The sequence below is a fragment of the Micromys minutus genome (genome assembly GCF_963924665.1).
Source record: "Micromys minutus genome assembly, chromosome: 1".
NCBI lineage: Eukaryota > Metazoa > Chordata > Mammalia > Rodentia > Muridae > Micromys > Micromys minutus.
Window position 1 is genome coordinate 65,363,712 of NC_137969.1, and position 1,003,641 is coordinate 66,367,352.

General features: G+C 40.6%; 5 protein-coding genes and 2 pseudogenes across 14 annotated transcripts; 2 read left to right on the top strand and 5 right to left on the bottom strand.

Annotated features, from left to right (window-relative positions):
* Positions 1 to 40,867: 40,867 nt before the first annotated feature.
* LOC308417745 (large ribosomal subunit protein eL19-like) lies at positions 40,868 to 41,452 on the bottom strand (annotated as a pseudogene). Its single transcript has one exon. The product of its transcript is annotated as a large ribosomal subunit protein eL19-like (transcript).
* Positions 41,453 to 256,286: 214,834 nt separating this feature from the next.
* Positions 256,287 to 264,732, bottom strand: ZBTB18 (zinc finger and BTB domain containing 18). 4 transcript variants are annotated; one of them, XM_080914710.1, is made up of 3 exons: positions 264,448 to 264,523; positions 262,960 to 263,067; positions 256,287 to 259,961 (listed from the first exon to the last, which is right to left on the bottom strand). In XM_080914710.1, the coding sequence occupies exon 3, from the start codon at positions 259,945 to 259,947 to the stop codon at positions 258,379 to 258,381; it is 1,569 nt and encodes a 522-aa protein (XP_080770836.1). In that variant the 5' UTR covers positions 259,948 to 259,961; positions 262,960 to 263,067; positions 264,448 to 264,523; the 3' UTR covers positions 256,287 to 258,378. The 4 variants fall into 4 exon arrangements, with proteins under 4 accessions (XP_080770836.1, XP_080770837.1, XP_080770835.1 ...); XM_080914712.1 differs by lacking the exons at positions 262,960 to 263,067; positions 264,448 to 264,523 and adding an exon at positions 262,232 to 262,465 and having other exon boundaries at positions 259,024 to 259,161; positions 259,274 to 259,961; XM_080914711.1 differs by lacking the exon at positions 262,960 to 263,067 and having other exon boundaries at positions 264,450 to 264,732.
* Positions 264,733 to 456,715: 191,983 nt separating this feature from the next.
* On the top strand, positions 456,716 to 703,033 carry AKT3 (AKT serine/threonine kinase 3). 3 transcript variants are annotated; one of them, XM_080909361.1, is made up of 14 exons: positions 456,716 to 456,939; positions 465,889 to 466,092; positions 585,333 to 585,458; positions 612,450 to 612,561; positions 619,737 to 619,881; positions 626,685 to 626,816; positions 631,680 to 631,745; positions 633,089 to 633,157; positions 659,210 to 659,332; positions 666,727 to 666,855; positions 679,944 to 680,158; positions 686,785 to 686,872; positions 697,889 to 697,991; positions 702,872 to 703,033. In XM_080909361.1, exons 2-14 carry the CDS (start codon positions 466,047 to 466,049, stop codon positions 702,955 to 702,957), a joined length of 1,440 nt encoding a protein of 479 aa, XP_080765487.1. In that variant the 5' UTR covers positions 456,716 to 456,939; positions 465,889 to 466,046; the 3' UTR covers positions 702,958 to 703,033. The 3 variants fall into 3 exon arrangements, 2 of the variants coding, with proteins under 2 accessions (XP_080765487.1, XP_080765488.1); XR_013974863.1 differs by lacking the exon at positions 686,785 to 686,872 and having other exon boundaries at positions 702,872 to 703,011; XM_080909362.1 differs by lacking the exon at positions 697,889 to 697,991.
* Positions 523,610 to 524,428, bottom strand: LOC308427236 (large ribosomal subunit protein eL28-like; annotated as a pseudogene). The gene has a single exon. The product of its transcript is annotated as a large ribosomal subunit protein eL28-like (transcript).
* Positions 703,034 to 708,094: 5,061 nt separating the features above from the next.
* On the bottom strand, positions 708,095 to 892,944 carry SDCCAG8 (SHH signaling and ciliogenesis regulator SDCCAG8). 3 transcript variants are annotated; one of them, XM_080909336.1, is made up of 18 exons: positions 892,810 to 892,944; positions 883,558 to 883,710; positions 881,768 to 881,853; positions 879,152 to 879,265; positions 878,525 to 878,650; positions 873,217 to 873,357; positions 870,153 to 870,217; positions 869,774 to 869,962; positions 862,164 to 862,302; positions 852,962 to 853,114; positions 847,709 to 847,843; positions 844,782 to 844,898; positions 803,446 to 803,588; positions 777,063 to 777,190; positions 774,937 to 775,045; positions 767,813 to 767,944; positions 716,162 to 716,288; positions 708,095 to 708,171 (listed from the first exon to the last, which is right to left on the bottom strand). In XM_080909336.1, the coding sequence occupies exons 1-18, from the start codon at positions 892,874 to 892,876 to the stop codon at positions 708,142 to 708,144; spliced, it is 2,154 nt and encodes a 717-aa protein (XP_080765462.1). In that variant the 5' UTR covers positions 892,877 to 892,944; the 3' UTR covers positions 708,095 to 708,141. The 3 variants fall into 3 exon arrangements, with proteins under 3 accessions (XP_080765462.1, XP_080765461.1, XP_080765463.1); XM_080909335.1 differs by lacking the exon at positions 708,095 to 708,171 and adding an exon at positions 715,432 to 715,552; XM_080909337.1 differs by lacking the exons at positions 708,095 to 708,171; positions 767,813 to 767,944 and adding an exon at positions 715,432 to 715,552.
* A 934-nt stretch (positions 892,945 to 893,878) lies between these two features.
* CEP170 (centrosomal protein 170) lies at positions 893,879 to 974,767 on the top strand. The gene is made up of 20 exons (XM_080918938.1): positions 893,879 to 893,951; positions 913,830 to 913,974; positions 914,796 to 914,885; positions 918,239 to 918,317; positions 924,527 to 924,585; positions 924,670 to 924,829; positions 926,790 to 926,924; positions 930,783 to 931,259; positions 936,743 to 936,900; positions 937,087 to 937,380; positions 945,239 to 945,388; positions 947,976 to 948,096; positions 949,476 to 951,296; positions 956,246 to 956,480; positions 963,098 to 963,245; positions 965,681 to 965,851; positions 966,456 to 966,544; positions 970,932 to 971,025; positions 971,555 to 971,606; positions 972,478 to 974,767. Exons 2-20 carry the CDS (start codon positions 913,870 to 913,872, stop codon positions 972,783 to 972,785), a joined length of 4,746 nt encoding a protein of 1,581 aa, XP_080775064.1. The 5' UTR covers positions 893,879 to 893,951; positions 913,830 to 913,869; the 3' UTR covers positions 972,786 to 974,767.
* An 11,532-nt stretch (positions 974,768 to 986,299) lies between these two features.
* Positions 986,300 to 987,004, bottom strand: LOC308435724 (nascent polypeptide-associated complex subunit alpha-like). Its single transcript, XM_080936479.1, has one exon. The coding sequence runs from the start codon at positions 986,954 to 986,956 to the stop codon at positions 986,309 to 986,311; it is 648 nt and encodes a 215-aa protein (XP_080792605.1). The 5' UTR covers positions 986,957 to 987,004; the 3' UTR covers positions 986,300 to 986,308.
* Between the last annotated feature and the right edge of the window lie 16,637 nt (positions 987,005 to 1,003,641).

A 1,003,641-nucleotide genomic window follows, 5' to 3' on the forward strand; every position in this document is an offset into this window, starting at 1 on the left:
TTCAAATACTCTTGTGGAAACACCATGTAGACAGGTTACTGCAATGTGGGGGAGAACTCTGAAGTTTCCAAGGCTCTGTAATGACCATTCTAGACAGCCTGGCAGAATTTTTAGCTCAGATGAGGCTTTGGAACTTCACAAGGGAGAAGGAAACAGCATTGAGAGTATTAGTAAGAAGCACAGCTCTGCCCTGCCAGACATTCCTTAGGCTGCTACATTTTGAATAACCAAGTTGAGAACCATTTTCTAGGAAGATCAACTGATGCCTGTACTTCATGTGAGAGTTGACTCTAACCTGATAACACACATGCTAAAGACAGAGCCAGCCAAGGGAGCAGAGGTTCTGTAAGAGCTAAGGCTAACCTGTAAGCCACACTTGCCTAAGGACAGATACTTTCTGAGATGTCAGAGGCTGTTGTTCATATAACAAGTAACATGTTTCTACTGCTCTAAACAAGTTCGGTTGACCGAACTGTATTGAATGTGCTCAATCCCATGCAGGCAGGAAGTACATTTGAATATAAGCTTAGCCCTAATTGGATGAAGGTGGGAAGAACCATAGCCTTGTGGGGGAGGGTTGCCTTTATGAGCACCTGACTGACCTAAATTCAGGGCCATTCTTCAGGAATTCTGGATATGGACCTGACCAGTGTCCATCTTCCTGGTGAGTATTAAATAAAGCTTGCTTTAATTGGATAATTGGGGAACTGGTCTTTCTCCTCAAAATTCTTGGGTTGGGCTGGAGAGATGGATCAGAGGTTAAGAGCATTGACTGCTCTTCCAGAGGTCCTGAGTTCAATTCCCAGGAACCACATAGTGACTCACAACCATCTGTAATGGGATCAGATGCCCCCTTCTGGTGTGTCTGAAGACAGCTACAGTTTACTGTATAGATAATAAATACATCTTTTTTAAAAAAAGAAATTCTTGGGTTTAACATGTGTTTGTTTTATGCTGCTGTAACCAGATGTGCAAGTCTGGGTAATTTATTAAGAACAAGTTTATTTGTTGGGAAGTCTGAGATCAAGACTGAGGCATAGGTGTCTGAAGAGGGCAGCTACCTACTTCCAAGATGGTGGCATCCTCTGGAAGTCAGGCACTCTGTCTTCACATGGCAGAAAGGAGAGGGTAAGAGGGATATATAATCCCAGAGTGTGAAGCCCTCCTGACTCAACTGCTTTCCGAAAGGCCATACCTCCCAACAGTGCTCACCAGAATTAAATTAACTCAGAGCACATTAGCAGGTGCTTGCCTCTGCTACCTCCTGTCCCTTCACTCCACTGACTTTGTGTCCAAGGTAGACACTGATGTCTGTCACCTTCATTTAATGGAATATGAACACTGGAGAGTCGTCCCCTGGGTGTTCCAGCCATCAGAACAGTGACAGGAGTGTCAGTCTGGTGTGCAGAGCTCTGGCTCAGCCAGTCACTGTGGGTTTCCCAGCAGAGGACAGAAGATTGAGTGAGAAAAGATGATGGTGGCATAGAAGATGGAAGGCAGAAGTGGGGCAGGAAATCTAGGTGCACACCACTGTTTCACAATAATGGATGTTGTTTTATAAAAAATTAGATTTACCTATTTATTGTTTTATTGTGTTTGCACACGTGGAGGTCAAAGGGCAACTTCCAGGTACCATTTCCCCAGCCTAAGGGGTCTTTTCCAAAGTCTTTCTTTCTTACCTTTTCTTTCCATGAGTTAACACCTGTTCTGAGAGGATGCCGTATAGAGGTCAGATGACAACCCACAACTCTCTTTTCAACGTGTGGGTTTGGGGCATTGAACTCATGTCCTCAACCTTGACAGCAGGCACCTTTACCTGTTGAGCTATCTCACTGCCCTAGTTCGGGTTCCTCTATGTCCCCATTGCATTTCTACAGCATCCTGGAGTAGAGCCAGCACCTGAACTATTTAGACTATACACAGGGATAGTCACCTGCAAGGCTCCAGGAGCTGAAAGTGAGTCATAGGCTTTTTCTCTCCCTCACTGACACAGATGCAGACCAGAGTAGAGCAGATTAGAAGTAGATAAAGGCAGGTTTACCAGGAGGTAGCTCTTGGTTGGATCTCACAGGTGAAGTCACAAGCCTGGACCAAAGTAAGGCCTTGGACTCAGTGATGACGTGTGAGCTAAGAACTGTGATTGTGTCCATATAAGGTAAAAAAGCAGAGCCCCTGAGCAGTCCCTTGTGGATGGGTTTTGGGATACACAGAGACCCGAGAAGTGATGTATTAGCCTGGAGCTTTCTGCTTGAGGGTGGGGTTGGTGGGAAGGAGGGCACAGGTTTCCAAGTGTGTGAGAGGAGGAGCGGGGGTTCTAGCCTAACAGTGAAGGACTAGTTCCTTACTTGATTTTCTCAGAGACGGTATGTTAAAGAGGTGGGGGCAATTACAGGCACCGTACAGCTGCCTCTAATTATATGTGTATGCAAAGAAAGAAATACACCAGCTAAGGACTAAAGTGCACATGGAAAGGCCCCGAGGCACTGTACTCTGAATTTCCATGAATGGAAGAGTATACTCTTTGCTGTTGTGTGGGTCCTGAAGGGAAGAGTCAGTTATAGACATTCGTGCTTGAATCTAAAGTATCCCAGGATAGCTCAGCTGTGGATGGCTTGATCCTCAACAGAGCAATGTTTATGAGGTGTGCACATGTGTGTCTGTGACTGGATCCTGAGAGTTCTGACTGCACAAAAGAATTCATTTGTCTGCAGATTCATAGTGTAATGGGCTTAGGGGGAGGGCCTACTGAAATGCCATGACCAATGGTTGGTTATGAGTGAGATATTCATATATCTTAGGGAAATTTTTTAATTTTTGTATAGTTCTTCAGAAGAATTTTTTAAACTTATTTTGACCCCAAATTAAAGTTATAATTTTCTAAGAAATAAAATTGTAGAGATATAAAAACACCATAATTAAGAATGGCAGAGAGGAAATATGTATATAGTCTTCAGAGTTCTACATTTTCTTTTATTTAAGTTTGTGTCTGAGTGAGGGTTTACACACATGTATGCATGCGTGGCTATGGAGACCACAGTAAGGCACCACATTCCTTGGAGCTGCAATTACAGGCTTTTGTGAACTGGCTGTTGTGGCTCTTAGGATCTGAACTTTGGTCATCATGACACAGCAATAAACCTATGACTGAGACTTGTCTCCAGCCCAAGATATTAACATTTTATGGAAAATAATACATATTAATTGCAAGAAAATATAAAGTTAAGAATATTTATCATCTCTATGTATTTATTATCTATTATTGATCATCTTTCTATTTCTATTTTTACCTACCTATTTCTACCTATCTATGTATCAATCAATCAACCAATAATTGTCTATCTATCTATCTATCTGTGGTGGTTTGAATATACTTCTCCCAGGGAGTGACACTATTAAGAGATATAGCCTTCTTGGAGTAGGTGTGACCTTGTTGGAGGAAGTATGTCACTGTGGGTGGGCTTTAAGACTCTCCTCCTGGCTGCTGGGAAGCTAGTCTTCTGTCTGCCTTTGGATGAAGGTATAGAACTCAGCTCCTTCAGCGCCATGCCTGCCTGGATGCTTCCCACCATGATGATCTGATCGAACTGAACCTCAGAACCTCAAAGCCAGCCCCAATGAAATGTTGCTTTGGTCATGGCATCTCTTCATAGCAATAAAACCCTAAGACATGATCTGTCTACCTACCTACACAAATTCCTAGGGAAGCCCTAAAAACTGAAGCAAGTAATTATAGCTAAAATCTGATGCAGAAAAATTAAACTTTAAGTGACGGCCTCTCCTTGCTGGTTTCACTGTCTTCACATTCAGTCACAATAAACCAAGCTCTAAAATATACCAAATGGAAAGTTCCAGAAATAACCCAAAAATTTAAATACTGTCACACCTCAAACTGCACACTGCAGCCATAGGGACTAGACCCTATGCCAAGATGGGAAAAGCGCTAAGTTTTAGGGCTTTTCAGAGTCCACTAGAGGTCTGGAATATTCCCTGTTGATAAAGGTAGACTGTTTCACTCCCTCCAAAAGTGGGTGAAATGCAAGAGGAGAGGAATAAGGAAACACACACACTCACACACACATCCCTAACCAACACGTGTGTGTGTGTGTGTGTGTGTGTGTGTTAAATATAAATGGATTAAATCAACACTAGTGAAAAGGCAGAGATTATGAGATAGAAGAAAACCACCACTGTCTTTCCTTATTTTATTCTCAGATACAGATCATTTCTTTTCTTTTGAAAGATCACTTATTTTATGTATACTGGAGCTATCTTAAACATACCAGAAGAGGTCATCAGATTCCATTACAGATGGTTGTGAGCCACCATGTAGTTACTGGGAATTGAATTTAGGACCTCTGAAAGAGCAGTTAGTGCTCTTAACTGCTGAGCCATCTCTCCAGGCTGATATAGATCATTTCTATGGTCACCAAAATGTATGTGGATTTTGTTTTTCAACCAGCAATCTTGCTTTGAGGGAAAGTCTTTAGCAAACACCATCTTAATACCTTGTGATTCAGTTCAGTTCTAACCAGAGTTAGTATCAGATCCTGAAGGGTGAGCACTCAGTCCCACGAGACTCTCCTACTTCAGACACTATTTACACTTAGTAGGATCTCACTGTGAAAATAAAAGAAAATTTACAGTGGGAATAACTTTGGAAGAACTTTTCCAATGGGGCCTGGAGGCCAGGTGATCCCATTTTATGCAAGATATAAGTTGTTGCCTGGAAATGAGAACTTATATTGCCTCTAGCTTTTGACTTCGGGCAACTGGGACCTGCAGGGTTGATATGTCTAGAAGGTTAGGATACTGATATATGTATCAGTGCCCTCAGACCCCTGTTTTATGGACACGCTCATCTGGTGTAGACATTTTTTCCTCTTCTGTTATTCACATGGCCTGGTTCTTCTCAATCTTCAACAGATCCCATAAGCCCCCACTCTTCCTGCCTACTTTGGGAAACTGGATCTGAAGGACCCTAGGGGCTTTCACCAGCCTTACACCCACCATCCTCAGATCAAGGCTAGGCCAAGTTCCATTCTCCACCCACAGTTCTCAGGAGGAACAGGAACATTCTTGTAAAAACCACAGAATGTACTGACTGATAGTCACCTGACCCAGATAGAGCTCAAATGCCTGTCATAATCTGCCCATGCTTGCTAGCCAATAGATTCAAAGGTCAATATGCTTAGCCAATAGGTTTAAACTGTAACCTTGCTGATGTAACCTGTACCCCTAAAATGTATTAAAACTGCTTGTTATAGCCTTTCAGGGTCACCTTCCAGTCACTCACCACGAGGGGCTGAGTGAGGATCAATCCCATTCGCCAGAAAATAAACCTCTTGCATTTGCATCGAACTCCATTCTCATGTCTCACTTGGGGGGTGTCCCGGTTGTTAAGACTCACTTCAAGTCTTACAGATCTTTGAAGTATTCCATGATAGTGAATCTCATAAGTCGCAGTTCCTAAGACCTACCATCTCTAGTAACGTCTTTTTATTTTGGCTGTTTCTGACTTTAGGTTGACTGATATCACCTACATTTCTGATCAGCTAGCTGAAAATTGGGGTTTACCAACCCCTCCCTGGTTTCATTAATTTCCTAGCTCAGCTCATGGAACTTGGGAAACAGTATATGCGTGCACTGATTTATTACAGAGCATTTTATAAAATGTACAGACAAATATCCAAAGGGAAGAGCAAGGCTTGTGAGAAGGCATGCAGAGTTTCCATCCCTTTCCAATGGCCCACCTCCCAGGTACCTATGTATTCAGCTATGTAGACCCTCTCCATACCTCACACTCTTGAATGAGTGTGGACATTTTACTACATAGGCACAGGTGTGCTGAGGACAGCATACCATGACAGGGCCTGCCAGCAGTGACCAGGATGGAGACATCTCAGAAGCCTGTGGCTTCTTCCTTGTGTAAAACAGTTGTTTCCGTTCTCCTAACCTTAGCCCTGTATAGATTTCATTTGTGCATGACTACTTTTCAGTTGGCCTTGGTGTGTGTAATTATTTTGCTATATCTGACTTTCCTATTTCTTTCTCCTTCTGCTCTGATGGATTCTGTGAAACTAGATGTTCCTTGATGTAATGATTCTTGAACAATTGAGGCACAAGGGCACAGCACAGCACAGCCCTAATGGCCCAGGTGCATGCTGTGTGCTTTCATCTTGGAAACAATGTAACAAGTGCACAATGGTAGTTCCATATTAATGCTCGACTTGCAAAGAAAGTTTGAAAAAGTTATTAGAAAATGAATTAGAGCCAACATTGAGACCCCAAGAAAGGAAAAGGTTATTGAAATTATGAAATAAGTTTTGCACAACATTTCAGAATGGTTCTCAGATAAGAAAGTATAGAATGCATGAAATTATACACTAGTAAAACTAAGTCAAACTACTGGGATTCTTAGGAGAGTCATTGTGTGTAAGGAACAGGAACAGAAAGCTAGAGGAACTACTGAGTTAAGGGTTAACCTGACTCTCTCTGGCTTCTACCTGGCAGATTTGCCCATGTCATTTATCATTAGAGTTTCACAGGAAAATGCAAGTAACTGACCTCAGAGCTCTGAACTCTAAGTATAATAAATTAAAAATTAAAGTTTAAATAATTATAAGTTTGCAATTATTATTATTTTGGCCACAGGCCTGGGAATAGGGGAAGCTTGAAACTTTGGGGAACAATTGTAATTCTTTGTGGGTTGTGGTTATTCTTTTGAATTTGATTTGACAATGATTGTACAGTGTCTTTTTTTATTTTCTACCTGCTTTTGGAGTATCAATAAAAGACTGGGGCAAGAGAAAGGTGAGTGAGCTAGTAATCGAGAGAGCAAGCAAGTGACCCAGTGAATGTGAGAGCATGTATAAGTGTGTGTGTGTGTGTGTGTGTGTGTGTGTGTGTGTGTGTGTGTGAGAGAGAGAGAGAGAGAGAGAGAGAGAGAGAGAGAGAGAGAGAGAGAGAGAGAGGAATGCCCCACCCCCCAGTGAATGGGATGGGACCTCTTACACTGAGGGGAAGATGCCTTCCCAGACCTGCTCAGAGTTTTGTTCTGTGATGGTTCCGAATCTTGTCAAGTTAATAGTGAAGATTAGGAGATTAGGTATCATAAAAGCCAAGAAACAAGGATAAAATATCTGATTTACAATAACACAGGAAGAAAACACAACTCTAAGCTTTTTACAGGAGACTTCCCTTAAATATAAATACACAGAGAAATGCAAGGGCATATGTATGTGTATACACACACACACACACACACACACACACACACACAAATATACACACATATATATCATACCAGCGGTTAGCATAAGAAGGTTAAAATAGCCATATGAATATCAGATAAAATCTATTAAAAAACTGAATGTTATCAATAATAATGATAAGAGCATTAATAAATCTGGAAAGCTGTATTTGTGTATGATTTGAGTAAGAGCATTTCAAACAGGAAGCAAAAATCATTAGTTTGAAAAAGATACCGAAGCAATGTTGAAATTGCTGCTGAAAGTTTCAATATCCATCTCTTGGCAGTTGACAGTCATCATCAGCAAGAACTCAGAAACTCAGACACTGTCATCTACCCATTACTACAGACAGACACCATGCCTAACAATGACAGGATAAATCCAGGAGCAAATGCTAACACCTAACAAGGTAGTCCAGGTTCTAGGTGTGTTACGCAGCTTTTTGTTGTGATAAAGTAGACAGAGTTCAGTGTGTGGTTCAATCAATAGCTTCCCTGCTGTGGGCTCAGAGCAAGGTGGAAGGGCAGTGGAGGTGTATGGGACAGGGAGAGAGATCTCTCTTGAGGATCACTTGAGCCCAGGACTTGGAGGTAAGTCTGGGCAGCATAGCCAGGTCCTTTCTCAAAAGTAAAATTACAAAAACAAAATTAAAAAGTTTTAAGTGGAAAGAAGAAACGAAAAAAGCAAAGAAAGCAAAACAAAACAAAGCACTGACTGCTCTTCCAGAGGTTTTGAGTTCAAATCCCAGCAACCACAAGGTGGCTCACAACCATCTGTAATGGGATCCGATGCCCTCTTCTGGTGTGTCTGTGGATGTCTATAGTGAACTCATTTTAAACAAATAAATAAAGCTTTAGAAGAAAAGAAAGGTCTGTCTTCTTCCTATGAGTGTATATATTTTTAAACACCTGTAAGGCGGTTGTAGACCACATCCCTGTAGCACTACGAAACTGATTTGTTTTACACATACCAAGCATGCCTCTACCACCAAGCTACATCCCTGTGATTTATCTAAAATCAAGAATACTCTTACCGAACATTACTGGATGTCCTAGCCAATGCAATCACATAAGAAGAGAGGAAAGATGAGCACACTGATCAAACAGAAATAAACAGCTCCTGGAATAATACAGACTTCTTGGAAAGGTAGACACGGGCTGAACACACAACCTTGCAGCTGACCTGCAGCTCTACTCTTTGGGTGTTCACTCAAGAGAAATGGGAACGTATGCTCACACAAAGATAAGCACATGAATATTTATAATAACATTAGTTGAGTGATCCTAAACTTCAAGCAACCCAAGAACTATGAATTCAAGAAGAAATGAAAACTTGAAGTATGTTGTCATATGGACTACAGCTTAGCAAATGAAATCAGAGTATTAATGCCCATGACAATAGAGATGAATTTCAAGGGCTTTAAGCTGTCTGAAAGAGGTCAAACACCAAAGACAAGATGACACACTTTATGAATTTCCTGTACTGATAAGGAAGTTCAACACTGGTCTGGAAAGAGGTACCAGGAAGCCCCGGCAAGGCAGTCACTGTGTTGTTAATAGCAGTGGTGGCTGTACATTTGCTAAAGTTGATGGAGATGCATGTCTAAATGAGAGCTCTTCATCTGTAACACTTGCAGTAGCAAGAGAAAAGGCTCACCTCTGCTCTCCATATGTTTTCTGAGGCGAGCGGAAAGTAATCAGATTGCCTGGAGAAGACCATGTGCAAAAGTGTGCAGGGGGGAAAGAATCAGAGCTGGAGAGCCATACAGAGTATGCGTGAGGCCCAAACAATTCTTGAGTCCCAGAAAGGAATAGAGGGGTAGATGGGATGGGTCAAGCAGAACAATCTGTGGGGAGAACAAGTCCGTTCTAAGGGATGGGCAGATGGCTCAGTGATAAATAGCACTGGCTACCCTCCCAGAGGACTTAGGTTCGATTCCCAGTACCCACATGGTAGCCCACAGCTATCTGGAACTTCAGTTCCAGGGGATGCTTTTCTGTTCTCCATGGTGTCAAGCACACATGTGATGCACAGACATATATACAGAATAAACATCTATACATATTAAATTAATTTTTTTAAAAAAAAAGCCAGTTCTCTCCTTCCATTATGTGGTTGATAGGAATTGAACTAGGTTGTCAGGCTTAGCAACAAAATGCCTTAAACCCCCGAACCCCAGCCCTGAGCTCTGAGTACTGTTTCAACAATTAAACAATTTTTGAAGTAACCAGTGCAAAATTTGTTGACAACAGATGTGGTTTTGCTCACCACTTGCTGGAAAACTTAATCTTTTTAGGTTCTGTTTTCACTTAGGTAAAACAGAGCACTGACCTTACTGTTTGGATGAGTTCATAGGATAATTATCAGCTACAGCTACAAATTGAGGAGCTCTAGGAGGAGGAAGGCAGGAGCAGAGATTGTCAGTAGGGTGGAGACTGAGAAACCAGCCAGTGAGAAACAACTCTGTGTCCAGTCTAGTAGGAACCTAGAGAGGACTGAGGGTGGGAGAGCCAAGGGCCGAGTCACGGAAGACTCTGTCTGCCACACAGCTGAGGATCACTGGGGCCTTCTGCCTGTGCTGTTGGGGCTCCTTGAAGCCTTACAAGGAGCTTAGATTTTTCATTTGAAGGCCTGAGAGTAATCAAAAAGACAACACAAAGTAGTGTGCATCATGGGGGCTTGGAAGGTTGGATTTAAATCTTGTTTACATAACCAAATACAATAGGATCTTTTTTCTTTTCTTTTCTTTTTTTTCTTTTTTATTTTTTTTTCTTTCTTTCTTTATGAGCACGAAGCCAGTTTGTACAACCAGATCAAAGAGTGGATGGAGAGAGATTATTCCCTGTATGGTATTTCCCCGGGCAAAGGGAATGGAGGAGTTTTACTAGGGAAATTCCCACAGACTCACATAGAAAAGACCTGTCATGATGCTTACATTGTATGTAGAGGCAGACACGTTCCCAAGCATGTTCAGTTGGATATCATGCACTGGGTTTTCAAAAAGCATGACAGAATGGGAACTGCATGAAGAATTTTACAGTATAATGAGCAAACTGACTATAGATCCCCTAAGGAAGTTAGTAGGTCCCTGAGTGTTTGAACTGGAGACAACTGGATGCAAAAGGGAAGCCTGTGTTGGGGATAGAGGTGGCTCAGTGATTAAGCATGTTGGTCACCAAATCACCTGATGCTCTTCTAGGGGACGGTGGCTCAGTTCCCAGTACCCATGCCAAGTAGCTCAAAACCTCAGTTTTAGGGGAATGTTATGCTTTGGGCACCCATCCTATGGTACACACACACATACACACACACACACACACACACACACACACACACAGCTGAAGAACAATAGAGGAAAACATGAAAGCAACTTGGCATCGACTTCCAGCATCCGCTGCATATATATATATGGGTGCACCTGTGTACACACACACACACACACACACACACACACACACACACACACACACACACCTACATCAAACATACACACAATCACTAAATAAAATTGACTTTGAAAATCGGATTCTGATTTATAATCTATATGATATAAATATATTTTAAATATAAGAAATACAATATATTCTAGGGAGTAGACAGGAATAATCATAGCTGAAAATTGTGGTGAGAGCTGTGTAACAAGGGCATATAGAGTGAGAAGTGAGGGTGGGGGGTTACGTTTTGAGCAGTGTTTCACTGAAGTGACCTGGAACTCATTACACCCTGAATTCATGGTGATTCACCTGACTTCCAAGTGTCACATTACCACGTTTCCTCACTTCCTTCCTTGCTTGCTTCCTTCTTTCCTTCTCTCTTTCCTTTCTTCCTTTCTTGCTTCCTTCCTTCCTGGCTTCTGTCTTTGCTTTCATTTTTTTGCTTCCTTCCTGCCTGCCTGCCTGCCTTCCTTCTTCCCTTTCTTCCTTCCTGTCTTCTCTTTCTATCCTCTGTTGAACCAGAGCCACCCAGTGCCTCTCCAATACTGAGTAACTTTGTTCTGACTGAAGATAATCCAAACAGCTAAAAGGCATTTGAAATATAGAACTATTAGATCACAGAGATGGAAAAGGTCAAGCCAAGTGCTAGCGGGTTCATTTCTTAAGTTAATGAAACCAAGTACCACATCTGAGGACTTACCTAAGGGAAACTTGTTTCACAGTTTTAGAAGCTACAGTTGGAGCTACAACGGGTCCTGACAAAGGTAGGCCTGGTATTGATAAAGGCTACAGCGGGTCTTCCTGACTTATCTACTTACACCCTCCCCATATAGGGTCCCAGTACACCAAAGATAGGATTCCCTCCAAGTTCATCTGGGTGTGCATAAGTTCACTGGGTTTAATAACCAAAGTGTGGGTGACTCACAGAAAGCTGTGCCAACAGCTTCCTGAGCCACAGATACACTTCCAATGAGTCCACCCCAGTCAGTGGTTAACCCCTTCAATGGCTCTGATAGGCTTTCCTAAGAATGGCATGGAGGCTCATGAGTGCCAGGAGCTTTGTGAACTTTGTGAACTTTGTGAGCCTCCCCCTCTTTCCTTGAGTGCCAAGATCCACCCTCTCAGCCTGAGAGAGGGTCCTGAGGAAGGGGTGAATGGGAGCAGCCAAAAGATGACTAAGAGTCAGTGATGGATGCAAGCTCTCGGCCCTGGAATCTGCTTGAGACAGCTGTGTCTTACAGACCAAAGCCCAGCCTTCTGTTTACTACAGTTGCATAGGAAATTGCATAACAGTTTAATCACTTACCCTGGTTCCCTTTTGATCCTTCCACAGATTAGTGTTTTATGACCTTAGCCCCTTGACCCTTAGAAATAGAAATTGAACTACAGAGCCCATTCGAAGCAAATGAACCAGAGAGCAAGTACATTTCTTTTTTTTTTAACATGGCAAGTCCTATGTGGTTCTCTGGGCACAGCGCTTGTGGTTGCCAAATCTAGACACAGAGGCTATTTTTAGGTGAGAAAGTTAGTTTTACGGATAATACTTTTTAATTCCCCCCCCTGCAATTTAGTGAGCTCTTGCTTATGTCAATGCAAGCAGCATTGAAGCTCATTTTTATAATTCTTAGCTACCTCAATATACTTTTTTAATTTTTGATTTTTTTTTGTCTCAGCAAATCCCAGGCTTATTATTGGAAAGTATTAAACAATCCCAGAAAGTAGAAATATCACTAAACCATCATCTTTTTTCTTGATACCAGACTTTTGTCCACCCCCAACCTGTATTTGTATCTCACATATAATTACCTCCTTTAGAGAGTATAATATCTGGATTAGATTTAGTTGTTGAGACCACTGTTTCACAACTAACGTATAACCATCTATCTGAGCCTTGTTTTTCAAACTATTTCTTTCTTTTTCATGTTCCAAGTTTTTCCTCTATTGACCAAATCATGTCTCCTTTAAAATCTTTCTGACTAAACTGGCTCATTAGTGTAGCTTCCTCTGTTCTTTCAGGTCCACGAAGCCCCTTATACAATTCATATTGCATCCTTATATTTTGCATAGTTGGGAAATACTATAAAGAATAGTTCTTACATTGATTTAGGTATTCTTGAACCTCTGTTGAACTCAGTTTCCTGATGTGCCTTACAGTTAAGTTGGTCTTGTCCTGTCCCTTTTCACTATGTGCCGGGTTCCTTCTTGGAAGGCCTTCTCAGTAGCTAATAATTTGCTACTGAGTTCTGAACTGGGATTAACACAGCTCTTAGATTTCATCAAAGAAGCTTTCTTAGTAATAATAGGACCTTTATATCCCTCCCCCCACACACCAACCCCGCCTCCACAGCCTTGCCTCAAGAAGCACTCTGGAAGGAGGATGTGGAAGGTTGGTTAGAGCCAGTAGTTGGGGAGGAAGAGAACGAAACAGGGTCTTCTAGACCCAACAGGACTGACACATCCATAACAGCTGTACTTTCCTGTACAAGATCAAGCTAGATTCTATGAACGTAGGGAGTCAATGAGCCCCCACCCAACTGAGGAGCTATGGACAGTTGATGGTTTCTAGGGGAGAGAGAGTCAGTTTTTTGTGAGGTCACGGCCCCTGGTAAGTCAACCATGCTCCAGTGATTGTTCTACATCAGGGATATACAGATAGCACAGATTGGAGTTGACTGGCCGCTAACAATAAAAGACCAAAAACAGGGAACAGGGACTTAAGAGTAGATCTGGGAGGAGTTGGGGTGACTATAATCAAAATAAATTGTATGAATTGCTCAAAGAGTTGATAAATATATTTTAAAAATTTACAAGTAACTCCAATGGTGATCAAACTGTTTCAACAGGTCTTTCTGCAAGATGCAAAAAGAGTCAAGTCTGAGATTATTTTATGATTATCAATGCTCTGGCTTTGCATTAATAATGACCCAGATCTGAGTTGCTCCTAAAACCTGAAAGTCCTACTATGTTTGAGGACAGAGAAAATTCAGAGAAGGGAGGGATAGAATTCCAGATTATCTGTGGATTTTAAGATTTTATTTCTGTTTTCTGAGACACGGGAACATGGCATTGAGATATTAATGATAATAATTAATCTATCTACCTATCATCCATATAATTCAGTTTTTGTGAGGGAGGGAACTCAGGGTTTTGCATATGGTAGGCCAGTACTCTACTCCCAGGACTCCACTTGGAATGAAGGTCTTGGGCAGCCTCCTCAGTATAGAACTGTTTGTTCAGTGACACAGCCTCAGTGAGTCAGAGAATGACAAGTTAGAAGCAGTGTGGAGGTCAGCTGGTCCTTGCTACCTCCTTGTGTGCTGGGGAGACAGGGCAAAGAAGCAACAGTGACTTTCCCAGGTCATGTGGCTCCCTCTGAGTCATAGTCTACACTCCTTTTCTTGTACTAAAATTGAATCTACATTTATTTATTTTTTGTGCATATGAGCACTTTGTCTGCACACATACATGAATACCACATGCATGCAATGGTACTCTGGGAAGCCAGAAGATAGCATCAGATACCCTGGAACTGGAGTTATAGGTGGCTATGATCATCTGCTGGGAACAGAACCCTAGTCCTCTGCAAGAACAGCCAGGGCTCTTACCAATGAGCCATTTCTCCAGGCCCTCAGATCCTATATTTTTGTCTGCATTTATATAACACAGTGGAATGAGATTTGCAAACATTGAAGTCTTAGGTCTATAAGAGCTTTAACTAACATTTATGTATTATTGTTTTCCCTGGGAAATAGATACCATCTAGAGAGAGGAAATACCACAGAGATATTTGGGAATCTGACTGCCCCTTGATGTGTTTGAAATAGTTTACTATTTATTTAAAATTGAGAGGAATGTTATGTTTTCAGAGGAATTTTAGGTTAAATGTCATTGTTTTCACTCTTTAAAAAGAATGAAAATGGGCTGGAGAGATGGCTCAGTGGTTAGAGCACTGGCTGCTCTTCCAGAGGTCCTAAGTTCAAATCCCAGTAACCACATGGTGGCTCACAACCATCTGTAATGAGATCTGATGCCCTCTTCTGGTGTGTCTGAAGACAGCTACAGTGCACTTGTATAAATAAAATAAATCTTTTTAAAAAATGAATGAAAATGTGAAAGGAAGAAGGAAATGGAATCTTGTTGTATTGCCCAGACTAGACCTGAACTCCTTCATTTATGAATCCTCCTGCCTCACCCTCCTTAGTAGCTGGATCCTGCAGTCAGTGTTTGTTTTCATTGTGGTACTAGGGATGGGACCCTGAGCCTTGAGCACCCAAGGTGAGGTCTCGTCACTGATTTGCACCCCAGCCTCTTATCTTGAAGTCACCATTTTACATACTGTGGCTTCATATTACCCAGATGGGCATATTGGAACATGCTGTGCTTCCCTAAAAGACCTGCAAGCACTTGTGTTTTGGGACCTGCCCTTGGGATGGTTCTTTCTCTGTTGTGACTAAGACCAACTCCCTTCTAGCCAGACCTCTCTGACCAAGCCTGCTCAGGCAGTCTATGGGTTCTCCAGCAGCGGATTAAGGATTAAAAAAGAAAGAGACAATTAGATAATACTGTAGCAAGACCCCAGCCAGTTCTGAGACTGAGGGGTGGGTTTAATTTTTCCTAGTCTGCTTTTATATCATTTTAATTACATGCAAGTAATAATAAGGTCAGTTCTAGGTTAAGGGAACAAGCAAGACAATAAACTCAAATATTCAGGGAACAAGCGAGGCCATAAACAAAGTCCTGTGATCACTGTTTCTAAGGGCTTGTAAACAAGAGCAGGATTATCTGAGCTGACTTCCCTGCCCAAGGCCAAAGGCATACTCTTGCCTGAAGCCTACTTCTTTGTTCTAACCTAAAACCAGATTCCTCTCTGAGGTTACTTCCCTGTCCTAGCCCAAAGTCAAATTTTTACCTGGAGTAGCTCTGTTTCCTTGTCCTGGCCCAATGTCAAATTCTTGCCAAGTGACCCCAAAAGCTCTCCACACCTCCTGTAGAAAGTTCACCACAATGGATGCTTGCCCAGCATTTCCAATTCTAAATCGACTGGACAATACTAGTGTTGTCCGTTACTCAATGGACACCAATATGCATAGTGGTCCATGTTTCACCCCTGACTCCCCTAGCTTCCTAGGTCTGCCAGGACAATTCCGTTGTTCTATTTGTCAAATACATGCTATATACATTTCATTGAAAGTTTATTTTCTTGGGCAGTCCATTTTGTTTGGTTGTTTAACTTAGTGTTTGTGTCTCTTTGTGACGCCTCCCCTTTCCCCCCCTTAGTTGTCACAGACAGTCACAATTCTGGTCTTTCTTTACAAAGCCAAACAGTCTCTCTTGAAACCACAACAGAATTGTTAGGTAAAATACAGGTCGAAACACAGTAACTAGAATAAACTTGTCCTAGAAACCATTTGTTCCGGGTTCCGGACATAGTCAGCTGAGACAGAAACCTAGCATAACTGTCCTCTGAGAGGCTCCACCCAGCAGCTGATGGAAAGAGATTCGGAGACCCATAAACATAAGATGGAGCTTGTAGAGTTTTAAGAAAGAGCTGGGAGAAGGATCAAGGTACTTGAAGAGGACAAGGACTCCTCAGGAAGACCAATAGAGTTAAATAATCTGGACCCTTGGGGGTTCCCAGAGACAGAATCACCAATCAAAGAGTGAGCATCTGCTGAACCTAGGCCCCCTGCACATATGTAGCAGAAGATTAGCTTGGTCCCAACAACAGGAGTGAAGGGCTCTCCCTGGATCTGTTGCCTGCCTGCCTGTGAATCCTGTTCCTCAAAATGGATTGCCTTGTTTGGTCTCAGTGGGAGAGGATTAGTCCTAAATCCTGGGAGGAGAGGAGGAGCTGATATTGGGATGTAATGTGAATGAATAAAATAAAAACCTACATAACTAGAAACAAAAAAAAAAAAATCTGTTTGTTCCTTATCTGCTACTCAGCTGCTTTGAATTAAACTCCCAGCATCTGTATTTTGGTAAGCTAGATCAAGTTTCATTCCCCAAATAAAACTTCCCCAGGTGGGGCCCACCTGCAACTCAAAATCCCAGTTTCCTTTCTCCCGTTGAGAGCACTGAGAAGCCACACTTTGAGTCTATAATTTCAGTTGTTTAGATTTTGAGGCAGGAGGATCACAAGAGGAAGGCCTACCTGAGCAACCTGGTGAACGTTTGAAACAAAAGAAAACAGGCTGGAACCTGTATTCAGTGATAACTCATTGCAGGGCTACAAGGACTGACCACTCTCCCCACATTAGGGCAGCTTTGAGGAGCCATCAGTGATGGTTGGTTTTTAACTGTCAGCTTGACACAACCTAGCATTACTTGAGGGCAATGTCTTAATGAGAAACTGTCTAGATCAGAATTGCCTGTGGACATGTCTGTGGGGGACTTGTCTTGATCATTAATTGGTGTAGGATGATCCAGCAATTGTGGGAGACTAGTCTACTGTGGGTAATGCTAGTCCGGGCAGGGTATTCTGGACTATATAAGGCTGGAGAAAGCCAGCTTGAGTATTGCCTTAGTCAGGGTTTCTATTTCTGCACAAACATCATGACCAAGAAGCAAGTTGGGGAATTAAGGGTTTATTCAGCTCACACTTCCACATTGCTGTTCATCACCAGAGGAAGTCAGGACTGGAACTCAAGCAGGTCAAGAAGCAGGAGCTGATGCAGAGGCCATGGAGGATGTCACTTACTGGCTTGCTTCCCCTGGCTTGCTCAGCCTGCTTTCTTATAGAACCCAGGTCTACCAGCCCAGGGATGGCACCACCCACAATGGGCTGAGCCCTCCCCACTTCATCACTAGTTGAGAAAATTCCTTACAGCTGGATCTCATGGAGGAATTTCCTCAGTTTAGGTTCCTTCCTCTGTGATAACTCCAGCTTGGGTCAAGTTGACACAAAACCAGCCAGTACAAGTATGCACAGAACAAAGCAGGCGACATAGACTGTGAATATCATGTAAGTTACCTTGAGTTCCTGCCTTGATTTCCCCTCAATGATGGACTGTAAGTAACATGGAATTTTATGCTCAATAAACCCTTTGGTCCCCAAAGCTGATTTCAGTCAGAGTGTGTTTCTCACAGCAAAAGAGATGAAACCAGAACACTGTTCCTGGTCAGAGTGTCCCACAGAGTGAATGAAACCACCAACACACATCTATCTTCATGACCTCTCTGACCTTTCTTCAAGGGTGTTAACCCCAAGAGCCCTGTAACCAGTTTCTTTCCTGTCAAGCTTCATCTCGGCCTGTTTCCCAGACAACCCATTTGTAACTGTAGACACCGGGAGTAGTCGAAGGATTCGAAAGGTGTTGAGATGAAGTTCTGCCATGAGCAGCCTGCTCTTGGGCTCATAATGAGGACGTTGCACCTGCTTCTAGATGAACGCAGCTTAGGCCTGGTTGAAGAGCAGTATGGTTGACAAATCTTTGTCACTGTGTTTCAGGGAGAGGAAATGCAGTAGCAGATGAAGTGCATTAGGCCCCAGGGAAACATGGCCCGGATTAGGGATTAGGGCGATGGGATTTGGTGACTGTCAGACCAGACAGTTGGTGCCATTGCACAGATTCTAAGATAGGTGTGAAAGCCAGGGCTGGATAAAAGGAGTTCCTATCTGTAGTAGCCAGAAAGCAGACAAGACTTGGGATCAAGCTCAAGATTTCACCAGAGAATGAGAATTCTCGAAGGGTTGGACTCTCAACCTAGGTAGGTGAACCATTCCCTGCTCCACACCCAAAAGTCAGGAAACGGACAGACTTCTGGTTCTGTTTGTGGGAGTGCTCTGAAGGGAGATTGGGATGCAGGTTCGAGAACTGGGCTCGGGGTGGGATAGGCCTGTCCTAAAGGTGGATAGCACCGGCGGACGGGCTGTGAGCCCAGTGGAAAACAGAGGAAATCGGAAGCTCTCTGGTGCAGGATTCACCCTTCTATTTTTAATGTATATGTGTGTGTGTGTGTGTGTGTGTGTGTGTGTGTGTGTGTATTTAAATTTAGTTTTGTTTACATGACGTTCATGCCCTGGGAGGCCAGAACAGGTCACTGGATTTCCTGGGGCTGGAGTTACAGGTGGCGGTGAGCTATCGTGTAGGTGCTGGGGACCAACCCCTGATCTGATAGAAGGGCAACCTGTTCAGGCCTGGTTTAAAAAGACCCGCCTATGTGTCAAAACAGGATTTTACACTCGCCTCCTGGAGATCGTCTATCTGAATGTATTGTGCTTTTACTGGGTAGTATCCAAAGAGTCTTGAAAATCTATAGCATGAATAAAGCATGCTTTTCTGGGATCTTACAGATATATTACACATATTGCTCCCCAGCGCTGTAGAGTGTGTCAGAGGTCATATTCACTCTAAACTTTCCGTGACTCAGGGAGAACTGCTAAGCATACTCCATTTTTGGAAGGAGAGAGAAAAAAAATTATGTAATATTACAACCGTGAGGTACTTAAATCCTTCCTGGCAGAAGTAACTGGGGACTCAGAGACAAAGGCCCAAAACACCCTCGTGGCGGTTCCTACTTTCCTTGTTCATTCGCTCCTTGGAGTATTGTGAATCCAGGGCTGTTAGGGGAAAACCTGTGTAGGCCGGTAGGGTGGGCTCTTGAATGTCGACCTCCATCCTAAGACAGTTTCTCTCTCTCTTTTGTCCCCAAGTCAGATGCTTTCCCTTTGTCTCTGTGTCATCTTTCCTTACAGACTTACTGACTCTCAAGTCAGCTGGATTAGCGACTTGCCTGGGCCAGTCCAGCGTTTCTGAACTTGAGGCTGCTTGCCTCTAGGTGGTAGCAGCGCTCCACTTTCTGCCGCCGACGCTGTTCGGATACAATTCGTTTCTCTCCCACCCAGTTAAATCGAGAAGCCAGTGTTGAACGGAAACTTCCAAGAGATCTTTCTTCTGTGCCCAGGCGGACCCGAGTCTTCGTGTGGTTTGCTGCCCGAGCGGAGACTCACTCTTGTCTGAGTCAGCAGAGGGTGGGAGGACAGGTTAGTTGGAGAGAGGAGATTGGAGTGACTTAGTGAACGGAGGCAAGTGAGGTGACGGCGAGGAAAGAGCCCTGGCAGGCGTCAGTCTCTGACATGGCCTTGGCAGAGGAGCCACTGCGGGGGGGCGGGGGGGGGTAGGAGCTACAGTTCTTCGCAGAAGTTCCGGGGCTCAGCTTGGTGTTCATTGCCCAGGGAATTTAAAACGCACCGCAGAGGAAAGCAAAGCGGGGGCTTTACTCTCGACCATGACCTGATTTCAGGCTGCCACACAGGGGCGACTGTGACCTTAATAAAACCGGGCTTGCCTAACACTTGCAACAATTACTTATTCACCCTGTCCCTATTTCCTCTTTCTGAGAGTGATGTCCCAATCTGAGGCTGAGATGAGCAGTTGATCCTCTGTCTCCATCCCCAAGCTTCCTGTTCCCCTCAGGAAACTGGGGTGAAATAGTGACCTGGGTGATTCAGTCCTGTATCGTGTCACACCCCTGTACACTGTACGTCATGATCCCGACTCTGCCCACGGAAGGATGTCCTTTCCAAAGTTCATGTCTAAATCTGGGTCCCTGATATGATGGTGTCATCAGTGGTTAGGGAACAAGAGGCACGCAAATGTCCGTGCTGTTGCTTGAAGCAGCCTGCATGGTTATTTTTTCCAGACAGAGCCTCAAGGTAGAACCTTGAGCCTTGACTGACTTGAAGCTTTCTATGTAGACCAGGCTGGCCTTGAATTTCCAGCCTATGCCTCCTGAGGGCTGGGCTTAGAGGAATGAGCCACCATGCCCTGCCAGGCCCGATAGCAAACATTTTTACTTGCTGAACCATCTTTCTGGCCTTTTAGGACTCTAAAACATACACTGTATTTTTGTTATCTATAGCCACTTGATTGCACATATGCACTTATATATAGATTTTTGAATATTTTGTTCTTTTTAGAGCCCTGCACACAGGTGAGGCAGTACTCTTGATGTTGCCGCAGTAAAGAGTTCATGCCGAGCAGATGGGACACAAAGCTGGGACTTATAAACAGTGAATATGGCAGGTCGGAATGTGAGCTTCTCAAGAGGGAGCTCAGCTTCCCTTAACAATGGCCATATCCAGAGTTTTAGTGGGGAGGGCAGTTTCTGGAGGTCATGGACAAGATTACAGCGGACAGAGTAACACCCCGAGTCATGGGCTTGCGTGGAAAATGAAGATGTTTTCATTGTAAGCAAAAGTTATTGGTTTGTGAGATTCCAAGAAAACCTCTGGGAAAAGAGAAATGTCACTAAAGTCGTAGATTCTCAGCCTTAAGCGTGGTTTATTGCTGCTTTAACACCTTTTTTGAATAACTCTATATAAAACAGCTTTATTGTAGATGCCTATATAAAAGAAACAACAGGAGCTGTAGGGATGGCTCATCAGTTAAGGTCAACTGCTGCTCTTGGAATTTGATTTCTAGTGCCTAAGTTGTGAGTCACAACTGCCAATAATTTCCATTCCAAGGGACATGCTGCTCTCTTGTGGCCTCTGTACCTGTACTTACATGTATATACCCATGCATAGACCCCAGACACGTGAGTCAAAACAATAAAATAAAGCTTCTAAAGAAAGCAATATTGTCTGTCAGCAGTCTTCATAGCAAATATTAACTGTGCTGGGGTTCTCCTACCTTTCCTTTTTTTTTTGTATGTGTGTGGCATGTTGACATGTGTGTATACATGGTGTCACATGTTGGGGACACATGTACAAGTGTACTGTGTGCATACACATATGAAGGCCAGAGGTTGACGTTGAACTTCTTCCTTGATTGCTATCCACTGTACTTATGAAGATAGAGTTTCCCGGAACCCTAAGCTGGCTGCTTCAGCGCCTTTAGATAGGCAGTTTGCCCTGGATATCCTGTGTGTCCGCTCCCTGAGATTAGGGTGACCAGTGGACTCTGGGATCCAAACTCCAGTGTTCTGTGTGGGAAGGCTTTCCTGTGGATCTCAGGTTTGCTCATGTCCTCAGTGGCCTGAGAACACACGCTAAGCCCGGCTTGTAGGAGAAACCCAGGAAACATTTGCCAAGTGTGACTCTATTGTAAGACAACAATCCAGAATCTATACATGTCCAGCCTCAGGTACTCCTGGCTCTATCAGGTACTCACCACTGTGGGTCTTACTCAAAACAATTTTTGACCCTTGAATCAGTGCTGGGCCCTGATGAAGGGGAGGCCGATAGATCGGAGATGAATAACGGTCTTCAGCAGTGTGAAAGGGGTCGGGCTGTGGTGGTGCACCCTCCTAATTCCAGCACTCAGGGAGGTAGAGGCGGGAGGAACTCTGACTTGGAGGCCAGCCTGGTCTACAGAGCGAGTTTCTGGATAGCCAGGTCTACTTTGTCTTGAAAAATCAAAAGCAAATAAAAGTCTAAAAGGAAAGCAAGGATGTACAATGAGTAAGCAAAGCCCTTCATGATTTCCCAGGTGAGGAAGTCTTACAGGTATCTTGGGCATTGGAAACAAACTATGACATTTACTGACTGAAGCAGATACAAAAATGCATAGAAAACAACTAAACCCTCATTTGAAAACTCTTAATTTTACCTTTTATTATTTTTTTCTTTCTGAGCTACCTAATATAGCCCAATTTGTAACTTTTTCTTAATCTCCTGACAGAAGTTCCTCCTAACACCTGCTTCTTACATTTCTATCCTGGATATTAATGATTGTCCAAGATTTCCTCAAGGATGATTTCACAAGGGCCTGGATTAAATTCCTAACACCCCCTCCCCACACACACTCCCTTACAGCTTAAACAGACACCTAACTCAAAATGGGAATTATGAACAGCCAATTACCTTGGCTTCCCTCGGGGTTTTCACCTCCTGTGACGAATGGCCTTTCCTGGCTCACTGTGAAGATGGAATAGACAGAAACTTTGAGCTGAAGACGGTGCTCATTTTATGCCTTCCACGTAAATGTGACGCTCATACGTGCAGACCCATAGAGGACAGGAAATTGGCTGGAAGTAAACAGACAGAGGGACGAGCAGACTTGCAGGATAGGTGGGAGAAGCGAAGCATGAAGAACAGCCAGAAAAGCAACTCAAAGTCAGCCGGGTGCCCAACAAATCATAGTGGGTTTAGAAGAGACATCATGGCGTCAGAGAGGCCTCGGGATATCCAGCTTGGGGTATCAGGCAGATGACTGAGGACTCTGGGATTCACTCAGTGACCAGGCTCAGGGGAGGCTAGAAAGCACAAATCTCCCAGTGACGCTGAAGATCACTGCACCTCAGACTCAGGTTAGACTCAGGCTCTCAGTCACTTCTGCAGACTAGCATGTCTTGGGGGACTCAAACCCAAACCCTTGCAGAGGTGCTCCAACCCCTGAATTTGTCGATTTAAATGGGGACACATTCTAACAGCTTTCTTGAGTTTTAGTGTATATGTCATAATTCACTCCTTGAAAGTGTAGGACCCGAGGCCTCAAGGCTGCTCAGAGTAACCATCACCTCTAATTTAAGAACACTTTCGGGGGTAGCGATGGGAGTGGGGTGGGGGAAGGAGATAACATTTCAAATGTAAATACAGAGTGTATCTAATATAAAAACACCCCAACAACATGAAAGGGCTTAAAAAAAAAAGAGAGAGAACCTAGTGTGCTTATCAGCATTCACTCCCTGTTCCCCTCCCAAACTCTAGTGACTGTTAAATTTGCTTCTTGTCTATAGATTTGCCTACATTTAGGGTAAATGGTTAGATAGTGCACATTTTTCTGTAATCGGGCTATTTATGCATGCATATATATATATATATATATATATATATATATATATATATATATATATATATATATATATATTTTGACTAGACATAAGACTTGGGTTTGTCCATGTTGTAGCGAGTCTGTGGTGTCCTGAATGACAATGGCCCTGCAGGCTCAGATATTTGAATGCTTGGTGGAAATGCTGAGGAAGAATCAGGAGGTATAGCCTTGTTGGAAGAAGTGTGTCACTGCGGGTAGGCTTTGAAGTTACAAATTTCTACGTTATTCCCAGTTAGCATCCTCCCCAACTCCGGCCTCTCTCCCAGCCTCCTCTACCTTCAACTTGTGGATCAGGATGCAAGCTCTTACATAGCTACTGATCCAACCCCATTGCCTGCTTCCCATTGTGATGACTGCAAACTCTAATCAGTCGTGAGCTTTTACAAATGTTTTCTTTTATAAATTGCCTTGGTCATGCTGTGTCTTCACCGAGATAGGAATGAAGACATAGTCTTCTATTTCTTTGTATGGCCAATAAATATTCTCTTTAATGGAATAATTTGACTGGCCTAGGAATCTCGGAGGAGACACACTTGTGGGTGTGTCTGTAAGGATGTATACAGACAGGTTTAACTGAAGGGGAAGACCTACCCTGAATGTGATGAAATCATCCCTTGGGCTGGGCTTCTGGGTTGAATGTGAAGGGGAAAAGGAAGAAAGTGAGCGGAAGACCAGCATTCATTTCTGTCTGCTTCCTGACGTAAGCACAATGTGACCTGCCGCCCCATGCTCCTGAAGTCTTGCTTTCTCTGCTATAATGCAACTTACCCGCAGACCATGAGCCAAAAGAAACCATTCTCCCCTTAAGCTGCTTTGTCATGTTTTATGCCATAGCAACGGAAAAAGCAACCAATATACAGTTTTCTAGAATTCCAGGGCTGGGAATGTAACTAATTCAGTGTTTGAACGCTTGCCTAGCATGGGTAGGACTCTGGGTTTGATTCTAAGCAATTGGGAAAAACATTATAGGACGTTCTAATGTGATGCTGTGATTAAGAACCATAGATGTGTGTGTGTGTGTGTGTGTGTGTGTGTGTGTGTGTGTGTGTTGTGTTGGGGTGGGGGGTGCTGGGGAGATGGCTCCATGGTTAAGAGCTCTGACTGCTTTTCCAGAGGTCCTGAGTTCAAATCCCAGCAACCACATGGTGGCTCACAACCATCTGTAATGGGAACTGATGCCCTCTTCTGATATGTCTGAAGACACCTATGGTGTACTCATATAAATAAAATAAATAAATCTTAAAAAAAAGAACCATGTTAAGACTTATTAAGACCCGGCTAAGCTCATTAGTATACATGGGCAGGACAGGCTGGAGCTGAACAGACAATTGGCCAAAGTCAGCTACCAGCAGTACTGTATGGTGCTTTAGTTTGCAGCCCCTGTGTGGTGAGGGCTGGCTATTTCTCTCTGAGGACCCGGTAGTGTGTGAGGCTTCAATGATACACCAGAGAAGGATGACAGAGACTGAGGTCCCAGGGGTCAGAGCCCCAGGGCAAATGGCATCTGGGCTTGAGAGGGGGCCAGGAGGTTGCAGTAAGTCTGGGAAGTCTTCTCTGTTCTCCCACACCCTCTCTGTAGCCTTCACACCTGTATGGAGCAGAAGAGCCCAGCTGGGTCCTAACCAATCAGACAGGTTGGCATTAACCCTCTGAAAATGCCATTTGCTGGGTAAGGAAACATGGGCCACCTGCTCCCGTCCTGGTCCACATCTTTATTGCACCCTGGGGCTGTTTGGCAGCTGTTTAGGTCCAGGAAGCAGATGAACACTTCTGTCCCTGTTTTTCTTTTTTTTTCTCTTAAACTTGTGAAGAAACTGATTGCAACAGTGACACGGGGACGGGACCTCAAAGACGAAGGGACAAAATTGCCAGCAGCATCTGGGCTGAGCGAGACTCACTCCTCACTTGGCTCGGGATCTCCTCCCCCACCCCAGTGCTGCTTGTGGGTCTCTTTCACTCCTTGTGTTTTTGAACTCCCCTCTCAATTCTGTGCTGAAGTTATTCCCACTATCTCCTTCTATAGAGAGCCTGGCTGGGATGTCCTCGGAATGCCTGCTGGGCACTGTGCGTGTGGCTCAGGGGTAGAGTACCTGCCTGGTATGTGTAAGAGCTCGTGGGCTCCATCCTTAGTGTTGCACACACATGTGTGCGTTCATGCACACGGGTGGTAGTTGTTAAAGGAATGATCGGACAGGTGGATAGCTGGAGGGGTTCCTGGAGCCATTTTTGTGTCTTACCGGCCCCTCCCAGGTGTTGCCCACCTAAAGCTACCTCCAATGACATAGACATGCCTGAGGGAGGAGTCAGCTGACACTGGCACTTTTGCCACTGGGGACACAGGTAGGAGGTCTGGAGACAGACACTGCTCTTAGACTCTGGGCCTCCTGGGAACATAGAGAGAAGTGACGGATCCCGCTCATGGCCAGTAAGTAGCAGAGCCAGGACCCAAGCTCATGTTTCCTAGCAGGGCACCTCTGCTCCTTTCCCATGACCCTTTGTCACCAGAGCATGATGCTATGGAAAATAGTGGTGAGGGAGCCCAGGGACACCTGTGTGGCCAGGTGAGATACAGGGCAGTAGTGAGGGAGCCGGGGGACACCTGGGGTTCACACGGGTGCTGCAGTCTCTTCTCTATCCCATAGGCTTGTGAACGGGAACTTTATGGGGCTGAGCTCACTCCTCAGTGTCTTTCTGGGTTTTTTTTTTTTTTTCTAGAAGTTTCCTGCTTCTGTCTATCATGAAGCATTCGGTCAGATACAAGTTACTTGGCCCATTTTTTTAGTTGCCGTAGCTCTAATACAATGATACTCTAAACTCTATAGTTCTCTTTATGCACATCCCCAGGGCATATGCCCAAGAATGTTTTTCAGAGCCCTGGGGAATATTCTGGACAACTCTCTTCCCAGCACTTCTCTAGCACATTGAGTGGATGGTGGCCAAAGGTTCAACTTCCCATGTTCTCTTCTCCTGCCTGGTAAACTATGGGCAGTGCTTTCAAAGGGTGGCAGGCTATCCCAGTCTCCGTTTCCAACTCAGGAAAAGGCTAGTTTATAGAAGATGTGGGTGTATTTGGTGAGGGATAGCTGGGCTTCTAATATTCATTGGTAAGACCTTAGCAACTACATTCCCAGATGACAGATCCTAGATCAGAGACGGCCTTAGACTGGGTCTGACAAACCCACCTGTCAGGTAAGACCGGGTCTTCAGGTAGCTGTGGGACCCTAGCTGAGCTATTTGCTTTAGTTTTTAAGTCTCAGGCTTATCCGACTAACTTCCTCCTAGGATTATTGTGGGGATTAAACTGGTGCACAAAAGCCATCCAAATAAGTGTTCAATTCATGCAAGCTGAAGAATTATGTAAGAAGAGCTGTGTGGTTTCCTGAAGATATTAATATTCCTGATGGCTTTGGAGGGTGTGAGTCCTGGGAGATGTCACGGCCCGAGAAGGGCGATCGATGTGTGGGCAGCTACATCATTCAGAGTGCTAAGACTCCAAGTGGTTGGCAATAATCTTGCCATCTGCCCTCCCCTTCCTGCTGGCCAGTCTGGCAAAGTGTCAAGAGGTGAGATGGTGCTGAGGCCTAACTGTGGCCAAACCCTCTTTTGCTACAATGTCTTGGTGACCCCAGCATTAGAGAAAATCCATGCTCAATTAGGGAGGCTCTCCATGTCTCCAGACGTGGAGAAGAGGGTAGATGAGAACAGCAGTAGGAAGCCCCAAGAACAGGTTCCATCCTGTTTCCTCAGAAAGTTTTTCATTTGTTTTCAGACAGAATTTTCTGTAGCCTAGGAGGGTCTTGATCTCACCACATAGCTGAGGCTGGCTTTGAAAAGCGTCTGGTCCTCCCGCCTCTACCTCCCTGGGCTCAGAGGCCAGCACTGTGCTGCTGTTCTGAAGGTTTCGAGGGGTCGACAGCCTCTACTTCCTAAGCTGTATCTGTGGTTGACTATTTTGCTCTTGGAGAGCTGCAAACAGTTGTTTGAAGGGTAAGGAGGTTAATTGTTTTAACTTGAGCCGAGCAAACTTGGAAAGTGAGAAATCCTCCCCATTCCAATAGGTCTCTGGTCCAAAACCACACCTGGCCTCGCATCCTTCTAATGATGGTCCCCACAGAGTTCCAGGTGTTCAGCCCAGTGACTGATTACCAAGCCTGCAGAGTTCAGAGGGACAAAATGGAAGCTATATATAAACCTCATAAAGTTTCAAAAGGTAAAAAGATGCATGACCGATTATGAAAGCTTCCATGGCTCCAAGAGAACCTTTTATTTCTGCCTTAGTGGACTCTTTGTCTTTGTTCCTTCTTGGATGACAAAGGGATCCTGGGGCCACAGTTCCTCATCTGTGAAATGGGGTGAGATTATCCACCCCATGGGAACTCGTCTGTGCAAGGACCCATGGGAGGCCCAGGGCTGAAGAGCAACCTCATTCTGCAGAAGATGTGCCAGCATTCCCAGTCTGAGAGGCCATGGAGGGAGCCGGAGATGGGCAAGGCTGCAGCCCAGTGACAGTTGGGGGAGCTCGAGGTCAGCAGGCAGCCCTGCAGCAGGCAAGGCTGTGGGTCTTGGAAGGCAATACCTGGCACCCGGATCCGATTCGTCTCTGCTGTATTTACTGAGCCACACAGACCGGCAGAAGGAGGCTAGCACAAGGTAATGCCAGGAAACAAACTCACAAAAGTCAGGCAAGGTGAAGCAGCTTCCCCTGGAAGTGCAGTCTCTGTGACAAAGAGGGGACTTGTTAGAGCTTGCAATGCCACAGCTGGAGAGGCAGGGACAGGAGGATCCTGAGGCTCACAGGTCTGGTAGCCTAACTTACTTCATCAATTTCAGGCCAGTGAGAGATACAGTCTTTAAAAAAAAAAAAAAAAAAAAAAGGAAGAAGGAAGAAGGAAGAAGGAAAAAGGAGGAAGGAAGAAGGAAGTAGCAGCAGCAGCAGCAGCAGCAGCAGCAGCAGAAGCTGCACTGGGACCTGAGGTTGTCCCGTTGGTCTTCACACTCCAGATATATACACATTCACTTACCACATCCACACACGCACAGAGGTGGAAGCACATGTACATGTGAGTTTATTTTCACTCGTGGTTTGAGCGCACAGCCCATTATAGCAAGGAGAGCAGGGCAGCCGGAGTACGAAGCAGATATGGTCAAGAAACAGAGTCGAGGCTGGAGAGATGGCTTAGTGGCTGCTCTTCCAGAGGTCCTGAGTTCGATTCCCAGCACCCACAGAGTGGCTTCAGAGAGTCTAGGGCTCTCTTCTGGTCTCTGGAAGCATACATGTGGTGTACAGACATAATGCATACACTAAAACATACATAAAGTAAAGTAAGAAATGAAGGGAGCAGACTGGTGTGAACGGAAGCAGAGTGGTGTGAACGCTGACCCTCAGCATCTTTCCTCGTTTTTATTCACTTGAATCCCCAGGACTAGTGCCCAAGGAATAGTGTCACCTATAGGTGGATCTTCCCACCTCAGATTTGGTCTAGAAACTCCCTCCCAGACATGCCCACATCTACACATCATACACATGCCACATATATCATACACAATACAATGTATTATACACATCACGCATGTCATACACGGACTACACACATTATATACATATCACATACATGTGTGCACACACACATACTCATAAAATTCCCAGAGTAGTTCTAGAGTCCCAGAAGTTGTATATATAGCAGTAGATTCCTTTTGTTTTCCTGTTAGGGTAAGTACCATTGACATTGTCAGGTAGCATCCAATTCTCTACTTTAAAAAATTACATGTATGTATTTATCTTGTGTATGTTTGGGGCACGTTTACATTCCAACACACACATGTAGAGGTCAGAGGACAACCTACAGGCATCAGTTCTCTCCTTCTACCATATGGATCTCAGGGATCTAACTCAGGTTGTCAGGCTTGGCTACAAGTATCTTAGCCCAGAGTCAGCTTTCCACTCTCATTTTCCGACAGTGACTTATGGAGCCTAGGCTGGCCTTGAACTCACGATCCTCATACTTCTATATTCCAAGTGTTAGGATTATAGGTGTCTGTTATCATACCTGGTCTAGTTTTCTCTCATTTGGACAAGTAAATACCACACACACACACACACACACACACACACACACACACACACATTCCCTCACTCTACACTCAAATGATCAGTCTGTCAGTGCTCAGAGGCACCCCGAAGTCCCCAGGACTGTCTTAACACAGCAAGGTGCTGGAAAGTGAAGACATTACTGCTTTTATAGTGTAACTCGTGTGAATTCTGTGGTGACCTGGTTTCCAGCATTGTCTGTGTGATGTTCTGGGAGTGTGACCCTATTCTTTGGCAGTCTAAATTGAGAAGATGAACTGGTGTGTGTGCGTGGTGTGTGTGTGTGTGTGCGCGTGTATGATAGGACACTAACCTGGCTGACCCAGGGGATCTAACAGCATTTCCATCACAGATTTTGGATCACAATGTGTCACCAGGCTTCAGTTTACTTTAAACCTGTCACCAGGGAGACATAAAATCACTGTATTGCCATCTGCTGTGGCCCTTCGTTAAAATTCTTACTTTCCAGGAGACTTCAGGAAGAGGAGCCAGAGTTCATACTACGTGAATGACCCAAGAGTGGCTGCTACTTTCTGCTACATGTTTACACAACCGAGTTCTTCCCATCATGGATGTCACATGAGTCCACTTGCCAACCTCCTCTTCTACCTCTTGTTTAAGAAAACCAAGAGCATGCAATATTGAGATAGAAAGAAAATGGCCTAGCACGTCTAAGCCCATTTCTATAGAGGCAAATGGTTCAACCGCTGTTTCCTATCTTCCCCTCTTTTTCATTCACTACCTGTGTCTTCTTCTCTCCCCATTGACTCTACTCCTTTATTTTTTCTCTCTCTTTCCCTCCCTTTCTCCCACCTTCCCTTCTCCCTTCTTTTTTCTTTTTCTCTAACGAGACCTGAAGTACCCTAAAAATAATAAACAGAGTTCTGCTAAACAAACGGTGGCGGTGTCTAAGCAAGTGCAGATAAATTTTCACCAAACATGGTCAGAGGACAGTGCCCCTCCTGCTCATCAGTCTTATATCATTGCCAAGTCAACTCAAGCCCAGACAGACCACACTCCCACACCTCAAAGTGTCATGGCTTTAAAAATGCGTTCTTATGGCAGAAGGGTCTGAGATCAAGTGGAGGCAAAAGTATTGTGCCTGTTTTAAGAGCCCCAAAAGTGTTGTGCCTGTTTCGAGAGCCCCCAAAGGACACAAAGGAGCCAATTCTGATGCAATTGCACCAGGGTCTTTCTTCAAACTCCAGCCTGAGGGTGAAGCCCGAGCCCAGTTTCAAGCAAGCATTTATAGAGGCAAGCAAACAAGCAAGGGGTTTTCCACCTTTGCACACATCTGACTGGGGGGTTATTATGGAATTTGTTGCCCTTTAAAATGATTGGCTGGTGCTAGGAGCCAAACCATAAAGTTCATAAGTAAATATCTTAGGTACAGCTGTAACTTCTGCTTTCCTCCTGATTGGTGGTTGTTAGGGAGTGACCTGGAGAGCAGTGTTAAGTGTAGGCCTGGTGGTTAACTTGAGTTCAGCCTTAGGTCAGGTTCTCTAAGATGAAGACTGAACCCAAGATGGAGTTGGTATGGTCTCTCAAAAGTAGGCAGATAAAAGGGACAGGCCTCTTAGACAGTTGAAACATGTGGTAAACTGTGGCCTTCTTGTTTGTAAGAGCACCAAGTTAAAACAAAAACAAACAACCAAAACAAATCTGTTGTTAACAGAGACATTTTGAAATTCTTCTCGGGCTGGAGAGATGGTTTAGGGGTTAAGAGCACTGGCTGCTTTTCCAGAGGTCCTGAGTTCAATTTCCAGCAACCACATGATGGCTCACAACCATTTGTAATGAGATCGGATGCCCTCTTCTGGTGTGTCTGAAGACAGCGACAGTGTACTTATATATAATAAATAAATCTTAAAAAAAAAAAAAAAGGAATTCTCTTTTCTCCACTATACAGAAGGATCTTTCCCCAGGTCACAAATTAGTCATTAAAAACACAGTTTTTATGCACTTATTATGTTATTTTTCTCTTTAGTGGCATGTTGGGTTTCACTTTGACCATATTCAATTGCCCTCTTGCCTCTCCTTCCCCCACCTTCAGCATTTACTTTTTTAATTAATACACATATTTATAGGGCACCATGTGACTTTTTCATTGTTTGTTTTTGAGACAGTCTTTCCATGTTAGCGCTGGAATTCACTATGTAGATCAACTCACAAAGATCTACCTGCCTCAGGCTCTGGAATGCCAGTATTGAAGACAAGAGCCATTATGACTGGCCCACATGATATTTTTGAGACACATGTATACATTGTGAAATGTTCAAATCAGAGGAAACACATTTCTCCTCAAATATTTGCTTTCAATGTGAAAATATTCAAAACCTTTCTAGCTTTCTTTCCTTTAACTAGGAAGCATATGAAAATGTAAGTTTCTCTTTTCTTTTCTTCCCCTTCCTCTCTCCCCCCAACCCAGGTTTTTTGAGACAAGGTTTCTCTGTGGGGCCACAGCTATTCTTGAACTTGCTCTGTAGACCAGGCTGACTGACCTCTGTAGACCAGGCTGGCCTCAAACTTAAGAGATCTGCCTGCCTCTACCTCCATAATGCTGAGATTAAAGGTGTGTGCCACCAGTGCCCAGCTATTGGAAGGACTGTGGATGCAATCCTGGGCTTTCTATGTGTTAGGCAAAGTGGCCTACTCCCAGCCCCGAAGACAGATTTTTTTACATTGACATGATTACACAGTATCTCCTCATTTAATTCTCCTTGATGTATCCGATTGGGTCCCCATGGTTGTGAATGTAGGTTTCCAGTTTTCGGTGTGATATGTAGTTGTGATATGAGACTGCTCAGGTGACATTCTCTCAAGCCCCCAATTCAGAGACTGGTGGGAACCAAGGAGCCTCAAGCCACTGCCAATGGATGGGCCTGGGTCTCCCAACGCCTGTGGGCCTGCCTTCTGGGATGTCTCTTTCCTGGACAGTGTTTACCCTCGCTTCCTTTGCCTTCCACATAGGAAGCCTTGCACAGGGAGCGGAGGTTTGTTGGGAAGCCCTGGGGTGATGCTGCTTTGTGCCTCTTACCCCTTCTGTAGCTGCCCATGCCTGTCTAATCTCCCCTGTGGTCACATAGACCAATCTTCCCTGTCATGCAGAGCTGTAATCTTGTGAGGCTGCAGGACACCTGAGCCTTTAAGAGCAGAGCTTATTCATACAACCATTGTTTTTGTTTGTTTTATTTCTTTGCCAAAAAAAAAAAAAAAAGTGTTGGTAATTGTCATTTCTCAGACTTTGAAGCGAGTACAGGTAGAGACCAACCAGGTCTAAGGATGATCACACCAGGCACTGGGAGGAGCTAAAGGGGAAGAGTCAGATGTAGGAATTAAAATGTAAATATAAATGGTGGCACAGGCCTTTAATCCCAGGTCATAGAGGTGGGGGGGGGGCGCGGGGGACAGAGGCGGGGTGGGGGTGGGGCAGGGTGGGGGAGGGGGTGGGCAGATCTATGAGTTCTAGGCTAGCCTGGTCTACACAGTGAATTCCAGTCATCTAGGGCTACACAGTGAGACCCTGTCTCAGTGCCTACAACAGTGCAGTGTTTCTGCTAATACTGCTAGACTTCAGAAGTTCTGTTTTACTGTGAACTACCAACACTTGTCTATCCACAGGGGATTTTTTTTTTTTTTTGCCTTTTCACAAGTTTTTATTTTTAATTTTTATTGAACTGAATTACATAAGGACATTTCTAGACACGCATATAATGTTCTTTGAACATCTGCCCCTCACATCCTGTTACCCTCTCTTTTGCGGCGTCTCCCCCTCCATTAGGTGGAGGTCCAGGAAGCCCAGCTTGGAAAGAAGATGGCTGGAAGTCTGAGTTGTCTGTTCTTACCGTTCACCTAAGGATCTGAGGCCCCTTTGGCTGGTGTGCTGTGCTCTCTGTGTAAAACTATTGATCTTGCTGTCGGTGGCACCCTAAGCTCACCTCACGTACGGGGAGGTGAGTGGTGAATTCAGCAAGTAGGGGACACAGGAAAAGTCATCGGCAAGTGGGAAGACACTGCTCCCGGGAGTGCTTGAATGCTGTAGGCGGGGCAGTAGCTAGCTGGCCCACTGACCCAGCAGAACTGACCTTGAGCAGAAGGGGAGGGAGGTCTGTGCAATGCGCATTTCTTCATCAACTCCCTACTTTTGACAACAGGAGTTCTTGGCTTCCTCCACACCACACGCTGCACAGCAGCGGCAATAGCTGAACCCATCTTGTATTCGATGAGTCACCCCGCATCACCCTCTCGGGACACAGACACAGACACCCAGGAGCTTCCGGAGCTGCGGTGTCAGGCTCCTGCTTTTTCCGGAAGACAGAGGTACAAGCCGAGGTGGGGCATAGTGGTCGAGTGCATGTTTAGCACTTGGTACATGTTTAGCACTTACAAGATAAAGGTTTGATCTCCAACATCCCAATCACACAAAGACTCTCCCCCTAGCACCATAAACAAAAGTCACAGTCAGATTCTCAAGTCCCATGACCAATCAGGCACGGTGTGAACCTGTGACTGAAGGGATCTAACTCCTTACGACTCCCCCTATTCACTCCTCGTGCTTCACTCGCTGACCCTAAGTAGAAAGAAAATGGTTGTACTTACATCACAAAAGATACAAGTGAGAGAATTCGGCAGTAGGTATATTTAGGAAAGCATATGACTGTGTGGATTTTGTTCTCTTTATCTATTCTGAGGCCAGGGCTTTATGCTATATCGGGGTTAGGCATCAAAACAGGCTTTGAGTTTTTGAAGAAGTTTAACCAAGTGCGAGTATAGAATCTACTTCTCATGTGTAAGTGCATATGAAGGTTAGATGTTATTTTTTGTTCTGTTTTGTTTTGGGTATTGAAATCGAACCCAGGGCCTTCTGTGTGCCGATCCTGGATTCTAGCACTAAGCTACTCTCAACTTCCAATAGTCATTTTATTTGTTTTATTTTATATAAGCCTCAGAAAAGCATAATATTTATTGTGAACTCCATTTTACCGATGAGAAGTCAGCCATTAAAATGACGTGATTTGTTCAAGTGAGAGAGACAAATACTTATTTGGTACTGAAATATGGCCCTGTGTGTGATTTCCCCCCAAAATATTATATGCCTTCTTGAGATGTCTTAAATAAAACATGATGGAAAATATTTCTGAAGACTCAAACATTTTCTGTAACCCTCCCTTATTTTGTGAGGGTCTGGTTGGTCTAGACTTGTGTATCCCCAAGATGGCCACAAGATGTCAGATTAATCTCAGTCTTTGAGAAACTGGCTTCACTGGAGCACCCGAAGAGAACTGAAGGCCCTCTTTTGCTGAAGACAAATGAAAGTCATGAATAAATAATAAAAAAATAAAACCAAGGAATAAAAAACAAAACAAGATAAAAAAGCCCTTAGGTGGCTACATAGGTTAAGTAGAAGCTTGTATTAATTTCCTCTTTCTGTTTTGAATCAAGCAATTGAGAGTTCGGATAAACCCGTGTGTCACTTCTGTGTGCTCTTGGAGGCAGGAGGTCAGGACTTGGGCCAGCCCCTTAGCGAACATTATTCATCTGTCCAGCCCCAGCTCTGGAACAAATGTGAAGAAATGAAGTCTCTTCAGTGAGGGGAGACAGTGTTGATATTGTTGCTGGTGACGGTTCTATTTGCCAACAAGCATAAAAATATACTTTGGAACCCAAACAGGCTTGTCAGAGGGAACTTTTGTTCCATGTTTGGGCTGGGATACTTCCAGGGTAAAAATCGGGCTGGCATTTGAACTTCAGGAGGCCAGGGGAGAGCTGCGTACAGCAGCCCCTGACCGGAAAGGCCATCCATCAGCCACAGTTTTCATCCGGGTGTTATTTGACCACAACCCATACAGCTTGGGCTGCCAACTGGGGTCACTTCTCTGAATGAGCACTGCGGGGAGGAGGGAGAAGCAGGACTCTGCGGTCCAGGATGGAGGACTCAAAAAAAGTGTGTGTGTGTGGGAGATAAACAAGCTTAGGGGCTTGAGCTTTTACAAAGCTGTTCCTTTCTTTAGGGTTTTGGAGAGAGAAAGTGGTCCTGGTTCTACAGAATTTATCTGCTGTCGGGTCTCAATTACCCCCAAGATCTCTGGCAATGCCTACAGAGTCCCTTTGCTACGTGGATTAATTGCCCTGGGGACAAAGCCATTCTTGCTGTGTGCGGTGAGAGTTTAGGGTAGAGAAACTCGTGGTGACGCTAGTCTCAAGAAGCATAAATTCAGAACGCCTCTCTGCCTTTCTCGGCTACTGTTACATAATTCAAGCTGACGGTCTCATCCGCAGCTGTCCTGCAGCCTCTTCCCTCTGCAGATGGGAGAAGCTTGCTGGATAGACCGGCTTACACTAATCTATTTATTTGGAAGGCGAGGTGGTGATAAATTACGACCATGGCGAATATCATTAAGATGCAGTATAGCCAACAGTCCTGTGACTGTGAATTCTCAGTTCTCCCGCACAACTCTGCAGGATTCTCCCACTGGACATTTTACTTCACCCTGAGCTCCTGGGCCAAGAGAAGCTCTTTCTTCAGAGTCCCCAAAAGTCCCTGTCTGAGGTGGCAAGCTTCCCACGGGAGGAGCCTGAGAGTCTCAATAAATGGATGAGCCTCGAATTTTGTAAATAAAGTAACAGCTCAAGGAAATGAAGTGATTGCCCCAATTATCCACCTAATTGGTGGCAGATTAGGGACAGGAGCACAGCCCATTACTGTTGCTTCATATCCCACTTCTGCTGTCTTGAATTTAAAAATACCTTTAGCTTTATTTTAACATCACAAGTTAATCGACTTATTGCTAGGCTGTGACTGGAACTCAGGTAGGCAGACTCCTTATCACTGAACTGCAAACTTAGTCTAATTTATTTACTTAAAAACCCCTAACGTTAGCCTCCAGTTTTGTTTTTACAGTCACGCCAGAGGCCACCCAGAACTGTCCCTGTCTCCAACCTCCAGATTCCTTCTCATCTCAGCCACAACTACCAAGCCTTGTAATCCTCAGGGGACTCAAAAGCTGAAAAGATAAATTTCAGAGTTTAACCTTAAGGCGGGCATTTAGGAAGGAATAGGTTTCTTAGCATAGCCTGAGAGACTCTTTCTAGAAAGAGCCAGATGGTCAATACTTGGGGTTTTGAAGGCCATACCTTAGATAACAATTTGAGATGAAAACGCCTTCGTCAAAAGTACTCCGATTTGAATTCCCAGCATGAGAACAGACAAAATACACACAGAGGCTTCTGTCTATAATCTCAGCACTTCAGAAGGTGAGGTCTGGGAGGATCATGACCTCAGATCAGCCAGGGCTACATAGTGAGTTCCAGGCCAGTCGGAGCCACATGAGACCCGGAGTCAACAAAACAACAGACAAAGAACAGAAAAAATAGCCATACAATATCAGAGGTATATGAGAATGGCTTCTTGAGAATCAGTTTGACCCCCCTGGGACAAAATCTACTACTTTTACAATGACAAACCTCGATTTTGAGTTTCTTTTCTTCAGCATATTATGGTCTAAGCTCTGTCTTTGTGTATTGTTCGACCTCAGCTTATGATATGGTGTCTCAGCTTGGGCTCCTGTAAGGGAGGACTGGGTTCCTCAAACACCAGACATTTTTCACAGTTCCAGAGGGTGGGAAGCTCAAGGTCAAGGCGCTGGCAGATTCAGTGCCTGCCGAAGACCTGGGTTTTTAAAGGTGGCTGGTTAATAATTATGTACCCCCATGGTGTGTGTGCTCTAACCTTAAAATCTCCCCAAAGTTCCTGTCTTTACATATTTTCACTCTGAGGACCAAGGTTTCAGTGTGAACTTGGGATGGAAGACAGGAACACAGGTACCCTTCACAGCAGATGGCACTGGAAGCAAAGTCTGAAGGTGGAAAAACAAATCAAAAGGAAGAGTGGAGGGAGATTAGAACCAGAGACCTTTCCTGACTATCTAGGGCATGTCAAACTCCAATGTGTTGGGCCTTGGACCACAGCATCTTTTTAAAATCCTCACAGCACCTGGGAGATAGAGCGCTACCATTAAAAACATGCTCAGGTCTTGTTTGCAGCTGGGCTGTGTCTAGTCCAGTGCCACTGACTAGTCTGCGTTTTCCCCAGCCTGGCAATGGCTTTTAAGGAATCTGCTCACAGGCGGGCACAGGATGGAATCTATGCCGAATCTCACTTCCTCAGTTGCTGCCTACTAAGTGGTTGTTGAATGAGTACTTGAAGGGAGAAGAATTTGTGCATTCATCTAATGTTCTCTTTAAAAATAACTTATGCAGAGGGGCTAGGAATTAGGTTGGTTGTGGAGAGCTCATCTAGCAACACAAAATAGAAGAGAAACTTTCCATTCCTGTCTTAAGTGAGCATGCAGCCCAGATTGCGTTATTAGGTACAGGACTCCCCCTGTTCCTCAGGACCTCAGTAAAACCTGGTGGTAATGTGGGAGTCCTTACCAGCTCAAAGGAACTTCGAGCCTTCCTATGGCGGGCGTGGCTTATTGCAAGTGGGCGTGGTTTGTCTTTGGGCGGAGCCTGGAGAATTCCTCTCTGGGAGGTGTGGAGGAGTGTCTTGCCCATTTGGAGAAGTACCCCCTTTTTTTTGCCCCCCCACACCTTTTGAGGGAGGAAGCTTTGGTCTGTTTCGAGGGCCTTTCAGTTACAGGAACCTGGACAACGGTGGGTTCTCCTTGGTGAAGTCATTAGCTAAATATGTGATCAGGCCCAGGCTTCCCAGATGATCAGGAGGCCTCCCTGGGTGCGGAAGCATTGCCCCTCTGAGCCAAAACTTCTTCTTTAGTAGGCAGTGCTGAGTTCAGCCTCGCGGAGGGATCTGAATGAAAATTTCTAACAGGTTTGGAAGTCACCGTGTAGACAATGCAGTAGAGACTCCCCTCAAACCCAGGGCCTGGTAGTGACGGAGGCTTTTTTAGGTTGTGTGTGTGACGGTGGAAGTGGGTGGTTTGAGTACATGGCCATCTTCGTGAAGCTTGCTTTTATGCCTGGAAACTGAGGCCAGGAAGTGACCGCTTCAAAGACATACCCCCTTTCAAAGAGTCCTAGGGGCTGGAGGGCCAGGACCTGCGGTTTTGTCTTTACAATTTAAAGACTTTAAGGCCTTACCACATTTGTTTCTGAGTTATACCGTTTTTGTTTACCTTTAATTTAGCTGTATGTTTGTACATAGAGATCTCTTAATGTTGATTACCGAAAAATGTTGTGTTATGATTGTTTTAAACTTCTTTAACGCTTGTACAGATTTTCCTTTCTCATATATAGGGATCTGGCATCCATGCATTATTTTTTAATGTTTTTCTTCTTTTTAAAAACATTGACCAGGGGCTGGAGAGATGGCTCAGAGGTTAAGAGCACTGACTGCTCTTCCAGAGGTCCTGAGTTCAATTCCCAGCAACCACATGGTGGCTCACAACCATCTGTAAAGGGATTTGATGCCCTCCTCTGGTGTTTCTTCAGCTACAGTGTACTCACATACATAAAATAAATCTTAAAAAAATTACTAGGCTAGAAAGTAAGAGGGGCAGAGTGTTTGCCCCCCACTTGGGGTACCTGAGTTCAATCAGAATGTTACCATAACAGAACACCCAGACACTTATTTATGTAGGGGGGTGGGTGGGCGCTGGGGGCCATGGGGCACAGGTCGGTAGCTAACCCTTGGGAGTCTGCTCTCTCCCACCATGGGGTTTCCAGGGAGGCAGATGTCTCACCCAGGCTTGGTAGCAGGCACATTTGGGGTGGGGCCTTCTCACTAGCCCACGGTCGTCTTTACATTCAAACTTAAACTACTTTTGCTTTGAAAATTCTAAGTTAATGGATACCCATTTAAGACACTTGATCATTAGGTCTAATATGTATTTAAGTGTGTGTGTGTGTGTGTGTGATGTTCAAATGCTACACTGACCCCTAATTCCATGTCCTTCCCCAGAGCCAACTATTGTTAGGAATAACACATGAATGGGTTATTCTCTGAATTGTGGCATGTCTGTACATACATGTACATGCATGTGGCAGTTTTATGATTACTACATAGTACCCACCGCTTATTACTTTTTTAATAGGACTTAAGCTCGTGGCGATCTTTCCATTGCTGCATTCACAGCTTATGATGTCCTTCTTGGTTGTGTCATATTGAATATGTTCCAGGTAGAGCTGCTCCCTGACTTCCGGTGAGGCTGCACACCCAGGAGCCTGTTTTTGAGGACGTCGTAGAATCCTCGCCCTCCAAAGGAGTTTGTATACAAAGTCCGGCCTCTTACACAGGGAAGTGGTACATTTTTAGAGAAAGACTGAATAGATTTTCTCTCCCCTTATTATTTTGGTAGATTGGAAACAGCAAACATTTATGATCACACAGCCTTGGTGGGTCAAGACTGGAGCTATCCGTCTTGGGATCTGGCTGCTGGCAGGTGATGACCTGGGTCCCTGCAAGTTTACAACGTGGGGACTGACCGTTCACAGCAAGCGGGACAATGCAGATTGATATTCACCGGGAAGTGAGGTCTCATCACCTCTGCTGTGAAAGGTGGGACCACCGAGGGTTAGCATTGAGGACAATGGACAATACAGGAGCTCTGCCCGTCAGCTGGAGTGCAGAGAAGGCAGGACTCGGAGCTAACGCGAGAGGAAGGGGAGGTGCTGGAGGACGCAGCTACTGTGCATACTGCCTTGTGGTTAGAACGTGAAGACAGACTTTGTGAACCGGGAGGATTGGGTCATGGAGAATCTCCCCCGAAGGGTGGCCATCGTAGCCTTTTTTCTCACTGCTATGATTGTAGACTACGGCTAGAGAAAAAGCTATCGTTACTTAACAGTGCCTTTCCCTGGTCTTGAAGTTTAAACACATGCAAATAACAAGTAAAGAGAAGCAACAAAGAATGCCAAACTCCCGCAAATACAAAGCAAAGTGTACCCCACACATCTGTCCTCTAAAGGGTCAGTTGCATCCTCATGGTCGAGACAGACTGACAGAAAGGACTTACAGGAGAGAGGGTTTATTATGGCTTGTGGCCTACCCTTCTGTGACACTTCCAGCTAGGTCCCACCTCCTAAAGGTTCCATCGAGTTCCCCAAACAGCTCCAGCAGCTAGGGAACAAGTGTTCAGGAACATTAGCTTGTGAGGCCATCTCACACTGTGACCATAATGTCCAGGCTCTTTTACTCTCCCTGTTCAGCACTGACCTCCAGGAATACTTCACATATCTTTTCAGAAATACTGTATACACTATGTACTTGTAAGAACAATTTTTAAAAGGCTTGTTTTATTTTAATGATTGATCCAGTGAGGCCACAGCCAGGCCACTTGTACAGACACGAGGGAAGCTTTATTTCTTAGTCTCCTCTTCCTTGGACAGTCTTGATCTCTTCCTTCTTGGCCTTGAGGGGCTCCTCCCGGTGTTTTCGTGCTTCCTTGATCTTAAACCTGCGAGCCTCAGCCTGGTCAGCCGGTAGCTTCTTGCGGGCTGTGTCTGCCTTCAGTTTGTGGATGTGCTCCATGAGAATCCGCTTGTTTTTTAATACATTCCCTTTGACCTTCAGGTACAGGCTGTGATACATATGGTGGTCCATCTTCTTAGATCCCCGGTATCTCCTGAGAAGCAGGCACAGGATTCTCATCCTTCTCATCCAGGTCCCCTTCTCGGGCATGTGAGGGTTTGCAGTACCTATGGTTTCCCTATGCCCGTATGCCTGCCCTTCCATCTAGCCAAGGTGGTTTTCCGACAGCGAGCCTGGGAATAAACAGTCACAGGCTTCTGGATGATCAGCCCATCTTTGATCAGCTTCCCGATCTGCTGACGGGAGATGGCATTGACAATTTCATTGGTTTCATTGGGGTCCAACCAGACCTTCTTTTTTCCACAGCAGAGGATACTAGAGGCAACCCTCTCCTGTAGCCTGAGCATCCTCATGGGATTTTTAAGAACAATTTTTATGGTCCTTAGGATACAGATGCAAGACCAAAAAGTAACTATTCACCAGGTTTCTCTCTAAAGGAGCAGAATTGACGGAGCCAATGACTGGATATTAAAATGAGGCTTCCTGTGTGGTCTTACATGGTCCAATATTCCAACAGTGGCGGCAGCAGCATGGTGCAATCAGGTTAGATGAACTTGCTAGCACTACATGAAGCCAAGCAGGCAAATAGAAAATGGTCTTCTTTCTCAGACTTCCATTTATCTGGGTTGCAGAGGGAGGAGAGGTGAGGCATGCTTAGAGTGGGTCTTCCCACAGCAATTCAACTGATATGCCCGAGGGCTTCTCTGGTAGTTGATTCTAGATCTAGTCAAGCTGGCAACACCGATCATCATGGTTACCCACAGAGAAGACAAGGACCCTGTATGCAATGAAAACAGACAAACGAAACACATTCTATAAACCAAGGAGAATGAGATGGGTGACCCACAGAGAAACTTGGCAGAGAAGATAGCACAAGATGGCTGGACACCTCAAGATATGCAAATATCGTGGCTATTCAAAAAAACCATGAAGAGATGCCAGCATAATACATGGGAACACAGACTCCAGCAATGTGTGACATATCCCTCTTAACACATGGAGCTGTTCCTAAATTTTCTTTCAGCCATTCTTGCAGTGTGCATCGATGTTCCTTGGGCTACCAATGTGATTCTCGCTAAGGGCTACGAAGCCTGACAACCCCTTAGATGCTCATGAGCATCTGTAGGCCCTTGACAATGGAATGCCTTACATGCCTTTTTTTTTTTTAAGTGTCATCAGATTATCTGCATCTTCCACCATTGAGTTTTTTTTTTTTTTTTTGAAGAGTTTTTCATGTCCCAGAGACTCAAAATGCCTTTGTGTGAAAAGTGCTTATATAAACACACAGTCTGGCTCTCAGCTTCTAGTCTGTCCTTTTCTGTTTGTCTATCCATGCCAACAGCATTCTGTCGCAAGCACAGTAAGTTTATAAACATTTTAAGCATCTGGTAGTGCACCTGTTGGCCTTCTTAGTCCTTCATCTTCAAAGCTGACTTTATCTGCTTTTGGCCCTTTGTTCTTCTGTCTCAGTTTGGTTTTGACCAGTGTATATAGTTTAGTATACGCAGAATTGTGACGAGTTTGTGGAGAACTGACATTTAGGGAAATGAATTCTTTACATATTTAGAGTTTCTTTTATGCCTTCAGGGAATATTGTGTAACTTTCTTTCTCAAAGGGTCTTGCAATGACTTAAGCATTCCCAGAAGGCTGTGTGGTGAAGACTCCTCCTTACTTCTCTCTATTGAGAATGGTAAGCACCGTGAGAGGCTTTCAAGTCATGGAGGGCCTGTCTTTCAAGGGATCTCAGCCTCCTCTTTTTAAAACCCATTTACTTATTTATTTAACAATTTTGTTTTGTGTGTGTGTGTGTGTGTGTGTGTGTGTGTCTGTCTGTCTGTCTGTCTCTCTCTCTTTCTTTCACTCTCTGTGTATGCATAAAGATTTGGATTAATGTTTACACTCCTTCATCCTCTCCTTTCTTCTTCCACCTACCATGAAATATTCTCTTCATAAGTCTTTTCCTCTCTTTCTCTTTCATGGCCCACTGCCTTTAATTAGGGTTGCTTGTATGAGCATGGTGAGGCTTATTAACTTGAGCAAGGGCTACCCTTGAACTGAGTGAATATGACTCCTCCTCCCCCCTCTTCCAGTAACTATTAATTGTCTATTGCTCCTTGTGGGGGGATGGGGTCTAAAAGCCCCTCCCCCACCCACAATGAATGTTGATGGGCCTGGTCTCCTGCAAGTATATATATAGGTATCTACCGCTGCTTTGAGTTCATGGGTACAGCAGCCATAACCTGTCCAGAAGGCAATGCTTTACACACTCCTCTGATCCTCCAGATCTCACATTCTTCTCCCCTCTCCTCTATCATGTTTGCTTTGGAGGGGAGACACAGAGGTCCCAATTAGACTGAGCACTCAGCAGCCACTTCCTTCCAGCATGTTGAGCTGTTATGAGTCTCTGCATTAAAAACTCGCTGCACATAGAAGCTTCTCAGACCAAAGACGAAAACAGCCCTCACCTATGGGATTCTGTCTTTTTCTTTTCTTTTTGGTTCATCAAGACAGGTTTTCTCTCTGACTGTCCTCAACTTGATTGATAGACCAGGCTGACCTTGAACTCACAGAGATCCGCCTGTCTCTGCCTCCCAAGTTCTGGGATTAAAGGCCTTTGCACCCACATCAAGCCTTTGGGCTCATGCCTTTTTCTAACGACAGAGGAAAACATTATATATATATATATATGTATATATAAATAATATTATATGTATTATATAATATATATGTATATATTTTATATAATATATATTAGTTGATACTTCGAGTAGCATCCATTTATGCCTAGTTTATTAAGAGTTTTGTCATGAAAAAAACAACATTTCTATTTTTTAATACACTTATGTATTACACATTTCTCTTTAGGTATATCTCTAGCAGTCTTTCTTAAGTTCTGAATGCTGTGTTCACAATTTCAAATTACTTTTAACTTTTGGAAGAATTTTTAACTCTTTATTGAAAGCTTTCATATATTATGAACACATTCTTTTCTCTAACTTCTCCCAATTTTGTTTCTTTTCTCTTTGCCTCTCTAAAACAACAGATCCTGAGAATCAACAAATAAACAAGGAAAACCAGTAAGACAAAAAAGAAATACTAAAACAAAATAAAGCAGAACAAAAAGATGAAAAGTATGGGGTTTGTTTTGTTGGCTGACTATCCCTGAGCATGGTGTCTGTCCTGAAATGATTGGTGGACCCAATGACTTTCTACTGGAGAAAACCTATTTTTTCCCCCTTTCTAGCAGTTGTCATGCAAATGTACCTTGGGAGTCTGGGGGTTGAATTCGGTCAGCAGGCCTTATCGAAAACATATTTACTTGCTGAGCCATCTTACTGGTCTTCTTCTAGGATTCTGAAAGATACACTATATTTTTGTTATCTATAGCCACTTTATTGCACATATGTGTTTATATATAGATTTTTGAATATTTTGTCCTGTATGTTCTGAAGGATTCTTCAGGACTCCCCTCTAATTAGCATATTGCTTCTCTGTATCCAGTCTAAACTGGACTCACAGACAGACTTAAAAAAAACAAGTCTATTTTGGTATTTCAAGCTTTCTAGTTGACTCTATGTACATCTGCTCTTCCGTTGTTTGCCTCTCCACACAGCCTTTGTCTGTCCAAACGAAAGCTATTGCTTCATCTGTGTCATTATCACTTTGAACACTCTGTAAAATTGGTTTAATAAGGAAAAAAATTGACACTCAGATTGTCGATGTCACTCCATTTCTCTTGTTTGGGGGACATGTTTTGTGCGTTCTCCTCACCACTTCCGTCTGCATGTTTTTCTTTCTTTACCAATTATTTCACAGCTGCATATAATGGCTGATACCCACGTCTCTAGAGAAACAGAGGACGGTGTATCTAGATTTACAAAGGACACTGGCCCTTGCTGTTATGGGGACCACAAGGTCCAGGGAGCTTAAAGAGGGAAACTGCTATTGAGCTCAGGCACGGGTGCACAGGAGGAGATGGATAGGCAGAGGGAGTGTCTGGTCAACCTCTGGTCTCTTTTCCACTGTCTTTGGGTCCTCAGTATGTTGGATGCTGCCCACTCACACAGATGGAAATCACCTTCCTCACTCTCTTTTTCTAATTCTAATTTTCTTTTGATAATTCCTTTCAGAAACACCAACCTAGACACACCAGAAATATTTTGCCAGCTCCCTTTTAACCAAGAGACACATGGGATTAACCATCACATGCCCCATTGATCCCAATTTAGTTACTTTGTCACAAAGTCTCCCCTTGCCTTCTGTCTCCCTGGGCTGTAAAGGGGAAGACTGGAGATGGACTGACCAGCAGCTTAGGTTTCAGAACTATTCAGACTCACTCCACTTCCCTTACCAACTCCCCTCCCATGGAACATGACTAGTCTCCTCATTCCATGGGAGTCAAATTCTAGAACATTCCTACCTGAAGATGAGTGACTTCCATTGCTATCACTACTGGCTGTCCCTATTCTATTCCATTTAGTTATTATGTTGGGACTCAAACTTGGGCCTTACATGTACTGGGCAAGCACTCTACCACAGAGCTATATTCCCAGCCCATTCCTAATTGTCTTCAGCTCAGCTATGTGGCTTGTGTTTGGTTTTGTGCTACGTTTTTGCAACAAGGATGTGTGAGACAAAGCAGGAACACCTTGGTGTGGCCAGGGCTCTCTCCCCATCTTAAGGATCCGAGTGTTCTTCCTTCTCTAGTAAATGGACATGCTTGTATTTCAGAGAGCCTCGATGCTGGGCTCTAACTGTCACTGTCATCACCCAAAGAGATGCCCTGAGTCATACCATGGAGACTTCTGCCCAGGAAAGATGCAGGACTGTCAGCTACGAAGACCATCATCTACACTGTAAGGACAGTGTTGGAAGAGATGAGGCAGAAGGTTGAGAGTTGTTACAGCTTGAATTTGAAATACCCTGGAAGGCTCACATGGTGAAGGCATGGGTTTCAGTTGTTGGTGCCATTAGGAGGTGGCAAGATCTTTAGGAGGTGGGACCTAGGTAGAAGAAGCAAATCCTTAGGGTCATGCCTGTTTAGGAGGTCTGTGGACCTTTCCTTTCCTCTCTTTGTTTCCTGGTCACTGCGAAGTGGGCAGTTTCCCCTTACTACGTGTTCCTGCTGTGACATACAGAGCTGCCACAGGCCCAAAAGCTACAGAGCTAAGCAACCATAGACAGAAACTGTGAGCCAACAGGAACTTTTTTGCCCTTTAAATTCTTTGTTTCAGTTAATTTGTAACAGTGATGGAAAGCTAGCATGGGAGAGGATGCTTGTTCTTGACTCTCCCTTTTCATCAGATTTCACAAAGGAAAAACATTTTAACTTGAGGGAGCATAGAACTGGAAATGTTGGAGAAACAAGAAACTAGATCATAACATTTAAAAATTTTTGTTTATAAAATTATTTATGACACTAAAAAAAAAAAAACTCAAATATGCCCAAATAAACTTTACACGAAGACAAACAAACATTTTCGTGTTGATGATTATGAGAAAAATCAGAACTAAAAGTTTTTATTCTTTTCTGTATTATTTGTTTTAAATATTTTTCTGTAAGAAAATAAAATCTAATCTTAATTATTAATTAGTTCTGGTATATATATATATACACATTATATGTATATTATTATATATATTATATATACACATTATGTATATATATATGTATATATATAGTGTATATGTGTAGGTGTACATGTGGTTTTGAGTGCAGGGACCTGTAGAGACCAGGGCATGTTGGGTGTCTTGCTCTGCTCTGTCATTCTTAGTAAACCTGAAGCTTTCAGTTTGGGCTAGGCTGTCTGGCCTGTGAGCTCATGGGATTCACTGTCTCTGTGCTGAAGTGCTGGGGTGACAGTCACAGGTAGCTATGCCTAGCTTCTTTGGGTGGGCTTGGGTCTCAGATGCAAGTCCTTCCACTTGCATAGTAAGCACACTTACCACGGGGCTATCCATCCATTGCCCTCGCTCTGAGTTCTAAAGGGAAGAATTTCAATAAGTTTGCACTGTAATTGAATCTGCTGCAACACTGTTGAATTAATCTAGAAGATTTTTTCCCTCTCAGGATAAAGGTGGACATTTCAGCTCACTAAGTGCAAACTTTCTCTTTATATCCCATTAAAAAACACAACTGTAGAGACCAGCTTAGTTTCATGGATATGAAGATGTAGCTCTTAGGGGCTAAAACCTCAGTTTCTCTGAATTCCATGAGCATGTGGCGGCCAGCCCTGAGCCATGTGAACTTCCCAGAAGATTTCAAATTATCTTTTGAAAAGGAGAAGTTTGAGCTAATGAAAACCAGGATAACCTCCGGCAATTTTATGGAAAAGAACAGAAACAAATTATGGCTGACTTGTTCGACATTGTTGCTGGGGGCTTTCTCTAACCAAAGCAGTAGGCTTTGTTTTCTTGATTTCAAAAGGAGAAGTTACTTCAGTGATGTCCTGGGAGAAGTAAGACAGTCAAATCATGCCAAGTGCTCATCTGGGTTCTTGTTTAATTGTGTGTGTGTGTGTGTGTGTGTGTGTGTGTGTGTGTGTGTGTTTGTGTGTGTGTTTCTGTGGAGGCCACAGGTATTGGATTGCCTGAAAAAGCAGTTATAGATGATTGTAAGCTGCCCCATGTGGGTGGATGCTGGGACCTGAACTCTGTTCCTTTGCTAGAGTAGTACACACTCTTAACTGTCAAGTCATTTCCCCAGCCCCATCCACTCTCTTTCTTAGGCTCAGCCCTTTGTGGGGATTATAGGAACTTGATATCTGCAGACCCTGGGTTTGAACTCCTACTAAGGTGGTTTGAATGAGATATTCCTCTTACTCTCAGACATTTGACTACCTAAATCCCTAGGTGGTGGCATTGTTTGGTTAGGATTAGGAGGTGTGGCCTTGCAGGAGGAAGCATGTCACTGGGTTCTGGCTTTGAGGTGTCCAAAGCTGTGAGCCATTCCCAGTTCATCTACCTGGCCTCTTGCTTTAGGTTTAAGATGTAAGCTTGCAGCTCTTCATGCCTGTGACCACACTTCACTGTCATATGGTGATGGACTCATGGACTCAGATTCTTCTGGAACTGTAAGCCCAAAGCTCGTTTACAAGTTGCCTTGGTCATGGTGTTTTAGCACAACAATAGAAAAATAAGCAATACATTTACTTGTCACTTATATCCACAGAATTCCCGAGATTCCTGCTTTCATACTCTGAGCTTCGATTTCTGTGACATTTAAGCAGGTAACAATATAATGGTAGAGTTGGATTATGGGAAGGTCTATAATGTACTGGTACATAGTAGATATTGAAAATTTTATTCTGGTCAGATCAGCTCTTCAGCCTCAGGCACCTATCAAATACATTAATTTTTTTTTTCTTTTTTGGTGGTTGTTGTTGTTGTCGGAGAAGGTGTTGGGGATGGAACCCAGGACTACATACATAACTGATCACTGAGCTGTACCCCTAACCCCAAAATCTCACCATATCTATATCTATAAGTTGTTTCTTACAAGTGGTGTCCAGATGATTCATACAGACTTTGTGTAAGAAGTCAAAGGAAAACATCAGGTATCTATTAGCTGTATAACAAGTTATATCCAAATTGACAGCTTCAAACAACTATTTTATTAAGCCCCTGGAGTCTGGAATAAAAAATGAGCTCTATGTGATTCATTACCTTATTGGGAAGCATTGAAGAGTTTAGGGGTTCATCAGCTTACCAACCGGAGTTTTAAAAGTTACCTAGAGAAATCTTTCCTTGTCTTCCTAGCTACCAGGACTTCCCATTAAGAACACATGAACATGGTGTCTCCTTATAACTTGGGGTCCTCACCTTATGGTAGCTTCATGCTTTCATACACAGCAAACATAGACATAGGGAAGTTTTCCAAGAGAAGGAATCACACACACACACACACACACACACACACACACACACACACACACACACACACACATGTCTGAACCTTGAAAGAAGTCACATAATGTCACTCATGGTCCTCAGTCCCTACTGAGTTCCAGGGGGAGGGAACATAGACCATATTTCCTGTTGGGAATGCCTAAATCATATGAAACATGAGGACTGGGAGCAATTGATCTGGAATCTTTAGAAAATATGATCTTCCCCAGCAGTGAGTCAAAAGTCCTCAAAATAGGTTGCCCATGGTGCTTCATACTTTTAATCCTAGCCCTCTGGATGTAGAGGCAGGTGGATCTCTGTGTAGGCCTGGTCTATATAATGAGTTCCAGAACAGCCAGTGTTATTTAGCGAGAGAAAGACCCTGTCTCAACAAACAAACCCAAAATCAAAGCAAAACAGGACAAAACAAAAGTCCTCAAATAATTTGACTAGATCTAGCAGTAGTGTGGTGATTTGACAAAAGGAAGATCAGACCAAGACAGAGCTAGAGAGAATGAAGCGGAGGTAGAAGGGTAAACCTCATGTCTCACACAGGAGACCAGGAGGAAAGGAAGAAAAGAGAATCAAATGGCTCTGAGGTTTTGCGCTTGAGGGTCAGAAGGGTGGGACTGCCATGGTCTGAAACAGGGAAGTCACAAGGAAAAGCAAAAACTCCCTGTTCCTTCTTCATCGACCACACACTGACCCTCTTCCAGCAACTTACGCACATACAGCCTCAATCTATTTTGCATGTGTGCATCTTTTGGTTTCACAAATCTGTATGGTGGCTCAGATCCTGAGCCCCCAAGGACGTCCCAAAGGGCTGAGATGATGACTCCCTTAGACATGACATCAGTGGTTGTGGGTAGACATAAAGCCATGAGTCTCACTTGGAGTCAAAAACCCATATTAATGGCAAGTTTTCCCAGATTGCAGAGGGGAAAGGGTGGACAGGTATTGTAACACCATCATGAAAACACGTGATCCAAATATTTTCCAGAGGGTGATCATGGGCTCCTTTTCTGTGCTTGGAGGTGAAGTCTGCAGGTCTCCATCCTTGACTTTATCTTTGCCATCTTGGTCTACTGTCCAGGGCAGACACAGTTTTGTTACTCAGATTCACTTTCATCCTTCAGAGTTTCTTCCACAAGAGAGGTTACTATGTAGTCAGGAGGCCATTCAAAAACATTCTCAATTAGTGGTACCCTCTTTTAGTGGGATCCTTGGAGGGGTGCATGCATTCCCACGAAATGGTCATTGCTTTAATGTTTTAGGAACTAGCTTTTGGAATGTGGCTTACTTGGCAGAGTGCTTTGCCCAGCAGGTACAAAGCCCTGGGTTAGATTCCCATCACCACATAGAAGAAGCATAGTACGGCTTGCAATACTAGCAAACCAGATGTAGAAGTGTGGAGATCAGAAGTTTAAGTTCATGCTCAGCCTCGTAGCCAGCCTGGGTTACCTGAAATCCTGCCTTGTGTTCCCTGTCCCTCACCCATAGAATTTTCATTGGGAAACATCGCTGCATATATGATGCACATCAGGGATCTTTTCGACAGAGATGAACTCAATTAAAATGGAAACACATATTTCTAATACATATACCAAGCTCCAGTGTCTGACATCAGACATAGTATCAGCATGTCTCTGCTTCTTTCAATATCATTGTAGATTTGATGCACAAATCTGAGCATTGGGGACATGGCTCTCATTGGAATATAGTCTTCCTGTGCAACCCAGGAGATTTCCTTTTGTGACTCTTTAAGAAAGACCATCTTATTTTCTTATTGTGACCTTTTGGTTTCCCTTGGAGCTAAGGACCAAACCTTGGACCTTGTACTTCTAGGCAGGTACTCTATACCACGGAGATAAATCTTCAACCCTCTTCTGGTAATCTTAAAAAGTAAGTTCACAACCACATAAAAAAGTATAGTGCCCCTAGCCTGGGCTTCTGGGCTGGTGTTGCCAATGAAATCCCAAGTCCTGAAGTGTGAGGTTGCTTGGGTTTCAACTCTCTCTTTGTTACTTATTATATGCAAACATTGGGGGAAATATCTAACTTAGGTCTTCTCAATGATAAAATGGGGTGAGTGATGGGATCCTTGGGACTACCAGATGTAAGTGGATTGTGGAAGAGAGGTAGTCTCCCTTGCTATCATATTCTGAATACTTGTAGTGTCATTTTCTTGATTACTGAAACATTTCCCTCTGTGCTCAGAACCTGCAGGAAGCTCTCAGAGATTCAGTTCTATATGATGCTTTTCCTCTACCTGTCACCTGGTGAGCAGGCACATTCTAGTCACATAGGAGAAACACAAGTTGACATTATTTTAGTCTTGAGAACTTTATGGCATCCTTCTTTTAAGCGGTCTGGAGAATCCCAGGGGTGCAGAGGAATGATCTGGGCTTAGAGAATGTTGGTAAGAACATATTCTTGTTCTTTGCTAATTCTTTTCGCATCCATGGCTCCCACTGGAACTGGCCTTAACCTGTGCACCGCTATACTGGACTCAGGAGACTTGTGTTGGTGATTCTTAAGGAAAGACACCTTACTTCCTCTGGCATTCTTAGAGCCAAGCTCATGCTCATACAGGTACATATTGGATTCCCAGTGTGGGCTTATCTTTCCTTTATTACTTGGTCACAGTTCTTGAGACCCTCATCTATGGCAGGCAGGGAGCTTATATCCAAGGAAGGGAGATTAAAATTCTGGTTCTATGATTTTTACCTCTGCATATGTGCTTGGGCACCCTAGGAAGCAGTATCCACAGTGCTCCATTCCCACCCCTATCCAGTTTAGTCTTGCCCTGGACAATTCTCTAATGACTTGAAAGCCAAAGAATCTACACTCTGGATCTGAGTCTCCAGCTCTTTTCTAGAACCAGAACCCAAGCACCAGGTTCATGAACACACTCAAGGGATTGTCTGAGCTCCCATGTCAGAAGTTCTGTCATTTTGTGAGTGATGTCGGCTTCAGTGTACCAGCTTTCCTGGAGGACTGTGGAGATCTAGGCTCCAACTGCTTGTTCACACGATTCTTCACAGGCATTATGTCCAGGGCCTTTCTTCTTCACTGAGTTATCCAAGTTGAGCTTCTCCTTCCAGGCAAGCTAACCTGCAGACCACAGGCTGTATGTGGCCAAAGACAACTTCTAATGATGCTCAACACAGAATCATACTGTCTTAGGGTTTTACTGCTGTGGAACAGACATCATGACTAAGGCAACTCTTAAAAAGACAACATTTAATTGGGCTGGCTTACAGGTTCAGAGGGTCAGTCCATTATTATCAAGGTAGGAGTATGGCAGTGTCCAGGTAGACATGGTGCTGGAAGAGTTGAGAGTTCTGCCTCTTGTCCCAAAGGATAGGAGAAAACTAGCTTGCAGGCAATTAAGATGAGAGTCTTAAAGCTCATGCCCACCGTGATACATTTACTCCAACAAGGCATCACCTTCTAATAGTACCACTCCCTAGGCCAAGCATATAAACACCATCGCTCATATGTTTACTTAAAACATTGTGATTTTTTTTTCAGTAACAACATTGTGTGATTCTTGAGCAAAGACTTTTTGATAACAATGTCATGTCAAAATGTCAAGAGCTTTGACATGCCTATTGGACATTTTACACACCTGCCTCTTCTATCCGTTTAATAAGTTGAATCTATAATACTGATTTGCTCCACAGTTATTTTTCATACTCTGCCTACACCAGGACAACTTCTTATTTGACCTAGCCTGGGTTCCTTTAGGTTCCTATAGGGATTGCTTGCACCTGTCCAGTCTTTCCCATGGTGGCAAGTTCCAATGGTGAGCTTTGTAAAAGAGCATGGAGCAATCTGAAACTTGTGTCTCATGGTGTCTCCTGGGAAGCTGTCATTTACTGGGTGGCCTTGGCAAGTCAGTTATCTTCTCTTTGTCTGTGCCCAGGGGAGACTCTTAATCAGCTCATAGAGCAAGCAAACCAACAACCTGGCCTAGCATTTGATGCATACATAATTCCGTCTTCATTCTCCATGTTCCCTAGATGTTTACTAAAAATTTCCCAAATATATGCATCAACATGCTGGCTTTTATTGTGTGGAGAGTTCCATTACCTCATGGGAGAATAAGGAGGTTCCATTGTTGTTTCAGTTTTTATTTCTTTGGTTGCCATTGATGGGGAAAACAATGGGAATTTTTGCACTGAACCCACGTGAACACCACTGAACTACTGCGAGACAACAGGCACGGAACTCGGTGACCAGTTCCCAAGGCTTCCAAGGCCAGGAAGTCTCACAGATGGAGGCAGGTCAACTCTTTCAGAGTAAGGGTAGCTCTCAAGGGAATCTGGAAAGTGCTCCTGCGACTCTCTGCCCAGCCCAAGCTGTTCTTTGTCCTGGTCAGTGGCCATAGCAGCTCACCTCTTGCCCCTCACATCTCCTCTCCAAGTCTTACCTATGGCCAATCTCCTGAGCTCAGCTTACCTAATTCACTGGAGACCATTGGATCATGTCTTTCTTGCCTGGCTTCACTTTGAAGCATCTATCCTTGTAGAAAAGGAGCACTCACTCATTCCCTTTGGACAGACTCCCAGGCTGAACGACCAACCATAACAGCAAGTGTGTATGTCCTCAGAGGGGAATGACCTTTCTCCAGCAGAGTCAGCCTGGCTCTGAGCTTCTCTAAAACAACCTGGAGAACTCAGTGAGCTTGGGGAACCTTCACCACAGGCTTTTGTGGAGTGATTGACACAGGTTTGGCCACATGTGTCTGCTCTTTGTAGGGAGTCTTGTCTACTTAATATGATTTTCTTTTTATTAATCTAAAATTTGTAGGTTAATGCATAAATTTGTGATGTCTACAGTATATTTTCTATTTTTTATTGGATATTCTCTGTATTTATATTTCAGATGTTATCCCCTTCCTTCAATTCCATCCCCCTCCCCCTCCCATTTCCTCCATGAAGATGCTCCCTCTCCTAACCACCCTCTCCCACCTCAGCACCTTGGAGTTCCCCTGCACTGGAAAAACAAGCTTTTGCTGGACCCAAGTCCTCTCCTCCAATTGAAGTCAGAAAATGCCATTCTCTGCTGAATATGCACCTGGGGCTGTGAGTCTCTCCATGCGAACTCATTGGTTGGTGTTTTAGTCCCTGGGAGCTGTGGTGGGTTTGGTTAGTTGATCATTTTGTTCTTCCCGTGGGGTTGCAGACCCTTTCAGCTCCTTCAGAAAAATGACTGTTTTTTATACCCTGCACTCCACTCTCCTGTGAGCCAGCAATGGAGAAACCAACAGCAGTAAGAAGTATTAGTCAATAATTGAAAACTCTTTGGACACCGCAGAGCAGACATGATTCTGTTTAGCTTAGAATCTTCTCATCCTGGAGCCAGATCTTGGTTATACCTTTGCCTAGCTAAGAAGTCTAAGTGTTTGTTCCTAGTATAAGGAAGTGGAGATTAATAGAAAAATTTATGTCTCAATATACTTATGCAAAATAAGAAATACTGCCTTTTACCTACCTTGTAACCCTCAAAATTATATATATAGATCACAGATAGACAGTCAGATGGTAAGTAGGCAGGTAGATAAACGATAGATTGATTATTAGAGACACAAGTTAAAGGTGTACATGATAAATACAGAGGGTTGATAAATATGATAGAGATGGATGATAAAATATGATTATAGGTCAATGATATAGATAATAAAGACAGATATAGTGGCTATAGATGATAGTACATTGATTGAAAGATGATAGACAGATATATGATAGAGATAATGGATCAATTGATACAGGAGTTAGACACTGATGTAAATGATAGTTACATATAATAGATATCTAGAGGATAGGTGGGTAGAACTGGGTTCTAGCTGGACTCCAGCTGTGGGTGTGTAAATATGTATCACCTTCTTTCCTATCATTTCTGGCAGTGACTCAACAAGAAACTGGACTCAGGACACCTCCCTAGAGTATTGTCATCTGCAGAGCGAAGATGGTACCTACATGAAAGAGTCAGGCATCTCAGGAGATGGCTCAGGCTTGCAGGATGGTCACAGCATAGCACCGTGCTTGACCTTGTTCTCCAGGGGCTTACCCTACAGCAAATCTTCCCATCAAAACCTACAGGTGTCTGGGCCTGGAGTGATGATCTGTGGTTAGGAGCACTTGCTATTCTTGCAGAGGATCAGAGTTCGGTTTCCAGAATAAATGTTGGCTGCTAAGGATTGTCACTTCAGTGTCAGGATCTGAAGCCCTCTTTTGACCTCCAAGGGGCACCCACACTCATCTCTCTCTCTCTCTCTCTCTCTCTCTCACACACACACACACACACACACACATTAAAAGCCTGAAGAATTAGGAGAAATACTGAAAACGAAGGAATACACTACACCTAGCATCACTGTGTGTGGAAGGAGGGCAATCAATACCATGTAGGGAAGAAAAATGTCATAACCACTTTTATGGAAGCTATGTGAACTCGGATCATCAACTGGATTTGGCCGTTTAATGGAATATTAACCCTCTGGTAGAAACTTCGACCGTGTTAATAACTAGCTGAGCAATCTTCAGCACATTACACTTCTCCGAGTCTCAGTTTCTAACACTTGGGCTAGTGATGACTACACCTTCATCTGCACAGGGCTGTGGAGAGAACCAGCAAAATGATACATGTGCTTAGGGTGCAATTGCACTCAGGGGAAGCTCCTCAGCCATGAGCACCTTGTCTTTGGCCATGGGCATCCGGTGATGCAGACTCGGACCTATATGGGGAGAGCTAGTGAAGGGCAGTTGTGGCAGGTTGGAGATTATGTAGTACTTTTCTGCAGGATGCCAAGGAACTACCAGGCTGAGCTCTTCTTGGAGTTATTTTGCTGTGAAAATGTTCAACATAAAAAGCTCGAGAGAAAAAGTTTAATAAAAGTGTGTCAACCAGTTAGGTGGGCATATCAGTTGTTAACATTTTTCAATATTTGATTTATTGTAGGGGGTTTGTTTGTTCATATATTTCTAAGTAAATTACAAATATTATGTTTCAGTCCTGAGTGTATCTTTGAAACATGGACACATTTTCTGCCAGAACCAGAGTATCCTCATCCTACCTAACCAATCAATAACTCCATAGTCAGGCACTTGGGCCTTTGGGAATTCTTTTAGACTTTAATAATTTTATTTTATGTCTATGAGCACTTTGTCCATACATATGTATGTGTGCCATGTGCATGCCTCGTGTCTTCAGAGGTCAGAATAAGACATCAGATTTCCCAAACTGGAGCTATGAAAGGTTGTAAGCTACCACGTGGGTGTTGGGAACCAAACTCCGGTCCTCTGTCAGAGCAACAAGGGTTCTGAACCACTGAACCTCTTTTGCCCCATCATGGAACATTTTGAGTCACCCTTTTCTTTCAAGATACATTGTGCTGGAGGCCAGATCACTCTTTAGACAACATGTGAGTCACCACATGCAGGAAGGCTGTCCCAGATGGAAGGACAGAGAGGAGACTATATTGGGTCAACATCCTTGGTGTACATTCACTCTCCATACACGTTTGGAGCAGCAGAGCTTGGCCTGAGATCCTTAGCATGGATGATCTCATTACAATTTGCTTCTTTCAAAAGGAGGAAAACATGTTTTTGAAGACTGCTTGACAGACAAGGAGGATATTAATAAATGACATGCAAATTTCTTAATTTCGCTCTGGCTGGCTATGTGATTGCTACTTCTGCAGTGAAGGCTGCTGACGGAACTACTTCTGAGCTGTGAGGTGGTGTTAGGTTGTCTGGATGAACTCAGTTAATAACCAGAGGGCAGGGCCGTTCTGACTCGAAACGGCAAGACGAGGACCGTCGGATGAAAATTGGCCCGGCAGGAGAAGTTGAGAGCTTAATTCCAAGGCTGTTCTTTAGGTGGCTGGACTGCAAAGCCTAGCCTGAGAGGCTGCTTGGAGTTCTTTTTATAGCTCTGTGGCTCACTGATGAGTGGTTTCATCGATTATTGGTCTTGTATGCAGGGGTGGGCGGGATCTATGTCCCACCATGCAGGCTTGTGTGCTCTGAGCTTCTCCTCAGTTCCTATTACCCCTTTTCTCGTCTCCCAAGACCATGCGTGAGGCCCTTTCAGATCATTTTACAGGACATCTAGGGTCCCCTTTGTCTCATGGTTGCCTTGGTTATTATCTGGTGAGAACCCAACTGAGGTGGATTTTTTTTTTTTTCTGAGACTAAATTGTGTCATGTCATGACAATTTTTGGGAAACTGTTTATATCCAATGGGATGAGATAGTAATGAAGTAGGTAATGGAACAAGACTCCTCGGCCCAAGAAGCTGCTTCTCCCACTCACTGCTCTCTTTCCTTTTCTCAATGGTATGGTGGATCTCATCCTTCAAATAGCCATTTCTGTAGTGAGCAATTCTTTACTGCAACAAAATACCTGAGATAATCAACTTATAAGGAAGAAGGGTTTGGGCTCAGAGTTTCACAGGTTTCAGAGTGTGATCGCATGGTGATGCTTGCTATCTTTAGGGCAGTGGGAAGGCAGCATGTCACTGTGGGATCCTGTGGTGGGAGATTGGCTCACCTATGGTAACAGAGAGAGAGAGAAGACCAGAGTTCCACTACTACTCTCAAATACACACCCCAATGACTTAACTTCCTCCACTGAGGCTCCCCCTCTGGAAAATTCCACTGCCTCCCAGTAATGCCTAGCTGTAACCACACTGTCAGTACCCAGGCCTTAGTGAGATATGAAATTCTAGACTATGCTGTCTTTCCTTGGATTTATTCTTTTGAGAATATTTTTTTTTTCTGGAAAAGATTGTTCTCTTCCAAGTGTGAGTGAATTATGTTCGTGTGTACTGAAGAAAAGTAGCAACCCTCTGAGGGCACATGGTAATACAAAATGCCCATCTGTGTCCTGTCAGGTATAGGAGGAGCTCAACTCTTACCTCCTCTTCTTTGAATACACAGGGTTTCAGATTGTGTTGGCTGATGCAGGTTTTGCTTACAGAGAATAAAAATCACAGTATTCTAGTTCCAAGACATAAACATGACTGGCTTTATGGAGGAGCCCTTTTACAAGATCTGAAGGTCATAACCAAGCACAAGCCAAACACAATTTGATCATACAGCTGTTATTTAACAAGTATCCAATGCTTTAAAACCCCCACTGGGGGTTCATACCATAGTGTGCAATCCTCCAGAGATTTAAAATAACACCCCCAGCTCTAAGCAAGTCATGAGCTTTGAGTTACTTGTAAAATAGTTTGTGGATCCCAGGGCTGACTTTAAAAATACACAAAATCTGAACCTTAAGCTCTTGTCTGTGGACACTTCTCAGAAGTCTAGGGAGCAAAAAGCCCACGTGTCCTGGGCAGAACGTTCTCCAAAGAGGAGGCTGACAATGCCAGGGAATGATTCTAGATGGTCCTTAGAGCAGGCTCGTAGAACAGCAGTGGTTTAAAAGATTGATAGACAGGAGTTAAGTGTCAGGAGGTAGCCAGTAGCTTACATGGTTGGGAAAGGGGAAATTAAATAGTCTTGAGTAACATTCAACACTGGGAATAAAAAGAGATAGAGATAAGGAATCTTGTCCTGTACTGAGCCATAAACAGAGTTCTGGATTAAAACATGAACTATGTGGATGAGCCACACATGGGTACTGTGGGCTTGTAGTCTCCTTAGATGGCCTTGAAGTGGAAGAGGAAGGTATCATCTCATTTTTCCTGCACTTCTTTCACAGACCTTGTGGCTTAATTTCCCTCTCTCTAGTGCTTGTGTTAGGGTAAATGGGCAACTGTGGGCTATCTGTGAACTCACTGGGAAGCCATCACATTGTTCTTGATAGGCATGTAGCTTGTCAGGTCTTGTCTGTTGGGGCAGATGTTCACACAACATCTGTCTTCTGTAAGCATCATTGTTTAGTAAGCCCCATTTTCATCCTGGAGTAGCAAGACAGCTGGCTGTCAGAAGTCCTTTTCTCAGCTTTTGTACAGTTGGGGTGCTGAGCTGGAAAAAGAGACTGTAGACTGCATGCCCCTCCCAAAGCAGAAAGCAAAGCTTTACAAAGGGAAAACTTTTCCACACCCTTTGTTTCTCCCTTGCTACAGTTTGGAATTGAAATGAGTCCCCCAAAGCCAATATATTAAAGGCATGGTATCCACATTCTGCTATTGGGGGGGGGGGGATGGGGAACTCTTTTCTTTTTAATTAACCATTTTATTTGTTTACATTCCAAATGATATCCCCCCTCCTAGTTACCCCTCCACAAACTCCCCATCCCATCCTCTCTCTCCCCCTCCCCTTTGCCACCCTCTATGAGGATGCTCCTCTACCTACTCACCAACTTCCACCTCACCGCCCTAGCATCCCCCTATGCTGGGGCATCAGGCATCCACAGGACCAAGGGTGTCCACTCCCATTGATGCCAAATAACGCTATTCCCTGCTACATATGTATCTGGAGCCATGGATCCCACTTTAGTTGGTGGTTTAGTCCCTGAGAGCTCTGGGTGGTCTGGTTGGTTGATATTGTTCTTGTCATGAGGTTGCAATCCCCTTCAGTGCTCTCAGTCCTTCTGATGGGGAACTCTTAAGAGGTGGTGTTGACTGGGAGATTAACTTATTGGAAATGTCCCCTCTGAAGGTATTGTGGTACTCTTGTCTGTTTCTTTTAATTTCTAGCAGTGAGGTGAATGGATCTGCCACAGTGTATGCTGCCATCATGATGCGTTAGCACAGGCTCTAACCAACATGGCCATGAACTGAAACCTACAAACCTATGCGCCAAAATAAACCGTTCCTCCTTACTAGTTGGCCCCTACCATGTGTTTCAGTAGCAGAAGGACAGACTGGAATTGTAGATGCCAAAAGATTCAGGTAGTGCCCAGCACAGGTATAGGAGGAAGTCCTGACTGTGTTCAGAACGGAGTGAAGACCAGAATGATGGGCAGAACCTTGGTTACCATAGCAACACTGATGCTCTGCACCTGCCTTTATAGCAGCCTTTACACTTCTTATTGTTGGGGGAAAATGGGCTCTCAGTCATTTTAGCTCCATTTTCTGTGACTTGTAGCTAAAAGCATGCTTAGAATTTTTATTACCTTAGTTAATTAATTTGTTTTTTTTGGGTGTGTGTGTGTATGTGTGTGTGTGTGTGTGTGTGTGTGTGTGTGTGTGTTGCACACATACAGGTAGGGTACAACTTATGGGAGCTGATTCTTTCCTTTACAAATGTGGGTCCCAGGGATTAAGCCCAGTTGGATAGTCAGGCACACAACTTCTGCTGAGCTATATTAACTAGCCCTGAAGGTATTTATCCCTAAGGGATGCTGATCCAAAAGAATGTTTTTCCAGAAACCATGAGCAAACCCACCTAGCAATTTTTTAGCTTCTTCTAAAACAGTACATTTTCAGCCTAAAACTACAGTTTAGATGACTACTTTTTCCTGACCCATGTTTCTTTCTGCTGAGATCAAGTAATTCCAGATACCATATCCAATAAGTGCGGGAGAAGCATAGCTTGGGGTCTTTGGTACCCTGTGCCATCCTTCATCAGCATGCCTGCATTTTTCCTCAGTATTCTCTCTTCTTCCCTTCCCCTCCTCATCTCTCTTCTCCACCAAAAGCCATTTGCATGTTCTTTGCCTTCCTGAAATGAGATATTTCTAAGTTTCCCACATCGGCCTTGAACTCTCAGCTCAAGCCAACCTCCTGCTTCAACCTTTTGCCTAGTCTAGTTTTTCTGTATTGACAGGTCAAAATCTAGCACCCTAAGGGGGAGTCATATACGTTTGGTTTGCACTGTATTTGGTCCAGTCACAGAAAAGGAAATCACAAGCAACAGTATTGATGACCTCATGCGCTGTACATTTATTTATTCCCAACAGATATTTAACAAATATAAGTTGACCAGACTCATTATAACTGTCTCCTCAGAGAGTTAAGCAACTCCGGGGGAAGTTTGCTTGTCCTGAGGCATGCAGCAATTCTGTAAGCTGAATTTCAATGCAGTTATTATTCCTGTCAAAATCCGTGAAACCTTGTCTGGATTGTTCCCTAGAACAGCTAGGACAACCTAGTCTTTTGAAGCCTAAATAATTTCATCATGCCTGACGTAAGGTGAGAACTAGGAGAAAGAAGGGTGCATCTTTGGGTAGAGCTCTTGTCTGGTGTGTGAAAGGCCCTGCCTTTGAACTCCAGCAACACAAATCAACAAAACAAGCAGAATAACAAGAACAAACACCTCCAACAAACAAACAAACAAACACCCAAATTGTGGAAGGCCAGAATACATGACATGCTGAAGAAAGGGAGTGATTTTTTTGTGCCTGTATATGTGTGTGCACTCATATACTGTATGGATACATGTATGTGTGGAAATGCATGTGCAGGTGCATGTTTGTCTCTGTGTGTATGTGCATCTCTGTGTGTATGTCTATGTGTGTGCGCTTGTGTGTCTGTGTGTAGGTGAGACGTTGATGTTGTATGTCTTTCTCAATCGCTGCTCACCTTATATATTGAGACAGGGTCTCACCAATTTGCTCCCAGATTTCCGGTCTCAGATTCCTGAGTGCTGGCATTACAAGAGGGTCACAACATCCAAGTTTAAGGTCCCTTGCCAGGACCTTCTGCAACTGGAAGAAAGATGAACAGAGACTCTAAGAGTTCCCAGAACCCTGACTTGGACCCCTGTCATTCAAGTCCAATAATTCGGTATGTGGATTGCCACAGGATGAGCCTGGAGCATCTCCCCCAAGTATTGGTATTAATTTTGTCTGATGATAAATAACCAAGATAACTTTTATGTTTAAATAATATATTGTGGAGTGTTATATGAAGTGTGTGTGTGAGTCACACAGGTTTCAGGGGAAATGTCTCTTTGGGGTAGGTTGTATCAAACACCCGGGAGCCTGGCTCAGGCTGAGAGCAGAGTGTAGGTGAATCTGTTTCCCAGATGCTGGGGGCTCCAGATGTCCCTCCTCCGGGAAGGGGCTCTGTGTCATTTACCTTTCTCTCCAGGCTTTCCCCTCTAGCACAGAAAAGAAGGATAAAGGAAAGCATGTTCACTCTCCCATCTTCTCGTCTGAGGAGGACCAAGGCGCTCCACATGGGAATGGAGGTATCAGGAGGCCCTCTGTTAGGATTAGTCAGTGAGTTTTATTTTATTTTTATTATTTGAATGTGTGTGTCTGTGGATATGTGCAGTGGTCAGAGAAGTCAGAAGAGGATGTTACAGGTACTTGTGAACTGACAAACATGGGTGCTGGGAACTGAACTTGGGTCTTCAGCAAGAGTAGTGCATGCTCTTAATCAGAGTCACTCAGGAAAGTTCCTGATATATATGTGCAGTGTACATGTGGACCCTTTTTTATGTAAAAAGGATCATTTTTGTGTGCTTTAATGATACATGGGATAATTTTAAAATGTTCAGATGCATTTGATTTAAATTGATACAAAGAGATTGAGATTTTTCAGATACCCACTTACAGCAAACAAGACTACATATTATGATGAATGCATAAGGTCCTTTACACTTATTAAGATCTGTTCTCTCTGTTTGTCTGTCTGTCTCTTTGTCTCTCTCTCCCTGTCTCTGTCTGTCTGTCTCTCTCCCTCTCTCATTTTCTAAGACCTATAGTGTATATGAGCAGGCAACGATGGCTTCCAAGGCTTTGAGCTTACACTCCGCATCCTGTGGGTCAGAGGGAAACTGTGCAGATGAATATGACTCTGGGATCATTCTGGCTCTGAGCCTGGACAGATTAGAGCATCAGTTCTACCCCTTAGGAGCCACACCACTGCTGACATCTCCTATGAGCGTACGGTGGTGAGAGGAGAGCCCTGCTGACCAGCTCAGCAAGAGGAGAACAGTGCCCATCTGCTGATGTTGATGGGGCTGGATGTGACATGAGCCTGCTGGGGTGGATGCTGGCCAAGAGTGGCCAACAGCAGGTGGCCCCGCACATGGTGTGGTGAGTCCAAGTGAGTGATGTGGGGCAGACAGGCAAGCAGAAGATGCCCTGCATGGATGCCCTGGGTACAGCTGCTGCCCCATGGCTGGGGCAGCTGGGAAGCCCCGTCTGGACACACCTGCCCAGCCTAAGGGCACAGGCTGCTGTGAGTGGAAACCTTTGTTCTGAGACTGACTTTACAATGTAGTTCCATAAACAGTGGCTGGACTTCAGATGGGGGCAGAGCCCCACACCCTTTCCTTTGTGTGTTCTGCTTGGGGGAGGGGGCAGGCTGTCTTTCAAGCTCCTTCCAGACTTCCAAGGCCTGCTTTCTTTCTCTCCCCTTGCCTCTGCACATGCACATGCATGTTATATATGTGTGTTCTTATGTGTGAAGGCACACATGTGGAGGACAAGCTTGGGTTAGTAGTGACAGGGTCCTTTTGTTGCGTGCTGTCTTCCCAAGGCTGCTTGGTCTCTGAGTTTCTGGGAATTCTCCTGTCTCCATCCAGGAGTGCTAGAATTACAAGCACGTTTTACCATAAACGGTTTTATTTGAGATATGGAGATCTGAAACCAGGCCTTCATCTTGTGCAGCAAATGCTTTATCCACCAAGCCATCTCCTTGAGCTAGACACTGGCTTATCCTGAACATGGCCTCTGAAGTGTGAGGCCCCGAGTAACCGGTGTGAGGCTTAACCGCTCTAACAGGGACTCTAAGGATTAGGAACAAGTCTACAGTGAGTGTCTAGCAGAGTTCCTGAGACAGTGGAAGTGTTCATTCGGTGCCAGTTGTCACCAAACGGCCTTTCTGCTCCAGTGGAGAATAGATTTATCTCCAGCTGGCCTGTGTTGTGTGTAAACACACACACACACACACACATACACACACACACACACACACACACCCTTCAAAGGCTCTCAGATCTGAGCATGCTCTGCAATAAGTCTTGATGTCTTGGCACATGCTCCATTTTCTCTCCCAAGCCTTCCTTTCTCCAGACACAGGCCACCCGTGCATTTAACATTCCATCTCCCCTCCCTGTTGTGTTCTCTGTGTAGGTCTTGGTTCTTCACTTGCATTTGTTTACTCATTCATTCATTCATTCATCCATCCATCCATCCATCCATCCATCCATCCATCCATCCATCCATTCATTCATTCATAACAAAATCTTGCTATGTTATCCAGGCTGGCCTCAAACTTCTAGACTCAAGCAACTCTTCTACCCCAATTTCTTGAGTCCTTGGGATTTTTATGGGGAGGGGTCCAGGTTTCCAACTGGCTCTCACTAGCCATAAAGTATGCATTGGCTGCCAGTGAGTTATGTTTGTAGATCCCTGTTGGAACCCAGCACTGTGCCCTGAGCCATGGTCCAGCACTACATTAGAGGACACATGCACATTAGATAGTCTATGACTCAGGGTTTAAAATTCAGATGAGAATGCTCTTACTTACTTATTATTAATTTTTAGTCTATTTATTTAATGAGACAGGGTTTCAGTCTGTATACCAACCTGGACTTGAGTTTACTCTGAAACCCAGGCTGTTTTCAAACTCCTTCCTGCTTCAGCCTCCCAAGTGTTGGAAGCACAGGTGTCTACCACTAAGGCTGGGTCAAAAATGAACTTAAATTCCAACGCAGCCTCTAACCACCTAAGAGAGTCTCAGCCTGCTTGGCTCTGTTCCTGAGCAGTAACATGAATGGATCACGGCACAAAAGAGTCTTCATGAGAAAAGATGGCAGCATTTGAAAAACAGTTGCAAAGCATGCGGTAGGCTTTTCATCAGAATGCGGCATGATCAGTTTCACCAATAGTTTTATTAAGGATTGATGCTACAGTAAAAATAAGACACAGCCGGTTTAGAGTTTTGGGGCTTCCATAAAGAGAGCTTCCTCCTTTTACCCACATCTCAAGTTCATTCTTATCGTTGAGGTGGGGAGGGAGAGGGAGGAAAGGCACTTAACTCTGGCTATACGGGGACAAGCCCCTGTGACTCATGGGGACTTACCGTTGCTGCTCAAAGCTCCCATTGTTGCTGAGGACAAGTTCTGCTTTCCAGAGTCATTGGCTGGATACTGGGCACTCTGGGGGAAGGATATTAGATTTACACAGGGTTTAGAAATAGAATCTCTGTTACGAAAAGGAGGAAACCCTGAGCAGTTTTACTGTCCTTCAGATAACTTGGATTTCTTGTTCTCTTTTAAATTACGTGTTATTGGAAAAAAAAGAGAAAAACACAAACCCTCACTTGGTAACTTTTCTTCTCTGTCTTTGTACCCTTTCGCCTCGTAAACACAGCCTCCATGTTGCTGTTCCATCTCGGAGCTCCTGTAAAATCCTTTTAGGATGCGGCCCGAGGTAGTTTCCATTCCTTTCTCAGTCTGAGACCTACAGCCCTGTGCATGTTAGACAAATATTCAACCCCAGGGATTCACACCACACCCCGTACTCCCCAGACTTTATGCTCGCCCATAGGCCTTCCACTTTCTGTCCCAGCAGCCTGACTTCCTGGAAGTGTCATGAGCCTGCTGAAGCTGACATGGACCAAGAGACCCCAACAGCTGGTGGCTCCCCATGTGCCCTCCTGGCATCGCTTCATACTGTGTGTGAATCCTTAGACAGCCAACCTGTGCCCCCCCCACCCCCATCTTGCCTGCCATCAGAGTTCTGGGTTCTGGTTTGAAAGTTACTGGGAACTGGTAGGAAAACTGGTCCTAGGGGCTGAGGATAGCTCAGCGGTGGGCACTTGGTTAGCTAGAGAAAGGCAGGAAGGAAGGAGAGGAAGGGAAAAGCTAAGGGCAGACATAAAACAGAGCCTCAAGCTGGTGGTGTGGTCTTAAATATCTCCTTTTGGTTCAGAGGCTTGACATAAAGTTCACCGCTCCGTGGATCTCTTGTTCTAGTCCTTCGAAGTCCCCAGTTCCCTGTCAGCTTGTCCCACCATTGAATTGGTCAGGATAGCTTCTCTGCCAGGCTGTGCTGCTGGGTGAAAGCATGCCTCTCTATTATTAACCTGTTTAACAGCTGAGAACAGTGAAGGACCCACCCAGGATCATGTGGCAGAGGACTGGCTGAGACTCACCCTTCTGAGGATGGTGTTGCCGCTGCCCTTGGCTCAGGCAGAGCTGTCCACAGGCATAGAGCAGTTCATGTTACATACGGGGCAAGGTCTCAGTTGAGGCTTCTCCTCTTCCCCATAGTTCAGCGTCAACATGGCAGTAGAGAGGTGATGTGGAATCCTGGAAGTTTTGTTCTGGAGGGTCTCTTGTGGCGGAGCCTGGGGACTACTGGTGACATTTCCATTAAGCGTGACACTCTCCTGGTTGGATTAGGAGGTCCTGGGTAGGTAACTGAATAGTTCATAGTGACCCTCCACTGACACTATGTTCCAAAGGGCACAGCAGCTGTTCAGCCTGAGGACTGGGAACAGAGGCAGGAGCGGGCAGGCAGGAAGCTCACCCTAGGGATTGCCTGCAATGACTTAGGCACCTTAAGGAGTCTCCCCAGGGATGCTTCACTTGAGGACTTCTATCTCCTCCCAGAATTCAATTGACTAACTCCTGTCCTCCTCCAGCTCTTGCTCCCGCATGAGGGAATCAAACCCAGAGCTGTTAGGTGGAAAGCAGAGTTGATGGCTTGGAGAAGGTTCCCGCACCTTAGTGCACTGGTTCTGCTGTAGGGCTTTCCTGGTCCCAGGTGGCTGGACAGTATAGGGCCAGGAAAAGCAGATTTTTGAGATGAGTCTCTTTAGAATGAGAAATCTCTTCTCTCCCCTCCCCTCCTCTCCCTTCCCCTCCCCTCCTCTCCCCTCCCCTCCCTTCCCCTCCCCTCCCCTCCCCTTCTCTCCTCTCTCTCCTCTCCTTCTCTCTTCTCTCTCCCCCCCCCACCCTCATTCCTCCCTTTCCCTCCCCACCCCCTTCCTTCTTTCCTCCTTTCCCTTCTGTTTTTGAGACAGAATCTCACACTTCTAACCCAGGCTTCCAGGCTGGCCTTCACTCCCAGCAATTCTTCTGCCTCAGCCTCCCAAATGCTGAGATTGCAAACACAGTACCACTCTGAGTCAAGAAGTCTTTCTTCGAAGGGGTCCTTCTAAAACTAGCACAGATGCATCCAGTGCTTACTTTTTTCCTTTCTTATCCAGTGAGTTGTGCAAGGAGCTATGGGGAAGTTGGTCTTTTCCTCTAAAACCCTAACTGAGTTTCCCTCCAGACTGACAGTGGCCCAGGGGCACCATTTTGGCTGTAGTCCTGTGGAGTTTCATTTTCACATTTTTATTGAAAAATCAAAATCTGGAGAATTAGAGCCTTTCCATATTGATTTTTCAGGAGCAAGTGAAAATTGCATTTTGTGTGGGACTAAGGAAGTGGCACCTGGAGTGGTGACAGGGCTGACATAGGAGGTGATGAGACCCTGGGAACAATGGCACTGGGGGATAGAGCCTCTGTAGTTTTTCTGATGTTGACAAAGGCAGGAACTAAGTTTGATCCACCAATTTCTTTCATTATAATGTTAATTTCATTTTGTTTTCAGTGAACAGGAAAGAGGTGGGAGCTCTGGGGAACAGAGAAGTCAAGTTTCTCCTCTTAGCATGTCCATGTCACACACCTCTGCTCTATGGAGAACCCTCTGGAATTCCAACTAAAGCATTCACTTTGAGGCCCACCTCTTGTGTTCTGGGTTCAGATCCTGCTGTTACCATCTTTGACAGATTACTTAATTCTTTTGAACCTCAACTTTTCATCTGTAAATCGAGGATATTGAATAAGGTAGTAAACCTTGGGTGACTGGGTAAAGAAATAAATATTATTTTGCTGACCTAATGAATGAATAAGACAGTTAATATAAATCATTCGAGTTGCTAATAAAGCATCTGTCATGTGCAATGACAATCTTTTGATGAGATAGAAATATCAATTATTTTTTCTTAAAAATTTAAATTATATTAAATATAATGTAACACACACACACATGCACACACACTGGTACATGTGTAGAGATGAGAAGACAACGAGCAGGAATCAGAACTCTCCTTCCACTACACGGGTCCTTCCACTATCCGGGGATCACATTCAGGCTGTCCGTCCTTCCACTACCCGGGTCCTTCCACTATCCGGGGATCACATTCAGGCTGTCCGGCGGCAAGCGCCTTTTGCTGCTCAACCTTGCTAGCCCCAAGACCGAAGCATGTCTTGAAGTGGGAAGTAGCACCGGGTCTGTGACATTGTCTAAGGTGTGCTCTGTTCCACTGGGTTTTATGTCTTTTTCTGCTCATCAGGTTCCGCGCGTCCCGGTTGCTTGTATGTGTTGGGGGGGGGGGGTTTACGATTCTCTGCAAAGTTGCTTTCTGGGAAAGACATTTTGGGAGTTCACATGCAGAAGTAATTGGTTCTCCACTTGGTGCATTTTTTTTTCTGCCTACCCCCTTTAAAACACCTGAACAACGTCCCAACAACAGTGTCCCAGCAACAATGTCCCAGCAACAGTGTCCCAGCAACAATGTCCCAACAACAGTGTCCCAGCAACAATGTCCCAGCAACAGCGTCCCAGAATCTTCCCCCTTTCCACAAGCAGGCCGATCGTGAACACCAACCAAAGACCTCAGAATTATTCTGGCAAGAAAATTAACATGTTTCTGCAAAGTAGATAAAGATCCTGGAACTTTGAATGGGTGGCTGGGCAGTGAGGAGACACTGGGCACCCCGAGGTATCCCCCAGGCACCCCGGCTTTTAGGATAATCCACAAATGTTTCAGCCAGATGTGCCATTCTTGGAGCAAGAAGTTAAACAACTGCTCTGAAGATGAGAAGCGCTCTGAGCGTGCTAAACAGCTTTATTGTTTCCTTACAGCGTGTGTTGCTAGGAGAGGCATCCACTTGGTGCCTTACTGCTGAGGAATTAGCGAGAGACAGCTCAGCCCGGAAATACTGAGTGCCAAAGAAGAGGAGAAGAAAATGCTGAGGGTGGGAGGAAAGGGTGGGGAGGGAACCGGAGGACTGGGTGCCTGGGCTTTGAAATTCTTTCTCTTCGATGGATCCTCTTCCAACCTGCCTGAGTACAGCAACTGGACCCGGCCTGACAGGCGCTGCAGATGGATCACGTTTCCCACACGCAGCTGTAATATCTGGCACACAGGTGTTCCACTGTTTACCAGCTGCTCCGCAGCGGCCTGCTTCTCAGCGTGCGGGGTGGGGGGAGCCGCTGGGGGAACCCCACACTTGTTGCTGCCAAAAGGGAGAAGGGGGTGGCTGGAAAGTCCGGCTGCCCCCAAAGTACTCAGTGTTTGAATTAGTACGTGGGTCAGTGTTTGAATTAGTACATGGGTCCTCTCCTGGGTCAGGAACTTGTCTCTGAAGTTCAGGAGACTCTGCCCACAGACTTATTCAGGATAAGCTACAGATAGGTGGGTAACGCTGGGGTGGGATGGGAAACCTTCAGGGGTAGCAGGCAGGCCAGAACCCCAGGAAGCCTGGCAGGGAAGCAGTGGGCCCAGGGATATTAGGCTACTGGACTCTTAAGTTGGGTCTCATCTCCCTTTTGAACACTCGGAGATTCTCTGCCAGGTTTCTTACTGGGTCTAGTCCTCAGTTTTCTCATTTGAATGTTGCATGTGTATAACCCAATTCTCCCTAAGGACTCTGCGAGGCAGTATATAAAATGCTAAGGAAGCCCTGCCCTTTATTCCGGATCTTCACAGCTGGAGAAAGTAGATCAGGGTCAGTGGCTGTCAGGCTCCTGGAACAGGGCCCCTTGTGCCTACAGTTCAAGCTTGGCTGAGCAGTTCAGAGCTTCAGGCTCCCAACCTGGACAACTGGTTCCTGGGCTCCACACCTACCCCTCTCATGGAAGCAGAAGGCTGGCATTTAGGAGCAACGTTACAGAAGAAAAAGGAGGGACCTAGAGTGACAACTTGTCCCCGAACAAGCCTGATCTGACCACTTGTTCTCAATAAGCTGACTGAAAAGCAGAGAAGGGAGATTTATGCAATGTGGCCACACTGGGAAGGGCGAAATGGAGATCCAGCAACCCTCTACAAAGTCCACCTCAGGGTCCCAGCCTGAGGTAACGTTTAAATAGACAAGAGACAAGGATAACTAAGCAGTTTACTAAGGTGTGGTTCCGCCCCTCCCCGGTTCTGCCCCCCCCCCCCACTCAACATCTTGGCTCTTAAGGGTCCTGCAAGGTCCGTGGAACAGTTGTACATTTTTCTCCCGGAGACTAGTTCCTCCCCTGGTTTCCCCTGGACTTTTAGCCTTTTATTTTCCTAGGAGGAGATTCCTGGGGTGTGTGTGGGGGATACTCTGCTTTCTTGGGGTCAATTGTTGCATAGTCTAAGAGCCAAAGGGCACAAGTCAGGCCTCTGCATTGCCTCCTAAAGCCGGTTGCTCTCACCCTTTGACTGGAGTTTCTCTTCTTTGCACTTACAGGCTTGAGGTTCTTTGTGGCTGTTGCCATATGCTGGTACTCAGGGGTCTTCCTGCCCCTCTGGACACTCTGGAAGCCCTGGGTTACATCGCTGAACTCCTGTCCCTGGGTAGAGCTGGGAGTGGCAGACGGGGAGGCACCCTTTCACGTAGTTGCCCTCCCTCTTTTGCTATGTCAGCAGGTAACTTACCCAGGACAGGGACCATTCATGTTCAAACAATGGACATATGTTTACATGTCCCATCTCTGGTGGGAGACCACAGAAGAGGCTGCCGAAGGAGGACCTCATGAGATCTCCTGGAAGGGTCTATACCAGGCTTTGTGGTTTGGACTGGTCACTTGTTGGTTGCTTTTCTGGGTTCACTTAGGGACCATCGCTGTGTTGAATGTTTCTACTTTTCTGTTGCTGTGATAAAACCTTGGCCAAAAGCAGCTCGAGGAGGAAAGGGTTCATTTAAACTTCCAGGTGCCAGTCCATCAGAGGGAAGTCAGAGTAAGAATCGAAAGCGAGACTAAGAGGCAAGGGCCATTGGATGAACGCTTCTAGCTGGCTTGCTTTCTGTCTCGCTTACAGGCTCATGTGTAGCTATAGCATTTTTGTGCTGCCAGGACCAACTGCTGGAAATACTTATGCCCATGCAGGGGTCTTCTACATCAGTCAAGACAACCCCTAGACACATCCACAGACCAACTAAATGGTTGAGGTGTGTGTGTGTGTGTGTGTGTGTGTGTGTGACTCTAGATTGTACAAAGTTGAGTTTATGGTAGGTCAACGTCCTCTGCTCCACAATCCCTCTCGTGATTATTTAAGGAAACCATCTTAGTCTCACCTATTTCAGAGACTATTTCTGCCCTACTTAGGCTGGGCAAGTGAGACACTCTGTGGTCCGCCCCTGCCTGGCTGGGCCTTGTCTGTGCTTACCTGACACGCTCAGCTCGATGTTTTTCTCGGAGGCCTCAAGTCAGAACCCTCCCAACTATTCCTCTGCCATTTTTGCCAACATCCGACTTACTTTCTTTTCTGGACCTCGCAGGAGAACAGAGGCAGGCTCAGCATCTATCAAATACAGTGCTAAATCCCTTATACTCCATGGGCCATTGAAGTGGGCACTGTCACTGTACTCAGTCCACAGATAGGACAACAGAGGAGCAGAGTAACATCACGACTATCAGTGTCACACAGTTGTAAGTGGCAGGTATGCTATCCCAGTAACATTCCTGAGTCTTTGCCTGTCACTAAGCAATGTTGAGAAAGAGCTGATAGAACGGGTTGGAGGGCCCTGCCCTTGCTTCCTAGGTGACTACATATCCTTTGAACAATAATGGCAACAAAGCCTTTTACTCATTCAGTGAGTGCACGCTGGGAGCTTACTGAGGACCAGTGTCTGTTCTTGTAAACTGAGAGGGGCTCAGCTGGTGACGAACCACCCCAACATCACAACACCTCTGAGATTGCAGAGAGGCAAATGCTAAATGGATATGCAGCACACAACTTGATTGGCTGGTTAATTATACTTATATTAGGCACTATGAAGGAAAATGTATTGTGTTGGAAGGGAAACTAGTTTGGGGCAATTAAGGAGGGATTTCCTGAGGAAAAGACTGCTTTGTTACCTTTGCTCCAGTGAGGACAGTGTCTTGGCCCTCTGTGGGGACTGGGGAGCACCCAGACGGGTGAATTTCAATGGACCAAGAAATTCAAGTTCTCCTATTCAGCTTGGAACAGAGAAACCAGTATGGGGAACTCCAGGGAGGAACCCCAATCGGAACAGAATTAATGCTGGCAAACACTGCTTGTCTGTAGGCCTGTATTGTTCCTGATGCTCGAGGGACAGGTTCAGTGGTCCTCACAGGCCATTCCACAGGGATGGAAAATCACTTGTTGAAAACGTGATTGGAGTGCATGAGAGCTGTCAAGACCCAGGCAGCCGGCTGCCATTCCCGCCTCTTGCCCTTCCTTTGATCCTGCTATGAGACAGTCTCCTTGTTTCCTGTTTCATGTTTGCCTCTCTCTTCAAAAACAGACAGAACAGCTCCTGCAAGCTCTGAACTTCACCCAGATAGAGTCTCCCTGTGGGCATTGGCTGCAGCTCAGGCAGGTATGGTGAAGTCCACCAGAGACAGAGCTTCAAGAAGGGAGAGACAGAGCAAGCCTGCAAAGGTTGGTATCTGGTGGAGTAAAGTCACCTCACACGACTCCTCCTCGCCATCCAGACGCAGCTGCCCAGATCTCTTCAGTGTACATTCTAGAGCTTCCTTCAGGATTGTTCTGGACAAGCCGGACACTATATGCCTGTGTTTTATCTTGAAGATATGTGTTAGGCAGAGACTCTAATGAGCGGTTGAGTTATCTTCCTGCTCAAGAGGTGTTTGGAGCACTCTGAGCCATTGTAATGGAAACAAAGAGATGTTGTCCACACAACCAGAGGGGGAAGCATTCCTGCACGTGTGTCCTCACTCAGAAGGATACACAGCTGAGTCTCTCATATGTCGGTAGCTAATTGCTGCTCCAGACCACTCTGCCACTCCCGTGGGGGACTCGGGAAAACAAGGCTACAAAGGATTCTGGACTCCCAGTTTTTGATGTTCTGACTCCCAAGCAGCCCACTCTCTGGGTGGCCCGTGGGAAAGAATGCAGATCAGGTTGGGAGACAGACTAGAAGATGGATTAGTGTTGGTCACCTTCATTGCCAACCTCATGTATCTCCTAGGAGACACGTCTCTGGTGTGTCTGTGAGAGTATATAATACCTGGGAGTCTGGGACTCTTGTGGGAGGGAGGGAGTTTAACCAAGGAGGAAAGATCCATTCTGAAAGTGGGTGGCACTGCTCCCTGGGCCAACAGGTCACCCAGTCAAGAACTTGCACTGCTTTGGATTGCAGTTTCTCTTGGGACTGGTCCTTTCTGCTTGAGGGACACTTAGTGTCTCTGCAGATGAGGATGCTTAGGTGGTGCCTCATTAAATCTCAAGATATGAAGCATTGATTCAAAGGACTTCCCAATACTTTCCCCACTAACCTTTTTATAACTGAGAAATTTCTACATGACATTGAGTATATGGGTATATGAAATACATGCAAAAATTATTTACTAATAAATCATATAGAATGTAGTTTTTAAATAACATTAGAAAACTAAAAGCAAAATTTCATATTAATGAGGTGAATGCATGTGTTTATTTTCATGTAAAGAATTAAATTGTGGCTATTTAATGCTGCAGGGCAAGAGGCATCTTCAACATCTTCCAGAGTTGACTGTTAATTTTTCTTGTATCACTGTTGTATCACAAAATATTAGCACTATGTTTAGAACCATTTCAGAAATTTTTATAAAGTCTTCCCTAATCCCAAACCAAAATTTACTTTTATGAAGCTTAAGTCAGAAACTCAGATAGCGATTCTTAAAATGAAACATTCCAACATGTTGCAACCAAGAAGTACTCTAATGTGATACCTGCTGACGAATGGTGTTGGTAAAATATTAAAAGTCTTTGTTTTCTGTAATTAAATTATCATGTTCCTGTAAGAGCAAAAACTTTGTATGAGCAGAGAAATCACTCTAGTTCATAACCTGCAATAGTCTTAAATCTGGGGCAAGGTGTTTCATATGGTATTTGTAGGTGTTGCATGTATAGCATAAAATACATGTTGTGTGTTCAAAACCAAGCCTCAGTGAAGTTGTAGTATGCATACAACACATGTGAATGCTGCACAGATTCATTATGTTTGGTTTTGGATTCATGTTTGATTTTTGCATGTTCAAAAACCTTTTACTGCTGTCGTTTTTCTTTTGCATCCCCACATCCAGTTACATATTATATAGTAGGGTCATAACACACAGTCTTAAAACTTGGGGTCTGGGCTAGGGAGATGGCTCAATCAAGAAGCATGAGAACCTGCACCCCACCCTCCAGAACACATGTGAAAGCTGGGTGCAGTGGTGTGAATGTGTAGTGACAGCACTGGGGAGAAACAAGCTGAAGGATTCCTCAAGCTTCTGGCTAGCCAGTTCATCCTGATTGGTGAGAGACCCTGTCCCCAAAAATGGAGAAGACATTTAGCATCAACCTACAGTCTCTCAGCACTGCTTACATTGTATTTACACGTTTGGGTATGTTGTGCCTTCATTTTCATTAAATTCTAAAAAGTCTTTGATTTCTTTCTTTATTTATTCCTTGACCAAGTTATCATTGAGTGGAGCATTTGTTGAACTTCCATGTGTATGTGGACTTTTTGTTGTTTTTGTTGTTACTGACAACTAGCCTTAGTCCATGGTGATCTGAGAAGGTCAATTTGGAGAAGGTGCCATGAGGTACTGAAAAGAAGGCATATTCTTTTGTTTTAGGATGAAATATTCTATAGATGTCTGTTAAATACATTTGGTTTATAACTTCTGTTAGTTTAACTGTGTCTCTGTTCAGTTTCTGCTTCCATGATCTGTCTATTGATGAGAGTGGGGTGTTGAAGTCTCCCACTATTATTGTGTGTGGTGTAATATATGCTTTGAGCTTTAGTAGAGTTTCTTTTATGAATGTAGGTGCCCTTGTATTTGGGGCATAAATGTTCAGGATTGAGAGTTCATCTTGATAGATTTACCTGTGATGAGTAAAAAATGTTCTTCTTTATTTTTTTTGATGACTTTTGGTTGAAAATCTATTTTATTCGATATTAGAATGGCTACTTCAGCTTGTTTCTTGGGACCTTTTGCTTGGAAAGTATTTTTTTTACAACTTTTACTCTGAGGTAGTGTCTGTCTCTGTTGCTGAGATGAGTTTCCTGTATGCAGCAAGATGCTGGATTCCTGTTTGCATATTCAGTCTGATAGTCTATGTCTTTTTATTGGGGAATTGAGTCCATTGGTGTTAAGAGATATTAAGGAATAGTGATTGTTGTTTCCTACTAATTTTGTCCTGAGCATATACCCAAAAGACACTCCAACATATAATAAGGACACATGTTCCACCATGTTCATAGCAGCATTATTTATAGTAGCCAGAAGCTGGAAAGAACCCAGATGTCCTTCAACAAAGGAATGGATACAGAAAATGTGTTACATTTACACAATGGAGTACTATAGCTATTAAAAACAATGACTTTATGAAATTCCTAGGCAAATGGATGGAACTTGAAGCTATCATCCTGAGTGAGGTAACCCAGTCACAAAAGAAAACTCATGGTATGTACTCACTTATAAGTGGACACTAACCCAAAAAGCTTGGAATACCCAAGAAACAATTCACAGAACTTATGAAGCTCAAAGAGAAGGCCAGAAGGTGGATGCCTCTCCTTCTTATAAAACATTCATAGGAGGAAATAAAGGGACAAATAGAGGAACAGGGATTGGAGAAAAGATCATTCAAAGATTGCCTCATAAGGAGATCCACCCCATATGCAGCCACTAAACCCAAGTACTATTGCTGATGCCAAGTAGCGTTTACTGGCAGAAACTTGATATGAATGCCTCATCATAGGCTCTGCCAGAGACATACTGATACAGAGAAGGATACTTGTAGCTAACCATCAGACTGAACACAAGGATCCCACTGAAAGAGTTAGAGAAAGGACTGAAGGAGCTGAAAGGGTCTGCAACCCCATGGGAAGAACAAAATGATCAACTAACCAAACCCACCACAGTTCCCAGGGACTAAAACACCAACCAATGAGTTCACATGGAGAGACTCATGGCCCCAGTAGAAGACAGCATTTTCTGGCATCATTGGGAGGAGAGCCCTTTGGTCCAGTGAAGGCTCATTTTTCCAGTGTAGGGAAACGCCAAGGTGCTGCAGTAGGAGAGGGTGGTTGGGAGAGGGAGCACCTTCATGGAGGCAATGGGAGGGGGAGGGGGAATGGAATCACATCCCCTGGTGGCTTCCAACTTCTGGAGAGATCTCTGCAAGAATCTGATTTTTTTTTCTTATCACTAAAGTCCCTTCAATATCATGATTAGAATTGGAAAACTGGCTTATCCATTGCTTGTGAAGAATGGAGTGGACCACTCTCACAGGCTCCAGGCCAAGAAAAGGTGTTGAATGCATTCAGGAACTGAAATAGACTTTTCCTGTGCACCACAGGCCCTGCGTTATAGAGTTGGGATCAATAGAGATGTCTGACATCCCATGCCTTGAGAACAAGCAGCTTCTCTCTGTTGACATACAGGCAGAATGATTCATAATAGACCCCGGTGACAGACAGATCAGCACTGTTAGGATCAGCCCTCTAAAAGTTGTCACAGAGGTAGTATGAATATTAAGCCCAAGTCTCTCATTTTTTAATTTTTAATTTATTATGTACAATCACTTTAGGTTCACGGCAAAACCAAGTGGGAGGTATGGAGAATTCCTATACAGCCCCCGCCACACACATGCGCAACATTTCCCAAGACAGGGTGCACCTCTTACAGCTGAGTCTCCATCAGCTCATCTTTCTACCTGGAGTCCCTATGACCATTTCACCCATATTCCAGGCCCACTCTTTAAAGTTAAAAGGAACCAGTCCTCCTGAACTCTCAAGTATTGGAAATAGAAATTACAAAAAGAGCAGGTTCATAGAAATGAGCTCATGAGGACTTATGCTAATGATGAGAGCTTTGTTAGGAGAGAGAGTCTCGTGACCATAGGCCTTGAAGCGGGAGAACATTACAAGAGGTGGCATCATACCACGGATGACATTGTCTTAGAGGAAGAGAGAACTTCCATTTTGTGAGATAAAAAGAGTTCTTGACTCACAGGTTTCAGGGTGGGGGAAAGCCCATGGCTCACCCTGTGACCTGCCAGTTACCCTTCAAGGTTGTCTCGAGCTTCCTGAGCTTCCTTGTAGCTGCTGGGGAGGGCACCTGAAGAGCTGCAGCATGTTTTACCAACTCTGTCCCAGAGAGGGCTGTGTGTGTGTGTGTGTGTGTGTGTGTGTGTGTGCATTCTCGCATGTGAGAGGGAACTAGAAGACATCATTTCTAAGAGAGGACAGCAGCTGGTAGATCCATAACCTAACAGAGGCCACCATCACATTTTCTACACGCACAACTCCTTTCCAGAAACATCATAGTCTGCAGTTTCTAAAACATTTAGGAAAGGGCTCTTTCTGAGAACTGATTCCTACAAACTGTTCTCTGACCACATATCACAAGCATAGTGGCGTGTGGGCTCCATTCCGCACAAACAAACCAATGTCATAAAAATAAATAGATAAGAAGGAGAGGAAGAAAGAAAAGGTTCTTTGCAGTTTCTATCCTGATTCAGAATGCTCTGCCAAGAGCATGGCCTCCTCCCACACCCACACACACCTCAGCCTCTCTCTGAGCCTTCAGCCCCACCAGGCAGACTTCCTGGGGTTATTTGCTTCCTCCTGACACACAGAATGGAGAAGTCGACAGGCTACTTTCATTCCCATCTCTTTGGAGCTTGGTGCTCTATTTCTAGATGCCTGTGATGGTCCCTCAGAGTTGAAAAGACTTAGGCAGTTGTGAATACAGAAAGGATGAGGCCTCTTTGGGGCTCCATGCTGTGCCCAAGTAAGACAGAGAAATACTGGTGTGACCTTGAATTGTTCAGCTGGCTGCTACTCCAGAGAACAGGGCAGCCAGCAGTTTTACTGAAGGATCTAGCCAAAGTTCTATTGACAGAACTCGACTGAGGAGTCCTTGACCAAGGATGTTACTGATAAAAATGTGGTCCCATAACAGGAGAAAAAGGCCTTACTCCCCAATTGCTCTCAGCATTTTAAGTACTTTTTAGTAAAATGTCATCATCGTTACCACAATCTGACACTTTCCTATCAGCACTGTTTCTGGCTTTGACACGCACAACCACTAAGGGGAAGGAACTGTGTGCATCTAAAAGGACTGGTTTTCTACTATTTCTGGGCACTGTTGACTTATGGGCAGTCGATAATGTTTTTTTCATGTCCCCAGTGAAAGTTCTAATAAAATAAAACAGTATGATAAATGATCATGAGAGTGCACATGTGCTGAGTCATGGAATCCATCCATCTCAGTTTTCCTTGGAAGCATTAGGGACTGATGAGCCCTAATGGCAGGACGGAAGATGCTATACGGCCCAAACCTCAAGCATCTCCACGCCTGGATCTTACCTCTGGCCCTTGCTGGCCTGCAGTTCTGCCTGTCCCGACCCTCCTCACACAGCAGCTTCTCTTGCACTCTCCCGGGATTAATAGAAACTATGAAAACAGCATTTTGTAGGGTAAACAAAATTTAAAAAGTTTCTCTGCTTCAGGACTTTTGGAGCCTTAAGATGCTAATAAGCATTGCAAATTTTAAAACACATTCCCCCAAATTTACTCGACTGTGATCCTGGCAGGAAACAGATGGCCCATTCAAAGGAGTAATTGCAGGGACTATTAACAAAAGTACGAACAGATTAAGGAAATCAACAAGGGGATGACGAGTATGGGAGCCCTGGCAGCATCCAGGAGTCGCTTTTACCTGTGACTTTGAGCTGAAGGGAGGGGACAGAAGTTCCAGGATGGGTACAGCTTGGGAAAAGCACTGCTTGTCCAAACCTGAGAGGCCTATAACCAAGGGACATGTCACTACCAAACCAGCACTGCATACGAACAATGCCCCAGCTTCTTCCTTTTACTATGTTCTAGGATCAACAACCAAAAACCCAACCCAAGGCCAAAAGCCCAGGTCTTACAGTTCAGTCTCCCAGGTAACAGAGCCAAGGAAGGTAGCAGCCAGCTAGGGAAATGGCTCAGGGGTAAAATGCTTGCCACACAAACAGGAGGAACTGGGTTGAATTAGCATTTGTAAAGGCTGTGCCAGTGATCTCATTTGAGGGAAGGTAGAGACAGAGGGATCCCTGGGGCTTGCTGGACAGCCAATCTAGACCAATAGGCACCAGGTTCAGTGAGAGAACCTGTGTGTGTGTTACTGGTATCACGGAACAGAAGGACAAATAGAATCCAGAATTATTGTAGATCCAGGGATTAATATTCAATAATAAAAAAGTTGTAGGGTATTGAATAAAGAAGAGGACTTGTTGGGAAGAAAAAGGGGTGAGGCAGAAGGGAAAGAGGTGAGAGGATAAATAATAGAGTGATTAAAGTACAATTTATTATATATACAGTATTGTAAAAATAAATTAATCAAAATTTAAAAATTAAAGGCTTAATGGGAGGTCACTGGTTTTTAAGGAAGAAAAAGGAGGAGAAAAAGGAATAGGAGAAGGAAGAGGAGGAAGAAGAGGAGGAGAAGGAAGAGGAGAAAGAAGAGGAAGAAGAGGAGGAATAAAAAGGAGGAGGAGGAAAGTATGTCCTATGTCCATCTCTTTAAATATCCCCTTCCCTTTCTCTTCGGGTAAGTTTAGAGGATGCAGAGAAGCTGCTGTGCTTACCTGGGCATCATTTCTAGTTGGCAGCTGAGCTCTTAACAAGGTTTAGCCCCTGCTCACTGAGGCCGGCATTGCTGTCCTCTATGGGCCCAGAATCTGGACTCAGCAGAACAGAACAAACTGTGACACTGTAAGCCCAAGGTTTCTCTGTCACCATCTAGGGGTCCTACAGGATCGGAGGGAACCACAGTGGTCTATGTCCTCTCTCCTGCCAGCTTCTGAGGACTGGTTAGCTACACTTTTCTCTGTGTCTGGGTAGCTGGTTTCCCTTTATGTGCTGCTGGAGTTGGAGCCTTTCTCCTGGAGATGGCTCTTCTTCAGCTTAGCCCTACCCCACCTGCCCTTTGCTCTGGATAGATGTCTTTTTCCTCCCCCTTCTTTCCCTCTTCCTCTCTTCCTCTCCCAGCCATCCCAATTTTCCAAGCACAGAGCTCACCACCATCATCTTGGGCTCTGTGAACTTCATATTTCACATTGTAACATTAGCACTTTGATCCAGGGTAAAACCAAGAGCCATTTTCTTCTAGGGATGAAAGAACTCTAGACTCCATTAACTCTCTTCTGATATCCTAGCTACTTTTCACCTAGTCACACCATGGCATTGCACAAGAAGGCCAGGAGAGCCACAAGGAGACCGATTCTGCAATTCCAGTTCCTTTTGCTTTAATGTGTGTAGAGCACTGGCTATTGGCTATAGTCACACACAAGACTCTGTGCTCAGAATGGCAGAGAGCTCAAAATGTCTAGGACACAGTTTCTGCCTTCTGGCAAGTTTAATGAAACCAACATACCAGTATTCATAGGGAAGGCAGGCCAAGTGGTTCAAGAAATGATAGTTCTACCCCTAGTGCTGAGGACCTTTACCGGGTAGGGACCATAGGGAGCAGGTGTCAGATCCAAGAAGGTATCTGACTAACCCTCCCCAAAGAGTTTGCTAGATAGATCTGGGAATTCCAAATGTGGATGAGCCTTAACTCTGCAGCCATCTGTTTTCTCAAGGCTGTGCCGTTCATTTTCAGTCAACACAACTGGATGGGTGCATGATTGATCTAGGAAGTCCAGAGGGAATGTTCTGGATCCCAGATTGAGCAACAACTCTTTTTACTTTTAACCAGACCCGTGGGAATATTGTACTCTCTGTATTAGTGAGAGATGTGTGGGCTATCTCACTCTCTGTATTAGTGAGAGATGTGTGGGCTATCTCACTCTCTGTATTAGTGAGAGATGTGTGGGCTATCTCACTCTCTGTATTAGTGAGGAATGGGTTTCTATTTTTCCTAGAACTGTTCCTGGTGACTGAGCTCTTGCTATTGAGATGTGATTATGTTGAGAAACCGGGGCTCTACTTGGCATTCTTCCCCTCCTTGGCTGGCCTCACAACTGTGTTCAACAAGCACAACTCGGTGCAGATAACATTCAATTCTGAGTCCATGTCTCTCACTTCCTCCTCTGGTTTCTCTTTAATGTCACAAAGAAGCTCAGTGAGGTATATTAGCTGATGTGGGGCAGGTGGGCAGACAGCATTAATGATAACACATTTCCAGCTGTCCGGTCCCCAGTGCCTCCTTATCCCTGCAGTCCCAGCCTAAAGATCACAAAGGTTCCCACTGTAGAGCCCTGCAGATTGCTGATGCCTGCCTTACCGGCGGCGCCTTTCATTGTGAGCATTTAGTGTTTCTTGCTCTAAATTGTTGGCAGGTGGAGTCAATAGCCACTTGGTCTCCTGGGATTGGTTCTTAGGTTCATTGTAGCCACACTACAGTCTCCTCACCTGCTGCTGCCCAGGGTGTCTCCTTCAAGGACAGGGGCGGAAAAGAGAGTTCTGAAGCTGCAGATAGACTGACAAGAGAAGCTGGAAGAGGTGGGTTCCTAGGTTCAGGGCTCATGATTGAAAAGCACAGCAAGAAAAGTGCATGGACTCCGGGAGACACAGGTTCACAGGTTTATTCTATTTGGTTACTTGGTGAAATAATATTAACGAGAAGGGGGGGGAGACAAAGACAGAGACAGAGACACAGAGAGAGAGACAGAGAAACAGAGAGAGAGAGATAGAGACAGAGACGGAGAGCTTCCCTGTAAACATCTATTGGCTGGGTGCAGGAGAGGGTAACTGGGAAGGGCTGATGTCCCAGTATCCTCTGGGCATCTCTGGCACACAGATAGTGTCTGCTGCTTCCTAAACTTCTCCCCCACCTGCACCTGCTCATGTGTTCCTCAAAGTACTGCCTGATATATTTTTCTACATTATGTAAGAATGTGTATTATTGGCTATTCCTGCAACCAACATTCAGCCCACACTGAAACTCCAGGTCTTTTGGAATCACTCAAATTTAAATCCAAAGTAAAACAAGATTTATTCTGAAAACTTTTTGAGAATTTCAGAACTTGCCCAATTCTATAAAAACTGTATCCTTCTGTCTGCTGCTGTCACAAGGAGGGCAGACTTCCTTTATGGGGGAATAGAGGAACCCCAGGTTCTGCTATAGGTGCCCATGTCCATGCACGACTGTGTGCATGTGTGCGTGCACGTGTGCCTTTATGTCATGATTCTGAGTTCTGGGGTTACAGGTGGGTACCATACCTGGTAAGTACCTTGCATTTTGCTATTGCTTCTGCTTTAGTGACCAAAAATAAAATAAAATAAATAAAATAAATAAATAAAAAGACAATTTCTCAGAGTTCCTGTGGAACACACACATGCAGTGCAGTACTGGTTTCCAGGTCCCATTGTATAATTTGCTCTGAATCCTCAGAGGGGTCCTGGGAGAGTCTCAGAGTTTCTTGGGGTGCCTTCGTTAGCAATGAGAAAGTTGAAAGCCCCTGGAGCAAAGGGTCTGAACCCCTTTTCTGAGCTCCAGGGAAAGTTGGGCTATAGGTAGGGGCAACCAGTAAAGGGTTTGAGGTGGTGATGGTGATGATGATGGTGATGATGGTGGTGGTGTAGGAGGAGGAGGAGGTGGTAATGGTGGTGGTGGTGTAGGAGGAGGTGATGTTGGTGGTGGTGGTGGTGATGGTGATGGTGGTGCAGGAGGAGGTGGTGGCACTCACTTTTGGTCCCTTTCCTCTGGTCATGCTGCCTCAGGGCCTGCTGTGTGGATGGAAGGCAGAGAAAGGTGGAGATCATGGTTGGAAGCCACGGATGGTAGCCATGTAGAGCTGTGGCATGAATTGCTGGCCTTGTGGTTGGAAGTCTCCACTGCCTTTCATTCAGCCACTTAAGCCACTGCTACCGCCCTCTTGAAAGTCTGTAATGTAACTCCCCTGGCCAGTTCAAGGAAGGCCTGCAGAAGCAAGCTCCTGTTCTGGTGGTGGCATTCCTGGGCTCCTGACCAGAAGGAGTCTGGAGCAGTTGGGCACCTCCTCCCTCAGCTCCACACCTGACTCTTCCCTCTATCTGGGAGAACACAGGCCCGAGTTATCGATCTTGATTCTGGAAGCACTTAACTAATTTCTGAAGGATTCTCCCCTGAAAGAAGCCTTGGCAGCTGTGGTGGTCTCTAGTTTCTGTTTTTAGAAATAGCAAAGGGGACATGAAAGGGAAGCACTTCTGAGACAAGGGCTCACCTGATAAATCTCAGCCTCTCCTCTGCAGCCTGCTGCAGGAGATGGGCAGGGGGCAGCCACTACCTTACAGGCTATGTGAGAGCTCCGAATCCCTGATGTCTAGAGCCTCCTCCGTACTGTCCCCTCTGCCTGCCTGCCCAGGCTTTCTTCACATACACACAGTCACAAACACACACAACAGTCACAGTCTCACACACACAGAATCACACACACTCACAGTCACACACATACTCACAAAGAGAGACAGCAAGTGAGCAAGAGAGAGAGACAAAGAGAAAGGTGGCCACATGTATACATAGACCTATCTATATATTATATACATGTTTTTCTCATGTGCATAGAAGCATATATGTGAATATATAAATACTGGTGTATAAAACACAGATTAGCTTACTGTGTGTCTATATACTTTTATACCCACCAAGTTATATTCATGTAAAATTTACACATGAATATTTAGGTATATATACACATGTATACATTCACTGTGTATGTGTGTGTGTGTGTGTATATATATACGTGTAATATATATATATATATATATATATATATATATATATATATATGTACATTTTAATCTTGTTTCCAGTGTGGACTTTTGCTCTGGACTGTGCTTAGCTCATGAAGTTTCCATTTCTACTTATGGAAACTCATGAAGTAGGGGCTGTCCTAACGATATAGAATTTGAAGCTAAGAGACACCAGGTAGCCATCCATGATAACGTGGCTAATGAGTAACAGAGCAGGAACTGAACCCAGTAGTACCTCTCCTTAGGGACTGTGCCGTAGTCTGCTATTGGATAGTCGTTCCCAGCAAGTATACTGTTAGTATGAATCCCCCAGTCCACCAGACCACCAGCATACCCTGGCTTGGGTTCCTCTTGGGATAAGCCAATGTAGCTACATTCTTGTTCTTTTCCCAGACTTGGCCCATTTCTCCCCCTTTATAATTTCCAATGTTATCAAAACAAACAGCATGGTTCCTGGTTGCATGGGGCTTAATTTGCCTTATTATATAGATGGCACATATTCCTTGAGAATCCATCAAGTTTAATCTAGTGCAGGCCGAGACTGTGTCTGAGGAAGGGCCAGGGTTCATCCACAGTTCATGTGGCAGAAGTGAATGAGTCACTCCTCAGTGGCACAGCCAGGGCTGGATCACCCTGCGGCTTCCTTCCTTAAATGGACAGAGATTCCAACTGCTGCGTGAATAACAAAGACCTTAATGTCCCACTGGCCAGTGGAGAGCAGGCCAGCAAGCAAAGGGCCCGCAGCAGCTGTTTTTTTCCAGTGTGCTGAAGGCTGCAATCTTAACCCTGCTCAGCTGTCATGGTGAGACCTCGTGGGGTCCAGCTGAGAGGGCATAGATGGCCCAGGGCCATGAGTTCCACCCCTGGAAAAAGCACTATCAGAATCTGTCCCGTGGGCAGGAGCACTCCAGTGTGCTGCACAGCCAGCCCCTTGCCCAGAAAAGCATTGCTCTCTGAAGGAAGAGGGCACAGCCTCATTCCAGGGCCTGACAGTGTTTAAGAATTCAGAAGAAGACAAACTTTATCTTTAACCCGATGCCGTTACTGTCTTCTCCACTCTCCACCTTCTTGTTCCTCTCTTTTCATTCTGGGCTCTCTAGTCCACCTTTTTAAAGCTGTCTAAACATTAGGTGGATAGAATCGTTAAACGGTCATTAGGCAATGCCCTCCTTTATTAATTAGAGATAGGAAAGCTTACAAATAATCAAGGGTTACCACTCAGAAACTTCTAGTACTTTCCTGCATCAAGTGCAAACTTATTAGAAAAAGAAGTACTGTAAGATTCCCACATGAATTATGATCACTTAGGAAAACATATTTTTTCCCCTTATGAACAGAGTAATGAATCAAGAACCCTGAACATGACACTGGGGCCAGAATAGCATAGAGGTTAGGAACAAAAGTAGAAGCAAGGTACTGGGCTGCTGCTTACTGCTTCCTTAGGGCACTCCGGGTAAGTCCCTAACATGACATCTCATCCTCAGCTTTCTCAGTGGAGAAACAGGAACAGCCTTCTCTGGGCTGGTGCTAAAGCTAATGAGGTCACACATGGAATGGCCCACAGCTAGCAAGAGCTTAGAAAATGAAAATTCCATTTCTCTCCTTGTTTTTTCTTCTCCCCGCTCCCACCCTTAAGGAATCCATATTTTACACTTAGGGTACAAACATCACTCGGATAGACTTTGGCAGATCATTGAAGGCACAAGCTGACTACCCAGAAGAATTCGTTCCATCCCAAGACCTCTCTAGGTTACAGGGCCGATTGTGTGATGGCTGAGATCGCCTCTGGTTTCCAGCCAGGCTTTGGAGGCATGAGGGCCTCTTTCATGCTTATGAATGACTGGGCTGGTGAGCTCCTTTGATGAGCTTCTTTGTCCATATGCAAGGGAATGGGGTCAGTGTCCCTTCCCTACAAACACTGTGCCCACATGGCCGCCCATAGAGAGCCTGCTTTGTTGCTGCTGCTGGTGTTTTATCTAAACTTTCTTTAAACTGACCTCCTTTCTCCCCAGCGTATGTGGCAATAATTGGCTCCCTATCAAATGTTTCTGAAGGGAGTCCCGATGGCTTTGGTCAAATGCCAAATAAACAGTACCCCCCCCCCAATTCCTCCCAACCTCCCAACCCCCACCAGGGACCTTCTTTTGACAGAGCCTGGGGCTACTGACCACTATGGTATCAGCAAGATGGAAGGAATCTTGGGGTTCCTCCCTGCTGAAGAGAGGCAGTACAGTGCCTGGTCATATCTGAGCTCTTGGTCTCCCCTGTGAGGCATCCCTGTCCTTTGGCTTGGCGACTGGTCCAGAATCAACAAACATGTTGACTTATGCTAAGTCCCCTTGGCTCTCCCGTCCCCTGCTCTTGCCTCATGCCGGGGCTATGCCATGGAATTAGACGTGGCCTAGCGCCCCATGAAGCTCTTGTGGTTTGAACCTAGTAAGCATGGCCTGCCTGTCCCTAGGCTGCTTGGGTTTCATGACGAAAACTGCCCAGTGCACTCAGAGTTATTTCTTGACACTAATTTTGTCATATTAAGTGGCCTAGAAAGTGAGGACAGTGTACATTGTAACCTCATCCTGTGAAGGAATTTGACACGAGCTGGACTGGAAAAATACGTGTCAAAACACCAGGGCAAGCTGTATTCGTGGAGGCACTATAGCTTATTTTATTGTATTATTTTATTGCTTGGGTAAGGTTCGAGTTTTATTTTCATAGGAAAGTGGTAAAACTGTGTTTTGAAGATTACCAAAAACGTTTGACCACCAAGTACAGCCTTCTTTTCTCATCAGTGAACTAAGTGCTGTCCCTCTCCGACGTTCCACCTCCTTTTCCAGGTATAAATCATTATTCGCTTTGTGTGAGCTGGTGAATGCTATTTACAAGTCTATTTTAAACTAACAAGCTTACTTTGGAAGGTTAGGGTAGACTTAGAGGGAATTACAGGATTTGAGTTGGGCAACATCTTGGATGCAGCGCTTGCTTTGATGGGCAGGAGAAGGAATGACTCAGTGGATCTCTGGCTGAGAGGAAACAGAAACGCTCCACTTTAGGTTTGCAATGCCCTCAGTTAATTGCTTTCTTCATAGTCAGTTAAAACGTCAGTACCCATGGGGAGGGTAAGCCTCATCCTTCCTTCCTTTCCCACTTCTCCAAGACAGAAAGGTTCAGAAGAATATTGGTGTAATTAGGAGCCTTAATGTTTGTGAGTGAACGTGATTACATTTCACTTGTGTCTAAGGACAGCAAGGCTGCTTACCTGTCCCACAGAAGGTGGGAGCCACCACAGGACCTGCGCAGACTCCAGCAGGAGTCAGAGGGCGCTGTACACGGCCTGCCAGTACTTTGTTTCCGCGCCCCCCCGCCCCCCCTATCAGGAGGGTCCCCATTCTTTTTTCTTCATTGCTTCCTCCCCGTCCATGAGTGATGGCCTTACTGATCCAGTGTTTCAGTGAGTGTGTTCTTTCTTTCCCCTTGCGTCCCAGAGAGATTCGAATGAGCCAGTGCCGGCCTAGAGCCCATGTGCAGACTGCGGGCTGCTGAGGGCTGGCACTGCCTGCTGGCCCGTAAGCTGCAGCGTAGGAGCAGGAGCATGCCAAGTCTCAACAGAGCTGACAGAGCTTGATGGACGCTGGCTTGCTGCAGGCAGGATGACAGTCCTCCATTTTGGAGAGGGTGTGGAGATGTTGGGAGACCAAGGCCCAGGCCTGCACAGAGCATCTTTGCTTCCCCACCTGTTTGGATTGGATGATGGATATTCGGGTTTAGGAGGCTGGTGGGGGACAAAGAGCAAAGAGATTTTCAAATACCCTGGAGCTAACCTAGGGAATGGCTGGAGATGAGCTCTTAGGATGTGGAAGGAGAAAGCCTGTGGTGTTTACACAGGCAATAAACCAACACGTGTTTTCAGTTACTGTTGTTCCTCACAAATAGCTCTGGGTGCAGAGTCAATAGTATTGTTTGGGGTTCAGTGTTGAAAGAACCAAAACCGGGCCAATGAGGTGGTTCGATTGCTAAGGACACTTTCTGCCAAGCCCGACAATCTGAATTCGATCCCCGGGACCCACATGGTTGAAAGAGAGAATCCAAAAGTTATCCTCTGACTTTTGTACCTGTGCCTGGTGGCTTGTATGTCCACACATGCACAAACACTCCAAGATGCATGATTAAATAAGTAGATAAATAGACATAATTTAATAAAGAGATGAGTCCTTATCACTAAAGAGAACATTGAGGATCAGGGGCTGGAAAAGAGGCCAGTGGAAAGTCCTTGTCATACAGTTCTGCTGCTATGACAGAAGTCTCTGTCAAAGGTGTTTATAGATTATTTGATGGCCTATGAGCAAAGCCAGTTACAAAGCAAAAGTCTGTGTGGTTTCCCCCTTTTATTTAAAATAGATTTTCCCCCTCACATAATAAACCCTGATTACAGTTTTTGCCCTTTGTACTTCTCCCAGTTCCTTCCCAGATCCCCTCCCATACAGATCAACCCCCCTTTCTCCCGATCATTAGAAAACTAACAGGCTTTTAAGGGATAATAATAAAACATAAAACAAAAACTAACCTTGGAACTGGAAGGAAAACAGCCCAAAGAGAAGGACGAGAACCAGAGACCTGCTTATTCCCACACTTAGGAATCCCATAAACACACGAAACTGGAAGCCATATTGTAGACACAGAGGGCCTGGTGCTGACCCCTGTAGGCCTTGGTCTCTGTGCTGGTACGAACTTTGATCATGTTGATTTAGAGAGTCTTGCTTTCTTGGTGTTATCCATCTCCTCTGGTGCTTACACTCTTTCTATCTCCTTAGTTAAGCTCTGAGGGATGGAATTGACAGAGCACCCTGTGTAGGGGTGAATCTTCCAAGGTCTTTCACTCTCTTCCTAATGTCGGGCCGGGGGGGGGGGTGTTCTCTGTCTTTGTTCCCATCTGTTGCAGAAGGAAGCTTCTCTGAGTATGGCTGAGCAAGGCACTGATCTATGAGTATAGCAGAATGTCATGAGGAGTCATCTTATTTTTAAAAATAGCAATTAAAAAATGTAAGAATAGTAGTATTTGGTTTTACCCTAAATTTCTGGTTCTTGGTTACCTACAAAGTTTCAGATATGAGCTCCCTTATATGGAGTAGACCTTAATTCAAATAAGATATTGGTTGGTCACTCCCACAAACTTTGTGCCACCATTGCCCTAGCAGATCTTGCAGGCAGAGCACCTTGTGGGTTTTGGGCAGGGTTGGTGTTTGCTTTCTTTTGGTAGTGTCCAGAATACCTTCCTGTACCAAAGACGAACACATGACAGTGAAGCCTCTACCAGTTCAACCCCCCCACCCCCCACCCCGTTCAGTGAGCCATGCACGCGCTGTCTTCAGCACTGGGGCCTTATCGTCAGTTTGTGCCGAGCAACCTATAGTCTTGTCAACAGCCTGGGTGGTTTGGTGAGGATCAGTTTGGTCGATTAGATATAACCCAGTCCCAGTATGGAAAGCTTCATTTGGTGACAAGAGATGCTCAGTTGGGGTTCTGCCTCAACCTTGATTTGCTAGTTTTATTTAGATTGTCTTCATATATGCATGTATTTTAGGAAGCATCTATTGTATTAGGTTTCCATATTTCCCCTCAAATGGTCCTTAATTTTAGTTATCTCTCTTGGTATACCTTCCTGTCCCTGCTCACTTGGTCCTTCCATGCTGGTGCTCCCTCGTGCATTCATAACTATCTAGTCTATGTTTCTTTCTTATAGATATCTATCTATACCTAATCTCTATGGTTCTATGGATTGTAGCTAGGCTGTCTTTGACTTAACAACTAGTATCCACAAATAAATGAATATATATCATATTTATTTGTCTTTCTGGATCTGGGATACCTAACTCAAGATATTTTTTTTCCTAGTTCTACCTATTTGCCTGCAAATTTTTATTTTTTTAAATGGCTGAATAACATTCCACTTTATAAATGGTCCATATTTTTTTATTCTTTTTTTATTCTTCTGTTGAGGAATATCTAGCTTATTTTACAATTTCTGAAAAGCCTGTTTTTGTTGATTTACATGGTGGTTCATGAACTTCCAGAAAGATAAATATTCATTTGGGGCTGGACTTTATAACCAAAAGATTAAAAAGTACAATGGGAGTGAAAGGGGAATCAGGATGAAAGGTAGAGAAGGAGCGTAGTCATGGCTGAGCTCAGGGATAGAGGGCTTGCCGAGTGCACAGGGCCTAGGTTAAATCACAGCCAGGCAAAAAGAATATTAAATAAGAATATTTTAAAAGCCTTTACTTGGTCTATTATAAGTTCAGAATTTGTGATAACTCAAATGTGAACCTATGAAAGTATGCCTTTGTTGCTGTTCCTTCTCAGGGAATAAACATCAATAGAGGAAAACATTTGAACAATATTTAAAAGTGTTGATGGGAGAAAAGACTGCTACAGACTATCTCAGAAAACTTAGAGAAAAATGTCCCCTTTAAACCAACATATGCTGGACATTGCTGGTTCTTATGGGGTAGAGGTGGGGGGGAATGCCACAAAGACAAGACGAACCCTGCAGACAGCATTTAAAAGTCAGCAGTATCTGGAGTGGTAAGATGGAAGTGGAAGGTGAGAAATGATTGTTGAAAGTTGTCCTCTGACCTCCACACATGTCTCGGTATGTGAGTGTTAAGTATACACATCGGCACGCAAGCATGCAGACAATGCTATGGATTAAAATGACCTGTGTATACAACAGACTAATTTAATCTAAAAATTTAAACGTACTTCATTCGTGCCCACCTTCTTAAAAGGAGAAGTCACAGTTCCACTGTCTGTCTCGTAGTGAGCAGTGAGCCTACAGTCGGCTGTGATCTATGGTCAGTCCTCAGTTCTCTTGCTGCTCTGGGTGTTAGCAGTGTTTAACACTGTCTCCAGCTTCTTGTTCACAGTTATCTTTGCATCCTTTGTCAGTCTACACCCAGGAGCATTTTTCTGAGGCTCTTCTCAGCTCTTCCATTGTTCTCCTAACACCACTGTTCTCTCAAGGGTTCGTCTCACGTTTTCTCTTCTTACTCGGAATACTTTCTCTGCACTCGCTCAGAAGCTCCCATCAACAAGCTAGACAGACAGTGAGACAGGGAGAAGTGTGAGCTGCCACACCTCAGAGCACCAAGCAACTTAGAGGAAGGCTATTCTAGCAACACAGAGGAGAAACTGGATGGTAGTACCCCAGAGGAAGCGCAGTGCTAGAAGGCTTTGTGTTTCTGGAGATGCAGGCAGTGTCTTACATCTTGATCTCCATCACACTTACTTTACTTCCATTTTGCCTCTTGCTACAGCGTTTTGAGTGAGGGTATTTTACAACCTTCTCTCCATTTTTAGGCTTGGAGAGAAAGGATGGACTCTTTATGTTTAATCTGCTATAAGGAGAAATTGTGGCATGAGTTACTTTGCTGATAGGGCAGCTGGGATTGGAAGGAGGAAGCCACTGGGATGCTGATGACATCTGTTGATGGTGCTGGTAGACCAGTTGGATGTGAGGAGGTGGGAGGCATTGGGGAGGACTCAGTGCCAAACCAGGGTGGCTGGGGATGATGACACCATTATATGAAGGAAGGTGCCCAGGAAAGAAAGAACAGTGGAGTGGTGTGCTGGGCTTGGGTTGCAGACATATCAAGACGCTGTGAAATTTGGATGGAGAGATGTTTAGGAGGCAGATGGAGGCACAACACTGTGATGATCCACCGTGACTCATTCCAGGAAGCCAAAAGCATCTGAACTGGAAACTTAAAAAAAAAAAAAATTATATCACACACAGAACATTGACATCACAGGGATTAGAGGGTCCTTAAAAATTGCAGAGTGCAATTGTTTATTGACCACCTGAATCTTCCAGAATTCACCCACTGACCTTCCTGCGCTTTGGTCTCCACTGGCAAGCTTTTTTTGTACTTAGAGCTGTTTCCCTTTTTGATTCACCTTCAAAGACTTCAAAGGTTCGGTGAACTCTCGGCGTTAAGTCTCTGGCAGTTTCATTACAGATTTTTATCAGTCCCATGGAGATCATCTATTGAACACTTATCGACCTGGCTTGGGCTTTCCCTAATTGCCCTGTGGAGACTCTCTGAGACTATTGTTCTAGATTCCGTGAGAAGCTTTAGGTTAATGAAGCTCATGACAAATCCTCTAAAAGGTTCTGGGGCTGGAGCATGCGCATGCGCACTCTGAGGAGAGCTGGGCACACACTGCCTTATGTGGCTCTCTGTTCTCCTACAGCTGGGAGACCCTGGGTAGGCGGCTCAGCCACTGAGAAGTTCTGTTCCTTTCTGGAAATGAAGACACAGATGGTGTTAAATCTAGAGTCTCTGTGGGCGGGGGTTCACTGGGAAGGAGTTTGCATCTTTGTAAGTTGTAGCCATTGTTCTTAGTGTCTCAGACATAACTACGCGGAGAACGCAACCTGAAGCACAGGGGACACAGTGGAGCAAGATGGTGGCAGAAGTGCTTCTGTCTCGCTTGCCAGCCAAGCAGGGACATGACTAGACTCTCTCCAGTCCAAATGAAATTCGTAGTGAGGGAGAAGCGGCAATATGGAGCCAGGAGTCACAGTTTTCTAAGGGAGAGAGAGTCTTGGGGAAGGAGCTGCTTCCGGCACTTCGAAGTGAGAATGTTTGCATCATCATTGGGAGGTCTGTTTGAAGTGCTTTGGCTAATTAGGTGACGGTTAAATCATGCAGCTCCCATCTGCTGAACCTTCTTCTACACAGAGTGCGTCTGCCTGAAAAGTTCTAGGTATGTGCCTTTGTAGAGGGAAGGACTCCGGCGGTTTGCACACTGCAAACCCTTGTGCCGTGGACGGTAAATTATTTTATGAGGTTAATAATCATTATAAGCACTGAGCAAGTTTGAGTCCTGAGCATGTGCTTTGTAAAGTGATTTTGTTTGAACCCTGTGACATTGACACTATTTCCTCTCAGACCCTGAAGAAACTGAGGACTAGTGAGCTATGTACAAGTCTGACAGGGCCCAGACCTCCCTGTCGTTTCTCTGTGTGTCTGTGTGGAATTTTGCCAATGGCTATTATTAGAACACAATGCACCTGCGAGAGAAATGACTTATAATCAATTACTAAATACACATGGCTGCTCGAGAGTCAGAGGAACCAGAACAGGGCTGAGCTGATCACAGGTTCCCTGAGATAGTGGGCTGAGTCTTTGAGATGCTAGACAGAAGGGTGAGGAGGGCGAGGGAGGAGGGGGAGTGGCCTGGAGATATTTGTGACAGGAGATAGACCAAGAGCTCTTGGTCAGGTCCATTTATAACAATCTTGAAGGTTCTAGCTTTCCTTTCTCCCTAGATGACACTGGGCCCATTATAAACAGACTGCAGCTGACCGGTCTATTTCCCCTTTCTATACTCTTCTCCATTCAAGACAGACTTTATTTTTCTAAAACATACTATTTTCCCCCTATCTCTGTTTTTCCACATGTTTATCCTTTACTGAAATGGCTTACTTCATAGCCTACGGTGGTAAATGCAATAAAGCCGCTGTTTATTTTGTGTCCATCCCTTTGATAAACACCATGGACTAGCCCCAAATTCCCATGACAATTTTGCAAGGTCGTGATTCTTCAAATTTTGCAGATGGAGAAAGGGAGGCCCACCCAGTCTAATCAAAGAAGCCAAGTTTACACAATTAGCTCTAGGGCCAGGATGTAGGTCTGACTGATTTTAAAGGCTGCCACCGTTTCCTATCGATATGCCTGCCGGGATTTCTAGTCATTGCTTAAGTCTAATGTCCTCTCTACAGTAAAGCTTTCATGGAATCCTCAGGAGGTGCATATTATATAGCAGCTCCCCCATAGAACATGAACGTAGTCCAAACCAGTACATACTAAAGGTATATTACCATTCGGCTTTTGCAGCGTAACTTAATAATGGCAGGGGCAGGTGTATCTTCTTACACCCATTCTGTGACATATCTCCTCTCTCTCTCTCCTCCACCTTTTAAGTTAACTTTCTCCATAGCTCATTGTGTAATGTGCTGCTAATAAGTCATTGAATTAATAAATAAATTAATCAATAAATTTGTAAAGCTGTGAGCTTCCTCTCCTTTGCCAGATTACCCATTCTGCCTCTGAGTACAATCTTCGTCTGCATCCTACACTGGACTGATGAGCATGAAGCAGATGCTGGCCACAGAGACCTCCATCCTTGGAACCCAATGCTTCCCAAGCCAGTGTGATGGAAATGACTGGACACCGAACCAGGCCTTTGGCCACTGTCTTTGTGGCCTTGACAACTACATCAGGATGAAAGCAAAAACAACAGTAGCAGCTGTACCAAACTGTGTGCAGTCCTGGCCCAAACCTATCATAGAAGATGCACGAGTCCCTCACATCAAGATTATTTCACACAGATATGTGCTTAGTGCTTCTTCAATGGCTGCCCTGGCTCGTGTTTTCTCCCAGTGTTTGCTTAGCCAAATGTCTGACCGGTTTATGCTTTAACAGAAGAATCACTGAACCTCATAGAGATCCACCTGCCTCCCTTGTCAATCATTCCTGAGCCTTTGTCAGTCTCTGACCTACCTTCCTCCAGATCTCAGCCACATTTCTTCTTTCAAAGCATGATGTGACTTTCATCTCTGCAGTCTGAGCTGATTGCAAATGGACGGAGTCGGCCTCTCTGTTTGAAGGACTTAACACACCTTCCCAGCAACTGAACAAAGATAAGTTGTCATCCAACAGAGAGTAATGCATCTGTGCAATAAGGGCTGTTAACAATGGGCACTCAGAGCCCAAAGGAGGAGGCATTAGCTCTAATGTCTTGGCCACAGTGTGAATGGCAATAGGTCACTTAACTTCGATTCTCAGAGTTCACTTTCAAGGAAATAGACTTCACATTGTGCATGATCTTTCTTACCTTAATATCATCCATCCTGCTTTGGACCAGTTGCCCCAATGTCATTCTGTCTTATGTTTGTCTCAGGTAGAAGTGTCCAGGTTTAAGAGATAAAGGTTTCCCTGCTCCTCTCTGTCTCCTCATCCACCCCAGGACACAGGTCCAGCAGAAACCATATGTTGTGCTGTGCACCTGAAATAGGGGGAGACCCCAGACAAGAAAGAACAGCTGCAGTAGATCAGGGCTGTAAGGCAAGCAGCTACTGTTGGGACATTGGACTCATCTGAAAGTGGTCCCTGTCACTCATGACTCTCTCCTCCCAGAGGAGCCTTGGGGAGATTACATGTTTTTCAGGCTAAAGACATTATGCAAATGCTTAGGGAAGGGCCATTAACTGATTAGCGAATGAGTATGAATTGCCTTTTCTGATTAGGTGATTAATACCTATTGTGAACTAGCAGAGCCCAAAGAGAATAGAGTCTGATGGAAGGGGACTAAATATTTTGCCCATACCATCCAGCATTTTGGATAGGTGTGCCTTATCTCATTTCAATCTGCTGAACCACAAAATTATCTCATCACAGGGGATGAAGAGGTGGAGGGTAGAGAAGAGTGATCTTCAGGAAACCTAGCTGTGCCTCCTACTCCTGCACACGGGCTTTGGTAGCATTCTCTATAGAAATGGCTATTTTTCCATTTTGGCTAAGAGTCGGATTGGAAGAAATATCAATCTGTCCAAGACCCAAAATCCAGAGCAGGACAGACTCACTGCTTTCCTGCAGGACTGGCTCTCCACTGGGGTTGAAAAAGTTAATGAGAAAGCATGGCTGGATTTTGAGAATTGGGGCTGACTCTGAAGATGATGGTTAAAAAGAAATCATGGCACTGGTGCTAGTGCTGTTGCTGTTCTCAAACACTGAGGCCTGGGATCCCCGATGAACCCTTCACATTTATTATTTTATTTAATCTTTACAAAGAAAACGACCCGTTCTTCCATGCTCATGGATCGAAAGGATCAACATTGTAAAAATGGCTATCTTACCAAAAGCAATCTACAGATTCAATGCAATCTCCATCAAAATTCCAACCCAATTCTTCATAGAGTTGGAAAGAGCAATTTGCAGATTCATCTGGAATAACAAAAAACCTAGAATAGTGAAATCTATTCTCAACAACAAGAAATCTTCTGTGAGAGTTACCATCCCTGACCTCAAGCTATATTACAAAGCAATTGTGTTTAAAACCGCACGGTACTGGTACAGAGATAGGCAGGTAGATCAATGGAACAGAATAGAATATCCAGAAATGAGCCTCTCACACATATGGTCACTTGATTTTTTGACAAAGGAGGTGAAAACATTCAGTGGAAGAAGGACAGACTCTTCAACAAATGGTGTTGGCTCAACTGGCAGTCAGCATGCAGAAGAATGAAAATGGTCCCTTTCTTATCTTCTTGTACAAAGCTCAAGTGCAAGTTGATCAAAGATCTCCACATAAAACAAGGTATACTGAAACTATTAGAAGAGAAAGTGGGGAAAACCTTAGAACACATAGGCACAGGGGAAAATTTCCTGAACAGAATACCAATGGCTTGTGCTCTAAGATCAAGAATCGATAAATGGGACTTAATGAGATTGCAAAGTTTCTGTAAGGCTAAGGACACTGTTAAGAAAATAAAACGACAACCAACAGATTGGGAAAAGATCTTTACCAATCTGATAGAGGTCTAATATCCAATATATACAAAAAACTCAAGAAGTTAGACTCCAGAGACTCAAACAATCCTATTAAAAAATCGGGTACAGAGCTAAACAAAGAATTTTCAATTGAGGAATATCAAATGGCTGAGAAGCACCTAAGGAAATACTTGACATCCCTAGTCATCAGAGAAATGCAAATCAAAACAACTCTGAGATTCCACCTCACACCAGTCAGAATGGCTAAGATCAAAAACTCAGATGGCAGCACATGCAGGCAAGGATGTGGAGAAAGAGGAACACTCCTCCACTGTTGGTGGGGTTGTCAGCTGGTACAAACACTCTGGAAATCAGTGTGGCGGTTCCTCAGAAAATTGGACATAGTACTACCTGAAGATCCAGTTATTCCACTTCTGGGCATATACTCCAAAGATGCTCCAACATACAATAAGAATACATGCTCCACCTTGTTCATAGCAGCCTTATTTATAATAGCCAGAAGCTGGAAAGAACCAAGATGTCCTTCAGTAGATGAATGGATACAGAAATTGTGGTATATTTACACAATGAAGTACTACTCAGCTATCAGAAACAATGACTTTATGAAATTCCTAGGAAAATGGATATATCTAGAGAATATCATCCCAAGTGAGGTAAACCAGTCACAAAAGAACAGACATAATATGCAGTCACTGATGATTGGATACTAGCCTCAGAAAGCTCTGAATACCCAAGAAAACAACTCACAGACTATATGTAGCTCAAAAAAATAAATAAATAAATAAATAAATAAAGGCCAAAAAGTGGAAGCCTCAGTCCTTCTTAGAAAAAAAAAGTGTATAGAGTGGAGTACACCTAGACCTTAAATCATTAATAACTCAAAAGCTAAGAAGATAGCCTTGTGGCAATTTTTGGTAGTTAAAAATCCTTATGTTTAATCTTTACATACCAAAAACTTTGACTATTTTCATGTTATATTTTGTTTTACATATACTTTATGATTTTTGAAAATAGTAAGATTTCAATGCATATTATCGAACCTTTAAAAAAATCAAGTACTGTAAAAAATATATTCATATGTATTTATGCTAAATGCTTTTAATAATCTGTACATGTATCTCTGTTTTTTAAAAATAAAATTGTAAAAATAAAAAGAAAAGAAAACCACCCGTGAAGTAGGTGTTATGAACATTATTTTACAAATAAAGAAACTGAGACTCAGAGACAGGAACCAAGTGATTGCATCAGAGACTGCACCTTTCGTTCTCTGATGACGAAGCAATACATTGTGGCTGGAGGAGACCTCACGTGTAGATGAAAACCCCATTTAAGCGTTTCCATTACTGAGATGGAATGCCTGAGACCATCAAGTTAAAAAGAGAAAAGGTTTGTATCAGTTCATGGATTCAGAGGTTTCCGTCCCTGGCCAGTAGGCCCATGTAAAAAACTATTTTCTGGTAGGGAATATATAGTACACAACTTGTACCATTGTTGCTAAGAAACATAGAGGTGGAGGAGACCGGGTGCGACTAAGGGTGTTTTTGGGGAATACTTTATATCCAAACTGCAGCAGCACTCAGTAGTAGCATGATGTACTAGCGCTTGGAAGCTCTAAACTCTAGCACATTGAGATAGCACCTGCTCTCTATCAGGGTTCTGATTTAGAAAAATCCTTAGTAATTTATTACCAAAAGAGAGCACAGCATTAAATTGTGTCTAAAACAATCACATGCTATCTAGAAAAGTCCTAAGACTCTTTTCTCCAAGTTGCCTTTGTTAGGAGTTGGGAGTAACATTGATTCCTATATTAAGATTAGGGTAAAAAATTCAGCCTTTCTAAGGTCTGTTATAGGAAGAAACTGAATATTCATCAGACACCACAGGACCTTTGGGTGCTCAGGGTTTGGGATCCACAGAGAGAAATGCACAGGGTATTGAAATGAAGCTCCCAAACTGCTGAGACCACGTCCCAGGGGTCTCGCCTGAGACAAGTCAATGGAAGCCAGAAATGTTCAATAGAATGACAACTGCCTGCATGGCAGTGGGCATGGCCTGTTGGTTTAGTCACACATACCGAGAAGCAGGGCAACATCTGTTCTTCCCTATCCTGGCATTCAGAATTCCCTTCCCTGCAGATGAGATTCAAGGAGACCAAGACCCCGTCCAGACATCCCAAAGCTTTGGTGTAAGTGGATCCCCTAGAAGATTCCACGCTTCACCAGCCTCCTTCCTACCATCTCTACACAGTCTTGGGCTGGGGCAGGGGAAGTGGGTATTTTCAAACCTGTGCAGAACCTGAGCAATTTGTTACCCCTTTTCACAACAAGGCTTGTCTCGACCATTGCATGTGCGCATCTTAGGATCTGGGGTTTGGGGGCAGGATCTACCTTGCTGTATAGGCCTAGATGTCTGAGAGACCTTGCAGACCCACATGAGCTCGGGTAAGCGAACAAATGACCGTAGGCTACCAGGTGGGGGAGGAGAATCTTTTTATTTGCTTCCAATTCCTAAGATTCTTTATTTTTCTTTATTTACTTTACATTCTGATCACTGCCCCTCCCCATCACTCCTCCACAATCTTCCCCCACCCTTTCTCCTCTGATCGGGTGGGGAACCCCTGGAGATATCCCCCCCCCCACCGAAGTCTCTGAAGGGCTAGGTGCATCCTCTCCCACTGAGGCCAGACAAGGCAGCCCAACTAAAACATATCCCACATGCTGGCAGCAGCTTTTGGGAATATCCCCATGGAGGAGGATGGTTCAGGATAAAATGTGGGGAAGGACAGGGGAGATTCTTGAAGGCAGAGAAACACATTTTAACTCCTTGTGAGCTGAGTATTCATTGCATATGCAGATACTGATCAACACCACGGAGGCTGGTAAGAAGAACTTTTCAGAAATGTCCATTCCCACCCAGAGCGCACATCTTTATTCCCTGCGGCTCCTCTGAAGTGTCCGTCTGCCATCCGTGTATCTGATGTCAGACTCTTCCTTTTATTTTACTGTTCAGCCTCTGGCTTTTACATACCTATGTGTTTTAGTTTATTGTATATATTTTTGTAATCCACTTGTGTAATGAGGCTACATTGGGTGCTCTTGGTGGCAGGGACAGTGCAAACCACTTGCCTGGTCACATTTCAAGTCCTCTCTAAAGAGCATGTGCAATAGAATGTCGGATCACTTCCTGCCCAGTGGCTGTGAACAGTCTCTCCCTGGTTCCTATCTTTGTAACAGGATGTCAAAATTTGGGATGGTCTAGATGTCAGTGTGCTATGTAACTTGTCCTTGAAGGTCCCTGTATCCGGGACATGCTTTCTACACTTAATACCTCTGGAAATTTTTGCTAAAGCCCTCTGACAATGGGTTGAACTTGAATTCTGCATTTGAGCTTTGACTTTCTCAGTATTTGTAAATAAAGTTGAAAAAAGATTGCTCCTCCCAAGAGAGGGACACATCAATTCAGTGGAAAACTGGGGCACGGACACATTAGGAGTCCTGGACCCAGAATCCCTGGAGCAGGAAAACAGGTAAATCAGAGCCCAGTTTGTGCCCAGTGTTGGCCATGCTGCCCTGTCACTGGGGTTGGGAGGCAGCTGAAGCCAGGTGGGCGAGGAGCAGAGCGGCTGTGCGCTCTCTGAGGTGGCCAGATGGCAGGGAGCAGCCTGCTGGGCATGGTAATGGCCAACCGAGGCATGGGCACTTTTTGCTGGAATTTGCTTTCTGTTATCAGGGCGCCAGGTGACATGGGTCATCTTCCGCTTCAAGCCAAGTTACAGGACAACAGGAGAAATTACCACCTGGCCAAGACACCTCGGTGAACAGCTCGCACACGGCTGAGCCGCGGGTTCATCCTCCCGGAACAAAACTCAAGCTTGTCTGATCTGAAAGGGCTCCTACTGTCCAGACCTGTGCAGGCCTCCAAGGGCCGCGCCTGAAGTCTGAGCTTTGCAGCTGACCCCGAGCGTTCTCATGCTTGCTCTGCAGACTGTGACTCCATCCCAGCCCACTCGGCTCTCTGCCCACTCCCCACCCACCCATTGTCCTGTGTGCAGCTTACTTATGGAAGGCTGGTAGTGATGGATTTTTCAGGTGTTGAACAAAGAGTCTTTATCAACAAGTCATTTTATGTTAGAAAAAAAAAATCCTGAGAAAGTAGGATGTTGTGTTGGAGGGAGGTAATAAGCTCACCACAAGCTTTGGCAAGCTGCTCCGTGAAGTACCTTCTGTGGCTGTGAGAGCTGCTATTCAGCTAAATGGCCCTCTTCAAGATTAAAGATGGTGTGCCCCACCCCCACCCTCCATGCTTCTCCAGGGCCCTGTACCTTCTAGGCAAATGGCAGTTGCTACACAGCAAAAATCAGATCTGAAGAGGACCTTCTGGTAAGGTATGTTTCCTCCTCCTCCTTAGGGACAGAAGGCCCATTGTAAGTGGCAGGTGTTTGTGATGGGATTCTCCACCCACACATTTTATTAACACATATTAACATTTGTATATATCTGGGGGCAAACACGGCAGAATTTAAATGAGCAGGTCCCTATAAGGGCAACTCTGAATCTCATTTGTATTAAATATGAAAGCAACAAAGTTGCAATGATGATGGGTGGGAGATTTGACTCAGGGCAAAAGGCTGGTTCTTCACTCTCTGGAATCAGTTCTTTGTCCTTCATAAGCTCAGCTTCAGCTATGCAGAGGATCCTTTGCATTATTATAGAGTCAAGGGGTATTGCCAAGGCAGAAGGAAGGGACCCCGAGGGTAAGCATCGAGATAGAAGGCGTCTTCCAAGGAGGATCAGAGTGCTTGGGGCATCCATATGTAAACCAGGAATGAAGTGTGTGCACATCCCTCACTGTCCTCTGTGTGAGCATTGCAGAGAGGAAACCTGAGCTCTATATAACTCCTGGGAGGGTCCCTGAATGAGAGAAATGAACAGGGCAGTGCTACACACAAACTAATGGACGAGTGTGAAGAAAGGCCAGCCTAGAGCTGGACTCCCTGCTGGGTGGCTCTGGGGTACAGCCTAGATCCTTGCCCTGGGTCATATCAGTGGTCACCTAAAGACATCTTGGCAGGCTGTGGTTCATGGAGAGGGCAGAGAAAGGCCATCAGATGAGAGAGGAGAGGAGGCTAAGTCAGATTTATGCCTTCCCCCAAGCCCATTTGCTTCTTCTATTACTGATTTGCTTCCCTCTCCTAGATCATGCTATGGTGACTTCTCTCCACCAAATGGCCACAGATGCCATGTTAGCCTGGCTTTCAGTGTGGGAATGACGATGACCCACAGTTCAGTGTGGCCTAGAGGCCAAAGTGGACCAAATCCATGCTTCTCCATTTTAATGTCCTTTTGCACCATGGAGGCAGCTCATAAAATCATGGCTGTTAAAACATTGGCAGGGCTGGGCTAGGCAGGGGCTTTGTGTTTACAGCCAGTACCCAGGGAAAGCACTGTTGCTGGTTAGAGACCCTTACTGGAAGAGAGAGAAAGGGGGGAGAGGGAGGAGGGAGAGAGAGAGAGAGAGACAGAGACAGAGACAGAGACAGAGACAGAGAGAGAATGCTGAGGAACTGAGGAATCTTTTTGGAAACATCTGAGATGGGTTGGATGCTGTCTAGCATCCAGAGACATTCTCAGAGATAAGAATACCCTCCTCCCCCAGCATTTCTGATAGCTGAAGCTCCAGAAAGTTTGCTCATGAGAAAGGACACAGAAGGTCAAGCTGGAGCTACGAGCTCAGCGCTGAGGCCAGATGGTTCCCAAGAGGTCCTGATGGCTTTTCTGGTAGCCCTGGGCTTTGGAGATGGCAAGATGTAGGATCAGGGCTGGGGTTGGCCAAAGCAAACCTTACACTGAGGGGTCCCTTGACTTATGTTTGTATCTCTGCTCCACCTTCTCCAGAACCTCCCCAGCGTCTCAGGATCTTAGCTCTTCCCTTTTCTTTGTAGAAATCCTATAAAAAAATTCTTCAAGCTCCCCCTACCCCTAAGACAGGGTTTCTCTATGTAGCCCTGGTTGTCCTGGAACTCCCAGAATTTGCTGGCCTTGAACTCAGAGATCTACCTGCCTCTGCTTCCTGAGTGTGCCTCCATGCCTGGCATTCTCCATGATTTTAAGAAGGGCAAAATCTTCACCCACAGAAAGGAAATGGGGGTAGTGTCAAATAACACCAGGTATGCTGTGTGTTGTGCTTTATTCTAGGAGATCATAGGCTCTATCTAAATAGAACGCTTCCTGTCCTTGCAGAGGCTGTGGCCCCCATACAGCAAGTGGTTGGTCTAAGAAGACTCTTAAAAACATCAACTTTTTTTTTTTTTTTTTTTTTTTTGGAGACAGTTTAAGGTGAACCATGTTGGCCTCAAGTTCACTATGTAACTGAAGATGACCTTGAACTCCCAACCTTATTGCTTCTACTTCCTGGGAGCTAGAACTACAGACAGTACCCCCACCATCCCTGGGTTTATATAGCACTGGGATTGAATTTAGGACTTCACGCATGCTAGGTAAGTACTCTACCAACTGAGCTATAGCCCTAGCCCAATAATTTTAATTCTTAAAGTCAGTATGAGATCCCATCATGATGACTGGAAGAACTCAGGATGCTGGACCAGATGTCATCTAGATAGTAGTTCCCATCTAACAGACCACGGAAGACCTGGAGCTTTAGAGATCAACGCCAGCAGCCCATCAAAAGTTGTTTTCAAAAGTTGAGGGAAGCAGAAGATAAGCCTCCCAGGGAAGAGCCAGCCTCTCCGTGTGGCCCAAGCATGACCCTAGGCCAAGGCCAGCCTGTGAGAGTTGACATCAGAGATGTAAAGCTTGATATTTCCTCATCCATTCCCAGGGAACAGAACGAAGGTGCCGGTCTTGAGAAAGCACACCCGAACAGACATTAGCCTCTGCCAGCTGCTCCTGCAATTACATTTAAATTCACTTAGGCTAATTTCTCACACTTGATAAAAGCAGCTGTCTGTCCAAGTTATTCCCACATCCCTCCACTCCAAACACACTATGAAAAGCACGATGGCCCGTGAGGGGGATCTTCCACTCCTTCAGTCTCTAGCAACCTCCATTCCCCTTGGCTCAGGGCAGCTTCTGGCTTCTGCAGATTTCAGTCGGGAGCTGAGAGTGCAGCACAGGCCTATTAGCATAAGACACTGTGACTCACTGACTCACAGATTGTAGATCAGACTAACATTGGGCTTTAATTAATTATATTAATTTTAGGGGGAAAACAACAAAACTCAAGAGTCTGTGGTGCTTCATTTACTGAGAAGCTCCAAAATGTCTTTTATTTTTAACCACTGCCATAAAAACATCTTCACTGAAATAATGTAAAAAAAAAAAAAAAAAATCAAGGAAGGGCCTATTACTCAGCGTGATCACGCCCTTTAAAAGGCTTTGACATTTTCTTTATTTTTCTAAGATTTTTTTTCTTTCTTTTTTTTTTAAGGAAGAAAAATATGTATATGAGCTATGACATACACATCCATATGTGGCATACACTACACCAGATCTCCGCTGTTCTGCTGTGTTCTGCAGACGCCGGTTTCCAATCAGGTGGTGTCCTCGCAGAGAGAGATTAATTACCAAATTAACATGAAGAACTTGCATTCAGTTAGCTCCATCCCAAAGAATGTTCTGTGCTAGAGGACTCTCAAATTCTTGTTACGAGCACACCCATGTAGCCCACTTTTCTTCCTTACTCATTAGGTTCTTACCCTGTGCCTGGTGCCCACGCTGGTGTTGAGAACGTGAAGATGAACGGACAATCAGCAGAGCACCGGCTAGAAGGGAAAGGAAACGGGGCGTGGTTTGTTGTGTGATGGAATGAAAAATGGGGCAAGGAGGGAGTGCTAGGAGACATGGGAAATGAGAAAAGACAGGAAGTAGGGCTGCCATGAAAGTCTGGAACGTTCTATCTATGGAGGGATTATTTCTTGCCTATAATGGCCAGGCACAGGCTGTGTTTTGGGGAGACCAGTGAACAGGGTGGACACAGTCACCATACTAGTGGAGTTTACAGTCTAGTAGAAGGGTGACAAATGACCATAACAGCAGAGGAGTTACATTGTTATTGTGGTAAGTGCTATTAAGGAATAACATGTTTTTGTTTTTCTTTGTTGTCCTTGCTGTTTCTGTTTGGATGTTCAGGATTGAACCCAGGGCCTGCTGCATGGGAGGCAAGAGCTTTCCCCCTGAACTACATCTCTACTCTCCCTTTAAATGTTACCTTTTGAGACAGAGTCTCATTAAATTACCCATGGTGGCCTTGAACTTTCTTTCTTGTCCAATAATGTAGATAGGATTACAGGCCTGTCCCATCAGACCCAGACAAGGTGCTGGATATTTTATCACTGGGGCCTAAGCAATATGCTGGAAGAAAGGATAGGCTTCCCCAAGAAAGGGGCCTGTGAACAGGGACCTCACAGGCAAACAGGAAGGATCCACTAAGTGAAGAGAAGGACAAAGTGCATTCTAGGCAGATATGCAAAATATGAACAGGAGAGGAAGCTAGGAGTGTTCTAGAAGCTGATAAAACCCCACACTGTAGTACAGGGGAGTAGACAAGGCCACCCTGGGGCCAGAGATGGACAGGCTGGCAGTGTAAGAGTATGATTTAGGCTGTCAAATAAGAGCAATAGAGCATCTCTCTCTCTCTCTCTCTCTCTCTCTCTCTCTCTCTCTCTCTCTCTCTCTCTCACACACACACACACACACACACACAGGGCTTATTTGAAGAAAAGTATGCATTTTTAAGTACCTAGTCTGTGCCTGAGGCCTAAAAATTTCATTACGCCACACATTCAACTTTTTATCCCAACTTTGATCCTTCTACTTGGCTGGTCTCTGTATTCTGCACTTTTCTTGGTCTGTTTGAGTGTGTTCCATCCTATCCTGTCCATTCCTAGCCTAGTTAATGACTGTCAACTGCTTCCACAACAATTTATTGTGTACAAAACAATAAGCCATTTGATGGTGGAGTGGGTAGTTCGGTTACCATACAATTAGTGCATATTGAGTAAGCAGAAAGCCTCATGAAGTGGTTTGAATGAGAAGTGTCCCTCACTCAGGTATTTGAATACTAGACCCCCCAGTTGGTGGTATCACTTGGGAAGGAGGTGTGGCCTTGCTGGAGGAGGTATATCATTAGAGGTAGCGTTGAGAGCTCATGATGTCACTCCACTTCTGGCTCACTCTCTACTACCTGCTTGCCATTACAGATGCCATCTCTCAACTTCCTGCTCCTGCTACCACGCCTGCCACTTGCTGCCACGCCTCTTCCACACCACCATGGACCCAGCCCTATGAAACAGTTTGTGAGCCAAAATGGACTCTTCGGAAAGTGTCTTTTGGCCATGGTGTTTTTTCACAGCAACAGAAAAGTAACTAACACACCATTCCTCACTGAGCTGACAGCACCGAGAAGGGCAATGATGCGTGCATAAAGAATATGGTGATGGATATGGTAGCAGTGGCTCTAGGGAGTACACTAAGACAGAGGAAGGAGACCAGAGGAAGAGGATGTTAATAGGAAGCCCAGCAGAAAATACAGACAATGTTTTAGAATTAGTAAGGTATGTCACACCAACTGCTGGATGTTGTTGGTCAACTCTGTTACTGTATCGAATGTCTGAGATAGAGTGTACTTTGGCTCACAGTTTTGAGGATTTCTGGCCATAGCTAGTTGGTTCCAATGTGTTTGGGTCCATGGTGAAGTAACTCATGGTGGGAGACACAGTGGAGCAACATAGCTTACTCCACAGTAAGGACACAGAAGTGGGAGGAGGTAGGGAACATGGTTCCATAATTTTCTTTCAGGACATGCGCCATGAGTAGAATTCCCACCAGGCTCTAGTTCTTATGGCTCTGTCATGCCATCCTCTACAGCCGTGCTAGTAGGTACTAAGTGTCATGGAACTTAGGGTGCACAGCACTGCTGGGTACTAGCTACTATGTTGGCCTCTGGGGGTGCTTTCAAGATCCAACCTAGAGTAGATACAAAGTCAGCTGTATTTCCATAAAGCAGAAACAAAATATATCTTAAGATACAAAACACAACATGAATATGTACACACACACACACACACACATTTTTAAAGATGAGACCTCTATGAACCACATTTAAAGGCACATTGAGAGATCTGATACATGGAAGAAGACTTAGAGTTGGTTTCTCCAGAGACAGACTCCTCCCCACTTCTAGTACCTGTTGGTTTGTTTGTTTGTTTTTTTTTTTTTGAAATAATACATTTATTTCTGCTTTCACATGAAAGGTGAGCATTATTGAGTGTTTACTGGGGAGAAACACCCAGCTTGCCTTTTACAGATACATCTGTAAGTTAAGCTTTCCACAAGCTACTCCTCTGCTTCAGTTAATTTGCTTGAATGGTTCAGGGTAGCACTCATGGCCCGTGGGTCAGTATAAAAGGCATTACAGAGGTTACAGGTGGACCCTGGCCTTCTTGGGCTTTCACGGAGACTTTGTTACACAGGTGTGACTGTAAATAGCTTAGACAGGGAATCCCAGGAAAGTCTACTCATTCAGAGTCTTCTTGGATTTTCTCTACGTGTTTCTGTATCCCGGGCATGGGCAGGACTTATGACTTATGGAATGGGGAAGGCCTTATGACATACTGTCCTATGTGGGTGTGTCAAAGATGTTCTTGATGATCATTTTTGTGACAGAACAATGCAAAAATATCAGAGTTTATATAATTTGCCTTGGTGGGAGAAGAGAAATTCCATGCTGAGGAGAAGGATCTATGAGCCAGGAACCACAAATAAAAACCAAATACATATGTTAAGATATCATGACCAAATGAAACTGAGATCCAGAGGTATACCATATCCATGAATGAGAAGGCCTGATTTTATTAAGATACAGATTGTTTTTAATTGATCTGTAGATACCACGTTTTCTAATCTTAACCCAAATCTCATCTAGACTCTGTTGTTAGCTCAGGGAGAAGACAGTCAGCAGTGGAACAGAACATGAAAGGCAGAAAGGAACAATCAACACCTGTCAGAGGTTCACAGTTTGTCAAAGGGAAAAAGAATGCTTTTACAACAGTCTAGGTAAAGACTTAAAGATGACGGTAAATCTCTAAGCTTTTAGATAGTAAATAACAGGTTGTCTTCATGGAAGGAGTATATGCTATCTCTCCTCGAGACTCAAGCATGAGAGACATGGGAGTTCATTACATCACCGCTAGATTGTACCAGTGGGATGGCTCTGCAGGTAAGGGCACTTGTCACAAAACCTGACAACCCAAGCTCAGTCCACAGAATCTACAGGATGGAAAGAAAGAACTGAGTCCTAGAAGTTGTCCTCTGTCTATACATGGACCATGACACCAGCACATCCACCCACCATAAACAAGTGTAAAATGATTTTTAAATAAATAAAATGATTTTTAAATAAATAAAAATGAAATTAAAAAAATGTGCCCATTAAAAGGTACAATAAACTTAATAGAAAGTCAAATTCAGGGAGAGTTAAGCTGTAAATGTTTTACATCACAAACACCATGAGATATTGTAACTACATAATAAACTGAAGACAAATCAAGAGTATATAAAGAACGACTTCAACTCAACTTTAAAAATTATTGAACAGTTGTGCATATCCCAGCAAGTTACTCAAGAAGACATCTAAATGACAGATCTATATGTGTAAAGCCCTTTATTATTGATGATGGAAATGCAAATTAAAATTACAAAACAATAAAACATAAGGATACCATAAAGAGATAACAACTCTCAGGTAGGCAAGGGGTGATTTCGACAACATGGGTTGCCAACAAGTCAGTTGGTAATCATGTGATGTGTCATGCTAGGAAGTCTTGTGATATGCTGGTGAGGGCCAGGAGAAAGCCGAGGTAACTGCCTTCGAAGGCAATTGGATATTACCCACTGTGGTTTAAGATGTACCCACAAGTCAGCACTTCGGGACTCCTATCTTGGAGAAATGTATGTGTGTGCTCCAGGACTTATGTTCCAGGAAAAATTGTTATAACAACTGAAAACCAAGTCAGATGTCCTTCTACAGGAAAGAATAAATACACAATTTAGCATCTTCTCTTTAAATACATTTTAAAGTTTTAATTAGCACATAGTAATCACACTTATTTATGGAAAAACTCTGTGGTGCTTCATTCCATGTAAGATATGGTAAAGGTTAGATATGAGTAACCAGTGTATCCACCCCTCAGAGATCTTTATCTGTGCTGGGAATATTCACATTTCCTTCTACTAAGCTATTTTGAAAGAATCCAATTAATAGTTATCAATCATAATTATCCTACATGATAAGTCGTGCATCCTGTTCAATGGTACCTCTGCACCCATTCATGGCCCTTTCTTCATCTCTCCCTGCCCCAAGTCCTTCATAACCTCTGATGACTACCATTCTACTCTTTACTTCCACGGGATCAATTTTTTACTCATAAAAACCACATATCTTATTTATCTTTCTGTGCCTGGCTTATTTCACTTAACACAGTGTCCCCCAGCTCCATCTATGTTGCTGAAAATGACAATTTTTTTAATGTTGAAATTACTCCATTGTGTGTCTATATATAGATCACATTTTTCTTATATAAATTGGGTATTCTTGCAAAGGAAGACCAATTATCAATTAAAAATGCATTATTTGCAACAGGGCTGAACAGCAGATCTAAGAATACACGCAACGGGCTGAAGAGATGGCTCAGAGCACTGGCTGCTCTTCTGGGGGCCCAGGTTTGAGATTTCAAGCACTCATCCAGCTGCTAAAAGCAATCTGTAACTCCAAATCCAGAGGACCTAACTCTTCTGACTTCTGTGGACAACACATGCATGTTACATGACATAATGCACAGATGTACATGCAGGTAAAAATCCATATACCTAATTGAAAACAAACACAAAGTACATGCAATAAGGGTTCTATTCATGTTCCTCCTTTGTCTGCCTTCTCAGCCTATTCTAACCTGGCTACATGGGTCAGTGGCCCTAGGTAAGAACTACTATTATTTTTCTGCCAAACCAGCATAATAGTGAAATAATTAATGACTAATTGGCATAGATTAGAACATCTCCTAACCTTCATTAGAGGGGTTTCTTGTAGATCACACAGGGACCCACAAGTGGTCAAGTACAGATGATGAGACTTTGAGGTGCTCAGCCCTAAATCAACACCCCCTCCCCTCAAGGCTCAGGGATCATTACAAGAAGAGGAAGCAGAAAGATAGCAAGAGCCCTGGCTCTCATAATGGTCTGGGTAGTGCACAGCCACAAGGCTATGGTTTTATCAACACAAGTGGGCAGCTGCACGGATGACCTCACGGCAGTGGTGACAGTATGCATAGGGCCTGTGAGAGCTCAATCAGGTGAAATCCTACCAAGGAGGGGAGGAGGTGGGCCCATACCCCACCTCTAGTGAGGATATATTGCCGATTGAAGAGTGGTTGGGTGAGGAAGAGTTCATTTTATTTAAAGTCAAGGCCCTTGGTAGGTCAACTATTTCCCAGGGAAGGACCCACACCCAAGAGTATTTGGACAATATAAATGGCTTTAATAAATAGAGGGCATAAAATTAGGTAGGTGTGGAGGTGCAAGGCGTCTAATAGGAGTTATGTGTGTGTGTGTATGTTATTAAAATACATTACATAAAATTTCCCAAAGAATTAATAATGCTACCTAAAAAGAATTCCACTCATTTACAATGTAGTGTATATGTACTTTAATTTTTACTGAAGAGTATATTTTTCAACATCTTTAAAATGCGGTAGAACTTGAGACTTCCTACAGATTCCCAGTCTTCTATAGTTACTCGTTTTTTACATATTCATGGAAGGGTGAGGCTCCATTGTGGACAACTGTGAGGAGAGCAGTTTCCATTGCATAAAATACCTTCTGGTATCCTGGCTATTTTTAGTACCTTCACACTGGTTGGTGTCCCAGGCTGGGCCACTAGGCCACTACCACCCTTGCCATAATGCTGCTACAATCGGGTGATATCCAAGCCAAGGACAGGTGCTTCCTGCTGCTCTCTTCAAAGCAGGGACTTAGCAGTTACTCGTGCAATCCATCAGTGAACTACTGTTGAATATGCACAAATATATAAATATTTTCGTATGTATAATTTTTAGATGTGTACTAGTGTTTATCTAGCATTTCAAGGGAATGATAAGCCCATGCTTAAAAAATGTTGGCTGGATGTATGTATGCCTTTAATCCCAGTCTTCAACAGGAAGGTAGATCTCTGTGAGTTGGAAGTCAGCCAGGGCTACATAGTGAGACCCTGTCTCAAACAAACAAACAAACAAAAACAATCCAAAACAACAGAAAAGCTAACATTCTTGGCACCATATTGCCAAATTTGATTAGTAACTGCTATTTTTCCCCCTTAAAATGTGTCTGCTGAAGAGCCGTTTTCTTGGGATCCAATTTGTACCTCAACTTTCATATTCCTTGTGGGAATCTTTTAAAAACCATTTGTCCATACTTAGGGCAAATTCTGTGAAAACAGGAGTCTAACACCCACACTGTTATTCAGCTGCCGATGTGCAAATGACAGCAACTCCTCAAAGATCGGAAACATTATCTCCTCACTGGGTGTTGGGGACTTGGGCCAATGAAGTAAGGTCTCCCATGACATTGTATCATCCAAGGCTGTCACCGCTGGAGGGCCTGTTGGGAGGGTAGGGTAAGAAAAGAGTGCCATCTTCTACACATATTCCTGTGGTAGTTGGCAAGCCTCGTTTCCCCATCTAGCACAGATTCAACTGTTATCTTATATGCCCCTCCCAGGTAAACTATTCAAGATGAGTAAGCGAACCTAATACGGAAGTTACAGTTGACTATGGAAGTAAGTCTCTAGCCAGAGACATCATGGGCATATGGCCTACATTGTGATATGGGGCTGTCTCTTTCTGAAAAGGCTCTCCACCCCATTTAATGCCACACTGTATCATTCTGACATTTTATAGTCACTGTTCAACAAGAGACCACACATGGTTTCCATATGCATCTTGCAGATTATGTGGTAAATTTTGCCTTTGGGAGCCTTATTTTTGCCAAAGATCACTGCCATCAGATTAGAGGTTTACTTTTAGTGCTGGGAGTAAAATCTAGAGCTACATGCATGCTACAGTTTCCCCTCCATGAAGGAGGTAGGAGATAAAGCCAACCTCCAGAGAAGAGGAGAATGAACAGAGGACAAAGAAAAACAAACAGGGAACAAGAACACAGCCTGGATTCTTGATAACTCTCCAGTTCTTACTTGTGCTCTTGGAGAGGCCCCACTGCCTGTGGGTCCTGTGAGATGACCCAGTAACTTTTTAATAAATTCTCCTCTTGGTTCAAAATTAGGTCAAGTTGGTTTTCATTAGGAGACCAAACCAAAAAAAAAAAAAAAAAAAAAAAAAAGTCTTCAAATAAGACAAAGGGGCTGAAGGACTGGAAGGTGATCAAGCTTCAAGTCTCTTGAGGTCAGAAGCAGAACTGACTACAGTAAGGACCCAGAACTCTTGTTAAAGTGCTTAACTTTTCCTAAATATTGCACTGACATTCAGATTATGAATTTGGACGGCAGGTGCCCCACATGCCGGGCTTTCTGCATTTACATTTATTTTCTTAGCATCTTGAAAGAAAGATGGAGCTTAGCCTGCCAAGTCTCTAAGCACCTTATAATAACCCATTCAGACATCATATGGAAGGATTAATTTAGCCCTTTCACACATCAGCACAGTAGCAAACACGGACTCACCTTTTCACGTACCCAAGGCAGCCTAGAAATTAGAACTAAAACTGTGTATTTCCCTGACAATACTGTATCACATTGTTTTATTCCTTAAAGCCATACTTAGAGGATAAATACCGTTCTAGTAATGTGAATGAGAGAAGACCATCACTTCGGTTTCTGGTCCTTCTCTCTCATCCCAACATCCTATTTGGATGTCACTGGAGATGACATCCTGGCTGGTCTCTATGGTATGAGTCCAGTAGAGAAGACAGACACAGCTTTAGTGAGGGAGCAGAGAGAAGTGCATGAAGGACTTAACAAACGCAAGGTGCAGTGACTAGAGGGAGAGGTGTTTCTTTATCTCCAAATTGGCAGTGCCTTTCGGGGAGTATAGGCATTCATTTTGTTGTTGACTTTGGGTTTTTTTGTTTGTATTCCAGGCTGAGACAAGTTGCTTTCTCAACTCAGCCATAGTCCATGAATTGGTGTTTAACCCAAATCCCATTGAATGCTTCGGGAGAGAGTAGAGGAAACATCCCACACCCAAGTGGCCAGCGCCATGAACAAAGGGGAGTCTGGCGGTGCCAGCTCTTGGCTTTAGCTGGGCCCAGCAGGAATCCAAAGTCCCCGTGCCATGGTGAGGGCAGCCACGGAAGCAGATGCTGGGCAGCTGAGAGGAGCGATTGGTTTCAGAGGCTCCAATTCCTTGCGGTGGGCACCTTCCTCCTTTTCTTGGTGGGAGGTTGGAGGTGGCTGGGGCTATGCTGCCCACCGCTGGCTGCCAGCTCAGCTCAGCCTGGTTTCAGAGAGTTGTCACCAGACTCTGGCTCTAAACACATTTGTTAGGAAGCAACACTGCCTACTTATGAAGATTTATGGAGAAGCCGACAGACATTAGGCTCTGACGCAGACCTCAGGTGAGCGTTCTCCCTGAAGTAGAGGGCTCAGGAATGATAATGATTTACTCTCCCCTCTGGCTCCGTCAATATTCCAGCCCTGGGCCTGGCCCAGGAGGAGAAGTGAGGCTGAGGCATGGCTTTCTGGCGGTGTTCATTCTTCTTCAGAGAGAAAGAGAGAGACTGGCACTTTTTGTGGCATCTCTCGCAGAGGGGGAAGGCCAAGATAAATGGATAGTTTCAAGGTCATTAGCTTCCTGAGCTCACAGGTTGCTTCCCTCTGCCAGAGGGCTGCTCTGAGAGGTTGCGAATGCTTTGTGGCTGGACCAGGGGAGCCCACATTTGGATCATGGGACCTGGAACCTGCTGCCAGTGGAGAACCCAGACTCTGGGCCCGTGAAGTGTGTTTTTCTTTCTCTCAAAAGACTGCTCTGAGAGAGCATGGGCCATCAGACGTGGGGTCTGCTCTCATGGAAGTCTCCAGAACCTGTGTTATAGGTAGCAGTCAACATAGCACTGACGTTCAGTCTTTCTCATTAAAGATGAAAAATATAAATGAGAAATGAAGATGGAGGGGGTCTGGCAGGGACCAGAGTTAATCTGGAAACCAGGACCAAGGGCAGGGGACGGGATCAGGAAGACTAGGAAAGCCATTCTTATTCCATTCTGGATCTTCATAGTTCTCTTGGCTTATACCACATACACCCTGATTTCTCCTTCATGAGTTCGGTTTGTATTGTTTGGTAGGGAAGTGATATGGAGTTGAAGTTGCACGTATTTATAGCTCTCCAAGTTTATCTCCAAGAACCAAAGTTGCACACTCATGCATTTCGACACCACTGTGTACCCACTTCTTTATGCTTTTCTTGGTGGACAAGTGTAGTTCATGTACATGTTTTTGTGCATTATCATAGAACACATTATCTGCTTTTCTAGCATTGGGGGTCAAACTGAGGGCCTTGCACTTGCCTTGTAAATGCTTCATGACGTAGCTGCAGCCTCAGCCTCCACGGCTGCTGTCTCTTGAATGGTTGACTAGAACATTCTAGTAATGCCATAATGGCCATGGTCATTCCACCTCAGATAGCAGGGTTTAATATCCACACCTCGACATCTGTCTACAGTTCCATTTCGATCTGCGATCTTAGACTAGATCAGCGTGTTCATTATAGTACACAGTGGCCGCCATTGTAGCCCAGACTCCATAGTTTACACTACAGCTCATTACTCATGGATGTGTGCATGTTCTGTACATTTGGACAGATCTGTTATGCTATGTCTTCAGCATTAAGGTACCTTACTGAGTGCCTTTAAAAAAATCCATGTATTTGGATTATTTGTATATTTCTAATTGAGTCCCCAGATGTTAAACAATTTACCTTTGGGTAGTCTTTGGTTCTCTCTTTTCCTCCCTCACTCGAGGGCATCAAACATGCTAAGCAAATAAATGGTCTATCTTAGACCAGAACCATGTCTTCAGCCTTTCTAGGCTATACCTTTAAGAGATTCAATTGCCTTTGCCAAAATATACCTTCAGCATTTTTGCTGCCTGCAACCATTTGGTTCTCTAAGAACTAGAAAGCAAACCCTGATGTGTGGAGTTGGTAGAGGGTATGGATGAGGGAGGAGATGTTTTGTCTCATCGAAGTCACCTTGGATGTTTACTACCCCTTATTTGTTCTCACAAAGGCTGTCCCTTCCACCTCTTGTTTGCTCTACCTGCCCTTTCCTCCACAGTCATTTCCCATCTGCCTTCATGCACACCCTGCTTCCGCTCCTCCCTACTTGTGGCCTAGAGGAGCATCCAGCCTAGCGTGTGGTTGGCAAATGACCGCCCCCACACACCTGCCGCCCAGTAGAATGGCCCAGAAGGGAGCTTGCTACCAGCCAGTTAAAACAAGCATTTCTAAGACTTGGCCTTCAGACATGGCATTTCCGGGCAGGCAGGCTTGCTTACTGCTGCTGCCTGCTGAGACCTGGGTATTCTCCAACCTGGACTTCAGGATTCCCTTAGTGGGCTGCTGAAAGTGGCAGGGGAGGTTGTGACTACAACCCAGGCTGTCCACCTGGCTTAGCATTATAGGTATGAAAAGTCAAAGATGCAAGACTGCATTATTTCCAGAGGGACCTGGCTTAGGCAGGTCTGAGATATAGAAAGCCCATGAAAATAGTTGCCTTTCTCTATCCCAAGGGTTCGAGCACTCTGCTTGCATTGTAATGAGGAGGGACATGTTTTTCCACACACTCTGCAGGACTGATAAATGCACCAGGGTAGCTTTTCTCAGGTGAGGGATAGAGTTGAGGGGCTGGAGAGCCCAGACCAGAGCTTTCCTTCTGCATGGCCTGGTTGATGACAAAGAGTATTATGAAGCACATACACAAAGAGCTGTTCTGAGTGGGGCATAGAGGAAGAAGATATGGAGTTTTCATGCCTTGTCTGGGACCACCACCCTCCTTCAGCTCCAACCAGAGTGTCCTTGCCATGTGGGGATGTCCCAGGATCCTAGATCCCAGAGACTGGGTGTCTCCTAAGGAGCTGATCACTTTGGGATGTTACTGATGAGCAGATGCTGATAAAAGGTGAAGTGAAGTAAGCACCTGGCAACAGTGTCCCCAGGGTCTAGGTACCTGTTGGTGTTCTGTATACCACCTCTATATCTCTATCGCAGTGGGGCTGTGGTGCCCTAAATGCTCTAAGTAATTACACGTGTAGGGAGTAGACAAAACAGTAGTTGCCGCTTGTAGTTTGAAGGACCTGACAAGTTTCATCGGGAGCACTCAGTTTCTTTTCTCAGTGCTATGATAACCTCCACCCTCCGGACGGGCAGACGGCAGGAAAGGCTTCACTAAACAGGTGCTGAACAGAAGCTTATGCCACAACATGCTTATCATTACACGTCCATGACAGAGACCTTTATCAAGGAAGAGCTTACTACTGTAGAGGGTGAGGCTGAGGAGACACACAAATGGCTTAGGAACCTGGACTGAGGCTCGCCGGCCCCCGGCCGGACTTTCCCTCATTCCTATTTATAAGGTAGCAATGACCTTTCTTCTGCTCATTTTCTTAGGACTATGATAGTCTGCTTTCTGTTGTTATAACTGAATGACACAGGTTGGATGAGTTATAAAGAATACGGGTATGTTTAGGTCGTGAGGCTGAGGCCGAGCTTAGGGAAGGCTGTCTTGTTCATTAGCTTGCTTCTCTCAGACAGGATGAGCTTGTTGACGTGGATACATGTCCCTTTTATCTCTCATAAAGCCATAGCACCACCAAAGGGCCCCCAACCCCATGACCTCACAAAGACCCAACATCCATTACATATAATGTTAGGGATCAATTCTCAACATGACACCTCTCATCAAGGAAGCTTCTCTTTACAATGGATGAAGCCTCTTAGGGAAAGCCACAACCCCCAAGCCCCCCAAAAGTCAATTGTAGAACTTGGCCCTGAGTTCTGACCTGAGACTAAGGGATCATTTCAGAAGAGAGGGTAGAAAGGTGCTAAGAGCCACACAGGAAGTTTGCTGTGTCCCTCAGGAATTGGATGAGAAAAGCTACACCATGCCTGGGGAAGCCTTTCTTGTTGATGATCCCTCTTTTCTTATCATATCATAAAATCTCACCAGCATGACTGCCTAAGCAAACAGAACAAAGACAACACCAACAGACATGCTAATGAGGAAGAGAGGGCTCAGCCCTACACAAAGAGCTACAGGTTAACTGAGAAATGCCAAGAGTCGGAGAATTAGTGTCCCCCAGGGTAGAGGACATCGGTCAATTATTTTTGATTGATTATTTAATACCAATCAATTATTTAATTCTGAGACTGAGGGATCATTTCTGAAAACATAGACATGCAAGTAACACTATATGGACTGAACAGGTTATATTTATATATCTGAGGTTGGAAAGAGAAAGGAAGAAAATAACGTAATTATAATCTCAGAAGATGCATTTCAACATGTGTTTTAAAAGAATCAAACTTCATGACTAGAGCAAGAACCAAATTTGAGACCTTATGTTAAAGGAACATGAAGAAATTCTTGGCCTCTGGACAGCAAAGATCAGCCTACAGTCCGTGTGGATTCTGGGATTCCTCCAGAAGAGACCGCTTTTTCCCCACTAAGGACAGACACATCACCTGTTCCTGACAGTATTCCCCTATCACTTGGCCTTTGTATAGCCTCATGCTGTTCACAGAGCTTTTGCATGGGTATGACCTTGTTTGGTTTCTCCAAACAGCTTCATAGCCATAACTATTGCTGCTGCGTTTACCTGTGCAAAAACCAGGAAACAGGACTACCTTGTCCTATCCATGAACACATGGCCTGTGAGAGACAGAGCTAAGGACAGCTATCTAGTGTTTACCCTAAGAGATCAACACCAGGGATGGAGAGAAAGTCCTGGAGAATGCAGCGTCCTGGGATCTTACATCCCTGAAACATAATGTCACTCATCCGTAGCGAGAACGTTAACTCCCCATCTTCTCAGAAGAACAGAGGTATTTGGAAGAGGATCAGAAGGCTGCGGATGCAGCTGAGCACTCAAGCGCTGGCCTCACAGGCTCAAGGCCCTGGGTTCCAACCCCAGCACCACAGTAAAAACACTCTAAAAATACAACTACGATAACTAAAGATAAGCTGGGGGTACGGCCCATCTCTACACAGTCAATAGTCAAGACTTCTGGAGAATACTCAGAAAGGCACCCATGACTTAGTTCTGTGTGGTTTGCCCAGACTGCTGAGGGCAGAAGATCTGAGAGGGTGGGTATGGGACCCACCGAGAATGAGAACGTCCTACAAAACCACAGAACCACACACAACTACTTTAGCAGAGTCAAAAAATGGCCCTGATGCTGTGGTCATCCTCCTTAGCCAAGGAATAGGGTTTCCATTTTTAGTTTTCTTGACTTTGCTCCTGTGTGCTTGAGTTGACCACCCTATCCGCAGTGCCATGGAGGGGTAGGGGACTAGAGAGAGCTGCTCTGTGAAGCGACTTGACCCTGGTAGCTGAAGGTAAGTTGGCAGGACTCCTTGTAGCCTGGGCTGCTGAGGTAACACGCATGACTGCTCGCGGCAGCGGCCCAGACTCTGAGCAGGGATTGGTGCCCACAGCCTGGTCTGCTCACAGTCGGGTCTCTAGTTCCGGCTTTAGCTAAAAGCTGTTACCTTCCCCCCCAGACTCTTCTCTGCTCATGGTGTCCCAGGGTCTCTGTGTCCCAACATCTAGTTATTAGCTCATCCACGAATCCGTGGAGATCATTCACGTGCTTAGGAGCTGCGCTTACGCTAAGCTCTGCAAACACAACACATATGCCCCTCCCCCAGGGAGTGTCTAGATTTATTTAGGTCAAAACAAATAATGGGCAAAGAATAAAGAAACAAGGTTCTGAGAACCGCTGTACCCTTAAGACAAAGAGGGTTTTCTGTGCCTGTGGTCTGCATGCCTCTCAGGATAGCTGTGAATAAAGTCAAACTCATAAACATAATTAGAACTTTATGAGTTTTTTTTAATATTGTTTTTTCACTTTACTTTTTAGTGTACAAGGTATTAGATATCTTTGTGGTGTTTTTGAACCGGAACTTTTGGTCTTTTTTTTTTTTTTTTTGGTAAGCCAATTGTGCAATTCTTCAAACACAAACTTTGTAGATGAGCACACCACATTGAACTGTCAAAAGGATTGATGCCTGGAACTTTAGAATGTCCCCCAAAGGCCACTTGAAAAGGCTTTGGTCACCGGCTTTTAGCACTATTGGGATAGAATGACACCTTTAGGATTTGGAAGGAAGTTAGGCTATTGGGAGCATGTCATTAAAGTGGACATTGGGACCTCAGCTCCTTCTTGTCATTCTGCTTCGTGGAGTCACGAGTTAAGTCGTCTTCTCTGTCATGGACCCCCACAACAAGGTACCATGTCCTCATAGCCCCGAAGTCACAGAGCCAAGCAACCATGCTCTAAAGCCAAAAATCAAAATAAACTCTCTTAAAGTCAACTCCCTCCTTAAAGTTTCTATTGCTGTGAAGAGACATCGTGACCATGGCAATCCATATAAGGAAAACACATTTAACTGAGGCTGGTTTACAGGTCAGAGGTTTAGTCCATTATCCTCATGGTGGGAATCATGGCATCAGGCAGGCAGACATGGTGCTGGAGCAGTAGCTGAGAGTTCTATGTCTGGATCCTTGGGCAGCAGGAAGAAAGGCTAAGCCACTAGGCCTGGCTTGAGTTTCTGAAACCTCAAAGCCCACACCCCCAATGACAAACTTCCACCAACAAAGCCATACCTATTTTAATAAGGCCGTACCTCCAATAATTCGACTCCCTATGAGTCTGTGTCGGCCATTTTCATTCAGGCCATCACACCCTGTTATAACTTGTTTATTACTAGTATTTTTGTCATAGTGATGTAATATAAATGAATGGAATGCCCCATGAGGTAACCGTGTTCTTTGTGTCTTCAGAGACATAATACATGTTTTAAAAAAAAAAAAAAAAAACAGGAGGGGGTTTCTGGCTCCTTAGATAGTCTAATGACATCTGCTTGAGACCCTTTTGATCTCCCTCATGGAGTAAGGAAGGTCAACCATCTGCCCAGTAAGGAGACAGACAGAGACATAACACCTACAGGAGGGGGGTGTTTCCTAAGAAGAGCCTCCACAGTGTGACTGTTGCCACCACCGTTAACTACAGCACAGACACATGTCACTCATCTGAAATCTTGGAGAAAGCCATCGAGATGGGCACCATCATCTCTGCTTAGGAAGCAGCATGAGGCCCAAAGAGGCTAAATCACCCACAGCTGGCCTCACAGCTAGATACCTGGTAAGTGTTTGAACTCAGTATCAAAGATTCTCCAAAAATAGACAGGAAGGGAAGTTATGGCCAGCTGTTGCACTCGACACCATATTTCTGGATGCCCCTAAGACTTGGGGAAAGTGACTCAACAGACCTATTCTGTAGAGAGACTCAGGAGGAAAGGGAGCATCAAGGATTGGCTGTGTGAAGTTTGTCTGTTTTTTTCCATGTGTTTGTGGAGTACTAATGGGGAAGCAAAGCTTTGCACCATGTTCTTATGCAGGGAGTGACTTGGGTCTGTCACGGCCTACCCTCACAGGGCAAGAACTTAAAGAAAAAAAGATGGAAACGGGGTAGGGATCTGTCTGAGATTCACTGCCTCTGATAGGACTTGAGGAATAGAAATGGGGCGTGTTTCTAATGAGGCTGTAAATTGGGACACTTTATTATTTGCTGGAAGGAAGAAGGCAGTAGGATACATCTCAACTTATAACTGACTGCATATTTTGTTTTGTCCTGAGGAAAAACCCCAGAAAAATATAGACTACCTTTCCTGTTTTAGAGGTGAGGAACCAGAGACACAAAGGAGGAAGAAGAGAAAAACAGAGAAGAAAAATGACCAAAGGGAGGAGGAGGAGCAGGAGGAGAAGAAGCAGGAGCAGCTAGAGGAGAAGCAGCAGCTGAAGAAGAAACAGCTGGGAGTAGCTGAAAGAGGAGTAGCTGGAAGAGAAGGAGCAGCTGGAGGAGGAAAAGCTAGAGGAGGAGCAGGAGGAATGGAAGTGGCTAGAGGAAGAGAAGGGGGGGGGCAGGGAGAGGAGCTGGAGGAAGAAGAGCAGCTGGGGGAGGTGCAGGAGGAGTGGGAGCATCTGGAGTGGGAGAAGCATCTGGAGGAAGAGCAGGAAGAGAAAACTAATACAGAGCCACAGAGGTAATTAAAGATAGAGCGAGGTCTTGGCTGCTAACTTTTTTCTTCCGATCAAGAGCTGTTTCCACCATATGGTATTCATGAGGTACTGACAGAGGTCGGTGAACTCTTCCTATAAAGGGCCAGATAGACTCAGTAGGCCATACAGCCTGTTGTAACCCATCATAGCCACTGACAGCACACAGACAAACGTGCATGGCTGTCTTCCAGTAAAACTGTATTTGTAAAAGCAGGTGGCAGCCCTCATTGGTCCACACGCCATGGCTTGCTGACTCTGGTCTTGGTATTTTTCTCTCAAACACACCTCTGTGTTAGAGCCAGTGGTTGGTGATTTGGAAAACAGTATGTTATCCTCTGAACATCAGGGCACTGGAGCAACCAAGGCTCTGGGATATGTCCTTCAGAGAGTGAACTGAAGGAGAATGGCAACAGTGTAAATCAGAACAGAAAGAAACCACACAAGGAGGACTTGGAGAGGAGAGAAGGGGAGGGGACAGAATGGGAAGTGAAGAGACCAGAAACAACTGCACTGAACAACCCTTTCCAGTGCTGTAATGATCTTCCTTGTGGGCTGCTGATACCTCTAGGATGGCTCAGTCAGTAAAACTGCTTGCCACCGAGCCTGATGCTCAAAGTTCAGCCCTGGGACCCACACTGAAAGAGAAAACTGACTCTCTCAAGTTGTCTTCTAAGATCCACATGTGCACAGTGCTATGAATACACACTCACTCACTCCCTCCCTCCCTCCCTCCCTCCCTCTCTCTCTCTCTCTCTCTCTCTCTCTGTCTCTTTCTCTCCCTCCCTCTCTCTCTCTCTCTCAAAACACACACACACACACACACACACACACTAAGTAAATAAGTAAATAAACAAACAAATAAGATTGAAAGGGAAAAGATTCCCGTGTCCAGTGCTGGTACATGCAAATTTTGCAGTCTCCACAGTTGACCTCCCCCTAATTTTGAGAGCATCCAGATTATAGCTTTCTGGAACTAAAGTAGATCACAACAACTCCTTCCCCAGAACCGCCTCCTTACTCACTCAGAGGAAAACAGGCACATTTAACCTCAGTTTACTGTTTAATCCTGTATGTCTGTGTAGCAAGTCAGCAGGAGATGGGGCCAGTGAAGGTTCCTCAAGGACAGAGATGGAGGAAGAATAATGAGTCCCCAATGCCCTTTGCTCAGACAGTGCACAGTGAATAAAAGAGAAAGGACTTCAAGCTATTTGTGGTAGTGCACACCTGTAATCCTAGTACTAGTGAGGCTGAGAGAGGAAGATCATGGGTTGAGGCCAGCCTAGGATACACATTGTCTCAAGAAACAAACACAAACACAAAACCAGCTTAAAAGAGATTCTTAATGCTGGTACTGATGGGTTTGCATGTTTTTTCAGTTTAGAATCTAAAGGCCTCATCAGGACAGATCTTCAAGGCAGCTACTTTTTAAAAAAGAGGTGTTTTAGATTTGAATTATGTTGATATGTGTGAGCATGTACACATGAGTTCAGGTAGCCACAGTTCCCAGGGTTATAAGCATCTGTGAGCTATTCAGGGTGTGCGCTGGACCTACTTCCTCTGTGAGAGCAGCGTACACTCACTCTAACACAGAGCCATTTCTCCAGCTTCAAGAGGCTGAGTTCATTAGTGGCCTGTAGTCTTTGTGCCTTTCTGGTAGGAAGTGCCCCTTCTTCCAAAGAGGCATGGCATTCAGACTGCCCAATGAAAGTGCTCCAAACTATTCTCAGTCTCATGACTTTGGGATCACCTGGAAATATATGCAAGGTAAAGGGCCACAAAGGATCCTTTTTAGTGTCCCTCCTAACTCTGAGGTGCTGGTCTCTTCAAGCTTCCCACTACTCCACCTTGGAGGGAAGTGGACATTCTCGGAGCCTAAAGTTGCCACAGTTCCCCTTAGTTCTTCCAGCCCCTTTCAATACATCCAGGGGCAGAGAGACAAGAGATAAAAACAACTGATAACAGACATTTTTGATAAGCCCAATTAGATGATTCAAGTGTGACTTAGAGACAGGTTCAAGATAATTTGCCAGGTACTTTCGAGAGCTCAATGTGGCAGGGATAAGGGACTGGAGGTGTAACTTAGAAAGCTATACAAGAAGCATGTGCCATTGGTCTTTGTGCCGACTGTCTATCATTCAGTCAGCTTGTTCCAAGGTCAACAATCTTGAACACCTAATGTTGCTTGGGAACTTCTGGTACTCATGGACCCTGTCTTCTCTCTTTTGGAATGGGTTTGACTACTCATCTGACAATTAAAAGTGGTTGCTCATCCTCCCATGACGTTATCTTAACTCGATTTGGATTCTGTGAAGTGGATTTTGATTGCTAGGAGGCTGATGCTTTTTCATCTGAGTGGAAAGAATATGGAAACATTTCTGCCTTGCCCTTCACATTTGATTGATACTTTTCACTTTGAAAGCTAATTATAACCAATGTGAAAGAAAAATGGGATTTAGAAATATGGGCTCTTTTCATGAATTTTCACTCTGAAAATTCAGGTCATCTGTTTCATTTTCTCATACCTCAGTTTACTCACCAGCCAGGCGGCTTGCTGTGGATGCCAGCCATCTTTCCTTGGCTGTGAGAAAATGCCTAGGAAGATAAGCTGAGAGAAGAAAGGTTTCTTGGTTCAAGATTCCAGGAGTCTCAGTCTATTGTTGCTTGGTCCTGCTTCCCTTGGGCCACAGTGAGGCATGGCAGATGGTGTCTGGGAGACAGAGAGGGAACATGAGGGAGAGGGACAGGACATGAGTGGGGATGAACAGACACAGAAAAAGGTGTGACCTAATGTCCTTCCACTGAGTCCTACCTCCAAAAATGTGCCTTTCCAATAGCATCAGGGCTGGTGACATGATCCATACACTCATCCTCTGGCTATGGTATATTCCTTCTGACCTCCAAACACTGCAAGTTATGGATCTGATCTGCTATCACCTATATTGGTCTAACAGGATCCCAGCCTGTTAAATACCCCTTTGCTCCAAGCAGCGATGTTCATGCCATCCCTGGCAAGTGGTAGTCGGCCCCATGCATATTCTTCCCGGGACTGTAGACATCTATATTCAAAGTATTGTTTCGCCTCTAAATCCAGGTTGCTGCTGGGATATTCCCCACTCTCTCGGCCATCTTACCATGCTCTCCACCTGCGTGTTCCGGATCTGCTTTCTGAAGTAGAGAGGGGCAGACGGACTCTCTGCACCATCACAGCCCTTCAGGTCTGATTGCTCTTTTATAGGCAGTCTTTGCAAGTTGTTTGAGGTACACAGAGGAAGGCTGTTTTGAGAAAGGCAAATGCACCTTTGCATTTGTGGTGGTCCCTCCTGCTACTGGCAAACTCTCAGTTAAACAAACAAAGATGCGTTCCAGCGAAGTGGGAAACCTGTAGGGTGCACTTGTTCAATACATTAGGTTTCTCAGATGGAGGTAACCCCGTTTCAGATTCACACATCACTACACCCTGCCTGGATGATGCTTCTTCTTTCATCTGGAGTGTTTGCACAGCTAATGAGATCACTGCATTTTAAAGTCTGCCCAGGCAGTAAAGGACCTGGGTCTGTTTAAGATTTCAAGAGGGATCCTTTGGTTCCATTTATAGACATTAACACGTGACATCAAAAATCTATAGTACTTGTTAGGAAAGACTTTTTGTAGTATGAAACTTTATCTCAGTGACTAAAAGATATTATTCATTCACTTCTCAACACATGTTTGCTGAGTGGCTATTGTATGTCATAAACTTCTGTAGACATTTTTGTTATGTAACAGAGGAAAAAAAGAGAGAAAACAGATACAAAGCTCCTGTTCTTATAATTCTGACATTCTGGAAAGGTAATAGTCTTAGAATGTGTAGTATGACACTATAATAAATAAATTATATTTATTTATAACCAATTACACTGTAGATTGATTACTTGGCTGAAGGGTATCTTAGAGGTGGTATATGGGGTGAGGCTCTGGGTTCATCCCTAGCACCAGAAAAAGAGAAAGTAACTAAGTAGGTGGATCACAGAAACTAAAGTGATAATCACGGAGCTGACAGGGTCTGCTCTAGCTTCTTCACATGCATGTTGTAGTTGTGTAGCTTTGAGGCTTTGTGAGACTCCTGACAGTGAGAATTGGGAGTGTCTCTGACTCTCTTGCTTGCTCTTGGGACCCCTTTCTTCCTAGTGGGTTCCTCAACTACCCTTGATATAAAGATCTGTGCCTGCTCTCATTGTATCTTGTGGTACCATGTTCTCTTGATGTCCGTGGGAGACCTGCCATTTTCTGGGGAAAGATGTGGGGTGGGGGAGGGGGACAGTAGATCTTGGGGGAGAGGAGAGATGTGGTGAAACTGGGGAGGGTGGAGGGAGGAGAAGCTGTGGTCAGAACGTATTGTATGAGAGATGAAAAAATTAAAAAGTAGAATAAGGAAAGTAGGCTGAGCAAGCTGTAGGGAGCATGCCAGTAAGCAGCACCCCTGCATGGCCTGCGCATCAACTGTCGTTACTCTCTCCCATGATGAACAGTGATATGGAGGTGTAAGCCAATTAACCGTCCCCTAATAAATAAGTAAAAGGTGGTAAGTTCTTTTAAAAAATTTTAAAAGCCATATGTGTGTTGTGTGTGTATGTGTGTGTGTGTATGTCTATGTGTCTGTGCCTGTGTGTCTCTGTGTTTATGTGTGTGTGTGTCTATGTGTATTCCTGTGTGCCTGTGTGTCTATGTGTGTGATGCAAAGACCCATGCACATACGTGTAGGGGTCAGAGGAGGAAGTTAGGGCTCTATCTCTGTTTCTCTAGGCCTTATTCACTCAAGGTAGGGGCTCTTACTGATCTGGAGCTTACAAGTTTTGGGATAGATTGGTTGGGCAACAAACATCTGTGATCCTCCTGCCTCTGCTTTCCCCTGTTCCCCAGTTGTGGGGTTACTGATACATGTAGACACTTCTGGCTTTTAACATGGAAGCTAGAGGGAAAAGCACAGGAATGAGGACCCTTACTTGAACTAGGCAGCAGAGTCACATCTCTATAGACTACCGGAACGGATGTGCAAAGGTTCGTCTCCCACAGCAGCCTAATTGTAGCTTTGATCAACGCTCCCTATCACTGGCCTCTGCTGCACCCTTTGCCATCCATGGGAGTAGAGATCACTATTCCCCTCCCCCACTGGAATCTGTCTCAGATCTTCCCAATCACTTCCTGAGAAAATGAACCATAGAATGAGCTAATCCAGCACAACAACTGCAAGTTCTGGGTGAAACTATTCAACTCGTGTTGGAAGATGGATGGCTCAGAGAGAGAGATTTCAACCTTAAAGTCATCCTGGTCAGCTTCAAGCAGTGTCTGGACCCCTGTATTGACAGCTGGAAGGGGCTTGTCAGGTTTCTGAGCAGCCTGGGGGCTGTCTTCTCATTCGCTTTCAAGGACGTGGTCTCAAAGCTGCAAATAATGGAAGCATCTGAGAAGCAACCGAGTCTGAACACTATACTAGTTTGCAGTCTTTGGTACCTACGAGATGAGCAACAAGCTGGTGGATGTAGATTGCCGCTCTGTGTATTTTATTAAGGGTGTAGTTAGCATATCTGTCATGGAGGCAGCAAAGGAGATGCCCTCACTACATTCTCCAACTGAGCCTAGGAGGAGGTGCTTACGGTTCAGTATGTCAGGAAGTGTATGTATGCCTCAGGCCTAAATCCTGAGGAAACTAATGGTGTGCTGCTTTGTTTCTGAAATGTCCCCACCGGCTCATGTGTCAGTTCCTTGTTCTCCAGCCGCTGGTTGTGCTGTTTTAGGAGGCCAGAGAATCTTTTGGGGGTACTGGTGTCTGGCTGTTGGAAGCAGGTCACTGAGAACAAGCCTTTGAAGGCTACAGCTACATCTGGTTCCAGTTGCTCTTCACTTCCTGGTTTGCTAGGATGTGGGAGCTGCACAAAGGGCTGAAACTTCAGAAATCATGAGCCAAGATGGAGCTTTCCCTCTTCTGTTGTTTCTGCCCGGTAGTTTGGTCACAGAGAAGCGACAGCAGCTAATACACTGGAGTGGTGGACAGGATGTTGATTCCAAAGCATGCATGATGAAGGGCAGAGCCCTTGTCAGCAGAGACCATCTTCTCGAGGACTCAAGGTCTACTGAACGAGGGATCAACTATCGGGAGCCCGTGCAGGGAACTGGAACTGTGTAACCTTTGAGGTCTAGAGGCCACCCTATTCTAGGTTCCTATTGTGGACTGTGGACTGGCTCAATGGCTCGTCTACCACAGAACAGCTTTCTGGGGACCCACATAAGTTCTGGGTGCCACACTGTGAGGAGATGATAGGGGACCGGAAAGCTGGTGGGATGTAGTTCACGGAGATGCGGGGCTGAAGGAGCAGAATCCTCACCGTCTCTGTCTGATACTTTTAACTCTTGAGGGTTTGTGATTCAGACTCCAGCCTTAGACACAGGTGTTTAGAAATCTATAAAAATGGATGAGAACTGAACACTTTATTGGCCTCCAAAGAAAACTATTAAATTGAATTAATAAAATTTCAATTTGTGGAAATGGCGTCATAATGACTGATTTAATTGCTAAGCTTAGTACAATCGTCCTTTAGTGTCCTGGGGGACCTGCTCCTGGACAATACTCCCACATCCAAAGCAGACATTTCTGTGCTGTACAAAATGGTACAATATTTGCATATAAACATACAAAACCCCCAAATAATTTAAATTATCTCCAGATGACTTTATACACCCAGTGTAGAGCAAAAGGGCTGTTGAAATAATTGTTTTACTGCATTGCTTAGGGGATGATATACATACATACACACACATACACACACACATACACACACATACACACAAATATACACACACACACATATACACACACACATACACACACACATACACACACATACACACACATACATACATACACACACATACACACACACATACATACATACACACACACATACACACACACATACACACACATACATACATACACACACACACACACACTCACATACACACACACACACACACACACACACACATATATTTTATTATAGACACACTTTCCTCTGAGTATTTCCTATCCAACATGGCTTGCAGAACCACCAGATATGGACAACCGACTGTTAATTAAACAACACATTTGAAACCAACAAAATCCATAGTTTTTTTTTTTCCTTTTTCACAAGAACTCCTAAGCAGGCTCAAGAACTGCCAGGAAGCCACCACTGATCATCATTTAAATTGCTAGTAGCCAAAATATTTCAAAAGCAAAAATTACCATTTTAAAATGTGTTTTTTCGGCAAAAGAAAAAAAATGCTCACTAGATTGGATATAAGATGTGGCGGTTGGAGCCCAGAATTGAGAAGTTGTTAGCAAGGTTCAGACAAGCACTCACCCATTCTGGGCAGCCAGGCAGGCAAGAGTCAAGCAATAGGCCTACGGTGGAGACCCAGGTTAGGAAAGCCTTACTGTTCCAGTTCCTTGTGGGCACCCCTGCCTCCCCCTCTGCCTGTCACACCATGGCCTCCTTCATTTACTTCAGTAGCTTTTCTGGAACAAATTCCCCCATAATAATCCTTTCCAGAATGCTACAGGAATAAGAGTTCTCAAAGGCTTTGATTGATGGGGCTTTGAAACATGCTTTCTTTTTAGTAAAATTTATATTTGATCCCTTTAGGACCAACTGCACATAACTAGAGCTTATCACATTATGGGAAGACTCGAAGGCACAGGAACCTGCTGAGCCCCAGAGAGCAAAGATTAATACCTGTTTGTGCCTTGCTGCCCCTGACCTCTGCTATCTGTAAATAATGTTTGGAAAGGATGGGCCGCATCATGATCTATGATATGGTGGCGGCCATTCCAGTTGTTCTGTCTTCAGATGTGATTTATCATTCTCTATGGTGACACAAATCATGGCCCTAACTTGATGTGCTGGCATGCTGGATCTACGGACTGCGGCAGCGAGAACCTGAGTTTGCAGTCTAACATTTTAAACCCGTGATAGACCTAATCGCCTGCTTTGATTCAGAAATATGCTGCAAAAACACACTTTGCAAGCTCTGTGGCTCCACCGCTGGCTGGGAGCAGCAGCTCCTTCCCAACCATTGGAAGGACCAATGAGAAGACATATGAATAGAAAAATAATCTAATCTTTTTAATTTAAATTTTTTCATATTTATTTCATGGGGCTGAAGAGACGATTTAGCAGTTACAAGTGTTGGTTGTTCTTTCAGAGGACCCAAGTTTTATTAGCACCCACGGTGTGTGACTCACAACTGCATATAACTCCAGCTCCAGTAGATCTTCCGACAAAGTTGCTGAGGTGAAATAGCTGTTCTACCATGTGTGTCTGTGTGAGCGAATGTGCACATACATGAAGGGACCTGAGGGTGCCAGAAGAGGGCGCTAGATGCTTCAGAACTGGAGCTACTAGTATTTGTGATGTCTAGCTTGTTATGTGGGTGTAGGGGTGGGACGCTAGTCTTCATAATTTTCTAGCAAACCCTCTTAACCAGTGTGCCAGCCTACTAGCCCAAACAAGGTCTAACTGTAGATGAAAAATTGTCCTCACCTTTCTTCCTTGCCTGACTTCCTTTCAGCATAAATAATATGCCGGGCAACCAGTGAAACTAGCCTGCATCCAGCCATCTTCAGAAACACCAAAGGACGGGAGGCCTTGGGAGTGTCCTCTCTTGAGACTTGACACCCAGGAGCACATTAGTTTTCTGTCAGACATGGAGGGCCTGCAGGTTTCTGTATATGAGTGCTGGCCTCTGTGGAGAGATGTGTTTGTCCCAAAAGGTGAGCAATCAAACTAGATCATCGCAGTCTGCACCTCAGTGGAACCCTGCTCCTCAAAGTGGATGGGAGCAAGAAGACACAGGAAGTTCTATGGGAAAACACCCCATTTCTTTGGAGACTGTTCCTTTCTGAAAAGGGTGATTCCTATAGAAAGTACAGTAACTTTAATTTAAAAAATAACAACAATGTATCATTTCTCTTTGGAATAACCTTTGTATTTAATACAAATTATTATTTATTTTATATAAAAAAATCCAAGGATCTTGGATTTAAAATTAATTCAGATTTTTCCCTTTTTGAAGCAGAGACTCACTATGTAACTAAGGTTGGCCTAGAACTTGCTGCGTAGCTCAGGCTGGCCTCAACCACTTCACCCCACCTCAGTCTTGAAAGAGCTGGAATTTCAGGCATGTGACAGCTTCCAAAGGCTGCAATTGTATGTTACGTATGTATGTTCAAATTTTTAAAAATTGAAACAAAATGGTTTTTCTAGATTCATGTTTCATTTAGACAGAAATTCAGTGTCCTAGCCTGAGGGAACAGTGAGGGGGCTTTTTCTCCTCTGGGGTCCCACTCTGAGCAAAGCATTACTGGTCTCCACCCAACCCTGGCTTAACCTGATGTCCTCTCTGTCTCCTTGTTTCGCTCACAGATTGTCCCCTGGTTTCAAATGCCTGTCAGTGAGCTAAGATGACAGATTTGCCCGTGCTGGTGTGCTGAGGCAGTATGCACTTGAGCTCAAACCTCCCGGAGCCAGCTCCTGTGACACTGCTGTGCCCAGCGGTGACTTCGAGGGCAGGAGTTGAGGTGAACTCCAATCCAGGGGACGGGAAAAACAGAGTCCCGGCATCTCACTGGGCAAGGGAGACTCTATCCTTCATTTTACTTTATTTTTCTAATTTTCAGATGTAGACTTCCGAGCCACACTGGAAACAATAGAAACATCCCTGTGATGTCCCAAGTGACATCCATTTGCTCATCTCAGCCCCAGACGCTAGGCAACAGTGAACTTGCCATGCATAGCAGTACTTTGCCATATAGAGTGGTCTATTAATACTACCCCGGAGCCTTGGCAAACGCCATCCTCCACCACATTTCACATTCTACTTTTTCGTAAACATCTTATCTCATCCAACCCAACATAGCTCCTAATTCTTTATATAACCATGAAACTCAACACTCCACCTTCGTTGGATGGGTCCTTCTCGAATTCGCTTTATATTACAACAACATTAATTGCTATTTTATGCTCATCCACAGACAGACAGCTTCACAACTTCTTGGTAACTTACAAGTGCACTGGTTGACAGCATCCTCAATTAGCAGAGTCATTTCCATATCCTGGACATATACATTGATCAGAAAAGATGACAATTTATTTTTAGACAGACGCAGCCTGCATAATTTAAATATATTTCCCATTTGGCAAAAATGGTGTTGTAGCTAATGTATGTTCAATATTTCCAAAAACATTGGTACTTTCCCATAAATATCTTCCATATTTTTTTTCAGTGAGTAATAAAAAAGGTTGAGGTGGGATGTGTTTTAGCCCACCACATTATATCACTCCTATTTTTCCTCTTTGTTGGATGGCAATCAGGGGCCCCGATGCCAAGCTTTGGAAGCAACAGCATCTGGCTCCTTGGCAGAACCCGCAGGCAGACTTGTTGCCAGCCTCTAAGCTGTGTCTGGGTCTGTTGCAGGGTTTGGCTGCAGATGGGCGCTCTGGGTTGCCTCGTGCTTCTGGAAGCCAGTCCTGGCTTTCCTTTTATTCTGAGGACTTTACTCATTTTTATTCATTTGTGAAGAAGGGCCCATCCAAATGTTTTATGAAACCAACACAGGAGAACATTAATGGATCAAGTTTTGCCTTTGAAAAGGCAGAGGTCAGTATGTGTTTAGGCAGGAGACACCACACACTGGAGACAAGTCCACGCGTGGGCGAGCTTCATCCCTTGAGCTTCTTTCTGTTTCATAGGGCTCTGAAGGAGGGTGGATTTGTATTCCTGTCCCTCCCTCCCTCAGGATGGGGCTGTGTGCTTACTGGAAAAACAGAAGGGGGGGAGCTCAGCCATCCCCTGATGGAGAAAGCCTTGTTTCTTTTGTCTTTTTAACGGAACCAGACTCTGAGGACACAAGGACCATGTCGGAGGTCCTTTCTGCCCTGCTCTCTTCCACTGTGTTATTGTTCACCTGAGTGTAGAACTAACTACACTACGACAAGAACAAAGGGTGCACATTAAGTCTTAATTTAGTCTGAGCTAAGCACAAACATCGAAGACAGAACACTCTACTAGCTTTTGCCAAGACTGTGGCCTCTAGGGCAAGAGTTGTGGTTTTCTTAGAATTTGGAAATGCCATCTCCAGCTCAGTGGTGCACTCCTGTGATACTAGGAATTGGGAAGCAGAAGAAAAATAGGGAGTTCAAGGCCATCCTGGGCAACATAGCACACTAGATTCCATCTCATAAAAACAACAAAAACCAAAGACACCCAAATTGTAGCAACCCACCAATAAAAGGAACACTGATCGGTTTCCATGTTATTAATCACTTAGATCCATTAAAAACAAGCAAAACAAAAAACCCAACAAACAACAACAAAAACCTCCAAGTCTGGGGGCTTGAGGAAGAATTAAGAACACTAGCTGTTCTTGCAGGGGACCTGAGGTCAATTCCCAGCGCATTCAAGGTGGCTCACAACCATCTATAACTTCAGTCCCAGGGGATCTGATGCATTCTTTTGGCCTCTGTGAGCACATGGTATATAGATATGCGTGCAAACAAATCACCATACCCATAAAATAAAAATAAAGGAAAAAAAACCTCTAACAAATCTCTGTCTTGCACATACAAAGTACCACTATTTTAATTAGCATATATTTTTCTTCTGAAGATGTAACCATTTTGTGTGCATTCCTTGGGTGCATTCCTTTCACTGATTCTTCTATTGGCAGCTTTTGATTGAATAACTACTATTTTGTCAGACACCAAGTCCTGCTCTCGAGGTGTTTGTTTTCTGTTAGAGGAAGGGTGCGAAGAAATCAACTCCTGAGATCACTGTAGACGGCGAGAGTGCTATTAGGGAAATAAAACCGTAACATGCAGAACATTGTAGTGGAGGTGGAGAGCCATTCAAGACGGAGTTGGGCCCACTTCTGGGCATCTATCCAAAGGAAATAAAATTACTTTCTCAAAGAAAGCTGCAGAATCTGGGGAGATGGCTTGGTTGAGAGTGCCGGCAATTCTCGAAGAGGACCCAGTTCAGATCCCAAAAGCTATACTGGCAGGCCTGTAACTCCAATTCCAGGGGATCTGACACTCCCTTCTGGAGTCCACTAATATCTGCATATACATGTGCAAATACACACACACACACACACACACACACACACACAGTTGTTATGTAAGGTGATGTATATGTCAATCAGCTTGATACAATTTCTTAAGTATATATCCAAACATCACGGTAAACACCTTTAATGTGTGAACTTTTTTTTGTTTGTTTTGTGTGACTGTGTGTGTGTATGTGTGTACTTGCATGTATACGCATGCTCACGTGTATGCATGCAGAGGCCAGAGAAGGGTATCCGGTGTCTTCCTCTGTCACTCTCTGCCTTACTCTCCTGAGACAGGGTTCTCACTGCACCAGAATCTTGTTAGTTTAGATAGATTGACTGGCCAGCATCTACTTGTCTCCATCCCCAACACTAGGGTAATAGTCATATGTGACTATCCATGGTCTTTTTTATGTGTGTGCTGGGGATTCAAACTCGGGTCCTTATGCTTGGGCAGAAAGCATTCTTATTCCCTGAGCTGGTCTCACACACTCCTTGAAAAATATTTATTATTATTATTATTATTATTATTATTATTATTGACTTCTGTCACTTTAGCTTGAGAGTGGTATGACCAGGAGAGATTGTTTAAGAAAGTGGGATTATATCTAAGACCACATCAGCAGAAAAGAGTCAGTCAGTGTTCTTCAAGGGCAGTAGAACTGCAAGAGAAAAAAAAAGGAGGCAAAGGTATCAATTAAGAATGACCCTGGCACAGCTGAGGCTCAGAAGGGCACGGAGTAATAATCCTGCTGGGTATCAGACAGGGGCTTATTCACTGAGAACAGATCTGTGAGTCATGGAGCATATTCTAGTAGCAATGGGAAGCCATTGGTGCTTTTCAGTAGGAGAATGACATGGTTAGTTCCTAAGTTTGAAAGGTCACTTTGGCTACAATGTAGAGAAAGAAAAGTCACAGAGAACGATCCAAGTCCAAAAGATAACTTCCACTAATAATGCTCATGCTGGGTTATCTTCACACAAACGCACACGTGCTCACACACACACACTCACACACACACACACACACATACATACACCACCACCACCACACACCACACCACATACCACACACAAGTGCACACATGCACACACGCACATGAATGCATATGATTTTAGAACCTCCTCGCACCATGAAACTGAATAAGGAGAAAAGAGTGATGCTTTCATTTGCCTTCAGACAAGAACAAGATGAAGTTAAGCCTAGGTATGGTAGTGTATTCCTATGATCCCAGTACTCTGAGAGGAGAAACAGTTTAGGGCCACCTTGGGCTACAAATTGGGAACACAGGAGGGGAGGGAGGAAGAGAGGGAGATGGAGAAGAAGAGGGAGAAGAAACAAGCAATCAACAGGATATAGCCAACGGGGTGTGATGGCACCTGGAATCTCAGCCCTCGGGAGGCGGAGGCTGTGGGCCTGTGAGTTAGAAGCCAGCCTGGTCAACATAAAGAGCTCTGGACTAGCTAAAGCTACATAGAGAGAGCGTAATTCTTTTTAAAGGTTCATTCAAGCTGGGTGCTAGTGGTGCATGCCTTTAATCCCAGCATTTGGGAGGCTGGGGCAGGTGGATCTCTGAGTTCAAGGCCGCCTGGTTTACAAAGTGGGTTCTAGGACAAAGTTACACAGAAAAACCCTGCCTCAAAAAAACAAACAAACAAACAAACAAAAAAAAAAACAAAAAACAAAAAAGAAAAAGAAAAAGAAAAAGAAAAGAAAGAAAACATTATTTAAATATCAAAACTTTATATAATAAGAAAATGAACCAAGCAGTCTGGAGTGGGGGGAGGTTTGAAAACACAGTCTGCCAGATTACTCAGAAAACAGGAGCAAATCAGGCAGAGGTGTCTGGGCCGAGGTGTCTGGGCCGAGGTGTCTGGATTGCCTTTCTGTGTGTGCTCAGGGTGGGAGCATAGACCTGCCCAAACAACTGAGTTCTCGGAGAACTAACTTCAGCTTCTCCTTTACCCCAAGTTCCAGGGCTTTCCAGATGCTCTCACTGTCGCAATGTGCCCGTGGGACATGGGGGACAATCTCTATCCTTGGACTTGCCAGTATGCCATTACTCTTGTGTTCTAGTTCTGAGTTAACGCCTTCCCTGAGCTGAAAACTCCCACTGACACCAAGGAAACTGAGTTTCAACAGACCGAAAAGGAGGAACAGTCTCTTCTAGCCAGTGCGGGGAGTCATTCTTGTTCACTGTTGCACATGTGTCAGAGAAAAAAGAAATAAAACACAAAAGACTAATATGCAACCGCTAACTGGTGACTACAGTGGGGAAACACAAGGCACACTCGTGACGTGGCATCTGTTGGACTCTCTGGTGTCTACGCCTATGGTAACCTGATGGGACTCTGATCTCATATCCCCAACTCTTTCCCCCTTTTAAAAATAGCCACGAATGTCAAATGTTACTTCTCTATTGCTTCCCAATTTTGGCATGATATTGTTTTCTATGTTAGCTGAAGAGTTGTTGGTTTTTTCCTCCACTTTTAGTAAACTGTTATTAAACATTGCCAAACCTCTTCAATTAGGCTAAATCAGTGTAATCTACTTAATGTAAATTGAAGTGTTCCATCCCTTTTGAGTGAGAAAATGCCTCCACTATGATGTTATGTCCATGTGGACGGCAACTTTTCTTTTAAGTCAAATATTGGACTGAATTGACCAATCATTTGCCTGAATGTATCCATCAATTTATAAAAAGAAATATATATGTACATATATACATATATATATATATATGCACTGTTGTATATAAGTGCATGTATATAAATGCACACATATATGTATAGATGTATATGTGTATATATATATATGTATGTATATAGATGATCACAATATTGAGCTCACTTTTCTTTAAACTTATTTCTGACTAATATCATATTGGGTAAACAATTGTACACTTCCCTTTTGATATAAAAAATTTGTATATTATTCCTCTACATTCTGTCCCTTGGTTTCTACCCTTTTTTTGGAAATGTGATGTCAGTTGAAGGCATATGGATTTGTCATCACAAGTTATGACTAGAATGTGGCTAGTTTCTCATCCTTATCACCAGAGACTTTCAGGATGTTGACAGTCACCTTGAGGTTCCTCATTTAGACTGAGCAAAATCACTGTTGCTTCTGACAAAGAAACAGAAGAGGCAGGCTGAGGAACAGTGTCTCCTTGGCTAGATGGGCTCAGGACCTTCCTAAAACATTAAAGTGTTGTCTGGCCTCAAGACTAACAACTTTTGGGCTTCTTCTTCTTCCTGTGGAGTTCTCTGAAACACAGTGCTTGAGTTACAGTGACTGGGGTCAGTTCCAGGAATGGAGCCTGGCCAGAGCTGGCTGCCAGGACCTGAAGCATCTATGGGGTCTTCCCTTCCTTGGCAGTGAATTTGAGTGGGTACCAGTGTACCTGGTTCACGTGATAAAAGCATCTCACAGGATGCCTGGCAATGGTTCCAGTGGCAGAGTTTTTAGAACCATTTGATCTCCTGACACTCTTGAGTGTGCTGAAAGGTGTAATGCAGATAATTCCTAGCCCCAGCATTCACCTAGCATGAAATAGATAAAGTCTAAGCTGTGTATCCCTGGGGGAGGGAGATGGTTCAGTTGGTAAAGTACTTTCTTTAGGACCAGAGTTCAGATCTCCAGCCCCCATGTAAAAGAAGAAAACTAGCAAAGCTGCATGCACCTGTAAACCCAGTGCTGGGTTGATGGAGACAGGCAGATCCTGGAAGCTCATTGGCCAGCCAGTCTAGCCAAATTGTGAACTTCAGGTTCAATGGGAGGCCTTAATTGAAAAAAAAAATTAATTAAAAGTAAATAAATAAATAAGTGGCTTGGGATGTCCTCAGTGGAAAAGCACTTGCCTCACATGTTCGAGGCCCTGATTTCAATCTGCAGTATCGTCAAATAAAGACGTGAAATTAAATCAATCAAGTGAAAATTAACCAAGGGAGTCAACTGACTTTGAGCTTTGGTTGCTACATGCACATGAGTGCACATGCCAACACTGACAAGTATACACACACACACACACACACACACACACACACACACACACACACCAGGCATGCATACAAACAATATGAGTCTGTGGAATGTGTGGAGGTTTGTGTCTTCCAGGCAAACATCCCTTGTGACTGGAGTAAAAGCTGAGCATGTCCAGGTTTCCCACTGCAGCTGTCCTTGAAAATAATGACAAAACTCCATTATCCTTTCCTTTTGATGTCTGAAAGTTTACTTTGCTACTCAGGTGTGTTCACGATGTTCTGAGAACCCAGATTTTTCTGCAACTCTACATCTGTGTGCCACACCCTCGGAAGCATGCTGGCTACCCTGGTCTCTCTGCTGACATCTCATTCCTTCCAACCCATGCTGTGAAACAGATGAACTCATCCATTCACCCGTCCTCCTCCTCAGACCCGAGTCATGTCTACCGCTCAGGGAAGACTTTAGCTCCTGTCCTTCCTGAGGCCCCGTCCTATAGTCATTATTCCTGGATACGTCCTCCACAGCAATGGTCCAGCTCACACCCTGGCCTCTAGCTCTTGAATTCCTTTGACTTTGAGTACTTTTCCTAAATCTTATGGTCAAATCCAAGATGTCAACATTCACAAGCATCTCCATGCAGACCATGCCTCGGTTTTTGTGCTTCCCATAAGAGAAGAGCCTCCAAGTTGAGGGTCTTATTCATCGCTGGCATTTCTTCATCCCACAGGCTCTCCTAAAATCAGTCTAATCTAACCCTCATTTCCTTTACTGAACCTGCATGGCTCTGCTCCCTGCACCAGCTCTCTGCCTTCTCCTCCCAGATATCTCAGCATTGCTGTGTATAGGCATGGCCCCCTCTGGAATCCTCTATTCCTGGGGCTTCCAGGATGCTGTACTGCCTGCTTCACTCTAGGTTATGCTCTTTTGACTATGGACTCTGTCCCTCACTCTCCAGGCACCTACATTCCCCCAAGGCGGCTCTTGCCCATCTCCATAGATTCAGGACAGGCTAATTCTCTTGTCACATCAGCTTGTGTAGCACTGACACTCCTTGAGCTCAAGTCAATACAGGACTGCCTTCTCCTGACCCTCTCTTGGATGACTAACAGGCTCCTTACAATTGGTTGTGTCAACACTGAACCTTAGGTGTTTTTTTTTTCCTTTCTCAATATAACTGAGCTTTCTCTCCCCCTCTTAGTATATGTCACAATCACCCACCCAGCTGTTCAGACTAAGAGCCTTGGGTTCATTACTTATTCTTCTCCTTTCTTTGGACTCTACATTCAACCAATGAATACATCCTAGTGATGCTGCTTTCAAAATACATCTCGACACTGACCTCAACCCGGTACCACATCCTCGGAGTCAGAGTCTCAGGACTCATCTTCCACACCTTTGCTTCTTTTCTGCCTCCCTGCCTCCTCTATAATCCTGCCTATTGTTCATCTTGCACAAGGCAGATTCCCCTGAAGCATAAATCAGGCTATGTCTACTATGCCCAGCACTGTCTGCCATCTGTGAATTAGGCTTCCAGCAGTCCAAAATGGCTGCCCTGCCCTGCTCCTGTCATCTCCTCTTGATGTTTCTCTGTACACACCAGCCTTTCTGTCCCCAGCCACATTCATTCCCATTTTAAGACCATTGCACCTGTTACCCAGATGGTCTGAAGCTTTCTTCCCTCAGGTCTGTGTGGGCTCCTACTCTCTTTCAGGTCTCAGCTCACATGGCTCCTCCTCACAGACTTTCTTGTTCAAGCAGTGCCCTGCTTCCACCTCAGCCCACAGCCTCTCCCTCTGACAATGTTCATTTCATCTGTTAGGGTGCATAGAAAAGCTCAAAGCTAACACATTTGTTTGTATTCTACATCTGCTCCTTATCTCTATCACATTATAAAATTGTAATGGCCCATGGATTCAAGATAAGATGGTATTTCTTTCCATCAGTCAAGGAACAATGTCAAAGATGAATGTGTCTCTTCCATGTAATCATCATCACAAGAAGTAGTCATACTCAGAGATGTATTTACACATGCATACATATATATGTACATATATACACATATGCATATATAAATACAGATATGTATGTCTGTGTGTCTGTAAATGTGCCAGTGTGCTACTCAAGGCATTATATTAAAAGATCATTGACCTATTAATGTACACACGACTTCTCTTCCTCATAGCTCATGTTGATTAATTGTCCAGAACAGGTGTCTGGAGCAGAATGGCAATCTCTTTGACTGGGTTTAGTGGATCTAAGGTTTCACCAAGAATTGCCCATGTGCCAGCACTTGATCAAAGTACATGATGGGTCAGGGTAGAGCCCCATGAGACCTTTAAACTTGGCTCATTCCTGTTCCAAAGTGACGCTTTTGTTTAGCTAACACTAGGGGTCATGGGTTGCCTTCACTGATTTGGAGGGTGCATCCAGAACTACCTGGGAAGCTCTCTAATGATGGAATTTCTATAGGCACAGACTACAACTATCTAAGGTGCTGGGTGATGACCTCAGGGACCAGTCAGACACAGAGGCCATTTTAGGTAGTGCCAAGCTATAAAGATGGTGTTGCATTGCTAAAACCCCTTCAGTGAAGCTCGAGAACACTAAGGCGGTCATACTAGAGAAAGGTGGATAACAGCAAAGGCATCTCAAGAATCTCACTGCGTTAAGAGTTCACATGGAGGAAATCCTATCCTCGAGGGGAAGTGAGTCAGAGTCTGCTTACAGCACTGCAAGAGGACAACCAACTTCAAAAGAGATCTAAGATTTTACACTCTTAAGTTTTAAATCTCCTAGCATGTCTTTTCACATACCACAGCTGAATCCTTCTAAAGGTATCTCAGGAGGGGTCTTCAGGTGAAGCCATATATGACAGAGCAAGTTCAGGGCACACTGGACAGACAGACAGGTCACAGTATTGAGAGGGCCTACACAAAGGCTCCTCATTTCCGATGTTCCCATAGCCTTCTTGCACAGTTGGCAACCACTCAAGAACTATGCCTTATCCCATCTTGTGTGAATGTGAAACCAGTGCTGGGTATATGTGGTACATGGAGACAGGTGGTCTGTCTATAGTTCATGTGCTACCTAAAATTCCCCAAGCCTCCTACGGTAAAGTGCTAGAAATAAATGGTGGGAAATCATTAGAAGAATCTTGCAAGCATTCATGTAACCCTTAAAGGCCATCCAAAGACCAGAGAGAGGCTGCCAGCCTGCTGTACCTAGTACCCCAAGAATCAGAATGGGGAAAACACAGGAACTTGCCCATTTGAGAATCAAGAAACATGTCTATTCTCTACTCTCTTGCCAAAATATTTCATCTGACCAAATCTCAGGCTCTCACCCAGAGGTTGGGCAAGAGCATGCTTTCATATTTAATAGGCATCCAATAAAAATACCACCATGAGCACTGGGAGGGTCTATTTCAAGGATAACAGTCTGAGTATACCCAATCATCTTCCTGCCTCCTGGAGCCTCCTTGGGACTCATTCTACTGTTTAGTATAAAATTCTTCTTAGGACTCTTGGTGGCCTTGGAGGAAGGAAGGATTTTAATGCCACCACTCAGCTCTGTACACGGGAAATGGTAAATGAACTATAAAAGCAAACAAACTAACCTGTGCCCAGGCAAACAGTGGCCAGCATGCTATGCCATAGGCAATTGGAAACAACAATGAGCCTGCTCTCTGTCATTTCACAACTGCTGGGTCATTCCATGTCTCATAGCTCCCTGGCTCGAATGTCATCTGTTCTTCATATCCTTCCAAGGGCTGATGAAAACCTATTTATTACCCTGTTGGGCTGAGACTCTTGACATATACAGTCACCTGGAAGGATTCCTTCAAGTATGATTTACTCATATTTATTTGATCACCAACTTCTTTTTCATTCTCCATAGATCAGCCTTGTGGAATCTCTAGAGAGCCAGAGAAAGAAAAGAGATAATCTCAAGGGGCTGGTGAGTAATGGGAAATGCAGGCCAGAAGCTTACAGTAAGTCCCATAGGTTATGAGGTATGGGAAGGACCATGTTGGGATACAGAAGGAGTATCCTATTTAACTGCAGAGGCCTCCTAAAGAAATGCTTTGGAAGGGAAAGAGCTTTCACAGCTCCAGATTTCAAGGAAGAATAGAAGCTCGAAGAAATGGAAGACAAAGAGAAACTGAGGTATGGTCCAGATAAATGGGCGAGCTCGGCCCTTTCAGATTACAGAAAACAATGGGCGTGCCCATCTGAAGGAAGATAAGGCAAGGTAACAAGCAGTGAAGGTTCTTCTAGACCACTCTGTGAATGCTGCTATTCATTGTAGAGGCTGTGGGAAAACTGGCCTGATTGTTGATAAAAATTCATTCTGGAAGTAAGGACAGTCTGCAGATGAGCAAGGCCAGAGCACAGTGAGATGAAGGTGAGAGGTTGAAACTAAGTGGAATCCACAACAATATATATATATATATATATATATATATATATATATATATATATATATATATATATTACAGATTATATAATATATTAGTATATATCTGATAGAATATATAGCACTATAATAACATACAATATTATATATACTTATATAATAACATACAATATTATATATCCTTATATAATAATATACAATCACATATATATATATATATATATATATATATATATATATATATATATATATATATATATATATATATATATATTTCAATGACTACAAAGTTTGCTTCATTTCCACAAGAAAACCCCTCTTTCTCAGGTTAAACTCAAAATTCTTTCAACTCAAGGAGTTTACCCTAGGCCACACTTGGACTCAGAGAATCAGAAGTCAGAGTGTGAACCCCCAGGGGGAACCTGGGTCACAGAGTTGAGTTATGATGGCTTGGTGTTCTCAGGGTATATTACAATTCTTGCTTAAATGGGGTGTGACCTCGAAGACACAAAGGATAGGGATCCCAAGAATAGAGGTTGAGCTGCCGTGCAAGCAAGATATATAAATATGAATGACAAGCCACTCGAATTCATGAAAGGCTTTTAACATGCCAGAGAGTTCCAAAGTGCAGCGGGCCTTGTTGGCACAATGAGATGATAATGGGAGCGACCAGCGGCAGGGACCACCCACCAGCGACTTCATTGCTGTGACTAGGAATGAAGGGTCTCCCTGGAACTATTGACGCTGGATGGCATTGTCATTTTTAGCACATGCTTACTCTGTGTCTGTGACAGAAATTGTCTCTGTGCAGCCAGAGCCAGACTATTTATGGACATCCAGGCTCCCACCGCATTCCAGTGCCGTGGCCATAGGTAAGAAAAAATGGAAAATGTCTGCTTGGTTTCCACACACTGACCCATAAATTCCCTGTCTGTGCTTAATTAACCGAGGAAGAAATACGCCTTAGGGCTCTCCTTTCTTTCTTTCTGTTTCTCTTCATTTTTTGGGGTCAGGGGGCCTCAAGCTTAAGTTCAGCACAAACCCCTACCTTCTTATTCATTCCCTTTTCTTCAGCTAACCTTGGGTCACAGTGGACACTGGGACCACCCACAAAGCAATAGGTCAAAGGCCTGCACTTAACTCTTTCTTAAGCTACAAAGAAGGACAGAAATCACTTGCTTTCCTTTGTGGAATTTAAAGATCAGACAATAATTAGTCCATTGCTTTTGCTTTAGAAATATACACACATGCATACATACATGAGTACACACACTCACAGAAGTACACACACACACACACACACACATACACACACACACACACACACTTGCCTTCTGTTCTGTAAGAATCGAGAATAAAGCAAGTCTTGCTGAATTTTCTCTCCACCATAGTTTCATAGTTAAAGTTAGTCCATGCATGAGGAGTGGGGAAGGCTTTTGTAATTTTTCTGTCCTACTGGGTGTTCAGCTCTACACTCCACCTTTGTGATGGGCAAGCCAGGAGCTGAGAGGTGACAGTAGACAGTTGGTGGTATCTTAGTGGGCAGCACAGTCTTGAGGGTAGGACCAAAGAAAATAAAATTGTGGTGGAGTCTCTAGAAGTTAGATAGTAGGTATCAAACATAGTTTAGGGGGAAGCAAATAGCCCTCATATTGTACTGTATAGATGGGTGACTAGAGGTCACAACAGCCTGTTGTATGTTCTATGAATAATGACAAAGGGAAGCTGGAAGGCTTTAAACACGAAGAAACAAGAAGAAAATATTTATTACCTTGACTCAGTCATTACACATTTTATGTATGAATTTTCCATTTCCCATTGTATGTTTTATACATGAGTGGATAATGTTGTATTAGTCATAAATAAGTACAAATGCTGAGGCAGGAGTTAGGCTCCCCTGGTGCAGTAATGATAAAGCTCATGGTAGATCCTTTGATAGTCAGGTAGTATACAGGACCCATCCCCTGAACGGATAAATGAATGAATTAATTAATGAATTGGCTTGGCCGCTGGGTGCTCAAAAATGTGAAATTTCAACAAAGCACCTCAATCCACCTCTTGCTCTGTTTATAAGATCCATAGAAGACCATTGGGCAGGGTTTCACGGCCTTGTTTTTTTTATTTTTACTTTTTGGAGCCTCTTTCTACTTATAGGAGTTTTTTCTCACTTTTCTTTATTTTATTTAAAAATTAATTAATTAGTTTAGTGTGTGTATATGTGTGCATGTGTGTATGTATGTGTGTATGTGTATATTTGCATGTGTTTTCCTTGCCTCATTCCTTGTGTATCTTACCTCCTTAGGTATGAGAAGATGAACTCAGAAGCTACAGGTGTGAGGTGGCTTTGCTGACCACTGATTATGCAGCACCTTAGATCCTTGACTTTAATTCAACAAGAGCGGCAAAGGCCTTGGCAGCTATGAAAGAAATCACAGGAGTGTTATATACTCCTGGGAAATCATGAAGACCAGGATGTCAGTATAGCAATGTGCTTAGCATGAGAAGGGTCCTGGACTCTACACTTAGCCACAACCACAACAACAACAAAGGAAAGAAGAAAGAGAAAAAGAAAAAAAAGAAGAAAACAGACATTTAAGGAAAATATTAAATATTTCCAGTTTGACCATTTCATACTATGTTTATGTATCAAATTGTGACACTATCCCCCAAATTTGTACTACCAATAAAAGGGGGGGAGAATAAATTTTCTTATCCCAAGTGGTCCATTTCACTGGCCACCTGGCTTATTCTTAGTTTATGTTTACTACCTGGTTGTTAGAATAGGAGATTCATTTGTTTTTAAAAAACAAAGTGAGCTCTATACCCTGGAGAGAGAGAAGGCTGGTACAGTGAGCATTTCTTCTCACTGTAAGGAGATTGGGCTCACATTGTAGGGTATCTGGCTGGCTGACAGACCCGTAGGAAACCATGAAGACGAAAATAGACTCCACAGGAGGAAAACTGAGGTCTGGCGATTCCTGGTGTAAAAGAGATGATCAGAATCACTTCACCAGGACTGTGACAGCAGAGGGGGCAGGCACAGGAGACACAGAAGCCTGAATCAGAGCATTGTGCAGTTCCTAGGACACTCAAAGAACCATTAATGACGACCCCTAAGAAGTTGGAAGCGTAGCTTGAATTTTTTTACAGCTAGCTTAGATCTCACTGATGCCCTTCAACCTTGTCAAGCTTCAGTTTATTCATCACTAAAATTAGGTGTGAACAGAATTCCTGTGGAATTTTGGTGGGGTTGGGTTAAATGTTTAGAGTACCCCAGTATTCGGTAGGTAATATGAGCCATGATGGTGGCTCTACAGGACTGGAGCAGAGGCAGAATATGGATACATAGCTGCTCCATGTCTGGGAACTCTGACTAGTGACGGTTATGACTTCCAAATAAGAAGTAAGGAGTCTACTCCAGGGATCTTTGCTCTCCTTCTTCTCCAGTCCCTACATCGCACACCAAGATGCAATGCCAAGCCAGTAGAGAGGCTCATGTCAGGCTCCTGCTACCAGGGGACACAGATATGCAGTCTTGTCTTCCAGTCCCCAGACAAGTGATTTGAGTACATGTTTAGGAAGCCACCACCTTATGTCATTGCATTTGACAGAATGTGATTACGGCCCCCTGTACCTAAGGGGCCTGAGGTTACAGGCTGTTAAAAGTCTCCATTCACAGGTTGGTAAGAGAACATGCTTTTCCTTTGCTGGGGACACAGGGCTGGCAGAGAAGGGAAGGGGACTCAGAGGAGCTGTGAAGCAAGGAAGCATAGAGAAACAAAGCAGGCAGCTGGGAATGCCTTAGCTGCCAGCTTACTGCTTTCAAGAAGAAAAGTCCCCCATTGAGAAAACAGCACAGTGGGGTTGGAGGTGTGGTGGGGCTTGAAGACAATCTGATGACTTCAGCTGACAGGTGATCACTGGTGAGTAGATGAGTCTTCTCGGTGCTTATGGATTAAAAGAAAAAGGACTAGATCTCCACCCACAAGGTACTGCTTCCATCACAAAGTGCAAAATTAGGGGGCATTGCAGGAGAATTTATGTAATTCATGCAGAAAATTGTATATTTGTACTAAAACAATGGTTTCCTCCTGTCTCCCATCATGCAAAAACTCTCCTCTTAGAGCCCTGTGGCTAATGTTTGGATGTTGCTTGAGGTGATATTGGCTGCCTCTAATAGACATGAAATTGTAGCTAATGCTTCATATAAATTCTCCGCTATGTTCTGATTTTTTAATAGCATTTGAAATTTAAAGCTAGAGAGAGAGAGAAAACAGATACTTGCATATGCCTAAAGACTGTGCACACACTGTGAGTTTAGTTAATTTTTTCCATGAACCTTCATCCTAAAGATATAGACCCCTGTTGCAAGTAAGATTTAAGCTGTTTTCCTGAAAAGGTAACTGACTTGGCAGCGCTCACACAGAAGCAGAAGGTCAGCACCACGGTTTGCATGTGAAATATCCCCCCAAAGGGCTCCTGGGCTCAAGGATTTGTCCCCAGGTCACAGTGCTGCTTTGGGGTGTTGTAATACCTTTCCAGGCTGTCTTTAGCTTAACTGGAGGAAGCTGGTTGCTGGGAGGATGAGCCTCCCTTGCAGCCCAAGCTGTCTGCTTCCTATTCCAGCCAGCTGAAACAAGCTGTGTTCCCAGACAGAATGCCTTCCCCGATGCTATGGACCATGGATTTCCTAAGTCTTCCGTGCAAATGAAGCTCTCCTCTCAGCTGTTTCTGCTAGGCATTCGGTCACGGCAAAGGAGGAAAGTGGCTAATATGGATGGAACCATCTCCACACACAAGTTGAGTGGGGGAACTCTGTGGCATACCACACTGTGGAATATTACTTAGTCACCCAAAATGGGAAATCCTGACCCACACTCCAACATGGATGAGCCTTGTAAACCTTACACTGAGAGAACAAGTCACTCCCAGAAGGACAGATTCAGTGTAACAACTTAGAGGAGAGACTTTGGCCTGTTATAATCAAAGACACAATAAACGGATTCTCAAGGGCTAGAAGGGGATATGGCTTCGTGGTTATGATTTCTATTTAGGGCTGGGGATGGACTTCAGTGGCCTGGGTACTTACTTCTTTAGGGCCACAAACAAGCAAAGCCCAGAACTTCCATTTAGAATGTTGAAAGCCCTCCAGATATATAGAAAGTCATAGTGACTGAGTGTTATGAATAGACTTAATGTCACATGGCTGCATGCTTTAAAAAATGGTGACAATTGGTGACAATGTTATGCTTAGCTTTAGCATAATCATCAGCAAGCAAGCAAACAGAACAGTCCCATTTTGCCCTCTGCTCTTCTGCATCTAAAACTAGTAAAGAACAAACAGTTGGTGTCTCTGGATTCTAAGAAAAAACTTCTAAATTCCTGCTCACTAAATGCCCTGGGGAGTCTGAGGAGAGCAAACCCAGCGTTGGCACTGAGATGAGTTTTGTTTCTGAGACTCTCAGGTAGCTGCATAATGAATGAGCAGGGGTGGGGTTGAAATATACACAGTAGAAAGAAAAGAAGAAAAATCAAAGTTTGAAAACAAAGAATGACAAAACCATGCATAAGGAACCAGATCATATCAGAAAGTCTATGTATAGGGATAATATTTCCTGACTGTGTATTTCTCTCCCTCCTTCCCTCCCAACCTCCTTCTCTTCCTCTCCTTCTCATTGTATGTATATGTAAATACACATGAGCATGTCTGTATATATGAAGGTCAGAAGCAGATGCCAAATGTCCTCCTCTATGACTTTTCAACATATTTTTGAGATAGGGTCTCTCAGTGACCCTGGAGTTTGCCAACTTGGCTAGCCAGTAGCCTCCAGGGATCCTCCTATTTCTGCCTTCCTCATAGGTTCACAGGCTTTTTACATGGGTGCTAGAGACTGAACTCAGAACCACATGGTTGGATGGTAAGCACTTTACTGACCAAGCCATTTCTCCAGAGCTGGAATCCTGGCTACAGTCATCAGCGGCAGAACAAGCAGGTGGGTGCTACTTCACACAGCTCTGTCCAGAAATCAGGCAGAAGAGGGACATAGCAAAATTGTCTAGATTGTTCTACCAGACACTAGTTAATACAATTTCAGAGCTGCCGGTTTCCTCTGAGTGAGCTAAGGAAGTTTGTGTGACCTGTGACCAGAGCTTTCACCCGGCCTTTGAGCTGGCTGGTGAGCGCAGCTGCCCAAGCTTTGTGTGACTCCACACAATAGAGTCACCCCACCCTCCCAGCCAGGGTACTGGGGGTCCATTTGTTGTCCTTGCTGCTGCTGCTGCTGCTGCTGCTGTTCTTCAGCTGTCTGCATGAGGCTGCATGTTTGAAGTTGGGCACAGTGTGCCTTTGAGGTGGCTCTTTGGCTTGTCCACTGCAGCTGTCCCAATTGCTCTGGCACTGAGTGAGCAGCTGCCCAGGGGCCCCTGCACACATCCGGCCCACAAAGCCTAGCATGGGCTGTGTACTCACTCATTCTAAGAACTTGCTCAAGCCACGCCTTGACAGTCACACTGACCTTACCCCGTGCCCAGTGCTGGCTGCTGGTTGTTTTAGCATTACCTGGGCTAAAGCAGCAAGTCTGATATCCACAGGGTCTGGCTCAGCGCACACTTCTTTTTGTGAGACCCAACTAACCCAAACCTTGTAAAGATGGAGCTTTGATTATCTGCAAAGGAGACTGAACAAGAAAGTGGGGGTTGAACCCATAAAAAGTCATGATGAAGTCTGATTCAACTTGTTTTAAATTTTAACTCGGTTTTGTTTTCTTTAATTAATATTTCACACAGGGCCTCATGCCTCATAAGCAAGCCCTAACTCCAGGCCCCTGACCCTGAAAGTTGAGTGTAATTGTATCTTTATTAAAGGTTCTTTTTAGCTGAGTTTTCTTGAGTGACCTGCCTGACTTATTAAGACTAGATTATTCGTGATTTGTGAAAACTGCAAATTCTGTAGGGCATATCATTAATGAGGACTGGAAAACAGCTCAATTATTTTGGTCCTCCAGCATCGGGTGCTGAACTTACAAAGTAGACAAAATACGCTCACAGCTGCTTTGTCCACATCAGGCCTCAGAGCCTACTTTGTTTTCAAACGATCAACTCAAGAACTCAGAACTATGCTCAACGTGTCTTGATTTGAAAGTATTTCCCACAAGTTCTGAGCCAGGTCTGTCTGTCTGTCTTTAATTCTTTCTTTGCATAATTCTCTCATTCTTTCTTTCCTTCTCTCTTTTTTCTTTCCTTCCTTCTTTCTTTCTAATTTCAGTTACTTAATTTTTTGCATTTTTACATTTATTGACTTTTTTAATTTAATGTTTTGAGAATTTCATATATGAGTACAATAATTGTATTATTTCTATCTCTCTCTTTCCTCTAACTCTTTCTGTGTCCTCTACCTCTCAAATTCAATTATTATTGTTTTACACACACATACACACACACACCCTGATGAGTCTGTTTAGTCTTGCTCATATACACACACATGTTTAGGGCTGACAAGCTGACCACTTGGGACTTGATAACCTATCTAGAGACTTATCTCTGGAAATGACCGACTCTCTTAGCAGCTATTAATAGCTCTTCATCTAGGTATGGGACTTTATGAGATTCCTCCTATCAAGATTCTGAGCCAATGTCTTCAAGACACACAAGGTTCCAGGCTACATGTGCCTTGCAGCTTTCTCAAACTCAAAAACAGGTGATAATACCTCAGTATTTAATTCTGTTTTTAATAAATGCAGGGCAAAGCAGGAAGTCACTTGGAAGAAGCAAGATGTAAAATGATTGATGGATGGAAACATCTTTTAATAATAAAAAAAGTAAAGGAAGTAACACTTTGGTGAGACTTGACCCTTGACCTCCCATAGTATTCATAGCATAAGGGAAATCACTCATAAATGCGTTCTCAATGAGAAAATTTTCTGGCTCTTATGGGGATTTTAAAGGTCTTAGAAATGAATACTTGATCTATCAAAATTGAAACATTTTATAAAATTCACAACATAGTTTTTCCTGAAGCCTTTAGGTTTAACAAACACATCTTGTTATTCTATTTGTGCATTGTATAGATTTTTACAAACTGCAATTCCAGTTTTTTTTTTACTCCTAAATTAAACTGCCTTAAATATTTAAAGGTATTTATACAGATGCACTTTTAAAATGTTTCAATTGTCTGATAGAAAAAAAAATGTACCCAAGTGCATATATCTCTCCTTAAATTTAATAAAGAAGGAACTTCCACACTGGAGGATCTCAGACTGGTTCGGCAGGAGTGGTCAGTGCTCAGTGGGTAAAGGGACTTGCCACAAAGCCTGATTTGAAACTAAGACCCACCTAGTGAAGAGAGAACTGACTCCTGGAAGTGGCCGTCCACTTTCTATATTCTCACTGTAGCATGAGTGCTCCCTACAAACATTTGTAAATACCAGAAAAATTAAACGTCTGTATTGTTTGTAAGCTTAGTTATATTTTCTTATAGCTTTCAGTTTACAATCATAAATCAAATTAAGTTGCATTTAAATTGAATTGTACAATTGGATTGATTTTTAAAAAATATATACTGGAATATACCCATTCTTTCTAAATCTTCCAAATATTTGATATAGCAAACATATACACATTATTTCTAAATTAGTCAAAAATTTTAGTTTTGTTTTTGTTCATTTTTTAGACTTTTAAATTTTATTTATTTTTATTCTGAGTTTATTGGTATTGGCTTGCATGTGTGTCTGTGTGAAAGTGCTTGGCCCCTGGAACAGGGGTTATTAGACAATTGCGAGCTGCCAAGGGAGTGCTGGGAATTGAACTCAGATCTTCTGGGAGAGCAAGTTGCGAGCGTTCTTAACAGCTGAACCATGTCTCCAGCCCTCATTTTCAGGTTTTAACATTTAATGCTATATATTCTGGGCTTAAGACCTTAAGAAAAGTTTAAAATTTAACCCATTAATAAATGGACTTGGGACTGGTGAGATGGATTAGTGAGCAAAAGGGCTTGCTGTTCAAGCCTGCCAACTTGAGCTTGATCCCCAAAACCAACAAGAATAGAGAGAATCAACTCTCTGGTCTACACACACACACACACACACACACACACACACACACACACACACACACACGAGAGAGACAGACAGACAGACAGAGAGAATCTCCGTGTATATAATGTATTATATATGCATATATATATATATATATATGTATATATATATATATATATAATTTTTTACCACACTACCTCACTTATATACTTAAGGACTCGAAGACACCCATGAACATATTTTTCTGTAACCACGGTGATCTACCATGAGATTGTTTTATTGTCAGTACAGACAGTATTGGCCTCTTGTCCATGCCCTTAATTAAGTCCTTTTGGGTTTTCATTTTTTTGTTCACTCTCTGAAATCTTTGATTTCTCCTAAAATACAGCTAACCTCCTCTACTGTCTCCAATTATATTTGCCTCTGAATCATGTGATATACAACTAATGTCCTGCTGCATTGTATGTATTTCCCCAGGTCTTGGCCTGTCTGACTCTCTGTAGGCAGCCAACACAAGGGTAATGGTATCAGGGGAGCACACGGAAGGCAGCACAGGAGCGATGCTGAGATACTGTGGTTGAAGGGACCTAACCAAGCCTACGAGATGGATGGGGCTACCAAAGGGAGAATAAGCGGCTTGGGTAGTTCCATGTTTTGCCAAGAGCAGGTGACAGCAGTGGGATGGACATTTGCCAGTCCCAAAAGTAGGGAAGTGGCTGCAGAAGTCCTGCTAAGAGATGTAATTGGCCAGTGAACAGTGGTAGACAAATGACAGGGACAAAAGATGACAGATCCAGGAAAGGAAAGAAACCCAGTGCCTTGAGCAACTCCAGAAGCAATTGACTTTTGTCTGAATTTTTAACCAAGCATCTTTAGGTAGTGACTTCATGTTGCCACTTTTTTTTAAATTAAATTTGTTTTATTGGTTATTACCTATATTTACATTTCAAATGTTATCCTCTTTCCTCTCACTCCCATCCCCTCTTCCCCTCTATTTGCTTCCATGAAGGCGTTCCCTCTCCCAATCACCGTTGCTACCCTTTCAGTGCCTTGGCATTCCCCTACACTGGGAAAACAAGTCTTCACTGGAACAAAGGCCTCTTCTCCCATTGATGCCAAACACTGCTATCCTCTGCTACATATGCAACTTGAGTCATGGATCTCTCCATGTTTGCACATTGGTTGGTGTTTTAGTCCCTGGGAATTCTGGAAGGTTTGGTTGGTTTATAGTGCTGTTCTTCCCGTGGGGTTGCAGACACTTTCAGCTCCTTCAGTCCTTTCTCTAGCTCTTTCATTGGGGTCCTCATGTTCAGTCTGATTGTTAGCTGCAAGCATCCTCCTCTGAGGAGACATCCATATCAGGTTTCTGCCAGTAAGCACTATCTTGACATCAGCAATAGTGCTTGGGTTTGGTGGCTGCATATGGAGTAGATCCCTAGGTGAGGCAGTCTCTGGATGATCTTTTCTTCAATCCCTGCTCCTCTGTATGTCCCTATATTTCCTCCCATGAGTGTTTTGTTCTCTCTTCTAAGAATAACTGAGACATCCACATTCTGGCCTTCCTTTTATTTTGAACTTCATAAGATCTTTGAATTGTTTCTTGGGTATTCAGAGCTTTTGGGGGCTAGTATCCGTTTATCAGTGAGTACATACCACGTGTGTTCTTTTGTGACTGGGTTACCTCACTCAGGATGATAAGTCTCTAGCTCCATCCATTTGCCTAGGAATTTCATAAAGTCATTGTTTCTGATAGCTGAGTAGTACTCCATTCTGTAAATGTACCACACTTTCTGTATCCATTCTTCTGTTGAAGGACATCTGGGTTCTTTCCAGCTTCTGGTTATTATAAATAAGGCTGCTATGAACATGGTGGAGCATGTGTTCTTGTTACATGTTAGAGTGTCTTTTGGGAATGTGCCCAGGAGTGGAATAGCTGCCACTCCTTAAGTGAGAACAGAAGTTTCTGAGTGACAGCTGCGTTAGGGTAGGAGGACAAAGCTCTCCTCTAGTCACGAACATTCAGGAGTCAGACGTGTTCACACTGCTCTTGAAGATCGTCTCCCTCAGCTTTAGGGCCCTTCTCCACGAGGGATGGAACTCTTCTCTTAGGTTCACATCCCTCCTACTTCCTATCCTTTCCTGTAAATAATACATCCAAATTGTCAGGAAATATTGTAGGATTACTTGGACAGTGACTAATTTAATTAGACAGTTGATTTGTTTATTTGTTTTTGTGTTTTATTGAGACACTGTTTGTGTAGCCCTGGCTGTCCTGGAACTCTGTACACCAGGCTGACCTCAAACTCAGAGATCTACCTGCCTTTGCCTCCTAGGTGCTGAGATTAAAGGTGTGTACCACCAACTGTCTGGCCGAAAATTAATTATTTAAAGTAATAGATGGTAGTCCATGGTGGTAGACATAAATTTAATGTGTTTTTTAGTGGTGCTTAGGATGTGTCCAAACACACATGGATCACCACAGTGATTAAGCTACATTGGCTTTGCTTTAAGATTTACACACACACACACACACACACACACACACACACACACACACACACATACCTTAAGAAGGGAAGGCTTACACTTCTATATCATCATCCAAGGAAGTCAGGACAGTAACTCAAACAGTCAGGAACCTGGAGGCAGGAGCTGATGCAGAAGTCAGGGAGGGCTGCTGCTTACTGGCTTGCTCCTAGTGGTTTGTTCAGCCTGAACGTAAGACCAGCAGCCCAGGGATGGCACCATCCACAATGGGCTGGACCCTCCCTCATCAACCACTAATTAAGAAAAATGCCTTACAGATTTGTTTATAGGTCAATCTTTTGGAGGCATTTTCTTAATTGAGACTCCCTCTCTCTTCTCAGATAATACTAAGGTGTGTCAAATTGACCTAAAACTATTGGGTACAACTGACCCCTGTCAACTGGACACACAAACACATCACCATTAAGCTACTACATTTTCTTTTTTTGTTCATCCCCAAGATCTTACATTAAAAATATAAGTAACTTTAAGAAATCCCACAATCTTTACAAATTCGAACACATTAAAAGTTCAGTCTCTTTAAAATAGCCAATCTCTTTTAAAAAAATCCAAAGTCATTTAAATTCAAATTCTCTCATCTGTGGGCTCCTGTAAAATCAAAAATAAACTAAATACTTTCTTACTTCAAACGGAAGAACCAGGGCACAATCCCAATCAAATCAAATCAAAACCAAACTCCAGCACATATAACTCTATGTCCAATATCTGGGATTCACTCACCAGGATTCATAATCTTCTGGGTTCTTCCAAGTGGCTTGGGTCATTTCTCTGTTCCTGTCCTCTTCAGCACACAGTCTTCTAGGCTCTGGGTTGGCTCTACTCCACTGGTGCTGCTGTTCTTGGTTGTCATCACATGGTAATACCATCTCCAAAATGCGGGGCTTTTCTGCAACAACTAGGCTGCACTTTCCCCAATAGCCTCTCCTAGGCTTTCTTCATGGTGCTAAGTCTCAACAGTTCTCCACGACCCCTTTTAGCCTGGGGCTTCAATTGCCATGGAAGCTGCCCTTTACCAATGGTATCTCCATGGTTCTCACAGTGCCAGGCCTCAGTTGCTCTCCATGACCCCTTCATGCCTTCAGAACCATCTGGGCAACTCTTACACTACCACATTCAACTGTCAGCAGGAGGTATAACCTTGGCTGTTTCTGCAACCCAGCTGCTGTATGTGAAACACTTCCCACAAGATTTCCCCTCGATGATGCTGGTCTCTTTTTAAATCACAGCGGGTTCTTCATCCCCAGCCAACCAGCATCCATTGTCCCAGCAAAGCAAAGGTTTTACTTTATGGGTTCTGGTCTTTTGTTAATCACAGCTGATTCTTCTGCTCTAGCCAACCAGAAACACAGATTCTTCACACACACACACACACACACACACACACACACATACACACATACACACACACACACACACACACACACACAACCTGACAACCTGATAGGGACTTTGCTTCTCTCTAAGACTTCACAAGCCAGGCCTCTCTCATCTGCTCTACTCTCAGCACTCTTCCCCCTCACAACACAATGTCTTTGTTAATTATTTAACAATTTTATACAATGCTACTGATCACAGTTACTTCCCATTCCACCCAGGTTCACCCTCCCTTGACCCCAAACAAATCACCAAATCCAATTGTGTTGACCATATAATCATTGGAACATGTCAAACTCTCAGTGGTCTGCCCCGAATATAAAACTGAGTCTCCCCCTCTCAGTCCCCACCCCCTGCCAGAAGCCATCAACTGTGAAGAGCTATATACTTCAGCATCTTTATCACAATTTTAAAGGATTCTCTTTGATTGCTTCCTGTCTGGACTGTTTCTTTTTCTGTGGGGAGGGGATCGGGGCTTTTCACAAAAGCTTTCGGTGTCCATCATTCTTGATTATAAATCTGTAATCATGGCCACCATTGAAAAAGAAGCTTCCTTGCTCATAGCAGCCATTGGCATCACGGATCCTGGACCTCCACATGGCCTCCAGTGTTGATGTCTGTGGTCTTTCTGTCTCCAGAGGCCATGTAGATGTCCATGATCTGTGCTGTAAAATCATATTGGTATCCATGGTCCAACCTATCACTGGAGGATCTCAACATTCTTGTCTTCCAAGGTCCTATGGAACAGATCACTGAGCTTTCAACATTCAATGGTTTTTCTAGCCCAAAATTTCAAAGTCCTTTCATGGTCCTTCCCCAAAACATGGTCAGGCCTGTCACGGTAACACCCCACTCTCTTGTTACCTACTTGTCTTAGGGTTTCTATCGCTGTAATAAAACACCAAGACCAAAGCAACTTGGGAAGGAAAGAGTTCGTTTGGCTTACACTTCCACATCACTGTTCATCATCAAAGGAAGTCAGGGCAGAACTCAAACAGTCAGGAACCTGGAGGCAAGAGCTGATGCAGAGGCCATGGAGGAGTGCTGCTTACTGGCTTGTGTCCCATGACTTTGGTCAACCTACTTTCTTATACCACCCAGGGCTGGCACCACACACAATGGGCTGGACCTTCCCACATCAATCACTAATTAAGAAAATTTCTTAAAGACTTGCCTACAAGTTGATCTTATGAAGGCATTTTTTAAAAGTTGAGGCACCTTCCTTTCAGATGACTCTAGCCTGTGTCGAGTTGACATAAAATTATTCAGCACAATGTACACACACATATACCTGTACATACATGCATACATACATATATATACATGCACACATCTCTACATATGCTGGGCAATTACAAACAAGTTCTTGGGCTACAGTTTTTCTCATTTGTAAAATGGGAATAATTAGGGTCTATGGTGTGGGGGGTGATTTGGTTTTAGAAAGTGGATTATCTATAAATAATTTTCTGCAAAGCCAATGTCTTAAAGTCAGCTACCATGTACTCTTACTGCTCTCCCTTTGTCTTATGTAGAATGCTGTAGAAGTCTTCTAGAGTTGGGGAAAGCATGTCCATTTTAGAAGCTATAAATAGAAAGGGGTGGATCAGAGGAGGGCTGGGGTGGATCTGAGGTCCCAGGAAACTCTTGAAACCTTGTGTGAAACTTTCAAAGAATACGAAGGGGAACAATACCTCTGTGAACTGCATTAACCAAAGATTGGAAAGAACAGTGCATTTGAAACATTGCAAATGCTGCAATGGTAAAGACCTCGGCCTATCGGACTGGACAGCTTCATTGACACTTCTGTGTTCAGCACAGTGAGTAGTTTGGATTATCAAAAGGCATCTTGAGGGGCTGGTTAAGAGCACTGACTGCTTTTCCAGGTGTTCTGTGTTTAATTCCCAGTAACCACACAGTAACTCACAAGCATCTGTAATGGGATTCAGTGCCCTTTTCTGGTGTGTCTGAAGAGAGTGACAGTATACTCACCTTCATAAAATATATCTTTTTAAAAAAGAAAGGTATCTTGAGTCCACTTTAGATTTCACAGGGAGATCCTCTATTAGAGAAATTAATGCAAACTATAGAGTCTTATTACTGGGGAATTCTGACTTAAGCCTCACATAAAAGATGGCTTCTTAAATCTGTTAGGTTTATGATCCTTTGGATAAAACAAACAAACAAACAAATTGTAGACCCACTTGATTGCCAGAAACTTCTAACTCCCAGTCTGAGAATGAATGCTGTTTCTCCAGCTCATCGCCAAATTTACAGTCTTACGGTGATATTGTACAACTGCATAAAGTTACCACAAGATACCCTTGTTTCTTAAACTACAATTGCCATAAAATCATGGCTTGGTGTTTTTATCCTCTGACGAGTTCATGACCCACAGCATAAGAATCCACTGAGCTTCTGCTCTGCCGGTAAACCTTTCCTTCCAAAAGTTAACAGTTTCATTAAGAGTTCACCGAAACGTTCCTGGTACTTCACATGAGGCAGAATGGAGGGACTCAGGGCTTTTGAAAATGAAGAATTCCATGAATTCAGATATTCAGGTAACTATTAAGGGTAAGGTGGGACTGACATTAAGATGGCTGTGTCTATTCCGAGACTTTTGTATTTCATTGTTTCCTTTTAGTAACGGGAAGTGAGTGGGTTTCCAGACTGCCAGGGCGCACTAGGGACTCCGGGATCCTTCATACCTTCAATTTGGTGGTTGAGGGAGTTATGCCTACTCCAGGTCAAACTGTCTACACGAAGGATGAGGAAGCTTGACCACTGAGTAGTACTCACTAAGTGTGAGAGTTCTAGAAAGTACTGCATAAATCTACATAGAGGGAATACTAACTTAGAACAAGATGTAAACTAAAACCCATGACCATTCCCACTTGCTTTGTGGAAAAGCAAACAAAAGTTAGAATTTGTGATGTTGCCTGGATCCCCGCATCCTCGGCTGAAGGAGAAAGGAGGCCTATTTACCATTTTCTCAGAAGTGTGGGCTTTCCAAAGATATGGCAATCACTTTACTTTCACATATATATATCTTGGTTTAGTCATACTGAAGAGGAGTTGGTTTTGAAATGTCAAAGCTCTGGCCTCCAGCAAGTGGGCGCAGTTCCATTCCTACCAGCAGAGTGTGGAAGCAGGCTTAGAGAGGAGGCGGGGGCACTGAGCTAGATTCCTACCTGTGGGCTCGCCCTCTACTGAGTGGCGCTATGCATGCTTTGCAATGTAAGCAAAGCTCAGAACACCCACCCAGTCAGCCTGCTGTGTCTGCCTTGATCTTGGAGTCAGCTTCTGGAGTTTGCTTCCTCCATATGATGGTTTCCACCATGTTCCATGGGGGCGAGTGCACAGTTCAAACGCTGTACAATGTGGCCTCAGCATGGCGAGGCAGAAGCACGTGACAGACGTGTCAAAAGAGACAGCTGGCCCTCCCTTCATGCCTGCGCAGGAGACTTGAATGGCAGCCTAAGAAATCCTTAAGACATTCCAAGCCTGTGACTTTTAATTCCTGCTGTGCTGCGTGTGACCCTCAACCCCCCCCCCCTTAGCGTTTCTTCCTACGTTGGTGTCCACATCTGTAGGAGCAGAGAGGCCCTGCCGCACAGCTGGTAAAGATTAGCAGCATGTTACTGTTGAACTGATGGATGAGAACGACTCTGCTACCTTCTCCTAGGAGAATGGGGAAGGTTTCTACGACATGAATTCGTTTAGGGCTTTTCAGCAGTCGCCATTGGATGGTGGGGCTGGGCAGAAACCACAGCAATCAAGAGACTGAAGAAAATGGAGAGGTTGGCCGACTAAACGTGGTGGCTCACACCTCTAATCTCAGCATTCGGGAGTCTGAGGTAGATCATGAGTAAGGCCAACCTGGACTATATCAGGCTATCTCTTAAGAACAACAAAAGTAAAAAAGTAGGAAGCTATCGATGGAAAGTAAGCACATGCCAATGAAGAGAGGTTCAGTGTATGTCTTAGGGACACCATGGAACTCAGGTGGAGAGACCTAGGCTCGCATGCACCGTGAAGCTGTGACAGTTGCTCTCTCCCTCAGCCAATGGAGGAGAGCATACGTTGTCTGAGATGAGGTCAATGTGCAGATCCTCGTACAGAGTTGGCGCCAGTGACAGCCATTAAAATTCATGTCATTTCTGGTCTATCACACGGTGTTGTTGACACCTGTTTGTGTCCTTCTCTGGTGACTGAGGCATGGATCCTACCTCCAAGGTATTTAAGGAGGTAACATGTGCCGGGCACTTGGCCCCGTGATCAGTATCAGTATATAATTCTAACTGATCAGGGTGTAGGAGACACAGTATTTTTTTTTTTAGCCTAATACTGGTGGGCATTTAAAGTTTGTGCCTGGACTGCAAAGGTGGTTTGACATCCTTAAGCCTACAAACTAAATAATGATAAGAAAAAAAAATCATATTTTGTGTGAAACTTCAGGTGATGCTGTGACCAAATATCTAGAGTAGTGATTTTCCATTATTAGAGGCCAGGAGATAACTCATAGGTTCTCATAACTGTCCCTGTGTTACTATGTGTCTGAAACATCCCAGAGAATTTGTTCACAGCCAAGTGGAAAAAAAAAAAACTATTTTACTTCCTAATGAACCTTGTTCTTCTCCATCTGCTAATGCTTCATCAAACCACTTAGATCTTCCCCCTTTGCTGTAGGTTGAAGATAGTTGAACACTGACGTCATAACAACAGAAGGGACTTGCACAGATATTTATTTCGTTGACATAAAGAGAGGGATTGATTGCCTATGATCAATGCTTTTATGGCCATTTTCTTAGATGAGAACAGGAGGTCAATAGTTCCCATTCTGACTCTTGAGGGTTATGATCAAAATGAACCATACACTGCTAGCTTTTCAAAGGCCCTTGTGTGAGTTAATGTGTGTGTGTGTGTGTGTGTGTGTGTGTGAGTGTGTGTGTGAGTGTGTGTATGTGTAAGTGAGTGTGTGTGTATGTATGTGTGAGTGAGTGTGGGTGTGTGTGAGTGTATGTGTGAGTGTGTATGTATGTATGTGTGAGTGAGTGTGTGTGTGTGTGAGTGTGTGTGTGAGTGTGTATATGTGTGAGTGTGTATATGTATGTATGTGTGAGTGAGTGTGTGTGTGTGAGTGTGTATGTGTGAGTGAGTGTGTGTGTATGTATGTGTGAGTGTGTATGTGTGAGTGTGTGTGTGTGTATGTATGTGTGAGTGAGTGTGTGTGTGTGAGTGTGTGTGTGAGTGTGTGTATGTGTGAGTGTGTGTGTGAGTGTGTGTGCATGTGAGTGTGTATGTGTGAGATGTGTGAGTGTGTGTGTATGTATGTATGTGTGAATGAGTGTGTGTGAGTGTGTGTATGTGTGAGTGTGTGTGTGAATGTGTGTGTGAGTGTGTGTGTATGTGAGTGTTTGTGTATGTGTGAGTGAGTGTGTGTGTGTGTGTGTGTATGTGTGTGTGAGTGAGTGTGTGTGTGTGTGTTTAAGATTCCAGCCTCAGCACTGTGACTTGCATTTTCACCCCCAGGATTACTCTAGGAATTATGTATTTGTTGTGTTGTATGTTGTGTGTGTGTGTGCATGTGTTCTTGTATTATATGAAAGATATCATTCCTTAGACACTGTCCATCATTTGTTTGCTTGTTTGTCTATTTCCACATGCCTTCTCCAGTGCTGGCATCACAAACACAAGCCACCATACAGGGCTTTTTAAAATTTGGATTCTGTGGATCAAACTCAGCAAGAACTTTCTCAACTGAGCTATCTCTACAGCTGTTTTGCTGTTGTTATAAAAAACAAGCAAACAAACAAACCCAGAGGAGTTCATTATACACCAGGCATTGTTCTAAGCACTTTAGAGCCACTGACTTACATTAGCCTCTTGGTTCTAATTTTAGTGTATGTCCCGCTGGAGTGAGCATTAGCCTCTTAATTCCAATGAGATAGGTACAATTAGTGTTCATGTTTTGCAAACGAAGAAAGTGAGGTATGGGGGTTAAGGAAGCGTCCATAAACTTACACAGCTCTACCACACACAGAGGAGCACTAAAGAATGGCTAAAAATGGCACAGCCTTTCTCTTAATTTTTTGTATGAATTTTTTTATTGTGCATGTGAATGTGCACGAACATTCAGTGTCACGGGATACATGTGGGGGACTAAGGACCACTTGCAGAAATGGGATCTCTCTTCTAACTCTGGAAACTCTAGGTCCCAGGCTTAATAGCATGTGCTTTTACCCACTAAGCCATCTTGGTTCTTTACAGAACTTCTTGACTTAACAGTCCTTTTATTGTTAATAGTCCAGAACATTATTATGCACAAGCTTTTGTTACTAATATCTGAAACTGCTCCCTGTCTTAGAGATATACACGAATATAAATGTCTTAGTTACAGTTTCTATTGCTAGGATAAAGACTATGATCAAAAGCAACTGGGAGAGAAAATGTGTATTTCATCTTACAATTACTGTCTATGATGAAGGGAAGTCAGGGCAGGAGGAATCTAGAGAGAGATGCTGATGCAGAGGCCAGGGAAGGGTGCTGCTTACTGGCTTGCTCTCCATGGCTCCCTCAGCTTGCTTTCTTGAAGAACCCAGGAACTTCTGCCTAGAAATGGCACTTCGTACAATGAGTGGGCCCTTCCATATCAATTCTAAATCCCGCTATCCAATCTGACAGAGCACTTTCTTAATTGAGTTTCCCTCTTCCCAAATGACCCTAAGTTGTGTCAGGTTGACAAACAGCAACAACAAAAACAAAAACAAACCAAAATCCCAACAAACCAACCAAACAGCAACAACAAAACACCTAACCAGAAAAAATAAGTAAATAAATAACAATCTCAGTTATTGTGTAGATAACCCTAAACAACATGATAGTCAGGACTTCATATTTATTCATTCTCCTTCTTGCTCCTTTGAGAGTGTTTTGAGTGTGATCATTGAGAACTGGGGGTTCCCCACATTTATTCAGCTGACTGGATACTTGACAGTCCCTGGTTTCTGTTTGCAGTTGTACATCTGGATCTCGTGTGTGTGTGTGTGTGTGTGTGTGTGTGTGTGTGTGTGTTGCTATTGAGCATTTAAATGAGTTCTTTTAGATATATTCCCATTTATAATTAATATAAACAAAAATTAGCGTTTGGAAGGTTGCATTTCAGCCTGTCCTGCACTCATAATGAACAGCCATAGTACAATGAAAGAGCATTTTCCCACTAAGTGTACAGGTGGCAAATGTTGCAGGCATAACTTAAGAGAACAGTCATCAGAATGTTTTCTGTGGCTCCAACTAAAACCCCAGTTTATGGCACAATAGAGTGTCTTGAATCCTGGTGAACACACTTTCCAGAGAAGAAACTGGCTCCATCTAACAAGGCAGCAATTTCTGAACGGTTTAAGTGAATTAACGGGAAGACTATTCTCTTGGCAGGATGTTGAGTGTGTAGTGGGGAGTGGTAGCAGAGCAGACTGAGTCAGAACGTTGGTCACTGCTGTCAGCTTAATTGGTAGCGTAGATCCTGCCACGAAGATGTCAGCCCAGCATTTGGTGTTAAAGCAAGCATCCGTCATCCTAGGTATCTTCGGCTGAGTGTCTGACATGGTGACTCGTCTGCATATTCATTCCTTCTGCCCATAGTGAACACCTGGTAGTGTGCAGACAGAATATAGCAGTGTGACTCTCAAAAGGGAGAGGCGTTTGAGGCTGTCTACTGAGCAAGGATTCCTTTCTATACCTCCAAACAGCTTTCCTTCGTGGATAATTCGAGGTTTTCTTTTGAAGAGACATGAATAAACACTCCCTACTATGCTACTGGTAGAATATTAGGATTTGAACCTTGGCTTTAACCTCTGGTTTGTGGCATTTAAAGTTATATTTCCTTAAAAAGTTTGAGCGTTGTGGGATTTTTGTTGGTGGTTTGTTTTCTGGTCGCATTCATTTTTTTTTTTAATTGAGAATATTTTCCATATAATGTATCCTGATTACAGTTTCCCCTCCCTCTACTCCTCCTAGTCCCTCTCAACCTCTCCTCTTGTTCAGATACACCCCTTTCCTGTGCCTCATTTTTCTTAAAGGATAATAATGAAACATAATAAGACAACAAAAACTAACACACTGAAATAGGACAAAACACAACAAACAGAAGGAAAAAAGCCCAAGAAAAGGCATGAGAAAAGGCTATAGAAGCAGAGACCCACTTGAGAATCCCATGAAAATACTAAATTGAAAAAACATATAGAAGAGAGAGAGAGAGAGAGAGAGAGAGAGAGAGAGAGAGAGAGAGAGAGAGAGAGAGAGAGAAAGAGAGAGGACCAAATAAGTAAATAAAATAAAAATGTAAAAGCCCTGAAAGGATGAGACAAAAAACTTCCAGAAAGGCTGCTGAGTTTGTTTTCTGTTGGCCATCTACTCCTGGGCATGCATCCAACCCTTAAGAGGAGTTTCTTTCCCTAGTGAAACCCTTGGAGAAAACTAAATTTTCAATTGAATGCAGTTATCAATTGTAAATTTCTTCTGGGCTACAGACTGGGGCATGTGTCAACTTCCTTAAGCTCTAAGCCCCAGATTTATGGATCTGTGCGTGCCCTGTGCATGCTGCCTCTGTTTCTATGAGTCACATGAGCTTTGAGCATGTTGGTTCTGATGGCCTTGTTTCCTTGGCTTTCTCCATCCCTCTGCTTCCTCTTGTGAAAGGTTCCCTGAGTGCTGAAGGGAGAGATTTGATGGAGCATCCCACTTAGAATTGAGTGTTCCAAGGCCACTCACTGTCTGCATACTGTCTGACGGGGGGGGGGGGTCTCTGTATTTGTTCTCATTTGCTGCAGAAGGAAGCTTTTCCAATGATGATTGGGCAAGGCACTAGCAGAATGTCATTAGTAGTAATTTTATGATTTTCTTTAGGTTCCTGGGATGTTTGGCCTCAGGTTCTTGGTCATCTAATCAGTGTCAGATATGGGTTCCATCTCATCAGTCAAATCAGGTATTGGTTGGTTACTCCCATAACCTTTGTGTTACTATTGAACTTACACATCTTGCAGACAAGATGCTATTGTAGATCTTAGTTTGCTGCTGGGTTAAGAGTTTACATTTATCCCTTGGTAGAATGTGATGTACCTTTCTATACCAAAGATGATAGCCAGTATGGATAAAGGCTCTCTGTAGGCCCTAGCTTGACTTCTCCTTGTTCCGTGAGTTATTCAGGTGATGTCTTCATCAGCAGGGCTTTGCCATCAGTTGGTGGAGAGCAATCTCTAATCTTGGCAACAGCCTGGGTTGTCTGGGGGATTCCCATGGGACCCCTTTAGTCTGGTTGCTTTTTAATGCAGTCAGTGGCAAAATTGGGCGTTTACACTAGGGTCCTTCCGCAGTGGAGGCTGGTCTCATGAGATGCCCAGTCAGTCTGGCCCATTCCGAGAGATTCTGGACTCTCTATCTGATTTAACTGATTCCTTGACTTTCAACTGACATTCTCCCCTAGCATTGTAATTCTCGATCACAGAGGCTGAGATGACATTAGAAATTCCCTCTATAGGCCAGGACTGGAGATAGAGCTCAGGGTAGAGACTTACATAGACAGAAAGGTTGAGACACGGCATGGGTGTGAGAATGGGGAACCAGGAGAAGGGAGGAATCACAGGTGCTGGTAGAGGTATCTGAGAGAGGTGTAACATCACCACTTCCTTGCCTTCATGGAGTTCTCCCCCCTTCCCCAGAGATACTGAGTACAGAATAAAGATGCACGTGTGTGTATTTCCTTTCATAAAAGACTGGGACCTCCTTTTCTGACATTGCCGAGACATTTGAGGGTCATTACACCTCTGAGTAAAGGACCTTTTTTCTAGCTGGTCTCAGCAGTCAACTTGACCCAGTCCTGAGTTTTCTGAGAGGGTCTCAATTTAGGAGATTTCATAAATCAGATTGACTTGTGAACATGTCTGTGAGCATTTGCTTGATTCTAATTAATGTGGAAGAGCCTAGCCCACTATAGGTGGTGGCAGCTCTGGGCAGGTGGGACAGGGTAGTGTAAGAAACATATCTGAACATGAGCCTGAGAGCAAGTTAGTAGTAGCATCCTTCCATGGTTTCAGTTTCAAGTTCTTGCTGTGCTGGAGTTCATGCTGTAACTTCCCTCAGTGAGTGACTGTAAGATGAAACAAAGTCTTTTCTCTCCAAGTTGCTTTGGATCATGGTGTTTATCACTTACTGAGAAGCTGACTGGGGTATCCTCTGAAGACTTGCTATTTCATAACCATCGCCCCATAATCATGGGCTCCAGAAATGGCCCTTCCTTTTAGGTGGGAAACTGAGTTTGTTTATCTCTGAAGCTGTCCCCTGGGATGTTGGCAGATTAGCTTCAAAGAAGAAGACTGGCAAGGGGGGCTGTGGTATAGGTCATCAAACTTAAATGCTTTGTCCCACCTTGGTAGTACTATTTGGGGAGTTTATGGAACTGTTAGGAGGTGGAGCCTTGCTGGAGGGTGTGAATCACTGGGGGGTAGGGTGGGGGCTTTGAGGATTTATAGCCTCAACCCACCTCCAGTCTGTCTGCTTTGTGCACAGTCTCAAAGATGTGATCTCCCAGCTACCTGTGCTGCCCACCTGTTCCCATACCTCCCCACCATTATGAAGTCTCTCTCTCTCTGGTACTGTAAGCTAAAGCAAACTCTCCCTTCTATAAGTTGTTTTGGTCACAGCAACTGGTCAAAGTGACTGACACAGGGGCTTGTGGACACTAGTATAGGGAACACACACATACACACATGTGCGCACTAGATATAGAGCTAGCCTCTCTAGTCTCTATGTAAACCAAGGCATGAAACTTTGAAGCCTAAAGTTCTTTCAAGGACACTTGAGTATCCTCTAGCCACCTGCAAACACAGATCCACGATGCCCTCTAGGAAGGAGTCCCATCAGGTGCTGCTTCATAATTTTAGTGTTGTCAGTCTCTATGTTCTCAAACTTAATGGCTGCTCACTAAGATGCACATCTTTATTTACATAGCAACTGATGAGGGTAATTTGCTTCAAATAGAAGTTATGACTTACAGGACCATCTATGTGCTTAAAGCACTCTAGAAATGTCATAATTAAGCTGTTACAAGGATGTCAGCTGGGAGACTGTCTTATATGCATAGTATTAGTCACGTATATTCAACTTGAAACTGTTTTAAGTATTAACACATGTAAGTGATCTCTCCACAGTTGTCACTCCCTTGAACATAATAGCACTGTGCTTTAGGGCTTGACCATTCTCCAAGGGCCCATGTGTTATAAAGTGCCTGGTCCTTAACTTGGTGTTTTTGGAAAGTTATGGAGTATTTAAGGGTTGGGGCCTGGTGTGGGAGTGAGGAGGCTTTACGTCATTGAGATATGTCCTCAAAGAATGTCTTTTTCCCTCTCTCTCTCTCCTACCATTCAGCCTCTGCCATGATGTGTTATAGACCCAAAACAATGGCTATCAACCAATCACAGATGAAAATCTCTGAAACCATGAGCCAAAATATATGTTTCCTCTATATACGTTGATTCGCTTGGGTATTTTCTCATTATAGAAAGCTTGGCTTTCTCTTGGTATTTTCCATTAGCGTCATAACATGCTCTGGTTTTCTATTACTGTTCAAGACCCCACGCCCAGTCATTCACCTCTTTCTTATGGTCTTTCCTGGGCTTGGGAGATCAGCACATCTCAAGTCCTCAGCTCTTGTTGAGTCTGTATCCAAACTACAATAGCTGAGGCTTCCAACCCCTGAAAGGCTTCCTAGTTAACATATCTGGTTATTACCCCTGATTGTCAGCGTGTTTTATTCTGAAGCTGAGATACTTGGGGCTTTGCTAAGGCTGAAGGAACACTCCTCCTAGGGATGGTAGGTCCCTTCACACAGTAAAGGACACTCAGATGCATGGCAGCCATTTAGAGTCCTTATTGTACTCTCAGACTGGACCACTGTCCACCTGCCATCACCACACAACTAAATTAGCCCTTCTTCTCTAGAGCTAGTTAAATGACACACCTAAGATTCTAAGTCCAGGCCTCCCATGATACTTCTTGAGGAAACCATGCCAAATGTCTTTTCTCCTTCCCTGTCCCCTTGATTCCTGATCCATGCCAACAGACCCTTGTGTGACCCCCCCCCCCCATGGTGTGGCACGCCTTCTGTTTCTGGAGATCTGTAAGCAGAAAACTGTCCTTCTTTCCCAGAGTCCTTTCTGTATCTGGGTATCTGATCACCGTGTTTCACATAGTTCAAAGTCAGAACCTCAAGTCTCCAGTCTCTACCTACATGGAGCATCTCTGTGCCAGTTGGGTTTCCTTGCATCATGGCTGCTGGCTTCCCAGGATATTTATCTCAGAAGAGAGAGCTAGATAGAAGCTGCGTGGCCTTTCTCACTGCTCACCGGAAGCTACAGAGTATGATTCACTGTGGAGGCCAGGCTGTAACCTCCTCAATCCGTAACTGTCCTTCCTCAACCCAGTGCCAGGAGGCACCAAGCACAGATGTGGCCTCATTCTCGTTGGTAGAATTTAGTCAGTAAGGCAAACCCACACTCGAAGGGAAGGCTGTTAGACTACATCTCGAAGGAAAAGTGATAAAAGAATTGGAGTCTTGATTGACTCGTGGGTCTCCAGCAAGCCACTTTATCAACAGTTCTGCTCAGTTCTGATGCCCCATTTCCCACAGCTATTTTTTTTGCCACTTTTCCTTCAATATTTCATGGTGGCAATCTGCATATTCAAAATTGTATTTTTTTCAATATTTTATGGTTCCTGCATAGTAATCTTTAACGTCTCAAATTTCTGGGTTAAATTGTTTAAAATATTTTAAATTGAAATTTGAAACTTAAGTTTGTCTTCCTGTCAAGTAATTTCCTTAACACAAATTTTGAGGAATAATATACACCCAGAGAACTGAACTGTGGTCCAAAATTAAAAGTAAAAATAGACTTTCAAAAACCAATCTATTAAAATGTAAAAATTGGGCTCTGTGAATCTGGAAAGTTGTTACAAGGATTTTAGCTATGGTATTACTTAGATGACAGGAACTTATATTTTTGTGATTTAAATGTTAGTTTGATTTTCATTAATTTAAGAAAAGAATATATTGAAGAAAATGGTGGATGGAGCATTCAATTTCCTAACTGATGTATAGCAATTAGTTCAAAGTTCTTGATAGCCACATTTGATAGAAGGAGTGAGGAAGAGAGAGTAAAGGAGGGAAGGAGAGGGGGAGTAGGAGGGAGGGAGGGGAAGGAAGGGAGGAAGAGTGAGAGAGTTGATATTTGGTTTCGCTGGCAAATATAAACAGTGAAGCTGAGGTCTCTACATACCAACTTCATAAAGGCATCTTGAATAGGCTAGCCTCAGCATCAGAAAAGGGCAAACCTCTTTCAACATAAACAAAATTAAATGAGGGTTCTGTCTTAGAATGAAGGAAGAGTATGTAGGCCTGAAAATGTCAAGTTAAATAATAAAACCAAGCAATCAGGAAGTGCAGGGTAAAGCCCAGAGAAGCAGGAAATACTTTTGAAAGAAGGATGCTTGAGGAATGATCCTCCAGCCCCTCCCTCTTTTATAGATGGGCCCCATGCAGGGAAACCATGCAGGAGGCTGGGTAAAGTAGCAGTAACTAGGACTCAAAGGGGTTATAATCTTTGAATTTACAGGTTTTGAAGTTTCCATCCCTTGGGGGATTTTTTAGTTCCTTGTAGAAGTCATGATTTGTACCATGATGAAGTCAAACCGTTACAGAGGTTCCACACCAAGTGTGACAAACAGAAAACTCCTAAATACTCAGTCCTCCTGTCTCTAGAAAGGACCGTGTAACATCAGCTAAGCACTCACTGTCTTATAAGCTACAGGAGCATCAAGAGTGGGTACCAGGAACAAGCTCACCCAAGTCACCCCTGTGGCCTGCAAGAGTAAAGCATTAGTCAATGGCCTTTGCTGAATCAATCTGTTCCATCTGCCTTTCTTTATCAGGGACTCTCTTTGTTGTCATAAAATGAAACATCTTTATTTCCTCCTATTTTTCAACCCTCATTCAGACTGTGCTAATTCTCTTGCTGGAATCACAGCCATTTAAACTTTAGGGCCCCTTGATGCATATTATATAACGTATGGGGCACTCTGACCCTAGAGTCTTGTTCTGTTCCATTCACAATAACAATAGCCACTTGTAGCCTGCCCACCTTGAATTAGACACTGGCATCTGTCCTCAAATTTAAGATGCTATAAATTATAGCATAACTCAGAGTGTAAATGGCACACTATTTTTTTGCATTAGAAATATTTGTTCTATGTGTGTTTTATCTCTTCTTTTACTTTAAGTTCCTAAAGGGGAGGACTATTTCTTACTTGTAATTTCATCTTTCGAAGTGTTTAACCAAGAACCCTCAAAAACCTTCATCAACTGTGCATATAAAAAATATATATATATTTATATATATGTATATTTTGTGTCTCTCAAACCTAGTATAATCTTTTTTTGTACTCTTGCATTTCCATAATCAGACTGTGTTTCACACAGTTTTCTATATTCAAGATGGACACTTAAGGTTCATGCAAAAATGTTATTTGAATGAGGTATTGGTTGAATAAAGACTGGTTGACTAGCTGGTTGGGTGAGTATATGGGGAATGAGTGAGTGGTGGAAGAAAGGAAGGAAGGAAGGGTGGATGAATGGGTGGGTGGGTGGATGGATGGATGGATGGGTGGGTGAGTAGATGGATGGATGGGTGGGTGGATGGATGGGTGGGTGGGTGGATGGGTGGGTGAGTGGATGGATGGATGGGTGGGTGAGTGGATGGATGGATGGATGAATGAGTGGGTGGGTGGATGGATGGATGGGTGGGTGAGTGGATGGGTGGGTGAGTGGATGGATGGGTGGGTGAGTAGATGGATGGATGGATGGGTGGGTGGGCAGATGGATGGGTGGATGGATTGATGGGTGGGTGGGTGGATGGGTGGATGAATGAATGGGTGGGTGAGTGGATGGGTGGGTGGATGGATGGGTGGGTGAGTGGATGGGTGGTTGGATGGGTGGGTGGGTGAGTGGATGGGTGGGTCGATGGATGGATGAATGGGTGGGTGAGTGGATGGGTGGGTGAGTGGATGGATGGGTGGGTGGATGGATGGATGGATGGATGGATGGATGGGTGGGTGGGTGGGTGGGTGGATGGATGGGTGGGTGAGTGGATGGGTGGGTGGATGGGTGGGTGGGTGAATGGGTGGGTGGGTGGATGGGTGGGTGGATGGATGGGTGGGTGAGTGAATGGGTGGTTGGATGGGTGGGTGGGTGAGTGGATGGGTGGGTCAATGGATGGATGGATGGGTGGGTGAGTGGATGGATGGGTGGGTGGATGGATGGATGGATGGATGGATGGATGGATGGGTGGGTGGGTGGATGGGTGGATGGATGGGTGGGTGGGTGGATGGGTGGGTGGATGGATGGGTGGATGGATGGATGGATGGATGGATGGATGAACAGGTGAGTAGATAGGAGGTCAGTGAATGGACAGAGCACCAACTCCTAATACTAACCAAAATCTGTTTCAAAATAACCTTGGATTTACACAAGTCTACTCTTCCTGCCTTTTATTTTTAAGACAATTAATTAGTTATCCTAAATTAACTTCTAAAAGTTATGAAATTGTTCAAAAGTATTTTCCATTTACAAATAATTCAGGAGGTTGGATAGCAGAGATGTGTAGTGTGACCCTGACCCTGAGCACTCCTGCATCCCACACAGTGCCCCCTGTCACACACTGCAGGTCTCTGAGCACTAGGAGAACCACCAAAGCCTACTTCTCGGTTTGTTGTTTTCCTAAGAGCAGCAGAACACTTTGTGAAGAGGTCATTAGCTGCTATAAGGAGGAGATTGATCTGAGCAGCAGTAGGGAGGGGAAAAATAGGAGAGCCCAGAAAGGAGAATTCAGCTTCCTGCTGCCATCTTGGCCACACTGTGGTCCCTGCCAGAGCCTCGGCTTCCCCATTAGGAAAATCGGGGCACTGAGCGGCCTTGTTTCAGGAGTTCCTTCCCTCTCTAAAGTGATCTGATTTAGGTGTGCCAAAACAAACAGAAATCTTATCGCTTCGTGTACAAGTTCTGCACAGGAAGCCTGTGTCCCCTGCCTCTCTGTTTGTGGGATAGTAGTCCAAAGTCTCGCATTGATCTCAGGAACTCTGTTTGAAATCCTTATGAAACTGTGGACTAGTTGTATATTGGCCAGGATGGGGAGAGGGGCAAGAAAGAGGACAAGCACTTTATAGTATTTGAAGGTGAAAACCAACTTCAGTCATTTTACTAGCGGCTGGACTATGGTCACAGGACTTAATCATTTTCACCTCTAGACCATTTATAAAACATAAAATTGGGTCACTTGGTAATTTTTAAGCCTTTATAATATTTTGAATTCAAATGCTTCTAAAACACACTTTTCCTAACTTCTGGGGTTTTGTTTGTTTGTTTTTGTTTTTAACTGAAGGACTGGGCTGGGAGTATGGCTCAGGGAAGATTACATGTGTCTTAGTTAAGGTCTCCACTGTTGGGGTAGAACACCATGACCAGAAGTAACTTGGGAAGGCAAGGGTGCTTCATCTTACCTTCCACATCACAGAAGAACGTCACGGCAGGAACTCAAGGTAGGAACTTGGAGAGAGAAACTGAGGTGGAGGCCGTGGAAGAGCGCTGCTTACTGACTTGCTCCCTGTGGCTTGTAAAGTGTGTTTTCTCATACTCCCCAGGATCCATTGCTTAGTGGTGGCATCACTCAGGAATCTGGGCCTTCCCACATCAATCATTAATCAAGAAAATACCTTCATAGGCTTGTCTACAGCCCAATCTTAAGGCGGCATTTTCTCAGTTGAGGCTCCCTTCTCTCTGATGACTGTACATTATGTCACGTTGTTAAAAATCTACATCCAGTACAGCGTGCTAAGACTTCACGAGGCCTTGGGGTTCCCTCCTCATGAGAAAAAAAAATCGTTGCACCTTTGTAACATCCCTACTACTTTCCTCCTCCTCCCCTTCCTCCCTTCCCCCTTTTCTTCTACTTCTCTTCCTCCTCCCTTTTCCGCTTCCTCCTCCTCCTCCACTTCCCCCTCCTTCTCTTCCCCCCTTCCACTTCCCCCTCCCCTGCTTCCCCCTCCCCCACTTCCCCCTCTTCCCTCTCTTTTTCTAATCGCATGCTGTCAGATGTGTGTATTGTGATGCTGTTGTTTTGCTTTGATTTTGAACCATTGTAAGTGTGAGCAAAGGAAAGATGATCAACAGATTTGGGAAGAGGAAAAGCAGCATTCACGTTGTTCTTTGGGGAACTCACATGGGTGGAATAGGAATTGTGTCATTCGCCTAGGGAAAAAAGTAGCAGAGAAAGAGATGTCTCTCTCATTATTTTTGTTCACAGCCACCCTTTCTGTTGCACATGTCACTACATAAGAGGCCAACCAGCACAGAGCAGGACAGCTGTGTGTTGCCTGTTCTTGTGGCTTCCCCAGGACAGGAGGCATAGCTTGTTTGATTCTCACTTTAGAGACTCAGAGATTAGTGCACATATATTGAGCAATCATTCATTCCCAACTTCATGAGACAGCACTTAACTATTCCTTGCCCACCTAGCATCTTATTAAGTGGCTCTTGGTGGGTGGACTTTTGGTAAGAGACTGAAAACCAGACCACCCCAAAAAATGGGTGAGAAATTTCAAATGTTCTTTTTCCTTCTAGTTTATTTTAATATACGTGCAATAAAGTTATGTGTTTTTACTGCATTTAAGTTCCTTTGGACCTGGTAACAAGTTCATAGCACGCTATCTCTCTCTCTCTCTCTCTCTCTCTCTATCTATCTATCTATCTATCTATCTCTGTCTCCGCCCCCCCACCCTCGTGTGTGTGTGTGTGTGTGTGTGTGTGTGTGTGTGTGTGTGTGTGTGTTATATGGGCATTGTATTGTGTGACACAGGTATGTCTACATGTTTGTGATGATGTATACTTGCATACATACACACATACACACACATGTGTGGAGGGCAAAGGTCAACACTGAGTGTCTAGAGCTCATTAACTAAGTTAGGCTGCCTGGCCAAAGATTTCTGGGGATCCACCTGTCTCCAAGCTTCCCAGCTCTGAGGTTAGAGACCCTGAGCACTGTGCCTAGCTTTAAGTGGGTGCTAGGAACCTGATCTTTGTTTGTGCTTGTGTACTGAACATTTTCCCAACTGGGCCCTCTCTCTAACCCTCTACCTTTCTTGTTCAGAGAATGTGAGTATTTTTTCTGGGTTAAATCAAAGTCACTCTTGCAAACACACAGAGCTCCCGGAAGTCCAGGAAATGCTGCATTCTTGTCTGTGTTGGGCAGGATTTCCTGCAAAGGGTCAAGAAAACATACTTTCCCAATGGCCTTTGTTTAAATTGCAGAAAGTCCTTATCTCCAATTGGAGAAGTTGTTAGTTGTTGCCATGGCAACAAAGGAAGATGGTCAGACCACTCCTTGGCACTATTCATAAACTCCTAATGGTCACCTTCTCAACTACAGCAATGAGGAGACCGATGTGTTTCTGAATCTGCCCCATGACTTGCCATACTGCTCCAGTTTACCACATTGGTAAAACAGTGCAACCAGAACCAAGAGAAGAGAGAAGAGATGAATTGACATGCTGAGGTCTAGTCTGGTCCCTAGTCTTCCTGCTCATGGCATCCTTACCATCTGTCTCCTTGCGAATGGAGGATAGGACTACCTGCATCCAGCAAAGACATCGGGCAGAGTCAACAATAACATCATAAATCTCAGAGGGACAGACTTGCCTGTCCTAAAGTCCTAAATGGCTTAGAAAGGGAGAGCTATCAGGTCTAGAATGTGGGATGCCTGCTTCGGGGCCTAACACTGATCTAGCAACAATGAAAATAAAACTTGGAGCAGAGGATCTTGGTTGGATGTGACTCCAAAGATCTGTAGAGCCCAAGTTCTGTCCCCAACAACTAGAAGCTGCTGGGATCCTGGCTGCAGGTGTCTGTGAGTTTATGATTGCTAGGCCTTCCTATAGGCCCTTTAAGGTGCTTGTCCTGTGGTGATGTCATTAGGTTTGTTTGTGGCTATTTGGAGGTGGAAGTTCACAGTAAATGCCTAGGGCCATTCTCTGGGTCAATGTTTCCCAGAATGGTCCCGTTAGAAAGCTTCCTTTCAACGTCCTCAGAATAGCCTTTGCTGTGTAGCCTAGTGCACAGTGAAGGTCAGTGTCAAGGTCAGTGTCAACCAGAATAGCAAGAATGAAGAAGGCTTCTAACAAGGCTAAAAGCAAAAGTAAATGATATTGGGAAAATATACTCAGAAAAGGGGAATGCTATGGGCCTGGCCTTTAGAAAGAGTTAATAGTAGTCATCTCTTGAAAACTGAAAAGAGAGGTGCAGTCAGTCATACGCATAAGAATCTTTGAATTGTGGTATGGTATCACAATTGTGGTATTAGAAACCAGAATTTCCTAAGATAGGGAGGAAGAAAAACTTCCTGCCAATATGGACACTGATGGAACCCTTTGATCAAATTCTTCCTATCAATCAGTGAAGTCACCAGAAAGAAGCTATGCAGTTAGTTACCTTGAAGGAAAACAGTATGTCAACTCCAGTCTGGAGTAACTATATTAATATAATTAATATGTATTAATTAATATAATTAATACATTAATGTGATTAATATGCATACACATACATGCACACACTTCAGAATGTTAACTAGAGTAGAAAATGGAATCTTCATTTCAGTCAAGTTCATCGTAAGGTCTTAAAGCCACATGCTCCTGGGCTCAGGTCACCTGACTGATCCAGGCATATCAAGTGTAATGTGTTTGGTACTGTTTTGGAGTCCAGTCTTCTCTGCCAGGAAGTTAATTAGGGAATTCAGTTTGGGTTTCTAAAGACACACAAAGCTTATAAAAGACAGCTATCCATGTTATTAATGCCTAAAGATAAAAGCAGTGTGTTTCAGTTTACATAACTGTAAGACAGTAAAAGCTATACTGCCAAAGGGCAGAATGGTAGTGACCATTCTCGGGAGGTGAGAGCTAGTGTTCTAAGAGACTTCTGGGGTGCTGGCTGTTGGCATTAGCTTATTTGTCTGGGTACTGGTTACAACAGAATATTGTTATAACCATATGAATCTGTGCACACAGTTTGTTGTTTACAAGTTATATGTCGATAACATCTAAGCTGATAGGTAATGCAGAGGTGAGGTCAGAGGTTCCCCCACATCAGAATATCGCCTGCTTTATGAAGTGGAGTTTATGCCGGGTTGAGATTGATAGGAGTCCCGTGAATCAGTGGTGCCCACTCATTCCTAAAACCTAGAACAATTCTTGGCATATACCAAGCTCTCAATAAACAGTTGTCAAGAAAGTGAATGGATTGATGAGTTAAATATGCACATTTTCCAAACAAAGGATTCAATAACACAGTTGTGTGGATCAGACAGCGGGTGATGCTTCTATCTTGCCATGTCCTGAACTTACCTCTCAAGAACCACATTATAGCAAGTCAGTCTTGTGCTGCAACGAATTTGTCCAGGGCCATGTGTTACATGTTCAGTCACCAGGCTATTGGGACTGATAAGAGCTGTTACCTAATGAGAGCTGTTACCTAATGAGAGGAGGTTAGCACCCTGGGGCAAGCCCTCAAAGGGGATTGTGGGACCACAGATCCTTGTGTTTACTGGTCTCCTTTACAGCCATAGTAAACTAAGTAGTTTTGTTTCACTGTCCACTCTTGGCATGAGGTTCTACATCACTAGGCACCAAAGTAACGGAGTTAACTGACCATTGACTGAGACCTCTGAAACTAAGATAATACAAATCTTTCCTTCTTTAAATTGATGACCTCAGGTAGTCACAGTGGCAGGAAAGTTGGCTGACACCTGCCAGCACCCATGGTCTCTCATTTCAGATTCATTTTTGTTTGGTGGATTCCATAAAGGCGGTAAGTAAATGAAGCAGAGACCTAATAATTTCATCAAATAGTTACAGCCTCTGTTTGTTCAAGTACATTCTAGAGACTCCCCTGCAACAGACCAAGCAGGTCATAGTCTGGAAATGGCATGAGTGGTGTAACCATCAGGCTGGTCACAGATACTGAGGCCACCACCTACTGTGAGCTGCTGGAGGCCAGAGAACTGGCAGAGTCTTGGATGAAGAACTTGGAATTCCACATGGCGACTCTTAATGGTTATTCGGGAGGGTCAAGCTCTGTCTATGGGGCCTCCTGAGCCCTGGCTTCAGTGATGGCATGAGTTCCTTCCAACCCAGCTTCCATTCTACTGAAGGCTCAGTTATACCATGGCTATGGTTATGAGGAAAAACGAGAGTCACATCAGCTTTCCAGTCTTTGAGAACCTCTACAATCCTTTGACAACCTGTGGTACATAAGGAATTCCAGACTAGCTCGAGTCAGTGAGACTGCCTCAAACAAACAAACAAAAGTGAATCTTTTAAGGATGGTCATTTTATTTAGTTTGTTTTAGTTTGTGAATATGTTAAGGGTGTGTATGTGTGCATATTTGTGTGTGCCACTGCACAGGTGTGAAAAATGGAGGAGAACCTCGCATCTGTCCTTCTGGGTATCTTTGTTGTTTTCTCCTGAACGTGATAGTCCTCCCAGCTCCAGAGAGTCTGGGGACTTTCCTATTGCTGTCTCTCTTCATGTCCAGATTTCTCTGTGGATTCTGGGGATCCTGAGCCAGCCCCTCAATGCTTGCACAGTAAGTCTTTTACCTACCAAACTATCTGCCCAGGGCAAACATGTGATATTTAAAGACATGTATTGACTTAAGACGAGGACAGTACCACAATTCCTTCTTCTTAAAAAAAAAATTCTAATTACAATTTTCTGGAAGAATTAGCATGAGGTTGTTGACTGATGAATATAGTGAGAGTAAAGGGAGCTAGATGATCTTGAATATGCATTTAAATTTTTATCAGCTCCTTCTATGTACAGAACAACGTGATACAATCCAGATAGCTTCTGATGTCTGGTATTCATAGTTATTTTGTAAAATTTATATTAATGTTTTTATGTTACAGACGAGTTAATCAAGGTACAGAGGGGATAACCATAACACCATGGATGGGAATAAATACACAAGTAACCAGTGCTTGATTGGATCAATGTATAAGTTACTAGTCACATAGGATCTTAACTCAGGCACCAAGTTCCTCAGCCTGGAGTTTCAATGTGATGGCTGCCCATTATGGGCAACATGAAGATTTCCTCAGCAGGGAAATTGGAATAGCTTTATCAAAGAGTCTTCCCTGAAGTATGGTAGAAATACACAGACAAGTTGATTTCCCCATGTGTGTGCTCATCCTTTTTGACAACAAATTCTAATAACCATGTATTATGGAGCTGGTGCTTCTTGTTAAGTACCGTGAGATTTAGACGGGTGGTAAGCAAGGCAGAATGAGGAATTTCTACCTTAAGGGTTATGATGAGGGGCCACTAACTCTGGCAGGGACACAGAGATTCAGTCTAGGAGAGAAACAATAAGAAAACAAAGGACAGCTGCAGGATTGCACGGGAATTCATGGGCAAGCCTTAGAAAAATATCATTAAAAAATTCATTTTCCAGTTAACTTTAATAATTATTTCCCCTTTAAAATGGTTTTCAAGGGATGAGGAAATGTCTCCGTTGGTAAAGTGCTTGTTATTATGCAAGTGTGAGTTTCTGCATCCCCTACATAAGAAGTCTGGGCTTGGGGGTGACCATCTGTAACCACTGTGTACCGAGGGTAGAAGGAGGCAGAGGCAGGAGGATCTCTGAGGCTCACTGGCTAGCCAGCCTGCTCACTCTAGGAGCCAGACTCTTCAAGAGTCCTAAAGAATAAAGTACAGAATGACTGAAGAACATGTGTTCACATGCGTACAAACACACGCACATGTACATACACATACCACATCCAACCAGAGATAAAAAATAAAAATAGTGTCATTTTACTTCAAACCTGTGCAGGTGACAAGAGACGAAGTTCTTCAGGGTCATGGAAGGGTGACACAACATTTCCATGCAGACAGTGGTGAAGGGAAACGAAGCTTGACTTGAACTTTCTCTGTAGGTCTTTACTCATCTGGGAAACTGTAAACCTAAGGTGTCTGTGCCGTTCTCTCTGAGTTCACAAGCATCATCAGTTACAGCGCCTCAGTGTTGTTGTGTCGCCCAGACCCTCCCAGCAGAAATGCAAATCCAGCAAAACCAGTCATCTCAGCATGTCAGGCAAGGTAGATATTTTTGGTTGGAACAGTACCAAAACACAGCTTTGCTTCGACACACACACACAAACTTTGTTTTTGTACATCTCTCAAAGCTGCTTATAATATTCCTCAGGAAAGGAATCCACACACAATGTTGAAACCACATGTCTTGGAAAGGAGTCAAAAGATTTATAGCTCAGAGAGGAGAAGTATTAAAATAGCATCTCTACCAACTGTAGCCACACACTTCGAGATCATGAATGCTCTTTCAGTCCATGGGTGAAGGTCATTCGGGGGTTGGCTAACAAGCCATTTTCTTTAATGATAATTGTGGACACCTTCCAATGAAATTAGTCTTTGTTTTTCATCCATGCACACTGACTGATATTATCAGAAATTCCTACTTCATAAATTCCTTTTGGAAAAACCTCAAAGTCCATGGCCATCTTCAAAACCACAGTAGACTTTACTAATCAGACGTTTGGCATATGTATGAGATCTTAATACTCACTGGTGTATGACGTCCATGCTACATTTGGCTTTGATGTATCTGGTTTATTTTTTTGTGAATAAAGTGATAGAGTATACCCCATACTTCAATGCCCTTGATACCGGCATGTGCACACCTCTGAGACTTTACTAGCAATCATGAAATCATGTCTAACATCTGTTAATTTCATCATCATCCGAGCCTTGAATTATCCATTAACCAGCCAAAAGACATTTTATTAAGGGCACAAAAAGAGAGTGTGACATTCTTTTTTCACCTATGTAAATATAATGACTTTCTACATGGCAAGTTTACAGAGTTCATTTGAACTTCAGACAGAAAGCACTTGGGAATGGGAAGATGGCTCAGATGGTAAAGGGATTGCCACGCAAGCATGAGGACCTGAGTTCAATCGTCAGGACCCAAGCAAAAAGCTGGGTGTCGTGGGACTGGCTTGTGATACCAGTGTTGGGGAGGTAGAGACAGCTGGATCCTTGGGGCTCACTGGCTAGCCAGTCTAGTGAGTTCAAGGTTCTTAAGAAACCCTGTCTCGATAAAATGTGGACACCATCTGAGGAATTTCACCTAAAGTTGTTTTGACCCCCACAAGCAAGCCCACACGTGTACACTCACCCACACATGAACATGTATACAAACACATATATACCCATGCTCACAAAAGAAAACTTTTTTTTGTCATTTGCAACTGATTCAAAAAAGAATGCTTTTCAAAAACCCAGAACTTGGCACTATGTTAAGCATAGCTTTCTACTGTGACAGAATGCCTGAGACATTCAGCTTAAGAGGAAGAAAGGTCTATTCTGACTCATAGTTTCAGAGGTTTGGGTACTGTCACTAACCAGAAATGACTACTCCATAAATTTCTTCTGCCTCAAAGGCCTTGGGCATCCCCCAAATCACAGTAGACTACCAGTCAGACCTCTGACGTGGGCACAGTATTTTGTATTATTTTAACAACATCAGTCTTTCCATTAAAGGTCTACATGCCATGATCATGGGTGATGTCACTCTGAAGAAGAGGGAGGTCAGCTGAGTAAATGTCTACTTAGTAGGTTGAAGTTAAAAGTGCCAAACCTGATTTAAATCTTTGAAGGAAAACAATCTTTTGCATGGCTGGCGATGGGTGAACTTCTAATATCCCTATATATTGATTTCATATTTAATTCAGCATATAGCCATAATTCAATTATGTTGATCTAGATGGTTTTCTATTTCTTTCTTTTGAAATATTTTTTGTTCATGGGTATGTTCACATGGCTGTTGGTGCACACATATGAGCATGCATGTGTGGGTATGCACAGACATGCACAGACATTCACAGACATGCACAGACATGCAAATGTGTGTGGAGAGTAGAGGTCAACCTTGGGTATCGTTCGTTCCCTAGAAAAATTCCTCCTTTTAAAACGTTTTTACATGTGTCAATTTAGTGTGTGTGTGTGTGTGTGTGTGTGTATGTGTGTGTCTGTGTGTGTGTGTGTGTGTAATGATGTGAATAAAAAAAGGTCAGAGGATAGTGTACAGGAATCAGCTCTCTTCATCCATTATATGGGTTCTAACAATTGAACTGAAGTCATCAGATTTAGCAGATTTTACTGAGCTAGCTCACTGACACAACTCCTACCTTTTGAGACAGGGTATGTTTTCTGCTGGTCCTGGTGTGCTTTCTGCTGTTGTAGTAAGTCATGGACAAAACAGCCTGGGGAGGAAAAGGTCTATGTCAGCTTACAGTTTAGAATCCATCATGAGAGGGAGCCAAAGAGGCACCAAAATGGAAACCACGAAGAAACCTGCCTACTGGCTTGTTTCCTCTGCCCATGCTCACTGTTTTTCTTATATAATCAAGATCACCTGCAGTGCCCACAGTGAGCTGGACACTCCCACACAAATCATTAATCAAGAAAATGCCCCGCAGACATACCCGCAGGCCAGTCTGATGGAGGCAATTCTTCAATTGTGACTTCCTCTTCCCAGGTATATCAAGTTGACAACAAAGATTAGCTCCCCCCCCCCACACAGCTCCTAAGTTTTCTATCTTCTTTCCACAAAACAGTTCAAACCATAAAAGCCATACAGTCAGGTTCTTCTCAGTAACATCTCACTACTACCAAAAGCATCTTACGAATGAAAAGTTTATCTGGGCTCATGGTTTCTAGATGTCTCATCTCTGTATCCCTTGCTGTGAGTCTCTTCCCCCATTTCCAAAGAAGGTGATTTGTGAGCCACTCATGTTACATGGTTCTCCCTATTGCTCCCCCTTCCCCTTGCTCTTCTTCAGCCATTCTCCTCAGTTCTAAGAAGTATCATGATTATTCTAACAGGCCACCTTGAGAATTCAGGATTATTTGTCCATTACATGATACTTAGTCACATCTACCGAGTCTCTCTTACCACATAAACTCATGTGTTCACAGGAGTTTAGGTTGCAGACAGACACTGGTTCTGTTCCTTGGGAACATGTAAAAAGTAAGGTTCTGAGGCTTGGGAATAGTAGAAAACTTAGCCAGCAGATGTAGGTCCTTAGTTTGATCCTCACTGTCCCTAAACAGTAACAATGCTCTTCAGGATGTAGTGAATTCTTCCTGCTGAAAAAATAGTGCAAAAGAATTTTTCCAAAAACTATACGCAGAAAATTGTGTAGACAGGCATGGCAAAGAACAGTGGAAGTGCCTTCCTCCCTGGGTATGACCTGACCATTAAAAACCAGGGAGACTCCACAGCCAGGGAGCTGGCTCAGCCAAGCAGGGACCCTGTGTTTCCCAGAGCCCCCACCAACTGCTATTTTAAGGTTCCACGAGGCATTCAGCATTGGTCCTGTAAGAGTTACGGTTACATTTGGAAAGCCTAACTTTTAAGCTTTATTTTTAAGAATATTTAATCCTTAGGGAAGAAATGTATGTCCTAAATTTGCTACACTTGAAAGGAACCAAAGGGCAGCCAAGATTTTTTTCCATTTGACATTACTCTAGTTTCTCCTCCCAAGAGGCAGAAACTTCATGGATCTGCATTTTGGATTTTGTTAGCCAGTGATCAATGGTTTTGGATTTCAACAACCCATACGTTATAAAGTCACGCTTTTAAAAACAAAAACAAAATGAAACAAACAACCCTCTAAAACTTATAATACCTTTTCTTATCCAACTCTTTCCTTTGTCTTCCATTTGTCTCTCCTTTCTTCCTTCCCTCCTTCCTTCTTTCCTTTTCTTTTGGGGGCGGGTTGCAGTTATGAGGGCTTAAACCTAGGGCATTAGGCACTTTAGGCATTCACTCTGTCACTGAGCAGGACCCCCTCCCCCTGCCTGAACGTTCTCTTTTCTTATTTTTATAATTTAGGATTGGTGTTATGTAGAATTAGGAGGGTTGAGATACTCCAACAGCATTGTCTAGGCTCCATAATTTAATACTTTTATGCAGTTCACCTTGTTTTGATCAGAGGGAAAACTATCTGCAAACAGAAGTGCTACAGTTAGAAAGTGTACATGTTTAATTGGTCAGAAGTTTCTGCTAAGCAAGGCATTCCACGTGTAAATTTAACACGCCTGAAAATGCTACCTGGCATTCTAAACTTGAAATGAAAGGAACCAGTGTCCTTGTGGGCTTCTTAGATAGGAGTCAAGACTAAAGTGAGCAAAGGAAGATTTATTTCTCTGCTGGGCAAATGGCACAGAATTCCCTTTGATGGTAGACCTATTGCCAACACTGAAAGAGACTCGGTGTCCGAAAACTCTGCCCTTGATCATGGATACATTCAAAGTCACGGTGAGGATAAGTATAAGACATGTGCAGCCCACATTTTCCTTCCTACTAAAGCAGCTTGGACAAATGCACAGGTGGTTTTAGTTACTCAATGTGTATGTCTAATTGCTCAGATGTTACCTGCATGATATGGAGAGTTCATACTCTTTTGTAAAGTCTCTTCGTCCTCTCCTGAAGGTTGCCTGCACTTTCTTCAGTACGAGGACCCTTTTCTGCATGCAAAGGCTGAAGCCTGACATGTTCCTGCCTCGCCCTTTGCCATGCACTCTAAAGAAGCTGGGGTTGACAGGCACAGCCGTGAAGGGGTTGGGGGAGGGTCTGCCACCAGCTGTTGCTAATAAAACAACTGCAGCCCCTGCCTCAGTAGCTTCCTCTGACTTCAGGTCCCTGTGGTGTTGGCAGTAATTGGGAGGGGAGTTAAGGGAGCATTCCTCTCTCCAGGGAGACAGTAAGAATATTAATATTAATGTGATTTCTGTTCCCTCAGATGGGAAAGAATGGAATAAAATGTTTTAAGGGAAGCTGATCAATCATTCCAATTCTGGCAAGAAAATGATGCCTTTGCATTTAAGGAAAAAGAAAAAAAAACATCTGGGTAGAATCAGGGGTGGTTTAAAAAAAGGGAGGAGGAGGGAGTGGCAATCCTAATTCACATCTATGATAGAGTAAGCATTTGCTTCTTCTGAGACCTTTGGCCCCATGGGGGAGGAAGGTAAAACTTTGAAATGCATCCCTGGAAAATTCAGCGCTTGTGTTTCAGTGTGCCTTCTGTGTCCTAGGGCTTCACTGAATTATTACCAGAGTCCATGAGGGTGTCTGGGGTGGTCGGTCGGTTATTGGATACGGCGGACAGAGTGGATGTACTATGACTTTTCTGACCTTGTGAACCCACATCTGCCCAACGAAGCACTATTATAATTTCTGGGCAGCTTGGGAAGTGTCTGCAAACATAAGCCCTTCAGAGTCACTAGGACACGGAGCCCCTCCTTTCAGAGCCTGGGAGGTTGCTGCTGGCCTGCAGATCTGGGCAGCAGTGAGGCCTCACAAAAGACTTTGGAGGTGGGCAGATAGACATGGGTTTCTCAAGACTTGAAAGGTTTCAAGGTTTTGTTCCTGGAAGTACAAGTGGAGCCTTGTGTGGGAGACAAAGATGTGTGGGCTTGGGGAGGGGGTAGGGACAGTCTGGTCCTTTCAGTGTCCTCTTGCTCAATAGTGACGGGGCCCAGCATGGAGACATTTGTGACCTCCATCCCCCTTGCCAGATGCCAGACGGCCATTAGTTAACCAGAGAAGCGACCTTTCCAGTGACATTCCGCCACCCGTTCACTCCCCCTGAGGAGGCTTTGGGAGTGGATCTGGAGCAGAGCAAGGTGCAGCTCAGTGGGGCACAATAAGCTCACAGAACGAGTGTGGAAAAGCACAGGAAGGCAGGGGGACCACCTCTAAGGCTGAGACGGAGGAGGAGGCTGCATTCAATGACGCTTTCTGTCTAGTAGGAGTTTTAAAGAGCATTGTGAGAGCCCAAGGGAGGGCTGGTTTTCCTGAAGAGCGTTTGCGCGCACGTTGTCCAGCCCCCAGCCTTTATATTTATATGGGATTCTTTGATTATCCAGACCTATACGATCTCTTCAGCTACTTTAGCAGTGAGACTCAGCCTAGGCTTCTCCATCTCAATGGCTGGAGAACAACCTGGGGCTTTCCCTTTCTCCTCCTTGGTTCTCTGCCTTCTTTCCTGTCTTTTATCCCCCCCCTTGATACTCTTTCATGTTCTGTTTAGGAGGAAAATTTAAAGCATCATTAACTACTTAGAGAAGGCCTTACACTGAGCCATCCTGTTGTTTAGAGAGACTTTTGTTTACCTATCAGAATGTCACCTATGCACTGTCTCTGACCCCTCACTTGGGCTGTCCCTGCACATAAGTTTATGGTAAGTTTTCAGCCTAATGGGTGAGTAGATCTTTACTGTCCATGGACTATGATCACAGACCCCAAGAAGATACCGGACAGTATCCATGGCAGGAGGCTGGCCTCCTTTAAGTGGGCAGCTACCTTTCATTTTCTAAGTAGATGCCTGATTCAGTTACAATTGTTCCATTTCTGGACCACACGCAGGTGAGGCACTTCAGATCCCCTCCTGGGAACACGCATCCTTACACGTGGTTGCTAAAGAAACCCTATTCTACTCTTTAGTACATGATGTTATCGCTATGGAAACGACGATATTTTAAAGAAGAACACTGGAACTTTCCAAATACAGTATTTATTCTTCTGCTGCTAACAAAATAATGTGTTTCGCCTAAGAACTTGTTAGGTGGCCTGAAGCTAAATATAAAAAGACAGATTCTCGTTGTGTATAAGTCTATGTGAAAATTTGGCCCACCAGCTTTTCAGGATACATGTGAAAAAAAAAAAAAAAAAAAAAAAAAAAAAAAAAAAAAACTCCCTGAAAAGAAAATTCTAGACGTAATTGGGGTCTTCAATGAAGCACTTAATATGTTAGATTTTCCATTTTGAGTTAGATGTGGGCCATGGAAACCCCCTCTGCAGGTTTCAAACCGGTGATACCCCTGGGATTTCGAAGGATCAACCTTGCTAGCTGCTTTCATCCATCTGGTTCAGCAGCCCTGGCATTCCTGGGCTGATGTCTTATTTAATCAAGATGTTGAGGGGCAAATTATGATCTCTTAGTCTAAAAGGAATAAAATGAGATTGCCAAGGGGATGCTCAGCTCTTACGCACACATTCCACTTTCAGCATTAGCCTCTAATGTCCACTGACAGCCCTGCCATCTGAATGATGATGGTTTGTTAGTTTGTGTGTCTGTGGTGCTGGGGACTGAGCTCAGGGTTACGTTCTCCACCACTGAGCTACATCCCCAGCCTCCTGATCTTTAGAGCACAGCTTGGTGTTAAATGACAGATGTAGCCTGGGTCTTAAATACCCTTACCCTCTGTCAAGACCATTTTAATGGAGCTTGGCCCTCAGCTTGGCACTTCTGGGAGAGAGTAGAAATTTCAAGAGGTGGGGCTTGGCAGGATACAGTTGGATCAGGTGAAGTCATGCCTCCTAGGGGATGGTAGGAGCCTTGTGTTGTCCTCTCCCTTCCCTTGTTGAAGGTGTGTCCCTCAACACTCCAGCTTCAAAGAGTCTCCATCCTTCCTAAAAATTCCTTTTTAATTTATTATGATTATTATAAGTGTGTGTATGTGTGTGTGTGAGAGAGAGAGAAGAGAAGAGAAGAGAAGAGAAGAGAAGAGAAGAGAAGAGAAGAGAAGAGAAAGTAGAAAGTAGATGACAACTGTCAGGAGTTAGATCATTCTTTCCACCATTTCTTCCTGGGGATCAAACTTAGATCCTCAGGCTTTGGCTGCAAGCCCCTCCACCTGCTGAACCATCTCATCAACCCAAGTTCCCCATTTTGTAGGACTGCCTTGATGGTTACAAGAGAACGCATACAGGAAACCAAGAGCAGGCCTTAGTAAACAAGAATTTCTGCTATTCCTTGCTAATGTAAAATAAAATAACCACCACACCACACCCTGTCCTTTCATCTGCTTCTCTCAATCTGTTAAAACTCAAGGTTGTTTTTTAATGCTCAGCAGCAGGAAGTGTTAAAGATCATCTCTCCATGGACATCATTCTCTTTAACAGACATCTTTCCCCATAGTAGGTTTAGCTCAGATGTAAGAGTTCACCTGACAAAAGCTGTCTGTTGTTCACACTCTTAGAGTTTGCAATGCCTTTCATTCGAGGAGTCTGAGGAGAGTCTGTAGTGGTGATACAAGCCTGTGAGTTTTTACATGTTGGAACATTCTGAAGTTTCAGATTAGAGAGGCTCACACTCTAATAATAGACTGATTTAGACAATATTACACACTGCTCTGATTACAATATAGCTGAGAAAAATCACAGATCTTCTAATTTTCTGTGACCTTTCTACGCTGCCTGGATGGTTGGTTACATGGCTTCTGTGACCTTGCCTATGGACCCACATCTGTTACAGAGGTGTCTCACACTGATCCCTGGAGTCTGCAACACTAGGCAGTCTAGGAGACTTCCATCACACAAGAGGAGTTAGCTGGCTTATTAGTTTAAATTTGTTCATCTTCCCCGAGTTAAGTGATTTCCCCGGGTTTCGATTTCGTTAAAGATATATTTACATTTACACAGGGGAATGAAAGGTTTACTCATGTACTTCCATGTTTACTAAAAAAGTCAGTGAAAATATTCTTATTTGCCATTTTAATTGGGCCAGACATAATTAAATTCCCAGTACAATAAGCCTCAGAATAAATCATGCCCAAATAATTCTCCAAAGCTTTGCTCAAGCCACTGTGAGGCTCATCAGCCTACAGCCTGCTAGTTTTTCGGTCGACTCCTCATCTTCTCTTGCATCATTCCATCTCTTCTTGTCTCTCTGTTCCTCATCTGATTAGGACACCATGCCATTACTTTCCTACCCTGACACACCTTTAGGGCCTTTCTTTGAATTCTCTTAAAGTTAGAAATGAGGTCAAGGGTATGGCCATGGTGGTGCATGCCTATAATACCAATACTTGGAAGGTAGAGGCAGGAGGATTTGGAGTTCAAGGCCAGCCTCAATTCCATGTAGACTGTGAGTCCAGCCTGGGCTCCCTGAGTTCCTGAACAAAGAGAACAGCAGAAAGGCCAGTAAGCAACAGGCAGAAAGGTGAGTCCCAGCTTTCTAAAGGCCTTGGAGGTCCTCAGTGCATCGAGTCTCTCTGCTTGCCTTCTCTCTTGCTCGGTCTACCTGGGGTACATTTCTGCCTATTTCTGTGCCTACAAATCCCACCCTCCCTTTAAGACCCAAATTGAATGGAGTTTTCCTTCCTGATAACCCAACCCAAGTAAGCCTTCATACTCAGCATCTATGCCAGCTTTCTGAAGGCTTTAAAATAAACACGTGTGTTTTATGACATACACAATAGGAGCTGAATTAGTATTGAATGAATGAGTGCATTTTGGGTGGTGTTATCCAGAAAACTTCAATGTTTTTTAGGGAAAAAAAAAAAATCTAAAGTTTTGCCAGGTGTGGTGGCACACAGCCACAATCCCAGTCCTCAGCAGGCCACCCCAGGTTAGAAAACAAAATATCCTGTTTTACACAAACACACACGGGGTTGGGGGGGAGTGTCATGGGGGGGCAGTTAAAAGGTAAAGGATGAGAAAAATGAAAGAGAAAGGGTTGGGGGAGGGGAGAAAAAAGAGGACGAATGGGATAAGGATGCTGTTGAAGCTAGAAGAACATATTTGTTTCTCAATTACAGGAACAGAGCCTTTCTCAAGTACAGGCTTTACTCATGGCAGGCAAATGCACTTCCACAGAACTACAGCCCCAGCTCAGATAAGTCAGCTCCTGCCAGCACTGCAGCCCCTGCCGCACAACACTCTCACTCTGCAATAAACCTGGGGACTGAAGATCTGTTCTTTCTCTCTCCCTCCCCCCTGCATGTATGTATATGTATGTATGTATGTATGTATTATTTTATGTAGGGGAGTATATGTGTGCACGTGTCTTTTTTCTTCTCCTCTCTTCCTCTTCTTCTTCTTTCTCTTCTGATAGGGTCTCTACTGATCTGGAACTCACCAATTCCTCAAGGCTGGCCATCCCTAGAGCCCCAGGGGGCCACCTATCTCTGCCTCCCCAGCATTTCTGTGTGGATTCTGTGGTGCTTTCATATTGTCTCCTTGCAAGGCAAGCTTTTCACTGTGGCCCTGCCCCGTTCTCCTCTGTGTGCTTCATTTCCATGTTTAGGATTTTGGCAAATTAGCATATTTTTTAGATTCTAGTGTAAACATCGTTTGTTTTCAAGTTCTAGCTGCCAAGTTCTGATTCTCAAGGTCAAAGATAAACCATTCGCAGTCATAAGAAGTTATTAGATGTTTTCTTTGTGTTTCCAAAGGTCCATCCCAACAAACAACTCACTGAGCCAGAAGACAAAAGTCCAGATAATTGAGAAAAACTAGTCAAAAGTCTTCTCTTGTTTCCTCTGTGTGGGGTTACATGGGATGTAATTCTCAGATGCATCCAGTTGGGAACAATTCAACTGAAGATGCAGGTGCCACTTTTGTTCTTATGAGATGCAGTCACTGATGCTGACCTGGGCTTAGTTTTATTTAACTAGACAATGATAGGATGACATAGAAATCCTCAAACACCACAGGCATCTTCAGGTCAAAGCACAGGCCCTGCATATAAATGGCTTGAACGTGTTGAGGGGTGCATACTTTGTCATTGCAGGGCACACTGTGGTTCTCAACAGAGTGGAGAAAAGACTTCCTCAACCCTGAAGAGGCTGTTATCCAGGAATGTAAGGAACTCTGTGCACCTTAAAGAGGCTTTGTAACCACCTACAGATTACCACACTCAAACAAGGGAAGGTGGGTATTAGCCTATGGCAGAATCTCCCAGCAAACCTCACAGAACTGTAAGCATGTAGAGGTAGATTGAAGGATCTACAGAACGATGCAGCACATGTAGGTGGCACAGGTTAAAGCTGGATGTACTCACACCCCTTTACTGTCCAAGTTAGGTTTCTGTTACTGTGAAAAGACACTGACCAGAACAGCTTGGGAAGAGGAAAGGGTTTCTTTGGCTTACACTTCCCCATTACAGCCCACCACTGAGAGAAGTCAGGAAAGGAATTCAAATAGAAACAGAGGAAGGAGTGAGTTCTTGCTCAGCTTGTTTTCTTATACAGCACAGGACCGCCTTCCCCGGGGTTGGCACTGTCCACAGTGGACTGTGACTTCTCATGCCAGTCAACAATGAAGAAAGTGCTCTATCTGCACACAAGCCCAGAGACCATGTTGATAGAAGGAATTCTTCAGTTCTTTCTTCCCAGGTGACCCAATCTGATAGAGGCAATTCTTTACCTGAGGCTCTCTCTTCCCAGGTGACCTGGTTTGAGGCAAGTTAACAATAACCAGCACAATATCTGCTCGAAGGAGCCACAGGACTGGATACAAAGGTTAAAATATATTCCGATTGCTTAGTCAAATGAGCAGATTTTGTATCTAACGAGGACCTGCACACATCACGGCGGGAGGCTGTGCATGAAAATGAGGAGTCAGTGACAGCGCCGGTTTGCAGCTACCTAACACAACTTGTCTCCCCAGAATGGATATTTTAATCTCTAATTTATTAAAAGATGAAATGTTGGAGAGATTGAAATCATTTGTCAGATCACGAAGTCCTCAAAACATTTCTCAGCCTTAATAACACATCTGCTCTTAGAATGTGGTCTCTTGGTAATAGCTGTCTGAAAGTGTCTGAATTTAGGGATTATTTGAGACAACAGATTTCCTTCTATTTGGAATTGAATGAGGCATCTGCTCCCTCCCTGTTAGCTTTGTGTGATAGTCTCAAGGCATTCATAAAAGGCCAGATCATTTTGAACATCATGAGAAAGAAAAAAAGACCCCTGTAGATGGTGTACTCAGAAGAGGAATTAAGAAACTTTAAAGGTTTGTAGATTTTTTTTTTTTTTTTTTGTGATTTTTTTTCTAATTTGGTGGTTGGGGGCTATGGTAACTCATACTAAAGGAAGGACACAGTATTCCAAAACCAACAATTGAGGGAAATTTTTGATAGAAATCTCAGTAGACATTCACATATTATTTCATTTGATTCAGTACAACCAACAGAGCTCAGGGGAAATGGGCCACTTTGATCATTCCAAAGACCATATGCCAAATTAATGCCCAACAGAAAAATGAGACTAAATACAATGAACAATCCCACATACAAATCATGCTCTTGAGCTCACTTCCCAGAGAGCATCTTCTAAAAGATGAACTATCTCTGGCTTCCAGACTATCTAAGAACAAACACAATGTACACAAAGGGGCACAGGGCGGGGCACGAGTACGTTTAAAGATGTTTAACCTATGATCGAGTGTCTGCTGTCAGCGTGTCTGCTGCAAGTACTTGTTCAAAGTCATCATCTGAAGATCTGGGGGAATCCTTCAGTTGGTAAAGCACTTGCTGCTCACAAGCATGAGACCCTGAGTTGGATTTCTCAGCACCCATGTAAAAAGCTGTGTGTGGTAGCCATGCTTCCAAACCCAACACTAGGAAGGTAGAGGCAGATTAATTCCTGGAGTTCCCTGGCATGACAGCATAGTCAAGCCAGTTTCCCCTGGGATACCCTGTTTCAACAAAACAAAACAAAACAAAACAAAACAAAACAAAAACTCAAAGGCAATTGCTCTTAAGGAAAGCACCCAAGTTGGATTCAGGGAAAGAGGAGCTGAAGAGCTGCCAAGAAATCACAGTGTGTGTCAGAGGATCTAAAGACCCTAGGCAAAAGGGTCCCCAAGGGGAGGGTGATCACTGGTGGCAAATATAAAAAAATGGCCAGAAGTATGGACAACCTGGAAAACAGAAGGCAATTAGACAGGTGTTTCACCTCTGGTTATGCTAAAGCAACCAGTGCTGTCCTGTATGGACAGTGATCAGCCAGCTGTACAGTCCTTAGGCAGGGCCCACTGTTACCCTTCAGTGTCATACTCATGTTTGCAAAGTGTTACCATCTGAGAGTCTAGCTCATTACTGTGCACGCTGTGCATGTATTTTTTGTACATGTACATGGACTGATTTATAGGGAGAATGGTTTTAACAAAGTTGCTGTCTGCAAGATGACAGGATGCAAAATTACAAAATCCAAAATGAATTTGCCCAATGACAAATGTCTCTGTGTGTGTGTGTGTGCGCGCGCACGCGTGCACATGAGCTTATGTTTATGTCGGGGTTGGTATGCATGCATATTCACGTGAAGGTCAGATATCAATCTCAGAAGTTGTTACTTAATAGCTCTCCTTCGTTTTGTGAGACAGGGTGTCTCACTAGGATCTGAGGCTTGGGCTGGAAGACCCACAAACACATCCAGGGCAGCTTGGCTCTAAGTGTGGCCCTTTCCAGTTCTCCCCATGGTTGGAAAGTACCCCTGGCATTTAATGGGGAGCAGAGGGAGGAGGAGGCGGCGAGAGGTGCAAGAGTCGGAACTGTTCCATGGGAACACAGATGGATGCTTGCTCTGGCAAAATGCAAGCAGCACCACACTCCTGAGAAATAGTCTTGAGCCCCTTGCTTCCACCGGGGGTGAGGCTCCTACATATTCACAAGGCAGCCCCCCATTCCACCCCAGGCATCTGTTTCATCTCCTCCCTTACTGTTCTGCGGATCCATCATGCCAGTTGCTGCCAAGGGACTCCTGACATCCACCAGGAGCCTGGCGATGGTCACCTTTTGCTTCTCTTTCTCCTTCATGCACCTGAGTGCTTGGGCTCTGCCATTCTGGGCACCTACAGTGCCTTCTCTGTCAGGGATATAGCTGGTTCTCTGCAGACACCTCTGGTACCTTCTATTTGTCCTAATGGGCTTTTCCCCCACAGAAAGGTTCCCTTTGCAACGTACCTGTCACTCAGTCCTGGGCATCTTCATGACAAATCCTGCCTACTGGTTGTCATGGTGACCTTCCATCCCAATGCTCTCCCTATGCTCTCCCTATCATTCCCCCTTCCCCTGCTCATTCCATTGACAGTGTTGTCTGTTGTGTTTTCTCCTTCAGTGTTTTTGATACAAGGTCTTACTACCCCAAGGCTCCTCCTGCTTCAGCCCCACCCCCAGTTGGCACTGCAGGCTCCTACCCAGCAGAGCAGGCATGCCCTGGCTCTAGTACACTTACTATGTACTTGTTCCCACTCAGATCACGCTTTGTTGTGATGGAAACCCAAGTCAGCCACAGTGACCAGGAGATGTGTCCTGGTAAGGCTGCGTGTGCCATGTCCAAGGATGGAGTCTGGAGGAGGGAGCACTAGAAAGCTGCATTGGGGAGGGGAAAAGGAGCCAAAACCAGGGTGATGACTGTTGAGGGGGCTAAGCCCACACTTTTGGAATTTTTAGTACTGCTGTTTTGATGCTAGACCTCTAACCAATGGTGTCTACACGTCTAGACTCCCATCACCCATCATATCTTAAACCATCACTGGGCATGAAATGACTATGCCTTCATGCTGCTAAGTTGAACACAGGCCTCAGTTTACAACAATGGCCCCTGATAACTGCATCAGAACCTCAACGAAGCTTTACAGTGATGAACACCCAGATTCTATTAGTTGGCTTGTGTGTAGGCCTGCCCACTTCCAGAACTCATGCACAGTCGGGACCGAGCAGCAGCCACCCGTGCTAGCCTATTTCCTATCTCTCACCCTGTGAAACTACCAGTGTCAAATAGCACTATTCAGACATGGAAAGGAAAAGAGTGGTCCTGACAGAGAAGTTGCATGTGTATAATCACTCACAGTCTGAGGCAGAAGCGTTTGCCAAAAGTTCAAGATAAGCCTGGGCTACACAGTGAGTTCTAGACTAGCCTGGGCTACAGTGTGATATCTTGTTTCAAAAGCAACAGCCCCATACATGCACAGCAGTGAGAGAGAGAATATATGAGACCAAAATGTTACTTTTTAAAGAGTAGAAATATTGTTGCCTATTCTTTTCTTATTTTATTTTTACTTTTCTAAGCTGGGGGAGTGGGTCTCACTCTGTAGCCCAGACTAGCCTGAGACTCTACACACCCTTGCCTCTGCATTTTCAGGGCTGGGGTTAGGGGTATGAGCTGCCCACCCCACCCTTTGTTCCCAGCTACCTTCATCTTTCAGCAACCCCTTCTCTAGACCTTCTGTCCCAACAATGCCCATCTTCCAACAAGATTGTCTGAATTTACATATTGTGTCAACATTTTCCCAGCCACCTCTGTCACCAACTTTATAGTCTTTCCCTCCCACTTGCAGACTCCAAGGGGAGCCTGGGGGAAAAGAAAAATCAGAATACTAATTGTGTCTTTCTTTAACATTGTGGCATTATTAATTTTTTTTTAGTTTTAATTTAAAAAATACTGCATTCAGACAATCTTTTTCCTGCTGCCTGAGTTTTTAGGCGCCCTCTCTAAGTTTTACACACAAAGCTCAGTTGTTCCTGTCTCTGCTGCTCTCTTCTCTGGTTTGCCCTCATTTTATTGTACTACATGTGGAGCACACCCTTGAACCCCACTTTCAGCCCTGACCTAACACTTGTCTGCTGTCCAGTGTTCTGTGGGGTCCCTCAGGCCTCTGCAGGTTTGTGGTACTTGGTCCTATCCAGAATCAGGACTCCCATGACATTTTCTTCAGTAGAGGGAAGGGGGTACTATGCCCTCTAGTCAGTGGATGCTCAACAGTCATTCCGGAACACAACAGCTGGTTGAATCTACACCTGAGTTAAGGCATCGAGATGGAGCAATAGCCTGCCAATGTTAGAGACGCAGAGGAAGAACCCACATGACTTCTCATCATTCCACGCTTAGCTTCACTCTGGCTATAGCTGAGCACTTACCTGCATAGCTTGGGAAACGGCCTGCAAATAAGCCTTAGCTGTGCAAAGGTTCCAGAAGTGTGTGGATAGGAAAGTTCAAAGGGCATTAGACAGGTTAACGGTGGCTTGGAGGTCAGTGCTTGTGCCGATGTTCGCCTTCTCCACCACCGTTAGTAGCTGTGGAAGACCCTCTCTATTCACTAAGATGGTGTGCTCCTTCTTAGTGAAAAAGGTGGTCCCGTTCCTCCTCCCTTAGTGTGAGACACACAGCTATCAGATCACAAGGCTCGGTATTCCTGAAGCATGTGGCAGAATAAATTAGTTTCATCTCGGCAGAGGACGGATACATGTCCTGTAGAAAGAGAAACAGATGTGACCCTGAGGGCGACCCTTCAGGGACTGAGTAAGACCTGCCGATACCGTCTGGAAATTGAGTGGGTCAGCCTTGGACTTCAGGCTTCTGGAAGTTCTGGTCTTTGCTCCTCCCTGGCAGCACTGAACTGAGTTCTGATGTCCAGAGAGCGGGCAGCTGGGAATCTGGGTCAAACCTGCTTCTTTTTCTCCTCTGTGTGTCCTTCCTCCGTCACCTCACTTCCAGTTACTTCCTTTTGTATTCCCACGCCTACCCCCCTTGTTATCCCTAAGATGAGCAACAGCCTTGCATCCCAAGAGTAAATGTAAAGCAAAAATTGTGGTAATAAATTATGCCTTGCTACATAGTGTCTCTATATACTTTGGGGGGGGGGGTGTGAAACAAACACGTACTTTATTCATAGGCTGTTTTGGGATCTTTCAAATTGCAATAATTTCTCTGAGATTTATTCACTTTGAACACTAAATGGGTCAATAAGAAATATATTTTTAGTGTACCATGGATCATGAATATCCCAGAAGCCCTTTTGTTCAGGGCTGATCTCCGGTTTTATGCTCTTCAGAGCTGATGCAACCTCTAGAAGTTGGGGCTTAAGGGAGGTTGTTGGATGATTTAGGGTATGTCCATGAAGGAAACTCTAGGACCCCACCCTATTCCTCTTTCTTCTAGTTCTCTCTTTTTGACCATCATGAAAGATGGGCCACCTCTAATATATGTACCCACCAGTGTGCCAAAAAAAAAAAAAACATAGACTAAGACCAAGACCCAGAAAACCCTTTTTCTTTCCAGCTTCCTTGAAGCTGCTTTATTTGGCTTTTGGGGGGGCAGGGGGCGGGTCACAGGGCAATTTGTTACAGCAGCCACAAGTAGCAAATACATCCTCTTTTGTCTTCCTCATAGCTCTGGACTTGGTTCGTCATCTTCTTTGATTGAACCGTCATTCCCTCTCTTTACTTTTGTTTATGCACATTATTCATCTTTCTATAAAACACATTCTTATGTATTCTTGTAACATTCGAGCTCACCAAACAGTTGGCTCGCTAGCTAATGAGTATACATTTTCCATGGGACAGGATATTGTAGTCATGAATTGCTGGGATTCACTCAACCACCCTTGCTTAGACAGGATGATCACGGAGAAAAAGCGATAGATCTGGAAGGATGGCGCAGCAGTGAAGAGCAAGGCCTGCTCTCGCAGAGGACCCGCCTCCCGTCCCCAGCACCCACATCAGGCAGATCACAATCACCAGTGGGGTCTCATTCTTGTGTCTTTCCCTGGCACCTGCACTCATGCACATGTGCACATGCACACACACACACACACACACACACACACACACACAATTAAAAATACCACAAATAATTTCTAAAAGAGGAGGTGGGATTCCCTTGGGCCATGCTGGATGTTGGGGTGCAGAGGAGGCTCCCCATGGTCACTGGCTGGCCCAGTCTTCTAACAAGGCCTCTTCTTGCCCCATCAGCTCATTGTACTTACTGGCATCACTAGACTTTTTAGTACAAACATTTCATTTACTGAACAAAAAAGATCTTCTCTGTTAAAAAGTAACAGATGAGCATTCTTCTACCACCAATATCCGAAAAGCTCAGAAAGACCTTTGACAACCATTATCTACTTCTCTAAACAATGTCTTACATTTTCTAACCTCCAAACGACAATGTTTAAGAAATCCACAGCAAAGCTGGGATACAGTTTGGCAAGCTCAAATGTTACAAGAACACATATGGAATATATTTTATGAACATAAATAATGTGCATAAAAGAAAAATAAAGGGGGGAATGAAGGTTCAATCAAAGAAGATGACAAAACAGATGTTTTCGAAAGACAGAAGAGGATGTATCAGTTACTTGTGGCTGCTGTAACCAATTGCCCACTGGGTTAATGGCTTAAAGCCACAGGGATATATAGAATAAGAATCGGTAGGCTAAGATGGGAGTGTCAGTAGCTGTCTACATTCTCCAAGGGACTAAAGGACTCTCTGTCCTGGCTGCTCTTTGTCTATCGTGTCCTCCAGCCTGCCTTGGGAATCTACTGCACCATTTTGTGCCCTCTTTGTTACATCTCCCTCTGCCTCCTTTATACAAGGCTGTGTGTGATTACATTAAGGACACAGGATTATCCTGGTGGGTTCCAACTGTAATTTGGACATTTCCAAAGTCTCTTTTCCCACATATGTAAAAAGCACAGGTTCCAGGGATTAAGACTGATGGTTCCATGAAACTTATTCTGTCTACTGTAGGAGCTGAGACTCAGAATAACAGTCACAGCAGCTGGACACATTTAGACACAAACATGAGAAACAAAGCTAGGCCTATGTCTTAGGGGTAGAAAGAGAAAAGAAAAGAAAAAAAGAGAAAATAATCAAGTTACTAATAACTACTTCTAATTTCTCCAAGAGGGACAACTAATTTCACATTTAAAATGGTTGACCACATTCCATTTACTGATAATAAAAGACAGTGCTAGTGAGGAGTTGCTGTGTGTGTGTGTTTGGTCATATGTGTGTGTGTGTGTGTGTGTGTGTGTGTGTGCTGCTTAACACAAATCTGTGTTTCAGGTTCTCAAAGAAGTGGCAAATATAATCTCAAGACTACTAGAAAAACAAACAGACAAACAAACAAACCTCATTTATGCTATGTTTCTTTGTTCTTCGGAATGTACTTTTAAGATCACTTCTTCAAAGAATGCATACTGGTCACCCTGAGCTTTATTCCCTCCACACACACTGCTGCAAATCCACACTTCATGTTCTCTTTCCCTTTATTCCCCTGGCTACCCAGGGCCTGTCATGGTTCTCGGCCGTGCCTCTCTCAGCCAAGCAAAGATTAGAGAAGACTGGAGACCCACAAACATCTGTACCAGCAAGCCAAGCTCAGCCTCCGCCACTGTCCATCGAGTTCAATTCATACCCTCCAAACATGAGTCCTCCACGTGTCTTGCCACAGCACACGTTTTGCCACAGCATGTGCATCTGTCTCGGATGACATCACTCTCCCAATTAGCCTGAGTCAGTGGAAGTGGCAAGAAACTGTAGCACGCCACCAGAGATTTTTGGTGTGCTTCTCTCTATGGAGTCCAGACAAATGCAGTTCAACTACACAGTGTAAGGTGGACCAATACATGCATGTGGATAGCAAAGAATCCTTCATCACATGTCCTTTCACGTACTTGCTTTAGTAGAACATCCTTTCATCTGTTTCTGTTTCAATAAAATGTTCCTTCACATGTTTGCCCAGGCAAAACGCCATCCAACCGACTTTCCAAAGAACCCTTACGTTTCCACTTCAGTGCTCCATAGAGAAATGTGACAACCTCCTGCTCCCCTCGTGGAAGCAGAACACACCAGCTTAAGGAAGAATAGAAGTCACATGGAACATGACAAAGCAGAAAGAACATGAATCCTTTGACACTGATGACATGAGCCAGTGACTTGAAATGTCAAAGTTGTTTTGTGTTTGTTTTGCTTTGATTTTTTTACTTAGCTACTTACTGCACACCTCACTGTGGAGTATCCGCAGGAGGGAGGAAGAGTGAAGTTCCAGACCTATATTGCACTTTGCGAGGAGCATTCGCTTCTCCTTTTCCTTTCAAGCACACTTTGCCTGAGGCCAACATTGGGTGAGCAGCAAATTTAACACTGGACACTCTGCTTTAGGACAGGACAAACTGTAGAAAATGGCAGAGGGAGGGTAGTAGCCAGATGAATTAGCTAGAAACTATAATAATGCTATATTTTTATAATAATAGTTACTTAATAATAATAATATATAATATCTTATATTAATGCTATCTTTTTGTCATTGCACAATATTTTTAGCAATTCCTTGAGAATGTCACCCATCACAATGTGTTTTGGTATGTTCGATCTTCCCCATAACTTCTCCCATATATACTAGCCCCATCCCCATCAGTCTTACAGCATAAAAATGGAATTCTTAACATGCTTGACTCACCCAAACAGCACTACCAGGGAAGCAGATGAATGCCAGCATGCTATTTCACATACAAAGGACCAGGGTGATCAATGGATTCACTGAAGGCCACGCCACTGATAAAAATCAGAGGTAGGACATCAATGTGTGCTTACTGATCGATAATCTAGAAGCATTTTCATTTTTAACACTCCCTTACAATAAATGGTAGAAGGTTCTGGGAAGTATCATTCTAGAGATGCCCAAAGAAAGACATGGTAACTGTCAGAAAAACGTTCATTCGATTGTCCTGAGCTAAAGAGAAGAGATTACTTGTTAGTGACAAGACATGGTAAGTGGCAGCTACAGGCACATGGACTTTGGCTGAACTAGGGGCTGGGGGGGCGGCGGTGGTGGAGGGAAGAGGCTGCTCTGGAGCCCTCGGGAGTGAGCTGCTATAGACAAAGATCGGTGAAGATTAGTAGAATATTCAGGAATAAGATGAGATGCCTGTCCTGGCACTTCGATGAAACTTGACTCATTTGTTTACTCCAAGGTTAAATACATAATTATTGACCAAATGCTAAGCTAGACATTGAGAGAGACAAGTGGATTCTTGAGATGTCTCTGGGATGAAAATCACCTCAGATGCCCTCCGAAACTTTAGAAATCACGAGCATTTTTATTTAAACAGATTTTGAAGACATTTGGGGAAATACAATCGGCATAGACAGCGGAGACCTTCACGACCGACAGATCAGTTGTGCTCACCTAAATGTTGCCTCACTTGCAGTTCTGAGCGACGTACAGAAAGAGGGCTGAGAACCTCGAGTTCATCCTTCCAAACTCAAAACAGATGATGTGCCGGTGTGGTGGGCCTTTTCTTTCTCCTCCTCTCTGAGTGAAATCGTTCCTTTCATTCTCATGCAGTCTAGACTGTGAGCTGAAATCCTGAGAGAGGTCGGGTCAGTCCAGTCCCCATGCCTTTGACATTTTGAAAAGGTAGCCACGTGCTCGTCCGAGGCCTCTCAGTATTTGCATTTCTAAGCCCTATAAATTATAAGCATTTGTTTTATGGAACTTGGAAAGATTACTGTTTGTCTCAAATTACATGCATTCTGCCGGCGTCCCACCAGAACACAGAATGGTGGAGCATATGAGATAGAAACCTGACACTCAGTTCTCTGTGATGTGTTAAACAGAGAGAGAGAGAAAGAGAGAGAGAGAGAGAGAGAGAGAGAGAGAGAGAGAGAGAATATACTACAGTATAAAAAGCTGGATAATCAGTCTCAGGCTGCAAATTAAAAGATTAAATTAGTCAAAGAACAGAAATTATGTTAAAAGTTTCCCTAATTCTGAAAGTCTGGGGGTGCAGGACTAGGTGTCAGGAAGAGGATGAAGTGCAATCCAATGCTTTTAACCTGACCCTGAGCCTACTTATGTGTTTTAATTCTTACTATTTATTTATGTATTCTTTAGTGGTAGGGATTAATTCCAAGGCTGTGTGCAGTGTGCAGGTCAGAATAGTTCTTTACCACTAAATTACAGCCGAGCTATCAAGCTAGATTCACAGTGAGTTTTATGTAGACCCACAGTGCCTCTCATTCTCCTAATGTGCTGACGTATGTTTGGAGCATTGGGAAATTGTTGGGTTTTTTTATTGTTAATTTTTTTAAAAAATAATTTATTCATTTTTTATTTTGTGTACACTGGTGTTTTGCCTGCATGTATGTCTGTATGAGTAGGATCCCTTAGGACTGCAGGTACAGATAATTGTGACTCACCATGTAGGTGCTAAGAATTGAACCTTGGTCCTCTGGAAGAGCAGCCAGTGCTGAGTCATCTCTCCAGCCCCTTTTATTGTTACCTTAAAATATAAAATTATTGCAGTCCCTGCCATGTAGCATAGTGTTTTTCATAATTGAAAGTAAAGGGGGAATAAGAAAGTGATATCTTTTTCCAGTACATTGATTTCAAAACCAGAGCTTCACCACACATGCAATTTCTAGCCTGCATTGTTTTCCAGACTGTGCAACATTTGTAAGTGTCAAAATAATGATCTCTCTAATAGCAGTAGGCCATGAGAACCTTAGCAAGCCACCAAAAAAAAAAAAAAAAAAAAAAAAAAAAAAAAAAAAAAAATGCTACAGGTCAGGCTCCAAGTCCTACCACAGCTCTGACTTCTACAGACCACAGACCTTGTTTTAACCTGACCAGAGAGACCCATGTTTTAACCTGATCAGATGCCCATGTCTCCCCAAAGAACTCACAAATGGTGAATCACTAGCTATAACAGATCTTGAAGTCTTGATGAGACAGATATATACATAGAGATTCTCTTTGATTGACAGCTAACTGCTTTAAGAAGTAAAATCTAAAAAGCCTCCTTAATGCACAAACCTGATTATTTTAGCATTCAAACCAGAAGAACCAGAAATGAGTTCCTAATGTAAGCTCATGGATGGTTGGGAATTTTGTATGGACCATTGAGATGGCTCAGAGGTAAAGGTGCTGGCTGGGCTGCCAAGGACATAATACACACACAAACACACACACACACACACACACACACACAATCTTTCTAGAATATTCAGATGTTGAAGAATGAAACCAGATCTTTATTCTCTCACCTAGCATGCACACACACATGTATTTTAAAGAATCTGAATTCAATATGGCCATGTCTTGTGAGGTGATCAGAGGTACTGTTTTAGGTGGCACAGGCCCTGGTAGTTTCCATGACTTTTCTGGACTTGTAATCACAAGTTAGTTACTTCCTTTGGTGAAGCTCATAACACCTCCCTCAAGACTCTATTGAGATTTCACCTGTAACCCCAGCAACCAGGAAAAAGAGACAGGAAGATTCTGAGTTTAATGCCAGACTGCGTTACACACAAAAGACCTGTTTGTAAAGAAGAAATAGTTGAGAAAATTCAGTTTAACAGTGCACAGAAAATATTCAGTCCACTGTCTATGCACACCCAACCCTTGTGAATGTTAGTCAGTACCCCATAGGTTTAGACACTGAGCCGTGATCGACTTGAATAACCATAGATGGTCCATATTTGACACTGGTTCACACGAAGCCTGGCTGATTTCATTTGGTGCTTGACTCACTTCCTGTAGTACAAAAGCTCCGACAGTGCCAAGGATCATGTGGATAGAGAGAAGTAACCCGAGGGCTTCGGGAGAAGAGCCACACTAAGGCAGAGCCCTGCATGCCAAGAGCCATAAAGGGGCTTCTTGTGGTGAGAGCATGGCTGTCATGAGGAAGGAAAGGGTTCCAGGAGAAGGTGAGCGTGATGTGTACCAAGCTGCTTGACTTGCAGTTGGTCCTAATGGGAATGTACTCTGAGATGATCAGTGGAGGCAAGAGTAGGGCTGGGGCGTGTCAGGAGCATGCTCACAGGCAGCCTTTGTGCTGAGGTGCGCTTGTCCAACACCCATTTCAGAAGTCTTCTTGGGGTGCTTGGTTGTGTTGAGCAGGGGTGGGGGTGGGGGAACACGCTTCCCCTCTATTCCTCTGCTTTCAGAACTGCTGCTAAGCATCAGAGGACATTTTAAAAGAATTTCCTAGGTCATGTCACAGAAGGAGCCGGATGCCTTCCATGTGCTAGGGAAGAATTTAGTTTCCCATATCGCCGAAGTCTACACATAATACGGCTTCAGTAGTTGGGGGTACCATGGTCACACTCATGAGTGTGCACACGTGCTGAGGGCTGGCGTGCAAGCATCTGTCTGTCCTTCCTTGTCCTTCCTTCCTTCTCTCCATCTCCTCACCTCGCCTGCAAAGGACCCTGCAGTTTTACTCAGCCTTCCTGTCTGGATGCTTTACAGTTTCTCAGGCAGATCTGAAATACACGCCCAGGACAAAAACTTACCAATGTACAAAATTGAATGAGGTATTTATGAAACAAAGCAAGAAGGGAGTTTCCTCACTATAATTTTAAATAGTATAAATCGTGTGTATGAAAGTGTGCACATGGTTAAATAGAAAGCAGCTGTAGAATCAGAGAAAGTTTTCACTTTTTAAACTGCTTTCTGGGGCCGGGGAGATGGCTTAGTTGTTAAAGTGCCTACTGCACAGGCATTAGGACCTGAGTTTGGATCCTCAGCACCCACAACATGAAGCCAGACATGGCTGTGTGTGCCTGCGATCTCGGTGCTGGCAGGTTGGAGACCAAAGGATTCCTGCACTTGGCGGCTAGCCAGTGCAGTCGAATCTATGAGCTCCAGGTTCGGTGAGAGACCCTGCCTTAAAAAAAATAGGGTAGACTGACTGAAGATGACACCAGGGCTGACCTCTGGCCTCAGCATGAATGTGCACACATGCATTTACATTCCCACATGCATAGGTGTGTACGCACACAAACAAGTACATACGCACGGTGATTTCTCAGAGTAAGCCTCGCTCCCTATGGTACGTGTCAACCAAGTATAAACGTAGAAAAACCTACCCACTTCTCTTTTTTCTATTGCTTTCCACTACAAAGGCACTGACATAAGAGGAATAGTATTGATTCCAAACTCAGACCCACCAGTTTCTTCAAGGAAATTACACTCGTGAGTAAATGTTCTTCCCAGAGTAATATCAGCACAGGGGAACAAATGGCTGTGGCTTCGGGGCGGGGTATCAAGTGGGGAGAACCTGGGTTGTTTGCTCATCACCATCAAACCCTGGGCAGGCAAAAGTTTTCTTTGAAAAGCTCAGGGTCCTATTTCCTAGGCTCAGAGTGGATCAGAACAGGAAGGATGCTAGTCCTCACCCCATCATCAAGTTTTATGATGGGGAGCCTGAGACAATGAGAAGGCAAAGTGACTTGTGGGTGATCCCCAGTTGTTAATCAGAGAGGGACAGTGAGGATTGTGGTTCACTGATTTTTTCCTCCCACTACAATGTCATTTTTTTTCTCTTGACAGAAATGGAACCTGCATCAAAATATCTCTTGAGAGAGATATCATGTGGAAGTGTGTGTGTGTGTGTGTGTGTGTGTGTGTGTGTGTGTGTGTATGATGCATTTTAATTCCACTTTGAGAAAAATGCTGCCAAGCTGCTCTCTGGGGAATGGAGACTCGGTGAGGAGAGGAGGGCTTCTGTGCTTGGGGATCACAATGAATAATCATTCCTTTCACACCTAGACTGCATCCCAAAGGCCACAGCCACTCAGGGGAGATGATCACACGGAGGAGGACATGTGAGCTGGCTAAGGAGGAAAGCCCCCAAGAAAAGCAGAGGAGTAGAGCAGTCATGGACACTGGGGAGAGATGAACAAGGAAAACTAGACAACGAGAAGCCTCGTCAGCTATAGCTCACGTCAACATCATATTTTTGTACATGTGAAGTATCTTTTTTTTTTATAGCCACTGAGAGTCCCATGAAGAACTGGGTGGATGCCCTTTGGCTAGGCTGTTGGTGTGGCTCTAGCATCTTCCTCTGTGGGTATATTTTCTAAATTCACAGAGCCATTGGGAAATAGAGGCCAGCATAGGAGAAGACTCTAGATGGATTCAGGCCAAAAAAAATCTTTTAAAAGCAAGAGGAAGACCATAGGCTTGAAATGTACATGGGACAAGCAAGAAGAGGTCTGTGCCCAACTCACTGAGGAAAGGTGGTCAGTTTCCAGTTTCTTTAGGGCAGATACATTCTCATCTCCCCAAGTTTAGTTTTTTTGTAAAACATTTAAAATAACAATTTACTTGCTATCCAGTTACTGAGAGAAAGCTCATTCTGTTGTCAAGGCTGGTCTCCATTGCTGGTCTTAAGGGATCCTCCTGCTTCGGCCTCCCTGGAAACTGGTAGGGCTGGCGTGTGCTGCCACGCCCATCTCTCTTTGTTCCTCCTCCTCACCAGCATCACCACCAGAGTCTAGACATTCTCGGCATCCCACCCTTCCCGATACTTTCCCAGATGTCCGTGGATGTTACACTATAGAGTGAATACCTTGGTGTTCTTGGCTTGAGTGTCACCCAACACTTCCCTAAGGACTTGGTTTGCAGGAACCCAGGAGGCCAAAGGCAGAGGAAGAAGAAATAAAAGCTAGCTCTCACTGAAGTGTGAGTCTCACACCTGTCATCTCCAAATGCAGACAGCTGCCTGCTGTGGCCAGAGGCGCCTCACCTCAGATGTCTGCATGGTCCTCCAGTTTCCATAAAGTTCCAGACACAGGCCCAGTGCATGACATTTGCCCTGGAAGAGCAGCCCTAATTTTGAACCAAATGTTCATTTACAAATTTTATAATATATATCTAATATATATTAGACATTCTATTTTCTACACACACACACACACACACATACACACACACACACCAAACCATTTCTCTTCACATGAAAAGATAAGTTCAACAGAAGGCATATACCTTTCTCAGCCCATGCAAGTATTCAAGTTCCCACATGCCTTTGACAAAGCCGACACCATAAGTGACTCTGTGAAAAAGTGCTCCAGGGTTACATAAGCGACCTGAGAGCTACGGAGGGACCGCACCCTCTCATGTGGGTTTTCCTAGAAAAGAGACAAGGAGAGGACATCATATTTCATTTACAAGAAAAAAGGGTTCTGGACATGGATTTCTTTGTCATGTAAAACTCCCTCAAGGCAACTCTTGCTTTGTTTCTTTTATTTTTTTTCTAAAGACAGTCTTGGACTGAACATTTATCATTTTGAAATATGACATTTCAACAGTACTACTGTTCTTATCAAATTGTGACAGTTGCTATTATTATTATTATCATCATTATCATTATTATTAAAGCCTAAGGCTCTGTGCTTTCATGTTGCTCACTCTGAGCAGCTTAATCATGGACTGTTCTCGAAAACACCGCTCCATTTCACTGTTCATCTGAATTAAAGTGTTCAGAATTCGGTATCAACAAGCACCAAATGACCTTTCTAAATACACCTAATTTACTGCATCCATTAGGTTTATGGTAATAAATAAAACCTCTGCAATGCTTCGTAATAGCAGTAACGCCTTTCAAACGACTCTGCACTTAACAGCCAATTTCAGAGCATTAAATGTTGTTAACAATCAATTGACTGGATACCACTGTGATTCTGTTTATAAATATCAAATTATATAGGTCACAGTGTTACCTTTGCAGGCTAGTTGTGGAATTTATATCAATGTTCTGTAGAGTAATTACTAGACATTTGATCGTGCTTTTTTTTTTTTTAATTAGAAATGAGAAAATTCTGACTCTTTGAAGGTTCCAGGATCTTTCTCAGATACTCTCTCTAACTTTCCCCCCCTCAGGATCAGGTAATTAAAAGGGTATTGATGCAGAGGGAAGTGGAGCACCACATGGCTTGGCAAAGTGTTTCTGTAAAGTTCTGTCCTGTAGCTGTGGTTACAAACTCAAGCTGGTCATGTGCAGAATTCCAGCATGTCAGCCCACTACCCCTCGGCACAGCCAAATGTTTCAGCAGCTGCCCTTTTGTCCTGTTTCTTAAATAAACAAAGAACAGATACAAATTAATGACCTAAATTTATGGCAAAACACACTGCCTTCTCAGAGCAAACAGCCTTAAAAGAACAGATGCTAAACTAACGTTTCTTACCCACAGACCCCCAGAGATCATTCGGGAGAACACTTCTAGTCCATAGGAGTGAAACTAATCATGTGTTAAAATGTAACGGTTTTGTGTGATGTCATGTTTACAAGCCAATTTCACAAGCTCAGGGTGTGGCCAGGAAGATAGCCATGGTTTGTTTGGTGGTCTGATACCCCTGTCCCCCTGTCCTGTTCTAAGGGTATCAACAGCTCTATTTCACATTCACATTTTTTTTTTTTTGGCTTTTCCCCCCAAGAAAGATCAAAAGGCCATTTTCTTCTAGGATAACGTTGTCAGGCTGGTAGCAAACCTTTGTTTTAGCATCTTCCCTGTGGAATAGGAGCTTTATAAAGATGGGGCATTTCTATGGAACTCAGTACAGAATTTGTTTTCTGCATTTGTTCTTGCTGTCTGTTTTACTCCATGCCGAGCACACATTACAACTGCCCTCCCCTTAACAGGAACAATGAAAACCCAAGAGCCTCAAGGCTAACTCTGCATCCAGGGATGGAGCTAGGTCACCTCCAAGCAGACGTTAGAGTGAAAAGGCACAGAGCGCTCGTTGGCTACATGCCGTGCACTCTCTTTATCCCACACTGTACAACATTTCCAATCTTATTCAATAATTTAATATACATTTTCTTGTCAAGCTTCTTGGCAGCCGGCTATGCAGCTTGCAAGATGGACTGAGAATGCCACAGGTGGGCTGATTAGCGGGTGGCATTTCTGAATTCGAACAAGCTGTTAGCATTATGTCTGTTTGCTTTAGGTACAGATGTGAAATGATTTGACAGTAGATTTCAAAAGTGTGTGAGTACATTTTTTGTATGTCAAACTATGGAAATCTGTGTGTTTTTTTTTAATTTCACACATTGATACTATGTATTGTATTTATTAATTTCAGAAAGTATATGCCATTGGCATGGCATAAAAATTAAAAAGCACTATCCATAATGTATAAAATGAACAGATTGGATAAGCATCCACCCCCAGTTAATCAGAAAGTCTTATCTCGTGCTTCAGAAGAAGTCAGAGGTTGGAATATCATAGCCAGAAATGAGAATCTTTGCAAAGTTTGTTTTAATTGGTTTTACAGTGTGATAGCGATTTAAAAAATAAAAAAAAAGAAGAAGAAAAGGAGAAAGGAAAAAAGTATAAAGAAATAACAACAACCACACAGAACAAATGGCGTGTGGGACATTTGCCAGTCACATTAAGTGACATCTGCCCTTGTCTAAAATTTCAAAGGTGATTTCAGGATTTATAAGGGAAAGTCTGTTTGACATATAAAAGAGAAAAGTTAAAATAAATCTTAGGAATTTAAATGTCCACGTATGCTCAGGCTACCAGATGAATGTAAAAGCTGAGACACCGGAGCTGGAGGTGCAGCCTGGGTGTGCTGGCAACCCCAGGTGACTGGAGGGATGAGGCTTTTGGTGGCGTCATTCTCAGCACCAGAGGAGTTCAGAGGGCACAAGGCTGGTGGGCACAAGTCCACTTTGAAGCTATGATCGGTTAGGATGGCCCATTGTTGTGTGATGTGTCTGCTCCCCGGGTCCTTGGAGAATCCATCGTCAATACATTCACCCTCATCTTACCCACAGAAGAACTCTGCAGAAGCAGTAGATGGCAGAGTACTTCCATCTTTACCAGTGCCCCAGTTCCATTGACACTGTCTCCAGGGAGGTTTGAGCCTAGTCGAAGTCTATACTAACCCACTTATATATAGGTTTGTATGCACAGTATCGCAGGAATACATGCTAGAACCCTAAAACCTGTAGGGAGAAGTGGAGACCTCTGGGTAACAGTGCCACTTAACCCACCATCACCTATCCTTACAGCTGGTGCCAGGCAACAGAAGAGGGACGCTCCCGTTCTTCACCATCATTACCACGGGAGTAAACAGCACTTGGCGACTTTGAAGAATAAGGTAACATGATGCTCCAGTTTTACAAAGGAAGACCCGTGGCTTAGAGAAGGGACAGTGTCAAGGACTTTTACAAAGGACTCCATTTGCTCATCTCAGCCGATGTGGCAGGGTGAAGAGCCTGCTTCCCCGGGGATGAAAAACAATTCGGGGAAAGCCACTTGCTCGTGGCTACGCAAGTGGGTGTTGAAGCTCCAAGTCTGGCCCAAGATACATTTTTCAAGATCAGAATCGTTCCACATTGTTCCCTAGGCACTGTGTCACATGGCACTCTGAGAACTAGCAGAGAAGAAACCGGAGCAGGGGAGCCTACTTTCTGGTGGGAGAGACCAAATCATCATGCAGACAGTGTCTAGGGTGGTAAGAAGGGGAGAAATGGCTATGGTAGAAAGGAGGTGACCAAAGGGGACATCAGAGGTGGGGTGAGCTGTGAAAGTGAAAGTCTCTTTGAAGGGAAAGAAGCTGTCACCTTGATCCGGTTGACACCTGGTGAGATCATGAAACACTGAGTCAACACGAGTTAGGAGACCACAGTCAAGAGGCTGTGCTAGGTGGAGCGTGGGGCTCTGGGGGCCATGCTAGAGAGGAAGAGGGCATTCTTGGTGTTATCCTGGAAGCCCTGATATCATGACTATTCCTCATAAGCATGAGGCAAAGCATCCCAAATTCTACACAACAGATCTACAAAACAGCTTTGGGAGCCTAGTTCATTTGAAAGTTGGGTTCAATTATGCAACAGGCCAGAACTCGCTGCCATATCATGGATTCAAGTGCTGTGAACACAACACTGGAACAACTACTTTCAGTTCCTGCTCTGATTTTCCTGGGCACTTGTCTCTACCCACCTCTTACCCTGTGTGCATTATTTCCGTGTGTTTGGTCAGTCAGTAATTTGAAGAAAGTGATCACCTCAGCCTATAGACCTTCATTAATACCGGTTTTTATGACTTCTTATAATTGGTTCCAGTTATTTAAATATATAGGCATCGAAACAAAGCCTAGTGATATTAAAAGGTATTTTCAACATCAGAAGAAAGCGGACAGCTAAGAAAACCTCACAGTTTACATTTTTGATATGATTGGAATGTGGGTTGTTTTCTTCTCCATCAAACCTACGTCTAAAAATAGCGCATGTCTCCATCCTGGATGTGTAGAGCTGGAATGTTCTCCTGGAACAGCATCTTGGTGGGGGGCTGGGGGGTGACACACAGAAACTGCCCTGGGTATTGTTCCCGGGTATGGGGCTTTGATGAAATCATGGAGGAAGAAGCCAGGGACCACAAATACTTCTTGACCTCTTGCGTTTGTCCAGCTGCTGCGGCCATGTCAGCCTCCCCACTGGAGCCCGCTCTGCCCCCAGCTGCCCCATGTGCCCGGCGTCCCTCATCTTCATCACTGGTCCTTACAACCTGCAAGTATTCCCTGAACTCGATACTTATCTTCCTTATCAGCCACATTCCATAAGCACTGTGTTCATGCATACATACGACCTTCGAAACCCCTAAGTCAGGCAATAAATACCAGCCTACATTTATTTTCAGGACAAGAAAAGGAGTCTCTTTAAAAACAAAACAACAACAAAAAAAAAAAAAAAAAAAACTTTAAAAACATAGCAAATTCTGTAGCAATGTGTGCATCTCTGCTAGGAAGTGGATGCTGCTGGCTCATCACGGCGAGGGTCGGCACTTGAGTGATGCATGCAGGGAGATGATGGATTTGAGCTGATCCATCTCCACTCCCAGGTTGCCTGGTCCCCCCTGTGACCAATGGCAAGTGTTTGTGAGACAGCTGGCTAGATGAGGGTGAGGGCTAGGCTGTGTTTCTAGCTCACCGGCCTCTACGAGATCAAAGGCTCATTAGCATTTCGCTCTCACCAAATCAACTTATTGGCTCAGGATGATCTGTGTTGCTTTAAACCTTTCAACAGCTGTAGAATTTGTCAACTAGGCAGGGTCAGGATCTGGGTTTTTGACACTTCAGTACACAATCCCTACACCACCCGAACCTTATCCGTGGTAATTCTAGGGTTTTGTTTGTTTGGAAGGACAACTCTTTAAAGAATTGTTTTCCAAAGTATGCGTTATAAATTTGATGTCTAGGCAGGAGAAGATGGAGGGGGGAAGCCTCACCTTGGGGTGAGGGGGGATTACAGCCATTGTTTCCTGTGCTTCCTGGGCTGTACAACATCACGGGCTCATCAAACATCACTAAAGTGGACAATGGGTGACAGTGTCTTCCGATTCCCAATTCATTTTTTCCTATCATTTACTTGTGAATTTGTGTACTTATTAATTTAAGCTGGATACAGGATCTCATTATGGTGCCCAAGCTGGCTTTGAACTCCTTTGTTCAAGCAACCCTCCTGCCTTGGCTCACAGACAGCTGGGATAGATAGGTCTGTGTCACCAGTCCACTGGGAATTCAGTCCTGTCACCTGACTGACTATGGAAGAGCAAACTTCTTCCTGTGTCTCCCAGAGAGAGAATGACTTACCAGGACCAGATATATGTCCCTTAGACAAACTCTGGAATGATTTCTTTTGCTAACTCAGAGAGCCTTTCACAAATGCGAGAGGTCTGGTTAGAAGGCCCGGCTTTCCCTAGAACGGGCACTAAGACAGAAGTGAGCACTTTCTGTTTTGTCTCTGGTGGAGGCTCTCCAGTTCTCTGTGTAGGGTCCAGTCTTTTGAAACAGGAAGCACATGAGCTGCTTTACCGTCCCTCCTTTCTCCTTTTAAGAACCCACTGGTTCCCTTTTTGGGGTAGCCTGGAAGGGAAGGAAGGCAGCAGACTGCTTTCCTCATGGCTCCAGACTCCTGTTTGTCCATGCCAGTTTCCAGCAATGCCACAGCACAGTACTGACCATGAAGCTGACATTATAGGAAGGGCTGAGAAGGCTGTGCCTTCCTCACCCTCAGTGACCCTTCTCTACCAGTCTGCTTCACTGAGAGTCTGCCCTGAGACAGCCAGATGCTTAAGCTGGTGCTATCAAATAAAGTCATGAAAACGTCCATTTAGTTAGTCCCGAAATGAAACCATGAAAACTATATAAACATCTCTTTTTTAAGGCTTAAAATTTAAAAATGTAAAAAATCCCTCATGGTGCATGGAGAGCAGGCAAGAAACAGCTGTTGGGAGGATGGCATAATGGGTAACGGGTCTGGCGAGCAGCTCAGAGAGCAAGGCTCTGTGGTCCTAGGCAGGGGTGAGGATACTCCTGGCAGAGAGAAGGGAGGATGCTAGGATAATCAATCAAGTCAGGAATGCCAACCATTGCGTTTGCAGTGAGGACTTGCTTCTCAGTGGGCTGCATTTTCTCACTCATAATTCTCTTCAGTGGAACATGTGTGTGTGTGTGTGAGAGAGAGAGAGAGAGAGAGAGAGAGAGAGAGAGAGAGAGAGAGAGACAGAGAGACAGAGAGACAGAGACAGAGAGACAGAGAGAGAGAACAAGCCTTAAGGAAGGAGCTTCTTTGCTATTCTTTGCTAAGTGTACAATCATGATACGATAATGTAACTTAAAAATGACTTTGAACCTATGGTCCCAGCTACAGAGATAGCAGAGGATTGCTTGAGCCCAAGAGTCCGATGCCTAGACAATATATCAAGACTCCATCTTTTATGAGAAAAAAAATTAAAGGGCTGGGTGGTCACTGTAGTGGTACAGCAGACTGGAGCAGGGGTCCAGTTCTCAACACCGTTCCCCACCCAAAGGAGATAAAGGGCACTGGAGTCAAACATCTCAGTGTTCTGTGAGCTCTGCGTTTCAGAGTATCCATCCTGAGATCTTTTTCTCTTTTACTTCCTTGCATAGCATTTTTATATGGATCAAATAGTATGTCTACTATTTAATGTCTGTTCCCCTTTTGAATGGTTTAAAGTCTTTCACTGGCGTATCTAGGAAGAGTCTAGCCACACTTATTTTATACAAGGTTAAATTGTTCTCAGACTGATCCGCCAGTACACGACTTAAATGATGTGAACAAAATGTGTCACGGATCCTAGTTAGCAGCATGCCTTCACATCCAGATTGAGCATATTGTTAGCACTGGGTAGATTTTTTTTTTAAAATCCTATGCATTTTACTAAAAATAGTTTACCAAAAGAAAATCTGCTGTAATTTAATTGTGTTTTTTTTTAAAAAAAATCAATCATCTGCCAGGAATTAGTTACATTAACATTAGACTTTGAAACTATGTAGTCAGCAAAAGGAAACTCCACATTAAAGAAATGTCACCTGTGTTGAAGTAGCAGAATAGAGGAGTGTATTCGTAGAGCAGCAAGGCCCAGGGTTCTGCTCCCAACACCAAAAACGGGGGTGGAGGGGCTGCCAAAACGTGTTCTGGGGTTTACCTGTCTTTCCACCTCCATTTTGGTGGGAAATTGAGAAGGGCAACCTGCAGCTCAGGTAGGTGGGCAGGAAGCTTTGCTGGGCATAAGAGATACAGAGATAGGGGCCATAGCTGCCCCGGGGCAGGGGCAATCACAGCAGGGCAGCAGCCTCCCACGTGCGTACCCCACCATGGCACCTACTTCTCTACTCCATGCCTTCGGAGTCCTAAGACTTCCTTTATCAACAGCACTCTGCCTCTCGGAGGTGGACAGCCTTACTTCATCCGGGAAATTCGGGGAACCTGGGTTTTCTTCCAGCTTACAAGCTTTAACTTATCAGCAAGTTTCGATGCGGGCTGTTCCCTCCCTCTCAACCATTCTGAATCATCAGCTCGGCAAACTCAGCAAACTCGGCCTCTCCCAACTGGGGGGCTGGATGGGGCTCCCTTTCTAAGGTGTTTGCTAAACATTTGGGAGAAAAAGGCTGGGAGACAAAAGATAATGAAGGCAAAGGGTGGGGGGGAAAGTCAAAACAATGGGCAAAAGAACCCAAACAAACAAACAAACAAAAGGCCATATTGACTACTAAGGTTCTGTGTGAATAGTTTTTTTTTAAGGGATCTCTTTTCAAATGTGAAGGAAACAGTTCTCTCTGTGAGGATGCACCAAGATGTCCTAGACAAGGGTAGAAGGAACTACACCAAATTTTAAGGCTCACAAAGGTCAGAAGAACAAGGAGACCCCACAGAAAACGGTAATCTTGATGCCCAGTTGAACAGTTGAGAGTCAAGGGACACTAGAAAGACAACGAAAGGAACACGTGTCAATAAATCTGTATTATTTGGCCATATCATTTTCAGCTCTCTTGAACTTCTTGGCTAGGCCAAAGCTAGCCTGAAAAACCTCAACAAAAGGATGAGTTTTGATCCTATCTGCCTGGGATCCTCCATTGGTAGAGTTCCCTATCCCTGCTAACCTACCTAACCCCTAATACATTCTTTATTCAAGGCAGAGACAGTTGAGTGCCAGAGAAAGCAAACTTATCATAGCTGTGGCATGGGAAATGTGTCCAGACTGACTAGAACTTGTTTCCTGTCTCCTCACACTCACGGAAATATCAGTAATGATACAATTGAGTCTTATTGAGCACTTACTATATGCTAAGTTGAGCACCATGCTAAGTGACATACCATTGCCTCCCTCTAGCCTCATAGCAACCCCACGACTAAGTCACCATTGCTGTTGTCCTCTGGAAAGGTGAGTTTTAAAAATTCATTCAAAGAAGAAAGCCCAGGTTTGAACCCAGGCTGCATGGTCTCAGAGTCCACATTCTGTTCCCATCACTGCTCTCGGTCATAAAAGGGTCTTGAAAGAGCTGAGGTTCTGGAGGACTGGAGGGCTTTAAAAAAAAAAAAAAAAAGCAATCAAGGGGTGGAGAGACAACTCATGTTGCAACAGTTCAGCCTGGCAAGATGGCTCAGCAGGCAAAGGAGCTTGGGGCAAAATCACTACGTTCAATCCATGGATCCCATCTGAGGAAAGAATTGACTGTCCCAGGTTGTCCAATGACCAGTACCAGTATATGATGGTATGTGCACACCTATACATGGATGAATAAGTAAATAAGTGATTAAGCAACTAAGTAAACGTAATAAAAAGGAACATTGTTCAATTATATTCATTTATCTGGGCAAGCTGAGGTTTCCAGGCTAACTTGTGGTATAATGTGCTTCACCTCAAAGTCACATTTAGAAATTTCCTGTTGTTGCCCCAATTGTAAGATGGAAGTCCATTACCATCCTCTATTTTTCTGCCTCCAGTAACAGGGTTTTAATTTTCTCTACAGTAACACAATGTATCCTGTAATCAATTAGCCCAGCACACGTATAAAAGCTTCACGTTTATTTATCTACTTAATTTCTCTGTGTGTACACATTCACAAGTGCATGTGGCATGGATATCTGTGAGTATATAGGTCAGGGGAAAAAATTGTGAGAGACAGTTGTCACCTTCTTCCATGTGAATCCTGGGAATTGAACTCAGGTCTTCAGGTTTGGCTGCAAGCACCTTTATCCACAGATCCCCCTCACTGGCTCCTTCAAATCATCTCTTAAAAACTGTTGAGCCTTAAATTACTTTCTAAAACTAGAGTTAAAAAATAAACAAAGAAATGGCTTTGGTTAGAGGGCTGTGGCAGCTTCAGACAAATTGGCTTTACAAGACTCTGGAGTTCCTAAGAATGACACTTGTGTGCTCAAGAAAGAGCACAGAACCCCAAGTCTCATGGCAGACAATTCTGCTGATGAGAACAGAGACTTGGGGGTACTTAGGTGTGGGCAAGGAGAAACTTAGAAAAGAGGGGAGGTGTTTGTGGGTTTTGTTTGGCCTTTCTTTTAGCACCTGCTCATGCAATGCAAGAAAGTGGTCCTTCTGAGTCCCTTGAATACAGCTTTCCCAAGAACTGACCTTACCCAGGGTTGCTAACATGACAGAAGGCCCAGCCTGAGATGGGACGGCAGCAGGCTGCTTGACTAATCGTGGTTATCACAGCAGATGGAAAACTAGACAAAACTTTCCACTCCTGAATGAATCTACCACAAAACTGCTTGACGAGACAGACGGATGTTAAGAATTACTCCTTATTTAATGGAGTAAAAATGCTGATTTTTTTACCCACCCTTTTGATAATTTTCACCGGTCTATCCCCGGTGACCTATGTTTTAAGATCAAACCCTTCTATCACATGTGAAACTCACTACAGGGATGTGTGACAATTCCCAGTGCTCAGGATGGCGTATTTTTCTTTACATGAGTGCTTCTGGTGTCCGCCTGACAGAGGGCCCCTCCTGCTTACCGCTCAGCAGTCATCTGCCGGGTCATTCCTGTGGGTACGCACACTTGGACTTGCTTTGCTGGGAGAAAGTGTGTTTTACACCCACCGCCAGAATGATTTTTGATCATTTCGGTTGTTTTGTTTTGTCTCTGCTTTTTGTTTAATTTCATTTACAGTGCAAATAGCCTCAGCAGAAGCCGACCATTAATTCTGGGAAACAGAGCCAGCATCTCATTCTAGTCCTTCCCTCCCCCATAGACCAGTTCTGCGTGGACCGGGAAGGGCCTTACTCAGTCTCCTTTCACTACTGCTGGAAAGAGAAAGAGCCCCTTTGTCCCCTCGCGTCTGTTGCAGGACAGGGACCCATGAGGGCCTCAGCACACTGGCTGTGAGACAGAGGGAGGTGGTCAGAGCCAAAGCTGCAAGTAGCAAGGAACAGCTCCCTTTTTCAGATCCAAAGAGCCTTCCAGTGCTGGGTAAGGATGCCAGTCAGTGCTGGAGCCTTCAAACGATGCTGTGATTCCCCTTCCCCATACCAAGGGAGGCCCCTCCAGCAACTTTGCTTAATTAACCTGTTCTGTGATGCTGGAAAATCCCCTCAGCTGAATAGCCCACAAATTGAGCCTGAACGCCCAGTAGATTCTTGCCGTGTATGCCATTCAGAGTATTAATTATACTACTGAACCCTCTGTGCATCAGTTTTGCCATTAAAGAACCAGAATTTAGAGGAGTGTGTGTTTGCTAAGCAAACCCATGCACAGGAGTTGTGTTTGTGAGAAGCTTTGAGTGAGAAGCACCAATGCATTCTTGTACACTCATGCTTCAAAGGATGAAAGTCATGCTAGGGAGATGGAGCAGCAGGTGAGAGAGCAAGAGAGAGGATCCTAGTTCCAATGTCCACCTTGCTCCAGGTTCAGTGATGAACCTGTCTCAAGGGAATTAGATGGAAAATAATAGGACGAGACAGACAATTACCTCTGCACAGATGCACACATGCACAAACACACGTCCGCATGGTCTCGGTGTCATAGTGGATGCAGACACTGCAGAAGGCACCAAACCTTATTCTGTGCATGATTGTAGCTACAACTTATGGTTAAAAAGTAGTTTATAAGTTAGGCCTGGAAAAATAGTAATTCCTCATAATTGGAACAAGTGTAATAGGTAGAAGTTATGTTTGTATGAATATATTCTTTCTCACTTCCCAAATACCTTAAGGAGATGGCATACTTATCCTTCCTGTGATGGGAGATGATGCAGGAGCTATGTGAAGAGAAGTGTGCTGAATGACAAAGGTACCATGCCAGGGTAGTAAGTTACTATGACAGGGTTACCTGAGGACCGTGTGACTATGACAGTGTGGACTTGAATACAAAAATGGCTTGTAAGTGAGTAGCAGGTGGGTGGTGTACACAGTGTGGACAGTCTGAGCCAAAGGAAGACTCATGTCTAGAGATTTCATAATGCTACCCAAAATGGCATGCCGTTTAAAGCTCATGAATTGTTTATTTCTAGAACTTCCCATTTTATTTTATTTATTTTTGAGCTGTGGTTGACTGTGGGTAACTAAAACCACAGAAAATGAAACTGTGGATAAAAAAAATGGCTACTGGTGTTTCCTCCAAATGGTCCTAGAGGAAAGGTCAAGGCCAAAGGACCCTGGGCTGGGGTTGAGGTCTAAGTTCCAATTCTCAGCCTCACTGGTCACCTGTCTGTAGCTTAGGGATCTGTCCCTCATCCTCCCTTGCAATGAGTTTCCAGTGATTAAAATTCCTGGGAGGAACTGCTGAGACTGTTACCAGGACCTGTACCATAACTGACAGCAGCTTACAAACACTCTTGGGCTATCTGAACAGGGACAGAAGCGTCTTCTTCATCTCCGGCCGCCCCTTCTGTGTCTCATGTGGTACGTGTGTCTGGTAACCTGCTTCCATTGATGGTGAGACTCTTGACCTTGGCTCCACAGGTAACTTAGGCAGTGTGGATTTTACATAAAATAGACAAATATAAACTGGCTCAAATTAAATAATCAAATTAAATTAAATTGACTGGGAGTTTGAGACCAGAAATGAAGTTCAGACTTCCCTTGCTCCTTGCCTCACAACAGTGGATGTTATTAACCCTCACAGCTCCCACTTTTGTCTTATTTAGCTTCCCCCTATTACTGTGACAAATATCATGACCAAAAGTAACTTGGGAGAAATGGGTTTATTTGGTTTACACTTTCATGTTACAGTCCACCGTTGACGGAAGTCAAAGCCGGAACCTGGAGGCAGGAACTGGGGCAGAGACCTTAGATTAAACCTTCTTACACGTTTTCTCCTCATGACTTGTTCATCCTCCTTTGTTATACAACCCAGGACTATATTCGTGAGTAGGAATAGCATCGCCCACAGTGGGTTGGGCCCTCTCACATCAATCACTAATTAAGAAAATACCCCTACTGACTTGGCACAGTCAATGTAATACAAGTCAGTGTGAAAGAGGTACTGTTTCAACTTGGGTTTCTTGTTCCCAAATGGCCTAAGTATGCATCAGGTTGACTTAAGGCTAGCCAGCACAATTTCCTTTACTGCACATATTGAGGCATTGACATTTCCCTGCACGGGAACGTTATCCTTAAACAGGAGAATGCACATGAAGCCCGTGTTCTGGTGCCTGGTAACTGGTCAGATCAATAAATATGACACATATCTAAGCACAGGTGTAGATTCTATCAGGTACTGTATGACTAGCGTGTTCACTGTTTGTTCAAACTACTTTTCCCAGTCCCACTCAAATGTTATAATTTCCATAAAGCTGTTCTTGACTGAATTTCAACTCAGCCAGGTGAGTCAGAGTGCTGTTGGCCATGAGCTCTTTAACAAATTGATAATGTATATGAATTAATATTCATATACATGAAAACATATTGCAATAAGGATATGTCTTGACGTCGTTTCTGCTGTCATAAAATGCCATGACAACAAGTCTCTCAGTGGAGAAAGGGTTTATTTTACTTCACAGTCCCAGGCTGCAGTCCATTTCTGTGCTGAAGTCATAGCAGCAGGAGTCAAGTTAACTGGTCATGTCCCATCCGAAATCAAGACCAGAGTTAATTAATACATACATTAATGCTTTCTTGCTTGTGCCCACTTTGATTTCTCTACTCTTACAAAGTTCAGGATATCTCATCTAGGGAATTGTACCACCCACAGTGGGCTAGGTATTCCCACATCAATCAAGTGAATGATGACAGTCCAATGTAGACAATCCCTCCTTGGGATTCTTTTCCCAGGAGATTCTAAGTTGTATAAAGTTGACAGTGAAAGCTAATCATCACCAAATATATTGATCAATTGACAAAGCTGTGAGCAGAAGCTTGAAGGACAGTAGCCTGACATTTCTGGCTAGGAATAATACCCAGTTCCCATTTAATTCAATGTTAACAGAAAGTTACCAAATATAACCATCACTTGTCACAAGAACAACTAGTAACTCCTTTTGAATAAGGTTAATAAATCCTAGTTTTATTGATTTTCTTATTTTCCCATTATTAACCACCCCCTGGCTGACTGCTATAAACATACAGATATTCACAAAAAGTTAACTGATTAGGTGTGTCTGGAGCTTAAGTAGCTACTTGTAGATTCTGGATCACGTTGCTTATTCTTTATATAACTGAAGTCCCCTTATGATACTGGGATCATACAAAGTGGCTGTGCTCTCCTCGAATGCAAAATTATCAGTTAGGCCATCTTTCTCTCCATAAGATGAAAAGGCCCAGCAGTAAATGGCCAGGGGCTAGTGGTACTAAAATTGTTGTAGTCATCTGGCAAAATTCCTGAAAACCTAGATTGAATATGTGTTGGAGGGAAAAGACATTATGAACTTCCAACGGAATGGTTGGCCAACTGAAAACTCTGTATTTTGCAGGAATTTCTGCATAAGGGAGAGATTTGAATCAGAAGTGTTTATCCCAGAAAGGTTATCTGGGATAAAATCCTGGTGAGAAATGGTACCCACTACTCACCACTGGAGAGAGGCCTGGCAGATTTCTGAGACAAGCAGTTGCTTTTGTGTTTGATGCAGTTAGGTCTGCAGGATCCCAGACTAAGTCCCCTAGAGCCTGAACTGTCCAGCAAAGAATGAAGTTCTTTTTTTAGTTACTGCCAGGTCGATGCCAATGCCCTCTCTATTCTCTCACAGGTAAGTGATGGTGGAGTCTAGTTTTCTAAATATTAATATCATCTATTCTTTATTGGTTGAGCCCAAAATCTTCTGCTGAGACTCACCATCGCCTCTTTAAGAGGAAGGTTATTGGATTTAGATACCTTTGCTCAAGGTACTTGGAAAGCAGCACATACACTGAGGCTGAGAACCTGACTCAGCAAGTATCACACTTGCCTGGCAACCAGGAGGACTTGAGTTTAGATCACAGAAAGCACATAAAACTAGTTGTGATAGCATGCACCTGTGGTCCTAGCGCATCCCTGTAATGAGATGAGGTTTAGGACAGGAAAAATGCCTGGAAGCTTCTAAATCAACTAGCTTGTGTTGGGGAAGGTGTGAGGTGAGGAAGAAGATTAACAAGCCTTTTCCCAAACAAGATAGGAGAGGACCAACACCCAAGGTTGTCTTCTGACACCCACGCTTCCACTGTGGCATAGGCACACTCACATTTACGGACACGACTGCCTGTGTACACACACATGTATATACACATAAAAATAAATTACATGTCTATCTAAAGAGGTCAAAGGGAGAGATATCTGGCACATGGACACAATGGCTCCTTCCTACCATTATCGCCCCCCCCCCAACTCGTGTCTCTTCTTCCATAACCAGACAAGATTCTTCAAGAGGGCCTTCAGAAGCAGCTAGCCCAGGCTGTTAAATAAATAAGTACAGATGAAGTAGGCCTGTCCCTGAGATGGCAAAGCCTGGATCTATTCTACAACCTATTGATAAGGCAGACAGGAGACTAAATCAGGTAATGAAGAAACTACTGGTGCTTCCTGGCAACCACTGCAATGTGGTAGATAATATCTTTTATGAGAAAGAAATTATAAAGGAACATCTTGGCCCTTGACCACATTTCAGGGGAGAGGTTGCCTAGCAAACAACAATAACATATATGAATGGAAAGACTTGGGAGACTAGGGGGCTTTGGGGGAAGGGGATGGAAATCTTCAGGAACCAGGAGGGAGAAAACAGCAAGTGTACAGAATAGTAGTCTCATGGATGAGAATGCAGAGTGTGGAGGTGAAATATGGGAGGGGCAGAGAGAATAGAACCCAAATTGCTCAGTGAAATCCAATAACAGCCTCTTGAACTGAAGGTAAAGAAGTGTGTGAGCCAAGACACAATGGTGATCCACTGGACATCTCTCAGTGGGGGATCACAGTGCTCAGAACTGCAGTCAGGAAAAGAAAAGCATCAGAGTGCTAAGAAAGGCAGGGCTTAAAGGTTTAACCGTGAGGAGGCTGAGGCACTGAGGGCAACGGGAGAAAAGGACAAGGAACACTAGCTCTGTGGAAATGAGCTGATGGGGCAGGGCACTCAGGGAGAAGGAGTTTCAGAGACTGGGTTTGGAGCACAGTGGCTGGGAGGTGGAGGTGTGTACTGAGTGAAGTAGAAGGGAGGGTTTGGTGTGTGGTGCTTAAGATGCTGGGAGCAATTGAAAATTGGCAGAGTCTCCACATGACTTCATCTGAATTGCATTTCAGATATTAGCTCACCAACTGTTCCGACTTTGTTTCTTTGTTACCTACCAGTATTTCCCGAAAAGAGTGTGTACAGGCCTGATTTCTCAGACCAGCCTGTCCAAGTGGAGTTTAGTCTATCACTGACAAAGTACTCGTTAGAGAAAGTGTTCTCAACAAAGGCTGGATGAGGGTTGTATCCTTAGATTCTGGGGCTGCCTTGTGCTAGTCGTAAAATCTTGATCTGATTTTTCCCCCTGTCCTTTCTTCAGTCTTACTTCCATATAAACATGGAAATGCACACAAAAACACACAAACATACATACACATGCATACCCCCCACACCCCCACACATACTACACAGACACTACATACCACAAACTACATGCCACACATACACACTACACACATACCACACCCCCCCCACACACACAATTATTCTAAGCCCAGATGCTATCAGCTGTGAAGGACTGATACACACGTGAATAACCATGTGTCTTTAAGAGTTTACAGATTTGTTGAGGACTCAGTAACTGGCGGCATTTTTGATTCCTGAGTACCCAGTATGCTTAAAAAGTGAGTTAGGCAGTGTTGGGATACACACTCTTAAGTCCCCAGCCCCAGATTAGCTTTTCTTCTCGTTGTACCCAAATACCTGACAGAAACAATTGAAACAAAAAAAATTTAATTTGGATCCATGAATTTTAGAGGCTTTAGGCCATAGTTGCTTGGTCCTATTCTCTTGGGTAAAAACTCAGGGTTGAAGTGTGTGATTGAGGAGGTTCTTCACCAGGAAGCAGAGAGAGAGAGAGAGAGAGAGAGAGAGAGAGAGAGAGAGAGAAAGGGACTAGGATCCCCACTTCAAAGGGCCAGACCACTGAACCACTTCCTCTATCTAAGCCCCATCTCCTAAACCTTCCAGAGTCTCTCCAAATAGCACCAATGAGAACAAGCCAGATAGCAGAATTTGAAAGTTTATTGTACTGCTTATTAATATTAGGAACTTTGGTTAAGTTATTAAAGGTCCTGACACCTTCTTACCTGTAAAACTCTAATAAAAACCTTGCTCCTTAGGGCCTCTAAAATTAAATGATAAATACAATATACCTCAAGCAGTGCTAGGAACACACTTATGTTTCCAGTCTACGTTAAGTAGCTAATGTGTCTTGGCTTTTATTTATTTTATTTTGTGTGGTGAACCGTTTTGGCACCTCTGAACAGTTGATGGCAGAGTATTATTAATATTATCCCAGGACATTTAGGGGCTACCCAAGGCAGGAATCTGGCCTCTGTGCTATGCCCAGTAAGGGCTATTATCAAGTACATCTGCATCTGTAGCCCTAGGCAGGTTCTAAGAATAAGGCTTTAAGGAAGTACATTTACATCTGTAGCCCTAGGCAGGTTCTAAGAATAAGCCTTTAAGGAAGTACATTTACATCTGTAGTATGGGGTAGGGTCTTTAGGAAAGCAGCATAGGGAAGTATATTCGTATTTGATGCTCCAGGCAGTATCCTTAGAAATGTACCTTCAGCCACGAGGTTTTAACCTCCAGTCCGGTGGAAGTCGTATTGCAGCTTTAACTAACTTGTCTTTTTCTTTCCATCCTCGCTCGGGTTCCGGGTGGACCGCCTGAGAGTTCGTGTTAGTCTTGAACAGTGGCGCCCTCAACGTGGGAACGCTGGATACAGTGACGGACACTGCGGGAAAACAGCACGTGCAGAAGAGAAGTTTGGGCCAGTGGTGAGTAAACCCATTGAGAATGGGACAGCAAAGCAGCAAAATGCTTTCTGTATATATGCTTAAAAATATGCTGAAAGGCAGAGGAGCGAAAATAAGTCAGAAACAGCTCATCCAGTTTTTGATTTTCATATAAGTTTGTCCGTGGTTCCCTGAAAAGGGAACAGTGAGTTTGCAAACGTGAGAAGTAAGAGAAGGGATAAAAGAGCATTATAAAACGCATGGTCCTGAAAAAAATTCCTGTAGATGCTTTTAGCCTCTGGACCTTGATTAGAGATACTTTAGACCCTAGACGTGACATTGTGAAATTAAATAAGATATTAGGAAATTCAAATAGTGATAGGAAAGATGAAATTGTTCCACCTGTACCCCCTATTTGCGAAATTTTAGATAAGTCAGGAAAGAGGGGTGAGCCTCGATCCCAAAGACAAAAATCGAATCAGAGGAAGAGGACACAGAGCATCAGAGCAAAGATCAGTTTCCTTCTCAGGATTCCCTTAAAGTATTTTTTTGCAAAGGAACAGACAAGGATATCTCAGAGACAGAAGAAGATGAAAGAAATTGAGCTAGCTCAGCTCATAGAGAGGCTTGAGCAAGTCCTCCGAGAACAGGAGAGTAGCTCAAGGTCAGATTCCGATGAGGACACGCCAATAGTGGCGCCAAAAATAAAGACTTTGCCTCTGCCAGTGACCCTAAAGAGTAGCATGAATGAGGGGAAACCTCTAACCTTAAACCTTAGTGTTACTCGGTTGTCGCCTCCCCAGGCAGGATTAAAACAGGCTGTGGAACAAGGGGAAGACATACAACGATATGTTTTACAGTGCCCTGTGTTTGAAAGGCAATAGGGAAATTCTATTAGATACCATAATCCTATTCCCTTTAAACAGCTAAAGGAACTAAAAACTGCATGTGCCCAGTATGGACCTACTATTCCATTCACCATGGCTCTGTTGGATGGCCTGTCCTGTGAGGCTCTTCTGCCTGCAGATTGGAAACAGTTCGCTCATGCGTGTTTGTGGGGAGGTGATTATCTGTTATGGAAAACAGAATTTTTTGAAAGATGCCAGCAGACAGCAGAGTTGAATAATCTGGTTACTTATAAGATGTTAGCAGGAGAAGGTCGCTATCGGGACATACAGGGTCAGTTGGAATTTAATCCTGGTACTTATGCTCAAATTGGTGCTGCTGCTCGTAAGGCCTGGAATACCTTACCTAACAAAGGGGAGTTGGCTCAGGATATTTCTAAAATAAAATAAGGCAGGGACCTGAGGAGCTGTTGAGGAATTCGTTGATAGGCTGATCAAGGTGTCTGAGAGAGTGTTCGGAGACGCTAATGTGGGAATGCTTTTGGTAGGACAACTGGCTTATGAGAATGTGAACACGGCTTGTCAGGCCGCCATAAGACCTTATAGAAAGACTGGATCTATCACAGACTATGTCAGATTGTGTTCCGATATTGGTCCCTCTTATGTGCAGGGTCTGGCCATGGCTGTCGCACTGCAGGGAAAAACTGTACAAAAAGTTTTGTCTCAGTGGTCTGATAGAGGGAAAAGGAGGGTCAATGGGCCTCTGATAAGTTGTTTTGGATGTGGGCAGAAAGGGCATCCAGTGAGGAGTTGTTCTAATAGAACTAAGGGAGATAGTAATGGAAAGAAACCGGGACTTTGTCCTAGATGCTGGTCTAAGAGAGATAGTTTTGGGGATCCTCTCCCTTAGAGAAATGGGAGAGGGGGCCAGCCCCAGGCCCCGGAACAATATTATGGAGCAATGCAGTTCATTCCCCAGAAAAACAGTCCTTTCGGGACCTCCTCAGAGCCACCACAGGTAGCGCAGGATTGGACCTAGGTCTCCACCTGTATTAACTCCCAAAATGGGGATGCAGGCTTTTCCTACAGAACATGTGGTCTGTTTTTGTCAAACTGTAAGATTGTTGCTAGAAAGTAGCAGCGCCACTATGGCAGGATTAAAGATTTCCTCAGCAGTTATAGATACAGATTATATAGAGGAAATTTCGGTCATCCAACCCAGGCAGCGAATTGCCCAATTGATCCTTGTGCCATTGGTTATGACAAAAAATCAGGTTAAAACCCAATCTCGAGGAGCAAAAGGATTTGGTTCTTCAGGTGCTTGCTGAGTACAGGCTACAAAAGCTAAAAGACTTGAGTTAGCCTTAAAAATAAACAGGAAAATCCTGGCCTAAAACTAACTGTGTTACCCAGTTACTAGGGATAGGGCAAAGTCAGAGCCCTGAGCAAAGCAGGGATCTCTTACATTGGGAAGATGAGGAAGGTCACCAGGGATATTTCCAGCTTTATATGTCTAATTTGTCTGTTAATGGGAGTCCTTCTAGATAGTCCAACTAACGAAGCTAACCAAGGGTTGAGAAAACAAAATCAGGGCTAAATTAGAGCCGACTGCAGTTACCCCTAAAAAAGGAAAAACAGATGTAAGATTTTTAATAGAGACCATTGACAAGCCAGCACACCATGCAGATAAAATTACTTTAAAAGGTGATGTTCCTATATGGGTTATATTTGTAATTAAGTAAAAATCAAACAGGTAAAAATTGCTGCAACTTTGTGAAGGGTTGAGGCTGTAGAATTTACAGCCTGTTTTACTGCTTCAGTTGCCATTCCAAAGAATTATCATAGATTTTCTAAGATGGCTTCCATACATTCCTTTGCATCTTCATGATTGTAAAGGGTTTGCTTTTGGCCTGTTTATGGTTTTGAAAGCCCTTGAGGTGATGGGTGTCATTGGAAAGCTTTGCCTCAGAGATTGTCAGAGATTTGTTGCTGCCTCAGTGGCAGGAAATTGGGACTCAATCCTCAATGTTTACTTGCTTTGTTAACTGGAGTTTTTGCTTTTACAAAGAGCTTTATAATTTTAGAGGGTGGTCATTGCTCCAGAAAAGGAGCCAAATAATTGGGTTATCAGTCATCCTAGTCAGGTTGAAGCATAGAAAATTCATAAGGATAATTTACTTTTCTAAAGTCATCAGATATTAACTGACTAAAACCTCTCTCTCCTTAAGCTCACTATAGGAGATCTCAAACCTTAGTTTGCTGTTCTCCAGAGATACAAATTCTAGTCTCCTCTGCAGCTAACTGAGGGATAAAGAGTTTTGCAGAGAATATAAAGGAAGCAATGAGTTAACAGCAGATATTATATAGAGTATAATCAATTGTTGGCTGTCTGTTATTTACCTCACACCCACAGCAGTTCTTTTGGCAAAAGGAACCATTAATGTAAATTCATCCTTTTTCCTCTTTAACTAAAGTTTTAGCATCCTACCATGAAGCCTTTGCCGTGTTAAAACAGAATTGCTGGATAAAATAGTGAAGGTACATATATATGTAATGTCTTAACCTGATAGAATATTTATTCTTTATTCCAATAATTAAATTGGTTATTACAGAATACTGATATTTGGCCTATTGCATGTGTAAACTTTTCAGACAAAATTGACAATTGGTAACCATTATCCAAAAAACGAGTTGTTAATTCTTTTCCCTATGCATGCCTTTTTATTTCCTATAAATTTTTGCATGCAGCCCATAGATAATGCAATTGCTGTATTTATAGATAGTTCATCTATGAGAAAGCAGTAGATACAATTGGATTGCATGTTCATTCTCTTGAGTTTCCCCCTGCTACAGCAGAGATTATTGGATTTCATGCTGTAGCCACTGTTTTTAAATGTTAAATTAGTTGAACCTTAAATTTATGTATTGATAGCTAATATATAGCTTATAGTTTGCAATTGCTTAAAATGAAACAATTTTTAGATACTTCTAATTCTTGAGTTGTATAGTTGTTTATACAAATACAACTTAAGAGAACTTATTGTTCCATACTTGGATATTAAAGCAATACTGGATTGCCTAGGTCCCTTAGGAAAGGCAATGTCATAGCAGATTTATATGCCGGGTAGATTATAATCTCATTTTTTGCCATCAAAATAATAATGGTCTGAGACAACAATTTGATATTTCTAGAGGATATACATGTCAAATTGTAACACCTTTTCAAGCTTTCTAGTTGCAATTGCTTTAACAGAAGAAACAACTAAAGGTATAATTTTTCATCCCTATGTTGTTTCCCAATGGTTGGTACTCCAAATTATATTATAATAGATAATGGAACTGGCTATTACAGTCAAGCATTTGAGATGCCTTGTCAACAATTTAATATTACCCATACTATTGAGATTCCTTATAATTCTCAAGATCAAGATATTGTAATACAGATACTGTGAAACTTTAAAACAATATCTTCATAAATTAAAAGGGAGGAATTACATTCCCAATTATTTGAATCATGCTTTTTATTTAAAATTTTAAAAATTTGGATGTCAAGGAACTCTATGAATGTCTATGGCATTCTATAACTGGGCAAACTTATGCCTAGGTGAAATGAAAAAATTCACATACTGGCATATGGTATGGTCCTGATCAAGGGGACCAATTAGTATGGGGAAGAGGGTGTGTTTGTGTTTTTTTCCACAGGATGCTGCAAGAGCATGCTATGCTAGCTGCCAGAGTGGTTGGCAAGACATGCTGATTCTGAGACAAAAAAAAAATCATGCTGACCTGTGAGCTTCCTGAGTGCCCTGACAATGGTGACCAAGAAGCTGTATTGGATATCTGTTCCTGACCCACCTTTGCTTGCCTTTAACCCAGATTGGACAAGCAGCTTTGCCACAAGCTTTTAGACCGTGTGGGACAGAGAACATGGGGACTGTGAAAACTGACTTAGAAAAATTAATCAAATAGAAAAGTTGTAATGACTTTTCTCTTAACTTTAATGAGACCAGTTATTCTGACTCAAGCATGGACTGGTTTAGAAATCAATCCAATATTGGAAATAGTCTTCATTGGAAAGACAGGTTATGGATATTTTTAGACATTTAAAAATTCATAATTACCTTGTAAAGCTACATTTACATTGGATAAAATTGGGACAAGATCTAGACTTCAAATGTTAGGACATTTATTTAAACTCCTAATCTTTTATTATTTGGTCACAGTAAAAATTACTTATGTTTCTTTTATGATACTTATTATTGGGATTCTGTAAACCCCACCCCTCAGTTACCTGGCAGTAGCAAGGTATGCTCCACCCCAGCAACCTGACACTATAAAAGGGGCTGCTTACCCCCTCCTCTCTCTCTTGCTCTCTTGCCTCTCTAGGCCTCTTGGCCTCTTGCAGCCTTCCTCTCCCACCCCTATCCCTCCTCTTTCCCTTCCCTTCCCCCCTCTCCCTCTATGTGCTCATGGCCCACTTCTCTCTCTCTCTCTCTCTCTCTCTCTCTCTCTCTCTCTCTTTCTCCTCCCCCCCCCCCACCGCCTCTACTACCCTCTTAACTCTCCCATGACCTGAATAAACTCTATTCTGTACTATACCATTGTGTGGCTGGTCCCTCAGGGGAAGGGATTCCCAATATGGGTCCCCCAGAGGTATCTCCCTTGCCCCCAGGCCTCACTGTACCTCCATGGGCCATATGCCCCCCCCCACTCTCTTTATCCTTCCCTAACATTGGTGCCAAAACCCAGGACATCATCTTTTCACAACATTGGTGCCCTGTGACTTTTCCTTTCATTGGTGCCCCGTCATCTTTTCCTTTCACTTATTGTAAGTTGTATTGTACACTTTCAATTGTGTTAATGTTGAATTCTGATGTTTGTAATGGTGGTTTATCAACCAGCTAGATCGTGATATTCTGAAAGAAGGTTTGCAGATACTAGAAGTTAGTCAGGCTTTATATAGAAGCAAGAGGGCATTGGGTTTAATTATTGTAGGCATAATAGCTTTAATTGTATTGATAGCTAGTATTACCCGTTCTGCTATTGCCTTGACAGAAGTTAAGACTGCCACTTTTGTTAATCATTTGGCAAAAATGTTACTAATGTATTTAGATAGGCATTTAGAACAATGAATTGATATTCTTCATGTTATACAAGTTATTAGAGAAGTGCTCCAAAGTTTGAGAGTAAGAAGCCATTTCCAGAGTCATGCTAAGTACCAATGGAGTTGTGTTACTTTTAAGCCTTACAGTGATAGTCATTATAATTGGGAGAAGATTCACAGACACTTGCAGGGTATTTGGCATAGTTCTAACACCTCTCTAGATGTTTTAGCTTTACACACTAAGGTTATTAACCTAAAGAATGCTGCCTCACTGAGCTTTGATGCTGCAGATGTTGCTGGTAAATTTATTCGTAGCGTGAGGTCAGTGTTTCCTTCTTGGTCCTGGTTGTGCTAGATTTTCTAGTCCTTGGGAATATTTTACTCCTGCCTGTTGTGGTAAGGCTTGCTTTTAGCCACAACTCATTGGCTGCCAGGGTGCATGGCTTGATAATGGACCCCCACTTGAAATTATTAACAGGCTGTCAGTCAAGGACGAGCAACTTCTGAATAGTACCTTACCGACCTGAGCCAGAATTGCATCGATGTTATATTCCATGTTAATTCAGAATATTAATAGGGAGTACTAATAGAAATGATGTGATTAAAAAAAAATTCAGGTAACAGGTGTTTCTATCAGACTACCTAAGACAGACGCAGTCTTGTTTATATAACAAAAAAGGGGAAGATGTGGAGAGCCGTTTTGGCACCTTTGAACAGTTGATGGCAGAGTATTATTAATATTATCCCAGGACATTTTGGGGTTACCCAAGGCAGGAATCTGGCTTCTGTGCTACACCCTGTAAGGGCTATTATCAAGTACATCTGCATCTGTAGCCCTAGGCAGGTTCTAAGAATAAGGCTTTAAGAAAGTACATTTACATCTGTAGTCTGGGGTAGGGTCTTTTAGAACACAGCATAGGGAAGCACATTCGTATTTGATGCTCCAGGCATCCTCAGAAATGCAGCTTAGGGCAGGGTGGATTTTGGAATGTAGGCATGTCCGCATCCATTTTTGTCTCTGACCTTTTCACCTGACCTCTAAGATTGTAAACTCATTAGATCCCTTACCGATTATCATTTTTGCATGTAATTAAAACGGTTTAAAAAGAGGACAAATAAAAAAAAAAACTTCACTTCAGCCACGAGGTTTTAACCTCAAGTCCGGCCGAAGTCATATTGCAGCTTTAACTAACTTGTCTTTTTCTTTCAATCCTTGCTTCGGTTCCGGGTGGACCTCTTGAGAGTTCTAGCTGGTCTCAGACAATTTTGTCTGTCTGTCTGTCTGTCTGTTTATCTATCTATCTAGTTTTTCAGACAGGCTTTCTCTGTGTAGCCCTGGTTGTCCTGGAACTCACTCTGTAGACCAAGCTTCCCTCAAACTCAGAGACCAGCCTGCCTCTGCCTCACCAGTGTTGGGATTAAAGACGTGCACCATTACTATCCAGCATCTTGGCAGTACATTCAAATGTGCTACGCCATTTAATCTTTGTAGTAGTTCCACAAAAACCAGTATTACTTTCTCTACTCGTATATGAGGACTTCAAGACCCAGAGAAAAGAAACAATCTCCCACTAGTGTTTGAGAAAACCATATGTCTTGTTTCAGGGCAGACTGAATTAAGGGAGTATGCTCTGACTCTCAAATTGACCTATAAACCCAAAACTGGAGACAAATGAAAACTGTTAGTAAAAACACTCAGTAGGGATGAGAACTGCAAGCAGCATCCCCTGACCCAAGCGTATCCCACAGATAGCCAGTTAGCATTATTTGATTGTGGTAATAAATTAGATTGGCCAGGTATTTTTTTCCTCTTTGATTTTGTGAACTATCCTGGGAGACGAGGTTTATTGAAAAATTAGCTTCTAATTTCCCATGACTGAAACTAGTTTGCTATAATTAATAAGTGGCTTGATGGAGTTTTAGACCACACGAGTGCATAGTCAGAAGGCTCTGCGAAAATGTTAACAAGACATGTGTTTTACACAGAGATGCAGGAGCCAGCTAGGAGGTGCAGGAGCCAGCTAGGAGGCTGCAAACAGCAGCTCTGGGAGGTGCAGAAATGAATGGCCTCATGGGGGCCTACAACTTCCCACCCACCAAGCTGGAGGCCTACAACTTCCCACTCACCAAGCTGGAGGCCTACAACTTCCCACCCACCAAGCTGGAGGCCTACAACTTCCCACCCACCAAGCCACTCTGGAGATACCTACCCAGCTGGCTTTCCTTAAGCACTTTCTTATTCCTCCTCAAGGAGTATCTTTCCTTTCTCTCTTTTTTTTTCCTTTCTTTCATTTTTCAGACAGGTCTCACTAGTACATAGTTCTGGCTGGCCTGGAACTTGAACTCACAGAAATCCTCCTGCCTCTGCCTCCTGAGTGCCAGGATTAAAGGTGTCTGCCTTCTTGGTCAACTTTGAAGTCTTTATTTTTCTTTAAAGATTTATTTACTATTATTTGATGTGTATGGGTGTTTGGTCTGCAGTATCTGTAGAAGCTGGAAGAGGGTCTTGGATTTCTTGGCACTGGAGTTAGTGATGACTGTGAGCTGCCATGTGGGTGCTGGGAACCAAACTCAAGTCCTCTGGAAGCACTGAGCCTTTGTGCCAGCCCCCCAAAGATCTTTTAAATCTCTAGCTTCTTTGCCTCTAGTTGAGATGTCAGAATGAATTTGGGGCCAGATTTTTTTTCAGGCAAACATTTATCTAGAGTGACCTCAGATCATATGATTAACTGGTGTCTCAAAGCCTAAGCTACCTGTGAATACTGGTAAAAGAGTTGCATCAGGCACAAAGACAAAGAAACAAAAGTAAGGCTACAGATGTAAAGGGAAAATACACATGAAGGGAAAAGGACAATGGGGCTCAAAAGATTACATGCTGGATAAGAGCACTGAGTGTTCTTGCAGAGAACTAACTACCTGTCTCTCTGCTTCCAGATCTAACACCTTCATCTGATCTCCAAAGGCACTGCACACATGTGGTCCACATAAACTCTCACACACATACACACTTACATACATACACCCCACACACTCACAAATACACACCACACACACACATACACACCCACATACATACACCCCATACACTCACAAATACACACCACATACACACCCACATACATACACCCCACACACTCACACATACAAATACACACCACACATACACACCCACATACATACACCCCATACACTCACAAATACACACCACACACATACACACCCACATACATACACCCCACACACTCACACATACAAATACACACCACACACATACACACACATACACACACACACACACACAGATGTGGCTAGGATCCGGGACAGTGTCTCAGTGGATAAAATGCCTGTAAACATGAAGAACTGAGTTTAAATTCTCAGTACCCACATAAAAACCCAGGAGTGGCTGCAGAAGCCTGGACAGATCCTTGGAACTAATTGTCCAGCAAGCCTAGCTCCATCAAATAGCTCTAGATTCAGCAAGAACCCCACCTCAAAAATAAGGTAGAGAGCAAAGAGAAAGACACTCAGTGGCCCAGGAGGGAGATGTCTGAGCATGAGTCAGCGTATTTCTCACAGAGCATGCAGGAGCATCCCAAGCCTGTTCCTATAGGAGCTCACTGAATCTGAACAGGAGCGGAACAATTGATCTGTGTCCTCTCTACACTCAACTGAAGCCTTTGTTGTAGCTTGTCATTTTGTGCTCCCCATAGAGTCTGACAGATGGCTGACACTCAGCAAATACCTGTCAGATGAGAGAACTAGTGAGGGCAGAGACGTACCTGCTGTTGTCTCTCTGGCCTCACCCTGTAGTAACCACCTGTCAAGCGAAAGACACTTCCTATGTGCCCAAAATTGTGCCAGGCATAATTGATGTGTGAGTATGTTTATTAGTTAACTGATCCTCTCAGAAGTTTTTATGAGGGAGATTCTCTTATCCCATTTTGTAAAAGAGTAAATTAAGACTTAGAGAAATTTTCTGTTCTAAAGACTGAGTCACTACCAAGTATCAGAAATGGCAGTCTGTCTGTGTTCCTTCCCCTCAGTCCATGACGTTGACCACTCAATTGATTGGACTGTTCTAGAAGCATGATTTTCTTTGAGTCAGAATTGGACTCCAAAAGTTGAGTCTTGTTCCCTCTAGGATCTTTAATGAAGCTGAGGTCATTGCACTTCTGGGAAGAAGCAGAGAGAGATTGAGGCAGGGTCTCAGGTATCCCAAGATAACCTTGAACTTGTGTATCTGAGGATGACCTTGGCTTCTTATTCTTCCCGTCTTCACTTCCCATATCCCAAGTGCTGGGATTACAGGTGTGTGTCACCACACCCAGTCTCGTTGCTCTTGCTGTGTACTCTGTGGGCATGTCTCCACCAGCATACTCAATACATTGTCAAATAATTAATTATCTGGTTAGCTGGGCATCCTGACAACAGGGACTCCTGTTCGCTTACGTTCCCCCATTGTGACTAGCTCAATGCCTGGAATACTGTAAGCGCTAAATAAATGTTTGTGGAGTTGATTAATTATCAAACTCTGAATAAACAATGGTTATTTAGAAGACTTGTTGGCTGGAGTCAATTTTGACTCAGATCCAAGGATTTCTTCATGCAAGACCTGAATGGTCCAGGTGATAAGATAACACAGCGGTTTCTGTACTTCTTGGTAGCTCATGTGGGGCTGGATTTACCGCCCTCTGGAGTGCAAAGCTGGCCCTCAACTTTTCTGCTCAGTCAACCGATGACTTTAAGTGTGGGACTGTTGACTGCCACACAAGCTGACTGTGAAAGCGGAAGCTCTGCCTGGTTCTGGGATGGAGTTTTTATTGTGAGGCGAAAACAGTACCTCTGGATCCCCAAGTAGGGTTAGCAGAAGAGGCTAGCAGGAATGGGGAACATGGTGCTCTACTTTAAAAGTTTTCATGGCAAAATGGAGGACAATACTCTAAACTAAAAAAACACAGACTGCTTTAGCAAACACAAACTATACCACTTTAGAGTAGTGAGTGGCAGCCCAAGCTTGGGAGTCAACAAATTAATTTTCCTTCTGACCTTCACCCTCTCTAAGTCTATCACGGCGGGGTGGGGGTTACCCTCCATTTTCTTCACAATCTCTTTTGTAAGTCATCTGCTTGCTTTTCATTATTATAACAAATGTCTAAAATGAATCTATCTTGAAAGGGAAAAGGTTTATTTTGGCTCATGGTTTTGGGGAAGTTTCAGTCTGTAGTATAGGGGTTAGCTTCCTTGCTTTGGGGATTGTCTTGAGTTATCACACCTCATGGCTGTCACAAAAAACAAAAAGAAAGAAACAAACAAACAAAGAAGGGAGAAAGAAAAAATTGTTCTATAAGCCCCTTCAGGACACACTCTTAATGACCTATAGCTGCCAATAGTATCATAGTGGGGTCTAAGCCTTTATGATGTGGGTGTTTGAGGGGCCTTTCTGCCCAAAACTGAAATATATAACATACAGCAAGCATTAGATACTGCATGTGAAGTTGTTAAGGTAGGCCAATTGTGTACCAAAGGCTCAGGCAAAGATGCTTACATTCAAGCAATTAAAAATATAGTTGGGGCTGGAGAGACAATGACTCAGCAGCTAAAAGCAGGTTTGGTTTCTAGAACTCACATTGGCAGTTTACACCTTCCTGTACTGACTTCAGGGAATCTGATGTCTTATTCTGGCCTCTGCAAGCACCTGTACTCATGTGCACACCCCCCATATGCATAATTAAAAGTAATACAATAAATTCTTTTGAAAATATGGGGGCTGGAGAAATGGCTTATCAGTTAAAAGAAGGTACTATTCTTGCAGAGGATCTGGTTTCAGCTCTCAGCACTCACACTGAATGGCTCACAACCTCCTGTAAGTCCAGCTGCAGGGGGGCCCAATGCCCCTGGGACCCGCACTGTGCTTCTCCATTCTCCATAGAAAGGTAGGCAAGCATTTGTAGGTTCTATGCGCTCTCTGAACTAGGAAAGTGAGCCACAAGCCTTTTTCCCTGCGTCCACATCCCTGAGCTCCCAGCCAGTACCTTCCTACTTGAGCATGAACTCAGCCACCACTCTGACTCTGAGCAGTGCAGTGTATACAGATTTGAAGCACACTGCATGTTGTCCTGTCTGAGTGCTCACAAAGCCACATGAGAAAGCCAAGCTCGGCCCATGGCCTGATTGCCACTGTCTCATTGGCCAACAGCCATCAACTTCAAAAAAAATGTGAGCAAGACTATTTTAATTAAGATCACTGCCAGGCATGGTGGCACATGCCATCAATGCCAGCGTTCTGGAGGCAGAGGTAGACAGGTCTCTGTGAGTTTAAGAACAGCCTGGTCTACATAGTAAGTTCCAGGACAACTAAGGCTACATAAAGAGGCCCAGTCTCAAAACAAAAAGTAATAAAGAAAAAGAGAAAGGAAGGAAGGAGGGAGGGAAGGAAGGAAGGAAGAAAGAAAGAAAGAAAGAGAAAAATGATAGCTGCCAGTTATCTTACAGTTGACCACAGATACATTAGAGATTCTACAGAAACTAGCTGAATAGGCCTAGATCTGAAAATAAATCAGACTTATAGAATGTAAGCTCAAAAAAAAAATTTGTGTTTCCTCTAAACAATTAAGTACTGGGGGCAGTTTCTTATGCAGCTGAAGCTAACTAACACAAGCCTTCAGCCTAGACTAGGCCAATAAGCTTTTTATGTAAAGGGCCAGATAATAACTATTTTTAACTCTGTAAGCTGTAAGGCCTTTGTTGAAACTATTCAACTTTGCTGCTGTCACCAAAGGACCATAGACAACATGGGTAAAACCAGTCAAGGCTGAATCTGGCTAGAAAATTGTTTGCTGGTCCTTTTCTAACACCACAGCCAATAAGCACACAAGAGTATGTACCAGCAAATTGTCATGGCTTATGAACAGCCGAATCTTACATTCCATTAGAAAGAGTCATCAGGGAGCCCACCACAGACTGGCAACTTGGATGAGATAAAGTATTTAAATCCACCCTTTCCCAAACAGACCCCAAGATAAGGATATGGATTCAAGCAAACTCTTGGCAGGTGATCTTAACTTGGGAGCATGGTAAGAGTAAGGGGATATGAGGTAAGAAGGAAATCAATATGACGTCAGTTAGTGAGCAGGGTAGCAGAGGCTAGCGAGGTCTGGTCCACTGGAATCCCCAGAAGATGGCCAAGAGCATAGGAGGGACAAGTAAACTGGGTCATAGTCTTTCCACTCCACTGTCATAACAGAGCTCTCCTTACTACTACTGCTTCCAGAGAATGTTCTGGAACAAAGGGCAGCAGCTTACAGAAGAGGCTGGCCTAGGAGGAAGGGGACAGAAAGGGAGGGATGTCGGCATCCTCTCATTACAGAAGCCTTCCCTACTGGGAAGGTATGAGTGAGAATAAGATGGGATTTTACAAGTGAGAGAACCTACCACTGAAGGGTAGGTGGAAGTCACCTAGAGAGGAAGCTGTGAAGAGGAATATTAGAGTCTAGAGCTAGATGTGAGCAGCTGTTGACTGAACTGTCCCCTGCAAGCGCAAGTGCTAAAACCTTGGCCCCATTAAATGGTACTATATCATGAGATGCTGCGAAATTGGGGAGGAGGGCCCACTTGGAGGAGATAGGTTACCCAGGGCATGCCCTTGGACCTTCCCTTGTCTCCTCCCTCCCTCTCCCCCCTACTCCCTCTCTCTCTTCCTCTCCCTCCCTCTCTCTCCCCCTCTTCCTCCCTTCTCCTCCCCTACCTTTGGGTTGTATCTGCAAAGCTTCCATTTCCAAACAAGTTGGTGTTGTTAGGTAGCAGGAGTTAGGACTCAAATCTGTCGTTTTCAGAATGCAGCCCAGACCACAGAAGGAGTGAGGAGGCACGGCTACAGGAAGATAAAAATGCAAGCAACCGTGTTGTCACATGTACCCCAAGGATTTACTCATTGACACATTTTGAGAAGGATTTGAGAAGGAAAGTGTGATTGTCATAAGAGAAAGATGGAAATATGCCTGTGGGATTTAGAAGTGTGGACAATGTTGCTCATCAAGAGATGAAATGATGGATGGATGATAGAGAGGTAGATAGATAGATAGATAGATAGATAGATAGATAGATGATAGGTAGGTAGATAGGTAGGTAGATAGATAGATAGGTAGGTAGATAGATAGATAGATAGATAGATAGGTAGGTAGGTAGGTAGATAGATGATAGGTAGATAGATAGATAGATAGGTAGATAGATAGATAGATAGGTAGATAGATGATAGGTAGGTAGATAGATAGGTAGGTAGATAGATAGATAGGTAGGTAGATAGATAGATAGATAGATAGGTAGATAGGTAGATAGAAAGATAGATGATAGGTAGATATAGATAGATAGATAGGTAGATAGCTAGCTAGCTAGATAGATAGATGATAGGTAGGTAGATAGATGATAGGTTGATAGATAGATAGATAGATAGATAGATAGATAGATAGGTAGGTAGATAGATCGGGGTAACAGTGATAAAGATGAAGATAGGCAAGGGATAGACTTGAGGACCTTCAGACAATATGGATCCAGCCCCATCAAGATGCTGAACTGTGAAAAGGAAGAAGTAGGCAGAGGCATAGTTTGATGGGATTGAGGGTGGTTTTGTTTTGTTTTAAGCGAGACTGATCACATCAGTAGAAAGGACACAGTTTTGTTTCGAGAGAGGTGCTGAATATGGAGGTGACAAGCTAAAGCCAGGGACTGTGACACAGTGGTTGATGGGTCACCAGGATCTGGCATCTCTGGCAGATGAAAGAGGAAGGAGCCTTTGAGCACAGGTCCTGGAATCCTCTCCTTAAGTGTTTTATGACCCGTTGCTCCATGAATGATTCCCATATGCTGTTATGACAATCCTCTTTGCAACAGTCATCTACCCATCTTCCCTGAAGAGGGTAGTGTAACTGTACATCTTCCTAGAATTTGCCCTTCCACCAAAACTTATCAATAAATGTTTTCTGTGGTCCCTGAGAGGAGGAAGCATTAGGTTGTGGGGCTGGGTAATTCAGGCCATATTCTGGGGATTGTGACGGCAACTCCACCAAGGCGAGCACAAAGATCCACACCCATATCCTCAGAAATCCACTTGGAGCCTAAAGCTACTTCCTTTGTCATGTATAGTCATGAAATTTTGGAAGCCACATAAAGACAGGATTTTTTTTTCTTCAAAGGAAAACCAGAAGGAAATGGGTCGCTCTTTTCAAGAGTTATGGAGTATCAAGACATACTCATGGCCTTGCGGTCCTAGAAGGAATAACTGTGGTAGTCAGTAGCTTAGGACTACCTGTGCCTCCCTTAAGCAGGCACCTGAAAAACTCAAGAGGAACTGAAGCAGGAACCATTTCTTCATCATACATGAGAACTCGCTGCTAAGCAAATGTTTTCCTAAGCATCACATATATCATGGATAGTTCTCAAGACTGCAGGGTGAAATAAGTCAGATATTATTTAAATATCTTAATTGGGTTCTACTATGCATTATTTTTTTTCTTTTATCAAAGATCTCAGTACAATAATTTGTACCTGAACATTCCCCAGTGGCTAATGTACTAAGGGATTGTTCCCTCTCTAGGCAGTTGTAGGAAGGTTTGAAAGGATCTCTTTCCTCCTGCTGCTGTGACAGGAATAGGCTTGCTTCTCCAAAGGTAGTGAGCTCAAGGGAACCACCTCCCTATTTAAGGAACCTCTGGCATATTGTTATCAGCAGAAAGCTGGCCAATATACCCAGGATCTGAAGACTAGGCAGATACCACATGGTATGGGTCATTCTGGTCATTCTAGTGGCTGGGGCCAAGGAGCACATAGGTTTGAGGAGTAATAATATGTCAGGTAAGCTGAGTTGGGGCAGGGATACAGGGTCTTTGAGAAGAATGCAGGGGTAAGGGAATGGAATGGAGTGAATTCTAGAAGGCAAAGAAGAGGAATGAATCCAAAACAGAGATGATAGTAACACTAACCTGCAATCTCAACGTGGGAATTTATGGCTTACAAAGCATTTTTACATAATTTGTTTGCATTTACTCCTTGCTTACCCTTGGAGAAGCAAGCAGAAAGGTACTCCGCCCCTCTCTGCCCCTCTTCTCCCTCCCTCAGAAGATTACCACTGTAAAATGACTGCGTTCTAAGCAGCAATACATTCAGAAGGAATACAGTGAGAACCCCACCATTGTTACATGCCATCGTCATCAGACATATCTTCCTGGATTGCACCAGACAGCTCTTCTCTAGTTTGGGCTCTTGCTGACTCACCATAGCTAGCCCAGGCAGGAATTCTCTGGTCATTTGTCTTAAGGTTTCCCACCAGGCGGGCTGATCTCTGTTTCCCCAGTCAGATGTGCATCCTTCCTGCCTGTCTGTGGCTTGCCACCAGGGAAGGACTAACAGTGAAAAGCCTCCACTAGAAAACTCAGGTGGGGTCCCAAGTGGTCTCCCAAGGATGAACTTCCTTCTTTACAAAGTGACTAATCCATCCACCTGTTCATTCAGCATACCAGGAAATGCCCAGATTCCAGATTTGGAATCTCCAGTCCCATTGCCTTGGGGCCTGTTGTGGGGCAGCACACCAAAAAGGGGATGCTCGGCAGAGCAAATAACTATGAAGCAATTCAAGACCCAGAAAAGGAGCTAGGGTCCCATGATCCCCTTCAAGGTCACATCCACAATGACAACTTCTTACTAAGTCTCACTCCTAAGGATCCCACCACACCCAGCTTAGGCATGGACTGCTAAAAGAAACCTTTCTGCACATGGGTCTTCTCTGACCCTGCCTATGATAAACTATGCTGAGGAAGGAGGGGCCTATCTAGGCTCACAGTCCAAGGGAATATACAGTATGGTGGGCAAAGAATGGCAGCATGAGCAGGAAGCTGCCTGGACACTTTTCCTCAGCTGTCAGGATGCAGAGAGGGTACAGGAAATGGGGCTGGATTATAAAATCAGAGACAGGAGGAAGCCATGAGTTCTAGGCCAGCCAGTGCTATGTAGCAATGTCCTGTCTCGAAAGAATAAACAAAGTAAACGAAGGGGAATGAGAGAGAAGAAGGGGAGGGAAAAGAAAAATAAGAGAGGAAGAAAAACAAAGGTATTGAGATGGTGTGTAGCTCTGCACTGTTGGTGACAACTAATGTTATTTTCACTCACATGAGCACCACAAGCTCCTTTGGAGAATATTTGGAAAGCCCAGAATCCAAGAATTGCAAAGGAAACTCACGTGCCTCTCCTAACGATGACCAAGCATTGATGACTGTGGCTGGTGACAGGCAACAGGGGTTCCCAAGTAAGCAGCTGCAGTACCAGCCCAGCCGTGACCTTGGGCACACCACATCATCCTTGGAATCCTGGTTCTTCCATATCACAGTTCGAGGGAGACACCAGCTTCCTGAGGCGGGGGTGAGAATGTAAGAGTCACTATTAAATTCCCAATTCACAGTAGGTCTCAGCGATCTCAACGGCTGTGGCATATAGGAATGACCATACAGATGGAACAGGGGAGGCTGGGAAGGGCAGCAGGGCATCTCTCCAGGCCAAGCCTGGGAAGGCACTGACCTCCACACTCTCTGGTTCCTATCTTCCATCTCTCTCCCTGCCCTCCAGGTCGAGATGCTGGCAGGAAGCAGCCTGTGGGTGGTGTAGAAGGTGTAGAAGCTGTGACAGTAATACCAACAGTAGCTGTAGTAATAGCTGGCACCTTCCTGGAGGATCGCTATGTGCCAGGCATGGAGCCAAGCCCCTTCTCACCTCCCCCTCAATCCCAAGAAAGGGGGATGGAGAGATGGGAGGGTTCTGCTACAGAAGCTTGGTCTGTGAGCGGCCTTCTGGAGACTGGGAATCTACATGGACAATGTCTGATCCCTACCACCAGACCTTCCTAAACCCACCTCCCTGAGACCTGTGTAAGTCTGTGTTTATGAGAACAACCAAGTCAGTGGGAAATACATAGTACCTGATACACACTCCAGAAAGACTCCAGCAAGTAAAAGGCTGTTTCCTTCTTAGATTGGAACCTGCCCCATGAACCTCAAATCAACATTCCCACAGAAAGCAAGCACCCCTCCATCCTAGCTCACAGTGTGTTGAACATCAATTAAATGTAAACTGAGTCCTAAACACTAAAAGGACATGCAGTAAGGCTGAGGTTGTTGGCCAGGATTAGTCTACATGGAAGTCTAGCTCCTGTTAGAAGGCACAGACACGCTTTGGGTGGCCCAGGGTATGTGCACAGTAATTAACAGTAGTTTTCTCCATCAAACACAGGATGGTCTCAATGGATTTCTGATCCATGGATGATGTGGGGTACAGCCATCTCCTTTACCACTCTGAGTAGCACCAAGAGGCAAGAAGTACATTGGGAAAACAAAACAAAACAACAAAATGTACTACAACCCAGCTGTGTGACTATAGGCCAGCCACCTCCAGTCACCTATCTGAGCCAGAGATTTGACTTAGCGAGTGGAAACCCCGCTTTGTGACTTTCAAGACCCTCTTTGGTCATTCCAATCTGAATTTCTGGGCCATCAAACCAAGGCAAAAGAAACTGATTCCAGGCTTCTTCCAGAGTCAGCATCAGCCATTACTCACAGCCAAGACTCACACGCTGGGTTAGCGCGTGTGTGAGGATATGGGGAAAGTCAAGCAGTTAAGAACTGTAAGGTGGGGGATGGATATCTGTTGCCAGGAGGAAGCGGGCTACACAACAGAGTGAGCGAAACACACCAAGAGGAAAGGACAGTTCAGCACTCGGGGTTCAGGCACTCAGACCAACCACCTCACAGCTCATTGCCTTTATAGCAGCCATGGCAACAACACTGAACGTTCCAGGTCAGTGGAGAGACACCCTCTAAGGACAGGTCCCGGGGGACAGAAGTTACAGGTGGAGTGGCAAAGAGAAGTTAAACCTGAGCAAAACTGAGCCCAGGGGTGGGGGTGGGGGAGCACCAGCCGGAAGTGGACAGACCAAGCAAGAGGAAGCAGGGGGGAGCTAGCACATCTGGATGCCCACAAGGTGCCAAACCCTAGGCGTATGCACGCCCGGCTCACATTATCCTTCATTCTTTCAAGAGATCTGTAAAGTCCGTATTACTAGCTCCATTGCTTTTTAAATAGAAAAACCACAGTTCTCTGGGAAACAGAAGAAAGGTCTGGGATTCAAACCCAGAGCCCACTAACATTCTTCCCACCTCCCAGGGCTGTCTCCTGGGGAAGAACAGTGTGGTGACTCAGATCAGAAGGGTGTAGGATTCCTGCGCCTACACCCTGCCGGCCACCCTATGATCCAAACACTTTGTCCACCCCTTGCTCTGGTGAGACCTTAGCCAGTCCCCTGCCTTCTGCCCCAGCAGTTATCTCCAGCACTGTAGATGCCCGGAGCTACCTATCTGGTCCCACAAGATGACAAGGATTTCTTCTGGAATATGTATAGCAATGACTCCACTTGCTCCGGAGAACTTATAAGAGCTGACCCCATTCAACACCCAGAACATACTCACTCTTCAACCCTCTGCCATGGGTTGTTAGATGGTGGCTTACTAAAAGATGCATCTTCATCCTAGCACCCAGACCCTGTGAGTGGGGGTCTTGGCCGAAAGAACAAACTCTAAGATGCTGCCACATCAACCTTGTATCCATGGCCGGTGTCCTCAGAAGAAGCAAAAGGAGAGTATAGTGTAGGAGGCCACATAACAAGGAAGGCAGAAGTTAAACTGCAGCCACAGGAACACCTGGCACCATCAGAAGCTGGAACTGAAGAGTCAGAAGTCTCCTCGGTGGAGCCCCTGGAGGGAGCATGGCTGGGCCAACCTCTCTCTCTTTCCTTCTTTCTTTCCTTACTTATTTTGCAACTCTAGTACTACAAGACAATGTGTTTTAGTCACCGAGTTTGTGCACATTTGTTCTAGTGGTCCTGAGAAGAAAAAAACGCCCTCTACACGGTGCTCCCACCAAGCTGATGAGGCTGAACAGGCCTCAAGGCTCCTCACATACACACATCTATCCCTGATTCCAGCATGCTATTCCACCTGCTCACTGCTGGCTAATCTCTGTCCTCCTGTCCCTTCCTTAGAAAAGTCTCTGGCACACCCTCCAGGCTGGCCCCACTTGCTATGTGCTCCTACCTACCGCTTTGCTTCTTTGTTTTTAGAACACTCTTGTGGGCTTACAACAGTTTTTTTTTTTTTCCTTGTTTATTTCAATACCCAGTAAATGATGCCATAATGGTAGGAACTTCTGTGTTCAGAGACAAGTGCATAGCAGCGACTTTTAAAAATTGCCCTAGAGACATCTATAAGATGTTGGGGATGAAGCTCAGTCACGGAAGAACTTCTCTGACCCATACAAAGCCCTGGGTTCCAGGCCAGCTGACTTAGTCAGGATTTTATTGTGTGACAAAGTGTCATGACAGAACCTGGAGGCAGGATGGCACCACCCACAACAGGCTGAGCCCCCTGCCATTGATCACTAATTGAGAAAATGCCTTTCTGGGTATCGTGGAAGTATTTTCTCAACTGAGGATCCTTCTTCCCTGATGACTCCAATTTGTGCTAAGTTGACACACAAAACCAGACAATATACCAGTCCTTCACCAAATAAACTGTCCTGGTGACACACGTCTGTGATTCCAGCACCAGAGAGATGGAGTAGGAAGATCAGAACTTTAAGGTCATCCTCAGCTACATAATGAGTTTGAAGCCTGCCTGGGGTACATGAGAGCCTGTCTCAAGGCAAAACCAGCCTCGTTATCCACTACACCCCTCTGCTCCCTATCTTCCCAACTCAGAATGACGACCTCATAGAAGTTCCTTCTCTGATCTACCCTTCAGACCTTTCTAGCTCTGTTTCCATCCTAGAAGACCTGAACAGATGCTTATGTATTATTCCCAAGCTGGCCTAAGCACAGATCCCCTTCCAGGTCACCGAGGAACATTCTGTCTAGAGGTAGCCTAGATAACTCCTTTAGGAATTAAATACAGGCATTCATAGGATGCCATCTCCCTTCCCATTGGGAAATAATCATTTTGTCCGTTTGATTACCTTATCATATAAGGAAAGCCTATCTTTAGCTGGAATTATGAGAGTAAGCCCAAGAAATGAGGGGAAGAGGGAGGGAGAGAATGAGACAATGCCATTGTCCAAGTCTTCGGGGCCCCTCCCTTTACCTGGTTACTGCGAAGGCTGTCGTTGGCCCTGGACTCCTCAGTTATATGAGTTAAATTCTCCTCTTTTCTGAACCCAGTCTGAGTCAATTTTCTGTCACCTGTGACTGTGTCTTGGCTGAGACAATGCTTCTACTATCTAGACCTGTCAACTCAATAGCAGTGTTGTTCGTTTTAACACAGAAGCCAGACTTCGAGGTTTGCTGTGCCCTGAGTCAGTGCTACTCCTTGGTTGACCTTCAGGGCTCACCTTTTAAATCTTTAGCAATAGATGGCGGGTTGAATGAAAGTGGCCCCCATATCCTCAGGGAGGGGCACTATTAGGAGGTGTGGCCTTGTTGGAGTAGGTGTGGCAGCAGGGGAAGGGGAGCAGGTTTTGTCTCATATGCTCAAGCCAAGCCCAGTGTGACAGACACTTTCTTCCTGCTGTTTATCAGTTGGATGTAGAATTCTCACCTACCTCTCCTGTACCATGTCTGCCTGCCTTCTGCCATGTTTCCTACCTTGACAATAGACAACTGACTAAACCTCTGAACTGTAAGCCAATCCCAATGAAATATTTTCCTTTAAGAGTTGCCGTGGTCATGGTGTCTTCACAGCAATAGACATCCTAATACCAAGAGCATCTAAGGACTATCTGTCATTCATTAAACCAATTTGTGTGATTCTTTTTCCTGGGCACTAGACAGTAGGTCTCCCTGAGGCACGGCCTCTTTCTTTCCACGAGGCAGGCAGCCAGGAGAGGGTTGTGCATAAGCACATAGCCCAGTAGCTAACACCCTGGCTGGTGGTCAGTGTACAATCAGACTCTGAGGACTTCACACACATTAATTCACATCAGTAGCAATTACCCCCTCCATGGGTTTCTGTGTCCCTAGGTGGAAAACACCTTTCTCACCTGTGCCAGGGAGCAGCCTTTTGTACACACAGAACTACTCTTCTAGGCTCCAAACAAATAGAGCAGATGTGTTTTCTCTGTTCTCAGCTCCGACTATCTGACTACCCACTGCTGAGCTCACAAGGCACACGGGTCTCAGCACTCAGTAAAGGGGATCGGAGCTTGCAGCTGGTATCCATGGGCTGTCCAGAACGAGCCAGGTAAGGGACACCAGAGTCGCGCACGTGGAGATGCTCCAAGACTATGAAATGATAAGGGAGAAAGTTGACACGAAAATTAATTTTCCACAGTGCTTTAACAAACATACATTATTTCACTTAGCGCTTGACCGTGGGTTAGAAATTAACTGCTGTTACACCACAAGGGAGAACATATTATTCTCACTTCCAAATAAATATCTTTTCATGGTTTTCCTTTAAATTCAGTCCAGGAACATGATGGGTCCCATTGTTTTGTCAGCCTAGCACCGGCCTCATTTCTGGAACGGTGTCCCTGGCTCCTGGGAACTATTCCTCTGCCCCGGCCCCCTGAACATACAGGCCCCTCAACATGCATATGGCACCACAGGAGTCAGCCTGTTGGCACAATGGGGCGCTCTCTTGGCCCCAGCCATTGGTGGAAGGGTAGGCACCTGATCCAAGCTGACCAATCAGAGTCCTCCCCCAAGATTTGGGAACTGCAACTGACAAAAAGAAGTCAGTCTCCCTCTGAGTGTCTGCAAATGAAGACATGTAAATGCAGAAGCAGTTGGCAGCCCTGTTCCACCATGTGGACTGAGGGATGGAAAATGCCAATCAGCAGAAAGAGAAGCAGAGGCAAGAGAGAGAGAACGGATCCAGACAGCCTCTGAGCCGCACGGTCTAGCTGCTCTCCAGGCCCAGCCATATTCCTCTTTTGGATCCTACTGAATCCACATAGCCTTGTGATAAAAAAAAAAAAAAAAAGAAAGAAAGAAAGAAAAAAAAATTTGGGTTTCAACCAACTTAAGTTGGATTTCTCTCCTTTGCAACCCCAAGAGTTTTATGAGAGCATAGGCCTATTTCAATCTGTGTCAAGCTTGAATTTCTCAATCATTTGTGACTTCAGAATGGAAAAGAGAAAAATCAAAATACCTTAATTAGATTCTCGTACAAATTAACTTGCACTCATTCATTCTCCTGGATAGTTTCTGCACAGAAGATGCTGGGAGAATTTTCTTCTGCCTGGAATGGATTAAGAGCACACTAGAAATATGGGTGTGTCATGAGACTCTTCATTAAGAAGTTGGTCCGGGGGCTGGAGAGATGGCTCAGTGGTTAGGAGCACTGACTGCTCTTCCAGAGGTCCTGAGTTCAATTCCCAGCAACCACATGGTGGCTCACAGCCATCTGTAATGAGATCTAATGACCTCTTCTGGTATGTCTGAAGACAGCTATAGTGTACTTATATATAATAAAAATAAATCTAGAAAGAAAGAAAGGAAGGAAGGAAGAAAGAAAGAAAGAAAGAAAGAAAGAAAGGAAGGAAGGAAGGAAGGAAGGAAGGAAGAAAGAAAAAGGAAATTGGTCTTATGGTCTGGTTGGAGTGCGTGCCGCAGAGGCAACCATACACTTCCCAGATGCCACAAGAAAAAATTCAGCATGGTAGTGAGGCTCTTGGAGCCCTGGGAAGATCAAGAGAGTCAGGTGGATCCCTGAAGCCAGCCTGGAGGCTAACCAGCAAGCCCTAGCTCCTAGTAAGAGACTCTGCTTCAAAACGAAGTGAGAGTGGAGGTGCTGGCTCATACTGTAATGACAGCACTTGGAAGAGACTGAGGTAGGTCAGTCACTTTTAGGTTTGAGGGCAGCCAGCATGGATTCCATAGCCTGTCTCACAAAAACAAAGTGGACTGCTTCTGAGCAATAACACCAAAGATGATCTCTGGCATCCACATGCATGCACATACATATCACACGTACATACATATCACACGCACATACATATTACTCTCTCTCTCTCTCTCTCTCTCTCTCTCTCTCTCTCTCTCTCTCTCTCTCTGATTTCAAAGCCCATCTGCATGAACACTCTGGTCTCTTTTGATAATCTCTCTAACCTATGTAACCTCTGACCTACAGGAATCCTTTTGACCACTCAGAGTCCCACAAACCATATTTAGGGAGCAGTCATCTTTGCTCCTTTAACAGCATTCTTTTCTTACACAGAGGCTGAGAGCTGTCCAAAAAAAAAAAAAAAAAAAAAAAAAAAAAAGTTCTGTGGAGAAACTGAGACAGAAAAATCCCTTTACAGAACTAACGGGGAACACGCTTGGCTAAGCGAACTCTCTACATGACCTTTGATCATTAAAATAACCAAAATAACCAGTGACAAAAAAAGAACACAACGGACCCCATCTCCATCCACTTTCTTGAGAGTGTCAACAAAATAAAACAAACCACGAAATAAGTTCTTGCAGTATGTTTATTTAAAATCTCTAGGGATTTATGCCTGTTAAAAAATAAAAGTTAACCCCAAACCCACTGGACTTGACCACAGTCAAGAAAGCATATGCCTAGCACATGGCTGACATGTGTAAATGTGAGTGCAGTTAGATATTAAAATCCCAGCAGCCAGGAGAAGCCCTCGCCAGCCCTGCCCGAGCCCGCCCTTATCGGAGCGAGCATGCCTTTGATCACAGGCACCTCAGAAGCCAACCGGTATATTAGTCACCATCATTTCTACACTAATTGGAAAATATTTTTCTGTTCAAGTTCAATCAGTGTTTCAGCTAAATAGGTAAAAGATACCCAAGAACCTCAGAGGCATCTGGCTCAAAATGTTTATTTTAAAGATGAACCGATAAAGTCTCTTGTTCAAGACAATCCGACTTGTCGGCAGGGAACAGGAATGCAGATTTCTCCTCATCGTCCTCCCTTCTGGTTTCTGGTTTTTAGACACAAGTCCTTTCCAGAAAGCTTCCAACCCCCCCCCCCCCCTTTAGCTTCTGGTTAGTCCTTCCTGAAGCAAAGCTGTGGATGTCTGGATAAAGTTCCAGGGCACTGGGGGTGATGTTGCTGGGTTGCGGGAAGGCATGCCTTACTTAGGAGCTCTGCTTTCAGGATGAGGTCCACAATTCCTCACATCGCCTTTCCACATGTAAGCCTCTCGCTGCCGCAGTCCCGCCAGGAGACAGCAGAGCTGCAGGGGGATTCCAGAAGCCCTGAGGGGATAGATACATTCAAAGGGTACCTAGAAAAGCAGAGCTGAGGATGCCCCCCCCCCCACACACACACACTGGAAGGAAAGGGAGTCCGCTGGAGTTGCCCTCTGTGACCTGCCAGCCTCCTCCCACAGCCCATCAGTAATTATGGTGGGGCACAAGGAAACAACCCAGTGGCATGGCGCACAGAAATCACACTGACACAGCCACACGTAGAAAAGAGAGGCCCAGTTGCTCGGCAGCTTGAGTGGGAATGTGAGAAAAATCATGGGGATTTCACAGCGCAGGTGGAGTTCGGCACAAACATCCTAGAGTGTCTTGCTAATCATTAGAGATGGCACCTCTGCTCAAAGTCAAGAAGTGGGGTTTCAGGGGCATTTCCTTCTCTTTGGAAAAGACACTGTACAGAAAAGACAAAATTGTTTCAGCTCAAGATGCGCAACGAACCATTGCCAGCTTCCAAGGTGAGAGGTCGAGATGGGAATTCAGCCCATCCTCCCGTTCCCCCCTCCAAGATTCGCGCACACACAAAGAGCTAGGTACGGTGCTCCATCTTCTTTTGAACAGTAGCCATACCCAGGACATGTGGTTTTCAAAGCTGCTGCTGGAAGAGTGGAAACGGTTTCTTTATCCTTGTCATCTCTCTGTGAACGGGTTTCGCATTCCTTGTTACCTGAACAGAGGTGGCAATTCCGTATAGGCTGGCCCTGAGAAGAAAGCCGTTCTCAGGCGGCTCCTATAAATTACCCCCTTCTCACTTTAATATCAAGTATGATATGTATTAGAGTGCAGGCTTTGGGCTAGACTCAAGTTGGAAGGCTGTCAAATAAAACACAAAATAGAAAAATAAATCCGAAGTGAAATTTATGACATGATTTTTTTAAACTCCCATTACATTCCACTTAACAAATGCATATGTTTTACAATATCTTTAATAATAATTATTAAACATAGTAAAATACTTCCAAACTTGGCTCATTGCATAATTGTACTTCGAGTGAAAAAAAAAAATTATGAGGCCTTGTCAATGTGCCACTTCCTCCTCCCCCAGCTTCTAACAGAAGCAGCTTCCAGTGGGATAATCCAAGCTGTGTTCAAGGAGTTGGCAAGTAGGTCCAATTAAATGTGGTTTTACTGTATTCTGGCGTTTGCATATCTAGTTTGCCAAGAAGTAATCTCTCACAAAAAAAAAAAAAAAAAAAAAAGAAAGAAAGAAAAGAGAGAAAGAAAGGAAATAAAAGAAAAAAGGCAGACAGAAAGATAGGGGAAAACTCTATACTGGCCCAGAATCTGACTGGATGCTATCACATAACTTTACCCCACGGCTAAAATAATCTCTTCTTTTCTTAAATATGAAGCGTATATCATCTATCCATCATATTCCTTTGTGAACCACAAACACCAACCTACATGGAACATCTTACATTTATGCATAAAAAAAATGGAATTCATCTAATAGGTAGGTCTGTTTATTTTAATTATTAAACTCCAAGGGGTTAGTGCTCAGCCACCTGAGCTTGGTGTATTTATTCAGGTGTACTCCAGTCGGACTATTTGAATGAGGCTGTAAATGATCCTATTGACTATTAAATACCCACTTGTCCAAGCGGGAGTAATACACATTCACAAATCTGGGTACCTGGACCTGGGAGGGACACTTCTCTGCTTTGCAGCTGAAATGCTGGGCAGCTCCTTTGCTGGTGTTTTACACAGCCCAAGGGCCTTCATGGAGAAGCTGACAAGCAGAGCAGGCCTTTCCAGCTAACCTAGGCTCTCCATGAACGGCCAGCCGTACGTATCCAAAGTCCAGATGGAAAACTGTCAACAAAGAGACTCCTTCCGCTCTGCCTACTGCATGATTCATCCCTGGCAAGAACACAGGCCCGGAGATGGCCCCACCACCTTGACTCCCATAGGTGAGCCAGGCAAGGAACACAGGTGCCTACTCTGCAGGTCAGCGGGAAGGGATCGAGTGGGGGGGGGGGCTGCAAACCCCACAACCTGGCCTTTGCTCTGAATCATGAGCTCATTAAAAGCACATGCAGAAATGGTTAAACAAAACCCTCTAAAATCTTTTACAAAATCTCCAGTCTATTAGGGAGACAGAGCCCATAGCAAACTCTCCCTCCAATGTGTGCAACCAAGCAGCTAATGTCCTTTGGACTCTTGTCTATGGCCTCAAGCAGAGGGGAAGGTTGGCTGTTTTTTTTTTCCCCCCAGGGGGAGGGGTGTGCGTATTTGGTTTGGATTGTTTTGTTGTTGTTTTGTTTTGTTTTTTAAACCAAGTGATTAAGTATAGCAACAAAGAACTGTTTTTTACCAAACATGTATTGTTAGGCCCATTGCCTTTTACAAAAACTGATGAAAATGGTGAGATTGAAAAGTAAGGTTGTGTCATAATAACAAGAAGGAAAAGAAGAGAAATGACGGTGGCCCGACTGCTTTTGTGAAATGGCATGGCATCAAAGAGGGAAGTGAACAGACTGAATAGGAACTCTGAAGCCATCCTGTACTTAGCCCTCACACACACACACACACACACACACACACACACACACACAGATCATCTCCTAGCATTTAAAAGTGTCTGACTAAGCACAACGCATAGCTGCATTCTGCTGATCTTTGAGCAGATGTTCTGTCTGCCCAGTGGATGGACTCACACCTATTTGCAGGGTGCCATGGGATGGCTGTGACAACACATAGGACACACTGGTGACACAGGCCTGACACCAAGAAGCTCTGAGCTCTGACCTGGCAGGCACCACTTTCTCCTGGCTCCGTGGGAATTGGACACTTGTCTGTTGTCATTCTGTCTATTTGTCATAGTGACTTTTATACTTAACGATACTCCAGTGAACATCAACCATGAGTTTTTAAATTTTGATTTCTTCAGCATTTGTGGAGGGGTTGGGACAGCTTTTCTCTGATGTCCATGAAGTCTTCCTTTTACCCACCCCCCAAAGAAATAATATGGGTGTGGTACCCTAGATCAATTAGAACAGGCACAGAGAAAGCTGTCAGAAAGGACCAGCAGTGTGACCCCAGTGAGAAAATTTGCACATGAGTGCTTGCACCCACAAAGCCCACCTGAGAGTGTGTAAGCTTTTCACTACTATGACCCCTTCAATTTTCACACAGCACGGAGAAATTGCTGTCCATGAGGGCATGCTGAAAACCAACTAAAGTTGAAACTATTAGTGCTTGCTGAGTTTAATGTTTTGTTTTAAAGAAAAATCCCCGTTGAAAAATAAAAAAATAAAAATAAAAAGATCTGCATTGCTGGGAAGGCTTGTAATAGGAAGAACTTTCACCCTGGTGTAAAAACAGGTTATTTTTATAGTAGTATTGTCTCCTACATTTTTCATAGAATCTTTCCTCCGAGAGTTTAGTAGTCAGTCTGTTCATGGCCACATGTGTCGAGGGAGAAATAATAGGGTGTAGTCCTCCTGTTCTTACAGATGAAGAAATGAATGTGGCCGAGTGGGGCCACACATTTGTGGCATGGAAGTGTCTCCCTGACTTTCCTTTGAAGCTTCTTTCCAGCAGCTGACGGTGAGAGGAGGTAAGAAATATTCAAAGGAAATGCAGCCGGTATGGAGAAACCCAGAGACTCCCATTTGGGCAGCCGAGGAGTTTGGAGGTCCCTGGAGTCTGGCACCTCAGCATCCGGCCACACTTCTCTGCCTCCCTGAGTCCAGCAGCACTGACAACTGTCTGCTCCCTGCCTGTCCCTGCCTGTCCTGAGCACTGCCTCATTGTGGCTGAACAAATACCACACTTCATGGAAACCCAAGCAGTCCTTTCCTAGCTGGGAGTGTGTGAAGGGAGAGTGAACTGGGGGATGCTGTCAGGTTCTGCTGTCCCGAGCTGATGACTGGGTCAAACTGGAATGAAAGAACAACACCACCAGCAGTGTTTCAATCTAGATTCCAGTAGTAACTCTAGCAGACAATGGGTGTGGTAACCGTGACAGAAATCAATAGTAAACAGGAGTATAACCTCAGGGGTATAACCAGGATGGAAATTTCAGACTCAGCCTTGACGAAAGACAAACCTAAAGCGAGGTTCAAATGACCATGGTCAAAATTGTTCTCTAGAAGGAGAAGGGGTCCATCTTTAAAATGCTACCTACCCAAGGACTGGGTTTGTGTGTAAGATGTTTGCAAAGAGCTCAAACCCTCTTCTCCCCAACACCTCGTTCTCAGCCTATTTGTCACTGTACCAGAGCGAATGACTTGGAAGTCACCTCTGTTGCCAGGCAGCTTCGAGTGTTCATGATTCAGGGTTGCTGCCTATCTAGGAGAACCCCCCTCCCCGCCCCCCAGCAGCCTGTTAGAAGAGCCTATCAGACAAACACCACAGGTCTTGACATTGTGGAGAATTTCTGAGCCATTCTAGATAGACCTTAGAGTTTTGTAATTTGAACAAAAACAGAATTACTTTATTATCTTAAAGACTATCAGTCCAGAATCCACATATTCAGATTTGAGATGCAGTCTTGGTTTGTTTGTTTGTTTGTTTTTTTTGGGTTTTTTTTTTTTTTTTGGTGATTTTTGTTTTTTTTTTTTTTCTTTTTTTCTCTTTTTCTCTTTCTTTTTTGTTTTCTTTTTGCTTATAAGGCTTAACAGTTATTTTTGGAGAGATTAGAAAATATATGTCTTGTAAATAAAAACAACATGAAGATTGAGAGCCTCTTTCTTCCAGGGTGTTATTTGACTGACTTTTAAACAACAGCACATCAATCATTTAAAACCCTCCCATACTGGTCAAGCCTACAGAACGCCTGTCACAGTCTCACTTTTTACTGCAAGATAAGCACCTTTACATAGCAAACCGAATAAACGATGACAAGCTTCCCCTCCCTCCCCCTTTGCACAGAAGTGGTTCTAGCATCCCTTTGAGGCATCCCTCAAGTAAAATAACATATAAATAGAACGTGAGAAACCACCACATTTTTCTAGACTTCACACTTACTATGAAAAGCAAAAGTTCTTTGTGCCCCAACATATCCTCTAATTTCTTTGCCTTTCCCTGAAGGTTTCATCCAGTTTGATGTCATTTATTGTAAGGAGCCCCAAAAATGTCTCAGTTCCTTTATCTAGGGACTCAGACCTCCCCCCACACCCCCTGCCTGGGTATATTATTACACAGATAGCTGGTACTCAGGGCAGTAAATAGGCCAATCTAAACTGGAGTTTTCATTTCAAATTTATTTCTCCGCCCACCCCCGTGCTGCCCCTAAAATTGTAGAAAGACCTGGAGACAACTTGGCTAGAAAACTCTAGTTGTGCCATGGTGTCAAAAATCACTCGATACACAGCCGTTACCTTCTTGTGGTGAATAAATGGACAAGGAGAGAGCTAGAAAGCAGAGCTTGAGGTGAGAATTTCAGTTTGTACCTCAGCAATAATCAGATCTAAGGAAACACCCAGCAGCCGTTAGTTTCTTTTGAGATCATTCGCTTGCAAGCTCTTGAGGATCTGGCGAGATATTAAATTTTACATAAGAGACGCCTGTCCTATGTCAGGGTGCAGGTTGTGAACCTGTGTCATTTTCCCCTCCTCCCACATACCAGGGTACCCTCTTTCTCATGACCAGGTAGCTATAGAAATAACTTTGCAAATCTAATTTTCTTGAGATATGGGTTTTTGTTTTTGCTCTAATTTTTTCTGAGAAGGATTTTAAGTGATGGAGAACTGTTGTAATCTAGAAAATGGGATTTTCCTCCTGCCACTAAATACACATAGATATCAGTGCCTTCTATGGGAGTTTCAGCTCACGGAACATGTTTCTCTTCAGTATCTTAATTTATTGTACTATTCTGCTTTCTGCAAAATTGTCCACCTGCTTAGGAGCCATCGCTGTCTAGTAAACATGCAGATGATGTTTTGGTATTACCAAGCTAGGGCTAGAGTTCCAAAGAAAAGGTACATGTATATTTTAAATCTCCTAAAAAATCTTAAAGAGATTTGAGAGAAAATTTTAAATACTTTTACTTTGATCAAAGTTCATCTCAGATAACATGAGACACAAAATGTTAGTCATTAATAATTATCTCAGAAGTAAGATGACCTGCATTAAGTATGTTTTTTTTCAATGAAACATACATATTCTTTTTATAGGTCTGAGTAAATATATTCATACATGATTGATACATTTCTTCAAAATTCTGTCACATACCAAAAGTTAGCTCTGGTCTGGTATGACACATGAGTAAAATCATGCTAGGCTTTCGGGTTCAGTACATCCACACATTTTCTATATTAGGACAGATGTAATCTATTTGCACATTTTTACCAGTATTCAAACGTTCTTTTATGCTCCAGTTCAAATGAACTACAAGTACACCTTTGACACACTTGAATATTTGGGACAACAACGTTTAAAAATTCCTATAGCGTCACATTAGGCATGCACGTTGACACTTAACAAAAGCCACCTAATTTAATGATTAACTGCAAAGATCATAAGAGGCTGTATGCCGCTAGTTTCAGTGAACGGAATCTGTGTGTCACGGGAACTCTGAAAGCTGCTCAGTGCAGTCAGTGAAACTGTTCCTGACTAAGTGTGCTGCATTTTAAACCCAAATGGGTTTTTGTTTTTGTTTTTCCTCATATTCTCCAAAGAGATGCTGTTTCCTACAGCCTAATGGCAAATCCATTCCCAAAACTTAGAAAAGGACATACTTTATTGGGGGGGGGGGTGATAAGTGACCACAAATTCAAGACAGCCTTTGGTTTTAAAGGATATTGTTTTAAAAAGCTACTCTTTCAACTAAAGAAAAGCATCATCCCACATAACGCTTGAAATTGATGAGATTGATAGTAAATATCAGAATAGAATTAGAAAAGGTAACTGGATACTTCATCCTTTCCCTCAATGCCCCTCCCCACACCCACCTCTCCCCTACCCCCCCAAAAAAAGCTGCTCTCTTTTTCAAGGATTTGAATATACTACACGAAAGTAAAACTGTTCTATATGTCTGAATTGGAGAATTAATTGCAGTGTATTTAACATAAGCAGAGCATGAGAAGGTATTTGGATTTTTAAAGAAAAAAGAACTGTTCAAACTACTAGCGCTTGCTGGTCCATTTCTAAACAGCCACCCTGTTTCTTCATAGCATTTCACATTTGGGGTTCAATTACTTCTATAAGAAATCACAAAAGAAAAAAAAAATAGGTGAGGACTCTTAAAGGTATTGGTTTGCAAAAATACTAAAAAGCTTAATTTCTGAATGATCTATCAAAATGATTTTCTGAAAGCTCTCAACGGCACCCCAAGATGGAGCTGACCCCTCTGTTATTCTCTGAGACGGGAGTGAAGCTGAAGAGCGTGGAGAGGGGTCTGCTGGAGCCAGGTTGACTTGAAGTCCAATAGGTGACCAAGGAATGAGGAATGTTTTGCCAGGATTCCGTAGGCAACAGGCAAAAATTTAAAAAGTGAATAAATAGAATATTCTGACATGAGGGACAAGATCCTGTCAGCCTAATAAACTAAAACCACTGACATTATCCTCAGCATTTTAATCAAAGTGACACAGCTTTTCTATCCTGTACTTTGAAATCCACACTTACCTCACCCACTATACCTTTTCAGCATTTCCAAACATGCCATAAAGAAATATTATCAAAATTTAGGTCGGTATCTACAATTAGAATTTTTCTACACAGAGGTATGTGAGATTTTGAGGCTAGAACTCAAAGATTTTAAACATTACAGAAATGAAAACATACAGGCAAACAGTGCAGGAAATTTTGAGATCTTAAGAGATTAAAGAAAGTTGTATCTGATTTTTAAAGATGGGGTTTCTCAAAGTTTTTTTTAAATGCATTTTATGTGTATTTGATCTGTAAAAGTAGGAAATCCAAGGTTAAAGAAAATACAGCCTTTTCTCTTACAGTAGTTCAAATAGAAATTTACTTTGGGGAAACAAGCATTTTTGTTTAATACTTAATGTAAGTAAAGATATAATTTTAAGCAGCGTTCACCTTTTTCTAACCTTCCAAAACCCTGTTTTTGGAGGCTCAAGTGAATCTGTTAAGGGTAAACTCTACTTGGTTCATCACCTATTAATCTGATAGCATAATTAACTAGGAAGGAAATCCCCAACCGGCTTCCTTAGTATTTTCTACTCATGGGCTATTCCCCAGGGTACACCTAGCACACAGTGCTGGGCCCACAGCAATCCAGGGCATAATTGATTATCTGAAAGAAACAGATGTTTCAAAAGTAAGTGAAACCATATTTTTAGCATGTATTTAGGAATCAGCCAGATGTCAAAGGAGGGCCTGATTTTCACAGGTTTCCAACTGGATTGCATGACAACTTCCTCAGTTCAGTGGAGGAACAATAGATTCTTGCATGTCACATGCCAAATGTGACCCTTTGTGTAATAATATTCTCTGTCTGTTGTGCAGTAGTGTAAAAAGTTATTTCTAAATCATAGTCAGGATGCTGTTGAGTCTATCCTGCAAAGCCTGCAAAGGCAGTGCTCACTTAAAATAAAGAGTCGTTGGACTGAATGATACATAAGCCCTCAGCTTCTTCCGAAAGCTTTAACTCAGGAAAATGAGAAGAATCTCACTTGCTAGATGCTCAGGGAGAGGCCAAATAAAAGTTGCCCCTTCATGTGAAATGTTCAGTTTTAGAGCCAATTTTATATTATTTCCTCTGTTAAAAACCAGGTATCACTCCAAAATGAAAATTTTTATTGTACTTTACGATTAAAATCTTTGTGGGGTTCCAGCCAAAGCCATCAAAGACCTTCTAAATAAATGGTGTTCCATACTATAGATTTCCCCCACAAAAAGTTAACCTTACTGAGGTTTGTTTTTTTTTTTTTGTTTTGTTTTGTTTTTTGTTTTTTTTTTTTTTTTTTTTTTTTTGGTGTGATTATCTTTGACAGTAGTAATGGAAAATTATTTCCATATTTATCTTTAGGATTAGGAGTTATGGATAGTTTAAGATTTTAATATTTATACAACCTCAGGACTTGGGACCCACTGCAATCTAGGGCCAGTGTGCCAAAGTCCTTCTATATACATGTGTTCTGTGGATTCCAAGAGTCAACCAACCCTTAGCAGACACAAACCCAACCAGACAGGCAAGAAATTGAGGCAGGGGTCGTGACAAAGGGGAGGGATAGTTCTAATGGTGTTTTAAAATTAGAACTCAAACACTAAGTTCTTCCGAGTGCTGGTAAGAGAAACGGTCATGCACAGCTCATCTTCAACAACTGAATGCCTGCTAATTCAATTGCCTAGACTTCCACTCATTAGCCAAGCAGTCTTCCAAATTAAGACATCCGGTCTCCTCCAATTTTCCACTTAAAGCCAGGACATGGGAGAATGGATTTGACCAATCAACTTAGGATAAAATCACGCATGGACAGGGACTTGCTTTGTGTATGGGTTAGTAGGTATGTGACTTACTATGAAAATCTATCATTGCCACATCAAGTTCTTTCCATTCACAATTTCTAGGGAATTATCTCAACAGTCTTGATCTACACTAGAGAGATGGGCCCTATTTTTCAGTGTCTTCCTAAACGGTGAGAATCTACACATTTCCATCTGGGTAACCCTAAGGCAGTCTAATAGTTTATAAGCCGAATGAAACTTAATATTAAAGTGAAGATACCATGCCCTATACCAACTTCAAAATCCACAAAAGGCACACAGGGAAGTCTCAGTTCATATAATTTATTGCAGTTAGCACACAGTTTAAAAATTCACCAACACACCAATAGTACAAAACTAAACAGCATTATAAGTTATTCCCCCTCAGGAAATAAAACATACTATGATTGTCAAAGCTAGATGTCAGTCTAAGATTTAGAACAAAGGAAGAATGTGAAACTAAGAAAAAGGAAAAGCAATCACTCACAATGACCACAAAAAAAAAAAAAAAAAAAAAAAAAAAATCCAAAAGCCCGTTCTTTCACAGACATTGATTGTCTTCTCTAAATTAATAAAGATTATTTTAACATAAACTGTATTAAAAAAAAAAAAACCTAGAAACTCTTCAAGTAACTAAAGATAATGCTCCAAGGCCATTTTCACAGCTTTTTGTTTGTTTGTTTGTTTGCTTTAAATGCCATTACAGCCAAATTAACATACATTTGACCAAATATTTCCAAAACAGTCCAGCAACACACAATGGAGTTTTCCATTCAGTATCTTAAGCACAAAAATAGGCTATGTTTACAGTAGTTAAGGCGATCAAATTTTAAACAAAAGCAATTAAAAAAGAAAAAGGGAAAAACAACAACCGTTTTCCATGCTACTCCCATAGACCTTATTTGTAAGTGCAAGACAGGAAAACAAACAGTGTGCAAAATGCTTCTGCCCTGTACGCTGGCTATCAGAACCACACGTCGGGCTGCAGCCTCTGCTGCCGATACACAGTCTACTAACCCCCTTCCCCACGTCAATCAAGGCGGCTCAGTCCTTTCAGCCTGGGGCGTTTTCAGTCCATAGAATCTTTTCATGAGTTAGGGGGCAGAGGGAAGGAAAGGAAATAGGGGCGAAAAAGAAAAGGGAAGCAAAAAGGAGGGAGAGAGAGAGAGAGAGAATGACCTATGACCTACTGTCAATCTGTGCAGTAGTTATTCTAAAAACACTCGGCTGGGTACAAGTGTACACCTAAACTCTGAGCTGGCATGGGTTCTGTGCAATTACAAGTGTGGTATGAATGCACACTGCACATGCAATTCTTTAAGCCGTTTGTAAACATTTATATGTTCCTTGTAATGTAGCGAAGTATCAATTTGCAGCTTAAGTTTTTATTCAGCTTAACAGTTTCAAACTTAAAGACGTGGGAAAAGTCAATTTAAATTATATAAAATAAAAATAAAAATAAAAACAGTGCATTTATGTTCTTCGTAACACCAGTTTTTTTCCCAAATGGTGCTATTTTTCTAAGGAAATTAAATAATTTTAAACTCACTCGTTAAAGTTATACAATGCAAACAAAGACAAAAAATATATTGAAACTCATGCATTTCTGTAGCATTAATATTTACTTTTCAAGACTCAACTAAGAGCATCAACACAACCTGTCAAGTTCTTTGACACCCCCCCCAGCCCGTGTAATCAATTACAGTATACAAGAACAGTAATTCACATTTTAAACACACAGTTCAACACTGCTGAAGCTGCAATATCCTTTTTCATCTCAAGCAAACCTTCACAGAGACAGTCCCAGTGACCCAGTGTACTGTCAGATTTCTCTCACTGGGGACCATCAGAAAACCAGAAGTTGCCACAGAAAGTTTTAAGTCAACTGCTTGTTTAAAAATAGATAATCCAGCATTTCAGAAAATTTCCATTTGGGTCTAAAAGCATTCAGGTTTCCAACAGCCAGAAAATATTCATGCAATTCGAGACATATAAAGAGGCTAATAAACTGGAGGGGATTTCTACTCTGAAAACAAAACAAAACAGAACAGCGTGGAGCACAAGGAAAGCGCTCAAGACAATGCAGTGTGTACAAAAGTAAGCCATGTGAAAGCGTTTTGTGACAGAACCATTTGTTGAGAAGGTTTTATTGGCTAACTTGGCCTAACCCTCAAAAGAAAGACAGCTCTCTACTTGTGACTTGCTCTAGTTTCTTTTATCAGAATGCTAAATTAGTGAGATTCTCATGCTATTATTCTAAAGTGCAAAAACAAGTTAAGATCCCAACTTTTCAGTTCCAGGAAACAAGACTGCTTTTAGACCGTACCACAACTATATAGAGATCTATGTATATATATGTATATATGTATATATATATATATATAATTTATATATATATATATAAAATTATTTCCAAAGTTCTTGAGAGCTATCTTCTAAGGTCCAGTCTCTGACAGTGGGCAAACTCAGTGCTTCACTTTTGACCGACAAGGAGTTCACCAACTCACAGTGGAACTTGCGGATGTGTCTGTACAGGTCTCCGGACTGCGTGAACCTACGCTCGCACCACTTGCAGGCATGGGGCTTCTCGCGGGTGTGTACCACGGCGTGGCGGCTCAGGTTGTGCGAGTACTGGAAACTCTTGCCGCACTGGGTGCACGTGTAGGGCTTCTCCCCCGAGTGAGTCCTCTCGTGGCGCTTGAGGGTGTACATGCAGGAGAAAGTCTTCCCACACAGGGAGCACGTGGGCACATTGACATCGGCGGCAGGCTTGCTGCGGATGCCATCCTGCTCGCGGAAGTGCGTGCTCAGGTGGATCTGCAGGATGTGGGGGCTGGGGAAGACTTTGTTGCACAGGGGGCACATGAAGATCTGGCCTGCGGGGCTCAGGATATTGGAGACATAGGGAAGCAGACTGTTCTCCATGCCCCCTTCCACCTGGACCCGCTCGCTCTCTGGGGTCATCATCTCATCATCGCTGGCTTTGTCCTCCCGATCCAGCTCCCTTAAGACCGAGTCCTCCCTCAGAGGAGCCAGGTGGGCCGGCTCATACTGTACCCTGTTGTTAGTGCTCACACTCTCTTTCACAGTGCTATGTTCCATGTCATAGTCATTAGTGCCAACATCACTCTCATCACAGGACGCCTCTTTCTCCACCTTCACCTGCACCAGGTTGCTTCTCAGCACGTCCTGTGAAGAGAAATAAGAGCTGTTCAGATTTTCAACTCCTGAAAGGCTGGACTTGACAGACAGGTCCAGCACACAGTCAACATCTGCCGAATCCCTCACGGAGGTGACAGACCTCTGGGACAAAGACTCTGTTGAGCTGCAGGGGCTGGCTACTGTTTTTCCAGCTGCTGTGGCGTGTGGCTCGGCCTCTCCGCCAGCCTGGGGGATGCCTGCTGAGTCTGAGGGCAATCGCATCCACATGTTCCCAGGCTCAGCTGCCAAGTCCCTTTTGCTGGGTAGAATGTTCAATTTGTCATCTTCGCCTTCATCTTCATCACTAGGCAGGTCACCTGCCATGTGGCTGCTGCCGTCTGAGAGGCTCTCGACTTTATCCGAACAACTTGAAGCATCTTCTTCTTTTTTGGTGCTGTCTGCCTCTGTGGTAGCTTTCTCTTTCAGCTTCTTTTTGCAGACTTTGACAATGTCATACATGTGGAGATAACTGGCAGCTGCTAGCACGTCCTCAATGGGCAAGTCTTTGAACTGGAGTTTCCCTTCGTACATGAATTCAAGCAGGAGAGCAAAAGCGGGGGCTGTCACAATGTCGCTGTTCAGATGAACAATGTCTCTTTTGTCCAGCTGGTCCTTGTAAAAGAGGTGGAAATACATGCTGCATGAAGCCAGCACAGCTCGGTGTGCCCGGAACTGGGCATCTCCCACCAGAACAGTGCAGTCACAAAGAAAGCCCTGGTGCCTCTGCTCGCTCAGACACTGCAGCAAATGTCTGCTGTGGTCTGGAAACTCCATACTGTCTTCATAACCTGGGGAAAGAGGAGTTTCTCGTTAGAGCCTGGTCAGGAATTTAGACTCTCGTACTCACTTAAAAAATATCCGCCTTAGTGGTGGAGAGTTACATGTCTCTGAATTTTAAATCAGGCTCACACCCCAAGGACTCCCAAGTCACACGTTCGACCTAAATGCACTCGCCAAGGACTGGCTCACCCTTCAGAACTCCTGGTCATGTTTAAACCTTCCTTTAGCCTATTACTGAGAACAAGAATTCAGACCTCTTCTAGAAATTTAACCAACGACTCACCAAATGACATCCCACAAACCTGCAAGACAGCTTTACCTTCAAAAGGAAAGAACTCATAATATCAGGCAAAGTCCCACACAAATTCTGGAAGAGTCAAGAAAACATGTCCAGCCATTCTTTGTATCACCTTTGATACCGGACTACTTAGAAAGCAGACTGAACACACACACACACACATTTGGCTGAACTGAAGGAAAAAAATGAAACTGCATAATTAGTCCAGAAATCAGCAAACAACTTACTTTTAAAGTCAGAGTGTTACAACAACAAAAGCCCTGTGTATAAGAACAGATGTTGGTGCTGTAAGATTTGCAGGTACTGCACACACAGATCAGACAGAACTGTACCGACAGATGGGAAAGATCATCTTTACTATGAACAAATCCAAACATTTTAAAAATGAATGGGGAGGGGTCTGTTTCTTTGTAGATCCTCTACTTCAACAACATTAGCAACCAGAGAGGCTGTTAACTATGAAAATTTTCATCTAAACTTTGATCTGCTATAGGGCAAAAGAAACTTCATATTAAAATTAATCAAACTTTTGCCATTATAAACCAGGTGCAAAAACTTGTAAGTTAAATATTTAGTAATTTTATGAGCCTGCCTAGAAAAATTTAAAAAAAAAAATTTTTCTGGCTCTGCCTTAGGTATCCAACAGAAAATACTGTTTCAATAATAATAACTTGGTATATTTTTGTTTTCCCAGTACCTTCTATTCTTCCAATTGTGCATCTTTGCCATGTTTTCTGGCAAGGGAGGGTGAAAGAAAGGAAGGCAAGAACCGGTCAAAATTCAACTGTAATAGCTAAAACTCCTTTAAGATCAGTGGAGCACACTTGCCCATCTTGGGACCAAGAGCAGGGCTCCCCATCATCTCTTTCAGCAAGTGCATCTGGATGGATATGAAGTTAATATCCAGAAACGACTCCTCTCCTCTACACTGTGCTGAAACACAGTCAGACTTTCATCCTAACCCCCATACCTTCTGAAAGACACCAACAGAATACACCAAGATTTACAATACAATCACTTTAAGTGCCCCACAGCTAACATCAATCCTAATCCTTGAGAGGGCTAAAAATAAAGATTGGAGGGCAGCTCACAAGGTAGCCATGATCAAATTAGGAGGCTGAGAGGACAGAGAGGGACGAAGAAGGAAGCTTATAAACATCTGATCCAGCTGACTGTGGCCATATGGCAGCTGCTGCCCAGATAAAGAGATTAAGAATAGAGGGGTGCGATTACAGCTGTCTGGCCAATTCAGGCAGCTCACATCTACAAGTTCTAAATTAGTCGCTAACACAAAAACTCCTGCAAATAATTATTGTTATGTTGAAATAAAAGATCTTTTAAATATAGATTTGAAAGAGAAATGAGGAAACTGGTCAAACTATTCTCCTAGGAACAAAAGTTCTCTTTCTTTCTTCCTTCCTTCTTAAAAAACAAAACAAAACAAAACAAAAAAAAAAAAAAAAAAAAAAAAAACCCAACAACAAAACCCCTCCGGTTTCAAAAGCACTACAGCTGTATGCTGCTTTCAGTAATGCTTGCCGAATGGTTTGAAGAATAAAGTTTCACAGTGGAATTAATTACACAACCTAGCTTCTTAACCAGAATAATCTCTGTAAGTTTGAAAGCTGGATTCCAGACAGTTTACTATTTCTGCCCCCCTCAAGCAAAAGGAATCTAAACAACAGTGAACAAAAGACATCTTAATCCACAGTGATCTCCAAAAGCCATATTCCAAAGCCTTTCTTACCATCTGAAAACTTGAAATATTTCTGTGTATTAAAGTTATTTACTTGCTCAAATAGAAGAAATAAAATTGTAAGCCAAGCAAGCCCAAGACTTTCAATTCCAGTAAAACCATCACTTCATGCTCAATTTCACATATTATTCATAAAGTGGATTAGAAAAGTAATGTGATTTTAAAAAAATTAAATAAAACACCCAAACACAAAGATGCTCAACCTAATCTCCTGCTACTCCTACCTTTAGGACACATAAACTTGATTAAGTCCTTCCCTCGGAGTCTTGCTGGCTGCAGGTCTGTTACATCGGTGGAAAAAAGCAGACTAAGAGAGACAGATGCGAAGTGGAGATGATGTTGGAGAGGAATGAGATACCTTCTCCACCACAGATCCGCACACACTAACTCCCTGTCTGTGTGTTAGAATAAAAGGCTGAGGGATGGCAGGCTGTCAGCTGCTCTGACATCATGTTCAGATGGAAATGCTACCTCCAGCTGTGCTCCTTTAATGCCATATGCTACTCCTCTACACTCCTGCCACCAGCTTTTTCTTAGGAGAACTTTTCTCTTCTGTTAGTATAAACAAAATACTTCAAAGTCTTCCTTTTTCCCCCCCAAACTTTCTAACAGAAGAAATTGGAAAAACTCAGCATATGGAGTCCTACTGTATTTATGGAATCGCAACACTTCTGCCTCAAGTTGGTGGACTGGCTTACATATGACAGCACACTCAAGCTCGGTGCTATTCAGGAAACCCACATTCACTTTTATTCAACTCCAACGTCTAGTTTCAAAGGCAGCTTAGGGATATTTTTAAACCAACCCATTTGACATCCCTAGTCCCATTTCAACATTATTACAGCATGTTTTCCCTTCTCCTTCGGAGACAATGGCAGACATCTCCGAAATGCTGGCAGACTTACTAAGAACTATTACTTCAGCGTGCTTGACCTTATTGTTTCACTCTTACCTAAGCAACTTATCTGCAGCTACTTCCCAGGAAAACAGCTCACACTGCCACCGTTAGTGTAAATTTCCATTCTCAGCATCAACAAACTCAAACTGCACTTCTGAAATCCTGGAAAGTATTTCAGCTCAATGAGGCAAATTAATAAATTGACAAAACCTGCTACAGTAACTTAGAGTAGCTGTTTGACCACCCATTTGTCTTCCTGCTCAGAAGTCGTCACTTTTGTCTTGCCCTTGGACTCCTATCACTATGGGGAAAGGGGTTGTGAGCACCAGGAGGGATGGGAAGCCGGGTGTAGACTTTGGGAACTTTTTTGGCTACAGTTTGTGGATCTTTTTTAATGGCTGATGAAATGTTAATGTAACCGGGGCTGGGTCGCTGGGTCGCTGGGTGCACTGCAAAGTGCTGCGACAACTATGACTATGAGACACATCTCCACTGACTCTTGGGAGGCTGGGGAGTAGAAAAAAAGAAGTTGGGGCCTGAGGCACAAATGTCCCAATGCGGGCGACAACCACTTAGGCTCGACTTAGAAAACAGGCAGGGAGCTAGAGAACAAAACCCAACTGTGTCCTGCTCTCGCTCACGAGTCACAAACCTAACTTTCTGTAACTTCGCGGTGAATGACATAATTCTGAACTCGTTCGGGAGGCACTCTGTGCAGATACATTACTTCCCTGACACACACACACACACACCCTCTTTTCCACGGATGCCCTCGCCCTGTTCCACTATATCCGACATTAATCACCCCGTTTACCCAGTGGGGTGGTGGTGGGGGTGAGTGACAGTTTAATGAGTCCCAAGCACCGCAATGGCCCGAAGACATCCACTCCACGGATCAACCGGTTCACCGCTTCCGCGGACCCGCGGAGGTTCTGGGAGGTTTGGGGGTTTGTTTTTCAGAAGAGGGGGCAGGGTGCCCCGGGTGTGTGTGAGGTTCAGGGGTGGGAGAAGAGATGCAAATCTTCGCGTAGTTTGCAGTGCATAAAGCACTCAGGGAAAGAGGAAGGGTGAAAGCACGGGGAAGGAGGTGCAGGGCAGAGAGCCGGTGCAGCAGGAAAGCACCTTCCACAACGGCCGAGAACAGACCCGGGTCGCGGCAACAACAAAAGAAAAGTCGCAAGAAGCGGCGCGGCGACCGCTCCCCCGCCGCCGCGCGCCAGCCCCCGGGGCCTCCCGGCAACCGCAACCCGGGCGCCGCGCCCTCCCCCTCCCCCGGCCCTGCAGCTGCACCGGCCCCGGAGCCGCGGCCGTCCCGGGCGCTGCAGCTGCGGCGGCCCGGCCCCCCTCCCCCGCCCGCCCTCCGCACCGGGAGGCGCCGCCGCAGCTGCACCGAGTCCGCCCCGCGCCGCAGCTGCACCGGCCGGGGAGCGCGGCCAGGCGAGGCGAGGCGAGCCCGCACCGCCCGCCCTCCGCCGCACTAACTAACTCCGCCCGGCGGGAGCCCACGGTCGGCAGCGGGGCAGGGCGGGCGCGGGGACTCACACGGAGCGGCCCGAGTCGCCGCGTCCCCGCCGCGTCCTCCTCCTCCTCCTCTGCCGCCGCCGCCGCTGGACTTGTGGGCGTCCTCCGCCGGCCCCCGCCCGCCCGCCGGCCCCGGCCCGGGCCCCGCGCGCCCCCGCCGCCCCCCGCCCGCGCTGGCAGCCTGAGGCGCGCGGCCGAGCCACAGGGCCCCACTCTTTCAACGGCTCCCCATGGCAGCAGCCCAGCGGCGGCCGCAGCCTGCCAGACGCACAGGCGGGAGCGGGCGGGCGGGCGGGCGAGCGCGGCGCCGGGCCGGGGGGCGGGGCGGGCGGGGCGCGGGCGGGGGGCGGACGACGCACACGCACGCACGCGGCGGCGCGGCCCAGATGTGGCCCCGCCCGGCCGGGCCGCCCCTCGCCGGCCGCTCAGCGATTGAGCGAAAGCGGCGGGCCCCGGTCCCTGGCCCGCCCCTGGCCTCGGTAGCGCCCAGTAGGAGAGCAGTGTTTCGGGAGGGCGGAGAAGCCACGGGACTGACGGGGCAGCTTGACCAATAGGAGTAGCGGTCAGGAGCTGCCGCCTGCGCGCGCCAATCGCAGGCGGCGACTGTTGGGTGGGCGTGGTCTTTTCGGGGAAGGGCGGAGCTCGCGGACCACGGCGGCCGCGGCAGCGGCTGCCTTCTGGGTGACTTGGCCGTGAGAAAGTGAAAGGAGCCCGCAGGCGGCGGCGACAGCTGCGCGGGGAGGGGCCTGCTTTCAGGCTGGAGGCGAGCGAGCTCTGGGGGTGCGGACCTAGCGAGTCCGCGTGCACCACGACGGCCATAAGTATACTTTTACTCGGGGCAGGTGTCCCGGGGAGGCCGAGCGCGCGGGGCCGCAGCTGGCCGGGACCAGCCTGGGGCCGCTGAGTCTGGCCCTCCTGAAGTGCATGCCCGCCCGGGCCGCGTCCTCGGGGACGCGCCGCCTCCGGCCTGCCGTATCGGTCGCCAGGTGCACCGGAGTTGCGAGCTCCTAGCTGCTGTGAGAGGCGCCTTTTCCCGGCGTCCTCAGTTCCAAGTTGCAGCTGCGTTTCTCTTCAGGATCCCCGGGTCCTGTCTGTACTGTGACAAGCAAAGACATTGCCCCGAGACCGATCGTAGACCTTTCCATTGAGATTGCTACTTGTAAACCCTTTAGCCTGTTCCTTAATTGGTTGGTAAGGAGGCACGGCTTTGTAAGGAATAGACAGACTTTATTTTGTGGGGCACCTCTCTCCCTTCAAATAAACTTCCTCCTTACCTGTTCTTTGTGGCTAACCAGCAAGGAAGAAACGTAGAAAATTTCTGCTCTCAAGATAATGGAAGGCAAGAATAACGCACAAGTAAAAAGTTGAGTAACAAGGCGCGCGGGGGGGGGGGGGAGAAAATGATTCAAGACAATAAAACAAAACTGCATAACGAGGAAGTCAACACACTAGTAATTGTCTAAACGAAATGTGTTTACTCTTTGCTTTGTGAACCCTGACTGGCGAAGCCTTGTTGCTAACCAACTCACCAGGAAACCTTGCAGCTGAGCAAAATCTGCTTTCTCTTTCTTCCAGGTCAAACGGGTAAAGACGCTGAAAGTAATTGTGTGGGCAAATCAGACATATTGAATTGCTAATGAACACACACACACACACACACACACACACACACACACATCTCAAATTCCTAAAACTTTTGATATTCTGTTGGAAACAGTAATGGTTTCTATGTTTCCTTAACTCTCTTAAATCATGATGGATGGGGGGAACGGGGGGGGGGGGGAACGGGACGGTGGGGGGGGCGCTCAGGGCAGTCTCTAGATTCAACCCAAATTTCTTACCCCATGCTTCCCAGAAGAAAGACCCATTTTCAATCTGTTACACGCTAGGTGAGTTTACACGTGGTTTTGTTTTGTGTTGTTTGGTTTAGTTTTTTGAGACAGGATCTCTGCATAAATAGTCCTGGCTAATCTGGAACTCCCAATGTAGACTAAACTGGCCTTGAACTCATGGAGATCTGCTTGCCTTTGTGAGTCTTTACCACACCCAGCTACCAGTATTCTAGATGAATGAAACAAAAATAAATAAATAAATAAAAGGAATCTATGTTTCATGGAGAATTCAAGAGAAAAAAAAAGGAAAAAGATGTTTGTATTCATAAAGCCATGTTTCGCCAATTAAAAGCTAACAATAGGGAATTAACAAACCTTGTGATAAGTAGGTGTCAAGTAGCTGCTAATGTCAGAATATCAGATCTTAAATTTGTAAGAAAACTGAGACATTCAGATTGTCTACCAAAACTTAGACTCAGTTTTATGGTATCCAGAATGAAACCACAGCTCTGACAATGGTTTTACACAGTGTACCTGCAAGTGGAGCTAACAGTCCCAGAGACAGACAGAAGACATTGGCAGGTCGAAAGTCATAAATATGGCTTACTTTATTTTGAGTCTGTTTTTCTTGTGAGCCATAACTAGTATCCATTTTGAGAACAGAAAAGTATGTCCAGGAAATACAAATTAAATGAATATTTAAGGAAGCCAGTCTGTCACCTCTTGGTACTATGACAGTCATATCCAAAGTCTCTGGTGCAATTGTTTGTTCTCTCTACCCTTCTCCATTCCCAACTTCATTTAAACTGTACCTTTAGTTCTGGTTGGAAAATCAACACACAGAAACAAACAATAAAGTATGACTGGTATCAGAGGTGCTGTATACAGAAGGGTTACTGTTTGTATTCTCCAGCCATTGGAACCATGGGAGATAAAAAGACTCCAAATAACTCCCCTTAGGTATGGTTCTGGGCAGAGGTCTGCCCACTCCTATACAATAGTTTAAACAAATTAACCATGAAACCAAGAGACTTGACAGAGTTCATTGTTGCTTTAAAGCTAATAACTACCCTCAATGCCCACCTCACACCGTGAAAACAAATTTGAAGAAAAATACCAACACTAACTTAATGGAGAAAATACTCCATTGCTTTCTCTCTGAAGGAGTGCTGTTGCTGCACAGTTTGGATCCACACAAACTCTTCTGGGAGTCCTGAAGTTTAAAAGTAAAATGATACAGGGGATTTCTTGCTAGAGAACAAGTTTTCCATTTCCATAACATATGAGTCAAAAACAATTTTAAGAGACTAAATGTTGATTTGATGAACAGCTCCATAAAACAGGTGACCGGTGAACCACAAGTCAGAAAAACCATTGCTGATTTTATTACAGGTAACAAAATCATGATGAAAGTAAATTTTAAATATTGGGTTTACAAACCTACCAATTTCATGAATAGTTGAAACTCTTACTAAAAAAGTAGAATTAGAAGCAAACAATAAAACAATTAGATAACTTAAGCTGTGCGGTTTATAACAATTATAAGTATCAAAGTGTGACTAGAATTTAATCTGATTAATTACTTTTAGCTAAGAGCTTCCTATATTGCCTAGGCTGCATTAAAAGTTATAGAATCAAGTAACCTACCTGCTACCATGTTTGGTTCTGAGTTTTAATCTATAGATCTGCAGAGAAAAAGCACACTAAAGAAAATTGTTCAAGCTTCTACTAAACGCACTACCTTCCATACACTTTGTGGATGGGATCCTACTCACTCTCTGTTTCTATTTGAGACAGCACAATAGACTGCTTGAAATCTGTAATCCTCCTGCCTCAGCTTCCCAGCATCCCACAGCCCCCTCCATGGCTCCAAGAAAAGAGCAAGTTGAAATGGTCTGAAGGAAGGAATAGGCACAGGAACATAGCTGCAACCGTCATTTAAAAAGTAAACGACTGGAACTCACACCACAATGGTAAACAAGGAGTGTATTCCCTAAAGGCCTGTCTGTCTCTCTCTGTGTGTGTGTGTGTGTGTGTGTGTGTGTGTGTGTGTGTGTGAGAGAGAGAGAGAGAGAGAGAGAGAGAGACAGAGAGAGAGAGAGACAGAGACAGAGAGAGAGAGAGAGGGAGGGAGAGAGAGAGAGAATATACATACATTTGGGGGCCACTGGAATCACTCAACAGGTAAAAGTATTGTCTTGAGAACCCACCTTTTTAAAAAGCCTGATCTGTTGATCCCCATCCGTGCATAGGATGGGGGACACCTATAACTCTAGACCTCCTGAAGGTTGGCTAGTCTGGAGTAAGCTGTCTGGCAGCAATAGCAAGATTTTCCCTCAACAATGTGGGAAGTGGGAACACACTTCTGAAAGCTGTCCTCTAAGTTTCACACTAAACACACTCACCTTGCATGTACACACAAACAAAGTAATAGTTCTTTTTAAAGGCAGGGTCTCACTATGTAGCCCTTACTAGGCTGGTCATGAACTCACGGAAAACACCTACCTCTGCCTCCCAACAGCTGGTATTAAAGGCTACACTACCATATTCTGCCAACAATTTTTTTTTAAAAACTTAAATAAATTTGGACACATTTATGGTTTTGCCGAGCACATTATCTATCAAGTCATTTCCCAGGCTATAGATTGTGTGGTATAGGAACCTATACATTAAATCTCTGAACTACGATTGCCCAGCATTGGAGGTAATTAAATTAGATTGTCAGCCCCAAAGCCAGAACCGGTGTTAGAAACTTTTGAGGAAGGGCCCTTACACGGTGCGGGGGCAGTGGGGTCACCCCTGTGCTGGGAACAGAGTGAGCTACACCAGTAATTCAAAACAGCTGGGGGTAAGAGAAGCAAGCAATGCTTCCCAGAACGGTTTTTCCTGTGTAGCAAGTTCTCTCGGCTGCCTACTGTAAACTGGTGCTTTGATAGTGCCGTGGCTAAAGGAGGCCAGTAGTTCAGGATTGGAACCAGGGCTGTTTACTTCCAAGACTTGAGGAGGGAGGAAAGCACACGTATTCAGGAGCTTTTCAACCCATAGCCCCATTTCTCAGTTTCTTTTCTCTCTTATAAAATGCATTATGCCATAAGGCATATGGAAGTCTAAGAACACACAGTGCTGCTTTTATTGTCACTCCTGTGCTTGCTTTCTGTGTATCCATCATTTGCTTCATACATAATACTAGGCCGTCCCCCCCACCCGTCGCCAGTTATGCTTGTAATGGAACTCAAGGCCTTGTGTATACGAGACAAGCACAGTACCACCCATCACAGCCCCAACTCCGCCCCAAGCCGGGTAGACAAAAAGCCTGGCTACCATCTCATAATGGGAGTTCAAACAGCAGTTATTGAAATGTCAACCTAATAACCGGGGACAGGTAACACTACCATCCTTGAAGATAACACATAGCCCCCTGAAACCAAATGCTGAAATCTGTCAGTTGTGTTGGAAGGCACATTCATTTAGATCATAAAAAATGCCTTCATTTCTCCTGTGGGTGTTTATTCAATAATTTTACATACATGGCTTTTCCGAATGAGTGAGTTCTAGCAAGAGAGATTATGACATTATTATTCCTCCCTCCCTTGTTCCCTCCCTCCACTCATTCTCACACTCTTTATTGTAAGTCTTCTAAGAGTATGACATTTCTCTAGAATCCCATAAAGTACATAATAAATAAAAGTGATTTGTTTTGCTTTGAAGAAAAAAGTTCTATAGATGTAAATGCTAGTGTTCATGATTGAAATTGGCCATTTCCATTGGGTTGTGTTGAAATACAGGGTGCAAATGAACATAAAAGAAGCCAATGAGGTATTTTCTTCATTTTAGAGAGAAAGCAGCTTGGGGGATTTGGGGATGGGGTGGGGCTTAGACCACATCCTTGATCTACTTCAGGTACTAATCAAAAGACAGAAACAGCATCTGCTCATCTGCTTTCCAAACAGGGAAGGTCTGCTTTATTTCCAGCCTTCTTGGACTTGAACAGGCAGAGAGGAAAAACGATAAAGATATGTTCCAAAGTTAACAGTTGAGCACCTGCTTTGTGTCAGACAAACAAATCCGGACTGGCATTCTCAGGGCTCCTGCAGAGTGACTGCTATGTGCTAGGTGTCAAGGACACCTGGATTAATTAATATATTGATGTCTGATTATTTTTAAAAACATTATTTTAAAAAAGACTTTTAATTAAAATTCTTGATGATAAAGAAATTCTAAACATTTACCACAGAAGTCTTGTTACATACCAAATTCAAACTAGTCTATGTAATAAGAGCAGACAGAAGGTCTCACTCCAGAATTTACTTTGCCCTTAGCGATCACATGCAATTCAGGAAGTTACTTCCTTTACAAAGAACTAGCATTTATGCTTAAGACTAAAATGATTATTTTTAAAGTACCCATTTTACAATGCAAATGTGTATCTAAATTAAACTCTGTAAAAAAAAAATAAGCATCTTAAATTGAATCTACAGTAATGACTTTATGGGAGACAATAGGGAAAGTGGTTCTTCAGTATGAACTCAGAGCAAACAGATTTTAAATCCCTCTTTGGGGACTTTTTCGGTCTCTGCAAGTTAATGTCTGGCACAGCTTGTACTGAGAACCCATTGCTCAGAAAGTTACTTTGTAGCACTGAGACAATTCACCCAGATCCGATCCAAAAGGAAACATTGGGTAAAAAAAAAAAAAAACAAAAAAAACAAAAAACAAGCAATCTTTTGGTGGCTGCCTGTACTCACAACATGCAGCAGACAAAGGCAAGAGACCCAAAGAAAGTACAAGGCTAGCAAAGTCTACATAGTGAATTCCAGGCTAGCCAGGACTAAACAGAGCCGGTCTCAAACAACTACAACAAAACAAATCTAATAGTCAATCTACAATGTCGAACCGTACCTTAGCACTTGGGATAAGGGACAGTTGCAGAGACAGCAGCTCCCTAAGACACTGGGAACAACATACTCACACTAGGACTTTTTAGACAAAGACAAATGCAGGCTGAGATGAGCAGTATAAGAGGGGGAAGAAGAACAGGACGATAGCAACTATAAAGTCACTGAAGAAATGGAGGGAAGGCAAGGCCACAGGGGGAAATGAATGGTGGTCCATGAATGGGGAAGGAGCGTGGAGAAGCAGTGACCAGAGCAGCATAAATAAAAACAGCCACCAACACTCCGTACTGGGCTCTGCTGCTGTTTTTTTTCTGAACCTTTGTCTTGTTAGCCGATGTGATGTGTGCATTCCTCACTCTCTGGACTTGCTCATTTGTTAGGCTGATTTCTCTGATGAGACCAGTTTAGTGCAATCCAGATTTTCTTAAGATAGGCTTAAGAGTTTTCCTACCACACTAAAGTGACAGTGAAGTTACTTTACTTTGACTTTACTTTAGGACTTTATTGCCTTTTCAATGTATAATGTGAACGCTTGTTACCATAACTAATTGTGTTTTAGAATAAATGTATTTATTCAATAGTTACTGAACCCCTATGATCCCTGGACCCAGGGATGTGGATGTAATTGGCAATTTCTGAGCAAAAGACAGAAGCAGTGTCCACCCATCTGCTTTCCAAACAGGGAAGAAAGGCTCTCTCTGGTCTGCTTTATTTCTTTCCATCCTTCATGAACTTGAACAGGCAGAGAGGAAAAAAGATAAAGATGTGTTCCAAAGTTATCAATTGAGCACTTGCAATGAATTCATCAGAGAAACAGATATGGACCGACAGCCTTGGGTGCTGTAGAATTTCTGCCCTGGGCTAGGCAGAACAGTTGACCCAGGGGCTCCTACCAGGTGTAGTAGTTAAGACCTCTTACTGTTCTTCCAGAAGATTGTTAACTCTAGCTCCACAGCCTCTCCTCTTCCCCCATGAGGTCTTCTATACTCAACCAGCACACAACCTCTTCCACATACACACTCATAATTAAAAGATCAAATAAATCTTAATTTTTTTAAATAAAAAAAGAAGGTTAAGCTACTTTAAAAACACAACCCAGGAAAATTTGCACAATCTAGGATACTTTCCTGCTTTTTATCTTCATTTTGTTTTGTTTTCATGCTGGGGCTTGTTCAGGTTAAGGTGTGTTTTATCACAGAACCACACTCCACACCCAGTGGCTTGTTTTCTTCTATATCTCCTTTGTAGGATTCTTCTATGACATGAAGATTTGTGTCCTTAGCATGTAGGATGCTACTTGACACAAAGAAATATTTTTAAAAAGAAGGGATAAAAAGAACAGATGGGAAAAATAAAACTTTTTCATGTATCTGGGGACTTCAGGGAAAAGCAGTTTCACATGGCCAAAGCTACCTTCGAACTGCAGAACTTGATACAGAACTTACTTTGTAGAATAAATGTCCAACTTCTTTTTCTTTCTTCTTTTCCTATCTTCCTTCCTTCCTTCCTTCCTTCCTTCCTTCCTTCCTTCCTTCCTTCCTTCCTTTCTGAGTCTGTATCCAAGTACCCCCTCCTCCTGCAGGCTTCGAAGAGCTAAAATTACAGGCATTTATGACCTCACCCAGTCAATTTGCATTCTTAAAAAAAAAAAAAAACCCCAAACCACCTGAATTCTAGAGGAAGTGGTTGGGAGCAGGAGGAATTGGACAGGGAAGGGGGCTGTGTTTATTCATGTATAAAATTCTAAAATTAACAAAAAAAGGCTTTATGTGTTACTGTGTGTGCACAATATACAGGAGTGTGCATGCCACAGAGCACACGCAGAGGTCAGACAACAGCTTCAGGAAGTGGCTTCTCTCAGTTTTATAAATGTTCTAAAGATTGAACTCATGTTGTCGGGCTGCATAGCAAGCACCTCTACCCATGGAACCGGCTTGATGACCCTCCAGTGTCCTTTCCTGGGTGTACTGCGATCCAACAGAGAAACCTCCCTGTGCATATGGTAGAGATGTGTAGAATCATAGCATCTCTGTCCTATGTTATGGTTCTGAATTCCAGGGGCTCAGGGGACCCAGGCAGGAAGACCGTTTAAACTCAGGTATCCGAGGTCAGCCTAAGCAGACTAGTAAGATTACCAAGGGGCAAACCCTTCATCTTTATAGATGAGTTAGCTCTCAGACCCCGAGACGTTCGGCGGTGTTATTTTCATCACCGGATGGAGTTTGTCCAGAGGGAATGGCTAAGAGACTTTGCAAGATCCTAAGTCAAGACCGGTGGGCCCAAGAGCTAGCTCATTCCAGTCATAGAGTCATTATGTGAAGGCCACATGGCGGCCCACAGCTGTAGTGCTAGCCATCACAGGAGGACAGTGCATGAGCCCTTTCCTGGCCAGTAGAGTGAGACTCTGCTTCTTATAAAACAACAAAACAAACAAGCAAATAAAAACTTTATCTAAAACAACAGGCCCAAAAACCCCAATCTAGAATTTGTTGTACATTATAAAGAAATTTATCTATTGGCTTCTTACATTTAAGGGAAAAAAATCCATAATCTCTGTTGGACCAGATAGGCAAGCTAAAAATAGAATAAATGGTCTTCTACATGGTGAAAACATACACTGTCGTTGGGTACAAATGAAGGTGCTTTCCTCTCCACAGATGCTGATGGGAAGAGTGGCTTCTGAGAGTAGAGAAAACCACACTGCCGAAGACTGGATTTAAAAAAAAAAAAAAAATGCTATCTGGGTGCATCCTGTGACTGTGAGAGATAAAAGATTATATTTTCATTTGCATGGTTTGCTGGCTTTTATTTGGCAGATATAATAACACAGGCTACGCGGAGGCCCATAAAACAAAGTGAGAACAGCAGCTCATTCGGTGGCAGAATGGAATGCTTATGGCTAAAGGGCTTACATAATTCATTTCAAACCCTTATGCCTGTATTTATTGTTGTTTAAATGAAAATTAAACTCTTACAGCCATAAGGAGGGATCCGGTCAGAAATGTGATTGAGATTCTCTCTTCTTGAGTGGCTTCTGAGATTATCAGTCTGTGGTACTTAAAGGCAGCCATGGAGCTAGAAGGAATACACTCGGAGCAAGGGCTCTACTTACCCGTTGCCCCCTTTCTGACTTTCTAATCAACTCTACAACTACAGCATCATTAAAGTGAGGCACAAGAAAGGTCCCGTGCACTAGCTGTTGTGGAATTTCTGGTTATTGGAAGTTGTGGCTAAGAGGCAATGTTTAAACACATCCACACAGAGTTTAGCACAGGATAATATTTGAGGGGAATGGAGAAGTAATGTTAAAGAAAGGCTGAAGCAAAAGATACCAGCCCAAACATTTCAAAATGTGGAGTGTCTTTTAAAATTATTAAAAGCACTCCTATTACATCATATCTCCAAAATACTTTTAAATCCATGATTTTGAATCACTGTATTTCCATAAAAGACTAAATATTTTAGCCCTGAGTCTGAGAGCCCATGGCCATGAATTTGCTGTTAAGGAAGAATTGGGAGCTTTGAAGAAACAAATGTGAAACATTAAATGTTAAATGAAAACCTAGCCTTTCCCACTCTTCAGCTGTGGGCATCGAACTCAGGGCTTCACACATACATGCCACACAGGAGCTCTGGATAGCACTGGGAAATATCAACAATTTCAATACCAACTTAAAAGACATTCAATCGCAAGCTTTACAACAAGTATCTAAGATATAGTTTTACTTTCTTCATATCTCATGGAGGTAATCTCTAATATCACCACACAAAGATGTAATTTATAATGCCAGTTAAAAACTACATGCCAGTCAGTGTGCTAAAATGTCTAATACTTTTAGGCCATCGTAACATCTATAATCAAAGTAGTCTTGAGGGTGTTAATCTCTCATTTCTGAACTTTATTCATCTTTCTTTGAGGAAAGGTCTCATTATGAGCCAGCCCTCACTTGCCTGAAACTTGCTGTGTAGACCTGACTAGCCTTGAACTCATAGAGATCCAACTGCCTCTGCCTCCCAAGCACTCCGGTTAAAGTTGTATGGCATCATATCCAGCTGAACTCTTTCTTCATCATTTTTAATGACAGTATTCTTAACTATGTAGGTTGTTAAACCCATCCTAGTTTATTTACTTAGGAAACTCCATGAAATAACACATCTTAAGTTGGACACAACAGTGCACCACGGCTGTCTTTGCAGCGGGGCTGTCTTTCTTGATCGGAGAGCGAGCTGCTGCAATATTTTTAGGTGAACCAGTATGGATATGAAAGTCACCAGCTTGAACTTTCCAAATTTGAAGATTTTATGCTATGTAGGTTGTTACTATCCACATACATAAACCAATTTAGAAAGAAAGATAAATACAAAAAAAAGTTATTTTAAGCCACTATTATGCATAAGTAAATGATTCGTTTTCTAAATAATGAAATAACTGATGAATTTCATCTTTCTTTAGTAGTAAATCCAAGCAGTGTGTGTGTTTGTGTGTGTGTGTAAGTGTGTGTGTGTGTGTGTAGCTTTAATTGTATATTCCTCTAATAGGACTCAAGAAGAGGAAAAAACTACAAGAAATATTAAAAGCATGTAGAATATTTTGCCTTTGCGTCTGAGACTAAAATGTTACTGTCACAGATATAATACAGCTCCATACATTTAAGTTTTCCTAGGAAATATGTGTCTTTGGTAATTTATATTCATTTTTCAATCAGCTGGCCTTGATAGGCTCCCAGTGGCTGCAAGAAAATCTGAGAAGTAGACAGAAAAGGTAATCAATCTAACCCTGATAAGAAGAGAAGTTCAGAAAGAAAAGGTCAAGAGGAGGCAAAGCAGATGGAAAGAGCCAAATAAGATTAGGCAGCACTTAGAAGCAGCAGTTTTACCAGTTTTCAGTCCATCCATCTTTCTCCAATATACATACATACACACAGATATCCACATACCCACTTAATACATACATACATACATACATACAGGTGTGCACATACCCACATAATACATATATACACATGCATACATACAAATATCCACATACCCACATAATACATACACACATACAGGTATCTACATACCCACATATATATATATATATACATACATACATGCATACACATATATACATACATACATACAGGTACACACATACCAGCATACATATATACATGCACGAATACATACGTATATGCATATATACAGGCTTACACATATATGTATTCATACAGGTATATACATACCCACATAATACATACAAGTATACATATATATGCATATATACACACAGGTATACACATACGTGCATACATATATACATATAGGTATATGCATACACTCATGCATGTATACATATTCATTTTAGGGGACAAAATCCAAGGCCTTGTGAATGCGTGGGAAGCAAGTGCCTTACCTAAAATTAAGTTATAGTTACAGTCCTCACAATTTTTGTTTAATGGAAAATACTGTTTTAATTTTTTTTTTTTAATTTTTAGAAAATCTCCATTTACTAAACTAAAACAGGGAACCCGGTACGGGTAAGCATGAGCATTCAAGACCTAACATCTTAATCATCAGCCAAAGGGCACTACACTAGAATTTGGGACCACCACTACAAACTTTCGAAACAGGAGGATCTTCTGAAACAAGAGGATTTTGTAAGAAAACAGAGACTTTCGTTTTCTTTGAAAGACACTGGAGCCTGAAGAAGCATCCCTTTCAGTGGGCCTCTGAGCGGTGGGAGTAGATGACGGTTTGGTTAGAATGGACGTCTAGATCCCAATTTCCAAAACGGTTTACGTGTTTGCTGCCTCCATGCCATGTGCCCCCAAGGCTCACCTCCATCCCAAGTGTTTCCCCTCATGCTTTGTTTTTAATCTGAGTCCTCACCACTGGTGTTATTATTTTTAGGACTGCAATCTCCCATAGTCCTTATTTTCACTCAGAATTACAATACAGGGGACTATGGCCAATGCTATGCAGATGGGCAAATAGATAATAAAGACTCGGTTCATGAATAATACCCACTCAGAAAGAGGACAAAAGCAACAGGAAAAAAGACCCAAATTGGACAAAATGTGCATGCTATATTTAAAAAAAACCACACACGCGCTCATTGTCAGAGATCATTAAGGGCGCCCTGTAGTTTTAATTATATGCCAGTGCCACCAATTTGATGTGACTGTTTGCTCCTATAGTCAATAAAAAAAAGTCATAACTGCCATCAAATTTAAATTTAATTTATTTTCTACACAGCCCTTTCTGTTTTCCTTGGTTTTTTTCTTTTATAACATTAACACTTTTTTTGTTGAAAAATGTGTGAAAGATTAATTTGTAGAATGAGGGAGCTGTGGGTGCACAGCAGAGGACAGATGGAGTGGGTGGGACATGACAGTTTTTGTCTGTGGCATCATTTTGTTGTCGCTATTGCAAGGGAAAGAGAGCTACTGCTACCACGATCCTTTGTGGGGTGCGCTCAGGCTGGCCACTGTAGTCTCAGGGCGCCCCCCATGCCCCCCAACCCCCACCGTGTTGCCAAGACAAGTCAGGGTCACTCTCATTTCCCCAACTGAGATTTACGCAGAGCCCTACCCTACTTTTCTAAGAAGCGGAATGAGGCAGCATTGTAAGATGAATATCCTGAAGAAAAGTCAGCATTTGTCTCCTCCGAACGCTCTACTGTAGGGTCAAGTGCGCACAGGTCTGCCGAGGGTTATCATTTAAATGTAAATGTTTGGGGCAGCAGTCAAAATTCTACTCCTGTTGAAGGGAGAAAGTCTGGTTTTTTGTTTTTTTTTTTTTTTTTTTTTGTTTTTGTTTTTTTTTTTTTTTTTTGTTTTTTTTTGGGTTTTTTTTTTTAATGTCAAAAATCACAATGTATAATTTTCTATTTGAATTTTTTTTTTTTTTTTTTTTTTTTTGCCTTAAAGCAGCTCTGATTTATACATAAGTGTGGTGGGGGTTCACTGCTGTAAAGTTTCTTATTGAAGAAGGCAATTACCAGGGAAAATCACTGTCATGCGGCGCACACAGACATTCTGAGAAAAAGTAAGACTTGGAGGAGGAAGAGGGGAATTCAGGACAGCACGTGGGAGGGGAGATGGGAGTTCTTTTTATGCACAAAGAGATCCATTAACAAAATCTTTATCTGTTTCCTTCCCCTTGTGAACTGAACCAACATGCAGTGCCCAGAATATGCGAACGTGATTGCAAATAAACGACTCGTGTGTGGCACGGAGGAAATGAACGAGCGCGTACCGAAACAGACTGGTGTTTGCTTCCGTGGAAAGATAAAAATTTGCATGGAGGAAAATCTCCCCAACACCTTTGCTTCGAAGGTTCCCCATCTGTCTTCCTGAGGCAAAGCAAAGCAAAGTGTCCCACCAAGGAAGTCAGCAGAGCCAACTGAACCGCCCAGTCCTGATGCCACACTTCCCAGGCCGCTTGAGCTGATGTTCAAGTGCTCGGAGGGACAGGACATTTGAGAGTCGGGCCATCGTGTAGCTTTATGCTGTTTTCCTAACTAGACAGTAGGCAGTCCTGGGGACAGATGCATCTCGAAGCACAGTACGATGTAAGTGGCAGTGTTCTGCGGTTGTGCCTGGTTGACGTGACCCTTCTGCTGGGTTTATGGGATGCTCTGCGGCCATAGAAATCGGTCTGTCTCTGGGGCAGACCACCTGCGTCTGACTTAGCTGCCTCGCTGCACCTCACTATGCCCACTTAGTTTCTGTTTCTGTAAAACCAGTCATGACACTAACAGCATGCACCTTCAGTGGGGATTTAGATCCTATCTGGCAGGGAGTCCATTGGCTCTAGCTTGTTTAGGAGTCAGTCTCTGGATGTCCCCACCATCAGATGGCTGAGGATACTCAAGCCCCCAGATATTTAGTATGAAACAGCTACTCTGTGTCATTAGGGAAAATACGGTGTTGAGAATAGATACAATTTTAAGACATACTGCATGCAGTGTGACACAGACAAATTATAGCTAATACTGTAGGAAATGGGGGGGATGAGTCTAGCGTGTATGCAACCAACCAGTAAATTATAGTCCACAGAAAGATAACATAAAGGTGACTATCATTTAAGTAATCTAAAGAGAGTTATTTATGCTTTGTGTGTTCTCCCATACTTTCTTCATGTCCAGAGATGGACAATACATCGAGTTTTTGTTCATACGAACCCACTCACAGACATAAAGGGGCCCAGAAGAGATTGTCTATCTATCCACAGATCAGTACAACAGTCTCAACACTGCTGCAGATGCTGAGGCAATCGCAGCCTGCTGTTATGCCTGTGTTTTCCTGCAATTCTTTCTCTGCGCGGCAAGAGCCTCAGTGCAGAGTGGACTGCTTCCTTTCCTGTAGGGTGCCTGTGGTACCACACATCGGAGGATGCCCAATTCATTGACGACAGAGGAATCCTGATGGGCTAAGACTGGGATCGATATGACAACCATCTGCATCCATCCCATCTTATTCCTTTTATGGTCCTGCGGATGGAAAAGAGATCCTCGTTCTCGCCAAGCCAAGAGCTCTGCCACTGAGCTACATCCTCATCCTGCTTATTGATTTTTAATTGTAAACAAGAAAATGTCCATATGTATGTGTACACAGATGCATGTCTAAAATTGCACTTTGCACAAGCCGACTTTCCCGGAAGGAGTACATTTCCAGTGATTAACTTGAGTGATTTGTTTTTTTCCTGGTCATTACTCTCACGGCAGTTCTCTTTCTGCCTTAGTGATAAAACTCAAGTATATGATGCCTTCAAATAAACCATTTCCCAGCTTCCTTTGCAGCTAGATATCCATATGGTGAGCTCTGGGCATGTAAGTGGAAGCATTTTGGTCCTCATTAAAAGACAGTCCACATGCCTTTGGTGTCTTTTTGTTTCATTGCTGTCTAATGTCTGAAATGTATGTGTAATGGGTGGAGTTTGGGCTGATATAATAAACCCCAGTGATGAGACATACATTCCTGTGATGGTTTCTATGGATTGTAACTAGATGGGATATAAAATCACCTAGGAGAAAGCTTCCAGGCACGTCTGAGAGGGATTGTCCAGATCACAGTAACTGAGGTAGAAAGAACCACTCACCGTGGATAGCAACATTTCATTGGCTGAGGTTCTGGACTGGGTAAAAAGAAGAAATCGAGCAAACTTTAAGGATTCATTGCTCTCTGCCTCCACTATGGATGCAGTGCGAGCAGCTGCCTCAAGCTCCCACTGCAGTGCATTCTCTGTCATGATGGACAGTGTCCTCACACAGGGCCCGAACAAAACCCGCTTTCCTTAATTACCTACCCTCAGAAGCACTGTCTATCTTTGAAACTAAGCCTCTCACTGGAGCTCACCATTGGATAGACTAGCTGGGCAGCAAGCCCTAAGGAATCTTCTCTGTTGCTTCCCCAGTGCTCAGTTTCCGAGCACAGGCCACCATTGCCAGACATTTGTGACAGTTCTGGGGATGGATTGTGCAGCCGGCACTCTATCAACCCAGCCATCTCCCCAGACCCCCGTCCTGTTACGTGCATAGACTTGGCTAAGAGAGGAGATCTTAAGTACTTTTGACACCATACACAGGCACACGCACATGCACACATGGTCTCCCCAGAGTTCCCAAAGTAAAATGAGTGTGTGTAGAAGACCATACCTGAGAGCTTGGTTGGGAGGCAAGAGAAAAGAAGCTATGCCTTACCCAGCAAAGAAACGAGAAATGGTTTCCAACAGCCCTGTTTTTAACTGTCTGTCTGTCTGTCTGTCTCTCTCTCTCTCTTTCTTGCTCTCCAGAGTGCATGTGTGCGTGTGTGCGTGCGTGCGTGCGTGCGTGCGTGCGTGCGTGTGTGTGTGTGTGTGTGTGTGTGTGTGTGTAAATGCAGATGCACTCACCTGTGTGGATGCCAGTGACTGGCACTGGGATGTCTTCCTCAAGCCCTTCTCTACCTTTGTTTTGAGTTGGGCGTTCTCACTGAACTTGAAGCTTGCTCTTTCGGCTCTGACCTAGTGAGCCTCAGGACCCACCTGTTGTGGTTCCCACCATCCAGTGATGGGTAGCAGGTACTCGACAACACACTTGGCTTTTTTCACATGGGTGCTTGGAGATCTGAACTCAGGATCCCAGGTGTAGATTTATGTTAAGGCTGTTTGTGATCGAACAGTGGAGATAGGCGGAGAAAAGGTAGGAAAATGGAAGAGGATCAGGGATTGAGGAGATCAAGGTGGAGCTGGAGAAAGCAGACTTAGATCTTGGTGGCTGTAGTGGAACATAGGTAGATATAAATACTTTAAGGGTTTCTGTAGGTCATTTTATCTCGTATAGAAGGGCAGTTTGTATCTTTGTTTATTGGATGTAATCTTATTGTATAGAGGGTTTGTGGATTGGGAATTGAATATATAAACCTGTGTGAAAAGTTACCGGGCTATAGAGTCAAGTTTGTGCTGGGCAGTAAAGAAACACGCTGAGGCAGAAGCACCAGGGCAGATGGAGTGAACCACCTGGGAAGGGAATCCTGTGGAGGGTGTAGCTCGTGGACCGAGTGACAGAATCCATGCGCAAGGCTCCAAACTAGAGCGGCATTCGAGGAGTGAGACCTCGGAGGCCAGTAGAGAAATAAGCTTCTCTATTTATAATATTTACTGCAACACCCAGGTGTGTACATTAAGCACTTTACCCACTGAGCCATCTTCCCAGCCAATCCGACTTCATTTCTGAAGGAACGCTATAAAAGACCATGTAGTCAAGAGACACGGAGTATAAAGTTCTTTCAGGTTATCTTGATAAGGAACCGGCTCAGACTCAAACATTTCTCCCTTTTGAAGTAGGAACTTACTATTTCTCAGAAGGAACTCCACAGATGGGCGTGGCAGGTGGGTGTGGCAGATGGGTGTGGCTTCAACTATGTGTGAGTGATTGCTACTGTTCTCTTAGCCTCTGGAGCTGCCCCATATCCTCTTTCGTGGATTTTTTCCACTGTGAGGAAGAATTTTTTTAAACTATAGAAGACTTTAAGGAAGCTTCCATGGGGCTTTTGGTGTGAAAGACAAGGCAGATAGGATGTTTAAATTTTCTCTTGTTATCAGCGTTCTGTACTTTATAGGCTATTTTGACTTCGAGATTTCTGATGGTTATACAAAATAAGATCAATTAGGGTATTTAGTCATAAGGTCAGAAATTCCAAAAATGGGAGGAAGAGAAGGGGGAGGGAAGAAAGATGGAGGAAGGAGGGGAGGAGAGAGGGAGAGAAAGAGGGAGGAAGGACGACAGGTGGATGGATAAATGGATGGTTGGACAGACAGACGGACGGTTCACTTGCTATAATCCTTGAAAACTCAATCATGTTTTATTGAATCACTGTTCCTATCCAATGCAGAACATTATCAAAAATTCCGTTTGAGAAAATATAACTGAAGGGAAAAAAATTACAGATATAATGAAGAAAAAAAAATTCAGTGGAAGTGAAATCCAAGCTCCTATTTCAGCTTATTGTGTCTGTGGCCGGCTGTGGCCTGCATTGCCAGAACAGCCGTGCTCCGCCATCTTTTATCGTGCGGTGAAATGTAGTTTAGATACAGAAGGTTTCCCGTAGGTTAAGTGTTGCCACCTTGGTCCCTAGCTGATGGTTCTATCACAAGTGGAGGAGTCTTCAGGTGCAGGGCCTAGTTGGAAGAAACAGGCCTTCAGCAGGTACAGGACTCCCAACCAGCTCATCTTTCTGCTTCGGGTTGCTGTAGGTGAGCAATGCTCTTTCTGAGACCTCCCCACTGTGATAAATTATCTCAGCTAATGCACTGAGACAGCATATGGTCTGGGACTGAAGCCACCAGGATAAATCCCTCCTTTCTAAGTTAATTGTCTCTGGTATCCTGTCACAGCGATGGAGAACAGACAAGACCCCTGAACTTTCACAAACATGTGTTTCTATGTTCAGAACTATCCAGAAGATGTTAGTTCCCTTAGCAGTGTGGCTGGGGTTCATGAGATAAAGGTATGTGATTGGTTTGTTGACTGCTTAAATAAAACTGAAAGCAACCTTATGCTCTGGTCCCCCTGCCCCTGAAAGTACAATAGATTTAAAATATTTGTATTAACTAGAGAAATCGGAGGCATTAGTGTTTGCATAAGATACAAGATGCACTGTATAAAAATACTTAAACCAGGAGTTCCAAGCTTAAAAAAAAAAAACACTTTTAATATATCTGTTTATTTTTAAGGGAACCCATTTTTTCATTGCAGAGGCTCCCTGCGTATCCACGCGGGCACAGGATGAAGATGAGTGATTTTGAGCGATGGGTGTGATTGATTGGGACCCCAGGGGAATGCAGGAGGAGCAGGGGGGAGTCGTGGTGGTGTTTGCTCTCAGTGAACAGTGGGAGGATGTTTGCACGTGCCTGGTCCTGCAGGCCCAGTAAGAAGGCCACCTGGTTCAAGGGAACTCCTGCATGTCCAAGAGAATGGAGAAAATGCTTTCAACATGATGTGGTGTGATGACTCCACTCCTCAGACTATGAGAAAACCACCTAGTATCTTGTCTGCTTTGTGGCTTGGAGGAGGGGGAGGAGGAGAAAACGAAGGGGAGGAGGAGGGGGAGGAAGGGAAGGAGGGAAATGAAAAGGGCTCCTTTGGCTGCCTTACCATATAGCTCACGAGCTATAGGAAAACCATAGCGGGTTCTTCAGCCTTCTCTTGTGCTATGGTATGGAACTAGCCCAGACAGTTCTTCAACAATGTGTTCAGGCTTGGAGATATGATATAGATCTATTCCCCTTAGGTTTATCAGAACTCCCTGGGTGCTGTCTACCTCACCCAAGACTTAACTGAACCCAAGGATAGCATCTGGACATCTAAGGGTGTGTGCTATCAAATACCTCTTTGTTGAGTCTATTACTAACAATCAAGAACCCCTGCCCTGGAATGGTTTACCTAATAGTTGAACAAAATATATTGTTTTTGAGGCACTGAATGTTACCTCAATAGGCTATGATTTTGATCTTAAATATCCCATAAAGACCACTGTTGGAAGATGGTAGAAGCCTTAAGCGAAGGAGCCCAGTGGGAGGTTTAGTCCCTGGAGAGATGCCCTTGGAAAGGATTCTGGGGTCCTAACAGCTTTCCTTTTTGTCTTCCTGTCTTTCTAACAGACACCCTTGTTATCATGTACTGTGTAGCCACAACTTCAAAGCAACGGGGTCAAGTGGCCACAGGCTGAAACCTTTGAAATAATTCTAAGCTGATGACTTCAGGTATTTTGTCCCAGCATCAAAAACTGGATAATAGAATATGGAAGGACTCAGGCCACATTTTCACTTGCTGGTGGCCAAGCAATCTCAAGTAAAACATTACCTTACTGAAGTGGGTCCCTACCTCGAAATATGAGGGGCAGTCCTGGCATCTTTAAAATGTTTCATCACATTTAACAACACACCCAACTCCTCAAATTTTGGCCGGAGTTCCTGCGACTATATAAGCCCTCAGGGGGAAAAAAGACTGAACAGTTGCCAGTGAATTATTAACAATCAAGGAATGGTACCCAACAGCTGGGATACTTACTCAGCACAATTAAAAGAATTAATGCATTTCTTGGTAACAAGAACCCAAAAAGTAGATCATATTTAGTTAGGGACAATATGGTTTATAGCCAAAGAAGTTTTCAAAGAAGAGACTTTCAAACCAAATGCTGGGTAACAGTTAGGAAACCATCAGATGCAAAACGGAATCACCGTGTTTTAAGCTCCTTTCTTAAGCTACTGCTTTGAAATCTGCTGGTGGGAATGTTACTTGAGATTAATGTTCCATGGTGCTCTTTATTTGGCCTTCTGTCTTTCTGTAATACCAACTTCCATCCACAGTCTTTAGATACAAATCAGTTAAGCCAGAATGGACAGAGCCTTTTGGTATAGTTTGCTTTATCTTAATAGCAAGAATGGAGCATGCTTTTTTCCCTTCAGGAGTTTATAAATAGTCCATATAAAACCACCCACTACCTTTTCAAACACACTCGGCTTGCTATTGAAAAATCATACTCCCTCACACCTCCAGGCCTTGCTGTAGCTAAAAGTAAGTTTTTGCACTTCAATATTCATGGCAGGAAAAAAAAAAATCAGCAAATACTAATGTTCAAACCCCAAGGGGGCAGCCTGCACACAGATGAAAATATGACCAAGCAAGCACCAAGTTTTTGCTGCATGGCACCAGGCCCAGAGGAGAAAGCAAAAGCTTAAAGATCCATCCTAAGAAGTTAAAAAAAAAATCATCCCCCATACTCCAATTAGCAGTAGCTAATGGCTAAAGAGTCTACAGAAATCCCCTACATGGTCTTAGGCCTCAGCAGAAGATTAACAGTGCAGCAACCACATGCGTTTTTTTGCTTGATCCCCATCTCTTTAAATTATTATATATGTAACACCAACTTTGCTGTCAGATGTTCCAGTAGCAGGCAAAACAATTTGGAGGGGGGGGGGTTGTTTTATCAAACAGTATTGACTTTTTCATGACAGTGTAATCTAAAGAGTCCAAAACAGGGCTGTGGTTGCAGGACCTTGTAAAGGAAGCACTATCACCAGGATGTAGAAGAGGGCTGATGTGTGGGTACCCCTGTCTATTAGGACTATGGAAGAAATAAGCAGAGGCATGCATCCAGACAGTGGTCAGAGGACTCTACACTCAGAGGATCAGTAATCCATTAGTTCTGGCTGAAGGTTTGATAAGGGAACAAAACAGGTAGAATTCATCTGAAGATGAATTTTCGTAGCAAAGAGATTCAGGTTGGGAGACAGTTGCAATTCTGTTGACAGACAGAATGACTCTGGCTCCTAACGGTTTGCCGAGCTGTGACACCGCAGCTCCCTTTTCTCATCCAAATGAACTTCCCGGCAAGTCAGCAGTGAGGGGAGTGCATTTTGCAGGACACCTTTCTGGTGTGGTGTGCTGGAGGAAGCTTGGCACTAGACCGGCCTGGCGAACTTGAGGGCATGGGGTGGCAACGCCCAAGCTCAATCCACTGTTCATCCAGGCTGTGTAGATCTCCTTCCTGATTGTCCGGTGCTGTGCCAAATACCAGGGATACCAGGACACACACCGTGCTGTCCCGAGGAGGTTGCGCTCCTGTCATTTGTAAGTAATAGAAATGCAAACCAGTCTCTCAGTTGGAGTGTAATTCCTTGAGCTTACTAGGAGAGAAAGGGTGGAAACCGCGTCACTGTGGATCACTGATTCTCACTACAGTGCGACTGCGTTGCTCACTGCACTCTGTCCTTGGAGTTCTGTGAATGTCATGGGCAGGAAGGGAGCTGAGGTATCTCCATGTCTTCAGCCGTCTCCTTCCTCACCAAGGTAGCTAAAGACAAGACCAGCGTCAGTGGTGGGATAATGTAAGAAGACAAACACCTGGTAGGGAAACCAAGCTCACCCCAGACCTCACTAATGAGATACAGTCTACTGTGGTGCGAAATCACTGACACTTAAAACTGGCACCCTGTTTTAAACCACAGTGTAACGTACCCTGTGCTGCCTGAAACCTTTAATGAATGTCTGTTTCACTTAGGACTTTTAGAGGAGACAAGAAATCACAGACTGTAGAGATGAAAGATGCTTTGCAGATTCATAATCCTCACCCAGGCAGGTGGGGCTCTGAAAAGGAAGAGATCAACTTCTCCCCCTTTGGGTCTTTTCCTTTCAGTCAGCGTGGCTGTCACACTGCCTCTCCCAAGATGTCACCTACCATAGGTGCTGCTGCCTTCACACCTGGTTCATGCAACACCTGCTACCTGGGAAGATGCTAAGAATTCCCCAGGTCGGTGCAGACAGCGGTGGGATTTTCCAAGCAAATTTTATTACTAAGAGGGGAAGATGAAGAGATCCGTATGTGCAGAAGTTAAGAGCAAGTACTGTTTTCCCGGAGGATCTGAGTTTTGTTCCTAGTGCCCACGGCAAATGGGTGGTGGTCTGTCTCCTCTGGCCTCCACTGTATCCCGAATGCATTCTGTTAAAGTCTGCCTGGAACCAGATTAGAAGATTAGAAGCGGCTCATGACTTGGCCAGATGCAAGTTTTGCTTGCCCATCCAAAATGGCGCCGGATAAGCTAGTTCTTTTCTGTGGAGCAATCATTTTCCCTGTGAACAATATAACTCTTTAAGAGCAATATTCTCATTAGCAATTAATTTGTGATTTTAGAGTGTGTTGTGTGTTCCTTGTGCGCTGCAGTAGCATGAACAATAGCCATTCATCACTGTATTTTAAGTCTATTCATGCTCAGGAAGAGAGTGAGGAAGTGCATTATAATGTAAATTATTCCTAAATTCTAGACATTCAGTTTACCCTGATAAACATCACTTAATTTCAAATTCTCCTATTAAAATATGGAACTGTTGGAGCAACAAGCTCCCCCACGTAATTGTCAATTCTTAAAAGCGAAAACTCCACTGAATCTTGTTTGGAGAGGAACGGAATCATAGACAGGAAGTTCATGCTTCCCAGGCATGGACCGACTATCTGGAAGAAGCCAACTCTATTTAATTCACGCTGTTTTATTCTATTTCTTCTTTTTGAAAATTAAAGTGATGTTCTTTCTTTTCGTTCCTTTTGGTGTGTGTGTGTGACTGTGTGTGTGTGTGTGTGTGTGTGTGTGAGTGTGTGCACGTGCTCATTTGTGCATACATGTACAGGTAGAGGTCAACAATCAGCGTCTTTCTCTGTACTCCATCTTGTGTTTTGAGACGGGGGTCTCTCATGGAACTCTCATGGGTTGGCTAGTTTGTCTGCAAGCTGTGGGAATCTTCCCGTCTCTTCCCCTCTGCACTGTGATTTCAGACCTCGCGGCTACACCCAGCTTTTCCACGAATCCTGGGGATCTGAACTCAGCTCCTCATGCCTGAGCCATCGCCCCAGCTCCAAAGTGCTCTGCTTGTGTGCACTGTGTGTGCACTGTGTGCTACAAACCCACAGTTTATTTGGGAACTGTGACCCAAAGGTTAGACCGGGTTTTAATTTCCCTCTGCCAGTGAACTAGCTTGTGAATCTGAACAAATTCCTTAACTCTTCCTGGGGTGGGGCGGGCTTGGGGAGAGGCTCATCTTGCCTGTAAAATAAAAGATTATGTTCCTTTCCCAACTCAATATCTGGCATAGAATAATGTAATTCCGGTGACTACTGAATTTACATCTAATTCTAATGTACCTCTGAAGCAGAAGTCTGGCCTGCAATACTCCACAGTAGAATGAAAAAGCTTGCTCAGCTGACAGTGGCCAGAGAAGCTGGCTGTTTCAGGGGTTAAAGCTGAGCACAGTACCCCTTGCCCTCCTGCCTCTTGGATGACACCACCACACCCACAGCTCCCACAGTTCTTCAGAAGCTTAGGAGTTCCTGATAAGCACACTACGTACACCACACAATCTGGAGACAGGCCTTCCTTCAGAGCCTCGGCTCGGCTCAGCGGGTGAATGTGACCATTGTCTTCCTTAGAGAACTTCATTTTAATGACACTGCACTGTTCCCAGCAGGAGACTGGGGGCGGGGTAAATTCGGGAGGCCCAGCATCTCAACCGCTCTGAGGAAGGGCAAGCCTTTCTCAATGAGATTGTCAAGGTAAACACCATCTCTGCTACTATAAATTCACTCAGAGCCTGTCTTCCTTGAGGGTGATTCAGGGCCACCATCTTCATTGATAAAAGGCTGCTTCTTTAGACACGAGAGGGAGACTCACCTCAGAGAGAAGACTGGCTCACAGTGTGATTGGATTAGAGGCAGAAAAAAAAGTTAAGTCTTAACCCATTCATGTTTTTGTTTGTTTCAAACCTATCATAATTAGAAAGCAAAATAGAAGATTAATCTACCAGCTCTGTTTGTAGCTGTCATCTTAGTCATCGAAACACACGCTTCTCACACCACTAGGATAACAAGAACCCGGATTCAAGAACCAAGACAAGAATGAACTGCTGGAATACTGAAGAAAAATTTTTTTTCCTGTCCATAAAATCAAACATTGGTCACTTATTTGATCGATAAAAACATCAGCACTGTGGTTAAGGATTTTATTTAAGGAGTGAACAAAATATGGAATATACATTTAAAATTGAATTTCTGATAAATAATACATTTGGGGTGTATAATACATTCCCATATTTCAAGACACTTGAATATGCTAGAGAATTGCTTGGAAAATGCTTATATAAAATAATTATTAGACACTCTTCCATTATGTTAAATTTAGATTTTAAATGGGCATCTGATATTTTATCTGGCAGCTTAAATTGCATAGTATTTTTACTTATGGATGCTAACCTATATATTTTTTTTCTATAGTAGCATAATAGAAGAGAAAAATAAGCATGTAACATAGATGCAGTCTTCTTTACTTATCTCAGACTTGTAGTTTGGGTCTTAGAGAACAGAGCCCAGAAGAACCTGGCCATGGCATGGCACTGAATAGCAAGGGAGACTCCAGCCCAGGTCCATGGGAGTCAAAGGCCCTCTTCTGGTGTCTGGAAAGAGTATTAGTGTACTCACATACATAACATAAATTTTTTTATGAACGGACATAATTCTGATTTGTACCTTCCACTTGAGTTTTCTGCCCTTGGTGAGCACCCAGTTGTATCGATACCTCACCATGTCATACCACAGAGAAGTAAGCAGCTACTGAGCTGGAAGCTCCATCCCAATTGGCTAGTGTTGTTGTTGTTTTGTTTTTCCTGGAGCATGCCATACACACTCTCTACTGGAGGAGAGCATTGATAATCAAATTTTTCTCAGCTTCAAACCCTTGAGCTATAGTAATGACTATCCCAGCAAGATATGCCCATGAGTATACCAGTGGCACACAAGTCATGGAGTATCCAAATACTTTCTGATTGGCTGTAAGGCTCACACTGCAGGAGGAAATGCATGTCCAGTACTGTGAATCTGCTAAAAAATCACAAGGATGAACCTTTTACTATTATTTCGCTAAATGAAGATCTCATCCAACTGCTTTCATAATTCCTATCTCTGATCTCATCAGGGAAGTTTCTTTTTGCAATGGACACCAGTGAATGTAGAAACTCACAGTTGACCAAAGTACAAAGAATAAGTTCCTGTGGAATGCTCAGCCAGCCACAAACGGGACATCTCGATTTTACTCCCTACCCAAGTTCCAGGGACCATTCCAGATGAGGGAGTAGACATATAAAGACCAGAGCTCAGGAAGGACTGGTATGAACAGCGAGCGATTCTGGACATGACACTCACGAACTCACAGCAGTGCTGGTTTTCTGCACAGTCCTGTATAAGATCAAGCCAGCCAAGGTTCCAGCCTAGAGCTGTATGTCTCAATCCACCTGAGGAGAGGTAGCATGTTGAAAGTCTACTTGGTATGTATAGTAAGACTACACATGGGGGGGGGGGAGGTTGGAGAAAAAGAAGAAGAAAGAAAGAAAATAAATAATAACAAACACTGCTTCCCTTCACTGGGGCAATATAATATACTTTACCTTTAAACTGTAAAACCCCAGTGCTAACTTATTTTCTCCTTCCAGGAAGATGTAATCTCATATTTAACCAGCACAGCATTTGCAGGCTTACAATTAAGTCTGCAGAAGCAATTATTATCACCCGTATGGTTACAATCTCCCCCACCTAGCAACAACCCAAGGATAAAACACAAAGCCCCACCTAAGAAAGAAGGGAAGCCAGCAGATAGAGTGAGCCAGGCTGGATTCTCACTTTGAAGAGCCCCATGTGTGCTTGCTATACCCGAATTAATAATCAGGCACCAGACACACACACGCACACACACACACACACACACACACACACACACACACACACACACACACACCGAGAGACAGAGACAGAGAGACAGACAGAGAGAAAGAAAGAGAGGAAGGGAGGGAGGGAGGGAGAGAGAGAGGGATTTCCATGTATCTTGGAGTTCGGCTTTTGCATTTGATTACACTCAGAGTTCAGTTTTGCCTCATAATCTCTGTTGGCGTTCACACTGAACTTGGTGTTTCTTGGCTGGCTCCATTAAACAATAGAAGTAACCATTTGAAAAGTCCAGCCATGGGGGTAGCGTTTAGAACCGCAGCAGCCAAGCTGATGCCCAGCGTTGGCCTCCTTCCCGGGGAAGGGAGATGCTGCTGGTTGGACCAGAGCAGTTCTGGGTGTGAGCACAATGGAGAGTCTGGTACGGAATGTCTACTAGAGGGGTGACTTCGGGGCTGGAGCGAGCCTTGAATTAAGTTGGTAATTCAAAGTTGCCATAGAAACCCTGTAGGAATGCCCTAACTTTTTACAGAGTGGATTTCATGCTTAAATGTTAGTCTTTTACATTTAATGGTATATGCAATAGAGGATAAAGATTAGAGAAAGAAAACACACCCCGAGGTCTGAATCACCTAAGATACTAAGGTCTTCCGAATTGTCACTGTCCAGCTGATGCAGGAAGTGGTGGGTGGCTACCCCTGGGAGCTGTCCAGGAGGTACCGCATGCCTTTGCGTCAATGCAGCCTTCTGAAAGGCCCCTGCTGTAATTCAGCAAACCCAGCTTGCACTTGAAGCCAAATGAAATGCAAAGATCTTTTCAGCAGCAAACCTCAACCTCACGGAGGAAAACGCCGGTTAGAGATTGTGAGAGGTTCCAGCTACCGTCATCCCCCCTCCCGCTCCTACTGCATTTTACCACTCGACACCCGTGAGAAAAACATCGGGAGGCTCTTTTAAAAATGGTTACATTATCAATTAATCTATAGTATGTTTCAAATAAATATTTCCAGTAAATGGAACAAAACCCAACATTTATATGGCTTGCACCTAAATTATCATCATCTAGAAGCAGATGCGGAATATGCAAGACAAGGCGAACAATCCACACTGTAATTTGCCCAGTAACATTGTCTTAGATCTAATTAGTGCTTATGCAGATCCTTTACAAAAATGTGAAAACGGCACCAGGATGTAATTGTTTAATGAATTTAGTGCAAAGCACATCTGCATAAATTCCATTTTAGCTGAAAAAAACTAAGTTCAGCCGCTATTTGCTCCAGAGCCAAAACATTGAGAACTGTGCTCACTGTACTGCTCTGCTGGCTTAGAGATTTCAAATAAATACTACAGAGTTAGAGCCTCCAGCTGCAGACCAGCCCATCTGTAGATGCTCGTTATATTTGGCAGTATTCTAGAGCGATTGTGCTTTACTGCTCAGAAATGGTGTGTGTGGGGGAGGGTAACCGAAAGTTTTCTCAAGGAAAAAAAAATGGGGATATTTGAAATACTGATTACCCGGAAAATGTTTTTAATCTGACTCTTATCTACTTTGTAAATTTTAAACATCTATTTGTATGGAGCCTTGTGTGCAAATTGCGGTGGATGTTTTCCTCCAACAGTTAGCTTTGGTGGAAAACCATAGAATGTTGAATTTGGACATAAGTTTATTGCAATTGGAAGTTGAACCTGCCCTTTTGCTTTTCTGAGATTTTACTTGACCCATGATCAGGGTTTAACACAAAATTTAGCAACTTCTATGAGAGAGAGAGAGAGAGAGAGAGAGAGAGAGAGAAAGGAATCAAGTAAGCTCATTTATGTTGTGTAACTAGGGCTACTATGAGTTGGTTCTGTTTCTTTTTCTTTTTGTTGTTGCATATTTCTTTTCAGCAGGAATGAACTGTTAAATCAAAACTGCTTTTTCTCTTTGCTGGATCTGCTTCAGATGGAGCGGATGGGGGCAGGGCTTGTGTATTTGTGCTAGGGAGAAGGTGGGGCCTGAGTCAGCAGAATTCTGTAAACTGAATTTGTCCTTATTCATGGCGGTGATCCAGTTTAGGTGTAATCAGCCCGAAAGCAGCATGCCACGGTGCCCTCACTGAACCAAACAGTACTGCTGTCTTTATTTGGTTTCTATGATAGATCACGTTTGAGGCAAAGGTTCCTTGGAGATACTCTGAGGGAGAGATGTCTGCAGCACATTCACAATGAAGTACCTTGGAAGGGTGGGGCCTAGGACTGTGTAGAAGAAGATGCCTTTCAGAGCAGCAACAGATGCCTCTGACCATGGATGCCTAAGGTCTGGGGATGTCACTTTATGCTGGGACTGACCTGAGAACCTATGGCCCCCTGACTCCTTCTCTTAGATGTGCTGGGGGAGAGTACAGGTGTGTTTGGGCTCTAAGGAGGATGGGGCACAGTTCCCTGTGAGCTGACTACAACCTACCTCCTGCAGGTTGGGTCCTGAGCAAGGACTTTGGCAGAGAAGTACCACTCCTATTGCAGTCGCAAAATTCAACCCACGTAATCTAATAATTTTGCCCCAGATGGAAATCGTACCTGTGAGAGTCTTGCCATCTCTTTTCCTGGAGAACCTGAGAGGAAGGCCAGAGGAGCTGGTCTTGGGACTACAGCTACATATCCCTCCATCTCACCCCACCCATCCCACATAACCCTCTTCCTCGTCCCACATGGCACCTCCGTCTGCTGACATAGCTGATGTGCTATGGTGAACATTGTTCCTCAGTGAGCCTGTGCTGTGCAAGCTGCCCTTGTCTATCATTATCCTTTGCCAGGGGAACGTCAACAGATCCTAACATGGGTCACCAGGACGGTAGGCACACAATCAATCCTTTGCCCCATTACATATCAATAGCCCTACCCCCTGATGATCAGAATCAATTATCCATGTCGAGATGACACACATAGTGTCATTTTCTCGCACCTGGTGCTATTAGAAGTGGTAGCACTTAAGTCTGGAGGTGTAAGGTAACCCTTGCTCTGCCCCCTAGTGGAAGCCAAGGTTCTTTTTTTTTTTTTCCTTACAACTTTATATTTTTAAAAAGAAAGATACATAAACAGACTTTTAAAAGCATTTTGGCATAACACTACATGAATATATTTTTTTCAGTAGTTGATTTTTTAAAGGTTTGATAGTGTGCATTGAAATATCACTAGTTACCATAAGTATAAAAAGTACATGTAAAACAAAACGTAGCATGGAAATAGTCAAAGTTTTCTTGGTGTGTATAGATTCAACATAATGATTTCTAAATATCGAAACTTGCCACAAGGCTATCTTCTTATCTCTTGAGTTATTAATGATTTAAGGTCTAGGTGTACCCCACTCTGAGTGGGTGCCATACACTTGTTGTTTGTTTGTTTGTTTATTTATTTATTTATTTATTTATTTATCTAAGAAGGTCTGAGGCTTCCACTTTTTGGCCTTTCTTTTTTTTTTTTTTTTGAGCTTCATATACTGTGAGTTGTTTCTTGGGTATTCAGAGCTTTCTGGAGCTAGTATCAAGCTTCTAATCTTTCAGAAGCTGTTAGTAAGTGGATGGGAAGCACACATTGCCCAGGTAGGGCCTCAGTAATAAGGGTGGGAACATGCTTCCCTCCTATGTTCTGGTTACCCTGCCCTGTATTCTGCGTGTTGAGGACACAGTGTCATGAAACGATCATTGACGGAAGGTCCTAGAGATTGGAGTCCCACTGGCAGCCAATTGTCTCCTGGGTGCTTCATAAAGTCCTCCTTGACTAGCCGATCTCATTTCTCCATCAGATGCTGGAGTCTAAGAAGGATCCACTGATTGTGGTCAAATGCTTCTCCTCGTTTCTCTATTGCTCTGAAGTTGATTGTTGAGTGCAATGCAGTGTTCTGCGAGGCTCCACGTCAGTGACACAAATACGCAAATAGTAGTTGCAGGCCTATATGCAGGGGGAAAAACCCTATATCTGGAATATGAATGAATTCTAATTAATATAAATAATTTCTCTTTCTGAGTTAGAACCATGCAATGTGACCAATTTCTGTCAAATGATTGCTTGTTTCCTCTGAAGGATGGTGCTCCACCTGGGAATGTGTTTGCCTCTAGCTTGCAGGTCAAGACGCTTACCAGTGGTCATGACCAAGTCAGTCTTGATGAATGCCAAGGCCACGAGTTTGATCACCTACAGAGTCACGGAAGTAGCCACTGTGCTACTGTTCCAGCACTTAGGTGGCTAATGACAGAAGTTGGCTGATGCTGCCTGGTACTATCTTGTCTGTTTGCTAAGTTCTCTGTTCTGTGATAGATGTTCTAATATACTAGAAAGGACACAGAGAGCGCTCGCCTAGCATGTGTAAAGCCCTGAGTTGAAGTCCTAAGTTTCATCTCCAGAACTAGTTTCAAACTCCTGACACTCTTCTTGCCTTGGCCCCTCAAATTCTGAAATTGCAGGCAAAAGATGCCTGGCTAATGTCCCCAGTGTTGAAAGTCTTACTTCTTCCAAGCCCTTAGCCTAGGCTTTTGCCACTGTCAATGTATCCCCACATGAGATACTTTCCTTCTCTCAAAAGTGGATGATAAAGGCTAAAGCTCTTCATGTTGGGAGAATTTCCCCTTGCCTATCTTGTAAGTCATTCCTATGAGGGACTGCTATGCAGTCAGTGTGTATCTTGGGCTTGTGCTCACAAATGCAAATGATTCTTCCATAAATGAAGCCTGGTCTTGTTTTCTTTCCTCAATTGTCCAGTGAGAGATGGTGTAACCCTTATTACTCTGCAGACAACTATTGTCTACATGAACTGAGGAAGAGAAGCTGGTGTGAAGCTGATGGTTTATTAACATGGGGATCTGAAACTTTCTTGTGCCTGTTTACCCTGTTTTGTTCAGTTGGGATGTACCATTGATGTCTAAAGATGTTCCCGGGTCCACCTGACCTTATGACTTGGTGAGTTGGGTAGAACTCAGATTATCTGTACAGCTTGGCTACATGGTCACTTGATATCCCCTGTTAAGCACTTCATCTCAACCAGGGCCCACTCTGGCATGCCAAGAGCTATCCTTTCAAATGGTATATAATTCTCTGCTGCAGATGGCATGGCCTTACTCCAGAGCCCCAGAGGTCTTCATTGTGAGTCTCTTATTGCCATAAACTCCACATGGCATCTTTTCCCACCACAGATACCTTGAATCACAGAGTCTCTTGTCATGGGGTCCAATTGTGGTCTCTAATTCTACATTTTGTTCATCTGAACTTGTTAACATGATGCCAGTACTTTGGTGAATCACTGGTTTCCTTAAATAGACTAGTCCTTTTGATTAAACTACTACCGCATCAGAATTAGAACAGGTCTCGGGCAAGACATAAATGTATGGCAGTATCCACTTCCCACTTCTTGTCAGGGTAGAGTGCTTCTGAACTCTCTCCCAGAAAGAATGGAAAAGACACAAGTTCATTTTTCTGTGCTCTGCTAGACAACTACAAACTACATCTGTAGTAACAGCAGGCATTAGGACTATTACTTGCCTGAGTTTGGCTTGTAGTACATAACATTCTTCCAGTCTGTCCAGCTTGTGTGGGCCCAAGACTATGATTGGCATGAGTCCCTCTGCATACCTTATGTCTTTATGCTTGGGACTCTTTAGGGTGTAATAATGTTGCTTTCATTGTCATTCAGTCTTTGGGCTAGGGGAAAGAGCCCTTTCAAAGTCTTCTCATTCAACTCCATTTACTTTGATTTGTGACTCATCAGATTCACAAAGCCATCATTGGGTTCTGCCAACAACCAACCATGTCCATTCTAGGGACATATTCACAGACCAAGGAAGTACTCGTTTGGTGGGTTCCAAGGTCCAGTGAGCCTCTTTGAATCATTCAAGCCTGGATTTCTACCTAATCCCTGGTTCCTGTATGCCCTGTTCCAATAAAGAAAAGCATAGAGTCTCTAGATCCTGGGTTAAATTAAAAAAAAACCAAAAGCCTGTGTCCAACAGTCTTGAAACTCGTGGATATGCTCTCATGGCTCTGTGTGATGATTTGAGTTAAAGGGACATAAGTCTCTTCAGGGAAATATTATTTAGATCATTGTCGTAAGTGGTTGCTATGGTAATTCAGGGTGTTTCCTCCTAATGGCTCAAGTTCTTTTTCAATTAGTTGATACCAAGTGTGAAAACTGGCTCAGGTATAGACATTTGATAAGGGATTGTGCAATGTGAGTACACACACAACACACACACACACACACACACACACACACATACAACACACACACACACACTGCCTATGGCATAGTATCAATCTATGACTAAAAAAAATATTTAGTGTATGTGTGTACATGTGCATGTGTGCCTGTGTCTTCTGTGTCTCTGTGGGGGTATGTATACATGAGTACAGGTTCCTGCAGAAGCCAGAGGGTTTAGATCCCCTGAAACCAGAGTTACAGGTGAGTCATCTGATTATGGTGACAAGAACTAAACTTGAGTCCTCTGCAAGAGCAATTGTCTATCTCAACCACTGAGCAATCTCAGCCTAACTTCTTTTGATGTACACCTAAAGCGCAATACCCTTGCCAGCTGCCATCTGTTCTACTCCTAGAACCACCGAGCACTGTTAACCATTTGTGCCTACTTTGATTCTGATAGGCTAAACCCAACATTCAACCTTTATTATTTGGAGTCCTGCCCTCTTCACAGTTTTCAGGAGGTGGGGATCAGTACCATCATGTTCACCATTAGTACGTCCCACAGAGGGCAGCCCATTTCAGGATACTTGGAACCGAGGCCTCTTCCATCAACATTTTCTGTGCCACATCGAGGTCAGTGTCCTCATGTGCCTGGAGTGCTGGATCCCTTTCATTCAAAGATGTGAATGGCCGCAGGATCTTTTTTCACTGTTTGGCTCATCTTCCAAGGCTTTCCACGTCAGTGGGCAGACTCTCTTTAGGTAGCCAATCAACCCACTCACTCCTCTGAGCCTTTTGAGCTGTTGCTCCACCAGTTTCCATAGGAATCACTTGGTGCTTCTGTTTTACTTGGTGTAGGGCATACTCTCCCCATGCTTCTGAGAGTGAATCTGATAATATCTTCCCAGGGCATAATCTCTCAAGGTCCTGGCAGGATACACATTTCTGTAGCAAAGGAGAAAAGAACCATATCAACAAGCTTTCTTCTTAGACTTTATCATTCTATCCTGCTTAATGACCTGTTCTCAGGGTCCTGCTCTATACATAGTTTTTCAGTGTCTGAGTACACATTAGCTAGTTCTACAATTTGCCATATGAAATCCTCATTTGCACTTGCCAAGCCACCAGACTTTCTATCTGTCTGTCTGTCTGTCTGTCTGTCTGTCTATCTATCTATCTATCTATCTATCTATCTATCTATCTATCTATCTATCTATATGACAAGAGTTAGGCTTGAGATAGATTTTGAAGTGGGTGGGGAAAGGGCCATCCAAAGTCCCATGGATTTAGGGGACACCTCTGATAGCCCAAGAATCTAATGGGTTCTAGAGTGTCTGGAACAGCTGCTCCCACTCCAGGTCTGAGGTTCTCAGTACTATAGTTTAGACAGTTGCTCAGCCTCTTTAAAGGGACCAGTTGGTTCAGAGGCTGCCATACGAGACTCAGGGCAAAACCTTGGTTCTTGTGGGCTCTTGAGATGGTCTTGTCAGGAGTTGAGCCCCAGGACAGGTGGGTCACAAATTTCAGCCAGTCGTCTCTGGGAGAGCTCCTTAGAAGCTTGGTGGCAATCCTCCTACAGGAAAATGTCTTGTCTTCATGTGTCACACATGCTGTGGTCACCTTCTCACAACAAAAATACCAACAGAAGAGGGAGAGCCCACATCTAGGAACTGAGTCACTGATATTGCTGATCTCCCCAAATAGCTGCCTCTGTTCCATCCGCTTTCTCTTTTGAGAAGCTTTAGAAAAATACTTTTGAAAGGAAAGTTATACCTACATAGAAGAATTCAGATTATTGCGTCCCCACACATCTCGTTCAATTTCCTTATTAGGGGCACCTGGTATTAGTGTGCTGCATTTGTTACAATTCATAAGCCTAAACTTTTCTGTCCCAGGATACCATCCTCCACACTATATTACATTTAACACTCAAGTCCCTTGAACTCCTCTGAGTTATGATACTTTCTCAGATTTCCATTATTTTAAATGGTATTGAAAACTTTGATAGTTATTAGAAAGAATTTTGTAGAATATCTGTTTTCTTGGGGCTAGACTGACTGATGTTTTTTCTTATTGATATACTGGGATTATATAAGGCTTGGAAAAGAAAGCACAGGACAAAGTGTCATCTTTATCACATCATATTAAGGGCACTGTGTCAGCTTTCCATCTCTGTAACAAAGACCAGAAATAAATCATTATGTAAAAAATACATTTTTATTTTGACTCATGGATTTGGAGGCTTCTGCCTGTCATTTTTGAACCCATCAAAAGTCAATATATTTTGGTAAAAAACCCAAAAAACAAGCAAAAGAAATGAGCAAGAATGCAGAGTCCCACACTGGGTATGGAAGCTCTAGCACACGGGCATTTGGGGGCTACACAAGAGTCAGATCATAGTGGGTCCACACTGGCAGCATGATTATTACTGTTGGTGCTGGCTTTGGCCTCCAGAGTACAGCCCTGCCTGTGATGGTTTTCACGGTGTCTTTTCTTGTTGAGAGCCGTTTGTGCCGCACCCAAAGATGGCGCCGGCTTCCCACCGATGACTCAGCAAACAGAGCCATTGCCCAGCCTGAGAGACGTAGTGCAGTAGTGCGCATGTACCACAGACACCCGCTCTCCGGGCATACTAATGAGATACTGGAGGGCGCACCAATCAGGTAGCGACACCAGTCTCCTGGGCATATATAAGCAGTGCATTTTCCTTCCACATGGTCCCCTGCTCAGAGTACTGTACAATAAAGGTTGTTCGCAGAAGAATCCTGTTGTCGCATGTCGTTCCTGCCGGTGGGACGTGGGGCGCGCGACATTTTCTTGCTCTCTTTCTACATTGCCCTTTTGAAATGGTGGTTACTATGCACAACCCACACTTGAGGAGCTGAGTTGTGTTCCACCTCCTTGAAGATCAACTATCAACATAAAGTGCTTGAGCTCTCTGCAAAGGGGACTTGCCCTTTCTCCTTCATTCATTCATTCAGTCACTCCCTCATTCATTTATTCAGTCATCTAAATCATGAACATTTGTTTTATGCTTTGTGTTATAATCTCATCCTATTCTAAATTGCTTTTAAAATTGTCCCAACTTTGGTCACTGGGAGAAATACTACATTTTCAAAAGTGATATTCACTTTGATTGGTTTGCTATTTCCCAACTTAGTAATGTGGTGCTACTAAGAACGCAGAAACCAACGCAGCTCCCCTTCTTCATGTGTGACTCAGCCCCACTAACTAGAAAAAAATGATTCTACACAGGAATCCGTATTTTATTCTTTGATTTACCAACCATCTGAGAACCATCATAAGTATAGTGGTCAGATGAATGACAACCAGCAAATCTTACTTCATTCACTTGTGTACATGTCAGTGGGAGTGACCCATTATCAGTCAAGCATCCAAGCCTTCCTGATACAAGTGTTCTGTTCAGTGGAAACAACCTATGGGCTGGAGAGATGGCTTTGAGGTTAAGGGTGCCTGCTGTCATTTTAGAGTAGCAAGTTCAGTTCTCAGCTTACAACCTCCTGTGATTCCAGCTCCAGAGGAACATATGCTGCCTTCTGGCCTCCACCTGTACCACCCACACATGGCATTCAAAATACACACACATCACTAAAAGTAAATAAATTTGAATAAATTATCAAAATTTATTTACTTATCACTAAAAGTAAATAAATTTGAATAAACTCAAAGAAATCTGATTGCCAAATCTATTTAATTGTTATGCATATCTAGTACATATTCATGTTTGTGAACATTCCACAAATTACGGGAAGCACATATGGGAACAAATAAGACGTTTCCCTTATTACATGAGCCAGAGTAACACCATTATTTAGCTTTTCTTAGAAACTTATTCTCACATTGAAAGTGGGTGCACACAGCCTCAGTTTCTCTTTTCCGTCTTTCTCGGACTGCAGAGTGTATCACATATTCCCTGTAAACTACTTGAAGTTCCTGCCTCCCAACTGGCCTGGGGAGACCATGTTTGTTGCTTATCACATGTTTTTGGCTCTCTGAGGATGACTCATTCTGACTACATGAAATGGAGACATGCTTAACTTGGGAAGCCTATTAGGAAGCACACGAAGCTTTTCAAACAAAAAAAATGGGACAAGGAACAAACATTCCCACACATGCTAGCAATTCGTGACAAATGGGTGTGTTCAGCGCTAAGCCAATAAAAACACTCTCACCTCGGGAAAGAGAGGAGGGAGATGCTGTTTGATAGGTGGATACTCAGGGTTTATTTGTTAAAGAAAAATGAATTAATTACTGCAAAAATGCTGTAAAGTTCTTTAGTTCGCATACAGATCTCCGCTCAGAAAACCACTGCCATGAACACAGTTGTGTGTTATCTGCATTCTGGAATCACTACAAAAGTAAGCGACCAAGTCTGCACACTAATTGGAGCATCATGACAGGATCTATTTTGGTAGTTGGAAGTACCCCACACCCCAGAACAGTTAAGTCTCAAACTGTCCAAATATCCCCAAACTAACTCAAGCTGGACTATAGGATTTCTGGTGGTTAGATAAAAGCCAGCACTCCTCAGGAACTTGTGAAACTGGTTCCCATCTGCCAAAAGGAGTCATTTCCCTTAGCTCTGGCAGGAGGGACATATGGCTCCATTTACATGTACCTAGGGCTGCACATCAAAGCCCATGCTGGCCTCCAGGTTCCCATGACCTGGCCCTTCTGTCATCAGCCCCACCCCCGCCCCCAGCTACTTGCTCTCCCTATAACCTGCTAGTCTCCTCTATTCCTGTGCCGCCCCCTCCCTCCCTTACTCCTCCTATCTCTCCCTCCCCCCTACCTGCACTCCAGGACACACACACACACACACACACACACACACACACACACACACACACAAATGCTTTATCCTTTATCTCTTACCATCACGATACCTTCATTGTTTTCTACCTAGTCCTGGCCACGCCCATCTGCTTTTCCTTTTCTATGCTCTGGTCCCTCCTATATAGATAGCTGGTCCCTATATGGATAGCTCTTCCATATCTACAATAATCGTTTTCTCTAATAATGGAGCAATCATGTCGGCAGTTTCATTACTGAGCCCCCTCACATGCAAAAACATGTTTCTAAGACCTTATTTGCCCTCATGTTAAGAAGATTGACTGAGCTGCAGGGGTTTCCCAGTACCTGGTCGCAGGAGACATGTGTAGTGTTCCTCTAGGATATCAGAAACTGGGATACTGAGGCAGGAGGAGGGCTTTGACTGGGAAAATGGCCCCTGTGGGGGAGCCCTAGAGATGTTAGCAGACACTTGGAGGTTCCTCTGGGTAAAGAGGACAAAGATCATCATCATAATCAAGGGCCTGGGGAAAACATTGCCTGAAGTGAGCCAAACCCCAGCCTTCTCTGGAGCTTCCAGGAGCTGGCTAGGAGAAGCTGCCCTGTGGAAGGGCTTGTCTTCAGGCCCTGCTATAGTGATGAGGGTGATGTGGTAAGTGCAGAACTGAGAATAATCTCAGCCCCTGTGTGTGTGTGTGTGTGTGTGTGTGTCTGTGTGTGTGTGTCTGTGTGTGTGTGTTCGCGCGCGAGCTCGCACACGCAATAAAAATGAACATCAAGAACAGGTAAGGAGAAGAAAATGAGCAAGGAAATGGTTATGTGTATGTGTGTGCATTTGCATACGTGTGTACCTGGATGTGAATGTACATGGATCATGTGTGTATGGGTACGGTTCTCTCTTTCTTTTTTCTTTTCCCTCCCCCTCCCTCTCTCTCTTTCGCTCCCTCCTTCCATCCATCCTTCCCCCTCTCTCTCTGTAACTGAATGTGAATTTTTATGGAGTGTTTTTTTTTTTCTTCTTTTCTACCATCAGCAATGCCCCTTTCCTTGTCCTCCTGAACTTGACCTGGAGGCTGAAGGAAAAGACCATGTTCAGGGAAGCTTGTAGCCATCCACTCTCCCCCAGAAAATCTGGTCCTGTGCCTGGACCAGCTATCTGAGGAGCAGCAGGCTGTCTAACACAGCAATTTACAGATGACTACCAGAGTTTGAAAAATCTCCGTGCAAGCATGTGGAAGGGATGAAAATCAATATCTCACAATGAGCAAATTTTAACACCCAAGGAAAATAATTCCCAAGGGCTATGGGATGTTTATCTGCTTTGGAGGATGGTGATCTTCAAGGTTTAAGGGGCCACAGGTTCTGAAACTGACAGGTTTTATGCCAAAGTTCAAGGTGCAGCCTTTTCTGGGAAGTGGGACCTGGTGACTGTGGTTGGGAGGTGAACAGAGGTGGCCTCCTCTCCCACAAACAACTCTGCAGTTTGTCATTGCTCTGCGCAGGCCTTTGTGTGTTTCTCACTGTTCCCAGTGCACGGGCACGCTGAAATGCTCACCTGACGCCAGCCAGGTTTGAGCTTCTCCCTGATCTCCCAAGAGAGAAGACTCATGACAGAAGAGAGTAAACACTAGGGGGTGACAGGGGATATGGGCTGGTAGGTCAGAGGCTGAAGGGCAAGGAAAATGGAGACTTCCTAAATACCAAGCTTACGGAATGAGGAATACAAAATTCATTATTGACTAAAGAATCTTGAGTAAAAATATTGTTAAAGGAGAGGCCCAAAGCTGGGTTTCTAATTACATAAGCACGAACTATGTGTGCTTTATAATAACAGATTTTTATAAACTGAACATTTATAAAATTTAATTAAGGCTCAGGTTCTAAGAAACTCTGGGAAAATTCCTCCTATCAGGAAAGCATTTTAAAATCATTCAGAGACCATTTTCCTATGCACAATATGCATAATACAGCGATGGATTCAGATTCTTTGGGTATATTTCAATTTAAAAAAAAAAAAAAACAACCCATGTGATTACACGCCAGTCTTGGAGAGTAGAATTGAAAAAATATATATAAAGAGGAAAATACGCCCATACGTATTTATCTAAGGAAAACATCAAAATTTGTTTAAAAATATTCCAAACAGACCCCCAAAGCACTTAACATTTAAGAATAAAAATGACTTAAAATAAACCAGAGCCACATGTGGTCAGAAAGGCAGACACTGAAATCAGGCAGAAATTGCTGATTTTGCCCCTTCAAACAAAAATGAATTGTTTTGATGAATGAGAACTCTTTAATGAGTTACCATATGACATACCAGCAAGTTTTTCAATGTCAGCCACAGAACGTTTTTGTTTGTCTTTTGTTCAGCTACAGCTGCTTAAAAATAATAGAAGGTCAAGGCCACCAGCACAAGACTTTCCATTGTGGCTGTGGAGAGGCAAGATGTCCCCACCCTTCTCCTAAGGTTCCCTCCAAGTTCGAAGCTACTGCTGGCCCTTCTCCCCCCACAGAGATATGTGCATGTGGCAATTTGTGATGTCCAGACAGATATCAGAAGAATCACACATTCTGTAATTTGGTGGCTACATTAAATTCGAGGCTCACAAGAAGAGATAATGTGGGAAAACCTTAGGAGGAGGCGTGGCATCCGTGCAGGAAGTTGAGTTAGAACAGAAGGGCACAGGGCGGGGCATAGTGAGAAAACCCACAGTCATTGCATCTTGTTCCAAATCTCTGAAAATTCCTTTCTCTGAATTCACACTCACTTCAGTACCGGCATCAAATGGATGTAGAGGAACACTTCCCACACCATCTAATTGTGTCCTGCAATTTAACGGATCTTCACAGTGGCTTCCTAGAGTTAGCACGAACCCTCCCCACCCCCATCCCCGACCCAGCCCCACAGGAGTATCCTCCCTGCAGGTGCAGGTTGATGGTTTTGTTCTGGCCTACCAAACTTGTGATTGGCTGGGCATAAATCAAGAGTTTCCTACATCCTCCTTGGAGTAGTAGCATGGTTATGTTTACGGCTTCACTATATCGTGTTTAACCCAGGAACAAGCAGAAGGGGGTGCACAGAGTCCAGTACAGGGGAAGGGCACCGCCTTTCTTTGGGGCCTTTACCCTTCCAGTTCCTCTGTGTTCACCAACCCAGACACTCTTCAAAGACTGTAGTTTAAGGTCTTTATGAAACATATTAGCTAGCTTCCTCATCACTTTGACCTCAGGCTCTGGAAAACAAACAAACAAACCAAAAAAAACAATAATGAAGGAAGGAAAGATTTATTTTGAGCTGTAATTTCAATAGGGTATATATTGGTATATATCCAGTTCAGTAGGGTAGGGAGGAGATCTTGGTACTGGGTAGCTCATGTTACAGTGGACCAGCAAGCAGTGAGTGATAGGAAGTACCCAGGGATAAAACACCTGAGGGACATACACCAGTGACACGATGCCTTCATCTAGGCAGCACCTCCCATAATTGTAGCAGTGAGTCATCGTTCCCAGCTTGGGCAAAGTAGTCAAACGTGAGAACTTGGGGACATTTTAGATTCAGATTGGAACCCAGGGGTTACGTTACCTTCATCCGGTATTCATAACAGGTGAAATCATTGGCCAGAAGGTACCCAAAGGTGCCAAGCCTCTTTTGTTGGTTCCCTTAGCAACCAGCTCCCATCCTTAGAAGCTTCACTTCAGGTGTGGTGGAAAGAGACTTATCTCTTCCACTCAGAAACTTCCAAGGGATCATAGGATCCCAGCGATAGGGCCCCAGGGATGAAGACGGAATTTGTTTTTCTTATTGTATCACAACATCACTCAGCGTGAGGGCACAAATGGAAAACTACCCTAAAACCAAGAGCATTGGGCTGCAAGCAATATAGCACTGAGGTGCAAAACAATCCAAACTTAGAAGCTACAAACGTAAACCGGATTTGGGGTTTGAGTATAGCAGCAACCTAGGAGCTGTTTTTGCCGAAAAGCATCGACTCCTCACGTGGCTCTATGAAGAGGAAAAAATTAAGTAAAGATCTGGAACCACTGTCTTCTTTTTGTGTCTCTTTTACCTTGGGTCATCTGTTTTCCTCTGTAGAGGACATGTTAATTACTCACAGGAGTGTCTATCAGAAAACAAGTGAGTTCTAACCTGTCCCTCTCAAGGCTAAAGACACACAGATAAGGGCAATACAGGTATCTCGATGCCACTTTTTAAAAGTCTTACTTCCGGCTGGAGAGATGGCTCAGTGGTTTAGAGCACTGACTGCTCTTCCAGAGGTCCTGAGTTCAAATCCCAGCAACCACAGGATGGCTCACAACCATCTGTAATGAGATCTGATGTCATCTTCTGGTGTGTCTGAAGACAGCTACAGTGTATATAATAAATACATAAATAAATAGACAAACAAACAGATCTTTAAAAAAATAAAAATCTTACTTCACTTCAGTATCTTAAAAGGTGCCTTATAGTCTCCAGCCACTGCTGAAACACGAGGTCACGTTGGCTTCTAGGAGTAGCAAAGCCATACAGGGGATGAGATAGGACCTACCTTACCCCATTCCCAGCACAAGCAAAAGCAATCTCGGGACCTAGGCTGTCTTCTCAAACAAAACTTCCTTGGATCATCCTAAAAAATGTGTACTGAGCTAATGAGTACTGAGTATACTGAGAATGAGTACTGAGCTAATGAGCTGAGCTAATGAGTACCGAGTACTGAGAATGAGTACTGAGCTAATGAGTACTGAGAATGAGTACTGAGCTAATGAGCTGAGCTAATGAGTACCGAGTACTGAGAACGAGTACTGAGCTAATGAGTACTGAGAATGAGTACTGAGCAAATGAACAGCCAGCCCACACTTTAACCTTGACTGTTGAATTATGCATATTTTATCCGCATCTTTTGTCTCAAGTGTTCTTCTCTTTAAACCTAAGGTTCCTGGCAGCATCCCCCACCATTTTTCACCCCAGTGACATTGAGTCACTGGGTAGCTTTATCTGTCCCTCCCAACCTGGCCACACTATGCCTCCTTCTTCCATTCACTACGTCTGTGGTGTTGAGTTGGGCTAGGTAGCTGAACCTTTTCTGTCAGTGTTCCAAGAGATTAGCCTTTGGCACCCAAACCCCAGAACATTAGTAACTGCAACTCTGGAGATCCAGGGTCAAATAGTCCTGAATGTGCATTTCAAAGACAGCTGTACAATCAGGAACTTTTTGTTTGTTTTAAAGATGTATCCTAGACTGAACCAAACTTCTGGGTTCCAGAATCCTTCTGCCTTAGTCTCCCCAGTTACTAGGATTTCTGATGAGTATTACTACCCTTAGATTACAATTTTTCTTTCATGTCCATGTGTCCAAACAAAAAACCTCCCAGGGTGATCAGAACCCAGTACGGATGGGCACACATGTCACAGGCAGATTGGCTAGGTGTATCCCCAGCCTTTGGAAGGCTTCAGGCTCAGCCCATATTGCGCTTCAGGGGGCATTTTTCCTGCCACTCTCAGTCCGCTTGAGTTTTGTGAGGCTGACCCCATCTCTGGCTTGCAAAAATGACACCAGGTCCAAGCTTCTCAGCCACAAAACCAGAGGCCATATCTACAAGGAGCTCAGGGTGCTCTGACTGTCCAGATTAGACTAACTGGAGCCATCAGGACTCGGTTCCAGGACTTCTATTGCAACTGTTGGGAGAAGAAAGATCCTGCATCCTGAGGATGTAGGGCTAGGCAAGGCCATCCTTCTGAGCCATTTGTCTCTGTGAATAGAGAGCTTCTCAGGCTTTTAGTGGGTCCATGGGAAAAGTGAAAGGGCTTCTTTTGAGCCCAGCTGAGTCTGTTCCCCCTGAGTTTAATGCATACACTCCATTACGCATCTCTTAATTGCCATCTTCCTGGGAGTCAACTGACTTGAGATTCCATTCACTTAAAACTTGGGGTTCTGGGACGGCAAGATAGCTTAGTGGATAGAGGCACTTTACTGTACACATCTCTTACAAATAACAATACTGTAACAATAAAAATAGTAGTAGTGATGATTATGATAATTAAAACTCTAGGGCCCTGCATCCTCACCTTGAAACACCAAGTCTAAACATTGAAGTGTGGCCCAGAGATAGTGCAAGCAACAGAAGGAAACTAATAGTAACTGCAAGCTACAGAGATGGAAACACGTGTGTCTTGGTACTATGATGTTGTCTCAAAGGATCTACTCTCTATTGTAAAGAATCCTCCCTCTGGCAGAGCCTTCCTTCACTCTATGCCACATTAAGCTGATCAAATCACTGTACTTTCATCAACTTTCATACCACATTTGAATAATGAGAAAGTTTACAAGAAATGGACACCATGGAGTAAGACCCAGCCGTCACTCAGCCATGAGTTGTTTTTCTGTTTATAAGGAACAGAGTAACTGTTAAGTTAGGTTCATCTGTTGACTAACGGACAGATCCTGGTTAGAAAAACCAGGGATGGCATTCCTAGCACTCAAGAACCTGAAGCAAGAAGATTTTGAATTTGAGGCCCACCTCATCTGTTGTGAAATCTAAGCAAGAAAAAGACAAAAATGATGAGAATGTAATATCTAAGAGTACTGTCTACCCAAATGCCAGCTTTTATTTTTGACCTTGTATCTCTAAAACCCAACATTAAGACCAAATCCAAGGCTCATCTGAAACCACATGTTGCTAGGTCCAAACTTCCAAACTTCCCCGGCCACCACAAAGTAAGCAGCCTCCTCTGTCATGCCTTCTGCTACCTTACCTCATCATCACAGAACAAAAAGCAACTGGGCCAACCAACCATGGGCGCAAGAAGACACTCAAGACAATCTAGAAAGAGAAAAGGTTTTTTTTTTTTTTTGAGTAGCAGTTTTGGGGTCTACGGTTGGCAGCTTTGTTGCTTTGGGCCTGTGCCAATGTAACATATCATGGTAGGAACACTGTGGAGCAAAATGCTCACCACACAGCCACAATGTAAAGGACAGAACAGGAAGGGCAGAGTTATGTAATCCCTGGGGAGAGAATACTCTCAGTGACCCGAAGAATTCTCGTAGGCTCTGTGGTGGTTTGAATATGCTTGGTTCAGAGAGTGGCACTATTAGAAGGTGTGGCATTGTGGGGGTAGGTGTGGCCTCGTTGGAGGAAGTATATTACTGTGGGGTGGGCAATAAGACCCTCCTCTTATTGCCCACTACGGTTAGTGGGCAATGGTTACAACTACGTGGGAGCCAGTCTTCTCCTAGTGGTCTTCAGATGAAGCTGTAGAACTCTCAGCTTCTCCTGCACCATGCCTGCCATGCTCCTGATTTGATGATAATGGACTGAATATCTGAACCTGTAAGCCAGCTCCAATTAAATGCTGTCCTTATAAGAGTTGCCTTGGTCATGGTATCCGTTCACAGCAGTGAACCCCTAACTAAGACAAGCTCCATCTCTTAAAGGTTCTACTGCCTCCCAATAGCACTAAGCCAAGGAGCAATCCATAACACACGTACATTTTTGGGAGACATTTCTGATCCATCTATTATGTCATTTATCCAGGTAATTCTTATGCATAGCTGCTAGACCATAATATTCATCTCAGGTCAGCTACTTCCCTGCACTTGGCTCCCAGTTATGTAGGCCATCATTTACCACCCATGTCCTGTTTATCCTCCTTTTCAGAGTGGCTATGAACTTGTCTCAAGCATGTCAGCATTAGCTCATTCATGGTTCTCAGTGAGTTCATACCCTCCCAAGCAAGGTATGGGCTCATCCAGTCCTCCTTACACCTGAGGTCTTCCTCTAACTGCCATCCTTGGTCAATTGGATCCCTCATCAAAGAAGCTTGCTGTACCCTGATGCCCCCCTCCCTTGCCCAGGAAGAGGACACAGATACCAAGAGGGCAGGGCTTATCAGCAAGGAGGAACTGCTTTGATACCAGGAGAAGCAGTTGACTCATTCTGTAACACCCAAATTGAACCAAGGCTAGCTTGCTTGTTGAGAACCCCTTAGGATGCTCTTCTACCATCAGGCAAAGATACAGGAATGGGAGGTACTGATAGCTGCTCATCTCTAGCCCAGCTCCCTATATGTGAGTATAGAAGCACCAGTTCCATGGAAATGATCTGCACCGGAGAGCTGCATTCTTCTTTCTGTCACTGTGACAAATGCATGGGAGAAAGATTTAAGGAGGAAAGACTTATTTTGGCTCCTCATCATTTCAAAGGTATCAGCTCATCCTCAGCCACCTCCATTGTTTCTCCTCTGGGATGAGGTAGACTGTCCTGGTAGATGGTGTAATGGTTACAAGCTCCAGGGAGATCAGAAGCAGAGCGACAAGGAGGGGATGAGAGGAGAGGGAAGGAAGAGGGGCTGGAGTTAAAACATATCTCCCAGTTTCAGCTCATGGAGACCTCTGCAAAGCAATAATGCCCATCTCCAGTTTTCTCCCCAGCTTACTATGCAATCTGTGTGGATCACCAAGACATTTTGTTTCTATTTTTTTTTTGGGGGGGGGGGAAGGATTTGTCTTTCACTTCTTCAAAACAGTAATGGAGATGTCTGTCTCTCTTCAGGGTGGCAGCAGAGCCCATATTTACGAGCTCAGTAAATATCCCTGTCTAGCTAAGTATTTTTGTCTTATCAACCTTTTGGGATTCTGTTCATAAGCTCCAAGGGAATGTGAAAAGAGTCAAGGACCCTGAAAGCAGGCAGTCTTCATCAGAGCGTGCACATGGAAGCACACTGCATCCAGAGGAAAAGCTAGTCACCGGTAGCACGGTTGATGTTTGGGGTTTAGTAACACAGGGGCATTTTTTCTGAGACCAAATTATTCTGAATTTTCCTTTCCTGCCAATCCCTGGGTCAAGACTTCCACATTGTTCCTGCTATTTCAGCGAAGGGTCTTCCCATCCTGGTCACCAATTAGTGTAGAAGCCCTCTTCCCCTTTAGAATTGGATTATTACAGCAGAAGGTAGAGATCACCAGAGGAAATGGTTCAGCTGTAATGACAGTCCACCACCTGTCATCTTCTAGTTCTGTCTCTCTGATCAAGTCAGCACTCTAGAGGCCATTTCTCAAACCTTTCCTCCTCCACATCCTACCCACCACACTGTCCTCCCAACCAGTTATACTCCCTGTACATCCCTTACATCAGCCCCTTTGCTGCTTCTGTGATGCTTCACTCCAAGCCTCTGCCTCTCACATGGAAACTGCCTAGCCTGTGGCTTTGAGAATTTCCTCCCATCTCTCCTCCACATGGGTCTTCCCAGCCACTCAAGAAGCTGAGGCAGGAATACCACAAGTCCAGAGCCTGTTTAGTCCAAAGACTGAGTTCAAGGCTATACTGGATAACTTAGCAAGAATCTGTGGCAAAGTCAATCAATCAATCAATAAATCATCAACAAGTAAGCAGCTGGCAACATATATAACAGATATTGTACCTGCCTAGCATGATTCAACTTAGGGAAAGAGAGAGAGAGAAAAAAAAAAGCCCAGGGTCCCATTATCCTCTTTAAGAGCATACTCCCAATGACCTAACTTCCTCCCATTAGGCCTCTCCTACCACTTCCCAACACCAAGTTTTATGGATGTGTGTCTTTGAAGAGTTGATTTAATTAGTTATTTTTCTCATTGTTACATCAAAATAATGGAAAGATGCAACTTAAAGAAGTGTTTGTTTCAGCACATAGTTTAAGGCTACTGTTAGTCCATCATGGTGGGAAGGCTTGGCAGAGATGTAAGGTGATTGGTTACTTAGTATACGTACATAGTCAGAAAACAGGTCAATCCTTGTCTTTGGCTAGGTCCATCTTTCCCCATTTTTATTTTACCTAGGGCCCCAGTCATAGGATGGTGACATCCACATTCAGAATGGATCTTCCCATCTACGCTAAACCTCTTCTAGAACATCCTCACAGAAATATGCATAGATAGGTGACTTAGTGTTTCTAACTCTAGTCAATTTGTCAATAAAGATGAAGTGTTACAGGGGACAGGCCAGGTCCTGACTGTAGCACTCCGGTCTTATTAGTGGCATGGTGCCTGGTACATAAACCTTCACTACTTGGTGACTAATGAAAATGCTACATACAGCTGTCAGTTAAGTGTATACATTTAAGGAATGGATATGCGTACCTTTAGAGTTCCCCACAAGGACTGAGCAATAGTGTCTCCAACACCATCATGTCTTTACACCACAACAGCAGACTCAAGGCTCTGTTAAAAGCCAGGTCCTACAATGGCCCAGAGTTGCTGTCCAGAGCACTTAGTCCTTTCCTGCTGCCCTGCCCCTACTGTCTTTCTTCTCATAGCCTGTCCTGACAAGGATCCACAGTCTTGTGCATTTATTTCTTTCATATACTCTAGCTGAATATGTTCAATGAAAATTAATTAATTTTATTTTTGATTAGGTAATTATGGTTCTCTTGATATGTAATCTAATTTCTCAGGACTTGGGATCTTGGCTATCGCATGAATAATCTTTTCATCTCCAGTGACAGCTCCGGTACCACTGCGCTGTTATGCATCCCTTGGGACCCTCCTCTTCTTCTAGTGTCTGCTGGCCAGAGTGATACCTGTTTCCATACCATGGGTCTGAATAGGTTATTAGGCATCTCTCTAATACAGTATTTTAGAATCTTCAAAGTACTATTGAGCTATAATTGCATAGGTAACACAGGCCAAGTTTTATTACAGATTCAGAGTTTTCATAAAACAAGACAAGAGAGCCTCTTTTCCTGACTGGATTCTCCCCTTTATAAAATGCATGATCAGGTAACACTTTGGTTTTGACCACTATTCACGTAGAAGAATTTTGTCACTGAGTAAATAATTTCTGATTTGTTTTAAAGAAATGATTCTAATTTAACCCTCCCCATCAAAGGCACCCTTTCTGGATATGTTTTCTACTAGCTATGTATGCAAGATTGCCCTTCTTTTGTGGGGTTTTTGTTTGTGTTTGTTTGTTGTTTGTTTGAGACAAGGTCTCACTCTGTAGTCTAGGGTGACTAGGAATTCAACTGGTAATCCATTCTGGGCTTGAGTTCACCGAAATCCTCCCGACCAACTGCTTATATTACATTTAGAGCCACAGCGCCTGCTTAATGGGTTGCCTTTGAGACCACGGACAGCATTTATGCAGACAGGATCCTCCTGAATAGACAAACACCAATGAAACTCTGTCTAACTTGGGGCAGGTTTACTCCGTAGCCTCCATGTCTGATCTGAGTTTCTAGTGAGATGAAATATTGAACAGATCATTGATTGAACTTTGAAGTAGTCTCATTTTGCATATAAAAGCTATTAAGGTACATGGAAAATCTCATGGCTCACACACTTCTCTCTGAATGCCCGGCCAATCAAATGTTAAAATAGCCTTGGCTGAAGTTAAATTAATATTTCTTTCCTATTCATGAAGCCAAATGAAAAATAGAAAATTAGCATAGAAGTCAATGTGGAGAATCCTTAAAACAGTAAAGGTGGAGCCATCTTATGATTCAGCTATAACACTCTTGGGTATGCCTGAAGGGCTCAAAGTCAACCTATCACAGAGATTTCTGAACATCAGTGTATAAAGCTGCAGAAGTCACAATAGGCAGGAAACAGGACCAGCCTAGATGTCCATCAACAGATAAATGGATAAAGCAAACATGGTATGCACATACAATGCAATTTTATCCAGCCATTAAGGAGAATGAAATGACATTTTCAAAGAAATGTATGGAATTGGGGAACATCATATTAGGCCAAATAAGTCAGACATAGAAAGATAAATATCTGTTCCCTTTCATATGTACAATCTAGGTTTAGGTGTGTGTGTGTCTGTGTGCATATGTATGTATGTGTCTAAGTGCATGTGTATGTGTGTGTACACTTATATGTGTGCATGTGTATCACTGTGTGTGTGTGTGTGTGTGTGTGTGTGTGTGTGTAGGCCAAGAAAGTAGAAAGGGGACCATCAGGGACAGAGAGGAAGAAAAAGAAGAAAAATTGGAACACATGTGACAGGAAAGCAGAAGGGGGACTGTCTGGAAAAGGAGGGACTTTGCCTCGGTGCTAAGCAGACACCTCTCTTCATATCTTCCTTCATACTCATGTTTAAATTAAATGTCAGCTAAATATAAATGTTTAGAGTCAAAGTTCCTCATCCTCATTAATTTTAAGACCATCTTTCCTTGGCTGCCAATGATCCTGTCATCCACCTGATTCTTGTTGCTGCTAAGGATGGCTTTTTCAGTACAGATGACAGAGTCTGGAGCCCTGGGAATGTCACGTGGTCACACTACTATTGCACTCCACCCTCTCCCTCATTCCTGTTCCCATTCGAGTGGTTTGCCTTTTCCATAAACTTTAAGAAATTTCCCCCTGGCTTTGATGAACACATATTGCATCTCCCCCCCCCTTTTGATAGTTTACCATTGGATACAACCTTTTACTCTGAATTTTTCTTCCTTTCTCTAATTCTGAAAAATTGTTTCTTATGTCATTGATGTCACATGAGGGAATGAAGAAAGAGTTTCTTTAGGGGTGGTTTAGACCAAGAATTAGCCCAAATTCCTTAGTTTATGGTTCATATCCTGTCTATAGTCTGTTGTGTGTGTCTGATTGTCCGAGGCTGTCTTTATTGCCTGCTCTGTATTTGAACACCACAGAAAACTGGTATGGGGAAACCTGGACACCTTTCCAACCTGTGGATGCTTGCAACAAGTAACGAACACACACACATATGCATGCACATACATACATGCATGCATGCACACATATACACATGCACACACACAACTCTCTCTCTCTCTTTCTCTCTCTCTCTCTCTCTCTCCTTCTCTTTCCTTGTCTTTCCCCTCTGGTTAGGGGCATGGAAGAGTACATAATTTACATTAAAGCTATGCATTAACTCATGTTGTCAAAGCTGATTGTAGAAGTGCAAGGCAGAGTAAAGTTGTTTACACTGTTCTCTTACAGGCAGGTAAACTCAGACTGGACACACAGTAAGACAGCAGGTTAAGAACATAGTCATAAATGATCTCCAGGCATACCACTAACAGGTTTGCAACATCTCGGAAAATGTCAGTGTCTTTGAAGGGAAAAGGTGTTTTCAGGAAAAAATAATGACCACAGTTTCTTTAACTTATTTTCTCCCTGTTTGGTTTCATCCATTGTTTGGGGATTCCTGTGATGATCTCTGAAGGCAATCCCTAGCCTTTGTACTGTATTTCTAAGATATCTAATAGTTTTATCACAAACACATCTCTTTTTGGGGGGGGGGGCGGGGGAAGGGCTATTAATTACATACACTTACAAATGGTAGCTGGGTGCTTGACCCCTGAGCCCTTTCCCCTTAATTTTGCTTTTCTCTTAGTGAGGGCAGAATGTCACTGGTAGAGAATAACACACAATGATGTCTACATCTGAAAATGTACAACAAAACTCATCACCTAGTACGTTAACTTAAATTATTCATCTATGGGCTAGAGAGATGGCCCAGTCATTAAAGGGTAGGCTAACAACCAAAATTTAAAAAAGTAAACAAACTAGCACATGGCATTTTTCCCCTTGTATATAAAGGTATTCGCCTTGTGTATAAAGCGGTTCAAGCTGCAGAACCTCAGAGCCTATTGGGAAAGAAGCATGGTGAGTATGCTCTGCAGTGGGAAACAGACACCCTTGGTTCTTTCCTTCCTTTGCATGCTGTGTGGGTCACAAGTGCAATGTCTGGGAAAACTGAGGCCAAGAAGTAACTGGAGGACCACAATAGCACAGCCCGGGGCACAGAGCACAGCAAGGAGAAGGTGAACAGCTGGCTGGAATCCAGATGTCGTCCTCTTCTACCCATATCCGAACTTTCCTGGGACAGAAATCCTGGGAGACCCCTGAAGGAGCGATAATGTCCAAAAGAGGGAGAAGAGAACCCGAGGATCGAGAAGTGGTTCACCTCTGAGACACACCCGCTCCCAAACCAGGACCAGTCTGGAGAGTACAAGCCAGTCTTTCTTCTCTCCTCCTCCCAAAGCGAAACATGGGCGCCAGTGTAAGACAATAAGGTAACTGTGGAGAAAAAGCAGAAGTCACCGGAGAGGAGCTGAAGGTATGGCTCAGCAGACTGGCACTTGTCTGTCGTGCAGGGGCAAAAGAGGGAGGGGTAGAGAGGCAGTGTGAGAACTTCAAGTGCTCATAATTGTTAGCCCTGGAAGGAGAAAATACGTCTAAGGTAACTGGCACTTCGTCATCATGCAGTAGGTAATGGACAAATGGATAAAGCCCAGGTGTGTCTAGTGCAGAGTTTGCTTCATGACTATATTTGATGGAAAGCGGTTCTTGAGCTGAGGTGATGGCCCAGTTGATAAGGCATTTTCCTTGCAAACGTGAATACCTGAGTAGCATCCCTAGAACTCTTGTAAGAGAGAGAGAGAGAGAGAGAGAGAGAGAGAGAGAGAGAGAGAGAGAGAGAGAAAGCAATCAGAACAGTAGCATGGGTGTGCAATCACTGGGGAGGTGAGGACAAGTGAATCCTTGGGGCTCACTAGCTAGCCAGTGTCACCTAACTGGCAAATCCTAGGCCAGTACAAAGATTCTTTCTCAAAAGTTAACTAATTAATTAACACCATATGCCGGTGTTGAGACAACCACCTCACCAAGAAAAAACCATAAAGCTTCCAGTGTTATGTCTGATGGGATATATATTTATGTTTAAAAATAATATTCACGGCATCCAGTCTTATTCATGAGGTGGTACAGATGTCACTTGTGACTTCTAATCAATTAATTAATAAGGTAGAAAGCTCCTGAAAATGATACCCATGTCCAAGGTTGTGCTCTGGCCTCTACACTCAAGTGCACACATGTGCCCTTGCACACCAGCTAACATACCCACACCTAGTCCCCCACACACAGTTTTTAAAAAAGTAATTATTTATTTATTTTATATATAGGACTACACTGTAGCTGTCATCAGACACACCAGAAGAGGGCATCGGATCCCATTACAGATGGTTGTGAGCCACTATGTGGTTGCTGGGGATTGAACTCAGGACCTCTGGAAGAGCAGTCAGTGCTCTAACCACTGAGCCATCTCTCCAGCACCACACATAACTTTTAAGGGAAATAAGAAACAGAAAACCTAAATGTGAGGTAGGAGTGTTGAGAACAGCAAGGAATTACTTCTACAGAAGCAGATTTTATAAAAGATAAATTCATTTAGGGAGACATCTTTATTTTATGAAGTGTTTTCTTACTTGATAAAACATTCATCATAGAATTGCCTTAAAACTGAATCTTTAAACAGCTTACGTTTGAAGACATTCCGTATCGTAAATGTATTTACACTCCTACTTCCTTGAGCTAGTTTATTGCTTTGAACTTGTCTCGTCCATATTGACAGGTTAGGTATTACAATAATGGAAAAGTGGCAACCAAATGTTCCCACTTCAAGGGGAAAAGAATTCAGCTTCATGGCAGTGTGAAGTGTGAGCATGGTGACCAGGAAGAGCATGCGGATATTATGGGGTGCCTCAGTCAGCGCCGCTCTCAATCCGATTTGTTGTTCCAACACTTTTATAAATCATTGAAGATTCTGACTTAGGAAGATTTGTAAGCGACAGAGCCGATGAGCCGAGAACCCTGGGTAGTCAAAATGTCCGTACTTCGAATTTTACCTCCAGTCTGGTCCCTGCACACCTAGAGCTGAGAAGAATTTCAACGGCCAATTTCATCGAATCCTCCCCTTCTCCCAGGTGGAATCCGGCGGCCTGGGATGCTGCGCAGATGTGAGGGAACTTGGTATTTGGAAGTGAGCGCTGCTGTATCAGTTCAGCCTTTGTCCCTCCAGCTGGTGTGATTTCTCTTCCCGGCGCTGCTTTCGCTGCTTTCGCAAGTCTGCCTTACCTCTGCTCCTCCATCCTCTCTACTCAAGCCCAGCTGAGTGCCCGTCACCCGTGCTTTCCTTGTTGAGACAACCACCGAGCGAAGACCATGACGCTTCAGTGTCGCATCCGATGGGACATATATTCACCACGTTTAAAAATAATATTGTGATATTCGGTCCTATTCGTGAGGTGGTACAGGTGTCGTCACTTTGTGGCTTCTACCACAGAGACCACAATTTTTAGAAATGAGACGAGTCATGTGGGAAAATATTCTTACCGCTGGTGGAAAAAAAAATCACGTTTTCACAGAGTTTGCAAACAGGGAAATATTTGTGGGTTTGTCTCATATGTTTTGCTTTTTTTTTTTTTTTTTTTTTTGGCAAAAGCAAAAGGCAGTTTTCTTTGCGATGAGAACGGCCTTTCTTTTCCGCCAATGCTTCACATCCATTTTTTTTTGCCAAAGCAAAAAAGCTGTTTTCCCAGGAGAAAACGGCTCAAGCTGAAGTAAAGGGGAAGCAGTATTTGTGAAAATTCTCCCATTTCTGAAGACAAAAATCACCTCACTCAATGCAAATGTCACCTGAGGGACCTAGCAGGAAGGAAGGTAATGGGAGGGTGGCTATGGCTTTGACACACATCGAGATGAGTATAACTAGGAAATAGAAAAACAGGTTCAGGATCACATGGGAGATAGATTTTAAATCATGCTCAGAATCACACACACACACACACACACACACACACACACACACCATACATTCAGAATGATAATAAGGTTTGTGGAAAACTTTCATGTGTTTATTTACCACAAATAGAGTGGGGATAGAGTATGCTTTTATTTTTTTACCAAAGGTATAATTAAGTATACCAGTCTTAAAATAAAGTATCTGTCACTTTGCTGTATGGGACTTGGGTTGTTTTGTGTGTGGTGAACATGGAGTCTCCTTGATAAGATTAATTATATATAAATTTCCTGGAAACCTGAACCATGTCCATACCTAACCCGAATCCATCCCAAGACTTATGTATACAAGTGTGACACAGCAAACCATAAATCAGTAGTTATTGATTATCTAAGAAGGGTTTTCTTGTCTCTGAATACACTTCAATCTAATGCATTTTCTAAAAAGTCTTAAGTACCGATGGGGAAGGCAGCTTTATGGAAAGCCGAGAAGATCTCAAAGCCGCCATTAATGCACTCTCCTCAATTTTATTCCTGTGGATGTGTGCTGGAGAGTGACTGAGGCCCCCCCTCCCCCCCCCCCCCCCCATGTGTGCCAGGCAAGTGCTCGCTCTACCAGGGACTTAACTACAGCTCCAAGCCTCTTCTGGAGACAGGATCCCTCTAAGCTGTCCAGGTCAAAGTTGGTATCTATCTCAGAGAGATCAGTGGGATCTCGAACTTGTGACCTTCCCTCTCAGTCACTCAAACTTGGATTGATAGCCCATCTCGTAGCTTTAGTTTTTACCACAGAAGTGGAAATGCAGCGTGCCCTCTGGAAGTAAACAATTCGTAGCAACTAACCCTGATACCTTGGACAGCGCCTAGGCGCTCAGCAGACTGGGTGGCTTGTTTGATTGAGCCTTTGGAAATCAACAACCAAGAAAAGAGGGGTGAGCAGGGGAGGAAGCAGCAAGAAAAACAGCACACCCCTGTTACTCAATCAGAGAATTAGAGCACTCTGGAAACCCCTAGGGTGCCACTTGGAAGCTCCGGGCTTCCTGTCTCCTAGACCGTCTCTGGAGGCTGGGCACTCCTGTGAGTCTACATCAGACAGACGGTAGCAAGACATCTGGAGCTTGTCTGCCGGTGCTGAATTGTCCCTAACAGACAAGGGAAAGGGGCTGGGGCTAGTGTGTGTGTGTGTGTGTGTGTGTGTGTGTGTGTGTGTGTGTGTGTGTGTGTGTTAATGGCCCTCCAGTACTTTATGGAAGGGTCTTGGGTTCAGCAAAAACAGGACCGTTGTCCATCACTCTTCCCTCCCCAAAGTGAATGGTAAGGAGCTGACATTTATGATCAGGAACAAACACCTGCCGCCAGTGACTGGAGCTCTGACTAAGAACACATCAGGAGTCTATGATGAGAACTGTTATACTGAGTGTTACCAACAGCAGGCATTCACTCGCACTGAACTCGGCATTTATTACAATCAGCCCCACAAGGAGGGACTGCTGCCATCCACACTTCTCTGTACAGATGGGGAGGTAGGAAAGCGTCCCTGCTTCCTCTCGTGGTGTAGCCCAGAGCCTCTGTCTCTCAGCTCTCATTTGTCAGATGCAGCAGTTCATTTATATTCCACTGGGCTTCTGCACATAAACGCCATCTCCGAGTGGGTGGAAGTAGCCCCAACTCACTTCCATGCTGTTCACAGAGTTATTTTCATTATTGGTACATTACGTGCTATCTCTGTAACTCACTGTACTTGGAGAAACAAATGTTGGGCTCTGGAAAGAGGAAAATCCAGCTTAATTGCCTCAACTCTCTGGTCTACCGACCATCAGGGTAGGTATTGCTCTCTGTTCTCACTCATCAAGTGTGTGCACTGCTAAGCCTGGGTCTAACCATCAATGATATTGATAGAAACATAATCTGATCGTACTCTACCCAATGCCCTCCATTTCAGTGCACAAATTAGGTAAATTAGAAAATGTGTATGCTCCATGTCTGCTGCTGGAAAACTTACTTGCACATCATGCAAGGTTGTTTTGTGTATCTTCTTCTTGATATGTATGTGTGTGTGTGTGTGTGTGTGTGTGTATGTAAATAAATCCAGGGCTGCCCCTTTTCACATCTTACCTATTGCACAACCTTTACTAGTGTGCAGGGCTCATAGGACAGGTGCTAAAGTCCAGAAGTGTTCAGAGTGCAGCAAAAGGTGACAGCCGGATTCTGCTCAGGAAGCTGTGGATGCAGTCTGTTTGACCCCCACACCACACCTGGCTCTTGCTTTGTAGATGGCAGATGCACACCTGAATCACCACATACTTTCTCTCATGGTTTTCATGCATTTTAATGTCTTGTTAACCTTAAATTACTTTTACATCTAATATGAGGTTTCTCCTACCCAAAATATCCATCTTTAACATCAGGATCTCAGGGCTTTGGAATACAGCTCAGTGGTAGAGTGTATGCTTAAGATAGTGGCTCTGAGTTCTAGCAATAGAAGAGGAAGAGAGAGAGAGAGAGAGAGAGAGAGAGCAACAGAGACAGAGAGAGACAGAGAGAGACAGAGAGAGACAGAGACAGAGAGAGACAGAGAGACACAGAGACATAGAAATAGAGACAGAGAGACACAGAGACATAGAGACACACAGAGAGACAGAGACAGAAACAGAGAGACAGAAGGAGACACAGCCAGATGACAGATGATAGACAGACAGATGGACCCTCAGAGATGAGAGCTGTGTCTCCATAGCCACTTGAGCTTCTATTATAGGCTCAGTTACTTACTAATTAAGTTGCTTCTTTTTGTATGACTTAGTCGCCTTATCTGTAAGAATAGGAAAAGTAACAGTGCACCCTCCACAGGCTCATCTGGGGACATCATGAATTAATGGACCAGCTCTTGGATGACACCCAACCTTGGCTAGGGCCCTAAGTCTTTGCTGCCCTGTGACACAGGTCCTAGAAGGGGGTCCTTTCTTCATGAAGAGCCCCGGCATGGCTGAGCAGGAGTCTGTGGACACGTACACATACTAGGCTTGGGAGCTGTTTTGTTTTCTGCTCAATGGACCTTGAAACATTTCTGTGGGGTTTGTGTGTGCTGGGGGGTTTAATTCTCCCTTCCACACCTCTCTTGGGAAAGGCAAGGCCAGGGTCTAACCGCTGACATCTTACTCTCTTGATGCTCTATGACAGAGTGTGGAATCTACACCAGAGCCTCCTCTTAACTTCCCTGGCATCTGTCTTGACCACACCTCACTCCATGTCACTCTTAAAATTCATGAGTAGTACATTAATTCATGAGGTGGTTTACTCAATATTCCACACAGAACATATCTGGAATGTGTTCCGTGTCTTATAATGGTTTTAGGATCCAAAAGAATTACAGAAATGAAGGTCCTTGGCCTCAGGAACCCAGAGGTATCTTTTTGTTAGCCTTCCAATTTCTTCTATGTCTCTAAGAGCCGGCCCATTGATATGTTGCTCCTTTTCAGTGTAGTATCCATCAGCCACACATATATTCTGATTGCTTTGCTCAAATTCATGGTGCTTACTATATTCTGATAGCTCAGTGTAGTTATGGTTGAGAATTGTACTTTAAGTACAAGCGGTGACACATGTCTTTAATCCCAGCATTTGGGGGACAGAAGCAAGCAGATCTCTTTTGAGTTTGAAACCAGCCTGGTCTACATAGTTAGTTCTAAGATAGGCAGAGCTATATGGGGAGATCTCAAGAAAGAAAGCAAAGGAAAAGGAAGGAAAGAGACTATGTGGCTTCAGGCTCAGTGGTAAATGCTGAGTATTCTGTTCCCAGCACAGAATCTCCAAACAAAGCAAGATAAACAAATATACAAAGAATACTGGCCCACCTTTAGGGGTCAGATATCACTCTCAGCCGTGGAGATAATGCCAAGAACAAAGCAGACATGTTTGCTCCTCTTGTAAAAATGACATCTTAGGGAAAGGAATCATCGAAAGCAGGTAGCCATGTACACAGTGCTTGTATTGAGTTCTCTGGAAACGGGACGGGGTAGAGTAAGCTGCAGAGGTGTCAGTACTAGTGCTGGGGAATGGGGAATGTCCCTTTTGCAACAGTGACATTCCAGATGGCACCTAGAGAAAGCGAAGAACCAGCACTGAAGATGGAGGGGAGCACAGGGAGAGTTGGAAACAAGCATCCCATTTAAGACAGGGACAGCATGTTTGTGTGACCGGACCCAGGAAGCAGATAGCAGAGCCCACCGCGGCCAGTGTAGACCCTTGCAGCACGCAGGCATGGTAGCCATTGTAAGGAGTCTACACGGCAATGACTAACATGTCTAATCCTTGTGCTGCGTCTACACCCAATGACATGAGTGCCTGACCCTCCATCCTCTCTTGGGGCGGATATTTCCTCTAACCTTAGATGCTGACCGCCTACACCAGAAATTTTCAACAACGCCATAGCAAACAAAAGAAGCACAGGAAGGACTCACTTTCCTTGTCTTACTTTATGGTCCTAGCTAGCCTCAAACTCGATATCCTTTACTCTCTACCTCCTGATTTCTGGGATTACAGACAGGAGCAGCCAACCCCCACTCAGGGCTCAAGCTTCAGATACTTTGCCAAGAGCTAGACGAAAAGAGAAAAAATAAACCTCCAGTTCTGGTGCTCCTATTTTTAAAGTTGTGGTGGCTTTCATCTGGTCTGTTATGAAGACAAAGATGGCCAGGGAACAGCAATCCAGGCTTCTTTGGGTAACGAGTTTAATTGCTTTAACATGAAGTATTGGTATCAGAAAAGGAAAAGTTAATCTGTTACAGACACATTCAAAAACCCAGACACAATCCATCACTTCTCTCGCAGAATTAGCAGCTTTATCCTTGTGTTGCAATCTGAACTCAGATGAAGATGAGGTACTTGCAGTGAGTTTGGCTGTTATTTGCTGAAAATTCAAAGGCCAATGTTAACAAGTAAAAGCTAGAAGAAGGGGGTGGCACAAATCCCTGTGATGAACTGCGTGCAAACGAAACTTTGGATAACTGCCCTCTACAGCTCGCTGGTTGAAACGTTAAGTGTCATTGCCCTGATCTAACAGGGTGCCGATTTCTTATAGGATGTGGCCCAAGTGGTCAGGCTGCACAGCTAATGGAAGAATATTTAGGAAGCAAGTGCATTCTGTTTAAGTCTTTCCCTTTTGTTTGCTTTCATTTTGTCTAAAGCTTTGCGTCTGCTCTGTATAACACCTCCAAAGGAAAAGAATGGGAAGGCCTTCCTCTCTGGAAGACTAGAGCACACTCGCCCTCCCACCTCCAGCAGGAAGAGAGACCCAGTGATTTAGGAATAAAAGCTTCCTCTTGGGCAGATTTAATTAAATACTGAAAGGGTAAGACAGCCCTTGTCAGTGGTCTCTTTAATTACCTCGAAAGCAACACCTTCCCCCATGTTCATTTTCCAGATGACAAAATTAAAAAATTAAGATTTATGAAATAATTCCTAGGACAATTAAGACAAAGTCCTCTACAATCTCTAGTCTGAAAAAAGAAAGTCATTTCACCTTCCCCCAAGTCTGATGAGGCTAATGCTCATCACAGGACCTTCCCTATGATCCGTCCGAGAAATAATGACCTCTTTAAACTTCCAGAATAAAATAATTTCTTCATAATACTTCCCGTAAGAGTGGACTTTGAGTAAAAACTTTAAAAAGACATTAAAACAAACAAACAAACACACGTTGCTTCTCCATGTTTGTGTCTTCTGCAATTATACCAGAGTGACTCTTGATTCAAGAAGTACAGCAGCTTACGTTTTAAGAACAGATTAGCCTCACCAGCTGATGGAAAAAGTTGCTACTCCAGCCTTCCTTCTGAGATTCTTTCCTCAGAGTCTGCTGATCTTGTCCTTGCCACCAGAAGTCAGTCTCCTGACTGGAGGGTAGCCATGCATAGAGATATTTTGGCAGGTCAATTTCTCACCATCTTTTGCAGACATCAAGAGGATCAAAAAGAAAGGAAGAACTCAGCTACCCGAGGAAAGCAAATGGCTACCTCTGTAAGCAACTGTGTAGAGAAAGCCAGACTCTTGGACAACTTCTGGGGTTTTGACAGACGAGCAATTTCATGTCATTTTTCAGTCAGTGGCAAAGGGTCACAGCCAACACCAGTCTAAAGGTTTGGAACGAAATGCAAGAGAGCAATGCATTTTGCTGCCCCGAGCCTCTGTTCACTCCCTAAAAAGACACTCTAATCGGCTGCTATCTGCTATCTCAGGAAGTGTTTTCTTGTCAGTGTCAGCCCTTCCCCTTTATGGCAATTACACTTGAATCATGAGTACTTGTAAATTTTTTTTGTGGGAAGGCTTGGAGTTTTCATATTATATTTTAAGTGTTTAAATGTATCATCATGTAGTGACTATATGTGACAAGGGGTCTTGTGACATTTCCTTACCTGTATATAAAGAATTCTGATCATACTCACCTCATCACCTTCCTTTATCCCTCCCATCCAGCCGAGCCAGTTCTCCTCAACTACTCTACTTTCCTGTCTTCACGTGTGTGCGTGCGTGTGTGTGTGTGTGTGTGTGTGTGTGTGCAAATCATTTTAATTAGTTGTCTAAGTTAGGTTTACTATTGCTGTGGTGAAGCACCATGACCAAAAGTCTTAGGGAGGAAAGGGTTTATTTGGCTTATGCCTCCACATCACAGCTCATCCTCAAAGGAAGTCAGAACAGGAACTCAAGCAGGACAGGTACCTGGAGGCAGGAGCTGATGCAGAGATGATGGAGGAGTGCTCCTGTCTTGCTCCCCAAGGCTCCCACAGCACGCTTTCTACCAGCCCATGGTGGCCCCACCCACGATAAACTGAGTCCTCCCAATCAATTACTAATTACAAAAATGCCCTCACAGGCTTGCTAACACTACAATGTGACAGAGGCATTTTCCCAACTGAGGCTTCATCTCCTCTGGTGACTCTAGCTTGTGTCAAGTTGATATAAACATAAACCAGAATATTCGTGTTACTTATAGGACTATGGAGGTTTACCAGGAAATGTCTTTCCCTCTCCAAGCAACCAGGGACTGGTTATTGATCGTAAGAGGTGAGCAGGCCCTTGTGTGTCCCTCTGCCCTCTGTAGTGAAATGCTAGCACAGGGCTTGTGCAGGTGATTACAGCTGCCAAGCATTCGAGGGTACAATGGCAGTGTCTTACCCAGGAGACAGCGTTCCACAACATTGCAGTCTTTCCTCTGGCTCCTCCATCCTCTCTGCTCTCTCTTCTATGATGCTCCCCAAGCCTCAGGGGATGATGTCCATCTTTCATTTAGGGCTAAGTATGTAGCCATCAGTTATTTGGGAGAATTTTAACCAGTTATAAACCTCCGTGGCAACTTCCAACCACCACGGAGAGCTCTTTCAGACAAAAGCCAACACCAGACATGTCTCATCCAGTTAGCCTAACAGCAACAGTAACTTGCCTATTAGGGCCACTGACCTTCTCAGCCACAAGTCTTTGAGCAGGTTTATAACACCTCACATGAACTTCCTCCTATGGAGAGAACCTGAAATCCAGTCAGAATGTGGTTACCTCATAACACCCATGCCACTATAACATTGTGGGCACATAGTGCCTGGCAAGTCAGTATTATTGCTCTCTGCACGGCCTGAACAGCACCTTCTAGAACTGTGAAGTCTAGCCAGTATGGGGAGGAAGCTTACAGATGAGGTCCAGCTTCAGTTCCCCATATTCTGCAACCAAGGCATGTGTTGTCTTCAGCAACAGGGTCTTACCATCTAGTTTGTGTTGGCAGCCGAGGGCCGTGGAGATAGTTTGAACTGTTTTAGCAGCCAACAACTATAGTGAGGCAGCCCATCTCGGGCACTGGGCTTCCATCTAATAACCTTAAGGCTTGAGTCAATCACACAAGGCACCTCTGATTCAGCTCTCTCTTTCTTTCTAAGTTGCTTTACACGATTATGCTTTATGTGATGCATATTCTCTCTCATATCCCTGCCCTCTTCTCTCTCCCTTCTTTTGCCCATATGAGTCTCGCCGTCTCCTTAAACAGTTGTACTTGTGTTTTCAGGCTAAGTATGCGTACTGCAGGCAGGCACACACACACACACACACATACACACACACGTGTATGAACTGATGGATATATGATTTTATGTGTCTATATAAAATTCTGGAACTACAAATGAGAAGAACATTATGTTATTCACCTTTTTTATGATTGGTTTAATTAACGTAATGTTTCTCTTCAGTCATATCCATTTTCCTGAAAATGATATAAATTCCTTCTCTGTGGCTTAAAAACTCCATTACTCGTGCGTGTGTGCATGTATATACACATACATTACATACATATATATATATAATTATATTTCACATATTCCTTATCATTACCCATGTGTGTGTACATGTATATATACATACATTACATATATACACACACATATATACATAATTATATCTCGAATATTTCTTATCATTACTCATGTGTGTGTGCATGTATATACACATACATTACATATATACACACACACATATATATATATATATATATATACATAATTATATCTCACATATTCTTTATCCTCCTTAGATGGACATCTATAATGAATCCATAATTTAGCTATTATGAGAAGTCTTGAAAAAAACAAACCTGATGTCCCTGATGTGTAAGTATCTCTGTGACACACTCACTGATTTAGAGTCCCTTAGAATACTCTTAAATATAAGTACACCATTCTGTGCCTCCTTCAAGATGAGTCACACAGGGAGTCACACGGTTCATTATTCCCCAGCCATTGCATGTCCTGTGCTCTCTTCCTTCATATCTACCTGCTTCTAAGAGCCGAGCGAAATATTCCAGGGTGATCTTGCCAAATGCACTAAATTACCCCATACCTCCCTCATGATGTGATGCTGCTGAACAGACAGCCCCAAATCACATTGGCTCCTACGGCATATTGCAAACACGTCTAATTCGTTGTCTTCCACCCCATCAGTCTTTCAGTTTGCTACACCTTTCCTTTCTGGGTGCTTACCTCCGCATCCCCCTAGCCCGCAGCGCTGCAGTTAACCTGTCTGGTTCCCTTCTCACTTCATTTGATCCTCCATGTATCTTTAACCTCAGAGATCCCACACCGTACTGCTCCTCATTGTGAGTTTGAAACTCTGATTTAATTTCATCTGCAAATCTAATTAACACACTGTTTACTACATCCCTCCCCCTTGCCTAGGTTACAAGCAGAAACGCTCAGAAAAAAACAAAACAAAAACAAAAAAACCCAAAAAACCAACTAGCATTAACAGGGATTCCCGGAGCCCTTCCCAGCGCCTGGACTCCTGGGATAGCCTGAGAAAATGCAATTAACTTTCTCCAGCTCGGGGGATGGTTGTTTCAGCCACTTTACACCATGTTGATGGACAGCTGTGTCTCTTCCCCTAATCAGCCAATTTGGAGATAGAACAATTACAAAAGACAGCAATTATTGAATGCAGTCTGTCATGGCAAAGATGGGGGATGAGAAGGGAAAGAGGGAAGAAGAAACGGCCTGAATTCTAGTCAGATGATAAAAAAGATCTCAGCTCTCTTGAGGGAGTGTGCTCTCACAGGGGCACACTAAAAAGACTGTCAGAGGGGTGGCAGTGCAGGCTGGCTTTCCAGCCCCTGTCCCAGGCTACTCCGAATCCCAGGCCAATGGTTGTCTTTCGCTGTGTTTTGTTTTGATTAAAGACTCCTCTGAGTTTGTTTTTGTTCTATTTTTAATCACACTTTTGTATTTAAACAGTTGCTGGAAAGGCGTTTCCTTTTATCTCTTTCTGACTTTTTTTGTTGCTGTTGTTGCCAAAATTGAACTATCTCTCACGTTGTTTTTTTAAAGTAACCGAAACAAGTGGAAAGATCTTTTTGATAATAACCTCAAGCCGTAGAACCTTGAAGAGATAAATGCGTGCTCCCTCTTTCCTCTTCAGCCTCGGTGACTTCAAGTTCTTTTAAGAATTCACTTAAGCAATTGTCTCAAAACACCAAGTACTTTCTCTGTATCTAATATGGAAGGCATAGTTTCCCAAGTTTAATAAGCGTAGAAGCTTATGGTTAGGTTAAGAAAACATCACACACACACAAGTATATTCTATTATCTCCATATATATATTTGGAGTGATTTCTAAGTGCCTTTCCCCCCCCTTCAATACAGGAGCAAGAGAACAAGGCACTAGAATAACCCATGTTAAACCTTGCTGAGCTTAGCTCCCCCCACCCCATCCTTTCTAGCATAGGCTGTCAGAAAGAACATCATGAAGAAGAAAGGCACAGACGGAGGGCAGGAGAAGCCTTTTCATATTTTAGAGGACAGATTCACATTAGAAGATCGTATGAACATTTTACAAAAGCCTTTGCCTCTCTCCAACTTTTTTTTTCCGTTCTCGGTAGGAAGGTAGGAAGAAAAAAATAAATCCACCTAAAGTTCTACCTTTCCGGCGAGCGAGGGAAAAGGCAGAAGAAAAAGAGGTGTGGCTAGACATGCCCAAGGGAGGTAAGAATTACTGAAGTCAACCGCGTGTGTCCACCATCAAGTAAACTGAAAATAGATCACGGGAAGCTTGTAACACACGGGCTTTCTGGAAGCCTGAAGCGGGTGGAATAGGCTCCGACTAGACGCTCCCACTGTGTTCCACTTGCACAGATGCAGCTTCAGATGTCTGTCTGGAGGTGGAAGTAAGCTAGTACAAACTGAGGTAACCCCAAATGGGTTGAGTGCTGAGCTGATGATTGCTTTCTTTTTCTTGCTTATGTGATGACCTTGTGCACGTTATCCGGTCCTCTCCTCGTTCAACGTTCTCATTTGTCGCGTGCCTCCTCCAATCAGGTTGCGGCATTGATCGAATGGCATGATGGGAACAAAACCTCAGCTTTATATAGATACTTAAGGTTTCACAAAGTCTTAGATATTTTATCAGCTAGAATTACTACCACTGGGGGAAAATCAATTTTATATTCTTTAATCATCGTTCAGTAATATTAATGCTTTGATTTTCAAACAGATTTGATGGTGTGGGAGTGTAACTTGAGAGCAAAGTATATGCTAAGCACTAGTGAGGATCAAGGGTTAAATTTCAACACCAAAAACCATCATGTCATAATAAGCTTAAAAATTAAAATTACTAGTAAAACAATCAATTACATATACTTTTTAAAATTTAACCAGCAGTACTCTATTTCAAAATATCATATTTACTAGGTATTTTCCCACAAGACTTCAATCTTGAAATTGAAATTTATATTTTAGAATTAGTCTGCCATTTAAATTCTTAATATTTTGCTTTATTTTCCATTTGTTTACTAGTGATGCAAAGTAAAAATCCAAGTAATTTAATACCTGACATATGGAAATAAAATCAACGTTCAACAATCAATGATGAGTTACTAAGTAATATGTAACACTATGGAAGGTTAATTCAGTTCATGTCAGAAGAGGGATTCACCAAACAATACCAACTATTTGGGAAGAGGCTACAAGTCAACTTACTTTGCTTGCAGTAAAACATCTGAGATGAACCAGACTACAAATATTTAGCATGAAGACTGAAACTGCTATGTGACCCTTCTGTGACCTAATTTATTACTCATTGGTCAATTGCAAATAGCCTGAGCATTTGAACATAGAAAACATGCTTTTATTTATATTTGACCTCCAGTGATACATAAATGGCAAAACCACGTACATAAAACACCATGGGGAAAAATTTCTCTCTCTCTCTCTCTCTCTCTCTCTCTCTCTCTCTCTCTCTCTCTGCCCCTTGGTAGTAACACATCAAATACAACAACAGTAACTTAAGAGAAGAAGGATTTGTTTATTTGTTTGTTTTCAGTTTATGGTTTAAGAAGGGGAGCTGTTGATAGGGAAAGCATGGAAGCCAGAGTATAAGCTGGAGGACTCATGTTGTACCTACAGTCAGAAGCAAGGGGAGATGAATATGGTCATGTTGTATCTACATTCAGAAACATAAGGAGATGAATGTGATCATGTCGTACCTACAGTCAGAAGCAGGGGAGATGAATGTGGTCATATTGTACATACAGTCAGAAGCAGGGGAGATTGATGTGGTCATATTGTACCTACAGTCAGAAGCAGGGGGGATGAATGTGGTCATGTTGTACCTACAGTCAGAAGCAGGGGGATGAATGTGGTCATATTGTACTTACAGTCAGAAGCAGGGGAGATGAGTGTGGTCATGTTGTACCTACAGTCAGAAGCAGGAGGAGATGAATGTGGTCATATTGTACCTACAGCCAGAAGCAAAAAAAGATGAATGTGTTCATATTGTACCCACAGTCAGAAGCAGGGGAGATGAATGTGGTCATATTGTGCCCACAGTCAGAAGCAGAGGAGATGAATGTCATGTTGTACCTACAGTCAGAAGCAGGGGAGATGAATACTCATGCTCAGCTGGCTCCCCCCTTTCCCCCTTTTTATTTAGTCTCTCCATTCAGGGTGGGTCTTCTTGCCTAAGTTAAACATTCCTGAAAACTTCCTCAAGGAAACATCCAGAGGTGTCTCCTAGACAACTTTAAATCCGGTCAAGCTGACAATAAAGTTGAACCATCCGGTAGTTTGCTAATAAGATGAATATCAAAGAATTATTTGTTTACAACCAAAGGGCTCCTTGGTGGTTATACAAAGATACTGAGACAAAATTAGCATATGTGGAAAGAAGCTGAATGATCAAGACTCCATGCCATCTGGACTCACTGAGGAATCTTAACATCAGACAAGGTGAGAGAATCAGGTAGCCTCACATCACAGTGCTGTGCTAAGAGGCAGATACCAAGCACCAAATATGAGGTGTTCTTGCCTAAAAATCAGCCCTGAACCCAGTCAGCCTCAAGATTCAAACATCAGTTTACAGGAAGTACCTGCAGAAACATCCCCACAGGAAATGTTTGGGATGGAGAGCAGGCTGTAATAGTTACTTTTCTCTTGGTCCTGACAAAAGCTACTTAAGGTAGGAAGGACTTATTTTGGTTCAAGGTTTGTGAGTCCATCATGGTGGGGAAAACATGACAGAGAGGATATGTAGCTAAACTCTAAAATCACAGTAGACCAGAAGAAGAGAGAGCTCAAAATAGGCTACACAACTAAGCCCCACTCCATGACCCTATCTCTGTCAGCTGGATCCAATGTCCAAAAGCTTCCACTACATACCAGCCGGCCATACCAGCTGGAAAGTGTTCAAACACAGGAGCCCCTGGTGGGAGGAGAATCACAGGGTCCCAAGGTTTCACATTGAAACTAAAACATAGTCTAAAAGCCTAGGCACAAGACCTGGATCACCCAAGGAATTCATGAAAGGAAACAAAACAAGCAACAAAAAAGAAATAAACACAAGAAACAGTAACCCTTGGTGGGTCCTGATGTGAACAAGCCAGCCACACTCTCACATCTCTGAGATAAGCAGGGGACTCTCAAGGTGGGTTAGAAATTAGATGGCGCTGAAACAAAACAGAACATTGCCTTGTTATCATCTGATTGTTAGAATTTTTAAAAGCTGTCTCTGTTCAGTAAGCATGAACCCTGCAGTCTTTCAGAGTGAGGCAGCAGGAGAAATGAAACAAAGTTACAAAATGTTAACTGTTGACCCTGGTGACACCTATGGGAGCCATAAATCCCTGTCTACTTCTTGAGTGTTTATTTTTTCACACTGGAACTTTAAAAAAAATTATTTTATGTTTTACACTGTCACTCTCCTCAGACACACCAAAAGAGGGCACTGGATCCCATTCCAGATGGTTGAGACCCACAATGTGGTTGCTGGGAGTTAACTCAGGACCTCTGGAAGAACAGTCAGTGCTCTTAACCGCTGAGCCATCATTCCACCTCCTGAAACGTTTTTTCAAAGAGTTGATGTGTCTATACTCCATTTAATCTGTTCACATTAACCCCACAGGTATTTACTCGATAGTTTTGGAGAATATTCTGATAAATAATTAATAATAAGATCAATATAAGCTGAAAGGAAATCACAGTCCAACCTCAATTCTGAAAGATTCTGGCTTGCATTAAAAAAAAAAAAAAAAAAAAACAAGATGTAGTGGTTTGAATAAGGCTTGGTCACCAGGGTGTTGCACTATTAGGACGTGTTGTCTTATTGGAGGAAGTGTGTCACTGAAGATGGGCTTTGGGGTTTCAAATGCTCAAGCCAGGCCTGGTGATTTCCTCTCTTCCTGCTGCTGGCACATCTACACGGAACACTCTCAGCTGTCCCTCCAGCACCACGTCTGCCTACCTGCCACCACGCTTCCTGCCATGATGATAAAGGAATAAACTTCTGAATGTAAGCAAATCCCAATGAAATGCTTTTTTTTATACGAGTTCCTGTAGTTATGGTGTCTCCTCACCTCGATAGAACGGTGACTAAGACACAAGAAGACAAGAGCTCATCTCCTGCTCCCTGAGCTTGAGGAAAGGTGGTGACATCTCTGCAGAGCCTGGTGATGTCAGGGTCAGTCACCAGACCCCAAGTGATGACATTTTCGCCCGATTTAGTGAAGATGTGGAGAGTGTACAGGAAAGGAGAAAGCACGGTTACCGAGATGGTGGTGCACTCTGTTCTTCATCTTTTCCTATTAGTAGAGGCTCAAAATCCTAGTCTCTGGGGTGCCCTGCAAAGAGAACCCATGAAATTATGAACAACACAATACTCACCCACCATATATAACGCACCTAGAGCTGCACCGAGTGGTGCACACCTGTAATTCCGGCACTTGGGAGATAGAGGCAGGAGGCTCAGGAGTTCAACGTCACCCTCTACTAAATAGTGAGTTCAACAGCTGCCTGGAGCACATGAGACCCTATCTCAACAACAACGACAACAACAACAACAACAACTCACCTAAGTTTTACCTGTTCCTCCTTCCCTGCTGCCAATGAGAGCAAGGTGCTTTACAGCTCTGCCATTGTATCTGTGTGCATAGTGCTGGGAAGTGAATCCTAGGCAGCAAGTGTCCCAGGCAAGATTTCTTCCACCAAGTGACGTCCAACCCCAATCTCTGCATCTTTGTCAACATGCAGCCTTCCATGGTAGATGCAGGGAGGAAAAACATTACCTTGTTGGGAAAGACCTCCACTCTATGACCGGGGTTTAGGGTTATTGAGTGATGTGCTTAGAGGACACAGGGAAGATAGAAGATGATGTCTGGGTATAAATGTGCCTTAAGTTTCAAACATAATTTATATACAGTTTCTCTAGGGTCTTTGTTTAGCTGTGCTAACGATTTATCTTAGGTGGCTATGCATTCTTAATTTTATTCACTAGCTCCCTAATACAACAGATTTCTTTTTATACTCAGGACAACATGTATCTCAAGTTACCATGTGCAGGGGACTAAAGCTGCTGACCCCTACTCACACCTCACCCTGCAAATCCAAGAACGCACAGCTCCCCGAACCCTCTGGGGAGGGCAGAGAGGCATAACACAGAGCCACTGTTTGAAGGGTGGAACAAAAGCACATCCCCATGTCTTGGAGCAGACAGAAGGAAAAGGGCATTTACATAAGATGAGACGCCAGTAAATCGGGAAGTTCAATGTGCTTACAAATAGACAGCGGCAGGGACAGTGACGGAGGAATCAAATCTCTGTAGCAGATTGCATCTTTCATGTTTCATTTGCCTTTAATTCCTAAAGAAGGCAGAGGTTCAAAGGAATGGCTCACCCCCAGTCTCCTCCTCCTGAAAAACTTCTGCCCACCCCTCAAATGCCAACGCCCAGAGACACCCCTGTTGGTTACACTTGAACAGATCATTTTTCATAAGATACTTATTGATTAGAAGCGATGCTCATCTGAGTCCCAGCCACAAAGTGGCGTTTCAATCAAGCGAAGATGGACATTTCCAGCCTGTTCCTGTGCGCTGACCCATCTGTCACCATCTCCGTGCCCAGAGGGAACAGCAAGCCCTCTTGCCTTCTCTCCCATCTCTTCATGGCTCTTTGTCATACACAAAAATATACAGGCAACACATGAATGTATTCTATCTGTTCTAAGCAGAAACTTTTTTGTCAGCTCAGTCAAAAGATGTAAAAAGAAAAAAAAAAAAAATGGGTAGAATTAAATCTCTGAGTAGCCAAGAACAGTTTCACTGGGTTCAAGGAGAGGTTAGAACAAAGTGGGAATAATGGGGAAATTGAAGTCAGACATGTTTAAGTGACTTTAAACAGTGTTTGTGTTGTTTTTTTTATATGTAACAATATTCAGAGACATCTGGAAACCAAGACCACATGTTTTTTGAAGGCCTTGAACTTGACACCCTGTGAGAGACAATTAACTGTTACTGTAAGCGCTTTCTTTCCTAAAAAGTCTCAAGATTGTTATTTTGCACAGGTGATGGACAGAAACCAATTTTTGGTTCAGGGTAAACTGGAAAATGTAAAAAACTCAGAGCTCAGGGCTTACCCAGGGACATAGAGGAGGAGATGTCAGCCAGCGTCCCATCTGTGCTTGCCCTTCAGGGAGGAGCAGAGCTAAGTGTGAGATGTAACGGTTCTTAGGATAAAATCGGAGCCTTAAGCAAGACTGCAGGCTGGTCTGCCTTGTTTTCTTCTAACAGTGCTAGTCATTCCTGAGGGTGGCTATTGCTTTTGACAAATTCTGAATATTGATATTAACTTAAACTATAGGTTCATTTATTCAATAAAAATTTACGGAGCACCTAGTATATTCAAGATTGTGTTATTTAAAATTTAAAACATAGTATCTACTCCCTTATTAGGCTTTTATTATTTTATAATTAGGCAATGTTTTAAAGCTTTCCTATGAGGGGAACAGATTTGGGTTATAATAAAAAGGATTTGAGGTAAAACATGACCCTGAGATGGCTCAGCAGGTAAAGATACTTGCTTCCAAGTCTGACAACCTGAATTTAATCCTGAAAATCCACACAGTAGAAAGAAAAAAACAACTCTGAAAGATTGTGTCCTTTGACCTCTACAAAACTCTATCACACACACACACACACACACACATACACACACACACACACATACACACACACAGAGAGAGAGAGAGAGAGAGAGAGAGAGAGAGAGAAAGAGAGAGACATGCATGCATACATGCACACACACACCTACATATATGCACACACAGACACACACATGCATACATACATGTACAGACACACATATATAATTGCACACATACAGACACACACATACACATACACACACAGCATAGCTACTAACAAGCTGTTTTGTTCTTTCAACTTTTCATCTGATATAAAATATCACTGCCTAAAAGATTATGCTATATTGTATTCTTAATTCAAGCCTCAAATTATAGCATTTTAAAAATAAAATCAGAGCCAAGTCCCACTGGTATTTGAGACTGTCAAATCATCCTTTCTCCATATTTTCTATTCCAGCGTGTTTTTTGGTTTTTTTTTTTTTCTCTTCTTTTTCCAACCTGTTCTGTAGACAGGTTTCCAATTTTCATACCCCATCTTCAAGTGTGATTCTACAGGAAATTGCATACAAATGGGAAATACTCATTCTGCTCCAGAAACAAATAACCCTCTAATTTGATAACAAATACATTTCACTTAAATGCAAAGCTCACTTTCACTTCCAAAAATATGACCTTTTATTTCCCACAAAACTCCTATGAAGAAATTCCATTCATGAATTTCATCAGCACCAGAACAAAAAAAAATATCTAATTGCCTCTTCTATGAAATCTGTATTTATCAATTATGGCTTTCTCGGGGAAATTCTAATTTGCAAAACCGCTCTGCATTCCAAGCCTTAACAGTTGGAGGTGGACGTCCTTAAGGATGGAGGGGAGAAAAGTTCTTTTTTAAATGGCACATTTACTAATTATAAAATGCTCTTATCTCGCCGTAGCCTAAGCCAACATGAACATGTGCCTTGCACTCAGAAATCCCAGGATTGTCACAACTTGTGCCAGCTGTTGAGGTTATGACACCTGTGCCAGCATCGCCAGCTCTGCCCACTGTCATCTGTTCCAACTGTTCCATCTGCACTGTTTGTACTGATTCTCCCATTTCTGCATCTGTACCTTCTGCAGAACCGTTTCCAACAATGCCAGCTGTGTCATTGGTGCCAAATACGCCAGATGTTCTATTTGTCCACCCTGGGCCAAATCAATGCAGTTTTGTGCTCATTAGTTTTAGCTGGTAGATTCTATTTTACAATTTTTTGAGACGTATTTAGATTGAATTCAGGCAAATATCCCCCTTATGATGATAGCACATCTCTATCCATCTTTTTTTGCAGCCCCAACTTTATATCTGACAACATGAACTTGGTCAGTGCTATCTGGATTGTATTAAAACAACTCGCCAGTGCTGGTTCAATATTAATTGTGGTAGAGGATCTCCTACCATGGAAAATTATACAACGAAAAGGACCATGGAACATAGCATCAGATTTCCAAAGTAATTAAAAGAGAATAAACTTTGTTCTGATAAACAAATTGAGAATGCTAAGAAATCAATATGGTGAGCCGATTAGAGTAATCTGCCACATAATGTCCTATTAGGCTGCCTGTTTATTGGTCTTTTAATGGACAGAGTTTCTCATGCAAATTAGTGGTTATGTCATATCTCCCTTCCTCCCCCTTTCTGAGTTCTGCTCGAGAGAGTATTAGCCAAGCATGTTCCTGAATGGCAGGGTGAGACCCACCACCCTTGTTACTTCCCAGCCGAATGAAGCAAATTCAGGGTCTAGTCCTCTGGCTAAAATTTAGTTTCTCTACTCTCCCAAATGTCATTTCCACTGGTGCCAACACAAGCCACTCTTATTCATAGGCTCTTCCAGCTTTGAAATTGGAAGGAAAAAAAGTATTTTCATGCCCACAATCTCAATGCTCCACATTGCCACAAACCAGCACCCCCTTTTAATTTTTCCTGTTTAGGAAGTTTCTTTGGAAGAGCCCTGATGCTTAATTGGGATTCCCCCCCCCCATTCTTTTTTCTCCCATCATCTTTGGGTGGAGAGGACAAGACTGTTGACATTTGAAGTCAGCCTACCGGCATATGGGAAGGAATGCCCAAGAACCAAGAAACCACTTCTCATTTGCTGACCCTCCCTGGATTATCTACATGCACCCTTCAGATAAAGTTAATTGCTCCCATTGGCTTCAAATAGTTGACCATGAAATTCTTGACACTTGGTAGAGTGTCAGCTCACAGTGAGGATCACAGAATGTTTCAACTGATTTATTGGATTTTCAAATTCCACACAGGAAACGCTAAGCTCAGAAGTGCACCAACTGCTGATAAACTCACCTGGATGTGATAGTGAATTTCTAGTTATACCTTCCCAGACTGGGGCCTGTACACCGAGGTCCTAAGAGCACAGAACAATGGTTTCTGTTAAACCGTTGGTTGGGGACACACCCTCCATTCAGCATACTCTTCCTTTATAAGGCCTGTGCTATTTCTTACTGTAGTCTCCATTTCTCACACCTGGATTTGACCTGTTTCTGACTCTTTCCCTCAGAACCTTCCCCTAACCCTTTCTGAATATGGGGAGGACCCTGGACTGGTACCAATGTATTTAAAATGGTAGTTTCTTAGCAACATATGCCCAGTTCTGAGCTAGAGGGATTCACTCTGAGTCTGCTGACCCTACTTCTAGAAAATATCATCAACTTCTTAATTCTAATTTTTTGTGTTGTGGGATGCCAGGAAGAAACATCTTAATTAGGATCAAAATAGTCTTCTGACTCGTCAGGAGTGCACCCTGTACCTTCTTAGAACATTTTAATTAATACAACTTCTGCTCCCTGCTGACAAAGATGTTTCCGATGGTGTTTTGGCCCAACATATTCACCGCCTTCTCTGACGTGAGTCACTTGAATACTTGGAGGAGTCCACACACTTCATGGCTTCATGTAAAGTAAGTGGAGTTAGAACTGTCAGGTGAGCACACACAGTTGAGAATACTTTCAAACACCCCTCCAACCTTTTGGTCACAGTTTCTTAAAGAAAACACCCTATTACCCCCCAACCCTTCACCCCAAGGATTTGCATAAACAGAATAGAAATTCATGGTGTACTGGCTGGTTTTGTGTCAATTTGACACATGATGGAGTTATCACAGAGAACAGAGCCTCAGTTAAGGAAATGCCTCCATGAGATCCAGCTGTAAGTTATTTTCTTAATTAGTGATCAAGGAAGGAGGGCCCAGCCCATTGTGGGTGGTGCCATCCCTGGGCTGGTAGACCTGGGTTCTATAAGAAAGAAAGCTGAACAAGCCAGGGGGAAGCAAGCCAGTGAGTAACATTTCTCCATGGCCTCTGCATCAGCTCCTGCCTCCAAGTTCCTGCTCTATGTTAGTTCCTATCCTGACCTCCTTTGGTAATGAACATCAATGTGGAGGTGTAAGCTGAATAAACCCTTTCCTTCCCAACTTGTTTCTTGGTCATGATGTTTTGTGCAGGAATACAAACCCTGACTAAGAAAGGCTGACCTCTGAAACTGTAAGCCAGCCACACTTAAATGTTGTCCTTTATAAGACTTGCCTTGGTCATGGTGTCTGTTCACAGTAGTAAAACCCTAACACAGATAGCAAAGACCTGGGTATTTTAGAAATCTGTTATCGTTACATTCAGCATCTACTGTGGGTAGCTACTTTTCTGGAATTAGTAAGTCATCATAGAGGAGAAGACTGCCCATCCTTCCCTAGGTGGAGTCTCCGTAGTTTGGAGTCAGTAGAGACCTCCTAAGTTTCTTGAGTAATGTTTCCTACTGTTCCAAAATCAAAATCCATACTTTCAGATATGGAAGTAGCATGAAACTCTGGTTTTGTCCTTCATTCCTGGGTTGGTGTTGTGGGCTGTGTTCTTCTGTACATTAGGAATAAGAGTAGCTTTTGGATTAGTAGCCATTAAGACAGTGGTTCTCAAACTGCAGGTTACAAACCCCACAGGAGTTGCATATCAGATATCCTGCATATCAGATATTTATGTTATGATTCACAATAGCAAAATTACAGTTATGAAGTAACAACAAAATCATTTTATGTTTGAGGGAGTTACCACAACATGAGGAACAGTATTAAAGTGTCATAGCATTAGGAAGGTTGAGAAGCACAGCATTAAGAGAACATGAAAGAGGCTGTAGAGATAGCTCAGTGCTTAAGAATACTTACACACATGGTATGTGCTCACTGATAAGTGGATATTAGACCCAAAGCTGTGATTACCCAAGATACAATTCACAGACCACATGAAGCTCAAGAAAAAGGAAGACAAAGTGCAGATGCTTCAGTCTTTCTTAGCAGGAGGAACAAAATACTCACAGGAGGAACTATAAGGACAAAGTTTAAAGCAGAAACTGAAGCAAAGGCCATCCATTCATAGACTGCCCCACCTGGAGATCCAGACCATATTGCTGATGCCAAGAAGTGCATGCTGACAGGAACCTGATTAGCTGTGCCAGATCATGACAAATACAGAGGTGGATACTCACAGCCAATCATTAAACTAAGAATGGGGTCCCCAATGGGAGAGTTAGAGAAAAGACTGAAGGAGCTGAAGGGATCTGCACCTCCATAAGAACAACAATACCAACTAGCTAGAGCTCCAAGGGACTAAACCACCATTCAAGACTATGCATGGAGGGACCCATGGCTCCAGCTGCATATGTAGCAGAGGATGGCCTTGTTGGGCACCAATGAGAGTAGAAGCCCTTGGTCCTGCCAAGGCTCGATGCCCTGGTGCAGGAGTGGGTGGAGAGGCAGGAGGAGGTAGTTGGGTGGGGGAGTACCCTCGTAGAAGCGGGGGGGGGGGGGATGGGATAGAGGGTTTATAGAGGGGAAACCAGGAAAGGGGATAACATTTGAAATGTAAATAAAATATATCCAATAAAAAAAGAATTTAATGCCAGCTTGAGCCATATAGTAAGACTAAGTCTCAACAAATAAATAAATAATAGGCTTAGTCTGTCAGTCTCTACAAAAACCTGTTGGAATTACAAATTATATTATGCTAAATCTTTAGGTTATTTTAATTAAAGTTTTCATACAACGATGGAAAAAAAAAAAAGAATACTTGTTTTTGCAGAGGACCTGGGTTTCCCCACACCCACATGGTGGCTTGAAATGATCTGTGACTTTAGTTTCTCTTTTGACTTCTAAGAGCACCAGGCACTTACATAGGATGCATACACACACACAAGCAAAACGACCATACACATTAGAACAGAATCAATAAATCTTTAGAATATGACATATGAGAAAAGACAGCATGGGAGGAGGCAGTGACTCTCCGTAGGGTGCCGTGGTCAAGTAGGTAATTTGGCTGCTATTGTTATTTTCACGGTTTTCTTATTCATTTCTACACAGTGGTATTTTCAGGAAGTGCCCTGTGTCGAGGTGCTAATGTTCTAAGACTTGTACGTGGCTCATAAGTAATTGGCCTCAATTCTAGGATGGATTGACGCAAACAAGCTAGCTACATCTAGGAGAGAAGTCTGCCCAAATATAGAAGTTTGAGGGAGCAGGACCAAGGCTGAAAGGAGACAAAGGAGGGCGAGCGTAGGAAAAGCACAAGTTACAGCAATGTGCAGGAGGAGATTTGTTTCTGCCTAAATGAAATGGGAAGTCAGACAACATTAGGAATTAATGATTCACAAATTTGCTACACTATCAAGTTGAAGGAAGCGAAGGAGATTCACTCATCTAGCCATAGAACTGTGAACCTGAAAGAGTGAGGAATGTAGCCACATTTACCCATTTAATTAACAGTAAAACCAAGTCTAAAACCAACCTGTCTGCCAGGTGTGCTGGTTGACGCCTATAATCCCTTCACTTGGGAGGCTGAGCTAGGACGCTACTCTGATTTTAGCATCTTCTATAGCTTCACACTGAGCTCCATGCTGGCCTGAGAAACAGTGTGAAACCCTAAAAAACAAATCAATTGATTAAAAACAGCATCTCTAAGCCAGATGTACAGTTCAAGGTCAGTCCAAGTACTTGGGAGGCTGATATTATATTGAGATTCTGTCTCTAGAAACCAACCAACCCAACCAACCAACCAACCAACCAACCAACCCCTCTGAGCCTCGCTTTCCTCATCTGTAAAGGGAGGGGGGAATATTCCCACTTAGCATATCAAAAGCTCTCAAAATGGGATCTGACAGACAGGGCATGCTATACTCACTTTCATCATTGTCATTATTATTAGGATTCATTTTTTTTAAAGTACGATGTGTGTGTGTGTATGTGTGTGTGTGTGTGTGCAAATATGCACCTAAGTGAGTCTGAGTGTGTCTGAGTGTGTCTTAGTGTGTATATATGAACCACATACAGGAACCTTTGGAAGCCAGAGAGTCTGATCCCCTGGAACTTGAGTTTCAGGAGGTTGCGAGGCACCCTGTGCATGTGGGGAACTGAGCCTGAGTCCTCTGCAAAAGCAGTAAGTGCCCTTAACCACAGCACAATTCATGCTGGAGAATAACTGAGCATCTCACATATGCTCACAGACATAGCAGCCCAGAGCTCCACCCACGGTCTTCAGCTTGTCTGTGTCTACAGTCTGCTCTGTGAAGGTTGAAAGGCTACATTGCTCTTAAAGTAGATAGTTTGTATATAATTTGCTTATTTAGTGTGTGTCGGGGGCACCATGTGCATGTAGGAACCTGAAATAGGGGAGAAAATGAGGGTGTCAGAGTCCTTGGAATTGGAATTAGAGAAGTTGTGAGCCATATTGTGGATGCCAGGAACCAAATCTGGGTCTCCTGCAAGAGCAGTAAGCACTCTTAACCCTCAAGTCATCTTCTCAACCCTGAAAAGCAACTTTCCTAAAGCTATTGCGTACACTTTCTTCTTCACTAATGCCATCTCCTCACTAGGAGGCTCAACCGTACCCTAGCTGTAGGCATTCACCCCTAATCATCAAAATAAATAGCAGCTTCAAATGTTGAAATTTGAGGTTAAGGTTTAAACAGGGAAGTTTGTTGGCTATTTGTTTGTTTTGTTTTGCTTTTCTCCCTCCAGAATGTTAAATACTAAAATGGTTCAGAAGAAACCGAGTTAATTTTTTCCAGTCTGGACTTCTGTTTCCAGAGCCATTTCATACCTCTGCTCACTCCATTCAAGCATTCAAGTCCGAACTGAGTCACAAAAGCCAGAGGCAGATAGAACATTAGCTCCAGTTTGCTCCCTATGCTCCTGTAGGAGTTTGCCTCACTGTTAACCCTGCTATAACTCTAGGTCCATCAGAACACGTGTTGGGAGGAGTGATGACACAGGCAGAGTCGTGTGACTGAGATGGGTCATGGTGCTGGAATTTAGTGTGATCACAATACGCAGTGGCATCTAAACTCCTCTTAGTATGATAGCTCGAGATCCACAGGGATTGCATGAGCAACAAACAACCAAATGCTTCAAATCATGTTAAAAGCAACATAACACTTTTCTCGTCCAGCTTCTGGACCATGGCATGTGTGTGGACAAAACAGTGATTCCTTTATCCTGAAGCAGCCAGTACTTCTGGGCTAGTTATATTCAGACATTAGCAACCTCATCCATTGGTCACAAATATTACTATCTCTGTACACACAAAGAATTGTTAGCTGAAGTTCCTGGGGAAAAATTCACACCTGCATTGAATACCTGTCTAGGAAGCTGATTAATTGATTAGGATGGTCAGTGATTGTAAAGAAGTTGGAATGTTGCAGGTCCAGAGCCTAATTCATTTGGGCTATCTTTGCTTTTCAGAGGGCCATTTATTAGTCACCTCTGGGTAGGATCTAACATCCTGTGGCTTTTGGGTAAATCCTTTTAGAGTGTACAAACAGATTCTGATTGACCACCAATCCAACTGCTAAGAACATCATCAGACAGCACCTGAGGCCTCAAGGGGAGGTCTCCTTGCTCTGCTGTGACCTACCCGATATTGACACCAATGTGTCTTTGAAAAAGATTTTGATTTATGACTTTCTCTGTTCTGTTAATGTAAAAAACTTCACGAAACTGTCAGCACATTTGAACACAGTATTTGGGGTAACCTAAATCTATGTAGCTAGAGCTTGGTCACTCATATTTGGCTCCAAACTAAATTATCTCTTATTTTCTCTGAGGTAAGGGTTGTATAGTTTTATGTTGGCTGAATGCTGAAGAACACTGGACGGCACAAGCCAAATACTTAAAGCATCATCAGGAGATGCCTGAACCTTTCAAGAAAAACAAAACAAAGAAGAATCGTGACCTATGCCTAAAAGCCCAGCCCCTGAGAGGCTGAGGCAAAGGATCATTAGGCCAGCTCCCAAAAGTTTCTTGAAGACCTCCATGTTGTAATGATGTCTAAATTCTTTCCAGGGATATCTATTCACATTCTTCCTCCCTCCTTTCCTATCAAAACCTTCCATGATGATTTAATAAACAGATCCCCACTTTATAACCTGCCACTGTTTGGTTTTGTACTAGGGTTGAACTTGGGCAACTCCATTTTGATTCTGACAACTTTTGAAATATATTTTTTAAAAAAGCCTTGATTTTGCATGAAACAGTGTGTGAGGCACTGGGTTAGAGAACTTTGCTGACATGAAGGTGGAAACAGAAACAGTTCTCTGTTTCCCAGACAAGACAGCAGCAGTAATTCTTTGAGCACAGACAGCCTTTGTAAATGTGCAGGACCTTCACTGCTGAGACACAGCACACGGGCCAAGCTAAAGTCACACCAATGTTTGCAGCCCAACAACTGTCCTTGACCAGTAGCCAAGCAGTAGGTGCTTACATGACCAAGCTGAAGGGAATCTGGTTTAGATTTTGAGTGTTTCCTGCAGACTCAGTTTTAAAGGCGTGCACCTCAGCCTAACCCTCTTGGGAGGTGGGGAAGATCCCAAGAATGGGAACTCCTGGGAGGTCTTATGTTGTCTGTGAGATTCTGGTAACATCTCAGTAACAATGTGTTGTTTTGCCACAGATCCAAGAGCCTTGGATCTATGTAGCCCAACACTTAACTCCTCTAAATCTGTGACTCACAATAACCTTCCTTCATTGTAATCTGATTATCTTGGCTATCTTGTTAAAGTCACAGAAAGATGACAGCCACTTCTTTAGCTTCCTCAGAGCCCGCTCACTGGCTCACTGCTTGCCACTAAATTAGGAATCAGGGGTAAATTAAAGTCACCTTTTCTACCATTCAACCATGATTTTGTAATATAACTCCAATCTAGCTGCTTATCAGTTAAGACCAAGAAGATAGTCCCTAAGGAGCAGCATCAGGGTAGAGTTCTGTGATAAGGTGTGACTTGGTTAAGCCCAAGGCAGTTGGGAGCTTCGTATATGCCCTAGTAGAAGGCAATGAAGCTAATTATTTGATATTTCTTGTTTTGTTCTTGATGAATTTTAAATGGATTAAGTGTGTGTGTGTGTGTGTGTGTGTGTGTGTGTGTGTGTGTGTGTGTGATGTATATTGTGGGGGCAGGCACACCCAAGCTACTTCAAGCTTGTGGAAATCAAAGAATAACTTTGTGGGGTCTGCTCTCCCACCTTAATGTGAATGCCAAAGGGCAAACTCAGCTCATCAGGGTTGTGAGACAAATAAATTTACTCACCAAACCATCCCACTGGTCCTGTTTGATTTTAGAGATGGGGTCCCACTGGCCTGAAGCTCACTATGTAGCCCAGGCTGACTTTAAACACACAGCCATCTTCCTCTCTCAGTCTTCCAGGTGCTGGGATTATCTAAGTACAACCTATCATTCCCAGCTACTCACTGTGGTTTACGTTATATTAGACAATAGGAAAAAAAAAACATGAATTTTCATTCTGTGTTTGTTACTCCCAAGATGTACTTGATAGTGCGTGTGTCTGTAAGGAAGTAGATCTAAGGTCTCACATGAGTCTAACACCAGGAAGAACACATGAGTCTTATTCTCAAAACATACCAGGAAGAAACAGAAAATAAAACAATCAATTAATTAAAAGACAACCAAACTGAAACACGGCCTGAGAAATCTGATCCAGAGCAAAGTATGAAGCATTGCACTGCGCACGTCCCCACAGCTTCCTTGAGTGTCCTGTCAGCTGCTGGCAGCCTCATGAGAATCTCAGCATTTCATGCTCATTCCCTGTCTTCTTCCCAGAATGCTTTCCCCAAATTCCCCGAGCACACCCTACAGATCACCAAATCTACCTATCCAACTGGGTGAGGGTCACCTCCATATACAGAAGCTTTCTTTTACTTGTCCCTGGACCCTCAGGCTCTCCCCCAGTGTCTGTGCATAGCACATGCTCAGTAGGTTTTCTTTCTAGAAAAGTCAGTTCTCACAGAAGAAGGCTCTTTCTTACCCCAGGACATTGGAACATTATTCTCTCTCAGCCCAAATCACACTCAGGTATAGGCTGATGACTTCTTATCCCTCATAACTAAGTATCAAATACCACTTCCTTATAAACAGTCTCCGTGCTCTCAAAAAGGACTCCCCTGCCTTTCCCAGCGTACATTGCATTTCCTTCTCAGAATATGGAATTACATATGTATTTATTTACTTTCCTCTTCTGTGCTTTCCTTCAAACCACAGGATGCACAGAGGTGTGTACCATGACTGTCTTTACTGTACAGGAATTCGTAGTACAAAACCCAGTCTCTAGCTCTGGGTAAACCCCTTCACTGATAACTGGGGCAGAGTTGTTAATCGCCGTGAGAACAACAGGAATCTTCTTGTTCCCACACTGCAGAAGAAGGTAGAGAGTCCTTGTCTTGGGTTGTGGTAAAGTGCTTCTAGCAGGCAGGATTCAGGAGACCTGGTTATGATAGGAGTCTCTAAGTACAGACGTTTCCTCCTTGGGCACACAGGAAATGTGAAATGTGTGCCACTCCCCATGTTGTCTGCTCCCTAGGATTTCCCCAAAAGGTTATCTCTAGTGTACTTGCTTTATGAGCCAGCATGGACCAGCCAGGGGCAACTCACCAATGTCAACAAAATAGTCTTACCAAGTTCATCTTTCCCATGGCATATTTGGTTCTCAGACACAGGCTCCATTTTACAAATCTCCCTCATCCTCAATGAGGAGACAGGGTAGGCAGACAATTCCCTTCAACAGCTTCTCAGGGCCCGAGGGGAGATGCAGGGAGACTTCTCTACTCTTTCCTCTAGCCTTGGACTACAACAGCAACCACAGAAGGCCATTGGAAGGTTATGCTGAGTTCAGGGCAAAGCATCATTCAACTCCAAAGTTATGGGTCTCTTCATCAGGCCTCACACCACAGACCCTGCGTATTAGAAACACAAGGTGAGAAGAGGAAAGGTGGGGGCTGATGGAGGAGAGCCATAGTTTCCAACAAGACTTTGCAGTCTTGCATAATCTTGATCAATCTTTGCAAAATATTAGCTTGGAAGTTATTTGTTCCAGGTACATTTTTTCCAAAATTGACAAAATGCACAAGAGGATCAAGTAACTAAAAGAAGGAAACTAATTGTTATAGATCAGGGTTTGAGGCTTTGAGCCATCGTTGCTTAGTCCTGTTGCTTTGGGCCTGGGGTGGCACAGGATGTCATGATAAGAGGTCTGTCCATCTCACAGTACTCAGAAGACAAAACTAGAGAGAGGACAGTGCTGGGATCTCAGTACCCCTACACAGCCATGTTAGTGATGTGGTACCTTCCTACCTTCAAAGGTCTCACTCAACAGCACGGTAGGCCAGAGGTCAGACATCTATGCAGGAGCCTTTGGAGGGACATGTTCCAGTCAATAGCAGTTCCAGGAAGGGACTATTGTCCCACCCTGGAAACCTCACCAGGAGGCAGCTGTGTCATGTACCATAAGTCAGGACAGGACAACTTCTATAGGTAGCTGTGGCAGTTGTTCAGCAGGGATTCACCCCAACACCCCTGCCAACTGTAGCCAGCAGGAAGTTTTTCAGCAAGATTTGCATTTAATGTAGAAAGATACGTGTGCATGCGTGTACGTGGAAGTTGGAGCCATCTGTTCCCTTCTGTTGTAAGATCTGGAAATCGAATCAGGTTGTTGGGTTTGTGTGACAAGCACTTTCACCCACTGAGCCATCTCGCTGGTCCAGAATAAAGGGTTTCTCAGGAGCCCTGCACTGCAGGCCGAGAGCTCTGCAACCCAAGGAAGTCAGCATCTCTGAGGGTGGCAAGTGGGGAAAGCGACTACAAACACAGCCCGGCTCCGGCTTCGTCTCATGTTGTTATGCTTATATTTTTGGCACCCACTGATCAGTGGAGAAGACTCATAGTGACAAAAAGCTGTCATGAATTCAGTCATGCTTTTAAATAGAGCCCTCTCTAATTAAATTAGATACAGAAGCATCTACACACATTTGCAAAGCATAATGAGGATACTTACATAAAGCATTCTACATTGGGTCCCTAGACTAGGCTTGGTGGGATGTCTGGATTCCTTGCAACACACCATTCCTGGCTAGATGCTGACAACCCTTGTGTTTTAACCATTGTCTTGAGCCTGTACCAAAGGGCCTTTCAGGCAGGTTGCAAAAAGCCACCAATATGGTGACAAGCCCAGGCATACCCTCAAGTACACAGGAGTGAGTCCCAAGGGGCAAGGCCAGCAGAACTCACCACAGTGGTGTGAAGAAACCCATCCAGCAGGCTGGGGCTCAGGGTAGAATATGGCTTAGTTGACACTATTAAAGAAAGAGGTGGCAGAACAGGCCAGTGGCCACTGATGGATCAGGAGGCACAGGGTACATCTCAGGATGCTGTGACTAGAGGGCATGCAAGAAGTCAGGAATCATTGTGGAGCCGTAGGACAGCAAAGGTTCTGAAAGGTTAGCAGACACGGCGCCGTACCGCATCCTGAGTACAGAGTCCTGCACAGCCTTGACTTCATTCATTTAATACTGATGGGTCTACAGGCATCTTTTCATCGTCAGGACTGATGCTAGGACTCGGGGCTAGACAGAGGAAGCTGAGAAAACAGAACATCGGTCAGAAGGATGCTGACGGGGCAAAGGAAGTAAGCAAGTTCCTCCAACAAGCCTAAGAAAATGGCAGAACATTCCAGTACCTAAAGCAATATCGTAGAAATGGAGGAACAGGGCGGAGGTGAAGATACCAGTCTTTAAGATGTTACTACTTTTACAGACCAGAGTTCTGTTCCCGGCATCCATGTTGGGCTGCTCACAACCACCTCTAACTCCAGCTTGAGAAAGAGCTGACATCTCTGGTATCCTTGTGCACCCGTCCAATGCTCGCCCTCATATGTGTGTGCACACGTGGGCAAGCAAACACACACACACTCACACACACTCTCTCTCTCTCTCTCTCTCTCTCTCTCTCTCTCTCTCTCTCTCTCACACACACACACACACACACACACACACACACGCAGAGACATGAGTTAAAATATTTTTACAAGTTAAAAAGAAAGCAGCATCACAGGAATTCAGCACACACTCCTCAAATTCCTGAGAACTTTTAAGTTAGAGGGTAGAGGTGGGGGTGGGGAAAGAACTCTCCCTCTTTGTGTGCTCCACTTGCAAAATGAATTCTGTGGGGGTGAAACATTAATACTTGGGGCCTCACTTCCCAAAAAAGAAACTGAGAGTGGAACAGCTCTACAGGCAGAATCTTTGTGGGCTCTCTTGATTCAAATTCTTATTGTAATTCAGGAGCCAAAAGCTTTTCCACACCGCCCCCACAACTCAGCCTAAGCAGCCTCTCCAGACTGGAGGAGCACTCCTAGAAACAGCCCCTCCCCAGACCCAACCGAAAAGCTGTGAAGCTTTTGTCTGTGCCTCAGAAACAGCATGATTAATGTGAAAATGGCAATGCTTTAAAAAGGATCCCTGAGAACCAGCACATTATCTAACTACGGTTCTCCGAAATGCTCTTCCCAAACCTCAAAGAATTCTCCACCAAACGCACCCACTGGATGGTGGAGGACTGCGACAATGCAGTATAGTGGGGTGCAGGCGCATAATGACAACGTTTAGAATAGTAAAAAGTTCCTGTAATGGCCCAAAGTCGAAACCACGCCCTGTAGCAGGGAGGGCAGTCTGCCCTGAGATTAGTCTTCCTGCAAGGGAATATAGAAAACCTTCAGGATGAATAGGAAAGGCACGGCCCAGAAACATGGCAAGCACGTGGTACACTGCGGTCTCGTCGGCACTCTATGGGTGGCACATCTTGCCAACTTCCCCCTGAGAAAGACAGAACCTTGGCAGCATTGGATTTTGGTTAATTCAGGGGGAGAATTACCAGGTGAAGTCGTTAATCTTCCTTCAGGTCTAGGCTAGCTCAAAATAGTCCTTCCTGGTAGCAATGGTTCCTACTCAAACTAGTTTCCACCCAGCTCATGCCTCAGGCATGCAAGTCAGATCTGAGAGCTTCCTCGTGTTTCTTCTGTTCTGGCCATTCTCTGTGTGAAGAAGAATTTCCACAGGCTGGAAAGGATGCACTGGTTTCCTTCCACACTTTGCCCCTTCCTTCCACAACATGGGCCAAGTTCAACACATGTTGTTAATCCTACAGGTCACTAGGTCCTGATAAGTAGAAATAAGAACATGTCATCTACTCTCTACTGCACATGGCTTTGTGCCAGTGGCCCCTGGGATGGAGTAACCCACCCCTCCTTTCTTCTACCCAATGGAGTCTTGACCAGCCTCTTTCTCCATTAAACCAGGTGACACATGGGAAGTTATACTACGTTCCTAAGGGAGGGAGGACAGGGAGGTGAGGGGAGGGAGAAGGGAATGGGGAGGGAGAGGGAGAATGACAAGAGCTCTCTAAGAATCACACTTCTGAGGACTGGCTTAGGATCACAGTCCTATCTTAGCCACTGTTCCTAATCTGGGGTATATATTGAATCTAAGTCGACCAAATCAGCTCAGAAAGGATTTCTCTCCTTGTTCTCTATCTGTGTAGCCAAAGCATGCTATGCCTACTGCTGTGAGTAGCGATCTCAGAACCATGACCAGAGAGCTGACATGTGCAGATGGGTTGAGTGAGGCGTCCTAGAGAAGAGGAACCAGAACCCTTGTTGTATTATACTAGGAGGCTGCTCGACTCAGGGCTTCCCGGTGTGTGCAGTAATAGATACAATTATTTTATAAAGCCACTTTGGATTGAATGTTGTCGCTTACAAGCCAAAGCATCCTAACTGATATAGTTTATCTCTATTCTCTCCCTCATCCTCTCTTTACCCTTCCCCTCCTTTTCTCTTCTCCCCCAATTCCTTCCTTCCTTCCTTCCGTCCTTCTTTCCTTCTGTCTGTCCTTCTTTCCTTCTTTCTTCCTGTCCTTCCTTCCTTCTGTCCTTCTGTCCTTCCTTCCTTCTTTCCAACTTTCTTTCCTTCCTTCCTTCCATCTTTTCTTCCTTCCTTCCTTCCTTCCTTCTGTCCTTTCTTCCTTCTGTCCTTCCTTCCTTCCTTCCATTCTTCCTTCCTTCCATCTTTTCTTCCTTCCTTCCTTCCTTCCTTCCTTTCGTCCTTCCTTCTGTCCTTCCTTCCTTCCTTCCATCTACCTCTACTCCTTATTCTAGCTCTGGGATGTGACCACAGGCAAATTCTTTAGAGTCACTAGCCTTTGGCATTTACATGTTTAAAGAAGGAGCTAGACTAGAATAATCGGTAAGATCCTTTCAAATTTTTACCTACAGAAGACTGTAGAATTTAGAACACATCTACTGAAAAGACAGGGATCACATTGAGGAGGTATGCCACCAAAATAAGCAGAATTAGTTCAAGCCGAAAGCAGAGAGTTGCCGGGGCAGTGATGAGACACCCGGAGAAGACTGAGCAAAAACCTGCTAACAGCAGCCTTCAAGTCAGTGAGCCCAGAAAATCAACAAGGCAAAAGCTGCACCCATCCCCACCTTGAGAATGAACAGGGTGCAAAATAAACTGACCACAAAATTGTATGTTCCCTTTTACACTTGGCTAAATATACAGTAGATCACCCATCGCTCTGTGTGCCTGCTAGATCTGTCAACCTGGAGAAGACAAGGAGAGGCCTGTACTCATGGAGAAAAGAGAGTAGAAAGCACCAGAACAGTCAGAGGGACAGAATGCTGCCGTACAAGTTCAGGGGCTCGGACTGTCCGTCTTAGAGATATTTTATTGGTGCATATCATACATCTTCATAAGTCTACAGTGTACTTTGGCCACACTGCTCCCCCCTCAAACTATCATTTTCCCCTTCCATATTCATGCAAATGTTTTGCTTATTTGGAGTCTCCAGTTACTGTGTGCTGTGGTCACCAAACGTTGGCTCAATTCAGAGAAGTTTTTCTCAGTAAATTATTGAGTGTGTGTGTGTGTGTGTGTGTGTGTGTGTAGGTCAGGAGACAAGTAGCAGGAGTCATCTTCTACTATGTGAGCATCAAACTCATGCTGATGCAGTGGTGTCTTTACCTCCTAAGTCACCTTGCCAGTCCCTGACTGACTGAGTTCCACCGTGTTGCCAGGACAGCCTCAAACTCCTTGTTTGAGAATCCCCTTACCTTAATCCCCAGAGACGCTGGGACTATAGGCATGCACTGCCATTCATGCTGAAGCACTTGAACATAGGCAATGGAGTGACTGTCAATTCAGGGATGAGAAACATGGCTTCTTGGTCTTGAGAACCTAGGAAAAAGCAATGCCTTAAGTAGCAATGGCCATGAGAGCTTGGAGGTAGTGAATCTGAGACCCACATTAGGAAAAAATGCTTCTTAACTCTGACCCTACAGAGCCCAATGTCATAGAGCAAGGGCTTGTCATAGAAGCCAAATCAATGTTGAGCTGACCCATTCCGTAAAAATACTTCTGAGAGAAGATGCTTTATAGACATAGGGATTGGAAAACGAAACAAACATGGGGGCAGATGGGAATTGTGCCTAGAAATAATAATAGGCTGGGGTCCAGGGTGGCAGCAAAATTTGTGTGCTAGTACTTGTCAACTCTGGGTGACCTTAGAAGTATCTGGAGAAATTTTAAAATGTCAACCATGATGCTTAAACTCCACCTTAATAAATTTATATTCAGCTGCTCCATGGTGGAGCTTATGTTTTGAAGCCGTGGGAGGGGAAAAAAAAGTCCAAACCAGCCCTTACGGCTGGAATTCCCCAAAGACCCATGCACATGCATGTGTTAAAGGACCTGTTCTCCGCTTGCAGTGTTGGGAGGTAGAGGCTAGTGGGAGGTCTTCTGTTCATGAGGTGTGCCCTCGAATGACACAACAGTTCCGAGGTTAAGAGCGCCTGCTGCTCTTGCAGAGGACCCGAGTTTTGCTCTCAGCACGGGTACCAGGCAGCTCACAACTACCTGTAACCCCAAGTCCCATGGGATCTGGCAACTGAGCTTCCACACACATTCCAATACACAAATATACACAGGTTAAAAACAAGATATTTTATCTCCTGAATTTGTTAAAAGTGGAATCAGACATTTTAAGGACAGTGACTAAACTCATGTGTGCATGCTCGTACGCTTAACTTTCTCCAAGATTATATGGTGACCGTGGTGGCTTGAAGTCACGGGAAAGGTTCTCGATTTTTGAGGTTGCATTTTCTAACAGGTTAACGCCACAAGATACAGTGGTGCCGGCATTTACTGTTGCTGTTCGAAACTGGGCTTCTCTGTGTAGCCCAGGCTTTCTCTGAACTCACACCCTCTTGCTTCAGCCTCCTCAGGGCAGGAATTTTCGGGTGTATGTCATCACACCTGGATTGTTAGTATGTTTGTTCAAACTCCGTTCAGCGAGCACATGCCTACAGAGCCTCCTAGCCGTGCAAGCACAGCGCTGTGCACTCAATCGAAATGCATACGCTTCTTTCTCAGATCGTTGTAAAAGCCCATGATGGGCACTCAGCTTACCCTTACTTACGACCTTACTGTACAGAAGCGGGAAATCAGACATGGCAGGGTGTAGAAACTGAAGGTGACTCCCTGAAACATACATTTCGGAATTAAAAAACCAAGGGCGTGGGAAGGTGATTAAAGACCCACTACCCAATATCCTAGAAGAGCTGCCAGTGAGCCCCAAATGTGGGAGTCCCACTGCAAGCCTCCAGTCATGAGTGTGCAGCCTGCACAGAACCTGATTCTCATCAGCAGTTCATCACGCACCGTGTGCCAGGCATCTGGCCAAGGAGTTGCATGTGCATTTTTCATTTAAGTTAATAATGTCTGTAAACCTTCATAGCAGACTTTTCTTCCTCTTACACACAAGCCCTTCCCCACCGTTAACCCTTTCTTTTCTCATCTTCTTTCCTAGAAAACTCTCTCTTTAAAGCTCAGCACAGACATTGCCTCTTCAGAAAGAGACAAGCAGACAATCACTAATTTAGCTCTCTCAAGGGTTTTGCAGACTCCTCAAGACCTTTATACTTTACAGAAAGATTTTATTTATTTACTAATATTTCCATATAAGGAATGCAAAGCAAATTACTGATCACTTTGTGGGTTGATATTAAGAGGATATGTGGAGGGGGAGATGGGGTAAAGGTAGATGGGGTAATTGAACAGTGGAGGGGTAGATGGGGCAAAGGCTAAAAAAAAACGAAAGAGGATGGGAGAGAGAGGGATTCTGGGAGGAACAGAGATGGAGGCAGATATGTATGTTTCTCTCACTACATCTCTAGCTTAATGAGGTTGTCATTATTTCTAAGGGTTTCTATGGGTCCTTTTATCTTGTATAGAAGGACAGTTTATATCCATTGGTTGTAAGTTTATTGTGTAGAGGGTTTATGGATTGAGAATTTAATATATAAACCTGCTTGATAAGTTACCGGGTGATGGGGAAAAGGAACATGCCAGGGCAGCCGTATCCATCCTGGACAGAAGCAGCAAAGGGGTAGAGTGAATGGCAGAGTTCAGAGAGGCAGTATAAGGCCACCAAGTTAGAGATCCCAGCAAGCGCCAGATGGCCCTGCGTGGGAGCCGGCAAAGTGCGGGATAAAAGCTTAAGCCACTTTTTAATATTTACCATAACATCACTTCATTTAGAATAACAATAAATATTTCATTGTAAAGTAACATAAATCATATATTCTTATGATAAAAAGAGTGCATTTGTCTAGAAGATTACGTAAGTGGCAGCGGTTTGTCGGTTTGCAGTTCTCTTCAATGTACAGTCGAAGAGAACAGATCTAGAGTTCAAAGCACCTTCTCCATGCAACCTGATGGGAGACATCATGTCAGCTGAAGTAACTGAAGAACATCTGGCTTTGTAGAGTTATGTAGTTAGAAAAGTAAGTGATATATTAGCCCTTTCAATTTGCTACACAGTCTTCTTTGATACAGAATTTCTGATGGCAGTGTGAAATCTGACGTCAATCATGTCTGTGGCCTTTTCTCTTATGATATTAGACTCTATTGCCAGGACCACACTTGGGGTGACTCTTCGCTCGGACTTTGTAACACGATGCACTGCTTATGGTTGTTTAGTGAACAGAACTTCACTGAGTTATGCTGAGCTCTCAAATGTTGACACACCTCATTATTCCCCCGTCAAAATCAAGTGCTCCAATCTCGACGCTGGCCTCATCAAAAACAAAACAAAACAAAAACAAAAAGCCAAAACAAAACCAAAACAAAAAAAGATGGGGACGCTCCAAGTTCAGAGTGGAAAATAAATGTTTTCCAAAGGTTTAAGTTTTACTTGGAAATTTGATCTTGATTATTGGTAACAAATACTGTCAGTTGTTTTCCCTCAGTATGGCAGGCTTGGTACATTTTTGGTTTTGTTTTGTTTTGTTTTTGAGGAAAAATTATCCAAGTCTTGCTAACAGTAATCTCTCCATCAATCATCTTTTAAAACTATAAAAGTATAGTTATAAGAAAGAAAGAAAGAAACAAGCAAACAAACAAACAAACTGCTGATTTATCTAGTAACTCAAATCATTGGCCAGGTGCATTTACTATAGGTAAACTGATGTTCTGGCTGACAACAGAAGTGCTCAGTGCATCCTTCCTGCTAAAATTTAGATATGGAGTGTTCTCAAAGGGCCACGTGAAAGAAAAAGAGATGTCCAAGTCACGGCACCAATGAAAGAAAAGAAATATCCCGGGTTTCAGTGCCAATGTTAGGAAAAAGATGGGGGGCAGGATTTGTTCCATGGAGATGTGGTGAGGCCTGGGGGAAAGGGGATGCCTCTGGGGAACCCATGTTGGGAATCCCTTCCCCCTGAGGGACCAGCCACACAACGGTATAGTAGAGAATAGTTTATTCAGGGCATGGGGAAGGGAGTTAAGAGGGTAGTAGGGGCAGAGAGAGAGAGAGAGAGAGAGAGAGAGAAAGGAGTAGAGAAGCAGAGGCCAGCCATGAGCACGTGGAGAGGGAGGGGGGAAAGGAATGGGAAGAGGAGGGGTGGAGGGGAGAGCAAGGGCGAGAGACAAAGAGAGCAGGAGGGCAAGAGAGAGATGAGGGGCAAGCAGACCCCTTTATAGTGTCAGGTAACTGGGGCAGAGCATACCTGGCTGTTGCTAGGTAACTGTGGGGTGGGGTTTACAGAATCCCAACACCACGTGGTAGAGAGTTGTTTCACAGTCCAGAAAGCTATTGGGCACCAGTAGGGTGTTTATAAAGGGAATAGATGGAGCTTTAGGAGAGTGTACTAGGTCTAAGTCCTTATAGGTGTGCCCTGAAGGGATACTGGGACACAGTTCCTCCATGTCCTCTCCTTTTCACAGTCTTACTATGAGGTGAGCAGCCCTGTGTACCTCCCTCTCCCAGTGGCCCAGTACCACACCAAGAGTCCAGAAGCATCACGTGCTGAGATCTCTGAAACTGGAAGTCCAAATTAACATCTTTATGAGTTGATTGTTTCCAGTATTTGCTACAATCTCAACACACTTCTGACTCTTACACAAATGACCGTTAAACATGTGGTAACAGTGACAAAATAGATCCGTTATAATAGCATTCTGTGATCAAAGCTACGAAAGCACCTCTCGGCCTAAAAAGTATCAGCACACTGTACTCAGCCTTCTTCCTGTGACCATAGGGGAGGAAGTGGAGCGTGGGCCACGCCCCAGAGCAGGTTGTTAGGATTACTTGAACACAAGCTCTGGGATATCTTGGCAGTTGATCTTCTAACCGACATGGATACTAAGTAACCAGGAGGGTATCAGAGAGCATAGATGAGCTTGAGAACTGTTGTCCCTTCCATTGTTTCACTCTGCTGACCTGGTAACTTCTAGCATGATGCTTCCACTGTACAGAATTCTCTTTGTCCTTATTCATGTCCACGTCCACTCTTGAACCTAAGTTCCTCTTGAATTCTAAAGCCCCCAGTGTCTAGCTTTGTAACCGCCACATTACAGGTGTTCCATCTTTTTATCTTTGAAGGTTTTGTTTTTGAAACAGGATCTTCCTACGTAGCCCAGGCTAGCCTCAAACTCACCACAATTCCTTTGCTTCTGCCTCTTGACTGTCAGAACGGCAAGCATTTGGTTTCACATCTGACTGAGTAATCATTTTTGGTTGATCAATGAATGTCCCCTGGTTTGAAGGTTATGAAGAAGTCCAAAGTAGAGTGACCGGTGTTCACTTAAGTTCGTGCTTAAAAGAAACTGAGTTTCCTGCTGATGTCTCACTAGTTGCCCATAGGGGAAGATGAATTAGAAGGAAGATTCCACAGAATAATGTTTTATTCTTGGCTATATTAAAGAATAGGTTTCATGTCTGTCAGGTCTGTCAGACCCAAAGGATTACTTCCTGGCTCTTGTTAGGTTCGGCTGGTTTTATTGTAGCAAATAATATAACCAGGCCTTGCTGGAACTTTAACCTAAGGTAGGAGTACTCTAGTCTCTGCTGATAGGCCCAAAGCAGAGGTGTGGATTGTAGAGCAGGACCTATGCCTAGCCCTCAGCAAGTTAGCCTCAACCATTTCCTGCCTCCTCCTGTTCCAGCCCAGCTGCACGAAGCCTGTGCTCTCTGCCCTACCCTCAGGACCTACAGGAATGCAGCAGTAAATAGGAAGTTACAACTCTCCTACCCTCCTCCAGAGGCTGAAAATGTCAAAGCCCTGAGTGTCTCACACAAAGCTAACACACCCTTTTCTCTCCTGTCCACCCAACCACCCAGAGACAGCATCTCATTCAACAACTGAACAGCCAGCCAAAGGTGATATTGGAACAGGGGTACCAAAGGACCTAAGGCTTCAGCCGTGGCTCCTGCTTGGGGTTCCAGCTAAAGAGGAGGCGGAGGCAGGGGGATTAATTGAGCCCTGGAGCTGGAGATGATCCTGGATAACGTCAAGACCTGAAGAGAAAAGGAGCCGAGTCCATGCAGTTCTAAGTCTGCTTCCAGCCTTCAAGTCTGTTCACTTTCTGGGGTGCAAAAGAAAGTCAGAGACCAAGATCCTAATCCCGGTTAATGTTCTTTTCTCAACTCAGTCTCATAGAATGATAGATCGTGTACCTACAGGATAGGCCTAGTACCAAACGCTTTCCTTTTCAGACAGGTCATCTACGAAGCTCAGAGCAGAGTGAAGCCATTATCCCTGTCTGATTGACAGGACCTGCCTCTGTCCTCCATCTTTTACAGAAACACCCTCTAAAGCACATGAGTCACAAGACTCATTCACAGGAATAGCCTAAGAACACCCTGGAAACAGGTATTTACATTACGATTCAAACAGTAGAAAAATTAGTTAAGGCATAGCAACGAACACTATTTTATGTTGGGGGTGGTGGTCATCACAATACGGGGGAACTAGCTTAAGGGAAAGTTGAAAACCACTGAATGGTCCTTTCATCAGAAGGCTGAGAGTCAACCCAAGCATTCAAAAAAAAAAAAAAAAAAAAAAAAAAAAAAAAAAAAAAAAAACGGTAACAATAACAACAACAAAACATTGGTTGGGCCCAGCAGTTTCTCCTTGAATCAGAGTTTGGGGCGGCCTGGATTCTGGGGTGCAGAGTGCCTGCAACCCGGCTCAAGGGAGAGGGTAGGAGAGGGGTGAGCAGCTCCACGCGGGTCCACTGATCCCAGTGATTTTCCTGCGCAGGCCCCGCAGAAATCTTCAAAGGCACGAGAGGAATGAGCGAGGTTACAGGGGCGCATTATCAGCCGCTTGCCCCCTTTCACCAGCAGGACTATAATCCCCTCTTTGTGCTCGCTGTGAGCGCAGAGCCACTTGTAATTCCTCTCCCTTTTCCAGGTCCGCCGTGGAGACCAGCCTGGCTCTTAAGTCTCTCAATCGTGCACGGGACAGCGCCGGGCGGGTGGCGGATTCCAGCGAGGCCCGCGGCCCACACAGCCCAGGGCAGCGATTCCCACACTCTGCCCGAGGGTGGCGATGCATTCAGATGAGGAGGGGGTGGAGTGGATCCGCCAGGGCCCCGACAACCCTCCCTTCTGAGTTCTTCAAGGAAAACAACTTCAGGATCTTTAAAACTGAAAGTGGGGCTGCTCAAACAAACAAAACCCCCTTTGGAATCCACACTACGGGTGTCCAGGGGAAAGAACTAACATTAAGCTCACGTTCATCTACTTAGGACTCTGGATTCTAGGAATTGGTCCAAAAACTCCCTCGTATGAGTAGAAATGGGGGAGGGGGTGGGAATTTCCTACTTTAGGAACGACTGTTGGTCTGCGATGTTCAATGGAAGCTACAGGGTAAATTGAGAAAGACTTGAAAGGGAGGAGAAAAAGGAGGTGGGGTGTAGCTCCCAGTAGGAAAAAAAATGGTACCCGGCCGAATTATACACTAACTGCTCTGTTCTCTCACAATTCCGGGTGTGAGATACACGTTATTATTCCTCTCTTACTGATAACACTAGAGAATGCATACACGTATTTGCACACGTACACATATATGTACACATATATGTATGTTTACATGCAGACATCTTAGTGTTTATCTGTCCCGTCCCGGACCCTACAGACAGGGAGCCATGAACTTCACATTTCCAGAACAAGTGTCCAGCCTAAAAGTTTTCAGCAAATGCCACTGAAAGAACTAAGTCCCCAGAGTCCTGTTCCTTTTGCAAAACAAGGTTAGAGGTCAGGCCCAGGGAACTCACCAGGTTTCAGGTGAATTCTAGCTCCACCCACTTCCCCAGGTCTTTCATCTCCCTGAGCCCCAGGTTCTTTAACAAGGCTGAGTGTGATCACTGTTGATCTTGCAGCGATGTAGAAATCAGTGTTTGGAAGCACTTTGCCACATAGACGGCACTTCTCGATCGTAATTGTAATTGTGCTAAGACACACTCCTGCCTCCATAATGTATTATACAGATGATGGAAAAATCCCACCGTTCCAAGTACACCCCTTCCGTCCTTCATTATAATTCTTCCTTCAACGCAGTGCATATTGAATTTAGGTTGCTTCCCACAGGCACTTCTTGTAACTTAGAAACAAATTACTAGGTATCCTGTTGGGTCTGTGGTTAATATGCTAGACTAGGATAGGAAAGGAATTTCTTCGTTAGGTGTGGGGTCAGCTGGGGACGTACCAGCTGTCTTCATGGCTGTACAGCAGTGGCTTTCAATTTTCCTAATGCTGCAATTCTTTAAGACAGTTCCTCATGTTGTAGTGTCCTCCATCCATAAAATTACTTCATTGCTACTTCATAACTGTGCTACTCTATGACTCATACTGTAAGGATCTTGTATGCAATCCCATGGGTTGAGAACCAGTGCTGCACAGGAACTTTGGTGAGACTTTTCTCAGGTCCAAACTAGTTTTAAAAAAATCTCCATGAGGATGTGTTCATGGACATCCTTCTGCAAAGGAACAAGGAATACGCTCAACCCTTTGTGCACAGCTGGCTTGGAAGTCTGTCTGTTCTCTGCTCACAGTTGAAAGCAAGCACGCACGTCTTCAGCCCCTAGAACCAGCGTGGGAAGACCGAGCCCAAGCAGTGGAGTGCTTCTGGGAGAAATGTCTTCTCTGTGAGTTGAGTAGGTGGGATCACTTTAGGCATGGAAGGGATATCCTGTCCAGCCCCTCTCCTCCATCTTGACATGCATCTTTACCAGCAGCAGTTCTCAACCTGTGGGTCGGGACCCCTTTGCCAACCCTCCATTTTTAAAAACAAAAATTATAATATGATTCACAACAGCAGCAAAGTTACACTCACGAAGTAATAATGGAGTAATTTTATGGTTGGAGGTCACCATGACATAAGGAACTGTATTAAAGGATCACAGCATTAGGAAGCTTGAGAACCACTGTCCTACGTCCTGTCCTGTCATGATACTATGGCCCCATAGAGCCAAGACAACAGGGAAAAATGATCATGCCTGAAGCTCTGGGTCCATGAATCACAGCAAACCTTTCTTTCCTTTTTAGTTTGTAACAGTGATGAAATCTGACTAACAAGAATGTTGCCTGAAGCAAGGATATCCACAATCTCTGAACCCCGATTAAAGCCTGTCAGGAAGAAAAGGTACATCTTTTGGAAAAATAGAATTCTATTCACTGTGAAAATGTAAGTTCTCAAAGAAAGAATAGTTACTTTAATTTACCAATTCCCATTTCCCATTTTACTCCACTCACCAGAGAACTTTAAACTTGCAACTTTACTTTTTTAAAATCTAATTTTTAATGATGGTTCTTAAGCACTTTAACCTCTCTTCTAGCCTACCACCAGAGGTAGTGGAAAAGAAAGGATACAGGGGAAGTGGACTTGTTTGGAAAGGTTCTTTGGAGCAACTCGCATCTGTGTTGTCTGGAAATTGGCAGTTGAGTGGCAGCTTGATCCACTTGCAAACACTTTACAGGTTTATCATCACTCCAGTAGAATCAGGAGAGCAAACATGTATGAGCAACAGTGGTACTACCTCTGTAGTGACAGCCAGCCCTCGGCCTCTGCACAGGTCAGTATGAGAGACCAGGGCCAACATGAATACCAGGGAAAGTTCTTGGCTATGTCTCTCTCAGCCAAGTGAAGATAACAAAGATGTGAGACCCACAAGCATTGAACGGTTAGCTGTACCAGCCAGCCAAGTTCTGTCCCCATCACTGTCCACTGAGTTCTATTTATACTCCCTCCAAATAAACTTATCATTTTTATCAAAAGTATGAGACTTCATGATGTATACCTCCATACCATCGCACAACGTAATGTTCTGTAGCTCTGGATCAATAATTTCTCTGTTTCTGTACATATTCTAGATGCTGTATTTGTGTTATGGAACAATGGGGAAATATAAATAATTAAGATAATAATTATTATAGCTGGTACCTTAACCAACAACCCTAGGAACAGCCGCCTGATATACAGAATCTAGTTGTGAGGATTCTGCACATATTTGCACAGAGTTGCATGGTAATCTGTATTAGTTAATATTAATGGCATATTTGTTCCAGAGAACTTGAAGCCACTTCAGAAACAGAGTTTGTCAATGAAGCTACAATGACCGAGGAAATTAACACTCTGTAAACAAATTAACACTCTGTAAACAATGTTTCATCTTTCGGTGAATGTGATGTTCTGACAGCTCCTGCCCCCTCATCCGCTTCTACCCATTCCACCCTCTCTTCCCACCCCAGCCTTGGGGCTTTTATTGGTTTATGTTTCATAGGGTTGGGTCTGCTTTACTTATGTTTTCAACAGCTTCTAAAAATTTTAATGTAATTGAATGTCACCTCACTTTAACTCTGGATCCTCCACAGTTAACACTAGAAGGAACAAGCAAGAACCAAATTGGCACATTTTTGTGCCAATATTTAATATATTATGTAAAGTGTCCAGCTATTTACCCTTTGTGTCTTATATCCCTGGACATTTTCCCATGTCAGTACTTAAATTATGTTGCCCTTAAATGGAAATACGATTCTGAGAAGACTAATAGTTAAGTCATATAAAATAGTATCTAAAAAGGATTTTGTTACAGATAGCTTACAAAATTGTCTCTTGGGGTTCTAAATTTAGAATACCTTCTCGGCAGAGTAGGGTCACACTCATGAGCCGCAGAGGTATCTGTGGCCATCTTAGTTGTTATATTGGAAAGCCTGCTTTGTTTAACAGTGAAAGCAAGGAAGGAAAATGTCACTGTCCAAATATTTTCCATTATGGAAGCAGGAGACCAGAGCTGGTGCCACCTGAAGCTAAATTATCACTTATACATAGTGATCTGCTGATGTCCAGAAGTGAGCATCAAGCTTCTCGCTAACATGATGAGCGGTGGCCATCTGTCCCCACAAAGCCAGGCAGCGTGACCTTCCATTCCAGGCCTTGCCAGCATTCATCTTTCCTCATGACGAAGGACCGGAGAGAACTGGAGAAGTTTCTGTATCGTCAACAGTAAAGCCAATGTTCTTGTCCCTACTTCATTACAAAATTTCTCAAATCAAACCTGCAACAGCCACAGAGAAAGAAGCACCAGGAATCTGGGCGAAAAGTGAATGCGGGGAGCTGAGTGATTCTGTTCTCCTCGCAGGAAGATAACGCACATAATTAATGTGCACTCAGAAAGAATGGAACGCGTGTGTTATGCTGGAAATCACTCGGTGTTCCATTCGCCTCAACTACATGAGAATATCCAGATGGAACAAAAGACACGGATCAAAACCTCTGATCACTAGAGCTCTCTTGACAATCAGTAACAGGCATTTTGAGGGGACTGCTGTTGTTGGCAGAAAGCACACATTCAAAGAAATAGGTGAGCGTAAACCACTACAGAGATACAGCCTTACCAGAGAGGGGTTTGTACTTCAGAGTGACTTAGTAAATCCATATGTGAATTTAATGCATTCCCCCATCTGTCTGTTAGCGGAATGCATTCTCCGATGTGTCTGTCATATAGGAATCATTAGCACCAACGGGACATAAAGAGAGTGGGGAGGAGGCTGCCTCATGGTGGGAATCTACCACTGGACAGACAGTAAGATAACCACGTCCAAGATCAACAGCGACATCACAAAATGTGTTTCAAAGCCAACGCTGTTCTCGTAATGTCTGGCAAATATGAATGGAGCCTGTAACTTTTGTAAAGAACTCCATTTTTCCATAACCTTTTGCTTAGCTCTCAGGATTTTTCAGATTTTTTAAAAATGCATGTCATTTCTTCAGAACTTGATTTAATACATCGTTTAAAGCAACAGGAAACATTCTGGAGAGCAGTAAGATTGCCTTGGTTGGTTGACAATTTATGGATAGTTCAAAACGACTATTATAGGAGATTCCTAATGCTCCTAGCACAAAGAAGTGCTGAATGTCCAAGGTGACGGAAACACTAATTACTCTGATATGATAATTCCATATTACATACAATACATATCACATTGTAACCCATACATAAGTAGAATTACTGTGTGTCAACTGATAACAAAAATACATTAAAAATAAAACCCTGTAAGGAATAGAAATACATAAGAAAGGAGTCCTTTGGTTATTTTTTAGCCTGCACTGGATCATGATGAAGAAGACAGCTCACTGTAGTAAAAGCCATAAAGATTAGTCGTAGTTTGTCTGGGGGTGTTGTTCAGTGGTAGATTGGTAGTTTAGCATGACAAGTCTCTAGGCTTGATCCCCCAGTATTATAAAAGAACAATGGTTATCCATTATTTCCCCCTAAGAGTCAGGAGAACACATGGCTTCAGGGAAGGTCTGAGCTCTAGAATAGTCTTCCTATTTTTCTGTTCTCCTATGCTCTGTGTATTGGTTTCTTATACAAATGTTTTTCATCTCAGACTCCAGAGTTGTCTAACAATGCTTCATGTATCCTAAGTTCTCACTAGCATTAGCAAATGAGGAAAGGCAGAGGCAGGCAGAAGTTTTATTCTATCTGTGTGTGTGATTTTGTTGTTGTTGTTGTTGTTGTTAGACAGGGCCACCTATCTAATCCAGGCTGCCTTCAGATCTGAAATCTTCCTGCTTCTACCTTCTGAGTATGAAATTAGAAACCTTGGGCTACTATGGTGCTGTTCTAGGTTCTCTTTTGATCCACGAGGGGACATTCTCTACAGAAGTCCCCTGTGTGCTCATTACTTTTCCTGTCACACTGACTGAACACCCAGCAAAAGGCACTTTAGGAAGGAGAGGTCAGCTTTGGCTCATGGGTTCAGAGGCGTCAGGTCTAGAAGGTCTAACAGCACATCAACTCACACCGGAGCAGCCAAGAAGCCAGTAAGGACACACCCACTGATCAACTTCCTGTAAAGGCCCTGCCTCCTATTAATACTAGCATCTTATTTGTCAGTTACAGTGTTAATGCATTGTTTAGATCCTTCAGGATCTAATCATTTCTGCAAACAAACTCCTAGAAACACCCAGAGGTGTGCCTCACTAACCCTTCTACAGGCCTCTTAGTCCAATCGAATTGACAACTAACGCTAAACAACACACCTTCTATCGTTTATGAGCAAGAGTCTCAAGTTCACCCCCAGACCAGTCACGAACAAGATAAAAACAGGCATCTGCCAGTCATAAATGACTCCTGAGATGAAACCTCTGTCTGGCAGCTGCCAGGAGTAAAGATGCAGGCAAAGGCTTCTGGGCAGGTGAAGCCCACTGTTTCAGTGTCTAACCCAAGAGACCAGGCCTCATTTTCTCCCCACATTTCAAAAACATTTTCCTAGCACATGGGACTGCCTGGGACTTAAACATGTTCTACGCATGGGATGTTTTTATTCAAACCTGTTTCTATGTCTTTTCAGATGTTTCCCTGTGATCTTTCATTGTTTTACCTTTGCTGGTTTTTTTGTCATCATAAGCATCTATCTCTCTGTTAACTCTTGGGTCTGTCTCTGAGCCCTCTTTCATGTTACACCCTATGAATGAATGCCTTTACTCTTTGAATTCTTTTTCACTAAAAATTAGGAAATGCAAGTGAGTCTACTTATGTATATTGAATTCAAGGTAATATTGTTGAGACTGTGACTTCTGGGATCCAAACTGCCCATCACAAGACCATCTGGGTAACTTCCTTCAGTACCACCCAACAGCAGAGGCATTCAATTTAAGCTGGAAAGACAACGGTGTTTGATGTAAGGAACCCTGTGTGACCACCCAGGAACTGACAGCTACTTTCTGCCTCTTCCCTGAGACAGGCTCAGCTCTACACTAGGTGTCAAGTTCAAACCTGACCTATGTCAGGACACGCTCAAGCAACACACTGCCAAGCTCTGTCACATGTTTGCCTCATCCTTCTAGAACAATGTAAGGAAACTGTTGACCTCCCACAGGGAAAATGAAATAAAACCAAATGTGTAAAGAAGAAGACAGAGTTTGAAACTTGGACTCTTCTCTGTGAATACGCCATGATGACCTAGGTCTCCCAAGGTTGGCTTTGCCTGGCAGGTCAGTGGAGAGAGCACAGCCTTTGGGTTCGAGTGTGGCTGCTTCCACCTTAAACTTTATGGTCTGGGCTGCAGCTTAGGCCAGGCTGCAACCCACCAACTACAGCTTTCTAAAGACAAGATAAGAAAGAGGTATCAATTACTGTAAGTGTAAGAATCTATCTCCAACCTGGCCCCAGTGTTTCTTTCTATTCCAGAAGCAATAGCAAAGGTACCTTTGAGGTACCAAGGGCTGATTGCAACTTAAAATTCTAAAGTAGTGGCCTCAGCCTTCCTAATGCTGTTCCTTGTGTTGTGGTGCCCCCCCCAACCATAAAATTATTCATGTTGCTACTTCATAACTGTAATTTTGCTAGTGTTATGAAATGTAAGGTAAATATCTGAATTTTTTCAATGGTCTTAGGTGATCTCTATGAAAGGGTCCCTGGACCCCAAAGAGATTGCAACCCACAGGTTGAAAACTGCTATTCTAAAGAACTCTATCTTAAGCAGAGGTGATGTGCCCCCCACTCCTACTCCCACTCCCAATCCCCACCCCAATTCCAGGGAACATGTGGTAACACCTAGACATGTTTCAGTTGTCACAGATAGGGGAGGAGACAAGACGGGACAATCAGGTGTTGCTGCAGCGTTAGCCGTGCAGAAGCTAGGTCTCATGGCAAGAATTCACAGGCCCAAAGCGTCCCTGCCCTAGACGAAGACAGCGGCCCAGACTAAAGGAAAAGTGTGGACTGGAGTCTTAGGGGAAGAGGACAGGGGTGCAAAGGTCTGTAGTGATCACCGCAGCTCAGGGATGAGAGAGCACACCCAGCAGGGCAGGTATATAATAGAGCGGAGTGACTTGTCTCACAGCTGGAGATCCAAAGGGAAACCGGAAGAGACTGGAGACCCAGAATCCTCTTCTAGTAGCCAAAGCTTCTACCCCCTTCCCACAGCCACACTGGGAACTAACACCTTAGGCAAATGGCCAGGAGAGGGAAACACACCTAAATACAAAGTCCAGCACTCCCTCGGTCTCCTCTTCTGTCTATTCCCACACTGGGTGTCACAGAACTGGTAAGGTAGGCCCAGGGTGGACGTGATTCTTTCCACCATTTTTCTTTTCACACCAGAAAGTCAATGCACAGGCTTGAACAGACAGAGTGTGGGGCCTGTTTTTATGAGTTTTCTTAAAGTGCTGGTATTCTACCTTTACTCCTCCACTGCTGTGCATGGCCACATGACACACGGTGTTGACAGCAGGGAACTAATATCAGCTAGAGGAGAGACCATTGGCTCGGCTTTGCTTCCTAGCTGCTGGACTTGCTAGCAAGGCCTTGCCCTTGGAATCCTTTTGCCTCCGTTGTCTGATGAAGCCTTGAGCTGTTAAGGGCACTAACAAGATGACATGCTGTGTAAAGAATAGGATTTCCATAAATGTCTGCCTTCTGTGCATGGAGAGGAGGCCCGGAGTGCATAGAACTGGGACAGATCGGACTTTTTGGTAATTTTACCTGTATGAGTGTGTGCGTGTGCTCCTTGTGTCCCCACTGAGGAAAAAAAAGAACTATTCTGTTCGTACTGTCAGACGGACATATATAGGTCACCATGCTTTCTGCCCCTCCCCCATCTGTGCTTTAGGCTTTCCAGCACGTATTTTCTCATTCTAACGTCAGGATGACTAAACCTAGGTGATGCCATCAAGAGTCTTTCCTTCTTTATGTTCCCTGATGCTCAGTGTGGCAACTTTTGGTTTTAGGCATGTCATTTTGCACTCACAAGATACCTATAGCTCTGAGACTTGAATCATTATGCAACAACATTAAAGAGGTAGAAAAATGAAGTGTTCTCCGCCATTTTCTTTTGGAAAGCCTAAACTCCTCTCATAGACAGTCACTGTTGGGCCATCTTCCTTTCATGTTTAACTGGCCAGAACTGTGTCACATGTCTTTGATTAACCAATCACTGGCCAGAGTGATGACATGAGCAGGAATGGCTTAGACCTTTCAGGATTCACCTTAGGAGTACAGCGGAGCACAAAGACACCGGGGAACGAATAGCCAGGCAATGGCTGACTCCAACATCTAAATCATCATATCTGGGCTAAGACACGTGATCTTTACTTGTTATCCTCAATTTCACTGGGCTTAGAATCATTTAGGACAGTGTTTCTCCACCGATGAGTAATGGCCCCTGTAGGAATCAGACAACCATTTCCCAGGATTGCCTAAGACTATCAGGAAACACAGATATTTATGTTACAATTCATAACAGTAGCAAAAATAAGACACTTATGAAAGCACAACAAAAGGTAGCCCCATCCTCACACTGGTGGGGAGCTCGGGAGAAAGCAGGGTTCTCACGGCCCCTTCTCTCTGCCTCCTATTGCCCACGAACAGAGACGTGTATGAAACAAAATAGTCATGGACAAAAGTCTCAGAAACCAAGGGCCAAAATAAATCTCTATTCTTTATAAATTGCTCTTTCAGTGTTTGCCCTTCCCCCCGTTTCAGAAATGGGAAAAGTAAATTATATCCTAATTTTGACACTGTGTGAACTTTCAGTGCCTTTCTTGATGTTGGCTAACTAGCACATATAGAGTGGTGGCTGTGTACCCAGCAACAAACAAAGGTGTGAGCTTGGGGTTGCTTCTCATCTCTCATCAGAAAAGTTCATTTCCTTGGTCTCTTGAATAACCTCTTTCCCACGGTACTGTCATGTTTTTGAAAGAACCCATTCAAATTTTTATTTTAAAAAAATTATGCCTATAGATTTTACTCACTTTTAGACTGAGTCAAAAAGAAACAGAAAAAACAAAAAAAGCACTACAAATCCCACTGCTCTGAACTAATTGATAATAAGATCTGATTGGCAAAACTGAAGACATCTTTGTCCACGTGAAATGAATACCAAAATGGAGATACATTTAATTTAGTGGTCTTTGAAAGGAAGGTTCTTGTTTAAACATCCAGGGACCAACAGTCACTTTCTGCCCTTCCTCCCCCTCCCTCACTCACTCCTTCCTTCCCTTCCTTCCTTCCTACCTTCCTTTCTTCCTTAAGTGTAAGTTGCTTTTATCAGGTACTTTGTCATAGAAACAAGAAAAGTAATGCATTCAGTGTCTGAAAGCAGCATCTCCCAAGTTGGCTTGCTGCGCTCTTGCAGGATTCTTCTGTCAGGCAAATGGTAACTTCACTGATGTCTAGCCACAGGCTGTCATTCCTTCCTCTGCGTTTCACTACAGTGTTCCTTTCTCACAGCCTAAGCAGGCTCTATCTGTTCTTCAAAGGTCATGTTCAACATCCTTGAATCTCATCTTTGTCTACTCTCATTCCCTTCCCAGCATCCACCTTTCCTCTGGAGTCTGCCCAGACTTAGTGTCTACAGCACTGATTTTACTACTCAATCTTCTAATCTTCTTGCATATGTCTGTGTGTTATTTCCCCAAGTAAATCCTAAGTATGTGGAGGACAGAAACTAAATACAAAGCCACAGTTTTGCCCCACAGCAGGCTGAGCAAACAGAGAATTGCCCAGTTAAAATGACCATGCATGGAGCTATACAAAAGCAAGACACTTCTGCTTAGAAGACATCAAACTCACAGATACCTACCTACCTACACTTATCTCCCATGACAGTTAATATCCATTTTCACCTTGGCTGGATTTGGAACCCCATGCGAGACTCACCTCTGGGTGCACCTTTGAGGGTATGTCAAGAGAGGTTTAACCAATGAGAGAAATCTCTCCTTAACTGTGGCCACTGTAGGTTCCTGTTCTTGTCAGATTTCTATCACCGTGATAGAACACTGATCAGAACCAATATGGGGATGAATGGGTTTATCTGGTTTATAATCCCAAGTCACAATTAATGAGGAAAGTCAGGGCAGTGCAGGAATTAAGCACAAACCAGGAGGGAGAAGCTGAAGCAGAGACCATGAAGGGGCACTACTTACTGGTGAGGTCCCCCTGCTTCACTGAACTTGCTTTCTCATGCAGCCCAGGACCACCTTAGGACTAGAAACACCCATAGTGGGCTTCGCCTTCCCACATCCATCCTTAGTGACAAACAGGTTCCTCAGCATGTCCACAGACCAATCTAGTGAAGGCAATTTCTCAGTTGAAGTTCCCTCTTCCAAGATGACTTTGATTTTTTTTTTTTTTTTTTTTTTTTTTTTTTGTCAAGTGAACAATAACTGTACTGTCTGGTTTTGTGTCAACTTGACACAAGCTGGAGTTATCACAGAGAAAGGAGCCTCAGTTGAAGAAATGCCTCCATGAGATCCAGCTGTAAGGCATCTTTTCAACTAGTGATCAAAGGGGAGGGCCCAGCCCATTGTAGGCGGTGCCATCCCTGGGCTAGTAGACCTGAGTTCTATAAGAAAGCAGGCTGAGCAAGTCAGGGGAGGCAAGCCAGTAAGTGACATCCCCCTATGGCCTCTGCATCAGCTCCTGCTTCCTGCCCTGTGTGAGTTCCAGTCCTGACTTCCTTTGGTGATGAATAGCAATGTGGAAGCTGAATAAACCCTTTCCTTCCCAACTTGCTTCTTAGTAATGATGTTTGTGCAGGAATAGAAACCCTGACTAAAGCAATAACTAATTAGCATAATGTCAGACAGCAATAAAGGGGTGTGGAGGGGGCCAGCTAAGGGCTTACCCTCAGCTCACTCTGCTTCCTGACTAAAGTCACAACCTGACCAGCTGCCTTAGGCTCCTGTTATCACTATCATGAACTCTGAACCACAATGACCCCACCAATCTGTGAGTCAACATAACCCCTTCCTTCTTAAACTGCTTCTTCTATTTGTTTTGGTTGTTGTTGTTGTTGGAGACAGGGCCTCACTCTGTAGTTTTGACTAGCCTAGAGTTTGCTTGTAGGACAGACTAGCTTCAATCTCAGAGGATGCTGGAACTAAAGGCATGTGTCACCATGCCTGGCCTTAAACTGCTTCTTGCAAGGTATTTGATCATCACAATAAGGAAGTAACTGTAATCACAAATAGCTGGTGTCTTCAAAGTCCCTCATGCCCTTTAGTAGAAAATATGTCTTTCAACTAATGTGAGGAGAAGCCACCACCTCCTAAAAGAGAAGTAAGTCAGGTAGGAGGTGGTGGTGCTGCCTTTAATTCCAGCACTGACTGACTAGTTTGAGGCCAGCCTGGTCTACAGAGTGAGTTTCAGAACAGTAGGGCTACATAGAGGAACCCCATCTTGAAAAACAAAACAATAACAATAAAAAGGTGGATCATTTTCTGTATAACTATGTAAAAAAAAATTAGATTTTTGTATGTTTGGTGCTTGTCTTAGTTTGGGTTTTGTTGCTGCGAAGAGACATCATAACCAAGACAACTCTTATAAAGCCAAACATTTAACTGGAACTGGCTGACAGTTTCAGAGGTTCAGTCTGTTATCATCATGGTGGAAAGTATGGCATTAAGCAAGCTGAGTGTGTGCTGGAGGAGCCCAGAGTTCAGTACATCTTGAGCTGAAGGTATCTAGGAAGAAACTGGTAACTGCAGGCATCGAGGAAAAGTCCTCTTCTGCACTGGGCAGAACCTGAACATAGGATCTCAAAGCCCACCCCTATAGTGACACGCTTCCTCCAAGAAGGCCACACCTCCTAATAGTGCCACATCCCATAGGCCAAGCATATTCAACCCAGCACAGTCATGCTAATGTTTGAACCCAATGCCCCCTATTCACCGAGCAGGTGCACTGTCACTGAGCCTCACCCCTAGTTCCAAGAGATTTTTTTTTAAAGTTATTTGGAAGGATGGCATTTTGAGCTTATAAAAACTCCGAGTTTATTCACTACTTGATCAATTGTTATTGATCAAAGGTTATGTGCTTGGTACTGGGGACACATTACTGAGACTTAAATCTCTCCTCACTGCAATGGTGCTCCTCAGAACCCATGGCTTTAATTATGAACTAGAATGAAAGCACTAAATATCTCCTTTGATAAGGAAACTAATGTCTTTCCATCTGCTGCTCCAGTAGCTCATAGCATTGGTGGATCTCAGGCTCAGGATGGAAGGACCAGGTCCTTACTCTTGTTCCCTATACAATTGCCTTTTGTCACATGAGTCGTAAATGCTTGGGTTTTGCATTCTCCTTATGCAGATATTTTTTAAATGTGAAGTGATTCCCAAATAAACCTTGACATATTAGTCTAGTCTCTTAAATGTTACTTTTAAAAATATTTATTTTTATTTTGAGTGTATGGAGTTCTTGCATACCTGTCTATGTGTGCCACATGTATGCCTGGGACCCGAGGTGCCCAGAAGAGGGTGTTGGAGTCCACAGAGCTAGAATTATGGAGTTGTAAGCAGCCACGTGCCTGCTAGAAACTACACTCAGATCCTCTCCAAGAGTAGCAAATGCTCTTAACTTCTCCAGCCACAAGACATTGCCCTTTTTATCTAACACTTTGTATGTGGTAGCTCGTAGTTCCTACGACACCTCTCATATTAACAATACTTAATATTCTCCAGAAAAGAAGACATGAGTTTACTAAATATGTTTAATTGGAAAGAGACCCTAACCCAAGTGGTATGTGTTTGTGTGTGTGTGTGTCTGTCTGTCTGTCTTTGTGTTTATGTTGATTTTCCACTTGAGCCACACAGCTTTCCAGCTAAAGGGACTCATAAACTCTGGATAAATGCTTCCTACATAATCGTTGCAGAAACATGAAGCACAAGTTTCTGAGACAAAGGACTCTGCTGATCACCATCAACAGAGAAGGTCCCAGACGCCTCTTCTGTATTTGCAAACACTGCCCCATTAACCGTCCCCTTCCAACCATCACCATTTCTGGTACTTTAAATGGAACCAAAGCTTAGTGGAGTACCACAGACTAGGTAAGGTCTGTGCATCTCAGAGGAAGAAAGCCTGAGAACTGGGGAAATGGGAAGGAGAATAAGAACAGCAGGGAATCTGGGTTCCCTGGTCCTCCACAGACATTCTAACTGCACAGAATAGGGAGTTAGAGAAGAACTTTGGTCAGCATCATTGTTAAGTCATTCCAAATCGGGACGATGGCTAACTAACAGTCTCCTCAAAGGGACCCTGTCCTGGCTTCTCCTCTTTCACTTTTCCTAAGCGCTGTTCTATCTTGACTCCTGACCCCTCTTCTCAAGCCCCCCTCCCCACCCCACCCTACCCCACCCCCGCCACAAGCAGAATATCATATTACTTTTCCTAATCCCAACATGAGGCTCTTTTAATCACTTTTAAATGATTGTAGAGTTAAGTAGTAAATGAACAAAACAGGAAAAATGTCTTCACTCCTTTTTTGAGGACAAAGAAGCTTAGTTAGACAGGGCCTAATCATTTGCTTCTCCTTCCCCCACCCCACCACCGTGGGCCTTCGAGAATCTTCTGTGTCTTTTTGCGCGCGGGAAGGCATCATCAAGCCATGAGGAAGTTACTTCCTCACGAGTTCTGGCTCCAGGCTCAACTCCATTGTGTTGGTGTGCTTTGTGGATTCAACTAGGAGGCGGGGTTACCTCAGACTCAGACTTCACATCAACAAATATTTAATTGCACAGACTCACAGCCCTGAGACTGTTGGTTCTGAGAGAGATCGAATTCCAGTGAAAAGGAAACGTGTTGTTTGGGATTCTTAACAAGTTCCCACCAAAGACCAACAGGACCTACCCTCTTTGCGTTTTATTTGTTTTTTGTTTTTTGTTTTTTTTGTTTTTTTTACTTCTTATAACTTGCTGATAAATTAATTAACCGTGCCTGGATAGTTTCACATTGCAATCTTCTGAAATCCTCAGTCATGGAAGGACTAAACCAGGGAAGCAATTGTGTAAACCAGAGGAATATACAAGGGCCAGAGCCGGTTCTGTGTGTGCAGAAAGGCACCCTCAATGTGCTGATGAGCTTCTGTGTCAGCCTCTCAGCCGCTCTGGGTTGGGACCTAACACATGGGAGGCAACAGTGCCCCTTCCCCAGACTACAAATGAAAAGCAAGCGGAGGACGTAGCTGTTTAGGAATGCCCGCATTGCGATGCGTATTTACCACGGCCCTGCTTAAGCCTCGCCGCCGACGCGTTCACAATATAAACAGGAAGGATTAGAGTGACCCGCGCGTCCCCAAAGACTGCGGCAGCCCGGGAAAAGCTCCGGTTACCTTGCATCCTGCGCAGCCTGCCCCTTGATGGCAAATGCCCCAGTTTCGAGCATTCTTTTGTAGTTCATGGGAAAGCAGGCTAATCCGTGCGAGCCCGCCCGCGCACAGCCCGGCTCCATTCAGTGCTCCCGCACAATGCGCTCTCTGCGCGCCCGGCAGCCCGCAGCCGCAGCTTCTCCACCGCGTCCTGGCCCGACCCGCGCCTCGGGTTTTGCTGCTTCCCCTCCACGTGCGGGGCTGTTCCCACCCTCTCCGCAGCGGCGTGGGAAAGTCTGCACTGGGAAAAAAAAAAAAAACCCAAAAAACAAGACAAGCCGGGGCTGCTGACCTCCCTACAAAAACTCAGGCTGGCCTCTGTGTTCACCTAGTCCCCACCCCCTTTTAAATTTTTCCATCCATTCCCACCCCTTCCTTTGCTTCATTAGTTCATTAGCTTCCCCCCCCCCCAAAATCGGGGGCCCTGTGCTCTACCATCCAGCCACACTCCTACCTCTCCATTAGTGCTCTCAATAAACCAGGCCATGAGAGCTTTTCTGGAGTGAGGGACTCACCACAGTACCTCTGGGAGAAGGTACATTTCACAGAAGAGGGAACAGAGGCACAAATGAACCCAGTGGGTAATGGAAGCTGGTCCCTAAGGGCATGCCCTTCACCTTTAGGCTGCACATTGCCTTGACTGTCAACAGCACAGATCAATCCCAACCTGCTGCTGGTGTCAGTCCACAGAAACACATCTGGTTTCCAGCTCAACTGCCTCCTTCAGAGAGAGGGAGGTCACAGGCCAATCAAGAGAGCACAGGACCCTGGTTGGTTCACAGCTCACTGAATCATTTGTCACCAGAAAACAACAGCTTGTCTACAATGGGCGTCCTGTTCAGTGAGTGCCTCCACGTCTGCCTGTTCTGGTTCTCCTAAGGGAGTTCCCTCCATAAAGAAGTTGCAACTGTAGGCTGTAATCCAGCATAATGGAGAAACCCATGGTCTCAGCTACAAGGGAGGCTGACGTGGACGGACATCTTAGACCCAGCAGTTCTAGGCAGGTATGGGCAGCACAGCAAGACCCTGTTACCACCATAGCACTTACTAGCTGAGCTTTAAAAAACACAACCAGAGCTCAGCATGGTGGCACAAGTCTAAATCTCTGCCCAAGGGAGGCTGAGGCAGGAGAATTGGGATTTCCGGGTCTGTTGGACAGAGACCTTGTCTCAATAAAACGAAGAAACATCACCAACACAGCAGTGATTTTTGATTTTTGGTCCCCCCCACCCCCCATGGGTGAAAGGAGGTTGCTCTACAGTGGCCTGTTGATTGGCCTCAGAGTCCTGGAAAATGTCTGAAGTAGTGTTCCATGTACCTCAGCATAAACAAAGACAGAATGAAGCAGCATTCATAATTCAGAAAGCTCATGAAGATGTCAAAAGGGCTTGGAGTGCGATCGAAAACCATGCTGAGGGCCAGGGCAAGTTCAGACATGATTACAAAAATGAAATTGGGAACTGAGGATGAGCTCACTAGAAAACTGGTGTGCCTAGCACACTCAAGCCCCCCCTCCACACACACACACACACACACACACACAAACTCACACACATTAAACCTGAGCAAAGATTCCAAATCTTGCCCTTGCACTAGTGATGAAAGAAAGAAAAGCTAATAACATACAGGTTACCTTTAAAGCTTTTATTTTGTTATTGTGTGTTGTGGGGTATGATGGGGTGCATGTGGAGATGAAGGGACAGCTTTGTGGACTTGGTTCTTTCTTTCTACTCTTCATGGAGATGCCAGGGATCAAACTCAAATTGTCAGGCTTGACCATCCAGTGCCTTTCCCTACCTAGCTTCTTAAACTGTGGGCAGGACCGCCTGGAGGGTTTTATACTAATCTGTGTGAGTGCATGTGGTCCATAAAACTGGCAACAGTGGCAGGGTTTCTGAACTCAGAATAACCAAAAATGAATGAGAAACCGAACCATAGTGAAGTCAAAGCATTCCCTGAAGCAGTTGCTCACAAGGTTGCTCACCCCTGCAGCCTCGCTTGTAAACACAGATCACGGGCACTTTGCACTGCGCATGTCCCACTTCTACACCATGCCAGGAAACACTGCCAAGGACACCTCAGCTCAGACTTGAGATTATGTTATGAATTGCAGTGTAGTCACTGCAAACACAAAAGGTTTCTGCTCTTACAGTAACACAGAGGTGTAATTATGGGGGAAGAAAACATTTAATATGTTTCTCAGCACGCATCCCATCAATCTATCTTTGCATTGTGTTGTGTTAGAATGTTTGATTTTTAAAATTGCCATTTGAAGGCCAAGAAGATTGCTCATCAATCCAATGCTTGCCTTATAAACATGAGCACAAGCGCCTATTTGTTAAAGCTAGACATGGTTTTAATTGCTTGTAATTCCAGCAGAGGAGGTAGAGACAGGATGCCTGGGTCTGGTTGGCCAGCCAGCCTTGCCTATTTGTTGAGTTCCAAGCCACAGAGAGACCTAACAGGGAAACAAAAAGAGGGTGTGCTTATGTGCTTAATGGCACCCACATTTGTACTTTGACCTCCACAGCTACCCACAATGAACACACACATGCACACACATTCCTGTTTTAGTTGCTGACTTGAATTCATAACAAATCATGAAATGAAAATTGGCTTGGGATTAGGACAAAACGTCTAGCAGTTCCTGAAATGGCTCTGAGCGTACGTCTGCACTCTGTACAATGTATTCACGTGAAGTGGTATTCTTAGTATTGACAATTATAAAATCAAAATATTGATCAGTTCTAAAAATGTTGCAGAGAGTCTGTGGAGACAGCTGATGGTTAAAGCACTCACCACAGACATGCAAGGACCAGAGTCTCAGGTGGCTGAGGCAGCCTCCAGAATTCCAGCTCTGGAAAGCAGATCCCTAGAGCAAATGGGCTGCAAGAGGAGGTATATACCTGAGCTTTGGGTTTGATTGACAGACCCTGCCCCAACAAGTAAGGTAGATGAGCTGTGGAAGATGACTCTTACCATCAACCTAGAGTTTACACACACACACACACACACACACACACACACACACACACACACGTGCACACACACACAATTGCAAGCACGCACAAATGTGTAATTGCACAAGTGTGTGCCCCTACAAATGTTTAAGCTTTCATACACATACATGCATACTAAACACATGAAAAAATAGAAAAAAAAGAGTAAAAAATGTTGACAATTTTCTGTCCTGCAGTATTCAGCCAAGAGTTCATTCTTTATGAACTAGTATGCAAACTTTCTTTCATCTTTAATAAACAATAAAACTATATTTATACCAGAGAATTTTTTAAAAATAACTTTCTTTAGGAGCTATAGTCAGTAAGTTTTTCATTTTTATATACTCACTTTCCCAAGGTTTTCTAAAAATTTCTCAGGCCAAAGGAATTGAGAAGAGAAAATGTTTAAGACCTGTGTGCCTTCCCATGTATTCTTGTAAGGATACAAAACCAAACAAAGTTGTGAGATACACTGTAAATATGTCTCAAATGTTTTAAATGTACATATTTTGCTACATTGGTTTTGCCTGTAGTTTTCTCCTAAGGCAATAATTTAAATATGTCAAATAACTTAAATATAGTAGTTAAAGAGATATTGTTCACAATGGTACAAGAGTAGATCTAGATGTTCATCAACAAGGGGTGGCTTAGTTTATGATAATCCATAGAAGAGGCATTAGATTAGTAACAGAACACAAAGCACATTTTAAGAATATCATTTTACTATATTTTGGAGGGGGATAAACAGTCTACAGAAATAAGTCTGATGGATGACTAGAAATTGTGCTTAAGGACCAATTATTGTTTTGTTTTCCCTTTGTGTTTTTTTTTAATATTTTTAATTGATCTTCGGTAAATATGTACTGTGTAGGTAATAAAGAAAAAAAACTTGCTTTTGCATTAGGGTCTTGCTGTCTTCTAGGCTGACCCCAAACTCCTGGTGTCAAGCGATCCCTCTGCCTCAGCCTCCCAAAGTAGCTCCCTTACCACTGTGCCCCAGTAAAGCATTTATTTTTAAAGGCACAGATGTTTCTGTTCCCTGTAAATGGTAAATGAGAACAGTTTTAGATTTGAAAGGGGTTTCTCCAAGTAAATGGTAAGTGCCTGCCAGGCGTCAGAATGTTCATAACAAGATATGAGTTTGGCCTCTCTGTATGAATATGTCCACAGAGTACAAGGCCTTAGGTCTGCACCAGGGAACTTCACAAGAAAGTGTTATTGTAAATGCTTGGCAAGAGAAGTGCTGTTTGAAGTGCACAGTTCGATTGGCTTGTAGCTCTCACATATAAGTTCAGGCTACTGTAACTGCATATCAGTTAGACCAGTAACTACACATACATCATCCTATCTGTGCTTCTCAGAAGCACTCACTGGGCTGTGTCTCGGGTTTACCCAAGGCTTCCACCTGAGCTTAAAGTGAAGTGGTCACAAGAGGAATACCTTCTGAATTGCTCAGTGCTACATTTGCCTTCTTATTTTGTGTAGTATCCTTGTATTTACTTCCTCTAGTTCCCAGGAGCTATTAAGGGACTTCAGAGACTAGGCTCCTTTTCCCTTTGTACTGTAAGAGGGCAGATCTACAATGATTCTCTCCCCTCAAAAATGGGCCCCCAGAAAAGAGTTCCTCTATATTTATTTTGGAAACACCTCTGTCATATCACAAGATAGTGAACTAATAATCATTCTTAACTGTGTTGTTCAATCTCTCTCTCTCTCTCTCTCTCTCTCTCTCTCTCTCTCTCTCTCTCTCTCTGTGTGTGTGTGTGTGTGTGTGTGTGTGTGTGTGTGCGTGCATGTGTAAGATACTAAGATACTGTGCAAATAATGTAACATTCCAAGATACTAGGGATTAGGACTTTAGCATATCTTTTGGAGAGAAATGCTTACCATTCCTTCAGGGTCACTAAGGTTTAGCTCAACCAGGAACCAGGCTGCCTTTCATGGCCCCACACCTTTTGACAGTTATTGGAGAATAATTAGACAACCTCTCATTGATCCTCCTATTTTCTCAATGTCAGCACACTGGGAATAGGAAACACGCTTTTAAGTCTAGGGCCTGTGGAGGACATGCCAGATACAAAGCATAGCAACACTGATATTTAAGCCTCATTGAAGCTGGAGGTAGTGACACACGTATTTAGTTCTGATGATCACCAGCTCCATCGGTTCTGGACCTTTGACAAGGCAGAGCATCATGCTGCAAGGCCTGGAGCTACACAGCTTCAAGCACAGCAGTTAGGAAGAGGCTAGGAACAAGGCCTCTTTCCAGGTCATGCTCCAGTGACCTACTTCCTCCATCGAGGTCCCGCCTCCTAAAGGTTCAGTCGTTTCCCAAAATAGTGCCACCAGCTGGGGACCAAACTTAACATAAAATATAATGCTCTCTGTTCATAATTATATGTTTCAAGTAATCAAAAAGCAAAACTAAACAAAACAAAACAAACAAACCAAAAACCACAGTAACAAGATGTGTGTACATATCAGCAACAGAAGCCACAGGGGTTTGGAGATTACACTAGGTTTGTTGACATCACCAAACAGTGCTTAAACCTCATTCCAACTACAAAATTTCAGTGGTCACCAGGACTATACACACTACTATGTGACAAACCCTTCTCATTCTGTCTCTCAGCCCACCTCATGTTTGAGATCAACTTCTGCTTTTGAACTTCAGAATGTGGAGTCAATGTCCTTGCAACATCTCTGGTTAATAACTGTCTCAGTGCTAAAACATCCAAAAGAGGCTCCAGTTCTCTCCCCTAGCATGTTCTCCCATCGTTTACAAAGTTGCCTCCAGCAGCACGCAGGAGTCCCGTCTTCACCCTTCTTCCTTTTCTCATTCCTGTCACCAAATTCTATAAGGGACACCTACCCTGCTCTCTCATCTCAAGCCAGCAGCTTTACAAGTTCCCCTTTGTCTCTGACTTCTCTGGGCTTGCCCTCCTCTAGGAGGCGCCACACTCACTAAGGCTTCCTTTTGCTTCTACACTGAGACTTCCACCTCCTTCTCCCTCAACTCCACTGCCACCCACACCGTATCCTCCTGCATCCATGTTTCCTGCCTGTTTCATGTCTCTCCACTCCCAGCACACACACCAAAACATGGGGGCAAGGGTGTTGTCTGTCTCATTCTTTAACCATGCAGTAAAAGAAGAAAAAGGCATTGAGGAGGTTGGGAAGATGTCTCAGTGGGTCAGTGCTTGCCACACAAGGGTAAGGACCTGAGTTCAGAGCCTCAGAATCTATGTAATGCCAGGTGTCACTGTGCTCACCTGTATTCCCAGGGCTCCCGCAAGCAAGATGCAAGACAGAAATAAGAATCCCATGAAGCTAGTCTAGGCCAGGTAGTCTAATGTATGTAGCAGTGAGAAAACAAAGAGATGCTGTGTCAAATGAGGTAGAAGGTGATGACCGACACCTGAAGTTGTGTTCAGACCTTCATATGTGTGCCACGGCACACATCTGTGATCACACATGCACACACACACATGCACACATTGAAGGTGCAGGGGCGATGGCCCAGTAAGTAAAGCACTTGCTGCATATGCATGTGGGTGTGGTAGTGTGTACCTGTAAGCCTAGCGTGCTTAATCACCTACTTTGTTTGTAGTTTTCTAGCTCTCTCTTTAAAAAAAAAAAAATGTTTACTTTTTTTTTTTGTCTTTGAGTACACTGTAGCTCTCATCAGACACACCAGAAGAGGGCACTGAATCCCATTATAGGTGGTTACAAGCCACCATATGGTTGCTAGAAATTGAACTCAGGACCTCTGGAAGAGAAGCCAGTGCTCTTAACTGCTGAGCCATCTTTCCAGGCCCATATGTAGTTTTTTTTTTTTTTTTGAAGCTTAATAAAAACAATGCAAGTACATCCTTCAGAACCACCTGACTATGTGGAGGTGTCAATCAGCTTCCCTCCAAAGTCCTCTCTTTGTAACAACTGTCACCTTGGTGACAATTGGTAACAATCAGTGACAACACAAACACAGGAGGAAGTCCAGCTTAAATCATGGTAGAGGACACATGTGTGCAGTCAGAAAGGTGTCTGAGGAAAATGGGAATAGGTGCAGGATCCACTCAAGACAACAAATACCACCCAAGGTGCAGGATCCACTCAAGACAACAAATACCACCCAAGGTTCAGGATCCACTCAAGACAACAAATACCACCCAAGAAGAGTGTGGATTTTGGAGGAAAGTAGCCTGTCTGACTCCAGGATTCACTGCTTGCCTTTCTAGCATCACATGTTGGGAATGAATGTAGTCTACATGCCTCTGGGGTATATACAGAGGCAACAATATCTATCTGCCTTACAGCTTACAAAATCTAGGTGATAGACACACTATATGCACTATTACTTTCAAAGGCTACTCTATCAATCTGTCCTCAAAAGAAGTCTCTAGAGTTGCAAGGTTCCTTATAGAGCTCCCATTTGGGTCTTGTGGTATTTAGTGCTAGACATGGTAATTTTTTTTGTTGTTCTTATCCTGTTTTGTTTTTTAATCCACACACCCTTTGCAGGATAGGGTGTTACACTCAAGGAGAATTTACACTAGATTCTCTATGACATACTCTTTTTTTTCTTGTCAGCATTACATTTGAAAGGATTTTTTCCCAGGCATTCTTGCTGACAGGAAATCATGTCTGTATTCAGCTGGGACTCCCACTGTTCCTTAGGGGTAATTTTCAAATCTTTCTACACAAGTCGAAGTGTGGTTCCCATTGATAAATGACAGCCTCAAGCTTTTACCTCCACACACTATTTTGACAGATCACCACTCCAAGGAAGCCTTTGTGTTTGAGAAAGCTAATCTGTCTAAGGGAAGAGGGTATTTTCAAATCACACTTAAAAAAAATCATGTCAAAGAACAAGAATAAAGGAACAAATGAACTCTGGAGTTAAGGCATAAAACAGGCACCAGGAAACTCTCCAATATAAGGAATAGAAAGATCAAGAGTAAACACATACGGAAAAGTATGACTCCAAATATTTCTTAGATGTAGAAAATAAAGGGACAATCGCACAGATGTCAGGGAAACAGGAAAATCCTCAAATCACTGCATTCTAGATTGAATGTGACAGACCTTCTGGAGGCTCCTGTACTGAGGACACAGTCCCCAGCTGGTTGTGCTGTTTGGGGAGGTGCTAGAAACTTTTGTAGTTGCACCAAACCAGAGGAAACAGCATTGGGAGTACTTCCTTAGGGATCCTTCCCTGGTTCCTGTACTTCCTGGCTGCTGTGAAGTGGACAGCTTTATCCTACCCTTCCCTTCTGCCATGATATCCTCACCATAGCCCAGAAACAGTGGGGTCAGTGACCATGGGCCATCTGAGCCTGCAAGACAAAGCAAAGCTGCCTTCAGTCTTGGTTTCTCAAATATTTGCTCATGGCAACACAAAAGTCCACCTTAGATAAAGTCTCTGAGGTGTGGCATACCCATGAAATATCAGCAACTCAGAAGGCTGAGGTAGAATGATCACATGTCCTATCTGCATAGCAAGACCTCAGACACAGGCAGACAGACAGAGAGAGGCGGCAAGGTAGGGAGACAATTTCCCCATTGCAGCTAAACTTGACTTCATTGTTTTAATGAACAAGTGATTTTACTTCAAATAACTTGCAGCAAGAGGCTCAGCTATAGTCTCATTGACAACTCCATCAAAATGTGGTCCATCAAGAGCCCACGGCTCACTGAACTACTAGATCAGTTGTTGCTGCTGAAAACTAAAAACTATAAGCTCATGAGCCTAGTGTGGTGACATGAACCTGAGGTCCTTATTGTTTGGGAAACAAAGCCATAATCATTTCCTGAGCCCAGTAGTTTAAGATCATCCTGAATAATGTAAGGAGTCCCTGCTTAGAAGAAAAAAACAAACCACACAGTGACTGTGATGATGTGAATATGGTTGGCCCATGGGAAGTGGCACTATTAGGAGGTGTGGTCTTGTTGGAGGAAGTACATCACTGTGAGGGTGAGCTTTGAAGCTCCACCAAGTATGGAAGAGGGTCCTGGCTCTTCTGGCTGCCTTCAGATCAAGATGTAGAGCTCTTGGTCAAGTTGGTCTTCATGATGCTATGCTTCCCACCACAATGTTAATGAGGACTGAACCCCTGAAACTGTAAGTCAATTCAAATTAAATGTTTACCTTGGTCAAGGTGTCTCTTCACAGCAACTAAACCCAAACAAAGACACTAATTTTATCTGATTTTCTTCTGCAGATTCCCTAATAATAGAATTCCCTTATGGAACTCCAAATAAACATCACTTGAAAAAGGAGTTTCTCATTGAACAAAGCCCTTAAATCCATTTTTCTTAGTTAAACTTCATCCCAAGTATTCTGCCCCCATAGCTGTTTAAACCATCATATTCTGTAGTTCTTGACCTAGCATGGGCTTTTGCTTACCAAGCCCTCTGGGTTTGGAGGCTGGTTAATAGAAAGATGAATTTGAGAAAAGACTAGCAGGCACCCAATAAAAGTGTTGTCCCTAAAAACGTTTCCAAGAAAACAGATATTCTAGGGTTTTGTTTTGGGTATATTTATTTGTTTTGTTTTTGCCTGGAATCAAGGCATGTTATAAAGTTTATAAAATGCTTTCATAGAGTTATTAGTCATGTGCAATTTCAACTACCATACAGACTGTGGGATGAAAGAATCTGGAGAGAAGGAGAGAAAGCATCTGCATGACTGTATGGAATCTTTCTCCTCCTCCATATCCTCCCCCTCCTCCTCCTTCTCCTCCCCCTCCTCCTCCTTCTCCTCCCCCTCCTCCTCCTCCCCCTCCTCCTCCATATCCTCCCCCTCCTCTTCCTTCTCCTTCTCCTCCTCCTCCTTCTCCTCCCCCTCCTCCTCCTTCTCTTTCTCCTCCCCCTCCTCCTCCTTCTCTTCCCCCTCCTCCTCCATATCCTCCCCCTCCTCCTCCTTCTCCTCCCCCTCCTCTTCCTTCTCCTTCTCTTCCTCCTCCTTCTCCTCCCCCTCCTCCTCCTTCTCTTTCTCCTCCCCCTCCTCCTCCTTCTCTTCCCCCTCCTCCTCCATATCCTCCCCCTCCTCCTCCTCCTCCTCCTTCTCCTCTCCCTCCTCCCCCTCCTCCTCCTCCTCCTTCTCCTCCCCCTCCTCCTCCTTCTCCTCCCCCTCCTCCTCCATATCCTCCCCCTCCTCCTCCTTTTCCTCCCCTCCTCCTCCTTCTCCTCCCCCCCTCCTCCTTCTCTTTCTCCTCCCCTCCTCCTCCTTCTCTTTCTCCTCCCCCTCCTTCTCCTTATCTTCCCCCTCCTCCTCCTTTTCCTCCCCAATCCTTTTAACCCCCTTCTTATTCTTCTCCTTTGAGACAGGGTCTCTCTGAAGCTGTCCTGGAACTTACTAACTACATAGACCAGGCTGGCCACTAACTCACATAGATTCATTTGTCACTGCCCAGCAAGTGCTGAGTTAGAAAGTGTGCATTACCATGACTGGCTTGGAATTGTCCTTTCAAAATTTTGAGATGCTGGTTTTAGGCAAAAGTCTAGAGTATTCATTCTACCTCTCTGGCTGTTACATTCTTGTAAAGAAATATTTCCGTAGACTAACACACACTAACAATACTATTACTTCCTATGACCTAGAAATGATTTAAGAAACAATGTGTGTTTTCTACCTGTTTTCATACCCCATCAAAGATGAGAGACATGAGAGCAAGCCAGTTGCCTTGGGTTACCAAGTGTAGATCTTTGAATCCATAGAGAGGCAGTTACAATTCTTAATGGAAAGAAATAGAATGCTACGAATGCTCCAGTGCACCTTGGAACATGACTATCTAGTCATGGACTACTTGAATTCCACCACCACCAGTTTTTGTGGTACCAGGGATTGAACTCATGTTTTTGTACAGGTTAGGCCAGCACTTTACTACTATATTCTCTGTTACTTACCAGCCTAACTTTCTGGCAGTACACGATAAAAACAGAGAAAGGAATGAACTTTTTAGAGACCAAATTGTTTTTATGTGCTAACAAGCAAGTTGGAATGTAGTATTGGCCTAAATTAAAATCCCCGTTAGGAGCATGCTCAACTAGCATGCAGGAAACCCTGAGCATGATCCCCAGCAACAAATAAGCCAGGCACGGTGGCACAAATCTGTGAGCCCACTGTGTCACAGAAGTATAGGCAAAAGAATCTGAAGGCCAAGGTCACATATTCAGTCACACAATGAGTTAGAGGATAGCCTAGGCATGTGACCCTGTCACTAAATGAATAAAACATATTAGGTGAAAAATGAATGGCTAGTTGTTTTCATAAAAATAATAAAATATTAGAAAAATCATAAGCTATTGATAGTCTTTCTGGTATGTCAAAAGAAATATAGAAGAGGACTTTGGAGATGGCTTAGTGGGCAAAATGCTTGCTATGTGAACTCAAGGACCTAAATTTGGATTCCCAACACCTATGTAAAAAGCCAAGCAGGTTAGTGCATACCTATAATACCAGAGCTGAGGTGGTGGTGACTAAGACGTGTAGATCTCAGGGACTTGATGGCTAGCTAGCCTAGCCAAAGTGGTCAATTCTAGATTCATTGAGAGACATTATCTCAATATATAAGAGAGAAATAGAGAAAGTGGTTACACAGATAGTACCACAGCCAAAACAATGCCATTGAGCCATTCTGTCTGCAGATTCCACAATGAAACCACACTAGACACATCATGGAAGTTCTAGCAAAACCAGCATCAGACACTGGACACTGCTGCCAAGCACATACATTCTTATAACCCAAAGCAAATGCCATTTGCTACTGTAGCTGAGCCACCAGGCAGATTCTTGTTACCTGCTTTTGAATCACCAGAGCCTCAACAGAAGTCCGGGGCTGGGGAATCTTGTTTATGTGCCCGGGTCCCATGTATCAAACAGGAATAGGAAATGTTTGTTTATCTTTTTACCATCCTGGTAATGGGAAGTGTGCTCGAGATTCCTGTGGTGGCAAATTCTCCTTTAGGAGAAAAAAGACTTAACGCCTTGCCAACTTCACATGTTTAGCACTTCCCACCAAGTACATTTCCAACTAGTACATGTGTTTTGGGTTTTGGTTTTCATTGGTGTTTGGGTTTTTTGTTTTTGATACTTGTTATATAGGTCAGGCTGGTATCTACCTAACTCTGACTCCCAAGGGCTAGAATTAAAGAACTGTATCACCATGAATGGGCTAAACAGTTGTCTTTGGGAAGAGACCAAGTAGACACAGAAAACAAAGAAACATATTACCACTGGGTGGTAATGCTACAGACAGACAAGAAACTTTCAAGGAAGAGTTTGGGATAGGATATAAATAGAGTACACAGTCTCAAGGCAGAGGCAACAGTACATTTCCTTCCAAAGTACATGATCACTCTTGGGGTTCTGTTACCTCAGCAAGTGAACAGATCTAAAGGGCTCCAACCCTCTTGTCTAGTTATTCTAACTATTGCCAGTCAAAGGAATAGACCCACTTGGAATCAGTGGGCAGCTGCCAGTTGACCAATGTTCTACAGATATCACATCAGTACTTCTCATACAAGAAAATATCTCTCAAAGCAACACAAGAAAGAGCTTGTTTGGGCTTACCATTTAGGAAAGGATCCTTTGCAACATGGCAGAAGACATGGCCCAGGAGTGTGAGATCAATCAGTTTGCATTTCTAATCAGATGCAGAGAGACGTAAGCACTGATACTTGGCTTACCTTCTTGTTTTATCTAGTCAGTACCCCCAATCATAGGATGGTGCTGTCCACATTCAGTACCAGAGTTTCATCCCCCAGTTGAATGTCTTTGGTATCACTCTCACAGACACACCCACAGGTATGATTCCAAATCCCATTAAGTTAATACTTAAGTTGACTGTTATAGTCATTATTTCATGTAATGAGAACACAATCCTGAGAACCAGTTACTTTTTTATTTAAGGGGCATCATATTAAGAGGGATGGTTACTTAGAGTTCAAACTCTGACTTTTCTCTCTCATCAGCTGTATGATCTTTAGTTATACATTTGCCTCCGTCTGTGTCTTCCTCTGGGGATGACAAAGGTGGGTAGATAATGCCATTGGACTTATAGTCATCATGCAAAATAAAGAAGAGAACAGTTGTGGAGATTCCCCTGTATCCATGTGCAGAGAGGGCTCAACATCTGACATTTGTAAACCAGATTCTATGGCAGATAGAATCTTCTATGCTCCCTTCGCTTGTGAGAAACAGGCTCCCCTAATGGCAACAACTGTGCTCTATTTCCCTTGTCCCTTCTCCTGATACAAGTCATAAACAGAGGAAATAAAACCTCCTAGACAACTGGCTAGGTGGGTTGATGGATAATTTAAACACCAAATATACATATAACCTCAAGAATTTATTTTAAAGGAAAAGAAGAAGGAAGAGGGAGAAGGCTATTGCAGCAGCTTCATTTTACAGATGAAAACAGCTAAGGCTTAGAGAGCTTGGCTTGCCAAGGTTATGTTCCTAGGAGGGGGCAGAATCTAGCTTTGTATCTATACTTATTGAGTCTCTACCCACCTTCATAGGCACTCAACACAACACAACACAAAATTTAAATTACTAAACTAGGTCATTGCAGAAGGTACTTCTGTCGCAGTCACAGAATTCACAAGCCTCACTGTCAACGTATCATTTATGATTTTTTTTTTCCCCAAGAGAAATCATCCTATGCTTGAGCTGGCTAGGGTGAGGGAAATGGAGGCCTGGGCTTGATGCTCTCCAAGGTTCTGAAAAGTAAGGTTTGAAATTTAAATTTTAACTGCCAGTACTAAGGTAGCATCCTTTTACATTGGCTCTTCAGCTTTTTACACTCAGGGCAAAACCATCTGTGAGCGGATGAAAATGAAATAATTATGAAATTTAGGCAGTTCTTAAAAGATGAAGTTTTCAACACACCCACATCCATTCACTAAAATTAAGGGATATGAACTCTGCAAACAGACTTCCTTTATGCAGTTTTGGCTTTCCTCCACAGTTATGAAAGTCAATCCCTGCCAGCAATGTCTAAATTCACGATGGAGATTTTTTTTTATTTTAGTACTGCAGTGAATATATCCTCCTACTGATACATCATTGGTCCTGGAACAAGGCTGAAGCCAGGGTAAGCATCTGGAAGCAGGTGCCTGGTGGCACAGGTAAGAAACAGCCAGTGGAGTAAGGCTCAAAGTCAGAATTGGCAGGCTGGAACCTGGAAGAGGAAAAGTAATCGGAAGGAAAAGAAAGGAGTGAAAATCTAAAATAAAGGGGCGAAAACCAAACAAGCATACAAGGAAATCCAGAAAGCATGAATGGGACCAGTCAGAAAGAACATGACACTGGGGACAGTGGCAAGTCAGGTCTTGCAACTCCTGGGGAGAAAGGTATCAATTGCTGTCTCTTTCTGTTAATGCCAACTGCTGCAATGCTGTTTCTTTCCAAGTCTTTCTACAGAGCTCCACGGGGGTTGACACTGGGCTGGACTGACATCTGCCGCTACTTCTTGCAGCATTCTGTGCTATTTGGAGATATTCTATTGATATCATCTTCTTTGACCTTGCTTCGCTTCCCCCTCCCATCTCTCCTTCCGCTGTCCTATTTGTAGCAACGGCTCTCGTCCACTAACAAGGGCTCTTTTATCTACTGGTCTTTCTCTTGCTTTTGTTTCTCTAGTCTATTTGGAGTTAGCTTCTTGATAGAAAGCCAGCACGGATTCACTCTTGTCCTTGAGAAACTGTTGAACGCAGCCGACTTGCTAGAACCAGCATGTGAATATATAAACGGATCCTATATTTCATAGCAGTATGACTAGCAGCTTTAAGTTTGAGCTGAGGAAATGACCGTTTTCCTCAGCAGAAATTGTCATTGTGCCTTTACAATGACAATCCCAGGCCACCAAGTTGCAAAGACCACATGCATTTAGAATAAATAAATAAAGAGAACCAGTTCCTGTCATATGGATCCTGGCTTCGGCTGTTTGGATGATACCATAGCAGCTGAAGATGTTTGCTGCTCACAGAATACTAATGGCTCTGACTAGTCTGAACTGAGCTTTCTTTTGAAAGGGGGGAAAAGATATAAAAGGGAAGCTTATTTTAAGCTGGTCAGTTAAAATCATAAGCTGAGTTGAGAAAAATTCTGTGTCACCAATATATGAATATAGACATGTACGCATACATATAGATATATAGACAGATTTTTTTTTTCTGCAATGCTTTTGGGTTTCCACCAAGTCAGAAGTATCACGACTTTTTAGTTATTTAAGTTTTGTGTGCTAACTCTGTCATAGCAGTCTGTCAACAATGGTTACTGACGTGCTTATACACAGAGCAGTCGGAAGCCGATGTGCTTATACACAAAACGTCAGAGGCTTCTCTTGTTTGTCTGACTCAATTCAGATAGAACAAATTAACCTAAAAGTCCATTTACCAGCAATTCACCACTGGTCACATGTCATGTATTCTCTGATGTACTATCCAGCTCTTCAGTAGCTAACGTGCTGTGTTAGGGAACGTGGAGAATTAACCGCCATACCTAGACAAAGGATTTCCTGAGTAGTTCTGATACTTAAAAGTTGATGGAACATTGCAAATCAGATTCTCTCTCTCTCTCTCTCTCTCTGTGTGTGTGTGTGTGTGTGTGTGTGTGTGTCTGTCTGTCTGTCTGTCTCTCTCTCTCTCTGTCTCTCTCTCTCTTTCGCTCTTGCTGTTTTCAGCAGTAGTTGACTCTGCCTAAAGTGAAGGATAAATGAAACCAACCTGACCTGACTATATCACAAATACTCATAAGAATTAAGTGAGGCCATGATGGGATCTGGCTCTGTGAGCCACAAGGACTGTACGGTGCAAGGGATTCGGAATCTTGATGATAGTTTAACACTCTGGCTACGAAACAGTGGCCACAATTCAGAAGCTAGCCACTTGAAATTATTGTCAACCTATTCTCCCAAGTACAAGTTAATATGATTATAATAAATTCAAAATGTGCTTCAGTCACTTCCTAGGGGGATTTTATTCCATACAGATGAATTATTCAGAAATGAAAAACATCATTTGTAGGGGCAGGAAGTAACTTGGTTCAACAAAGGTCTTTTCATTTTAACGATATATTTTTTTTATGATACATGTACTGTAAAAAGGATCATTTAAATAATCTGGGAGCTGGAAGAAAATAAAACAGTACTTTATATTTTTTAATTAATGGCCACCTCCCAGGCACCAGATTTGTAACAGCACCATTGGGAAGGGCTTGTTGAGAGACACACCCTCAATAAAGAGTTAGCCTTTGAAGTTCGGAGACACATGAAAGAGCATTTGGAACATTCTCTCCAAGGGAAGGAACGTTCCCTGCTTCAAATGAAAGCTGAATGAATGCACCATAGACGGGACAAACGTTTCAAGTGCCTGGTCAGTTGTCTCCAGTTAAGGATTGCCAACCTTTTCCCCAAAGTTAAAACAAACAAACAAACACATTAACACAGCATGAACTGTCACCATGATTTGGCTCACCTATTCAAACAAAGAGAGTTACTTTAGCACCCACAAAATGTGGCTGGCTGGAGGGGCTGCTGCTTACTGGTAAAGCACTCACTTAACCAATGTGAGGTTTGAGATCCAAGCCCCAGCATCACAATAAGTAAACAGGTAAGTAGTGAGATACCCATAACCCCTCATACCATGCAGCCCTGAAAACACAATCATATTGCTTATTGGAAAACTAAAATTATTGTCCTGAGAGTTGTCATTTTCTTGCAAAATGGAAAAGTTCCCCCCAGAGGGCTGCATTGATTTGACAGATTGAAGGTTGTCTGGATATCTTTTACTCCAAAGTTACTGTAATCACCTAAATCCATTTGGGCAAAAAATGATTTATTAGCTGTTTATCTCAAAAGAATACTCTCTAATTAGAATATATGAACAACTACTTGCATGGTGATTGATACCTTTGCCCTTTCAGGGCCTCAAACTGTCATGTAAAGTTTTGGTGAAATAATACTTTCATCAAAGAATTTTGGTTATTCTTCATCATCCAGTGCTTTTGCTATAACAGGAAAAATGTATTGATAACCATTTTTCCAGATATTATCCCAGGCATTTGACATGTCCCCAGGTACAAGGAGGTGTCATGTTCCTTTTCTGGTCAGAGAACCCAGTTGCCCTTTGTTGGGCCCGTGGGTCTCATCTCATTTGCTACTTCTATCTGCTGAGACACTCACCCAGTGTTCCTTCTCAGAGCCTGACTAAACTTAGCTCATGCCAGAGACAGCAGCCTTCACTGGAAAGGTGTTCCTGGATTAAATAGCATGACCTAAGTGTCTGGGAAATACAAAATGTGCGGCTGTTCTCATTTTGAAACAGAAAAAAAGATCTGTGTTGTAAAGTGTCATTGATTTCCCTAGTCACCATCATATTCCCACTAAGCTGAACCGTTTTCTACGGAAACTCAAGACCACAACAAAGAAGTAAAACAAGCAAGCAAGCAAATGAACAAACCAAAAGATGTATATCTATAAATAGAACGAACAATATTGCAACTATATGACAACATTTAAAACTTTGTAGACATGCGATACATTGCTTTTCCATTTAGTGTACAAAGGGTGCCTCTGTCCTGTAGAGTGGCTGAAAGGTTTGGTAATTGTTTCTGTCTAAATCGGGTTGTCTTTTTGAAAGCTCCTGGAGGGACTGAGTTAATTTCTTGTTCTTATTTTCTCTCAGTCTCAAAGCCTAACTCAATGCAGTTAAGTTCAGGGAGAATTAGCTCACACCACCTTAACACTCACTCACCCATCGATTCTTCGTTGGAAGGATTGTCGAATCCCGGTAAGGCACTGTGCTACATTTTGTGATTGCCAAGGTGAAAACCCAATTTCACAGTGTTATAGGATCTGAGGTAGGACCACAGTTAACATATATCAAGTCAGAAGTGAAAATATTTCTCAAAATCAAAGCTTTTAAACTACACTCTACAATGAGGAATAGATATATCCTGACGACATTGATTTATAAATTATGCATAACTGTCTGGCTACTCAACCAACACTCAGATGAAAAACAAATCTTTGGCAAATTAAACTGATGCTTTTTATATGTATTACATTGAAGTATTTTCTTTCCCATTTCATGTGATTTTATTAAAAGAGTTATGTGACCAACTAAGCTGACAACAGGTCATGGTTTGCAAAATAGCAATATAGAAGTCTGTGTGGGTAGTTCAGTATGTAACAAAAATAGCAAAAAACCTGTGATAGACACCATATAGAAGTAAAATAAAAGGCCATGTTAAAACAATGCTACAGTACTCTCTCGCAGCTGATTTACCTTAAGAAATATATTCCCTACCATAAAAGTAGAGGACCATCGATTCTTTTACCTGGAAGCACTATGTTTAGAACTGATGAAGAGCAACTTTAGATATGGTGCTAACTGGTGGGCAGTATATTTAAGGTCTTATGTGGCAGGAAAGGTAAATATGAAAAAAAAAGAAAGATAAAAATTCCTTGGTGTTAATCTGTTTTATTTCTATCTTCCATATTTGTACTCTATCCGTGGTATAGTCCAAAGACAAGTAGAATGAGACACACATATTTGATAGAGTTAGAAGTTTTCAGACAGAAATTTAAATCTTGCAGAGAATAACCTGAGAAACAAGTATATTAACAATTAAACACAATCAGAGACTGATTGATAAACTTCCCCATGAAGCACCCCATGGTACTTTAACTGCATCATATTTGTCTTAGTCAGGGTTTCTATTCCTGGACAAACATCATGACCAAGAAGCAAGTTGGGGAGGAAAGGGTTTATTCAGCTTACACCTCCACATTGCTGTTCATCACCAAAGGAAGTCAGGACTGGAACCCAAGTAGGTCAAGAAGCAGGAGCTGATGCAGAGGCCATGGAGGGATGTTACTAATTTGCTTGCTTCCCCTGGCTTTCTCAGCCTGCTTTCTTACAGAACCCAGGTCTACCAGCCCAGGGATGGCACCACCCTCAGTGAGCTGGGCCCTTCCCCCTTGATCACTAGTTGAGAAAATGCCTTACAGCTGGATCTCATGGAGGCATTTCCTCCACTGAGGCTCCTTTCTCTGCGATAACTCCAGCTTGTGTGAAATTGACACAGAACCAGGAAGTACAATAAGTTTTCTTGGGGATTCGTCTGCTTGATCACTATAGTCCTCACTGGCTTGCCTTATCTGGCTCCTCTATGGGAAGGGAGATTGGGTTTTCGTTTATTTTGTTTTGTTTGGGTTATTTATTTATTTATTTACTTTTGGGTTTGTCTTTCAAAACAGGGTTTCTCTGTGTAGGCTTGCCCATCCTGACACTCATCTTGCTGACCAGGCTGGCCTTGAACTCACGAAGATCTACCTGCCTCTGCCTCCCAAGTGCTGGGAATGAAGATATGTGCCATCACCACCCAGCCCTCTCCTTTTCTTTACAGGTTCCCTCATTCTATCCTTCTTTTATTTAAAGCCTTCTTCAGAATTCTGAGGATGGTAGGGTAGATCCAGATTTTTTCTAGATGTGTTAATCAGCTGGGTATCCCACAGACACAACCACCACCCAAAATACAAATTGCCTTCCATACCAGCTTCTTCTCTTGTGGTTCCTTATTTAAATACCACTATTCTCTGCTGCCTAGGAGCCATAATTTCTCACTTCCCAAGCATAGTCACTAACATCCTTAGGTTATGTCCATTCAGCTTCCTTACTGTGATTTTTGGTTGATCCCTCCTTCTCATACACACAGCTGTCATTTTTCTGTCTTTACTGCCTCTCACTGTGCAAAAGCCCTTCGGCTGCCACGGTACAGGTCTGGGCCTCCCAGTATGGCAGGGGAAAGTAGGACAGGCAAGTATGTGTACAAGGTACAAAACACTAAGGGTAACTTTGCTCTATAGCAGCCTGCTCTCAAGACAGCTAAGCCAGTCCCATGGTAATGAGACTCATTCTCAGTAAGGAGAATGGTGCTGATTCATATAGGAAGACTCCAAGCACCCTGCACTGGCCCCATCTCCCAATACAGCATCATTAAGGAATTAAGGTCCCAACAGTGAGTTTGTAGAGATGCATGTAAACCATGGCAGCACCTTTCAGGTTCACTTTTATGAGAAGACAAAAGAGTGCCCATTTCTAGGTAGTTCTCAGGCTAAGCCAGTGTAGTTACCATGAGTGCCACACCAGTCTTGGCTGGTAAAGGGACCAGATTGAGCAGCAGTGGATTGAAGGCCTGTGGGGAGATCCGGCAGAGATCTGCCAAAGCAGGGGGATTTCTATTGCTTCAGGAAAAAAAGCCCAGGTTCAGAGACTTTCAACACAGGATTGGCCACTCATCTGAACACACCAATTAGAGACCAGAAATGGTCAAAGAAAGGAGATTGAGTCAATATAGCCACATTAGAAGAAATGGAAAAAGGGGGTTCGCTGATCCCACAGACACATTTCAGGAATTAACATGAGCTTGGATTTTAAATAGAAAGAGAATTGGGGCAGGGACAAGAGGACCAAAGCTAACCAGGTGTGGCTGAAATGCAGTCAAGACTTCAACTCTGGTTCTGCAAGCTGGTTAGAGAATACACTTATTGCTTGTTGAGGACACAGACCAGTTCCCTGAGACAATTTGGTCCTACTTGGGGGAATCTAATCATGGAATGATCTGTCTGTAAGATTTTTGATGTTCCTGAAATCCAAGTTAATGGGAGACTTTTGGATGCCTTTGTGGAGGAGGGGCAGGGTTTGGAACATGTCATTTCAAAAACTGAGCATAAGGCATCACAGCTACTTTTACTTCTGTGCCTTCACCCTTGAAGAAGGATGAAAGAGAGAGTGAGAGAGAGAGGTATGGGGTGGTAAGGGAGGGGGAGCACTATTGTTGGGGTTTAAATAAATACTCCGTGAGTGATGCGTATCTCTATGCGTAGAATAAAACAGGCAACTGACTCGAAGTGAAGGGGGACAGATGAAAGATGAAGACAGACACCTGGGAAGATGCTCAGTGGCAACAAGTGCTTTCCATGTAAGGAGGATACTCTGAATTTGAATCCTTAGCACCCATATGACACCAAGGCATGGCAAGCTCAGTGGTGAAGGGCAGAGACAAGTAGATCTTGGTAGCTTACCAGCCAGCCAGCCTCACCCAAAAGGTAGGCTCCAGGTATGATGACAGGCAATATCTAGCTTTGGGTTGAGCGAGAGACAGGGTTTCTCTGTGTAGCTCTGGCCCTGAACTCCCTCTGTAGACCAGGCTGGCCTCAAACTCAGAGATTCACCTACTCTGAGTGCTGGGATCCACGGTAGCCTGGCAGGAAAGCAGTTTCTGAGTTATGGGAACAGATATTCAGTGCTGGATTAAAAGGTTTTGTTTTGTTTTTGCAGTCGGATCTTCAAGAACAGAGACCACAAAGTGGCTGCTGCGGGGCTGCAACTGTGTGCATAGGCAACAAGGATCTGGCTAAAACGGAATGCCTGACAAGACAACGAAGGGACCAGAGCTGTGAACAGCTTTGTTTTCATTTGCTGTGCAGTGGTTAACGTCATTCCTTGTCCTCTCCATGCTGTCAGTGAATCCAGTAATCCATCTACCCTGGACCAGCAAGACTCACTTGCTCCAACACTCTAAAGAGTCTAAAACTGCTTGCTGTCTCCAGTCTACCTCCTCCACGGTTGCAAATGATTCTCTAAAATACAAACCTGGAGGCATTCAGGATTCTTTAAGGCTTCTGCTTCCCTCATTGGACAAAAGCCTTGAGTCTGGAACACAGCATATCCAGTCCTTCCTATTGCCCTGGGTCTCAGCTCCTGCCTTGGCACCAGCCTGGGTAACTGCAGCCTAGCACGGCTCTTACCCCTTCTCTTGATCCTCTGATGAACTTATATTTGTCGTGTCTCTGCTTAAAGCTCTTCTCTCAGAATGCTTTTCTTGTCTCCCTGATAGTTCCTTCTACAGTGTTCTATGAAAACAATGACCAGGCTCACCGTGAACCTTCCAACCTGTATCTAGCCTGTCGTCACACAGAAAGGCAAGGCAAGAGTTTCTTTTTAATTCCTAGATTTTTTTTTAAATTTCTCTTCTGATTAACTGTTGTGTGCCAAAACATTTCCTGGAGAGATGAAACGTGCAAATCTACTCACTGGAGACAGGAAAGTGACAACAGATCATAGTGTAGATACCACCCAAGTCCAGTTTGGTGAACTAATGAGTTTTATTGGGGTTGCTTACAGGAATATGGGTAATGGGTTACTTACAGAAACAGCAATGATTCAAAGACAACTACATCACCAAAGCCCACCCTAGCATGGTTGACAGCTCACAAAGCAGAGTGCTTGGAGCTCACTGCACAGCATGTAGGCAGATCAACAGGTTGAAGCATGTCTTTCACTGTCCCTGGGTTGGTTTAAACCTTTTCTAGGCAGCTTGGCTGGTTTCTGCTTCTTCCAGGCAGCCCAGCTGGTCTGTCTTCTTTGTAGCTATTCTCCTCTGAGAATCTTTGAAGCTCAGCTTCATTTCACTGAAAGGAACTCTTGCTTTTATTGCTTACTATGGTGGGGTGGGGGGTGGGGGAGGAGCTTAGTGAATCAGCTCAAGTTCATGGACTTCCTGATGTTATTTTGAGTTGTTTAGCATTATGCAACATTAAATAAATACTTGTAGGCCCCTAAATAGATGATCCTTTAAAGACACAGCTCTAAACAAGCAGGCACAATCCTCACTACCTTCCCACCATCTCCCCAGCCCACCAAGCATGCAGCCTGGCAGCAAAGATCAGCATTCAGTAAGATGTGACGTGTCAATGGTAGAACAGGACCCCATGGGAAGCAACAGTGCAGTTGCAATGCCCTTTGTTAACCGGTGAGAGTCACCTGAGACCTATGTGAAGAGCAGGGTACTGTGGAAAAGAGTTCGGATGGGAGGAAGGATGGGAAAAGAATGGCATCAAAGGAAACTGTATAAATCCATGAAGGTAAGACAGAGCTTACCGGAAAGTGGCAGGCAGGAAGGTGGGAGAGAACAGTGGTCAGTTCAGTGCTTTGCTTTCCAAGAATTACAAAGAAAAATCTCCATGATATTGACTAAGAAGAGGAGGAGGCCATGTACTTCACTTAAACCTACTATTATACTTAGACTCTGAATATGTTTGTTGACAAAGTAACATACATTAATGATATGTGATGGAATAGTTTGATATGTATGTACAATGTTGACTGATTAAGCTAATTAACAAGCTAAGTAGTATAGGCATTATATGATGTATTTAAAAATTTTTATAGTGAGGATATTAAATTTTAGACATATATATGTATACACGTGTGTGTGTGTATATGTGTGTGTGTGTGTGTGTGTGTGTGTGTGTGTGGTGGACAGTAGATCTCCTGCATTTATTTTCTTCCCAATTGAAACACTGTACCCTTGGCCAGTGTTAGGCTAGAACTCCTGCTCACCTATGCACAAGCGAAAAACCCTATCTGCCCTCTTTCCCACAACCCTACCTGAATACAGAAATCTCCAAGTTAAGACATTATCACTCCTCATCTCCAAATTTCTGACAACCCACTGTATTATGACAACCTTGCAGAGGCTCAGTTTTTGACCATGTGTGGGAACAGTCCCAGATCCTACCTGATATGTCATCACTCCTTGCCTCAGGTCTATGAAACCACCTTGCTTTAGCCCGGGTGTGAGACTTCTCTACCCTCACCTGTGAGATTAGTGAACCTGCTGGGAGCTGACTCCTAATAAATCTACATTTATCTACTCTTTCATCTGGTCTAATCTGGCCTATATATGCATCATTGAGGGAGAGGGGAAAGCCTATTAGCCAACTTCTCTCCATTCCAACACCTTCGATTATAGTCTCTATTTCTTGGTCAACTGTGCCAGAATTATTTTCAACCTCAAGTCTTTGGGTTTCAGTGCCTCTCTTCCAATGACAACAGTCTAGCAAGCAGCATGTCTGATTTATTCTGTCTCTCAAAAAGGTCACATTTGTTGAAGGAAATGTTACACATTTGAATTGCAGTTGCTTGTTGTCTGTATTACATAGATGCTCTTGAGAGTTCATTGGTTGCTTTAGATAAAAAGCTTTATGGATCATACTGGTCTATAGTTAGTTTCAATATTGGGGTTTTGATGTAAAAGAAGAAACTAACCCTGAACCCCTTGGATAAATATTAAGGATTCTGCATAATATAAAGTTTAAGCCTTAGGGGATTTTTACATAAAGTTTTGTGCAGTGCTCAGTTTCCTCTGTAACACAAGGTTGTCTCTCGATGCTCTGCCTGAGATAGTCTGGCCATGAGCACTCATGCTATCCAAGAGTAGGCAGAAGTTAACTGACAGGTGACCATACCATAGTATGTCAGAACTCAGCTTTACAATATTCAGTTCTAAGTACCTGGTCCTTTCAAGTCAAATCCCAGCAGTAGATGTCACCTATATTACATGTCTGAATTGTAAAATTGAATCTATTAGAGAATTTATTTTATTGTTAGGTGTAGAATCCTGAAAAACACAATTCAGAAGAGTATGAATATTAAAACTATGGATAGTCTTCTTGCAAATTGAAAAACACCTTAAACCAACAGAGCAGGTAAGGCAATTTTGTTCTTTAATGCCAACCCACAGATGTTTGAAATAATCATCTTAATAATCAATGATGTATGGAGACTCATCTAGCATGCATTTAAAGGGATGTCTTGTTTTGAGCAACCATTTTAAACACTAGTAAAATGAAGAATTAATTAGCCTGTTCAGAGACTCAGCAAACTAATTCTTTAGTCTGTCAAACCATCTGTTCAGGACCACACTTTGAAGATTTTGGCATTGCTGAGGATGCTGGAGACAGGTTCTAATGCTGATGCTGATGCTGATGCTGATGCTAGAGACAGGCTCCGATGCTGATGCTGGAGACAGGTTCCAATGCTGATGCTGGAGAAAGGTTGTTCCTTTGTGTTTACCATCTCACTTTCCAAAGGCATGGTAAGAAACAAGCTTATAAAAGACCTGGCTCCCTCTGCACTGCTGTACTTACAGCCAAACTTTACTAGCTAGGGCCAGGAGTATTGTTCCTTTCAAGTAAGTGCTGAGAAAGCTCTATAACCCCACCCCCACCCCAACACACACAGACACACACATACACAGACACACACACACAGACACACACACACACACACACACACACACACACAATTTCTCCCATCTAGATTATGTCTTGAAGGTTCACTTTGGAACTTTCATTTGCATTGCTTTACATATTCATCCTTAAACAGTGGTGGAAAGGACTCTGTGTAGAAGGGAGAGACATTTCGTGTAAAAACAAAGTTACTTATTAATGAGACAGATTTTACGGGTTTTAAATTGGCTTGGGAGGCAATTTAAAAATAAAAGTCTAGAATTCATAAACCACGTTGAGTCATATACAATGTGAGTTGAAGCTAGGCTTAGTGGTGCGGACTTATAGTCTCCGCTGCTTAGGAGGTGGAGGCAGGAGGTTGGATGCTTAAGTCTCACTTTAGTTACAAAGTGGGTTCAAGGTCAGCTTGAGCAATTTAGCGGGGCCTTGTTGCAAAATTTAAGTGTTTTAAAAGAGTGAGGAGTTGAAGCTCAGTGGCAGAGCATTGCAGAGAATCCCTGAAGTCCTGGGCTCCGGTTGCCAATATGGAAAAAGAGATATGATCTGCATAAACACATGGCTTTCTAAGGTAGTTGCCATGTTTGAGTATGAGTTTCTTAAAAATAACAAGTCTCCTGCTCTTAAGTCAGCTTCACGTAGGGCCGGGAGTATCTCTCAGTGGAAGAGTGTTTGTTTAGCATGCTCAGTCGGTGGAGTCAATCATGATCACCAAACCAAAGAGCTGTGTATTTACCAACTGAAGTATAAACCTGTTGTTTTTTCTGCTCAGCACTAATCCTTTCCTCTTATGATGACTGAACTCTGATTTGCTCCAGGGAGCCAGCACTTTATCAGCTCTCAGTTCGCTTAGCCCTAGGGAGAGCACACAACTCGGACCAGGCCCTGGCTGACACAGTCTATCGCCATGGTTACAATCACTGATTCAGAGATGAACCCCAGGCCCAAGCCAGGCTAATGAGATTTAATTCCAGGACCATGGCTTCAATATAGGAGGGAACAGTGATTCGTTTTCTTCTGGGGATATCAAGACTGTAAAAGTAATTGCTGAGAGACATCAGATGGGGAAATCAAGCTGAGTAGGCAGAAGCAAAAGATAATTCTGGTGGAATTGTTTTGGTAGCTAGATACAGCTTAGCCTGAAGCCACATCCCTGAAATTTTCAGTTAGATGAACCAAAAAAATTCATTTTTAGGTTTATATTCATTTAGTATGTTTTCATATATGTAGGTTCAGTCAAGGAAAAAACCCATTAGGGAGAAGTATATTTTATATACATACAAACATTGTATATTGTCATTCCTTATCTTGCTACCATTAATAATTAGCCTATTTGTGGATTTCATAGGTACACACAGTGGTTTTTTTTTTTAATTGGGGATTTTAAAGACTTAAGACTGGGAAAGAAAAGATGGCTAATCTTTAAGGCTCCTTTCATTGGTGACTTGTTTGTTTGTTGTTTGTTTATGTTTTGCTTTGGATTTGTTTTTTTGTTTGTTTTTTGTTTTGTTTTGTTTTGTTTTTTTGAGACAGGGTTTCTCACTGGTGACTTCTTATGTTTGGAATGAAATAACTGGGAAGGGAAGAGATGTCCAAAGTCAGCAATGATCCCTTATTTTAGAGCCTTAGAGAATGTAAGCAAAATCCACCCTGACATCTCTGGCTTTCCTGTTAGTGCCTGCCATTTGCCTCAAAAGTTAGCAGTTTGGGACCAGATATGCTATGGCCATCGTTAGATTATTTGTGACATCCCGTCTGGTGAAGCCATCATAGGTTTAAAAAAAAAAAAAAAAAAGATCAATATATCTGTTTCCCAAGAGTCAGAGCAAACACCAAGTCCCGATGAACCTTTGCGCCGCTGTTCACTTTCTCAAGCACTATCCTCAGCACACAGTTAGCACCTCAGCCCTTAGCTATTAATAAGTCCCTCTCCAGGAGAAACTAAAAGCTCTAATTTTATCCAGATGCAGGCAGCGTGAAGAACCAAGCCACTCGCCCCAACATTCTAACAGAGCTGCTAAAAGCATGGTGTGACATGTTGACTTCTGAAACGATCCTCTCTGTCCTCCATCGGAAACCCTGGTTTGGAGCAGGATCCCCCTCCTCCCCCGCCTCGATTGAGTTTTCAGCTACTGTAGTCTACACTATGGCTCTGATATATTCCTCTGCTCACAGAGAAAGGCAGTTACTGACTAAGAATTCACTCAGGAGCTCGGCACCACATCCCTCAGAGGCAAATTACAAGGAAGCTTGCTGCAAACTCTGAGCTTCATCAAAACAAGATTTGTAAACAAGTTCTTCGTTCCACTCCTGAAATTTGGACAGGCAGAGGCAGGCAGGCAGAGGCAGGAATGCATCATTCTTTCAAGCCCCATGGAGAGAACCAGCATGCAGCAGGCAACCTCTCAAAAGCTGAGCTGAATCTTCAGACACATAGTGTCCTGCCTGGGATTTCTGTCTGTTCCTTTTTCTGCCCCCAGTTGCTCAGAGAAGTCCTGGTATCTTTTCTCTCTCCCTTCCCCTCCACAGTGATGTTCTATACAGTAAGTGCTTCTGAGAGGCAATAGTATTAAATAACCCTAGTAAAAATTCCAAGACCACTATTCTGGAACTTATGTGATTGAAAGTTTAAGGGAAAATATTTCAACGATTAAAAAGCTTATATATGAAGAACTGTTATCTCTACCACACCTCTCTTCTTGACATAAGGCTTTATTAATTAATCAAATACATTTCCAAGAGAAAAGTAAGAGCATGGTAGTACACTTGAGTGCTGTGTCACTTGTCTAGCATGCACGAATCCCTAGGTTGGTATTCAACACACACACCACTAGGTGGAAGAAGGAAGGAAGGAAGGAAGGGAGAATGACTCAGTGAATAAATGAAGTGCCTGTATGGTTCCAGTACTCAACACCCACATAAAAATCTAGACATGGCAGTGCTCACCAGCAGTCCCAGCTCCGAGAGGCAGAGACAGAAAGTCCCCAGAGCTTGGTGGCCAAGCTGCCTAGTAAGCTGGTGAACCCATGTTCACTGAGAGGTCTTGTATTAAATAATAAAATGGACAATGGCAGTAGAAGATACCCAGACCTCTGGTCTTAACGTACACACGTGCATACATGAGAAAAGAAAGAGAGGGAGGCAGGGAGACAGGAAGGGGAGAGGGGTCAGGGAGGAGGAGAGGGAGGGGGAGGGGACAGGAAGGGAGGAGAAGGATGGAAAGTTACTGTTTTGTTTTACAATAAGTGCTGTCTATTTGTAAGACTTCAGAAGTTTGAAAGGAGCTAAATTTTCTAAGTTTTCTTTTGCTATTATATAATTTTCAACATTGAGGAATAGTCTAATACTACTTACAGTATTCACAAATTACTCAAATCAAACATGAGACCTTTAGTTGTGATGTTCAAGTCACCATACCGAGTGACTAATTATTCCAACTTAGTAGAAGAAGGTAGAGCTATGAGTCAGCGAGTGGCTCACCCTAATGAACAGAAATAAAACTTATGCTTCTCCCAGATGGACTGTATTTTATTTTAAAAATATTTATTAAGGCTTATTAGTCTTCTGCCTGAATTTTGTTAATAGATCTTGTCCATATGTGTTTTAACTCTTCAGAATGCTGTAGTGTTTACACACGAATAGTCTAATACTGAGTCATAGGCATGGAGCGACTTGAACAGCTAATCCGCACAGTGATCTAATCCACACAGAGCCATAGACATGTCACTGTCTTCTTCTGCCACCCCTGAGAACCATTTCCATATTTCACAGAAACTGTACATTTGGGGAATAGTTCTGCACCATGTGTTTAAATACCATCCACCGCACTATAAATGCAGTAATAAGACCACCATGTGTCTAATGTTCAGATATTGTCAAATGTCACAATGTCACTCACAGCAGATCTTACTCAGTGTCAGGAAATAGTCTTCTTAGAGATGGCAACAAACAGATGAACAATCTTTTTTCTTTTTTCTTTTTTTTTTTTTTTAGACTTATTTAATGTATGTGAGTACACTGAAGCTGTCCTCAGACACACCAGAAGAGGGCACCGGATCCCATTACACATGGTTGTGAGCCACCATGTGGTTGCAGGGAATTGAACTCAGGACCTCTGGAAGAGCAGCCAGTGTTGAGCCATCTCTCCAGCCCTAGATGAACAACCTTAATTATCATTAACTTATCAATTCAACAAGCTCTCTTAAGGTCATGGTAAATATTGAAATGAGTCTCATGAATGTCAATAGAAGTCAGTGCTTTTGAGAAGTCCGTGATTTTGAGATCATGCATACATGCATACATACATACATATAAAAGTATATAATTTGTATGTGTGTATATGTGTATTACCTGCCAACATCTATTCTATACCAATGAATTAATATAAGATGGTTTATATAAAACTACTACAGGATACTGAAGAGTCTAAAGAAAAAGCCCACAGTTTACCTCCTAGGAGATGCATTCAGATGTGGCCTTGTTAATAGATGCAATATGGGAGGTTCATGCTAATGCATTTCCAAAAGTATTATGTACAGATTAAAAAACATAAGGCTCTAGTTTTTAAAGTTTCTTTTAACATTTAAAATTATTCATTGTGTGTGTATACATGTGATGGGTTGAGCATGCCATGGCACTCCTGTGGAAGTCAGAGAACAGCCTGCAAGGGATAATTCTCTTCCACCAAGTGGGTCCCAGGCATCAAAGTCAGTCCATCAGCCTCTGAGGCAGGGTCCTTTACCTGCTGAGCCATCCTGCCAACTCCAAGGATGTTTTAAAATTTAATTTTAAAGGGCGATGGCCTGTGATCAAGAGAGTGTAAGTAAGGCCCGCGAAGAACTCCTTTTAATTTTAAAAACAAAAAGTAAAATTATTATGAGTATTATTCAAAGGTTAACAGTGTAGTTGCAGTTTCTCAAAGAGAAACACAGAAGAACAAAGAAAGAGATGCTAATTTTCTTTAGAAACTTGTGTTCATAGCAAGATTATATAGCAGCCAAAAGCTTGGACAAGTGTTATGAACAAATTCATAGGGAATTGAATAGCAAAGTTTGACAGCTATGGAGAAGCCTAAGTAGATGGATACAGTGGAGTCAGAGAGAATAATAAAGTCACCTTTTAGTGACTGAGAAATCTTTTAATGTTATCTTGGAAGAACATCTCAGAATTTCACAGAAGTGCTCTGACTCCAAAAGAGATTTGAGTGGTATATTAGACAGGGGTCTCTAGGAGAACACAACTGGTGTGTGTGTGTGTGTGCGTGCATGTGTGTGTGTGTGTGTGTGTGTGTGTGTGTGTGTGTTAAAATTGGGTAGATTATCTTATAGGTAGGGACTGGGGTGTCCAACAAAGGCACACTGGAGAGACTGAGAACCTAACAACTGTTTAGTCTATGAAGCTGCATTCAATCAGCAAGAAGAAAAGACAAGTAGGCAGTCAACTGTGTCTTTTTCTTAGACATTTATACATTTGGGTCATTTATGAAAATGCCATTCACTCTAAGGGAGGGTCTCCCCCCACCCTTAGTTAACCCTTCCTGGAAATGTCCTCATAAACCCACCCAGATCCTGTCTACTTGAAAATCAAGATTAGATGGATTTGATCTCCTTTTTTCTTTTTCTTTTTTTAATTAAACAACTTTATTTTTAAAAAACAGAGATAAATGTACAGATTTTAAAAGTATTTTTGTACAATTCTATATGAATATATTTTTGTCAGTACTTGATTTTTTTAAAGGTTTGATAGTATGCATTGAAATCTTACTATTTACAATGAGCGTAAAGAACATGTAAAACAAAACATAATATGGAAATAATCAAAAGTTTTCTTGGTGTGTAAAGATTCAATATAATGTTTGCTGCTGAATTAAAAAGGAAAATTAGGGAAGGGAGAAAGAAGGATGACAAATAGACTAATTATAAAGGGACTATGCTTGCCTGGATACTTACTTGATTTCTTTTCATGTTTACTCTAGCATGATCCAATTGATTCTACTATTCTTTAACAGACACAAAGTCATTATAGTAATGAAATAGATTTGTATTAAAGATTATCTGATTGAAACTAATATATATGTAAAAATAGATACTCACACATCGCCCTTCCAAACAGCTGGGATTACAGGAATGTACCTTCATACCTTGAAAAAAACTAATCACTTACAATTTGATTATGTTTTAATTAATTTATCTTGTGTTTGTGCACATGTGTATGCACATACACCAGAGTGCACAAGTAGAGGTCACGACCTTCAGGATTCAGTTCTCTTTGCATCATTTGGACCTCACAGGGATCAAATTGGTTGGCATCAGGCACCTATACCTGCTTAGCCATCTTGCTAGCCCAGGAGAAATAATTTTTTAAACAGAAATAATTATTGAATGCTTAGTTATTTAGGAGCATAATAATACTAAATTAACAGCAACTCCTCTGGATACATGCCCGGGAAAAAACAGTTTTGAGAGATGGCTTAGTGGGTAAAAATACATAGTACACTTGCAGAAGACCCAAGTTCATTTCTCAGCATCCAGGTGGGCAGCTCACAATAGCCAGCAACACTAGCCCCAGAGAGCCTTCACACACACACACACACACACACACATACACACACGATTGGAAAATAAGATCAAGCTACATATGATACATAAACCTTAAGTCCAACACTTCGAAGGCAGCAGTGGACAAATCTTTGTGATTTCAAGGACAGCCTGGGCTATGTGGTAAGTTGTAGGCCAACCTGGGTTATATAGTGAGACCCTGTCTCAAATAAACAATCAAATAAAATAAACCTTAAAAAATGAAATGAACACTTCCTACATCTGTCTCTTCCTTGATATTCTATAAGAAATTACAGTCAGTATATTTCTAGTATATTAAACACACCTGGACAGACATTGGTAAAGTTGATTATATCCAAGGGTCTTTATCATTTAAAGCTATTGGAAATTATTGGTCTCTCTGGGCTTTTATATAAATGATGAACTTTAAATACTGAAAACTGTGTTTAGTTTTAGACTCTTTTTTCTTAGTAGGGACTAGAAATGTATTAGCTTTTGAGAAAAAACTTGTATCAGATCCTAATGACCCCAAATGAAAGCAGTTGAACACTTTTGGATTTGTATGATCCTCTGTGTTTGCAAAATGCCTGTATTTAAATTTTCTGTATTTTTGAGAAATAACTATCTGATGCTCATATGTCTGTTTCTCCCACCCCTGAAACAGAATCTCATTGAGTAACATTTAGTTTTATAATAGTCATGAAGCCAAGTCTTTGGGCTGTACCAGAGGTATAAAGTCTAGAATCTGTATATTCACAATGATGTATATTTTATGGAAAGTGTCTCAGGAAACCTAGGAATTCTATTGTCAGAAGAACTTCATATGCATTTATGAAGATGATCAGTACCCTAGTCAATCCTTTGGGTGAAACCAATTTGTGTTTCTTCATATTCATCTTGTATAATCTGCATATTGTACATCAGACTAAGAGGTTTAGCTTTGAATTTGACTTAAAAAAAAAAAACAACAAATGAAAAATCTATACAAGAACTTCAAGTCCCTGAAGAAAGAAATTGAAGAAGATCTCAGAAGATGATGGAAAGATCCCCCATGCTCCTGGATCAGTAGGATTAACACAGAATGGCCATCTTATCAAAAGCAATCTACAGATTCAATACAATCTCCAACAAAATTCCAACACAATTCTTCACAGGTAAGGAAAGAACAATTTTCAACTTCATATGAGAAAACAAAGAGTTCAGGATAATGAAAACAATTCTCAGCAATAAAAGAACAACTTTTGGAGGAATCACTATCCCTGACCTCAACCTCTACTATGGAGCAATAGTGATAAAAACCACATAGTATCAGTACAGACAGACAGGTCGATCAATGGAATAGAATTGAAGACCCAGAAATAAACCCTTATACCTATGAACACTTGATCTTTGGCAAAGAAGCCAAAACCATACAGTGGGGAAAAAAGGAATCTTCAACAAATGGTATGGGTTTAACTGGTGTCTGCTTATAGAAGAATGAAAATTGATCCACATCTATCTCCTTGTACAAAGCTCAAGTCCAAGTGGATCAAGGACCTAAACATAAAACCAGATACACTGAATCTAATAGAAAAGAAAGTAGAAAGGAGCTTTGAACTCATTGGCACAGGGGGAATTTTCTGGACAGAACAAAATGGCTTAGGTTCTAAGATCAACAATTAACAAATGGGACCACAGGAAACTTAAAGGCTTCTGTAAGGCAAATGACACTATCACTAGGACAAAACAGCAACTTACAGATTGGGAAAAGATCTTCACTAGCCCTACATCTGATAGAGGGCCAATATCCAAAATATATAAAGAATTCAAGAAGTTAGCCTTCACAAAACCAAATAACCTGATTAATAATGAGGTACAGAGCTAAACAGAGGATTCTCAACAGAGAATATTGAATGACCGAGAATCACTTAAAGAAATGTTCAACATCCTTAGTCATCAGGGAAATGCAAATCAAAACTACCCTGAGATTCCACCTTATACTAGTCAGAATGGCTAAGAGCAAAAACTCAGATGACAGCAGATGCTGGCAAGGATGTGGAGAAAGGAACACTCTCTCATTGAGGGTGGGATTGCAAACTGGTGTAATCACTCTGGAATTCAATTTGGTGATTATTTGAAAAATTGGAAATAATTCTGCCTGAAGACCCAGGTATATCCCTCCTGGACATATACCCAAAGGACACTTCACCATATCACAAGGACATGTGCTTCACAATGTTCAGTGCAGCCCAGATGCCCCTCAACTGATGAATGGATATAAAGAATGTGGTTCATTTACACAATAGAATACTACTGAGCTATTAAAAGTGAGGACATCATGAGTTTTGCAGGCAAATGGATGAAACTAAAAAAATATCCTGATGAGGTAACCAAGACCCAAAAGGACAAGCGTTGTATGGATTCACTAATAACTGGATATTAGCCAAAAAGTACAGAATGATACATGATACAATCCACAGACCATAAGAAGGAAGGCCCAAGTGAGGATGCTTCAATCCCACTTAGAAGGGGAAACAAAATAATCATAGGAAGTAGAGGGAGGGAGAAGAAAAGGGGGACAGGATCAAATATAGGGGAGACAGAAGACACGGGGCCAGGGAAATGAATGGCAATATATAGCTGTGGGAGTTGGGGGCTGGGAGAACCTCTAGAAAGTCCCAGAGAACTGGGATGTGTGAGACTCCCAGGACCCAGTGGGGATGACCTTTGACAAAATGCTCAACAGTGGGGAGATAAAACCTGAAGAGGCCACCTCCAGTAGATAGACAGGGCCCCCAGTGGAGGGATGGGGTTGCCAACCTACCTTTAAAAATTTTGACCCAGAATTGTTCCTGACTAAAATACTTACAGGAACATAAATGGAGCAGATATTGAGGGTGCCAAACCCTGACAATATTACTGATGCCATTTTGTGCTTGCAAACAGGACCTTAGCATGGCTGTCCTCTGAGAGGCTCTACCAGCAGCTGACTGAGACAGATGCAGATAATTACAGCCAACCATTGGACTGAGGTCAGAGATCCCTATGGAAGAGTTAGGGGAAGGGCTGAAGGAGTCAAAGGGGATGGAAACACCATAGGAAGACCAACAGTATTGACTAACCTGGACCCCTGAGAGCACCCAGGCACTAAGCCACCAAACAAAGAGCATGGGTTGGTCTGTGGCCCCCTGGCACATATGTGACAGAGGACTGCCTTATCTGGCCTCAGCAGGAGAGGATGAACCTAATCTTCTAGAGATTTGATGCACCAGGAAAGGGGGATGTAGGGGGTAAGGTGGAGGGGATTGAGAAGTGGGGAGCACCCTCTCAGAGGCAAAGGGGAGGGAAGATGGTGTAAAGAACTCTCAGAGGGGGGACCAGGGAGGGGGGCAACATTTGGAATGTAAATAAATAAAACAATAATAATAAATAAAAATCTAACCACATAGTCAATAAAATGTAAACTATTCAATAACAACAACACAATGAAAGACAGCATGTAGCATACATTTTTGAGGGCTTAGCTGTTAACAACAGTAGATGTTTCTGTGTGAATGGAGTTTATAAAGTTGTTGCCCTGTCTTTAGCTGCCATTTTGAATTCTGAAGAAAAGTCACACCAAAATGATCAAGATATCAACTGTGTGTGTGTGTGTGTGTGTGTGTGTGTGTCTCCCAGGACATCTGATGGCCTTCCAGTTATATAAAATGAATAAGATGGGGCTTAGCTTGTAGCAAGGTAACATGTTTATCTAAAGAATTATAGAAACTTCCAAAGTTCCTGGTGATAATCTTGTCAAAGATAGGAAAGCCAAAGACATATTCCCTAGATGAAGAGGACTCTGCTCAGCATATAGGCTTTTTTTCCTTTTGCCACTGAGTTTCCTTCCCTCTCTCTAGAAACCTTTTTGTATATGTGAGTTCCCCAAGATAGTCTTCTTTGGTGAGGGAATGGTCACCTCCCCATCCTCTTGGGGTTCTGGCTTGAATACTCTTATTCCATCAAATCTTATTTCCCAAGTACTACTGGCTTGCAGACATGGGTCTAGTAAATCCTTTTTGACTCTTGCACTTCATAGTTCATAGTTTCTTAAGCAAGACTCAGGGACATATAGGAGGGAAAAAGAGATGCTTAATAATGAGAGAATCATGGATCTCTTGATATCAAGGAGAGATTATTTTGATTAGAAGATCCTGTTTCTATGGCCCTTCAGTTTCTCCTTCAAAGAGTCTCAGAATCTCTTTCTCCTAAGATTCAAGCTTTTGGGAAAGAAGATATAGGCAATGAGGAGATGTCAGATGGGTGAGAGAATTCCGTTTTCCCCGTGTGAAGCCATGTGGAGGCACATGAGGAGGTAGAAGGAAGAGTGGGAGTGTTGAGCAGTTGTGATTTGGGGGGATAGAGGCGGCAAGTGGAGGGAGGGGAGGAAGTGACAGAGCTCAGCTGAGCAGTGGGCCCAGCAATCTGGCAGTAAACTGGGAGCTAACAAGGCCCACCTGGAGTGGTTAGTGACAAAAGAAACATTTGTAGCTCACTGAGAACATTTAATTGAGGAGAAAATAATACCGTGTTTGGCTAGCAGGAGACTCATGCTGTATCTTGGCCCCAGCTTCTTTTGGAACTTTGAAATGGGCAGGAAGTGACGGACAGGTTTGTGTTTCTGGGATGGAAACTGGCGGGGGGGGGGGGGGGGGTCTAGTGATATTTCAGCACTTGGGCCAGTATTCACATTATTTGCACCACAGAGATGCCGTCTCGTGTTTTGTAATTTGAGACATTTCATTACTACCCAGCTTATTAAAACTGTTCCGTTTCATTCTCTGATTAAGTTCTTGGCAGAGATGTACTCTTCTGAGCTAATCATAGATTTGTGCCTTTTAACTTTTCATATTTTCAATCTCTTTCATGAAAGTTCAACTTTGCTTTTTTTCCCCTTCTGTATATTTTGTAAGACCTGTCTTCCCTGTTTAGTCATAAGAGCTTCATTCACCCTGGAGACTCCAGTATTCATGTGTTTTAAAAAGCCTCCAGTCCATCTGTTACCATCCTGTCTGATAAATTGCATTACCCTTTGTTGTTTCCTCCAGCTTTTGGAAGAAGAAACTCTTCTCCAGTAAGCCCACTTGCTTCGTACGGCAAGAAGTGCACAAGTTTTTCTCAGGTTCTGCTGAAGCCAAATCATGGAACTTGTCCAGAAATGTTTACATTTGCTACTTGTTTGTGCCACTGGTATTCTCTGGAGAGTGGTGAAGAACAAAGATTACAGATCTGAAGACCTGGGCAGTGAAATGCTGGGTCAGTTTTGTATTGTCCTTCAGCAAACGATCGCAAGTAAATCACAAGTAACAGCTTTCCATCTCAGGCTTTTATTCTCCCAGGTTTCTGGGGCTCAGTAGTCCAAGTGTAGGCTAACTGAGTCCTCACATAAAGATACTGCAAACCAGAGATCAAGGTGCCAGCAATGATGTATTTCTTTCTGCAACTTGCCTTTCAACCCCACGTGGCAGTTGGTAGAATTAATTTCCTTGTAGCTAAAAGACTGAAGCCTCTATTCTCTTGCTGGCTGTCTGGGGTCTGCTCCCCCAGTCTGACAGTTAGCTTCTTGGGGGTATCATATATTCTGATAAATAACTCATATGTGTAGGCTGGTACCACCCTAAACAGGTTGGTCCTCCTCATCAATCACTAATTAAGAAAATGCCCTACAAAGTTGCCTGAAGCCCACATATAGAGGCATTTTCTTTTCTTTTTTACAGGTTCAGCCCTTTACTGGACATGTTAACAAAAGCAGTTTAGTCAAGAAGACCAAAGCCTATGTCATATTCCAACTTCTCAGATTCTTCCTTCTTTGCTTCCACTTTCTTCTCCTCAGCTGGGGCAGCAGCGGTGGGTGGAACAGGACCACCAGCAGGTGTAGCTCCTGCTGCTGGAGCGGGCCCACAGCCCCTACGTTGTAGATGAGACCCCCAATGTTGACGTTGGCCAGAGCCTTGGCAAACAAGCCAGGCCAGAAAGGTTCAACAGTGACACCAGCTGCTTTAATGAGGGCATTGATCTTATCCTCCGTGACCATCACCCAGTCGTCCTGCAGGATGAGGGCGGAGTAGATGTAGGTGAGCTTGGAGACAGAAGCGATGTTGTAGACTATCAGATGAAGTGAGGGCCTCACCCCAACATGGCCTTAGCTTCCTTGGAAGGACCGAGCACCTTTAGATGCATTTTCTTAATTGGGTTTCCTCCTCTCAGACTTATCCAGTGCACACAGAAAAAAGTAAAGGTTGGAAGGCACAGAGTTGAGTACAAGGGATATATTGGTGGCATATGAAAAAGTTGGGCTCTTTTCAGCACTGTTTCTTTCTCAGGTCTTCCAGAATGGAAACTGTGGCAAGAGTTTCTCAAGTGTGCATTGTGTGATGGACACTGAGCAGAACCAGGGACTCTGCTGTCTCTGAAAGGCCTCTTTTTTTCCTCTCGTGTTCTTGCTGGGGTCAATGGACCAGAGTTGTCATTCCCTGGAGGCCACACGGACCCTGATGCTTGTACCCATTTCTGTTTTCAGACAATGGGTTTGAAAACATGGTTGTTGAGGCTGATGCCAAGTCCAGCATCAAAGGTGGGAAGAATGGAGACAGCTCTGTTCTTGGTGCAGCTTTCTTTAGGCAGATTATCAAATCACTGACTGACATGTTAAACCATACCACTCAGCTTGCCGTCCATCTCCCATATGATTCCGGAAGCCCAGTACACACAGAAAGGATGTTCTGGGCCCCATAGCTATAACACTACAGTCCCCCCTCTCAGTCTCTGTGTGTTTCCACAGCCTTCTGAGTATTAATGATGTCATAAATTGTAGTCATGAGTCCCTCAATAATATCAAAGTTGTCATGGATTACTTTGCCCAGCAGGTGAAGCAGTTGGTGGTGCAGGAAGCATGTTGAGGATGTTTGCCCTCCTCCAGATTCATTCTCTCACACATATGAAAGCACTTTCAGAAAGGGCGGAGACAATGAACTTTCAGTTCCACCCTTCAGGTGGAGGATATATCTCCAAGGATACTAGCAGTCTTCACAGTGTACTTGGCATTATGATTATCCTATTAAGATCTGTCTGCAAACAAGCCTATAGAGTATATTCTTAATGAGGGATAGCCTGGTCTACTGGGGTGAGGCCACTTGGGCTGACAGTCCTGGGTTCTATAAGAAAGCAGGCTGAGAAAGCCAATAAGCAGCATCCCTCCATTCCCTTTGCATCAGCTCCTACCTCCAGGTCCCTGCTCTGAGTTCCTGTCATGGCTTCTTTTGATGATGAACTGTGATGTGCAGGTGTGAGCCAAATAACCCCTTTCCTTCCTCAAGTGCTTTTGGTCATGGTGTTTTATCACAGCAGTGGTCACCCTGACTCAGCAGACATGTACTCTCAGTCCTGGAAGAGGGAGATGGCCTTCCCTTTATTTGCAAGCTTTTCTTTTCTTCACCTCAACTGTGACATGGACTAGTTGGGAGTGAAATCATACTGTAACATGGAGACCATGCAGTTGAGATCAAAGAAAGATGCAATGATGGTAGCAATGTCCTTTTTGCTGAGGTATAAAGCAGGTTTGGTGAGCAGATGCTCCATACAGAAAACCCAACTACTCCTGCCTCACCATCATGTCTTAGGGATGCAGCTGGTACTGCAGGAAGTGATGTAGCTGTTTGCCAAATGGGGAGAAAACAAAAAGCAGGAAAATTTCTCGACCTTAGCAGAAGACATGAGCCTTCCTTTCAGGAAGCTGAAAATTACAAACAATAAATGTGTATGTAAGTGAATAACTATAGATTTTTTTCCTGTTAAGACTGTATTTAAGTGTTCTCTTGAGTAACAACTTATAGAATGAACACACACACACACACACATACATATGATTTATTAGAATGACTTACAGGTTATTGAAGTCCAACTAATCCAGCAAGGTCCAATAATTCAGTAACTGCTTACTCCACAAGCAAGGTTAGGTATCTTGCTGGTCTTCAGTGTACACTAGAATCCTGAAGAAGTAGGCGCTAATGCCAGTGAAGGAACAGACTTGCTAGCAAGGTGCAAGCAAACAGGCAAAGAGCAAAAGCTTCCTTCTTCCACATCCTTTCATGGGCTTCCAGCACAGGGTGTGGCCTAGATTAAAGGTGTGTCTTTTCTCCTCAGAGGTTTAGATTAGAGGCGGATCTTCCCATTGTTGGGTTTTAGTTAATCCTAGGTGTAGTCAAGTGAACAACTGAGAATATCCTCCTCAGGTCACCAACTTTCGGGCGCCCTGTTTTGTGCTTTGTTTTGAAAAATGAAACAAGTTCAGAAAAAGAATATTTGTGTATCGGTGATATTACCTTCAACAAACTCTCTGAATTTCGGTCTCCAGGCTGGAATAATTAGGATTATGCCACATGGGGACTGGGTTTTTCTACAAGTCAAACAAGAGCTGTGTATCCCCAACCCTCTACCTGGAAATGATCTACATGATTAACTCATTTCTCTCCTTCCCTCAGGTGTCTCTTGCACACTGTATCCCACTTGTTTACCAACCTTTTGTAATTAGTTTTCACATTCAGTTCTGATTCATGATATCCTGTTTTGCCCCTTTGGTGATACCCTATCTCATGATACCATATCTCATGCTATCATATTGAAGATACAGTAGTATCAGTGAAGATTGTTTCTACTCTCAGAGCGAGCAGAGGAGGGGGAACCTATCTTTTCTTGGGGCTCTGAGTGTCCGTTAAGTGTATTTAAAGGATCATCTAAATTTGATAAAATTGCTATTAGTGTTAACAAGTTCTCTAATTTCTTATTGAAGATAGTCTGATGTCTAGCTAGAGCTAAAGAGAAATCACAGGTACTGGTCACTCAGAGTTTTATACAGCCAACAATTCCTGAGGGTCAAGCCAGGTCTGATCTTTGTAGCTACTGCCAAGGGCTGAGGAATTTAAATAGCTGCAATTGCCTAGACCAACAGTTCTCTCGACCTGTGGGTGGAGACTTTTTGGGCGTTGAATGACCCTGTCACAGGGGTCACCAAAGACTACCATAAGGCACAGATATTTACATCACAATGCATAGCAGTAGTAAAATTCCAGTTATGAAGTGGCAACAAAAATAATTTTATGGTTGGAAGTCACTACACATGAGGAACTGTATTGAAGGGTCATAGCATTTGAGAACCATTGGCTAGCAGCTGTAATGCCATCCGCTACTGAAGGCTAAGGACTCCAAATACTTCAGGTCTACACCAGACTGTAACACCTGTATGGGGGTATGCTTGATGCTTACATAAGAGCCGTAATGCCAAAGAGTGTTGTCTGTGGCTGTGTTTGCTTGCCTACCTGCTCTCACTGCTGACAGCCACCAAACACTGAGATATAATTGGTACTGAAGGTGAGCATTTTGAAGAGCTTCTCCTTGCCTAGGTAGCTGACTGGTAGTACAATTATAAACCTTCTTGGAAAGGATGTGTTCAGGTGTTTCAAGAAAATGACCCACAGCCAGGGACCAAAAATCCCATGGATAAAAGGAATTAAAACTTGCTAAAAAAAAAAAAAAATCTAAAATCTGAGTAAGGAAAACAAAGTCTACATTAAGTCTTAAATGTCTTTTGGGCCATAAAGTATGAAAACTATCAAGAGCTAATTAGGTCATGTCTAAAGGAAACAGACAGCTAATAAAAAAATATTTCTGCAGGTCTGTAGGCATAACTGAATCATCAGAGAGAATGTGAGAAAGTGGCCGTAGGGACAGTACTTTTAATCTCTGAAATTCCTCCCAAAACATAAAGAGCCACTATGCTAGTCAACACAAGAGCCAGAGAGCCCTACACAAACATCTAAATGGCAAAGTGTTCTCATGAACCAATTTCGCATTTGCACTAGAAGGAAAAGACTAATTGCAAATAATAAGATAAGCTCTTAGTAGACCTGAGGACAAGAGTTCAGTATCTGCCAGAGCACTAGTCCCAGCCTGGGCCAAGCTGAGAACAAGATCAGAGACCTGGAGATGTGTGACAATGTCTCTCGGTTTAACAAGATCCAATGGAGTAGACTGGGTCCTATAAACACTCAAAATTAACTGAATCTTCTCATAAAACAAGACCTCCCATTGATGATAAATGTTGAATAGAGAATGCAGAAAATAGAGGATCTACTCAAAAGCTAGGAAGAGAGGTAGCAGGATGCCACATGTAATCCTGGCACTTGGGAGGTAAAGGCAGGAAAATAGTGAGTTCAAGGCCAGCTCAGGCTACAGGCTGAAACCATAAACAAAGAAGATGGGAAGAGAAACAATTATCTTTTAGAAAAGAACACAGTACAGAATTTCTATATCTAGAAGTCTCTCCCATTCCTCTTCTGAAAGCACAGAAAAAGCTTATTTCATTAGACAAAACAAAACCCTACAGATATAATCCTCCTGACTCAGTGACCCAAGTGCTGGAATTAAACACAGTGCACCATCACACCTGAGCTGATAACTGTGACACCTTCTCGGTTCCTAAGCTCTATAAGAATAACAACTTTGTGCCTCCATGGCTTGTAGGGAGCCATGCCTGAGAACCATGCTTAAGAAAATGACTGCACAGCAGCCACCTTAGAACTGGTCAATGCTGTACCTACACCCCCACCCGTGAGAGCATGACCTTTCTGAGGAATACCACTATGAGGTTCTGCCGAGATTAGCTGCTAGGCGGGAAGATAAGATATCCTGAAACACATACCTGACTGTTAATCTGTAACTTGCAGGACCACCCTCTTCCTGTCACATAGATGCTGTAAAAATTCCACTGCACCCTGCTTCCCCCTTTTTGCCCAGCCCATATAAGCTGTAAGCACCAAACCCTCAATGAAGCCTTGACACCATTCAGACTGACTCTGTGTCATTCTTTGTGTGCTTGGCTTCCTTTCTCTCTCGCCCCCATGACTTTCAGGATGAAGGCCTCTTTGGGACCCTGAATAACTGGACCTGCTGGACGGGTCAATGGTTTGCATGTTTTTTCCCATATACTGAGTATAAAACACATGTTAAGTGGGTAGATGAGAAGAAGTTGAAGAGACAGCAAACAAAGTGAGTGTAAAAAAGGAATTAGCTAGTAGGAAGGGTCTACGAATGGGTATCATCCTGGTTTTGCATTGAGGTCACCTGTAGGACATTAAGAACTCTGTGGGGCTTAAGAGATGGGTCAGCTAACAGCATGAGCCACCCTTGCAGAGGACCTCAACCCAGTTCCCAGCACCTACATAATAGCTCACAACTGTCACTCCAGTTCCAGAGAATGCCACAACCTCTGCATGCATATACCCACAAGTATACATAATTTAATAGTAAGAAAAATCTTTAAAAATAAAAAAAGCTATACTCTATAAAATATTTTCAACAGAATTTTCTTTTTATGTTTAAATAAACTAAGTTATTCTTAAATGAATATTACAAGGCTCCAATGTGACTGAGGGAAAAGCAAACAAACAAATTATCAGCACCAGGAATGAAAGAAAGGTTAACTTCATTGTACATGGGCAGACACTAGAAGATGTGATGGCTAGCAACACAAAACACATACAACAGTTTATACAAATTGAAACCCCTCGCTAAAGGACACAACCCAGACTGACATAAAAAGCTGCAATATCAGAAACATCCAATGTCCATCAAATATATTTACAACTTAAAAACCTTCCCATGGTGGGGGCATCAAAAAAAAAAAAAAAAAAAAAAAAAAAAAAAAAAACTCCAGGTCCAGAGAGCTCTCCTGGTGAATTATATCAAATATTTAAGACATAGAAATATCAATTTTATGCAAACTCTTTCAGAAATTAAGGCAAACACTTTCTAATTCATTGTATAAGAGCAATATATCCCTGTAAAAGAAGACACTAAAAGAAAATAATATTATAAAGTATTATCTTTTATAAGAAAAAGTAGTATCCTTTAAAGAATAAAATTCAATATATGAAAAGAACAATATAGCATGACTAAGTGAATTAATGCAAGATTAATTTAATACAGAACGAACAAACAAACAAACAAACCCAACTGGTGGGGCCCATGCAGTGGCTTGGCAGGTATAGGCACTTGCCACCAACCCTGACAACCTGAGTTCATGACTCACATGATAGAAAAGCGAAACAGGACTCATAAGAATTACTTCAACTTTCACATGCACCCTGAGGCATATGTGCAAATATCAGAAATAAATAATTCCCTGATGTAACTTACTATCGTGATGAAACAAAGAATAAGCAAATAACTTCCACTGGAAGAAAGAAAGCTTTTAACAAAATCAAACTCAATTTATAATAAAAGCTGTGATCAAACCAGGAATGGAGAGACTTTCTCGGTGTCACAGAGAGAGCCATGGAAATGTTACAGTTAACTTTCAAATTAGCTGTGAAGGGCCTTTTCCTCTCTGATCATTCCCATCAGTTCTAACCAGTATATTAAAGCAAAGGAATACATGCACACATACTGAAAAGGAAAAAAATCAAACTGTTCCTTTTGTTTTGCTGATGAGATCATATACACATGGTTCTCTTTTTTTTTGTTTGTTTTTTTTTTTTTTTTTTTTTTTTTTAAACGACTTTATTTTACAAAACAAAGATAAATGTACAGATTTTAAACATATTTTGCTTAAAATTATACATTTTTGTCAGTACTGTTTTTTCAGATATTAAAATAATTTTTACATAAAACTATGTGAATATACTTTTTAGTCAGTACTTGATTTTTTCAAGGGCTTGACAGTATGCATTGAAAACCTAATAGTTACAATGAGCGTAAAGTACATGCAAAACAAAACGCAACATGGAAATTGTCAAAGTCTTCTTGTTTTGTAAATATATTTTTTTTTGTTTCTTTATTTCCTGGACTTCATACAGTCTGTGAGTTGTTTCTGGGGGAGTGCAAGCCTCTGGGGTTAGCATCCCAATATCAGTGACTGCATATTATGTCTGTTCTTTTGTGACTGGGTTATCTCACTCAGGATGATCTTCTCTAGATGCAGCCATTTTCTTAAGAATTTGGTTAAGTCATTGTTTCTGGTGGCTGAGTAGTATTCCATTGTGTAAATGTACCACAATTTTTATATCCATTCATCTTCTGAAGGACATCTGGGTTCTTTCCAGCTTCTGGCTATTATAAATAGAGCTGCTATAAACATTGTGGTGCATATATCTTTGTTGTGTATTAAAGTGTCTCTGGGGTATATGCCCAGAAGTGGAATAGCTGGGTCTTCAGGTAGTACTATATCCAATTTTCTGAGGTATCGCCAGACTGATTTCCAGAGTGGTTGTATTAGTTTGCAACCCCACCAACAGTGGAGAAGTGTTCCTCTTTCTCCGCAGCCTCGCCAGCATGTGCTGTCATCTGATTTTTGGATCTTGGCCAATCTGACTGGTATTAGGTGGAATATCAGGGTTGTTTTAATTTGCATTTCCCTGAAGGCTAAGGATGTCGAGCACTTCCTCAGATGTTTCTCGGCCATTCAGAGTTCCTCAACTGAGAACGTTTTGTTTAGCTCTGTACCCCATTTTTTAATAGGGTTATTTGATTCTCTGGTGTCTAGCTTTTTGAGTTCCTTGTATACCTTGGATATTAGGCCTCTATCTGATGTGGTGTTGGTATAGATCTTTTCCCATTCTGTTGGCTGCTGTTTTGTTTTCTTGACAATGTCCTAAGCCTTACAGAAACTTTGCAATCTCATTAAGTCCCATTTGTTAATCTTTGACCTTAGAGCTTGAGCCATTGGTGTTTTGTTCAGGAAATTTTCTCCTGTGCCTATGTGTTCTAAGGTTTTCCCTACTTTCTCATCTAATAGTTTCAGTGTATCTGGTTTAATGTGGAGATCTTTGATCCACTTACACTTGAGCTTTGTACAAGGAGATAAAAAAGGGTCTATTTTCATTCTTTTGCATGCTGAGTGCCAGTTGGACCAGCACCATTTGTTGAATAGGCTGTCCTTTTTCCATTGAATGTTTACTGCTCCTTTGTCAAAAATCAGGTGACCATATACATGAGGGCTCATTTCTGGATCTTCTATTCTATTCCATTGATCCACATGCCTATTTCTGTACCAGTACCATGCAGTTTTCAGCACAATTGCCTTGTAATATAGCTTGAGGTCAGGGATAGTGATTCCCGCAGATGTTTTCTTGTTGTTGAGGATGGATTTAGCTATTCTAGGTCTTTTGTTATTCCATATGAAATTGCACATTGATCTTTCAAATTCCATGAAGAACTGGGTTGGAATTTAGATGGGGATTGCATTAAATCTGTAGATTGCTTTTGGTAGGATGGCCATTTTTAAGATGTTGATCTTTCCAATCCATGAGCATAGGAGATCTTTCCATTTTCTGAGATCCTCCTCAACTTCTTTCTTTAGAGGTTTGAAGTTCTTGTCATACAGGTCCTTCACTTGCTTAGTTAGAGTCACACCAAGGTATTTCATAGTTTTTGTGACGATTGTGAAGGATACCTTTTTTCTAATTTCTTTCTCCACATGTTTGTCCTTTGAGTATAGGAATGCTACTGATTTGTTCTAGTTAATTTTGTATCCAGCCACTTTGCTGAACTTGTTTATCAGCTGTAGGAGTTCTCTAGTGGAGTTTTTGGGGTCACTCAAGTACACTATCATGTCATCTGCAAAGAGTGATGTTTTTATCTCTTCCTTTCCGATTTGTATCCCCTTGATCTCCTTTTGCTGTCTAATTGCTCCAGCCAGGACTTCCAGTACTCTGTTGAATAGGTAGGGAGAGAGTGGGCAACCTTGTCGAGTCCCTGATTTTAGTGGGATTGCTTCAAGTTTCTCGCTGTTAAGTTTGATGTTGGCTGTTGGTTTGCTGTATATTGCTTTTATTATGTTTAGGTATGGACCTTGGATTCCTGTTCTTTCCAGGACTTTTAACATGAAGGGGTGTTGGATTTTGTCAAATGCTTTCTCAGCATCTAGTGACATGACCATGTGATTTTGGTCTTTGAGTTTGTTTGTATGGTGGATTACGTTGATGGATTTCCTTATATTAAACCATCCCTGCATCCCAGGGATGAAGCCTACTTGGTCATGATGAATGATCATTTTAATGTGTTCTTGGATTCGGTTTGCAAGGATTTTGTTGAGTATTTTTGCATCAATGTTCAGGGAATGAAGGCAGGCAGGCAAAAGCAGCTTTATTTTCTCTTCAGACCTCTTTTAACCTGTACTGTTTCTGGAAGGTACAGTCCCCTCTGGTCAAGGGTCTTCTCCAGCTTCAGTTAATCCCAGCAAATAACCCCATACACCAACATAGAGGCAAGTCTCTTGGTTCATTTCAGATTCAATCAAGTTGGTAAGTCAATATTAACCATCACCACAAGTTTATATAAAACTTATATAAAATCTGTAAATTCAAATACCAACATCCTATTATATAGGATCAATACATAAGTGTTAGTTTTATTCCTATATGCTAGCAACAAGTAATTAGAAAGTCAAGTTTATAAAGAAGTTCAATTTAAGATAGCTTAAAACCAACTAAGAATAAAGTTAACAAGTATATAAGACCTGAACATCAAAAACTAAGAATTGTTTGAAAAGAGACCTACATTTAGGGGAAAAAATATTTGAAAAGAGACCTGTATTTAGGAAGGACCTTGATAGTGAAAGAGTTAAAATTTTAAGCTAGCCCCACTAACTGTGCCTTGAGGACAAATATGTCTCAAGGTGTCGCGTGCCCCACGTCCCGCCGGCAGGAATAGGCGTGCAACAACAGGATTCTTCTGCGAACAACCTTTATTGTACAATACTCTGAGCAGGGGATCTCCACGTGGGAGAGAAATGCATTGCTTTATATGCCCAGGAGACCTGTGTCACTACCTGATTGGTGCACTCTCCAGTAGCTCATTAGTATGCCCCAAGAGCGGGCTATGACGTATGTGGTGCATGCGCTCTAAGTCTCTTGGCTGGGCAACAGCTCTGTTTGCTGAGTCCTTGGCGGGAAGCCCGCGCCATGTTTGGGTGCGGCACAAACAGCTCTCTACATTTCCCCCTTATTTCTTAAATAAAAACATGGCCGATCAACCATCAGGCTCTTTTTGGACCTTTAGGGTTCAAGACCATGATCAGCAATAATTTTGGGTAAGGCACCTTCCTGCATGCAATGGGAACGAGCCCTGCAGGGTGCAAAGGCTGCCTTAGTGTAGGACACCCGATCCTGGTGCAATGCCTCAAAGGCTCAGGGTGCAGGGGCTATCCAGACACAGACCCAACACTTTTCCTTAAGCATACTAAGCCAAACAGAGGGAGAGGTGCCCATTTCGAGTGCAGCAAGAGCTTGTGCTATGACCACTTTGTCACGTTATTGTTGAGTACGGAGTTTGCACACCATCCAGAGCAGAAACACAGTCCCTCTGCACAAAAGCATGCCAAAAATTACTTGATAAGGCAAGAGTTCTATAATCCCCTAACCCTGCTATCTCTGTGTCTAAGGGCAAGTACTATACATCAAAGGTTTTAATGGTGTCAAACAAACAAGAAAATAGTTTTGCATTAAGGCAAAAGGGCATCGGTTTTGGAAACACCGACAGAATCGCCCATCTCGCCTGTCCTCTGACTCTCTAGTTCCAAAGCCTCAGGAGCAGGGCTGTCATCACCCTGAACTATCTAGCCCATCCCCTTATATAGGAATCTGTCCTCGCCTTGGACGTGGAGCCCCCTGATTGGTTGAAACTCATCAGGCCCTATGACGCCATGGGAGAGGCAGAGCTCAAGGAGTGGAAAGTTACCCAGCACGTGCGCACATAACTTGTTTACTGCTAACTCCAGCCGGATGTCAGCGCCATCTTGTAATGGAGAATGTGCAGGCAGTACCCCACATCTCCCCCTATCTTTTATTCTTTAAGCAAAGTGGGACACCCATATTAGGAGGGCGAAGATAGAAGTCAAATCCTCATTAAGGTGTATAAAGACCATGTACAGGAGTAACCGCTAGGCTTTTTGTAGCCTGTAGTACTCTTGACCTGTCACTCTGCCATTTTTCTGAGGGAGGGACACTGGGGCAGGCAACCCTCATGCAAAATGACATATCTCCCAGAGATACCCCGCAACAAGGGGCTCTCAGTGCGATGCTTAGCTCGGCATCCCTCATGGGCTGCTCAAACCAGACACTCTAATCCTGTGCAATGAACCAAAGTTCTAGGAGTGCAAGAGCTGTCTGGCCGGCGACCTACTGCTTAAGCATAGACAACCAGATATCGGCTGATGCTCTATGTTCTAGAGCGGACAAGCGCTTGGGCAATAACCACCTTGTCTCTCTTTTGTTTGGGCCTTGAGCTTACAAACCAACCAGAGAAGCAACGCAAGTCCACAGCAAAAGATTGCTCCAAAGAGTCCCACCCCACCCAAGTTGATATCAGTGGCGAAAAACCTAGGGAAGACTGTAGCATCATGTTCCACTGGAATTGGTTTTGGAAACACGGGGTAGCACTCGACGTGTTAGACGTTCTGGGATCCAAATCAGGCTTTTTTCTTCCTGTGGAAAAACACAAATAGCTCCCCTGGATCATATTAAAATAGGATCTGGGCCTTTCCAATTACCAGTGAGGACATCTTTCCATTTTACTAACTCTTTAGGTGGCACAGGCCATTGTCCATGGCGCTCGGCAGCTGAATGGCCATGAGCATCCAAATTTAAAAAATTTAAGGTAAGAAGCATAGTAGAAATGGCCATTTTGGGTGTAGGGGGGCACCTCTTCAATTCCCCCTTTTTGTTTGTTTAAATAAACCTTTAGGGTGCGATGAGCACGTTCAATGATGCCTTGACCCTGAGGATTATAAGGCAATCTTGTCAGGAGTGAAACTCCCATGTGATGGCAAAATTGCTTGAATTTTGCTGAGGTATATGCAGGACCATTATCCGTTTTTAACACTTTAGGAATGCCCCATGCACTCCACGCTTCAAGACAGTGAGTAATAACATGAGAAGCCTTTTCTCCTGATAAAGGAGAAGCAAAAATAACTTCTGAGCAAGTATCAGTGAACACATGTACATATTTTAATTTTCTGAAGGAGGAAACATGGGTGACATCCATTTGCCAATGCCTCTTTTGGGGATATACCCCATATTAGTCATTATCTCTAGTGCAGGCAGGGAATAATTATTCATAAGTTTAAGACCTAGTTCTGTTAAAATGTCTCTTCCCCATAGATTAACTGGTAGTGGAAGGACATACGGTGTAAAAGTTCCTTTTTGTCCCTCAGGGGCTTTCCATTTTAATGATTTAGAGCTAATAGCAGGACTGGCTTCATAGCCAAGGCCTCATAAAGAATGGGAAGATTGATTAACTGGCCACTTAGCAGGCCACCACCTAGTAGATATGATGCTTCTGTCTGCCCCTGAGTCCAAAATTCCTTAAAAAGTTTTCCTTCCACCTCTAAATTAAAGGTTGGTCAAGTACTCAAATCTACTATTAGATATGCTAAGTCAGTTCCTGAGGAACTGAAGCCTTTGTTCCCTTTTCTCCCTTTGTTCTCCCTTCTTGCCCAGTTTGATGCAAATTGGGCAGTACAATTGGGGAGGATGAGCAATTGAGCAATCTGATCTTTTGTGGAGATGGGAAATAAACCCCTCGGGGAGGAGCACATGATCTTTAGTTGGCCTTTATAATTTTGATCAATTACCCCAGGTTGTACTACCAAACCTTTAAGGGTGGCAGATGACCATCCCAAAAGCAGCCCTATTGTATTAGCCAGTAATGGCCCATTAAAGTCACAAGGGATAGGCTGAACTCCAATTTGTGGGGTCAGGACAATTCTGGTGGTGGCACAGAGGTCCAATCCCGCGGAACCTGGAGTGGCTCTCCGCGGGGGTTCTCCTGCTCCCAGACTACTGGGGAGCTGGTTGCCCCATATATTTGAGGGCCCTTAACTGCCCAACGTACACCCCGAGATTGACAGCCAATCCAAGGATACAGGGCTGAATCTCTTCTTCCTGTACAGAAAGGTGACCACTTAGGTTGGGCTGGAATAAACAAATTACCCTTTGGCTGGGAAATAGGCCAGTGACCGGCAATCCAGGTGGCATTAGCCTATCCAGGTTTTTTGTATAATTAGCAGTGATTCTATAAGTTCGGACTGACTCTGCAAACTCTTTAACTTGCTTATGTTCGGGGTGATCCTCCTCGAACAGGGGAAACATTTGCCTGATGGTATGGCGTGTCTCCGGAGTACAAAAGGACTCGTACTTCCTCTCTGGGTAAAGCTGAAGAGCAGAGACGGCGGCTGCTTTAAGAGCTTCCGGTTGTGTTACAGGAGTCCTCCGTCCGAGCTGAAACCGCTCCACCTCACATTCTGCTGCCTCCTCCTCTAAATCTTCCTCCACAGATTCAAATAATTCATCCTCTAATTTTTCTTCTGCCAGCTCTAAAGCTTTTTGCTCTTTTAGCGGATACAAAGTATCCTCTCCGGGAAACTTGTACTTCATTTCCCGGGGCACAATCCTCTCTTCTCCCAGCTGTCTTTCCGCCTTTGAATTCGCTCCATTTCTGACTTGTTTTGAACATGCCTCTTGGAGCCTACCTCTTTTACTTTTTTCTTGCGCGATCCATTTTTTATTAGGCTCCGTTTCTGACCCGCCCTCTTGGTGCTGCATGATAACTTTCTGTTTAGATAACTTCCACAACAGTAATGTTGCAACAGTTACCACAAATGCAAGCAACAACCCTTCTACTTCCGGAGAAAATCCAAGAAGAGACATGCCTAAGTTTTTGGCACACTCTTTTGGCACCCCGTAAAGTCCAAAGAGAGACATGTCTCTCGGAGCTTACCATTTACCTTTTCGCAGTTCTGAATCCACTTTAGCGAACTGAAGGGTCCCCTCGGCGCTCCTGGGTTTCGGCACCACTTGTCGCGTGCCCCACGTCCCGCTGGCAGGAATAGGTGTGCAACAACAGGATTCTTCTGTGAATAACCTTTATTGTACAATACTCTGAGCAGGGGATCTCCACGTGGGAGAGAAATGCATTGCTTTATATGCCCAGGAGACCTGTGTCACTACCTGATTGGTGCACTCTCCAGTAGCTCATTAGTATGCCCCGAGAGCGGGCTATGACGTATGTGGTGCATGCGCTCTAAGTCTCTTGGCTGGGCAACAGCTCTGTTTGCTGAGTCCTTGGCGGGAAGCCGGCACCATGTTTGGGAGCGGCACAAACGGCTCTCTACATCAAGGCTGAGAACAAAAACCGCAGACCACCTGGTCTTGATAAGGTCTGGCTCTGCAGTACTGAGAAAAACTAGTATGGAGGTCAGTGTGCCCCAAAACAGGGTGATCTGGAGTTGAATCATATCCAAAAGCAGACAGAGTGTGCCAATTTGAATAAACCAATGAAATTGCTATGTTCCTGTTGCTAATTGCTTATGTAATTTTCCCTATAAATATGTCCCCCTAATTGAGTTCCGGGTCAACTCCTCTATCTCCTGCGTGATATATGTGTCGCAGCAAGATAGGCTTTCTGTGAGTTCTTGGGTTCAAGTTCTCTCGGTACTAGAGTGAGGGGCTTCCCCATTCGGGGGTCTTTCAATAGGATGTCATCATATGATGGAAAGCTTAAAGGTAAGGATGGATGCATAAGAAAGAGAAAGGGTACAGAAAGAGAAAGGAGCTAAGACTATTTCATCAGGACCTCAATTCTATGTGCTGGAGATCAACCCTAGGTCCTCAGGCATGTTAGACAAGTGCTCTACTTCTGAGCTATATCCTTATCACTGTTCCAGTAGAGATAAAATTTGGAACACATGAGCTTCATACTTTTAAAAAGTACAAGCATATGTCATGATCATGAGTTGGAAATGTTAATGTTTTAAAGATGTTTATTCTCTGCTAATTGATTTTGAGATTCTGTGCAGTACTGATAAAAAAAAAATACCAGTGGAGTGTGTTCATTCTTGCATGCATGTTTGTGTGTAAACTGACAAGATGATTCTAAAATTTTTATGGAAATGAAAATAATCTAGAACAGCCAGAATAATTTTAAAGAGTGGCAATGTTTAAAAATTTACAACTACTTGATTTTGAGACTTATTATAAAATTACCATAATCAACACAGTGTGATATGTACATAAATATGGATGGACATCTGAATTAATGAAACTAGAGATTCTAGAAATAGATCCATGCATGTGTGAGAGAGAGAGAGACAGTGTGTGTGTGTGTGTGTGTGTGTGTGTGTGTGTGTGTGTAACTGGGACTTAAGGATAATGTCTTTTCAATAATTGATGCTGAATTAACTAGATACCCATATGTGACAAAAATACATTCAACCACTTCTTGTCTTTACATTACATAGAAAAACTAATTCCAGAGTAGATTGGGCTGGTTTACTATGTCAGTAGATTAAGGCCCTTGATACTAGAATGGATGGCTGAACCTGAGCCCCAGACCCCACTAATGGAATGAAGAAGTCACTTTCTCAAACTGTCCTCTGACCATCAATGTGCACTCTATGGGAAAGTATGTGCCTCTTGCACACACTATAAATATGTATAAAAAATTCAGTTAAAAATGTGCAATCTCTTTTCTAAAGAAAAATACATACATAAAAGAAAGGCAGAAATGGTAATTAATATACCCATGACCCTTTCCACAAAGTAGGATGATGGAATCCAAGAAGCACTGTCTTATATAAAAAGAACACCAGGGAAAACACTTTAGTCTGAGTCATCCGGGCTAAGGACCAGAGGACTGGATATAACCAGAAGAAGAATTGTGATGTGGAACTTGGAATGATGTGTACATCTTTGTCTCCAGGCTTGAGAACCAGAAGCAATCATAGATGTCCCAAATTGTCACTTTTTTAAAAAAGAAAATATTTTTATTAGATACTCTGTATTTACATTTGAGATGTTATCCCTTTACCTCGCCCTGCTCCCATCCCACCTCCTCCTCCAGTTGCCTTCACAAAGGTGCACTCCCTTCTGATCACCCTCTCCACTCCATTGCCTTGTCATTCCCCTGCATTGGGACAATGTGACCTCTCTGGGACAAAAGCCTCTTCTCACATTGATGCCAGACACTGCTATCTTCAGCTATATACACAACTGGATCAATAGGTCTCAAAATGCACCCAGAGGTTGGTGTTTTAGTCCATGGGAGTTTTGGAGGGTTTGGTTGGTTGATAATGTTATCTTCCCATGAGTTGCAACCCCTTTCAGCTCCTTAGGTTCTTTCTTTACAACCTTACTGGGATCCCTGGGTTCAGGCCGATGGTTAACTGCAAACATGTTCTATATGTATCTATAGGACTCTAGCATAGTCCCTGAGGGGGACATCTCTGTCTGGTTCCTGCCAGTAAGTACATTTTGGGACCAGTTACAGTGCTTGGATTTGGTGGCTGCATATGTGGTGGATCTCCAGGTGAGGCGGCTTCTGAGTGATCTTTTCTTCAATCCCCGTTCCTCTATTTGACCTTGCATTTCCTCCCATGAGAGTTTTGTTCTCTTTTCTAAGAAAGACTAAGGCATCTCCATTTTGGCCTTCCATCTTTTTGAGCTTCATAATGTCTGTGAATTTTTTCTTGGGTATTGGGTATTCAGAGCTTTCTGGGGCTAGTATCTGCTTATCAGTGAGTGCATACCATGTGTATTCTTTTGTAACTGAGTTACCTCACTCAGGATGGTAGTCTCTAGTTCTATCCATTTGCCTAGGAATTTCATGAAGTTGTTTCTAATAGCTTAGTAATACTTCATTGTGTAAATGTGCCACACTTTCTGTATCCAATCATCTGTTGATGGACATCTGGGTTCTTTCCAGCTTCTGGTTATTAAAAAATAAGGCTGCTATAAACATGGTGAAACATGTGTCCTTGTTATATGTTGAAGCATCTTTGGGGTATATGCCCAGGAGTGGAGTGGCTGAGTTTTTAGGTAGTACTATGTTCAATTTTCTGAAGAACTGCCAGATTAATTTCCAGAGTGGTTGTACCAGCTTACAACCGCACCAACAGTGAAATGTTCCTCTTTCTCCACATCCTCCCCAGCATCTGCATTTCCCTGATGACTAAGGATGTCGAGCATTAGATGCTTCTCAGCCATTCGATATTCCTCAATTAAGAATTCTTTGTTTAGCTCTGTACCCCATTTTTAATAGGATTATTTAATTCTCTATAGTCTAGCTTTCTGAGTTCTTTGTATACATTGGATATTAGACCTCTGTCAGATGTAAAATTGGTAAAGATCCTTTCCCAATCTGTAGCCTGCCATTTTTTCTTCTTAACAGTGTCCTTAGCCTTACAGAAGCTTTGCAATTTCTTGATGTCCCATTTGTTGATTCTTGATCTTAGAGCATAAGCCATCGGTGTTCTGTTCAGGAAAATTTCCCCTGTGCCCATGTGTTCTAAACGGTTCCCCCACTTCCTCTTCTAATAGTTTCAGTGTACCTAGTTTTATGTGGAGATCTTTGATCCACTTGAACTTGAGCTTTGTACAAGGAGTTAGAAAAGAATCGATTTGCATTCTTCTGCATGCTGACTGCCAGTGGAACCAACACCATTTATTGAAGAGGCTGTCCTTTTTCCATCGAATGTTTTTAGCTCCTTTGTCAAAGATCAAGTGACCATAGGTGTGTGGGTTCATTTCTGGGTCTTCAATTCTGTTCCATTGATCTACCTGCATATCTCTGTACCAATAACATGCAGTTTTTATCACACTTGTTTTGAGATCAGGGAAGGTCTCACTTTTATCATGGCTATTCCAAAATACATGACTAAATAAAATTTATGAAAGAAGGGTTGATTTGAGCTCAAAGATTCAAAGCATAGTCCATCAAATTTGAGAAGACACAGTGGTAGAAACTTGAGATGGCAGGTCACATTGTGTCCACAATCAGGAAGCAGAGAACAATACTGATCCATGGTTTACTTTCCCTTTATACTAAGTCCAAGACCCAGCCCACAAAATGGTACTGCCCACAGCTAGGTGTGACTATCTGCCTTTCTGAACCTAGTATAAAAACTCCTTCATTAGAGGTTCAGTTTAGGTGATTCTAGATTTTGTTAACATGACAACCAAGTCAGCCATCAAACAGAGTAAGAAAAATAAGAATATCACTCAATCTGTGTCAGAACATTTGGTCTGAGGGGGTCCCATTAAATAGAAGGAAGTCAGCTCACTGATGGTAAGGCCCTTGAAGGGTATTGTGGGTGCCTGGTCAGTTGTGTCCTTTTTTTCCTTTTTGCCCGCTGGGCCCTTCAAGGTAAACAAGTCTCTGCCTGTGGATTCTCTCTACCTTTTAGATTCTACCAGTCCCTCATGAGGCTGAATGACAACCACTCACCATGGTGGGAATCACCATCTTTGGTCATTATACTGAATAAATCCTGGTGATATCCCCATAAATACACCTAGAAATCATGGTTTACCTGCTATCTGGGTGTTTCTCAGCCCAGTTAAGTTGACATATAAAACAAATCCTCAAGATTATATAAACAGTAGTATTTTCTTGGTTTTTATGAATGATCAGAAAGTATCACTACACATTTCCTCAAAATTTCACACAGGGAAGCTGAGATCAGTCACAAATCCCAATTCTTATAATTCTTTCATTAACTCTACTTTATTATATATTTATTTACAGACTTGTCTAGAAGACAAATTAATAGTCCCAAGGGCTCTCTTATAATACTCTGATGAGATTCATGAGTAAGTGACCTCAGAAGACATCTCATTTCCTGTTTGCTGTTATTCAGCATTGCATAGTGGTTTCCTTTGAGTTTAAAGCCTTTCCATGTTGGAGTGACACTTATTAAGACACAGGATGTGAAAAGGGAAGTGAAATATAAGGGTATTTTAAGACAGGATGCTTATGGGGAGAGATTTTAACCCCCCCCAAAAAAAACCAAAACCCAACTCAAAACAAAACAAAAAATGTTCTAAGGGGAGATGAAATACTTCATTCTGCAGGGAATCTCATTAAGTGGGAAGTAAACAACTCAAAATAGCTTCCGGAAGTCCCTGAAACCAGTTGTATTAATTAGGCCTATCTCAAGAGTATAAAATAATTCTCAAGAGTAAAAGGAATTCTGAATGTCACCCTGAGACTAGTCCAGCCACTTGAAAGGAGGACAAACAAAATGAACTCCCTTGAAGAAACAAAGACCAGTTGAGCTGCCTAGAAGAAGCTCAGATCAACTGAGCCACTGGAAAAAGGTACAGTGAATTATTATTACATAAAATCCACCTGCAGTGCAATATACCAGGACTTTTTACTTCCATCTGCCTGAAACTTCTCTTGATCCTTCTCTGTCTCCCTACTCTGTAAGTATTTCTATTCAGGGGGAAGGGTATCCCAGGAACCACCTGGCTCTGAGAGGAAGCCTCCTCAGCAGTGGCATTATAGCTCTCAGGGAAGGGTATCTCTAGCTGAGGAGCTTGGGAGCCTTAGCCTTGCTCCACTTCTTCGTTTTTTGGTTTTATTGTTTTTGTTTTTCCTTCTTCTTTCATTGCTTCTTGTCTTCTTCCAATGAGAGAGTCAGCCCAGGCAGAAAATCTCATGAGAGAGATTTATTGGAGGGTTCAGGGTGGACAAATCCAGGGTGGCTGCCTCTGCTGCCCTGGAGTGGACAGCAGGAAACTGAACAAAGAACAGGGCCTATGTAAGATTTCTTAGGGGGGGCGGAACTTTTCAGGACAGAGATTTCCAAAGTGAGGATTGGTGGGATTTGAAGTCCTGAGTTTGGGGGGCTTAGGAATTCATGGATTTTATAGTTCAGGGATTGGCAGGTTTTGTGGGAAGCTCAGGGATTGCTAGGTTTTTCTGCACAGGGATCGGCGGTTTTTTGCACCCTGTTTCCCTTTGTATCAGGCCCACGAGTTGGGATGGGAAGATCTTCCTAACTGAGACACCATTGCTGCTGAGCTGCTTGGAGAGCTTGGAGAAGAGCCCCTGTGGACAGCTCCTGTGGGACAGCTCCTGTGGACAGCTCCTGTGGGACAGCCCCTGTAAACAGCTCCTATGGGATGGCTCCTGTGGGACAGCTCCTGCTGTGGTATTTTATCAAGACCTTAAGTTGAGGAGAGAAAGGAGATGCTGCCACTGTGGACAGCTCCTGTGGGACAACTCCTGCTGTGGTATTTTATCAAGGTCTTAAGTTGAGGAGAGAAAGGCCATGCCATTGTGGACAGCTCCTGTTAAGGCGGCATGCTAAGGTGGGAAATGCAGTGGTTTTGAGAGGTGCGACCATTTTGCCAGCTCAGGCAGCAAGACTACACTGTCTCTTCTGGTAACCACCATTCTCTCCTCAGTCTCTACAAGCTGAACTTTTTAAGGTTTCACATAAGAGTTGAGGTTGGACAGTACTTGCCTTCTTCTTGGCAGGACTTTGTGATGCCATAATATTCTATTATGTATGAATGTCACATTGTCACTCATCGGCTGATGGATATTTATACCGCTCCACATTTTGGCTATTGTGAATGAGTCTTTTACTCTTTTATATCATATGTTCTTATCATGGCAGCCAATATTCTAGTCTCTATGCTATGAGTAAAGAGAATTAAAGAATCATTAAATATTATGTAATTAATTAATAATCTCCCTTCAGAAAAAAAGTACTACCTCTCCATTCTATGAAACTGAGAAACTGGAAGGAGTTACTCATTATATGGCAAAATAATATAAAATAAAATTCACTAATAAGACAAATATAACAATTTATCTGTAAATTGTTACACTCATAAATATGTATATACATATGTGCTGCTGAATTACTGTACTCAAAATGGAATTTAGCAAATTTTATCATGAAGTTCTGAATATATTTGTAAGAATTATTAATTAACCTTGAGAATGACACATTCTCCTGCTATGAAATACAAAGTAATAGCATAAATTCGAGTTTGTAGTAAAGGTAGGTTTCTGCATGAGGAAATGTGAACAAAGTCAAGCATATATACATTTATACAGAGCTAACATTTCTAATTTAGGTATTTATCCCAGAGGAATGCATATATTTGTTTACTAAGTGACATTCAAGTATGCTCATAGAAGCACATTTTATAACTACTCCACAATGACAGCCATCCATCCAAATAGAATAGGCTTTCTTTCCTTTCATTTTTGCTTTAACCTCTCTCTCTCTCTCTCTTTCTCTCTCTCTCTCTCTCTTTCTCTCTCTCTTCTCTCTCTCTCTCTCTCTCTCTCTCTCTCTCTCTCACACACACACACACACACCATCCATCATCTATTTATCCACCCATCTATCCACCCATCCATCCATCCATCCACCCACCCACCCACCCACCCACCCACCCACCCACCCACCCACCCATCTATCTATCTATCTATCTATCTATCTATCTATCTATCTATCTATTATATATTTGTCTTTTTCTGGAGGGGGCACATTCTATGCCACATCTATGAAGGTCGGAAAACAGTCTGTCAGTCTGATTCTCTTCTTCTTCCATGTGAAATCTGGAAGCTAAGCATTGGTCACCAGCAAGCACCTTTTCCCTCTGAGCCAACCTGCAAGCACAGTTTTCCTTTTAAAATGTGACCTAGTCAGACATGAATACTATATGGCAATGCGCTTGTACCTTGAATGTCTCCCCAAGGCCTGTGTGCCTGTCAGAGGTGTGGTTCCCCAGCCTGCCATGCTATTGGCATAAAGGTGGAATCTTCTGTAGCTTAGGAGGATAGGTCATTGAGGGTGTTTCCTAAAGGAAGTTATGGACTCTTGTCTGCCATCCTTTCTGTTTTGCTTCCAGGATAGCATGCACTGAGTGTAACCATAAAGTCTGTCACCAGAGACTAAAATCTACAAAACCACAAGCCATTGTGAAACATCCATACCTTACACATTTATTATTATCTCAGGTATTTTGCCATAGACTGACACATTTAATATTGAGAAAAGAAGCCGGACTTTAAAAACACATACAGCATGTTTCCAGCTATATGAGATTGCTTTTTAATGTGTAGAATCAGCACCTGATGTTAGTAGTTATGGCCCTGATTACCTTAAGAGTGAGAGATATGGGCAGGGCTTGTCTGAACCTGTGGGATCATGCGGCTTTATGTTTTGACCTATGTGATAGTTACACGAATGGCTCTCTTTTTTATAACTCACCAAGGACTCACACTGATCATGTTTTTGTCAGGCTAAAAGTAGAACAGTTTGTTTTAACTCGGCTTCAGGTGTGGTCTTGGGCCCTCTTGCTTTGAGCATAGTGTACCATCTCAGTAAGAATGGGTGGAAGAGACCTTCTCACCTCATGCTAGACAGGAAGCAAAAGAAAGAAAGGAAAGATGGCACCACCCACGATGAACTGGGCCCTCCCCCCTTGATCACTAGTTGAGAAAATGTCTTACAGCTGGATCTCATGGAGGCATTTTCTCAACTGAGGATCCTTTCTCTGTGATTAACTCCAGCTTGTGTCAAGTTGACACAGAACCAGCTAATACAATTGACCCCTTTTCAACTTGACACACTAACACACTATTAAGCCTCAACCCTTACTTTCTTATTCATCCCCAAGATCTAAATAACCTTAAGAATCCCGCAGTCTTTACAAATTCTTACATATTAAAATTGCAGTCCCTTTCAAATAACCAGTCACTTAAAAATCAATGCCTTTTTACAATTCAAAGTCACTTAACTGTGGACACCACTTCTTCCTTCAGGAGAAAAAAATATCAGGGCACAGTCATAGTCAAAAGCAAAATCAAACTCTAACCATCCAATATCTGGGAACCACTCATGAACTTCTGGGCTCCTCCAAGCGCTTGGGTCACTTCTCCATCTCTGCCCTTTGCAGCACACACCTTGTCTTCTAGGCTCCAGCTGTCTGTTCTCCACTGCTGCTGCTGTTCTTGGTGGTCATCTCATGGCACTGGCATTTCCAAAACACTACTGTCAGTAATGGGGTACTAATTGCAACTGAGGCTGCACCTTCACCAATGGTCTTCAATGGCCTCTCACAATGCCAAGCCTCAGCTGCTCTCCAAGACCCCTTCAAACCTTCAAAACCAGTATCACCTGGGTAACTCTTACACCTTACCAAGTTCAGCCACAGCATGGGGTACAACCTTGTCTATCTCAGGAACACAGCTTCTTTGTGCTCTCAGAAAACAGTTCCCAGAAGATTTCACCTCAGTGATGCTGGTCTCTTCTTAATCACCACTAATTTCTTAGCTCCAGCTGACCAGCATCAATAGTCCCAGTATAATGCAAAGGTTTTGCTTTAGTAGTTCTGGTATCTTGTTAATCATGGCTGATTCTTCAGCCCCAGCTAACCAAAACCACAGAATCTTCATAATCAAAATGACAACAGCCCTGATAAGAGTCTTTAATCTTCCCTCTGAAATTTCACAAGCCAGGCCTCCATCTTCTGCACTGCTCTTAACATTATCTTTCTGGGGTTGCAAGCTAATACAACCACTCTGGAAATCTGTCTGGCGATACCTCAGAAAATTGGATATAGTACTACCTGAAGACCCAGCTATTCCACTTCTGGGCATATACCCCAGAGACACTTTAATACACAACAAAGATATATGCACCACAATGTTCATAGCGGCTCTATTTATAATAGCCAGAAGCTGGAAGGAACCCAGATGTCCTTCAGAAGACGAATGGATACAAAAATTGTGGTACATATACACAATGGAATACTACTCAGCCACCAGAAACAATGACTTAACCAAATTCTTAAGAAAATGGCTGCACCTAGAGAAGATCATCCTGAGTGAGATAACCCAGTCACAAAAGAACAGACATAATATGCAGTCACTGATAGTGGGATGCTAACCCCAGAGGCTTGCACTCCCCCAGAAACAACTCATAGACTGTATGAAGTCCAAGAAATAAAGAAAACAAAAAAATATACATATATTCACAAAACAAGAAGACTTTGACTATTTCCATGTTGCGTTTTGTTTTGCATGTACTTTACGCTTATTGCAACTAGTAGGTTTTCAATGCATACTGTCAAGCCCTTGAAAAAAATCAAGTACTGACTAAAAAATATATTCACATGGTTTTATGTAAAATTTATTTTAATGTCTGAAAAAACAGTACTGACAAAAATGTATAATTTTAAGCAAAATATGTTTAAAATCTGTACATTTATCTTTGTTTTGCAAAATAAAGTCGTTTAAAAAAAAAAAATCAACCATAGTGGGTGGGCCCAGAGCCAGTCACCCAGGGTCCCACGTTCCAACAGTTTACAATGGATGTTGGAATAAAAAATCTGGAAGGGGAAAAAAAAAAAAAAAACATTATCTTTCAAGCTCCTACAGAACATTCCACAGAGCTCTTAATATCCCAATGGCTTTTCCAGCTCAGAGTTCCACAGTCCTTCCACAGTCCTCCCCAAAACATGGTCAGGTTGTCACAGGAATACCCTACTCCTGGTACCAACTTCTGTCTTAATTAGGGTTTTATTGCTGTGAACAGACATCATGACCAATGCAAGTTTTATAAAGAATAATATTTAATTGGGGCAGGCTTACAGGTTCAGAGGTTCAGTCCAGTATCAAGGCAGAAACATGGCAGCATCCAGGCAGGCATGGTGCAGGAGGAGCTGAAAGTTCTACATCTTCATCCAAAGAAAGCCAGGGATAGACAGCTAGGAGGAATGTCTCCAAGCCCACCCACAGAGTGACATACATCCTCCAACAAGGCCTCACCTTCTAATAGTGCCACTCCCTGGGCCAAGCATAAGCAAACCATCACAGGGGTTGTTGCAGTAAATATTAAAAATGGATGGCTTAACCCTTTATTGGACCCCATGATCTCACTCCATGGGCTCCACTTTAGTAGGGAGCCGAACACACACAGCCTCTGTCACTCGCTCCTCTAGCTACACTCTCCATATGGTTCCCTTCCCAGGCGGTTTACTCTGCCTTGGCATGTTTCTTTACCCACCGCTTGACACAAACACGACTCTAAGGCCTGATACCTTTTTATACAGATTCATATATTAAACTCTCAATCAACAAACCCTCTACACAGTAAGACTATATCCAATGGACAAAGATACAAACTGCCCTTACAGAATCCCTTAAAATATTTATTCTATCTAATGCCAATTAAGTCCACCTGATCCAGCTCATCCTTCTCGAACTCCATCATAATTTCTCCTCACCAATCTCTGATCCTCTTCTGTTTTTTTTAACCTTTTCTCTCCCTACCTCTCCACTGTCCTTATCACATATCACCTATCACACATCACCTTAACATCAATCCACAGGGGGTGATGCCCTGCAAACACACAATCCAGTGTTCTAATTTTCTTTCTCTGGGCCCAACTCTAAGAGTATACATCATTGCTGGATCACACCACAGTCTGGAGACCAAGCCTTGGGTGGGGGTTGGGGGGTATCACTATAGACTGAACCGATAAGAGCAATAAATATCCTTACTACCATATACATGTCTTCTCTGTTGGGAAATTGTTGAGCTGAGCTACTCAAATTGAAGTCCACAGACTAATGCCAGTCCTAAACTGTTTGCTATCAGTCCAGATTGCAGAAGCCCAGAGCCTGGGAGAAACTATGCACAATATTTTATAGCACCAAACAGCTGTTATTTCAATTGACTCTAATAATAAACACACAAGGTTTGCATTGTGTATGTTCTTTATTTTTAATGTAATGTTTCTAGTAATTCAAACTGTTGTATTTTCCAATATATTAGTGTGTATATGTGCATTTAGTTATTATACACACATCTATCTGTCTGTCTATCTATCTATCTATCTATCTATCTATCTATCTATCTATCTATCTATCTATCTATATCACTCCTCCAGAGCATAGTTTAAGTTTCCTAAAGGAAAGGTGATCAAAGATGAACAGCAGTAATAATGTCCTACACAGCCAGGCACACAATGCATGCCTTAATTCTAGAACTCTGGAGGCAATTTGTAGGACAATAGTAACTTCAAGATCAGCTTGAGGGTGACAGAGTATGAATCAATGACTCATAGTTTGCACCTGACTGGTGACACATTTTCTTTCTCTCTTTTTATTTCCCCCCTGAGGTTGCAGAACCTTGAGCTGGAGGAAGTTAGTTTCTTTTTTTCTTTTTCTTTTTTTTTTTGTGCCTGTCTTTCTCCATTGTTTTATTTATTTATTTATTTTAATTGAACAACTGGAAGTTAGTTTCTAAGGAGTGTGTTCTATGCATATTATCCCTGTGTGCTTTTTTTTTTGTCTTGTTTTCTTCTTGGCCCACAATTTAATGAACTCTTATGCTCTACCATAACTTCCCTGAATCTTCTGAAATTATGAGCAAGTCTCTCTCTCTCTCTCTCCTTCTTCACATTGGCCACAGTGATGAGAAGTAATTAATTAACTAGGTTATTTCAAATGGGAAATGTGAGGCGAGCTCTGGCTCCACAGTGAGGTCATGTCTTAAAAAGAACAAACCAGGGCAATATCTTTCAAAGAAGAGGAAAAGAATCCCAGGACAGGCAGGACAGATGGAAACCATCAATTAAGATAATAACTAAATTGTGTAATGGTTATAGCAAGTGTAAACAAACTATATCCTTAGTTACAAGATGGAAATTGCAAGACTTCATTTTAAAAAATTCATACAAAATACGAATCTACAGAAAAGTGTAAAGAACAAGACACAGCTGTGCAGAAGAGAGGAGAGTATACATGTGTTCGGTGCTCAGCTTTCTGTCTCCACTCCTACCCGAGATTAAACCAAGCACAGGAGAAAAATCACGAGATCGAGAGATAAGCTGAACATGAGCCATGCAGAAATCCACTCTTTAGTTCTGACTTAAAGAACACAGCATGTTGTATTCTAGCAAATGTTTGCGGAATACGCTCATACATGATAAGAAATGTATATTCTGTAGAAACACAATAGTATCAGCCATAGCCGGTGCAGTGCTTCTACTTACCGACAATGTTGTCCTGCTGTGGACAGGATCCAGGACTTCATGCATTCTAAGTAAATGCTGTCCCAATGGGTTGTCTCCAAGCTTCTGTGCTGTTTTCACAGGAGTTCAGTTGGTGTGCTTACACTAGCATTACCACAGACATGTGAGTATTGTATTGTACTCTGTGTGTCAAAGGGGAAAAATGCAAATGTTACAGAACTATATACATACTTGTATATTGATATGCAAGCATGTGAATGTGACTACATCAGCTTTTGTTGTTAGTACTTATGCCCATCTTTTTTGTCCTTTGATTTTAGAATGCCTTTTTTTGTCTTTTTCAGCTCCTGATGGCTTGCCTTCCCTCTGTAATGGCTCCACCCCTCCTGGAGATCTCAGCAATGGACATTTGGCATCCATACTGTGACAGTTGTCCTCGTAATTTTTAATTGAAAGGTTTTCTTTTTGCCTTAGATAAACATATACATTATATATGTGTCAAAGTTCTAATTCCAAAAGAGACAAAATTAGCAAACCTCTGTGACAGTCTATTATATTTTAAAATTAACTCTGTGTGTGTGCATGCATTAGTGCACATGTGTTGAGGTTCAAAACTTAGACCCTAGTATCTGTTCAGTATGTGCTCTAGCATGGAATTACATCTCCAGCCTTCAATTAACTTCTTACATTGGGTCATCGTGGTTGTTTACATGAATTACCATATGCATCTATCATTTCTCAAAGTCACTTATTTTGAATTTCTTTGTGACAGGAAAATATGGCTTCTAATTGGAGGGTTAGACGGAATCTTTTTCTTCTAGATCCCAATGTTGTTCTTATTATTTACCTCTAGTAGTTTTATTATTTAATCTTTTCATCTCCACTACACTGCAGTATCTGCTTAAGCATTGATGGTTTGGAATGTGTTTCCACAGGCATTATTCAAGTGTTAAGGATCAATTGAATTTGAGGAAGTCATTGTGTTGTGAGGAAAATGGATAGAGAATAGGAGAAGCTTTGAGCTTATTGTGTTTTGTCGAGATATGTTTTTTGAGTCAGGACTACAGCCCACCCTCTAGTTCTGTGGCTATAAAATATAGTGGCTTTGTTTTCCCACCATCAAGCTACTAATCACGTGATTAGTGAATGGACTTTAAAAATGCTTTGGGGTAAAAATTAAAGAAACTCTTTTGGTTAATACAGAACCAAAGATGGCAGAAAATTATGGCAGTTTGGTGTCAGACTTAACTCTGATGCTCTGTGGGGAGAGCTGGGGTAGCTGGAGTGACAACCCTCTGTGTGGTCCCTGAGCAATGGGAATCTAGAGGCCTGTCTTCACAAGTTTGGAGAGTAGTTCTGGAATTTATAGTGAAATGAACAACTTAGTGGGGTACTGACTTATCTCCTGTTGTTGCCCACAGCATAAGGATATTAATTTAAAAATAATTGGTGCATTCCAGAACATTTATTATTTAAGGTATAATGATTTTCTTGGAGTGATTTGGGTTGATAAATCACTTGTAAATTTTAAAAGTTGCCTCTTCCTGTTTCTAAAGTTATGATATTGTGATTTTGGAAAGACATTGGTTGAATTCAGGGCAGTTCTCAAACACAACTGGAGTCAACTGCTGAATGGAGGGGTTGACAAATGAGGACACTGTTACCAGTTTAATCCCCATATGGGCCAATTAGTTTCACATTGAGAAGAGCTCTGTTCCAGTGCCACAGATTGCACCATTAACCCCAGTCAGTAGTCTTCAAATTGAGTATCATTGATCACAAGAGGCCCAGATTTGAGTGTCAATAGCTCAGCACAAACCCATCATCACCTCTGAGACTGGGGCGCCTCTTACTGCCTAAACCTTCATCTTGGATGTGACAGAAAATATGGCAGTAGGTTAAGGATCGAGGCCCCTCCACCCTTCCACTTCCTGTACCCCACTGTATTATTATATAAGGGAAAGTCACCTTAAATTTTTTAATGGAATCTGAGTGCTGTAGTAAAAAGAGATAATAGAATTATTGATTAGCAATTCCGAGGGCAAGCGACAAATAATGAAAGAATTCATTTTATTGATAGTTCATGGCACCTTAGAAGTTTTAACACTGGCTCAAATATATAAGAAAAAGCCAAATACATATTTTTCTAGTTTCCCAAAACCTGTAACTTCTAACAAATAAAAATTAATATTAAAAGTTGAATTGTATCAAATGTGGCATCTAAAAAAGGCAGTACCTAAAGCAACTGACTAATTCAAGGTATAAATTTGACTTCCTTCTGTTTATTCTCAAAACAAACCAAATCTTACCTAATTTCTTGCTATAGAAAATTTTCAGAGCTATCTTGAAATTGAGACTAAGCCTAAAATTTATTCCAAAGGGTAATTTGGGGGTAAAATAAGGTCAAATTAAAATAACTTAAAAATAGGCACTTAGTACAAATAGTGTCATTCTTACAGTTACTTCTGCAAATCTATAATAGATGTTTTGATATGAGGATTCATTTAGCATACTTATCTTTTAGTAATAAAAGGTAATTAGGTTAATGGTAAAACTGATATTAGCAAAAGGCTGATTTAGTTATTCTTTTGTAACAAAGCCAACACTCTTGAGTCTTTATGAATATTTTGAATAAAGCCAAAAAATGTGGAGAATAAAGGAACAGTTATTTGAATGTGAACCTGGGAACCTGGGTGAATTCCATTTGTGGTTCACTCCTCAAACAGGAACCGCTGTGTCTGGGTCCTGAGACTATGGGCATTGTTAGTGTCGGAACTCATGCTGCTCTCTGGCAAATCTGCACAGCACCATTGTTTTCCCATCCTCAACACCTTCCACTTGCTATGTCTCACTGTCAGGAGCCATCCAAATACCCAAGAGTGCTTTTCCCCTTCCAAATGTACAGGAGCAAAGGTTTCAACGAGTAAAGTGGGCCCCTCATTCTCATTGTGTGAATGTGGAACCCAATCAAGAAATAAGAGGGGCACAGGAGATGGAGCAGCTCTGCCTTGGTAAAAGCCAGAATGTGAATATAGGCCTACAGACAAGGGGGCTGGCTAACACTTCACTAGAGTCTCTGAGAACCCAGGATGCTCTAGAATTGGGCATCTTTGGGTAGAGGGGAATAATAAGGGTCTGACAGAGATTCCCCCTGCAGGAAGTTTTCTTGGGAGTGTTCTTGGGTAAGTAGGGGAACTAGAGGAGGAGAGATGGGGTAGGTAGTGCCACCATTATAAAGACCCTGCTGGTCCTCCGAGGACCATGGCAGGTGAGGACTGTTAGGAGCCTGTAGATGCATCATGAAAAACTCGGGAGAGCTTACACCCCCCACACCGTAGCAGTATCATTGTTGTAGTAAAAAGTATATATAGTTTAGAGACCTTTTTAGTGGAGTGCAACTCCTGTAAAGACAGGATACCTATTGAGGTCAACATTCCCAGTGTGAGAAAATGTCTGCTCTCCTGAGGAACGAGTTGCAGATGTGTGTACGGACTATAGCAGCCGCTACCATGTTGTCTTAGTTAGGGTTTCTAATGCTGTGATAACAGCATGACCAAAAGTGAGTTGGGAAGGGAAGGGTTTATTTGACTTACACGTCCATACTGCTATTCATCACTGAAGGAAGTCAGACAGAAACTCAAAGAGGGACATAGCTTGGAGGCAGAAGCTGACACAGAGGCTAATCGTGGGGTGTCACTTGCTGGCTTGCCCATCATGGTTTGCCCACAGCCTGATTTTATGCAGGCATTTTCTCAATTGAGGTTCCCTCCTCTCAAATGACCTTAGTTTGTATCAGGTTGACATAAAACTATCTTACACAATATTAACATTCTATTTGGGGCTAATTGTATCTATTCAATTATTTTTAATGTGGAAACATCAGGGTTCTTTGGAAAGGTGATTGGATGGTGTTTTGCTGGAACAAACACATGAAGGAACATTTTGTTACAATGGACACAGGTGTGAAAAGCTAAGGCCGACTAGTAAAGGACCATTTTGCTGGAGCAGACACAGTTGAAAGGATGTTCTGTTAAAGCAAGCATGAGAAAGAACACATGGTGAAGGTTTTGCTATTAATATGCACGTATTGGTTCACCTTACATTGTGTAGTTGAGCTGCATTTGTCATTATTACATAGAAATGCACCAAAAACAAACAAACCAAAAACCCAAAACCAAAAACTTCTGGTGGTGTGCTGCAGTTTCTTGCTGCTTCTGTGGACTCGGGCTGATTGGCAGTGATGTCAGCTGACACAGATGCAGGTGCTGAGACAAGACACGTGGAGGACATGTGAAGTTTGGAGGGAATACATAGAACTCGGACAGAGATTGGCTGAGGCTGATCTTGGGCTTGCATATAGAATTAGCTGTGCAATGCTGGTAGGTCTCAAGTCTCCACTTCCCTGAGAGAGGCTCAGCAAATTTTCCTCCTGCTGCTGACTTGCACAGAGGCTGAGGCCTGGCTGTCTGCTAGTCAATTGTACTGATGCTGACTCCTGTCTGCTATCCTGACTCTACTGAACTGCACTGCTGGTGTGTCTGTGAAGTGTTTGTGAGTGGAACAAGCTGCTGCTGCTGACCTGTGAACTGAACTGCCAATTCCCAGACAATATAGATGGGAGTTGCTCCAAAGAACCTTTCTAAACAGGCCCACTTCCCCTGTGTCCTTTCTTTCCCACTACCTCTAGTGGGTGGTGGGGTAAAAGGGACGTTAAAGCCTTTAATACCCATCATTAAAAATAAGGTTTGAAAAAAATTAAAGTTACATATATTTTCAATTCATATTCTTTGTCTATCTGTCTGTCTCCTCCTTACCTTTTCTCCCTTCCCATGCTAGAGATGAAATCCAGGGTCTTGTGCACACTAGACAAGCACGCATCCACACTCCCCTAACCCTCATATTATTTGTCATGCTGGGGTGGTACCCACAGACTTTTCCATCAATATTTATTCCTTTATTTTTATTCTTCCCACGACACTTTAAGAATAATTCTAAGAAATGATCTACTTTCCCCTTATTTTCATTCTTTCTCTCTCTTAGCTGAATCTCTTCAAGCTGCTGTTCTGTTGCTCTCATTCTCAATAATAAAAGAAATATGTTAATGTTAATGATAAAACAATATATAGCATCTCTTGGATCTCCTGGTGACCACAACTTAGTTTTTCTACTAACGTTTTTGAGGAACAGAGTATTTTCAGCAGAAAGAAGACTTGCTGCACTGTAAGGCTGACCTTGGGTAAGGCTTTGTTGCTTGCTGACCTGGGAAAGTTCCTTAGCCCTTCTAAACTTAGGTTGAGATGATAACTCAATAATTATCAAGTTATAGGACTGGAACTCAGTGCTCAGTGGTAGCAAATTTGCCTCATTTGGATGACTCTGTCGGTTCAATCCCCAACAATGTAAAAGAAAATAATCATTCCAAACTATAGCAATTACTGTATGTAGTTCAAGGTTTTAGAAGTGAATTTAGATTTTATCAAAATAGTTTGTCTTCTCCATTTTACACACATGGGGTATATCTTTCTTTCTAAAATTTTGTCTCTTAATAAAAACAACAACTGTATCTCTGTCTCAATGTCTCTCTGTCTGTCTGTCTGTCTATCTCTGTCTGTCTCTGTCTGTCTGTCTGTCTGTCTGTCTGTCTCTCTCTCTTACACACACACACACACACACACACACACACACAGAGCATGCTTGAATCTAAGGGTTTTCATGGTCCAGTGTACTTGTCTAAGTGAACTTTTCTCCTAGAAATATAACTTTACATTTTCACTCTTGATTTTTGTGGCATCTGTATCTTGGAATCTATAGAGTTGAAATTCCACTGGGTTTAATGTTATACTTTCTATGCAAACCACTCACCATGAAAACTCACTACGTAGATCAGGCCATCCTCTAACTCAGAATTCCACTTGCTTCTGCCTTCTGAATTCTCAGATGATTTTAACCCCTTTAAGAAAAAATTCTGAGGTATCAATTCAGAACAAGATTCTTTAAAATATTTAATAACTCTAATATAAAGAACAATGTAGAAAAGTAGAAAAAATTGGCACATATTTGTCAAACAAAAATACAAACATAGAAAAGATATAATTTTAATTAATTTTGTGTCTTTAATACCTGCTAACCTAAATGTATTTTATTCTATATAGTGTAATACTCTGTATATTATTTATGTGAGCACATATTCAAACAAAAGAAATATTTACACGACAGGATATACTTAGTTTTGAACTGAATATGAAAACTCTTCATTTTGTCTTCATAATGAAATCATCTTAAAACAAGATCAGTTGTTGGCCCTTTGCCTTTTTATCTCTGCCCAGTTCAAAATGGTTGCATCTCCCAATAGCTGGAATTCTCTTGGGTCTCAGTAGGGCTTAACACATACAAACCTCAACACACCCTGCATAATCCTCTTTGTAGTTTTAGCCTTCTTCTTCCAGAAAATAGGCTTAGCACGTTTCCCTGTCCTAAGCACGCCTCCCCTGGGCAAACAGTGCATCCTTACCCTTTGTGTACTGTGTCATTTCATCAGGTGGGTACTTGCTACACTTCTTGCAGAAAACCCAGCACACTTTAGGAATGTTCTCTGTATTTGCAGAAGAATATTAGCTCAGGAGAGAGGCAGAGCCCAAACCAGAAACATTGACAATCTACTTTTTAATAGGAATTAAAATTTGAAGTTTGAACCGAGAGCTCAAGATATAAAAGGGACTATTTTTCAAATAACCCTATTATGAAGAAAAATAGGATTCAGATGTGTTCATTTATATTATGAATATAAAATAGTAGAGAAAAATACCAAATAAAAAGAGACGGGAGGAAGGTTGGGCCTACTACCCACAGTGGAAAGGAATTGGAGGATGACTGATTGTTCAGCTCATGCCAGTGGGCTTCCATGGCATCAGGTCAAAAGCCCAAGATTTGTTCCCCAAAATGAGGGCATTCTGTGGGCTGGGATCTAATTCTAACTTGAAAATTTGTAAATAAGCTGCCCAAATGCTTCAATGCAGAAAAAAGAGAGAGAGGGAGGGAGGGAGAAGGAGACAGAACAGATCTTTCTGGCAGAATGAGAAGATTCAAATAGGCTGAGCAAACAGTAGCTAAGAGGTAATTGGAAACAGCCAACTATGTGACACCCATGTCACAGGGGCTGCAATAGAGGAGCTGGTTCCAACACTCATTAGAACACCAGGACAGACATCTTGAAGCACTTGCTCATGGATGTGCACCGTGCAAAAACCTGTGCTTGGCTTAGTGCTTCTTATTCCTGTCTTGAAAGCTGTAATTCTTCAACAAAGGGTATGGCATTTTCTTGCACTTGGCCCTCAAGTCACCTAGCTTCTGTTTAGTCCCTTACTCAGACTAACTTTGGGATACAGGAGGCTTACACAGTGGCAAAGTAAAGAAACAGAGCCAGTCTGCTTTTCCTTCTACGGCTACTAGTCTGAAGCCTCAAATTCAGAGTTTGACTTAAAATCACCTTACAGATTGAGCATTTCAAATTTAAAAGTGGCCACTGCTTTGTCTATTAACAAAATGCCAACTGAAAATTATGCAACTAGATTTTCTTCTACTATAAGCAAGCCTTGCCAGAATGTTCATACCTTTCTACAATGTCATAATTAAGGATACATTTGAAAGCTATCAAGTTTCATTGGCTTTGCTTCACTGAGTATCTTGGCTTTGCTTAATAATCTGGACCATGTACCTTTCAGTTTTACATTGCACTTCATTCCTAATTACTGATCTCTGTGACAATCAGATCACAAGTCACAGGTAACAGGAAAGCTGAGAAAGGGTTAAGAATGTCCGCTGGACTGAAACAGACTTTTCCCAGAACAAAGGTGGAAAGCGCATGCAAATGTCAGGTCACTTCATTACCATCATCGTTTAGATCTAGGGCAGAGCTATCTGGGCGGGGCCAGATTAGCTTGCCATTTCAAACTGAACAGTGTACAGCAAAGGAACTGGTGTGAGCTAAAGGCAGGGATGGAATCCTAAGTTCAGTGACGAGAGATCTTGTAACATGCACACTGGGAGGTTTGGCAAAATGGCATAAGGATGTGTGTGCTATGGGCCACATTTTTAGGTATTCTTCCTTTTATGTTTCACATGAGGAGCTTTTATTGTTCATTGCTCTGGTATATTCGGTAAACACATGCATGGTTTCTGATATGGTTTGATAACTCCATGTACCCAAGCACTGTTGACTTAATTAGAACCCTAAGTGGTATTTTTGTGTCTTATGATTATGCTGTGCAGCTGGTGGCTGTTCTTTGTAAGTTCTGTGTGCCCAACATCTTGGGGCATCACTTGCTCAGACAAGTTACCAAGTCATTCTGTGTTAGCATTTGTACTGGCATCCAGGTGTATTTTAACTTAGGACAAGGTACAAGACTGAAAGCTGATGCTCTGTACAACAAGAAGTACCCTAGGACAGAGTACAGCCACATCTCCACAGCTCCTGCTAAAAAAATTAACTAGTACTTACTTATTAAATTAATACAATAATTAAATTAGAATATACTTGAAATATTCCATTTGATTCTGTGCATATTTTAATAGAGACTTTTCTTTTAAGGAATGAAGTAATTTTCTGGAACAAGACCGTATTTACCTGAGATAGTCGAAGAGTTTGGGTAACTACTCTAGTGAAGGTTGGAAATTTACCACCATTATTTCCTTTGCAAGTTGTTGCATAGTTCAGCCAACACGGAGCAGACTCTGTGGAAACTAGAGATGCACACCACCAGAGGACAATACGGACATGTATTAAAGCAGGCTCTGGGATGGCACTGTGTATAGATTTACTGAGCACAGCAATAATTACTGTGTGTCTGTTGCTTTGGAATTAGAACATGAATTCTAGTTGAAAGCTCCATAAGCAGCTCTTTTAAGTATCTTGAAAGAGAACCGTCTAGAGAGTGCTTAACTTGGTAACAGATTTATCTAAGAGAGGGAGAACAAAAATATAAATAAAAATTCATTTATATTTTAGTAACAAGCCAGGAAAAAATAAGAGGGACCTTCCCACAGAGGGTTAAGTATTGCACTGTCACATATCCCTGTAAGTGACATAATCTGTCTTCAAGATTGTTCGCATAGTCAAATGGCTTATGCTTTACAGTTAAGAGGAAAGGGCAAGAAGACAACTCATATTGGTAACTACTGAAACAGACTCTTCTACTAACTCACAGTCAGTTCATGCTGCAACAGCTAAGCCTCACAGACTGGTGTCTTAGACGACAGACACCAGTCTATTTATTTTTCACAGTAGATGACTATGAATCCCAGAACCAACCCCACAGCTCACATAGTGACTGGTAAGGACTTGCTTGCTTCCTGGATTGCACTCAGCAATCTTCTTAGGGAGAATACAAGCTCATGCCCCTTGTTCTTTCATGTTTTGATTTGGTTTAGCAGTTTTGAGTTAGTATCTTGATATATTCTAAGCCGGCATTGACTGCTGATCTGCCTATCTCAGCCTCCCGAGGGCTGAGGTCACCTATATGTACCACTATGTTGAATGTGGTGGGCCTTCTTAGGAGTGCGTCATTCCATTCACAAGCAGGCTCACTCATGATCTTGTTACCTTCTACATTATAAAGCCATTACATTTGGTGTAGAATTTTAACCCTAATGGCAAAAAAAAAAAAAAAAAAAAAAAAAAAAAAAAAAAAAGGGAGAGGGCAAAAACTCTCAGTTCATTAGCACAGATATTACTTCCACATCTGTGCTAATCACTTTCATTGATGTGACCCAATACCTAACAAAAGCATCTTTAAAAGGAGAGATATTATTGACTCCCAGATTGAGGGTACAGACCATTGCAGTAGACAAGTTGTGATGATAGGAGCTGGGGGACATGGTAACACGTAGTCAGGATAGTAGAGATAGATATAGATAGATAGACAGACAGATAGACAGACAGACAGTTGGAGTGATGGTGCTCTTCTTGCTTTGTCCTTTTATAGCATATAAAATGGTGGTGCCCATAGTTAAAGTGGGTCTCTTCACCTTCACCCCCAGGTTTCTCTCCTTGATGATTGTAGGTCCTATTAACAACCAGTCATAACCAACACAAGTCAACCTCTTGTCAATCTGACATCAAAACATATACTTTTATAAGCCATCTTTCTACCTCTTGACCTCATGGGCTCATGGGTATCTCATGATATAAATGCAGTAAGTCCAACTTCAAAAGTCCTCATAGTTTTTAATAGTTCAAATATGCAAAGGAAGCTTCTGAGACAATCTGTTATGAGCCCCTACATTAAAAAAAGTACATATGTACTTCCAAACCATAGTGATACAAAGTAAACCATCTCATTCCAAAAAACAGGTATGGATTAGCAAGCAGATACTGGACTAAATACCAAACTACAGCAGAGAAAATGCCATTTCTTAGAGCTCTGTGCTTGGCATCTGGGAATTATGATGGCTTTATCTAGACTCCATTGGGCTTGGATATTCCCTACAGTCTGTCTTTGCTTCCTGTAACAAATAAAGGCCCTCTCTCTCTTGGTTCAGATCTACTCTGTGCATGCAACTCTCACTGAGGAAAACCCAATGGTTCTGGCATTGTCAGCATCCTAGGGTCTCCACTGCAACTCAGACTTGCCTTCACAGCTTCCCACAGTAGCTGCTAATCAGTACTAAACCACCACAGCTTCTACATTATCATCCGTCATCTTCATCAGCTACACCTTCGGCTGACAATGCCTGCTCTTTCCCAAATGTTTCTCTTGTTGAGGCATCCTCATTTCATGGCCTGTCTTACAGTGATTTCTTACTAGTGATTTGCATAAAGCTTCCGTTGAGCTATCTTCCATGTTTCCAAAATTTCTCTCTGAGCTCAGTGTTTTTTATTACGTATTGAACCTGTCGGAGTTCTATTATGGAAGAAACTCTGAACATAAATTCTTAGTGGAGTCTTGCCTGCCACTCAGGACTTCAGAGGGTAAGTGATATTTGCTTTGTAAGCCTGGAGACCTGTGTGTCTGTGGCAGCAGTTATGTCAGTACGAATACACTCACGTTTCCAGGAGAGAATTTTATCTTCTCTATCACTATTTTGGGGTAGTTTTTTAAACCTTAAGTCACATAAGTTATTAAAGCATAGTGATTGCCATTTTCCAAATGAGGACATGACATCATAGAAAAAATTAAGCTGGTTATGTGATGACACAGAGTATGTTGAGCAAGGATTTGGACCCAAGCTTACAAATTCCAAAGTACCTATGTTCTTCTCAATACACTGTTTGCTTCTCCACAGGAAAATACTATGTAAATGGAATATTGTGTGCAGATCCATTTGTCCTTTTGATATCTTCAATCATTAATGTGGCCAGTATTCTGTGTTTTGTGCCATGTTTTTCATAGAAAAAATTTCACCTTTTTATTCAGAGAAACAATCACTTGTTTAGTTTGCTTTGTTACATGATATTCTTGTCTGAATGTTTAAGTCTTTTCCCCGCTGTGATTTCATCTACAGGTAAGATATTTAAAGGTAATTAAACCCTAAGGTAGGGGCCTTTAAGAATGGTATTAGGCCCTTAAAACATCTGCAGAATGAGAGAGAAATCTTTGCCAGTTATGTATATAAAAGGGGATTAATATCTAGGTCATATAAAGAATTCAAGAAATAAAACTATAACCAAATTTTCCAATCATCTGCATCCTAAATGTGCAAATGATTTGAACAGAGAGCTTACATAGGAAGTATAAGTGGCCCATACATGCATGATAAATGCTTAATATCCTTAGCCACCATGGAAATGCATTGAGATTCATTTTATCTTGGTCATAATGACTATTGTCAAGGAAGCAAGCAAGCAGAGGCTGGAGAGGTGGTTCAGTGGCTTAACAAAGAGCATGGGTAAGAATAAGAGCCTGAATTCATGTCCTCAGCTTCTGGCTGAGGTCTTCTGTGTCTCTTACTGTAGTAGTAGTGGGGCTGAAGACAGGGAAACTACTGGCAGCAAGTTCAGTGACAGTTTGTCTCAAGAGAATATGGTGGAGCTTGTGCATTCCACCCCTCTACAAAAAAATCAAGCTGCTGCCGATGTTGGTGAGGATGAAGTGGGCAAATATATATGGAAATTTGAATGGCAGTTCCTCAAGACGCTAAAAATAGTACTACTGTGTGACCCAGCATTATCACTTCTGATTGTATATCATAGAAATACCTGCACCTACATTTATTGCCCCATTTTCACATTAGCCAAGACATGGAATGTCCCTAGTTTTCCATTATCTAATTAATGAAGGAAGAAAATGTAGTGTGTATATACAATGAAATTCTATTCAGCTATAAAAAATAAATATATATCAGTTGCAGGAAAATGGGTGTAACCAGAAGTCATTGTGTTAAGGGAAATATGTCAGACTCATAAAGATAAATGCTTCCTCTCCTACATGGGATCTAGATTCAAATGTGTATATAAATTTGCATATACATGATATGAAAGTGAAAGAAGACTCTTAGAGAGGGCAATGGGAGAATGACTATGAACAAAATACCTGAGATGCATACATGAAGCTTTCACGAAAATCACTATTTTGTATGTTCAATCAAGCAACACCTCAAACAACTTGGTAATGGTGAATTTACAATAACTGATTCACTTTAGAAGGGACAGCAATGAGGAGCAACACTTAAAATGAAGTAACCTTAAGAAAATGCCATTTCTGTGAAGAAAAACTTGCATTTCAATTAATAAAACCTAACAAGCTCAACAATTTAAATGGGGGAATACCCGCTTAGATAGAATGATAGGTGGAGTGGGTTTGATCTCAGAAGAGGCCCGGAATGATTCTTCACTCCATTAACCTTTTAGGGCAGAGCAAGGCATGGGGAAGCAGGAACTGGGTACACAGCAGACACCAGTCTCCAAATGTTATCACCTTGCACTTCAAGGTATCCAGAAGGACAAGATGCTGTGGTTATTTTATAAGCTATTGTGTTGTTTATGGCAGCAGCCCGAGGACTAAACAAACCTGATACCTTGAAATTCCCAATGCCCTTCTAGTTTCAGGAGTCCCAAGAAAAGGTGGACATACTGAAAGAAGTATCTCTCACCATTAAACGTATTCATCAGTAGGAATGAGCATGTCCTTGCAGTGGATAAAAACTCACTACTTAAGACTGTTCTGCTGGTTAAGAATGAGAGCTTTCTCTCCAAAATCAGGAGAGACATTCCATGGATGGACATGCTGCTGTACACAATACTGCTGGGATGTTGTGACAAGAAGTCCAGCGTGTAAGCACGGAGCACCAGCACACCATAACTGGCAGCTTCTACCAACTCAGAAGAGCTCCTTGGAAGAGAAAGCACAATGACATATGAATGCAGATCTGGTTAATAATTTGGTAATAAAAGGCTTTCTTATAGGAGTCTGTGGAACTACAAAGCTCAAAAGCAAAAACAGGGCAGAAATAAAAGTGTGCAATTTTTCACAATCATGGTCTATAATGTATGGCCTTGTTTATGTAATACTTGAAAATTTACCTTATCTAAGATTTGATATAATTTGATGAGACCAGTAGTATTTTGAGATCGTTTGGTCTATAAGTTTAGTTCCAATATATAACAAGGACATATGCTGCACGATGTTCATGGTAGCCGTATTCAAAATAGCCAGAAGCTGGAAACAACCCAGATGTCCTTCATCAGAAGAATGAATATGTAAAATGTGGTACACTTACACAGTGGAATACTATTCAGCTATTAAAAACAATTATTTCTTGAAATTCACAGGCAAATTGATGGAACTTGAAATATCATCCTGAGGTAACCCAGTCACAAAAGAACACACATGGTATGGACTCACTGATAAGTGGATTATTAGCCAAAAAGAAGCTCAGAATACCCATGATACCACTGACAGACCATATAAAACTCAAGAAGAAGGAAGATCATACCAAAGTGTGGATGCTACAGTACTACTCAGTAAGAGAAAAAGAACAATTTCTTGGAAGTAGCTGGAGAGAGGAGGGAGAGGGAAAACAAGGTGTGTGTGTGTGTGTGTGTGTGTGTGTGTGTGTTCAGATATGGGAGGAGATGGGGGAGAAATACAGAGGGTTAGGAATTTGAATGTAGGTATATAACAGTGGGAGAGAGGGAACAGGGACTAGCCACTAGAAAATCCCATATGCCAGGGATCCAAGAGGTTTCCAGGATGCAACAGGGAGGACATTAGCCAAAATACCCAACAAAGGAGAGCTAGAACCTGTAGAGACCATATCTAGTGGATAGGCACAGCCCCCAGTTGAAGAATGGGGGCACCCACCCACCTCAAGAATATTAATCTAGAAATCCTCCTGTCAAAAGCAAATGCAGGAACAAAGAGTAGAGCAGACACTGAAGAAAAGGCCATCCAGAGACTGCCCCACCTAGGGATTCATCCAATCTGCTGACACCAAACCAGATACTATTGCTGATGCCAGGAAGTACTTATTGACAGGAATCTAGTGTAGCTCTCCCCTGAGAAGCTCTGTCAGAGCTGGACCAATACAGATCAGGATGTAATACACAGCCAAACAGACTGATTGCAGGAACATCATAGGACAAACGATATCAACCAGAACCCCAAAGCTCCCAGGAACTAAACCACCAACCAGAGAGTACACAGGGGGTACCCATAGCTTCAGCTGGATATGTAGCAGAGGACTGCCTTATCTGGCATCACTGGGAGGGGAGCCCTTTGGTCCTGTGGAGATTTGATGACCCAGGAAAATGGAATGCTAGGCTGCTGAGGCAGGAGTGAGTAAGTGGGTGGGGGAAGCACTCTCATATAGGCAGGGGGGAGGGAGGAATAGGGGGCTTGTGGAGTGGAAACTGGGAAGGGAGATTAACATTTAAAATGTAAATAAATAAAATAACCAATAAGTTTAGTTCTTATCAATTGGTTGATGTTAAAATTACAAGCAAATGAAAAATCTCACTGATGAAATCCAGCAATTCAGAGTCCCACAGTGCCAAATATTTAAGAGCTGGGGCTGGACCTGGTAGAGAAGGCCTGCAATCCCAGCTATTGGCATGTCCATGTCAGGATGATCAGAAGTTCATGGCACCACTGAACTATAGAGCAATTAAAAGCCAGGTTAGGCATTTTATGGAGCTCCTCTCCTCCCTGAACCCCAAACTCACGGTGGGGAGGGAAAAAGGCATGTGTGAGAAAGAGAGAATGTATAAGGTGCCCATGAGCAAGCCCAAGCAAGCTCAAGGATACGGTCCAGTGGTAGAGAGCCTGTCTCCCATGTACAAGGCTCAGGCTCGTCCTGCCTACCCCTCAATGGCGGTGGTAGCAGGGAGTAGGAACTTGGCATTGTTTGCAGCACTGCTATTGTAGGGGCTGTTTTAGTTTAAAAGTATTCACTTCTGTGTCTGCATATGTGGAGACGGAGTTACCACCATTGTGAGCTCTGACACGGGCATGGGAACTGTACTGAGGTCTTCTGGAATAGTTGGGACATGCTCTTAACCACCAAGCCAACCCTCCAGCACTCTTTTCCTAAAATAAACAAACCCAACCCAACTTGGGCTAGAATAAAATAAAACTCTGACCCATTTTGGCGTTTTATATATCATGAAACCCGAAACCCCATCGTTTTGTCAGCAGTTGCTGTTAGAGGTCTGATGGTCGTGGGAATGTGTACTCTTTTTGGACAAACTGAACAGAATTGGGACCTACTTGTGCTAACACACAATGGTGGAACCATGGGGGCAGGAGAAAGGCAGTGAAGGAGGAATCAGACTTTTCTGTTTCCTTTTGTTTTGTTTTAGCTGGGGGTTTGGCTTCACATAGAGCTTTCCAAGTACCTTGCCACTGAGAAAGTTTTGTTTTAGAAACAGCCACAAAAACCACATTTCCCTTACAGATGTGGAACATAAAATGAAACACCTCCCCAGCCCCCTTTTCTCTCTTATTGGACTTGCAATTTCTGACTATACGTCAGGCAAGCATTTCATAAAACAAAATGTGCTCTTTTGATGGGCAAGAGGGACTCAGTCTTTCGTCAGGTAATTTTTTTCAATAGATAAACATTATTAAATAATGCTAATGATAGATCCTTAAGCAACCTTTAATATTTACTTTTCCTTTAAATGGATATACTATTAGAAACCAGGCTGATTTGAGTGACAATCAACCCTTTGACTGACAGCTGTCAAACTTTCCCCGTGCCTGGGAGAGGGAGGCAGGTGGGCCATTAAGCTGTCAGTGCAGTAGTCTTTTTGGCAATTAGCTTAATTTGACTCACTATAAGAACCTGCCTGTGTTGATCACTCCAAGGACATCTTGAGGAGACTATTCTCTGGTTGCAGAGAAACTGAAATTGAAACCCAGGATTCCTGCTTTACAGGTCTTTCCCAGGCACCACAGTTCCTTCAGAGATAACCTGTACCAGCCTTGGGAAGCAAGATGACCCTGGGTGAACTCTGTTTTGGCGTGCTGGGGACTGAACCTGCGACCTTGTGTACCCTAGGTCAGTATCACTAAGCTACATCATTCTTAAGGGGTGTTCTCAGGCAAAAGGTACTGTCAGCACCTCTGTCTTAAAAGAAAAAGACTTGGTACAAAGCAGCACAAAATAAGCATTGGATTAATGAAAGAATAAGTCAATGGGTAAGCCTGAGTATATAGAATTTGGCAAGACAGGACTCCTTTAGGCAGCCCAAACTGGCCGGTTTGTGATTGGTTCCTGGGGCTTATGAATGGTGGAAGTGAGCTGTTTGTGATTACTACAAACATAACCATTTCCTCACCCCCTAGGGTGTTTTGGAGTCATCAGGCCCCATGAAGGATTTCTCAAATGGTCTTTCTTGCTTCCCTGGAATGTTTACCGAGGGTACAGTGGGCAGAGAAGTACTAGAAAGAGGAAAAGGCAGCTCCCGCTCCAGCCTTAAGAAGCCATGGCAAGTGGTGGCAGCAGCCAAGTAGTGGGGACAAGAGGGGATGATGGTCATGGCAGTTATACCATACAGACTGCAGGACTGTCAGAAGGCACAAACAGCCTAACAGTTATAATCATAGCTGGTACTCATTGCTGACAATTACCCTGAGAGCCAACTGTTGTGCTTCTAGGCCACTGGCAACCAAAGCCAGAGTAGTAAGTCTTAACCAAAGTTCTTAGAACTTTTGATTATGGTTTTAAAGATTAGATTACATAAACTCCAGTTCTCTGGCTAGAGCTCTATATACCTCTGAAATCTGTCGGCCCAGGAGGAGGACCTATGTCTTTCTTTCATTTAGACGTCCATCATTATCAATGATTTTCATCTCGATGGAGACCCAGGCAGCTCACTGGTAACTGTGCGGCACACATAGGCATGATGCACTATATAGTGTGAAAACTGAGCTGGAGAAGAGATACACGACAGAAGAAATGCTACAGGAAGAAGCCCAAGGTATTAAGCAGAGTCTTGCAATGGGAGAAAATAACGGGTTCTTCCCAAAGACTAGAGCAACTAGGATTAATATCGTTTTGCCAGGTGTTTCCAGAAGCGAAGAAGCAGTCTCAGAAAAAGTAAACTTTTATGACTTCCTGAGGGGTGAGACGTGGTAAGATAAGGGTCATGTTCTAAACACCAGTCTCTACTGTACTTACTCCCTGAGCCATGGACTTCAAAAGCAAAGTCTTCATAGTGCCCCCAAGTCCATGAAACCAACATCCCTCCCAAGGAGGTGATTCTGAGTGACTCGGCAGGCCACTTCAACCTCAAGCCCACATGGGATGATGACTGGCTCTTGGACTGGACGGCGACATCTCTTAAGACAGCCAGATACCTGGCTCGCACTGGCCCCGGGTCCGCCTCGCCCAGGTGAAGGTGCGAATGAGTGTCCTCGCTCTTGGGCCCGCACCCCCGCGGCGTCACCGTGCTGTGGGTGTGCGAGGAAAGGCGGGCCCCGCCTCGGGTGCCTAGTCGAGAGGGCCACGCGGCTCGGGGATGCCCAGAACTTCCCGGCGGGAACGCTGGCCCCGCGGCGCGGGCTGCTGGGGAAGGTGTTCTCGCGAGAGGAAGCCGAGGGGCGCGGGTCGCCGCGGGTCTGAGGGGCGCGGGGCAGCCTGGGGACGAGCGCCTGGCCGGGGCGCGGAGCTGAGGCGGCGAGCGGGGTCGGGGAAGCCGCTCCCGCCAGTCGCGGAGAGCCAGCCCCTGACGTCAGGAGTTTTCCTCAAAGTCAACAACAAGCCCCGCGGCGGCGGCGGCAAGGAGCTTCGGTGGCGGCCCCCGGAGGGGGCGGGGAGGCGGCTGCCGGGTCCCTGAGGCGAGGCCGCAGTCCCCGGCTCCGCGGCTCTGCACGCTCGGCCCAGAGCCTCCGCCCCGCGTCCCGGCAGCTCGCCCCGGCCCCCCGCCCGAGCGGTGTTTTCTAGTGATGAATCGAATTTGTAGCCGACATCCGATTCCCAAGTAGAGTCTCCGCCTCCTCCTCCTCCCCGCGCCGCCGCCGCCCGCCCTCCTCCTCCCTCCTCCCGCCGCCGCCGCCGCCGCCGCCCGCTTCAGCGCCGCGGCCCGCCCGGCCGGCTCCCTCCTTCCCTCCCCTGCAGCCCTTCGTCTCCCCTCCCGCCGGCCGCACCGGGCTCCAGGGGGCCAGAGGCTCAGCGGGGTGGGGGGAGGACAGGAGGGGAGGAGGAGGGAGGGGGACCCCCGAGTCGTCCCCTCTCCTCCCCCCGTCCCCCCCGCTCCATCCTCCGCCACCGCCCGAGCAGCTGCGGGGCCGCCGCCGCCGCCTTTGCAGGTAACAGCCACCGCCCCCAGCTCTCGTCCCCCACCCAGCCTCACCGGCGCTCCCCGAGGGCCCAGCGGCTCCCTCCCTGCCTCCCTCGGGCGGGGGCGGCGGCGCGGGTGGGTGAGGCGGGGGCGTCTGGGTGTCACCGCGGCCGCCGGGGGCGTGGGCGGGGGACCGGGGTGTTCCCCTTTCCTCCTGAAGCTTTGGGGCCGTGGGTGTGGAGGTGGAGGCGGGGGGTGCCACGCGTGGGTGACACGGACCACCCCCTCGCTTTTGGGGGTGGGGGAGCGGCGGCGGTGCGCGGGCGGACAGGGAGGGGGTGTTCCTGGCCTAGCGGTACCGTGAGCTGCGCGTCTGGGTTGCCTGGCCTCGCGCCTTAGGGCTCTGCTTAGCTGGAGCCGGGTCCCTTCGCCCCGAATCGGTCGGCCGCGCGGCTTGGGGAGGGGGCGGCGGGCCGGGGCGGGGGGCGGCGGCGAGGTTATGTAACGCGAGCGGCCGGTGGCGAGTCGGTGTTTGGGTTGGAGGGGGGGAGGGGCCGTCTGCGCATGTGGCGGGAGTGCAGGCGAGGATGCACCGGCGTCCCCGGGGTCTCCTTCCTTAGTCAGCTGCCCACCCCACCTCGCCGCTCCCCGCCAGCGCCCGGGAGAGGACGGTGCTGATGGGGTGCGGGTGTGCGGGTGCGAGGTGGGTAACGTGCAAGTCTGTGTTTTTAATAGTAGTGGGGTTTTGATCCGCTAGGGAGTTGTGTGCTAAGAATAGAAATGTGCGGAAGATGCTGGGTTTGGCTGATCTACTGATGCTGTCGCTGCTGGCGGCGGCGACGACGGCGGCTCAGGCTGCAAGTAAACAAACCAGCTTCTTCCTTGTCCACCTCCTCCGCCTCCTGCGCATCGGTCTGCATCAGCCATGATGCTAGTGAGGCCCCTTGGAAGCCCGAAGTTGAAGCTTTAAGCTGGTGGCAACCATAGTCTGATGCTGAGGCGGGGTCTCCCTTGTTTGAGATTTCCTGGGAATCTACACTTAGGTTAGAGATAACTGAATCTCTTTAGGGCCAGTTTTTTTTCTTCCTCCCAGTAGTACTGTTTACTGTTTATCTTTATGTTTATGCTTACCCATAAGTCAAAGCTTGGATTCTCTCAAATGTCTTCATCAAAATAATGTTATGAAAATAAAATTCATTCCACGAGTGTAATATAGTTTGGTTCAAAGCATTGATGGATTGTAATTGATAAAGTTTACAGATAGAAATTCAACAATAAAACCTGTGTATCTGTATAGATTAAATTGTTATTAATAGAATCAATAGACTTTAGTGTGTTCTGAAAAGGACGTCATATGTAATAAATTGACAGCTGTCCCAAATCCTTAATTTAAACATGTGTTCTGTATTTGGTAAATCAAAGCCAGTTTTTAATTAGAACTATAAATTTCCAGACAGTCACTGAATTTTGTTCTTGGTAGGAACTCATTCATTATGTTAAGTTATATTTGCATTTAGAAAAAAGTTGGAAAAACCAAAAGTAAAGATGGCTTAGGGCTTGAGGATGGATCTGAATGTTCCAAAGAGGATGTCTAAAATGTGTGTTTTAAAAAGTATCTTCATGAATTGCTAGTTTTCTAGAATGTATTACTAAATACACAGTTAGATTCGAGATGTAGTTCAAGACTGAATTTTGTTCCTTTTGTCAATGTAAAATTTTGATTCTGTTTGAAGATAACTTTTTAAAGACTAGAGATGATCCCAGTATCTATAGCTTGAGGTTCAAAATTTAAAGTTCTGTACATTTGCAGTAGCATAAAGTTAATACCTAGTCCAAAGTAATAATACAGAAACTGATGAAATTGTTATTCTTATTCATCTTGTCCCTCTACTGCCTTCTGTAATGATGAATGAATAATTTTCAACTTAAAATGATTTTTTCTTTAATCTTGACAATGTTAGTTTTGCATTCTATAATGAACAATACCTGAAAATTCTTTGGATTTTCTACTTTTTGTAATTTTATTTATTGTAATTTTTGGAATGGAGGGTCTCCCTGTGTAGTTTAGGCTTCCATGATACTCACTCTGTAGCCTAGGCTGGTCTGCTAGGGATTTTCCTGCCCCAGCCTCCTGAGTGCCGAGGTCACAGGTGTGTGCCATCATTACTGGCTTGTTTATGTGATTTTTTTCACCTGAAATACTTTAAATAAAGTTCCATTCACAAAATATTAAGAGGGGGAATGTGCTTTGGAGGTAAGGTTTTTTGCACTTCATTCAGAAGATCACGGTCATTGAAGTTTGTTTTGGAGAATCACTGTATATTTAAAGTCTTTTGGTTAAACTTCTGGGACAAACATTATCGTGGATTTCAGTTGGGGGTTTAATCTTGAAACTCCAGATTTTGATTTTAACATGGAAGTTTCTAAGAGCTTAGGCTTCTTTCTAAAGAGAAACTTGTCTTATACACTGTTGTAGAAGTTTAGCTTTTATTTAAACTTTGCATCTTTTCATGACATGATAGCTAGTTATAATTTACTTTGTAATGCCCGTTAGTTCAAGAATTTGTCCCTGGGATGATGATTCTTGTTCATGTGTTAGTTGGATCAGAATCATGGCTTTATAGTGATTATGTTTATGGTACTAAAAAGCAAACCAATTTGGGATCATTTTAGATTTGTACAATAAACTTCAAGACAAAATTTTATTTGGTTTATATTGTAAGTTTATTTGACTTGCATTTTCAAGTTACTCTGAATTAATAATGCAAGTATTTTTTATGGAAGGTTTGTGCTTAACTCTGAGGAATTTAAAAGTTGCTGTTGGGCTCCAGATTCAGCATGAGCATCTGTATTCTTAATCTTGTTTTAGTGCAGCATACTCGGCGAAGGTAGGCTAATGTTAACACATGTGTTGTTATAGTCTCTAACAGCTGATAGAGTTAGATTCAGTTCCAGTTAATTCTAACTATGTTCCAGACCTTGCTATATGTGCTTTATATATTGTAATTCATTTACTTCAGGATAATCTTGTTGCAGTTTTGAAAGTGAATTTCACATGAGAAAACACTTCATGCAGCACTAAATTTGTTTTATTTAAACTCTCCTATTCAATATACATATATATGTATGTATATTCCAAATGCATATATTTTAGTCAAATATATAGTATAATATGCCATATAATATACTCTTATACATTATACTGTATATTATAATCTATACTGTAAGTCCCACAGAATCAAGTTAATATAGTTTTAAAAGGTATATTGATTAAACTAATGTCTCTTTCATTTTAGTTGTTTCAAATGCCAAAATATGTCAACTGTTTACATATTTTATTTTGATGTCTTTCATCCAATAAGAGGTAAATTTATTTTTTCAATAAAGCAATTTTCAAATAATAGTTGGTGAATAAAATTAGTATATGCTTTTTGGCTTATAAATATGCTTTTGGTTCTTAAATAATATTTAAATATATTTAAAGATTTGTTGCCAACTTCAGTTATTTTATATTTCTAAATGTGTATTTTTGCTTTTATTCTGAAGGGAAGGTAAAAAGGTTTACTAGAAGAAAACAGAACATGTTCAGATGAGAATTTGTCTCTTCTATATTAATTAAGAAAGCCTCTGACTATATTTGGGTGTCTGGGGGATTTGGCAGAAAGGAAGGTAGAATTTAGCCAATAGTGGAGTTTATTCCAGTTTTGGTCTGAGTTGAATGGCTACTTGTTTTGCATCAACTATATATTAGAATTTTAGGATAGGAGCTATACATAATCATGATTGTCATCTATAATACCACTTCTATATGAAGTTGATTGTAGATTTCAGTGTAAAGAATCTTAAAATTTATTGGCTCTGAAAGAGCTGTCAAGCATCCAATGCTGCATTTTCTTTATAGATAAGGAAATTGAGTCAGAATTGGGAACAGTTATCTAAGTGTTTTGGTCTGTCTGGTGCTCTCTTTAAAGGAAACTTTGAGATGAACGTTATTAGGGATTCTAATCTTGGGAGCTTTGTTGGAGGGGAGTCGGTCAGTAATTGTTGGCACTTAGTTCTTATATGGGTGTACTAAGCATTTTTATTTATAGTTTGAGAGGTACCTGAGGCAGATTTTGGAATTTTTTGCATGTATTATGAATTACGTGGCCAGCTGAGCCAGTGTTCTGCAGTCCTCAACATCTTATACAGGTATGGGACATTTTACATTAGAAATTAAGGGACTCTTTAATCAGCAGCTTGCCTTTTGGTTTGTGCGAAGCTGAGGATAAGCATTTCCCCAGTGTTTTAAATGAGAATATTAGATATAGGACCTAGCTCAAGCTTCTTAATAATGGACAAGTTGGTTGACATTGATGCTCTAAAAATGGGGGGGGGGGAGCTTTGCGGTTTTGTAGATATATTTTAAAGTTTATAAAGTGGTTTTTGGAAGATAGCTAACTTTCAAATTTGAAAGTTCTTACAGTTTGCCTAAAATGTCCAGACTTTAGAAAAAAAAATTACCCAGGGTGTTATTAATAAAGAGAGGCACTTGTCAATAGGTTAACAACTCCCAGTGAGGACAGATTACCTCAGAAGTACCTGAGAGATGAGCCATCTTGAATGTTGTTTCATGTCGGTGTGATCACTTCCCCACATGTCCTTTTGAAAGCTTAATATAGCCTTGTGTATTTGTCATGGCATATAAACTAGTCTTTTGGGGATTAAAACCAGGGTCTTGTATGTCAGGCCCCTTCACAGCTCTCTCCTTTACTATTTTTATCTTGAGCCATGGTCTTACCAAGTGGCTCAGACTAACCTAGAATTTATATACAGATCAGAACTTCTCCTGCCTCAGCCTCCAGACAAGTGGAATTACAGTCATGCACTACCATCCTGGCTTAGTTTTTCTTAAAATCTAGCTATTAAAATCTGAAACTTCCATAAAACCTAAAATAGTTTCTCCTGATCATCATTTATGTTTTAAAATATTAATTGATTTGAATTAGTTTCCTTAATAATTCAGTTTTTCTATTATAAATAAAGTCTATAAAATTGTAGCATAGAACATTATAGTCAAAGGGGATCTATAGTTTAAAGTTATTTTGGATTTTAATTTGGAAATAAACATAGGTAGCCATGTCTGGTGGCTCATGTTTGTAATTCTAGCACTCAGAGAATTGAAACAGATTCAAGGAACGCCCCCACTCCCCCCCCCCCCAAGTGCAATGAGGTAATTATCATTTAGGAAGTTACTAACATGAACTTTGCACTTGTATAACAGGGTGCTTTTCAACCTCATTTTAATTTTATGTTATTTGTTGATACTTTAGTTTTGTTTATTTTTAGCTAACTTGAAAACATTTTGATGATTACGTTTTTTGAGGTTCGTATTTACTATAAAGCAGATGAAGCTGATGACTAATTACAGGTGGTTGCTCTTAGTGAATGTCCCTACAAATGGTAACTGGGGAATATTGTCTTTGCTTTTGGCTACAGTTTTCTTAGGTTCATAATTAAGAGTCAAGGTAATATAAGTGAAGGATTTTGATAACAAATACATAATAAGCTTTTCAGTTCTTGTCTCAGAGTAGACCAAAGGCATTAACTTATTAAGCTTCATATTGCTTTGACTGATAATCCTAAAACATGTTTGATACTCTTTTAAAACATCAGCAAGAAAATACTTCTTTCCTTTTTCTTCCCATAATGAGAAATGAAGTTTCTTCTAGTTGGATTTGAAAATGGATGATCTCAACAAAAAGTGCTTTAAAATGTCAATTAAAAATAGAGTAGTTTTAATGCAATCTAATTTTTGGAGAAGACTATGGAAGACCATAGGGAACATGATTTAATAAAGGGAATTTTGATATATATATATAATACTTACATAATGTTTACATTTATTTTTGTTTTAAACATGATATGCCATTCTTGCCGTTGACTTACTAAAGTGTTTGCTTAGTTTATTCTTTATTATCTAAAGCTTTTTATGTCTTTGTTCATTTATCTGTTTATTCACTAATTCTCTATTTGTTGAATAAGTGCCAGACACAGTCAAATTGCTTTAATAATTTATGTTGTGATTCAATGAAATTAAATATGAGAAGTGTTTTGTATATTATAAAATGATATTCAAATGAAGTTATTATCATCAAATTCTCTAATAGTGTATCATGAATGAAAATATCTTTACTATTGAATCTACTATGAATTTTGTGTAACTTTTTAATAAGAATGATAAAAATTAGATTATCTAGCACTGAAATATTTAATGCCATAGACTTAAAAATAAAAAAAGTTTTTTGTTAACTCACTGGAAAGATCATATCTGGAAGTTAGTATGGAAGGGGGGTGAAGCTTTACCATTAGAAATAGGTGACAACATATTAGCTCATCTTGTGAACTAGTGTTTATGTAACTGTTGGAGACTGAATGGGAGATAAAAATGACTGGAGCAGGGGCATTGCCATGAAGAAATCAGTATGTGTACTACATAGGAGCCAATAGCATTGGTTTTACATATAAAAGGCAACATTTATTGCTAATCTAATATTGCATTTAAAGTTTTGTTTCAAGATGGTACCATTTTAGCCATTAGACATAGGAACAATTTTTAAAGCACAAAATTGTGATTATGGATAGAATTTAGTAACTGTTTAAGATACAGTGGAATAAGATTACTTCTAACACTTAGGTTCGGTGACCTTGATAAAGTTTTGTTGTCTTAATTTAATGCATTGATCTCCTCCCCCTCAGAATCTAGTTTTCAGGAACAGGTCCTTTATAAAACAAGATTAATTGATCTGGATTAATCAGGTTCAATTTCTCTTCATAAGGACATTCCAGTATAATTTACTTTAATTGAAAGTATCTCTTGGATATAACTATTCATTTTACCTTTACCCACAAGAATGTTACAGATTCTCTTTCCTTCAGCTTATATACTTTTATATGGAAGGAGGGTGAAGCTTGCTTTACCATTAGAAACAGAGAGAGAGGGAGAGAGAGACAGAGACAGAGAGACAGAGAGACAGACACACAGAGCGACAGAGACAGAGAGACACACAGAGAGAAACAGATCAAAGTACCAACAAGAACAGCTCAGTGCAGCTATGATGACATTTTGCATTAGTCTTTTTTCAGTATTTAACTTATAATTCCTTATGTACTATATGGAGTCATCACCTTGATTTTTCTAGCTCTATGATATGTAGTCAGTTAGGTTCTTTGGGATATGATGTCAGTCAAAATAAAATAATATTTTAACACTATAACTTATAGCTTTTAATTTTTCCTGTTTGTACTGTTTTTAATGTGAAGTGGGTACTTTAAATAATATTAGTGCTTCCTCTGCTAGTATGTAGTGTGGGAATTATTGGTAAATTGTCTCTTACTTTAGGATATTTAATGGTAGTAGAGATGTTTCATGGGGACAAAATTGTAAAATTTCCCAAACTTACTTGAACAAAGGACTTATTTTCTCTAATGTCTTTTAGTTCAACACTATCAAACAATCATAGTTTTAAAGAGATCCAGAATACACTATTCCTCTTTATTTTGCAGCAACACGTCTCCATAATTAATTTTGAGTAGTCCTGTCCCTGCTTTTATGTATTGTGCATGACATACTTGCATAGCCCATGATAGGGTGGTCTTCGGTGGACCACTAGCCTTTGTCAGATTGTGTAGAGGATGTCTAGTTTTGGTCACTGATTGATAAGTGGGTAGGCTTTGTACATAATTTGTATTGGAAGAGGACTTGTAATCTAGTTCAGTACTATCTGGGAATTTAACCTTGAATTTAATGCTATGCACTCTTTATGAAGGTCCAACTTCATAGAGTACAGTTAGTCTATATAACCATTTTTTTTCTGTTTACTTAAGTTTATGTTATGTGTCACTTAACACTGGTCCATATTTTTGCAGATGTGGAAGTACTTCAACAAAGTTCTGTGGCAGCATTTCCCTTCTTAGATTGATAGGGACAATAATAGTACAGTTCATTAAGCTTATTGCTTTATATGTAAAGATGCCTTGAAGAAGCCTTTTTACTAAGTTACCATGTAAAGACCTAGGGGATAAATTTCTGTTTACTATCTTAGGAAACACTATTTCGTCTGAGCAGTTCTCTTCTTTTTGTATTACAGACATTAACACTGAAACCTATCATGTTTTTGAATTTGCAATTTCCCCAAAGTATTTCATTTTAAATTTTTGATTCACCTTTTACATACAGAGTTTTGAAACGAAGAGTGCCAATTTTGGAGTTGGCACTCTGAATTTTGGCTCTACAACTTACTGTCTTGAAATGTAGCAATTACTTATTCTCTGTAAGCCCCAGTTTCTCAGTGCTGTGAGATGAAGTTAATAACAAGAGTTGTGAAGGTTCTCAGAGGATGACAGACTAACATTTTTGGCATGTCTTTTATACTTTCGTATTCCTTTTGTTCTACTTTTTTATCTACCCAAGAAAATAGATGACTTAATGTTGTATTTTGAGTGTGATCTACCCAAAGTATTTTTAGAACAAGGCAGATTATATAAATGTTAGTTTCTTGCCACATTGTATTTAACATAAAATAAAGCAACTAAAACTACTTACAAACACTTTGACATAACTTTTTTTTTTTTTTTTTTTTTTTTTTTTTTTTTTTGACATTAAAGGGATTTGGGCCACTCAACTTTTATTTTTCTCCTTCACCTTTTGTATACAGTACAAAACATGCTTTCTGTGTTTTTGTAGATCTGACAGTGATTTTGTTAGGACATTAAATTTCAGTCACTTAGGTTAAATGTTTCACTATCATTTAGCATCTGTCACAAGACCAATGCAGTGTACTCATAGAACTATTTATTAAGTCCCCCATGTTTGAAAAGCTAGACTTTATGTGGTCAGGCCAATTGAAGACATTTACAAAGACTTAGTTGTTTGTTATTGCTGTGTGAGTTCAAGAATGGAAAAAAAAGAAATTCTTTCTTCAATACTTCCTTCCAGGCTGAGTCATCATCACTAGAGTGTGGGAAGGGCAGCAGCAACAAGAGCAGCAGCAGCAGCAGCAGCACAGCAGCACAGCAGCAGAAAAGAATCCAAATCCTAAAACTGATCTTGCATAGCACCATTTCTCCAAGTTGGGGGCTCAGAGGGGAGCCATCATGAGCGATGTTACCATTGTGAAAGAAGGTTGGGTTCAGAAGAGGGGTAAGTAAGGTGCTCAGCAAAACTGAGAACAGTGTGGTTGGTGAAAGTGCTGAGCTTGAGTGTGATGCTGAGAGTTGGTTAAGTTGGATGTGCTGTAAATAAGGTTTACCATGTATGTTAGGAATTTTCTTATTTAGGGATTTTCTTCTAATTCTTGAATTTTACAGGTTTTAAGTAGGACATTAGATTTTTGCATGTTAGTAATGTATTTTTCTGCAATGTCTTCAGATTCAACAGATTTCAAAGGATTATTTAACATAGAAAAGGACTCTTGTGTCTACATAATGATATATTAATATTTAGATAAAGATTACAACATTGTGTCAATTTGTATGGTAGCATAAAGTCTTAACATAGTAAGGCAAGGGCTTACATGTTGAAGTAAATATTAAAAAATAAAAAATCAGTTTATCTCTCTACCATTCCTGGTCTCACTCCTCAGGCCGGACCCTGATACAGAGCAGCAGAGCACCTCTGGCGCCAGGTCTGAGCTAACCTCAGTGGCCCAACTCTGTCCCTGCAACTCCCTTTCCTGGCAGTTTACTACCACCTTTTCTCTGCCTCTGTCCTGGGGTGTTTCTCTACCCCAAAATCCTACAAACACAACTCTACAGCCCAATAGCTTTTCATACAGGTTTATATATTCAACTCTCAATCCACAAGCCCTCTACACAACAAGATTGCATCAAATAGACAAAGATACAAACTGCCCTTCTATATGAGATATTAGACTGTAAAACCTTAATGTTCTTAGCCTTTTAACACCAGTGACTATCACCTGGGTCTAGCTGGTCCTTAGGAAGCTCCATGTTGCCAAGACATTCCCGCTCCATCCTTTGACCTCCTCCAACCTTTCAGCCCTCTCTACTTCCCTCTCCTGCCCAGTCACTGGCTTTTTTTTTTTTTTATTTTACTAATTAAAATGGGAAGGTTGCACTGCCACCTTAGGCAACTTTGCCAAGGCCACCTTCGATGCCATCTCAAAGACCTACAGCTACTTGACCCCTGACCTCTGGAAAGAAACTGTGTTCACCAAGTCTCCTTATCAGGAATTCACTGATCATCTTGTGAAAACTCACACCAGAGTCACTGTTCAGAGGACCTAGGCTCCATCTGTGTCTAGCACATAAGGGTTTTTATAAAATACAAAATAAATGAACTAAGTCTGTTAAAAAAAAAAAATGGGAAGGTCCAGTTGGAGTCAGGTCACTAGGTAGCCCTTCTTGGGGAAGTGGAATTAGCATTAAAATACAAACAGCTTCAGGACAATTTACACTTACATTTAACCTACAAGACTAAACAGGCCCATAAATTAGGTAAATTAAAACTCTTATATAAAAATCCAAATGTGGACAGTAATTTTCTTTGTTTAATTATATATTTTTTGTTTATATGATGTACTTTTACTATATATTTTTTGTCTATTCTTTTTAGTTAAAGACATAATTTTTTTATTACTAAATAACTGCTGTAAAGCTTGTTTATAGTGTGAGTGACCACCTTCTTACTTAACCTGCATGTTTATTAGAGATCTGGACTTCTGGGATAGTTCCTCAGTCACTATACCTGTCTACCTACATGACCTAATTCAGTAGGATGAAGGATCCTTTTAGGTCCTATTTGATAGTTGCAAGTTACCTCTTCAGCACTGATTTTCATTTCTTTGAAGATCTTTGGTTAGCGCCCATGCTAAAGAGCTGTTGTCAGTTGCTAAATGTAATTATACCCTTTGGAATTTTAAAATAGGCCTTATGTTATAATTTGTGTACAATAAATATTTCAAATGATATTGGAATGAGTTGTGCCTAACATTTATGGTGATGTGACAGACACTTCAGTCCTGCAGGAGAACACTCCTCTCACTCTAGGAAGTACTTCCCATGTGGTTTTAGTTCAGTACTTCTCTGCTTTACTCATATAGTTGATGTGAAAGGTAGAACTGCTTCTGGAAATACAGTTCTTCAATTATTAGTTTTTAACTAATTTTCTTTTTGAAACATAACCTCACTTTATACGCAAGTTGTACTTAGACTTAATATGTAGCTTAGGTAGTTAGTTACTCAACTTGGTAATCCTCCTGTCTAGGTCTCTTGAGTACTGGGATAATAGGCATGTGTTACTACTCTTGGCTTTGTCTTTTTAATACTTGGTAGAAATTTGATTTGTGTTGCAATATCCTCTTCAACCCAAATAAATCCATTCAATGAAAACATAGCTCAGTAATTAGGAACACAAGCTGCACGTCTATATTGCGTAGATTTACCACTACACTCTCTAGTCCCCTCTAGGAGATCCCTTATAACTTGCCGTTAACCTTCCTCCTGTTCCCTGTGCCTTCTTCCCTTCTCCTCACTCCTCCTCTTGCCTTTTACTCCCTGATTCTTCCTCTTCCATTTCCTCTCCTTTTTCCCACCTCCTCTCCTTGTCCAATCAGATATTGACTTAACATAAACCTACAGAATTGTCTCTGGATATTGTGAGGAAAGTTTTATGAACATTGAGTATATGCCTTCTTATAGTATGTTTCCATTTGTATTGGGTAATAACCTAGGATAAGATTGCGGGTTACATGGTAAGTGCCTGTTTAAATTTAGAAAACTGTCAATTTAGTTTCCAAAGTGACTGACCATTTGTGTTGCTACATTTGTCTTTACTTTAGTCTCATGTATTTGGAAAGCATTTTCAGATTTTAGTGCTTTGCTTTTTTTAACTAGTTTATATTCTTTTTTTTTTTTGGGAGGGGAGCAAAGGAGAGAAAGGTGCCAAGTCACTTAAAACTTTAAAAATATCTTTTATTAGTTCCTAAAACCTGCTTTTGTAAGATCATTGTGAGATCAAATTAAATAATGAATCTGGCTGTCTGTATCTTCATGTTAGTCTAAAGCCTTAGATGTTTCTTGAGTCTGTTAAAGTGCATCTTTTCTGAAGAACTGTGATGGAAGGTTACTATTTAGCCCATAAAATAGGTAATAGAAAACAAAGAAAATGGCACATAAAAAGTATTGTTCTTCCTACATTGATCAGAGAAGTTTTCAATCCTCCTTCCTCCCTCTCCTGTGTACATATGTTTTTCTGAATTTATGTTCATGATATTGAGAAATAATAGCCATCTGAACATAATGTGAGTAGTACTCAAAAGTAAGAAATGAAATATAAAAATCCTTCTATGTTTTACTTCTTCAGCTGGTTCCTCTCTTTAGAGATAGTCATTATAGACTTTATTTTTAATTCTTCTGTTGATTAGTATTCTAATTGTGCATACAATACACAATACTTTATTTTCAGATAGCCATTTTCACACACTCTAGTGTTTCTGTTATGAAAATGAAATAGCTTTGAAGACCTGTTCACCTTTTCCTCCTATTTGGGGGAAGGGGTTGGCTCTATGGCTAAAACTTTGATATTAGACCACCAGTTTTGGGAACTTTATTTCTAAATTTGCTATTTGTAAACAATTTGAATTTCCAACATTCTGGTCATGGATTGTGCCACTATAATATTTATTGTATATTGCCAAGGCTTATGGTAGTTAAACTTGTTGATTCTGAAAAGCAACAAATAACATTATAATTATTTAATGCTAGTGATAGGATAGTACCTTAAATATAAAAGAGATTTTTTCATACCTCAGTTCTCAACTGCATATCTTTTATTGTTTGTATGATTGTTTTTCTTGAATTTCTTTTCTTTGTTTTTGACTTTCAGTCATACATATCCTACTTATGTTCCTCCTACCTCAGTTCTCCCAAGTTTGGAACTGTAGATATTGGCCACAGTGTGGCTTTCCCTGAACATTCTGATGGGCATGTTTTCCCCCCTGCTGATTGAAGGACACATACACTTTATTGATTGTTTAGCTTTTTTATTCACAACGTTTGAAGTACTAGTGCACTGCTTTCTGAATATGATACCTACATATTTAAATCTGTTCTTTTGACTTTCATGTCTGGTACGTTTCTTGGCTGTGCATATAATTCACATTTAAATTGCTTTCAGTCCAATGGTTAGTTGCAAGCATCTTCATCTGCATCAGTAAGGCACTGGCAAGACCACGTCTCTCAGGAGACATCCATATTAGGCTCCTATCACTGGGTTTGGTGGCTGCATATAGGATGAATCCCTAGGTAAGGCAGTCTCTGGATGACCTTTCCTTCAGTTCCTGCTCCACTGTTTGTCCCTGTATTTATTCCCATATTTTGTTCCCCCTTCTAAGAAGGACTGATGCACACAGTTTGGTCTTCCTTCTTCTTGATCTTCATATGGTCTGTGAACTGTATCTTGAGTTTTCCAAGCTTTTGGACTAATATATTTATCAGTGAGTGCATACCATGTGTATTCTTTTGTGACTGGGTTACTTCACTCAGGATATTTTCTAGTTCCATCCATTGCCTAAGAGTTTCATGAAGTCATGGAGAAGTTAGAGAAAGGACTGAAGGAGCTGAAGGGAACAACAATATCAACCAACCAGACCCCCCAGAGCTTCCAGGGACTAACCATCAACCAAAGAGTACATATGGAGGGACCCATGGCTCCAGCCATATATATAGCAGAGGATGGCCTTGGCTAGCATCAATAGGAGGAGAAACCAGGGCGTTGAGATAGGAGTGGGTGGGTGGGAGTGGGAGCATCTTCATAGAAGCAGGGAGAGTGGGTAGAGGTTATGGAGTGGGGCAAAAGGGGATAACATTTGAAATGTAAATACATAAAATATCCAATAAAAAAAGAAAAAAACCTAAAAAAATACTAAGAGGATTGGCAAGGTAAAAAATGCTTTCATCCAGAACTTTGAAAGTTGTACTGTTTTGCTTTTAGTAAGTAGTTCTACTGAGGAGAGGTATGATACTCATGAATTATTTCTTCATAGGAAACCCATTTTTGTTCTCTGGAACTTGTTGATGCTTCTGTATCTTTGGAATTATGAAATTAAAGGAGAATGAATTGCTGCGTAATTTTGTTCATTTTGTTTACTGTCTTTAAAAATATTTTTTTTAGATATATTTATTTGTATGAGTACACTGTACCTTTTTTCATCCAAAGAAGGGCACCAGATCCCATTACAGATGGTTGTGAGTCACCATGTGATTGCTGGGGATTGAACTCAGTACTTCTGGAAGAGCAGCCAGTGCTCTTAACCACTGAGCCATCTCTGCAACACTACCTGTGTTTACAGTTTTAGTGTACAATTTGAATATGGAAGTTTAGGTCTGTCATCCTTTCTATAGTGTTTTTTATGTCTTCCGTTATTTTTTCTCTTGTGCATTTTCTTATTTCCTAGGGCATCTAAATTAATCTGAGATGTAAAAAAAATTCTTTATTTTTTATGCCTTTTTAGGAAGGAGAGAAATTTTTCTTGGACATTTAATTTACTTTTTCTTTCAGTATGTTTCTGAATTACTTCTGCTGTTACTTTATATTTCTAGGAATTCTTTGTAGTTTATAGTTGCTTTTTCTTATAATAGTTTTGAACAGTAGATTTTATTTTGAAGTAGTTTTCCTTCTCTTTAAGTATTTTGGTTAGTTGATTATAATTCTTGGTGATGGTTTTAGGTGCCTCATGGTACAGTTACAAGAGGATTGGGTTACTGGCAGTGCTCTCCATTTTTGTTTTTAATCATTTTCTCTGTATTATTGACAAATAAGTTTGCTGAGTTAGAATTTGTTATGGTAATTAATTGTACTCTTGAAAGCATTAGTTGAAACACTAGAGTAAATAAACTTAGGTACCTTCCACTATTCTGTCAGACAATTTTATTATTGTTTAAGTAATAATTTGATGTTTCAGTCAAACATTTTACAGTATAAGCTGTTGCTTCTTAATTTTTCTTTGGTTCCAAGAATTTCTCCTCCCAAATGCATTTTTTAAAATCCTGGTCATATAATTATAACCTGATCTCTGGTGTATTTGTTTGGAAATAAATGTCTGCTTCACAGGTTTAAGTGTTAAGTGTAGAAAGAAGGTATTAAAATTACTTATGCTAGTGAGTAAAATATAAAAAGTAAGGATGAAGTTCAAATCATTGCCAAGAGTTGTTCTGTGGCTGATCAGTGATAGAGCTCACCCTCCAACCACTGTAAAAGCCATAAAACATACAGTTCCTAGTTGGAATGTTAGTCTTATTTCTCAAGCCTGTTTGAATAAGTTCTTAATAATTTAGCTTCTTTCTGGCTACTACCTTATTTGTTCTTAAAAATTATTTATTTATATGAATACACTATAGCAGTCTTCAGACACATAAGAAGAGGGTATTGGGTCCCTGTTATAGATGGTTGTGAGCCACATGTGGGTGCTGGGAATTGAACTCAGGACCTCTGGAAGAGCAGTCAATGCTCTTAACTGCTCAGCTATCTCTCCAGCCCCTTATTTGTACTTTTAATGTAAGTCGATTTTTGAGTAAATACTTTCCCAGACAATGAGGAAAAGGAGGTAAATACTGATATTTATATAGGATAAATGCTTTCTTAGTCTCATTTGTTAGAGATTTATCAATAATAAAATTATCTTGTGTACTTTTTTATAGCAGTTGAAGACAGTAATTTAGATGACACACAAAGCATTACTAGTGTAGAATTGACAGTTATTACTAAGTATGGGCTAAGCTAAACCTGCATGTTCCTCTATGGTGGACCTGTAGCAATACTTACTGTATTGTTCAAAAAACAGCTTATTGTTCTGGGTGATGCTAAAACTTTAAAGCTAGATGTAGAGCTTTGCTTCCAGCTTTATGAGTTTATTATATCTATTCCTATTGTAGGAATATGGTACATTAATAAAATGGGAAATTCAACAAGTTTAAAAGATTTACATGATAAAATTAAAATGCAGTAATAAATTTAGGGGGTGGAGGATGAGAGTGGGGGGAATGGGGATAACATTTGAAATGTAAATAAGGAGAATATCCAATAAAATTTAATTAAAAATAATCACTTTTTATAACTTTTGATACTGTTTTTTAAAATACCGAAATATTTTAGCCTACTTTTTAATACTGTGATAAAATATTTGAAATAGGATATTTTGTAAAAAAGATGTTTATTTAGTTTAGTTAGTATTTTGGAGGCTCAAGTGTATGTCACCTATGTGTACTCAGCTTTCCTGAAAGTTCCCTGTCATGTGGCTGATGATAACTCTGTGGGAGTGCAAGCCATCACATTTAGGGACAGGAGACATGGAGAGAAGATGGGCAGTGATTGCTCTTTTGTAAGTGTTCTCTTGTGGGAACTAAAATAGTCTCAGGAGAACTACTCAGGTGGAGCATGGCACCAGTGACCCTAATGACTTCACGTGTCACTCTCAAAGCTTTTATAACGTCTGCAAGCTGCCACCAAATCTAATATCTCAAAAGATGTTTGGGTGTCTTTATCACACCCCAACTGTAGCACTAAGTAGTAAATTTTGAATGTAGAAAGTCAGTTCTTTGATAAACCATTAGGTTCTACTATTTTAGTAGTCAGTTAATTCTTAATGTGACTTGGGAAATTAAAACAAATTCAAGAGATAACTTACTGAAAACATTTTCATTGATAAAATGATACCAGTATGAATTTGTTATACCTGTTTGTTGTTTTAGTATCTAAAGAGTGAACCTTCCTATATTGTTACTCTGTTGTAAACCAGTTGTGACTTCAAATAACTATTTTTCTTATCTTTTAATTATAATATCTATCATGTCTGTCAATAGAATACTTGTCTTGCATTATATGAAATAGTTCAGTTAAATTAGATTTGGTGAGATAACAGTTTTGTCTATAAATTGTCTCATGGGAGCCAAGTCCTATTATGCAAAATACACTGTAGCAACATAAGGATTGTAAGCAGGCTTTGTTGTGATTTGTGCTGTTGTTTATATAGTAAAATTACATAATTTGTTGTGGAAAGCAAAACTTTTTTTTTAAAGTGAAAAAGGTTGAGAGTTTTTCATTTTTCTTTATTTTGTGTTCTTTTGTTCATGCTTTATTTCTGAAGTCTCTTGTGAAATAAATTATAAAGTGGGTAAGAAGAAAGAAAAAGACAACTTGATGTCCTGTTTGCTAGCTAGTAGTAACCTTTCTTCATAGAGAGCACATAGCTGTGATGGGGACTGTGTAAGCCATAGGTTAGGTTAGAGAAGTCAGCTGCAACTGTTGAGACAGAGTTAGTTAGTTTAAAGTTTTTTACTTATGTTTTGAGATAGGTCTTAGATAACCAGGACTGGCCTTGAACTTGCACTATGGTGAGGCTGGCTTTGAACTTTTATCCTTCTTACTCTACTTCCTGGGATTACATGTGAGCACCACAACCAGTTTGGCTATGAAAATTAGAGATGTAATTAATGTATTTGTAATATGGAATTGGTTTAAATTTTTATTTTTTATTTTTTTACAATTTTCACACACTTATTTTTAAAATGGCAAGCAAGAGAACATAATAGGATGTACCATCAAGTGATAAGCTTTCGTTAGGTTTCATGGAGTTGCTGTGGCACAGACACAGACTTTGGTGTATTCCAGTTAACAGTGAAGTTATGTGTACTGACTTGTAGCTTCATTTAGTTAACGTGTGAATGTTTGTTTGTTTTCTGTATGCACAAGGCAAATACTTTACCAGGGAAATATATCTCTTTATTTCTTAATGTTAGTTTAAAGATTTTTCTATTTAGAAGGTAAAGTTATCTTTAAAGAACCAGAATTCTTCTTTTCTCCATTTCTACAAGTCAGGTATAAATAGCTTGTGGCTCATGGGGTGGGTGCTCGTGGCCAAGTATAGCTGTATGTAAACACTGCCCAACATTGCAATCTTAGTTAAAATATTGAGCACTTTTCTCTTATTTAATTTGTATAGTTTGCATGTGAACTTTATAGATGACAAATTTATGTTGCTATATCTAAAGGTTGGACATTCCTGCATGTCTTTTAATTCTCGTTTGTGGCCATATTTTACTGGGTAAGATCTCTAATACACTGTTTAATAAGAGAATGTGTATTTTTACCATAAATTCTCTGTTAGTGGTTACTTTTCCTTTTCTACGATTTGTCAGGCTGCATTCCCTTCTTTCTGCTGTGCTGAATTTTATGCAGTGGTTTCCAGTTTTTCTGAAATATTTTATTGTTACTATTGAAGTGACCATTTCCTTTTTCTTTTAAAATATGGATGTATGAGTTGTCATTCTGAATAAATCCTCTTTAGTCAACATAAACTTAAAAATGTTCCATTTTTTTTACAATTTCTTTAAGTAATTTTTAAAGAATTATTTTATATAGAATCGGAAATTTTATATATAGATTAGTTTGTTGTAAAGTATTCTACTGCTATACTAGAACCTGCTAGGCATGTGTTTTAAAATATAGATATAAAATGTAAGCTTTGTTATTTGCTGTCTAGTTGAATGCTTACAGAAATTATTAATACCAAGTATGGGAGGTCGGAACTGTTGGACAAGAAGACTTAAAACCCCCTAATAGTGGAAAAGATGAAAGTGTTCTTATGTCAGTCACTGCTTAGATCTCAATGGGAACTACAAAGCTGTACCTACTGAGCTCATATCTTCTCTTGAGTAACTATCTTTACAGCTTCTAGTGTCTTTGCAATCAGAAAACTTATTTGCTTGTTAGCTTTCTGAATTACCTTTTGTGCTGACTACACATTTCTGCAGTTGTATTTTTTCTGTGTTTTAACATATGCTAGTTTCTGGTTGGCACTGCTATATTTTTCTCTTTGTCAGTAAAAATCTTCAAGGCTAAATTTTAATATTGTTTCAGTATCTTTCTGTAGCTCACAGTCTTTCAAAGTTAGAATGTTTGCTCTTGTTTGTTAGATTCCAATTGATCTTTGCCTTATAGCTTTGTATTTGGTCATTATATACAACTTTCTATTGAAAACTTCTCAAGAATAGGAGCTGTTTGCTAGTTACTTCAACATACAACCTGTTAATCAGTATTAAATGAATGAATAAAGAAAAATATCTCTTGAAGTTCCCAGGGCCGGGATTTCAGGGCCGGGAAAGGGCAAAAGCACTAGATCAAAGGTATGGACACTGTCTGTATTGTGCACAGCGCCCTCATCAGGGCAGTACTAGGGTTCCTGAACCATGCTCCTGTCAGTTTGCAATGGAACTAACAGCAGAGAAATTGGGAGAATTTATTGAGTAATTTTTCCTGGCCAAGGCGGCTGAGCAGAATTTTTCTATTGGTCAGTATTAGAAAAGTGGGACTCTAGAGTGAGAATGTAGTAGTGTTTATGATTCTGGAAGATTTATACATGCATGCATGCACTCACAGGCTAGAGACAGGTTAGAGATTCTGAAATATATATGTATGTATGTATGTATATGTATGTATGTATGTATGCATATCATGAATACTGTTTACTTCTTATAGTACTCATAGTGTACTTCTAAGTTTTTAAAAATAAATTACCACATTTCAAGTTTTGGGAATAGGTTTTTCTCCTGCAGTGTGGGTCCTGGGGATCAAACTTAGGTTCTCAGTTCTTTATTTATTAAACCATTTTCCATTTCTGCTTCTGAAGTCTTCAATTTTAATATTACAGAATTATGAAGAATCTTTTCTAGTGTTGGATTATTCATTTCATATATTATATAAGTAAAACATGGTTTTAATCATTATAAATATGTTATATTAGAATATTATAGTCTCTTATAAAATATATTAATACCTTAATGATATTTTTTAATTTTTAAAGTTTCATACAAAGTAATCTCCCACACTGCCTAGAGGAGGGGAGCACAGTAAAGAAGTATGTGTTGGTATCTTTGTGTTTAAGTTTTTACTGTTTATACACAGGAGTTGTGTAGCTGGGTTGTTGTGATAGAATTGCAGGGCTGTCTTGAAATTTCTGAATGGAACAGAAGTTTGAAGAATTTTGAGATAGTAGGAAAAATCATATTGCAACATGAAAATGAAATCAAAGAAACTTAAAATTCCCAGCTTCTTCATATACCTAATTTAACTAAAATCAATTAGGTTCAGGTGTGTGGGAGACCAGTGTAGGCTATACAGTGAATGCTTGCTCAAAACCCCAAGTCTTTCCCACCTTAGCCTACCCCAAAATAAAATTAAAAAAAAAAAAAAAAAGGAAATGTCTAAAGCACTCATGAAAAAACAGTTACAGGTGTGACAGTACAATTCTCTGAGATCCTGGAATGAGCCAAGTTACTGTCTTAAATAGTTAAGCCCTTCGTCTCTTCATTTCTACCTCCTCAAAATATCATTAAAGACCCTCTTTGTCCTTCCCATCCTTTCTTCTCTCCCTTTCTCCACAGATTATTAATGACCATCTTCCTCGCTTTCTGTAACTACACTAGCTGTGTAAATAGAGGAGGTGTTAATTTGGGTAACAGCAACTTTTTTGTCTTTAACATTCTCATTGAATACCTCTCATCCATCCCTGGGCCACTTTCTTTCCATCCTTCTTTGTCCATCACTCTTATGTTGCTCAGGCACTTCTTTTGCCTAAGCCTCTAGTACCTGCCACTTCATTTATTTATTAATTACTGCATGTTTATTGAGTTCTTTCCTATCATATTCTTATTAGCGTGTGTGTAATTACTGTTGGAATGTGTCCCAGCTGTCTACTCTCTAATGGGAGGATGGAGATAATAAACAAGTAATTAACAGGAACATTTCATGTAGTGATAAGTATTATGAAGGAAGTAAACCATGATATGTGTTAGAAAGTTGTGGGTAAATAAGATAACTACAGGGGTGATCTTTGATAAAAGAGGCTTTGAATAGGTGACATATATTTGCCTTTAAAAAGTAGTTTAGTTCACTGCCATTTATTTGTTTTATTGTAATGCAGCCATTCCTTATTTTTTTTTCTTTTGGTCTTGGAAAACTGAAAGTTTGTATTCATTAAAACATCAGACTCTCAATTCTTCTCCCAGTACACAGCAACAACTGTCCTGTCTATATCTATCTTTAGATAGAATCTGATGAAAGGTTTCGATGCTCTAATACATTGAGGAATTTTCACTCTCGTAATGAACCCTACATTCTGTATCCTGATCTTAAAAGCACATTCTAGCAGGTCAGAATAACAGTTAGACATATAATAATAACAGACATTTATCTCCTTTTCTTTCTCTAAACCTTGCAATTACTCCAAATGGAAGAAAAAGAATGAGATAAGAGATTACCATAGAAGACAGAAATAAATTTCTATTTTTTAAAAAACAAAGCTGGTGGACATGCAGTAATGGACTCCAATGAGTGAACATAGCTTTTAAGGCACAGTGCTAGCCATATAAAGTACAATACTGTGTTTTTCTGAAGTTCTCAGTACTTGGCAAAGGAAGGTAGGAGTGAGAGATGACTGAAATAGGTTCAATTGAGAAACTAACAGGTATGGGCTTCAGTTAAACTCACATATTTTGAGATGGATAGTTAGTTTGAACTCAACCCATAGATTTAGGAGATCAAAGTTTATTCTTTTCATAGTCATAGAGAATGTTTCTGGGTTGAAAAACAGGGTAGTAGATAGCTGATGAGGTTAAAATAGGGAAACCAAGGTGAAATACACATCTGAACTGAGGAACTCTGGGCTGTCATCTTCTACTTTTTTCCAGAACTTCAGCTATACCTGTCCTGCCCATCCTCTGTGTAAAACTGAAGATATACCAACGTCTTCATATGCTGTTAGCTTACTAGCTCCCAGTTGTCAAGTCCTTTCTTTATGTGTATAGTTCAACTTTTTTTTTAGTGTCTTATAATTAAATATAAACCCAACAGTCCAAAGCCATTGTACATGGGAAACTACAAATATAAAAATGAAAGATTAAACCAAACAAGCAAGAGCTGGCAAAGGGACTCACTGACAGTTAAGTGCAGTGGGAATAAGTAGACATCATAGGAGGGTCAAACACAAAAACCCCAAGCAATAAAGTGGGGCTGGCATAGACAGTTCTGCAGATAAAGATTTGTGTTAGCCTGATTGGAGTTCAATCCCTGGAGCTCACATAAAGGTGGTTGGAGAGCATCAACTTTATCAATCTTCTGACCTTCACATATTGCCCCATACCTGTATTCACACACCATATACACAATAATAATAAAGAACTAAGTTTAAAAAAAACTGGAATAAAAAAACCTTCCAGATTGTCAGATAATATATTTAAATGATATTAAGAGAACATAAAAACATAAATGTGTGAAGATCAACAAAATGGGAGAACTCAAGAATGTTGCTCACAGAGTGGGTAGTTGTGCAACTAAACCTTGATTTTGCTTTAATTAATGCTGTTCTATGTTGTCTTTCCTCTCTCTTTCTTTCCCGCTCTGTCCCCACCCCCACCCAGGCCCGATACACATGGTCTTACTTGGTCTTGGCTGAACTGGTAATTAACATGAAGTTCAGGCAAATCTCAAACTCCTACCAATTCTGTGTCAGCCTTCTGTGTGCTGCAACTCTAGGCCTCTGTATCCACCTTCTGTGTAGTTCTAGAGAAGTTGAAACTGTCATTGAACTTTCTATTAATGGAGAAATCTGAATGCTTGAAATGTAGGCCTTATTTTCTTCTGGTTCTCTTTTACAGTATATCTTTCATATTGCTTATATGCCAACATTTATCAGGAGAGGATAGATGATGAATGCTTTTTTTGGATGGTATTGATAGTAAAATGGAGAATGCTTGAAAAAAAATGACCATCAACATTAAATCTATGGATGTGTTCTGACTTCTGTTTGTCACATACTTGCTTGAAACTTGATTCTTCCTTTTTTGAATACTGTGATTAATTTTAGCCAGATTCTGAGACCAAACGTTGAAAGATCAGTAAATGAAGTGAAGCTTTTTGAATTCTTAGAAAGACTAAAAACCTTGTATATTTTCTTGTGGGGGAAAGATCTTTCATTTGTGGTAATTAGATTCATAGATTCTGTTGCCAGTTTTACTTTGGTTAAATAATTTAAATTTACTGGGTCTTAATAGAATATGTGTAATTAGAGAGTAGCTGTGATGAGTTAGTGAAATTAAAGTAGTTTAATCACTCCAGCTAGCTACTGGACCTAATAGGATAAACATTTTAAGTTTTTGTTTGCATGTTTCCTTTTCTGTAGTATGTACTGTTTTTCTAGATCTTAAGGCTTGTTGTATATGAGTTGATGATAAGTATGTATGCATTTATATTTTTGGAGCGGCAATTTTATGCTTTGAAATACTTTCTTAATTATCTAACTTTTATACTGTGAACTACATAAATGTCGATGTGTTTGCTATTTTCATAGTTTAGTAGTCATTCCTGATTTGCGATGTAAAAGTTTTATTCTAAGATAATTTCAAAATGTTTGTTCTGGTGTTTTGTTTTATTCACTGAATTATGTGACTGTGATACATTTACTTTTAAAAGGGTAGTTCACTGTATTTGGAGGATTGAGATAATTGGAAGTTATTTGAGCATTTGACTTATTAGAAAATGATCTGAGTTCTAAGCTCTAGTTCTCAGTGAAAATAAACTAGAGGTGGTGGTCATCAGTTTTCTTCTTACAGAGATAATATGGATTTCTTGATTTCTGCATGAAGCTGTTGCTTTATTTTTAGAGCCATATGAATTTTGTCCTTTTCTGTACTAACTCTTCCCCCATAGTTTGGCCTTTTAAATTCCTGGAATGATACAAAGAAGGGGTTTGTGTATGTGTGTGTTTACAGTTCTGATTAATGTGCTAAGGATGTAGCTCAGGAGGTAAAGTGAGTCATTGTTTAGCATGCAAATGATCTAGGTCTGTTTTCAGCAGGTTGCACATGCCCATAATTCTAGTACTCAGAGGCAGAAAGCAGAGCACGAAAACTTGAAGAGTATCTTGCTACATATAGCGTGTCAGCTTGGAGGCTAACCTTTACTACATGAGATCTTGTTTGCAAAACCCTCCTCAATTTATAATTAATAGTTGCAAAACTAAGTCCAGTCTAGTTGTTATTGCAGAAAGGTTTCTTTATAATGACTTCCAACTTAAATCAGTTACTTGCCTTCATAGTTTCCTCTTTTTATGGCCTAGATTATGTATTTGGATAAATCCCATAATCTCAGCTGGACTAAAAGCTTTTTTGCACTTTTTCTTTTTGTATCTAGCATATAATCATCATTCAGGACATATTAATAATTTAACAATTTCCCACAAGTAAATGAATAAAAATATAATGGCAAATAAAGGCTCAAACTTTTCCTTAGGAATATAATCATAGCCTTTGCTTTGGCCAACACTGAATTTAAGAGGAAAGACTAATCAAGGTGGTTGTAGAAATGACTTTTATTATTGTTTATTTAAGAACAGTGAACATTCCCTAGAACAGGAAGTGACTTTCAAAAACTTTTGGCAAAGCTAAGAAGCAGTACTGTCCTTGACCCTTAGATCAAAAGTTTTAGAGCCGAAATTTCCTTAAATAATCTTCATTAAAAAAAAAAAGAAAATCAACATTTTGATTAAATGGAAAATTTATTTATATTTGAGCTTTATGTACAAAGAACCTGATTTTTACTGGTTACATTCTAAAAATCTTTTCTTTCAAGTCCACAACACTTTAAAACAAACTCAGCTGTGGATTAGCAGATAAACATGTTGATCCATCCCACAGCTACTGAGTGAAGCCTGGAGGGGCACAGTGTGTTCTTTACTCTGCTCCTTGGCAGCATGTTTTTTTTCCCTCTCTGTCTCTGTTGAGGGAAGGGCACTGAAATCAATTACTCAGAACTGTTGAGAAGAGCAGGGAAAAGGATTTTCCACCACTTGTGTTTAAATTTTTGTTGTTACCATTAAGGCAGAGTACACATCCCATATTTATTGTGAAGTACTCATGTTGCACAATTACTCACAGCCCTACTTTGGTCATGTTTTTTTTTACAAAGTCATTTTGCCTAATGCTTTGTTTGAATAGTCTGTCATTTAAAGATATGAGTTGCATGTCTTAAGATGTATTGCATTTTTAGGACCTACTTGAGTTGAGAAACAGAATGTACTCTGCCAGAATCAGGAAGTTTTATGTACTCCCATGTATACATAAATATAGACTTGCTTTAATAAACCAGAGTAAGGCGATCCTTGGTATTTCAAAGTAGCCTTTAGAATATAATCAGGATATGTAACAGCTAATGTAACCTAGCCCTATATGCTTTTACATATATTTTGCTGTAAATTTTAAATGAGAAAGGCAACATTTTTTGCTGCATACAAGCTTACTAAACAGTAAGCTGTTTAGTATCATTTTCTAAAGGGTGTATTATTAATAATGTTTAAGAATAGATTGCTATCTGAAATAATTAGAGCAAAGTAAATAAAAAGTTTTGTGGTGTAGAAATTTAAAAAGATTACATTATAGAATTTCAAAATGTGCTTTGCTAAGTTTTACAGACTTTATTGACAATGTTTTTGTCTGTGGAACTTGTAGAATGGAATCTGATGGAAATTGGAAGTGGGAGAGACTTTGGGTAGTAGCATATTTAGTTAGAGCATAATGGTTATATTTAATTATAATTTTCACTATATTAGAAATGATAATTGACTGATTAATATTTAACCTGTTTCTCTGACTGTTGCCTGTGTTTGCTGTAGAATCTCTATGCTGATGTGGATTGTCCTGTGGTCCTTTGTATTTTGATGTTAATTCTACTTCCACAAGGGCTTCCTAGTCACTCAGGTGACTTCATTAGAAGCTTCTTCCTATTTTAATTAGTAAAATAAAGACGAGAGCCAGGCAGGGGAAGGGAAGGTGGAGAGAGGATAGGAGGAGGGGGCCAGGGGAAGAGAAGGACAGAGGAGGATCAAGATGGAGCTCAGGAAGGATGAATTGGATCTAGGTGGACTTATTTGGCGTTAGGGAGCTATGAATATTTTAAGGATTTTATAGGTCTTTTATCTCATATGGAAGGGCAGTCTGTATCTTTGTCCATTTGATGTAATCTTACTGTGTAGAGGGTTTGTGGATTGAGAGTTTGATATATAAACCTGTATGAAAAGTTATTGGGCCTTAGAGTCATGTTTGTGCTGGGTAGGGCGGTAATTCCACCCGGGACAAGGGCAGAAGCACTAGGGAGGGCAGAGTGAACCACCAGGGAAGGAGCCCTGTGTAGAGTACGGCTTGCAGACTGAGTGACAGTTTGTGCGTTTGGCTCCACACTAAAGAGGCACCTTTGGAGTGAGACCGAAGTGCCAATAAAGAGATAAGCTATTCCATTTTTAATATTTACTGCAACACTATGCTTCATTTTTTATTGGTTCTGATGGTTTACTTTTTCTAGGTGCTTGGGCTTCAAAACAGTTACTATTGACCTTTATTTTCCTCATTCAACCTGTTCAATTTTGGTCATGAAATACCAAGTAAGGATTCATCAGCTTCTCTCTTATTTTCTGAGCTAGACGTCTAGCTGAGAGTTATGAAGGGCTGATTAATAAATATTAATATTTTCTAAATGATTAAATCGAGAGTTTCTGATGCATGCTTTTAATCCAGTGGTTCTCACCTGTGGGTCACAACCCCTTTAGGGGTCACACACCAGATACTCTGCATAACAGATATTTGTATCACAATTAAGAACAGTAGCAAAATTACAGCTGTGAAGTAGCAACAAAATAATTTTATGTTTGGGGTCACTAGAATATGAGGAACTGTTTTAAAGGGTTGCAGCATTAGGAAGGTTGAGAACCATTGCTCTAGGTTCTACTTATCTGTGTGAACTCCTAATCCCTCTGCCTTAACTGTCCCAGTTTTGTGATTTTAGCCACAAGCCACTACATTTGGCTAGGCTCGTCCTATTGTGGTCTGTTTTGTACCACTTTTGTTTATATAACATTAGATGACTTATATATTAATTTCTACTCTATGTTCTTGGTAACTCTTTTGTTTAGGGAAGTGATCCACATGTCCTAACCTGGCACTAGTGAGCCACACCAACTACCATTCTAGCTCCAGCCTTCTCCATATATTGCTTTGTAGCACATGGCCTCTGAATGCTTATTTCTCATGAAGTATTTACTTTTGTAGCTTTTGTATTACCCTCAGCATGATTTATATCAAGTGCTAATATTCTGTGATCTTTCCATCTTAAAGTGTTGTTGTTTTTCTCTTAATATTATTTTAAACTGTTTTAGTGTTGTTACGTATAATACTTATTAATATACTGACTTATCTAGTCTCTCTGAGAGTTTATGTAATTTGGGATAATTATTAAAGTTAATTGCTTTGACTTACAGTCCTTTAGATAGTTAAACACACACACACACACACACACACACACACACACACACACACACGCACACACTCTTGTATACAAATTGAATTTATATCTTGTTCAGTAAAGTAAAAACACAAGTGTAGTATTCCTGAGTGGTATACTGGTGCTCTGTAGTTCCACCTCTACTACAAATGGTTCCTGTTGGTGCATGCTCACCAAGCAAGAATAGGAAAGGACATAGAAGACCTTCCAGAGCAGATATATCAGTGGGCCAGCATAACAGTGGCACTCCTTGTTTTCTACATTTTGTCAGCTACAACTCAAATGTCCATATTGATTACAGTGAATGCAAAGTGGTGTGCCTAGGAAGAGGTTATGGTGTATGTGTGGAAAAAGCTTGTAGTTTTCTTTTGTTTATTGGATATTCTTTGTATTTACAATTCAGGTGTTATCCCCTTTCCACCAATCCTATCCCTCTACCCCTCCCATTACCTCCATGAAGGTGCACCCTCTCCCAACCTCCCTTTTCTACCTCAGCACCTTGGCTTTCCCCTATACTGGGAAAAGGAGCCTTAGCTGGATCAAAGTCCTCTCTTCCCATTGATGCCAGAGAATGATATTCTCTGCTGCATATACACCTGGAGCCATGGGTCTTTCCACAAGAACTCATTGGTTGGTGTTTTAGTACCTGGGAACTGTGGTGGGTTTGAATAGTTAATAATTTTGTTCTTCCCATGGGGTTGCAGACTCTTTCAGCTCCTTCAGTCCTTTCTTTAGCTCCTTCATTGGGGTCCCCATGTTCAGTTCAATGGTTAGGTGCAAGCATCCTCCTCTGTATCAGTATGGATCTGGAAGAGCCTCTGAGGAGGCATCCATATCAGATTTGGCAGTAAGCAATACTTGGCATCAGTAATAGTGCTTGGGTTTAGTGGCTACATATGGGATGGCTCTTCAGGTGAGGAAGTCTCTGGATGATCTTTTCTCCAATTCCTGCTCCTCTATTTGTCCCATTATTTTCTCCAACAAGTGTTTTGTTCTCTCTTCTAAGAAGGACTGAGGCATCTACCTTTTGGCCTTCCTTCTCTTTGAGCTTCATAAGTTCTGTGAATTGTTTCTTGGGTATTCTGAGCTTTTTGAGCTAGTATCCACTTATATTGAGTACATACCATGAGTGTTCTTTTGTGACTGGGTTACCTCACTCTGGATGATAGCTTCCATCCATATGCCTAGGAATCTCATGAAGTCATTGTTTTTAATAGCTGAGTAGTGCTCCATTGTGTAAATGTACCACAATTTCTCTATTCATTCCTCTGCTGAAGGACATCTGGGTTCTTTCCAGCTTCTGGCTATTATAAATAAAGCTGCTATGAACATTGTGGAACATGTATTCTTGTTAGATGTTGGACCATCTTTTGGGCATATGCCCAGGAGTGGTATAGCTGGGTCCTCAGGTAGTACTATGTCCAATTTTCTGAGGAACCGCCAGACCGATTTCTAGAGTGGTTGTACCAGTTTATAATCCCATCAACAGTGGATGAGTGAGTGTTCCTGTTTCTCCACATCGACAGCATCTGCTATCACCTGAGTTTTTGATCTAAGTTTGTAGTTTTCAAGTCAGACAAATCTGTATTTTAATTCTGGATGTATTGCTTATCAGAGATGTGATTAGGAAATTTTAAGTAACAATGCAAAATACTTTGCCTATAGTAATTTCACAGTAACTGTTGGCTGTCACTATCATCCTCAGTAACATCTTTCTTCAACAGACATTCTGATATGTATACATACATATGTGGGGGTTTTGTTTATTTGTTGAGGCAGGGTCTTGTTATGTAGCCTGGCTTCCATAGAATTCAACCTGTAGCTCAAACTAATCTGAAACTCATGATCCTTCTGCATTAACCTCTCATGTGCTTAGGTTACAGATGTGAGTCAGAATGAACAGCTAGTTGTCTGTTCAGTAAAAATTAAGTTCATCTAAAATGGCTGCATTGTGTTTTTTGCTTCATAATTGCTTTTCTGTAGTTAATATTATGCTGGGAATACCAAAAGATTTATTTATACCAGAAATTGTAACTTATTATTATTATTGTTCTTAAATGTACTTTAGAAGAATGGAAGTTATTTTTGTAGAGGTTTAAAAATAAAGGAGGAAGGCTTCTAGTAGGTAAAATGAGAAAAAATGGGTACTGGAGATATGACTCAGCTTATAGAGTGCCTACCATGTACAAAAACCAGGCTTTGATGTAACTAACTGAACATGCAAGTACACATTATAATATAGGCACTCAGGAGATGACGATTCATAATTTAAGGTCATCCCCTACTACATAATGAGATTAAACCTAGCCTGAAGTACTTGAGACTGTGCATTAAAACAACCAACCAAGCCACATCAACAAAACCTAAATGATATATAAATAATCTAAAATTCCCTGTCATAATGGTGTGCACCTGTGATCCCAGCACTTGGGAAGCTGATGAAGGATGATTGAGTTCTGGAGAAAAGCTTGAGTTAATTTAAGATGAAGAGAGCAAAAGAAAGAGAAGAACAAGAGGAAGAGAAGCTGAGAAAACTGGAAAACAGAGACGTTTCCAACAGCACAACTGCAGTCTTCTGGAGAGAAGTCAGAAGCAGCAGAATGAGTAATTATTGAAATAAGTATTTTAGATTTGAAGGATATAAACTTTTCAGATTGAAAGGATCCATTAATATCTCACACAATTGCTGTTGATGAGACCAATGTGAAAGTACCATATAAAGAATCAAATATTAAAGTTGTTTAAGGCTTGGAATAGTGTATTGAAGTGGAAACTTGTCCTTTAGAGAGTCAGTTGTGTTGGATGGTGTTTTTCTGGGGCAAACACGTGCAGGAGTGTTTTCCTGAAGTAAACACAGGTGAAAGACTAAGGCTTGCTGGTCTAGCTATCTGTGCAACATTTGTGGGTCTGGTATCTTTGCTGATCTTCACTTTCCTTCAGAGAGACACAGCCTAGAACTTCTCCTGGTGATCTTGCTGGTCTCTACTGCTGACTTGAGCAGAGGCTGAGGGCTGGCTGTCTCTGTTAGGTCTGTCACTGCTATTGCTAACCATACTCTACCGAACTGCTCTGCTGGTATATCTGAGATGTTTGTAAGGGGATCAAGCTGCCACTGCTGACCTGTGAACTGAACTGCCAATTTCTAGACAACAAGACAGGAGTTGCTCCAATGAACCTTTCTAAACTGGTCCACTTCCCCCATATCCTTTCTTTTCCACTACCTCTGGTAGGTGGTGAGCTTATAGGGAGGTTAAAGTGTCTAAGAACCATCATTCAAAATAAGGTTTGGAAAAAAAATAAAGTTACACAGTATAGGAACAGTGTCTGAAGAATTCTGAAGAACTGTCCAAACTAATGTAAATAGAGTATGAACCAAGTTGGGTAGAATTAAGATACTTTAAGAGAAACAAAGTTGAGCATTTGTCTCCCACAAACCCTCCAGGAAGCTGGGAAACTTAGTCTCAACAAGAGGCTATAACATTGAAAAGGAGGACCTGGAAGAGAGGCAGAAGTTGTTCACACCTAGGAAAAGAGTGAGTGAGAAAGATTGATAGTTGTGCTTCTGACTTTAGGTTCACAGTCCAGGAGAGCAACTTTGAAGGTAGGGAACAGGTTCTTCTAGTAGATAAAAATGAAAACTATGATGGGAATAGGGTGGATCAGAACTAAATATATAATAGATATACATGTAGAAAACCAAATGAGAAGTCAATTTTTTTTCTCCTCTTCCTCTCTTTTTTGGTTTTTTAAGGCAGGGTTTCTCTCTGTCTCTGTATGGACTTCGATGTCCTAGAACACACTCTGTAGACCAGGCTAGCCTCCAACTCAAAGATCTGCTTCCCTTTGCCTCTCAAGTTCTGGGATTAAAAGCATGTGCTACCAACATCTGGTGAGAAATCAACTCTTAATTTCAGAGAAAACAAAATGTTATTTAGAAAAAGATACTATTTACTTCGTGGAACACCTCTGAATACTTACTTAGCCATCCTTATGATACAAGATTTAAATATTGATTTAACCAAATTTTAAGGTACAAATGCCCTGAGATGGTGTCAGTAGGAAATGTGGACGGTGTCAAAGTATAAAACAATTAAGATGTTCGCCTGTTTCTGTTTCTGTCCCTGTCCCAGTCTTTTCCTTCCACTCCCCCCTCTGTGTGTGGTGTATGCATGTATCTGTGGAGGTGTGTGTTCCTGTGAGAACACATGGAAAAAGATCTTGGGTCTCTTCCTCTACTGCTCTCTACCTTATTTCTTTGAGACTGGGTCTGTCATTGAACCTGAGTTTACCATTATCTCTTACACTGGCTGACCAGCAAACTCTTGGAGTTGTCTTTTCTCTGTCATCCCATTCTGGGGAATTATAGCAGTGCTTGCATAGCAACTGAATTTTTCTACTGAGCCATCTCCCCTGCACAAATACAGCTAAAAACTTTCTCACCAAGATGGTTAAAGCTTTGAGAAAAGGAAATAATAAAGAAAGGAATTAGAAATAGCTTTTCCTAACAAAGCTTACAGGTGCAGTTGATTTAAAACAAATTGTATACAACATTTCTCCCTTCATGTAGCTGCATGTGTGTGTGTGTTTGTGTGTATGTGTGTGTGTGTGTGTGTGTATGTGTGTATGTGTGTAAAACTTTGTGGATTGTTTTAGCTTTTTAGTTCAATACTGTCTTACCAGGTTATGGTTTAGGTACTACGCCAGTAGATACAGGGAAGAATCTGTATGGAAAATGACCTGTTATTACTGACCAAATAAATGAAAAAGAAAATTACAGCTTTCCATAGGTAGTGATGCACTAATTGGTTGAGGAGCAACAAGATGTAGCAAGTATATTCTTACGAAAACAGCCTGCTGGGCAGTTGTGGCCCATGCCTTTAATCACAGCATTTGGGAGGCAGAAGAGCTAGGACCATACAGAGAATCCCTGTCTAAACAAACAAATAAAAACTAGCAAACAAATAAATGAAATGTTCAGGACTGAAAGGCTTCATTTGTTCAGGTACATAGAATTATTTCAAAAAGAGAAGTATCGCAGGCAATTTGCCACCAGGAACAGCTGAGATCCAGGGACTCTGGCCTGGTGAGACTGCGCTGCGTGTAGCCAGGACACAGAGAGGTCTGGGCCGAGTACTCGGAAACTGCGACCCCCCCATTGGTTCAGGGTAGCAGGAACTCTGCCATAGGGACTCGGATTTCACCTGGAGGGCCATGTGTGCAGACCAAATGCTCAGGCCATTTGCCACCAGGAACAGCGGAGATCCAGGGACACAGTCCAGGAGAGACGGGAACCAATCACTGACAACCACAGACAACAAGATGGCAAGAGAAAAGCAAAAGAACGTACCCAATGGAAACCAAGACAACCTGGCAACACCAGAACCCAGCTCTCCCATCACAGCAAACAGCAGAATGCCAAACACTCCAGAAAAAGAAGACTCAGACCCAAAATCATACCTCAAGATGATGATGGAGATCCTTAAACAAGAAAGGGAGGAAAAACATAAAGAAATAGAAGCGTTTAAAGAGGAAACATAAAAAATACTCAAAGAAATCAAAGGACTAGAGGAAAACAGAACAAAAGAGATGAAGGAATTTAAGAAGGAAATGAAAATGGAAATGGAAGCAAAAAAGAAAACACTAAAAGAGACAACCATGGAGGTGAAAAACCAAAAAAAGAAATCAGGAGTCACAGATGCAAGCATCTCCAACAGACTACAAGAGATGGAAGAGAGAATCTCAGGGGCTGAAGACAACATTGAAAACATAGACAAAACAGAGAAGATGCAAAAGTCAAAAAGCTCCTAACCCAAAATGTCCAGGAGATCCAGGACACAATGAGAAGACCAAACCTAAGGATAATAGGAATAGAAAAGGGAGAAGAATATCAACTAAGAGGCACAGTAAATATCTTCAACAAAATCGTAGAAGAAAACTTCCCTACCCTTAAGAATGAGATGACCATGAGCATAAAAGAAACCCACAGAACTTCAAATAGATTGGACCAGAAAAGAAATTCCTCCCGACACTTAACAGTCAAAAATGCCAAGTGCTCAAAGCAAAGAAAGAATGCTAAAAGCAGTAAGGGAAAAAGGTCATGTAACATATAAAGGCAGACCAATCAGAATCACACCCGATTTCTCAACAGAGACTATGAAAGCTAGAAGAGACTGGACAGACATCATGCAGACCCTAAGAGAACACAAGTGTCAGCCCAAGCTGCTATACCCAGCAAAACTATCAATCACCATAGATGAAGAGACCAAGATATTTCAGGAAAAAACTAAATTTACACAATATATGACCACAAACCCAGCACTACAACAAATTATAGGTGGAAAACGCAGTACAAGGAGGGAAACTACATCCTATTAAAAACAAGAAAATAACTAAGCAAGAAAACCAAAAGAAGACACACAGGCACAAGTCTACCTCTAAAAGCAAAATAGCAGGAAACAGCAACCACTATTCCTTAATATCTGTTAATGTAAATGGATTCAATTCCCTAATAAAAAGACGTAGGTTATCAGACTGCATACAGGAAACTCATCTCTGAGACAAAAACAGACAATATCTCAGAGTAAAAGGTTGGGAAAAATTCTTCCAAGCAAACAGCCCCAAGAAGCAAGCTGGTGTAGCCATTCTAATATCGAATAAAGTAGATATTCAGACAAAAGTTGTCAAAAAAGATAAGGAAGGACACTTTTTACTCATTGCAGAGAAAATTTGTTAGGAGGAACTCTCAATTCTTAACATATCTGTTCCAAATAAAAGAGCACCCATATTCATAAAAGAAACCCTACTAAAGTTCAAAAAATACATTGCGTCCCACACAATAATAGGGGGAGACTTCAACACCCCACTCTCATCAATGGACAGATCATGGAAACAGAAACTGAACAAGGATGCAGTGAAACTAGCAGAGGTTATGGATCAGTTGGAATTAATAGACATCTACAGAACATTTTATCCTAAAACAAAAGAATATACCTTCTTCTCAGCACCTCACAGCACCTTCTCCAAAATTGACCATATAATCGGTCACAAAATAGGCCTTACTAGATATAAGAAGATTGAACTACTCCCATGCATCCTATCAGATCACCATGGTCTAAGGCTGGTCTTTAATAACAACAAAGACAACAAAAAGCCCATATACACATGGAAACTAAACAACGCTATTAAATGATAGTAGGGTCAAAGAAGAAATAAAGAAGTTAAGGATTTTCTAGAATTCAATGAAAATGAAAACATGACATACCCAAATCTATGGGATGCAATGAAAGCAGTAGTGAGAGGAACTCTCGTAGCTCTGAGTGCTTCCATTAATAACCTGGTGAGAGCATGTATTAGCAAAGTGACAGCACAGTTGAAAGCTCTAGAACAAAAGGAAGCAGATACACCCAAGAGGAGTAGACAGCAAGAAATACTCAAACTCAGAGCAGAAATTGACCAAATAGAAACAAAAAGAACCATTCAAAGAATCAACAAAACCAAATACTGGTTCTCTGAGAAAATTAACAAGATTGATAAACCCTTGGCCAGACTAACTAAAGGACAAAGAGAGAGTATCCAAATTAACAAAATCAGAAAGGAAAGTGGAGAAAGAACAATTGAAATTGAGGAAATTCAAGAAATCATCTATGCTCAACAAAGCTGGAAAATCTGGAGGAAATGAATGAATTCCTAGACAGATACAAGATACTAAAGTTAAACCAGGACCAGGTAAACCATCTAAATAATCCGATAACACCTAAAGAAATAGAAGCAGTCATCAAAAGCCTCCCAACCCAAAAAAATCCCAGGTCCAGATGGGTTCAATGCAGAATTTTATCAGACATTTATTGACGACATAATACCAATACTCTCCAAACTATTCCACAAAATAGAATCAGATGGAACACTACCTAACTCATTTTTTGAGGCTGCAATAACCCTCGTTCCTAAACCACACAAAGACCCTACAAGGAAAGAGAACTTCAGACCAATCTCACTTATGAACATTGATGGAAAAATACTCAACAAAATCCTTGCAAACCGAATCTAAGAACACATCAAAACAATCTTTCACCGTGATCAAGTAGGCTTCATCCCTCGGATGCAGGGATGGTTTAATATATGGAAATCCATCAACGTAATCCACCATATAAACAAACTGAAAGAAAAAAACCACAGGGTCATCTCACTAGATGTTGCGAAAGCATTTGGCAGAATTCAACACCCCTTCATGTTAAAAGTCTCGGAAAGAACAGGAATTCAAGGCCCATACCTAAACATAATAAAAGCAATATATAGCAAACCAATAACAAACATCAAACTTAATGGTAGTAAACTTGAAGCAATCCCACTAAAATCAGGGACTAGACAAGGCTGCCCACTCTCCCCCTACCTATTCAACATAGTAGTGGAAGTCCTGGCTGGAGCAATTAGACAGTAAAAGGAAATCAAAGGGATACAAATTGGAAAGGAAGTAAAAGTAAAAACATCACTGTTTCCAGATGACATGATAGTGTATATGTGACCACAAAAATTCCACCAGAGAACTTCTATAGCTGATAAACAAGTTCATCAAAGTGGCTGGACATAAAATTAAGTCAACCAAATCAGTAGCCTTGTTCTACTCAAAGGACAAACATGCGGAGAAAGAAATTAGGATAAAGATACCCTTCACAATAGTCACAAGCAATATGAAATACCTTGATGTGACTCTAACTAAGCAAGTGAAGGACCTTTATGACAAGAATTTCAAATCTCTGAAGAAGGAAATCGAGGAAGATCTCAGTAAAGGAAAGATCCATGCTCATGGATTGGAAGAATCAACATTGTAAAAATGGCCATTTTACTAAAAGCAATCTATAGAATCAGTGCAATCCCCATCAAAATTCCAACCCAATTCTTTATAGAGTTGGAAAGTGCAATGTGCAATTTCATCTGAAATAACAAAAGACCTAGAATAGCGAAATTCATCCTCAGCAACAAGAAAACATCTGCTGCAATCACCATTCCTGACCTCAAGCTATATTACAAGGCAAGGTGTTACAAACTGCATGGTACTGGAACAGAGATAGGCACCTGGATCAATGGAATAGAATACAGGATCCAGAAATTACCTCTCACATATATGGTCACTTGATTTTTGACAAAGGAGTTACAAGCATTCAGTGGAAAAAGGACAGCCTCTTCAACAAATGGTGTTGGTCCAACTGGCACTCAGCATGCAGAAGAATGAAAATAGACCCTTTCTTATCTCCTTGTACAAAGTTCCAGTGCAAGTCTATCAAAGATCTCCACATTAAACCAAGTACACTGAAACTATTAGAAGATAAAGTAGGGAAAATGTAGAACACATAGGCACAGGAGAATATTTTCTGAACAGAACACCAATGGCTAGTGCTCTAAGATCAAATACTGACAATTGGGACCTAATGAGATTGCAAAGTTTCTGTAAGGCTAAAGAGACTGTCAAGAAAACAACGGCAGCCAATAGATTGACAAAATATCTTTACCAACCCCACATCTTACAGAAGCCTAATATCCAAGGTAAACAAAGAACTCAACAAAGATCCTGGAGAATCAAACATTCGTACTAAAAAATGGGGTACAGAGCTAAAGAAAAAGTTCTCAATTGAGGAATATCAATTGGCTGATAAGCATCTAAGGAAGTGCTCAACATCCTTTGTCATCAGGGAAATGCAAATCAAAACAACCCTGAGATTCCACCTCACACCAGTCAGAATGGCTAAGATCAAAAATTCAGATAACAGCAGATGCTGGTGAGGATGCGGAGAAAGAGGTACACTTATGTTCTGTTGGTGGGGTTGTAAGCTGGTACAACCACTCTGGAAATCAGTCTGTCAGTTCCTTAGAAAATTGGCCATAGTACTTTCGAAGTCCCAGTTATTCCACTTCTGGGCATATACCCCAGAGACTCTCCAACATACAACAAAGACAAATGGACCACAATGTTCATAGTAGCCCTATTTATAATAGCCAGAAGCTGGAAAGAACCCAGATGTTCTTCAGTAGATGAATTGATAAAAAATTGTGGTATATTTACATAATGGAGTACTATTCAGCTATCGGAAACAATGACTTTATGAAATTCTTATGAAAGTGGATGCATCTAGAGAATATCATCCTAAGTGAGATAACCCAGTCAGAAAAGAATAGACATAATATTCAGTCACTGATAATTGGATACTAACCCCAGAATGCTCTGAACACTCCAGAAACAACTCACAGAGTATATGACATTCATGAAAAACAAAGGCTAAAAAAAATGAAAAATCAGTATGCTTCATCTTAACAAGAAAACTTTGACCATTTCCATGTTACATCTCATTTTACATGTACTTTATGCTCATTGTAACTAGTAAGATTTTAATGCATACTATCAAACCTTAAAAAAAATCAAGTAGTGACAAAATTGTATTCATATACTTTTATGCAAACATGCTTTTAAAGTCTGTACATTTATCTTTGTTTTTTAAAATAAAGTTGTTCAATTAAAAAAAAGAAAGAAAGAGAAGTATGTCTTAGCCTAGTAGGTTGGCCCATGCTTGTAATCCTACTTCTTCACTGTCTGAGCCTAGAGAATTGCTAGGAGTTTGGAGGCCAGAATGGGGAAGGTCGTCCTGGACAGCAGAAAGTGAGGAAACATATCTTATTGCTGTAAATTAATTTTTCTTCTAATACTTTCATATAAGTGTTATCAGTCTTTCTCTCTGTTAGTTTTGTCTTCTTTGAAGTTTCTTTTCTTTAGCATTTCAGTAGTAGTGATCATTTTATAATGATATGCTTCAGAGCATCTCTGTTATTTGCTATTGTTTACTTAAGCATTAGTTTCAAGGTTATTGTTTGTAAACAATGGGTACCTTTTTGTAGTTTGCTTATTTAAGTAGAAATGAGACTCACAGACGATACTGCTTATTCTCTTAACAAGGGGGTTCTGGCCATACAGCTACAGAAGTTACTTCCAATTCTAAATTAGCTGTTCACAGTACTTGAGCATCCTGCTTTTGAAGGTTACTGCTTTTATGATATTAATTAGCTATTATGTTCTTTAATGATAGACGTGTTGGTTAGGAAGCTTACTATTTATTGTCATGTGGAAATTTCTGCTCTGGAGGTGTTGATACCCAAGATTTGTACGTTTTAGAGTTTAAAATTGAGAGATATACAGAAAGAGATAATATGGATTTTTGGGAAATGAAAGCATAACTTTGTTCTTGACTACTCTTTTGTGAGGAGTGTTAGAAGACAGCCTTAGATCAGTGAATTTCTTTATGTGTTCATAGTAAAGCATTATTCAGATCTCTTGATTAAAATCCATTAGATTTTCATCTTACATGCAAGAAAAAAATTCCTACTGATCTTGATAATCATTATGGTTCAGACTTACCTCGTCTGAGGTAGAAGTCCCATGAAACTAATAAGGCTTTTTAGTGGGAAAGGACTGTTGGGAAGACCAGCAGAGTTGGTTAACTTTAGTTTCTCACCCCCTTTTCTATTTCATCATGTCTGCCATCATTTCAGTTTGTATTGGAATGGACACAGGGACTTTTGTCATTTATGGAAAGAATGAATAATAATTTTATGTTTTATAGTCACTCTTATGTACAATTTTTGCTAGCTGACATTGCATAAGACCACTTTCAGGAGATCCTTCTGGTTGTGCACTTAGCTGGCATTGTCAAATGAGGTACAGGCTCAGGACACATACAGGTATAGACTTAGGGCAGTCATCCAAGAAATCAAGAGTTGGGCAATGGAGGAGAAGCTTGCAGTGATCTGTATGGAGAGATGGGATGTGAAAGCTCTCTACAGGAGGCAGTTTTCATTGTTTCTTTGTTTCGTGCTTCCACAGCTTCATGATAATTTCCCAAAGATAGATTCTTAAGTATAGTGAGACTAAATCTTTTATAAACTTTTGGCTTCCTTGTCTCCCATATAAAGTTATATGTAACCCAGTTGGTAATTTTAAACTACCAGGTAGGGTTATTAATAATGGCTGGCATGTGAGGGAATGGGAGAAAGGGGCATGAAAATTATATTAAAATTGAACTCAAGAATACTGACTACACTTTATCCACTATAGTGGATAATGACTACTGTGGTTGGCTCTTAGAAATCTCTTCTATAGAGTGGTCACCATTATAAAATTCGAAAGACAGGATTGGAAAGATGTCTCAGCAGTTAAGAGGCACTCTTCAAGTGAGAACCCTTGGCCACTCTTCAAGATGACCTGAGTTCTATTCCAAGCTCCTACATGGTGGCTCTCAGGTGTTTGTAACTCAAGTTCCAGGTGATCCAGTGTCCTCTTTCAGCATTTGTAGTCCTCAGGCATGTACATGTCACACAAACATACAGGCAGGCGAATTACCCATACACAATAAAAAACATGATAGAAAATGCTTTTTATACAATTATTTTCCCCAATTATAAGTTACTGTTTTGTGTATGTTCTGTATATGCTTCAATGTAATACTGCTATTCTAAGTAGAAAACTTTTAGGGAATTGGATGTGATCATTTTTCACTTTTACTGGGTTTTGTATTTGGTTTTCTAAAGTATTCCTGTCAGTTTACTTCCATTGGCAGTTATGGAAATTATCAGTTTTTTTTATGCATTTACCATTGTGTTTTTTCAGTCTATAACTGCTTAATGTGTAAATTAGCATTCCTCTAATTAATGCTGGGATTTCTTATTTGTTTTTCCTGTTTATTACCATATAGTTATTCTGGTAACTACCCTTTTGTCATTTATACTCCATTCTCACATGCTTTTGTTACTGAATAATTTGTTGTTTTAAAACTATTTATTAGAATCTCGGTATTTTAGATATTAGCTGTTTATTACCTGAGTGATAAATAAATGCTTTTTAGTTTGTGGCTTTTCTTTTATTGTTACATATACATTTTCATAATCCCAAATTTTTTACTTTAATATTGATATATTTACCTGCTTTATGGCTTTGATTATGTTATTCCTGTTATAACTTATGTTGAATTTATAATGATAGCCTCTTTATTATTTATTGCCATATAGCGGATTATCATCAAAATCTATTTTGTGAGCCTGAAAACATCTTTCTTTTTTTTCTTTTTTTTCTTTGAGCAGGAGTATGAGAGCAACAAGGTTGGGAGATCCCTCCTAAGAGCCTGGTCTCAATGAGGTTGAAGTTAAGTTGTCAGGCAGGGCTGAGGTTCTCATGAAAAAGTATTGCTAGAGGATTTGCTTGTAAAGGTAGTTCATTCCTCTGCAAGAGCAGTATGTTCTCTTGACTGCTGAATTGTTTCACCATATCTCTTGCTACCTTTTTTATGTATATGTGATTGATTAAATCACTGGCTGTTAATTCATAATTCCATCTCCCTAAAGGATGAGATTGAGGAAGAGCTGAAGGTAACAACCTTTTTGGTAACAAATCTGTATTATGGAGCTGACCAAGTGGAGACTCCAGCCACTGATAGTATGACTAACATATAAAAGTCTCTTTACTAGGGTGAATTTTAGGGATCTTAGAGACTTTTGTGTTAGGAATGGGAACTAGTAGAAATATAAGAAAAGGTTCTCCTATCATCAAGGAATTTATAAGGGTTTCTGCCAGGAACTTATGAGCTAGGGATGAAGGTCACATATATATTTAATATTTAAGCAAGAGTGTGAAGATCACTGGAGGCCACCTACTAGACCTTAGTAATTAGAAACTCCTGTGTTTTCTTATAAGTTGTCTATAGTCTTTCATATTTAGGTCTTTACTCCACTTGGATTGGAGTGTATGTGTTTGATGCTAAGGAGGGCATTCTGTCATACTCTCCTTCCAATGGTTTAAATGTTTACTGAGATTCTGTTATCATTGTTCATTTATGCATGAATATGTTTTGTAGGTGTCTATTTATGTACTTCTCTGCTAAGTTCTAAATATTTGCCCTATCCTCCAGTTTGTATGTTGAGCCATATAATCCTGGTGTGACATAGGTCTTTATGTTACATTTATTATAGCTGTCCTGACAGACTTACTCCTTTAGCTCCTTTTTTGGCTCCTTTTTGGTATATGTAACTTACCTATTTGTTTGTTTAGAGACAGAGTCTCAACTATATAGCTTTGATTGTTCTGGAACTCAATATGTGGCCAGATGGGCCTTGAACTCACAGAGATTGGCTTTCCTTTGCCTCCCAAGTGCTGGGATCAAAGGTGTGTGCTATTACATATGCCAGTTCTTTGTAGCAAGCTGTGATCTGATCTTTCTTTTTTATATTTGACTTGCTTCTCTTGTCTCCAAATCATCAAAAGAGGAATAGTTAAATACATCTATCAATCTTTTCTGCAGTTTCGTTTTCTCGGTCCTGTAAAAAATTCTGTTGCAATCTTGCTTTATAAAGGATATGTAAACATCCCCCTTTTAGGAAGAAAGTATGGGTGAAGATTTGTGAAAGTTCTATTTTAAAGCCATCTGTCTTCATCACCTTCACCCATATCCCACTGATACAACCATCTGAAATTCTTAAAGAATCAGCGCTATAGAAATAATTTTTTTGCACATAAGTAAGGATAGGTAAGTTATATATTTGTATTTACATTGCTGTAAAATACTGGGGAAAAAACTCTAAGAAACCAATACTTAACGTTAGGAAAAGAAGCAGGTTGTGAACACAGGACTTTGATGGTACTTTTTATTGTAGACTTTTTTAATGTTTGAATTGTGACAAGTGGACATATGACCTGTCAAATTGTTTTGGATTTAAGCCTTGTTTTGGCCCCACACAAATTTAGACTTTAAAGTTTCTAACTACTGGCCTACAGTACAATGTTCTTAACATAACATACAAAGCCATTATTTTTCTTTATAGGGTCATCATTTCCCAGGTAAGCTTCATAATTTATATTCTAGAAACATGTTGTGTAATTCTCCTGCATACAAGAGTATTTTACAGTTGTGTTTCATTTATATCTTCCTTCATATTTATCTCAAAAGAATTAGTTTGTTACTTCTCAAGGAAGCTATCTTCATATTTGCAAGATCAAGTTTGGCTTTTGACTGTCTTGTGTAGTTTTTTATTCTTACTCTTACCACACTGTATTCAGTTATTTATTTTGTTACTGTCCTTGCACATAGCCACCAAAAAATGCCTTAACCTAGTTTTTTGAAAATATAGAAAGGGTATCAAATTCTAAATAGCCTACAGTGTTCAATAGAGACAGACATGCAGGAATACGGTATAATAAATGATAATATTAATAAAAGGCAAGAATTTTAACTTTTCAAAGGAAGTCTTTGATGATTAGTGATGATGGACTTGAAGTCCATCTTGATGGAAGCATTTTAACAGGTCTTGTTTAAGCAGAGAATACTCTAATATACAGAGGATTCATGACTTGTGAATAGGAGAGACAAAGAAGAACAGGGACAAATGATTTTGAACAAAGATTTGACATGATCAGCTCAGTGCAAAACGATTACCTTTATGCTTTGCATAATGTTTATTGGGAAAAGGGTAGAAAAGGGATTTTCTGTTAAGATATTTTGTATTTATCTCTTATTATCTAAAATATTCATTTTCATTTAATTTAATTTAATTTCATTTAATCTCAGTACTGGGATCGCAGGTGGTCACTGTGAGTTTGAGGCAATGCTGGTCTACATAGTGAATTCCAGGACAGCTATGTAGGTATGTAGTGAAACCCTGTCTTAACACTGAAAAGTACAGTGTTAAGGTTCAAATTGGAACAGCCAGCCATATTTTAAGCATGTTTGTCTATATATCTCACTTAGACTAAATTTTATTGTTACTCTGTTAACAGGATTTTTAGTCTTTTGAGAAGGTAATATATATGTTAGTGGAATTATTGACAAGTTCATTCCAAATGTAAATAACTGTCTTGTTCTAGCTGCATTATGTTTCTTTGCTTTATAACTTTGTTCATACTCATCTCACACCGTTGTATTTAACCTTGACAGATGCTTCCTCCTGGAAGTCATTGCTTTACACTGTTTGATCCCCACACATAATGCTTACTACCTTACCATTGATCATTTTACTGTCTTTTTTTTTTTTTTTTTAGTTGAAGTTCTTGTGTTTCAGGCCTCAAGAAACTGTGTAGCAGTCCCACTGTTTGTCTCTACTATATGATTAGAAAAAATGAATTCCACAGGGGCAGACATTTGACTCTTATGTGTAGCGAAATTGGTAATAACATTTGAGACACTCAGTCCTGTAAGAGGTAGTAGTGGTACAATATTGCATGAAAGCTACATTTAAATTCTGGTTTTAGTTTCTTTAAGCTATGTTTTTCCTCTTTTATGAAATCTCTCAGTATTTTTCTGTTTAGATTGTCACAACAGAGTATAGACTGTGTGTATAACAGAAACTCTTTCTCACAGTTCTGGGAGCTGAATGTTTGAGATTGAGATACCAGCAGGGTAGAGTTTGGGGGAGACCTAGTTCCTTGCTTTGCTTTTATACACTGAAGAAAGCACAGAGCACATTTGTTTGTATATATTCTTTCAAGGCTGTGCTTCCATTTCATGGGCCTTATTCTCATGACTTCATTGAACTCTCATCCTTTCCTAAAGACTCTTATCTCCAATATATCACACTGAGGATTAGGACTTCAACATAGAAATGTTGGAACAGACACATTCAGTGTACAACACTGTCTTATGTTGCCCTTGTAATAATTTATGGAAAGGATTTTACACTGTCTCTAACAGAAATTAAGAAAAAATTCAATGAAATTTATTTTAATGGACTTGGAGCAGTTTTACTTTTAATATTTAATATTTAGATATTCTTAAATTAGTGCATATGATCTGTTCCTACGTCTAATCTTTGCATCTGTACTTTCTGTTCTCTAAGCTAGTCAAAGGCTGATTTTGCTAGCCTTTCTGGAACTGTGAAGAATCTCTGTTCCTTCATATTTGGCAGTAATTGTCTCCACATTTACTTTATAGAGTCCTCTGTGGTGGAACCTACAGGCGGAGAGGATAGCGGGCGGGTGAGTGACTTAGAATTTGGGGTAGAACTTGGTAGTGGTCCTTTTTATAGTCATAGGAACAAAACATTTGGACATTAAAGTTGTCTGAGTGAAAACTAAAACAACAGTAGGTGGTATTAAGGCTTTTTAATGCACATTTACTTGGAATACCTAGCTTACTACATATACTATGATTTTCTTGCATTTTGTAGTGACTTAGCATAAAGTCAATAGTTTTGAGCATCAGTGAGTAAGTAGTATTTATCAAAGTGGAGGTTTTCTTGGTGATGGTGGTCAAGAATATATCATCTTATTGGCATTTGGACTTTTCTATTTTAGTAAAAATTCAGTTCTTTAGCCAAAATAAAGTTATTTTAAGTAAATAAGCTTCTAGAACCAGAATTCAAACTTAAGTAAAAGAAAATTCAAAAGCCTCTAATTTACAAAAACATAAAATAATCATGAAATTTCATTTAGAAGGAAACTTAAAGACTTTTCTGTATTCTACAGACTATAAGTTGGAAGGGAACTTGGACAGTAATTCAACTTGACAGCAGTGATGTAAACAAAGGGGGAAGACTGATGATGGAAGGAGAGCTGGAGTGGAAGCTCTAGTCACCCCAGCTGTTGGGTAGTGTGGAAGCATGGGAGTGCACACTACTCATGAGCACACACTACTCATGAGTCTCTGCTTTGTTTGTTTGTTTTTTGTACTTCACAGAATGGTTCTTTTGTAAAATGGGCAGATTGTAATACTGAAAAAGAAATGTTTCTAGGAATTTTCCGAAACTAAACCTTGCTCCTTCATTCTCCTTTTCTGTTTGTTATAAATATAATAAAGCCCTAGTAACTTTCAAAAGATGAGTAAGCACACATATGATTATTTTACATTTAATTGAAGTTCTTGAAAATTCAATCAGTTTACACATGGTAAAATATAAACATCAACTTCTTGGTTATAGGGTGCGTTATTTTAGAGAAGCCAGTTTTTGAGTCTGATCCTTGAGGTAAGCCTGTTGCCATGTAGGAAAGAAACTAACATTATTATAGTCCTCTTATATGTTAGTGAGTGTATCTCTAAAACCTTTTACTCAGAGAGAGCTTGTGAGTATCAGAAATTTAAAAAGTTTATTTTATTTTTTCACTTGTTCACTTTACATCCTACTCACTGTCCCCCTCCTGGTACTCCCTTCCCATAATTCTTCTCCCGTCCCCCTCTTCTTCTCCTCTGAGCGAGTGGACTCCCTCCTGGGTATCCACACCCTGGCACCTCAAGTCTAGGCACTTCTCCCACTGGCAGCCCAGCTCTCCTACATGCAGCATATTCTACATGTAGGCAACAGCTTTAAGGATAGCTCAATCCAGTTGTTCTAGACCCATATGAAGACCAAGCTGCACATCTGTTACATATGAGCCAGGAAGGCCTAGGTACAGCCCGTGTATGGTCTTTGATTAGTGGTTCAGACTCTAAGAGCCCCAAGGACCCAGGTTAGTTGACTCTGTTGGTCTTCCTATGGAGTTCCTATTTATTTTTGGGACCTGCAATCCTTCCTTCTATTCTTTCATAAGAGTCCTCAAGATCCATCTTCTGTTTGGCTGTAGGTGTCTGAGTAGCTGCTGGGTGGTGGAACCTCTCAGAGACAGCCATGGTCCTGTCTGCAAAGTGTAACAGCATCGTTATTAACAGTATTGTTAATATTGTTCTTGATCATGGGATGGGTCTCAAGTTGGGCTGGTTATTGGTTGGCCATTCCCTCAGACTCTGCTCCATCTCCTGTGTTTGCATTTCTTGTAGATAGGATAAAGTTTGGGTTTTAGCATTCTTAATGACAGGATACAAAAGATAAACCGCAAGAAGCACGGAGAGACAAAGGGCCTCCTAAAGAGGCTATTGGAGAAATTGTGGCTTACTGACTAAAGGCTTTTGACTTATGATGAAATAATTTTACAATAATTTTATTTATTTGTTTTACTCATGTTTAGTAAGCCATAAAATTTCTTTACATGCTTTGTAAATCAGCCTACTAGACTGCTGATTTTTTTTTCAACTTTTATTTCTGAATGCATTTGGCTAAGTGATTGGTTGTTTACTTTTTAAAGCACACTAGCTATCTCCCAAGTTTTGTGCTTTGGACAAAAAAAGATTTATGTAAACTATAATGTTTGAGAATTAACATAGCAATAATTAATACATTTCTTACTATTGACACTTTAGAATATATTCATTTTGTATTATGTTTTAAAATTATTAATTTAACAGAGTTATGAAGTATTTACTATTTGTTAGTGCTATGCAGTGCTGTTCAGTGGTTCCTTTCCCCACTGATGAATACACAGAAAGAAGTGCATGTCCATTATTTCATTGAGAGGTCGGTTTAGGAAGGAGACAAGCCTGTAAGGTAAGTTAGTATTTGTCATACACTGAATAGAGTTGGACAGAGAACCACAGCTGTTTACTGTGCTGGAATGACATAGATAAAGAAGTTGAATCTTAAATTTTCTTTTCTTTTTCTTACTAATTTTAAAATTACCATACAAAAAACCATTTTCTTACTAGAGGCTTGCTTTTTAACTTGATGTAATCTCATTTGTCAGTTCTTGGTGATGTTCTAGAGGTCTTTCACCTTCTTCATTATATTTATTTCTAGGAATTTTACTGTTTGGAAGCTTTGATGCATGAAATAATTTTTCCTATTTTTTTCTTCAGCATGTTCATTATTAATATGTATAAAAAGCAGTGGGTTATGTGTGATTTTTATATAATTTTACTTTGCTAAAATCATTTATGAAATCAAACAGATTTTTTGGTCACACCTTTGGTGTGTTTAAAATGTAGGATTATGTCTGCAAATAGGAATAATTTGAGTTTTTTTCCTTTTTTCTTTGTGTCTCTTATTTTTCCTTGCCTTCTCTGATAGAGACATTAGAGTGCTGTACTGAGTGTGGGGAGAGTGGACACCCTTGTCTTGCTCCTGATTTTAGAGGAAACACTTACATTTTTCCTGTTTAGTGTAATGTTGGCTATGTGTTTGCATATACTCTTTATTATGATAAGGGGTATAAACCTTCTAGTTTTAAAATTTTTATTATAAAAAGGTATTAAAGTTTATCAGGGGTCTTTTTGTATTAATTGGAATGATCATATGATTTCTGTCTCTGAGTATTTCTATGTTGATAAGACCTATTTTTATTGATTTGTATATTTTAAATCATCCTCTTTGGAATGAAATCTTCTTTATTAGTAGAGAATTTTGAAATTGAATTGTTGAATTTCTTTTGAAAGTATTTAATTAAAAGTGTTTCTGCCTATATTCATTTAGAAAACTTAGTGTGTAATTTTTTTTTTTATTTGTTCCATACTCCTCTTGTTTGGATGTCTTGATAGACTGAGTTTGGTACCATTCTTCTACTTCTTGTTTTAGGGAGTAGCTTGAAGAGGACTTGGTATTAATTTTTTTAAAGATCTGGCAGAATAGACAATCCATCTATTATTGCATTTTTTCCTTTGGGAGACTTTATTTATCGAATTGCTCATTACTGATAGATCTGTTTTTATGTTTCTGGTTTAATTTTTATAAGTTGTGTATATCTAGAAATTTCTCCAATTTTTCTTTTAGATTGTCCAGTTTGGGGACTATGTATAGTTTTGAACTGTTTCCTAAAGATCCGTAAGATTTAATTTCATCTTGTAATATGCCCATTTTCACCATTAATCATTAATTTAGTTCTTTTTCATGATTTTGGCTAGAGGTTTGTGGATTTCAAATGTCTTATTTTCCTTTTTGGGAATTTTTAATATTTTCTTCCTAACTTTAAAATGACTTATTGATAAGTCAGAGTTATATTATTCAATCCTCGTATCTTTGTATAGTTTCTTTTTTTATAGTAATCTTATTTATTTTTTAAACTTTATTTTAAAAAACAAAGATAAAAAAATTAAACATTTTTACATAAATGTATACAAATACAATTGTGTCAGTGCTTGGCTTTTATTTTTTCTTTTTTTTAAGGTTTGATACTCTGCATTAAGGTCTTACTAGTTACAATGAGCAAAAAGTACATGTAAAACAGGATGTAACCCAGAATTAGTCAACGTTTTCTTGGTGTGTAAGGATTGAGTATAATGTTTTTGTTTGTTTGTTTGTTTTGTTTTGTTTTCTTTTTTTTATTTCTTGGACTTCATACAGTCTGTGAGTTGTTTCTGGGGCAGTCCGAGCCTCTGGGGTTAGCATCCCACTATCAGTAACTGCATACATATTATGTCTGTTCTTTTGTGACTGGGTTATCTCACTCAGGATGATATTCTCTAGATACAACCATTTTCTTAAGAATTTGGTTAAGTCATTGTTTCTGATGGCTGAGTAGTACTCCATTGTGTAAATGTACCACAATTTTTGTATCCATTCATCTACTGAAGGACATCTGGGTTCTTTCCAGTTTCTGGGTATTACAAATAGAGATGCTATGAACATTGTGGTGCATGTATCTTTGTTGTATATTGGAGTGTCTCTGGGGTATATGCCCAGAAGTGGAATAGCTAGATCTTCAGGTAGTACTATGTCCAATTTTCTGAGGAATCGCCAGACTGATTTTCAGAGTGGTTGTATCAGTTTGCAACCCCACCAACAGTGGAGAAGTGTTCCTTTTTCTCCGCAACCTCGCCAGCATCTGCTGTCATCTGAGTTTTGGATCTTGGCCAATCTGACTGGTGTGAGGTGGAATCTCAGGGTTGTTTTGCTTTGCATTTCCCTGATGGCTAAGGATGTTGAGCACTTCCTTAGATGTTTTTCAGCCATTCGATATTCCTCGATTGAGAAATTTTTGTTTAAGTTCGTACCCCATTTTTTAATAGGGTTGTTTGATTCTCTGGTATCTCGCTTTTTGAGTTCTTTGTATACCTTGGAGATTAGGCCTCTATTTGATATGGGGTTGGTAAATATCTTTTCCCACTCTGTTGGCTGCCGTTTTGTTTTCACGATAGTGTCTTTAGCTTTAGTAGGGTTTCTTTTATGAATGTGGGTGCTTTTGTATTTGGAGCATATATATTAAGGATTGAGAGTTCCTCCTGACAGATTTCCCCTGTAATGAGTAAAAAGTGTCCTTCCTTATCTTTTTTGATAACTTTTGGTTGGAAATTTACTTTATTCGATATTAGAATTGCCACTCCAGCTTGCTTCTTGGGGCTGTTTGCTTGGAAGTTTTTTTTTCCCACCCTTTTACTCTGAGATAGTGTCTGTCTTTGTCTCTGAGATAAGTTTCCTGTATGCAGCAAAAGGCTGGATTTTGTTTATGTATCCAGTCTGATAGCCTATGTCTCTTTATTGGGGAGTTGAGTCCATTTCTGTTAATAGATATAAAGGAATAGTGGTTGCTGTTTCCTGCTATTATTGCTTGTTTAGGTTGAGTTGTGTCTGTGTCTCTTTCTTCTTTTGGTTTTCTTGCTTAGGAGTTTTCTTGTTTTTACTAGGATGTAGTTCCCCTCATTGTATTGAGTTTTTCACCTATAGTTCGTTGTAGTGCTGGGTTTGTTGTGGTCAGATATTGTGTAAATTTATATTTGTCTTGAAATATCTTCATCTCTCCATCTATGGTGATTGATAGTTTTGCTGGGTATAGCAGCTTGGGCTGGCACTTGTGCTCTCTTAGGGTCTGCATGATGTCTGTCCAGCCTCTTCTAGCTTTCATAGTCTCTGTTGAGAAATTGGGTGTGATTCTGATTGATCTGCCTTAATATGTTACCTGACCTTTTTCCCTTACTGCTTTTAGTATTCTTTCTTTGCTTTTGGCCCTTGGTGTTTTGACTATTATGTGTCGGGAGGAATTTCTTTTCTGGTCCAACCTATTTGGAGTTCTGAAGGCTTCTTTTATGCTCGTGGTCATCTCATTCTTAAGGGTAGGAAAGTTTTCTTCTACAATTTTGTTGAAGATATTTACTGTGCCTCTTAGTTGATATTCTTCTCCCTTTTCTATTCCTATTATCCTTAGGTTTCGTCTTCTCATTGTGTCCTGGATCTCCTGGACATTTTGGGTTAGGAGCTTTGTGGTTTTTGCATCTTCTCTGTCTGTTTTGTCTGTTTACAGTGTTGTCTTCGGCCCCTGAGATTCTCTCTTCCATCTCTTGTAGTCTATTGGAAATGCTTGCTTCTGTGACTCCTGATTTTTTTTTTTAGGTGTTCTACCTCTAGGGTTATCTCTTTTAGTGTTTTCTTTATTGTGTCAATTTCCATTTTAAATTCCTTCTTCCATTCCTTCATCTCTTTGGTTCTGTTTTCCTCTAGTTCTTTGATTTTTTTGAGTGTTTTTCTTGTTTTCTCTTTAAAAGCCTCTGATTCTTTTTGCTTTTCCTCCCGTTCTTGTTTAAGGATCTCTATCATCGTCTTGAGGTATGATTTTAGGTCTGCGTCTTCTTTTTCTGGAGTGTTTGGCATTCTGCTGTTTGCTGTGATGGTGGTGTTGGTACTGGGTACTGGTGTTGCCATGTTGTTTTGGTTTCCTTGGGATATGCTCTTTTGCTTTCCTCTTGCCATCTTGTTGTCAGTGATATGTTCTTGCCTTTTCATGTTCCTAGTGATGCTGAGTTGGAATTTTTACATCTGTTGAATGGCTATCTTCATTTTGAGAGTATTCTTACTGAGCAGGCTATTTTGGGGGTTTAGTCTCTTATACCACTAATACACAGATGAGAAAACAATTTGTAGAATTAATAACATCAAACCAAATTACATACAGAAATATGTTTGGAGTCAATTGATCACAGAAGGAAAAAAACAGCAAAAATAAAGTAATAAATGTAGTTGATTAATTATTTTTAAAAAGGACAGAGCTAGAGAATAAAGAGAGAAGAAAGATCACACAGAAGGGAAAAAGAAGTGCGAAGTATCTTAGAAAGATGGTGAAAAAAAGAGGATTGGCTAAAAACCCCTAATTGCCCAATAAAATTAACAAAAACAATAATAAATTTTAACAAAAGTCAACATTCCATTGTATTCATTATAGGGGCTTTTCTTTTCCCTGTGGCAGGAGCTGCTGTTTGCCTTGTCTCTGGGGGAGCCTGTGGTCTATACAGATTGCCTGTCACTGCAGTTCCCTAGTTTGTACTGTGGGATGGTTAATGCTCAAACAGAGGGGATCCTCCAGTGCATTGGAGAATGTGGGAAGTAAGCAGAGGTTTAACAACTGTATTGGATGCCTGGCTTCAGGGCTTTTAGTCTTTGCTGGGTATGAACTCCAGAGTTCTCTGTCCTCCTGGCAGCTAGTGTTATTTGACAGAGAGGCAGCTCTTTGGCCGGTTAGTTTCTATAGTTGTTCTAATTGGATGTAGTAAACTATTTGCCACAAAGGGAAGAGCTACCAGTTATTTTCACCTGAACTCAGTGTGAGGTCCCTTAGCCCTCTTCCTCTCCTGGATTGACTTCCATCCATATACCTATAGCAAGATGTGTCAGACTCCTTGACTTGTGATTGTTTGGTGTTTCAGTTCCCCAGGGTAGTTTAGTCTCAAAACATTTGGTCCCCATGCAAGATGATACCTGGCTATAGTTCTCTTGGAAGTAGGGAGCAATAAAACAGATTTCTTTTTTCAAGCTCAGGTGGGCACCCCATAGGAAGAACAATGTTGACTGGCCAGACCACCCAGTGCTCCCAGGGACTAGATGACCAACCAAGGAGTATACAGGGAGGAGTCCATGGCTATAGATACATATGTAGCAGAGGATGGCCTTGTCTGACATCAGTGGGAGTGGAGGCTATTGATCCTGTGGAGGCTTGATGCCCCAGTGAAGGGGGATGCTGGAGTGGTGGGGTGGGAGTGGGTGGGTGGATGGGAGATCACCCTTACCCCTCACAAAGGCAAAGGGAAGGGGGAAGAGGGCTGATGTGGGATGGGGAGTTTGTGGAGGGGTAACCAGGAAGGGGGATAATCTTGGGGTTGTTTTGATTTGCATTTCCCTGATGACTAAGGATGTTGAACATTTCTTTAAGTGCTTCTTAGCCATTTGAGATTCCTCAGTTAGAATTCTTTGTTTAATTCTGTAACCCATTTTAAAATAGGGTTCTTTGATTCTCTGGAGTCTAAGTTCTTGAGTTCTTTGTATACTTTGAATAGTAGCCTTCTATCTGATATAGGGTTGGTAAAGATCTTTTCCCAGTCTGTGTGTTGCTGTTTTGTCCTATTGGCAGTGTCCTTTGCCTTAGAGAAGCTTTTGAATTTTATGAGGCTTCATTTTCTTTTCTAGTGCTGACCTGTCCCATTGAAGACATTGTTACACGACCTCGCTCAATGGGATGTAAGCCTTGTGCTAACTGTGGGCCTATCTTATGGATAGGGCTGTTAGGCTCTTGCTGGCTTTTGCTTTAACTCCCTTTCTAGGGAACTGGGGCTCTGTCCTTGAAATTTATTTTTCTCTCTCCCTTCCTCCCTCCTTCTAGCCTTGTATTTGTGTTCCTGTCTTACTTTGGTTTTTCTCCTTCCCTCCCTTTCTCTTACTTACTTTCTCTCTTCCTTACTGTTTCAGCCTCTGGAGTGCTGAGGAAGCGGCATAAGCCAGCACACAGGCTTGCCTTGTCCCTGTGTTCATTCTTTCTCACTTTTGTGACACTTCTCTTGTGGCTTGTGCTTCTCTTTATTTAGGGAGTAATCTGTCCTGGGTGCTCTGCCTCCTCTTATTCTGCTACATTGTTCTGAACGTAATATTTTATTTTGACTAAAAGAAAATTTATAGCCTATGCGTACAGGCTGCATTGGCATGTAGTATATTTTACTCATTTGTTTCTTTTCAAATCATACATTTCCATGCATATTTCCTTCTTCCTAATACATACTAGATTTCTCTCCTTTAAAAAATTCTCTGTATTTTTTTTTTTGCATGCCAGCTCTTATATGTCTTTGTTTTTTAGAATTATGAAGACATAAATGTCTAAAGTAGTCAAATTCATAGGGTCTTAAAATTTTTCTAGGAACAAGAGGAGCAACAAATGGACACAGCTAATAAGTGATTCTGTGTTTTTGTTTTTTCGAGAGGGTGAAAAGCTCTGAAATCAGTGGTGGTAACTGCTGAATTTTGGGAATGTATTAAAAATCGTGAATGATAATTTTTTAAAATAGTGATATTTTAAGGAATGTAAATTGGTTCTTGACTTAAACAGTGATTTGGAACTTAACCAAAAAAAAACCAAAAAAAACAAACAAACAAACAAAAAAACTATTTGTAGTAGTCTTGTGATAGAAAGAGCTCTCTGTAGGAAGACACAGGTTGACATTCTGCTCTACAGTTGGGTTTGGAAATAGATTTCTTGATATATGTAATATTTAGGCCGAAACTGTGCAAATGGTTTGGAGTAACCCAGGTGAAATAACTGGGAAGAATATCGGTTACAGTTACCAGCTAAACTGCCATCAGCTCTCACAGCTCCTTCCTTTTGTCACCTAGTTAGATGTAGACCAGTGGGTTCTCAACCTGTGGATTACGGCCCCCTGGGGGTGTGTTGGACAACTTTTTTACAGGGGTCATCTAAGACCATCAAAACCTACAGATATTTACATTAGGATTCATAACAGCAGCAAAATTAGAGTTATGAAGTAGCAATGAAAATAATTTCATGGTTGAGGTTATCACAAATCAGGGGACTCTATTAAAGGTCACAGCATTAGGACGGGAGAGTTCTACTGCTATGGATAGTCAAAGTGATTATTATAAAATATGCTAATTTTTGTGAGGAAACAGATCTTTTGTATTTTGATACAGAATACAAAATATTGATTATATTTTTAGATTTTAGAGTATAATACATTTTAATATTTTATGAAACCAGAATTAAATTCTAGTACTTGTTTATGTGAGACTTTTTTCTCTGCTTTTAAGTCACGTTTGCAACCTTTTACTATGTAGAGATTTTTGTGTTTAATTCCATTTGATAACCTGAGGTTAATGATCATAGAAACTTGTAAATATTATTTGTTTGCTGTTAGGTTGAAAACTAACTTATTAAGAAAACATCTGAACAAGTACTTATAAAGGAGAGGAGAGTAGAACCAGTGCTCATGCATTTGTTGCCAATTTTATCATACTTTATTTCATGGTCACTCTTACTTTATCTGTATAGATGCTTTTTCTGTTTTCTATCTAATCTCTGACATATTTCATATGAAAATTTTATTTCTCTTTAAATGACAAAAATTTAAAAAAATAGCGCTACATTGATCATTCTTTAAATAGCTGGGTCTTCAAGTAGTACTATGTCTTATTTTCTGAGGAACTGCCAGACTGATTTCCAGAGTGGTTGTACCTATTCGCAATCCCACCAACAGTGGAAGAGTGTTCCTCTTTTTCTACATCCTTGCCAACATCTGCTGTCACCCGAGTTTTTGTTCTTAGCCATCTGACTGGTGTGAGGTAGAATCTCAGGGTTGTTTTGATTTGCATTTCCCTGATGACTAGAGATGTTGAACATTTCTTTAGGTGCTTCTCAGCCATTTCTCAGTTGAGAGTTCTTTGTTTAGCTCTGTCCCTCCCATTTTAAAATAGGAGTATTAGATTTCTTGGAGTCTAACTTTTTGGGTTTTTTGTATATATTGCATACTAGTACTTCATCAGATGTAGGATTGGTAAAGATCTTTTCCCAAACTGTTGGTTGCTGTTTTGTCTTCTTAACAGTGTCCTTTGCCTTACAGAAGCTTTGCAATTTCATGAGGTCCCATTGTCAATTCTTGCTCTTAGAGCATAAGCCATTGGTGTTCTGTTTAGGAAAATTTCACCTGTACCTATGTGTTCTAAGCTCTTCCCCATTTTCTCTTCTAATAGTTTCATCGTATCTGGTTTTATGCGGAGGTCCTTGGTCCATTTGGAGTTGAGCTATGTACAAGGAGATAAGAATGGATCTATTTTCATTCTTCTGTATGCTGACTGCCAGTTGAACCAGCACCATTTGTTGAAGAGGCTTTTCTTTTTGCATTGAATATTTTTAGCTCCTTTGTCAATGATCAAGTGACCACAGGAGTGTGGGTTTCTTTCTGGAAGACTTTTGATGACTGCTTCTATTTTTTTAGGGGTTATGGGACTGTTTAGATGGATATCTGATTCTGATTTAACTTTGGTACCTGGTATCTTTCTAGAAAGTTGTTCATTTCCTCTAGATATTCCAATTTTGTAGAGTATAGGCTATTTTTAGTAGGATCTGATGATTTCTTGAATTTCCTCAGTTTCTTTTGTTATATCTACCCTTTCATTTCTGATTTTGTTAATTTGGATACTCTCTCTGTGCCTTCTAGTTTGTCTAACTAAGGGTTTATCAATCTTGTTGATTTTCTCTAAGATCCAGCTCCTGATTTTGTTGATTCTTTGTATAGTTCTTTTTGTTTCTATTTGGTTAATTTCAGCTCTGAGTTTGATTATTTCCTACTGTTTACTCCTCTTAGTTGTATCTGCTTCTTTCTGTTTTAGAGGTTTCAGATCTGCTGTAAAGCTGGTAGTGTATACTTTCTCCAGTTTCTTTTTGGAGGCACTCAGAACTATGAGTTTTTCTCTTAATATTGCTTTCATTGCATCCCATAAGTTTGGGTATGTTGTGCTTTCATTTTCATTAAATTCCAAAAAAATTCTTTAATTTCTTTATTTTTCTTTTTTGATCAAGTTATCATTGAGCAAAGCATTGTTCAGCTTCCATGTGTGTGTGGGCTTTTTGTTGTTTTTGTTGTTACTAAAGACAAGCTTTAGTCCATGGTGATCTGATAGGACACATGGGAGTATATCAATCTTCCTATATCCTTTGAGGCTTGTTTTGTGACTGACTATATGGCCAATTTTGGAGAAGGGACTGTGAGGTATACTTTTTTTTATTTTAGGATGAAATGTTCTATAGATGTCTGTTAAATTCAATTGGTTCATAGCCTCTGATAGTTTTATTGTGTCTCTGTTTGGTTTCTGCTTCCATGATCTGTCCCTTGATGAGAGTGGGGTGTTGAAGTCTCCCACTATTATTGTGTGTGGTGCAATATGTACTTTGAGCTTTAGTAGGGTTCCTTTTATGAATGTGGGTGCCTTTGTATTTGGATCATAGATGTTCAGGATTGAGAATTCATCTTGATAGATTTTTCCTGTGATGAGTAAAAAGTGTCCTTCCTTATCTTCTTTGTTAACTTTTGGTTAAAAAATCTATTTTATTCAATATTAGAATTACTACTCCAGGTTGTTTCTTGGGGCCATTTGCTGGAAAAGTTTTTTTTTCCAGTCTTTTACTCTGAAGTAGTGTCTGTCTTTGTTGCTGAGATGAGTTTCTTGAATGCAGCAAAATGCTGGATCCTGTTAATGTATCCAGTCTGATAGTCTGTGTCTTTTTATTGGGAAATTGAGTTCATTGATGTTAAGAAATATTAAGGAATAGTGATTGTTGTTTACTGCTATTTTTGTTGTTAGAGGTAAAATTATGTTTGTGTGCTTTTCTTTTTGTTTTGCTGCAAGATTATTTTCTTGCTTTTCCTAGGGTGTAGTTTTCCTCCTTGTGTTGGAGTTTTCCATTTATTATCCTTTGTAGGACTGGGTTTGTGGACAGATATTCTGTAAATTTTGTTTTGTCCTATACTACCTTGGTTTTTCTATCTGTGGTAATTGAGAGTTTTGCTGGATATAATAACCTGGGTTGGCATTTGTGTTCTCTTAGGGTCTGTATGAGGTCTGTTCAGGATCTTCTAGCTTTCATAGTCTTGGTTGAGAAGTCTGGTGTAATTCTGATCGGTCTGCCTTTATATGTTACTTGTCCTTTTTCCCTTACTGCTTTTAGTATTCTTTCTTTTTTTGAACATTCAGTGTTTTGACCACAGGACAACTAATGGAGTAGGTTCTCTCCTTCTGTCATGTGGGTTCCTAGGGGATGGGACTTACGTTGTCACGCTTGGCTCAGGTGTTGCTCACTGAGCCATCTTGCTATCCCTCTAAGAGTCTTCTCCATTAAAAAAGGGTGATGTTACTGGTAACTCTACCTGGGTAGCCCCAAAAGGAAGATAAGTTATCAGCAGGGAATTATTGACAGATTATGAGGCTGTCCTCATTCTGATTAATTTGAACATTTACTTTAGTCAGAGTAGTAAATTTTAATTTTAATAGTTTTTAAAGTAGAAATTATTTTTAGATTATCTATTACTTTCCTACCTGAAGTAATTGAAAGGAACATTCAGTTATATTTTTGTGAGACCTTATAGTTGATACGGCAGGCTTTGTTGACTGTGCTCTTCAATTTAAAGGAATCAGTGGGTGTTACTCTAAGAGGAAAGATTCTTGAAAGTCATTCATTGCTCATACGTGCTTATAGAGAAAATTGTTCACCTTCATTACCAGCAAACAGTGAACATATGATTAGAGTTCCATAATCTAATATTTTCAGAATGAACATATAAGAAACCATTAGTAAGCTTGACAAGGTAATTTATATATATTGATGGAAATGAAAGCTATTTTACATGTTTAATGGTAGCCTAACTTCTTTAGTTTAGGACTAACCGGGTTGGAGTTTTGTTTTTCTTTTTTTAGTTTGATGGTTAATGGGTATGTTTTGAAAATATTTTTTTAGTTGCTTTTAGTTCTTCCTATTACTGGTCGTTTATTATAAAGTCTGTTGTACAACTCGTAGATATTAAAGGTTTTTAATCTACAATTTGTAGTAATTGAGATCATTATTGTTGTAAGTCATGTAAACGGAAATTTGGGCATTTGTTTTGTTTTGTTTAAGAGAACATGAACATTTTTGGTTATTTCCTTATTTACTACAGCTGTAAAATGATTTTTTTTTAAACCTTAGTTTTACTTTGTAAAGTCACCAAGCAAATATGTGCCAAGAATAGATATAAGTGTAAATGAATTTACATTATTCAAAATTTTAGAATTAGACATCTGTCTAATGAATGCTGTTCTAAATGTTGCTAAATGATTAATAGTAATTAAAAGGTTAAATACAAGCTGAAGAAAGCTTTGAATTTTGAAATGTTTGCAACAGCTAGTAATCTGACTGATGCAGACGTTTTTGTCAAAGTTGAAAAAGTTAAAGCTAATTAATTTCTTGGGAGACATATGATGAAATTGTAGGTGTGATAACATATTTGAGTAACATATGGTGGTTATGGGGCACCTTTCTAATGACTGAGCAGGCAGTTAAATATAGACTTTGCACTTTCTTTTCTTTCATTTCCATTCTTTGTTTCCATGTATTTGTAAACTGCTTTTGTTTTGTAGAGGTCAGTTTTCAGGATTTAACAGTTTGTATTTAAAATGTTAATATGAACATCTAACTCTTCTAAGTGTGCATATATTCTAGTTAATTTTTTCTTTAAATATAATTATTTCCTTAAGTATATGTATGTAGTTAAATTAGTGGTATTAAATAAATCAAATGAATGGAGAATTGTACTGACTGCTTTTTCCTGATCACCCTTGAATGAGCACTTAAAATGGTACCTAGGTACATAGTATAGATACAGTGATCCTTCTTAGGAGTTATCTTTTCCCTTTTGTGTATAATAATTTTATTTTTATGCTATTTAAGCATTGCTATACAACATTCTTGAACATTGCTTAATTAAACCAGTTTTGGGGATTGAAATTATTTTTGGCATTTCTTTATTGAATGTTATTCTATTTTGTTTATATTTTGATGAATTTTAACACAAGAATTTTGCAGTTAAAGTCTACCTAACTCAATGATATATATAACTTATATTTTTATTTTTAAAGGTTGTATTTTACCAAAATATTAGATTTGTAAAGTGACATATAAGTGTGAATTTTCTATTATTCAATAATACCAACCGTGAAATAAGAGTTAAGAATGCAAGAAGTTTGTGTGTGGTGTAGGGCTACACTCCTGTTAGTGTCTCAGTATTCTGCTGCTAAGACTGATTATAAAAAAGGAAGCAAAGGTTATGAATTTCTAAGTCTTCTAAAGTTGAATCAGAAAAAGTAGCATTTGTATTTAAAATAAAAATGAATGGAAATAAAATATAATCTTAAACTTTAAAGGAAAGTGAAGTGTAAATTCTAGAATTATTTAGAAACAATTTTATTTTTCCTCAAACATATTGATCAAATACTGTTTTATTTTAAAATATATTTAAAATATTTGCATATAGTTATGAAATTCTAGTCAAGTCCAGAACTGTTCCACTTTGGTCTTTTTTTTTTTTTTTTTTTTTTTTTTTTGCATCACCACAATAGTTTTTATTTAAATTGAATATCCTGTCAAGAATTTTGATATGAACATCTATCATACGAATCATTCTTATTCTAAATATGTTGCAAGGGTTTTTTTTTTTTTTTTTTTTTTTTTTTTTTCCCTGTCAGTTGCTTCTAGCAAGTGAGGGGCTGGTGAAATACTTTATCCTGCATAGTTTGAAATCAAGTCTTTAGATAAATGACGTGGGGATCTTTCAAAGGAGTCACAGTAAAGCATCAGCATCAGTCACTTAATGATGCAATTTGTAAAGTTTGGATCATCACTTAATATCTGTGAACCCTCAGTTTTAAATACAGCAGAATTCTCTGAAGTACTAGATTACCAGTTCAAAAATTAACTTTGGAGATTTATTCTGTAGCTGTTGACTTTAAAAAATTTTAAATTGGTAAGATTGGTAATGATAAGAATCTTCAGAAACAAAAATCTTGAACAGGCTTATTTACTTTGCAAAACTTAACAAGAATTACAATAGAGCCAAATGATTAGAACTGTAATGCTACACCAACTTTTGTTATCAAACTATATGTTGGGTAGTTTTTTTCCCTTAAAGTATAAACAATTCTGCATGGCTAACAGGTGACATTAAATGAAGAATGGAAAGATGACTTTTATTCATTAAGATAACTTAATTTTCAGTTAGTTTTAAAATTAAAGTCTTGCAGAAACTTATGCTTGCAAAGAAGGATTTGAAAATAAGGGATTGAGAGAAAGTGTGCTTGATTATCTTACTAATAGCATGGAGAAGTCCATTTCCCATGGAACATTATACATCCTGCCACATAGAAACAGTTTGTTGCATGTGTTTTTAGCCATTTTTAGAGGGAAGACCATTGACTGCATAACAGTCTGCCATAAAAAATAATTCAGACGTCATTCTTTGTTCCCCAAAATGCCTTGCCTCTATAAAACGGCATGTATGTCAGCTTGATTAGATTACTACAAGTGAGTGCCAAGGAGGCAAGTAAAATTTAGTATGCTCACTATCTATGATTTCATTTTATATTTGTGTTGACATGAAAAGTTTTGGGCTAGGACAGGGAAATAAGCTCAGGCAGGAATCTGATTTTAGGCCAGAACAAAGAAGTAGGCTTCAGGTAAGAGTATGACTTGGAAAACCTAGGACAGGGAAGTCAGGCTCAGTTAATCCTGCTCATGTTTACAAGCCCTTAGAAACAGTGATCACAGGACTTTGTTTATGACCTTGTTTGTTCCCTGAATATTTGTGTTCATTTTCTTGCTTGTTCCTTTAACCTAGAACTGACCTTATTATTACTTGCATGTAATTAAAATGGTATAAAAGCAGACTAGGAAAAATTAAACCCACCCCTGAGCCTCAGGACTGGCTGGGGGTCATGCTGAAAAAAAGTTTTAAGAACAGATGATCAACAGTCTAGAGTTTGAGAAGAAATGATTATTTTTTCCCTCTAGGAATGAAAGATTGATTTAAATAAACATATTAAAGGTCTATCTATTTCACATGATATAAATGCATGCCAAAGTGTCTCAAAATTTAGATTTGTTACGAAGATACTAAATGTATTTTTTAAAGAAATATAGGACTGACTAATTGATTTTATTCTAGTTGCTAGGTAGTCTGAGAAAAAAATGTTTGACTTTACAATATTTTTCTAGTCATAATTATTTTTCTCTTCCTCTTTTTTTGAGACAGAGTATCACTGCGTAGCCCTGGCTGGCTTGGAACTTGCTTTGTAGACCAAGTTGGTCTTAGATTCCTAGAGTTAAACACATCTGTGCCTCCTAAGTACTGAGATTAAAGACATGTACCATCACATCCAGCTGTGGTCCTAATTTCTTAAGGAAGGATTTTGAGATTTGTAATAGAGTCAGTAGTTGAGTCAACAAGAGAGATTCCTGGACAAAGAAATTAAAATTCTCTTATTTTTTGCTTTAACAAAAGAATACTTATTACTTTCTTAAAATGCTTTCATAATGTATTCCTTTAAGCATATTAATATTGTTTTCCTAAGAATATGTAATGTCTTTAACTTAAATTATACTTCTTCCTAGCTAGCATTTAGTTTTTAATTGTGTATCAGGCAGAGCTGTGTACTTAAGTGGTTAAATGGAGTCAGAGTATTTTTCCTTTGGTTGTCCTATGTTTTCAAGGTACACCCAAATTGTGGTGTTTATGTCAGAAGACCCCTTTTAGGGTTGAATGATGGTGTGTGCTTGTACTGTTTGTTGTTGTTACTATTCTTATTGTTTGTTTGTTTATTTATTTATTTATTTATTTATTTATTTATTTATTCATTCATTCATTCATTCATTTATTCATGTCTTAGATCTGTATGAAAAGTTATTTATTTGGCTTGTATATTGAAGTTTTTTTTCTTTTAAAGTAGAGAGTTCTATGCCAGGCTTTACTTTGTTAATCCCAAGATGTCATTCCATTGCCTTTGAGTTTGCACTTTAATGACTAAGATGCATATTAGCATGTCCAATGTTTGGGCGGTAATATCCTATTCCTTAGCTTCTATAGGATCTCCTTTGCTTTTTTAAAACTTGAAGTTGTTTGTGTTTTTTTTTGTTTTGTTTTGTTTTGTTTTATAGATGCCTTTCATCAATCCAGGGAATTCTTAGCCACTAACTCTTCTGATAATTCTTCTGACATATTCTTTCATGTCTTGTATAATGGGGAAATTAAAAACTTGAGAAAAACTTTTGTGTTTATATTTTACATTTTATGACATAATATTGTTCTTTTTTAAAGGTGTTTTTATGCTTCTGTAGTTTTTCTCTTTTTTCTTGTTGTCTGATGTACTAGATTTTTTTTAATCAGTTCTTTTCATATGTTTTTGAATTCTTAAATGTTCTTTTCTTTCATATTACTCATTTATTTGATTTGTGTGTTTTAGGGGACACAGTATATGAGAGCAATTCAGAGAACAATTTTTGGTTAGTAAGAGGATCTGTTCTCTCCTGCCACCTTGTGGGTCCTGAGGATGAGACTCAGGTTTTCAGCCCTGCTGCAAAATGCCTGTAACCTGCTGAGCTGTGTTGTCCATCGTAGTATGTTATTTAGTTTTCTCTTTTACTGATGTAAACTTCAGCTCAGACATTTATCTTCTTCAGTATAAGATAAGCACACTCATTTTAAACTTATTTAAACAAAGTCTGGTAAACTTTGATCCTCTGAAACCCTTAAAGGTGCATTTTTTTATAATGGTTTGTTATTTTTCTTATCTTTTTCTGTCATCTTGACCCCTAAAGTACCTGTTTTGAATGCTGCTGATTCACTGTAGCAGTGTTGTGAAAACTCCCCACCTATGCTAAATCATTGCTTCTAGAAGGAATTTCAGGGGACAGTTTTCTTTAGATTTTTGCTTATGTTTTTGTCAGTTGATCATTTAACATTGTTACGTTTACTTCTTTTTAAAGACTCCTTATTTAACAAGTAGTATTTCCATGATATTGAACTTATAGTACTTTTAAAGTCATGACTGAATGGAGCTTTTTTAAACAGCAGGTATTTCATAGCAGCTCTCTTGCACAGAGAAACACTTACAGTACTTAAACTTATATTTTGGGGACTATTTTAAACAATGAGGTCATTGAGAGAAAGCAAAACTGTGAAGAGTGTGACACTAACTATACCTCATAACAACATTGTTTTTACTCAATGTAAAACCAAGAGTAAAAACAAGAAGACAGAGTGATACTTCATCCACCCACATCTGGGAACACAGGGGTTATTACATATTCAGATTATTTGCTCTTCTACACATGACAGATGACTATTAGAACAGCTGGAGTGTTGCTGAATTCTAGATTCTAAAAAGTTTTAATGAGTAGATGACTTTGCAAATGCAGAATCCTGGAAGGAAGACTGGCTCTGTTTGCTAGGCATGGTAATAGAAAACCATATACAGATTTATGTTTTTGAGTTAGGTTACCTCCTTCTTCTCTCCACACTTGGAAAGAAGCTTGATTTTATATCTTTATTATAGCTTTCAGGAATTAAAATTCTGGAAACAGACGCTAAGGGGGTTGGGTAGATTGGGCAGGCATAAGGACGTGAGTTCTATCCTCAGAATTTATATAAAATGCTTGTAACACACATGTTGGGTTAGCAGACATGGGAAGAAGATCTCTGAATCTTCCTTATATATGAGCTTCAGCCCATTGAGAGTTCCTTAGTCTCATTGGAGAGGTGGCTAGGGTTCCTTAGAACGATTACCATGGATGTTCTCTGAATCTCAAATGGCAGTTACATATGGACACAGGAACACATACATTCTCTCTCTCTCTCTCTCTCTCTCTCTCTCTCTCCCCCCCCCCCAACTTAAATGATGTGAATCTTGTTTTTTGATTATTTTTAGCACCAGTAAATCATTTTACCTAGCATTTTAAGTTGTTCTTAGTGGACTGGGCCTCTGAATAGCTTACTGAAATACTCTATAGTTGTTATATGATTGAAAAACTTGTTATTTAGATATATTCTTTAGACTTACACTAAGATGTGACCTTTTGACTCTGTTAGTAATAGGAGAAATAAAGTTGCTTATTTTTAAAAGAAATTTATCTACTCACCCCATAGAGACCCTGGTGCCTCTGTTCATCCCAGGTCTCTGGCAGATCCTAGAGATTGCCCCAAGGTTTTTCATTCTTCTCCCCTGCACTCCCTACACCTAACCTCCCCCATAGCTTACTCTCCCCTCCTCAGCCCCTCTTCCACCATCCACCTTCATCCAACTTTAATACCAGCTTTCCATTAACACCTTTTCTGCTTTGTGCTGCGTACTTCTCTGTCAAGGTGCAGTCTTAGCAAAGTGGGGATTTTTGTTTATTTCTTCCTTTGTAATGCATTTATTGCCTGTCATAAGAATAGAGCACTTGATGTTTATGTGAATAACCTGTGGGTAAAGGATATTTATGAACAGCACTTATTTAATTAAATGTCTAAAATGTTAGATTAGTCTCCAAGGTACAAATGAAAGCATATTTTTATTTCCTTTTATATTTTTGAATAATTTCAAAATTATAGAAAAGTAGTAAGAATGATGCCTTTTCCCCTTTGTGATATAGTAGCTAGCTGTTCTGTTACTCTTACTTTGGCTCTTTTCTTTGTAGAAAGGAAGAAAATTCTTTTTATAAGAGTATCAGCCACCAAGTCAAAAATCAGTTTTGATACATAAGTCACTCATTATAATTGACTTGTATACCCCTCAGGTTTTGCCAGTTCTTTAATTAATATCTTCTATTGCAGAATTTTAACTCAAATGTATACATTGATTATTAAGACTTGTTGATTATTTTTCATCTAAAATGGCTCCAGAAGTTTCTTTTATGACTTTGATCCTTTTTCAAGACTCCATACTAATTTTGTAGAATAACTACATTTTAGGGTTTGTCTAATGTTTCTTTGAGGTGAGATGTAGATTGTATATTTGGACCATGTTATCACAGATTTGATGCTTTGTTTATGGTTATTCTTTTTTCTTTTTACTTATGTATATATCTATTTGAAACAATTTTAACTATGTAGCCCCTAAGCAAACATATACATTGCTAGAATTTTAGGTATTTCTATGTTCAGCAGTAATTCTTGATTATAGATATTTTGATATGCAGATTTTTGCACACCTGGCTGATTGGAGCGTCTCAGATACATATGGTTTATTATGTCTCTCTAATCCTTTGAATACCCCTTACTGTCTGGTACAGTAAACATGCCTCAGACTTACCCTGTAAAAATCTCTGCCTAAACTCTGGAATCAGAATCAGTTGTTTTCTAGAGAATAGATGGGGCTTTTGCCTTTGCTTTTGTTTTGTTTCTTTTTGTTTAGGTAGAGCATGATACTTAGAACCCCAAATTGGTTAATAGATTGGATATTGAGTGTTAGTGACACTTGGCTCTTTACCTAAATAAATTTAGGAAATGTATGTATGTGTTTATACTTTGGTTCTGCACCTTTAGTTGGAAACCTAGTTAGCACTGATCTCTCAATTTCTGACTAATAGCAAATGTTTTCTTCTAACTTTCCCCATCTTCCTTCATAACTTGCAGGGAGAAACTGAGATCTATTTATCTGTAATTAATCTATAGTTAGTGACCAAGGTTGGGCTAAAAATGATTTTGAGGATATTTCCTTGGATGGGATAGGAATAGTCCATCATGATGCTTGCTTCAGCTTTCTAATTCCTTTGGTTTTGCTCAGCGAGTTCAGGAAGACAAGAAGAAGCTTCACACCTTAATGCATGCTACAAGGGAGTTCTCAGGTTTGTTTTTAATGTCTTAGTGAAGACCTACCTTTGATTTGTGGATAGTCTTAGACTTGTACTCTGGTTTTTATGAGCATGGTTTGTTGCATCCAGCACCTGTTTCTGTATATAGCAGTTCAGAGATTCCTAAGCATTTCTTTTGTGATTTAGTTTATACTTTTGTTAGCAGTGCACGTAATTTATGTGTTTATCCAGTAGACTTGACATTTTAAAAACTAATCTATGTCTAAACTTTTAGTTTTTTATATCTAGTCTTTCATGTGGGCTTGCCAACATGACTAAAGACAAGCAAGGAACAAGAAAAAATGGAAAAGAAGTAATAATGCATCTTGAGGTTTAGTTTATCCACTGTTTCATATATATCAAACTATTCTGGGAAGATTGTAAATTAAAACAGTTAAGTGTTCTTGCCCTCACAAAGGAGTTCTTCTTCTTCTAATGGTTTATTTTATATGTATTGGTCTGTATGTATGTCTCTATGTGCCCATTTGTGTACAGTGCCCAGAAGAGGGCATCTGATTTCCTTAAATTACAGTGAGCTGATTATTATGAGCTGCTGTGTGTTTTTTTGGGAGCTAAGCTCCAGTCCCCTGTAAGACAGCAAGTGATCTTAACTGAACCATGTATCTAGCCCCAAGAAATAATTTCTTGTTCTTAGCACTTGAACCAGATAAGGAAGCTGTTTTGTGGACTTCAATGTATCTCTGCTTCCTCCTTCCCCCAGCTGCAGTAACAAAAATATATCCAAATACTGTTAGCTGTCCATTGAGTGTAAAAAGCAAAATCACCACTCTTGGTCCTGTATTGCTTTTGACAGTAAAATGAAATATAGATACGTAAATTCAACAAAGAATGTGATACTTGCTAATTATAATAATTAAAAATTTGTTTCCAGCCCCCCAACAGTTTCCACCCTCCACACATCCGCCATGGTTCTGGGGTGTCCCTAGAGATAGAGCCAACAGTTTAAGATAAAGGTTACCCACCCCTCCCCGGAATTTTCTTACTGTGCTTTAAATGGGGCCTGCGAGCTCACTTGGGCACCTCCATCTTGGTAGATGGGAGAGCCCAGCACGCTGGACTTCTGCAGAAATAAAGCACTCCTTGCTTTTGCATACTAAAAAAAAAAAAAAAAAAAAAAAAAAAAAAAAAAAAAAAAATTGATAAAACTGAAACCAAATAATGGCTATAATGGATTTGGAATTCAAACAGATAAAATGTTTTTTGTTTGTTTTTGTTTTTGGTGGTTGAACAAGTCAGTGGACTCTTTTATTGCTTCTGGGGTGTGGAGCTCAGGAGTTCTTGATGGGGTGGGTTCGTTTCCTCTTCACCCCCACAGGCTTCGCAGGATGGCACTGGCCCTGCAGATGGCTGCTATCCGCAAATCAGGGCGGTACTTGTTCTTTCGGATCATGTGCCTGATGCTGCTGAGGATGGCCCAAGCATTCTTGTTGATGGTAGTCCCCACGAAAGAAGTGGGAGGTTTTCGCTGACCAGATCTGTGTTTCATAATCACCACAACCCCTTGGCCATCAGCCATGGGCTCCATTCTGACAGTCTTGTGGTGAATTAGCCCGTTGTAGCGGAAGGCGTTTCAGGCCTTCAGATAATTGGGCTCTGTGCTGTACGTCTGCTTACTTCTCTTGATCAAGAAACTGGAGAAGTTCTGAATGACCATCATTGCAGATGCGTGGACATGGCAGCAGCTCCTCTCCCTGTGGCGGCAAGAAATGGAAAGAGAGGATACTTTAAATATTTGATATGTTAAAAGAAATGGAAGGAATCTTTTGCTTTAAGGGCATGTAAATGATAATGCACTATATAGGCTAGCGCCTTCTTAATAGTGTCCGAGTTCAGTTTTATTAAGTACCATTGGACAGCAGTCAGAAATAAGGCAATTTTTATGAAAGGATTTATACATAGTGTATTTCTGTACTTCCGCTGTTTACTAAAGGATCAAAAACAACATACAAGTACATAGACAATAAATCAAGACAAATTGTTCAATGAACTATTTATGCTTTTGACACAAGAAGACTCTTTGTTACATTGAGTTTGATAAAGGGTCTCATTGCCATCTTCATCTTAGTTTTAGAGAATCTCTGTAATATTTCTACATTCCTGTTCTGATAGCACATTCAACTGCTTAAGCCTCTGGTTGTTGAGCTAGAGCTTCTGGAGTAGACATCAGTCACACATGCATGGTGAAACATTCTCATGCTCTAGAAAAAAGCATTCATTTCTGTTTAATCTTGATAGCTTCCAAGATTGGTTTACAAAAGAACAACTATCACACAATTTTAAGTGGGACCTGTTAATCAAATCCTTCCCCCTCAGGGCTCGGGGAGCTCCACAGAAAGAGAACAAATCCCTCTAAATCAGCTGAGCAAAGCTCATATGAACTGACAGACACTGAAGCAGCAAGCACAGGGCATGCTTGAGTCTGCACCAGGACCTCTGTGTAGTGTAGCTTTCAGCCTAATGTTTCCATAGCACTCCTGAGGCTGTGTCTCTGATTCTTGTGCCTCCTCTTGGGGTTATTTTCTTTCTGTTGGTTTGCATTGTTCAAAATCAGTGAAATGGCTTTTATCTTGTTTTATTTTGTTACAAATAAATAAAATAAAAATAAAAAAGAATCACTATTAAACACACACAAGGACAGTTTTTTTTTTTCCCCAAGCTGAACCATGTGCTCTGCTTCTTAAAAAATAGATATCCTAGGATTATTGTAAAAGTGGACATCCAGTGTCTGTGTGATTTCTGGTGAGACCAGAACATCTTGAGAGCCAGTATGCCCAGGAAAAGGGAAGGAGAGAAATCACACAGAAGCTAAGATCTGCTTCTATAGGAGCTCCTTCCAGTTAAATGCTTTGTTTTATATTCTTCACTTTCACTTCAGTACATTGTCTTAAAGTTATTCAAGTTAAGCAAAATGTTTCTTTCTTTCTTTTTTTGTCTTTTCACCCATTTCTTTAAATTAGTTTGCATTTGTGTTGTCTGCTGAGATCAAAGAGTGGTGTCAGGAGAATAGTAAGTGTTCACATGTATGGAACATTTGGGCAAATTAGAATGACCAAAGTAATATGGTACATTGGAAGAAATATGAGGAACTTGAAACTAGATTAAGTAAAAAATAATTTTAAAAAGGAGATATAAAAGAAGGATCTGTTGAGGAAATCAGAACGCCAAAGGTCCCATTTTGGTTAGTACTTCCCTTAATTGTTCGGCCCAGATGTGGGACTAAGTTCACCAACCACGGTTAGCAATGTTAGCTGAGTTTAGTGAAAGTTTGTGATATTTTCTTCAAATTTCACAAATATGTAGTACATAATTCTGTGGAACAAAGCTTTCAGATTACCCACAAGCTGTTAGGAAACAAAAGGAACATACACCACTTACCTGATTCTGATATTTAAAAGATTGCAGTTTTACTGAGTTTGGATAAGTAAAAAGCTGAAAATACTGAACCTAAAACTTGTGTTAATTGAGATAATATTTAGAAAATTTGGCAAGTGATTAATCTTTAAGAAATAATTGTTTAAGAATTAATTTAACAGGTCTATCACTATGTGAAATTTAGGTAATGAATGTGGGTAGTGTAAAATTTCTATAACATGGTATTGATCACAAGAAAGGCTGAGTTAGTGTCATATATAAAGAATGTTCATTTCAGAGTCAAAGTTGTTTGGGAAACACAGTTTACTAAAGTTACTGAAGTTGATTTGCTGTTTCAGAACCTTTAACATGTCTGTGTCATAACACTTTATATAAACTTTCAGGTGCAAAATGCTCAATTTTAGATGTATCAGGTATTTAGGTTTTTATATTTTCCAGTCCTGTTAATAACGTCTTAGCCAGTGATTATTGGTATTGTACCTTAGGTAAAATACATCTTCAGTCATGTTAAATTAATTAAAAAACATCCAAAAAGTTTTTTTTTTCTTTTTAGACCCATACACAGAACCAAGTCATCTCAGTTGTGATAGGCTAAGTAGATATCTTTTTCCTGAAGCTTGTGAAAGTTTAGTTGGGTGAATTGTAGATTGGCTAATCAAAGTCAATTTGTTATATAAAACTAGAGCTGAAGTTTCTGGAGGCCACATAACCTCTGGAAATCCCATATTACAGCTTTCTTACTGCGTGAGATGTTTCCCTGTACTTGTCTTTCTGTTATATAAAGACAGTGTGTTCAAAGCCAGAATTTTGGAGAAATAGCAAGATTTGGAAGATGAGGACATTAAGCTTACTGTGCTTCTAAAATACTATGCATGTATAGGGGAGAGTTTGGGGAAGGTAATAAGAGGACAAATAAGTTTGAAGACTCTGGATTTGGGCTAAATGTATAGGGAAAGTAAGTGTTATGTACTAAATGAGCTACTTTCCTAAAGAAAGAAGACATCTACCTGTAGTTTACTGAAGTATGTATGGATACTATATTTGATTCAGGCTATGTAAGGAGAAGGCAGAGTAGTCTTAAAGGAGCTAGAAGAACAGGAAAGATTACTTTGTGTTTTCCAAGTCAAGGGAGAAAGAAAGCATCTCATTTTGAGAAAAATGTAAAGAGAACATTAATAAGTTCATTGGTCACCTCTAAGTATTTATTGTCAATAAAATTATAGTGATAAAGAGAAAATTATCAGTGTTTCATGAGAGAAAGAATATTAAAGAAATGGTAAAAGCAAAGACTCATCTTTGAACTGTTTTTTATTAAAAGGAAAGTAGATTGCAGTAGTTCAGAGAATGATCTTTTGAGGTAGAGCCATGTTGAACCTGTTTATAGATTATGGAGAAGGCATCTAAATACAGTGAAAATTTGAAGATTCAAAAAAAAAAAAAAAAAAAAAAACAAATGAGTATATTTGGAGAAAGAAAAAAGAACTGAACACATGAAAGGGAGCTAGCTCTTGAAATGGCCTTTGATATAAGGAAAGAAGATATATTCTGAATAGGTTTTCAAATAGTGAGCTAAGACCTTGAACCTTGACGTTATATACATTTAGTTATAAACATTGTCCCTTGTTTCCTAATAGGTAAGGAGAATGGAGTATGGGGGAAAAGTTATAATCATATTGTGTGAACTAGAAATGATGATCAATTTCCCAGAGTTGCATGAATTACAGAGAACTCATTTAGCTTAGGCTTCATGATTTAATATAGTTACCCTCAGAAGAAATAAACCGAAAATAGCTTATGAAATAGGGCAGAGAATGATAAAATGTGTATAGTGAAAGAAAAAGTAAATGAACAAAATTCTGTACAGTTTCTGTATAGAACTAGATTAATGTGACATAAATTAAGGTTTGAAAAAAATAGAATACAAAAGACTAGATGTGCTGAGAAAATGAAGCAGAAATTTAGAATTCATGAACAGGAATGTTAGCTTAAAATACCAAAGTAGAATACATATCGAACATTGCCCTCCGTACCATTTGTATCTGTAAGTAATGCAGTGCCAACTACCACTAGATGTCACTCTGACTCATATGGTTAAGTGTAGCCTTGACCTAAGTGAGATTCAGGGTGTTGAAGATCAGACAAGTACAGTGTATCCACATAAACCCTGGTGGTCTGGAAGGGCCGGTTCTACTCAGTTTCTCATGTGGGTGTTTTAGTTAATCAGCTGCTTTGGAGCGGATAGCTTCTTTAGAACAGAGCAAGCCATTAAACCTGGATATTTTGGATGATTAAATGCTGCCCATATGTTGCTGATTTTGTTTTACTGTTTTAACCATATTAATGTTTTTTAACCTGTGCACTTTAAAAAGTTAAAAAATTTCTAAATTATGCATAAAAATCTATAAAGATATTTTCCCTCAATATTGTAATTATTTGTTTGCTGAATAAGGGTCAAGATTAAGCATGTTGACACCAAACCTGCAAATGCAAAGTTTTACTTCCTGCAGTTTTCTAGTAGAACAAATGTAATAACTAAAGGAATGACGTTTAGGAAGTATGTCAGATTTGTTGCCTACCCACAACTTTTTTTCAGCTGCTTCTTTCAAAGTCTCTGAACTATTTGAAAAGCGTTGCAATTTTCAAATATAAAAATGTGCAAACCAGTATTTATATATCTCCATAATCATATTAAACAGTATACAGGTAAATAATATAGATTATAAAATACATTTACAATACTCTTTTCTGTTTATTAAAATTTTTCCTTTTATAGAGAGTAGGTGTGAAGTTAATTTACACTATTGGAATTGCTGAGTTGCAGATTATATGGTAGAAAATAATACTGTTGCAGTTTTTTGCCTGCTGATTTACAAAGTGACATATTCCATTGTCTCCTTATAGTCTTCATTGGTAAGTTATCACAAGTTACATAAGAAATTGTGATCCATTATTAAATAATTTTTAGGTGTGTTGGTGAAACACCATTATTTGTTGTAAGCAAGGCATCTTACACTATGTCTTTTGAATTTTAGTAGGTTTAGTTTATCAGGAGAGATACAAATACAGAGTCTGTGGCAGAAACTGGTAAGACACAGGGAAAGAACATATCTTATTTAGAGTAACTAAACTGGAAATAGTCTAAAGGTACCTTTGCTGCTTCACATAAAATTGCTTATGATACTTGTTCACTGGGAAGTGACTGGTAAATTGTGTTTTTAGTATTATATTCTGTGAAGATACCCTCCTTTAGTGTCCTCATTTTCCCTGGGTTGGTGGAGATGATTTTACCTTTGGGACTGATTGTGAACTTGCTATAGAGCTGTAATAGGATAAAACGGTAAAGCAACAGAACAAAAACCAGTTACACTTTCCTACCAGTATGCCTTAATTTTACTTCTGTAAAATTGTGTTGAAGTAGCAACTATGAATTCTATGATTCTGATTTTAAAAAAGCATTTCATATAACAGTACTAAATATTGGTAAGTATGGTATGGAAGCACCTTTTTTTAACAACTTTATTTTACAAAACAAAGATAAATGTACAGGTTTTTAAGCATTTTTTGCATAACATTATATAATACATTTTTGTCAGTACTTTTTTTCAGATTTAAAATAATTTTTACATAAAACTATATGAATATATTTTTTAGTCAGTACTTGTTTTTTTTTAAAGGTTTGATAGTATGCATTGAAAACTTAATAGTTACAATGAGCATAAAGTACATGTAAAACAAAATGTAACATGGAAATAGTCAAAGTTTTCTTGTGTAAAGATTTTTTTTTGTTGTTTTGTTTTCTTTATTCCTTGGACTTCATACAGTCTGTGAGTTGTTTCTGGGGGAGTGCGAGTCTCTGGGGTTAGCATCTCACTATCAGTGACTGCATATTATGTCTGTTCTTTTGTGACTGGGTTATCTCACTCAGGATGATATTCTCTAGATGCTGCCATTTTCTTAAGAATTTGGTTAAGTCATTGTTTCTGGTGGCTGAGTAGTATTCCATTGTGTAAATGTATCACAATTTTTGTATCCATTCATCTTCTGAAGGACATCTGGGTTCCTTCCAGCTTCTGGCTATTATAAATAGAGCCGCTATGAACATTGTGGTGCATATATCTTTGTAGTGTACTAAGGTGTTCCTGGGGTATATGCCCAGAAGTGGAATAGCTGGGTCTTCAGGTAGTACTATGTCCAATTTTCTGAGGTATCGCCAGACTGATTTCCAGAGTGGTTGTATTAGTTTGCAACCCCACCAACAGTGGAGAAGTGTTCCTCTTTCTCCGTAACCTCGCCAGCATCTGTTGTCATCTGAGTTTTGGATCTTGGCCAATCTGACTGGTGTGAGGTGGAATCTCAGGGTTGTTTTGATATGCATTTCCCTGATGGCTAAGGATGTCAAGCACTTCCTCAGATATTTCTCAGCCATTTGATATTCCTCAACTGAGAACGTTTTGTTTAGCTCTGTACCCCATTTTTTAATAGGGTTATTTGATTCTCTGGCGTCTAGCTTTTTGAGTTCTTTGTATACCTTAGATATTAGGCCTCTATCTGATGTGGAGTTGGTAAAGATCTTTTCCCATTCTGTTGGCTTCTGTTTTGTTTTCTTGACAATGTCCTTAGCCTTACAGAAACTGCAATCTCATTAAGTCCCATTTGTTAATCTTTGACCTTAGAGCTTGAGCCATTGGTGTTTTGTTCAGGAAATTTTCTCCTGTGCCTATGTGTTCTTAGGTTTTCCCTACTTTCTCATCTAATACTTTCAGTGTATCTGGTTTAATGTGGAGATCTTTGATCCACTTACACTTGAGCTTTGTACAAGGAGATAAAAAAGGGTCTATTTTCATTCTTTTGCATGCTGAGTGCCAGTTGGACCAGCACCATTTGTTGAATAGGCTGTCCTTTTTCCATTGAATGTTTACTGCTCCTTTGTCAAAAATCAGGTGACCATATACATGAGGGCTCATTTCTGGATCTTCTATTCTATTCCATTGATCCACATGCCTATTTCTGTACCAGTGCCATGCAGTTTTCAGCACAGTTGCCTTGTAATATAGCTTGAGGTCAGGGATAGTGATTCCCGCAGATGTTTTCTTGTTGTTTGGAGATGGATTTCGCTATTCTAGGTCTTTTGTTGTTCCATATGAAATTGCACATTGATCTTTCCAATTCCATGAAGAACTGGGTTGGAATTTTGATGGGGATCGCGTTGAATCTGTAGATTGTTTTTGGTAGGATGGCCATTTTTAAGATGTTGATCCTTCCAATCCATGAGCATGGGAGATCTTTCCATTTTCTGATCTTCTTCAATTTCCTTCTTTAGAGGTTTGAAGTTCTTGTCATACAGGTCCTTCACTTGCTTAGTTAGAGTCACACCAAGGTATTTCATAAGTATTTGTGACGATTGTGAAGGGTACCTTTTCTCTAATTTCTTTCTCCACATGTTTGTCCTTTGAGTATAGGAAGGCTACTGATTTGTTTGAGTTAATTTTGTATCCAGCCACTTTGCTGAACTTGTTTATCAGCTGTAGGAGTTCTCTGGTGGAATTTTTGGGGTCACTTAAGTACACTATCATGTCATCGGCAAAGAGTGATGTTTTTATCTCTTCCTTTCCAATTTGTATCCCCTTGATCTCCTTTTGCTGTCTAATTGCTCCAGCCAGGACTTCCAGTACTATGTTGAATAGGTAGCGGGAGAGTGGGCAGTATTGTCGAGTCCCTGATTTTAGTGGGATTGCTTCGAGTTTCCCACCGTTAAATTTGATGTTGGTTGTTGGTTTGTTGTATATTGCTTTTATTATGTTTAAGTATGGACCTTGGATTCCTGTTCTTTCCTGGACTTTTAACATGAAGGGGTGTTGAATTTTGTCAAATGCTTTCTCAGCATCTAGTGAGATGACCATGTGATTTTGTTCTTTGAGTTTGTTTATATGGTGGATTACGTTGATGGATTTTTTTTATATTAAACCATCCCTGCATCCCAGGGATGAAGCCTACTTGGTCATGATGAATGATCGTTTTGATGTGTTCTTGGATTCGGTTTGCAAGGATTTTGTTGAGTATTTTTGCATCAATGTTCATAAGTACTTTATAAATTAAGAAATTGCTCTTGAAATTATTCTAATTTATCTTTTTATCCTCAAATTTACCTTGTCATGTAACTTTAAAAATGACTTTTTTTGGTTATGGTTTGGTTTTACAAGGGCAAAGTATTTGTTTTATTTTTTTAGAATTTTATAGTTAAACTAGTCTATCTTTCCTTTTACAATATTTGCCCTTGTGCAGGAACATTAAGTTAGATAATGCTAGCTGTCTATACTTTCCATCTCTCACCTCTTAACCTCTATTAGGAACAAATCTACATTTCCTTTTGCAGTTTGTGTGTTTGTTTGCTTGTGTGTTTGCTTGATTGATTGTTCAAAATGGCTTCCTGGGAATGTAAAGTCCCTTTGACATTATTATTTAGGACCCCCTCTCCTCCTAGTGCACTCACTGTCTAACACAAAACCTTTGCAGCTGGTAAACTCCCACAGCCCCTTTTGATTGTTGTTGCTAAACTCAGCTCGGCAGCTTGCAGTTGTTCTTTCCTATTCTGGCTCACTTCACCTCCTGTTCATACTCTGGATGACAAAGAATTCTCTAGAGGTAAAACCCAGGGTGCGAGTTCAGAGGCTTCTCTGTCACTTGTTCTTCTGGTTCATTTTCACTTCAACATTAAGCATGTTCACAAAGTTTACTGCCACAGTCAAGGGAAAGACCATCCCCTCTACTGTTCTGGTAAACTTCTCCTTTCTTACAAAATGAAATCGAACTATTGGCAAAACAATCAAATATGCAGAAATGGTATGGCACCTCATCTTTGTGATTAGTATGCTAGCTTAAAATAAACCCAAACCCAAGGTTCAACCCACACTCTGTCTGTGACCCAGTTCTTCAGATTTGGGCATTTTCCGTTTCTTATACTATGTTCTCTGTGAATAAAAGTGAGAATATGTCTGATACAGATAATGGCAATTAGTGACCTAGCAACTTGTCAACAAACTGGTTGACAAGTTTTTTTTTGAATTTTTTAATTTTAAATTTAACTAGTTTTTTTATTTAAAATCAAATATAGGGTTGCTTTAGTCATACTTAGATGAAAACTAGTTCTCAAGGTAAATTTGTTTATTGAAGTCTAAATATGGAATCAATTTTATAAATAGGATTTGATACAAAATTTGGTGCTGCATGCTTGCTTAATATAATAATCATGTCTTGATTTAATTGAACTTAACATCAAAACACAGTATGGTACATTTCTTTGTATGATAAAACTTAGAGCCAAAGCTTAAGTAGACAGAAGAATGTCTAAAAAAGAATAACTTTTCATTCTAGAGAGTTGAGTCGAGGTACTGATGTTACTCATTACCAGCAAGTTTTGTGAACCTAGAAGAATACTTATCTGTTGTTTGCTTTTTAAACTTAGAAGGTCATTAAAATCTCTTCAAGGTTTGGTAAGCAGCATTGCATGTAAATCAGTATTTTAAGAGTCATATCTAATTTTCTTGTTTTTTTCATTGGAAATAGTATTTTTCATACAATACATTCTGATTATGGTTTCCCCTTCTCCTGACTCTTCCCAGATCCTCCCCACCTCTGAGTCCTCCCAAATTTCTAGCATCTAGAAAGGCTCAAGAGAGAAAAAAATAATAAAATAATATAAAGTTTGAACAAAGTTGAATAAGTTAAAACAAACAGAAAAACAAAGGTTAATAAAAAGAACGAAAAAGACACATAGATGTAGACACACATTTATTGGCTTGCACAGAAATCCCCTAAAACACAAAATTGGAAACTATAATATAAAAGCAAAATACCTTTAGGGTAAGAAAAGGAAAAAACAAATACCCAGATCATATGACCAAAAACCTTTCAACAATATCATTGAATTCTTTTTGCATTGGCCATCTACTGCTGAATGTGGAGCAGGCCTTAAGAGTGGTTTGTATACCCAGTGAGACTCCAGTAGAGAAAACCTAAGTTTTCATTTGTAAGCTTTGTTAGTTGGAGATAGCTTCTCGTTAGGAAGCCTGTGTCCACTTCCACTCTCAGTGCTGGGATTTTATTAGGCCCAGCCCTGCCAGGTCTTGAGCATGTTGCCACAGTCTGTTTGAGTTATGTGTGTTGAACCCTTTGTGTTTAGAAGGCTTTGTTTCTTTAGAGGAGGCTCTTTGATGAAGGCTGTGTAAGACATTGATCTCTTAAGTATAGAAGACTATGAGACATTATTTTGTTGCTATGTTCCTTTAAGAACAGTAGTATTTGGTTTTCTCCTAGATTCTTGACCTGTCTACTCTCAGGTTCTTAGCTATCCAAACAGTGTCCAGGATGGGTTCTATCTCAGGGAATGAGCCTTGGATCAAATCAGATATTGGTTGGTTACTTCCACAGTTTTGAACCATTATTGAACTAGTATATCTTGTATGCAAGACACCATTGTAGATCAGAGGATTTGTAACTGGGTTGTTGTTTAGTCTAGCTCTTTTGTTGCAGGGTACGTTCCAGGTCCATGAACACTAGTAGTCAGTAAGGGCAAGGCTGTGCTTCTCCATGTTCATTGAGTTTTTAGCTGTTCTTCAACAGTAGGGTCTTACTATCAGTTTGTAGAGAGCAGCCAATAGCCTTGTTGGTAACCTGGATTATTTAGTGTTTTCTGTGGGACCTTTGGCCAACACCTTGATTAGATGTAACCTGTCACTGTATTTGGTAACTTACATTTGTTGATAGTAGATGCCTCTGTCTCCTCTATTATTTGTCTGGCAAGTCCATTCAGATAACCTTCATATATATGTACATATTTTAGGAAGCTTCTACTAAATTAGGTTGCCATACACTCTCTCAAATGGTTCTTAATTTTAGCTGTCCCTTCTTGGATTCTCTCCCTCACCCCATCTTACCATCCACTTCAGTTTGATCCTCCCATTCCAGTCCCAATCTTATCCATCTATATTCTATTATCTGTCTGTTCTATTTCCCCTTCCTAGGGTGATCCAGTCCTTCCCCAAGTCCCTTAACCTATACCTGACCTACCTGCCTAGCAAAGATAGAACAGCTTACAGTCACATATAAGTAAATACATGTCCTAAAGACTGAGTGCTTCATACTTTTTTTCAGAACTAAGAAACTGTCAGCAAAATAACACAAGAAATATTAAGAGTCAAGTTGTAGATTGTTAGTACAATGCTTCCTAAGCATGTACAAGCCCCTTGGTTCCATTCGGTGTACTACCACCTCCACTGCAGGATGGGGGTGGGAGAAATTTAAAACTATCTGCTTTATGCAAAAGAATATTCCTTTGAGGAATAAATAAAGGCACAGTTCTGTTTGAGTAAGTAATATGAGTACCTTATTATAAATAAAGTATTTTGAATTTTTTTTATTTTAAGGTGGGGTTACTCTATGTAGTTTTTAAATCTACATTTGCCCGATGACTATTAAAATTGGGCATGTTTCCATTAATTTGGTACTTACTTGTTGGCAATTGTATGACAACTGAAATAAAAAAGAACAATCTTAAGCTGGGCATTGTAGCTCAGTGGTAGAGTGTTACACACTCAGTCACACATGCACACACGTACACACTTGCATCTCTCATGCTCAGAAAGAGTATTTAAATTAGATATTATCTAAACCATTTGACATATCTTCTATAGTTGTATTTGATAAATTTTGAAAATCTTTTAAACCTTTTTTTAATGCAGCTATTCGTTATATTTTAAACAAAATTAATGTCAAAATCTTAAATGCTACTAAGATTAGTTATTGATACATGATTTGAGGAAAAGCTAACAATGTATGTTTACTGTCAACTCTTTTCCCACTAGAAAAAAAAAGATATTATAGAGCATGTTTTTAAAGATGATGTGCCTAACTAATTTAGTAGTACCGGTCAGTTGCGAACTAAAGTTTTAACAGTTTCAGATTTCCTTGATCAGTATTATTGACCTGTGTTTCTGGGGTAGAACTAACTTTTTCACTTGTTCTTATATTTTCTAGCTTCTCATGTAATGGGGCATGAATGGTATGGCTAGCTTCTGACCAAGGATTCCATGAATGTAAATATTGTGCAGCATTTAGAGCTGGTTCTGACCTCCTCCCTGACCTCTTCCCATAGTGAAAATGTTAGTATTCCATCAGTCATTGCTACACGACACAGTACAGTTTCATCTCTTTAAAGGATCTATAACATATTTTTGAAACAATACCCTGGAACCCTTTAAATTATTTTTTGCCCATGGTCTCTTGTAAATAGTGTCCTTCCTGCCTTTCCTTTGAACACTAGGGTTTTGAGAATATCCTTAGAAGGAGAAATAATAGATTTGTGAAAATACAAAAAAGAGCAGCAGTTTGCTTATTACATTATCTAAAGAGAAATATCAAATATGGCATCTGATTATTAAAAATTATATTTAGTCTTTATAAAATCCTATAATTTCATAACTTATTTATTTTAACTGTGAGTTTGCTTTTTAACCATTCTTTATTTTAGAGGATTATCAATTTCAGGGAGGCATGTGGCACAGACTACAGAAGATTATTAAAAAATAATAATTTACCAAATTGTGTTGGTAATTATTTTTTGAACATTGAGTACAGCCCAATTGACATGGAAGAGATTTAAGAAAGAGAAGTTCCTTTCCTTTGAAAGTTTCTCTTCTTAATACTTGCTCTAAAATATTAGTGTTTTAAAAAATCTTTAATTTGTTTTTTCTTATCTTAATTTTATTCCAAAAAGAAATGAAAGAACCTAAATAAACTGAGTTAGTAGTAAAGTAAGAAGTGCTTAGGTTGCATTAAGCTGCTACCTGCCTTATATTAAATTATTTAAGCAACTTTAGTAGAAGAACATAGAGATGTGAGATTTTTAGCATTTAAAACAATGAATGACCTTGAAGAGGGCAAAATTGGTTAAGAACTTGGATTAGCTGTGAATATATAATGAGTACTGGGGACACTGCTGCTGGTACAGTGTGTATTTAGCATCTGTGAGGTGTGAGCCCCCCAAATTATTGGTGAAAGGAATATGCAGCACCTTCATTTTCTAACCATCTATTGTAAGAGCTTGTTGGATGGACTTTTAACTCGCTGTTGTTACTACCAAGTGGTTTTTTATTTACTTGTAAGTTTTTTTTATTGGTTTTTTGTTTGTTTTTGTTCTGAGACAAGATCTGACTAGGTAGCCCAGGCTGGCCTGAAACTCAAGATCTTTTTGCTTCTTCATGATGCTCAGATTTCAGATATGTGCCACCATGCTCAGTTTGAGTCTTATATTTTTAGAGATAGATATTTGTGAGTATATGTGATAGAATTATGGCTAATAAGAAATCAGAGAATGTTAGCATGAGAAAAAAGTGAATGTACATTAATAAATATTTGGTGTTAATACTTTTGTAAACAGTTGATCTAGTGCATTTTGAATAATGTCAGTTTATTTGTTTTGAGGGAAAGACGCAGAAACATAAAAGAAACAAATATCAGTTTCAAAGACTAACAACATTTCTACAGAATATACAGGTTTATATATTCATGGAACAGCATACCAACATGAAACACCGTCTCTGAAGAACTAGGATGGAGTTTATAGCACTAGTTCTCTTTATTGACTATTAGGAATATGCAGTTAGGAATGTTGTGCAGTTAACCTAAGTGATACACATTTCCCTGATGAGATGACATTTGCTTTAAGAACGTATTTTCCTAACTTGAACAGGCATCTGACTCACCCTGTTTCTCTTGAATTTTATATCTTAGAACTTAACATTAAATATATATAGAAGGTGTTCATAGAAGTATTGGGGTTTCTGAAAGATCATTGATCTTCTAAAGACTATTAAGTACAAAATGAAGATTAAAGATGGAGTTCAAAATGCATTTACCTTCTTTTTGCCTTGCATGGCTGAAAAAGCATATAGACTAAAACTTATATAGTTTATATTTGCTGCCACACTTACCATCAGTTTATGAAATTAAGAATAGTAAAAGATTAATGACGGTAACTAAAACTAGACCATTTGTAATAATATACAATGGTGATTAAAATTAAACATTGTATTTTTCTCTCAAAATGCCTAGTTATGCTATCTATCAATGTTTTTGTGATAATGGAATGTGGCTGTGATCAGATACATTTAAAGCAAAATGACTACTGGAGAAACTATGGAGTATTAGGCCACCGAAGGATTACTAGGACATACCTATGACCCCACAGCAGTGTGACTAACAGCTGAGACAGCTACCATGGCTGATGGGCATACAGTGAGGATACAGTGGGGAAGAGGATGGCTCAGATCCTCAGTGGATGAAGCAGATGGTGAAAGATTTCATCATGCTAATCAGAACAGAACAAAATTTATCAACTCTTTATTTTTGTTTGATATGCCAGACTGTTACTGACCATGGGCAACTGAAACTGCATGGAACGTGAAACCATGTGTAAGGGCATCAGCTGTACTGTGATAACAGTTAAATTAGAGGTTTTAGTGTGAGAGCCAAGTCACCTGTTGAATTGCAGAATTAGGCAGAATCTCTCCAGCACATTTCAGGCTGTCAGGCAGGGTAATAGAATAGAGCACAAAGGTCTCTTTTGGTAATTATTTTTGCAGATAATGCTGTTTTTAAATGAAATTGTAGCTACTCATCTCTCTTTGACTGCTGTCTAAGAAAACAGCCATGGAGCATATGGTAAAGGTGTATCTGTGTTCCAATAAAACTTTACTTAGAAAGAAGCTTTCAGCTTCTTGCAGTTTACTGTGCCCTTCATATGGGAGGAATGGCAAATTTACATGTTCTACAATTCACTCCTTTCAAAAGGAAGAAAAGGCTCTGAATTGAAGTTTTCATATCAAGATAAAATTTATTCACCAGAATAGAATAAGTAAAGGCATAGAAATCTAGAATGAAATGATTCCTCTTCTGGAAAGTAGGGGAGAGCTTTCCTTAGTAGTTACAGAGGGAAAACTCCTGAGCATCATCATCAGGAGCAGTGGTGATGCTCTTCCTGTGGCCTACAGGAATAGGAGCATACTGCTATTTTGTACTGTACATTCCAACGTTGTGTTTCAATACTGTGGTATTTTGGCAGTTTCCCTTGTATGTAGTTTATTTTTAGTTGAGTGATAGTAAAATATGTAGTGAACTTTATGAAAAAAAATTATAAGAAGGAAAAATTGAACCTCCAAACTCTGAGAGAGTTAAAGCATAGTGAATAAATACATAGTAGCTGAACAGATAACTTGGGCATGTCAACAAAAGGCAGTACAAACTAATTTTCATTGACAATGCTTCTCTTCCTGGCACTTGTGGACACATGTTCAGCACACTGGAAGAAGCCAAGATCATTCTTAAGATTGATTCATATTTCTGAGTACCTACAAAAAGCTTGAATGCAGTGTTAACATAGTTTCTGACTTTTAAAGAGAGAGCTAGTGTGTTGTTTATCTGAGAAGAGAAACTGATTTATAAACTGAAAGGTGAAGAATGGACTGGCCATGGCCTGCTGATCAGTGCAGGCAAGAGGAGAGCTGTGTGGAGGCAACAGTAAAAGGGCAGGGTGGACAGAGCTCATCGTGACCCTGCTCTGGAAGAAGCATTGTATAAAAATCCAAAGGGGAGCTATTGACACTGAAAAGGGGGAGACTTTCCTGAGTTAGGAGACTTACGTGTTTGAGTTTTGGCATGAGATTAATGGAAAGTAGTGAAAAATCTTTTAAGTTGTAAGGTCATGTAAGTAATTTTCACTTGGAAGTATGTTGAGATTGGTTTGGAAGAGGTGTATTGAAGAGCTATATTGTCCAGCAAGGTAGTTAGTTATGAGCTAACTATGACCGCTTGAAATGTGCGTGGTGCGGCTAAGAAGCAATTTTAGATTTTATTTAAAATGTTTCTAATTTAAAAATTGGAGCAAGTTAAAATATATTTCTATTTGAATATTTTTAAGTAGGTTTTTGCTGTCTGAGTTGGTCTGTGCTGTAAGTATAAAAGGCACAATGGGTTTTGAGTTAATTGAATGAAAAAGTAAAATATTTTTCTGAGTGCTTGTTGAAGTCATATTTTGTATATATTTGATTAAATAGAACATCACTCAATTTAATCTCACCTGTTGACTTTTGCTAGCTCAGATATCTCTGGCTTTTAGAAGCGTTGAAATTATGTTTATCTTTAACAGTAGATACTGGTAGCCAGCAATCATTCTGACTGCTTTCCCAAGAGCCCAGTGAGATAGCATATCATTCCTTACTCGGACTGTGGCAGCTGGGTAAGGAGGATTTCTGAGAGAACCATCTAAGCTAAAATTGATAAGATGTGCCATTTAATCAAGAGAATGTCTGCTGAACTAGTGGTATGAAAGCAAACAGGAGCCTCAGTTCTAACATCTAAGGAATAGTAACTGAATGCAAAACTCAGATGTGTAAACAAAAGTTATAAACCTTAAACCTCACTAACAGTTTGTGCTAAAAGTTCAGTAGTTATACAACTGGACTTTCTTGTTAGTTTTGTTTAGGATTGCTGTGTGGAGTACTTTCTATTAGTTGTTCTTTAGTTATATAATTTCCCATTTCTTAGATTGTAGCTGAACAGCAGATTTACAGTTTAATGGTTTATGATCTCTGCTGCTTTGTCATTATCTATTCACCTCCTTTAATGGGATTAAAGAGTAGGGTCGGAGGTCCTTACATACTTTTGAGCATGTAAATTTTCTGTATTATTTCACATATAATGATATGAGATTTATATCTACCTATATTTTTATTTGAGATTAATCTTATTTCTGTTTAAAAGAGGAGGTACTTTGTTTTTATGTGATTTATTAGAACTTTATTTAAAATTGAATCTTTGAGGTAGCTGATGCTGGTTAAATGTTTAGTACTTTCTGTTGTCAACCTAAGAAATAAGATGCCTCACTACAGTTTCTAGTCGTTTAATCTTATAAAAGTTGAGACAATTTGTTGAACCCAAGGAGACCTTTTAGTCTTTGGCTTGTTAGAGAACAGGGTTTGTACTCTTCATTGGCATTCCGATCACAGGAGCCATTGGGCTCAGTGCACAGCCAAGCACAGCTTTAGGATTTAGACAAAGCCATCCTGGCAAAGGAACCCAGTTGTCAGGGTAGCTGGCTGGATTGTAAGGACTGTTGCATAATGGGGAGACAAGTAGAACTATTAGGATGCAAGTGTGGAAAAAAATGGTGATGCTAACCTGCAGAAACAAACATGTTCTTTTTGGTGAAGAGTACTCATTGTTACTTTCTTCTGTTTAACTTCTCTGAGCCTTAGTTGTAGTTGGAGTGCATCAGTTTATCTTAATCTCTCTCCATAATGCTAATCTACATTTAGAATCCACAGCTAATTTGTAGGAAGAAACCAAAGGACTTCATTGTATTCTCTTCACAATATACAAATATGTCCTGTGCCAGTTTTTTTTATGTGTGTTTATTCTAGGTTAGGAGAGAGAATCAATCTTTTTTTGCTGTTTATCTTCTTATATTTATAACAAGTTATTCATATCATTTCCACCTCATAATTTCTGGTGGTGGCTCCTTCGTTGTCCGACACACAGTGTAGCATCATGACAGATGTTAAGAATAATGCTATCAAATTTTAGGACAGTAAGACAGTTTTATTTTAATAATATCTGAAGGAAATTTGCCCTTTCTCATTTCTCAGTTTTGTTCCCTTCCGTATTGATTGGCTGCTTTCGCCCCCTCCCCTTCCTACCTCTTTATCTTTAGCAAAATATAATGCCATCTATGCTTTGGTAAATGCTGTTTTAGAAAATTTGGAATGAGAAAAGTGAGAAAGGGTTTGTTTGTTTGTTTTTAAAGCCAGGGTCAGAGAATAGCAGTGGCCATGTTTATTAGGTAGTTATGTGTTACTGTGTAAATTTTCTCATTTAATTCTTACGCACTGCCTTATTAGGTATAAACTCTAACCCCATTTTGCAAATGAGTATACTAAGTCAACGAGAAGCAAAATGGTTTGTTCAAGCTTTCAGTTTTGTTTACAAGAAAACCAAGAAAAGCTTTGAGGATTTTGGAATGTTAATCTGATTGGAAGGAAATCTGATTAATCTGATTGAAAGATACTGGTGAAATGTGAATGAAAGCAGGACCAAAGGAAAGTACAACACAGAGGGAATCCCACACCTGTCTGAACGAAAACAGGTGTGACTGGCTGGAGTTAGTCTAGGACTGGACTGGGAAGGTCATTGCTATGTGTTCAGATAATTTACATATGCTGTTTAATTGTACATAAGTTCATTGACTTGGCCTCATCTAAGGGGACTTGGAGGTTGATTTAAAAGTAGATGATTTTTTAGCATTTGATACCTCTCTTGTTTCAGAGGGTCAGATCTTTGACTTTATTTCTTTGTCTTAGCTTTTATGCTTTTCAAGGCCTTATTAAAGGTTGTCTTGTATTACTGTTTTTCCCCATTCTTGTTCTACTCAGTTTTTAAAACACCTTTGACAAAAAATGCTATTACTGTTGTTTTTCCAGTAAATCAAATATTAGCAGCTATTTGAAGCTATTTGTTTTTGTTTGTTTTGTTCTTTGACAGGAGTTTTATTGAAATCTGATAAAAGGTGACATGAAAGGAGAATGGGAAAAACGAGGAGGAGCATGAGTTTGTGAGGGAGAGGCCAAAACAGGATAGGAAAAAAAAAAAGAGGAATAAATAATACTGAAGATATTTGAAAAAGCCATAAGGACTTATATAATTTTATATTTATCAATTACATATAGCATATGTAAGTATATGTTTATATACATAGTTTAAATGCGGTTATAATACTTGGGGTGATGATATTACACCCAAGGGTCATAGGTTATCTAACAGAAATTAAGGACCAGGAATGGAAGACCTTCTTTTGAATTGCTGGTCAGCGGAGTCCAAGAGCCACTATGAGCAACATTAGGCTATTGCTGTTGCCAATTATTGCCTCCCAAAAGTTGGAGGTACTTTCATATTGCTGAAGGCAACACACATTTTGGACACGGGCCTCAGAAATTAAGCCGGGGATCTTACCTGAAGATGCTATGTAAGCTGCCAAGGGAGGAAAGCACTCACTCACTACCTAGTTGTGGTACCCTTGAACCATAACAACATATCCAGCAAGGCAGGATATCTCTAAAGGTACAGTAATGACACTCATAGCTTGGTGGTAACTTGATGGTAATTAATGGGATTCAAGACCAGCTCACCAGGAGGAAATCCTATCTGCTACTGGAAATTTAGACAACTCCTTGTGGCTAGTGAGATTATATATCTCACAGAAGGATTTACTATCACTTTACTGAATCAGTATAGTTTCTTGCTCCCTTCTAACATATTTATTTTTATGCTTACAGCTAAGCATAGCACTATTTTCAAAAAAGATTTTCTTTATAGCAAGTGACACAAAATGAACTCAAGGTTATATTAATGTGTGAGTGTGTGTGTGTGTGTGTGTGTGTGTGTGTACAATATGGAGCAATAAGGGTCATGGCAGGAGTTAGAGGAGAGGGAAGTGACAATGACGTAATTATATTTTAATTTTAAAATTGCAAATGTATAAAAAGTTTGATATTTAAAAATGTTTTAAAATGATTGAATAACATGATTATAAGGAACTTGCTAAGTTTACCTTTGGGGTAAATAATAGCATAGAGTTTTGGTTTATTTATGGTCTTTGATTTGTGAATGTCTTCAGTCACTTATGTGTTCATGAATATTTTGATGAAATCCTCTGAAGTGCTGGCTAGGTGCAGGTGATACAGTGGTATATGGGGCTGGCACAGTTCTGGTCTTGAGAGTATGTCTGTCACTGGATTGCATTCATGATGTTCAACTCTTGACTTTTACAGACATTGACTTTCTAGGTTGTATATTAATGCCTTAGAAAATCTTGGTGATAGAATTTGTGGTCATATAGAAAATTCATTTGGGTACTTATATTTGTTTATTTAGGTTAGCTGTTATACCTAGGTGTTCTAAAGTAACCTTTATTTTGTTCAGCCGTATGTGTTCTGCCCTATCCATGGTATGTAATTATAGTGATAGCTATTGACATGACATGCCTTTTAATTGCCATATAGTATTTCATTTCATAACAACTACCCCATTTACTCAGTCTTTATTCTGTAGAATTTAAAAATATTTTTTTCAACTCACTCAACTACAATAATTTCAGTCTCTTCCAAGACTAAAACAAATTTTAGGAAAGCTTTATCTTTTGACTCATTAATGCATGCTTTAAAATCAAGTCTCAGGTTTTTTTTTCAGTATTTTTGATTTGACTGTTTGCAGAAGGTTCTTGTTGAATTAGTTTAAATTGAGTTGGTGGTTTCCTTTTGTCATACCATAAGAGGTAAATCCTAAACTGGTCATTTTACTTGGAGTGTGTGCCTTGGCATAGCACAGTACTGAACAGGTAAAAGCAAACAAAAGCCTAGGAAAGCAGCTAATTATAGTAATTGCAGCTGGTTTCAAAGTACTCCTAACAGTTTGTGCATGCTGCTTGCTTGAAAGCATCAAATGGGTGCTAGTTGTGAAATAGAACACCTGTTTGTTGTTGAGCATGTGTTTATGCAGATGATTGTTGTTGTCAAAGCACCTTGATGTAGAGTAGTCCTGTTTACATTTATATTCTCCCCAAAGGATTAACAGTGTTCTCTCAATAAATTTGCAGTCTATTCTCCTCTCAAAGGCTGCTGTTTGGAGGGTGGTGTGAAAGAGGCAACAAGTGCTTGCTAATCACTTGAATGTACATAATTAGCTACAGTCTGGTGCACTGGAGTCTTTGTAGGACCATAACAATACTGATTGGCAAATGCACAGAACAATAGCTGTGTAAACATACAGTTGTTGGGAGTAGTTATTGTCTTTTTATTGGTATTTATTCTTTAATTTTTGAACTTACATTTTATTACAAGCTCCCTGTAACTCTTTTTAATGAGCCTGTGTCAGATATCTAGCAACTCTGTAAGGTCACCATTAATAACAATATTTCATATTTATTTACTAGGGTCTGAGATGGTTATTCAAAAACATATTTGACATACTTGGCAATTCCAAATATTGAGAGAGACATTAAGCTTGTTAAATAGTTCAGCTTAATTCATAGTGAAAACTTGCTTCCTTTCCCACTCTCACCACACTCATCCATGCAGGAATCTGTTCCTGCTCCCATTAGAGTTGCAGGCTGATGTTACTAACTTACTTGACATTCTACACATTTAAGTGTGTTTTTCTGTTTTCTGAAAAACACCCTGATTGCAGTCAGACCTCAGAAATTCTGAGAAAGGAGTATTAGAGAGGGCAGTTTCTATACATAGTAGAAAAAAGGCCTGTTTCCTTTAGCTCCCAACATTGCTGACTAGTTTGCCTGCGAATTCTGCATGTGGATGGCCACATTCTTGTTTATAAAACCCAAGAATGTGACATTTAAGATTTTGTATGACACTTAAGAGAACATATAAATGAACTTGACATAGGGTACAGGTTGTGACCTCAAAGTTCAGTGACAATGCAAATTTTTATTAATTACTTTTATGCATTAGAAAAATGAGTAGCCAGATGAACTTACCCTGATGTAGAAATGCACACAGACCACCTGTTCAAGGACAGTCTGTTCAGAGCTTGCATAGGGCAGGTATTAAGAAACAGCTTTCCCTATATTTGAGCTTCAAAAGTCTGCAGATGAGAGAAAGCTTGACTATGTGGCAAGGGAATGCCTTATATGCACTCTCTGATTGGAGGCTGTGGGCATGGGACATGTGGAAACCCTTAGCTTTCCTGTTGGGTTCTGAGTTGAAAGCATGAGCGAAATCAAGGAAAGCTGGCAGTTTTGCTTAGGCCTCAATCAGTTTGAACCTCTAGTGCTTGTTCTTTAGCTGGTTCTCAGCTGGTTAAAGTTTAAAGGTAAGATTGCCTGAACACAAGCACGGGCTGTTAGGACATAGGGCAGTTGGCTCAGCTACTTTAGGATGGTGCAGTCGCACACACTCTTAAGTTTCATTTCGGCTTGCAGTGCGCAAATGCTAACGTTCTGGAGGCTTACATATAAAAATTTATGCCATCAAAAGAAATAATACCAAGATGTTTTTATTTAGACGACGACTCTATAATGCTTCCATTCTCATTGGGAAAACTTAAAATATCTATGAAGAATATTATAAGTCATTAATGCTTTTGTTTCTTCAACTTTAGTGTGTGTGCATAGTTTTCCCTTTTAGAAATAAAATGCTTTTTACTGTTGTATATGCATCTATGTTTGTGTGAGCAGGGGATGTATGCACATGCCTGTGTAAATGATGTGAGGCAGCCAGAGGGGATGTTGGGTATTTACTCATTATTTTTGTCCTATTGTTCTGAGACAGCGTCTCTCACTGAACAAGAGTGCGAGTGGTAGCCAGAGAACTAGCTGTTACTCTGTCTCCATACTGCTGCCCACAGACTTGGGGTTAATAGGCAAATATGGTCAAGCCCATGATTTTTAACATAGGTGAGTGGCATCCAAACTCAGGTTCTCCTGCCTGCCTCCCTGTCACTTTTCCGGCCACTGCTCTAGCCCTGTCACATTCATTCTCTTTCCTTAACTCAGATTTGCATAGATTTTGAGTTTGCTGTTTGTAATTGCTTAGAATATATATATATATATATATGTATATATATATATATATATACACACACACACACACACACATATATAAATTTTCTAGAAATACTCTGAAATATAAGGGTAGAAATTCTTTTTTTGTATATGAAAAAGAAGTTGAAAGCTTCATAAGTTCTGAATATTTCTACTCTGTTCTTTGAAGAATAGTTTTCAACTTTAATCTTTTAACCTATAAGTTATAAGTAAATCAAGGATTCTTATACTAATAAACCTAATGTTACAATCTGGCTTATGACGACTGACTCTATAAGTCAGTGTCCACTGTTTGCTTTTTTCCCCTCCTTTCTTTTAACAGCAGATGTCAGGTTAATTACCTTAGTCTGCTTTTGAGCAGTAACACATATTCAGTATCTTTATGTAGGTTATGCCCTATTATTATTATTATTATTATGTTGTTGTTGTTGTTGTTATAACCTAGTTTGTGCAAAGAACCTGTTGAAGACTGAGCAGGGTGATTTCTACACAGTACTGATATCTCTGCATTGCCCAGAGAGCATCCACGCCTAGGCTGTCTGTGTCAGTGCTTGAGCTGAATGGATCAATAGCATCATCTTCCTTGCCTTGCTTTGGTATTGGTAGGATGTGTTGAATGCTAAGTGTTTGGGTAAAACAAGTTCTTTTTTAATCCTTTTTTTTATCTCTAACTAATATTTAACTCTTTTATAAGGATTTCCTACCTTTTGAGAGCTGTGAAGATAATGAAAGAGGACTAAGACTCTTTCTTAGTCTGGGCGTCCTATTTTAGACCTTGCCCTCTAGGTTTTTTCTTCTCATTTATTTTGGTAACTCTTTTTTGGCTATAGGACTGTTGATAAAGGACTTTCTCTTGGGTTGAGAAAGAGAATATTGGTTGGTAAGACTGGAAAACCACAGTATGTTTCTCAATAGAATTGAGGCTTACTATTTTGAGAAATTAGACTTGTAAATTATAAAAATTGAACTTAGATGGAACTAAGTCACCATATTGAATAAGTGACATTTTTAGGTTGTCATATGTGTTGAGTTTATATTCATAAAATATTTGTAGGTTTCTTAGTTGTTTCAAATGATTTTTAAAATTATACACAGCTTCTAAAATTATATTTTAAGTATCATCTAATATGAACATAATCAGTACCTGCCTGTTATTGTCCTGTTTAATCACCAATCTTTTAAAGGGAACAAAAGATTTTCTGTTCTGAGTTCCGGATACATATAACCACTTTTCTTTGTACATTGATCATATTATTTTAAAAATTATATACTTATAGTATTTAGTATTTGTAAAAGTATTTAAATTGAATAGCCAAATGTTTAGGTAAAGAGTCTACTTATAAATATTTAGTATTTGTAAAAATATTTAAATAAGAAAAGCTTATCATAATAAATAGGTACTGCTTTACATCCTCTAAACCAGTTGTGAAGCTTTTGTTTGTTTGTTTTTTAGCTATATTATATGTGGTATATGAATTCTTTTTACTAATACTGCTAAGTCATATAGGTTAGTTACTGATTTATATTACTCTTAACAAGGGGACTTTGGGAGAATTAAATACATTTGAGCTACATATTCAGAAATACATAGTGGTCTTCAAAAGAAAGGCACATGATCTCTTCAATGTTCCACTTAGTTGTGCTGGAAGACCCAGCTTCTTCGGTTACATCCTCACCCTTAACCCTTAACCCTTAGAAATTCCATGTGCTGTTAGTAATGTCCTAGCTCTAGGGTGTTATTCTTCTCTCTGAAGTATAGATAAAACTAACTGAAATTCACTGAACTGTTAACCCAATAGGTACCTTACTATTTCTTAAAGAATGGCATGACACTCCTTTTCCTCTATCTCTTCAGAAGTAGCACTATGATTCCATGGAACTAGCTGGTAAATGTTCTTCCTCATTTTCAGAAGGTAATTCACTAGTCTTAATTTACCCCCCTCAGGAAAAGTTCCCTATGGAACATTGCCAGCATTTTATCCGAAGGTTTTGTTTTGCTAAGTGTGTATGTGACTCCCTTTCCTATTATAAAATATCTTAGAGTAGTATTTTTTTTCATGCCACTTCAAGGAAAGTCCAAGGAATTGACATTTAAGTCTCAATCTTCAGTTATTTTAGAAATGAGTAGCAATGTATTTTAATTGAGAGGAATTTATTAATAGTTAAAAATAAAACAATTTTTTATAAAATACAGAAAAACATCCATGTTCTATACCAAGACTGACAATCTCTGAATATTCAGTTTTTGCTTGATTACTAAATTGGTTTAAATAATAATTTTCTATGCAATAGGCCTACAAAACTAAGACATCCAATCATCCAATCATCAGAAGTTGTAAATTTGTAAATTAGAAAGAAGTTGTAATCTGCACATTTACTAAATGGGTGGTTTTATTGTTTAAATTTCCTCCCCTTCCTCAGTTTTTTCCTGCATTTGCTTGTCTCTAGTATTGTTGCAGGTTTTGTTTCTCCCTTTTCCCCCAATCTTACTGAGATGCTAGGTACAAACCCAAGGTACAAAGCCTTGCACACATTAGGCAAATACTCTTCTGCTTTTCTGCAACCTTACTTACTTACATGGCTTTGTTTACTGTGTGTCAATCTTTGGTGGGCCTCAGGGCCCAGTTTTCCTCTTATCTGACTGAACAGTGTCACAAAGGTGCAGAAAGATGCTCCTACATACAATAATTTTATAATTACTTATGTTTTAAACTTCTTTGGATTACTTGGAAAATTATTGTACTATTTCTGTAAGTATTGATGGCTTTCTACTTTTAAGTATAGGGATCAGATCCTTGAGTTAATAGCAACACAAGGTGAGATTTCTTAATGCAATGTAGTAAATGAGTAAAAAATTCTATAGACCTGTAGATGAAGGGGCACTGACTGCCTTCTAAGTGATATATTTTATATTTATATTTATTAAAACATAGAAAAATAGACTCAAATCGACCTACAACCCCCCTTCCTTTCTTTGTCAAGATGTGACAGCCATCTATGAATACTGATGAATTCAAGAAAACTCCTAAGCTAGACATTATCTTGACAGTTGGTGGACAGATGCTCCTGATTTGAGTGTGAGACTGAGGTATTCAAAAAGCACTTCAAATCACTCTCCTATGCCAGCCAACATTATTTTTTTTATATTAGGACTTTTTTAAGCTACGGTGTAATAATACTTATTGCTAAAGCACCTAATTATAGCTGGATAAATTATTTATGGCTTTAAAAAATTTTAACAACATGTAGTTACCTTTGTAAAGTTTCTTTAGATCTTAATACTTAGAAGCTGATGGTTTACTTTTCAAGAAAAGAGAGGGAATGCATTTCTTTCACATTTTATAATACTTTAAATGAAAATAACAAATGTTGGATAAAATTAGTTTTGATAATTTTGAAAATAGTTACTCAAGGCATGGCATGTAGGCCACTTGGTAGAATGCTTGGCCAGCATGTATGAGGTCCTGGGTTCAATTCCTTGCTCCATATTAGTGATGGCATACATCTTCACTTGGGAGGTAGAAGAAGCAGGAAGATACCAAGTTCAAGGTCATCTTTAGCTACTTAAAATATTCAAGGCTAGTTTGTGGTATAGGAAACCCTTATTTTTTTCTCTTCCATGTAAGAGGACAATGAAAATTATTGTCCAAATTTATTTTTTCTAGTACTTAGGATATTTCCTCCTTAACTTAGGTTATAAATGACTCCTTTATTACTGTTCACATCTAATATAATAACAGTATTTGAAGTGGCTTGCCATACTTGTCTTTCTTACACAAAGGTTTATTGAAGGAACAAGTCTTTATATAATATTTGTACATTTAGGAAGATAATTTTTTAGTGAGATTGGGAAGGTCTTCTAGGGTTATCCATTTTGTAATTTGTGTGTGTATGTGTGTGTGTTTACTGAAGTGATTTGATATTTGTTTGTTATTTCTTCTTTACATTTATTGCATTTATTTATTTATATGCATGGGTTGTGTCACATGCATTCCAAGTCACATTGTATGTATAAAGGTCAGAGGACAGCTTGTAGCATTTAATTCTCTCCTTTCAGCATGTGGTTTCTGGTTATCAGTCTCAAGTTGTCAGGCCTGGTGACAAGTGCTCTTACCTCCTGGACCATGGTTTGGTCTGGGAACATTGATAGCTTGTGAAACTATTTAACTGTGTGAGTTTTGAGAAGATATTTTGTAAAACAAATTTTTGTAATAATGTTATAACATGAATATAGACAGAAGTGTGCCAAGATATAATAGAGTTCTTAATGTTAAACATCTGGCTCATGAGCATTACATAATATCTGACCTTTTAAACTATGGCAATTTTAATGAGTAGATTTTAAATTTAAATTATTAATTATAAAAATGTGTTGAGAAAATACTTAAAATGTTTTATGTCTGCCTTCTTGGTGATTTTATTATTTAGTATTTGAGTTGAAAATGGAAATTTATAAACTTGCCAAGGTTACCTTTGTCTGGTATCTTATTTTTGATTTACCTTGTCAAACAGTAAATGAATGTTATGTAATGTTACACTGATATTCCTATTTCATATAACTTTGAAATTCTGTGATTTTTGTGAATATAGAAGTAGTTATAGAAAGTTACTTAATAGAATAATACTGGAATAATAAATTTTACATGAGTTTTCTCTTACTCTGATCTAAGGAATAATAAATGTTAAAATTATAAGAGTATTATTGCTTATGAGAATATTGGTAGTCATTGTATTTTCCATTTAATTTTTTTATTGAAAATAGTTTATAATTTTATATAATCACTTTCTGAGCTAAGAAATGGCTGAAGCAATTGGGAAGTTATAAAAAGTTAAGAGGGAATGGCAGGGGCTGTTTGCAGTTTGTTTGACCCCAAATCGCCTTACCCCTTCATGTGTATCTGTGCTGTAACATTCAAGGATACTTGTATTTAGAAATAGCACCACTTTGCTTGGTTTCATTTTTTTAATTAAGGCAATTTTGTGATTATTGCCAATTCTGTAGTGTTAGGTCAAATCAGATTAAGACTCTAGTATAAAAATATTGTAAAATTTTATATAATCTTGTAAAGACATTATAAAATGATTATATTTAATTTTATGTCTTTTGGCATTGATGACTTAATATTTATATTAAAATTTCTTTTTAATAGTTACTTTGTGCATATATTTTGTCTTAATAGAAATATTTAGATGCAACTATTCTCTCTATATATCCCTGCCTCCCTCCTAAATATACACAACAAAAAATTTATCGTTTTAATACCTTTTAGACATACAGATGCTTTCATTTCTTACGTGTATATCATAAGGCTAAGGAAATTAAGGATTAATCTAGAGACTTACAGTTGGTATTAATATAGCCAGTTTTGCCTTGTCACTCACGGAGTCTATTTGTATCCATGGTTTTTACTCAAAAACCTTACTTGTTCAGTTTATACTGTCTTATAGGCTCTTGGAAGTTAGGTATTGTTGTTATGCTGAGTATAGCTACTGAAAAGTGAACAGAGATAGCAACTCCCATATTTAATGCTCTTCTGAATGCAATCAAGAAACTAAGGAGATGTCAGAGCCTCTAGGAAGACCAAGTCATTATGTGGGATACATAGTGGCTCACTGAACAGGATGTTTTGTTTTCATCTCACCTGAGCCAAAAATTTGTGCTAAGCCACTAAGATCTTTTATTAGTCACTTTGTCAGTGTGACAAGAGCCTGAAAGAACAACTTAAAGGTAAAACTTTAAGTTGTCTCACTTTTTCGGAGGCGTCAGTAGTCCAAGGCTAACTGGGTGCATTGCTCTGGGCCTCATGTGGAGCGGAATGCTATGGAAGGAGCATGCACTGGAGACTGCTTCCTCATGATACACAGCCAAAAAGCCAAGAGAAGAAAGGACAGTTATAAGAGACTTTTTCAACGTGCACCCCAAGTCTTATTTAGCCCCCACCTCTGAAGACTCACCATCTGCCAGTAATGAATGCCGTTATAATACAATTTTTAAAAAGAATTGAGCCATTAATAAAGTCTGAGTCATTTACTTCCTAAAATTCATCACCTGTAGCCAAGTCTGTACATGATCTTCTTTAAACACATTTAATATTCACGGTATAACTCCTTTAGCAGCTAGCATTACCTTCAACAGTACTTACAAAGCAATACATTACTCAAAAGTAGTTTTTGCTTGTTTAGAATGGAATGATGAATCAAGAAAGCAAGTTTGAATTGAAAAGTCAGAAAGTGGTGTGGCTCCATTAATAGTAGGAATCAGTGTGGAAGTCAGTGACCCAAAAAAAAAAAAATGGAGTGAGAAAAAGTCTTAGGTTGTGTTGTAAAATTAATCTTAAAAACCTTAGAGGCAACCCCATCCCTCACTAATGCCCTGTCTTTCTGCTGGAGGTGGGCTCTACAAGTTTTCTCCCACCACTATAGGGCATTTCATCTAAGGTTCTTAGAGTCCTGAGAGTCTCTCACCTCCCAGGTCTCTGGTACATTCTAGACGCCTCCCCCCATCTCCCAAAGTTGCCTGTTTGAATTCTTTCTGCTGGCCCTCAGAGTGTCAATTCTTTCTCCCCACCCAATACTTGATCATGTTTCCCTCCTCCCCTCTCCCCCTTCCCACTCAGGTTCCTCCCTCACCACTCCTCTGATTGCCTTCTCCTCCCTCCCAAGTGGGACTAAGGCATCCTCACTTGGGCCTTTCACCTTGTTAACCTTTTTGAGTTCTGTGGATTGTATCCTGGGTATGCTGTACTTTTATTTTTTTGGCTAATATCCACTTATTAATGAGTACATACCATGCATGTATTTTTGGTTCTGAGTTACTTCACTCAGGATGCTATTTTTTATGTGTCCATTTGCCTGTAAAACTCAGGATGTCCCTGTTCTTAATAACTGAGTAGTATTTTATTGTGTAAATGAACCTCATTTTCCATATCCATTCTTCTGTTACCATCCCACAGTCAAAAACTCTGATCCATAATTGTTCCTGTCTGAAAGAACTGCAGTAACAAAAATGGAGAAGAGCCTGAGAAAAAGGAGGTGCAGTGACAGGCCCAAACTGGGATCCAGTTCAAGAGGAGGACTTAAGGTCTGACACCATTACTGATGCTATGGCGTGATCACAAAAAGGGACTTATCAGGTCTGCTCTTCAAAAGACCCAAGAAGCAGCTGAAAGAGTCAAATACAGACATTTACACCCAACCAATGGACAGAAGCTGCTGACCCCTCTGGTTGAATTAGGGAAAAAACTAGAAGAAGCTGAGGAGGAGGGTGATCTTGTAGGAGGACCAGCAGTCTCACTAACCTGGACCCCCAGGTTTTCTCAGACACTGGATCACCGACCAGGCTGCCTACACCAGCTGATATGAGGCCCCCAACACGTAGACAGCAGAGGACTGCTGGTTTTGGACTCAGTTAGAGAAGATGTACCTAACCTTCAAGAGACTGCAGACCCTAGGGAGTAGGGTTGGGGTTTGGGGAGGGTGGGGACATCCTTGTGGAGATTGAGGGAGGAGGTGTGGGATGTGGAAAAGTCAGAGGGTAGATGGGGAGGGGGATAAAATCTGGACTGTTAAAAAAGACTAAATAAAATAAAGTCATTAAGGAACTAAAATTACTTAAGATAATTTTCATGATAAAATCCACATAAAATGGCTAATACATAAAATAAACATTAGAGGTAATGAGTACTGTAAACTTATAAGAGAACAATTTATGGGAATTGATAAAGTGGGATATTATAAATAAGAAAATTTAGTTTCTAAGAATTATATAGATTTTAAACACTATTGGTTTTTAAATTGGAAATTTGTCATATTTTATATAAAGTTTGCAAGTATAACTTTTTCTTATTGTGATGACTATCAGTGCATTTGTGATATTCAGAAATCATAGAATGGTTCATGGTTAAAGGAACAGAACTGTTATCTCAGAGTATAGGCTGAAATTTGGACTCATGACTTGAGTTATTTTTCAATTCAGCTATTCTTTAAGGTGCATGATTGATTTAATATCAGTGCTTTATATGTATATAAAATAGAATGACTTGCATTATTATGCATAAATCTAGGCAATATTTACCTTGTATTTTGAACATATAAAATATTGGAAAGAATATTTAAAATTAATCAGCTCATTTTGCTAGTATTTCTCATATTGAAGTTTATAGAATTTAACCTTTGGGCCTCAGAATTGGATTTTATCACACATTAATAGTGGAAAAATAAAATATCATATTTTAGGTTGCCTTTAAGACAGATAATAGCTATAAATTTGGGTTGGATGTAAGCTCGGAGATTTTAATGTAATAATTATGCTAACCAAAATTTAAATACTTGGCAAGATATATCATAAATCAAGTATACATGAACATTTGGGATTTCTGATTTTTGTCAGGTGGGGTTGTTTTTCCTGTTTACAGTATTCTGATAAGCTTTATTTTTTGATAATTAAAATTCATAAATACTTTTAAGGACTCAAGTGTGGGTCCCATACCTTGCTGGTGCTGGTATGTGTTGGACAAGGTAAGCTAACCCCAAGGTTGTGAAAGCTGGAAAACTGGCTACAGCACACTAGATAGCTGCCTCTCTCCCTGTTCTTTCTATTGTGTGAGAGAGCAGGAGAGCTGGCCACACCACTCACTTGGACAACACTTGTGATCTGTTCCTGGTGGCACAGGCATAGGAAAGTTGTCAACTGACCGACTCAGTGCTACCTAGGCCCAGATCCAGGGCTCATAGTAGGCAGAACCACCTCAATATCCACCCCATCTCTGAACTGCTAGAGCACATGAAGGGGCTAGTCTATAGATTCAAAGCTGTAAAATCTTTATGACACAGGGCAACAACAGGGTATCTGAGATGAGTTCTTGTTATAATCCAGTATTAATGGTGTGGCAGAAGCCAAAGGCCTCAAACCAGACCAATGACTCATTGCAATAATCATTTGCAACTGAAGCTGTTTGGGCTAAAAGGTATACTGTGTGACCCACTGCAACATATTGCTACTTAAATGACAAAAAAATCTTAATTTTAATTTTTTATTTTCTTTTGGGGGGATAGCAGGGGTCAAAGATGGATATGAAGGGCCAGGTAGCTGAGTGGGATTGGGGATATGATGTGAAGTTCGCAAAGAATCGATAAAAAGTTAAATCAGTAGTCTAGATTCTTCTTACAAATGTACTGTAATGTTTACAAAAAGATTAGAAAATAAATTGTAGTTATATTGCAGTCACTTGTATACTTGTACAGTATTAATATTTTTTTCTGAACATCTTATGTGAAGAACTCACTGGTACAAAAACATGTTATATTTTAGAATAGTGAATTATTTATACTCAAAGTTGTCTTGCTTGGATGCTTTAATAATTCTATGTAGTAGACATGCAAAACACAAATGTGTTGGGCTTTTGTTACTAATATAGTTAATGACTTATGTTACAAAGCCTTAATTATTAGTAAATACTCCAATTGCTAAGATGAACCTAATAACACAACTAGAAATCTGTTCAATTCCCTTTTCCCTTGTTCTTGTTCTTTTTACTTTTCTACTTATTCCAATTGTCCCATCCCTTTTCTTACCTGTATATTTTTGTTTTGTTAACCAGGCTTAGCCCTTTCTAAGGGAAGTTGGCTAACCTACTTGTTCTGTTGTTTAGGTAGATTTGTCTATCCCTATACAAACTGGAACCATAGACAATTGACCCAAGAACTCCAAGACGGACTGGAGTGTAGAAGACTGAAGCAACTAAGAGAAGTAAAACTAGCATTTTGGGTATGATTACCAGAAGGGTTAGACAATCGTTTAATGATGAAATGATGGAATAGAAACCTCTGAGCAAGCTAAGAGTTGGTTGTGGAGAGCTTGTGACTAGACAGTTCACCAACACATGCGATTGGCCTAGGGGAAGAATGAGTCAGACAAGGAAAGTGATGGACACCAGATCTCACAGAGCTCCTGAACAAGACAATGGGACCTTTTCTATCACTTTCCAGATCTTACTTGTAGGAAGTTAGCTTTATACTGCCACATAGTGCAGCTCATTCCTTGAGTGGTGTGTTTCCTTGCAATTAATATCTCATTGTTGCCGAGGTCATCATCACTATTCATTATTGTTAGTAAACATTATCGTCTTAATAGGTGAACTTTGTTCCTAGTAATCAAGAGTGCTAAAAGTGCACTAAGGTTAAAGACAAGACTCAGTGTAGATCTGTGATAAGAGGCCTGCTTTGGGCACTGTTCTACATTGAACTTCGCTTTGGATTTATGTAATATTATAATAAGCTTCTTTTTGATTTCTGGGTCTTTCAGTTTGAGAGCTTGTGATACATATGCTTATTGCTTAATTTGCCTCTTTTAATAGAAGATAAATATTTATAGTATACTGGTACATTGTTCAGAATTCTACCCTGTAAGTCAGTGTGAATGTTAAATTTCTTACATTATAAAGCCTTACACAGGCATTTATCAATATTGTTACCAAACCAATAGACAACTGTTTTTTTACCTAAGTACTTTGTCACAATGCTGAACAAATATTTAAGAGTATCCCACATACTATAAATTGTGTTTGGACTTGCACACCACTTGAAGACTTTAGTTATTCATATTTAATTAAAATCACTCTTGTACTTTAGTGGTATATATGAGTTCTTAAATAAAGATTGAGGTAAATCAAAATTAAAATGTTTCCTATAATTATGTGCTATGAAAATTTTTTTCTACTTTCCTTCATCCCTGAGGTAAAGGATGTCACAGATTTCTTACATGGAGGAGACACACACCTTAAAATGTTATCTGGTTTCTTGATAAACATTTAGAAAAAGCTTTTAAAGTGGACAATGGAATTTGGAAGATTTTTGTCATCGTCAAAATGTAAGTCAGTTTTAGGTATTGTAGAAATGGATAGATTTACCTACAAGCCTTTGATAAGATTCTGGAGCAGCAGTGTTTCAGAAGCCATGCCCATCATTATTCCATTAAAATTTCAGAGCTTGCTTCCAGTTTAGGTTTTATATCTAAGTGGAGATTTCAGCCCTTAAACATATTCCTAACTTGATTTTAAAAAATTAAACCAAATTCTTGCTTTCTATCACTGTGTGGGTGATGAGATCAGCCACATTTTAAAATGTGTTTTCTAAAACAATGTTATTTATTTTTGTGACATTCAATTATAGTTGAATAGTTATTATACAATGTTTCTCACTCTCTCTCTCTCTCTCTCTCTCTCTCTCTCTCTCTCTCTCTCTCTCTCTCTCTCTGTGTGTGTGTGTGTGTGTGTGTGTGTGTGTATATATATATATATATTTTTTTTTTTTTTTCAGAGCTGAGGCCCGAACCCAGGGCCTCACGCTTGCTAGGCAAGTGCTCTACCACTGAGCTAAATCCCCAACCCCTCTCTGTATATTTTTATACCTTTTTTTAAACACCAAATAGTGTCTTGATTTTGTTAATGTAATTGTGTTTACAGATCTTTAAAATATACAGGATTGCAAATGTTGCTGGTCAGTATTTCCCAAACAAAACAACAAATCAGTGGTAATCCAGTATAATGGACTTTTAAGACTTATTCATATTTGACAATGTTTAATAAACACTAAATCAGTATACAGAGGTAGTATGACCCAGTAATAGTCTCATTAAGAGAAACAAAATTGGTTATTGGTATTTGCTGGATGGAGTTCCTTGTTTCTTCTGACTGTAATTATGTCTAATTTCTAGAATAGACTGTCTTCTAGAGTATTGGGATATTATCACTGATAAATATATTTTAAAGTTTAGCCTAAATAGAGATTTTTGGTTTTGTGTTGGAATATTGTTCCTTAAAATATTTTACTTCAAATGTCTCCCACATTGATTAGAAGGATACTTGCAGTGAATTGTAGTAGTTCTGATTGGTGCTTTTACTCCTCTAGAAACTTCGAGAATTCCTATGAGTTCTAGTTGAATGGTATGTGTTTAGAGCATAGTGGATGATAGTAATTAAATAAACACATGATACTTTTGTCAGAAGAAGAATATTGGTCTTATTAAAGTAAATTTACCTGTGTTTAAACCAGTACACTAATGGATCATAATTTTCTAGGTTTTTTTTTTTTTTTTTTTTTTTTTGGTCAAAAGAAAAGTTGATAGATGTAAAAGCTTTGTAACAGTTTGTTAATGTTGTTAAAATCTTTTTTTTTTAAGCAGTAAGATTTTAAAGAATTTTGAAGTAGACAAAAATACTTTCAATTTATTCTTGGATGTATACATACATACATATATACACATGTATATAATGTGTGTATATATCTAAGCATAAATATGCTTATATGATTTATATACTTATACAGATCAAGCATAAATTGTGTGTGTGAAAGCTATTTTATACTGTATTCTCTCAGTCTAGAAGTGTTTGACACATTAGTATGTAATAACAGGATTTCTAACAAAACAAAACAGCTCTAGGGTACATATAAGAAAGTGTTTTTTCTAGGTTTACTAATATATATGGGTGAGAGTTCTATGTGCATTAATGAAATTAAACATGAGGTTAGTAAGTGGTCATTCTCATGGAAGCCTTATGAGGTTGCTGTAGGAATATTATCTATTATCATACTTTATTCTGTTGGAATTTTCAGAAGTACTAACAACTTAAAAACCCTTCCATGAACCAGTATTTATTAAGGTTTTTTTTTTTTTTTTTTTTTTTTTTTTAGTTAAGAAAGACATTTTATAAAACGGACATATTTAATTTTGTTTTGCATTTTACTAGATTGCAGTGCTAGGCCAATAAATTAAACCTAGGCAGTTCTGTGGTAATTACACAAAACTTCTCTTGGTATCAGATATTCAAATCCATTTTATGAATATGGTAGAGAGAACAACAACTGTAAAACAAAGCAGTGTGCATGTAAGTGACTGTTAGCATGCATTTCAGAAAGGATAAATGCTCACCATATGGTACAATTACTGTGTCCAAGTTTTCAAATTAGCTTCTCTCATCCTCCTTATTACTGTCTTTAAAAAGAGAGGAAAAAACCCAACATGATTTATCTACTCTGCAGCAGAACTCTTGACGCAAAACAGCAGCCCAGTTCTGTCCAGTTTTTTTTCCTTAGCATAATAGAGGCTGTCGGACTTTTTTTTATACTAATTACTGTGTGAGCCTCAGATGAACCCCTTCAATTCACAGGGCTTTGTTAAGGGAGGAGCTGTCAATGTGTCTGCCCGTTTGCAGCTGTGCTGTGGCTTTAGCTTGCTTAACATTATGCTGCTTTTTAGACTTGACAGAAGGGATTTTTTTTTTTTTTTTATTAAGGCAAAGCAGCCTTGTAGCGAAATGGTTTAAGCAGCTGCATTGTAGGGAAGCACAAAGAAGTTATTATTGTGTCTGTTTTGGGGGGGCTATAAAGGGGGAGATATTCGGCTGCTGTTGATGCCGATTGTTGACTTGCCATCTGCCAGATAGGGAGAAGAAAAAAAATGACAGCTCCAGCAGGGTGTTCAAGAGGTTGTTTGGAGAGACGCATAAACATGTGCAGATGTCGAACTGAATAATAGCTAGAACTGGAGACGGTTTATGATGCTGCTGATGTTTGTGCACATACAGAGTGAATGTATGTGTGGGTTTGGTTAACCAAGGCTACATGCTAATTATCATTGTTTTCCTGCATGTCCCCTCCTCTGATTTTGTTAATTAGTTTAGGAGTGTAATACTTCCTCTTTCCTCTCTTGTTCATTTCTGAGTTTAAAATAAACAACTTTCTTAAATGGCAATGAAAACTTTCTTACTTTTCTACAAAGAAGATAACCCAGTTCATTAATGTCAGATATGAATTTCTAACTGGTAACAGGAACTTTTGATTAAATAATCTTTTAGTTCAGTTATCATTTTCTTAATGATTCTACTGAGAGTTTAACTAGTTAGTACTTAAAACTATCATTTGGACCTGGGTTGATTATTTACTCTATAGTTTACTACTATGGTAACTTAATACCACATTTATTTCTTGAGTAATTCTATAAAACTTTAAACCTAGATGTTCTCAGTGCTGCAAAAAAGGAAGGGTGGGGTGGGAGGAGGTGTTGCACAGTAGTCTGGCCTTAAAAATATAGTAATATCCTTTCTCTTTGGTTTTGTTTCTATTAATGGCAAGAATTCTCATCAAGCATTAATGAATTGATTTTTTTTTTCTCTTGGCCTTTCATGCCATTAGGTCTTAAATGTTTGAATGTCTAAAATCCTCTTAGGTATATACGTAGGAGTAAGTGTATTCATCCAAATGTTTTACTTTCATCTCAGATAATTGAAATGTTACAGTAATGTTATATAGAGGTTTTCAAAGTTTTTCTTTTAATGAATTCTACAGTTTTTAGTAAAGTTTAATAACAGTGTGAATGAAACATCTAAAAATAGAGCCCTATTTTTTTAAATTTACCTTTAAAACACTGTAGGCATTTCTAATTAAAAAGCCACAAGAAGAATTACTAAGAAAGATTGCTTACTTTGAGTTTTGGTATACTCATGTTTTTCTAAACATGTCAAGTCTTGTTGTGTATTTGTTAAGTAAAAATGCCTGAAGTGTGGTTGAAAGGCGAACATTCTGATAGCTTTATGTCCATGATAAAGTTTTTCTGAAAGGGTTATTTTCTACTTATAAAGAAGTTAAGTCTGGTCTTTTATGGAGGAAAATATATTTTATTTTCAATTTCTTGTCTAGCAACTCTAATCTGTGCTTGCTAAGAAAGCAAAGTCATCAGTTTCACTGGACCTCTACTTTGCCTTTGCCTTTGTATTTCATTAGGAAAATGTAGAATTATGCACATATTATTTGAAGTTTCACAGCCAGTCCTGAGAGCCTTACTAAGTTTGGGACAAGCAACTGACATTTTTCACACAGAGGTTTTGTTAAATTGAGAGTGTGATTTGCCAGAGGTCAGTTTGTTAATGAGCAGCTGACTGAAGTGAGCTGAAGAAGGCAAACTTGCTTGTCCTGCTGTACTAGCCCTTTATTTGCTCATTCTTCAGAGCCATGTAACAAACCTTAACACAGGCAAGTACATAGAGAAGTGATTGAAATATTAAAGGCAGATTATTTTTGAAGCTAAGGGGATTAGATTTAAATATCACTTACCTCAAATGAGTAAGCTTGTAAAAGTTACTTACACTGTTTGGGTCTGAATTTAGTCTGAAAAAGGAAGCAATAGCTGTAATTGCAGAAACTTGAAAAGACTAAGTGTGGTAGTGCAGTTAGCATTGCGGGAGCAAATTTGGGACTAGCTGAGTAGGACTTCATTTTCTTTCGGTGTTAGAGTGTAGAGTCATAGATATTGCAGTCATTATTTGTAACGTATTTTATTTGGAAACAAGTACACAAATTTCTGGAGGCTGTGTCAGTGGAATGGTCACAGAAAATTTTTATCTTGGAATCCAGTGTTGAGTGACTTACTGTTGTTCCATAAATCTGAAGGGAAATAATTTAAGAGAATTATTAGAGAAAAATTAAAGTAGAGAAAACTGTTGGGTATATATTTGGGGGATGTATAAGTGGCTGTTGTCCACTGATAGTTTCATACGTTATACAGTAAAGTCACTTTCCTATGTAAAAATTAGTATGCACTTGTTGAAGAATACATTAGATTACAACCTCCTCCATAGCAACCCTAAAGTGTTTTGGGAGTATGTCTTGTATTCTGTCTCAAATGCTAGTAGTGAACAAGTGGCAGAACAGTACTGGTTCATAGCCTGAGGAAGTTTAGAGCATTTCATTGTCAGAACTTTATTTTGTAGATGAAAAAAGCTGGCAGGCCCCTCCTCGGGATAAAGTGCAAGGTGAAGAGAAGTGTCTCCTTGGAAGAATTAAGAAGAAATGCTTTTATTGAGCTAATGGAGGCAGTGAATTCCCTAGAGTATGAATATGAACCCTGACACAGATGTAGGTGGTGGTTTGTAAGATTTTTCTTTGCAAAATGTTTTTCTTAAGCATTTACTCTATTAATATAAAGTATTAGTCAGTAATTTTGGATGATGACTGAAGTAAAGCATGTTGTGCCTTAATCATCACTGAAGATTGCTTCAAACCAGAAATTGGTTGTACTAGGAAAAGTGGTATATGCCTTTAATCCTCATACTCAGGAAGGGGAGGCACAAACAGGCTGATAGTATGAGTTTGAGCCTAGCCTAGTCGACATTGCAAATTCCAGGACAGCCAGAGCTGTTAGAAGAGATCCTGTTTCCAAAAACCAGCAATAATAATGATGATAATGATAATAGTAATGAATATGATGATGCTTTACTGACATCTTTTTAAATGCTGTTTACCAGAAGTAATTTACATAAAAAGAAATGAGATTGTCCACATATGTGAACTGTTGTATAAGCAATGAAGAACAATCCACTTAAAGATACATGTATAAAGGCATTTTTATAAATGAATATAACTGTACTTCATGTATTTTCAGGAAAACTAAAAAAAATCTAGGATCTTCTAGCATTTATGGTATATGAATATATTTGAATTATGCCTCAAGAAAATGCTTCATGAATAGTGATTTTTAAAAATATTGGCCAGTATGTTGAAAACAGAAGAATATTTCACTGTCTGACATACTTTTTTAAGGCATCTTGCAAAATGTTTTGGCTTAAAATTTTTAATGAGCTTTTAGTCTAAAAAATATCTGATTAAAGATGTTGGTAAACTTGATAACACACATTAGAACAGAGGATAATTAGATTTAAAAGTGGGAAAGGCATAAACCAATAAGTAGGTTGACTGTCCTGTCTGCCCACTTCCCTCCCTCCCTCCCTTCTTCTTCCCTCCCTCCCTCCCTCCCTCCCATTTATTTATTGACTAAGCAAGTCACTTATTTGTTTGAGACTAGGACATAACATCAAAGTTAATAATTTTATACATTTAAGTAAAAACACATGGAATAGCAGCTGTTGCTTCCTGGCATCTTCGTGAAGAGATGTTAGCATGTGCATGAGTGCCCACATGTGTGCATTCCCACGCATGTGTGTGTGTGTGTGTAAGAGAGGGAGGGAGTGGGGGGGGGAGGTTATTATAAAATGACCATTATTTCCTATTTGCCATGTATTCAACACATAAAAAGCTCACTCTTTTTTTTTTGTTTTAGTTTAAAGTATTGGAATTTAATTTTAATTTTTCCCTAAAAAATTAATGAAACTGTTTAGTTTCAAGAGAATATAATTGTTTAATTTTACTAATAAAACTGTTAAAAAGCCTAGTTTTTTCTAAGTTAGGAAATGACACAGTTCCTGCTTGAGAATTACACCTTAATTTACAGGAAAAAGGGGGGCTTTTTAAAAAAAGTACATGTATAATCGACATAAAAACCCATTTATTTTCTGTTCAAGCTAATGACAACTGATTGGTTGTATGAAATAATTTTTTGTCACCCACTTGTAATAATTTTTATCTCCCATTAGTATGCCATTTTACAAAAGCTGGAATTTTTTCTTTTTATGTAGCATGTGTGTGTTCATGTTAGTGGTATGAAGTTTAGGCATGGACAATATCAGTTACCTTATACATCAGGTAGTGATAGTAAGATTAGCACTTTTACTCTGCTAAATAGAAGTTCTATCACACCATTGAAAATGTTAGGGTTAAGTCTTATTTATTATGTATTTATTTGTAGGGATAATTCTTTTATCAAAGTGGTCAGTACATAAATTATAGAAACATTTTCCCACATAATGTACTTTTTTAAGAAAAGAAATAAAACATCTACAGTGTATTCAGCTACTGTAGAGAGTATAAAGGTATTTTATACTTTTACAATTATCTAGGAAAATTCTCAGCTTTGACTCTACACCATTAACTTACCTTTATATTATCTTTTATTATTTACAAGTGATTTATAACAAATAAGCTTTCTGGATGTTTGCTGTTTTGAAGAAGAAAATTTGGGATTTATCTTATTTGTGAATCTGTGAATTAGTTTATCCCTATGAATGTATGTATGAAAGTATTTAATTAAAAGTGTTATAAAACCACTTAACTACAGAGAATAGCGTGATAGGATATACATATTTACGCAGCACTGAGTCACTATATTATTTAAGTTTTGGTGACTTTTATATGACACTTCCAGACATTTTTCTTACCAGTATCTCGGTTTCTTTAAAAAGTTACAACAAGCATTTCAAAATTTTAATCAGATTTAAGATAAAATAATATATATAACATCAGATATGAGACTAGATACTTCGTATCTATAGTTAAGTGCATTTCAAAACAGTCATTTTGATGTCCAAGTACAAATGATGATGAAGGTAAGAATACTAATAAATAATGAGGAAAAAATTGCTCATTTCTAGTTTTAAAAGTAGATTTTTATTAGAATGGTATGTAATATTTTTTCTGAAATTTCTGTCTTTGTGTTAGGTAATACTGCCCTCAGAGGGCCAAGGTAAGTAAATTCGTTTTTAACATTGAGATGCGGCTTTCATGGTATTTATTTGATTTTATAAGCATAATTTTTGGAGGAGAATAAGACTATTTGAATAGTTTGATAGTGTTTGATTTCTCGTTGCATTTCTTTGATTTGTTCTGTCTTTTTAAATATGCTAAAGTTATCTGAGCATTTCATTTTGATAACAACATTTAAGTGAATTTCTCTCTCTAAAAAATATTTAACAGTTGACTGACTATAAATTGCTACATTAATACCATATACAAAGAGATAGAAAATCATCTACCTGGAAAAGCCAAAGTGATTTTATTTAGTGTGTATTGCTCTTTTATGCATTTAACTATAGATACAAAGTATTTAAATTATTTTTATTTACAATAATTTGTATCTCTTCATTTTAATCTGTATATATAACATCATTTAATGAAATGGAAGCATATTTCTCTTTCAATTAAAACTATGAATATTTAAGATTTTAATCAAATTTAAGATAAAATAATATATATAACATATCAGCAGTTAAAGATGTACTTTTTCCCAAATAATTTTAAAAGCCAAGTATAATACATAGTTTAATGTGTTTCAGAATTCAGAGTGAGATTAAATTGTACCACAGAAGCAGAAGCAGAAAGGAAAAGTGTCAAAAGAATGAGATGCAGCTTTTGCTTTTTACTTTTTGTGCGTATTATTTTTAATGACATAAGAGAGAAATAAAATATTTGATAGTATATCCAATTTATCGCCTTTTCAGGGTCATGTGATATTGAATTCAAAGATTTCTATGAGAGTAATGACAGCTAATTTTTTTAAAATCAAGATGATTGTTGGTAAGAATGGTGGATAAAAACAGGACCAAGTACAGTCAATAAAATTAAATTTTTTTCCTGTATGGTGTTGCATGAATATGTGGAGGTCAGAGGCTGATGTCAGGTGTCTTGTCCATCAGCTCTATCATGTTAACTTTTGAGGTAACTCATTGGGAGCTCACAGGAACAGCTAGACGGGCTGGTCTGTGAGCCCCAGGGTCACTTGTCCCTGCTTCCCAAGTGCTGAGAATACAAGCATGTACATCAGGCCCAGCTTTTTCTGCAGGTCTAGGGGTTTGAACCTAAGTTCAATGCTTTTGTGGCAAAACCTTTACCAGCTATTGCCCTGGTTCCTAAATTTCTTTTATTTAATACAGGATTGTCATGTATCTTCATAGCTTTCCCTCTTCCTAAGTCTTTTGCACTGGTTTTCTTTTTTATACCATAATATAATTTAGTTTAATTCTTACTGTGAGCAAATTTTTGTGTGTTATAAATATTAATCTGTTTTCCTATTACTCTTGTCCCAATTTTACAGAAGAGAGAACCAAGGCATAAAGAGAGTGCTATGCCCAGGTTGTCACTCACATCCTAGTGTAGTAAGTGACAGAACTGTCACTTGAATCCACACAGTTGGGTTCACAACTGCTGTGAGCAGTATGATAAAAGGCCATTGTTTATGTAGCTGCATGTCCAAGTATCATCTGTGTCCTCTACTGGCTTTCTTCTATGGCTCAGTTTTCTGGTGGTTGTCTCTGCAGTGAGGAATTTACAGTCCTTGCCCCTCATTTGTGTGAAGGGATTCCTTGGGGTGACACCTGAACACAAGGCTTAGCTGAGAATTTTTAAGCAAAGTCAGGTTTTCTTGTAACTTGAGGGCAATGAACATCTTAGGTTATTGTTTAAGGAAAAGAAGATTTTTGATGAAGATAAATTTACCCTTAAAATGATAGAGGCCATGTGTTTGATGATATGTCCTTTTCAGGGTCCTACAGCACTAAAAGTTGACCATTAGAGAGATGTTTAGGCGAAGGTGTAAGATAAAGTGTTATTTTCTTACTAATTTATGAAGCAGCAGTGAAATGACAGAGGGTTGAACTACTTGACAGTCCCCTGCCTCACCAAGTGCAGGTCGTCTGATTATCCAGCTCTACAGTTGTGTAGTACTTGCACAGTAGCTACCAAAAGGGCAGTAGGGAGTGATCCCACATTCATATTACATTGAGATATCCTAAGTTCTTCTGCCACAAGTGTGGTAGAATAATGATAAGTTGTGTATTTACTCAATGAATAGTCAGTTCTTAACCTCATATGTTCTAGGTGTTGAACAGACATGGTGAGTAGGTTTGTATTATGGTTACATTGTTTCCGTATTTGACTTTATTCAGGCTATGTCCTAAAATTATATATAAGATACTACTTAGATTTAAATATGTAGAGAGTATAATGTGCAGAAATATGGATAATTTTTTCTAATGAAATTATATATTTAAGTCAGTGTCCTTGTAGAATTTTTTCTTTTTTTATTGGATATTATTTACATTTAAAATGTTATTCCCTTTCCAGGTTTCCCTTACAGAAACCTCCTATGCCATGCTCCTCCCCGTGCTTCTATAAGGATGCTCCTCAACTTGCCCACCCACCTATCCACTCCCTCCTGCCTCCCTGCCCTGTCGCAGGACCGAGGACCTCTCCTCCCATTGATGCCGTCCTGTGCTCATGTGCGGCTGGAGCCATGGTCTCCCCATGTGCACTCCTTGGTTGGTGATTTAGACCCTGGCAGGTCTGGGGGATCCGGTCGGTTGATAGTGTTGTTCTTCCTATGGATTGGAAACCCCTTCAGCTCCTTCAGTCCCTTCTCCAATACCTTCCTTGGGGACCCTGTGCTCTGTCCAGTAGTTGGCCGAAAGCATTCACCTCTGTATTTGTCAGTCTCTGGCAGTGTGCTTCTTAGAAGACAGCTATATCAGGCTCCTCTGAGCATGCATGTTTTGGTATCTGCAATATTGTCTGGGTTTGGTATTTGCCACTCAGTATTCCTCAGTTGAGAATTCTTTGTTTAGCTCTGTACCCCATTTTTAATAGGGTTATTTGGTTCTCTGGTGTCTAACTTCTTGAGTTCTTTGAATATACTGAGTTATTAGTGAGCTGTCAGATGTAGGATTGGTAAAGATCTTCTCTCAATCTGTTAGTTGCTGTTAAAAATTCTACTAGAGAACTCTTAAACCTGATAAACAACTTCAGCAAATAGTCTGGATATAAAATTAACTCAAACAAATCATTAGCCTTCTTCTACTCAAAAGATAAAAAGGCTGAAAAGAAATTAGGGAATCTACACCCTTCACAATAGTCACAAATAATATAAAATACCTAGGTGTGACCCTAACCAAGCAAGTAAAAGATCTCTATGACAAGAACTTTAAGTCTCTGAAGAAAGAAACTAAAGAAGGCCTCAGAAGTTGAAAAGACCTTCCATGCTCATGGGTTGGCAGGATTAATATAATAAAAATGGCCATCTTACCAAAAGCAGTCTACAGATGCAATGCATCTCCATCAAAATTCCAGTTCAGTTCTTCATAGAGTTAGAAAGAGCAACTTCCAAATTCATTTGGGATAACAAAAAAAAAAAAAAAAAAAAAAAAAAAAAAAAAACCAGGATAGGGAAAACTACTCTCAACAATTTAATGAACTTCTGGGGGAGAGCACCATGCCTGACCTCATGCTGTGTTACATAGCAATCATGATAAAAACTGCATGGTATTTGTACAGAGACAATAGATCAATAAAGTAGAATCGAAGACCCATTAATGAACCCACACACCTATGGTCATTTGATCTTGACAAAGGAGCTAAAAATCATCTAGTGGAAAAAAGACATCATTTTAAACAAGTGGTGCTGGTTTAACTGGTGGTCCAGCATGTAGAAGAATGCATATCGATCCATTCTTATCACCTTGTACAAAGCTCAAGTCCAAGTGGATCAAGGATCTTCACATAAAACCAGATAAACTGAAACTAATAGAAGAGAAAGTTGGAAGAGCCTCAAACATGTGGTCACAGGGGAAATTTTCCTGAACAGAAAAACCAATGGCTTATGCTCTAAGATCAAGAATCGACAAATGGGACCTCATAAAATTGCAAAGCTTCTGTAAGGCAAAGGACACTGTCAGTAGGGTAGAATTATTTTCTTATTGTGTTGTGTTGAGGCAAGGTCTCTCTTCATAACTCTGGCTTTCCTGGAACTCACTGTGTAGACAAGGGTGTCTCAACTCACAAAGATCTGCTTTCCCCTGTTTTTTCAATACTTTAACATTTCCACATTTTTAAAATAGTGTAGAAATGACTTCATATTCAATTGCAGTATAGTGTAGAAATGGAGTGTTTTTGCAATAATGTAGAAAAAGATAGCTTTGCTTTCACAATGTACAAGGGCGTAAGTGAAAGCAAAATAATAATTTAGCTCACATTTAACCCAGCAGGAAGCTTAATACAGATTGAGTAATTCTCCACAACATATCTTCTTCTATGTAAACTAATCTCATGGTTTATTCTTCATTAAATTGCCAGGAAGCTATTTTATGTTGGCAAGATTATGTGCAGCATTGCATGTTCTCCATTCCTCCTCCCCCTTGATTTTCTCCGTCAAATTTGATAAGGTAATACTGTTAAGATTTTTTGGTTTAAAAGAATGATTTAAAAGTATTATTTCTTGGTGTAAAGTTGCCTGAAAAACCATAGGTTTCAGGTTTTAGTTAGCCATGTTGCTGAGTATCATCAAACAAATACCAGAATGCTTAAAGGTAAGGTGGTAATTGTAAGGTTTTGAACATTAAAAATAAAATGCAGATAAAGCATGTACTTTGAGGAGTTAAAGGTGCCCTTCTAACTAACACCTTACAGCACTGGCTCTCAACTCTCCTAATGCTGCAGCCTTTACTATAGTTCTGCATAGTGTAGTGACTTGAACCATAAAATTATTTTTCTTGCTACTTCATAACTATAAATTTTGGTACTGTTATGAATCATAATATAAATATCTGTGTTTTCTCGTGGTCTTAGGAGACCCATGTGGAAGGATTGTTAAACCTCACCTCGAAGACTCACAACCCACAGGTTTAGAAACACTGCCTTACAGTATTTGGCACATAGATTTTTTTTTTTTTTTTAAATTGCTTCAGCTTCAAAGCAAAACATGGATTCTAACCTTTCTCAGGAAGTAGGAATGAAAACTATACTTAAGGAGAAAAAAAAAAGAAAACTATACTTAATATAAAAACGGCAAGTTCATACATTATGCAGTGGTGGGAAAACTTTTTGACTATATTTCTCAGAATAATCATGGTGGAACATACGGGAAAGCAGAGAAATGTGGGTACATCTGGAAAGCTTTTCAGACATCTTGAAAGCACAATGTAAACCAAACTTGTAAACAACTTCTCTGTTGCCAGTTGCAGTGGTAATAGTGTCCAATCCAGGAGCAGACCAACCTCTGAAAGAGGAGACCAGGCAGTACCTTTTTATTTTAGAATCTGCATAACAGGAACAGAATGTTGAAATGTTGAAGGATTGTTACTGAATTTGCTGAGATAACAAGTAGCATCAACTACCCTTTTCTCTATGCATGTGAATAGGTATTTGAAAATGTCAGAGAGTCAGAGATTTTGCTATTACTTAATATTGTTAAAGCCAACATTGCATAGATACTGTAGTTCAGCATTGATTAGTTGAAGGAGAAACAAAGAACTTACTTGAAGGAATTAGTGAAGAAAAGTGATACAACCATTCTTTATCAGAAGTGAGCAAATACATTTTATTTAGAAAATGTTATGTTGGGTATGTCTGTGTTTTAAACTATTATGTCCAAGCTGATTTCAAGCTTCTGGGCTCAAGGGATTTTCTCTGTTCAGCCTCCTGAATATCTGGGACTGCAGATGTGTGTCAGAGTTCAGCTATATATATATCCTTAAATTTTTCTCACCTCTTCACATTCTACATTTCATTCCTAATACTTCTTACTATGCAGACCTAGATTTCTTAAAACTTACTTTTAAAAAGGGTTCTCAAATGCTTTGGCTCCTCCCCTTTAGTCTGCCATCCAAAGGTAGGGGAGAAAATATGTTAATAGGACAAGAGGATGTGGACCTGTTTAGAATTAGTTTCTTGGGAGTGATTCCAATCTCCACTGTCAGGACACCAGCAATCCAGCTCTGTAGTGTCAGGATAGCAACCATGAATTAGCAGTGGTGGCATGACCTAACAAAAACTGCTAGGCCTCTGCTGTATCATGTTTTTTGAGTCCTACTTATACTCTTTCCATGTCCTCCCATGGGTCTTGCTTCTGTATCAGCAAAACACCATGTGAGTCTGTATTACTTAACGTATCCAGAAAATTCCACTTCATTACTAGACTTAATATTATATGAGGGTTGAGCTATACCTCCATAATCAATCCATTTACATTCTAAGTACTTGTATCTATTTCAATACTACATTATTTAAAATATTTGAAGACTTTATTTTTATTTTCAATGTTTCAGTGCTTTGTCTGCAAATATATCTTCCATCACAAGTACAGAGGTCAAAAGAAGACACTAAATCCTATGAAAGTTGAGTTAAAAATAGTTGAAAGATACTATATGGGTATTGGGATCTGAACCTGGGTCCTCTGGAAGAGCAATCACTACATTTGACCACTTAGTCATCTCTTCAACCTCACAACACTAAATAAATACTTTTTTACTGATTCAATCTATTATACTCCTTTATCCTAAATTCTAAAAACATGTTTTCTTTTTTCATTTTTTATTTTTACTTGAAGGACTTTATTTTAAAAAAGCAAAGATAAATGTACAAATTTTAAACATTTTTGCATAAAAGTATATGAATACAATTTTGTCATTACTTGGCATTTTAAAATAAGGTTTGATAGTGTGCATTAAGATCTTACTAGTTACAATGAGCATAAAGTACATGTAAAACAGGATGAAACCTGGAATTAGTCAAGGTTTTCTTGGTGTGTAGGGAGTAAACATAATGGTTTATCCTTTCCTTTTCTTTTTTTTTTTTCCTTGAACGTCACACAGTCTGTGAGTTGTTTCTGGGATGTTCAGAGCTTTCTGGGGTTAGTATCCAATTATCAGTGACTGCATATTATGTCAGTTCTTTTATGACTGGGTTACCTCACTCAGGATGATATTCTCTAGATGCATCCGTTTTCTTAAGAATTTCATAAGGTTATTTTTTTCTGATAGCTGAGTAGAACACCATTGTGTAAATGTACCACAATTTTGTAACCATTCATCTACTGAAGGACATCTGGGTTCTCTCCAGCTTCTGGCTATTATAAATAGAGCTGCTATGAACATTGTGGTGCATGTGTCTATGTTGGAGCATCTCTGGGGTAAATGCCCAGAAGTGGAATAACTGGGTCTTCAGGTCTATGGCCAATTTTCTAAGGAACCGCCAGACTGATTTCCAGAGTGGTTGTATCAGTTTACAAGCCCACCAACAATGGAGAAGTGTTCCTCTTTCTCCACATCCTCACAAGCATCTGCTGCCATCTGAATTTTTGATCTTGGCCAATCTGACTGGTGTGAGGTGGAATCTCAGGGTTGTTTTGATTTGCATTTCCCTGATGGCTAATGATGTCGAGCACATCCTTAGATGCTTCTCAGCCATTCGATATTCCTCAATTGAGAACTTCTTGTTTAGCTCTGTATCCCATTTTTTAATAGGGTTGTTCGATTCTCTGGTGTCTAGCTTCTTGAGTTCTTTGTATATCTTGGATATTAGGCCTCTATCTGATGTGGGGTTGGTAAAGATCTTCTCTAACTCTGTTTGCTGCCCCCCCCCCCTTTTTTCTTCACTGTGTCCTTAGCCTTACAGAAACTTTGCAATCTCATTAAGTTCCATTTGTCAATCTTTGACCTTAGAGCATGAGCTGTTGGTGTTCTGTTCAGGAAATTTTCTTTGTCCTTATGTGTTCTAAGGTTTTCCCTACTTTCTCTTCCAATCGTTTCAGTGTACCTGGTTTAATGTATAGATCTTTGATCCACTTGCACTTCAGCTTTGTACAAGGAGATAAGAAAGGGTCTATTTTCATTCTTCTGCATGCTGAGTGCCAGTTGGACCAACACCATTTGTTGAATAGGCTGTCCCTTTTCCATTGAATGTTTACAGCTCCTTTGTCAAAAATCAGGTGACCATATATGTGAAGGCTCATTTCTGGATCTTCTATTCTATTCCATTGATCCACATGCCTATTTCTGTACCAGTACCATGCAGTTTTCAGCACAATTGCCTTGTAATATAGCTTGAGGTCAGGGATAGTGATTCCCGCAGATGTTTTCTTGTTGTTGAGGATGGATTTCGTTATTCTAGGTGTTTTGTTATTACAGATGAAATTACACATTGCTCTTTCCAACTCATGAAGAATGGGGTTGGTATTTTGATGGGGATTGCATTGAATCTGTAGATTGCTTTTGGTACGATGGCCATTTTTACAATGTTGATCCTTCCAATCCATGAGCAAAAGAGATCTTTCCTTTTCTGAGAACTTCCTCGATTTCCTTCTTTAGAGGTTTGACATTCTTGTCATACAGGCCCTTCACTTGCTTAGTTAGAGTCACACCGAGGTATTTCATAGTTTTTGTGACTAGTTGGGATATGGAAGAGGGTAAGTTTTAGTAGTTAAGCAGTGGCTTAATTTTGCTTTACTTATATGTTGCGTGTCCCAGAGTATTGCTTCAAGCCATTACATTACAGTGTAATGTAACTCAGGATGGCATCAAACACACAATCCTGCCTCAGGCTCCAGCATGTGAATTTCAGGTTTGTACCACCGTACTACCTGGCCACTGAGAGAATTATGAAGTAGGGTGTATATAAAAAAAATCCAAGAAAACCCTCAAGCCTAGTTTTCATAGTTTGGTTAGTTTTTCAATTCTGTAACATGTTAAGTAAGAATTACTACTGGTAACTTAAACAGCAATATCACACATATATCTTAACAATTTATGTTTCTTTACGGTTACTAATTAATGTCTTAATTTTTCTTCTCTTTTTTTGTAAGCAAAATTTTTAATTGGATTTTAAAAATTAAAATACTATCACTTCCCTGTTTTCTGTCCTCCCTCCAACTCCTCCCAAATTCTTCTTTTCTTCCTCTCAACTTGATGGCTTTTGACTATTATTGTTAGATATGTATAATCTTTTTTTTTCACTCCAGATTTTATACCCCTCCCAGGACACCCTCTGACTGTTCCACATCCCATACCTCTTCTTGCAGTCTCAACAAGGATGTTTCTACCCTCCCAAAGCCCCATCCCACCAGACATCTAAACTCCCTGGGGTCTCCAGTCTCTTGAGAGTTAGGTGCATCTTCTCTGACTGAGTCCAGACCTGGCAGTCCTCTGCTGTCTATGTGTTGGGGGCCTCATATCAGCTAGTATTTGCTGCCTGGTTGATGGTCCAGTGTCTGAGAGAACTTGGGGGGGGGGGTCTGGTTTACCCTCCTCCTCAGCTTCCTCCAGTTTTTTCTAATTCTACCAGAGGTGTCAACTGCTTCTGTCCATTAGTTATTTGTAAGTATCTGAATCTCACTCTTTAATCTGCTTGTTGGGTCTTTTGGAGGCAGTCATTATAGGACCCTTTTTGTGAGCACACCATAGCCTCAGTAATAGTGTCAGGCCTTGGGGCCTCACTTGAGCTGGATTCCAATTTGAGCCTGTCACTGGACCTCCTTTTCTTCAGGCTCTTCTTCATTTTTGTTACTGCAGTTCTTTTAGACAGAAACAATAATGGGTCAGAGTTTTTATCTGTGGGATGGCAACCCCATTCCTTACTTGTTGCCCTGCCTTTCTATGGAGGTGGGCTCTACAAGTTCCCTCTCCTCAGTGTAAGAGTACTCCCTTTGAGTCCTAAGAGTCTCTCACCTCCCAGGTCTCTGGTACCTTCTGGAGGGTTCCCTCACCTTCTACCTCCTGAGGTTGCCTGTTTCCATTCTTTCTGCTAGTCCTCAGGGCTTCAGTTTTGTTCCCCCAACCCAATAGTTGATCATGTTTTCCTCTTCCCATCCTGGTCCTCTTTCCCATCCAGTTCCCTCTCTCCCCCTCCTGTGATTGCTTTCTTCTCGTTCCCAAGTGGGATTGAGACATCCTCATTTGGTCCTTCAGCTTGTTAACCTTTTTGAGTTCTGTGGATTGTATCCTGGGTATGCTGTCTTTAATTTTCTATGGGGAAATACGAATCTAATCTTCTGTTCTATCCTATGTTATAAGGAGCATATTTTAATATGATTTTTATAATCGAATTTTAAATGCTTGATTTATGAGATTTGTGACAATTAGTGATATAATTATATCAAATCAGTTGAACTGGGTTGTGTCTGTTTTAATAAGGCCAAATTTATTTTACGTAATTGTTATTGCTATATATTTTTAGCCTAGCCCATGTTAGCATAGAATGTTGAGGATAGGTTTCTCGTTTATGAGTATGAATGAAGTGTTCTCCACTGTTTCACCTTTCATCTTGCTTCTAACTTTTATCTTTTTCATAAATAAAGCTTCTTCCATAAAATCTAACCTAAGATAGAACTGGATATTGAGCACCCCAGTTCACCTTTTAGAGCAGAAACCTGCCTTGTGTCTAAGCATATTTTTTAGTTTGATATCTGAACAAATGTGTGCATCTCCAAGCAAATAGAGATCAGTGACTATTGGAACCTTTAATCTGTTTTTGGTTTAGGCATATAGGCCCTTAATTCTTACTACGGTACTTTCTGATGTCTTCATCAAAACATTTTTAAAACTACAGTGATGATTCTTAATGAAGTACTAATTAATAGTGGAATAAAGTTTATATATGTAGACTAAGTTAAAATGAAGACATTAAGCAATGTTATTTGACGCTAGATGAACAACTGTAGGAGACCCAGAGTTGAATACCTATAACCCCACCCCCAGGATGGTTCATTTAATGAGGATATAAAAATTTTAGGCTTTAGCCAGAACAAAATTATCATTTGTGCCCCATCCACTTTAAATAGTGGGAATCCCCTCAAAACCTTTGTGATTGTTTGTTGTAATATAGGAAATGAAGCAGCACGAGACACTCCCCTTCTTATTGTTCACTCACTTACATCTTAGGTCATAAAGGCTGCAAGTGAGATCTTCAGAGGCAAACACATTCGTTCCCTTTGTGGAAATAGAAAAGGTATATTTAATAAGGCCAACACTCCATGCTGAAATATGTTTATTTCTTCAGAATTTTTTAGACATCTCTAAAGAGAGGTTCTTTGTCCTTTGCTTTCCCCTTTTGCCGGCAGAAAATATTTAGTGCCTTTCTCCAGATGCTAATTAGGCATATCTGAACTCTGGTGAAATGCTGAAAAAGGCTCCATGAAGTTAAATATTTGGGATTTATTTATTTATTTTTTTTATTTTGGGTGTTTAGGAAGAGGTTACAACTTGAATTTCCAGTAACTACAACTAAGTGACTGAGTGAGTGAGTGAGTGAGGGAGTGAAGGAATGAAGGAATGAGTATATTGCAAGTTTATTTATGTTGTAGATGAAAAATGACAGGAAAACAGGAAACAAATTAGAAATCTTAGTTGAAAGTTTGACACTCTATTTTAGATTAGTGGTCAGCTCAGTTGCTCAGGAAATGAATCAATTCAAAATTATTAAAATATATTCAAGAATACTATTAATTTTTCATTTAGTGGAAGAGAAATTTTCTGTTCCTCATTTTTTTCTTTGGTGGAAATAAGTTTACCCCTGTCTGAATATTGTGCATAATGTTACCTGAACATGTAAATACTTGAGATGCTAAAGGAAAATTTAGTTTAAAAAATTTTGATTTTAATTTTACATTTTCTGAATGAATGTATTCAGTTTTATTTTACATGAGAAGAAATTACTTTATTTTATGATTAGTTCTTTATATTTTTCAATGAATTTGATTTATTTTATCTTTGGTATGATTATCACACATGTACTGTATCAGTATAAATCCATTCTTGTTAACAACAGCCTTTGAAACCTAAATGCTACATCACTGATTGGATATTGGCACCTAACAATACAAAATTATCTAGGAATGCACAATTGAATAGGGAAGAATCAAATAATGAGGGCCATCAACACGGGAACAACTTTCTGGTGTTTAATAGGAACTGTGAACTTAAGCAAGTATGTGATTGCTGAGAATGGATTTTTTTTTTTAGTAAAAGTAGAGAAAGCATCAAGTATGTGTGTTGAAATTTCTTTCATCTACCTGTATGTGTGAAATATTTGTATATGCTTGTATCTCTCATTTACTTGCTATGACTATCAACTAAGAGATAGGCAGTAAGTAGAAGGCAGTAAAGGATATTGCTCAGTCAACAAAGAGTGGCAGTAGTTGATGAGATGATAAAAAATGAGCTCTGAGAGCAAAGAGTAGAATTTTGGAAAACATGTTTGCTATCATGGGTTTAAAAGTATCAATACTTTAATGAGGTTTTTTTTTTAAAAAACTTTTTTCAAAAACAAAGATAAAAGAAAAAAATTTTAAACATTTTTGCATAAATGTATACAAAGAGGTTTTTAAAAAATCAAATTTATTAGTGATAACAAATATAACTATGTAAAGTGTTTCAACTGTGAAAGTAGAACTTTTTGATCAGTAAACCGATATTTTCATAACTAATACATGATTATTTATTTATTTATATTGGATATTTTATTTATTTACATTTCAAATGCTATCCCCTTTCCTGGTTTTCCCTCTGCAAACTCCCTATCCCATCCCCACACCCCGCTTCTATGAGGGTGCCCTACCACCCACCCACCCTCTCCCACCTTACCACCCTGGCGTTCACCTACACTGGGGAATTGAGCCTTCACAGGACCAAGGGCCTCTCCTCCCATTGATGCCAGATAAGCTGTACAGCATACAAAAGTTATTCAAGATGCAATCTGAGTAAACTAATAGCTATTTGAATAATCTTCCCTTCTTCAGTTACCCACTTAAGTTCTCTTCTCTTCTTATATTTCAATCAAAGCACAATATACTTTAATAGATTTAATGTATTAACAGAAAAGAAAGTGCCGCTACTTGTTTTTAAGTGTAGGTAGAAATGTAGTACAGTGCTTTTGCTTTTTTTACTAAAAAGCCAGGTGTAACCTTAACTTGTCGTCCCTTGCCTTTGCCTTCCTAGTGCTAGGGTTATATGTCACTGTGCTACTCAGGAAAAAAACTACACACACATAAAACATGATTTATATGCTAGTGTATAAATGTTACATTAAATGCAATCAGTTTTCTTTTTTTTTAAACGACTTTATTTTACAAAACAAAGATAAATGTACAGATTTTAAATATTTTTTGCTTAAAATTATACATTTTTGTCAGTACTGTTTTTTCAGACATTGAAATAATTTTTACATAAAACCATGTGAATATATTTTTTTAGTCAGTACTTGATTTTTTTCTAGGGCTTGACAGTATGCATTGAAAACCTAATAGTTACAATAAGCGTAAAGTACATGCAAAACAAAACGCAACATGGAAATAGTCAAAGTCTTCTTGTTTTGTAAATATATGTATATTTTTTTGTTTTCTTTATTTCTTGGACTTCATACAGTCTGTGAGTTGTTTCTGGGGGAGTGCAAGCCTCTGGGGTTAGCATCCCACTATCAGTGACTGCATATTATGTCTGTCCTTTTGTGACTGGGTTATCTCACTCAGGATGATATTCTCTAGGTGCAGCCATTTTCTTAAAAATTTGGTTAAGTCATTGTTTCTGGTGGCTGAGTAGTATTCCATTGTGTATACGTACCACAATTTTTGTATCCATTCATCTTCTAAAGGACATCTGGGTTCCTTCCAGCTTCTGGCTATTATAAATAGAGCTGCTATGAACATTGTGGTGCATATATCTTTGTTGTGTATTAAAGTGTCTCTGGGGTATATGCCCAGAAGTGGAATAGCTGGGTCTTCAGGTAGTACTATATCCAATTTTCTGAGGTATCGCCAGACTGATTTCCAGAGTGGTTGTATTAGTTTGCAACCCCACCAACAGTGGAGAAGTGTTCCTCTTTCTCCGCAGCCTCGCCAGCATCTGCTTTCATCTGAGTTTTGGATCTTGGCCAATCTGACTTGTGTGAGGTGGAATCTCAGGGTTGTTTTGATTTGCATTTCCCTGATGGCTAAAGATGTCGAGCACTTCCTCAGGTGTTTCTCGGCCATTCGGTGTTCCTCAACTGAAAACATTTTGTTTAGCTCTGTACCCCATTTTTTAATAGGGTTATTTGATTCTCTGGTGTCTAGCTTTTTGAGTTCCTTGAACACCTTGGATATTAGGCCTCTATCTGACGTGGTGTTGGTAAAGATCTTTTCCCATTCTGTTGGTTGCCGTTTTGTTTTCTTGACGATGTCTTTAGCCTTACAGAAACTTTGCAATCTCATTAAGTCCCATTTGTTAATCTTTGACCTTAGAGCTTGAGCCATTGGTGTTTTGTTCAGGAAATTTTCTCCTGTACCTATGTGTTCTAAGGTTTTCCCTACTTTCTCATCTAATAGTTTCAGTGTATCTGGTTTAATGTGGAGATCTTTGATCCACTTACACTTGAGCTTTGTACAAGGAGATAAAAAAGGGTCTATTTTCATTCTTTTGCATGCTGAGTGCCAGTTGGACCAGCACCATTTGTTGAATAGGCTGTCCTTTTTCCATTGAATGTTTACTGCTCCTTTGTCAAAAATCAGGTGACCATATACATGAGGGCTCATTTCTGGATCTTCTATTCTATTCCATTGATCCACATGCCTATTTCTGTACCAGTGCCATGCAGTTTTCAGCACAATTGCCTTGTAATATAGCTTGAGGTCAGGGATAGTGATTCCCGCAGATGTTTTTTTGTTGTTGAGGATGGATTTAGCTATTCTAGGTCTTTTGTTATTCCATATGAAATTGCACATTGATCTTTCCAATTCCATGAAGAACTGGGTTGGAATTTTGATGGGGATTGCATTCAATCTGTAGATTGCTTTTGGTAGGATGGCCATTTTTAAGATGTTGATTTTTCCAATCCATGAGCATGGGAGATCTTTCCATTTTCTGAGATCCTCCTCAATTTCTTTCTTTAGAGGTTTGAAGTTCTTGTCATACAGGTCCTTTACTTGCTTAGTTAGAATCACACCAAGGTACTTCATAGTTTTTGTAACGATTGTGAAGGGTACGTTTTCCCTAATTTCTTTCTCCACATGTTTGTCCTTTGAGTACAGGAAGGGTACTGATTTGAGTTAATTTTGTATCCAGCCACTTTGCTGAACTTGTTTATCAGCTGTAGGAGTTCTCTGGTGGAATTTTTGGGGTCACTCAAGTACACTATCATGTCATCGGCAAAGAGTGATGTTTTTATCTCTTCCTTTCCGATTTGTATCCCCTTGATCTCCTTTTGCTGTCTAATTGCTCCAGCCAAGACTTCCAGTACTATGTTGAATAGGTAGGGGGAGACTGGGCAGCCTTGTCGAGTCCCTAATTTTAGTGGGATTGCTTCAAGTTTCTCGCCATTAAGTTTGATGTTGGCTGTTGGTTTGCTGTATATTGCTTTTATTATGTTTAAGTATGGGCCTTGGATTCCTGTCCTTTCTAGGACTTTTAACATGAAGGGGTGTTGGATTTTGTAGAATTGTTTCTCACCGTTTAGTGAGATGACCATGTGATTTTGGTCTTTGAGTTTGTTTATATGGTGGATTACGTTGATGGATTTCCTTATGTTAAACCATCCCTGCATCCCAGGGATGAAGCCTACTTGGTCATGATGAATGATCGTTTTGATGTGTTCTTGGATTCAGTTTGCAAGGGTTTTGTTGAGTATTTTTGCATCAATGTTTATAAGTGAGATTGGTCTGAAGTTCTCTTTCCTTGTAGGGTCTTTGTGTGCTTTAGGTACGTGGGTTATTGTAGCCTCAAAAAATGAGTTGGGTAATATTCCATCTGATTCTATCTTTTGGAATAGTTTGGCGAGTATAGGTGTTATATCCTCCATAAAAGTCTGATAAAATTCTGCACTGAACCCGTCTGAACCTGGGCTTTTTTTGGTTGTGAGGCTTTTGATGACTTCTTCTATTTCTTTAGGTATTATAGGGTTATTTAGATGGTTTACTTGGTCTTGGTTTAACTTTGGGACCTTGTATCTGTCTAGGAATTCATCCATTTCCTCCAGATTTTCCAATTTTGTGTAGTATAGTTTTTGTAGTAGGATCTGATGATTTCTTGAATTTCCTGTTTCAGTTGTTATGTTCCCACTTTCCTTTCTGATTTTGTTAATTTGGATACTCTCTCTTTGCCCTCTAGTTAGTCTGGCTAGGGGTTTATCAATCTTGTTGATTTTCTCAAAGAACCAACTCTTGGTTTTGTTGATTTTTTTCAATGGTTCTTTTTGTTTCTATTTGGTCTATTTCTGCCCTAATTTTGATTATTTCTTGCCGTCTACTCTTCTTGGGTATATCTGCTTCCTTTTGTTCTAGGGCTTTTAGCTGTGCTGTCAGGTTGCTGATGTGAGCTCTCTCCAGTTTCTTTTTGGAAGCACTTAGGGCTATGAGTTTTCCTCTCAATACTGCTTTCATTGCATCCCATAGGTTTGGGTATGTTGTGTTTTCGTTTTTGTTGAATTCTAGAAAATCCTTAATTTCTTTCTTTATTTCTTCTTTGACCCTGCTATCCTTTAACAGAGCATTGTTTAGTTTCCATGTTTATGTGGGCTTTTTGTTGTCTTTGTTGTTGTCAAAGACCAGCCATAGACCATGGTGATCTGAGAGGATGCATGGGAGTATTTCAATCTTCTTATATCGATGGAGGCTCGTTCTGTGTCCAATTATGTGGTCAATTTTCGAGAAGGTGCCATGGGGTGGTGAGAAGAAGGTGTATTCTTTTATTTTGGGATAGTATGTTCTGTATATATCTATTAATTCTAGTTGGTTCAAAGTCTCTGCTAGTTTTGCAGTGTCCTTGTTCAGTTTCTGTTTCCCTGATCTGTCCATTGGTGAGAGTGGGGTATTAAAGTCTCCCACTATTATTGTGTGGGGTGAAATGTATTTTTTGAGCTTTAGTAGGGTTTCTTTTATGAATGTGGGTGATTTTTTATTTGGAGCATATATGTTAAGGATTGAGAGTTCCTCCTGACAGATTTCCCCGGTAATGAGTAAAAAGTGTCCTTCCTTATCTTTTTTGATAACGTTTGGTTGGAAATTTACTTTATTCGATATTAGAATTGCCACTCCAGCTTGCTTCTTGGAGCTGTTTGCTTGGAAGTTTTTTTCCCACCCTTTTACTCTGAGATAGTGTCTGTCTTTGTCTCTGAGATGAGTTTCCTGTATGCAGCAAAAGGCTGGATTTTCTTTATGTATCCAGTCTGACAGTCTATGTCTCTTTATTTGGGAGTTGAGACCATTTATGTTAATAGATATCAAGGAATACTTGTTTCTGTTTCCTGCCATTATTGCTTTTTTGGGTTGAGTTGTGTCTGTGTTTTTTTCTTCTTTTAGTTTTCTCGTTTAGGAGTTTTCTTGTTCTTACTAGGCTGTATTTTCCCTCATTGTATTGGGTTTCCCAATAAGTTGGGTAGTATGACTCTATTTTGTGGAATAGTTTGTAAAGTATTGGTATTAGGTTGTCCATAAATGTCTGATAGAATTCTGCACTGAATCCATCTGGTACTGGTCTTTTTTTGTTTTTGATGGCTGCTTCTATTTCTTTAGGTGTTATGGGATTATTTATATGGTTTACCTGGTCCTTGTTTAACTTTGGTATCTGGTATCTGTCTAGAAATTCATTTATGTCCTCCAGATTTTCCAGTTTTGTTGAGTATAGGCTTTTGTAGTAGGATCTGATGATTTCTTCAATTTCCTCTGTTTCTGTTGTTATGTCTCTCCTTTCGTTTCTGATTTTGTTAATTTGGATACTCTTTTTGCCTTCAAGTTAGTTTGGCTAAGGGTTTATCGATCTTGTTAATATTCTCAAAGAGCCAGCTCCTGGTTTTGTTGATTCTTTGTATAGTTCTTTTGTTTCTTCTTGGTTGATTTCTGCTCTGAGTTTGATTATTTCCTACTGTCTACTTTTCTTGGGTATATCTGCTTTTTTTTCTTTGTTCTAGAACTTTCAACTGTCTGTTAAGTTGCTAGTGTATGCTCTCCCCAGTTTTTTTTTTTTTTTTTTTTTTTTTTTTGGAAGCACTCAGAGCTATAGTTTACCTCTTAGTACTGCTTTCGTTGCATCCCATATGTTCGGGTATGTTGTGCCTTCATTTTCATTAAATTCTAGAAAATCTTTCTTTCTTTATTTCTTCTTTAACCATACTATTGTTGAGTAGAGCATTGTTCAGCTTCCATTTGTATGCGTTCTTTTTGTTGTCTTTATTGTTTTTAAAGACCAGCTTTCGTCCATGGTGATCTGATAGGATGCATGGGAGTATTTCAATCTTCTTACATCTATTGAGGCTTGTTTTATGACCCACTATATGGTCAATTTTGGAAAAGGTGCCATGAGGTGCTGAGAAGAAGGTGTATTATTTTGTTTTAGGATGAAATGTTCTGTAGATGTCTGTTAATTCCAGTTAGTTTATAACCTCTGCTAGTTTCACTGCGTCTCTGTACAGTTTCTGTTGCCATGATCTGTCCGTTGATGAGAGTGGGGTGTTGAAGTCTCCCACTATTATTGTGTGTGGTGCAATGTATGTTTTGAGCTTTAGCAGGAATTCTTTTATGAATATGGGTGCTCTTGAATTTGGAGCATATACATTTAGGATTGAGAATTCATCCTGATAGATTATTTTCCCTGTAATGAGTAAAAAGATATTTACTGTGCCTCTTAGTTGATATTTTTCTCCCTCTTCTATTCCTATTATCCTTACGTTTGGTCTTCTCATTGTCCTGGATATCCTATACGTTTTGGTTAGAAGCTTTTTGGTTTTTGCATCTTCTCTGAATGTTTTGTCTATGTTTTCAATAGTGTCTTCAACCCCTGAGATTTTTTTTTTCCATCTCTTGTATTCTGTTGGAGATGCTTGCATCTATGACTCCTGATTTCTTTTTTAGGTTTTCCATCTCCAGGGTTGTTTCTTTTTGTGTTTTCTTTATTGTTGTTTCTATTTCCATTTTCAATTCCTTTTCCATTTTGGTTGTTTTCCTGTAGTTCTTTGAGTGATTTTTGTGTTTCCTCTTTAGAAGCTTCTATTTGTTTCTGTTTGTTCTCCTGTATTTGTTTAAGGGAGTTATTCATGCTCTTCTCTAAGATCTTCATCATTATCATGAAGTATGATTTCAAGTCTAAGTCTTGTTTTTCTGAAGTGTTTGGCACTCCACTACTTGCTGTGGTGGGAGAGCTGGGTTCTGATGTTGTCAGGTTGTCTTGGTTTCCATTGCTTAAGTTCTTTCGCTTTCCTCTTGTCATCTCGTTATCTGTGATTATACATGGTGTTGCTGTCAGTGACTGGCACCTGTCTCTCCGGTGGATCTGTGGGCCTGTGGGCTCAGGAAGAAAATTGCTTCTGAGTGATTGGCTTTTTGTGGGTGAGCAGTGAGTTCTGGTGGCAGGTACTCAGTTGTCTTTGTGGGCTTTAGGTGTGGGAGTTCTTGTGAGGCTGTTCTGGAAGCTCAGTCCTTTGCCCACTGTCCTGAGTACTAGTGGTAGGGACCTGGCTCTTTCTCCAGGACCCTTTTTCAGGGAGCACAGCACTCTCTGACCACTGAGAACTCGTGGTGTGCCCTCTCTGTGCCTATGTGTCAGGCTCACCGCTGGGCCAGGTGTAAAAGTGCCTGTGGAGCTGATCTTCCAGCACCACTTTTCCCAGGCAGATCAGAGTTCTCTCTGACATAGGCCAGGGCATCACTGCAAAGCACTGTCTGTGCTCTGGGTGCTCACATTGCAGCGTCACCAGGCCTGTGCCCCAGGTTATCTGCTGGTCTATGTAGAATTCACCCGAGCATCTGATCTGCAAGCACACCCTTTTTGGGCAGATTGGGATATCTTCTAACTGTGGGCTGGAAAGGAGCTTTTTCCATAAGAACAGCTGCAAAGCCCTTTCTGTGCTCTTGTTGCTCATGGCACAGCCTCATCAGGCCTGTGCCCCAGGTTACCTGCTGGTCCAAGTGGAAGAGCCCATTGGCGTCTGGCCGCAAGCATAGCCTTTGACTTACTTTCTTTCATAAGACAAATTAAAAGAAAAATGCCTCATTAAACTTTTGGAGGTCATTGTTACAGGAGAAGTTAAACCATGTAAATGTCTTTTTATATAAACGTTTATTCATTTTTTTGTATTAATATGTGTGCTCTTTCTACGTAGGAGAATATATAAAAAATTGGAGGCCAAGATACTTCCTTTTGAAGACAGATGGCTCATTCATAGGCTATAAGGAGAAACCTCAAGATGTGGATTTACCTTATCCCCTCAACAACTTCTCAGTGGCAAGTAAGTGAATAACAATTGTCAATTCACTGTGGGTTCATTTATCTACATGACATTATACAGCAGGTGTGTTTATGGATCTGAGAAACCAGTTCAAAAGGTGTTTTTTTGTTTTTTTGTTTTTTTTTTTTTTTGCATTTAATGGAAAGAAGCGATCAAAATTTAACTGTATGAGATTTCAATTCTTTATGACAGGGACTTACAATTTTATGCAATGCAGTTTAATGTTTTCCAGTTTTAGACTTGAATGTAATAAATATAATTACCCACCTATACAACTTAAGTTTTTTTATATAAAATGTAAATAAGGACCTATGATCTAGGTTGTAAGATGTTATCCTACTTTCTGTCTTACCTCATAGAATTTCCTGTCATAGTGTTTGGTTGTTTGGCTTATTATATAAATGTTTTTCTATTAGAAAACATTTCCTGGGATTATTTTATATTTTTTAGTTATATTAATATTTCTTAGGAATATCTAACAAATACTCAGTTTACTTAAAAATGTCCTTGTTGAATTTGTGTAATTAAAAGATGTCCATGATAATAATAACAATGATTACTTTTATTTTCATATTTGACCAAGCTTTAAATAGTTTATACCTACTGATCCAATTAAAGGCTTTTCCTGTATTTATCCAGAACTACAGCAGTTTCAAGTTCAAATTGGCATACAGAAAAACGAGGTACAGTCTAGTCTAGTGTTAAAACTTTTAATTAGATGGCCTGCTTTACTCTCTTTTAGTTGGATGATATGTTAGATGTGTTTGAAAAGTTAGGAGGGAGAGTTGACATTTGTGAACATACTTAAATAACCACAAGACCCAGGAAAGACAACAGTTAAGTATTGCAAAATTCATTTTACCACAAAAGAATTTCAAACTTTATTTTCAGCTTTAAAAATAAAGCTAAAACCACGTGGAATTGCAACTAATTGATACTATTTTTCTAAAATGTTATCCAAAAATTTTATGTGCAACATATTTTGATCTTTACCATCCTGGATATTTTTCTGAGAACTTCCTTGGGAACTAGTTTTAAAACCCTCTGTATTCATATCCGATTTCTTTTGTAGAGAACTTTTTTTTAAATGAAAACTCCCTGTCATTATATGCTATAAATGCATATATGTGTATTTGTGTATGTTATAAATGCATGTATGTGTGTATGTTATAAATGTATGTATGTATGTGCATCTATATGTATGTGCTTTAACTAGCCTTTTCTTATTAAAACATGCTCATTATATATTAGTGGCTCTGGTAAGAAGAAGATTGACAACAGCAATAGTATGTTGTGGATTTTTAAATTGCTTTAAGACATATTACAGGTTAAAGGAATTGTGATTGAACTTACTAACATGATAAAAATTAACTTTTCATCAATTGTCATGTCCTGCAAAAGAAATGTCCATTTTACCAGCAGTTCTATTGGCTTGTCTGAAATAATTTATAAAAAAACAGAAAATCTCTGTCTGCTGATCAAAATGCAGCATTTTTTGACCTTATGAAATTTCACACCCCAACAAGTTTTAAAGACATACTGTATGTCACAGTCTGCCAACATCTGCTCTAACACTTCCACTGGCAGAGGCTGAAATAAATGTGTACTTGTGGAGAGAGATCCTATTTAGTGACTGACAGCTTCTCCACAAGATAAATAGCAGTTGACATCTGTAACTTTTACTTGGATAACCAAGTACTTGTGCTTGACTCTTGCAGGTAAAGTAGTAATTGAGTACCTAATTTTCAGAAGTATTACCATAGATCCTACCGTGTGTCCATTTACAACTTTATTATTTGTAAAGCTTTATTTTAACCTTAAATATAATAAAAATAATATAAATAATTAAGGAAATAATGCCTTCATTGAAAGGACACTTGTGAAAGGAATGGTTCAATTTTTCACTTTGGCACTTTACCTATGATTGGGAACAAATCATGTTTTTAAACTTTGATCTTAACTTTTTTTTTTTTTTTTTCATCAACAAACTGAGCATCTTTTTACTGCTTGGTAAGGTAGAGTTTGAGAAGACCTTTGAAGATTTAGTAAATAGGAAGCTAATTCAGACAAAGGGGAGGTATTACAGGCAGATGACAAGGCTTTTATGAGGCATCAATGGAAGAAACCTGCATAGCCTGTTTTCTTTGGCTTGGAGTTAGTGCCCCACTTGACTTGGCCCCCTATGGAATATTGTTCTTCAAGTGGCTGCACAGAGGGCTTACATGAACTGTTGTTCATAGCATCTGTAACTCTGGTTCCAGGGGATCTGACACCCTCTTCTGGCCCCTGTTGGTGCTTTCATGCATATGTTACACATACAAACAAGCAGATGCACACACATGCACATAAATAAAAGTAAAATTTTAAATTAAAAAATGTGAATAGCCTTTAAAATTATTACAAGGTTTTTCTAAGGTATGTTAAATATTATATATCCCATTGATAGATACAATTTGAGTACTTAATTTATACTAATTAAGCCTTCATGGGCTGGCTTCTGAGATGGCTCCATTTGGTTATCTGTTTCTTGTGGTGATGTAAGTGCTTGACTTTGGCTGTTCAGTGACCATATTAAATAAGTGCAGAACAGCATGGTTTTATTCCTGGTCTCTAGTAGCAGAGAAAGGCTGCTTCATTGACCTCATGGTTGGCCATCCCAGCATCATCTGTAAACTCCAGGTTCATTGAGAAACTACCTCAAAGGATAGGGTGGAGAGTGATTGGGGAAGGTAACACCTGGCTTCACACATGTGTGAACATACAAGTACTAGTTCGTATATGTGTGTGATCACATATGAACATGTATATTTATATATGGACTTAATTTAAAAATTCCAGAAATACCCTTTTAGCTCATTTGAAATGAATTATAATATGAACGAGAAGTATTTTCAAATTGAGTTTTTCCAATATTTGTTATATTTATTTTCTTCTCTTTTTAATAACATTATCCAGGCTAGGGGAAGAGAATATGCTTAGCTACATATAAAGCCTTGCATTCAGTCTCCAGTATCAGGGAAAAAAATCCCCAAAGCCTTTTGTTCTCTCTGATTAACTGCTATTATTACTACTTCACTACTATTTGATTGAAACTACTTTTGATGATTTTTCCAGAGTCCACTTCATTTTTAATGGGGGGGTGCTTAATGGTGGTGGTGGGGGTCAACATTATTCCTATGTTGGGTTCATGGATAAGGACCTTATATACAAAAAACATGCATATACATTAGTCTAGCATTAATTTTATCTAGATTTTGGAAACTAAGAGTCAAAGACTTGTATGTTTTTGTGCTGTGGGCGCCCACAGCACAGTTTCACTTTGTAGTCCTGAGTGGCCTGGCACTTATTATATAGGCCCACCTCAACCTAACAGAGACCAGGCATGTGCATTAATGAAAAGGCAGATAATTGTGGGCAAATGTGACTGGGAATGTGGATAATGTAATGGAAATTGGCTGGGGAGGACTGAGCAAGGCCTGTTTGTTGAAAATTTTCTCTTGATTATTATCTTCAGAGATAAAGACATTGTTCCAGGGATAGGAAGGACATTTGTTACAGGAGGAACTAAGATCTGCTTTAAAGGAAAGCCAGAAAGAAAGTCTTTACTCGATTTATAACCTGGTTTGGGGGAAATGGGCAAGAACACATTGAAAATGGCTTTCTTGCTTTGACTTTTTCCTCATATGCCAAGGTAACACATTTGGTTAAAATCTTCAATAATGCTTAGAGTTAATTTTCAGCTTTAATTTGTTTTCTAGATTGGTGTTGAGCTATATTTTATACTTTCAGGTTTCTCTGTGTTCTTATTTGCAAAAAGTATAATTTGGTATTTAATAAACATCTAGCTAAGGACTTCACACTTTGTACATTACACCTGGATCTACAAGAATACATTTTTAAAATAAAGTTTATAAAATTTTGGTTAAAAACTGTATACTTTATTCTCACTTTCATGTATTCAGACCAGCCTGCTCTCATGGGAATTATGTTGTCATATTATATTTTCACTGTAAATTATTGCCGCCCTACATATGTTTCAGCCTTTCTTTGTCCTAGGCTGACCCTAGACAGTTGCCTAGTTTTCCTTGTTCAGTAGTTCAGTTTTGCATGTGCATGAGTAGAAACCTTGGTCTATTCCCTGTTATTTCCTTTTCCTTACCTTCACATCATTACCACACTCTCAACCCATTTTTAGTTCTGCTTATTTTATTCTTATGTTCGAACCTATTATGTATGCCTCCAGATATTTTCCTGGAATGACTCACTCTCTTAGTCTCTGATAAAGACTCTTAACTAGATCTCTGTGTCTCGTCTGAGCCACTCACGTTCTTCCTTCCCTTGTCTGTCAGAATGATCTTTCTAAAATTAAATCCTAACTATGCCATTCTCCCCAGGAAAATTTTGCTTGAATCTTTATTTCCTACTGGATGGCATCCAGCTTCCTTAATGTATCATACTAGTATCTCTTCAATCTGGCCGCTCCTTTCAACTCCTGGTCTATGTCTCCTCTGCTCTGCAGCTCTGTTAGAACTGTTAGAACTCCCTGAAAACTGCTGCTCTTCTCTTTGTCCTGGCTTCTGGTTGGAATGTCCTTATCTTCTATTTGCCTATGTGATTTTCTTCTGTTTAATTCCTTTTTAAAATTCTTTCCTCATTCAGTCATTTAAAACTACTCCTCTGCCTTTCTCAAACCAGGGTTTGCATGTGCATATGTCTGTTTATCACCTTGTTTCTTGGTTATCTTGTTCATAAATATGTCTTACTTTTTAGTCTGAGTTATTCTAGATGAAATAGTTTAATCTTATCTCCTAGTGTCTACATGTCATGACTTTAATAATTATTCATGAATATCTGAGCACATACTATGTAAATTTCTTCTTTTTAGATAAGAAAATAAAGCCTTTGGAGTCAATGATTTGTTTAACGTTATCTTACTAGTTAATGATATTTATGTACCAGTACTAAAACTATGTAACTCAAGGAGAAAGAGATGGCTCAGCATTTAAGACTGCATACATACTGACCTGAGTTCAACTCCCAGCCAGTATGTAAAGTGACTCATTACTGCTTATAACTCCAGTTCCAGGGAGATTGTTAACTCTGGCCTCCCTGAGTACCTGCACTCACTGGAACATACCCCGCTTCCCATACACATAATTAAAAATAAAATGATTGTTTAAAAAGAATCTCACAATGCCCCGCTATCATTTAAATGTTATTTTTTTTCCTCACATCATATTAGGATGTTAGGTAATGTATTACCTGTCATTGTTAAAAAATGCCTAAAAGAAGCCACTGAAGGCAGAAGGATTTATTTTTGCTAATAGCTTTAGGAATGATCCTGCATTAGTTGTTAATCATTTTGCTTTGAACTCATAGTGAAGCACTGGTTTATGGTGAAAGCATGTACCGGAGTAAAATGGTTTATCTCGTGGCTAAGAACACAATAGAAAGGACCAGGTTCTTATAACCATCTATAGGGATATGGTACCAATAACCAAAAGACTTTGCATTAGGCCACATCTCATTAAGTTTCTAGTAATTGTTGGTTGGTGGTTTAGTCCCTGAAAGCTGGGGGGGGGGGGGGGCTCTGGTTGGTTGATATTGTTGTTCTACTTATGGGATTGCAGACCCCTTCAGCTCTTTGAGTCCTTTCTCTAACTCCTCCATTGAGATCCTGGTGCTCAGTCTAATGAGAGGCTGCAAGCATCTTCATCTGTAGTGGTCAGGTTCTCGCAGAGCCTCTCAGGAGACAGCTATATCAGGATCCTGTCAGCAAGCACTTCTTGGCATCTGTAATAGTGTCTGGGTTTGCTCTCTGCAGATGGGATTGATCCCTCATGAGGCAGTCTCTGGAAAGCTCGGAATACCCACAATACAACTCATAGACCATATTAAATCCAAAAAGAAGGAAGATTACACCAAAGTGTGGATGCTACAGGGCTACTTAGAAGTGGAAAGAAAATAGTCTCTGGAGGGAGTGGGAGAGAGGAATCTGGGAGCAGAAGAGGAGATGGGGGAAAAAAGTATAGAAGGTCAGGAATTTGAATGTAGGTGTGCTGCAGTGGATCGAGGGGGAACCAATCTCTTAATTAGTTTCTTATGTTCAGAAATACTTTTCTCTGAAATACTTGAAATAAATGAATATGTATGTCAAAAACAACATTGTCCAAATACCATTCCTTCTCTCAAAGAAATCTTAGAGTTGCTCTATATTTTTACACAGGGAAGCTGAATAATTGTTATTTTTTACTTATCCATAAATACTTGTACAAAATAAAAAATATCTATATTTATATATATACATATATATAATACATATATATTTTTCCAGTATTTCTCTATATGACTTAATATTCTATATTTTGGTTGTGGTAATATGGAGGTAGAACTGAGGGCCCAGCATATTTGGGAACCTTGCTAATGAGCTGCACCTTAACTCCTATTTTTATGTAAAGTACCACATTCTGTTAACTTCAGTACCATGCACATTTATGCATGCCTTTGCTTTGAATGACTTCTAGAACTATATTATATACTTTTTTTTAGGATTGGATGTATTTTTACTTCTAATTCTGAGGAAACTTTTAGATAAATGAGAAATTGAGTCTAATATTAGGTTTATCTCACTATAAGAAGTAAAACAGAAATTGGCACTATGAATTTAGTCAAATGGCTTTTGAAGAACCAAGTTTCTACAGGCTAAGGATCGCTCATGTGTCACATGTTGCCCCTGTATAGTCAGAAGTTCTCCCTTTCTTTTCATAATCTTCCAGTGTCTTTCTGAATCTTTTAAAAGAAACTCTTGTTTGCTCTCCATTTGAGAGATACTAAAATTAACTTTTTTTTTTTTTTAAATTACTGATTCTTCAAAAGGGGAGATGATATGGTAGGTAACTGTTTTAAGGGAAAGCAAGCAGGCCAGGAGTGATAAGCTCCAGGAGCTTTCGATCTGAGATACCAGAATGGAAGAAAACCCCAGCAGAAGTAGCTTCCTCTGCACCTGCTCTTCTGTTTTTACCACTGAGCTTTCTCAAGGTCATGATCTGTTGCCTGTTTATAAGAGGTGGTCTATCTGTAATTGTTACTGAATTACTTTTAAGTACTTTTAACTCTAACGTTTTCCTTTTTGTGCTCCTTGATAGCAACTTGGTATACATATTCTGTTTTTGAAACTGCCTATTATGTGTGTTAACACAATTATGTGTTTATATACATACACACACACACACATATAATCAAGTTTATCATGTGTAGTTAGTCTCTGTAGGAACAGAACTGAGAGATTGAAAATACATATATTTGTGAGATATGTTAGAGTGGCTTTCAACAATGGTTGTCTCACAATAGACAGACAAGAATCTGGTAGTTGTTCAGTACCTGAGATCGGGTGTCTCAGCCTTCCCAATCTGTTACAGGAGTCCCAGAGAAGTCATAGAGAATAATTGGTCTTCAGTCTCTGTTGTAATTCTGAAGAAATAGTTTCTAATAACCAGAGAAAAAGTGTCTCAGCAAAAGGAAAGACAAACTTGCTAGTGAGAGAGAAGGCAAGCAAGCAAAAAGCAAAAGTTTCCTTTTCCCCTGTACTTTTTTGTGGGCTGTCACTAAAAGTTGTGGCCCAGATTTAGGGTGGGTCTTCCCACCTTGATTGATCTAATCAAGAAAAATCTCTCACAGGTGTGCCCAGCTGCTTGGTTTTTAGTTGATTCCAAATGTTGAAAACCAAGATTAAGAATAAACCTTAAGTTCTAGAGAATATTTAGGAAGTTCGTATTGGGAGTGTTAATTTCTCAACAGTGTACCTAGTACTCAGAGAAATAAAGTGATAGAAACCAATTTTCAAAAAAATTTGCTATACCCTTTTTAGATAATGTTGTCTCTTTTAATTTTTACAGAAATACTGTGAGGTAAATATTGAGTTTCCTATTTTGAAAAGGCTCAGGAAATTGCGTGACATGCTTCTTGGTAGTTGTTAGAGCCAGAAATTAAATATGTGAGTAACAGAAAATAAACTCCAAATTCTGTGTTTATTACTCCACATTAGTCATTAGATCTGAAGAATAGGTAATGTAGTAACAAAAATACTCTGTGACACTTGGAATTAGTACTTGGCATGTCTCATGATTAAATTCTGGAGTAAGTTTTACAATTAAAATACAAATTTTAGGGAAGGGGAGATTTATTAGAAATTAGACTATCCAGAAAAACCTCTCCTGGAGATTGAGATTCTTTAGAGAAATAGTAACATTTTAAAGAACAGGCTGGATTCTAGGTAACAATACTATTCTAATTTTTTAAAAATTTCTCAGATACTTGGGCTGAATATCTTCTCTTTTGAATTAAATAGGTATGAAATTCTCAGGAATGAGTCAGAGTTCAGATGGCATTTTCTATCTCCATATAGAATGAGAACTATTGGAGGAAAGGGTGTCTTAGTTAGGGTTACAATTGCTGTGATGAAGCAGCATGACCCAAAGCAACATGGGCTTATTTCACTCACAGTTACATGTAACAGTTTGTCAAAAGCAGTGAAGCAGGAACTCAAGCAGGGCTGAAACCCATACAGGAGCTAATGCAGAGGACATGGAGGAATGCTGCCTACTGTCTTGTTCCTCATGGTTTGCTCAGCTTGCTTTCTTCTAGAACCCAAGACTGAGACCAGGGGTGGCACTACTCACAGTGGCCCTTTCACGCCAACCACTAATTAAGATAATGCCTCATAGGCTTGACTACAGACCAGCCTTATGGGGACATTTACTCAATTGGGGTTCCCTCCTCTCAGGTGACTCTAGTCTTGTTGACATTAAATAAGCCCTCACAGAGGGATACCTGAAAAAAGAAATGTGCCACTTGAAAACAGTTAGATTGCTTCAGTCATTTCAGGTATTTCCCCAAAGTCATCATTAGGCTCTAGGAATTCTATTAGTTTATCTGGGTTTTGTTTGTCTATTGTTTCTGTAGTGTTATTGCTATTTATTGTCAAATTTAGTAACTTGTAAAATAATGTTTTAACTTTATTTTTATTGCATTTTTAAAAATTTTTATTGGATATTCTCTGTATTTACATTACAAATGTTATACCTTTCCCCCCACTCCCCTCCCTTCTCTCCCTCAACTTGTTTCCATGACGGTGCTCCCTCTCCCAATCACCCTCTCCACCTCAGTGCCTTGGCTGATGATGATGTTGTTCTTCCCATTAGGGTTCAAATCTTTCAGCTATTTTAGTCCATTCACTGGGGTCCTTGTGTTCATTTTGATATTTAGCTGCAAGAATCCTCACCTGTATCTGTATGACTCAGGGAGAGCCTCTGAGGAGACATCCATATCTGGATCCTGCCAGTAAACACTTCTTGGCATCAGCAATAGTGCTTGGGTTTGGTGGCTGCCTATGGGGTAGTTCTCCAGGTGAGGCAGTCTCTGTAGATCTTCTCTTTAATCCCTGCTCCTCTATTTGACCTCGTATTTCCTCCTCTGTTTTGTTGTCCCTTCTAAGAAGGTTTGAGACATCCACATTCTGGTCTTCTATCTTTTTGAGCTTCATAAGTTCTGTGGATGGTTTCTTGGGTATTCTGAGCTCATTGACACAGATAGATGTTGCATTTCAAATCCCACCATAAGAGTAGTATTTTTAAACTAAAAAATATCTTTAAGTATACTTTTTAGATTGGAACAGATAGATGTCTCTTGAAATGTTTCATTAATAAAACTAAGTCAGTCGTTTTCTGTAGAGTGGTGCTGTAACGTGAGTAGAGAGAGGATGGGTATTGGTCATCATCTAAACAGATGTATAAACCATTAGATACCAAGCCAACTTTCATGCATAGCTAAGGATCCTTGTATTGTTGTCTTATTACTAATCCTTTTGTTGTCTTCTGTGATGCCCTTTTCATATTTTAATGGCAAAAACAATTCTGCTTCTTTCTCTCCAACTCTAATCAGTTATGATCTGGTAAAATTAATAGAAAATGTGTGATTGAGTGTATATACTTTTATCTGATTTAGTCTTTGACTATTTCTTTTATGTAAATTATTTTGCAACTTAAAATGTTAGTTTCTAGATATTAGAGGATTGGTGTGTGTTTTAAAAAATAGTAATTAGAAATTTGATTCTATTTCCATTATAATTGGTGCTTTAAAAATTTAATACATACGGAACTGTGAGATTAGTGGGAGTAAGAAAAGAACTGACATTTTAAAAACCTACTATTTATTAGTTGTTTTACTTCTTATAATTATATTTACCATAAGAAACATAACTTAAATATTATTTCCCCTCCTTCAAAAACTAGATAATAAAGCAGACCTAGAGAGATTAAAATTTTCTTGGGGTCTCAAAGCAAGTCACTGTGATCTAATGCTTAGCTTGAATTTAACTTGATAATATATTGAATTAAGATTCTTCAGGTAAAGAGTAGTCAATACTCAAAGAAAAATCTTATCTTGCAGATGGTGCATTCACACGTACATATTCTCAAAGTATATTTTGACTATGTTGAACCTGTTTAGAATAGATACGGATAAATGCCAATGTAACAGTCAAACCTATTGATTATTTTGTAAAAAGAAAAAAAAAGTATTGCTTAATTTGAGCAGATCATATCACTGTCCTGCATCAGAATTTTGACACATGCAGAATAAAGGAGAAGCTGTGGGTCCAGTGCTTGTTCTGTTCTTCCTCCTTCAGCTTGTCTACTGCTTAAGGGCTTCAGGGCAACAGTTTCCCTAGTGGGGAGTTCAGGAGAGAAATGCTTATTGTCCTCTTAACTAGTTTGCCAGTGTTATGGATCAACCTTTGTCATTTTCATCTAGTATATAAAGATACATTTCAGAGTTGGGAAATACTTCCATCTGAGGAAAGAGTAATGGTGCAGAACAGTTACTAGTATATAAAGCCTTCAACATTATCTTCAAGTTATAACAGAAGCCACATCACAGACAGGTTAAGTTTTAGAGGAAAGATAATCTGGAAATTCTTGATAAATTATATCGTTACTAACATTTTGGCAAATTGTATTTTAGTTTCACATGCTTGTCCCTTCTCCTGAATTACTTGTGCTAAATCACTGCCTTGGTGTTCCCTGATCACATATCTATCTTGATTTAAAAGCATTTGTTATATTTCTAGTAATGTTAAATGAGGCCTAAGGCCAGAGTAGAATTCAACCTCAGGATTTACAAATGATATAGAGGACTTGTTTTGGGTTGGAAATAATACATAATCAAGCAGATGCTAATGGAAAAATGCAATGCAAGGGAAGAGAAAAGAGATTGGGGTGCTGTTTGGAAGTTCCATAGAGGAGAGTACATTGCCCCTTTATTATAACAATGTTTCTGCTCTATAATAAGGCCTTTCACTGCAAGTTCAGCCTTTTTCATTCATCTGTTTTGTGCTCTGCTTCCTCTGTTACTAATTGTCAGCACAATACTCTTCCAACTATGTGAAGTCTCAGTGTCCTTTTGGACCAATTTGTCATTGTTTTTCTCTCTCACCCCAACCCGTGCACTCAGAATCTATTACCATGGTTGCATTTTTAGATATTTTGTATGTTTTAAAATGGCAGTGCTTTTGAAACACGCCAGAATAGTTCATGGTAATTGAACCATCTAACTAGCAACAGTTACTGCTTTCAAAATGCACACTGATAGTTTCTCTTTCTATAGGCTATTCTTAAAACTTAAAATATGCATATAACATTTAAAGCAATATAATAAATTCTATCATAAGTTTTAAAAATAGGTTAGTTGCTAGACTTCTTTCCTAGAATTCACAAAGCCTAAGATTCAGCCTCAAAACCTTAGAAAACTTCGTAGGGTGGTACAGGGCTGTAATCTCAACACCTAAGGGGAAGAAAGGCAAGTGATCAGAAGTTCTAGGTCATTTTCAGCTAAAAAATGTGTTTGAGAGAAGCCTAGGGTACATGAGACCGTATTCTAAGGAAAAGAAAGATATTAAAAAGAAAAATGTATGCATTTTGTTATAAATATCATCAAACTATACACGTAAAATTATTTTAGATTACTTATTAATTTAAAATCTTACCACATTTTAAAGTATAGTATATTGTAATAAATTAATAAATATAAAAATATTGTTTTCAGTTCCTTATTTTGAATCTATTACATGCTTGTAACTATACTAGAATTCTCAGGAAAGGGCTGCACTCTAGTTTTGTGTTTGACCTATTAGTTCAAAGTAAATACAGTGTATTTTTTTTTTTTTTTAGCAATTTTATGTGTGCAAAGAAAGGTTACTATAGAACACTTAATATATGTATTTATTTCATGAAAAGCAGGATATGGTGGATAGATGAAAAGTATTAGTGGTTAAAAATACTGACTCTCAAAATATGCTCTGGGAAAATAGTAGTCTCCATGTTAACTATAGTTTTACATGTACTTTATGCTCATTGTAACTAGTAAGATCTTAATGCACACTATCAAACCTTTAAAAAAACCAAGTACTGACAAAAATGTATTCATATACTTTTATACAAAAATGCTTAAAATCTGTACATTTATCTTTGTTTTTTAAAATAAAGTTGTTCAATTAAAAAAACAATAAAAGATTAGTCAAAAAAATACTTTGAAATGTTCATGATTTAAAGCTACAAATAGTATTGTAGCTTTAAATCCCATGAAGGTAGCAAAGTAGTATTTTAAAGTGCCAGATTTTGAAATACAGATCATAAAAGTGAGGAACATCTACCAGAATATAAAAACTGTATTCGTAACCTGATTATAGGCTCTTCATTATTAACTTTGTTAAGCAATAAACAATAAGAATTTGTTTTATTTTCTATTTCTTTGTATGAAAAAAAATACATGTTGCTTTTGTGTAATATGTTTTTGGCTCAGGAACAATAACTAGAAATGTGGAGCTAAGTGTAGGCTATTTTGGGAATCATTTATTCATTATTAGTAAGTAAACATGTTTATTATCTAACATAATTGTTAATGTACAGCATGAATCCCAGCTATGAAAAGGATCCAGACAGATTGATGTCTTTTTCCTTGGCTAGACCTAACCTGAGAAACTATCAGTACCATTGACCAGAATTCAGCAAGGGAATGTTTCTTCTTTATTCTTCCTTATGCAGTGTGAGAGCCAGGAACAAAGACATCCAACCTCTTCTTTCCTGCAGTCAGGTTAGCAGGTGAAAATTCTTTTCCTTGTGATGAAAAGGTATCCCAGATGGAGAGAGACCAAGCTCAGAGGAGTGGGAGGAGGCAATAAGATGGATTAGGTCTAGTCTCTTTGTTTTCTTAGTTTTCATAGACAGTTAATTGTTCTAGCACTTTTTTTTTCCAGAAGAGTTTGTGCTTCGAATTCAGATACTTCTGAGGTATGCGTTCAGTTTCATACATGCTGTGCATTTTGAATAATTTAGCTAGTTTGAGCCTTGTAAATTTGCTCATTACAAAATGGAGGATAATAGCACTGTTAATGTTTGTGCTTTAAGGTGGAAACATTTAGAAACCATTCAGAATGCAGCATTTGACACATAATGGTCATTTAACGGTTGTGCTGGAATTGCTATTCCATTGTCCACAAACTTTACCTGTCTTCTGTATATTACATAAATACCTTTTAAGATGAAGTTGTAATTGGACATCATTTCATTTTATTGAACAATTTGAAACATTAAATAAGAAAGTGTATTAAATAGAAGTACTATACTTAGAAGTTTAGAGATAACTTGCAGTTGACCTCATTTAATTATTCAATGTAAATTATGATATAGTTATGATAAATAGAATACATTATGTTTTTATATTGACAATCAGAATTTTATTTAATACTTGTTTGTTTGTTTGTTTGTTTGTTTTGTAGAGGGAGATAGTGTCAATATGTAGCCCTGGGTATCCTGCAACTCCTTATGTAGATCAAGCTAGCCTCAACCATATAGATAGCCAACTGCCACTGGCTCCTGAATAATAGTGTTAAAGATACATGCCACCATACTGAGCTTTAGTAGGATATTTTAGAAGGAAACATAGTACTTAAAGATTTAAAAGGTCAAAATAAAAATTTAACCTTTCTAATAAACCTTTAAAGATTATTTTTCAAAATTTCTGTAGGAAATACTTACATATACATGCTAATTGGCTTTCAAGTTTGCAGAAAAATTAACATTTCAAACAAACTTTTCATCTGTGATTCAGAATGGTGTACAGTAAGCAGAGTGTTTGAAATTTAGCTTGTAGTTTATTACTCAGAAGAGCTTAAGTAATGTAACTGCTTAATGTAAGAGCCAGTTTAACAGAGATTTGAAAGTGGATGCTCCAAGTCTTGGGAGAGTAAGATGTCTTGGGCAGTGTTAAGGAGGATGTCCAGTGAGCATTTCTGTGCTGCACAGATCACAGAGGCACAGTCATATATACCATGCATATATAACAGTGACCACAAAAATAATATGAAAAAGTTAGTATTTTGTGGCAAAAGATGGTTATTTTACAAGGCTCTGGGAGTGCTTCTTTCTTTTAGGTTAAGTTGATTTTAGTTAGGATAACTTGTCTACAGAGTAGGACATGTAGATACTGCATGATTAGTGTTTTAAGATCTATGTGACCTTTTATGTTGGACAGTTTTTCATAAAATTAGGAGACCTAACATTTGATACATTGATGAATTACTCTTATTTAGCATGTAGTAGCTTTCTCCTTACCTTTTTAAAATTATTTTACCAGGAAGTAAATACTTTTTCCAGCCATCACAATAGCTATGCCAGCTTGGTTTCCATTTGCTTGGTAGATTTTTTTTTTACCCTTTGATTCAGTCCTTTGGTCCCTTTACCAGGAAAATGTATTTCTTGGAAACAACTGTAGCTAGATTTATTTTCTGAATCCTGTCTACCAAAGTGTGTCTTTTTGTTGGTGAGTTGGGATTATCTATATTTTAAGTTACTGTTAAGAGACGTTTATTCATTGTGATAATTTTGTTAGTTGTTATTCTGGCTAGTTGGACTATTGTTCCTTGACCTTTTCTCACCCTGTTAGTATTGGGATGTGATGGTTTACTGCACTGAATATGATGGTGAATTCTTTTCCAGGTTTCTGTTCTTCGTCCTTTTCTGTTATGAAATTTGCTATTTTCCATACTCTTATGATTGAGACAGTCTTACTTTCTGTGTTTCATCTTCATGTGGAAACTTCCACTGCTACTGGCCGAATGGCCATGAGATGCTTTCATTTGTGTTTGTCTTTAAATCTCTGTTAATTTTCACAGTTATCCTTGCTGAATGTTCAACATATCTTTTTTAACTTTATTTAAAAAAGAGATGCATATACAGATTATTAAAAGCATTTTAGCATAAATGTATATGAATATATTTTACAGTACTTGATTTTTTAAAGGTTTGATAATATGCAATGAAATCTTACTATTTACAAAGATCATAAAGCATATTTAAAACAAAACATAACATGGAAATAGTTAAGGTTTTTGGTATGTAAAGATTAAACAATGATTTTTAACTACCAAAAATTGCCATAAGGCTATCTTCTGAGCTTTTGAGTTATTAATGGGTTAAGGTCTAGGTGAACCCGACTCTGAGTGGGTGCTATATACTTATTATTTTTTTGTTCTAAGAAGGACTGAGGCTTCCACTTTTTGCCCCCCCCCCCCCCTTTGAGCTTCATATAGTCTGTGAGTTGTTTTCTTGGGTATTCAGAGCTTTCTGAGGCTAGTATCCAATTATCAGTGATTGCATATTGTATCTGTTCTTTTGTGATTGGGTTACCTCACTCAGAATGATATCCTCTAGATACATCCAGTTTCTTAAGAATTTCATAAAGTCATTGTTTGTAATAGCTGAGTAGTACTACATTGTGTAAATATACCATAATTTCTGTATCCATTCTTCTAATGAAGGACATCTGGGTTCTTTCCAGCTTCTGGATATTATAAATAAGGGTGCTATGAACATGGTGGAGCAGGTATCCTTATTGTATGTTGGAGCATCTTTGGAGTATATGCCCAGAAGTGGAATAACTGGATCTTCAGGTAGTACTATGTCCAATTTTCTGAGGAACCGCCACACTGATTTCCAGAGTGGTTGTACCAGCTTACAACCCCACCAGCAGTGGATGAGTGTTCCTCTTTCTCCACATCCTTGCCAGCATGTGCTGCCATCTGAGTTTTTTATCTTAGCTATTCTGACTGGTGTGAGGTACATACAATCTCAGAGTTGTTTTGATTTGAATTTCCCTGATGACTAGGGATGTGGAGCATTTCCTTAGCATTTTCAGCCATTCGATATTCCTCAATTGAGAATTCTTTGTTTATCTCTGTACCCCATTTTTAAATAGGATTGTTTGAGTGTCTGGCATCTAACTTCTTGAGTTCTTTGAATATATTGGATATTAGACCTCTTTCAGATGTGGGATTGGTAAAGATCTTTTCCCCATCTGTTGGTTGTAGTTTTATTTTCTTAACAGTGTCCTTAGCCTTAAAGAAACTGCAATCTCATTAAGTCCCATTTATAGATTCTTGATCTTAGAGCACAAGCCATTGGTGTTCTGTTCAGTAAATTTTCCCCTGTGCCTGTGTGTTCTAAGCTTTTCCCCATTTTCTCTTCTAATAGTTTCAGTATACCTGGTTTTATGTGGAGATCTCTGATCAACTTGCACTTGAGCTTTGTACAAAGAGATAAGAAAGGATCTATTTTTATTCTTCTGCATGCTGACTGCCAGTTGAGCCAACACCATTTGTTGAAGAGGCTGTCCTTTTTCCATTGAATGTTTTTAGCTCCTTTGTCAAAAATCAAGTGACCATATGTGTGAGAGGCTCATTTCTGGATATTCTATTCTGTTCCATTGATCTACCTGCCTATCTCTGTACCAGTACTGTGCGGTTTTAAACACAATTGCTTTGTAATATAGCTTGAGGTCAGGGATGGTGACTCCCGCAGAAGATTTCTTGTTGTTGAGAATAGATTTCGCTATTTTAGGTTTTTTGTTACTCCAGATGAATCTGCAAATTGCTCTTTCCAACTCTATGAAGAATTGGGTTGGAATTTTGATGGGGATTGCATTGAATCTGTAGATTGCTTTTGGTAAGATGGCCATTTTTACAATGTTGATCCTTCCGATCCATGAGCCCGGTAGCTCTTTTCATCTTCAGAGACTTCGATTTTCTTCTTCAGTGATTTGAAGTTCTTTTAATACAGGTCTTTCACTTGCTTAGTTAGGATCATACCAAGGAATTTCACGTTATTTGTGGCTATTGTGAAGTGTATCTTTTCCCTCATTTCATTCTTAGCATGTTTGTCCTTTGAGTAGAGGAAGGCTACTGATTTGTTTGAGTTAATTTTATACCCAGCCACTTTGCTGAACTTGTTTATCAGCTGTAAGAGTTATCTTGTAGAATTTTGGGGGTCACTTAACTATACTATCATGTCATCTGCAAATAATGATATTTTGACTTCTTCCTTTCCAATTTTTATTCCTTTGACCTTCTTTTTTTTTTTCTTTTTCTAATTGCTCTTGCTAGAACTTTAATTACTGTACTGATAAGTAGGAAGAGAGTTGTCAACCTTGTCTAGTCCTCACTTTCAGTGTGATTGCTTGAAGGTTCCCTTTATTTAGTTTGATGTTGGCTATTGGTTTGCTTTATATTGCTTTTACTAAGTTTAGATATGGGCCATGAATTCCTGGTCTCTCCAAGACTTTTAACATGAAGGGGTGTTGAATTTTGTCTAATGCTTTCTCAGCATCTAATGAGATGATCATGTGGGTTTTTTTCTTTGAATTTGTTTATATTGCAGATTACATTGATGCATTTTTATATATAGAATCATCCCTTCATCCCTGGGATAAAACTTACTTGATCATGATGGATGATCATTTTGATCTGTTCTTGGATTCTGTTTGTAAGAATTTTATTGAGTATTTTTGCATTGATAAGGGAAATCAGTCTGAAGTTTTTTTTCTTTGTCAGGTTCTTGTGTGATTTAGGTATAAGCTTAAGTGTGGCTTGATAGAAGGAATTGGGTAGTGTTCCTTCTGTTTTTATTTTGTGGAATAGTTTGGAGAGTATTACTTTTAGGTTTTGCATGAAGCAGTGATGGAATTCTGCACTAAACCCATCTGTTCCTGTACTGGTTTTGATTGGGAGACTTTTGATGACTGCTTCTATTTCGTTAGGCATCATGGGACTGTGTAGTTGGTTAATCTGACCCTGATTTAACTTTGGTACCTAGTATCTGTCTAGAAAATTGTCCATTCCTTCCATATCTTCCAGTTTAGTTGAGTATTTGCATTTGTAGGAAAATCTGATAATTTTTTTTAATTTCTTGTTTCTGTTGTTATTTCTCCATTTTATTTCTGATTTTGTTAATTTGAATATTGTCTCTGTGCCCTCTGGTTAGTATGGCTAAGGATTTATCAATCTTGTTGATTTTCTCTAAGAACCAGCTCCTGGTTTTCTTGATTCTTTGTATAGCTCTTTTTCTTTCTTCTTGGTTGATTTCAGCTCTGAGTTTGATTATTTCCTGTCTTCTACAGGTCTTGGGTGCATTTATTTCTTTTTGTTCTAGAGCTTTCAGCTGTGCTGTCAAGCTGATAGTGTGTGGTCTCACCAGTTTCTTTTCTTTTCTTTTTTTTTTTTTTTAAGGTTTGATACTCTGCATGAAGGTCTTACTAGTTTAATGAGCAAAAAGTACATGTAAAACAGGATGTAACCCGGAATTAGTCAACGTTTTCTTGGTGTGTGAGGATTGAGTATAATGTTTTTGTTTGTTTGTTTTGTTTTGTTTTCTTTTTTTCTTGAATTTCACACAGTCTGTTAGTTGTTTCTGGGGCAGTCCAAGCCTCTGGAGTTAGCATCCCACTATCAGTAACTGAATATTATGTCTGTTCTTTTGTGACTGGGTTATCTCACTCAGGATGATATTCTCTAGATATAACCATTTTCTTAAGAATTTGGTTAAGTCATTGTTTCTGATGGCTGAGTAGTACTCCATTGTGTAAATGTACCACAATTTTTGTATCCATTCATCTACTGAAGGACATCTGGGTTCTTTCCAGTTTCTGGGTATTACAAATAGAGATGCTATGAACATTGTGGTGCATGTATCTTTGTTGTATATTGGAGTGTCTCTGGGGTATATGCCCAGAAGTGGAATAGCTGGATCTTCAGGTAGTACTATGTCCAATTTTCTGAGGAATCGCCAGACTGATTTTCAGAGTGGTTGTATCAGTTTGCAACCCCACCAACAGTGGCGAAGTGTTCCTCTTTCTCCGCAACCTCGCCAGCATCTGCTGTCATCTGAGTTTTGGATCTTAGCCAATCTGACTGGTGTGAGGTGGAATCTCAGGGTTGTTTTGATTTACATTTCTCTAACTTCCTTAGATGTTTCTCAGCCATTCCACATTCCTCAATTGAGAATGTTTTGATTAGCTCTGTACCCCGTTTTTTTTTAAATAGGGTTGTTTGATTCTCTGGTGTCTAGCTTTTTGAGTTCTTTGTATAGCTTGGATATTGGCCTCTTTCTGATGTGGAGTTGGTGAAGATCTTTTTCCATTCTGTTGGCTGCCATTTAGTTTTCTTGACAATGTCCTTAGCCTTACAGAAACTTTGCAATCTCATTACGTCCCATTTGTTAATCTTTGACCTTAGAGCTTGAGCCATTGGTGTTTTGTTCAGAAAATTTTCTCCTGTGCCTATGTGTTCTAAGGTTTTCCCTACTTTCTCATCTAATAGTTCCAGTGTATCTGGTTTAATGTGGAGATCTTTGATCCACTTACACTTGAGCTTTGTACAAGGAGATAAGAACGGGTCTATTTTCATTCTTCTGCATGCTGAGTGCCAGTTGGACCAACACCATTTGTTGAATAGGCTGTCCTTTTTCCATTGAATGTTTTTAGCTCCTCTGTCAAAAAGCAGGTGACCATATACATAAGGGCTCATTTCTGGATCTTTTATTTTATTCCATTGATCCATATGCCTATTTCTGTACCAGTACCATGCAGTTTTCAGCACAATTGTTTTGTAATATAGCTTGAGGTCAGGGATAGTGATTCCCGAAGATGTTTTCTTGTTGTTGAGGATGGATTTCACTATTCTAGGTCTTTTGTTATTCCAGATAAAATTGCGCATTGATCTTTCCAACTCATTGAAGAACAGGGTTAAAATTTTGATGGGGATTGCATTGAATCTGTAGATTGTTTTTGATAGGATGGCCATTTTTAAAATGTTGATCCTTCCAATCTATGAGCATGGGAGATCTTTCCATTTTCTGAGATCTTCCTTGATTTCCTTCTTTATGGTTTGAAGTTCTTGTCATACAGGTCCTTCACTTGCTTAGTTAGAGTCACACCAAGTTATTTCATAGTTTTTGTGATTATTGTGAAGGTTATCTTTTCCCTAATTTTTTTCTCCACATGTTTGTTTTTTGAATATAGGAAGGCTACTGATTTGTTTGAGTTAATTTTATATCCAGCCACTTTGCTGAACTTGTTTATCAGCTGGAGGAGTTCTCTGGTGGAATTTTTGGGGTCACTTAAGTACACTATCATGTCATCTGCAAAAAGTGATGTTTTTACTTCTTCCTTTCCGATTTGTATCCCTTTGATTTCCTTTTGCTCTCTAATTGCTCCAGCCAGGACTTCCAGTAATATGTTGAATAGGTAGGGGGAGAGTGGGTAACCTTGTTGCGTCACTGATTTTAGCGGAATTGCATCAAGTTTCACATCGTTAAGTTTGATGTTGGTTGTTTGTTTGCTGTATATTGCTTTTATTATGTTTAGGTATGGACCTTGGATTCTTGTTTTTTCCAGGACTTTTAACATAAAGGAGTGTTGAATTTTGTCAAATGCTTTCTCAGCATCTAGTGAGATGACCGTGTGATTTTGTTCTTTGAGTTTGTTTATATGGTGGATTACATTGCTGGATTTCCTTATTTTAAACCATCCCTGCATCCCAGGAATGAAGCCTACTTGATCATGGTGAATGATCATTTTGATGTGTTCCTGGATTTGGTTTGCAAGGATTTTGTTGAGTATTTTTGCATCAATGTTCATAAGTGAGATTGGTCTGAAGTTCTCTTTCCTTGTAGGGTCTTTCTTTGGTTTAGGAACCAGCGTTATTGTAGCCTCAAAAAATGAGTTAGGTAGTATTCCATCTGATTCTATCTTGTGGAATAGTTTGGAGAGTATTGGTATTATGTCCGCAATAAATGTCTGATAAAATTCTGCACTGAACCCATCTGGACCTGGGCTTTTTTTGGGTTGGGAGGCTTTTGATGACTGCTTCTATTTCTTTAGGTGTTATGGGATTATTTAGATGGTTTACCTGGTCCTGGATTAACTTTAGGATCTGGTATCAGTCTAGGAATTCATCCATTTCCTCCAGATTTTCCAACTTTGTGGAGTATAGGCTTTTGTAGTAGGATTTGATGATTTCTTGAATTTCCTCAGTTTCAGTTGTTATGTCTCCACTTTTTTTTTCTTATTTTGTTAATTTGTATACTCTCTCTTTGCCCTCTAGTTAGTCTTGCTAGGGGTTTATCAATCTTGTTGATTTTCTCAAAGAACCAACTCTTGGTTTTGTTGATTCTTTCAATGGTTCTTTTTGTTTCTATTTGGTCTATTTCTGCCCTAATTTTGATTATTTCTTGCTGTCTAGTCTTCTTGGGTGTATCTGCTTCCTTTTGTTCTAGAACTTTTAGCTGTGCTGTCAAGTTGCTGATGTAAGCTCTCTCCAGTTTCTTTTTGGAAGCACATAGGGCTATGAGTTTTCCTCTCAGTACTGCTTTCATTGCATCCCATAGGTTTGGGTATGTTGTGTTTTTGTTTTCAATGAATTCTCGAAAATCCTTAATTTCTTTCTTTATTTTTTCTTTGACCCTGCTATCATTTAACAGGGCGTTGTTTAGTTTCCATGTGTATGTGGCCTTTTTGTTGTCTTTGTTGTTGTTAAAGACGAGCCTTAGACCATGGCGATCTGAGAGGATGCCTGGGAGTATTTCAGTCTTCTTATATCGATTGAGGCTTGTTCTGTGTCCAATTATGTGGTCAGTTTTCGAGAAGGTGCCATGGGGTGCTTAGAAGAAGCTGTATTCTTTTACTTTAGAGGAATATGTTCTGTAGGTATCTGTTAATTCCAGTTGGTTCATAGTCTCTGCTAGTTTTACAGTGTCCTTGTTCAGTTTCAGTTTCCATGATCTGTCTATTGGTGAGAGTGGGGTGTTAAAGTCTCCCACTATTATTGTGTGGGGTGAGATGTATTTTTTGAGCTTTAGTAGGGTTTCTTTTATGAATATGGGTGCTTTTGTATTTGGAGCATATATATTAAGGATTGAAAGTTCCTCCTGACAGATTTCCCTGGTAATGAGTAAAAAGTGTCCTTCCTTATCTTTTTTGATAACTTTTGGTTGGAAATTTACTTTATTCGATATTAGAATAGCCACTCCAGCTTGTTTCTTGGAGCTGTTTACTTGGAAGTTTTTTCCCAACCTTTTACACTGGGATAGTGTCTGTGTCTCTGAGATGAGTTTCCTGTATGCAGCAAAATGCTGGATTTTGTTTATGTATTCAGTCTGATAGCCTATGTCTCTTTATTGGGGAGTTGAGTCCATTTATGTTAATAGATATCAAGAAATAGTGGTTGCTGTTTCCTGCTATTACTATTTTTATAGGTTGAGTTGTGTCAGTGTCTCTTTCTTCTTTTGGTTTTCTTGCTTAGGCGTTTTCTTGTTTTTACTAAGATGTAGTTCCCCTCACTGTATTGGGTTTTTCATCTATAATACGTTGTAGTATGGTCAGATATTGTGTAAATTTAGATTTGTCTTGAAATATTTTCATCTCTCCATCTATGGTGATTGATAGTTTTGCTGGGTATTGCAGCTTGGGCTGGCACTTGTGCTCTCTTTGGGTCTGCATGATGTCTGCCCAGCCTCTTCTTCCTTTCATAGTCTCTGTTGAGAAATCGGGTGTGATTCTGATTGGTCTGCCTTTATATGTTACCTGACCTTTTTCCCTTACTGCATTTAGTATTCTTTCTTTGCTTTGGGCCCTTGGTGTTTTGACTAGTATGTGTTGAAAGGAATTTCTTTTCTGGTCCAACCTATTTGGAGTTCTGAAGGCTTCTTTTATGCTCGTGGTCATCTCATTATTAAGGGTAGGGAAGTTTTCTTCTACAATTTTGTTGAAGATATTTACTGTGCCTCTCTTCTACCTCTTCTATTCCTATTATTTTTAGGTTTGGTCTTCTCATTGTGTCCTGGATCTTTTGGACATTTTGGGTTAGGAGCTTTTAGGTTTTTGCATCTTCTATGGCTGTTTTGTCTATGTTTACAATGTTGTCTTCTGCCCCCCAAGATTCTCTTTTCCATCTCTTGTAGTTTATTGGAAATACTTGCTTCTGTGACTCCTGATTTCTTTTTTAGGTGTTCTACCTATAGGGTTATCTCTTTTAGTGTTTTCTTTCTTTCTTTCTTATTTTTTTTTAATTAAACGACTTTATTTTACAAAACAAAGATAAATATACAGATTTTAAACATTTTTTGCTTAAAATTATACATTTTTGTCAGTACTTTTTTTCAGATATTAAAATAATTTTTACATAAAACTATGTGAATATATTTTCTAGTCAGTACTTGATTTTTTCAAGGGCTTGACAGTATGCATTGAAAACCTAATAGATAAAATTAGCGTAAAGTATATGCAAAACAAAATGCAACATGGAAATAGTCAAAGTCTTCTTGTTTTGTAAATATATATATATATATATATATATATATATATATATATATTGTTTTCTTTATTTCTTGGACTTCATACAGTCTGTGAGTTGTTTCTGGAGGAGTGCAAGCCTCTGGTGTTAGCATCCCAGTATCAGTGACTGCATATTATCTCTGTTCTTTTGTGACTGGGTTATCTCACTCAGGATGATATTCTCTAGATATAACCATTTTCTTAAGAATTTGGTTAAGTCATTGTTTCTGATGGCTGAGTAGTACTCCATTGTGTAAGTGTACCACAATTTTTGTATCCATTCATCTACTGAAGGACATCTGGGTTCTTTCCAGCTTATGGCTATTATAAATAGAGCCGCTATGAACATTGTGGTGCATGTATCTTTGTTGTATATTAAAGTGTCTCTGGGGTATATGCCCAGAAGCTGAATAGCTGGATCTTCAGGTAAACTTTAAAATAAAGTTTAAAGAAAAAAGAAAATGAATTAGTACATGTATACTGTTTTCAGGCTATATTGGAAACATGTGTTTCAAAGCTAAGTGTTTGGGAATGTGGTAGTATTTAAATAAATTGTTAATTTCTATATATCTATATTATTACTATATAAAAATATCTCAAAATAGAGAAAAAGTGTTGGAAAGATTGGTAAAAAAATAAAAGTGGAAATAGAAATAATAAAAAGATCAGAAATGGAATGAAGCCTGAGGATAGAAAATTAGGAAGTGTTATCACTTCGAGGGATTAGTTCTCTCCCAGAGGGTTCTGGGTATAGAGAGTGCTGTGTCACGACTGGGTTAGCTCCGGGAACAGGCAAAACTGGAAGGATTCAGTGTCAGACTGCTACCTAATTCCTGTGTTAAGAGGGCTCTAGGTGGGTTCCTCTTAAAACAGGAATTTTCAAAGAAGTTGTGGTCTCACCTGTGCTCTCAGATGTGCCAGCACTTTTGTGAGACTGGTCCTCTCTCAGTGGGGGCTGGGTACAGAGTGTTCTGGCACCAGGTCAGCTCCATGCACATTCAGAAACCTGAAGCATCTTGTCTCAGCCTCTTGTTTTTTCTTTTAACAATTACAGTTTCATGGTTCTTTGCCCTTCTAGTCATAAAGAGGAACACAATGGCACTTTTCTCTACCTCTGACCCATCACCTGAACGAATCACTGTTTTATCAGTCCCATAATTGGATTTTAGCTTGTGAGGGTTACAGGTTCTTACTAAGGACAATACTACTTGGCTTACCGTTCACAAGTGGCTTCTGCTTCCTTTACTTGTGAGAGAGACATGGGACTCTAAATCCATACCAGCAACATTAGACTATGCTTTGATGTTTTCCTAGGTATTCCCTAACAGAATCTAGTCAGTTCCTGGCTGACTGTAGTGACTATGTACACTAAGAATTACAAGCAGTTTATTACAAGCTTGAAGAGACTTCACAGAGATGTAAGCTATCCTTTTAAAATGTTTGATAATGTCTTTAGCCTTACAGAAACGATGCAATCTCATTAAGTCCCATTTGTCAATTTTTGACCTTAGAGCTCGAGCTATTGGTGTTCACTTCAGGAAATTTTCTCCTGTGCCCATGAGTTCTAAGGTTTTCCCTACTTTTTCATCTAATAGTTTCAGTGTATCTGGTTTAATGTGGAGATCTTTGATCCACTTGCACTTGAGCTTTGTACAAGGAGATAAGAAAGGGTTTTATTTTCATTCTTCTGCATGCTGAGTTCCAGTTGGACCAACACCATTTGTTGAATAGGCTGTCCTTTTTCCATTGAATGTTTGCAGCTCCTATGTAAAATATCAGGAAAACAAAATGGCAGCCAACAGAGTGGGAAAAGATCTTTACCAACCCCACATCAAATAGAGGCTTAATATCGAAGGTATACAGAGAACTCAAAAAGCAAGACACCAGAGAATCAAACAACCCTATTAAAAATTGGGGTACAGACTTAAAAAGTTCTCAATTGAGGAATATCGAATGGCTGAGAAACATCTAAGGAAGTGCTCAACATCCTTAGCCATCAGGGAAATGCAAATCAAAACAACTCTGAGATTCCACCTCACACCAGTCAGATTGCCCAAGATCCAAGAGGAACACTTCTCCGCTGTTGGTGGGATTGTAAACTGGTACAACCACTCTCGAAATCAGTCTGGCGGTTCCTCAGAAAATTGGACATAGTACTACCTGAATTTCCAGCTATTCCACTTCTGGGCATATACGCCAGAGACATTCCAGTATACAACAAAGATACATGCACCACAATGTTCATAGCAGCTCTGTTTATAATATCCAGAAGCTGGAAAGAACCCAGATGTCCTTCAGTAGATGAATGGATACAAAAATTGTGGTACATTTACACAATGAAGTACTACTGAAACAATGGCTTAACGAAATTCTTAAGAAAATGGCTGCATCTAGAGAATATCATCCTGAGTAAGATGACCCAGTCACAAAAGAACGGATATAATATGCTGATCCATATTATATATATCCACTGATAATGGGATACTAACCCCAGAATGCTCTGAACACCCCAGAAACAACTCACAGACTATGTGAAGTTCATGGGGAAAAAAAAAGAATATATTTTAATAAAATAGAACTGAATCACATCCCCCTTTCCTTCCTACAGCCCCTCCCAGTTTCTCTTTTATCCCCTCAAATTAATAACCTCTTTTCCTATATTATTGTTACATATATACATATGTGTATGTACACGTACTCACAAATACTTAATTACAACCTTAAAAATGTATTTATATACTTTTATGCAAAAATGCTTAAAATTTTTTACATTTATCTTTGTTTTTTAAAATAGTTTTTCAATAAGAAAAAAACCAAAAACAAAAGAATAAAAATAAAATGTTTGATAATATAATACAATATCTAGTGAAAAACAAGGGGCATGCTAATAAATAAATGAAACTGTAGACACTGCAAGTCTGTGCCCAAAAGCAAACAGAACATTTATGGGATGATTATGATTTGATCTAGACTTTAAAGGATTGGTGTTTCAATAACAATTGGTTCTTCAAAATGGAAAGGGTTACGACAAATGGGTGTTTCAGAGCAGAAGGTAAATATATAGGAAAGAACAAGATGTGTTTGGGAAAAATTGAAGAGTCATGCTTAGCATGCCAAAGAAATACTCAGATCAGGTTTGAATAACCTTGAACAGATATTTTTGGAAAACAACTGTGTTTGCTGATTATTTTGTGTAGAGTAAAACTGTAGTTGTCAACTATTTATTTAATATTTTAAGTACTGTGCATTTAAACTGATACTTAATTTTATTTTTAGAATGTCAGTTAATGAAAACAGAACGACCAAAGCCAAATACATTTATTATCAGATGTCTTCAATGGACCACTGTTATAGAGAGAACATTTCATGTAGATACTCCAGAGGAAAGGTAAGAGACTTGTTCATTCTTACTCTATTAAAAAATAGTGTAAAATGTATTTGTATCTGGATTCATTATTTTTAATTAGGTATAAATATATTTGCAATGTGTTACACTTTATTCTGTTTCTGTTATCTTGCATGTTTAACTAGGGTTGGAAAATGATAAATCACCCTTGGACTACTTTAAAATAAAGTTCTTCTGAATATGGTATACATATTTTTAAACTTGAACACATTTTATATATAAACTATATGTGCTTATGTTTGAAATTCAGAATGAAATGTGGTAGTAAAAGTTTTTAAGTATAGCTGCCTGTCTGCATGTTAGTTTCAGATGGCCAAGTAAGAAGAATTCTTAGATTTTTCACTAAACTTTAGAATATTAGTAAATAATAGCGTTGATTAGTGTTACTAATCAATGTCCTAAGACTGATGAGCAGCAACATTATGATACTGATCAGCCCTATTACATCCATGGGGCTGTATTTCCATTCTTTTTATCTGCTGGTTTTGTCACTATTTTGTTACTGTCTACTTCTCCTTTAATATTCTTTTCTTTGATGGCTTGATAATGACTCAGGTCTAGCAAAATCAATCACAAAGTTATATTCCTACAGTTTTTATTATATTTTATTTTAATCAACAAATTTTTAAAGTAGAATATGAATAGCTTTCTCTTCTAAATGAGTAACTTATTCCAACATACTTTTCTAAGACTTCAATGAAAAAATTTTTTAAAATCCTAATGAAATGATCAATGACAAAAGTTTTTGTTGTTTTTCGAAATACTCTGTATTGAACCAAAAGCTTTTACATGCTAGGTGAGTGCTTTATCATTGAACTAAAGAACTAGCTCTAGCATTTTTTATTCAAAAATATCATTTTAATAATACCTCAATCAATAAATTGTGACATATTGTAGAAATATAGAAAAGGTAATACGAGTGTGACACAAATAATATTTTATTTTCTATACTTGCAATATTATTTTTTGTTTTGGACTGTATACAAGCGTATGCGTACCCCCTTCTCATGCCTGTCTCCCATATATCTGCCCTAGGTTTTCGGCACACTGAGTTCTTCATTTGCCTGTGCTGGACATACAGCTGTGGCCATAGTAACCTTTGGGGTCTAGTGTCAAGCAGCAATTTTCCTCCCAGTTACTTACCCTGATTTTGATAGGCTACGTAGGTCCTCTGGCTGCATATTTACATAGCTTTATTTCTTTTTCTTTTCCTTTTATGTGTATGTGTGTTTTGCCATAATGTGTGCCCATGTGCCATGTTGCATACTACCCTGAGCCCCAAAGATTTCAATTCTCCTGGAACAGGAGTTACAGACAGAACGCTGTGGTTCCCCTATGAGTACTGGGAATCAAACCCAGGTTATCTGGAAGAGCAACCAATGTTCTTAACCACTGAGCTATCCCTCCAGGCCCCTCCCCAGTTTTTAATGCAAGTGTATTACTACTATTACTTTTGTTTGCTTTTTGTAAACTTTTTGACAGCAAGGATCATATCTTGTTTTGTACAGTCCGGGGTGTGATGGCAAAGTGTTTAGTAGGTAATGAATATGTGCAGTGCTCCCATGGCATTGTATTTCTTTGGAAAATGTTATTATGTATGGATTTCTAACAGTTACTAAAGCTTGATTGATTTTGCCATATAAGCCATATCGTTTTGATTTTGGGTGGAAGGGCTTAGACAGTTTCTTGCTCTGCAGTCCAGGTTGGCCTGAAACTCACTATGTAGCTCTTGTGTCAGTCCTGCCTTGACTTCCTGAGAGTTGAGATTAATATGAGATGTGAGGTAGACAATAGCTATTGTCAGCTCTTAAACCTCTAAATTCCTTTGACTTCCCTTCCGTATCTGTCCACCCACCGGAAGAATCAGTTCTCTTCATCTATTATTAAGAAAATGTTAAATAGTAACCTATTGAGGTTACTGTTGGAGTTTGAGTTTTCTACACTCATTAGGCACCTGCTGTCTGGAGATTTCATAGTCCATCTAGTGTCAGTAGGACTTAGAGGTGTCTCAGAGTTCTATATCCTGTGTAATGTTCTTGTCCCAGACTGAAATTCTTTTTGTGTTGTAAACTAGATGGATTCTTTCTGTGTGTTCTACTTTATTTCAATAGATAATATAGGATTGGGACATTATTTTTTAAAGTGGAGAGTCTAAAGTCTCAGATCTTACTGACTCATTTATTTCACAGTCATTAAATTATGGATATGTGGGTTGCACATGTGTATGCTTGTGCATGAGTATTCCTCTGTGTGCATGCATGTGTGTGTGTGTGCATACTGTCATGAGCACATGTGCACATTTGTGTGTCTCTGTGTGTGGGGGGGCGCACACATGTTCAAATATTTAGATTTTCATTTTCTTTTTTGCTTTTATATTTTCTGTTGTTCTTAATACTAATACTGGTTTTAATTTAAAAATACTTTATTAAATTTTTAACTTGAAGCAGTTTTTTATATTTTTTTAATAAAAATGTTTTTAGATATTTGACTGCATTTGTTTTTAAAATTAAATTTATGTTAATTGAAAACATACATATTAGTGGATACCATGTCATAATTTTATATGTATAAATTATATTTCTCTCCTCAAACATTTAATTAAGGTAATTATTAGAAATGCATAGTATATTATTATCTATCTGTGGTCTTCAACTGTACAGTAGCACAACATAAACTTTGGTCATCACTATTCTCTTCAAAATTAGAAGTTCAACACTTTTAGATTTCTCATACATATGAGATAATATGGTCTTTTCTATTCCTAGCTTTCTTAGCATAGAAATCTCTAGTTTTTTCCATGTTACCTTTAATGACAGTTCTTTTTAAAGAGTGAAGAATAATCTACTGTGTGTATATGCTATATGCTCTTTGTCCATTCATCAGTTGATAAATATACTTATTTATACTTTTAGACTTGTGTGACTAGTACTATAATGAACATTGTCAAGCAGTTGCATTTTTGAGTAGATAATTTAATTCTTTGAGGTAAATGCCCAGAAATGGGATGGCTGGATCATGGGGTAATTTTAAAATGTTTGAAATTTAATCTACCATACTCTTTTTCACAGCACCTACTACTAGTAGCCACTAACACCTGTCACCCTCTTTTTCTAATGCCCTTTGTAACAAGGAGTGAGACGTTGCCTCACTGTGTTCATGATTTGCATTTGCCAGAGTAGGGAACTGCTGAGAACAATATTTTGTTCATTTTTAATTGGATTACTTATTTGGTTGTTGTTTGGTTGGTGAGTTGTAGTAGTTCCTTATCAAAAATTAGAAACTAACTTCCTTTGTTTCTTTGTGGCAGAAGGCTATATGGAGATACAGACTTTTATTTTGTCAGGGTCTAGTTCTAGCTGGCCTGAAATTGCCTGTGTACATCTGTCTAGCTCTAAACTTGGAGAATTTCTTTAAAATAAAACAAACAAACATTTTATATATATGCAAATATATTTCATATATATGTAAGATTTTTTTCAGACCCTTTGGCCTATTTCTTAAGTGTCACTTTCATTCTGCTATTTTTTTTACTTCAAAGTAGTTTTTTTTTTTTAATTAGTATTCATTTTGTGGCCTGTATTTTTGGTGTCATAGTCAAAGATCACTGGTAAGACAGGTGTCACGAAGATTTCACCTGTTTTCTCTTAGCTTTGTAGCTTTAGGTCTTTGTTTTGAAGTATGTGTGTGTGGTTTAAAATAAGACTCAAATTTCTTTATTTTTCATATTGACACCCATGTTTTCCAAAATCATTTGTTGAAGAAAGTCTCTTTTGGCTTTATGTAGTTGCATCCTATGAAAGATGACCATGTATGCACGTTTTTTTTTTTTTTACTTCTTTTATATCTATTTCTGACATCCTGTGTCTTCAATCAGATTCCATATAGTTTCAGTTATTGTAACCTTAGAATGTGTATTATTTGTATGTTCTTTGAACGTTTTATAAATGTATATAGTGTATTTTGAGTATAACCACCCCACTCTCCACACCACATCAAATCACCCTGGATCACCCTGAACCCTGTACCTTTTCCAACTTCATGTTTTCTTCATTTAACAAAAATGTAATTCATTGAATCCAATTATTACCATCAAAAGGTTCATGGGTGCATAGGGCTATCTACGGTAACAGAAGCAACCTATCAGTGTTCATTCTCCTGAAAAAAACTCATTCTCTCTCCAGTAGCCTCATGATTTCCTTCCAGGTCATGCTGTAATGTGAACTGGCTTTCTCTTATAGAAGCAACCATAGTTGTTGGAAGTTCATGAGTACAGCAGCCCTGTCAGGCCAAGTAGACACTATTCTTTCTCCCCATCCTTCCCTACCTGTGACTCTTTCAATCTTTCTGTTCCCTCTTCCTCATTGTTCCAAGATCCCTGTGGGGAAGGGATGTGATTTAGATGTCCTATTGATGGATACGCACTCCATCCACAGTCACTTATTATCTACATTTTGGGCAACAATGAATCTCTGTATTGACTTCAATTCACCATATAAAAGAAGCTTCCCTTATTAAAGTGGCATTACAAAGTGTAAAGATGTGATTAGAATATAATTTAGTAGTATTTCTATTTAGCAAAATGTTAATTGCACTTTCTCTCTTAGAGCTCATGAACTAACTGGTCATAGATCCTTGGCCATACTTACATTAGCAGATATTTGTTTTCTCCTGTGGAGTGGTCCTTAAACCAGACAGTACTTGGTTATTCTCATGACAGTCCTGTTGGGAATATCTTGTTAGACAGAGTTTATGCTGTGTAAGACTATTGATGACTTTTCTCCAATAGCCTGTTCTGTATCTGTTAGTACTGTGAAATCTAGCTTGCAAGGAATGAGCTTCTAGTTCACTACCATCTTGATCTTTGTCCTGTCAGAAAATTATGAAGGAATCACAATAATTCTTAAGCAGTTACATTGTATCTAAGTCTGAAGTTGTTGACTGTTTCATACATAATGTTTAAGAATCATCTAAAATATATGTACAGAGTTTTAAGACAATGTAGTTAAAACTACAAAGACAAATAATGTTATAGAATTACACACAAAGGGGCTCTAGATAATAGAGTTATTATTAAATAACAGTGATTAAAAGTGCTATGCTCATGTATGCTCAGTGTGCTTAAGGCCAGGGAATTTTCAACAGTAAGGAATTGTAAAAAAGAAACAGGTAAAACTTTTGTAATTATGATTATTAGTAGTGGTTTTAATCATAATTTAGGCCTCTCATCACTGAAAATTAGTGACCTCCAAAACCAATGAGATGAGATTATGCAACATGAAGTATGCAGACACTGCATAGATAATAAAAACTGATAATGAGAGAATTTAGGGCGAAGTTAGACAATGAGAAGGTCTTACAGATATATCATTGAACTCTCAAGGAATTTGAGAGAAAGAGGAAAAAATTTAAATTAATTTTTTATTTCTATGCCAGTAAGGTTGTTAAATATCAAGTGAATGAGAAAAAAGTCTTTCCTCAAATTAGCAAACAGAGCAAAATGTAACATTACAATAAAAATACAGGAAAAAATATTGAATAAAATAATAATTGGGGGTAATATAATCATGTACTCAAAATGTTGAAACCAAGTAAGTGCCACAAAACAAGAATGTTCCAAGAATAAAAGTAAAATTAAAATTATTTTTAGTTTGAGGCATCATTGAGATGGGTCAGTAGGAAAGCATGTTAAAAACACCTTCTTTAAAAAAGAAGGCATCAGATTTTAAGGAATTATTTTATTCATAGGTAGAATGTGTGCAAATAAAATTTAATTGTAGTTTCAATAGCTTTGAACTGAGTTTTTATTTTTCCATTTTAAAATATTATTAGTATTTTAAGATAATGATTTGATTATATTTATGAGAGTTTAATAAATGTTTTTAATCATACACACTGTACATTTATATACAAAACTCCTCTCAGATCTACTCCCCTTCCTCCTCCTTCATACTTACCTCTATTTTATGTCCCCACTTTTCTTTAGAAGATAATATATAGCAGTAAATGTCCTGGTCCTCTGGCTCCTACAGTCCATCCACCTCCCTTTTCCATGATTTCCCCTGAGCCTATGTAGAGGGTTGTGTTGTAAATGTATTAATTGGTGTCGGGCACACACTAGTTTGTTTTCTAAATTTTGACTAATTGTGACTTTCATTAAATAGTCTGCAACTATTACAAATGGAACAGTTTTTTTGTTTGTTTGTTTGTTTGTTTCTGGTTTTTTTCTTTTCTTTTCTTTTTTTTTCTTTTTCTTTTTTTTTTTTTTTTTTGGATGAGAGAGAGGTGAGAGATACACTTACCTGTTATTTTAAGGATAACTGTTGAGAATACAGTTAGAGGTTATACTGCTTTAGGAAAGTAACAGTAGTAGGTTCTCTTATAGGGTTCATGACCTCCCCAGCCACAAGTAGTTTGCTGAGTTTATAATACGAGGCAGGAATGTACTCCTATTGAATGAGTTTTATGTCAAGTTGGTTGTCTGTTAGTTATCTCTATGGTGTTAGTGTTACTATTTCACCTTTCAGAATGTATTTTTCTGGTTGTTATTCTAGTTCATAGGCATTACAGCTAGATAGGACTATTGCTTGAATAGCTTCTTGCTTGGCAACTCACATAGTTCTTTTTAGTTCTGTGAGAGCTAGTTCTCAGGCTTTTATGTCAGATTGTGATTGATTCCCCCAAATACTATGTGTTAATTGTGTGATGTCTTCAATATGTTTTTACCTTCCGCTCCTGGAAGGCCACAAAGGGCTGCAGCAATAGCTTACACTGTTTGGATGTGTCTTGGACTCTCCTTCCAAATGCTCAAAAGCAGTTTTTCTGCGTCTGGCATTTAAGGTTTTTGTTGAGAATCTATGGTTTTGGAGTATTTTTACCCCAAAGCAACTTCAATTAAATTGTGTGTGTGTGTGTGTGTGTGTGTGTGTGTGTGTGTGTGTGTGTAGACAAACACATTATATGTAATATTGAATGATCATGAAACAATACAATTCCCATTAAGTGCTACTCCTGACTAGGCTTTCATTATCACCAGGGACACTGGCAGAGAGAGTGACTACCCAATAGACTATTTGCATTCATCTTAAAATTTATAAAAGGTTTAAAGTAACCAATTGTCTTCTGTTAATGAGAAATTGAACTCATTTTTTTTTTTATAGAGAAGAATGGACAGAAGCTATTCAAGCTGTAGCTGACCGACTGCAGAGGCAAGAAGAGGAGAGGATGAATTGTAGTCCAACCTCACAGATTGATAATATCGGAGAGGAAGAGATGGATGCATCTACAACCCATCATAAAAGAAAGGTAAATAATAATGATGACATATTCTCCTAAGTATACACTTTGTCTAAAAAAAAAATGCTGAAAGCCATATTTGAGAGACACAGAGGCCAATTTTTGTATTGTATGTATAACCTTTGTGAACCTGAAGTACCTGTTGCTTACAATGCAGAAATTGACCAGCACTTTAGCCCAGGATGTTTGTGGAACTTAGGAAGGAGTTCTGATTGACGTACTTCATAGATAACATTTTATTTAGTTGGTAACAGCATTTTAGAAACTTGGGAATCAAATGGAAAAATAGCCTGTGGTTTTTTGCCCTGTGCTTTCAACCTTAAAGAAAGTTACCTGGAAAACGAGAAGTCAGGTAAATAATACCTTTTTTTGAAATTGCTGCTCATGATTCAATGAAGAAGGAAAATAGAACCTTTTCTCTTTCGTGCTCTAGATTAATATATAAACCTACAGGAATTGTAAATAATATTATTCATTGCTCTAAAAGTTTTAAATAGCTTCTTTATGTAATTTATGGTACTTAAAACTAGTCTAAGTGACTGAGAATTTGAAAATTCTCACATATAAGAAAAAATGGGCCGAAACTATTCAGTCTGTAACTTGATAATGGATAGTAGATTAAAACATCATTTAAATGTATATGTTAAATGTATACACACATATACATATGCTGTTTACTTTGTAAATTATATTCAGGTAGGGGGTAAGAAAAAAATGCTCAAAGTATTATCAATTATGTTTTGTGGGTTTTCTTTATTAATTAATTAGTTAATTAATTTTGCAGTGCTGGAATTTTTAATTAAGGGGTATGTACATGCTCTTATGCCACTGAATTCCATTCCTGGTATTAGTATAGTGCTCAGAATGCCTTTTAAATTAAATTGTCTGGATTTAAGTTCTTTGTTTTTTATTATTCATTTTATTAATTTACATTTCAAATGATATCTCTCCAGTAACCCTTTCACAATCCTCTCTCCCATTCCCCCTCTACCTCTTCTCCTTTGCCTCTACAAGGGTGCTCTTCCACCCACCTACCCACTCCCACCTCACTGCCCTAACATCCCCTATGCTGGGGCATCAAGCCTCCACAAGACCAAGGGCCTCCCCTCCCATTGATGTCAGATGAGTCCTTGCACTGCCACTTATGTCGCTGAAGCCATGGCTCCCTCTATGTGTTCTCTTTGGTTGGTGGTTTAGTCCCTGGGAGCTCTGAGTGGTTCAGTTAGTTGATATTGTTCTTCTTATAGGATTGCAATCCCCTTCAGCTCCTTCAGTCCTTCGTTTAGCTCTTCATTGGGGGCCCCATGCTCGTTTAGGTTCTGGGAGAACTTCTCAGGGAACAGCTATACCAGAATCCTGTCAGCAAGTACTTCTTGGCATGAGCAATAATGTGGAAGTTTGGTGTCTGCTGATGGGATGGATCCCTGGGTGGGGTGGTCACTGGGTGGCCTTTCCTTCAGTCTCTGTCCCATTTACTTCTGTCCCTGTCTTTCCCTTGGACAGGGACATTTCTGGATTAAAAATTCTGAGATGCATACCCTTTCACATGCTGTCAGTGGTTTTAGTGAAATGATATAGTCAGAGCTTTGAGGATTAATTCACTATGTGAAGGTTTTTTAATTAAAATATCATTTTGTACTTGATGCCTATGAACATTTTGTCTTTTTATTTTTAATTTTCCTGTACTTTACTATTACATGTAAAATATAGATAATTTCCTTACAAGTATATCAGTGCACCAAGTGTGAGCAGTGCTCAGGGAGGTGAGAAGAGGGGCATCAGATTCCCTAGATCTGGAGCTACAGATGGTGGTGAGCCCCATGTGTGAATCAACCCAAATTCTCTAGAACAGTGTACTTAAGTGCTCCATTCTCTGTCCTTTGAATAAGTGTATCCTCTCTTTTGTGGTTGTTGATTAGAGTAGCTAAGCCATTATTAATTGCTTTCTCAGTGAGGAAGATGAACATAACCTGTCTTTCCATTTATTCATATAAGAAATTCCCTTTTGCATAGATGTTTATAATTTGAAGATTGAGTGTAATATTAAATTTGAATCAAGTTTCCCTTAATAACATCCTTTGAATTTTAGACTACTGCATTACAAATAAAAAGCAAGCTACACCAGTTATGCTCTGCTTGATTTTCTGGAATTCTAAATATATGTGCTTAACAGATTAGTAAGATATTTCTAAGCCAGCAGTTGAAAATGGTGTGTTTGTAACACCATAACTTAATGTACTATGTCCAATGGATGGGAGTATATTAAATATAAGTGTAGACATTAATCAGCAAAAAGAATGAATAAAGACATAGCTTTGAAAGATACAATAGTGAAAATATGTGAAGGTATTTTTTGTAAAGACTGGCTATTACGATAATAATTGAATAATATATTTTTACTTTTCATAATTACTGAGTTGACTGTAATTCATCATTATCACTAATTGCCATTACTGGGCCTTCATGTTGTACTTACTTTTGCAGTAAGTTTTGAGCAGTATTTTTGCACTTATCCATTTAAAAGTCATCTGAAGTATGTTATTATATTCAGATGACTACTAATGTGCCATTTTATAGTTGAGTCATCTGATAAAGTTAAATATCTTGATAAAATATCTAAGTTTTTTAATTGTACATTATATATAACTTCACTGTGTACACTATAGCATTTCTGTGGTTCATAATCAGTAGACCGTTAAAACTGTAAAATAATGGTAGAATGTGAAGATTCATGAGTTAATGCCTAGGTAGAATTTCTGACCCATCCTTTAGCTTAAATGGGATAATTATAGTACCTAACTCATAGAGTTGTGAGTCTTAAACTGAGGAGCTTCTTTTATGGCTAATATCCACTTATTAGTGAGTATATACCTTGTGTGTTCTTTTGTGACTGGGTTACCTCACTGAGGATATTTTCAAGTTCTGTTCATTTGCCTGCAAATTTTATAGAATCAGTGTTTTTAATAGCTGATAAATCTAATAAAAGAGAAAATGGAAAGTACCTTGAACACATAGACACAGGGGAAATTTTCCTGAACAGAACACCAACAGCTTATGCTCTAAGATCAAGAATTGACAAATGGGACCTTATAAAATTGAAGTGCTTCTGTAAGGCAAAGGACACTGTCAAGAGTCAAAAACAGCATTACACAAATTGGGAAAAGATCTTTGCTAATTCTACGTCCATTTGAGGGCTACTACCCAAAATATACAAAGAACTCAAGAAATTAGACTCCAGAGAATCAAATAACCCTATTAAAAATAGGGTACAGAGCTAAACAGAGAATTCTCAACTGTAGAAACTCAGATGTCTGAGAAGCACTTAAAGCAGTATTCAAAGTTGTTAGTCATCAGGGAAATGCAAATCAAAACAACCCTGAGATTTCACCTCACACCAATCAGAATGGCTAAGATAAAAAACTCAGGTGACAGCAGATGCTGGCAAGGATGTGGAGAAAGAGGAACACTCCTCCATTGTTGGTGGGATTGCAAGCTGGTACAACCACTCAGGAAATCAGTTTGGCAGTTCCTCAGAAAATTGGAAGTAGTTCTACCTGAGGACCCAGCTATACAACTCCTGAGCATATACCCAAAAGATGCTCCAACATATAACAAGGACACATGTTCCACTATGGTCATAGCAGCCTTATTTATAACAGCCAGAAGTTGGAAAGAACCTAGATGTCTCTTAAGGGAGGAATGGATATTGAAACTGTCGTCCATTTACACAGTGGAGTACTACTCAGCTCTTGAGGATTTCTAAGGAAGAGAAAACATTAATCACCAGGCCTAAAGCCTGGCTCTATAGACTAATCAAAGACAATTAAAAATTGTGAATCTGCAATGCAATCCCCATCAAAATTCCAACCCAATTCTTCATAGAGTTGGAAAGAGCAATGTGCCATTTCATCTGGAATAACAAAAGACCTAGAATAGGGAAATTCATCCTCAACAATAAGAAAATATCTGTGGTAATCACCATCCCTGATCTCAAGCTATATTACAAGGTAGTTGTGTTAAAAACTGCATGGTACTGGTACAGAGATAGGGACGTGGATCAATGGAATAGAATAGAAGGTCCAGAATTGAGCCCTCACATATATGGTCACTTGATTTTCGACAGAGGAGCTATAAACATTTAATGGAAAAAGGACAGCCTCTTCAACAAATCGTGTTGATCCAACTGGCACTCAGCATGCAGAAGAATGAAAATAGACCCTTTCTTATCTCCTTGTACAAAGCTCAAGTGCAAGTGGATCAAAGATCTCCACATTAAACCAGGTACACTGAAACTATTAGAAGAGAAAGTAGGGGAAAAGTTAGAACACATAGGCACAAGAGAAAATTACCTGAACAAAACACCAATGGCTGTTGCTCTCAGGTCAAAGATTGAAATTGGAAGTTAATGAGATTGCAAAGTTTCTGTAAGGCTAAGGACACTGTCAAGAAAACAACAGCAGCCAACAGATTTGGCAAAGATCTTTACCAACCCCACATCTGACAGAGACCTAATATCCAAGGTATACAAAGAACTCAAGAAGTTAGACACCAGAGAATCAAACTACCCTATTAAAAATGGGGTACAGAGCTAAACAAAAAGTTCTCAATTGAGGAATATCAAATGGCTGAGGAGCATCTAAGGAAGTGCTCAACATCCTTAGCCATAAGGGAAATGCAAATCAAAACAACTCTGAGATTCCACCTCACACCAGTCAGAATGGACAAGATTGAAAACTCAGATGACAGTAAATGCTGGAAAGGATGGCAATTCTCCAGAAAATTGGACATAGTGCTACCTGAAGACCCAGTTATTCCACTTCTGGGCATATACCCCAGAGACACTCCAACATATAACAAAGACACATGCACCACAATGTTCATAGCAGCCCTATTTATGGTAGCCAGAAGCTGGAAAGAACCCAGATGTTCTTCAGTAGATGAATGGATACAAAATTGTGGTATATTTACATAATGGAGTACTACTCAGCCATCAGAAACAATGACTTTATGAAATTCTTAAGAAAATGGATGCATCTAGAGAATATCATCCTGAGTGAGGTAACCCAGTCACAAAAGAACAGACATAATATGCAGTCATTGATAATTGGATACTAACCCCAGAACGCTCTGAACACCCTAGAAACAACTCAGAATATATGAAGTTCAAGAAAAACAAAGGCCAAAAATAAATAAATAAAAGATGAAAAAACATTATGCTTAATCTTTACACACCAAGAAAACTTTGACTATTTCCAGGTTACATCTTCTTTTACATGTACTTTATGCTCATTGTAACTAGTAAGATTTTAATGCACACTATCAAACCTTTAAAAAAAATCAAGTACTGACAAAAATGTATTCATATACTTTTATGCAAACATGCTTTTAAAATCTGTACATTTATCTTTGTTTTTTAAAATAAAGTTCAATTTAAAAAAAGAATTGTGAATCTGGAAGAGTGAGAATGTTACAGTGAGGTACTGGAAAGAAAAAAGGGAATAGAGGAAATTATGTACTTACAATCTTTAAAAAAAAAATCTATAAAAAATGACAGCCAGATAGAAATTGAGAGTGGGGGCTGGCGAAAGGGAAAGAAAGGTGTAGGTTTGCAAAAAGACAGACAACTACTTAACAAGAATAAGACAGCCATTATTGGACTCTGTTAGGTTTGTCCTTATCATCTGAGTTTTTAAAGCTGTTAGTGGTATTAACTATGTTTAATTATCCACTATTTTTCTAAATGAGTGTATTTGTAACTTTTTTACATATGGACAGCTACATTTTTTATTTCAGTTGAATTAATAAGTATAAATTACTTCTCTTTTTGACATTTCTTTTGCCTTTGAACTACATATGTTAAGATGTTATAATTTAACATTTGGATGAAATTACCAAAGTTATTGGCAAGGGATATTAAAATTTAATGTAGGCATTCATTCATGAAATATTTAAAATTTTTTAAGTATGTACACACAAAGGCCAATTATCTGTAGTTTTATTGCAGCATCTTTGTCTGGTTTTATTATCAGACTGATTTTGGCCTCATAGTGTGAACTTAACAATATTTCTTCCATTGCAGTTTTCAGGAAGGCTTTTTGTAGAATTGGTACTGTTTATCTTGAAATGTTATGGACTTTTCCTCATTGTAGAAATGTAATATAAATTTAGTACTTACACGGAGCTGTTGAACTTTTTTGTTATTTCCTTGGTGAGCTTCTGTAGTTTGCGATGTAGGGGATTTGCTCCTTTCCTGTCAGTGTCACTGCCATAGAGCTGCTGTTTTTATGGTCTGTCCAGTGCCTGTAGTTCTGTAGTGATGTCACCTTACTTAGTTCATGCTGATACATTTTATCTTTGTGTCTGTCTTCCTGACCAGTCTACCTGCATATTTACAGATTTTTTTTACTCTTTTCTCCTATTTTTCAAAAATGTTTTTAATTATGTTTAAAAATGATTGTGTGTGTGTTCTTAAATATCACTTTTTCTGAGGTAGCACTACTTAAATCACGAAAACCTGCCAACTTGAAAATATCTTACTTTAAAGAAAATTTCCTGTAACTTAACTAATAGTATGACGTATGGAGAAATTCTATGTTCAAAGTAATTTCTACAAACCCTGAAAAGTACATAAATTATTTTTGGTATCCCAGATTGCTAAAGAGACAGTCAGTGGAAGTATTTTTTTTTTCCTCATTTGAAATTAGTCTAGAACTTGGTAGGAACAGGATCACAGTTTATGCTGTGTATACAAGCAGACTAGGAATAATATGTGTCAAGTATTCCATCATGGTTTTTTAATTTATATTTTTCAGACAATGAATGATTTTGACTATTTGAAACTACTAGGTAAAGGCACTTTTGGGAAGGTTATTTTGGTTCGAGAGAAGGCAAGTGGAAAATACTATGCTATGAAGATTCTGAAGAAAGAAGTCATTATTGCAAAGGTAACAGTATAAAAGCTAGTGACTTAATTTTTCTGTGGTATGGACCTGCATTCATTCTTGTAAATGGTGGTATGGATTCCTCAAAGTAATCAAAGTATTGATTAAAAACAGTCAATTTTAAGGTTTTCCAGTGTAATATTATATAAATTATGACAAAACTGTGTTATTCTCTTTAGGAAATATTTTCATTGTAAAATTAGAGAACTTTTAAACTATACATTTGTGATCCACATTACTAATTACGTTAGTATTGCTTTCACTCTTTCTTTATTATCTGTTCATCAGTTGGAAGGACATTTAGGCTGTTTCTATTTCTAGGGTCTTATGCATAGAGTAGAAAATTAGGATGGCTGGGTAGTGTCTGCGGAATGGACTATTAAGTCCTTTGTATATATGCCAAGAAGAGGTATATATGGATCATATGGTAGGTTAGTTAATCCTTAGCTTTGTTGAAGACTCTTCCATAATGTTTTCCAAAGTGTCTCTGTCAAAAATCCACACCAACAGTGATGTTACTTGTTTTTGTTTCTATTATTATTATTATTGTTATTATTATTGCAATTTTGATTGGGGCTACTTGAAATCTCAAAGTTGTTTTGATTTGTATATCTCTTATTGCTAGGGACTAAGAACATATAGCATTGTTTAACTCTCTTAGCCAATTTTTGTCCTTTTTTGGGAACTCAACTCTCTTTTTGGATCTCAGGCCCATTCTTCTTTTGAATGGGTCATTTGTTTTTGGATAGTTTCTTTTTTATTTCTTTATATACTCTAGTTATTAATTCTTTGTCAGATGTGCAGCTAGCAAAGATTCCAATTTGTTTCTATTACACACCCACTCAGACAGAGAACCACAACTGTTATAAAACAGTGAGCAAATTAAGGAAGAATTTTAGATCATATATCTTGGAGCGTGAGTGATAAAATTGGAGAGAATAATTGTAACCTTGGGAAATTGTCTTACTCTGAAGCTTCTTTCCCTGAAAGAAATTTTACCTAAAGACTCCTTATTTAGTATTTCATATATTGAAATGCTTAAATATATGGAAATCTGTATTTCAAAGGAAATTTCATAAGAATATGTTTCTAAATCTTAGTACTTCTAAAATTCATTTGTAATCATCTTTAGCAAATGAACTTTTAAATAAGTTTTGCATTGTCTTAGCCACAAAATTTTCTCACTGTTATTTTTAAATTCTTGTTTTGACATGTTGCTTTTAATTGTAATTGAAAATAATTGGCATCTATGTTTATTTCTTAGCTTATATGTACCATATCTTCATAGAAAAATTAATTAGTGTATATAGAGTATAATACCATTAGATTTGCATTAATGGGAATTTTTTTACCTTAAATATAAATTATGATATAAAATACATTTAATGTATTCAAAGACTGGCTTGAATACATTAAAATGTATTTTATATCATAATTTATATTTGAATATCTTATTACCTATTAATTATGTGTTCATAACAAAGAATTTTCTTACCTTTTATCTCTATCTGTCTTTGCTTGGCTGTGTACATATGGTTAAAGAATTTAGAGGAGGAAAAATCACAAAACTTCGCAAAATTTACAAACTTATTTAGGAAAATATTATGTAGAATGTGACTGTTTTATTAAAACAGAATGAAATATTTTTCATTTTTCTAAAGTACCAGATTATAATTTTCCAATATTAAATTGGTTTGCTTTTCGCTGCTGTTTTAATCTTTCTCTGGTTTACAGACTCAGATTACTTAACACACTAGCCCACAGCAGGTAAATGCTAGTTCTTCTGTAAATATCTTTCTTGTTGCATATAAAGATATATTTCTTTTCATTTAAATTTTTAGTTGAGGCATGTATCTTTTAGAATATTTCAATTCATTTTAAATCTAAAAATATCTCAAACCATCACATTAGTCTATGCCATGTTCTTTCTATCTTGGGGTACTTTGATGGTTCTCTAAGGTTTCTTTGTGTTTTGCTGTTCTTAGCAGTGGAGCACTAGTAAACTGAACAGTGCAGATCCCGTCAAGTGAGCATTACCCCTGCAGTTCCGTTAGACCACATCGCCAAGATCACATTTTTCAGTAGCATTGTTTTGTCCTTTTCTGTCTTATTTATAATAGCTTTTATAAACCTCATCTTTCTAATGATTTATTAGCAAGTTATTCAATTTTTATTTGTCTTCTTCACTAACCTGTAAAATCTGTGAACAAAGAAATCTTTTTGTTATAAAACAGTCATACCTATTTTGCCATTAGCATTTTTCTTTTTTAAAAAATCATTCATTATATTCCCGCCATTGTACCCTCCACACACACCCCCCAGTTCTTTATCCTACTCCTCTGCCTTCTTGCCCCTGAGAGGGTATCCCCACCACCACCAGGGCTCCTCCTTTTCTAGGGCCTCAAGCCTCTCAAGGATAAGACGCATCTTCTCTCACTAAGACTGAATCAGCCAGTCCTCTGTTATTTATGAGCCAGGGGCCTCAAACCAGCCTGTGTGTACTGCCTGGCTGGTGGTTTAGTCTCTGAGAACTCTCTGTGATCTGGGTTAGTTGAGACTGTTGGTCTTCCTCTTATGGGGTTGTCCTCCCCTTCAACTTCTTCAGTCCTTTCCCCAACTCCAGTATAATGGTTGAGTGTAGATATCTCCTGTCTCAATCAGCTACTGGTAGAGCCTCTCAGAGGACAGCCATGCTAGGGTCCTGTCTTCAGTCTCTTCTCTGTTTTTATCCCTACAGTTCTTTTAGACAGGAACTGTTACAGGTCAGAAATTTTGACTGTGGGTTGGTAACCCTGTCCTTCCCCTTGTGTGTCTACTGGAGGTAGACTCTTAGAGTTCCCTCTTCCCATTGTTGGGCTCTTGGTTAATGTCACCCCCATTGAGTCCTGAGAGCCTCTTACCCTCTGGTACTTTCTAGAGGGTCCTCCAACCTCCCGTCCCACAAGACTTGGAAATACATACTTCCATTTATTCTCCTGGGCATCTGGGCTTTCCTCCTGTCCTTTATACCTGATCATGTTCCCCTTTTCCTCTCCTGCTCCAACCCAGAACCCTGCCTCCCTCTGTCTCCTGTGATTATTTTCTTTCCTTTTCTACGTAGGATTGAAACATCTCCTCTTAGGCATTTCTGCTTGTTAAATTTCATAGGGTCTGTTGGCGATATATCCTAGGTATTCTGTGCTTTTTGCCTAATACCAGTTATCAGTGGGTACATACCATGCATGTCATTTGTGGTTTGGATTACCTCACTCGGGATATTTTCTAGGTTCATTCTTTTGCTTGCAAAATTCAAGAGGTCCTTGTCTTTAATAGCTGAATAATATTCCATTGTGTAAATGAACCAAATTTTCTGTATCCATTGAGGTTGAGGGACATCTGGGTATTTCATGTAATTTATATTTTATATGATTCTTCTTATCAAAGCCTCCTTGGCTTTGTCCATTAATACTGATCACTGTTTGAATGATTAGAATGAAAGTTTCATGAGAACAGGGACTTTCTCTGTTTCTTTGTCAAGGCTCTGTCTCCAGTGTGTGAATTAGACCTAGAAAATCCTGCATAGTTGTTGCAGTAATGGTTGAATGAATGAACTTTTGACTTTCTGACATCTAGTTCAAACATTAAAAGTTCTTTCTGCATGGTAACCTTTGTGCTATGTACTAATGGGTATAAAAATCTATAAGCTTTTGCATCATTTATGCTATTACCTATTGAAGTGCTAATTGTGATTGATTTGAGCATAGTGGTATATAATTTCAAATTGTTTGAACAGTAAAGTTTGACTCCTATAAAATAAGACTGAAGGGGTTTGCTTATTCTTAATTTAATTTGCTTGAAATACTACATTTTTAATTCACTTTGCTTTTTGCTCATACACAGTTGGTAGCCACTTGCCAAAATGGCCTTGGAATATTAGCCTTTCTGATAGATCTGTTTCTCATTTTTCTTCTTGGTATAAACTAAGGCCAAATATTTTTGTATGATAATATAATTCAGTGCCCTGATGTTTTGTTCTCCATCTCTTTATGACCTAACTTTTATTTGCCAAAAGTGTTGTTGATGTAGCAAGGTATTTGTTTAAGAATTTTCTAGAAATAAACTGTGAAATTATCTTCCTTTCTCCATCTTTAGGATGATGGCCTTTCAAGTGTGAAATGTGTTTCAAGATTTCCATTTGTTAAAAGAAAAATCCCTTTCAGTTAGCTCATATTTTACAAATGAAGATGAGATTTCTAAAGAAAATTAGGAAAAATCATTTTTAGTGAAATAAACTTCTTTTAAAACTTATTTGAAGTAAGAAACTTAAAACTTATTTAAAAACATGTTTAAAAGTAACAAGCAAAAAGATGTGCTTTTGTACACTCTTACTTTCTGTTTTAAAATGTTTAATTTAGAGTGAAAGTGCGTATTTGTTGGTTCCTTTTTAAATAACTGACTGTTGAGGAGAGTTTGTTTTACAACCATCAATAAATTGTATATCTCCCTGAGTATATATAATATATAATATATGTATTATAACTGAAAATATCAACTAAATTTGCTATAGTGTTAGATGATAAGTCCTTTGTTTTAAGGGGAAAGGCCCACATTTTTTCCATCTTAAATAATTTTTATTGTCAATTTAATGTCATTGATGATCTTTGATCAAAGTGAGTTACTTAATTTCTATCTTCTTCCTCTCAGAATTAAACTTTTAATTTGATTTTTGGGTGTAGTGGGTGGGGGGGGATGTTAATCCACAGAGGAGGCATTTCAGTGTATTTTATTTTCAATCTATAAGCACTGTTTTCTGATTTCTGAAAAAATGGTGAAATTTTGTATTATTAGTACTTACAACATGTAGTTACAGTTTATCTTTCTTTTCAGGATGAAGTGGCACACACTCTTACTGAAAGCAGAGTACTAAAGAACACCAGACATCCATTTTTAACAGTAAGTGCTTAGAAGACTGCTACATTAAGACATTTTATATTTAGTGGGGTTGTAGTATAGAATGAAACTCTGTTTTAAATAAAATGTACTTATATGTACTATATTTTTATAATGGACTAAATTCAGTTTTTTAAACTGTTAAGAGATATATATTCTTTATGATGCATTTATAATCCCTTTATTACCTATGCATACCTCTTTTAGAAACCTTTCTCTTTCCTCCCATGTATCTCCCTGACTTAAAAATGTCCACAGAGCAAGAAGGTCACGTCTGGAGTTTTAAGGAATTCATTAATAAGATGGTAGACATTTAAAGTTTATTGTTCAACTAGTAATGCAGTACAGACATATGGTTCATGACTGTAATTCTAGTCCTGAGGAGTCTGTGACAGTAGGCTCTCCACATGTTTGAGGCCAACCTGGGCTCTCCAATGAGTCCTAGAGCTACCTGGATTACAGTGTCAGAAATATCTCAAAAGAAAAAAGTGGATATTTTATATTTCTTTTGTTTGGTGGCTTCAGATAAACATTAAAATGACCACACAGCTTCAGTTTTCAAGGGTCAAATTTTTTAATGAGTACACTTCATAAAAATAAGATATTTCATGGTGGAAGTACAGGGATATAAAATATGTTAAATTCAGAATAAGTCCTTTTATCTTTTCTTCATTAGAAAAAATATGAAGAGTGATTTAATGTATGCAGAATGTTTTCAGGCAGGCTATTTTCCATCCAGTCTGGGTATCTGGATACTAGGTAGTAATTATAAAGTTAATTTTTGTTCCCTGTTTGTACAAAGCATATTAAGGTTAAAAAGAACAACTACAGTTTATAATTGGAATTCTTTGTTAATATTCTAAGACTATCTAGAGATTTTCACAGTTATCACTTGATAACCCGGTCTTTGTTAAAGTCTTTCATGTCTATTTTCTAGGGTAATAACATTTTAGTATCATCCTGTGACTTACAAACTCACTAGGGCCTAACTTGTTGACTTTTGTTATGTTTTAGCCTTAGTATATATACATACAAAGTAACACTGAAACTATTTTGAATATAGTAAATAAGAGCAACTATGTTCCTGTGGAACTTTTACTAGCATTCCCTGTAGAGATTACAAAAGTGAGAGGTAGCACACTGAGTACATTGACAGTACTTGTCACCATTACTAAATTTACATTTGTTTATCATATTCTTAGAGAGCACTACTACAAAGTAAATATACTACTAAGGAACAGTATCATTTCATTAATTATAACTGTTTTAAGTGTTTTATTTTTGGTACCATAACACTTTTAAGAATATAACATTATAATTAACATTGTTTTCTTTTTCATTTCAAGTCCTTGAAATATTCCTTCCAGACAAAAGATCGTTTGTGTTTTGTGATGGAATATGTTAATGGGGGAGAGGTGAGTCAAGAAGTCAATCTAGCATTTGCATGGAGTATTTCATTAAAAGCATTACGTAGAGTATGAGTTATGGTGCTTCTCAGTACCACAGAGGTTTGCATAGTTCCTCCTATTGAGTAGACAAAAGATGAATATTTCTAATTGAGTGTTTTGATTATATATTTGCATAATTATATTCTTTATTTTAGATTTATTTTATCTGTGCATGTCTTGCCTATATGTGTACCTGTGCAGCACCCATGTTCTTGGTACCCAGTAAGATCAGAAAAGTGCATCTAATCTTCTGGAGTTACAGATGGTTTTGAGCCAGCATATGGGTGCTGATAATTGAACCTGGGTTCTCTGTAAAAACAAGTTCTCTTAACCACTGAAACACTTCTCCAGCCCGCATAGTATGATTTCTGAAATTATGGTTATCAGATGTATAACTATTGATCCATAATTATGTTTTAGATAACCTTTCAAATAAGCCTTTTTTTGTAACTTGTAAAACTTTAAAAAAACTATTTTGAACTCAGTCACCTGTGTTCTATAGATGCATTGTAACTGGCCTTACTGCCCTTGTATATACAAAGCAAATAGTAGTGAATGTGATGATAATGAAGAAACATAAGAGATCTTACAGTTTTGAATAGTAATTAAATCATTTCACTAGTACTTTTCCTTTATCTTCTTACTATTTTGAACAAAATCAATGTGAAATAGAAGTGTAATGTATAGAAATAGTAACCAAAAATATGTTAAATATCTAACTCTGAAATAAATGTACTAAATAGAAGCTTGTAGCTCATAGACTTTCAAATATTTTTACTTTCCAATCTAAATAAATAACAATTTTTTTTCAGAAAGGTTATCTTATATTTAATAATTTTGTTATCTGAAATTTTCTTCATTCATTTGGTAATCATGTTTTGGATGTAGAGACAGTACAAACTTTCCTGAGTATATTAAAACATTGCCTTTGCTATGAAGAAGTATGTAGTTTCTATTGTGAGATATTATGGTTAAAAATATCTAATCCTCAAATACAAATACATTAATTGAGGACAATTCTTTATGAAAGATAGACTTTGAGATTTTATCAGTGGACCGAGTAATTTGAAGTGGCAGTTCAAATGGAGATGGTGCTGTCCCACCAGTGGATGAGCACAAAGCAAATAGAACTTGAACATCAGGATAGTAATAACCTAGACACAGAAAATGTCAGCCGCAGTAAGGCATCCATGGAACTATGAAGATGGTGATGGCTTGGAGCTGTGGGACTTGGATCTTAAGAGCTAGTGTGTTGGTACAGGTAAAATCACTATTCGAAATACTCACACCTGGTTTATTGTTGATCATGGGAAATATGTTGGATATACTCAAGTAATGAAAAAAATGTTCAGAGAAAGACTAATGTTAATCTTAATAAAGGTTTTTTTTTGTCATTTTGAAGAACTATGTGTTGAATTAGAATAACAAAGTGGAACAGTTTTGGGAGATATTAACTTAAAGGTCGTAATCTTACTTATAGAAATGGAAATGAAATTAATGGGATTTCCATGTTGGTACGTGTCAGAATTTAAAATACGCATATTCTTGGAATCTGTTCTTAACTTGATGAGATTCTCTTGAGAGATGGGACTTGGTGCATATCCGTGAAAGTTATCTAAGGTAATAGACGTGGTAAGACATATTTCTACAGGTAGTTCCGTTCCCTGGCTAGGATTCTGAACTGTGTAAAAAGGAAAATGTGAGCCAATACAAGCACTCATCATTCCTCAGCTTTGACATGGAGCTGTGGCTGCAGTGATGACCAGCTGCCTCAAGCTCCTGTAACTTCCCCACCTTGCTTGATTCTAACCTTGAACTGTGAGCCTAAATAAGCCCTATACCCTTTTTGTCAGGGCATTTTAATCCCAGCAACAGGAAAGCACTCGGCAATTTTGTTTCCAGCAATTATAATCCCAAGAATAAAGATATGTGACCAAATAGTATATGGATAAACACATTTATCATACAAGTATGGAATCTTGAATGAACATTCAGTAAGTGGCTGTTAAAATATATAAACTATTATAAGATGAGAGAGTACAGAGCATGCTACTATTATTCTTGAGAGAAATGTGTATCATGATCATGTGTACATTGCCTTTCTCTGTGTGTGAATATCTCATTGTCTGCTGGGATTTAGAACTGGCTTTGTCACTCAGTGCAGGGTGGAAGGAAAGCTTTTCACTGGATATTCTTCTGTATCTTGTACTGCATACAAATACTGTGTATTTGATATTTTAAAAAAGAAGCAAATGGATGGATGATCAGGGAAGAAAATTATAGAGAGGAAATAGAAATTTATAGGCAAACCTTAGAGGAGCACTGAATGCAGTGCAGGCTACAAATCAACACCTATATAATTAACTTTTAAAGTCTAATAATGTTAAGAAATCACATTGTTACTAATATGCTAATGTCATGCTTAGTAATTTAGCTGATACTAAATTTAGATGAGAAGTATAAAAATATTGGAGAAATATAGTGCCTCAAAACTAAAGTACTTTTAAAATTGGTTGAAGAAGTCTCCACTTAAACCTTTTGCCAAATTGTCTTTAGCTCTATACATATTAAAACTTATAAATTGGCCTTCTGTGATCTCTCACAGGCTCAAATTTCATAAAGGATAGGGTTTCCTGACATGGTAGAATCCTACGGATCTGATATATTCTTACTGTTCTGCTAAGTTCTTTCTGTAGGTACTCAGTAACTACCATTTCCTGGATTCACTACTCAGATTTGTTAGAACTGCACACAGTTGTATTAATGTCTTTGATAAAATTCATTTAAGTTTTTGCATATGACTTTCAGTTACATGTCATTCTTGAAATCCTCTCTTACTTAGATTTCTCATTATTTGGCTGGCATTTTCTTTGCTGTGAACTAAAATCATCTCATTTTAAATTCACATAAGACAGAAGTGCAAGCAGTCAGCATTTGAATTCTACTTACTAATTTTTGGAGGTGTGATTTGGGTGATTTTTAAGTTAAAAGTATTTCAAATTCATGGTGATGCTTTTAAAACTTGATTTTTACTAAGTTTGTGGTTCTATAAATAACTTTATTATAAGGAATCCAAGTTATTAAGCTTTATATAGGTTATGTCAGAATTCTGTTGCTTTTACCCAAATCTTTTTTAAAAATTCCCAAGCCAAGTAAACTACATTATAATAATCACATTAACATCTGAAGTTCAAGGCAAAATGAGATTTATTTTATATTCCATTTTATGATATAATTTTATAGTACTTCAAGGCTAGTTTTCTAAACTATCATAGGATGCAGTTAAAATTAACAGAAGACATGTCACATTGTCTAACATGCTGAGCTGCTTAGAATCCCAAGCAGTGACCAGGTAGCACTCAGTTGTGCATGGGGGCTATAGTGCTGAAGGCAGTTTCATGAAAACTAGACTTGCCAACAGTTGTGTAGCCCAGAGTGACCCTCTTAAGAAACTGCACATAAGAACACACACAAACGATGAATGCACACGCATGCATGTGCATAAACAGACACACACACACTGAAAGAAAAAAAAAACAGGAAAAGGACAAAAATAATAGGCAAATATCCCAACACAGTACATAATCTTTTGTATTCTTTTGTATCTTTTACAAAGGAAAATACTTTTAAAATTCTTTATGATGATTGAGTTACCACATTGCAGTCATATTTCTCAGTATTTGTAATTATGAGCTAGACATCAGAGTTCTTTTCAGCTTGGCGTTACTAAAGAACTATTGTAAATATAACAGAACAAATCTGTATGTGTTAGTAATGTGTATTTTCAAAAACAATGAGTTTATGGCATCTTCTTTGTAATATTTATTACATTTTAATTTATTTTTGTGTATACACAGCAAATGTGTGGAGGTAGAATACAGCGTTAGGTTGCCAAGTTTGATTCCTGTAGGCCTTACCTACTGAGTCATCTTGCCAACTGTTATTACATAATAATGTATAAACATGCTTGTTATGAACCTTATCCTCACCATTCACCCTCTCGGACCTTCCTCCCACCGATCCTTCTCCCCAGTCTTTCTTCTAGATTTGTGTTTTAAATACCAGTGTCTCTAGTTCTTCCTTGTTGGGTGAATAATATTACATTGTATATTTCATATTTTAGATATAATTAATCATTCAGTAATAAATATGGATGTATAAATTATCTTGACAGTGGGTTTGCTTAGACTCCTTTTTCTGTACACCCTAGAGCAGGTTAGCAGGTTACATAGTAGTTCTGCTTTTACACTTTTGAAGAACTGTTCTCATTGTGGCTGGACTGGCCTACATCAGTGATCCTTTCCCTTAACTTGCATCCTGTTTGCTGTCTTGATGACAGCTATCCTTACTGGAGTCAAGTGGAATCTATGCAGATTGGATATACATTTCTCTTTGACTAAAAAAAAAAAAATACAACATGCTTTCATTTGTTCAGTACTGAACTCTAAGAACTATCTTTTTCAGTTCATTTGTCTCTTTCCAGATAATTGGATTATTTCAGCTTTTCCTACTTGGTATTTTGAGTTCTTCATATAATCACAATGTTAGCTTCCTGTTACATGAATAGTTAGTAATGCTTTTCTCCCCTTTCTAAGGCTTTGATTATTGCTTCCTTTGCTGTACATGAGCAACTTAATTCCAGGTAACCCTGCTTGTCAGATCCTGCTGTTAGATTTGGAGCTGTTCAAATTGTATTCAGACAGTTATTGCCTTGCATATATCTTGACGTTTTCTGTTAGTGGTTTTAGAGTCTAAAGACTTTCAATTCAATATAGATTGAATTATTTATAAGTGAGAGATACTCATAATTACTTTCTTTTGCATTTTGAGACCCAAGTGTTCTAGTTCCATTTTATAAAATATTATTTTATTTCATGTGCTTGAGTGTTTACTTACATGTATATATGTAATGCTTGCATATTTGGTGCCAATAGAAATCTAGAAGAGGGTATCAAATTCCTTGGGACTATAGTTACAGATGGTTCAGATCTACTATGTGTTTGCTAGGTGGTAAGTCTGAATCTTCTGCAGTTAAGTATTCTTAACCACTAAGCTATCTGTCTAGCCCCATTAGAACATTTATTAAAGAGTCAGTTTCTTATCCATTTTATATATTTTGGTTGCTTTTGGGTGATTCATGGGGTCCTTTCTGCATTTTCTTTTATTTCATTGGTTTCTGTACAGTGTATCTATTTTGTTGTTGTTGTTGTTGGGGTCTTGCTAGCTTTGATATTATGGGTCTGTGATATAATCTAAAATCTTGTATTATTTTACTTGTGGTATTGCTCCATTTGCTTAGGATTGCTTTGGCTATTTAGAGTCAAGTATGTTTATAGATAGATATTAAGATTCTTTTTTTTAAGTCTGTGAACATTTTTAGAATTTGGATAGAAAATGCATTTGGTACATAAAATACTTTGGGTAATATAACCATTTAAAATATTAATTCTATTTATTCACAAACGTGGAAGAAATTTTTCTCTTTTAACGTCTTTAATTTTATTCCTAGTAATTGTTTTTTGTTGGTTCGGCTTTTCTGAATCATATTATTTCCCTGTTCAGCATTTTTTTTTTGTTACTTGTGTATTGAAAAGCTATTGATTTTTGTTTGTTGATTTGGATTCTGCTCGAAGTATTTATCAGATTTAACAGTATTTTGATTGAATTTTATAGTCTTTTAAGTATAGCATCATATAGTCTAGACAAAGATAAATTGAGTTGTTTTCTACTCATATCTCTCATTTATTTCTACTGCCTAAATGCTCTGGTTAAGATTTCAAACACATACAAGGTCAAATAGAGGAGCAGGGATTGAAGAAAAGATCTACAGAGACTGCCTCACCTGGAGAACCACCCCATATGCAGCCACCAAACCCAAGCACTATTCTGATGCCAAGAAATGTTTACTGGCAGAAACCAGATATGGATGCCTCCTCAAAGGCTCTCCCAGAGTCATACAGATACAGATGAGCATGCTTGCAGCTAAACATCAGAATGAACATGGGAACCTGAAAGAGCTAGAGAAAGGACTGAAAGAGCTGAAAGGTTTGCACCCTCATGGGAAGAACAACATCCCCAACCAGCACAAGCACTGAGGTGGAGAGAGTGATTGAGAGAGGGAGCACCTTCATGGTAGCAAGTTGAGGGGAAGAAGGGGGGGAGTGAAGGAGAAGGTATAACATTTGAAATGTAAATACATAGAATATCCAATAAAATTGAAAAAAAGAATTCAAACACTACAGTGAACATGAGAATAGTGAATAGACACTCTTGTTCTTTAAATTATTAATTCATGCATATTTAATATACAGCTACATATATATTTGTTGTGAATTGCCTTTTCATGTGATAGTATTATACTGTATCCCTAATTTCTCCAGGATTCTTGACATAATAGGTTATTAAACCTGTCAAAAGCCTTTTCTGCATCGGTTGAGATGATCATGATTTCCTTTTTTTAAATTCTATTTATTTGTCATTTATATTCTTTGCCTATCTTGAACTATTATTCTATTTATTGATTCGCATTTTTTATTAATAAATTTATTCGCATTTATTTTTCAATAAATATTTATTTATTGAACTGCCCTTGAGTCTCTGAAATAAGACCTGCTTTTATCATAATGTAGGAACTCTTCTATATGTTACTGCATTTTGTTTTCAAATACTTTCTTGAGTAGTTTTGCATCTTTATTCATTAGGGGTGGCATATAACTTTTTGTGTTTTTTTATTCTTTTTTTTTTTGGATTTTCGATGAAGTTAATGTTGGTTTACTAGATTGATTTTGATAGCATTCCTTTTCTATTTTCTGGAACATTTTGAGAATATTATTGTTGTTTTTGTAAAATGTGATAGAACTTAGAAGTAAATTGTTTAGGATTTGTGCTTTTCTTTTGTGGGAGACTTTATTAGAATTTCAATTTTATTCCTTGTTATAAATTTAATTAAGATCATGGAGGTATGTTGTTACTTTAATATGACCCACAGATTACAGGAAGAGCATGTTATTCAATCTTTATTAGTTTTTATACTGATTGTGGTAGCATTGCTATGCATTTCTCAATTTTCATCCATTATTATCTGATTAGACACGATGTACATTTAATTTTTTTGTTAAGACTTGTATTGCATTCTAAAATGTTTCTTAGAGAATTTTTTATGGCTAGCTGAAACCTGTTTTCCAGAAGTTAATTGGAATATTCTACAGATAATAATACAATTTTATGTATGACGTTTCTTGCTTCCCATTTTGTGGAAGTGGGTTTGAAAAGGGTGTTTGCATTTCTTACTTTTACAATATCTGGACCTGTCTTTAATATTCAGGGGTGTTTGCTTTGTAAAAATGTTGATGAGTTTTCTTGTTATTACTGTGCAGTAACTCCCTTTGTGTCTTAAGACTAGTTTCAACCTGAATCTACATTGTCAGAAGGGTAGTTGTCCTTGCTTGTTCCCATTGTCAACTAACTTGGCATAGGTTGGTTTATTTTTTGTTCTGTTTTTTGTTTTGTTTTTAACATTCATTCACTTTTAGTATTTGTTTTACTTTGTATTAAAATGTCTTTCTTGAAGACATTCAGGAGTTGGATATCACTTTATAATCCAGCCTGCTTGCCTGACTCTTAAAATTGAAAATGTAAGACCTGTAAAATTTAGCATAATGATTGAGAGATATTTGCCATAATTTTACAATATATATTTGTTACTGGTTTTTCTTTTCTGTGTATGTTTCCCTTTAAGTATCATTAAAATGCTAGCTTCTCAGGTTTTAATTACTCCACTTTGTACTTTTTTGGAATATCTTTTATTTTCATTAAGTAAAAAGGACATTATTATACTCATCTTCATTAGTAGTTGTAGTAATTTGCTTAATATTGCTGTGATAAGATGTGTGACCAAAAGCATCATAGAGAGGAAAGTAATTTCAACTTAGAAGTTAACAATTTTGTTGGGGAAATCCGAGCATGAAGTCAGGTCAGGAACCTGGAAATGAAACACAGATTGTGGAGGGGTGTTGCTTACTGCTTTGCTTTCCATGGCCTCCTCAGCCTTTATTCTTACATAATATAGTCTAAGATCATTTGCTTAGAGGTTTGCTACCTATAAGCCTGTCTAGTGAAGGCATTGTTGACATTACCCAGATTACACTAACTTGTATCAAGATACAAAACAAAAACAGCAAGAGCAACAAAACCCCAACCAACCTATCAACCAACCAACCATCCAACCTACGGAACTAGCTAATAGCCATTTCCTGCCACAGCTTAAAAGATGTTTTCATGTTTTCCTGGCTTTTATGGCTTTTCCAGAAACATTATTTTCTACAATTGAGTTTAGACTTTCTCTTGTTCCTTTTAATATTGTGTGTGTGTGTGTATGTGTGTGTGTGTGTGTGTGTGTGTGTGTGTGTGTGTGTATAAAATGCTTTTATGAGATTGTAATTATCTCATTTCCCCTTTCCATTTTCTCTTTTCAAATGTCCTCATATACCCCCTTCTTGTTTTTTTTTTTTTACAAATTTACGTTCCTTTTTTTCATTAATTGTTGTTTCTCTCTCTCTCTCTCTCTCTCTCTCTCTCTCTCACACACACACACACACACACACACACACACACACACAGCACACATACTTCTAAATATGTAAATACAACCTTCTCAGTCTGCACAGTGTTACTTGTATGTGTGTTTTCAGGGCTGACCCTGATATGCTCTTTCCTAGGAATGACTATTTCTCCTGCTCTCAGGCTTCCTTAGTTGCCTGTAGTTCTTTGTGTTGGTTTGAACATTGCAAAAGGAGCACAAAGGTTGTAAGAGCCAAAGAACCAGGAAGTTTTCTGAGATTTTGTCTCTTAGAAATATCAGAAGCTACACCCAAGAATTGCACCAGCATGACTGCCCAAACATCAGACAGAAAGAAAAGGGCAGTATTTATAGGCTTTTATAGCATGGCTATGAGGTGACATGGAGGTTTCTCTGCTCATCTCTACTTCAGTTTGAAATGCCTCCCATGTGGTAATGCCCATGTCTTTTTCTCTTTTTATATGTTTTTAATTAATCACTTTATTTATTTACATTTCAAATGATACCCCCTTCTGGGTAACCCCTCCATAAGTCCTATCCCCCTTCTCTTTCCCTCCCCTTTGCATCTATGAGGGTGCTCCTTTACCCACCCACTCCTGCCTCACCCCTCTAGCACCCACCTACTCTGGGGTATCAAGGCTCTCTCCCCTCCCATTGATATCAGATTAAGCCATTCTCTGATATATATATATATGGAATCCTGGTCTCTTCCATGAATACACCCTGGGGAGCTCAGGGTGATCCAGTTAGTTGATATTGTTCTTCTTATGGGGTTGCAGTCCCCTTCAGCTCCTTTCAGACCTTCTAGCTCTTCCCTTTGGGATCCCTTGACTCATTCACATGGTTGGCTGTGAGTATCTGTATCTGTATTGGTCAGGTGCTGGTAGAACCTTTCAGGGAACAGCCATACTAGGTTCCTATCAGCAAGCACTTCTTGGCATCAGCAATAGTGTAGGTTTGGTGTCTGCAGATGGGATGGGTCTCAAGGTGGCGTGCTTATTGGATAGCTTTTCTTCTGTCTCTTCTTTTTCTTTGTCCCTGTCTTTCTCTTGGACGGGAACATTTCTATATTAAAAACTTGGAGATGCATGAGTGGCCCTACCCTCAACTAGGGATCATGCCTATCCACTTGAGGTGGTCTTTACATGTTCTATCTCCCCTCTGTTGTGTATTTTGCTAAAGTCATTGCCAGTGGCTCTTCTGAGCCTGTTGCTTCTCTGAAGTCTAGGACTTTCTACTGGCTACCCCATCCCCCACTGCTACATGTTTCTATTTAATTTCCTGACACCCTGTACCTCTCTCCTGTCCCTTCCAATATTTGTTTCTACCCTCTTTTTATTTCCTCCCAGGTTCCCTCATCCCTCTACTTCCTGGGATTAGTTTGTTCCCCCTTCTCTCTAGGATTGAAGTATCTACACTTTGGTTTTCCTTCTTCTTAAGCTACATATGGTCTGTGGGTTGTATTATGAGTATTCTAAGTTTTTAAGGCTAAAATCCACTTATCAGTGAGTACATAACTATGTGCTTTTTTGTGTGTGTGTCTGGGTTACCTCACTAAGGATACTTTCTAGTTCCATCCATTTGCCTGCAAATTTTATGAAGTCTTATTTTTCATTAGCTGAGTAGTAATACATTGTATAAATGAACCACATTTTCTGTAACCATTCCTCTCTTGAGGGACATTTGGGTTCTTTCTAGCTTCTGGCTATTATAAATAAGGCTGCTATGAACAAGAGTGGAGCATGTGTCCTTGTTATATGTTGGAGCATCTTTTTGTATATGCCAAGTAGTGGCATAGATGGATTTTAAGGTAGAACTATTTCCAATTTTCTGAGGAACCGCCAGATTGATTTCCGAAGTGGTTGTACCAGCTTGCAGTCTCACCAGCAATGAAGGATTGTTCCCCTTTCTCTATCTACATTCTCACCATCATCTGTGATCACCTGATCTTAACCATTCTGATGGGTGTGAAGTTGAATCTCATCATGGTTTTGAATTGCATTTCCCTGAAGACTAAAGATGTTGAACGTTTCTTTAAGTGCTTCTTAGCTACTTGAGATTCCTCAGTTGAAAATTCTTTGTTTAACCCTGTACCCCATTTTTTTTCTTTTTCTTTTTTTTCTCTCTCTTACAACTTAATTTTTAAAAAAGAGGGATACATATACTGATTTTTAAAGGCATTTTGGCATAACACTGTATGAATATTTTTGTCAGTACTTAATTCTTTTAGAGGTTTGATAGCATTGAAATCCCACTAGTTACCATATGCATAAAGTACATGTAGGACAAAACATAACATGGAAATAGTTTTCTTGGTGAGTAGAGTTATTGGGCTCTCTGGAGTCTAACTTCTCCTATTGGATGTAGTAAGGAACTTTTCCCAATCTGGGGGTTGCCACTTTGTCCTGTTTGACAGTGTCCTTTGCCTTACAGAAGCATTTCAATTTTATGAGGTTCCCATTTATCAATTGTTGATCTTAGAGCATGAGGCATTGGGGTTCTGTTCAGGAAAATTTGCCCTGTGCCAATGCGTTCAAGGTTCTTTCCCAGTTTTTTCTACTGTTATGTTCAGTATATCTGGTTTTGTGTGGAAGTCCTTGATCCACTTGGAAGTGAGGTTTGTATAAGGACGTAAGAATGGATCAACTTTGCATTCTTCTACATGCCAATTGCACCAGCACCATTTGTTGAATATGTTGCCTCCCCACCCCCCCATAGGATGGTTTTGGCTTCTTTGTCAAAGATCAAGTGACCATAGTGTATGGATTTATTTCTGGGTCTTAAATCCTATTTCATTGATCTACCAGCCTGTCTCTGCAATACCCTGCAGTTGTTGTTGTTGGTTTTTTTTTTTTTTTTTTAATCACTATTGCTCTGTAATACAGCTTGAGGACAGAGATAGTAATTGCCCAAGAAATTCTTTTATTGTTGAGAATGGTTTTCACTATCCTGGGTTTTTGGTTATGCCAAATGAATTTGAGAAGACTTGGAATTTTGATGGGGATTGTATGGAATCTGTAGATAGCTTTTGGTAAGATAGCCGTTTTTACTATGTCAGTCCAGCGGTTCCATGAACATGGGAGATTTTTCTCTCTTCTGAGATCTTCTTCCATTTCTTTCTTCAGAGATTTGAAGTTCTTGTACAGATCATTCACTTGCTTGGTTAAAGCCATACCAAGATATTTTCTATTATTAGTGACTATTATGAAGTATTTCATTTCCCTATTTTTTTTCTCATCTGTTTATCCTTTGAGTAGAGGAATGCTACTCATTTGTTTGAATTAATTTTATATTGTAGCCATTTTGCTGAAGTTGGTTCAGATGTAGGAGTTCTCATTTTGACTTCTTCCTTTCTATTTTGTATCCCTTTCACATCCTTTTGTTCTCTAATTGTTCTGGCCACTACTTCCGTACTATATTGAATAGGTAGGGGGAGAGTGGGCAGCCTTGTCTAGTATCTGATTTTAGTTGGATTGCTTCAAGTTTCTCTCCATTTAGTTTGATGTTGGCTGTTGGTTTGCTGTGTATTGCTTTTATTATGGTTAGGCATGGGCCGTGAATTCCTGGTCTCTCCAAAACTTTTAACATGAATGGGTGTTGTACTTTGTCAGACTTTTTCAGCATCTAATGAGATGATAGTGTGTTTTGTTTTTCTTTGAGTTTGTTTTTATATTAGATTACATTGATGGATTTGTGTATATTAAACAAACGTGCTATGAAGTCTACTTGATCATGGTGAATGATGGTTTTGATATGTTTTTGATTAGGTTTGTGATGATTTTATTGAGTATTTTTGCATCAATATTCAAAATCAAATTGGTCTGGAGTTGCCTTTTGGGGGGGTCTTTGTGTTGTGTAGGTATCAATGTAACTGTGGCTTCATAAAACAAATTAGGTAGTGTTCCTTCTGTTTCGATTTTATGGAATAGATTGAAGGATATTGGTATTAGGTCTTCCCTGTCAATCTGATAAAATTTTGCAGTAAACCCATCTAGTCCTGGGCTTTTTGGGTTGGGAGGCTTTTAATGACTGTTTATATTTCTTTAGGGTTATGGGGCTGTTTACCTGGATTATCTGATCCTGATTTGACTTTGGTACCTGGTATTTGTCTAGAAAATCATCCATTTCATCTATATTTTCCAGTTTTGTTGAGGATAAGTTTTTGTAATATGATCTGATGATTTTTTAAAATTTCTTCGTTTTTTTGTTTTTGGTTGTTGTTGTATCTTCCTTTCATTGCTAATTTTGTTAATTTGTTAATACTGTTAGTCTGGCTAAGAGTTTATCTATCTTGTTGATTTTCTCAAAGAATCGGCTCCTAGTTTTGTGCTTTGTATAGTTTTTTTTTTTTCTACTTACTTCATTTGATCCCACGTTTGATTATTTTCTGCCTTCTATTCCTCTTGGGTGTATCTGCTTCTCTTTGTTCTAGAGCTTTCAGCTGTGCTGTCAAGCTGCTAGTGTTTGACCTCCCAGTTTCTTTATGGAGGCACTCAGAGCTATGTTTTCCCTTTTATCACTGCTTTCAGCGTGTCTCATAAGTTTGGGTATTTGTGCATTCATTTTCATAAAATTCTAAAAAGTCTTTAATTTAAAAATTTTTTTCCTGACCAAGTAATTATTGAGTAGAAAGTTGTTCAGCTTCCATGTGTATGTGGGCTTTTTTGTTTGTTTGTTTTGTATGTGTTGTTTTGTTGTGATTGAAGACCAGCCTTAGTTCATGATGATCTGATTGGATGCATTGGGATTATTTTAATCTTCTTATCTCAGTTGAACCATGCCTTTTTCTGATTTGGGAATGTTGTGCTCCAACTTCATTATATAGATTTTCTATGATATATTTTATAGTTTTGCTTCTTCTCTTATCCTGCCAATTCTTGGGGTTTGTTCTTTGGTTATTTCTCAGAGTTATTAAAATTGTGGTCATATTTGTATTTTATTTATTTTTTAATTTAGTGATATTTAATCTGGTGTTTTTTACCCTCATCTCAGGCCTTGATAGTCTTTATTCTGCTTGAACTAACCTATTTGAATTACTGTTTTACATGATTTCATCTTTTTAAAAGTTTTTAATCTGTGTATATAGTTTATCATATTATATACACTACCTCATTCTTCCTGTAGCTTATAATGGCTATTGCACACAAATCCATGCCACTAAAAAGAAGTACTGTGCTAAACTCAACTAGTGTTTTATTTATGCTCATAATTTTGGGACATGAACAACCTACCAGTGACACCTTTCCAAAGAACAGCGACTCTCTACCTCAGCAGCCATCTTTTGCCAATAGTTCCTCATTTGAGGATGGGGTAGTTGTAACTGACTTGGTATTATACTGGACTTGGGCAGATTACCATAGTTGTGTGAATTCATAGATAAATATGTAGAAAACACTCACTCTGCCTCTTGCCTTCTTTTAACACCTTATTCTTCCCATGTTCTTTGGGCCTTGGGGAGCAGTGGTGGATTTGAAATCCATGGCTCATCTATCACTGAGCACTCAAAGTTGCTTATTCTTAGTACTTTGAATAGTAAAGCACCGGCATTACCTTTACCCACTTTAGTAAAAAGCTCATTTGGCCAAGGTTGTGAATAACATAAATCTGTGCATATAAATACAAATATTTAGAACACAATTTGATAATATTAGCATTGAAAAACAGCATCAAAGGATTCTCTGTTACAGTATATATCTTCTCTAAGTTTTGACTCTGCTTACATTACCTATCATGAATTCCATTTTGTGGGACAGTACTCTAATCCATCAAAAGAAATATTGTTATACCCAGAAAATAATCTTTTTTTTTCAGGGATATGTTAAATATTTAATTTTTTTCAGTACTTGATTTTTTTTAAAGGTTTGATAGTGTACATTAAAATCTTACTAGTTACAATGAGCATAAAGTACATGTAAAACAGGATGTAACCTAGAATTAGTCAAAGTTTTCTTGGTGTGTAAAGATTAACAATAATGGTTTTTCTTCTTCTTTTTTTTTTTTTTTTGTTTTTTTTTTGTTCTTTTTGGTTTTTGTTGTTTTTTTGGCCTTTATTTTTCTTGAACATCACATAGTCTGTGAGTTGTTTCTGGGGTGTTCAGAGCTTTCTGGAGTTAGTATCCAATTATCAGTGACTGCATATTATGTCTGTTCTTTTGTGACTGGGTTACCTCACTCAGAATGATATTTTCTAGATGCACCCATTTTCTTAAGAATTTCATACAGTCATTGCTTCTGATGGCTGAGTAGTACCCCATTATGTAAATATACCACAATTTTTGTATCTATTAATCTACTGAAGAATATTTGGGTTCTTTCCAGCTTCTGGCTATCATAAATAGGGCTGCTATGAACATGGTGGTGTATGTGTCTTTGTTATATGTTGGAGCGTCTCTGGGGTATATGCCCAGAAGTGGAATAACTGGGTCTTCAGGTAGTACTATATCCAATTTTCTGAGGAACCGCCAGACTGATTTCCAGAGTGGCTGTATCAGTTTAAAACCCCACCAACAGCGGAAAAGTGTTCCTTTTTCTCCACATCCTTGCCAGGATCTGCTGTCATCTGAGTTTTTGATCTTAGATATTCTGACTGGTGTGAGGTGGAATCTCAGGGTTGCTTTAATTTGCATTTGGCTGATGACTAATGATGTCCAGCACTTCCTTAGATGCTTCTCAGCCATTTGATATTCCTCAATTGAGAACTTTTTTTTTTTAGCTCTGTACCCCATTTTTTAATAGAGTTGTTTGATTCTGTGGTGTCTAACTTCTTGAGTTCTTTGTATACCTTGGATATTAGGCCTCTATCAGATGTGGGGTTGGTAAGGATCTTTTCCCAATCTGTGGGCTGCCACTTTGTTTTCTTGACAGTGTCCTTACCCTTACAGAAACTTTGCAATCTCATTAACTTCCAATTTCAATCTTTGACCTTAGAGCAAGAGCCATTGGTGTTCTGTTCAGGAAATTTTCTCCTGTGGCTATGTGTTTTAATGTTTTCCCTACTTTCTCTTCTAATAGTTTCAGTGTACCTGGTTTAATGTGGAGATCTTTGATAGACTTGCAGTGGAGCTTTGTACAAGGAGATAAGAAAGGGTGTATTTTTATTCTTCTGTATGCTGAGTGCCAGTTGGACCAACACGATTTGTCAAAGAGGCTGTCCTTTTTCTATTGAATGTTTACAGCTCCTCTGTCAAAAATCAAGTGACCTTATATGTGAGGGCTCATTTCTGGATCTTCTATTCTATTCCATTGATCCACATGCCTATTTCTGTACCAGTACCATGCAGTTTTCAGCACAGTTGCCTTGTAATATAGCTTGAGGTCAGGGATAGTGATTCCCGCAGATGTTTTCTTGTTGTTGAGGATGGATTTCACTATTCTAGGTCTTTTGTTATTTCAGATGAAATTGCACATTGCTCTTTCCAACTCTATGAAGAATTGGGTTGGAATTTTGATGGGGATTGCATTGAATCTGTAGATTGCTTTTGGTAAGGTGGCCATTTTTAAAATGTTGATGCTTCCAGTCCATGAGAATGGGAGATCTTTCCATTTTCTGAGATCTTACTCGATTTCCTTCTTTAGAGATTTGAAGTTTTTGTCATACAAGTCCTTCACTTGTTTAGTTAGAGTCAGACAAAGGTTTTTCATATATTTTTGACTATTGTGTAGGGTATCTTTCCCCTTATTTCTTTTTCTGTATGATTGTCCTTTGAGTAGAGTAAGGCTACTGATTTGTTTGAATAAATTTTATGTCCAGCTATTTTGCTGAACTTGTTTATCAGCTGTACAAGTTGTCTGGTGGAATTTTTGGGGTCACTTACATACACTATCATGTCATCTACAAACAGTTATGTTTTTTACTTCTTCCTTTCCAATTTGTATCCCCTTGATCTCCTTTTGCTGTCTAATTGCTCCAGCCAGGACTTCCAGTACTATGTTGAATAGGTAGGTGGAGAGTGGGCAGCCTTGTCTCGTCCCTGATTTTAGTGGGGTTGCTTTTAAGTTTCCCACCATTAAGTTTGATGTTGGCTATTGGCTTGCTTTATATTGCTTTTATTATGTTTAGGTATGGGCCTTGGATTCCTGTTCTATCCAAGACTTTTAACATGAAGGGGTGTTGAATTTTGTCAAATGCTTTCTCAGCATCTATTCAGGTGACCATGTGGTTTTTTCTTTGAGTTTGTTTATATGGTGGATTACATTGATGGATTTCCGTATGTTAAACCATCCCTGCATCGTTTTGATGTGTTCTTGGATTCGGTTTGGAAGGATTTTGTTGAGTATTTTTGCATCAATGTTCATAAGTGAGATTGGTCTGAAGTTCTCTTTCCTTGTAGGGTCTTTGTGTGGTTTAGGAATGAGGGTTATTGTGGCCACAAAAATGATTTAGGTAGTGTTCCATCTGATTCTATCTTGTGGAATAGTTTGGAGAGTATTTGTATTATGTTGTCAATAAATGTCTGATAAAATTCTGCACTGAACCCATCTGGACCTGGGCTTTTTTTTTTTGGTTGGGAGGCTTTTGATGACTGCTTCTATTTCTTTAGGTGTTATGGGATTATTTATATGGTTTACCTGGTCCTGGTTTAGCTTTATTATCTGGTATCTGTCTAGGAATTTGTCCATTTTTTTCCAGATTTTCCACCTTTGTTGAGTATAGGCTTTTGTAGTAGGATCTGATGATTTCTGGAATTTCCTCAGTTTTAGTTATTATGTCTCTACTTTCATTTCTGATTTTGTTAATTCGTCTACTCTCTCTTTGCCCTCTAGTTAGTCTGTGTAAGGGTTTATCAATCTTGTTAATTTCTCAAAGAACCAGCTCTTGATTTTCTTGATTCTTTGAATGGTTCTTTTTGTTTCTATTTGGTCAATTTCTGCTGTGAGTTTGATTATTTCTTGTTGTCTACTCCTCTTGGGTGTATCTGCTTACTTTTGTTCTAGTGCTTTCAACTGTGCTGTCAAGTTGGTAGTGTATGCTCTCTCCAGTTTCTTTTTGGAAGCACTCAGACCTATGAGTTTTCCTCTCAAAATGTTTTCATTGCATCCCATAGGTTTGGGTATGTTGTGTTTTTGTTTCCATTAAATTCTAGAAAATCCTTAATTTCTTTCTTTATTTCTTCTTTGACCATGCTATGGTTTAATAGAACATTTTTTAGTTTCCATGTGTATATGGACTTTTTGTTGTCTTTGTTATTAAAGACCAGCTATAGACCATGGTGATCTGATAGGATGCATGGGAGTATTTCAGTCTTCTTATATTTATTGAGGCTTCTTTTTTGACTGATTATATGGTCAATTTTGGAGAAGGTGCTGAGAAGAAGGTGTATTCTTTTGTTTTAAGATGATATGTTCTGTAGATGTCTATTAATTCCAATTGGTTCCTAAGGTCTCCTAGTTTCACTGTGTCCTTGTTTAATTTCTGTTTTCATGATCTGTCCATTGATGAGAGTGGGGCGTTGAGGTCTCCCACTATTATTGTGTGGGGTGTATTCTATTTTTTGAAGTTTAGTAGGGTTTCTTTTATGAATATGGGTACTCTTGTATTTGGAGTATATATGTTAAGGATTAAGAGTTCTTCCTGACAAATTTCCCTATAATGAGTAAAAAGTGTCCTTCCTTATCTTTTTTGATAATTTTGGTTGAAAATCTACTTTATTCGTTATTAGAATGGCCACTGCAGCTTGCTTCTTCGGGCCATTTGCTTGGAAGGTTTTATCCCAACCTTTTACTCTGAGATAGTGTCTGTCTTTGTCTCCGAGATGAGTTTCCTGTATGCAGAAAAATGCTGAATTCTGTTTATGTATCCAATGTGATAGCCCATATCTTTTTATTGGAGAATTGAGTCCTTTTATGTTAACAGATATTTAGGAATAGTAGTTGCTGTTTCCTGCTATTTTTGCTTTTGGAGATAGAATTGTGCCTGTGTGTCTTTCTTCTTTATGTTTTTTTTTTTTTTTTTTTTTTTTTTTCTGTTTTTATTAGGATTTAGTTTCCTTCCTTGTATTGGGTTTTCCACGTATAATTTGTTGTAGTTCTGGGTTTGTGGTCAGATATTGTATAATTTTAGTTTTTTCTTGGAATATCTTAGTCTTTCCATTTATGGTGATTGAGAGTTTTGCTGGGTATTATAGCAGCTTGGGCTGACACTTGTGTTCTCTAAGGGTCTGCATGATGTCTGTCCGGGATCTTCTAGCTTTCATAGTCTCTGTTGAGAAGTCGGGTGTGATTCTGATTGGTCTGCCTTTACATTTTACATGACCTTTTCCCCTTACTGCTTTTAGTATTCTTTCTTTGCTTTGGGCACTTGGGGTTTTGACTATTATGTGTCGGGAAGAATTTCTTCTCTGGTCCACTCTATTTGGAGTTCTGTAGGCTTCTTTTATGCTTGTGGTCATCTCATTCTTGAGGGTGGGGAAGTTTTCTTCTACAATTATGTTGAAGATATTTACTGTGCCTCTTAGTTGATATTCTTCGCCCTCTTCTATTCCTATTATCCTTAGGTTTGGTCTTCTCATTGTGTCCTGGATCTCCTGTACATTTTGGGTTAGGTGTTTTTGGCTTTTGCATCTTCTCTGACTGTTTTGTCTATGTTTTCAATGTTGTCTTCGGCCCCTGAGATTCTCTCTTCCATCTCTTGTAGTCTGTTGGAGATGCTTTCTTCTGTGACTCCTGATTTCTTAGGTTTTCTATCTCTAGGGTTGTTTCTTTTAGTGTTTTCTTTATTGTTTCCATTTCCATTTTAAGTTCCTTCTTCAATTCCTTCATCTCTTTGATTCTGTTTTCCTCTAGTTCTTTGATTTCTTTGAGTGTTTTTCTTGTTTTCTCTTCTATTTCTTTATGCTTTTCCTCCTGTTCTTGTTTAAGGATCTCTATCATTCTCTTGAATAATGATTTCGGGTCTGAGTCTTCTTTTTCTGGAGTGCTTGGCATTCTGCTGTTTGCTGTGATGGGAGTGGTGGGTTCTGGTGTTGCCAGGTTGTCTTGGTTTCCATTGGGTAATTTCTCTCGCTTCCCTCTTGCCATCTCGTTTTCTGTGATTATACATGGTCTTGTTGTCAGTGATTTCCTGTCTCTTCTGTGTACCTGGCCTGTTTCCCTGGATCTTAGCTGTTCCTGGTGGCAGATGGCCTGAGCGCCTGTTCTACACACATGAGCCCACTGGTTATAAACCAAGTCTCTATGGTAGAGTTCATGCTACCTTGAACCAATCAGTGCTGGGGATGGGGGGAGGAGCTTTCTGGGTGCTTGACCCAGACCTCTCGGCCCCCCAGCTTCTCATAGTCCAGTCTCACCAGGCCTGTGTCCCTGCATCTCTGCTCTTCCTGGTGGCAGATGGCCTGAGTGCCTGCTCTGCACACAGGGGCCCATTGGGTGGAAACAGATACCCTAAGGCAGGGTTCCTGCTTCCCTGAACCAATGGGGGGGCGCTCTTTGTTTTAGGTAGCACAGCTGGCCTTATGGGTCTGGTAGGTCTGTATTTTACAATGCAGTGTTCAGTGCTGGGGAATTAAATATTTGTATCAGCTTTTTATTTCTACTATGTCTATATCCCCGTATTTCCCAAATCTCAGTTTTCTTGAAGAATTATTTTGCTATTATGTAGGCCAAGCATTAGTGTCTTTATTTTAATTTATCTTTGGTTAGAAATTTCCAGCATCTCTATTTCAGTATCTTATATTTCAGTTTTAAGCATAAGAGTCTTTATACTGCCTTACTTTTTTGTATTTTTAAAAATTTCTTAGATTAGAATTTGTGCATCAGGAGATGTATTTCTTTGAATTTTTAAATTTAGTGATTTTAAAATTTTTTGAACTTATCTCAGTTACCATTTTCAAGATAATCATTACCTGTTATACTAATAGTCTCAGTCATTTTCATTAGAAAGTCAATGTAAGAAAACAAAAACAATTACTTTCATTGTCTCTTTAGGATTGTTTCACAGAGGTTACTGTGATATAAATGTAAATCACAGTTTGATACAAAATTTCTTTGAGTTATATATAAAATCCCTGAGATAGACTAGGATAATTGAAAAGAACATTAGGTCAGTCTTGCTCTGAAGCTGTTACATAATGGTCACTATATTACCTGCTGTTCATGATGTGATATTTGAAGCCTCTTCCATAGTTCCTCAGGGGATGTAGCAAAAGCTATATCTTGTCTTACAGATTTTAGGTAGTTCAAACACTGTAGTATGATACTTTTAGAGCTATGTTCATTTCATTACTATGAGTGTTTTACATGTCTGTCTGTATGTGTTAGTATGCACCATGTGGATGCAGTGCCCATGGAGGCCAGAAGAGGAGTTATTAGGTAATTGTTAACCAGTATATGGATACTAGGAATAAAACTCTGGTCCTTTGCAAGAGCTATCAGTAAGTGCTCTTAACTACTGAAGCATATTTTCCAGCCCCTGCAAATATTTTAAAAAATTAGCAAACAGTAAGAGAAGCTGAAAACTTTTTTTAGATTTAAAAGTCAACTACTGTAAGAGGGAAAAGTTTGAATGCAACTAGAGGGTCAAGTATTATGTGAAATAGATTTGGCCTTCCCCACTCTCTGCCCCTAGCTTATGTGTATGCTAGCAATGTGTATCTCATTGAGTACTAGTCTAATAGTAGTAGATAAGGGATGGGAGAGGAGAGAAAGAAAAGGGTTAGCAGTTAGATTAAGAAGTGTTCCAGGGCTCTTTAGCTCAGTGAAGTGACTACAGTTAACTGATTTTACTTTATATTTCAAAATAGCTATAAGAATTAATTTGAATATATATAAATATATAGCAAATTGTGCTAGGAGGAAAGCTTAGTTGAAAGTACTTCTTTCACAAGCACAAGGACCAAAGTTTTATTCCTAGAATTTATGGAGAAAAGGCTGGGCATGGTGTCATGCATTTGTTTTTTCAGTGTTGGAGAGGTGGAAACAGAAGGACCTCTGAGGACCCACTGGCCAGCCAGCCCAGCCTACTTAGTGAGTTCCAGACTCTGTCTCAGATTCACAGAACCTGAAGAAAGACACCTAAGGCTGTCCTCTGACCTCTGTGCACATGTGCTCATGTTACTGTACTCCTATATGCATCTCATCTCCCTTGAGTATTATTCTTCAGGAGTCATTTACCTTTGAGATGGTGTCTCTCATTAGTACCCAGGGACCCTTAATTAGACTAAGCTGGGTGTCCTGGGATCCACAAGGATCCTTCTACTACTGCTTCCCCCTTGCTGGACTTAAAATCACAGGATGCTATTTGTATGAATTCTGAAGATTGTAGTTCAAGCATCAAGAGGTTGTCTCCTCCAGCCTCTTCATGATTGTTTTCTCTTATTTTCTTTGGGTTCTTGGTATGTTTATACTTTGTTTAGTACTTTTTGTAAGTATTCTGTTTAGTTGCTTGTTCCTGACTTTAAGTATAGTTGTACTCTGAGATTCTGTCCCTAGGTTTACTGAATTTTAGGATTGTAGTTTCTTGGTTTTAACAATTTTCTTTATCAATAATTCTAAAATTGATATATAACTTCAATTGCATATTAAAGTTTCAGTAGGTCAAAATAAAACCCATTACTCCTATGTCCCCATCACCAATTTTTTTCCTCTATATTGTTTTCAGCAACATCTACTCAGCCAGCCACAAGAAAACCTCAACATCATTGATCTCTCCCTTGGTCCAAATTCCTCTGGAGTACTGATTCTCCTGAAGGGTGCTTATGGTCTCCTTAGCCATTGGCCCTCAGAAGCACTCGTCGAGATCCAACATAACTTCTGGTGTTCCCAAACATACTTACTCTTCTAAAGCCTTTTATAGTACTTGCCATGTTTCAGCAGAGTATCGTGTCCTGTGGGTTAGTGCTTTTCCTTTAATGTCTGAAGGTTTCTATAACAGTCAGTACTAATAGGTGATGAGTAACTTTTGTGTAGTTTCAGAAATTATTTACCTGAACATACCCTCAGATTTTTTTATTATTTACTTGTTGATCTAATAATAATTTTAAGATTATGATCTTTTGTGTGCAAAAGTTTTTAAACACTTCTTATCTATGTAATAGGTAGACAGCATCATAAATAAGCTGCCCCTTTCTCCATTCCTCCCTTCATATCTCTCTCTCTCTCTCTCTCTCTCTCTCTCTCTCTCTCTCTCTCGCTCTCGCTCTCTCGCTCTCTCACTCTCTCGCTTTCTATTTCCTCCTCCTCTAGCCACATAATTCCATGTACTCTGCTAATATTTGTATTTCGTATTGAGAACTTGTGACTGTTGTAAATGGAAATTGGAGACAAACAAGAAGATCCAGGAATGGGAAAGGGAAGATGAGGGCATTTGGGAATGGGAATGATCAAAGCACAAGCAACTACGAAAATCACAGTACAGGCCATTGTTCCATATAGTGTGTGTGCACCACCAAAACCTACTGCTTTCTACAGATTATTAATCTTCCTTACTATGTGTGGCTGCTGTGTTAGGTATATATAAATACAAAGATGGATACATTCTAAGTAGTAATCTTTTATATCTTTAAGTTTTCCTTTGGTGAAAAAGATTTTTCACAACCTAAGTGAACTGTATCTGTGACATATCCCCAATCATCCTGTGTATCAAAGTGTTAATATCCACATCACAAAACTTATTACAGCCTGCTGGTTTTTTGAATATACATCAATCTCCCTCATTGAGGTAGAATTCCTTAATCGTGGAGATTATATCTGGGTTTTTTGTTGTTGTTATTTTGTTGAGGTTTGATTACTACATGGAAGGTTATAGGTAGTTATTGAGGTTGTAGATGAGCCCTAACCACAGGCAGAGCTGTAAATAAGAGTATGCTTCTTGCTCCAGCAATGTGGTATGCTAGAGAGGTGAGGCAGGTTTGGGTGGGTGGGTGGGGAACTCCCTCTTAGAGACAGAGGGAAAGGTGCATGGGGTGATGGGCTTGTAGAGGGGAGACCAGGAAGGGGGACAAAATTTGAAATGTAAATAAATAAAACAATTTTTTTAAAAAGAAAAAAAAAGAGTTATGTATCCCCCATTTTCCTTGTCCTAGTGTGCTGCAGAATTATCTTACAATAATTGATGGTCATTAATGAATATTAGATTGATATGTTGGTTTAACACCAGGGTAGACACCATGGTCTAGAAAGTTAGGGCATTAATGAAGAAAGCTGTGTTAAACCACAGCCAATAAACATGCTTTGGGAAAGAGATACAGGCAGTGTCCAAAACAAGAAAGGGAGCTGATTATAAATAGATCACTGGACTTGGCAATTATAGATCACTGCTTGTCTTTAGACAAGTGAATTCCATAATGTAGCAAAAGTAGACATCATATGGCAACGAGTTCTAAAATACAGAGTTCTTCCTCTTAATTATAAAACTTGAGCTGATATTTTTATGGAAGCTGGCTGGCAGACAAAATGTAGCTGTATCATCTAAATAAAGACCTAGAATCCTGAATACATTAAATTAATTTAGAGAGGCTCTATATCTCTTTTGTCAGTGTATAGACAGTGGTAGAATTGATCTTTTTCTAAAGAAATCTAGAGACTTGAACGATGATTGCAGCAAGATTGTCATCACAGCAGCTGTCAAAACCACTGGCATGTTAGACTCAGTGTGGAAGATACCATATTTTTCATATTTTTTTTGATTATCTATTCTTTAGAAATAAAACATCAATGCTGTCTCACCATGGTGTCCCAGATTTGACAAACGTAGTCATAAAGTAGGGAACATCATAGTTTATACATATCTCCTAAATTGTTTGCTACTAATGTAACTAATGTTCTTTCAGTAAGTCTAGCAATATCAAAATTCTTTCTCCCCTGTCTTTACTTCAGTCAATGATCACATACAAAGTTATCTTAAACAATAATTTAAGTAGAGGTAGGGGTAGAAAGAAGGAATGGATGCATAAGAATTCTAAGTTACTCAGCATTATCGTTATATATTGAACAAGCCTTGTTAAGCCATAATTCTTAGCAATTTATTATGAGTTAGTGATCTCTATAGAAATATACTTTCTGGCCTTACAGTTGAACACATTTTTCTGATTGATTTCTCTTAATCACAAATACGTTTTGTGTACCCACTGTAACATATTAGTAGTTTATTCAGAACTAAACAGCTTTTCATTCTTGCCACATTAATTTTTCCCTTATTTATTATGTACCTTTCATTTCTACAGAAATTCTCTTTTGAGTTTTGTAAACTAGACACTGATGTTTGTCACCAGCTCTACATAATTTCATTTCATAAGCATATATATGTTATTATAATTCATATTTTAATCTAATTATATATAAATATGTATTATACAAACACAAAAATCAAACTTGTTGTACTTAAGTTTATATAGGACTGAGATATTTTAGATTAGCAATCTTGGCAGATTTCCTAATAAAGTGTAATAGTTCAGCAAAGATTGAATATCACTTAATATATTGGATATTAGTTAATATATAATAGTTTAACAGAGCTTGAGTATCAGTTAATGGTTCCTCAAGTCTGCTTCTTGATGTCTGTTGTTCTAAGAAATTAGATGTTTTTATGATATGCTTGGTGCTATTTGTTATGTTTTTCTGGTACTGGGAATGGAACACAGGGCCTTGCAAATGTTGAGTCAAAACTGTTGCTCTGAACCATTTCCTCTGCTGAGGAAAAAAAAGATATATAGATGTTAATTACTGAGTGATGGGACTTAAAGATTCATCAAGCTAGAATTAAGTTTGTGGACACATTAAGAACCCGCAACTATTTTTTGACTGTTGGTATACCTTTGATCAACTAGAAAATGAATGGGTTTATAGCTTATAAGATCACAGGAGATCACAGTTAAAAATGAAAATAAAAGGATTAGTTAGACTTTACAAAGTATTTCAGAGTGATGGAGGCCCCTCACTCCAGTTTTAACACTGTTAAACATGAACTTTAAAATCTTAAAAATTACTATTAGAGTAAGTCTTATTTCAAACATTGAAAGTATTTCTAGAAATATGAGATTTAGACTATAACTAGCTTACATAAATGAGTTTGAGTAAGTCCTTATTTTTCCTTGAAATCAAATATAAGTTAAATAATTAAATAAAAACACTGTATCTGTGCTTGTATTAGTTTATTTTGATAATGTCAATATTTATTCATTGTGAGAATGGAACATCAGTATAGGTAGAGAGAAATGCAGTCTAATGATGCATACTTTTTCCTCTGGTACCTGAAGGTTAAATGGGTAGCAAGCAGAATGCCTTAAACAAGATTGGTATATTGATTAAAACGCTGATTTAACAGCTCGCAGTATCCCCTTGGAAACATGCAAAAGATAAGCCAGCTGCTGTCTTAGAGTGCTCAGTGTCCACTGAGAGTACACTATCTATCATCACAATATGGTGATGAGAGGTGTTTTATGTTTGTGTTAATTTCCCCCACTAAATCAGTAATTATTACAATCCTGTCCCTGCTGTTTACCCTGCAGCTGTTTTTCCATTTGTCGAGAGAGCGGGTGTTCTCTGAGGACCGCACACGTTTCTATGGTGCAGAAATTGTCTCTGCTTTGGACTATCTACATTCTGGAAAGATTGTGTACCGTGATCTCAAGGTAAAAAAAAGTAATCAAAATTGGTTTTTTGCAGAGACTGTAGGGACAACAAAGTAATTACAAAGTTATATATACAGTTTTGAGGAAAGCACTTTTCTTAGGAATGTTGTTTGCTGTAGTTGATCTGATATTTCATTCACTGACATATAAGTGGGTTTTTTATTATTTTATTTTTTGCTATATAAAATTTTTCTTGACTATGCAACACAGATCTACCAAGAATAATCTTATTTATCTGTAAATGCCCTAATTAAATAAATGGCAAACATCTGAGTCAAAGTCAGATAATTTACAAGTTCATTATTATATTCAAACATTATAAAATGTTCATGAAGAAGCTTCAATAACAAGGTTATTAGAAGGAAAATGTCTGTTTTCATTGTAGTATTTACTTTTTGATAGGATTGTTTTCCTTACATATTTTCTTCACTTAGTAGTTTTTTTTAGTTTTCCATTTGTCAGAACCCAGTCTTGGTTGTATTGTTTAAAGAAGCCTGTGCTCTGTGAGTAACCCTTACTGGAGCCAGAAGAGCCTGAATGGCCAGGTGGTAGAGGCTTTGACCTGCTCTGCCATTGAAGGGTAAAAGCAGCCCTAGCCATTATATAAATCAGTGTATTTGACTCTGTGTTTACAAATCTTTACTTAAGAAGCAGTCAGTGGTTTAGATTCGATTTATATACTATAGTTTACTCTCCCTTCAGGAGACCGTTTTAAGCAAATGGTAATTCTCATGATACAGTCATGAATATGGTTAGCTTTGTTAAGGATTCTGATCATGGTGTATTTTCAACAACAGATTCTTATTTTAGCATCTTCCTTAAGATGTAATCATAGGGCTGGACGAACTGTTCTGTGGAAGGGCACTTGCCTAGTTTAAGTATGACACTGAGTTCCATCTCAGGACATTGGCAGCTAGTTCTGAGGTTAGGATAGGGAAGCTAGAAGTGGCAGTCCACCTGTCCTACCACCCACTCGGAACACTGTTGGCATATTTGTTGTTTATTAGGATCTTATATCTCTATCTCCCTCCTGAACTTTATTCTACCCTGATCTCTCCCACCACCACCCTACCCCCAAACTAGATAGTAGAGAAAGAAGGTTAGAGTGGGAAGGGGACTTAGACCTCTATAGGCTTACCCCACCTCCAGCATCTCATTGGCTCTCGGGTAGCCAGATGTGTTGCTGTCTCCTGCTCATTGGCTGGCTCCCTTGCCTCATCCAGCTTCAGTGGTCTCTAGCCATACAGGCAGATTCTAGGTTGGCTCATGGAGGAAGTATCAGCAGTGCATGTGCCAGCATTACAGCTGGGTTGCTTGGCTAAGTTCCTCCTACAGAAATCAAAACATTTACTATAGAACACTGAATTATAATCACAGATATGTGGCTGCCCTGGGCAATTTAGTGAGACTCTGCCTCAAAATAAAAATACAGGCCTGGGAGAGGACTTGAGTTCTGACTTCAGTACCCATATAAACTCTAAGTGTGGCTCCATATGTCTGCACCTCTAACTGAGACAGTGAAGACAAGTGGATCCTGTGGGCTCTTGTGAACAGCAGTTTGACCAAAATGGCAAGGTTCAGGTTCAGTGCTGTCTCAGAAAGTAGGCTGGCCAAGCGACTGAGGAAGTAATCTCAGAATCAGTCTCTGGCGTCAACATGTCTCACAGGTACACTAAGTACAAATTAACCAAGTGATTATTCTTAGATTGGTTAGTTTTACAAATTGAAATATGGTTGAATTCAGCTCTTGCACAGAGATCTCCCGAACACACACATGTGCATTGGCATGTACAATTGCACAAACACACCAAATGTGTGTCTTCAACCCAGTGGGTTTCCCTATTATGGGTTGAAACATCAATATTTAGGGAAAAATTGGAATCAAGTTAATGCTTACCTGTTAAAATTTGATTGACACTTGCTATATTGATTACATACCTAGTTCATTTAAAATATAATTTGATCTTTAGAAATAGAAGTTACATGAGATTTTTGTAAAATTCCATTTTGTATGGAATGGGGTCTGTATCTAAGAAATGATTATCCCCTTACTCCTGTCTTATTTATATTAAACCATTTGTAACTGTTAATTTTTATCTAAGTATGTAAGCAGGTACCTAATTTGTTTCAAGATGTTCCTACCACTCTTTTTTTTTTTTAAGTCTTTTTTTACAGTCCAGTCATTACCCCCTCCTGGTCCCCCAGAGGACTGTTACTATGCCATACCTCCTCCCTTTTCTTTAAGAGGATGTCCCCACTCCAACCCCCACTCCACTAGACCTTCCCATTCCCTGGGGCCTCAAGTCTCTCACTGAGGCCAGACCAAGGCAGTCCTCTGCTGTATAAGTGTCAGGGGTCTCATATCAGCTGGTGTATGCTGCCTGGTTGGTGGCTTAGTGTCTGAAGGATCTCAGGGGTCCAGGTTTGTTGAAACTGCTGGTCTTCCTACAGGGTCCCCCTCTTCCATAGCTTCTTTCAGCTCATCCCTAATTAAACCACAGGGGTTCCCAGCTTCTATTCATTGGTTGCTTGTAAGTATCTTCATCTGACTCTTTCAACTGCTTTTTTAGCCTCTCAGAGGGTAGCCATGCTATGCACACCATAGCAACAGTGTCAGGCCTTGAGGCCTCCTCTTGATCTGGATCCCAATTTGGGCCTGTCACTGAACCTCCTTTCCCTCAGGCTCTTCTCCATTTAAGTTCCTGCATTTCTTTCAGAAAAGAACAATTCTGGGTCAGAGTTTAGACTATGGGATGGCAACCCCATCCCTCACTTGAAGCATTGTCTTTTTACTGGAGGTGGGCTCTACGAGTTCCCTCTCCTCAATGTATGGCATTTTATCTAAGATCCCTTTCTTTGAGTCTTGAGAGTCTCTCACCTCCCACATCTCTGGTACATTCTGGAGGGTGTCCCCCCATCCCCCGCTGAGCCGCCTACCTCCCCAAGTTGCCTGTTTCCATTCTTTCTGCTAGTCCTTAGGGCTTCAGTTCTTTTCTACCACCCAATACCTGATCTTGTTCCCTTCCCTCTCCCTGCCCCCCTTTCCCACCAAGGTTACTCCCCTCCCTATTCCTGTGATTGCTTTGTTTGCACTCTCAAGTGGGACTGAGGCATCCTCACTTGGGCCCTTTGGCTTGTTAACCTTTTTGAGTTCTGTGGATTGCATCCTGGGTATTCTGAATGTTTTGTTTTGTTTTAGCTAATACCCACTTATTAGTGAGTATATACCATGCATGTCTTTTTGGGTCTGAGTTATTTCACTCAGAATGATATTTTCTGGTTCTATCCATTTGCTTGTAAAACTTATGATGTCCTTACTTCCTAAATAGCTAAATGATAGTCCATCGTGTAAATGAACCACATTTTCTGTATCCATTCTTTTGTTGTGGGACATCTGGGTCGTTTCCATCTTCTGGCTATCACAAACAGTGCTGCTATGAACATAGTGGAAAATGGTGCCCCTTTGTCATGATGGGGCGTCTTTTGGGAATATGCCCAAGAGTGGTATAGCTGCATTATTCTTGTTTATGTTTAAGTAACTGTTTTAAAGAGTAGCTTTTATAAAATATTATTTCATACAGTAATAATGAAATCTAGTATAAATTGTATAGTCAATTAAATTTTACATGAAGGATGAGTGCTGTCCTTAAATAATGAGCAGTACACCTATAAAACATATAGTTCAGGGATGATTAAATGTCTGAGTACCAAAATAAATAAAACTCAACCAAATAATTATGTTTAGTTCATTTTAGAACTACAAATATGACATAATTTATCACCTTTACATTTTTCTATATGTTGAGTATAGTTGCTTCAAAAAGCCTAATTAGATAGCATAAAGATAAATGTTAATTTACTAAATATACTAAGAAATTGTTAAGTATCTCTTTATATGTTTACCTTCTCCATCACTACTCATGCTTTTGAATCATACTTCAAGGAAATAAGGCAGAGAAGCCTGGAGTTAAGGAAATGAGAATAGTTTTGAAATTACTGGGTAAATTCCTTTTAGTGGTGGTAGATAGAATTACTAGTTTATAGAGATCTAAAGAAGACTGTTTATTTGAGTGACAGCATAAATATTGAATGTAACAGTCAAAAGGGTCTTGATTAGTATTGTCTCCAAACATTTCTAATCAAATTATTATTATTAAAGTTTTGTTTCCACATAATTGGTGATGAAATAGATTTAACTCATTGAAATATAAGCAAGTACTTTATGTGTGAATGCCCATAATGTAGCTGTGATATGTAGACTCTAACTTTACCAGACATTTAAATGTTCTCTGTTCTCAAATTTTACTCCCTTTTAAATGTTGCATTAATTTAAATTTTGAAATACATGTATAGTATAGGACAGAAATTATATGACTATATATCACAAAATACATATAATTAAGAAAGCAAGATTTGAAATTTATATGCATGTTATCTGCATCTGCCATTCATAAAGTGATTCATGAACTTCTAGGTAGGAAAACAAATTCAAAGCTGATGTGTATATTTGAGACAATATTCTGCAAACCTAAAAATATTACCTCCTAAGGGTAACAAATTAATTGACACCAGTAAGATTACTGGAACATGGATGTTAGTCAGCTTTCTGTTAATGATAACATCTACTTTAACAGAAAAGGAACTTATTTTAGCCCATAGTTTTAGTGACTCCATTTCTTCCCAAGATCAGGTAGACCCTTTGCTTTTAGACCTCTGATTTGAGGATGCCAGATAGTAATAGAGAAAGCACTTGGTAGAAAAACCTGTTTTAACTCCTCAGTAAAAAAAGCAGAGAAAGGGCATTCCCACCTTCCTCTAGGCCCCACCCATGCCCTAGAGGCCCTACAGGTGTATACAAGTAACTTTTATTCATCAGATGTAAACTAAGGGATTAGGTAGACCTGACTTCTCTGAGCTTCTCCTTGAATTGCTCTGCTTGGCCTCAAACTAACCCTGACAATGTGTTTTCATCTTGTGACTCCTCTTGTTCTTTGGGTTCAACTGCCTCTGCTGACCTGCACTGAATTGCAAGAACCCACAAACAGACTCAACTCCACTGCACAGTACTAACTCCCCACTGACGCTTGCTCCCTGAACTGCCCTCTCAGTCATCTTTTCTTCCTGCCCTTCCTCTTGAGAGTTGGGTGTATTCTGTCTGATTCATTCTGTCAGTTCTTTCTCTGATTCATCATTTTTTCTGCCCCTCAGTTAGATGGTCACTTCCAAACATGGCTACTTCCTTCTACAAATTAACTTTACCTTCATTGTTTGGGATTACAGGTGTGTGCTAACTGTGTATCTGCATTATAGCCAGATCACACAGACCTAGGTCTTTGGATGTTATCCCTTGCTAGAGCAGCCATGTTGCTGGATTACAATTCCTCTACACAAGTGCCCTTTCTCTTCTGACAGCACCAGCCTGAACATGAAGCCTTTAAAAGCCATCTAAGATGCAAAGTACAGCACCACAAATCATATTTCCTAGTCTAATGTGCTTTTGTGTATAATAGTCTTCCTAGAGTCTAAATGAAATCTAGATAAGAAAATGCAAGTGCATTGGATTATGTCTACTTACTTTAAAAATCTTTGTGATGTTTGCATGTGTATTTAGTGTATCTATGTAGATGGATCAAGGTATACCTGTGGAAGTCAGAGGACATTACCTCCTGTGTCAGTCCTCCACCTTCTACCTTGTTTGAGACAAGGTCTCCTGTTTATTATAGCCTGTGGCAGGCTAGCTGGGTCTTGTGTTTCCAGGGACTTTGTTCCCACTCCGTGTATCACTTTAAGGACACTGCAGTCACACTTCCATTGGTCCCAGGATTCACACTTGGATTACAAGCCTTTAACAGAACCATTTTCCCAGACCTTATATTTATTTTCTGTATTTAATTTTTTTATTTGTATGTGTGTCTGTCTTTCTCTCTGTCTGGTCTGTGCCTGTGAGTGCCCACAAAGACCAGAAACTGAACTCCAGGCCTTTATAGGAATAGTAGGTTCTGCTAAATTCTGAGCCATCTCTTCAGTCCCCAATCCCTTAGATTTTTATAAATCTAAAAGTTTAAAATCTAAAACAATCTAAAATATTTGAGTGACTGTTTTAGATACCAAATAGTTTAAAAATAGCATCATCAAAAAGTGTGGTGGCTCACAGCTCTCATCCAGGAGGGTTTAGTTTAATTTAGGAGGCAGAGTCTGGTGGATCTGAGTTCCATGTCAGCTGCTCTTCACAGTCACAGGCCAGGCAGAGCTACAAAGTGCAATCTCGTCTTAAAAATGACCTAGCCCTCTCCCCACGATTTAGGCACTCATTTTGATCAGTTTGAGTAGATGGACTTCTTTAAACAAAATTAAGATTCTTTTGGAAAGGGGTTTTGGGAGGGAGGGAGAGAGAGTGTTGGCATCCTGTGGGGATCAGAAGATACCTTGTGGGAATCGTTTTCTTTCTACCCCAAGGGCTCCATCAATCAGGTGTCTTTATACACTTGACTGTCTTTTCTTGGATTTCTTTCTTAAACAGAGCTGATAAGTATTTGTAGTGTCAAATTCAGCACTGGAACAAAGTTACATGTAATATTAACTTATAAAGTTTTATTGGTTCTTGTTTGATTTCATAGTAACAAATAATTATTAAAGCTTTGATGATGTTTTCAGAAAGTAACTTCACTCAAATTAATAATATAAGTCATTATATGAAATTCCATTTTGTTAAGGATCTCCTTAATAAGTATTTGCATTGCTTAATAAAAATTGATATCATTTCAGTATACCATAAAAATTTGAAGATATCTCTTTTAAGATTTGTTAAAGTCATTACAAACACTTCATTTGTAATGACTATGGTTGTTTATGTCCAGACACCCTTATTCTATACTGTGTAACCCTTAGCTTATACTTCATTTCATTCTCTATCTATTAATATGTGATGTGAATCTCAGATGAGAGATGAAGGTATAAAATTTGGTGAAATTCAGAATTTTTTAAAAATAGATTTTACTCATGATTTATTAAAATGTTTATTTTATTTTTTTTTTGTACCTAGCAATTCAGAATAGTTTTTTTCTGATGCAGAGAAATTATGTTAAATTTCTCTTTTTAAGACTACTTTCTGGTGCATATAACTCATATGAGCAGTATTGGTGTAATTTACACAAATCTAAATTATAGTGGGGTTTAAAATAGGATAGAATATTTATTCAGTTTTTTCTTATTGTTATTTATTATTTGAGCCTTTACAGAAACTATACAGTTTACCTGAACACATAAACTCTGAAAGGACTGATAGTCTGTTAACTACAGCCACGTCTCTTCCCACTTACTTTGTTAATAATTTTTCAAAATTGTTCTCTTGTTGTTGAAGCTTATAGAATAAATTATGCTGTTTTCACACACAGTTGGAGAATTTGATGCTAGATAAGGATGGTCATATAAAAATTACGGATTTTGGACTTTGCAAAGAAGGGATCACAGATGCAGCTACCATGAAGACATTCTGTGGTACACCAGAGTATCTGGCACCAGAGGTAGGCCCAAGTTCAATTTAAAGGAAAAATAACACCAGTGTTTCTCAAAACATTTAAGTATCTTGTCAAATTGCAGTATTCACTATTTTTAAAAAATATTTTAATTAGAATTATTTAATTGCTTTTTTTAATTTATATTTTCCTTGTTTAATTTTCCTTGTGGGAACCCCCATCCTGTCCCTTCTCATTCTGATTCTGTGATGGTGTTCCGCCACCCACCCACCCATCCCCTCCTCTCTCCCCACCCAGGCATTACCCTATACTGCGGCATCTACCTTTCACAGAACCAGGAGCCTCTCCTGACATAGATGCCCAACAAGGCCATTCTCTGCTACATATGTTGCTGAGGCCATGGGTCCCCCAATATGTACTTTTTGGATGGTGGTTTAGTTCCTGGGAGCTCTGTGGGGGGTCTGGTTGTTTGATATTGTTGTTTGCATGGGGTTGCAAACCCCTTCAGCTCCTTTAGTCCTTCCTCTAGCTCTTCCATTGGGGACCCTGGCTCAGTCAAATGGTTGGCTCCAAGCATCGGCCTCTGTATTTGTCGGGCTCTGGCAGAGCATCTCAGGAGACAGCTATCCCAGGCTCCCGTCATCATGCACGTCTGGGTTTGGAGACTGTTTATGTGGTGGTTCTCCAGGTAGGGCAGTCTGGATGGCCTTTTCTTCAGATGATCTTCCACCCTGTCTCCATATTTCCTCCTATGACTATTTTGTTCCCCCTTCTAAGAAGGACTGAAGTATCCACATTTTGGTCGTCCTTCTTTTTGAGTTTCATAAGGTCTGTTAATTGTATCTTGGGTAATCTGTGCTTTTGGGCTAATATCAACTTATCAATGAGTACGTACCATGTGTGTTCTTTTATGATTGGGTTACCTCACTCAGGATGATACCATCTAGTTCCACCCATTTGCCTAAGAATTTCATAAAGTCATTTTTTTAAATAGCCGAGTAGTATTCCATTGTGTAAATGTACCACATTTCCTGTATCCATTCATCTGTTGAAAGACATCTGGTTTTTTTCCAGCTTCTGGTTATTATAAAAAAAAAAAAAGGCTGCTATAAATATGGTGGAGCATGTGTCCTTATTATATGTTGGAGCTTCTTTTGGGCATATGCCCAGGAGTCCTCAGGCTGTACTGTGTCCAATTTTCTGAGGAACTGCCAGGCTTATTTTCAGAGTGGTTGTACTAGCTTGCAATCAAAACAAAAATTAATAAACTGGGAGTTGGTTCTTTGAAAAAAATCAGCAAGATAGATAAACCCTTAGCTAGACTGAACAGAGAACACAGAGACAGCATCCAAATTAACAAAATCAGAAATGAAAAGGTAACAAAAATCAAGGAAATCCAAAAAACATCAGATCCTATTACAAAAACCTATACTCAATAAAACTGAAAAATCTGGATGAAATATAAACAATTTTCTAGATATATACTAGATACTAAAGTTAAATCAGGATTAGATAAACCACCTAAACAGCCCCATAACTCCTAAAGAAATAGAAGCAGTCATTAAAAGTCTCCCAACAAAAAACAGCCCAGAACCAGATGGGTTTAGTGCGGAATTCTATCAGACCTTCAAAGAAGACCTAATACCAATACTCTCCAAACTATTCCACACACACACACAAAGAAGGAACAGTACCTAATTGCTTCTATGAAGCCACAGTTACACTTATACGTTAATCACACAAAGACTCAACAAAGACAGAGAACTTCAGGCCAATTTCACTTTAGAACATTGATGCAAAATACTCAATAAAATTCTCACAAACTGAATCCAAGAACACATCAAAATGATCATCCATCATGAAGAAGTAGGTTCATCCCCGGGATGCAGGATATGGAAATCTATCAATGTAATCTACTATATAAACAAAGAATAAAAGCTCACATCTCATTAGATACTGCGAAAGCATTTGACAAAATTCAACATCCCTTCATGTTAAAAATCTTGGAAAAATCAGGAATTCAAGGCCCATACCTAAACATAGTAAAAGCAATATAAAGCAAGCCAATAGACAACATCAAGCTAAATGGTCAGGAACTTAAAGCCATCCCACTAAAATCAGGGACTAGACTAGGCTGCCTACTCTCCCCATACCTATTTAATATAACACCTGAAATCCTGGCCAGAAAAATTAGACAGAAGGAAGTCAAAGGGATAGCAGTTGGAAAGGAACAAGTCTAAATATCACTATTTGCAGATGGTATGATAATATACCCTAGTGACCCCAAAAATTCCACCAGAGAACTCCTTGAGCTGATAAACAACTTCAGCAAAGTGGCTGGATATAAAATTAACTCAAACAAATCAGTATCCTTCCTGTATTCAAAGGGTAAATAGGCTGGGAAAGAAATTAGGGAAATGACACCTTCATAATAGTCACAAACAATATGACATTTTTGTGTGACCCTAACCAAGCAAGTTGAAAGGTCTGTATTACAAAAACTTTACATCTCTGAAGAAAGAAATGGAAAAAGATCTCAGAATATGGAATGATCTCTCGTGCTAATGGATTGGCAGCATTAATAGAGTAAAAGTGGCCATCTTGCCAAAAGAAATCTCCAGATTCAATGCAATCCCCATCAAAATTCCAACTCAATTCTTCATAGCGTTAGAAAGAGCAACTTCTACATTCATTTGGAATAACAAAAAACCCAGCATAGTGAAAACTATTCTCAACAATAAAAGAATATTTAGGAGAATCACCATCTTTAACCTCAAGCTGTATTACAGAGCAATATTGATAAAAATTGTATGATATTGGTATAGAGACAGACAAGTAGATCAATGGAATAAAATTGAAGAACCAGAAATGAACCCACACATCTATGGTCACTTGATCTTTGACAGAGGAGCTAAAACTATCCAGTGGAGAAAAAGAGCATTTTCAATAAATGGTGTTGGTTTAAATGATGGTCAGCATTTAGAAGAATGCAAATTGATCCATTCTTATCACCTTGTACAAAGCTGAAGTCCAAGTGGATCAAGGCCCTTCGCATAAAATCAGATACACTGAAACTAGTAGAAGAGAAAGTTGGAAGAGCCTCGAACACATGGTCACAGGGGAAATTTTCCTGAACAGAACACTAATGGCTTATGCTCTAAGATCAAGAATCGACAAATGGTACCTCATAAAATTGCAAAGCTTCTGTAAGGCAAAGGACACTGTCAGTAGGATAAAAGGGCAATCAACAGATAGGAAAAGGTATTTACTTATCCTACATCTGATAAAGAGCTATTATCAGAAATATACAAAAAACTCAAGAAGTTAGACTCTAGACAATCAAATAACCATATTAAAAATGGGATACAGAGCTAAATTTAATTGCATTTACTTCATATGATGAAGTTTTTTAAGACCACAAACATATGAAAATTAAATTTTGTAGTTTGTAAGCACATTTTTTAATAAATAACTTGGGTCATATTTTTTTATTTCTATACATATTATTTTTTGGTTATATTCACTTTGATAATTTAGTAACTTCTTTAGGCATATTTATAGTTTTATAAAATATCTTAGAATTTACCTAGAAGCAGAGATTATAGCGATTGTTGGTGTTTGGTCCTTGACTACTGGAAATTGTTTTGTTGAAGAAACTGAAAAAACGACTTACTTACATTTTGCCGTTTATAAGAAAGGATGAAAAGTTGGTTTCAAACCCTTATTCAAATATTTGTTATTTGTCTTCTCTATGTTGAGTTTTTTTGTTTGTTTAATATGACAATATAGGAACAAGGTTGAAAATGATTTACCCTCAAGGAAATTCTATATATAGTAGACTATATCTGTTAGACTCTGTCTAATAAACTAAATATGTTTTTATATATGCACGTGTGTATTAACATATATGTGTGTGCATATATATACATATATATATATATATATAATTTGTGTGTTTGTGTATGTGTGTCGTAATGCTGTAAGTTCCATAGTAAAAAAAATGAATGGAAGATAAAGGAAAAGATGTACTTTGGTATAGTAGCTTTCTTAAGTATACCAGTTAGTATTGCTTTGTAACAACTTTTTGTAACAATTTTCAGTGATGAAATAGAATTTCCTGTAACCTTCAAGTTGTTTTCATCAAGAAGGCAAATGGGGCCAAACAGGTTAATTCTTTCTGTTCTCTACACCTCTGTGACTTTGGCTGAACGACTTCTCAACTAGGTAACTGTTTAGGGACTAAAATTATCCAGAAGTTTCCTCACTAGTCTGTGTGCACTGCTTCTAGGTGTCTAGTGGTATGCCCTTCAAGTCGTTGACAGGTGCACTTACAGCCTCTTTTTGGCTCAGGCTTCTTAAAATGCCCAGGGTTCTTTGGCCTAGCAAATGTTGTAGGAACAAGTGAGAAGCAACCTTGTGCTAACTCCCTCCTGATCTCTTTCTCTTTTATTTTCAATATAGTTAGCTGTTGAAAGTTCTATTTAAAAAATACTTTATTGCTTGTCATTTGGATACAGTTTACATGTCATATAAAATTTGAAGTCAACACTTTACTTTTTCAAATGTTTAAAGATGTGGAACTATCCCTTGTAATTCTAAAATGTTTAACTAATTCCAGTAGTGACTTTACCTTTTATAGCTTCTCATTCTTTCTCTCTAGGCTATTGTGATTCTTCTTTTCTCTTTAAAGCTTTTTCTGAACATTTCATGTAAAAAAAGTAATATGATAAGCTTTGCAGGTCTGGCTCCTTCTCTTAGCAGATTGTAACTTTCACCCATGTGAAAAGGATAACTTTCACCAATGGTTTGGCGTTTATGAAAAATGCTGCTGAGATCATTTATATTCATCACATTTCTTGGCCTTTTTTTTTTCTCATAAGCTCCATGTTGCTTTGGTCAAATTGTTATTTTTTGAAGCAGTTGTAAACTTTTCCAGGTTAAACCAGCACGTTTTAGAGTATTGCTCCCACTGTGAAGACGCATGTGAGTCAGGAGTGAGGTAACAGAATCTTCCACAGAGAGATAACTGAGGAACATGACAGTTGCTAGGATCTGAGTGCAAAGAAGGAGGAAACCAACACAGAGAAAGTTTTGCCCACAGGCAGCCATAGGAGCTAGACTAATGAGGTACCCCTCAGGATGCATCAAGGCACTATGGCTGATGTTGTTGAGAGGATTTCTGTTATTAAGCATCACTTTGTTTGTTCCTGTGGTATTTGGAATAATGTAATATGAAGTAAAGTGAAATTCATTTTCATTTTAATAATCCATATGCAGCTAGAAGGTGATAGGGGTAAACAGTGCAGTGTTCCTATCTGTCTTTGTCTCTGTCTCAAAATTCTCTGAGTTTCATCTGTGTAAATAATATGTTTTGATCATATTACTCCTGTGCTCCTTAAGAGTATTAAGATTCTAACCAGGGATGCTAGCTCATAAAGCCTACCTTTTCATCTATGATCATATTAATGATGGCCCAACAGGAAATAGTAGTCAGAAGAAATTAGGAACTAGAATAAATTATGTATGTATTATCATGTTGCCTTATAGTATTGATTTTGTTTAAAACTAGGAGTTAAATTAACATTTCAAAGGCTTAGTAATTATAAGGGTTAATATTTAAAATATATTTCTAAGTATTGTTGTCTTGCCAAACATGTAATTTTCTCTGTTATAGATGCTAGAGTTTAAAATTCTCTTTTTGTGACAGAGTTACGTAAAATTTTAGAAATGATGTTTTTGTTTATTCAAACATAAGATCATATTTTCTGGACAAGTTTTGTTTTTGTAAATGTTGTGGTAAACAAATTCTTTGTTTCTCTGGCATTCAGTTGCCCTTGCTATACATTTGAAATGAATGAAGGCATTCCAGATTTAGAATACCCAAATTAGTTATGTCACAATTAGGAGAAATTATTCTGAAGAAGATGAAAACACATTTCAGAAGCAGATGATTTTCAAAGAAACAAAGATACTGTTTTCTGTGCAGACATTATCAACTGAATGATAAACTGAGCACTAAATACAAAGAGCTCTGTCATTTCTAAGAGCTTACCAGAGATTACCCGTTTTTGTTAAAAAAATCTTCAAACAGTCATTTTATATATTTAAAATTGTATTGCATTTAATTATTTCATGTATATATGTTGGTGAATAAACCTATTCTGTGTGCATGTGCATATAATGCCATGCATGTGTGGCAGTGAACAGCCTGTTGGAATGCAGAGATTTGAATTTGTGGGTGGAAAAGCCCCTGTGAATGGCAAGCCAGAGGTTGTAATAGAGTGGGATTTACAATGCCAACCAGAGAGAGGTTATCTCATGCTGAAACTAGCCTTCTTCTTTACTGTCAGATACTTACTTTTTGAATCTTTCATTTCTGCTCTGTACTGTTATCAATGATGATCTTTCCTTGAAGAAGTTGAGGCATCAGTCAGACCCAGGATGCATCCTTGACTACTTCTCCTGTGCAGGACTCACAGCAGTGTTTGCTCTTATTTCTGCTCTTTGAGCACGTTCTGAACAGATTGTGAAGTTTGTGGCAACCTCCGTTTCCAACAATGTGCTCTTTTACCTTTCATTTATTCTCTCTGTTTGGACTGGTTTGTTACTTAAAGGAAGATGTTTATATATATATGATTCCTCAAAAAGGATATGAGATGTCCTCTAAAGCCAGTTTATTAAATGTCCTATGTGTCAGACTTATAGCATATTTTAATATAGCATATATTTACATGGGCTAACCTTACTTTATGGTAAATACCACCAGAAAATAGAAGTCTCCTCAGTAAAATAATATTAAGTGAAAAAAAAATAGGCATCTAAATGAGTTTTGCTTTCTTGATGAATAAGGAAAAAGTGTAATACTTTCAGTGGCAGTTTACTGATAGAAAAAATAAATTTTTAGGTTAAGTTTTGGTGGCCTATAAACTAGACATTTCACGTGCAGCATCTCTGAAAGTGTATTAGCGTGATTAGTTCTAAATGAGCTCGTTTTTTCTCGTTGTATCCAAGGAAATAAAACCAACCCATGAAAAAATATGAACCACAAGATGTCTTAAATGAATTCTATTTTTGTAGTCTGTGCTGTGTTTTAACTTATAAAATAATTTAGAAATTACATATAAACTCTTTTAAATTTGATCATTTAGTTTGGATCCTATTAAATCCAGATGATTTTATGCAGTGCTAATTATTTGGAGTCTCAGCTTTGCTTTTGAGTTAGCAGTACCTGCTCAACTTTCCAACTGTAAAACAGTTTGAAAATCAAATGTAGCTTACATGCAAGACCCAACAAAATTAAAAGTGTTAAGTATGTTTTGGCAGTTCACTTTTATTGTGCCCAGTCCTCAAATGCACCGGCAGACAATCATCTGAATGTTAGTTATCTTTCACATGCTTATGTGATCACACAAAAAGTACATGCTAAAAAGAAGCAGATGGTGACAGATGGGCAAGGTTGAGGAAGGTGGTTTGGGAAACCCATAGAAATGCAATTTTGTAATAGCGTAAAAATAAAACTATTTGATAACCAACTTAGAAAAAACATGGAGATTGTAAAATGGGTTGTTTTTGAGAAATATTTAATATCAGTTGTGGTTACTATTGAAAATGGAAGTATGCACGTTTATCTAACTGCAAAGAGTGGCCCCTGCTGTGGCTAAAAATGCAGTTAATTTTCTCTCCTTGGTTTTCAGAGCCCATTTCTAAAGCATTTTATTTGTGAAAGTTCTGTATATTTTTCTTTTTAAGATTTATGTTTAATATCTGATATAAGATAAATTATTAAAAATATCTGAAATGCAAGGAAACTTGTGATAAAGAAAACTTTTATTATGATAAATTAATACAAATGAAAATTCACTACATGAAATGTAAAATCAGAAATATATACTAACTTCATAAGTAGAATCATGGAATAAATGAGTGTGTGGTAATGTAGGTGAAGGGAACAGATAGAAAGCAACCTGATAAAATTTTGGTCAGTGAGGATTAAATGGGGGGTAACATCTTAGTCGACTCTTTCAGTATTGTCTTGAGGAGCTCTTAGTGAAAATGAATGTGGCCGGTTATATGTGCATTTATAATCTGCAGAAAAAAATCAGTAATATACATAGTCACATTCAAAGTAGCCCTTGAATAAAGTCTGCTGTATTCCTACAAATTATGAAATTAGTCTTAGACTCCTAAGCTTAATGAAAAAGAGTTACTTAGCTAACATTGTTTTGAATGCTAACATTTTATTTAATTATGAATAATTTTCCAACACCTGTCTCTTTCTCTTTCTGGCAGTCTGAAAAGATGTCATATCCAGTATTAAAGGGAAGTTAAGTAAATTTAAGTCTCATCAGGGGCACAGTAATTAGTTCTAGTTGTTGACTGCTTCCTAGTTAGAATTCATATTTAAGAACCTCTATCAGATGAGTTGCTTTGTAACTTGATTTATTTATTTTTTTACTATGGATCTATTATGGATAACAATAACAGTTATCACAATTTGTCCAATAATTGGATATTGTTTAAAAGTGAAGTAAAATAGAATAAATGACCTTCAACATTTATAACTTGTGCTATTTACTAGTGCAGAAGTTACAAGTTTTTATGTTAGCTACATTTCACATAAGCTTCTTTTTAATGTGATGAACTAGACAATTTGGTATGATTTTAGTTGAACCACAAAATCTAATTGTAAATTCTCTGATACTGAGGACATAAAAACAGTAACCTTAAGTGGGAACACTAATGATAGACATTTTTACTTCAGTCACATGGCCCAGTTTAATTAATGTCTGTCGCTTTGTAATAAAAGGCAGTATAGAGAACTATAGGAAGATTTATGCATGTATGATTTAATTACTGATATTGTATATACTCAGCTTCTGTCTTAAGGGTTTTTCAGGTTCTGACTTGTTTGGTTTTAAAATTGTGATTTTAACAGCATTTAGTCAATTTCACATGTAAGGAAATAACAAAAAAACACATAAAACTTAGAGCAAATCGCATATGATATTTACAGATGGTGTGTCATAAGAATTACAGCAGCAGGTCACTAGTTATAATATGTTATTTCAATAGCAATAAGAGAAATATTGACAAACTATGAATCTCAATTCTTAGGAATTGTATACTCCTCTTAAAACTATAATCTTTTAAAGTTTGAATAAGAAAACCTGAACCTGCCATTTTTATCAAATACCATTGATGTGAAGAACATAGAAATAACCTTTGAAGTATAGAAACACGTCTCTATACAACATATATATCAGTTACCTGAAAAGTGAGGCTACCAGAAAAAAATTTAAAAAGTGGTAAATTGGTTCATCCAAGTTCACAGTTTACTTTCACAACATAGGTGTGTAGACAGTTTGTTTAGATGTTTGATTTTTCTCCCATCTGTTCTGTCAGGATTATTGATTGAGCAGCAAGCCACTCCAGGGCATGCATTGCCTCCTTATAATTGCTAGCCTTGGGTGCATTGTTTGGCCTGAGTAGCAAACTGATAAAGGTGTCCATTCACTCTTGGTAAAATATACTGGAATGAAATGTTTTTGAAAATACTTATTATATTAATATTGAAACATTTAATTGATGGTATCATTCTGAAATATAGTTGCTTAATGTCATCTTTCAAAATTAATAATTATTTAAGAGCATATTTGTAGATTAAAAATTAGAGTTATTTTGTTGTTGTTTGCTTCGTTGTTAATTTACCAGACTTTTAAAAATAAATATGAGTATTTTCATCAGATGTTACCGAATGTTAATTTACTTGCTTGAATATTATTGAATATTTTTGTTGTGTTTTTTTTTTGTTGTTGTTGTTTTAATGTCTGAGATTAAAGCAGTTTCTTGGTTCTGGTAGAGAAATTGAAATTCAGCCTCTTTCCTGGAATTTGTGCTATTTGACTTATATTTGATGTGGTCTCTCCTCACTTAATGGAATACATTCATTTTTTAGTCCATCTTCTTTTGTCCCTTGCCTTTGTGGGAATTGTGTTGAATGGATAGACTATCTAAGATTTAAGAAGTTTAGGATTGAAGTCAGCACTAGATGTCTGCGTTCCTGCTTGCATTGGAATTTTGGGTAAAAGTCTGTGTTGCTTTACCCAGATCAGTTACTGATCTCTTCTCAGAGTCTGTTCTGACCTGCAGTTACAGCCTCCTAGGACGATAGATGAGGTTGAGTGAGGTGGAAGTAGACTTCCCTATTATTAATACTTTTCCATCTCCACAGTCACCATGAAATTGATGAGCTGGTTTGCTATGGAAAGTTATCATTAGAAGAAACCAGAGAGATTTTTCATAACAATTAGGTTAAAAAGCATAAATTTTATGTGCTACTAAAATTTTAGAAAAAAGTACTTTGAGTAAGAAAAGAAGTTGTCCAAAAATAATACAGAAGACATATCTGGAATAATTAACTTGATTTGAAAATTTGAGAGTATTTCACAGAATTGTGTTTTAAAAGCATTCTATTTAAGGGAGAAACTATCTGAATAGTGGAATGCTTCATATTGTGTGTCTGTGTATGATATAACAGTCATTTTTACTTCTATTTCTTAGACATTTTTACCTTGTAACTTATATAAAAATCTTTCTTTATAGTTGACAGCAAACACCCTTACTACTATGGCTGTGCTTTTAGAGTATGTTCTTATCAGTGCCAAAGTCTACATGTTAGTAACACAATGCATTACGTCAGTATTGTTGACCACAAAGAAATACCGCAGTTCCAGTTTACGTCTGCATGTATCTTTGTGCCAGTGAAGGTCCACATGTCAGACGCAAAATATCTATATTGAGAATCAGTGTTTATTTTACAAAGATAACTAAAATTATTTTGTTTTAATCGAATAGATTTCTTACAGTGCAGTTTTGATTTTTAGTTGCTTTTTCTCTTCAAAGCAAAAACCTTCATTTTATGTACTCCTGCCCTTCTGGCTGAAAACCAGGCATTCAGACAAAAATAAAGGATTGCCAGGTTTGCCAGCTGGGGATGAGAACCCGGCTGGTGAAATGCGGGTTCAGAAGGCAGTTAATCCAGCTTTTATGCTTTTTATGGTTTTATGAAAAAAGAGGTTAAAAACCACATTTGGCTCCTTTTCATGTATGCCACTGTTTAGTTGGTGTTGTAGGAATGCAGTTAAAGATTAGTTTTTTTGTTTTGTTTTATTATTGGGTAAAATCCTGTATGGTTAGATAGATGTCCAGAAAACAATACACCTCCCTAATGAGCTATTCAGCAGTCACTGTTACTTTAGAAGGTGCAGGTGTATTTCCTTTAGAAAATGAGAGGATTCATTATGCTTCCTGATCCTTTTCCTTAGTTCCCTTTTTTTTGTCCCCATATTACTTACTCAGATACAAAAAAAAATGTGAATGTTTTGTCTATTAAAAAGGGATGTTTCTCTTTCAGAAAATATTTTCTTTACTCATAGTAACTGGATTTGTGATCTTAAGTTATTTTCTTAGGTTCTTAAACCCAATGAAGCAATGACATGATTTGAGGTTTTGAATGTCTGTCCCTAGTCTTAAATATTCATGCCTGTCACGGTATTTATAGGTAACTTTAGTGTGACTGTCAGAAATATCTGAAATTAATAAAGCAAATATTTTAATTGATAAAATTCATATACTTAAAGAGTATTCCTCAAAGCTTGAAAGGGTCAAATAAACTGAGGTTTAATGTCAATTCTAATATAGTTATGTAAATAAAGTAGAAGACAGCGTCTATGGTTGAGGAATATTCTACTGAGCAGGAATCACATTTTCAGTTGAGGGTGTGGCCTAGTGTCAGAACACTTGCAAAAGGTTTGGGCTCTATTTGCAGACCCATAGAGTCAGTGGTGATCATAAATGGCCATCTTTGGATTTGAAGAGATTCTTCTAATATAACTACAGTGATACCTGTATGTCCTAACTAACTAAATTGTTTTTGCATCTTTTATATTTTGAAAAGTATATATAAGAACATATATCACAAATACTCCATAATATTTTCCTTTTCCTTTTAGGTGGGGGGAAACAGGGTTTCTCAGGGTATCTCTTACTGTCTTTCCTGGAACTCACTCTTTATACCAACCTGGCCTCAGACTTAGAGATCCTCCTGCCTCTGCCTCCCAATAGCTGGGATTAAAGGTGTCTGTTACTATGCCTCCCAAAAATTTATTGCTTCTAAAGCTTCAGATATAAAAGTATACCATAATTCAAAATACACTAAATACTGATGTTCATTTCATTCATTTTCTTGAAAGTCTCTAAGGAATTCCAAACATTATTGTATTTATTGTTTGGTTGCTGTACCCTATGATGATCATTCTTAATTGTTTGCTATGTTCATCTTAAACTGTTTGCTTTATATTGTTTCCTTTAAATTTTTATTTTTAGATTTATTTTGTGTATATAAGTATTTTGCCTCTGTTGACATGTATGCGTCATCATGGGTACCAGGTATCCAAAAAGATCAGAGGAGGATGTAATCTTCTTACCCTGAAGGTACAGATTATTGTGAGCTATCATGATGGTACTGGGAATGGAACCAACCAAGTCTTCCCCGTAGTCCCAGGTACTCTTAGCCACTGAGCCAGCTTTCCAGCCTTGTTTTCTTTCTTATTTTAGCATTTTTTAAACAAGTAAAATGTATAAGGCACAATATGTGTGATCTATCACCAGCATTGCCTAACTTTAAATTGCTGGAGGGAATCAGAATGTCAGATGCAGTAGACTATGAGATAAAAAGCAAACTAATAGCTGATTCACTTCATTTGACCCTGTAGATACAGATTATTTTACATCCATTTTAACAAACTTTTCACGACCTTTCCATTTTTTGTACATTGAATGTTTCTGAATATATGTTAACCATTTTGAATGATCATTTGAAGTTGTATTTTTACATAAAATTCACTTCTTTTGAATAATTCTTTAAAAATTATGCACATGGGTTGGTTGGGTATGGCAATCCAGAGGCATACAGACAGATCTCTCTGAGTAGGAAGCCTGGTCTACATAGCAAGTTGTAGCAAAGGCTATATAGTGAAGCTGCCTCATCATCATCATCATCATCACTACCACCACCATCATCACCATCATCATAATAATATTGTAAAAATTTGTCATTTTTCTGGTTTTACTTCCAGGTATTAGAAGATAATGACTATGGCCGAGCTGTGGACTGGTGGGGCCTAGGTGTTGTCATGTATGAAATGATGTGTGGAAGGTTACCTTTCTACAACCAGGACCATGAGAAACTCTTTGAACTAATACTAATGGAAGACATCAAATTCCCCCGAACACTCTCTTCAGATGCAAAATCATTGCTTTCAGGGCTCTTGATAAAGGATCCAAATAAACGGTAAGCTTTAATAATGGCCCATAAGTTACTGGTGAATTGGTTAGAGTGTGTTTTGTGAAAATAAATTCAAATATGCCTGTCTTCAGAAAACACTGTATTTGGTATAGACATTTCCCACTGAGATACTGACTTATTTATGAATTTTAAAAAATCATCAACTCTTTCTTAACTTCAAAGTATTATACAAACTTATTTACCATATAAGAATTTTTAGAAATTCTTTATTTGTACTATGAGAAAAGAATTTCTTTTAGGGGGGAGGGAGAATGAAAGGGTTTATTTAGCTTATATCTCCACAGGACTGTTCATTATCAAAGGAAATCAGGACAGGAGCTCAAGCAAGGTAGGAGCTGACACAGAGGCCGTGGAGGGGTGCTGCTTACTGGTTTGCTTCATATGGCTTGCTCAGCCTTTCTTTCTTCTTTTTTTTAACTTTAATTTTTTTATACTTTAGATTTTATCACCCTCCTGGCCCACCTTCTGACTGTTCCACATGTCATACCTCCTCTCTCACATGTCCCCATCTCTACCAGGGATGTCGCCCTACCCCACCAGACCTCTCCACTACATGGGGCCTGTAGTCTCTTAAGGGTTAGGTGCATCTTCTCTGATCCCAGACCTGGCAGTCCTCTGCTGTGTATATATATATATATATATGCTGTATATATATCATATGTATATATGATCTCATATCAGCTGGTGTATGCTACCTGGTTGGTGGTCCAGTGTCTGAGTGATCTCTGGGGTCCAGGTTAATTAAGACTGCTGGTCCTCCTACAGGGTCACCCTCCTCCTCAGGTTCTCAAAAATATCTGCATCTGACTCTTTCAGCTGATTCTTGGGTCTTTTGAAGAGCAGACACGATAAGTCCCTTTTTGTGAGCACTCCATAGCCTCAGTAATGGTGTCAGGCCTTGAGGCCTCCTCTTGAGCTGGATCCCAATTTGGGCCTGTCACTGGACCTTCTTTTTTTCAGGCTCTTCTCCATTTTAGTCCCTGCAGCTCTTTCAGACAGGAACAATTCTGGGTCAGAGTTTTTGACCGTGAGATAGCAACCCCATTCCTCACTGATGCCCTGTTTTCCTACTGGAGCTGGGCTCTACAAGTTCCTCTCCTCAGTGCAGGGCATTTTATCTAAGATCTGTTTCTTTGAGTCCTGAGAGTCTCTCACCTCCCGGGTCTCTGGCACATTCTGGAGGGTCCCCCCATCTTCTACCTCTCAAGGTTACATGTTTCCATTCTTATGCTGGCCCTTAGGGCCCCAGTCCTGTTCCACCACCCAGTACATGATTCTGTTCGCCTTCCTCTCTCTGTCCCCTTTGTCCCCATTCCTGTGATTGCTTTGTCCTCCCTCCCAAGTGGGACTGAGGTATCCTCACTTGGGCTCTTTGGCTTGTTAACCTTCTTGAGTTCTGTGGATTATATCCTGGGTGTTAGCTGATATCCACTTATTACTGAGAACAGATTGGGTCTGAGTTATTTTACTCAGGATACTTTCTAGTTCCATCCATTTGCCTGTAAAACTTACAATGTCTTTACTTTGTAATAGCTAAGTGGTATTCCATTGTGTAAATGAACCACATTTTCTGTATCCATTCTTCTTTTGTGGGACATCAGAGTTGTTTCTAGCTTCTGGCTATCACAAACAAGGCTGCTGTGAACATAGTGGAAAATGTGCCCCTCTGACATAGTAGGGCATCTTTTGGGTATATGCCCAAGAATGGTAGAGCTAGGTCTTCAGGTAGATCTATTTACAATTTTTGAGGACTCACCGGATTGATTTCCAGAGTGGTTGTACCAGCTTGCAATCCCACCAGCAATGGAGAAGTGTTCTTCTTTCTCCACATCCTTGCAAACAGCTGCTGTCACCTGAGTTTTTGATCTTAGCTATTCTGATTTATGTTAGGTGGAATCTCAGGGTTGTTTTTATTTGCATTTCTCTGATCACTAAGGACTTTGAACATTTCTTTAGGTTATCTTAATTATCTTAAGTCTGATCTTATTCGGATAGTAGGATCTCTTTCCTTCTTTGAATCTCTAGGGCTTCATATTTTTACTGACTCATATCACAGGAAGAAAAGCTGTTTCCACTCTCTCTTTCTCCCACTAATCTATTTTAACATTTCCATCTTTTGCTATTTAAAATTTCTAAATAAGGCTAAAAATGATTTTACAAGCAAGATACCATGATTTTGTTTTTACAAAAATGCTTTAGTTATGATATAAACTATGGTAAAGCCTTTACTTCTCAGTCACGGTGCTTTGTTTGTTTATGTTTAATTCTCAATGTACTAACAAGTTACACATCACATGTCTTCTGGACATAAAGTACGCCATGTCAGAGAGGCATTACATGTGTGTGTGTGTGTGTGTGTGTGTGTGTGTGTGTGTGTGTAGACATACATACATACACATATATATTTAATGGGGAGTGGAAGAAGAGAGAGAAAAAGTGAGAAAAAGTGAGAAAGTATTTTTTCCTCTAAGTATCAGAACTTTCCTGAAAGTTCATTAAATTCCAGGAATCTTGAAGATAGATAACCTCCTATGTTTTTATTGTCCAGAACACCTTACCTATTTTTTTACACTGTATTGTGATTCATGGTTAACATATATTTGAGAGATTCAGTTAGTGAGTGGGAGAAATATGTGAATTCTTAGAACTTAGTCTTTGTCTATTTTAATAGTAGTATCCACTGTAGATATCTAAGTTTTAAATTTGTAAGAACATGGAACTGGAAAGATGGTCTAAGTAGTTCAGTGACTGGCTGCTCTGACAGAGGATCTGGATTTGTCACCCACCTAATGGTTGACAACCATCTGTAACTTCAGTTCCATGGGATCCAGCACCTTCTTCTGACCTTCTGAGGCACCAGACATACACATGATAAACATGCATGTATGCAGGTAAAACACTTATACACATAATGTAAAATGTAATCATTAAAATGAGATCTCCTCCATTCTGGTACTTTCCTGTGATTTAATTTTTCTAGTGGCCTTCTAGGATAGATCAAGGAGATAATATAAGTATTTCACGTGCAAAAGAGATTTGTCTATGGTCTCAGTGGAAATTCATGTGAAATAGGAACAGAAAACCAATTTCCCAATGTGTGCATTGTTTCTTATGCATCTTATGTACACTAACTTCTCGGTATAGTTTTGACATGTGTTTTGTTTAACATTATTATTTCACAATTCTGTAATGAGCAGCATTTGCTGAAAGGTTGTGTTTAGGCATGTTTCTCTATGCCTACCAGTTTAGATTTTTGAGTGGGGGAGAAAAATGCTTTAAAGAGAGAGATGGTGCCATGAGATGCATGTAATAAGAAGGTGACCCTGGCAGTTGAGGATTAGAAGAGTAAAGGGCAGGAAGACAGAACACTTTATAAAGCTTACATGGCAAATACATCACGTAGGATGCTGAGGCAGGAGGATTTGATATAGGGTTTGAAGCCAGCCTCAGCAATGTAGAGAGTTGTATCTTTAAAACAAGTAACAAACAAAAGTTTCTAGATAGGAAAGTAGGTTCTTTTTGAAGCTAGGGTTTTAAAAAATATATGCAATTTGAGAATGAATATGTAGAAATGGTAAGAAAGTTGGTGTGGGCAATCTGCCCATTTTAAGGGGCATAAGCAAAGGCCGAGGCTTGTAGTGATAGATGCTGATAGTAACTAAACCAAGTCTGGGTTTCTCTGAGAATGTCGTGTAAGATCAGGAAGAAATGAAACCAGTACTTAGAGTCACAGTAGCCAACTACAGATTTGGGTGTCCACTGACTTTAAGGTGGTAACTAGAGGCAGAAAAATAGCACAGAAAGGAGTGTGTAAAAAGAGGAAGGCCCAGGACAGAAAGGTGGGAAACCTAACAGTTTGGGAAGTAAATCAAGCCAGCCTCAGCCTCCAGAACACACAAGCAGATACTGTGACTTATTCTTTTCACTGAGTTACTTTAAGTGATTCCTAAAGTTTTCTGACTTCCTTTACTGACTTGCTTTGAGTTCTGCCAAAGGATCTGCCATCATTGGCTTTATTTCTTCTTCTCTGTTACTTTATATCGCACTCTTTTACTCTGTGCGCAGCTTACATAAAAAGCATCACTTCATGGTGGGTGCAATACTATAGGAAATGGGAATTCTGTGATGTTTCTCATAGTTAGAACACATGGGAACTAAAGGTTTATTTGGCATTCTGATGTTTGGATTTAATAATCGTAAGCATAAATAAGTCAGTTCAAAGTATTTTGACATCATTTTGAAGTCTTTAAGTTGTATATTAAGGAGTCATTGACATTTTGACAGCTTCACACTTCGAAGAAGCTTGTGCTAATGGATTTCAGCTTCTAAAATTCAGTCTACAACTGTAATCTTTGGCATTGCACAGAGTTCACAGACAGTATATTATCTATTTTGATAAACCTGGTAGCTATTTCCTAAGCCAATATATTGTAAAAGTACTGAGGTTTTACACAAAAATGAATAAATGAATCTGGATTGATTTTTGTTTTAACTGTAGAACGGCTGCTTCTTTATATATCCTCTCAGGTATACATCCAGTGCAAACAGTATTGTCAACTATAAGCAAACTAAACTGTGTAAGAAAATCAAGTTATTGTTTTTATGCACAATAGTTTCATTTATACTTTAGAATATTACATTCTTTTCAGTAAAACCATTTTGGTGTTTTCTGCTTTTCTAATCTCTCAAGCAAAGCTTAGCTTGGCTCTGTTAATCCTGGTCTTTGCCCTCCTAGGAGCTGGCAGCCGACCAGGGACAAGCAGCATAGTTGGAAGAACCGTGAGTGTGTAGGGTCAGAGGCTAACCTTAAATAAAATCACCAGACTGAAGGCTCCAGGAACATGGCTTCAGTATTATACAGTCTAGTGTCCATGGCTGGAGTTGAGGAGTTTATTTAAAGAACTCTCTGTAGATTCTAGAGAAGACTTTCTTAAAATTAACACCATAGCTAATCATGTATTTACTGATTGCTTCGGGTTTGAGCCTATGTCAGTGGAGCTAGGCCCTGTATAGGCTTGGATTCCTTACATCTGGTAGCCAGTATTTCAAAGAGTTGGTCTTTATTTACTTTCTCTAATGGTTTGGATTTTTTCCTCTAACTAGTGGTATGTTAATATTAGTATGTATTAAATCACCAGAATTAGCTGCTAAATTTCAACAGATGTTGAGAGCTATACATTTTATTAAATTGTCATTCATTGTTATCAAATTATGCAAGTTAAATAAAAATAGTGAAAGCAAAGCACTAATTCACAGTTTATCACTGTAATGACTTTGTTCCATTTTATCTTGTTACTGAGTTGTGCCCATGTGAAAACATGTATAATGATTTGATTTCAACTGTATTATTTTGAAATTGACCTTTAGGGTATCATTTCTGCTACCAAATTTGACCAGTCCTATAAGTCAGTGTTTGATTGGTGTTTTGGTTCTTTAGAATTAAGAAAACGAGGGAGGAAAAGCTAATAGTACAGACTGAGTTGAAGAGCTTTTGGTCTCTGACATTGTAAATGCAGCGAGGTCGGTGAAGTGTTCGCTGCACAGCTTCTCAGCACTCAGTAATCATGCTGGCTGTTTTTCTTGTCACTTTCTTCTCTGGCTTAACAGAAACAAAACAAACACGCCACAACTAATTAGTAATCTCATACTCATTTATAGTCGAATTTGGAATTGAGCATAAACTAAAGGTTTTCTGTGAGAATTTAGTGTCGGATTTATAATGGAAACATTCTGTACTTTTAAAAAATATATTTTGCTTTACATTTCTTATAACAGTAAATCTTAAAATAAACTCAATCATGGATATGCATCTGTGCACGGCCAAACCCAAAGAAAGTTTCCTGTTTTGGATCCAATTTCAGTGTGTTCCTTTGTTTTTTCTCTCTTTTTTCCCCCTTTTTCCCTCTGTTTCCTTTGTTACACCCCTTTCATTCTTATTTTTCATATATATTTTCTTTTTAATAAATATATCCTAAATTGAACCATAGAAGCCAGAAAATACTTGATTTTTTTCTCCTCCTAGTCACATATTGTTTGAATAAAAATAACTTTAAAACTTAGGGTGTAATCTTAACTTTTATTTTTAGATTCTGAATTGTATAGCAAACTGAACTGTAAAGAAATTTTATAGATAATATTGTTTCCGTATCATTCTTTTGAAATGTGAAATTAATCTGTGAGATTTTATATGGGATGGTGATGTCCAGAGATAGTTTTATTTTACTGTGTAGACCAGGCTGGCCTCAAACTCAGAGATGTGTCTGCTTTGCCCTCCTCAGTATTGTGAATAACTACACTAAGATCACAGATCTTTTTCTGTTTATTTACTTCAGAATTTACAGTAAGAAAGGAACATTTTGACTCACTTACTCAAAAAGGAGCAGTGGTAGAAGCATCCCTTGCTTGTACATGGTGCTGTCCATGTATTTGTAAGTGCAGTATCTACCTGTTGGTTACCCAGGCCTTCTCTCTAAGGCCCAAAGGCCCTGCCTCTTGAGGGCTCTCCCCACAGCCTTTGTCTTCCACCATCATCTAAGGGCAGTGCTATGGAGGGCAGCGCTACTTATGTTATGTAAATGTTTATATTCGCTTAATCGTTTCTGTTCTCACAGCCTTGGTGGAGGGCCAGATGATGCAAAAGAAATCATGAGGCATAGTTTTTTTTCTGGAGTAAACTGGCAAGATGTATATGACAAAAAGGTAAGATGTCTCTACGGCTCTCTACACTAAAGAAATTTTCCTCAATATACTTTAATGATAAAATGATACTTTCTGTTTTGCTTTGAAATTGAAATTATTTTGAAAAAATTTACAGAAAATTTTAGTATTTAACAAAATACACAAATTTATGATTTTATTTAAATTCTGTTACTTGTAAAATATTATTTCCCATAAAATGATTGCTACCAATTATGTATCCTTACTTTTATTGTAATGTTCATTTTTCTTGCTGACTTTTGTTCATTTTTTTGAGACTGTGTCACACTTGGCTCGGGCTGTTTCTGGAGTTTACTGCATTCTTGGGCCTACCTTCAGCCACAGTGGATCTCTAACCTGGGCATCACTGTACTGGGCTCTAGATACCCTGCATATGCTTGCCTTTACCAGTTCTTGTGCTCTGCTTTGCATTCAGACATTCTTAGCACAAATACCAATTTCGATGTTTTAAATGTGTGCATGTACATGGGGGGTGGACCAGGAACTGAAGTCAGATGTATTCTGCCCCCTTTCCCTGAACCTGCAGCTCACAGGTGAGGCTGGCCTTGATGAGCAGTGAGGAACACTGTGTGCTACCACATGTAACTTTTTACATAGATATTAAAAATCTGAACTCACATTCTCGTTTATGAGCCAAGTACTTACCTAATGAGATATCTCTCCTGCCCATTATATAAAATTTTAATGTGAAAAATTAATGAAATACAGTACTTTTCTTAGAAATTTTATATAATTATTTTGTGTAATTTAGCCATTTCTAGATTTTTTTTATTTTTATCTGAAACATTGTTTTATGCCAAGTAATTTTCTCTTTGAGCCCCATTGGAGGATCACAAAACAAATAACATAGGAGATGACTGGTATTTCATTTTTATATAATGTTGTTGGCACTGGCAAATAAGATGATTTTCTTCCCATTCCTGTAACTAAGCATTTAAAATGATTGTCCATTTAAACACTTTGTTCAAAGCTTCACTTTCACCCAACTCACATATTTAGAATTTCTCACATGTGGAAGCACTGCGGCTCTAGGAGACTCAGGAGCATTCTGAAATGCTGTGATGGACAACTGTATTCACCTTATGTCAGGGATGGTGGTCCTCAGGAGAGGCATGTGTACCTAAGAAAGCTTCTGCAAGCTGTGCTCTGCCTTTATCACAACTCTCCAGCACAGATCTAGAAGTGGTGCATGATTAGGGAGCTCTGTAAGGTGCAACTTAATGTCCTCACTCTAAATATGCCCTGTCCATGAAATGCTCTTTCATAAGAACAAGAGGGCAGGCTGTGTGGTTCAAGGGTAGAGCTCTTTCTTGATATGTGTACATGTCTGCATTTCATTCCTTGCACCACATACAAACAAAATTAAGATGAATAAATAGAACTAGAAAGAAGAAAGTAAACATTTCTTTAAAAGGCAGTGGTAAGGATGCATTGTGGCACTGCTAACCTACAGAAGTAACTTCTCGGTCATGTGAGGGAACTTTTGTGTCGAGCATGCATTTGCTTAGTGTTCAGATGGTCACATGAAATAGCTGTCGGCAAAACTGAAGAAAGCTCTAGAAAACAAGCAGTGTGTTCATGAAGAAATGCTTTGCTTATCTCCTGGACTACATATGTCCAGAGTAAAGATGATCCTACAGTTGAGATAACCAGGCATCCAACTTGTGAAGCTAGAAATTGGACAAAAGAGGCAGCCAAAATGTAACTTTATGAAATTTATGTAAAGAAATTATTTTATAAGTGTGAAGCTTGTTGTAAGAAATAGACCACAAAAAGTCAGTTTCTAGGAAGAGTAGAAGTACCATGGACTCATCCCTTCTCTAAGTATCAGTTTCTATGTACAGAAGTACCATGGACTCATCCCTTCCATAAGTGTCAGTTTCTATGTACAGAAGTACCATGGACTCATCCCTTCCATAAGTGTCAGTTTCTATGAACAGAAGTACCATGGTTAAGTGTCCTGCTTTTTTGGTGGAGAGCTAGCATTTTCAAACAGCCTTACACGGTTGGAAATGACCTTACCACAGCACCCTTCGATGTTGTATCTAGGTTCATATAGCACAAACAAGTAAAACACCAACTGTCAGCAATTTTAACCAAGTTAGTAAGAAGTCTGGTAATTTGAAATTATGAATCTTGAAATGAACTGTAAAATTGGAAAATTTTGCCGGGTCTTTATATTTTTAAAATGTGTAACTTGGACTAGTGAGATGGCTCAGTGAGTAAAAGGCACTTGTCCCCAAGCATGGGGACATCATTCTGTCCTCATGATGTACGTGATGAAGGGATATCCTACTCCAGAAAGTTGTCCTCTGAACTTCACATGTGAGCTGTGCCACATGCAGACCCTTCTGAACACACTCAAATAAGTAAACATAATGAAAATTAAGTGTGTAAATTATTCACAACTAGGTTTTTCATCTTTAAGGCTGGCATTTTGTTACTTGCCAATAAACTATGTATTTATTATTTCATAAATTAGTCCTTAATTAATGCATGTTTTCTAATTAATTTTTTTCAAACAGGATCTCACTGTGTATCTCTGTGTAACCTAGGACTGACTGTGGTAAAGAGACTGACCTTGAACTCATAAAGACCTGCCTAACTCTTTTTCTAAATTTTTGTGGCAAAATAGAGATGACATATTTACTATCTTTAAACCAGATATAACCATTCTCTGTAAAAGAAAAAAAAAGTAGAAAATTAACTAATTGTAGAAGAACACAGAAGCAAAGTTGGAAGAATTGGTCCTCTATTCTGGACTCTAATCTTGCCCCCTTTTGCAGAAAGAGTCAAGGCAGATGAGTCATAGAAGATTCTGATAATCTTAGGACCCTTAAGCTGGGAGACTTTTCTAGAAGGGTGTTTGTTTGTATGACTTTGTCGACACACCCTTTCTTCTGTTTAAGATGGTCTTCCTGTGTATACTCCCTTGCCTTAGACTCAAATTCCTCCCTGTTCAGCCTCCTGGGTACTTGGATTACAGGAATGCACTAGAAGAGCTGACTCAGATTTTACTTAATTTATGTATTTTCATTTTTAAGAATCATTTATTTTATGTGTATGAGTTTACTGATTGCATGTATATGTACTCTGTGTGCATACATGCACATGTGCAGGTGTGTGTAATGCCACAGAGGTTATAATGTTACATGCCATGTGGGTTCTGGAGCCCGGGAACCAAACTTTAGTTCCTTCTAAGAACAGCATCTGCTCTTAACCACTGAGTGGTCTCTCCAACCCCCAGCCCCAGATTTTAAAGAATAAAATTAATTTGGATTTTATTGATATTTTTCTTTTTTTACTGTTTATGGGTTTCTGGCTTTATTTATTTTCTACACCTGTGCATCTGAGTCCGTGGTGTGCCTTGAACCCAAGGCTTTATGGATTCTGCTGTGCTGCAGTACAGTCTCACTTGGCTAGTCATCTTCCATCTGCTTTGAGTTGCTTTACCTTTCTTCCTCTGGTTTCATTAAGTTGAAGCCATAGTTATTGTGAGACGTTATTGTTGCTGTCACCGTTGTCAGTGCTAACTCCACACTCAGTTAAACCCAAAGGTTTCTCTGGGGCAGAGGGTCTTACCCTGTGGGTTGTCACCCTTTCACAGGGGCTACTCGGGTATTTACATTATAATTCAGAACAGCAGTAAAGTTTCAGTTATGAAATAGCAATGAAACAATGTTATGGTTTGAGTCACCACTATAACAGAAATTGGATTAAAGGGTCACAACATTTATAAGGGTGAGAACTACTGTGCTAAGGACTGTTCGGTCTGTTTCTTTGGTTTTAAAATACATTTTAATTTAAAAATATTTAAATATTTTATTTATACAATGTGGAGAAAAGAGAAAAAGAACAGCTAAATATTAGGGGGCAAGGAAGAACCTAATGTCTGTTCCTAATTTAAAAGTTTACTGAGCTTTCTATACATCTGGTTAATTTCTGCTGTGTGGCTTTTTTAATAAAGCTTTCTTTTTTAAATTAAAACTTTAAATTATCAGGGACAGAGTGGGGAGGAGAATAAGAAAACACAGATTCTGCTTCTCCTCTATAACATGTTTTTACCAAGATGCGTCTGTGGATATGGGACACATGTTCTGTTAAGATGGCAGATGGTGCGGTTCATGTCGTCAGCATCCTTCTGTGTACTGGTACTATCAGTTACTGACAAGCAGTTGTTGAAATTTTCAGCCACGATTGTAAACATCTTTTTAATTTTGCATTTCTTTTTTTGGTTTTGTTTATTTTTTAATTTTTTTTTTTTTAGTGATCCTACTCAAACTCGGTGCTTTATGTATGCAAGGCCAGTGCTCTGCAGTGCATTCCCAGCTCCACTTCCTGTATTTTGAATGTTGGCTATGTGTACACTTAAATTTAGGATTGTAATATTATCTTGGTAAATTTACCCTTAATCTATAGGTTATTTACTGAGTTTCTTTTATTAAGTATATATTCTGTGTGTGGGTGTAATTTATCTTTTCTCATCATTTTACTTACATCTATTGTAAGTAGATTCTGTATTAGCATGTAGTTAATTATTTTTTTCTTATTTATTGGATAACATGAGACTAGATGAAATGTGATGTATAGCTATCTTCATTTAATTCATTTATTGACATAGTTATCTGATTTTTTAAAAATTATTTTATTGGATATTCTCTGTATTTACATTTCAAACATTATCTCCTTCTGCCCGGCTCCCATTCCCCCTTCCCCTCCACTTGTTTCCATGAAGGTGCTCCCTCTCCCAATCATGCTCTCCACCTTAGCTCCCTGGTGTTCCCCTGGGAAAACCTGTCTTTACTGGACTAAAGGCCTCTTCTCCCATTGATGCCAGACAATGCTGTCCTTTGCTACAAATGTAACTGGAGCCATGGGTCTCTCCATGTGTGCTCATTGGTTGGTGTTTTAGTCCCTGGGAGCTCTGGAGAGTTAGGTTGGTTGATAATGTTCTTCCCATGGGGTTGCAAACCGTTTCAGCTCCTTCAGTCCTTTCTCTAACTCCTTCATTGGGGTCTCTGTGCTCAGTCCTATGGTTAGCTGCAAGCATTCTCAGTGGTATCTGTATGACTCTGGCAGAGCCTCTGAGGAGGCATCATATCTAGTTCCTGCCAGAAGCACTTCTTGGTATCAACAATAGTGCTTGGGTTTGGTGGCTGCATATTAGATAGATCCCATTCAGTAAGGCAGTCTCTGGATGATCTTTTCTTCAATCCCTGCTTCTGTTTGACCTTGTATTTCCTCCCATGAATGTTTTGTTCTCCCTTCTAAGAAGGACTGAGGCATCCATGTTCTGGCCTTTCTTCTTTTTGAGCATCATAAGGTCTGTGAATTGTTTCAGTTATCTGATTTTTCATTGTTCTTTTTGCCTTTTCTTTTGCCTGCCTCTTTTGTAACTTACTGAGTATTTCTGGTTCTATTTTTCCTCTGCTATAATCTACTGTGTCTGTTGATCTCTTATAACTCATGTGTAGACTCTGCAGTATTTGGTTTCCTCCCAATATGCTCAGCACATAGAGCAGCAGACTTCTCCCTTTGCCATTTCTTTGCTGCCATTTTCTATGGTTTTTTTTTTTTTCATCCATTAAAAATTACATTATATAGTAATTATACTTGTTGCTTGTATATAACTGTTCTGATCTTTGCAGTTCTAGGGATTAAACCCAGGCTGCATGCTTGCTAGGTAACCTCTTCATCACAGGGCTGTACTACTAAACTCTCAACAATACTATCTAAAAATGGTTTAAAATGCTATAAATTCACTTACTTCAGGTCCATGCATCTACCTGGTGGTGTGTTTCGTGTGTGTTTTTCTTTAGTTGGCACTTTAAGGCTGACTTTGCCTCTACACTTGAGGCACTGACCTTTCTTGCTTTGAAAACATTCATAGAGAGAAGGATTAAAGAAAATACAATAATGAAAAACTGTGAAAAGGTGACATTTAAGAAAGGGAAGGGGAACAGTGTAAGAAAGGATAAAGCAGTAATCAATGACATACTTGACCCAAGAGGCAGAGACTGCATGTCAGCAGAGGAGAGGTGCCTGCCTGTCAGTGAGTGAACACTCGCAGCAGGGGACTCACAGAATACAGTGAAGGCACCGAGGAAGGGAGGAAGTGTGGAGTCTGTAGATAAGTTAAAGGAGTAGGAGCTAGCTAGCTATCAGCTGTCAATCAATCTATATATAGATAGCCTAAGGAAATAGGCACTGGTTTAAATCTGAACATTCAAAGAGAAAGACAATTAAGAACTTGTGTTCATTTTTATTTAATTTTTTGTACTAACTTACAGCGTTTTTATGGGAAGAAACATTTATATACAAAAAGCCCCAATAAAAGTGAATTTATTTAACACACATAAAAATATCCTGTTTCATTATTTAAAAGAGTCAACTTTGCTTTTATTTTCTTGATTGTCTATTTTATAGTTCACTGATTTATGCTATAATTTTTTGTTTTCTTTATTTGAATTTAACTTGTGTTAAATTTTTTGATGGTTCTAGTTTATGGCATATAAATATGGTATAGTCTTGATTTGTTTGATATGTTTTGCATAGGGTTGAGGTCAGATATGTAAACTTCAATTAAATTATATATTACAGAAAAAAATACACTTATTTCAAATTTCTAGTTCTATGTCAAGAATGCATTGATGTAATAGAACCTTGCATATTGGATTCATTTTATGTATGCATTTTACATATTCCTATTTCTAATATATTAACACTTATATATACAAAACATAAAGCGAGTTTTTAAAATGAGAAAGAGGGATAAAATAAACCAGAATGCCACATAAGATTAGCTACTATATCATATTGATTTAAAGAGATAACAATATAGTACAAGATTACTGAATCTAAGGATACTAAACATTTTTTTTTTGTAAATGTCTATGTCCTGGTATTTTGATTCTTCTATAGTAACACATAATAATTGAGATTGACAGAGTTTGTAAGGCAGCTAGGATACTATAGTCACGGCCTGTCACACAGAGCCAGGTAATGGTCTGTGTTTCTTAACTACTACAACATTAAAATAGAAAACAAACAAGAAAATGAAATGTACAGGTCATAAGCAGTTTGGCTGCTGATGGAAGTCTGGGGAGACTTACTGTCAGAGATCTTAGTACTATATTCAGGATGCATCCCCAGCCCAGTAGAAATCTGGATTCTGATGTACTCTTAAAAATTTAAGAAAATTATTTTTCTGTATTCCCTTACTTACATTGTAAAGAAACATAAATATTTCATTTTAGAAAGATAGTGAATATTAGTATATAATTTGGTGAAAGAGCAATGTGGAAGGAAGATAGGGAATCAATGATTTTGACAGATGCGTGACTTTTCACAAGTAGACCTCACTCTAAACAGGCCTTTTCAGTCAACCGAAGTTAAGTCCTGAACAGATTAGCTATCACAAAAACAAAATATGAAGATAATCCACACAAAAAGAGAACAGGATTATTTGACACACAGTTTTAGAAGTTTTTACATATGACTGGCTGATTCCATTCCTATTGGGTTTGTAATGAGACAGATGGTGCCTCGTGGTGGGAAGCGCATGGTCGAACAAGCTGCTCGCTTATAGTGGCAAAGGAGGAGAAATAAAGGGAGAAAGCTTAGTTTCATGGTCACCTTCAAGATCACAGTCTTTAGTGATCTCAGAGAAAGCTAGGACTAACTCTTCAAAGTCATCACCTTTATGACTTGGTGGACATTCTAGAGTTACACTGCAGTACCCAGAATCTTGATCTGACTGTTTCCATCATTACATTTTCTAAAATCACAATCAGCTTATAAGAAAGTTCTGTTTGAAGTTTAATATATTTGTTAGGAAAATATATCAAGTTTACACTTAATAACATGGTTGGTATTTATTCTGTTTGCACATAAATGCTAAATGCTAACCAATTTATAGTTAGGTGTTCCTGATTTGTTAGTACTTACCCTGGGGGTGGGTATACTGTTACAAGTGATATAGGAATACCTTAAAAGAGGTGTCTAAAGAAAAAGATGGTGTAATAATATTAGCTAAAGACAATAAAGTTTATTTATTCACTTATATCAGCCTCCCTCTCTTCTCAGTATACCCTCAAACAGACCCTCCCCCATTCCCTTTTTAAAATTTTTTATTAATTATTTTGTTTATGTACATTCCAAATGTTGCCACCCTTCCTGGTCGCCCGTCCGTGAGTTCTTCACCCAATTTCCCCTCCCCTTTGCCTCTGAGAGGGTGTTTCCACACACACCCACCCAACTCCTACCTCATCCTGCTAGCATTCCCTTCCCTGAGGTATCAAGTTTATATAAGATAAAGCATATCCTTTCCCAGTGAGGCCAGACAAGGCAACCCTCTACTATATCTGTAGCAAGGGCCATCAACCAGCCCATTTAGTTGGTAGCTTAGCCTCTGGAAGCTCAGGAGTCTGGGTTAATTAAGACTGTTGTTTAAATTGATAGGGTATGGGGTTGTAATCCCTGACAGCTCTTTCAGTCTTTCCTCTAACTCTTCCATAGGGGTACCCCACCTCAGTCCAGTGGTTGTCTGTATCTGCTTCTGTCTCAGCCAGCTGCTGGTAGAGCCTCTCAGAGGGCAGCCATGCCAGACTCTTGTCTGGAAGCACAACAGTCATAGTGTCAGGTTTCGGCGCCTGCACATGGGATGGATTATAAGTGGAGCTGGTCTCTGGATGGCCTTTCCTTCAGTCTCTACTCCTTTGTTGTCCCTGCATTTTCTTTAGACAGAAACAATTCCATTCATTCTCCTGGCCATCCAGGCTCTCCCCTGTCTTCCCTCATACCCGATCCCATCCCCCCTTTTTCCTCCTCCTCCCCTCTCCCACCCAGGTCTCTCTGTTCTCTCTTTTAAGTGGGATTGAAGTATCCACACTTGGGCCTTCCTTCCTGTCGAGCTCCATATAGTCTGTGTGTTGTGTCATGGGTATTCTGAATTTTTTTGGCTAATATCCACTTATCAGCGAGTACATACTATGTATGTTCTTTTGTGTCTGTATAACCTCACTCAGGATATTTTCTAGTTCCATCCATTTGTAAAGGCAAAAATTTTTAAAGATCATATAGTAGTAGTAGTGTACTAGAGTTACCATAACAAAATGCTGCAGAATGAGGGGGGTGTTTTCCTTCCATCTTTCCTTCCTTCCTTCCTTCCTTCCTTCCTTCCTTCCTTCCTTCCTTCCTTCCTCCCTCCCTCCCTCCCTCCCTCCCTCCCTCCCTCCCTTCCTTTAGGAGAGAAATTGATGGTGTTGGAAGACCAAGATCAAGGCTTAGTTCTTTTGTGTCTTTCTTTGGCTCACATTGGTCCTTTTCCCCTAGGTTTTGATAGGGTCTTTTAGTTGATGTATTTCCTTGTTTGTCTCTCTTTTTATAGACACTTGGGAGTGGGTAAAAGCCACTTCAATGCTGCTAATTCTTTGAAAGCTCTATTTAAATACAGTCAAAATCTGGCAGTAGGGATAAGATCCTCAGCATACACATTTAGGAGAAGAGTAAAATTTATTTCTAAATAATAAAAAAAAATATATTTAACTGTCTTTTAGCGTAATTGAAAATACTGGATATTTGTATTAAGGCCAGAGACTTAGCTTTACTTATGCACTGAGGGAGTGCACCTGATGAAGTATTGTAGTGATGTCTGTAAGTCCAGCCTTCCCAGACACGAGATGTGAAGCTTGTTTCTCTCCAGATGTTTATTTTTACTGTAGTTTTCCTGTTCCTATGGTTAGGTGGGTTGCAGCGTCTCTTATTGTGGATATCTTGATGTTTGATTTTGACTAATATTGAGTAAAAGTACTTATTTATTTCTATTTCTTTGAGATAGATAGGATATCTGCATAGGCAAGAGTGGCCTGGACCTTTCTTTGTAGCCCAGAATGGCCTTAGACTCAAGAGTCCTCCTACTCTGTCTCCAATGCTGGGACTGTAGGCATGTGCCACTAAACCTGGTCCAGAGTTTCACTGCTTTGTTTACTTTTGCTGTACTGGAGAACATATCCCATTTTCCAACTTTTAAAAATAGAATCTGCCTAGAGAATAAACATTTTAACATAGATTTAGTGACAGTGAAAGGGGGAACATTTCTATTGATCCAAGAATCCAAGTGTGTTTCTTTCTGTTAGATTTTGGCAAAACACGCCAATTTCTTCATCCTGTTTGTTATTTTCTTATCTCTGTAAAACTTATATTCTGTTCTGATGAGACTTACAAGTCTTGGGGCTGAGCATCTTGAATTGAAAATGAAGTCATATGTCTCTCTTGTGCTTTGGAGTCCAAGCTCAGACAAGTGAGAACCCTACCACTGCCCTACTCACTCAAGGCCAGCACAGGGCTTCCCTCTCTCCCTGCTTCTGCTTTGGCCCACAGAGTCAGTCCAGCTCTGTCAGCTTTAGCATAATTACTTTAGACCTCCTTAAGGATGCATCCCCTTGTGAAGGAGGGAGTGAAAGCTGTGGATGTGGCTTTTCACAGACTTGGGGATTGCTAAGAACTATGATTATAAGGCAAGGGAGGGCATCAGTGCTTGCTTATTCAACAAAACAAAATAGCAGATTTTTGGCTTTTTACAATAAAGGTGCAGTGTGGTCTGTGGTTACAGAATAGGTGTATTAAGTTGCCTTTAGCTTTTCTTTGTTGGTTTCTGAAGTTGTGCTGGGCCAGAGAGGATTTGTGATTCTCCTGTATCAGCCTGAGTATTCAAATCAGATCACAGGAGTGCATCACCACACCTTTATGTATTTAATGTTATGTATTTAATGTTAACCACTCAAGCAAGAAATTAAGCAAGGTTAGATTCTTGCTGCCATGGCAAGAACCGCATTCTAGCCTGGTGCCCAGCCCGTGATGGTCCCCACACCTGCTATCATTATGTCTACCTTACATTGTGACTCATCTCCTAGTCTTCACTGTTTGCTTGCTAATTATATCTTAAAAGTAAGTTTTCCTGAGTTGAAATCCATTTTCAATATTCTTTTCTTTTTATAGCTTGTACCTCCTTTTAAGCCTCAAGTAACGTCTGAGACAGACACCAGATATTTTGATGAAGAATTTACAGCTCAGACTATTACAATAACACCACCTGAGAAATGTAAGTATGCATACAGCATGATGACAGTCTGAAGTAGTTGGACTCAGTCCTTCCCAGAGTCATCGCTGTATCACAGATGAGACCCACCTGGGATTTTTATTCCATTTCTGTAAAAAATTGCAACGCCTCATGAGGGCATAGCAGAGCAACAGAAACAGACTTCCTGGATAGGACACTAGAGACCACATTCCAGCCTTGTTCCTTCCTCGAGGTTGTCTTAGCAGCTCTGTGATGCTTGTGGGCATACTTCTCAAGTAGGAGCATTCCCTGGTTCAGACCCTTGTTCCCTCCATCACAGCTTCAGAGCCATACTAGCTCTGCCTCCTCCTTACTTAGTCATTTTAAAAATAGTTCCTCCTTAAATAGTAGTATCTTTAAAGACAATTGAATTTGCTATTAATTTTATGAATATACTTTCCATTAAGAATGTACTAGGCTATGTGTTCACACACCATTTCACGCCATTCCATGTGCATTAATATATGCCTCATACTCCAAGAGATCCCATACATAAGTAGGTTTTGATGAATGAGGAGGATAAGGTACAATTTTGAGGTGATATTTGAAAAGCTAAAAGAATCCCATGAATAGGTGTGTACTATTCTTTAACATTTCTTCCTTTCTTTTCCTTGTTTTAACATTTTCTCTACTGTTGGTTGATACTGCTTATATACACTGAACGTATGTGAGACAGAATGAGAAAATGAAACGTTCTCCTGTAGTGGACATGATTACATGATTTTTGTTGTTGAAGCGTAAACTAGGACTCATCTGGAGTCAGTGGCCCTAAATCTGAGAGAGTGCGTGCCCAGAGGGGAAACGTGTGTGTACATATGTGCACTTCTGGTTCTTTTGTGTCTTTACATTGGTGAGAAGTGCTTAACTTTTACAAGTAAAGATGTTGAAGCCCAGTATCATATATGGCTAGAGCAGGGGTCACCAGTACAGCCAACAGTACACCAACCAGGTTCTAAGATGCCTATATGCTGAAGGAAGCTACATTTATTACTGGTAGACTTTTAGTGTCACTAAGAAGTTAGAGGCTGTTAGAATTCCCGTGGAGTTGTGGGCAAGCAGTTAAGGGTCATCTGAGTTATCTGGAGTGAGTATGGAAGAGTTTAGGACTAGAAAATCAGTAGCATAAACAGTGAACCTCCACAGTCTCAACCAAGTGAGGTGAGAAGCTGTGAAAATACTCCGCAGCTTTTCAGCTGCTGTTTCATGATTAACTTGCACTCCCAGTCTCAGGAGTTAAGGACCAGAAAGAACATCTTAATTCTTCCTGTCTTCATACTTGTGACTCAGACTTACGCAGCTGCCCTGATAGGAATTCTTATATTTATTTCTCAGTCCCTAAGACCTCTGAAATGATACTAAAATGATGACTAGGAGATGCTTCATATGCATGTAACTTTAACTTCTTTCCTTACCTTTATTAATCCACATGAGTGGGCCAGGTTGTATAAGGTTCGGTATCTTTGAAGGATGGAGTTGCATGGCAGCTATACAGCAAGCCCTTAGGTTAGCATAATTGTGGACATCAGAAGTAGAGTATGACCTTGCTCTGCTGCTGGGCCCTAGACAGTACAGCATCAAGAGTCCAACCAGTCTGGCATATGCCTCACAGGGCATGCCACAGACAAGAATTAAGGAATGTCTAGGGCTTCTCTCTCCTTGTTCGGGATCTCTTGGATGGAAAGGCAAGAGAATGGGTAGCTAAGCTTCACTCTCTCCTAGCTTCTGTTGAAGGGGGCAGTGACTAGTAAATGCAGTTCTTGGTTCTGAGGACCAAGGGAAGGACTTTTGCTTTGGCAGTTCATAGATTCTAAGTTTTCTGTATGGAAGAGAAAAGAGGCAACAGACCATTACTGAGCAGAGGGTAGTTTTCTGGTAGCCTTGAAACCACTGCTGCTCACAACTCAGGCACCAAGACTTGGCTCCAAAGCCCACAGGATGCCATTTGTCAGCAGTTGTCTTCCTAGTGCCACCTGGGTTTTATAAATCAAAAATTTTCAATTTTTTAAAAAAGAATCAGCAGTTAAGAAAGAAAGCAAAATGTTCCATTTTCTGAAAACAGCTGCAACAGTGTGCCAGATTGTCCTAACTGGTGTTAATTAATTGAACAGATTTTAGAATGTGTTGTCTTTCATTACATCCATCAATGGCCCTATGCTTTCCTCTCACAGAAAAGGAAAATTTCTTTGAGAGAGATCTGATCGCTTTTGCTACTGTCTAATTACCTTTGTTAAATGTTCTGAGAAAAGCAGGCACCGGGGACTATATGGATGCAGAGATTCAAATGTAGTCTATAAATGTTGGTCATGTAAATGTACGTATATTCATGACTGTTGTCATTGTACCTGCATGGTCTCCAGAGGAGGGTCAGCTTCACAGATATTGACTGGGTACCCTATTTCCCAGTTCCCTTCATTGCAGCCCTTGCCAGAACAGCACAAGTAAGTACCCAGGGAACTGCTGCCCTCAATTGGACATAGTCAAAGAACAAGCCCCATTGTAACCAACCCTAAAGGAGTAATCAAGAGCTGGAGTGGGTGGGTTTAAGGAAAGATAGGCCTGTGTGGGCCTCATAGTCAGACTGTAGATTCAGATTTGTTCCTGTTCAGAATTGTGTTACTGAAGTGACAGTGGAGACTGTCTTAATTCTCAGGAGAGAACATAAGTTCACCCTCTCTATCCAAGGGCAAGACTAAGGCCTGTCATGTAAAACCCTTCTAGGCCTAGGACAAGGTCTGGTTTCAACCATGAACTGGAGCAGTTCCTGTTGTCTCTCTGGGATAGAAAAAGCACAAAGCTTTCTTGAACATAGTATGTGGACTTGCTGTAGGTTTGCTGTGCAGAAACACTTGGTAAAACAAAGCTTTTAGTTGGGAAAACTGTTTTTGAGAGGTAATTGACACATATCAGAATTAGAACATTACTACTTCAGCTGACTCTTCTATAGATTTTATGCTGTGTGACTCAATGGTGAATGCCTCAAACCTTTCTCAGCTTTCAAACAGCTAAAGAATTTGATCTAGAATGTATATTGCTGTTGGCTTAGTTCTGAACCCATATTTTCTCAGGAGGCAGAGATTTCCTTCTGCCTCAGCACTACCTGGGATTGCTGTTCAGCTGCTGACACGGCGGTGGTCTCTTTGAGAAGGGAATTTTCATGGTGTCCTATACAAACTATGGGGTGCTCTACTAACTTCAGCAATAGTTCTACCTACTGCAGCAATAGTTTTTGGTGCATTTGAGCTGAAAATGTTAGGCAATGCCAATTCTATCTCACTTCTGAGGTCCCTGTGCAGTAAGAAAAGAATATGGAAATGATTTTTAAAAATCATTGTTTCAGATGAAAGCAAAGCCTTTTGTCAGGTGCATACAGTTTCTGTTCACAATTAATGCTCCCAGCAGAGCCTAGGAAACAAAAAGAATGTAACTAACTCTCCTAATGGATTTAAGGAAATGGAAATATTTTGCTTGAAAAACAGTTTGTAAGGCTAGAGAGAGATGATGTTCAGTAATTAAGAACATCTGCTGCTCTTTTAGGGGACCTTGGTTCAGTTCCTAGCCCCACATTGTGGGGAGCATAGCGTGTAATTCCAGTTTCAAGGTGCTTTAGCTTGTTTATATTGCTGTGATTAAAAACCATTATGAGAAGTAACTTGGAGAGAATTTATTTAGTTTACAATGTCCTGATCACAGTCCATCATTAAAGGAAATTAGGAGCTTAAGGCGAGAACCTGGAGGCAGGAGCTAACATAGAGGGCATGCTTACTGGACAACTCCCTATGGCTTGCTCAGCTTGCCTTTTTATATAATCTTGGACCTGTATGTACCCAGGGATGACAACACTGGACCTTCTTATATCAATCATTATTCAAGAAAATACCCCTGCACACTTGCCTACGGTGTAGCCTGATAGAGGCATTTTCTCCGTTGGAGTTTCCCTCTTCCAAAATGACTGCAGCTTCTATCAAGTCAGGAAGAGTGCTGTATAACCAGCACCCAGGGCATCTGAGGGCACTTGCACTCATGGGTTTTATATTAAACACACACACTCCCTCCTTCCCTCTCTCTGAACCTATACTCCTCCCTCTCGTACACACACACAGACACACACAATAAAAACAAATCATGTTTTAGAAGGTTGTACTGACTAGTTTATCCTGATTGCAGGATAGTGTTCTGTAGACTTTGGAGATGATCAGGAGTGTCTTTGATAGAGCTTTCAGGTACTTGGCCACACCAAAGGAAGAGCTTTGTAATTGTGGACTCCACTTAGAACTCTTAGAGAAGAAGAGGTTTTACATACAGGAAAAAGATATGAGAGGGCATTCAAACTTTCTGTAGCCCCATCCTCTGTGGCTTGCAGATTCTTGTTTTCCTGATGAGCCAGGATTTGTAATCTGCCCTTTGGTTTTTGTCTTTTTTCTTGTCCTCTTTATTTTATTTTAAAGTTTTACTACGAAAAATAGAGAATAATGAGTTAATCAATAGTAAATATCGACTAATAGTAAATATTGCTTAGGAAGATTAGTTTGCAGTCATACATAAATAACCAGGAAGAAAAACTAGGAGCACTTTGGAGACCTAATGAGTTCTGTAGTGTTCAGTGACTTGTAATTTAGAACTTTATGCTTTCCTGAAATGCAAGATTCTTGAAAGTAGAATTCTGGGGTTTTTAAGTGTTTAATCTTGAAATTTTGATGTCTTAGAGATGATTTTATAATATTATTTCTGTGTCGATCATGTATATATAGAAATGATTGTTGTTTAAACTCAGTCTTCCTGAGAAGGTGATGAGAAGGACTGTCTGTGTGTGTAGGCAGAGCAACAGTAAAAACTAAGTGACAGGCGCTATTTGCCGCCCACAGATGACGACGATGGCATGGACTGCGTGGATAACGAGCGGCGGCCACACTTCCCTCAGTTCTCCTACTCTGCAAGCGGACGGGAATAAGTCCTTCAGTCTGTCTCCACAGTGTCATCTTAGATCTGCCACTGAATGATTCTGGACATCTCCACAAGTCCTCGCTCTTACAGTTAGCAGGGGCACCTTCTGACATCCCTGACCAGCCAAGGGTCTTCACCCTCACCACCTCTCACCCACATGAAACCATATACACAGACACTCCAGTTTTGTTTTTGCATGAAATTGTATCTCAGTCTAAGGTCTCATGCTGTTGCTGCTACTGTCTTACTATTATACAACTTTCAGAAGTAATTTTACAACCTTTGGGAGTCATGAGCCCATCATTCATTTGTGCATCAAGTGTCATCTTCTTTTGGTTTTTGGTTTTCCCTAGCAGTGAAGGCTAAATGAGATACACTGATTCTAGGTACACTGTTAACTTTCTAGGAGATAAATCAAGAACTAATTAGACTAAGAAGATTTAGTTTATATTTCTGAACAAGCAAGCAATTGTTGAAGGGTGGTGGTGAGTGCAGGTAAGAGTTTAGCAACGCATGTCTGCCCAGCACATGAAGTGTGTATCACTGATATTTGGCTGTAATCCTTAGGAAACATTAAGAGGACTAAAGGGCTGATTTGAGATACATGTTTTCTTAATTTCTGCTTGATATTGTGGAGGAAGCCCAGTGCCACCCATGGACGCCCAGATTCTGAGGGCAAATAAATGGACATCGTTGGACCAAGTACTGAAGGTGCAGAGTCACCTAGAGAGTCTTAGGATCTACTTTGTACCAGAGAGTATTTTCCCCTGGGCTTGGCAACCTTTCCCCTTCTTGATATTTATCACCTCTGATGGCTGAAGAATGTAGACAGTGTAATGATCCTGCTGTCGCCAAAATCTATACACCAAGGTGAACAGGTGTTTGTTTGCCTTACCAGTTTTGAAGTTTTTACTTTCAGTTATAGGTGAATTAGCTTTTCCTCAGATGTTAAAACTTTGAATGTCCTTTATGGTTTTGTTTATATTACAGTAGTATTTATTTTTTAGTGATAAGAATTGTGTTGTCATGTTAGCAAGTGCAGCTCCAGTTCACAGGTCATTGCCTGTGGTTTCTTTTGATCCATGTGCAAGGAATGTACACACCCGTTAGAATCATGCACTTTTTCTCCTGTGTAAGAAGAAATGGTAAGGCTCTGGGATCATATCTGTTGGTTAGAATCTGGTAAGAATCTTTGGGAGAAGGGATGCTGTAATTTAACCCCTTGGAGCTGAAATGAGAAAATCCCCAACTCCCCAGTGCCAAGGGGTTGGTGGAACAATGGATGATGTTGTTGTCACTTGAGTGGGGGTGAGAGTAGAGCCTGGCATGAAGCGGTGGAGAAAGCTGAGACCCAAATGATGACAAGAAATGAACTCTACTCAGAAAAAGGAACACATCACAAATATTCACAATAGGAAGTGAAGTATAAGAAGCTGATGTGTTTATTCTTATCAAGGTACATTCATTACTGAATCAAGCCATCAGGGAAAACAACAAAACAAAACACCTCTAGCTTTTATTTTTCTGTACATACTCATGTCTCTCAACCCAAACATTGCTAACTGAGAGGGGACATGTATGCAAACCTCATCTTTCTCCTTCATTAATGATGATCTTCAGATTAAACCCTTTGGTGCTAGGAGCTGACACTTTCCAAAGCAGACTATGAAGTCCAAGGATCAAAGCCTTTCTTGCAGCAAGCAAGAGGCCAACTGCTGCTCCAAGGAGTGATCATAGAAATGGATTCCAGTTACTGACAGCTCCCAAACGGAAGACTACAGTTTGACATAGCAGTGTTACTGCATTGTCTTTTTGAGTAGGAAGTCATGTTCCCATGCAGATTACTTGGCCTCCAGGCTCAGACTTAGGGAAGCAGAGCCGCTGCTGGCGGTGGCTGGCCACTGGGACTGCTGGGGTGTAAAGGGCATTTTACTAAGGCAGCTAAGACAGACTCAGACATAGTAGGAAGTTAAAACAGATGTGTATTCCTACATCTGCATTCTTTTTTCCTACATAGAAGTATGTTGAATGTTTCACACTGACAAGGAAGTAGATTAGATGGTATGTCCTTTAAGTTTCCTTGCATCCATTCTGTAAAAAAGAAAGAAGTAGGAGAGGAAGAAAAGCAAGCTGAATCTGGCTGATGTTCAGAGCATTTATCCCTCAGAGGAAGCAGACATTGTACACTAAGCACACAGTTCATTTGTTTTGTCTCTCCTCCCAAGTTTTAAGGTAATTTCATGACCTTGGTCAAGGATACTTGGTGAAGATTAATGAGGGGACATTGACAGTGCCTCAGGCTGGCCACTCCTCACACCTGGCCCTTGGTCCCCAGTCATTCAAGGGGTTACTCATCCCATCCCTGACTCCCTGAGTGTCACAGCAGGTGTGTTCTTGGCTGTGATTTCAAGAATTCTTTCCTTGCAGTCTCCACCAGATGTCAGTTAAAGGGCAGGAATAGAGCGTAGACTCTAAGGTCTTAAGTAGCCTAGGCCTACAGCTTAGGGTTCTGCCAGTTGAAATGGCCTGAAACCTGGCATCATAATGTCTGGATGCAGCTCTGGCTTTGTGATTCTAGCTCCTACCAATTCCACCTTGACCTTTTGTCACCATCAGGGCTATCTGGGGGAAGCTGGCCACTTCTGCGCAGGCTGCTGCCAGTGTGCTCACAGCTTGGCTCTACACTGACGACATAGATTATCCCAGTATTGTTTCCATTTCCCACCTGACCTCCAGCTTCTCAGAGCTGACTTCTTGCAGGGGCCACATGCTTCTCTTTCCCTCACTAACTGCAGGGCCTCCACCACACCTCAGTGCACACACTTTTGCTGTACTGTCTGTACAGTCTACACCACAGTTCCCTCAGCTTGCTCCTGGTAGTGCATTACAGGCAAGCATGAAATGTAAAGTATTTATTTAAATAAAAAGGAAACCTGAATTGGTCATTGAGTCACCTCCCTGTAGATTTATAGTCTATGACATGTTTTGACTTTCTAGTTCTGCTAGATCCATACAAGATCTGGTCATCTGGTTAAGGGTTTGAAGCAGACACAGCTATGAACACGGATGCTGTCATCACTGTCACGGCTGGCCATGCTGCAGATGTTTGTGTCCTTATGTTTATGACCCACAGGGTGTGACGTAACTACCAAGAACCTGATTTTGTACACTGTGCACCCTCAGTTATCTCACACTCTTTGATAGGACACACATTACTTCCCGCGTACAGACAGCTTAAATAAAGCCCTATGTCAATCGGCTACTTCTCTGTTTGTTGTTGTTGAATATGGCTCAGTAATTTCAGAAAACGAAATTTCGTTCTTTTCTGGAAAAGTGATTATAGCCCCAGCTGTTATTAACCAACCCCGTATATGAAGGTGTGAACAGGAAAAGAGGTAAATAGATAAAATACATGCGGGGTGTTTTTACTTGACCAAAATGCCAATAGCATGTTTGTACAAACTAATAAAGGGCTAGGAGTGGAGTCACTGGCCACCAGCAGTCGATTTTAAGGCACATCTACTAGGATGCCAGAGAAAGAATAGGCTGCAGACCCTAAAGGTCTGAATAAGACATGGTGTGGGTCCAGAGTGCAGCTTATCACTAATGTCTTCCTGATAACATACTGCTCCGAACACTTCCTGCCAAGTATATCTTTAACCCTTCGTGTCAGCTCACAACTTAGACCGAGTAACTGATGGCTAGAATGTTGGGGTTACGTTGTTTTGGATGGGGTGTATTTCTGATTTTACCTCATGCTACAATTGTAGAATTTGGCTTTGCTCTTGTGAATTCAGCAGAGAGAGGAATGACCGTTGGGACCAGTTAGTCAGGCATGCATGTGTATTTCTCTCACAGCCAAATTTGGGGGCATTCTTACATGCGCTGTCCTCAAAATCAACTGGGGTTGGCAGATCTATGAGGCTGAACTAAAGTGACCTCTACAACTCTTTAAAGGTGCTATTTTTAGAATATTGTGTAATTTATTCATGGTATACATAAAACAGGATTGAGGACAGTTAAAATACAAGACAGCTGTCTAGCACATTTGATGAAACCAGAAACTTCTGACTCAGAATAGAAGTTGTGCTGTTCTAGGCTTGCACCTTTGACATGCCCCAGAGATGAGGATGGCCCATGCACCGTCCTGCTAGCACTAACTCCATGGCCTAAGCTGCATGTTTGTGAGGGGCAGGCTGAGCATGTGGACACCAGGCCTCAGCTAGGAGCCCTGGGCTGCTGGGCTGCTGGCAGGGAGAGGTGAGGCCTCACATGCAGCCTTGTCCTCAGTGTACCATCCCACCTCAAACACCACGACCATCTCAGCATCCAGGCTTTGTTTCCATCTGTCTGTCTGCCTTTGTTTTTGTCTTTGTTTTGTGGTGCTGGGGAAGGAACCCAGGGCCTCACACATGCTGGGCAAGTGCTCTGCCACCAAGCTATACCCCACACCTTCCAGTGTCCATTTGTATTTCTTTAAAGCATTTGAGGGCTTGACTGTATAGTAGAAATACTATTTTAGACTAAGAATATGATCTGTGTACAGATATTTGATATACTGTTAAGTAAATTTTCTAATTTCACATACATTTGTTTTTAGGCTCCTCTCAAATACTGCTATTGAAGACAAAATCTGACACCATCGAGCCAAAGATGCCTTTTTGGGGGGAGGGGGAGGGGTTTGCTTTATGTTGTTCAGAGAATGGGAAAAATAATGCAGAGTGCTTCCTGAGTGCACACAGTTCAATGGGAAATACTGGATGCTGGCTAAAGGTAGACAAGGGGGAAGAAAAGGGTGACCGGCAGGAAGAGAGGTGGTCTTCAGTACACTTTGGCTGACTTCAAACATGTGCCTTTTGGTGTGTTTTGTCATTGCTACAAAATGAAAAGGAAACAGAACAACTCAAGTCTTTTGAAAGGTCATTTTATTAATCCCTGTGCAATAGAGACAACGTCAGTCAGTGACTTGAAGCTGTTCTGAGCACACACTCCCAACTAGCCCTAGCCAGTTGATGCTGAAGCACTCCCTGTCTGTAGCACAGGGACAGACCATGGCATGAGGACAGCCCCCCTGCAGTCCCCGGTGGTGTCTCCCTGGGGAGGTTTTGGTGCACTGTGGCACATTAAGTACAAATCAGATGAATGTAAATATCTCTTTGTAAATCATTTATTTCACTCTGTTTCATCCAGGTCAGCAATCAGATTGTGGCATGCTGGGTAACTGGAAAAAAATGATAATAAAAAGTAAGTTTAAATAGATCATGGGTATTTGTTTTCTCATTTGCTGGTTTAGTCAGCTGTTATCACTGAAGCTTTGGAGAAAAGGTTTCTGATGCTAAAAAAATATGAAAATTATGTGTAGCCAAATGTATTGAAAAACTGTGCCTTACTCTCTGCTACCAGAGACCAAAAAAAAGCCCCTTTTGTACATTGTTATCAGTGTATATACTTCTAAGTGTTCCTTCTGAGAGCAGCCTGTACTCCAGCCTGCACTTCTACCTATGGACAGTTGACATTGTGACAGTGTATTATTCGACTCTTTGTTAGGAAACTGATCTGACATTACAGGGGCAAAAGTGGGGGGAAATTGGGATGGTACAAAGTAGCAAAACTAGTCTGTCACCTGTAGTTTCTTATAACATGTACAGATGTGGTTTTACATTTTTCACCCACATGCTAAAAGGTAGGATCCATGATACTGAGGTCTCTCATTTATAAGATACTGTACTTGTTGGTAGGGGGGAAAGGCAAGGGTTAGAAAAATTGCTGAACACGATTCCCTGGTGACTTTACAGACACTGCACAGAAGCACACTAGGCATATCAGAATGTCTCCCTAGTTCTGCAATGCCTTCAGTGGAAGATGGCCAGCTACAGTACTGTGGAAGTCTGAGGAGAGCTGTCTGTGATAGCCCCAGAACTGCAGTTTCTACTGGGCCACCCAGCCTTGTGACTAGAGCTAGCAACCAAGGGAGAATTCTGCTGTCTGTTGGGATCTATGATTCCCAGGTAGGGATTTCTAAGTTTGGAGAGGAAACATGTTGGAAATGCCTTTTCTTTTTCTTTTCCCCTTTGGAAAAGGTTTTGTGTGCATTTCAGGTAGATGTTACCAGGTGTGAGTAGCATGAAGGTGGGACTGTGGCAAAAGGCAAAACAAGACAGTGTGAGGTTAGTAATGAGCTTTTCAGAGCCTGTGAGAGTTCTGTTCTCAGACTCTTCCAGAGAGGGTCTGGGATGTCAGTCAGTCACCAAAGCCTGTGACCAATTTAGCCAGCAGAGGTTCCCTGGCAATGCTAATGCCAGCCTTCACTGAGTAAGCTGATACTGGTTCTGAAAGTGACTATTTGGGATAACCTCACCCCCCACCCCATTCCCCGGTGCTCTGAAGATAACCAGGTGAGACTGGCTGCCTGGTATGCTGGATCCCTAGACTTACGGGCTTCTAGCCCAAGAGAATACATGACTGAACAAGCGGCAGCACAAACATGACAAGCATATTTCAGAGGTCAGAGGTGAATGAACTTATGCAGAAAATCCCTCCTAAGTTCAGACAAGTGAGGCCTGGTGACAGAAAAGGGAGTTTTGCAGCAGGAATTTTATTAACCCAGAGTGCATTTCTCAGTCTCTGAGTGCCTGTGATTCCAAGGCCATCTAGTAATCACTGGGCTCCCCATTTATACCTTCCCTACCCTTCTGACTGGAGACAACCTCCTGCGATGATAAGATGTGAGGCAAAACAGGAACACATGAAGTCACATGCTCATGGAGCAAAAGCGTGTCCCTCTTCAGTCGGTACTAGGCTTCGGTTTGGGTGGGCATGCAGTTTCTTATTGCCACCACATATCCCCTTCAAGTCTTGTACTCTGGCCTGAGTCTGCCACACTGTCTACTAGAGTGACATTTTTCAGTGAAGCCTGATCTTTTCAGAGACACAAAAATATGAGTTAGTATTATAGTCTGACTTATCTGTGGTCATGTGTCAGGGGTGTTATTAATGTGTATTTCTGTCCTCAACACAACAGACACTGTTGTCTCAGTCTAGGAGAGAAGGTGTGTGTCTAGGAAATATTCTCAGCTTGGAACTACAGCTTGAGCTCTTGACAACTGTCTTCCCATTTAGCCTTCACCTGTTACCATGACCCCTGGGTAACACAGGTCCTCTGGATCTGTGACTGCCCGGTAAGTAGAGGAGAGATCCCCCTGCTTTCTGGGGTACAGCCCGATGTAGCTGGCCCTCGTGCTTGTCATTTTTACCTTCTACCACAGCCTTTTCTCCAAACCTTGGGGTTTGTGCTCAGTTTATTTCTGAACTTTATTTTAAACTTGGCCGTTTAAGAAGTGAGATGTGTGGGGTGACCCCAAGTGCTGCCCAGCTGACTATGCTTTAGGGTCTCCAGCCCTTCTTGCTGCTGGGTTGGATACCTGCTTTGTAGTCTGGGCTGCCATTTCCTTTGTTTCTTTTCCTTTCCCAGGATGGACTTCTTGCTGTGTGGCCCAGGCTGGTCTCACCCCAGCCTCCTAATGACTGCCCACAGACCTCTCTGCCCTTTACTCTAGTTCTACAGCCCCTCAAGTCAGCATTCTTCCCTATTCTCCCTCTGTACATTGTCCCATGGGGTGAGGTCCCCAAATGCTGTTCCTACACCCCTGGCAGTAAGCATCTGCTTTTAAGAGTAGGGACTTTCTTTCTTAGTGGTCCTTCCAAGCTTGTTCTGAGGTGACAGAGGTGACAGAGGCTCTTGGATCCTCTCTGGCTTGCCTTCCTTGCCAGTGCTATATACCCAGCTACCCCACTTTCCCATAAACCACTCCTTCCTTAGGTTACATCATCCATCTGCCTGAGAGAATATGAAATGACTTCTCTCCAGTGGCCCCATAATCCAGCTGTGATATTGACAGTGATTCTACAAAATTTAGCAGCACCTGGACTGGGCTCCAAATGGGACCTAACCTGTACTTAAGATGCAGAGCATGTTAACTCCAAATACATAGTTCCCAAGATCTGCCTCCTGTGGTACATCCATGAAGAACGGAGCAGCTGACATGACAGCATTATAAAGGTTAAGATAACAGACAACCTAGAATGACTAACCCAGACAGGGAGAGAGGAGTATCCTGTCTGTGTGCTACAGACCATTGTGGGTTGTGAAGGACATCAGTTTAGCAAGCTCAGTCTACCAAGCTCAGCAGTGCCTCTCAGACCCTAGAGCAGCCTCTCCAACATAGGCCAAAGCTTCTGGCAGGAATACAAGGATTCTGACCACTGTCAGCTATGAAGCAAGGCAGGAAGTCACAAGTCACCGTAGACCAGCACTGACTCCTTGCTGGCCACATGTCTGAGCTTTTGAAGACAGCTGTGGTTCCCTTCCACCGATTGTCTGGCTTTGCTGCCTCTACAGAAACCAGAGCCAGGAAAAGGTAGAAAGGGGAGAGAGGCAGTCCACAGACAAAACAGGGCTTCATGTAATGGGAGGCAGCTCTGTGTAGGCTAGAAGCAGGGGTACTCTCGCAGGAGCACCTGCAAAGTGTCTTCTAAGTGTGCAGGTCATCACCACTAATCCTCCAGGGTCAAGTGCCGTTATTTTGGTTCCCAAGCACTTTCTCTGCACAGGGGCAGGTATCTGTTTTATGTGAGTCATATTTCCATGGGAAATAAAATTTAAGAATTCCCAAAGGACAGACAGTGTCACCAACAGCAGAGTGGAGCCTCTGGCTGCCTTGTGTTTGAAAGCGTTAAAAATGAAGACAACATTGACATTTGGGGTTGTAATGTGACGGAATTGCCGTCTTTTAAAGGCAAGAACCACTTATCTCCACTGCATGTAATATTCAGTGTTTTGTTCACTTGTCTAATTGGATTAAAATATTTAGCTCCCTTTAAAAAGTTGATTGTGAATTTATATTGTAAAATATAATGTCTAACTCAGAAAGCAGAAAGAGGAGCAAATGCATCTGAAGCAATATAAAATTCAGTGTGTTCCACCCACTTCTATTCTGGACGTACACATCCTTAGACAAAGGGAGCTCTTAGAACGGGCCTCTTAGATGAAGTCTAGTGCGCTCTTCAGTGTTAGTGACACACAAGGCACCTAGATGAACAGCGAAGCTAACTGTGTACTGTTTCAGCTGCTTGGGGAAGTCTCTGACTTCCCTGCGATTATGTTAGATTATGTTCCCCAGGGTCTTGTGTCATTCTCTAAAAACACCCAGCAGCAGGGAGTTAATGACATCGTAGCTGCATATGTTCAAGTTGATTTAAAAAAATATGCAAGTCACTTTGGTTGACAGTGTCTTGTACACAGTTTTGAAAGAATCGGGGCAAACTTTAACAGAGTCAGTTTTTATTTGAAAAATATTTTCTGGGAATGTATCAGTGTTTATTTTTGAGACTGACAATTCGGGTGAAAATCAGGATAAAAACAAAAAAACAACAATTTGGTTGAAATCAAATTGTTTGTTTTCATCTATTTAGAATTCTTTCCAAAAAATCCTGGTTCAGGAGGAGGCTTTGTAAATTATTTTATTTGGTGTATTTTCTGTTCCATTCATAAGACACCATCTGTCTTGCAGGTAGTTAACTGTATGTGGGCCCTGAAGTCAGCTAGGCAAAGCCCCTGAGCTCTAGGAAGGACAAGATAAGAGTGACTGCCTCTAGGTCCCCACCCCAGCAGCAGTGGGTCTGGCCCACCCTCACTTGAACTGCCCATCACCAGCCTCAATGCTGTGTCTGCTTCTACTCACAAGCAGGCCTCTCCTCCCTCATGCTTATTTTCAACTCTATTCAATGAGTCCTTTGATGTAATGAGATAATGTCGATGATCTTGAATAGAATCACATATGGCTGCTGGATCCATGCACAACTTTAAATCAAATTAGAAAGTACATTCACTGCCAAGAATGCTTAAAAGTCATAGGGCCAACTGATTAACCACTGACACGGCAGCTTCTGACTCTGTTTTCTAAACTGTGAGTGATTCATAAGAAGGGACTCAAAGGGAATCCCTCCCCAGACTGAATGCTGAGGATTGAACAGGCAGGCTGCTCGGGGTGACAGCTATTGCAGGATGCCAGGCAGCTGAAACCAGAGTCATTACCCAGTAAGTAACTTAAACTCATCTTGATGGAAGAAACAACTCTCCCAGTGGACAGAGCATTTCTGTTCTCTTCCCTTCTTCCATACCCATTCTCTCCAAGAACAGAATCCAATTTCCTCACCAGCAGGTCCCACCCTTCCTGGATAGATGTGAGTCTTTGGGTTTAGGCTTCTGACCCCAACCCTGCTCCACACTTTGCCCAGACAAGCCTTGTTCAGTGCCCCTGGAACACATGGTCCTTGCCCACAAACCACCTCCACACTACCACTATGGCAGCTCTAGCCTCCATACTCAGGCAAGGAGAGAGAACAGGTACCTGGCTCAGCCCTCACATCAGTGTCAGGCTGAGAACTTAGGTGTTACTGCCAAGGTAAAATTAAGCAAGTATGGTCATGTCCACACAGGGCCTTCTAAAGGCCCTTTTCTAAAAGCTCCTCCCAGTGTGAATCTCAAGAAGTTAAGAAAGCCACCATTAGTCAAGCCTGAGGTAGGAGCATAATATATACCAGCTGGAATATCACCCTGTACCCTAGACTTTCCTACCACCTGGCAGGTATGTAAGCTCTACAGCCAGAAGTAACATTGGCACATAGTCACTCACAATCAGGACAGTCTTCCTTCAGTGGGCAAGAGGGCTGTGTGTGACTCAAATCTAAACAGAAGCCATTAGAATAATCAAGGCTTAGAAACAAGGCATTTCCTGTTGGACTTCACCATTCTTTCTCTGAACAGGCTAGAGCTTAGGAAACAGAGCCAATTTGAAGGACGTGACTAAGCTCCCAAGCAGCTGTCTGGGTCAGAAAATACCCACTCTCTTTTGGGTACTGAGCAGATAGAGAGTTTTCAGAGTTTGACATGCAAAATTAAGCTATTATGCTTAATTCATCCAGGCTGAGAAAATGGAAGCCTTCAGCCACACCATTGCCACACTGGACACAGAGACAGCTATAAGCCTCAGATACCCACAAGTCCAGCTGGAGACAGGTCAAGACACAGTCATTCCCTCTGCACCCATAAAGAACCACTTTCCCAACCAGATACAGTCAAACTTTGACTTGCTTGCTTCAAAGATTTTTTTTTTAAATCAGTTTACAATTCATGTTTATTTTGTGGCAAAAAATGAATCACAGAAGCCCAAGGCCACCAAGTGCCAGCATATGGAGACCAATGCAACATTTGTACTAAAGAGTGGACTCTGGGTTTAGAGACTGAGCAAAGAGCTTGTAAAACCTCTAACTACTCCCAGCATTTGCAACAGGGAGCCATTACCTCTGCCAAATTTCCTTCATTCTGGTCATCTTAAATTAACACCCAGAATAAAATTTCAATATAAAAAGCCCCATCCAAAATGCTCCAGACAGGCCAGTATCAGAGAGCAAGGGATAGGCAAGTCATTTGTATTGCCACTGGCAAAGGAAGACTTTTTCCTAGAATATTTTCTTTTAAATGCAGTGAATTTAGAAATTCTCAGGCTTTTAAAACTCAGGAAAGGACTTCTAAAAATGTCTCTGTTCCATGTTAAGATCTATGTGCGCCATAAAGAAGGCTGGTGATTAGTCCAAAGGCAAAACTCATCACACCATAGACCCTAGTCCTTCATCACATGTCACAATAGCCCAGTCACCAAAGGTGGCTCTGGTGACTTTGGACTTTGATGAATCAGTTCTTCCTTGAATCTGGGTTATAACCAAAATCAAGCTCCTCAGCAAGGAGATGGACTTAGCACCAGAGCACAGTAGGTGCTGTCACTGCTTGGCTCTGTGGGGACTTCTCGGGAAGGGGAGAGGGTGACTCCAAGTATGGGGCATTTCAGGCTACTAAGTTCCTAAGATCCCACTGAGTACACCACTACCCCAATATGCCTGGTTCTTTCATTCCCATGCTACCTATGAGGGCAGAAGCTCAGGAGAGCCATGAATGACTTGGCCAAGGAGGAGTTGTTTCTGGCTACAACTCCAAACTAAGGTTCTTTTTGTCTTTACAAATTACCACAACAGCTTGTAAATGGAAGCTCCTGGGTCTGCTTCCAGACACGTCTTGGAGTGTCAGAGGTCACCACAATCAAAGTGTTTATGCACATTCCAGACCATGGTCACTGTGTAGTCAGAGCCTGATGACCTGTACCCTCCAGTGCACACTTCTCCCACTGTGTGAACTCTGACTGAACAGGCTGAATTTCAAGGCAGGTCAATACTGTCAGCTCAAGGTCCTTTTGAACGGAGAATGAGGAATGGTCTTTCATCCTTTCACGTCCAGATGCAAGCACACATACACACCCTTATCTCCACAAATTGCTTGATTGGGCAAAAACCTCAGAGCCTCTCTGATGTGAGGAGAAGCTGCCAAGAAGAACAGTAATTTTAGTGCCACCCATCCAACTCACCTGGGCTCTTTTCCGCCATTATCTAACCTGAATGGGGACAGCTTGGGCTCTGGAGTCACTTAGGTTCCATTTGCTGTGCCCCTATTTGCTAGCTGAATACGCTTGTTTGAGCCTCAGTTTCCCTATCTGCAAAATGGAGACAATGATATCAGCCTTGCTGGCTTGCTTAACTGGACAGAGTGAGAGCATGTTTTAGACAGCTGTCTGAGGAATTGGGCTAAGACATCTGATTACTCTCTTGAGACCTTCCTATCTGGGAGCACCTCTTTCTTCTATTGTTAAAGTCCTCCCAGCCTCAGGAGCAGTTCACAGCTGCTCCTCTGTGTGTTGGGCCTGACCACTGCCATTCCCCTTCCCACCAGTGTTTCTGCATGGTGTGGCTACCTTTGGTATGCCTGGGTGTGCCTACATCTGAGGAGAGACAAGCCTCAGTCAATGATTTTTCATACACCAATTGGCAGGCCCTCCCTCCCACCTCATGGCCTGACCTATGTGATCCTCAGGGATTTCGGCCTGTGACACTGCAGCCTAGAAAGGGGGAAGGAGGGGTCATGCATGTTGCTATGCTGCACTGGGCTGCCCTGTCCTTGAGCTGTAGTGGGCTTTGTGTGTGCTCCAACGTGGTCCATGGCTGCCCTCAGCCTGGTCCACAGAGGTCCCTGTGTGCGCTCCCATTCAGCACTGGGCTCCTTGGTCCTTGGGCTGGAGCTGATCCCATGTATCTTCACATCCTACCTGGGCTCGCAGCCGCTCCACTTCCTCTGACAGGTTCTGTCGCTCCAGGAGAAGCTGATTCTGCTTGTTAAGCAACTGCACCAGCTGCTGCGCTGTGGCCTGGCCATGCTTATCCAGCTGCCTGAGTCTGCAGAAAAGGAATTCGAGATGGGTTCTGAGAGCTGGTTGCTTTGGAGAGCATAGGGGACAGTGACAGGTGTTAGCGCCATCAATTATATGTGTTGACATTCCAATGCAAATGACAAAATACTCAGGGAAGAAATGGCTTACTTTGGCTCATGTGTTCATAAATTTCTGCCCATCATTAGCTAACTGCATTGAGCCCATGGTTTCTTAGCTGCAGCGCTTTGGGTCTATGGCAAGACAGCTTTCCTTGTGTTGGCATAAGTGGTAAAGGAAGCCCTCACTTCAAGGAGGGTAAGATACAGAGAGGAAGCCAGTGTCTCAGGACGATATTCAACACCAAACCCTAGTAACCCAACATCCTCCCATTAGGCTTCTCTTAAAGTTCCAGCACCTTCCTATACCACTGAGAGAACCGCTGGGGACAGTGAAGCCGGAAACTTAATTATGTAGCTGAGAGAAGCTGAGAGAAAACCAAGGTGCAGTAGGCTGGTCCTCACTCTGGGGCCACTGGCCAGCACTTGTTAAGCTGGATGCCTTCTAGCAAATGACAAGGGAAGTAGCCCCTCAACATGTTCTGGATAAAAATCAATCCGGGCAGTTGAGTATAGAAGGAAGACTGGAGCCTCAGACTCACAGACAGATAAGGAGGGGGGGGGGGATCTAAATCCCATTGTCCACATGGAAGCGGATGGGACGGGCAGATTGCAGCCCTGGATGTGGATGGGTGAGGCTCCAGAAACACTGAACTAAGGGCTTTCCATTATTAATCCCTGTCAGTCACGGGCTGCGGCCTGCTGACCAGATGTCTTCAAAGATCCTAAATTTGTCCCTCTGCTGATAGGCCCTTATCCCCAGACTTGCTAATTCACTCCAGCCATTATCTTCATCTGTCCACAGACAGCCCGTAGAGTCACTAGCACATGTGCCTATGGAAGGCAGCTTTGGGTTAAATTTAGAGTGTAGCTGCCACCCAGCTCTTCTCTGGAAGGAGAGGTGCAGTCTGCCTCTGCCTCAGAGGTCAGAAGCAGCATTGCAGAGCAACACATAGCCACAGGAGAGGGGGTCAGGAGCTCTGTAGACATGTCAAATGCTCCCACACCTGCTGGTGCCTGCATGCGGCTGCTGACCCGGAGCCTCCTCACTTCAGGCTGTTCTCAGGTAGTGCTTCTGGTGGGTTCCAGTGCAGGCACCTCAACACACGGCTGTAAAGCATGGCATACCCCGCCCCCAGCACCTTGCTTTGCAGATCCTTGACTTGGCTGGAGTTAGACTCAGAACTCCAGCCCTGCCAGCTCTTGCAAAGCAGGTGAGCTCCCAGCTCTCAGTCACACCAAGGTCGGTCAGTCAGTCCGGGTGCTTCTCAGCTGGAGCTGACTACTGTGCAAGGAGGAGAACAAGAGTGCAGAGTCTGCACCATGCATGGGTGCCCCCTCTCCATGCTTCCATGGTCCTCAGATATACTGCAGAGTGGAAGGACCCAAGAGCCCAGCTTAGTTTTCCACCCACCCCAGTGGCCTCATCAAACCTTGGCAATAGCTCATTTCCTGTCTGAGTCTGTACTGCACCCTTCCTCTGCCCCAGGGAAAGAAAAACTCAAGTTTCCCTGGGGAAATTTTGCCACAGCTAATGCAACACTTGGACGCTCGCATGCCTCTACTCTGACACCTTGTCACAGGACAGGGTGTTCTGGGGCACCAATCTCCCTGCTACAGAGGAGACAGACATGAATGAATCTTGTGTGGACTGCCTTGCCTGGGACTACTGTTGCCTAGGCAATCTGCTGACACATATATGTACCCCCTTTCTTTGTAGACCCTGCTCTGATGGAGCCCTGGAGGGGTTCCCACAGGGCTACTGACAGCTTTTTTGTTTTTCCCTGAGAAGCAATTAACTGTTCCCTGTTCCAGCCAAGCAGGTGAGAAAAACCATAGCTAGTAGTTGAATTGTATAATCCCAAGGTAGCTTCCCTTAGATCAGGTCCTATTGACATCCTAGCTTTATGCTGCTGTGAACAAGTGGGCCATGATGTTTGTGAGCAATCCCTAAGCCTGCGGTGGGGGTAGCAGGTCATGGGCGTCAGGAAAAGCCAAGTGCTGGAGCACCCAGGTGAGAGGAGTTAAACCATGATCCTGTCCCCACTAGGAGCCTCTCTGTGCACAGGCTGATGTCACACTCACAGGCTCAGTGCCCGTGCTCCACCTGTAACTACACACCATGCCAGGCTTGGCAGTGTTTCAAACCACTGATCACTTTATGAAGCTACTCTCAGGTATGATTTTCCTTCTTTTAAAAAGATATGTCCCCTAATGTACTGGAGACATCCCTATACTGTCACCCCATATTCACCAAGAAATACAAACATAAACTTAGTACCTTAAAACACCCCAACTTCATATTTACTAGAAGTAAACACAGAATTTAGAAAAAAGAATAGTTGAGGAAAAACACTTTATGGAAGTTCTCTGGAGATACATTATGAATGCCAAGCAGAGATTTTTTCTTTGTTTTATTACTTTGAATTCTTATACTTGCTTCTAATTAGTATACAAGGAATTATGCTTCATTGCAGTATTTTCAAACATAATTTGTTTTGTTAATTTTTTTACCTCTTTTCTCTGCTCCCTTGTTCCACCCCACCACCCTGTAACCTTCCAGCACTAAGACTCTCCCTTTTCCTTTCCTGTGGCATGCTTGCTGTTGTATACTCTGCTGCTTTTAAAACTTCTTGTGGCCCTCCACTAATCCTCTTTCTAGTTTAATGATGATACAATTCCATCCAAATACACAAACATAGACAGACAGAAATGTGTGTGTGCGTGCACACACACACACACACACACACACACACACACACACATCTTTATACTCTCAAAGCCTGTCTCTGGTGACACATTTTCTCTAGCACAGTATCTCCTAAGCCTCACCAGACAATGCTGCAAACTAGGGACCAAGCATTCAAATGCCCAGACAATGGGGAGACAGTCTCTTTTATTTATTTACTTTTCTTATGGAACTTCTTTTTTTTTTTTTTAATTGAACAACTTTATTTTAAAAAAAACAAAAATAAATGTACAGATTTTAAAAGCACTTTTTGCATAACAGTATATGGATACATTTTTGTCAGTACTTGATTTTTTTAAAGATTTGATAGTATGCATTGAAATTTTACTAGTTACAATGAGCATAAAGTACATGTAAAACAAGATGTAACCTGGAAATAGTCAAAGTTTTCTTGGTGTGTAAAGATTAAGCATAATGATTTTTCATTTTCTTTTTTTTTTTTTTTTTTTTGGCCTTTGTTTTTGTTGAACTTCATATAGTCTCTGAGTTGTTTCTGGGGTATTCAGAGCTTTCTGGGGTTAGGTTAGTATCCAATTATCAGTGACTGCATATTATGTCTGTTCTTTTGTGACTGGGTTACCTCACTCAGGATGATATTCTCTAGATGCATCCATTTTCTTAAGAATTTCATAAAGTCATTGTTTCTGATAGCTGAGTAGTACTCCATTGTGTAAATATAGCACAATTTTTGTATCCATTCATCTACTGAAGGACATCTGGGTTCTTTCCAGCTTCTGGCTATTATAAATAGTGCTTCTAAGAACATTGTGGTGCATGTATCTTTGTTGTACTTTGGAGGTCTCTGGGGTGTATGCCCAGAAGTGGAATAGCTGGATTTTCAGGTAGTACTATGTCCAATTTTCTGAGGAACCGCCAGACTGATTTCCAGAGTGGTTGTATCAGTTTACAACCCCACCAACAGTGGAGGAGTGTTCCTCTTTCTCCACATCCTCGCCATCATCTGCTGTCATCTGAATTTTTGATCTTAGCCATTCTGACTGGTGTGAGGTAGAATCTCAGGGTTGTTTTGATTTGCATTTCCCTGATGGCTAAGGATGTCGAGCACTTCCTCAGATATTTCTCAGCCATTCGATATTCCTCAACTGAGAATGTTTTGTTTAGCTCTGTACCCCATTTTTTAATAGGGTTGTTTGATTCTCTGGTGTCTAACTTCTTGAGTTCTTTGTATACCTTGAATATTAGGCCTCTATCTGATGTGGGGTTGGTAAAGATCTTTTCCCAATCTGTTGGCTGCCATTTTGTTTTCTTGACAGGGTCCTTAGCCTTACAGAAACTTTGCAATCTCATTAAGTCTCATTTGTTGATATTTGACCTTAGAGCACGAGCCATTGGTGTTCTGTTCAGGAAATTTTCTCCTGTGCCTATGTGTAAGATATTTTTTAATTTAAAAGATATTTTAGAAACATTGCCGAGCCCGGCCTGCACTTTGTTAGTGGATTCTTTAGTGCTGTCAGTCATGTTTCAGATTTCTTGGTAGTGAGCAGTACTAATTTGGTTTGTGATGACTTAAATTGGCAGCTGCTGGTAGTCAACATTTGCTGAGACCCTGGGCTTATAACTCCATACTGATTATGCAGTTATAATCCTCTGAAGTACCTTAGAGTCACTGCTCCTATATTACAGATGGGAAAACTGAGTGTGATGGGTTAACTAACTTGCATAAGTTGTGGCAGAACCTGGAGTCAGATCTTGGTGGTACCCAGCTGTCTGTCTCACCAAGCCAGCCAACCTTCAGTGAACACTTCTGAAGAGTCCAGCACCCTGTTACTTAGCTTTGTCTGGCTTTGACAAATAACTGAGATGATGAGAGGAAATGCCTGATTTTAGCTTGTGGTTTCTCAGGTTTCAGATCAAGGTTATCCTGCTTTGAGGCAGAGAACCTTGGCAAGCTTGTGGCTTTGGAAGCCACTTACCTCATAGCAGCCAGGAAGCAGAAATGTTTGGTGGTTTGAATAAGTTTCGTCCCCACAGACTCATGTGTTTGGCTGTTTGGCCATAGGGAGTGGCACTATTAGGAGGCATGGCCTTGTTAGAGGAAGTGTGTCACTGTGGAGGTGGGGCCTTGAGGCCTTAAATGTTTAAGCTGTACCCAGTATAAAACAGATCCAGTCTCCTTAGCAGTCTTTAGATAAAGATATAGACTTTCATCTTCTAAAGCACCATGTCTACCTATATACCACCATGTTGCCTGCCATGATTTTCATGGACTAAATCTCTAAAACTGTGAGCCAGTACCAATTAAATGGTATCCTTTAGAAGAGTTGCCTTGGTCATGGTGCCCCTACACAGCAATGAAACCCTAACTAAGACAGAAGTTGTTATTGGTACTGGGGTATTGCTGTGATAGGACTGACCAGGCTTTTGTTTAAAGAATGTGGGTTTTGGATCAGCAAAGCTGTGGAATGCATTAAGTGGGGCCATACTAGTCAAAGCATAGAAGACCTTGGTGCCAAGGGGACCTTGCTCAAGAGTTTCAAAGAACTTTAGTTTGTTGCCTAGAGATCACTTTTGTGTTGTTTTGGTGAAGAATGTGGCTGCTTTTTGCCCTTGTCCACAGAGCCTGCCTAAGGCTAAAGTGAAGAGATTTAGATTAACTGAACCGACAAAAGAAATCTTAAAACAGCCTAGCATAGATTCTGTCCTGTGGTTCACTTGTATGAAAAACATGTTGATGAAATGTAGCAAGCTTAGAAAAAATATAAGATGTATGGTTCAAGGGTAGAAAGGGGTACCAGAAAGTGGAATGGAGCTAAATCTTGTGGGTGGGGGGGGCAGAGGAGATACACAGATTAATGATATTAAATGGAATAAAGGGAGTGGTGATCTCAGGACATGTCCTTCCCAGCTAAGCTTCCATCTTGTGTAAAGGGATAAAAGAAAAGCTTAGGTCCAGGAATGGTGGTACACTCCTTTAATCCCAGCACACAGAGGCAAGCAGGTCTCTGAGTTCAAGGCCAGCCTGGTATGCAAAGCAAGTTCCAGGACGGCCAGGCTTAGGCAGTGAAGGAAACCATAAAAAACAGAAAAGGCTGGTGAAGATGGAATTGAATACGAGGCCGTGTTTCAGTCCAGCAAACAGCTGACTCTGAAGCTCGGGCTTTAAAATCAAGGATAGAATACCCTCTGCAAGTAAGAAAAGCTGCTGAGGCCACACATGTGACCAGGGCATCCCTGGATAGAGGCCTGGGAGTCTGTTGCATGAGAGTATAAAGGTAAAGCCTGGAGACCCCAAGATGTTAGAGGTGCCAGAGCCATGGGGTACCTGCCAAGGAAAGTTGCCAACAGGAAGTGGAAACTGCCCAAGAGAATGAAGTATGTTGCAGTCTACAGTGGTGTGAGAGTGCAAAGCTAAAGAATATTGTGATATCAAACATGGAAATGAAGAGTCTGGAGTTTGTCCAGCTGGTTTATGGTCTTGCTTTGGTCCAGTATTTCTGTACTATGCTCCCTTCACTACATTTTGGAATGGTGATGTATATCCTATGCCACTGAGTATTAGAAGTATGAGATCTGTTCTTTATTTTGGTATTACAGGGAATTATAGTTAAAAGATTGTATAAATCTTAGAAGAGACTTTGAACTTTGGGTTTTAAACATTGTTGAGACTGTGATAGGCTATGGGGACTATGAACTTGGACTAAATGTATTTTGCATTATGTTATGACTATAAACATATGGGGGCCACAGAGTGGAATGTGGAGTTTTGAATAGGTATGCCCCCCACAGATTCATGTGTTTGAATGCTTGGCTGTAAAGAGTGGCACTATTTGGAAGTGTGGCCATTTTGGAGGAGGTGTGGCCTTGTTAAAGGAAGTGTGTCACTGTGGAGGTAGGGTTTTGAGGTCTTAAATGCTCAAGCTGTGCCCAGTGTAAAACATGTCCAGTCTCCTCCTGCTACCTTCAGATCAAGATGTAGAACTTTCAGTTCCTCCAGCACCATGTCTTCCCACTGTGATAATAATGGATTAAATCTATGAAACTATAAGCCAGCCCCTATTAAATATTCTTCTATATAAAAGTTGTCTTGGTCATGATGTCTTTTCACAGCAATGAAGCCCTAGCTAAGACAGACGGCCAGGGTCCCATTTCCCCCTTGTGCCCCAGAGACCTGACTTTCTTTCGGTGATCCTCACCACTACCTCTCAGTCATGCCACAGCCTGACCAAACTAGAGCTGAGTCAGAGCACAGATCAAACAGTTGCAAAGGCATAAAAAGGGAATGGTCAAAATGGCAAAGGGTGGCCTGGAAAGGCATAGGCCATGCCCATCACTCGCTGAGCAGTCAGTACCCAGGGCAATGTGCTCAGTGCTTGCTTTGCAAAACTGCAATCGTAGTGCTCTCTACCATTCCACACAGTGGGAGCAATAATCCCATGTTCAGCATGACAATACCATGGCCTGAGCTCAAAGTGATGGGCTGGCAGGAGAGATGGTCTGCAGGGCCAAACACAGCCCCTCAGCCTTTGCAGACTTCAGGCTTTCTCCATCCTCATTGGGGCTCTTGCACAGGCCACACCTGCCTGCTGCTCTCCCCAAGGGACAGAGCTGCTTCCCAATTTCAGGTCTCATCTCGTTCCATCATTCGGATACATGGAGGCTTCGTGGCTTCAGCCCTTTCCTCCACAAGCTTTTCAGTGGTGATAAGAAAAGGACAGGTTATAATCTGAGGCCTGTGGAAATGTGTGTAGAGGGCAACCCCTTCCAGGGAGGCATTCTAACAGGCGTCACTAGACTCACAGGCTGCACACCATCAGGATAGCCATTAGCTCTTAGAGCACAGACCGTGGTTCAGTATGTCTTCTCTAGGCCCACGTCTCTTCCAGCAGCGTGTGGACACTGGCCTTCCACTGCATTCTAGGGACCTTGTGGCACCTGGGGAACTGTAGCTGACTCCTATCCTAGTCCTATGAAGCACCTTCTGTTCTCACACATCTTTTCACCAGGCAGGTGCTGGTATGCCATCTAGGGCACAGGAGGACCTTGGAACTTGCATGTGTAGGACTGCCACTTCTGGACAGCAGCTGCCTGCACGGTCACTGAGTCACTGGAGTCGGCTCAGGTTTCCTTCCAAGGCATCTCTAGGGATTTCAGGTGTGTAAGGGATAACAATTTCCAGAGATGAAGATCAGAGGAGATGTTGTGTGCTGGGCCAAGCCATGGTCTTAGCCACAAGGCAGGGGCATTACCAGAAATAGCACTTACTGAAAACTATGTGAGACTTCATGGTAAGACAGAGCAAGTGGTAAAATACAAAACAACTCTCTAAAGCTGAGTGGGCTGGGATGAGCTTATGCAAAATAGTGGCAGAGCAAGCTGCCAGCTTGGGTCCTCGGCTTCAGACATCCTTCTGCAAGGAATACTGTGAACGAGAGCAGAGCACACTTAAATCTCTCTGTTGTATGTGCCATGGGGAATCTATCTGTAGCGCTTAGGCTCTGAGGTATGAAAACTAAATGAACATTTGGGTACCCAGTGAGGTACATCCTGCACTGCTCTCCACCAATGCTGGTCCTGCTCTGCTGTGGGGGTCATCACTCATGTCCACACAATTCCACCAGATGTCTCCCCCAGACAAACTGGAGGTGACTTTTGTTTGGTGTTGATTATTTTGTTGTTGAGTTTTTGGTGTAGTGGTAAAATGTCTTTTGTTCAGAAGTGTTCTTAGATCACAGCCTCTTTGCTGAAGAGATCCTGACAGGATCTTCCTCTTCTTAGAAGCACATTCTCAGGTTGCTTAAACCCACACCTTCCCTGGGAGAGGAGTCTACATTAAGGACATTTCCTAAACAGCATACAGATCTTAAAACTGACTATTTTAACTGTGAACTATGCTCAGTTCTCCCTTGCTCCCAGTGAGGCTCTGGTATGGGCTAAGTGCTCACTGCAGGACTTGGTTGTGAGCGGCCTGCATTCATCAAGTGACGCAGTATCTGCGTGTTGTGGGTGAGAACAGAGAACAGAGTTAGACTTGAAAGTTCACAGGACCAAAGGTGCAATGCTTAGAGAGCTGAAGGGGCCAGAGTGTCCCACAGCTGCCAGGGCTGCTTAGTCCCCTCCTATCTCCCCTGCCTTTCCCTTCCACATCCCTGTGACATCTCTGTACACCTACCAGCACATGTTCCCTAGGGCAGGGCTGAACCTCTCCTGTCTTGGTGCCTCTGTATAGGCTCTCTTCTAAAACATCTTTGGTAATTTCAAGTGTGTAAGGGACAGCAATCACCATGGCAACAAAGAGGCTCTCTCTATATCAGATGCTTTTATTTCAGCTCCTGGCTCCAGGCGAATGCTCTGAGGTGCCTTGGCACTTGATGTTATGGCCGAGCAACCTGTCCATGTGGCCTCAAAGTCACTCTGAAACAAGCTGTACTCCCTCCCTCCCCAGTGCTCATCCCTCTTTCCCTCCCTGTTGGGGATGCCATCTTCATTCCAGCCTCCTTCTGCCCTCTCAGGTGTCCTCTTCCTTCTTCCCTTCCTACACTCCCCACATCCAAATCTCTCAACAGTACCTGCTGCCCCAGCACAGCAAGATCACGAGTTCAAAGCCACACAGGAGAGACCCAAACCCGGGCTATATAAAACCCTGTTTCAAAAGCACCACACCCTAAAATCTCTGAACCTCCTTCTGTAGTCCTCTGCTTCTTCTTGTCTTTCTAAACTCAGAGTCGCCACACTAGACCCGAAGGATCTTTGATCCTTCTCGATCCACTCACATCATGTTTGTCTGATGGAAACTTGCTTCAGCTCTGTGGCCATATTCCCTTGCCTAGTAACAGGATTGTTCACTGTCTGGTCCCTGTGTAGTCCCTTCTCCTCACATAGCAGGTATCCCAGCCATTCCAAAGATAACTCTGTTTCAGACAAGTACCGCATACAAATTAAGCACCCTCAGTCACCACTGGAATTTGAAAATTTTATTACAGGCGAACAAACAGAAGACTTGGAAGCAGGGATAACTATGTAGAACTTATTCATACTGGCTAGTCTGCCTCGGGCTGGATTCCTCTCAGTTCAAGCTTTCCGTCTAGAAACCAAAGTAACACTTCCAACCTGATTCCCAACACAGCTGCTGAGCCGGGTACCTTCCAGCCTGTCTGCAAATATAGCATGGGCCTGGTGCATGGGCATCCATACCTTGGTTCTGAGGAGGTCCCGGCGTAAGAGCCACTGGCATTCAAAATTCACTGTAGTGACCACACAGCCAAAGTGAGTTATTTTGAGAAAAAAAGTGTGTTGTTTCTGTTTTCAGTCAAACAATGGACTATTTAAATGACAACCATCTTTTTTCTGCTCTTAAAATGTTTGGTGTCAATCATGAGAACTTGGGTGACTCCTGGGGCCACTCTGAGAGAAGGAGAGACACCAGAATGGAACTGAACAAACTCAAGGACAGATGAAGTCAAGAGGGGAAGACTATGAAGGGGGCGTGGAAACCAGCTCACGGTACTGCAGACTATGGACAGCACATGGGACCCGGCCTGCAGTGCACACAGGCCTGCTGAAAGCCACGTACACACACCCTTCGCCTGTCCTCAAAAACCCAAGCTGATAAGGGAACAACAAAGACTATGGACCATCAAGCACAAGGCAAGCAGCACCTGGTAGGTAAGAACAAGCCTCAGCCCAGGAGACAGCAGGTTCCCTTCCAGCTCTACATCTTCTCAAACCACAACTGCACGGGGTTTGCTACATTTCCATCTCCCCACATCACCAGCTACACCATCCTAACACTGCACTGAGTACAAGTTTTGAAAATCCAATTACCCTAATTACTGTTCGAGGTAATTAATGTTGGCAACTGAACCATTCTAATTTAAAGTTGTATACTTTGTTCCAATACTTAAAAATTGCCACTGCATTTTACATAATTCCCTCTCATTAATGTGGTCAGACAGATCACATGATGAAGAACTCAAGCACAGGGTTAAAATGTTGTCACTGGCTGCTTTGCAATTTAAACATCTTTGGCCAAAAACCATCCCGGTTCAAAAATGATTTAAATGATTCTGGGGAGAGTTTACATCTTCAATGGAAAGAACTTTCATTCTCAGAACGGTTGACCCTCTTTCTTTCTCAGAGAAGTTTTCTACTGGTCTTGCTGCCTACAGAGGCAGAACAGGGTGCTTGAGGGCAGTGCTGGTGGCAAATACCACACTGGAGCAGAGACGCACCCGTGAGGTCCTATTTCAGCTCATTATGATGGAACTGCTGCCAGACAGTGTGAAGGTGACTGTCCCAGTGAGGTCGTCTGTGGAGGCATTTAGGACAGGGACCTGTGGTGTTTGACTCTGGATTTGAACCTTAGAGAGTTTCAAAGTCCGTCCTTCCTTCTTTGCCCGTCCATCTGTCTGTCTGCCTATCTATCTATCTATCTATCTATCTATCTATCTATCTATCTATCTCCCATCTTCTGAGGTGTTTGGATAGAGCCCTAGTTCTAGGCTAAGCATGTGTTCTACCACAGAACGACAGTCTCAGCCTAGACCTTGTGGGTGTGGCTCAGTGGCAAGAGGCTGTCTGTCAAATGAAGACAGTAAGGCAGACAAAAAGAAAAGAGAAAAGGAGGATGAGAGGGACTGGGGGGCAAGTCAATTTGTCTGTCTTCTGTAGAACACTAAGCCTAAGAATTTAGGAAACAACCTTGAGACAGGTGGCCCTCTGCAGCATTCGAGTAAACACTGGCCATGCAGGCTCTGAGGCCTGCAGGAGTGAGGAAAGGAGAGAAACTTCTGCTGGCTCAGCGAGGAGGACAGATTTGGTATTGTTTTTAGTTCTTTCTAAAATCTCGATCTGTTACATGCTGGTGGTTGTGGGCAGTACAATATACACACAGCTGCATCTTAAACATTCTGTGGATTTCTGGCTGCCCCATGTCAGTTCTTGCCTTGTGGCAGACCAGTAGCAAATCATTTTAGGCCAGACCCAATAGCAATCACTGAGACCAAAGAATAGTGCTGGCATTGGGGTGGGAGAGAGCTGCAAATCCTCAAGTGCCCCTGCAATGCTTTGCTAAGTGGCTTCACTGAGCTTTCCTTGGTCACTGCCAAGGGAGGTGTTCAGGCCTCCTGAATGTGTCCTGCTGCTCTAGCTAGTCCCCTAGGCCTCTGACAGTGCCACAGAACTCCACCACAGAGTTCCTGCCTAGTGCTTTCAACAGAGTAGCACCTTGGGCATGTATCCTCCCCTGTCACCCTCTTAGGGTCAGGGCTTCCTGCCTGCTGCTGGCCGTGGATGGAGGATTCCAGAACTTGGAATAAGGACAATGGCAGGCCAAGCATTTCAGATTGTCCCTTAAGGGCACAGCTGGGCAGCAAAGTACTTGTGTGGCATAATCAAGGAGCTGTGCTCCATGTCAGGGCCTCAAAAGTCAAAAATGTTTTCTTTTGATCCTTAAAGAACCCAGGAAGTCACTTAAAGCCTGAGTTACCCCAACTAGTTCTTCAAAGTAGGAGCAGTGGCCTAGTTAAGCATGGCTCCACCTCTTGAAGACAGCAGGGCAGGGAAAGGGGCGTGGCTGAAAAGGCAGTCTCAGAGCTGGGACAGAAAAAACCCTCCTTCCTCTTATCACCTGTCAGTGTCTGCACCCTGTCTCGAACTGCTTCTAAAGAGTTGCAAGAACACCACCCAGAAAATCCACACACCTCTATCTGAGTTCTGTGGTTCCCCCCTCTCGCCCTCACCTCTCCACAGTTGCTCTTTCTCCTTAAAAAGCTATTTTATAGCTGGGCGGTGGTGCCACACACATTTCACCCCACACTTAGGAGGTAGAGGCAGATGGATCTCTGAATCCAAGACCTTCCTGCTCTACAGAGTTCCAGGACAACCAGGACTATACAGAGAAACCCTGTCTTGAACAAATAAATAAATAAATAAATAAACATGAAACAAATAACCACCACCTTATTTTAGTTTCTTTATGGGTGTTTTTGCTGGTGGATTTCATGTGGTTCCTACAGAGGCCAGGAGAGGGAGTAATCCCTTGAACTGGAGTTACAGACAGGTAGTTGTGAGCCACCATGTGAATGCAGAGAATCAAACCAAGATCCTCTGGGAGAGCAGCCAGTACTCTTATCTGGTGATCCATCTCTCCAGTCCCTTTTCTCTTGTTCTCTCTTTAACCTTCTGTTCTTTAGAACACTGGCTATGTGGCCCAGGCTAGGACTGAACTGGACTCAAGTGAGCTTCCTCAGCAACCATGTCACCTCTCCTGTCCTCTCCATCCGGTGCATACCCTGCTGTCCTTTCCTCTTAGATGCTGCAGTGTTCCCTAAAGAAAAGTGGCTCTTACAGGGCCGCTTGCTGTGCTATTGCTGTAGGTAACAAGTATACCTAACCAGACAGTTTCTTAGCTGAACTAAAGCTATCACCTCTGCCCACCGCACAAGAGAGCCTTTGTAAATCTGAAGCATTTGACGCTCAGTTTCACTTTGGTGAATGCTCTCTGAAGTTAAGCCAACAATCACCTTAAAGGAAGATGTGCAACTACCACGTATAGGCTCTGCTCAGCTGCCGCACAGGACTTGGAGGCACAGTGCCCTCCCTGTTCAGGGAAGATTCTCTTCTAATAAGGTCCTGCTGCTCCAGAGACCTCAGCCCTCATGGAGGGTGTCAAGTGAGGGCCTCTGCCATTTTCTTCCTACTGGACCATCTTTTGGGTGGCCAGATTGGTCACAGAGGTATGGAGGAAGAGTGAGCCCACGGCAGCTAAGTAACCAGATTCAGTCACTACGGTGTACCTATTGGCACACATCTTAATTAGGTTTTAATGCTAGTAATTTGATAACAACTCCCAGCTATGGGCTGGAGAACTGTCAGTGCTGAACGCTTTTTATTTAGTTTCTCTTCCCTTTGCACTGAGGCAGCCTCCCCGCTGACCCTGTCAAAGAACCCCATCTGCTGGTTGCCACGGTAACTGAAGGAGACCAATTGAGCTGAACAGAGTGACTCAGAAATAAAATCTGCAGCCAGAGGAATTCTGCTAAGAGTAATAAATCATTTAGTAAAGGGGTCCTCCACGGTGATGAGTGCTGGGAGGATATGAAGGCATAACTCCTCCAGCTAGAAGACCCATGACAGACTGGAGCGATTAAACCGGCTGGAGGGCTCATTTGGTTTCTAGTGGGTTCAGGCATCGCGACAGACAGATCCGGCCCAGTTACATGCCACTGCAGGTGGGGGTAAGGGGTAAGCTGAATACTTGGCCCACAAAATGTTCTTATTTTAAGGAGTAGCAAGACAGCCAGCTGAGACTCCCAACACACCTCACTCGTTTGTACAAGTTAACACATGTCACCGTGACTCATCTGGGGGTCACCCAGCAGCATGCTCCAGCCTGAAGCATCTAGGGGGGCAGGGCTCCTTCTTAGTAAGTGTCTCACAGGGGCCTAGGGGCTTTGCCCCTAATTTTGCAAGACTTCCTGCACTGAATGATGGGCAGATGATAAAGGGCCCTTGTGCCCAGTCCTGGAAATCCTCCTGAGACAGAGGCCAACGAAGCTGCATTTTCAAAGCAAAAACTCTGGGTTGTGTGAGCTGTGCTCATCACCAAGCATGTCCCCTTTCCTGCCACTTCCCTGGTATGACAGAGACAAATGTCTCCTCACTGGCTGCCTGGCACCATTTTAAGAGGCAATGGTCAGGGACTAGGCATACTCCCTGACCCCAAGAACACACTAACTCGTCCTTGGAGATCATTTTCAGCCATACCGACCGTAGATTTTGTTTCCTCCTTCCTGGATCCCGCCAACAAACTGCTTCTGTCTTAGTTTTCAGAGAAGAGGAGCAGCTGTCCACTTAGACCCTGCAGCCCGCCTGCTCTGAACCCAGTCAGCACCCGCCCAGATGACAGCGACAGCCTCCAGTTCGGCCGGCTACCCCATGCTGGGCAATTGTCCTCCTGCAGGTGCAGCCAGCCACAGGGCTCCTCCAGGGGCACTGGGGCGCGCCCGCCTGCTCCGCCTCTGGATACCAGTGGCTTGGCCAGGCCCCCTGCCCACCATGAGAAGGCTGGCACCTGGCGAGAGTGGGCGCCAGCCTGCACGGCCCGGCTGGGTGCCTAGCATCTGGCTAGGGAGGCTCCACAGGGCTCCCCGGGCCTCTGGACTTTGGCAGAAGGAGGGGATTAAAGGGAGCTGGCAGTTAAGGGGGGAGATGGGTGAAAGCTTCATTAACTACATGCTCACAGCCCGATTTCATCCTCCTGAGAAGCAATGAGAAAAACAGGTTGATTTCTCCGAGATGTAAGAGGTGCTGTGGGTTTGTATTTGCTGTTCTTTATTTTAATTCCTTATTTGTAAACAAATTAATGAATCATTGTTTGTTGATGATCATGGACGACCCAAATTTTAATTAAAGAGAAAAAAAAATCTTGGCTAATGGAGAGGCCAAAGAAATATTACAGCCCGTTTTAATTTCTATGTAGTAATTAAGCTTCTCATGTGACTCAATTGAAACTGGCAAGACTTAAGAACTCACTCAAAGAGGAGAAAATCAAAAGATGCTGGATGACCCTCCCATGTGAGTTTTACCACCGACCCTCGAACGTGGCGTGGAAAACAGTACTGTGCACCCTTGAGAATATTTCCAGTGGGCAGCGCTTTAGGCCAAGGCTTTCGTTCTTGATTTTTGCCCCTTTTTACAAAGTTACCACGAGTTTCACTTCTAAGCCCTACTTAGAAATTCCCCTCCAAATGCTTTGTCTCTGTTCACTCTCCCAACTCCCCTCAGATTTCAGTTCCCAGACACTCGTGAACTTTGCACACAGTGCCAGTTTGAGCCTGCACAGAATAATCAGCGTATTAATTCCACTCAGAGACAGTGAGATTTCTGTAACACAATCTGCCCAACCTGAACTCTTTCCTTCGGAAACATTTTGCGTTTAAAAAGAAACTCCCAGCGTGAGCCTCATAAGACGCGACATGTAACAGACAGTGCGTGTGGTGCTGGGCTTGCAACTCAGAATTAAAAGAGAATTTTGTACTTTGTCTCTTCAGTGCCATGTGCATAATGTACGTGTGGCCGAAACTGACATGAGACATGGAAAGTAAAAAGCCTTGGGGGGAGGGGATGTGAGGATGACGGGAAAGACAGAAAATATGTTGATAAAAACAGTAACTTCTGTTAATCTACATTTTCCAGTCACTGTCTTAATTAAGAATGTTAGGAAATATGTTACAGTTTAATTGCATTGTTTCAAGAAACTTCAAGGCTGACAAATTCCAGGCTGTGTACACTTAGAAAAAGAAGGGGGGGGGGATCAGAGTGACAGTTTCTTCTAATTGGTGAATAACAATCAGAATTAGGCTTTTCACAGATACTGGCCCCCAATGAATCCCAAATTCACAAGACAGAGTAAGAATATCCTAACATTTAACATAGTAGAAAGAAATGGGCTCTGGAAAAAGGGGGAACAGGCATGTTTCAAATGTGTAAGAGCACAATTTAATACACTAATACCAATAGTTATTCAAGGTGTCCTTAAGAATCTCCAAAGGATTTCCGGATGACCCCATTTAACAAGAACAAAGCCAGAAACAATGCCAGTTTGCAGACGAATCCCCATGTCTAACTGCCCCTTTCTCCTACTCCAACCCAGTTACCTAGTCCCTGGCTTCCACGTTTCTCTCTGCAGGAGGCTGTGTGCTGCCTCAGTGGACAAAGAAGCCTGCGGTCACTGCTCCATGTCCTGAGGGAAGCTGTGCTAGACTTCACATGGCTCTGGGTTTTTTAATGCTTTTATTATTGTGATGTACATGTGTACACATGAGTATTGTGTGTGTGTGTGTGCACTGTGTGTGCATGCACCTGTGTCCTTGTGTGTGCCTGTCACAGTGAGTGGCTTTATTTGCTGGACCATATGGTCAGTTCAGTAACTCAGCTTTAACCTACGAGTTGCATCCTTTCTTTGGTTCTATTTGTGGGGAGGGGCTGTGCAGCTGGGGCCAGACATGACAGGCAAGGCATCAATACTCAGTTCCCACAGGGCTCAGAAAGACTAGGAACTGACCAGTCACTCTCTCAGCTCTCAACGTTTTGTGAAAATCTGCTGAATGATTCTCTCAGGTCAACTCACTGCTTCCCTGGCTATCCTCAGCCATCTGACCTCTATCAGCCAACTGCTTTTGACACATCTGAGCCTCAGAGTCGGCTATGTACTCTAGAGGGAGGAGACCTAACTTTTTCAACCACTTTAGATTTTGCCTGCAGCCCAGGTCTCACTGCTCAGCTTATTCTCATTCTGAACTTTATAGCGTTTGAGCTCTCAGATGAGCACGTGCATGGCAGGCATGGCCTAACCGGCCTGACAGTCCAGGGACTTCACTGATAGAGACGGGAAGATCCACATTAGGGGGAGGATATGCGCTCACATGCTGACTGTGACCGGCACAGATTTGTCTATTTCCTGAAATCAGGATGGAGACACAGGCCCTCAAGAACTGTAGGACTAAGCCTGGAGCTCTGTGGAGGACAGAGGGACAGCACACAAGAGCTGGGCTGCAACATGACTAATTAATTATCAAATTGGGGGCAGAGAGAGAGAGTTCACAGGGGCCTAGAGCCATGAGAACCCAGGCTTGTAATTAACAGTTGAAAAGTTCTAGACAATTCTCAGAGTTCGAAGAGCATTAAAAGAATGCGTAATGCTTCAGGGAGGACAGCCGCAGGGCCAATTGCCTCCCCAGCAGTAGCAAGGCTGCTCCCTGCTCTCAGGACCATTACACAATCTCCTGCAGCCATTTAGAGAGAGCTCAAACAACTGCCTGTACCACTGCGACACATGGCTTCCCATTCCGACTCTGCTAATCCAGACGCTCCAACCATCTTTCTTTAAGATGCCATATGGTTGGCAGAAGCCTGTAGATCTAGCAGCACATCTGCCTCTGCCTTCCTCCTTCCCTCCATCCCCCAACAACAGAGGGCTAGCAAGGCAGCCGGAGAGCCTCACTGTGCCCCTGCCTGGCTGGAGGCTCCTCTTACCCACTATAACACAACAAGGCTTTTAAGGGATGACTAGGAATTATTTGGGGCTCCACCATTTTTAACTACGGGCATGGCAATTTTCTTTTCTTTTTCCTTCTTTTTTTTTTTTGGCCTATTGGTGATTTAAAAACAAGATTTGAAAAATAAAACATAGAGTCTTATTTCCGCCAAATTTGATTATTTTAAAGCCAGTTCTTAATGGTCCACTAGGATTCTTGCAATGCAGTCTTCTACCAGAGAGCCTCCACCCTTGCTTGAGTGGTTTCTTTTTGGTCAAGGAAGACAGGCACACACTGAGAGGAACAGATCCCCGAGCTGGCTTTGTTAGCTAGCATAGCGGCTGTATGCTAATGAGGCAGCTCCACAAGGGGCTCTTTTGGTGTGATGAGCAGAGACTGTTGACACTGTTGAAATCCTGGCTCTCCTGGCCTGTGAGCCCATGGGCTGTCTCCTTGGAATCTGGCCTCCAGTGAGACAGTCTATTCAACTGTCTGATGACTGAAACCTGGCTCTCTGTAACTCTAGCAGTTTGAGGGTGGGGGAGAGGGAAGAAAATAGTCTATCAGGCCCATGGTCAAAAAGACATCAGTGAAACGGAGGGATTTTTTTCTGCTCAGACAGAACAGATTGATCCGAGTGAAAAGGCCATGCATGATGAACAAAGTCCTGAGAGGTGCTGGAAAGGGGTACAGTGACCACCTCCGTTTCTGGGTGCCTGGCACTTAGCACCCACTGCCACATAAGGAGCAAACTAAGTGTCTGACTTCCTTGTAATCTGGTTTGGACCTTGTGTTGGCTAACCACACCCAATTCCTCTTGTCTGTGGGAATGTGCTGAAGTCAGAAAGGAAGTGACTCTACTACTGAGGCCAACCAACAGAGAACAGGGAAGGGGAGAGGCAGGCTTTGGGTGCTGCGCATGCAGCCTGAAGCATGTCTTCCCTTGCCCAGAGCCCACGGCAGACGGACCCTTATTTCAGTTTGACAGAGGAAGACTCATGTTGGTAAGGTGGGAAGGAAACAACAACGAAAAAGCCTTCAGCAAACTTCTGTATGTAGGAAGTTACTACAGGGTTCTCAGGGATCCTCAGGGGTCTGGGTCCGCTTCTGCATGGAACACCGTTATGGGTCCGTACTGTGAGCCAGTGAGCAATAAAGCCAACTGGCTACCAACAGTATGCACACAGGGGTATCAAGCTGTAAATTCATTACTTACAATCTGCAACATGAATAAAAAGCTCATGTACCTGAAGTGTAAAACACAAGGAATGGCCTGAGAAGCACAGAGCTTTGTGACAGGAAGTCACAGCATCCATGCACACACATACACACACACACACACACACACACACACACACACACACACACACACACACGTGGTCACAGCATCCATGCACACAGCCAGCCGAGCCACCTTGAGGATAGGGTTGCAGATGTGTTCTGTCTTTAGAATTGCCTTTTGTAGCCTAGGGCTGGGTGTTGCACAGATCAGTGGTTTTTAGTAAGTTGATGTTTAATGTTGTGAAGGAACATAGCTTAGGTGTGTTACTTCACAATTATAAATAAAAAAATTAAAATTCATGCAGTAGATGTGATACTACTTAAAGAAAACATACCAGCCCGAACTAGATAATAAGAAGTAAATTCTTCCTCTCACGATGATGAACACAATGATGAAAGTCTTGGAAGATGCATGTATGTATTTATGTATGTATTTCATGGAGATGTAGGTATGCAGAATGACAAATTTGCAAGTAAAATAAAACAGACCTCAAGTGAAATCTGAGCATGATCCTGGACAAACTCTTGGAAGACTGTTTCTTGATTTACAATCTAAAGTAATGCTACCTACCCTGCTGTCAGGAGAACTAGAGATGTGTCAAGTGCCTGGTCCTTGTGGGCCCTGAGTGAGTATGACTTTACAATTACCACAGTCGTTACCACACGGGCACACTGCTGAGCTCTGTTCTTTCCACAAGCATTAGCTCATTCAACCAAAACCAGCTCTGCAAGGTAGGAAGCATCTCTCTCATCTAATGAAGGAGGCAACTGAAATTCAGTAACAAAGGCAAGATGGTGAACAGTATAAAACTCTCCATTTCTCTTTTCTTCTAACACAGTCTATGCTGCTCAGGCTAGTACCCAGTTCCCGGTACAAGCAATCCTCCTGCTTCAGTCTCTCAAGTAACAAGGCCTACAGTTGTGTGCCAAGGTGCTCAGTTGTGTACTGAACCCTTCACTAAGGCACACAGCTGATCTTAGTGTTTGATATCACAAATGCCACCATGATGCTCATGTCATGGAGGCTAAGGAACATTGTCGGTCCCTTGTCTCTGTGTCCAGGCCTGACCACAACTAGGTCTTTCTCGTAAGCCCACAATCCTACTAATGAAAACAACAAGGTAAAGACAAGATTAAGGCAAACTTGTGTGAAAACTCCTGGCTCTGGAGGCTATACATTTGCCACCTGGTCATCTGATGAGACCCGAACTAAAGCATCTGCTAAGGAAACCTCCTACTGCAGAAAAATTACCTTTTTACCAAATGTCCAGGTGTGCTGCCTCATTCTAGGAGCAAATACTCCATTTTGAATACTTTCATTTAGCCTGTGTGCTGGATGCTGTTCACAGCACAGTTAAGGATTAAGGCAGAACTCTTTACAAGCAAGCAGGACACAGCACACGTATCTGAATGCATCCCACTCTCAAGCGCACACCAGCAAAGCTGTCATTACACATCTGGAACCTGGTTTAACATCGCTATAATTGTCAGAGGTTTCTTTCCATGAGAAAAGACTTCCACTAAAAATTAGCTCTCGATAGAATGTTTCCAATGTGAAATGATTTGTAAGGGATCTGGAACGCTAGGAAGTTGATGATCAGATGCTGACATGAAGTCTGTGAGGAGACAGTGAGAACTGGATTATGTGCACATATGTACTCACCAGACAGCACTCTCCAAATAAAGCCACTGTGCTTCTCTTCCAAACTCGACTCCTGTTTCTGGTGGAAGGAGGCAGGAGGCTGTCTTAGATGTGTGTGCTCTCAGTCCTCCTGTGTCTCCTATGTCTGTCAGGTAAGCCTCTCTTGGTTTTTCCCTCTAGAACCACATCTTCCAGGATTCTGATTACACCGCAAACATTAATCCAGTTAAAAGTCAAACAGGAGCTGAAACAAATGTAGGTGGCTCTTATCTCCCCAGGCTCCCATATAAATAACTCTGGGATCTACTGTCAGATATCTGGTGTCTACTCCAGGAAGGCCTGTTCCCTGGAGATTCAGAGGAGCTTAGTATGGTCCAAGGTATCCCATGGGTTTCAAATATTAAGGGTTAAGACCTTGTAGATACTCCTGGAATGTTAGTGCAGGCATCTTCATGCATCACACACAATGAGCATGTGCTCTACATGCCAGCAGTGTGGTAGAGCCTCGGTTTAAATCAAAGCGATGTGTGTGTGTGTGTGGGGGGGGGGGGTCTTACTATGTAGTCCTGGCTAGCTGGAGCTCACTATGTAAACCAGGGTGGCCCGTGCACCGCAGTGCCTGGCTTAGACCAAGTGCTCTATGTACTCTTAGGAATCTCAGAGGCATCACATGCAAGCTGTATGTGGCCAGGTCAGAGCCTAGGGACTTGTAGCCTTCAGTGGGCTCTCTGTGCCTGGATTTCCTCAAAGTTAAAGGACCCCCATCTGTCTCATAAGGCCGACAGGAAACTATATATATTGAATATTGATATGCACCAAATGTTATCTTCAGCTTCATCATAACTCATTTGCTGCCATTCTCTGGTGCTAACTGTACCACTAAATGCGATTATGATCCTTTTCTCTGCCAATGAGAGACAGAGAAAAACTTGTTCTTGCTGCATTCAGGACTTACACACCCAAATGGTCACAAATGGTCACAAATGAACTAGAATGGAAGTGAGAGCCAGCCCCGGGAGAACAGAAGGCAGTGGCCACCACACAGGGCAGACACAAACAGAGCAGACCCTGGGTCAGGCTGGGTGTCTGAACATGGAACAAGGACTGTAATACGATGCCACAACAGTAGATGAACAGAACTCAAAGGATGGAAACGAGAGCAGCATTTTATATAAAAAGACATGATGCCTGTCTTCTAGAGATGCACAAATTGTTAATGCAAACAAACAGCTGTTTGGAAAGAAAACATTATTTCTAAAACCCAGATGAAGCTCTATTTATTGCATTTCAGAGACATTCAAATTATAGTGTCTGAAAACTGTCCGACTCTGGATATCTGTGACACCTAAATTATCTGAAAATTGGAGAGGTTAAGCCAAAACTGAAACTTCTCTGTGAGCGAGACTCGGGATTGAAAGTGCCTTTGTTTCCTGGGAGGCTCAGAATGATAGATCTGTGGCCAGGGCAACCTAGTCAGGCTGAAGTTCCAGGACAGGAATTTTGGGAAGCCAACAGAATGGTATCCAAACTGCCTTCAAATTCTAAATGCAGAATTCATCACTACCTGTGCTCAGTTCATGTCTGTGTGTCTGCCCTGCTTCACCCCAGGCGCTAAGCTGCAAGTGCTTGTGGGACGCTCTCTGCACTCTCTGAACTCGCTGCTGCCAGCACAGGCCAGTTGCAGGAGGTGACCAGGAAATTAACACTGGCTGCCACACTTAACCATTCTGGCTAAAGAAATGTAAGAGGAGCCAGGCTCTTCTGGGCCTAGACAGTCATTCTGTGGGCAAATGACCGTGTTCAGTCCAGTGTAGACCCTATACTTATCCCGTTCCACCCAGAAGCTCGCACAGGTCCACAGCCCCGTGTCCTCCTCACACTCTTCCCATGTACTCCCTACTGTGTGGCAACCTGAACCTGAATGACCATGAGCACACCAGGAGCTGCAGCTCTCTGCCGGTGTACCTGCCCAGCCCTGCCATCAGGGTGCTCTCTCCCTCTCTACCGTCTATCCCACAAACCTCGTAGGGCGCCACACAGCTCCGTTACTTAGTGAAGGCTCGAGATTTTTCTAATGAAAGGTGTTATGGTGTTATGTAAATACACAGTATTATTTTGTCTTTATTCCAACATTGCTGGTTTAAAACAGTTCAGTGTGTATAAATATGTCTAATAATGTGTAGTTTTTTAGTAACTCTGTGGTATTCCCGTTAACTAAGTCATACAGCCTTGAATGTACAACAAAATATCCAGGATAATCTCAGACAGTTTTTACTAGTTTCTGTCTCTTTCGAATCAAGTTTCTGCTAGACGAGTTCATTAAACATTATAAACATTTTCTTGACTAAACAAACCCCCAAACTGTGACCTTCTGTGACTAGCAGCAGAGACAGATGCAAAGGCTAATGTCCACAGAGCAGCAGAGACATGTCCTGGGGATGGAAACTAGAGTGTAAATGCCCAAGAACAATTAGGACGAAAGATACCTAAGTAAACAATAACAAGAGACAAGATCGAAAGTTTTACCAATGCTACCACAGGCATTAAACTTCAATTTGTAAAAATTATTATCACCAAGGATTAAAGGTTAATCAGGGCCACGTTAGCCACTGGCAGCCTGTTTTGTTCCACATCACAGGTGTCCTTTTGTTCAACCACATTAAGACCTTTGAGTTCTGAGTATCAACAGCCGCTACCCATCATCCCATTGAAGGCTCTCAGTTAGTTCCATCATCTGCCCCAGTCACCTTTGCGGCCCGTCACCCACGTGAACTGTCTACCTGGCCAGTCTCTGTGAGAGACCCGACTGAAGGAGAGCATGTGGGCATGTGCCTACATGAAAGGTGCCCTGAGATCAGGGATGGCTCGCGACTCCAGTGAGTCACATTGCCACAGATGACTCTTTATTTGTCCCTCTTCACAATGAAAAAAATCTGATTAGATTGCGCCATAGAGACAGGATGAGAGCCTGGGTGGCTTGGAGGTTAGACAGCCCATAGAGAGGTGCCAGGCGGGGCTGAGAAAAAGCTCAGCAAAGCATAGAATACCACGATGCCAGACACACATGGGTAGTCGGCCACAAGGCAGGTGCTGCTTCCAAGACAGGAAACAGTCTTGGATCTTCAGTCCACGGCTGTTTTTGAAAGAAAATGCTGAGAGGAGGTGCTCTACCCTGCCCTGTGTCCATTCTGCACAGCCTTAGGAAGGACTTACCAGCCTCTTCTTGTTTCCCACCTTACTTGTTCCTCCTGTGTTCTGCTGCTTGGCTTTCTGTGCCTGCCTCTTTTCACACCAACACATGACCTCCTTTAACCTCACATCTTGGAGACAGTACTATGCTAGTCCTTTTGGTGCTCAACAAGTGCTGGGGACATATGAGTACTGAGTGAAAGTGACATTTGATGACGGCAGCATAGTGGTGGTGACTGTGCTTCTAAAGTTCCTTCTTGCTTGCTCTGGACCACAAGGCACCACAGCCCAAAGTCGCAGACCTGTTTACCTCTTTAATACAGAGGCTTTCAAAGAACCACTCCCTCTCTATGTTCAGTTAAACTAGAGTTGTTTGCATTAGTGGCTGTCATGTTACTTTTGCTTTCCAAAGATGCACCCCCTCCCTCCCAAATAAAACGTTAACAAAAGAAAACTGGATGAAAGAGGATGTCTTGGTGCAGAAAGGGCCTTGGGGACTTTCCAGGAAAACAATTTCCTTGGCAGCAGCTGGGAACCCAGCAACATGCTGCTGCTAACGCTGGGTAAGTGAAAAACAATACAGATGCTGATGCTTCCTGACTGACCCAGGGACAGGAGTGTGAAGGCAAAGAGGACATACATCACTGCACCCCACCTTCACTCCTTCACTGGTCACCACAGGTGTTCTGAGCAGCCTCCGTGAATTCTCTGTACAGGATTGAGATATAGTGGCAAACAAAACTAGACTCACTGAGAGGTGGTGGAAGAGCTGCTAGCAGGAGCCACACTTCTGGAAATGTGTAGAATCATCTGGCAAAAGCCTCTTCATAACCTTTCTCAAGAGACTCTCTTTCCTGACTGCCTCTCAAGTCCATGTTACCTCACGCAATCATTTATTTGCTGAGGGTTATCTGGGGAGGCAAAGGTGATAAAGAGGAGAATGCTGGGGCTTCCCACAGAATGGGTTCCACCTCTGCTAGATCATGAAGCTGGGTTTCGAGTAGTAAAGAGGGGCAGAATAAAGCTAAGACTCTGCTAAGGAATTATCTTACAGGATACGCCCCCCTCTCCAAGAAGCCCTGCTTATATTAGAGACTGGCCCTGCTATTTAAAAAGGCCACAATTACTTGGCCAAGACTTTTGGCCACTGAGAAAAGAAAGGACAAAGCATGTGTGACAGGGAGGGGTCCAAGTAGCAGGGAGGGGCTTAGAACTCGGAAAAGGAATTCACGTAAGAAACCTTGTCCATTGCCTGGGTTGTTGTCTGAAAACTGCATAGCTACATTCAGATGCATTGATAACCCAGAAATAAGGGATGTGTGAACAAGAACTCGACTGTCTCGCTAGTAACAAACACTTCTATACAACGCATTGTAAAACAGCTGAACAGTGACACAGCTCAATGCTGGTAGGCAGAACAAGAAAGAGAAGTGTTTCCTACTGATGCAAATGATCATAGAGATAAGTTGGTTTGCAGAGCTTCTAAACACCGCCAATCATGTCACAAATAGGTACAGGAAGTGAGTCCTGAGAGCCATGCTGCAGAATTAAAACAAAGACTTGGGGGGCTGCTGGCCCCAGCCACCTGGAGGTCAGAGACAAGCTTCAGAGGCCCCTGGGAAGGTCAGAGTGACCCGGTGTACTTTCCTTTTGATCAACCTTATATCTGACTGTATTTTAGTAAATTATCCATGTAGTTGTATTTTGACAGCTCTCTTTACAGCAGTAAAACAAAATGTGTGCATCGCAAATGGCAAAGATTCAAATTTCAGCTATGTTTATCCAAAATAGCACTGAACTGCTTCTGTATACGCTATACTGCCTACAGCTTCACGGAAGGGGAGACAGATGGGATGAATTTAGCAGGGAAACAGCTGTGGCTTCAAGAGGAGACTAGCAAAGTTCTGCTATCAGCCTTCATTATGCATCAAGGTACCAGGAAAACGTGTATCCGTAAGGCAGCCAAAAAAGTGTTTCTCATTTGACTTGTGATAATTACCTTTTCTCAACAGCTGACAATGTTCTAAGTAGCATTAAATAGGTATAATAACTGAACAAAAATACCCAGTAGGTAATGCCGTGCTGAGGATGGAGGCTCCCTTCAAGAGTGCTGGGAAGCTGGGCTGGAAGGGCCACAGGCACCAGCTGCCTCTGAAAGGAGCTCACCACATTATGGAAGGAGAGGTGGGAGGGCCTGGGGATGCAGGGTAAACATTCATGTGGAGGTGATATTACTGACAGGAAGGTAGATGGCCTTCAGTAAGTCTGCAAGGTGGCACCAGCAGCCTCGGGCCTCCAGATGGCTGCCCCTCTCCACTCTTTTAGGGTGGCTCTGGTTGTCCTTGTCCTGCTGGAAACGGAGGGAGTGCAGTCTTGTGTTAGGTGCACCCACTTTGCTTGGAGCACCTGGGTCATTCTCTTCTGGAGCCTCAGCTTCCTCAGCCGTGGACATGTGGGGCAAGTGGAGAGCACAGTAATGTGAGCCGGAGCAGAAGCCAGTCCTGGCTTTTGCTGTGGGAAAGCCAGACTTTCTTAAACTGCCTTGGCCTTTACTCCTTTGCTGAAATCAGTTTCTCTTCCTTTCTCCTCTGCCCAACAATCTGCCTCAAATTTAAAGTAACATAAGCAGATCTGAAATGTCAGTATTTCCGTATCGCCATTTTTTATTTTACATAACAAACACTAAATCCGTTGGTTAATTTAAGTTGTGTAAGGACATTTCTATTAGGTACCGAGATGTTTAATACAATTTTCAGTGTCATCACACTGTACAAATGTAACTGTATAAATTAAGACAATCAAGAAGAGAGTCAGTTCATGAATGATGGGTCCCAGAAGGCTAAGGTAGGATCTCAAGATTGAGGCCAGTCCAAGCTACACAATGGGACCCTGTCAATAAAAAAGGCCAGAAACTAGGGTCTTGAGCACAAAATAACAGCCGTGGGCAGGGGGTGGTGGTTATCTAAGGTTGAGCTTCCCTGGTAACAAGGTTATATGCACTAGAGTGCCACCAGGAAGAATGTTCCTAACAAGACATTGCTGGAATCACAGAAGACCAAGCTCAGGTGGGTCCAGAAGGGGCCTAGCCAGGCCTGCATGCACAGCAGCACCTGACGATCGTTTCTGACAGACAGCCATCTTTGGCACTGCAGCTGCATTCTAGTATCTGGTGGTCAGCCTAGCAGTTGCTTAAGTCAGTACTAGCCAGATGCTTGGCCTCTTGCTTTGGAAACAGCAGCAGCCAACTCTGTTCTCTGGTCGAATAATGAAATGTGAAATGTACAAAGCCTTCCTTCTCAGAATTAATTCTGAGGAACTCAGACCCTACCATTAAGAAGGAAAGACTGAGGTGGCAGGCCTTTGCAGCAACACCAGCAGCCTGATCAGCACATCTGTGTACGATTCTGTCAGGCACTTGCTCAGAACCAAACAGTGAGAGGAAAGGTTATCCACACAGCATGCTGCCAGTAAGATGGAGGATGTGAAGGGCTAAGTAACAGACACAGGTCTCACGAGCAGGGCATTGCTCTGTGTCTTCCACAGTGTTCCTGTATTACATTTTAAACACTCAGCACTGGCTGGTAGATTTTAGAAGAAAGGCTGTTGATTAGTACCAATGAGGACTGTGAACACCTGAGTGAACTACTTTTGGTTGATGACACCTCTCATTGCTGGGAAGACAGTGAGAACGTAACTTTTTTCATGTCCTCAAGATCAAGAGAATAGTCACCGGCTCAATCTGGGTATTTATAACATTTTTACATAAAGTTATAAAGCAATCAATCAAGTAGTTGTTACAAAGTGGGGTGGATCCGCCCCGAAGGAACTAAAGTCCAACTCTGTGCATGTAGCCATCAGAGTTTGTAGCTCGTGCGACAAACACCTATGCTTCCTCAGCCCGTTCCTCTGCAAGTTCGTCACTGCGTGCTTTGTGACAATCTGCTCCCCTAGAATTTTTAGTTTGAATAAAGCAGATTTGTTTTCATCCTTCGCCCAGATTAATGCACAGAGCCTTAAAAACCTGTAAAGTCCGGACAGCTTGATGGCGGTATTCAACTTCTCTTAAAGACAGCATCTTCACAAAGGTCTTCTCCAGACCATCCAGCCCAACACCATCATTCAAAGTTAAATATAATCAGAATATAAGGTCAAAGAGAATCACAAGAGGGGTGGGGGGAGAAGGCTGCCTTTAGAATAAAAAGAAAAAAGTATAATTCCATCACCAAAAAGTGACAAGCAAAATATACACTTTCATTTTAGTTAATTATTATCTTTACAATTGTGTGTGGTAGAGTATCTGTGTGTGCATGTCTGTGGTGGGACACACATGTGTGTACATGTTTGTGGTAGCAAAGATGAGAGGGCAACTTGTGGGAGTTCACTCCAGGGAGAGAAGGAAGTACCTTTACTTCTGAGCTAGCTTACTACCTCCATTCTATGTAAAGGGCAGAGTGACCTGCTTCAACCTGGGCTGACCTTAGGAGTGTTCCACAGCTTTCACATGAGGAGTAAACCAGCTCTGCCACCTCAGGTCACCTGCTTGTTCCAAGCCAGACAAAGAGCTACCATGAACTTTTCTACTGTCCAGGGCAGGTTCAAGACTAAACACAAGACCTGATAACTCTCCTCAGACCTAATCTATGACTAATGTCAACCCACCCTGTTTGATGTGGCTCACTCCTGGTTCATCTGATGGATGAAGGGTAGGGAGACCTGGAAAACTCGGATGATTGTAAGCCAGGAAGGAATGCCTGCACTGCAGCTCCCTCAGCCCCGCTGCACAGATCAGTGCCCCATGAATCCTCATTCTGAAGATGCATGGCTGAAGTGGAGAGACCGTTCTGACTCGCAGACATGTTTTCTAGTAAACACTGGACAAATAGGGAACAATTGGTTTATTGAGTAACATTATAAATGGACCTTGTGCTTGAAATGTGGCAAAGGCAAAGGGTTCTAATAATAAACTAACTCACATTTATAAGTATTACAAGGGAGAGTTACTATTGTGAATTAGGTTGCTAAGTGAAGAACGACCACTTAACTAATCCATTTTGTAAATGTGGATGTAATACATTGCGTTTGCTTAAAGTGAATCTAGTGACAGCAGCTTGGCTTCCTATCAGTTGCACTTGGAGTCAGACGTTTTGAATCGGGGTCATTCATTACATTTCAGAAACTCTGGTCTCCCAGAGCGATGAGCAGGATCAAGAGGAGGAAAGCAAAGCTGCCAAGTGGTTACAACACGAATACTTCTTCAAGGCGAGGCAGACAAACCTGTACATTTCCCCAGGATTCTATCCCTGCTTTAGAAAACGGAAAGACCCTTTCTCCCACAGCTATTGTCCTTCTCTTTAAAAACATGCCCTAGATTCTTCTCCTCTTGTGTATTACGGATTTCTAATCCTGTGTATTATATATAAATTTGAAATTAATGTTGATTTTGGTTATTAAAACAGTATGATTTGACAGGGGACTGTTGTTTTGAGACAGGGACTCTTTTATCAGCCCATGCTGACACCAAGGTAGTAAGTGTTTCTCAACTCGCTTCCCCAAGGACACCAGCAACGTGACAGTCCAGGTGGCACTGTGACTGTGGGGTCTATAAGAAGTTTCCTTTGGATACCCAGCTAGTGGATAGCACATTTGTTATATGCACTGAGCCCTTGATTTGGTGACTAACGCATGTGCTATGAAGAGCCACATGATTCACTGTGCAAAATTCAGGGACAGTGAAAGAGCCCTGGTCTAGAGTTGTCACTACCAAGGACACCCAGGGAGCACAGCAGAGGAGCTAAGGAGACAGTGGAGGTTTCCAGACAGCAGAGCTTCTTGGTATTGTATCTCAGCTATTGAACAACTTAACTCCTCTGAGTCCCAATTTGTTTTTTTTGGAGGAAAATATTTTTCTTATTACTAAATGAAATAACTTGTTGCTTTTAACTGCAGCCAAATCCACCCTGGCCTTTCAAAATTAACCTTTCCTCCTAAGCTCGATCTACAGACTCTGCTAGTCACTATGGAAATACTTCAGATAATCAGCTTAGAGAGAGGAAAGGTTGGTTCTGGTTAAGGATTTCAGGGGTTCAGTCTGTAGCTGCTTCCCTCTGTGACCATCAGCCTTAGGATGGCAGTGCCAGATGGCAGGCAGTAGACAGGAAGGTAACCTGCTCATCTCATGGTTAGGAAGCAAAAGATGGAGGAAGGAGCTTGAACTCCAATACCCTAGCCAAGTGCACACTCCACATGCCCCATGACAAGAGCCTCCCAATAAGGCTTCACCATCTCCCATTAGTACTGCAGACCCATGACCAAAAAAAAAAAAAAAAAAAAAAAAGCACAGGGGCCTTCTGAGGACACAGCCTTACCCATGGGTATGACAGGACAGGAAGGAGAAATCTTCAAGAGTGGAAAGAGTGCTCCTCCAGCTTCAGGAGAACCAAGCACAGATTAGGCCTCTCTGCCCAGCTGAGTAGGAACAGACAGGAAGTTCTGAGCTTAGTCCTGTGGACTTTAGTTCTCAGATGCTCTGCTTGGCTCCCGGGTCTCAGAGACACATCCTCAAAACAAAGGCAACACTAATAACCTACCGTGTACAGTGTACAAGTTTCGGTTCTGTGTTTTAAAGGTCACTGAATATATAACAGCTAGATAGTTGAAGCAAAATACCATATTCATCAGTGAGATGGGGGACTCAGCAGCCTTCATCTGTTCTTATTTTAAATTTACCACAGCATGTAAATGAGAGGATTTAAAAAGCATCAGGCAAAGTCTCAGCTAGGTGCAAATGAAAAGCACAATCAGAACCGAGTTTGTGCTGCTTCAAGTGCGAGCGTTTGCCAAATGGAAAGGGGCTTAGGTTTTACTACTAATCTGAGCGTACGCAAAGCCAATAGAAAAATCCCAATTACTGTTAAATACCCAGAGCGGGGATTTGCCGCTAAACTGCCACAGAGTATTGGTCTCAGGTTGGCTTTTGTGAACATCTTACTTTATGTCCTGAAATCGTCACAGGAGAATACCACACACAAAGCTGAACTTTAAATACACAGTGCCAGTCACACAGCCCAAAGAAAACAAACCAAGTGCACTTTGGATTAGAGACTGAACTACCTGGTTTAAAGCCCCCTTTCCCCTGTAGCTGAATCTTTTCAGCCAGGAACAGCAGTTATTCCGTCAGCTTCACATTTGCAAACAGGATTGATAACGAGCGAGATAGCCTGCTCCCTTGCAGGGTTTTCTTACACATCCCGAACATTCACACTATATAGAAATGTACAGAGGCGGGTTTGTGATTCACACCCTTGTGGATCTCAGTGGGCCAATATGTTACATTGAGACATCAGCCTACTATTTCAACAACACCCTGTCTGGTTTCCATGGAACAAGTTACCTTCAAAACAAAATGAGCCACATTACATGATGCCAAGGGGAGAGCAAACTCAAGTGCTACCCTCTCTTCTCACACAAGCTTCATTAGAGCTGGGCTTCCAGGCTGCACAGATCCTGCAGGCTTAGGCTAGGGCCTTGAGCCGTTTGAGAACAATCTGTTTCTGACTCTGGAAGCACCTAGGTTACCACGGAGCACACCCTGTGGAGCAAAGAGACAGACACCCACTGAATCACCAAACTGAATCCTCATCTCATATAAATTTTGTGACCCCTAGTCTGAATTCTCAGTCTTAGAATTATTTTTATTATTTCCTGTCCTACCTAGCAACATAATATTTAATCAAGTTTGAAAAATTAAAGTACTAAAATACGTACTTTCTTGGCCTCACAGTGCACATTTAAAATGTACTCCCCTAGGCTGTGGGCAATCAGTACCCAGCAAGAAGTGAAGTCTGCACCGTGAGGCATTTGGACTCCAGGAGAAAACCAACACACGAGGAGAATGCACAGTGCACAGACTGGCTCGACACAGCGTGAACGTCCTGAAGGCTGGGAAGGATCAGACTGAGAACCCAGCCTGCACAGCGGAGCATCTAAGACAAGCACACACAACATCAAACTGAAATGGACCCGCTTGCTTCCCAGGAATGACTAAATTCTAAATTTTGCCTATGGCTGATGAAGGTGGAAAGCCCAACTATAATTTCAGATTAAAAATCCCAGTGACAGGGTGGGAGGGGTGCACGACAGCCACAAGGAAACAGGAGCAAGGAGGAGGGGGTTAGGGACCAGGTCAAACCACGAGAAAACAAAAAGCAAACGAACAAAACACCCACATAGCTATAACTGCAGCAACAGCAGAATCTGGAGCTAGAGATAAATGTAAAAGGCCAAAAGTCAGAGCAAGGGCTCCAATTCAGGTTCCCAGATGAGCCACACCCACAGAGAGCCTTCATCCACCGTTCAAATTTTCTTTTGCAAAATAAAGGAACTTGGTCCAGAGAGCCGAGACACTACAGCGTGAGTACAATGGAAGACAACCAGCCAACAATTCCCTGCCTCAGGCAGATTGTATATTCCCCTCCCCACCCCTGTGTGTGTGTGTGTGTGTGTGTGTGTGTGTGTATCAATGCATTCACCTGGCATTTGGAAAAAAATCATTTAGCCCTCGAAGAAGTGGGACTCCAAAAGGCTGTGCAAAAAGTCAGCAGACAGCTTGGTGGCACAAATATTTGAACTTTGGGTTACAACATACGAGAAAGTTACAAAATTAATTTGGTAGGCCAAAATTAACTTTTTAAATGATAAAAGTAGTAAATCAATATTGCAAAGTCCATGACAAAATTCAGTATGGTTTCATGACTTTTTTTTAGTATGTGTTCATATTTGTGTGTGCATACTAGGCTTCGATGCTAAATGTATGCATTACCTGAGACCTATGCTAGACTGCATATATGTATGTTTGAATAAATATATTTGAGGGAAGAACTGAATTGGATTACTCTGAATTATATGGGGCAAAGAACTTGTGTTTCCCAGGAATGTGGGCAAAGGATGGGCAGGCAGATGAGCAGGAAGGTTCCAGAAGAACAGCCTGGACAGAGCTGAGCATTAGTGGGAGGGCATCCCTGTGCATCGGTGTGTGGTAGACACAGCTCTGATTACAGTGTCTCCAATACACTGATGCTTCAGCAGCTTCTTTGTGCATTTCCGCCTTTGGGGAAACAAAGGGGATATTGAGCTCTATGTACAAACTACGGGGAGGCAAAGGCTGTACGATAGTCAAGCTAGAGCACAAGGAATATGTGATCTTGGATGCATATCTATGTCTATTTACATGTGTGTATGCAAACGTGATGGAGCACACACACTCCCAGTTCTAACCTGTTTCCTCTTGATATATTTTGGTATTTTGAATGTTTGGCAGCTAATGATGATAAAAACTTTGTGTTCAGCACTTTATGATTCCATTGTAGAGAATTTATGCAATTAATCTTGTGATACTTGACATTGTGTTTTTGGTTTGGTGTTGTCTACTTGTTTATTTGAGACAGGGTTTCTTCTCTGTTGCCCTGGCTGTCCTGAAACTCTCTCTACAGACCAGGCTGGTCTTAAACTCAGAGATTCTCCTTCTTTTCCCTCCTGAATGCTGATGCTTGACATTTTTATAAATAAACACATTATTTAAAAGATTTTCAACACTCTTTTCAGAACTAATAATCTTGGGGTCATAAACAGTACAAGTGGCCAAAGTGAAGGGTGGTATGTTTCCCACAGGATGCCATCCTTAATCACTGGGCACTAGGACAGCTCCTGTGTGTACACAGTGGCACTCAGGGACTCCCTGCTGTGCAGGGAGAGGGTTGCTAGCTGCGTGGTGGGGAGAGGGTGGGGCACATCCAGGCAAAGTCAAGATGAAGGACAAGTTGCTAGACAATGTCTTCTGGATACGACTGGGAAGCCTGACCAGTACAATCACAATCTCTTACAGAGACCGACCACACCGGCTGACATGCCAGCAGGGAGGGGGAATCCCATGAGTGGCCACTCCTATATGGAGAGCCTGTCAATGGCTGTGAGAGAGCAAGTGGTCAGAACTAAACCTCATATATCAAAACAGCACTGGCTGAGAGCTTGGAGTCAGAGACTTTAATGTCATCACTATACTAGGGAGGCAGAGGCACAGAGGCAGAGAGGCAGAGGCAGGCAAACTCTTTGAGTTCTACATAGTGAGTTCTAGGATAGCCAGGGCTACTACATAGAAATATTCAGTCTCAAACAAGACAAAACAAAAACAAACAAACAAATGAAAAACACTAATTGAGGTTTGTAGATTGTATATACACAAGACATGTATGTGTAACAGTATGATGTGTGTATAACATGGATGCATGTGTAACAATAATAATTACAAAGAGGTCATGAATTTGAAGGAATGTAGGGGGGTTGGAAGCAGGAAGAGGGATAGAGATAATGGAGATGGAATTCAAATGAGAAGTATTAACTAAAACATTACCCACTGCAACAGGAAGCACTTAGCGACTCAGGCAGTTACTTTAAAGACAAGAGACACAGAAGTATGTGTGTTTGGTTAGAGTGGAAAATGTGAAACCTCTCTCCAAGTGTCGATTTTGAAAGGCTTTTCTGCATGATCAGGTGCAAGAAGACAAGTTTCCGCCCTCGGTTTTGTATGTTGGTTCTTTAATATAGAAATCTTAGTACTGTGAAAAGTCCCAGTTTAGATTACTAAAATAAAAAGCTGTCATTATTTGCATCTTAACAATCATGCTTCAGTTTATCAGGTCACTGGGGAAAGCAAAAGCTTGAGAAGTACATAACTCCTTCCAATTGATCGTCATAAGACTGGTAAAGTCGGTCATTTATGTAACTGCTCACAACCTCAGTAAGTAGCTCCATTAAGTAGGACCTACAAAACCTTACAAAGTGAGGGCCAACTACTAACACATGGCCTAAGTCGATAGCAGGAGCCAATTCTCCTGTAATGAGATCAAATCACACCCAATAGCTTCAGTTAATGCTCAGCGAGTGCCCACTGGGTGTTCATCACTGCACACGCGAACTTCACGTTTATATTACTTAATGACAGTAATTACAGACACATGAGCTGGGGAAGTTCCCCAAATGTGAGGTTATAATTAAAAGGTGTAAAACCTTTAACAAATGTTACACATTTGTTGAAAGTCAAGTTCTGTATTTTTCTCACTTTTGCTTTTCCAAAATTTGAGGAAAACCATGAAAGATAATTTGTAGGTACATGTAGACATCTGAGGCCAACCTTGAGTATCATTCTTCTGTCATTTGGACCGGGTTTAATTCAGCTAGGCTGGCTAACAAGCACGCTCCAGGGATCCTTCTGGATCTGCCTCCCAGCTCTCAGACTGCACTCAGGCTACCAAGCCTGATTTTTTTTTTTTTTTTTTTTTAAATAAAGGTGTTGGGAATCAAACAGGTTCTCACATTGGTGTCTCTCTCCCACTATAGATGTCCTAGGCTGAAATTCTCAAAGTTGAATTTATAGGCATTTGCCACCACAGCCAGCACAAGTCAGAATTTTCACGACAATTGTGATATCCTGTACTTTCATCAAACTACGGTTTGAACCAACTGTTGAGTACAGAGAGTGATGTCAAGAAAGGCTGCATGCAGGCGGGGGACTGGGAGTATGGGTGGGTGTGGAAGAGCACTTGGTATGCAAGCCTAAGGACCTGAGCCCAGACCTCAGCAAAGAGCTTGGTGTGTAGCTGGGAATGGTGGGAATCCATACAGAGGCATCTCTAGGGCTTGCTGTCTTCCACTTGGTTTTAGCTTCCAAGACAGACCCCGTGTCAAAGGAGTGAGGCAGAGAATAATGAAGCAGGATATATGGCAGTTTTTCGTATATGAAAGTATATTTTGTTTCTCTTACAGATCGATGATGCATTTTGATATTCCTCTAAATCAAAATGTGCACTCTGTTGTTCAAGGCCACCTTTCAAGAACTGGGCCTTCAATAAGGATGTTTACCACCCCTTCCGGCTATCGCAAGTATAGTAATGGAGCAAACAGTCAGGGACACAGCACTTTTTCCCAAGTGACTCAGCTCTGTGCTGTCATCATCATAATGATAAACACTAAACCTAATGAAGGAAGGAAAATGAGTAGATGCTTCCATTCATCCCCAACCCAAAAATGAACCAATTAAAAGCAGAAGTGGAAGGACCATCTTCACCCAGTGGAGTCCCTCATCATACTTGGCTTGTTTTTCCTATATTCAGGAAGGAGATTTAACACCCTGTAAGAATTAACTTCATACTTACCACACCGGGAATCAACTTCAATCCATTTTGAAGGTTGTTTGTTTCAGTGACTAAAGGCTCTGGCCACCAAGCCAGGCAAGTGGAGTTAGGTGCCAGGCACCAAAACTGTCCAAGTTGAGCTTTAACTCCTACAAGATGTTCTTTGACCTCTACATGTATATTCACACTTAATAAAAGAATAAATGATTAAAATAATTAATACTAATAATTAATCAGGATGGATGTGATACGTGCCTTTGATCCCAGCACTCAAAAGGGAGAGGCAGGCAGATCTCTCGAGTTTGAAGCTGACTTGAACTACTCATCAAGTTCTAGGTCAGCAAAAGCTACTTCGGAAGACCCTACCTTCAAAATGAAGTAATCTAAATCCATTTAAAAATACTTGTATTTTCAACAGTATATTCTTCTATCAAGCTTATCCTCCTGAGACCTTGCGGGAAATTAGTTCAGTTTGCTACCTGTGAGGGTGTGGTTGCTGCCCCGCATTTCTGCCGCAACCGCACCTACACCTATGACTCTCACCCCTGTGGGTATCAGGTCAGTAGGAACCAGTAGAGAGAGTTGCTGCTTCCTTGGGCAGTGGGAAGTTTACTTGGTGTAAGAAATTTTCACTGGCCCAGTTTCTGGGCAGGACAAGGCTGGTATTCTTAGCTCAGGGACAGAAAACAGAAAATCGTCCCATTTTGTGCTTCCAGGTTGGCTTTGCTTTGAATGACACAAAAGGAAACAAAGGTGCTTATGGAGAATCAAACGTGTCACTGTGTTGTGGAATTTCACTCTGACTACAGCAGAAGTGCTCCAAATGGCTCACCACTTGTTCTGATGAAGAGATGAGCCAACAACAAATACTTCCTCATCTCCCTCAAAAGAGCGGCTCACCTGTACCTGGGCCCTCAGCATCCAGCTGCTGCTGTTAAGCATAAATGGGTGCGGCTGCTTTGTCCAGTAACCATTCTTCTCAAAACCAGCGTTGTTTCTTCCCAAGTGTGGTGATGCTACTCTATTATTACAAGTAAGTACTTATTTAACCCAGAAATGCATATGCTGACATACTGATTCTATGGAAAGGAAGAGGAATGGCTTAAATACTCAACAACACTGGATATCCCCCATGCAGAGAAAGGTGTGCAGGAAGCAAATACTTTTCACTGAGAGGGCCACGGAATGGCAGATACCACACACATACTGCTTACCAAATGTCACGTAGGACAACCAACACTGAGTACAGATGCAGTTTGGGTGTGGTCTATCTGAACAAACAAACAAACAAGAACACCCAATAACGTGGTGCCTAAAACAGACGATATCCAAGTACAGAGAAAGTCTTGACTCTCTCTCTCTCTCTCTCTCTCTCTCTCTCTCTCTCTCTCTCTGTGTGTGTGTGTGTGTGTGTGCGTGTGTGTGTGATTTACACAGACTCCTGCTCACCCAGTACTTCTCTCTTATTCGCACCAACCTCAGAGCACACAGATGAGTGAGAGCGAGTGTGCATCAGAGAACACGGGGCTGGAAGTCAGAAGTGTTCCCTGGCAGGCCCCGTCTGCTCACCTGTGCAATGTGCACACACTGAGGACGGGGTGAGGAGGAGTATGGGAGACAGAGTGAGGCACTGAGTAGATAACAAATATTTAGGAGAGAATATAAAAAATATTGACAAGTAAACTGGAGGAAAGTAAAGTCATTTAGAAATGTTCATTATGAAGAAAACACAGAATTAGCCACTTATATAAAATTATTAAAATAAAATTTAAGTTTCTGACATAAAATACTAGTTTGAGAATGAAAAGGAACCTACTTTATTGTATCTTATGAATCTTAATAATAATAAAAGCACTAAAACAAAAACCCAACAAAACCAAAATGAAACCATTTGTCTCAATTTAAAACTCTAGAGCAGATCACAAACACAGACACAAACAGAGCCACAGCCCTTGCTGGACACACAGGACAGTGCTCTGATCCGATTGGAGGAAACAAGCTACTGAAGAAACGAACGCCACCTCCACTGATGTCTTTAGTTCTCGGGAAGAACCAACCTGAAGTTAGGCCTTCAGTCAGTCTGAAACAACACTTCACAGGGCCCAACTACAATAATCAGTACAGACAGAGAACAGAACACTTAATAGAAGTTTCACATGAACTGCTCTCCCAAGCAGCGAGGCTTGTCAGAATATGGGTTTTTAAATAAAAAGGAAATTAACTAGCAGATTAACATAACATTTCATTCATTAATTGCTAAATAAAACAGCGCCTAAACCGCCTTCTATGCTGAGGTCATTGCAAACTGGACTCTCTACAAAAAGAACAGGCTTCCATCTAACTTCCCATCATCCTTCAACTGCCACTGCCCTTCATGCACAAAGTAACCCGATGTGATGTTAATTCATATGCGGCCGGGGAGTCGGTACACATTTCAGGTTGCTTTTATAATTCAGCTATTCTAAGAGTCTCAAAATATTTCATTAAAAATTAATGTGTTATCCACACAAATGGCAAATATTGAAAACTAGAAATATAAATAAAAAATAATAAAAATAGTAAGCCTACTAATACTGAAGAGGAAGGGAAACAGGAGGGGGAGAGCATGTGAAAGAGAGGGCGATTTTAAACATCCGGTTTCTATTCTGGACCATTCATGGAAACAGACAGACACAGCAAGTGGAAGCCAAATATATTCCCTGCTGACAGGATTTGTTTTCTACCTTGTCATTATTTCTTATTGCATTCTTCCTAATAATACTTCTCCAGTGTTCTAGATTTGCTGACTGACGTGCCAGCCTCTTTAAGCATAAAAAGGACTACAGCGGCTTGAGGTGCACTCACGGTACCAGGCTGTTTGCAAGGCTTCTGCCTGGGGCTTGAGGCTCTCCCCAGAATGACTTTCCACACAAAGGCATGCTACATGTGATGTTGCCCCATGTTACACACAGTTCTCAAATTCCCTTCAGTCACTTTCTTAGGATCCAACATACAAGCCCTGGTCCACGGCAGCAGGCAAAGATGGCAGTGCCCAGTTCACTAAGGCGGGGCAAAGACAAACAAGCTCAGCACACATTTGCTGACTGCCCATCTCACAGCCATTCGCAAGCTCCCTACCTTATTCTATGTCCACACTCCCCGTTAAGTGGCTCTGAGAAGTCACATTGTTTACAAAGCATGCAGTACCACGGCACTCACTTGATCCTACGTTGGAGTCAGACAACAGAGCTGCACTCCATCCAAGAGAATGCAGGGAGGATCTGAAAACATCATAGATTTGTTTAATACTGACTATACAAACACCCCTTTGCATCAAAATAAGTGTCCCTCTTTATTGTACTCTGATTATTTTCTATAGAATTTAAATTGTACATAAAATTATAATTGTGCCTTGTTTTATGTAAATTGATTGTCTCAATTATTGGGAAAGGATTGGAATGTTAATGGACTATTTTGCTGGAGACATGCCAAGCAAATCAGCAAAAACTCCAACAGCTCTAACTCGAGGTATACAGCCAAACATTTACATAAATTAGGGAGACCAATGTGGTCTTGAGAATCGATCTTGCAGTCTGAAACGGCAGGAAGCTCTTCTCCAAGGTTAAATTACCTTTAATGTTTGATGTCAGAAAGTTCTGGGACTGGAGATTCTAATTTGGATTTATTTAAAAAAATAAATAAAAAGCAGGAGTCACATTTGTAGAAGAACACCTGCAGCCATACACTTTCCCCTGGCCAATGCTTACAGAACAGGGTGGCCATGAAGAACTGGGGTCTCTCCTGAAGACTGAGGAGGGAGAGAAGGGCCAGTGGCATTGTAACATGCGTGGATGCTGCAGCTCACCTGATTATCTGAGGTAAGAGAGTGACGACCCCAGGAAACTGCTGTAGACCCATCTCCTTTATGTTAACCTGGTTAATGCAGTCACACACATCTTCACTACAGTTAGGAACAGCCTTTTGTTACTCAGACGGTTACATGTTTTTTACAGTTAAGGAATAGCACAGATGCCAGAGGTGTGGTCATTCACGTGCCTCATACTGCCAGCCTTCTAGATGACTCCCACAATCCCTCGGTATCAAGAGATGCTGTAAATGTAGGTATAAAAATCACCACTGGGTAGAATACAACAAACTGTTTCCTTTACAGCAAGATTCAGAACCCAAACGTAAGCATCATGGGTTTACATCCATTTGCAATATTTTAGGAATTGAAAATTTTAAGTTTTAATTATCTTAGACTTGAAAAGAGCATCTTTTGCCAAGGAAAATGGGCCTTATTAATATAGGCATACATATAGGTGTATGTACAGGATACAACTTAAGATTTTAACAAGAAAATAAAGGCTTCTTCTGATGGCAAACTGTTCCGAATGAAGTTCTATAGTGGAAGAAACTGAATTTGAGGTATTTTTTTCTACACCAAGTTCAGCAGTTCTAGGGGCCATGAGCTATTTTCAGTGACATCTGAGACTGGTCTCTTCTAAGTGCTGGCCTGGCTTGTATAAAATAACTTCCACACAAAGAAAAGTCTGAAATCGATGTTACATATCTATGTCTATGAATTTCAAGGAGGCTGGCGTTTTCTGACAACTAGATGGATGATTAGAATTCTGTGTATCAAGAGCTGCAGATATAGCATGTTTGTCTAGCACACAGGAAACCCTGGGCTGGATCCCATTCCTAGCACTGCATAAAATAAGTGTGAATCAAGTGTACTTAATGCTGCTGTTAGATATTTATACATAATGTCTTAAAACACTCACTTTTTAAACTGTTATTCATTCGTATGGATGAGAAGAAGAAAATGGACCTATCCATGTTCATATACAGAAGTTATTTTATAGATAATATTTGTTTTTGAACCAATTAAATTTCTTAGAAACAATGTCCAGAAATGGTCACTATAGCGCATCAAGACATCATAAAACTAAACATATATTGCTCCCTTAAGTACATGTCACCAGCACAAAGACAGCATCTTCTAGAAGCTGGAAAGGTATTGGCCTTCTTCACCATCACCAACGGTTGAGCAAAGCATGGTACGGGCCACAGTAGGCAGTCCTCTGGGCCTGGGCAGTCTCAGCTCTGCCTGAACGGAGAAGTACTGGTGCATTACAACCACACACCGTCCACGCTGACGTCCACGCCCTCCATTGCAGGTGGTCCCACAAGTCCAGTGTTGCTCTCCCAAGTCAGAGAAAATCGGTGACAAAACCCCACAAAGGTGGCCTAGAATCAGAATGTCCTAGAAAGCAAAGCTTTTACAGTCTTATGTATCTATTCAGGAAGCTTGCTCATCTCTGCCTTACGTTTTATTTACTAATTTCTTACCATTAAGTTGGAATTGTAAAATAAAACATATAAGTTACTATTTTATTAAACAAAAGCATGTATTCTCTTTGATACTCCAGGCAGACAGCCCAGGAGGTGTGGAGTTCTTTTCTTCTTCTCTTAGGCAGCTGGTTCACGGGGAGGAGACGTTACTTGCCCAAGGTCAACAGCAGGTTCAGAGGCTAGGATCAGAACCCAGGCAAAGAGCCTGCAAAAACTGCCTTACTCACTAGGCAACATGTGTTCTACTAGGAACTGAAAGCCGTGATAGAACTCATCAATTCTTCATTAAGCCAGGGATCCCTTGAAGGAGAATTGACCTGAAAGGTCCCTAGCAGAGAATTTGACTCTTACATGTGGCAGATAGTGGGAGAGCTGCTGGTGGGCTTTGTGCCCGTGACTCTGGGGACCTGCGGTCCCCTCCTCCAGATCACTGACAGCTAGAGAAACAGAGGACATGCACTGAGCTCAAGAGTGTGAGCTGTGTTTCTAGACTACATGTCACACATTAGCCTTGACTTTAGGCACCGTGCACAGCTCTCAGCCTGTGCAGTTTGTTGTGGGCTGTGACTTGGTGGTTCTCGTTGGCTCCTGACTGCTAGGATACCTTCCCTCCAGAGCTGCAACACTTACTTACAATGCTGCCTATCAGCTTCCTCAAGCCACGTTCCATCACCTCTCCAAATAATACCACCAGCTAGGGCAAAGATTTTAACACATAGGAGGGCACCTTTGATGCCAGCACTGAGGAGGCAGAGGCAGGTGGACTGCTGTCAGTCTAAGGCCTGTCTTGCTTATATATAAGTTCTAGGCTAATCAGGGACACATAAGAAGGTCCTATTTACAAACATCAAACCCAAACAAACAAAGGAATTCAAAAACCTGTGGAGAACAACTCTTACTCAAACTATAAAAGACAGTATTAGCTTTGAAGGTTGGCCACCCAAAATTATCTATATAGAAATACAAAGGTAGGAGGGATATGGGGGAGAATACAAGAGTACATCCAGGAACTACCAGACAACATGAGGTCCAGCTGGTGTAAAGAGAGCAAGGAAGGGATGAGGGTCTCCTCCTCCTCCTCCTCTCTGCTCAGTCTCCTGCCATATGTAAAGCCACAGTGTTATGTCCCTGATGGTCCTGAGCAGGTTCTCCCTTTGTTCCGGCACAAGCAGTTTCACTTCTCTTCAGCACTGGGTTTGGGCCCCTAGAGCCTCTTGCTCTATTACTGGCGCAGCAGGATTCGACCTTATGACCACTCTGCCTCCGTGACTAGACCAAGTTGCTTAAAGATCCCATGCACTTTTGCTTTAGTGTTAAGCGCTAAAGAAATACTAATTAGTGTACTGGTATATTAATAAACTAGAAGATACAAAGGAGAACTCAAGCCAGCAAACCAGACTAAGGTGTTGACATTTAACATTTAATGTTTAAAATTATAAAAAAAAAATAGGCAAAGCAACCAACCTGGCTGCAGAAATGACAAATAGCCCCCATTTAACTGAAAAGTGCTAAGTTAGGATAATAAAACCTTTCATCAGAGTTAATCTACAAAAAGGTGTTTGTGTGTGTGTGTGTGTGTGTCTGTGTGTGTGTGTGAGAGAGAGAGAGAGAGAGAGAGAGAGAGAGAGAGAGGGGGGGGGGGGGGAGGGAGGGGGGAAGGAGGGAGGGAGGGAGGGAGGGAGGGAGAGAGAGACAGAGAGAGAGGGAGGGAGACAGAGAGCAAGTTTTCAAGAAGAGCTGACTACTAGAGATGAGCTCAGCAAACATGATATTCAAGGCAACCTGAGCTCCAGAGCACAACAGTTTATACTAACTATGGGGAGAAATACCATTTTAAATACAGAAACCCATTCTCACCTGTAATATAAGAATAAACACTCAACTGCTTAGAAGTTAGAAGCTGGGATATATGAGGGACAAAGGCTACGATGGGAAACTTGCAGGGCAGTGACAGCACTGTCTAGCACTGTATTGACAGCTCTCACAGACAGAATATACAAAACTAAAGATGGAGCCAAAAGACTGGGCTGGCACAAGGTGCTTGTCACAGAGCCTTGAGTCTGGTGCTCTGTGTAGGAGAAAACAAACTCCTGTTTGCTCTCCTCCAAATCTCACAGAGGTACCAAGACTCTGCAGCCTAAGTCATTCTAAGAAAATAAAGTATAAAACTATTGTGAACAATGGTCATGTTGCTCATGAGCTGCTGATGAAGGGTTTACTGACCCTAACAACAGGGAGGCTGCGTGGGGGAGGACTTCAGGCATACAATACACCTCTTGCTTTTTTTTTTTTCTTTAACAAACCTAAAACTTCTCTAAAAACAGTCAAGGAAGGAAAACAAATGAGTCCCAATTCCCAACAATGCTCAAAATGTTGTTGTTTTTAACATCTAGGTAAATATATTCCACTTGAAATTTGACTGGAGCCAGTTCATATGCTGACCCTGGCTCATGCTGAAAGACTACACACTGAGCTCATGGATGTGCACACACATTTACACACTCACACAACATCACAGTTATATTCCAAATTATAAGTCCAAAATGCTTGAAATTAAAAGCTACATTCAAAATTCAGAAGGCATCTTTCCCCGTAGAAATAACATTATGTAAACATGGTATTTAGGTTCACACACTAAATCACAAGAACCAATTTAACCCATAATGTAAATAAACAATGATCCAGAATGGGGGCCTGTGCAGTTCCTGCCAATCCCCAGAATACACTGCTGAGAGGTGGGTGCATGTTGGAGGTCTAATGAGTGTGTTGACTACAGGGTGTTGAGTAAACTCCATGCTGATCATGGCTCTACGGACTTCATTGATTGTGTTTACCAGTTCTCACATCCTTACAAGATAGAGCTTTACAGAAAAAAAAAAAAATGAGGAAGATGAAACTTGCAGGGAAAAGAACCTGCCACAACTCTTAGGGAGAGGCAGTAAAAAGAGAAAAACCCAGACCCTACCCCCAATGTACTGCCTTCACATTAGGTCTTAAGAGGACAGCATTCAAACCACAAACAGCTTACACAGTAAACTAGGGCCGGGTGTGTGCTTGGTCAGCAATGTATCCAAGCACCTAGTGGGAAATCACTGGGGCAGGGCATGTTCTTAAAGAGGATTGTGGGATTCCAAGTCCCTCCTTTTCCTCCTCCTTGCTTTCCAAACTCTGTGTAAGTGGGACTTGTTCTGCAGGGAGCTCCTGCCCAATAAGCAAGAGGACACATTAGTCATGGACCCTCCACAACTGAGATCCAAAGGGAACTTTTCTTTTAGTAAATTAGCTGTTGTAGGTGCTTTGCTATGTGACAGAAGGCTGACTAACAAAAACTAAGCACTCAGGACACACCTGGTGATTAAGAGAAGCAACCTTTCTCTTCCGCTGAGTGTTGGGCTTATGGTAGCTAAAAGTATAAATGATATAATTATGCCTTTGGTATTTTCCTAAGTTTCTCTTGTTAGGTTCCTTTCATGTTTCATGTGCTCCCAGGTGGTCAGCTATTATAGCATCTGCCCTGTTCCATGAATGTACTGCATGTGCTGTTTAAAATAATTCATTAACCCAAAATAAAATCTTAGCTCCTGAAGGGTGGAGAGATCCCGTCTGCTGGGAGGCAACAACCGTGTTTCAGGTCAAACATGGCCCCGTGATGTCTTAGGTGTGTTCCCGCACTACACAGAATAATGCATCTTAGAGAGATTGCTTGAGAACCATAATTCATTTATAATTCTGGCGCAATTTTAAGAAAATGGTAGTTTTCTAAGTGGTTCTAATTATCCCAGCTCCCTCCTCTGCATTACACAACATTCCCAGCTTGTCCTGGGATGCCATAGGTGAGGCAAGCGTCTAAATCACACAACCCTATGGCTGGTGAGACAAATGATAAAGAAAATCTACAAAAACAAACAAAATGAAAACCTAGTCAAAATAAAATGTGTAGCTTATTAATCACTTACCAATTTCTTCATTAAAAACATAATTGCATGTTATAACATAAAGGTATGTAAATCTAAAATAAGCCAGACATTTTGTAAATTCACATTTAATAATATGCTGTCAGTTATAAAAACAGACTCGCAAACAGCATATCCAAAAGAGGCCGCTCTATGCAGAACTGGTGGTGACAGGATAGGAGGCAAAGATTACACATCCATCTGCTTTCGCAGATTAGATAGACGATCTGCTTCTGAATTACAATTCATATCCTCTCCCTCTCTCTCTCTCTCTCTCTCTCTCTCTCTCTCTCTCTCTCTCTCTCTCTCTCTCTATCTCTCTCTCTCCCTCTCCCCCTCTCTCCCCCTCTCTGTCTATGTGTGAGTGTGTGTGTGTTACATTCATGTGTGTGAAGAAGAACATGAAGCATGGAGAGTATGTGGAGGTCAAAGGACCACCCTGAGGTTAGACCTCACCTTCTGCCTTGTTTGAGACAGAGCGCCTGTGTCCGGCACCACTCGACTAGCCAGCACATGACTTTCCAGGCTTCTGTCTTTGTCTCGCATCTCTCCACAGCAGGACTCCTGGGATGTTCACACTGACTCACTTTTACATGAGTTCTAAGGATTCAAATTCAGTTTCTCACCCCTGAATTTCAAGTGCTTTCTGTCCACTTAGCCATCTCCTCAGCCACTGAAATGTAGTCACTGAGAAGGAAGGCACTGTATTGCTGTTGCAAGAGCGAATTTCTGTACTACAATGGGCTAACAAAATAAAATAAAATAAACTACTACAACAAAGCTAGATCTATAGTGAAGAAAAAAAAACAGAAACATATGAAAACCAAAATGATCTCAACACAAGCTTGGTAATGAATTGTACGTTCTTCTCAGGGAAGACAGCAAGGCAGAGCTGGGGCTGAAGTGCAGAAGGTCTGCGGGGCAAGAGGACTGCCAGTAGAAGAGCAAGTTACCATTCTCATAAGCTGTTCTGGCATATAAAAGACAAACTTCAGACCCTTTAAAATGTTCACCTGATAGACTTTTAGACTGTACCGAGGAACTGGTGAGAAAAGCCTAGAGTTTCGGTTCTGTCTTCTGTAGTTGTGGTGATTCCTCTAAACTAAAAAGGCCTGCTTCAAGAAAGTGTTCCAGCGAAAGAGACATATTTTTAAACCTTGTGCCCCAAATCAAACATTAAGACTTTGGTTTATATAAGTCTGAGATAGGATGTCCTTCCCAGGTAGCTAGCAGAGGACAACCCCCTAGAGTCTCATTTCAGTTTCGCCCTGTGGTTTGTAGGAGCCCTGGGGGAGCCCAGAGTGACCTCCTAGTACCATGGGTACTCAGTACTGTGAACACACAACACCCTCAACTAGCTATTTTGCTTGGATGTATGTTAAAAACCTCAGTCCCCAGATTGGTACTCCATGGTACTGGGAGACCTTTCAGGTCACAGGAGGCGTGCCCATCAGGAGGACATGGCTCCTCAGCCTCCCTTTTGCTTCCATCTCGACTTCTTCCTAGTTATAATTTAGATATGAAAGGCTCTCAAATGCTCATGTATTGAAAGCTTGACTGGCTGGTGGTGCTACTGTGAGGTGACTGGTCTGAGAAAAGAACACACCTTACCACAGGATTAGTGCATAGCTCTCCAGACGACATGGGGCTGACTTCTCTATAGGTTACGAGTAGGTTACTGAGGGCCATGTCCTGGAAGGCTGCTTTTTGTCTCAGGCTCTGGCCTTCTCTACTTCTGGACTCTCAAAAATGAACAGTTTTGCTCAGGTACATTCTCTCATGGTATCTAGATTTGCCTCATCCCAACGCAATGGAAATAGCCAGAGATAGACTGAAGCCTCAGAAGATAAGATCCAAAATAAGCTTCTCCCCTTAAGTTATGTTCTCAGGCATCTTGTCACAAGGATGAAAAGCTTACCGAAGAGCCACCATGGGGTGAACATCTTTTCTCTGTCAGCTTTTACTAGGGCTGCATCAGGCCCAAATCAACAGTATCAATTGAATTTAGACCGAAACCTAAACTGTGAACCAAAAAGTCTCACTTCTTCTTCTAAAGTGATGACCTAGGCATTTGATGGAGTGTAAAAAGATGGCTAGCACCCAAGTCCCAGGACACAGGGTGTTCTCTACCCATGGTAGTGAGCACAGAAGAGTCATGAGGGAGTCACTCTCATGAATCCCTTGGTGAACATGATACAGAACAGATGAGATCCCCACTACACACAGAGGACACAGATCTGGCCTTGGCCCACCTCACTTTCACCACAGCCATAGAGCCATCAGGGCCTCCTGCAGTTGCAGGGCTGGAGAAGGGACTCCTCAAGCCAAAACTAATACTTGCTTAATGCTAGTGGTTAGATGTCTGTTGATTCTCTGAAAGTTTACAACCTTGCCTCTTTTCCTAACTCAGCATCCTCAGACTTCTCTCAAACCCTTTACATAGAAACATAGCTTTGAGAATTCTTGTAGAGATTGCTAAAACATTCCCTTATTATGGTATGAAAATGTAACTAGGAAACTTTCAAGTAAAAACAACTTATTTAAAATAAATATAAATGTGAAGATTTATAATAAAATTTACTATTTCATAAATAATGTCAATATATATACATACATATCACACTTAATATATTAATCAAATAAGAAAATGTCATGTTTGGCCAATAGCATAAATACATTTTAGCATCAACATATACTCTAAAATGTCAAGATGAAAGTAAACCCATATTATAGAATCAAACAAACTAAAATAGCTGCATATTTTTTCTAGAATTCTAATTTTATGAATGTATAATCTAACACATTTATAGTATTTTTCTTTTGTCTGAAGATGATGGGGTGCAAGTTATAATTTCAGGTTCAGATTCTAAGTATTTCTTGGAAAATTGTTAATAGTCTTTTTTTTCTTAAAAATTGCATTGTTTATTGGACTACATTGATATCAGTGCTGCTTAGAAATTACTAAAGTGAGTTCATAGTGCAAGTTGGTTGACATAACTGTATCACTGTTCTTTCTGCCCTCTCAGAGCATTTGTTCAAAGAACTGTTCACAATCAGGTGAAGTAGAAAATATTAGTAACTAGAAAGTTCTCACACATCTCTACATAGTCAAATAGACACAAGTTTCTGAGAACTGTGTGAATAGTCTTATTTCTATAAAATCAAAATGTTGGTTTATATGAAATCCAATATTACATTTTCTATTTTAACAGTGGTTTTTGCATAAAGTTTCCATTAGCAAAACAGAATGTAAGGATTTCATACATATAATCTGGTTAACAGAATTACCAAGTTTAAATTCATTATTAGCTTGCCTCTTTCTTTTTTCTTTCTTTCTTTCTTTCTTTCTTTCTTTCTTTCTTTCTTTCTTTCTTCTTTTTTTTTTTTTTTTACTTACTCTGGTCAGCCGAAGGGCCGGCGCCTCCTCAGTCAGTGCCGTGTACGTGTTTGGTCAAACATTCCTAATGGTGCCTGAACCTACACTGATGCCACTCAGGTAGTAGATGGATAGGAAACAAGTCATACTGTTGGAAGTGGGTGTGCTAGCCTAGCATCTGCCTCGTACCTGTGGAAACTCAATAGCCATTGCAAGAGTATTTTTGTTCCTCTATACGAGAAATAAAGAAAATCGCAGCCCTTTGTTTTTAGAAGGGAGTGTTTTACATGTTTTCTTTTTCCTAACCTAGGGACTGACCTCTTCCAAGTAGCAGTCACTTGCGTGCGGTTGGTAGCACGCAGGGTGTAGAAACAAACGCGCAGCCCGGCCTGAGGTGGCGCTTCCTCTGCTGCTCCTACCTGCTCCCACCAGGGTCCCTGGAGACCCCCAGCAGGCACCTTGCTACCCGCTCAGCTTGCCTCTTTCAACTAGAAGCTTCAATGGCAGTATGCACATTGCTCAAACTGCTCACTTATTCTCTGAAAGAGTCACAGACTGTCCTTCTGACAGCAGAGTCAGGAGGGTTGGGACTGGAGACAGAGTTCCCACATGAGGGAACGCAGCACTCAGCATGCATCCTGTTTATTTTCTAGGTAGGAACACAGGACTAGCTACTTGGTTTAAAACAGAAAAACAAAACCAAAAACATTATTTTAACATGGACTTTCAAAACTATATTAACTCAAGAGAAAAATCTTTCTTGTTCACTGTAACTTTGCTGGACTTTATAACAATATTATTCAATGAATTCACATGTACCCCAACTCTGCTCCGAACTGTATACATCCCCTGTGCGTACCGTCTGGGAGCTGGCTGTCCTGCCTTCCGATATCCTTGCATCTCATCTCATGAAAACAGTGGTAAGCAGCTACTCCATCACTCTTAACTTTCAACCACTGTCTCCACCTATCCCCACCATTACCACGGGCAGCAGACGTTTTCTGTCTGGCATGTGACTAGCATCTGCTTAAAGGTTCCATCTTTCCCAAGGCAGTTTTATCACTGTTGTGGCAATGGTATCTCTTCTGTCCAGTTTTAACCTTTCTCTAAGAGTGTGGTTGCTCCCGAGGGTCAGTAGACCTTTCTTACTTTCTTACTTCTTGTTTCCTCCTGATGACCCATTTATCTCCAGGCTTTCAAACATTCCCCCAAAGTCAAGGGAAGTTTCTATCTCCAGTCTAGAACTATCTCCCAAGTTTAGCTTCCCTAAAACCATGCAAGGTCCACCAAGGGAGAACCATATCTATTTTGCTGTTTTGTCCCAGCTTGTGATGGAGACCTAGTAGCACATGACACATAGTGGCAATCAATAAATATATTTTGATGACATCAATGACTTCTATTTGGCATGTTTCTTTCCCAAGGCCTTAATTTTATACCTGAAAATGAAGATGACAATAGCAGCTCTTTTCCAGGTTTAGCTCAAGGCAAATGAAATATTGGACAAATGTGAATTTTATGAACTAAAAAACAGTATATCAGGGTAAAAGGCATACTTTCAGGCTAAAATACTTCTTGGAACCTTACAAAAACTACAAAAGTTTGCTCACCCCTAACATAGGGTAGTGTCTGGGTTCAAGGAGATACTGTACAAATTAATAGACAGATGGTATTTCCTTGCATTTTATTATCACCTACCTGTACTTTAAAATGCTGGCAGGGGGTGGCAGCGCATACTCTAGCCTCCCTCCTACCTAACAGAGGGAGTCATCAAGGCCTGATGCACAGCACTACTGTCTCCCCAATGTCTTTACCTTCAGCTTAAGAAAGTGTGATCCACACACATTTCCACTCCCTCCTTATATAAATGGAGACAGAGAAGGCACAGGTCTCTGAGGGATGAAGTAGAGATGGGAACTTGAGAGCCGTGATGACATCTCCCCGAGAAAACTGACAGCTGCTCAGTACATAAGTCCAAGTCCACAGAAATCTACTCGCTGTTGCTACAACATACATAGACTTTATTTTGGGGGAATTCTATGGCCAGAGTTTAGAAATGGCATATTCATAAAAGGGCTATATTTATTACAATGAATTAAAGTGCTAAGAAAATATTACACAAAAGGGAAAAGGAATTTGGAGTTAATCATTCAAGCTTTGAGTTTGAACCTTACCTTGTACTGCATAAGTGACTTTGGGCAAATTCATTACTCCCTGTGAACTGAAAGTCTGTCTCTGGACAGACACCTCTGGTGGCACCTCATAGGTGACTACTATGAGCCAGTGGCATACTCCATCTTGTGATAAAAGCATTATCAACACCAGCATGTGGGTAGACAAGAAAGCTCATACCTGCTCACCCACTTGCTTAAAGAAACAACATTTAAAAGAAGCCATTGGTCTGTGCAGCACAGCTTCAGAGCTTCTGTACATATTGTCTTATACATGATATATTAGAGCCTAATAGCTAGGAGGAGAGGTCTGTTCCTGAGTAAGCTCAATCCATTGTCTTTTCAAAGTAGTAGAAGAGAGTGTGTGCCTTTCTCTGCATGCAGCGAGAACATCCCACATCTCAGAAGCTAACTGCAGAGAAGTATTAGGTATTGAACATATACATAGTTACTTTAACAATCCTAATTTCTGTTACTCCACAGGGCCTCTCCTGTCTATGACGTTGTCACCCTCAGCATGTAACCAAGCAGTCCTGGGTCAACGCCCGCCTTACCTTTCCTTCATCGTCTCATGCACCCTCCCATGTTGGATGCACTGATCCTCCAGTTCCTCGTTCCTCTTCTGTAACTTCTCTAGCTTATCACACAAGTATCTTTTTTCTTGACTGAGTTGAACTATTTCCGATCTAGAGATAGGATCACAGACATAGTAGATAGTTGAGATTCACCTTACTAGAATGTATTTTTACTGTATAAACCTTAGGATTATCTTAAACTCTATACTTAAGACATAGTAGTAAAAGAAAAAAAACTTTATTTCAGAAAATTCGAAATGCCTAGTAGAAGAATAGATATTGCATCACAGAGACTCCAGTCACCGCACTAGAGAGGTCTGAGAGGTCACACTGGGGAATCTCGTTACACTGGGGTAACTGGTGTCACCATACAAGACTATATTCTCAAAGGTGACCTTGCCTGCTTTCCATCTTGCTCCTAGACTGCACACAGTGTTATAACAAGAGTGGAGGATGGCCTACATTGAGACCAGAACCAACAGATGTTTCCTGTGGTGACAGCTGAGGTCTTTCAGGACATAAACTACATATTCAGTGTCTTAGATGACAATCCCAACTCTCTCTCTCTCTCAAAAAAAAAAAAAAAATCAACTCTTAAAAAAAGATAAGATACATAAGAAGAGTTACGTCTTTAACAATTCAATTGCCAGCACTGACGGCATTTCCTCATCTACTTGCTCATCACTTACAAGGCAGCTTGAATAGCCCCACATCATGAGTCTCTTCTGACATATTTGTTCCCTCCCCGAAAAGGAGTGCTTCATTACACAAGGCCACCCTCTGTCCTTTGCTCTATAGGGAAGGATTTGGACTTACTAAGGGAAATTTCACCCCACAAACTGTTCATCTCACTCCTCACTCTTCTCCTCCTGCTCACATGCATCCTAAAGGCAGCTCGTTCAGGTCAAGACCTTCTCTTTGCACAGGTCAACAGGCTCTGAAACTCCGTTACCCCAATGCCTCCTTAGAGTCCAACTTTCTGAATTATGCTGTATGCTTCACTTTTCTTACAGTTTGCAGGTGAGACAGAGTATACCCCACTCCCCCTGCTGTGTGTGTGTGTGTGTGTGTGTGTGTAGACAGGGTTTGTCTGTGTAGTCCTGGCTGTCATAGAACTCATTCTTTACACCAGGCTGGCCTTGAACTCACTCACTGCCTCTGCCTCCTGAGTGCTGTGATTAAAGATGTGCAGGGCCACCAAGCAGCTCAGGCGCTCACTCTGCACTTGCCTCCCCTGGTAAGAATGCACACATATTTGTAATAGTCTATATCCCCAAATAAAGGACTCATGTTATCTACTCAAAATCACACAGAACTCAAAAGTGATGTAGAAACCTTAATAATATTTTGAATTAAGTATTAATTTCTAACCTACTATAGTTAATATTCCAATCTATATTAATTCATATGCTGAAATAAATGCCAAAGGGAAAAATATTCTTAAAGCAAATTAGGAAAAGAATAAAACCTATAAAACAGAACCACAACTTATTCTTAGGGTGCTTCTAAGAAGAATGGTGCCATTTGCAAGGAAAAGTAGACTTTATGATATCAAAATATAAAATGCTTACATACAAAACTATGTTTGAAAAGCCATATGTTTATATTTAGATTCACTGCAGCACTGCCTATAGAGAGAAGCTTGGTCTTGACCCGATACTTGTAAACTTTCTCCAGAATTTGGTCATGAGGACATCAGCTATCTTGCTTACATGATAGCAGACAAGATTCTAACATGGCTATTTATTAGTCTTACTTTCTGACCTACAATATAACACTTTGATAAGAAAGGGGAAACACTTAACATCAGCATCCATAATACAATTCTATTGTACAATTAAGTTATTTTGAGCATGCATCAAATATTAATTCTGATCATTTCTGGGTGGTAGAAGTTTTTCCTCTAGTCCCTCCATCTTTTCCTGCACTTTGTCATTTTCACAGTGGGTCTGTATTTTTAAAGTGCCTGACTCTAAAGAGGCAGTTCCACCTACTGGGCAACTGGTGCTCACTCACTCTTTGAGTATTTCACTTTTTGCTGTCACATATTTATATAAGGACATATGTACTAAAAAGAATTTAATTCAACACTTGGCAAAACTGTACACATTAGTAGCCTTAAAATGCATGTCTGGCTTTTGAAGCAACAATCCCCTTCTAGGTTTCTCTAGTAAAAGAGTCATTGAAAGATACAGTTATAGTTGTATTACAACTACAATAGTTACAAGTTGGAAATGTCATAAACATCTAGTGAGTCCTGTAAACAAATGATGCAGTTACGATTTTCTATCTGAAGTATTACGTAGGAAAAGTGTTTCTCAGTGGGACAGGTAGAAAGCCACTGAAAAACTATACAGACTGTAGACCTATCATGATATAACCCACTTTATATGGCACATTTACATACACATGAAAAATGACTGACAAGGAGCATGTCGAGATTGGCAGTGATTAACTTGAGAGAGCAATGTTACAGAAAAATGTTTCATAATTCTTCTTTATAATTCCCTACAGTGAGGTGTCTTCAGTAAGCATAAGAATATAAATGTTACTTTTCAAGTACAGACTACTATAAACTATAAAAATATTGCTAGTGTAACAATCCTTTCTGTGTTGTATATCTTGGTTTTATCCCCCCTTTATTTATAATGGCAACTTGCCTACCAGTTTCTGTCATACAATACAGCTTCACAATAAGTGTACATCCATCATTCTTTATTTGGGTGGAGCTGACAATATCGTGATACAACTACTGGTTTGAAAAGTGAAAAGAGAAAACAGACAGCACACTCACCTACTTCCACAGAACAGGAAAAATGACTGTGATCCATTTTCCTAGAAATGTAGGTAATTTCTGTCTATCCAGAAACATGAACTTTCCCTTCATTTTATGTAGCAGCTATAGTGTGTAATTACATTTGCATGAATGGAAGGCATTTTACTACTATAATTCAGATTACAATGATAATTGCTTTTAAAGGAAAAATATGACACCTTAATTTTTTATTCTTTTGGATTGTGGTTTGACTTTTGGTAACAATTAACAGAAGGCCGATGTCAGCCTCCTTTTGTAGAATATAATTTTTCTAGCAGCTCAACCTAACATTCTCTAAACATGCAAGGGAAAAAAAAATAGTTCAACCGGGTGTGTGTTCTTTTACTTCAATTAAACTCACACAGTTGGATACCTACTGCTGCCAAAACAGTAATATAATTTATACATTATAGTCCGCATAGTAAAACTACACTAAAAGTCATTTAACAATATTTATAACACCATAAAATACAGTGTTAAAATATATGAACTGCAATATGTACCAAAATTATAAAATTTGTTTCTCATCATCAGTGATTAAAACCAGGATCATTACTCTAGCTCAATACTCACAACCCTAGTGACAGATTAGAATTCAAATCTTAATGATCAATTTACAATTAACAAGATAGAAGTGAAACAAATTAAACCAACCATTATATATAACGAGACCCCATGGACTCCCATTGTTCCTCTTAATTACAAAACGCAAATCACGAATACACAATGGGCAGTGCTAGACATCAATCCACAGGCCTAGCAACCCAACAAGTCACAATGACAGGAAAACGAAGAGAAGCAAAATTTCAGAGACCCAGGTCTGTGCTCCTTCCTGTCCTTCCCGCGTGCAAGGGGAGAGACCGAGACCTAGGACGGAGTATACTTGATCTCCAACATGCACTGGCGCTGGCTGGCTGGGTTCAGGCTCATCTTCAGCAAGTGCCGAAAATTCCCTAGGTCGTCCCAGAACAGGTTTTAGGTCACAGTGCAAACTGTGCCTCTGATATTTTAGTGTGCATTTTCCAAATGTCTGGGGAGAATACTTACTTCATTCACTTTGACAAAGAAAAATAAATTGTATCAATGGTATTTAAGTCTATTCATTTATCTCCCAGCAACTGTGTAACTGTATAAGCTCTCAGTACACTAGGGATATGGAGGGAATGGGTAGCTAAAGTTTACGCTCAACTAAAACCAGCCAGAATGTCTGACTGCTGCCAATTAAAAACAAAATGGAATTAATTCTTTGGCCTGATGGTCAAAAACAAGCTATAAAAGATGTATTGTATGAACCAGGATGCCAGTCTTCATTTTAAATGGACCTGCCATTCACAACCCTGGGGTTTCAGGCACCAATACCTGCACAGTGCTAAGTACTGGGCTGATGTCTTCAGAGGCTTCTGAGACAGACACAGTCGTCCTTGTCATAATATGATGTAAAATTTACTTGTGGACACACACACACAATTACAATACATTTTCTGGGAGCAGCCTGGCAGAAGCCTGGGAAGAAGCAGGCTATAGGGGCATGGTGAGCCCATACTATGAGCTTCTCTAGTGACTCCTCACAGGCTCTGGTCAAATGCCTAGATCTGTAAGCAAAAAGCACATTTTCAATGCTTTGAATCCATTTGTTTAGTGTGGCATTCTGAATAGCACAAAAGGCTTACAGAAATTTTAGCAAGGAAAGGGGGAAATATCTTTTTATTATTAGCCATAAAATCATGTTTTATTTTTATTAAAAATTTACCACAGTACTTTGAGAATAACCTGAACCAAAATTACTACATGGATTAAATAATTACTCTGGAGACTGAGTTTTCATGAGAGAACTTTTAACCTCAAAGGCCAGCAGAAATGACTTACCCCAAGAGCTTGGCTCAGAGTACACAGCAGCATGTCCATTATTACATTATGCTTCATATTAAAAAAAAAAAAAACATTTGAGCCTTTGGGGATATATAGGTAGTTTCACAGTAGACGGTAACATCACAATAGAATGTGGAATGGGCATAAAGGAGAAGGTGAGCTTTAGAACTGGGGAAGAAATGAGGTGAGATGGAGGAGAAGTGAAAGCACACAAACAGGAGCCCTTAACAACCACTGCTCACTGCCTCTATTGCTGCCCTGTGATGCACACAGCAACTTTCAAACACAGAACAGTTTATGGTGTGTGCACTACATGGAAGGCCTGAGCTTTGAAGAACTCAAAGAGTTCTGCATGTTACTATTTTAATCTTTCAGACTCGGAACCAGGTGTTCCATGAGCTCCTTCTCTGGGTTCTGTTTAGCTCTACATATTTTCATCACACACAGACTTTGCCCATTAGAACACGTTGCCCATATTTCACCCCGTTACTGAAGGGTGTATGTGCTATGAGAGCAGCCCCTGTTTCTTACTATGTGGTGAGCTAGCACTGTGCCGGGGGCTTACAGCTGCCTTCCCCAGCTGTGGGCTCCTCTGCAGCCCAGCCAACCACAGATGGAAATGCTGGGTCTACACTGAGCTCACGTATTTTCCTGTGGTTAGTTTTCACCCAGTACAGTTTAACAACTAATCACATAGTATTTGCAGTTTATTAGGAACTATAGGTAACCTAGAGATAATTTCAAGTACATGGGAGAGGGATTAGAGTGTTGCTCAATGCTGGACTATTAGACTAGCATGTGTTAGGTCCTGGTCTCCATTTCTAACAACACAAAATTAGAAAGTAAAATTTAAAATGAAATGTGTGAGAAACACACTAGCAGGTTCTATATAACTCCTACATTTTTTATGTTACAAATGTGAGCATTTATCATCTGTAGATTTGGGTGTGGTGTAAGTCCTGCAACCAACACCCTGAGATTGTCTAGGGGTGACTCTGTGTGTGTGTGTGTGTGTGTGTGTGTGTGTGTGTGTGAGAGAGAGAGAGAGAGAGAAAGAGAGAGAGAGAGAGAGAGAGAGAGAGAGAGAGAGAGAGTGTGTGCTCACAGTTCTCACTCCTGTCTTTAAATGTACTTCTCAATCCCATAACTACACTACAACATGGCTTTAGAAGCACTTTTGCAAAGCTGAGGTTTAAAGAGACTGGGCAACATGGTCAAGGTTAGATACACAGCAAAATGAGTGACAGCCAAGATACAAATCCAGTTCCTTCTGAATCCCAAAGAGTTCTTTCCTGAATACTGCTTGTCACCCACAAAGAAACAGGCTGGCACCAGAAGTCAGACCAGCATGTGGAGGGTAGCACCACACCTGTTTTCCCATTCACTTATCATTCATTCAATAAATATGCATTAGGTGCCATCTATGTGTCAGATATGAAGGAGCATGTTTAGTGTACAAAGTAGCGGTTAGGAGCACGGGGTACAGAGGTTCAAGTTCACCAGACTAGTAAGTCTATTGTGTATAATTGATTAATTTTAAAAAGGAAAGTAAGGGCTCAGGGACATGCTATGAGTTTAGCCCTAGCTCTCAGTTAACAATTACATCCCAAGAATGAAGATTTTTCTCCAGGAATTTAAAGGTTAATTTTTTCCTCTCTAGCCTGTCCAATAATTAATACAGTGCCTGAGCAATACTAGCCTCGCCTCTCCTTTCTTCTCTTTTAAGAGACAAGCAGATATGAATACCACCATGGCCTTAAGAAAGACTCTAGACACTGGTAACAGCAGTACATAGGCCAAAACTCTAATTCTCCTACACACAAGCTATTCAAACCATTATGCTTTTCTTCATCTGTACAAAAGGCAAGTTACCTTTGTATGCTGCTGTCAAACTTAAGTGTGTATTACACCAAGAACGCTTTCTTGCTCAGTGTCCCAAATGACTGGCCTTAAAGATAGCTTTTGTGTGTTCCTGAAAAACTTGGAAATAGACTAACATTACCTAGATCAACAGAAGATTGTGGAACTGTGTGTCTTATTTGCATTCTTTATTATGCTAATGGTTATTTTGGCCTTTGTTCCTGAATTTTCATGGTTTTAAGTTATAAACACTATGAAAAGCCAAGTATGTACACATAACCATGAAAAAAATAGCAAAGTTTGGTTGTGGGAGTAGCTTGAGATCAGAGCTTACTGCAAATAGGCCCTGGAGTCCCTCCTTGGGACAGAAAGGTGGTTTAGATGGACAATCACAAAAATAAGCATACAGAGAAACCTGGTTTCACAGAAAACTTGCATCAGCACATGATGAATTTTCATGTTAAATTACAGTATAGTAAAAATGCAAATTTAAGGCTAAATTATAGCTATCAAATAAAAGTATCCTAAAGATAATATAAAATGTTACCCAATCACCTACCTGCTCTTTAGTGAGACTTTTTCCAGTTTCTTGGCTAACATGCAGCATTCTTCTTTTAACTTTGTCAGAAATGTATTCTGGGAGGTCAGCAGTAAATACTGTTCACTGTCTAGAAATAACAATAACCCACCAATATAAGACGTCTGTAGCTTTGCTCTGTAACATTTCAAATGCACAGTGCTAAGGTGCTTCAGATCACCACCAGCGTCCTAAGTGAGGGACTTGTCATCTGGTGGGACACTGAGTCTTGTGAGACATTTATTTTCATAATAAACTTGTATACCAGGAACAATCTTGATCATATCAGCTTGTGTAACATTTTAGCATGCTCATAAACTGTCAAATATCTCACATGAAGTCATAAATGCTTATATCTTTGAAGTATGCAAGATATTATATTTTTATTTTGACAATTTTACTATAAACAGTGTCAAAAATTCTCACAACCAGATAAATCAGAATTAAAACCGAGGAATTCTCTGCTACACTGTACTTGGTGCTTGATGGTTCTCATCTGCCCGTGTTTTACCTCCTTGGAGCTTGCATTCGCTCCAGCCATGAGGTGAAATATACAGCTGTCCGTAGAAATTTTATCATACTTTCATAGTGTGTGTTTCAGTAATGATCTGGCCAGAGACCAAAGAGAATATGATTTGTGTGTGTACTTGCAAAATAAAAGATCTTAAAGATGATTTTAACAGTTAAAACATTTCCAAACCCTCAGGTCCTGCCTCAAACTCTCCGTCCAAGAGGATTCTACTAGTAGTGGGCCAAGGACCATTTCTCCTATAAATTCCTCTTTGTGTTAGCTAAAAAATAATCTACAAAAATCTCATGGATTTATTTTTCATTTCTTCTGGCTAAATGCTAAGAAGAAACTCTGTACATGAGGCATCATAATAGCTGACTTCATAAGTAAATAAATCCTTTAAAGAACTTCAGGTTACCAATAGGTGAAATCATTTTACCATATCTTTAAATACTATGCGCATTAAATCCTGTGAAATTCATCTGTAAATAATTTCTCCTTTTCAATTTTCGCTAATGGTCGGGGATGGGGGCATAGAGCACACAAAGCAAAGTAAACCAAGGCTCTAAAATTAAGCAACATTCTTTTTCCTGGAAGAGACAGGATCAATTAAACTTTTGTTTTAATGGTACAATCAGCGTGGAGTATGTGGTGTGGAATTATAATGGCTGACACCGTCTTGTTTTGACTAACACTGTCTGTGAACACACAACTCAAAGCGAAAGGAACTACATAACGCTCTGACTGCACACATCAAACTGCCTATTTTCAAAGTGCATTTTACTTTCAAATTAAAGGTAAAGAGTTACTGGCCAACTCAGTCTGCAGAATAGTGCCAACGTGATGAAAGATGGCGATTTTGGGCCAAGCTGCCAGCTGTGGTCAATGCCTTGTATTAGTGAATTTTAACAGCAGTTCTGAGAAGCTGACGAATGCAGAGGATTAAGCATCACTCTCAACTGCATTGGGGGAGGTGGGGAAATCATACAAATGCTAAAAATGTTCGAAGCTGCAAAGATTAAATAAAGGAACATATCAATTTGGAGCCACTGAATTACATCCAGCTGCGACAGTGAATTAAGAACCGATTAATGGCTAAAGCTTTTCTCCAGTTTGGATGCTGAAGCAAACTCATTAGGCTTTTAGAGTAGCTATAATGTGTGTACTGTGGGAACTGTTCAATGCTATTCAGGAGACTCTAACTGTAAGCTCAGAGCATTTCCCGCAGAGCTTCTGATGCTATTTTCTTTATATAACATGTGTGCCTGAAAACCCAGCCAAAAACAAGCCCTTTGTTTTTCTACTTTGTTGTGGTCTCTCTCAGCTTTACGTTTCTTGAACACAGGTAAATAAACTCATAATCCAGATGGTGTAACAGATGTGAGAGCAGCACTCTGAAGTCAACAGACAGTGGGCAATACTTCCCATTTTCTCTTTTAAACGCTAACTAATATGTAATTCGGAATCTCCGGTGTAGTTAGCATCTGCTCCCTTCGGCCAGCCAAAGGTTACAGGTGTTCCTGATGTCATTTCACAGTAAGGCGTGGGCCTGGCTTGTGAGCAAGTGCCCAGGCTCTAATCTCTCCCTACCACCCACCAGTTTTGTCGTGCTGGGTCTCCATTTGCTGTATCTTCTGTGTCAGCTCCTGCATTCTCTGCTGGGCCTGAAGGGCTTGGGCCTTTGCTTCGTTGCTACAGCTTTGCTGAATGCTATCTTTTTCCAGTCTGCAAAACAGAGAGGAGACAGACAGAGCCGTAATCTGCAGGTGCAGACCTTCCTCATTCCCCACTGACCACAGACTGCACACGGATAGTAAACTAAGGCAGCAGAAGCGAATCTTTCTGTCGTCTCCCCATTCTGCCGAAGAAAGGAGTCCAAGGACTCTCCCCATACAGTGTAGCACACACAGAAGTCCAGACAGACTGACGGGTGCCGTTTTACAAATTCAAACAAAATCATAACAATGAAACACTTGCACTTTGTAACCTGATTATCTTTATTTGTGTGTGTGTGTGTGTGTGTGTGTGTGTGTGTGTGTGTGTGTCTGTGTGTGTGCTCACACATGCCCGTGTGCAAGCATGAAGATCAGAGAACACCCTGTGGGAGATGTTTTTTTTTCCTTTAGCCCTGGGGCTGGGGTCAGGGATCAGCCTTTAGACTTTTCCCCAGGAGCAGACTTAGCAGCACACATTCTTTCTATTCTTTCTGTCCTGTATTTTCATCAGTCTTCCATTTTCTGGATAGTTGCTATTTCCTAAGACTGTAAAATTCTAGGAAGAACATGACTTAATTCTTAGTCTAAGGAAAATCTACTTTAAAACTAAGCCTCATAGGCTACTTCTGATTTTCTTCCAATATGTAAGATGTAACTTCAAAGATCTTGGCAGAGGCTGTTGAGAAGCCAGCACCACATGCCTGCTCTCATTAGGTCCTTTCTACACCAGGCTGCACACCGTGAATGGACAGGAATGTGAGCCCTTCCCTCATCTCTTCATAACCAAGTTTCCTTTTGGCTCATGCGGACAGAATTGCAGGATGAACATCCTCTCAGTGGCTCTCTTTGCGAGATAACTTCTTTTTGTTGTTTCATTTTGTTGAGACTGGTCTCATGTAGGGAGGGTGGCCTCAAACTTGCTATGTAGCTGAGGAGTGCCTTGGATTTAAGATCCTCTTGTCTCTACCCACTAAGTGCTGGGTTACTCGCATGCACCATCACGCCCAGCTTTGTGAAGTGCTGGCCACTAACCTCAGGGTTTTGTGCATGTTAGGTACCTTATCTACTCGGCTAAACTGTCATCCAGAGAGGAACTTCCTAAGCAAGCTGAGGCTGGGGGGGAGGGCAGCCCTTGTCACACTGACACTGCTCACACTGCCCGCCGCCTCTGAACCCTTGCTGGGTAGGTTCTTCAAGCTCTATGAGAAGCAACGTGAGGGTTTCCTTCAATTAAGGGACTCAGTTATTTCCAACTCCTGGTCTCCTTGTGGGCATTTCTCATCCATGCTGCTTTAGTTTACTAATTGAGATATTTACTGCCTAGCCTTTGCCAAACTAAAAATAAACAGTTCCATAAAGCTATCACTACCAGTCTATGTACCGCTGTGGAACTTCAATTCACTGGCTTCTAATTATATGGCAACATAAGGAAAGCCTGTATTGAGATTGGTCAATGCATGTGGTAGTGTTGTAGTGTAAAGCTCCAGAATGAAAATACACCCACACCTCACTCAAATGGAATCATCAGGGGTCCATGCTAAATGTGAAATAAGGTCCCTTCTGGTACTTCTAACAACAACACCCCCTGGATGTGCTCCAAGGTCTTGTCTCACACTCAGTTCCAAACTAGTATATCGCAACAAATGGATAGTCAGACGAGGCTACTTTTGCCTCCCCCTTCACACCACGTATTTTCTGGCTAAGGATCACTGCACATGTTTCTTCCTCTTCTTGGAATGCCCTGGCCCACTCAGCCAACCCCCTATACGATGCACACTAACCAGCCCTCTTGGGCAAACCTTAAAATTCTACCCTTCTTTCTCCTGTCTCTTCTAAATCAACTATTCTGCCCTGGGTGGCCTTAGTATTGCTGACTCCACCCTATAGTGATGCCATACATTTGTTAGCAGTTTACACGTCTTTTCCTTTATAATCTTAAAATTTCTCCACCCTAAACCCAGAACACAAAAAACAGGCAGTGCCTGCTAAATGACTGGATGTTCTTAAACCCTAAGTTGCAGGACCAGGGTGAGGGAGGATTGGAAGGAAAAGGAAGGCAAAAGAGGGAGGAATAAGCCTTTAGGTGAAGCAGGAGGATCTGCTCAAGTCTCTATAAGCAGACAAAGCTTTCTCAGGCTCTCAGAGCAGAGCACTTACACTAGTTCAGCTCTTAGTGCATGCCATAGGTCCTGCAGCTGAAAGGGCTGACTGGAGAGCCTTCTGTACTCTTCCAAGGAGCAGCCAGAGCTGAGCCTGAGTACAGGACATGGCCTAGAGGTATGTGAAGACCACAAGACTCTGTTGAAAGTGTATCTGAGAAGGGAAAGGGGCATTATCAAAAATGTGGGAACAGTCAGACATACACTGCTTGATTCCAAGGGCACACTCACAGTTCCCAACATAAATCCCAGCAGGGAGAAGCTGCCTGGCCAGTGACATTCTGAGCTGACTAAAGAAAGGACCACAGACTACGACCAAGCACTCTTCACCAAAGGCTGTTCTTCTGCCCTCCCCAACTGCCACTCTACTTGAGAGGGTATGTATGCTCTTTCCATAGAGGAAGGCATGGTTCACTGCTGTTTTCTGACTTCCTCCCCCCTTGCCAGCTCTGCTCTGTTCCTCCTTTCACTCATAAGATCTTTCTGATTAGGTCAACTTCTCACAAAATCTTGGACCATCAGATCTGAAAGGACATCTCATTTTCTTTCATGTAACCATCTCATTTTAGACCTGAACAAATAGTAAAACACAATCAACATGAAAAAACCCCGAAGGCCATAAACAATTTGAAATCCACTCATAAGTTACACAGTGGATCATTTCAATGCAGAGATAAGAATAAAACTATCTTTGTTCAAGGAACACTCTTTTATAAACACTCTAGAGACAATGTAGTAATTCATTAAAAACCACTCAGGTGTACAAATAACTCACTAAATATTTTCCATTGTTTATGTGAAAGAAATTATACTAGACATCATGTCTGGTGAGAGGAAGGCTTGGTGGGCCTTGACTCTAGAAGGGATTTCAGACTAGACAAAGACAGACAAACAATACCTCTATGGCATAATAGTCCATGAGAAAGGTAGACAGAAGGCTACTAAAGTATAGAAAGCTCAGAGTGGCTTGATTACCTCATAAAGATGTCCCCTCCCCACAGGAGGCTTTTCTCATTGGTTTTCTCAGTTACTGATGGTCACATTTAACAAAGCTTGTACTTATCCTATATGAACTCAAGCAATGGTTGTCGGGTGTTTCTTAGTAATTATATTCACACTGGCTAAAAACTAGAAACAACCTAAAAGCCTATTCCCTGCTATATGAATCAAGTATGTGGGATAGCCTAGCCGGAGAGAACCCAGAACCCCATCAAGAATAGAAGAAGCTATGGTACACATGACTCCTGGATGAACCCTAAAAGCAACATGTGTAGAGGAGCCATATTTATTATCTTGTGTACTTAGCACTCTAGACTAGCAAACCCTACATTGATGGTTCCATGGTGCCAAACCAAGGTAGATCATGCTTTCAGGTCCTGCTGACAGGGGAAGGGTATGAAAGCAGTTCTGGGCTGACAGGGAAAGATCTGTATCACAACTATGATACCTCACTTTATATACATATAGCACATTTAGCCACACCTAAAATTTGTCACTATTACCATTCGTGTCAGCTCATGCCTATGGCCCCAGCATTGGAAATTGTTGTTCCCATATCAACCAAAATTGACTTTTATTGTACTTAAGCTTGCTTTGATAAAGCTAATTTTTAAAATATGCAAATAATGGGAACACTTCCTTTCATTCTTCCAGTTACCTCGAGAGCTATGGTCTCGGGGCTGGCCATGCTCATGTATTTGTTTGTGAGATAGGGCTGTGGAGTGTAGGTCCAGCGGCCCTGTGACTCTCCAAAAACTAGAGCAGCCCACCTTTGCCTTCCAAGTGCTAGGCTTAAAGCTGTGTTACCTTGATGGGATTTTCTTTTTAATATTCCAAATTGTATAGTGTGCTATTGCATGCCCTTAATCCCAGCACCCAGGAGTCAGAAACAGGCTGGGTTCTATGAGTTTAAGGTCAGCCTTGTCTACAGGGTAAATCTAGGATAGTCAGGGCTAGATAGAGAGAGCTTAGTTCAAAACAAAACAAAACAATAGCAACAACAACAATATCCAGGTTTACAATTACTTAGCTTCACCCCCCAGTTACAGTTCTGGCTGACTCTATTTTCTAAAACATCCACAATACTATTTATAATTCTATTTTCCATATCACTTATTATTTTAAATCATGCCACTTTGCAATGTAACGGAACAAAAGTGACCTGTTAGCTCTTCATAAAGCTATTGATAATCCTCAAGTTCATCAGCCTCCAGTCCATCATCTATGGATCTATAGTGTAACCAATACCACCTGCTGCTGGTAACTAAGGTATCCCTCCCATCTGCTGTATCTTCCTTCATTTACTTCTGAGTTCTGAAACATGACTATTGCACATACAATGCCTTGGGGGGTCTCTCCTTAATTTACCTCTGAGGGCAGAGATGCCACATTATGCACACAATCCCTTGGCGGTATGAGATGCTTATTTTTAAAGCACAGAATAGAGCACTTCCTGGAGGTCACCTCTCTGGTTGAAGAAGCTGGGATTTAGCTTGGTTGTGTAGCACTGCATAGCATGTCCTGTCTCTAGAGTCACTACCACTAACGCCATGAGAGAGCCTCCACAACAACAAACCTTTGTAAGATTTACATGCTGACTAGCTAGAAACTATTCTGGAAGGAATGAAGAGAGAAGCAGAAGGTAAGAATTTGGTGCAGGTGGTGTTTTGGACACTTGGTACCCATTTGTCTCAGATTGGTAACACTAATCTTGATCACTTGGTCTGTATCATTAACATGCTTGGAAATGTTTAATGCCAGTTCTTATGGGCTAGGGCAGAAATCTTTCATTTGTAGCGTTAAGCAGTATCAACTACAGACATTTCCACTACAACCTGTTTTCAAATATCAGAGACACATCACTGGCCTAATGGCTGGGAAGAAAAACACATGATTACCCACATTAGCTGTTATCAAGCAGCCTTGTAATGGATGGGGTTGGGTGAGCTCTCTCAGATTTCTCCTTTGTAATTAATAGGCAATCTGTTGAAAGATGCCGATATTATGCAAATATCTTATTGTAATAACAACATCTCATCTATATCAAAATCTAATGAGTGACATTTCCTCCATAATTCTTCGGGCCTATCAGTTACTCTTAGCTCGTTGGTTACTGTCCTGCATGGAAGACTCTCCTTTTTTCATAATGACTTTACTAATCTCACTTTGAAGTTCTGGATTCATACTGTACTTAGGACATGATAATCCACTTTTTCTGTTTATTTGAGGATTCAAATCATCCTGCAGTTGGGTAGTGGAGTCTTGCTCAACCTGGTTCCTGTGTGACAAGTCCTCATTGTCCTTGTATGCTTCAAGTCTTTCTAGCCCAGGATGCCATGGGTCCATTTTATATGGCCTTATGTTTTCTTGGAATTAGAATTTGTCCAGGAAGTCCTTTCGTGCATTCCAGTGGAGAAACCGACCTGTGTCACTGGGGCATCTACCTCCTTACTTGTGTGGCTGTTACAAAATAGGTGTTTCTATAATACCGAGCTCTTTATTAACAACAGAAAAAAATAATATCCTCTCAGGCACTGATCATTTGATCAGCTAACATTTATTAATGTTTATCATAAACTAAGTTCTTTCCATCTTTTATATACCCCTCCAACCAACCCCATTAGATAGGTTGTCCTTTTGTTTTCATTTTACAAATACAGAATCTTTAAGGTTTTATAATTTCTGTTGCTTTCTATTAAAGCTATAACCTAGGGTTCCTGTGCTCTCTGCCTCTGACATGCAGGGATTTGCTTCTCTGCAGACACTGATAAAGATGAAGAACAAGTGCAGAGGCTTAAGAAGACTTCAGGGTCTTATTTCCATCTTCCACACACGTGAGTCTAATGTGTCACATCCTGAAGGTCAAATAGTTCTTCCCACTTTCCCATCTATCCTGTATGTTTGGGGCCATGTATTCCTAGTGTGCATCTCTTGTGCCAAGAAATACACTACCCTTTGCAATAACACTGAAAGATATCATGGACAGTCTCTGCCTTAATCTGGTAAGACTTGTAGGAAATACTGTTATGGACATTCGTCTGAAATGTACACAGGGAGCTGACACTTGCTTGCTCATGAATTTATCTACAGCTCCTGGATGGTGCCTGATACAGCCAATAGATAATTGATGGAAAAATAAGCAGATGATTGACTGTTAGGAGAACATCCTAAGAATCTTTCCAGATGCATGTCCTTTTTACTAACTACAAAAAGTGACAAGAGAATCCCCATGTTAACTAAGGATGTAATTTTGCTTTATCATCATCATTATTCCCAAATATTAGCAACACAAAATCAGTCATAACCTTAGCAGATGCTTCGGTACTCTCCATGTTTTGAGATGAACCGAGTGACTTGGTAATGCCTGGCTACTACCAACAGTGGATGTGTACTTATATTTAAGTGAACATCCAAACTCTGGGGAGGCGTAACCAGGAGAGACCCAAGTTCTGTACTCTTCCTTCCTTAGTGGCATCCCCCGTCTTTCCTATGATAAATTTCTTTCATTTTCCTCGCTGGAAACTGTGTCAGAACTTCAAGTGCAATGTTGAGATCTGAGCCTCAGATCCAAGCATGAGTCAGTTCTTGGAAAGAAAGCAGAAACTAAAAGGAGGTCAATTTCTCTCAAAGAAATATATACAAAGGAAAGGAAATATTCAACAGACATCTCTGAAAATACATCTCCCTCCAAAAATGCTCTTACAGCAGTTCCAAAACACTTGAAAACTCACCTTCAAGGCAAAGCAGGAGGCATGTATACCTAGTGTCTATTGGCAATAGACACATTCTATTCACACTCATGTACAAATGTGTGTGTGTGTGTGTGTGTGTGTGTGTGTGTGTGTGTACTTGTTTGTTGTGTTCCCTGTTTGCTAGGAAGAACCAATCTGTAGACTATGTGGCTTCATCTAGCACATGACTGCACCTTCTGCTTCACAAGACAGTCAGATGAATTGACCTGTCTTTTCTTCCAATGAATTCAGAGATATGGAAAAATACTCTTGTTTTATAGGAAGTATCTCAAGCTTGGGGTATTAAGATATTTTCTTCCTCTCCTTTAAAAATATTTAGTTTTTATTATGTGTATCTGTATGACTGTATGGCATGCATATGTTGGTGCTTGCGGAGGCCGGAAGAGAGCATCAGCTATCCGGAAGCTGTAGTTACAGGTGGTTGTGAGTCAACTGACAATGTGAGTTCAGGGAACAGAACCTGGGTCTTCTACAAGAGCTGCAGGCTCTGCGGCCACTGAGCCACCTCACAACCTCACAAGAGGACTTGCTCAAAGCCACCTGTATAGCTAGTTACCTAGCAGAGCTGAACCAAGCCCTGTCTTCCACCTCCAAGCCCAGTGCCTTTCCATTCCACAACACTGCCTCACATACCGGGAGCTAATGTTTCCTCTAATAGTGTAATGCCCATCCAGAAAACACCTAGGTAACTTCTTTATGAGAAACACAGATGTACCAAGATGCACCAATACAAAAAGGACAGACCATGCTCTGGAAGAATTTCCAGTGTAGTCAACAACATAAACAATGTTTTTATTCTTTAAAGTGCAAAGCTGCCAGAGTGCAGTAGGGAAGGAAGCAGGACTAGATTCTTACTGCTACTCAGGTCTGTCACAGGAGGGAGGGAATGTCTAGTGACAGAAAGGGGTGCTGCCAGGAGGCTTATATAAGTAAAGCCCTACAGTCTAAGTAGAACGTGAACTTACAAAGGCTGGGAAGAATGACAAGCAAGTGGGCAGCGTGTGCACAGACCCAGGGAAGGGGAGAGCCAGGTGCCCGAGGAAAACTGCAATCATCTGGCGCATTCGGAGGCTGGAGTGTGTATGTTGTGGGGTAGCAGTGAGCAGTTGGTGGAGGGGAGATTACTGAAGAAAGATGAGACTAGAGATGGAGGCAGGAGCCAGAACTTGAAGCTATTTTTAAGGCCCTCATCCCGAGGGAAATAGGGAGCCAATGTAGGGTTTTAAGCAGGAGAGTGTTGTGATCACACCCGTGCTTGAGAAAGATCACTCTGGCGGCAGTGAGGGAACAGATGGAGAAGGGACAACATTAGAAGCAGGAAAAGCACTTATTACTACAGCAATAGTAAGAGCAATTTCTACAATGGCTTCTTTAGATGTGGTAGGAACCACAGGTATGCTTAGGCTAAATGGCCATCAAATGTGCACTTGACTAGTTTTCTGTTTTACTTTCTCTCATTGGCCCAGTGCAGGGGTGGGTAGGTAGGTGATGAATTAAACAATTGTTGGCCAAAGTTCCCATGACCTGCAAAGCACTTCTATGGCCTGTCTTACAGTTCCATGTTCCCACATTTTCACACTAAAAAAATGAATACAAATCTGATGCTACATAAATAAGTTAGATCATGGTTTTTGACTTTGCATCTTCACATCATCAAAAAGTTCTATTTTCCATCCATAATTTGTCCATGTAAGATTTGTCCAAGTCTTTGGTTCATTTATGCTTTTTCCCCTGTAAAATATTAATATATTCAGGTATCAATCTATCAGATGAATAACTTCAGACACTAATGGCCTTTCTATCACCAAATAAATGATATACATCATACTCAAATAATATAGAGCACTGAAGAATTCCTGTTCTGCTATTAAAATCTTAAATTAGTTTATGGGATATGAAACTACATGGAGAAGATTTGGGATCATTTGCTAGCTATTAGATTTATTAATAAATATGGCATAACAACAAGAATTATTATTAAGTAAAATTTTATAATAACTTATTTATCAAACATGACATGAATGCTTCTTAGTCTAGAGTGTCAGGACAGATATGTTTCACATGAGAACACTAGCCATTTGCAGTAGAAATATGTTTAAAATATATTAACTATGCCAATGCTTTTTTAAACAAATCACACCAAATACAATGCTCACTTTCTATGCTGGGGGGACACTGTCAGTTGCCCACTATGGAGGTGAGAAGTACTATACTTCCATTAGAGGCAGCGGACCTGAGCGTCTTTAGATTCTCATTGTCTCTTTCTCTACAATGAGGTTGTTGCCTTGGGAACACCTGCTGGTGACTACTCTTACCTCCATTCTTCAGACTCCTCTACTTGACAATGTAGCAGCTCAGTGGCCTTCCAGTTCCTCTCACAACCTCGCAGTCTAACCTCATCACCCCTCTTGCTACGTCCTTCTTCTGTCTCCCTCTTGATGACCTGCTCCTTCATCTATCCTAAAGCTATTTTCCAACTCTCTTCTATGTTTCTGCTTGTTAGGCATGTCTCAAGAAGAGGGATGTAAGCAATTGAAATCCCATAATACCTCTGAGAACAGTAGTGGGCTTTGAGCTCTCATCTCTTTACCTCTTTACTGACAGTAGGGCTATGGAATTCCTTTGAACACAGGAGGAAGAATTTAAGTAACTAGGTTCTGATGTCTACGAGGCTTGGCACCAAAGTCCCTTGTGTGTTGGCTCTGTGCTCTAAGGAGATCTAGCATCCTACTCAGTGAAATAAAATGGGGTCATTAATAGTACCTCTCCTTATAGAACTATGCAGATATTACACATACAATATTTTTGGTTTAATGATAAGACAGTAAGTGCAAAAATAGTAATTAGTAAAATCATTATATGCATTTATTTCTTAGAAGATGACTATTCAAAGTAAATCAGTAATTATAATAACCTCAAAGATAATCAGCCTGAGGAAAATAACAGCTAACAGCTACACAGGGAAGGTGTATTGAACTGTGGGTATGCACGTGAGCCCTGGTTCACACCTGGGTCCTGGCTCTTCTCAGGACTGTGATGTCCACATGGAACTTCACCCTTGGTCAGCCCCAGTGTTCTTAATCATAAAGTCATATTGAGATGCTGTGGGGTCTCCACATGATGCAGTTAGCACTGTACAGTCTGGATAACCATTTAAGGGTTACCTAAATCTGAGTAATGATCTAGCATCCAGTTGTTTTCTTTATCAAAGTTACTTTCAACAGCTTCTAACATGTCAAAGATGCATGGTGAGATCTAGAATCTTTGTACGATCATGCTGGAACAGTCTATCTGCTCTTTTATCTTATGCCTCCTCAAGATACGGGGCATCAGAACAGGAATGGGCAAAATGAGGCTTGGCTACTGCCCACAAATTTTAAAAACAGCCAAAATTACTTCATTTTATTAAAAGACATTATAACTCTAGAAATCAGAACCCGGCTTTTAAGCTTATAAAATGCAACTGTGTCTATGTTAAGTAACAAGGGGAAACCTTAGGGACAAAGTTTACAGCCAGAAAATGCTAGTATAGTAGGCTATGAGCATCTGAGATCGAGCTAATGGAATGGCCTTGTGTTGTGAAACAGACTCAAATGAGCACAGCAGAAAGGAAGAAAAGAGGCAAAAAATGTCTCTTATAGTGTGTTATTCTGATCACACATAGAAATGATACTGTTTTCTAACTATTGAATTAAATAAACCACACCATGAAAATTAATTATACCTGCCTCCCTTTGCTTAAAAAATGTGGCTATTAAGTATACATGTAGCTTATTTGCATGCTTTTCACATGTGTCCCATGTTGGTCTGTCTAAAAATAACCTCCTGGTCTACCTCCTATACCAAAGCATTGTTTTTAATCCAGTGCTCCAATAATAAAAATAAAAGTACTGCTAAAATATAATAAGTGTATATGCCTTCTGAAGGCATACCTTCAAAATTCAGAACTTTATAAAAAAGTAAATGCTCTTAAAAGAACATCTTTTTTAACCTTGAAAATGTTCTAACTTAAGTCAGTCATGTCTTAAAGGGAGAAGAAGGGATAATTCTAAGAGGACAGTGAGAACAGCTAAGGCTGAAGAATGTACATCACATGAGATAAAGGATGAGGCTGGAAATGTAACCCAGTTGCAGGGAGCATGCCTGAGATGTGTGCATTACATCTCAGTATCACCCTTAAAAAATGAATAGTACCCTTTTGGTTTTTGTAAATTAAATCTGGTTTTAATTAACTCTCAAAATGTACCTTCACACATAATATTAAATTACAAACTGAATTACAGAGTTATTCAACTATAGTAAGATAGCGTTTCTGTACATGGATGCCAACTCATATACAATTGGAAAACGTTTAGCATTTGATCATCTTTATTTTTAAGTGAGAAATAACAGGTTATCTGAGGGTTTTGTAGGGGTTTTTGTACTCAATTTCCAGCAATCATGTTCACAATCTTGGTTATTTGTTTTTAGTAAGAAGTGAACTCTTTCCAAGTTCTCCCAGAGACCACACAGTTATCAACCTGCTAGGCAGCTTAGTGAACTACCCCTGCCTGGTGAGTTAATCTTCTACCTTCCTAGTTAAATGTCTTATCTGCACCTTGAGGAATACAAATAAGCCACTGAATGGTTTTAAACTTCCATAAAAAGCAGTGGGGTTGAATTTCTGGAAGAAATTCTAATTTGAAAACCCAGAAGAGGAGGGGGTGGAGAACTAGGACCACACAGACGAATCCTCTTCAAAGCTCCAGTTTCAGGCATCATCCTCATTATAAGATGGTTATTTATAAAAAACTCACTGGTAGAGTCCCTTGTAATAAGGATAGATCATAGGCAACTTCCCCTGTATTTGCAGAGAATTAATGTGCAATAAATGCCAAGCTCTTCACTTACTACTCATGATGTGTTCCACTTCTGTAGTGCACACCCACAGGCTGAGCCATGTGCTGAGGGACAGGGAAATATCTCAGAGTACGATTTAGCGGTTCATCCTTTTAAGCCTCAGGCAGAGACTGAGGTGAATAGAGCAAAGTGTCCATACTAATAGTTTATTTTATGAAATCTCAGAATCATATTAGAAAAGTATCTAAATTCACCCAAATATCCCAAATTATATGAATGCCAAAGTTACCTTCAAGAACAACCATAAAAGCAAAGTTAGGACGGTAAATATGGAAGTCCTTCTGGTAAGGTGACTGGTGTGGGTGGCAGGAAGGAACCTTCACATCCTGCACCCCTTTTCAGAGCACTGGCTAAGCTCAAGGTGGATGGCATCACCTTCCTCCTCTAGTGAACTGCGCAGCCCAGCAGAAATGGACTGGTCAGGGGGAGCATGAGCTGAGATAAAGTGTTGAGGACTAAGAACAAATAATTACTATATGACAGTTAACAGGTGTCCTGCCATAAGTTAACTGTTTTTCCTGTGTATTTTTAAAATCTTTCTTCTGGGAGATATGTAGAGACTTAACAGAAAGGTTTCATGAGGTACTGGCTTTTAGTCCAAATGAGAGGAACTTGTAGAATACAGGAAGGGCAAGAGACTTACGAAGGAGATGGCCATCCTCCTTCCTGCTGTCACTTAGCTTCTATGCTTGTCAATTCTCAGCTACTACAGCAAGTACTGGATACGGTAAATACTAACCCATTCATTTAATCCTAAGGCTAAATTTATAACTGTACAAATTATAACAATGTTTTCTAGATAATACGGACAGATACTGACACATAAACTTACAAACCTTATCTACTACTCTGACATCTATGGAGAAGAATTATGGCTTCTTCATTTTAGAACTTTAAGTGGTGCCTGGTGCAGCTGGAATAGAACATGAGCTCAGTCAGTGATGGTTAACAGCAACCTAGCTGTTATCCCTTCATTAAAGAAAACTTTGCAAAACCCCCCTTAATGAAAGGCCCTGGATGAGCTGCCTGGGTACCACAAACTTGACCTATCTGGGGGAAGCTGCTTGCTCTCTCTGTGAAGGACAGGCACCTAATCTCTGGACTAAATGTTAAAGTACAACACAAATTGCATAGGATGTTTTCTGTCTCATGTGCATTCTAGTCATTACTTCAAAAGGCAGCACCAGGCTACTCCGCTGACAGAGGAAGACAGCAGTCACTATGATGGGAAAGGTGGCAAACCAGCTCCTTCCAAAGGAAGAAATATACTCCAGTGGCTCTCAAGTAAAACATAAAATCATGCACAATTTTCCCTCCGAGACAATGTTGGACATAGCCTTACCCAGACTAAAATGGGAGCAAGGGTGCTCAAGTCCACAGCAAACAGAATTAAACAGCATCCTCAATTAATAATCAAAGTTTGGTTCCTCCTATTTACTGGCAGAAGTGTGTCCTGGATCTTTGATTACCTGGAAATGCAAAGTGTTCCAGGCATCCAGACTTAGTCAAATGCACTCTGCTTGATGCTGACTGCTCTGGGTCAGACTGTGTGAACACTACTCAATTTCCTGTCTCTAGTCTCTATGAACATGTTCAGACAGTAGGTTCTGAAAACCTTAAACCAGCTGTCCATTTCTGTTGTCATCTTTGAGATTGTTTCTCAGTAGCTCCTCCTCCACTGGCATCTTCTTACTGGTCACATAATACAGGAAACTTCAAGATAGTGTGGGAGACAAAGGCTCGTGCGAACAGCATTCATGGTGTGAGCAAAGACTATTAGCAAGGATGGAAGAAAGTTTAATTTTAAATAGTCTAAAAAACCACGAAAGCCCTCTCTTCTTGTACCCCTATATGTTCTTCCTATTTCAAACTACACCTCAGTGTGCAGGCGTCTGTCTGTAAGCAGGCTAGTGAAGGCCACGAGAGCCAGAACCACACCAGCAGCAGAATCTGACTGGCAGTGCAAATGTGTATTTTCAAGCACTCTCCTCACTGAAATAACATGCTGGACTTCACAAAATGAACAGAGACTCCGAACAAGAGAAAACAACCCACAGCATCTATCCTAACATTGTAAATTCCATGGATATTACAGATGTCACCCAACACTGCATGCATTTGCTTCCCATATGTGAACAAAACTGAAGCATCACAAGATGAATTTGAATGGAATGTTAACCTTCACTTTATTTATTTATTTTTTTCTTTTCTTAGCTGACGACACAATTTTATCACAACGGAGCTACTGGCTGGAAAAAAAAAAATTAATGGATGGATTTAAAAAAGCTTAGAGACTTAAAAAAAAAATACCAACTTTCAAATATCTACACTTGATGGTGCAAAGAGCCAAGATGAATGTATTTCAATTGCAACTTCCAAACTAAACTCACAAATTACTACCATTATGCTAAGTGTTAGCTACCCCACTGTGCAGTTTTGCTTTGTGAATTTTTACCTTCCTCTATGAACACTTTTAGCCACGGATCGCACAGCCTTTCAATGTTTTCTGCCTTTTCCTTTAAATAAACTGGCTGTGGCTCCTTCCATCTGGTTCCCCTTCCGTCAGCAACCCTGCACCTGTTCACACCTCCTCTCCTGTTGGATTCCACTGAACATTTCCTCCTCTGCCAGGGCTATTCTGGCACTGGCAACCTTTCTGTCATTCAATCCATCTGTCAGAAGTGAACTTTGTTTACCGCAAGCTTCTGCTTTCTTCTTCAAGAAGCGAAGCCCCTCAAGGTCATTGTCAAGTGAACTGTCGGCAGGGACTGAAATCCTCTGCTGCCAGCCAGCTGAAGATGAAGCTCTGTTGTGTAATTCACTTGTGAAAATTACTTTTGGGTTCGGGAAGACAATAATTTGGAGTTGAAGTAGTAAAGACAGGGTGTTTTAATGATCGTTTATAAAAGCAGACAGCTGATATGTATTTTCTTCATGTGTGTCTGCACTTCTCATTATATTGAGTAGGAACTATATGCATCAGAAGCAAAATAAAAGTTTTAAAGTGAAATGAAAATATCACAAACAAGCTCACACTATGTAAAAATTGCTCCATAGTACGCAGCATTAAGTTGAGGGATAAATATTTTCACTAATGGATTAGCCAAGGGAGAAAGTATTCCAATTAAGACATTTTACACTGAAAGGCTTAAAATGTGCAAGCACGTACCATTTCAATATTAAGCTAAGGATTAACACACAGCTCCATCACTGCATTGAACAACTTATAACCCAGAATATCTACAGCAAACCATGCACATTTTAAATCTAACATTGAAAAAAAAAAAGGTTCAGCTTAAATAATGACAAAATAGAGGCTGCCAAGTGCACACAATCTACCTAAGGAGGTGTGAGCTGCCTGACAGGTCAGCTCTGTGAAGAACCCACAGCAATGAAGGGAACTGGACGCTCAGTTGAATTGTCATCCTCAGCAACGGGATTCTCATTCTCACAAAACAAACAGAACCCCCTCAGATTCAACTGCTTATTAGTATTTTCAGATACTAATTGTCCAGAAAAGGGGGGAAAACAGTGACTCTCTTCAAATTCACTAATTCAAATTTAAAAGAGGAAGCTTTTTTCTCTTTCTTTCTTTCTTTCTTTCTTTCTTTCTTTCTTTCTTTCTTTTTTTTTAAGGTACGTAACCAAAGCCTTGTCACAGAGCACACCTAAACATGAAATGACAACATTCATTCAGGGGGCTGCAGGGGGTTGCACGGGATCACTTTGACATTTCATCAGGTCTCAGAGGCTTATGTTAACCAAAAGTCTGCGAATTTTATAAATTCCTTAAAAATTAAAAAATTTCATCTTTTCTTTTAAAAACTGAAAGCAGGTTTTAATTTTTCATCAGTTGAGAAAACACAGGGAATTTAAAATTTGAACCTGAGGGTTTTGATTGGTTAAATATGCACATTTATAAAACAGATTTTTCTCAAAGCAGTTTTCTGGACATGTGAAGGAAAATCATTGTGTTGCTAAATACAAAGGCAAACAAAATTTGCAGCTTAAAAATCTAACTGAAGGAATATTTTTAGCACCAATTCCCAATATATTACTAACCCTAAATATATTATTTAAATCCCACTTATATAATATGCAATAACAGTTAATATACGGATTTTGTACTGAAAACAGGAGCTCAAAGGGGAGTGCTCTTTTATTATCTCTCTGAAATAGAATTTCTACTTTTTTTTCTGCTTTATGAGGAGAAAAACTTCAAAACTGATGTGCCCTGTAAACTCAATACTTTCTAGAAAGTCTTTCTCTTCAGTGTAATCTGTGTTTGGTCACCTGGATCCCTGCTTCTGAATGGCACTGAGTTAGTCCTGGTAAATAGTTTCCCTCTGTGGTGAATGTGCTCCGTGAAAGACACAAGCTTTGGCAGACTGCTAGTCTAACAGAGGCTGCTTGCACCACGACAAAAGGACCTCACCCCTCAGAACACCGATTCAGAAAGACACATAACCTTCTTTTAGAAGTTGATAGATAAGAACAGAAATACATGGGGAAGATCCCTGAGCACCACTGGACTATCTCTTCCAGCCACATGGGTGCCTGAATGCATGTTCCCAAGCCTGGCTCCCTTCTGTAAAAGCATGCTGCGAAGAAAAGGGAGCAGCGTCAGGGCTACTATTGCAGAAGGGCTCACTCAGGAATCCCGAGAATATTTGCCTGCCTCATACGCAATGTGTTTATTTTATCTTCGAAATAGGAAAACTAGGAAGGAGAAAGTTGAGTCTGATAACAACACCTGAGACATAAATTCCACAGGAAAAAAAAAAGGCACCACATTTCTGTTGCCAGGGTGCAGTAGAGAAGAGGAAAGCCGTCTCTAAGGGCACTGCTAGGTGAAGCCTGAGCTGATGTCGTTCACATCTTTAATGCCAGTTTTCCTAAAACAGCATATGGGTGTAGGATGCAAGGTAAAACACTTAAGCTCCTTAATAAAGAACTGGTGTGCCTTCTCTTCTGAATGCGCCTAGCTCTTCTGCTTTTCTGAGAGCGACACAGGCTGGAGACGCTCTCCTTCCCCTGCTCTACTGACTTCTGTCTGCCAATGGTATTTTGACAACAGAGGATATGCATTTTTCACCCTTTTTCTCAGTTACCTTTAGGCAAAACCTGCGTCGTGGAGACATAAAAATATTGCGGTGCTGTAGGACAAAGACCTGGGAGGTTTTCACAGACTTGATGGGAGGGAAGACGGGTTTGCAAGATTCTGTTAAGAGTTAGAAGAGACCAAATGACAACTTTAAATCTGCCACAACCATTTACTAATGTGCCGTTATATCAAATAAGTCTGATTTTTTGACAGCACCAAATTAGATTTATTGCAGAAACTGCTGCATAAATAGCATATGGCCATGCTATACCACCTATTTCAAATCCTGGGAATGTCTCCCCCCCCCCCAATGAATAATTTGAGCTAAGCTATAAACCTTCTGGAAAAAAGGAGAACTAAAGATACAAGTTTGAAAACAGATGTAGGAGACCTGAATCTTGTTGTCAAAGTCATAGCATTTGAACAAATGTGCTGACCGTCTGAAATGACGGCTCCTCAATGCACAATTGAATTTAACAGGTTGGCTTCTCATTTTTGCACAGTAATTAGATTTTTGTTTTAAGGTTTGGGCTCTAAATTATGCTTAGATTCTGTTGTTCCGTCCACAATTACACGGAGCAAAAGGGATGAGCAAGTGGCCCAAAGTCAAATGCAGCTTAAATTAGGTTATTAAGAATTATTAAGGAGAAACACCCCTTTTACCACAAAACACCCTTTTGTGGTAGAAAGCATACCAGGAAGTCTTTTCTAATTTTAAGTATAGTCCTGATCCTGAAAACTGGATAAAATATAGAGAGCGATCACTTAGCGTGCTACAGAAAGAGGAGAATAGCAGAGCCACACAAGCTGCAAAAATCAAAGTTCCAGGAAGCTGACACTGAAAACTCATGCCGTGAGTTCAGAGATGGGCAGTTCCTCCATTCTCGGGCTCTTCAATACCCAACCCCCAAGTTTGACACACTCCAACTCAATTCTCCTTTTTGAACAAAAGTTTCAGTGCGTCCATCGATGGGAAAGGCATTGCAAGGTCTTCTCGCAGACCAATGGGCACACCACTGCACACATCGTGGCACTGAGCTACCCCGCAGGCTCCCTCTCTGTGGTCAGTCTTCCCAGCTGCCCTATCTGTTACTGTCTGATTAGTTCTGCTAAGGAGCCCCTCCCCTGCCAGCTTTCAGTGCCATCTGTTCTACACAAGATGGCTGCTGCCCAGCAACCTAACACTGCCCTCCTACCTGGCACCCGGCTACCATCCTTACCCCAAAGTGCTAACACAGGTTCTCGCTGCTGGCAGAGTCAGGGTTTCATTACTACTACTTTGACAAGTGCAGGGTTGTTTGTAATTTCTCTTTTATCCTGATTTTGATTGTACAACCACCTCCCACTGATTCAGTTTGCTTCAGTTTTGTTGCTCACAGATTTTACTCTCCACATTAATCTCCCTCTGGCATGTTACTGCATCTGTTCCCTTTTTTATTATTAATTTTCAAATTCCCACCATTTTTGACAAAAAGGAGGTAATCTACACTCTGTTTCTGCCCATTTCATTTTCTTTAATTTGGAAGATAAGTATGAAAGCATGCCAAAGAAGTTAATTCTCCGTTAACAGTTTGTTTCTGGCATCCCTAAGCCTTTGTATATGAAAGACAGATAGGGATAAATGTTGACGGAATCACAGCAACAGAGTCGAACCATTCCTGACTCTAATGAAAAGCAAACATGCAGGCAGCATCTAAGATGTTTAGCAGTGATACGAGTTGTCTCCGGTACCATTGTGCCCTCTACTTTTATAGATAATTCTTTTATAGAAAGCCAGTCTGGATATAGGATCAAAATTTGGGTTCCTTTCCAGTTTCGACACAGGCTTTCTTTTTGCTGTAGATGGATTTCATTATTCCTTAATAGGATTATAATCCTTTCTCGGCTGAAACATTGCTGACCAATTCAACCAGTAAAGATTCTGAATCGATGTCTTCTTTCAGGGAGAGGTAAGGGACCCAAGTGCCAACAGTGCTCTCGGTAGAACTGAGGGAGCCCTGGGTTGCAAAGGGTGATATCAGGAAGGAACAGGCTCCCTTCCCTCTCAAGACAAAGACTAAGGTTAGAAAAGAGGAAGCACCATATTTAACAAAGTACTCTCTGCAGCTGTAATTTGTCAACGCTATAACCTTGCCAAAGAGGGCTACCTAGAGTAATGGACCATGCCCTCCATTGGCCTCAAGTTTTCTAGACTGAACATTGTGATGACTGATTAATATTATTATCATTATTATTATTACCATTATTATTACTATTTTACATGAATTCATTTTAAAAGCACTGAAGTCTCTGAATAGACAGAAGCACAGCTCCTGTCTCTAATGTACAGAACTCTGTGTTAACATGATTTTACATATGCGTGCATCTCAACAAGTCTCAGCTCCGCTCTGTAGGAAATGAAGGGCAGTTGACAGAACAAGGATGTGTCAAAATCAAGCAAAGCCAGCCTGCTGAAGCACACCCGATCAGCTTCCGGAAGGCAGGCAAGGGCAACGCGCTCGCCAGCCCTCCCACCCCTCCACATGTGCCACTAGGAGCATGGTACTTTGTTTTAGAAGTCATGAACAAGTACACGTGTGTTCCTATACAATTACCCTTCTACCTCTGGGTACACAAGGCTGGCTTCTTAGAGTTCCTTTCCTAGAGAAGAAATCCCTCCTATACCTCAAACCCAAGCAATCCATTTTTCTTTCCTTGTAAACCGCAGGACATGAGAAAGATACTCAGTTCTCTGCAAGGCAATAGGAAGTGTGCTAGAGGCCATACGGAACCACCGTGGAGCATAGATTTCACTTCGCTAGATATCTGCCTGACAGACTGCTCCTCAATGTTGCTTTGACCTATTACTTAACACTTGCTCTGAGCTGAAACTGACTGCATTCTCCCCCACCCCCAACGGTGGGGCTTATACGGACTAGCTTGAAGCAGTATGTTCCCCATGAGGCTGACTTCAGTCTGTGTGGGGTCACTGAGGAGACTGAAACATTTCCCAGCCTCCCAAACTACCTCAAGATTCTTAATAAGCATCACATCTTGGATTTATCAATCAATGGCTGTGTAGTAAGCAGGTGGTTATTGAATAAAAGAAGTGCTGTCTAATAACTGACCTACTAAACACATCCAGGGAGGAGGGAGGAGGTAGTTGAGAAGAAATTAAACACCATCAAGCTGATGATTTGTTTCCTTCCCTCCATTTATCTTATGGTTAATACGGGAGGACAGAACTTTCTTTTAGAAACGCTGACTTGGGAGCATTATCCTAACACACGCTGCTGCCTTCCCTTCTATTTTCATTGAACTTGATGCTCCTTGTTGTTGAGTCAGGCAAGTGGTGTGGGTAATACTTTCTCGGTTTCCTCTGGGCTTCTTCAGGAAATGAGTTGGCTGCTGCTGCCACCATGCTCCAGGCTGTGGGCCTGTGTGGCAGGGGAGAAGAGAGCATCCCCAGCGTCGATTTTCATTGCACACACATTTGGGCGTTGCAGAACTGAGAGGAGTGAGCCAGGGAACATTGAGCAGACACACATTTGCTGGCAGCCTCTAACTCAAGCCTCTCTGCCCCGGGCCACACTGAGACCAGGGTGTCTCGCCTGTCAGACAGGTGGAGAGACCACGCAGAGGCAGTGTGGTGTCCACCAGAGCAAAATGGAACGCCTCTGTTTTCCTGGCTCGTTGACAGCCTACTTTCCCAACACTGGGTGGGGGAGGAGGAGAGGATGCAGTTTATAACAGCACCAAGGCCATCTATTTCGAGCCTTGAAGATGTTGGTTGCACATATATTCATTTAAAATTATTTTTGACACATTCTCTGCTTAATTTATTCATGAAAGGAATACAGGAGGGGAAAATGAGCTTAACTTTTAAATGGAAACTTTAGGCTAAAAATTCTTGAATAAAACTCAAGAGGAAAAAGCTGAAGTTAACCATGCAACATAAAGAAACACACTGATGCTACATGTCTTCTTCAGAAGAGCCCAGTGGGGCTCAGAGCTGGGATCTAAGGTAGTTGATAAATGCTGTTCTTTCTCCTTTTCTCCCCCTTCATAGTAAAGAGCAGAGGTGGATTTGTACTAAACACCTGGTGCCAAGCTTGGTGTTGGGGGACAGGGAATAGGGAGAGGGCTTGGGTCTGGCCCCAAGCTTAGATTTTACAACCCTACGAGTCTACCTAGCTCTAAATTATGGGGTTCTTAAAAATGTGTTTGTTTTTATACTTTTGTGTGTGTGAGTGTGACTGTGCACCTAATGCCCTCAAGCCCTCCCTCTTCTTTCCCTCCCTCATTGTAATTCCAGGCTTCCCCTTACATGACTCTTCTTCCTCATCTGCTTAGGAATGCTCGGTCTAACTCTGTCAGCACTGAGACACAGGGCATCTCAGAGTTCCTGTAACTAACCAGGTTTGTTTCAACCCCTGATCATTTGTAAAGCACTAGTTTTGTGAAAGTGTGACACACTAAGTATGTGTGCACACTAACTGAACTGCTTATCAATTCAAATGATACCCAGTCTAGTTTTTAAAAGCTCACTCATTACCAGTTGTCATTTAAACTGACACAGGAGCTATGGGCTGTGTAACTCAGTGGTCATGGTGTACATAGCATGCATGAGGCTCTACTACAAAGTAAGAAAAGAAGAGAGGAAGAAGGGGAAAAGAAACGTGTGTGTGTAGAGATATATTAGTTTCTATATGACGCAGTGTTTATGTTTCTCACGTTGTAGACCAGCGGCAAGCAGACACTGCTGTACAGAACCAGGCAGAGTGCGGCACAGGCTCAGTACACTCTTGCCTTCTTGCTTCTTTCATTCTCTAAGACAAACAATCAAGCAACCTTTTGAACTGGCCATGTCTCTTTGGATTTATATTGGAAATGGGCAATATCAGGCTCAAGTCAACATAAACAGAACCTCTCTTTGTTCCTTCTTCCCACTCCAAACTATTTCTCAGGGAAAGAAAAAAAAAATGAGTGATCATATTTTAAAGCTGACAGGGACATTGGAGCAGACACCCACCTGCCTTTTCTTTACCCAGGGTCCTTCATACCTTCCCTCCTGGTGATAAAACTTCCTCCTGGCAAAGTATGACTTTCCCCTGGCTCCATGTGGCTTCCCTGAGCTGCAGATCACCATATCCCAAAGGCGTATATGTGCATCTAGACACTATTTGCTTCTAAGGAGTAATCCTGGAATTGAAGATTTTGAAAGAAAAGCTTGGGAAGTCATATTCAAAGGCATGAAATCAAAGGCATCTCCTTTATCTTCAATTTCAGAATGACTGATTTGGTCTGTGAGACAGGAAAATCTGAAGGAATGAGCCATCCTCAGACAAGGAGAGCTCTGCAGGGCAGTCCCACTAGGACAGCCAGTGCCCAGTCCTAGAAGGAGGAGAGCCAGCTGCACTTGCACTGTTTCTTCCTCTGAGGATTTCTAAGAACTCAAACAGAGATAAAGCAGACTGAGCAGATCTCAATAGACTGACCAGTCAAAACAAGTCAAGAGCAGTTATTATCTGGAATCTGCATGCCAGTCACTTTAGCTTCTAGAATGCTCTAAAAAGAAAGTCTTAATCACTTTTTTTCCAGTAAGCCTGTCCCTTGTGGTAGAACAACCTTGTGACTTCCCTGCTGTAGCTTTTCTCAATTTCAAAATGATATAAAAGCTCAACTGCAACCTACTATCTATTTAGGTCAGAGGTCAGATCTTCCCACATGGGTCATAAAAGTAGGTCAGGGCAAAACCATCAGTTATTAGTTTCACTCACGTTGCTGCTCTGAGAATTCTTTGAAAAATTACTTATGTAAAAGGGGACATAAGGAGTTTCATGACTTTCACACTGATAAAAGCAGAGTCTGCAGGTTTAATGATAGACATGTCTCCCATTAGCACTTGGGAGATTCCAGTCCAAGACTTCCCACAGGAATTTCCCTCCAGGTTGGCTCTGAGGAAAGGCTACAGAACTTGAAAGAGGGTATGTGAGTCGGTACAATCGTTATGTGGCAGCATGTCCACCACTGTGAGCAGCTAGTAAGTTACACAAACATTCAGAAATGGTTGCCTTAGAGTTTTGTTTCAAATTAACCCGACACATATACACACAAAAAATGATCTTATGGAGGGATTCAAATCTTGTGGTTCCGTAGATGTTTGGATTCATTAAAAATAAATATGTAAAGGGATTTCAACTTTTCTCCTTCCTCTTGATAAAAATGAAGTCCAAGAGAATGACAGTCTCATTATGAATAATTTAAATGGCCAATAAAGGGCAAAAAGAAAAGGTTCTAACAAGACTCAACTGTAGTATTGTATATTTCTGTCAGTACACAAAGGATCAGTGAACACTTAATTCTATTAGAAATTAGTGTTAATGTTTTTCTCAATTTTCGTTTTGGGAAATCATATTTATCCATCTCCCTAGTAACTTACATAGACTTACAGCCTAATGAATAAGGGATTAGCTTGACAGGCAAATTACTGGGTTCAGAATCTGTTTCTACATATCGGTTGAATGACCTTAGATGACTCATTTTACTGATCTATAAACTGGGAAAACAGGAGCCTATATGTACTAAAGTTCCCACAGGGACAGCGTGGCTGCCCTTCTGGCCTGTTCCTGGAGCACAGCACTGCGGCCCAATTAGCTCCAGTCTCTGGTGTTAGCTTTATTCTAAAAGCTATTATGGATCATGACACCAAACAGAACCTAAATGTATATACTCCTCACCCTTAAAAGAGACTTCCCTCAAGAGGGGATGGAGAAATCAAGAGAAAGGAGTGTCACCAAGCCAGGCTGCTAGCAGGGAGTTTAGGATTCAGGGAGACCCTGAAAAGCAGATAAGGCTACAGTCAGGCTAGAGGAAGCCACTGAGGTGCCTACTAGAGAACTGTGAAAAGGGAAGAGAGTTCACCACTGTAAGGGCCGCTGCCTCTGGCTGCATCTGGCTGGCAAGCAGCAGTGAGGATCAGTAGTGAGGAAGTGAGTGGGAAGACCTGATGTCCGTGCGCATGACATGGACTTCGTGACGGCTGGCCCAATCAATGGATGGCTTGGAGAATAAGATGGCAGTCAAGATGATATAGATTTGACTCAATGTTTCACTGCTATCTCATAACATGGTCTTCATATTCATGTTTAATTTGGCTAGAATGCGTCACTCAGATTTTCTGAAAATGAATGGGGAATGAATGCTTACTTGCAGGTCAGATCTGTACTTTAGCTGCTGACCTACACTAAAATGAAAGCTTGCCTATTCCCAGTTACACTCCAGTTACACTCCTGGGTAGACCAAATGGACACAGAATGAAGGAATGGCGGGGATTTATAAATATATACATATATGGTATATATGATATATATACTCAGTCCAACAGCCAAGGGTAAATTTCAGTGTAAGGAGTGATGTGTCTCATTTTCTGGAGTTTTAATTGTCATCTTTAAATAAATAAATTTGGGGTTTTTATCAAACATGAACATAAATGAAACATAAATGCTTATGAAAAGTACGACATTCAAAAGTAGTCAATTAAGCTTTATTCTATGATGTGGCCTTGCATTTATGTAGAATTTGTGTAAGTGAAGCAGAGCAGAAAAAGCTTCCCAGGGAAGCAGGCACAATCTTTTCTCTTAAGAACAAAGGACTTAGTCACCACGCGTTTTTTGCAGCAGTGACGGCATCTCAATACTTGCTCTACTTGCAGGAGTCGATCTTGTCAAACGGTACAGATAGTGCAGGGAAACTCCAGACTTTGACTCCAGAAATTAACTCCGAACAAGAGAGAATTCGAAGGGGCAAGGCAGCATTATTATTTATTCTCCAGTGCTAGGTCACACCAAGATGCTACACGCTTCCCATTTCTGTGGCTTGGTAGTGTTTAGCACACAAATGGTTGCTTCTCAATAGAAGTCTGACAGGAAAGAAAACTAGCAACATTATCACGATGAAGCTCAAGTCTCAGATTTTGAGGATTAAATAACCACAGGAGCTGGGCTAATGGTGTGTTCTCAGTGACACAGTGACAATGCTTTAAATGCACACCAAAAGAGCAGCTATTATTCTGCAATATTAAGCATTTTTTCTTATAAAAGTGTTTCATCTGTTGGGGCTTTCCCCAGGGATCATACATGTCTAAGTGCTTTCTTTTCTCTCTTCTCTTTTTCTCCTCTCTCGCTGCTTAAATCAGAAGGTGTCAAACCAGTTGGAAGATTATCATAACAAAATGTTTTTTAACAAAGTTTGATTTTAACAGAACTGGAGGCATCTTAGCACTAACCCAAAACTTTGGGAGGTTCACCAACCTCTAGGATATTTTTTTCTCCAAATGCAGGCTGTTAGAGTAGTGCGTTTCTCCATCTGTCATCAGACCGTGCTCGGAATTACATTGTCATATTTAATGCAGAAGGGATCATTCCCCTTTCATGGTTTAAATTCCACACAGTACTGTAATTGGAAGACCAGTGTTTTCCTGTTTTGTAAATTAAATTAAATATCACAAACTTACCTGTGCATGTAGACAAGACTCCTCTAAACACCAAGGAGACACTGAGAATTGAACAAGCTCAGAGCGAGATGTTAAAGTGAAGGCTGCCCCCACAACATGGTACAGGCGCTCTGAAGTGCTAAGGCTACTTCTCTGTCTGAACTTTTCTTTCTGTGTATGTTTATGCATGTGCATATGTAAGCACACATGCATGTGCATGTGTGTGTGTATTTCTAATTCAGCAAACTCACAATGCTTGCCACAGAGGGCCCTGTTTTAATTTTGAGTGATCTATATGCTCACTGAATGCTCACCGAAGTTTACAACAATGGCGAATGCACCATAGTACACATCTCACAATGAAAACATTACAATTAAAGACCCAGCCGCAGTAAACATGCTCATGATTTTCTGAAAGCAGGCAGTCCGGATCAGCTACATGCCTAATTGTCTAGCTCCTTCGGAAACACACTCCCTACTTTTGTATCGATCCCTCGGTCTGCTCTTACTTAGCATGTTTCTCTCTTCCTTTTGTCTCTTTCGCCACCGACAGAAATTAGTTATTTTCATAAATACAGTTTCTCACAGGCTTCACTTTGGCAGTTTTTATTAGACATAGGATTAGTGGCGGGGGGTGGGTAGAAATATGTCATTTTCTTCTATCGATAAGGAATCACTGAATCACTGACCACTTAGACACACGCTTTTGTAACACAGCAGTGACTCCCTGCCACACTTAGCATTCCCGAGTCTGGCTGTTTTGCTTGCCACGTCTCCACTTCTCCTAATATGCCTGAAAGCTGTGTGTGAGTTGAATGACTTAGAGGACCAACTGTTGGGAGCACTGGGGGCTGAGCGCATAGCGTGATCAGAGCATACCTGGTGAGGTGCAGTTGGCGCTCGGACTCGCCCAGCAGCTCTGTGACTCGCAGGCACTCCTGTCTGGCCCGAGCTGCCTTCTGCTGCTCCTGCTCCCCGTGCTGCTTGCTTTCACTCAGTTCCAGTCTCAACTTCTCTATTTCCTTAGTCAGAAGGAAAAAATCCATATCAAATATACACACTTGAACTCAAAACTGTTCCTTTTCACTTCTTCCACAAATCTTAATACAAAAAAAAAAAAAAGAAAAAGAAAAATTAGATTAGCTTAAGCTCCACAACAAAGAGAAAAACCCCATCCACAAATGGACATACACGAAGTAACTATATATTATGATAAGTCTGATTTAAAACATAAAACAACTGAATGTGAATCCTGAAAATAATTGATAATCTACTTTCATGCAACGGCTCATTCTCTTTAAAGAGTAACGGCACTCCCTTTAAAATGTAACACATCATTTAAGAGATATGATCAGAATCAGGCAGTGATATAGATCAGTATATGACATTTGTGCTTAAAAAGACAGACTTACAGTTTCATTTGGATGCCATAGAAACCAAATTAAAGGTTACAACAATTTGTTTTTAAGAAAATATATAGTGCCAGAGAGGCATTAGCATGTTGTTTACAGCCTTGATAAACAGTTTAGGGACACTCGGCAGAGGACCATCAGTGTGAGCGCATGAGACTTCGGAGCTTACGTGTCGGCACCTGGGCTGACAGGTGGGCGAGCGCTCCGACATTACTGGGCTCAGATATGCATGTATGAACATACACAGTAGTAGTATTTGTTTTGAGGGAAAAACTCCTTATCTTACCCAAAACTCAAATATTTCAAAACAAAAATAACTTATACTGTACATATTTAGGATAGTTTGCAAATTAAAGTAAAAATATTCATCACAGAACATCTATTACATTAAGCAAACCAAAAAAGCTGAACATTAAGAAATTGGACTATAAGAATGAGAAAAGCTAAAGGCTTATTTTCAACTTTGTACACAATAAGCAAGAATCAAGTTTGCTATATAAAATGCAGTAAGTTTTTATGTCTGACCAGACAGAATTTACACGTTTAAAATACTGTGCTGTCATTTACCAATATTCTGAGTGACCTTCAACTGTATTTCATTCACTAACTAAGATGACGCAAATGACTCATTTCTTCCTTATATTTATAATGGTATTTTCACTTCATCCTATCAGAAGGGTATATTGCAATAATATGATTAAGTAACTTGCTATAAGTTCTCAAATACTATTTTAGTTTTTAAAAATCCATATACTTATAGGTACATCACTTTTATGCAGAGTAGGTTTTTATATCTTTCAGATCGGAATACCAAAAAAGCCCCTGATTCAATCCTTTAAAATATTTTGTTATTAAAGTTATGCTGATAGTTTTGCAATCTTACAATTAAATATAGCTAAAGATGTGAAACGTAATAGGAAAGTCAGTAATGTTTATTAGCCTAGAATTTATAAAATGAAGAGCAGGCAAGTCTAGAATTGGAGTTATGTGTTGGCATTAAAACTTTAAAACGCCACTCGATATTCGCCTTTCCATCATGCTATTTATAAAAATCTGAGCTAAATATGAGCAAGTCAGAGAATTCCCATCTTTCCTGAATTCAGCAGGTAAGAATTCATGTGGTAGATGAGACACACAAGAAGACAATTAAAATACAACACACACCCAAACAAACAAGCAGAAAAGCAGCAAATGAGTTACAGTGAAAGCACGTGGGTTGTAAGGCACGGGCAGAAAACGTGGAGACAGCGTGAAGCTGCCAGAGCCCCATGGCTGAGACGGGTCACAGCATCAGAGACACGGACTGCAGGTCATAATTTCTTATGGATGGCAGCAGACAGTGGCTTAAACAGATATACAATTTGAGAAGTTCAGTTTTAAAAACTGGATCAATGTGTGTGATCAACTTTAGGCAACAAGGAGTGACAGATGGGAAACCCTGAACAGATAGCAGCAATATTCCAGACAGGAGAAGTAGACTTACAACAGAAATATAAGAAAAGCATGATGACTTTGTAGAAAAAAGTGGGGATATTGTGGTGAATAACTTGATGGTGATGCAAACCTGAGGACCTGGGCCAGATCCTAGACCCCATGGGAAACCAGGCCTGACGGTGTCACCCTGTAACCCAGAGCTTAGAGGACAGAAGGGCTCGAGTTTACTGGCCAGCCAGTCTAGTCTACTTGACAAGCTTCAGGTTTAGGAGAGACCTGGTCTCAGAAAATGAGGTGGGGAGCAACAGAGCAAAATACCTGACCTTGACCTCTGACCTACACACACACACACACACACACAGAGAGAGAGAGAGAGAGAGAGAGAGAGAGAGAGAGAGAGAGAGAGAGAGAGAGAGAGAGAGAGAGAGAGAGCAAAAGAAACACTAGTGTACTTCACTAAAAGGATACAAAAGAGGACAGAAAGAAAACAAACCCCAAGCCCCCTTTAAAGGAAACATTTACTCGGTAAGTATTTCTCAACAAGGGCACACACACTTTATGCCATTTTAACCTGATCGCAGCTGTTTTCATATCCTCCCATAGTAAAGTGGCTGCACTAAAATTCATAGTTTCAAGAGCTTTCTGCCTCAGTGACCTTGGATTAGTCACTCAACTCTCAGACCCCTTCCTGAACCAGAAGTCAACGAGATGCCTGGAGCTAGCTCATGAGACTGGTGAAGACCAGAAACGATGAGATCAGCAAAGAATGACCTGGCAGAAGCCACGTGCTATACCTTAGCACTCCTGACTGAGGACTGAGAATCTAGCTCAAAGTGAAGCACCTGCCTGGGACATGTGAAAGCCCTGGGTTCGAATCCCAGTACCACTAAGCAACAAAGCAATTTAATCCAACAAACCTCCCTCTCCTCTAAAAGCACTATCTTGGTATAAACGAAATAAAAATGTATCTATTCCAATTTCAAAATGCAACATTCCTTTTTGTTAGGAAGATTCTGCTTCTGATTATTTGTGCCAGCAAAGGAGCTCACTGGGACAGATAATCAAAACCAACAAATAATCTCACCAGCTGGATGGAGGTTCAACACTTAGCTCTCTGAGTCAGGAAAACCTGCCATGGCAACAACTCCAACAGTTAGAAGAGAAATCTCTTGCCAGAAATGCCATGCTCCCACTGGCAGGATAGCCCTGCGCCTCACCCAACTAGGTCAGGGCTGTTTCCTGGCTACAGATTAGTGGCTTGGGGATGAAAGACCAATGATGGTCATAGGCCAAATGTACATTCCTCTCAAAGTAAACCATTAACCTGATGTCTGCAATGCCATCTGACACAGCCATCTTTTGGCCAGCTGGGTTACAGGAGGTCCACATAGCTTTACACCTCACCAAAAGGCATACCTCAAATCATAACCACAAGAGCTGGAAGTGTGGCTCACTGTAAAACACTTAGCCTTGCGTGTGCCCAGCTGGGGACATTATCCTCAGAAACAAAGAAATGAAACAAAATAAAAACAAAATCATGACTACAGTAACCAGAATGACAAAAAGTAGAAGCTGTTAAGAATGGCTATTCTGAACCTCTGGCTATAGAGGTCACAGGCCTTAGGGGAGAAGTCACTGTTGTGACTCTGCTAAATTAGCACATTATCAATTCTTCTAAGAGTTATCTTAGCTTATTTAGAAAGGTGTCTGAGTATTTTGCTTGTATATCTGTATACATAACACGTGCCAGGTGCCTGCAGAGGGGAAAAGACATCTGATCCCTTACAACTGGAGTTACATGTGGGAGCTGGGAACTGAACTCATGTCCTCTCCAGGAGCAGTAATTGCTCTTAACCTCTGAGTCATCTCTGTGGCTTCTATATTCATATTTTAAATGGCATGTTACTACTTCTTGATTTGTAATATAAGAAATTAGTTATCATCTCTTTGCTAGGCAACATTGTTGCTGGCATGTAGCTACAGACCTAGCTACTTAGAAAGCTGAGGCAGGAGGACCACTTAAGTGTAGGAATTCTATGACAGTCTGCATTTCACTCTAAAGATCCAACTCATAGCCTCAGCTAACTTTAGTCATGAATCAGTAGTTTGTTACTGATAATTATTGATGATTACATTATAATAGATTTCTTCCTCCACTGAGGCAAGCACTATTTTTGAATTACTTTTCTTAATTAATGTTTTATTATTTGGGGGATTAATAGCCTAGTATTGTATATGGGGAACATAGTTTGTTTGCTTTTGAGTTGGGTCTTGCTGTGTTGTGGAGGCTGGCCTCAAATTCTAAGATGCGAATGATCCTTCCTATCACATAAATACCAGGGAATACAAGTGTATATCTTTACTCTGGTTGTCCACTTAAAATAATTTATTTTTCTAAGTAACTGACATTTTTCACAAGTATTAAACATTGTCAAGTTGTCAACTAGTAACATTTTCAAATATTGAAATATCAAAGTATATTTTTTAACTTACTTCTGACACTTTTAATCTGTCTTATAATGTCTTTCCTAATGCACCTTAAGAGGTCCTTGTTGGTCAGGCACAGTAGTATATGTGTTTCATCTGAGTGCTCTATAAAGTCAAGGCCAGCAAGCCTCTCCCCCCAATAAAGAGTTCCTACTTTTCCTAAGAAAGAAAACCTAAAAACATGAGAGAGAGAGAGAGAGAGAGAGAGAGAGAGAGAGAGAGAGAGAGAGAGAGAGAGAAAGAGAGAGAAAGAGAGAGAGAGAGATAGAGCACTTGTGCCCTTAGACAGCCACTACTTTACAGATAAACTGCAGCATTTGACTGAACATGGAATCCTCCTACTTTGAAGTCTATATTTGCTCAGAATAGTAGAGAACCGGCACCGTCATCCTCAGGATTGTTATGACACCATCGAGGAGTCTCTTGGATTTCTAATAATTGCTCTATAATTTGCTTTTTCTTTTCCTGGAAACTTAAAACACTCAGCTTCCCACTCGTTTTGCAGTTTAATGAGAGCATGGCCTCCGAGAACAGGTTTTTATTCTTTGTGTCCTTCTTTGCGTGGCCCCCTTAAAACAGGGAGGCTTGCCTACAGTTTGGCTTTTAGTTTGGGGACACTCCCTTGAATGGCTATTTTTAAATGTTTACTGGAGGCATTCTGTGTTTTCTAGACAGCCCTGACACCACCACTGGCCATGGTATGCACTGGACAGGTTACCTAAGTTACTAATATCTCCTACCCAGATTCTAACATCTGAAATTACTTCTCTATTAAATTAAGAAAACAATATCTTGTGTTTTTAATCCCCCCCAGTTAGTTCCTGCATTCCCATACACTTTAACATAACACTCATTTTTTATTTTTCCTGTAAAATATCTCATGTATTAGAAAGTACAGTGTTTTAAAGATTCTCTTATGTTCATTATCTATACCGACCCCTCAGTTTTGTCTAGGTTTGCTAAAGGCTACTTTTGGTAAAATGATTTAGCTGAATGGGTAATCTATAAAGGAAGAGGTTTGTTTCAGGAGATGGTTGCAGAGGCTCGGTGAAGCCTGGATTTGACTGGCAGCTGTGTGGAATGGGAGGTGTGGGCTCATTCAGCTCAGAGAACACTGCAGCCCTGCTTTGGAAGACTTTCATGTGTACCACAACCATTCCCAGGGTGAGGCCTCCAGACCCAAACACCTCCAGTTTCTCCAAACTCACCCCTCATATTGTCATACAGACTGTCATTAAGACTTTAAAACATAAGCTCTTAGGGGACAAATTTAAAACATAGCCAGATTCCTTTTTGTTCTTGTTCTTGTTTTTTCCTGTTTGTCTGTTTTAGTCCCTCTGCTGTAGTGTAGGCAGTTAGTAAAAGATATTGATGCGATGAGGCTTGATAGCACATATTATTTTATCATGTACTGTTAAGCAAGTATTCACTCCTAATCCTTCCCCACTGACAAGAGACTAGACTAGATCTCCCAAACAACTCTGGACTTAACCATGTGACTTTATTTAGCCAATGGTATCTTAATATAAGCAGAAATTGTCTGCTTTTATCTTTATGCTGTGATGATTCTCCATGAAAAAAGCAAAGCAAAAAAAAAAAAAAAAAAAAAAAAAAAAAACTACACACACACACACACACACACACACAATCTAGTGTTACTGCTGCTGCCATGTCAGTATAGACCATAAAAAGAATACACATGAAGAAAAACAAAAACCAAACTGTGGCCAGACAAGCCATGGTTGAAGCAGACAGCCCAGTGCCGTCAGGATCAGCTAGACCTCACTTATGAGCCAAGTATTTGTCATCATCGCTGGAAGCCTCTGAGCTTTGTCAAGAAAACACCTTGACTATAAAGAAATAAGGACTGCTACATTATATATTATTTTGGAATTTCATCTGAGCTTTGAAGCTATTACACGAAACATGAAAGGCAGAAAATCTATGTGCAGAGAAAAAACAGGATTCAAACAGAAGTCTATGTGTGTTAAAAGTGCACTGGGGTTTTCACCCAAACTGACACTTTGCCTCTAAACACCCTGTCACAGATTATGCAGTAACCTTCAAAACATGTCTACCAAGATCAATAAACATCAATTTGGTATCAATTCATAAACCCCCACACACAGTACTTTACAAACATGTATAAATATAACAGCAATCTCATGAGTGAATCGTAATCTTCACACATGAGATGCATGTTCATATTTTCAATTCTTTATTCTTATTCTCTTTAAAGAATTCTTGCTGTGACCTTATAAGATTAGTTTTACAGTCTTGTAACTTAAAAAATGAAGATGTATTATATGTAAGTTTTAGATAGATTAAGAAGTAATACAGAGTTCCATTAAGGAAATTCCTATCGTCTATTTCTCACATATTTCTAGGAGAGAAATACAAAGAGGTTATATTGCCTTAAACTAGAGAATAACTTTTCCTGGAAAGCAAATGAAGCAGACAGAACTTATTAAGCCTGCTCCCAAATACTACTGAATTTGAAATTATTTTGCAGCTGAGGATGCTAGCACACGCTGGTACTCCCAGCAGTTAGGAGGTCAAGACAGGAGGTCATTGCTAAGTCAGGGGCCTGGTAGGGCCACAGAACTGACTCAAGGCCAGCCAGAATTACAGAAACCCTGTCTTAAATGTTTCTAAATGCTTTGTCATCTTTAACATAGGGTGACTTATTTGTATTATAGAAGGTTAAATGGGATAAAAGAACCAACATATAAAAGTAGGAAGACTAGAATTTAAAACTCCTTGCACAACCAGAAGGAAGAGCTCATGGTTTTGAAGCTGACATAATTTGACAAATGTCAATTTGTGACTTGGAAAGCAGTGGTCAAATTAATACAACACATTTTACAAAGGAAAGCAGGGCATGATGCTGAAGGTGAAGGCAGAACCATTTGTCACATAATGTATGAATAACGACAGACTTGCTGGAGACTCAGTAGTGACCAGTGGACAGTTTAAAGAACTTACCCTGACAGGAATGGCTGCATCAACCTGTGAGACACTCTGTCTAGAGGGACTGTAAAGCTCTGCTGGCTGAGAAGTAGAACACAATCCTTTGTGTGTAGTAATGATGTAGGTTTGTAGTGGTCACAGCTACATTCCAAATGTAGAGGCATAAAAAGTCTTCCCTGTCACAGAAGGTTCTATTGACAGTACCAGATTCAAGGAGAGAACAATTCATTTTTAAGACCTCCCGAGGGAATGAGTCTATGTAAATGAAATGCTAAGTGGTCCCTGAATTGATTTGGAAAGGACTCAACAGTGGTGCCTTTCACTGAAGCAGATACAGAGGTTTGCTGAGCCCATTCTAGGGATCCTCTTCACAACTACTGCTGGTGGTGCCATGTAACACTGGTTCATATGTTTTTATTGTGGGCCTGAGAACATTGACACCATATGTCCAGGCACTGCCTTAGCATTCTGTATTTTAAAATCTCCTTTTGTGTTCATGACAACCTTGTAAAAATAAGCATTCTATTTCTGTTTCACAGGTGAGAAGACTGAAGCTCACAGATGTTAAGGGACTTATAGAAGATTATATAGTGTGAAGCTGGGATGAAACTGGGTTAGGCTGATTTCAAGTCTCAGTCTTCTGTTATGCCACTCTGCCTCTCCAAACACGCCTAGATGTAGATGCATTAAAAACCCACAATCCAGTGTGGCATGGGTAGAAGACACAAGCCACAGGGTCACTGGAGAAGGTAAGACTCAGATGGCTTGGGGCAGACACCACGATTACCACTCATTATTCAAACAAAGCCATGGTCATAATTCCCTCCAAAGAAGCATTTTTCATGCCAGCAATTAGCCTACCAGAACAAATATATGTAATTTTGTGCAACTTCTGTTTTCCCAGTGACTACTAAATTAATTTCTATTATAAGCAAATAGTCCTTAAAGAATTTTTAAAATGTCCTTTTCCTGTAATGTTAGGAGAAATATCAACTAATGGATTCAAAAGAACTTCCTAAAGGCTAATGTGGCTCCCAGGCAAAAGCCTGTACATAGACAGATGAGTTGGGGCTAAGAAAGGCATCTGAGACGAATCTGATTCAACTACACTATACCACTGCAGTAGATTTTGGCTAAGCCACACTTACACCCATTATTCTTTCGTGCTGGGAGACTCAAGGCACAATGAGAATGCCTGCAGCTCTGCAGCTCCTCCATGAGAGCTGAGAAGCCAGTTCTGCCTTTTGGACATGGCTTTACACATCCTGTAAGGACAGAAGTGGGCAGTAAAAGCAGGGTTCTTTCCAGTCTCAGGAATTTAAGTAGTCTGGATTACTCCAGACAAAATATCAGGTCATTTAGAAACTCTACATTTTTTTTCTTTAAAATTTGTTGAGTTTTTGCCCCTAACTCTGCCTTGCCCTTTCATTGTCTTAAAAGTTTTAAACATAACAATCTTCCAGGTAAGGTACTTATAGATTCACATTATAACCACCATAGACAGAGAGTATATTGTTAGAAATAAAGGAACATTGAGATAACTTAGATGAGGTCAATTTTCAAAGAGGATGTGATATTCAAAAGCTATAAAAGAAAAATGAAGTAATCATTTTTCCAATGATACATGGCCAAAAGTAGAGTAGTTAAGGTTTCATGACAGGAATAAATGAGCAGGATCACAGATAGAAATAGACAAAGGTTACCCAAAAGTTAGGCTAAAATGAGGTAGCATTAGACAAAATGATTGATTCTAAGGGGAGATCGGATTCAGCTGAGAAAGGGTTAAGTCTCCCAACTGAAAAGACAGAGGAGAGACAAATGAAGAATTCATAAATAATAACGGAATCAGGACTATGTATCTTCTGACTGTTGATAAGACATCATGAGGAGTTTTGTTTAGTTTTACAGTACCAGATATATGTTCCCTCCCTGTGATGTCTTTAAGTTCAGTTGGACAGCTATTGGTTGGACATATCTTGCCAGGACAGTCATTACTGCTTGCAGGATTTGCAGCTAGGTACGGCCACTGATAACTTTCCCTGCCCCAATGTACTTAGCATGTTCTAACACTATGAGAGGTAGCCTTCAGGGAGGTGCATCCAGGTAAATACCAGCTTGATTTCTCTATATCCTGTGACAAAAGTATGCAGTGTGTTCAGCAAAATGTCTTATTCTCAAGTTCTGACAGTCAACCAAAAACAACAATAATATACTGTTATTGTTTGGGGGGGTCTTAGAAATCCCTGGCCAACAACTCTAAAGTAGCTATCTCACAACAGACACCAGGCTTTTTGGTAGTCTTTGGACTTGGGGGGGCATCATACCCCATGTGAGAGGCCCTAGTCTCTAGGAGACCATATTACTATAATTGTTCTAAATTGATAGATATCTAATTGCCATTTAAAATCATATCTTTATAGACATATATTAGTGCCTCTCTCATCCCTCATCAAAGAGGCTTCTTTTTGCATTAGATGAAGACTATTTTAGAGAGTCACAAATAGTCAAAGGACAGAGAGTAAGTGTTTATGGGATGCCATCTGTAAGACAACCCCAATACTCAATTGTTATGGAACATCAAAGAAGAGGAAGAAGAAAGGATGTGAGAGCCAGTTGACTTGGTAAACAGCTGTGGAAAAGTGTCTTCTGAACACGCAGGGATGCTGCACTCAGCTCACAACAGCTGTGGTTGCTGAACAAGGCCTACCCAAGACCCAACCAGTCCACATCTCAGATGTGGGAAAAGCTTGCTGGGCTCCACCCATAGTTGAGGGCTGAGGAAAGAGGAATCAGTTTTGTTCAGGGATGATCTCCCTAATAAGTTGTTCACAAATAAGTGGTTGGCCCTAGTATTCTCATGGCCACACAGGCAACACTGATAGAGCTTACTAAATTTTTTATATAAAATTATATTATTATTATTATTATTATACTATTAATAACAGGAAATGAGTTTAACAGGGGTATATGGGAATATTGGAAGAGTTTGAGGGGAGGAGAGATGAATATAATCAAAATGAAATATACTTGTGCATAAAAAATGTTAAGATTTAAAATTCTTAGGATCAGGTTTCATTGTTTGAATATCAGTAAGTGCTTTGAAAGCTGAATTATACAAAAATAGCTGCCATTCACAATGATGGTAAGAACCTCCCACTTCAGACACACACCTGTCTACAATCTGCACGGGATGGATCATTCACTTTCTACATGGAGAATCCCCAGTTTCTGGCCTGGAGTTTAGTGTCAGTGCCTTGTAATGGATGCAATGTCACATAATGTCCTAAAATTCATTCATTTTGGTGAGTACTACTGTAAGACATGACACATACCAGTCTGCTGAGTGTGTCTGACCATAGTACATACATATCTTTCATGGCATGAGCATTTCACAATACTAATGTGATGTCATCAAAGAAATAGGCCTAATTGTCATACAAAAGCATCACCATACAAAAAACAACTATGTTTTATCTGCTTCTGTCTGAATATATAACAACCTATCCCAACAGTAGTAGAAAGATTATATAAAATTTTGAGAAAGGATAAGTGTGCCAGTTAGTTGGGTTTATTTTTTTGGGGGGGGGGGCAACTAGACACACACTGAAGCCATCTGGGAAAAAAAGAACCTCATTTAAGAAAATCCCCCCACAGATCTGCCTACAGGCCAAGTTTATTACTGACTGATGTAGCAAAGCTCAGCCCACTCTGGGCAGCACCACCCCTGGGCAGATGGTCCTAGAAAGCCAGCTAAGCAAGCAAACAAGCCGGGGGTTGGAGGAGGGCGGTGAGCTACTAAGACCTATTTCTCCATGACATCTACTTTATTTCCTGCCTCCAGGATCCTGCCTTGAGTTTCTTCCACAACTACTCTTCAGGATAAGATGTAAGCTGGCATAAACCCTTTCCTCTCCAAGTTGCTTTAGGTCATGCTGATTAATTACAGCAGCAGAAAGCAGAGTTAGCCAGTGGGAATGTTTTCAGTCTAAGAGAAAATGTGGCATTAGACACAAAACTAAATGTGTACAAATCTATCAAGACTACTAAATAAGGAGCAACTTAGATTTTTCAAGAGTAAGTTTGATAACATAAAATATCCCTTTCTTAAAATGACAGGCCACTTGCAATGAAACACATTGAGTTTATTTTAGTAAATACATTTTAATAGCCCATCTTGGCACTTTGGAAAGGGTCAGTAATACTTAACTATGTTAAATGAAAAATAAACCAAACTTTACTCTTGTTATCTGTGAAGATCTTGGAATTTGCTACCACAAATATCCAGGGTCTGTTGTAACTGCCAAGATAACAGCTTCTTGAACTTCCTAGTCGAGCTAAGTGACACCAATACTTGGAGAACCACTAAGTTTAACACTTCAGCAAGTAAAAAAGCCCTTGGCTGGTACCAGTCCAGCCAGGGCAGTATTTCTCTATTTTGTTTTGTTCATGGCTGTATCATAAGATCTCTGTTCACAAAATTAATAAACTTTAAACACTCTGGATCTTTGGCAGTTTCTTATTTTATATAGTGTCCTATCTCATATACTATAATATACCGAGACATTGACTACAATATCATATGAGGTTGCCTGTGAAGAAATATAACAAAAAAGATTAACTCTGCTCTGTGCTTATAAAGAAAATCTCCATATTGGAATGCTAAAAACAAGAACAACACAAAAAGAGCTCAAAACAGAGAAAGTTTTTTTACTTTCTAGAAAAAAATTGTTAGCAACATATTTAACATTCCAATTTAATAGAGAGAAAAATTATTTTTCATTTAAAATGCTAGCATATAAAATTAACTTTATATGCATATTTTACATATAGTATCTAAATATAGACATATTTAAAATATATGTACATTATAAATTATAATACATTACATATATATGTAATACATTCAAACTGACTTTATGTCATTTAATGAATTAGTGCCTGAATAGTGTTAGTTTCTAAAAAAGATCCAGAAAGGAAGACTGGCATGGTGATTTATACTTGTAGGCAGGAGCCAGACCAGGCTCTGTAGTAAGTTCAAGGCCAACCTGGGCTGCACGAAATCTTGTTGTAAGGAATGAAAAACAAACAAATGAATGAGAATAGCCAAGAAGAAACTGTGACTCATTTGTTCTTCTAAGAGAATGGAGCATAATCCCTGGGCAGAGAAGCAGGGGGTATAACTGATGAAGACAATTCCAGTTCCTAAATGAGAGTATCCAATCCAAAGCAGTCTTCAACTTGTGTTTTCAGACAAATTAATAAAACAATTAGGATGCTGACAGGATGTCTAGGTGACCCAAGATAAGTCCTAGAGCCTATATAAAGGTAGAGCCAGGATTCTACAGTATTGTCCTCTGACTTCCAAATGCACATGTGCCCAAACACACACAGCCTGAATACACTCATGAACACTAACAATGAACGCAGAAAGTAGGAAAACGGCCACTTTAAACTGGCTCCATTTTTTTAATGTCACATTAAACTGACCTAGTCCTTTTGAAAGCATTTCAAAAGCATGTTGGATCTACAATAACATGGTGGAAGAGAGAAGAAGAAAAGAAGAAGGAGGAGGAGGAGGAGGAGGAGGAGGAGGAGGAGGAGGAGGAGGAGGAGGAGGAGGAGGAGGAGGAAAGGAGGAAGAAGAAGAAGAAGAAGAAGAAGAAGAAGAAGAAGAAGAAGAAGAAGAAGAAGAAGAAGAAGAAGAAGAAGAAGAAGAAGAAGAAGAAGAAGGAAGGAGGAGGAGGAGAAGGAGGAGGAAGAAGAAGAAGAAGAAGGAAGAAGGAGGAGGAGGAGGAGGAGGAGGAGGAGGAGGAGGAAGAAGAAGAAGAAGAAGAAGAAGAAGAAGAAGAAGAAGAAGAAGAAGAAGAAGAAGAAGAAGAAGAAGAAGAAGGAAGGAGGAGGAGGAGGAGGAGGAGAAGGAGGAGGAAGAAGAAGAAGAAGAAGGAAGAAGGAGGAGGAGGAGGAGGAGGAGGAGGAGGAGGAGGAAGAAGAAGAAGAAGAAGAAGAAGAAGAAGAAGAAGAAGAAGAAGAAGAAGAAGAAGAAGAAGAAGAAGAAGAAGAAGAAGAAGAAGAAGAAGTCTAGAGTTGTTTCTTTAAAAACAATCTGAGGCAAACTGCCAGCCCCTAGGGGTTGAGAAACTGGTGAGTGGGAGATCTGGGCGGCCAGGGAGCAGAGAGATCTCTGTGGAGTGCGCACACGGGGCGCACCCTCCGATCTGCCTGATCCGGGGACCAGAAACAGAATTTTGGAACTTCTGTTTCCACCCGGGGGCGACTTCAGGGTGCAGAACAGAGCCCGGACCATCTGCCGAGCAGACCGCCAGCTCCTAAGGTTGAGAGACTGGTGAGTGGGAGATCTGGGCGGCTGGGGAGCAGAGAGATCTCTGCGGAGTGCGCACGCGGGGCGCACACTCCGACCTGCCTGATCCGGGGACCAGGAACAGAACTTTGGAACCTCTGATCCCACACGGCGACTCAGAGGCATAGAACAGGGCTGGGCCCATCTGCCACCTGGTCCGGACCAGTGGAGATCCAGGGACACAGACCAGATACAAGGGAAAGGTGAGAACATATCACTGACAACAAAATGGCAAGAGGAAAGAGAAAGAGTATATACCAAGGAAACCAAGACAACCTGGCAACACCAGAACCCAGCACTCCCATAACAGCAAACACTGTTTGGAATTCCAAAGACTCCAGAAAAAGAAGACGCAGACCTGAAATCATACCTCAAGATGCTGATAGAGATACTTAAACAAGAACGGGAGGAAAAGCAAAAAGATTCAGAAGCTTTTAAAGAAGAAACAAGAAAAACACTCAAAGAACTCAAAGAACTAGAGAAAAACAGAACCAAAGAAATAAAGGAATGGAAGAGGGAAATTAAAACAGAAATTGACACAATAAAGAAAACACTAAAAGAGATAACCCTAGGGGCAGAACACCAAAAAAAGAAATCAGGAAGTCACAGAAGCAGGCATTTCCAATAGATTACAAGAGATCGAAGAGAGAATCTCGGGGCAGAAGACAACATTGCAAACATAAACAAAACAGCCAGAGAAGATGCAAAAAACAAAAAGCTCCTAACCCAAAATGTCCAGGAAATCCAAGACACAATGAGAAGACCGAACCTAAGGATAATAGGAATAGAAGAGGGAGAAGAGTATCAACTAAGAGGCACAGTAAATATCTTCAACAAAATCGTAATAGAAAACTTCCCTACCCTGAAGAATGAGATGACCACGAGCATAAAAGAAGCCTTCAGAACTCCAAATAGGTTGGACCAGAAAAGAAATACCTCCCGACACTTAATAGTCAAAACACAAAGTGCCCAAAACAATAAAAGAATACTAAAAGCAGTAAGGGAAAAAGGTCAGGTAACATATAAAGGCAGGCCAATCAGAATCACACCCGATTTCTCAACAGAGACTATTAAAGCTAGAAGAGCCTGGACAGACATCATGCAGACCCTTAGAAAGCACAAGTGCCAGCCCAAGCTGCTATACCCAGCAAAACTATCAATAACCATAGATGGAGAGATGAAGATATTTCAAGACAAATCAAAATTTACACAATATCTGACCACAAACCCAGCACTACAACGAATTATAGGTGGAAAACCCAATACAATGAGGGAAAATACAGCCTAGTAAAAACAAGAAAACTCCTAAACAAGAAAACTAAAAGAAGAAAAAGACATAGACACAACTCAACCCACAAAAGCAATAATGGCAGGAAACAGAAACAACTATTCCTTGATATCTATTAACATAAATGGGCTCAACTCCCCAATAAAGAGACATAGGCTATCAGACTGGATACATAAACAAAATCCAGTCTTTTGCTGCATACAGGAAACTCATCTCAGAGACAAAGACAGACACTATCTCAGAGTAAAAGGGTGGGAAAAAAACTTCCAAGCAAACAGCTCCAAGAAGCAAGCTGGAGTGGCTATTCTAATATCGAATAAAGTAAATTTCCAAACAAAAGTTATCAAAAAAGATAAGGAAGGACACTTTTTACTCATTACCGAGGAAATCTGTCAGGAGGAACTCTCAATTCTTAACATATATGCTCCAAATAAAAAAGCACCCACATTCATAAAAGAAACCCTACTAAAGCTCAAAAAATACATTTCACCCCACACAATAATAGTGGGAGACTTTAATACCCCACTCTCACCAATGGACAGATCATGGAAACAGAAACTGAAGAAGGACATTGCAAAACTAGCAGAGACTTTGAACCAACTAGAATTAATAGATATATATAGAATATATCATCCTAAAGTAAAAGAATACACCTACTCCTCAGCACCCCATAGCACCTTCTTGAAAATTGACCACAAATTGGACACAGAACAAGCCTCAATCGATATAAGAAGATTGAAATACTCCCATGCATCCTCTCAGATCACCATGGTCTACGGCTGGTCTAAAACAACAACAAAGACAACAAAAAGCCTACGTACACATGGAAACTAAACAACACTCTGTTAAACGATAGCAGGGTCAAAGAAGAAATAAAGAAAGAAATTAAGGACTTTCTAGAATTGAACAAAAACGAAAACACAACATACCCAAACCTATGGGATGCAATGAAAGCAGTATTGAGAGGAAAACTCATAGCCCTAAGTGCTTCCAAAAAGAAACTGGAGAGAGCTTACATCAGCAACCTGACAGCACAGCTAAAAGCCCTAGAACAAAAGGAAGCAGATATACCCAAGAAGAGTAGACGGCAAGAAATAATCAAAATTAGGGCAGAAATAGACCAAATAGAAACAAAAAGAACCATTGAAAAAATTAACAAAACCAAGAGTTGGTTCTTTGAGAAAATCAACAAGATTGATAAACCCCAAGCCAGATTAACTAGAGGGCAAACAGAGAGTATACAAATTAACAAAATCAGAAAGGAAAGTGGAGACATAACAACTGAAACAGGAAATTCAAGAAATCATCAGATCCTACTACAAAAACTTATACTCCACAAAATTGGAAAATCTGGAGGAAATGGACGAATTCTTAAACAGATACAGGAAATTGAGGAGGATCTCAGAAAATGGAAAGATCTCCCATGCTCATGGATTGGAAAGATCAACATTTTAAAAATGGCCATCCTACCAAAAGCAATCTACAGATTTAATGCAATCCCCATCTAAATTCCAACCCAGTTCTTCATGGAATTGGAAAGATCAATGTGCAATTTCATATGGAACAACAAAAGACCTAGAATAGCGAAATCCATCCTCAACAACAAGAAAACATCTGCGGGAATCACTATCCCTGACCTCAAGCTATATTACAAGGCAATTGTGCTGAAAACTGCATGGTACTGGTACAGAAATAGGCATGTGCATCAATGGAATAGAATAGAAGATCCAGAAATGAGCCCTCACATATATGGTCACCTGATTCCTGACAAAGGAGCCGTAAACATTCAATGGAAAAAGACAGCCTATTCAACAAATGGTGCTGGTCCAACTGGCACTCAACATGCAAAAGAATGAAAATAGACTTTTTCTTATCTCCTTGTACAAAGCTCAAGTGTAAGTGGATCAAAGATCTCCACATTAAACCAGATACACTGAAACTATTAGATGAGAAAGTAGGGAAAACTTTAGAACACATAGGCACAGGAGAAAATTTTCTGAACAAAACACCAATGGCTCAAGCTCTAAGGTCAAAGATTAACAAATGGGACTCAATGAGATTGCAAAGTTTCTGTAAGGCTAAGGACATTTTCAAGAAAACAAAACGGCAGCCAACAGAATGGGAAAAGATTTTTACCAACTCCACATCAGATAGAGGCCTAATATCTAAGGTATACAAAGAACTCAAAAAGCTAGACACCAGAGAATCAAATAACCCTATTAAAAATTGGGGTACAGAGCTAAACAAAACATTCTCAGTTGAGGAATATCGAATGGCTGAGAAATATCTGAGGAAGTGCTTGACATCCTTAGCCATCAGGGAAATGCAAATCAAAACAACCCTGAGATTCCACCTCACACCAGTCAGATTGGCCAACATCCAAAACTCAGATGACAACAGATGCTGGCGAGGTTGCGGAGAAAGAGGAACCCTTCTCCACTGTTGGTGGGGTTGCAAACTAATACAACCACTCTGGAAATCAGTCTGGCGATACCTCAGAAAATTGGACATAATACTACCTGAAGACCCAGCTATTCCACTTCTGGGCATATACCCCAGAGACACCTTAGTACACAACAAAGATATATGCACCACAATGTTCATAACAGCTCTATTTATAATAGCCAGAAGCTGGAAAGAACCCAGATGTCCTTCAGAAGATGAATGGATACAAATATTGTGGTACATTTACACAATGGAGTTCTACTCAGCTATCAGAAACAATGACTTAACCAAATTCTTAAGAAAATAGCTGCATCTAGAGAATATCATTCTGAGTGAGATAACCCAGTTACAAAAGAACAGACATAATATGCAGTCACTGATAATGGGATGCTAACCCCAGAGGCTTGCACTGTCCCAGAAACAACTCACAGTCTGTATGAAGTCCAAGAAATAAAGAAAACAAAAGAAAACAAAACAAAAAAATCTCTATACAACAAGAAAACTTTGACTATTTCCATGTTACATTTTGTTTTACATGTACTTTATGCTCATTGTAACTATTAAGTTTTCAATGCATACTATCAAACCTTTAAAAAAATCAAGTACTGACTAAAAAATATATTCATATAGTTTTATGTAAAAATTATTTTAAAATCTGAAAAAAGTACTGACAAAATTGTATTGTATAATTTTATGCAAACAATGCTTAAAATCTGTACATTTATCTTTGTTTTGTAAAATAAAGTTGTTAAAAAAAAACAATCTGAAATAAAAATAGGAATTTCTAACAGAGACTCTAATTGGCCGACAGGAGCACTCCGTCCTCCTGAGCATGCAGAGCACTCCTCTCCTCCCAGGGGTGGGATCTGCACTGAAGAGGAGGTGGAAAGACAGTAAAAGCTAGAGGTGCTCCACAGCTCCAAGGAACCAGTGTTCTCCAGACAGAACAGGGCAGATGCACACATGGACACACAGTGGCTGTGACAGCATACGTTAGACAAGACCCTAGTGTAGACAGCAGTAAGGTGGGCACAACCCCACCACTAACTGAAGAGCTACAGGCATTCGATAACTGATGGGAGAGAAAGAACAAGATAGATCTCGTTCCCAAGACTAGCTGGGTAACACAAAGTAGATTTGTTGGAGAGGTTGGGTGAGAATGGGTTCAAGGGTCAAGATGTTGTAATGGGAGAAGTTGAAGGTAGCGAATATGTTCAAAATATGCTGCATGAGCGTCTCAAAGAATTAATACAAATGCTGTTCAAAAAATGGGATTTCTCTTTTCTGAAAAGGCAACCCCATACCAAAATAATAGATTGTTTCATGTAAAACAATCAAAAAAGTGTTTTACATGCTTTTCATTAATAAAAACAATCTAGTAAGTATAAATGCTATAAAGAAAGCACATTACTAACAACAGTGGCTACAGCACTTGCTTTGTGTGTCAAGTCCCTAGGTCCATGGCTATCTATCTCCACACAAAGAAAAGAAGAAGGGGAAGGAAGCCAATGAGAGAAAGACAATTGCAGTAGTGACTCAGGAAGACACCCCACAGTGAGGAAGAGAACACCACTTCAATTGCTGCCTTTCATCACCCAGTGCTAAAATCATACAAAGCAAAAATAAAATACAAGAATTTCAGTTTAAGAAAACAAACTATTAATTTACTTCTTCAGATAATTCCTTCCCTTAATGAAAAAAAAAAAAAAAAGGTTCTGGAGGCATGCGTCAGCAGTTTTGAATACATACTGTTCTTACAGAGGAGCTGAGTCCAGTTCCCAGTACCCACGTCTAGAGGCTCACAACCACCTATAACCCAGCTCCAGAGCATCTGATGCCCTCTTCTGGCCTCCACAGGTACCTGAACTCATGTGGCAGACACACAGACAGACATCAATAAATGAAATAAACCTTAAAAAGAAAGCTTCTTAAGCCCTCAGTTCAGTAAGTAAATGATTATGAATGGTGTATGCGTCTACTATGTCTTGTACACATAATTGTGTGTGTGTGTGTGTGTGTGTGTGTGTGTGTGTGTGTGTGTGTGTGTATGTATCTAAAATATCCAGTTGTACAGATGCACACACATGGATATGCACCATCCATGGAAAACATGCATTTCTCTCAGTCTTCTTTATACTTACTAAAATGATTGCTTATCATTTTGATAAAAAAGGCAAATTCACTGATATATATATATATATATATATATATATATATATATATATATATATATAATTTATACCACTTCTCCCTCAAATTTATAACCATCAAGCTATGGAAAATAAGAGAAATCATTACAATAGTCTAGTTTAGTTCTTATAAGATTTATACCAGGAAATGTCTCATAAATAATAAAATTAAAACTCCAGGATTCATTCTACATTAAATCCAACCATCAATTTCATACCTTATCACTCTACTTTGGGATTCCTTAATGCCTCTATTAAAGGTACAACATTTTCCAAAAGGATAATTTGCTTGACAATAGGTTGAATGCGATATTAGAATAATTTGGTGCGCACTGCTCACCACTTTCCACATTAACAGGACTCTGAACAAACACAGAAAACAGGGTAGATGAACAAGGCACACTGCAGCAGTGTTCAGACAACAGTAGGTAACAGCATGACAATGTTTCCAGGTAACACGAAGTGGTTTCACTACCTATCAAAGCCTACGCCAGCTTCTATCCAAAAGTTATATCTTATTCTGCTATAGCAAACCTTGATGCGTAAATACAAACACATATGATTTATTCTTTTTAAGTCTTGAAAATATTTTTATTACTAGATTTTTAATGTTCTTTTTTATTATAACCTTAAAATGACTGAAAGATACTATTCATAACTATAAATCAAATAGATTACTTAAATGTTTGTTCAAAATTTATTATTACTCTAAATGCCTTCTCAGCCTAAAGGTCATTAAGTGTGGATTTTCAATATTCAAATACAGTGTCCTCATAACCATAAGTATTGATAAAAACATATGAGTATGTTTTTAATGACTAAGCAAACCTGGTATAGATGCAAAAAGTACTAACTACTAACCAATGATTTCCAGGAAAAGTGGACAGTTAGCCATTCTAATAATAAGCAGAGCTCCAGTTATGACACCAGCTACTAAAAATTACTTTTTAAAGAATTAGTTTATTTACTTGCAAACAAAAAACAGACAAAACTATTTGTCTCAACAGTGCAATTTTTATTATTTTTCTACCACAAGTTAATTCTTATATGTGATGTTACTTTTACAGCTGTCTGTAAAATAATCAGTTAAATATTCTAATTTCTAAACCATATATGCCAGAAATCTCTTCAGTTACTTGAGAGCCCCTGTGTACGTACGTTTTTTAAGGTCTGTGCTGATGATCTACCTAAGAAAGTGTGTCTGACCATTTCTGAAGATTTCACTTCTTTATTTAACAAAGAAACAAGTTCGAGGACTGCAAACAAACAGAGGGTGGGAGGAGGAGACCACAGAGAGCTCAGGATGGTGTTCTTCAGTCGCCACCTGAACCCACCACCGGTCACAGCACAGAGCCCAGCCACCAAGTCCATCCAACTGGACAGGAACCCAGGCCCCCATCTTTGCTATTCCATGTTTTCCTACAGATGGGGAACAACGCCAAGTCACAGTACTAACAAGCTGCAGAAAGGAACAGCTTCAACAGGTAATTCAGTTTTAAAAGTACTAGAGCCCACATTTGTTCCTTCTTTTGTAGATTCTCTTAGCTAAACTCATCTGACTTAAGGCAATTTCTAGCTCTGACTCCTTTAGTTTTTAAACTGCCTTTGTCAGACAACGCATAAAATACTGCCTTTATATAAAAATACATTTTCTCAGACTTGCATTTTATCAAATTTACTATTTCATGCCAATTGGGAGCAAAATAAAACAATTTTCCTTAGACAATGAAAACTTTCGGCATCTTACCACCCACGATCTTTTAGCCTTTTACTTCAAAAATATGATTTTGTTTTATAGGAAAAGACAAAAAAAATTGTTCTTCTAAGCAACCTCAGCAAGGAAAAATGGAAACTCTGTTGTGAGTCTGGATGACATTGTGAGAACTGTAATGGTGGCTGCCTCCAGGTCATCCCCACCCCCAAACACCCCCTGTTGCTTTTGTTGTTGGGTATCCCTGCTCAACAAGGGCTTTAGGCACAGAAGGGAGCAGAGGAAAAATGACTTAAGGTACACTGAAGCATGCAAGCCCACAGGCTGTGACCTGGATGCTTCTGGAAAGATTCAAATACCCTGCCCTGACCACACAAGCAGACCTGTGTTCACCTTACCTCCCTCCTGGCTGTCCTCTGAGGTGTGCGCAGGACCACATGGGCCTCCGTTCCCTGGAAAACTGGGCAAATTCATCTTATTTTGTTGGAAGGTTTTCACCAAAACTAATGAGATGTTCTTACGTGACGAGAAAACAGCAAATTTTAACAACAAACAGTTTATTTATAGAAACACAACTGATTGGAGAAAAAAAACCTTCTGCACTGAGCACGGCGTCCATGCTCTCACCTTATGGGGAGTTTTTACAAAGGCTGACTTTAGCTATGGCTTATAAAATTGTTTCTGTGAAATTCCATTTGTAGAACTTACGAATTTACTGCTGTACTTGGCTTTAACCAAAAAAAAAAAAAAAAAAAAAAAAGTAACCCAATTTTTCAAGCTAATTTTAAACAGCAGCCCCAAATGTGAAGTAGATGTTTTTATTAATAAGTATTCTGAGTGCAGTTCTCTTACATTCAGCAAAGTACAAAGGAGTAAATTTATCTACTCAGGTTGGAGACCATGTATCCAGTCAAGAGTCCTAGATACAAGTGATGGTGGCTTCTCGTGGCTAGAAAACACTGTAATTTACATTAGTAAGTTGATGTTCTGGACAGTTAGAAAACCAACACTGTTTCCTTTATTTCCTGTTGGTAAATAGAAATAAAGGAGGCATAGAAAAGCTGGGCTGAGGGAGTGATGAGGACAGAGAACATTCTCAGGCAGGGAAGCCTCACAGAGTGAGCAGTGCTCCAGAGAAGGGCCTCAGCTTCTAGTCTGAATTTCCAGTTAAGCCCAAGCACCAAGATATTGATTAAATGAAAAATTATTTCAGACAAGTTCCTGTCTACTTTCCTCTCCCGCTGGTAATTTCCTAATACACATTTACAGCTTCCCAATGCTAGAGCAATTCATATTATTAAAAATTACATTTGTGCGTCTGGATATGCAGAGGTGAGGTTAGGTGCCTGATGGTGCCAGAGAGGGCATCCGATCCTGAAGCTACAGGAGGTGTGGGGTGCTCAGCTTGAGTGTGGGAGTCAGGTTAGGTCTTCTGTATGAGCGGCATTTGCTCTCGATAGCTTTTGGAGGAACTTTCTTAGGCCATATGTGCCTGATTTCTACATTATTCGTCATCCACATAATCTATTTCACAGATCAATGGTACGCAAACATACTACACCATAAATACACAATGAAGAGACTATTTGTTCTTATGGACGTAGTTTATGTGTGTTAGTGCCATTTTTGTTGCTGTGGTTTTGGAGTAGAGTGTGTGATCACACACTGCAATATCCCAGCACTGTTCTTACTGCTCAGATTTAGTTATCTGGGGTCCTTTTTCTACCAATACCTCTGTGAAAAATAACTGAATCTAAAAATCAGTTTAGGTAATATAGTCATTTTTGCAGTATTAATTCTGAAAAACCTTTTAAAAACTAGTTCAATAATTTTCAATTGTGTATGTGTGTGTACGTGAGTGTACGCCATGCATGTTTGGGGCATGAGATCTTCTGAAACTGGAGCTACGGGTGGTTGTGAGCCTCCTACCATGTGGGTGCTGGGATTGAACTCAGTTCTCAGGAAGAGCAATGCACTCTTCACTGTCAAGACAGCTCCTGCCAAGGCTTGAGAATGGAAGGAGTTTTCATTTTCTAGTATGTTCTTGAACTTCTTAAATTTTGGAAAATATTTTTCCAACATAATATTTTAAATTATTATTTGGAAATTTCACACCATGAACCCTAATCACAATCACTTCCCAGTCCTCCCAAGTCGCTCCTCCCTTTTGTGCTCCCCCCCAAAGAAATAAAAGATGTGTAACTTATGTTTCTCATATAATAACTGGAGCATAGTCAAACTCCCAGGACCACCCATTAGAGAACACTGAGCCTGTCTCCATCTGCACACTACCAGAAGCCTCAGTTGTGGAGAGCTATACGTCAGCATCTTTATCACAGCTTTTAAGAGTGTTCTTCAGAGAGGAACACTTCTCCACTGCTGGTGGGATTGTAAACTGGTACAACCACTCTGGAAATCAGTCTGGCAATTCCTCAGAAAATTGGACATAATGCTACCTGAAGACCCAGTTATTCTACTTCTGGGCATATACCCCAGAGAAGCTCCAACATACAACAAAGACTCATGTACCACAATGTTCACAGCAGCCCTATTTATAATAGCCAGAAGCTGGAAAGAACCCAGATGTCTTCAGTAGATGAATAGATACAGAAATTGTGGTATATTTACACAATGGAGTACTACTCAGCTATCAGAAACAAATGACTTTATGAAATTCTTAAGAAAATGGATGCATCTAGAGAATATCATCCTGAGTGAGGTAACCCAGTCACAAAAGAACACACATAATATGCAGTCACTGATAGTGGGATACTAACCCCAGAAAACTCTGAACACCCCAGAAACAACTCACAGACTATATGAAGTTCAAGAAAAAACAAAGGCCAAAAAAAAAAAAAAAAGAAAAGAAAAGAAAATGAAAAACCATTATGCTAAATCTTTACACACCAAGAAAACTTTGACTATTTCCAGGTTACATCTGTTTTACATGTACTTTATGCTCATTGTAACTAGTAAGATTTTAATGCATACTATCAAACCTTTTAAAAAATCAAGTACTGGCAAAAATGTATTCGCATACTTTTATGCATAAATGTTTAAAGTCTGTACATTTATCTTTGTTTTTTAAAATAAAGTTATTCAATTTAAAAAAAAGTGTTCTTCAGTGTTTTCTCATCTAGGCGGTTACTTTCGAGGAGAGGGAGGGGCTGTCACAGAAGCCTTCTATGTTCCTCTTTCTCAGTTGTGAGTCTACAGTCATTGATACCCCTGCAAAAGTAGCTTCCTACCTTACATTGGAAGTATAGACCATAGATATCCATATGGTTTCTGGTGACAACAGGGACCACAGATATTCACATGCTCTCCCACCTCAGCATGCACCACAGACAGCATCACAGCCCTTAGCAGCAGCACACACCAAGGACATCAACATGACCCTGACTCCAGCAGGAACACAGACCCAATCATGGCTCTCTATAGCAGCAAGGACCATGGACATAATATGGCCTCAGATGACACCACAGGTCACATTAAAGGCCCCTGGCTCCCGGATGGTCCACACACATCAGTATCAAAATATTTTCACCATGAGATCTTTTACTTATTTGATAATTCTTATTCACATATATATGTAATATGTATGTATAGTATATATATACACACATACAGAAACACACACACATATATACAGTAAAAGAGAATTTTTTCTTCTGTTTTTTTTTTTTTTTTTTGGAAAGTTCATTATTGGCATATAAAGCAGATTTCTGAATATTGGTTTCTCAGTCTGCTTCTGTGCTTAGGTATTTAGCATGCCTAAAAGTTTTCTGATGGGTTCTTTACCGTCATTTATGGATAGGGCCATGTTGTGTACAAATAAGAATGTTTGGCTTCTTCCTTCCCTGCTCTGATCCCTTTTGCTTCTCTCTTGTATCACCCTAGCTCAGACTTTAAACATTAAGCTGAGCAGGAGTAACAGTGGCCATTCTTGTCTTACTCGTCATTGCAGAAGAAAGGCTCCCTGGTTTCCTTCACTTAGAATAATGTAGGCTCATATATTTGTTATGCATGGCCTTCTATGGGTATTTTTTGATACCTAATTTCTGTAGGGCTTCTATTGTGAGGAAGTGCTGAACTCTGATAAAAAGTTTCCCTGCATCTATTGAGATGATCATGTGATTTCTGCCCTTAAGTTTATTCAGGGGTAGTGCTGGGGAAACTGCATATCCCCATGTCAATAGATGAAACTAGATCATCTATCTCACAGTGTAAAATTCAAAATATACAAAAGAGAACAAGGTAAGATGTGAATGAACTACATATATACAATAGAATTTAATTTACTTGCAAAGAAAAAGGAAATTGCAGCATTTTCAGGAAAATTCATAGAACAGAAGATCACCAAATGATAATAATCTAGAATTTTAAAAAAGGAATTTTTACCTCATTTCCTTCTATACAGAAAGTAGTGCACTCTCCCTCCCTCCCCCACCTCTCTCTCTCTCTCTCTCTCTCTGTGTGTGTGTGTGTGTGTGTGTGTGTGTGTCTGTCTGTCTCACGTGTATGCATGTGTGTTCTCACTCTTGCTCTGTGTGTGTATATGTTTTGTGTGTGTGTGTGTGTATAAAATGGTAGATAAGTAGCTTTATAGATAGGTGGGTAGGTAGAGAAAGACGGAGGCAGATAGGCAGGCAGACTATGAGAGGGGATGAAGAGCCTTTAAAAGGAATAAGGGGACAAGAAACAATAGAATGTGTAGATGTAGAAGCAGAAGGGGCAGGAACTATTTAGGAGAGCAAAGGACCAACAAAAGTATGAGGGGTGGATAGGGGAGGGCAAGGGGGATTGGTGAATAAACTGAGAGTATAATACGTAAGAAAATATTACAATGAAACCCATTTCTTTGACCAAAAAAATTGTTTTAAAGATAAACTAAAAAAATTAAAGATTTCTTTATTTAACTAAATTATGTTGAAGGTAAATAGTCTGGCTCTTAAATGCAAAAGTACACATGATTTTGTTTCTTTAACATCAGTCAAAAATCCTACGGCCCTGGGCATATGGAGATATTCAGAGGCCTTCAGCTACTCTTCAGGACTCTGCCCTGCGTGATCCACACCTTGCTACTCAAGCCTTTGAGAAAACACAACTAGTGTGCTGATAAAAATTTGTATGTGATATCAACCAGAGATGAGCAATTCATTATAATGTAAATAACTAGATCCCGGAGGTTTGATAGAACAATCCTAATCAAAAATGATCACGTTTCTCAGGAAGTCTGAGTACAGGTCACTGCCCAATTCTAGGGGAGCAGATATGGGCCATTAGGGATGTTAACTGTAATTTTCTTCAATACAATCTCATATTGAAAGGTGTGGTTTACACACAATCCAAATGTAACTAGCTCTGAAAGGTAGATTAATGGATGAACCACCATTCCACAAGCTGGTCCAGTCATATCATGTTCCTTTATCACCAAGACTCTTGTAAGGAATGAAGAAAGGAACGCAGGAGAGAGGTGAGGGCAGACAGTGTGGATACTAGTGTAATGTTAGTATATACAATAAATTACTAATATTTATTATGCAACTACATGGCATGCATTTGGCTGTGCTGGTCAACAGAAACTGCCTCTAATTTCATACCACTGTATAGAGCAGGAGGTGAATTTATTATTATTTTATAGAGAACTAAACTGAGCTTGTCAAGGCTCATGAGGTAGCACATAGTAAAGTGAGAATTTCACTTCAGGCTGCTTGCTTTTGGGGCCTGAAGTCTTGGCCTTATCTTTCGTCTAACCCTAACCCCAATCTGTACGGTAGGCACTGGACCACAGGAATGTGACAGGGATGGTGAACGGCAAGGGCCTCAGCCTCAATGAATATTCCAAGGGAAGAGACAGATGCACTTAAAGACATAATACCGTAATTTATGAGAGCAAGGAAGGAAGCAAGGTTCTGTGAGAGAACAGACTTCTGAGTGAAAACCAAAAGTGAGGGAAAAGGCCAATGAAACAGAGAGTGGGAAGAACGTGTAAGGAAGATGACATCTGTCCAAAAGCTGGTGACTGGTCACTGAGGGTCTGAGTAGAGGAAGACCAAACCCAACAGCCACCATTTGCTACCTGGCACACATGAGAATGGGTAATCAAAACACCATTTTCAGCAAATGTAACTATATAAGAGCCCTTGAACCTTTTTATGTGTCATAGCAAGAACTGTGGACAGTTATTCCAAGGCCACTCCTTAGTTGGCACCACCTGTAAACTATGCGTCCCTTCAGCCAATAGATAACTGTGGTTGAGCACTACAGAAACCAGGGAAAGTGACATGAAACCTACCTTGAAGGACATCACAGTTCTCACAAGCAGTACACTGCTCTGGGGTTCTGTCATCTGTTCTGTGGGTGCGCCTCCTTTTGCCATTCAGACAGGAGTTCAACAGGACCTTGCCTAGTCTCTTTTTTGGACTAGCCTTCTCTAGCCATTCATTCTACCCCCTCACTAGCATAACCTGTAACTTTTATGTTAGGATGGTTTTTTAAAATAACAACTTACTGCAGTATTTAGAATTCACCTATTTAAAGTTTTCAAACAAACTGTCCTTGGTATATGCAATTAGGCACCCAGCCCTACCATATATTTAGAACATGTTATCTTGCCCAAAGAAACACAATGCATGCTATCAGTCACTCTTTTGCCTTTGGTCCCAAGCAATCACTACAATTTCTGTCTATATGTATTTGACTATCTAGATGCTATACATAAATGGAACCATTCATCATGTTATTTCTCATGACTAGCTTCTGTCATTTAGCATGTCTTTAAAGTTAATCCATGATGTAAAATGTATTTTTTTTTTTTTTTTTTTTTGAGACAGGACCTTTCTACGTAGCCCTGGCTGACCTATTACTTGCTATCTAGATAAGGTTGGCCCTGCAATCAGAGATCTGCCAGCCTCTAAATGCTAGTATTAAAGGTGTATGCCACCATGCTTGGTTCAGTATTTCATTTTTCATTTGTAAATGTCACAGAGAGACAGTTATACATACTTCAAGTATCCATTCATCACTGGCAGATGCTTGGCTATCGCCAGATTTGGGTATTAGGAAATGTGACTATGAATATTCAGGTGTAAGTCTGTATATAAGCATGACTTTGCTTTTCTTGGACATACACTTAAGAGTCATATGAGAATTTATGTTGAACATTTCCACAGCAGCTGAACCACTTTATAAACCTACCAACAAAGAATGAAGACTCTGTTTTCTGCACATCCTTGCTAACATGGTAGTATTGCTTCATTTCATTTACCATGTATACATATATGATGCATATACATGTATGATGCATGTACGTGCATATAAGTGCACATGTGCTGGAGTATACATGTGGAGATCAGAGGACAGCGTTTGGGAGTCTGTTCTTTCCTTCCACCACGGGTTCGAGGTGTGGGCTCAGATTCTCAGGCTTGCATGGCAAGGTCTCTGACCATGGACCTACCTCAACAGCCCATGATTGTCTTTTCAATTAGAGCTACGTTTATTAGATATGGTGTCATATCACACATTACTTTAGTTTACAGTCCTCTGACAGTTAATAATAAGTGTCTTCTCATATACCTTTTACAATTTGGTTATTTTCTCTAAAGAAATTTCTGTGCAGATCTTTTCTCCAGGTTTAAAGCAGCCTGACCTTGAAGTATTAGATCTTAAGCATTCTTTACATACTCCCAACATAAGATATAGCCAGTGATGCAGCATGAGCCTGTAAACCCAGCTCCTAAGAAGCTAAAAAAGAAGTGAGATCTAGGCCAGACTGGGCTATACAGCCAGGCTCTCAAAACAATAACAAAGAAACAAACAAACAAAACAAAACAAATAAGAAGAATTCCAAGAGCAATAAAGACATTTCATCTTTCAGAGATTATTTGACCTATTTGTATGTGATATATACTTCTTAATAACTATTTCATTAAGGAGCTGAAGAGATGGCTCAGTGGTTAAGAGTACTGACTGCTCTTCCAGAGGTCCTGAGTTCAATTCCCAGCAACCACATGGTGGCTCACAACCATCTGTAATGGGATCTGACGCATTCTTCTGGTGTGTCTGAAGACAGCTACAGTGTACTCATTTACAAGAAAAAAAATAAGTAACTACACTATTACATTAATAAACACATAGAAATAAGGTAATTACAGCTCACTTGCATCCTAGTCATCTATAAAGTGTGAGCTGGGCTAAGTAATTACTCTTTCAGGTTTCAAGGGTCCCTCTAGACAGTGTTCTGTATTATTTGAGACTTTCCCTTCAATCATTTAGATATGACCACTGAAATAAGAGACACTAATGATAAAAGTTGGCTTTTCTTCTCTTTTCTTTTTCAGTGTTAGGGGTGGAACCCAGGACCTCTTGCATAGTAGGGAAGGGCTCTAGCACTGAACATATCTCAACGCCACTCCATACACCTTATTGCTAGATACCATAAAAGGCATCCTCTGAAAAAGCCTAAGTGATAGGAAGTACTTATTAATAAGCAAAAATAGTGAGGAAAGAAAATTTTACTAATCAGTTTTAAAAGACCATTACTGTGTTTTCCTCTGAAAACACTAAGTGTTACACTGATGGGTTTTGGTCACAGTTGCTCCTTCTAAGTCACAGGATTTGAGGATATGTAAATCACCCAACACAATTCTTAATGTAAACATCCCTAGAAGGTCATCTCCTAAAGTCTTTCCCATCTTTTCTTTCCCACTTTTTCTCTTTTCTATTAAGTCTGTTTGCTCTCTTGGCTGGTGAGGTGAGTGTAAACGGTGTTACATTCAGCATGTGACACTTTAAACCTCAGGGCTTGCCTAAGGAAAACGCCTGTGCAGTCTCCCTTCTTGGTTATAGTTGCTGAGACACACTGGAAGACATAACCACACATAGATGTTCAAGTTTAGCTATAAAAAGATACTGGATCCAGTCATTAGTGTGGCACTGTCATGGTGCCAAAGCACACCCGCTCTCCAGCCTAACTACCTGGAAGTGGTGAAGCCTTAAAGAGGTAGGGCCCAGTGGGAGTTCTCAGGCCATGGGGTGGTGACTCTGAAGGGGTAGTGAGACCTCAGTGTCTTCCTGTTCCTCCTTCCTTCTTCCTGACACAAGGTGGGTCAATCTGATCTGTCACACACTCTCAACCACATGTGGCTTTGCTCGACATCTACACAAGAGAACTAATGGGTAGCAGACAGGACCTCTAAAATTATGAGCCAAGAAGAACCCTGTGTGTTTGTAAGTCGACTGTTTTCAGATGTTCCTTACAGTCAAGGAAAGATGACTGTCATATAATCTTCCTTTAGCATAAAATATTTCCTGTTCTTTTCATATAAACCCTTTATAGCTTAAATCACTATATACCTTTGATGGCTCTAAATTATAACAAACTCTATGAAGGTATGGGAAATATGCTGAATATCTGAGAAATATTTTGTTTTCATTTTGATCATAAAAACATACTTAATATAATTATATTCTAGGTCGCCTGTTCCCAGAACATCCATACTTCAGTCTGTGGATGCATTTTGAGGCTGCCAAGGAAGAAGACAAGATAACCAATTGGGACACTGTGCTTCTCAGATAAGAGTCCCAGACACAATCCCTCTCAGTTAGCTGGTGTGCATAGTAACCTTAACTTAGTGTCAGGGCTCAATTCTTGTGGAAAATTAAATGATGACTCTTTTGGAATTAAATCAAACTGTTTAAAATGCTAGGTGTTTGTTTTATTATTAATCACAATAACAAGAATTTGATCTAAAATTTCTGAGAATAAAATATCCTTATAATCCCAGCACAGGTGTCATTTTATAAAATGAGAGTGAATAACTAGAGAATGTGGAAGTGACATTTAAGACTCTGTGCAGCTCCTATTTATTTTATTAATACTTAATTCAAAATGCAAAGGGGGAAGAGAATGTGTTCTGTAAATACAAAAACTTAAAACCAGAGGGGGTTCACTTACCCACGCTTCTAAGTTCACCCGGAAAGAAAGTGGATCTCTGGGATATTTCAACCTTACTAAAGCATGGAGTTTTGAAGCAACCATGTGGCTCAGTGGCGAAGTCTGTACACATGAGACTCTGGTTTCATTGGCTAGCACAGGGGAAAAATGTTGTCTTTGGGTTCATGGCATACAGATAAACCCTCACAATCTGTGGTTCTTCCTCTATCATAAGACACTGGTAATTCTTCATGAACCAAGATAACCCAATTATTTATTTCTAAGAAACAAATTCCTACTTGACCCTAACATTGCCAATAAATGTTACTGTGTATTATCTGAATGTTGGAAATCTTAAGCTTTCTGGTAAGCATGGTGAAGACACCCGCAGTCTGAGCTATTCTGGAGGCCAGGGTAGGGGGCTCACATAAGCCTAAGAGCCCAAGAACAGCCCTAGAGCCAGTCTCCAATAAAGGGAAAAGCTGGCTGATACAGCTCAGAGGTGCTGCTCTGCACCGAGAAGTGCTCTAGCAAGCATGAGCCTCTGCATCCTTCTCAACATCATCTAAAAAAAAAGTGGGGTGGCAGAGATTAATACAAGAAGACATTAAAGACGACACAAACATTTCTAAAGCGTAGCACTCCATCAGTGCCTGACTCCAGGGCCTTCGGTGTAAGTGCACGGTTAACTGAGAGCAGTCACTGCAGATGTTCCCGCTCCACGGGCAGACAGTTATACAAGACCACACAGGAGATACTGTTAACTAACTAATGCCAGGAGTCAGAAGACGTGCCTCTTCCTCAACTGTGTTCTCTTTCCACACGCCTTTGCTCAAGCTGCCATGTTGATCCTTCGAGCCAAATGCCCTTCTCTCTCTCCCATCTGTGCTGGGCAGCATCCCGACCACCTTGCAAAGATGCCGTCTTCCCCTCTTCCAAGTCCCCAGGTCCTTTTTTAGTTTGCTGATACTGACATAAGAAACGTATTTGCATAGCTCCCTTACCTTTTCTCGTTGACAGAAATTCATTATAGGCCAGCACAATGCACAAAACATATGGCTGGATTAGAGCAGCACGAAAAGACTAAGGTGACTGGATTCTAAATCTGTCAAGGTTTTGTTTTCTTCAAAATCTGACCTATCATCTTCCTGTAGAGCTTTATGTAAGTGGCCACATTAAGGTGGTTAGTGTAAAAAAAAAAAAAAAGAAGCAATACAAAAAATGTTTAAGATAATCTTCACTGAAAAGAGAGAACACAAGACTATCCCCAGGCTGTGACTGTAACACGCAACATCATAACTACATATGAATACAAAGCAGAAGGTAAAACCGACAAAAACCAGTTTGTTCCATTTTATCAGTCACTCCCTCTGTCAATGTGCCCGTGTTTGCACAGTAAACACTTTTAAACGCATACACAGGTATTAATTAGTAAAGCCCATGCTGGATACTGGTGCTAATACTTCTGAGCCATTAAAGCATAGTGTAGCTGTCCTACGTCTAATGCCTGTCAGCTTGCTGGCCTGCAGGGACACATTCAAATAACTGCTGCCACCTAATAGTAACCAGACTTGCAGCCTTGGCAGGTAAGTAGGCACTGTGAAGGCCCAGCAGGCTATCCTGGTGAGTCAACATTTAAAGTTAAAATAAGTATGCAGAATTCCGCCTACAGTTTCAATTCCTACCCAAAGGAAAGAGTCTGCTAACAAATGCCTAGCTCATAAGGTGAATTACTTCTCAATGGGTATGTTTTGTTTTCTATTTACGCTTTTATCTCTTAGATAGGCTTAAATCAATACTTTCAATTGATAATACTACTTTTAAAATTCTATTTATTATTTAATTTAAAAAAAAATAACTATAGTGAAAAGAATGATCACCATTTCTGGAAAAATAACTTACATGTAAAACCTAATAATATGGTTATACATGTGAATATGTATGTATGTTTCTATACTTCAGTCTGAGACATACACATCCTGTCACCAAAAATAACTAGGACAGTGTTAGCACACAGCTGGGCAGGAGGAAGGCCCTTGACCTGCTGTCCCCACCACACACGGCATTTCTGTGGTGACAAAGCAAAAGCACACATTTACTTTTTTATGGATAATTTTGTGATTTTTTACCAACATAGTGTTGACTTAAATGAAAACCTTATTTGGTATAGTGCTTTAGAAAAATAAGCTCAATAATTTGAGACCTTTATTAAGTGGAAATATGTTAAATTATCCACATAATCCTGTGAATTCTGTCTTGTACCCAGGCATCACCCAGGATAAGAACAAAAGACCGTGGCTTATTAGATAGACGCTAGGTTTAAGAATTCTCTCAGAAATCTCAGTTAGGCTGTGATAGGAACACAAATTTCTCTAAGTATGCTGAACAGTGCTTGAGGGCATACTTAGGGAAGCTTTATTACATCGCACACGTGGAACCAGATTCTCCCTCGTGGGCTGCAGCCAGCGTGAAGTTCACACTACATTAATTTGCACTTGTCGATATGCTGCTTTGCAAGTATTCTTACGGTATGTTCAAATGCGGATTCTGAGTCCCCGGCTAGAATATAAACTCCCCAAGGGCAGGACCTGGACTTGTAGTTATTTACCCCAGAGTCTAGTAAGCTGGTCTGGGAAAGCCATGCCCCCAAGGAGCTGCCGTATGACAGAGGAGAAGGGACAGGGATGTGTAAGACTACAGCACTGAAAGAAAGCGTGAAGATGGCGAGCAGCGCTGTCATCACCAAGACCACGTGACTGCAAGCGCCAAAGCCATGCCCATGTGGCCCCCTCCCAGGCACTCAGTAGAGGGAGAAGTGTGACGGCAGGTGGTAGCTGGATAAGTCTCTGAAGTCTAGCTCTCCGACTTCACCATTATCTCAGGCTGCTGAACAGAGTGTACAGCTTCAGAGAGATGAGAGCTGCAAGAGATTTACTCTAATCTGTAGGTGTGAACGTTACAAGAAGAAAAGGCGAACACTGTGGCTGCCCACTTCCAACAGACTCGGAATTACTCAGTGCGCCCCGGGGGCCCACAATCTAGGTCTTGAGGCACACCACACTGTTACTCTATAAAAGAAAACTACTTCGGGGAAGCTCATTCCATGGCCCACTGTAACTGTCTATTCCAATCTTCCTACAGCCAGGGAAGACTAACTACGTGCCACCAATCACAGGAATTAAACTGCTGAGGTCCTTTAAACATTAAACATGGAGATCAGATCCTCCTAGAAAGAATCAGCCCGAACCCTGAAAATCCCAACACAGGGTTTACAACTAGTCTATGTATCAAGGTACACAATTCGACCTTAAACCCTCCTTTATTCTCATTTCTCTGGTCTTAATTTGGTCTGACTTTAAGGAGCTGCAGGGTTTAATTTGGTCTATTGCATCAAATAGACAGATTGTTCCCAAATATCTAATGAACTGATTGTATGATGTAATTCCTGCGCTGACACACTTCATGCACAATTTCAGTTCTAAAGTGCTGACTCGGACTGCTTACAAGCAACTTTTAGAGCCTTTTTTCTGTAATTTGTCTTAGCTTAAATTGTGAAGTTTGTGTGTGTGTAACCATACTCTTAAGTATTTGCTTTGATTACTTCAAGAAGTACTTGAGACATTAAATGCTTCCTATTCAACGTTAAGTAACACTACCATATGTATACAACTAGGAAAAGCCATGTCCATTTTCTTACTTTAGAAAGAATAAAATTTATACTAACCTATAAGTTAAACTGCAAAGAAATAACAATACTCTGTGTGTACTTTCAATAAGCCACATGCTTTGTGTGGCAGCCACCACGTGCTCACCTAGAAATGCCATTAGATGTTCGAGAGAGCAGAGATATATCATGCATTGTTCCATAAAATATTCTAAGACTAGTGAATTATAATAAATTACAATTCAAGGATGTTGTTCTCCAGTAAGGCATTCTAGTGATACAAAAGTACGTCCTGCTTCAGAGGAGGGCTGGCAAACTCTCCCTATAAAGGTTAGAAATAATGATAATATTTGGGTTTTACAGGCTATGCGGTCTCTGCCACACCTTCTCAGCTCTGCTTTTTCCTTTAAGATTTATTTTTACTATTTTCAACTAAGTATTTGTTGGTGGGTGAGTGTGCACATGACGGCAGGTTCCAGCAGAGGCCAGGAATGCTGGACAGCCTGGAGTCGGAGTTACAGGAGGTTGTGAGCTTCCAATGTGGGTGCTAGGAGCTTAACAGGAGTATTCTGCAAGAGCAGCCAAGTGCTCCTAAACTGCTTAGCCCCACTCAGCTCTGTTCTTGTACCAGGGAAGAAGCAAACCAACACATAAGTAATGTTCACGAGTTTTCATGGAACTTTACTTGTGAAACTAGACAGAAGCAGAGCCGGCACAAGGAGTCTCCGTTGGCTAACCTTTTTGCTTCAAGGAAAATGAGCCTCAGGTGGGTGCGTCATGTATGTGCTGACATGTTCTCGGTGAAGTCCCACATGACATTCTAAGGAGCCCTTGCGGCTGAGTGAGATCCTGAGTTGAGAACAGCCTGGGCTACAGAACATAAGAAGTTCCAGACTAGCCTGGGCTACATGGTGAGACTTTATCTCACAAAACCAAAAACAACAAAGAAGAGCCTAGTACTTGCAGCTTCTGGCTCCATGATCAATGTTTCACAAGTTTTAGTAACTTTTATCTTGGGATTTGTAGTTTGCCCACAGTCTGATGGGCCAATGGACCTTCGGTCACCTATGTGGTAGTCTCTCCCTGTCACTTTAGCCCTGGAACAGTTCCTAGAAACATGCTCCCCTCCAGTTTCTGCCTTGTTCCAGCCTAACTACTGCTGGGACCTGCACTTGGGTGGAAGGAAACAGGTCCCAGAGTGGGGGGTAGCTGGTGATCTGTATTGACTTTGCCTCTAGCAGGAGACTGGAAATAAACTCTGCCTGCTGGGATGTGTACATGCTCATTCATAAGTCAGGACAAGACCTACAAGTGGCCATCCACGCCCTAAGCATCAGTGTAAATAAAGCCTCTTTTTTTTTTTTTTTTTTTTCTTCCTTTAGGATAATGGAGAGTGAATCCCACACTACCCTACACAGGGTGGTTTGAAGAAAAAACAAAACCCTGAGATGTGGGGGAGATGAGTCACCAGGAACGCATTTGCTGTGCAGGATAGGGACCTGAATTTGATCCCAGAACCCAGAAAATGCCAGGCATGGCTAGCACTGGTTTTGTTTTTAAGTTAAACACTCTTTTTTCTTTTCTTTTCTTTCTTTCTTTTTTTTTTTTTTTAAATTTCTGGTACCACTACCATAATTTTCAAGGCAATGTACTCGGTGTAACAAGGGGGAGGGATAAAGCTACAAGAGATAAATGACCTCAGAAACACACTTTCACTGAACTACATTGCTTAAATATTATTTTGTTAGCTATGCTCTGTTTCCCATTAAAGCTGCAGTGATGTTTCTGACTATGGACCATCCATCGCTCCTTCTGTGGCTGATTTTTATAGTTTCTCTTGCATTTGGGACAACTGTCTCAAAGTAACCTGCAGCTTTCCAGAAAATCCACATTCTTTTTCTAAGAACTATAGACATTTTCTGCTGTTTGCAGTCTCCTCTACTGCTGTAACCTGCACCAGCATAGTCTCCTCTACTGCTGTTACCTGGGCCACCATAGTCTCCTCTACTGCTGTAACCTGCACCACCATAGTCTCCTCTACTGCTGTAACCTGCACCACCATAGAGTGTATTGTATTAACCTCCATAACTACCTCTGTGGCCACCACCTCTGCCACCACAGCCTTCTCTTTCACCAAGGATTCCATGACAACCACAATTACCTCCACCACCTTCCAAGTTTCCTCCATAAAGTAACAAGGTCCACCTCCCCAGTCTCTTTGTGATCAGCAGACTGCATTGCTTGTTTAGAAAGGGCCCTTCTCACTTCACAGTTATGCTCATTGACAGTGTAGTATTTTTGATCAATGTATCAACTGTGTTATGATCATCAAAAGCTACGGAGACCAATTCTCCTTTTCCAATGCTGCCTGCCTTCCAGAAGTTGGATAGCTTCAATGTGCCACACTTTTCAAAGCAGTCTCTCAGACTATATTCTCTGCTATCTTCTTTAATACCACCAATAAATTACTTTCACCATTCAGTGGGCCCCAGGCTTTACAGATGCCTCTCCAAAACTGGCTTCTTTAATTCCACCACACTCCCATCAACTTTGTATAGTCAGGTACACATTGCTTCATTCATCTCTTCGACGCAAAAGCAGGTCACAAAACCAAAGCCAATGTAATGATAGGGTCTTACATCAGCACACAGTCTGTGAGTGTCCCCCTATTCTCAAAATGTCCTCGTAAGCTGTCATGTGTAGTGTCAAAGCTCAGACTGGCGATATACTGTGTCCCCAACTGCTCTGGCCTCTCTAGATCATGCCTTCCCATTCCACCATCTGTATGTGCCCTTGTGCTATATAGAGTCCCAAAATACATAACAAATTTAAAATATGATGGGGGAAGAAGGAAGAGGAGGAGGAGTACTGGAGACTGGAAACAAGGAAAACAGTGTCCTAGGACAGAAGCTTTAACACCATACTTCTCTTTTCTCAACAAAAAGTTCTGCATTTTTACTTGCCTTGGACCCTGATCAAAGGCTAGGGGCAACAAAGGAACATCATTAAGACTCAACTACTCAAAATTAACAAAGAAAATTCCAAAGATGCATCTCTCATCTCGATGAGCTAACACCATAATGCCAGGGTTTCCCCCGAAAGCTCCTGAATCTTAAATATAGGGCTCTGAACTAATGTGGTTTGCATTTCCCGGAGTCTCTGGCCCCTTCGGGAATGTGATGAGAAGCAAAGCGGCATCCTGGCCACATGTTCCAGTAACGTGTCGGAGGATGACGCTCCGAGGACTACCGGAGCAGTACGGAGCAGCCAAAGCCTTCAGTGGGAAACTTAGTAGATAATGGAGAAAGCCAACAGTTTTTACTAAGTGTTCTTTTCACTTCCGTTTAAAGAGGACAGTACTGTAGCATTTGAACAGACAAAGACACACACGCTCTGTGTTTTGGAACAAGCCAACTGCAAAACATTTTTTGAAATAAAGAAATGTGAACATAAGCTTGGTGTTATTTGCTATTAATTATTATTCCTCAATGTGACAATATAAGAATATGAACATTTCCTTCATAGATACACAATATGTACTTATAGGTGAGATAAAACACATCTGAGATCGGTTTTAAATATCTCTGTAAAAGGAAACGAGCTAGAGAAAGACAATGAGAAAGAGAAATTAGAAAATGGTAAGATGGGAAAATATGATAATAAGACGCCAAGAAAAATCCCTGTGAACGGACGGAGAGAACCGACACACTGACTGTGAGTGCTGGGAATGCACAGGCTGTTTATAATGTTCCCTTTGTTTCCTATGCTTTCAAGTTCCCATGATGGGGTGTGTGTGTGTGTGTGTGTGTGTGTGTGTGTGTGTGTGTGTGTGTGTACCTGATGTTTGTAAAAGGAAAAGAAAAAGAAAGAAAGAAAGAAAGAAAAAGAAAGAAAGAAAGAAAGAAAGAAAGAAAGAAAGAAAGGGAGGGAGGGGGCAAGGAAGAGAGTGAGAGAGACGGGGTGGGGGTATGGGGGGGAGGGAGAGAGAAAGAGAGAGAAAAAATAAATCAAGACACAGAGTTCCCAATCTGCACACCAAATGCCTTTTGTTTTCTGCACGGTGCAGAAGCAGCCCCTGAAACTGACAGCAGCTCTCCAAGCTGGAGCCATACAAAGGAGCTGATGGGAAGGGTAATTCACCCATGGGTCCTGACACAATATAAGAAGAAAAGAAAAAAGTGGGCGGAAGAGACAGCCATTGTTCCCCCTCTAACCTTTCTTTCTAATTATGCCAGAGTCAAGGCTCAGGTCAGGAGGAAAATCATCCCAGTGGTCAGGCATCTGCCTGGCTATGTTTACATCAGAGGCCCTTGTGCTCACCACATTCCATCTCAGTTTCCCACCTACTTTCAGAACCTAGCAAGTGGACAGATTAGCTACAATAGAATAAAATGATGCATTATGGGGAACACCTGTTTGCAAAGCAAGAGACAGTCTCCTGGTTATAACGACTATGATACATAAGGCTTTAAAATTAAATATGTTTTATATCATGGTAGGTATTGCAGATAAATGCTTGACATGTCCTGCTTTTCAAAGCTAAATGTAAATTTCTCTCCTGGGTGCAGATGGTGGCCAAGCTAAATAGCTCTTCGGTCTTTCAGACAGAAGGTCAGGTCATGGCTGAGAGACCAAAGAACAATTGCTGCTTTGCTGCTCCAAATCATCCAGGGAATGAGAAGCTACTACGTCTGAAACAGCCTGCTCAGTACAAAACAGTTACAAAGCACCTACAAGCTTTCCTCACGCTCTGTCCCAGGAACAAGGGGAGCAAGCGAGCCTCCTGCAGACTGGGCCCTTCCCGAAGATATGTCCCTCAGGGACTCTGACAAAGGAAACCCATCCTTCAGCTTCAGTCTTTGTACCACTGCAGGCTGATTAAGAAAATGGCGGGCTAAAGTAACAGGCGCTAGAAGGGATATAAACTAGGCTATTCATTTCCTGAGACACTCTCTCTTGCTACTTTGTGGGTTGTTTTTTTTTTTTTTTTTAATCACTAAAACATGATCATGTAATTTTAAATCATTCCCAAACTCTTTGCTTCTGTGTTCTATTAGAAAATATACTGCTGGAGTTCTGCATAATAACTCAAAAGATATTTAATATTACAAAGTGTGCCAATGTAACTGTAAAGACCTGTAGGGTATCAGGAGTAGATACTCCATTTGCTTAGTAGTCCTAGGCTTTCCATCCTCAACTGAGGGAACTTCTCATTCCACTATCAGGGACGCCCCCAACTGGACAAAGTCAAATCAGAACACGTTAATATTAAGAGAGCTTCTGAGATGCAGAACTCATCATAAAGTTTGCATATACTCATATAAAAACTACTTTCATTCCGGTTGTCTGGGTTTCAAGTTAGGACTAAGGGTTTCAGCTGTGATTGAAATGTTCTGCACAGAGCTTCATTAGCACTTCCATATTTAATACTTTTCCCCATTGCATTTCTGTCATTTGTCACCAACAGCTGATGGCTTGAAAGGGAAAATATGTTGAAAATATGATAGAAAGTCTTGCTTAGAAATATGTTGAAAATTATCTGGAGCAACTTACTTCTGAACTGTACAGATATCTCTAAATTATTGATACTGATACCTCAGTCGTATTATTTTAATAGAATACACAGTCTGCTTTTCTTGGCTGTAAAGAATGCAAACCTTCAATGGCCTATAATGTAACATAAAAATAGAACATCAAAAGTCAATCTGCCATAACTTTCTCTTTAAAAGCTTTCCCTAGAGTCAATTAAAATTGGAGTATCTATACAATCGCAACAGAGTTATAACAGAAAACATCTGTTCAAACTGAAATTGAAGCAAGTAGCATTTTCCCTAACATTTCTAATTTCACTGTATTTAGGCTTTCTGAGCAAGCGTATTCATGGCTATCTTAGTTAAAACTGGTCCAACTCTGCCAACAATCAATTTGATTGACATATTTACATATCAACCCATCTCATCTTACAAATTTTAAAGTTTCTCATTTAAAATTGGATGCAAGTTGGCATCTTTCAAGAACTTTATGTACGTATATTTTAGGTTCAAACTGCATTAGAACATTTTTTAAACTTTTTCTAAGTAATAGATACATATCCAAATGTATATTTATGAACTGTCAAATTGGAATTTCATATGCAAGCAGTTGAATTCTCACCACATCATGTCAGACAACTACAAATGAGTTTTTTAATAGCATAAGCGGGGTCCGTACATCAGTTAGATGGTATACGATAAACAAGTGGCTCAGGGTAAAGCCACACCAGCTTCAGAAAGCATGTTACTAACAGCTTAACAGCTGCTTGTGTTAGTGTGCTCCCTTACCTGATCTTTCATTTCAAGATCCTTTTGAGATTTTGCTTTGTATTCTCTGTGTTCCTTTTCCGCCTCATCCTTCTCCATTTTAGTTTTATTCAACTGAAAGCGCATTTCCCCACACACCTGTTGGATTATAAAAACAGATCAGTAGCCTCTGGAATCCGCAGAGAAATGTCTACAATTAAATCTTTTGGTGCCCCCTAGAGGACACACAGATAAAGTACAGCAAACTTTTCTAAGACCATTGAATGTGCTTTAAGATTTAGAGGCAATACGAGGAAGTATTGAGAGATGGCTCAGCAGGTCATGATGCTTACCACCAAGCTTGATTACCTGAGTTCAATCTAAAGGTCCCACATGGAACGAGAAAACATATTCCTTCAAGTTGTCTTTAAAGTTGCATGAATGCCACAAGGTAATTCATTCCCAATCTCTCAAAATCAATAAAAAACTATAAGATAATAAAATGCATAACTAACAAATTCAAGTAAAATTTGAGAATTATCTTATATAAAATAGTTTCAAAAGAATATTATCAACAAAAGGCTCTATCATCCGAAATCACACTAAGTAAAATAAGTCATGAAAACAGAATCTGTTTTATTCATTCAGATGGTCATTCTCTCTGTATTATAAAAATATCCCTTTAAAAGACTTCATCAGCTAAGCTTTCAAGGAAATTTTTAGAAGAATATTTTTTTGCAAATAAACTATATTATTGATATTTAGGTTACAACAGCAGCACTGACTATGAAGCATATATATAGCATCGGTCATACAGTTGTAGGTGTGCAGTGTGACTTAAATACCACAAAACAACGTGTGCTACAGTCGTAACTACAGTCTACACAGAGAGAATGTGCACCTCAAGTGAAATGACTGTGATGTTATTAGATAATGAATACATATAACATCTTTAAAATGTGGCAAAACATTCTGTATGCAATTTATTTTTCTCTAGTCCAGGTCACTCACACTGAGAAACATAATTGAGAAATAGAATTATCAGGAAAATCTAAATAAAGAGATGATGAGCCTTCCTAGAACTGGGACCTGCAGAAAGTTGAGTTATGTCACAACCCTTTCTCTAACAGTCAGATCTGCCTTTTCATGGTTGGATATTATCTAATGGCTACTCTTGCCCACAACTTTCCAATTTGGCATTTCTTCAAAACTGAGTTTTACAAGCTTTAGAATTCAGTTTGATACCATTGAGATGGTAAACTATAGTAAAGATGTGACTCATGTGCCTTCCTTTACTCAAATAGAAAGCTCTTTAGAAACAATACAGGTAGAGATGCTCCAACATACAACAAAGACACATGCACCATAATGTTCTCAGCAGCCCTATTTATAATAGCCAGAAGCTGGAAAGAACCCAGATGCCCTTCAGTAGATGAATGGATACAAAAATTGTGCTATATTTACACAATGGAGTAGTACTCAGCTATCAGAAACAATGACTTTATGAAATTCTTAAGAAAATGGATGCATCTAGAGAATATCATCCTGAGTGAGGTAACCCAGTCACAAAAGAACAGACATAATATGCAGTCACTGATAATTGGATACTAACCCTAGAAAGCAATGAACACCCCAGAAACAACTTACAGACTGTATGAAGTTCAAGAAAAAACAAAAGCCAAAAAAAAAAAAAAGAAAGAAAATGAAAAACCATTATGCTTAATCTTTACACACCAAGAAAACTTTGACTAATTCCAGGTTACATTTTGTTTTACATGTACTTTATGCTCATTGTAACTAGTAAGATTTTAATGAATACTATCAAACCTTTTAAAAAAATCAAGTACTGACAAAAATGTATTCATATACTTTTATGCAAAATTGCTTAAAATCTGTACATTTACCTTTGTTTTTTAAAATAAAGTTGTTCAATTTAAAAAAAAAAACAATACAGGCACCAGAGTTTAAAAGTTATGACAAGACAAATCAAAGCCAGCAATATTGCTCCAGGGCATCAAAAATGCACACGCACATGCACAAGTCTATCTTTAATGTGTGACAGTTGATTCTTCCATTCAAACACTTACCAACTTAAAATGCTAAATAAAACTGAAGAGTTACAGAAAAATCTCTCCCCCATTCCCAACTTGTTTAGCTTCATTCGGTCTACAGATGAAGTAAACAGCTCTCAATTTATAACATCAGAAAAATAACATTCCCTCAACAATGAAAAGAGGCAACGTTTATGGGAATGTGCTCCATAGCAAAAGTCTAGGTACAGTCCTCTAGAAGGCACTTTATTCTTTAACTCTCCTTCTTGGTCCTTTCAGCTCATTGCTTGCTATATTCATTCATCTACAACAAATTTCTTCTAAAATCAATCTAGGCATTATACCGAGCCAGAATTATCATCTGAGGGCTGGAAGGTATAATTATACTCACTAAAGTAATCTTTATTATTCTTGAAATAAAAAATACTTTTCTATTGACAACATATAAAGCTTTGGATAATAAGAGAAAATAGTTTCAATGGCCCACACCATTAATCCCAGCACTTGGGAGGCAGAGGCAGGCTGATCTTTGAGTTCCAGGAGAGCCAAGACTACACAGAGGGGAAAAAGAAAAAAAAAAAAAAAAAAAAAAAAGAAAAGAAAAAAAAGGTTTTAAATTGCTGACAGGGTATCTGAAAAACAGAGGTAGATCTCACAGTGGACAGAGAAAATTGACTCTGGCCTCCATAGGAGCACCACAGCATGTGTATGCCCATATATAACACACACATGCACATACCACACACACATATCACACACACACACACATACCACACCCCCCAAGCCACATACATATCACATACATACATACACACATACACATCACACACACACAATAATAAAAATAATAAATTTAAAAGAAAAATGGTTTCAAAAATATGTACTTAAGCCAATTACTAAACCAAAGCTTGTTCAGACCTTTGTGACATCCATTTCCTGAGATGCAAGCTGGTTTTGAACTTCCTCTAATTGACTGACAGCTGAAGTCTTCTCCCGGGTAACCTTTTCAACCTGGGCCTCCAGTTTGGCAACATTCTGAGATAGGATCAACATCTGTGAGGAAACAAAAATCTCAGCAATGGAGTTTGAGAATATGAAAATTAAAAAGTCACTTCATTAGTTTGAGTTACGATATTTCTCAGTGGTTGGAGATGTCCACTTCTCTACTCCAACTCACCTCATAACCTGGTATGCCTCCTTCCATCCTACCCATTCCCTGGACCTACAGTAAAAGGTGTAAGACAAGAAGGTCTAAAGGTTGGCTGAAACCCTGAGATAGCAGATACAGTTATGTTACAGAGCAAACTGCATGGTGTGGGGGGAAGGAGGGATAGAGAGAGAGAGAGAGAGAGAGAGAGAGAGAGAGAGAGAGAGAGAGAGAGAGAGAGAGAGACCCTTCTCCCAAATCAACAAGGGAGTTCTCTGCGGTTCCTTTGTTGGCAAGTATTAAGTGTTCCTCAGTCCTGTTAGATGTGCAATTATCTCCATCTCCCAGAAATCCCTCCGTGACTTCCACTGCCCAGCACAGAACAGGGGTCCTTCACACCACGGGCTGCCCCTCAGCTGCCGTGCATGGGGACTCTGGTGCCTGCTCTCTGTGCCTGCTCTGTTCCCACTGTTGCTGTCCATGCCATCTTGGTTGCTCAATATTCTGACAGTCACACAGGCATGGAACCCTACAGCAACCTCAGCACTCTCCGCCTCTGTACACCGCTGTCACGGTACTTAATCACAGGGTTTCATTGTTTCTGGGTGTCTCTTTATTTTTTGACTAGAAGTTCCTCAAGGGCATGTTCATTAAAAGTCACCAAATGTTCTAAGAGAATATGGTTGAATAATTAGGATCAGGGCTTTTCTAAAGGAATCTGAAGATAGCAGCAAGTCCTCCTTATTTCCCCTCAGGATCACACACATTTTCTAGTCCTTAGACTTAATGGCTGAGCTATTTCAACGATTCCAACTTTTCTGTGCTAACCTTAGTTAACACATTGAGAGTGGAGGAAGATGGGGGAAGGAGCAGTGATGCTGGAGCTCCAGCACAGCCCCCCAGCACGCATACACTGCTCTAAAACGAGAGAACTAAACTTGCATCCTAGAAACAAGCCTAACAAACTCATTGGCTCATACATAAAGAAAAGACAAAATGGGGGTAAATGTGATCAAAATATACTAAATACATACATGAAAACATACCGATGAGACCCATTATGGTATATAGTTAATATATGGTAATAAAAGCTCTTAAAACTTCAGTATTGAACAAAGGTACATGGTAACAGAGCTTTATAATGTCAGGTGTCTGCACTTGAATTATATAAATATATACTTGACCCACAAGGAGCCCTGAAGGGACTTTCTGATTTAGAATGATCAATAAATCGAGTTGTCTGAAAAAATCACGGAGAACTGCGTGTTTGATTTATAGTTATTTACATGCCCCAAACATGAAAAGTTTGTCTGAAAACTTCATTCCCCCATAGCTTTGTTAATAACAAACTACAAAGTATCTTTGTGCATGTTACAATCTGAACGAATAATTAAAGGTCAAGGAAAAAATAAACAGAGCGAATAGAGTATCATTTAACTTCTGTAATTTAAGAACTCAAGTTCATGATTATTCATGTCATAAACCTGTAATTATAGGTCTTCTGGACCCATACAGCAGCAGTCAATGTTAGTGTCAAGCTAGTAAAACTAATATAATACATATTTATATGGGGATAAGTCTGTTAAAACACATTACGAATGCTCAGATAACTCTTTGGCTAATTGTAAATTCTGTGTCCGTTCCTCTTACAAGGCGCACACCAATCCCTCCCTCCCTTCAGCCACCATCATTTAGCTCCTCTGCCCAGGACCTGTCTGTTGCCTCCTGTCACCCACTTCCTGAGGCTTCCCTCCTGTTGTCACACCTTCTTTTCCCCCACGCCCACCATCTGGAAGTCAGCATTACACTGCAGGAGTCTCTCCATCCACATCTGTTGCAGAGCCAGAAGTAACTCAGACAGCTGCAACACTGCTGGATGTCTAAGGCCCTGCATCAGGTAAGTCCTTTAAACTTTGACAGGGGCAAGGAAGAGACAAGGACGCCTAGGCTGGGAGAGCTTGATGGAAATTTCTGCAAAGTGGTTTCCAGTACACTGAATATTGCACGCAGGGGTAGAAGAGACATAACAAACCAGGGATTCTGGTGGGCTTAGGAGGTGATCAAATACGCATATGATAAAGGATGGACTAATAACACACCAGCGTGGCTCAGAGACAGCACACTGAAGGCAGGAGACAAACTCACAGCAGGGAATATTCATGGGGGAATGAAGCAAATACGGGCAGGCAGGGTCCTGTTCTCTAGAGCCTCCCATGCAAAGGGAGGGGGTGGCTAGTCCCTTCAGGCTTCCTATTGGGAAGCTAGGAGCACCTGGTTTTACACTGACTTTACAATGCAAAGTTATTGTAATGATGAATTGATCACTTTTCCTACTAGGCTGTATTCCTGAACTCGGTTTTGTGTGTGTGTGTGTGTGTGTGTGTGTGTGTGTGTGTGTGTGTGTGTGTATGTGTGTGTGTGTGCAAGTGTGTGTGTGTGTGAGTATCTGTGCATATTCATGCTGAGGCCAGAGGTCAGCCCTGGTGTCATCTTCAGTCAGTCTACCCTATTTTTTTTAAGGCAGGGTCTCTCACCGAACCTGGAGCTCATAGATTAGACTGCACTGGCTAGCCGCCAAGTGCAGGAATCCTTTGGTCTCCAACCTGCCAGCACTGAGATCGCAGGCACACACAGCCATGTCTGGCTTCATGTTGTGGGTGCTGAGGATCCAAACTCAGGTCCTGATGCCTGCGCAGTAGGCACTTTAACAACTAAGCCATCTCCCCGGCCCCAGAAAGCAGTTTAAAAAGTGAAAACTTTCTCTGATTCTACAGCTGCTTTCTATTTAACCATGTGCACACTTTCATACACACGATTTATACTATTTAAAAATATAGTGAGGAAACTCCCTTCTTGCTTTGTTTCATAAATACCTCGTTCAATTTTGTCCTGGGCGTGTATTTCAGATCTGCCTGAGAAACTGTAAAGCATCCAGACAGGAAGGCTGAGTAAAACTGCAGGGTCCTTTGCAGGCGAGGTGAGGAGATGGAGAGAAGGAAGGAAGGACAAGGAAGGACAGACAGATGCTTGCACGCCAGCCCTCAGCACGTGTGCACACTCATGAGTGTGACCATGGTACCCATGTTTGCAGCATCTCAGCACAACTACTGAAGCGGTATTTTGTAGAGACTTTGGCGATACCGGAAACTAAATACTTTCCTAGGGTAGTGTGGGAGCACGCACGATAACGCACAGATGTGCATTTAACTCCCTTTAGAGAAAGAATTGTATCAGATTTGGATTAATGAAAATTGGATTACTTGTATTGGATTAATTTTCAGTTCCCCTGAAATTAGATTAAAAAACTAAGCTACTCGGCCAAGTTCATACAAGAAAACACAGAGAAGGCACAGCTTGAGTTCACACTGGAGCTTATCTGTCTGTATGGATGTGTGGGGACAAGAAAGCTGTCCAGCAAGTCCATTGTGCCTTCCCTAAATAAACATAACAGATTTTCAAAACATCATCTCATTTAATCCTGTCAAGTGCTTAATGCATTCATTACTCCTGAAGATTAAACAAGGTCCTAAAGATAAAACAAGGCCCTTTTACTTGAGGAGGACAGCATCTAGCTACTAGGATTCAGTTACTCCTGTCTCTCAGTTCATACTCAGGACCGGACCTGAGATCTAATCTGCTGATGCTTACCCACTTGTGAAACGTGCCCAGAGTCAGATGCCTCCTTGGCTCAGGAAGTGACCAAGCACACATCATGGCTCTGCTTTTCCTCTTTGTGAATGCTCGCCTGAGTGGTTTTATATTGTGAAGCTATTGAGTCAAATGGCTGCCAGGAAACAGACCTCTTCCCAAATAAAAATACCCTAGGTGTGAACAACCAAGTTTTGCTTTGAGAGGCTCTGAAGGAGACCTGTGAGATTTTCAAACTTCTTATGCAGTGGAGCCTGAGATGCTGTTTCTTTGGATAGGAGAAAGAAACATGGCAGTGCTGATGATAAGAGGCTGTTGAGCATGGAAAGCAGAGCCTGGGCAAAGACTGCAGGAGCTGCCTGAGGTGGAAGGGCCAGGCACAGAAGAAGGGCCAAGAGTGGAATGGAAGAACAAGGCAGGTGAATAGTTGGTTGCCACCTACTGGCTTCAACTCTGCTGAGTTTCTCTGCTAAGGTTGAGGGAGCTTAGGAAGAATGTGACCTGAAACCTGTTCTGAAAACCTAGGACCACGATGCTCTCCTCTCCCCCGGGAGACATAACTAACTCCCAGTGACCTCCTAGGACCACGATGCTCTCCTCTCCCCCTGGGAGACATAACTAACTCCCAGTGACCTCCTAGGACCAAGATGTTCTCCTCTCCACTGGATGCCATAACTAAATCCGATCTTATCTCCAGGCACAAACTCCAGTTCTACTCCAGTTAATCAATAAGGTGACTTTCCTCCAATACAGCTATACCACACTGTCCAATGCGAAGACTCAATGTGTGGCTTCATGTCACATCTGGCTGATATTCCTAATACTCGTGTAGATTTAAAGAGCATTAGTGATTTAGTTAGTCCCTCTCTACATCTCCACACTTCCCTCTCTGCTAGTCTACCAGACTCCTCTGCTCTACCACCTGGGCCGTATCCAAACCCCATCAAAGCACAGAGCTGCAGCTCCCACCTAAGTATCCTTCCATCTTCCTAGGCCTTACTTCAAAATCCTTCCGTCAAAAGTCTCTCATGGCTGTCTAGGCTGGAGAGATTTTATGCATCTATGAACATATTTGCCTAACAACCACCTTCCCCAAGGTCAGTATGCTTTCTGAGAGAGTGGCTCCATAAACACATCCCTGGAGATTCCAATTCATCTGTTGAAACTGAAAGGAAGGTAGAGAGGGATGCACGGGAGGACTTTAGAAAGTAGGGGAGAAGAGCAGCTGTGAGCGTCCAGATGTGCCCACACCACTGCCAGGATCACTATACCACCTGCCTTGATAGGAGGGGCTAAAACTCCGAGCTGAGGCTAGCCCTTCCCCATAGCGATCTCCCCATCAGAGCCCTCAGCTGTGGGAGTGTCTGGCGCAGTACCTTTGACTCTGCATCCTCCCTCTCTCTGGTTACTTCTTTCTTTATCATCTCCTTCTCCAAAGCCCTTTTTTCTTGCTGAGAGGCAAGCTCCTTTTCCAGTCTTTCTGTCTGCCTCTCCAGCTCACTCTTCAGCTGCTCACACTGGATCAAAGCCTGCAGGCAAGAGAGAGAGAAGGGACGTCAGGAGTGGGAAGGCACACCAGAGAGAAATGAGACAATGACACCTTCTCTTATTTAAGGTAGTTCAAGCCCCCTCTATAGCCCATCTGGATGACTGCTCACCAGCACTACTGACTGTCATAGAAACACAGTAATGTAACACTCATTCACAGGTTTCCATCTCACAGTTGAGGCTACAAGACTAGTCAGCTGGAGAGTTATGGTGGCCTTGATGGTGGCCACAGAATACTCAGAATTTGAAAATAGGTTCAGAAAAGCTAAGTGTATTGTATTTTTAGTTATGTGGTGTTAGTACTTCATGAAATACACATGTAAAACATACTAGTATCTCACTTTTAATTCTTTAAAATAGACAAAAAATTTAAAACAAATGCCAAATACTGTATTTTATTATGCATAGATTGACAGTCTATTAATAATGTTTCCTTAATATAACTAAGATTTAGTTCATTTCTCTTAAACACAAAACTCACTGCCTGCTGTGATGAGGATGGATATCTTGCAACATCAGTAAAAGTTAATGTTTGAAAAAAAGTCACATTTTTCCTTTGAGCAAAATTGTCCACTATGTTTTCCAGAGATCAAAACTCCCTCAATTCTGGAAGGAGTTGCCATCCCACAGTCAAAAACACTAACCCAGAATTGTTCCTGTCTAAAAGAGCTGCAGGGACAAAAATGGAGAAGAGAGTGAGGGAAAGGTGGTCCCATGATCAGCCCAAATTAGGATCCAGCTCAAGGGGAGGCTCCAAGGCCTGACACTATTACTGATGCTATGGTGTGCTCACAGACAGGAGCCTGGCATGACTGTCCTCTGAGAGGCCCAACAAGGAGCTGACTGAGACAGATGCAGATACTTAAACTAGCCATTGGACTGAAGTCAGGGAACCCTGTGGTTGAATTAGGGAAAAGCTTGCAAGATGCTGAAGAGGAAGGGGGCATCCCATAGGAAGACCAGCAGTCTCAACTAACCCAGACCCTGGAGACCTCTCAGACACTGAGCCACCAACCAGGCACATACACGAGCTGGTCCGAGGCCCCCAACATGTACATAGCAGAGGACTGCCTGGTTTGGCCTCAGTGGGAGAAGATGCGCTTAACCCTTGAGAGACCCAAGGCCCCAGGGAGTGCGGAGGCCTGGGAGGGGAGGGAGGGTGACATCCTCTTGATGTCAGGAGGAGGAATGGAATGAGGAAATGTGGGAGGGTGTCCTTCGACCACATTCATAATGCTATCATTCTCTATAATGTCCAACAATGAAACAGAACTGACTGCAAAATACGCACGCGCGTGTGCGCGCGCGCGCACGCGCACACACACACACACACACACACACACACACACACACACTGAATTAAGACACCTGACTATGGTATCTCAGTCTTCTGGCATTTGTTTATGTCCACAGTGCTGGCCCAGCCCAGGACTCAATGTTCATAGCAGCTCTATTTATAATAGCCAGAAGCTGGAAGGAACCCAGATGTCCTTCAGTAGATGAATGAATACAAAAATTGTGGTACATATACACAATGGAATACTACTCAGCCATCAGAAACAATGACTTAACAAAATTCTTAAGAAAATGGCTGCATCTAGAGAATATCATCCTGAGTGAGGTAACCCAGTCACAAAAGAACAGATATAATATGCAGTCACTGATAATGGGGTACTAACCCCAGAAAGCTCTGAACATCCCAGAAACAACTCACAGACTGTGTGAAGTTCAACAACAACAACAAAAAGAATATATTTTAATTAAAATAGAACTGTATTACATCCCCCTTTCCTCCCTACAGCCCTTCCTAGTTTCTCTCCTATCCCCTCAAATTAATAGCCTCTTTTCCTATATTACTGTTACATATATACATATGTGTATGTATATTTACCCACAAATATTTAATTACAACCTTAAAAAATGTATTCGTATACTTTTATGCAAAAATGCTGAAAATTTGTACATTTATCTTTGTTTTTTAAAATAAAGTAAAAAAAAAAGAAATTAGGACATTTTAAATTAGATTGTAAGAGAAATGAGAGTGAATTTTTTTCCATAACTAAATCTCTTGGAGCCTGAAACACTAGGGAATACTGAATTCTGTGCAATCGTGTAATAATCGCTTTCCACTAACCTAGTAAAAACAACTGGTAACTTTGACTGATGCAATGAATATACTGATAGAAGTAAACAGAACCTAAGGTATCCCCAGCTGCACACAATCTTAGGCACTAACATCGTCAAGTATGAGAAGAGTAAGAGCGCCTGAGAGCCGGGCCAGCCCAACGGCAGAGGGAAAGCATCCGGTTTGCGCAGGACCGGGAGGAAATGGTCCTCCTGGTGGCCGAGCAGGAGAAGGTCCAGTGGGAAGCAGAGTGGAGCGGCCCCTCAGAAACAAACTGTGCTTGCTGACTCTGGCAGCTGTGGCCTAGGCTTCTGTTTTCTGCTGCTCAGCAGCAGGATGAGTGAGTGTGAGGAGCAATGAGCAACCCTTAGGTCACAGACTGGTGATAGGTATGTCACCAAGTTCACAGGGGTAAAATAGATTTCATTTTATATGTCTAAACTTTTTAACATTTACACTTGATTACAAGAAAAGGAAGAGTAGTATTTAGTAATAAATAAATAAGTAAATAAATAAATAATTTAGTCACATAGGCATGCATATATACGTGTGTATATTGTGTGTGTGTGTGTGTGTGTGTGTGTGTGTGTGTGTGTGTGTGTGTACTCGCACATGAACACATGTGGCAGCCAAAGTCCTTAACTGCATCTCTACCTAAATTTTTGAGACATGGTCTCCCACTCTACCTGGAGCTCACCAATTAGACAAACTGGTTGGGTATTATGCCCCAGATATCTTCCTGTCTCCACATCCCCATCAGATCCTAACTCAGGTATTAATGCTTGGGCAGCAATCGCCTTATCCTTGGACCTAAATCAGGGAGCTTTGGACTTCTGAGATCTAAAGCAGGAGACCTCAGCCAAGGCTTAGGGGGTTCTAACCCTTATTATAGAGTATTTGCAGGATACTGGTCCTTGTAATCCAAGGGCTTCTATTTATTCATTTTCTAGAACCACAGCTGATATATAACCACGAGGAAAGTAAATCCTCGAAGGCTAGAGCACAACTAAGATGATCATGTCCAAGCAGGACCTGCACCCCATTTTTCGTGGAGGATCTGGTGTGGTAGGCTTTCCTTTTCCTTGTGTGGTAGTAATGGCCACCAGCCTTGAGGGTCTGAGGAATTATGCTTTCCCACGCCAGGGACCCCACTCAGTCTCTTCCTCTGCAGTCACTTCACACTGTTCCTATCGACATTTGTTTCAAACATAACTTACTGCTTAGTAGTTCTATTTCTAGTTTTATTAAGCCACAGGATAAAAATCACTATCATAAAGATGTCATACATTTCCACAACAAAACTGACATCTGTCAACTAAAGTTTTAAACCAGGAAACCTATTTATGACATCTCTAATCTCCCTCCCAACTGTTATAATTTCCTAGAAATTTCAGCAAAAGATTCATGAATAATAAACTAATATATTACAATAATTTATTGTTTACTGTTAGTAAACATAACATTTAAAGCTTATAAATATGAATTTTTATGAAACAAAGACCATTAAATAAAAGTGATTATCAATATATTTAAGATTCTTATAAGTAAAATACAATATTACTTTTAATTTATAAATACTTGCTTACTGGAAATTTATCAATAAGCCTACACTGAGACCATTTGCAAAGTCATGCATCAGTTAGTGACCATGTTCTGAGAAATGCATATTATATAATTTTACACTTAAATAAGCCTAAATGTTGTAGGTCATGTCACTGCCTCTGAAGCAATCAGGAGACATACTAAATATGAGGTGAATGAGGCTGCTGCTGGTATGATCCTACAGACACACACACACACACACACACACACACACACACACACACACACATAAGGTATACATTTAAAAATATTGATAAACACTCTCCACAGGTCCCATGGACTAGAACACCAACCACTGAGCAGGCATTGAGAGGCCCATGGCTCCAGCTGCATATGCAGCGGAGAATAGCAGTGTCTGGCATCAATGTGAGAAGAGGCCTTTGGTCCAGGGAGGGCACGTTTTCCCAGTGTAGGGAAATGCCAAGCTCTGAGGTGGAGAGGGTGATTAGGAGCAAGTGCACCTTCATAGAGATAAGTGGGGGTGGGGTGGGGTGGGAGAGGAGTAGGGGAAGGGGATAACATTTCAAATGTAAATACAGAGAGTATCTAATAAAAAAGGAAAAAGATAATGAATATGTTATCAAATGAGAAAATAAAATGATGATGATAAAACAAGCATGAAGACCAACAACACTGCTACATTCCACCACTGAGCTCTATGTGACAGAGAGCCACATATGGCACATTTTGATACAACAGTAGGCTTGCTGGCCCCAGCGTCACCACAAGCATGCCTGCTCAGAGTGCAGTTCCCCGGTGAAGGAATCCAGTGCACTGAACAGCTTGTTTCTGTTTTGCACTAGACAGTGTGCTACAAGCAGTGGAGCCCAGTGATCAATGCTTCCCCGGTCTTTTTTCCACTCCAAATTTCTTACTGTTGCCTTTTTGCTTCTATCAAAATCCAAGGAACAGAATAAAAAAAATACCTTTAAAACATTTACTGAGCCTTCTATATTGCCATTTGTAAAGACAGTCTTCCTCAGAGTGTTCTTTCCTTTCTCATGTGCTCATTGACTTCCTTAAGCCCCAGCCTGCACACAGCACTCAGCAACTTTGCTCCTGAGACTGTCAGGCAGGCAGCGGAGGAACCTTTGCTATTTGTTCCTTGAATTTCATCAACACACTCCGCCCTCATTTACTCCCAGATTATACTTTTCTTCTCTTTAAAAATCATCTTCAGTTGGAATAAGTTACATTTTCCAAGTAAAGGCCTTCACTGAGCACTAGCTATGCAATCCAAAGCTTCCTACGAGGCTAACAGAGGCCTTTCGCTAAGTTCACCTGGACCTAGTTCATCAGTGATGAGTGTTCTCATCACTTGGGAAAAATACAGCTTTGCCCAAACCACAGATCTAGACTGTGGAACATAGACCATTGCTGAGTAGTACTTCCACACCATTACCTTGAGACAGCATTGTGGTCTTCTCACACCTGATATTTGTAACAGGTCAGGTACTTTCACTGCATGTAAACAGTGCCATAAAGCAATGCGTCCTACCCTGCATGCAATACAAACAATGGCCACTAGATGGCAACAAACACCAAGCAACTACCTTGGTTACAAAGTACAAAACTGAAACTATCCACACTCCCTATCTTTTAATAGCAGATTTTGTATCTTATAAGAACTTTAGGTAAAAACTCACAGACTTCAACATCATGTTAACCACATTTCAATTCAGTGTGAATGCCAGGTGCGCAGTACACAATACCTGCCTCGCACATTCTTTTTCCTTTTTTATATTCATCTCTCATAGAATACATCACAACCACAACTTCCCCTCCTTCCATTCCACACAGTCCCGTCTCCATTTCCTCTGTGCCCTAGATCCACTCTTCCTCCTTTTTCCTTCAGAAAAGACCAGGCCTCCCAGGGATATCACCCGAATAGTGCCTAACAAGTGTAAGACTGGGCACAACCTTCATTATCAAGGCTGGTCGAGGCAACCCAGTAGGAGGAAAACGGTCCTAAGTGCAGGCAGAGGACTCAGTGACACCCCCACCCCCACTGAGGACCTAGTGCAGCCAAGCTCGATGATTGGGTCTGTGAGGCCTTGTGAGCCACACTTAGCCTCCGTGGGCTTGCTCTCCTGGTGTCCACCGCTCTGACCCCTACAGTTCTTTTTCCTGATCTTCCGTGGGCTTTCCTGAGCTCCGAGGGTAGGGGTATGACTGAGATCTCCAACTGAGGATGTCCTTAATGTGTGGCTGTGCGTCTCTGCATCTGCTCCCATCAGCTGCCAGAGAAAGCCTCTCTGGGGACGACTGGGCTAGGCACCAATCTATGGCCTTGCTAATTCCCAACCACTAATTTTAAAAATTAATGATCTAATATCACATTTATTTTTAGAACTACTGACTAATTTTCCTCAACAAGCATTAGCTGTGAATGTATATGCAAGTGGCATGTGAGAAACACAGAGTTACACATACAGTCCCTCACTGGGGATGGCGACAGAGAGCCACCAAGACTTTGTGTAACAACAGTGGAGTTCAGAGGAGCAGAGGTTCATTCAAACAGGAAACGGGAATGTCTGCAGAGACTGCCAGCTGAAGTGTGCCTCCTCTGAGGAACGAGTACGCCATCTATGACATGCGCACTACAGCTGCACCGTCAGGGAGCTCAGGAATGTGGGTCTGCATGAGAGTGTGGTGGAAGGTGACGCTAGGAAACGTGGAGGAAGGCCATGCTGAAGAACTCTCTCTTACTGTGCTTCAACAGAGGGGCTCCCGAGGGGTTATTTACAATCCAGAAAATCCGGGATAGTGGAAAGGACACACGGGAACTGGGGGAACCCAGAAGAACAGTCAGGAGGCTACTGTGATCGTCTGTGCAGAGTGTGGGAGGTGAACAGGGGACACTGCAGAGAGACAGCACACAGTGAGTGACTGGAGTCATATGAGGTGTGGGGAGGGGCTGAAGATGCTGTGAATGCTGGAAGCTAGAGTTGCTGGGGAGATGAAACACAGAACAGCCCAACAGCAAAGATGCGGTAGACGGAAAGTGTAGGGGGTAAGATGCGGTAGATGGAAAGTGTAGGGGGTGAGGTGCGGTAGACGGAAAGTGTAGGGGGTGAGGTGTGGTAGACAGAAAGTGTAGGTGAGGTGTGGTAGACGGAAAGTGTAGAAGGTGAGGTGCGGTAGACAGAAAGTGTAGGTGAGGTGTGGTAGACAGAAAGGGTAGGAGGTGAGGTGTGGTAGACGGAAAGTGTAGGGGGTGAGGTGCGGTAGACGGAAAGTGTAGGTGAGGTGTGGTAGACGGAAAGGGTAGGAGGTGAGGTGTGGTAGACGGAAAGTGTAGGTGAGGTGTGGTAGACGGAAAGTGTAGGGGGTGAGGTGTGGTAGACAGAAAGGGTAGGGGGTGAGGTGTGGTAGACGGAAAGTGTAGGAGGTGAGGTGCGGTAGACGGAAAGGGTAGATGCTCGCAGCAAATGTAGTTCACAGGAGAGCAGTGACAAGAAAAAGCCTTGTGTCGTGTTCAGTGCACATGGATGAAGGAGGAATGAGTCCCAAGCGAGAGGGCACTGTTGCAGGCAGGATGAGGAAGTCACACCGAAGAGCACCTAGTAAGCCAGACCTAAGAGGACCTCACAGAGCCAGAGAGAGAAGACCCACAGGACGGTGACAGCTAAGCAAGGCAAGAACACTGCCATGAAGAGGGGACAGCTAACACTTCCAAAACTACTGGGTGCGGGTGGATGGGATGAAGACAAAACGAGGGCCTGGACTGGTAATGAGGAAGTGAGTAATTCTGTGAGCACAGTCTAGGACTTGCTGAAAGCCTGGCTGCTCCTGACGGGTGATAAGAACATCGCCTGGACACACAGCACCTAAGTGATGGGGAGATTAAGGTGGCGGAGGCAGATGCTGCAGGCACAAATGACTAGAAGCTGACCAAGATTCCCCGGCTTCTTAGTTTCACTGAGGCTTTGAAATCCGAGTTTATTACTGGATGCTACACATGACGGTAGCAAGAAAGTTTGTATTTCTGAAAACACCTCATAGGCAATTTTGATTCAGGGAAAATTGTAGTTTCTTTTTTCAATTATGAACTTTTACTGGCATTGTAAAATGTCCATCCTGATAGCTGGAGGTAGTCTTCTATTCGATGGGAGTGAACTAAATTTTAAGTGATATTAAGGGAATATATTAATAATAAATGTCTGTGTCTAATAAGACATAGTATTCAATATCTGTAGAGTAGGTTTTAGCTATCCTAGAGAAAAGAAGATGCAACTGTCTCATTTCTCCCTGGTGTGCCTTCCCACTCCTGACGTTCCCTTCTCTCTCTCTTGCCTGCAGGCTTTGATCCAGTGTGAGCAGCTGAAGAGTGAGCTGGAGAGGCAGACAGAAAGACTGGAAAAGGAGCTTGCCTCTCAGCAAGTGTACTGGCTGGTTTTGACACAAGCTGGAGTTATCAGAGAAAGGAGCTTCAGTTGAGGAAATGTCTCCATGAGATCCAGCTGTAAGGCATTTTCTCAACTAGTGATCAAGGGGGAAGGGCCCAGCTCATTGTAGGTGGTGCCATCCCTGGGCTGGTAGACCTGGGCTTTATAAGAAAGCAAGCTGAGCAAGCCTGAGGGAAGCAAGCCAGTAAGTGACATCCCTCCATGTCCTCTGCATCAGCTCCTGCTTCCTGACCTGCTTGAGTTCCAGTCCTGACTTCCTCTGGTGATGAACATCAATGTGGAAGTGTAAGCTGAATAAACCCTTTCCTCCCCAACCTGCTTCTTGGTCATGATGTTTTGCTCAGGAATAGAAAGCCTGACTAAGACAGCAAGAAAAAAGGGCTTTGGAGAAGGAGATGATAAAGAAAGAAGTATCCAGAGAGAGGTAGGATGCAGAGTCAAAGGTACTGCGCCAGACACTCCCACAGCTGAGGGCTCTGATGGGGAGATCGCTATGGGGAAGGGCTGGCCTCTGCAGTTTCTCTCCCTCCTGACAAGGGAGGTGGAGTGGAGCTCCTGGCAGTGGACATCTGCCATGGGTGCTCCTTAGATCTTGAGAGCCTGCCTGTAGTGACGACCTTTCTGTAAACAACATTATGCTCACCGGCTCCCAAAGCACTTTCCCATATTGTTTTACACTCTCTGAACAGTGGCAAAACAGAAATATTTGCAGAAGAACAAGAACTCCCCAAATAGCAAGTTTGTTTGTTTTTTTTTTTTTAATTTAGAGAAGTCAACATTTGTGGACTGGCATCTGTTTTGTATGTTTTCGATTAGTTTAGTTATGGAAAATAATCAAAGAAATACACTGGGAAAGTGGCTGAGTGTTTTTTTCATTCCCCCCAACAGACTTGCCTTGGTCTTTTCAAAGTTGGCTTCCTCGGCCATCTGCACAGCATGCTTCACCTGCTTGTAGGCACTTGTCTCTCTCTCCTGCACCTCTGCCAAGCTGCTCCGCACAGAGACTAGCACAGACATTAAGTCATCCCTCTCTCTGTCAGCACAAAAGGAACACACCAAGTAAGAAATAAGCATGTGTCACATACTGGGAAGGCAGAAGAAATGAAAGCAAGTATCCGTGTGCATTAGAAGTGCGATGGGGGCCGCTCAGTGTGCATTAAGCACAACCCAGAAAATGACCCTCTGTCTTCCTTCGGCAAGTGGCAGGCAGATAGCAAAAAGACTGGTGTGTTCCAGGCAGGACCACATCTGCAAGGGACAATACCCTTCTGTGGAAAGGGCTGGCACATGCAGGCCCATAGAGAGAGCCTCGGCAAGAGGGAACGACAAGCCAGAACGGGAGCTGGCACAGGCAACCAAGTTCAGAAGACTGTTCACACCTCAAAGGCACTTTACCAATGACGAAGTGCGTGTCACAGATCTAGAACACTGGAAGAGAAACTGGTCTCACTCCTTAGCAGGGTTGGGGTTCAAAGGCTATGGCACGGCATCTACCCCGCCCCCCCCCCCGACTGGTAGAAACATTTTCTTCTATGTCTTTCCTGTGGCCTCATTTTCATGCTTCTCCCCAAGTTACATTCCCTCAGTGAGTTATGAACAAAGCCTATAGTTTATTCCGCTGTTTATTTCTGCTTTTCATTTCAGTGGGTATTTTTATGAGACCCCTCAAGCCCTCCAGTTGTACATATGACACTCAAATTAAACAAAATCTTGGCCACTGGTTTTTATCCTGGGAAAGCTCCACCCACTCCAAACCAAGCCTCAGATGTCCACTAGGCTGAGCTGCTTGTTGAGTCGGTGGAATACCAATGTGGTGACATGTAAAATAGTAAGGATCCAGTTTCCATAACAAATCCTCAGGATAATTTGCAATTTATGGCTGTATAAAAATCCCCAGTAGAGGGGGCTAGAGGGGCAGCTCAGGCAGGAGAACTTGCTCTTCTTGAGGACCTGGGTTCCGCACCCACACCAAGTGTTCTCCACTATCTGTAATATCGGTCTCTCAGGGCCCCATGCAGCCTTCTAGCTGCCACAGCCACCTGCATGCATGCAGACAAGCTAGCACACAGATATGCAAACATCGTTTGAAACTGTATATACCCACAGTGCCTGAGAGAAAAATGAGGTGGCAAATTTTCTACACGTACAAAGCAGAATGCATGCGTGACACACTGTATACATGCCTTGTACACGCTGTCAACATGACCAGCCTTCTCATGCTGCGCCAACCCCACTCTAACAAAAGCTTGCTTCGCTCTGCACTGCCAGGTTCTAAAGTGTCAGTCTGGAAGACCACAAACACGGATTCCTAAACTAACTGACTCCATGTCACCACTCCCCTGAAGAAAAGATTTTAAACTATCTGTGGGATTTGGAAAACAGCCACGTTTTGAGAAACATGCAATGCTGAACACATTCATACAAGCTCTTTTTGTTAAAAAACAAATTGTTACAAATAGCATAAAATTCATGAATGATGATGAGCTTCCTGATGGGTTTTAAATTGATGAAAATTACTTAATTTTTATTCTAAGTGAAATAAAAACAGTAAGCTATTCTGATTGAATATTATGAAGCATAATTATGTGGGAAAGTAAGACTCAAAAGCAGATTTAATCATTCTAAAGTTAAAAAAAATGAAGGAAAGCAAAACAGAATTTGTACTTATTGGAGTTTCAAAACACAAGTGTAAATAGCAGGAAAGAGGGACAAAGGAAGAGGACCTGTGAACCTGAAGAAAATCACCCTCTAAGGATCACAATCCAGTCTGCGAGTCATGTGCTCACTTCCCTGAGAGTTACTGACTAGCGGAACACTAAAACCCAGTGACATCCTTTATCTGCCCTGATACTAGGGTACCACAAAGACAAGGTTCTTAGCTCCAAAGAGAATGGCAAACAGCTCAGCTCAGTGCCTGTAAAACAAGTGAACAGATACCACAAGGCCGGGCGCCAGCACATCTGCTTCTCATGGGAGACAGCTTTAATCCACTTAGTTTATTTTCAGGGCATCCTCGATCAAGAGTAGTATTTGTCACATAGTAGATGCTCAACAAAATAAATGATAAGAACAATATGCATGGGGCTTCGAGATGGCTCACTGCAGGGAAAGCACTTGCTGCTGAGCTGACAAAACCGAGTTTGATGCCAAGGACCTGTACGGTGGGAGGAGCTAAACAACTCCTGAGAGATGCTCTCTGAAGGCACGCATATGTGCTCACACCAACACATGCATACAGAAATACATGTAAAATTAAAACCTAAAATTGAAATACTTTAGAATAGTTTAGTCTGCTTTTCCATATTAAAACAAACTAAAAAGCTCGAGTGTATGAAGAAGGACATCCGTAGGAAGACTTCAGAAGAGATACAAAAGAGAGTTCCCAATAATGATGTTGTAAGATTTAAATGAAAAAGGTGAAGTCATTATTTAGAAGAACAAAGCGAAGGTTCCTCTAGTTTAAGATGTCTCAGGATATAAATCCATCAACCTTTTAAGCCAAAGAAAATCATTCGAGATGAGCCTCAAACACAGACATTTCGTTAAAATCATCTTTTAGAGATGGCAAAAGGACATCTGCATGGATGGGAGTGAATCTCTCCATTCCTACCATGGCCTCGGAGAGGTGATGGGGAGGATCCTGGCAAGCTTAGGTCCTACACTTAGCACTGCATCTCGTCTTTGATTGTGTTTCCACTCCCTAGTACCCAACACTGGACACTCAGGAAACAAAGAGCTCTGGGTGGCCAAAGGTCTTGACAGTGGGAGCCTTGGTTCCTTCTACCTCCATCTTCATCTGCCCGTCACTTTCTTAGCTCATCTCCCACTTTCCTCTTGCATCCAATGAGACTGCTGGTTATTCAGAAACGTGATGACACCTTGGCAGGAGCATCCTCCTCCAGAAGCTGTATCCAGAGGACAAACCCAGTATGAGGCCCGAGGACAGTGGCACACAGTGGAACAGACACATGTGACACCATCTTCTGAGACAAAGTTCTGCAAAAGCTTAAAAACCGCACACAATGACTCCAGGGTCTTGGCCAGGGACTTTCCTAAGGAAGCTGATCACAGCGCTCTACAGCCTGGGGAGAAAGCAGCAGGGGTGAAGGCAACACAAGAACACAGCCTGCAGCCTGCACTGGAAAGACCTTTGGGGGTGCAGCACATCAGGAACTTAATGCTTGGTCAGAGCGGGAAACTCAGGCAAAGACCTGAACAGTCAGCCGTGGGTACAAACACACAAAGGAGAGGGTTGCTTTAGGAGACATGAATCAACCTCATCTTGAAATATAGAACTGCTAAGAAATAATGTTGTAAATCACTGCCAATTTTAAGCATTTTCAATACACATCGTTTTAATAAGCATCACTAGTCCTGTTTGTAAGGAAAGTCTAGAGGGCCAAGGAAACACTTCTTTGTGCCTCATTTTTGGAAAGCTCCCTACTGCAGTGGTTTAAAGCCAGCTGGACAGAAGCCTGCCAATGATCACAGAATAGACCGAAACCCCAGGACAGCACCACCTCAATCATTTCTCCTTAAAAGATAAAATAAAATAAAAAGAAGTACTCACGATTTCCCTAAAGAACTTTTAACTACCACCTTGAAAAGCATTAAAATGTGATCATTAAACAGAATGAAAGAAATGAGCGCTACTGTCACCTGCTGAACAGGGCACAGCAGCCTGAGTGCAAGGCCCCTGGGAAGATTCCAAACCAGCCTAGAAAACACAGGCAACAGCAACAAATCTGAAGCTGCTCACTACGAACCCAGGAGAGAACACCACAAAAATATGGCTGGTCCGGCCCTCGTGCCAGGCCTCCCCCTCCCCCTCCCCCTCCCCCTCCCCCTGTGTCTAGCACAGGTCGCTCCTGGCTCACACATCCACAACAGCTCTGGCTGGAGTGTGGAAGGAGTAGCTGGTGACTGACTTCACAAGTCTGTGATTCCCAAGGCTCTGGCCTAAAAGCTCTTTGGATTTATCACAGTTAAGGTACAATTCTCAAATTCTACATTAAAACTATGTAGCACGTGCTGGTATTAAATACACAAAACTAGAAATCCAAACCCAAGACATGCTGGATGCTTTCCAAAGGCAGCGTCATACTCAGTAGGCAGTGCTGTGTATTAATAAGTTGGAACGGTCTAAATACCAGATTACACAAAGGGAGCTTTACAACCCCCAAAGATCCATAAAAATAAGAAAAGCAGAAACCTTTCACCCTATTCTGTCACTAAAGCGGAACATAAGGCCACATTGCTGACACAGCAGAAATGTGAGCTAAGTAGGCCACCGCTTCATCTCAGAGGCTGAGATCAAATTTAAGATAACGAAAGCAGAATTCATAACTGACATGAATCTAATTTCTAAACAAAAGCCAGACATCTGATCAATATAAACACTGTAACCTCTATCAGACACTCAATCAATATAAACACTGTAACCTCCATCAGACACAGTCAATATCAATCAATGTAACCCCCATTGGACATGTTCCCTGCAATGCTAGGGAATGCTAATGCCATAGGGGTGTACCCTGACTTTATTTGATTTTAGTAGACTAACTAAATAGAACTGCTTTTGACATCTACTTATTATAACACATCGTCTTCATTTTTAATTTTTCATAACATCTCCATGTAAAGTTAGTTACTGTTAAATATCTGGTATGTATTCTTTCAAATCTTTTCCTACCTACATATATGACCCTAGAGAAAATATCTAATGTCATATTTGACCTAGAAAATCAAATGGTTTTGTTTTGCTGTTAGGTAGTTTTATTTACTTTGGAGTCAGGGTCACGTTACTCCACACGGGTTCTCTTGGCTTCTTCACATATTTGTACACAGATGTACAAGCCTGTGTGAACTGTAGGTGTGCATATAATTCTGTGTGTTACACATGTATGTGCCACAGTACCACTGTAGAGGTCAGAGGACAAACTGCAAGACTCAGGTCACTCCTTCCATTATTTGGGTTCCCAGGGACTGAACGTAGACCAAGTTTTGCAGCAAGCAGCATCTGAGCCATCGCTCCAGCCCCTGATTCTTCCATAAACCAGCACAGTTGACACAAACCACAGTTTGGTTCTTCCTTTTGAAGGATACTCAGGCTTTTGCTCTCTTACAATTAATGGTACGAAAGCGTTCTTTATGCGTGCTCTGCTGTGTGTACACACGAGCTTTTCTTCACAGGAATCTATAATGCATAATTAAATATTAAGAGAGAGTCCTGCATCACCCTGCGCAGTAGCTGTGCTGATCTCATACCGCCACCAGCAGGGCACGAAAATCCTGGCCTCCGTGGACTCACCCAGCATTAGTCTTGGCCAGTCCCGTGGAGTAGGCTGCTCTCAGTTGAGTGAGTATCTTCTGATAACCGACAGCTTCCTCTCTTACCAGCTCCTTCCCCTTACCCATAGTGCAACTGGACAGTCTGCCATGCTTTCTTTCAAAACTGTTTACATACTCTAATAGTTACACATGGCAGGCACTTTCCCAGTCTTTAACTATAATTTGCAATATTTTATTTTATGCAAATTAAGTCAATCAATTAAACTTGTTTTGTGGTGCTGGGAATTAAACCTTGGACATGCTGGATCAGACACACCACTGAGCTACATATCAAACCTTATGTTCTGTGAGACAGGATCCTGCTCTATAGTTGAGACTGGCTTGGGACCCTCTGCTTTAGCCTACCAAGTGCTGTCACCACAGGGTACCACACCCAGTGCCCATGAGTTCATTTTTTAATGAGTCAAGGGAATAATTTCTTTGCTGTTTATGACTTTCTTTTTTGCAAGTTATGCTTTGGGTGCAAGTCCAAGGCTATCAGTTCACTTCTAGTACTTTTGTAGCCTAAATTGCATTTGGCTCCTTATATATAATTCAATTTGTAAAGTACAATTCTGTTCTTTTTTTTCAAATAGAAAGAAAATTTAATTTCTCTGAGCCACTGCTTCCCAAGTTATGAACGGACATAATAGTGCCTGCCTTGTGAAATGCATTTTAAGATTAAAGGAGACTATGTTTCTCAACTGACAGCTCCGGCCTGGTCAAATAACAAACATTCACTATCTGTTACTCAGGTAGGAAAATGTTATATATATACATATATATATGTATATATATATATATATATGTGTGTTTGCTTTATTGAATACACGTAAATGTTTTAAAATAATTCATAACGTATGTAAGAAAATCAAGGCCATTGGCTACCTGTCATCCCTGCTGGCAACTAAGGCCTTGTACAGCAATCAGCACATTAATCATGTCTGGGGGTCACAGTTACCAGATACGTTATACCTTATACTCTGTGAAGTACAGAGGCGTTGGTGTTTTAGTGTCTAGTCACAGCTCAGCAGAAGAATATTGAGATTTACAAAGTACTATATAGATCTCATCTCAACTACTGTGCCAAACACCTGGTATGCTTTAGAAGTGAGAAAACGGAGGCTGAGAACCACTAAATTACTGTAGTGAAATCACACAGCAAACAGTGGAAGAACTAGACTTCAAAGCTCAGTGCCCCTGTTCATAGGGTAAAGCTGCCTTTGCATATTTTCCCACAAAATAGCAAAATAGAAAACTCCATTCAGAGCAATGAAGCAAGGTGTCTTTGGGTCAAGACACATATCTGCCTGTCCCAGTGATCCCTCATCCAGGCGTGCACATTAGCTCTGACTACGGGATCTCTGACTGGTAAGCAACCAGCCCCTATCTCGTCACAAGCAGAGAAGCATGAGCACTGAGTGGCCACCTAGGCCAGGGACTCTGACAGGACCCAGAGATGAAGCAATAACAAGACCTCAGTGCAGTTCTCAAGTGGACATGATGCAGTCTAAAGATTCGGAGGAAAGCGTGAAGTCAGCGGAGGACCCAGTGGATGGGCTTTGTGAGGGAATGACTTGGAGAGAGATGCAGTTTGGATTTCTGAAATGAGCAGACAGAGACCAATAAGCACAGAAAGCACAGACTGCAGACAGCTCTGGATTCTATGATAACCAATCACTGTCAATTCCTACTGAATGAAATTTTACAGACTTCTGCCAGCGGAGTGAAACTAGATCACGAAATGCACACAGAGGCCTGTGGTACTTCAGCCTGGGCAAGAATTTAGATATATAGCTCCTTTGTAGTCACACCCTAGGCAGCTTCCCTCTACTGATGCTGTGGCCACTGCATCCTCCTCCCATGACATCAGACATGCTTTGCAACAGGCACACACAGATGTGCTGACATCCTTCTTCTGAACCCTTCTGCCTGAAGCGCACTGTAAGAAATTGTATGATGCAATCTAAGGAGGTCCAGTCACACTCATCCAGTGAAGTATACAGTTGAGAACCATGAAGGAGATCTATTTCAATTCTCTTATCTCAAGTGAGATTTGAACTAAGGGCTAAAAAGATTTGTTCAGTGGCATGTTTACCCACAGCTGGCACACCAGGCCCTTATGGACATAATGTCCTCAGTGGCTGAAGACTCCGGACACAAGGCACACTTACTTCGTCAGTGTCTCGATGGTCTGGATGTGCACATTGCTATGGGTCTGGGAAAGAACAGCTTCGTGCTGCGCACATTTCAGACAGAGGCCACCCACACGGCCGGATGCGCTTGCAGTCAGAAGAGACTCTTTATGCTTCAGTCTTTCCTTAAGATCTTCACAGGTTTTCTGATATTCAGCTAAGTCTTTCCTAAAAGGAAGTGAAGAGATTCTAGGCTAAGTCCAGAGAGCATCGTTACCGCCATATGTGGTGCTGAGCACAGGCGACGATTCGCATGTGTATCTTACTAGTTCTTACCACAACCTTGAAGCAGGAGTGATGGCTCTGGTGTTTTTATACTACATGTGAAGTGCTGTAGAAATAGATGACTTCACTTTACCTCAGAAGCATCAGCTGAGATTCCAGAAGGTCGGTCTTTGCCTCATAGGTGAGTTTTAGCCTCTCCTGTGGAAAAGGGCAGGAAAGCACATTTTTGCCATGTCTTGTTTTCATTAAAAAGAAAATTAAATTCTGAATAGTAACTCAGCTTTTCTCTCTCACCCATGGGACAATCAAGGCTGCAGGAACACTTACACTAGCTCACTCCAACTCTGCTGCTGGACTCTTAGGTGAATGTCAATACAGAACCACGGGGTCCCACAATGGTGACTGCCCACAGCTTTTCTTTTCTTTTAAAACTACACAAACTAAGTCTCACCCTTAAAGGTGTGACTTTACAGAAAGTCTATTGTCACTTAGTAGGTTCATAACAGTAAAGTTCAAACTTTATTAAAATTCCTCATTGTAAGTGAAACATGTTTGGCATGCACAATATATATATATTTCAAATGATAAGACAAATGGCCACCCCAGCTGTAGGCTGACTCTGTATGCAATCTACCATTGAACAAGTACTTTTCAGGTATCTGCACAAAGGCACCTCAGACCTCAGCAAGGGCTTCCACTCTTCCACTCTTGTAGGGAACAGATCGCACACGAGTCTCTGGGAGACGAACAAGAGGGAAAGCAGAATTATAAAGGCAAAGCTTCCTAATCCAGTTAAAGGAAATTTGTCAGGCTTCTTAGAGCAGGGGTGGAGGCTGGAAGAATGATTCTAGGACAGTCTGAAGCTGTCACACCACACCCTATCTCTGGGCAGCCTGACCATATCACCAGAAGGTACAATGCTATGAGAAGGAACAGTGGGACATGGGAGCAACAGGAAAGTGTGGGTGAAAGGAAAAGTCACCGGTACCAATGTTGTTAGAAGATGACGTCCTGGATTTCAGCACCAATGTTAGGGAAAGGATGAAGAGAGTGGAGGGAGGGTATGGCCCATGGAGGTGTGGCAAGGCCTGGGGGCAAGGGAGATGCCTCTGAGGGGCCCATGTTGGGAATCCCTTCCCCCTGAGGGACCAGCCATATGATGGTATAGTACAGAATAGAGTTTATTCAGGTCATGGGAGAGTTAAGAGGGTGGTAGAGGCAGAGGGAGAGAGAGAGAGAGAGAAGAATAGAGGCTGGCCATGAGCAGGTGGAGGGAGAGGGGTAAGGGAAGGGGAAGAAGGGGTAGAGGTGGGAGAGCAAGGCAGCAAGAGAGCAAGAGCAAGAGAGAGATGAAGGGGTCAAGCAGCCCCTTTTATAGTGTCAGGTCACTGGGGTGAAGCATGCTTGGCTATTGCCAGGTAATTGAGGGGTGGGGTATACCTGGCTGTTGCTAGGTAACTGAGGGGTGGGGTATACCTGGCTGTTGCTAGGTAACTGAGGGGTGGGGTTTACAGAATCCCAACAGTGGGACATTGGAAGAATACAAGTGTTGGGACATTTTTTTATCCAGCCCATGTAGCTGAGGCACTGGACACGCACTGAAAACTTATTATCAGATTGAGTGTAGCAACAGAATAGTTGGGGGGAAACAAAGTATATAAAGAACTAATTGCAAATGAGTAGGTAAGAGGTCAGACTGTGAAGCAGATAACACAATGATAAATAGTGAAAACTACGGTTGTAGTGTCAAGATATTCAGGCGTCAGGAGAATGCAAGTTTGTAACTGATAAGGCCTAAGATAGAAAAAGGCAAAATTCACCCATGTTTCTGAACTGATAAAGTGAATGCCAGTGCTAAGTACTATTTCAGAACCAGGAAGGAGAGAAAAGAAATTCACAAACATAATTCACAGACACAAAGGAGCAAACTATAGTACAATAAAAAGAATGCAAAAAGCAAGATGACCATGTTGAGTGAAAACCAACAGTATGAATAATCCCATTAATTAACAATGGCATAGATGCCATATAACAAAACTAACACCAGAGTGGCTAAGAGCCGGAGCCCAGCTGTGTGCGTCTAAAGGAAACTATCTCAGATACACACAGGTTAATAGTAAAGGACAGGAAAAAAGAAATCCTACCATTCTAATGCTAGTTTCCAAAAAAGTATGACTTAGTAAAATAGCAAAATCTGTACACTTTTCTCTAATCATGTGTGAAGTTCAGAAATGAAAGACGAAAATAAATTATTATTTGTAATAGCATGCAAACCAAGTAAGGACTAATTCTATCGAAGGATATTGAAATCCTTTCCTCAGAGAACATAAAAATAGCCAAGCATGGTGGTCTGCTCCACACCCACTGCACTTCAGAGGGTCAGGCAGGACAGCCATGAGTTACAGCGCCTAGACTCCAGGCCTACTGGAGTAGACCAGGTCCAGGGCATCCTGAGCTACACTGAAAGACCGTTTCAAGAAAGCCAAAGGCCAAGGATTCAATGCAGCAATTCTGGGCTTTGCCTAGAGGTGCCCAGGCCAGGTTTTGATTCCCAGAATCTCAAAGGAAAATTAAACAAACAAGCAAAACAAACAAAACTAATAAAGGTTAAGGACAACTTAAATAAATGGAGTTGTATGGAATTTACAAGGATGGGTGAGATGGTATTATAGGAATATTAATTCCCAAAGAGCATATACTTTGAGAAGGTGATCTAAATCAGAACTCTTACTAGGTAGAGATCACTTGCAACCTTGAGACAAGCAGGTGTCAATGTGAAAACAGAGACAAAGAATGCAGATGAGAATATATTCAACCATCTGGGAAAGTCTGAGAGTATTGGAAATAAGAATGTAGGGTCGTGAACAGAATAAGTAAAAAAAAAAAAAAAAAAAACCTGTCTGAGAAACCAGACATCAGACTTACTAATGAAAAGGCTATAAGCAATGCTCCGGTGCATCCGAAGAACAAGGAGAAACATAGGCAAAAAACTGGAGAAAGCAGGGGATGTTACAAAAAGGAACCAAGAATAACCCTAGAACAGAGAAAACTCAGTGGCAGACATGACAAATCCAATGGAACAGAACACTGGTGAGGCAGGGAGCCACTGAAATGACTGAGGTGCAAAAGGCAAAGGTGAAGAGCGACCTGCAATGAGAAGAAACAGCAGTGCAGAAGCAGAAGCACTCCACACTCACCAGCTCTAGCTTCCATCTGTCGGCATCACCAGTGGATGCAGTTTTGCCAGTGTCGGCATCACCATGGGAAAATGGTCTCTTTGCAGCTTCATCTACCCTAGAATCTTCTTGTGTCTTAATCCACGAATTCTGCATGTTTCCCTAAAATAAAGCACACCATTAGTTGCAGCTGACATTCACCATTAAGTAAACATGCAGACTATAAATGGAATCACGATTCCCAGCCATGAGGAAAATGTGCATGCTGAAGCTATGCGAGGCAGTGGGTGTTACAGGGTAAAGTGTCCATATATACAGGAAATAATACAAATATCCAGAGAAGCCCAGATGCCTATGTATTCCACATTCTCCTCAGAAAACAGACACTCTGGAAACTGACAGTCTTTCATTTTCCATATTCCATAGAGGCTAATAATCAAAGTTGAAAACATGTTAGACATTTTTGTGCACTTCACATAATTTGCTAAGAGTCCCAAGGATAAAGTGTAAGGATTTGAGCCCTAGCAATCTGGATGCAGAATTTATGCCTTTTACATAATAAGAGAGACATGGGTGTTCTCTGTTCTGGATTCCTGATAGTACTTCCAAAACTCCTAACATTTTTAGAGTGAAAAGACCCTGTTTTGGTATGATACTTGGTATTAGTCCACAACTGCCAATGCAAGAGTTCCTAGGACCTTCATAAGCTCCAGAGATGAGAACTTTAATGCTAATAATATGACATAGGTTCCTCAGAGGCTTCAGGGAGACCTTGTTAGAAGTGGGAACTCTTAGCCTCCTGTTTTCTGGAGATGAAAGGACCAGAGACTGACTAGCCAGTGACTACTGGTTTGTACTGGTCACTAACAAATCAACCATGCCTGTGTAAGGAACCTTCTTAAACTTCCATGGTGATTAGGGTTTGGAGGATTTCTTGGTTGGTGGACATATTGTGCTATAATGAACTTTTCTCTAAAACTGACCCTATGTGATCTGTGTATTTCATTTCTCTAATTCATTAATGTTTTTAGACAAGAACTTGAAAGCTGCTGGCTTTGGTGGCAATTGAGTTTTGCAGAAATCATAGCTCCAAGCCAAGAAGAGCTCGGTTCTTAAAAGACACTGCAGTCCTCTTATCTTAGGACTAATCACAATAGAGAGAGGATATTGGATGTTGACAGCAATCAGAAATTTCAATTGCTTTTCTGGAAAATTTTTGGCCCTAGTGTGTCATTTAGATGTTAAAAACCTTCTAGAAAGAGGCAGCCTCCACCTTCTGGAGTGTTCATAGTCAGTTTGGCATCACTGTTAACTAAAGCTGAAACTTAAGGGTTCTTTGGAAAGTCGGTTGGATGGTGTATTGCTGGGGAAAACATGTGAAGATACATTTCGTTAAAGTGGACACAGGTGTGAAAGGCTAAGGCCGACTCGAGAAGGAACATTTCACTGAAGTAGACACAGGAGAGGATGTTCTGCTAAAGTAAGCACGTGATGAAGAATTCTTTGCATGTATTGGTCTGCCTTACATTGTGTAGTTGAGCTGCATTTTGTCCAAACTCCATTGAGAGAAGCACACCAAAGAACTTCTGGTGGTTGTTGCAGCTTCTCACCACTTTCGAGGACTCAGGCTGATTGGCAGAGTGATGTCAGCTGAGGACATGTGGTGTATGGAGGGGATAAATAGGATTCGACTGACAGTGATGGAGGCTGAGCTTGGCTTGCTTATAGAGCTCGCTGTGTAAGTTTGTTGGTCTCATATCTTCGTTGATCACTGAGGCACAGCGGGGCATTTCTCTGAGTCCCTCCTGCTGACTCAAGCCGAGGCTAAGGCCTGGCTGTCTCTGCTAGGTCCTGTCTCTGCTGCTGATTCCTGTTTGCTATCCTGACTCTACTGAACTGCAGTGCTGGTGTATCTGTGAAGCGCTGGCAAGTGGACAGAGCTGCCACTGCTGACCTGTGACCTGAACTGCCGATTTCCAGACAACACAGACGGGAGTTGCTCCAAAGAACCTTTCTAAACAAGTCCACTTCCCCCGTATCCTTTCTTTCCCACTACCTTCGGTGGGTGGTGGGCTAACAGGGAAGTTAAAGTGTTTAAGAACCATCATTAAAAATAAGGTTTGAAAAAAATTAAAGTTACAATTAACAGAGGTAAAGTACAAGGGGGTAAGAAGAGGAGGCTAGGGAATGAATCCGGGTCCCAGGCCAACACATCTGCAGCCTATTTCGTAAGTAGGGCCGTGTCTTACGAGAACTGCGCACATTCAGTTTCTACCGAACTTTATCAAGGATGAGTACTAATTTCCTCTACAGAAACTAGCTAATACAGACAGACCACAGATCGCAGGCCCATAATATAAAACACTATTATTCTTTATAAATAAGTGCTTGCCTTCTACAGATAGCTTTTAAAACCTTGAATAGTATTTAACCAATTTTTAAATCCTTAAAAGCATTAAAAACCTCTTATTTACTTACAGTCAGAAATATTAGTACAGAAATATTAGACTCAGAAACGTTCTACTTAAAGTCCTATCCTAGATCTTTGGGATAATGCCAAAATCTCTAATAAGTAACACATTTTAATATTATACTTTTTAGCTATGGAGAAAGCTTTTCTGATAGGAGACCTTCATGGAAATTAAAGTATGATTTTAAAGATGAATGATGCACACTGTGAATAGTTCTAGTTTTAATAAAATCCCATTACCATTGCTCTATAACATCCAGGTCAACCAGCCCAGAAATCACAAGTCTTGGAGGCTAGCCTGCAAGGCCAGATAGAACTGAACAGAATTGTCTCTCTTCTCTGGGAGAAGCCTCTGGACAATAAGGTTTGGTTCAATGCTGGCATCCCTTACTATTTTATACACACAGGCAACAACACATGAGCTTAGGGAACTGGGATCAAGGGATCAAGACAGTCTAGGCTTCAGTCTTTGCTTTACCAGTTTATAGCTCTGTGACAGTGCATCAGTTACTATTTTAACTTTCTCCTCTGAAAGACAAATAGTAGCACTCACCTTGTATAGCTATTGTGAAACTAAAGTAATACAAGAAAAATAACAGGCTTGATGCAGTGCCTGATATACACCCATGATAGTTACTAGTATATAACTATTCCTACAGTGTCTGATACACACTCATGATAGTTACTAGTATATAACTATTCCTACAGTGTCTGATACACACCCATGATAGTTACTAGTATATAACTATTCCTACAGTGTCTGATACACACCCATGATAGTTACTAGTATATAACTATTCCTACAGTGTCTGATACACACTCATGATAGTTACTAGTATATAACTATTTTAGTCATTTTCAGAATAGGACATTGGGACACTGGGAAATCTAAGTTCAACTTAACCTATAGCACTGCTGAGACTTAGTATGAATATCCAAGTCACTAAAAAAGCCTATTCTTCTCTGAGAAAGACAATAACCATAACTTACCAACCTTTAAGATATGCTAAAAACTTTTATTCATATTAATTCCAACACAGTATCAAGTATGCATCAGTGAAACACTTGTTTACCTACCCAAGTAAACAGCAAACACAATTGTTCTGCAACAGTGGATACCACAGAAGGCTAACGGGGCTGGCCAGCATACCTACAACAGTCATTTCAGGGTTTGCATCCCTTTCACCACATGTGAATGAGTAAGATCGACAAGACAGCCTCTCTGGAATCTTGACTAGCTTACAATTATGGCAGTAGTTTCCTTTTGGGAAATCCTCTGCTCAGAGTGCAAAGCAGATGTGCCACAGCTATCGCTTCTTCCCCTGCTCACTCCTCCTGCCTCTTACTCACTGTCTGCCTGACTTCCTCTCACTTCACTTCCTCCTCCCCCACTTCTTTGCCACTGTATAAATATTGAAGATGATGAATAAATGACTCACTGCTAAGTATTTTTTAAAGGAGCTATTTCCAAGTACTCTTTATTGGGTGATCAATTCAACTTGATATCAAAATTATAAGCGCTAAGGTTGAATGTTTAACACCAATATTAGTAATCATATAAAGCTTCAAAATAATTACATATCAAGGAGTAACTTGTTACAAATGTAATTAAATGTCTGCACAGAAAACAAACCAAACACTTATCATCAGTCCACTGGTGAGTTTTCAAAGTCAACACAACCAGATGCTTCTCAACAGCAAAACCACACACACACTTTAAGGATCGGAAAGGAAATGCTGGGTCAGGCTGGGGGCAGCAAGCTACAAAACCAAAATCAGATGATATATAAATACATCATCAAGACTCTCACATATTATTCTTCATAGAACTGATTTCCTAATGATGCCTACACCTAGAAACACCAAAGTCCATGACAAATTAAGGTGTAACTGAACTGGCAAACATCAAAATTGTCCCATGGAAGGGAGATTCTGTCTACCTTCCAAACCATTTGGCCCATTCTTCAAAATCTGGGCCAATAATACCAGAGACAAGAGGCAACTTGAGGCTTATATCCCTAGGATACATCTAGACCAGAAAAACAATCCCAGAGATTCTTGGGAGATGGAACCCAGGAACTCCCACTGTAGACCCTGATGAGAGTAAAGCTTCTCAATCACTAATAAAGGAACTAATTACTATGATCAAGGCTGATTAAACTACTTAGTAAATATAAACAAAAAACAAAAAAACAAAAACAAAAACAAAAAAAAAAAAAACCCAAAAACCAAAACCAAACAAACCTTGCAGACTCAGAACAGAATCTTGATTCTCAGGCTCACAGGCCAGGACTGGTTCTTCCTACCAAATAGTGCTGCTCATCTGACTAAGACTTCAGAGCTCAAGAGAAACATAGACAACGTCAACAGATCTGGGTAAGATGCTGAACCATTTCTAGATTTGCACAGTTCCTCTATATAACACATTCTGTGCTTGCAGGTTCCCCTTTCCATATGAAAAGTGTACATGCATGTTCAGAGAAGACTTCAGGCCCATGTTCTGTCTACTGAAGACCCACTTCCCCACGGCTGAGTGCCATGCAAATTTGAGCATGGCATCCTCACCAAACATCAAGGAGCGATGGGACAAGTATGTCTAAACTATGGATCATGGGCCACATGCATCCCAGAATAGTTATGAATATAATATAGCCCAACCCAAAAACATCAAATTATTTAAAATACCATGAGTTTGGTTTTTTGTGTTTTTTTTTCTTTACAACTCAACTTCATAGTTCTTGAGTATGAACTTTGTAGACAACAATATTATGTCAAAAGGTTGGACACAGTTGAAAAGCTGGGAGAAAGGGTAGGAAGAAACATTCAGAATAAAAGACTGTGGTTATCAGTCCCACTCACAGATGCATCCAGGAACGTTTGCTCCCTCAGCGTCTCCTCCTGTCTTTGAGATCGTAGTTCTTGCTGGAGCCTTTCATTCTCAAGTACAACTACTTGCACCCTATTTTTCATTCCAGATAATTCATCCTATGAAAAGCAGAAATCAAAACGCATTAAAGCTTTTAAGCATATTTATTAATTACTTGGAATCCAACATGAAATAAATTATGGAAGACTTACACCATCAAATTCCTAGTGTATAGTAATTATATTAAGGTAAAAAAGGGAGCCCAACCCTAGGTAATATTATCTAGTATTTGGGTTACTTAATGGATAGTTGAAGTCTGCTGGCGGCCATACCACAATGTGTTTTGACAGTTTGTTTCTGCAAGGAATCAAAGACTAGAGAAAAATTTAAATGGTTATCTAAGAGATTGTTCAAAAGCAGGTAGTCTGCTGAAAAGTATTACCAATGGTTAAATATCAATGATGTGTGAGGTAATTAACCAAAATCAGAAATGGCATGAAGGACAGTACCACATAAGAATATTTATTTTCAGTAAATAAATATTCAGAGTAAACATGAACACTAAGAATTTTTATATAAGGTATGACTGACATACATTGAGGTCCTGATGAGCAACTTACCTTGCAGAACTTGACTTCCGCTTCTAAATGGTGAATATATTGAGACTGGTCATTAATGATAGGAACGAGGTTATGCACAGTAGGCATGCCACCGTCCTCACATTCTGACGGCCACTACAACAAAAAGGGCAAATTAGGCAGCTCCAGGCTTAGCAGAGAATCATCTGGTTACCGTCTTTACATGCAGTTTAGTGTGACATAAGCAAAGACCAGATCACAGTGTGCACAGACAATTTATTTTTCTAGTCCATAAATTCTACAAGACGTGAATATTATTTTTGAAAGACAGAAAGTAACACAGTTATTAAAAGCACATGACACATGGAGTTACTCTTTCAGAACAGGGCACTATAACTGGCCTAGGATGGACCACCTGCTTAACTATTTAACAACATAACAGCCCATTCATCGTACCACAGAAGAGAAGTGTCCCCTGAAATTCACATCAGCTCACCAAGGAAGAGACTTCAGAAGTCAAGTGCATACCAGGGAAGCAAAATTCTGTTTCCAAGGTCACATTAGAAAACCTAGAGTTTGGGCTTTCAATGTGTTGTTGTTGCTGCCGAATGGATTTTTTATGTGCAGAGGCATGTAGGAGTAGAGGGGTAAACACAGTCTAGCAGCAATTTAAAATTATGCATTCTGGGGCACAGATGCTCTAAGGCTGCATCCTAAAGGAGACACACAAGCTGCACTATGTAGCCCAAGGAGACATTTCAGAAAAAGTTCTACTGCTGTTGGTTTTTAAGGAAGATGCAATCAGTAAAAGGGAAATGAGAGTCAGCCAGTCAGTCTGACAGGAAGGCTTGCAAAGAGAACTTCCTCACTCAGTTGATTTTTATAGCTTTGGTAGAGTATTATTCCTGGCTAAAGTGTTTTCTGTACCAAGAGCTAGGCTGGATATAAAAGAATCAACTCTGAACTAGGTCAGAATCATAGTCTAGGCCTTAGGCCCACACAGTTATGTCACAGGCTTGCTAAAAGGACACTGTGCCTGAGTACTGAAATTTTTGCAATCATAGACAGATGATATATTTAGAATTCTTTAGAAACCCATAAAGTATGACATAAATATTAACATCTTGGCAGTGGCCGCCTCACCATTCCGGTGTGTGTGACAATCTATGGGAGATGTGAAAGTAAATCTGGTGGAGGAACAAGGGAGGCAGAGAGAAACACCATAGGCTCCTGCAACTCCGCAAGAGTCCAGATCTACCCTGCAGGTGCTGGTTCCCCGCAAAGCCAGGGCGCAGGGCGGAGGCTGCTTCCACCAGTCCTCACGGAGACCTCCCTATCACTGGCCCCTCCCCTACAGGCTCAAGGGCAGATGAGTCAGATTCAGCTAAACACCACATGCAGTGCCCCAATCAATTTGTTTTTAAATACATAACTCTACCCTAATGGGCTGAAAAACTGCATGTAAGTTTATGTACTAAACGATAAAGTTAGATCTGCGCCCCAATGCTGATGTCCAGAGTCTGAATCCTAGGAATCTTGGTGGGCTCCAACACTTCCCCCATTTCCTGGTCCCTGTTCTACAGCAACCGAATGCAAAGCCTGCATGCTGCTCTCTAGAAGCATGTGGCTTCCCTTGACACACACCCTCACAGGAGCCCTGCATCCTTCCAAGCACACACTTATATGCCTAATTCTTACTTTGTAGAAACACACCTCACTCATATAATCAATATTTATAGCTATCGATTTCTAATTTTATAACAACACATTTTATCACTCAGTGCATTTACTACTGCTGGCTTTTGGTTTCTAGAATGCTCTGAAGAGCACAAGGTGAATAAAGATCTTTCAAGTCAATTAGAGGAAGTTGCTAGAGCTGTTGTATATTCAGATGTGCTTATCAGCTTGGAAGACAGCTGTGTCCCAGCACGTGGAGCCTACCGGGATGAGCTAGATCGGAAGGTTCTTTACTACACAAAGTGACCACTTTACAAATGTACAGGTCTATTCACAGGAGTGCATATAACAGTGTGGGAACCTGCACTGTCTTTATACATACTAACTATGAGGTTGTGCTAGTTAGAAGTCACTACCATTTCAGACTCTACCATCAAATATACTCTCATAAGTCAATACAGCATATCAGGAGCACGTGGGTTTCATAAGAGCAAAATCACACACTACTGAGATGGGAAGTGTGTCTAGTTTTTAAAATTAAGTTGAATACATAGATATCCAAACCATAACAGACTCTTCAAAGTTAGATAATTTCAAAGAAACACTGCATAATTTCTCACTAATTATAACACTAAATAAAACAGCATTGCAAGTAACTTCTTACAAATCATTAGTAACTTCTACAAATGATCAAATATAGATACAAACTTCTAAGAATATTACTGAAACATTTGGCCTTTGTATATCGTCACTTTTGTATATTCGCTAACCATTTGATCTCTTGCCCACAATTTGGAAGGAAGAAAATAAATTAAAAACATCAAGATTCCTTCAGTTCAAACAATCAGAGGTGGAAGAATGTTTTTCTCAAATTACTATGGCTGTAACCTGGAATGTGTGTAACATGCAGGAACTGACACAGCCAACTAAAGCAAAGCTAGGAAGCTGGGGCTTTTGTCAGGCTTCCACGGGTGAACTCACCGAAGGGGACAACTTGCGTCTTCGTGGTGGTGATGTCTCATTTTCCTTACTTGTTTGTTGACGCAACAAGGCTTTCAGTTGATTGACTGCGAGAGAAAAGCAACATCAACTGCTTAAGATTCACAGGTTATGTGCAGCTCAGGTTAGGGATATCCTCAGGACTACCTATCAAAGACTATGCCCCTCACTTAACATCAATGGGAGATAGAAAAAATTAGGAGAGGTAGGGATTTGATTATTAAATTAAATTAGATTATCAAATTATTAAATGGAGGAAGTCTTCAAGTCACTGGAGAGAGTAGGATCTTGCCTCTTCTTCCTCTTTTTCCCCTTCCTGGCATGAGGTAAGTAGCCTTACCTATCTGAATGGACCTCCCCAATGTGCTACACTGCCACATGCCCAAAGAAGCGAGGCAAATCAATAAATGGGCTGAAATGTGCAAAGCTATAAGTCAAACAACCCTTTAAGGTACGCTGGCAGACTCCTCTAATATCATGACTTCGGAGCCACAGGCAGGGGATGACCACAAGTTCAAGTCCACCTCATCTACAAAGAGGGTTCTGGCCATCCAGGGATTCATACTAAGACCCTGTCTCAAAAAGACAAGTATAGGGGCTACAGAGATGTCTTAGAAGTTAAGAGCACTGACTGCTCTTCCAGAGGACCTGAGTTCAATTCCCAGCAACCACATGGTGGCTCACAACTATCTGTAATGGAATCTAACAGTGTACTCACATAAAATAAATAAATCTTTAAAAAGACAAGTATATTTTTATAGGTTTGTTTATCTCAGATGTTGTTATAGTGATAGAATGTAGACTAACATTTTATTACTAAACATCAGTCCAGCAAATATTGCTCAAACTTCTATTAGGCAACAAGAACTTTGATATTGGCTGGGGATACAGAGAAAAAATTAAAAACTCTATCTCTTGAGTAAGAATTTAATAAGCAAAACAGTTAGTTATACCCAGTGTCATGGTTTGAAAATGCCTGGCTCAGGGAGTGGTACTAAATGTGGCCTTGTTGGAGTGGGTGTGGCCTTGTTGGAATAGGTGTGTCATTGTTGGTGTGGGCTTTCAGACTTTTATCCCAGCTGCCTGAAAGTCAAAAGAAGATTTAGAACACTCAGCTCTGTCTGCACCATGCCTGTCTGGACGTTGCTATGCTCCCACCTTGATAATAATGGACTGATCCTCTGAACCTGTAAGCCAGCCCCAATTAAATGTTTTCCTTTATGAGACTTGCATTGGTCATGGTGTCTGTTCACAGCAGGAAAACCCTAACTAATAGATATAAGCTTTTAATGTAAACCTAGAGCTACACATAAGGCTTCAAGGTCAGGGAGCTTTCACATAGGTGCTAACAGAGCAGTGAACAGGAGTTCAGCATGGAGGAAAGAGTGGAAGGAAGTCAGAAGTCACAAGGCACTGCAGGTGTAAAGGTATAGATGCATGGTCAGGGGTTGCTAAGAGATGGCTGCTTTCTAAGACAGATGGTTTGGATGAAAATGATGGCTAAGAAGACAGCATGGGAGAAATATGACTGGAGAAGTATGTTAGGAAATACTGTTAAGTTAGAAAAATATTGCTAATCCATACTAAGATTATAGATTTCAGTCCATAGGATTGTGGAAAGTAAAGGAAAAAAGCTGAGTAAAGGAATTTTATCGCTCTTTTGTTACACAGCAATAGAAACTTTGCAGTAGTGTGGCAAGCCGGGTGGAGTGATGTCTGTAGAGTTGGGACAGTCCACTATGTGCCATGCTCCAGCTGACAGTCACACTCACCAGCATGGCTGTGTTGCAGTTCGTGCCAGGCCACCCCTGCGTCCTCATTTTCTACATTGATGCTGGTGGAAGGACCCAGTTCATCTTCTTCTACAGTGACATCGACTTCTCTCAGAGCACATTTTAATTGGTGAATGCTTCTATTAGCACGTTCTGCAACAAAAACCTGATGAGAGTCAGGGCCAATGAAGTGTTGGTAATCACCCAAATCCTTGGCCAACAGGGCATCATCAAAAGATGTATCCACTTTAGGGGAACCTTATGGGACAAAGCAGAATTCTAGCTTCAGCTAGCTAAGGAATATAACAGAGGAAGTAAGAGAAGCTTGAGATTCACCTGTCCCACCTAGTGATATGAGGCAAGCAGACAAAACCATTCAGGAGACTCCGTCACTCCAAGCTCTGGCCTAGGGAAGCCTCATTTTCTCTACATCCCTATTTCTCCATATTCCTGCCCACAGAAAGAATCCAAGATGCCTGACCTAATTCCAATCAAGAGATGGACAACTGGGTTCTCACAGTGGCAACCCTGACTGTGGAGTTCTAGCTGACTTTATCTCACACACAGATACTTGGTTAGCAAAAATGACCACCACTAGAGTAGAGACTAGAATGAACTGGCACAAAGCTATCTATGATCGAATACTTTAAGGTGTACTGTTAGGATAGCTCCTCTCTAAAAATAGCCTCAAGGTCACACTGCACTTCCTCACAGGCCTAAATTTGTGTTAGCAGGCTGCAGTGACAGATAGAGCTCATCTTTACAAGAGTCAGCAGGTTTTACTTTGTCTGTCTTGAAGGATTACTTAAAAGCTGGCCACCCTGTTGAAGAGACACATAAAGAAGCCAGGGTAAGGGGTCAGGCTCTGAGACTACTAGGGGTTCCTCCACGCTCCCTATCTTCAACCTAACTGCTCAGTGCAGCCTCCAAAAGATTCCAGAGACCATTTAACTGTAATGGCATGAAATGAAGCTGGGGAGAAAATTTAGTCAGTAAAGTGCTTGTTCTGCAAAACATGAGGGTCTGGATTCAGATCCCTAAAACCTTTGTAAAAGCTGCACGTGGCAGAGCACACATGTAACACCATCGTTGGTGAGGGCAAGAACAGGGGAATTGCTGAGACTCATTGGTCCGCCAGTCTAATTGGAGCTATCAATTTCAGCTTACATCTCAAAAGATAAACGAGAGCAGTCGAGGAAAGACACTCAAGGCCATCCTCTTCCTTCATATGCGAGTGCGCGCGCACACACACACACACACACACACACACAAGCATAAGTACATGAATAGACCTACTAGCACATACACTCCACACACATAAAATCACTGTTAGTTATCACTATCAATCATCTATAAAAACACACTTCATGAGCATATGTTCTTCATTTTCTCCAATGTTATTAACTTTGAAGTTTAGAATCAAATATAATATTACTTAATACTCCATGTTACAAAATATGCAGTATGGTTACTTTACTCACAGAAACTCATCCTCTGCATGTATAACACTAAAAACAACCAGTCCTTCTGGTCTGAGATGAAGGTTGAAATCCTATTGTCTTCATGGTGGCTTTAGCACCAGTTTTCTCTGTACTGATCTGATTTCCACACAGATCTTCTAGACACAAGCCTGGTGCTGATAGGCAGGTCTGGTCCCTTCTTACTCACTCTGGGCTTAAGAAAGTCCAGATAAGATGTATCTTCTTTTAGCATTACAAGGGGCAGCAACAGTTTTCTAAAACTCAGTGTTTTCTAGACAGACTCATCAATGGAAAAGAAAACCCAACACATTCTGTGACATGCAACACAGTTCAGACATTTAAATTTACACCCTTAAGTCTATAAATAAAGCACTTGGCTTTATAGCATCCATTAGAAAGGAAAGAGAGGATTTGACTAACACTGAGAGTATGCTCCATAGAGCTATCAAATTACTTCATTTCTAAGACGAAGAACAATTATTAATTTATACGTACTCTAATTAGAAGCTAAAAAGTTATATTTAAAAAAAAGGAAAATCTTACATGAAAAAATGCACAGTGGTAAGTCCATATAGGCACAGTTCTACCATGAGATAACATTAATGGCAGGGTTTCTGCTTTATATATTTATTTTGTAGGGCTGGGATTGAACCCTGTGCCTATGGGATGCTGGGCAAAGGCTCTACCACTGAGCCTTTATCCCTAGTCTGTGGGCCAACTTGCAGCAACCACTTTAATCCTGTTTCTAACACTCTTGCTCAGTCTTTCAAAGCCATACCAACATTACATGCTAAATTTGCATCAAAAATAATACATGAAATTACTAGACACTGAGCTCAACAATTAGCTCAGTGAATTATGGTTTATCTGTTTTGTTTTTGCTCGTACTCAATCAGTAGTTACAAGGGTCAGAGAAGGAATCTTTGCAAGAACTAAATCCCAAAACTAAGATCAAGTTAAATGACATTTTAAATTCATTTTAGCACAACATCTCAAAGCACTTTAAATGGTTCCAATTCTCAACAGCAGCATGACAAGCCGACTTAGTCCTGAGGGATAAATTAAGACGATTCTAGACAGATGAAATGCCGTGCCTCTTTGGCTGGAGCCACTGCAACGGAACTGCCCGTCATCCAGAACTCAGCAGCTGCAGCTCACTGGGGCTCACATTAAGGAAGCAGATTAGACAGGAGGGTCCTTTATCATTTCCTACCCTGCTGCTCCTGGCAACAGTGTTATCTAACCAAGAGCCAGACAGAATAGCCATTTCCTCTGATCTCTGAGGAGACCTTGCCTACTTCAGAATGTATTCTGATTTCTTCTCTCCAGCACCAAGTGCAGGCTGTATATAAACTTAACTATGACTATAAATGCAAACAAACCCGCTGCACCAGGCAGGTCCCATGAATGTAAATGCAAGGGAACATTATTTCTGCAGTTCATTATCTACACATCCGTTAGTACCATGAGCTCCTAAAAGGTTTTTAAGCTGAAGACTGAAGTCAAAGTGTGTCTTCCTCATTTTACAGCCCAATCTCTCTTCTTCCTACATTTTAACCCTGGCTCACCATTGAGCCTCTCTTCATAAATGATAACTTTTTAAAAGATAGCTTTAAACTTTGGCCTTATGTGCACACATATCTTGATTTTGATTATATTCAACATCCACTACTCTCCCTTACCAACTTCTACACTCTCTAGACCCCTTCCTCCTCCCCCAAATGTCTTCTCCTATTTAAATGTGGTTTATTTTTGTTGTTGTTGCTTTATAAACCCAGGGGTTTAATTAAGATTGCCTGCATGAATATGGGTGTGGAGCTATTTATGAACATGGTAACACCAATACCACTGAATGAAGGTGTAAGGATTCTGTAAACCCCACCCCTCAGTTACCTGGCAGTAGCCAGGTATGCTCCGCCCCAGTGACCTGGCACTATAAAAGGGGTTGCTTGTCCCCTCCTCTCTCTCTTGCCTCTTGTTCTGTTGCTCTCTCTGTGCTCCTGCCTCTATCCCTCCTCTCTCTCCATGTGCTCATGACCACCAGCCTCTACTCCTCTCTTCTCCTCTCCTCTCTCTCTACCTCTACCACCCTCTTAACTCCCCCATGACTTGATTGAATAATCTCTATTCTGTACTATACCATCATGTGGCTGGTCTCTCAGGGGGAAGGGATTCCCAACATGGGCCCCTCAGAGGCATCTCCCTTGCCCCCAGGCCTCACCACACTTCCATGGGCCATATGCCCCCCCCACCACGCTCTTCATCCTTTTCCTAACAGAAAGACCTTTACTTCCACCCCCACCCCCAAACCAGCCACAGGACTTGTCAATAGCTCCTCAGCTAGGGATGGAATTAACATGTTTTTTTGGACAAAACATGTGTCCCTCAGTGTTACGCCCAACAACTGCACTTGTCTAATCAATTATTAATTTCTATATTTTCCATTTGCCTAAGCGATATGAAAGAGAAACGTCCTAGTGTCGGGGGTGGGGACTCATCCTGAAAAGTGCCCAGCTGCCTTTGAGAAAACAGGCAATAAACCATTTCCTAGGTGCTCTGAGATGTGAGAGGCCCTGCAGCTCCTGACACAAGCTTAAACTAGGCAAACAAGCAAAAGAAAGCATCACTCCTGTGTACCCCCAATTGTGATGGCCAACTATTTCTGTTAATGTTGCTAAATGTTTGCTTGCCAGACCAAATTATCTCTAGTTGTGAATCACTGGTTGAGATCAATGCAGCAGCAAGTTAGCTCCTGCTGAGTCTTGAAGAGCTATTCCCACTCTAAGTGTCAAACCCACCATTATACTGCAACTGTAGCACCCTCTGATGAGGTGGGCAGCATCAATAGTAACAGGCTGTGTAGGTTTATGTTAAGGCCATACATATTGGACAATGGAGAGGTAGGTGGAGAAAGAGGCTGGAGGAGTGGAAGAGAGGGAGGCAGGGAGGAGATTGATGGAAGAGGAGATGGAGGTAGATGTGTATGTTTCTCTCTGCGCATCTCTAGCTTAATGAGGTTGTTAACAATTATTTTTAAGGGATTTTATGGGCCTAATTTATCTTTTCTGGACCGGCAGTTTATATCTTTGTCTGCAGGTTGTAAGTTTATTGTGTAGAGGGTTTGTGGATTGCGAATTTAACATAATAAACCTGTTTGATAAGATAATGAATGTGAGTCATGTTCGTACTGAGTGGTTGTATCTACCTGGGACAGAAGCAGCAGGTGTGGTGGAGTGAACCTCGCCTGAGTTCTTACAGGCAGCATGGGGTACCAAGTTAGAGATCCCGGTAGTAGTGCCAGATGGCCCCGTGGGAGCCAGCAAAGTGCAAAATAAAAGGTTAAGCTACCGTTTTGATATTTACCACAACAAGGCTGTTGTTACTAGTGCTGGTAGGGCAGAGTATAACCAAAGCTTGATACAGTATCAGCTCTAGGCCTACTTCAAATCTTTCCACAGGCTTAATGATCCAGGTTCCTGGGATGTGTGCAGAAGGGCTTAGACTCATGTGAAAACTTTGTCATAAGCATGTAGTGTCACTGAAGTTCAATTTAAAGACATCAAGATAGAAATATAATTTTTCTCATTTTCCCAATAGCTTGTTATCTTCTTTCCAGGAACACAGTAATGTACCCCTAAAATTTTACAACACATTGGAAATAGTTATGGTTTCAGGGCTGACTCTATGAACACCCTTTCTGTCTGTTGTTGGGGTGGCTACTGTTGAACATCCTTTTTGTTTGTTGTTAAATCTCATCTTTTGCCTCAGTAGTGGGAAAAAAGGAAAGTTGGGATTTTATTTTTAAATTCTGTTTTCAACTACCCTGAATAGCCTTGGACGAGAAATCCTCCTGCTGTAGCCTCCTCAACTGGAATGGCCGATTTTACCATGCTTTGCTTTTTGATTTTTATTTTAGTTTAAAAACAAAACCAAAATGAACCATAAAAGCTAAGAGTACTAAAAACAACATAAAATATACAAACAAAAATGTTCATAATTTTTACACCCTCCCGAAGTGCTTACATATGTGTGTGTGTGTGTGTGTGTGTGTGTGTGTGTGTGTATATCATGTGTTTGTGTACCTACAGACATATAAATACAAATAACACATGGAAAATAATAAAAATAAAAATTAAGAAAATATTTATGGAAATAGAAAAGAAGAGATGTAAGTTTTGTAAGTAAATCTGAGAAAAAGAGTAACTTTTCCTGAAGATAAATACGTGTTCTTTAGTAGGTCAAAGGTCCAGATGACATCACTGTTAGCTGGCACACAAGCAAAACTCTCCCTTAGTAGTGCTATTACACAACCCTTCCATAGATATGAAGCCTTGCCTAGCAGGATCTAGAGAGATGTGCCTTTCACACCAAGTCAATCATCCACATCAACACCATCTCCAGCTTTCCCCCACTCCATCAAACACAGAAGGAAGGAAGGAAGGAAGGAAGGAAGGAAGGAAGGAAGGAAGGAAGGAAGGACCATCCTTGAGACTGGTGTTCCCATCACACCCTTATCACATTCAAGGCACCAGCTCAACTTCTCACTTTCGCCAGACGTGAGCACAAGGATGATCCTCATCCTTTTTGTTGTCTGACTTGGAGCAAGAAAAGGGCACTGGCACTTGAGAAGACTGAAGGGAATCTCAGTTTTTAGGAGTCACGTGCTTGGCTTTCTCCTTAGATAAAGAGCAGAAGAACAGGAAAAGTAAGGGAAAGGAAAGCAGGAGGAAATGAAAAGCACAAAGTACAGTGTGCCCATACTCCTCTTCTTTTCCTAGTGTCTTTTAACTAAGTCCCTTACACACTTCACCATCCTGGCTCTCGCGGACAGTAATTCTCAATTCTAGTTCAAGCTTTTAATTTTACAGATGAAACAGAAATCCAAATCCAACTTATTAACTGGTCCAAGGTCACACAGATACTAATCAGCAAATGGAGAGGAAGTTCCATGATCTGCTATCTAGTCATACATTCTCTCCTGACTCTGTCATATTCTCCACAGATTCCATCCACAGGCTGAAAAACCAATGTCGTGAAGGGGAAGGGGAGAACTGCACACAGAGTGCACATAAAAGAGAAAGTAAGTGTTCCTTTCAAAACACAAGCTTCTTTGGCTGTTATACCCACTCAGCCAAAGGTGGATAGGAATCATTTGGTCAGGTGATAAACAGGACACTGATAAACTGCATCCAAACCCCAGGATGCCCTACGGAAGGGCGCCTGGCTCTGTTAATAGGGACAAATAACCTATTACCTTATGATCTCTGTTCTTTGTAATACTGAAAGTACATGCTCAAATGACTTAGCACCTAAAACATCCAGTAAATAAACACTTGGCCACCTGCCAAGAGGCCTTCAAATCCCTTCTAGTCTCAGATTGAGCTGTGGCTCCCAGGACACCAGCGATTGCTCACTTTGACTATGATGGAAGCTTGAACGCTCCTATGGCTATTTTATAAAAATGAAAAGTAATAGCAATTAGTGAATGTACGCTTATTTTAAAATCTCAGGAATAGACAGGAAGAAATATCAATACTTTATTATTCTTCCAGTATGCATAAAGGAGGACATTTTATAACACAATTCTTAAATACTGGGAACTCTTGAAATAACAATGTTGTCATATTCATCAGAGTTTGACCTTTCACAATCAAAAGTTTAGTTTAAAGAAATTATTCTCTCTAAAAATGGTAAGGGTTATTTGACTATGATATATGACTATATCAAAATGCTTAATATTAAGCAATCCCCCAAGGTGTGGGAGGGAATGAAGTCCTCATTAAGTGAGAGTTATTGTCAAGAGTGCAGCCTTTCAGGGACCCAGTGCCTCAGACCCATCAGAATGACAAGGCCTTCCCCCGGTCGGGCTCTGCAGAGAGGCAAGGCTTCTGCTGGTCAAAGCATGGATGCACCTGACACTTAGCTGGAATCAGTACACGCTACAGACAACTGCAGCATCAGACTGAGGCTGAGTTTCCAGACTGCTGCTGCTGCTTCTCCATCTGAGACCACAGCCCACTGCTGCTGCCGCTTCTCCATCTGGGACCACAGCCCACTCCATCCCTGCTTGAGGTTACTTGTCTGTCATTCCTTTATTCCCTTGCCCTAGTCAGATCGATCATGTGACTACATCAAAATGATTAATATTAAACAGCCCCACCAGTGGTTAAGTAGACAGAAAAACCTAACCAATGTAAAACAAACATAACCATTTACATTATTGAGCACAGAGTTTTTCTTGATTCCAACATAAAAGTTAGAAGCAGTTACTTTGGAATTCACCAACTCTTGAAATTTCAGTAGGAACAGGACTGCATTTAATTCCACCATCCTATAGTTTGAACACTGAGGATGCTAACAATCTAGAACTCCACCAGTACATACAGGATGACAAACAATAGTCTACAGAATCATAAGGAGATAAACTCTCCAGTCTTCTAAAACATTTAAATTTTACAGGAAGCAAATGTTAGCAGCTAACATTTAATAAACATTTGTGTGTCAAACATTGGTTACCGCCCTTATTTTAAACCATAGCAATGTGATTGCTTTGCTTATTGTTTTCCCCATTATTCCAAAGACTCCACACCATAGAGACTTGTTACCCATTCATCACCTAGTATGACTATTGCAAACCATGCATTCAGTTATTATTTGTTGAATTATTCAGGTTACAAACGATTCAAATATTTTAACTGTTGGCCATAGCATATGGGGTTATGAAAATGCAGAATAGCAAAAAGTACCATAACCTGTAGAATAAAGTCTTTAGTAAATTTTTACTTTCTGTGTCCCACATTTACTTGCCCATCTCTTTCCTTCTTTTGCATATGCCAGACAAACGTTCTAATACTGAGACACATGCTCGGCCCCTAACATGCATTTCTTGCTACGGATTAGTGATTTTTTTTTTTTTTTTTGAGTTCTGAAAATAAATCAATTTTATGTTCACTATTCATTTTGTTCATTTGCTCTTCATAATAATCACAGTGTAGTTGACACCACACAGTCACCATAACAAAGTCTAAAGTTCCCAGAGGTTGTGCATGTTGTCAAAAGAACTGAGCTAGCTAATATGGGTACCACTTTGTCAGGTAATCATTTTTCTGGTACTTTGCTCGGAAAACTTGAATTAAGTGAAAGAGGCTCCGATTATAGTAATTATGACTTGGTTAATAAGAAAGGCATAGGTTCTGAAGGTGGATAGTGCCTTTGCCACTACCAACAAGCTGTGTGAGTTTTGGCCTATAACTCAATCTCTCTGAGCTTTGGTTTCCTGACAGGTAAGATGGTATCATTAGTAGATAAAGTTTTAAATACTTTGCTATATCAAAGTACTGTAGATCAATAAACATTGTGTTATTTCAAATAACTATTAGTGTTTTGTTTCTGGTCTTAAACCTCAGATTTGCTGTACTAGACCAGAATTTACAAGTGTAAAAAATATGAATAAGAAATTTATTGGATTAAACAGCAACGGTATGGCAACAGGGTAAAAGTGGCATGGAGCTAAGCTGCCTATGAGTTTGTGCAGGCACTGGTTGATGATCAAGATGTAGGTCCCTTTTTGGTGTCAGGTAACAAGAATCAGAGGTAACAATTCTGCTTAATCCTAAAAACAAAAGTAAAAAATTTCATCCATAAGATCAGAGAAACATCCGTCTTCTTCCTCCACAGCCTGGGTAGTGCTCAAGGAAAGTGTCTGGAGAAAAACCCACTATTGCCCATAGTACCTAGTAACTACTAGGCACTGAGATTCGGAGCAACTCACCCCGGAGACTCCGTTGGTATAGCCCCAGACTGTCCTCCAGGGTAGAGTTCCCTGGGGACTTTGCCATGGGGTCAGAGATGGGAGTTATGCGGGAAAGTGTCCAGTGTACCCCTCCGAGGACAGGCCTAGCGCTGGGGTTTGGGGGATGCCTGCCTGCTTCCTGTCGCTGCTGTCACTAGGGAGCGAGGAACCGCGGTCCGAGCTGTTGGGGGCTCTTCCTACCCCCTGGCCCTCATGGTGAACGTCGGGAATTGTAGTTTTCAGGCTCAAAACCTGCAGCCTCGAGAGGCCTATGAGCCTTCCAGCTATACTACGCTTCCCAGAGGGCTATGCGCTCAGGCCGCCACTCCGGCAGTTTAGCGGCCTGTGCCCGTTGCCAAGAGACGGGTCGGCAGGCCGCGCCCTTTCCTTTTGCATAGCTTGGATTAGTCCCACTGCTCTACCATCCTCATCCAGCTGGATGAACCCGTTAACAGAACGGGCCCGGTGAAGGACTTAAGACTCTTCAAAACGGGCCGGTGTGGAGCCCTCAAAGATTCACTGTAAACTCGGTTTTTGTTAGGATTTCTGTCAAAATCGTTTTCTCTAGAAAATGAAGTGTAAATCTTCCAAACAGCCAGACTGTGCAGGCGGAGGACACTGCAACTCCCAGCTTGCCCAGAGCCCCGCCCTCCGCATGGAATTGGCGCGCTGCCCGCTGGGAATCGTAGTCCTGGTTGGTTGCGGTCCCACTTCAGCCAAGCCGCTCTTCATTGTTCAAGCTGGTCTTGGGGGCACGCCTGCGCAGTGGGCAGCTGCGAGAGCGTGTGGGTGAGACCCTCTGCAAAGCCCCCTTTCATTGTCTGGGTCTGGCGCCTGCGCAGTGAGGCATCACTGGGCTCAGGCAGGAGGAGGGAGAGGGCCTGGCTCCTTGCCCTTTGCCAGGCGCCTGCGCACTGAGCTGCCGCTCGCTGCCGTTCCCGCTATGTGTGGGGCGTGTGTGGAATAACGTTATTGCCCAGAGGAACCGAGGGGGCCCCAGCTCCACAGCGGCGGCGGCGACGACGACGACAACGGTGAGGGGGTGGAGGGAGGACAGCGTGGCAGAGACTGACGGGACGCACCGCGCCCCGCCTCCCGGTCCGGTACCTCTGCGGTGAGGGGTAAGTGATGCGCTCGGGGTCGGCACGGCCCGGGATTCTGCACATCCTCAGTTCCCGCGGCCCGGGCCAGGGTGCGGCCCGCAGCAGGATGATGGACCGCGGGCCTGGAGGCCGAGGGGCGCCACCCGGATGCCCCGCGCGGCCGCCGCCCTCCCCTCCCCTCCCCTCCCCCATGGGCTGCGGCCCGCTGCCCGGGGCCGGCTTCCCCTCAGTGCGCCCGGTCCTCTTTTCACTCCTGCTTTGTGCAGCCGTCGCTGGAGCTGCCTGGAATGCTGCGGGCGGCAGCGGCGAGGGAATGGCTGCGCGTCCGCTGGAGAAGGGTCTTTTCCGGGGCGCCCATCTCTTTTGTAGTGTTGGTTTTGGGGTGTGAGGAGGGTGGCGGCGGTGGGGAGGGGGTGGCGGACGATGAGCCTTCAGATGGCGTTGGGAGGGCGTGGAAGACGTGCTGTCACGCAGCCTGACGGTCGACTGCACCCCACGTAGCCTCTAGCTCCGTAGTAAACCCACGGGAGGAGCGAGTGGCTTCGTGTGGGTTTCATTGTCCCAAGATTCAGTTGTAGGGTTTGGGTCTAGTTCACTTCCATTTTATTCAAGGGGGAGAAATAGCAGCTGCGTGACACGTACTGGAAGACAAGGAATTGTGTCCTCAAGTCATATGATCTCTGTTTTCTGGTCTTGAGTATAAACTGTCGTCCTGACCCCCGATCCCCAAATAATATAAAGACAGACTATACAGGCTAGAGTCCCAAGTCTACCAAGCTGATTAATAAAAAATTACTAGGTGACAGTAAAGGCTGGGCTTAGGTAGGGCCTAACAAGGAAGCTGTTGTTTAGCAGGGAAATGAAGCAGCAGAATTATTTTTTCCACTGGGTGGGTAATGCGTTCATGTCCCTAAGGGAATACATTAGGATACGCTTAAAGCAAACAAAACAAAAAATAGGCCAGCTATATTTTATTTTCTGAAATTGATTGGTTTTTATTCTGTTAATAAAAATTCAACCACTTGAGAGGAATTTGTTGAAGCAGACAATACATTTTCTTGAAAATGCATCCTTTAAAATCGTTTGAAATCTTAAGCTAATGGTATTTGCAGTGCTTTGCCCTTAAAACAAGCAGACATAGGATGAAGCTGGATGAGGAGGAGCAAGTGGAGGACGATGTGAAAGTTACATTATCGATATAGAACCTAAATCTTTACGGATAAAGATCTATGTACTTAGCCTTCAGGGACTGAGGAATTCAAATCTGAGAAATAGCAAGTTACAAATCAACCAGTTGGTATTTTTGCCATTGTTTTAAAAAATAAAACCCACGCAGCTTTTCTGTTTGTAAGTACTATAAAACGTTGGTCCTAAAACTGGAGTCTTAAATGGGCTTAACAGAAACTAAGAAGATACTAACTTAGGCAGAGTTGGCTGACTTGTCTGCCAACTCTGAAGCAATGGAAGGCAGAGCCAAACAAAACCAAGATCTGTATTGCAGTGTGATCTCTCCTGTGTGTGTGCCCCAGTCCCCTGCCCTGCACAAATATATGGAACTTGTTCTACATGCTCCTTGAGTGGTCTGCATCAGTTAACGCTATTCTCACAAGTGTATTAGTTTAATCCCTATGTTGTGACATATATTAATTATGCTGAAGTAGAGCTTGAGTTTTAATAGACTAAGGGAAAAACATGCTTTTTGTTTAAAAACAGGCTTCCCTGATTATTAATAGCCAAAATGTAATATATGTCCTAACATTTTAACATGATCAACTGTATAACTGTTAAAAATTTACACACAAGAACTTAATGATGTTGGTTTTTCTTTAATGAATTATATTATATATTCACTAGAACTCACCTTTTGATAACATTTTAGGGGGAGGCTTCTTTTGTTAGAGTGGAGTTTTTAACATTTAACTTTTGTTCTTAATTTTACTCTATCTTAATGTTATTTTTATATTAGATTATAGCCATTTTTTTTTTCTGTTTTGGGGTTTTGGTTTTGTTGTTGCTTGTTTTTGGTTTTGTTTTGAGACATGTTTTCTCTGTGTTGCTCTGTCCTGGAACTGGCTCTGAAGTCAGGCTGGCCTCGAACTCAGAGAGAGAGATTTGCTTGCCTCTGCATTCCTAGTGCTGGGCTCAGTGGTGTGTTTGGCTTGGCTTAGATTTCAGATAATTTTTTTTTAATTCATAATCAGATTCCATTTCTGAATTTTATTTAAGTATATCTTACCAATAAATTTTTTTTTTAAAGATTTATTTATTTTATGTATGAGTACACTGTAGCTGTCTTCAGACACACCAGAAGAGGGTATCAGATCTTATTACAGATGGTTGTGAGCCACCATGTGGTTGCTGGGATTTGAACTCAGGACCTCTGGAAGAGCAGCCAGTGCTCCTAACCACTGAGCCATCTCACCAGCCCATCCAATAAATTTTATGGTGTCCCAAAATTGTTTTGTGTGGACTGCGTGATTTTCATGTTCCTTATTTTAGCATTAGAATAAACATCAATATCACTTCTGCTTGCTGATGAAAACATCAGGGTGGCTTTAAAAATCTGTAATTAGTAATATGTTTCACTCTTTTGTTACTTTTTCTTTACTGGGTGAGAGGCGTCAAAAACTCATTTTTTTTACTATTCCATTTGGAGTGGTCAGATGTTTCACCTCTGGTAGTAAAAGCTTGTTATTTGAACTTTGTATCTAAATGGGTTTGCTTTCTCTCTCTCTTTTTCAGTGTGTGTAGTGTATTTGCATGCATGTATGTATGAATGTTTGCATGTGTTAGGGCATGCATGTATGCCTGTGCACTTGGAGGCCTGAGATTGAATCTTCTTTGATTGCTTTTCTACATCAACGATTTTGAGGCAGTCTGTGTTGAATCTATAGCTTATGAATAAAACTCGTCACACTAGCTAGCTTATTCCAGAGGTCTCCTATCTTTACTTTCTTAGCCTAACTGTACATCCCCACATAGGTCACCAAACCTGCCCAGCATTTACAGTGGTTCTGGCCATCTGAATTGTTTGGTCATCTTGCATACTCAACAGATCCTTTAACTAGACTCTGTATGGTTTATTCACTTAACAAAATTCTGTTCCTGATAAATATTTTTCACTATTTAATGAATAATGATTTTTCTTCTGTCTTAAACATTAGACTAAACATTTAGTGTTTGATTCTAATAAGAATATGATAGGTGACACTAAGCTGTAAAATACCTGTGTAGTTGCAAATTTTTCTAGATTAGTTAATATACCAATGTTTGATGAGTAGACAATGATTAAAGCATTAAGCATAAACCTCTTTTACCCAATAATAAGGTTCTGTTTAGTGGCATAAAAGCCTCAGACCATCTTTTCTCCCTTAATTTTCCTTAACAATGGAAATTTTTAGTAACTACCCTTTCAGAGTGAACTTTGATTTATTTGCTCTAATGTTTTATGAGGGATGTGTTCAGTAGTGAGTTCACTTTTTTTGTGGAATAAAAGAATAAGAAAACATCTGTAGTTGATTAAACTGGTTATATTGTCCAGTTTAGTTGAAATGATTTTGCAACAGGATATGTACTTTTTTAGGCAAAGTAACATAACAAATATGAAATCTATTTTCATGTCAAACAAAAGCATAGAGGAAACTCACAGGAGGAATGCTAATCCCTTATAAATTACTTCCAAACAATAGTAACAATACAAGGGAGAAGAATCCCAAGCATTGTATAGAACTGAAGACCAAGTGAGATAGAATAAGCAACCATTTTAGTTTACTAATAATAAGTGCCATAGAAAATATTTCTCTTTGAGATCGTGGTATTATCGAAGAGGTGAATAATACCTACACTGCATGGAGCACTTACTAAATGGCAGGGTTTTTCCTTTTAAACATCCTTCTTTATCCCATTTAAAGATGAAAACTTTGGAATTGGAGATATGGCTCAGCAGTTCAGATCACTAGCTGCTCTTCCAGAGGACCTTAGTTCCCAAACAAGCAAGAGGTAGTTCCCAGCCATCTGTAATCCAGCTGCAAAGAGCCAGACATCCTCTTCTGCTCTCCAGACAACAGACACACACATGGTGAATATTGTACATGCAAGCAGAACACATAAAGTTTTAGTACACTCTTAAAAAACCTTGAAGCACAAAGTTGTTTAATAACCGTTTCTATGGCACATATCACAGAATTGTTGAGTCTGTAACTGAACCTTTGTTTTTGACCAAAATCAAAATTCTTTTGACTTATCTTTTTTTTTTTTTTTAAAGTGGTAATACCTGTTCATTTGTTGTCATTAATCAAATGCTGGAATTGGAAGCACCTTACAAGTCTTCTGTACAATGTGCCACAGGTTGCTAATATTCTTGGTATTTGGCTTTCCCCTGAAACTCCTCCCTGGACTTGAAAGGAAGTCCATTTAATCTTCAGAAAGTTTAATGAAAAGTTGTTTGCAGAGTCCTAGGCCAGAGGAGGTCCCAGCTAATGAGATTGAGCCATCTGCTGCATGGAGTAGAGAGGAGTGAGAGCAGAGCAAGGCCTTTATTCAGTATGGCTACACTGGGAAGGAACAAGTATCAGGATACCAATCCCTGTCTTCTGGATAAAGCCAGTATCTGGGATTCTAGAAGAGAAGAAAAAAAGTAGGGACCCAGGGGCATTTACAATCAAATAGAAACAGCCAAAGTTTGATTCAATAGATGATTACCTGTTTCTGCTAGGTCCTGCTAGGTCCTGTTAGGTTCTGCTAGCACCAATAAGTCATTGTTGCGTAAAGGGAGATGATTGCTCACACTTGAGAGCAGCCTAGGATCCTTCCAGAAGTGTAAGACAACAGGGCTCAGTGTTCCTACTATTCAAGATAGAGTATGGAACGGGGGCTCTTGAGAATAGGCTAGGGAAAATGAATTGAGATCAGTTGGGACAGTAACTGTCTTTCTTCCTGGGGAGTCCTGTTACAATGCTTAATGTTTCTGTAGTAGCATTTATTATAATAATGGCTTTGCTATGACATTTTTATACAAGTACAGAATATATTTTGATCAGCTTTTTGTCTGCCTGTCCCCCACCACACACACACAGTGTAGCTAGACCCTAGAATACTAGAAAGGAGCCCATAAGAGGGTAACATAATTGTTTAGGGGACAGGAAAGATAAGAACATATGGGTGGGAAAGGGGATACTGGAGATAGAGAGCAGAGAGTGGGACAGAGAGGTGGAAGAGAAATGGTATGGAGGTGATAGCCATAACTAAGGAATTATAAAAGCATGCAATCTAATGCTGATTTTGCTATCAGAATTTTTCCTGTTAGCTGTGGTTTTATCTTAAGAACAATACACTCAAGTCCTCAATACAGTTTCTGAAAATTACCACTTGCAACTTCATGTTTATATAGTTTCCTTTACCTTTCTTGTCTTTAACTGATTTGAGAAAGTTGAGTCGATGTGGGGTTTTTCCAGTCTAATTTTCATAATTCTGCAGTATACCTATTGCTTATTTAAAGCCATGTACTTTTGTTTGGAGTCTGAAGTTGTGTCGTGTCTTTAGCAACAGTAATTTTTTTTTCAGTTCTGAGACATCCAGGGGACAGCAATCATGGTTCTTGAAACTTACATTCTTATAATTCAGGGTGAAATTCTGTACTGCTTTTCTAATATTAAAGTACTCTTTCTTATGAACTGATATTATTAATAAGTCATAAGTTTTTTTTTATACCAGTTGTAGGTTTTTTTTATTCAAGTGTTTTTAACCATTAGAAACTCAACAACCTTATGTTGGTTCTCATTTTGTTTTTTGAAACATTATTGCCTGAAAATTACTGAAATCTACATAAATATTCTTATATATATTTACTAGTCTCACATACTCCATTTATAAGATAAGTGATATTATTACCTTCTACTCAATTTTATCTGTTTTAATGTGACTATAGTACAAATTTGTTGAATTTTTTTGAATCATGATTCTGTCTTCTCATCCAAGGGATTAGCTTCTCTTCCTGGCTTTCGGACATTTATAAATTTAATAAGCCATATATCTGATGTCTTCATCCTGTTCCGAGTACTTGTCATAGCCAAGGATAAAACCATCCAGATTTATAAATAGAATCAGTGCCACACAAAATATGCTGGGGGTGGAGAAGTGATACAAAGGCATTGAAACTTATTTGTAGTTTTTTTTTTTCCTTGATTAACAAAGGAATTGAATGAAACTAGTAGTTTTGAGGATATGGATGATAATGTCACTATATGCTAATAAGGTTGAGTAAGGAAGCAGAGTTTATCAGCACCAAGAGAGGCATTGCTGTTGTTGAGTTTTTGACACAACTGTAGACTGCAAACACTGCTTCATGCCTTGCAATGAGGACAGTGGCTTCACTGTAACTGTGTTTAGAACATAGCTGCAGAGTTAAACATGGAAACTGGTCAGATAATTTAAAAATAGCATTAATAAAACATAAGGCCAGTTGACAGAAGGCGAAAGAAAGTGAATAAAATTAATCAAATTAAAAAGTGAGGGATGGTAGACTTGACTTCTTTATTTTCAAAGTGTGAGTACATATAAATAGTCGAAGTGGTCAATATTTTCAAATGGTGTAAAAATTCCTCCTTACCCCTGTTTTGTAAATACTGAATTACCATTTTCTCCAATGCAGTAAAGTACTTTTATTTTATGTATCTCTCAATTCAAACAAATACAAATAATAATCTTTACCCGCCTTTCATCTTTGATAGGAAAGAAAGGTTCACTACACAGTGTATTTTAAATGCTGTTATTTCTGAGTGTTTGAGAAATCAGCCTTCTGAAACAGTGCTCACCACCCCACCCCAGATATTTAGCATTCCAGCTTAAGTAGGGGGGAAAGACATGTAAGTATCTGGATAGCGAATATTCTCAGATGTAGTGTGGTTCTGCAAGGAATGAGATACGTAAATTTGAGAACAAAGAGGCCCCTGTGACTGGAGATGAGTGAGAGAAGGGACGAGGAGGAGGAATTGAAATGGGATGGAGCTTTTATTGGTTGATGTTATTTAAGTGCCATGGGAATTTATTGAGGACTTTGAAAGGATTGTTTTATATGTAGTGGTGAGAGGGGTGCAAGTATGGAAATAAAATGATCTAAGAAGTAATTGGAGTGACCTAACTCTTTAAAATAACTGTGAGGGTGATAGAGAAAAGCTTGTGATCTTTCTTCCTGTGAATTAGTCATCTGTATACTTGAACAAAGTTTACTTACAAGTAGGGCATTGCTGACTATAGGTAGATGGACAATGATGCTCTATAGGGTAAGAATTGATCAGGTAGTACCTCAGTGTCACTCATTGTGTGATATTGAATATGTTTCTTTATCTCAGAAGCTCAGTTTCATGTTATGTTTAGTTAATGATGGACAACTTTCTTAGAGGTTACTATAAAAGATAAATGTTTAATTGTGAATATTTCTTCCCTTAGGGCCTCAGAAATAATGCCACCCCATTGTTGTATGTGAGGAAACACATTGGCTAAAGTTAAATTTTTTTCATTAACTCTGTAGAAATAATATTTACCTCTCCTGGATTCTATTCTCACTGGGCAGTTTTGCATGTCATTTTACAGCATTCTTGTGGTGTAGAGAAAGAGGCATGGTGCCAGGATTTGGGGTGGGGTGTGTAAGCTTTAAGATAAGACTTCTGATTCTTCCTGATAGTATACTGGGTAAAGGTTTATTACATGTTACATGGGATAACAAATCACAAATTCAAACCTTAGAGCTTGAAGAGGAAGGAGTCTTGCACTCTAGGCAAACAGAAAACGAATTTGAGCAAATCCAAGGAAAGGGGAAAGGGAGCCTCTTTAGGAAAGAGACAGAAAGTATAAAATAATTTGGTGGAAAACACATTGGAAATGGGAGACTTTCTGTGGGACTATAATTTAAAAATATAAGAGCTGAAGATATAGCTTAGTGCTAGACTCTGTGCATAGCATGTGAGAGACCCCATCTTTGGCACAAAGGATGACAGAGTGGACAAGCACACACAAGGCAGTTATCCCTTGGTATCAAAATAGAATTACATCCTCCAGTGTTTGAGACCTTTAAATAAAATTGGATTATTATTTGCATATAACCTATTGACATCTGCTTAAATACATGTGTGTATGTGTATGGCTACATGATAGGGAAAAATACATGTGTGTATGTGTATGGCTACATGATAGGGAAAAATACATGTGTGTATGTGTATGGCTACATGATAGGGAAAAGTACATGTGTGTATGTGTATGGCTACATGATGTGCTACACAGAGGAGGCTAAAGGATATCTTGGAGGAGTCAGTTCACCCTGTGAGTTCCAGGGTGAGCTCAGGGCATCAGTTGTGGCAGCAAGTGCCTTTACCTGCTTAGCCATCTCTGGTTGATCCTCCTGTGTACATTATTTGAGCTATCTTTGTGTTACTTACAATGCCTAATATAATGCAGTAGTCCACAAATACTAAATATTCTCTGTCACTTGGGAAATGATGGCAAATGAAAATTATCTGTGCACGTTCAAAACAGGCATAATTATTCTCCTTTTATATTTTCATCTGAGTTTATTGAATCCATGAATTTGGATCCCATGGGAATATGTGCTTGTATGTGTCCATATATATTTTTGAATTTTACTGTTATTTGCTGTGGTTGTTCAAGAGAAATCCTCCTAAATTTTGCAACTAACATATTACCAAGTGAAGGCTACTTATTAATGTTTTCTTATTCTTTTACAGATTTAAATATAATTGTTATATATATTGGGTCAAAAAGCACACACTTTGATAATTCACCAGCTCTTATCTCTGTCACATATTCTTGCCTGTTCTCGTTTAATTTGGCATGATTCTATCTTAGACTCTGTCACTAATTTTTTATTTAAATATTTTCAAGTTAAAAAAAAATTATAAAATTTTTGTAAACCCTGAAGTGGGGGGGGGCTCATTTTGAAATTAGTCTGAGTTTTAGAATTCTGTATTTGTATTTGCATTGGATCTAATGCAGTTCTTCCAAACTAAAGGAAAACAGAGATTTCCATACAGATCTATGAGAAACGTCCATAGAAATGTTTACTATTTGAAAACCAATTACATAAATTATAGATAAATAATATGTTTAATAAAATAAACTCCTGTGCCACCATATAAAATCTGAATTGGAACTCTGGAAATGTAGTTCAGTATAGATACTGCCTAGCATGAGATGCTGAGTTTGGATTTGATTAGTAGCACCAGGGGATTGGGCAGAAGGAAACTGAAAATATGTTCCTAAAAGTAAAATTGGAGCCATAGGAAAAGAACTATAAAAATGGCGTATGCTTTTGTCAGTGTAACGTTAGTTTGAGTTTTTTATTGTGTGACTAAACACCATGACTAAAGCAACCTGGGAAAGAGAGGGTGTTTTGGGTACTTATCAGTTCATCAAGGAAAACTAAGTCAGGAAATTAAACAGGGCAGGAACCTGGAGGCAGGTGCTGATGCAGAGGCCTTGGGGGGCTGTTTACTGACTTGCTCAGCCTAGCCCAGGGATGGCACAACCTACAATGGCACAACCTACAACCCTTTCCCTTTAATTAGTAATTAAGAAAAGGTCTGCCTTTTCTTAATGTTTCAGTTGTGAAAATTCCAAGGGCTATTTTCAAAGTTCTAGTAAGTTAAATCTTAGTAAGTTATCTGTTGAAGGTCTTTTCCTTAGAGGTAGCATCATCTAAGTGTGCAATGGGATAGATGAGCAAGAGGCTACTTTTTAGTTTCTATGTCTTTTACATGAGTACTGATTCTATTCCCTCTCAAAGGCTGCATCTCTTTATTATTATTATTATTATTATTATTATTATTATTATTATTATTATTATTATTATTATCATTATTATTCACTTTACATCCTACTCACTCCTCCTGGTCATCCACTGCCACAATACTCTCTTCCTGCCCCCTTCTCTTCTTCTCTGAGAGGGTAGGACCCCCTGGGTATCTCCCCACCCACCCTGGCACATCAAGGCCAAGTGCATCCTCTCCCATTGAAGCCAGACAAGGCAGCCCAGTTAGAAGAACTATCCTATATACAGGCAGCAGCTTTTGAGATGGCCCACTGCTCCAGTTGTTTGGGACCCACAAGCAAGCTGCACATCTGCTACATATGTTCAGGGAGGCCTAAGTCCAGCCTATATATGCTCTTTAGTTGGTGGTTCAGTCTCTCAGACCCCCAAGGATCAAGGTTAGTTGATTCTGTTGGTCTTCCTGTTGACTTTCTATCCCCTTTGGGGACTGTAGTCCTTCCCTCTATTCTTTCATAAGAATCCCCAAGCTCCATCCACTGTTTGACTTGTGGGTGTCTGCATCCATCTGAGTCAGCTGCTAAGGGGAGCCCCTCAGAAGGCAGACATGCTGTACTCCTGTCTGCAAGCATAACAGTATCATTAATAGTGTCAGGGATTGGTGCTTGACTGTGGGATAGGTCTCAAGTTGGGTGGGTTATTGGTTGACCATTCCTTCAATCTCTGTTCCATCTCCGTCCTTGCATTTCTTACAGATAGGATAAAGTTTGGGTCAAAGCTTTTGTGGGTGGGTTGTTGTCCTTATTGCTCCACTGGGGATCCTGCCTGGCTACAGGAGGAAGGCCACATCTCTTAATACAGTTGCATTGAGGATAAACGTTCAACATGAATTTTGAAAGAAATACTATTTTAGTTACTTTTGTTCTTGTTGTGACTAAATACATAATAGAAAGAATCTGTAGAAAATTTTTACTTTTTTTTTTCTTGGTTTTACATAAGGTATAGTCCTAGCATGGCAGGGAAGGCCTGGTAGCTGGAGGGCCTACTCCATGGTAACAGGAGCATAGGGTCTGACTTCTTCACAAGTTGGCAGATTGGAAAGCAGAGAGCTGGGCCATAAACAGGGCAAAACTATAACACTCAAAGGCCCTAGTAGCCTTTGCCATCTAGGCCTTATGCTTTAGAAGTTTCATGAATTTCCCAAACAACATTCAGACACATGAGGCTGATGGGTGACATTTAAGATCCAAACTACAATAAATACCTTCATTTAAATTATACCAGAGAGCCAAAGAAATGAAAGGATATTCATGCTATGTAATGGTATGTACGGATTGAAATAAAATGGATAGGATGGGAGTTGGACAGGAGGAAAGAAATGTAGAATTGCAGAAAGTTCAGTTTATGGAAGGGAAACACATTTGTTTTATTGTAGTTAGAGTTGATATATGAGTTCACCCAGGGTCAGCATATCATTTCCTAACAATTAATTGTTCTTAAAATGACAAAGAAATAGCTCACTGATTTCAGCATTTACCAAGAAAATGTTAACATTAACATTTCCCTAATTGTAAATTATTAGATACGCATGCATATATTTTATCATCTTACGAATTTAAATCATGGGAAGAATTCTTAATGCCTCAGTCATGCAAGTGTGCAGCATTTTTTCTGGGAGGACTTCACTGAGGATTTAATGATTTTGTAAGTCAGTACCCTTTCTCATCAAATTGAAGTTTTCTTTTGAAAATGTATAATCAAGTTAAATACAACATGAGGAATGTCATCTAATTTTGGTGAACAAATATTAAGTTGTAGATGATATGTTATTTGTTCATATTTATGTTAACTGCTTTTGAAGGAGAGTTTTTGATTTATATCGCAGATAATAACTAAAATTTAGGCATTTATTCCAAAATAATGAATATGAGAAGGAAAGTATTTTCTCCATTCCCCTCCTCCACTTTCATAAAAATATTCTTACTACTGGTGTTTCATGTGAGCAGAGAGTCAGTATCTTGGTAGGAATCCAAAAACAGCACAGCTGCAGATTTATTTTTTTGTGAGAAACTGTACAAATGAGGGTGGGGATTTAAAGTAGATGAAGTTTCCCAAGAACATTTTTCATTCTCTGTCCCAGATCAAGTTAATTATACAGCAGAGTTGAAATGTTCAGTCCCCCCCCCCCCCCGTGTGTGTGTGTGTGTGTGTGTGTGTGTGTGTGTGTGTGTTACTTTCTCAAAGATGCTTCTTCTGACTGTCTGTATTAAAGAGTACCACCCTAAACTATTACATCATCCTTCTCTCTCTGCTTTATTTTTTTTTCTCTCTTCCACTGCCAGGGAAGCTACATTAGCCCATTCAACTATTTGTTTATTTTATTTCCTATGAGATTAGGTACTTTTTTGTCTTAATTCTCTACTTCCTTGTATCTGCAATATTTAAATTTAAAAGTGAAATGGATTTTTATCAAATTTCTAGAATGTTGGAGTATTCTGTGGAATTGATGTATACAACTTGTGTTCATTTCCAAGGAAACACAGGATTTTTAAGACAATGTTTGTTTCTTACTTATGAATTTCTTAGAAAAATGTTTAATATATGGTAAATGGCTAATAAATTCTATTAATATACAAGATCACAGTGATGTGCTTGCTTTTCAGACCATTTGTTTGATCCCTAGTCCATATGTGAAATGAAGCTATACCTATTTCTTTCATTTTCAAATACAGGGCATCAAAACCAAAGTGTTTAAGGTCAAGCATGTCAAGCATATTTTTGTTAGATGATGTCAGTGTCAGAATGAAAAAAGAATCTTTAGTTTGTGTATTTAGTTGTAGTTTTTCCTGTTTCTTTTAAATGCTTGCCATGATAGGGAAAAGCATGATACAAATTATAAAGTCTTATGGGCTAGTTCATGCAGTAGTTTATTACATTTGTTTAGTTTATGATTCTTACTGATGGTCAAAGGACAAATTTGAAATGTGAAATTTATCGCTTTATTGTTGTTTTTTAACCAAATCTCCGTTCTGTTTTTACCAATAAAGACTAAGTCAGATGCTAGGGTGAAAGCCTGCTGGCTCAGAGAGGCAGAGAGCACCCAGCCGACCCTCCTCAGTGGATATCCCAGAAGGAAATTTCCTTCTCACTCAGTCTCAAAACACAGTCTTCAAACCAAATGTCCCACTCTCCTACTTCCTGTGCGCCTCTGTCCGTCCTGACTGCCCCTTACTCTTTTTCTTGTATATTATTTATTCACTTTACATCCTGATCACAGCCTCCTTTCTCCCCAGGCCCACCCTCACATACCCATCTCCCCGTTACCCTTCCCCTTCTCAGAGAATGTTGTACCTGTGTGTTACCTCCTCAGAGATGCTTGCTCTGACTGTCTATGGGTACCACCCTGCCCTGGTACATCAAGTCACAGCAGGACTAAGTGTATCTTCTCCCACAGAAGCTAAGCAAGGCAACCCAACTAGAAAAAGGGGATCCGAAGGCAGACGACAGAGTCAGACAGCCCTTGCTCCAGTTGTTAGGGGACTCTCATGAAGACCAAGCTGCACATCTACAAATATGTAGGGAGCCTAGGTCTAGGCCATGTATGCTCTTTGGTTGGTTTAGTCTCTGTGAACCCCACAAGCCCAAGTTAGTTGACTCTGTAGGTCTTGAGGTGTCCTTGATCTCTCCAGCTCCCTCAATCCTTACTCCACTCTCCCACAACTCTCCTGGGAGGTTCTGCCTAATATTTGGCTGTAGGTCTCTGCAATCTGTGTCCATTAGGTTCTGGATGAAGCCTCACAGAAGACATGTACATATTCAGTACTTGTCAACTGGCTGCTTGCTTGCATATTGCCCTATAGTTGACTTTATTTAATCCTGTTTACAATTTTCAAGCAGAAAGCTCTTGGATTAAAGGCATGTGCTAAGGCTGAGCCATACTAAAAGCAGGTTTCTCAGTAAATAACAGTCTTGGGGTTCACATTGTGATCAAATATCTTGCAACATTTTGTTTCTCTTTGTTTAAAGTTTCATGTATCTTATTAGGAAAAACATATACTCTGGAAACAGCTACACAGTAAGTCAAGTCATTGCCTCTCATGCTTCCTAGTAACTTGAAAACAAAGTTGTCAAATGATAACATTTTATCATCAAATAAGGTTAGAAGAAAGCCCTTTCTGCTCTGAAGAGTGATAGTCCTATTGTGAGGCCAGCTATTTATCTCTCTGCAGGAGCAGAGATTGTAGGGTAAGATGAGCCTTATTCTGTGTAAAGCCATCTGGTGATGAATCAGCCAGCTGCTGCCTTGCACAACATAAGGAAGGACTATCTTAACATGTGGCCTAGTTCAAGTAATTCCATGCATTAATTATACACTAGGAATGTAATGTAAAAAAGCAAGGATTGGTTTGTTTTGTTTTTTGTTTTATTTTATTTTATTTATTTATTTTTTTTTGAGCATGGATTGTGCAGTGCTCTATATTCTGGTTCTATAACAATGCTATTGTTTATCTCAAAACTCCATTATAATCTAGAGCACTCATATCCCTTTGACTTCAGTTCTCAATTGAGTTATATGTAACTACAAGTAGCATTTTGAAAATGTATGTTTTAAATAACAATACGATAATGGGTTTTCCTTTGGCATTTTCTTTTTCTTTTTTTAATTTTATTGGATATTCTCTGTATTTACATTTCAAATGTTATACCCTTCCCCCCACCCCACTTCCCTTGCTCCTATCCCTCAACTTGCTTCCATGAAGGTGCTCCTTCTCTCAATCACCCTCTCTACCTTCGTGCCTTGGCTGGATGATGTTCTTCTTCCCATGAGGTTGCAAACCTTTCGGGTCCCCATGTTCAGTCTGATGTTTAGCTGCAAACATCCTCATATCTGCTTCTTTATCTTTGATCATTCTTTACTTCCTTCCCTGACTCTGCTCTTTCTCTAGCCCCTAGATCCCATTCCACATTTTTAACCTCTAGCAACCTCTTTTCCTTTCCCCCCAAAGACTCCTCTCCACCTCATAGTCCTCTCCTAGTCTCATGAACCACACATATGCAAAATTAAAATCTGGAATCCACATATGACAGAAAAGGTGGAATTTTTCTTCCTGAGTCTTGGTTACGTTCTCTTTAATATACTAATTTCCAGCTATATTCATTTTCTTGGGAATGATATGGTTTCATTTTTATGGTTGAATAAAATTGCATTATCTATATGTAACACATTTTCATTGCATTCATGTTTGGATGCAAAAATGAACTGTTTCCACAGGAATGTCCAATTTTAAAACTAATCTAGGAAGGTGAGGGTATGACTGTGATGCTAGTTAGGTTTACACCTGCCTGGCATCTAATGTTGGAATGTTAAACTGTTGTCATCTAACTGCTGAACAGCCAAGCCCTGTGTGACAAGGTAGCTGTAACAGATTGCTGAGGAGGAGCATAACTAGGAAGTAAGGGCCAGGCTCACTCAGTAACACCGTAGGTGACACTAGAGAGCTCCAGGCTACCTGCAAGCCAAGAATTCTAGTAGAGTTAAATACCCTCTGCTGTATATAAGATTTGATCTCTTACAGAGGTGTGTAGAGAAGTGACGGTGGTAGAACGAAGGAAGAAAAGTTTTCAGTTACAGTGGGTAAAAGGTTGTTCTAGGCTAGAACCTAGAGATGAAGAAACTATGGCCTTGAGCAGGCATTGGTGAGATCATCTCATGTTCCCATTCCAGTCTGGAATAAGAACAGCTTCCTGTTTCCATCTCACTTCCCAGCATTCTCTACAGGACTTAGTTCCTTGAAGCAAGATTCTTTTGTTTGTTTGCCCTAGCAACCCTGGATTTGGTAGGCGGCTCAATAGGTGTGTGTGTATATATTTAAGTGTATTATATTTTAGTCCATGTATACTTGGTGTAGCATTTAAATAAGTTGAACTTGTCTGTCTCCTCATCATCGACTCTTTTTCTAATGTTTTAGAATCCATTGTGTACTATCTATAGTCACATATGCAATATCAGAGCTTCTTGCTTCTAATGAACTATAAATATGTTGATCATTATCACCAGCCTCTCCTCATACTCCCTCCCCTAGCCATTCCTAGATACTACCATTATATTCGAAATATCTATGACAGCAACATTTAGTAATTTACATACCAGTGAGGTTTTATATTATTTCCTTTTTCTGTGCCTAGCTTATTTCATTTAACCTGAGATTCTCCATTTCCATCAATGCTGTGTCGAATGGCAGAATTTCATGCTTCATTATGGTTGAGCCATATTGCCTTCATGAGTACATGGTCACTTTGCTTGGTTTCTTTGCTGTTGGTGTTAGTGTTACAATACATTTGGGAATGTATATATTTCCCACAAATGTATCTCCTTTGTATATATGCCTGTGAATAGGGTTGCAACATCAGACAGTGGCTCTATTTTTTTAGGAACCCCCAGAATGCTTTTTATAACTGTGCTAATTTACATTCTCATTTGAGTTCCTACTAAGAACTACTTGTTACCTTTCAAGGTGTTTGTACTGTACCTATTTATTGGATTAAGGTCATAGTTCGTTGTGGTTTTGTCTTCCATTTCCCTGGTATTTGCTGCTGGACACTTAAATGTATTCTTTTTAAAAATACCTGTTTGGGCCTGTTGCCCATTTTGAAATTGCTTAGGAGCCCATAATTCCGGCACTCAGAAGGTACAGGCCTGAGGTCCCTGGGACAGTCTGCTTAAGTATACTGGCTGGATCAGGAAGATGTCCATTGTCAAACTCTGGTCTTTCCATGTTCTCTTACCACATACCTGCAAACACAAATATACCACAGATACATATACACATGATAGAAGAAGAAAGAGTACCCAAGGAAATGATGGGAAAACTGTCTTAGAGATACAGAGAATGTAGTTTTGTATTACATTGCATTTTCCAGTAGAAAAGATTGCCTTAGTCCAAAAATGAATGTAATACCTTAGATATTAAATAGTATGTTTGTATTTCATTTTAGGAAATGTGCATTTTCTAATTTTAAACTTCATACAAAGCCAAATAAGATTTGTAAAAAGCTATTTTAACTCTATCATTTTGTTATTATAATTATATAAATATACATTAAAATTATATATTACAGTCGTATTATTATTGTTTTGCTCCATAAATATTTAAAGACTGTCTTACAATAAATAAAAATTAAAGGGTGCTTTATAGCATATGAATATTTGTTTAAGCAGATTTTTCTACATTAAGAAGTTGTTCTTTTTGTCCATGTATGGTTCTAACATTTAGATTGCTCTGTTTAAGATGAATTGATTTCCTTTGATTATATCAGATAGTAGTTTTCAGTTGTGCTCTCTTGTAAAAATATGCAATTATTGACCTACTTACTATGCAGTGTTTTAAAGTTGTTCTTCTGTATAAATGGAGTGTGTAAATTATGTGATATATTTACAAAAATTTCCTTTAGTTCTGGTTCTCTATTGACTTGACCATGGAGACTATTTTAAAATAGAGAAAGAAATGCTGCAATACCAGTTTGATAGAAAGTATGTGTAAGACTAAGATCATCTGCACTAAATAGTTGGGTGATTGGGAGACTTAATAAACCACATAAACCAATTAAACTGATTAAATAAGCTGAGAAAGTAATAAGACTTGATTATTTTAGCTTCACGAAAAATTATTTGCTTATTTTGGTAAAAGTTGTTTGTGTCAGTTATGTGTAGGTGACTGTCAGCTTGACACAAATTAAGGTCACTTAGGAAGAGAGAACCTCATTTGAGAAAATGCTGCCATCATACTGGCCTTAGACAAGCTTGTGAGGCATTTTCTTGATTGGTAAGAAATATGGGAGGGCCTATCCCACTTTAGACAGTGCCACCCTTGGGAACGTGGCCTGGATTGTATAAGAAGACAAACTGAACAAGTCAGGATTGCACATTCCTCAATTGCTTTAATGCAGCCTGTAAACCAAATAAACCCTTACCTACCCAAATCGCTTTTCATTATATTTTACCACAGTAACAAAACCCAAACTCAGACAGTCACATTTAACATAAAGCATATAGGATTCTTACTAGGACATTGGACAGTGGCCTTTAGTGAAGACACCTATTTTATTATAGAATGTTTGTTTCCATTACAGTAAAGTTTACTTCCTAGTCAAGGGTAGCAAAGTATAAATCTTAGGAAAAGCTGAAAGTATTCTTTGGATTCCCACAAAAGTTGAGTAGATGGTATCATGACACTAAGTCTAGGAGAGGAAACTCGGACCATGCGTGTGCCTGTGGTCATGCAGAGTCAAAGTGGTAGAATAGGATTCAGAATAGGATTCAGACTCAGAAGTCTGAAATTGTTAGACAGTGCTGAATCCCATAGGACAGTCATTGTTAACAGCTCAGTCTGCAGGTCCTTGGGTGTCCCTAAAGGCAATCTTTTCAAGGGTAGGGTCCATGGGACCAGATGTCTTTAATGATGTCAAGGGACTTTATGCCTCTTGTTGCATTTGTTCGTACACATGACACAAAGACAACTGTGGTAAACTTAAGCTCAGTAGCACAGATCAAGGCAGTGGACTAGATTGTGTTGTACATCTGCAGTTGAAAACAATTTTGAAAATCCACTAGTTTTACCTAAGATTATCTCCCAAAATGGTAACAGTGGGTGACTATGTTAAGTGTAGACCTTGAAGTACACTTTGTAGTGTTCTGCAGGACTAAAGGAAGTACTTACAGAGTGCTTTCACTCTGCCAGACTACTATGGCTGTCTCCAGGAAAATAAGTTGTATCACTGTGTGACTTGTAAGCTGAACTAGGCCCATGCTTTCATCAAACATCAGTTGTACTTCAGTGAATGGCAGATTGCTAAGTAGAACTAAGTATTTGTCAAAATGAACCCAAGAAAAAGTGGCAGGATTTTATTTTCAGTGATAAAATTTTAGGTGTCAGGGATGTAATTTAAGATGATGAATTCTGTCTGTGAGCTTAGTAGGTCCCTAATATTTAAAGACTTTTCTGTTGACATGGGTAGTGATATTTAGTAAATGTGTTTTTAAAGTAGTATAAGAAAAACATTCAAGTATTTGTAAGTTCTACATAATTCTAAAAACTGTTTTTCAAATGACCAATTTATAATGTTATAAAAGCCCATCCAAGTGGAAGGTGAATTTGTGCATAACTGTGTGAAAGGCTCATTGGTACAGTTTCCAAATTTCATATAGTCAAGAAACTTTGGCTTTGTATAGTTATTTGTTAGTATCTTTTAAAATTCCCTACAAATATTGTAAAAGACTTAAAACTCATTTTTCTATCACTCCAAAATCAGGTTTTCTTTACATATTTCTAGTTTAAAATTATGGTGGGAGAGTAATGCAAGAAGGTAGGAATTTTTTTATTAATCCAGATGTTTAAAAGATAACCCATATTTTAAGTAGTGCTATTTTTTCCATTGTAGAGAGGGTTTTTTAAACAAGTATTAGTAATTTTGAAACTTTATTTTTCTTTTAAATGAAATAAATACCAGTTTTTTTTTACATATATCATAACTCTTATAAACAAATACTTCTAGGGATCTCCCTGTTTTTTAAGTATTAGAGACTACTAAAAACCAAAAGTTTAATAATTACTACTCTAGGGAAAATGTATTGAGAAAGTAAAGTAGCACCTCCCACCTGTAATCCCAGCACTAAGGAGGCAGTGGAAAGTGGATTGGTCTAATCTGAAGCTATCCCACTCTATTTAGCAAGTTGCAGGGAGAAGGGAGTGGGGTGGGAGGAGGAAGGAATTGAATTTTTATACTGTGGTGTCTTTGGGTTGCAGTTACCCTAGTTAGATATCAAATATACTGTATAAATTTCAGTCTTTCTCATACTGCTTTTTCAGCAAGGCATGTATTTCTACAGAACAGATTGTTATGTTACACTACTATGCATATTTACTTTGAAATTACAGGTAGAGTCTAGAAGCCTTTTAGACTTTTAACTGGACTATGAGTGGAGTTTTCTGGATCATGACACTGCTGAGAATGTGGTACATTGGGTGAAAATGTTGAGGGCAGTTCTGTTTGAGGACTACTTACCGGGCTGTTGACTAGATACTGATGAGTTTCTATTGTGTTCTTGTTCACATCTGCAGGATGATGTAGCTTTGCTAAAGATTCAGAAGCTAAGCAGAAATGAGCTTAACATCCTGGTTTTTGGTGAGCAGTGGAGGCACTCGCCACAGGCTGCCACGAGAAATGATTTTTGTTGGAAGAGACGACTGTGAGCTCATGCTTCAGGTGATGTATCAGCCTTCTCTATGTGCAAGGACTAAGCTTAGTGGGAATAAAAACGTTTCTCCTTACAGAACCAGAGATTCAGTCAGAGGTCAGGTAGACTTCTTACAATTCAAATTTACATTCTTTTGTTCACTAACTCTCATGTTAGCTTGATAAATTTTCACCCTGGTATTACCTATAACAAATTCTGTGTTTTGAGGATTATTCTTTGAAAAATGAAAACTTAGAATAAAGAAGTATGTGTAAGAGAGAGAAGTATGTATAGGTACACTCACCTGTATTTGTAAAAAAAAAAAAGTTTCTAATAACTCCAATTTAAAAATTCACATTTTAAATGATAATTTTGTTCATAACATGTCACACTATCATCTTTTTATTTTAGTATCTAAGTCTTTGGGTTTCTTGTGCAATTTGTGTTATAATATTCAGTAGTAAAGAAAGAAATCCTGCAAGGTAGCAGTTCTTAACAATATTCACTGGGTACCTGGGCATTTGACAATTTTTAAACAATACGTACTTTGATACACTCAACAAAATTAATTAAATTCTCAAACAAAATAAACAAAATAAATTATAATATGGAAGTGATACAAACATTCATTTTAAATATTTAGCTACTTTCTTTGTTTAGAAATAATGCAAAATTTATGGTGTATCATAACACAGTTTAAATTTTCTTTAATCTACTTTTTTGATTTATCTCTCTATAAGCTGTCTATTAATATTGTATGTATAGGTAAAAATCTTTTCTGTTACTTTAGTATTTTCTTGTAATTTAATTGTAAGCTAATTTAAAATTTAGCTTAACTTTTTTCTTTTAGTCCCGTAGTGTGGATAAGCAACATGCAGTAATCAACTATGATGCGTCTATGGATGAACATTTGGTGAAAGACTTAGGCAGCCTAAATGGGGTAAGTTACCAGCACTTTTTACTTTGAATACTTGATTAATGTGAATAAAGTTTCAGTACTTGTTTGTATGTTTTCCCTTTTCTTTAGTTTGTGTTTCCCTTCTAAATATTTGAAAGGTGCAGAGTACATTAAAGTCATATGTAGAAGCAGCTAAGGAATAAATAGAGGAGATAAGAAAGGCATTTAGTGATAAAGATTTTCTTAAGAAGACACTGAAGCTTAGCCTCAACATGCACCTGCAATGAATGTGTGGGAGAACAGAAAAAAGGCCCGGAAGTAAGAATGTGGAAACCATCTTTGGGCACAGGAGATATGCTCTTCATTTTAGAAAGTAAGATGGAAAAGGTAGATTGGATGCCACACACTGGAGTGGGGAAAAAACAAGGGATGTAACCATTTTCCTTCTTTTCTTTTCTTTTCTTTTTTTTTCTTTAGTCTCTAGGTATTTTTTGTAACTGTGGTAGATTTTTTAAAATTTTCTTCTGATGTTTCTACATTTTGCAGAATGAAAATAATCACAGGATATGAGAGAATATTGATGTACTGAATTATTTCAACTTCTTAATTTTCCTTTGGCTCTTTGAGACTCTGTGACACTTGAGTGCTGGGAATGGAACCTGCCTCTTCTAGAAGAGCCTCCAGTGCTCTTTAACATTAAACTATCTTTCCAGTTCACTATGCTTTTAATACTTTAGAAATTCTAGAATTTTTAACATCAAAATTAAAAGTAATGTCAGAACTAGGGGGAAACAGAGAAGTACTATTTGTGAGCCCAGTTTTAATTGTAAAAAGTGGTATAACCTTGGAAAAATTACTTAATCTCTGTTCCTCAGTTTTTGAAAATAGAAATAAAATTATGCCTTACAGTTTGCTATAAAGATGAAGATAAGTAAATCATTTTAAACATTTAAACCAATATGCAGTAACATTTAGAAAGTTGATTTATTGTTATTATTATTTAGTCATTTAAAAAGGGTAGCTAAGACAGTTTTACTACTCAGGAACCTATAAACTTGTCAACAAATCCATTGTCATACATACATTGTTTTTTAACTTTATTTTTAAATTGTGTGTGTGTGAATGTGAGTGAGGATCCCCACAGAAGCCTGAAGAAAGCTTTGCGTCCCTGGAGCTGAAGTTGCAGCTGTTTTAAGTTGCTGGATCCTCACTACTCCTCTACAGGAGCAGCAGCACTCTTACCCACTGACCCACTGACCCAGCTCTCTTGCCCTCATTATTTTATACTAAAACGAATTTAACCCTCTGTCTCAGTTTATTCAAGCCACCACACCCTCTAAACTGAACATCAAAATATTACTTGCATTCTTGCTCCTTTTACCCCATCACAAAATATATTTCCCAGGGACCTGAATATATGTTTTTACCACCAGAAATGTTATTAAAATAAGGCAGAGAGAATTGAAACTTGTTTTCTTGCTGCACTTTGGTGGCCCACGTTTCTGTGAGCTTGTTGAAGCTTCTCTGTGAGCCCATTATTTTCTGTCCGTCCTTTTGCCTCCTTTGAGCACTTGCCCTGTTCCCTACCATGTCTACCACATCCTACTCCTGCATCTGTTACTGTGCAACTGCACAGCAGCCTGCATTCTAGCCTGGGCCTTTACTTTCCCCTTTTCAGACTCGAGTTCCAAGAGGAGATACGTTCAGTACCCAGCAGACATAAAAAGCTGGGTGTGATTACTTGGATGTTTGTAATTCCAGTGCTGGGGAATGAAAACAAGTGATTTCCAGTATTTGCTGGCCAGAAAACCTAGACAAACTTCATCCCAGTGAGACACACTGCCTCAGAAAACAAGATAGATGGGCTATGAAGAGCACTGTCTGGAGTTGACCTCTGGCCTTCACAAGCAGGAACACTGATTTGTGTGTGCAGTTGTGAAGACACACACACACACACACACACACACACACAAAATTATGTTTTTGGGAAATACAACATGGTCCTTCTTATTGAATGAGTCTGATTAACAGAATGAAAACGTCCTCGTTTCTTTTTGTCCTTAGAAATACTCTTTTTCTCATTGATTCTGGGTGAAAGAAAAGTGAGCTAGAATTGTCTTCATTTCCTGGAGAGACAGTGATAATTTTGTCTACACTATGATTATATCATTATTGTTATATTCTACAGTTCTCCTGTCTATTCATTGTTTGATTGAGTTTTGCTTTTTTGTTTCGTGTTTTCCTGTCTGTTTGCATCTATGAACATTTAAACTGAATGTTTTCAGCTGTCCTCTAATAGCCCAACCAAAAGGAAAAAAAAACCCTACAAAGATAATATCTCCAGATGTCCTCTTGGAAAGCCGATGTAATGTGTCAGGCACTGCAGTAAGAACCTGCAGGATGACAGAGATATGATTTATGTCTCCTGCTATTTTTTCTGTCTGGTCCTTTCACTGCCATTAGTGACCATTGAATACTTGAGATGTGACTAGTCTAAGGTCCAAAGGCTTAAACACACATACGAAATACCTTACTAACTTTTACTTCTTGAGATATTATATTTTAGTACACTGGATTAAATTTAAAATGCATTATCAAAACTAATTTTAATTGTTACAAGCCTACAACAAATTATAAGTAGTGTATATTGTTTGATTGGGAAATTAGGGCATATTTCTCTTGGATAGTGCTGTTCTAAGTAATTATGCTATTTGTCTTGTTATTTTGGTAATTTTTAGTAGTTACAAGTAATTGAGTTAAGATAAAACATCATGATGAGGATATAGCAGAATTCCGATATATAGAAAGAATCCATTCACTAAAATACCATATGTATTTTAATTTTAGCAAAGGTCCAGAAATCCAATATGACAGTGGTAAAGTAGCCCACAAGATTGCCTAGTAGTTAGAGATGCTTGCTTATAAACCTGATGGGCTGAGTTTAATTCTGAAAACTGGTGGAAAGAGAATTCCAACAAATTGTTCTAACCTTCACATGTACAGTGTTGCACAATGTATACACACTCACACACACACACACACACACACACACACACACACACACACTCACACTCTCACCTTCTCTCTCCTTAAATAAATAAAGTAGTGAAATGTTTTAAGTCGTGTTTCTTTGACTTTGGTATGAGATTTTTTTGGCTTCATTTTAAGACAGATTCCAAGTGCCAAAATTCAACCTGAGACCATTGTACTCTTTGTATTCCCAATAATATTTACAAAAGATCTAGTATAAAGTAAGTATTATGTTGTAGGATGCTTGGCATGTGATAGGGTGCAGTTCACAATAAGTATTTTTGAGTAGTAGGTTGATGAATTTGACTAGCATATGAGAATTAATACTTTATATGCAGAATAACCTTTTTTCTTTTTCCTTGTAGACTTTTGTGAATGATGTAAGGATACCAGAGCAGACTTACATCACTTTGAAACTTGAAGATAAGCTGAGATTTGGATATGATATCCTTACATAATTTGGTGCCTTTATTAGGATGATTAAAGATATTTACTACGCCACAATTTGATATCTTGTGACATAAGAATTTATAGCACTGGGTATTTATGCTTACTGTTTGCCTTCAGTCAGTTTGTTCCTGGATGATCCTGGAAAGCTTGGTAATACTCAGCTGTTGCCCATCTCCTTCAGTGGTGCTACTTGACATAACTTGGTGTGAAAGAATAGAGCTCGGAGGATACTGTGAGTGTCACAAGCACTGCCTACCTAGGATTCTTGCCAGGTGAATTACAAGGGCCCAAGCCAGTCTCTCAGGAGGATAGAGACATTAACCTGCCCTTCAGTCCCATGTTATACTGCTGGTTTAATTAAAAGTTTAACAGTGTTTATGTTTTCTGACACCAGTATTACATGACTAGTATATTTTCATTTTATGTGTATTCAAATTTTTGTTTAAAAGTTGGGACAGTTATATGATTTTACTGTACTGTAAAGAATAGTGTAAAGGAACCTAGTAAAATGAAGTAATAAGACTAAACAATTAAAACATTTCTATTTGTAATTAATTAAAATAAAAACATCTTCAATTATGTTGAACATTTTTCTTAAAATTTAGTTTTTAAAGATTTACTGAAACTCAGATAGTTTAAAATGCTAAACATTAGCATCTGGTAGACTTAGATCATTTTATCAAAGAAAGTAGGCTCAGAAGATAAGTTGATATTCAAATGTACTATCACATATAACAAAAGATAGAATTTTTAAAGTTTAAAATTGGGACTGGAGAGATGGCTCAGTGATTAAGAGCACTGACTGTTCTTCCAGAGGTCCTGAGTTCAATTCCCAGCAACCATGTGGCAGCTCACAACCAGCTGTAATGGGATCCAGTACCCTCTTCTGGTGTGTCTGAAAACAGCAACAGTGTACTCATATAAATAAATAAATCTTTTAAAAAAGTTGAAAATTTAAACTCGAATAGTTTTACATCACATATTTTACACTTATACTTGAAAATCTGAAAAAATACATTAATTAAATACTTACTTGTTATGTATTTTAAATCTTTTAAAAATATGTATGGTGTGGATGGTGAGATTGCTTAGCTGGTAAAGTTACATGCTGCCAAGTCTAGCAACAGAGATCAATCCACAAGTCCTACACAGTGGAAAGGGAGAGCAATATGTTGTATGACCACTACACAAGTACTTGGTATATATGCATGCACAATACACCAAATAAAGAAATGTTTACATTACATATTAGATAAACTAGTTAACAGTTATCTTTAACCAGTTTAAGTGCTATCAAAACTTGACAAACTTTCTATACAAGTACCTCCTGCAATTAATTTACTGTTAGCTGTCTTAAAACAAGAACAAATCCTAAGAAATTCAGATTTTAATAAAATTTTGTAGTTACCTCTGAGTTTGAATTCCAAGAAACAATAGGAAATTCAGCAGAGCACACCTTTAGCCCTAGCTTCTCTGAGACTGGGAAGGGAGATGACCTGCCATGACATGAGAGAGCTTCCAAGAAGAATAGGGGCAAGGCAGGAAAGCAGTCAGCTTGAGGGGTGGCCCAGACCTTTGCAGATTGCAGACTGTAATCTATGAACAGCAAACTAACCTTCTCCTGCCCCACAGTCAACTCACACCTCTAAAGTTGGCTAGGGCCATTAAGTTTGCATCCCTAAGTAGTTCCTCAGAGTCAGAGTCAGTATTGAGCCAGCACTGCTGAAACGGACATGGCAGACATTTTATTCCATAGGACAGAATTACTTTAAACCATTTATGTGACAGCTATATTTGTTTGTGAGGAAATTGTCATGCTTTATTCATATATAAAATTAAGTTTGTAGCCAATCTCAAATACTGTACTTTGGAGAGGAAAGCTCTGACTAATAACATGTTGCCTTAATGGAGAGACAGTTTTAACATAGTATAAGATTTGAGCTAGAGAACATAATGTATATACTATACATCTGATTTCTGACTAGAGAGGTTTTTTTTGAAAAGTATGAACTCAATAAAATATTCCGTTTTTCAAATCAAAGCAGCAATTGATAAACATACAGAAGTGTGTGCTCATTTGCTTCCAAGTTGCCAAGTGTACTTTTGGTGGTCTCAGATATATATACTAAGTAATTTTAGTCTTCCAAGATGTCCTGCAACTTTGTGACTATTTATTCACTCCCCATCCCTGCAATTCCTTCTGTAACTGCGCTTCTACCCTCTCCTTCCTTCCTACCCAACTTTGAGGGTTTTCTTTTAGGTCTACCTGCCATCTGTGCCCCCACTGAATCCAGTTTGTGTCCTAGTTAGCTAGACTTGGGAGTGGTATAATTAAGCTACCTGGGGTTGTATCATTTAAAAAAAATTCATCATCCTTTTGCCTGAGCTCCCTGAGTGCTAAGAATATATAGGCATGTGCCACCATTTTTTCTCAATATTTTTAATATCTGTACAGAGTTCTTAGTTTCAAATATAGTTTGCTTCTGTTGTTACCCCTTACAGTTTTGCATCTCAGTGTCCTTTTCTGCTTTCATATCATAAATCTTCTATTATCATCCTCTACAGTGCCACTTACTCCACTCTCTTCATCTTCTCTCCAGTTTTACTACATGTGCCATTACCCTTTCTGCCCCTCCCATATACAAACACATGTCCAGTCTATTTAAAATTGACTGTAAAATACTTTGGGTAACAACTATTTCTAATTCTGCCATAATTCTGCCAGTGTGAGATCAAGGAAGGCCTTTTTGTGGTCTATTATTCCAGCATCTTAAATTTTCATTGAAAAAGTCTACTTCCTTGATTGTAGGTGTATCACTAGGAATTTTGTTTTGGCAAATAGATGGAATGTTTTTCCCCCTTTTTTCTCAGCAATTGCTTTTTTAAACTTTATTTATTTTATGTATATGAGTACACTGTGGCTGTCTTCATACACACCAGTGGAGGGCATTGGATCTCATTATAAATGACTGTGAGCCACCATGTGGTTGCTGGGAATTGAACTCTAATACCTCTAGAAGAACAGTCAGTGCTCTTAACCTCTGAGCCATCTCTCCAGCCCATAGATTTTTTTTTGTTGTTGTTGAGTATTAAAACCGTACTTTTTATATGTTGATTTTATGCCCTACTACTTTTCTGAAATTGTATAAAATCTGAGTTATTTGATGGAGTCTGTAGTCTGTTGGATATAGAATCACCACATGTGCAAATAGGAAGAATGTGACTTATTCTTCTGTGAACACTGTGGCAAATAAGAATGTAGAAAGTGCTACATTTATCGCATTCTGGATTTTAGAGAAAACACTACATTTAGTTCTATTTAGTAAAATAGTAGCATAGCATTATTGTATATGCTATTTGCTATTTTGAGTTAAAGATTTGTTTAAAAGATAGTGTATTCACAGGATATCTTAAGGTCACAGCTCTTACGAATCACTTAAAACTAACATTTTGCTTTGTTCAGACATAATTGTTTTAAGGTAAAGTCTAAAAGCACATTGCCAGTATACAGCTGAGGTTTTGTGACCCTTTAGATGAATATGTATTGAATAAGTTGTATAGGGATGGTTTAGATTAGCTATCATTGTCTTATAAAACACTGAGGAAATGAACTTCAGAAATTATTCATGTGATTTACAGATTTAGGCCTGTGTTTTCCAGTATACCCCCAAAAGTTTTAATTATTCTTTTCTTTTTCAACTTTATTTAAAAAAAGAGATACATGTACAGATTTTTAAAGGCATTTTGGCATAACACTAAATGAATATATTTTTGTCAGTACTTAATTCTTTTAGAAGTTTGATAATATGCATTGAAATCTACTAATTACCATAAGTATAAAGTACATGTAGAACAGAATGTAACATTGAAACAGTTTTCTTGAAAAGTTTTAATTTTTAAATAAACTTTAAAATTTTTATAACTTACTGACATTATGAGTAACTGCATTTCTATCATTTTCTCTTGACTGGCAAGTTGAAAACTACTTGTGAAAATTTACACAACTGAGAAGATACAGCTTTTAAGGTATAAAAACTGGACCCACGTGTCTAGTTGGTTTTCTGTTGTTGTAAAGATGCAACATGACCAAAGCAGTATATAGAAGAAAACATTTAGTTGGGCACTCTTACAGTTTCAAGGGATAGTCTATGACCATCATAAGCAAGGAGCAGTTCAGGAGACAGATAGACCATGGCACTGGAACAGAGGCTGAGAGCAAGTTGGTGGCAGGGGCCATTTCATTCAAACCACCCCAACATAGCAGTCTCAGATCTCACACACAGAAAACAAAATATTTCAACATAAGAAAGAGGACTCCTGTCATTCTTTCTGAGATGAAGTTTTAGATTGGGGTGGGGAATAGGGGAGTAGAAGGAGGAGATACCTTAAGGAAAGCCCTAAGGCAAAGATGTTCATTTGTCTCTAAGAGGTGGCACTACAAAGTCCTCACAGTCATTTTCATTCATATTCATTCATGTTTTCATCTGAAAATACAGGAATCACTGTCAACTGTCATTACCATTGAAAAGTAGTTGTGCTGTGAATTTTCTTTTAAGCTCTTAATTTTTGAGGCAAAAAAAAAAAAAAAATTGCTAGGGCAGTGGTTCTCAGCCTTCCTAGTGCTGGGACCCTTGAATATATACAGTTCCTCATATTTTTGTCACCTTTAACCATAAAATTATTTTCATTGCTAAGTCATAACTATAATTTTTCTGTTGTTGTGAATCATAATGGAAACTTCTGATTTGAAGGATCTCTGATGGGGTTGCAACCCAAAAGTTGAAAACCACTGCAGTAGATGGTTTTCATTAAATGTTTAGATATATGTATGTGTCTATATGTAACAGCAAATATGCATATGGCAAAAAAGAAAGTTTACAGTTTGGAATCATAGAAAACTTCATTGTTGACAGGAACTTCCAGACAGGATTCAATGACTAGATTCTTTGAGAGCACAGGATTCTGTCCACTCACTGAATTATTTGTTGCACAACAGAGTTTAGTGGAATTGAATAGAGTTGTTTATAGGTTCTGTTCATAAGTTTACTGCTCTCTCTCTCTCTCTCTCTCTCTCTCTCTCTCTCTCTCTCTCTCTCACACACACACACACACACACACACACACACACACACCATGCTGGTTACAATTGTCTACCCTTGAAGTGATTGAGGAGTGCTTTGAATTAGTAAAGGCTGGTAGAATTTAGTACCTAATTTTAAAATTGCTTTCATTGTAAGGTTAAATAATGCTAGGAAACAGCCTCTAGAGGAGGATTGGTCTTTAATAAGAAGCCTCGTTGTTTTGGCATAATAATGAAAGCATTCATTATATCTAAGCATTTGTTCTCATGTGTATAGAATCATTGTTTGAAAATGTAATATGACCTTATTTTGGTACATAGAGGGAAAGGGGTGGTGTGGTTACATATGAACCCTAATTATAGCATTCATTTTCTTTGTACTTGCAAAATCCACCTCATTTTTATCAAAGTTCATGAAAACCTGAAAAATCCCTTCAGGATTTGTTGTGGGGTATTGACTCATGAGACATTTTTAGTGTCTTTTGTGACTAGGTATCTATAATTTTCTTCATTTTTGTCCTGTCATATTGTTGCTTATGAAAATAAAAAAAATGTGTTCTAATTATTTGAAGTATTGCCTAAGATTGTAAATATTTATTAGATTTTAAGGTTCATATTTATTAATGACAAATATATTTTAAGCATTTTTGTTATTAAAGGAAATATTCCAGGGTCAGACTGCATTTCAGGTACTCTGTGAGCTGCCAGGAGAATCTCAAATTTAGAGCAGACCTTTTCTATCAAAAAAAACTTGGTTATGTCTGGGGATGTGTCAGCTGTAGTGTACATACCTAGCATATGCAGGTTCTGGGTTAATCCCAGTACTATACATGTAGATGATAAAAACATGGCAGTTCTGTTAGTTACTCTTGAAATAGGACGATTTCTAAATAATATTTGAGGACCTTTTTGTATTTATTCATCTTATTTTTAATTAATTTTATTTATTTACATTCTGAATATTGCTTCTCTACCAGTCCTCTGTCAGGTGTTCTTTACCCCACTCCCTCTCCCCTTTGCTGCTGAGAGAGTGCTCCCCCAGCCATCCCCTTTTTCTGGAGCATCAAGTTATAAGCATAGTGACCAGGATTTTGGAGTTGTGTTCTTCCTTAGCTCTGTTTACATACAAATCTCTTCACTGTAGTGCGAGGAGAAATGAGGGTCCCTGAAGAAGCTCTTAAGGTAAGAGTTTATCCCTGTTGCCAGCCTATTGCTAGAATTGACTTCTTTCATGGAAGCTTCACTTTTATTTTAAATGTTTTGTAGCATGAGAAGTTTACCATTCAGCTTCAATTGTCCCAGAAGTCTTCAGAATCAGAATTACCAAAATCAGCAAGTGCCAAAGGCACAGACTCAAAAGTGGAGGCTGCTGCAGAGGTGCAGCCCAGAGCCACAGAAGCACTGAAATCTGAAGAGAAACCTGTGGGTGAGTGGTCTGCACGGTCCAGAGAATGATCTCCAGTGGCCATGTCTGTGTCTCTACGGAGGGAGGGAGAGGAGAGGAAGCAAGAGCACAGCGTTACGTTGGTACCTACAGACTGACTGTGCAAGCACCCAGTGCGACGTCCCAGCAGAAGAGGCTAACTGTCCCTTGGGGGGAGGAGCTTCCAAGCAAAAACGACCACAACTAAAATATAGAAAGGTAGTATTATGTAATAGGCTGCTCACAACGTCCAGCAGTAATTGACTGGGAAACTGAGGCAGTTAGCCACAGTCCTTGTTTGAACTGTCCCCGGTGGCCCAGATGCCCAGAGCCAAGTTTCCAGCTACTCTCTTTTTCTGCAGACATGTGCATATCAATGGATAAAGAATAATAATCTCTGTGAAAATAGTCTGTCTTTTAGGTGTCCTCAAGGACACACATTGTACTTTTGCGTTGTTTTGTTTTTCTCTTCTCTCCCTGACATACAGTCACGGAGGCTAACCCATCCCCAGACCTTGGAGGACACTTTGAGACAAACATGCTTGGGGTCTAACATGAATTAGCTTCATACTGAGCTCCAACAACACACAATAGTTTGTCAATACAAACACAATAATAGTTGTCAATATGAAATATATTACAATGCTGTAACTCCTTTGGAAATTTTTGAATTTATATTCGTCTTAAATTATATTTTTTTTGTTTTCATGCAGCTATCTACATGCATAAAAATAATAAATAGTGACTAATTCCAGAGTACATTTTAATGTAACCATTTTACCCTAGAAAACATTGACAACTATGTCTATGTGTGCCCCATATCTTAAATATTTAAGGAAAGTAGTTTTAATATCTGAAGAAAATAATAGTTTAAAGCTGTAGCTTATTACTTTATACTATATATTTCTCTGAATTATAAATGAAATAAAAGGGAAATTTTTTTAAAAATTATTACTTTATTTTATGTATATGAGCACTCTATTTGCATATGCACCTGCATGCTGGAAGAGGGCATCAGATCCCAGTATAGATGTTTATGAGCCACCATGTGGCTGCTGGGAATTGAACTGAGGACCTCTAGAAGAGTAGTCAGTGCTCTTAACCTCTGAGTCATCCCTCCAGCCTGTAAAATGGAAATTTTTAATAATACTGCATCATCCATCTATCAACTAATGCTGACAGTGTTATTACAAAGATGTTTTACATACATAATCCCTTTAAGTAACAAGTAACAGTAGATGTAAATAATACATATGCTGAAACTAAAGGTTTGCTAATATTGAGGAAGCACAAATTAGTTAATGTCTAATACCTGTGTCATTTCTCTCGCCAAAATTTGCTTTAGTTTCACCTTTTATACATTTAGACTTAATGACATATCTTTTTTTTAAAGATTTATTTATTTTTATTTCACATATATGAGTACTCTGAAGCTGTCGTCAGACACACCGGAAGAGGGAATCATCTCATTACAGATGGTTGTGAGCCACCATGTGGTTGCTGGGAATTGAACTCAGGACCTTAGGAAGAACAGCCAGTGCTCTTAACCACTGAGACATCTCTCCAGTCCCTTAATGACATTTTTATTGTCCCTAATCAGACTGTTTTTATTATTTCCTTGGTAATTACTGTGTATTTTCAACAAAATTTTTCTACCTAAGACACTTCTGCCTATTTACTAAATGATCACTTTTTTACAGTTACAGATCTCAGTTATATATCAGAGAGCCTTCTAACACATAACAAAAGCTCTTGTCACACATAGTAAGTTGCTGTACTTAGTCATTGCCAGTGTGCATTCAGTTACTCATGTCCAGTTCTGCTTAAGTTCATGCTCAAATGCTACATTACTGAAACCAGAGTAGTTTTAGTCAACTAAGGAAATTTAGCATCACATAAAATATATTTTCTTGTTTCTTCTGCTTTAAAAAGGTTTTGTTTTTTTTCTCTTTTAACTTTTTAGATGTTTCTGCTATGCCCCGAGGCACTCCACTATACGGGCAGCCGTCATGGTGGGGAGATGATGAGGTGGATGAAAAAAGAGCTTTCAAGGCCAATGGCAAGCCTGAGGAAAAAAGTCATGAACCTACGACTTCAGGTAAAAATACCTCAATGGCTTTGCATCTGATTCATATTGGACAAGTATTTATAGACTAAACAAAAGTCACTGTACTCTGAAAAATTATCTATTCCTTAACTTCATTCTTAAAATGGATTTGCTCTTTTAGTGTATTATGAGTCTCACATAAAATACTAAGTACAATGTGTATATAATACAAAATCTAAGTGAATTAATTTATAAAAGTAGGTACATGAGTTACATGTTTTTACTTAATTCATTCTCTTATAATCATTGTAAAATTAAAAAAAAAAAAACTGTTACATTCAGAAATATGATCCAAAGTTAAAAGTTTTTTAAAGGCCCAGCATGCTCATTTTACTGAGATAAGATAGCAATGTGATTCAGAGTTCAACAACCAAGGTCAGAACCAGCTATGGTTTAGATTCTTACATTAATAACTGAGGAACATGTTCTGATTTTCAGGATAAATGGAGATATCGTCACAAAGTTGTTGAAAAGACGTCAGAGCTGAAGGACAGAGCAGCCAGTGTGTTTAGTAACAGCAGATAAAGATCCAAAACTGGAGGAAGTACAGGCACAAAGGGTCAGTCTGGAAGACACGTGTGACTCTGAGGCAGAGACAACCCCCATAGAACTCTTTCAAGTTTGCTTTGACTTTATTTACACAAAGTAATTGGGTCAGTTTTTCTTAGCTGGAGAATTGTGAACATTCTGTCTTTTGACATAGTCTGCTTAAACCAGCATACAAGTCTAAAAAACCTGTCACCAACAATAGGTCCTATGATGCTAAACATTGCAAATAACTCTTCTTCACAGCTCTCTTGTTTTGTCCCCAGTGGTTTTTCTTTCTATTATTTAATCTGCCTTCCTGTCCTGTTAAGGACAGAACTGCTACCTGGTCCTGAGTAGGAAAGGAATGTACTGGCCTCATACCTGGTTCCTCTCCAGGTTGTGCAGTGCCACAGACAGGATTGTGAGCTAGTCTTGCGTTCTCTGTTGGTGTCCACAGTGCTTACACACAGATGCAGTTACCCTCACATTCACAGCCGCTTTCACCAGCATTCAAAGTCATACCGTTTTTAATCAGACCAGCAGAAAAGGGCAAAAGTTCCCAAAAATCTTCAACTCATCTCTTATTAGCTTCTCACAGATTCAAAAGGTCACTTGCTGTTCTCACCAATCTCTGGCAATGCATATGAGATTATCAGTGTAAAACCCTTGCTCCCCTCTAAGTGTGGTGTGGACTTATTTGTCCCGAGGGCATATGGGCAGTGTCACAGGAACGTGATACTAGAAACTGTTGAAGTTCTTTTAGGATGGAGTTTCTTAGAAAGGAGAAATGGGAAAAGGATAACAGAAGTTAATTAAGAATGTCTGCTTTATTTTTCATATTTTTCTCTCCATTTTATGTATTACCTACTTTTGTGTGTTTCTTTACACTGGTAAGTCATAATTTAACTTTTAAGTTCAAGCTTCAACTTCATTGCTGTAAACTTTACTTAGCAAATATGAACTAACTTTTGGTTCACAAGCAAGTACAGTGACTTTGTTTTGCCTGCCAAGTAGAATTTGAATTTTTTGATCCCTGATACACCTTTCATCTCATTATTACAGTTTCAGTATTATCTCCCTTTGTACCTCCATAAACTGTGCTTAATTCCTGCCTTCTCTTCTCCCAGTATTTATGGTGTAAATTACTAAATGATACTATACTGCAAATATGTAATACTGTTTCATTCACTATTTTTGTGTAAATCTTGACTGAACTCTAAATTTCTTACTTCAAGTTCCATATATTCTAACTTCATTTTGTACTAGAGCTAATTACCTGATATGGGGAAGTAGGGATATAACCAACTGGATGGGTTAGAAAACACAGATCAATTTAACTATTACAGTATTTTGAAAATAATTACATGGAACTGGAAATTAAGGAAGCCATTAAGAATGTATTATTTTCCCTCACCCAATTTTAAAAGTCTGAGGTACATAACTTGTAAAATCCAGTGGCACATGCATATGACTGGGAAAGTAGAGGCCTGACAAAGATGGGCTGGCATTCGGCCTGCTTACTTTGTTCATCTCTTGCGCATGCTTTGTGTCATTTCCTCAAGGCACAAGCAGTTACGGTTAACTTTTGTGTATTTTATAGATAAAAGAATTGAAAAGTTAAAATTATGTGATAAGTCATTATGGAATGTAATATCTATATCACTTCCTTCTCAGAGAAAGTTAAGAACAATGTTAAGTTTTCCCTTTATCACAGAGAACAGTGATGCCTTAGAGTGGTGTCTCCAGAGCCGAGCCTCTCAGGCTCTGAATACTGAGTGGCACTGGGATCCTGTGCTTGCAAGGCAATTATCTTGATTTTCCTCTTCTCTGTGCTTGCTATAATAATTTCTCTGAGGTACCTTTACTTTTTATTGATAAACCCAATGGAGGTTATTTTAAAAAGAATAATTTTTACTTTGTGTATTTCTATTCTTAAATATGCTCAACCTTTTGTGTACATTTTTGACAATATGAACATGGCTATTGTGATTATTACTATTTTAGTAATGGAGCCTCATAGCCTCTATTTTGTATATCTTATATCTTCTATACTACACACCACATACTTAAGACAGGACTATTGTGCTCTAATCATTCATTCTGTAACATGAATGATTTTTTATAATTTCATATCTAATATATGATAATGACATCAATTATAGTGCCTAATGAATTGTGCAGTGATGTCATATTTTGAAGATATTTCAGGAGACTAAATACTTTGTATAATTAAAACATGATTGAAAACAGCCCAGTTTGCCTGTATTACCTTTTCTCCCCAATAAATTGTAATTGATTTACTATGAATTTTCTTAAAATAAAGTTGATATTTGAGCCTTAGGGAAATTTACTTTACTTTAATTGTTTTATGATTGTAGGCTATCTTGGTGATAGATAGTCTTTTATTTTCTCAACCAAAGGGTAGCTTATTCTTCACCTTTCTTGTACTTCTGCACTTCCTAACACCTGTTTAAGAACATCTTCTCAACGCCTATGCAGTGTCTTAAGCAGTGGAGGAACTGTATCTGTGTGCTCCCGTAGCCTCTCCTTGTTGGTTATTCAGCTTTCGCCCATGTCCTTTGGGCGTTCGTGCACATGCTGTCTTCAGAGATGGAAACTACAGTTCTCCCAGACTTCCTGGCTGAAAACAGGATTTTCTGCTTTTGCATTGTTTCTTTCATACTGCTGCTTGGATGGCCATGCTGCAAGCAAGCCACATATTTTATCACTAAGCACTTTTACCTAATAATGTGTGTCATCTCCCAAGCTTCCATAATGTCAGTTTTGTCCTAGAGTGGGGTCTTTGAACATTACAATTAAGACTGGTAAGTGGAATTATTAATTCCAGAGCATTGCTTATGTATTTATTTCATTTCTCCATCTTCACTTGACTACCCTTTCACTATTATAGCCCTACATTTATTCTCAAACGGTTCAAATAGCCCATTCTAGTGACTTGTTTAATTCATGCTTTTTCTGTCAAATTGTGTGTGTGTATCTATACATGTGTGTTTGTACAGAACATCTCCATGTCTCCATCCATTCTTTAATCTCACCTTGATGATTTTCCTGCTTTGCCTTATTTTATTTTATTTTATTTATTTATTTTGGCATTGCTCTGTTCACCTTTCATCTCCTGGTGGTATTGGATTATAGTAAGACCTTTTCATGTCTGTGACTTCTGACTGTCATACAAGTGCAGTTGTTTTCATCCAGACTGCTCTCTATCTTCTGATTCTCAGAACAGGAATGGTCTTTACCAATGATCCTCATGCTACAGGCTCCCAAATATTTTGAATTCTCTCTCCTTTTTCTCATTAGGGTGCAGCATAGATGCCAAGCACATGGAGGAACAATCTGCAGCTGCAAGTGAAGAAGCACTTTTTCCTTTCTGTAGGGAACCAAGTTATTTTGAAATTCCCACAAAAGAATTCCAGCAGCCATCACAAATAGCAGAGAGCACTATTCATGAGATTCCAACAAAAGACACACCAAGTTCTCATACAGCAGGTGCAGGGCATGCTTCATTTACCATTGAGTTCGATGACAGCACGCCAGGAAAAGTAACTATTAGAGACCATGTGACAAAATTCACTTCTGACCAGCGCCACAAGTCAAAGAAGGCCTCTTCAGGAACTCAAGACTTGCCAGGAATTCAGACAGGAATGATGGCACCAGAAAATAAAGTAGCTGACTGGCTAGCACAAAACAACCCTCCTCAAATGGTGTGGGAAAGAACAGAGGAGGACTCCAAGAGCATCAAAAGTGATGTTCCTGTGTACTTGAAAAGGTTGAAAGGTAAAGTGACCTTCAGAGATTCCTGTTGTGTCATAAGTTACCAGACAGACTACTGTTACTTATACAGTGGAAAAAATCTTTTTCAAAATTTACGTTTAATTGTAAAGCTCAAAAGCAAACCACACTGTTCATGTTCAGATTTTTTATTCATATTAGCCTTTCTTTATTTTCTTGCCAAAACCACATTGGTTTGGAGATGGCGGGTTGCTTATGTTGTTTAATATTTTTACCTTCAAAAATACAAAATCTATTAGTTATACAAAACAGAATTTTTCATAAAATAATCTCCATCACTTTCTTGATTTAAAGAAAGGATATGTATAGTTCCCTTTCTCTGTATCATGCTTTCAATATATTATCATATCAAGGTTCTGAAAACAAAATTAAGCTACTTAGTATGGACTAAAAGTTCTGTTTACACCAGAAAGTCACATTACTGATGGAGTGCTTCTAATTGTAAGCTGTTTGCAGAAGCTTCTCACAAAGCAGATGCTTTCAGTTTAGATATGTTTACTAGGTATTTAAAATTCTAATGTTAATTTTGTGTTATCAGTTGTAATTTGATGTTCATTCTGGACACTAAATTATATAGTAAAATTAGCTATTATATATACTTTATTCAACAATTGGTTACAGTCATTTGCATGAATATTGATTTTAACAACTTTCTTCCCACTGGTTTTGTGAATTGAATTTATTTTGGAATTTGTGTTTTCTATCTTGTGTTTTAATATGCTATCGATAGGGAATAGTTTTGAACAAGCAATTGTGAATTTGACAGTTCTGTGGATTTTTTTTAAGGTTTATTTATTTATGTATTTATGTGAGTACACTGTAGCTGTCTTCAGACATACCAGAAGAGGGCATCAGATCCCATTACAGATGGTTGTGAGCCACCACGTGGTTGCTGGGATTTGAACTCAGGACCTCTGGAAGAGCAGTCAGTGCTCTTAACCATGGAGCCATCTCTCCAGCCCCAGTTCTGTGGCTTTTATGGGTAGAAGGTTAATTCTATTTTAAAGACTGCTTTTTGGTGTCAGAGAACATGTAGCCTATTTTGTTCCTTAAACTTAATCTGGGACTTAAGTATGTATTATCTAGTGACTTTATTGTTAATGACAGGACTGACTCTGGGTTTAATTATAGTGAACAGCAGTCAACTGGCAGACAACAATTGAATTCTGATTGTGATATATTTACTCCTTCTAGATAATATCTTATCATAATTGAGTCATACACATGCAGAGGTTAAAGATAATATATATAAAATGACTATTAATGTAAATTTGATGATAAATAGTGATAAGCTAGTAGTATATCAGAGGTAGTATATGCCTTGCAAGAGTCTTCCTAAAACTCATACACTGAATAGATGAAGGATGAATTGAAAAGATCCTTTAGGAAGATACCATTTAAAAAAATCCTTGTTGAGGGGCTGGACAGGTAGCTTAGTAATTAGGACCCAGGTTTAATTTTCAGCACCCACACCAGCCATAAAGAGGGCATCCAGTGTCCTCTTGTGACTTCTTCAGAGACCAGGTACTCACAGGGTGAACTTACATGCATGCAGGCAAAACACTCATCTACATAAAATAAAATAATACTTAGAAAAATCTTTGAAAATTCTTTATAACACTGTAATTGTTACTGTTTTCTGTATTAACAATTAGTCCTTTTTTAATATTTTTTTTGTTGTTGTTGGATATATTTTATTTACATTTCAAATGTTATTCCCTTTCATGGTTTTCCTCCATAAACTCCCTATTCTTTCCCCCTCCCCCTGCTTCTATGAGGGTCCCACCTCCTCCCACCTCCTCATCCTGAAATTCTCCTACACTGGGGAAATTGAGTCTTGGCAAGACCAAGGACTTTTCTTCCCATTGATGCCCAACAAGGCCATCCTCTGCTATATGTGCAGCTGGAGCCATGGATCCATTCATTTGTACTCTTTGGATAGTAGCTCTGGTTGGTTGTTATTGTTTTTCTTATGGGATTGCAAACCCCTTTAGCTCCTTCAATCCCTTCTCTAACTCCTCCATTGGGGACCCCGTTCTCAGTTCAGTGGTTGGCTGTGAGCATCTGCCTCTGTATCTGTCATGATTTGACAGAGCCTCTCAGGGGACAGCTATATTAGGATCCTGTCAGCATGTATTTCTTGGCATCAGCAATATTGTCTGGGTTTGGTGGCTGTATATGGGTTGAATCTCCAGGTGGGACAGTCTCTAGATGGCCTTTGCTTCAGTCTCTGCTTCAAACTTTGTCTTCATATTTTCTCCTGTGGATATTTTTGTTCCCCCATCTGAGAAGGACTGGAGCATCTGTACTTTGGTCTTTCTTCTTCTTGAGCTTCATGTTGTCTGAATTTTAACAATTATTCTTAAGCCATCCTCTGAGTATATTCTCTGCTCTTTACCAGGACCTATGTGAGCCTAACTAAAAGCAGAATCATTAATACCATACGAACATTGTCTTTTGCCAAAATTTATCACTATTAACCTTAAATTCTTCTTTCATATTTGACATTAGCCTATTATGGAAGCCATCCAAGAAAACCCCTTCATAGCAATAACTCATTTTGTATCCCAAATAGAACCATGTTATTTATTTCTTCATACTTACTTACAAATGACATTTCACTTTCTTCAAAATTCAGAGGTGCTATCGATAGGTAACAGTTTTCCACTAGCTTATGAAAGGGATACATTTAGATTGTGAATAAATTGAGGTAGATAGTAGTTAGTAACAATTTATTAAAACTTGGACTTTTAGCAACTATGAAAGTCAAATGATAGGAGATAGAAATAGGTAGGTAGGAAGGTAAGTAGGTAGGTCGGTAGAGAGAGAGAGAGAGAGAGAGAGAGAGAGAGAGAGAGAGAGAAAGAGAAAGAGAAAGAGAAATAGATAGATGCCTTGCTCCTACAAGAGTAAAGTGCACGCGCTTTGGGACAGTGAGGAAAATAATGTTCACAAAGCCCATACACTTTCACCCTTTAGGAGAGTTGCAGCTTCCTTTACACCCTCTTCTCACAAAGTACAGCCAAGCTAATCTCAGGGATAGTAAGTAAACATCTGTATTTAGGCAGAGGGGTTAAGAAGCACATTGAGCATTTCCTCATGGTTGTTTTTGCTGAGCAGAAACATAAGATTGCAACTCTGACCTAATAATGCCTTACCTCTTCACCTGTGTGATACACAGAATTACTAGGACTAGTAATTTTATGAGAAGTAAAATGACTGATCTCCAACTGATTAGTAACAGGAAAGATCCAAAGCTGGTTTTCATTAAGAATTCTGGATGTAAGTTTATTTGGTCTTACTGTACAGGGAATATTAGAGATTATTCTTTTGGACCTTAACAAACTGAATTCCTATTCAGTTTATCCAACACAGTATGTTTTAAACAGTGCTATGATGTGTATCTAAACTAGTAGTTACAATCTCAGTTTTTTATATATACTGCCCATGATTTCTAAATTACCAGTGGCAGAGACTCCACTAATTAAACACATTGTTTTCTTTTCATAGTACTTTTTGTTTAGTAAGTAATTCGAAGAGTTTTTCCATTCATCACATTAGATTTTTCTGTTAATCTGTCACTTTGAATCTGCCTTATTTTTACCATAGTAGTGCCCTGCTTCTCTTCCCTTGTCAAGATGTCATTCAGTTGTACTGTTCCATTGTTTGTCCTTTTCTGTTATGTACTACACTTCATAGGTAGTTCTCTTGTGTTCTTTTCACCAGTTGGTAGCTTCCACATTTACCAGGAACAAGCTCATACACTTTATAAATCCTTTCCCCTAGTCATACATCTCATTCTGTCATATACAGCAAACCTTTTCTTTCTCATTGTTCTCTTGTTAACAGATGTTCACTTTAGAGCTGATAGCCTAGGAATGTTTCAAAATCAGACTATTTCTATAAGATTAGGAAATCAGATTGTTTCTGGAAGATTAGGTTCTGTTGCTGTATATTTCAATGTATTAGATTTATTTATAACTTTGAAAGGATTTTTAATTCTTGATTGGTGATTCCATCTAAACCATGTTGCCATAGTTAGGGTTTTACTACTGTGAACAGACACCATGACCAAGGCAGCTCTTAAAAAGGACAACATCTAATTGGGGCTGGTTTACAGCAGAGGTCGAGTCTGTTATCATCAAGGTGGGAGCATGGCAGTGTCTAGGCAGGCATGGTGCAGGAGGAGCTGAGAGCTCTCCCTCTTAATCTGAAGGCAGCTAGAAAACTGGCTCCCATGTGGTTATAGTAAGTTCTCAAAGCTCACCAGCACAGTGACATACTTCCTCCAACATGCCCATACCTCCTTCAACAATGCCACACCTCCTAAAAGTGCCACTCCCTTGGCCAAACATATTCAAATGACCACACTTGCCTAGAGTAACTCTTATTCTGATTCAGAAAAATCTTTGTTGGGAGGCCAGAGTTCCAAATGCCTTAATATCAGACATGATGACCTATGATGGAAGGGTGTCATAGAAATCTTTGTACTTGGTAAGATGTCAGCATCATTTAACTCTTTGAAGTCACTAGAGTTTAAAAAAATCTGTGCTGAGAAAACATTTGTAAAGATTGGTTGTTGTTAATAGAAGCTAGAAATTTCAATCTTTTTATTAAAAGGTGTGCTGAACTTTTAAAATTATTGAATATCACAATTTAGATATACTTCATTTTAATGACATTCATGTTCTGTTTAATAATGTATTTCAGTTATACCAGCCTTTTTAAATATTCCTTTTATTTGTTGAGATGATTATTTGCCCATTTTCTTTTCTCCATACAAACCCTCCCATAAACCCTTCTCACTCTCTTTCAAATTATTGCTCATTTTTCTCATTAATTGTTCTTACATACATAATTCCTAAGTATATAAGCAATCTGCTGTGTCTATATAATCTTGCTTGTTTGTACATTTTTAGGCAGGGCTGACCATTTGTTATTGGATAATAAATTGGTGTGTTCTTCCTTGGGGAAGACTGTTTTTCCTTGGCATCTCTTAGTTGCCTCTAGTTTTTTGAGTAGGGTTGAAACCTGTTGACTCTTAATGTTAGAGTCAGGTCTTTGTTTATTTGGTTTGTTTTTGGTTTGTTTGTATGTTTGCTTGTTAACAAAGGTTTACCATTGAGAGGCAGAATTAGTATGTGTTAATGTTAGAAGTACAGTTATGATAGGTGATGGAACACTGCTTATTCTTTTAAGGGATTGATGAATCTTCTATAAAGTTGAGATTTAGAGAAGGAAAAGTAATAACTCAGTTGTTTATAAAGGGCCTCACTATCGGTTGGTTAAATATAATTGTAACTGTTGCATTTGAGGGCAGTATGCAGAACCTACTATGCTAAAGAACATACAACTTTGTCTTAGGAAGGGGAAGGATATCAAAAGAAATGGCACTTTTGTCTGTGTTTCTGATTTTCTACATGGAACTCTTTTTCTTCTCTACTATATCATGTCTTTCTTGTGTCCAGGAAACAAACATGACGATGGTACACAGAGTGATTCAGAGAACGCTGGAGTGCACAGGCGCTGTAGCAAGCGTGCAACTCTGGAAGAACACTTACGGCGCCATCACTCAGAGCAGAAAAAGAAGGTCCAGTCCACTGAAAAGCATCAAGACCAGGCTGCTGTAAGTCAAACTGCTTTTATGATTGCATTCTTTGATGAAGATCATTCCAGAAAGAGAAGGTCATATTCTTTTACTCAAAGTTCAGGAATCTTATGTCAGGAAACTACTTTCTCAACACCACATACAAAACTTGAAAAAGCAAAATCTCCATCAGCAGATGCCAAAGTGGTTTCTTTGTCTTTACAGACTAGCTCTACGCATCACAGAGGGGGGCATGGTGTTCCACATGGGAAATTGTTAAAACAGAAATCAGAGGAGCCATCGGTGTCAATACCCTTCCTACAAACTGCATTATTAAGAAGTTCAGGGAGTCTTGGGCACAGACCAAGCCAGGAGATGGATATAATGTTAAAAAATCAAGCTACTTCTGCCTCTTCAGAAAAGGATAATGATGATGACCAAAGTGACAAGGGCACTTATACCATTGAGTTAGAGAATCCCAACAGTGAGGAGGTGGAAGCAAGAAAAATGATTGACAAGGTAAATAATTGAAATTTGAGTACAATGGTAGTTGTGGGGGGCTTTGGACTCTTGGACCTTGTTGGAGAACTGGTGTAAAATGTTCTCATGCAGTAGGTGGTGTTGGGACATTAGGACCTTGTTAGAAACTTAGAAGTCTAATAGCAAGAACAAATTGTTTTCTGCTATCATTTTTACTTATATTCTGAATTTTCCTGAATTTTAAGTCTTCTACACTTAAACTACCTGGGCCTTTTTAAGGTATATAAATTTCATTGGCTTTAAAACTAATGTCATTTTGTACTTATTTGTATTAAAACTGAACAAAGAAATAGATTTTTCTAGCTATTAACATGAATACAAATGTTAACTCATTTTCTACCAGCTTGGGGAGCAGGTGAAAGCATTTGCTGTGAAAAGCTTTACCCATATTCTCTTTGTTTCTCTTCACTACTGTCTGTGATGAAATCAGAACAAAATCAGGTTTTATATGTTTTGTTCATTTTAGTCAGGCGTAGCCCAGTCCTAATGATTTGTCTGTCTTTTAGATAGTTTTGATGTTACTGGTTTATTTACGTGCTCATTGTTGTATAATTTATAAAGCACTTTCCAGTTTGTTATGATAGAAAGTAGTAGACTTTTGATTGAGCTATTTATTTTACCACCTGGAAAATGTCAGCCTAAGTTTGACTAAACATTAATCTCTTATTTAAATTCTTGTTACTCAAAATATGCTCATGAGTGAACAACATTGATATCACTTAAGTGGCTAGTACAGACATACTGAATCAGAGTCTGTGTTAAAAACAAGATAAATATGTGGTTCATATGTACATTAACATTTAGAATATTCTAATTTCAAGAATGGTCCATCAGAGAATGACCAAAATCTAATCCTCTAGGATGCAGGCAAAAAATAATATGACTGTTTCACCTTTTAATTCTCAATGTATTCTTTTTATTTTAGTATTTGTAATGCACTCACTGGTATACATGTATAATTTGTAAGCATAAGTGTATAGAGTCTAATTATCCTACAGTTATAGTGGCATAATACCTAACTTTTAGAGACCTGTTAGTCTGGGAATAAGTGGCATGTGTAAATAGTACTTTTACTCATGTGAAAAAAAAAGTATGGGCTTTTAAAAGCCTTCAACAGTTCACTCCATGGTTGATTAATATCTTTTTATTAAAATCTTATTTTATGTATGTGTATATATATATATATATATATATATATATATATATATATATATTCAGATATTAAAAACATGGCTGTTTACAAGCATCTGGAATTAAGTGTTTAAACTATATGTACTATCCTCTTAGGTTAAGTCAACCTTTTTAAGCTTAAGTGTCATTTATTTCAGAAATTAAGACTTTCTTTTAGGTTTAACAGGAATTCAAAAAATACATAGGAAGCTTGTCATGATGTTTGTCATATAGCTTATGAAAAAGATCTCTTAATTATTACTTTTTATATTAGTCATTTCTATATATGAGTCTCTACACAAAGTCTGGTGAACCCTGAAAAATTCTTTCAGCACTAAAGGGGTTAAATAAAAAGCCAAGGTGGAAATTACAGTACAAGGGACAAACCTGGCCTGGTCCAGTGTTCAAGGAAGAGGCCATTTGTACAGATAGGCCTACTTAGGAAAGTGATAAGCAGTGAGGCATTCACAGAATCTGAATTATTACATGAACCATTTTCATTCTCAGGGAGCCCTATAATAAATACTTCAGCACTTTCAGAATGGAGAAACCCAGGATTTTTGAGCAAGGACCATTAAAAAAGAATGGTATTATTCAACTGGATAGCTAATTCATCCATTCTTCATTTGTATAAACCAGAAAAAACTAAAACCAAGACTTCTTCAAAGAAAACAATAAGCATTCCATTGTCTTGTGACTACAACAGTAAGAGAGCTGGAGTTCTGGAGGTGTGGTCAAAGATAGAAGCCAAGTCAGGCCAGCTTAATATCAGGCTTTTCCAGAACAAACATGGAGAACTGGATTTAGACGTTTGAAGAAGATGAGTGATGAATGGATGGATGCAGAGGAGATAAAGGGCACATATGGCCACACTGAGGCCTAAGCAGTACATCCGAAGGACTAGAGGAATAGCCATGCTCAGTCATCTGTAGCTCCCTCTTTAAAGTTTGAGTATGTATGATAGAAGTTAGAGCAGCTGTTGTCCAACTAACTTCCATACAGTTTTATTTCCTTCCTTATTCCTTCGTTCATTGAAGTAATTTCATTGATAGTGTGCCAGATTTTGTATGAGGAAAAGATTATTCAAATTGAAAATACTGTGTATTCTTTGTCTCAAGAAGTACATGTTTAATGGGTTATATTTACAAATGAAGTTTTATGTTGGAAGCTTTGAAAAGTGTAATATGTTGAAGGAAATGTTATAGTAGCTTCGAAGAGGATGTCTCAGGTTAAAATCTCTTCATCAGAGAATTAGTTACTTAATTTAAGTAGTTAAAACTGTCTAAAAGGCTCTGTCACTATCATCTTACTGCATTTTATTGTTAAGTGTAATGATTGCTTTACTAGTTCTATGGTTTTGTCCTTATTTACCTAAGTTGGAAAGAACTATAAACTCCATGCCATAAGGAACTGTCCTCAATATTCTCAATGAGTACTAGATTTAGCTGACAACAGAGTTAATTTTGCAGCATATATAATTAACTCTGTGATAGAGATAGAAGAGTTTAAAAATATATCTAGGCCAGTCTTAATCAGAAAGTGAAGAGCAGGAGTAGCCAGATTAAGATATCAGTAAAGGAGAAAGAGGTTTAGGACCACAGTTATTTTTGTAGAGAGAGAACTTAAAAGTTAAGAAAGAAAACAAAGAATTTGAACTTTCTATTTAGAAAGAAACACGAATAAAAAGATAAAGTTATGTGGTACCTTATTTTAATAATCAAAGTAAAATTCCCATATCATAGAATTAAATATTTTAGCCATTGAGAATGTTCAGTTTAGTTAATATTCACCTATTAATTCCAGTACATGTTAAGCTGAAGAGGAATGATCAGTTAGTTGAAAGTCATCTCGGAAGTGTCTTGGAAGTTGTGATACATTTGTATATTGTGTGAAGGCGGTACTGTTTAATTCCAGAATGTTTAGATCACTCGAAAAAGAAATTGCACTGAAGTACGTCTTCTCCCACTGTTCTGACACCTTAGCAACAAACTGCTTTCTGTCTCTTTGCATTTACTTGGTCTGGATAGTTCATATGAACAGTCATTCTATATGTGGCCTTTAATGACTGGCTACTTTTATTGGTATATTGTCTTGAAGATTCATTTATGTTATGGCATGGAATGTCACTTCATTCTCTTATGCCACTGAATCATAAATCATTCTATTATAGAAACCTTTATCTATTCATCCATTGACAGATGTTGAGTTTGAGTCCATTTTTGACTATTGTAAACGATGCTGTGAACAAGAGTGTATCTGTGTTGGGGCTGGAGATGGGGCTCAGCTGTTTAGAGCACTGACTATTATTCCAAAGGACCCGGATTCAGTTCCTAGCACTGCATAGCAGCTCACAACTGTACCGCCAGTTCCAGGGAGCCAGCAGCCTCGTGCAGACATAATATGCAGGCAAAACACAATGTACATAAAATAAAAATGAAAAAGAAAAGGAAAGTGTATCTGTATGTATATGTGTAGTACAGTGAATGGTAAATAATCTCTCCTTACCTCTTTCTGAATTCTTGTAACAAATTTGTCTAAAGTTTAGATTTGAATGGTTAGCTACAAATATCAGAATCATAGAGTTAAACACTCATATTTATTCCATTGAATTTTAAGGTATTTATCTTTTTAAACATTGTTATATTTTCCTGGGAAGATACTATAAATTTAAAAAACAAAACTCCTTTTTAAAATCATCTTGAGTTATTTGACTCTATGCACTAGAGTTCAGCATAGTTCTTGAGTATTAAATGTTTTTTGAAAGGTGGGATTTGGTACTAGTGGTGTAACTTATAGAGACCCAGCTCATCTTACCCAGCAGGGCCTTGATCCTTGGGGAAAGATGTTCAGGTCTGCCATTGCCATTTTTATTTTGACACCTTCATAGGATTAAAATGTGAGTCTGTCACCATTTGTTAATTAATGTAAGCCTACAAAAGCTTGGTGTTAGCTTTCCCACGTCCACTAGGAGATGAATTCTAAGTTTAGTTGATTAGGACTTGTTTTAGTGTTAAAACTCATTAAATTAGAGATGCACTCTGCCAGTAAGCTATATCCACAGTCCAAAATATTTTTAATAAATTAAGTATTATTGCTATGAAATCATCATTTTGACTAAATGCCTATTGTCATAATTATGACATAGTTTTCTCCTTTCCCTCCTTGTACACTGGGCTCTGCCTCCTGCGACATTGAGCTGATCTCTTATATCTGATATTACTAAGTGTAATTTTGATCTGTGCACCTGTTTAGTAGGTGGGATATAACATCCATAAAACTTGACTCTGTTCTTTAAAATGAAGTACAACCAGTCCCCACCCCAACTATTACCATTTTGAATTGAAAGGTGTAAAACTTGAGTCATTGTAGTTTGGACTTTTAAATAATGATAATAACTTGGTAATGGAAAAAAATGAAAAGCAAAGGCTTTGTTTATGTTATATACACCAGTCTGTTAATATTTGAAGGGTTTGTTTTTTGTTTTTCTTTTTGCCAATTAAAATTGAGACTGGAATCTAAAAGTGTAGTCTGATATCCACGGGAGTTTGGTTTTTATAGTAAAGTGTCTGTGTGGTTTTTTAGATCTCATATGTGTGCATGTGCGTGTGTATTTATTAGACCTTTGTAGTAAAGAAGAAATAAGTCATACATACAGTACCTGGCCTAATTGCCTACATTAGTAAGTACCATGCCTCACTAACCAGTTGTTTAATTTGTTTAGAGTAACAACTGAACTATAAGTGGGAATTCTACAGTAAATATGTATGTACCTTTTCTGAGGTGAAGACTGAGAAGGTATTCAAAGAACCTGCAATAGTGTGGAGCAATTGCAGTGGTGAGGCAAGAGTACTGTCCTCTTTCCCCAACATTAGAATCTGTGGGAGAGATCACAGTGTGTCAGGTAGAGATGGCATCCACCCAGTTCAAGCATACAGTGGTAGGTAGCATGTGGATGTCACTCCTTTCCTTAGATAAATGAGTCTTCCCAGTGATCTGTCAGACCCTAAAGAGCTCTCTTTGCATGTGTCCTGGGAGAATTAGAAATAAGCTAGCAAACTGCAATGATTTTAGAAAAGAAGGAAACAGATTAGACAGATGTTTGTCTTTTTCCCTGTGGAAGGCCAACCTAAAGAAGTCCTGGCTAGATGAGGGAAGCAGATTTTGTTCTGAGCAACTTTGGAATTGTGATTGACATTGGATCAAAGGAGGGCAGGGAGAAAAGAAAATAAAGACTAACAAACTGCATGTACCTTTAGGTATTCATTATGATGATGACAGGTAAGTCACTTTTTATACAGGTGATAAATCAAATAAAATACATATGGATGAAATCTTCTAGTGACAGAGTCTAAAATCAAAGATGAAAAACCTTGCAAATTTGGTCTGAGTCTGAAGCACTTGAGTTCTAGACCATTATCAGATCACATGTCAGAGCGTGGTACTATAGAAATACAGAAAGGGTGCGTGCCTCAGTATACAGATAGTGTAACTGGCTGCACAGTTTCCACATGCAAGATGTCACATGTGAATGTCACACAGAGATGAATGCATTCTAGGCTAAACTAGACTATCAATTGTTACCTTAATTTTTTTCAGTAAGTTGTAAAAACTGGCCATGGTGGCTTATTTATCCTGTAATTACAACTCTTGTGAAGCTGAGGCAGGAGGAATGGGGTGAGTATGTAGGTCAGTCTGGATTACAGTTTGAGATGCTCAAAAATAATTAAATTAATTAAATTAAGTCATAAATGTAAAACCTAAAAGCTTTTGCCACACTGGAATTCTACCTGCCCTGTATGGGAAAGAAATAATTGTTAGTTCTCTAAAGATATATTATAGGTATGTTTCTGATAAGAGAATGTATAGAAAATTGCTAGGAGTACTATCTGTTACCTTCAGTTCCCACTAGAGCTGAAGTATTCAGGGTATTATTTGTTACCTTTTAAAAATACTAGTTTATTAACAAGGTAATACCCAAGTCATCTTTACTAGAAGTATTTTGAAAAGATTTACCATATTCCTTGTTGGAAACCCCTGTGAATATATTTTAAGAAGCCAAGCTTATATCTGATGCAATTAAATATCTCCATATCAGAAACTATAAATTGGCATGCCACAGTGATGTAAAATATAAGAAATTATATATGGTTATTTTTACCTTCAAATTTGAGTTAGATTTTTTTAATAATATAAAAGTAACAAAATTGAACCAGTAAATTTTAAGTAAACCATTTTGTAAAAGACACACACAAGCCACTTCAGCAGTGAGCATTGATTTTTTTTTTTTTTTATAAATCAAAGTACAGTCACAAGACACAGGTATACCTTCTTCGCTGTACTGCTGAAAGTGCTTAATTCACTCTGTTTAGCAAGAAGAAGCAAAGAAACTATATTTATTCCCATATATACCCTGGTTTTCATGTACTATTAAAGGTCTTATTTATCTTAAAATTAATAATGTGCAACCTGTACTTAAAGCAATGATAATTCTTACCAAAATCTTGGAGAAGGAAAAAAAAAAAAAAAAACTTGTCTCTAAATAAAATTAAGCAATAAAGCCATCTAGTGGTAAAACTTCCACATTTCACTGAATTTAGAGTTCTTTCCACTTTACTAATGTACATCTCAGAATTTATCAGATCACTTTATGACCATCAGTTTGTTTTTCTGTATGTTGGTGTAGCAAGAATGTCCAACTTAGAGCCTCTGTGCTACATATGTCCTAATATAGTTATGAATACTGCCCATATGTAAATGAGAAAAATCATGTCTCAGTGTGAAAAAGAGTTGGCACCACTGAAAGTGATCTTCCCTTGGAGAAAGTTTAGGTTCCAAAGCTTATTTCTTCAGATTGCTAGTTCAATGATGTAATAATCAATGTCTCATACACAGTAAGTGTATGAGTAAATTTGGGGACATTCATCCATTTAGTTGAAACAAGTTCAAACTGAATAGTAAAACCAAATGTTAAGGGTAATTTGTTATAGCCTGTTTGCAAGGTCTAATATCCAGGTCCCTTCATGTTCCAGAAAGTGACTAGCACTGGGGTCTTGCCTGATGGGAAAATAAATTCACTTGGCTATTGGTCTCTATGTTGAGCTTCTCAAAGTGCTGACTGTTGATAGTCACTTACTGATTGATAAAGTTGATCTATATGAACATGTATTTCAGACAAATTGTCATACAATAAATTTGTTTGGAATCTTAGGAAATTATAGTTATAAATGAAAGTTATCTATGTAAACAACCATTTTTAGTAAAAAAGCAAATAAAACGAGGCATGTGTTCTTTTCTAACGTGCTTCTCCAAAATGGAAACAAGAAACTAGCTGAAAACGTGCTGAAGTATTGTCTTGACTCTTTCCATGCTTTTAATGTTTAGGCTAGTCCTTTAAACAAATATAATATAGTATTTTGAATATTTAATTTTATCAACTGGAATATTTGCTAACTCTCAAAAAGGATAGTCACATATACAGCTGCTGGCTTCCTGTCCAGTCCAGCTGGGAGTCACCGTGTCAGTAAACAAGTTTCCCTTGTTTCTGAAATTGCTAGGTGAGGCTAATTTAGGATATTTTTATTTGCTCTTATTTTATTTTTGTTGATATTCACACACTAATCTGATACCCACATTTATTTTTCATTATAAAACAAATTTTTCCTTCTAGGTATTTGGAGTAGATGACAATCAGGATTATAATAGGCCTATTATCAATGAAAAGCATAAAAGTCTCATAAAAGATTGGGCTCTCAACTCTGCTGCAGTAGTAATGGAAGAAAGAAAGCCATTGAGTACACCTGGGTTTCATAACTCAGAGGTATGCAATTCTTTTATAGCATAAAATATAAGTTTTCATCATTTGGAAGTTATTAAATAATATATATATATATATCCCCTTGTGAAATGTTCAAAAATTTGGACTATTTTTTATTATTATTTTTCATGAAAACATAAAGCAATTTTGGTTTATTTTCTGTTTTTCATTATTCTTTCAATGTTAGTGAGGAAAATAATTACAATTCAGCAAACAATAAATTACATACCCACTTTGTAAGTAGCACAATGAGACAAAACAAGAAATATACCCTAGTGAAATTCTGTTGGGGTTGTGTGTTTGCAATGAGGAGACTGAGCAGGCAGTATGGTACCCTGGGTGAGGATGGCTTGATCACATAGCTATGACATTGGAATTTTATTTCAGACTATATAGAAGAAGGAAATATAAAGTACTTGGATAAGTTGGGAGTGTTACTTGTTCAGATAACAGTGGAAGGAAGCCTTCAAGCTGTTTTACAAAGGACAATGCAGTACTTAGAAATTAACTGGGATGGGATCTTAAATTTTGTCATTTGTGAAGCCAGAATTTGAACCTTGATTTTGAATATATTTGGTTTTAGTTTGAGGTGAGCACTGTTTGTGTGTGTGCATTGTGTGTGTGTATGTGTATACACGTGTGTTTGTTGCACATGTATGTGGGAGCCAGAGGAGCACATGCATATCTTCCTCTATTATTCTCTGCCTTATTCCTTTAGGACAAGGACTTTCAGTGGGCTGGCTAGCTGCTTGTCTCTACCATTGATGCTAATGTCACAGGCACACACAGTCATTACCAGCTTTTTATGTGGGTGCTGGGAATTTGAACTCAGGTTGTCAAGTGCTCTTAGTCACTGAGCCATCTCCCTAGCCTTTTTTTAAATTCATTATTTTACTCATTAGAGTAACTTTTTCTAAGGAAAAGAGTTAGTTATAGTGAGTAGTGAATAAATAAAATGTAAATAAAAGAATATCAAGTTATATAACATTACTATTTAATTTTATATTCCTACAAATGTTTTTAGAGACAGATAAATGATCCTTATGTTCACTGAATAGTGTTAAAATTATTCCCCTGTGGTTTGCTATTTTCTGAAAATTGTCAGAGTAATTACAGCTTTTTAGTGTTCTTTTTCTTAACCTTAGGGAAGTTTCATTCTAGTTTTTGTTTAATTTACTCACTGAAAACAGGTGACATTAATAATGATATCAGGCAGTGTGTTAGTATTTTGGTAAGTCCAGGGAAAGGTTTTTGTAAATTACTTTGGATATACTTCTTCTCTTCCTCAGTCTATGTCAGGTAAAATTCATATAGTTGCAGTAAGTTCCTGTCTTTGTAACCATTATACAACAGGCTGTTAGAACAAAGAATGACATGCCATAAGTATACAGTAGTGAAGCCACTGTTGTGAATGCTGTTTGCAGAATGCCAGATCATCTTGCACTGCCTTAGGTGCTCAGAGTTGTGTACAGGTCTTGGAAGACCTTGTGGGAGTCCAAGAAGTCAGCTTCTTTGGCGTCCAGTTTGTCTATATGCATCATTCTCTACATCTGACAATGTTAATCTATTCTTGATACCATACAGTATATTATCTACGTGGATCATTACTTTATCAGTATTTAGCATCAGCCTGGTCATAATTAAAACAGTAACTTCTTTTCAAAAGTAAGCTATGTTTTTAAAAGTTCAAAATGAACTTCTCATAGTTTTACATTTTCTAGTTGGCATTCCAGTTTGGGTGTGAATGGCTGCCTGAGTTAAGTTTTGGGTGAGAAGTGTCTTTGTTTTTTACAGTACTAGAGATTGAACCAGGCCTTCTGCATGCTAAGCAAGTGCTCTAACACAGAACTGTATATCCTCAGATTCCCTTTCTTTACTTCACTAGGTTTCACAAGCTGGTCCAACCTCTGATTACAGCTTGAGATAGATAATTTTTATATAACCTTCAGCTTAACAGATGCTAGAGTATGTCCATGAGTTAAGTAAGGGACACATACACTTCACTAGAAGCGTTCAAAAGACATGTGCCTTAAAGACAGGTCTAAACATAGATAGGCCTGGGGTCAGATTGGCTGTAGCAAATTTATAGAGTAAGTTATTTTCAGCTTAAATAGCATAGAAATATCAGGCTTTTGGGTTCTTGAAATCTACTAAAATATAACCTAGCATATTTGATAATTCTTGAGACCCTGAAGCCAGTCTGATTTCATAAGAGTAGAGGACTAACAAGTAACTTTACTAACCCTTTAGGCTCTCTCCCTTTTAATGGAGTAACACTGATTCCACTGGGCTAGCTGCAAAGCTGTGATGTGTGTCTGTACTCCTCTGGCAAACCAGTAAATATTGTACCTGGCACTATATTAGTGTGTAAGAAGCACAGGAAATTGTCCACTACATTCATAACAATAATAAAATCTGGTTGAAAGGAGCAGCTAGTCTTTATTTTAGACATGAAGAATCAGTGCATCACAGCAAGCTGAGCTGGAGACATGGCTTCTGTGTCACATAATGTGACTGAATGAAGTTCTCTCTCATGAAAGTCAGCATTGGCAGGGTTGTTGCATTCTCTCGTTCTGTTTTTCTCCTTTAGGAAGCCATATCTTCATCTGGAAGCAAGCGTTGGGTTTCACAATGGGCTAGTTTGGCTGCTAATCATACAAGGCATGATCCAGAAGAAAGGTTAATGGAACTGTCTGCAACTATAGAAAGTGGTAATTTCTTTTTCCTCCTGCATTTCTTACCTTTTCTCTCCTTTTTAAACAATGGGTCATGCATATTTAAAAAAATAAAACAAGCTAAACTTAATATAGTAAGAAGTAAATTAAACTTAAAATAAGTAAACTGAGGACCTTATTGTATATGTTATACAAGATGCTGTGCCACCTAACCCCAAGTCCTTGTTCTTAAAAATCTTTGGTGTGGTTCATAAATTGAACCTTCCAAAGACAAAAGGATACCTACTAAGATTTAGTATCTCATTTTCAGACACTCCTTTTTATTGTAAATTTTTGCTGTTCAAGTATAATCTTAAAATTTCAAAAATTACCTTTCTTGATCTGCCAACATTAGAAAAACATATAACTATCATTATAGTGTAATCATAAAGATAAGGTGATAATTTACACATGAGCTATATATGTGAATTTATATTATAAATTAAGGTGTCAGATATTGACTTAATTATTTTTATACATTTATAAGTAATAATGTCACCTTGTACTGCATAAGTATATGGTATTCTAAATTATCAGTTTATACTTAAACTTTTACAATTAAATTTACACATTTTAAATGCAAAAACAGTTAAAGACTCACATATGATCACCTCATAAAAAATTCTTTTAAATATGACCAATGTTTTTGTGTCTTTGTCTTGTCACTTCAAAAGTATTTACTTTCACATTGGGATCTGATAAGTTGAGAAAAAAAAGGAGTAATAATAATAATAAGCTGCCATCATATACCAGAAAATTATGGCTTGAAAGTCCCTGGGTTTATAAGATTATGACAAGTCCTATTACTTTTTACTGTTTTCACATTTTTTAAATTGATATGGATTGTCTTAGGGTTTTACTGCTGTGAACAGACACCATGACTGATGTAACTCTTACAAGGACAACATTTAATTGGGACTGACTTACAGGTTCTGAGGTTCAGCCCATTATCGTCAGGCCGGGAGCATAGCAGTGTCCAGGCAGGCATGGTGCAGGAGGGGCTGAGAGTTCTACATCTCCATCTGAAGGCTGCTAGCAGAATACTGACTTCCACGCAGTTATGACTAGGGTATTAAAGCCCACACCCACAATGACACACCTACTCCGACAAGGTCACACTCCTAATAGTGCCACTTCCTAGCTTAAGCATATATAAACCATTACATGGATCTTTTTTTTTAATGCCTTGCTAAGAACTAAAATATTTTGCCTTTTTTCTCCCCACTTAGGAAATACAAATTTTTCACAATGAAGGCATTTATTTTATATTGAGGGTATTTTTTAAATGTATGCTGTAAAATCTAGTATAAATTTACATTCCTTTTATGTGTGTCCTTTTGCTCTCATGAATTTCTGCTTTGGTATTTTTATTTTAGAGACAGATACTGGTGAAGCTGGTGTTTCCCTCAGAAGTACGAGTTGTGCAACTTCCTTGGCTAGTCAGGGAGAAAGGAAGAGGCGAACTCTTCCCCAGCTCCCAAATGAAGAGAAGCCGCTGGAGAGCTCCAGAGTGAAGGTCGTTCCACAGAGGTCAGAGATCGGAGAAAAGCAAGACACAGAACTGCAGGAAAAAGAAGCCCAGGTATACCAGAGTGAGAAGCACGATGCAGACCGAGGCCTGAGGAAGATGAGCAGGGCAGTCAATGGTGAGAGTCCTAAAACCGGTGGAGAGAGTCCAGCCCTCCTTCACTCAGGAAGCTCTTCTAGCAAGGAGAAGAGTGAGACTGATAAGGAAACTTCTTTGGTAAAGCAAACACTGGCTAAAATCCAACAACAGGAACAAAAGGAGCAGGCCCAGTGGACTCCTACTAAATTCTCTTCAAAAAATGCTTTAGGACATACAGATAAATGTAGGGAGGAATCTTCGAAGCAAGAGTCCCAACTTGTAGAAACAATTTCTGGACATTCTACAAGCAAAGGAGAAAGAGTAATACAAAATGAAAGCAAAAGAAGAAAAGCTGAGGAAATTCCAAAAAGTCAGACTTCAAAAGGAGACAAGAAAGAATCTTCCAAGTCATTAGTGCGGCAAGGGAGTTTCACCATAGATAAACCCAGTTCAAACATCCCCATCGAACTTATCCCCCATATCAATAAGCAGAATTCATCTGCACCCACTGCCTTAGCACTGGCGTCTGCAAGTAGACTGCGAGAAAGGAGTGACTCTTTGGATACTGATTCTAGCATGGACACAACCTTGATTCTAAAAGATACGGAAGCAGTGATGGCTTTTCTAGAAGCTAAACTGCGTGAAGATAATAATAATAAAACTGATGAAGGCCCAGATACCCCCAGTTACAATAGAGACAATTCAATTTCACCAGAATCTGATGTAGACACAGCCAGTACCATTAGTCTGGTTACTGGAGAGACAGAAAGGAAGTCCACCCAAAAGCGGAAGAGTTTCACTAGTCTCTATAAAGACAGGTGTTCCACGGGTTCCCCATCCAAAGATGTTACCAAGTCAGGCAGTAGGGAGAAAATTGAAAAGAAAGCAAAAAGCCGCTCTACAGATATAGGTGCAAGAGCAGATGGTCGAAAATTTGTACAGTCCAGTGGAAGAATCCGGCAGCCTTCCATAGACTTAACAGATGATGACCAGACCTCTAGTGTACCTCATTCTGCTATCTCTGACATTATGTCATCTGACCAGGAAACATACTCCTGCAAATCTCATGGAAGGACCCCACTTACCTCAGCTGATGAACACAACATACATTCCAAACTGGAAGGAGGCAAAGCAACAAAGTCTAAGACTTCTCCTGTTGCCTCTGGTTCAGCAAGTAAATCCACCACTCTCCCAAGGCCACGGCCCACCAGGACTTCTCTCTTGCGGAGAGCCCGGCTTGGTGAGGCTTCTGATAGTGAACTTGCTGATGCTGATAAAGCATCTGTTGCTTCTGAAGTGTCCACTACAAGTTCCACATCAAAGCCACCCACAGGAAGAAGAACCATATCTAGGATTGATTTATTGGCTCAGCCGCGAAGAACAAGACTTGGCTCATTATCCGCCCGTAGTGACTCTGAAGCAACAATTTCAAGAAGCAGTGCATCTTCACGCACTGCAGAAGCTGTCATTAGGAGTGGAGCCAGACTAGTGCCATCAGATAAACTTTCTCCTAGAACTAGAGCGAACAGTATCTCCCGGCTATCAGACTCCAAGGTCAAAAGCATGACCTCCACTCATGGCTCTCCCTCAGGTAATTGGATCTAGGCTTTTAATAACATTAGTATGTTTTCTGGATTCTTTATATTTAAGAATTAAATTTCTAGCTGTCTTAGAAAAAATAATTCAAGAATAAAGTTAAAATTAGAGAGTTAATATCTCCTCCATTAAAAAGTAAAATTCCAATTAAAGTCCTAGACAAAATAGTGATTTCAAAATAAGATATTAACTGAACAGATTTGGTTTTTTTTTTTTTTTTTTTTTTTTTTTTTTGATAATGTTGGATTTCTCTGTCAGTATTATATTAGGAATTACTACTTTAAAAATAATGTTTTGCTCCTAAAACCAGGCGTTTCAGGTTTCTTAGGAACCTGAAGAGAAATAATATACCTTTTTAGATCTTTTAGAAATAAACAGCTGATTAAAAACTATTTCATATACTTACACATTTGTAGTTGGAGCTGTTGAAAATTAACTTCATTTATTTCAGTGGGAAGAAGTGGATTCATAGGGCAGTCACTAAGCATTTGTAGGTCAAATTAAACTGGAAATTTAATTGTGAGCATTATCTTACCATGTACTTGTAGCACTTAACTGGATTAATTATCTGACAGTCACTACAATCACTACTTATTGTCTCCAAGCATTGAAGTGTTCCTGACTTACTTGTCTGCACTGAGAATCTGTGGCTACAGCTGTGAGGCAGCCAGCTATTGATGTGTCTCCTCCAAGCGTGTTCTTATTACCTCACAATCAGCTGCGTGTATGGGTGTGGCTGCAAAGGCCAATAAGGGTAGACCAGCTGTTCCCAGACTTAAAAGTTTATGATTCTTTACCAGCAAGCTAAGTGAGCCCTAAGCTTAAGTGAGGTAAAAGTGGAGGAACGTTGGTGTGTAATCTTCATTTTACGTTTGCTTGATTCATAATACATGCTTCACGACTCAAAACCAAACCAATGGTACTTTGTAAATTTTTTTTCCTCCTTTTACCACTTTCTGTCCCTTCTTTTCTCTGCTGCTTCTGTCTGCTCCTGTTTTGTTCCGTCTTCATGGTCCGTAGCTGTGGTAATGACAGTCAGTCATATGATAGGACTAAGTGTAGACCGAAACTTCCTGGAGGCTGAATGATATTTTCATTGTTATTCTGGCCTGTTTCCTCATGTCAGTCTTTGGTTGGTTCTGAATCAGCTGATTCCCAGGTATTGTTATTCATTTGTTTCTTAAGCTGTGCCTCTCAGCTCATTCCCTCATGCTGCTGCCTTCAGAGTTGTTCCCTGATCGACCCGGATCTCCTCTGCAGCACTGCTTGTTCTCCCACTGCACCTCCATCTGACACATTACGACACCATGTTTCCTTCCATCCTAATATGAGCTGGGATGTAAGTCCTGTGTTACTAGGAGCATGTTGTAGCTTCCTCTGAGCATTGACTAGCTCTTACCACATGAGTAGTCTCATTTTATTCCTTACTCTTTAGTATGAAAGGGCTTCTTTAAGATGTGGTCCAAATAGGACCACTTGGCAAGTCTGAGAAACAAGTATAAGATTTCATATTATATAGAGATAATAATTTTTATTTCTGTTTTGAATACAGATCTTGGTACTCCTTTGAATCTAAAACAAATAATAAACCCTTGGATTTCTTAATGAAATTCCCTAGGGAAAATTGAGTTAAATGTTATTTTTATTCTTTTTATTTAGTAGTTGGGTATTGTGTAATTACAGTTACAGAATTTAAGATCTAGAAAGGATATTTAGGGAACTGGTCCCAGGAAATGAAATAACCTGCCCTGATCAAATCCTGGGCTATTTACTAGCTGTCGCTGTTCTGCTAAGAAATGTTACTGGATCATAGGCTCCATAAGACAACTAGTATATGTTTTGTGATTACTAGAAATATATACAAGGTAGGTATGAAATCATCTTGATGTTGTTCACTTAAAGCATCTAAACTCTTAGTACGTGAAATGATTACTAGAAGATTTTTTTCATTTTAATAATTGAATGTCTTTGATGCTATAACATTTTCATTTAAGATAACTGTATTATCTTGAGTGGGAAAAGAAAAGAAGGCTTAAAAGAGCGTAGGATCATACGGGTCAATATTTCTATTCTCTATGTTATCTACCATCTGTGATACAGTCTATATAGACATATGTTAAAAGTCATTAGTGTTCTTTTTTTTCCTTTCATTTAATGCCGTAAGCATTGATGACTCGGAATGTCTAGTAACACTGGTAGCAATTCTTTTATGCTTCTCTGCTATAATTTGCTATCCAAGGTTTAATGACATGCCTTTCTCCCATATTATTTTGGTGACAATGCCAAGATTTATTTTGTTCAAGATTTTGGTACTTAAAATTAATGACCCTGAGTTATCAAAATAAGAACCAGCAGCATTGGTGAATAGACTTAATTCCAGAACATGGGTTGCTTAAGCAAGGGGGCTTGAGTACGTTCTAGGTCAGTCTGGCTACTTAATATGTTCCAGGCTTGGACTGTACAGCAAGACCCTATTTCATACCAGCACCACTACTGCTACTAACAAAGTAGCTCGTGGTCAGTGTTCTAAGTACACAGTTTAGACAGTGTTGTTAATATTTGAAAATTTTTTCCTTGTTCTCAATCTCAAATTCAAACGGAAAATTAAACAGTGAGCATAGACAACTTGTGTTAATTTTTCCTTCACATAAACAGTGAAAATAAAAAGCATTCCCAGAGAAATTTTTCTCTCCAAATGATCTTACTGATAAGTTCTTATAAATACATACAACAAAACTCAGCAGTGCTTTAATTCCTCTCTTAAATCTTATCGTACATACTGAAAATGTGTACTTTCTAGTTTATTTGCTAGATCGATAGTTGTATTTTAAGATCAGTGTAGCTTTGTTACATTAAAAAGGAATATTCACAGCTATGCATTAATAAATCCTTTTTTATACTAGACACAATAGATAATAGTGTTTTGTAGTACATATAGTTTACACTTTCAACAAAAAAAGAAATATTGTATATTGTATAAATAAATTTTATTTTGGGCAGGGGAAACAGTATGTTATTTATTGTCAATTAAAGTTTTATATATAGTTTCATTTATAAAGAAGGATAAAAAGGAATATATGCATTTTAAGATATGATTCTGTTTACTGTGTTAAAATAAATTTGTAATGTTATAAACAAATCAGTTTGTTATGGCCTACAAGATTAAAATAATCTTGAAACCTGCTCTCATTTCAATATGTACTGATAGACATTGATATTATAAACATCTCCAATATGGATTTTCAATTTAGTTACCTATTAAGTGCTTTAGTAAGATCAATGTAATTATATAAATTAAATATATTTTATAAAAAGTAGAAAATTCAAGAGACTGTAGTTTTTAAATTTAATCTACATAAGTAAAAAAAATCTGAAAACCTTTTATGATCTGTTTTCCTGTCACTTCACCTTTTCTCCTTTTTCCTCCCCCATGGAACTCCAGCCCATGGGTTCAACCAGTCTTCCCTGCTCAATTAAACCTTTCTAGAACATGCTCAGAGACACACCCAGAGTTATGTTCTTATGATGACTTGGAATCCTGTGAAGTTTATGATGAAATATTAACTATCACATCCCTCTTGAGAAAAAAAGAAAAGTATTTATATATGTCTTTTACGGAGAATCATGAACTTTCTCTACATATGCTGATTTTCCTGCACCCATCAGTCTAGCTCCTAACCCCAGGACAGTAGATAGGAGTGTGAGTACTGGCTCTGATTTATTACATATTCCCCTATATTGCTCTGCTTTGAGCCATCTCTGTTGGCAGTGTATATCATGTCTATTTAAGAGCCAGCCCACTTCAAGGAAAGTACAATTTGGGGAAGAAGTGTCAGGAAAACTATGAAATTCCAGTGGAGGATGAGGAAATTCTGGGCTTCACTTATCTACTGTATAGAGTAAGTCAGGCTCATTATTCAGAACTGTTCTTTACCACATGCCAGACACGCCACATTAAGTGCTAGGTATACATTAGTTGTTACAGAAACATTTTCTGCCCTTTTGAAGTTTACCATAAATTAGACATTACCTTCTTTGTTCTTTACTTGTTTATACTTTACAGATTACTTGTATGTTTGATTTTCCTATTAACCAGTAAAATGTTTACATTAATTTGTCTTCTGGTTTTCAATGTGTCAGCAATAATATTTGTAAATGTCTTTACTAACTGTAGGTGAGAAAGTAATTGCCACTTTCCTTAATGACAGTCCAAATTATTTCTTGTGCCTTAAATGTCAGTGATTGTGAGAATAGATTGTTTTTCTCATGCTTCGTAGATTTTGTACCATTGTCTATTTTGACCATATGTTTTTGGTGTTAAAGCAGCAAAGAATTGTATTGAAGATGCTTTGTTGTGTTCTTTTACCATGTAAAAAGATTTTTTCCAACCATAGCATAACAGGATGTTGAATGACAGAGGTAATGTTTTTTTCTGCCATGACGGCATAATTTCTGGAGCAGGAATTATGCATATATGTATGTTGGGAAAAGAGGGTTTTCTTCATCTCTGTGTTCAAAGTCCATGTAGCATGAGGAAGTCTTTTCCCTTTTTATTTTTTGTCTTGTTGGTGTTTTTGCTGTCATTTAAAAAGCATCCATATCTCTACTCAAGAAGTTATGTGCAACTGAAAAACACCCATGTTAAGCATTTATGACTAGAGCTTGTTTATCATTAGTAAACTTTTTCATCTGAATGTTTATTCACTACACTATGAAAAAACATGGTCTTTTGGTTGTTTTTAATCATTGTTTTTAATTCACCAATGTATAATGTTTCTATCTTTAAAGAGCAGTAGACTTAGAATTTTTTGTGAGGTATGTGTGTCAGTTACTGAAAATTGTGCTGTGTGTGAATTCTTGTGGTGATTTTGAAATCATGATTTCTATTTAAAGTTTTTAAATGATACTATAATAACTCTTTTTTTAATAATTAAACAAATTTAGTAAATTCAAGATGGAGGCGCTTTCCTACTGATTATGCTTCCACCTCAGAAGATGAATTTGGATCAAACCGTAATTCCCCTAAACATACTCGTCTACGTACTTCTCCAGCCCTGAAAACCACTCGCATGCAGAGTACTGGATCAGCAATGCCTGCTAGTTCTTCATTCAAGCACCGAATTAAAGAACAGGAAGATTATATCCGAGATTGGACTGCCCATCGAGAAGAGATAGCCAGGTTGGTTTTTGTTCCTTTATCAGCATTGCTGTTTATTGGGGCTGGAAAGAAGTGACTCAGCAGTTAAATGGAAAGGCGAAGAAAACTAGGTTTGGTTCCCAGAACCCACATAATTCATGACTATAAATCCAGTTCCTGAGTAGCCAATGTCTCTTCTGACCTCCATAGCTCTTGCTTTATATGGTGCACAGATATACACTCAGGAGCACACGCATACATATAAAATAAGTATTTCTTTAAACATTGAAAACATTGCAGATTAATAACAAAAGCTTTTTTAAAAGTTTACTTTTTTGTTTGTACAAATTACCTAATAAATGAAATCCCTATATCTTAATTAGCTATTTTATTAAAGGAATTCATCTCTATCAGACTTTTCCTTTAGTTTTTTTTTAAAATATTTAATGTTCACGCTGTTGACATAGAGCAGAGCACATCACAGAATCCATTTATTTTGGTTCCCTTCCCACTTTCTAAGATTTCTAGTAGCTGGGAAGGATAACTTTTGAAAGGTAGTGTGACTCAGTATAGTTAAGATTTGTCTGGTCAGTGTATAGACCAGTCTCCTTTCAATCTAATCTAAAGGAACAATCTCTTTGTTACAGATAGGCCCCTAATGTTAGTAGGCAACTTTGAATAGGCACATTTTTACCCTTTTTATTGTTGTTGTTTGGGTTTTGAGACAGTTTTGCTATAAAGTAAAAGATGATTTGGCCATTAATTTGGGGTTCTAGGCCTCAAATGTTTGGGTTACAGGTATGCTCTACTTTGTATGGCTTTGCTTACATTTTTGTAAATTCATTAAGTGCAATTAGGTCAGCTCCTTAGTCAAAACATGATTATTATGAATATTAAATGACTACTTATTATTACCTTTAAAGATGTACAGAAAGTAAAACTCACATTATTTATGTAATTTAATATCCCTGCAGCTTAACATTTTTAGACTCCACAGAAGCCATAGTAGCTAAAATCTAAGGAGTTTGTTTTAATTCTAAGATTTTTAAATTTTTTATTTAAATGATTAATATAAATAGAAAATGTCTAAATTATTTAAAATAATTTATTTTATTTTTTAACTTTTTAAAATTTATTCAAAATGCCTATGTTGCCTAAACATTTTTGCTGTTATATACTAGTTGTTTTTTGCCTTTACATTGAGACATTAGATTTTATACTTGTAATATTACAGATAATGAATGTATAACAGTCCTCAAGGCTTTCAGAGAAACTTCAACTTTCACCATAATTTGATGTTGTTTTTTCTTTGTTCAAGTCTATGATCAGGTTTTTAATGAGACAGCTTACTAAAGTTTGTAAAGTAATTGTTCTATGTCTTAGTTAGGGTTCTATTGCTGTGAAGAGACATCATAATCAAGGCAACTCATACAAAGGACATTATTAATTGTGGCTGGCTTCCAGGTTCTGAGGTTCTGTCTGTTATCCTCATGGCAGGAAACATGGCAGGGTCCAGGCAGGCATGGCACTAGAGAGGCTGAGAGTTCTACATCTTGTTCAGAAGACAAACACAAGACCGTCATCCAGGCAGCTAGAAGCAGGGTCTCAAAGCCCACCCCCACCATGACACAGTTCCTACATCAATGCCACACCTACTCCAACAAGGCCATACCTCCTGATAGTGCCACTCCCTGGGCCATGCATATTCAAACCACCTCAGTCTAATTAGAGAAATCTGTGAACCATGTGCTCACATGTGCTTGTAGTCAGATAAACCTGACACACACTGTTCTGATCACAGGTGCCAGCAAGTCTTTTTTGTTCCTGTCATTGTCCCCTCTTGCTGAACAAGGTCAAATGGTACAGAAGATCAGAACATTGTCCCTCACACTGTGCTATAAACTAGGACTGAAATCCTTTTACTTTTGGCAGTCAAACCTTACATTAATCCAAATAGAGAAGAGTAGCACAAAAGAGAAGTGCCCCCAGACATTATTCACCCAGGGTTTTATTTGTTGTTTGTATTAGTCTTGCTTTTGTCTCTGTTTATTCTATGAGAGACTCTAACCCAAGCCATTCTAGCAATTTTCATCCCTAGCTATCTCTAGTTTGTCAGTAGAACTGTACTAATAGCATTTAGCCTTTAGGATTGTAATTTTTAAAAGAATATAAGCAAGAGATGAACTGTTGTTGATGATAATGATGATGTCGTTGATGTTTTTCATGAAAAACAGGAAAGGAAGAACAAAACTATGTGTGTGGGGGGGGGGGTGTTCAGTGCTCTAACAGAGTAGTGGTAAGTTATGGTAATATGGAAAAATTATTTTCAAAGGCTATAAATCTAACTAGATACCTGAAATAATTCTATTTTTATGTAATGTTGATGACACTTAAACAAAACTTAGTAAGCACTGAAGAATACTTGAAATATGTGTAATTGAGAAATATAATCTTAAGCTTTATTATAAAACAGTGTGGTTTGTGCTCTGGTAGATCCATCTTTTCATTTTTCAATGTAGACCTAGTTCATTCATAGGTATTTACCTGTATTTAAATTAATACAGGGTTGTTCCTGAATATATAATACATATACAAAATAGAACATCCTTGGTCTTTTAGTTTGTAAAAGGTTTTTCTTACAGATATTCCTAGTTCGTGTACCTCAGCACAGACAGCATAAGATAAATTTCTTTCTAGTGGGAATTTGATAAATTTGGGTGGTTTCATAAATACTATGGTACACACACTAGACTTTGACCTTTGCAAATAACTAAATACGTTTACACTTAATCTCAGCCAAAGGCCGAGAATCGCTATCTAAATACTTTTAACCTAAAAGGTTATACTGGAAGATTATGTAATTTAATTTGAATCAAATGGAACTTAGTAGTATTATGGTGTTTTAAATTCATTATTATATATGCAATGTATCATTTAATTACACTTTAAGAAGAGAATTTCAGCTATTAGACTATTAAGAGAAAACAATCAGTTCATTATAGATATTACATTAAAACACTTAAGAGTAAAGTTAATATAGTATCTTATCTCAGCTGCATGACTTGCAAAGATACTATATTATTTTTATATACACTCCTAGAGTGAGACTTTTCATTGTATTTAGATGTATTTGAGTTCTTTCCATGTATTTTATTAATTCAAGATTTTTAAGTGTTCCCATATAATAGTATAGTCATATTGTAGTGCTGAACATAAGAATCCAGTTGGAGCTAGAATCATAGTTATATAAGACATCCACAAAGAAAATACCTAGGAACCTTAATATTAAATAGTATTACAAGAAATTGTGAACAGACTAAATACTACCGGCTCTAGGTAGTCACCTAAATTATGGTGCTGAAGTCTAGCCAAATGGTCCAGAAATGGATTCAGAGTCAGACCTAGATTCATATCCTTTTTTACTATGAAGTCTGTAAATCTGTGATAGACATAATGCTAGTGTTAGCATTAGTGTTTGGCATTGATAATAAGTTACTAATAAATTTTCAGATTTTTAAGAACAGAGAAAATAGTGATAATTGAATTTCTTTAGGACTTAAGTTTTGTGTATATCCTTGTAAGTCTTTAATAATGTCTTTTACAGCATACATCTCTGAAGAAGTTGGTAGATCTTTAATGTATTGAATAAGAAAAGTGCCATTATTAAGCACACGTGTAAAAATCATAAACTTCCTAATCTAAAGTACATTTTTAAAAAGAGAATTCCTTCTACAAAGTACATGAAGTTTGATCTCAGCTTCTGTCATTTGAGATTGAAGGACTAACAATATGCTAGATCTTTACATTTGGTTTATATTTTAGGTAATTGGGATTTTTTTTCCTTACAATTTTGTAATAAAGAAAATGGGATTGAATGTGGATTGTATATTAGGCCTTGAAATTGCCAAGTGTAAATTTTTGATATTTGTTAAGGAAGTATTATTTCATATTTCCCCAAATAAGATATTTTTGCTCTCTGGTATTAATTCTTGTAGAAAGTGGAAGGAAAATAAGAGAAGAAGCAAAGATTGTAGGCTGAGGGTTAAAGCAGATCAGAGCATGACCTGGAAAGAAATATGTTGGGTTATGATCCAATAGATAGAACCCAGAAACTTTATAAAATTAAGCCAAAAATGTTACCTTAGTAACCACATGACTTAGACCCCTTATCTGGATTAAATAGATACCTTATTTCTGTTGGAATATTTCCATAACTCTTTTCTGGTATTTTTATTTTTCTTTCAAATTTTCTTGTAGTGATTCTTGTAGAAAATGCTCAGGGCTGGCTCAAGTCTGGTTTTTTGAGATAGGGTTTCATGTAGTCCAGGCTGGCCTCAAGCTTAAGCTCTTGATTCATGATTTTGTTGCATTCATTTCTCAAGTGCTTATATTACAGATCTGTGCCACCACCTCTGACCAGCTGCTCACAAGTTTAGTAATAAGTTGTTATAACTGAATCAACTTTAAGACAGGACTTGCCTGTGTTAGGATGGCATGTTTAATTTTGACTGGACAGGTTTATTTCTTTGGCCAAATTGGGAGGAGAGTGTCTTGGTTGCTGGGCTTCAGTACTCTGATAGCTGGACCTTGGTAGTCAGCCTCAGGAGGAAGTAGCTGCCATGAAAAGGACTAGACCTTGGTGGCTAGCTTTAGGAATATACTCTAACAGCTTTTAGCAAGGCAGAGGGAACAGGGAAGAAGGACAAGGCCCGCACGAGGCATGTTTGCTGTGCCTGGGCTGGCTAGAGTTTTTCAATATATACCTTATACACATAGCCTGAAGGTAACTTTATACATCTTTGATATGCCTGAGTTTAAGTGCAGCCTACCATGTGAGATGAGTTAGAGCATTTACCTTCGTTTCGTCATTGATACTTACAAGTTTTGTGTTTTGAAGCATTTTAAATCCAGTACTTTGAGTTTGGGATTAAATCTATGTTACAGAACACATATCCCAGCTTACTCTCACTCGCACCAGCAGTTACGTTTGAAGAATTGCATGATAGTATGATGTTCTTATTCTGTATCCTTGGTCTGCAAAGTTTCCATTGACTTCTAAACTTCATTTTTATCATTTGTAAAATAAGATGACAGACTCACTTAAAGAAGGCATTTGTGAGGATTCGATAAGGTGGTTAATGTGTAAGTTCCTTATAATGGTACTCTTTATTCTAAGCTCCAGAAGAGCAAAAGACCCTATCTATCTATCCATTGCTCTCCCTCAGGACACTGAGCAGTACCTGAGAAGTAAAAGGTGATCAGTAAATATTTACTGACATTGTCCCTACCTCTTGGCACTCGTATAACAAAGTAATATATATAAATAAATATATATGTATATATGTAATTTATATATGTATGCATGTATTTACATATATATGTACATTAAATCACTTTTCACATCTGTCAATCCCAGAACTTTAACACAGCTTTGTTTTAAAGTTAGTCAATTTTTTACACAATTGTTATACTCCTTGAACATCTTTTAAACCCCCATTTTGGGATTAGAGAAATGACTGAGGTTAAGGGCATTTGTTTGTCTCACAGAGGACGCAGATTTAGTTCTCAGCACACACATGGTGGCTCACAGCCATCCATCAACACCCTCTTCTTACCTCCTTGGGCATCAGGCTGTATATGGTTTGTTCACACAAGTATATGTGTGCACTTATACACATATGTGCATGTATGTATGCATAGACATAGGCATATAGGAGGGCACTCATATTTATCAATCTAAAAAGATTTTTTTTTATTTTAAGCTCACCACGTATGAAGCATGACTGTGTCACAAAAAAAAAAAATTCTAAACAGTTATTTCATGATTTCCTGAGCCCATATGAATGAATACAAAGCTTCATAGACTTGAAGAATAATCTGAGATTTGGTCCTTCCTTGTACAGTCTGGTTACTGAACTTGTCTAGTGATGTCTGTGTATTAACAAATTAGCTAAATCCTACTTCAGAAGCACGTGATCCTCAGCTGACATCACATGGAGTAGAAAATGTTATGCATAGTGTAAAACAGTGCTTTGGTCCATAACTTCACATCTGCAGGTGAAGCTTAGGAAGCTATCTTAGTGTTTCCAATGGCATAAACTTAAGTACTTAGAATTACAAAGAATTTCAATAATGCCGAAATAAATTTACCAAAATATTTTACAATATAGTAGCTGATGGTTCTTTATTAACAATTTAGTAAATGTCATTAGTTTGGGTGGCTGTGTAAGTTTGAAAAAGTAGTCCCTATAGATGACTGTAGCAACTAGCATGAAATTTCTGTTGGTGACAAAGATCCCTGTCCTTGTTAATTCCACTGTAGTTTGTTGCTTATATTTATGATCGAAACAGTAAGCATCAGTTAAGTTAGTGAAAATGTTTTTGTTTCTTGTTATCTATGTTCAGATACTTTCTGAATTCAGTAATCTCTGTGACATGTTAGTGCCAGGAGTATTCAAAGTGTATTTTTAACATATTATCTTGTACATTATTTGGAACTTAATTCATTCATGTTAGAAAATAGTAAAGAGCTTTCCAGAGCCTCAAGTGTGGGATGTCAAATGTAACTAGAGCTACAAGCTATGTGGCTGCCAGATTTGATTGTTTCTAGAGCTGTTCATTTAAAAGAAATTACATTTCTTCTCTAAAATTATTGCCAGGATCAGCCAGGATCTTGCTCTCATTGCTCGGGAGATCAACGACGTAGCAGGAGAAATAGATTCAGTGACTTCCTCAGGCACTGCCCCTAGTACCACAGTAAGCACTGCCGCCACCACCCCTGGCTCTGCCATAGACACTAGAGAAGAGGTAGGAGATCTTCATGGAGAAATGCATAAGGTTCTTCTTTTCTTAATTTCTTTTGCTTTTAGCTTTTTGCTTAGTTTATTTTAGTTATGCCCACCCTCCCTGTCTGCATGCAGCTCTGCATTTTCCAACTTTGCTTTAACAAATATATTTTTGTAACAGTTAGTAAAGACTAAAAGGCTAATATTTGGTCTACTATTAACATAAAAATGGAAAATTATTTAGCTGTTAAGCACTTTGCCTATTGATTATTGATCTATAATCTTACTTGAAATGTGAATATAGATGTTATTTGGAAAGTAAACTGAAGTTCAACAAATGACTATATAAGGTTTCAAAGAAGTTTGACATAAAAAGAAATGGTCACTGCTAGTTAATAGCAAAGAAAGTGACAATTTCTACAGTTTTTTAAAATAGTAATTTTGTTGACAGATATCCACCATATTGTTTTTAAAAACTGAAATGTTTATTTTACAAAGTATATGCAAATACTCAAATGTTCTTATAAATAAACTCTGGAATATGTTAGAATTTATAGATTGTTGTTCACCCAGAACCATGGCTTCCAACAGTACAGTACCTGGAGACAACCACTTACATAACATTGTTCCACACAGTACCTTTGACTTAAAGTTAATGATACAGTGGTCTTTTGTCCCTCTGTATCTATGGAGATTAATTCCAAGGCACACATCAAAATCTGAGAGTATCCCAGTCTCTTAGATAAGATGGTACAAAGTTTACATGTAGGTTGTAGGTATCCTTCCCCCTGTACACTCATCTCTGATTGCGTATGATACCTTCTAATAGTGTGAAAGTACTTAGGCTGTATTGTTTGCAGAACTGTGACAGAAAAGATGTTCACTTATGGAATTTACCATTTATGTGTCTTGTGAAGAAATTTGGCACCTCTACACAGCATTTTAAAAATATTTTCAATACTTACTTGAATCCCCAGATAAGAAAGGTTGACTATAGTCTCTAGCCATGTTGGCTGTTTTCATCTTGAGAGAAAGTGTAAACCACAAGTCATCCTTTTAGAGGAACTAATTTGTCTTTATATAATAGCCTAAAAACTAGAAATAGACTTGTTTTTAAATGATTGAAAATATGAAAAGAATAGTGATTTAGAACATGAAAATCATTTTAAATTCACATTTCAGTTTTATTCCATGTAGCCATTCTCGTTTGCCTGACTGGTTTGCGGTGGTTTCTGTGTTGCAGTGCAGAACTGAGTTCTCAGGCAGACCATATGATTGTAAAGCCAAGAGCGGTATTCTCTGCCGCTCTGTAGAAAAAGGCTGCTAGCCCCGCATGCTGATCACTTGGCCTTTTCTATTAATTCTGAATAGTAACCAAAAATGCCTAGCCTTTTGGACATTTAATCCTCATAAACTGTGCTGATAACCTTTTCTTCTGTTGCTTTTTGTCTCATTTTTTTCTTATAAAGCTCCTTAATTGTCACTTCTTGTTTATTTTTTGTTTGTACGTTTTCTAATTTAATAAATGATATCTCATTAATTTGTGTAGAGTTTTGTTACCACACTGATCAATTATAAATGTATACAAAAAAATTGTCTTTGTTGGTTAAAAAACAAAACCAAGAGGATCTTCATGGTGGCAAGACATACACATGTCTCTGGTACATTTAAATAATATTGTTTTCTCAGCTTTTAACTAAATTTTACCTAACGTGGTTATTCATTCACTGAGCCCCCCTGAGAATGACTAAAACATTTCATGGAATAGATTTTTCACTCCCCTTTTGTTTTATTTAAGAATGTTACCCTAAGTATCTTTTCGTCGGTAAACCTGTTACTTGATGTTGCATGTCCATAGTCTGCTCTATAGATGGTAGGACATTCGTTTTACTGTAACAATTTGTATGTTCTCTATCAATGTTAAAAGTCTAAGACCAAAATACTCATTATGTGGATTAATTTGTTTCCTTTTGTAAATTTAATTGAACTTACCATTTATGTATCTTGTGAAGAAATTTGGCCCCTGGATTTGGGGAGGAAAAAAAGGAAAAAAAAAAAAAAACTACAAGATAAAAAACTAAAAGAAAAAGAAACATTATTTTGTACTGGTAAGGCAGTGTGAGTGAACTCATTGTCCACCTAGATGGCTCAGTCTTTTTTTCTCTCTTAAAGCATCTATTTTTTCCTATGGAGAACATTAATCATGAAAGAATTGAATTTAGCATACTTAGATATTTTCAATCCTGAAACTTAAGATTAGCATAGATGAACATCTACTTTATGCAAGAGACCTGTTTGACGTGCTTATTTTTAAAGTAATTGGTTTATTGAAGATGTCATGCTTCTGTTACTACTTGAGAATGAAATAATTTCTCTCTAATCATAAAAATTATAATGCCAGTATTTCTACACTTTTCACTATTCTGTTCTCATAAGGGCTTGCTTTTGTCCTACTAGTTGGTTGATCGTGTTTTTGATGAAAGTCTCAACTTCCGAAAGATACCTCCATTAGTTCATTCTAAAACACCAGAAGGAAACAATGGTCGATCTGTTGACGCAAGACCTCAGCCAGCAGAGCATCCTGATCACTTAACGATCACAAGACGGAGAACCTGGAGTAGGGATGAAGTAAGTAAGCTGCAGGCCTTGAATGTATGGTAAAGAGGCATTCCTACTGTGCCGTATTAGGTAATTTTAGGCCCCAGTTATTTCAGGAGTACAAAATTCATTATTTTGTTATTAAAGAGAAAGAATTGTCTAAGCTAAACTAATATTGTGTACAAGAGTCAAAATTAATTCTAAGTTAACCTAAAAGAACTCAGGTTTGGTCTCTAGCCTCTAGTTTACTCCCTTGCTTATCTCTGAAGAGCTGGTGATAGTTTTCTTTCTCATCTTTGTATTCATATTATTTGGTAAATAAGTAAATAATATAATATTCTACTTGCATCGCCCTCTTATGATAATGTAAATTATAAATATGAGAGGTAGGGTCATGATCGTAATTAAAGAGGATAAAATAGATTGTTTTAAAATAATAGGGAACATTGACAAGTAATTTAACAAAGGACCTCTGTGTTAATGTTTCCTCTGCATTCTGGATTTAATTACTCTAATTACATCATTCATTTATTTTAAATTAATATTAGCATAAGTAGTTTGAATACTGTGCATTGCCACTAGTGTTCTTAGTAGTTGTTCAGTAAACACCTGTCACTACACTTCTCTGTTTCAGGTCATGGGAGATAATCTGCTCCTGTCTTCAGTCTTCCAGTTCTCTAGGAAGATAAGACAATCCATCGATAAAACAGCTGGGAAAATCAGGTACTTGCGTTTCTCTAATCTCACTTATGTTTCTGCTCCATTTTCTTCAAACCTGTGGCCACTGTTGTGAGGAGCTAGTGATGTCACTGATGTGGGTTCTTACTGCCGCTCTTAGCACAGTCTTGAAATAGCAAATAGCCCTGGTCATGAACTCATTGGTAACGAGAATTAACACTTCCAGTTACTAGTACTGAAACCATTTTTTTTTCTTCACAAAATATTAGTAAGTACTTAAACTTGGCAAACTCTTGAGGTTTCTTTTATTCAGACAGGACTCAAGTGTCCTTGGGTAAGATATTACCCAAAGCTGAGCTCTAAAGACTCTGAAGTCTGTGATGCAGCAGCCTTAATGATTAAAATGTTTGTAGACTGTTCAGCTGTAGGTCTGCATTCATAATACAAACAAGTAGCAACTGTAGCTGGTGATAGAGGCCAAAGCCTGTGATGGCTGAGTGGCAGGACTAACCTGTCACTTGTGAGGCCTTGCAATTGAGCCACAGCCTGGAACATAAGTAAGTAAGTAAACAATCAAATAAATGTAGTTAAAGAAATAGTGTGATTTGTACTGTTGGCTTTCCTCTTTATTTTTAGTAGTTTTTAACAGTATATGAAGTTCAAAACTACAGATGTTTAAGATATATTTATATTATACATATAATATTTAATGTGTATATATGTATTTTTCTCCCTTTAAGTTCAGTTCTCAAGTCTCAACAGATGGAATCATCATCACTTGTTCTACTTCTTGCTCTTTTTAGCTTAATACCTTTACTTTCTCAAAAGAATCTGTAAAATATTGATGTCCTTAGTATTTTCTTGAAATAAGGGGCATACTGCCTTAAGGAATTGAATATTTGGCTTTTTTTGATGAATACCTATAAACAGGTTTTTAAAAATTATTCTAATGAGTACACTTAGTATACATTGGTTTCCTTTTTTCCAGAGAATTCAGCTATATTAGACTGCAGCAGACCAGAGGCATGCGCGGCAGGTGTGAGTGAGTCAGCTGGGCTTACGCTCCTCCTGCTGCTCTCACATTGTCTTAGTTTCTCCTGCTTCAGTTGACTGTTAGCTGTACCATTCACAACTGCTGTTCTCTTCCAGATTCAGTTGGTCTCCTTTTTTAGTATTGACATTACTGATTGTATAAAGGAGATGAAAACTACAAATCATCCTAATTTTGGTAAATTAAGCTGGAACTAAATGAAATTTTGAAAGATGAAGATCGCAGTTGACTTTAGAGAAATTAACTTTATTATAGACACTGCATTTTCTGAAGTCTGATCTTACATATCAGATAAAAAATATTGTTTGTATTTTACTCACACTTGGTAATGATGTAATTAGCACTCTGACACTGTCTTGCATGAGGTTTATTTTTCCCTGTGATCATATCAGACCTAAGTTTGCTGATGTCATTTTTTTTTTCACTAACAAGAGGTCGCCTCACTGGTCACCCCATCCTCCTGGATGCTCTCTTGTGCCCACATGCAGGTGCACTACTGTTTGCTGGGGTGAAGCCCATTTAAAATTAGTAGGAAAAAATAAGCTTAATTAGTTATTAAACAAATTAACAAATATCTAGGGCTAGGTCATATACCTTTCTGATGAATAACCAGAGAAGTTAGATCTCAGAGCTTGACTCACATATTCAGTTTAACTGATAGTAAAGCAGTTGCTGCTGTTTGAATTCAGTAGTTCTCTAAAACTGAATGTGGAGGTATTAAGCAAAGGACCATTAGGTGAGATGAATGTTGACTGTGCAGTCTTGTATAGGAACTGAAAAGGGATGTGCAAGGCTCTGGGTTTGATTGCCAAATTATCACCAAGGGGTGGAAGGCTATTCATGAAAAGTCTCCAGATTTGTTCATTGATTGAATGACTTTAGGCTGTGTGTTATTTGTAGCATTCTTTCTGACCCCTTCACAGTTAATTACAGGAGGCAGATATGTATTACTGAGTTTGTACTTAATCCTAAAACGCCACGGAAATGTAATAAACCAAAGCAGGCTCTCGATATATACTGTTGTCTATGAAAATGTCATGAGTCACATTGTATGATCACGTGTGGCGTGCTGATGAGAAAGCTTGAGTATATTATATAATTTTATCCTACCTTACTGAAATACAAATCTCCCTCCTCCATAGCTACGTCCTTCTCCAGGTAATCACTCACACAACTGCCTGCCTTGTACCTTGCTGTTGTTGACACTTACACAGACTCTCACAGGAAAATGCTGTGGGTTTGACATTTAGTTAGACTTGAATCCAGAGACTCCGTAGAGTAATACATTGACCGCCTGATTTTACTATTTTTAAAATTTAATGGTTGGAAAAAACATTAAAGATCTCTGTAAGTAACATAAATATCAAATGTTCCATATTTTTTATTGCTTTTCATGTGAGCTTTGAGTTTTGGTATATGAAAAGCTTATGGCAGGCTTTATAAAAGTAAAGATGATAAATATCTTTATTATGAAATTTATCATTGAAGCTTGAGGCACAGATATGATGAACCAGTGCATAGGATCAAATATGATGAATTACTGTCTAGTTAAGAGTATAAAAAAAGGCATTTTCAGAAGATGTATGTATGGAAAAGTATTTTTTAAAATGTGTGATTTCTGGTAACCAAATCTGAAGGATGCAGACTGGCTAACTGCGTAGGAATTGCTATGGTACTTTGGAGAATGGCCGTAGGCCTTGGCTATAGCTTGGAAACAAGCTCAGCTGCCCCGAGGATCTAAACATATGCATCTTAAATTGTGAGAGTGCTGCTACTTCTTGCTACCCTCCAGCTCTGTAACAATTAGCCTTTGGGTAGTCAACTAGTCCGTATCCCAGACTACTTGTGGTAAGGACTAAGAATATATGGGTAAGACTATTTTTCTCCCAAAGCCAACAATTTTTAAAAAGAATTTTTAGCTTACTAAATAAATAAGCTGTGAAATGCATTGTTTTCATGGTGGAATTTATCAGCCCAACTATTCTTTTGAATCTGTAATTACAATATGATGGCTGTTGTCAAATGACCTTTTTAAATTAAGAGGAAAAAAAAAAAAGGCTTGACCATTATAACATTGTCTAAAATACTGTGTTAATATGGTGTTCTGCTTCCTTAGCATTCACATAATGTGATTAGAGTTTATTTCCTAAAACCAAAGTTATTGGTTCGATATGCCTTTAAAAATGAGCTCTTTTTCTTCTAACAGGACATTGTCTTCAGTAAGTCAGAAGCGGTGGGTTCCATGTGCTTTTTACCAACAGTTGGATTTTTAGCAGTTTTAGAAGCTATATGTATGATACTAATTCAGTATCTCTGACAGGGTTGAGTAAATTCTCCCCACCTCATTGCTGGACACATAACTTCTTTGATAATACGGGCCCACTGTAGCTTGCACGTGGCCTGTAGAGTCATCACTATTGTCTTACTTTCCATGAGTCTTGCTGCTAAAAATGACAATTTTTAAAAAGCACAATACATTTCTTGCATTGACATTCAGCAAATGTCTTAGCTCAGAAGAATCTTCTGCAGGCTCTACGCCCTTAATCTTGGTGTGAAAATTGCTGATGATCTGAACTTGATTTGAAGTTGATTGATTTGTGCTTTTAAATAACTTGAAGGAATGCCATTAAGATTGTTAATGTACAGGATTTAGGTAAACTAGATTTTTTAGACAGACTTATTAGAGAACTTGAATAAAAACAGTATTTAAACCTTTCTAAAACTGCTGACTTACGTCTCAGAGACTTTAATTGATTGGAGAGAGAGTTCTGCAATTGGATGATAACTTGTACTTTAAAAATTAAGAAGTTTGGATTCAGTTTCTTATACAGAATAGTTACTTCGTCAGTTCTTTTTTTTTTTTTTGAAACAAAACTAAAACAATTTTATTTGAAAAAAGACAAATAAATAGCCTACTATTTCCATCTTTAAGATGATATTTATACTTTGATCCATCATTAAGGTTGATGTTTCTTGCTATAAGAGGTCTTAACCAACAATTGCGTACCTAATTAAGTGTATTTTCTTCTTAATTTTGTTTTACTACTTTACATATTCTATGACAATGAATTTAAGCTTTCTTAAGCAAAGATTATATTGTTAGTTACAGGTAACAACAACATATGTATTATATTCAATTTTTAGTTAAAAATAAGATAAACAGTTAAGAGCTTTAGGCATGTATTAATATCCAATGAGTATGTTTTTTTTTAATACATGTCCGCATGCTTGAATCAATAGTGTTCACCAATTGTCAATAAGTCTGAGTTCATTGAATAATTATTTTTATATAGTTTTGAAATTATACATAAACTATTTGTGTGGTTTTTGATGTTATTAACAAAATCATGAATTTAAAATGCTTGTGTTTTTTGACTATAGAATATTGTTTAAAGACAAAGACCGGAATTGGGATGACATAGAAAACAAGCTAAGAGCTGAAAGTGAAGTTCCTATCGTGAAAACCTCAAGCATGGTATGGTGGTTTTTCAAGATGAAAACATTTCAGCAGCATGGCTTCATTTGTAGGGAGAAGCATAGTTCTGGATATTTGTTAGTTTACAGCCTAAGACAGTGTTTAAAGCATCTCTTGTTTCAAGGCCATGGAGAGTTTCAAAGGAGAATCTTGTGTTGATCAATTACTGTGCTGCATCTTGTTCCTTAACTTTACATTATAAAGAAGCAGCTTTAGCTTTAGAACTTAAATATTAAAGTAACACATACTTTCTATTTTAAAAGCACAGTTTTATCAGATTTTTCTCCAGTGTTGCAAAGTTGCTCACCACAGATGTTTCAAAAACTGTCCTTTCTTTTATAGTAAATTGTCTTGAATTTTATTGTTGTTGTTGAAAAATGTCATCATTAAAGATCATAAATTGGATCTTGCTTACTGGGTGTCTTCTGTGTAGCTACTAATGCAGTGCTGTAGAGATAGTGAGTTGCATTGCTTGTAGTCTGAGAATGTTTTAATTTAGTAAGCTAATTTGGGGCATCTTTTCCTGCAGGAGATTTCTTCTATTTTACAGGAACTGAAAAGAGTTGAAAAGCAGTTGCAAGGTAAATTTACTTCTAAATTAAGTGATGATGTTTCTGGATATGGTAATATAGAGTGTTCTGGTAGATGCCTGTAATTCCAGCACTCAGGAGGCAGAGACAGAAGGATTGAGTATACATACCAGCTCAGTGTATTCCATTTCTGAAAACTTATTTCTTGCATTCTTATTGAAGCTGTATTTGACTAAATATATCAACCAGTACTTAAAGTATAGAGTTGAATATATTCAGATTATTCACAAAAGGAAAGTTGTACAACTCTATATAAAGCACTAGATATGTGTCTCAGTCCTAGAGTATATGCCTAGCACGTGTAATCATGGCTTCTTTCCTAGGACCATAAACATGAATAGATAGATAGTTCCCAGTGGAAGATCTTTTGGTTGTTTCACTTTTGCTATGGACTGTTATATGCAGATTGGTCTCAACCTCACCATGTACCTGGAGCTCTTGATCCTCCTTCCTCCACCCCTGAGGCCATCACACCTGCCGTAAAGAGAGATCCTGAGCACTTATTTGTTGGTATTTATATTTGATAAAATCTGGATGTTAAAAACAACCAGTATTTTTAGTACCCTCTATGATGGTAAGAGCAAGTTGAGAAAGCTCTTGGCCTTTTCTCTTCCAAGCACTGTTCAGTCAACTAAAGTGTCTATGGGGACTGCAGGGACCTAGAACAAGCACTCGGGTCTGTAATCTACAATGTAGCTTATTTAACCACTGGTTATTGAATCAGGTTAAGTAAGATCTAGCTTACTTAACTATAGGTTACTAGCTTACTTTTGCTAAAGTCTTTCTTAATGATAAGCTGTATTTATATCTATATCTTACTGAAAACAGAATTATATCTCTTCTTATTTTTTATTTCCTTCAGTGATAAATGCCATGATTGACCCAGATGGAACTTTGGAGGCTCTTAACAACATGGGATTTCCCAATGCTATCCTGCCATCTCCACCAAAACAGAAGTCCAGTCCTGTTAATAACCACAGCAGCCCTAGTCAGACGCCAGCACTTTGCCCACCAGAAACTAGGGCCCTACACCCTGCTGCTACAGCAGCAGCAGCAGCAGCAGCAGCCTCCACTGAGTTTGAGAATGCCGAATCTGAGGCTGATTTCAGTATCCATTTCAATAGGTTCAATCCTGATGGGGAAGAGGAAGATGTTACAGTACATGAATGATGTTCCCTTGTTTGTTAGAGACATTACCCATGGAGCGACTAGGGGTATTGGAGGCAGCATGACGTTGACATACAAAACAAGAGCTTGGTCAGCAACAATCTTGTTATCTTTGTCTTCTTGATTTATTTATTTATTTTTACCTCTAATGTGTCATACCACTCTTCAAACTACTCAGACAACCACTTGAAGCACACTTAGCAAGAGGCAGCTTATGTCCGCTTTGCCTTTTGTGGTTCTGTGATTTTCAGATTGAATCATATCTTTGCATCCTTTCTCTTTATAGACCTTTTTGTTGTTTGTTTGTTTGTTTTAAGCCATGCTGTGACCTACAAACAAACTAAAAAAATCCACATTTCTGAGCCCCTGTGTCTCCTGTGCCAAGCTGCTCCCTGAGATGAATTTCCTCATCCCCTGTACAGATTGTTAAACCTTTCAATTTGCTTCTTAATACTAGGGTTTATATACTACTCACAGTCGTGGGACACGGTGTCACCTGCTCTGTAGAGTGAAGCCGACCCTCCACGGCAGCTGTCCTGCGTCCTGAGACTTTCCAACGTAGTGTGATTTATAACTGTTGCTAAGTAACTTGTCTTGGGGTTTGTGGAATTAACTATTATGTTTGCACTAAGGTAACCGGGAGTGGCAGATGGACGTGTCTATATGTCATTCAGGACTGACTTTTGTACATAGGAAGTTGACAAGACTGCATTTGTCTAATCCCACAGTGTTTTACTCCACTTTCCATACAGGGCCATTTGACAGTGGGTTTGCTTTGGTTTGGTTTGGTTTTCTATTTTTCTTTCTTTCTTTTTTTTTTTTTTTTTTTCTATTTAAGGAAGTAAGATTTTGTCTCTCCTTTTAGATTAAATTACTAGAAAGGCTAAACTTGACAGATAGTTTAGGTGGAACATATTTTTAAAATTAAGAACATGTATATTTGTCCTGTGTTACCAAGTTTTTGTGTTGCAGAAATGCCCCTGAAATGATCATGAGGTTAATTTTTCTTCATTAGAAGGTGTGAAGAATCTGTAGTTGTGAGTAGAGGATAGTTCCACTCCCAGTCATTGGATTGCTTCTGTGTTTCCCTGTAGGTCCATAGTAACCCTTCGTCAGTCTGACACATTTATAAGGACCCGCAAGACAGCAATGACGACTAAGGCTTTGGGCTTATAGCTACCAAAAAGAAAGCCTGTGAAAAATATCTTCTCTAAACTTTGTTGTTTTGTTTTCTTTCCAGTAAGCTCACATTTCAATAAGTTTTTAAATAAAGGAATTATTTTTGTGTTTCCAGAACACTATAATTTGGGTGAATCTTAAATTCTTTTAACTATATTAGTAGGTCTGGATTTGCTCCAAAGGCTCCATCAGTCTATAAAGAATAAACTGCAACTTTGTGGTCTTTGATATTTTAGCAATAACCCATGCTACATTTGTTTTTAGGGAAAGGTAACTCTACTTCCAAGATTTTTTTAGGATCTAAGAAATCCTATGATGTTGGATCAGTTAATAAAAATGCAAAATCTTTTTGTAAGATGTAAAACATAAGTCTGCTGTGTAATGGATCTCATATTTTTCTTTAAATTAAAAAAGAAAAAGAAAAGAATTTGTTCTCCTTGTAAAGCTAAATTCAAGTTCTCATGAAGTGAAACTTCAAAAGGGTTTCAACAGATATAAAAGGGAAGTGAGATGCTTTGAAGGAACAAACAAAACATTGAAACAGTGTCGGTCCATTTCAAGAAAAAGTTATGCATAATAATCATGATTGTCCCCCTTAGTTAACATTTGGTACTGAGTCTGTCCACATGAGAGTACAAGATAAGGAGTCTAAGAAAGTACTAAATTACCTTCTTACATTATTGTTTGTTTACACAGTTTTGTTCAATTATAAACATTTGGCCTTTTACTATGTTATTTTTATTTTGTATGAATACATTCTCCTTATTTATTTTTGTTACATTTATTACGTTATTTTGTTATGCATTTACAACTCCATTTTTAAATAAAGTGTTTCTGGAACTTTATGCAATGATTATAGATTTCATGTGTTTTACCATCTGATATAGCTTCATTTATCAATTTACCAAACAACTGTTTATAAAGGAACCTTCCAGTTTTAATGAATATGTGATCATCTAAAAAATATTCTTAATGAATTATAACAAGTGTAATACAATAACTTAATACTCTAATGTAACCCACACATGTGCATGCATGTATGCATGTGTGCACATACACACACATACACACACACACACACACACACTATTATTTGTAGTCAGCCTTGAATCATCCAAAAGCTTTCTGACAGTAGTGTTTTGGGGGAACAAAGAAGAAGTTTAAATGTCTTAAGTATCTTCAATTTGAGAACTATCAATTTAGACATTTTTCATTCTCAGTGGAGCTCAAGAGTCTTGATTGTCTCTCTCTTAGTCAGTATCTCTCAAACGTCATAGCTCGACTCTATGGCTTTCCATATTCTAACCCTGTTTTATTTCTCTGTCTCCTCAACATAGTTTCCCCTGGTTTTGGACTATCCTGGCCAATTCATCCCTCCGTCTTTCACCCTGTACTGCACCCCCACAGTGCTGCCATTCCTGAGGCCCTACCTACATCTTCACAAAACTTTCTTCTTTGATACCATAGCAAAATGTCTTGTATACTTTGATTTCCTCTCTTCATATGCCACTTGTGTATGTACTTCTCTTAAGTCACTCCAGGTATTTTCTAGATAGACCACACACACTCACACACACACACACACACACACACACACACACACACACTTCTGTGCCATTTAACTTCCTTTGTGTCCTTGGACGTGCCATTCCAGGGTAGACGTATCCTGTCCAGCTTCTGTATCACTTAACTTCTTCCTTGTCCTTGGACCTGTTTGCTGTGTCTCTGGCAGGAGTAAACCTGAGGGATTCCAGTTGAATGTTTTGAGATCCAGACCTATTCCTGTGGATGTGGTCCTTCAACTCTGACCTATAAAATGAGAGCTTCATCTTATCTAAAGTTCTTGTAGCTCAAGGGACTATGAAATATGCTTCAAAAACACTGCAAGATTCTTATATAAGCTCATCGAAGTTTCCTGTCCCATCAGATTCAATTTTGCCCAGGTCTGATCCATTCTGTAGCAGCAGTGTAATCCATCAGGAAGGCTCCTAACACTGAACAGAAGTAGACCGTCCTTGATTGTCCAGAGTTGAATGAGTGACATCAGATGAAAAGCCCACTTTCCTCTAGTACCATAAGCTGCCCCTTAGCTGATCTTGAAGGGAATACACACTGCTCTGTGCGCGCAGATTCCTTTTGGTTCATTTTTATTCTGACTTGGCCACAGGAACTTTGCAGCCCTTCTCTCCCCTGTTTGCGTCCCTGCGTGCTCTTGGCTCACCTGACGCCTGCTATGCCATAGTCCAGTTAGGTCTTGAACAGGGTCAGAGGCTTCCACAAGCTGTGGTGGTACCACCAATGTCCAAGATACTCTGTTGGACCTGTAGTTGCACACAAATTACAGATCTCTAAGAAATAGTCCACAGCCTGCCTAGGTTTGGGAAACTGGTGTTATTTGAATGTGGGAGTGGCCAGTACAAGAACCCAGCAGGAATGTCTTAACCCTGTAGCTGTATAGTCAAAGCTATTTAAGCTCCCTGAGTTGAGCTAAATCACTTTACTCCACGTCCTTCCAAATGCAACTTTCTGAACCATAAAGCCAGCCCCTGGCTGACCCCTATATCTAGCTAAAGTCACTGCCTGGAGCCGTTTATTGGAATGCTCACTGCTCTGCATTGCTCTTGTACACACTGCAACACGCAGTAAACATTTGTTCATGAAACCTTTCCCTTAGTTTTACTTACCACAGCTGTTGAAGGTATTAGAGTTCTATTTGGAAGCAGATGGAAGTCTTGTAGTTTTAAGGTACACAGCATTAGATCTAGAATTGGCAGATATTACATAATACAACTGCTTCATATTTGAAGTAGTTGAGGCACAAGTGTAGAAAGGACCTTGTTAGATGGTGAACCAAGTATGTTAGCTGCATTACCTCCACAACTCTTGAGTTTGCCTGTCAGAGATTAAGGAACCTGCAATCAGGATCTCCTTGACTTAGGTGTTCAGATTATTCATAGTCACCTACCACTAGTTTTCAACTTAAACAGCTGCTAAAGTTGAGCAAGCCAGTGACCCTGTACTGAACCACCCTTACATCAATGACCAAAGCCCCAGAAAGTCCTACTTTGGAATAGAACCTAGAAATACTGCCATTTCCTTTTTTTCCCGTTAGTTTTATTTAATCATTTTTTTACAGTCCAGATTTTATTTCCCCTCCCAGTCTACCCACTGACTTCCACATCCCATACCTCCTCCCGTTTCTCCACGAGGATATGCTCACCTCCCACCCCCCACTCTACCAGACCTCCCCACTCCCTGAGGCCTCCAGTTTGTTGAGGGTTAGGCGCATCTTCTCTGACTGAACCCATACCCAGCAGTCCTCTGCTATGTGTTGTAGGCCTCATATCAGCTGGTGTGTGCTACCTGGTTGGTGGCCCAGTGTCTGGGGGATCTCTGGAGGTGGCAGGAGGGTGCAGGTTAATTAGTTTAGACTGCTGGTCCTCCTACCAGGTGACTCTCCAGCTTTTCCCTACTTCAACCACAGGGGTCAGCAGCTTCTGTTCGTTGGTTGGGTGTAAATATCTGTATCTGACTCAGCTGCTTGTTGGGTCTTTTGGAGGGCAGTCAGGATAGGCCTCTGTGAGTGCCCCATAGCCTCAGTAATAGTGTCAGGCCTTGGGGCCGCCCCTAGGAGCTGGATCCCAATTTGGGCCTCTTGTTAGACCTCCTTTTCCTCAGGCTCTTCTCCATATTTGCCCCTGCAGTTCTTTTAGACAGGAACAGTTCTGGGTCAGAGTTGTTGACTGTGGGATGGCAACCCCATCCCTCATTTGAAATAAACGAATGAAAAGAGTGGCCCAACTCCTACAGAGCTGAATGTTGAGTCCATGAGCACTGTCAGTGGAGGAGCTGCCTCTTGTTTTCAAAGTGAAAGCCCGGGCTATAATAGAAAACTGATAGCCTTGTATCAAGGTTGTCACCAGAAATGTACTTCCAGCATTTCCCAGGTATCTCTGGGGAAGGTGAATTAAAATCAGAACTGTACCTTGGGACTAGGTGAGATGGAGCTAGAACTAGGTGGGGTGGGAGGTGGAATTAATGCCAGCCACGTGCAGACACAAAGAGCTCAGGGGTTCTAATGTCACTTCACAGGTTAGTGGCAATAGATTTTTATTGAAAGGAAGTTTTGAGTGAGATTAATACAAACGCCATTACATCATTTTCTTTACAGCTTCTATGCCCCACCCCCAAGTCTCCAGAGCTTGGAATCTGCCCACCACCTTGATTTTTCAGTAGAGCTTCCTCAGTAGCCAAAAGAGGTCTCATTGCACTCACTCGAGTTTCTCAGACTTGAGGTGGGCACAGGGTGCATGGGTGAACTGCCATATCTGTTCTCCATTGCCAGTCCATGGTTATATCCTGAGTCTCTAATAGAAGGAAAACACCAACTGACACTGAGTTTACAGTTACCCTAAAAAAAAACTTTATAATGCCCCCAGTAATTGCAGCACACACTTTTAATTCTAGTACTCAAGAGGCAAAGGCAGGAGAATCTCTATGAGGTTGAGATCAGCCTGGTCTACAAAGTGAGTTCCAGAGAGAGCCAGGGCTACACAAGAGGAAACCTTTCTCAAACCAACCAACCAACCAAAAAGAAAAAAAAAAGTGTTGAACAGGAGTTCTGTTGTTGTGTTTTGTTTTGTTTTCTATATATAAGACAGAAAAATGGTACCATGGTATCAGAAAATAGTGTATAAATTCCTTTTAAAATTGTAGTCTGTGGGCTGGCGAGATGGCTCAGCGGTTAAGAACACTATTCTTCCAGGGGTCCTGGGTTCAATTCCCAGAAACTACATGGTGGCTCACAACCATCTGTAATGGGATCCAGTGCCCTCTTCTGGTGTGTCTGAAGACATCGACAGTGTTCTCATATATATAAAATAAATAATTTTTTAATGTAGTCTGTCCTGCAAGACTTTGCAAGAGAAATCTCATATCCTTGAAAAGGTTTACACAATGCTTATAGAAATAGTATTTATAATAGCCAGAACCTAGAATCATAATAAATATCTACTAACAAATAAGCAAGTATTCTTTCATAAAATGAAGTTCTATTCAGCAATGAGGAGGAACAAGTCAGCTACAGACATATATGGAAATACCAGCTTAAGAACATGTGGTGTTACATGATTGGGTAGGGGAAAGGGGAGTGCCATCCTGCAAACCCAATAGCATTTGTTCAGACAGAAAAGCAGAATTGAGCAACTGGAAAAAAAGACCTTTTTGATCTGGGAAGAAATAACTTATTCTGCTATCAGAGACCAGTGTGTTTTTATGATGTGGTCACAGCTGCCTGAGAATACCTAGTCGCCTTTTTCCATAGCTCAAGAGTGGGCTTTATCACTTCAAGGATACTAACTCCTGCCTCCTTCCAAGGTCAGAGCCATCTGGGGCCCAAGAGTGCTGTCATGAAAGAAGGGTCACAATATTATGGCTCCAGATTGGGCTACCTTTTGTCTGTCCTCTTCAAAGCCTGGAGGCATCTATGTTGGGGAATCAGAGAAGGTTTACTATCTGCTCTGACTCTCCACAGGGGCAGGAGACTACAGGATTTGATGCGCAGAGATGGGGGTGGGTTTAATAGTGCTGGGGACTGAACCCAGACCTTGCTAAGAAAGCGGCTGACCAACTGAGCTATATGCCCCAGTCCCCTGCTTATTATCCTTGTTCTATCGAAATCCCCAACTCAGCCCAGGCCATAGTCCACCTGTGTTTTTTAATGGCTTTGAACCTCGACTTCTATTTGTTATTACTAAAACAGCATCTTCTTGGTTTGGGGGTGGGGTGGGGAAGCACCATGAACAATGTATCCATGCATGTCAGCCCAGTGGCCAGAAGCATACCTGTAGGTTAGGAAACGTGTCTGTGAGAAACCAATGAACAAGGAAGTTTAAGGGTCCAAAAATCACTGAAGGAAGACCCCATGCAAAGACATGTGGGAGTCAACCATTCTTCAAGATGACGACCCTGGACAAAGGCACACAGGCCTTCTTATAGGGAAGCAGGGGAACTCTCTAGAAGTATTAAGTCATCTGAAAGCTCCATTGGTGGGTGCTCACAGGTGGTCAATAGTCTGCATTCCTATGTCATGAAAGGTTCAACCATATGATCAAATAGGACTGTCCAGTGCAGATGACCCATTCCAAGAAAAGATATTTCCCCATTCTTGTGATTATCCCCGGGCTGTTCTTTGGGAGGGGGCTTTGTGATCTTGTTCTGGAGTTTATGATTTGTCCCTAGAGCTGGCATCTTATGACTTAGTCTCAGGACTTATGGTCTATTGCTGAAGCTGGTGCCTTATGGCCTTTTTCCTGAAGTCAGGCCTGGTCCTTAAATGGAGGTTTATGTTCCCCTTTCAGGAGGAATTGGGAGAGAGAAAGGAACGGGACCCAGCAAAGGTGGCTCAGAGGCTGAGTCAGCCTCACACTGCAGGAACTCTGGTTTTGCACACACCCTGGGGTGAGCATCTGGACTTCAAGCTCTTCCTCCTGGTTAGTCACTGCCTAAGAGCTGCCCTGTGGTGAGGGTGGGGCACTTAAGCTTCCAGGTCCTCAGGTCCTCATCTTATGAGGTTTGCTGGTCAAGCAAGCAACTGAGGACAGTAGTACTCCAAAAAGTCAGATACATGGGACAGGAGAAGTAGAGATGTGCAAGCAAGAAATGGGCTACAAAAATGGTAACGGTCCTCTAGGTTTTGTGTTTATAAAAAGATAAAGGGGGGGGATATAACTATGGGGGTATGATGAGATATGGGGCAAAGGGGATGTCTTCATGGGCCCATGTTGAGGCATCCCTTCCCTCTGAGAGACCAGCCACAATATAGAATAGTTTATTCAGGGCTTGGGGAGGGAAGTTAATAAGGTAGTAGGGGTAGAGAAAGGAAGGCAGAAAGAGAGGGGGTAGGGGGAGAGGAAGAGGAAGAAGAGAAGGAGGAGGAGGAGGAGAAGAAGAAAGAAGAATAGAGAAGAAGAGGAGTAGAGGCCAGCCATGAGCACACAGAAGGGGGGGCAGGGGCAGGAAGGCAAGAACAAGAGAGAAAGGAGAGGGCTAACAGCCCCTCTTATAGTGTCAGGCGTACCTGGCTGTTGTCGGGTGACTGTGGGGCAGAGCTTAGACAGAATGCTAATACTAGGGATAGAGATAGAAACCACCATGTCATTACACCAAGTTCTACACAATTCCTGCTTCAAAGTCAGAGCTTCTCCCATTCTGCTCCACAGGGTAAGCTTAGCTTTCCCTCCCAAGTCCTGGCATTATTAAACAGATTCTCTGGACAGTCTTTGCCTTACAGGTAAACTCCATTTGCTTCTTGACTGGAATGTGAGCCTCACCAGGACACAAATTGGGAATAATATATGGACTGGCCCATAACAGGTGCTCCAAATATATCTCAAGGTCATGGATTATGTTGATCTGGTTGTCTAAGATGTAAAATTAAAAACAGTCATCCTAATTCTCTTGTTTCTGTATTCCCAGCAGGTTTTACAATAATGAGGTTCTGATCTAGCTCTGGAAGATATTGTCTAATACTGTTGACAATTCCTGAGCAGGCAGGCCACTGCCTGTGTCTGATCTCCTCTCTTCCCCCTCTGTTCTACAATGTGCTGGCCTTCCTCTAATAATAATATGGGATAAATGTTAGCTGTCCTACAAAATTCAGGGTAATGTCACTTAGACAATACCATCGGAAGACCTGTCATTCTTAAACATGGTTAATAAGCTGAGGCATATTTTCATTTAGCATAGTCTCTTGGTACCAAAGAAAGGCATTTGTCCCCTGGCTTATGTATTAAACAATATAATTTGTTTTTATATTGTTAAACGTATCCTCAAGACATTCATCCATTTAGAAAATAAAAAGTTCCAGCTAACCTCAGGGCATGAAGCAGGTGCTGAGCACATCCAGCTGTCAGTTGCCTGCACAGGAAGAATAGATAGATACGGTTGAGCTATCTACAAGCATTGGAACCAATCCACAGCCATTCTGCACCTAAAAATGTGTTCTGTGCATTCTTATTTAATTTGTATCGAGAATAATATATACTTACCACATATACTACAGGAGACTTTTCAGCTTTACAGAAGTATCTTTAGAGGAATCCTCTAAATGATAACCTTCCCGATTAAATCAAAACTTTCATTTGATCTACCATACCTGACTCTTTAATAAGCCTGGTTCTAGTTAACTTTCTGTCACCAAAACTAAGTACCCAAGACTTTAATAGATTTAAAGGGTTCATTGGGGCACATAGCTTTGAACCTAGGTCTGGTTAATCCTGTAGATTTTGCTCTTGTGGTAGGTTGGTCACACACCAGGACAAAAAGATGAAAACAGGAACTTTATGTCCAGGAAGCAAAAGAGTGAGTCGCACAGCCTTTGAGAGCACATCCCCAGTGATCCAAAGACTTCCCACTAGGATCTGCCACCATCTTCCAACAGTGTCATGCTGGGAACCAACCTTTCTTTAATACATGAGCCATTGGGAAGATTAAAAATCCAACAATAGGCTAATTCTTTAGGATTCATTTTACTTGGAATAATGTCAGGCTACAGGCCCTGCTATTTGTCCTCTAATTGCACTGACTTTTGGTGATAGTTAATGTTAACTGCCCTCTGGGTGAGGCAAATTCCCAGAGGAGGCAGTGACAAAGGAGAGAAATTACTTCACAAGACCAAGTACTATTCCACATCTGAAAGAAGTTTCTAAGCATGCAGGTCAGACATGAACCTCATTCTCTCTTAAGTCTTTTCAGAATGCTCTTCAGTGCGCCTGAGATGCTGTATAATCCTTGTAAGACAGGCAAGGAAAAACTATAACCACATTGAGTAGCTGGCATCTGATCAGCAGGTAAATACCAAGTCCAAATGGTGATGCAGTTTAAATTCACCGTGTGCCAGAATTATTTCTTGATCTTTATACCAGCCAGCAGCTCTGTATTCTGGAACGTACTTCAATAACTCTAATTGGTTTTGATGTGCATTCTAAACCTGCCTATTGCACTGTGACCATTGACATTTCTGCGATGCCATTTGATTCTGCTTTACTAAAGTCTGTTCCAAGGCAGCAAGTCATTTATTCCTGACAGATGGAAATTGGGTCTTTGCTCCTCCTCCTCCTCCTCCTCTTTTCCTCCTTCTCTTCCTCCCTTCCTCCTTAAGATGGGCTCAGGCATCAACCAAAATGAAGGTTCACTCTATCAAAATGATAGAAAAGAAACTGATCTGAAGTCTGATCTCTCATTGGCTGTACATTTTAATGAATGGAAAGCCCAAAGGGTTAGTGAACTGGAGAGACAAGTGATGTGCTGTGTGTGTGTGGAGAAGAGTTCAAAGTCCAGATTTAAAGTCAGATGACTTGCATAAGACTGAGGGCCTTGAAGTTGAGGGGAGTCCGTGGACCAGGTGAATCAGGTAGCAGGTAGGGTCAGGATCTAGGCAGTGGTAAACTGAACAGTTCCTTCAAATTCCACTCAGTGATGACCTATGAAGTACAGAAAAGTATCCAGATATTCAGGGTGGTCCAGACAAGACATTGAAAAATGGGGCAAGGTGACCTGCAGAGCTTAAGACCCAGTTAAACAGCTTTTTCTATAAGATTTCAAATGAGATTCATGCAAATCCACACCAAGTTTTTAAAGGTCCCCAAGAAAAGCTTGACCATTTTTCTTTTGAGACAGAGTCTCACTAGGCTGCTCAGGCTCATCTTTAAAAAGTGGGCCCAGCTCATCTATAATAGCCAGAAGCTGGAAAGAACCCAGATTTCCATCAACAGAGGAATGGATACAGAAAATATGGTACATTTACACAATGGAGTACTGCTCAGCTATTAGAAAGAGTGACTTTATGAAATTCCTAGGCAAATAGATGGAACTAGAGACTATCATCCTGAGTGAGGTAACCCAGTCACAAAAGAACACACATGGTATACAGTTACTGCTAAGCAGACACTAGCTCCAGAAAGCTCTGAATACCCAAGAAACAATTCACAGACCTTATAAAGCTCAAAAAGAAGGAAGGCCAAAATGTGGATGCCTCAGTCCTTCTTAGAAGGGAGAACAAAACACTCATGAGAGAAAATACAAGGTCAAATAGAGAAACAAGGATTGAAGAAAAAATCATTCAGAGGCTGCCTCACATGGGGATCCACCCTATATGCAGCCACCAAATCCAAGCACTATTGCTGATGCCAAGAAATATTTACTGGCAGGAACCAGATAAAGATACCCATTCAGGGATTCTGCCAGAGTCATATAAATACAGCTAAGCATGCTTGCAGCTAACCATTGGACTAAACATGGAGACCCCAATGAAGGTGCTAAAGAAAGGACTAAAGGAGCTGAAAGTGGTTGCAACCTCATGGGAAGAACAACATTATCAACCAACCAAACCCTCCACAACTCCCATGGACTAAAACACCAACCTTTGTGCACACATTGAGAGACCTATGGCTCCAGTTGCATATGTAGCTGAAGATAGCAGTGTCTGGCATTAATATGAAAAGAGGCTTTGGTCCAGGAAGGGCACATTTTCCCAATGTAGGGGAATGCCAAGGCACTGAGGTGCAGAGGGTGAGTGAACACCTTCATGGAAGCAAGTGGAGGGGGAGGGGGATGGGAGCAGAGTCAGGGAAGCGGATAACATTTCAAATGCAAATACAAAGAGTATCTAAAAAAAAAAAAAGCAGGCTCAAGTGATTGTTTGGCTTCAACCTCCAAGTAGCTAAAACATTAGACCTGTCCTAACTTGCATAGCAAGTTTGTAGTTTTAGCAGGGATTATCAATTACTGATCTATAGACTATTAATATCATTATTTTGTGAGTCACAAATGGAAGATATTGGACATGAACAATTCAGATCCAGTTGGCATCCTAGACAAAGGAAATAAAAACACTCAGGTTGCATGGAGCTCTTCCAGAACCCCGTGTTTAAAGTGATCTTTTAATGACTTTGATTTCAGGAGAAAAGGAAGCATTTTTTTGGAAATCTGGTTGCCAAACTTTAATGAGAATTTCCATAATGTTTTCTTAGCTTTCTTGACTGGGATTGTGACAGCCACCAAGTAGGAGAATTATGACCTATGGAAATTATGACCTAAGATGATAACATTAGAGCAGGAGACCGGGAGCTTGGGAGCTCTGATCCTTGAGCAGACAAAACAGAAAGCTCATTTGGGTGAGATGAGACCATCAGGAGATATACCTTGCATATCTGCATGGGTCCTGCTACTAATCCATGACTGGGATATCACAGTGACAGGAAATAGTTAAACTGTGTGGCTTTGTTTGGCTGCTTAACAGACAGCTTAAACAACTGACAAGCTTGGGGGCTGGGGTTAGCTCAGAGTGGGCTGATCTCAGCTCAGCACTGCTTGGCTGGAAGCCGGAGGCAGTCTATCTGTAAATCCTTTGTCTTCTTTGCACCAGAAGACCAGCTGAGTCATGCATGCTCTATGCCAAGCAATGGCCGAGACCCAAATGGAAGAGGGAAACACAGGGACCGTCTTTAAGGTCCTTGTGCAGAACTCCAACACTCTCATCTTTACCCCTATCCAATCAGCACAGGCAGTTCCACGGCCAAGTCCAAAGTTAAGAATGAGGGAAGTTCAGAAGTGCAGTTGGAAGAACGGAATATGCATGGCTAAAATAGATAGCTTGGAGGAGGATTGAAAACTTAGGGCCAAAACCTATCACTAAGCTCTGAAAGAAAAGAGCACATGTTTGTATTTGCTTGGGTGCAAAATGGATGGAACAGGGAAGTTAAATAGTTGTGATGTGGCAGGGAATTACTTGCATCACAGGTTCCATTAGGTGCCCAATGTGGACTACTTACAGAGGCCTACTCTGCTCTTGATGACTGGCACTGATAATCCAGAGCATTTGACATCCTTCGACAAGCCAAATAAGATTATCCAAGGCCAATCATAATTTTAAGCAAGAGGAACAGGGAGAAAAAAAAATCTTTTCTTTATATTTAAAATGTTTTCTACATATATGCGTGTGCAGATACAAGCATGTGTCTATGAATGTGGGAATGGGGTCAGAGGCCAACCTAGAGCGTCGTTCTTCAGGAGCTATCCACCTGAGAGTTCAGGTCTATCTCAAGGACCTGAAGCTCACCTATTTGGGGAGGATGATTGGTCAGCAAGCCCCAGGGATCCTCCTGTCTCTTCTTAACTTGCTGGGATAACAATCACAAACAACTAGGCCCACCTTTTTTTTTTTTTCCAACAAGAAGCCACAACTTTATTAGTGATAGAAACAGTACAAATTTTAAACCAAGCTGTAGTTCCACTTTTCAAACACCAAAAAGGGGGGAAAAAGGGAGGGTGTCCTTGCTTTCAAATAGTTACATTGTTAATTCCATAATAGCATTTACAATATCATTACTGTTGTTTTTCAGGGCTTGGACAGCCTTTGCTCTTGATACATTTGCTTGTGACAAGACCAATTCTATGTCCTTAACTTCCACACCAGTTTCATCAACCTCTTCTTCTTCACTCTCCTCTTGGGCAGTTGGAGTCTGAGTATTTTTTTGAAAGTTTGAAACAGCTTTACTTTGAACTTTGAATTTCTCAGCAGCTGCTAACTGTGCTTGCTGAGACAAATCTTCAATCTTGGCTTCCTCAAACACTATGTAGGTATCTGAAGCTGGACTCTTATAGACATCCGGTTTTGTGATGACAAAGAGGATATTTTTAGATTTTCGAATAGTGACCCTTGAAACCCCCGTAACTTGTCGAAGACCCAGTTTGGACATAGCCTTCCTCGCCTTCTTCTCACTCCGACTCTGCTTGGCTTCACTAACAGGTTCTTCATCGATCTCAGCCGCGGCTGCCAGCTGGGCTTGTTGTGTGGCCGTTTGTGTGGAGTCTTGTTCCTCGAGTTCTGGCACTGACTCATCACTATCAGACTCTGTTCCCGACCCTGTCTCAGCCTGAGGCTGTGGCAACTCCTGCTCTGTAGCAGGGACAGTTTCTGTGGCTTCACCAGCCATTTTGTGCGGAGAACACGGAACCAAGATGGCGGCGGAAAGAGAGCGAGCTAGGCCCAGCTTTGAACATGAATCCTGAGATGTGAACTCCCCATGCTTGCATGGAAAGCACTTTCCTACCTGATCTATTTCCCTAGCTCCCAAAGCCTACTCTCCATCCTTCCTATTGCAACTCTCTACTATTTGTCTTAGAAAAGGCTATGGCTGCCCCTTACCACACACTTCCCCAGGAGAACTACAGCAAAATGCAAGCACCAATGTTGTTTGCACGCATAAGTTACTCACTTGTTAGTTAACACTTCATGAGTAGCAGTAAAACCCCATTAATCTTCAATCAGCCACAAACAGGCACCTCATCTCTCATCCTGGAGAAGGAGCAGCCATTAGTCATTCCTGGGCTAAAGTAGTTTTGTCACCAGGCTGAAAGCTCCCTGCACCTCCTAAGTGCAGCTCTTCGGTGCATACTTATTTTAAAGAGGCGGGCTGCCTGTGTTTTTCATTGATGTTGGTTGATGACCTGGGCCTATTCTTCCATGCATAGATCCTCGGCATGTCCCCATCCTTGGGCTGCTTTCTATCAGGTTGATCCTTCTCATAATGCCATTCTCTGTTTACTGGAGTGCTTTAAGGATCAAGAAGGTATGTCTGTGATTTTTAAACCCAAGAGGAACCTGACACAGAAATATGAGTTTCTGAGACTCTCCAGAATTAAGAATGTAGATATGGAACTATATGTGGAAATATGTCTTCATGACAGCCCAGCCCTCTGCTCTGCTGCCAGCTGGTCTCTACCTTTGTACCTTCAGGTGTACCTTGACTAATAATGGCCTCGAAGTTGCCCTCACTGGATTTGAGTTGAGGTTTGTGCTTCTCCCACACGGGTCCTTTGCCACAAAGACTGTCATCAGTCACCAGTGTTCTCATTAGTGTTAACACCATAGAAACGCTCTGAGTTCTCCCTGGAAAAATGATCTTTGAGCTACAGACATCAGGGAAGGTTTTGGTAAGTCATATTCTATCACCATCAAACTCTTCCACATCAAGATAAATTAACCTCTGGAGTTCCTCCTTGTAATGCATGCTTCTGAGGCATCTGCCATTCAGGTTCATGCAACTGCTTAAGTCTGTTCTCTCTCATTCTGACAGTGGATGTCCTATAGCCTTGTATAATAAAGGTAGTCCTCTACATGTTGATAGTCAGTAGACTTGTTCTCTCTTGGCATTATTCTCAGAATAGGATTTATTTATTAGTTGATTATTTCATACATGTATGTAATGTATCCTGATCATATCCAACTCAAATGGACTCTTCCAATTTCTCTAACACTCCCACATACATAGACATATATCCTTAAAGAAAAAGATTTTCTTTGTAACCAAGTCCCATTAGTGCTGTTTGCTGCAATGTTGACTGGTGTCCTTGGCTTGATCTTATACAGATAACTATAGCTGCAGAGAATTCACAGTACCATGCCCATGTTCTGTCCAAAGAAGTCACAGTGTTTCCTTATTCTGACTCTTACATCCTTTGTCTCTGCTGCTTAGATGTTTCTTGGGCCTTGCATGGTGGGAGGTTGATACAGACATCTCATTTAAGGTTGATCTTTGGTTATGATCCTCTCCGTTAACTACTGACCACCACAGAAATGACCTTCTTTAGACCCCTTTCCATGACCTTTTGAGACACAAGGTTTATAGAACTAGATCTTCCTTCCTTCCTTATTTCCTTCCTTCCTTCCTTCCTTCCTTCCTTCTTTCCTTCCTCCCTCCCTCCCTCCTTCTCCCCCCCCCTCTAAAATTCCATGTCTTATCAGTGAAAGGCAGCGTGGACCAAGTGTGCATGGCAAATTCATCACAGTGTTCAGGTAGAATTTCTAAATACAGGGAAAGATGATTACCAAACAATTTGTTATTTGACAGGCTTCAATAGACTTCCCACAGATGCATGTCTGATTGTTAATGCTTATTGGAACCAGAAAGAGCACGGGTTATTGAGTATCAGTTACCCCCACAAATGCTATTATAGTTTCTGGGGCATTGTTGTTGTTGTTAATGGGCCAGTTTAGGTTGGCCAAATTTAGCTTGAATTACATTTCTCCAGATTCCTTTTCTTATTGACTGGATATCTGGTAAGGATGAACTACAGTATACAATTTTATGGGAGCTTAATGAGGAAGGAAGTCCTATAGTATTCAATTTATTAAACACACTTCTTTTCACTTACCTGATGGCTCACCTCTTTAAAAATGAGGCGGGGCCCTTCCTGTGGACCCACTTTCAGCTTCTTTTCCTGCATGTATGTTCAGCTCTATGATATCATTGATTTTTGTCAGCATACATTTGTAGGCTTGGAGTTCTCAAAGCCTACTTTATTTAGGGTTCTTGAATGCTTCAACCTCCCTTCTAGGCCACAGACAAGAGTTAGGGGAAAAAGAAAGCTTATGGGAAAGGAGGCTGTGGGCCTGTCTAAAAGTAGTTCTTTGGGGGCAATTCAGCTCTTTAATGTCAGGATACCAACAGTCTATGCCAATAGCAAACAGCAGACATCAATCAGTAGCAGCAGTCAGTCTAATAACAAACACCGAACAGTATCAGTGCCTCAAGCAGAAGCAGCAAGAATCAGTCAAGGGTAACACGTGTTACCTTGGTGTGTGGTAATGTTGCAGTACAAGATTACCATTTCATTGTCACTGCCATTGTGATTCTACTTAAACACTTTCCAAACATCACAAGCCTAGTTAAGCATCTTCTCCAGCAAAACATCACATCCCTCCCATGCATCTGCTTCAGAAAAACATCTTCTTACAAGACAGCTTCCAGAAAACTATCTCATGACACAACTGAGTTTCCAAAGAAATCAGACATTTCCACTTCACCCCCTATGTCATCAAGGTCAGTGCAGCAAGGGATGGATTTCATTTCATTTTGTGGATTCCAACTTAAGCTTTTTGTATTTTAGCTCATCACTGTCTCCATTATACATTCATCTTTCCTCCCAACTATGAGCTCCAGGGACTGGAGACTCCAGCATTCAACCTTTCAGAGATGAAGTAACCATTAATTTACCCACAACTGTGCAACAGTAAATTCTGTGTTAAAATCTCATGTGTCTCTTTTCTATCTTTGCCATCATTATCTGTCTGTATCCTGTGTCTTTGTGTCTAGCTGCCAATATCCATCACTACCACCTCTAGTTCTTTCTCTGTCATTTGTATTTCTACCGTCTCTGTCTCCACCTCTTCAGTCTCTGTCCCCTTCTCTAAGAGCTCTATCTCTGCCCCTATCCTATCTGTCTCTATTTTTAGATATATCTCTGTCTGCATGTCTCTAGCATCTATATCTGTATTCCTGTCTTCTATAAAATCTTCCAGTGCTTCCTGGTCCTCTGGAAGTCCTTGACAACTGTGGTTGCTATGGTCAAATGCTTCCCAATGGGGTGGCAGCAGTGGGGAAGAAAAGTATTACTAAGGAGGAGAAGCCAGGGGTACATTCTGGAGCCCTTGGGTAACAGTGAGAGGCATGGCAGGTAGAAAAAGGATAATTGCACTTTTTCTGAGTTCTGGAAGGATTTTCTTCTAATGTCCCAATTCACAGACTACTTTTATTTTATTTTTAATTAACTTATTTACATCAAGCACTGCCCCCTTAAAACTCCCCTCTCAAAAACCTTCTATCCATTCCCCCTCTCCTTCTCCTGAGAGGGTGGGAGCCTCCCTGGGTACCCCCCTACCCTGGCACATCACCACAGAATACTTTTAGATTTGATCCCTTTGATGATCAGAAGTTTGATTATGTTGTGCCTTGATGTCGTTATCTTCCAGTTTTTGGTGTTTGAGGATTTAGAGTTTATGTCTAAAGCTTATCATTTACATCAACTTTGGAAAGATTTTGATTGTGACTTCTTCAAATATTTTCCCCATTACTCCTGTTCACCCCTTATTCCAGGGATACAAATAGATGGAATTTAGGCTCCCTAACTTTGCTTTGAGGTATATTCATTTTTAAGTGTTTTCCCCTTGTACTTCTCTTTTAAGCTAGCGTCTATTGTACTCTTTAGGTTGACTAATCTTTTCTTCTGAAGTGCCCAACCACCATTAATCTCTCCAATATCTCTTTCATCTTAGATTTTATAGTTTTGATCTTCAGTAGTTTGATCAATGTCCTTTTAAAAATATCCTTTTATGGGCTGGTGATATTGCTCAATGGGCAAAGGCATCTGCCTAAGCCTGACAACCTGAGTTTGATCCTGTGACTCATAGGATAGGAAAGAATCAAATACCACTAGTTGCCCTTGGATCTCCATATGCACACATGGCAGGCATGTGCCTCCTATAAGTACATATAGAAAAACTTCCAATATCTTTCACAACTACTTAATATGCTTCATTTCTTCTTTACTTTCTTGAGTAAATGGGCCATAGTATTTATAGCCAGTCTGATGTTCATCATCTAACAGTTCAACTGTCTTTGCTATTTCAAGGTTTATTTCTATAAATTTGTTTTTCTGCTCACTGTGGGTCACACCTTGCTGCTTCTTGGCATGCCTAATAAATTTGGTTAAATGATAAACATTTTTCTTCTTGAGTGATGGATAACTTTGTATTCTTAAAACATTCTTGAGCTTTATTCTTATAAGATTCTTTTTAGGCTGATCTTCATTACATTGGGGACCAGCAAAGTTTTTAATCTCAAGTTAATTTTGTCTCTACATTGATGCAAAACCCTTCTATTGATATGCACAGTACATGAATTATGATGCTTTTCTAACCTAGCTGGAAGGACTATATTTCAGATTTAGGGATAGGGTGTATTCTCTGTGGCACTATTGGGAAGTGTTGGAACCAACGGAAAGTAGGCCTTAGAAGAAGGAAATTAGGTCATTGGGATTGTGTCCTTGAAGCTACTGAGACCGAGGCGTGGCTCACTACAGGTTATAGGTTATTGGAGTTTGCTCCAATGTATTCTTCCCATGGTGCCTGTCTTGCTTCAGACACTGAAACTGGAAAGCCAACCAACCATGTGTTTGCACCCTGGAAACCAAGAGACAAAATTTATTTGTTTTGAATAGATTATATTAGGGATTATGTCATAGTAACAGAAAACTGATTAATACCAGGGGGACAAAAATCCCCAAAGTATTCCTAGACATTGAGGTCCTAGAGTCCTTTCCTTAGAAATGTGTTCCCAGGATTCATGGGAAGCCTCTCCAGGCTTCACACAGACACACTCTCTCTGATTAGCTCTCTTCCCTGTATGTTTTGTGACTATTAGCTGCCTGGACACCAAGTTCTGGTCTTGCCAGGCCTTAAAGGAAAACTTCCTCTGGGGAACAAATGGAGGCAGTTTTAGGACATAACCTGCATGAGCTCAGTCACCCTCCTGCAAAGCCTGTGTCTGTATGAAACTCACTGCTTTGTGCGTTGCATCTGCTGTTCTTCCAGTTGTTTGGAAATGAAATCTGGCCCATGTTACTGCATCTTGATAGAAATAAAAATCACAGGTAAATCACTTCAGGAATAAAGATTTTCATGGTAAACCTGCTTATTCTAAAATATCTTTATGGAGTACTACTCAGCTATTAGAAACAATGACTCTATGAAATTCCTAGGAAAATAGATGCATCTAGAGAATATCATCCTGAGTGAGGTAACCCAGTCACAAAAGAACAGATATGGTATACAGTCACTGATAATTGGATGCTAGCCCCAGAAAGATCTGAACACCCCAGAAACAACTCACAAGCCATATGAAGCTCAAAAAGAAGGAAGGCCAAAAAGTGAAAGCCTCAGTCCTTCTTAGGAAAAAACAATAAGTGTATAGCACCCTCTGAGAGTGTGGTACACCTAGATCTTAAATCATTAATAATTCAAGAGCTAAGAATATAGCCTTGTGGCAATTTTTGGTATTCAAAAATCATTATGTTTAATCTATACACACCAAGAAAACTTTGACTGCTTCCATGTTACATTCTGTTCTACATGTACTTTATGCTTATGGTAACTAGTAAGATTTCAAGGCATGCTATCAAACCTTTAAAAGAATCAAGTACTGACCAAAATATATTTATATACTTTTATGCCAAAATGCTTTTAAAAATCTGTACATGTATCTCTCTTTTTTAAATTAAAGTTTTAAGAAAAAAAATCTTTAATTACAAGTCAACCCCACATACACACAAACCCACAAAAAACAAAGCTCTGATTCCAAACAAAGCTACAATTCAATTGTTTTGATACTTTCATGACTAAAATAAAACACAAAAAAATTCAGATGGTATCTGTATTAGTTAAGGTTTTATTGCTGTGAATAGACACCATGACCAAGGCAAGTCTTATAAATAACAACATTTAATTAGATCTGGCTTACAGGTTCAGAGGTGCAGTCCATTATCATCAAGGTGAGAACATGGCAGCATCCAGGCAGGCATGGTTCAGGAGAAGCTAAGAGTTTTATATCTTCATCCAAAGGAAACCAGGAACAGACTAAGCATCCTTAGGCAGCTAGGAGGAGTGTCTCCAAGCCCACCCCCTGAATGACATGCTTCCTCCAACAAGGCCACACCTTCGAATAGTGCCACTCCCTGGGCCAAGCATATGCAAACCATCACAGTATCCCACACCTAAAAAGTTTGTGTTTTTTAATTTATTTTCATTAATTACTATGACTATAAACCAATGTCTAAAAGCACGTAATGACAAGATCTTGTTTTGAATTGTTATATCTGAAGAGTGTTATATTTTTCTATAAGAATCACTTTAAAAAATTCTCTGGCTGGGCAGTAGTGGTGCACAACTTTAATTCTAGAACTTGGGAGACAGAGGCAAGAGGATCTCTGTGAGTTTGAGGCCAGCCTGGTCTAAAGAGAGTTCAGTAACAGCCAGGGCTACACAGAGAAACCCTTTCTCAGAAAACCAAAAACAAACTGACCAACCAACCAACCAAACAAACAAACAAGACTAAAACAACAACAACAAAATCATGCTCTGATGTTTAAAGAAAAATTTTAAAGTAACTGCTTTAGGTTTTATATAAAATCTGTCTCTTCGGGACAGCCACCAATGATAGCAGGGTGAGGTGGTTGTGGGCTAGTGATCAAAGAAGGCACCAACTTCAAAGTAACAAGCAGCCTTACATTCTAGCCCCGTGAAGCCCTTACATTTCATTAAATAAACAAACAAACAAACAAAGCCTAATTCTTCAGTTACACAATCCACTAGTATAAACTCATTTGAAAAGTAGCTCTGTGGGGATGGATGACTCAGTGTTTAAACTCACTTACTGCTCTGACAGAGGACCAGAGTTTGGTTCCCAGTACCCAAGGCAATTCACAAACACCTGCAGCTCTAGCTTCAGGGGTGTGTGTTGCCCTCTTCTGGACTGTGAAGGCACTGGACTCAAATGCACATACAGACATATGCATAAAAATCGAAATAAATATTTTAAAAGGAGTAGAACTCTATAGGTTCAATATTTAAACTCCATCATGCCCTTTTATCACGGCACCGACTTTTCCCAAACTACAGTTCATGATATCTCTTGACACATTTTCAGGAAATACTAATATAGACTCTGTGGATAAGAAGAATCTAAGGGAATAAAGTTTGGGGTAAATACTGAAAAGGTATACATTGATGTCCTATTTTCAGATGTGTATAATGTACAGTCATGTTGAATATGTGACAGACACTACTTTGGTTTGTTTAAACTAATACTTTATTAAATTCAACATGTCTTAGGAGAAATGTGTTATTTGAGCAAAAAAAAAGTATGGAGTTGGGTGGGTAGTTTCTGGAAGGAGCTGAAAAGGGAGGAAGTATGATCAGAATATACTGTATGAAAGCAAATGTGTTACTTGTCAAGCTCTGTTTCAGATATTAAATATTAATAATTACAATGTGATGTCATGACTCTTGTTATTATGACCATGGCATAGGCTGGATTCTTTGCCTATTAAATATTTCTATTTGATGATATTTTAATGCTATGCTGCATAAAATGTCACTTGTCCTTTTCAGCTATCACGTTTCCATCATAAAACAAACAAACAAACAAAAACAAACAAACAAACAAACAAACAAACAAACCCTAAAGCCCAATTTTTCAGTGCCACAAGCCAGATTCTAAATGCTTCATGAGTCTTTTGGTTTGTATTTCTGGTTTATAGGGTCCAAACTAAGTATGTCAATAATGCAAGTCTTCATTTATTTCTAAAGCACACATTAGCTTTCCAGAGTTATACTTTTAAAATCTAATAAAAGAAAGTGGTTTCAGACTCATACCCATATTTTTCTCAGTTTTTCTTCATTAGATAAGAATTAACACAGAGATTTCCCAACTGGCAGAGATGCAGAAAGTGGGAGATATGGGAGTGCTCACTCCTTTTTTTTTTCTTACAACGTTATATTTTTAAAAAGAGGGACACATATACGGATTTTTAAAGGCATTTTGGTATAACACTATATGAATATATTTTTGTCAGTACTTGATTCTTTTAGAGGTTTGATAGCATGCATTGAAACCCCACTAGTTACCATAAGCATAAAGCACATGCAGGACAGAATGTAACATGGAAATAGGTTTCTTGTTGAGTATAGATTAAGCATAATTATCTGTGAATACCAAAAAAATGCCACAAGGCTATTATCTTAGCTCTTGGATTATTAACAATTTAAGGTCCAGGTGTACCACACTCTGAGAGGGTGCTATACATTTATTTTTTTCCTAAGAAGGACTGAGGCTTTCATTTGGGGGAGGGCTTTGTTTTTCTCGAGCTTCAAGAATTTTTTGTTTAACTCTGTATCCCATTTTTAATAGGATTGTTTGATTCTCTGGCATCTAACTTCTTGAGTTCTTTGTATACATTGGATATTAGAACTCTATCAGATGTGGGGTTGGTAAGGATCTTTTCCCAATCTGATGGCTGTTGTTTTGTTTTCTTGACAGTGTCCTTAGCCTTACAGAAACTTTACATTTTTATTAAGTCCCATTTCACAATCTTTGACCTTAGAGCACGAGCCATTGGTGTTCTGTTGAGTAAATTTTCCCCAGTGCCTATGTGTTCTAAGGTTTTTCCTACATTCTCTTTGAATAGTTTCAGTGTACATGGTTTAATGTGGAGATCTTTGATCCATTTGTACTTGAGCTTTGTACAAGGTGATAAGAAAGGGTCTATTTTCATTCTTCTGCAGGCTGAGTGCCAGGTGAACCAACACCATTTGTTGAAGAGGCTGTACTTTTTGCATTGAATGTTTACAGATCCTTTGTCAAAAATCAGGTGACCATAGGTGTGAGGGTTCATTTCTGGATCTTCTATTCTATTCCATTGATCCACATACCTATCTCTGTACCAGTAACATACAGTTTTTAACACAATTGCCTTGTAATATAGCTTGAGGTCAGAGATGGTGATTCTCATAGATGTTTTCTTGTTGTTGAGGATGGATTTTGATATTCTAGGTTTTTTTTTTATTCCCGATGAATTTGCACATTGCTCTTTCTAAATCTATGAAGAATTGAGTTGGGATTTTGATGGGGATTGCATTGAATCTGTAGATTGCTTTTGGTAAGATGGCCATTTTCACAATGTTGATCCTTCCAATCCATGAGCTTGGGAGATCTTTCCATCTTCTGAGATCTTCCTTGATTTTCTTCTTCAGAGATTTGAAGTTCTTGTCATACAGGTTCTTCACTTACTTAGTTAGAGTCATACCAAGGTAATTCATATTGTTTGTGACTATTGTAAAGGGTATCTTTTCCCTAATTTCTTTTTCTACCTTTGTCCTTTGAGTAGAAGAAGGCTACTGATTTGTTTGAGTTAATTTTATATACAACCACTTGCTGAAGTTCTTTATCAGCTGTAGAAGTTCTTTGGTGGAATTTTTGGGGTCACTTACGTATATTATCATGTCATCTGCAAATAGTAATATGGTTACTTCTTCCTTTCCAATTTGTATCCCTTTGATTTCCTTTTGCTGTCTAATTGCTCTGGGCAGGACTTCCAGTACTCTGTTGAATAGTTAGGGGGAGAGTGGGCAGCCTTGTCTAGTCCCTGATGTTAGTGGAATTGCTTCAAGTTTTTCACCATTAAGTTTGATGTTGGCTATTGGTTTGCTGTATATTGCTTTTATTATGTTTAGGTATGGGCCTTGTATTCCTGTTCTTTCCAAGATTTGAAGGGGCGTTGAATTTTGTCAACTGCTTTCTCAGAATCTAGTAAGATAACCATGTGATTTTTTTCTTTGAGTTTGTTTATATGGTAGGTTACATTGATGGATTTCCTTATATTAAACCATCCCTGCATCCCAGGAATGAAGCCTACTTGATCATGGTGAATGATCGTTCTGATGTGTTCTTGGATTCAGTTTGCAAGGATTTTGTTGAGTATTTTTGCATCAATGTTCATAAGTGAGATTGGTCTGAAGTTCTCTTTCCTTGTAGGGTCTTTGTGTGGTTTAGGAATGAGGGTTATTGAGACCTTGAAAAATTAGTTAGGTGGTGTTCCATCTGACTCTATTTTGTGGAATAGTTTGGAGAGTATTGGTATTAGGTCATACTAAATGTCTGATAGAATTCTGCACTGAACCCATCTGGACCTGGGCCGTTTTTGGTTGGGAGGCTTTTGATGACTATTTCTATTTCTTTAGGTGTTATGGGATTATTTAGATGGTTTACCTGGGCCTGGTTTAACTTTGGTATCTAGTATATGTCCAGGAATTCATCCATTTTCTCCAGATTGTCCAGCATTGCTGAGTAAAGGCTTTTGTAGTAGGATCTGATGATTTCTGGAATTTCCTCAGTTTCAGCTGTTATGTCTCCACTTCCCTTTCTGATTTTGTTAATTTACATACTGTCTCTTTGCCCTCTACTTAGTCTGGCTAAGGGTTTTATCAATCTTGTTAATTTTCTCAAAGAACCAGCTCTTGGTTTTGTTGATTCTTCGAATGGTTCATTTGTGTCTATTTGGTCAATTTCTGCTCTGAGTTTGATTATTTCTTGCCATCTACTCTTCTTGGGTGTATCTCCTTCCTTTTGTTCTAGAGCTTTCAACTGTGCTGTCAAGTTGCTAGTGTATACTCTCTCCAGTTTCTTTTCTGAAGCACTTAGAGGTATGAGTTTTCCTCTTAGTACTGCTTTCATTGCATCCCACAGGTTTCAGTATGTTGTGTTTTCATTTTCATTAAATTCTAGAAAATCCTTAATTGCTTTCTTTATTTCTTTTTTAACCTTGCTATTGTTTAGTAGAGCATTGTTCAGCTTCCATGTGTATATGGGCTTTTGTTGTATTTGTTGTTATTAAAGACCAACCTTTGTCCATGGTGATCTGATAGGATGCATGGGAGTATTTCAATCTTCTTATATCTATCAATGCTTGTTTTGTGACTGATTATATGGTCAGTTTTGTAGAAGGTGCTGTGAGGTGCTGAGAAGAAGTTGTAGTCTTTTGTTCTTTTTCTTTTCTTTCTTTCTTTCTTTTTTTTTTTAGGGTGAATTGTTCTGTAGATGTTTGTTAATTCCAATTGGTTAATAACCTCTGCTAGTTTCACTGCATCCTTATTTAGTTTCTGCTTCCATGATCTGTCCATTGATGAGAGTGGGGTGTTGAGGTCTCCCACTATTATTGTGTGTGATACAATGTATTTTTTGAGCTTTAGTAGGGTTTATTTTATGAATATGGGTGCTCTTGTATTTTGAGCATATATGTTAAGAATTAAGAGTTCCTCCTGATAAATTTTCCATGTAATGAGTAAAAAGTGTCCTTCCTTATGTTTTTTTGATAACTTTTGGTTGAAAAATCTACTTTACTCAATATTAGAATGGCTAGTCCAGCTTGTTTTTTGGGGCTATTTGCTTGGAAGGTTTTTTCCCAACTTTTTACTCTAAGATTATGTCTGTCTTTCTCTCTGAGATGAGTTTCCTGTATGCAGAAAAATGCTGGATTCTGTTTATGTATCCAGTCTGATAGCCCATGTTTTTTTTTTTTTTAATTGGGGAATTGACTCCATTCATGTTCACTGATATTAAGGAATAGTGGTTGCTGTTTCCTGCTGTTTTTGCTTTTAGAGGTGGAATTGTGTCTGTATGTCTTTCTTCTTTTGGTTTTCTTGCTTAGTTATTTTCTTGTTTTTACTAGGATGTAGTTTCCCTCCTTGTATTGAGTTTTCCACCTATTATTCTTTGTAGGGCTGGATTTGTGCTCAGATAGTGTGTAAATTTAATTTTGTCCTGTAATATCTTGGTCTATTTATCTATGGTGATTGAGAGTTTTGCTGGGTATATCAGCTTGGGGTGACATTTTTGTTCTCTTAGGGTCTGTATTTTGTCTATCCAGGATCTTCTTGCCTTCCTAGTCTCTGATGAGAAGTCAGGTGTAATTCCTATTGGTCTGCCTTTATATGTTATATGGCATTTTTCCCTTACTGCTTTTAATATTTTTTCTTTACTTTGGGTACTTGGCGTTTTGACTATTATGTGTCGGGAGGAGTTTCTTTTCTGATCCAATCTATTTGGAGTTCGGTAGGCTTGTTTTATGCTCATGGTCATCTCATTCTTAAGGGTAGGAAAGTTTTCTTCTATAATTTTGTTGAAGATATTTACTGTGCCTCTTAGTTGATATTCTTCACCCTCTTCTATTCCTATTATCATTAGGTTTGGTCTTCTCATTGTGTCCTGGATCTCCTGGACATTTTGGGTTAGGAGTTTTTTGGTTTTTGCATCTTCTCTGAATGTTTTTTCTATGTTTTCCATGTTGTCTTCTGCCCCTGAGAGTCTCTCTTCCATCTCTTGTAGTCTGTTGGAGATGCTTGCATCTGTGACTCCTGTTTTCCTTTTTTGTTTTCCACCTCCAGGGTTGTCTCTTTTAGTGTTTTCTTTATTGTTTCTATTTCCATTTTCAATTCCTTCATCTCTTTGGTTCTGTTTTCCTGTATTTTTTGAGTGTTATTCTTGTTTCCTCTTTAAAAGCTTCTATTTGTTTTTGGTTGTCCCCCTGTACTTGTTTAAGAGAGTAATTCATGCTCTTCTCAAAGATCTCCATCATCATCTTGAGGTATGATTTCAGGTCTGAGCCTTCTTTTTCTGGAGTGTTTGGCATTCCACTGCTGGCTGTGATGGGAGAGCTGTGCTCTGATGTTGCCAGGTTGTCTTGGTTTCCATTGCTTAAGTTATTTTGCTTTCCTCTTGCCATCTTATTTTCTGTGGTTATAGGTTGTCTTCTTGTCAGGGATTGGTACCTGTCTCTCCTGTGTACCAGGCCTGTGTCCCTGGATCTCTGCTGTTCTTGGTGGCAAATGGCCTGAGCATATGGTTCGCTCACAATGGCTTTCTGGGCAGATACTGAGTCCGTATTCTAGGGTTTCTGCTCCCCTCAACCAACTGGAGGGCTGTGTTTTCCAAGTGCTAGGCCTGGACCTTTCTGTGCTTTGGCTACTCAAGGTGCAGTCTCACCAGGCCTGTGTCCCTGGATCTCTGCTGTTCCAGGTGGCAAATGGCCTGAGCATTTGGTCTGCATGCCAAGTGCTCACTCCTAAACAGATGTCATCATGAAACCCTTCACTCAGGGATTAGGGATGAGGAGGCAGAAAGAGTGCAGAGGTGATGGCTGACTCCAAAGAAACAGTGTCCTCCAGTCACAATAGGACTGATGCACATCTGAACTCACAGAGACTCTGACAGCATGCACAGAGACTGCACTGATGCAAGGCAGACAGTTCCCAGCTCTGAGAGAGGGAAATTGGATGCATGTTCCCCTTCCTAAAGTACAAGCTTCCTACTTGTACAGGCAACGTTCATCTTCTCCAATGAGTTTCACTGACTGTACTAACCACATTTCAAAGTGTAAAGGTCCATGGTTCACCAAAGAATGATATCTTGGACTTAAATAGTATGTAAACACAAAGAATGTTTTATTCTGCAGATGTCCAGAATGCTGGGATCTCCCATTGCCAGAATAGACAACCAAGTGAGCTTGCAGGCCTGCTTTTAAGAACATTAGAGAATTTTTCAGTTGGTGACCTCTATGTTAAATCTATTGGGTCCATCTCTACAGACATCACATTCTATACCATAGTGTGAGAGCTGGAAACTTGCTGGGGAGGTCTGGAAACTGTTGCTGAGGAAGTCTGGAAACTGCTGCTGAACCATTATCCTTGCCTCGGGCCAGGTGGTGTGGCAGTTTCTGTAGGCAGGAATTGCCTGGAATTGCCAAGTTCTTGGAATCAGAGATTTAGACATAGTCTCCCTAACTGCCAATTTGAAGCCTGTCATAAGGAGACCTCATGTGTCAGAGTATATAGCCAACACAATATAGGTCAATGGTAATTTTGTAGATTTTTTCTCTCCTATATCTTTCTTTGAACATTTTGTGTCTTATTCTTTTTATCACACATTTTTTGTTTTTGATTTTTTTATTTGTGTGTATGTGTGTATATGTTTCTTGTTTGTTTTGTAGAGAAAGAACTTTAGAGTTGGGTGTGTAGGGATGTACAAAATATCTCGGAGGAGTTGAGAAAAGAAAGACATGTGATCAGAATATACTGTATGAAAACAATTTTTTCAATTAAAAATTTTAAAATAATATTGTTCTTGAACATTCACTTGGGTTCATTCTTAAATTCTTTTATTAATAAGACTGAGAACCCCTCACCAGGAGACCTCTAATTTCCATCTATCATGACTTTGAGAATATGAAGCCTTTTGTACTAAAGTTATAAAAGTATCTTTGAATTTTAGAATCAAATATTTTTGGGCTTAGGCCTTGGCCCTTCTTGTACCAGCCATGTAGTTTGAGAGAAGTATTTATGAGCCTAACTGAACTTATAACTCTAATTTAGGTGGTTGAAGGTATTAAGTAGGCATGGTCATTACTTCTGTCAACTTGGCATGATCTAGAATCACTTAAGACAAGCTGTTGAGCATGCCACTGAGAGAGCATATAGAGTAGACTAATGGTATGAATGTGGGTGGCACCATTGCCTGGGCTTGGGGCCCAGACTAAATCAAAAGGAGAAAGGGAGCTGAGTGAGTACTCATACTCATTTCTCTCTGCTCCTTACTGCAGATCTGATGTAACCAGTCACCTCACACTCCTATCCCCCTAACTTCCCCACCTGGTAGTGGGCTGTACCCTCAAATTGTCATAGAAAAACAAACCTATCCTTTCCTAAGGGGCCGTGGTTAGAGTGCGGAAGTAGCTAACAGAGTGGAGTGGTAATATAATATTCCTCAAACCTCCCTGGAATGAATAAAGTGGGTAACCCACAAAGTTTGTCGGACTGCAGTTCAGAAGAAAATTGTGTGTTTGGCTCATCTTGACTCTGACTCAAATTTTTGGTCTATGAACTAAAAACCCTAGACATAATCTGATTTACTACACCTAGGTGCCATTGGCTGGTATATTTCTACCCAAGGCCAGAAGTACAAAGAGATAAGGAATATAGAACAATAAAGTCAGAATCCATAAGAAGAATCCAGAAGAATAAGAATCTAGGGCTTTGTTTTCCAAATTGTCTAGGTTTCTTAGAGGGCATTAAGAAGCCCGAAACAGGGGGAAAGCATGGATTCAGATCCTAGTCTGGATCCAGGTGGATGAACTCAAAATGCAACGGGCAGCTTGGTAGAGGCCCACTGGTGATGCTCATTCCCTAAGCTGTCTGTTCATGTGTCATGATAGTCTGGGGCACTCACCTTACTCTTGGATTTCTATTTTCCAAGTCTATGTCTCCAAATTTCCAATCAATTCCATCAGATACTAAATATATTCTCCTAATAAATTCTTTGTACCTATTATTTGTATCAAAAAGTGCCCATATTTTGAAATTAAGTAGAACTCATATTTTAAAGAGGTCGATTAGGTTGATATGACTTCTTAGTATTTGCTACCAAACCTTATGACTTCTAACGTAGGATCCCACACCGTGGAGGCAGAGAAAGAGTTCCTACAAATTGTCTTCTGACCGCCACATGTGTAGTGACATGTGAACACACACACACACACACACACACACACACAGAAATACACATACTTCTACAGAGTATATATGCACATGCCTCTAGAAAAATTCAAAGTATTTTAATTAGTTTTATTTGCTAGTTCTAGTATTTCTTTGAACTAAAACGATCTTCCCAGGCAACTGCTTACTTTCATGGAAACAGAACTGTCAAAGGAGCAGTATATTTAATTGAAATAAATGGTCTTCTCCAGGAAATTCTGAGGCCAACACGGAGACGGCAGACATTTATTATGGGCTAGCAGTACTTCTCTGCAAAGCTTAACCTAATATCTCCCTAAAATTAATGTACTGAGACAGACCAGCCTTCCAGCTTACTTGGTTTAATCCAATTCCTCCTCCACTCTCCCTGCCTCCTGGTCTGTCGAAGATGCTCTGACCATTTCTCACTTGACAATTACTGAGGAAACCTACATTCCCATTGAAAGATAGAATAGTGCCCTTTTGGGATATTTCTGACATTCTGGAAGCCCCACATATGATCAGGCTACTGTCCTGTCCCAGGGCCATACCATGGTGAGCCCACTGGAGCCTACCCTTGAGCTCAGTGTCCTGATGTTCTGTCACATTCTTTATGCTACTTACTGCCCATCAATCATATTGACTAAGAAATACAACTCTAATAGACAATGTATAAAATATTTCCATGTTATGTTTTGTTTTACATGTACTTTATGCTTATGA

Excerpts from the sequence above, each read along its gene's own strand:
- AKT3 (XM_080909361.1), top strand. The coding sequence starts at position 466,047 with ATGAGCGATGTTACCATTGTGAAAGAAGGTTGGGTTCAGAAGAGGG. Across the intron at positions 659,333-666,726 it reads TTGTGTACCGTGATCTCAAG|TTGGAGAATTTGATGCTAGA; the intron begins GTAAAAAAAAGT and ends TTTCACACACAG. Across the intron at positions 666,856-679,943 it reads CAGAGTATCTGGCACCAGAG|GTATTAGAAGATAATGACTA; the intron begins GTAGGCCCAAGT and ends TTTTACTTCCAG.
- SDCCAG8 (XM_080909335.1), bottom strand. The coding sequence starts at position 892,876 with ATGGCAAAGTCCCCAGGGAACTCTACCCTGGAGGACAGTCTGGGGCTA. Across the intron at positions 881,854-883,557 it reads ACTGCAACACAGCCATGCTG|TCAATCAACTGAAAGCCTTG; the intron begins GTGAGTGTGACT and ends TTTCTCTCGCAG. Across the intron at positions 767,945-774,936 it reads AAAGTCTCACTAAAGAGCAG|ATCGGAAATAGTTCAACTCA; the intron begins GTAGGTGATTGG and ends TCCTATCTCTAG.
- CEP170 (XM_080918938.1), top strand. The coding sequence starts at position 913,870 with ATGAGCTTAACATCCTGGTTTTTGGTGAGCAGTGGAGGCACTCGCCAC. Across the intron at positions 931,260-936,742 it reads GTACTTGAAAAGGTTGAAAG|GAAACAAACATGACGATGGT; the intron begins GTAAAGTGACCT and ends TCTTGTGTCCAG. Across the intron at positions 951,297-956,245 it reads CACTCATGGCTCTCCCTCAG|TAAATTCAAGATGGAGGCGC; the intron begins GTAATTGGATCT and ends AAACAAATTTAG.
- LOC308435724 (XM_080936479.1), bottom strand. The coding sequence starts at position 986,956 with ATGGCTGGTGAAGCCACAGAAACTGTCCCTGCTACAGAGCAGGAGTTG.